The sequence below is a fragment of the Triturus cristatus genome, chromosome 3_2 (genome assembly GCF_964204655.1).
Source record: "Triturus cristatus chromosome 3_2, aTriCri1.1, whole genome shotgun sequence".
NCBI classification, from domain to species: domain Eukaryota; kingdom Metazoa; phylum Chordata; class Amphibia; order Caudata; family Salamandridae; genus Triturus; species Triturus cristatus.
Window position 1 is genome coordinate 520,556,636 of NC_140584.1, and position 1,034,853 is coordinate 521,591,488.

The 1,034,853-nt window shown below is 44.4% G+C and overlaps 1 protein-coding gene and 2 long non-coding RNA genes across 3 annotated transcripts; all 3 read left to right on the forward strand.

The window, feature by feature from the left end:
- The first annotated feature begins 75,655 nt into the window (after window positions 1-75,655).
- Window positions 75,656-956,679, forward strand: OVCH2 (ovochymase 2). Its single transcript, XM_085648218.1, has 23 exons — window positions 75,656-75,785; window positions 106,911-107,020; window positions 195,720-195,811; window positions 265,873-266,045; window positions 329,447-329,542; window positions 405,348-405,499; window positions 467,815-468,010; window positions 532,419-532,442; window positions 620,161-620,251; window positions 620,344-620,474; window positions 676,698-676,838; window positions 685,393-685,523; window positions 692,748-692,844; window positions 709,773-709,904; window positions 711,937-712,008; window positions 809,860-810,046; window positions 843,497-843,572; window positions 873,120-873,309; window positions 900,519-900,667; window positions 912,801-912,960; window positions 928,642-928,789; window positions 950,911-951,050; window positions 955,699-956,679. The coding sequence occupies exons 1-23, from the start codon at window positions 75,689-75,691 to the stop codon at window positions 955,830-955,832; spliced, it is 2,919 nt and encodes a 972-aa protein (XP_085504344.1). The 5' UTR covers window positions 75,656-75,688; the 3' UTR covers window positions 955,833-956,679.
- Window positions 956,680-999,845: 43,166 nt separating this feature from the next.
- On the forward strand, window positions 999,846-1,000,922 carry LOC146857647 (uncharacterized). Its single transcript, XR_014979596.1, has 4 exons — window positions 999,846-999,898; window positions 999,970-1,000,097; window positions 1,000,192-1,000,257; window positions 1,000,593-1,000,922. It is a non-coding gene; the product is annotated as an uncharacterized LOC146857647 (long non-coding RNA).
- Window positions 1,000,923-1,004,904: 3,982 nt separating this feature from the next.
- Window positions 1,004,905-1,005,763, forward strand: LOC146857648 (uncharacterized). Its single transcript, XR_014979937.1, has 4 exons — window positions 1,004,905-1,004,957; window positions 1,005,029-1,005,156; window positions 1,005,251-1,005,316; window positions 1,005,652-1,005,763. It is a non-coding gene; the product is annotated as an uncharacterized LOC146857648 (long non-coding RNA).
- The last annotated feature ends 29,090 nt before the right edge of the window (window positions 1,005,764-1,034,853 follow it).

Consider the following 1,034,853-nt stretch of genomic DNA (forward strand, 5'->3'; position numbering starts at 1 on the left):
AGTGAAGATTTCAGTGAAAGAGGGGATTGTTTATCCTAATATTCCTCAGTACAGATTGACACCAGAAATAATTGAGGGAATAACACCTATAATTGACAAGATGATTCAACAGGGTGTTTTGAGAGAAATACTGAGTAGCCCGTGTAATTCACCAATAATGGGGCTGAAGAAACCTAATGGGAAGTTCAGGATTGTACAGGATTTGAGAAAAGTTAACAAAATTGTGGTGGCATGTTGTCCTATTGTGCCAAATCCTTCAGTGATATTGTATCAGATTCCTCATGATGCTGAGTGGTACACAGTGATTGATTTGTGTCATGCTTTCTTTTCAATTCCATTGCATCATGATAGCCAGCCGATTTTTGCATTCCGGTTTGGCCAGCGTATTTTAGCATGGTGTCGTATCCCACAGGGGTATACAGAGAGTCCTTCGATATTCAATCAGTTATTGATGAAATCATTGGAAAGTTTGATCATGCCTGATAGCTCAGTACTAGTGCAGTATATCGATGACTTACTTGTGGCATCGAAGACACGTGAAGCTTGTGAAGTAGATACCATAGCTTTACTGAATCATCTGGCAGATGGAGGGTTAAAGGTATCTCCAGCCAAATTGCAATTTTGCAAGAAAGAGGTGCATTATCTTGGACATAATATTGAAAAGGGTCTGAGAAAGGTGACCGATGACAGAATCAAAATTATCAGAGGAATGAGAGCCCCAATGACCCAGAGAGAAGTGAGGATGTTTCTGGGGATGGTGGGTTATTGTCGTCAGTGGATAAGTAATTTCTCGCTGATAGCAAAGCCACTGATTAAGTTGACAAAAAGTGAAGTGAGAGACCCATTGGAATTGGATGGAGAACAAATGGCAGCATTTGAAGAGCTGAAGAGCAGAATGTGTGAAGCCCCTGCTTTGGGAATGCCAGACTATGAGAAAGAGTTTGAGTTGTACTGCAGTGAGAGAAATGGGTGTGCACTTTCAGTGTTAATTCAGAAGCATGGACAACTGAGAAGGCCGATTGCGTACTTCTCATCGACACTTGACCCCGTAGCTGTGGGTTTGCCAGGTTGTCTGAAAGCAGTAGCTGCTACATGCAGAAGCTTGGAACAGAGTGAGGGTATAATAATGGGATATCCTGTAAGGGTATTCGTACCTCATGATGTGGCTATTCTTTTGACAAGAAGCAGAACTCAGTACATGTCACATAGTCGATTGACTAAATATGAGAAAATCATTTTGGGAGCATCAAATGTGACTCTTGAGAGATGTGTGAATGTGAATCCAGCGACACTTCTACCGGATGCTGAAAATGTGAATGTGGGAGATGATGTTGATCATGATTGTTTGGATGTGCTTGATTACTGCACAAAACCAAGACCAGACATAAGAGATTTACCATTGCCTGAGAGTGATCATGTGTTGTTTGTGGATGGATCATGTCTGAGGACTGATGAAGGTGTGCTGAGTGCAGCATATGCAGTGTGCAAGGTTTCAGAAGTCATGGAAGCTTCGCCTTTGAAAGGAGTGATATCTGCTCAAGTGGCTGAATTGGTGGCATTGACAAAAGCTTGCAAGATTGGGAAGAATTTGAGAGTGACTGTGATGACTGATAGTCAGTACGGATTTGGAGTCGTTCATGACTTTGGCCAGCTTTGGCTACAGAGAGGTTTCTTGACGTCGAGTGGGACTCCAATAAAGAATGCTGAAGTGATTGGAAAATTACTTGAGGCGATACAGCTGCCTAAAGAACTAGCAGTTGTGAAGTGTGCTGCTCATGGACAAGGAGATGATTTTGTTACTCTTGGTAATAGATTTGCCAATGACATAGCGCAGTATTGTGCGAAAACAAATCAATCGATTAATAGGGCACGAGAAAAGGAAATGTATTTTTGTTCTGTGATGTTTACTAATGTCCTAGAAACGTGGGATGAAGTGAAACAGTTGCAGGATGAGGCAGGAGGTGAGGAAATGAGAGATTGGATCAAGGCAGGTTGTGCCCCAAGAGAGACAGATCATGTTTGGATCTATAGAGATGGTAGACCAGTCATGCCTAACTCAATGCTGTCGACAATGGCAAGAATGTATCATGGCCAGGGACATTTGGGAAGGGATGCGATGATAAGGTCTTTTAAACAGACCTGGTACAATGCAAAGTTCAGGTTGATTGCAGAGAGCATCTGTCAAAGATGTTTGATTTGCCAACAGTTCAATACTGGGAAAAAGACAGTGGTGAGTCTAGGAACAATAGGCAGAGAAGGAGGTCCTTTTACCAGAATGCAAATAGATTTCATTGAAATGCCCCAAGTGAACAAATTGAGGTATGTTCTAGTGGTAGTTTGTTTGTTCTCGAGATGGGTGGAGGCCTATCCGACTAGGAGAAATGATGGAATAACGGTTGCAAAGTTACTGTTGAGAGAGTTGATTCCTAGGTACGGGTTCCCAGTGACAATTGAGTCTGATAGAGGTGGACACTTCTATAATGAGCTCATGGGTTTAATTTGTGAAGCATTGAGCATACAGCAGAAGCTACATTGTGCATACAGGCCAGAGGCTTTTGGCGTCGTTGAGCAGATGAATGGCACAATAAAAAACCGAATTGGTAAGATGTGTTTAGCCACTGGAATGAAATGGCCTGATGTCTTGCCTCTAGTGCTGATGACCATTAGGTCTACTCCAGATAGAACCACAGGTTTGAGTCCGCACGAAATCTTAATGGGACGTGCGATGAGACATGCTTTTGTGCCTGTCAACAAGTTGATGACAATAACTGATGACATGATTTTGGATTACTGTAAAGGCCTGGCTGATGCAGTTCATTCTGTGTTTCACCAGGTTGGAGGAGACGCTACCACACTTGAGAAGAAGCAAGCCCATGATCTGAGTCCAGGGGACTGGGTGAGGATTAAGGTACACAGAAGAAGAAATTGCTTGGTTCCAAGGTGGGGAAGGCCAAGACAAGTCATTCTGACTACGACAACTGCAGTGAAGTGTGCCGGTGTGAAAAACTGGGTGCATGCTAGTCATACTCTGAGAGTTCCTAATCCAAAAGAAAGGACTGGTAAGGAGTATTTTGAAGAGTCAGATTCGAGTGATGATGCAGAGACTGAACCAGTGAGAAGAAAGAAGAATCCTGAAAGGGGTGAAGGAGAAAGAGAGTCAGGTGATTCTTTCTTTCCAAGAGAGGCCTCAGGGGAGACATTGAGAGTCTCAGAGGAGAGATCAGATAGATCGGATTCTGTAAGAGTGCCTGAAGTTCCAACAAGCAGTGGGGAAAACAGAAGAGAAAAGAGAAATTCCACAGAGACTACTCTTGAATCAGATGAAGAGGTTGAAATTCCACTTGAGATTACACCTGAAGAAGCAGGGTCAGAAGAAGATAGAGAGGGACAGATTGCGGAAGACCCCCAAGGAGGTGTAGGGAACATTCCTGATGAGCTAGGTGAAGGGACAAGTAGACAGCAAGAAGATTGCGTGTCGGAGACCCGAGGAGGGATAGAATTAGGGAAATCTCAATCAGTAGTGGTAAAGACTGTGGAGCGAAAGAAACCTGTTGAAGAACAAGAGGCAAATGAAACAGAATCAGATGAGAGTGAAAATGAGAAATCAGAGGCTCGAGTTCTGAGAAAGAGAACTTGGATTGGAGAAAGGAATAATAAAGAAGTGAGACCGAAGAGAGTTGTAAGAGGAGATCTTTGGCCTAACAACAAGATAAAGAGACTGAGGTACAGACTGACACGAGTAAATTCATCAAAAGCTGAACAGGTGAACGAGGTGTCGAGTCAGAATCAAGCAAAAGGTGAAAAACAGAAGGTCACAAAAGAACCAGAGGAAATCAAGAGAATCAGAAAACCTAACCAGAAGTATAGGTCACCGGAATGGACGTATGTGGCACTGTCTGAAGGTGAAGAGGCAGAAAGTCAAGGAAATCCAGAGGGGACCATACGTAAAGTGGTTGAGGAGAAGACTGTTGGAATCCTGAAAGTAATCTTGACTGACATTGGAGAAGAGTCAGATGCACAGGCTGTTGTTGATGATCTGATACAATTTGATGTTGCTGAAGAAGAAGTGAAAAGTGATGAAAATCCAAACTGAGTGAACTAAAGGAGTCACTTGGAAAAAGTGAAAAGAGAAAATCTGAAATTGGCTGTTTGGAATAATCTAGTGTTCTAAAATCTCAGTAGTGGAGTAGAAGAGGCTAAGTCAAAAGACACTGCCAAAGTAGTAAAATGGCTAACACAGAGAATAATCAAAGTAGATGTGCCTTCTTGAAAAGATGGTGTAGAATGTGCTGCTGCTGTACTGGATTATTAATGCTACTATGGGGTGTACTAGCTTTATTAGTTACTTTTAGAGTTACGATAGATCATTTTGGAATACATACTGAGAATGTGACTAATGTAGAGAAAAGTTCACAAAAAGTAGTTCCAACTAGAATTAGTAACATTTACATACATAAAGATAGGTCAATTAATGATTTTTCTAGTAATGTTTTTTCAAAATAGTTGTACGAATACGTAAAAACAATGGAAGTTAGGGATTGCTACGTATGTATGCAATTGCCTGCATCCGTTTCAGAGGGTGTTACTTATCACCATTTACCAGCTACGTATGGAATTTCATGTAGTGTGTTGAGTAGTGTTTTTTATTTTTTAGGGAAAATAGATAATGAGATGTCTAACAAAGATAGTATTTTTGGGCAATTGCCTATGAACCAAAGGCTGAATCCAGCTAAAGAAGCTAACATTTTTGGTGAGATTTTTATTGAAAAAGAAGAATTAACATTAGATTATATTTTTAAGAACAATTTAACTTGCAGTTTGAAAGAAGAGGAGAAAGCTTTCCTAAACATGGTAGAGGAAAGGAGAATGAGTATGCATGAAAAGGCAGGGAAAAATAAAGTGAGTGAAACAATTTGGGACATTGAGATGGGAAAGGAGTTGAAGAATGGAGTTAGTCCAACTTTAGCTTTAGATGCACCACAGAAGGGTAAACTATGCATTACCAGAAAGAAGTCTCAATATGATACATATTTTGTTGGGACTAGTGAGTGTCATGATACATACTTCATTGCAACAGGATGGGGTTTTAAAGGTGGAGAAGATCCAGTTTTCCCCAGGAGTGTATTATGTTTGTGGGAACAAGGCTTATTACAAGTTGCCTGATCATTGGTATGGCACGTGTTATGTGGGCCTGGTTTTTCCAAAGATTTTTCATATAGATAGGATAGAGGATGTAGAACACATTCATCTATTAACGCGTTTTAAGAGAGAAACTTGGTCAGAGATAGTGGGTGATATTTTTGGTGCTTTAATTCCAGCAGTGGGAATTTCTTTAAATGCATATGGAATTCGGAAACTGTCAGCAGTGGTGGATCGCTTATCGACAAGTACCGCTGGAGGGTTTCTTTTGGTAAATACGGAGATGATTGCCGTACGTGCCATGTCTATGCAAAATCGACTTGCCCTTGATATTCTATTGGCTAAGGAGGGTGGGGTCTGTGGAATGCTGAAAGTTCAACATTGTTGCACTTACATTCCTGATGAAAGTAGAGAACTAAAGGTCTATATTAAAAATATTACTGATTTGTATGAAGAATTAGTACCCCTGGAAGCTGAAAGTATCTGGACTAAAATAGCTAATAAAATAGTTGCTGTTAAGAGTTTTATTGCTAAGATAGGTAGTACCATTATAGGTAAAATATTGTTTCCTTTGACATGTGTAATTGTTGCTTTATTGTTACTAAGATTGGGGTGTTTGTGTTGTAAAAACAGGGGAGGGAAAAAGAGAATAATTAGAGAAAAGGCTGAAAAGAAACAAAATAGATCAAGGAGAGATCCACAAGAAATAGAATTAGAAGAGTTGAGGGAGAGTGTTTACTTGGAGACAAAGAGGGATGATGTGAGGGAGTCTGGTGTTTAATGTTGTGTCATAAAAGACATTTTCAATTTCTCCTAAAAATTGGGACTTAAATTTGTTTTTTTGGGTTGGTTTTGTGTTTTTTTGTGGTGATAAGATATCACCAAAGGGGGGATTGCTGGAGCAGAGTTTTCTGTTGAAAATTTATCGAGTTTTAAGCTCCAGTTTCGTTTATATGTTTTGACTAAAATTATTAATTTAAAGACATTAATTCATAGTTGTTTTGTTGAAGTCGGACTAACCAACATTACTAATGAGAGAAAACTACACGTGGGAATGCATATATGTTGCTTAATAATAATGTGCGGTTTTAATTAAATGAATGTTGCAAAGTGCTATTTGTTTAAAGCACGAAACGCTTTTGAAATAACGTGTACTAATGCTTTATTGTGTTGCAAGAGGCTAGATAATTACATACACATAAGGGTATTAGTGGGAATTAACACTGTTTTATCATTATGCTGTGGTAACGTTGTTTTGTGTCTCTTTTAATTAAGATGGTCTGTTTTGGCCTAAACAAGATGGCTGCCATTTACAGCCTGCGCTCGAGTGAATGAATTTTGATGGGAGGCCTTGCTGAATATGGTCGAGAGTCACCTGACCACAGCCTTTGCCTGGTTAGAAAATCTTCCGTGAGGACAGCAGCTCTGGGAACGATTCCAGCTGGCCTTGGACAAGGATAAAGCACAATGAACATTGTCCAGTCTGCGGTGACTTTGCTAAGATATCAAGGAAGAACATTTACGAAAGTAACATTTGCAAACTCGAGTTTCCTTCTTCCGTCTTTTTATTTTTGTGATTTTTCCTGAGCGGAGGTTTTTCTAAATGTAACCGAGAGACTTCCTTTCCTGCTCGCTCTGCTCAGTGGCTCAACGGATATCTAATTTTTGTTTGTAACTTTTGTTCGCAACATTCCCTATAAATATGTTAGACTAGAGAGGGTCCATGTTCGTTCGTTCGTTCGTTCATTCATTCTTTCCTGGTGATCATCGCGTTTGGATGTTACCCATGCTGAGGACGGCAACTCGAGAGGCTTTACCGAGAGACCTGTCCTGACCCTTTTAGCTAGAATAGGTAACTATGAGAATGACAATATTGCTAATGATTGACTTTTCATTTGAATTAATTTAGATAAACAAGCATTGTTCGAATTTCAGTGTCGGGTGTTTATTCTTTGTCAATTATTGAGTTTCAGATGTATTTCCTATGTTTAAAATCATGACTCAAGGCAATATCATTTAGGTTGCATTGACCTCATTGTAGATGCAGATTGGTTCTCTTATATTCGGTGTGGATAGAGTAATAGTGTGAATTTAGTGTGATGGGCCCTAGTGTATGAAGTGTGTTTGTGCGTGTGACTGTAGGTTTACTCTATCCGTGGAAGCAGGGAGATTTTATATGCGCCGATCTGCAGCACCGCAGCCTGAAGCAACGCGCGCAATACCCGGTTACGGGCCTGGACGGGAAGACATGATCGCTCCGCCCTACCCAGCCGCTCCCTCCCAGGCACAGAGGAGCGCCCTATACATAGAGAAAAAGGGTGCGAGCACCGGCGCTACGGGCTCCCGGCCTTTCTGACAGCCCCCTTCTCTCTCCCCCCCGCACCCCCTCCGGCCTGCTGCTTCCCGCGTACATCGCGTGGTCCCGCTGTGCCCCAATCGACAGTTGATGCCCCCTCCCGCTCTAACGCAGAATGATCTCCTCTTCCCTCCTCCCCCCTTACCCTTGACCCCGCCTGAGTTTACGACCCTAATCTTGATCCCCCCTATCGCAGCACATACACAGGGAACAGTTTGGTTATTGGTTAAGCTCCCTGATCGGATCCCTACCTACCCACGGAAAACAAATGATGGATGCGTTGTCCGGCACCCCCGAAGCGCTACCCTACCTAGCGTGCCCTGAATACTGCTGATGAGGCAGTGATGGTGCACACTCCGCACACGGGACGGATGCGCCCGGAACGCACGGAGCGATCTTACCCGGAGCGCGCTGAGTTGCGTACCGGGCGTACCCAGACACTTAGCGGCTTGAGTGGCACAATGCTGGAGGGACGGATGCGCGCCATGTAACACACACATAGACTTGAACTGCGAGGCTGCACACTGGGCTCGTCGGATATACGCGCTGCCATATATGTCACTGTGCGCTATACCGAAACCTCCTTGTCGCGCTCCAGCCTACACTATGAACACGACGCAAGTGCTAAGCTGCCCGGAGGCCTTGACACTGGGGGGTAACCACGGTGTCCTGTACGACTCCCGCTAAGGGCCTGGGTGGCAACCGAAATAGCCGCAATGTGGGCTGGAACACAGCGCCATCCTCTATTGCTGGTAATGCGCTTCAGAAACACCACAACAAAACACAGAAAAGCACCATAGGCCTACCTTTTCACAATGTACGCACCTAATTCCTATACAAATGTTCACATGCACAACGCCGCCGGACTTCCGGGCTGCCGGCTGAATGGCTGTGTTTTACCATCTGGAAACGTGTATTTATTGTCTAACTGATCCGACACCTTGGATGGTGAATGTACATTGTAAAATGATGCAACTGCGATTAATAAAGGTTTTAAAAAAAAAAAAAAAAAAATGAGGAGTTTGACTTCAATCTGATTCTATTTCAAAGGTTGCTGTTTTCCAAAAGGACTCTTTATGGGTTCTGGTAGATTAGAATTCGCTAGAGTAGAATAGGGATTTAATTTCCTTTATGGAATACGCTGTAATTTTCTTGATTCACTCCAACCATGATTTTCTTGATATTTCAGTAAATGGATTTATCTGATTTACTAATTTGAATAAAGAGACAAGAACATTCCACTAAACTCCTAGCGATAAATAAAGGTTTTCAAACTGATCCAAAACTCTCATCATTGACTGAAGTAAATACTAAATTGAGGATGTTTACTGATATTTTGTTTGATTGATGCTCCATTCTAAAACAATGGCAAAGATCCATTGCAGACAATAGGATTTCGGTGCAGAGTTGGAGACCTCTATTGTAAGTTACGGGTTGAACTGATTAAATTAAAATGTCTCCACGCAAGCAGGTGCGAAGGTGCTTCTGGAGTCGATTATCAAGCCAAGATATTTATACTGTGTTGCAGATCCGTTGATGTACCATGAAACAGGGATTTTTGTTTTTTAAGTTGATCTCCAGTTTATTTCACTGCTTAAAGATATAAAGGAGATCAAAGAGTCGCTGGAGCCCCACACTTGTCTTGCCCATTAGGAGCAAATCATCGGTGTATAGTACGTTCGATAACAAAAAGGCTCCAAGTTTAGGTGGATACCTGTTTACCATATCTAGCTCTCTAGACGGGTCTGAAATGTATAAATTGAAAAGCAAGGCAGCTAAAATGCACCCTTGCTTAAGACTTGTGGATCAGTGGATATTGCCCAAGAGAGCTTAATGCCATCTCTTATTTTCACTCATAACCTTGTATCAGTGTATAAAAAGCAGAATAGCTCTGAGTGATTTAGTTGGTATTCCATGGAGGGTTCATTTCTGCCACAGAAGGTCTCGAGATACACACTCAACCGTTGCCTTAAAATCAACATAGGAGGTAAACAGTGTTGTTCTTGTGCTAAAGGTGTTTTCTATACATATAGTGGCTGGATTGGAAAGGCTACCTGAGCCTTGATGAAACCCTGTTTGATTTTAGGGAATTAATTCCAAATTACTGCCTAGGCTTGATGTTCCTGAAGAATAAGGCTAGCATAATGCATGGCCTCTATGCCCAGCAGGGTGATCAGTTGGTTATTCCGGTCTCCACCTTTAAAGAAGGGATGTACTATTGATCCCCTGCCTGTGTCTGGAATATCTTGTGGTGAGCACATCGAATTGTACAGCTTGGTTAAATTCTCTGGCCAAAATGCAGGGCTGGCTTTAAATAGTGCTTATGACAGACCATTTGGCCCTGGTGCCTTTTCAGATCTCTTTTTCTTTATAATTTCCTTTAATTTATTTTCCCTTTGTCCATCGGTGCCTTGGAAAAGCCCGTTATGGACTGAGGCCACGGTCTTGACTTGCCTCTGTATGAGCCCTGGCGTGACAGTATTATTCAATGTACAATTCTTCTCTGATGGTTGTCTAATGGAAGAATGTTTTTAGATAATTTGCCCACATTTCTTCATTTATGTTTGCTGAAACTCTATCTCATTGATCATGAGCAGGGAAAAAAGTAGAATCTGCTCTCAAACCATATTTTAACAATGTGCTTCAAAATAATTATCAAAAATAAATAAACTATACAAGACTGGAACCACTTTGTGTATTTTATAAACTTTCCAAATTGATTTAGATGCTATCCAACTGGGATACATAGCGAGTGTCCACATCTACTTTTAGCACAGCTCTCGTTATCCTCATGTAAAGTGCTGGACTTAATTGCAGGGGATATACCCTGAGCTGTATTTTCTCTGGATACTAAATACAGATTTAGAGCTTTGTGTGAAAAAATATGGAATAACACACTGCAATGTACTTGTAGCTTATTTTGTGCAGCACCTGCAACAACCACCACTAGTTTTGCGTTGGTAATGGCAGGCCAGGTGGTTTCTGAGCATCACTGTTGCTGTAAAACTGCATCCCCAATAATGATATTATAAAACTCTAAAAAGCATGTGGAAAAGAAAAATCAATTAAATCATAATAGTGCACGGTCGTATGGTCTCTGCACACTCACACACGTCACCTTAGAGCACTCTTTGCGCCTCGTCTTAAAGATATGGTTGGGAAAGTCAGGACAAACAACAAAATGATAAGCATCTATATAAATAGGCAAGGTGAGACCAGAACCCCAAAACTATCAGCAATAGTACAGGAAATCAGGGTATAGACAGAGCTATCTCCCATCTCTGACAGTCATCTATCTTCAGGAGATAGAGAATGTGCTTGTGGGTCGTTTGAGCAGAATATTCCCCTCATCTCTATCCATGAGCCTATTTATGAGCCTATTTCCAAAGCTGCTTCAGATGATTTCAACCACATTTAGTCACCATGGTTAAATATGTTTGGTGTGAGGGGGCAATTCTCTTCTTCCCCATTCCTCCTTTGTAGTTCTATCCAAGGCAGCATTGTGGATGGGGGATACATTCTCTCTTCTGTGGCAATAGGATCCCTTTGTTTCCTCTCATCCACAAGATACTATTGTATATCAGGGATGATATTGCAAGGGTGTTATCAGTAGAACCATGTTGGCCTCACCCCACCTGCTATCCCCTGCTGTTATAATTATCACCTCAACCTTACCAGGTGTTTCTGGTATCACCATCACCTCTCCAAGGGCCACAGTTCCGGGAGTAATCTCATTGGAGGCTTCAATTGGGGGCCTGGAGTTTTGGGGGATGAGATTGGAAGCACAGTTTTGCTCTAAAGAAGTTTCAGACAGAATTCAGTTAAGAGCCTGGACTGCATCTTAAAAGTATATTTATAGCATTGGCGGAATTTTCAAATGTGATGATCTCCAAAAAATGTTCATGCTATCTTTTGTGAACATTCTAAAGGTTTACATTTCCTGACTAGCTGATTCATTCTAAGGTTAGCTGTGTCCACGCTAAAACAGTCAATGGGAATAAATTCAAGCTAGTAGGGGTGGGGATGTTCTCTCAATTTCTGAGTTAGCATCTTGATAACTTAAATAGTTTTCCTTACATTGCTCAGTTTTACGTTCCTCCTCCACATAGGGGTTTTTGTCTAGTGCTGTAAGTCTTGCAGAGTTCCTATTTGATCCTTTAACTTCAGTGACCTAAAATACAGGTGATATGGAAAAATGGTGGAGCGATATGTGCATACAATATAGATAAATATTAAATAAAGAAAAAATAAGTTTTGCTTACCTTATCCTGCAGCACGTCCTTGATCTTCTCCAGTCCCTGGCTCCAGACACCTCCAAGAGCAAGGTGCAACAGCTTTATCTAATTCAGATGTTGTTTTCATGCTGTTAAGCAGCATGAGTGAAGCATCTGGATTGACTGGAGCTGGCTGCCTCAGTGCTCCAAAAGGCGCTGGATGCCTGTGCCTGCTCTCCAACCCAGAACAGCTGGGTTGGAGAGGTTTGAAGTGGGCATGCTGGACTAGCCGTAGTAAGATTGCAGGCCAAACCGTCATGCGCACTTCAAACTGAAGGGACCACTCCTCATTGCTGCCAATCAGCAGTAATGACACACTGGCCCCACCCCCAAACTCTGAAGGGCAGAGAGTAAAAACAAATGGTAATAAAATCATTTATTTAAAAAAAAAAAAAAATCACACTTTCTGCAGCGGGGGGTGGGCGCTCCTCAGCTCATGTGGAGGAACTTCCACAGCTAAAATACCTTTCAGCAAAAGTATTTTTCCTGGTGAGTATTTTTCAGGTAGCAAGATTGGGGAACGAGCGCTCTTCTTTCGAGCACTCTTCTTTCTTCTTTGCCTTTTTTACTTATTTTTTAAGAGGAAGCTGTCCTTAAACAAAATCTTTCATTTTCCCCTAAGATTCCTTCAAGTTTTCATTATGACAAAGATCTAGTTCTGCTACTTATTTTCTGATCTCCACCTACAGTGGAGGAAGAATGTCTTAAAACCCTAGATGCGTGTAGGACACTTTCTATTAAGCTTGAGCACAAAGCATCCTTTAAGAAAGTGAACAGTCTATTTGCCACATTTGGTGCATCCAACAAAGATCTCCGAACTTTAATATCAACACTAAGTTGATGGTTATGCTACAACAGCAATGGCTTACTCTACAGCAGAGGAAAGTCAGCGAGACTCAATGCAAAGTAGAGTCACCAGAGTAGTGACCATTTCTTTGGCAACTGTTAACGATGCTTCAAAGTTGTATTTGTTTTGTAGCAACTTGGTCCTCTTCACACACATTTACGACACTCTACAGACCATAGATAAATGATGATTTTAGCTTCTGTGAAATCCTGAGGATTGTAAATTATCAACTAAATTAAATTTTCAATGGGTGTATAAATATTTGGTTCATGTGTCGGTTATTTCTTGGAGTGGCTGCTTTGAATATTGCTTTGATGCATCCTCATTCGGTAAGGACCGGTAAGAGGAAAATGGTCAAGGAGGTAATAGCTCAATTGCGGACAGTAATCTTCATTACTCCAAGTCCCAGTCTTCCTTATCACTGTCCCAAATTCCCACCCATACCACCTCGAGAATAATGGTGTACACAAAGATTACATATTTTTTTCTTTCTTCTCTTTAGTTAATATATTATGGGGTTCGGCTATACTTATACCTCCTTTTGAGAGCAGTAAGGGGAGGTGTTGTATAGTAAGGGATCGAGAGAAAAGTCTATTTTTTTTTAGTTCAACATTAGTACTTGGATGAACAAGGAATATCTGTGAAAAGACGAAAAACCTAAACTAGTAAGCACAGTGATGAGAAAGAGCAGCACTTAGTGTTATGATTATTATTGATAAGTAACTAGGCCTCTCTTTGAAATAAACAATCTGCTAGGAACATTTTCACATGTCAGTTATCTGTGATCTGGAGAGATGCTTTATTGACTTTCTAGTTTGTGATGCATCTCTAAAGCTAAAACCTATTGGGCCCTATTTAGACCCAATCAGTAACAACACGCGCTAAATCACCCCTGGCAAAATTACATTTCCACAGACTACTCGCACTTTTTTGTACCCAATGCACCAATCAGTATTAATATAGGGAACAATACCTGTAAACTGTTCTTGTATTTCTAATGTGGATGTTATTAGTCTATTATGCATGGTTTGTGCTCGTTACAGTTGGGAGGGAGCACACTCCTAGGTTTGTTGCTAGTAGTTTCAGTTGTCACAACTTAGTTGCTAGCGTTCATGTTATAACCTATTGTTGTTGTGGTGCATCTTCCTTATTAATGTTCTGTCCCTTGCTGCTCAGCCATGAGTGATGTCACTTGGAATGTTGAGTGTGTGGGACTGGAGGAGTTGGCAGTTGGAAGAGAGGGGCTGAGCAGCAGGGAGGCTGCTCCTGGTGGGGCTCTACAAGAGATCTACATGGGCTTTAAATGAGCTTATATATGGACTTTGTAACTTGATGAATAAACCTACGACTTGTTTTAAGTGACCTGTCTACGAGACATCCTTCATTATTACACTGGCGACGATTTGGAAGGACTTACGCGTGTGCTACTTCAATGGATTATGGTTTCTGGTGCTTAAAGGATTTACAAGGACAAAGGAACTTCAAGAGCTGGTATTTAAAGAACCTGTGTGTTTCTGAGGGAAAATTGTGGAACTTAAAGAGAAATTACGAGTGAAATTTACGAAGCTGACACTCAGGAGCCCCACCAGTGACCACTCCATCGGTCGCCCTAATATGTAAGTGTCAGTTTCTTTCTTCTGTACCGTGTGCAATGAAACAAGAGATTCTTACACAGACACCCCTAGTCATTTGTGACAATCTTGAGGAACGTATGCATGTGGAAAGAGCCTGTGGAACTTCTATGGAACATATTAAAGAAATTGGAAAAGGTAACGTAACGGAAACGCTCTTCAGAGGAAACAGTGATGTAACTGATACCCCGGTACCGCGCCGTGGAGGAAATCTGCACTACACATGTGCTCCTGTAATAAGCTATTGAAGGGGTATTTTACACAATCTGTGTGTACTGTTGCTCGATTTCTGTTTTAGACGAGGTGTAAAACTTCTATATGGGTCATCTTACCGGACTGGATTTGCTGTGCTCTGTTTCCGCGCTGTGACGAGGCCGTTAGAGGTGTCCGTTGGTGTGAGAGATGTTCCCATCAGGGGAGTGATGACGCAATGGAACCCTCTTCCTGACTCAGCGGACAAGACCAAGTACGTAATGTGATGCGTAAAGTGCGCGCTGCACTTTCCTCATCAACAAGATGACCTACGAGACGTCAGCTTACGCGTCAGCTCACGCGTACTTTTGGCATCCATTTTAGATTGGGAGATTCCAGAGGGTTCACTCACATTCTCGCTCCCTGTTCGTGGAAGCGCATGTTTCGTTTTTATGCCAAATATCGGGTCAGTAACATGACATTTCTTGTATGGAATAATTTTGGGACATTTTAATACAAAGTGCTGGAGAACAGTTTTTCACGTATTTTCACATCTTTATTCTTTATGCGGGGAAGTATACTGTGCACATTTGAGGAGCAGTTCTTAATACTGATTGGGGTGAACTTGCTGTGCGGCAGCGAATCGGAGGACGGCAGTTGCATGCAGCTTTTGGAAAAATTTTCTTTTCATGTCAAGATCTCGGGTGAGAATTCGCTCACCGGTGTTCGCTATATCTTTCCTTGCTTTTGTGTTCATTGTTTTTTTTCTTCTCTCTTATAGCAGTGTTAATACTTATAATGTTTAACATGCAATCTTATTATGGTGTTGTATCTGTATTTTATTCTTAGTCATGCCGTTGTTCTTGGTTGTGGATTGACATATGCTACCCTGTAGGCAATGTGTTCTGCAACGTAGTTGTGTGTGTGCGTTCTTGTGCATAGAAACTGCTGTGGATGTGACATTCAATATAAATGGATGTGTTCAGTTTCTAAAGGAGGTTAATTCCCCTATAGTGTTCCCCTATTACTGTGATTTGAGTTTTTGGAGTATCATAGGGAAAGTTTTTTTTTTCCCTATTACAGTGTTTGCTGAGTCAGTGTTCGCAGAGTCTTTGGGAGGTGTTTTTCCCCTATAGGGAGGTGTTTCCCCCTATTACAGTATTTGGAATTTTGGAGTATCATAGGGAACGTTTTTTCCCTATTACAGTGTTCGCAGAGTCTTTGGGAGGTGTTTTTCCCCTATAGGGAGGTGTTTCCCCCTATTACAGTATTTGGAATTTTGGAGTATCATAGGGAAAGTTTTTTTTTTCCCTATTACAGTGTTGGGAGGTGTTTTTCCCCTATAGGGAGGTGTTTTCCCCTATTACAGTATTTGGAATGTTGGAGTATCATAGGGAAAGTTTTTTTTTCACTATTACAGTGTTCGGAGAATCTTTGGGAGGTGTTTTTCCCCTATAGGGAGGTGTTTTTCCCCTATTACAGTATTTGGAATTTTGGAGTATCATAGGGAAAGTTTTTTTTTCCCTATTACAGTGTTCGGAGAACCTTTGGGAGGTGTTTTTCCCCTATAGGGAGGTGTTTTTTTCCCTATTACAGTATTTGGAATTTTGGAGTATTTGGAATTTTGGAGTATCATAGGGATAGTTTTTTTTCCCCTGTTACAGTCTAAGGTGTTGTGGTTTCTATGGGAGGTGTATTTCCCTATAGGGTGGTGTGTTTACCCTATTACTTTTAATTTGTTGGTGGTGTGTACCCATCTAATTGTTTCCCTAGGGAGGGGGATGGGGTTCATTATTTCTTTTGCTATAGTTATTTTCTTGCAAGTATTTTCTGATTTGATGTATATTTACTTGCATAATGTTTTTCTTATTGATTCCTGTTTATGAAAACGATGATATTTTGGTGATATCTAGTTTTGTTGCATTTATATCTTTATGCTTAGTTTTTGTAAGGAAGGGAGATGTGTTATAACCTATTGTTGTTGTGGTGCATCTTCCTTATTAATGTTCTGTCCCTTGCTGCTCAGCCATGAGTGATGTCACTTGGAATGTTGAGTGTGTGGGACTGGAGGAGTTGGCAGTTGGAAGAGAGGGGCTGAGCAGCAGGGAGGCTGCTCCTGGTGGGGCTCTACAAGAGATCTACATGGGCTTTAAATGAGCTTATATATGGACTTTGTAACTTGATGAATAAACCTACGACTTGTTTTAAGTGACCTGTCTACGAGACATCCTTCATTATTACAGTTCACCAACAGTGTTACCACAGAAATGTCTTGCATTTTTGCACACATGGGTTGTTTGTTTTTATTCTCGTAGTTAGCACCAGGGAAAGGCTTCTGATAACAGTGAGTACAAACTGTGAGCGCGTGTAACTGGTGCTAAAAGTGCTGAAAGGACACAAAAAAAATAATAATAAAATGAATAAGTGCAGGTGTCCAAAGTGTTTCTTAGGAGACCGCCCCAGCTGTTGCTAAATACTAAGGTTGATTAATACCAAGGCTGCATAGTTTTAATCTCACTTTTTTCTTCCCACAACTCTTGGCTTCTTGTCTCTTTATCTCACTCTAACATTCTTTCTCCTCCCCGATTTCTCCTTTTGTCATTGTTTCTTACCTTTCTGCCTTTCTCTTGCTCTCGACCAAAGTCGGATGATTACAATTATCTCACAGTTACAAGAAATGAGTGCCGTTGCAAGCCACCAGCACCGGATTGACGGCCTGGCACAAATGAGCACAAATGCCCCTGATGCCTGCCTTTGCATCTAGGGCAGGGTCTAAATAGTAAAACTTGATTTCCGTAGGAAATGCCTTTTAGTTTTTTTGTCTCCAGTTGATGAGCCCCATTGATGATATAATGATCACTCCAAGAAAGATCTTTGATGTCTGAATAGTGAATACCATGATTTTATGATCAGAAAACATGAACGTTAGCAGTTGAACTCCACCTGCCACCGTAGCACTATACGCCTCCCTCCCACTCGCACAATCTGCTTGGCGATAGTAGGAAACAAGTTCCTTTGAAGGGAGGACGTTGTTTGCTGAAGGTATTTCGATGGATGGTGTTTGCCCTTACGGTTATCCAAAAACTAACCATGGGAAGTTGGAACCAGGCGGTACTGGCCAGGGACCAAGTCATTATACAAAGAACTCAGTACAAAGTGTACTTTTTTCTCCTAAACATTGTTCGGGCGGCATACACTGAACCTTTTCTGAACTACATTACAAAGTTTCCATGAGCGTGTTTCCATACTAGATTATTTTACATTTGCCTGCTACCTGTTGTAACATTTATACCTCTATATTCTTTTTTTGGCTATTGTTTAATTCTCAGGTCATTTAATGACAAAACCCGTTTCCAGGAGATTTTCATGAATACGAAAAAGAAATTGTAACCCTTTACACTTTTCTCATCATTTTCTACAAGTGAAAAATGTGTAATTGTAATCAAAATGAAATTAAAATATGATCATTTCAGTTTAAAACCTAATCAATATTAGAACAATTTCATTATTCATTCAACATTTTCTGATTCTCAATGGAACACTTTTTAGTATTAGAAAATCGTATAATAAATAAATACGCACATAAAATAATATGCACTGATTCCGTATTCTCGTCACATTCGTGATTGAAGTAATCCAGCAGAATAATGACTGGGCATTAGTATATCTTACCAGAAAACTCGGGGACTTTTTTGTGTGAAAAAGTCCTGCTTGCACTATGCCAAAACACCGCTTGATAAAATATGATGTACTTTACTTTATACGCTCTGCTAGATCCAGCATAGGTCAAACGTGTACCATTAGTCATACTCCAAGACAGGGGCGTAGCTTTGTTTGTGTGTCTTGGAAACTATCTAACGTTTCCTGCTTTCTTTTTTGCATATTTGTTAACAAATTCGTTCCTTCCTTCTAAGCTCCAAACCATTTAAAAGTATCCACCCTGATACCTATATTTCTGCCTCTGTCTCTCTGCCATATATATTAATGGGTAAAAGATGTATGTTGTCCACTGCCCACCCATAGCTACCACCTACTATCTTGTCTCATCCAGCCATTCCATATGCAACATTTATCTAACAACTTCTTCCTAAGTTTCTTTTTCTATAATGCCATCTTTAACACTAGTTGTTTTTCTTCCTTCCATTAACCAGGTGACCCAACATGTCAAACCTAAACCTAGCCCAGACCTTGTTGTGTTAGACCCTACCTAACTGTCATTTCCTCCTTAACCAAGGAATAATATATTTGTTGTCCTGTAATGCATTAAGGAGTAGGGTGTGATGTCAGGGAATGGGGCGCAAGGTGAGACTCAGCAATAGATAAAGAGAAGAACCACTAAATTATTCAATCAAGGATTTATAAAGCGTGGCAAATCAAGGCACTAGATTTTTTTTTTTTTTTTTTTTTTTTTTTTTTTTTGTAAGACCTTTATTGATAGAAAAGAGGCAAATACAAGTCAACAAGGAGCCCGGGGAGCTCACACATACGGTACATTACAACTTACTGAAAACACAAAGGATACATTACAGAAGGACTGAGGTCTAGTTTTAAAAGTTTTCCTTGTAGGATAGACATAAGCAGGATATCGTAGCACAACAAGTCAATACTGGTGTTAAACAATCAGGATAGATAATCTTATAGCAGTAGAAAACACCAGAGTCGCCGCGTGGCACCCAGAAAGGAACGTCTGAACCCCAGGGAAGGAAAAAGGACAAAGAATAGAAGGCCCATAGAACTAAAAAGAAAAACAAAAAGGAAAGCAACCCCACCCCCCAAGTGCCCCCCACCCTGCACCCCTGCAGCTGGCTACGGCCTATCCCCCCCTAGCAGTGTGCCTGTCGCCCAAGAAAAGGAGTCCCGAAATATAGAGAGTAAGAAAAAGAGAGAATCCGAAAACTCTCATATAATTAAGAAAGGTGGGGAGGAGCCCACTATTCGTCCCCCAGCTCCGCCATCTCGCACCCATAATAGCAACAGTAGTCTGACACCCAGTAGTAATAACATGCCCAATATGACGAGAAAACTGGGGTCACAGCAGCAGCGCTCAGGGTAAGTAAGGCAGCAACACCCAACCGAAACATCCAAAATATCAACAAGGAATCGTCAAGCCATGATTGATAAGCGTAAGCCCCCGCAATAGTCTTCTAGCACCGCCGATACATGTCCCGGTCACTCAGAGAAAACTAGTTCCCCGGCTGCCCCACCCACAAGAACGGTACAAAACATTTATCAACGGAGGAGGGCCAACCCAAGAGAACAAAAGAAAAAAATTCAACAGAAGTGTATCCGGCCATCACCTCCCGGAACCCCATGCAAACCATACCCAAAGTCCAGCGTTCTCGTCAGTCCAGCACAGTCCCAGGAATGTAGTTACCGGTATCAGGGCAAGAAAAAGACAAACTCAACCCTGACCCCTACGTTCCAGCGCGCCAGCATAGTGCAGTTGCGGCGTAGCCCCGTAGAGTAGAAAAAGCATCCGATGTGAACACCCAGAGAGATGGCAACAGCCAGTAATCGCCATCCAAAGCAGGACAATGTTATCCCCAAGAGTGCAGTACGGGTAGGCGTACAGTGATAGTCCACCAAAATTGGGCAACTCACTCCCGGGCAACATGTTCAAAGTAAGCAGAGCGATCTTGTCAGCAATACCCGCTGGCGGCGGTAGTCCTGGCATCCGACTGCGAACCTCTAGGTTCCGTCCAAATATAGAATGCACTGTGTCCTCCATAGTTGCGACAGTCCGAGCGGCGGTGATGTTAAGTTCACTCACAATCAGTTCCTCTACGTCTCCCCGGAGAGGCTGCACACGACTGCCGAGTCCTGGGCTCGGCAATCCGCTCCGCGCACAGCCGCCCGTCCGGTCAGCCAAGGAGAGAACGGGCACAGCGTCGTCCAGCCGGCGCTCCAGGTCACGGGCGTTGGAACAAAAAGCAGCTCGCATAGCAGCCAAAGCTTCCAGGACATCGCCGATGCTCACGGGCATAGCGTGAGAGGGAGAGATGCCAGCTCCCTGTCCCCGGAATCCGCAAGCGTGTGGCGACCCTCGAGCCCAGTCTTTAGCATACATGTCCAGGCGTCGTTTAGTAGGCCAGCTCCCAGAAAGGCAGCGCCAAACCACAGGGACAGGGCAGCAACCTCCAGTCCCGCGCCACGCACAGGGACAGCACAGTGACGGTCCAACCAGGCGCCGTGTATAAGCGCCGATCACTCCATACAAATGGCCCCTTCCATTACACTTCGTAGCGAGAGATCAAAGAGAAACTTCCAACAGGGGGGATACATTTGTTGCATCGGTGGTGGTAAAGCAGCGTAGCGGCGAGACTCCAAAAGAAACTGTTGCGCCACTTCTGGGGATCTCGGTGGCCTGTCGCGTCTCGCCGGCGGTTTCAGATTCTCCTGTAATGGCCGCTGTTGTTGCCCTCCAGCCGGACGCCGCCGAGAACAAAGGACCGGACCCACTCCGTAGGCGTCTGCGGGAATTCAGGGCGTTTCTTCACCCCCGGTGCAGGAGGGACGACGGGGAGCCCACCATCGGATGCAGCGTCGCCTCCCCGACCCGTTACCGCACAACAGGCACGATTCAGCAATCAGGAGAGGAAGCGGTACGGGAGGGAAGCGGACGAGTCGGCGGAGCCGAGGGCTCAGGCGGCCATCTCTGTTTCCGGCTAGGCTCCTCCACTAGATTTGTTAACTACTTTGTGGAGATTTGTTTATTCGAACAGCCAGGTTTAAAGTCCATTCCTGAACTGCTGGAGCGATGTGACGGTTCTGAGGTGCAGGGGGAGGTTTTTCCAAGCTTTGACCGCTAGGTATCAAAAGGAGCGTCCTCTGCTGTTGCTTCGGCAAATCTGGGGGAGGTGTCTGCGAGGGAGAGTGAGGCGGATCATAGGTTTCTGGTCGGTTGGTGGAAAGTCATGCGTTTGTTGATGTATGCTGGTCCTTCATTGTGCAGGGCTTTGTATGCATGGATCAGCATCTTGAACTGGCATCTCTTGTGGATCAGGAGTTGGTGTAGGCCGCCTCTGAGGTGGGGTGTCATGTGGGTCCGTCAGCGGAGGTCAAGGATGAGTCTTGCCACTGAGTTGTGTATTGTCTGTAGTCTCCTCAGGATGCATGTGATTATTCCTATGTAGAGTGTGTTCCTGTAGTCCAGCCTGCTGGTAATGAGGGCCTGCGTGATGGTCCTTCTGGTGTTTACTGAGAGCCACCTGAAGATCTTGGCACTGTGGTTGAGAGGGGTCTAGGAGGCTGTTGTGTTCGAGGTGTTTGGTGAGTTGCTGGTTGATGGCCTTCTTGAGAACTTTCACTGCAAAGGGGAGCAAAGAGATGGGCCAGTAGTTCTTTAGTTCTGCTGGGTCGGCAGATAATTTCTTCAGCAGGGGCCTCACTTCAGCCTGTTTCCAGTCCTCTAAAGAGGGCCGAGGTGAAGATATGGTGGGAACAGGGGTCAATCATTTTGCTCCCACTGGTAAAGATGTGGTGGGGACAGGGGTCCATGGGTGCTCCTGAATGCACAGAATACGTGATGGATATTATGGCTTGATGGGATCCCAATGGGTGTGCAGGTGTTTGTGGTTTGTGTTCTTGGGTGTACGCATGCTGATGCTGTTGGCGGCAGGAGGTTGGGGTTCGAAGTTTTCATTGATGACTGAGATCTTGTTGTGGAAGAAGTCAGCCAGGGTGTCACACACTTCTTGGAAGAGGGTGGTGTTGTTCTCGGGGGCTGCAGGGTTGGAGGACTGCAGTTTGTGCTGGTTTCCACAAGTAAACATAACAGGAAAATATATTAAAAAACAAAAATGGACTAAAATAATATGAGCTCCTGAAAGACCATAATAATTAATGGTCCAGGGAAAAGTGGCATTAAATGATTAATAAATACACACACACACTGGTTCCACAAAATGGTGGTTAAACACATGTCATTCAAATAAGGAGACATGGAGAGCAAAGACACAATAGCTGCCCACGACACACACCCTGGCACTACAAAATAGCAGTTGTCCATATCACAAGCAAAGAAGCAGGCATGGAGAACAAAGACAAAATGGCCACCTATGACACACATATTGGGTCCACAAAATAGTAGTTGCCCACATGGCACACAAAAATAGAGGCATGAAGAACAAAGAAAACATGGCTGCACTACCCTCCGTTCCTAATGTCCTTTCTCTTCGAAGAAAAATCTTTCAGCATTCCAGGGAAGGGATTGCATAAGTATACACCCAAAGTATGACTAGGCCCATTTGAGGGCATTTACCCATCACCAGTAAAGCAGCAACAATAACGTAACAAAAAATCAACCAAGATAAAAATTATAATAACAGCACAGCAACACGGAAACAATCAGAAAAGATAAATATAAAGTTTAAAAGCACCTTAAACATTAACAACCCTTGGCAACATTCATCCCTGCAAACAATTTTTTAAAATTGCGGAAAAGTACATTAATCAACCATCTCACACATACACAAAGTTACACACAAACTAGTGGACATGCTCATGGAAAGTAAGGGATCTGAGAAAAAAGAAAAATATCTACCAATGTAGGCTTGGACTCTTAGAGTTGCCTGTTTCCTACGCACATGCAGGCAAAGAACAAGCTAAATTTGGCATGATAACAAGGCAACCCACAACCCCCTAAATTATACAAATATCTCTAGCACATAAATATTTAGTTTGTGAAATATACATTAAAATACATTCAAGGCAAAATATTGACTACTCTGGATAAAACTCCCAAAAACAGGAGGAAGTATGTATAAGCCCAGGGCTTCACAAACCCAAAATGTCCATAGCATTTGTATCTCTTAATACCACAAAGGTTTACCTACACCTCCTTAATCCAATCTCCAGGCCATCCATCAGCAAACATACAAAATAAAAAACAAAAGCAACATAAATAGCTGTGCCTGTCAGCATCAAGCATTTGTCAAACTACTGGACCGTAGTTACTTGATTTTCCCCAAAAAACACAAAGATTGGAAGGGTGACTGCTGCAGGGGAGATTGCAGACAAAGAAAGAGGGATGCTTTCTGTTAGACCCAGCAGTTTCGTGCTGGCTAGGAAGCATCAAAGCCAGTCAGATTCCACTGTACCAAATAGGATGGGTATGATACACTTGTCCGATAACCTGCGCTCACACTCCGGTAGCTTGGCACTGAGCAGCATGACCTAACTTCAGGGCCCAAGTGTACAGTATTGACACAACACCCCCCTCGCAACACACTGTGTTTGCTACAAAAAGACTCCACGCTGTATGTATAAAACAATTGTCTTTGTATCACACACACACACACACACACACACACACATTCACACACACACACTGAAATCAAAAAGATATACACATTGTATGTACACTCTATAGTTATACGCAATTATCAAACTTTTCTATTGAAATCAAAATGAAACACACATTATATATACACTTTCAGTTATATGCAATTATCGGACATCCCATTGCAGAAAGGTCAAACAATCACCAGTCTCGGACTATGCCTCGTGACCCAGCCCCTCAGTCCTTCAACTCCAGCAGTGAACAATACACGTTACTCCGGCTGGAGCCTTATTGACTAGTCAGCCAGATACACCTAACTTGGAAAGAAACAGTTACTTAGTATTGTCCATCCGGATTAGACATTCAGGCGCCCGATGGCACCTGCACAGTTCAGAATTGCTATCCCTCCCTTAGACAAAAGGTTATGACCCAGGAAGCTGGCACGCTTCCACATCTGGAGGAATGTTTTCCCCTCAAGCAGAGGTGTGACCTGCCGTAGACCCCCAGCTGTCAGCTGTAGATGCCCACACGGCACACAAAAACCCCTTGGGTCTCGTCACTGTGTTTTCCACAACAAAGCACACTGTGGCGTGGGTCCAGGGAGAGGGAGCCAATAAACTCGAGCTGAGGCCACGATGTCAGGCACTAGCGTCCTCTTGATCAGGAGGCCGAAGATAGTCTCAGCTCCCGGCTCAGGTTCCGTCAACACCCCTCTGACACCAAACAGTCTGGAACACAAGGATCACAGGTTCCTCAGACTCTGCAAGCGTCCCCCGTACTCCTCAAACTCCTCACTTCCTGGAACCTCAGATGGCTGCTGATCTCTGAGAACACACTCCTCTTGCACAGCAGGATGATGGTGTACATCAGGACGGTCCTTGTCCCAACCATGATCACTTCCACCTGTCTCCGCCACACCCAGTGCGGTCCTTACAGTCTTGTTGAGCCAGTGAGATCCTTTGTGTCCCTAGGTTCTCATGGACAGGAGGACAGTTCACCGGCCCTTGGAGAAAACTTTGAGACCCAGATCACGACAGTTAGCACTAGCTGCAAGCCAGCAATGTCCAGGCAAAATCTACCAAGTGATAGTCCCCTTCCTGGAGCATGACAACCTCCGAGCCATCACAAGTCTGCGGATAATCTAGTTGAAGTCCCTCCTGCCCTAATGATTCTTTGTGTCATTGTCCCAGTATTGAACCAGCTGGTATAGTTTCAAGTCCAAAAGTGACCATACTTTCGGAGGCTGAAGCCCCAGTAGATATACCCACCATGGCCTTTAAAATATACGATCCGTTTAAAAAACACCTTTGAAATGCACAGACCCGATCTATATTTTGTCCTGTCTGCCATTCTACCCAGGGACATTTGATCACAATCTTTGGTGGTGCCAAGATCCTGCCCCTTGGAATGCAGGAGCAAATTCCACCCCAACGTAACGGTCCCAGAAAGGCTCCTCAGAGTCAGAGGTCCGCAGTTTCATTAGAAACCCTAGTTTATGGCCCTCTATCAGGAATGCACAGATGTGGCTATCCCCCCTAAGCACCCAGTTGTGAATTAGGACATTGACTGCCAGGCACACAGAGTCACACACATCGAAACACCCACTTTCCCAAAGTGACATTTCCATCACTGTAATGTCGAAACCACTACCGGAGAGGATTCACCATTATGACCTCATCAATGCCAAACCCTATGCTGTTACTATCCTGCTCATAGGAAATATCATGTAGTGGAGGAACCATTGAATGTATCACTTCCTTCCGAATTTTGTATAACTGTCCCAATTTTAGGTACCATAATTACCATTTGTTGATATAAACGAATTTTGTTTCTCACACACCTTTTGTCTGTTTTCCTTTTTGATTATTCAACTGCTTTGAAATCAATAGAAAAGATTTGTATATATATATGACTAATGCATAGTATACAATTGTACGAAACTCATACTTTTAGATAAATCTCATCTATAGGTATATTTTTATCCTATAGTTAAGTTGCAAAACTTAGTTCTCTCTAAAGAAATCCCTTGAAGGCACTCTTTACCCATACACATTACTTACCCAAGCCCTCAAGGGTATATTGGGTTGTCCATTGCATAGATCATAGGAAATACCAGCCTTTCCCCACACCTCCTTATACTAATCTTATGCGAGAAGCAGGCCTCATCATACCGAACACACCATCCAGTATCATTCACGACACTTGCATACGCACCCCTGCCCAGCATCTCAACACCGCACCCTGTTATCAAAGAGAACTCTGACATAGCAAGAGACCTGCAGAACCTTGGCATTTTAAATGCCAAACCAAGTAACAATAACCTGTGCACACAGGCCTCACCAGTGCAAACCTGTGGCACTATCGATGAGCTACCTCCGTGGGCAGCTCAACTAGTGTGGCAGGCCCTGGTATAGATTTTACCCCTATCACAAGAGACTTACAGTTAACTTGAATCAGCCAATTATATATACACTGACCCACGGTATGTATATGAGGAGCACAGAGATTTGGCACAGCAGTGCCAAACACTCTTAAATCCTAAGCCAGCAAAACAAGGGCAAAAGATGAGGTCGGCAGCCAAAAAGGTTAGAGGAGACCACGCTAAAAAAGGCCAGGACTAATACTTTCCCTCCAAAATTCAAATCCAAAATTACCAAGGGTTGACCAAAGAACAGGGACGAGTCTTCTGGGCAGGAAGAGGAAGTTGATATTGTATGTATAGTAGCCTCACACTCTGTACACAAAATATGATGCATTTCACAATCAAAATTACCTCGAACAGTCTGCTTGGGTAGAATTCAACCCAAAAGTAAGGTAATTTTATCGGTGCCAGTGTTAAGGAGAAGCTGCTTGCATTTGGGTACATCTCATTCTTCCTGTGCTCCAAGAATCTTACATGACGTGGCATAATGGCATAACCTTGGGCATTACATTCACTTACACAATGCAAAGTGGCAGCGATGACACTGTTTGTGAGAGGGTTACAAGACACATACAACTCTGTACATCATCGCATATGGCACTATGTAGGAAATGTAGAGTCCCCTAATAGAAATGAGTGACGCCTCCTACACAGCAGTTGTTGGGCCACAATTAGGAGGGTATTACTGCTAATTACAAAAAGACTCACATTTTGATTGGGTGCTCAATGTAAATTAAATCCTGCCATCTTTCACCACTGGCAATAAAAAAATTATTCAACATTAGAGAGTGTAATTGGGTATAATCTACCTAAGATAAGACAACAAGGCATGTGCGAAAATATTGTTATGCCTGTGTAATCCTCTGCAGTTTCTAAATCTCAGGTTAAGAAATGTGAACATTTCTTGCCATGGTGCATAACGTTTCATTTCGCATAATTGCTGTCTGTAGAGACTGGGTCGAGGAGAAGATGTCTCTCCAAGAGGCATTTTCACGTTAAACAAGATGTTTTATCCTTGTGCTGTGTGCCATTTTTGGGAAAACGTACTCAAGATATCAGTGAAATGTACTATGAGATGTGAGGGGCTGCAAGGTCTCGATCTCACAGATCCACAAAGGTCCACTGCCCCTGGAGGTACACAACAGAGATGACCTCTTCTGACGTAATGGAGTGGGCTACCGGATGGAAATGACCAGGCATGTGAGAAACTTAACTGGTTCACATGTATTCCCTCTCTGTTAGGTGAAGATGAATAACTTTTTATGTCAAGCTTACTATAAAGCACATGAGCTGCCTGTTGCGAGGCATAATATGGCCACTAAGAACATGGTGGGGCTTGGAGCCTGTCCAAGCATTTCTGGCTCTTCTCCAATCTGCCTGGGGTTGCTGGCCTCCCTGGGAGGATTGATGGTTGGCTTGAAGTGTGACGTGTTGCCAGCAGAGGCTGCTGCTAATCCGACTTAGGGGGAAAGCGAAGCAAGCGCGGGGAAAAAGTGATTTAAAAAAATGTCAACACTTAACTTTCACTGCCGGCCTGCGTTCTTCTGCTCCCTGGCCAGCTCCCGTTCCTCTGGTCCCTCGTCGGCTGCGCCTCGCTGCTCCTGGCATTACAATCCCCAGGAGCACAGGCTCCCAGACTCCCTACGCACTCCCAGAACTTCTCTCATACAATTATGAGAGAAGTGCTGGGCGGAGTGTCCCAGTTTAATTCTTTGTGGGGACTGGGAGCCTGTGCCCTGACCACTGATGATATCTCCTAGGAACTGCCTGGAAATATCAATGTGCGTATGTCAGTTTGGCTGGCCGTGGACGGCCGGCCAAACCGACATGTGCACTTTTAATGCCAACTACCACTCCCCCCTGCTGATGCAGCGATATGACCATGCCCTGTCCCAGACTCACAGTTGCAGACTAGAAGTGAAAAATGAAATGACAAAAAAATAGTTTTATCGTCATTTTACTTTTCTTCTGTGTTCTGGCATCTCACCAGTGAGGCGACGCTCCAGCGCCATAGTAGAGGAGCCGCCCCTGTGTGTTTCTTGTGATGGACTTCCTGGGACGAGTCACTGTGATCATACTTCGTTTCCTTTCCCTCACCTGTAGTTGCTCGGTGTCTTAAAGAGTGTACGCTTTCCTTTTTTGTTTTTGCTTGACCACAACCCAGTCCCTTTTCTCCAGGGTTGTTTCCAGTGTCCGCCGCTTGGTGTCCGCATACGATTTCCTTTTTCTTTTCTTTCTTTGCCAGTGGTCTTAGCCTGGCCGCATCTACATTATGAGTTGCAGCCCATTGTGAGAGTTTGATTCTGACAGATCGTCCAAACCTGAGACTGGCTAGGCTCTTTCCTGAATTTTGGTGGAGGGTGGCTCAATATACTCATAGAACTTAGCACAGTGCTTTATCGATCATTACCCCTACTTTAGTGGCCATGTGCACAGTTATTTTTAGGGTGGCCATGAACCATTCAGCTTTTCCATTGGCCTGGGGCCAGAGTGGCGATATCTTGAGGTGTTCAATGACTAGCTGGGTTAGGAAGTTCTTCAACTCTCTTCTGGTGAACGGTGGACTGTTGTCTGATTGTGGAAGTTTGAGAAGTCCCCACATTGCAAAAATAACATGAAGTATTCAAAATATCTTCTCAGATCCAAATTTACAAAGTCATCTTGGCCAGAGGGAACCAAGAGAATTTATCCACTAATACCAGGAGGTATTTGCCAGTGGGGAGCGGGCTGAAGAAGTCAACAGCCAGGCACTCCTATGCATTCTCTGGGAGTTCCAACATTGTTAGTGGTAGCTGCATCGTTGCTGGGGACACACGTGCACATGTGACATGGCCTCAGTTCTGCCACTACCATGCCATCCAGCTTTGGAAGCCACAGTCTCTTTCTTGGAGCTCTTTTGGATGTGACTATTCCTCTGTATCCCCTGACCACAAGCTTACTGGCCAGCTTTCATAGGCTCTTGAGGATTCCGATTTGTGCCCAGTATGATTCCTTTTTTGTCATCGTTAGCTCTTCTTGAATGTAGTGGAATGCCTTGATTTCTTCTGACTCACCTTCCCAATGTTTGCTGTGTTTTCAATTTTGTGTCTTAATTAGATGTTTGACAAGTTCTAGGGGTCCGTCTTCCTTAGTTGAGGCAGCTACCTGGGGGATTGATAGAGCCGGGTGTATGGTTGTGCTGACTATTTATTTATTTAGAAAGTTTTATATAGCGCAAACATGACCACCGAGGGTAACAGAGCGCTTTACAGTTTATGCAGCAGGAGGGGTACAAGCAAACAAAACAGAATCAACAAAGCGATGAACATGAACAAGTTAAAGAGCGTGGGAGAAAATGTTGAACCTTGGGCAACCCCCGGTGCAGGATGGGACAGGGAAAACTTCCGTTCCTTTCCGTTTCTCGACGAAACGGAAAGGAAAGGACGTTTTGGAAGCCTGGCTTAGGATTTATGGGTTCAAGTGCAATACACTTCACTCTATGAATGATTTGGAAACTACACAGTGACTCAAAATTGGAAAATAAAAGACCTGATGAAGTTCCCTATGGGGAAATGAAACACGTTGGCTGGACATTTTATACCAGATGAACTCTTTAAAGTTAAAATAAAGAAGTTATTTTTCTACAACTACTTGCCTCTTGGACTCTCTGAACTATGCACCCCCATCTATTCATAAGCATTTTGCGTATAGTGCATTCATCCAAGGTTTCGAACAGACTCCATAATGCATTGTTTTTGGGGAGGTAGGGCTGCGCAGGGTCAGTGATATCCAAGCCTGGGGGACGGAAGGTAATCAGTGGACTGATCGACAGGTAATTACGGGAAGAGCGTAATTCAGTTTCAATCTTAATAGTAACCCTGGGCGTAGTTCGTGTAGTAGAGCTATGTGTAGCTACGCAACGTGCACTTTGCACTAAGCGAGATACGCGTAGCGCTACGCGAACTGCGTAGTGCGCTGTTCGCCATATTTGCACAGTACCAGATGCTTGTCCGCACTGTGCAATCATTGAAAACGGCATCTTGCACAGTGCGAGCTGTCGTTTTCTGCCGCTCGTGTAGATTTTTACTCGAGCGGCAGCTTTCTCAACACGGACTGGTAGTTTCTCATCGCGACCGGTCACGAGCATACGCGACCACTCGCAATGAGAAACCTTACCTCCCCGTGTGGAGAATCTCGCCGGGATGTTTATTTTCCACGCTCACGATCGTCAACTTGATGTTGCTGATCGCGTACGAGGAAAAAGTCTCGCCGGGATGTAATTTTGCTAGCTAGCGGTCGCCAACTTGACGTTGAGGCCTGTGATCGAGCAAAAAATGCCAACTACGCTACGCGTTTTTGCACTGTGCTATGTGCAATTCGCGTAGCGCGAAGTAGCACAAACTACGCAAACTACAGGAGCGTAGCGTAGTTGTCCGCCCAGGATTGCTTAATAGTCTAATCTGTGAAGAAATCAACAAATTCTTCACAGTTTGGCCGTGTCCCTTGACCAAGTGACGAGAGGTTAGGATGGCTGTTAGCTTGGGACTTGATGAGTTCGAACAGTTTTTTGGGACGGTTTTTTGCTTGGTCTAGTTGAGTTCTGAAAAAGGTAGCCTTCGATCATCTGATGCGTTTATTGTATATGCTTTTTAGGGATCTCAAGTGGTAGAGATGCTCAAGGGATGGATACGACCGCCACAACCTTTCTGCAAGTCTTACATTTTTCTTTTGGAATTAAGACTACCATTAAACCATGATTCAGAGAGTTTAGAGGAAATTCTTTTAAGCTGTAGTGGTGCAACCGAGTCAAGTACATTAAAGCATTGAGTGGTTATAGTGGGCCGTAAGGTCGTGGATATCCGACATGTTCAATGGGGGGCAGGATGTTATTGCACAGAGCATTCAGATCTTGCGCTTTGATGTTCCGTAGACATATTTTCAACTGTTTTGGGTTCTTAGGCTGGGCTCTACTTGCTCTTACCGATTCCAGGATAAGGAAGGTGATACAATAGTGGTCTTTCCAATCACATGGGAGGATCGAATCCAGGAGGATGGAGTTGGGCTTACCAATGACAAGATCTAAGGTCGCTCCTTTGATATGAGTAGGGCTGTCACAGATTTGGATCAGGTTGAGGTTAAGTAGGAAGGATTTAAGGCTTTTGACCACCACATCATTTACATCGTTCCAGTGGAGGTTGAAATCTCCCAGGAAGATCTGAGTACAATGGAAATCAGCATTGGTCGAGATAATGTCCATGATCTGTTCTGTGAAGGGAAGGTTGTCCCGAGGGGGGTGATAAAACGTGTGCAGTTTGCATGAGTGATTGTTGCAACCAGTCACTTCAATGCATAGGTATTCACAGGACGGCAGGAGGTCAGCATGAAGTACTTTCACTGTTAGAGGGCTACGATGTAAACATGCGATGCCTCCACCTTGACCACTAGCTCTGTCTAACATAATGATATCATAATTGGGAGGCATTAAAAAGTCCAGGATGTGAGCAGCTGAGTCATTTAGCCTGGTTTCCGACAACATTACAAAGTCGAGATCCTGGGCAAGGATGAGGTCGGCAATGTCAGCAGCGTGTTTGACAGCCAATCTAGTTAATAAGCACGCATTTGAGTCTTATGTTGGTGTCCGTTGGTGCAGGTAGAGTGGTGGTGACTCTCATGAGTTTGTTCTCATTTAAAGTTCTGGTGTTTGGCCTAGGTTCCCTGAAGGGATCAGTGGGGATGGATTCAATTTGTTGCAAGTTTGATATGGTGAAGCGATGTGCTAGATCATATGAAAGAAGGAGAGAACTAATATCCCTATCAGACAGGGAGGATCTACATCTGGAGGGGCGAGAAGGGTCTTTAGGGTGCGGAGCGGAGGCCCACCTATGGGGTGTGTGGGCGATGTGGGATGGTGACTGCCGAGTATGGGGGGAAGGAACCAGGTGCACCCGCTATTTGGGAGCGAGTGGAGATGGTGATTGTTCATAGTGGAGCAACTTAGTCTGGAGTTAGCTGACAGACCCTCAGTGATATGTAATAGGCTACGTACCTCTGCCTTAAGTTGTTGTAGGCAGAGTGCTATCTCGTTAAGTCGGCCATCCAATGAGGTGTGTGAATGGGATTGGGAGGCTAGGTCCAGGGGACCCTGCAGCGGTGGAGAGAAAGTGGGGGCGGGGGAAAGTAGGGCAGGTGGCGAATGAATGTGCCCCGAGGTAAGGGATTATGGGAAATGGAGGTGCATGCTCGGAGGGATGGGTAGTATGGGGGAGGAGGGGACAGATGGATGGAGACCCCTAGAGGCCTGTGGGAGCATGTCGGGATTGCAGGTTGGGCTGGGGAAGGGATCATGGGGAGAATCAGGACAGTGTTATGAACAGTGGAGCTAGCTAATGGTGAGGGGGAGCATGTGGATTCGCATGATGACTGTGCTGTTGCAGCTCATTCAAAATGGGCATTGAGGGGGAATTGTTATTATGAGTTAAGGTAGCCAGAAGGGGGCCCTTTGGAGCAGATGTGGGGTCAGGGGATGATGGTGGAGAGGTAGGAAATACATTTTGCGTAGATTGGGGGACCACTAGGAGGCCAGCCCCTCAGAGGGGGGCGAAATTGAAGTTAGCCACTGTATTCATGACGGTGGGGAAACATTTGTCAAAAACCATTAGATTGCGCTCTAAAGCTTGTATAAGGATGGTTCCGTTTCTGTAAAGGGAGATGGTGGATTCAGTTCTGTAAGCCGAGGAGGGCACAACCATCAGTTTAAGACCATGTGGAGTTTTCAAGGAAGTGGAGATCTTGAGCAGACAGTAAATGGCCTTCCGCCATTGAGCATGACATTTAATGTAAAAGATGAGATCATTTATGGTAACACCCTTCTGATGGAGAAGAAGGGGTGTGAGATAAGGGTTTCCGGATGAGTTTTAAGTAGTCTATGTTTGAAGTTTTTTGCAGCATTGTTAGATAGGATCTAGGGATATATGATTCAGAAAGCGTTATGGCCAGCCGGCTCCAGGTTAGGAGAGATGAGGTTCGAAGGTTTAGGCTCCATACCAGCACACGTCTTGTCTCCGAACAGAAGAGGCGTAGGTAAGCCAAGAGTCTGGGCAGAGGTCTGCTCCCACCGTAGGAGGCGTCGGAAGGCCAAGAGTCTGGGCAGAGGTTGAGGACGTGTCGAAGGAGTTCAGTGTGATAGCAGATGGAGAGTTTCAAGGGGTGAAGTTGGGGTGGGCACTTAAATCACACATGCTAGCAATGCACCCTTGGGTTCCTTTGGGTAGACCAAGACCATGAGAGCCAGATAATCAATGGCTAAAAGACAGGAGGCTGAGCCGCGATGACTTGAAGGCAGTTCCTGTGATGGATTTACATCTTTATATGGTAAGCAGTTCAGGCAGGCATTTCACGCACGACCTTAAAGGAAATAACCACCTCAGACTATGTGGTATTGGGGCAAGGTAAACAAGGCTCATGTGTGGGATATATGTAAAGTGACCACTCCAAGATGGCCGCCATATGGTGGGAGTGGAGCAAGCCCATTTCTCTTTCCATAGCCTGCAGAGCATAGGTAGCAGGGAAGAGGGCGCCCCTCTTCAGGATCCGAGGCAGGAGGACAAAATGGATGTCAGACAACAACATCAAAGATAAAAACAAAATGGGCGCCCATCAATGTACACATCTGTGCTCAGGGACATCACAACGAGCCAACCGAACCAAGGCAGCCCATCAGGAATCACCAGACAGACTGGCTTCGCGTGGCCACCACAACCAGATACAGGCGGAGCAGGAAGAGCTGGCGGCACGCTAGGCCGGAAGCCCCCCCTCCCAACTCTCTTCTCACTTACTCCTGGCAAAACGAAGCAGCAACAGGAAGGATAATCCGGGACCCCATGAGTTCCATCCCGGTAACGGGCATCATTCATCAGCCTTCATCAGCCATATGGGAAACACCGGGCCTCGACATGATCAGCTTCACAGTCAAAGACCAGAGCGACGTTCGGCACTCTCAGCCGGCAGTGGGCTCTTCCACATCACCTCAGGAGGCTCGGGCACTCAACTTCCTGGTGCAGTGGCAGGCACTCATGCCACAGGGGCGGTTCAGCCCCCTCGAGCCAGCCCCACTGGACCTGAGCTACTCTCTGCAATCTCCGCTGGCAGCAGGGCTCATCCGGCAGCACCTCATGGGCAAAGGCACTTGGCTCCACAATGCGGTGGCAAGACGCAACTGTGGTTGGTGGATCGGACCCTCGAGCCAACATCAGATCAGGGATCTCAGCGGTGAGGGTGGGGTGTTCTCCTTGCTGTGCCCAGAGATCACCGCCGCAATCATGGGTGCTTGGGTGTGGTGTCAGGCAAGAGAGAGACCAGGCGTGGTTCCCTCACCACCAGTCTCAGAAAAAGGAGAAAGAGATTGAAAGGAGACTGGTGGTCTGAGGCTGTGTCACTCTGGTAGCAGTGCAGCACGGCCGTGTACAAACACACCCTACGCATGATGTGTGGTGGACGTTCGACTTCAATATCGCCCAAGTCACGCATGTGCAGAGTGTGTCTGTGAGGCAGTGGTGAGGGCAAGCAGGCGCTACCTGAAGCAGCTGGTTTTCCAGGACTTCGGTCAAATTTTCGGCTCACCCGGATCTCTGACGTAGCTCAGAACATTCTTCTAGTTCTAGGATCCCGCCTCCTCCTCTGACTGGATGACATTGATACAGTGACCCTATGACAAGAGGCGGGATTTCAAGTACTGCTTCCTGCGCTGAGTTTGCATTTCCCTCCTTCCTTGAACCAGCTTCAACCCGGTCTGAGAGAAACCCCGTGATCAAGCTGAAAACAGTGAGTACTTAATGTGCCTTTGGTAACAGTGTACTCACAGCAGAGTGTACAGTGCACTCACCCTTCTTCAAGGTGTGGATTGCATAGGGTTTCTCTCACCCCACTGCACAATCACAATAAATTTAGTTAAAACAAAAGCAGCGCTGACAATGCACTCACCCCACATCAGGATTAACCGGTCACTTATTCCTTCCAACACAGCAAGGTCTACGCAGCAGACCTGACGATACAATTGTACAAAGCACTTCACTCATACGACAGAAATGCTGGTGCACACACACCATAGCATGGGTGTACAGTGCACTCACCCTGCTGCATACCCAACAGTGCAGTCCCTACTCGGCAATCCTGCAGTTGCGATCACCCTCCTCAGCAGGGTGTATTGTGCACTCACCCCAAGGAAGGGCGAACAGCATATAATTACCTAAACCTGCAGAGGGTATGCAGTGCGCTCGACCTTTAGCTTGAATTGACAGTTCCTCTCTCCATGCCTCGAGCCGCACTTCCTGAATCCTCCCCTGGGGTCATGTGTCGGGCCTGGGCGAGCTGCTAGCGCTCCAAGCTTCGCTCTTCCTGGAGTCGGAGTCTGTTACATCTGTCATCAGGGTGGGCTTTCACAGCTCAGTGTCTGTCCGACTTGAACTTTCGTTTGAAATGCATCGGGCTGGATGAACATCATCATAGAGCATAACAGGAAGCTCGGACGGGACCTCTGAATTATTTTCACTTGAGAAATAGGCGCGGAAACTGCCACTGCATGATGTTTTTCACTTTTGAGCATCCAAGATCGGTTAGTACATGTGAGCAGGTGAGGCGTGGAAGGAAATGAGAACTGTGAGTACCTGGGATGCATGAGTACCTGAGATGTTGTATAAAGTACATACCACATGTAACGATTGTGAAAATAAGTGTGAGACTGCAGCCAGGCACGTGTGCCGCATCCAGGGTGTGCCAGTGTTTGAACCCTCAGTGCTGTGCTGGTTCTAGTTCTGGCTTCTGTTATTGTGTGTGGCTTGCCAATAGTCCCGATATAGTGATACATTTAATTTGTATTGCAGGGTTGATCGGTGCACATTCTATAGACGTAAAACGTACATATAGACTGTCCCCCGATCACCTCTGCATTACAAATTTCAGCATGTCCTTCTTTCCAAAATTATTTCACTTTTACGTGCTGCACCCTACCACTTTCAAAAGTCACCAGCCGCTACTGAGAGAGGCTCACCCTGCGGCTGCTGCGACGGGACTCGCCCTCTGCTCCAGAATAGCCTAGGCTCCGATCCCCTCTCGAGTCAGAGGCGGTCCACGGGAAGCATCGTCATCGCAGAAGCTTTCAGGTTGGTTTCTAGATAAATTCTCTTCTTTGCAGGGGTGTCGAGCAGATAGTTGCGTTGCAGACGGGTTTCGCTATGCAGGGATGTCGCATAGAAGGGTGAATGGGGGGCATAAACAGGGATATTCACAAAAGCGTGATCACTAGCCCCGGAGCTTCTTTGGCGGGCTCCAGCACAGCGGCCATCTTATGAAGTGATGGTACTCCTCTGAGATGGAGGGGTTAGTCTTGTTGAGTGTAGGGTGTGTCTTGTGAAGTAGTCAGCTGGGTTTGTCACTTCCCAGCTTGTGGAGGTCTACTTAGGCATATTCCTGTAAGAGTAGACCTCATATTTCAATCCTTTGGGGCATTTTTGCTTTGATGTTGCTGAAAATTCTTAGTAAGGCCTGATGGTCTATTACGATGGTGAATCTCTTGCAGTATAAGAATATGTGGAAGTGTTCACAAGGTAAAGAACTGCCAGGTATGGTCCCCAGCACTACAGGGCTCGTGTCTACTGTCACCTCTGTGCTTAGTTTTGTGTCAAAGTATGTCATGACACCTGCCTTTTCTATTGCTATCTTGATTTTTTGAAAGCTTTGTGCGCACTTGGGTGTCTATTTGAAGTCTACATTCTGTTTTGTCAGGTGACAGAGAGGTACGCTCATGGTAGTGTAGTCTTCAATGTATCTGGAGCAGTAGCTCAATACTGGGCACAACAGTCCCTCCATTCGGGACAGCGTGAGTCTGTGGCTGATGCTCTGCTTGGTCACCAGCTGTAGTGTTTTTTAGCTGAGCCCTGAAACAAGACATGGACACATAGTAGGTGAAGTGGTATGATACTCTTTATTGTCTTGTGTTTCTCATTATAACTTCTCACCAAACTGTGTTTTCCCCATTCCCTCATTCTCTACATGCTTCCGCCTACCCTTCCCGGGGCACGCCACATTGGGCCACAACCATCCAGTCCTTTATGTTGGGTCTTAGTGTCTCACTGCACAGCAGTGCTGCTTCCACTGCTCACTTTTTAAACACCACTTTTTTTCTTTTGTGTGAAGCACTAAATTAAAGTGTATGTGCTTTTGGGCTGTCTTCCTCTTGTACGTCTCACGCCCCGCAATCCTTGTTGCTCTCTGCTTTCCCTGCATTGCTTCAATATTCCTTCCCCCATCCTCCCCCGTATTGTTTAAATTTTTGCTAGCTTTATTTTCTTTTTAGTAAACAATCCAACCCGGATCGGTAACTAAAAAGAAAAGAAAGTGCCTGTGTCATTTTGTAGCAATGGCTTGGCATGGCATGGTGAGCAAAAAAATGATGGATCTAGGCCCAGATCTCTGTACTGGGGTGAATGTATGACATTGTTCTGCATTCTGTCCAACAATTGTTGTTTTCGCATTTGTCACCCCGAGTGGGACGGATATGCCCAGATGTAGGTCCCGTGCTCTCCATGCCACTGGAGTCAAGCTATCCTGGCTGAAGAGGGATGAAACCCCGAAACCGGCCCTAGGATGCTTATTTCCAGTCCAGGGAAGACCTGGCCTGGCAGCTCGGGCAGGACTGTTCCCTTTGGGCAGAGGATCAAGACTGATTTGCATATGGCTGGGTTCAAACTGGAATGGCATGGTGAGCAAAACAAATGATGGATCTAGGCCCAGATCTCTGTACTGAGGTGAATGAATGACATTGTTCTGCATTCCGTCCATCAATTTTTGTTTTTGCATTTGTCGCCCCGAATGGGACGGGTATGCCCAGACTTGGGTACCGTGCTCTCCATGCCACTGGAGTCAAGCTATCCTGGCTGAAGAGGGGTGAAACCCCGAAACCGGTCCTAGATACTTGTTTCCAGTCCAGGGAGGACCTGACCTGGCAGTTCGGGCTGGACTGTTCCCATTGGGCACAGGATCAAGACTGATTTGCATATGTCTTGGTTCAAACTGGAATGGCATGGTGAGCAAAAAAAACGATGGATCTAGGCCTAGATCTCTGTACTGGGGTGAATGCATGACATTGTTCTGCATTCTGTCCATCAATTGTTGTTTTTGCATTTGTCACCCCGAGTGGGATGGGTATGCCCTGACGTGGGTCCCGTGCTCTCCATTCCACTGGAGTCAAGCTATCCTGGCTGAAGATGGGTGAAACCCCGAAACTGGTCCTAGGATGCTTGTTTCCAGTCCAGGGAGGCCCTGGCCTGGCAGTTTGGGCTGGACTGTTCCCATTGGGCACAGGGTCAAGACTGATTTACATACGGCTGGGTTCAAACTGGAATGGCATGCTGAGAAAAACAACGATGGCTCTAGACCCAGATCTCTGTACTGGGGTGAATGTATGACATTGTTTTGCATTCTGTCCATCAATTGTTGTTTTTGCATTTGTCACCCCGAGTGGGACGGGTATGCCCAGCAGTGGGTCCCGTGCTCTCCATGCCACTGGAGTCAAGCTATCCTGGCTGAAGAGGGGTGAAACCCCGAAACCAGTCCTAGGATGCTTGTTTCCAGTCCAGGGAGGACCTGGCCTGGCAGTTCGGGCTGGACCGTTCCCATTGGGCACAGGGTCAAGACTGATTTTCATATGTCTGCGTTCAAACTGGAATGGCATGGTGAGCAGAAAAACGATGGATCTAAGCCCAGATCTCTGTACTGGGGTGAATGTATGACATTGTTCTGCATTCTGTCCATCAATTGTTGTTTTTGCATGTGTCATTTTGTAGGCACGCACATGTGTGGTATACACTCCTACCAAATGACGAATGTGGGTGCATTAAAGGCTTTTGTATTATTTTAACGTTAGCAAAGCTGCAAAGCATCCATGTACAGTGTGGCTAAAAACAATTGACAACGCGAACAGATCTCAAAAGCAAGACCTATTGACTTTGCTAATGCTTGTTGTAGAACTCGTCTATGGAGGCATATGCCGCGGATAATTAAAATACAACTCATGCCGACAGGTGGTAATTCTTTCGTAATGAGGAGCGTTGAGTGCTATTCATCTCAAAGGCTTGGGAGATACTTTGGAGTACCGGAATTTAGACTCCATTCTTTATACAATATCATTGTGCACTTTTGCATTCAGTTTGACATTATATTTACTGTGTGCCTTTAATAATAATAACATGTGTGAACATGTAACAAATGAATGAATTGTAACAATGGAGAAATTGAAGCTTCATAAACATGTGAACTAATGTTTTTTTTGTTTTTTTATTTTCATTGAGAAGATCCATAACAATACAATTGAGAATCAGAGTTCATATAAATATGCAAAAAAGGGAGATGAATATACCTAAATACAGTACATTTAGAATTTTCCACAAAATTTCGCATTTCATTTAAAATAACAACAGATAATAAAGGCATAATATTATTACAGTAGCCTAGCTGACATCCCCATAAAGTCTTTTTTTTAAAGATATATTTCTAAAATTCCATAGATTACAAAAATGGTGGATATAAAACATAAGGTTTAAGTAAGATTACCAAAATGGTGGATATAAAACATAAGGTTTAGGTATATCATACTACAGAAACCTTGCTATAAATTGCGAGAGATTAAGTAACGTGCCTTAGTGTTGCTTCAATAAGTGCAAGGTGCAAAGTGCAAGAGATTGAGCAAAAGTGCCTTACTGTTGTTAAAGTGCTTCGATAAGTGTCTCAATTAATAAATCCAACTATTTCAGGACAGTGGGGCCACCCTAATATCTATGCCTTTGCATGCAGGATTTGTAGTAAGACTACCATTACTAGGCCGAAAGACTCTACAGTACAGTGAGATCGTGACCTATTCTAGACCATACCAGACCTCGCTATCCTTGTTGCTAATTGAGTCCAAGTATTGCCAGGAGTCGTTAACCTCCCCACGCGCCTAGCATACGCCTTCCACAAATTGTTTTGTTCTAGTCATTTTACTGAACCACTCTTGATACCCCCGAACCCTGAAGTTTTGCCACTTTTCGAGAATCAGTGAACGTGCCACCGCGAACGCTATGCCACAAACTTCTGACCCGATTTAGATACATTCTGGGATCGTCCAATCTGTAAAAAAACTAAAAGTACCAACTCTGGATCTAAATTAAGAGATACACCAATAGCTGAATTCAAACCTGCAACTAGCTTGGACCAGAATATGCTTAATCGGGGACAGGAATAAAAAATATGAAGCCAGCCCCCCTCACCCTGCTGCTTACAACTGAAGCAGTGGGTATCGAGACATTTTATTTAATGCCTCTGGTGTTTAATAGGCCATCCAGCATGAGATAAATGACATTCTTTTAAAATTTTCCGCTTTCAAGGTCTTATGGCCTAGAAGTGATATTGTCTGCCAATCTCTCACTAAAAAATTGCAATGATCTGTTAGGCGTATTTTGTCTAATATGTTATTAATGTCAAAGGTGTATCCCTAAATCGTGTAATAGCCGATACTAATTCCCTATTCCGTTCACCTTTGACCTGAACAGGGCTGGGTATAAGATGTGGCTCTCCTGACCAAGATCAATTGATAATCTTTAAAAAATTATATATTCTGATGATAAGATTAAAAAAAGCTGTGGACCTAGTTCACTATATCGAGCTGAACTTTCTAGCCAGGTCATGTATCTACCCTGCAGAAAGAAGTGGACAACCCCACTGAACCCGGCTCGCTCCCAAAGTGTAACAGTGGCGGATGGGATTGTGAAACCAAGATACCGTAACACCCTAAGCGTGAGAAAAAACCCAACCCGAAGAATTTATTTTGTGACAATGTAAACTCACATACCTGGCACCTAGCTCTGCTAGAACCTTGAATCTATTTTTATTTGGGAATTTAGGAAACACAAAGAAAACTGGTAAATGAATGCTAGGGTCCTGCATCATTCTATTTAAAAAATGAGTAATTCCATTAGTCCATTGCCATATAAAACTCTAGCACAGAAATCAAGGAGTGCCGCTTGGTAATATTCTTGGAAATGGGTTAGCACAAGCCCACCATGGAGAATATCGAGCTGAAGGGACGAATATTTTACTCTAGATGCTTTGCTATTCCATATGAAACGCCTAAAATGCACATCCAAATCTGTTAAAAACAATTCTTAACTTTAATAGAGATGTTTGAGAATAAGAGCAATAAAATTGGAAGGACAGACATCTGAATAAGGGATACTCCACCCACTAGGGTCAAAGGAAGCAAAGTCCCTTTTTGTGCACTAATGTTCATTTTAAACATGAATGTGTTTCTGTATTCATGTTTGCATTTATACTTTAAAGTCATATTTGTATATATTCTGAAAGTCATTTTGAAACCGTAATCGTGTATGCTTTTGCATTTTATCTTGAGTTACATGTGCACACGTATAACTGTATTTGAAGTGCACGTTTAAATGTTTAGGTGAAATTAACCTGACAAAAGGCCTTAATTTTTAAATGTATTTTGCCTGGTTAGCGTGTTCTTTCTTTTGCAGGTGTGTTCTCATGATTTCATTAGCTAGACAAAAGGAGGATTTTTGTATGTTTTAGTCTATTGATAGTAAGGCCTGAGAAGAGAAATCTTGGCAAGAAACGTGAAGACCTAATGAGCAGGTGAAGCCTCCTATTCATTGCGTATCAGGAACGGGGAATGCTCAAGGTTGCAGTAAATGTTCAAGTTCTGTGGGATGGGAAATTCAAGTGATGTTGCCAATGCATTCCATGAGAAGTGAAATGATTGGTTCCTGGTGGGGTGGGAGAGATATGATTGTTGTTTAAGTTTTATAGTTTAAATTAGTGCTCACTCCATTAGAAATCAGAGCAGATTCCCTTAGACTTGGTGACCTTCTGTTTCCTTTATTCTCGCAAGTTTGAAGCTTCATGCTAAACACTTATTCCAATTCTGAACGTCTTCTACTGGATTCTTTACTATGCTGACACTTACCCGACTTTCCACACTTCCTTGGGACCCCGCTCTATAATGTAACTTATTATAAACTTAGAACCTTGATTAGATGACTTTAGAACGTATTCATGTTTAGGAGCGAGAACTGGAGTTTCTATAAAGAACACCTATTTCTAATTCTCAGGTTCTATATTGCTGTGGCTGTGATTATTGTATATCTTATCCTATTGAGACTGAACCTATTGCTATATTTCAGCTTGCCAGCTGTAATCCTGTATCTTGTTAATATTCTCTTGTGATGCATATTTACTGGACTGATTATTAATTGATAATAAAACTACTTAACTTCAACTTCTGATTACTGGTCCTTATTGGTTGGCCAAATGGACTTCACAAAATTGAATTGTTTTATTACTGGTAACTCCCTTGGCCTCTCTGTCTATTTTAAAAGGGCCATCAGATGAGAGATTGTAATTCAGGCTCCTGCCCGCTCTCAACTTTAACATCATTTGTTGTTTCTTCGGCTCATCAAAGAGTTCTTGCAGTTTGTGAAGGAGACATTTTGGGGCAGATTTACAAGAAACTGACGCATGTGTACAGATGCGTCCGTTTCCCTGCGCCTCCCTGTAGAACCCTTGCGCCACCATGGATGCGTCATATTTACAAAACGGTGCACCATGGCGCAAGGATTGACAGATGCGTCAGAAATTCTGACGCATCTGTTGCTGCAAAAGTCACGCATTGCTGGAGTCGTGTCGCAAGCACGACGCAACTCCAGCAATGCATGGGAGGCCTATTCCCAATACACTGCGTCACTCCTTACGCCTGCCCCAAGCAGGCGTAAGGTTTTGACCCAGTGGCGTCCTAGAAGTGGTGCAGTGAAATCTTGTAGATTTCACTGCACCACTTCTACGAGGCTTTTTGCGTGGGAACGCCCACCCTGCATAGATTATACCTGACGCAGGTATAATGTGAGCCAGGGCATTACCTAGGTGTGTCACTTTGTAAATGGGCCGAAATGTGGCACATTGTTTACGCAGCCGCTGCATCACAAAAAGTGATTCAACAGCTGTGCAAAAGTGATGCAGGGTGCTTGTGTAAATCTGCCCCTTTGTTTGAAAATATTTTTCCGTCATGAAAACCACATTCCTATAGAAAATGTGCCATGGAGGAAAGCTGTGAATCTAGGACTTTCCAACAATTATGTTGCAGCTTTTGTAGAGGCGGATAGAACGCTGAACTGCGTAGCGGTGAAGGCTCGAACAATATTCACTGGGTCAGAGAATTCAGATTTGTGCAAGGGAATTTGTGTAAGAACACCAAAAAAGTGTCCCAGAAGAGTGTCCTTGAACACAGACAGAGCAGTTAAATCAAGGTAGTACTTCACGTCGAGTGTCTGATTCAGTATTTCCGTTAAGAGTCATCCATCCGGGGGAACACCTGTGTCCCCTTTAAAAAGAACCTCGTGACTATCCAGCAGACATTCCTTCCAGCAGGAAATGGAGGCGAGCCATCTTTAAAAACAGCGACCTTTACTTTTTATTGCCGTTCCTTTTATTGGGTCTGGCCAACCGGAAGAGCAGAGAAACAGTCACGTTTTTATATCTTTTGGGAATCTTTCCGTATTCTCTTCAGGCTAATAAAAGACTTACATTCCTCCTGCAAGTTGTTTTACGTCATAAACGATGAAGACGCCCATCGCCCCCAGGATAAGGTTTGCACATAAAATACACAGCTAACCACAGCATTAAATAGCTATTGGTTTATTGGCAAAATAACCTTAACTCGTGCTCCATTAGTATTGCATTCCTTAATAACAAAAGGGAGCATCGTGTTTTTTGGGCCTATTTTTGTAAAACAGAACTCTTGTTCGGCATTAAAACATCTGTCTAATTAATTTCACTATTTAGGCATTTGCTATTGACATTATGAAACAATGTATTTCAATTATTTAAATTGTAAAACGTTCCTTTCGGTAGTGAACATCTACACTTGAAAAATATACTGCGTTTTTGATTTTTGTGTCTAAAAAGTTATTTTCAACCAAAGAGTTCATACAAGATAAGACACGCGTGAAAAAGGACTGAGGGTAGTTGGGAGAACCCGGACGATGTGGTTGGAAATACATGAAAACAAAAGGAGAAAAAAAACGATATAACCTGCTATTTATATCCTCTTATTACCAGGGTACTGCTCGATGGTGCTCTAAGAAGCCTTCACAAGTTGGCGCAGCGCTCGATCACCAAATGTATTTCCAAACGCAAGCTTAATGTGATCCGTACTATCCATTTACAATGGAGGGTGGAGATATTTGTGCCACTTGTGAGTGATGGTAAATATAAAAGCATGAACTAAGTGTTAAAGAATGATGACCCAGCTCTGGGTACTCAATGTATGAGACGTTCTAAAATTGTACTAGAATATACGTAGCATATTAAACAATTGTTGTTATTCAGACGTGCTGCATTGGTGTGTTTTCAGTCCAGCAAACACTGCAAACAACCATAAAATGAACAGGCGCCCCACCCGTGCCTAGTGGAGTGGCGCCCTTAGTAGCGCCACGGGAATGAGCCTCCTCCGGGGCCAGAAAGGGGGGCTGATGAGGTGATGTCATCGGGATGCGCTGGAAGGATACTTAAGGCCACGCCTTGGGATCTTCAGCCTCTTTGTCCACTTGGACCTCCAGCAAGCTGCAGGGACGCGTCGTCGGCCACCCAACCACCCGACAGAAGAGAGAGGTTTATGGAGCGCTGACAGTGGTGGAGCGCTGACAGTTAACAACAAAGGGGGATGCACAACAATGGAGGTTCAGCGACTGGATGGCCCCAGGAAGGGGTAGGATCCGTGTGTGCAGAGGGTAGGCGGAAGGAGGGACTGACCTGCTGGTGGTGGACTCTACTGCCCTAACCCGCAACGTATGGACTGAGTTGAACCTTGGGGAGGCTGCCTGTGTGCAGGTATCCTGGTGGGCCGGTGCGCTACGCGGGGCCCTGGTTTTCAAGTAGTGCAACTGTTTACTGTAGCGCATTGGGGCCTGCTGGCACAATGTACGCAGCAGAGGGGGGGCTTGGTGGGCTGAGAGGGCCAAGTTCAAGTGTATGGCCAAGCCCAAGTTCAAGTGTAATGTGGTGCCTACTTTCTTTACTGCCTTTGACAGGTCAAGGCCACTAAAGTGTACGGTCAAGCTCAAGTTCAAGTGTAATGTTGTGCCTATTTTCCTTTCAGCCTTAGTCATGCTGATGCCTCTAAAGAGTGTTGCTGTAAATAATTGTATATATCCAAGTAGGATACTGTTACTCTTGTGTTGGTTTGTGGTGAATTACCTGGTTTGAGGTGAATAAAAAAGGCTACGCCATGAACAACACGCTCTGATTCTGAGAGTTCTTGGGCAGGCGGGGAGGTAAGGTGGTGGCAATTGGAGAGGAGGGAATGTCACATTGTGTGCACACTATGGCTAATCCCAGGTATCCCAGGGCGCACTGTCAAACACACTACCTATGGCTAGTTCAAATTAAAAAAAAAACATAATACTCATATTATTTTACCCATGATACTTTGGATTTTTATTTTAAATATTCTCCATTCCATATATAGCATGTAAATATATTTCCATAAACATAAGCATGTAAATATAAATGCATGAACAATTGTGTTCGTTTTTGTCCAAACTCAATTCTTCAACAATGGTGTATTATTAGCCATAATTGAACATCCCCAGTGCATTTCGGGTCACTGAGACCCTTCAGCAGAGAAAAGATATGAACAAACGATATAAAATACCAAATTATTCAAAACAATTTCGAAACTGTAGTACTTATGGAAAACTCACCAACCATGGGCCCTACACCGCAATGGGATTCCCACTACACTTATTGTACATCTTAAACAACGAACCCTCTAAAACCAGAAAGGTGATAACACATCCTGAATGCATCCTGAATGCATACAGCCTGCCATCACATCTTATGAAAGCAATGCAACCAGACTATGCACATGGTAAATTACCATATGACCGCAACCGGCACCACCATGTGTTAACGGCACCACCATTTGTTAACCTCCATTGAACAAGCAATTGTTGGACACTGAGTAAACAAGTAGTGGATTAAAACGAACAGGACACTTAACTAAGAACCAGCACCACAGTGAACTGTTTCATTTTTGCATAGTGTTGTAAACCTAAGCACGTGACGGTGATGTGTGCGTGAATGCAGAAGACGATAGGTAATAATGGTGAAAATCCTCAGCTGAGGATTAGTCAATGATAGTGCATGCTTGAACATGCATTTATGCTTACCGGGTGAGAGTACAAATCTAAACATGACCTAGGGTTGTTGAGTAATAATAACACTATGGGCAGGAAGTCAAGTTTCTGAGAACAAATCTGAACAAATACTCAAGAATTCGTGGTGATGGAGCAAATTTGAACAGGTGTTTATGGTTAATGAGTGATGATGCAAATTGGAGCATGCATTAATGGCCACTGATTGATGGTGCGCGTGCGGACAGGCACAACGCATTGCTGAATAATGATGCAATTCATAACATGCAATAAGTTTTATTGAGCAGTTGGGCATCTCTTATTATACCCTCAGCGTTCTGAGTGATGTTTTTCCTTAGTTCTTCTTCAGATCATTCAGTAGTCCTAAACGTTTGCTCAGAATTGCTTCATCAGTCAGTGACCCCCGGACTATGCTCAGATTTGTTGTAGGTGTTGGGGCACATTTATAAAAAATAATGCAGTCATTAAACAATACGTCTCTGCCTCTATTCTAAAAATGTTAAGATGTACCACGTTATTTGCCTTGTCTCCTTCATTAACGCCTGTACATGGAAAACTAAACAGCCATGCCGTCTTCTGCTCGAGCAGTGCGATAACTGTACATTTATTAGTCATGAACTAATAGGTCTTTAACTCTGAGGTTCATATAAATGACACGTGTCACTATATTTTGTAGCGAGCACAGTGAAAAAATAATGCACATTTGTAGCCATTAGGGCGTTGCTAAGAGGTTTCGAGATGCAGCGATGTTAATTCTGCACTGAGGGTCCTAATAAATCCGGGAGTGCTGAGTTAATGAGGAACACAGGTTGAACCCTAAGACAAATAAGGAGTCTGTAATTCCCTGTCAAATCAATGGTAATTTCGCATATTGCCCCAGACTTTCACCTGGGTGGAAGTAAACAGATTTGTGGAGTTCCAGTGGATCTCATAACTTCAATGGGACGGTAACAGCTGTTCCCTATGCTACTGGAATTTAGTAGCCACTCACAATGCTCCTATTGTAGGCTGCTAGACTCCTCGAGACCTTGTGACAATGGTGTGGCCGCTGTGGCTGATTGGGCTAGTGTAGTTTTACTTGCAAGAGAAAGAGGATTGGCAGCAGGAGTGGCATTGTTTGGTTGGCTTTCTCAAGCATAGTACACCATTTGACTCCTGACCAAGAGGCTTCAGGTGGTTTTTGAAGTGCCATAAATGGCCCAGGACTGGGTGATCTTTTTAAGAACATCAGCATGAAGGAGGTTAAACTGGGTTATTTCCTGTACAGAGGGGTGTCACTGCTGCTTCACAGCTGTCTGATCTATCTGTCTGGTAATCAGTACAGCTCTGTACCTGCTAATGAAGTGACATGGGGTTCAGAAACAGGCACATCAAACTACCCCAGTGGCAAAAGGATTTGTAAAACAGCTTAAGGTCATGGTGGTTGCCAGGATAGCAAGGAACCTGTTAGACCTGACTTTTACAGCGGGTTTATCCCCAGATTTTTTGCTTTGTGGCCTTCTGTTTCTGACCTGTTTTTGTTGGTTTTATGACTCTGGGCACTTTACCACTGCTGATCAGTGCTATAGTGCACGTGCTCTCCCTGTAAATTGTATGTATGGATTGGTGTTTCCATAATTGGCGGATTTGATTTACTAGTCAGTCCCTAGAATGGTGCACTGTGTGTGCCCAGGGCCTGTAAATCAAATTCTGCTAGTGGGCCTGCAGCACTGATTGTTCCTCTCACATAAGCAGCCTTTAAATGTAACTAAGGCCTGCCATTGCAGTGCCTGTGTGCAGTCTAATACTGCCATGTCGACTTGGCAAGTGCAACCACTTGCCGGGCCCTAATCTTCCCTTTTCTTACATGTTAGTCGCCACTAAGGTAGACCCAAGGTACCCCTGTGGGCAGGGTGAGGTATATGTGTTATGTTATGTTATGTTATTAAATCATTTGTTAAGCGCGCTAACACTGATTAGTTTCTTGGCGCTAACTTGACAGTAACACAATCAAAGGCGGAAGAAATGGATTAAAAAGCTTGTCTAAAGAGCCATATCTTCAGCGTTTTCCGGAAGAGTAAGAGATTTTGGCAGAACCGGATTTCCAGGGGAAAGGTGTTCCATAGGCAGGAGGCCAGTGTGGCAAATCTACGTCCACCAGAGCGTTTGAGTTTAAAGGGAGGGGTTTGAAGAAGGCCTAAGTGGAGTGAGCGAAGATTACGAGAGGGAACATATCTGGAGATTAGTTGATTAATAAATTTAGGGCTTTTACCATGTAGTGACTTAAAGATCATACAGCCTGCTTTGAAGAAACAGCGTTGCATGACCGGGAGCCAGTGCAGCTTAATAAGAAGAGGAGTAGCCGCCTGCCACCTAGGCTGCTTCAGGATCAGCCTAGCAGCATGGTTCTGCACCATCTGGAGACGCTTGAGTAAATAGTTTGGGAGACCCAAGTAGATGGCATTCGCGTAATCCAGATGGGACAGAACAGTGGCGATCACAACCTGGGTAATAGCTTCTGGCGTTAAAAATCGCCTGACCTTCCTAATTTTTTTTAGCTGATAAAAGCACTTGGAGACCACTTGTCCTACTTGTGCTTTTAGTGAAAGGTCGCTGTCCACAATGACTCCAAGCGTTTTGGCCGATGGTGAGGGTTGCGGAGCTTGACCCAGGTCTAAAGGCCAATAGTGAGGGCCCCAGTACTTGGCACTGTCCCCAGTCAGTACCAATTCGGTTTTACCTGGATTTAGTTTCAGTTGATTTTGATCCATCCAGGATTTAATAAACCTCATGGTTGACTGGAAATGACTTACGGATTCTTCAGAGTTGTCAATGGTAAAGAGTAATTGCAGGTCGTCTGCATAATTAAAGACTCTCACCTGTTTGTCCCTCAAGGTTTGTATGAGGGGGAATATGTATATGTTAAAAAGATGGGGTGACAGGGAAGAACCCTGTGGCACTCCACATGAGATGGACTGTTTAACACCAGTCAAGTCCCCCAGACGCACGGCTTGGGAGCGATCCTCCAGAAAAGACCTCACCCAGCAGGCCACCACGCCCTGTATGCCGGCCTGTCTGACACGCTCGACCAAAATGTTATGGTCGACCGTGTCAAAGGCGGCCGACAAGTCCAAAAGCACCAGGGCCTGGGGAGAGTGTCTGTCTGCGCAGTCTCGAAGTGTGTCCAAAACTGCAGTGACCACTGCCTCCGTAGAGTGTGCAGGCCGGAATCCAGCCTGATGAGGGTCAAAGCAGGAGGACTCCTCCCAAAAATTAGAAAGAGTTTTTGCCACGTGTACTTCCAGGATTTTTGCCAGGTAAGGCAATAGGGAGATGGGCCTGTAATTTGCCTTACAACCAGGATCCGCCCCGGGTTTTTTTAATAGTGGTATGACCGTGGCTTCTTTGAAAGCGGACGGGACTATGCCCGACAAGATGGAATCATTTAAAAGGGCAAGGACAGGGGTTGGATAGGTGGAGAAGCATTCTTTCAGGATACGCTGGGGACAGATATCCAGTGGGGAGCCCGATTTGACTCTCATCATTAGTTCCAAAAGCTGGTCATGGGTTATGGGTTGAAAATTACTAAGGGTGGCAGAGCCAGTCTTTATTGCCATGCCAGTTGTTATTAAAGTCTTAGATTGGGGAATGCTCGTTTTTATGTCTGTGATTTTGTCACTAAAATAACAATTCAGTGAGTCGCACAGACACTGGGTGGGAATTACTTTAGGACGAACGTTCTCCAGGTTGGTCAGTTCATTAAAGACAGAGAAGATGTCTTTAGATTTGTTTGAGGAATCAAGAATGCGGGAAGAGAAATACTCCACCTTAGCTGCAGAGATGGCATTCATATATTCCTTCCTCGCCCTAGTATATTTAATTTTTCCCTCAGTGTCATAATCACGGCGCCACAAGCGCTCAAGCTGACGTAAAGCCAGTTTCCTACTTTTCAGGTCTGCGGAAAACCCTCTATTAGCATCCGTGCGCCGTGCAAGTTTGATTCTTTTGTACGGGGCATGGAGATTGCTGGCCGCTTGTAGCCAGTCAGTTAAGGAGGAAACTGACAGGTTTATGTCATTGTCCAGGGAGGGGACATCATTAGCTAGTGATTGTAAAAAAGCAGTCTTATCCATAGCATTCCAATTCCTGGCTAATCTGCCAGCAATTGGCACAGTGGTCCTGGTGTGAGTGACACAGATTTTAAATTTAAGGATAAAATGATCTGACCATAGGCAAGGCAACGTTAGCGGAGAGGTCACGCAAGTGGTATTAGACCACACCTGATCCAGTATGTGTCCTTTATCGTGAGTGGGGGAAAGCACCAGTTGCTTAAAATTGAGGTTAGACAGGAGGTCGGTCAGTTCCGCCGATTGAGAGCCCTCTGATGGGTCTTTGTACCAGTAATTGAAATCACCGACTAGCAAGACCCTGGCGTGATCCAGAGCTAAATTAGCAACTTGCTCACTAAAGGCCAAGGGAAACCATGCCATTGAGATGGGTGGTCTGTACAAAAGAACACATGCTATAGTCATGTGAGGAGTGGCAATTTTTAATTGCCACTTTCAGTATGTGAAAGGTAGGACATGCCCTGGTGTGTGTGGAAATACTGCCAATTTCGTTTTTGAAATGAAATGAAATGAAAATTAATTTATAACGCGCAACTTAGCCCAATGGGCGTCAAGGCGCCTAACCAAATATAGGATCTTCAGTCACAGTTGCTTACTGGTAGGCCTTAGAGAAATACCAGGTTTTGAGTGCTTTCTTGAACATGGTCATAGAGGGTTGAACCTTGATATCAAAGGGGAGAGCATTCCACAGCCGTGGGGCCACAACAGAAAAAGCCCTACTTCCCCATCTAACTTTCTTAAAACGAGGAATTACTAACAACTGCATATTTGCAGAACGAAGAGCCCTGCTAGGAGCGTAGCAAGTCAAGAGAGAGCCCAGAGCATTAGGAGGATCTGCCCTTAAGGCTCCAAAAACCAGAGTCAGAAGTTTAAAAGAAATCCTGTATTGTATGGGGAGCCAGTGGAGGCTTTTCCTGGCTAAGGTGGCCGAAGATGCAGCAGGAGCAGATAGAACAAATCGCGCTGCCGCATTTTGTATCACCTGAAGGCGATGGATCAAGCCCCTATTAATTTCAGCATATAAGGAGTTGCAGTAATCTAGTCTTGATCCAACCAATGCCACCACAATCTGCATACGTGATTGAGGAGAGAGATAGTGAACAATTCTCCTCAGAATCTTAATGATCCCCCAGCAAGTAGAAACCGTTCTGTTAACCTGGAGGGTCATTGACAGTGAAGTGTCAAATATGACGCCCAGGTTCCTGGCGGACTGAGATGGAATAGGACAAGAACCCAGAGAAGGGGGCCACCACTCATCAGACCAACAATCCTGATTGTTCCCAAAAATCAGGACTTCGGTCTTATCACCGTTCAACTTCAGAGAGTTTAAAATCATCCATTCGGAGACTGCCTGCATGCAGCTCCTAAAGTTGAACGCTGAGATATTCTTCGAGTGGGTCAGGGACACCATAATTTGGGTGTCATCGGCGTATGACACAACCTCCATCCCCTGCGATTTCACAAGCCTTGCCAGAGGGGCTATATAGATATTAAACAGGGTCGGGCTAAGAGCCGAACCCTGTGGGACCCCGCATTGCAAGGCTTTAGCAGGGGAGTGAAACTCGCCGAGCTTAACCCTTTGTTCTCTTTGCTCTAAAAAGGAGGACAAAAGACTCAAGGCAGTACCCGTCACTCCTAACTCCCTCAGACGAGATGTTAACGTCGAGGGAGAAAGAGTATCAAATCCTGCAGTGAGGTCTAAGAGGACCAAAAGAGTGGTCTGACCCTGATCCACCTTTCCTCGAATATAGTCCGTCACCATAGTGAGTGCTGACTCAGTGCTGTGACACTTCCTAAAACCATGCTGGGAGTCATCCAGATATCCAGAAAGATCTAGAAAGGCCGACAAATGCAAATTAAGATGGAGTTCTAGCATTTTCGCCGGTGCTGGAAGCAAAGATATCGGACGAAAGTTCTTAAGCGTTTCCGGATCCAGGGTGGGCTTTTTAAGCAAGGGCTTCACAATTGCCTTTTTCCAGACCGCCGGAAAGACTCCCTGTGTTAACGCACTATTCATCACCTCCATCAAAGGGGGTGCTAAGGTATCCTTACATGCTTTCAGCACTTTCAAAGGACAGGGATCCAAAGGAGAGGCCGATTTTATTCTATTTAAGAGAAGATCCATCTCCTCAGAGGATAGTAGCGGAAAACAGGAGAGAGTCTTAGAAGGATCTCTCGTCCAGGCTTCAGAGCTTAAATGGGCCGAAGGAGGTTGGAGACCCAAAGTGCTCCTCTGAGCTTCCAGGGCAGTGAATATGTCCTCAATTTTATTATGAAAGAAGTCTGAGATGTTATTACAGAGCTGCTGAGATCCAACTACCGGATCAGGCATTTGTAGAGAACAAAGGGAGTCCACAATTTTAAAAAGCTCCCTAGATGAAGTAAGGGAGGCAGTGAGGTTGGTGAAAAACTCCTGCTTTTCACTTATTAGCCTAGCCTTATAATCTCGTAGCAAACGCTTATGAGCCTCGCCTTCAGAAGGATCCCATGTCTTTCGCCATCTTCTCTCCTGCCTCCTACAGGACTGCCTCAGGAGTCTTAGTGTGTCAGCGTACCAGGGGGCCGAGGGGCTGCGCCTTGCTATGTACCGGAGAGAAGCAGGTGCCAATGCTTCTACTGCTCTAGAAATAGAGTTAGCAAGTACTTGTGCAGCTTCCTCAGCTTCCCCACAAGAGGAAGACGGCCCAGCCCTTATGAAAGGGGATAAGGATTCATTAGTAATATTCTTGAAATTCCTTTTAAGTTGTTTGTTACAGGTATTCCGTAAAGCTACACATGCTAGAGGGGCTTTCAACTCCAGGGGTACTGCCAGATGATCAGACCAGGCCAGGCGAATAGGTAGGTCGACCGACAGTCTCAGATCACTGGTAAATACTCCATCAAGAATATGACCGGCCTGATGAGTAGGGCTACTGACCATTTGGGAGAAGCCACATGCGTTAAGCGAATCCAGCAAGGCGTGAGTATCATTACAGCCCTTATCCTCAAGATGAAAATTCAGGTCCCCGAGTATGGTAAAAGAGGGCCTGCCAAAGTAAGGTTCTAAGATCCTGAGCAACTCATTACTGAAATTGGATCTAGGTCCCGGAGGCCTATATATGAGGATGCCAGTAAAGGAGACCGACGCAGAACAAGAAATAGAAAAATATAAAGCTTTGAAGGAATCCAAGGACTCGGATAAGGCCTTTATATTACAGGTGAGTGAGTTTTTATAGAGAATGGCCAGCCCACCCCCTCTACATCTAGTTCTATCCAGTCTCTGGAAAGCATAACCATCAGGAATTGCCAACAACAGATCATGGCCCGAAGAATCCGAGGCCCATGTTTCGGTGACAAACACCCAAGAGGGCTCCCTAGCAGTCACGAAGTCATGGAAAGCAACGTTATTTTTAATTAGGGATCTTGCATTAATTAGGAACCCACTACCCAATGGTAGTGTATTTGGCGAGGTGCGAGGGATATGGTTAACCTCATAGTTGGGGCGGCAGAATTTCAGACATACCTTACACGAGTGACATGCTATGGCATGTCGAATACCATTATGCGAAAATCGGTGATGACAGGGCTCAGGCCGAGGTTTCAGAGCACGCATATCAAAATGTGAATACGCGAACTTTACCTGACCCGTTGAGTCCAGCCCGCCCTGCAGCACGTCCTCAGCGCGGACGGGCGCAGACGGGCTGAACTCAGGCGTAACTCCGGCGTCAGTCCGGCGACCCCGCTGCGCGATACCGCTGCGCGTAAGCATGACCCCCTTATGTAGACGTCTAGCGTCCTTATGACGACTAGAACGTCAAGCCTCCAAAATGGCGCCGCCAGGCGTCACAGTCCACCCCAATACACACTCAATATGGCCGCTCGATAATCTCCGTGTCTCCGTGAAGGGGTCCGCAAAACAGCGGTGAGTTTAAAATGTTTTTATGGTGCAAGTGAGGGGCAGGTCATTAAAATCAGGGGTACAATAAACCAATAATGAACAAAGATACAAAACCAGGCAGATTTAAAATGCCGCTCAAAGCAACTGCGAGCAATGCGCTAAGAAGATCGCGTTCAGTGCAGCGTGCGTTCAAAGCGCTCCCGAATAGCAAGGGCCATTACCTAAAATCATCCCCCTTATGTAGACGTCTAGCGTCCTTATGACGACTAGAACGTCAAGCCTCCAAAATGGCGCCGCCAGGCGTCACAGTCCACCCCAATACACACTCAATATGGCCGCTCGATAATCTCCGCGTCTCCGTGAAGGGGTCCGCAAAACAGCGGTGAGTTTAAAATGTTTTTATGGTGCAAGTGAGGGGCAGGTCATTAAAATCAGGGGTACAATAAACCAATAATGAACAAAGATACAAAACCAGCCAGATTTAAAATGCCGCTCAAAGCAACTGCGAGTAATGCGCTAAGAAGATCGCGTTCAGTGCAGCGTGCGTTCAAAGCGCTCCCGAATAGCAAGGGCCATTACCTAAAATCATCCCCCTTATGTAGACGTCTAGCGTCCTTATGACGACTAGAACGTCAAGCCTCCAAAATGGCGCCGCCAGGCGTCACAGTCCACCCCAATACACACTCAATATGGCCGCTCGATAATCTCCGCGTCTCCGTGAAGGGGTCCGCAAAACAGCGGTGAGTTTAAAATGTTTTTATGGTGCAAGTGAGGGGCAGGTCATTAAAATCAGGGGTACAATAAACCAATAATGAACAAAGATACAAAACCAGGCAGATTTTCACTATTGAAAGGCTATTTGTTTTCATAGGATAGAATGGGGAGTTTGCTTGTAACATCTTATAAGCCTAACAACCCCTGGGAACAAGGTAGGAAAGTAAAGTTTAGTATGCCTGTACTCAGAATTTTAAAAGGCATCTTTTTGTGAGGGTGATTTTTACATTCTGTGTTTGAAAATACCACTTTTAGAAAGTAGGTATTTTCTTGCTTAGTCATCCAGTGTGCCTCTACTAGGATGTGTATTGACTGTCTGGCTTTGGAGTGACAGGGGCTGGGGATGTGCTGTGGCTCCAGAGAGTCTGGATGAGTCAGCACTAGGCTGTATGTCTGGTCTGCATTTGAAGTGGTGGGAGGAGTAGCACCTGCACCTGAATAGGGCTGTGCCTTCCATCCACAATGATGGCTCCACCCCCCTGTGGCGCGTCTGGAGCCAGGGCTTACACTGACAATGGAGGTTGTTGTGCACTTGCAAAGTGCCCCCCAGAATTGGTTTGGACTGTGCTCAGAGTCCTGGGCCACGAGAGTATAAGTAGATCTACTGTATAAAAAGAGGGGCCCTCCAGTTGTCCGTGCCTTCTCCCCCCCACCTGCCCTCCCTCCCATTGTCCATGCCTTCTCCCCGCCCGCCCGCCCTACCTCCTGTTGTCTGTGATGCCTACCATTTGCAATGTAATAGGTCTCATGTAAATGGGAGATCTATTGCATTGCAAATGCTTGTTTCTCTTTTGTGGCTAAGCAGCTCAATACCTCCTATATCTTACCCAGTTTTTAAGCTCCCCTTTCTTTTATTTTTGATTTTCCCATTGTGGCATAATATACTATTATTACTCAAATCCCATGACTAGATAATAGCATCCACTAAAACATAACATGTTAAGACTAATCCTAATAAATACTGTGATCAATTTATCACACATTGTCTCAGAAGATAGTGTGTTTCTTTCTGGCTGCTGTTCAGTGACCTTCGTTTACACTTTGGTATTACAATTTGTCACAATTACATTTAATTCCCACTCAACATAGCTGCAGCATGCTGAAATGAATGTCAAAATGAATGAATGAAGAAAACCCTGTATGCAGAAGATTTCTACAACTCTCCCTGGGCACCTCATGTTTCTTTTCATTCATGAAGAGTTAAATCAGCGCTATCTCGAGGATTCCATGGAACTAGCCCCTTTGCTTCAGTGGGTGACCATATGGAAGAACCTCTTAGCAAAGTTTTCCACAGACAGCATCCTAGACTGTGCCAGTATGGATAATTGGAATCTTATCCCTTGGTTGAACTACATCTCTACATCTTTCCAGGCATTGGGGCTGACCCCCCTTTTTTGTCCCCAACAGAAATAATCAAAGGAGATAAATCACAGGTAAATACCTCTTTTTTTAAAAGTGTGATGAAAGTAGGATGCAAGTACAGATGAGAAAAATCTCTGTGATGACTTATCATCGGACCCTTGCTAGTGTGGAGTCAGTTTTTTATCTTACACTAGACCTAACGCAATGGGAAAGGTCTCTCCTCTTCCGCTTTAGGTCTGGTTCAGTTTGCCGTATTATGAGCACTGAATTGCCTATCAATGTAATGGGAGACACTAATCGGGTATGTTCCTGTAACGGGGTCTCTTCACAATCGCCCCTGCATTCTATATATATTTTTCTGTAATCACTTTGGTTACCCACGCAGAGTTTTTCTTAAACCCCTATTAAAATTGTTGAGATACCAGAGATGTTCAGAGGCCCTGCGTCATTTGTAACTATGAAACACCCCAATTATCTGCTGCAGGGTGAGTTCTTTTCTTCAGGTAGCAATTAGAGCGAGGAATACCATGGTTGAAAAACTTGTTTGTTTTATTCCATGATGATATTGTATTTTAGCTGTATTTATGCTTTTTAGATATTTTATTATATTTGATTGTGTGATATAGTTTTGTTATGCACTTTGCACTTTGCATTGATTACTCTTTGATTCTCATGCTGTTGTCGGCATCTGTTCACAGGTTTAGGCTATTCTTCTCCTTTTATTTTGCTTGTTTGTATTGTATTGGTACATCTCTTTCATGGCTAGGATTGGCCGATTACAGATTTCTTGAATTGAATTGAATGTCCTCACACTTGTGGATTGTACATGCCCATCACACAGATACATACACACTCTGTGCATGACACACTCAAGATAGCATCCCACTGTAGTACTTACGACCGTCACTCAACCAGTGCTTGAGAACTCATTGACCCTACGCTCACCAAAGTCACCCTTGCATGACCGGTAAGTAATCACCATGTGCATGGACAGATATGTTATTCAACTTCATCCTGATGTGACCTTTATAATTTATCTATCCTTGATAATATTGGTTGAAACACAGAAGAAGTAGACCAAAAATCTAGGTGGGTCGACCAGGTGTTTATTGACAAGGCTATCCTGCACTCCTCAGGCTAAATGTAATAGTATTTCAATATTTGCTGCAAGATACATAAACATCACACTGTGACCTTAACTAATTATTGCACGACTAATTTAACGTACTTGCATTACTGTATTCACTCTAATTTATTTAATTATTTAAAAAGTTTTATAAAGCGCGAACATGACCCGAGAAGTTATCAGAGCACTGTACAGAGGAGCAGAAGCGAAAAGAAGGAAAAGGCAAAAATACAACAGCAAAAAGTAACTTAACAAGCATGTTATGTTATGTTAGATTATATTTATATAGCGCACTGACACCAGAGGTTTCCTGGCACTTAACCACAGAAGAGTGATAACGGCAACAAAATGAGAAACAACAGTAAGCTGACTAACAAGGAAGAGGGAAAAGGGAAGTTTTTAGCAGTTTCCTAAAGCTGAGTAGGGAGGGACTCGACTTGATAGAGAGAGACAATGAATTCCAGAGGGAAGGGGCCAGAAGAGCAAAGCAACGGCCACCGAACTCCTTGGTTTTGACTCTGGGAACAGTCAGTAGGTGGAGATGAGCAGAGCGTAGGTTACGTGATGGTCGATGGGCCGTAACTAAAGATTGCAAGAAAGTAGGACTAGTGCAATGAAGGGCTTTATAGATAATACACGCCACCTTAAAAGCTGCCCTTTGTCCAATTGGCAGCCAATGAAGTTGCTGTAATCGTGATTTTGCCGACTGCCACCTAGGGATTTTGTGACTGAGACGTGCCGCCTGGTTCTGAACGACCTGAAGGCGGTGCAAAAGACACTGAGGGAGTCCATGATAAATAGAGCATAAATATATAACAGAAGCAGCAACCCACCATGTGGGAAAAGTAAAGTAACAGAAGAGCAGCCACACCTATGGCACATGTAGATTCACAAAACAATTTGCTACACTAAATGAGATATAAAAGAATATCAACAGGAGATAAAAGTTAGTTATAGTGGCTTAAGGACTATTGCTGTAGATGGTTATTCAGGAGTAACAATTTTACTTGTTTTTTTAATGAGGATGTAGAGGGGTTAGATCTGATCTCGCAAGAAAGAACGTTCCATATTCTTGGTGCAAGATCAGAGAAAGCACGATTGTAGGCTCTTTTCTTTTTCAATTTGGGAGGTTTCAACAGGAACGTGTTACAGCTTCTTAGGGTCCTATTCAAACCAGATAGTGCACGTTTTTTAGCCAGGTACATTGGGGTGTTGTGGTGAAAAGCTTTGTGCGTCAGGCAGGCTATCTTGAACCGAATCCTTGCTTTGATAGTCATCCAATTCAGTTGAATTAGGTCTGGAGTGATGTAATCATGTTTCATAGAACCAGTGATGAGTCTGGCTGTAGAGTTCAGAGTAGCTCTTAGAGGTGCCAATCTAGCCTTGGGTAGTCCTGCCAGGGTCACAATTCCATACTCCAAGCGTAAGATGACTGGGGATTGGACTGCAGACTGAATGTCCTCAGTGGGCAGTAATGGCTTGATTTACCTTAATGTGTTGAGATGATGATTGGCTCCCCTAGTTGTTGCACTGATGTGGTCTTACATATTCATATATTTGTCCAGTGTTATGCCTAGAGATTTAGCAGAGTCAACAACATGAAGAGTGCAGTTTTAGAGCTGTAAGTTGTTTGAGCCAGTCTTGAGTGGGAGCAGAAGTATTGTGGGGGGTAATCAAGAGGACTTCTGTCTTGAGGGTATTTAGCAGAAGATGATTGTGAGTTAACCATTGTTGAGTTTTCAGCAGCACACCGTTAAAAGTTTTGATGTCACCCGGAGAAGAAATTGAGTGTCATTGACATACATGTCCTATTGAATGTTAGAACGGTTCAGAATTTCGGAGAGTGGTTCCATGAAGAGGTTGAAAAGCATGGGGTAGAGTGTGGAACCTTGAGGCACTCCAATTGAGACCGGGGTACTGGTTGCAAGGGAGTGGTTAACTTTGATTCTTTGTGTTCTGTTTTGTAAGAATGAGGCAAACCAGTTTAAGATAGGGCCCGATAGCCCCATCCTTTTTTGGAGAAGAACAGTCAGGTTATCATGTTTGACCATGTCAAACGCCGAGGACAGATCAAGAAGGATAAATAGGCAGGGTACATTCTGGTCAAGAGGTTTCAAGGCATCATCAACAATGTGTGTTAGAGCGGTTTCAGTACTTTGACCCGCTCTGAAACATGACTGGTATTGGTCAAGGAGCTGAAACTTCTCTATGTGGTTACAGAGCTGTGCTTGAATGCATTTCTCAGGCAGTTTGGCCAAAGTCATGATATTAGTAATTAGACGGAAGTTGTTGGGATCCGCTAAGTCTGCATTTGGCTTTTTTGCGATAGGGGTGACATGTCCCATCTTGAGGCAGTCACGAATCCTACCCTGCAAGAGAGATTCATGGATAATCAGGGACCAGAGTGGGAGAATGGCAGATTTGAGCTCTTTGAAGAACTTGGCAGGTAGTGATTCAAGGGTTTTAATGAAGTAATAAGATCAAACAGCTCTTCAGCATCAGGTAGTAAAAAGGAGTTACATGATGCATTGTTTTTTGGAGTATAGTCTATGGAGTATGAAGTTGGGGCTCTCGCTGCAATTAGCCAAGATGATGGAGTGGGCAGGGTCTGATGCTGCAACATAGTTGATGCGAGTTGCAGTTCAAGTAAAATTTTCTAGACTTTTCAAGGAAGTGTGCTGATAAATCCTCCCATTGGGGCAAGAGATCTTGGGTACAGAGAGTTGGTTGGTTGGTTGGTTAGCTTGTTGTTTGATGATTTCAAATAGTTTTCTAGGTCTGTTTTTGGCATTGTCTAGCTGTGCCCTAAGGTGTTCAGTTTTCGCACTACAGATATGTTTGTTATGTGAGCTTCTAGACATACTCAATTGTTTGAGGTTTGTAATGGAAGGTGAGTTTCTCCATATTCTCTCCTCAAGCCTTAATTTGTGACATTTCTCCTTTAGGGAGAAATTGAACCAGGGATTGGATTGTTTGATCTGCAACCTTCTTAGTTGCTTCGGTCCAATTGTGTCGAAAATATTTGACATAGTGTGGGTGTAGTGATCAGTAAGATCATCTAGGTTAGGCATGTTAGGGGGTGGTGGAAGTAAATTATAACTAATAGAAGTTAGGACATTTACGTTTGTGTCCTTCAGATTATGAGACCACTGTTTAGACTTGTGAGTGAACCATATGAGCAACTTTCAGAGAATCGTGTAGCTGCAGATAACATATGCCCACCACTGATGCACTTCTGTCACCCCTTGAAAATGATCAACTGGGGAATCATTACTGGCTGTAACCTAGGACTGCTCTTTGAAGGTGCAGAGATATCAATTAAACCTTTTCCTGAACATTGTTCTGGAGGTCTCAAAATGGCCAACATCTGCTGCATCCTCCACTAACAGCCTCAGTTTGTTTCCATCCTTTCTTTCCTTCATGCTGTTGCTTTTAAATAGTGGATATGCGTGTTCACTCATTCTTTTGCTCTCCCTGAATTTGTACACCATAATGACTAACTTGTATGGTAGCACTTGTGATATATTGAGTACAATACAGCATTTTCTATGTTCTGCACTTTCACCAAAATTGTTACTCCCATTTTTGCTTTTGATTCAACATGCTTCAAAACATTTAGGGGCATATGTTGCCCAATTGAAATATGTGTCAATTGATTTATTCTTAGATCGAATATCATAGATTAAACTTTTTTGTGTCATACATCACCATGCAATGTAAAGCATTAATTACAATCTTAAAATAGCAGTGGCATAGTTTAGGGATTTCTCATGAAGACTGGTACTGTTTCATACATCCCTTACACCAGCCAGTTATCTTTTCAGACCGGGTAATTTAAAATTTGCCTCCATTTCTACATTTATTTTCCTCATGGGTCGAACCACCCTACGCCGCGAAAGCCAATGCAGGAACTTTGACTTACTCCCTTGTTCAGTACAATTTGAGGTGAGTATTTAACTAAAGTTCATCAGCCTTACCTTGTCAGGGCATCAGTCAATGTCACAACAGTTCAAACTATATTACAGGAAAAACGACTCTTATTGTGCAGTCTATCTTCTTACTGATTCGTCACAGCACTTAAAAGCACCAGGTATAGCCTAATGCAATCCGGTTCACAAAACAGGAAACAACAAAGCAAGCAATAATACCTAGTCTATAAAAGGGCCATTAAGCACCAGCTCCACCTCTTTTCTTGCTGCTTTCAAAGTTAAGATGAGGTGCTGTTGTGTGCTTTGATGAAATTAGCTTTTTTTGTGGTAATTGTTTATCGTTATGATGGAGCATGATTTGTGTGAAATCAAATCTTGCTTGATCAAATCTGCTCATAATTGTGTCATTTACAAAAACAATGACTAATAGTGTGAAATTCATTAACATGGATACTTTTAAAGAATAACGTGAACGTGAAAATGTGCAAGCAAAACATGATACGTTTAGTAATCAAAAGCTAAAATGATTTCGGTGCAGAAAGCAAATGAAAACATGGGTTTTAATGTCAACCCACATATATGAATGAGAGACATTGATAAATGTGCTTTTTAAATAATGCACAAGAAGAAAAATGAAATAGTAATAATGGAAAAGCTCACAGAAAAATGTTTTGTGACTGTTTATCTTTTTTCATAACAAGAAAACATTGATTAGTAATAGATTTGCTTATGAGTTTTATTAGAATAATGAATCTATTAAAACGATTTTCCTAATGTATTTCTCTGTTTCCATAACTAGTAATTTGTTTTATTTCTTCAGAAAAAGGATAAATTTCGATTTCTCTCAAAAGGCCTCAAACCATGCTTAAGTATTTTCTTTTCTAATGTAGGCCTCAGAAGAATGTACCTTGTCCTTAATTATTTCTAAAATGCTGATTTATTTGTTTTAGTTGTGCACAAATGTAAGCATATCACTAGGATTTCCTCTTCCTACGGTTGGAGTAATACTTTCTATGAATAATTGTGTCAACTATGTTGCAAGCTGATGTGGAAGCGAGCACGAGGACAAGAAATATTAGAAATGTATTTTTCCTGTTTCTGAAGAGCGATGATGACATTCATTTTAAACAAAGAACTTTAACAGAGAAGTACGGATGAACTGGCTATGATGATGACCACTTCATTTCCCTGACCAATGAAATTGAGTGATTTGTAAAATTCAAACTTTAGGGGGGTTGGATCTTTGAACATTTGCGGACAAATTATTACCATGAGAAAAGCACTTAGCAGTAGCTGTTTCTGAGAAGAGAGGCTTTGCTGCTGTTCTCTCTGTGCTACTCTGGCTGGCTACTATCCTTGCAATTGCTGAGCGAGACTATCCTGCTTACTTTGCACTTCAGCAGCTGGTGATGTTGCTTAAGCTATACCTTTTCAGACGAAGGGTTAGCTATTTCTGACTAATGCACGCTGTGCATAAGTTTTCATTGATCTATGTTCGTATGAAAAATCTAAATTGCAAATTGGTATTGCAATTTATGATTTCCTTTTGTCTCTCTCTCTCCTCTCACACTTGTTATTGATTTTATGATGTATTTGTCATGAACTGTATTTCCTTACTGTGATTTTACCTGTAACATTGACAAAATACAGAATTGATGATTCCTATGTACTTGTGTATTGACCATTCATATTTTGAAATATTTAGATAAAAATAACTTTGCTTATTGGTGATTTATTGATCTATAACATATTATAACCATAGTTGTTATGCTTTTTCTTCATTATCGGTCGTCATGAAGAAAATAGTTTCCGTCTTTTGTTATCGAGTCCCTATTAGCTCCACCAAAGATCTATCGGAGGACCTGATGTTTGTAAGTGGTTGTTGAGTTTCCATGGGCCCAAACTTTTGGTTATAGTAAAAACCCTATTCATGATATAGTAGGGTGAATGTGTATGATTATAAAATGTACTCAGCTTCCGCTGGACCAGTTGTATACTGTGTTTGTATGCGCTTTGTGCTGGACTCCTAACTGAGCTCACTCAGATAGTTTATTTCAGGTCAGGCAGACTTTTGTTTCTATTCAGAATTCATTTTATTTAGTCAGTACATTTCAGTTTTGAATTCGCAGGGGCAAGTAAATTCTTGTTCAATTTATTTTGTTTGTTATACTTGGCTTTAGAGGGAGAGAGAATTGCTCCTCTTGGAGCACATTAGGAATCGAGTTCATTTAGCACAATCTGTTTTGTTTTTCTTCTTTGCTGACAATAAATCTGTTGGAAGTAACAGTATATTTTGAACTGTAGAGCGTGTATGTTACTAAACACTGGCAGTATTGAAATATAAATTTGTCTTGGAATACATATTTGTGGGTAAAGTGGTAATTTATAAGATATGATTGTGCTACCTAACCTAGAGGCAAGAATCAATATTGGATCCAGTCAGGTTTGTTTGTAAAACCTTAGTTCAGCACTGGGTAGCTGTAGCACTGAGCAGTCAGGCATTGTCAAAGAAACAGTTGCACAGCATTAAGTCGCACCAAAACAGATGATTATTAGAAAATGCAAAACAATAAAATCTGGCACCGGTTTTTAAAAATAGGTCATATTTTTATCTGGAGGGTTCCAGAGATATGAATTTTTAAACAAACAATAAATCAGGACAGCAGTAGCAGGAAACTTTCCTAACTTTGATAAAGTTGTAAACAACGACTTCAGCATTCTTGGGTGATCAACTCCCGCAGGGAGCTCGTCACAGGGTCCAACAAGGTCCAGCTGAACAGTTAAGTCACAGTTAAGTCGCAGTCAAAGCAGTCTCCAGTCCTGTTTCAGATTCTATGGGTGAACCACCATAGACTTTAATGGGTTGGCCCTGATGTAAGGGATACAGAATGCTGAAAATGTTCAAGGATGCTGAGGATGCTGAGCCGGTGATGGGGATTTTCCTCAGGCTATCCCTCGGTCCCCGAACATGGTCAGGGGACTTTGGCCACAGGGGTCTATGTCACCTGAATTCCAGTTGACGTCTAGTCAAAAACTAGTTGCTACTGGTCTACTGGTCTCATGCTACAGCCAAACCAGTGGTTCCCTTTTTCTGCCAGTAACTTCCTTGGTGGGCGACCAAACTGCATCCTATGACTCTCTCCGGTCAAGTAAACTTGGGTACTAAGAATCATTACTTGGTCTCTTATCTGCACTTCAGAGGTCAGCTTCAGTCAGGGGCTCTGGACCACCAACTCACCAACCAAGCTTCTTCAGCTTTTGTGGCCCTGTAGCTGTAACAGGAGGTCACTATTCTTGGAGTCACTTCTTCTGTTTGGGTCTTGGGGAGGACTTTTCCTCGACTAGGGAATCACAGGCACAGTCTTTTCTTTGCTATCCCAAGGAGCAGCAGGAGCTGTCCAGTCTTTGGTGCTGTTTCTCTTTGCTGGTTAGAGGGAATGGTAGGGCAGCCCTTCTTCAGCCCGCTTTCCAGTCCAGATGTGATCTGAGGTCTGGGTACCAGCGTTGCCACTTTTATGCCTAGGTTGTGCCCTTGGGGGGATGCAGCTACTACTAGACAATGGACTACCAGGTCCCTTCCTGCCTAGTGATGACTTCCTGTAAAGTGTGGCATCTAGCTAGCCCAGAATGCATCATTCTGCCCACTCCCAACATGGCAGAACCATTCTCTTGGTGTGTGGAGCTTCCCATCCCATCCCAGAGGCGTGGTTACCTGGGGGCTGCAAAGGGGTTGGCAACAGCTTGCCCCTCTCTGTCCCCGATACCAGCCTGTCTGCAAAAACAAAAGAGCAGCTCCTCTTTTGTGTGTCCACCATTTGCCCTTCAATGGCAGCTCTTCCCTTTAATCTTGCCTTTTACTATTACACCTATTACTATGATGTACGGGGAAAAAAGCTGAAAACTAGGAGAAAGAGTTATTATGTCGGATTTTCCCTACTTCGCAGTGCGACAGTTGGGGGTGTGGATTTCAGCACCCCTGTGGTTGTATCTTTATATGAGCTGTGACACGGGACGGTTCACAAAACTGTTCGCATGCACCAGAGCACACATTTTAAAGAAAAATGATTACAGACTTAAAAGGGAAGGAGTGCATCCGCATAATTGGCACCTTTCTAAAAGTGGCATTTTTAGACTTCAGACTATAAATATGGTTTTAACATAAAAGAGGGTTTTAAATGACAATTCAGAAGAGTCCAAGAAGTATTTGTCTAACTGCTCCCAATCCAAAGTTAGCACTTATTAAATGTAATGAAGCAATCCAGAGTAAATCTATAGGAGAGATAGGTCTTACAACAGTGAGAACTGACTTTGGGGGTTTCTCACTGCCAGGACATGTTAAACTTAAACCCACAAGTCTTACTTATGACTACCATGCACCCTGACCTAGGAGCTTTTAGGGCCTACCTTTTGAGTGACTTATGCGTATTAAAAAGAAGGTTCAGGCCTCACAAAAGATTTATTTTAAAACTGCACTACAAAGCTGCAGTGGCAGGCCTGAGATGTTTTAAAGTGTTCATTTAGTGGGTGGCATAAAGAGTGCTGCATGTCTCCTAGCAGCATTTAATTAACGGTCGCTGGGTACAGGTAGTACTGTTTACCGGGAACTTACATGCAAATTAGATGTGCCAATTAGGTGTAGGCTAATTGTACCATATTTTAGGGAGAGAGCACAAGCACTTTAGCACTGTTTTTCAGGGTCCTAGAGCTAACAAAAACAAATTCAGAAAAACAGGAGGGGTGAAGGCAAAACGTTTGTGGGACTACCACCCTAGGGTTTCAGGTCTAACAGGGAGGATGGTCAGAGAAGGAGTCGTCACTACTTATCAACTGTTAAGAGCTTCTTGCTGGCTTCTTTGAGATCCAAACCTAAGTGAAAGAAAGAGAAACCTGTTCAATTCTTCTAGGTATGGACAGTCTTACTGCGGTCAGCTATATCAACAAACCACACCGTATGAGGTCAAGACCACTTGTGAAGATAGCCAAAATGATTTGGGAATATTGTCTACAACAGTCAAACTCTGCAAAATACCTTTGGGTCAGGTCAGTGCGATAGCAGACTGATATTCGTGGACTCTGTTTAATAGCGGCGAATGGAAGCTAGATATATTTTCAGACAATTGCAGGAGATCTGGGGACCTTTCAGTATAGATCTTTTTGCTTCCAGGCAGACTGCAAGATTATTCTAAGAATCAATAAGAGAGCGACGAAGAAAAAAGAGAAACAGTTCAATTTCCCTAGGTATAAGTATAATTAATCAACAAGAACTGGACCAGTTCTTGTTGATTAATTAGACTGCAAGATTAGCCAGTTTCTTCAGCTGGAGACTGCATTTGGAAGCTATAGCTATAAATGTGTTTTTTCAGGATTGATCAGGGGTGACTAATTATGCATTTCCTCCATTCAGAATGATCTCCAGATGTCTGGCTCAGGTTTACCGACAGTTGGTGAAAGTGGTAGTGATTACTGCACTTTAGACAAGTCAACCATGGTATCCAATCTCATTGGAGCTCTTGGCAGACTATCCATTTCTGCTCTCAGTTTTTCTGCAAATACTGAGGAGCCCATAGGGTCAGATCCACAGTCTAGCCATGCGAGCCAAACTGCATCTTTCGGGACACTCTCAGACTTGCCAGAACTTTCAGAAGCATCATGAGCCCAGGGTACGCTAAGGCATATAAGTCAGCATGGTGATACTGGTGCAGCTGGTATTTGGAAAAGGGTGCGGATCCCATTTCAGTGGAAGTGATTGGTATTCTAAACTTATTAGTCTCCTTGGCAGCTAATAAGAAGTAGTCCAGAACTGCTAATGGAAATAGGTCAGCCATTTTGGCAGGACGTATAAAGGCATACAGAAAACCTGTGGGTGAACAACCTTAAGTATGTAGCTTGATGAAAGGGGTTAGATACTTCAACTCACCTAAGCTCAGATATACTTCTATGTGGGATATGAAAAAAATATTATATTTCTTTGAGTCTTGGCAGATAATGAAGGTTTGTCACTTAACTTCTGTTTACTAAATTAGTAATGCCGTTATGCCTGATATCACTCAGAATAGTGTCAGATGTTAGAACTTTGGATACTCAGTGGATCCGTTTTTTCCCTTATTGTGTTCACTTTATTCTTGTGAGATGAACAAAATAAAAATACTCACTGACATACATACACTTTCCAAGTTTCTCTTCACATCCAAAAATGTGTGTTGTAATCTGTCTTAAGAGTTATATAGTGGTACCTATGGATCGAAACCTCTCAATTGCTAATAGGCTGGCACAGGCCTTTTACTCCTGTATCATCTACCACCCTGAGTAGGCGTATTTAACACATTACATTATTAGCTGGGATAGATACAGATCAGTTTGCCTCTAACTCAGCTAGAGGCGTGATAGCTTCTAAAGCCTTTTGGGAAGGTGTCAGACTATAGGATATCCTAAAAGCAGCCGATTGCTGTACGGTTTTTGGGGCACATGCATGAAGCACCTTTGCCTTCGCAAATCGGCCGATTAGCAGAAAATGCCCATTTGCAAATGCAAAAAATGCTTTTCAGATGCAGCAAACCCTATTTTGCAATTTGGTAACCTGTTACCGAATCGCAAAATGGGTTTTCGATTCGCTATTAGGAAGGGGCGAGTTTAGGGCGTCCCTTCCTAATACCAAATCGCATCGGTATGTAGGAATATTTTGTGACCGAAATGCTGTCGCAAAACATTTGCATTTTACCACCTACTTTAAATAGGTGGTAACCCATTTACAAATGGGAAGGGATCCCCAAGGGACTCCTTCCCCTTTGTGAATGTTTGTTACAGCGTTTTGTAAGAAATGAAAAGAAAGCTTTTCATTTTACTTTTTGTAAAGCATCTCGTTTTCCTTTAAGGAAAACGGGCTGCTTTACAACAACAAAAAAGATTGCTTTATTTGAAAGCAATCACAGACATGGTGGTCTGCTGATCTCAGCAGGCCACCATCCCTGTGATTTTTGCGATTCCTAATGGGTCGCAAATTGCGACCCATTAGGAATTGCTGAAAGTGTTCAAAACACTTTCATGCATGCCGTTTTGCGATTTTCTAATTGCGAATCGCAAGGATTCGCAATTTGGAAATCACAAGACGTGCACTTCATACATCTGGTGCTTAATGTTTAGGACTTTCTATCGTAAGCTGATACAACATTCAGCACCAACTGTAGTGGATATGATTTCAATTAGAGCCTTCCTTCCTAAAATAAAATTGCAGATTCTCCAAGGCAGTTTTGAAGGAGAATATGAGCACAGATGGCATGATGTCATCTGGTTATGTGTTGGATTTCTACAATTTTTGTTTCTTAGAATCCCACATGGATTATAACTTCTTCACCTCTAGAAAAGAGTTGGATCCCGTGGCCCTTTTATAGACTAGGGATTAATGATTATTTTGTGTCCTTTCCTGTATTGTGAACTGCAGTGCATTGTGGGATATGTAGTGCTTTTTAATGGTGTTGAATAAACAGTAGGAAAGGAGGCTGCATGATATACGCGCCCTAGTCCTTAATAAAATCAGGACTCTTCTTCATAACTGGCTAGCAGAATCTGCAATTTCACTACCACCACTGACAATGGGGCCCCTTGCGGAGCCTTTTGGCCTCATCACAAAAGCCTTTCTTTGCCACAGGTAAAACAAGTGCAAACTGTGCGCGTATTGTAAAGCTCCAACAAAAGATTTGCGTAGAAGGTACAGCAGATCGGAAGGTGAAGTATTTAATGGCTGTTCCATGTGATTGAGAGAAACTAATGGCATTGCAGGAGTCCGAACTTGTTCTGACTATTAAACATGTACCTGCTTAGATCTTTGTTTGCATCCAGATGGAAATAAGTTCATTATTAACACGTTTTGATGATAACTAGAGCACAGAGTGGCAAGAACCCTGTGTACAACGCAGAAGCGATGATTAACGCTTTCCATTCACGAAAAGGGACAGATAGAGTGATATAGGTATTTTAACTGAGATCAGGCAAGGGCAGTTTTTAAACAACAACTAAAAAGATAACATATTTGTTTTACACTCTGTGGGCCATATTATCAAGGAACAGCGATAACATTATCGCCGCTTTAGCGGCAGTTTCCTGCCGCTAAAGCGGCGATAATGTTATCGCTGTTCCTTGATAATATGGCCCTATGTACGATACCTAAAGGCAATTTTTGTTAACAGTCATGAAATTACCCATAAGGCCCATCACAACTTTTGTGCTTAAAGGACATCAGTCATTTCGAACCTCCGTTGTTAACTGCAAAATGTGGAATTACCATCCAGTATGAGCGGGATCATGATTGTTCCCTGAGAAATTGAAAGTTTTCCATTAATACTGCCCCAGATTTCTGTGATAACTGCTCAGTTTCGACCCGTTTCCTTCTTGAAGAGTTTGACTGTTTATCGCAGCCAAAATGTCTCCGGGTAATTGTTATGAGTGCAACGTTGTTGCATCTCCTACAATCCTGGATTCCATTACCAAATTGAAATTGAAATTGTATTGTTTTAGACCTCATCTGAGATCCACAATATAGTAAAATAACATATACAAATTACCAATCACTTTATATTACAATGTATCATAAAAACATTATAAGCAAACTTGATTATTGCTCTTAGCTAGTATATCTCTAAATTAGCGGAAATAACACTTTAAGAAAATTAAAAACTTTATAGCATACAAATTCATCAGGAGGGTTTCTTATGATCTCAATCAAATCCGTATTTCTAAGAATACTGGGGCATATTTACAACGAGGCGATAAAAAATTATCGCCGCTTTGGTGGCCGTTTTCGGCCGAAAAGCGGCGATAATTTTATACCTATATTAGCAAGGTCACGCTAACGCGTGAAACCTTGCTTTAGCGTGGGGATTTCTAACGCCCAGCTTTGCATCTCTAATGAGATGCAAAGTGGGCGTTCCTGACCTGACATGATAGGAGAAATGTCGCTAAGCGACATTTCTCCTATCATCAAGCCCCATGCTATGAAGCATAGCGTCAGGAAAAGTAGCGATAACACCTGTTATCGCTACTTTCCTAACACCTGCTTCAGGACTGACTTAGCCATGATATCCTATGGAAAGTGGATATCATGGCTAAGTTTGTGAGTCCCTATCAACAAGCTATCGTGAGATTATCGCTGGGTTTCCAGCGATAATCTCACGTTAGGCAGTTAGCGCTAGGATTTTTCTCGCTGATGAGATAAGCGTTGCTAATAGCACGCTATCTCAGCGATAAAAATCGGCGCTAGCCGGCGATAATTATCCGAGCGCTAAGTGCGCTCAGCGATAATTATCGCCGGTTGTTGTTGATATGCCCCACTATCTTTTGTACAGACAGGTTTAAAAAATTGTGAACGCGCCTCAACCAGACTACTATCTGGACAGACAAATAAAACATGTGCCAAGTCTTGGATTCCTCTCTTACATAAGTCACATTTGCCTGTTTTATTAAAGTTGCCACCCCAATTTTTTGTTACATCTTTTAACAGGAGTATCCTCAGCCTTAACATCAGAATGCACCGCCTAACCTTATGGTCCAGTTTGAAATTCAAATATTTTGGATTCCATTACCAGCTGAGCTGTATTTTGTTTGGAAGACTTGGAATGTGTTAATACTCAGAAGTGAAGTAGCAAGGAAATACACCCATTAACCCCTTCAGTGCCCATGACGAGCTGGACTCGTCATGGGCTGCGGTGGCGCTGTGCCCATGACGAGTCCAGCTCGTCATGAACTCCGCCCGCTAATAAAAAGCGCGGCACTGGGCGGGGAAAGGGGCGGGCATGCAAGGGGTTAATAAGAAAAAAACACAACATGTCTACACCGTGTCTAGTAATAAATAGTCAACAGACATTTGAACTAGTTCCCTCATGGACTATGGTCTCAATTCGCGAAGCCACTTGCACACTTAGTTTCAATGTAAATGTTCGAATGGCATGATATATGAGTGCATGTTCAGGTATAATGTGCTCGCAACGTAGTATGAAGGCAGTGTTGTTGGGCCACTCTTTAGTTCTTTTTTTTTTTTGGGTCTGTGCTCACATATGTAGCATGCTGGTGTGGTGTGCTCGGGAAGAGAGTTTAGATGTTCTTGGAGATCCAAAGATCCTATGGGGCACGCTCTGCTGCTGGTAACTGGACTGAATCATCCCCAGCCCCTGTGGCTAAGGTTCTGTGACCCAATAATTTATAAATTACACAATTATTTGGGTCTAACGAGCCATAGGATTCCTTAAATGAGAAAGTTAGGCAGCTTGGGAGACCGGCACTGGGCGACTGCTGTTATAGACACTTAATGATGTAATGCCTTATTCTTGGTTCGGGGACAGCGGTCATTCCTGTATCTTTTCCACCGGCTCTCGGCACAAGGCATATTCTGTCAATGTAGCTCATAAAACCTGGCAAGGGCCTGACCACTAATTTGGTGGAAAAGGCTTCCTTGGTATGAAACCTGTTTTACTTTTATTGAAACAGAAAAACTGATTTGGTGTATATCCTCAGCTGTCAAGCATTTAACAGGTTTTCTCTTTTAAAAATGCATTCGGAAGTTTTCGAAACATTTTCAGGAGTCCTAGAGCAAGCAGGGGTTACAGGGCTCAGTTTGTGCGAATCAAAGCAATTTACCACTGGTGTTCCTGCTCTTAACCCTGCTGTTAGACTCAAAATTGATTATCAACTTCACTTCTTTAGCACTTGACTCCCAGGATAGTGAATTGGAGAAGCTCAAGGCTTACTCAGAGAGGTTTTATGGGATTAGAAACTGGGCATTTAACTAGCATCAAACTGGAGTGATTAAATCACTGCCCAGCCAGTACTTTGGTTTATAGAAAGAAAGGTACCTTATTAGAACTCACACAAATAGGAATACTGAGCATATTTAACAGAGGACATTCCTTATGTGTACTAATGAGAGCAGTATTTAAGGTATTCCCAAGGACAGTGTATGGGAGTAAAGTGTTAGGCCCATGGAAAAACTCTCTGTGGACTTTTGAGGAGCACAATTCACTAACTTTCACTCACCAGTGGGGCGTGGAGGGTGCTAGTGAGAAGCACTGCTACCGCTTTTGCAGTGCTGCCAGCCACTTTGTCAGTGTTGCTGGCCACTTTAGCAACACTGCTGCTTTTGTTACAGGGGGCGATATTTCAGCAGTGCTGCAAAACTAGCCCCTAGTAACAAAACGGGCCCCCACTGCTCGAAAACCGTTACCCTACAGTTCTGGCCGACTGGGAAAATGCCCGGTGCCCGCTACGGCCAGTCTGGTCCTGCTTGACAGTAGCAAAATGCAACTGAAGGGCAGCCTGTAAATATATGCGCTGCAAAAGGAAGATGCAGAGAAGCAACAGAGGAAAAGTGAGAGTGGGGGGAGGAAGCAACGGCACAAGAGCGGCTTGCGTAGGAGCAATGGAGAAGCAGGAGGGTTAAAAAAAAATAATCGAAAAGCCAGATGGGGAGTGATGTGTGGAGGAATGGAATACCTGAAGAAGAATGGTGGGCAATATGGACCGTGCAAGGATTTGAGGAAGGAATGAGTCCACAGGGAAGAGAGAAGGAAAGCACATACACTCACATTAAGTGCTGAAAGAAATAGAAACAAGTAGTTCCTCGAATGCAAGCTCTGAAAGAACACACGTCATCCAGAACAGAACAGGACAGGATAACCAAAGAGTAGGGAGGCAAGCCATCGAATATGAAGCAGGGAAAACAGATAGACAAGAAAGCCATCTAGTCAATAGCAAGGGTCTGACTCAATGACAACTTTTGTATATATTTTAAGGTATTATAGATAATAGATCTTTTACACCAACCAGCTAAATCTGTCTGTGCACAAAATCTAAAAAGAGTTAGGGTAGGTGACAGACAAAGCTAAGACAACTATAGAATCTGTGCCCTAATTGCATGGGCAGAGAGTGCCTGGTTGCAGACAAGAGCATACAAGTGTTAAAAGTTATTTCAGAACACGGCATGAAAGTATTGTCAGGTTATGAGAAAGTTGCTAAGAAGAGTTTTAGGATTCTCTGGGAGCATTTTAGGAGTGGACTTGATGTAGGACCTATACAGATCAACATTATTGAATTGGGCATTCCAGGTTTTGCCTGAGACAGCACATGCGCTGTCACTAGTGAAACATTTGGTTTGTTAAAGATGACTTGGAACCCTGTCATTGCTTACAATTTGTTGGCTTCATTGGCACTTTTATTTGCAGACTCCAGATTGGCTAGTGCGTGCTGATTTTGCTCATTCCTCCCTTCCTTGGAGGATGGACCAAGTACCGATTGCTTCTTTTTGATTAGTGTCCTTCCGCTGCTAGAAATGGGATAAAGTTACATTTATTTTCTTTCTTCTTTCAGTCGTCCTTGTTATTGCTTGTTCCCCTGTTCCCCCTGACATCATTATGTGTACCCCCACCGCAATTTGACCACCCTATCAATCACCCTACATCACCACCCTACCACCACTACCCTACCAACAGCACACCACCCTACCACAACCACATAAGTACCTACCACCACAACAGCCTCCCCACCACCCTAACCACTAACACCATGCTAGCCCACCCTACCATACTGCCCACCAACCTAACTATCACCACCCTAACCGCCACTACCAACACCCTAACCACCACCACCACCAAAATCCCTAACCACAACCACCCTACCACCACTCTAACCAGCATCACACCTACCACCTACTTAACCATCAACCTAACCAAGATTCCCACCATCACCTCCTTTCTAACCACCACCACCATCCCTACAGCCTCTCTACCACCAGCCTACCCACCACCATAACCACCACCACCACCACCTTACTAGCCACCTCCACCACCATATCCTAATAACCACCACTCAAACCTGCTCCATGCTGCTCTCTCTCAGCCATGTTGTGTACGTCTCCTGCCACCCGCCAGGTTGCTTCTGACCCTGTCCTTCTTTATCAGTCCCCCCACCAGTGCCTTCGTTTTTGATTCCACTTCTGCTTTACTTGTAGCTTCCCTCCCCCACTTTTTTTTCAAATGCTTTGGCACTAACTTTTCTTTACCTATCTAACTTGAATCAGTAAATGAAAAGACAAACAAGCATCCATGTATTTTGTAGGCACGTGCATGCGCCCACAAAATGAAACAGCAGCTGCACCTTAGTACCTTTTTGTTGGTTTCCCCTTTAGCCATGCTGCAGCGCATCGCTAAAAACCAGTGCCAAAGCCAATAGTTCCCAATGGCGAGACCTCTTGGCTTTGTCAATGCTTGTAGTTCTGTAGGGCAAAAGCCAAATAAGTGTCACGACAAATAATTCATAGTAAAATCGAGAGGAAAATTGAATCATACTCATGGAGACAGAAATGAGAGGAAGTGCTAGAGACCTTCCTTCCACCACCTTCTGTGGTTTACCGAATTTTGGAGAGGGTGCAGAGGCCGCTTCAAAATGGTTCACGTTGGCTGCAAACTTAGTATCTAATTAAAGGTATTTCAATGGACATTTCAGCCACTTTGAGTGGCAACAAAGAAAGCAGGTGTATACCCCTCACTCGGCAACCTTTAAAGCTCTCAATAACCATTGACCTTTGGAAGCACATTTGACACTTTGGCAACCACAGGTGTCCAATGAGCAGACAAAAAAATTAGAACATCAGTTCTGACGACTGCCATCCTACTCAAAATTATTTTCCCGCATGAATTCGAGATACATTTTTTCCATTCTACTGTATTTGTTGACATGTGAACTTAAGGTTTGGAATACATCCCTGCTGTAATTGACCATGAACAATAGACTGCAGCTTGTCTTAGTGGAACCCATCAATCATGGGCGCATGCCACAGAGTACACTTGAAGCAGATTAGCTGCTGAGGCGTGCAGTTGGACCTGACTGTTCTGGTACGGTACACGCTCCATCAAAAAGGGCGCCTTTTTATAAATCTACAATGTGAAGGCGCTGACGAGCACACTGAAGAAAGTCTGCATGCTTGGCTGAATCGCAGGCTTCCATTGGTTCAAATTCTCCAGCGCTTATGGCACAGCTGGGTGAATGAGTAACAGATTTTAATTAGCCTTGGAGGGCCGCCCCACAGCGCCTCATTCCCCTTCTTTTCTCCCTTATAAAATTCTGCTCATCTGTTAAGCTGTCACTTGCAGGCTCAACATGCCGCCGCGGGAGTCGCTCGGGAAGACCCTCCTGGTCATACTCTTGTGGGCCTGCATCGAACAAGGGTGCGGGAAACCTATGGAAAGAAACCAAGGTAATGGAACGCATTACACATGTCTCATTTCTGTCTGTTTGGGAAGTGTTTTGATAAAATGTATCTACCTATCGATAAACTAGTGCTGTACTACTGGCAGTACAATGTGTGATGTTCCAGATATTCCATATTTGGCTTAAGGATAGCCGAAAGCACAGGGTTTACATAGGCAACGGTATAGCCAGAAGAAGGGGGCATGTCTTTCCTCCTTCCAGACTTTTCGACCCGAGTCTTTATTTTGACCTGCGCTCGAAGTTAGTCCCAGGAAGGCAAGCCACACTTATGGGAACAATTTCGTCATTTCAGAGTGTGGGTCAAATATGAAATCTGAAGTATTGCTTTGTTTTTAAGATTGTTGAGGCTAAAATCGCATCAGATTGATGCTACGATGATGTCCGATCGATACAAGGACTTCCAAAAAAGAGAAAAGTAAAAGAATCAGGAAATTGTCGTAGACAAATGATTAAATGCACCGCGTTCATGCGCAGTCTCTTATAGGGGGTTCTGTTCAGGTTGTTGTCGTGTCTTGTTGTGTTAGTGCCTTTTTCATTACCCACCAGACCTCTGCGTTAAATTGCCCTGCAAGCGCTGGCTCAAGTTATCACCCTAGCCTGGTTGGGTCAGCCTATCTGTCTGCTCTGCAATCTGCAACATGCGCATAAATGAATGGAGTGCAAGACAGGACTGGACTCGGCGAACAGACTCTCACAGGCGCTTCTCCTTGAGTAAAGTGCAGGGTGTAATCAGCCTATTTAGAGAAGGAGAGTGTGAGGGTTTTCATATATTACTGGGGCCGCGCCACGAGGGGCACCCCTGCCTCAGGAGTCAGGACAGACCACAGTGCCTGTTTTTATGCGCCTGCAATAAAGTCAAGTCATTTGACCCAATACTTCTCTGAGTTTGAGCTTGATTTTCAGATAGTACAGCTTTGAGCAATTCTCGCCTCTATCTGTTTCTAAACTGTGCTGCCTGAAGTAACGGGATTAAATGTGTGGACTTTACGCGCTGCTGCCCTATAATCAGGGGCGTAGGAGACACTAAAAGTCTGGGGGGGTGGGGGGGGGACAGGGACAACCCTGTGGACTTTCCAGTCACCCTATACAAATCACCCGTTGTATGAGACCGTACCCCTTATTACACAAATACAATCGCATCGTTTTGAAGTGACATATTGAAGAAGACAGGCATGTAGCCCCTGTATGCATGTATGGTTTATAGTTATTTACATAGTAATTAGACCAAATGTTAAAAAAAACATGTATATGAATCTTGCATCTTCATGCACCAAGCAAACAAAGGCTGCTGACTTCGGGAGGGGGCGTCATGTTTGCAAGTGCATTATTGTTTGAAAAGTACCTGCTGCTGCATTCCTGGTCTCCAGCAATTTTCAGTCAACAATAAAAATGTGAGGATAACTCCTGTGATTAATGTTCTTTATTGAGAGAGATTGGAGGTTTGTCTAGCGGAAGTTTTGACTCATGGTAAGGTAGCCACAGTGGGTTAATATGTTTGCTGCAAAGAACGTGTACCACGCAGATCACAACATGCTTATAATGTAAATAGGTTAGTGGGTTACTGCTTTTGTCTGAGAGGTCCCTTCGTTACTTGCAGTTTATAAGTTAAAATCCTAACATAGAACAGTGAGCTATTAACCATCATCAAAGAGCTGCATGAAAACTGCAAGGTATAGATTAGAGCGTTATTTTCCTACGGTTGGAAAATGGATTCATTTGGATAGAAATCAATTCTGATTATTAAAGAGAAACCCCCAACCAAGGTGTTATGTTATAAATTCTGAGTTTGTGCTTGTTAGAGCTGGCACCTTGGCGTGGGTCTCCCTTCCATTTTTCGCTGTTGCCGCCTATGTTTTTGCTGGTGTTAGTTGCTCAGGGCACTGTGTACATGTACTCTCTATCTCTTTGGGCACAGCAGCAATGGATTGATTTGTTTTGTTTGATAAATTATGCTAAGGGGAGAGGGGGCCTAATGGGGCTTTTTTGATGTGACTGTATTGTTTTTGTTCATGTTTTTTATCCGATGTTTTTTTATCCAATGTTACTATTTTTTCAGTCATGTTTATCCAATGTTACTATTTTTTCAGTCATGTTTATCTTACATCTACATATAGTCTCGGGCGCAGCACAATTAGGGTTATTTTCTATGTACATTCATAACAAAAATAAGAGGGGGAGCCTACCTGGATGTTTAGGATTTTCAGTGCTTCATTTATAACTGTTTTTTATAATCATGGCCATTTATACATTACAAACACATGGTTAAATGTTCTCATATCTATCAATCTATGGACAGGGAACACTGATGTACAGTAACCCAGCGTTTCTGGGTCGCATTTCCTCATTTATTTTTGTTTCACCGGAGTCTAACTTATATATTTTTTGCATTATCAGTTGATTTCTTCTCGTACAGTATTTGTTTTCTTAGGGTTTTGACCTAAATGACTAAAATGCCTAACCCTCTTTTGTACTGTAAATATTATCCTGTTCCAAGATATTTTGTATTAACACACTCCTTTGTGTACCTTTCTCTGGTTTCTTTGGCCTTGGAGATTTGGTTAAAATATTCAATCTTTTATTGCATCTTAAAATTATCAAGTATTTTTAAGAAAACCTTTTTTCTCAATTACACACTACAGTGTGTCACTCTTTTTGGTTCCAGTCCCTTCTTGGTTACTTTTTATATTCCCGTTCATCCCTCCCCAACCTACTACACTCTCAGTTTATACTTGTCACTCGTTCACCTAGATCACCCCTTCCACCACCCAACACATTTCTTACCCAAACTCACATCACTTTTACCTCTCTCCATACTCACTTCTGTGTCACCAATTTGTACGCATTACCAGACGTGTATATATTTGTTTGTTTGGTGCACACCATTTATTTGTTTTTATTATAATTTACAGCCCTGAAGAAGTTCATTCTATGAACGAAACGCGTTCGCTGGCAATCTATGTCTTGTGAAATAAACAAGACTTATCACCCACCAAGACTTATTGATTTATTGACCATCATTGTCATAATATTAAGCTGTGCACCACTCCACCAACCTGTTCCTTCAGTTTACTGCCAAGCAGTTGGCACTCCTCAACGGCGAGTGCTGGAGTTTGTGTTGTGCACGCTCACATCTAATTACTAAGCTATATTAAGGGAATTACATAGGGTAGTGCGGCCCATGTGTACGTCGTTGTCTGGATCTCTAAACTCACACTGTGCCACTGCTGTCCAGTGCCACAGTGCAAGTGCTCCCTATTGTAAATGAATGTGTAATTTGTGATTCCATGATTGGTTGGTTTGGTTTACCTGTCAGACCCTAGTACAGTGCACCAGGAGTGCCCAGGGCTTGTAATCCAAATGCTGCTGGTGGGCTTGCAGCACTGGTTGTGCCACCCACAGAAGCAGCCTGTAAACATGTGTCCAAGGTCTGCCATTGCCGAGCCTGCATGCAGTCTGGTACTGTCATGCTGACTGGCCAAGTGCACCCGCTTGCCAGTCCCTAAACCTTCCCTTTTCTTCATATCAGACACCCATTTGTTAGGCCCAAGGACAGGGTGCATTGTAAGAATAAGGTAGGACATGCCCTGGTGTGTGTGGCATGTTCTAAAAGTGAATTACAGCCATTTTCGTTTTTCACTATTGCAAGGCTACCTGTTCTCCATAGGCCAGAATGGACAGTTTGATTATTACATTTTATAATCCTAACTGGCTTAGGGAACATGGTAGAAATTCGAATTTAGTATGCCTGAACTCAGGATGATAAAATACATCTTTTAGTGAAGTTGGTTTTAACATTCTGTGTTTGAAAATGCCACTTTTAAAAAGTAGGCATTTTCTTGTCTAACCATTCAAACTTGCCTCTGCTAGGCTGTGTATTCCTTTGTCTGGAGTTTGAGTGACAGGGCTGGGGAATTCCAGGAGACAGGGTGAGGTGCCCCAGTGGTGAATAGAGAGATCTGTATCTAGATGGGTGGGAGGAGTTGCACCTGGGACCTGAATAGGGCTGTGCCTGCCTTCCACAATGCTGGATCCACCTCCTGGGGAGCGGCTGATGTCTCTGCCCTGCACAGTGAATGAAGAGAAGGAATCCTGTCAACAAAGTGCTCCAGGGCTGTACTTGCCTTCCACAATGCTGGCCCCACCTCCTGTGGGGCGTCTAATGTTTCTGCCCTACACTGTGAAAGGAAAGGAGAAGTCTGGTAAACAGAGTGCTCAGGAACTGTTTTGTACTGGGCAAAGGCCCCTCTGCCTTCAGAGGACAAAGGATTTCTGGGTATAAATATTGGGACCCAGATCTCAAGAATGTAGATCACTTTGGGAAAACAAGAAGAACCTCTGCTGAGGGAGGAACCAGAAGAAGCTGAGGGGGAAACTATCCCTGAACCTGGGGGATTGGCCTGCAGTGGTTGCTTTACTGCCAAAGAGAGGAGAAAGGAACTTTGTGTGTACTTTTGCTCAACTTGTGAAGGATCTCCAAGGGCTTGGAAAAGAGCTTGCTTCCTGCTGAAGTCTCAGGAACAACAGACTTCCCCCCCCCCCAGCGCCCCAAATTTCTTTGGAAGTGCCTGCTGCTGTGGTTGGGCCTTCTGAGGGACTGCGTGTGGCAAGGAGCTGGAAGCGCGACTCAAGAAGGAGAAGCGTACCACCGTTGGAGCTGTCGTCGCATCTCGTAAAGTGTGTTGTCGCTGCAGCATCGCATCGAGCGGAAGCGTCTCGCATCATCCAGGAAGTGTCTCGCAACGCCGAAGAAGCGTGTTGCCATCGCAGCCATCGTAGCTGATGCATTGCACCGCATCAAGAGAAGAGTCTTGCATCGAGGAAGAAGAGTGTCGCCATCACATCCATCGTAGTTGTCGCATTGCACCGCATCAAGAAAAGCGGCTCGCATCCAAGGAGGAGCGTGCCGCCGTCGGAGCTGCTGTCGTCGCATCGCGTAACGGGGTGTCGCCGCTGCAACATCGCATCGAGCGGAAGCGTCTCGCAAACTTCGGAGAAGAGTGCCGCTGCCAAGGCCGCTGTCGTCGCATCGCGTAAAGGGTGTCGCCGCTGCAGCTGAAGCATCGCAACATCGGAGAAGCGTACCGCATCTGGAAGATCTTCACATCGTTATTTCTTTGCACCAAAAACTTAATCGCATCAACATCGTTGCAACACTTTCGTTGCCCTGCGTGTTGCATCTAAAAGGTACATTGACTTAAAGTGTCGCATCTAAGAACTTAAGAGAACTAAGCAAAATTCTACCATCTAAAGTAACAGTATTGTGTATTTTTGTCGTTTAATGGTCTTGTGATAAATCTGTATAAAGAATACGTACTTTTGATATAAAACCTGTGTGGTGTCCATTTGTAGTGTTGTCACTTGATTACTGTATGTGTTCACAAATGCTTTACACACTGCCTCTTAGATAAGCCTGCCTGCTCGTGCCAAGCTACCAAGGGGGTGAGCAGGGGTTATTTTAGGAGTGTACCCCTTTACCCTGACTAGTGGAGGAGGTCCCTATTTGTCACAAGTGCATACCTGTGTCAACTAGAGACCCCCAAGTCTAACATTGGTGGTCAGCGTTGAGGATTCTGGACTTGCATTTGTGACTCATGTACAGTGATTGGTGAACACTACTTAGTGAGTGCAGCCCTTAACGCAACCAATACTTGTTGGTTGATTTCTTTTTGGAACTTTCTATTTTTGAGTACTGCCAAGCCTAACCATGGTGGAAAAAGCAGCATCCATCCAAAATGGACAGTTACATTACAAGGCAGCTAAAATTCTTCTGCAAGCAATTTAATGTTTCTACTACTGGATGCAAAAATAAGCCAGAGTTCTACAAGGCACTGAGGGCCTGGGTAGAAGCCAGGAAGGCCACTGATAATGATAATGCAGAGGAGCAGCTGGGTGGGCCAGTGGGTCCAAGAGGAAGGAGAACCCCTTCCCCTGCCGGTAGCAGTGTTTCTGGTAAAAGTCTATCTCCAGAGGAGTTGGCAGATAGAAAAGAGTGTAGGATGCACAAATTGGAGCTGACAAATCTCAAATTAAGTGGGCAGTTAGAATTTGAAATGCAAAGTAGAAAGTTAGCCCTAGAAGAAAAGAAGCTACAGTTTGAACATGAAAAGATTTTGAGGGAGTTGGAGTTGAAAGCCCAGAACTTAGGGAGTACTCCCTCTGGTGGCAGCACACCGTCAATGCCTGTGCAATCTAGAGTATATATCCCTAAAGATGTGATGAAGGAATTTTTAAAAAATGATGATATTGGGCAGTGGTTCAAGGCCTATGAGGTAGCCATGTCTTCCCACTGGGTTCCTGAGAAGGATTGGGGAGTGGGGTTGTGGGGACGGTTCCTTAGTGAGGGGCGGGACATACTGCTAGACTTGCCTTCTGTCTATAATTCCTATCCCCACATGAAAGATGCATTGATGTCTAGATATGGTTTGCCCACTGAGATGTACAGACAGAGGTTCAGGGGTTGCACAAAGATAGCAAACAGTACCTCTGTTGAATATGTCACTTTTTTCTGCAGAGCATTGGATGGTTGGGTGAAGGGTAGCAAAGTCAATGATTTTCAGGAACTGCTTGAGTTGATTGCATGGGAGCACTTGTCAAGTAACTGTTTTCCTGAGCTACGCCAGCACCTGATTGATAGTAGGCTGACTAATCCTAGGAAGCTTGCTGAGGAGACAGACCGCTGGGTCAGTACCAGGGTCCACAAGGGTCACGTGGGAGACTCATCCAAGAGTGGGCAGGGTCCCCAGCAGAAGAGTGGGGGGGACAAGGGTAAAAAGAGGGAGTTCCATAAGAGACCCCAAAGTAATCCCCAAGGGAACCAAGGGAAAGGTTCTCAGCCTCCCCCCAGAAACCATCAGGGACCCCGACAGGTCCACCTGTTCAAAGAGGGCCCCAGAGATTCTACAAATGTGGAGAACTGGGTCATTTTGCCAATGATACCAAGTGTCGCCTGTTTGGAAAACCAGCACCCACTGGTGCAGCCCCCCGGCAGATGGCTAGTGTAGCCCTGGGTGAGGAGATGGGTGCCCAAGGTGGGTGGGGTCCCACAGAGATGTCCCTTGTCTCATTAGGAGACTGTGAGGTGGCCCCCAGGACCCAGCTGCCTGATAACACTAAAAAATACAGGCAGTGGGTGACCACCAAAGGCCATAGAGTGGAGGCTCCGAGAGACACAGGGGCCAGTGTGACAGCTGTCAAGTGTCACCTGGTGTCCCTGGAGCATTCTACCCAGTTGTTGCCGCTGACAACACAGAGTCACTGCAAGGTGGCTCAGGTTCCCTTTGAGTGGGGGGGGGGGTTCTCTGGTACTCTTCAGGTACCTGTGAGGCCCGCCATGCCTGTTGACTGTTTGCTAGGGAATGACTTGGAGAGCTCACCTTGGGCGAAGGTGGAGCGGAATGCACATTTAGAAATGTTGGGTATGCCTGACTGGGCATGTGTGACCACCCGGTCAATGGCAGCAAGTAAAGGTGCTCAAGAGGACCTGGAGCCTGAGAGGGAGGCCCAGGTACCTGCCGTGAAGAGTAGAGGCAGGGGGCATGGGAAACCGGCCCCGAAGTTTCCACGGTCCAGGAGGGAGCAGACCCTGAGGGGGATGCCCTGGAGCCTACAGGGGAACAGGTAGCCGAACTGGGGGACCTGCCTGAGCTGACCCATTGGCAGCAAGAAGGAGGACCCTCCAGGGAGGAATTCTGCAAGGAGCAGAAAGAATGCCCTTCTCTTGTGGGTCTGGGGCAACAGGCTGCAGACCAGGCAGCAGGTGATCAGTCTGGATCACATTGGATCTACTGGGAGAATGATCTCCTGTATACAGAGCCTAAGGTTGCTGAGCCTGGGTCAGCTCATGTGCTGGTGGTACCCCAGCGCTTCAGAGCCTTCCTACTGGGACTGGCTCATGATGTTCTATTGGCAGGACATTTGGGGCAGGACAAGACCTTTGAAAGGCTTGTCACCCATTTTTATTGGCCCCAAATGTGCAGGGGTTCAGACACTCACCGCAGGACATGTCAGACTTGCCAGACAAGTGGTAAGAGTGGGAGGAAGCGCAAGGTTCCTCTCCAGCCCTTCCCTGTAGTCAGCACCCCCTTTGAACGGGTGGGTATTGACATTGTGGGGCCACTGGATCCCAAGACAGTCATGGGCAACAGGTTCATCCTGGTCTTGGTGGACCATGCCACCCGGTACCCGGAAGCCATACCTCTGAGGACAGTGAAGGCCCCCGTGGTGGGACGAGCACTGATGGGAATTTTCTCCAGAGTGGGATTCCCTTGCGAGGTAGTGTCTGACTGAGGAACCAACTTAATTTCCAATTATATGAAGTCCCTGTGGCAGGAGTGCGGTGTAACTTATAAGTTCACCACTCCTTATCACCCCAAGGAAACGGGTTGGTTGAGAGATTCAACCGAACCCTTAAAGGCATGATAATAGGTCTTGAGGAACCTATGAGGCGTAAGTGGGATCTCCTGTTACCATGCCTGCTCTTTGCTTACCGTGAGGTGCCACAGAAATCTCTAGGGTTCAGTCCCTTTGAACGTCTCTATGGACACCCCGTAAGAGGACCTCTAAGTCTGGTCAAAGAAGGCTGGGAGCAATCTCCCAGGAAACCTCCCCAGGATGTATATAGCTACATGCTGGCCTTTAGGAACCAGACTAGGCATTTCAGACAACTCGCTGAGGCAAATCTAGAGGCCAGCCAGGAGGAGATGAAGCGGTGGTACAACCAGAATGCCACTCTGGTTGAGCTTCAGCCTGGACAGAAGGTGTGGGTCATGGCCCCAGTGGAGCCCTGTGCGCTCCAGGATAAGTGGACCGGCCCCTTTGAGGTTGTGGAGCGCAGGAGTCCGGTTACCTACTTGGTGGACTTGCGGTCTCCCAGGAACCCCTTGAGGGTCCTGCATGTCAACCGCTTGAAGCCCCACTTGGAGAGGTCCCAAGTGGGCATGCTCTTGGCAACAGATGCTGGGATGGAGGAGGAGACCGAGCCTCTTCCTGACCTCCTATCAGTCAGAGAGCAAGATGGGTCAGTGGATGGTGTCAACCTCTCTTCCACACTGACCCCTGAGCAACAGGATGACTGCCACCAGTTGCTGGGACAGTTTTCTGATCTGTTCTCTCTGGTTCCTGGTGTCACTGATTGGTGCGTCCATGAGGTGGACACTGTGGACAGTACACCTCTGAGGCACAAGGCCTACAGAGTGACTGACAGGCTAAGGGCTTGCATCAAGGAGGAGGTCTCCAAGATGCTTGCGCTAGGGGAGATTGAGTCCTCTAGCAGTCCTTGGGCCAGCCCAGTGGTCTTGGTCCCAAAGGCTGCCGCGCCGGGTGCCACACCCGAACTCCGGCTCTGTGTGGACTACCGAGGGCTCAATGCAGTCACCAGGACTGATGCACACCCCATCCCCAGAGCTGATGACCTCATAGATCGGCTAGGGGCTGCACGTTACCTCAGCACGTTTGACTTAACGTCTGGGTACTGGCAGATCGCCTTGACCGATGGGGCAAGGGAGAGGTGAGCATTCTCCACACCAGATGGGCACTACCAGTTCCGGGTGATGCCCTTTGGGATGAAGAATGCCCCTGCCACCTTTCAGAGGTTGGTCAACCAGGTGTTGGCTGGACTGGATTCGTTCAGTGCCGCCTACCTGGATGACATCGCCGTGTTGAGCGCCAGTTGGGAAGAACATCTGCGCCACTTCTGGGAAGTGTTGATGGCGCTGCTGAGGGCAGGCCTCACGATCAAGGCGAGTAAGTGCCAGATCGGGCAGGGTTACGTGGTTTACTTGGGACACCAGGTAGGGAGCGGCCAGGTGGCGCCCCTGCAGCCCAAGATTGAAACCATCCTGGCTTGGGAGCCGCCCAAATCCCAGACAGAGGTGAGAGCCTTCTTAGGACTCACGGGTTACTACAGGAGGTTTGTCAAGGGGTATGGCAACATTGTTGCACCCTTGACAGCGCTGACTTCCAGGAAGCAGCCCAAGAAAGTGATTTGGACTGACACCTGTCAGGAAGCTTTTGAGGCCTTAAAAACTGCTATGTGTACAGCGCCCGTGCTCTTGGCACCCAACTCCTCCAAGGAGTTCATAGTGCAAACAGACGCTTCAGAGCATGGTGTGGGGGCTGTTCTATCACAGATGAATGAGGAGGGCTTAGATCAACCTGTAGCCTTCATCAGTAGGAGGTTACTTCCACGGGAACAGAGGTGGAGTTCTATTGAGTGTGAGGCTTTTGCTATGGTCTGGGCACTGAAGAAGCTGAGACCCAACCTGCTTGGGAATCACTTCCGGGTTCAGACAGACCACAGGCCCCTCATTTGTTTGAAGCAGATGAGGGGTGAGAATCCAAAGCTGTTAAGGTGGTCCATTTCCCTACAGGGGATGGATTTCACGGTGGAACATCGACCCGGTACAGAACACGCCAATGCTGATGGTTTGTCCAGATTTTTCCGCCTTAGTGATGAGAACTCCCACGAGGTAGGGTAGTTCTCCCCACATTTCAGCTGGAGGGGACACGAGTTAGACCTGACACCTTGGCGTGTGTTTCCCTTCCATTTTTCGCTGTTGCTTCCTATGTTTTCGCTGGTGTTAGTTGCTCAGGGCACTGTGCCACTGCTGTCCAGTGCCACAGTGCAAGTGCTCCCTATTGTAAATTAATGTGTAATTTGTGATTCCATGATTGGTTGGTTTGGTTTACCTGTCAGACCCTAGTACAGTGCACAAGGAGTGCCCAGGGCTTGTCATCCAAATGCTGCTGGTGGGCTTGCAGCACTGGCTGTGCCACTCACAGAAGCAGCCTGTCAACATGTGTCTAAGGTCTGCCATTGCAGAGCCTGCATGCAGTCTGGTACTGTCATGCTGACTGGCCAAGTGCACCCACTTGCCAGTCCCTAAACCTTCCCTTTTCTTCATATCAGACACCCCTATGGTAGGCCCATGGGCAGGGTGCATTGTAAGGATAAGGTAGGACATGCTCTGGTGTGTGTCGCATGTTCTAATAGTGAATTACAGCCATTTTTGTTTTTCACTATTGCAAGGCCACCTGTTCTCCGTAGGCCAGAATGGGCAGTTTGATTATTACATCTTATAATCCTAACTGACTCAGGGAACATGGTAGAAATTTAGTATGCCTGAACTCAGGATGATAAAATACATCTTTCAGTGAAGTTGGTTTTAACATTCTGTGTTTGAAAATGCCACTTTTAGAAAGTAGGCATTTTCTTGTCTAACCATTCAAACCTGCCTCTGCTAGGCTGTGTATTCCTTTGTCTGGAGTTTGAGTGACAGGGCTGGGGAATTCCAGGAGACAGGGTGAGGTGCCCCAGTAGTGAATAGAGAGATCTGCATCTAGATGGGTGGGAGGAGTTGCACCTGGGACCTGAATAGGGCTGTGCCTGCCGTCCACAATGCTGGCTCCACCTCCTGGGGAGCGGCTGATGTCTCTGCCCTGCACAGTGAATGAAGAGAAGGAATCCTGTCAACAAAGTGCTCCATGGCTGTACTTGCCTTCCACAATGCTGGCCCCACCTCCTGTGGGGCGTCTAATGTTTCTGCCCTACATTGTGAAAGGAAAGGAGAAGTCTGGTAAATAGAGTGCCCAGGAACTGGTTTGGACTGGGCAAAGGCCCCTCTGCCTTCAGAGGACAAAGGATTTCTGGGTATAAATATTGGGACCCTGATCCCAAGAATTTAGATCACTTTGGGAAAACAAGAAGAACCTCTGCTGAGGGAGGAACCAGAAGAAGCTGGGGAGAAATGTATCCCTTAACCTGGGGATTGGCCTGTAGTGGTTGCTTTACTGCCAAAGAGAGGAGAAAGGAACTTTGTGTGTACTTTTGCTCAACTTGTGAAGGATCTCCAAGGGTTTGGAAAAGAGCTTGCCTCCTGCTGAAGTCTCAGGAACAACAGAATTCACCCCCTAGCTCCCCAAAGTTCTTTGGAAGTGCCTGCTGCTGTTGTTGGGCCTTCTGAGGGACTGCGTGTCGCAAGGAGCTGGAAGCGCGAAGCAAGAAGGAGAAGCGTGCCGCCGTCGGAGCTGTTGTCGTCGCATCTCGTAAAGTGTGTAGTCGCTGCAGCATCGCATCGAGCGGAAGCGTCTCGCATCATCCAGGAAGTGTCTTGCAACGCCGAAGAAGCGTGTCACCATCGCAGCCATCGTAGTTGTCGCATTGCACCGCTTCAAGAAAAGTGGCTCGCATCCACGGAGAAGTGTGCCGCCGTCGGAGCTGCTGTCGTCGCATCACGTAAAGGGGTGTCGCCGCTGCAACATCGCATCGAGTGTAAACGTCTCGCAAACGTTGAAGAAGAGTGCCGCTGCCAAGGCCGCTGTCGTCGCAGCGCGTAAAGGGTGTCGCCGCTACAGCTGAAGCATCGAGTCGAGTCTTCTCGTAACATCGGAGAAGCGTACCGCATCTGGAAGATCTTCACGTCTTTATTTCTTTGCACCAAAAACTTAATCGCATCAACATCTTTGCAACACTTTCGTTGCCCTGCGTGTAGCATCTAAAAGGTACATTGACTTAAAGTGTCGCATCTAAGAACTTAAGAGAACTAAGCAAAGTTCTACCATCTAAAGTAACAGTATTGTGTATTTTTGTTGTTTAATGGTCTTGTGATAAATCTATATAAAGAATTCGTACTTTTGATATAAAACCTGTGTGGTGTCCATTTGTAGTGTTGTCACTTGATTACTGTATGTGTTCACAAATGCTTAACACACTGCCTCTGAGATAAGCCTGCCTGCTCGTGCCAAGCTACCAAGGGGGTGAGCAGGGGTTATTTTAGGAGTATACCCCTTTACCCTGACTAGAGGAGGAAGTCCCTATTTGTCACAAGTGCATACCTGTGCCAACTAGAGACCCCCAAGTCTAACAGTGCTTCTCCAGTGTTGCAAAGCCGTCATGTGCCCTGGGCAGCCCCCAACGTTTTGCTGACTGGTACTGGTGGTAACTGACTCTGACTGACCCTGTGTTCTGCCTAACCAGGGCCAGTGCTATTCTGAAAGAGACACTAAGAATACAGTGAAAACACCTACATACCCTTGGGTGCACTATGGGTTAAGGTACCCCATGATTGCCATGACCTCCCCTATAAGGCACTAGTACATAATAGGGCAGGGGGATTGAAACTACCTTTAAGTCCCTAGTATATAATATGGCATGACAGTTTAAAGGCCAGCAGCCTTTCTGCAGTTGCATGTGTGCACTGCTGAAGCCTGAGGTCAGTTTAAAAGCAGCCCTGTGTTGCAGAACTGCTTTTAAAATGCAAATTGTGTCTAAACTCGACTTTTGTGTTTGTGACCCTTATAAATGGATAAACTACAATGTTGGGGCATATTGGGCAGCTGGGAGCACTGTGAAGTGATGATCTGCAATATTCTGATATAATCAAAACCCCTAAAGTCTTTCATAGGTGTTCCAGTGGTGGGGGGTCCTGTAGGTATAAGCAGGGTCCTTATGTAGTCCCTAGTATTGGATACATTGGCCAGTTCATTTTTCCATTGCAGATCCCAAGCCCATAGGTTAACATTGCAAGAGGTTAATAATTAACAACTGGAGAAAGGAAAGCCATAAAACTAGGATTAAATGACTCAGTAGACTGGTAATGATAAACGCAACAAAATGGTATTATTGAATTTATTCTAAAATGTACAGACAAGAAGTTATAAGACTTTCTTGTCTGTAAGCCACAATTCAGCCCTCTAGTGCTCTGCCTTGATTGGTCAGAGATAAGTGGATTAGCCTGGCTGTTTGAAGAGGTGATAAATGACCCCTGGGGTTAGGAAGCCTTTCTGGGAGGAGAGGTTGCTGGGCATAGGAATGCCAGGGGGAGGGGTAGTAAATAATGCTCTTCAAGGGAAGGAGACAAGCTGGAGAAATCATTTTCATTTACACCTCTTCCCTGCCCCACAGCCAGATGGGGGGATTAAGGAGGAATTCATATATGTAACGGGAGTGGACCTATGCAGATGAAGCCATCCTGTAAGCTGGTTTAGTTAGTTAGTTCTGCTCCCTCTGCTAGAAAGTCAGCCATGATGAATTTTGGAGAAATTGTGCTCTCTGGGAGAAAAGAATGCCATACTTGAGAGTAGAAGGGTCCATGCCGAGGAGTTTGATTTGCACCAACCAGGCCTTGCACTCTGAATATTGCGCCTGTTGCACAATCTGAAAATACAGCCCTGTGGACCACCTTGCTTCAAAAGGACTAAAGAGTGGACTCCCTGCAAGCTTAAGATTAACAGAGCTCACCTGGACCACCACCACCAAGAATCCCCAGCATGGAGAACTAACAGTGAATTTGTAAGCGTTTTGTCCAAGTGGACTGTGGGAGCTGAAGTCCCTTTCAAGGACCATCTTGGTGATTCCAGGCCCTTGGAGTACATTTTGGACACTTTGAGACCCTTTGGGGAAGTTCAGGAAGAAGTTCCAGAGGTTTGGGGGAAGTTTGGGGCAACCTTGGAAACAAAGCTCCATAAGTGAACTGACTCGACCTGGCAAGCCAAGCAGGTGACCCTCAACCACGAGCTGGCCTGCCGTCCAGGTTCCTCCTACTGAAAAGCTCTAGAGGTCTGACTTCCAGAGTTTGTGGAAACCCAAGCCGGCGAACCCTCACCGAATCCGGCCTAGTGAAGAGCATCGAGGAACCCCGCAAGAAAAATCTCTGTAAAAGTTTCTAATCCTGAACGTAGAAAAGGTGACTGGGACCAACCGTGAGAGCCAAGCCGCCCACCTTCAACTGCGAGCCATCCTGGATCCCTGGCTCGTCCAGCTGGAAAGCTCCGGAGGTCGGACTTCCATAAGTTTTACTGGGAGCTCGTCGCAAGGCAAGCCGGTGAACCCTCACTGAATCAGGACCGGCTGAGAGCTTCGAGGGACCCCAGGAAGAAAAGCTTCAGAAAAGTTTCTAAGTCAGAAGGTAAAAACTTTGACCGAGACCTACCTCCAGGGCACAGAGCTTCACCGTGGTCAGCCTGAAACTTTGACTTTCAGTAGGTCTAGCGCGACCAGAAGTCCCAATAGGCCCTATAGGTTTCTATGTGCTATATTGTGCTAAATCTTTAAAAAGTCATATCTCCTACATTGGATTTTTTCCTTTCAAAGATAAAAATATTTTCTATTTTTAAATTGGTGTTGGATTTTTATTGTGTGTTGTGTCTTAATTATTTACTGAATTAGTATTTTTAAATGCTTTACATACCTGTCTTTGAAGTTAAGCCGGCCTGCTCACAGCCAAGCTACCAAGGGTTGGGCATGGGAATACTTTTCTAAGACCGCCACTGAGCAATATATTGAGGTAGTGTCCTTATTACTGGGGACAGATATACTTTTGCCCCTACTAATAACCCACTTTCCAACATTCAGACCAAACACTCTTAAACTATACTGTCTAAAAATATGAATGACGTGACTCCTACACCTTGTAGTCGTATGTAACATTTCCTATACACTGATTTACACACCTATGATTGATTGCCTCTGTGCAGTGTGTGTGATGTAAAGTGCAGACACCCTGCACTGGTATGAGTGGCGCTATATAACTAATTAAATGCATCTGAGAGACTGGTTATGGAGACTTGAGCCACACTATTAAAGGGTGGTAGTGAGGGAATCCGTGGCAGAGCTGGGTTGTTGAATACCAAGGCTGTCTATTTGATTTCAGCTCCTGGCTCCTTCATCCACCAACATAATCTCCATTCAAAAATCACTCTTGAAGCTTCTTTCTCATCTTTGCTTTCTCCCTTTTCACTGTTTTCCATATTTCCCTTCCTTCTTCTGCGCATACCCCTTGATGCCTTTCTGTCTCTTGTTCTGTTTTACAGTCTGGTGGTTTAAAAACATGTACTGGTCTCTAAACAGAATGCAGATGGGCCTCACTTGCAGCCACCAGCTTGAATTAAGCACCATTAGCTTACAGCTCACACAGGAAATGCCAGAGTGGCTATTCTAGCCCTTTTTGCATTTTATCTCCTGCCTAAAGAGCAGATACACCATTTTCTCTACTTTCTACAAGACACAAGGAACCCAGCCTTCTTCCTTCCCCATGGTGAAGCACAGAAACATCACATATGACCAAAAATAAGGGCCACATGGTCAACCTCGTCTCAGAGTCCCTGGCCCATTTCTACCCAGAACAGTCTCCCAAGTTAACTGTTCCGACTCAGCGCAACTGACCCTGGTGTTAATTTGAGCCCTTTTTAATATATCTCTTCCTATCCATGTTTCTTCTGCTGGGGTACTTACATTAAAATTTTCATCGGAGAGAAAGCTGCTTCAGACCATCACCAGCTACCAGTCTCTTGTCTGTAATAGTCAGAGGGTTCCACTACTAAAGAAGGCTTGCCAACTGCACTGTGTACAGCTTCTGGTGTTTCTCATTCATGCATCCCCCCCATGTACCCTCCCACGGTATGCAAGAATAAAGAGCCTCCACAGGCAGGACTTGTTGCTTGAACTCCATGCCATCATATTCACATTCAGCCATGGCCCGTGCTGGTAAGAGCGGTGGGGACGGGTTGGGGTGGAAATTTGAGAGATGGCCACAAGGGAAAATTAAATAAAGAATTCATTTTCCCTTATTGCAGTCTGTCGAAACCCCCCACCCCTCCCACTGCTCTTACCTGTATGGGCAGTAGCTATTGGCATTAGCTGTATTTGTAAAGTGTACACGTAGTTGAAAGGCAACGGAGTGCTTTACATGGTCAAAGGCAGAGATCCAACCAGAAAGCAGAAAGTGAATCTGGATGAGAGATCCTGGGTTCTGCAATAAGAGGTGGACTCTTTACTGAGTTGTGATGTAGTGGTCTTTAAAGATGTGCATCTTCAGCTCCTTCCTAACGTGGAGCATACTTGGGGTGGTCCTGATGGATACAGGGATATAATTACAGATCCTGAGTGTGTGGATGGGGTAGGCCTGTTTCCTCGTTGTTTTATTGGTTCATGCACGTCTGTGTCCCCCTGAATGAGGGTGTCTGAATATGTCCCTGACTGGCCCGTTGATAATTTTTCATTGTTTGTTAGATATGACCTGCATGACTGGGCCTAGTACTGCAGATGAGGCCTCACCAGTGATGTGTATAGAACTTACAACTGTCTGCTGAGTTTGCACCCCGATATCCAATCCAGAAGTATTCATGCTTGCCCCACGTTGTTGACAAGTGACTTCCATAGATTGCATTCTTTGAGAGCCATCATCCCTCTGTCACCCTGGACCTAGGTTCATGCCTAGAACTGTTACGCTCCTAGCTGCCAATTGGCCACATGTCAAATGTAGGCCCTTCAGGCCATTCTGGATTTTTGGCCCACTGTACTTCGCATGCCTGGATTTCAAAGTCCATACCTATAGTTGAAAATGTAAAGATACAAGTACCAGTATGCAAAGGGCTGCTGGCTAAAGAGCCACGACTGGCTGATGAACTCATCTGTGATTTTTGTCCACTTGGAGCTTTAAAATGTAAAGTTACTCTGCTGAAAATCTAATTTGTAGTCTTCAAAAGCATAGTTTTTCCTTGAAATCCCACTTAAGCGTCCCTAATTCAAGAAGACCCACAGCTGTCACAGACAAACACAAAGAGACAGCACAGAGGGCTTGTGGTGCTAAAGCACTTGGCACACATTTTATCACAAATATGCCCTAGCAGGCCTGCGTTATCTAAACGTGGATGAGGTGCTAACTGGAGCAGTGGGGTTGTGAGGGCTACTCACATTTCGATTGTTGGTGCAATACTGTGAGTAAATCTCTTGCATTATTTGTGAATCAAACACAAGCACAACAGGCCTTAGTTGGAAAATTACGTTTTAAATTGGGAACATTGTCAGGTCATTAATGGGACAGACAAGATAATGGGGCAACTTGGTTTACACTTGGCGTGCCTGTAAAAAGGGCCCTTATCTTTCTATCTGGGTTCAGAGTCGTACTGCCTGAATAAGTGTGGCCTACCTTTAATGTTACCTGTAGACTCCATAATATCATTAGAGGCACAGTGGTCAAGTCATTGGCTTTCCCTTTTCCTGACATTGCTCTCAGGTGTATTAGTCCACTTGGTTAAGGTGATGTAATGCAAGACAGTCTATCCCAGAATGCATTATTGTGTTTAAGGAAAGTCGGGGACTGTAAAATAGTGTTTTTCCTGATACGGTATTATCTGGTACCTTTACTAGGCTTCTTAGTGAAGTGGGAATGCACATGGGAAAGTGCCCTATGCAGTCTGTGTTTCCTAATTTCAAGCCCCAGCTCCCACATGAGCCAACTGTAATCTGCGGCTGCCTCGCTTAACCCCACAGTCAGGCTCCGATAATACTTCAGTTCGAAAGACCTCGACATTGAAAACACAATAGGCAGGAAGCAGTGGTTGAAGTGGGGAAAAAAAGTAGGAGAACTGTGGGCCGAGAGTTAAAGGGCAAGAATAATCTGCAATTTGCATCCGTGGGCGCAGTCAGAGGTGTGGCCACAAAGAGCATAGCTTCCCTATTTTCAGTATTTGTTTGGCATTTGACTGATATGTTTTCCACTTAATTATGGCTGTACCATATTTGCCACATAATACATCATCTGCTGCATAATCTAACGATTTCACCCAAAAAATTGTTTGTAGCTCAAACGGATCAAAAATTACTAAAACAAATGTGACTTATGTTGCTGCGAAGTGGAGGGCCCTTTGCAAAGGTCGACTGGTTACCTTTTTCACTGGTGCATTTGTAGGTTACACAGTTACTAATGAGGCAGAAGCTTTGCAGAGGCTGTTAGTATGTCTAAAAATGTCAAAATAATAAAGTATCATAAAATATACCGCATTATGCTTCATCCTTTTTTTGCTGCATAATTAAGGCAACACTGCGACATAATTTTGTCCTCCATTGCTGCACAACTCCAGTGGTCTGAAAGCAGGCAACTCATGTTGAAAGTGTTTTTGCATGAAGCAGAGACCATGAAGTTTGCGAACTTAGTTTGGTGTGCATGCAAATCCTACTTTGCCAATCCCTGGTAAGTTAAACTAATACTGCTGAAAAAGGCCAATGGAGGTATAAATGGGTGAGGTGGACTGGCCTCAATGTTTTTGTGACCTCAGTGACAGAGTCACTTTCTCTGTAGGGTGAGCTTCTTCGTATGCCTGCCCGGAAGACTGGCGGTGAACTTCAGTATGGATTGTGGTGGACAGGCATTAAGGTTCATGTTCACTTGCCACTGCTAGGGTCCACCTGCTGGTGCTAAGACACCAGGGCTTCTAAGGTCTTGTGTGGACTTCTAAGGTCTAGCATGGGAATGTCCTCCCTCAGGAGAGTGGTCTGGGAGACTGGTCATGAAGGCTGAACCTAGTTCTCCAGTTCCAAATTCGGCTGCTCTGGTCAGCGTGATGCATCCTCTCCCACACTGAACACCATACTGCCCCACGGAGAGAAACTAACGCTGCCTTCAGCTACAACTCAATTGTGCTGCGACTCAATTTAAATTATGCACCTGACAAGAGTAATATGCTGCCAGAAAAAAAAGTAATAACATCCTGGAAAAAGCAAACACTCAGAGGGAATGCAAGGATAAATAAAGCATGTGAAATGTAAGCAGGAACAACATGGTTACCTTAATGGTTTTAAACTCATTATTCAGAAATCAGTGAGTGATTTAGCCTGACAAGTTCAGGACATGACTACAGGACCTGGAAGGGACCCGTTTCAATGTCCATTGCTTATATCCCTACAAAATGTAAGCAGTTTGGGTGAAAAAAGACCACATCCCTGAACACAGAGCCGCGGCACACATCTTATAAGCTGAAGTAATTAAAACAGTTGAAACCGATCACATTAAAGGTTTTCCACTCCACACATAAACCAGGTATTGCAGTACCTCCAGAAATGGTGCACTTCCCCTCCCTGGGAAAACAATGTTGTTCAAAGAAAGAAGATAAAAAGAAAGTAGTGCTTCCCTGGCAAACTCTGTAAAGTGGCGCAAATGTGTGTGGGTGTAAATAACACCAATCTGAGCTGTCTTGACCACTCTGTATTGCTTTATTTAGTAACATTTTTTCTCTCTGTCCCAAGGTTGCACTTTGGAATAGAAAAAGGTCAGAAAATGAAGACATTTCCAGCCAAAGTGTTTCATTCTCATTTCACAGGGGAACAAATAAAGAAAAGGAGAGGCAAGAGCTGTCTCTTGAAATCAGCAGTGAGGAGGAGCGAGACAGAGACAGAAAAGGAGGAAGGGATGGATGGAGGAATAAAGAGAGAGGGAGGGGAGGAGGGCAGTTGCCAGAGCCGGCAGCAGGAGAAGTGGACACTGCCCTTGCCTTCTCTGGCCAGGAAGGAAAAGCGACAGAGTTGTTTTTCCTTCTCTGCCCGTCCCCAACGGCTAAGCATTATTGCAGCATAACAAAGGGCAGAGGGCAGAGGGCAGGTGGCCTATATGACTGGAAGCAGGTCAGGGGTCAAGTGCAGGGCCATTATAGGTAGCTCCTTCTCGCGCTAACGGCCCTGCGAATAACAGAAGGGAGAGGTCAAAATTAATTTGTCCCCTCGCCCCCACCACCTTGTCCCCCCAACTCCAAAATCTGGGGGATATATCCCCCACGTCCCCCACACTTCCTATGCCCATGCCCATAAACACAGACGCTCTGCGGTGCATCTGAGCTCTTCATTATTGGCCTTGCGTGATGTCTTGGTGCATGTATTGAGGCGCAGTGCTTTTTACGCTAGGGTCCCTGGTCTGTGATGTTTTTACCTTTTTGAATTGCAACCTAGTTTGCAGATTGAAAGTAGCAGATAGCGTCGTGGTTTGTAGTTTATTTGTTTGAAAGAATGAATGAAAATATTTTGTAGAGGACCACAGCTTCCCGAAGAGGCATTCCAGTGCTATAGTGAGGCCACAGCAATGGGAACCAGACCAAGGCCTGTTAAAAAGCCGAGGGGCCATATTTTCAATGAAATGGCACAGCGTGGAGCTGCAAGCAATTCTGCTGCACCGAGTTGCATCATTTAAAAAACTGAGGGATGTGTCGTATTAACAAGATTAGGGTACACCCCTGTGCTCTTCCCTGCACCAGCGCACAAACAGCAGCTCTGCACCAACGAAGGCAACCTTCCAACATGGTGTTGCAGGGATGATTGTGGTTTTGCAGGAAGGGCAGCATCAGTGCACAAAAACAATCATCAATGGTGTTTTGCTGCTTCTATGTGTCCTGCAGAATGCAGAAAGAGCAAAATACGCAGAGAAATGAAAGTATTTCTCCTCGTTGTGCCACTTTATTTTCTCCCTTGGAACCTCTACTTATTCATGCAAAGATCCAATATGGTGTTCCCCTAGTTACTTAACAATAAGCACCTGTCATAAACAAGTGAAAAGGGGTGTGTAGTGTGAAAGGAAATACAGAAATTAAGTTAGAAGCCTCCTAAACTAGTAAGAGCAATAAACAAAGACACAAGTTCTGTTAAAACATGCAGCTTTTAACCTCTAGCACTCATCACTAATTTCTATGCAATAACTTTTTGCTCTTTTTCAGAATTGTGATTTTTCATAATAATATCCCATGTGATGCCCATACAGGCCAGATTATACACAATTTATTGCACTGCAGAGCAGCGTTGCAATATCATTTGCAAAGACCCCTCTTTGACAAAATGATTTTTGCATCATGCTTTGGATCAGAACACACAATAGGCTGAGGCATAAAAAAGTACTCACATTCAGAAACAAGCAACACTTCTTGCTGTTTTTAGATCTGTGTTTTGACACTGCAGACGTTTCAGCCATTGCCTTGATAATTTATCGATCGTGTCTTATCTCAACTCAGTGGCGTGTTACTCCCTCACCTAATGTAATCGGCTCTTTGGGTGTAGACTTCCACATCTAATCAAGAACTTTCATTGAACTGGAGAAGGGAATATTTACCACCGTAGGCCTTACTTTCAGCTCCTCCATGCTCATTTCAATGTGTTCCCGCTCTGCTTCCTTCCACTTCTGTGTGTCACCTATTCAATCCTCCCCAGCATCGCTCGTACCCACTTTCCCAATGCAGACTGCTGTACCTTAGCCATTGCTAGAAATCTCTCAAGTCAATGCGAAAGTACTTTCTGTAGCAGGCTGCAGTATCCTAAACACTTACTAGATATCACATAGGCCATGGGTAATCACAGACATTTTCCCAGGGGCCATATAGCCTGGTCTGTGGTGTGACCAAGGTCCACATTGATGCCAGCAGGGTGGCGGTTGGATGTGAGGCGTGGGGGTGTGTAAGGTGGGTGTAAGGGAAGTCAAGCATATACAGCTGGTGGCTGGATTCTACAACGTAAAATCAGAAAACTTCAGGTCAATCCCGGCTTCTCCCACTTGGCCAAATTGTGTGATCATATGCAATTGTTTTATTTCACTTTCCCTCCCTTTTCTTCATTATCACATATAAGAGGATCTTGAAATACATGATCTCAGAATGTACGCTGTATGAAACCTTCTTCTGTGTTTGATTATATGAACTATAATGTTGTTCATGTATAGCAGCAACCAAGACCACCCAAAGGGTGCACATAACAATGGACTTCCCTCTTAGTTCACTATTGGCATTGTTTTCAGGGTGGTGGAAGCATGATTTCTAAATTCATGATTGGAAACTATCTCGTTAAAAAAAAATTCTCATTGTACTGATATAATCTGATATACTAAGGTGAAACGGTTATCTGTGTTAATTAAATACACTTTTGAATTTTGAAGATACTTTTACATACTTGTTGCAAGATGTCATTAAAACTGAAGGTGTTCCTAAAGTTAAGTGGTGCAGGTCACCTTCGTTACTTTCTTTCTTTAACTTCGGTTAACTTGTAAATAAACGCTTGCCTGTTTAACATCTTTTTAATGTTAGTGCTGAGTGGAGTAAACAGCAGCCCAGTGCTGCTGTTGACAAGGGGGCCATATGTGGCCCCCGGGCTGTACTTTGAGTAACACTGCCATAGGCATTACACACCCATTTTCTACAAAACTGCCACCTCAGGGCAGCCAGTAAATATATAAGCTGCAAAGGAAGAAGTAGGCTAGGCATGGTCGGTAGGCTAGGTATGTGATAGAAATGGGGTCTCTAGTTGGCAGTGGTTTGCGCCCTGTACAAGTAGGGACCCTCACTCTAGTCATGTTCAGGGAGTCACAAAGCTAAGATCCTCTTCTCACTCTCTTGGTAGCTTGGCACGAGCCATCAGGCTTATCTCAGAGGCAATACGTAAAGTATTTACACACACACGCACACACACACACACACGCATGCACGCACACACACACTCTCTCTCTCTCTCTCTCTCTCTCTCTCTCTCTCTCTCACTCTCTACAGGGCACTTTAGATAATGCCAAGCTTGGTGCAGACAAACGCACAGCTTTGGAAGCACAAATCACTCCTGTTGAAATATTGGAGGCAATCAATTCACTTGCATTAGGAAAAGCTACTGGACTTGATAATCTGCCCCTAGAGTTCTTTAAAGACTTTTTTAGTATACTAAGGTGCCGATTCCGATCCTGTAAAACCCGGGTAAAAATGGTCGTACGGAGCGTTTTCTCCGTACGACTCGTACCCGGGAATTCCACCGTACAGACCAGCAAGTACGATTCGTACAGAAATACCATTTCCGTACGAATCGTAAAAAACACTTTACGGCTAAAAAATACATACAATTCCGATCCTGGACAGCGCGTACGCGACGTCCGTACGGAGTCAGGCAGCGTTTTACGGACCAGCAAGTACGATTCGTACCCACAGCACTCCGCACGGCTATATTGTTACGGGAGCCAAAAAGTGCCGGAAAAACTAAGTACGCCGCGATGCACAAGGAAAAGGGGGCCCGCTACGTGACGTACACACCATCACCCACATCGTACGTGTCATTATGTACTGTGCATACCCCAACATTGCATATGTACGGACTGTACACCCCACCCCCGTATGTTCGCGCCGTACCCCCAGCCCCGTATGTATGCGCCGTACCCCCAGCCCCGTATGTACGCGCCGTACCCCCAGCCCAGCCCCGTATGTACGTGCCGTACCCCCAGCCCCGTATGTACGTGCCGTACCCCCACCCCAGCCCCGTATGTATGTGCCGTACCCCCAGCTCCATATGTACGTGCCGTACCCCCACCCCGGCCCCATATGTATGCGCCGTACCCCCAGCGCAACGCTGGGGTGGGGGTACGGTGCGTACATACGGGGCTGGGGGTATGGCACGTACATACGGGGCTGGGGTGGGGGTACGGCACGTACATACGGGGCTGGGGTGGGGGTACGGCGCGTACATACGGGGCTGGGGTGGGGGTACGGTGCGTACATACGGAGCTGGGGTGGGGGGCTGTACGACTCTTACCCCGGGCACAAGTGTACCCGGGGTAGGGGTCGTACACAGTTCGCTCCGTACAGGACATTTTCTATACGCTTGTGCATTCGGAACGCCGGTAAGGATCGGACTTGTGCGCTCGGACTTCAGTTTTACGACTCGTACGTAAAACTGTCCGGGGACGTCTCGTAGACTTTTCCTGAGGCGATTCGTATGTATTTTTCCCGTACGAATCGTACTTCACCGTTTGTATGGTACTTGTACAATTCGTACGTAAAAAAATACGGATACGAGTCGTACGGGGAAAAAAAATACAGGATCGGAATTGGCCCCTTAGTAGGGACTTCCGTTCTGTAATCTCAATGGCTCTGTCTGGGATTATCCCTCCATCGTGGAAAACAACGAATATAATTATATTTAGAAAGAAAAACAAACCCCTCCTTAGCCCTGTGTCCTATAGGCCCATTTCACTAATAAACGCAGACAAAGAAATTTACGCAAAGGTGCTGGCTAATAGGCTAGGAAGAGTTATTCCTTCCGTGGTATCACTGGGAGGGGAACGGTTGATCATGTTAAGAGGGTAATAGTCCTGTGTGATATTTCTCAGGCTACGAGGACACGTATGGGTTTGATATTACTCGATGCTGAAAAAGCATTTGATTGGGTATTGTGGGTCTTCTTATGGGTGGCTTTAGCTTGGAGAGGGCTTGGCCCAAGTTTTTTATTAAATCTATCCAGGCACTGTATCAGGTACCTAATGCACTACTGCAGATAATGGGGGCTGAATCTGATAATATATCGCTCACTAGAGCCACAAGGCAAGACTGTACCTGTTCACCGCTGCTGTTAGCCCTCTATATTGATCCCATTATAACATTGCTTGAGAGCAGCAAACTTATATGGCCTGTAGAGACAGAGTAGGCAGAGTATAAAGTATTGGCCTATGCAGATGACATGGCAGTGGTTATGGTGGAATCCGAAGCTCTATGCTTGAAATGGAAAGAGCCTCTATGTATTTTGGCAAACTCTCTGGCTGTAGATTAAATGAGGGGAAGACACAGGTGATCTGCCGTAAATGTGGATTTGGACGATCATCGAGTGGTGGAAGAGACGGTGTACTTAAGTATCAGGATAACTGCAGCTTTGGATCATCTAGTAGAAATCAATTTGGCCCAGTTACTGAATAATATCAGCCAGCAACATATGAGAATCAATCATTTGCACCTGTCATTTGTGGGGAGGTGCTAAAAATTACGATATTGCCAAAACTGTTATAGGTATTTAGGGCGGTTCCCATGGAGATTAATAGGTCCTGGCTGACTAAATTTGAAAGCTTTTGTTCCGGCTTTGTGTGGGAATTTAAGAAACCTAAAAGGGCAGCTAAATATATGGCTCTCCCTAAAAGCAGAGGGGAGTGGAGATACCCAACCTTACATTTTATTATTGGGCCTGCATGTTTCAGAATATGGGGATTCTTATTTTGGGCAGGACTGCTCGGCTGCACACGGCCGAGACACCTACAGTCTATGAGTTAATTCTAGGGATAGAGGCTAGGGGCTTCTTCTCGAAGAATCTTGAACCAAGCTAATACAAGAAGACCAGATTTAAAATATTAAGGGGAACATTTAGGGCATGGAGGTAGGTAGCACGGATAGCTTGAGAAACTAAACTTAATCGCTATACACCTCTATGGTGTCAGCCGGTGCTCCCAAGTATATTCCATGACAAAACAGGTGAGATATGGGCACAGAATGGTATCATTGTATTGGGCCATCTTTATGTGGTGGGGCAGTTACACTATTTTAGCGAGTTACAGAATACCTTTGGCTTAACCACGGGAGATTTAAAATTTATTTTACAGATACAACATTTTCTTTGGAAATTAGATAGGAGACAGATCTCAGTCTGTCTAGTCCCCCTGATAGAACATCATGTTATCACAATCAGTCACATGTATTTATTTTTGTATATAGCACATGCTCACCTCTATTCACTTCACTTCCCTTTCACTGTTCCACCACTTGAAGCACCTGCTGTTATTTGAATAAATATGACATTTGAATTGTAATGTCAAAGATTCACTTTTTGCATTATGCGAATTAAAATTGTTAAAATAAATGAATTAAACTCATAATTGAAATCCATGTAAGACAATATTGCCCGTGAAGGTCTAAGGCCATTCTTCCCTCTTAGTGACAACTCCTTTTTCATCAAAATCAACTTTCTAAAATGGAATTTACAGACAAGCAATTTAAAGGCCAACTTTACCAAAAGATATATTTTTAAATTGTTGAGTCCAGAGACCCCAAACTCCAAATCTCTATCGATTCCCAATTCGAAGATGCACTTGTAACATGTTACAAGCCATCTCCCATGCTAACCTATGTCAGTGATAGGCCTTGCTGTAGTGGAAACGAAATTAGCAGTATTTTACTACCAGGACATGTAAAACACAACAGAAGATGTCCTCATATATTGCACCCTGCTCATGGGGCTACCTTGGGCCTACCTTAAGGATGCCTTACACGTCATAAGTGGGAATGTTTGGATCAGGCAAGTGGGTGCACTTGCCAGTTTTACATGGTCGTTTAAAACTGCTCGCACAAACACTACAGTGGCAGGTCTGAGACATGTTTGCAGGGCTACTCATGTGGGTGGCACAATCAGTGCTGTAGGCCCAATAGTAGCATTTGATTTACAGGCCCTGGGCACATCTGGCTCACTTTACTAGGGACTTACTAGTAAATCAAATATGCCAACTATCAATTAACTAATCACTAACACAATAAGATAAGGAGCACTTGCACTTTAGCACTGGTCAGCAGTGATAAAGCTAGCAAAAACGAAATGCAGCACACATCAAAACAGTAGGTCAGAGGCAAAAAGACAGGGGAAACCACACCAAAAGGTGCCAGGTCTAATAGTATTGAATGCCAGCTAAGGTAGGTTAAGTATGGTAGGTGGGAAGGTATTGTAGGTAGGTATGGTAGGTTAGATATGCAAGGTACGTTTGGTAGGCATGGTTGTTAAGTAGCATGAAAGGGATTATGCACCAATAATATACATTAAAATCTATAACGGCAACATAATTATGGAGTGTTTTTTATTTATTGAATTTAAAATTAATAAAATGCCACATTTCTAGAAATATGTTAATCATACATTTCAATGGAGCATGTTTCTCAACCTTTATGTCCTGAATTCACTTGAACCCCAATTTGAGACTGATCGACCTCGCCATTATTGCAGGTTCCCCAAACTTTTTGCTCTTTGACTCCTATTTTTCTGACCCTGTTTTCTTTGGTTGTAGGGCCTTGGCACTGCTGACCACTGCTAACGTGCTAAAGTGCATATGCTCTCTATGTAAATTGTGATTATGATTGGTTATCCATGTTTGGCATATTTGATTTACTGGTCAGTCCCTAGTAATGAGCACTGTGAGTGCCCAGGGCCTGCAAATCAAATGATACTAGTGGGCTTGCAGAACTGGTTGTGCCACCCACATGAGTAGCCTTGTAAATGTGTCTAATACTGCCACTGCAGTGTCTGCATGCACAGTTTTTAAACTGCCATGTTGACCTGGCAAGTGCCCCCACTTGCCAGGCTCTAACCTTCCCATTTCTTTGCATGTAAGTCACCCCTCAGGTAGGCCCAAGGTACCCCCATGGGCAGGGTGCGGTTTATGTGAAAGGTAGGACATGTTCAGGTGTATTTTACACGTCCTGATAGTGAAATACTGTGTATTTCGTTTTTCACTATTGAAAGGCTGTCTGTCCCATAGGTTAACATTGGAGCTGCCTTGTAACATCTTACAAGTGGAACTTGCCAGTGGGACATGATAGAGAAATGGCGCTTAGGCTCTCTGTACTCAGAATTTAATAACACACCTTTTAGTAAAGGTGATTTTTTAATTATGTGTTTGAAAATATCACTTTTAGAAAGTGGGCATTTTTGTGCTCTACCATTCTGTGTGCCTCTGCCTGTTTGTGTATTCCCTGTCTGATTTTGGAGTGATAGGAGCTGGGGATGTGCATTCACTCTAGACAGTCACAAGGGGGTTGAGGTGTGTTCTGCCTTGCCTGGGTGACTCATTGCTAGGCTGAATAGACCTGGTCTGCATTTAGAGTGGTGGGAGGAGTTTTGCTAGCATCTGAATAGGCTGGGTCTCCTTCGCACAATGCTATCTCCACTCCCTGTGGTCAAGCTGGACCAGGGAGGTCCAAACTGGTTTGGACTGAGCTCAAAGACTCTGAAGCAAAGAGAAGAATGGATAAATGGGGTATACGTAGGAGACCTTAAACCCAAGTACTTTAGATTACTTCTGGAAACAAGAGGACCCAACCAAGAATAAGAGTTGTGTGAGGAGTGCTGCCATTTCTGTGTGAGGGGTGGGTTGGCCTGCAGTTACTGCTTCTATCTGTGGCAGAAGAAAAGGACTCCCTCTTTTTGCCCTGCTGTGGTATCCTGTTTGAGAAGATCTCCAATGGCTTGTGTGTGCTTGCCTCCTCTTGGAAGTCTCGGGGAAATCAAATATCTCAACAGAAGATCCCTGCTGGATCCCCAAGTAACCTGCCTGGAAGGAGAGCTGGGAGAGCCGTGTGGGGAGAGCTGCCCCTGATGTGTGTGTGTGGGGTGGGTCAGCCTGCATTTGCTGCTCCTGCCTAAAGCAGGAGAAAGGCTGAACTGTTCTTCACCTTTTTGAGCAGGTAAGCGAATGTTGAGTGCTTCATTTGTGGCACAAACATGTGGAGAATGCTCCCCCTTTCACGAATGAGCACTCTAGAGGAGCGAGTGTGAGCACGACTTAATTTTGCAAAGAGGATATACCGACGTGTGCAACTTCGGCAGGTGGCAATTGCCTTTTTGCAAGGAAGGCACGACGATCAACGCCGAGAGGACCAGGTGCTGAAGGGAGGCACCACAGGGTCCTGTGTTGCTCCTGCCGCCACCCCAGGGGAAATCCCTCACCAGCGCGGAGCCCCCAGCAACGCGTAGTTGCAGAGTCACGCCCATGACATCAGTGGCCTGCCCGCAAGAGAAAAGAGTGCCTCAACCTGTCCTTCCCGTTGAGGTGATCAAGCAGTTCCAGGGCCTCGCTTAGGCCGAGTGAGCCACCAGTGCCCAATGGATCATCTCAATGGTGAAGCTGGGGATGTGTTTAGTAGCAGCGCTGCAAGAACGCTGGCAGGTGCCTTCCAGCACATGCAGCGGGGGCTTGTTTTGCAGCTGCACTGCACGAACGCGGGCAGCTATCTGACACCACGTGAAAGGGGGCGGACCCAGCGAGGTCTCCCCACTGACAGTGTCTCTATGCACCCCACCCAGCTGTAACGTACCTCAATGACTGGCGGCAATACGGGGAGAGTTCACGAGTGGAAACTGGCCACATGTAAGGAAAACGTCCTGGAATTACCGTGCAACCTTGAATAAGAGCACAGAAACAGATTGAAACAGAAGCGCTTGTATTCCAAATATATCAGTCCTGACTTAAGGATATTCCAAAAAGCAATATGTATGGTGTATCCTCCTATCAATACCAATTCAATAGAGGTCACATAGAAATATCATATTCCAACAGACTCATGTATTCGTGTTGTAAATTCTTCTTTTATTTTTCTTTAAAGCCTTAGGTCAATCAGGCCAGCCAAAGAGTTTTGTCCGTAAGGACTTCATCAGGGTTTATTCATTTGATACCTTGAGCATCACCATCTATGAGAGAATGTCCCTCCAATCAATAAAGTCAATAGCATGACATCCTCACTGTGGGATATGTGTAAAGGAACGCCGAACAGTCTCCAACCCAACACGCAAAATCTTGTGATCACTTAGCAGTTGGTTCATGAACAGTTGAGCGCTTACTTTTGCTGTTTAAGAAATATAGCCACACAAACTAGTTCGACCATCAGACAGCCCACACTGCTCTGTTCTCTTTGTTGTTGATTCTAATAAGAGCACAGGTGCACCGATGCCCTATGTTCAGTGGTTTTAATTACCACATCACCCATAATAGAAGTGGTGGTGTGATGTATCTGTCTGACAAAGGTATTAGGGGTATGTAGTAATTTATGGGGATAAGATGATTCTTGTGTTTTCCTCTTCCTGTCCTAACTGCTGCATTTCATGCCCTGACATTGTGATAAATGTATTTTCGGATCTTTGTAAAGACAGGACAGTGAGTATCATTTTCAGTACCTGCATAATGTGTACAGTGATGGTGTAGGGTGTTTCTATGACCTATGCAACATAAAAGTATTTGCTGCAATATGCTAACTGTGATGATTATGACAATTGCCTAGTTAGCAAAGGAATTGTGATTTATGTGATTGTGGTCTATGTGTTTCTATATAATATAAGAGACATTTTATTAAACCTGGTGTGGAGTCTCTTTTGTGGTGTGTAATGTGTCACTTGTGTGTGTGTGTGTGTGTGTGTGTGTGTGTTGCGCAAACACTTTACATATTGCCTCTGGGATAAGCCTGACTGCTCTGCCAAGCTACCAAGGGGGTGAACAGGAGTTATCTTGGGTGTGTACCTCCCTTACCATGACTAGAGCGGTGGGTTCTGCCTGGCTTAGGTGCATACCCTAGGCGACCAGAATGCATATTTCTAACAGTGACAAATTGTTGACCTCCAGCAAAAGCTTGCTATAATTCATTAACACTTATATGGAGATAAACATCTGTTGTAGGACAGAGATGGAAAATCACATTTTTTTTAAAGATGTTCGGAAATGTGAGCATATGCTAGGTCAGACAATAATGAAGGACTGAACTATACTGTAGCATTAATGGACACATGTGTTTTAAAATCTATAATTCTTCTTTTGCCTCCTAGGAAGCAGGTGTGGAGCAGAGCCTTTGAATACCAACCCCTATGGCGTCTTTTCTTTTCTTTCGCGCATTGTTGGGGGCAGTGAGGCATCCACAGGATCACATGCATGGATGGTAAGCACAGCCAGGTAACCCCTCACAGAGAGGTGATGAGATGTGTGTCATTAATGTTCAGCGGTGCTGCGTAGATTGAATGGGTTAATCCGTGCCTTCTACTCAATGGTGCTTTGACACATCACAAAACGTGCAAGGTAAATACTTGAGCTAACACCTCTTCATTACTCTAATGGGTAATTTGTTGTGGTCGGAGAAGTACTCCATTTTATATTCATTCCCCCTTGAGGTTAGAGATGGGGATCAGGTGCATACATAGCACTCCTGGCCCCACCCAAAAGGAGCAGCAGGGCCTGAACGGGCAGTCCATGTTATCATTCATAGCCACTGACTTTACTGTACCACTCTGGCTACTGTAACGAGAAACACTCAAATAAAGAATTCATACACCATTATTCATAGCCACTGACTAATTTTTATTTTAGTTTGGGTTTGTGGTCCGTGGCATGATTGCGCAAATATTTACTAACTGTATATTTTATGTGCATTTTGTTGCTCTGAGTTTGCAATAGTTTTAACTATGCGATAATATTATCATCTGACTAGATAACACACATAGGTCATTATATGTACTCGCGTACAAAATACTGGCCAGAGGTCTGAAGGGTGGAGAGGATCTTCCACAGAAATGGAAGCAAAATGGAGGGGTTACGTCCTCCCAAATAAGTATCAACAATTCAAAAGAGTATCCCACCCAAAAGAAACAAATGTTAGGGGTAGGCACAGTTCTCTGATAAGGAGGTCAAATCAGATTTACTAATATGACTGGAAGCAATTCCACTTTGTATAATAACCCTCACACACTCTAATAGTATTATGCTTCATCATCAGGTTCATCTTGGCTCCTAAAGGACAGGGTGGGCTCAACTGTGTTTCAGGGAGCACTTTTGAGAAAAGGCCAGGGGAGTATAAAGATTAAAAATCCTCCAAATACTCCAGGTATCCCTTTAATATGGAGTAATGGCGGATGTTAAAAACAAGTAATAGGGTGTCCCAAGGATACAATGGTCCTATGACCCTACAATCATTGTAAACATGTTTCAGCCATTGAATGGCACTATGGGTCTACGGCTTTCAGCAGGGCAAACCACAGAGAAAAACCCCTCCCTGGATTTAATATCAACAAAGTCGTTGAACAGAAAGCTGTTACACCATGTACGCCTTATGGATATACTTATCCTCAGTATGGGCGTTCAATCATTGGTTCATCCAACCCCACTAGGGTGGACTACACACGTCTCACGAGTGCAGAGAGACGGGGCAGTCCTGTAGTCAAACAGTTATCAATGATCCTGGCCCCGCAGCGCCACCTACTTGGTTCTGCAACTCCTGGCACATGCAGAACTAAGTAGGTGCCGCTGCGGGGCCAGGATCCTTGATAACTGTTTGTTTTCTGGTAGCACCCTCCCTATCAGAATAGCTCTTTGTCTCCTATACTTTTCCTCAATACTGTGATTAATTGCTTGGAAGCAGTTTTCAGTACGCAAAATAATCAACCACTTAGCTAGGCATATACAATTATTAAAAATAGCGCGAAGATGTTGCAATTTTTCTTATCAAATGCAAAAACCTGTAATTGACCTGAAAGCAGTATGGTGTATATGACGAGGTGTATGTTAGGTCGAAATAAACCTGCCCCCAAGTGCAAAGAGTAGGCGTCCAGGGCATGGTCCTTTGAGCACTTGACCATTCGGGTAACGACACAGAACCCGTCCAAGACTGACTCAGGGAAGGAATATACAAGTAGCGTTCCACCTAAAAAGGAAAAGTATTTTAAGGCACGCACAACTAAATTCTATGCACATATATTCAAGTTTTTAGGTAGGCCAATCCATTGTAACCCTCCTAAAACGGCCTCGCTCAATAATCATGGTCCTAATCACAAACCCTACAGAGTCATCACAGGAGGCAACAAACCTTGTAATTCTACTCTGTTTCGGATATCTGAGGTACAATGTGAAACCATGTGCACACATCAACGATAGTGGTAAAAAGGCCTCTTGCAACAAGATGTGGCTTTTTGCAATACAGAAAGTTAGGCCTCACTGCTTTATCAAATCTTTTAACGTTGGTGTCAACAACTTGCAAATTTAAGAGAACAGGTTTTTCAGATGTTTCCTAGTTTTACCACCCAGTAGCACTCTTTTTTCTTCTATCATGAAGAACTTGGCCAGAATTACTTGGCAGATGTTATCATACTCCTAATTCTGCTTCTTTGGATATATGCCTGACCCAAAAGCGAGAGCGAGTTTAATGACCATTTAAAACCCTCTGAGGGATCATTTTACTTAAAACTGTACCTACAATCGAGCCTTATTTCACTCTGAGGCACAATGCCAAGCAAAGGTTTTTGCTGACATGTTTCAGGTTAAGCATTCTGCACTTTGTCTCAAGTTTTCCAAAAGATTGGGCCTCAACTGATCACATTCCTTTCTGACCTTGTGACCTTGGGCCTGATTTAGATTTTTTCGGACAGAGTAATCTTCATTGGCCTGGTGGAGGACTTTATATTCACCAGGTGAAGAATACTGCACCCGTAAAATTAATAAAAGACCGCTAAGCTGGCGGCCTTTGATAATGCATTAACAGGAACCGCCGTCACAGTGGTTCTTGTCAATGCATTTTTTCTGTTTAATACAGGGCTCTCTCAGCAGGATGGGGCTCTGTACCAAACAGGTTCCTTTTTTATATATTCAAAAAGAAAATCACAAAATGGGATTTTGTTTTTGAAAATAAAAAATAAAATGCTCCCCCCCCCCCGCCATGGAAGTGCTCCCAAATTTCGAGGGAACCATTTAGCATTGTTTACTGCCCCTTACCGCCTGAGTTATCTGGCGGTGCCGGACACACTGAAAACTGACCTGCCATTCCACCCATCTATATTAGATGGGCGGAATCACAGGTCAGCCTCCAACAGCCCTTACTCTGCAGAGCCATCGGAGGGGGTAAATCAAGGCGGAGATGGAGTTGTCTTCACCATTGTTAACCCTACGTTCCGCCCACATATAAATTTGGAAGGCGGATTGAATTCTTGGTAGTAAGGATACTCCGCCGCCATTGCGTCGGAGTATCTTTACCCCCAATAATTAAATCAGGCCCTTAATCTCTGCTCAGACTCCTACGCACTATATCTTGTTCTGTAAATTTTATACTCATATTTGCAGACATAAGTTTATTTAATTTCTTAAAGTCTTGAAATTTGTATAATCAAGACGAGTTTTGGTCTTCTTGCAAATGCTTTCTGATGTGATTACTTATTCAGGTATGACTAGCTTTCTCAAAGGTCCTAGTAACGTGAGGAATAGTGTGACATTTTAGCATATATTGTTCTTAATTATATGGATTTCATTCTTATTTCTGGCATTAGTCAAGACATTTTTATTTTACTTAAAAATATGTATGATGTACTTACATATAGGGGCTTTCAGCCACCTCTCTTTATCGACTGGTGTGCTGTTGTGTCATTCACATTTTGCTTCTGCCCACTACAGCATATCCCATGGGCTAGTGTGTCAGGCTACCTAAACTGTTAATTAACTTAACTTTGAGTGACTGCATTTTGCTCTCCCACAAGAAGCACATCCACACACAAGCTAGATCCCTTCAGGGCCAGTGTACTTGTTTTTGCTTTATATTTACTTTAGCGTTCCCTTTGTGTTTACAGCCTGATGTGATAAAAGGACGATTCTTATGGACAATTTATCCTTATCAGATCCCATCTCCTGCCAATGCTGTTGTAAATTCCTTTTGGAGTGGTTTGCTTTTCGACTGCTGCTGATTCACGGTTTACCAGATTGTGTCCATTTGTAACTGTTCTCTAAAAAGTTAACATCTTTTTACTTTTTTATTTCTCTCCTTATTTCATTCCTTCTTTCTTTCCTTTATTTTTCTTTCTTTCTCTTGCCTTCTTGCTTTCCTTCTCTCTCTTCTTTACTTCTTTTTTCTTTTTCTTTTCCTCTTTCCTTCCTTCTTTCTTTCTTTGTTGCATTCTTTCATTCTCGTGTTCTACTCTGTTTCTTTCTTTCTTTCTTTCTTTCTTTCTTTCTTTCTTTCTTTCTTTCTTTCTTTCTATGTTCCCTTCTTTCCTTCTTTCTCTCCTTCTTTCCTTCTTTCTTTCTTTCTTTCTTTCTTTCTTTCTTTCTTTCTTTCTTTCTTTCTTTCTTTCTTTCTTTCTTTCTTTCTATCTTTCTTCTTGCAGCCAATGCCAGACCAATTGATTTTTGTAAGTTGTTCCCTTCTGCATCAGGGAATACTGTGGTAATGTGTTTATTTGGAGACCAAAAATATGTTTTTCCCTGTAGTAAATGATTTGTTTTCAGATTGATGAGGGCCCAACATACCCCCCAATAATACGATTTAACAAAAACACTGGCAAAACAAGAATTGCCAGTAGGCTGGTGGCCAACACCAGACCTATTTGTTTTGCGAATGCTTGTTAAACCCATATAATGTCTGTTTTGTTATGTATCTTGATGAACAGTTTTGTAGTAATTTTAAGGACTTTTTTTTAAATTTGGTTTTAAAGAGAAAAAAGAAAGAGATGATGATGATGATGAAGCAATTGAGAATTAAAAAGAAAAGGCCACAACCTTTAACAGCGCATTTCACATTGACCATATGAACCTATTGACTTTCACGAAGACATTACCTCAAGGTCTCTACCCAAAGAAATCTACAGTAACTTTAGCATTACACATTATAAAAATCTCTACATTTGACAGCTTTCTGGAAACAATAATGTTTCCAATGGCCAAACCTGAAACATACTTAACATTAACATTATATTGTCTATAAAAACACCTCGCCTGGAAAAACCTGAATAACAACTAGACTCTATTTTCATTAAGGGCGTGCATGCTACTTTGTCTATGCTGTACATCATTGTTTGTTAATCTGAGGCATCTTTGGTTGCCTAATGATTCAGATGTGAGAACCAGAAAATGCTTTCCTATTTCTACCTTTTTGGTTTTTCAGAAGTGCACACCTAACCATTCAAGTCTCTCCAGCCTCAATATGCTTTTATGCTTTTTTATTATCCTTGGTGTCTTCATTTTTCAAGCAGGTTCCATGGCCCCTCCTTGAGGCTCTTGAGTCTTGACACGCAAGTCTCCAGGACCATGCTGTGAATTCTGGCGCTGAGTTGCTAGTTTTGACTCCCCCACCATGCCCCACATTTGTCTCCCAGTGCTGGACAGTGGGACCGGCTGTTGCTGTTCTGTAAATGAGCCTGCTTTGATTGTCCCAGTTGCCTAGCAACCTGGAACACACCCTTAACTTGGGGCACTGGTCAAATAACAAGCAAGAGCTGTGTTCTTTGCAAATAGGCACACTGACTTCTCTGGGGTTAGGAGGAATCTCTTCTGGTCTCTGGGGGATGTGTGGAGACAACAGTTCTTCTCCCACGCCTAAGGGGAAATTTAAGTAGAGTGGGAGGTAATGCAATGGGCCCATGGGGAACCTAACTTAATATGAGTACATTGTAGAGAAAAGTACATCTCTACTTAAGATATTTCTTTGGCAGCATTTGCCCGCAGTCCCATGTCACCTATGCAGCTATCACCAATACACATGCACACACAGCAAACACAAAATATTGACATGTGGGGTTAGTGGTCTTCTGTTGCTGACATTGGGCTCCACCTACATGTACTACCAACTCAGGTCTTTCCTGGAACACTATTTTCTTGAGGATTTCCTCAGCCATCCCACAACCTCTAGCACTACTGCTTCTTCCTTCTACAGCAGTAACTCTATGGCAGGCTCAGAGCCTGCCATAGAGCCCAGGTCTGAGCCTGCCATCCTGCCCAGGTCTTGTGATCCCCTGTAATTGAGTCTTCCTCAGTAGTACCTACAATTGCAGACACTCTCCTTCACGTCCTACACCAGACAGCAACAGTCCATAATGGTCACTCCTGAGGCGCTACAGCAGGACCAGTACAAAAAAAGTCCACAGAAGCCCCACTCTCCTCCCCAGTAAGCCATCTGTTCACTTGTCCTGGGGTATTAGGACAAAATATCGACTTTTAAATATAAAGTTACAGAAATACTGGGGAAAGAAATATCATGATACAAAAATATTGTGATGCAGAAATATAATTGTCAAGACTGTCTATTTTCCAGGTAAGTAATATTGTTGTCATGAATACTGTTGTTAATATCGTTTTAAATAATATAGTCGTAAAAAATATAGTTTTAAAATTGTGTTTGTGTTTTAGATAATATATACATCTTTTGTAGTAATATTGTTTGTAGAATTGTTAATACTATTTTTTTAAATAATTTTTACTTTTAAGTGATTTTTAATTTATGTGCTAATAGTAATTTATAGTGTTATACATTGTTTTTATATTTACTTTTTTAGTGGTTAATTAATAATGTTCCAATTAAGAGTTTTCTATTTGTTGTAAATTAATAGGGTTATTCAAATATGTTATGTGTTCAAAGTGAAGTACTTTGCCTACTGCTTCACAGACTGGAGTGGAAATAGTAAATTGTACCCGTCCACAATCCAAGTTAGCCACAGAGGCATTATGGGAATCGTAGTTAGCATAGTGCATGTAATTATAGGAAGTCCAAGCATTCTTTCAATTTATAGTTAGCATAGTGCATATTAATACTGGAAATCCATATTTTCCCTTGTGGCATTCACTGCAACCTCTGGACCCTAAGGGCCTCTGTGGCTATAAAAGACATGGCAAACTGAACTTTCCTTGAATCACCACTTGATAAAGACAGGATGTCGAAACGCGTTGTGGTGTTTGCCTTGAATATGTGTTTTAAATAAATGCATGCTAATTAACAAGAACCTCCGGGAGTGCAGCGTCACCATTTGTGTTTAAGGGGATTTGTGGCTTTTAATCCCGAACGCTTCACCAGCAGACAGAGCGCGCCACGCTTAAGCCACTTTGTGTTTGGAATATATATATATATATATATATATATATATATATATATATATATATATATATATATATATATATATATATATTCACTGAAATAAACGAAGGTCAAGGGACGCTATAGTCAGACTGACATTTCACTCGAACAAAACCAAAGAAATGCAGCAATTATAGTCACCTGAGCTAAGTATAAGCTAACTATAATTTATGCCTCTTCAATGCACTGCTTATGACCTCACATATTACATAACTCACAACATGGTCAGTGACATCACTAATGACATCCTAAATGACTACTGATGACACCACTGATATCTCAAATGACATCACTGATGACATCACTTATGATACCATCCACTTAAACACTCACACATCCACTTGCATCCTCATATAAGTTCTCATACACCCAATCCCACACAACCATTTACATATGAAATTAATAGACCCATACAAATACTTACACACCTACTAACTGATCCGTAGAAACACTCATACATCAACTCTCCCATACAGCCACTAACGCAACCACTAAGTCACATATGTAACCACTGATGCACCTACTCAATCACCAATACAGGCGATCAGACATCTAGTTATCCACACATACACACTCTCATACACATATACAGTCACTCACACACTAATTCACTTACTCATGCATGCTCTAATACACCCATTCACTCAGCCATACAGGCAATCACACAGCCGCTCATTCATCCATACAGTTACTCACACACTAACTAACTTACTCATAGATATACTGACACATGTACTCACTGACCTATACAGCCACTGACAGAAGCACATACTATCTCATACAATCTCTCTCACAGTCACTTACTCACCTATACAGTCACTTACATAGCCATTCACTCACCATAGAGCCACTCATACAGCCACTCAGTCACCCATATATCCTCTTACACACCGATTCACATACCCATACAGCCACTTCGATTCCCTCTCACTCACCCATACAGACACTTACATACGTATTCGCTCACCCATACAGTCACTCATTCACCATCTCATTCAACATTTAGAACGTACTGAACAGATTTACACCAAATCACAAAAAGCTCACTTTCTGGACCAACATCTAGCTTTCTGCCAAATTTAGTGTACTTCCCTTCAGCGGTTTGAGTTGTAGTCGTGTTAAAAAATAGAGAAAAATTCCCATAGTAAAATATTAAAATGTATTTTGCGACCCTCCCCCTTTGTTCTTGGCCACCGCTTGACAGATCACACTGAAACTTTCAACACATTAGCTGGACCAAAAAGGGGATGTTTTTTGAAAATATAATGAGTATTCGTCAAGCGGCACCAAAGTTATTAGCAAAACAAAAACACTTTTCCCATGGAGACCTTGGTCCTAATTCTAACTACCTACTATATATATATATATATATATATATATATATATCAGCAGATGCTCGCTCTACGCCTCCATGCCACACCGCTGGAACAAAGCGAGATAGGACCCAGATAGGTGCTTGATTAGTTTATTTTGCAAGCACACATTCCACCATGACGCGTTTCGGCAGCTCCTCTGCCTTGATCACATATATATATATTCCAAACGAAAATCACACAATGTGGTAGTGTGAAAACAAGCCACTCCAGCCAAACCTTTCAGTAAGTAAAGAATTTATTCCTCAGGCAGCACAGCAAACACAGCATAACGCGTTTCAATCCTAATGGATCTTAGTCATATGCATGAGTGAGGGTTTGTATCACCTGGATGATATATAGTCAGGTTATCAAAACAAACGAAGGACTACCAAATATATATACTGAAAAAACCATAGGTTTCAGGCACGTTATATTTAGAAATTAGCATTTAAAAAACCTTAGAAATTCACTAAAAAAACCTTAGGTTTCAGGGGCATTATAGTTAGTTGGACATTTCACTCGTACAAAACCAGTGAAATTCCCCTGTTAGTTAGTTCAGCTAACTATAACTCACGCGCCCGCAATGCACTGTTGATGATGTCACATAGTACATCACTCATGACATGGTCAGTGATATCATTCATGACATCACTGATGACATCTCAAATGACATCACTGATGGCATCACTGATGACATCATCCTTGTGATGAGTGGCAGACCTCCTCTCACCCTAATATAACCTTTGATACACACACTCAAAATTAGAAACTAACATTTTCAAAACCATGGACACACCAATACCAGTTACAACACACCTATTCAGTAATTCCAAGATCTACACACACATCCACTCATTCAGCAACAGTCCTATACAGTCACTCATACATGTACTTAGTCATCATATGTACACATAAACCTACACATCCTGTTACACACCCCCACTCATCCATAGAGTTACTCACACACATAGTCACACATGCAAATAAAGGGGCAGATTTACAAGCCTCTTGCGCCACGTTTGCGTCACTTTTTCCATGTTAAAAATGACGCTAAAATGGCGCAAGGGGCTTGTAAATATGCCCCAAAGTATCAAACATACATTTACTTGCATATACAGTTATACACACACCACCACACTAACTTCTACAGAAACTTACACATACTTACTCTCTTAAACAATCACTTATAGAAACACATATTTAGTTATACAGAAACTCTTCCAATCTCTCACTCTCACATATACTCACTTATATTCACCAAAACTCACATATACTAGTTTAAAACATATCTAGTTACTCATAAAGACACTACTGAGACAGTCATTCACTCACTAACACACCCATACACACAATCATCCACCCATACAGTCTTGCACACATGCTGTCTTCAACACATACAAACAGTGAGTCACTCATTCATGCATCTATGCGCTAAGTAATACCCTCCACCAAACCATACAGACACTCAGACACTCACACTGATACTCAAAAAAACAACTAATAACCCATATAGACACTCTTGTAGCTGCTCACCAACCCATGCAGCCACTTATACACAAAGTGAGAGACTGATACAGATATGTACATATTTAAACATTACTTGCTAACCCATGTATTCACTAAGATACACTTAGTCAGTTATACAATCAATTTTACAAAAGAAAGCATCCATTTAGACACTTATATACCCATTTATTTTTCCATCGACCTTGAGATATACATATATATAACATATTTATTTTTCAGAAAAACACACATTCACTGGATGATGTCATCAGTGATGTCATTTGAGATGTCATCAGTAATGTCATGAGTGATGTCACTGACCATGTCATGAGTGATGTAATATGTGACGTCATCAGCAGTGCATTGCGGGCGCGCAAGTTATAGTTAGCTGAACTAACTATAACGGGGGAATTTCACCGGTATTGTATGAGTGAAATGTCCAACTAACTATAATGCCCCTGAAACCTATGGTTTTTTCAGTGAATTTCCAAGGTTTTTTCACATGCTAATTTCTAACTATAACGTGCCTGAAACCTATAGTTTTTTCAGTGAATTTCAAAGGTTTTTTAAATGCTAGTTCTTAACTATGCCTGCAGAGTTAGGACTTGTGAAGAAAGAAGAAAAAACGCACAGAAAGAAGCAAAAGAATTGCAGAAAGAAGCAATGGAAGTCCTCAAAGACAAAGAAAAGTGCAAGAAGAAGCAAGACATGTGCATAAAGAACCAACAGAGGAGCAGAAAGAGGCCTTCTTACAAAATCATCCTGTTCCCACAACTTTTTCAGACGGTACTGGTGTTAACTGACTCTGACTAACCAGACCTAGAGCCAGTGGTATGCTAAAAGACAGTTAGAATACAGTGAAAACACTTACATACAGAATGGAACACTATGTGTTGGGGTACCCCTGTGATTAGCATGACCTCCTCTGTAAGCCCCTAGAATATAATAGGGCAGGGGGATTAAAACTACCTCTTAAAACGCGCCACTGGGTGCGTTTGCACACTGGTGAAGGGAGGGGGGCCTGAGATGACATGTGTGCAAACACGCCCTGTGGACGTTTTAAGTTGGGGGATAAAGTCCCCTTGAATCCTGAAGGTCCCTGGGGGCCAACTAACCCACCAGGTATGTCCAGTAAGTGCCACAGAGCTGCTTTGCAGAGAGGTGCAAAATGGGGCATGGTCTCGGACCACCTCTCTGCAACGCAGCGCAGTGGCACTGACTGGAAGCACCTGGTGGGCTAGTTGCCCCCAGGGGCTCTCACGATTGAAGGGGAATTATTTCCCCAATTTAAAACGCGCCACAGGGCGTGTTTGCACACGTCACCTCAGGCCCCGTCCCCTCCCTTCACCACTGTATAAACACGCTCTGTGGCCGTTTTAAGTTGGGAGATTAAGTCCCCTTGATTTCTGGGGGTCCCTAGGGTCCAACTAGCCCACTAGGTACCTCCAGTAAGCGCCACAGAGTTTCGTTGCAGAGAGGTGTACAAAGGGGCGTGGCCTCTGAACACATCTCTGTAATGCAGCTCCCTGACGCATACTGGAGGTACCTGGTGGGCTAGTTGGTCCCCAGGGACCCTCAGTATTGAAGGGGAATTAATTCCCCAACTTACAACTCACCAGTGAGTGCGTTTGCACAGTGGTGAAGGAAGGGGGCGGGGCCTGAGGTGACATGTGTGCAAACACGCCCTGTGGCACGTTTTAAGTTGGGGAATTAATTCCTCTTCAATCCTGAGGGTCCCTGGGGGCCAACTAGCCCACCAGGTACCTCCAGTATCCTCCAGGGAGCTGCGTTGCAGAGAGGTGTTCAGAGGCCACACCCCTTTTTACAGCACTCTGCAACGCAGCTCTGTGGTGCTTATTGGAGGTACCTGGTGGGCTAGTTGGCCCACAGGGGACCTCAGGATTGAAGAGGAATTAATTCCCCAAATTAAAATGCGACACAGGGCGTTTTTGCTCACATGTCACCTCAGGCCCCGCCCCCTCCCTTCACCACTGTGCAAACGCGCCCGTGGTGCGTTTTAAGTTGGGTGATTAAGTCCCCTTGAATCCTGAGGGTCCCTGGGGTGCAACTAGCCCACCAGGAACCTCCATTATGTGCCACAGAGCTGCGTTGCAGAGAGGTGTAAAAAGGGGCATGGCCTCTGAACACCTCTCTGCAACGCAGCTCCCTGGAGGATACTGGAGGTTACTGGTGGGCTAGTTGGCCCCCAGGGACCCCCAGTATTCAAGGGGAATGCAGAGTGCTGCAGGGAGGGGGCGGGCCCCCAGCGCGATGCCGGTCTTTTTAGTTTTTTAAATTTTTTTAAGAAAGGGGGCTGTGTTTTACTGGCCCTGGGGACCCCATCCCCCAGGGCCTGACCCCAATGTTATTTTTTTTTTTAATAAATTGGAAGTCTCCTGAGGCCATAATCGGCCCTGGGGACCCCATCCTCCTGGGCATGGCCATTTTTTAAAATTTATTTGGAGGGGGGCTGCCTTGCCCCCCTCCTCAGGCCATTTATGGCCCTGGGGACCCCATCCCCGGGGCTGGCCTTTGTTTTTTATTTAAATTTTTTTATGTTTTGAGGAGGGGGCCGCGTGCCCCCCCTCCCGGGCCACTAATAGCCCCGGGGACCCCATCCCTTGGGGCTCGCCCTCTCCATTGGGGACCGTGGGGGGTCCCCAATCCCCCCACGGTCCTGCCGGCTCCCCGCCTCCTGCGGGAGCCGGCATTGCTTTTCCACATGGGGAGCTGCTAAGATGCAGCTTCCCGTGTGGAAAAGTAATTGGCTTTGGTTTTTGGAAGAGAGAGTAGGTTTTCTGCTCTCTCTTCCAAAAACCAAAGCAGTTTGCTATGGTAGGGCGGGAGTAAAAAGAGAGAAAAAGAAAGAGAAATATCTTGCTTCAACATATAGATTACTCTCTATATTACCCCTTACCAATCATTACTGGTTAATTTAAATGCCACCTATTACAAAAATGTGTGTAGCTCCTCCCTTACATTCAAACCATTTGGGGCATTAGAATCCAAGTTTAAAATATAGCGGGATTCTAATTGCCTGAGCCTGCACTCTCGGTTACCACCACGAATTGTCTTGGGGACTGCATCAATTACAAAGTACATATAATGTTTAAGATTTTTTTCATGACTCTCATTGCAGTGCCTGACTACTGGGTATGTGATATCTGTATTGGTGATGGCTCTGAGATGCTGGAGGATCCGTTTTTGCACATGCAGTTTAGTGCTACCAACGTATCTCAGGCCACAGCTACATTCTGACACACATACTGCATATTCCATCTTACAATTATAGTAGCCATTGATCTTTTGTTGCCTGTCCTGGAACAGCATGCAATATTCGCTGATATTAATCCCAAATTTGCACGCTCTGCAGGAAATACATTTGTAAAACCCTTTCCTAGGGGACAACCAATGAGTATTCTCTATCACTTCAGGACTGCTCTTAACTAGCGCATCTCTCATTGAGGGCCCTTTCCTGAATGTGATGAGAGGAGAATTTTGTAATAGAGGTTCCAATACTGAATCCTCTTAGACTAAAGACCAATGCTTTCTGAGAATCGATCTCAGTTGTTTCTCCTGCTTGTTATGTGTCAAGATCAATCTTGTATTTGAATCATGCTTTTTATCAGTTTTCCCAAATAGGACAGATTCCCTACTTTTTAAGTTTGTCTTCCTTATTGCCTTATCAAGCGTCTGTTTGGTAAAGCCCGAGCTAAAAAACAATTTCTAGCTTCCCTCTGACAACTCTCTAGGTCCTCTTGGCGACTGCAATTTCTTCTCAGGTGAATCATCTCACCATATGGAATGCTGCTTTTAGGATGTTTAGGATGAAAGCTACTCGCATGCAGCATTGTATTCCCTGCTGTCTCCTTTTTAAATGTCCCCTTGGCTCTTGAGGGTCCTTGGATGCTAACTAGCCCTCCTGTTACCTCCAGTAAGACCCACACCACTGGATTGCTGAGAGGTCATCAGAAGCCATGCCCCCTTTCTCCACCATTCTGCAAACGTGCTTCCTGGTGCACTGCTGCTTTGAGGATGAAGTCCACTTTAGTCCGGAGGCCCTCAGGAGGCAAGGGGACCTCATCCCCCCACCAGCAGTGTGCTGAGAGGCACATTTGCAGAGTGGAGGAGAAAGGGACCTCCGTCCACCTCTCAGCAATCCCACTGTGTGGGCCTTACTGGAGGTAACAGGAGGTCTTGTTGGTGCCTAAGGTCTGTAAGGAGCCAAGGGGACTTCATCCACCAACCAGCAGGGCACCAGGAAGCACATTTGCAGAGTGGTGGAAAAAGGGGACGGGCCTCCAGCAAGTTGCCAGCTTTATAAAAATGTTAATGTTTCTAATTTCTAGGGACCCGTGACCCCATTCCACAGGGCTTGACAAAAAAATATATATAAAACAGAAAGGGAGGGGGCAGCTTTGCCCCTTCCCAGGCCGATCCTCATCTCCCAGGGCCCGTTTAAAATAAAAATTCTAAATTTTGGCCATTTCGTCCCTGGGCACCCCATCTCCCGGGAACAGCCCCGTTTTTTGTAATTTAAAAAAAAATTAAAAGGAAGGGGGGCCCTTTCCTGAGCCGATTTCAGCCCTGGGAATCCCATCTCCCTGGGCCAGGCTTTTAAAAAAAAAAACAATTCTAAAGGAGGGTGGGCTGTAGTGTGGGTGCCCACCCAGGGCACCCACATATAAAATGTTGGGGAACACGGGGGAGTATCAAGGCCCCACAGTCCCTGCCAGCTGCCCGACTTCTGTGGGAGCCTGCATGGCATTGCATTGAGATCCAGGGAGTTGATAACATGCAGCTCCCTGTATCCCAAAGCAATGGGTTTCCCTGCACGCTTCATAGCAAGCAGGGAAACAGACACTTGCTTTGCTTTCAGCAAGCAAGAGCATTTTCTGCTCTCACTTGCTGAAAGCAGAGCACTTGTTTGCTATGGCTTGGTGGGAGCGGTGCTCCGCCCAAGCCATAGCAAACTGCAGTGTCTCAGGAGTGGGCACCCTGGGAAATTGCTGGAGATGGCCCTGGTGACCGGTGGTCCCCAGGGCCATGTAGGGTTCCCGGATAAGGACTCCATGGCCCCCCTCCCATATTCTCTTTTGCCCTGGGGAGCTGGTGCTCCACAGGGCTGTGGGGGTGGGGTCAGCTCGGCCCCCCAACTGAAAAAAGTCATTGCCCCTGGGAGGTGGTGGCCCCTGTGTCTGCTGGGGGTCACACAGCCCGTCCAGCATTATCTGCAAAGTCCCAGGGAGATGGCTGTCCCCGGGGCTAAGAGGGGGCCCAAGAAATCCTCTCCATTGATTAAAGAAACAAGCCCCGGGGAGGTGGTGGTCCTTGGGGTGCAGGCCCCTGTGCAGTCAACCCCTGCATAAATGATACAAAAAAACTGGGAAGTTGGCGGTCTCAGGGCTTAATTTACCCCTGGGGGGGCCAAAGCACAGGACCCCTCGTGTCTTTTAAAAAAATGTTGCCACGGAACCACCCGCGAGTCTGCAGCAACATTTTAAAATAATGATTTTAGCCCCAGCGGGTCCCTGCTAGACCCCCACCATATCTGGGGGGCTCTGGGTATTCTTACCCTGCCCCCTTTTCTTTATTTTTTACTTTGTTTGTGGGACTCGTCTTTAAGCAGAGTCCCAAGATGGCAGCCAACACTACCTTGTTGAAGTGTTGGCAGCCAATCAAATTTGAGTAAGATTCGGGAGTCCACTGCAAGGACTCGCGTCCTCAGATATCTATATTTTTTTAATTAGATATCTCCAAAAATACTGAACAGATTTACACCAAATCACAAAAAGCACGCTTTCCGGACCAGCATCTCTGCCAAATTTGGTGTAATTCCTTTCAGCAGTTCAGGCTGTAGTCGTGTTCAAAAAATGAAAAATCTCCATAGACTTAACACGGGGAAAACAGGGGGACCCCCCCCTTTTTGGGTCGAGCCTAGCGCAGCGCGCATGCGGTGCTCTGGGGTAAGACCTCTTGGAATCACTTCAGACTTTCTGCAAACTCGTGCATGTGGTGTTCGATTTTCCACTCATACTATTGGCCTTTGCGTGTGGCTTTCAAAAATGAAAGCACGCAATAGGCCAAATGCGGGTGCATGTCCCACCTTTTCTGAAAATGTTTACTTCACCAGCCATTAGCTGCCGGGAGAGTGCAGCGGCACGCAGTGTGCCATCTGTTGTGGATCATGTTTCATTTCAAGACCATGCAGCTTTCCTTACAAGGCGCGTCCCCTCCACCCCGGCCAAGGAACAGACCCCACCGCCACAAGAGTGCGTGCTTCTTTTCCAGCACTCGCATTCATGACAATAAGATACTAACAAGGCGCGTCTCCTCCACCCCGGCCAAGGGACAGACCCCCCGCCACAAGAGTGCGTGCTTCGTTTTCCAGCACTGACATTTAATCTATGTCTGCACTCTCTTCCTGCACCGTTATCTTTGTATTAGTATGTTATTGTCAAGACATTTGCTGTACTCTGTAGTTGGCCTCTATAGTCGCATCTTTTTCGATACCATCTTAAAAATTGACCGCACCTTTTAACATTAGCGTTTTTTCATCACCGTGGTGCTTGCTTCCTTTTACACCTCTGCGCAGCTGTGGGGTGTGCTTCCTTTGACATTCTGCATAGTACACAGCTGTGGTGCGTGTTTCCTATCCCCACATTGCTTTTGGTGCTCGCTCGATCCAGGGGCATAATGCAGGCCCTTGCTGGGGGCTTAATTTGAGCCGGTGTCTGCCGATGCGCACATGCGCACTTAATTATTAGCACTTGCATTTTGTGCGTGCTTGCTGGCACCGGCTGCTAAATAATGCCTCAGCATCACTCCACACCACTTCAGTTTGGCATTAAAATGTGACATCTATTAATTCTCCACAAATAACTCTCCACTACTCCTATCTAATTAAAATACTATTTCACAACATCTACCCTCCCGTTGTTTATATCCCACACCTAACAATAAAAACTATTTAAAAAATGAATTACAACAAACAAGGAAAAATTGACAGCATTGCATAAGCAAATAAACTAGAACACATTTTTTGTATTAATTTTGGTTTTTAGTACAATACTTCAGTCGTATAAAATGTTTTTTCAGTTAGATATAAGGTGACAGAAATAGTTACAACACTTTGTTTATGATAACTTATACATTTTCAACATACTGCACAACATTCACAATGCTCTACAACACATATTAAAAACGTTAAGAAAGCCAATAGCTCTGTCTAAACACTTATAACGCCCCAAAGGCGAGACCTATTGGCTATGCCAATGCTTGTTTTCTCAGCCACCGCTTGACGGATCACCCCAGAACTTTCAACACAGCAGCTTAACCTAAATGGGGATGTTTTGTAAAAAGTTTGTGGCGATTCTTCAAGCGGCGCCAAAGTTATTGGTACAACAAAAAACATTTTTCCTATGGAAACTTTGGTCCTAACTATAACTACCTACTGGCGACCACCAGTAGGTGATATGTATATTATATGCTTTTTATAGCATTAAATTTGAAAAAACAAACTGAAAAGTTTAATATAATGTAAAATAGATATATTTTTAATTATAGTGACACAATATATATTTGTATATATAAACAAAGACACATATGCATATATAAGTATATATTTATTTATAGTTTTAAAAATGATTTACATTTATTAAATGTACGATCTATTAAGGTTATATATTAAAATATTACAGATTTACAATTTAAAATTGTACATATAGATATATGTACTAAAAACGATATTCTTGAATGTTTATAACGGTATTAGTGTGAAAAAATATGTTTTTGGTGATATATTGGTACATACTATTATAAATATAGGAAAAATATATTTTTGTAATTGATATTTTTACACAATATTTCTGTATTTCGATATTGTTGTGTTCAATATTGTGTCAGTGTCCTCGGATAGAGTCAGGGTGCTGATGTAATGTCACTAGCTGCGGATAAAGTATACACAGTCCAGAGTAAACATCTCAAGTGGGTGCACCCTAAAACTCCTGCAAAACTCCTACAAGGCTGAGCTGGCCCTTCCTCTTTCTCTTTGAGTCAACTTCTCAGCTTTCTGGGCCTGTGAAGGGGGTTAAGGAGGTAGTTGGAGATTTCCTTGATTAGTTAGCCACTTCCACCAATCTTTAACCACCTCTAAATTTCAGTCAAAAAGCTAGCCGACTGTCTGTCTTGCCCCTATTTTGGATTCTCTGTTGGATTAAAGATGGCAACCCACTACAAAACACATATTTCTTTGAACTAATATCTGCCCATCCAGGCCTGACTCTTCCCTTCAAGAATCTTCAGAGAAACCCACTGCTGGGAAACACAGAGAGAAGTCTGGATATTTCCATTGTCAACTCTTGGGACCTTCCTTTTCCTTAATTACCAGGCAGTTGTTGTTTTTGGCTGGACTTTCCTCTAGCAGGAGTTTTTTCATCCTCTAGGAATGAGGCTATTGTCCACTGAGGTCTTAGATCTGGCAGGTGATACAGGAAATAAATTACCTCATTCATCTAGGCAGCTCAAAGGATAGCCTTATTATATGTTAGTGGCTCAGAAAATCAGGTCTTTCATAAACTATGTTAAAGAATTCATTCAAGGTAAAAATAATCTGAGAGATGAATTTTGGATCATCAAAATAGGTACAAGTCTGTGACTCTGGGACATGGTACAAAGCTCAATCTAGAGTTACAGTATACATACATTTTATACATTAGGGAATAAAAAGAAACACATTCTACATCTTGATGCACTTTATGCAATAATATTGGCGCAGTAACTTTTAGTCTCCAAATATTATAGACTAATATTGATGGGTGCCATCTGACAAAGTGCTACCCGTGTGCAATGAATGCAATGTTGAGTCACACAATATTCTCATGTACAGCCTGACGTGTCATGTGCAAACTGTCAAGAGCCCCTTACTTCCGTTATTCTCAGCACCTGACTTTATTTTTAAAGTTTTGCACTGGAGATTGCAACTGCAATTGATTCACAAAGATCCTTACAGTGGATGTGACTCTTTCAGGGAGTCTCATGCCACAGAGGTCAGTTCCAAAACTAAAAACTAAAAAATATTTTCTCACTTAGAACCCTTTGTGCAATTACTTATACAGAAATGTTGTTGCATGTATGTAAATGGGAATTCCCCAATGTTTTTAAAAAGGACATTAAAAACCATTATAAATTCTAAAATTTAGACTCAAACATAGAAACCTATGACAGATATTTGAATTTCTTTTAATATTGGTCTTGCAGCGATTGTTGTAGATAGAATATTCTGCCAAACAAACCTATGTGTTCTATGGTAGTATTCAAGAAATAAAGTTATTATGGGGGGCTTAGCCAAATCGCAGGTCAAGATCACCATGTAGTTCAGAAGCTCTGGCCCAGAGTGGGAGATGTGGCAGCCCAGAACGTCTACATGAAACTTCCAAACCTCCAGATGGGGTTAAAGAAGTGATATAACACCTGAGGAACAACTTCCATGTCCTGAAATGCCATCTAAAATGGGCTCTGTCTTGTCTGAAGCAGCGTTGTTCTCCCTGCACTGACTTGCTCGTTGATTTTAGAACCACCAACATGAAGTGACTCGAATGCACACAACAATGGGATGAGTGTTCTTTACTTCTGAGAGTCATTAGAGTGTTTACTTTTATTATGGTCCTGCCTTTTTGATGGAAATATAGAATTTTCAGAGCTTTTGCAGCCTTTCATACTTGAGCTAGTGCTAGGCTACTTTGAGCTATTTGCCCTACTAAACGTCTTACAACAGCACATCATCATGAGTAGAGGAGTAATCTTTACTACTGAGAATCATAAGAATGCTTACCTTTACGCAGTTTCTGCCATTTTGATGGAAGACAGAGCCTCTCTTTCTTGAGCTTTTTGGCTATTTAACCAACAAACATCATACTACTACACAACTTAATATTATGAGTGATCTTTAGCTCTGAGAGTCATGTGAGTGCTTATCTACAGGAAATTTCTGACGTTTTGAAGGAGAAGAGAGAATGATTTGAGTTCTTACAAGCTTTCATACGAGGGCTACCTTTTGGCTACTCTAGGCTACTTATCTTTTTAAATGCTAATCAAGGCACCTGCCTCTTAAAATGCCTTACTATTTACTTCTGTGGTACATAGAACTGTTCTGCCATCAGTATTTACAGTTATTGCTCCATCTATGTCCTTATGACACTTTACAGGTAACTTTCCTAATATAGCTCAATTTGCTGCTCCCTGATTCCTTTGGGTTACTACTATCCCATTTCGGCTGTGATTTCCTACCAAATACAACCCAATACAACTTCATTATCACAAGTGCCTAAAACCTTGCACAGATTGAAGAAAATTCACTCAGTCCTGCAGCATTGCATTCCTCGATCAGATGCAAGTGCAGTCCCTCTCAATCAGCAGCGCATCATATATCACCTCATAACTTAGTACAACCTACCACATCAACCTGAGAATATATAACTTTCATTATATGGGTCCAATCACAGGCAGTCTATTCCAAACAGCAACATTGCAGAGAAAGACCAAAAAGAACAAAGAATGGGCATGAAAAGATCGAAGATAAGCCCTCCAATCCATGACTCTTCCATTAAACCTAAATCTGAATCAATATCTACCACGGAGGTGATCCTTAAGAAATTGGAAGTAGTGCGTGACCTGGCCACTTCTACTAAGAACATTACAGACAATAATCACACTGATATCACTATGATTAAAAATGAGGTTTAACAGATGAACAACAGAATTGCAGTGACAAAGGATCGGATCTGCAATCTGTAACACAAAGAATCATCAAATGTGAAATAGCGTGCTAATCTTATGACTAGCTGTCTCAAACAGTATAGAGAAATAACAGAATTGGAAAATCGGAATAGAAGGGGCAACCTATGGGTCTTTAGTCTACCTGAAGGCTCAGAGGGTCAGGACCTAAATGTCTGTATTACATTCTTGGAGACGTGGATTCCTCAAATGACTGGCTTATCCTTTCTGAAAGACAATAAATTAGAAAGAGCTCAGAGATTCCTATCATCTCATTCTGAATAAGAAATCTCCAAGACCAATTGTGTGTAAACATCTTAGGTTTCAGCAAACAAAACCTATTTTGAACTATAAGAGGGAAAATAACCATTTCATCTGGAAGGGCCAAAAGATATACATCTGTCAAGATTTCATGAAAACCATAGTGGACACTAAGAAAGCCTTCTTAGCCCTTAGGCTATGAATGACAGCCAGGAACCTGGAATTTTCATTTGTAGGTCCTTTGAAATATCGAGTTTCACTGAATGCTTCTACGAGTATCTTTACATCGGGCGCAGAACTGAAAAAGTGATGAACTTTATGACTCTGATATGGGTACCTCATTTTCCAACTCCAAATCTTCTCCAGACAAAAATAAGTAGGAGATTTGATACATACAGTTCTCAATATTGCTGCTACTTTTTGGGATTTGTTATCTGTTTACGAGGTTCTGCTGTGTTTGTTAATAACAGTATCTCTATCAGTTTTTCTATCAAAATTGTCATTTTTGTACTGCTGCATGGTTATTCACTTCTTGCTACATTCTTGATTATTTCATTAAGTGCCTTCAAAGCAGCTACCCATAACAAAGTTTTGAAATGCTTTAACAGGTCGGTTGTAATGGCTCAATTATTACAGCTACTGCCAATCTTTATCTACAATCATGGGTTCTCAGTATATAACTGATTGCTCTTGCATTGGGAGGAGTCTCTCGACTTGTTCCCCAAGTTGCTGTGGTTTTTTGTGTTTTGATACTATATTTTTTTCTTAAAGCCAATAAAAGTTACTGAAATAAAAGAAAAGAAATAAAGTTATTGAATTGCAGTACTACATATGTATGATACAACAAGGAGACGAAGGATTAAATGTGTATGCACAAAGACTGAAGTATTTAATCAATCGTTAAACTAGCCTTCACCAGTCTTTGCTCCACCTCAAATATAATTTGATCAGCAAAATATTTAAAGATTAAGGGGTCGATTCCGATGGCCGGTCGGACAGCTGTCCGTAGCCTTACTGTGTGACCGACACGTACCCGGAGCCGGTCCGTCCTGTCGAGTAAGTACGATGCGCATAACTGCCAAAAACACGACCGTAACGTAGGCTGTGAATCAAGACCCATTCTCCGTCCGAGCCGTAACTCCTAAAGAGGAACCGTGTCGTCGGGAAGCAGTATCCCTAGCAGTTTCCGGCATGACAAGTACGATGCGTACTTCCTAGCATCCGGAAAACAAGCATATCAGCTACGATTCATGCCACAAATTAATACACGGCTACGAGATGGACCAGCTTGCAGCGGGTACGAGAGGGAGCAACAAGCAGCGTGTATGACACGAACACATCATGAATCCCATCGTGCAGGTCATACCAGTACTCTACATCTATGACCAGATCAGGGACCGACGCCGACAGCGGAGATGGTAAGTCAGAAACCTACAACACAAACAAACGACACATACACGCAAAATGGCACACACACACAGGGGATCCACATCCTGGCCACTAACAACAGCCCACCATAGGGGTTGCATGGTCAGCACCACTAACACCCCAACCCATAAGGGGGCTGTTGCCCATCACAACTGCCACCCCCACCAATAGGGGACCTGTTGCCCATCACCCCTGCCACCCCCACTCACAGGGGACCTGTTGCCCATCACCCCTGCCACCCCCACTCACAGGGGACCTGTTGCTCATCACCCCTGCCACCCCCACTCACAGGGCTTATGTTGCCCACCACCCCTGCCACCCCCACTCACAGGACTTATGTTGCCCATCACCCCTGCAACCCCCACTCACAGGGGACCTGTTGCTCATCACTACTGCCCCTACACCCATAGGGACTATGTTGCCCATCACCCCTGCCACCCCCACTCACAAGGGACCTGTTGCCCATCACCACTGCCACCCCCACTCACAGGGCTTATGTTGCCCATCACCCCTGCCACCCCCACTCACAGGGGACCTGTTGCCCATCACCACTGCCACCCCCACTCACAGGGGACCTGTTGCCCATCACCCCTGCCACCCCCACTCACAGGGCTTATGTTGCCCATCACCCCTGCCACCCCCACTCACAGGGGACCTGTTGCCCATCACCCCTGTCACCCCCACTCACAGGGGACCTGTTGCCCATCACCCCTGCCACCCCCACTCACAGGGCTTATGTTGCCCATCACCCCTGCCACCCCCACTCACAGGGGACCTGTTGCCCATTACCCCTGCCACCCCCACTCACAAGGGACCTGTTGCCCATCACCCCTGCCACCCCGATTCACAGGGCTTATGTTGCCCATCACCCCTGCCACCCCCACTCACAGGGGACCTGTTGCCCATCACCCCTGCCACTCCCACTCACAGGGCTTATGTTGCCCATCACCCCTGCCATCCCCACCCATAGGGACCTGTTGCCCATCACCCCTGCCACCCCAACCCATAGTGCTTATGTTGCCCATCACCCCTGCCACCCCCACTCACAGGGGTCCTGTTGCCCATCACCCCTGCCACCCCCACTCACAGGGCTTCTGTTGGCCATCACCCCTGCCACCCCCACTCACATAGGACCTGTTGCCCATCACCCCTGCCACCCCCACTCACAGGGTTTATATTGCCCATCACCCCTGTCACCCCCACCCATAGGGACCTGTTGCCCATCACCCCTGCCACCCCCACCCATAGTGCTTATGTTGCCCATCACCCCTACCACCCCCACTCACAGGAGACCTGTTGCTCATCACCCCTGCCACCCCCACTCACAGGGCTTATGTTGCCCATCACCCCTGCCACCCCCACACACAGGGGACCTGTTGCTCATTACTACTGCCACCCACACCCATAGGGACTATGTTGCCCATCACCCCTGCCACCCCCACTCACAGGGGACCTGTTGCCCATCACCCCTGCCACCCCTACTCACAGGGCTTATGTTGCCCATCACCCCTGCCACCCCCACTCACAGGGGACCTGTTGCCCATCACCCCTGCCCCCCCTCTCACAGGGGACCTGTTGCCTGTCTCGCCTGCCACCCCCACTCACAGAGCTTATGTTGCCCATCACCCCTGCCACCCCCACTCACAGGGGACCTGTTGCCCATCACCCCTGCCACCCCCACTCACAGGGCTTATGTTGCCCATCACCCCTGCCACCCCCACTCATAGGGACCTGTTGCCCATCACCCCTGCCACCCCACCCATAGTGCTTATGTTGCCCATCACCCCTGCCACCCCCACTCACAGGGCTTATGTTGCCCATCACCCCTGCCACCCCCACTCACAGGGGACCTGTTGCCCATCACCCCTGCCACCCCCACTCACAGGGCTTATGTTGCCCATCACCCCTGCCACCCCCACCCATAGGGACCTGTTGCGCATCACCCCTGCCACGACCACCCATAGTGCTTATGTTGCCCATCACCCCTACCACCCCCACTCACAGGGGACCTGTTGCCCATCACCCCTGCCACCCCCACTCACGGGGCTTATGTTGCCCATCACCCCTGCCACCCCCACTCACAGGGGACCTGTTGCCCATCACCCCTGCCACCCCCACTCACAGGGCTTATGTTGCCCATCACCCCTGCCACCCCCACCCATAGGGACCTGTTGCCCATCACCCCTGCCACCTCCACCCATAGTGCTAATGTTGCCCATCACCCCTGCCACCCCCACTCACAGGGGACCTGTTGCCCATCACCCCTGCCACCCCCACTCACAGGGCTTATGTTGCCCATCACCCCTGCCACCCCCACTCACAGGGGACCTGTTGCCAATCACCACTGCCACCCCCACTCACAGGGCTTATGTTGCCCATCACCCCTGCCACCCCCACCCATAGGGACCTGTTGCCCATCACCCCTGCCACCCCCACCTATAGTGCTTATGTTGCCCATTACCCCTGCCACCCCCATTCACAGGGGACCTGTTGCCCATCACCCCTGCCACCCCCACTCACAGGGGACCTGTTGCTCATCACTACTGCCACCCCACCCATAGTGATTATGTTGCCCATCACCCCTGCCACCCCCACTCACAGGGCTTATGTTGCCCATCACCCCTGCCACCCCCACCCATAGGGACCTGTTGCGCATCACCCCAGCCACGACCACCCATAGTGCTTATGTTGCCCATCACCCCTACCACCCCCACTCACAGGGGACCTGTTGCCCATCACCCCTGCCACCCCCACTCACAGGGCTTATGTTGCCCATCACCCCTGCCACCCCCACTCACAGGGGACCTGTTGCCCATCACCCCTGCCACCCCCACTCACAGGGCTTATGTTGCCCATCACCCCTGCCACCCCCACCCATAGGGACCTGTTGCCCATCACCCCTGCCACCTCCACCCATACTGCTAATGTTGCCCATCACCCCTGCCACCCCCACTCACAGGGGACCTGTTGCCCATCACCCCTGCCACCCCCACTCACAGGGCTTATGTTGCCCATCACCCCTGCCACCCCCACTCACAGGGGACCTGTTGCCAATCACCACTGCCACCCCCACTCACAGGGCTTATGTTGCCCATCACCCCTGCCACCCCCACCCATAGGGACCTGTTGCCCATCACCCCTGCCACCCCCACCTATAGTGCTTATGTTACCCATTACCCCTGCCACCCCCATTCACAGGGGACCTGCTGCCCATCACCCCTGCCACCCCCACTCACAGGGCTTATGTGGCCCATCACCCCTGCCACCCCCACTCACAGGGGACCTGCTGCACATCACCCCTGCCACCCCTACTCACAGGGCTTATGTTGCCCATCACCCCTGTCACCCCCACCCATAGGGACCTGTTGCCCATCACCCTGCCACCCCCACTCATAGGGCTTATGTTGCCCATCACCCCTGCCACCCCCACTCACAGGGGACCTGTTGCTCATCACTACTGCCACCCACACCCATAGGGACTATGTTGCTCATCACCCCTGCCACCCCCACTCACAGGGCACCTGTTGCCCATCACCCCTGCCACCCCCGCTCACAGGGGACCTGTTGCCCATCACCCCTGCCACCCCCACTCACAGGGCTTATGTTGCCCATCACCCCTGCCACCCCCACTCACAGGGCTTATGTTGCCCATCACCCCTGCCACCCCACTCACAGGGACCTGTTGCCCATCACTCCTGACAGCTCCACTCATAGGGCTTATGTTGCCCATCACCCCTGCCACCCCCACTCACAGGGGACCTGTTGCTCATCACTACTGCCACCCACACCCATAGGGACTATGTTGCCCATCACCCCTGCCACCCCCACTCACAGGGGACCTGTTGCCCATCACCCATGCCACCCCCACTCACAGGGAACCTGTTGCCCATCACCCCTGCCACCCCCACTCACAGGGCTTATGTTGCCCATCACCCCTGCCACCCCCACTCACAGGGCTTATGTTGCCCATCACCCCTGCCACCCCCACTCACAGGGACCTGTTGCCCATCACTCCTGACAGCCCCACTCACAGGGGACCTGTTGCTCATCACTACTGCCACCCACACCCATAGGGACTATGTTGCCCATCACCCCTGTCACCCCCACCCATAGGGACCTGTTGCCCATCACCCCTGCCCCCCCTCTCACAGGGGACCTGTTGCCTGTCTCGCCTGCCACCCCCACTCACAGAGCTTATGTTGCCCATCACCCTTGCCACCCCCACTCACAGGGGACCTGTTGCCCATCACCCCTGCCACCCCCACTCACAGGGCTTATGTTGCCCATCACCCCTGCCACCCCCACTCATAGGGACCTGTTGCCCATCACCCCTGCCACCCCACACATAGTGCTTATGTTGCCCATCACCCCTGCCACCCCCACTCACAGGGCTTATGTTGCCCATCACCCCTGCCACCCCCACTCACAGGAGACCTGTTGCTCATCACCCCTGCCACCCCCACTCACAGGGCTTATGTTGCCCATCACCCCTGCCACCCCCACACACAGGGGACCTGTTGCTCATTACTACTGCCACCCACACCCATAGGGACTATGTTGCCCATCACCCCTGCCACCCCCACTCACAGGGGACCTGTTGCCCATCACCCCTGCCACCCCCACTCACAGGGCTTATGTTGCCCATCACCCCTGCCACCCCCACTCACAGGGGACCTGTTGCCCATCACCCCTGCCCCCCCTCTCACAGGGGACCTGTTGCCTGTCTCGCCTGCCACCCCCACTCACAGAGCTTATGTTGCCCATCACCCCTGCCACCCCCACTCACAGGGGACCTGTTGCCCATCACCCCTGCCACCCCCACTCACAGGGCTTATGTTGCCCATCACCCCTGCCACCCCCACTCATAGGGACCTGTTGCCCATCACCCCTGCCACCCCACCCATAGTGCTTATGTTGCCCATCACCCCTGCCACCCCCACTCACAGGGCTTATGTTGCCCATCACCCCTGCCACCCCCACTCACAGGGGACCTGTTGCCCATCACCCCTGCCACCCCCACTCACAGGGCTTATGTTGCCCATCACCCCTGCCACCCCCACCCATAGGGACCTGTTGCGCATCACCCCTGCCACGACCACCCATAGTGCTTATGTTGCCCATCACCCCTACCACCCCCACTCACAGGGGACCTGTTGCCCATCACCCCTGCCACCCCCACTCACGGGGCTTATGTTGCCCATCACCCCTGCCACCCCCACTCACAGGGGACCTGTTGCCCATCACCCCTGCCACCCCCACTCACAGGGCTTATGTTGCCCATCACCCCTGCCACCCCCACCCATAGGGACCTGTTGCCCATCACCCCTGCCACCTCCACCCATAGTGCTAATGTTGCCCATCACCCCTGCCACCCCCACTCACAGGGGACCTGTTGCCCATCACCCCTGCCACCCCCACTCACAGGGCTTATGTTGCCCATCACCCCTGCCACCCCCACTCACAGGGGACCTGTTGCCAATCACCACTGCCACCCCCACTCACAGGGCTTATGTTGCCCATCACCCCTGCCACCCCCACCCATAGGGACCTGTTGCCCATCACCCCTGCCACCCCCACCTATAGTGCTTATGTTGCCCATTACCCCTGCCACCCCCATTCACAGGGGACCTGTTGCCCATCACCCCTGCCACCCCCACTCACAGGGGACCTGTTGCTCATCACTACTGCCACCCCACCCATAGTGATTATGTTGCCCATCACCCCTGCCACCCCCACTCACAGGGCTTATGTTGCCCATCACCCCTGCCACCCCCACTCACAGGGGACCTGTTGCCCATCACCCCTGCCACCCCCACTCACAGGGCTTATGTTGCCCATCACCCCTGCCACCCCCACCCATAGGAACCTGTTGCGCATCACCCCTGCCACGACCACCCATAGTGCTTATGTTGCCCATCACCCCTACCACCCCCACTCACAGGGGACCTGTTGCCCATCACCCCTGCCACCCCCACTCACAGGGCTTATGTTGCCCATCACCCCTGCCACCCCCACTCACAGGGGACCTGTTGCCCATCACCCCTGCCACCCCCACTCACAGGGCTTATGTTGCCCATCACCCCTGCCACCCCCACCCATAGGGACCTGTTGCCCATCACCCCTGCCACCTCCACCCATACTGCTAATGTGGATGTATGACGTTACAACGCACACTTTTACAACGCATGCACTTACAACGCATTTTTTACAACGCATAATCCATTACAACGCATGACATTACAACGCATGACACTACAACGCATTTTTAAAAAATACCTTTACAACGCATTACCATTACAACGCATACTACCTTTACAACGCATACCATTACAACGCATAATATTAAATTACATTTAAGGTAAGTATTAAATAGTATAGGGGTAAAAATTACTATTCTAACTCCAGGGGGTGCAACAGTAGGGTAAGTGTTGGATAGTGTAGGGGTAAAAATTACTATTCTAACTCCAGGGGGTGCAACAGTAGGGTAAGTGTTGGATAGTGTAGGGGTAAAAATTACTATTCTAACTCCAGGGGGTGCAACAGTAGGGTAAGTGTTGGATAGTGTAGGGGTAAAAATTACTATTCTAACTCCAGGGGGTGCAACAGTAGGGTAAGTGTTGGATAGTGTAGGGGTAAAAATTACTATTCTAACTCCAGGGGGTGCAACAGTAGGGTAAGTGTTGGATAGTATAGGGGTAAAAATTACTATTCTAACTCCAGGGGGTGCAACAGTAGGGTAAGTGTTGGATAGTATAGGGGTAAAAATTACTATTCTAACTCCAGGGGGTGCATCAGTAGGGTAAGTGTTGGATAGTATAGGGGTAAAAATTACTATTCTAACTCCAGGGGGTGCATCAGTAGGGTATGTGTTGGATAGTATAGGGGTAAAAATTACTATTCTAACTCCAGGGGGTGCATCAGTAGGGTAAGTGTTGGATAGTATAGGGGTAAAAATTACTATTCTAACTCCAGGGGGTGCATCAGTAGGGTAAGTGTTGGATAGTATAGGGGTAAAAATTACTATTCTAACTCCAGGGGGTGCAACAGTAGGGTAAGTGTTGGATAGTATAGGGGTAAAAATTACTATTCTAACTCCAGGGGGTGCATCAGTAGGGTAAGTGTTGGATAGTATAAGGGTAAAAATTACTATTCTAACTCCAGGGGGTGCATCAGTAGGGTAAGTGTTGGATAGTATAGTGTAATATTATGCGTTGTAATGGTATGCGTTGTAATGGTAGTATGCGTTGTAATGGAATGCGTTGTAAAGGTAGTTTTTAAAAATGCGTTGTAGTGTCATGCGTTGTAATGTCATGCGTTGTAATGGATTATGCGTTGTAAAAAATGCGTTGTAATGGTAGTGCGTTGTAAAAGTTGCGTTGTAAAGGTTGTTCCCCTGCTAATGTTGCCCATCACCCCTGCCACCCCCACTCACAGGGGACCTGTTGCCCATCACCCCTGCCACCTCCACCCATAGTGCTAATGTTGCCCATCACCCCTGCCACCCCCACTCACAGGGGACCTGTTGCCCATCACCCCTGCCACCCCCACTCACAGGGCTTATGTTGCCCATCACCCCTGCCACCCCCACTCACAGGGGACCTGTTGCCAATCACCACTGCCACCCCCACTCACAGGGCTTATGTTGCCCATCACCCCTGCCACCCCCACCCATAGGGACCTGTTGCCCATCACCCCTGCCACCCCCACCTATAGTGCTTATGTTGCCCATTACCCCTGCCACCCCCATTCACAGGGGACCTGTTGCCCATCACCCCTGCCACCCCCACTCACAGGGGACCTGTTGCTCATCACTACTGCCACCCCACCCATAGTTATTATGTTGCCCATCACCCCTGCCACCCCCACTCACAGGGCTTATGTTGCCCATCACCCCTGCCACCCCCACTCACAGGGGACCTGTTGCCCATCACCCCTGCCACCCCCACTCACAGGGCTTATGTTGCCCATCACCCCTGCCACCCCCACCCATAGGGACCTGTTGCGCATCACCCCTGCCACGACCACCCATAGTGCTTATGTTGCCCATCACCCCTACCACCCCCACTCACAGGGGACCTGTTGCCCATCACCCCTGCCACCCCCACTCACAGGGCTTATGTTGCCCATCACCCCTGCCACCCCCACCCATAGGGACCTGTTGCCCATCACCCCTGCCACCTCCACCCATACTGCTAATGTTGCCCATCACCCCTGCCACCCCCACTCACAGGGGACCTGTTGCCCATCACCCCTGCCACCCCCACTCACAGGGCTTATGTTGCCCATCACCCCTGCCACCCCCACCCATAGGGACCTGTTGCCCATCACCCCTGCCACCCCCACCTATAGTGCTTATGTTACCCATTACCCCTGCCACCCCCATTCACAGGGGACCTGCTGCCCATCACCCCTGCCACCCCCACTCACATGGCTTATGTGGCCCATCACCCCTGCCACCCCCACTCACAGGGGACCTGCTGCACATCACCCCTGCCACCCCTACTCACAGGGCTTATGTTGCCCATCACCCCTGTCACCCCCACCCATAGGGACCTGTTGCCCATCACCCTGCCACCCCCACTCATAGGGCTTATGTTGCCCATCACCCCTGCCACCCCCACTCACAGGGGACCTGTTGCTCATCACTACTGCCACCCACACCCATAGGGACTATGTTGCTCATCACCCCTGCCACCCCCACTCACAGGGCACCTGTTGCCCATCACCCCTGCCAACCCGCTCACAGGGGACCTGTTGCCCATCACCCCTGCCACCCCCACTGTTAGAAAGGGTAGACGGACCGGGAGGGTCGGCCGAGGTCAGGGGGAGAGGTCTCCGGGGAGAGCCGTCTCCAGCGATCGTACAGACAAGTGACTCCCCCCCCACAGACAGACACCACACAAGGATAAGATTTAGTGTTCTTTATATGCACTTCTTAAGGTACGATGAAATAGTACAAGGAGGTCTGGACTCAGGGGTCCCCTCGATTTAGGTCTCTTAGGATAGGGAAGGGGAAGCGGGACAGTCTGTTTACCAGTCCGGTAGTTCGGATGAGATGATGGTTAGCCCACAATCCTCGAGCTTGGTGGTGTAGCTGGTACGGGCCGCGGCAGCGCCAGCAGGTCCCGGTAGAGATGGTCGATACACGGTCCGCGGCAGCGCCAGCAGGTCCCAGTGGAGATGGTCGAGGTACGGTCCGCGGCAGCGCCAGCAGGTCCCGGTGAAGATGGTCGTTACAACGGGCCGCGGCAGCGCCAGCAGGTCCCGACGAGGATGGATGTTGTAGAAGGCCGCGGCAGCGCCAGCAGGCAGGACGATGGTTCGCAAGATAGGGCTACGGCAGCGCCAGTAGTCCGTCAAGGCTGAGTTCTCTCGGTGTCTCTCGACTCCAGGATACAACTGCCTTCCTGCTCCGGAGTTGCCCCAGTTATAGGGCAGGCGCTCTTTGATGTCCGGACCCTCGCACTTGGAGGTCGGAGGGCCCGGGACGAAGGTGTCCAGACACCCAGCAGGGGGTGGAGCCAGCGCCTGGGGGAGCTGGAGGCGATCGGCACCTGGCGGGGGAAGAGCTCTTGACACTTCGTCCTCCCATTGACCTGCCAAGTGGTCCGCTCACCTCCCGGGTGGATGGTGGTGCCGGGATGTCGGGGCCGGTCAGGCCCGGGGTTAGGGTCGGGGCGAGGCCACGCGGCCTCGTGGTGCAGGGCCCAAGATGGCGGCTTGAACCGGCCGGGGGAGCCGGTGGGGCTGGGCCCCGTGATGAGTAGAGGTCCGAGGGCAGAAGATCCGTCGGGAGACGGGGTACAGGTGCTTTTCGTGGGTTATGCCTGGTGGGCCGGAGCTCGGGCCCTGTCGTGCGGGGAGGGAGCAAGCCCTTCGTGTGGCCTGTCCAACATGCGTCCCCCCCAGCTGAAGGCGGGGAGAGTCACCCATCTCCTTGGGGACTCTCTTCGTCGAGGCGGAAAAAGCGGGACAGGCCATCCGCGTTGGCGTGGTCTTGGCCTGGACGGTGCTCCACAGTGAAGTCCATTCCCTGCAGGGAAATGGACCAGCGCAAGAGTTTTGGGTTCTCCCCCCGCATCTGCATCAGCCACTGCAGGGGTCGATGGTCGGTTTGTACCCGGAAGTGGGTACCGAAGAGATAGGGCCGGAGCTTTTTGAGGGCCCACACCACTGCGAAGGCCTCCCTCTCGATGGTGCTCCAGCGCTGTTCTCGGGCCAGGAGACGTCGACTGATGAAGGCCACCGGCTGGTCATGACCTTCGGGGTTTAACTGAGAAAGGACGGCTCCGATGCCGTGGTCGGAGGCGTCGGTCTGTACCACGAATTCCCGACTGTAATCGGGGGCCCCGAGCACAGTAGCGGTGCACAGGGCGGCCTTCAGCTTCTCGAAGGCCGCTTGACAATCGGGGGTCCAGTTAATCCGCTTCGGTTGGTTCTTGGACGTGAGACCCGTGAGGGGCCCCACGATGCTGCCGTAGTCCTTCACGAACCGCCGGTAGTAGCCGGTGAGCCCCAAGAAGGCTCGGACCTCGGTCTGGGTGATGGGGGGCTGCCAGGACTGGATGGCAGCAATCTTAAGTTGTAGCGGGGCCACCAGCCCGCTTCCCACTTGGTGCCCAAGGTAGGTCACAGACCCTTGGCCAATTTGGCACTTGCCGGCCTTAATTGTGAGGCCGGCCCGCTGGAGGGCCTGTAGGACCTCTTGGAGGTGACGGAGGTGGTCGGGCCAGTGGCGGCTGTATACAGCGATATCGTCCAGGTAGGCAGCGCTGAACTCTTCGAGCCCCGCCAAGACCTGGTTCACGAGGCGTTGAAACGTGGCGGGGGCATTCTTCATGCCGAAGGGCATGACCTTGAATTGGTAGTGGCCATCGGGGGTAGAGAAGGCTGACCGTTCCTGAGCCCTGGGTGTGAGGCCGATCTGCCAGTAGCCCGCTGTTAGGTCGAAGATACTGAGGTAGCGGGCGGCCCCCAGCCGGTCGATCAGCTCGTCTGCTCGGGGGATCGGATGAGCGTCGGTCCGGGTGACAGCGTTCAAGCCCCGGTAGTTGACGCAGAATCTCAGTTCAGGTGCGGTGCCGGGGGCAGCGGCTTTGGGGACCAATACAACCGGACTGGCCCAGGGACTGTCCGAGGGCTCGATGACCCCGATTGTGAGCATCTTGGCCACTTCCTCCTGTATGCAGGCCCGTACCCGATCTGGTACGCGGTAGGCCCGGTGTCGGACAGGGGGACTGTCCCCGGTGTCCACGTCGTGCAAACACCAAGGGGTGACCCCGGGGGTGAGGGAGAACAGGGTAGCGAACTGTAGCAGGAGGTTCCGGCAGCCCTGGCGTTGCTCCGAAGTGAGGGCGTCAGAGAGCCGGACCCCGTCCACGGAGCCGTCATTCTCTTGAGTCTTCAGAAGATCCGGGAGGGGTTCGGAGTCTTCCTCTGCCCCACTGTCCGTAGCCATCAGGAGGCTGAGTTCTGAGCGCACAAAGTGTGGTTTGAGTCGGTTGGTGTGGAGGACCCGAAGGGGGTTCCGGGAGGTCCCCAGGTCGATGAGGTAAGTGACGGGGCTTTTGCGCTCGACCACTTTGAAGGGCCCCGTCCACTTATCTTGCAAGGCACATGGTTCGGTGGGGGACATCACCCATACTTGTTGTCCAGGCTCGAACTCAACGGAGGAGGCATTGTGATCATACCACCTCTTCATGTCCTCCTGGCTGGCCTCGAGGTTCGCCTTGGCCATCTCTCTGAAGCGCCGGGTCTGATTGCGTAGGGCCAGGAGGTATTTGAAGACGTCTGGAGGGGTCTTTAGGGGGGCCATCTCCCAACCTTCTTTTACTAGGCTGAGGGGCCCTCGCACAGGGTGCCCGTACAGGAGTTCGAAAGGGCTAAAACCGAGGGACTTCTGGGGAACTTCTCGGTAGGCGAAGAGGAGGCACGGGAGTAGTACATCCCACTGGCGACGGAGGGGCTCTTCCAATCCCCCAATCATCCCCTTGAGAGTGCGGTTAAAACGCTCCACTAGTCCGTTCCCTTGGGGGTGATAGGGGGTCGTGAATCTGTAGGTGACCCCGCATTGTTGCCAGAGGGACTTCATGTATTTGGATATAAAGTTCGTGCCTCGGTCGCTGACGACTTCTCGGGGGAAGCCTACCCGGGAGAAGATCCCCATTAGGGCCCGGCCAACCACCGGAGCTGTCACGGTCCGCAGGGGCACCGCCTCGGGGTAGCGGGTGGCATGGTCCACCAGTACTAAGATGAACCTGTGTCCTTGTGCCGTGCGGGGGTCCAGAGGCCCCACAATGTCTATCCCCACCCTCTCGAACGGGGTGGTGACCACAGGGAAGGGTTGCAGAGGGGCTTTCAGCTTCCGACCACTCTTCCCGCTGGCTTGGCATGTGGGGCAAGATCGGCAGTGGTTCAGGACGTTGTTCCTCATTTTCGGCCAGAAAAAGTGGGTCACTAGGCGGCTGTACGTTTTGTCCTGGCCCAGGTGTCCAGCCAGGGGGACATCGTGGGCCAGGTTGAGCAGAAAGTCTCTGAAGCGGAGAGGTACCACCAGTACTCGACCGGCCCCCAGCTCGGCGATTCTTTGCTCGCTGTATAGCAGGTCGTTATCCCAGTAGACCCAGTGAGTTCCGGTGGAGTCCCCTGCGTTCTGGGCGCTGGCTTGTTGGCGGAGTCCCTCGAGGGAGGGACAGGTCTTTTGTTCCTGGCGGAACTGTTCTTGGGTGGGCCCCCCTTCTTGATGCCACTGAGCCAGGTCAGGAAGGTTCTGGGGTTGCGCGTCTCCTTCGGTCGTCGGGTCTGGGAGGCTGGCCTCGTCGTTGTCTTCTACTGGGGCGACCGGGGGCGGAGGTGCTGGCCATTCCGGTTCTTCTGATCGGGGGACGGCACGGGCGGCCATGGACCGGGTGGTTACGCAGGCCCAGTCCGGGAGGCCCAGCATCCCCAGGTGCTCTCTTCTCTCAACGGTGGCCCACGGGGAACTCTCGAGGTCATTCCCCAGGAGGCAGTCCACGGGGGCATCGTCCCGGACCGTCACCTTCAACAGGCCGGAGACCCCTCCCCATTCGAACGGGACGCAGGCCATTTGACACATACTCTCAGAGTTGTCTGCCGAGCGGACGGGGCAGAGAATGTTCGGCAGGATCTGCTCGGGCTTCACCAGGTGACAGCGGACGGCCGTCACACTGGCGCCTGTGTCACGCAAGGCCTCGGCTCGCTGTCCATTAATGGTCACCACCTGACCGTATTTCCTGGTGTTAGCGGGTAGGGGAGCCCGTGGGACCATGTCTCTCCCCCCTAAGCACGCCAGGACCATGGCGGCCGGTTCCCACTCTTGCTGGGCCGGCTCATACTCTTCTGGTTCCCCCGATAATCGCTCTTCCCCCAGGGCGGCGGCAGCTACCTGGCGGGGCTTGGGTGTTTGGTTCTGCGGGCAGCTCGGGTCATTGGCGTAGTGGCCGACTCGCTGGCATCGGTGGCACGTGACGTTGGCTCGGAACCCAGGACGCCACGGGGGGTTGCCCCGGCCGGCCGGAGGCGGGGTGCTGGCCACGGGTGTTGCTGGCAAGGCGTCTCTTCCTCGCCCCTGGCCCCCTCCTCCTCCCCGAGGACGGTGCTGGCCTGGGTTGCTTCTGTTCTGTTCGTGTGGCCCCCTCCGGCCCACTCGGGTGCTTTCCCATCGGTCAGCTTCGGCGGCGAGCTGCCGGGGGTCAGTCAGCTTACTGTCGAGGAGGTGCTGCCTGAGCTCGACGAAACAGTTGTTCGACAGGTGCTCCCATACCATAAGGTTAAAGAGTTGTTCGTAGGTGGTGACATGGCTCCCCTTGATCCAACCTTCGAAGGCACGGCTAAAATAGTTCACGTATTCTACCCAAGTTGTACCTGGGATCCGGGTGCAATCTCTGAACCTCTGGCGGTACATCTCGGGTGTGAGGCCGTAGCGGGTGAGGAGGGCAGCCTTCATGTGGTCGTAGGACGACATTTGGTGATCTGGGAGCTGCAGTAGGGCATCGCGACCCTCGTTGACAAACCTCCCCCAAAGTCCGGCTCCCCAATCACTCCGGTCGATCCGGTGGGAGGTCATGGCGATCTCGTAGGCTTTAAACCACTGTTGTATGTCGTCTTCTCGGACATACTCGCGGACAACATCCTTGGGGATGTGGACTTTTTTCTCGATTGGCCCCGGGGTGTGTGGCCGCTCAGGCACCCCCAGTTCTTTATTCTGTTTCCGAAGTTCTATCTCCGCTAGTTGGCGCTCGTGCTCGAGCGTTATTTTTTTCTCCTCCAGCTCTCTCTGTCTCTGCTTCTCTTCTCGTTCTTCTCGGAGCCGCATATGCTCGAGGTTGAGTTTCTGTTCAGCTAACTTGAGTTCCCCATCCATCTTGAGTCGTGCCATTTCCAACTCGTGCAATCTGGTTCTTTCTCTTTCTCGGATCTCCTCCTGCGAGAGGCCCGTTCCCCGCTCCTCGGGAGCCGTGGCGTTCCCCTCTGGTGTGATGCTGCTTTGGTCGGAGGGTCCGGCGACCCCAGTTTCTGTCCACGACTCTAGGGCGTGCTTTAGATCATCCTTGGTACTCAGGCCGGTGGTAGCAATGCCAAGTTCTATGCAGAATTGTCTCAATTCGCGGTGGTTGTATTCTTCTAACTTATCCATTTGGAATTTCTCGGTGGAGCTGCTATCTTTGGCTGACATCGTGTTTTTGTCGTGGGGTGAGCTACTCTCTGTACGATTACGCGTTGATTCGGATCACGCCGCTGGCCACCAATGTTAGAAAGGGTAGACGGACCGGGAGGGTCGGCCGAGGTCAGGGGGAGAGGTCTCCGGGGAGAGCCGTCTCCAGCGATCGTACAGACAAGTGACTCCCCCCCCACAGACAGACACCACACAAGGATAAGATTTAGTGTTCTTTATATGCACTTCTTAAGGTACGATGAAATAGTACAAGGAGGTCTGGACTCAGGGGTCCCCTCGATTTAGGTCTCTTAGGATAGGGAAGGGGAAGCGGGACAGTCTGTTTACCAGTCCAGTAGTTCGGATGAGATGATGGTTAGCCCACAATCCTCGAGCTTGGTGGTGTAGCTGGTACGGGCCGCGGCAGCGCCAGCAGGTCCCGGTAGAGATGGTCGATACACGGTCCGCGGCAGCGCCAGCAGGTCCCAGTGGAGATGGTCGAGGTACGGTCCGCGGCAGCGCCAGCAGGTCCCGGTGAAGATGGTCGTTACAACGGGCCGCGGCAGCGCCAGCAGGTCCCGACGAGGATGGATGTTGTAGAAGGCCGCGGCAGCGCCAGCAGGCAGGACGATGGTTCGCAAGATAGGGCTACGGCAGCGCCAGTAGTCCGTCAAGGCTGAGTTCTCTCGGTGTCTCTCGACTCCAGGATACAACTGCCTTCCTGCTCCGGAGTTGCCCCAGTTATAGGGCAGGCGCTCTTTGATGTCCGGACCCTCGCACTTGGAGGTCGGAGGGCCCGGGATGAAGGTGTCCAGACACCCAGCAGGGGGTGGAGCCAGCGCCTGGGGGAGCTGGAGGCGATCGGCACCTGGCGGGGGAAGAGCTCTTGACACTTCGTCCTCCCATTGACCTGCCAAGTGGTCCGCTCACCTCCCGGGTGGATGGTGGTGCCGGGATGTCGGGGCCGGTCAGGCCCGGGGTTAGGGTCGGGGCGAGGCCACGCGGCCTCGTGGTGCAGGGCCCAAGATGGCGGCTTGAACCGGCCGGGGGAGCCGGTGGGGCTGGGCCCCGTGATGAGTAGAGGTCCGAGGGCAGAAGATCCGTCGGGAGACGGGGTACAGGTGCTTTTCGTGGGTTATGCCTGGTGGGCCGGAGCTCGGGCCCTGTCGTGCGGGGAGGGAGCAAGCCCTTCGTGTGGCCTGTCCAACACCCACTCACAGGGCTTCTGTTGCCCATCACCCCTGCCACCCCCACTCACAGGGCTTATGTTGCCCATCACCCCTGCCACCCCACTCACAGGGACCTGTTGCCCATCACTCCTGACAGCTCCACTCATAGGGCTTATGTTGCCCATCACCCCTGCCACCCCCACTCACAGGGGACCTGTTGCTCATCACTACTGCCACCCACACCCATAGGGACTATGTTGCCCATCACCCCTGCCACCCCCACTCACAGGGGACCTGTTGCCCATCACCCATGCCACCCCCACTCACAGGGGACCTGTTGCCCATCACCCCTGCCACCCCCACTCACAGGGCTTATGTTGCCCATCACCCCTGCCACCCCCACTCACAGGGCTTATGTTGCCCATCACCCCTGCCACCCCCACTCACAGGGACCTGTTGCCCATCACTCCTGACAGCCCCACTCACAGGGGACCTGTTGCTCATCACTACTGCCACCCACACCCATAGGGACTATGTTGCCCATCACCCCTGTCACCCCCACCCATAGGGACCTGTTGCCCATCACCCCTGCCCCCCCTCTCACAGGGGACCTGTTGCCTGTCTCGCCTGCCACCCCCACTCACAGAGCTTATGTTGCCCATCACCCTTGCCACCCCCACTCACAGGGGACCTGTTGCCCATCACCCCTGCCACCCCCACTCACAGGGCTTATGTTGCCCATCACCCCTGCCACCCCCACTCATAGGGACCTGTTGCCCATCACCCCTGCCACCCCACACATAGTGCTTATGTTGCCCATCACCCCTGCCACCCCCACTCACAGGGCTTATGTTGCCCATCACCCCTGCCACCCCCACTCACAGGGGACCTGTTGCCCATCACCCCTGCCAACCTGACTCACAGGGCTTATGTTGCCCATCACCCCTGCCACCCCCACCCATAGGGACCTGTTGCGCATCACCCCTGCCACGACCACCCATAGTGCTTATGTTGCCCATCACCCCTACCACCCCCACTCACAGGGGACCTGTTGCCCATCACCCCTGCCACCCCCACTCACGGGGCTTATGTTGCCCATCACCCCTGCCACCCCCACTCACAGGGGACCTGTTGCCCATCACCCCTGCCACCCCCACTCACAGGGGACCTGTTGCCCATTACCCCTGCCACCCCCACTCACAGGGCTTATGTTGCCCATCACCCTTGCCAACCCCACTCACAGGGGACCTGTTGCCAATCACCACTGCCACCCCCACTCACAGGGCTTATGTTGCCCATCACCCCTGCCACCCCCACCCATAGGGACCTGTTGCCCATCACCCCTGCCACCCCCACCTATAGTGCTTATGTTGCCCATTACCCCTGCCACCCCCATTCACAGGGGACCTGTTGCCCATCACCCCTGCCACCCCCACTCACAGGGGACCTGTTGCTCATCACTACTGCCACCCCACCCATAGTGATTATGTTGCCCATCACCCCTGCCACCCCCACTCACAGGGCTTATGTTGCCCATCACCCCTGCCACCCCCACTCACAGGGGACCTGTTGCCCATCACCCCTGCCACCCCCACTCACAGGGCTTATGTTGCCCATCACCCCTGCCACCCCCACCCATAGGGACCTGTTGCGCATCACCCCTGCCACGACCACCCATAGTGCTTATGTTGCCCATCACCCCTACCACCCCCACTCACAGGGGACCTGTTGCCCATCACCCCTGCCACCCCCACTCACAGGGCTTATGTTGCCCATCACCCCTGCCACCCCCACTCACAGGGGACCTGTTGCCCATCACCCCTGCCACCCCCACTCACAGGGCTTATGTTGCCCATCACCCCTGCCACCCCCACCCATAGGGATCTGTTGCCCATCACCCCTGCCACCTCCACCCATACTGCTAATGTTGCCCATCACCCCTGCCACCCCACTCACAGGGGACCTGTTGCCCATCACCCCTGCCACCCCCACTCACAGGGCTTATGTTGCCCATCACCCCTGCCACCCCCACTCACAGGGGACCTGTTGCCAATCACCACTGCCACCCCCACTCACAGGGCTTATGTTGCCCATCACCCCTGCCACCCCCACCCATAGGGACCTGTTGCCCATCACCCCTGCCACCCCCACCTATAGTGCTTATGTTACCCATTACCCCTGCCACCCCCATTCACAGGGGACCTGCTGCCCATCACCCCTGCCACCCCCACTCACAGGGCTTATGTGGCCCATCACCCCTGCCACCCCCACTCACAGGGGACCTGCTGCACATCACCCCTGCCACCCCCACTCACAGGGCTTATGTTGCCCATCACCCCTGTCACCCCCACCCATAGGGACCTGTTGCCCATCACCCTGCCACCCCCACTCATAGGGCTTATGTTGCCCATCAACCCTGCCCCCCCCACTCACAGGGGACCTGTTGCTCATCACTACTGCCACCCACACCCATAGGGACTATGTTGCTCATCACCCCTGCCACCCCCACTCACAGGGCACCTGTTGCCCATCACCCCTGCCACCCCCGCTCACAGGGGACCTGTTGCCCATCACCCCTGCCACCCCCACTCACAGGGCTTATGTTGCCCATCACCCCTGCCACCCCCACTCACAGGGCTTATGTTGCCCATCACCCCTGCCACCCCACTCACAGGGACCTGTTGCCCATCACTCCTGACAGCCCCACTCATAGGGCTTATGTTGCCCATCACCCCTGCCACCCCCACTCACAGGGGACCTGTTGCTCATCACTACTGCCACCCACACCCATAGGGACTATGTTGCCCATCACCCCTGCCACCCCCACTCACAGGGGACCTCTTGCCCATCACCCATGCCACCCCCACTCACAGGGGACCTGTTGCCCATCACCCCTGCCACCCCCACTCACAGGGCTTATGTTGCCCATCACCCCTGCCACCCCCACTCACAGGGCTTATGTTGCCCATCACCCCTGCCACCCCCACTCACAGGGACCTGTTGCCCATCACTCCTGACAGCCCCACTCACAGGGGACCTGTTGCTCATCACTACTGCCACCCACACCCATAGGGACTATGTTGCCCATCACCCCTGCCACCCCCACCCATAGGGACCTGTTGCCCATCACCCCTGCCACCCCCACTCATAGGGCTTATGTTGCCCATCACCCCTGCCACCCCCACTCACAGGGGACCTGTTGCTCATCACTACTGCCACCCACACCCATAGGGACTATGTTGCCCATCAACCTTGCCACCCCCACTCACAGGGGACCTGTTGCCCATCACCCCTGCCACCCCCACTCACAGGGGCCTGTTGCCCATCACCCCTGCCACCCCCACTCACAGGGCTTATGTTGCCCATCACCCCTGCCACCCCCACTCGCAGGGATTATGTTGCCCATCACCCCTGCCAGCCCCACTCACAGGGACCTGTTGCCCATCACTCCTGACAGCCCCACTCACAGGGGACCTGTTGCTCATCACTACTGCCACCCATACCCATAGGGACTATGTTGCTCATCACCCCTGACACCCCCACTCACAGGGGACCCGTTGTTCATCACCTCTGATACCCCCAGCCATAGGATGGGTGATGCACAACACATCCAGCATACGCAAACATCAGGTATGTCCGCAAAATACATCCCCCATGACATCATGACAACAGTGTGTAGTCTGTGACAAATGCCCACAACAGTGATTATGGCTACGAGCATACAATGTAAGTAACAGCACATGTGTGACCAACACATGAGTGTGACATACAGAAGGCAAGCATCACCATAGCACTGTGGCAATGTAAAAAGAGCACCCCCTCACTCTGTAGAGCAGAAGTTAAGTGGGGGCCCACAAAATGCAGCAGATGTCGAGCATTTTGGTGATGGGGACCAAACCCCCCTCAACACAGTGACCAAAAGGTAAGTGTCGTCATGGTCAAAGCTGCAAATAACAAACAGTATGTATGATCCCTGCTCCCAACACATCAAACACTTCTGGGGCAAACTAGTGGTTGTGTCCCATACACACAGAGATGTGGTGAGGCTAACAGTGCTGTGAAAACATAACATTCTCGGCCATGTGCAGACAAGTACCACACATGGGGGCTGACAATGCACACAGCGTACAATGACACAACAGCAGAAGTGACCATCACCGAGCATGCACACATCTCGAAAATAGACACACCAATCAAAACAACATGTGTAGACTGTAGGTGTCAGCTCACAAACTCCCATTCCATGCCAGCAATGGCACCCAACAACCAGGATGAATGTGTACAATGATGTGAAAATAACTCACAGGGACAGCATGCAAAATCACAGAAACAGCATCCACACCAAGGCCCACAACAGCAATACCAATGCACTGGTGCAGATGCACAAACAGGCAAACTCACACTGCACATCGGACACAACCTGTGTGTGTATGTGTCACAGTATCCCCAGGCAACTACACAACACATGAGGGGGGCTGAACCACAGTGACACAGATGTGGACACAGTGCCATACAAAAGTAAACCATCATTGGGACACCCTCAGTGGGCAATCAGGCGTTAGGAGATGAGAGGAAGCACAACAGACACATGTGACACAAGCTGGAATGAACACCAACTAACACAGCAAGAGACTGACACACAACACCACTACCCCCAGGGAACAGACAGTGGGGTGACACAAGCATGCATGACACTTCCACTGTGATGACAAAGGCAGATGTAGTACAAACTTTGAAACCCAGACATGTGTCCTGTGCCACAAACGTGCATCACACATACACAAACACAAATCCCTCAGCATGGCCCCTCATCCATGGACAAATGGGATCTAGGGGACCATCCATGCAAACATTCACATCAGTCCACCATCAACACCACACACCTGAACTGCAACAATGTGTATCTGTGAAGTCCACATGGACAGGTGACATTGCACATGCACCCATGACAAACACAGGAATGTTGCCCGGAGCTAAGGTGCACACACACATCACACAAGGACTGTTTATAACCCTGGGGAATGACAGACACACTGCACAGTATGCGGTACATGCCCATGACCTCAAAAGTCATGTAACCTTCAGAATCCCTGCCACAGTCCCAAGACTATGCAGATGCCAATGAGGAACACAAGGCACCCATGCTGACACCTTCCAGCATCGCTGCCGTGAACCCGACAAGTGGGAGCAGTCACACACACACATACAAATGTCTCAATCACTGAAAACTACCACCTAGGGACAACTACATGATATTGCGAACAAACAAGTGCCTTGAGGAACCCTGACTGTGTCCCATCTGTGTCTGACAACATCATCACCACTCAGAACTGACAAATCACAATGATGATACACCAATTAACAGTAGTGTATCATGCACCCACACATCTGGTAGCCCATTGGAAAAGTAGTGGGATGAACCCAGTACCACTCAGCAAGCATCAACAACAGGAACATATCAAGGGAACACTGTCTGTGTATGAACAGGGATGTGGACACACACACCTGCACATACAACACACACCATGGGCCCAGGCCATGTCACTGGGCAACACACTAACTTGAGGGGGTACAACTCCTGTGGGAGCCCAGCTGTGCCAAACATATTCACTGCAGAACACTTGGTCACTCAGCCATCAGTTACCACACAATGAAGGCTCTGGTCACAACAGCCTGGGTACGGGAGTCTCCCCTAAGTCAGCTGCACATACCCAAAACATATGTCTAGCAAGTTGCACAGAGGACCCAGTTGCTCCTATTACAATGATGCCCACACCTGTAGGGCCAGTAGTGATGAGCACGAAGTATGTGTAAGTGACAATTTGGACAATGGTAAGCACATCATATGTGCAGGGGTGCAAGCCACAGATGCGACCATGCCAATGAAATGCTCACAGAGAGATGTACACAAATAGTTGATCCAGACACACCCGGGTACCTGCAAAGGATGACATGGATACCCAGCAGAATAGGATACATATCTCATGGACCACAGGGAGTACCTCACATCAACACATCAGTATGCAACATTGTAAACCAAGCATTACAGGTGCAAGGGCATGTAAAACAACATGAACATGATGTACAGCTAAAGCAAGTTCACAGGGACAAAGAAAAAAGCTTTATTCAGCATATGAAAAGTGAAACGTCTGTTCCAACAAAAGGCCAATGGCCAGTCCATGTCCAAATGGCAAGGAGTGAACTAGAGTGACAAATTCAGTATATGAAATGCTAAACGTCTGTGCAACCAAAAGGCCAATGGCCAGTCCATGTCAAAATGCCAAGGAGTGAACTAGAGTGACAACTGTCACACCTTGCTTGCCTGCACTGCTAAGGACCAGGGTCATCCCCTCGGAGGGGCATACATCGGGGCAGGCCAGGCACCGCAGGGACAGGATCTGGGTGCAGCAGAAGGAGGCAGTGAAGAGGTGGGGGATGCAGGCGAGACACCTGCAACTGCAGTGGAGATGACTGAAGTGGTGGGTGCTGTCACAACTGTGGGGCACAAGTCAGATGGGGTGGGTGCCGGCACAACTCCAGTGGGCAGGTCAGATGGAGTGGATTGGCTCACCACTGCAGTGACCAAGTCAGACGGGGTGGTCGTGGACTCCAAAGCAGTGCCTACATCCATGGGAGCGGAATGGGGGACAGGTGAGGTCGGCAGGGCAGGGGGGGACACGGTCCCCACATCAGTGGCACCAACTGTCTGACCAGGTGTGGAGGAGCAAGTGCTAGGGAGGGATGGCCTTAGCATTTTGGGGGTGGTGTATCTGTGTGTGGTGGAACCCGGGGCAGGGAGTAGCAGGGGAACCTCTGGAGTGGTGGCCTGGGGGATGGAGGACGGAGACTTTGCCTTGGAGCTGCGTGGTGGCGGGGGGGTCTTGCTCTACTGGCGCCGGGTGGACTTGCAGGTGGGCGTCTCGGTCTGACTGCGCCTGGGGGAGGGTGTCCGGGTGTGAGGGGCACTCCCTTCTGTGTGTGGGGACTTCTCTTCCCCTTGTAATCAGGATCTGCTGGGTCAGTGGGGAAGAGGCCAAGGTCACAGAGGAAGAGATTCTGGGGAGATGGGGTTGCAGGTGAGGCAAGGGAAGGGGGCTGGGAGGGAGAGGACTCGGAGGACTGTGGAGTGGTTGTGGATGACTGTGTGTGTGTCAGCAAACCAGCCCCTGTGAGTGTGGAATCAGTCCCCTGCGCTTGCTTGTGTGAACGTCTAGCCCTTGGTTTGGGGGTTTCTGTGCTTGGGACAGGTAGGGTGCTAGGAATCGTGGGTGGTGCAGGGGTAGGAGGGGTGTGGGACTGTTGGAGGAGGGACACTGCTGCTGTCAGGGAGGAGGCCATGGACTGGTTGGTCCTCTGTAGGGCAGACATGCCCGAGGAAATGCCCTGCATGAATGACAACAGTTGTGTCAACAGACCTGTGTGTGCATGGAGGACCTTCAGCATCGACGTCTGCCCTACATGGATCTGTCTAAGTAGGTCCACAGACTCCTCACTCAGGGCAGCAGGGGACACAGGGGCAGGGGGTGCGGTGCCTGGCACAAAGGAGACATGCTCACGAACACGGGAGCCCACAGGGACCTCTGGGATGGGAGCCGATGGGAGGGGGGTGGTGGGGGTGGTGGTGATGGAGACAGCCTCACTAGCTGGTGTTTGGTGGCTGCAGACACCCGCCTCCACAGGGGAGTCATCCTCAGAGCTGCTGTGGCCTTCAGCTGGGGGGGGATGGTGCTGACGACTCCTCTGTAGGGCTCGACTCGCCCTCCGTGTCACTGGGTCCACCTGACTCCTCTCCTGTCCCTGTAAGGCTCTGTGGCTCCTCCTGGTCCGTGGATCTGTCCCCTCCTGTGGCCGTGGATGTATCTGGATAGGAATCTGAAGTAACAGAACAACATCAGTCACCTGCACCGACTGCACACACCACAGTGAGTACATCACATCACAGGGCAAGCCCTGGCATCATCAGCTGAACACAGCTCAAAGTGCCAACACTGTTTAGGATGAGACAAATGTCATTCTCAACATCAACCATGGCACACATATCCCTCCTTGACTTTCACACATATGTCCGTTGCATGTTGGATGCTAACACACCAATGTGCCAACATGCACCACCCACACATTAGTTGTACATGCAAGTGAACATGTAGGAGTATGTCACTAGACACACAGCACATCTCTTGCGACTGACTCAGTACAGGTTTCCGGATGAAGGGATGGGCAGAGACTCATTTCACATGATTGGGATGCATGCCAGCAACACACACTATGATGTACTCATGTCCTGATGGGCAAGGCCACAATGGGGTGCATGGTGCACACTTGAACACAACACAGGCACACTCATACCAAGTTCAATGCCATGGCACTGGGATGCCCTGAAAGTCAGTCAACACTGTCTCCTGTCACAGGGGCAGGGCATCCAGACAACAACAATATGCACTGACTCACAATCCTAGCTCAGGGGTAAATCTGACTCTGCAGATGACCAGCACACTTGCCCATCCCATGCAAACAACATATACTGGACCCAGATGACCCCACATCATGAAAACCATTTATATGAGTGTCAGCAAACACAAATCCATGTATATTAACACATCACAGTCTGCCATGCATATAACCCAGCTGCATGAGGGACACAGTTGCATACACCATTGTGCGCTGTCAGATGATCACACACCTATATGTCACACAGGTCTTGTCTCCCACAGTCACATTGCAGATGTCATGCTGACCCTCTTAATCATGGACACCCCAGTTGTACGTAGCAACAAGCCACAACCCAATGACACATAGGCACACACCTGAGGGCACATGTCACTAAGCACAACCTGCAATTTCATACACAGGAGTGGAATTACAGAGTGTTTCTGAATGCCCTTGAGGGGGCATGACTGGGCAGGACTAAGTGAAACAGTGTTTTGCCCCGGACAGTAGTCAGGTGGCTAAGCAATTGTGACATACTTGATATACATACTCCTGAGGCCCCAAAATTGGAGTCCCCTGCTGCATGGTTTTGTTTTGAATACCCCAGAAACATGTTGCGAGTCAGATCAGCAATTGGTACACATCTCAAGGGCACACACAGTTCACATGTCAGATCTCAGGCATTGTGTAAACAATTGAACCACCCATGAAACACACAACAGAGTCACGGGAACTGATGCTGACTGGTACCTGAAACATAGCTGACTGCAGGGACACACTGCCCTAGTGACACAAGCAACAGCCTGTAGGGGCCACACCTGTGGAACAGATGAGGAGGGTGCATCACACAGATGAGGGACCTGATTTTGGGGCTACAAGCCCTACGTAATGTGGAAGTGTGACCAGGACAAAAGACTGCTATTTGCATGTCAGACATAGTACACAGATCATGCATGGACTTACCCCCTTCATGCTGCTGTCTGGCCTTCAGCTGCCTATCCAGGTCCGGGAAGACCACCGCCAGGACACGGAGCATGTGGGGAGTCAGGGTCCGGTGTCTGCCCCTCCTGCATGGAGGTGACAGCTTCAGCTGGACTCTAGCTATCCTCCGGGTCCAGCCCCGAAGGTCCTGCCACCTCTTCTGGCAGTTGCGGATGCGGCGCTTGTAGACCCCCACAGAACGAACAGCCCGGTCGATGGTCAGCCAGATCTCCTGCTTCTGGTGGGCATCAACCTGTGAGGATGACAAAGTGAAAAGCACATTAACACACATGCCCCAGATTTGTGCAGCACACAATTGGATATACATGTCATAATCACAAAGGGAAAGAAATTACACAGGTAGTGCAGCCATGGGGAATGAAAACTCACATGCATGTCTGACATGTTAACAATGCCTGGATAATTTAAGCTTGCAATAATGTACTTTATCTGCAGGAAAACTGTTCATTACATGTACCTACACTCTTTGGTGGATGAAAGTAGTCAGTGAGAATGCTTGCCACTGGTGTACACACTGCTAGTGCTGCAGTCAGACAACATGCATAATTAGGAAGGCAGTGAACAGCACACTCACCTCCTCCCCTGGTGTCCCATAGAGCTTTCTGTACTCTGGAAGGAGCCCGTCCAGCAGGGCCTGGTTCTCCTCCTCAGTGAAGGCTGGGGCCCTCTCCAGTGTACGTGCCATAGCAGGAGCCAGAGGATGCATAGACAGCAGCAGTGGTAGCAGGGATGTGGTCCAGTAGCATGTAGTGCAGGTAAGTGAGCTCCCTGGGGGCCAGCCAGCCTTATATCTGTGCTGCAGAGGCAGACTATGTGCCATGTGTCCAAAGTGATAGGTCCAACCCGGTTGCATCCTATGAATCTGGCCAATCCATTCAAAAGTACGACTCGTACACGCCTACCGCATCGTTCAAATCTTCACCTTCATGGAACACTTGAAATTGCAACATTGTTGTAGGCATCCAACTGAATTTCCAGTGCACAACTCGTACAAGTTTTGAATCCGCATCCGTCTCCATGATAGTCCTGAGCCAAGGGTGCGCCCGGCTCGTTCAACTGACTGTACAATGCGTATTTTGAATATACACATGCACCCGTCTCCATACGATTCAATGGCCAAGGCGTACGCCTGTCTCGGACCATGCCTGTCCGACGTGTATGCATGATAGTCACCTGCGTCGGACCTCATTGGATTCAATGACAAGGCGTACGCACGGCTCGGTCATGACCCGTGAAATGCGTACGCATTGTCCCCTGCCTCGGACCTCATTGGATTCAATGACAAGGCGTACGCACGGCTCGGTCATGACCTGTGCAATGCGTACGCATTGTCCCCCGCCTCGGACCTCATTGCATTCAATGACAAGGTGTACGCACGGCTCGGTCATGACCCGTGCAATGCGTACGCATTGTCCCCCGCCTCGCACCTCATTGCATTCAATGACAAGGCGTACGCACGGCTCGGTCATGACCCGTGCAATGCGTACGCATTGTCCCCCGCCTCGGACCTCATTGGATTCAATGACAAGGCGTACGCATGGCTCGGTCATGACCCGTGCAATGCGTACGCATTGTCCCCTGCCTCGGACCTCATTGCATTCAATGACAAGGCGTACGCACGGCTCGGTCATGACCCGTGCAATGCGTACGCATTGTCCCCCGCCTCGGACCTCATTGCATTCAATGACAATGCGTACCCACGGCTCGGTCATGACCCGTGCAATGCGTACGCATTGTCCCCCGCCTCGGACCTCATTGGATTCAATGACAAGGCGTACGCACGTCTCGGTCATGACCCGTGCAATGCGTACGCATTGTCACCCGCGTCGGACCTCATTAGTGTGACTATTAGACGGATGCAACACACATATACTGGCCATGGACACCTGAACACACCTGCCACACTTTAGCATTGGCCACACAGTGTCCCATGGCATGTGAAGCTGCATTCCGTGGGTGCTTGAGAGGGCCACAGCTGTTTTTTTGTCTGGCACTTTGTGCATCCACTCCCAGGCTGTTATCTTGTACATGGGGGCAGAGTCCTTTGTGTGTTGTGCACATTAGCACTGTGATGTGCAATTGGACAGTAATGGGCATGAGTGAAGGCCACAGTGTCAGGTTGGATATGTTTAAGACATGTCACATGCACCCTGAGTCCTGGGGGTGATGGCATGTACGTCACAGTGAGACCTGTAGCCCCAATACTGATGTGCATCTACAGTCTGTGTGCATGTTGTGACTCAGATGTGTCTGATCACATGTTACCAATGGGTGACAATCTCCACATCCATGTGGTATATGCATCAACCTTGATGGGGTGTGTGTCTAAGAGACGTACATGTAGGGCCGGCATGAACAACAGTGGCCACTACCTGTGGGACTTACGCTTGCCTTGTGGTGTGTACGTGCTACGCCATGTCCATTGCTGTGTTGATGTGGCAATACAGGGACCCTGGGTTTCTGCATGGCAAAGATCTGTGATGCCTGGGAGACATGAGTCCTCATTTGTCACTGGGGTGGGTTTTTTTAACATTGCAGCAGCACATAGGTTGGGTGACACAGCCAGATGATTAGCCCATTGCACTACATGGCACTCATGTGGACATTTGGAATTGAGATGTGTGGTGGTGGTCTTGTAGGTGACATATGTGTCCATGCCCAACAGTACACACCTCAGTACATTGTGTAATGTCATGAACTAGCATGTGATAGTGATCGTGGTCATGGCCACATGGGTGGATGTACTGACAATCTTCCTTTGTGCATCTCTGTACTGCAGGGCACCAGCTGTCCATCGGCCGTTCCCAGACATTGCAACCATGCAGGAACGCGACAGCATCAGACGGTACCGCTTCACCAGGCCACTGATTCAGGAGTTGGCGGAGCAGTTGGCGCCACATCTGCTACCTAGCCGGACATACCCTAGAGCACTGACCCCAGAGGTGAAGGTGTTGGCAGCCCTGCACTTCTTTGCTACCGATACCTTCCAGTACACTGTGGCTACTGCTGGTGGTATGCCGCAAACGATGTTTAGTCAGGTGCTACGCGATGTCTTGGAGGGGATGTTGCAATTCCTCGACCTGTATATCAAGTTCCCGAGCCAAGATGAACTCCCTGAAATTAAGGATGCCTTTTATACACTGGGGAGGATGCCAAACGTCATTGGATCCATTGACGGGACACATGTTGCCGTGATACCACCACAGGCACATGAGCAGGCATACCGGAAGAGGAAGCACTACCATTCGATCAATGCTCTGGTGGTCTGTCTTGTTGATCACACATGTGTGTGCACGGTTCCCTGGTTCGGCGCACAATGCCTACATTATGAGGAGTAGTCACATTGCAACGCTGATGTCACAGATGCCGGCTCAGCGTGCCTGGCTTGTCGGTGTGTACTGACTGTTTCTCATTGTGTGTGTTTGTCAGTGTTGTATTCCGCACTGCTACAAAACTCAGCTACTTGTTAATTTTTGTGGGTGTAGGTGACTCTGGATACCCCAACATGCCGTGGTTGCTGACACCCCTCAGGAACCCTGTGACACCAGCCGAGCTGCGCTACAATGAGGCACATGGTCGGAGCAGGAGGTTGATTGAGCGGACATTCGGCCTCCTGAAAAGCTGCTTGCGCTGCCTGGACAAGACCGGAGGGGCCTTCCCATATAGGCCTGCTAAGGTGTGCAAAATAATACTGGTCTGCTGCATGCTACACAACATGGCGGTGCGGAAGGAGGTGCCTCTCATTCTGGATGACGACGACCAACGTCCGGCACCTGTGGAGGATCCCGGCCTGGGCCAAGATGCCAGTGATGATAAAGATGATGGTGACGTCCGCTCCCAGCTCATCAACAACTTCTTCACCTGAATGTGAGTTTACAGGGTTGTTATGTGAAGGTATGGAGGTAGCCTGGAATGTGTTGAGCCAGCTCTGTTGCTGTCTGAGTGTGTCTGTGTGCCACTTGACTGGATGTGTGCTGTGATGTGTCCATTCAGGTGGTGTGTACTCCACAATAGGGTAGTACTGCTAACTAGTGTTTGTGTAGGTGTTTTGCAACATGTTTTGTGCATGTGTATTGCATTTCTCTCCTGTTCTTCTATGCTTTTGACTGTATCTTGTCTGTCCTTCCCAGGGTCCTTTGCCTGTTGTGTGGTCAACACTGACCCCCAACACCCAGAAGCCAACACCAGTGTGGAAGTTGACAATTCCCATCAACTGATGTACCACACATCCCTGGACTTCCATTCTCCAACACATTATGAGCGTGTGTCCACTGTTACATAGAATTACCGTGCAACTATTGTGGAATAAACGTGTTGCTGATGTGTGATGAACCTGTGCTACGCTTTGTTATGTGCGTTGTCTGTCTTCCCACATCTGAGTGACATCTGCTTACCTCACCTGTGGACTTGTTACCACTGACTGTGCTTGGTGTTCTGTCTGTGCATGCCAATGTGTTTCAAGTCAACATCATTGTGTGTGATGAGTAACATGGCCATGGTGAGTATGTTTTGTGTTGCCATAGTGGTGTGTCTCCCTCACGTGTGTCACATCCCCATGACTCACCTTACTTTGGTCACATTGTTGCAGTATTTGGCATGCACTGTGTTGTGGAGCAGATCGACTTCGCCCTGAACATGACAAGTTGGAACCACAACAGAGGCAAGTATAGTGTACTGGTGAGTTTATTTACAAACATGTGTGAGTGAAGTGCACAGGATGGTGGGTGCTGTACAGTGGTTTGGGAATCCAAAGTTCACATTGGAGTTGGAAGTGCTGGTAGATGAAATGTCCAGAGTAGAGTCCACAGTCGTCTGCTACATTGGCCCAACATGAACCCTCCATATCATGTGGGCGAGTTGGGTGCGATTGGACAAGGTGTACGGGTTGCGCACAAAGAACATTGTCCAGAACAGGTTTGTAGGCCCTGGGGGATGTGCTGGGACATCTGCCTCTCACATGTCCTTCTTCGGACGACCCCTCTTCTTCCGGGGGGGGTGATCCTCATGTGCAGGCCTCTGCGGTGCAGGGGACTCTCCGCCAGAGTCCTCCTCCCTCCCTGTGGCGCTGGCAGATGGTGTTGCGACAGATGTTGTGGGCACACAGGGGGGTGGGGACAGGTTGGTGTTGATCTGGCGGAGGCATTGTAGTATGTCCCGATGCACCGCAGTAAGGGCATCCCACTTTGCCTCCATGCGGGCATGGTGGGCGAACTGCTCGTGTTGCATGTCCTTGAGGATCCCCACTACCTGGCCAAATCCTCCGGTGCTTTCCTGGTACACATCTAAGATACGTGCCAGTTGGGGGTCATCATGCAGTTCAGACCCCTCTGCAAGGTGTGCCCTGTGCCTCCCACCCCTCCCAGCACCCCTCTCCACACGGGCAGGACCAGCGGCGGTACGCACAGGTGACACTGGGACCCCTTGGGTGGTGTTGCTGGTGGTGTTGGCTGTAGCTTCCGGGGGGTCCTGTGTCCCTGTGCTGTGGGTGTTGATTGTCCTTGGTCTGTCCGTGTTGGCGGGGGTGCTCTGTCGGTGTCCAGATGCTGGAGGTGTGGGTACAAGGGGGGCAGATGTTGCTGCTGCTGCATGATGGCTCACACCGGAGGGGCCAGGTTGGTCGTCGTCATCAGAAGAGGACAGTGAGAGACTCAGACCAGAGAGCTCAGTGTCCACCAGAGTCTGGGACTAGGTATCCTCGTCATTTGGCGCTGGGTGCCCAGCACGACCTGTGTTTGGAAGAGACACACAATGTGATTTATGTTTCTACATGCATGTTGGTTCACAAACATTAGATTTTCTACTTTTCATACAGATGCCTGCCTGTACACTGCTTTTTCCCAGCTTGTCACAGACAGAGTTTGATCTTGTTGTTGGCCATTTGCCAGCATGGCCTTGTGCTCCCCACAACAGAGCCCAGTGTCAGACATCTTGTCGGTTCCTTCCCACTCCCTGTGAGGCGAGTATGGTTTAGGTTGATCTTTCTGTGCCATGTGGGTGGGTGTAGGTTGTCTGTGACTGCGAGTCCCATCATACTGTTGGCTACACCCCCCTTCCCAGCATACCCATGCTTCCTCCCTCTTGACTCTGCTTGCCCGTGAGGGGGTGTGACATCTATGGCAAGATGGCTGACTGTGAAATCCTGGTGTTTGTTTGGATACCAGTCCCAGCATGGCCTTGTGCTCCCCACAACAGAGCCCAGTGTCAGACATCTTGGCAGTCCCTTCCCACTCCCTGTGAGGTGAGTATGGTTCAGGTTGATCTTGCTGGGCCATGTGGGTTGGTGTAGGTTGTCTGTGACTGCGAGTCCCATCATACTCTTGGCTACACACCCCTTCCTAGCATACCCATGCTTCCTCCCTCTTGACTCTGCTTCCCCGTGAGGGGGTGTGACATCAATGGCAAGATGGCTGACTGTGAAATCCTGGTGTTTGTTTGGCTACAAGTCCCAAGTGAGCCCCTGTGCTTCACACAGCAGCACCCAGTACGGGGTATCTTTTGTTGATATTTCAATGAGTTGTGTGTCAATGCATTGTACCTGGTGAGTTGTGTGGAGTTTGTGTTGGGGGGGGGGGGGTGTCTCCCCATGCTGATTAGTATGGTCAGGGCTGTCAGTCCTCCTTCCCATCATGAAACGTGCTTCCATTGTAGGGCGTGCAAGTTGTCTTTCAGGATGTCAGTCAGTGGTGTCCTGCTTCTGATTTGCACTCAAGCCCTAGCAGGGCCTTGTGCTCCCCACAGCAGGAGCCAGTGTCAGCCATCTTGTCAGTCATTTTCCACTCCCTGTGATGTGGGCATGTTTCAGAGGAGTCTTGATGGGCCAATCAGGAGGGGGAGCATTATCTGTGACTACAGGCCCCATTATGCTTTTGGCTACACTCACTTCAACTGCATCCCCACTATTCCTTCCTGACAGTCAGCTGCACTGTGAGGTGGTGTGTTTGTGGTGGCAAACTGTCTGGCTGGGTGTATTTGGCTTAGTGCCTCTGGCTTGCTCGATTTGTTTGTAGGTTGGTGCATGTCATGACACAGTCCCCAGTCACTATGAGATGGCAGGTATTGTGTGTGTGTGTGACTGGCATACACATCTTGGGTTGATTATCTATTGGTTAGTGTAGCTTTGCTTGGGGTGCATGGTTTCACTGCCCCCTTGCCACACAATCTTGGTGTTAGAATCCGGGTTCTCTGGGTGGCACAGGTAGGTACTTGTGTCAAGCAGGGAACCGTTCCTCTAGTTCGGGTAGGGGGATACACTCTAATAATAACCCCTGCTCACCCTCTAGGTAGCTTGGCGCGAGTAGACAAGGCTTTATCTCAGGGCGTTTAGGTTAAGCATTTGTGAACACACACACAGTAACACAGTGACCCTCCACAAATGGACTCCACACAGGATATATATCAAAAATACTTTATATAGAATTATCAGGCTTAGTACAAGACCAAATAACGTTTAAACAGTCCACAATACTTATTTTCAAAGAGTTCTTGGTATTAGCGTACTTTTACAGTTCTGTGCGCGTCGTCCCTCTTCGTACGCGTCGTACGCGGTAGACCCAGGCTTTGGGACGGGTCATACATGCACTGCAGGCGCTTCGGGTGAAGCGTACACCCTACGGTGCGAACGGGCACAGTACCTTGATGCTTGGTGAGTTCGTCACGGACACTTCCTTGGCAGCAGGCGGACAGTACAGTGCGAAGTCCTCCGGGCGTTGCGTACTACGGTACGGGAGACCTTGGGCGTGCGCGGCTCAGGGGACGGGGCGAAAGTACGGTCCGTACTGCCAGATGTTCGGGTACGCGACGTACCGGGATTGCTGATCCTCACTTGGACTGCTGAGACAGACGAACAGTACGCTCCGGACGGGAGACATACGTGACCACCACATGTACTACGGCCTTTCCCAAAGCAGGGGAGAGGCGCGTACAGTTATAGTACGGTCCGTAGGGGGGTGCGAGCTGGTACGGTGATGTCCTTTAATTACGGTGCGAGCTACGGCTCGTAGGGGCAATAACTCGCGTTGCTTGGGCTGGTAGTACCTTCCTTCGCGGTGCGAGCTACGGCTCATAGAGGGACCAAAGACGCGTTGTTCGTGCCGGACAGCGGGATATCAGCTCACAGGGAATACGCCGCGATCAGCGAGGCGTACACAGCAGTTCAACACGAAGATGTGAGGAAAATGGTCCGTTCTCCAAGGCGATTCCACGGCGGTGAAGTCCACTGTTCTTGGGACTTCGTTCAGGGGGCAAGCTCACTCACAAGCCCTTGGAGATCTTCAGCACAAATCAGATAAAAGTCTCTTTAGTCTTTGTTCCTCTTCTTCAGCAGCAAGGCAACCACTGCAGGCCAATCCCCCAGGTCAGGGACAGTACTCCTCCATGCAGCTTTTCCAGTTCCTTCTCGTCGGACAGAGGTTTCTTCTTGGCAGGACAGGATCTAATTTCTTGGGAGCAGGGCTCCTACATTTATACAGCAATTATTTTGTTCTGCCAGGCCAGGGGGCCCTTGCCTAGTCCAGTCCGGTTTCTGAGCACTTTGTTTTTGAGATGAGGCTGCTTCTTTCAGGGTGCAGGGCAGAGCCATCAGACGCTCCACAGGGGGCGGAGCCAGCATTGTGGTGGCAGAGCACAGCCCTATTCAGAGTCCAGGTGTACTCCTCCCACCCATCTATCCGCCAATCTTCCTATTCACCACCAGGCTACCTAGCCCTGCCCATCTGGGTTTCCCCAGCCCTGTCACTCACACAAGCCAGACAGCAGATACACATCACGCAGAGGCGGGCTGAAATGGTTAGGCAAGCAAAGGCCAACTTTCTAAAAGTGGCATTTGCAAACGCAGAATATTAAAATAAACCTTACTAAAAGATGTACCTTATTATTCTGAGTTCAGGCATACTAAACTCGATTTTCTACCATGTTCCCTGGACATGTTAGGATCATAGGATGTAACAATCTTAACAGCCCATTCTGGCCTATGAGAACAGGTAGCCTTACAATAGTGAAAAACGAAAATGGCTGTAATTCACTATTAGGACATGCCACACACATCAGGGCTTGTCCTACCTTATGCTTACAATGCACCCTGCCCTTGGGCCTACCATAGGGGTGACTAATATGAAGTTAAGGGAAGGTTTAGGGGCTGGCAAGTGTGTGCACTTGCGCAGTCAGCATGACAGTACCAGACTGCACGCAGGTTCTGCAATGGCAGACCTTAGACATATTTTACCAGGCCGCTTCTGGGGGTGGCACAACCAGTGCTGCAAGCCCACCAGCGGCATTTGTATTTACACACCCTGGCACTCCTGGTGCACTTTACTGGGGTCTGATAGTAAACCAAATAAGCCAATCATGGAATCCAACCAACATATACATTTTACATAGGGAGCACTTGCACTGTGGCACTGTTTGGCAGTGGCACAGTGCTCTGAGCGGCCAACACCATAAAAACACATGAGGCACAGCGTCAAAAAGTGGAAGGGAGACTCACACCAAGGTGCCAGGTCTAACACGTGTCCCCTCCAGCTGAAGAGTGGGGAGAACTACCCTACCCCAGGGAGTTCCTCATCACTAAGGCGGAAAAATCTGGACAGACCGTCAGCGTTGGCGTGATCTGTACCAGGGCTATGTTCCACCATGAAATCCATACCCTGTAGGGAAATGGACCACCTCAACAGCTTTGGATTCTCACCCCTCATATGCATCAACCATCTGAGGGGCCTGTGGTCTGTCTGAACTCGGAAGTGAGACCCAAACAGGTAGGGTCTTAGCTTCTTCAGTGCCCAGACCACAGCAAATGCCTCACGCTCAATAGCACTCAATCTCTGTTCCCGTGGTAGTAGCCTCCTGCTAATAAAGGCTACAGGTTGATCTAGGCCCTCTTCATTAATCTGTGAAAGAACAGCCCCCACACCATGCTCTGAAGCGTCTGTCTGAACTATAAACTCTTCTGACAGGTGTCAGTCCAAATCACATTCCTGGGCTGCTTCCTGGAAGTCAGCGCTGTCAAGGGGGCAACAATGTTGCCATACCCCTTGACAAACCTCCTGTAGTACCCGGTGAGACCTAGGAAGGCTCTCACCTCTGTCTGGGTTTTGGGCGACTCCCAATTCAGGATGGTTTCTATCTTGGGTTGAAGGGGTGCCACCTGGCCACTCCCAACTTGGTGCCCCAAGTACACCACTGAACCCTGTCCGATCTGGCACTTACTCGCCTTGATCATGAGGCCTGCCCTCCGCAGCACCATCAACACTTCCCAGAGGTGGCGCAGGTGTTCCTCCCAAGTGGAGCTGAACACTGCGATGTCATCCAGGTAGGCTGCACTGAACAAATCCAGCCCAGCCAACACCTGGTTCACCAACCTCTGGAAGGTGGCAGGGGCATTCTTCATCCCAAAGGGCATAACCCGGAACTGGTAATGCCCATCAGGCGTGGAAAATGCTGACCTCTCTTTGGCCCCATCGGTTAAGGCGATCTGCCAATACCCAGATGTTAAATCAAACGTGCTGAGGTAGTTGGCAACCTCTAGCCGATCTATGAGCTCATCAGCTCTGGGGATGGGGTGTGCGTCAGTCCTGGTGACCGAATTGAGTCCTCTGTAGTCCACACAGAACCGGAGTTCGGGTGTGGCTCCCGGCGCTGCAGCCTTTGGGACCAAGACCACTGGGCTGGCCCAAGGACTGCTTGAGGACTCAATTACCCCAAGGGCAAACATCTTGGAGATCTCCTCCTTGATGCAGGCCCTTACCCTGTCAGTCACCCTGTAGGCCTTGTGCCGCACAGGTGTACTATCCCCAGTGTCCACATCATGGACACACCAATCAGTGACACCGGGAATCAGGGAAAACAGGTCAGAAAATTGTCCCAGTAACTGGCGACAATCGTTCTGTTGCTCAGGGGTCAGGGTGGAAGAGAGGATGACACCATCCACTGACCCATCTTGCTCCTTGGCTTACAGGAGGTCAGGAAGAGGCTTGATCTCCTCCTCTGTCCCAGCATCTGTCGCTAAGAGCATGCCCACTTGGGACCTCTCCAAGTGGGGCTTGAGGCGGTTGACATGAAGGACCTTTAAGGGGGTCTTTGGAGACCGCAAGTCCACCAAATAGGTAACAGGACTCTTGCGCTCCACCACCTCAAAGGGACCGGTCCACTTATCCTGGAGCGCACAAGGCTCCACGGGGGCCAAGACCCATACCTTCTGTCCAGGCTGAAGCTCTACCAGAGTGGCATTCTGGTCGTACCACCGCTTCATCTCCTCCTGGCTGGCTTCCAGGTTTGCCTCAGAAAGTTCCCTGAAACGCCTAGTCTGGTTTCTGAAGGCCAGCATGTAGCTATATACATTCTGGGGAGGTTTCCTGGGAGATTGCTCCCAGCCTTCCTTGACCAGACTTAGAGGTCCTCTCACTGGGTATCTGTACAGAAGCTCAAAGGGGCTGAACCCTAGAGACTTCTGTGGCACCTCTCTGTAAGCAAAGAGAAGGCATGGTAGGAGGACGTCCCACTTACGCCTCATGGGTTCCTCAAGACCCATTATCATGCCCTTTAGGGTTCGGTTGAATCTCTCAACCAACCCGTTTCCTTGGGGGTGGTAAGGTGTGGTGAATTTGTAGGTTACACCACACTCTTGCCAAAGGGATTTCATATATTTGGATATGAAATTGGTACCCCGGTCAGACACCACCTCTAGAGGGAATCCCACTCGGGAGAAAATTCCCATCAGCGCACCTCCCACCACGGGGGCCGTCACTGTTCTCAGAGGGATGGCTTCCGGGTACCGGGTGGCATGGTTCACCAGGACCAGGATGAACCTATTGCCCATGGCTGTCCTGGGGTCCAGTAGCCCTACAATGTCAATCCCCACTCGCTGGAATGGGGTACCGACTACAGGGAATGGCTGGAGTGGAGCCTTCTGCTTCCTTCCACTCTTCCCACTTGCCTGGCAAGTCTGGCAGGTCCTGCAGTGAGTGTCTGAACTCCTGCGCATTTGGGCCCAAATGAAGTGGGTGACAAGCCTTTCAAAGATCTTGTCCTGCCCCAAATGTCCTGCCAATGGCACATCATGAGCCAGCCCCAGTAGGAAGGCTCTGAAGCGCTGGGGTACCAGCAGCACACGGGCTGACCCAGGCTCAGCAACCTTAGGCTCAGAATACAGGAGGTCGTTCTCCCAGTAAATGAAATGTGTTCCAGACTGATCACCGTTGGCCTGGTCTGCAGCCTGCTGCCGCATACCCACGAGAGAAGGGCACTCTTTCTGCTCCCTGCAGAATTTCTCACTGGAGGGTCCTCCTTCTTGCTGCCAATGGGTCAGCTCAGGCAGGTCCCCCAGTTCAGCTATCTGTTCTCCTGTAGGTTCCAGGGCATCCCCCTCAAGGTCTGCTTCCTCCTGGACCGTGGGAACTTCGGGGGCCGGTTTCCTGCTGAGCCAGACAGCAGATACACATCACGCAGAGGCGGGCTGACATGGTTAGGCAAGCAAAGGCCAACTTTCTAAAAGTGGCATTTGCAAACGCAGAATATTAAAATAAACCTTACTAAAAGATGTACCTTATTATTCTGAGTTCAGGCATACTAAACTCGATTTTCTAGCATGTTCCCTGGACATGTTAGGATCATAGGATGTAACAATCTTAACCGCCCATTCTGGCCTATGAGAACAGGTAGCCTTACAATAGTGAAAAACGAAAATGGCTGTAATTCACTATTAGGACATGCCACACACATCAGGGCTTGTCCTACCTTATGCTTACAATGCACCCTGTCCTTGGGCCTACCATAGGGGTGACTAATATGAAGTTAAGGGAAGGTTTAGGGGCTGGCAAGTGTATGCACTTGCGCAGTCAGCATGACAGTACCAGACTGCACGCAGGTTCTGCAATGGCAGACCTTAGACATATTTTACCAGGCCGCTTCTGGGGGTGGCACAACCAGTGCTGCAAGCCCACCAACGGCATTTGTATTTACACGCCCTGGAACTCCTGGTGCACTTTACTGGGGTCTGATAGTAAACGAAATAAGCCAATCATTTGTGTACTCACCAGTCTCTGGGATGACTGTTAGGCCATGGACGCTCTCTAGTGGTAGGATGTCCCGCACCTTCTTCTCCCAGGTCCTGAAGTAGACTGGTTTGGCAGGAGGGCCACCGCCGGTGCGCTGACTCAAGGCGTGATCTTTCTCGATGAGTTTCTTGACCCTCCTGCGCACGTCATACCACCGGTTCTGGATATCGTCCTTTGTGCGCAACTTTGGTGCTTGTGCGTTCACCTTGTCCACAATCCTCACCCACATCTTGGTTTTCTGTGAGATGGGGGTCCTTTGGACCAATGTACCAAACAAATGTGGCTCTACTCTGATGATCTCGTCTACCAGCACTTCTAACTCACTATCTGTGAACTTTGGATTCTTCTTTTGAGGCATGGTGATGAGTGGTGGTGGTGGGGGATGTGTGTGTGAGGGTGCAAGTAATGTTGGGTTGGTGTTGGTTTTGCTGTGTGTATGTGTGTGCTTTTGTATGAGGTGCTGATGGTGTGTGAGTTGTGTGATGGGTGAGTTGTGAGTGTGTCTGTGGTTGCTGTGTACTGGTGTTTGCTGCTGGCTGTGTCTCGTGTTTGCAAGGGATGATGGTAGTGATTGTAGTCCTTTATATAGTTGGAGTTGTGGGTGTGTCTTTGTCCAATTAATTTTTTATGGGTATTTATTGGCTTAGTCATTGCTTGTTTGGTCCTTTTTTTGTGTTTTTTCCTTTGTTTTTTGTAGGCATGTAGGAGACGTTCATGTGACGGAAACGGACGCTGCTGTTGTCTCGTGCGGGCTTCTCCGCCTCGTTCACGCTGCCTGTCTTCTGTGTTTGGTAGGCATCATTCGCGGCGGTCTCTATTGCTTGTGTGCCGGGTTGTCTGTGCGTGTCAGTCGTGCGGCTTGGTATCCGTGCGAGTCGGTCTAGTTTTACACGCATTGCATCGTACTGCGCTAATCATACATCGCGGGTATGAGTCGGTCGGGTTGATTCCGGGTTTGTGTCGGTCGATGAAAATCGCGTCGGTTTTCGGGCCGGATCATTATTTTCCCTCCGGCTCGGTCGTACGGCTTGCATTCCGTACGTGTCGGTTGTAATTCACTCGCGTTGCATCGTACTGCACGGGTCGTACGCCGCTGGTCCGTGACGGTTGGTATTCGGTCCAGGTCCGTGTCGGTCGGATCGTTTTGCGGCCGTAATCGGCCCCATAGTGGACATTACACCTGTTTCCATACATCCATCATCCATACTTTTAGTCTGTGTGTCTCATTTCTTAGTTTGTCTGTTTTTGTGCTATCTACCTCTGTTTTGTGAAGGACTGTCTTTTTGCCTGTGTGCCTGTATGTATTTTTCCCTGCTTGCATCTCAATCTATCTGTGTTGGTATGTGGACATGGGTACCTGATTTGCCTTGGCATCTTCTCAAAATTGTTCTGCTCCTAACTCTCTAACAGGCGTGATGCTTCACACTATTTACCCTCCTTAGTTTATATCACCTCCCAATTCTTGGAGTCTATTCTTCCTTTTCTTCTTTCTCTTTGCATCCACATGCATAAGGTTAGCTACTGACTACTGCTCTTTTTAAGTTTGTGGGTACGGATCACACCATGACGTCTGTATATGGATGCCACTCGGCCAAGGTTATGGCCGTATATTTGTCTGGTAGCCCATGTGTCTTGATGGCTATATGTGTATGGGTCTGTATGTGCAAAGATATCTGTAGGAATGCTGCTCTGACACTGCTGATACATAGTTCTAAATATGCAGAGAGCATTCTGTATGGCTGTTGTGTGCATATGTGCATCTATGCATGCACTGTACAAAAGTCAAACCTATTGGTTTGTCAATGCATGCTCTTTTTTATTTTGGCCACCCGATATGGGATTCACTGTCTACATGTGGGTGTCTTGCTTGCTGTGCTTCAAGAGTCAGACTTTACATTATTGTTGATGCCCAACGAGGCAGAACACGTTTGCATTGCTTGCTGTTCTTTGAAGAGACCGTCTGGCTGAAAAGGTCAGGCTGCCCTGCTCCGGGTTCGTCAGACTGACTGTTATTTGGCGAGTCCAGTCTTGAATTGGTGGGGCGGCATTCAGTCATAAGTCCATCAACTGCGAGAATGAATCCCACAAACTTTAGAAGTGCATGTTCGTGCATTTCCATCAAATTTGTTTTCTTGTTTGCCTATGTGGTGGTCCAGATGTCGTCCTATTGTTGGCTTTTGATAGACATGAGTAACTCTCAATTTGGTAGAAATGACTTTAGGATACTTGTTATCCTCGCAAAGAGCCAATGGCATAGTATTTTAGGCTTCACTGTTCATAGTAGATCAATATGCTTTGCATGTGGCAACATCACAGCCAAGCCTCCAATAGTTGGAGGTGCTCTAGGTATCAATTCTTCATAATTTAGAAATGTATGGACAAGAATTTCATCACATTTTTTAACTCTCTCTCCTTAACAGCATTTTAACCAATACCTCAACATACACTAAGCTCATATCTTCCACTGCACAATTCATCCTAAGTGGCATTCCCACCATACACACTTCCTGTCTATTTCTTTATCTCCCTTCCCCTGACTCCTTAAATGAGGCATGACTTGGAACATTTCACAAGTTTTGCAGAACTAGACCAAATTCCAGTGAGTTCTGAGAATCATATGCATCAAAAATGACACAATCCTACAAGTACTTTCTCAAATACCATGGGTTATGTATTGCCTTGTAACATAAATTGATGATATAAAACCAGACACAAAATAACCTTTCCAAAGTGCAATACCCTATCATTTCTCACATTATCAAGTCCGTTCTATCTTAATATGCTTGTGTTGCCTTCCCATTCAAAATAACTGAACAAACATGAAGCCATGTAAGAGTGAACTCTCGGGAGGGAAGCATAAACCAGCTTTTCAAGCCCTTCAAGGTCAATAAAATGAGTACCGTTGAATAATAAAATTGCAGGTGTCCATCATTGGCATCCATAAGAAATGGCAAAATCCGTAAGAAAAGGCAAAACCCACAGTAGAGGGCTCTACATTCAAACATGATTTGTAACCCTTCCACATTTAAATTTGAAATTCATAAATACGTAGCCACTATTTTAAAAGAAATTGCTATGGTATTATCAAGTTGATTCCATTTATAAATAAAGTGCTTTTATTTCTGTAAGAACCTGGGTTATTGGTTGGTTGGTTATTGGTTGAGAGGGTGGAAATCCTACTCCAGCAACAACCACTATCCTTGCCAAGGTGAACTACAAAAGTCAGTAACTTAACCCTTGTTTAACCTTCTGGTAGCTTGTCACAAAAGCAGGCAGGCTTACCCTAGGGACAAAGTGTGAAGTATAGCGCAGCAAGGGTAGCCACCAATTACTATGCCACACACGGAGCTTATTGTTAAATGTCTTTATTTGTCTGCTTGTAACTGAGAACACAACTTTCTAAACCTGTCTTTATTGCATTCCAATAACACTTATGTCACAGTTCAAAAGAGTCTATCAGGAGCCAAAAGGGTTCCATCATTTCAAATTCACAAGACACTACATAAAGTATTTATGCATCATACAAAACACAACACAAAAAAATCCCAAACCAATTTAGAATAGTTTTAATAAATGATACCAGAATGAAAAGTTTAATCAGTGGAATCAGAGATATGCAATTTCAAAGTTTTAGGGAGATATAGTGCCTAAAAGCAAAAAGCACCACTCATGGTCATCTGGTCATCCTAGACTGGGAAAAGTCACAAGTTTAGGCAGACTCCAATATAGTGCAGCCCGGATATATGGGCCGGGTTAGTCTCCCTGAAAAGTTACTTCTCAAAGTCCGGTGCGAAGCCTTCAGTTTGTGGTAGAGGAGGCTGCGAGGAGCAGGAAGAGTCGTGGGCAGTTGTTGTGTAGCACAAAGTGTATAGTTCGTGTTGTCAGTTGTTGCTGTAGTGCAAACAGTTGGCTTCACTGGAGCTTCACGTTGGTAGTCGTCACGGGCAGCAAAGTCTTGGTGCTAATGGGCCCGTTTGTGGTCATGAAGAGCCCAAAACCTCAGGATTTTACCTTTCTTCCCAGAGGAGTGCACTCTGATGGCAGTCAAGGGTCCATAAACATTGGAGGCACCTCTTAGGGATCAGGGACACACTCTAGTAGATGCCTGCAGGGCTCAGGCAGGTCCAGTTGCAGGTCCAACTGCAATAGGTCAGCTGGGCAGTTGCAGGGAGGCCTCTGGGGCTTGTGGTGTCCCTGTAGCTCAGAATAGGAGGTCATCAGCCTACAGACTCTTTGAATCACTCAAGTTAGCCTAGGAGGAAGGAAGCAGGTCTAGTCTTCCTTCTCAGAGAGCAGGGTAGACGTCAATCAATAGGGCAGTCCTCTGGGTAACAGGGTTGGCCTCAAGCAGCAGGGTAGTCCTCTGGTAGCAGCCGGTCAGTCCTCTGGGGAACAAAGCAGGCCTCAAGCAGCAGGCTAGTCCTCTGTGGAACAAAACAAGCATTCTTCTGTAGTGGCATTTTCAGAATTGAGACATAAAATTCGACTTTACCATTAAAGAGTTTTTAAATTACAATTCATTTGAGTGTAAACACCATATTTCTATCTACTTCCAATGAAAAGTTAGCACTTATAAAATGGAGTAAGGTAACCCCATGTTAGTCAATGGGAGAAACAGGCTTTACACTAGTGAAAAATTACTTTAGGAGTTTTTCACTACCAGGAAACGTAAAACTGAAACCCATATGCCCTACTCTTTAAATACAAGGTTCCCTGCCCTATAAGCCTTTATAGCCTACCTTGGGGTTGACAAATGTATTCAAAAGGAAGGTTTAGGCCTGGCAAATTGTGTATTTTGTACTTAACATATGAAATCATGTACTCAATCATTTAAAACCTTAACTAGATTTATACAAATTATTTATATAATTTCTACAGTTTTTATGTGTTATTCTTTGACAGAGTCTGCCCGTCTCTGTAAATATAGTCTGCAGATTTACAAGAAACTGACGCATCTGTACAGATGCATCAGTTTTCCTGCACCTGCGTAAAAAACCCTTGCGCCACCATAGATGCGCCGTATTTACAAAAAGTCACGCATTGTTGGAGTCATGTTGCAAACATGATGCAACTCCAGCAAAGCATGTTGCGGCCTATTCCCTATACACTGCGTCACTCCTTACGCCTGCTTCCTGCTTTGTAAGTTTTTGATGCACTGGCATCCAAAAAGTCACGCTGTGAAATCTTGTAGATTTCACTGCATCACTTTTACAAGGCTTTCCTGCGTGGAAACGCCTACCCTGCATACATTATACCTGACGCAGGTATAATGTCACGCAGGGCTTTACAACGTGACACATCTACCTAGATTCGTCACGTTGTAAATTTGCCGCATTTGTCACGCCGCTGTTGCACAACGGCAGCGTAAAAGTGACGCAAGAGGCTTGTAAATCTGCTCCAGAAAGCTCAAACAAATAGGGCCCGTTGGCCAAAGTAGTACAAGCTATTCATTATAAACAGGATCTAAATAATAAGAAACAAAGTAATAATCAAAAGGTTTCTGGTAACAGATTTTATTTAGAAACCAACTTAGTTTATTTCATGTAATCAACTAAAAAAACAAATATTAGAACACATATTGATTTTCCCTTCTTTGTTCAGATCAGTCCCAATGCATTTCGGGTATCTTGCACCCTTCTTCAGGGGACACTGTACATATAACAAATACAATTTTTCACATATATTTAAGAAATAAGACTGTTTCATTCTCAATCTGTTACACAAGAGTAAAATATTTTAAGAGCCAACATCAACTTATAAAGACAAGCATTTGTAATGCAATAGGTCTCGCATTTGTGAGAGTAGAGCTAGTGGCATTATAAATGACCGGGGGCCATATGTATCAAGCCTTTTTCCAGTTTGCAAATGGGTCGATTGTCAGAATCGGCCCATTTGCGAATTGGAGAAAGCCTTTTGGGATGTATCATCCCAAAAGGCCATCGCAAAATAGAGAATTGCAAAATTTGCGATTCTCTATTTTGAGAATGCAATTAAGAAATTGCAAATTGCGATTCCTTAAATGCAATTCTGGAAGCACCAGAAATTTGCTATTTGGCCTTAAGGAATTGCAAATTACCACCAACTTCAAGTTGGTGGTAATTTGCGATTTTCTTTAAAAAAGCGCTTTTTAGATTTTTTTTAAAAAGTGCCATATGTCGCACATACATGCCCTTAGGGCATGTATGTGCACAAAATGTGCACACACGCATATTTCAGGGCAGCAACAGGGTGTCCTTTTGGCATCCTTGCAACCCTGAAATTGCATTCTCAATATGCAATTTTCTAATTGGAAATCACAAATTGAGAATGTCTTCCCATTCATTCCTATGGGCATCCTTGCCCATAGGAATGAATGGGAAGGTATTCCTTATCTGCGAATCTCAATTTGCGTTTTGCAAATAAGAAATATGTAGGATTCGCAACATTTTTAGCAAATCCTACATACATTGCATTTTGCAATTCTCTAATTGCGATTCGCTAAAAATCACAATTTTTGATACATATGGCCCAATGTCGTTTATCTATGTGTTTTGGTTTGGAGTGGAGTGTTAGTATGTGGTTCTGACTGAAATTATGTGGGTTGAATTGGAATTGTTAGTTGTGGAATTGTGTGGGGTGATATTGTGTGGTGTTTAGCAGTGGCGGCTCGCATAGGGCTTGCTGCGTGGCGGTGAGGCGGGGAGGGCTAGGGTCAGGGGGGTAGTAAACTCGGACATACGACGGAACGGAGGAAAGTGATAATTGCTATATGACATATGACGGAATGTCATATGTCCGAGCTTACAAATAATGTCAAAAAAGTATTTCACCTAAATATCTATTTTGGCATCAAAGATTAAAAAGATAAAGATAATTGTAACGTTAATCATCAATTGCCTCCTCAGTTCAGTCTCAATCCGGTTTCCTTAAAACTACTGATAAATCTCCAGATTCCTTTGTAAAATAAAAAAAACGAATTTCTCACTCCACAACTAAGGTTTATGAACAGACTGGATGGGGCAAACCTAGTAAGCAGTTTGCTTACTCCAAGTCTTCCTCATTAGATAAGGTACCTTGTTCTTTCGGCGAGAAAACTGAAACCTCCCAGTGTGGCCAGACGTTCAAAGATTGCTCCTTTGACGACATGGAATCCATCATAACTAATACCAAAGCTAAGATTGCGGACCCCAAAGGTAACTTTCTTGGTATGCTAAGTGCTTTACTGTAACAAGACGAAAAGTTAACAAACAAATTAACTAACTGTCACTCTTTGCTATAATGTCCTTATGGAATAGTGAAAAGATTACAAAAGGGAGGAACAATATATTCTGGGACAAATTACACAATTCTGCCGTCTAGTGGTTACTTGCAACTCCCTTCCAGCTCTGCAGGATTTAAAAAAGTAGTCTAGAAAATATGGACCTCTTCAAACTCTTAAAAATGAAAACCTGAACAACTTGTCTTGGGTGTATCTCCCAACCAAGCATAAGTAGAATACTGCAGAAAGCCACTTTTCAGGGCCACCTTGTCTATGAAGTTTATGAACACACATAAAAAATGCAATGAAGATCAAAATTCAATTGAGGTTCTAACCTCATGCCACGATCAATGGCCACAATATGGAGCATTTCCCTTTATGCCTCTCCTGATTTGGCACAAAATGGATTCCCAGCTATGTATAGCACTTTTAGAACCCTCAGGAGGCTATACAAGCTAAAACTGTTTCCCATTAATACATGCCTACATTGACAAGATAAAAACAAAGATTTTCTGGACCTGATATTCAAGTGCAAAATGCGACAATCTTTTGGACAAAGGTATCCAAAGCCGATGAAGAGGTCATGCAAGTTGATATCATTCTCAATTCCACGATAATCTGTTTAGGAGCATTCTCCATTCATAACTTGCCCGACTTGGAAGAAGTGGCTTCCTCCTCTTGAACTTACTTTTGACAATGGTTCTAAAGACTTTCCAAACCACCTGGAAGGAAGATCTCAGCTCACACTTGATGGGCTTTGCAGTGTTACACAAGCAACACTTATAAGATAGTCTTAACCCACTCTGACCCAAATAATTGAAAAAGACCCCCAAGGAGCTCAACAGAGGCGCAGCTTCAGAAAAGCAAACGAAAAGCAAACTGCATTGAGCTCCGTGTGTCAGACTGACACCATCATTTATACGCCCCAATTTATGATATGCCTTTGCCAAAACTATTAAGCTGTGTATGTTTGTCTGTCTGTTGGTCTTTTGAAAATATGCCATTTCTCCCATAAACAGCCTTATTTACTGGGTATTGTCACAGCTCACTTTACATGTACTACAAGTGTTTTTGTTTGTCCGTTTCTGTTTCTTAGTATTATTTTCCACACAACTCTACCAACCTGAACTGTGTTATATCTAGTCACCAGGATAGGTTCCCAATTTTGACATCACAAAGGTGAATTAGTTATGATCTATATTATGGAAGACTGTTTGTTATTACATTTCCTACAATCTTGCTTCATTTTATACACATGCGCATTCATGGTGCATGTTCCTAGAACATGACACAACTGCTTGATAATATCATCTTGTTTTAAGTTCATTTTCTTTAACCATGCTGCACAGCATCAGGGATGCTGTCCAGCATGGCTAAAGATCATTATAAAAAGCGAGTATGTCCCAAAGGCAAAACATATTGGTTTTGTCAATGCTTGCTAACACTAGGCTCTCAGTCTGCTTTGTGAGGAGTAAATTGAGAAAACACAAGAAACGACCTGTTCTGGCATAAAATAACACTTCTCTGAACAAATAAATGCGCACTTGCTAATCGTGTGTAGACTTACTGTCGGAAACAATGGGTGGTCACAAAGCATTCTTGGGAGCATTTGAACACAATCTTCACTGTTACACAACCATGTCACGAGCAGGGAAATCTAAAGGTTTTTGGAGTTCCAGGGCCAAATGTATTTTGGGGGTCCCTATATGGAATAGGTTTGAATTTATGATCCATTTTCATCTCTTTCATGCCCTCTTTGGCCAAGTTGCTGACAGTGCACAGGGAAATTCCAAATGTGTTAACATGTAATATTCAGAGATAATGAGGTGTGTTTTTAATGTTGTAACACAGCAGCAGCGCACTAATATTATTGCAAATAATCTCTGTGGCGCACTCCTATTTCTTATATATGAGGTCCTGTTTTTATCTAAAAAACATTTTTTTATTAATGTCACACGAAACATAAACACATTACTTTTCAAAATCACCCACCTTAAAAAATAAATGAAGTAAAACAGTATGCTAAATAATCTGTTTTTGAATTTTTCAAAGTAATCTGGGCAAGACTCTGCAGAAGGGAGCCTGCTCTATCAGGGGGGCCACTGAAAGCTGGGGCCCTGTTTCAGGATCCACTTCGCACATGCCTAAAAACGCCTCTGGTCACCAGGACCAGATTGGCAAGGCAGAGAGGACGAGAGAGAGATTATGTTTGGGGACTTTTTAAAACAAAAATCCAAATAATGTTTATGGAATGGGGAGGCATGGACTGGTGTACGTGTGCAGTATGCATAGCATGGAAAAAGAAGAGATGTCTTTTTAAAGAGCTTTGCCTTCTATTAAGGTTGTATTTGAATATTATGTATAAACACTTTGCATTAAGGCAGATTTAAGGTGTTTGTCACAACATATTTTGTCCTAAGAACTGCATTTTACTTAAAGCGTAACCGTTTGGAAAACATAAACATTTTTTGACGATTATGTGGGGGCTTATTTCACGATATGAAAGTGGAAATAGGCTGTCCCGACACAAGAGCAGACATGCACAGAGGCTATGCCCTCATCAATCAAACTTAAAAACCTCACCCTGTTAGCACAACGGGCTAAGCTTAAAGAACATGACCCTCTGTCATCAGCAGGGAACTGCTGTGAAGGGTCCATCCATTATTCTGCTGGGAAATCTGCATAGTTATGATACTATTACCTAGTCTTTGGCAAAAGCAGCTGATGGAATCAAAAAAACAAAACAACAGGCGCATTAGAGTTGCGGGGCAGGGCTTCACTCTTCTTCAACACGGAGAGCCTGCCGGAATGGTCGCAGCTAAAATGTTTTGAAACAGCAGGGTTCACATGATCAGCTGGCAGCTATACAGAGGCAGCTGAGGCCTGGGAGCAGCAGAGGCCTGCACTCGTGGCTGGCGAGCTGTGACTCAGCTCTTCTCCATGGCTCACTTTGAAGTCAAACAAACAACAGTAAACAGGCTCCAAGCATCAGACACTTGATCTCAGTATTTGGATGCTCAGCAATGGGAGGAGATAACATGATTTACAACCCTATGTACTGAAACACACTCCAAGCTAGTGTGAATGGATACGAGTACTAAGTCCCTGCTCTTGGGGCAGGCTAAATCCAGGAAGAGGCATACAAAATTCATGCCATGGACAAATTGGGAGAAAGAAAGTGAGAGTGGCAATGGAGCCAGCAAATGGAAAGCCTCCGAGCCAGATGTAAACCCACAGAGAGAATAAAGCTTGTGTCGAAGAGACAGCATAAGCACTGCCTAGCCGAGACCTAAAAAACGAGAATATGAGGTGGTGAACCACTTGTATAGCTAAAAAATATCCATGAATACCGACACTGCGTTATAAATGCAAAGTGAAAAAAGTAAATTGAGAAAGTAGAATAACAAAGTAAAAAGATAATCCCAAACAACGGTGCAAAGTGTATTTTCAAACACGATCCTCGATGGCTCATGAGAGCAGAAATTCGATGTGTGCGCGTAGATAAGAACAATTTCAAGAGTTGTGCAAAGAGTACGATGCACCATTGGTCGGGATTATCTTTTTACTTTTTTATTCTACTTTCTCACTATACTTTTTTCACTTTGCACGTATAATGCAGTGTCGGTATTCGTGGATATATTTTGACTATATACGTGGTTCACCACCTTATGTTCTCGTTTTTCTTGATAAGTTGATGTTGGTTTTTATAATATTTTACTCTTGTGGAAGAAATTGAGAATGAACCAGTTTTATGGCTTAAATATATGTGTAAAGTTGTATTTGTTATATGTACAGTTTCCCCTGGAGAAGGGTGCAAGATACCCGAAATGCATTGGGATTGATCTGAACAAAGACCAGAAAATCAACATTTGTTCTAACAAATGGTGTATTTTGCCAGGTCAAAATGGCAGTTTAAAACTGTACAACAGGCTGTAGAGGCAGGCTACTTTAATGGGTGGCAGGGAACTGCAAGATGGCCTCAAGTCTGTGAGAGTCATGGCAATGCCACTCGATCCCCAACCATCCGGTGAGATTGTGGGGCAGGTAGCAACACCTGTGAAATTGGGAAAGAGCGGAGAACCAGAGGTGCTGCCGGGGACACAGAGAGCCACTGCTGGGGCCCGGTGGGAAACAGTGGAGCACAGGGCCTCTGGGCTGGGCAAGATGGAGCCTGGTGCGTGCCGCTTTCACTAGCCACAGCACTGCAGGTGGCAGCGGCAACCACCGGGAGGTGACCTGAAGATTGTGAAGACTTTTGTGGTCACAGCCTCGAGATAGAGAGTGAGTGGGGACTCTGGAGCAGATGCATGGACTGCTGCTACAGCATGAATCGGGGACGGGCAACCAGAGTGGTTAAAATGACAGCCAGTGATGCCTTACTGTCAGCAGCAGCATCAACCATGGAGGAGCCTTGTCGCTGCCTATGGCCTCATGAGAGGTGGAGTGCCCAGGTGGCACCACCAGAACAGCCCAGCTACTAGATCTGCCTTTCAATCCTGACAGTGGTTTACTAACCTGACAGTGGCTGATCCTGTGGTCGGGTAGACTCCGGACACGACGTTGCCGTGAGGGGAACGGCTGTTCTGCCTCCTGCTGAGCCGTGAGGCACATCGAGGACTTCATCTCCCAGATGCCCCATCGCGCACAGCACCCGCGTCACAGTAAAGGCACCTGGAGCCCTCTTAAGCAGCGAGGGCATACCGCAGCGCGGGACGCACGTGGGTGTGCCCGGGCGCTGCCCGGGCGAAGCCCGGGCCAAGGGCGGGCCCGTCCGCGCCCGTCGGAGCCAGAAGGAGGCTGGGCTGGGCCACATCCCTTTCAACTGCAATATGGGCAAGAGGAAGCTGGCCGGAAATCAGGTACAGGGGGGTTCTAATGCTAAAGTTCCCCGTAAATCCACCTCTATTATTTCCTACTTGACTACAGCAGTGGGAGTGTTGAATAATGAAATTGAGGTTGCTGAAAGGGAACTGGGCATAACCGCTAGAGAGGGTGAGGACCTGTTACACGTTCAAATGCCATCTATACCACTGGACCCTGAGGTGATTGTAATTAATGGTCCAAAAACTGCCTCTGCTCCCCCGGAGACTGTTGGAACTGTTGGAACTGACATGGGGGATCGGGACCTATTCCTGGAAGTGCCTGTTATTGAAGCGGTAAATGTGTCCAAATCCCAGGTTTTTAAGTCACAGGGACCCCGGGCTTCAGCTAAAAAAAACGGTAAAAAAGAAAGGGGGCCTAAACCAAACATAGCAAAACCCATTTCCGGGCTGGATGATAATATACAATTGGCATTACGGAATCTGGTGGAAGAGATTTTCTCGTCGCGGTTTGAGGCCATACTGACTAATGTTGCTAAGGATGTCATTGACACTATGAATATGTGTGTGGCGGACCTATGGAGAAAATGTGACCGCCTGGATTCCATGATTGACTCATTTAAATCCGATGCTAATTGTCTTTTATTGAATAGTGGACGGTTAAATCCAGTGTTGAAAACATGTTCTAAGGCTGATCTTGTAGATATGCCCCTACAAAGGAATCATTCTTTATCTACGACTAATTTAAATCTAGAGGCGGTAACTAGTCATTTAGTTTCTAATGTACGGAAAACTGGTGATGGATTACCTTTGGCTGGTGATAAGAATTGCGTCAATCAAGCCGTGGGTAGTAAGAAGGAGGTATGTAACAAGAATGTAGAGCAGTTGGGGAAAACTTTCTCTCCCAACACATATACAATTAATCTACCACCAGAAGCCACTCCCCTGGTGGTAGTTTTAGTTGGGGTTCCTCCTCTATCAGCTGACGATGTCGAATCTACAGCCGCCCTATTGAGAAAGACCAAGCATTGGTGTGAGCGTCATTCTTCTGGCCCTGCGGGGATCTCTGCTAATATTATCATGGCAAAGCGAGTTGGCTGGGTGGGCTATGGCCCTAAACGTGTTACTGGGGATTGTACCATAGTTAATTTTAATGATCAAAATACACCCGGAAGAATGCTCTGGAACGTAACGGACCATCTCGGTGGGGATATTAGATCTGTGCCCTTGGGGTTCTTCTACCCACCCCCTAGGAGATTGTATGATTCTTCCTATCCTCCTCAAGTGGATAGTTTTGTATCCCATGATGGAGTCACTAGATCATCCAAAGATAGGGAGTGTAAGGTAGTAATATTACCAGCACAATACCCATCTCTATTGCCCACTCCCAGGGATAAAGGGCTGCTGTCCTCTAACAGTTTTTTTCCCCTTTCCCAGCTGGATCAGAATGATTGACCACCAGGGATAGGGATGTCCAGAGTAGATTTGATTCCTACGGTCCAAGACCCAGTTGAGAGTACGGAAGATTCCACCCGAAACTGTAAAATTATTACCTGGAACATTGCCGGCCTTAATTCTAAGAAAGATGATCCTCTATGGCTGAATACCATCAAGCAATATGATATAATCGCCCTACAGGAAACATGGGACAAGGGGGACGGTTTTTGGATAGATGGATATAGATCTTTCTCCCTACCGGCATGTCCATCTAAGGCTGGTAGAGCAAAGGGTGGACTGATGTTCCTTCTGTCCCTTAACCTTAAAGGTTCATTATCAAGATTAGAGGTCGATTCAACTAATCTATTGGTTCTAGAAGTAAGCCGCCCTAATAATTTTAAACTGTTATTGATTAACTTCTATAATTCAAGTGATAGCATAGATACTAATCAGCACTTGAAAAAACTGAATGATTTTTTAGTTGAATATAGGAGAGTTCAATCCACTAATTGTTTTTTATTGCTTTTAGGGGATTTTAACACACATCCTTGTGATCATTTTTGCCATATATCTGATAACTTGGTTTGCACCATTTCAGAGACCCCACATTTTGAGCATTCCCCTCGAGGTGCTGCCCTGGAGAGTTTTTTGTCTGAAATAGATCTTTTTGAACCCTCTTTTGCTAACTCTTCTGATCGCTATCATACATTTAAGATCAGTGAGACAATTATTGATTATATTTTTCTGTCTCATAATTTACTTGAAAAGGTCATTTTTTATAATGCCATATCTTCTCCTTTTAGCGATCATAACCCTGTTCTGTTGGAATTGGCTTGCAATTGTGGGTTCTTAGAATTAAGAAGGGGAACACTTGGCCCTAATAACTTGGTAACTCGGGATCAAGATAGGAGGCTTAAGTGGACTAAAGTGATACCCACTCTATTCTTTAATGATTTATGTACGAACACCAGGGATCTTATAACATTATGTAACGACCCCTTAAATTCGGAGGACGTTACATTGGAAGCTTTTGTGGGTATCTGTTCTCAGATTGCTATAGATCTGACTACTAAATCTAATGGATATGTGCAATTGAAAGAAAAATGGTTTGATAAAAATTGTTCGCAAGCACATAGTGCTCTAATTCTGGCATTGAAGACCTCTCCGCAAGATAGGCCTTTGATAGCGTGTCGTAGGAAACTATATAAACTTGCGATCCAAAAGCAAAAATCAGAAATTAAAGCAGATACTTGGGACGCTCTGCTATCTGTCAACGTCTTAAAAGATAGTGCCAAGTTTTGGTCAATTGTAAATACTCCTCTTTTTACAGGTTTGGACAACTGCTGCCAGGAAAATAATGTTACGGAAGCCCAATGGTTGAATCACTTTGAAGGGATCTATGGCTCTAATGATCCCTGTGATCTAAAGTCTAATAACTTTTCGCAGCAAGGTTTACCCCCTCTTATTTTTGCTATCGAGGATATAGAAAAGGCCATAAATGACACATCAAGCAATAAAGCACCAGGCCCAGATCATGTCCCAGCGGATATTTATAAGCATAATCCCAGTTTCTGGGCAAAGATTTTGGTCAATGTTTTTAATGCCGTGGCTTTGATTGGGCCTCCCCCCATCTTGGTGTCATTCAACAATTATTCCGGTCTTTAAAAAGGGCCAACGGAGTGAACCAAGGTGTTACAGACCCATTTCCCTGATTGATTCGTCTGTTAAAGTACTAGGCAAAGTTATTTTAGGCAAAATCACAGATTGGGCTGATGATAATAAAATTATAAGTAACTTACAATATGGATTCTGTAAAGGTCGAGGCACTATGGATCAATGTTTGAACCTTTTTATGCTAATAGGAAAATATACTATGGCTAAGGAGGGTACATTGAACTTAGCATTTATGGACTTGACCTGGTCAACAGGTCGAAGCTGTGGTCTATTTTATTAGAAATGGGATTGGACCCGCCTTTGGTCTATTTCCTAGTAGATCTCCATCGCGATCTTACTGCCTCGATTAGGTTGTCCCAGAATGGCAGATGTTCCAAACCTTTTAAATCGAGGAGAGGGGTTAGACAGGGGTGCATTATGGCACCCCTGCTTTTTACCCTTTACATTAATGCCTTGGACAAAACTCTGGCTAAAGCGAGTTTGGATATTCCGCGTGTAGGAGATACTTTAATTCCAGTTCTCCTATACGCGGATGACGCTGTCTTATTGGCTAGGACGGCGGTAGGCCTACAGCGTCTATTAGATGCTTTTGGTGAGTTCATGTTGTCCTTGGACTTAATTGTAAATATTGGCAAATCGCATGTCTTGTCAACAGGCCGTAGAGCTCCACAACCAAGAACTTTTTACTGTAATGGAGGTTTAGTGTCGTCTGTCCCCTCTTTTACTTATCTAGGGGTAGTTTTCGATGAAAGGAGTACTTGGGCCCCACAACAAAAATTAAAAAAGAACGCAATAATTAGATCAACTTCTGCTGTACTAGGTTTTGTTATAAGATTGGGGGCAAGACCAATGGAGGCCATCATAAAAATATACACCTCTAAGTGTCTGGCCATAGCAGGATATGGTTCCGCTATTTGGGGTTATAAACCCCAATTAGATCTACAGGTTGCGGAAAATAGTTTCTTGCGGAAACTGCTTTCATTACCACAATCTACCCCTAATTTTTCTCTGAACCAGGAACTAGGATTGGGATTTTTATCTGACACTCTGAGCTTGGCGCCGTTACTTTGCTGGCTCAGAGTGTGGCTTAATTCAGATTTAATTCTCAACCAAGAGATACTTGGGGATTGTGTTAAATTGGATAGAGTTAGTAATATCAAGTGGTTGGTTTATGTCAAATCTATGTTCGCCAAATTGGGACGTCAGGAGCTATATGATCACCCGGAAAATATTAGGAAGGATGACTTGAAATGGGTGAAAAGTAATTTTATAAAATTAATGATGATGGAAAGGGAAGGGAATGAAATACAAAAACCATCAGTAAGGGTTCATTCCCTAATACAAACTACCTTGTTAATAGAACCCTACTTGCTTATAGTCACCAAACCATTTCATCGCTGGCTCCTAACTAGATTACGATTCAATTTAATACATTTTACTTTGGGGGACTACCCGATTTGGTCTAAACCTGAGGATGCTGGATTATGCTCCTGTGATAACTACTCTATTCAAGATACTTTACATTTTGTAATATTTTGTAAACACTATTCTATGATTCGGAAGAAGTTCTTGGTTCCCTTACTTAGACAGAAGGGCTTTCTTCAGGCCAAACCTGCCCTACTCTATTTACAAATGTTAACCAATAATTGGGAAACTTTTTGTATAGCGTCTTTTCTAGTGGCTGCAGTCAGGGTGAGGGGTAGAACTATAGCCATTAGAACTTTGTCGTTTGACTAGATATGGTATGATTTTATGGATTGTTATTCTTCATGTGACCATGCCTGTTTATGCACTTTAGCTTTGTGAGCAATGAAATAATTTGTAGGATCGGTTTTATGATGAATTTAATAGTGTTATTTATTGTATTTTGTATGTGTATATGAATGTAAATGTTGTTTGTACTTTAATGATTTTAATTAATCGATTAAAGTGGATTGAATTGAATTGAATTGAATACTAGATCTGCCAGTGCTAGATAGGGACAGAGAGGGGGACAAGTGCACAGAAGGATTCCTGGACGCGAGTACTGCTAAGCGCTGGTGGATTGCGGTGTTGAAACATGGAAATGGAATGACTACACTGCATGGAGAGATGCCTTGAAGGTAGTGGTAATCCCCTTCTAGAGAGGGCTAGAGAATGAAGACATTGAACTGCATGAGCATGAGGATGCAACTCCCCTGGCTGTACTTTGTTGGGATTCTTAAATGTAGGGGTGAGGGGTCCCAACGTACACCTGAGTATCATTGGAAGCACCAATACATTTGGCAGCTTTAATGCCCTGTATCATTTTGAAGCACTGGGGACAACTTCAGGGGGCTCCCCTCCCCCTTCTTTAGGAGTAAGACACCACACACAGCCCACCTGAACCAGGTGGTAAAATTGCCCCAGGACTCTTCTCTAGACGTGCTGGTTAGCCATTCTCAGGTTGGGATGGACCGGTACCGCTCCACCAAGGATGCCCAGGGGACCCAGAGTCTGGAGGCAAGAAGCATCTCACCGCTGAGTGGGAGGTAACACGACAAGGCCAGGGAGGTCGAGACCCCTGACATGACTTGGATGAAAAGAACAACGGTCTAAGGGAGGCCCCTAAAGTCCTTGGGATGCCTAGGCTACTAAAGTTCTAAACACAGCGTTAATCAGGATGAATAATGCACAAGTAGTCCAAGCGGGACTGAATAAGCAATGTATGGTGGGACACAAGGTTTTGGAATGACATCGCATTTATTAACAGCATAAACGGAGTATCATTCAACTACTTAAGGAAATAGTTCTGGTGCTCACACAAAAAAGTGAAAGTGTCTGAAGTGAGAGATTCTAGTGACATTTAAAATTTACATCGCATTGACAACACTGTACAAAACTACAAATTAAATTAAATGCAGTGAAGGAGTTTTGGTTGTTAGATTAACAACTAAGAACAACTACCCCCCTCTTCCCTCCATCGTTCTGGCCCTTCATGAGTACAGTCAGGTTTAGTAATGGCTCCCCAGACGAGCTTGCATGATGCGCTGAACTTCTGCGGTGCGTGTAGGGACTAGTTATGCTGTTGCAGCCCAGGGTGCGGTGACTGGACATGCGTGTTACTGTGTAGCTGGGTGCCAGGAGGAGGGTCAGGGTCTATAGCTTTAAGGTCCTCCAGCCTAGCATCCCACTCCATCGACATCGGGTTTTTACGCAACCGGCGGGTCTACTCACTCCTTATAGCTGCACTTTCAGCTCCGCTCCATCGCACTACCTCACTATGCCAAGTGCATATCACAAGAGGTCTCTTTGACTTCCACCTCATAGTGATGGATTGCTTTGCTATTATAAGTGCGAGATCTAGGGATCAGAGTTGAACCTTTTGAGGGCCTGCACATTTGCGTAGCCCTAACAACAGGCGCTCTTCAATATTGTCCACGACATGCAAGTGTGTGGTTGCCGCCAGGGCGTGACATACCTCCTCCCAGAACCCTCTGAGATGTGGACATGCCCACAGCATGTGGATGAGATCCGCCTCCTCCATCTTACAGTGGGGGCAGCAATGTTGTGTGTTTGGGAACATCCGCTGTAGAATGTGTGGTGTTAGGTAAGACCTGTGGAGAACCATGCATTGTATAAATTAAATTTTGCATTACGGGCCACCCGTTTAAGATGTTGTAGTATAGCAGACCAGTCCTTATCAGACAGTTACCCCCCTAGATCACAATCAATCAGTTAATCAATCAGGAGTTCATTAGGCACGCTACTCACTCGTGAGGGTCTCATGGTGCTGGGGGGGGGGGGGGTTCACAGCTTTGTTAGCTGAAGAGCCAGGTCTTGCGGACCTTCCTGAAGGTGTTCAGGGAGGGGGCAAGTCTGATGTCTGTCAGGAGCTCGTTCCAGGTTTTGTCTGCAATGTGAGAGAAGGAACTTCCACCTGCTCTGGCTCTGCGGATGTATGGGGTTTCAGCCAGGGCGAGGTTGGAAGATCGGAGGCTCCTTTTGGGTATGTGGAAGTTGATTCTGTTGTTGAGGGTCTGGTGTTGTGCAGGCATTTGTAGGCGTGGGTGAAGATTTTGAAGGTGACTCTCTTCTCCATGGGGAGCCAGTGGAGCGTTCAAAGGTATTGGCTGATGTGTTTGTGCCGGGGGATGCCTAGGACGAGTTGGGTGGCGGTATTCTGTATCGTCTGGAGTTTCGGAGTAGGGACTTATTCATGCCAGCGTATAGTGCATTTCCATAGTCCAGTCTGCTGGTGATGAGTGCGTGGGTGACTGTCTTCCTTGTGTCCGGGGGGATCCATTTGAAGGTCTTGCGGAGGAGGCAGAGGGTGTTGAAGCAACTGGAGGTGATGGCATTGATATGTCAGTTCATGGTGAGGGAAGAGTTAAGTACGATGCCAAGGTTTTTGGCGTGGTCCGAGTGGGTCAGTGGGCTTCAGCCACCAGGTGTTGTCCCATGCTGAAGGGGTGGTGCGGAGTAAGAGGACTTCTGTCTTCTCGGCGTTGAGTTTAAGGCAGCTGTTGGTCATCCAGATGGCGACCTCCTGCATTCCTTTCCGGAAGTTGAGTCTGGCGGTGGCTGGGTCTTTGGTGAGGGAGAGGATGAGCTGGGTGTCAATAGCGTAGGAGATGATATTCAGGCCATGTTGTCAGACGATGGCGGCGAGGGGGGCCATGTAGATGTTGAAGAGGGTTGGGCTCAGTGATGATCCCTGTGGGACTCTACAGGTGATTTTTGTGGGATCGGAGAGGAAGGGCGGCAGTCTAATTCTTTGGCTTCTTCCGGTGAGGAATGATCGGATCCAGTCTAGGGTTGTTCCTTGTATGCTGGCGTCGTGTAGTCTGGTGACGAGTGTGCGGTTGGAGACAGTGTCGAAGGCTGCTGATAGGTTGAGTAGGATGAAGGCTGCGGAGTGGCCTTGGTCCAGTAGGGTGTGGATGTCATCTGTGGTGGCGAGTAGGGCGGTCTCGGTGCTGTGATTGCTTCAGAATCCGGATTGGGACAGGTCGAGGATGGCATTGTCTTCGATGAATCGTGTCAGTCAATGTTGTTTGTTTTCTCTGCAGCTTTGGCCGCGAGGGCGAGGAGCGAGATGGGCCGGTAGTTCTTGAGGTCGATGGGGTCAGCTGTTGGCTTCTTGAGCAGGGGCCTGACTTCTGTGCATTTTCAGTCATCTGGGAAGGTGCCTGTTTGCCAGGGTGGTGTTGATGGTGCGTTGTAGTTCGGGTGCGATGGCGGCTCCGTGGTTGATGTGTGGGGGCAGAGGTCAGTGGGGACCCCTCAGTGGATGCCTTTCATGGTTGAGGTGGTGTCTTCAGCTGTGATCAGCGTCCAAGTGGAGATGGTGGGCTGGACAGTGCGTCTGGGGGGCTGGGGGCTGTGGTGTCAGGTGGAAGGTTGATGAAGTTGTCGTTGAGGTTTTTGCTCTTGAGGTGGAAGTTTGTCCCAAGCTTGTCGCAGAGGTCTTGGGACGGGGTGATGTCTGTGACTTCACTGCAAGGGTTGGTGAACTCCTGGATGGCGGTGAACAGTTCCTTGGAGTTGGCAAGGATTTTGGTGTGGATGAAGGTCCCCTTGGTGGTTCTGATTTGGTTGTGGTAGTTCGTCATGGCATCCTTGTAGGTGGCGTGGTTTTCAGGTGTCTTGGTGTTTCTCTAGTTCTTCTCTAGGTGTCTGCAGGTGCGTCTGGCTTCTTGGAGGTCAGTGGTGAACCAGGCGACTTTCCTGGGGTGCTGTTTGTCGGTGCTGCGTAGCATGGCGAGCTTGTCTGCGCATTTGGTGATCCAGGTGTGGAGTTTTCTGGCTGCGATGTTGGCATAGGATGCTGAGGTGTGGGTGTTTTGGGTGAGGGCGAAGTTGAGTTGGTCATCGGTGACCTTGCTCCAGTTCCTTTGTGAAGGGTGTGTGGCTGGTTTGGGTGCCCTGGGTTTGTCAACGGTGAAATGCACGCAGTAGTGGTCGGTCCATGGGGGTTATGTTGTGTGGCTGAAGTGAACGTTGTTACCTGCTGCAAAGATGGGGTCTAGGTTGTATCCTGCCCTGCGGGTCGGTGTGGAGACGAGTTGTTTGAGTCCGATGTTGGCGAGGTTGTCACAAAGGGTGGCGGAGTTGGGGTCGCTGGCGTTGTCGAGGTGGAAGTTCAGGTCTCCGATGAGTATGTAGTTCATTGTGACAATGGCGTGGGGTGCGATGAGGTTGGTGATGGTGGAGGCGAAGGGAGCCCTGGGCTGGGGGGTCTGTAGACGATGGTTCCCCGGAGCGTGGATTTGACGCTGGTCTGAATCTGGAAGTGCAGGTGGTCGGCGGAGGGGAAGGTTTCACTGGAGGTGGTGAGCCGGAGGGTGTTCTTGTGGGCGATAGCGTGGCCCCTTCCCTGCTGGTTGGGGCGGTCCTTCCTCTTGATCTTATATCCATCTGGGAGTGTTGATGTTGGGGCGGAGGAGGCGTTGGTCCAGGTCTCCATGAAGAAGGCAATGTCGGGCGAGAGGGAGTTGAGTAGATTCCGATCTCCACGGCGTGTTTGTGTATGGAGCGCACATTGAGGATGAATCTTAGCGTTTTGCTGGTGTTGGTTTCTGCAGTATCAGAGGTCGGGCGGTGGTGAAGGTCTGGCGGCAGCGGAGGCAGGAGAACTGTCCGTGGATCGTGTTATGCATGGCCTGTTGGCAGTTGCTGTGTCTTCCGGGGTTGAGTGCGTGGAGGGCGGCTGTGTTGTATCGGTGGATGGGATGGGATGCAGGGTCCCTGGTGCTGGGCGTGGTCGAGTCGCGCCATTGGCACAGACGGGCTTGCCTTAGGCACGCCAAAGCCTTGCCAGCAGTGCGACCACACAGCGGCCGCCATTTAGTAGGGTAGAGGAGGGACGTGCAGCTGGGAGGCTGGAAAACGGGCATGGACAGAAGAAGGGGCCGCAGGGGTATCAGCGTCGGGAAGGAGGGGAAAAGCAGAGCGGGCAAGAAGTCAGGGAAACAAAGTAAAAAGAGCAAACAAAGAAAAACAAATCAAGCAGTACAATACAATTCAACCATAGAACAATAAAGTAACAGTACTGAGAATTTAGGAACAACTGACCCGAGGCAAGCAGTCCGGCAGAGGCAGGGAAAGGACACGCACAGAGGAACCAGCAGGCAGCGGCCTCGAACACCTCACAGGAGGGGCTGAAGGCTCAACGGCAGAGCTGAAGGAGTAGAGCTGCTGGGGACAGAGTAAACCTGAGACCGGGGGTCATAGGTCTTACTCGCGCTCCCCACAGCGGCCGCCATTTAGTAGGGTAGGGGAGGGACGAGCAGCTGGGAGGCGGGAAAACGGGCGTGGACAGGGGGGGGCCGCAAGAACAGCAGCGGCGGGAAGGAGGGGAAAAGCGGAGCAGGCAAGAAGTCAGGGAAACAGAAAGTCAAAAGAGCAAAAAAAGAAAAACAAATCAAGCAGTACAATACAATTCAACCATAAAAAAATACAGTAACAGTACCAGTTCACCTGACCATTTGGTTCTCAGTTCGGTGAGGGTCACTGCTGCGTGGGCTCAGATACTGACATAGAAACTTTTGATGAGGTGCCTTCCCTCGCCCATATAATATAGTGCACAAACTAATTCATGTGGCAGAGGCTCCTCGCGCTGAGGGGTCCAATGCTTCCTTGCAGTACCATGGCATGTGCCAAATTTAAATGGTTTGGCGCCCAAGTTACACGTGCAAAATTATCATGATCTAAGAGGATTTTATTGCTAAACAGTGCTACCACTTTATCAACTCCTACATCAGCCCAGGCCTGTAGTTGGCACTTCGTAAGCCTTCCACTAGGTGTTGGTATCCCCAGTAGTGGGATGTTATCAGCGTATGGTATAAGGCGGGACGTGTATTGTAGCACTTTTTTCCAGCACTGTAGTGCTATTCTTAGCAAGGGTGGTGCATTCGGGGGGATTTTACTCTTTGGTAATAGTAGTGTGTGTACTGTCCCCCAACTCATGTCCTATGTTGTGTGTCCTAATTCCTGCAGGTTCCTACACGCGGTCCAATAGGACAGCCAATGCAGCTGGCATGCATAACCGTTTCCTCCAGGCATGTTCATGCACTTTGCAACATTTGTTTTTGGCTACAAGAGTCTCATTGAACCAGGAAGCCAAGGGTTTCTTTTTAGCTGGGCCTTGACGAGTGTCAAGGGTCAAGGTAAGCCAAGTCTTTACCTTGGCTTCGGCAGCATCCACATTGGAGTCTAACTGGGGGCAATTAGACTGAATGTAGTTCCCATATTCCTGCGGATCCAATTTTTATTTCTGCCATTGTCTTTTCATGATATTGATGGTGACAGTGGTGCTTTCATTGCTATTGATGGTCATGGGTACCATGTAATCGTCTCTACAGGACATAGGCCATAGAGTGGAAACACAGAAAATGCATAAATTAGAGAAAATGCGGTCTCGTAGGTGGCTGACTGTGTGTGTAGCTCCTATGACTAATTGAGACAACTTCATTGCTGCTAAGTCATCCAGAAAATTGCAAACGTCGTTTTCATGAATTGAATCACTAATAATATTGAAATTAGAGTGTTTTATGACTTGTGGGGCAAAGTAGTCTGTGAGTGCTTCTCTGAAAGCTTTATACGGGCCCGGGGATCAATAAATTATCTGCCCTGTGAAAGTAAAATTGTTATTAAAAGAAATTGTGAACCAGGCACTTTCACTGTCTTGGATTGTGCATGGGGCCAAACAGCATCCTATAGCCATTTTATATACAATGGCAATGCCACCTTGGGATCTATTGTATCTTTCAAAATGATAGGCGGGGGAAGTGCAATACATTGGGTAGGTGGTCTTGGATGAAATAAAAATTATATATATATATATTTTTTAAACTTTATTTTTCCTTTTTCTTTCAAACAGTAAACATGACATTCAGTGCAAATCAACAGCGCACTCAGTGTGTTTCCCATCTAGCGTCCCTGCACCCTACAAGTAGTGCATAAGAAACATAATTGTGTACACAAAGTCTACAAGCTGGACTAACTTATGCATTGAATACATCCACACTAGGCAACCCCATCATATGACAGCAATGTACCCAATCTAAGAGTTAAACAACCTGTTCACCCTGGTCAGAGTCTGAGGTTCCATATGTATTAAATTCGTCCAGCAGCTGACTCGAAGTCGCTACTGCCTTGGGGGCCTTCTCATCAGTGCGGGAGATGTGTATATGGAGCTCTTCTGCAGTTCCCCACTCCAACACATCTCGTATCCAAAGGTCTATACTCAGCACTCAAGACCCCATCCAGCCTATGGCTACTCTGCACTTTGCCAGGAGCAAAAAGGCATCCTCCCTCTCTCCATCTTTCCATAGACATATCTTGAGCTATGGACCGAAAGGGTTCAAGGTCCCAGATCTGCAACTCCCTGTCAAAGGGGGCCATGCTTTTTCACCAACAGTTCCCACAACTGAGCTGTGTGCTGTATCAGGTAGGCGATCGGGTTACCTGTGTGGCCACTTCTCATCAGCAGACGCTGCAAGGTGTCCTCACTAATCCTACCCTATAACAGCCGTTTCTCCCAAGTTAACTGTGTCTGTTAGCCATTGAGCTTCATGCTGAAGGTGTACTGTGAAGTAATAACGTTGCATATCCAGCAACGCTATATCCCCCTCCATGTCCCTTTTCAGTTCCAGCAGGATGACACAACTACTCTTCCCGGCCCACACAAGAGAGATTAACAGATTATCCACGTTGTCAGTGAAAAATTGAGGTATTGAACTGGATGGGAGAAGAGGCAGCAGAACTACTGCTTGAGGGCTACATAGGGCTGTTTAGAAACTCGTGTTGGATCAGTGGGAGGAAGTGGCAGGGCCATAAGAATGCTAACCATGTGATAAATCAACATAAAAGGCTCTTAGCGGACACCCTCAGAGCCACGGGACCTCCACTCATACACATGTAGATGCACTGCCCACTACCCAACACTCTCACAGGGGAAACATTGTTTAGTTTGCATGCGATACATCGCATGCCATTACAGCGCGGTCGTTACATCAACTTTGTTGTTACATTACATACGGTTACATCGCAAGTTGTTACAACGACTTGCGGTAGGGGGCAGAAGGTGTTGGTTTTGCAATCCAACACCTTCCCTGCTGTTGCACAAACTGGAGTAGGAATAATAATTGATAATATTCCTAAATCCAGCGTGCCCCCCTACAGTAAGTCGTTGTAATGACTTGCGATGTAATCGCATGTGATGTAACAACGCGCTCGTTGTAATGACCGCATTGTAGTGGCATGAGATGTATCGCATGCAAACTAATGTCATATATTCCTCTCACAGGATAGATCGTTGCTGAACTACGTTGTTGACAAATGAAATGTTCAGCAACAATATATATTGCTGAGACACATGAGAATATAGTTTACTGTTACATAAAAATGCACAAACAAAATACTAGAAAACAATACTTTAGTGTGTGACACAATGAGTGCTGCATGCCCACAGATATGTGAGGAAAAGGTGTTTGTTTTTTACAAAGTTTGAGGTTTGCAAGGGATTCTGGGCAACAGAATATGGTGCGAGCACCACAAGTCCCCCCATAGTGGATTCCTCTGGATGTCTAGTTTTAAAAAAAGTACAGGTTTGCTAGGTTTCCCTTGGTGCCAGCTGTGCTTGGGCCCAAAATCCACAGCTAGACACATTGCAAAAAAAATGTCAGTTTTCACTGGAAAAAATGTGATGTGTCCACGTTGTGTTTTGGGCCGTTTCCTGTTGTGGGCACTAAGCCTACCCACACAAGTGAGGTACCATAATTATCGGGAGACCTGGGGAAATGCTGGGTGTGTGGAAGTTTGTGACTCCCCACTGATTCTAGAACTTTCCATCACAGTAATGTGAGGAAAAAGTGTTATATTTTACAAAGTTTGAGGTTTGCAAGGGATTCTGGGTAACAGAACCTGGTGAGAGCTATACAAGTCCCCCAGCATGGATTTCACTGGGTGTCTAGTTTTCAAAAATGTACAGATTTGATAGGTTTCTCTAGGTGCCAGCTTAGCTAGGGCCCAAAATCCACAGCTACGCACCTTGCAAAAAATGGTCTGTTTTTACTGGAAAAATGTGATGTGTCCATGTGTGCCTAACCACGCAAGTGAGGTGCCATTTTTATTGAGAGACTTAGGGGAACACAGAATAGTATAACAAGCGTTATTACCATTTGTCTTTCTATGCATTTCAGCCTTCCAAATGTATGACAGTTTGTAAAAAACAAGTTATTTTGAATAATGCCTAATTCACATGCTAATATGGGTACCCACAAATTCAGAGATGCACAAATAACCACTGTTTCTAAACTCTATATCTTATTCCCATTTCAGAAATACATAGGTTTCCTTGATACTCTATTTTCACTCTTTATAATTTACCAAATGAATTACTGTATACCCGGTACACAATGAAAAACCATTGCAAGGTGCAACTCAGTTATTGGCTCTGGGTACGTCGGGAACTTAGTGAACCTACAGTCTAATATAACCCCGCAATTAGAATGGTCCCGTGGATGTAACAATATGTTGCTTTTAAGAATCTACCATAGTTGGAAGAAGTTACAGGTGAAAATGTAGGCACAAATGCCTGTTGTTTTCAATTACATTTCAATATTCATTTATTTTAACTGTTACTTTATATAGGAACACCTTGAAGGATCTACACAAGAATCTACACAAATGACCACTGAATTCAGAATGTTGTCTACTTTTAAAAAATATATAGCTTTCTGGGATCCATTATTACTTTCACACCCATTACTACCACTAACTGGAAGGAGGTTGAAAGCACAACAAATAGGAAACATAGGCTATGTCCCAGTAAAATGCCAAAACTGTGTAGAAAATTGTGGTTTCCTGATAAACGTCTGTCTGTTCCTGAAAGCTGGGAAGATGGTTATTTTAATACAACAAACCGTTCATTGATACCATTTGCAGGGAAGAAACCAGATGCTTTCTTGCAGCACGTTTATCCCATTTTCCCCCCAAAAAACAAAAAACAAATTTAGCTTTATTTTGCCTAATTTCTCAGACCCCTCTAGGGGAATCCACAAACACCTAATACCTTTAGAATCCTCAGGATGTTTGAAGAAAAGGGCACAGATTTGGTGAGGATACCTTATGTGGACAGAATGTTATGGGGGCCCAAATAGTAAAAAAAGGGTGTGGCAAAGCAGGGGGAGGCCTGGCAGTGAAAGGGTTAACCACACGAATTGTCGATGACCACACAGATCCCTTATTGTACAGTCTTCACCTGGAATGTTTAAGGGATGCACCCTGCCCACAAACGTCATCTCGTAGACTCTTATCTGCTAAGGAGGACAGACATTACATTCCTTCAAGAAACCCTCTTAAAGGTGACCGAACTGGCACATTTACGTAGGATATGCTGGGGTCAGGGCTTCACCAACAGCTACTCTTCCTTCACCAGGGTGCACTCAAACGAATGCGAGCAGGAGTTCTGTTCCACTGTGAGTCCCACCACATTGACAGAGAGGGACGGTACGTGCTCCTTAATAGAACACTGGATGCTATGCCCCATGCCATGGCTTGGGAGGCATAAAAGATGTTTGAGATGGACCAGGCTGTTCAGACATCCTTAAATTCAGTCTCTCTAAAATATAATCGTTTTTTTCCGATAGGTTCCCGGCTTCTGGAATTCTATATTAGGTAATGGCTGGAATACCTGCCCGTAATCTTCATTACTCCGACTCCTGGTCTTCCTTGTCACAGTCCTAACATTATGAGGTTTTGCAACCTCACACAGAAAAGTTCCTCTAACCAAGCAAGTTAGTTTCTTGTAAATCTGCCCCTTAGTATTTTAATTACTTGTATATGAGTGTGTGTCATGCCAATGTATGTGAATGCTAGCACCCACAAGTTTGTTAGCATGCTACAAGTATTTTCCAGGCAAGACTGCATGTTTTTTAAACACTTTTAGGCTTATTACTTATTCGCTATTACATATTGTTTTTAACGCAGGCTTCCGTGAGAAAGCAAGGACGACATTTCTGTGGTGGAACGATTATCTCTGAAATATGGGTGCTCACGGCTGCTCATTGTGTTGTAGACAGGTACCAGAAGACATTATTCAAATGATGAGTTTAAAGAAATGCATGCTGTAAAATTAATTGTTTAAATATGTGATTTCTTGTTCAAGTAGCAAAGCCTAAGTAAAGCTCAATAATATAGCACCGCCACATGCATGATCCTATTGTGGCTAAGGTCAGCCATTCACACCCACTCTCTGTACTGGTAGACATCCTAGTAACAAACCCACAGTCTCATGAGAACCATTCCAGAAATCCCTTTCTGAATGGTTTTCAGTCTCCCCAGCATTCCTCCTTTTAGGATGGTGTTTAAAAGTTATATTCTGGATGCTAAACCTCAGGGGACAGTGCAATGGCCCTTCAACAATGTAAAAAGAAGCACGTTTTCTGAACACTTCCATTTCTTGAAAGCACTTGTAAATACTCCTTTATTCTGTAAACATTAGCCCCCAAAACTCCTATAGTATGTAGGTTCAAGAATGCTGTAGAGTTCGATATGTAGACCCACTTTCTTCAACTATAGGGTTGCCAAAGAAATTCCAGTGATCCTGCAAATCTAATCTAAGGCCACAGAACCACCATCAGCATTGACCTGAAACCAATTCCCACTGAAATTGTAAGTTCTCTACGAAACACACAACTGACTTGAAAATTCAGTTTGCTGCTGTGTTTGGACCATTGTATATGTTTTGTAACATAGAATTATAACCATATTAATATTATTCTGTCACATATTTATGCTTGTGATATTGTTAAGCCAGAACACCATCTTGTCCATGCCATGTTTGGCCTATAAGTCATCTGAACATACTTACTATCTCTCTCTATTTGTGCAGCACATTCCTCTCTACCATCATGAAATACTAAGTCAGAGAAAGTGCATGATTTGTGTGTTCAACCCCCATTTTGTGTTGATTAATGCTGATGGTTTTGGAGCTCTGTACACTGGTGTAATGAGGTACACTCCCCAGTGTATAGACCTTGACACTTTAAACATGGTAAAATTGGTAGTAAGGCCATAATATAAAGTTACATGTCACTGCTGCACCTACTGTGTCATTCACTAAGCTGACACGGAAAACATTACTTCAAGCCTTCATGTATATCCTCACTCCCATTTTTGAAGATGGAAGGTGCACCAGGAATGGAGTCAAAATCATGTAGGTGAGTCCATCAAATTCCTTTATTGTTCATAGTAGTAGAAATGGGCAACAGCCAACGCATTTCGTTCCTATGAAGGAACTTCATCAGGGCTGAAACAATATTACACGAGACAAAACATAAGTCATAACACACACTGATCAACAAAACATACATATAATAAAAATCTGTATATTCAGACAAATTTAGAAATACATACATTGAAAAAACGCACATTACTAGATTAAAAAGGCACACCATAACATCATAAGACAGCCCTCAAATAGATATAAATTACACACAAATATAATGCATATATACACACATACAGAATCCAAATGGAAAGACAGAGATGTATAACGCCGGTATGTAAACATTAGAACCACACTTAGTAAACATGTAGTGCTGTAAGCACCTATCCATAAAATATTCTTAATCCAATCTATACATATTATAATTGTGTATACAAAAACGCTTAGGAGAAGGGGAAAAAAACTGAAATAAGGAGAATAGTGCAAGGAAGGTTCAGAATACTAACCGCAAAGTTAAACATCGTGTCTCGTTTACTATGAAAAATAAAGGAATTTGATGGACTCACTTACATGATTTTGACTCCATTCCTGGTGCACCTTCCATCTTCAAAAAATTTTGTTTTTTCTGGATTCCTTGGATTAACTTGGTTAAATCCCGCTTCCACTCCGATCCTCGACATCCTAGTACCTCCCACTCATGATATAATTAGGTTAGACAGAGTTGGGAAATTGGGCAGGGGCTTAGCCTGTATTCATAGAAACACACTTTCGATCTCTCCCGTTGAGTCCTCTGCGCCCTCCTCCTGTGAATATCTCTGTCTCAACATCTCAAGTAAGAACCTACCGGTCTGCAAACTTCACACTTTCTACCACCCCCCAGGAGACAATCTCCCTTTCATTGAGCAATTATTTGAAATCATTTCTAGCAATGCTGACTCAGCTGTGTCCCAAATCGTCCTTGGTGACTTTAATCTGCAGTGGGCTAACTCCATAGACCCTGCAGTTTCAAGCCTTAATGCCTTTCTAAGTGATCAGGATCTGACCCAGCATTGTGACCAACCAACTCATAATAAAGGAAAAATTCTTGACCTCATTATTTCGAAAGGGCAGACCGTCACCTTGGATTCTATTACCCCATGTGGCTGGTCAGACCACCACTGCATCCTTTTTTTTATCAACAAGGAGGTACAGCTGTGGAAGGGCCAACCAACGAAATCAAAGATATGGAAAAGGGACCTCAGACTAGTAAACCCTGTTGAGCTAGCCGCCCACTGTACCTCTGCCCTCTCCTCTCAAGTGGACCTGACTGAGGTGCAGTTACTCACTGACTCCTACAATGTGACCATCTCCAACATCATGAATGTCATTGCTCCACTCAAACATAAAAATGCCTCAACAAAAATATCCAAACCGTGGTATAATGATAACCTAAACACGGAACGTCGCAACCTTAGGGCAGTTGAACGCTCCTGGAGATCGAATCCCTCATCGCACCAACTTAAACTCCTAAGAGACGCTAGGAGCCTTTACTACAAACAAATCAGGACAAACTATTGCAGACACCAATTAGATCAAGCGGCAAACCGTCCCAAGAAACTTTTCGAATTGGTCAAACAGCAATCAATTGTAGGTCCAAACCTATCGGTACCTGGAAGCAGTACACCCTCCTGTGACGATCTTGCTTCTTTCTTCATTGAGAAATCTAAACTCATATCCTCTGACCTCGCTGCTAAGAAGGCTGTACTCCTCTCCTCCAGGGCAGCCTCTCCACCTGACCTCTTTGAAAAGCTCAACTCTACCCCCCTGATCCCTAAGAACAAGGCAGCCTGGGACACCTTTACCCTACTCAGTGAACAAGACATCAAAAAGATTCTCCTGAATATCACCCTTCCAACCACTTCAGTGACCCGTTACCCCCATCCATTTTCAAGGAAATCAAGAATGCACTCATCCCTACCTGGACAAGGATTGTAAATGCATCTCTGTCACAAGGAACAATCCCTGATTGCCTAAAAGCAGCTCAAGTATCCCCTATACTAAAAAAATCTAACGCTGATAGGACAGACCTCAATAATTTCCGACCTATCTCCAACATACCCACCCTTGCGAAACTCCTTGAAAAATGCGTTCAGTTCCAACTCTGTGCTCACATAGAGAACTACCAGCACTTAGACCAACATCAATCCGGCTTTCGGACGGGGGACAGCACTGAATCGGCCCTCATTAATGTTATGGATGACATTCTAAAGATTCTCGATCAAAACGAATCCTGCCTCCTGATCCTCCTTGACCTTTCCTCTGCTTTTGACACGGTCAATCATGACAACCTCTTAGCCATTCTGCAAAACAGGATGGGTTTTGGTGATCAGGTGCTACAGTGGTTCTCGTCCTTCCTCCATCACAGATCGCAAAGGGTCAAGGCAAATCACTCTCTCTCCCAGCCCTCGCCTGTTCTCATGGGGGTCCCCCAAGGATCTGCTTTATCTCCTATCCTCTTCAACCTTTTCTTGGAACCATTAGCTAACGCACTTAACTCCACGGATATTCATTTCCACATGTATGCCGACGACACGCAACTCTACTTGAAAATCTCATCCCCGGAAAACCTCATATCACTCAACACCACCCTAACGTATACTCAAAACTGGTTAACTGAGAACCATCTCCTGCTCAACACCTCAAAAACAGAATTCTTGCTCGTTTCCCCTCAGAATTACACCTCCAATCTTGACCTCTGGTTGAGCCACCTCACTGCTTTTAATTAGACTCCGCTCATCGTAAACTCAGCCAAATCTCTAGGAGTCACCAAGGACAAGAACCTGAACATGAAAAATCATATCAGCAATACATGTAAAGGAGCAAACCACTTGATAAGGACACTCAGAAACATCAAACCTTTCCTTCCACTTAAGGATTTCAAGTAGGTGGTTCAAGCGCTTGTCCTACCGAGGCTAGATTACGGTAGTGCTACCCTCTGTGGCGTGCCCAAATACACCCTGGCTCTGCTAAGGGCTTCTCTGAATGCTGCGGCTAGACTGGTTACAGGCACCAAACGCAATGAGCGCATATCGCCAGTCCTAAAAACTCTAAATTGGCTCCCCAAAGAAGCACAAATCCAGCTAAAAATTGCCACTATGACGCACAAAGCTTTCCACTTCAAGACAAACGCCCAGGTACCTGGCACAAAAACTTGAACTATCTTGTGGTGTAAGAGCCTCTAGAAGCGCCACTACCTTACTCTTGAAACCACCTATCCTTAACAAAAAGAGAACCTGTCACAGAGCCTTCTCTGGCGCGGCTCCAAAGATATGGAACTCTCTTCCTCCAGAAATACGCAGAATCTCCAGAACAACGGTGTTCAAACCGGAAGTCAAAAGATTCCTGATGAATAAACTCCTTCAGTAATTGGACTAGCCCCTTGGCCCGCTGACATTGTTCCTACTACCATTGTTTCAACATTTACTACCACACATTTTTTTTTAACTTGTTGTTGTTACATTGTTAGCCTTCCAGTTCTAGTTTGATTGTAAAGCGCTCTGATATCCCTTGGGATCTTGTTAGCGCTATATAAAACTTTATAAATAAATAAATAAAATAAATAAATTCCAGTGGAGCTCAACTGTGGTGGGTTCCGGAAGTGGATGCATAGAACTCTTGGGGGCCTATTACGATGGCAGGCGGACACTGCAACGGAGCACGGGACCGACCGCCGAAGTTGCGGCGGTCCGCCAGGCAAATTAGGATGCACCAGCCACACTGGCGGTCGCATCCTTGACATTAACATTGCAGCGGGCGGTGCTATAAGCAGCACCTGACGCAATGTTCATGCCCATGTTGTGCATTGCCATGAACAACGTGACAGGCACCGCACGGTGCCTGCCACCTTGTGCATGGCAGTGCAGCCATGCACACACCCCACCCCCCGGGGGCCCGCAATGGGCCCCCGCAGTGATTTCCTGCATGCCTTACCATGGCAGAGTCTCCGCCATGGAAAGGCATGCATCCTAATATGGATGGCGGCGCCTGCAAGGAAAAGCGGCGGACGGTCTTTCCATCTGCTGCGATGACCCTCGCCATACTAATATAACGGGGGGTGAAGATGGGTCATTTGGCGGGCAGATCACCAGCACCGGGCTTGCGGTGACCACTGACGGCCCGGCGGTGGCGATCCACCCGTGATCGTAATGGGCCCCTTGATCTTTACAGACAGGGATTGATGTGCTGAACCTTAGGTCAGCCATTGTGAAGTGTTTTTTGTGTATCTATAGCCTCACTCCCGCAGTTTTTAAACCTGCAGGAAGACATTTCAAAATAACCTTTTGATAGGACGGAATCTCTACTTTTACATATAACATAACGTGTATTTGTAATGTGCACATTCACCCAAGGGTATCTTGGCGCTGAATAACAGATGTTTATTGTTACCCAATTCAATGGTACTGATTTTATTGACCTCAGATGCATAAAAGGCTGAGTGGACTCAACGGGATTTGAACCTATGACCATGAGGTCGAATACAGGGCCCTACAGTGGATGCATTAGTCCACTAAGGACACCAGACCCATGTATATTAGGTAGGCCATCCCTCAGTAGGCCTTGTAGCCCACAAGGTAGAGTGCATGGTATTTAAAAAGTTAAAAATGTAAGAATGTAATGTTTGCATGTTCCTACAGTGACTAGCCCCAAAGTCTAATGTTTACTGTTAAGGCTGTATCTGTTTTTATGAAGAAAGAGCAAAAGTATGTTTAATGTGTCAATCGCATTTCCTTTGGTTTGGAATAAGCTACAGAGTTGGTTCAATCACTGTTTCAATGTTTAGTAAAATCTCGCCTCAACATCTATGCGCAGCAAGTGAGCCTGAAGATCAACACTAAGAAATCAGAAGTCAGGCAATTCAACATTCCAACCCCTTCATCAATCAAGGTGGATGGAGAAGACCTAGCCATGACTGAAGAGTTCACCTACGTAGGCAGTACTATCAGACATATTAGAGGGGCAGGCAGTGACATCAAGAGCACACTGAACAAGGCAAGGAATGCCTACCGGAGGCTGAACAATGTGTAGAGGTCATCTCAGTACAGCACCAACACAAAGCCAAGATTTGATCAGAGCTCTGTTTTGTCCACACTCATGTATGGATCAGATTGGTGATGAATGATTAAAAGCAATGTTATTCTAAATTTATTAAGCGCACGGGCACCCAGAGGTTTCATGGCGCTGAAAGTGAGGAAGGAGTGAAAACAGTTAACCTATCCCGAAGCTTGCTTGAATAGCCAGGTCTTCAAGGCTCCCCGGAACTCCATAAGATTGGTACATTTCCTGAGTGACAGGGGGAAAGAATTCCACACCTTTGGGGCCAGAAAAGCAAATCGACACCCGCCTTGACGCTTCCGTTTGAAGGAGGGTAAAGTGAGAAGGGACTGATGAGCAGAGCGAAGATTGCGAGTAGGTTCATGTTTAATTATTAGGTTGTTAATGAACATGGGACTTTTCCCGTGAAGAGCCTTAAAGGTCAAACATCCTACTTTAAATATTACCCGTTGGGCTATGGGTAGCCAGTGAAGAGTGGCCAGCAGAGGTTTTGCCGAACTCCCACCACGGTTCTTGAAGATTAATCTGGCCGCTTGATTTTGCACAGTTTGTAAGCGTTTAGACAAGAACAGGGGGAGGCCTAAATAAATAGAGTTTGAAAAGTCTAATCGGGACAGGACCAAGGCGAGTACCACTTGAATGAGGGCAGAGTGAGTGAGTAGATGAGCAATTTTTCTAATTTTGCGCAATTGATGGAAGCTGGACGAGATCACCGCTCCTACCTGGCTATTCAGGGAGAGATCAGAGTTAATGGTGATCCCGAGGCTTTTCACCGAGGGAGAGGGGGAAGGAGGGGATCCCATTGTAGATGGCCAGAAATGAGGGCCCCAGCTGATCGAGCTTTTGCCCGGGAGTACCAGCTCGGTCTTCCCGGGATTAAGTTTTAAATGATTCAACTCCATCCACTGTTGGATGTGTAACATGGTTGCCTGGAATTCCACGGCGGAGTCAGTTGAGTCCAGTGAAAAAATTAGCTGCAGGTCGTCGGCGTAGTTATAGATCGTAACCCTCCTGTTTTTTAAGGAATGTAAAAGGGGTTTGAGATATAGGTTAAATAGGAGTGGGGACAGTGACGAACCTTGCGGGACTCCGCAGGTGGTAGATAATTTGCGCGCTGTAAAGTTCCCGAGTTTAACTGCCTGGGTCCGGTTGCTCAGGAATGACTTCACCCAACTGAGGGCCGATCCTCGCAGACCAGCTTGTTCGACACGGTGTAATAAGATGGTATGGTCCACCGTGTCGAACGCTGCAGACAGGTCCAGAAGCACCAAGGCCTGATGTATGCCCCTGTCGGTGTTGGATCTCATTGTGTTCAGAACTGCGAGGATCACTGCTTCAGTTGAGTGCGCTTGGCGAAAGCCGGCTTGGTTAGGCTCCAGATATTCAGACGTTTCGATGAAATTGGAGATGCAGCAAGCCACGTGGGCTTCCAGGATCTTAGCTCCAAAAGGGAGGAGGGATATGGGCCGGTAGTTAGAGAGATTAGTCGGTTCGGCACCTGGTTTTTTAATTAGCGGGACCAGCGTTGCGTTTTTAAACGAGATGGGGACTATTCCCTGAGCTAGGAACTCATTCAGGAGGCCTAGCGGGAGGGCTGAATAGACGTCCCTCAGAACGTACCTGGGGCAACAACCATTAGGTGAGCCGGACTTCACACGATTCATCAATTCCCCTAACCTAGATTGATCCATCGGGGGGAAAACCTCGAATTCAGATGGATTTCTGCAGATGTCCTCGGTTGCCACCATACTGGGCCTTTCCGAGATGCTTTCTTTTATAATGGCTATCTTATCCATGAAAAAATTATTACGCTGATTGCAAAGCTCTTGCGTGGGGGCTTGAGGGGGGGAGGTTCTTACATCATTGCAGAGATCGTTCACCACCCTGAAAATTTCTCTAGATTTATTGTGTGCATTCAAAATTTTGTCGGAGAAAAATGCTGCCTTGGTAGTTAAAATAGAGTTCTTATAATTCCTACGGGCAGTCATATATGACACTCTGTCCTCATCTGAGTACCCATATCTCCATTTCCTCTCAAATTGGCGCAATTCCAATTTTCGTTTTTTTAAATCTGCCGTGAACCACCTATGGGCATCCATACGACGAGCCAGAGAGAATTTGGAGAGCGGAGCATGCTCATTACAGGCTGCCAAGAGCCAATCATTGAGATTTTTTTCCATTAGATTAATATCATGTGTGGGTACTGGGATTGAGTTCGACAGGGAAAACAAAAAGTCGTGATTGTTTAGTGATCTCCATTTCCTTACTACTCCTCCAACAGGAATTGGGGCCTTCGAATGGCCGTGAAGAGTGCAGGAAAATTGGAGTAGATGGTGATCTGACCAAATGCAAGGGGTTGCCGTCGGGACAGACAGCGGAACATTATGAGACCAAATCTGGTCTAGAATGTGTCTTTTTTCATGAGTAGGGGTCAGGACTGATTGAGAGAAATTCAGATGGAGAAGGAGGTCAGAGAGTTCAATGGCCTGGGGCCCTGCCGCTAGGTCATTAAACCAGTAGTTTAAATCCCCGATCAGCATTACCTTGTCGTAGTTAACAACTAAGCCAGCCAGTTTCTCACTCAGGGAGACCGGAAAGGTGGGCATGACCTTGGGGGGTCAATAGATCAATGCCAGTACCATGGTTCCCTTGTCTGTGTCAGATTTGATTAGAAGGTTTTCGGTGTCCGGTAGGTGTCACCAAACTAGCAGCCTTCCACACCAGTAACCTGAAAAGGATCTTGTGCATTTTCCTACCACAAACCATCACCAAACAGAAACTACTCATTAGATGCAAGCAATAGAGCATGGACACCATCATTATGAGAAGACAATAGGGATGGATAGGATAGGGCACACCATCAGAAGACTCCATCATAAGAACAGCTCCCCACTGGACCCCAGAAGGCAAATGAAAGAAAGGTAGACCAAATAACACCTGGAGGTGGTCTGTGGAGCAGGTATAAAGACCCTGGTTCTGGGGTACCATACAGAAACCTCCCAAGACAGAGAGAAGAGTAGGTCATTCATTGCTGTCCTACATGCTAACAATCATAACGAGCAGTAAGTAGGCAAGTAAAACCTAATTCAATGCTAAAGTTGGATTTTCATTAAATGTACATGAAAAGTAACTTTAAAAAAAGGATACTTTCCCTGCCCGAAGCCCCTGCAGGACAGTTAGCATGGGACTGCCCACAGCTAGCCTGTCAGTTTTGCTTTGATGAAGTGTGAAATACTGCTCTTAGAGCAAAGACAATGGCTTGGGCCTGGCAGGATGGCTTGGGAGAGGAATGTGACTTAGCTTAACTCTAGCAGGACAGTTTAGGAGGCTCCAAGAACTTCACTAATTTAAAAGGGACCATGGTGAGACCTGTACTTTTACAGTTTAGGGATAAGGGAATCATCGAGACATTTAGTTATTTGGTTCTAAAACATACTTTAGCCTCCAGGCTTTAGTCTCAGTATGGGAGGGATCTGGCCCCAGAACCAGTTTGGAGTTGTCGAGGGACAGGGTACTTTTCATTTCCCTAAACACACCCCTCGGTGTACCAAAAGCTCCCCGCAGGATCAAAACTATTTTGCCAAGCTGGATTTTGCTGAGAACGGTGCACTAAGGGATCGTTTGTAATGAGACAAACAGAATCCACTCCAAGAGTGGGGAGGTTTGCCCTTTCGAAAATTTTGTGCGTAGGGCAGGCAGTGTTAAGGAGTCGCCCCACCCACTGGGTACTAAATTGAACAAAAGTAACATCTCACCTCATGCTCCTCAGAACAAAGTCTGGAGCTGGAGCAAAACAGAAGGGAACTGAACCTGCTATCTGTGTGGAGGCCTGAAGGGCTATACCAGCTCCCTATAAAACACAGGACTAAAAAGTGGTTGCCAACGTTGGTCACAAGGAAAATGGCCTGCTGTGTGGCTAAAGCAACAATAAAAGCTGGAAAAGGCTTATTTTTCTTGGAGTGATGAGTTACAAGTGGCATTGGACTGGGCATTACTGGTGTTCTGTGCTGGAGTGTGTACTGGCCCTGAGGTCCTAGGAGCCTTGGAAATGTTGGTACTTAAAGATCTTTTGACTTCCAAAACCTCTGGTGTTTCAGCTGGACCTCACAGCAATGGTGTCAGATTTCATAATTCATTGGATTCATCTTCAAGCTTACTGATCTGGATGATTTTAAGCTCCGAAAAAAGAGAGTAAGTCTGAAGGTACAACTCTTGAACATGCAAAGGTGCAAAACAATATGCTCCCAGGAGAGAACTTCAGCTGCCACAACATTTTATTTTCCCCACACAGAACTTTTCATGCCAAAACCAACAGCTTCAGCTGTACCTCCTCCAGCAGCTATCCAGTATTGAAGGGACTTCATTAGATACAGCTTTCAACTTTGTCCCACTCAAGAAAATTGACGTCCATCAAAAAAACTAAGTCAGAAAATAAAAACCTTGACCGGGATGACCCGCTTGATGTATGCAACCTCCACTGCATTGTGGCCTGCTTGAAATTATGTTTTGGTCCTGGTCAGCCGTGAACAAAAATTTCTGTTTGGCACTAATTTTCCTTGGCGCTTTTCACCTTTACACTTTAAAAATTCATGTCTTAGGTCTCCCTAATTGGATTTTGGTGCCATTTTTCTTTTTAAATGTTTCTTAATTTTTAAGAATTCGGTGTGGAATTTGTATTCAATTGTGCTTTAACTTTTTGACTGTTCATGGGTTGCTAAATATTTGATACAGTTTCCTAAGTTGAGCCTCTCTGCTGGGTGCCATGGCTTCCTGGGTTGAGCCTAGGTTTAATTTACTGAAACTGTATTTGACCTTGCGGGATTTTACAACCTTTTATTTGTGTAGGACTTACGTTATCTCCAACTGATAACTGGTGTGTAAGCAGCCATTGATTTTCCCATTGTATTGATAACGTTTTCCAGGCAAAAGTTAGAAGCCAGTTTTCATATGGAATAGAGCGATGGGCAATGGACAAGGCCACACATTGTGAGGGCCACTATCAGAGAAAGTTTCGGAAATCGCTCTTCAAATTGCCCTCAAGCTTTTGCACTGTGGCATTGGAATCAGATATTAGCTAGTCCTCCATTGAGTCCAGTTGTCAAATGGCCCTGTTAAGTATGAGCTAAAAAGACTGAGATCGCAAGGTTCAATTTTAGTTGATGAGGCTTGGAAAGAACAACATTTTTAAATGCATACGAAATCACCATATGCAATTGAATGGGATAAAGAAGCTAAGAGACTGGGTTTGTCTATGACTCCAGATATGAATTTGCTGTCATGGAAAATGATTAATGCCACTGTTAATAGCACTTTTCTAGTGATTTGTGTGAATTAATGAAAAACTAAAACTGAGAAACCACATTGAGGAAGCCAAATCATGGAAATCAAATTTTAAGGAAAGACAATTTTAAGCAAATACAAAAAAATCGAAAATAAAGGAAGCATTTTAAAGGGAAGATAATTTTAATGAAAGATCCAAAATTACATAAAATGTGGGTGGAGCTTACGACCACTGTGGGGTTTTTGAGTTCAGGGATGGGTAATGTTTTGGGTGAAGAGGGTTTTTTAGGGTTCAGGAATAATTGAAGTTGGACCATAGAAAAGGGTTTTTTAGGGTTCAGAGATGGGTGGAGTGTAAGGGTGTTGAAGGATTTTAGGGTTCATGGATGGGCAAAGTTTAGAGCTGGTGAGGGTTTTTAAGGTACCCAATTATGTGTATCGGCTGGGGTGGTGAAGCGTTTTTAGGGTTCAGGATGAGTTGGAGTTTAGGGTAGTGAGGGGTATTACGGATTCAGGGATGAGTGGAGTTTAGATGTAGGAAGGAGTTTTTAGGGTTTAGGAATGAGTAATTTAGGGTGATGAGGAGTTCTTATGGCTTATAGATGGCTGGTGTTTAAGGGCATTGAGGGTTTTTTAGGGTTCAGAGATGGGTGGAGTTTGGGTGTGCTGAGGTGTTTTAAGGGGTATCAGATGGGTGGGGTTTAAGTATTGAAAGGGTTTTTTAGTGTTCAGGAATGAGTAGAGTTGGGTAAGTGTGTGATTTTATGGTTCAGGGGTGGTGAATGTTTTGGGTAGAAAGGACTTTAAGCCTTCAGGGATAATTCTAGTTTACATTTGGTGAGAGGTTTTAGGGGGCAGGGGTTGATGGTCTTTAGGGATTGGAGGAGGCAGCAACAGATGGTGTTTACAGGTGGTGATGGATCAGCTAGTTAATAGCATCCAAAGTAATTGAGTGACAATATGAAATATATAAATATGAAATAATGTCCCCTGAAGTAAAGCACTGAAATAAATATCTCATGCAAAAATATTTCTGAAATTAAAACCTGCCATCAATGCATTTACACAAAAAAAATAAGCAGTCAAAAGCCAATTTCAACCAAAAAGACACCTATGAATTGGTTTCTACAAAAATGTACATGCCATTCAATCGGAAGAATTCCATAATTTTTTTTAGATTAAATGGTTTTTCAGTAATGGTATTCCATTAAATCGATTTTGTATAAAATCACATACAACCATTTTCTGGATTAAGGCTAAACCAAAAAATAGAAGCTTTAGGAAATCTATACCTTGAGGGCAATGCAGGCCAGTTCGATCAGCACAAAACGCCTAACAACACCTAGACCTGATGACAAACCCAAGAGAAAGAAGTTGCATTGGTGAGGGGCAGGTGTCTGCTACTAAAAGCCACCAAGAATGGAAGAAATGCCACGGATTCTAATAAATGGCTGTGTGGCGAGAGATAGGACAAGGAACACTTTATGCTGTCCGGTAAATTTTACAATATGGTCAGACCAAACTCAATAGGGAAGATCCTACACAAAGAGCAGCTTGAAAATTCTGCAGAGCAAATATTTTATCTGTTAAGCGACCTTTGAGGTCACACGACAGAAGCAACTGTTTTTTATTTGAGGAAAAGCTGGGAAATCCGCACAAAACTCCAGTATGCTTAGCAGCTTAGCAGACTATTGAAGTTACTTTTGCATATATTTTTTATGAGGATAATGTTATGGCATTCTTGGGGTGTTAAATATGCTAAGTTTGAATACTTTTAACACATCTGCATTTTAATGTATGTTACAAACTGTTTTATTGCACTTCACACATTTTTTAAACTTTTACATATGTTATAATGGTTGTGTTACAGGCAGCTATGTTTTTACATTGTGGGACAAGGGCCCTTTAATAAATCAATCAATCAATAAATCCAACTAATCACCTATGTTCTTACACTAAACCTGCTTGCCCCATTCCTATGATGGCTTGTTGTGCTGAAGTGCCAGGACTCTTCCTTAACTGACAGTGTGCTTTATAGGTTCCATCCATTCAATATGAGATGCTTATCTGGGCCCTGAATTACAATATCAAGGTTTTATTGTGTTAAAAGTATGAAATGTCAAAATAAATAGCCCACTCAATAGTCACAAACTGTAAGAAAGCTTAGTCAAATCTCAATGCTATTTTAAAGTACAACATAAAATGCCAAGATTAATTCACACATCATACATCTATAAAATGCATTGATATTTTGCGCTAGTAGGGTCAAAGGTGCTTGTATTTGTAGCTCCTCCACTAATAAAATCAGGCAGAAATTAACTACACCCTTTTCATTTTCTTACTAATGTCAATAAAGAAGTACAGCAATTGATCCTTTCACACAGGACACCCAGACAAATCACCAAATCCTTTTTCCACTGGAGCAGATAGTCACTTTCTGTAAAATCCTTTTTAAAATCACTTATTCCATGCCACTCAATTGTAACAAGTGAGATTTTAATTATTTATAATCATCTCAAATTATTCTTTTGGAACTGTGAAGGGGAAACGGGCATAAGAGAAATAAAGCATCTAAATGACTAAGATATCCTTCTCTAGGTCAAGTGGGTAGTGATGTTAGAATAAGAAGATGCTCATGTCTTTATTCCATTTGCTGGGTTTAGAGGCGAGCTGTATTACCCTCTTTTTGTTTTTTTTATGAAAGAATTGAATCCGAGGGTCCTGGTGAGAAAGTACTTTTGGGTCAATCCGTTCCACAACAGGATCTTATGTTATGTTAGCTGGATTTGTGGTGCACAACTTATCACCAAAATGGTCTCCTGGATCTGCTCAGCTTAACAGAGAGAGGAGGATATGTAATGCGAGATGCAGAGCAAAGACACCCATGGGTGGTTGAGCTTCAGGGGCTATAGTTAGTAGAAATTCAGCTTTCCAGACAAAGCACTTCCAACAAAATGGTATATAATACCCTATCCCCAAATGTAACAGAAGTCCTACTATATCTTACTAGTGTTAGGAATGGCAAAAAGACTAGTAGGAATAAAGGAGTTGGAGTTCGGAGAAAAACAAAACATGCAACAGATCCCAGCAAAAGCAGGGCTTCCAGCAGCGGTTGGTGATAATAAAAAATAGTGGTGTGTTTGTAAAGTACAAGGGAACCCAATTTGAATCGGTAGGGGACCTTGGGAGCTAACTTATTTTGAGAGACAGTGGTCCCTGAGTAAGCAAAGAGTAGAGAGGAAATCAATATAGCTCCAATCGGTACTGTATTTTAGTCACTATCCAGCCGGATAAGGCAATTTAATATGCGAATAAATGAAATAAGCAAAACATGTGAATTGATTACAGTGGGACACAAGCCTGTATCCATGAACTCACATAACAAGGGAAAACAAAAGAGGCTCAGGCAGCATGTGGTTGTTTGTATCGGGTAATCACAATAAAACAAACAACATTTGCAGAAATGTCATCTTTCCACATAATATAACAAACAAATCACTGTGTATAAGGTTGACAACTTGTCGACGGCGTTTCGATCCTTAACCAAGAGATATAGGGTCATCATCAGGACTTTCAAGATATAGTGCCTGAAAAAAATTGCCTGTAATTACTAAATCATGAGGAGGGAAAATACAGAATTTGGAAAAAGAAGAGGAAGAAAAATAAAGTAGGACAGTGAATAAGGGCTATAATCAGTAGTGTTGCATAATTAAAAAGGACAAGCTGGTTCTTATATTTCAGGAACATTTAAACCTATGGAAGGGCCAGTTAGATTTTACGCGGGGATTTGATGTCATTAATCCAGGTAGGTATATCTCGCCGCGAATAAATTAGGCTGTGCTATTAGCGAGTGAACAGAAATAAGCCACGGTAAGGTGGGTCGAAACAGAAGCTATCAAAAGTGAGTGTTGCATGGTTTATCGGCTAGAAAACCATACGTGATAAAGGTGGACTACTTGCCTCATGTAACTGGTAAGTGAAAGATGGGACAATCTGATGGAGAATGGTTCAGTACCTCGTGTCAGGCCGGAGGGTACAAAGCAGTGCTGAAAGGTAGGGAATGTAGCCAAGTGATACAATGATCACAGGAAGCAATCGTAGGACCTGATGGTGAAAAGAGGGTGTTTAGGGGAGAGCCGACAATAACGGAGGCGCAGCCGCACAGCTAGGCAAGCGGAAGTGCTTACCTATTCGAGTGTCTTAATTGCATGGAAGTAGATGAGCGTCAACTAGGCGATATAGGACTGCGTGCATCGATGGTAACCTGACCACGGGGAATCCTGTGGGGTTGTTGAAGTCCGTATTATGGATGAATAAGCGGTCCAAAACCAACAGCGGTTTGTAGTTCTAAAAACCAGGGCAACATACGGGCCATATTCTCAATGTAATGCGATAAATACCGCATTTCCCGCTTTGTGCGTTTCTGTTTAACGCCGCGTATCGCAGGAATTAATCGGCGTGATATTGCATTATTATCAACGCATATCTCCACGGCGATTAAATCCGGCGATTAAATCCGGCAATAGCGGCGTGAAACAGAATTACGCAAAGCGGGAAATGCAATATTTATTGCATTTCCTTGATGATATGCCCCGTTGCCTCAGCCGTACAATCCACCTGGCATTATAAGTATGGCTAAGTCAGTTACAAACCAGGCGTTACAAACCCACGATAACTGCGGTTAGCGTGGTTTATTTCATCGCATCGTGCGTTTGCACGAGGCTTGATAATATAGGGCTGCCGTGTCAGCGCGGATTTCCATTGAGAAATGGAAAGGAACGCCTACTTTGCATGTCATTAGCGATATTTATCGCTGACATGCAAAGTGGAGTTAAAAGGGCTGCTTACGCAAGGAAACACGCGTCAGCGTATCCTTGATAGTTGTGTGTTAAAAAAATTGGCGCTTTTCAGCCGAAAAGAGCTGCGAATGCGACGCTTTTCGGCTTGATAATATGCCCCTACATTCTCTAAGATTACAGGGTGTGGAGATAGAGGTACTGTGATGGTCTCGGCACACATAAATTGGGCTTACCGGTCATTAGTTAAATTGCGGCATAATGGAACCTGCTTCTCCAGGACGGGAAGTAGGGAAGCCGGACTGGGTCAAAACTAAGTAGTGTGTCACACGGTCATGTGACCGAGATTACGAGCTAACATGCGCCGAGACCATCACAGTACCGCTATCTCCACACCCTGCAATCTTAGAGAATGTCTTTTGCCGCTGTTTTTAGAACTACAAACCGCTGTTGGTTTTTATACGCTTATTCACTCATAATACGGACTTCAACAAACCCCACAGGATTCCCCGTGGTCAGGTTACCCTCGATGCACGCAGACCTTTATCGCCTAGTTGACGCTCATCTACTTCCATGCAATCAAGACACTCAAATAGGTAAGCAATCCCGCTTGCCTAGCTACGCGGCTGCGCCTCCATTATTGTCGGCTCCCCCTAAACACCCTCTTTTCACCTTCAGGTCTGACGATTGCTTCCTGCGATCATTGTATTACTTGGCTACATTGCCTACCTTTCAGCACTGCTTCGTACCCTCCGGCCTGACACAGGATATTGAACCATTCTCCATCAGATTGTCCTATCTTTCACTTACCAGTTGCATGAGGCAATTAGTCCACCTTTATCACGTCCGGTTTTCTAGTCGATAAACCATTCAACACTCACTTACTGTGGCTTATTTCTGTTCACTCGCTAATAGCACAGCCTAATTTATTTGCGACGAGATATACCTACCTGGATTAATGACATCAAATTCCCACGTAAAATCTAACTGGCCCCTCCGTAGGTTTAAACGTTCTGAAATATTAGAACCAGCTTGTCCTTTTTAATTATGCAACACTACTGATTATAGCCCTTATTCACTGTCTTACTTTATTTTTCTCCCTCTTCTTTTTCCAAATTCTGTATTTTCCCTCCTCTTGATTTAGTAATTACAGGCAATTGTTTTCAGGCACTATATGTTGAAAGTCCTGATGATGATCCTGCATCTCTTGGTTAAGGATCGAAACGCCGTCGACAAGTTGTCAACCTTATACACAGTGATTTGTATGTTATATTATGTATAAAGGGGACCTTTCTGCAAATGTTGTTTGTTTTATTGTGATTACCCGATACAGACAACCACATGCTGCCTAAGCCTGTTTTGTTTTCCCTTGTTATGGGAGTTCATGGATACAAGCTTGTGTCCCACTGTAATCAATTCACATGTTTTGCTTATTTCATTTATTTGCATATTAAATTACCCTTATCCGGCTGGATAATGGCTAAAATATAGTACCGGTTGGGGCTATATTGATTTCCTCTCTACTCTTTGCTTACTCAGGGACCACTGTCTCTCAAAATAAATGAAAAATAGTGGGGCACACTGACAAGCTCACAAACACACACACATCCAATCGCAATCATAAACACACCCACACAAACACACACAATCAATCCCACTGTGAGTCAGAAAGGCAAAAAAAAAAGTTTCAACATTGGAAAAGATTGGAAACAATGGTCACTTAGCATGCATGTGCACGGTGATGGATGTGAAAATTGCTGTCGTTGAAGGCAAAATTCAGAGGTCGGAGTGCTTATGGTGCAGGGAGAGAATACTGAGGAAGTGAATTCTGAAACTGGTGAAAGAGGATGGTATGTCCCAAGACGAATTTTGTCATTAATGACAAGGATGTGTCTTTGATGGTTGACACAGGTTATTTATATACCATCATCCCCAAAGAACTATTCCTCACCACGTGGCCTGAGCAACAATTACTGGCATCTGATGTCATACTAAAGGGGTATCAAGATGCTGACATCGGGGTCATAGGTTTTATGTCAGCTCAGTTCAAATGTGCGTGGAGACAGACTACAGGGAAAGTGTATGTGGCTGTGGAGGGTCCCTCTATCCTAGGTTGGTCTCATCAGTAGGACCTTAATATCATGGTTATTTCAAGGGCTGAAAATCAAGTGATGCTGGTTGCGAACCAGGGGTTGGAGGTTGTGTTATCTTGCCATAAGGAGGTGTTTGCAGATCACTTAGGTGTGGCAAATGATTCTGTACATGAGATCAAAATATAGAAAAATGCCATGTCTGTGAGGTATATAGCCAGGATGGTACCCAGGGCGGGAATGCCAAAAGTCAAGAAGATAGTTCAACAAATGTTGGAGGTTGGAGTGATAGAAGATTTGGAGGTGGCAGAGTGGTTGTCTCTGGTAGTTATTACCAAGAAATCTGATGGCTCTTTATGATTCTGTGTGTAGCCTGAATGAGTGTGTTGTGATGGACAATTTTCCATTGCCCAACATTAATGAGTTGATTTTGATGGTGTTGAGGGAGGAACTACTTCTCCAAGCTAGACTTGAGGAGTGCGTACCATCAAGACAAGCTTCATTCGGAATCCAAACATCTCACGTCTTTTATAACGGCTGAGGGATCTTTCCAATTTTGCAGGTTACCATTTGGGTTGTGTTCAGCTGCAAGTGTATTTCCGAGGTTAGTGACGAAGATTCTTTCAGGGATGGACAAGGTGGTAGTCTTCCAGGATTACATTTTGGTGTTTGCAGAGGATGTAGTGGAGCACAATAGGATTTTGGATGAAGTGTTGATGTGGACTGGATGTGCTGGATGGGCTTTGAGCAAGGAGAAATGTGTGTTTCTGGTACAGGAGGTAGAGTGCTATTTAATGACAAGAGATGGAGTGAAACCTAAAGCCAATTTTGTGAGTGCTATTGTGAATTATCAAGTTTTCCAAGACAGGGATGCTCTCAGATCTTTCATGGGCCTGTAGCTGAGCCCTTACAGGAGTTACTGAGAAAGGGGAAGAAGTTTGTGTGGGGTGACTTGCAGCAAACAACATTTTCTTTGGTCTGGAACGACATTGCACAGGCAAATGTATTAGTACCTTTTCAAACTGGAATGAAGACCACTCACTGTGGATGCGAGTGAAGTCGGGATTTGGGCTGCTCTGGCACAGGTACATGGTAAGAGGGAGCGCACCGTGGCTTTCGTGTCACGTTTTTGACAGAGACTGTAAGGAATTATTCTGTCATTGAGCGGGAGGCATTAGCTGCTGTATGGGTCACCGATTATTTTAGGGTGTTTTTGTGGGGCACAGCGTTTCTTTTGAGGATGGATCACAAACCCCTTCTCAAGGTGCTGGGTCCGGGAGGTAAGAGGAATTGTTCTGGAAGACTAGCCAGGTTAGAAGTCAAAGTACAGGAGTTTGAGTGTAGACTGGAGTACATGCCGGGCTGGAAGAATAAGTACAGGTTGACAGACAAAGCTGCAGCGGTCAAAGAGTTGGAGACTGAGGAGGTAGTAGCAGGAATTGAGGATGTCACAGAGGGGTCATCAGTCTCTATTTCTGAGAAGGAATGGATGGTTACTATGAAACAAGACTCGACGCTTGTTTCTGTTATGGAGATGGTCAGGAAAGGACGGAGGAGTGAGAGTGCTTTACCGGAGGGTGTGAGACCATTTCTCAAAGTCCTTGATAAGTTGACTATACATAATGAGAGGTTGTTACATGTAATGATCTCATGGATAATCAGGTCAGGGAATGGATTGTGAGATGTGAGGCTTATCGGGATTCTGAGAAACACTTGAGGGTTGGTTTGGGTTGGTTGCCTGTGTAACAGCACGTTGCTGAAGCTCATGGGTGTGGGAGAAACTGTGTCTTGATTTTATTGGGCCGTTTGGTGTGCTCCAAGAGCACAAGACGTTTGCTGCAATGTTGGTGGATGCCAAATCTAGATGGTTGGAAGTGATTTTTATGAGAAATATTTCTACAGCACACACCACTCAGGTACTGGGTGAGGTCTTTAGGAGGGAAGGGGTACCATCCATGCTACTCACAGACAATGAAACCCAACTGGTTTCTCTGGACATAAACGTTTTCGGGGAGATGTTAGGGACTAAGCATGTATGTTCCTCTTTATATAATCCTCAAGGCAATGGATTAGTGAAGAGACTCAATAAATTGGTGAAAGGGACAATGCAGTTGGCTGCGAGTGCTGGCTTGTAAATTCAGGGCACGGTTAAGGACATGCTGTGAGCTTATTGTACCATGGTCAATGCCGGCACTGGTTTACCTCTGTTTGAGATGATGCGGTGTAGGCAAGAAAGGACTAAACTTGTACCTTCATGGATGCTGGATGGCACATGTAAGCATGTAACTGGGGGCTGCTTTGAAGGTGTTCGGAAGAATGGTTAATTGATGCTGGTGATTGGGTTAAATTAAAACCTGGTGGTGTGGGTAAAGTTAGACCAAGTTCAGGGGTCCTTTTAAGGTTAAAGCAGTGGGAGGTAATTGGATCAAGTTGAAAAATGGGCGAGGTGGAATCACAGACGCCTGGCTTTGTATCAAAGACAGGCTGAGTGTGAGGAAGAGATGAATGGTGCTGCCAGAGTCAGGCTTGCCATGGAAGTGTTTGGGGGAGGAGTACTTGGGACAAGTTGTGAGTGAGTTGGAAAAGGGAGATGGGTCTGAGTCCGGGTGTTCCATACCGGCTGCTGGTTCACAGGGTTGGAAGGTGGCAAGAATGAGAAGGCCACTAAGATATTCAAAAGAGTGTTTGTGTGATTAATTTTCACTTGAGTGTGATTAACGTTTCCTTATATTATTTTTTTCCCCAAAAAAATCTTGATTTTTGTTTTACTGTTTTTTCCATTCACTGCTTTCCTCCTATAATTTTACTGCTTCCTTTTGTTTATGTAGCAGGGATTTCTAGGGTTGTCCAAGGTTTGGGGTTGGGATTGTTATCCTGTTTAATTTATAAGAAGGGGAGATGTGTTATAGTCTGCTTAGGTGGTTTTAGCTGGGATGGAGTTGCAGAATTCCTTAAGACGCCCATGGGTTCTGTGTGTCATCGGGAATTGGGGGTTCTGCAGTTGACGGTTGGTGGCTAGCTGCACCTGGCACGACTGTGGTGTGGGAAGTCTCTCTACAAAAATAATCTACTTACGAGTTAAGAAGAGTGTTTTTGTTATTACAGCCCCGAACCCCAGTATTTCATTTGCAGTCACCCCTAGTGTCCTGGATCCTGGAAAGGAAAGATCACACTCACAATAGCTATCACTCAAAAAAGAGAAAAGGATTTGAGAGATCATATTGACTGGTTGTCTCACACTTTATATGAGACAATGGATAGACTATGCCTTCAGTTGCGAATCTTAATTCTCACTTTCAAAGGTCAGGAGCGAGAAATGGCTCTGATTCTTTTGGGCAGTACAATCACAAGGGGGTTACCACGGTGAGCAGCTCCCTAGCACAGTGCCATAAGCCTGACTCTTCTAATAGGGTGAAAAAGTGATGAAATACCTAACCCTCCTCTCACCCAAGCTCGCAAGTTAGAGACCATTGTTAGACCTGGAAGCAGTACTTTTCAACAGAAGGCCTGTGAAAATACCCAGTATGTTAAGGTGGAGTCAGAGGGCATCTCAAATTTGAAAGGTATGCAATCTAATCCTAGAGTAGGCCATAAAAAATATGATATCTACATGGTCAATGTCCCCCATATACAGGTTGGCACAAATGGATCCCAGAACTCGTTAACAAATAATTCTATTCATTGGCTGAAAAGGTAAGAGGGTGTAGATCGATGATTAGGGAAGATATGATCAGGGCCACACTCTTCAGTTATGACTATCCAGCACCAGATTATTTTGCTGTGAAGCTGACTATTCATTAATCAACGGGCTAATTGTCTTAGAACACAGATTTAGGCCACCCATACACTCAAAAATTAGACTTAAGGTTAACTCCTCTCCCCTTTCAGCTTTTAATCCAAAACCAATCCACCAAGGTACACTTCAGAATCCTCCTAAATGTGTGCCATCAACTGAGGCCATAGCTGCAAATTTGTCAGATATTTACTGACTAATGTTAGGAGAGGGAGGAGTATAAACATCTTCAGAGTTGCCACCACCACCCACAAATAAACAGCTGGGGGTGGGTAAAGTCAGATCAATTTCCGTTAAAAGCAACATTTGGGGATCACAATTGAACCACCCACCAAATATGCAGCAGATTAAACATCACCTAAACTCTGTTGAGGAAGACACTTTAAAGCTACTTTCCTGAAATGAAGCAGGACTTAGGGCAAAGAGTGGGGTTCATTTATAGACCAATACCATAATGTCCTGCTTCAAGAAACATGGGCGATGGAGCCTGTTTTTAGATCTGGGTTTATATCATTTTACTCTAATGCTGTTCTTTCAAGGGCAGGGAGGGCTTCAGGAGGGTGGTTGATATGGTTGAGGATGGACTTATTCGCTACAATTAGAGAACTGCTGGGCATAACAGCTAAGATAGGACCGGGCAGGAGGGATAGACAAGTAGCTATCATAAAGATATCTATACGCTCAACTCTGCCAAATGTGCAGTCGAGAACCGTAGCACATCTTACTGATATGATAGAGCAGTTACCTTACGGTCAGCAAATCTTTATATCAAGAAACTGCATACATATATACCAGTTGGATGTAAGACGTTTGACCTCTTAGATAACACAAGAAACCACAGTAGATCATCTCATGTCCCTACAGGAGGGGAAAACAAGCAGTCAACGGGTTCAACTCAATTGATAGCAGCAATGGAGTCTCAGTGACTAATGGTTGTGAATGGACAACCTTTAAGAGAGGTCGGTGTGAGAGTAGAATTGATTATATTTTTGTAGACCACTCGCTTTGATACTCACTGATTGATTTGATGGTGATCCCCAGAGCAGATAGTGATCATGAAGCTTCAAGTGCAGACTTTTGGGTGAGTGAACAACAGAAGGAATGCCAAATGGGAAGGTGTAGCAGTTAATGGAAAAATACAGAGCCACATATATCATATAGTGGCAGAAAAGTTAGCTCCATTTGTGGGTGAAGACAAGCATACAATAAATCTTATTAACCCCATCCATGCGTCGGACATCCCGGAGCAGTCCAACTCTACAGTGCTCGTGTGTATCAGATGGCTCCCAGCCGTCAACGCACATGGCACAGGAAATCCCTCTGGTGCGGGCACCAGAGGGATTTCCTTCAGTCCAAAACAGCCTTGGGAGCTGAGGATTAGCTTCCCCAGCTCCTGAGACTGTTCTGGAGTTTCAGTGAAATGACGATCAGCACGCATTGCGTACTGATATAATTTCACTGAAACTGAAACTAAAATGAGCAGATTGGCTTGTTTCAGTTTCGCTGCCTATGTGCTTGTGGGGCTATCTAAGCCCCCAGAGCACGTAGGCAGACGGGAGAGGTATCATTGGACAGAGGAGTATCTCCCCTTTCCAATGACACCAAGTGAATCCCTGCTTGGAGTTCACCACAGGAGAGCGATCCCCAAGCATGGATCCACCTACTAGACACCAGGGAGGGGGAGTGGCACCTTGGGCAAGGGCATTTGCTCCCCCAAAATTTCAGGGCATATTCAGGGGGCAATAGCACCCAATCTGCCCCCCCCCGGGTCAGAAAGTGCACTGGGCACCAGGGATTATTTTTAGAGCAAATATAGGGGTTGGGACTTTCCAAAATGTGCATGCTAATGACCCTACCCCCCCAAACAACCTCCACAGTCTTTTTGCCCTCACCCAATGCATTTGAAACTTTCTTTCTGCCCCCCATGATGGGCAGATTGGGGAAATAGCCCTGATATGCCTCCCGGGGGGGGGGGCAGACAGCACACTGGGCACCAGAGATTTTCATTTATGTTCATTTAGGGGTGGGGCTGCCCAAAATGGGCATACCAATGCCTCCAACCCTAAAACATATTGCCCCAGTCTTTCCACCCCCCCCCTGGGAGGCAGATGGAGGCAATAGTCCCTGATCTGCCCACCCGGGAGGGGGTGGCAAAACTCCCACTAAGCACCACGGATTATGTTTTGTTTTTATACGTAGAGATGGGGGCACTGGCATGCACATTTTGGGCAGCCCTCACCTCTACAATTTGACAGTCTTTCTGCCCCATCGGAGGCAGATGGGGCAATAGCCCCTTATCTGACCACCCTGGGGGGGGGGGGGGGGTCAGAAAGCCCACTAGGCATCAGGGCTATTTTTTTTTTATACATAGGGGAGGGGACTACCCAAAAAGTGCATTGCAGTGCCCCATCCTCTTAAAACTAATTGGACAGTCTTTCTGCCCCCCACTTGGGGACAGATGGGGGCAATAGGCCCTGCTCTGCTCCCAAAAAGCCCACTACGTAGCCAGGGACTATTTGTTTTGTAGGTCAGGTGTTGGAGCTTCTTAGAATGCCAATGCCCCAACCCCTAAAAAATGTGCCAGTCTTTCTGCCACCCGGAAGGCATTTGGGGGCAATAGCTCTAGGGGGCAGAAGGCCCACAGGCACCAGGGATTATGTTTTTCGTTATACATAGGGGTTGGGGCTGCTCAATATGGACATGCCAGTATCCCATAACACAAATAGACAGTCTTTCTACTCCCCTTGGGGGCCATATGGGGGTTATTACCCACAATCTGCCCTACAGGAGGGCAGAAAGCCCACTAGACACCAGGGATGTGTTTATGTACATGTCAGAGAGTGGCCACATAGACAAGGGTTGCTCCCCTTTTTTTCTATGGACACATTTTGTCTGTTTCTGCCCCCCTTGGAGGCAGATATGCAATATGTTTAGGTTCATCGGAACCCCAAGGGGGGGCTGAAAACCACTAGATACCTGAGACAGTTTCTGTGTGTGTGTGAACTGGAGTTCTGCTGACGGTCTGCGTGTACTGGCATGTGACTGGCTGTGTGTGTACTGGCATTTTGCTGGCACTGTGTGTGGACTTGCACTTGGCTAGTGGTGTGTGTGTGTGTACTAGTGCTTGGTGGGTGGGTGTGTTGACTGGCACTTGACTGGCAGTGTGTATCGGCTGGTGTTTAGCTGACAGTTGTGCATGGATGGTGTTTGGCAGGCAGTGTGTGTGGATGGTGCTTAGCTGGCAGTGTGCGGGGATGGTGCTTGGCTGGCAGTGTGCGCAGTGGTGGCTCCTCCGCTATGACAGAGGACTGTCTCCCCCACCAAAAAAAGCAGGAAAGGAAAAATAAAACAATGATAAACACTTGTTTTATTTTTCCTTTCTTGCCCTTTCTTTGGGGAGGGCCAGGGGGGTGACTGAGGGGAGTGGGAGATGAACTCCCTTCAATGCGCATGGTGGTTTGGACAGCTGCCTCATGCCAGCCAAACTGTCATGCGCAGTGAAAGCTCTCTCCAACCCAGCAACGCAGTCTGTCCTGGAGAGCCAATCGAGGGTGCTCAGGTCAATCCTGGAGTTGCTCTCATGTGTGAGAGCAGCTTCAGGATTTGTCTGCAGAGCATTCTGGGAGCCTGTGCTATCTGGAGAAGAAGAGTAGAAAAGCACGGCGTGGCCGGCTGCAGGTAAGTTTTTAATTTTTTTACATTTATGTTTCCCACCTGTGAAACCTATGCCCGTCCCACCTCCCCCAGACAGCCCTATCCACCCTGCCACTCGTCCAGCACACCAGCCACGCCTGGGTGTGCATGGACTGGCGGTGTTGCTTGTGTGGATCATTCAGTGTCTTTTTTATTCCTGCAATCCTCAAATTTAGCTAAAAAGTCATATTTTCCAGAAATTTCTGTTTGGTAAAGTTGCAGGATCACCGCACCTGTACAAATTTCCTAACACCCATCGTTCCCATAGGCCTATCAATGGGTAGGAAAACATTGGGGGATCGACGTAAGCCACGCCTCCCTGGACTGCCCCCGGTGTCCAGTTTTCAGAACTGTGTGGATTTGGTAGGTTTCCCTAGATGGCCGTCAAGCCCGGGACCAAAAACGCAGGTGAACCCCCTTGCAAAACCAGGTTGTTTCATGATAGATAATTTTGATTTCTCCCTAATTCATTTTGGGCCATTTCCTGTTGCGGGTACTTGGCCCACCCACACAAGTGAGGTACCATTTTCATAAGGAGACCTAGGACAACACTGGGTGGTAGGAAATTTGCTTCAGCCTGGTTATCCCGCAAATTTCCCACACAGAAAGGTGAGGAAAATGTGATTTGTTTAGCTAAATTTGAGTTTGCAGGGGATTCTGGGTAGGAAAATGTTGGGAGATCCACGCAAGCTACAACTCCACAGGTGTCTCTCGCAAAACTAAGTCTTTTTGTGATCAATAATCTTGAAGTCTCCACAATATGTTTTCGGTTGTTTCCTGTCGCAGCCACTAGGCCTACCAGCACAAGTGAGGTACCATTTTTATCGGGAGACTTAGGGGAATGCTGGGTGGGTGGAAGTGTGTGGCTCCCCATAGATTCCATAGCTATCCATCACAAAAATGTGAGAAAAATGTGGTTTTTGACAAAGTGTAAGGTTTGCAAGGGTTTCTGGGTAACAGAACCTGGTGAGAGCCACATAAGCACCCCATCCTGAATTCCCCTGGGTGTCTAGTTTTAAAAAATTTACAGGATTGCTGTTTTCACTGGAAAAATATGATGTGCCCAAGTTGCGTTTTGGGCCATTTCCTGTTGTGAGCATTAGGCAAACCCACACAAGTGAGGTACCATTTTTATTGGGAGACTTGGAGGAATGCTTTGTGGGTGGATGTTTGTGGCTCCCCACAGGTTCAAGAACTTTCTATCACTGAAATGTGAGGAAAATGTGTTTGTTTTTACAAAGCTTGAGGTTTGCAAGGTGTTCTAGATAACAAAACCCGATGAGAGCCATAGTCACCCCATCCTGGATTCACTCTGGGTGTCTAGTTTCTAAAAATGTTCAGGTTTGCTAGGTTTCCCTAGGTGCCGGCTGAGCGAGGGTCCTAAATCCACAGCTAGGCACATTGCGAAAGTAGGGTCAGTTTTCACTATAGAAATGTGGTGGGTCCATGTTGCGTTTTGGGCCATTTCAAGTTGCAAGCACTATGCCTACACACACCAGTGAGGTGGCATTTTTATTGAGAGACTTGGGGAATGCTGGGTGGATGGACGTTTGTGGTTCTCTGCAGATTCCAGAACTTTCCATCACAGACATGTGAGGAAATTGTGTTTTTTTAAATACAAAGTGTAAGGTTTGCAAGGGATTCTAGGTAACAGAACCTGGTGAGAGCCACATAAGCACCCCATCCTGAATTCCCCTGGGTGTCTAGTTTCTAAAAATGTTCAGGTTTGCTAGGTTTCCCTAGTTGCCGACTGAGCGAGGGTCCTAAATCCATAGCTAGGCACATTGCGAAAATAGGGTCAGTTTTCACTGTAAAAATGTGATGGGTCCACGTTGCGTTTTGGGCCGTTTCATGTCGCAAGCACTATGCCTACACACACAAGTGAGGTGGCATTTTTATTGAGTGACTTGGGGAAATGCTGGGTGGGTGGAAGTATGTGTTTCTCTGCAGATTCCAGAACTTTCCATCACAGAAATGTGAGGAAATTGTGTTTTTTTTAATGCAAAGTTTGAGGTTTGCAAGGGATTCTGGGTAACAGAACCTAGTGAAAGTCACACAAGTCACCATATCCTGGATTCCCTTGGGTGTCTAGTTTTAAAAAATGTACAGGTTTGCTAGGTTTACCCAGGTACTGACTGAGCGAGGGTCCAAAATCCACAGCGAGGCACATTGCGAAAAAAGGGTCAGTTTTCACCGTAAAAATGTGATGGGTCCACGCTGTGTTTTGGGCAATTTCATGTTGCAGGGACTAGGCCTACCCACACAAGTGAGGGAGACACAGAATAGTAGGATAAGTGTTATTATCAATTACATTTCTATGCATTTCTGCTTTCCAAATGTAAGACAATGTGTAAAAAAGAAGTCATTTTGAAAAATGTCCTCTAAGTCACATGCTCGTACGAGCACCCGCAATTTCAGAGATGTGCAAATAACCACTGCTTCTAAACTCTATATTTTGTCCCCATTTTGGAAATACATAGGTTTCCTTGATACCTCTTTTTCACTTTTTAATTGGGATATACCTCATGCACATTGAAAAAACATTGCAAGGCACAGCTCAGTTATTGGCTCTGCGTATCTCGGGTTCTTGGTAAACCTACAAGTCCTATATATCATTACAACCAGAAGGGTCAAGCTGACGTATTGATATATTGTTTTAAAAAATTTGTCATAAATAAAAGAAGTTACAGGTGAAAATGTTGGCACAAATGGCAGGTTTTTTTAACTTAATTTCAATAATTTTGTAAATTCAACTTTTAGGGCCATATGTAGGTAATTTCTATTTACCGATTCCTAAATACAGAATTTTACCGATTCGGTATTTAAGAATCGGTAAATAGAATGTAGGTAAAAAATCGGTAAATTTTACCGATTCGGTAATATTCGTTATTACCGATTCGGTATTTACCGAATCGGTAATTAGGCATACCTTCCCATTCATTAGTATGGGCCTGGAGGCCCATAGGAATGAAGGGGAAGCCATTCACTATTACCGATTCGGTAAATACCGAATCGGTAATAGGGGGAGCATATTTAAGGGTGGCAGGGTGTCACATTGACACCCTGTTGCACCCCTGAATCGTGCATGTGTGCACATGTGGCGCACATACATGCCCTAAGGGAATGTATGTCTGCCACATGGCACTTTAAAAAAAGCACAAAATTGCTTTTGAAAAGGTATTCGGTATTTACCATCAACTTGTAGTTGGTGGTAAATAACGAATCCTTAAACCAAAAATGCACTCACTTGAGTGCTCCCTACATAGGATTTAAGGATTCGGTAATTTACCGAATCTTAAAATACCGAATCGGTAAATTACCGAATCCTTCAATCCAGCCTCCTACATCTCAAAGGGCTAAATACCGGTCGGTAACGGAAAATTTACCGATTTTCGTCCGTTACCGACCGGTATTAGCCCACCTACATATGGCCCTTAGTTTCTAAAGGAAGACCTTGAAGGAGCTACACAAATGACCACTTGATGAATGCTAAATTTTATTTAGTTTTCAGAAATGTATAGTTTTCAAGGATCCATTAGTGCTTTATACCCATTTCTACCACTAACTGGAAGACGGTTGAAAGCACAAAGAAATAGGAAAAATAGGCTATGTCCCAGTGAAATGCCAAAAGCAGTTTTCTGACAAAAGTCTGCCTGTACCTGAAAGTTGGGAAAATGGTGATTATAGCACCACAACCCCTTTGTTGATACCATTTGCAGGGGGAAAAAACAGATGTTTTCTTCTGCAGCACTTTTTCACAATGTTTCCCCCAAAAAATTTTGCTGTATTTTGGCTAATTTCTCTGTCCCTTTCAGGGAATCCACAAATCCTGGGTACCTCAGGATGTTGGAAGAAAAGGATGCAAATTTGATGTAGATATCTTATGTGGACAAAACGGTACAGGGGCCTAAGTGCAAACTGCTCCAAATAGTCAAAAAAGGCTTAGCACAGCTGGGAAAAAGGCCTAGCAGCGAAGGGGTTAAAACCCATTGTGACTTAATCCCATCACTAAAAAACCTCATAGATAGATAGAAGTAGCTACTGCGTAACCAATCTCCCGGGGTGGTACACTCAAGAATGTCAAAGAGCAAAAGCCAACCTTGTAGAAGCATTAAAAAAGGGGGAGCAAAGGGCAATTGGGATTGCCAGGACATGGTATAGGTCTATTATGACTCAAGCAAAGGCCCAATAGGCAAAGGATCACTGGAAGGAAATGGTTAGCTCATTACAGAACAGAAACAGCAAGGTGTTCAGGAAGGTGGTTGACGCAGGGTCCCGGTCTATTGACTCAGTGGTAGATCCTTAGGTATGTGTTGATCATTTTGGAGATCCATATGGAGAATGGCCCATTGATGTAGCACAGAGAACCCCAATAGTACCATCTGACTCCTAACATGTGATAGGTGTGTCTACTAGACACAATGAAACAACCCAGTGTGATATAATTTCCCTGGTGGTCCATCAGCCACAAGTAGGTTAGCTCTAGGGATGTATTGACCTTCGTGATAGCGGAAACAGCACAGGCCCTAATACTAATGAGCAAAGAGAAATCCCCTGCCCGGCTGGCATTCCTTGTGACCTCTATCTATCACACCCGGAAATATGGGCTTCATACCTAAATGCCTCAGGCAATGCCATTGTGGGAAGGGAGGAGACTCCTCCCTCCTGGAAGGATTCCATGATAGTCCCTATTTATAAAAAAGGGAGGAGGGATGCACTATTTAATTATAGACCAAGTAGTCTAATAGATGCCAGTCAAAAAACATTCTGTAGGCAGGTGCTGCAAGCTTAGATGAAAGACAATGGAATTCTTTCTGATTGTCAAGCTAGTTTTAGATAAAAGATCAGCACCATTGACCAGATGTTTCGGTTTGGACTGATCTGCTGGAAATAAGTTATCATCAAGCAGGACCATCTATATGTCACCTATATTGATTTAAGGGTGGCTTTTGATTTAGTCCAGCCGACGATACTCTTCTTATATCTAGAACACCAGCTGGGCTCCACATTTTGTTGGGTGTGAGCTTGGAAGACAACCTCACTTGGGCCCCCCAGCATGAGAAACAGAATATGATCCTACACCAAAGGGCTTCTGCCATAGGTAGGAAATATAGGACCTCTTAAAGAGGCGCTGAAAGCCCTGCTGTTGAAGTATATAGGGTTACAGCTGTGCAGAGGCAATGTATGGGGCTGAACTTTTGGGGTAATGTAGATGTAACTTCACTCGCACGGATTTGAGAATAAGTTCATCATATCTATTTTTAATCTTCCCCAAAGTACACCTCTCATACCCCTTTGTCTTGGTCTTTCATTAAAGCAAATTTATCACATCACTCAATTAAAGCCCTTGTTGTATTGGATCAGTCTGTGGTTCACCGAAGAATTGGCGGCCTACAGGGAGTCTCTGGAGGAACTAGGTATTATTGACCAAAATGTCCGCACCCCATGGCTAAGGAAAATTAAACAAGTTTCCGAAACTATCAAGATGGAGGAGGTGTGGAAATTCCCAGCTATATTAAAGAAAGACATTATAGTTAAGTTAAAACAAGCCTTTTGGGACTTTACATATGAACAAATTTGGCACGGCCATAAGTTGGGGGGGTATTTTAAATCACAAATGCAGTATTAAATTTGAACCATATATGGATAGAATAAGTTCTCCCCAAGCGAGGACTTTGTATATGAAATTTTGATTTTGTATTCTTCAGTGGGCTATTTTTACCAGCAACTGGGACTCGATGAGTTCTTCAAGTGCAAACTGCCTCTTCTGTTCAACTTGGCCTGAGACAGAAGACCATTTTTTTTTTGCCAAGTGTACACTTTGTCGCATAGGAGGTGGCTCATCCCTGTCTGCAAGCTTATGAATATTACACATTACAGGGAAGCAAGCAGAATATTAGATGTGACACTAGGGAATATGTGGTATTTGTCTTGGGCATGGAGATATAGATTAAATAAACTGTGCATATCTTAATTGGTCCATGAGTTCTATGCGATAGTAATCATTTATTCAGAAGTAGTGTAATTTTTATATTTAATTACATTTTTAATTGTTGCACAAAGGTTTGTATACTGATATATTTCTTAAGAATTGCAATACAGTTTTATTTTTGTATAAAATCTGAATATTGTTTATTTGCTATGTACACCATTGTAAACGATGAGAGATAAGGAAATTAGTCACAGTAGTTGACAAAATGGCAACCAGCACATCTGTAGCCTTGCTTGTGACGCAGAGATAGTTGCTATAAGGGCCATGGTTTTGCAGGACCGTCTTGCTTTAGACATACTACTTGCAAAGAAGGGAGGAATTTGACAGATGTTAAAAGTAACTCACTACAGTTCATACAATCCTGATGAAAGCAAAGAAATAGACAGCTAAGCAAATAACATTTCAGGTTTAGAACCAGAATTACATGAATTGGAAACACCAAGTTTGTATGAACATTTTGAGAAAGGATTAAGCACCATTGGAAATTGGTTTTCAACAGCAGGGAAAGTTATACTGAAAGCTATATTATTGGCATTTGTAATAGTGGGGCTTTATCTAATATTTCTTTATGCTCTATTACTGAGTTGTAAATATTTTTTACACAGAAGACAGAAAAATCTCCAGAAGAAAATCTACGAAAGGGATATGGAAATGCATGGTATTATGAATGATGATTACATGAAATTTCTAAAATTTAGATGGATAAAAAGAAAGTAACAGCACTCAACTGATGACAAAATGACATTCTGAAACAATGTGAAACCTCATTGAGTGATGATTTAAAAATCATCAGAAGGGAGGGACTGTTAAAGTCTTAATTTTTCATTAAACTTGCCTTGGTTAACAATGAAGAAAATGTGCCTGACATCAGAAAATGTGTTTAACATTATTGTATCTGTAGAAGAGAAAACATAAAAAATTATTCTTTAAGATGTGATAAATAAATAACGCAGCTTTAACTATGAGAGAGGATGCTTTAACGTGCCATAAAAAAAAAAGTTCTGCTTAAATAAGTAGTAGGCTCTCATACCTAATGTGCTACTACGACTAGGCCTGAAAAATGTTTTGTTGACTTCTGCTTGAAATTAGAATAAGATTCCTTTTAGCAATTGCTGACTAACCCCTTAACTGTAAAATCGTTCATCACTTTAATGTATTTATTTTCTCATACCATATGATGTAATACTTTTTGCTTTCTCACACCATATGATTTCCTTATTTCGCTAAGCAATGTATTATGCTACATATTATAATGAATTGAGTATAAGCAATGTTAAACTTACTGAACATATTGATTTGCGTTACCTCAACAAGACTTACGGATAGAAATGATTAATTGCCTTAGACTAGCCCTTTGTCAACACAATGGGGTACTGACAACAGCTAATGGAATAGGCCTGCAAGGGTTTTCATGAGAACCTTGCCCCATATATCTAGTGCAAGACATATTAGAAACATTTAGATAACTGCTTACCGGTGTGAATGTTTACTGTGTGAAATAGGAGGAGAGATGACAGACCATTGGAAAACCAGTTTCCATTGGACGAACCATGCTGAATGTTTCAAATGTATTTGTTGCTGCTTCTGTCCTGCAGTTAGGAGGAATGGACTTTGCTGTCTACATCCTTCTTTCTAAAGGTTATCTAAGGATTTGAGGTGAGCGTGCCTCCTGTTGGAAGTCTCAGGGCCATCAAAGACTTCCCCTGTAGCACCTAGGCTCCTCTGCGGAGGGCCCTACTCTGCCAAGTGGTACCAAATCCAGTTCCTAGGCTCTTGGAAGTGAGTTTATGTGCTAAAAATAAGAATATCAGCCCATCGACTTCAAGTGCCACTTCGGAACCAGTGCCACTGCCTCACCCGAAGCCGTAGTGCCCGCTCAACGCAACTACCGCAACTTACAATGCAAGCTCTGATGCTGCTGCAGCACCGCAGAAGAACTGCCACAGTGTGAATCTTGGGGGCAGTGTCACCAAAGTCTGTGATGTCTTACTCTGACTAAACTGCAGCACCTGTGGCCCCATGGTATGACATCGACGTCGCAAAGTTGACTCCTTGCGGCTTGACCCTCGACGCTTCATTGACACCGCACTGCCATCGGAACCTACGCCTCGCTGCAACGGCTGAATCCCCTTCCCTGCACCTTGCATCATTCCATGGCGTCAGCAGCTCAACAACTCTGCACTGCCTCCAGAATTGTGCGACGTGACGTCTCCGAGCGCTGATGCGCCAACAATCTGCATAGCAGTAAAAAACCAACACTGCAACTGTCTCAGCAACACCTCGCCTCTCTGGTCCCTTGCATTGTCTTTGATTCTCAATGTCTCTAAAGTACTGTACTGGGGTCTGCACAACTCCGTAGCTGGCCAGCACTCCATCGCGGTCATCCTGAACTTGTGAATGGGCTCTGTCAAGCACATCGAGATGGCCCTGACCACAGCTATTGTGTTTCTAAGTGCTATAACTGTATTTAATCTTAAAAAATTCATATCTTGGCTTGTGTATGTTTCTTGTTGGTCTTACTCAGATAAATATTGGCTATTTTTCTAAACTGGTGTGGAGTACTTTTGTGGTGTTTTCACTGTGTTACTGTGCGTGTGTGTGTGCAAAGACTTTACACATCGCCTCTTTATTTTAGCCTGACTCCTCTCTGCCAAGCTACCGGAGGGTGAGCACAGGTGAACTTTGGTGTGTACTACACTTGCCCTGACTGGAGTGTGGGTTTCTACTCGGACAGAGCGCATACCTCTGCCAACTAAAGACCCCCATTCTAACACCGATTATCTGAAAGGTGCTCTGTTGCCCATGTGGCTAGATCTGTGCTATATAAATTCTACTAAATAAATAATCATGTAAGGTGACAAAATGTAGCACTGCGTTTGCACCATCAACCCATCGGCCGAGCCTAAAATTGCTGCCAAAATACTAAAATAGAGCTAATTCGTTGCTCTGTCTCATGAGGCCCTTCACAATTTTATCAAAACATGGCACCCGTCCTCTCTTAAATTAGGATGTGTTATTATACCTCTTCCTTCCAACCCACTAAAGTCCCTTTTAACATCACAATTCATTCTTCATAAACAGCATATTCCACTCAAAAGAAATATTATTACAAGTGCTTAATTTAAAACACGGAATAAATAAATAAGTAATAAAAGAAGTAAGTAACCTTTTCTTTAGAGGCCTAAGGCCCACTTCTACCACAGGCACAGCCACTTCCACACTGGAGTGAATTATTATTTTATTGGAACCTTGATCTACTGCATCTGAAGAGGTACATGTGGCTCTCTTCAGGGCTTGTAATATCATTTCGGTTTCAATATTTGAAGTTTTGTATGAATGCTGAATAGCTAATGCTTCCACTCTGGCACTTGTGATTGCAGTTTATAATTTCGCAACAAGGTGGTGCCAGTAGAAACACAGATTACCATTCACCAGTCCGACAAAACTTTAAAATAAGAGCCAATGGGGCCCTCCTCACCAGCAAGTATCATCTCACATTAAATACTGATTGTCACGTAACCTTTGACCTGTGATTACATCACAGAATGTGTTATGACCAAAGTTAAATACATTTATAATAAGAACAAAAACAATAAAATATGCAACTATAGTTACATCGAAAAAAGATACAATATCCAATAAACTAAGTAGAGTGTTGCCAAACAACAGTGTGACATTGTAGCGGTGTGGTCGCCATTTTTAGATCAAGCCGCAGCAGCGCTTGCACTGTCTGGAGACCTGTTGTATACACTTTGCGGGCTTCCATGCCACCCATTGTTTTTTATTTATTACTTGGATTATCCTTCAAAAATGCTTGATGGCTGTGGGTGAATCCTTCCTCCTTGGCCCTCCATTTTTGTCTTTTGTTTCCTCCCACAGAGCAGGGACCAATCACTGTATCTTTATGCTTTGGTTGTTTATCTGTTCGTTTGTTGGACTATTTTTCTTTCTTTAGTTTCCTACTAGTGTTACTGTTTGCCTGAGTTCCGCTGCAGCACCCTATAAATGCTTCATATTTCAGCATGGTGGCCACTCGCCTTTCTTTTATTCTGCACGGTGATCACTTGTTCTTGTGAGGAAAGCATACAGCAGGTAGTTTTCACAAGCACAACCTACGTGGTTTGAATTCCATGAATGTTTGAGCTCAACAAACCACAAGGACATGAATGGCATTGCCTCTTTAACCGGTCCCTAGAAACTGCCCCTGGCTTCCATGTTTGTATCAGACAGTAGGGGAGCATTTAAAAACAATGCTTGACAACGCCTAAAATCCAGTTTATTAATCCAAATATTTTGCATGCATAACGATAAACAGGCACAAAAACGTTAACCAAAACACTGCAATGGCAGCTCTGGGCCCCTTAACTGGCTGTGGCTCTTTAATGGGTCCCTCAAAACTGCCCCTGGCTTTCATGTTTGTATCAGAAAGTATGATGAGAGGAAACTCCATATTATAACAAAGTTTCTTAAGTCCTTCTCCATTTTTTTTTTCCACCTTTTTTTTTCCCCCTCTTTACCTCCTCTTCCCCTCTTTTTGGAACCTAATTTCTCCCTAACCTAAAACAAAAGCAAATATAAAAAAAGGCGACCAGAGAGGCACGAAAGGCACTGCTTAAAAACAAGAAGGGAATGAGCCATGGTGTGTAATGACGGGGCAGTCTGTCATCACCCAGGTCCGCATTGAGGAGGTGAATAGCTCCTTCCTACTCTGCACACTGCAGTCCTGGCCCGTGCCTTCTTCGCCCCTTGCCTGCACGATCTTCTCGCAACTCTGCGCTCCTTGCTAAACTGCTACTCCACATCTCCACAGCCTGCACTCCATCTCATCCTACCCACACCCCTCTCCCTGTAGCACACTCAACTACTCACTCCCTCCTCTCCCACACCCCAGCCTCCGGGTCTGCTCTTCGTTTGTAGTTGAATTCATTGGACTAAGCAAGGTTGTGCTTGTTTTCACAAGTGCATATCAGTACCCCCTGGTGGAGCCCGGAGAAAGGCTGCCCACTATCAGGTGATACACCCAGCCCCACAAACAATAATCATGGTGCCCTTTGTCGATCCACCTGCCTGTCTACAAAATAGTGTCTTTTTCAGCTAAAGTACTCACACCAGACGTCAACACCACTCTAAAGTTTCCCAGGCTCTTTGAATTCTGGGACTTGTCCATAGAGTGGATGGCCTCATTAAAAGTAGGCACTACTTGGCCAGCTCCTTGTGATGTATTGCACTAGAAGAACGCAGAGTTCATGGGCAAACCCATGCTTAGTAGAAGGTTCTAATTTTAAGTGTCAGCACTGGAGAGGGGCAAAAAGCAGGCCCCGTAATTTCTAATCTGGTATGTATTGTATATTGACAAACACTAAATTCACCTACATGAAACCTTTCTCAGCTACCACTCCCCTTTCATCCATGAAAAACATACAGAGTAGCATGCGGTGGTCCCCCCAACCACAAGCAATTTATAGCCTTCTCTGGGGTTAAAAAGTGTTATATAAGTGGAAGTGCAACGTAGCACAATGCAAGATTATTGGCTATGCTAGGTCTGGCAAAATAATTATATAGGAGGCTCCCGGGCGTCCAGGAGTTAGTTGCCCTGAATATTCCATGCACTTCTGAGAAAATTAGACAACTATTTTAAAGCCTAATGGTTTTTAAAAGTGGAGTTGGCCAGTTCATTTCTCTGCGTACAGATGCACCAGTTTTAGCACTCTAATGTTTTTTTTTTTTTACTTTTCTTATTATGCACAGCAGCATACCAGAAAAATTGCACAGAAAACAAACAAACATCTGAGATATATACATAATAACAAAAACGTGTATACTGTCCATCATAAAGAATAAGCAAGAGAAAGAAAAAAAAAGAAAAAAAAAATCCCCAACTATAGAATTAACATCCACATTAATCATCGGAGTTGATTCTCCTAAATATAGGAGAGAAGGCATAACTTAAAACATTACAAATTCTCCTTCCAACTTAAAGTGAGTTCCCAGATTCGTTTCCCGAGTATTCTCCTCCTTTTGCCCTTCCTCGCATAGATCCCCTTCTCAAGATTATACACAGAGAGCAATCTAGCAAGCCATTGATGGAAAGTTGGAGGTGCTTTATCTAGCCATGCTGTTGCAATACAAATACGCAAAACCGACATGGCCACGAATAGGAAATATTGCGAAGGGTATTGATTATCTTCACCATTTACCCCTAGTAATATCAAAGACGATGTGAGAGAGATCTTAATTCCTAAGGTTCTATCAAGAAAAGATTCTATAGCTCTCCGCAGTAGCCGTAACTGCGGACAGGATGCGAAAATGTGAACTACTTCTGCATCTGAGCTATCACATCGCGGACATATAGTGCTTGTGGTTCCTCCCCACTGTGCTATCCTTGCCGGTGTATAATACAAGGAGTAACTTGTTTTATATTGCTGGGTCTGTAGCCCTGCAGAGCACATGATAGTCCGTCCTAACTCTAATGAGTCTCGAAAACAGTCTTGGTCTATCCCGAGCTTGTCTGCCCACTTGTTCCCATATTTTCCAAGATCATCCTCTTTCATTGCAGACAGCTCAGCATAGAACCTTCGTATAGTACAATCTATACCGCCCTCAATGACATCCAATATCTTATTTTTACCAAACCCAGGGGTCCACCCTGTTTATTTACTAAGAAACTCCGAATTTGTAGATACTTAAAAAAACATTTTTCTATCAATACCATAAACATCCTGTATATCGGAAAACTGGTAAATTCCATTAGAACCCATCAGATCGCCCAGTTTCCAGACTCCCCGTCGTCCCCTTTCTACCATTACTGAATCTGCAAATATTTCCACCGGGAGGGTTGGATTCCTAACTAACCAAGTATAGGCATTAAACCTACCAAGTCCACATTTTTTCCGGAACGACGCCCAGACTTTATAAGCAGCCATTAAGGTCTTGAACCTGGTTCTTTTAAAGTAACTAGGATCAGTATACTTTAGGAAGCAGTTAACTGCCTCCCCTCCAATCAATATAGAGTATATATCTATAGATCCTAGTTTGACCTGCGGATCAGACGCTTCCCCTCCTAACAGACCACCCATATACTGAAGGGCTGCCGCCCAGTAATACATCTTAAAATCAGGGACAGCCCAACCTCCCCTAGCCCTAGATAAAGACATAAAAAAAACGTAAAGCCCTCCTGGTTTTCCCATGTGCCCAAATAAATCTGTTGATCAAATGCTCCAATGCCGAAAACCATTTAGCCTCAAATACAAGTGGAATTGCCCTAAAAAGATAAGGAAACATGGGCAACAGAATCATTTTTATTACGTTACACCGCCCTACAAAGGAGAGATGGAGGTTATGCATTCTATCCAGATCCTTTTTGGCCTTCGATATTATAGGCTCGATGTTGCTATCCACCGTCTTATCCAAGTCCGCCGAAATATTGATCCCTAAGTATACAGCAGTCAACAACTCGTGTATCGTTGCACACTACCCCCTCATTCTTAAATATCAAGGTCTTAGGCCCATTTAGCGCATATCCTGACACCTGACCGGATGCCAGGGCATCAGATTCCACTACAGCTATAGCGCTTGCAGGTGATGGGGTCACTATAGCAACGTCATCTGCGTACGCTACCGTTTTAAAATCTTGACCTTGAGCCATTATAGTGGGAATCCTATCATTTACTTCCAGTTTATGAGTGAATGGATCGATATATACCGCGAATAATTGCGGCAAACATGGGCACCCTTGACGTGTGCCGTGCATAATTTGCAAGGGCGCCTTATATCCTCAATTGATTCTAATTCAGGTTATAGGACTTTTATAGAGAGCCAGGACTGCATTAATGAATCCCTCCCCAATACCACACCACTTCAAGGCCATCAAAAGGTAGTCCCAGGAGACCCGATCAAATGCCTTTTCAACGTCCAGCACCATGACCGTCATGGGATCTCCTGAGACTTCCATGCCATCAAAAAGGGTGATGACCTTGCGAATGTTCTGCGTAGTACCTCTCCCCAGGATAAAACCATGCCGAGTAGGACTGGCCAGTTTACCTATAACCTTACAAAGCCTAAGATCCATGGCCTTGGATTTTTTTTTTGCGTCAGAGTTCATCAGAGTTATTGGTCTATGAGACCCTGGTTCTGTAGGTGATTTACCTTTTTTTTTAAATGACCACTATATCAGCGCCTGCCCAAGAACTTGGAACCAAATTTCCTATTTGAGCCTGCAGTACTGTATCTATCAAGTCTGAACTGATTGCCTCGTGGAAAACGTTATAAAATTCGATGGGGATCTGATCAGGGCCCGCAGCTTTACCCAACGGGAGACTGTTCCTCACCGTAAATATCTCTTCTGGAGCCAGGAGTGTCTCCCTATCTCCTTCGGAAAGCAAAGGAGCAGTGATATCCCTAAAATATTCGATAGGTCTTTTGGACGATCCTCACAATATAACATAGCGTAGAATTGCCTAAAAACCTCTCGGATCCCGTCCGGGTCAATGACTGACCCCCCTTTCCATCCGAGATCCCCTTGACTTCTCCCAAGGCCACTTTCTGTCTTGTGCGCACCGCTAGAGTATGCCCAACACGCTCACTTAATTCATGACACTGCTCCTTTCTTGACAAAAAAGTAGCAGCCGCTTTGCTAGCTATGCTCTCCTCTGCTCCAGGCTTTGCCCATGTAACTTTGAGGAGCGCCTGATCCAGAGGTGCCCCTTAAATAATTGCTGAATTCAATTCCTCCTCTGCATCGGCGACTGCTTTGGACAACTTCTTAGATCTTAACTCATCCTGCTTTTGTCTATATAAGCTAAAGCTCAAAGTCTCCCCACGAATACCCACCTTAAAAGCATCCCAGGTTACCCCTGAAGAAGTGCTACATCTATTGATATCCCAATAGCCTACTATCCAGCCCTTCATGTGTTGAACATAACTTTCATCTTTAAGTAATCCTCTCTCAAAAGTCCATATCCGCTCACACCTGGCAGCCCTTGTAACTTCTAATGTTAACACTATCGGGTTGTGGTCAGAAATGATCTGAGGTAATTTCTCAATCTGACTTCTCGACAACAAGGAATTTGATATTAAAAAATAGTCAAGCATAACACAGACCTTATGTGGAGCGGAGTAGTAAGTGCTACCAGGATCATATGGCTTCAGACGTGCCCATACATCTGTTAAAGAATTATTCCGAGCCAGGCTAATAATTGCGCGACATGGTATTTTCTTACGACCCACATAATGATGTCCTGCTTCCGTGCCCAGCCCCCCTATCCCATTTACATTGAAATCTCCACGGGGGATAACAGGTACGGGCCATGAAGCTAACTCTAAGTCTAGAAATTCAAATATATCCGGATCATCCTCAGTAGATCCATATACTGAACCTAAAGTGACCGTTTCACCTTTTATCATACATTCCACCAAGATCCATCTGCCCCATTGATCTTCCATTTTTCTCTTAACCATTACATCATTTCTTCTAGAGAGTATAGCAACCCCTCTAGTCTTGGCCCCCTACTTTGTATGTGCAATCAAATAGAACCCCAGCTGCTCCAATAGGTACCCCCTTATCCCCTCCACATGCGTTTCTTGCAAGCATACGAAATCCAGTCGCATGGATCTTAAAGTGACTGAAACTCGTTGCCTTTTAAGGTAATCATTCAACCCACACACATTAAGCGAGGCAATCCGTATACTCATTAAAACACATCAAATACCTGTCCCAACCAGTCGTCCACTAAATTAGTACTCAAATTCCTCATCCTCCATTCTGAACTTCCTGTTACTTTATATCTGAACAGTTTACTACACCTCCTGTGTCCACCCATACATCTCAGATGCCGTGCTGTGCTGTACCAAATACGACCTTGAACCCCCCCCCTAAGCCCCCCACCCCTCAGATCCCTCCCCTCCAGACCCCCCTCCCCCCTTACAGGCAAATAGGTCAATAATGACCTATGTATGACAGCTTGAGCCCGCAGCGAATCGCACCCCCCCTTCCCCCTTTGTCCACCCTTTATGCCCCCTAGGTCTCAAATGCCAACTCGTGACTATCCCTGGTTCCCGGCAGGGCCCCACCCTTATCTCCCCTTCTGTTCCTTCAATTCTGCCAAATAAAGTTGGGCTTTAATCTCAGAAAAAAACATTCTAACTTGCCCTGGCGTGGCAAAAGTCTGGGCGGGCGAAAAATGAAGTACCATCGAATGACCGTCTGGCATCAGGCTTTGCCTTATCCATGGTTTCCTGCCTGAGAAGGTAGTTGCCAACGTACACGAGGATTGCACTAGGTCTTTCAGCCTGAGACGCCCCATGCACTTTCTTTTGGGTCAGGGGGAACCAGTGTGCTCTCTGCACCTCCTTCTCCCACTTCCAGGAAGGCATCTCGGGAAAAGCCCCTTTCAGCAAGGTAATGACAAAAGACCTAACGTCCTGGCCTTCAACCCCTTCAACCACCCCCAGTAACCTAATGTTATTCCGCCTCTGGCAGTTCTCAATATCCTGAAGCTTCCATTGGACATCCTCCATCAACTTCTCTTGTGCCTCTTTGAATGTCTGCCATTTACTAACATCATCCTCTAGTCTTCCCGTTCTTTCTTCCACATGAGTAACCCTCTCCGCCATATCCTCGAATAATTTATTCATCTTTCTGAGAGAGCCCTGTATTTTCTTTGTTGCCTGCTTTGCTCTCCGGCTCTCTGACCTTGCTTCTCCCTGCATTTGTTTCAAAGTAGTATAGAGGAGATCCATTGGGGGAGTCTGAGGTGGGGTGCTCGGGGTGTTCTGTACTGGTTGCGCGTTTGTTACATCATCTTCCTGATATAGGTGGGATGTAGCTGAGTAATCCCAAAGAAGTTTCCTGGCAGCATCCTTGTTTGAGGGACTAACTGTCGACTTGGATTTTGATGTGGGCCTGTACTTCTGGTGAGTATTCCTATGAACAGCAGGCGCCCTCTGCACCGATGAGCTCTCCACTGAGTCTGAGTCACTGGATAGACTACCCTCGCTGGAGAGAGATGAGTCTGTGTCATCATTAAGGGAGAAAAAACAACCCCAATCGGGTGAGCCAGTAATTGCCTTAGAATGGCTAGGTCCTTGTGTCTGCTTTGGGATTGCTACCCCTAGAGGTGCTGGAGGGTTTACTGAAGGTGCTACTACCTGGTTGCTCGGTTTTACACTAGCGGGATCATTCTCGCCCCCTGCCGCCTTCCCAACAATATCCAGCTCAGAGCCCCAAGCATTATCTTTCACAATGTTTATGTCCAAATCGCTAAGAACAGCGCTTCCTACCTCCAGACTCTGTGTGTCCTGCACTCGCGGTCTGCCTATTCCATCCATGAGCTCACCGCTCGACTCTCTTCGTCTATCAGAAGACTCGGGTTGAGGCTGCAACATTGTATCCTCGCACAGCGGAGTTTCAGGATTTCCAGCGTTCTCCATTGCAGAGGCTCCCACGGGGTGTGCTGACATCGCGGAGAAGGATTCAAGCAAGGTAGGCTGCCGCAGTGTGTTTTCTCTGGGTGGTTTATTCCCGCCATCCTGTCCAGTCTTGGTGGTTTTCCGAGTTGTGCCGGTATCCTTATTACCGCCAGTAAGAACTGTACTGCAAATGCCACTGCCAGTGTCCCCTGACTCATCCAGTTTTTTAGAGATCGCTCTGCGGGGCTGCCCTGCACCTCGCAGGGACGTAGCCGGTGCCGCCGTGTCCTTCTGCGTGTCCTTATTTTCGCTAAAATCCTTCTGATCCTTCTGCTCCTTCTATTGTTTAGGTACCCTCGGCGCCATACTACCAACGGCACTCCTCCGTCAAAGTAGCCTCAATACACGACCAATCATACGGTGCACGAATAATGCCAATGGAGCAACTTGACGGGGCCAATACTGAAAAAGATCGTACTCGTGTGCCCAGGCAGGCAATCGTTTTAGAAAAGGGGAACAAACAACATCCTTTACATCCCCACTAGAGCAAAGGAAGGGGGAGAGAAATCTGCGACTTCTTGCTACGGCCGGTCTGTGGCCATCTTGCGAGCACTCTAATGTTAATTGGTCAGAAAAAGTTTATAGCACCAGTATACTTTTATAATGTGAAACGGGCCCATAAATTCTAGATCGGTTCTAGAGCTCTGGTCTGATGTTTTTTTTTAGCAGCAAGAAAGCGTGAAGGGGAGAAAAATCCTTAACAATGTCAATCAGTTCAAAAGAAATTTCTCTGTACACATAGGGGCCGATTCACAGAACTTATCTGAGATAAGGTCCTAAACGTACTACTTTTGGTATTCACAGAAGGCATTTAGTAGTAGTAAAGATAGGGCTCCTAACTTTACTACTACTAAATGCCTTCTGTGAATACCAAAAGTACTAAGTTTAGGATTTTATCCCGGATTAGTTCTGTGAATCGGCCTCATAGTAACCACAGACCACTACATAGGGTTAGTTAATTTATTACAAAGACGAAAATAAATGGACATAGAGACACCTCAAAATGAGTGTGTAGAAACATAAGAATCAACATAGAGTCAAATCTGCGAATAAAGTTGCACATGCACAAGACAATTAACACAAGGAACAGGATGCTGAGGATCAAAAAGCATGAGTCCCAATTTCCCTGCATCAAGTGTTGATGAATATAAAGCATCAATCTATCCCTACACTTAAGCTAACATGACATTCCTACTTAAGCATCCTTCAGGGCAGGATAACAGAAAGGTGTCAGCATTGGGAGTCTTCCTAAGAAGTCTCTCCACCATTAGTGGGTCAGACAGCATAAGCTATTGAGACAGAGCTCGCTCTGGGATGCTCTCTCTCCAAAGAGAAGAAGTGAGCCCTTTTCCCTACATACAATGTTCCAATATAAAAGGTATCTTCCCAAGATTCCTTGCGGGTCACGCCATCCGCTCATAGGTACTTTTCCACATAACGGCGATGCTCCTGAAACGGTAACATGGTTCCAAGGCCTTCTTCGGTGTAAAAATATAACAGTTCTCCTTATCGGATTTAGCTTGTGATGAATCCTCTTCTCTCCTTGCCTGACTCCTAAAATAAAGACATTATTCTAACTAACAAGGGCGCTTCTTCCACGTGCACCAGGAAAGTGAGAAAGAACGAAATCCACAGCACACGTGATATCTAAACTGTTAATTCTAAAGTGAGAGCCTCCAGAGAAATGCCTATCAGGCCTACAATTTCAGCTAACATAAGAAAATGGCACATGAGCTTTATGAGTTTGTATAACAATTAAACACATTCAATTAACGATGTTACCTAAATCTAAATTAACATGTTCATAAGCACATTAGATACATGGATAATTGTCAGTGGCACAACACAGTTTTTTCATGTTAGTGTTTTCTACTAGTCACATTTGCTTTCGACATTGATTCTTCAAGTTTTCTACTTAACGGCCTAAATACATCACATTCTATGTTATTACGTTTCAAGACCCTAACACCTTAGATTAACATGACAAAGGATTATATGTGTTCTACATGTGTGATTATAATGCATCCTTACGAATGAAATGTGTTTTCTGCTACATCAGTCCCCCCTCTATGACCTGTGTCATCACAAACGCTTTTAGTTCCCTGTATAGTAGCCCGATCTAAACAGATGTCGTAGCTAGTCCCCTCTGTCTGAACTCCAACCACTTCAGATTCTCATAATGACTGTCCTGCAGCCTCTCCATCCTCCTCTCTCTCTCCCTAATGGAATCCTCCCTTCATCTTGACTTGTGACATTTGTATGCTTTTACCATACCAAGCAAGATGATAACGCAAACCCCAACAATAACTATCGGCCTCAAGATATATCCCAGAATTCCCTTTCCTAAGTTAGCAAACCAACTACCAACTCTTTCAAATCCTTTTCCAACCTTATCCCAAATTCCCTCTGTTGCAAGTTCATGTATCTCATGGTGTATCTCAGTGATATTACTTGTATATCCCCTCAGATCCTTACTATTGTCAGGTACATAAGTGTAACACTGTTGGAACTTCAGCATTCTACAGACTTTGCCCTCTTTTGCCAATAACACATCTAAAGCAAGATGGTTTTGCATCACCATCACCCTTAGCGCAACCCTCTCTCCATCTACAAGCAACAATGACTGAGCTGAATTAACTGACAACTTGTCTACACTGGTCAATAATCTCCTAATCTTGATGTCACTCAATCAATCAATCCATCCTGTCAGACTTGCAATATGGATTCCGGCCCGGTCTGGGGACCGTAGAGCAGGGTTTAAATCTCTCTCTGTTGGTGGGGAAATATACCAGGGCAAGGAATGGGCATCTGTTTTTAGCATTCGTGGATCTCACAGCCGCTTTTGACTGTGTGGTCCACGCTAAATTGTGGTCAATTTTAGAAGTCATGGGAGTTGATTTAAACATTATTTACTTTCTTAAACGTTTTTATTGTGACGCTAAGGCCTCTGTGAGTTATGGCACAAGGGGTGAATGCTCAGAAGCCTTCCCGATCAGGAGTGGAGTCAGACAGGGATGTGTCCTGGCTCCGTTCCTTTTTAATCTGTATATAAACGGGTTGGGGGAGGCGCTCCTGAACGACAATCAGGACTTCCGTACAGTAGCAGGCCGTCCGATTCCAGCACTTTTGTACGCGGATGACGCGGTGCTGATGTCCCGTACTCAAGTTGGCCATCGGCGAGTCTTAAACAGCCTCTCCCATTTTATGAATCAGCTAGGCCTAAGGGTGAACACAACTAAAACCTTTATTATGCGTTGTGGTAAAGGCATCAAGAAACAAAAGGATATGTTTATTGGAGGCCCAAAAATCGGGGTCACTACAAAATTTTCGTACCTTGGTATTCTATTTGCTTCTAATGATACATGGGTACAAGCAATCTACGCTAAAAAATTGGCACTTGTACGCACCACTTCTGCTCTAATTGCCTTGTCAAGAAAACTGGGTAAAAGACCACCGGTGGAACTTTTAAAGATCTACCAGGCTAAATGTGTCTCAGTGGCAATTTATGGGAGCGGAGTCTGGGGATTTGCTGAACCTTTACCAATTCAAAGAGTAGAAAACTCGTTTTTAAAATATATTTTATCTGTACCAAATAGCTGTGCCACAAGTGTTTGTCATGCTGAATTAGGCCTGTCATTTATTTCTGACCTAATCAAGATTGAACCTGTGCTCTTGTGGCACAGATTGTGGCTTAAAGAAGAGGCCAAATCGAATAGGGACTTCCTCTCAGACATTATGAAATTGGAGGGAGCAATGAGGATACCATGGCTTAAATATGTTTTTAACTTTTTAAACGACCTCGGCCATCCAGAATTTTTTACTAATCCTAGTACCCTTGGCACTATATCAAGGTAAGAACTAAAAAAAGAGGGTTTGTTTCTGTTAGAGTCTGCCAGAATGACCACAGAGATTCTAAAACCAACAGTCTTGCATAACCAGATGGTTTTAAGTCCTTTTAATATTCAACCTTATTTAATTATTGTTCAAAGCGCCTATGAAAGTTTTTTGCTGACCCGATTTAGGATGGGAACTTTTCACCGCCTTGTTACATTTCCCACAATGAATGAGTGGTCTCAAATCTTTCACCTTGCCCTTGTGGACTTTGGATTTAGCTGCATCTCTGACTCTGGAGGAGCTGTTGGGGCATTTTTCATTGCGCTATCTATTCCTGAAGCCTGCTATCCTCGCTGGGACTGCGAGGCCCAGGGTGCCCTGCAACGCACTGATACACCGCACCTGGTGCCTCTTCCCGGCCCCTCCCCTCATTACTTCTGCCTTTTTAACGCCTCGCGGCCCCCGCTTCACGGGAGCCGCTCGCAGGCGTGGACTTTGGATTTAGCTGCATCGCTGACTCTGGAGGAGCTGTTGGGGCATTTTTCATTGCGCTATCTATTCCTGAAGCCTGCCATCCTCGCTGGGACTGCGAGGCCCAGGGTGCCCTGCAACGCACTGATACACCGCACCTGGTGCCTCTTCCCGGCCCCTCCTCCCCCACTACAAGAACCACGCCTACAATCGCGTGAGCGGGACACGTGCGGGGCGCATACCGGGGCGAAGACCGGGCAAAGAGCGGGCCGTTTGAGGCCGTTTGAGCAAGGGCGAGCTAGGGCTAGGGCCCCTATCCCTTGTCTAAAGTCCCCACCTCATCTGGAGCCGTGTGTGACCATGACGACTAGAGAAACGAGGAGCAAAAGCGCTTTGGCGTCCGGGAGGACAATAGGTACTCTGGATACGTACTTTGCCAAAGCTGGGTCCCTTCTCATTGATGAGATCTCTATCCTTGAAAGGCGCATTTCGCAAGAAATTGATTGGGTTAGGAGATCTTCTCTGGGACCCCTTGCTCATGCCACTACTCCTGTAAAGTCGCCTAATCGTACATCAGTAGTCGCAGGGGGGATAAATGGCATGTCTGTTCTATCAGCCTCACCTGACCTTAATTGCTCTGTTACTCCCTCTACTGATTGTGATAACTCTGCCACTGTAGAGCTTAGCATATTACCCCTCCCAACATGTAAGGTTTCCTTACCCAAGACTAATGCTGAAGGAGGTGTTTCTAATACGAACATAAGTAATGATAGAGAGCCCATGCAGCTATTACAGGGAGAGAAGGAGGGAGCTATTTTGAAAAGGAAAAAAAGGGCCTATACGACAGGGGGTAGACAACTTAAGGCTTCCAAACCCAACTCTAGGGGTGAGGGAAACCAACTGGATCCAGTCAGTAAAGGGCTAAAGTCGTCTCGTAAAACAAGAGCTTTGTCCCATCAGACTTCGGGAAAAATTCTTCCTAGCCAACATATCCCTGTAGGGGTGGAGGATCTCACTCTCCCAGGCCTTCGCACCCTATTGAGGGAAATGCTTATTCCCCTAGAAGATCGTTTGGCTAATATGGAAATATGTTTATTGGATTTGCGAAAGGGACTTTTAGATTTAGTAGCAGGTCAAAGAGCAAGTGTGCATGGAGCTCAAGGGATTACTGCTGGGACTTCCCACACACTTCCTAATCCAGTTACATTGTCCCCTGCACTTCCAACAGCTACTCCCTTAGAAAACACCACTTCAGTCCCCCTGTCAAAACCTGCTCCTGTATTTCCTTGCAGGCAACAACCCCCGATAGTAACTGCTAGGAGGCCGAATTTAGGTGCCCCGGCTTCCACATCAGGCCAGGCGAAACCAGCAAATGATGCAATAAACGGTTCAGTCGGGCAAACTAGCCCCCACAATTGGCGAAAAATAGTAAATTTGCCCCCGGAGGCGGCAGTTTACACTGTCGTCTTGAAGGGGGTACCTGTGCTTCGCAGAAATGTGGTGGAACCCCATGACTCCCTACATAATAAGGTTACTAGCTGGCTTAACATTCACAGGCCCTTACCACCTAATCTCAAAGGAAAAATCCTTATGGTTAGAAGGGTTCCATGGGTTGGATACACCGATAAGAAAAGCGTGGGGCACTGCATAATTGTAAGTTTTAAGAACCCGAATGTTGTGTCTTACATCTGCAACTGGTTTGGGAATACAGGAGCTACATCTATTGAACTGGTCCATCTGTCATATTTCTACCCTAAAACATGTGATTCGATTATGAGTAGGGATGTCGATTGGACCCGGGTGGGATTTGCTGATGATGGGTTTAGATTTAGGCCCACTTGCAATACCTTTACCAACTATGGCAACTATACACATCCTAATAGATATAGTTGTCTTGACCAGGTAGATTGACTTTATAAGGGACAGGGGTTCATGAGAGGTGAGACAGATATCACCACTCGAGAATTTGATGCCCTACGATGGGAGAATTTAACATCCATTACCTCCCTTGGTCAAGTAATTAATCCACCCCAGAGTTTACTGGGTTATAAAAATAACAATTCAACATTGATAGTCCTGCCTGTTCCCAAGGTTGCCCCTATTGTTCCACCTATTATGGAAATACCATTGCATGTGCCCACGGCTCCAACATTGGACACTGTGCCGGAGAAAACTGGGGAATTAGGATCAGAACCTCCAGCCGAAATCTTAAAGGTTCTTTCTTGGAATGTGGCGGGCATTGCTAATAAATTAGACACAAGTGATTGGGACTCCCTAATAGGCACTAGTGATATCTGCCTTTTTCAAGAGACCTGGGCGAGGGAATCGCTGTGTAGAGTAGGATACGCAGTGTTTGAAATTAAAGCAACTTGGACTGGCAGAGGAAGGCCATCTGGTGGTCTGGCGATTTGGGTAGCCAGTCACATTGGGTGCAATGCGGAGAGTGTACCAACGCTCTCGCAGGACATACAGTGTGTCCTACTCAAGTGGCCTAATGTTTTAAATTTAGCAATTATCAACGTGTATTCCCGCCCTGTTAGTGTGGCCATGGAATCCCCCACACCAGATGATCTTTCATGTTTTTTGGGTCATCTTCCTAATGACTACAAGATAGTGTTAGGTGGTGATTTCAATTGCCACTTTGAACCCCTGGAAGGTCTAAGGGAAGGTGCCCTTACGGCTGAAGATGATTTCTGGGGTGTCCCGCCTTGTCAATCTCCCCATGTTAAATCTTGGTCCCCTCTGGCAGTACAAATCATGTCCTTAACATTAAACTTTTCTTTTAGGGCCTGTAATGGTCCTCCACCTCTGATATCCCTTCATCTTGCACTTTTAATAGGAAGAACCATGAATCTAGGTTGGATTATATCTTTGTAGATACCGGCCTTTGGTCTAAGATCCTGGACTTTAGAGTAATAATAAGAACGGACAGTGACCACAACGCACTTCTATTGGACATGGTGCATCCTATATGTGCTGGTCGATCACTTTCCACTGAGTCTAGTGATGATCGTGGGAACTTGGTTCTCAGCTCAAATAGACGTAGGGTTAAATGGGGGAAATTGGCAAGATCAGAAGAGACCATAAGTAAAATTTATCAGCTAGCACTCCCCAAGTTAAAAGAATTGGACATACTAATTACTCAGCCAAGATCCTCGGAATTCAATGAGAAGTTAGCCACAATTCATGAAGACCTAGTGGGAGCATTAGGTGAAGTTTTCTACCCAGTGGTACCCTTGCGGGAAAAAAAGACTCGAACCCCAACTTGGTACAATTCTTCTTGTAAAAAGATAAAGTCAGAACTAATAAATACAATAAAAACAGGTTCTGATAAGTGCAAGGTTACTGAGCTTAGGCGGAACTATAGGAAAGCTATGGCACTAGCGCGATCGGAATGGGATTGGAATAGATGGCAGGACCTTACATTAGCACTAGAAGCGAAGGACCCGAGAAAATTCTGGTCCTTGGTAAATACTGGTGCAGGAGAATTAAAAGCTGCGGTGGAGCCAAATATTGCAGCTTCTGTCTGGGAGGCCCACTTTGGCAAATTGTATCAAGAAACATTTGGATATGCCAATGTTGTAGCCTCCGCTGTTTAATCTATTCCTGCAGCTGGTTTTGAATTTACCCTTGATGAGGTGGTCAGTACAATCGAGGGTTTGGCGAGGGGGAAGGCCCCAGGTCTCGATAGATTGCCTGGTGATCTTTTTCGCCTTCATCCAGAGATATGGGGCCCTTATTTCCTCATCCTTTTCAATTCTATTGTGGGAGGAATGGAGATCCCCTGTACTTGGCTGGGGGCAGAGATATTGCCCATTTTTAAAAAGGGCTCTCCTCTTCTCCCGGCCAACTACAGGCCGATTAGTCTCATAGATGTTCCCCAAAAAATCTATTCTCGCCTCCTCCTGAACCACCTTTTAGATTGGATGGAGGAAAATAAAATCCTTAGCCCCCTTCAGGCTGGCTTCAGGAAAAATACGTCCACCATGGATCAGATCTTCCGTCTCGTTCTCCTTTATTGGAAAACCGTGAGTATCGAGAAGGGGAGGCTGTACATGGTGTTCGTGGACCTGAGGTCAGCCTTTGACCTGGTTCCCCGTAAGAAATTATGGGAGGTTCTAAAGGAGCTGGGCGTTCCGACCCATCTATTAAATGCCATAAATAGGCTCCATGAGAACAACTTTGCTCAGGTCAGGTGTGGGAGGGATGGAGCATTGTCATCAAAATTACCAGTCCTTAGAGGGGTAAGACAGGGTTGCGTTTTGGCGCCGACCCTGTTTTGCCTCTATGTCAATAATGTCATATTACATCTTGACACTATTGGGGACAATGATGCTCCATCCTTGGCAGACAGAAGGGTACCAGCCATTATGTTTGCGGACAATACCCTCCTGCTTTCAAAATCCCCAATGGGGATTCAACGGATTTTGGATGGATTTGGTCTTTTCTGTAGTCAATATGGTCTTGAGATCAACACAGAGAAGACCAAGTACATGATATTCAACCCATCATCCAAAACTAGACCCAATCCATCTCTGAGTTCAGTAAGATTGGAGAGGGTAAAAACTTTCCAGTACTTGGGGGTAACCCTCCATGAAAATTTATCATGGGAACCGCAAATTGCAAGAAGTCGGTTAAAGTTGTCCCAATTGTCGGGGGGAATTCTGAAGGTTGTAAACTCCTCCACTTATAAACTCATTAGTCCTGCAGTGGAGGTGTATAAAACCCAAGCTAAAGCGGCAGCATCTTATGGTGGAGAATTATGGGGGTATAAAGCGGGGGTAGGAATTGTTAATGTAGAAAATAATTTTCTTAGGCGTCTTCTAGCCCTTCCCCGCGGTACACCCCTTTTCCCCCTAAGATTAGATTTGGGTTTACCCTCCATAAGAGACGACCTGGAACTAATGCCATTAAGATTTTGGCACAGGCTTTTTCTCCACTGGTGAGCTTGTACACTACAGGCAAGAGCTCATGTATGTAATGAACATGAACCAGTGTGGCAAAATACCGTGGTTGGTCTCCATAGAGAAAGAACTCTATCGGCTGGGACTCCCTGAATTATGGGAGTCCCCTGAACAAGGCTGCCATAGAGTTTCACGAAAATGTCTTGTGGGGATATATAAGGAGAAAAGTCTTGCTTCCCTGGTCTCTGCATCCAACAAAGGTATTTTGACTGATCGATTTTTGGTTTTCAAGGACGCATATCAGTTTGAAGGGTTTATGGACATTATCTTTCCCATTATATCAAGGAAATTGTTCATTCAATGGAGGTTAGGGACTCTGCCCATCAAAACCTTTACCTATAAATGGACAAAGAGGGATGATAAAAATTTGTCCAGGATGTTGCTCCCATGATGAGGAAGAAATTCATCTTCTGTTTTTTTGCCCAGCCTATAATACACCAAGGAAATTCTGGTTAGTTCCACTCTGCAGAAATTTGGGTATAAGGAGCCATCTGCACTCGTATAGAATACTGAAAACGAGTACAGCTCCCCACATAGTCTTTGCAATTGCCAAATTTTTAACGGCTATGTGGCGGATAAGGTCCAAAGTGTTAAAAGAATGATTCTTGTTGTAATGAATTGCAATTGTCCCCTGTGATTAGTAATGCTATGTATATTGATTTTATGTATTTTAGTAATGATTTTTATATGTAGTGGATGTTTTATGTTGATATTGTACCATTGCATCTTTTATGGCCAAATCGGCCGAAATAAAGAAACTTGAACTGAACTGATAACATTTCATTACAGACCACGATTCATGTTATTCTTTTCTGTAAATATTATTCTGTATTACGGACCACATTTTTAAAACCTATTTTTAAACAGTTTGGATTACGTCAATGCCGACCTGCCTTATTGGCCTTGCAATTACTTGACAATGAGTACAGAATTTATAGTGTCACTATTTTCTTGAAAAGAACTCTCTTTTATAGGAAACAAATGTTCAATATTTGATTAATTCTTATCAAAAGCTCCTTAAGTTTAATACTATTTAATTCACAAAATGCTTTTAATGAACAAGTGTAAAGACTTTTTTTTCTTTTTATTGTGCTTTTATGATTGTATTTGCTCAAACATTCGAATAAAGCTTTCTTGATTGATGTCACTCAATACTACGCCCAAACTAGGTATCATCGCTCCAGTTATGTCTCCCACAATCTCACCAGCACTCAGTCCACATTTCTCCCTATGGTTCGAGTTTCCTCCTACACTCCCAAGATCTTCCACATGGTATATCTTTGGAAAAACAATAGCCACATAACAAGTGCCATACCAATTATTTGGAAGCCGTACATACGCGTTCCTTCCATATACAAAATACACACTTGGATCCAGGAGAAGAACGCTACCTACATGCGTCACTGCTAGTGCGTTTCCTCCGGTTATGTACCCAGAAGTGGCAGAGAAGGTTGGAGCTATGGGCGCGATGACGGCCTAGTCAGCTGGGAGCGGGGAAACGCCGAAGCTAATGTTGATGCAGGTGCCGAAGCTGTGCTCGCGGCAGCGTCCAGAGCTGCAGATGGTGCAGGAATGAGAGAGTGCTGCTGAAAACTCCCGCAGATGCAGAAGCGAGGTCCTACAATCGAGTACGGGATAATCCCAACGTCGATTCACCAAGGTGCTTGAAGCTGAAGTTAAGGCCGTTTAAGCTTGGGCATCCGGGCTGTACGGGGTCCTTGTCCTTCCCCCCAGAAAGTTTGCCAGCTTGCCGGCGGGGTCATGGTACCGTGCGAGAAGTCTGCTGCTCATAGAAAACAATAGCAGGTGGAGAGAAAAGGGATGCACTAACCTTAGAGTGGCATCGAGCACTTTCATAAATTGGACCCCCAGGATTCTACGATACTCGCCAGTGGGACTAAGTCAAAAGAGAAGGGTGAAAAAAGGGCCAAAAAGTAAAAGAAAGGGATTGCAGAAGCATGCACACATTGAAGTTCAAGTCTTTAAAAGCAAGCTCTGCAACTGGCAGTCAATCAACTCCGGTACAGAAGCTATACGATAAAAACAGTTTGGAGAAAATACTTTGTAAAAAGCGCTTTGCGTAACGCACAACAAAGGATGAATCTAAATGTGCAGCAGCTGTTGGAAATAGATAGACTACAGTCCTCTGACGTTCTGGAGACTCTGCCAGGCAGGAGGTGGCCATGAAGATAGTTCAGAAATTGTGAGGACACAGAGGCCGAGTCCCCCCATGACTCAATGAAGAGTGGAAGATCTGGATACTAACATCGAAGTTGGGGGCCTTCAAAAATCATCCATTGCGGAGCCTTTCTCCTCTCCTATGTGATGTAAACAGTACCCCTTGTTTTCAAAATCAGATTTGGCAACAATAGCTACAACTACTTTTGGCCAGTTGTTAGAATCAACGTTAACTCTTGGCTTCCACCTCGCAGCAAGATGAGACAACAGTGTCAACAGTTCGATCCCTACTGCTGCTCTCATTAGGGTCCATCGTCATGGCAGGTAATGAGGAAACTCTTCAGGAAATAGAAATGGGGAGTGAAAGGGAAGCAGTACAAATGATTAAGAATATGTTTGAACAGATCTTGCCAGAGATCAACGAGCTTCAGATAATACAATCACAGCAGATTGCCTCGCTGCACGCAAGGTTATCACAAATTGAAGACACAATGGGAAAAATACCAGAACATTTAACAGAAGCAGAGGAACTAGTATCCAGCCTGGAGGATACGGCAATGTCTTTCAAGCAGGAAATAACACAAATAAGGCAAAATACAGAGACTCTTTAGACTAAATTACAGGGCATGGAAAATTACAATACATGGACCAATCTACGGTTAGTAGGTGTACCAGAAGCCATTGAAGGACCTCAGGTTCGGGACTGGGTTGACTCCCTGCTGCGAAATGCAATACATGTATTAGCGGGGGATCTAACGATTACTAGACCCCACAGGGTACAATTTCGACGCCCAGCTAATTAGAAATACCCTCGCACTATTTTAGTGAACTTTGCCAAATTCCGAGTGAAAGAAAAAAGAAAAAATCCTTTCTAAGGCAATAAAAAAAAAAAAAAATCTGTCAACACAAGAAGTACCACAGTTTAAAACATTTTCAGATATGTCTGCTCTGGCAGTGAAGAGGCGGCAGGAATTTGTGCAAATGATCGACTCCTTTAAGTCTAAGGGGGCACAGGCAGCTATTGTTCAGCAGCCAAAGCTAAAGGTTCTCGTCAACAGCAAATGTAATTTATTGGATAATGTAGAAAAGGCCCTAGAACTACTAAAGCAGATATCGAGCTCTTCATAATAAGTCCAATGATGTATGATGAATAATGATCGATGGGGGGAGAATAAAATAAATAATAATAACAAATTTCAGAGATAATTGGATAGCTTTTTGTGCCATGACTTAATACAAGTAGGCGTATGTAAGCCACTTGGGTGGGGAGACCGGGGCCCCGGAGGTCTAGGTTCCTCGGTGTGGAGGAAACGCACAAGGAGGGGGGTGCCGAGTCATGGCACTCAGGTTCTTGAATGAGAAATATGAGGAGATGTGGGTGATTCTCCCACAGTGACAGAGTGGGGGTTGTAGGGGGCACAAGGGTAGGGAGGTATGATTTAGCAGTAGGACACGGGGTGTTTGCCGGGCAAAAACTTGGAACAGTTCTGCTAAATATTGGTACAAGAATATTTATGTTAAAGTTGAGAACCAACAAATCGCAAGAAAGGTTAGAAAGGCTGGTTTGGCTGAAATAAGTTTGGTTGGAAAAGAGAAGAGGAGAAAAAAAAAAGCTATACACTTTATGCAATATGCACAGACACTTTGATGGCTATTCCATGTATTGTATAACAGGTCTTAGTAGGTATTGTTTCAGAATTTTTAAGTATGTACTAGCACAGTGCACTTTGATAGATACTCTTTTCCATGATGACTCCCGACAAGGAAAAGTATAAGGATTCCGTACGTATTTTGTCCTTGAATGCTAACGGTCTTAATAATAAGATGAAAGCTCGGGCAATAGAAGAGTGGTCAAAAGGATGTGCCTCTGCGATTATACAGAATTATTGGAAGAAGGTGGTTCAGATTATGTCGGAAGTGTTAGAGCAGGCAGTCCCCCTGGATGTCAGATGGCATATATTGTGTGTGTCGGGGGAGCAGAATTGGCCCAATTATCAGAGAATCTGGTTACAGGTGGCTGCAATGGTCGCTAAGAGGAACATTGCGGGGGATTGGGGGGCAACTCAGCCACCTAAAGCCTCTCAGTGGAAAAAAAGACATGGATTGGTGGTGTGAGGCAGAAAAGGCAATCTATGAAAGCCGGGGATGCCCCAAGAAATGGTAGAAAATCTGGCAGCGGTGGGAAGGCTATATAGGGTTCGGGGGGGCATCGACTAGTTAGGTTGGGTGGGTGCCGGGACAGGGTGAATGGGATAGATGGACTCCGAAGAGACTGTTAGTATTACAATATCTTTGTATAATAGAATGTTGATGCCATTGAAAATGCATGTAATTTAATTTTTGATTATGGTCATGTTTATGAATGCTGACTACTGTTCAATAAAAAGACGTTTTTTTAAAAAAAGGATGTGCCTCTGATATAATACTGATCAAGGAAATGTACCATGTAGATGGGAAGAAACCTTTATCTAGTATGTCTAGACAGTGGGCTGGCAATATCTATATCTTGTCAGCATCGGCAGCACAGAGGGATAGCAATTTTCTTCAAAAAACTCCTCCCTTTTCAGGTTACCTATTCTCAGGTTGATAAAGATGGGAGGTTGGGCCTGGTGTGTGGTTTAATTAATAATAATAGACTAACCATAGCCACAATTCATGCACCAATCGAAGATAACCCCACTCCTCTGTTAGACCCATGCCACTCACTACTGCAAATTACTGGATTGGTAATATTGGGGAGTGACTTTAATCTAGTACAGGATCCGGTGCTAGATTCATCTTCTGGAGTACAGAAACAGAATAAGCCACATGTTAAAAATGCGCTAATGGGATACATGCAAAACTAGACCTGGTAGATGCATGGCGGACCACATTTTCAAATAAAAGAGAATATTCATGTTTTTCAGCCAAATAGAAGACAGCCACTAGATCGGATTTTTTTTTATTTCTCAATCTAAATATAGTTAATTATTCACACACTCAAAACAGCTTTTCGGATCATGCTTCACTAAAACTGGAGATTTCAGGAGTTGGGGTGGGCAAACAACCTTCAAAATTGACACTTGAAAGAGTTCATTTAAAGGATGAGGATTGGTGTAGGGAAACTCAAAACAAAATAGAAAGGTGCTTTCATCTAAATAGGAATACAGCTAAATTAGAAAACATGTGGGAGGCTTTCAAAGCCACCATTCGAGTATATATAGTCACCAAGGACATAGCGGCTAGACGCTGTTGAAACGCACAGAGAGCACATATGGAAGCTGAAATCAACTATGCACATGAACGGTATTTAAGGGAGAAAACTAAAGCGAATAAACTAAAATTTGTGTTAGCACAGAAGGCCATGCAAGACTACTATTATGCTAAAGTCTATGTGGCTAATTCTGCTTATCTCTAATGGGTATAAGAGGAGAGTGAGTTCTCAGGCAAATTTTTAGCCTGGCAAATAAAAGATAGAGCGGCACAAAATAGAATCACTGCCCTGGTAGATAAAACGAATAAAACCTGTATCATAAATGAAGAACAAATACAGAAGGAGTTTTTAGAACACTATGAAAATATTCTATTAATCAGGGGGTTGACATGTTTAAACTAAGGGGCTGCCTCAGGAGAATCCCTATACCTAAACTACAGGCGAGTCAAAGCCAGAGTATGGTTGCGGTGGTAACATTGAAAGAAATAGAAGATACAGTGCAATCTCTGGCCAATGGTAAAGCATGCGGGGAAGATAGGCTGCAGGCAGAATTTTTAAAGAAATGTAGCTCAATATTAAATCCGGTACTACTAGCGCTTGCAAACCATATCTTACTAGGGGGCGAGATACCAATACTTCTTCAAGATGGCAGTCGTGGTCAGTTTTATCAAAAAAGGCTAAGGATAAGGAGGATTTGAATTCCTATAGCCCAATTAGCCTTATAAATACAGATTATAAAATTATAGCTATGGTACTGGCCAATAGAATAAATAAATGCTAAGGGTCAATTATACATACAGACCAGAGTGGATTTATTGTAGTGCGACAACTTTCTTTTAATACCAATTTTTTAGCTGAAGCTCTAGACTTTGTTAGTCAAAACAGAATCCCAGAGTACATTATGTTATTAGACACTGAGAAGGCCTTCAATCTGGTCTGCTGGAAGAGCCTTTTTTATATTTTAAAAGAATCTGGTTTTCATGCCAAATTCAATTATGTAATCTCTAAATTCTATAAAGGGGCATTGGAGCAAATCATTATCAATGCAAATAAGATTGGTAGTTGTAAAGTTAACAGGAACAAGACAGGACTGTCCACTGTCGCCACTGCTTTTTGCTTGTTTTATAGAAACTCTGGCTATTGCTATACGTTACATTAGAGCACAACGTCTCCAATTTCTGGAATGTCGAATATTAAGCTATATGCTGATGATATTGTCTTAGTTTTAAAACCCAATTTAGAAGTTCAAAAACAAATATTTGACATTTTTTATGACTCTCAACAAATTGGAGGGTATAAAATAAATAAATCAAAGACAGAAATCCTGCTTTGCAATACCACTTCTGAAACACTGTTAACTGAGTTCCTCCCACTGGTTAATAATCGACCCAACAGGTACCTTGGCATACTTATTTCTGAAAATATTAATGATCTGTATGTTTTAAACCAGGCCCATTTAATAAATAAGATAAAAGGACTGTTTTCAAAATAGAACGAATTCCCCATTTAAATACTAGGTCAGGCGGCTCTTGTCAGTATGTCGATTTTACCACTATGCAATTTTCTATTTTAGCTATTTCTTACGCAATACAAATGAAATTTGTTAAAGAAATGCAAGTTTTATTTTCTACTTTTGTTTGGGCAAACAAGGTATCAAGACTAGATATAGATATTCTGTCCAGACCAAGCGATGAAGGAGGCATAGCCTTTCCTGATTTGAAAGAATATTATTTTGCGAATGTTGCACACACTACATATAGATTAACCTTTACATGGCAATAAGTATGATAAAAACATTTTTAGATCTATTTTATCAAGAATATGAAATTATTGATTTGATGCTTTTAACGAAAACCCCTAAAAAAGTTTGATATAAAACATTACAATGGAGTTTTAAGCGTAAAAAACACATGTATCAATATTATGCAATCCCTACCATCATTGGAGCTACATTCTTATCAGCTATTTATATAGGGACAGCTCCTTTGATAGATAAGACTACTATGCTCATATGGTCGAGCCAGGGCTCTGGTAAAATACAGGATTTCTAGGAAGTAGACTGGAAAAAATTGGAATGAAATAGAGCCTAATTTTAAACATTGGAAAAAAAGCATGCAATGGTCTTTTATCAGGATCAGACATTTTTTGTGGGAGTTGAATCCCATACGCATAAGGGAAACAAGGGAGCTTACTGACCACCTGCTAAATTCTAGAATTCGAAAAACAATCAGTAACTGGGATTCTTTCCTACGCAGTTAAAGAGCAGATACGAAAGTGGCACCATAATGGCAATCAAAGGAAGGTCTCTAAATATCAGCTTTGGCTTGGGATCAGATTAATAAATTTAACTTCACCCTATTGAAAGCGGCCAATTTATGATGAATGCAATATTATACTAAATGGCTTTTATATAGAACCCCAAACTTCCTCCATAAAATAAAACCCAGATTTCTGCTAACTGTTTTCGATGTAATATGGACATATATTGTAAGGAGCTGCTTGAGGTTAAGTAGATTCTGGGGAGAAGTTAATCAATACTGTGGTAACAAACTGAAAATACTGTTGTCTTTGGATATTCACATGATCTGACGTCCGATTTATGGCAAAAAAAGCGATTGTACATAATGGCTTTATTAGCACGATCACTAATACTTCAGAGGTGGCGGACAGATGAAATTCCGACTTTTCAGCATTGACATTGAAAATTGAACAAGATTAAGGAACCGGAAAAAATATGCTTTAAGATCCGGTTTGTACAGGAAGTTTCTGAAATTATGGGTGCCATTGGATTGATAGGCGCTCCTCCCCCCACTCCCCAAACAAGGGTGTTGAAATATGTATGTAACCAAATTCGAACGGTTTTATCTTTGCTCTATCCTCAGCACTTAAAGTATTTTAGACATACTTGGTTGATATCGTTTAATGATGCATAAGGTTTGGAAATTTTATACATGTTAGAATGATCTGAAACGTACAATATTTGATTATCTTTTCCTTTTCTGGATGCTTTTAGCTGTTAATGTCCTGGTCTAATGATTTATTATGTATTACCTTATTGATAAACTATTCCAAACAAAAAAATACAAAAATACACACTTGGCACCACTTGAACAGCCTCTTGCAAGAATTTCTTTGAAGAAAGCATCAATTGTGAAGATGTGATCACACATACTTTGTAGCTGTAAGAGGATCAAAACAAAGTCTATTTTCTCTGCCTCTTATTTTTGTACAACAAAAGTCTTTGAGAAGCTTCCTTTTGGGATTGATGGTAAGTTCTTTATCAGTCTTTGGCAGAGTATTTACAAGACTTGGAAGACTTCTCTGGCCCTCTTTCTTCTTCTAAAAGGAAAAGTCCCTATTTTTATTCTTCTTCCACTCGGGCCTAGGTTATCTTCTGTCAAGCACCTTTTTATTTACAGTTCAAAATTTCAATTTACATTCCTTATGAGATCAGAGCCAATCTCGTCTATAACTCGCTGTAACAGTTAGGCTCTGAATGCTGCAATCTCCTGAGGCAGTGGCTGATTTCCAAAGCTCAGAAATTCAATGTGCTCCAGAATCAGAGTCTGTAAGCCACTCAGCCTTGATGGATAAGGTAAAGTCAATGACAAAATTGCATTAACCTCTATTCCAGGAACTCTCAGCAGGATCTTGACAATCAGGATTGAAGTCCTGGACATCGTTCTCTCCAGTATTGGTAGCTAGATAAGTCCACTCAGGAGATGAGTATCTCTGACACGACACTCTTGCTCTCCTCGATTCCCCCTACTGTTCCCTAGGCTTGCTCTGACTCACTCTATTCAGATGACTCTCTTATTGGGGCAAGTTCTTTTTCAGATGCAGGTCTCAAGTTCCTCCTTTTCTGACTCCCATACCACAATTCATTAGCAGCTTCACTATCTTGTCTGCACATGACCAATTTCCACACCAGTTTCTTCAGCTGAGTCAGACTCTATACCACTCACAACGTTGCCATCTCCCTCAGAGTCTATACCTGGGTCTTGTGTAGCTTGACCCCTCTCAACTTGACCTGGTGGGTATCCAGCCTCTTCAGTAACCACCACAGCTTGGCTTGCCCTCTCCGGTGACCTTGCAATCATAGCTGGAATCACTTCCAGAAGAGGAGCTGTTTATTCAGCGGGACCTGTGACCGGTGTGTCCATTTCGGCAGTCCTCCACACTTCACAGCACTATTCATTACCAGGCCACCGAGGGCCATGCCAGTTCTTTTTTACATGCTTCCAGACTAGCACCCAATCTCCGGGGCTTAGGTGGTGGCAGAGGTCTTCCGATGTCTGTGCAGTTGCTGCTCCAACCTGGTGAGACACAGAACGAACCACATCAGCCAATCCTTTTCAGTAGTTAAGGATCATGTCATAAGATATGTTTATTAAAGCTGTGGACGGCACTGTAGGTAAGCGTATCACCCTTCCCATGTGGATCTCATGTAGAGAGAGCCCAGTCTTCCTATCAGGAATGCTGTGCAAACGCATCAGGACCATGGGCCACAGATCAGGCCCTTTCAAGAATTTCAAAGCACATGCTTTTGTCAGCTTTGTTTTTAACGTCCCATTGATCTGCTCCACAATGCCTGAGGCTTCTGATCCACACTCAAGGCGGTACACAAAAGCTTTATGATCTCGCTGGTGAAGTGTGTTCCTCTATACGACTCCGGAGTAGTTGGAAATCTGAAACAAGGCACAAGTTCTCTCAACAATAACTTTGTTACTATGAGACTATCACACCTTCCAGTTGGATATGTTTCCACCCACCAAGAAAAGATGCACAATACAACCAAACTTTATCTCATCCCATTACACACAAGCATCTTGATGAAGTCCAACTGAATCCTATTGAAAAAAACCCGACTTTCAACTGCGGATCAAGGCAACAACAGTTTCTTTCCAAGCATTCATCCATTGACTAGCAACACACCGATGACACACTGCCTCTGCAATCGCATGAAACTTTGGATTGAACCAAGTCTGCCTGAACAATCACACCATCGCATCTCCTCCTATGTGAGCTGATCCATGAATTTGCCTTGCCATTGGACTTAACAAGCAATCTGGTAACACTGTCCTACCGTCAGTTGAGATCCAGATATCGTTTTCTCCCTTCTCACAACCTGCTTATAACCAACCTGCTTGTTCCTGGGCTATTGCCTCCATTTCAAACACCTAACATCATCCCAGATGTCTGCAATAGCTAGCAGCATTCTGAGTTCAGTCTTCTCTGTGCTCTCGCCAACATAGTCCCCAATAAAAATGCATGTGTGCGTAGCACAAAAATGAGCAACTTCATCTGTGTATCTGTTCCTAAATGTATCAAAGTCATCCCCCTTCATGTGGGCTGCACTCTTGACGACAGTCAGTTCCTTTGGTAGTTGTAATGCTTCTAACAGTTGTCTCACATATTCCTCATTCCTTATTGGTGAGCCAAATGGTGAAATGAACGCTCTCTGCGACCACAGCTGTCCGAAGTCATGAACCACACTGAAACCATACTGTCTATTGGTATAGATGATGACTCGGATCTGTTCAGTGACAAGACATGCACGGGTCAAGGTGATGATCTCGGCCACTTGTGAGGTGTTTACTCCCTTCAGACAATCAGCTTCCACCACTACTGAGATGGTATAGACAGCAAACATTGCTCTCAAATTACCTTCATTGTCTCTTAAGCATAAGCAGTCAACAAATAGAACTTGGTCAGAATCTGGCAACAGTTCATCCACAATGTCAGGCCTTGGTTTGGTACAGTGCTCAGTAACATCCAGACAGTCATGGTCTTCACAATCTTCAGCATCTTGGCAGCCTTTTATTCGCCAAATGTTGTGTTTTGGATTTCATCATCAGGAGCTTACTGAGTGTGGTGCTTACACTGTAAATGGATAACCCATCACAATGTTTTCATATCATTCAGTACTGACACCTTTTGCAGCAACGGATTTGAGACAATCGGGCAAAGCTGAAGCTACAGGATCTAGTGTAGCTGAGAAATAGGCCACTGGTTTATGGGCTCTTCCATGTGTCTGGATAAGTACAGAAAGAGCACGACCCTCCTTCTCATGACAGAACAGTCAAAATGCTTTGTTGTAATCGGGCATCCCCAACGACAAAGGCACTCTTTCAGCTCAAATAAGGCAAGTAAGCAGTCATTGTCCCATGGTACTGGATCACTCATATCCCTGTGCGTCAGCATCTGCAAAGATTTTACCATCAAAGAGAAATTCGGGATCCATTGTCAGCAGTAGCCAACCATTCCCAAAAACATTCTGACCTCTTTCTGAGTCATAGCAGGATTCATGTTCATGATCGCTTCCACTCGCTCAGGTGACACCTTCCTCTTGCCTTTCTCAATTCGAGGGCCCGAATACTGAACTTCAGTGAGACAGTACTGAAGTTTGCTTGGAGACACCTTATGCCGTTGTCAGCCAGATGGTTCAGTAAGGCAATAATATCGTCCCTACATGCCTCCCGTGTTTCAGATGCAGTGAGAAGGTCATCGATATATTGGACTAACACTGAGTTTCGGGGCAGAATCAAGCTTTTGAGGTTCTTCTTGATTAAAGATTTATTGACTTTCAGTATACCCTTGAGGGTTAGAAATTGGCTTTCCTCATGCAGTGGAATGGAAAAAGATGCCTGACAAAGGTCAATCACTGTTAACCAGACAGCTTCACAAGGAATCTGGAATAGGATTACTAATGGATTCGGTACCACAGGACAACATGGAATCATGATATTATTCACTTTTCCAAGGTCCTGAAGTATGCAGTACTTTTTTACTTGGTTTCTACAATCCCATAATAGGTGAATTGCACGGGCTTCCTGTGATCTCCTTCAGTACGCCCTGGGCGATCATGGACTCAATCACAGGTGTGATCCCTGTCACCATTTTCGGAGTCAGGTTGTATTGAGGCATTCTCGGAAATTTTGCATTAGGCTTGATCTGTATGCAGACTGGCTCGACTCCTCAAATTAGTACGATTTCCTTCCCCGTGAAGTCCCATACCACTGGTGTGACGATGTCTCTCAAGTCCAATGGCATGTCTTACACTGTAAGTAAAGGAAATATGTCCACACAGTGAATCTGATTCACTAGTTTAAAGACAATTCCTTTTGATGTGCAATAGATCTTGCAATTCAATTTGCACAAGAGGTCATGTCCCAGCAAACAGACTAGACTTGAATCACTCACCAAAAACTGATGATGATCCTGAAAAGTTCTGATTTTCACCAGCAACTTCCGTCTAGGTATTTGTCATTCTCTTGTTGGCAACTCCTAAACTTTGATTGATTTTCCAGAGAGGGGTAGGTTTGGGACTACTGCAGATCTCACAGTAGAACGGGTATCACCAGTATCAATCAAGAACGTGATGTGATGTCCATCAACGTCTGCCTCGACATATAGCCTATTCTGGTCTACCTCTAAGACCGCTCCAAGAGTACAGACTTCCTCCTCCCTCAGACACCGTCATTGAGATGGGTCCTGATCCAGTCCATTTAGCGCTTCCATGAAGGGCATCTGGTAGTATGTTGTATTACTCTGCAAGATTCTCAGGGGTTGCGGCACCTATACTAGCTGATTCTGATTCCCTCCCTGACTAAGCGATCTTGGCCTTGTCTCTGTATTTACCACATCTGTCACTTGCATGAGTTCCCCCTCCTGCCTCTGGTTCACTGGATTTAAGCAACACTTTCGCTTCCAATGCCCGATCTTATTACAAAAATGACAAGCAGTTGTCTCTTTCAAGGTGGAAACATCTATCCCTGTCTTGGGATGTCTAGGGACACCTTTCCTCTCCCCTGTCCCGCCGGACTCGATGTGTCCTGAACACCCCCTTGGACCATGCCCTGATTGCGGACTCAGGTCCCTCCGGTTGTTTGCACCTGCTCCCCCTTCTGTGCGTTTTGCAGCATTAACTTCTCCTTTATTCTCCTATGCCTGGAATCCACCTCATCACTGCAATACTTGGTATACCGAGGAATTTCATCCACTAATTTATTTTGCCAGCAGAATCAAAAGTTGCTAAATCATGAGACTGATCTCCAGTCTCAACCCTGTCAGAATCTTTGAGACAAATTGACCCATGTCTTATGAATCGAGTGTATCTAACCCACTGTATTGCTTAAAGGCTTGCAAGAGCCTCTCATAGTATGCATGTACTAACTCTTTAAGTTCCTGGGTGGTTCGATCTATCTTAACCCAATTGATGTCTTGTGGGGCTATTTTGGACTGCAACCATGTGATCACCTGATTGTACTTTTTCATAATCAAAGGCGAAGGACTATGAGTTACCGGATCCCTCTCTGGCTCTGTATGAGACCACTCAATTGCGATTTTACATGCAGACCATAGGTCACTAGGAACCACAATTTCAAACAGCATATTCAAGTCGATTCACAAAACGTTCGATATTTTGATATAGCAATCAACTTGCTTACAGCTCTCAGCAGGTTTTTTCTCACAACCTAGGAAAGTCATTCATAAATGCAGCCAAGTCACCTCTGCTCCACGGGACATGCACGTACCCTCTGCTAGGCACCTCCGGTAGTGGATATGCCTCAACTCACAGTGTTCCACCTCCTGGAGGTGGTGTTTCTCCTGTCACTTTCCTAACACTCTGCTTCTTAGACCACCTTGCTATTCCTATAATCAACTCTCAGATGTGTGTTTTCAATCCCGTCACTCTCTTTGATGATGATGATGATGATGATGAATCACCGCGCTGTTTCATTTAAAAAACGCAGCACTGCACTATATTCACAAGAATACAGCGCACTCCCGTGTTTTCCCCGCGCCGGCACTCAAAAAGCTGGCTAGCGCCAATGCAGATACCCTTGCACCATGGTGCAAGAGTGCCTGCGTTGCAGGGATGTTTTATGATATTTTATGTGCAGGAATTTGGCCCTTTCTGTATATTAACTATCATTAAAGGTGATTTGCTCCTTCTCTGTGTACTGCAGAATGCAAAAAATGAGGATAAATAAAAGTATTTCTCCTCGATGAAGCACTCTTAATGCCTACTTTTCAATGCCGTTAGTTTTCGGTGCTGCCTCAGATTTACAGATCCCTGTCAATCTGGGGCAGCATCAAAAATAAATTGGTGTTGCAGTGGAACACACATAGCAACACCCATTGCACGCCCCTGTGATGCTGAAAACGGAGTGCAAGGGTACGATATTTACAATGCGTCGTTAAGCCACACAAAGTGGCTTAGCACTTCATTGTAAATATGGAGCAGGGCATTGTGCCACCAGAGCATCATAAAAAGTGACGCTCCAATGGTGCAATGCCCTTGTAAATATGTCCCAATATGCCGAACATTGAGGAGCATTTTTACAAAGAAATGACGCAGAACAGCGCTGCAAGCAAGTTAGCGGCGCCACACTGCGTCATTTCACAAATGCAGGGATGCTCCAGATTCTCGAGAATACAGCACATACTTGTGTATTCCCTTGCGCCTGCGCTAAAAAAGCTGCATAGCGCCAACACAGCTCCTTTGCGCCATGGTGCAAGGGTGCCTGTGTTGCAGAGATGATTGTTTATGTGCAGGAAGGGGCACCTTCCTGTACATAAACAACCTTTAAAGGCGATTTACTCCTTCTGTGTGTGGCGCAGAATGCAACACACATAGTACAAGCAAAAAAACTAGGAAAAATGATAGTATTTCTCTTCGTTGTGCCACTCTAATGCCTGCTTTTCAATGCCGTTAGTTTTCAGCGCTGCTTCAGATTTACAGATCCTTGTAAATCTGGGGCAGCGTAAAAAAGCAATGGGTGTTGCGGTGGAAAGTTCACAGCAAAACCCTTGCATCCTCCCTTGATGCAGAAAGGGTACGATATTTCCAATGCAGAGTTAAGACACGCAAAGTGTCTTAGTGCCGCATTGTAAATATGGAGCCGGGCGTTGCACCACCGGAGTGTCATAAAAAGTGACACTCCGATGGCGCAATGCCTTGCAAATATGCGCCATGATTTCCCAACACAGAGATAGCACATCTAAGGGCCATATGCATCAACACATTTTCCCATAGACTCAGAATGGGCAAAACCCTTTGATGCATCTGGCCCTAAATTGCTTACAGTGGCATACAAAAAGCTGCAATTCGGTGACAAATTATATGTCCGGATTTCTTATTACAAGAAAGAGCAGCAGCCTGCCTGTAAAAAAAAAATAGGTAAGGCACTGATGTGCTGAAATATAATATTAATTTATACCATGCCAACAAACGCAAAGCAGGCACACATTCACTCACATATTATTTGGGAATGACTTTGACATACTTGGAAGAGAGTTGGATATGCCATTCATATAAGTTTTGATTAATCAGAGCTCTATTATTTGCTGGTACAACAGTCATTTGAGGGAGTAGCTATTAATAGTCCGGAGAGCATCCTGCAATTCAGTAAGAGAGTGTTAAACTTGTTCTTTAACAACCACAGGTGAAGTATGAGGAAGAGTAGCGAGAATGGCAAATCCTCTGTGATGAGATATGACACTTCACTCCTAGTTGGGTTTATCATTAGTAAAACATACCCAGCAGAGATTTTATCTGACACGAATGAGACTGATAAAATTACATCAGCTTGTGGCATGCCCTAAGACGGCTGCCTGGTAACTTGGTCTGTCAAAATGTCCTTGTGACGGCTGGTCAAAATAATCTACTATCCACCCTATGTTATTTTGCAGCCTATACAGAGACATTAGGAGTAGTTTGATATGCTCACTTTTTCTCCCTCAGAAGCTCTTTTTTACCAGATGCATTTAAATTGTTATGCACATTGGAGAATGACCTAGTCTGTTACACTGGTTCAACATATATTACACATGTTATTGCAAGAAGAAAATTATTACCCAGAACTGGATTATCTGAAATATAAAGCACAGAGTCTACAGCACCTGAACTCTTGTTGATATTTTGGTACAACTGTTCTTAAGAAATGGATATTTATTTAATGGATTGTATTGGTATTCTAGCATTTTAGTTTATATATTTATGCATAGCGTAATATTGAGTATAAATTGGACTAAGACATTGACTGTATACATTGTATAAACTATCCTGTTTTTATATTACTTTTTTACAATGTATTCATGAGATTCTTCTATGCTATCCATTTAAAAATTGCTTTTTTGGATACATAATTATTCGAATACAATTTTTGATTGATTGATTGATAACCAGATGCAGAATAAGTCCTCCATTCTGAAGAGTGCAGGCACACAGATGCAGTATTGCTATTCCCAGAATTACTAATACTGGGAGGATTGGCAGCTCTGTAAGGCAGGAATTCTGCGTTCCAATAATCCCATTGTACAGCAAAGCACGAAGAAGAGAGAAATACTGGTTGTCGAACTAATTTCCCACAGTCCCTGTCTCTTTGGCGCCTGGAAGGTGTATTTAGGGCCAGACTTACTACCTTTTGCAACAGGTTTGCATCACTTTTCTGGCACAGCCCTGATGCAAAATGTATTTTGGGATTTAGTAAACCTCGCAAATCTTGATTCACTTGGCTTAGAGTGGTTTAGGAAAATAATGTAATGCAAGGAAGCACATGGCGGGAGGAGTTTCATGGGTGGAGCATGGGTATTCCTGTGCATCCACCCTTTGATTTTGATGCAAACCCATATTTACTAAAGTCTGTAAACTTGGGTTTGCACTAAAATGGTGTGCATACCTGAGGCTGGCGTAACACCTAGCCGATGCAAACCTAAGCGAAGTGGCTTTGCATGGACTAATAAATAATGTCTTGTGAGGAGTTGCATCACGCAGGGACAATGCAAGTCCTTAGTAAATCTGCCCCTTAGTGTTTAGTTTAGGAAATGGAGGCAGACATCCTGCCTTGGGAAAATTGCTAAATGGGCCATGACCCCAGAACGCTTCTTAGCTCTAATAGGCAAATACCGTAGCATCACTATGTAAAAACTGCGTCCTCGCTGAACATTAGCCTGTATATCAAAGTAAAACTGTCAGAAATATCGAACATACACAAGATCTGGTGGGAAATATATTAGCTCAATTTTGACTTTATTTGTCCCTATTATCTGTTTATTCCTATACAGTAATGTGAAGTACTTCTCGACGGTAGTTGTTGGATGCAACGATCTGAACAAAAGGGAGAAAGAAGAGCAGACAATTCGAATAAAAGCTATCATTACTCATCCAGATTTTGACAGACGGAAACCAATTAATTATGACATTGCACTGATCCTGCTGCAAAAGGAAATCAAATTTGGTAATATTCCGCTTTAATGAACATTATTGCTTTGAATTATTGCATTCAATATCACGGTGATTGATGTCAAAATATTCCAGGCGTTTGCGACTCAGTAATGTCAATTTCTATTTATTCTGCTTTTCAATCTTGCTCTAAGTGCACAATGATGAATCAATTTTCTTCACTATAATTATTCCGATAGGGCCTGATTCACAATAATTATTTGTCATGTACGTCAAAGCGGCATCTGTGAAAAGCAGCACCTGTGAACAGGAATTGCAAATCCTAATCCATCAAATCAGGATCTGTGGAATTTTCAATACACCCCCCATCCTAGCCTACTCCCCCTTACCAAGCGCTTCCAAACGCAGAAATCCATCCACACCGGCATATTTCCACAATCGTTGCAGCATAGGGACAGGAATCATTTGTCCCATGCATGTGCAATCGAGAATGGCATTGTAAATGCGATAAACACCTACAAATTTACATCTTTGTTCTTATTCACAAATATTGGTATGCTTTTAAGTCATGCGATATTTCTTACAGTGGTCACCTGGTTTTTGAAGAAACCTACACACAACCCAAGTTAGCAAATGTTAGGCTAATTTCAAGTAATGCCTTATACCCTTCTATACTAGTCCCTCCTTTACCCCTACCACTTTCAAGGAAATCAGAAGTCTTCATTGTGGTCAAGACATTGAACCAAGGATTTATGTTGTTCCTCTGTAATAGGAAGTTGATAGGGAGTTGCTGAGCAAATGAACATGTAATGGAATGACCAATAGGAGGAAGTGGAAGTTGCATCACTGTTCGAAAGTTGACTGTAAATCATTTAGGCGAGATTGCTTGTATAATGAGAAACAGAGAGACATTTTGTAGACTGAAAATTCAGCTCTAGAAAACTGGAAGCCACCTACACAGATCAGAGGCGGCTAAGATTGAAATATCCTATCCAGACACTAGGAATGCAAGAACAAATTAAAAGGTGTTATCTGACAAACAGGAAAACACTTGTTTCAGATAATTTGTTCAACATAAGGCAGATGAAATGGTCAACAGGATTCCTGTTGCATTCACTAGATCCAGCAGGTCAGAAGGAGCATCTCCACTCATCTCTTTGTTATATGTAATAAATAATTCTCAAGAGTGCTCAGGATCTCTGCAGTGACCCTTCCTTCCCAAACCTGCACACGCTGGTTCCACTCCCCCTCAAAAGAAACAGCGTCTGAAGGAGGCCACATTACAAATCTATGTGTGACCCATCACATTTCATTAGCAAAAAGAACAGATGATGGATGGAATGCTGAACAATCAAACATTCACCCCAGTCATAGATCTGGGTTTAATCCATCGCATTTTTGCTCACCACGCCACCCCAGTTTGGACCAGCCATATGCAATTCAGTCTTGACCCTGCTCCCCATGGGAACAGTTCAGCCCAAACTGCCAGGCCAGATCCTCTCTGGACCGGAAACAAGCATCCTGGACTGGTTTTGGGGTATCACCCCTCATCAGTCGGGCTAACTTGAATCCAGTGGCACAGTGAGCACAGGGCCCACGCCTGGGCTTACACTTCCCATTTGGGCAACAAAAGCAAAAAAAACATTGACAATAGTACCCCCTGACACTGAAAGGAACTAATTTGTGTACAGATGGGCTCCATGGGAAAGGGCAAGATGCTGTAACTCATAGTGAAGTCAGCCAATGACTGAAGAGGGCTGACACATTGCTCCTTGCTGCATGCTGGAGTGGGCGGAAGAAAAATGTGAATGACACAGGCCAGTGGATGAAGTCTGGCTAAAAACCCTCATAAATAACTGCTATGTCAAAAGACCTTGACTAAAAAAGCCAATAGTCTGGCATTGGCTGCCAGGCTCTTGCTTTTGAGGAAGAAGGCAAGAAAAAAGGAGCAACAGAAAGAAAGAGGGAGAGAAAAAAAGAAAGACAATGATTGAAAGGAAGAAAGAATGGGGAATACAAGAAAAAAAGAAAGCAAGAAGGGAGGAAAGAATGAAGGGAAGAAAGAAAGAAAGAAAGAAAGAAAGAAAGAAAGAAAGAAAGAAAGAAAGAAAGAAAGAAAGAAAGACAGGCTTGCAAAGATAGAGCACCCTCATGAGCTTATATTCAGAGTTTGTGTGAGTTTCTGTTTGCATTTCTGTTGCTCTTCAAAAGGTCTTTTCTGCACCAGGTTTTCAGACTAGCCCCAGAGTTGGTGCAGTTATGTTATTGCAGCATTGTGATTTTCATACAGGCTGTCTATTTCAGAAATACATTATGACATAAAGAATGCTGACCATTCCTAGAATGCACAGCACCAGAAGGAAACAGGTTGCATAACTTGATATAGAACAGTTTCAAATTTACAATCTGGTATGGTGAGAAAAAGCAGCAGTCAGCTAAACAAAGGCCACTCAAATATAAATTTACAACATCATTGGCAGGAGACAGGATCTGATAAATCTGGAGTGTTCCCTGTGCTCACGTCTGGTAGAAAAGGTCCTGCTTTCAGATCAGGCCCTACAAATAAAAGCAACACTGAAGTAATAATAAATTAAGAGCAACAACACTGGTACTGAAGAGAACTACCATGCGTGCGGATGTGCTCCTGTGAAGGGTTAAATCCTGTCACTCAAAGTGAAGTTAGTCAGTGGCTGAAGTAGAATGGCCCCATACTGTATGCTGTAGTGGGCGGAAGCAAAATGGGAATGACACAACAACAGACCAATGGATGAGGAGAAGTGGCTGAAACCCACTTTAAAAAAGTATATTATTTAATTTTAGTAAAGTGAAAAGTTCTTGGCTAATACCAGACCTAAAAAGAGAGGCTGTAGATAGTAAGTGTAGGTGGTAGAGTTGTAACGACCTGCTCTCAAAATCTCACACATATTAAGATCAGATGCAGATACAGCACAACTATTGAATTTTGAACATAAATTTGTATGCTCATAATTACACAAACCAGGATATAACTGTATTTATTCTATCAGGGTGATGGAGAGCGGAGTGGCCATAATCTGTATTTAGAGGTGTCTGACGGCCCTGAAGACAACTGTAGTCATTGACAGGAACTGCAGCCACGGCGGTTCCTGTCAATGAATTAAAAGTTTGACTGACAGCTACATCAGACATAACTGCTGCTTGTCAAACTTTTAACTTGTTTTTGTTTCTTCAAAACAAAATCCCAAAGCATCACTTTGTTTTAGAAAAAATAAAAACAAATGACCCTGACATTATGGCTATCTCTGGCATGAAAATGGCTCATCCTTGGTATGTTACAGGTATTATTGACATAATGGTGGTAAACATCCATAACATATTATTGGTATCTGTTGTAAATGAAGATACAGAGTCCATCAGTTCATGTAGGTTACTTCTTTAATGATAGCTTGGTTCCAGTACAGAAGATCAGGATGGTAGCAGAGGTAAGATAGTAGAAAGATAGCCCCACCAGGAGCAAGCTCCATTCAGCTCAGCCTGAGTACACCAACTGACAATCTCCCCTAGAGAGGCACCCAGGCATTCCATGATGTCATGCAACATTCCATCAGAGCACAGTGAAGAAAAGCTTACAAGTAATTTACCACACATCCTCTCTCCTTAGGGAACAAAAGAAGTAAAGTAAGATACCCAATAAACCTTTGGCAAAAAGGTGCAGCAATAAGGTGCACCTATCCTCAGGTGTAATGCATGAGGTATCACGAAAATGACTGGCATGAACAGAAATGTGTTAAAGATCACAAACAACATTGCTACACGCCCCATCCCCCTCCCTTAGGGAAAACAATGCATGGCACAGATGAAAAACACAATGCAACAAGAAGGGCGAACACCCACCCAACCTCCCCAAAAGCGGGTACACCCAGGGAAAACACCCTGTTAACTAGGTGGATGTAAATATAGACCCTTGGGAGAAAACAACATCCCCAATAAAAGATACAACAAGGATTAGAATCACTCTAGTTAGCCCAAAGAGAGCAACCACAACCGAAAAGACACTAGAGAGAAAACATGTTGGAAAGACACAAAAACAATTCCCCTGATTAGGCTAGAAGGCATGCTGACGCTTAAGATCCACTTAGGAATAACAAAAGAGATCTAAACAAAACTTCACATTCAAAGTCCTCCAAACATGAAACCCTTGGCCACGAGTTCCATGGAGGCGGACTTCGACTGGAACACAGTGTCAACTAGAAAAGAAGACCCATCGATAGCGCTTTAATCAAGCACGCCAAAAAACACAGGGTACTAACCCTTGAAAATAGAACAACCTCCCCTAAATAGAGTACACCATAGGGTACACACACCCAAGAAAACTACAAACTAAAATAGAGGCATTGCCTACCCCCACAACCTCCCCAAAGAAATGGGTACACTCTATGTACAAAGACAACAACTTAAAGGCATTGACTACCTACAAACGCAACCTGAACCACATCCCCTAACTAGTTTACACCTAGAAGGGTACACAGGGTACTAACCCTGGAACACCGAAAACTAGATTAGAGGCATAGATTACCCCCACGACCTGCCCACAGAGACAGGAACACTACAAATCAAACACTTCAGAACACACAATATCCCCTAGGTAGGGTACACCACAGGGCAGTCACCCTGAGAACAGACCAATCTTGGAAAATAGCTCATAGGCATTCACTACCCAGAAACAACGCCACCTCCCCTACAAAGTGTAGGGTACACCACAGGGTAAGCCCCCTGAGAACTGACAGTGACAAGCAAAAAGCATAACCACCCTTAACTAGTTTAAATCTAGAAGGTCCCCTAAATAGGATACACAGAAGAAAAACCACAAAACTGGTGAACTCACAGTCTGCTAGAGCCACTGTCATACACTGAGCACCCCAAACAAAATAAAAATAAAACAATGCATGATGAAAACATTATCACACAGCCCTTGTTGAGCACCGGTGAGCGGTTTCTCACCCGAGATCCCCACATGCCGACTAAATACAAAACAAGGCATGCTCTGTGTCCCGGTAGAAAAGCTGCACGTCCACGTATTGTGCGATCAGTTGTCCGCATAGCCACCACAGCTCTCTTCCCTTGACCCTTCTAGAATATGCAACTCCCCGCAGGCTTTAAGAGCACACTGAAGTCCAGCCCAAACTTCTCAGGAAATTGCCACAGGAATCAATCTCACCTTCAGTCTCTTGGTGCCCATCAAACAATGCCCCTACTTGTGCCACATCATTGGTCCGCTCGACAGCGTTGTTAACTGTCAAATTTCGAAGACGGAAGCGAGACGGTGATGAAGCTAGTAAAACGAACGTGGTTGGCAAAAGGTAACAAATGGCATGCAGTGCCAATTCCAAGATGGCGGCACGCTTTTTGACGCCACACCGGGTGGCTCACGGCACGCATGCACTGGAGAGCGTCCAAGAGCGGGTGAGGAGATGCGGGAATGTCGGAAGAACTCCAGGGGTCTGTGACGGAGGTAAGTGCGCGCATGCTGGTGCTCGCGGCGAAAATACGAAGATTCAAAATTTTTGCGCAGCAAGGCGAATGACCAAACGCCCAACGGACTTACCCCAGAAATGGCACCACCACAGCAAAGCCAACCGGGGAACACACGCAGCCCCACGAATGCCAGACACACCAAAACGCTCCTCCCAGCTTGCTGATGTCTCCACAGAGGCACTGCAGGTCTTGTTACAGATGCAAAAAATGTCACCAAAAGTCTCAGTCCCTTTTTAAAAAACACATCGCTGCTCTGACCATGAGACCTTGAGGGCGCATACAAGACACGACACTTGCAGGCAGGCTGGGGTTGAAATAAACAAGGAGACACCGTAGGCTTGTTACCAGAGAGACTCCTCAACTCTTACAGGTGACAACAGGTTCCACAGTGATGTGGATACAAACGCCCAGGCTGCAGGCTGTCCAGATGGTACAGGACACTGGTGGGGCTGGCCAGGGCGTTGCCTCTGACTTTCAATTGACATTTTGAAAGTCCTTGACGTCCATAGATCCTTGTCTTTTGGTTCCTTAGTTCCTAGAAGTCCTTAGTCCTTAGTGCACGCGTCAGTCCTTAAGATCGCCGCCAAAATTGTTGTAAATGAAGATACAGAGTCCATCAGTTCATGTAGGTTACTTCTTTAATGATAGCTTGGTTCCAGTACAGAAGATCAGGATGGTAGCAGGGGTAAGATAGTAGAAAGATAGCCCCACCAGGAGCAAGCTCCATTCAGCTCAGCCTGAGTACACCAACTGACAATCTCCCCTAGAGAGGCACCCAGGCATTCCATGATGTCATGCAACATTCCATCAGAGCACAGTGAAGAAAAGCTTACAAGTAATTTACCACAGTATCCTGGTATTTCTGACATATACATCTTCCTGAAGATTCCTCACCTTAATAATATCCTTAAGGTGCCCGACTGGATTGGGGATACTTTTTCCCACCAATAGCTTGAGCAATAGAGTTGAAGAATACCTCTATTTAGTCCAGAATCATGTTTTGAGCCGAAACACATACATTGGGCACGAGTATGTGTGTAAATCAATATATATATATTTTAATTGACTTAGATTGGCTTGGACATATAAATCTATAAAACAAGAGTCCACACAATCAAAATGTACTAATCTTGTAAATACATTGGATCAGCATTCAGGAGTCAGTCAAAAACTTAATGGTGTCAATGCAGAAAACAGTGCAAAAGGTGTGCATCCCAATGTGAAAGGCTGTGATATATATATTCTTTTACAAAAACATGCAAAAGGATGGGACAAAAATAGTTTGAAGATAAATTACAATAAATTACCTTAAAGATTTAGAATCAGTCTATTTTCAAAAAGCAGGAGGGAAGTTAATAATGTTGTTCCTTTTACAGTTTCTATTGACTGCCAAAGTGAAAGATGTGTACTATATTACAAGGGGTAATCAGTGTGAGTTGCACTGTAGATTCTGCCCAGAGGATGAGCTTCCTAGGTTTTGTCACTTACAAGTCTACCGACTTATGAAGCTGTTGTGTTATGACCCTGCTCTAAATTTTTAGAGCCTTATTAGAATGAAGACTGAAAAGGTGAGGTTTTGTGGTTCATCCTCTAAGAAACTAACATGAAAATGTTTTAGAAACGTTGTAATTGTGTGATTAAAGGTGCTGAAAACCCTTTGTACACCCATGCAACATGCTGTGTGCTGCTGAAGGTGGTCTGGAGACAACAGTTTGCTTGCTAAAACAATGGTTAAAAACATAAAAGTAAGTTATTTTACAGGTGGGATAAAAACAGATACACTGAAAGTAAGCTACATCGCGAAGAGTACAATTTGTAGCCTCATCCATATTTATTTCATACCTGAAATTAATGCTGAAATGGGCAAATCTGGTCGGGGTCTTCCATGTGGTGGTACAACCACGTAGAATCAAGTTAGGCTTTCCTCAGTAGTTTACGGAAAGTGTTCTTCTTCATGCCATGCCTCTTCCTGATCTCATCTGCAAATTGTTTGACTTCACCAGTTCCTTGCCATGCTGAAAATACTGAGGGTGTAACTTGATCTAAGGTTTCTTCACAGAAGTTTATCCAGTGTGGTAAACCTCATGCTTCTCCTAACAGAATGTTTCTCAGATTCTGGATGAGCATGCAGCTGTGGAAGATCTCATGGACATGTGATGTAAGGACATTAGTGAATGACCTACAAAGACGGTTAGGTTTCTGGTGGCCATTTTTGTGAGCTAAGTTTGTGTACATAATTTTACCTATTTGAAGACATTTTAAACATCTAATCAATATTGAGTGAACATACCCCCTTTAAATATGGCTCCCCAATCTGTAAGTGTACATGGACTATATGAGTTTTATTAAATAGAAAAGACAAACAAAACAAACAAACTTCTATCCATCTTTTTAGTCATCTTATGTTTTGAAGTTCTGGTGCTTCATTACGTCCATTGGTGGTAGTTTTGAAGCAATATATCAATTCCGCTTCAATAAATGTTTCTCTGTATTCCCACCACATTCATTGTGATGCATTGCAGCTAGTGAAGTCCATTTCAATTGATCTTCATTATGGTTATCATTGATGAAATTAAATACCCGGGGTGTGTGAGGATTTACAGCAGATATGTGATTTATATTGGCCAATGATTTTTGTTTATCTCCTGGTTTGTTTTCCCAATATAGAGTTTGTGAAATGGACAAATAATGCCATAAATAATGTTCTTGGTGTTGTAATTGGTGAAGACTTCATGTATGATCCTTACCCCATGAATTCAGAGCCTGTGATAGTTTGGTTGCAGCAGGAGCATGTTTCACACCTATGGTGTCTTATGGGGCATTTTTTGGTGCCGCATAGCTGGGATTTCCCTCAGTTGTACAATTCTAGTTGGCGGATGAGTCCAGACTATGTGATCCCTTATACTTCTGCTGCTCTGGAGGAGAACAGCAGTCCCTCAAATCTTCCTTCCAAAGTGTTTAGAGCATGCCATATTTTGTCCGATAATATTTTTGAAGTTGTTTATCTGTGGTATCTGCGTTAATACACATACCATCAGTCCAGTGAAGCTGACTTACTTGCTCTCAATAAAAGACTTATTTGGTATGAACCATGCCATCTTTTTGCTGTTTTAAGGAGTTTTTCATAGTGGCCTTAAGTTGATGTAACATGTTCTCATGTGCATGAAGTAGTCTTTTTTGACAGTTTCTTCTGAGTAATAAAAATCATCTATACAATATACTATCCCATTGACTCCTTGGACGAAAGCTGTTTTAGCAAATAGTCTGTTCCTGCTTGACAGTTTTGTATGTATAAACGTGATGAGAATGCTCTGATCAGCTTTTATCCAAAATGTTTGAGGTTCTAATTTATTGGGTATTCAATATCTGCAGACTGATTGTTTAGCCATTTGTTAAAGTCATATAGTGTTTTTTCAGTGTAAGTCCAAATGCAAAATATGTTTATTTACCTGTGGCACATTGGCACTTGTTGTTTAAATGGGTTGCCATTGAAGATCCATCATTCTTCAAACTGTGCCATATTTAAAATGGCTAGTTCAAAGTTAAAGGAACACTCCATTGCTACTCCTTTGATCTGTAAATAAAACTCTCTATGGAAAGTACAGAAATTTCCCTTGAGCAGTACTTAAGCTAAGTTTACAGTGAAACAGGGTAGGACTCAAAGTGGTCTGGGACATCGATATAGATACAATTCCATAATTTCAATGGCCTCCTTTAGGGATATGTGTGTAGAGCAAGTCTATGTCAAATGTCTCCAGAAAGTTTTCGTTAGGATACAGTGTTTCCACATTTCAATTTCAGAAATTGCTGCTTTTTTAAAGTGATGATTTGGGGGGGGGGGTGGCATATTGCTCACTGGTTTGAAAGTGAATTTGTTCCAGAATCATGTTTGGTATCTCTATCCTTGTTGTGAAAGTAAGATTTAAATCTCAGTTTACAGAAAACTTTCAGAGATTCAAGTTTCATAGTTACAAAGTTAGTTGATCTTAAGAGAACCAAAGATATGCTCCTGGACTGAACACTTATCATGTCTTTGGTGTGCTGATGTTTGTACACATTGATGATGGGACTTATCTCTTCTTTATTTTTCTGCATTTTGGTAATTTTCTGGCATCCTGTTCCTCTCTGTATTTTATTCTTCCTCTGTTGGAGCCCCTTTCCTTAAAAGGGAATGTTTTGTTTGCCCCTTTTGTTTTGTTTAGGCACAGAAGGGAAACTTTCTTCTGGTCTTTACTCACTGGAATCAAATCAGTATTGTAAGAAAATGGGACATTAGTTGGGGGATGGGGATAATTACCCACCTTGTTAGGGCGAACCACTACAGACACTTAATTAAGCTGACCTCAACCCCTTGGTAACTATGGCACAGAGCAGGCAGGCTTAACTTAAAGGGAATGTGTAAAGCATGTATGCATTACCAAAACAGTAATAAAGTCAAAATACAACGCAAGAAAAATCCCAAGCTAGTTTAGAAACATAGAATACATTTTAGGAAATAAAATGCCCCTAAAACGACAAACATCCAATAGGGAAAAGTGAAGTCATTTATTTTTAAATTTGAACATCCATCTTAGTGTCAAAAATCATTAAGTGCCAACAACAGTATCTGGTTGCACTTGACAAGTGAATAGGTGCAAGTTAAGGCCGGCTGTGATAGCGCACAGTTCAGATACAGAAACCAGGTTCAACCCTGTTGGATTTTTTTTAATTTTCTGACTTACGGCCTGATTTAGATCTTGGCAGACTGGTTACTTTGTCACAACGGTGACGGATATTCCTTTTGTCGAAATATAAATCCCATTATATAATGGCATTTATATATCGGCGGACGACATATCCGCCACAGTTGTGATGGATTAACCTGTCCACCATGATCTAAATCAGGCCCTTAGTCTTTGAAACGAAGTTAAACATCCTTAGAGGGACAAGGCAGCAGGCCTATTAGCTTTGAATCAATAAGGAGCTGGCGCAATTCTGTAAAAAAATTATTCAGTAAGTGCACTTTCAGCATCAAATATTAGAGCCCATCCTAATGATTTACTTTACTGTCCTTCACCCAACCATCCAGTGCCGTACTTGATGAATCCACAGACTCTACCCATATCTGCTGAGACTGATTCTGGTTATCCCTGTTCTTAAGGTGATAGTTCTCAGGGGTCAGACCAAACTTTGTGATAAGGGATTCTTTCATGGTCATATACCTCTCGGGCCATTTGAGTATCTGCAAGAAATTGAGGGTGGTGAGAACCCACCTCAAAAAATAATCGTAATCCTTGTCATGGTGAACAGCTAAAGTCACTGAATAAAGCTAACACTGAAAGAATCAGTTACTTAGTTTTGTCCATCTAGATGAGACCTCCAGGCGCCTAATGGCACCTGAATGAGTGCGGGATTGCTATCCCTCCCATAGACAAAAGGTTGTGATACAAGAAGCTGGCACACTTCCATGTCTAAAGAAATATTTTTCCTCCCTGAGGACTCCTGACAGTCAGCTGCAGATCCCCACAAGGCACACAAAACCCTCAGGCTGCAAGCAAGGGTCCCTCTGAGTCTGCATGCTCTCCCCGCACTCCTTGAACTTCTCACGTCCTGGCGCTGTTACTCTTTGTGTGCACACTTCAGTTGCACAGCGAGATGAGGGTGTACGTCAGGACCGTCCTAGTCCCAATCACGATCACTTCCATATCTCTCCGCCGCACCCAGTGTGGTTCTTAGAATCTTGTGGGGACAGTGAGATCCTTTGTGTCCTTGGAATCTTGTGGACAGAAGGTCAGCTCACCAGCCCTTGGAGAGACCCAGGCCACAACAGTTCTCACTTAGCTGCCACCCAGCAATGTCCAGGCAAAATCCACCAAGTGATATTCCCCTTCCTGGAGCACGACAGGCTCCAAGCCACCAAAAGTCTGCAGATAGTCCAGTTGAAGCTCCTCCTGCCCTAATGATTCCTTGTGTCAATGTCTCAGTATCGAACAAGCGTGGTATGGTTCAGAATCCAAAAGTGTCTCCACTTTCAGATGCCAAAGCCCCAGTACTTATACCCACTATGGCCTTTAAAGGTATGATCAGTTCAAAAGGCCACCTTTGAAATGCACAAGCCCTCTCAAAATGTTGTCCTGTCTGCCATCCTAGCCTGTGAGGTTTGATCACTATCTTAAGTAGGACCTTGGCATGCAGGTGTCAATTTTACCACCACGTAACTGTCCCAGAAAGGCCCCTCAGAGTCAGAGGTCTGCAGTTTCACGTGAACCCCTAGATTATGGCCCTCTATCAGGAATGCACAGATGCGGCTGTCCCCCTAGCACCCAGTTTTGAATTAGAAGACAGGCTGCCATGCACACAAAGCCGCGCACATTAAAAAATGCCCACTTTACCAAAGTGACATTTCCATCATCGTAATGTCAAACCCCCTCCCACTACCACAGAGGATTCGCCATAACGAACTCATCGATACCAAACACTATACTGTTACTAGTCTGCCTGTAGGAAATAACGCTCAACAGCCTTTCCCTACACTTCCTCATGAAAATCCAATGTGAGAAGCTGGCACCATCGTACTGAACACACTATCCAGTGTCATTCACGACTCTTGCGGGTAACGCATACACACACCTGCCCTAACTCTTCCCAACACCGCACTCTGTCACCAGAGGGAATTCCAATATAGCAGAAGACATGCAGAACCTTGGCACATAGCTTTCTAAATGCCAAACCGAGTAACAGTAACTCATGCACATAGGCTCCACCATGACAAACCTGTGGCACAATCGATGTACTACCTCCGTGGATGGCACAACCAGTGCGGCAGGCTCACAAAGGCACATTCGAGATACATGCCCCTGGTATAGGTCTTACTCCAATGCAAGGGACTTACAGCTAACTCAAATCGGCCAATCATATAAACACTGCTTCATAGTGTGCGTATGATGAGCACAGAGCTTTGACACTGCACGGCAGTGCCAAATGCGCTCAAGTCCTAAACTAGCAAAAACAAGGTCAAAACATGAGGTTGGCAGTCAAAAAGGTTAGGGGAGACCACGTCAACAGGGGTCAACACTTGGTACAAAGGACCTTGGAAGCAGTGTGCACATCATTTATGCAGAATTCAAATAGTAGTAAAAGGAAAACACAACTTAATAAAAATCCCAAACCAGTTTAAAAACATAGTGTCAATTTTATTAAATAAAATGACACCAACACATCAGCAATCCAATAAGTAGAACCGGAGATATATACATTTTTAAAGTTTGAATAAAAAATAGGGTCAAAAAGCATAAAGTACCAACCGTGGGTATCTGGTCATGCTTGACTGGGTTGAAGTCAAACATTAAGGCTGACCGTGACAGAGCATGGATGACATACATGGACCAGATTTTTCCCGGTGGAAAGTTTACCTTCTGACTTAAAAACTTTTAAGGAGAAAAAGAGGTCATTGATAAGTCGTCGGCGGGACATGCTGCAAGCTGGATCAAAGGCAGGGCTTGACTATAGAGGGCTTCTGAAGAGCAGGGCTCCAGTGCAGTTATCGCAAATGCAGGATAGCTCTGGACTATGTGCCTATGAAGGCCTCGGCGTCAATCTGCTACGGCTCGGATTCAGTACTGATGAAGCCCTATATGTTCAGACTTAGAAACTTTCCTGGAAGTCAGATCTCCTTCAACTGAGCAAACTGATCAGTTGAGGTTGACCTGTGATTTAACTTCGATGGCTGTGAGTTCGACAGTGGCAACGGTGTCCGTCGGTTCTCCAGAAGAAAGTTGGCATATTCGTGGAACTACACGTGTGTACACACACCTGTGCAAGATGATGCAGGTCCATGTTCGGAGCAACACAGCGTCGTTTGGCAACGTTACCAATTCGGACACACTGCTGTGGGGAGAGTACACACATGGCAATGAAGCACGACATGTGAACCTGTCTGACCCTTTCACCTGATCACTGTCAGCAGAGCAGACAATCGGCGTACTCCAGTGGCAGAGCACTATGCAGATCCCATGGGCACTGAGTCATGCCCCCTCACACGGGGCAATGGGCAGACGCCAAACAACACATGACTCGTCCACCACGGCAAGGTGGGCTGAGACCGTTGCCATCTGTGATGATTGTTGTCCATTTTTGCCTCACCATTTTCTGAACCTTGACATGTTCCCATGCTGCGTGTAAGTGTCTTAAGCATGTCCCTGCCTGTTGTGGCCGTTGCCTCGTCTGTACTGACATGCACATACCAATAAAGTATATGCAACTCCACTGGTGTCTAACTGTGATGAGTGTTGATTAGATTGTCCACTTGTGTGCCACAATGAGCATCGTCCCTACACAGGGAGGAACTGACTGACACATGTAAAATGGGGGGGGGGGCTCCCTTTTGAAAGCTCCACCTCTGTGAGCATGACATTGTTTTGGGATAGTTGCTGGCCGACCTGTGCACTTACTTCTGAAATGTGAGTATGGTGTCCAAACTCAGACCATGTGGAGCATTGTTATGAATTGTAACAGGACGTGTCCACACAGATGTGTGTGGGTAGGTATGCGACGTGAAGTTTGGTTGTCACGTGATGTAGGACACCACTTCTGGCCTGCTACCGATTTGGTCATTCCTACACACAGCCCTAATCAATACATGGACGTGTGCTGACGTTGGGGGGTTGTGAGATTGTTGTTAATGTACAATGGGGACACAGCTAGTACTCACCTTCACAGTCATCCAATTGGCCATGTGTCTCAGGGATACACATGCGCATAGATGTCAGTTACCAGAGTGTACCTTCATGTGCAATCATTGTCCCTACATCCAGCCATACTTCCATACATGAGTGAACCTAGTCATGACACATCTGTGTGATTTAGAATGTTTTATTCACATTCAGGTGATTGACGGAGCTGGAGCTGTACATGGCCATCCAAGCCCACATTACATGGAAGCCCAGTGGTGGGCCAACCAGAGTCCTTTGGGGATTGAAAAGCGATTTGGAAGAGGGGGAGTGCAGTCCGCAGCAGGATTGCTGTGTAATTGTCCAGCAGTGAAGATATGGCAGTCCATGTCGGGGTCCGGGTGAATGTCGCAGAGTGTTCCGGGGGTCAGTGGGAGGTATTGTCCCAGGGCATGATGCATAGGTCAGAACCAGGCAGGGACAGGACATATGACGGTGATGGATGCTACTGCCTCCTTCCTCACAGAGTAATTACCATCCCCATCTTACTCCCCTGATACGGGTTCTGTGTCCGGTGTGTCCGGTGTGTGTGGCGGGGTAATGGCTGCATCACTGTGTGCCACTGACGCATCAGACTGCGAAGGGGATGGGACTGCATCACTGTGTGCCACTGACACGTCAGGGGTCGGAGCTGTGTGTGTCGATATTCCCGCTGCAGTCATCTGTGACAGGTTCAGTGTCAGCAATGGCAAGATGATGAACTGCAGGGCATTGAAGTTCCCAGCTACTACTCGCTGGTGTCCAGCATGGCAGCCATACTTCCAGCCTGCATCTGCTCCATGGTCTCCATTGACCTCAGCATCTGTGCCAACTCACTGCTGACCTCGCTGGTGCCTGTCTGACCAGACAGTTCTTGTATCCGATTAATGGCCCCAGCGAGGTCAGCCAAGGTCTGTGGTGGAGCATGGTGCATACTGGGGGTGTCCGATAGGGACTGTACATGGTCCCTGATGGGACTCAGACACCCACGTATGGCATCGAGTTTGGCTGCCACGAGCTCGAAACCCACCCGCAGCTGATCAGCCAACTCCACCTGGCAACCCCACACATGCTGTTGGAATTCCATGTCTTGGTAGGGGGGTCCTGGGAGACAGCCGTGGTGGTGTGTGTTTCCTGCTGTGTGGTCTGTGCAGGTGGTGGGGTCACCTTGAGGCAGCTGGCCTGCCCTGCTCCTGGGGATGGGGTGTGGAGGCTGTCTATTATCCGTTGGAGGGTGTCCTGACATATGTGCAGGTTTTCCTCTTCATCATCAATGATGAGATGTGTGGTGTGCTCTGCAGGAGGTGTTATTTATCCCTGTGCAATGTAAAGGGGAGATGCAGGTTAACAGTTTCACATGTATGTTGGAGATTTGCAGAGGTTTACATTCAGACTGCATGCCAATGTACATTGTGACTGTTTTGGTGGGGCTGGCTATTTGATGGCAGTCAGTGTGTTTTTCGACTACATGACGGATGTGTGGTAGTACCCAAACATTATCATCACACAGTGTCAGGCAATGCCAGATTTGAGTGGACAGTTAATACGCACGAGCGGAACCTGTTGTGAGCTCTGTCCTGTGGTGTTGGTGTTGCACTTTGTACCACATTGCCGTCATTGCTGATGTTCTGTGATTGCTATGTGTGTGTGCTGCATTGTGGGGGAGTTGCCCATGCAGCACTGATTTTGTGTACCCTTCTCCCTTTGAGGCGTGGTGCCTTTGAATTGTGTGCTTTTCAGGGGCTGAATTGTTTTTGACTTGGATCATATGTGCTCTCAGACAGATTTTGTGGCCTGGTGCATTGCTCGTCTGCTGCGTGTATTGTACGGCATGGGTTGTGGGTGCACGTGGCTATGTCAGAGTGTGACCTGATCCGCACTGGGCCACCTCCATGTTGATTTGTGGGCCTTGCCATGTTTTTTGGCTGCTGCCATGCTATCGGCCATGCAGTGTTACTTGCATAGTCAGTGTGGCTCACAGAGCCGCTGCTTTGCTGGATTCAGCACATGTGCATGGGTAGGTTGTGATATTGGTGTTAGAGAGGGGGCCTCCTTTGTGCACATTGTGGACGGGGGCCTACTTAGTGTTTCTATGTGTGCTGCAGTGTGCCAAGGCTATCTGGGACATGTTCCACGATCATTGTGGGTGTGCAGTGTGCTACACATAATTGTGCATGTGTGCCATTGTGCCCATCTCCCCCCGTTCCCCCAGTCTCTGTTCGTTACTCACCCTGTTGGGTCAGGTCGTATTGAGTGGTGTCCAGGCCCCCAAATCCTGCCACCGTCTCTACACTGCTGACTGTGGCCACCATTTCCTCCAGCTCATCCAGCTCCTCCTGTGTCGCAGGACTACCACCTCCAGTCGCTGTTGCTGCCTTCCTGTTGGTGGGGAGTTTCTCCTTCGTTTGGCTGTGCACTTTATGCCAGCGCCTCCTGACCTCCTCCATTGACCTCCTCGACACTCCGACTGCATTGACGTTGGTGACGATGGACTGCCATATTTCTGTTTGGGTTGCCAGTGCCGCAGTGGAGGTAACAAACAGTTGTTGATAGTTTTCTATCACCTCTGTGACGATGATCCGGTCTCCCTGCGGAGAGAAGCCCGTCTTCCTCTTCCCCTTTCCCTTCCCGGAACACGGGGTTCCATGCTGGTCCTCCGTGGGGCTTGTGGAGTTCGGCCTGTCCTCTGCACTCGGTCCGAGTGCATCCATGGTGCTACGCAGATTGAATTGGTTTTGGTGTTTTTTTTTTCTTTCTTCTATAGTGCATTTTTCCACCAGACGTGTGGGGTTTGCAGGCCTGTGGCTGGTTTTCACTAATTTTTGTACCGCGACTGGCCTCATCGCATGATTTTTTGCGTTCCCGTTTTGCATTTTTGCGGTGTGGCGTTGATTTTGATGCTGACATTTGACGCATTATCTGGTGACTATCGCATGCTACCACCGTGTTGTGAATACTTGGTTGGCACGGCGTAATTTTCCCGCGATAGGCTGCGATGTTGAGAGTTGAGTTAAGCTACTCTTGAGGTAGTTATCACACGTTCTTGTGAATATACCCCTTAGTGTCTTACAGAAGCTATTAAGAAGAGGGGGAGCCCCAAGACCACCTGGAACCAAGGGAATGTCAAAAAGGTTCGAAGTGGAACAATGTACAGCAATTACATCTTTTTTTAATTAATCAGTGCTAAAATCGATCATATGCATTAATAACAGAAGAAAGATAAGGAAAAGACTTTACCCATGCATTCAGTATAAATATTGCATCTATTGGCAGTATGTTTCAAAACAAGTACTCTGTGCTCAGGAGATCACACAGTGAATAATACCAAAATAGTGTGGACTTGTGTGCAAACATTACATTTATGTGCTGTTTGCACCTCTGGACCTGAGAACTGCTCACACCACTATTACTCGCAATATTGTTCCTTCGTTTTCTGTCTTTGTATATTCATGTCCACATTATTTTAATATTATTTACTGTGTGATCACCTGAGCACAAAGCACTTGTTTTGAAACATACTACCAATACATGCTATATTGTATACTGAATGCAAGGATCCGGCCTTTTCCTTTTCTTGCTCCTGTTATTAATGCATATGATCGATTCTAGCATTCATTAGTTTAAAAATATGTAATTGTACTAAGTTCCTCTTGGAAGGAAACTCTGTTACGGTAGTGTATTCCAGAAAGCAGTATACAGCGGCTTGACAGACAAGACAATTCTGCTTTTAGCCACTAGGCTTATTCAGTATGATTGTATCTGAATACATGGATTTAACCCCTTGCACCATTATTCAGGATAAATACTTTTGTTTATACAGAACAGGGTAAACAGTGTGGCATAAATCATATATACAGAGGAGTGGGAAATAATAGGCTATGTAATACCATTGTTTATGAAAGGGGGTGCCGAGATGACACGCTTGAGGCACAACCTCTGAAGAGTCAGTCACACTCAACGCTATCATTAGAGAGTATATTACACGCTGCACAAATGCATTAATACTACATATAAATAAAATGGTAGGTGATGTGTTTGGTCTAATCACTTTCTGTGTGGTGTCCACTGTCCTCCACTATATTCAACCTCATACTCTGGTTTACCTGACAGGTTTGCTGCACACCCTGTCTCCACTTTGTGATAGGGTGCTGTGTGTCCTCACACAACTTTAGTGCTGTGGCACTTTACTAGCCATAAAAGTTCCCTGGACAGTTTTAGTACAATGCCATGCATCTCATGGTGTGATTGCATGTGATGTGAGTACATAAGGCTGTGTTCTGAAGACCACAATGCAGCAGGCTGCAGTGCAGGTCTGAGTGAATGTTTGAAAAAGGTTACTGGTGCAAGTATCACTACTTGTAAAGGGGCGTAGCAAAGGCCTCCGTAGCCCCCGAAGTGTGGGGGTGGCCCAGGCTTACCCATAGCGGATGAGGCCTCCTCAGTCCCTTCTGATGCGAGCTTGAGGGCCCCCTTTAGCATATCTTCCAGGGGTGCCCACTTATGTTTTGTTACACCACTGTTCTGGTGTGAGTACGAGTGCAAGTGTGGGTGCAACTGTGTGGAAGGTTACTATTGCAAGAACTAGTGCAGTTGTGATTAAAGGTCTAAATGCTGGTGTGAATACAAGTGCCAGGGTGGGTACAAATGCCAGTGGAGGTATGAATGCATGTGAAATTGAATTTACTGTTACTAGTTCCAGTGCATATGTGAATGAGGTGGGAGTGAGAGTATTGGTGCATGTTCCAGTACTTGTGCAAGTGTAGGGGTGAGGTTGCTGGTGCATGTGCCAGTGTAGGTGTGAGTGCAGTTGTGAGTGAAGTTACTGGTGCATGTGCCCATGGTGGGTGACAGCAGGTGTAAGCCAGAGTGATTTCACAGGTGCAAGTGCTAATACAGGTGATCCGGCATTAGCCTGTGTAAGTATGAGTGTTGTTGTCAGTGTGAGTGCAACTGCCACAGCAGGAATGATTTCAGCTGCATGTGAGTTAACTGGTGCAATGTATTACTGCAGATGCAAGTGAAGTTACTTGTGTAGGTATCAGTAAAAATGCAGGTGCAAATGCGAAATGCTGGTCCAAGTGACAGTATGGGTGCTGCTATAAGTGTAGGAAGTGGGTTTACTCGTGATACTGCAGGTGTGATTAACGTGAGCAAGGTTACTGGTGCAAGTTTCATTGCAGGTATGTGTATGTATATGCGCTGGTGCACTCCCCAGTGCAGGTGTGAGCACAGGTGTCAGTGAAGATGTGAGTGCAGGAACCAGTTTGAAGTCTGGATTTGCTACTGGTTTAAGTTTAATACTCTCAGATGCACCTCTCCATCCCTAGAGTATATTTTGCAAGTGGGCTACAAGATCCTGCCTGTTCGAGCCACAACATTGTATAAAGAATGGCTTCTGAAAGCCTCCCATGTTACACTTTTGGGAGCTTAGAAACCACACTGGCACTGACGGGAACTACCTTGCCTGTGGATGTGCTCCATGCTGCATGTTGTAGCGCATGGAAGCAGTTCGTGAATGACAACAGCTGACCAATGGATGAAGAGAGCTGGCTGAAAGCCGCTTTAATTATATTATACATATAATTTTAGTAAAGTCAAAAGGTCTTGGCTTACGCCAGATCTAAACAGACAAATGCAAATTCAGAGTACCTTCTGTCGCTTATTCGGGACACACAATTTCCGGGGAAGGTATAAGTCCTTAGCTTGAGTTAACGAAAAGCATTATTGAGGCACCCTCACCACAAAACAAAGATCAAGTGAGACCTTTTTTGCATGGTCCTAGGGCTGTTCTATTGCAAAGTTTCATTGCTTTTGCCTCACACTCTATCAAGGGTGCTTTGGACTTGAGGAGACATATTCAGTTATCGAGCGTGAAGCATTGACTGAGTCTTGGGCAAGTCAACATTTTTAGTTTTTTATGGGGCATATCATTTACTGTGAGGGCAGATCATCGCCCTCGGTGCAGATTTTTATATGCAAAGGTAGTGTGAATTTAACACTCAGGATTAAAAGGTGGACTGAGGGTTTGGTGGCTTTCAATTTCCATGTTGAATAGATCTCTGGAGTTTCTAACAAAGCTGCTGATTTTTTATTCAGGTTGTCTGTGGCTGATATGATATTCACAACTGGTAGAAATGAATTGGAGGAACCCTTTATGGTAGAATGGGTAAATGAAAATGCTGTGGATACTGCTGAAAAGGATAAACATGAGGAGGATGGAATTCTCAGAACTTTCTCAGAGTATCTGGCCAAAGGGTGGCCTGATGTTAAAGATTTGTTTAAGTTGTTAAGAGGTTTTTGGAATGTCCGTGATGAGTTACGTCTTGTGGAATGGAAGGTTCTCAGATGTTCCAAAATTGTACCACCTTTTAGGTTGGGAGATACAATTGTAAATGTGGCTCATGGGGGACAACAAGGCAGAAAATTAACTAAAGTACAGTGTGGTACTGATGGTCAGGTGTTGATCATCATGTTGAGGAGGTGATGAAGGATTGTTGGTTGTGTACAGAAAGTGATCAGAACAAGGTTACACAATCTTCGCCTCTGGGACCAGGAGAAGTTCCACTTGAACACTAGACTAAGTTTGGTTCAGATATTGCTGGTTCTTTCATTTTTTTACCTCAGAGTGAACACAATGTTTTATTAATGGTAGATTACATATCCAAGTGGGTGGTTACTCAATGTGTGAGTATAGTGAACACAAAGGTTGTGATAGATTTCTTGAAGAACGAATTTGCTATGTAGGGAATACCGCATTTTTTGGATACTGATAAAGGGGTTCAGGCCTCGTAAGATGTGTGATTTTTTATGTGGTCTGTTTATAGTTCATTTGAAAACTGTTCACAGCATGATAATGATTTAGCAGAACAAATGAATTAAGGTTGTAAAAAGAAGTGCCCTGAGGGCGATAAATTGGAAGGTACCTCTAACAGAAACTTGGTAGGCTCATAGTATCACTCTGAATTACATCACTTCAGAATCTCCATATTTCCACTCAAAGGCAGGTTGCCTGGTTCCAAACTTAATCCAGTCTGGTTAAAATCAGGTATGATGGTTGATAGCATGTAGTGTATTTTTTTCACTGCATGCAACAGTGAAATGTTTTATCAGTTGCCTATGTTTTTCTGCTCCTTGTTGTGCTTTTTTTTACTTTATTCTTTTGTCTTTTGTTTTGCATTTTAATTATTAGGCCAGGGTGGAATGTCAATTATGCCAAAGTAATCCTAAGAATATTGGTAATACTGCTTCACTCTTTGTTGTGAAATTACTGATAATAATGCAATTATGTCCTGCTCACGTAATCAAAAGTAATTGGGGGGGGGGGGGATTGAACCGCTAGTGGCTGCTCACACTCGCTATTCGTGTTCTGTTCCAATTAGCACTATTGCTTAGCACAAATTGCATCTTCGCGTCCCATTTTGATGTGAAGTGGCATTTTTCACACAAAAATAGTGCTAAATGCAGAATTACTCTTCTTGTTTAACTCCGCATAATCTTACAGAATCTTTGGGTACTTTCACATGATTACGCTACACAGAATTACACGAGTTATCCCCCCCTAGTAATTAATTATTTTGTTATTTGAGGAAAAGGTATGTTATGATCTCGGCTGCTTGTGATATTTACCAGGTACTGTGGAACCCTCCTACAGCACAACCTACTGAACCTTGTCTATGTCATTAGAATCTATATGATGGAAATTCTAAGTGAGACAGTTGCTGGTGAGAGGAGCTGTGTAATGGCTGGTAGTTCCTTTACTTCTCAACTACTGAAATAAAATCACCTTACCTCCAAGCTGGAATACCTCATGGTTATTTTGGATGAAATCTCAATATTAGGCTTCCTTGCATTAATTAAGGGGCATATTATCAAGAAACAGAGTTAAAATTATCGCCGCTTTAGCGGCAGAAAACTGCCGCTAAAGCGGCGATAATGGGCTTGATAATATGCCCTTGAGAATTCCCATAGAAGCCCATGTTTTGGTGACAACATGGGCTTCTATTGGAATTCTCAAATGCATATTATCAAGCCGATTATCGCCGTTTTAGCGGCAGTTTTCTGCCGCTAAAGCGGCAATAATTTTAACTCCATGCTTGATAATATGCCCCTAAGTTCTAGGGCACAGCCCAGATGGTCAGACTGCCAGAGGAACAAAAGACCTCCCCACACCCAAGTGCAGCCCTTGTCTCAGCTCGAGAAGCAAGTTCACTACTTATCAAAGGGGCTATTTGGCTCCTGGGTGAATGCAAATGAGCCTCTGGAGCCTTTAGGCAAGGGCAAGGCACCTCTTCCAAAATATTTATGACAAATACAACTTTACCAATAAACAGGGTTTGTAATAATATTTCAAACAGTCCAAAAATGATTTTTGTAGCTACTTCCTAGGAGGAGATAACAATAATAAATGTAATATTGTATCCTAATGCTTCCTTATGGAACAGCCAACCCTTATACAGTGTAAATAGCTTTTAGGGCCTTTTCATTGTAAGGACATGTTTAACATTACACTTATACATGCTCTACTTTTAAATACCATGCACCCTGCCTTATGGGCAGTAGGTCTACTTAAGTGTGATTTATTAATATTGTAAATTAAGGTTAATGCCTATCAAAAAAGGGTTATTTTGATAGGGTGATTTAGCATTTCATACTGCACAGCCAGGCTGCACATGGCATGCCTGTAGTCAGGTTTATACTACTACTGTAGTGGATGGCACAGTGGGCGCTGCAGTCCCCTTGTCACATTTAACACTTTTATACCATGTACTGAGGACTAACAGGTAAGTTAAATATGCCAATCAGGTGTGTGTCAACTTCAACATGTTGAAATGGGGAGCACACACATTTTACCGCTGGTTAGCAGTCAGCAAAAATAGTAAGAGCTGATACCCCACAAAAGATGGGTATTTCCAATAAGGATATCGCAAAAAAAGTGATGAATCTTTATCTAGAGTATACCATTCTTGGTATGTACATAATGCAGGTTGGTTTTCACTTGTGGTGTAAAAATCAGTTTTAGTTTACTAAATTCCTGGTTTTCGTTTGCCTCCTTGAAAACATAGATCTTTTTCAATTTTTTCTAAAGTTCTTTGCTATCTTGCATAGCATAATTGTTCTTAATTCCGTCATACAATTTTACTATTTCCCCCAACTCTTTCTTGCTCAATTGTAGTGCAGTTTTAATGGATAATACCACCCAGTCTCTATTGCATTTTGTTTCTATGTAGCTAAAGTCTGTATGTTATCCAAGTGTTCTTTGAATAAAATGGGAATATTTTTAACCCGCAGTCTCCATGGCATTGACTCTGCTCTTGGATATTCCAAGAGTATTTGTCCATATAAGTTAGTATTTATTTGCTAGTCCTAGTGAGTTATTCTGGTTCACATATTGCTATCATCTGTTAAGAACAGATGGACGGAGTTTCAAAAGGCTTCTAGATATGTTTGTCTGTGTAGCTTAGCGTCCCCTTGCCTGACATGGTAAGCCTCATATAATCTAGAATTTAAATAACCAATTGAAAAACAGATATCGCGAAAAGACCTGTTTTATCAAAAAAGCATCTCATGGGTGTGGTATCATCGCTCAATCTATATAGCCATCCAGCTGTCTTTGACACATAGTTGACTGTATTGTGGGGATTATTGACATAACTCTGACTTTCTCAGGCATCGTGGTGGTGGACATCCATTACATATGATAGGCATCCCTGTCACTTCAGAGATATGTAACTTTCTGCAGACTCCTCACCTTAACAATATCCACCAAACAGGGCTGGACCTGTAATATTTTTTCACATTAACAGAGAATCAATGTCGCCAGGTGGTGCCATTAAGCTTTAGCTGCAACTGCCCTTCCAAATGTGACAACATTGAAGTTTATAAGGTGCAGGTTGATGCGCTGGCATCATCTTTAATGAGGGCCTAAAGCACTCTTGGTGCTTTACTGAACACATTCCTTGGCGTTTCAGCAGTGATAGAGTCAAATATCTCCTCCTCTGATTTCAGCGGTTAAACCCCATCACAGATGTTGCAAGAATGTCTTTGCCAGATCCATTTGACAAGTGTATGTGGTTTCTGAGCTCTGACCATGAGCCTATGATTCCTGTTCAGTCATCCCCTATTTGATCACCCCTTGCAAAGGTGACTCAGATGTCACCCCTTGAAATGTGCACAGCACCACCCTCAAAGTCCTCTGAAATCTGAGTGGAGAGGATGTAGCCTTACGGCTAGAGTGGTCGACCTCGAAGATGGGGAACCAGGTTCGAGTCTCAGCAGGGAAGCTCAACCTCATGCAATTCTGGGCAAATCACTTTTAATCTCCCGGTGCCTAACAAAAATAAATGTGTCCATCTGTAACGAAACTGGTGCTTATGTAAAGCGCTCTGATACCTGATATCTTTGGCTTGAGTTTACGCTATATAAGCCATTAAAAAATCTTTTTTTTAAACCATAAGCCTTTGGAAGAACATCTTCCTAGAGCTTAGAGATTTTTCTGGATTGGAGAACTATTTGGGTCTGACCAGGGGCGTAGCTTAGTCAGTGAGATTCAGGGGGAGGGGGGTGAATCTCAAAATTCCGAACTAAAAATTCAAGTGACCCACAGCGTGACTGGATGAGATGGCCAATGTTAGGGATGCACTGTTCCCATTCAGTACTGATCATTATTAAGTATGCACCTGCGTCTAAGAGTTTGGAGGACAGGGTACTCCATATCAGTGGTGGCAGAGTACCTTGTCTGCCAAACTCAAGGTCTGTTCACCTGATTTTGAGTCAGGTGGACCACATGTTTTAGAATGGCAGAATAAAATTTACACTTTTGGTTTAAAACTTCTCCACCTGCCCAATGGAGTAGTGGCTATGAGAGGTAAGTCATCCGACCATCTGTCCTATTTATAGTGGATGGTCCGGTGGCTTTTGTTTAACTCTCCATCACCACCAGATATAAGCTGGCAGTGAGGGGCAGTAGAACAAAGAAAAATGACCCCCCCCACACCATGGGAGAAAACTCCTGGGATGTGGGGTGTCATTCGTATTGCCTGCTTTAAGAGTTTCTTTTTGAAGAAAAAAGAAAACCTTAGAAAAGTTTTATGGCCAGCCATCATGATTGACGGAACCATATCTCATATTTTTCTACATTGATAAGGAACTGTCTTGACTGTGATTCCTGCTAATGTATAGAATGTTAGCAGATATCTGTAGATTTTGCAGCCAGAGTAAAGGCGGGGTGGCTGACATAGAGTCCTCTGCCATCCTGTTTGCCTTTTCCTTTGTCTTCCAAACCCTAAATCTGGCCCTCTGTCTATAGTGGATAGTGAGCGAAAAATGATGGGTTGGAATCTTACCCGAGTGATTGCCAGTGGTTAGACTATTTGCAAGCATTTGTCCAATTACTTTTTGAGTGTTTGATTGCTAGTAGTATGTCTGGACACCTGAGACCAGTGCTATATATTTAAGTTCCTGATCAAAGCCCATGAACTCAGGATGAAGAGAAAAACAAATACAGGCATGGTAGATCCGACCCAGGACCTCTAGACACAACCACAGATGCATATATTTGGGAAGTAAAAGACACACAATTGATGGACAGAATGCAGAACAAATCAAAGCATTCACCCTCAGTCAAGAGATCTGGGTTAAATCCATCATTCTTTTGCTCGCCATGCCACCCCAGTTTAGACCTGCCCATATGCAAATCAGTTTTGACCCTGTGCCTCATGGGAACAGTCCAGCCCCAACTGCTAAGCCAGGTCCTCCCTGGACCGGAACCAAGCATCCTAGGACCGGTTTCGGGGTTTCACCCCTCTTCAGCCAGGATAGCTTGAATCCAGTGGCACAGTGAACCCGGGTCCCACGTTTGGGCATACATGGCGCACTTAGGGTGAGGAAGCAAAAGACACACAATTGATGGATGGAATACAGAACAAATCAAAACATTCACCCCCAGTCAAGAGATCTGGGTTAAATCCAACATTCTTTTGCTCGCCATGCCACCCCAGTTTAGACCTGGCCATATGCAAATCAGTCTTGACCCTGTGCCTCATGGGAACAGTCCAGCCCGAACTTCTAAGCCAGGTCCTCCCTGAACCGGAAACAAGCATCCTGGGACCGGTTTCGGGGTTTCACCCCTCTTCAGCCAGGATAGCTTGAATCCAACTGGAATCCAGTGGTACAGTGAGCCTCGGACCCACGTGCTCACTACACCACTGGATTCAAGCTAGCCTGGCTGATGAAGGGTGATGCCCTGAAACCGGTCCCAGGATGCTTGTTTCCTGTCCAGGGAGGACCAGGTTTGGCAGTTCGGGCTGGACTGTTCCCACAAGGAACAGGGTCAAGACTGATTTGCATATGGCTGGGTCCAAACTGGGGTGGTGTGGTGAGCAAAAGAATGATGGATTAAACTCAGATCCTTGTGAGTGGGGGTGAATGCTTGCATTGTCCAGCATTTCGTCCATTAATTGTTTCTTTTGCATATGTCGCCCTAAGTGGGAAGGGTATGCTCAGACGTGGGTCCCGTGCTCACTACACCACTGGATTCAAGCTAGCCTGGCTGATGAAGAGTGATGCCCTGAAACCGGTCCCAGGATGCTTGTTTCCTGTCCAGGGAGGACCTGGCTTGGCAGTTCGGGCTGGACTGTTCCCACAAGGAACAGGGTCAAGACTGATTTGCATATGGCTGAGTCCGAACTGGGGTGGTGTGGTGAGCAAAAGAATGATGGATTAAACCCAGATCCTTGTGACTGGGGGTGAATGGTTGCATTGTCCAGCATTTCGTCGATCAACTGTTTCTTTTGCATATATCGCCCTAAGTGGGAAGGGTATGGCCAGATGTGGGTCCCGTGCTCACTACACCACTGGATTCAAGCTAGCCTGGCTGATGAAGGGTGATGCCCTGAAACCAGTCCCAGGATGCTTGTTTCCTGTCCAGGGAGGACCTGGCTTGGCAGTTCGGGCTGGACTGTTCCCACAAGGAACAGGGTCAAGACTGATTTGCATATGGCTGGGTCCAATCTGGGGTGGAATGGTGAGCAAAAGAATGATGGATTAAACCCAGATCCTTGTGACTGGGGGTGAATGTTTGCATTGTCCAGTATTCCGTCCATCAATTGTTTCTTTGGCATATATTTGGGAAGTGTCACATCCCAAGCACCCCCTGAAGCAACTTCCTTGGATCTGACTCTGATGTTCTTGCAATGCCTGACAAGGATTAGGGCCATATAGAAGATGATGACTCAGAAGCTGATAACTTCCTTACAATACTGATGCTGGCTTGTATTTTGACTCAGAAAAAAGCAAGTGCTGTGTAAACATCTCTAGAAGGACCCATGAACAGGTTAAACCCTCTTGGTGAAATCAGGATGAAGAGAAAAACCAATACAGGCATGGTAGATCTCACCCAGGGCATCTAGACCCACCCACAGATGCATATGTTTGGAGACTGTCACATCCCAAGCACCCCCTGAAGCAACGCCCTTGGATCTGACTCTGATGTCCTTGCAATGCCTAACAAGGATTAGGGCTATACAGAAGATGATGACTCAGAAGCTGATAACCTCCTTACAATACTGATGCTGGCTTGGATCTTGATTCAGAAAAAGCAAGTGTTGTGTAAACATCTCTAGAAGGGGCTATCTGTTATCTCTCTGGCCATCCTATGTTCACTATAGTGGTTCAAGCAGCAGCAAAAGAATTTGAGTTGAATCTACCATCCATTAACTTTAAATCTAACATTTTAATAGAACTCTTGCAAACCTCCACTACAGTTGTTGAGCCATTTCTTCCATCCATTGAGCCACTTCTAGCCCTTGTTCTGGCTGCTTTTGAAAACCCCTTTTTAGGCCAAGTGGCCCACAAACAAAAAGCCAGAAAGCGCAGACCTGCCCCATTTGACCCAAAGTTCTTATTGTTCCATCCTTTGCCAGAGACTTTGGAGGACAAGGTTCATCCACAAAATTGAACCTGAATGTCTTTCCCTATATGAAGAGAGTCTCAAAGACTGTAATCTGTGAGCCATAAAATCTTTGCTACAGACAGCCCCATCCCCCACACAGCAAACTGTATGTTCTTCATAGACCAGTATCTTCATGCCTCATGAGAACTGGCAAAGCTGACTTTTGTCAGTCTTCCAAATGACATTAAAAAGTGCTTCTAAATCTTAGTCAATGATGGTTTAGACGTTCTCACCAGAGCAAAGAATAATCTTCGTTCCTTTCTGGTTACCTCGTCTGCCATGCCAATACACCATCTTTTGACTTCTTTTCTTGTATAAGCCTGTTCGAAAGTCAATGAAAATGTTATTTTTTTTAAACTCACCAGAGCAAACAAATCCTGGAAAAATAAGACACTACATCATGCACACACTGGGCTTGGCGCAGACTAGCTAAAATAAACATGGCATTCCCTATAGAGAACAATTCATTGTTACATGGACCGCCTCTTTCCTCACCGGAAGAAAAAGAAAAAGAAAAAGTCTGCCTTCCTCTCTTCATCTCCAAACCCAATCAAATCATCTGTGGAGTACCCCAAGGGTCCTCGCTCAGCCCCACCTTCTTCAACACTTTTTTGACACCAGAGGCCTGCATCGCCGAAACCCACGGACTCAACATCATATCCTACGCTGACAACACACAACTCATCTTCTCCTTCTCCGAAGACACCACCAAGACCAACTTCCACACCTGCATGGCAGACATCACCAACTGGATGAAGGACATTTGCCTGAAGCTAAACACAGAGGTATTGATTTTCCAAAATGAAAGCTCCCCATGGGACGCATCCTGGTGGCCCTCAGAACTCGGACCTACTCCTACCCCCACTGACCACGCTAGGAACCTAGGCTAGGAACCTAGGCATTGTTCTGGACAACAAGCTAACCATGATGACTAAGGTCAACTACATCTTCTCCTCCTGCTTCATCATCCTCCATATGCTTTGTAAGATATTCAAATGGCTGCCCCAAAGTTCAAGATGCACCATCACCAAGGCCCTCCTCTCCGGCTGACTGGAGTATGACAACGCTCTCTATGCAGGGATTGCAGCTCAGCTCCTCCGATGACTTCAGACCATACAGAACGCCGCAGTTGCCCTTTTATTTTAGACCTTCCCATATCTTTCAGAGTTCCGAAAGTCCCTGATGACCTGGTTATTCAACTCGACCCTGCCAGCACCTGGATACCCTCATGGGTGACAAGTAGGGCTCTACAAATCTGATTGAATGATTGATTAATTGAGTCATTCCACTAACCGAAGACCCCAAGGCAAGAAACCAGTTACATAATTGGCAAATATACCAACTTGGAGTTAACACAAAAAAGTTATCACACTACCAAATTACAACGATACAGCCCCTTACACATCACTCAATGAATTTCTATATTATAGACTAAAGAGTACTGCAGCAGCTATATACCAAAGTTTCTAAATGACCTGGAAGAACAGCAAATGTTATCATGACAACACAGCTCGGAGGGAATGGGAAACAGATCTAGATCTATGATATCCTCTCGTGGATGTCAAATGAACATTCTGCTATCTACAAATCAAACCAGTACCCTTCAATGGCAGGCAAGGAAAATAAATTTCAATTTTTGCTCAAATGTTATTACACCCCAATTAGGGTGTAACAATATAGAACTAAATATGTCTACAAAATACGAGATCACTTTGCCCAAATACACACAATTAACCTGGGAATGCTAGGAAGTTCAAGAATCTTTGGGCTAGATGGTACAAAACTCTATTAGATGTTTGATACAGAGATAATACTAACTCAACTAGAGGCCTTTCTGGGGTTCATTGAAAACTTTTCAAAGCTGCATAGAAAACTTCTAGCAATAGTCTTGTTGATGGCAAAGCGAAGCGTGACAATTAGATACGGTTAAAGACCTGGCCCAGAAAGTGTGGACTAGTGCAAGGCCCTTCATTTTAGTAATGATCAAGTAATTCTTCCAAGCACCTCAAAACCCACAGACGTCTAGGCTCTATTTATCTTGCTGACAGAGCGAGTTTAATAGAGGATACTAGCCACCCACGGATGTAAGTATGCAACGAACATGGGAATCGTGCCTAGAAAAATATTTGAGCAAGTTATGTTAAACCACTGTGCTTAACTATATCCTCCCCTCTGACATTCTGGAGCAATGGGCTATGGATTCTGGAAATATGTGCAAAAGCTTGTTGTCAATGAACAGAGTACATTGTCTATGTTACTGATGCAATGTAACGTTATATATTGTTGAAAACAACAAATCAATTTTGAAAAAGATGATGGCCTGGACACGGCTGTTATCCTGGGCCAACATGATTTAATGGGCTCCACATGCCCAAGCTACTCTTATCAACATGCCCTTTGAAAGTGAGCAACTACTCAGCAAGAAGGCTGACTCCTTTCTGGAACACTTCTAGAACAGCTGAGTTACCTCTTATTAGCTGGACATAGCATCTCTAGCAAGACAGTTCCATCGGCAGTCCAGATAATGTTAAGGCTATTCCAGGATTCAGACATCACAGCAATAGCAACCTTCACAGCTGATGCAAATACTCCAGCAGATGTATCTCAGTTCTAGTAGCAGGGATGGATGTAGGGGTATCATCACCAACAACAGTAGCAGATCCAATCCCTGTCACCTTCCGCTGACCCTAGTGTCTCAAAACCCCTCTAAATCCTTCCACCCCCAAGCCGCAACTTCTTGTGGGGGAGGATCTCCCATTATTTCCAGTGAATTTGAAACAATCATGGCCGATCACTGGATTATCCAGCTAATCTACAAGTGGTACACCTTACCCCTCCGATGCCTCCCTCTGAACTGCCTTCTTCAGCTTCAAATATGCTGTCAGGCACATGCCTCATTTTTTGAGTTGGACATTCTTAGTCTGCTTAATGAAAGAGTCATAGATGTAATTTTAACGTCTCTAGAAAAAGGAGACATGGGACTTTACCACTTGGTTCCCAAGAAGGAGGGAGGTCCATGATCATTCCTGAACATCTCTCAATTGTACCTTTTCATTTGACAGGACAAGTTCCAAATGTTGTCTTGAGCCAACTTGTGCTTGTCTTCAATGCAGGGGATTGGCTAGCATGCCTGGACCTCCAGTACACCTATTTTCATCCTCCAAATCTCCCGTCCTGCAGACATTCAGACAGCAGCATCACGTGTTTTCTATGGCCGACGAAATTAGCAAAATGTTGTCATTATGCCATTTCATGTAATTACATGCCACCAGTGGAAAAAAGATAGCCTGAGCGCACAGGAATAATGTGAACGACCATCAAGCAAGCAACTGCTCTTTGCAGCGTCTGTGTTTTTTGGACTATTTGTAGCACCAAATGCAACCTTGTGTCTAAAATGGATGTGAGGACACATATAGGGGCTTATGTATCAAGCCTTTTTCCCATTCACAAACGGGCCGATTCTCAGAATCGCAAAATTTGCAATTCCTTAAATGCATTTTTCAAACCACCAAAATCGCAAATTACCACCAACTTCAAGTTAGTGGCAATTTGTGATTTCCTAGAAAAATTCACTTTTTTTGCATTTTTCAAAGCCCCATACATACCCTTAGTGCACCACAGGTGTGATAGGACCGGATTCTTGCCTACATGGTTCTCTCCAAGAATCCTCTCAGGTCGCCAGGATCTTTTTATTTGCTAAATAGTGTAGAGGGGAGAAAACCTAATTCTTAATACATAATCACCAGAATCAAATCTCGTTTAAGAAGGACCACTGACTCTGAATCTAAAATTTGTAGGGTTTTATTAAAACCAAAAATAACTGCACATACAGACACCTTAGTACAAGGTGAAGAAGATAAATGGGCACTAAAACAAATGCAAGTCTACGTCAGAGTCTCATACAACTCAAAACAAAATGAATAAAAACTCTAGGAGCATAAGAAATGCAATGGTTAGTCCAATTTCTACATTAGGAATAATTAACCTAAAAAGGAAAAACAGTTAGTCTATCCCTACTCTATCTCTAAGGTGACGTCCCTACTTAGCATTTCCCTCCCAGGCAAGAGAGTACAAAGGTGTCAGAAGTGAAGACTTCCTTAGAAGTACATTCACTTAGTCATAGCTCGTTCTAAGATGCTCCTTCTAGCTTCCCATCTAAACCTCAACTGCTCAACCCTCGGGGCACTGTCCCTAATACAAAATCCCAAAAACGTAGAACACGCCCTTCGGCACACCTCTTCAGACAGGTCTTCTCCCAGTACTTTTCCAGCAAAACTTGTACTCCATCCAACGACGGTTAGCTTGACCTTTGGTCCCAGGCACCTTCTTCGCTGAAAATATCATCCGTAAATTCCAATGTACTCCCCTGTTGGCTTCTCGTACCATCCTAACTCCTAAAACAAAGACCTAGTCTCTCTAACGAGCTAAATGTCCTTGCACCTGCAACAGAAACATGGGAACGAAAAACTTTTCACTACTCTAAGATTTTCCATCCTCCTGAAACTCAAAACCTTTACCAAGGGAAATCATTTTCGGCCCACAACGTTAGCTAACATAAGAAATGAACAGGCCTTTCTCTTTAAACGTATATACGATCAGGCCTTTACACTGTTAAACACACTTCTAAATCACACGTTAAGCATTAATTCATTATTCTTTTATGCATGAATAAGCAAACTACACATGCAACTTTAACATGGCACACGTTTAACTAACACGTTGCATTACATATAATCAAACATTATGCATCTGCTAAAATTTTTTTGCAATGGTCTACGACATTATTCTTCAAGAAAAGCATGGTTCCATTTCTAATCACACCTATGTTAAACTATACTAATAATACAATTTCTATATCACACTTAAACTACTTCGATTAATGTGTGGGTGCGGACTAACAGTGATTATGGTGCACCCCTACAAATTTCAGAATAACGTGACGCTCTATCAGTTCCCCCCTTTGATTTCAAATGTCATCACACCATCACAAAATCAATTCCCTTGGAGAAAGAACCGACCTAAACAGTACTTGTCCCCATCCTCCCCCGTCAGAATCTTTCCATATTCTTAATATTCTGGTACTGGCTGTCCTGCAGTCTGGCCATTCGCATTTCACTCGCTCTGAGAGCTCTTTCAATTTGATTTCCTCTGTACCACTTATAAGCTCTGATGAAACCCCACAAACAGACCACACAAACCACAACAATAATAAGGGGTTTTAGCACAAACCCAAGGAACCCTTTTCCCAAATTCGCAAACCAATTTCCCACAAGACTAAATCCTTTACCAATCTTTTCCCACACACCCTCTTCAGTCAAATCCCCAATCTCTTGATGAATCGTGGTAATGTTGTCTATATATGTCTCCAGATCCTTGCTATTGTCTGGAATATACGTACAACATTCCTGATCCTTCAATAATTTACAGACTCCGCCCTCTTTTGGCAAAAATACATCTAAAGCAAGACGGTTCTGCAAAACCATCGTCCTTATCGATAAAATCTCTCCTTCCACCAATATCAAAGACCTTGCTGTATTCATCGAGAACTCATCAACCACAGTCGCCAACCTTCTGATCTTCACATCATTCAAGACCACACCCAAACTTGGTATTATCGCTCCAAAGACATCACCAATCACTGCTCCTGCACTCACAGCTCTCTTGGGTCTAGAATGATGTTCAGTCTCCAAAAGCTCCAAATCTTCTGCATGATAGATTTTCGGAAAAATAATGGCCACATAGCATGTACCATACCAATTCGCAGGCAACCTCACATAGGCATTTCTTCCACACACATAATACACAGTTGGAATCACTTGCACCAAGCCTTGCAAAAAGTTCTTAGCTGAATCTTCCATAGTGAAGACAATTATCACACGTACTTTGTCCTACCGAAACCTTTTCATAATAGGTCTCACACACAACTTCCCCTTTTGCACCTGGTCTAATGCTATGGGTCCATAACTCCCCTTAGATCTGTGTAATCTCTCCTCGTCAGTTCAATCTACTTGACTATCTCCTGTATTTCGTGTTTGTGTTAGTTCTCTATATCTATCTTCTACTTGGCCTATGAACTTCTTCTCTGTATCCGACAATTAACATGTCAAATTATGTCGGTGAGCATAAGCCGTATCCAGTTCCAAAGACGGTAAAAAATACTTCCGGAGTCTGTCTTCCGACTTGTAATAATCATACTTATTCAAATGCTTGTAAACTGGAACCTCAGGAAGTACTGCATCGTAAGTGGAAAAGAAATACTCAAACTGACCTCTTTCATAAAAGATACTAAGCAACAAACTACAAGAAATTCCATATGTTAGTGGAAGGTGATGGTATCCAATACCCTCATCTACTGAAGAAGGTAGCTGCATGCACACATAACAGTCTTTCGCATCCATCACATCAACATACTCATACAACAACTTAGCATAGGCATTAAGCTTGAAATAACTTCTAGACAGGTCTATGTGAAATCTACGACTCTTCGATTAGTAAAGCCCTTTTAGCTCCTATAGTGACCTCCTTTTGGCTAGAAGTGGTATGTGTAGGTGTTCCCTGTACCTCCGCTTCCTGCTCATGTGAAACGATATACGAGGCTATAACTATTACGGCTATAGAAACTATTACCAACCCTCTGAGTGTACCTATCACTAATTTAGACCTACGGTGAGTATTTCCAGCATCTACCATCGTTGCAAAGTTCTCAAAGTCCTTGGTTTCAGCAACAATTAAGAGTCTCTTTCTCCTCCAGATATCGCTTGTCAACCAGTTCGAACGATACTTTAAGAGCTGGAAATCCCCCTACAACTTTCAGTTCCCTATTTACACAGTCCACAAAAAGACTTCCCTAGCCCTCTTTCGTCGTCTTGACGGAAAGTCCCTAAATTTATTCTTCTTCCACTCGGGCCTAGGTTATCTTCTTTAGACTTTTAAGTACAAGAAAGTTCACCTTCAGTCCAAAATAAGATCAGCTCCCAAGATCTCTAAAACACGCTGCAAAAGTACAAGGCGAAGAACCACTAATTCCTGATGCGGTGGTACATAACCAAAGGTTGGAAAGACCAACCTCACCAGGATCAGCTCACGAATCTTGCTCAGAAGTGGTGGATTCGGAATAGTGAGAGTCATTATTCCTTCGATCTCCACCCCTGGAACCAGCAACAGCACATCCACTTTCAGGTTCGGAGAATCGCCGACCAGCTTCAAAGACCTCAGTCTCCCTGAGCTCAATACTCCTGGCATCAGTCACAGCGTATGCCCACTCTGGTGAGGCGTACCTTTGACACGACACTCTTCTCCTCCTGGACCATCTCAAACCACCTCGAGCTTGCTATTCGTCGCTCTGTTCAGATTCAGATGTTTCTGAAACTGAGGCAAAATCTTTCAGGTGCCAATCTCAAGTTCAGCCGTCTCTGACTCACAGGCCAAACCTCTTCTGCTCCTGCGGCACCTCTGTTCTCCCTTGGGGTACCCTGTGCACTGCTTCTTCTTTCAACTGAATTTGACTCTACTCCACCCACAGCAACACTTTCTCCATCTGAGTCAAATTCGGGGCTTTGATTTGCACAACCCCTTTCAGCTCGATCTAGTGCACAACCAACTGCATCAGCAACCCTCACAGCTTGGCTTGCCCTCTCAGATGGCCCTGCCACCTCAGCTGGATTTTCATTCACGAGAGGGGCTGTATCTTCCAAGGGTGCTGGAACTCTGCGTGTATTGAAGGCATGCACCCAGTTCGGCAGTCCCCCACACTTCACTGTCGTGTTCGTCAATCAATCAATCAATCGGTGCATTTAAAGAGCACGCTACTTACCCGTGAGGGTCTCAAGGCGCTGGCGGGGGGGGGGGGGTGCCGCTACTGTTTGAAGAGCCAGGTCTTGCGGAGTTTTCTGAAGGCGAGTAGGTCTTGGGTCTGCCGTAGGTGGGTAGGGAGGGTGTTCCATGTTTTGACGGCGAGGTAGGAGAAGGATCTGCGGCTGGAGGTTGTTTGTTGGATGCGGGGGACAACAGCGAGGGCGAGGCTGGCAGAGCGGAGCTGGCGGGTGGGTTCGTGTTCGTGACCAGTATTACCTGGTACGGGCCTTTCCAACGAACATCCAGGCAACTCTTCCTCATGTGCTTGCGGACAAGCACCCAGTCTCCCGGGCACAGGTCGTGGCACAGGCCACTTGCGGCTGGAACAGTATCTGCTTGCACCTGCTGGGACACAGAATGGACTACGTCAGCCAGTCCCTTACAGTAGTCAAGAATTAAATCATCTGTGATGTTAATCAAAGCAGTAGCAGGTATCGCTGGTAATCGCATTGCCCTCCCCATCAGGATCTCATGAGGTGACAACCCCGTTCTCCTATCAGGAACACTGCGAAGGCTCATGAGGACCAAAGGCAGTGAGTCAGGCCATTTCAGGGATGTCGAAGAACACACTTTGGCCATCCGTGCTTTCAAAGTCCCATTAACTTGTTCCACAATCCCAGAAGCCTCTGGTCGATAACTGCAATGCAATCTCTGATCCATATTCAAGGCAGCACAGAGCAATTTCATGATCTCACTGTGGAAGTGTGTCCCTCTGTCCGACTCCAAAGAGGTCGGAAATCTGAACCTAGGGATAAGCTCCCTCAACAACAACTTAGCTACAGAGAGTGTGTCGCACCTACGTGTTGGGTAAGCCTCCACCCATCTTGAAAAGACACATACCACAACTAAGATGTACCTCAACCCATTACACTTCAGCATCTCGATAAAGTTCAACTGCATCCTATTGAAAGACCCTCCTGACCTCCCAATGTGAATCGAGGTTACAGCTGTCTTCTTTTCTGCATTCATCTGCTGACATGTAACACACCTCTGACACACAGCTTCATCAACCGCACGAAACTTCGGATTGTACCATGTTTGTCTGAACACTCGCACCATTGTGTCTCTACCAAGATGTACTGCACCATGTATCAATCTTGCCATTGGGTTCAACAGATTTTCCGGTAGCACAGCTCGTCCATCACTCGAAACCCATACATCCATATCTCCCTTCTCACATCCTGCTCGTATCCAGCTATCTCGTTCTTGATCAGGAACCTCATCCTGCAGTCGTTTTAGTTCTTCCCAGGTATCGGCCATGGCTAACATCATGCTGAGCTTGGTTCTTTCTTGGCTTTCTCCAGTGTACCCTCCTGTAAATATACATCCTTGTTCTGCACAAAACCGGGCAACTTCATCCGCATAATTATTTCCCAGTGTCACAAAATCACTCCCTTTGCAATGGGCAGAACATTCGACAACCGTAATCTCCTTCTGACATTGCAATGCTTCCAGCAATTGTCTCACAGATTCCCCATTTCTAATGGGCGAACCAGAAGATGTCATGAACCCTCTCTGTGACCATAACTGTCCGAAATCATGAACCACACCAAACCCGTACTGACTGTCAGTGTAAATCGTTATCCGAATCTGATCAGCAGCCAAACAGGTACGGGTCAAAGCAATGATTTCAGCTACCTGTGCGGAGTGTACTCCCTCTAAACAAGCGGCTTCAATCACTCCTGTGATGGTACATACAGCAAATGCTGCTCTCAATCGACCAACATTGTCTCTTAGACATGAACCGTCCACAAAGAAAATTTCATCAGGATCCGGGAGCGGTTCATCAACAATGTCTGGTCTCGGTTTGGTGCATAGTTCAGTCACATCAAGACAATCATGATCCTCACAATCTTCACCATCTGCATTTGGAATAGGCATCAATGTTGCGGGATTCATAATAGAACACCTCGTCACATTTTCTGCAGCAAGTATAACTTGCTCATAACGTGTCAATTGATTATTTGTGAGGTGCTGTGTCTTGGTCCCCGTCATCAACAATTCAACAGAATGTGGCACATAAACTGTAAGTGGATGTCCCATTACAATGCTCTCGCATCTTTCAATACTGACACCTGTTGCAGCAATGGATTTGAGACATCCGGGCAACGCAGAAGCTACTGGATCTGAAGTAGCTGAAAAATAGGCAACTGGTCTACGGACACCTCCATGGTTCTGAGTCAAAACTGACAACGCACAACCTTCTCTCTTGCAACAGAACAATGTGAATGCCTTGTGGTAATCAGGCATCCCCAAAGCTGGAGCACTACACAGGGCTTCTCTCAGCCTCAAAAATTACATCAAACAGTCATTGTCCCATGGTACCGGATCACTCACATCCTTGTGTGTCAGCCGTTGCAAAGGCTTCGCTTCAAAGGAAAAGTTGGGAACCCATTGGCGACAGTAACTGACCATCCCCAAAACATTCTGACTTCTCTCTGAGTGGTGGGCACAGGCATGTTCATAATAGCCTCAATGCGATCTGGTGTCACCTTTCTCCTGCCCTTCTCAATTCTGTGACCCAAATACTGCACTTCACTCAGACAGTACTGTAATTTATTCGGGGACACCTTGTGTCCGTTCTCAGCCAAATGATTCAGTAAAGCAATGGTATCAATTCTGCAAGCGTCTTCTGTTTCTGAAGCAATGAGCAAATCGTCAATGTATTGCACCAGAACAGAGTTCTGCGGCAACACAAGACCTTCAAGATTCTTCTTCAGGACCTGATTAAAGATAGATGGACTCTCTGTATACCCCTGTGGGATACGACACCATGTTAACACATGGTCCTCCAGCCAGAAAGCAAAAAGAAATTGGCTTTCCTCATGGAGTGGGATCGAGAAGAATGCTTGGCACAGATCAATCACGCTAAACCACTCAGCTTCGCATGGAATTTGAAACAATATCACAGATGGATTCGGTACCACCGGACAACATGGAACAACTATCGTGTTGATCTTTCGTAGGTCTTGTACGATCCTGAATTTCCCACTTGGTTTCTGTAGTCCCATGATAGGTGAATTACATGGGCTACCCATGATCTCTTTCAGAATTCCCTGCTTGATCATAGATTCAATTACAAGCTTGATCCCTGCAATAGTCTCAGGTGACAAATTATACTGGGGTGTCCTAGGGAACTCTACATTCGGCTTGACCTGAATCTTCACTGGCTCTACGCCTTTGATCAATCCGATCTCTTCTCCACTGAAGTCCCACACATCAAGTGACACAGAATCCCTCAAGTCAAGTGGAAGTTCCTTCACTGTCAGCGCTGGGTACATTTCTATGCACACATGCTGATTTGCAACCTTAAAGGTTGCATCATCATCTCTTGTCTGTAGTTCAACTCCCTTTGGTGTGCAATAGATGGTGAAATTCAACTTGCACAACAGATCTCTCCCTAACAGACAAACTGGACTCGAGTCACACACCACGAACTGGTGTAGATCTCGGAATGTTTCTATTCTCAGAGGAATTGGCTTTGTCAATGGGCTAGTCAATTTCTTATTTGCCACGCCAACAACTTGGATCGATTGTCCCGAGAAGGGTAGGTTGGGGACTACTGCTGACCTTACCGTAGACCGGGTAGCACCAGTGTCAACCAAAAAGGTGGTAGGGTGACCCTCAACATCTTCTTCTACAAATGGTCCTCTCTGGTCTACCTCCAAGACTGCTCCAAGTGTGCAGTCTTCCTCCCCTCTCAGGCACCATCATGCCAATGGGTCTGGACCGAACTCCGAACTCCCTTTGAACAAAGGCATCTGTTGATAAGTTCTAACTCTCTGCTGAACATTTTGAACCCTAGGTGGCTGAGGAACTTGCACCTGCGGACTACTAGTCCCCCCTTTCACCATCCTAGGTCTAGTCACTGTGGGAACTACTTCAGGTACAGGTACCTGAGTTATGTCTACTTCTTGCTGCACCTGATTTAGGAGGTTCAAGGGACACTCGCGTTTCCTATGTCCAACCTGATGACAAAGATGACACACAGTGGTCTTTTTCAATGTCGCCACATCCATCCCTGTCTTGGGATCAACTGGCTTTGGTCTTCCCTGATTCTGGGCATTCTGATTTCCTCCTTGGTTATTTCCTTGCTTCCTTCCTAACGTCCCTCCACCAGAATGAGCTTGAACCGTTTGCATCTGGACAAGCATCAACTTATCCTTCAATTTCCTATATTTCGATTCTATCTCATCACTACAGTACCTGGCATACCGTAAGACCTCATCTACAGGTTTATTCTGCCAGCAAATCAGATGTTGCTGAATCATAAGACTAACCTCTGGTCTCAACCTCAACACAAACTTTGAAACAAACTGTCCCATGTCTTTAGTCTCTAAAGCATCCAATCCACTGTACTGCTTAAAGGCCTGCAAGAGTCTTTCATAATACTCATGCACTGTCTCTTTTGGTTCTTGAACAGTCCAATCTATCTTAACCCAATCACTATCCTGAGGTGTAATTTTCGATTTTAGCCATGTAATCACTTGCTCAAACTTCTTCATGACTATAGGTGCCTGACCATTCGAAACAAGGTCTCTTTCGGGCTCTGAAGTTGGCCATTCAACAGCAATTTTACATGCAGACCATAAATCACCTGGAACCACAATGTCAAACAATGTATTCAAGCCAGTCCTTTGAGATCTTGACAAACCGGTCAACCTGCTTATACCACTCGACGAGCTTCTCCCGCAAGCGGGGGAAATCATTTGTAAATGTAGCAAAATCACCCCTACTCCAAGGCACATGCACGTACCCTCCATTCTGTACCTCTCGTAAAGGGAAATTTCCTACATCCACCATCCCCCCACCTGGAGGTGGCGTCTCTCCTATTGTCCTCTTAGAACTCTTCTTCTTAGACCACCATTCTTCCCATTTGTAAAGCATGATCCATGCACGCATTGCTATAATCAAATCCTTGAAATGGGACCTCAATCCCATGACCCTCTTCTCTTCCAATTCTTGGTCACTATACTGCAACCTATGGCTTCCCTGCAATGACTTTGTTTTGGACAGATCCACATCATACCTTTTGGCCAATTCTGACAATTTCTCATGCGCAGTTCTTGCCTTTCGAGTCACATCTTTCGCTATCAAAAGTAACTCATCTTGTTCATACATGTATACCCTTTCAAGAGGCAAATTTCCACTTATTATCTCATCTACTTCTGCTTTCAACCTTACCACATCTAGCATTCTCCCTTTCAAGGCCCCCTTCAATATTTCTTGACAAGCTGCCCCATTCCGCTCATCGTATTCGCATTCCTGTTCTCGAGGTCTAATCCCTTCTGTCATGCTTCTAGAAACGGAACGATTTGCTAAATTGCCTTGTTCACTTTCTACAGTTCTCTCACTCTGATTCTTATTCCTCACTGGCGGTGCCCACATCCGCAAATCTGATCTTGACTCAACCAAAGACCTCGGTCTCACTGACCTCGCATCCACCTGTCCCCTAGAGGAGTCTGCAGTGGCTGGCAGTGGCGTACTCCATTCTATAGGTTTTGGAGTCTGCTCCATTCCATTCACTGATCCATTTCCCTCCACCACACTCCTCGCTCCTACAGCTACAGCTGACTGTACTAGACTCCCAACTCTCTCTTGATCTGGGTCGTAAACTGAGACAATAGGTCCAATGGTAACCGGTACCTTTAGAGCATCTGGTAACCTCACACCTCTCCCAACCTCTGTGTTTACTACGGGCTGATCTTTCGTGCCCTCAGTTCCCGTCGAGATCTTCCCTTCTACTCTCACCTCTGACTGAGTCTGTGATCCACTAGTTCCTTCTGCTTGAGCCGACTTCCCTTCATAAGAATCTGGATTGTATGGAGGTGGTCTCTCAGACAACAACCTCTCTACTAGACTGTTATCTGTATCACTGTCATCGTCATCCACACTCTTTGCCTTAGCGCTGTCTGTCTTTTCCAGTAGCGGCTATCGTTTCTACTCTCCACCTTTTCTCTTGTGCACCCCACCTCGCATCCTGGAATGCCTTGATTGACTTCTTCCCCCTTTCTTGACTCCGATCTCTTTTCCTGCCATGCGCTGCTCTAATCCATGCATGCAACGCCTCAAACTGAGTTGGTCTCGGTAAAGGTCGTAGCGAAGACATTACAGATTTCAACTGATGCAACACTTCCAACCTGAAGGAGCCATATCGTGGGAAAGCCAATTCTCCATCGCCCTGGGTCATTTTATGCCAATTTTCAAGCCAAATTATAGTATGCAATCCCACATTTCTTGCCATATAATGCACCGGAGTATCCTCGGGAGGGGCTCCTTCTCCCTCTCGAGTAACCACATGTTTGTCACCTCTACATAATTCTCGGAAAACCTTAAAACATTTCATGGTTAACAAATTTTCAATCGCACACAATGTTTTCGTTCACTTCCTGATGTCAATCCAATAATAGCAGCGCGACTCACACCAACCGACATATCGCAGCGCGACACCTTCTGACGTCACGCTTCCTCCACTCGCAGCAGTTCCCCTCCTTTACAATTATCGCATACTCACTCACACGTCCCTTTCATACGCTGAAATAAACGTTTGTCCCAAACAAGTTACTTCTCTGACTGTCCGTCCATAGTCTCTCGAAATTGTCGACCTCAACTGGCAACTGTCTGTCCACAAAACGACCGGACAATCACCTCAACTGATAGGTTTCAATCACTCAATGTTCCACATACAACAACCCACGACCAGCGTCGGTTACTCATGCACTCACACATTCGCACCCCCTATCTCGGTCCGGATAATCGATGACGTCTCACGATCCCCTTTCAATGGTCAACAAAATCTACCTTGGGTGTCTTCTACACCACAATCACTTAAGCTACTCGTCGAACCTAAGATTTTCCCGGGCTGCGCGCGCTCACAGCCTGATCTCACAATCACTCAACACTCACTCCAACTCTGCAAGACATCACACATTCAAATCAACCCCGCAATCTACAAAACATCTCACCCTATTCATACTCACTCCTCCACGAACTGCTGCAATCTGCCGCACCGCTACTCTCCATCAATCTCCATCAGCCGCCGTCGTCTGCCGTTCACCATCCGATGGGTCACCATCACTTGACTTCAATGGGTCTCTAAGATCTCTTATCCTGATCTAGATCTCCCCTCTCTATCAGAGATAACCATCCTACTCTGCTACCAACTGATAGGACCGGATTCTTGCCTACCTGGTTCTCTCCAAGAATCCTCTCAGGTCGCCAGGATCTTTTTATCTGCTAAATAGTGTAGAGGGGAGAAAACCTAATTCTTAATACATAATCACCAGATTCAAATCTCGTTTAAGAAGGACCAACTGACTCCGAATCTAAAATTTGTAGGGTTTTATTACAACCAAAAATAACTGCACATACAGACACCTTAGTACAAGGTGCAGAAGATAAATGGGCACTAAAACAAACGCAAGTCTACGTCAGAGTCTCATATGACTCAAAACAAAAAGAATAACAAGCTCTAGGAGCATAAGAAATGCAATGGTTAGTCCAATATCTACATTAGGAATCATTAAACTAAAAAGGAAAAACAGTTAGTCTATCCCTACTCTATCTCTAAGGTGACGTCCCTACTTAGCATTTCCCTCCAAGGCAAGAGAGTAAAAAGGTGTCAGAAGTGAAGACTTCCTTAGAAGTACATTCACTTAGTCAGAGCTCGTTCTAAGATGCTCCTTCTAGCTTCCCATCTAAACCTCAACTGCTCAACCCTCAGGGCACTGTCCCTAATACAAAATCCCAAAAACGTAGAACACGCCCTTCGGCACACCTCTTCAGACAGGTCTTCTCCCAGTACTTTTCCAGCAAAACTTGTACTCCATCCAACGACGGTTAGCTTGACCTTGGGTCCCAGGCACCTTCTTCGCTGAAAATATCATCCGTAAATTCCAATGTACTCCCCTGTTGGCTTCTCGTACCATCCTAACTCCTAAAACAAAGACCTAGGCCCATATGTAGGTACCTAAATACCGGTCGGTAACGGCCGAAAATCGGTAAATATCCCGTTACCGACCGGTATTTAGGCAATTGAGATGTAGGTGGCTGGATTTCAGGATTCGGTAATTTACCAAATCGGAATTTTAAGAAATCGGTAAAATACCGATTCGGTAAATTACCGAATCCTGAAATCCTATGTAGGGGGCACTCAAGTGAGTGCATTTTTGGTTTCTGGATTCGTTATTTACCACCAACTACAAGTTGATGGTAAATAACGAATACCTTTTAAAAAGCAATTTTGTGCTTTTTGAAAAGTGCCATGTGGCAGACATACATGCCCTTAGGGCATGTATGTGCGCCACATGTGCACACATGCACGACTCAGGGGTGCAACAGAGTGTCAATGTGACACCCTGCCACCCATGAATATGCTCCTCCTATTACCGATTCGGTATTTACCGAATCGGTAATAGTGAATGGCTTCCCATTCATTCCTATGGGCCTCCAGGCCCATAGGAATGAATTGGAAGGGATGCATTATTACTGATTCGGTAAATACCGAATCCGTAATACCGAATATTACCGATTCGGTAATAATTACCGAATGTTTACCTACATTCTATTTACCGAATCATAAATACCGAATCGGTAAAATTCGGTATTTATGAATCGGTAAATAGAAATTTTCTACATATGGCCCTAAGTCTCTCTAACGAGCTAAATGTCCTTGCACCTGCAACAGAAACATGGGAACGAAAAACTTTTCACTTCTCTAAGATTTTCCATCCTCCTGAAACTCAAAGCCTTTACCAAGGAAAATCATTTTCGGCCCACAACGTTAGCTAACATAAGAAATGAACAGGCCTTTCTCTTTAAACGTATATATGATCAGGCCTTTACACTGTTAAACACACTTCTAAATCACACGTGCAACTTTAACATGGCACACGTTTAACTAACACGTTGCATTACATATAATCAAACCTTATGCATCTACTAAAATACATTTGCAATGGTCTACGACATTATTCTTCATGAAAAGCATGGTTACATTTCTAATCACACCTATGTTAAACGATACTAATAAAACAATTTCTATGTCACACTTAAACTACTTTGATTAACATGTGGGTGCGGATTAACAGTGATTATGATGCACCCCTACAAATTTCAGAATAACGTGACGCTCTATCAGGTGCACACATGCATATTTCAGGGGTGCAACAGGGTGTCCTTTTGACACCCTTGCACCCTTGAAATTGCATTTGCAATTTGCGAGTACCTAATGGGTACTCACAAATTGCGAATGTCTTCCCATCCATTCCTATGGGCCTCTAGGCCCATAGAAATGGATGGGAAGGTATTCCTTAATTGCGAATCGCAATTTGCGATTCGCAATTAAGGAATACGTAAGAATCGCAATTAATATTGCGAAACCTACATACATTTAATTTTGCGAGTTCTTAATAGTGATTTGCTGAACTTTGCTATTAAGTGCTCGCAAAACGATTTTTTTATACATATGCTCCGTTGTGCTAAAATATAACCCAGATGCCAGATTTGCATTTGGTGTAATTACACGTAATGTCATGAGATTTTATGAAATTTCACATAATTAAATAAAAGAAAATTAAGCAATTTCCCACACCCCTAGTTTTTTCACATAATTACTGGCACTTTTGGTGACTTGATAGAGAGGCCAGGAGTTCATGTATTTCCATTCTTAGACTACTGACTGATAAAGGTCTCTGGCGCCTATCAAGAACACCTTCAGTGAACATTGCCCTTCCTCTATAACTTGAGCTTGATGATTAATGCCCAGAAGTTTCATCTTACTCTCATGCAAAGGCTGATTTCCATAGGAGTGGTACTGGACATGACCAGAGTGAAGGCCTTGCCTTCGACTCAGAGGGTTGTGGATTTTGGAAGAAGATTCTGGCCTTCTTGACTCAGAAGCGTATCCTGTTTCTCATGTCCTACACCTGCTCGGTGTAATGGCTCTGTGCATCTTTTTGGCGCCACACACCAAGTGACAGATTTGAGGCTGAGAAAGCAGTGGCACCAACACTTATGTGGCCTTTCACTCCAGATGCCGATTGTAGAAAATGGGGTTACTGGTTGAGGGGGTGAAACTCTACTCAAGCAGCAATCACTGTTCTAATCAGGTTAAAGTCACAAGCAACCCCAAATTAACCTGTGCTTAACCCTCTGATAGCTTGGTACAAATGCAATCAGGCTTAACTTAGAGACAATGTGTAAAGTATGTATAGCACTTTAAACAGTAATAAAGCAAAAACATAATGCAGGAAAAGCTCACCCCAAATTAGAAAATAGTGTAAAATCTAAGAAATTATTTGAGCCCTAAATGACAAAAATCCAATCAGTAGATCCGCAGATATGCAATTTTAAAGGTTTAAGTGCAAACAGTGCCTAGAAGCACAAAGCGCCAACTGTAGTTTTCTGGTTGGGCCGGACTGAAAGAAAGTAATATGTTCAGGCTGACCGTGATGGAGCACGGGCTGGATACAGGGGCCTATTTAGGCCCACTGAACAAAAAGTACCTTGAATCCTTGTTTGCTGAGCATAGCAAGATCCCACGTCGATGAAGCATCGCAATGAAGAGCTTCTGATGAACCTGTAGGGCTGCAAAGCAAAGTCCTGCATCGTCGTCAAGGATGCCATCGATGAGTAGCTTGCGATGCAAAGGTCTGTGAGGAGGATCCTTCGTGCAGCAGCTGTTCGGGGGCGAATGCGCGTCTCAGCATTGGGAATGTTTTGCTCAGGGGCAGTTACGAAGTGGAGCTGTGAGGTGATGCATCACTCCTTTCCACTTAGGGCGACAAAAGCAAAACAAAAAGATGATGTACAAAATGATGTACAAATCACGCATTCAACCTAAGTCACAGATCTGGACTTAAGCCATCATTTTGTTGCTCACCATGTCACCCCAGTTTGGACCCAGCCAAATGCAAATCAGTCTTGACCCTGCACTCCTTAGGAACAGTCCAGCCCAAACTGCCTGACCAGGTCCTCCCTGGACCAGAAACAAGCATCCTAGGACCAGTTTATGGGTATCACCCCACATCAGCCAGGCTAGCTTGAATCCAGTGGCACTGTGAGCATCGGACCCACATCTGAGCATACCCTTCCCATTTAGGGTGACAAATGCCTTGGTAAAAGTGACATTTCTTTAGATCTCAAACTCGTAATTCCTACCTGCTTCCAATTGAAAGTTATCTTTTAATAAATGTTGTAAGTTAACACAATGTTATCCAATGGGAGAGGCAGGCCTTGCTGTAGTGAAACTTGAATTTTAAGAGTTTTTCACTACCAGGACATGTAAAAGTTAAAAGTACATGTACAACTTTTTAAATATACTACACCCTGCCCTATTCACTGTTTAGGGCCTACCTAAGAGGTGACCTAAAAAGGAAAGTTTAGGCCTGGAAAAAGGTTAATTTTGGCAGGTGCAAATGACAGTTTAACTGCACACACAGACTGCAATGTCAGGTCGGAGGCATGTTTAAAAGGGCTACTTTAGTGGGTGGCACAATAAGTGCTGCAGGCCCACTAGTAGTATTTAATTTACAGGCCCTGCGTACATGTAGTACCATTTAACTAGGGACTGACAAGTAAATTAAATATTCATATTGGGTGTAAGCCAAGTTACCATGTTTAAAGGAGCAGGGCCGTAGCCAGAAACCTCTCATTCAGGGGGGTTGCCACTAGTAATGATAACAATATAATAGAATAAAACTGAAGGTTCACTAGCAGTGTTGGTCTGGGTTATGCAGTTGGGGTTTTCTACATGCACAGAGGTTTTTGAAAATATGTTGCTAAATGTGGTTGGGTTTTTAATGCACAGCACATTTTCTGTTGTATTTTTTAATTCTGCAATTTTTTTCCAGGAGACATTATATAGAATACTGTGTGGGCATTTGGTTATTTTAACACTTATTAACATTATTGTATTGTATTACCACAATTGTATGTTTTGATTTTTATATGATCTCCCCTGGGGATATTTTGATGAAATGAATGCAATTTGATTCCTTTTAAAGCACATTGATTCAAAAAAGGCAAAGGTAGTGCGGTGTGGTTTTGCTCTCGATTTTATGCTTGACTAACACATTGCATGTTTCTAAGAGATTTCCTTTTTTTTCCTCTGACTTAAACTGCAAACACATGCCAGACCGGTACATTGTGCATATATGTGAGGATTCCATACTAAGCACATGCTAGAGGCCTGCATGCAGAGCATATACTTGAGCCAGGATGATATATGCAAGTAACATTGGAAATATTAACAAAAAATGGCTCTTCACTAACTATGGACAGCCATTCCTTCGTATGTACATTTTGGAACGGTTACCACGTGCATTCAATGTCTGGAAGAAAAGCCACATTCTGTTGGAATCTGGATTTCACAAACTTTCCATATATGCATAAGTTGCTGCCATATGAATCTGCAGAACACTGAGTTACATTCTTTTGTAGACATGAACCTCAGGCATCTTTCCAGTGACTTCAAAACCACCTAGATCAAGTTGATCATGAAGAAACAAAACCTCAATCCAGCCAGAGCATTTGACAACCAACTAATTCACAACATACTGTCTAGGCAAACTCATCAACAGAGTGGCCTTGGACAATATTTTATTGAGAGAAAGCAATCTATTCTTATTTCATCAAACTGCTTTCTGGCCTTGCTGAAGAACTTTCTTTGTTTTGATTTTCATCGAGGATAGGCAGAAGACCACAGTCATGGTGATAAAGCAAAAGACACACAATTGATGGACAGAATGCAGAACAAATCACAACATTCACCTCCAGTCAAGAGATCTGGGTTAAATCCATCATTCATTTGCTCACCATGCCACCCCAGTTTACACCTGGCCATATGCAAATCAGTCTTGACCCTGTGCCTCATGGGAACAGTCCAGCCCGAACTGCAAGCCAGGTCCTTCCTGGACTGGAAACAAGCATCCTAGGACCGGTTTCAGGGTTTCAGCCCTCTTCAGCCAGGTTAGCTTGATTCCAGTGGCACAGTGAGCCCAGGACTCACGTCTGGGCATACCTGGCGCACTTAGGGCGAGAAAGCAAAAGACACACAATTGATGGACGGAATGCAGAACAAATCAAAACATTCACCCCCAGTCAAGAGATCTGGGTTAAATCCATCATTCTTTTGCTCACCATGCCACCCCGGTTTAGGGTATGCCCAGACGTGGGTCTCGCGCTCTCCATGCCACTGGAATCAAGCTATCCTGGCTGAAGAGGGGTGAAACCCTGAAACCGGTCCTAGGATCCTTGTTTCCAGTCCAGGGAAGACCTGGCTTGGCAGTTCGGGCTGGACTGTTCCCGTGAGGCACAGGGTCAAGACTGATTTGCATATGGCTGGGTTCAAACTGGAATGGCATGGTGAGCAAACAAACGATGGATTTAGACCCAGATCTCTGTACTGGGGTGAATGTATGACATTGTTCTACATTCTGTCAATCAACTGTTGTTTTTGCATTTGTCACCCCGAGTGGGACAGGTATGCCCAGACGCGGGTCCCGTGCTCTTCATGCCACTGGAATCAAGCTATCCTGGCTGAAGAGGGGTGAAACGAGAAACCGGTCCTAGGATGCTTGTTTCCAGTCCAGGGAAGACCTGGCTTGGCAGTTCCGGCTGGACTGTTCCCATCAGGCACAAGGTCAAGACAGATTTGCATATTGCTGGGTTCAAACTGGATGGAATGGTGAGCAAAAAAACGATGGATTTTGGGGCCGGGAGTGACCATGGAATCAGACCTAGCTGCAAAAGTGAAACAGGTTAACAAACGTGCCTGCCTCATTATGTTAATCCTGTGCCATATTTTCTTTCTTCTGAGTTTCCTCAGATGTCTAGGCTACTATTATCCTGATACTGTTGCACCTGAATTATGCAAACACTTTCATTTGCATCTTTATTTTACCAATGAAGAAGACTACACAGAATTCAGAATGCAGTTGACCATTACTACACCTATGCAACCACATCACTCTGGGCATGTAAGCACTCCACTTGTTATGCACAGCTGAGCACTCCTCGTTCTACCACAGGGAAATTTATGGCTCTGGACCATCCACAATCCAAGCGAAAATGTGGGCATAAAAGTAAAATATGGACTACTCAAAAATGACACCTTCACTATTTGTTGCAAGCTGTAAGAAAACGTTGGTGGTATCATCACCTAGGTTTCAGTAAGGCAGCAAAAATGTGGATCTTTCTTTAAAAGATGACCTTCTTAATGTAAACTGCACCAAACTAGTACCGGACTATGACTACCTCTTTTAAGGAAGAATAAATCAGTCACATGCTACTAATGCGTCACCCGGGAAAGAGACATTTTCACGAAGGCCTTTGAACCCATAGCCTTTACAACAAAACCAGCAGAACCCATGTACTCCTTCACTTCAATCCACGATAAAGTGCAGGTAAGGTTTGCCATGACATGAAAGAAGCACCCAGCCAGTCCTCATGCACAACATCAATACTCTTCCCACAATGGCCACACTGCAAATTTAACAGCCTACAGGATTGAGCACAATGAACGGAGTAGCAGTCCTGAGTTCAAATACCAGGAAGAACAACTCAGTATTTCATCCTTCTTAGGTACATAAACTGAATAATAATGTCTTAAATTTACAGGGCATAGAAGCAGAGTGTGGCATGAATTGCTATATAAAAACAAGCATTTGCAATGCAATAAGGCCTCGCACTTGCGAGAGAGTTTGAGCTATTGCCATTGTAAATGACAATGCCTTTTTATTTATGTGTTGTTTTTAAAAACAGATAAATAAAAGGCATCATTTAGAATGCCAATAGCTTAAATGCTCGCAAATGCTAAACCTATTGCATTGAAATGCATTCGACGTTAGGAGAGAGTGTGTCCTGCCTGCAAGAGCTATTTGAGGAAATAGTGGGAGGCTGTAATGAAAGCCAATTGAGCAACAACACTCGTAACAGGGGGTGTCCTCATGGGAAGATACAAAATGGGAAAAGGCGGTACTAAGGAGGGACTACTAAGCCAATTGACTAATGAAAAGCCACAGTTTACAATGGACAAGTGCCACAAACCAATTAATAATATGGGCAGAGACTGGGCGGAGCTTAGTGGGGATGCTTGTGTGAATTATTTCCCTGGCACAGTACTTGTTCCCTTTGATGGGGCTGGCAGAAGTCTGGCTTGCACCCCTCCCCCCACTCACCTGGTGCACCCATTATCTGTACTAGTAAAACATGTTTTTGAATATACATCCTCACCACTGGAGTGGACAACAAAAACTGGCGCCAATTGTGTATAGGAGGCGTTAAAACAAGACTCACTTTTATGTCAGAGAAGTAAGCCACATTTGGTTAGTGAGTGACACTCAAACTGCTCCCACATAATATCTTGCGTGGTGCCCTGAAGTGGACAATCCTAAAACTGGCATGGGATGCTGATGGTTCACCCCACAGTAGCAAGGCCTATAGGGAATTGGGGATTTTCAAGGGGGCCATGGGAGCCACTGGAAGGTGAGACAGGGTGGGAAAGGCTCAGTCAAATCCCAGAAAGCTTACAATTTGGCTGAGCCCGCCCCAGCCCTACCAGGTTGCCAGGACATTTTCCTGTAGACCTGCCTGTCCTCACTCGGCCGTCCCCTGCAAATGAAGAAATGTTTCTTGTTTGTTTTTCTTTCGCTCTTACGACTGCATTAAAATCCGACCACGTGACGCATTGAGTAACGCAAGAGTAACGGGAACGGGCATATGGTTACTGTACAATCCAGCACACCCAGCACTGCACAAAGCCATGTCTGTGAGGTGTTTACTCTGTGGAGTGGTACAGCGGGGTGCCTCTTCTAGCAAACTCTGTTACTATGTGATGTATTGCTGCTATTCCAAGGGCTTACCAGCACTCTAGAATCCCAAAACACAAGGCCCCGGGGAGCATGAAGTTCCCCAATTATTACTGTGACATACACCTGCATAATAAAAAGCGATTAAAGGTGAACGCACAGTTTGGCACGTTTGTGGAACAAAGCCACGCAGGTATGGGCTGGAAGTTTGTGAAACACATTCTTTTTCCCTGACTGACGCAGATGGAAACCACCTGTCTTCGCAGAAATTCCAATTCAACATTTTCAAGAGTTGATTTTTTTACAAGCCCTCCTTGGGGTTGCAGGTTCAAATCTTACTTGGTATACTTGACCTTTCATCCTATAACATGAATATCATTTACATCCTCATGCTAAGTCCCAGGGCAACTTTGGAATTGGGCGCAAACTGTGTGTGCGCCCGATTTCCAGTTACGGGCTGTACACAAATTGCAATGAGTACCTGCAAATGCAAATGCCTCTTCGTAACAGCTAGGGAGGTGCGTAAAGGGGAGCAATAATTGTCTAGTGTCAGGGCAAAGAATCGGCTCCGCACTAAGGGGCATATTATCAAGCCCAATGTCGCCGCTTTAGGGGCCGTTTCCGCCCGAAAAGCGGCAATAATTTAATTGCAATATTATCAAGGACACGCTAACAGGCTTTAGCGCGTGTTTCCTTGTGCTAGCACCCGTTTTACTAACGCCTTGCATCGCATCGCTAATGAGATGCAAAGTAGGCGTTCCTCACATAACTTCATGGGAATACATCGCTAAGGCAGCTTCGCAATATTTACAACGATGCCCCGGACCCACGTAGCGACAATTAAAATCGCGCTAAGCCCCCATTAACGCTGGAATCTAACGTCTGCAAAATTCCTGACTTAGCTATATTATACTATGGGAGGTGGATTGTCAGGCTAAGTGCACCATATCGTATCATCGAGGTTTTACCTATCGCTGGATTTCATGCGATATTCCCGCATTTCCCCGCTAAAGCTGGATTTATTATCGTCTTGGAGATAAGCCCCTAGGGACATGCTACTCCGGTCTGGATTCAAAACTCTACATTCCGCAGACGTCAAATGGGACACACTGGCTGTTGTCTACCCACGGCCCCCACTGCTGCCCCAATAAACCCATCCAAAGGACTGTGTCAATAAACAATAAAACCTCTTCGTTTAACTCTCTGAGTAGGCTGATGGCTCTCGGGTTTCTGCCTATGTGGGTTAACCAAAACAAGCATTTGCAATGGCAGGGGAGGCGGGAAGGGGGCGAGAAGGCATGGCCAAAGTAGTGTTAACAGTCTAAATAACACATCCTTTACTGTGTAACATTCTAAGCAAAGGGGCCAGTAGCCATGGGAGGGTACAAATGTGACATGGCCATCAGGGACTAACAAGCCTCATAATTAATCAGAAGGCAGCATTTTAAGAAAGACAATGACACAAGCTAATTAAAAACATGGGCGGAGAGTGGGCGGAGCTTCCACTGCATACTCCATTACTACATGCTCTGCAGAGCAAGCAGCGCATGCTCGCTGCCGCTATAGGCTCGACCTAACGAGCTTCTAATATTATTTTGTATTATTGAGAGATAGTGTAAGATGGCCACAATGTCGACATTTTACACTTTATTCACCCTTTCATGTTGATCAACATATTTGAGCACTGCGAAACAGCCCAGTGGATTTTGACAGAGCAAATGGGGTCTTCAAATTGGGACCAAAAAGCGATTTGATGTACCGCAAGCAGTGTAAATCCCATAGGGACGGTGGTGCTCTGCACTGAGTCCAGTCAACAAGACATAAGCAAATTACAGTATGTGAAGCATATTAGGCTCCACAAGGAAAACAGACCTAAATACAAAGTCAAAACCAAGAAGGTTTATTTAAATCAATAAGAATTTGAGAAGGCAAAAATCAGGTTAGCAACTATTAATGTACAGCATGAATATGAGTTCATTTATATGGCAAAGTCAAAGCTTGAACCTGGTAAGGTTCTTCTCTAAATAACAGGCCAAAATGCAAATGGCAAAAGGGATCTTCCAAATTACATGTTTGGCTTTATGCAGGGCCGGCTTTAGCACTGGTGGCGCCCAGTGCGACAATGCTTGTTGGCGCCCCCAGTGACCACCTCCACTATGGGTTCTTTCATAACTATCCTTTCACAGTGCCCCCCAAGCCTCCATAGCCACTCTCTCTCAGATGCATTTAATTCATTTTATAGTGCCACTCCTATCAGTGTCAGGTGTCAAAACACTTTACACCACATTGCCTATGCAGATGACACTCAGCTCTTGTTTTCTTGGAAGAAGGGTGACGACTCGGTTGGGGCAGCACAGCACTGTTTGTCTGACGTGTTCCACTGGTTGGTGAGTGCACAACTGAAGTGCAATGAAGAAAATCTGAAGTGCTTTTGTATGGCTCGTTCCCAGTGGACTTTATGGAAAGGTTATGGCCTCCGGGTTTTCCCCGACCTCCTATGGGTAAGGGCACCGCAAAAAACCTCAGTGTCTGGTTTGACGAAACCCTGATCTTTTCAACACAGGTGAAGAAACTGGTAGGAACCTGCTTTGGCACTTTGAACATTTTGAGGAAGTTTCTCCCTCTTTTGCCTGTCAGTGCCAAGGAAACTGTGGTCCGGGCTTTGATTTTATCTCGATTGGATTATGCCAACGCTCTTTTGGTTGGTAGTCCAGGTTACCTGGTAAAGTAGCTGCAAGTGGTCCAAAACTCAGCAGCCAGACTGCTTCTGGGTCTTTCTTCCACACATAGTGTTTGGAGCCATTTACATAGCTTGCACTGGCTCCCAGTTGAATCTCGGCTGAAATTTAAGATGTTATCTATTCTACATCGGGCCCTGTATGGTTTAGGCCCTACTTATCTTCAAAAGAGATTTGTTTTCTACAGGTCTAGTAGACAGCTTCGCTCCTCTGACCAGCTGCTGATGCAGATTCCTAGGTTTAAGCGTCAAAGGCTTGGCGGGAGTTCTTTTGTCCGTAAAGCCGGTCTGGCTTGAAATGTGCTACCATTGGCACTCCGGGACATTCAAGATCCATTGCTTTTTAGGAAAAAGCTTAAAACATTGCTTTATTAGTTTCTGATGTGTGTGTGCTGGGACACTTTGAGTAGCCGTGCGCTTTATAAATTAAACATAACATAACATTACACAGAGACAATCCATCATGAGTGTGTAAATCTAAGTATAGGAAATGTTACATAAGACAGAGGACAAGAAGGTATAGATGTCATAGGTCATCCATACTTGTAGGCAGGATAGTTTAATGCTTGGTCAGGAGAATCAGAAACTTAGAATTTAAAACCTAACACCATGGTTAGGGGGGTTCTCTTATTTAATAAGAATTGATTTCTACCCATATGAACCCATTTTGCAACATGAGGATAATGAAAAACTGGTTGAAATCATAACGATCCAGCCTATACCTTGCCGTTTTCAAGCAGCTCTTTGATTACAGTTACTTGCTCACTGTTCTACATTAGGATTTTAACTCATAAAAAGCTAGCAACATAATGGTCTCTCTGACAATATAGTAACCCACTGACCTATTTACATTCCATTATATGCACTTTGTGATATGCACAGTCTTTGCAACAGGTATATTACCCCTCTGCCCTACCTTAGAATGAGTAGAAACTTCCATTACATAAACCTCCGATCTCGCTCTCTCTCCAGGAGGCACATTAATCACTGGAGTCATTTTGACATTTTTATTGTTGGCTGAGAATTGCTGGAGGTCAGGAAAGCAGCAGCAGGTGCTTTTAAAACCATAAATATTGGCGCCCCCACACAAAGTCAGCACCCGGTGTGGTGGCACCGGTCGCACCGCCCTAGAGCCGGCCCTGGCTTTATGTGTAACCGTCCGGTATTTTTAAAGTTGTACGGTATTTTTAAAGTATGGATTCCACACCAGACAAGAAGTTTAAATATTCTGTTTTAATTTTTTGATATTGGAATAGCTCTTGGATGTTTCATTAAATCAACACTGAAACGATTTGCTGTGAAAGTAGCATAAGTTATTTTGTTTAATGCTAGGCAGTTCTAATATTTTATATGCACGAATTGAAAGCACTTTTTTTTTACAGACTTTAGTAGGTCTATTATGTTCAATGATAGCTAATGTATTAATTATGATACTTTTATTTGAACACATTGAATGTTCTTTCCTTCTAGGTCCAAGCAGATCAATTTGTCTAGCAATGCCCAATGTAGTGATCGTAAGCATTTACTATAATACATACACTGTGAGATTGCTACTTAGACATAATTTCTTTGGTCACTCCAGTTTCCTCTATTGTATTTAACTCTTTATTATGTTATATTAATTGCATACTTTCCTTTCATATTGTGCTTTCCTTCCTCTCTCCTAGGATTCTAATTGCAGAAACTGATAGAACTTTATAATTTGAGAAAATGTTTACTGACCGTTGATGTGTAATGTAATTATATGTATGGAGGTTAATTTGTATTGTGTAATTTCTATGAGACTGTTTCTCAGAGATTATATTTATTATATGGCCCTGCTAAGAGTATTTCAATCGTCTTATATTTATTTTAACCCACTCACACAATGTCATGTTAATATTAAAATAACATAATTCTAACTTTTCTGAGACCCACACAATATTTAAAAAGATTTTTAAATAAAACGATTTAAACATGATGTCATTGAAACTACTTTTTACAAACATTTGCTCTTTCTGGGATTCTCAGCACTCTAGATGGAGTCTGAAGCTGTTCTTCCAAAGAAGGGACTTTGGGGCTGATTTAGAGTTTGGCAGAGAAGATCCTCCATTGCAACGCCGACAGAGAACCCTCTCCACCAAACTGAAGCCTGTTTTACAGTCGGACTGCCCTTAACTATGTCAGTGATGGACACTACACTGTTTCCATCGCTAACAAACTTCTTTGATGGCCAAAGATAGTAAGGGCCATCAGGGTTTGGCCATTAGACTGCCCACCCAATTTAGAGTGGGTAGTCGAATAGCTAGAGTTTACTATCCCTTCCCGTTGCAAAAAATGTGCCGTTAAGGGACAGTAAAAATGTTTAAATGACCCCTGCACTATTGCAGAAAACTCCTATGGTGTGGGGGGGTCATTATTTCTTATGCTTTCAAAAACAAAATCCCACATTGGGTTTTTGTTCTTGAAGAAATTAAAGCTTGTTAAAGGTTTGATGGGCGGCAGTCATGTTTGACGAAGCCGTACATAGCTGTCAGTCAAACATTTTAACACATTGACAGGAACCGATGGGATGACGGCTGCTGTCAATAACTAGAGTTGTGTGCTGGACCTGCGGACAACTCTAAAGGATGGGTATGCCATCAGGGCAACAGAGTACCTTACTCTGTCATCCTGACAGAGTATATACTCTCCCCCGAACTCTAAATCTGGCTCTTTTCCCCTAATAGAATAGAGAGACTGGAGGACAGGAAGGGGTTATACTGTAGTAGTAAAGCATTATAGAGCACCATATCTTATAGAAAGCCGCAAACTTGCCAGTAACTGTAAGATTAATCATCAATATTATAAGATTATAGCAATAGGAAGATACCAACTAGTTATCGCCTTGATGACCAAAATTGGATGTGACTTATGGCACACTCAAGAGGAAGAACTGAAGCAGTGTTTACCATTCAAAAGCACCAGCAAACAAGGAGTCAATGATTGGAACAAATAAAAATCAGAACAAATATTATGATGGGCAACTTCATGTCATCAACAGGGCATGTATGACACCATCAGCGAATCCTGGCCTTTTAGCCAACAGCTCTTTGCAATCTCCTTCGTGGAAGACCATATTTAGAACTGGAAAAGTATACCTCCAAGTCTCAGAAAGGATGGGGTTGGGCAAAAAGCGTGGACTGCTGGAAGACATCACACAAAACATAGGGACCCTACAAGCTATGAACATATCAAACAAATGTGAGCAGAAGACCATAAAGGAATCGAGAGGAGGTTCAGCCACTGTGTTTCTGTGTCTTTGTCACATCATGTGCATTCATCCACCATGCCTTCCCAAAACAGACATACCCAGGTTTAAATAAATTTCCCTGGCAAACCCAATACTTCGAGAGAGCTAACTGGTCACAGAGACCAATCAATACTAAGCACACAGACTGGCCAATCCTCAACAATACAGCATTAATGATATTTAGGTATGTCTCTTTGCTTTAGAAGACCTTTCTTGGGTTTTGTTCCAAACTTGTTTTGTGAACTTTGTAATTGTACACTATTTTGTGTTTAGACAGCATCCAGTTTAAACACAATGGCCTTTATTATTAGCGGCCTGGTTAATTATGGAATGTGGGGTAACTACTGTTACCGCACATATCGCAAGTAAGGGGTTTGTAAGAAATAGAGGAAGGTCAAACCTGCAGATATGTATTAGGGGAAAAATGCCCAGGATTGCATGCCCAAGATTGTAAAATATGCATGTTATTACTCAAAACATGTAATCAGTAATATTCATCACACCTAATAAATTCTGACTCTGCAGAGCTGTATTTTATAAGGTGCATAAATATCACACCATTTACCAGGCAGCTGGGAATAAGGGCTAATATGTATGTAGAAATATAAATGGCATTTCAAAGGGTGCATCTGAAACTGAAGGTAGCCAGAGTTGTAGGGGAACATTATAGAGGCGGACGAGCTACTGAAGGCTTGAGCAAGACCTGGGCAAGATGCCAGGCTTTGGCTCAGCTTGACGTCCAATTTGAGCAATTTGGTACTTGAGAGCAAAGAAAGGAGAGCCTTCATGTGGTTTCTGCCACCCGCGCCCTAACGTCATGCGGCAAGTAGATGAATCATTAACCTTTGATGAAAAGCAGAACAGAGATAAATCTAGTGGCTGAATTGCACAATTATTAAAGTAAAAATCATTGGATCAATCTCGACTTTCCTACTTGACCAAAGTGTGTGATCCTAGGCAAATATTTTATTTTGCTCTTTTCTTCATTATCACCTATGGGAGCACTTTTAAATGCATGAGTTGAGGATAGGCTCTACACAAAAGCCTCACTTGTGTATAATTTATTAGATTATAATGTTGTGCTATGCATAATATGAATCTATGCCACATATGAGGTGCTCCTCACAACTGAGTAGGCCTCTTAGTACACTAATGGCATTGTTGTCAAGGGTGAGGGGCATGAATGTTTCTAAGTTCATGTTAAAAAATAATCACTTTGAATAAATGCTTCTAAATGCAGTAATATAAACTGATGAACTAAACTAAGCTGAAAGGCTTCTGCATGTTAAAGAAATACACTTTTTTGAACTTTGAAGAAACCTTATCATATTCTAACATGTTAGTGTAAACAGGATGAGGGTAGAGGCTATTGAGACCGCACAAGACAAATGAAAAGTGTTTTTTAATATCCCATAGTGCAACGAACCAAGGAGCACTCCCCTCTACGCTCCTCAACTAGGAACAAGTCCTATCACAACATTAAACACAAAAAGGGTTCAGCACTATTCAGAAGGTTATAACCATATATTATCAGTCATTCGAGAACCAGTGACTACATAAAAGGATGTCCAAATCATCGGTGTGGTTTTCTTTGAAAAAGTGTCTTTATTTAATATTTTCATAAGAATGGAAGATCATAGCCAACGCGTTTCGTCTCTAAAAAGAGACTTCTTCAGGGCTTCACAAAGTAATATAGATGGTATTCGCATTGATGTTTTTGAGCACCAGTGGCGCAAGGGGCTTGTAAGTAAGCCCCACAGGGCCTGCAAACTGAATCAGCTTTAATCATATAGTGGACAATTGTGGATTTTCAGAGCAAATTTGAATGGACATGCCCCGTGAAATGCAAAGGGGCGAGTTCTTTATGGCGACGTGCAGGTTTGAGTGGCCACGAGCTGCTGGAACTGCCTTGCAAACTAACATGAAAGTAATCCTTCCTCATAGATGGGGCTTATTTACAAGCCCCTTGACGGTGCGACACTTTTTATTGCATTAAAAAGTGACGAACCGGTAGCGCAAGGCGCTTGTAAATAAGCCCTAGAGTCTTTCTGCGCCTCCACCGGAAGCCCCTGGCGTCACACCTCCTGTTAGACAGCAGGGCACAACTGTGGTGAAGCTTCCTGCTGCCAATTCCCAAGCTGTATATACTCAGCTCCCATTGGACAGAACAGCAACACAAATTCAAGGTTCCCAATCAATGCAAGCGCTGCGCTGGCATATCTTATGCCCACATCTTATCCCTTGCCATGTAAGCAGTGTGTGCTACATGGGTCTGAGTCGAAGCAGGAAACCCACATCGCCCTGAAAATAGTAGAGGTAGGTAAGCAAATTCAAAAAATGCTAATTTGTGTATCTGGTTGTGAGCATCCAGTATCTAAAGAGGACCAATGGTGAGATCGGGTCAATGGAGTGAGAGGTGAAGAGTGCCCGCAACGTGTGTTGCGGACACGGCATATGGAGGCTTGGGTGGCGGAGGCCAATCAATGGTGGGATACCGGCACTGCGAATCTTATAGATTTCATTGTGCCACTTCTACGACCCTTTTTTGCAGGGGAACGCCCACCCTGCATACATAATACCTGACGCAGGTATAATGTAGTGCAGGGCTTTACAAAGTGGCACATCTGCTTAGATATGTCACTTTGTAAATATGGTGCAACGTGGTGCATTTTTAACGCCACCGTCACAGCGTCACAAAAAGTGACGCAACGGCAATGCAAAGGGCTCATAAATAAGCCCCCGACTGTATATTACATCATGACGTGAGGCAGGATGCAGCCAGTTAAGTCATGCTGACAACCTGCTGCATCCTGCCTCACATCGAATGAAGAGGCTTACAAGTTATTGCGCTAGACAGCTGCTCAGCGGCATTAATAACCGTTTATGCTACCAATATGGAGTATGGTCCATGCAATTATGGCGCACATTGATGTACTACAGAGTTAGAGCCTTATTTACATGATTTTGCCATGGGGTAGTTCAGCAGTCCTTCCTGCTGTGCTACCCTACAGCAAAAGACAAGGGTAGGAATGTGGTTATCTATCAGATACGGCGCATTCCTGACCTTTTCCTCTGGGCCGGCACGCATTGGGCAGCTGTGCACCAACGCAGGCACCTTTGAGCCATGGTGCAAGGGTGCAAGGGTCGCAGGGATGATTGTTTTTGTGCAGGAAGGGGAAACTTCCTGTACAAAAACAATCCCAATAGGCTTTTTCCTCTTTCTGTGTGTGCTGCAGAATGCGGCACACATAGAAAAAGGAAAAACAAGGACAAATAATGATATTTCTCCTCGTTGCGCCTGCAGAGGTATAAATATTTGGTGCTGTCTCAGAGTTACAATTCCTCATAAATCTGGGGCAGTGTCAAAAATCCATCGGTGTTGCTGGGAGCGCACACAGGAACACACATTGCATGCCCCTTTAACACAGAAAACTTTGTTAAAGGGAGCAATATTTACAAGGCCGCATTAAGCCACACAAAGTGGCTTAGTGCTGCCTGGTAAATATGGAGCAGATCCCTGCACCACCGAAGCATCGCAAAAAGTGACACTCCGGTGGCGCAGCCTCATTGTAAAGGAGGCCCTTAGTATTCAACCATTATCATGGCCTGTCACAGCTTTATACCCAGCCTTGTAGTGAAGCTAACCCCCTGTTATGGGCTCCCAATTCGAGGCATTGTTTTAGGCATCCCACCATTCAATGATCTCAGTGGCTTCACCCACATTGCTGATCTTCAACTAACTTCTAAGAGGATTATTTACAAGTCCCTTATGCAATGGTGCGTCACCTTTAATATGGGGAAAAAGTGATACACCAGCAGCGCAAGGGGCTTGTAAATAAGCCCCTCAATGTTTTGAAACTCTTCCAGCTAGCGAACAACACCATTTATTTACTGACCTTGTTCATATGTAACTTAATCTAGACCATGACTCTACCTTATCTTCTAAAGTAAAATGCGAACAGGTGCAGGTAATTCTAGTCCTCCCTTTTATGCCACCTCCCACAGTCGTTCGTCTGTCGTGATGATAAAGGCCTGCTACCACCGTTACCAAATCCAGCTGGTATTTGCCTCTAAATTCAGCTCTGTGGCCATGGTGTCCTTTGAGTTTCTCATCCCCCTTATTAGGTCTCGCCTGACCCAGCACATGCGCTGGTCTGGCGAGACTTATTGAGAGGGCTCCAAAAAGTTCTACCAGGCCAGCCTAGAACTACAGTGCATGTGCGCGGGTGCGCGCGCCGCGATTACTTTCACTTTCAAACTTTGATGTTTGATCGCGATCACTTTTGCGGCATAGCCAATAGGTCTCACTTTTGGGACCTTATAAGTATTTAGTTATGCAACTGTTGCATGACTAAACACTTATAAGGCCCCTGTTTCCTAAGGGTGTTGCTTTGAGAAAGCTGAAGCCAGCATGGAAGACTTCTGTCCCATGGCGGCCCCATCCATTCCTTCACAGCCCATTGCTGTACCACTGAAGACGAAATCCTGCTTTATAAACGTATATGGGGAAGGACAGTGTCTGCCTGGTTGTAAACAAGGATTGTCAAATAGTCCAGAATTTGGAGGGACTCAACGTGGCCCTGCACTACACTACAGCTGCATTGGGCTTTTGACAGCCTTCGTTTGTTTATCAGGCCCCTCATCTCAGCTTTACAACAAAGCCTAAGGGCCTGATTTGGATCTTGGAGGATGTATCACCCCATCACAGCGGTGACGGATATCCCGCCGCCGAAATATACATCCCATTATATCCTATGCGATGTATATTTCGGCGGACCGGATATCACTCACCGTTGAGATAAAGTAAACTGTTCGCCAAGATCTAGATTTGGCCCTAATTGGTAGCAAGACTTTAGTATGGGTGAGTTAATGCCTGTGTCTGCTGCAGAACTCCTTCTTCATTTTACCAACTACAAATATTTCCGACTTTGTACATGTTTATGTACCTAACACAGGAGCCGCTCATGTCGAGGAAAAGAGGTGCAGAGGGGCTCATGGAGGTGGGGGAGTGGTGGATCAAGGAGACAAATAGAAAGAAAAAAAAAGAACTTACCTGCCGCATTCTGCTCCTCTCTCTCCGCTGCAGGCAGACACAGGCTCCCAGCCTGCCCTGTGACCAATCCTGAAGCTGCTCTCATAAATGAGAGCAACTTCAGGATTGGCCTGTGGAGCCAATGATTTGTGCTCCAGGACAGACTGGGAGCCTGTGCCTGCTCTCTCCAACCCAGCAATGCAGCTGGGGTTTGAGAGAGCTCCACTGCACGTGTGTTTGGCTGGTCTGAGACGTCCGGCCAAACCAACATGTGCAGTGAATAGCAGTGCCCACCACTCCCCCTACAGGCTGTCATTACCCTGGCCCCACGGCACAAGAAAATAAAACAATAATAAAATGGGTTTAAACTCGTTTGGCGGGGTGAGGCGATGCTTCACTGCCACATCGGAGGAGCCGCCACTGGCCTAAAAACCTTCTCAGTTTAGCGTTTATTCGAGCAATCTCAGCTCTTAAGCCAGCTTTTTTTTTCTAGTAATCCAGTTCTAATCAGGACTAGAGAAATTTACATTTTAAAAAAGCACAATTTGTTATGTTAACAATTAAAAAAAAATAATGTGTAAAAAATGCATGTCTTACATTTTAGGTCCAAGTGTGCAGCCAGCGTGTCTACCAGCTCTGGATGAATTATTTGAACCCGGCCTTGTTTGCACTGTCTATGGATGGGGAAGGCTGTCAGAAAGTAAGCTTTCACATTAATGTCACATATTTTTTTCTTTACAGCATATATGTAAAAGAGCTTTTAATCTGACCCCTGCTAAAACGTTTGTTCGCACTTTACAAACATAATGTTCTTAATCTTTATGTTGCTCTTCTGCCCTGGCCTATGACGAATTGTGGCGTTATCTCTCACTTCATCAATACATAACCACATTGTTATGTATTTGGAACATTTCCATCGTAAAGCTTTTTGTATTAAGTTACTTGTTCAACAAATATGAACAACATATGTAGTAAAGTACTAAATTAAAGGTATACCATAAATGATTTTCTGGAGGAACATAAGCAAACAAGTATAATCACTGGCAAACCCATAAGTCTCTTCATCATAAAAGCCTGAGCTATGCACACGGATGCGAATGCATGGCTGGTAAGTTTGCAATGAGTATTCTATTTAAAGCAAACCCATTTTAAGATGGCCGCCATTGCACGTGGGTGTGCCATGGCGCATGGAGGCTATGTTTTTTTATGGTACTAACATGGACAGCCATATAAAAATATATAAATTAAAAGTAAAAATGTAAATCAAAGTGTGCATAAGAGTGAACATGTATATTAGTAAATACAACAGGTTTCGCCTATGTAATTAATAATGAGCTTTTTGTTATACGTTGTAGCCTGCTGAGTACAATATAAGTTACAGAAAGTCTGCCAAAGTGGTATTACTTGTATATGTACACTAAGGCAGTATATTGTGCTGTTACTAGTGGTATTATAAAGTGGGGAGATTAGGTAAATGGTGCAGGACAAAGATATAAAAAAATGTACCTGATAAGTAGGCTTGAAAGTGGCGCAGCTATGGGGAGAATAGGTAAAGAGTGGAGGAAAAACCATACAAGTACAGCGTAAACACTGTTTTTGCAAATCCTAAGAAACAAGATTGTGAAAACTAGATGAAAAGGTGTTGTTTGGTTTTTGTCCATTGTTAAGATAAACAAATAAAAATGAACTTAACATTTTTCAAATGAGCATTCGAGCAGTTGTGTAATATAAGTGAAAGAAACACACTCAAAGTGAGATTATTGTTTTATTGCAATGGGCAAGTTTTTTTTTTTATTACAGATTTCCCTTACAAAGTTTTAAAAATTATTTTGCACTGCATATTTTTTTTAGTATTGCGAAAAAACGTAAAGATGAACATAAACTCTGAAACAATAATGAGCATATAGTAAATATTTGCACTTGCGTTGTCATTGGCACTGTGTTCCCGATGGTGTACAATGTTTCTTTATTTAAACAGTACTCTGTGACATTTTCAATTATTGTGCTTTATACTTTGTATGCTGTAAAAAATACTGTGTTTTTTCCCCAATACATTTGTAATAATAAGTCCCGGTGCCACTGCACCTGCTACACCATTGAAATCCTTACGCTGGTGCCTGCCAGATAACTGCACTTTCTCAGTTTTAAGAATGTGCAGTTGGTGTTCTTTATATTATATTACAACGAAAATACAGGAGGCTGTTTAAATTACTTTGGACAACTCAAACCCTTTTTAGCAATTATTAAGCTAAAATACCAGGCTTAAAGCGAGCTAAATTAGACAAAGCGTTTGCCTGTTTGAAGAATGTGCAGTTGATGTTCTTTATATTATATAACAATGAAAATACAGGAGGCTGTTTAAATTACTTTAGAGAACTCATACCCTTTTTTGCAATTATTAAACTGAAAAACATGATAAAAGTATGCAAATGAATATGAATGCATTTTAAATCCACGGAAAGATGAACAGCATAATTCTCTCTATTAGTAAATAACTCCTACTGCAGTTTACAGAGTATCGCTCAATTACCACGTTGCTTATTCATAAGGCCAACGGAAAATACGGAAAACAATATAACGTGTTTGTTGCTAGTGCCTTTGTTTGTACCCTTACTCCCTGAGCAAAGATATATTAAGTTCTTTTACTTTCATTGCCCAGGTAGTGTCTGGCCTTTTATCTACACAGACAGTGAGAGATCCCCAGGTTTCTCACTTGTGGTTTGATCGTAAGTGCTTGCAAGCACTGAGGAGGTCAAAGTTAGCCTTGAAGCAGTTGCCCGGTGAGAAAGATAGTGTGACTCAGTACCGGCGTCTTTACAAGGAAGCAGTGAAAGCATGCGGGTGCCAGCGGCAAAAACAGGCTTTGGAGGATCTATCTAAAGTGAGGGAGTTGAGAATTTCAACATTATTCTGGAAGACCATTAACAATCCCTGCTTTGCGGATCCTGCTAGACCGACTGTGTGCCACCTTATTTCCCCAGATCAGTGGGTTTCTCATTTTGAAAAGGTCTGTACTGCAGGCTCTCTGGTGGATTCTCATTTTGAAAAGGTTTATGCTGCAGGCTCTCTGGGAGATTCACGGGTAGACATACCCTTCAGCCCAGATTTAATCCCTATTAGCTTCTCTCTGGATGAGGTACGTTCAAGTATAGAACTGCTAGCGCTAAATAAGGACCCCAGCCCAGATGGAATACCCCCAGATCTCTTCTGTGATAATATTGAGGTCTGGGCCCCCCTTTTAACTCAAGTAGTAAATGCGGCATCCATAAAGGGAATGTCGCCCTTCTGGTCCACCACTACAAGAATCCAGATTTACAAAAAAGAGGATAAGGATGATCTGCAATCATATCACCCAATCTCCCTTATCAATGTGGTTGTTAAAGTTCTTGAGCGGGTCCTTCTAGCCATACTTTCTCTGTGGGCCACAGACAATCAGATTTTATCAGACGTTCAGTTTGATTTCCGTGAAGGCATGTCAACCACCGATCAATGTCTCAATCTTTATCTTTTGTCAGCTAAATATCCACTGACACAACCGGGTGTTTTGTATCTAGCCTTCATGGAACTTATGTCCGCTTTTGATCGAGTTGACCAAGCTGTGGGACATTTTGATTCCCTTGGGAGTGGACCCCCGTATTGTCAATTTGCTTTTTATCACTACATGCCCAGATGACAGCAGCAGTGAGATATATACAGGAGGGGACACTTACAAAGTATTTTATGTGCACTAGGGGGGTGCGCCAAGGCTGTATTTTAGCTCCATTTCTATTTTCCATTTATATAAACAGCCTTAAGGCGGACTTATTGGCACTCCCAGAGTGGGGAGGAGAACCCTCCCAGTTTTTACTTTACGCCGATGATGCGATCCTTATGGCCCGCACGGCATGGGGCCTACAGATTTTAATAGATGGCTTTGTGTCTTTAATGGACAGACTGGATCTGTCTGTTAACTTTGCTAAGTCGTATGTGCTAGTTGCCGGCTGTTGGGGGCCCTGATTGAAAAGTTTCAAAGCAGGTCCTCATATCTTTACTAAGGGTCAGTTTTTTTCTTACTTAGGTGTGTTATTCGATGAACGATTGCAGTGGCGAGCCCTCTTAGATGGGAAATTTAGTGAGTTGAATAAAGCAGTGGGGGCTATTTCCAGCTTTGCGAGCAGACTTGGCTCATGGGCCCAAGAGATTATTCTAAAATTGTATAAATCTAAGGCAGTTGTGAAAGTTTTATATAGCAGTGAGGTCTGGGGGTACGTTCCTTTCTATAGGTTACAGGTGGCGGAAAAAAAGTTTTGCGCCGGCTCCTGTGAGTTCCCCAAGGCACACCAGCTTGGTCGGTGCATAAAGATTTAGGGGTTGAGTATTTGACAGTCTTGGTGGCTATTAAGCCCCTACTTTGCTGGGCAAAGATATGGACATGCGAAGCTAAGGGTTTAAACTGCCAAATCTTAGCAGATTGTCTGGCCCTTGAACACGGTAACCAAATCCCTTGGATACAGTATATAAAGGAATCCTTCAAGGCCATAGGGAGGCCAGACTTTTTTTTCACAAACAACACTTTAAGCCCAAGGGTTGTACCTGTAATAAAAGACCTATATTTTAAATTTGCTATTGCCCAGCGTGAAATTAGGGTGCTCGGTAAACTGACTGTGAGGGCCTATGCAATCTTAAAGCCCATATTGGGTATGGAGCCATATCTTTTTGCACTTTCCAGCGCCCATGACAGATTTTTAATTAGGCCTGGGTGGAAAACTACGCTACGCTCGCGGAGTGTGCGTAGTTTGCGCAACTACGCGTAGCGTAGCGGGCATTTTTTGCTCGTCGCGGTTCTCAACGAGCGAGCAAAATCAACATCCCGGCAAGACTTTTTCCCCGTTCGCGATCGGCAACATCAAGTTGCCGATCGCGAGCGTGGAAAATAAATCTCCCGGTGAGATTCTCAACGCAGGGAGGTCAGGTTTCTCATTGCGAGTGGTCGTGTATGCTCGCGACCACTCGCGATGAGAAACTACCAGTCCGCGTTGAGAAAGCTGCTGCTCGAGAACGACCACTTGCACTGTGCATGATGCCGTTCGTAATGATTGCACAGTGCGGACAAGCATCCGGCACTGTTCAATCATTGCGAACAGCATTTCCCTACCGCACTACGCAGTTCGCGTAGCTACGCGTAGCGTGCATAGTGCAAAGTGCACTTCGCGTAGCTACACGTAGAGCGACTACACGAATTATGCCCAGGGTTATTTTTAATCACACATTTTAGATTCAATCAATTGCACCACCTTTTAGCATCTCTGGCTGGATTTCTCCCTCCAACCCAAAGAGGTGTTTGTGGCAGCAATCTCAGATCTCCACAGGACACACTTCATTTTGTTTTATTATGTAATCTGTTTTTAGTGCCAAGAAAGTGATATCTCTGGCCTTTATTAAAGAGTATGAAGTTTAGGAAGGCTAAAGTGGCACTTTTGCACTTGCAGCTGTTACCAAACCCCTATAACCCTCACGCAGTAATAGGCTTTTTGCGGGCAGCCTATTGATCTAGGCTATCCAGGATTGGTTGATTTCCATTGTTTTGTCCTTATGAAGTTATTGCTGGTGCGATGGGGAGTATAGCCACAGATTTGGAGGTTTGGGTAGCTCATGTTGTTCTATTTTATTTACGTTGCCCTGTTTTATCCGTACGTAATGATTTTTATATTGTATGATTGTATAATTGTATCTTTTGTGGATGTGTTTTCATCCGAATGAAGAAAGAAATTATTATGCTAGAACAATACAATCTGCCCAGTAAAGGTCAGTCCAAAAAAAAGCCAGTCTTACCACCTACCTGCTTACTAAGCTAAATGCTCGGTGTTAAAAAAGTGGAGAACTCGCACCAAAGAAGAAAAAACTGTTTTTTTGTTTTAAAAGTATTCCAAAATATTAGATACCTTCCAAAAAAGTAATAGCAGCACAAATCACATAGAGTCACCAAACATGCTTGCTCACAAAGACAAGCTTTGACACAATTCAACAACAATGCCCAGGAGCTGGAATTTATGAATTCACTGCTCTTGAAACTATACAGCCTCCCTTCCCGGCCAGCAGAAGGAATAGGCTACACTCACAAAACTCGAGGAATACCTTTAAAGCAGGCACATGACCGTGTTTACAATCTAGGACTCTGCGGCAGTAGTCTGGTGCTGTAATGTTATACAGAAACTGTCCCAACTGATAAAGAGGGTTAAATATTCCTTCATAACACCACCATGTAAAGCATTTCAATCACTTTGTTTAGGCTTACGCTACATAATGCGTCAAATATATGACATAGAAAAAATGATTTTATTAGCGACAAACAAAGGACACAGAAGAAAATGCAATTTCATTAGCAGGAGAATGTGATAATGAATAGTGAGGCACACAGGTAGACGAGAAGTCAATCTCAATTTTATCAAAGTTGTGGGGTGACTTTGGGTGCAAATTAGGTATATCCCTCTGACCGGAAGGGACTGAAACAAAACTGATGTGTAGCACCAAGGTAGCAGCCGCGGCCCGTGGAGGGAGTTCCGTGGGGCGGAAAGGCGGGGTGGGGGGTACTAAAAACCGAAATATAGATAATTCGTAGCGCGCGCTGCATTGCATTTTGCGATGCAGCGCGCACTACGAATTTCGTTTTATTTATTTAATTGTTTACTTACCTCCAATTATCCATATTCCGGTTTTTAGTACCCCCCACCCTGCCCCTCCCCTGCCCCGCCTTTCCGCCCCACGGAACTCCCTCCACGGGCCGCGGCTGCAAGGTAGAGTACCTGGCGTCTCTCGGATGCATGTTTTTCTTCTTTTAAACCACACTCACTAACCACTTGATTTCACCATATTTCTTCACACGCTTTGACTTTCCCGTGTTTGCACATTGAATTTGGTCACTCTTGTTTCACAATACGTAGCCTCACCATATATCATTTTTGTAATGCTTTGTGTCTTGATATTGATTATAACATTTATTTCTAGGACTATTATCTCCTGATGAAGAGTCATTTAGACTCGAAATGCATTGGGATTACTATGTGACCTTCAAAAATTGATTCATTCATGTTCCCTACCCATGAAGGACGGAATCTACTTCATTGTTACTTTGAATAAATTCTTTCAATATAAACAAAGCATACGTTGGATTACATACTCTAAAGAATTCGTGAAATTCATTCATACAATTTTAAGGCTCCCCGCGGACCCAAAAGGAGTGCATCCGAGGGACGCCAGGTACTCTACCTTGGTGCTACACATTAGCAGGAGAATATCATAGAGAATGTGTACATTTGTTAAAAGTTCCACCCACAAGAGCAGAGTTAAGCAAGCACATTATAAATGCGTGCAGCCAGGGGAAGATAAGTATTGGTAAACAGTAAACGCTGTGCAGCCTGAATGGAAAAAAAGTTCCACAACATTTGAGCCCAGTGCCACTGCACATGCTGCACCATTCAAATCATGACCCTAGTTCCTGCAAGGTAATGTTTAGTAGTAAAATGCAGCAATATTAGGTGTTTAGTGGTGTGCCTAGAGCTTTTGGCCCCTGTGTCATTGCACCTGCTGTACCATTCCAATAATGACCCTATTGCCTGCAATGTAACTACACTTGTGACTGCCTGTTTAGTAGTAAAATATAGCGAATATTTGGTGTTTAGTGGTGTGAATGTAGCTTTTGGTCCCGGTGTCAGTGCACCTGCTGCACAATTGTAATCATGATCCTAGTGCCTGCTAGAGAACTGCACTTGGTACTGTGATTCTAGTAGTAACATTTATCAATAAACTGTGTATAGTGGGGTCCCTAAAGCTTTTGTCCCTGTGCCCCTGCACAAAAATGTCAATGGGAACGGCTAATTAGGCCACAGGAAAATGATAAGAGAGAAAGAATATGGAGAACAGGCTACAACCAGTAGAAACGGCGGAAAGAAAACTGGCAAGCATACGGACCAATAAAAAGTGAAGGTCCTTTTTAAGATATATTAAAAACAAAAGATTACATGTGCAGACGAAACCTAAAAAGAAAGCAAGCATCCCTGTAGAACTTTCCAGCCACTGTGCTCTTGTAAAAACTGAAAAGGGTAAAAAAAATAAAGCAAAATACATTAATTTAGAATGGGAGAAGAAGTGTGATGGGAAGTATCATGGCTGGTGAAAGGTAGCAAAATGAGAGCACACTGGGAACACAGGAACAATCAGGGAAGAGAGCAAGGAAACATATGCACTCCTATGAGTAAGGATACACTGCCACCCTAGGTCCTGTGGGGGGATTCAGAGGGGTCCCCCCACCCATCTCCGGGCCCCCCACAAAATCTGAGATTTTTGCTGTGGTCCTGGGGTACTCCTGCCCGACCCGGGCAAAAATGAAAAGAAATGGCAATCCAAAATGACCGGCTCAATTACTCTGTCACGAGGAGTGCATACCCAGGACCGAGTTGTTTTCCTGCCCTCACTAGCCCAGTCAGGGAAATATGTTTGCTCCTGCCTAGCACGAGCATTTTAAATCTCCTGCCAGGCTCGAGCAAACAGGCCTCCCCTCCCTGCAGCAGTGTGGGCAGGGAAGGAATGTTTGCAGTTGGAAGTAGATTTAAAAATGACTCCCATTGAGTAGGAGCAGTACCGGCTCCTGCAACATGCGGGGAGCCGGCCTGGGCTGTGGGAGCCCTGGGGCTACCCATGTAGCCCCCAATGTGCTGATTGGTACATGCCCCGGGTGCGCACCACTTTTGAGTTCAAAACATTATGTTGGCACTGACATATTCACCTAACTATACCATCACTTTAAACCTTTGTTTTTTTCAGATTTTATTGATTTAAAATCTGTGATCTGAAAACCCCCTGGGAGTGCAGCATTCTAATTTATTCATGGTTGTAAAAATGTTGGGGATGGTGGTAGTATCCCAAATGCTTGCACCAGCAGCCAGAGAGCACCACTTCTTTGACTGCTTTGGTTTGGAACTTTCATGTATATATAAATATATATATATATATATCCATGAATTTCGGTTGGCCTCTCTGGATTGTCCAAACAACGGAGACGGATCACAGCGTAAGTGCTTATTCTTTTATTCTGTGCAAAATCGGCATGACGCGTTTCAGCTCACCCGGGAGCCTTGATCACATGTCAAAGTCCTACGTTACACTCGATCTTTTTAAAGTGCCCTGTGCAAATACAAGTGAAATCACCTGTGCATTTTTACGCCATAGACATAAAGAAGTTACATTGGCAGTCTTCCTGTGTTTATACAGATATAGTTTCCTTTTTTATGCAACAATTCTACGGAGAGTTCACATTTCGATAAGTGGGTGATTAAATAAATATATCAGTTCAAAACAAATAAAATCGGAGATAAAACCAATCTACTAAAATAGATGTAAATTTGATCTATTTACAACCGAGTCCCTTATTTTTCATGTCTCTTAATTTTGTTGTATAAATCTCTTGTGCCTGGCGTATGAGTATGTGTGTTAATGATGTGCAAAAAGTGCTAATAAATTGAATCATCAGTGCCATAAGTTTACTAAGAATTGATTTCCAATAAGTGTGCAGAAAAAGTCACCAAAGTCATGGAGTTCTATGTTGTTTGTCTATTATTTCTATATTGTTACATCTCATAAGTTTGTTGCGCTGATGATATATATATATATATATGAGCACAGAGTAATCAAGCACTACAATATTGCTCACCTGTGAACAAGGCTATTTTTGCTGAAACGCGTAAGGACTGACATGCTGCCAACCCATTTGGAAATAAATGTCAGAAAGTCATTGAGTTGTGGCTTCATTATTTCCTGTTTGTTGTCGGCGCGAAGCCGTTTGCGGGATTCTCCATTCCCGTTTTGAAGCCGCCCTGCAGGGACGGGGGCTCCTGTCATTTGGAGAGTTTGTGCTGTGGATTTAAATTGAGGAGCATGTCCCGCTCGCCCTTGTGTGACCCTGAATGGATTTCCAAGGTATTTGTCCACGAGAAAAAGAGAAAGGGAGAGGAGGGGTATTTACTCTTCCTGCCAACTCTGACTGAATCTGGCATTTCGAAGGAAGCAAGGATTTGCAGTAAGGCAGCATGGAATGAGCAAAGCTGGTAAATATGCAATGAAGATGTGACTTTTATTTTTCTGCAACGTGCACTTTATTTCAAAGACATTGAGACTGTGTTAAAAAACGCTATTAAGCAGAATGAACATTTCATACAGCTCGGATGTTATTTTAACAATCCTGGTGCATGCTGGGTATAGTAGTTTCTTACCCGAGTCACATGACCACTTGGTATAAAGCACAGAGTAATCAAGCACTACAATATTGCTCACCTGTGAACAAGGCTATTTTTGCTGAAACGCGTAAGGACTGACATGCTGCCAACCCATTTGGAAATAAATGCCAGAAAGTCATTGAGTTGTGGCTTCATTATTTCCTGTTTGTTGTCGGCGCAAAGCCGTTTGCAGGATTCTCCATTCCCGTTTTGAAGCCGCCCTGCAGGGACGAGGGCTCCTGTCATTTGGAGAGTTTGTGCTGTGGATTTAAATTGAGGAGCATGTCCCGCTCGCCCTTGTGTGACCCTGAATGGATTTCCAAGGTATTTGTCCACGAGAAAAAGAGAAAGGGAGAGGAGGGGTATTTACTCTTCCTGCCAACTCTGACTGAATCTGGCATTTCGAAGGAAGCAAGGATTTGCAGTAAGGCAGCATGGAATGAGCAAAGCTGGTAAATATGCAATGAAGATGTGACTTTTATTTTTCTGCAACGTGCACTTTATTTCAAAGACATTGAGACTGTGTTAAAAAACGCTATTAAGCAGAATGAACATTTCATACAGCTCGGATGTTATTTTAACAATCCTGGTGCATGCTGGGTATAGTAGTTTCTTACCCGAGTCACATGACCACTTGGTATAAAGCACAGAGTAATCAAGCACTACAATATTGCTCACCTGTGAACAAGGCTATTTTTGCTGAAACGCGTAAGGACTGACATGCTGCCAACCCATTTGGAAATAAATGCCAGAAAGTCATTGAGTTGTGGCTTCATTATTTCCTGTTTGTTGTCGGTGCGAAGCCGTTTGCGGGATTCTCCATTCCCGTTTTGAAGCCGCCCTGCAGGGACGGAGGCTCCTGTCATTTGGAGAGTTTGTGCTGTGGATTTAAATTGAGGAGCATGTCCCGCTCGCCCTTGTGTGACCCTGAATGGATTTCCAAGGTATTTGTCCATGAGAAAAAGAGGAAGGGAGAGGAGGGGTATTTACTCTTCCTGCCAACTCTGACTGAATCTGGCATTTCGAAGGAAGCAAGGATTTGCAGTAAGGCAGCATGGAATGAGCAAAGCTGGTAAATATGCAATGAAGATGTGACTTTTATTTTTCTGCAACGTGCACTTTATTTCAAAGACATTGAGACAGTGTTAAAAAACGCTATTAAGCAGAATGAACATTTCATACAGCTCGGATGTTATTTTAACAATCCTGGTGCATGCTGGGTATAGTAGTTTCTTACCCGAGTCACATGACCACTTGGTATAAAGCACAGAGTAATCAAGCACTACAATATTGCTCACCTGTGAACAAGGCTATTTTTGCTGAAACGCGTAAGGACTGACATGCTGCCAACCCATTTGGAAATAAATGCCAGAAAGTCATTGAGTTGTGGCTTCATTATTTCCTGTTTGTTGTCGGCGCGAAGCCGTTTGCGGGATTCTCCATTCCCGTTTTGAAGCCGCCCTGCAGGGACGGGGACTCCTGTCATTTGGAGAGTTTGTGCTGTGGATTTAAATTAAGGAGCATGTCCCGCTCGCCCTTGTGTGACCCTGAATGGATTTCCAAGGTATTTGTCCACGAGGAAAAGAGAAAGGGCGAGGAGGGGTATTTACTCTTCCTGCCAACTCTGACTGAATCTGGCATTTCGAAGGAAGCAAGGATTTGCAGTAAGGCAACATGGAATGAGCAAAGCTGGTAAATATGCAATGAAGATGTGACTTTTATTTTTCTGCAACGTGCACTTTATTTCAAAGACATTGAGACTGTGTTAAAAAACGCTATTAAGCAGAATGAACATTTCATACAGCTCGGATGTTATTTTAACAATCCTGGTGCATGCTGGGTATAGTAGTTTCTTACCCGAGTCACATGACCACTTGGTATAAAGCACAGAGTAATCAAGCACTACAATATTGCTCACCTGTGAACAAGGCTATTTTTGCTGAAACGCGTAAGGACTGACATGCTGCCAACCCATTTGGAAATAAATGCCAGAAAGTCATTGAGTTGTGGCTTCATTATTTCCTGTTTGTTGTCAGCGCGAAGCCGTTTGCAGGATTCTCCATTCCCGTTTTGAAGCCGCCCTGCAGGGACGAGGGCTCCTGTCATTTGGAGAGTTTGTGCTGTGGATTTAAATTGAGGAGCATGTCCCGCTCGCCCTTGTGTGACCCTGAATGGATTTCCAAGGTATTTGTCCACGAGAAAAAGAGAAAGGGAGAGGAGGGGTATTTACTCTTCCTGCCAACTCTGACTGAATCTGGCATTTCGAAGGAAGCAAGGATTTGCAGTAAGGCAGCATGGAATGAGCAAAGCTGGTAAATATGCAATGAAGATGTGACTTTTATTTTTCTGCAACGTGCACTTTATTTCAAAGACATTGAGACTGTGTTAAAAAACGCTATTAAGCAGAATGAACATTTCATACAGCTCGGATGTTATTTTAACAATCCTGGTGCATGCTGGGTATAGTAGTTTCTTACCCGAGTCACATGACCACTTGGTATAAAGCACAGAGTAATCAAGCACTACAATATTGCTCACCTGTGAACAAGGCTATTTTTGCTGAAACGCGTAAGGACTGACATGCTGCCAACCCATTTGGAAATAAATGCCAGAAAGTCATTGAGTTGTGGCTTCATTATTTCCTGTTTGTTGTCGGTGCGAAGCCGTTTGCGGGATTCTCCATTCCCGTTTTGAAGCCGCCCTGCAGGGACGGGGGCTCCTGTCATTTGGAGAGTTTGTGCTGTGGATTTAAATTGAGGAGCATGTCCCGCTCGCCCTTGTGTGACCCTGAATGGATTTCCAAGGTATTTGTCCATGAGAAAAAGAGGAAGGGAGAGGAGGGGTATTTACTCTTCCTGCCAACTCTGACTGAATCTGGCATTTCGAAGGAAGCAAGGATTTGCAGTAAGTCAGCATGGAATGAGCAAAGCTGGTAAATATGCAATGAAGATGTGACTTTTATTTTTCTGCAACGTGCACTTTATTTCAAAGACATTGAGACAGTGTTAAAAAACGCTATTAAGCAGAATGAACATTTCATACAGCTCGGATGTTATTTTAACAATCCTGGTGCATGCTGGGTATAGTAGTTTCTTACCCGAGTCACATGACCACTTGGTATAAAGCACAGAGTAATCAAGCACTACAATATTGCTCACCTGTGAACAAGGCTATTTTTGCTGAAACGCGTAAGGACTGACATGCTGCCAACCCATTTGGAAATAAATGCCAGAAAGTCATTGAGTTGTGGCTTCATTATTTCCTGTTTGTTGTCGGCGCGAAGCCGTTTGCGGGATTCTCCATTCCCGTTTTGAAGCCGCCCTGCAGGGACGGGGACTCCTGTCATTTGGAGAGTTTGTGCTGTGGATTTAAATTAAGGAGCATGTCCCGCTCGCCCTTCTGTGACCCTGAATGGATTTCCAAGGTATTTGTCCACGAGGAAAAGAGAAAGGGCGAGGAGGGGTATTTACTCTTCCTGCCAACTCTGACTGAATCTGGCATTTCGAAGGAAGCAAGGATTTGCAGTAAGGCAGCATGGAATGAGCAAAGCTGGTAAATATGCAATGAAGATGTGACTTTTATTTTTCTGCAACGTGCACTTTATTTCAAAGACATTGAGACTGTGTTAAAAAACGCTATTAAGCAGAATGAACATTTCACACAGCTCGGATGTTATTTTAACAATCCTGGTGCATGCTGGGTATAGTAGTTTCTTACCAGAGTCACATGACCACTTGGTATAAAGCACAGAGTAATCAAGCACTACAATATTGCTCACCTGTGAACAAGGCTATTTTTGCTGAAACGCGTAAGGACTGACATGCTGCCAACCCATTTGGAAATAAATGCCAGAAAGTCATTGAGTTGTGGCTTCATTATTTCCTGTTTGTTGTCGGCGCGAAGCCGTTTGCGGGATTCTCCATTCCCGTTTTGAAGCCGCCCTGCAGGGATGGGGGCTCCTGTCATTTGGAGAGTATGTGCTGTGGATTTAAATTGAGGAGCATGTCCCGCTCGCCCTTGTGTGACCCTGAATGGATTTCCAAGGTATTTGTCCATGAGGAAAAGAGAAAGGGAGAGGAGGGGTATTTACTCTTCCTGCCAACTCTGACTGAATCTGGCATTTCGAAGGAAGCAAGGATTTGCAGTAAGGCAGCATGGAATGAGCAAAGCTGGTAAATATGCAATGAAGATGTGACTTTTATTTTTCTGCAACGTGAACTTTATTTCAAAGACATTGAGACTGTGTTAAAAAACGCTATTAAGCAGAATGAACATTTCACACAGCTCGGATGTTATTTTAACAATCCTGGTGCATGCTGGGTATAGTAGTTTCTTACCCGAGTCACATGACCACTTGGTATAAAGCACAGAGTAGTCAAGCACTACAATATTGCTCACCTGTGAACAAGGCTATTTTTGCTGAAACGCGTAAGGACTGACATGCTGCCAACCCATTTGGAAATAAATGCCAGAAAGTCATTGAGTTGTGGCTTCATTATTTCCTGTTTGTTGTCGGCGCGAAGCCGTTTGCGGGATTCTCCATTCCCGTTTTGAAGCCGCCCTGCAGGGACGGGGGCTCCTGTCATTTGGAGAGTTTGTGCTGTGGATTTAAATTGAGGAGCATGTCCCGCTCGCCCTTGTGTGACCCTGAATGGATTTCCAAGGTATTTGTCCACGAGGAAAAGAGAAAGGGAGAGGAGGGGTATTTACTCTTCCTGCCAACTCTGACTGAATCTGGCATTTCGAAGGAAGCAAGGATTTGCAGTAAGGCAGCATGGAATGATCAAAGCTGGTAAATATGCAACGAAGATGTGACTTTTATTTTTCTGCAACGTGCACTTTATTTCAAAGACATTGAGACTGTGTTAAAAAACGCTATTAAGCAGAATGAACATTTCACACAGCTCGGATGTTATTTTAACAATCCTGGTGCATGCTGGGTATAGTAGTTTCTTACCCGAGTCACATGACCACTTGGTATAAAGCACAGAGTAATCAAGCACTACAATATTGCTCACCTGTGAACAAGGCTATTTTTGCTGAAACGCGTAAGGACTGACATGCTGCCAACCCATTTGGAAATAAATGCCAGAAAGTCATAGAGTTGTGGCTTCATTATTTCCTGTTTGTTGTCGGCGCGAAGCCGTTTGCGGGATTCTCCATTCCCGTTTTGAAGCCGCCCTGCAGGGACGGGGGCTCCTGTCATTTGGAGAGTTTGTGCTGTGGATGTATATATATATATATCTCCACAAACCCGTCGTCCCAAATTTCAATGAACAACACACCATGGCCCAACTTCTTATACTCTACGTGTTTCGGAGTGTCCGCTCCTTGCTCGTGAGCAAGAAGCGGACACTTCAAAATGCGTAGAGTTGCATTGCTAAAATAAATAATCATGCTATAAGGAGTTGGGCCGTGGTGTGTTGTTCATTGAAATTTGGGACAACGCGTTTGTGGATTTTTAGGGGTTCGCCACCCTTTCCCGGCCCGCCATCGCAAAGTGGCTCGGGTCCTGTGCGAAAACGATTGTTGGCATTTATATATATATGTATATATATATATATATATATATATATATATATATATATCGCCAGTAGGTAGTTATAGTTACAACCTAGTTTCCATAGGAAAAGCATTTTTTGATTTGCTAATAACTTCGGCGTCGTTTGACAAATCTTCGCGAAATTCTCTACAAAAAAGTCTATCCAGGTCAGCTCCTATCCTGAAAGTTTGGGGGTGATTCGTCAAGTGGGGGCTGAGAAAAAAGGGGAGTCCCAAAATTCTTTTTCCCCATGTTAATTTCAATAGGAAATTTTGCGACGAGCAACAGCCCGAACTGCTGAACGGAATTACCCCAAATTTGGCAGAAACGTAGAGCTTGGTTCAGAAAGCGACCTTTATTTTAAATGGTGTAAATCCGTTCAGTCGTTTTTAAGAAATTCAAAGAATAAGAGTCAAAAAATCTATTTCCCATAGGAAACTTTGTGCAAGGCTAGAGCCGAAACTACTGAACGGAATTACCCCAAATTTGGAAAAAAGTAGTGCTTGGATCAGAAAGCAACTTTTTTTTAAATGGTGTAAATCCGTTCAGTAGTTGCTAAGAAATTAGAAAAATAAAAGTTTCGATATCTGGGCAGAGCCTAAGTCCTGTGCCCGAGCTTCACTGTGATTGGCTGTCAACATTCCAAACAAGGAAGTGTTGGCAGCCATCTTGTGACTCGGTAGAAGCGAGTCACCAGGAAACAGAGAAACAAAGGTATAAAACAAGAGAAGGGGGCAGGGTAGAAACACCCTGACCCCTTAGGCCTGCTCAGGGGGTCCCAGAAGGACCCTCAGGGCCAAAGAAAGCATTAAAAAAAAATATATTGGTGCAATTCGCGCTGGGGTCGCGGGTCCCCGCGTTTTATTTTAATGAGACCCCGGGGTGGGCTAGGTCCCGGGGGCATTTCTCAAAAAATAATAACGGGGGCTCGCTGGGGCTGCGGGGGCCCGCTGGGGTCCCCGCAGACCCGGGCCTTCACTCATGTTGGGAGGGGGGTTGCGCGGCCCCCCTCCTGGAGTCCTCCATGTGCTTATAACTTTGGTGTCGTTTGACGAATCTTTACTAAATTTTCCAAAAAGTTTTTCTTTTTTGATCAGCTCCTATCTTGAAAGTTTAGGGGTGTATTGAGGACGTACAAGGTTTATTGTTGATTGAAAGCAAGTTTATTGCAAGATATTTGCACCCACGACCGAAGCCATCCAGCTCCGAATACATATTACAGGGTGATTGGTCAAGGGGGGGGGCTGAGAAAAAAGGGGGCTCCGAAAAAGTGTTTTCTCAATGCATTTTCCATAGGAAACTTTAGACAAGCTCACAGGTGAAACTGCTGAACGGAATTACGCCAAATTTGGCAGGGAGACAGGTCTTGGTCCAGAAAGCGTGCTTTCGTTAAAATGGTGTAAATCCGTTCAGTAGTTTTTGAGATATTAAAGGATAAAAAAAATATATATATCTGGACAGTGCCTAACTCCCGAGCACGAGCTTGCCTCTGATTGGCTGTGAACACTTCAAACCAGGAACTGTTCTCTGATTGGCTGCTAACACTCACATCGAGTGAAAATATAAAAGAAAGGTCCTGGGGCAATTTAATATACCGGAGCTCTGTCTGTGCGAGATAACCCTTTCACGCTGCGTCTCCCTACATCAGCAGGTAAAGCACCCTTTTCCCCCCATCAACAGCATACCTCCAACAACATTCTTGGGCCCGCAAGTCTCCCTCTGCGAACCACTTGTCGGGTCACAGCTCTTCGGGTGCGAGTTATCGGGCCCGCAGTTGTATCTGTGAAGCCAAGACTGGAAATAAATCGCAGGTCTCTCTCTGCGAGATACGCTCTTCACTGTCCCTCTCCCCACATCACTGTTCTGCAGCTATCCCTTTGGAAGCCGATGGCCCGCACCTTTCCCTATACCAGTCGGCCCGCAGGTGTTCCTCTGCGAGCTGACCCGCAGCTCTCCCTCTGCGAACTGACAGGCCGCGGTTCTCCCTCTATGAGCCTGCCAGTCGGCTCGCAGCTCTTCATCCACGATCCAGCCCACCGGCTCGTAAGTCTCTGAGAACAGATGCAATGGAGGCAACGATCATGCAGGTCGGACACCCAACACTGCTCCGACATCCCCCAGCAGGAGCTCCTTGCCCGCCATCCCCCCTCACTCCGATCCCCACAAACAAATGTGACAGTCACGTTAGGGAATCTGGAATGTAAAAAATTGGGTAATGTTGTTTAATTATTAATAAGAAGATGCTTGTGAGGTTGGACAAATAAGAATCTTAGCCATGTATGGATTTACATATAAAATATTTTATTAATACAAAACAACAACAACTAAAACTATGTACAGCCATGTCGTGTCATCGCTGGACCATTTGTGAATCACAGCCTGCAAGACAAAAAGAAAGATAAGATGGTGCGTCATGCGTCCAGCAAAGGAGAAAAAGAAAGAGAGAAAGAGTGAGAGAGAGAAAGAGAGAAAGAGTGAGATACAAGGAATAGAGAAAGAGAGAAACAGTGTGAGAGAGCGGAAGTGAGAGAGAAAAAGAGTGAGAGAGAGGAAGAGGGAAAGAGTGAGAGAGAGAAAGAGTAAGATACAAGGAAAAGAGAGAGAGAGAGAGAGAAACAGTGTGAGAGAGAGAAAGAGAGAGAGAAAAAGAGTGAGAGAGGAAGAGAGAGAAAGAAAGAATGAGAGAGAGGAAGAGACAGAGAAAGAGAGAAAGTGTGAGAGGGAGCGTTGACACTGGAGAAAATCTTTGCAGCTCACCTTTCTGCCACCGGTGTGTCTCCAACCACATACCGGGACATAGTGCACCCTCAAGTTTAGTCATCTAAAAGATAGTATAGACTTAGTAATTGCAGAGTACATACAACTGCACACGCGTAATTCTCTGTTTCGCCGCTGCGCACTCAGGCTGCTGCACCCCATCCACTCCCACTGGTCTGAGGTGTCTGTGTGCTCTTATGCGCCCAGGCTGCTGCACACTATCCACTCCCGCTGCCCAGAGGTAACTGCCCCCTGCTGCGTAAAGAAGCCTCTCTGCTCACCTTCCGCCACCGGCGTGTGGGGAAGAGGGTCCACCACATGCCGAAGCAACCTTCTCAGGCATTGCGTACTTGCGGTAAAGCAGAGCGCACAATTCTAAGTGGGTGTTGATTGTCAGGATGGCCACGCATCATCGCAGGTTCCACACGAGTTCAGCTGTGGTGGCACTGAGTGGCGGGAGTTCCGTGTTGGCGGGGGGCCATAATTTGTGAATCACAGCCTGTTAGATAAAAAGCAAGATAAGATTGTGCGTCATGCGTCCATCAAAGGAGATAGAAAGAGAGATAGAGAGAGAAAGAAAGATTGAGAGGAAGACAGAGAGAAAAAGAAAGAAAGAGTGAGAGGAAGTCAGAGAGAAAGAGAGAAACAGTGAGAGTGAGAGGAAGAGAGAGAGAAAAAGAAAGAAAGAGTGAGAGGGAGACAAAGAGAAAGAGGGAGAGAGAGAGAGAGAGAGAGAAAGAGAGAAACAGTGTGAGAGGAAGAGAGAGAGAAAGAGTGTGAAGGAGAGAAAGGAAGAGATGAAGAGGGACAGTGAGTGCCCATACTGTGGACAAAACCCTCACAGCTCACCTTTACGCCACTGCTGTGTCTCCAACCACGTGCCGGGACCTAGTGGAGCCCTCAAGCTCCCACATCTGAAACATAGTACAGAATTAGTAGGCTATTTGGTTTTAGGTTTAAACCTATGATAACTGATAAAACCCCACCGAAAGGAAAATAGCCATCACTGGTGTAATTATATAAACACTGAAAAAACACCTTTGCAACCACAAACTAAGTGCCATTCAAAGAAAGGAAAAGATGAGTGAAAGAGTCATTTTTGTTTCGTCCTTAAGGGGACAGTACAATGTAACTTTGTTATGCAAGGTAATATCAAGAGAGACTGGGCTAACATTATTCTGCTTGAGGTTTGTTGTTTAGGGATGTCACTGAAATATTGTCTCTTCTTCCTTCTGCTTTTTTTAGGTTTGTGGTCTTTGGTCTAAAGATGCAGTGTTTAGATGCATTTGTAGGTCTTATTTAGCTATTTTATAAACTGTAGAGAATTGGGAAATATCAAAATCATATTTGAAATTTTGGCTACATTTGACTTCACTGATAGGTGAAATGGCTGGATTAATTAGAATCTTTCCTAATATGTAGCATCACATTTACCCACAGACAGAGAATGGGTGAAGTCCTTTGATACATCTGTCCCCCTATCTAGTGAGTCAGTATTGATTGTAAGTGAATTGCCAAACAGCCCAGTTTTCAAACATTCAATGCAAGATGTAGTGACAGGTATGTGTGAAACGAATGTTGTCACCAAGCATCTGAGATAGTGGTGAAAACATGACACCAGGCATTTGGTAAACATGGAACAGTGTCACTTGGAATGCTGCTGAAAAAAGTTCCTACCAAGTTCAATTAAGATTGGAGTGATATTGTTTGTATTTGCAGTAATTCAGCTACGTATATGAACAAGTTGTATGATGGCCTGTCAAAATCGATACCTGAGCTGAAGTGCTTCCCTGTAAGATATCCTTGTCACTTGCTAGAGTGTATGCTGAAAGCATCTTTACAATCTTCAGAGTTAATGAAGAATGCTATTGACTTAGTAGTCTATTCTGATGCAGTAAAAATTTACTTTGTCCTCATATATACCCTGTGCACACACTACCTATACACATGCACTATCTGTGCAGAAAGCAAGCAATAATACAAATTAAATTACAATTTCATAAACACCGGAAAAACACTGTTTCTGTTGTTTTTAATGGCGCAAAAATGTGTAACCACGGATAACCACTGTTTTTTTAAGGTATTGAAAAAACTGAAAAAACCCCACCAGAATTTACCAAAAATAGAAACTGAAAACAGGAAAGCCTAAGAATTAGTAATGGCAGAGTATATACGACTGCGCACGCCTAAATCGCTGTTCTGCATTTGTGCATCCAGGCTGCTGCACATCATCCACTCCTGCCGCCCAGAGGTGTCAGCCCGCCCCTGCACACCCAGGCCTCACTGCTCACATTTTCGCAGACAGGGCACCCTGCATATCATGCAGCCCCGCTCCGCAGGACACCAGGTCTCACATTTGGTGCTGCGTCTTGATTTTGCCATGGCAGTGGACATACCAGTGCACCCATCATCTTCGCAGGTTGCTAACCTGCTCAGCCCTTGCCACTAACTCAGTGACCAGCGAGGCGACGCCACGTGGCAGTAGGCCTGCGCTGTCTGATGGCTCAGGCCTACACTGCGGTCCAGCAGGGCACACAAACTCTGAGCTGTCCAGACCGCCAGGACAGGCCATCACCGCAGGCTGCACACCCGCTCAGCAGTTATGGTACCCGTACCTCAGTGGACCAAAAGTCACCGTCCGGTGCCGGTGTGCCTGTGCCAGCCACCGTGCATCTGGTGCGAGCAACTCTGAAATGGCGTCGAGCACGTGCGCCTGGTCTTTTTTTATTGGGAGGGTCACGTGTCCTGTGACGCATGTGCTGGATGGGTGTGGTGTGGGTGTATACTAGCTGTGAGGGAGTGGCTGTGGCGTACTGACAACTAGGGTGTGACCAGCAGATCACTGCAATGAAAATCTGGGCCATGTAGCGTTGTTGTCCTTCCCTGTAAGCGTAAGTAGAGTGGGCTGGCCTGGTGTATGCCAGTCCTGCGTGAGGCTGTGAAGAATGACTCCGGAGCTATGGGCACGGCTCCATCGTGGGCTGTATGAGGAATCAAATGATGCATCACTGTTGCCATATTGGGATGGATCACTCACATTTGGGCTATATTTTTCCCGGTTGTGCGGGAAAATTTTGGTTTGTGCTAGTTGCCAGATTATAAATATATATACAGCGCTCCAGCAAAGTAGTATTTTAAAGCCCTTTATTAGACAAATATTCACTTGGTAGCCTGCTGCAACATCAATTCCAATGCATTCACCGCCTGCTTGACGATGTCCCTGCCCCTACTTCCTTAAAGTAGCAATATTGGGCTACTCTGGGCTACTATTTGGTTGGCTTTGGGCTAGAGAATGCTTACAAAATCTGGCAACACTGGCCTATGCGGGTGTTCTTGTTGAAGTGCTGCCGTCACCCGGGTCGCAAGCATGAAGGTGTCACTCTGTGAGCCAAGTCCCACAACATGGCCAACATGGATGGTACGGGAAATCACTGACCCTACATTCATCCATAGTTCCACACAAGAAAGATGGTGGACAGGACACATCTGTGTGGATGTGAATGTTTATTGGACATTCAGTGGAGTATTGCAGCTGTAGCAATACAGGGCCATGCAAAGCCCAAATTTCAGTTTTTGGGACATGGAGGGCAGCCAATTAGAGACAAGTTCATTGTCAGAGTTAGGCTGCGCCAACATATGTACTTTTACAATCACTCCGCCAATCCCCACACACTTATAAATTCACTATACACTCTCCTTGCAGAACTCTAATCATCCAGTCTCTACGTACGTACATGTACAATGACCGAGACAAAGTTACATAACCAAAGTTTTGTCCCACTGTCAAAGGTAAGTTGGTTGCATACGCTGTCTAGAGCACAATGTAATGTGGTAGGGCCCAGCATGTTGCATACATAATGAACACACGGACACAGATAGTGGAACTGGGTACGGGCACGTGCGCTCGACTCCTCTTTATTACCAGGGTCACATGTCCAGTGACGTCTGTGCTGGATGCGTGTGGGGTGAGTGTAAGCCAGCCCTTCGGGAATGCTTGGTGCTGGCAACAAGTACAACAGTAATCATTGGATCAGACACAGAGATTCAATCATAAAGGGTAAATGATTTGTGCTGCACTAAGGTAGGGGCACCAGATGTGAAATAATACACAAAAGATTCTATCGTGAAGGGTCCATGACTTGTGGTTCACTGAGGTAGGGACACCAGATGTGAAATTATACACAAAATATTGCATCATAAAGGGTCCATGAGTTGTGCTGCATTGAGATAGGGGCATTAGAAGCATTTAGCGTGTGCGCAGCCAGTGATGATGCGTGGTCTGGGCGGGCCGCACTGGGAGCAATGTCTCTTGCCGACTGGACTGCGTCATCTGCAATTGCGACTCAATCTGAATTGTGAGCCCTGCAGTCCGCAATGGAGATGGAAGGCAGTAGTCAGCACAGACATCGAGGAATGCTTTTTGGCACTTACTCTTGACAATATCCGAGGATATAGAGTACAATTCTGTCTGCAATTAATAAATCATGTCTCAATGTAAATTGTGAGCTCTGCTGACTGCAGTGTAGGTAACAAAAGATGAAATATGTATGGAATACATTGTCGAAATGTGAAGGTTTCGGGGACGTGATAGTTAGTTGCCTACTGGACTCTGAAATTAATTAATCAAGACTGAATTCGAACTGTGAGCTCTGCTGGCCGCAGTGTAGACTGCCATTCAGTGTTCCTTTGAACTTGCAAGATAAATTTGGTCATTGTACAGAAGCTATAATTGATATCAAAAAAGTTCTTGAAACAAGGATACTAAAAGGATATTGTGTAGGTTTCAGGGACGTTGTAGTTAGTTGCCTACTGGACTCTGTAATTAATTAATCAAGACTCAATTTTAATTGTAAGCCGTGCTGACCGCAGTGTAGGCCAGAGGCAGTGGTCAGCAAGGGCCCACAGCCATGTGGCGTTGAGTTGAGCTGCACAGTTAGTGGTATCAGAAGCATTCAGCGTGTGCGGAGCCTGCGGTGATGCGTGGTCCGGGCAGGCCGCACTAGTAGCAATGTCTTTTGTCTAATGAATTCTGCCTCAGTAAGGCCACGTGGTAGTGACTTGTGGTGCAGTGAGTTAGTGGCACCTGAAGCACTCAGCATGTGTGCACCCTGCGATGTGTGGTCCAGGCGGGCCGCACTGGTAGCAATGTCTTTTGTCTAATGAATTCTGCCTCAGTAAGGCCACGTGGCAGTGACTTGTGGTGCACTGAGGTAGTGGCACCAGAAGCACTCAGCGTGTGCGCACCCTGCGATGATGCGTGGTCCTTGCGGGCCGCACTGGTAGCAATGTCTTGTGTCTAATGATTTCTGCCTTAATAAGGCCACGTGGCATTGACTTGTGGTGCACTGAGTTAGTGGTACCTCTGGCGTTCAGCGTGTATGCAGCATGCGATGATGCGTGGTCCGTACAGGCCATACTGGGAGCAATGTGTCTTGCCTGCAAGGAGTGTGTGTGGGTGGGTGGGAGGTTTTTGACTTTGTGCATAGATGTGTGAGTTCTTTATTCACTGGGTGTATGGGTTCAAGACTGCATGTGGAAACAGCTGTATGGGTGGGTGAGTGTGTGTATGGGTGTGTTGGTGAGTGAATGTCTCAGTGCTACATGTCCAAGTAACTACATATGTAAAACGAAGTTCATGAGAGAGTTGAAGTATATAAATGACTATACGTGACAGTCAGTGATTGTGAGAGTGCTGTATGGATGAGAGTGTGCTTGTATCAGTGATTGTATAAGTGAGTATGTATATGTTAGTATCACTATGAATAAGTGAGGTTGTGTATGTATAACTGTACAGCTGAGTAAATAGAAGTGTGATTGATTCTTTGCATGAATGACTAGATGTGTGAGTAACTCTGGATGAGTGGCAGTGTGTGAGTGTTTGTATAGGTGTATGAGTGCCTATAATAGTGTTGTATTGATGAGTAACTGCATGTATGAGTGACTGTATGGGTGAATGCGTGGATGTGTGTGTTTTGCATTAGTATGCCCCTCCAAACCACCCTACGTCCCAATTATTGAGTAATTAGTTCCCATGCTCCCACCACATCCTATATATTGTGTGCAGATATCTCGACCATCATGGTTGAGATCTCAACACAGAAAAGACAGGAGAGATAGAGGCAGTGGTCTCCGGCCTTAGGTTTACGGATTGCATTTGTGCAGTACCTTGCCTTACTGTAGTACTACTTAACAAACTAAAAGATTTAATTTGTGAATGGGGCCCAAAATGTTTGTTACTGCGTATTTGTTTGTCACTTGTCAGACAGAGCATGTTTTTTAGCCTGTTTTTCTATGTATGCGAGAGAGAAACTGTTACTGTTTAGGTGTGTGTGCATGCCTGAGAGTGGAGGGAGTGTATGGTTGTTTATGTGTATGAGTGCATCAGAGCATGTGAGGTAGAGTGCATGACTGTGTGAGAGAAAACGAAAGAAAGGGCAGTATTTGCATTTATTTATTTACTACATTGGGTGTTTTACAAAGCGTAGCCATCACTCTATGGGAGTCTCTTGGCTCTAAGATTGATTAAGAAGAGGAAGAGCCAGAGGAGTGGATTCAAGAGAGAAAAATCCAGTTTTTGAAGCATTCCTAAACTTTGGCAGTTGAGGCTGGGAATGGATCACCAGCAGGACCGAGTTCCATATATGAGCATCTTATCCCCTTAATGCTCTTCCATCCAATTTGATATAATTGCATTGTGGGACTACAAACATGGCCTTGTTGCAAAATCTTACATTCCTAGTGGGATCACATTTCTTGAATGTCTCCACTTAAAAGCTGTTTGTGCAAATTTTGTACCTCAAGATGCTTTAAAAATTATTAATTTTGTCTATCTTATTTTATTTTACCGCTATTAACACAAAGGAAAAGGTGACATTCACAAGCAACTACACAGTCCACCTGAGGTCAGGGCTCTAATCTATCTCTAGACAGTTGCCTGGGTCCTACTCCCTCCTTGCTACTAGTGATTTACTATAGGCAATATCCAGGGTAAGCCCCACATGTAGTCCGAGTCTCAAGAGTCCAAGCTATTTTAAAATCAACAGTGTTTCAGTGCCACAGCACAATTTAGCAAGCAAGTTCCCTCAGTCTCACCTGCACCTGCACCTGCAGGATCCAAGCGAACTGAATTCCTGAGCTTGCCCCTTCCTCTGGCGCTAGAGTGGCAGCAGCTGATTCAGGTGAGTTCACTGCATACTGCCCAAGTATGCTGCAGTCAGCAGTTGTGGAGTTCCTCACATGTTGTCACACCACCGCAGCGAATGCAGGTTTTTTGTGGCTCCCCTGTACAGGGTAGGTCTCTGGTCTGTCCCACAGTTGAGGGGACCGGGCTGCAAAGATCCTGGTGTGAACGTCCTGGTGCAGGTTTGTAGGGGTCTCCACGTGACCTCATTTCTCTGGCGGTGACTCCAACTAGGTACACGTCTTGCTGGTTCCAGTGATCCCGCATATCATATGGGATCACCGCAGCTTCACTGTACACTGGGCTCTGGCTCAATCGGCACAGTGAAGTCTTCGGTGGTGTCCCCTCCTGGCATACAGAGTTATGGCTTACCACTGCACAAGACTTTCAGCCCTCACAGAATGGCAACAATGGTGCCTCCTGGCATATGATGTCACCGGCTCCTCACTACGCACGGATTCTGCCCTGGTGGATGCAGAGATGCACACGGCTAACTTCATGGCAGCCCTCTTCTGGCACATGAGGTTGCTGATTTCGTCCTGTACATGGGTAATGTATCGATCGGTGCAGCAGCTGTCTCCTCACACCTCTCAATGGGAGTCCACTCGACAGGGCTTCCCACTGGACCTCACTCCTACCGTTGCTCTCTTCTTCCCCACAGGGCACATTGGTCTTGGCAAGCAAGAAGACAATGGGGCTCCAAGAAAAGTGGTCTTGGATTCCCTAGGTGATGTTTCTTCACCAAACTGGGATACTAGCAAATCTGTATAATATCTGTTATTGAGCGCCAAGATGCCCATGAGTGAACGTGCGCTTCACAGATACACGTTATATTATCTTGGCCGCCAGTCATGGTCACAGGTCGAAGTCTTGGAGAGCTTCCCCTCCTCACACAGCCTGTCTGGCGGGTTTTGGAGTCTCAAGCTGCCCTTATAGACAATTTTCAGACACCAAATGCGATTTAGAGTATGAGTCTTTGAAGTTTATTTTGGGGGTCTGCTGCCTTTTGAAGTGCTCACTCCTCTTCCCTCTTCTTCTTCTTGAAAGCAGTCTGTCACAGCAGGAGCGACTCAAAATCTGACAGCCCCACAACAAAGGACATGAAAATGACTAGACTTCACACCTGGATGTCACCCACAGCAAAATGTGTATGAAAAGGTTACTCCAGGGTCTCAGCCTTATTCATTATGATTTCATTATCAGCCCAATCTCCTTCCTGAGATTTGTCTAGGCCCCTTCCTTCTGAACAATCTCTGAACCAGAGAGCACGCTTTGAAGTGTACAGGGAAAAAACGTACCCCCTATCCAATGTATCCCAACCAGCTTTCAGGAATGCAGCAGTACACTAATCTGTCTGGGGGAATTCCTCCACCTCCTCTCCATGTTTTATCATGCGTGCCTCGGTCTCCCAAAATGGAACCCATAGTCTGCTATATATTGTACCTTTCACAGCCACACATACACTCAGTACATGCATTTAACATACACTCAGTACACAGCATCGTATCATTCATGTACTGTACCACTCACAGGCACACATACACCCAGCATGTGCATTTTACATGCATATTATGCACAATATTACATTATCCCTCTATTGTACCCTTCCCAGGCACACAAACACACAGTGAAGATACACCACTCATGTACTGGGAAGCACTCCACAGCAACCCGATTTGTGGCAAGGGGTGAGTTAAGCACATAATAGCAGAACATTCAATGAGTGAGCCTGTAGGCCTCACTCTAGTGACACAGGTTAAAAAGTGGCTGTTCACTCCAACTCATCACTACAAGGTGTGTTGCCAGCTACTCGCTGATGTTGCTTAATTCATGAAGGATACATTCATTGCTAATAGGGTATTTGCCCCCAACAACCAACACACGGGTTGTAGCGCACATCAATTGCCCTTGGTGACTCCATTCAGTAGGTTCAATTTCTAACAGTCAGAAATTACTATTAACACTAAAAGAATTACCCCATTAGTGGCTGATTACTCATCCAGGTTGCAAGCCCAACCAAGTGAGTACATTGTATCTATCACAATTTAGGTGTCAATGACACTCTTATACATCCTGGAGAGTTATCTGGTAACTCAAGCCCATTCCATTGTTTGTCTTCTGGGACAATTCACTAAATACCTTGATCTATCATACCTGTAGGTTCCTCCTTCCAGTCACGGCCTTGTGTGACTACCTTTTAATCAGGTTATATTCCTGCTAATACTCCAGCCCACTAAAAAAAAGAATTTCTTTCCTTCATTAACCATAATTTCATTGGTTCCTCATTGGTGCCTCACATAGGTGTGCGTTGTCTCATTGTCCTGAAGAGAACTCAGCATTTCAAAAGAGTTTGTAACGCCGTTGACATCAAAGCACACTAATTATCGCTGGCTTAAAAGAATTTGTCATTTTCATTGTTCGCATATGTGTGCCTCCTGTTTACTTCTATGTGGTTTTACACTTTGGAAAAATGTGCACATTTGTTGATTTGTCTGCTTATTGCACCTTGTATCTAACATTAGTACAATTTCTGTGTGGCCTACAAATTACTACTCTATACATGTAGGTACTATACTTTTCGGGTTTAATTAAAAGCCCTCATAAAGCTAGAGCATATTAGTTTACATTAACTGTATGCTTAGAATACACTTATTTGCCTTTCTACAAAGTTTGTATGGCATAAGGGCTGCTCCTGTCATATATAATGTATAGAAAAGGAGACCACAGCTCTCTACATATGTTAAATAACTGAATAATCCGCCTCTGATGGCCAGGAGGCCCTTGAAGGGTGGTGCTGGTGGCTTAAGTCTTCCATTCGAAAGAGAACAAGCTGCCCAAGAACAAGGGGGTTTCTGAACAGTGCTGTTTCCAGGAGTCTAACTTTCATAAAGTGCCTGTAGCGGCAGGCCATGGCATGATTACATGGTCCTGAGGGTTGCCAAGAAACTGAGGCATACAAGAAGGGCTTCACAGAGGACTTGTGGCTCTCATAGTGAGAAATTTAATGTAGCTGGACTTTTATTTATATTTCTGGTGAGAGCCTGTTTTTAATGGTAACATTAATTTTGTCAGGTCTAACCATATTTGTTATTTGTCTCTCGGCGAGGGAGTCATTGTTAATGTTTAAATTTGTTATGTCTACCTAAAAACATCATTTTAGACAGCGAATGTCTTTGTGCAAGTGTTTAAATGTCTGTGATCTAAAACTAGACGATATGTATTGTCAGGTTTCATGACAGGAAACAAAGGATTGTTCATTGGTGAGGTACATGTTTCAATGACCCCTTGATATTCAAGTTGATCTAAGATCTCCCTGACCTGTTTTTCATCTTCTTGCTTTATTGGATATTGTCTCTGTGCATTTGGTGAAACTTTTAACGGGATCTCGTGTTGGGTTGAATTCTCATCCCACCCGGCATGATTTTTGTACAATGCTGGAGCTAGGGCAACCGCCCCCTCCCGTGCATATGTGTGTTTAAGGTGAATGGGAACGAGGTCAGAGAAGGCTGGGAAAATTACAGTTTTTCCCCTAGGGCACTCCATAACGAATACTGGTGGCCAATCTCGTTCAGCTAATAGGATGTCATAACCAGATGACAGATTCTCCCAAAAGAGACCTTTAATTATCCTTGGCTTGCCCCCCGCTATCTGAAGTGTTATTTCATGTAACTTATGTGGGACGCTCACCCTTGTATCTGGTGTTTCCACCGTGATGTGATCATTAAGGTCTGCTGTCACCAGAAATTCCATCAGCTATTGTTACTTCTGCCACACTGTCTAGCATTGTTTGAGCCCATTCCTTGTTCAGAAGTTGTGTCCTCGGAATTCTGGGCATGTTTTTATTCTTTTTAAACTGAGGTTTTGATTTTGAATTTTCTTCTTTTTTGGAATCACAGTCCTGAGCGTGCTGCTTGTCTCTCGTCTTTGTACACTCATCTTTGTGTTCTGACCGTCCTTCGCTCTCGGAATTTTTCAATGAACCCACTAAGGAACGAGAGGAACGTGTATCATTATACTGATACCTGTCAGGTTTCCTAATATTATCCCTATTCCTGAGATTATACCTCTCTTCAGAGGGCTCCTGTAGAGGGGATCTGCCTCTGGATTGAGATCTGTTTCCTTTAAGAATTTTTCTTTTTTTTTTATTCTCCCACTTCTTTTTAGAAGAAGCGGGTGTCTGCTTAGAAGTGTCCTTTTCAGAACTGTCCATCAGTTGTGGATTTCCCACCTAAACTGTCTCTGCTTAATTCTGCATATGCAGTTTCAATTATTTTGGGTAGTTCGTGCTGTTGTTCTAATGGACTAAACTCCCTTAGGCATTGGCAGATTGCCACTGAAGCTTGTTCCCCTTTGATATTAGCTAGTATTATGGCTGATACCTGTTTGTAGTTACCTAGTAACTTCATCCCTAAGTTTAGGGGAGGCTCTGCTCCGTACTCGTTTTGTATTTGTCCTAATACATCTGGTACTTGTGGTGTTATCCCCATGGGCAAGCAGATTGTTAGTATTCTGTGTTTTTCAAAAGGAGTAGTATTAGGGAATACTGCCTCGAGCTGAGTTATTTTCTGAGCTACCCAGAATGACATTTGTTCACGTTTTGTGGGCATTTTGCCCATTACCGCGTGGAATGTTTGTGGTGTGATTTTAGTTGCTGTACCCTGAGATTGAGTTCCATTTGTTGCAACTGTTGCTGGTTGGACTGCAAAAGTCCTCATGACGAATTGTGTCAGGTTTCTGTAGATTTTAATGAAATCCTTGTGTTGTATGAGTAAGTCTGCCTGTGGCATTGTGTCAATGTCAGGATGTGGTGTGCAGGCCGCTAATATCGGCCATGTTGCCCCATCTCCTCCAAGCGGGCCTAATCTTGCTCTACTTATGTGGGGTAGGGTGCCTTTAAACCAATATAAGTGTTCTTGGTACGTGTCACAGCAATGAACCCCTGCATGAATCCATGTATATATATATATATATATATTCACTGAAAAAACCATAGGTTTCACACATGTTATAGTTAGCGGAAATTTTACTGATAAAAAACCAATGAAATTCCCCCGTTATAGTTACTGCAGGCAACTATAACTCACGCGACCGCAATCTTCTGCTGATGCTAATACTGTATTTAGACACTTATTTGCCCATGTCTTCTTCCATACATTTTTAGCTATACATATATTACAAATATTTTTTTTTCATAAAGACACATATGTCATCAGCAGAAGATTGCGGTCGTGTGAGTTATAGTTGCCTGCAGTAACTATAACGGGGGAATTTCATTGGTTTTTTATCAGTAAAATTTCCGCTAACTATAACATGTGTGAAACCTATGGTTTTTTCAGTGAATTTGCAAGGTTTTTTAAATGCTAATTCCTAACTATAACGTGTGTGAAACCTATGGTTTTTTCAGTGAATTTGTACGGTTTTTTAAATGCTAAGTTACTTTACGCCATTCGTGGCGTGCGCGCCCACTTAACGCAGTTCGTTCCGTGCGCGCACGGTGCGCTTCGCGCACCGGGCACCCACTTTACGCAGTTAGTGCCGTGCACGCACGGTGGGCACGCGGTGCGCTACGCGCACCGCGTGCCCACGTTACGCTAGATGGGCCATGTACGCACGATGCGCTTCGCGCACCGTGCGCACATGGAGGACATATGATGCACTTCGTTTTGAAAGGTAATATTTAAATTTTTCGTATATTTTATAAGCCATGCACAAATGGTGCCCTTCGGGCACCATTTGCACACGGGGTGGAGAGAGTGTGGATAATTTTTTTTGTAATTATTTTTTGGTTAAATATTTTAGTTTATCTCAGCTGTACTAAGCCATGCACAATTGGTGGACTTCGGGCACCAATTGCACACGGGGTGGAGAAAGTGTGGATAATTTTTTTTTTTATATAATTTTTTACCGTACGCGTACGGTAAGCGTAATCGGCGAAATTAACGAAAAAATAAAAATTCCGTTTTTGGCCTTGGGGGGTCTTTTGGAACTCCATCATCATGGCTATGTGTGTGGGATTTGTCTAGACAGCCACTTTAGATGTTTTTAGACTGTATATATTAAAAATCACTCTCAGTGCGAGAGAGAAAATGGCGGCCGCCGCTTCCTGGTTTCGGCCGATTCGAATGTTTACTAAGATCTAAGAGCCAATCAGAATTGCGCTCGCGCACGCCACCGTACGCGTACGGTAAGCGTACCGTAAGCGCACCGTAAGCTGGCTCAGATATATATATTGATTTAAAGGCTATTTTCTCAGAATCTACTGAACAGATTTACACCAAACCTACAAAAGGCACTTCCTTGACCTGAGGACTACCTCTCTGCCAAATTTCTAGTAATTCTGTTCAGCCGTTCGGGCTGTAGCCCTGTCTAAAGGTCCTATGGAAAAATGCATGGGAAAAACGCGTTTTGGGACCCCCCTTTTATCTCAGCCCCCGCTTGACGAATCCCCCCGAGACTTTCAGGGAAGGAGCAGAGCGTAGCGCCCCACCTATTTTGAAAAATTCGCGAGGATTCGTCGACCGGCGCCAAAGTTATTCAAAATAGAAGGTTGCGGATTTCCTATGGAAACGTGGTCCTAACTATAACTACCTACTGGCGACCGCCAGTAGGTAATATATATATATATATATATATATATATATATATATATATATATATATATATATATATTCACTGAAAAAACCATAGGTTTCAGGCACGTTATAGTTAGGAATTAGCATTTAAAAAACCTTAGAAATTCACTGAAAAAACCATAGGTTTCAGGGGCGCGTTATAGTTAGCTGGACTTTTCACTCGTACAAAACCATTGAAATTCCCCCGTTATAGTTAGTTCAGCTAACTATAACTCGCGCGCCCGCAATGCACTGCTGATGACGTCACATATTACATCACTCATGACATGGTCAGTGACATCACTCATGACATCACTGATGACATCCCAAATGACATCACTGATGACATCATCCTTGTGATAGAGTGGCAGACCTCCTCTCCCCCTAATATACCCTTTGATACACACATTCAAAAATAGAAACTAAAATTTTCAAAACAATGGACATAACAATATCAGTTACAACAACCTATTCAGTAATTCTAAGATCCACATACACATCCACTCATTCACCAACAGTCCTATACAGTCACTCATACATGTACTCACTCATCATATGTACTCAAACACCTATACATCCTGTTACACAACGCCACTCATCCATAGAGTTATTCACACACATAGTCACTCATGCTAATAAAGAATCAAACATCCATTTACTTGCATATGCAGTTATACACACACCACCACACTTACTTCTACAGAAACTTACACAAACTTAGTCTTTTAAACAATCACTTATAGAAACACATACTTATTCTTACAGGAACTCTTTCAATCTCTCACTCTCACATATACTCACTTATATACACCAATAGTCACATATACTAGTTTAAAACATATGTAGTTACTCATAAAGACACCAATGAGACAATCATTCACTCACTAACACACCCATGCACACACTCATCCACCCATACAGTCCTGCACACATGCTGTCTTCAACACATACAAACAGTGAGTCACTCATTCATGCACCTATGCACTATGTAATACCCCCACCGAACCATACAGACACTCAGACACTCATACTGATACTCAAAAAAACAACTAATAACCTATATAGACACTCATGTAGCTACTCACCAACCCATGCAGCCGATTATACACAAAGTGAGAGACTGATACAGATATTTACATATTTAAACATTACTCACTAAGCCATGTATTCACTAAGATACACTTAATCAGTCAGTTATAGTGAATTTCAAAGGTTTTTTAAATGCTAATTTCTAACTATGCCTACAGAGATAGGACATGTGAAGAAAGAAGAAAGAACGCACAGAAAGAAAAAAAAGAAATGCAGAAAGAAGCAACAGAAGTCCTCAAAGACGAAGAAAAGTGCAGGAAAAAGGATAATGTGCAGAAAGAACAAACAGAAGAGCAGAAAGAAGCCTTGTTGCAAAATCATCCTGTACCCTCAACTTTTTCAGACGGATACTGGTGGTAACTGAGTCTGACTAACCAGTCCTAGAGCCAGTGCTATGTTAAAAGACACTCAGAATACAGTGAAAACACCTACATACACTAGGGAACACTATATGTTGGGGTCCCCCTGTGATCAGCATGACCTCCTCTGTGAGCCCCTAGTATATAAGAGGGCAGGGGATTAAAACTACCTCTTAAAACGCGCCACAGGTCGTGTTTGCACACGTCACCTCAGGCCCTGTCCCCTCACTTCCCCACTGTGTAAACACTCCCTGTGGCTGTTTTAAGTTGGGAGATTAAGTCCCCTTGAATCCTGAGGGTCCCTAGGGTCCAATTAGACCACTAGGTACCTCCAGTAAGTGTCACAGAGCTGCGTTGCAGAGAGATGTAAAAAGGGGCACGGCCTAGACCACCTCTCTGCAACGCAGCGCAGTGGCGCTTACTGGAAGCACCTGGTGGGCTTGTTGGCCGCCAGGGTCCCTCAGGATTGAAGGGGAATTATTTCCCCAACTTAAAACGTGCCACAGGGCCTGTTTGCACACGTTAACTCAGGCCCCGTCCCCTCCCTTCACCACTGTGTAAACGCCCTGTGGCCGTTTTTAGTTGGGAGATTAAGTTCATTTGAATCCTGAGGGTCCCTAGGGGCAAAATAGCCCACTAGGTATGTCCAGTAAGCGCCATTGCAGAGAGGTGTAAAAAGAGGCACGGCCTGCACCACCTCTCTGCAACGCAGAGCAGTGGCGCTTACTGGAAGCACCTGGTGGGCTAGTTGGCCCCCAGGGTCCCTCAGGTTGAAAGGGAATTATTTCCCCAACTTAAAACGCGCCATAGGGCGTGATTGCACACGTCACCTCAGGCCCCGTCCCCTCCCTTCCCCACTTTGTAAACACGCCCTGTGGCCGTTTTTTAAGTTGGGATCCCCTTGAATCCTGAGGATCCCTAGGGGCAAAATAGCCCACTAGGTACGTCCAGTAAATGCCATTGCAGAGAGGTGTAAAAAGGGGCACGGCCTGCACCACCTCTCTGCAACGCAGAGCAGTGGCGCTTACTGGAAGCACCTGGTGGGCTAGTTGGCCCCCAGGGTCCCTCAGGATTAAAAGGGAATTATTTCCCCAACTTAAAACGCGCCACAGGGCGTGTTTGCACACGTCACCTCAGGCCCTGTCCCCTCCCTTCACCACTGTGTAAACGCACCCTGTGGCCATTCTAAGTTGAGATTTAGTCCCCTTGAATCCTAAGGGTCCCTAGGGTCAAACTAGCCCACTAGGTACCTTCAGGTTGCAAGCCCAACCAAGTGAGTACATTGTATCTATCACAATTTAGGTGTCAATGACACTCTTATACATCCTGGAGAGTTATCTGGTAACTCAAGCCCATTCCATTGTTTGTCTTCTGGGACAATTCACTAAATACCTTGATCTATCATACCTGTAGGTTCCTCCTTCCAGTCACGGCCTTGTGTGACTACCTTTTAATCAGGTTATATTCCTGCTAATACTCCAGCCCACTAAAAAAAAGAATTTCTTTCCTTCATTAACCATAATTTCATTGGTTCCTCATTGGTGCCTCACATAGGTGTGCGTTGTCTCATTGTCCTGAAGAGAACTCAGCATTTCAAAAGAGTTTGTAACGCCGTTGACATCAAAGCACACTAATTATCGCTGGCTTAAAAGAATTTGTCATTTTCATTGTTCGCATATGTGTGCCTCCTGTTTACTTCTATGTGGTTTTACACTTTGGAAAAATGTGCACATTTGTTGATTTGTCTGCTTATTGCACCTTGTATCTAACATTAGTACAATTTCTGTGTGGCCTACAAATTACTACTCTATACATGTAGGTACTATACTTTTCGGGTTTAATTAAAAGCCCTCATAAAGCTAGAGCATATTAGTTTACATTAACTGTATGCTTAGAATACACTTATTTGCCTTTCTACAAAGTTTGTATGGCATAAGGGCTGCTCCTGTCATATATAATGTATAGAAAAGGAGACCACAGCTCTCTACATATGTTAAATAACTGAATAATCCGCCTCTGATGGCCAGGAGGCCCTTGAAGGGTGGTGCTGGTGGCTTAAGTCTTCCATTCGAAAGAGAACAAGCTGCCCAAGAACAAGGGGGTTTCTGAACAGTGCTGTTTCCAGGAGTCTAACTTTCATAAAGTGCCTGTAGCGGCAGGCCATGGCATGATTACATGGTCCTGAGGGTTGCCAAGAAACTGAGGCATACAAGAAGGGCTTCACAGAGGACTTGTGGCTCTCATAGTGAGAAATTTAATGTAGCTGGACTTTTATTTATATTTCTGGTGAGAGCCTGTTTTTAATGGTAACATTAATTTTGTCAGGTCTAACCATATTTGTTATTTGTCTCTCGGCGAGGGAGTCATTGTTAATGTTTAAATTTGTTATGTCTACCTAAAAACATCATTTTAGACAGCGAATGTCTTTGTGCAAGTGTTTAAATGTCTGTGATCTAAAACTAGACGATATGTATTGTCAGGTTTCATGACAGGAAACAAAGGATTGTTCATTGGTGAGGTACATGTTTCAATGACCCCTTGATATTCAAGTTGATCTAAGATCTCCCTGACCTGTTTTTCATCTTCTTGCTTTATTGGATATTGTCTCTGTGCATTTGGTGAAACTTTTAACGGGATCTCGTGTTGGGTTGAATTCTCATCCCACCCGGCATGATTTTTGTACAATGCTGGAGCTAGGGCAACCGCCCCCTCCCGTGCATATGTGTGTTTAAGGTGAATGGGAACGAGGTCAGAGAAGGCTGGGAAAATTACAGTTTTTCCCCTAGGGCACTCCATAACGAATACTGGTGGCCAATCTCGTTCAGCTAATAGGATGTCATAACCAGATGACAGATTCTCCCAAAAGAGACCTTTAATTATCCTTGGCTTGCCCCCCGCTATCTGAAGTGTTATTTCATGTAACTTATGTGGGACGCTCACCCTTGTATCTGGTGTTTCCACCGTGATGTGATCATTAAGGTCTGCTGTCACCAGAAATTCCATCAGCTATTGTTACTTCTGCCACACTGTCTAGCATTGTTTGAGCCCATTCCTTGTTCAGAAGTTGTGTCCTCGGAATTCTGGGCATGTTTTTATTCCTTTTAAACTGAGGTTTTGATTTTGAATTTTCTTCTTTTTTGGAATCACAGTCCTGAGCGTGCTGCTTGTCTCTCGTCTTTGTACACTCATCTTTGTGTTCTGACCGTCCTTCGCTCTCGGAATTTTTCAATGAACCCACTAAGGAACGAGAGGAACGTGTATCATTATACTGATACCTGTCAGGTTTCCTAATATTATCCCTATTCCTGAGATTATACCTCTCTTCAGAGGGCTCCTGTAGAGGGGATCTGCCTCTGGATTGAGATCTGTTTCCTTTAAGAATTTTTCTTTTTTTTTTATTCTCCCACTTCTTTTTAGAAGAAGCGGGTGTCTGCTTAGAAGTGTCCTTTTCAGAACTGTCCATCAGTTGTGGATTTCCCACCTAAACTGTCTCTGCTTAATTCTGCATATGCAGTTTCAATTATTTTGGGTAGTTCGTGCTGTTGTTCTAATGGACTAAACTCCCTTAGGCATTGGCAGATTGCCACTGAAGCTTGTTCCCCTTTGATATTAGCTAGTATTATGGCTGATACCTGTTTGTAGTTACCTAGTAACTTCATCCCTAAGTTTAGGGGAGGCTCTGCTCCGTACTCGTTTTGTATTTGTCCTAATACATCTGGTACTTGTGGTGTTATCCCCATGGGCAAGCAGATTGTTAGTATTCTGTGTTTTTCAAAAGGAGTAGTATTAGGGAATACTGCCTCGAGCTGAGTTATTTTCTGAGCTACCCAGAATGACATTTGTTCACGTTTTGTGGGCATTTTGCCCATTACCGCGTGGAATGTTTGTGGTGTGATTTTAGTTGCTGTACCCTGAGATTGAGTTCCATTTGTTGCAACTGTTGCTGGTTGGACTGCAAAAGTCCTCATGACGAATTGTGTCAGGTTTCTGTAGATTTTAATGAAATCCTTGTGTTGTATGAGTAAGTCTGCCTGTGGCATTGTGTCAATGTCAGGATGTGGTGTGCAGGCCGCTAATATCGGCCATGTTGCCCCATCTCCTCCAAGCGGGCCTAATCTTGCTCTACTTATGTGGGGTAGGGTGCCTTTAAACCAATATAAGTGTTCTTGGTACGTGTCACAGCAATGAACCCCTGCATGAATCCATGTATATATATATATATATATATTCACTGAAAAAACCATAGGTTTCACACATGTTATAGTTAGCGGAAATTTTACTGATAAAAAACCAATGAAATTCCCCCGTTATAGTTACTGCAGGCAACTATAACTCACGCGACCGCAATCTTCTGCTGATGCTAATACTGTATTTAGACACTTATTTGCCCATGTCTTCTTCCATACATTTTTAGCTATACATATATTACAAATATTTTTTTTTCATAAAGACACATATGTCATCAGCAGAAGATTGCGGTCGCGTGAGTTATAGTTGCCTGCAGTAACTATAACGGGGGAATTTCATTGGTTTTTTATCAGTAAAATTTCCGCTAAATATAACATGTGTGAAACCTATGGTTTTTTCAGTGAATTTGCAAGGTTTTTTAAATGCTAATTCCTAACTATAACGTGTGTGAAACCTATGGTTTTTTCAGTGAATTTGTACGGTTTTTTAAATGCTAAGTTACTTTACGCCATTCGTGGCGTGCGCGCCCACTTAACGCAGTTCGTTCCGTGCGCGCACGGTGCGCTTCGCGCACCGGGCACCCACTTTACGCAGTTAGTGCCGTGCACGCACGGTGGGCACGCGGTGCGCTACGCGCACCGCGTGCCCACGTTACGCTAGATGGGCCATGTACGCACGATGCGCTTCGCGCACCGTGCGCACATGGAGGACATATGATGCACTTCGTTTTGAAAGGTAATATTTAAATTTTTCGTATATTTTATAAGCCATGCACAAATGGTGCCCTTCGGGCACCATTTGCACACGGGGTGGAGAGAGTGTGGATAATTTTTTTTGTAATTATTTTTTGGTTAAATATTTTAGTTTATCTCAGCTGTACTAAGCCATGCACAATTGGTGGACTTCGGGCACCAATTGCACACGGGGTGGAGAAAGTGTGGATAATTTTTTTTTTTATATAATTTTTTACCGTACGCGTACGGTAAGCGTAATCGGCGAAATTAACGAAAAAATAAAAATTCCGTTTTTGGCCTTGGGGGGTCTTTTGGAACTCCATCATCATGGCTATGTGTGTGGGATTTGTCTAGACAGCCACTTTAGATGTTTTTAGACTGTATATATTAAAAATCACTCTCAGTGCGAGAGAGAAAATGGCGGCCGCCGCTTCCTGGTTTCGGCCGATTCGAATGTTTACTAAGATCTAAGAGCCAATCAGAATTGCGCTCGCGCACGCTACCGTACGCGTACGGTAAGCGTACCGTAAGCGCACCGTAAGCTGGCTCAGATATATATATTGATTTAAAGGCTATTTTCTCAGAATCTACTGAACAGATTTACACCAAACCTACAAAAGGCACTTCCTTGACCTGAGGACTACCTCTCTGCCAAATTTCTAGTAATTCTGTTCAGCCGTTCGGGCTGTAGCCCTGTCTAAAGGTCCTATGGAAAAATGCATGGGAAAAACGCGTTTTGGGACCCCCCTTTTATCTCAGCCCCCGCTTGACGAATCCCCCCGAGACTTTCAGGGAAGGAGCAGAGCGTAGCGCCCCACCTATTTTGAAAAATTCGCGAGGATTCGTCGACCGGCGCCAAAGTTATTCAAAATAGAAGGTTGCGGATTTCCTATGGAAACGTGGTCCTAACTATAACTACCTACTGGCGACCGCCAGTAGGTAATATATATATATATATATATATATATATATATATATATATATATATATATATATATATATATATATATATATTCACTGAAAAAACCATAGGTTTCAGGCACGTTATAGTTAGGAATTAGCATTTAAAAAACCTTAGAAATTCACTGAAAAAACCATAGGTTTCAGGGGCGCGTTATAGTTAGCTGGACTTTTCACTCGTACAAAACCATTGAAATTCCCCCGTTATAGTTAGTTCAGCTAACTATAACTCGCGCGCCCGCAATGCACTGCTGATGACGTCACATATTACATCACTCATGACATGGTCAGTGACATCACTCATGACATCACTGATGACATCTCAAATGACATCACTGATGACATCACTGATGACATCATCCAGTGAATGTGTGTTTTTCGGAAAATTACATATGTTTTATATATGTATATCTCAAGGTCGATGGAAGAATAAATGGGTATATAAGTGTCTAAAAGGATGATTGGTTTTTGAAAAATTGATTGTATAACTGACTGATTAAGTGTATCTTAGTGAATACATGGCTTAGTGAGTAATGTTTAAATATGTAAATATCTGTATCAGTCTCTCACTTTGTGTATAATCGGCTGCATGGGTTGGTGAGTAGCTACATGAGTGTCTATATAGGTTATTAGTTGTTTTTTTGAGTATCAGTATGAGTGTCTGAGTGTCTGTATGGTTCGGTGGGGGTATTACATAGTGCATAGGTGCATGAATGAGTGACTCACTGTTTGTATGTGTTGAAGACAGCATGTGTGCAGGACTGTATGGGTGGATGAGTGTGTGCATGGGTGTGTTAGTGAGTGAATGATTGTCTCATTGGTGTCTTTATGAGTAACTACATATGTTTTAAACTAGTATATGTGACTATTGGTGTATATAAGTGAGTATATGTGAGAGTGAGAGATTGAAAGAGTTCCTGTAAGAATAAGTATGTGTTTCTATAAGTGATTGTTTAAAAGACTAAGTTTGTGTAAGTTTCTGTAGAAGTAAGTGTGGTGGTGTGTGTATAACTGCATATGCAAGTAAATGGATGTTTGATTCTTTATTAGCATGAGTGACTATGTGTGTGAATAACTCTATGGATGAGTGGCGTTGTGTAACAGGATGTATAGGTGTTTGAGTACATATGATGAGTGAGTACATGTATGAGTGACTGTATAGGACTGTTGGTGAATGAGTGGATGTGTATGTGGATCTTAGAATTACTGAATAGGTTGTTGTAACTGATATTGTTATGTCCATTGTTTTGAAAATTTTAGTTTCTATTTTTGAATGTGTGTATCAAAGGGTATATTAGGGGGAGAGGAGGTCTGCCACTCTATCACAAGGATGATGTCATCAGTGATGTCATTTGGGATGTCATCAGTGATGTCTTGAGTGATGTCACTGACCATGTCATGAGTGATGTAACATGTGACGTCATCAGCAGTGCATTGCGGGCGCGCGAGTTATAGTTAGCTGAACTAACTATAACGGGGGAATTTCAATGGTTTTGTACGAGTGAAAAGTCCAGCTAACTATAACGCCCCTGAAACCTATGGTTTTTTCAGTGAATTTCTAAGGTTTTTTAAATGCTAATTCCTAACTATAACGTGCCTGAAAGCTATGGTTTTTTCAGTGAATTTCAAAGGTTTTTTAAATGCTAATTTCTAACTATGCCTACAGAGATAGGACATGTGAAGAAAGAAGAAAGAACGCACAGAAAGAAAAAAAAGAAATGCAGAAAGAAGCAACAGAAGTCCTCAAAGACGAAGAAAAGTGCAGGAAGAAGGATAATGTGCAGAAAGAACAAACAGAAGAGCAGAAAGAAGCCTTGTTGCAAAATCATCCTGTACCCTCAACTTTTTCAGACGGATACTGGTGGTAACTGAGTCTGACTAACCAGTCCTAGAGCCAGTGCTATGTTAAAAGACACTCAGAATACAGTGAAAACACCTGCATACACTAGGGAACACTATATGTTGGGGTCCCCCTGTGATCAGCATGACCTCCTCTGTGAGCCCCTAGTATATAAGAGGGCAGGGGATTAAAACTACCTCTTAAAACGCGCCACAGGTCGTGTTTGCACACGTCACCTCAGGCCCTGTCCCCTCCCTTCCCCACTGTGTAAACACTCCCTGTGGCTGTTTTAAGTTGGGAGATTAAGTCCCCTTGAATCCTGAGGGTCCCTAGGGTCCAATTAGACCACTAGGTACCTCCAGTAAGTGTCACAGAGCTGCGTTGCAGAGAGATGTAAAAAGGGGCACGGCCTAGACCACCTCTCTGCAACGCAGCGCAGTGGCGCTTACTGGAAGCACCTGGTGGGCTTGTTGGCCGCCAGGGTCCCTCAGGATTGAAGGGGAATTATTTCCCCAACTTAAAACGCGCCACAGGGCCTGTTTGCACACGTTAACTCAGGCCCCGTCCCCTCCCTTCACCACTGTGTAAACGCCCTGTGGCCGTTTTTAGTTGGGAGATTAAGTTCATTTGAATCCTGAGGGTCCCTAGGGGCAAAATAGCCCACTAGGTATGTCCAGTAAGCGCCATTGCAGAGAGGTGTAAAAAGAGGCACGGCCTGCACCACCTCTCTGCAACGCAGAGCAGTGGCGCTTACTGGAAGCACCTGGTGGGCTAGTTGGCCCCCAGGGTCCCTCAGGTTGAAAGGGAATTATTTCCCCAACTTAAAACGCGCCATAGGGCGTGATTGCACACGTCACCTCAGGCCCCGTCCCCTCCCTTCCCCACTTTGGAAACACGCCCTGTGGCCGTTTTTTAAGTTGGGATCCCCTTGAATCCTGAGGATCCCTAGGGGCAAAATAGCCCACTAGGTACGTCCAGTAAATGCCATTGCAGAGAGGTGTAAAAAGGGGCACGGCCTGCACCACCTCTCTGCAACGCAGAGCAGTGGCGCTTACTGGAAGCACCTGGTGGGCTAGTTGGCCCCCAGGGTCCCTCAGGATTAAAAGGGAATTATTTCCCCAACTTAAAACGCGCCACAGGGCGTGTTTGCACACGTCACCTCAGGCCCTGTCCCCTCCCTTCACCACTGTGTAAACGCACCCTGTGGCCATTCTAAGTTGAGATTTAGTCCCCTTGAATCCTAAGGGTCCCTAGGGTCAAACTAGCCCACTAGGTACCTTCAGTAAGCGCCACAGAGCTGCGTTGCATAGAGGTGTAAAAAGGGGCGTGGCCTCAGAACACCTGTCTGCAACGCAGCTCCCTGGCGCATACTGGAGATACCTGTTGGGCTAGTTGGCCCTCAGGGACCCTCAGTATTGAAGGGGAATTAATTCCCCAACTTACAACTGGCTAGGGGGCGCGTTTGCAGAGTGCTGCAAGGAGGGGGCGTGGCCTCCGGCGCGATGCTGGTCTTTTATTTATTTTATTTTTTTTTTTAAGAAGGAGGGCTGTGTGGCCCCCCTTCTTTTTCTAATTTACTGGCCCTGGGGACCCCATCCCCCAGGGCCTGCACCCTAATTTGTTTTGTTGAAAAAAATTAATTTGGCCCTCCCAAGGCCTTAATCGGCCTTTTTTTTTTTTTTTTTAATTCTTTAGGAGGGGGCTGCGTTGCCCCCCTCCTCAGGCCACTTATGGCCCCAGGGACCCCATCCCCCGGGCCGGCCTTTGTTTTTTAATATTTTAAAAAAATATATATTTATAGAAAAACCTAGGACATGCTGGACAAACCGTATGTACCTATCACCATGACGATTTGCGTGATATTCATTAAAAGGCGACTATGCATAGAATGAATCCACATGGAATGTATTTACACCGCTAGTGAAGCTCTGATGTGTCTGATGCCCTAACGTGCCTAATCCCGGCGCCCCCGCCGCTGGGTACTCTCCAAGTAGACACCTTTGTCGTTTATTTATACAAACATGGGTAGCTATTGACGGGCACATTTAATATACACGCACACCAAGCCATTCAAAGGGGATTCGACAAAAATTCGACCAAACTATGCAAGAAACCCACCTCACGGTTAATAAAACACACATCCACCGCCGGATGTGTAATACTTTTTATTTTACTCTCTGGAAAGGAGACGAACCTCACTTGAGAGTCACAGCGTGCTCCTGGCTGAGCCCAGTGCTGTGTCACACCCACCAGTGCCCGCCGAGTGCCTCACACCTCTGTGTTGTATTCCACCAGCTAGTGCGTATGCCACGACACTCTCTAGCCCATGTGCACTGTAACACCACCCCGTGAATATGTCATGTCATACTTGCCTTCGCACAGGTTATATTACCCCATCTAACGTGCCTTCCTCGATGCCTATGGTATAACGCACAGCGCTATGCCATACATATTACAATCTGGAATCCGTATCTATGTCACAGTGCATATGCAACGTTACACTCCCCAGCACATATTTTATATTACAACTTTAGAGACTAGTTAGGTTACACAACACTGCCCTGTGCATATTACACTCCAAGGCGCATATCGCATAGCACGCGCTAGTGCCTGTGCTATCTCGCGCTCTCCAATGAATCTGTCATTGCGCACAATGTATTGCATATTATATTTCACGCCCCAGTTCATCTTATATCACACTTTTCGGTGCATAGTTTATACCATATACTATATCTAGTTTTCATTTTCAATCGTGCTCTCAGGACTATGTTCTATATAACACTGCGTCTACCTACCCTTTTCACGGGCATTACATTTTGCCATGGGGGCTGGAGGGTCTGGGGGTGTTTCTGCCAAGTGAGCCCGGAGCTACAGTCACAAACGTCCTCTTCTTCCTGAATAAAAGTGAGATTATGCTGCATACTTGTTCATATTTTAAGTAGTTCGCACAGACACACATTTTAAAAACAATAAAGTTCCTAATACCCACCTTCTCTGAACAGTTAGCTTGCTGCTCCATCCACCTCCTCCCTATCCTCTGTTGTCTGAATCCATGACTAGCCTCCTCCCTCCTGCCATGCATGGTCTGATGTGATGCCACTGCCCTCCATTTAGCATGATGTACCAGTCCACTCCTCCTGCCCTCCATTGCCCAATTCTATGGCCCATCATTGACCTCCTGCTTAGCCTCTGTGCTTAGCTTGCTGCCCCTATTCTCCTTCCCCCTGCCCTCCGATGTCTTTGTGCATGCCCCTGCTCCATCCTTTTTGCCCACCATGTTCCATGGACCTGCCACTCCTATCTACTCTGAGTGTTCTGTTGAGCTGCCACTTCCCTCCCACCTGCCTAGCATTGTCAGATGACTGTAACCTGTCCCTGCCACCTCCACCCTGTCTGTCCACATGCCATGCCCCTATCCCCTTCCTCCTGTCCTCCATGATCCATTTTACTGCCACACCCTTCTGCCCTCCCTGGTCTGTTGTGCTGCAATTACTCCTCCTGCCTGCCCCACGGTCTGTTGTGAGGCCCCTTCCCCTGAACTCTCTTGTCTGTGCCCAGGTCCTGACCCTCCCTTCTATCCTCCATGGTCCTTTGTGCATGCCCCTGCACCCTCCTTCTTGCCCATCATAGCCATTGTGCTGCCACTAACCCTCCTGCTTGCCATGCATTGTCTTCTGTGCCTCCATGGCCCCTCCCACCTTCCCTGTGTGGTCAGCTAGCTGCCCCTGACCCCCTCCCACCTTCCCTCCATGGTCTGTGTGTATGCCATCATAGTCTCATTGTTGCTCTCCATGGTGTGTTTTGTTTCTAGTGCCCATCCTGCCTGACCTCCATGGTCATCTTGCTGCTCCTGCCCTGCCCCCTTGCCCCCACCCATGTGCAGACCCCTATTCCCTCCCTCCTGGCTTGTCTGTTCCATTGTAATGCCCCTGATCCGTCCCTCCTGCCCTTTATGGTCTGTTATGCTGCAGCTTTCTCTCGTGTCTGTCCATTATGGTCAGCTAGCTACCATTGCCTCTTTCCCCTCTGTTCTCTGTTGTCCATGTGCATGGTCCTGTCCCCTCCCTATTGCTTTCTATGGATTGTTGTGCTGCACTCCTGTCCCGCATGCGCTGTGTGGTGTATTGTGCTGCTGCAAACCCTGATGCCTGCCCTGTTGGGTCAGTTTGGTGCACCTCTCCATGTCCCTCCTGTCCTCTGTTATCCGAGTCCATGTCCCTACCCCAATTCCTCCTGCCTACCATGATCCCATGTACCATACTTGCGAACATTTTGAACTTGGTAAGAGGGAGATTTTGAAAAAAAACCTGGGGTATTGATTTTCCCCTTTGAGTTACATTGAAAAAGAGGAGATTGTAGACAGGAGAGAGATCAAATAAAGCCCATTTGAGCTTAAAAACATTGGACGTTTCCTGGCTGAAACGGGTCTGTTGGCATGTATGGTTGTACTACCACTGCCCACAATGGTCTATTATATTGCCACAGCCTCTCTTGCCAGTCCTGTATTGTTGGTTTGTTGCCCCTGCCCCCCTTTCCACTGCCCTCCATAGTCTGTTGTGCTGCCACTGCCCTTCATGCCTGCCCAGTGTGGTCAAATTGTTGCATCTGCACTCTCCTACCTGCCTTCAATTTTCAGAGTCCGTGCCCCTGGCCTCTGCCTCTCAACAGTATCCCAATGAACAACTAGATTGCTAACATTCTATATTTATTACAAAAGTGTGGAACGCCTGACGTCATCTTGATGTAATCAAAACTGTAATACCTAGAGTATTTCCTTTAGAAATTACGTATATGAGAGGGTCTTATTTGCATCAAAATTATGGTTAGTGCTCTAAAAAACTAAAATGAGGACATATTTTCTGAGTTTTCAAATAGTGACAAAGAACTTTTAAATTATTTGTAATCTTTATGTTTTTTTATCCAGTTGACCACTTGATTACATGTTGCACCTAGGGGAGAGGATGTTTTGTTACTTCCAGAGCTGCAGACTTTGCAACTGGGGAACCAGGTTGGAGTTTCTGCTTCAGCTCAACATTCTGTGATTCTGGTCAAATCACTTAATCTTCCCATGTCTACAACCAAAATGAATTTGATCTTGTGTGATGTAACCAATGCTCATGTAAAGCACTCCAATACCTGACAAGTCTGCACTATATAAAACTGCAAATACACAAAAAATAGGTGTTTTGCACACTTCTGTCATTGGGCTACATGTGGGCTACATCTGGGTGATATTTGTGCTGCATTTGGGCACTTTTGTCTCTGGTGGCCAACTTGGGAGATTTATTTGTTACAAAGTTTCCTAATTTCCTCATTTACTGCAGTCTCCTCAGTAGAAAATGCTTTCAGTTTTTTACTTTGATTCCATCAAGAAGGTATTCAGATATGTCACACATTTGCCATACATTCTGACTGTTAGCACTCTAGTTGCTCATTAGATCACTGTAGTAAAGCTACTGCTCACCACGGAAGTCTGCTGCTGGTATTCAAAGTGCATGTTTCAGTCTGCATGTCAGAATTTTTTTATGAAATAGAAGAGGATTTGAGAAGTCAAAATGTGCCCTAATTTTTCTTTCTGCAGCACTAATCATAATTTCTATGGGAAAATGAACCCCCTCATTTTGTTCCTTTGCAAATTAAATGTTTTAAGTGTTACCACTTTATTCCAATCAAGATGGCTTCAGGTGTGCCATACTTTTGTCATAAGTAAGACTGTTGGCGCTCTAGTTGTTCGTTAGAACACTCTGGGACATTCTGTCATTGGGTTATACTTGGGCTACATCTGGGTGATATTTGGGCTACATTTGGGCTCTTTTGTCTCTGGTGGCCATTTTGGGAGACTTATTTGTTATGATGTTTCCTAATTTCCTCCTTTACTACAGTCTCCTCAGTAGGAAATACTTTCAGTTTTTTACTTTGATTCCATCTAGAAGGCATTCAGATGTGTCACACATTTGCCATAAATTCAGAATGTTAGCACTCTAGTTGCTTATTAGATCACTGTAGTAAAGCTACTGCTCACCAGGGAAGTCTGCTGCTGGAATTGAAAGTGCATGTTTCAGTCTGCATGTCATAATTTTTTAATGAAATAGAAGAGGATTTGAGAAGTCACTCAAAATGTGCCCTAATTTTTCTTTCTGCACCACTAATCATACTTTCTATGGCAAAATGAACCCCCTCATTTTGTTCCTTTTTAAATGAAATGTTTTAAGAGTTACCACTTTATTCCAACCAAGATGGCTTCAGGTGTGCCATACGTTTGTCATAAGTAGGACTGTTAGCGCTCTAGTTGTTCTTTAGAACACTCTGGGAAGCTGCAGTAGAACACAAAGGAATCAACTGACAGTCTCTGCCCTTGTTGGATGTACATGTTTTACTGAGAATGTCAGACTTCATTCTCACATGACTGAGAAAGATAATGTGAATTTACAGAAAATATGCTCTCAGTTTAGCTTATAGATCACCTTCCAAACCTCTGTGGGAAAAGCATGAGAAAATAGTTTTCTCTCAAACATGATTCATGATATCACAGCAGAAGGCTTTTTCACATGGTAAAATCCCCTTAGAACACACCACAATTCCTAAAATGAGTATGGTACCATCAACAAATGATTTATAATGTAACTAAAGTCTTAAAACATTCTATTAACTGCAATGCTTTTTAATGAGGTGCTATCATGTATATTGGTCCCAAGATGGCTGCCAACACTTCTTGAATGAAGTGCTGACAGCCAATCAGATCTCACGATGAGATGTGTGGTTAGGCTCCACCCAGATATATATGTGATTTTACTTTTGATTTTCTCAGGAACTACTGAACAGATTGACACCATATATGCACATGCCTGACCTGAGGACTACCTCTTTGCCAAATTTCAAGTAATTCTGTTCAGCCGTTCGGGCTGTACCTTCGACTAAAGGTCCTATGGGAAAATGCATGGGGAAAACGCGTTTTGGGACCCCCTTTTTTCTCAGCCCCCGCTTGACGAATCACCCCGAGACTTTCAGGGTAGGAGCTGAGCGGAGAGCCCCATTAGTTTTGAAAATTTCACGAAGATTAGTCAAACAGCGCCAAAGTTATTCAAAATAGAATTTTCAGATTTCCTATGGGAACTCGGTCCTAACTATAACTATCTACTGGCGACCGCCAGTAGATAATATATCGCGCACGGTGAAGAACCTGAAAAAAAAAATATTAATAAATACATAACTTAGCATTTAAAAAAACGTACAAATTCACTTAAAAAACCATAGGTTTCATACACGTTATAGTTAGGAATTAGCATTTAAAAAACCTTGCAAATTCACTTAAAAAACCATAGGTTTCACACATGTTATAGTTAGCTGGACATTTCCCTCGTAAAAAACCAATGAAATTCCCCCGTTATAGTTAGTGCAGGCAACTATAACTCACGCGACCGCAATCCTCTGCTGATGACGTCAGATATTACATCACTGATTAAATATGTGTCTTTCTGAAAAATAAATATTTGTAATATATGTATAGCTAAAGATTAATGGAAGAAGACATGGGTAAATAGGTGTCTAAATACAGTGATGTAATATCTGACGTCATCAGCAGAAGATTGCAGTCACGTGAGTTATAGTTGCCTGCACTAACTATAAAGGGGGAATTTCATTGGTTTTTTACGAGGGAAATGTCCAGCTAACTATAACATGTGTGAAACCTATGGCTTTTTAAGTGTATGTATATATATATTCACTGAAAAAACCATGGGTTTCACACACGTTATAGTTAGGAATTAGCATTTAAAAAACCTTAGAAATTCAATGAAAAAAACAAAGGTTTCACACATGTTATAGTTAGCTGGACATTTCACTCGTAAAAAACCAATGAAATTCCCCCGTTATAGTTAGTTCACCTAACTATAACTCGCGCGCCCGCAATGCACTACTGATGACGTCACATATTACATCACTCATGACATGGTCACTGACATCACTCATGACATCACTGATGACATCTCAAATGACATCACTGATGACATCACTGATGACATCATCCAGTGAATGTGTGTTTTTCTGAAAATTAAATATGTTTTATATATGTATATCTCAAGGTCGATGGAAGAATAAATGGGTATATAAGTGTCTAAATGGATGATTTGTTTTTGAAAAATTGATTGTGTAACTGACTGATTAAGTGTATCATAGTGAATACATGGCTTAGTGAGTAATGTTTAAATATGTAAATATCTGTATCAGTCTCTCACTTTGTGTATAAGTGGCTGCATGGGTTGGTGAGTAGCTACATGGGTGTCTATATAGGTTAATAGTTGTTTTTTTGAGTATCAGTCTGAGTGTCTGCATGATTCGGTGGGGGGTATTACGTGGTGCATAGGTGCATGAATGAGTGACTCACTGTTTGTATGTGTTGAAGACAGCATGTGTGCAGGACTGTATGGGTGGATGAGTGTGTGTATGGGTGTGTTAGTGAGTGAATGACTGTCTCAATAGTGTCTTTATGAGTAACTACATATGTTTTAAACTAGTATATGTGACTATTGGTGTATATAAGTGAGTATATGTGAGAGTGAGAGATTGAAAGAGTTCCTGTATGAATAAGTATGTGTTTCTATAAGTGATTGTTTAAAAGACTAAGTATGTGTAAGTTTCTGTAGAAGTAAGTGTGGTCGTGTGTGTATAACTGTATATGCAAGTAAATGTATGTTTGATTCTTTATTAGCATGAGTGACTATGTGTGTGAGTAACTCTATGGATGAGTGGCATTGTGTAACAGGATGTATAGGTGTATGAGTACATATGATGAGTGAGTGCATGTATGAGTGACTGTATAGGACTGTTGGTGAATGAGTGGAAGTGTATGTGGATCTTAGAATTACTGAAGAGGTTGTTGTAACTGGTATTGGTATGTCCATTGTTTTGAAAATTTTAGTCTCTATTATTGAATGTGTGTATCAAAGGTTATATTAGGGTGAGAGGAGGTCTGCCACTCTATCACAAGGATGATGTCATCAGTGATGTCATCAGTGATGTCATTTGAGATGTCATCAGTGATGTCATGAGTGATGTCAGTGACCATGTCATGAGTGATGTAATATGTGACGTCATCAGTAGTGCATTGCGGGCGCGCGAGTTATAGTTAGGTGAACTAACTATAACGGGGGAATTTCATTGGTTTTTTACGAGTGAAATGTCCAGCTAACTATAACATGTGTGAAACCTTTGGTTTTTTCATTGAATTTCTAAGGTTTTTTAAATGCTAATTCCTAACTATAACGTGTGTGAAACCCATGGTTTTTTCAGTGAATTTGCAAGGTCTTTTAAATGCTAATTCCTAACTATAACGTGAGTGAAACCCATGGTTTTTTCAGTGAATTTGCAAGGTTTTTTAAATGCTAATTTTTTTTTTTTCTTTTTTTTTTTACATATTTTTATTTTAATTTTCTATCCTTTTTTAAAAAAACTATGGTTAAAATTTAAAAATTCTACAATATGTTTTTATTTTACATTTTTTTAAAAATAAACAGGTAAAATTTATTAGCAATATTTATTTATTTATTTATTTATTTTTTTACCGTGCGCGTACCGTAAGCGCACGTCGCGACGTAATTACGCTAGTTTTCTACGCTGTTTGCGTTCATTTACGCAATTTGCGTAGTCATACGTCACGCGCGCATAGCGCGTAACGCGTACGCTGCACGCGCACGTTACGCGGAAGTGTCGGGGAGTGCCTGTTGTGCGCATGGGCGCGTGAGCGTGTCTTTTTTACGCGCATGCGTACTTTTGCCGTAAGCGCACCGGAAGCGTACCGTAAGCGTACGGTAGGTCATGTGATCATGAAACACAACTTTTGATTGGTTGAAACTACTTTCAGTTCTAGAACTCTCCTACACCACACCCATTCCCCTCATTTCTGTTTGTGATCCCTTAGGAGAAGGAGCTGGGTTGTCTTTGTGATACGATGGCAGAACAGCAGAGCTCTTCTGAGAGTGAGGCTAGCAGCACTACCTTGAGGCAGAGAGCGAGGAAACAAAAGACCTCTTATGTATGGGATTATTTTACTTTTCCTGAAGGCCAGCAAAAGGTAAATGCACCCTTAGTAACTTGTAAGCTGTGTAAGCGTGTACTTTCAAGAGGTAATCCTGACAGGAAGTATTCCTTTGGGAATCATACCGTGATGAGACACCTCAAGGATGTACACAGAAGGACACATGCTCGACTTACTGGAGGTAACCCTTCAGTAAGTCAACCAAGCACATCCACAGCAGCTCAGCCTGGACCATCATCTGCAGGGCCGAGTCCTTCTTCTGCAGGTCAGGTGAGCCCTTCATCTGTGGGGGGAGCATCTCCTTTTTCTGGCCCTCTGGAAATTAACCCTCGGTTTCTGAGGGTTGATATACGGTGCGCCACTTGTCATGATCTAATTTGTCATAGGGAGACCAGTGTTTCCCTAGTGAACAACAAAATAGATCAGCACACTTGTCGCAGAGACTAATATTCCCAATCTTTCTTTCCTCTGTCCCTGCATGAACACAACGGCTCTTTTAAGAGCCAACCTTATCTTTTATCTTTTTTTTATATATGTTTTTAAAAACTTTTTTTTTTTTTTTTGTTACCGTACGCGTACGGTGCGCGTAATTTTTTTTTTTTTTTTTTTTAAAACACAAAAAATCAATTATCACATTACAAGGTCCTTGAGAGACTACAATTAAAAACTGAAAATGTGATTGTAGAAAAGTAGAAAAAAAGGAACCATGATATTATTGACTTACCATACCCACTCAAAAAAATATTTATTCATTTGTTTTTTTTAAAAATTGCTTTAAAAATGGTTCTAGGTTTCGAAAATTTTCTATAACAATCTGAAAAAAAAGAAAAAAGTATTAATATTTTTTAAAACATTTTATAATACAGTACACATATTTACATATTTATCAAAAAATATTTTTGCCTTATTTTTGCTGTTTTCAGAATATATTGCATTTCACTATAAATTGTGAAAGCAATTGCATTCATCATTTAACAGCGGGCAAAAAAAAAATAACAATCTCTAAGATTGTATTAAAAAAGCCCAGAATCTCTTTTTACTTAAACTTAACATTATAGAAATGCATAATATTCTAAAAAAATATCATCTAATATCAATACTTATTTCTTTAAAATACCGTCTGATATTTTTGTTTGAGAAGTATAATCACAATATTATATCTGAAATAACTCCACAATACATCTGGTTCCATTTCCTTTAGGCCAAATAGTAATTTTAAAATTCTTTTTTGATTAAATTTCCAATGGTAATCCAATAAAATTCTAAAGTTTAATTTGTACAGATCTCACCGATTCTCTGTAACATTTTGGTTCCCGAAAGATTTATTAATAATTTATTAAGTCCACAATAGAATTGGTTACCTTTCCGCATGGCCAAATAGTAATTTAAAAAATCTTTTTTGAAAAAATTTCCAATGGCAATCCAATAACATTCCAAAATTTAAATTGTGCAGATGTTACCGATTTTCTCTAAATTTTTGGTTTTCGAAAGTTTCATTAAAAATTAAAAAAGTCCACATTACAATTGGTTATCTTTCCATTAGGCCAAATGATAATTTAAAAAATCATTTTTTTTGAAAATTCCAATGGTAATCCTATAAAATGGTAAAATTGTTTTGTCCAGATCTTGCCAAGTCTCTCTAAAATTTAGGTTTCAGGAAGATTAGATAGGAATTTGCTAAATCAAAAGGCAAACGTTGCTTAAAAACCAATTGGGAATCATTACACAGTGTCCAGCCTTTTTCACATTTAAGATAAACTGTGTAATGTCCAGAAGTAACAGTAGGTCCTTCATGGAAAATTATTGCAACTGTTACAAAAGTTTTTCCTGAAATTGATAATTGCTGTCCTGTAAACTTCTTTATTAAAGTATCCAATTTTGAACCATCAGCTCTACATCGTTGCATCATTAAAATTACATATTGTCCGTATTCCTTTAAAATTAACGTTGAAAACATTTCAGATTGACACTCACTGCATTGCATGCTATGATTAGCATCTTTAACTAATTTAGCAAAAGTGACTGTTTTACTCTCTGGCAATGTTAAATAAATAAACCTTTCATTATCAACATTAGAGCCACATATATTATAACAGTTTTCACAACTATGTTCCCATTTATAAGAGAGACCAAAAAAAATTTCAATGGGAACCCCTTCTTCTTCCAGTACCTGAAGAAAATAGATCAAGAATTCCTGTGCGTCTTGCTGTACATTTTGAGAAAACTGTGTTCGTCCTGAACATACATCTAAAAGTTTTCTAATTTCAGTAGCACTTTCTATTTGAGTTTTATCATTACTCAGCTTTTCAAAAAGGAGACTCAGCTCAGAACAGAATCTTTTTCCCTGATTTACTATTATCTGCTCTTGCACACTATCCAGATAAAATGCAACATTCAGCACTACATTAGCGTAGCAGTTGACACCAGAGCTATTTTCAAAATGACATCCTACAACCTGTTCTTCATTTTCCTTATTCTTTTTGCTTGCAATTACATCACTCCTCTTTTTTTTCCTCCTCTCTACATCTTCATTACAGATATTCTCATTTCTCCTTTTACGAGAAACTACACGTTTCTCCAACACAGGATACTGACCTAAATGAGGAGCATAGCTTCTTCTTAATCTATTATACTCCTTTACACAATTTGCATCAGCACTAACTTTTGAGTCATCAAAGTCTATAATGAATAAACCTGATAATGTTTTCACTCGTGACAAAGCAACATATGCCATACCTTCTTTGAACACAGTTGAACCAATGTTCACAAATGCACAATCTACAGTCAATCCTTGAGACTTGTGAATAGTTACAGCATATGCTAGAGAAAACGGAAACTGCTTCCTAAGTACATATAAGTCTTTCACAAGCATGAAACGAACTGTACAACGACAAATGTCTTTAACTTCTTCTATCTGATCAAATTTTATTTTTAAACATTCAATTCCATCTTTTTTCTGATAATTAATAAAACCCACAACTCTTCCCATAGCTCCATTAACTAAACCTTTTTCAACATCCAAATTTCTCCTTAAAAATACTCTACAGTTCATGCAAACATATAGATTTTTTTCTAATCCAGCTGTTTTGGAAATGTTCTTCTCTAGTGAATCCAATTTATTTTTCAGTGTGCCTGTTAATGTGATAGTAATTCTTCCATCCTCAATTTTGTCCACTGCTTCCAACTTCCTGATCTCTTCCTTTTCCAATTTCAAAAGCTCCTCATTGAATATTGAGCATTCACGTAGAGTTGGCATTAAGCAGATGACACTTTTGTTTTCTGTAATGTTCTTGTATATCTTCTCTGCAACTATTTCTTCCTTTGGAAATAAATTATGTAGCAGCCGACTCTGTAATGCTTTTTTGCCAACTTCAGTGAGTAGTCCAATTCTGATATCTTTCAGAATACTTCCATATTCTTCATTGCTTGCTTGCCTCATATTAGTAGTAAGTTCCTTGTACTCAAAGAAGGACCAAATATTTGTATTTCCGATGCTTCCCAATGACTTCTTCGTGTCTTCATGGGTGACAGTATTAAACACTGGTTGTCCTTTAACTGGAGTAAGTTGCAAAAGATCTCCAAAAACTATGACGTGTTTTCCACCAAATAACATGTCATAGTCTGTCTTCAGAATTTGCTGCATTCTTAAATGCACAAAGGCAAGCATTAAGTTTGAAACCATGCTCACCTCATCTATAATGAGAACTTGCATCTTCTTCAATACTCTTGAAACTTCCAAGGATGCTTCTCCAGTTAGCTTGTTGTATTGTATTTTGTTCTCATGCTCCACTGGTAACATTAGCAAACGATGTAAAGTGATTCCTTTTATGTTATATGCTGCTAACCCAGTTGGAGCAGTAACCACACAAGACAAAGTAGAATCCGTTTTTTGCTGTAGGTAGCTTCTGATGACTTTTATTAAGAAACTTTTTCCAGTTCCAGCTTGTCCGCTTACATACATCCTGATTGGATGAGATGATGTGCATGAGCACTCTTTTTTTTCATGTAGAAATCCGTGATCAATTTTGTTTCTGATCTCTTCATAAATTTGTTGCTGCTCTTCATTCAGTTGTCTTTCCAAATTTTGTAAGTCTATAAATTCTTCTTGAGCTTGATTCATAGCCGTTTCCACTTCATTCATGGCTATTGATGCTTCATTTTCAACGATTGGTTGTCCTAGGGGATCTTGACTGAGTGTTCCTGAACTTTGGCTGTCCTGAGAACTGTCTCTAGCTATTTCTGATGCAATTGTAGTTTCCTGTTCAATTTCTTCATTTAACATTTGCAGATAACTTGAGAATGTACTGCATTGTATGCTGTCTTTGCAAGCATTAAAAGAATCTTCATAGCTTTGAAATTCTCCCAGTAGTTCATCCTCTGTACGCCATGGTTTAAACAACTGTAAAAGAGCCAAGTAGTAAAATTCCTTCTTGTCAGTAGTGTCGCAACTCAGCTTCCTGTGATTTATCAAACTTCCTTTTGTTTGCTTCACCAAACATCCTTCCTCACCAATGACTTTATATTTTCCATTGTTGATGTCTTCTGTGGCTTTCCGTGAATAAATGTAGTTCTGCAGCACTTCATAGAGAGACATGTTCTCCAGATGATGACTTCTCTTGGGATAATATGTGTCCAACATATTTGATTTCAAAATATCTGTACTTTCTGGGTCATTCTCGGCCAAATATTCAATTTCTCCAACAGATTTCAGTACCCGATTTCTCATTGCTGCAAGGCCTAAACTTGCCCAAATTATTCTTCTTGATTTCGAGTAGAGACTTGCAGAAGATAACCTATCTGAACATTCGTAGGATCCAATTTCTCGATGCGATAACATCTTCAAACTGAAACTGTACAGCTTCTTACTGACAGTCTTCTCGTGAGAAATCTCTTCCCACATTTCCTTCAATTCTGTTTTTTCTGATTTCGTAATGTAAGACGTTACATATCGAGCAACAGCAATGGAATTGTCAGCTACATACTGTATATCCATGTTAGCGTTCCACATGGATAAAATGACTGGGTTGTAGTCATTTATATTTTTTGATTCTTCTTTTCTTTTAAGGTTGTAGGTATTCTTAGGTGATTTTCTTGTGATAGTATGTCTCACAGCTGACATAAAACTGTTTACTCTTCCATTTGAAAGAACAGGTCTAGGAAATCCAAATCGACATTTAGTGTAGTATTTATCTTTGCTCTTGTATTTCCGTCGACAGTATTTTCCACACCGAAGACTTTGGAAACGTAAAACTTGTTCCTTTAACTTTTTCTCTTCTGTGCTTTTTGGTATAGCACATGTTGCATATTCTTCAATGTAAGATAACACTGCTTCATCAGTATCTGTTCCAAACTTTGGGGCATCCTTGATCCACAACAGCATATGAATATGAGGAGCACCTCTTGCCTGGTACTCTTTTCGCCAAAAGAAATCCACTACTTCTCCTAGAGGTGGATTTTTTTTATTGCAGATGAAGGACATCATAGCCTCAAATCTATGATTGAAATATCTGCAAACATTAACCGGATCTAATGAGCACAGTTCTCCTGCTGTCTTGTATTCGATGTTTTTAATGTTTGAATTTGCCTCTCGTAGAAAATCCAGTAAATCATCCCAAGCGTACTCGGCACAGCTTAGGGTAACGAACCATGTTGGTGTTCCTAAATTCCGTAACATGCATTTTAATTCACCATGGCGTCTGTACCAATATTCATTTGTCCCACGCTGACAAGCCATCAGATTGATCAGTTGTGTTTCCAAATGATCATCTCGGTGCTGCACTTTCTCCATAAAATCCTTAGCAGACACATTTTGTAAATGTACTTCACTTTTTAAAATGTGATTTACTGCATAAGACAGTGCAGACAAATCGCTTTCAAATAAAAGATGGAACAAATAAGGAATACTTTGTCGAAATCTGGGATCTTCAGCATATAGTCTTGTAGTCCGATACTCAGAAGCTGGAATCTGTTCCGGACGTTCATCGTATCGTCCTCCTTTTCCTTTAGGAAACAGCTGGGGAAAACATCGAGCTTCCAAGCTCTCCTCCCATACACTCACGGGAGTTCCTTTTGCTTTCTTCATCTGAAAGAGATCAATATTGTCTCCCATAACTTCTTTTGAATGAAGAGGATGTATGCTAAAATGTTCATAAATTTCTTCTTCCTTTGACTTGTCCACTTTTTCAATTTGTCCAGTTGGTGTTTCTGTGTCTTCTTGTAAATCTTCTTCTTCTTCTTCTTCTATATAAATTGATTCATACCATTTGTTATTCCTTTTCAAATACAAATTTGCTCTTTGTACTTTCCGCACATCTACCAGCTCCTGCCAAATCTTCTTATTCTTTGTAGGTACACCATTAACCAGAATAATTAATGGTTCAGTTTCCAAAGTATCCGCATCAATAGTTTCCATATTTTTTTTCAAATCCAAGGGCAAATACACCACTCTACCTTTTAAACCTCTCAGTAAATCTGAAGGAGGTAATTTACCAGTTTTGGGCTCCATACGTACTATGGTCTGGAACGGATGAACACATTGAATGAGTATAGACTCATATGTATTTAATTCAGAAAGTTCAGCAGGAATAGCATCCAATTCTAAATTATTATGTACAGCTCTGGTCGGCATTCTATTTTCCTCTAACTTGTTGTAACAGTATTTACAAATACGCTGATCTTCACCCAATTCAAAACAATTTTCAAGAAATATATATGTGGCAAAATCCTTCCACTTATAATTATCTTCAGTTTCACTCTTTCTGTAGAGATCAACATTCCTAGTTTGTTTTCTATAATGAGTTCTGCGGCAACAAATACAAGTAAAATTTGGTCTTTCATTAGAGATTATTGCAAATTTTGTTATGTGATCATTAAATGTCTTACTTACAGAGGGTTCTACATTCTCTTCCACTTCTTCCTCATTTACTGTGTCCTTCTCTGCACTGTTTTGTTCAGGACCAAAGTAACAAAACTGAATTTCATCAACAACCTTCTCTACATCTGATACCGTTCCTCGGAACAGAGCCCTATTCAATTCATTTAACTTTATTGCTGGACTTTTAGCAAAATACAACCGTCTCACAAACTTTCTCATTTCAGTATGATGAACAGCCAGCATCCTAAAATGTATTACACACTTTTCTAGATAGACAAGCCAGAGAATGACCCTGCAAACCAGTATTCTCTCTCACTCTGCATGGATCCAGACTTTGAAGCACCTTAATCTTCTGTTTTATACTTTTTTTACTATATTCTCTTAGAAACTCACGAAATTTATCAATAGATTCCTGACGCACAGTGCAAATACTACTACAATTCCAAGTGTACACTGGGGCTTTAGGACGTCTCCCCATAGCCTCATCCGCCATCACTTGTACCTCATCTCTTGGAACCATTATCTCCTTCTCCATTATGCAACCATTTTTCACTTCGTAAGCACGACCTCTGGTGTCAACTGCATGCAGCAAACTATTACTTTGAAAATAGCTCTCTTCATTATAAAAAGGTTCACTACTTGAACTATGCATCCACTTTCCTAAAAACACTTTACAAAAGTTTGTTCTGTTCACTACTCTTTTCCTTTTGCTATGTGATTTCAGTACATTAACCATTTTGTCTAATGTACGCATCCTATTCAAAATGAAAATGAATAGTTTCCTTTTTAATTCTAATGCCTTTGCTGCAATGGCTTCAATTTCTTTTTTTCTCTTGTAATATTTTGCCTTTTGCTTATATTTCTTCACATCCTTTATCAAATTGGACATAACTCTTCTCTGAAACATTTTTCTACGTATCTCTTTAAACGCTGTTTTTCTGTTTATGTAAATCTTTTCAGTTGCAGAAGGTATATTTGCATTAACTAAATTCTCAATTTTTTCCTGTCCTTTTCTTTTCAAAACATTCTTTCCAGTACAGACATTTTGTAAATTTTTCCTTTTTTTGAATATGTTTTTTAGAAATTGTTTTGTCTGCTTACCAGAAGATTTTTTCTTTTTCCCAACATGAGCATCTTCTACTAACTTAGGTCCTCCAGTTGTCTTCAAATATAGGTTTTTTTTGTGGTCTTTTTTAACTCTGGATTTTGTAGGCATCTTAAATTTTGTTCACTGCTCTTCAGCAATACCTGAAAAAAACTAAAAAAAAAAATCCTTTATTTTATTTAAATATATTACTACATTTCTTTTCACAATAGTCACAAAACGTAATTTCTTTGCCAATTTGAAAACACACTTACTACTCTTTTTTTTGGCAAGTGATAATCACTTTTACAGACTGACACATTATAAATCCACTTTTCAGATTTTTTTAAAAGCACATGTCCAAACTGCTTTTTCAGACCACCACCATGTGTAACCTGGGTGACTGCCTACACTCCAGCAAGGGCAACCAGCCTTAGTGATGCTGAATGTATTTGCATTACTGACTGAAACCTCAAACCCCACTCACTTGTAAATACTGTGCATGATTCCACATGGTAAGCAATTGGGTGTGTGCTAAGAGTCTGCTTCTGCACCAAAAAATGGCTCCCCCTTTTTCCTACTAATGCAACTATGAAATCACCAGAGTAGTACACAATCAATCTCTGCCTGTAATTCCTATATGCACACAGAGTCATGTTTTCACATTAGTCACAAAACGAAATTTCTTTGCCAATTTGAAAGCACACTTACTGCTCTTTTTTTTGTCAAGTGACAATCACTTTTACAGACTGACACATTATGAATCCACTTTTCAGATTTTTTAAAAAGCACATGTCCAGACTGCTTTTTCAGACCACCACCATGTGTAACCTGGGTGACTGCCTACATACCAGCAAGGGCAACCAGCCTTAGTGATGCTGAATGTATTTGCATTACAGACTGAAACCTCAAACCCCACTCGCTTGTAAATACTGTGCATGATTCCACATGGAAAGCAGCTGGGTGTGTGCTAAGAGTCTGCTTCTGCACCAAAAAATGGCTCCCCCTTTTTCCTACTAATGCAACTATGAAATCACCAGAGTAGTACACAATCAATCTCTGCCTGTAATTCCTATATGCACACAGAGTCATATTTTCACATTAGTCACAAAACGAAATTTCTTTGCCAATTTGCAAGCACACTTACTGCTCTTTTTTTTGGCAAGTGACAATCACTTTTACAGACTGACACATTATGAATCCACTTTTCAGATTCTTAAAAAAGCACATGTCCAAACTGCTTTTTCAGACCACCACCATGTGTATCCTGGGTGACTGCCTACATACCAGCAAGGGCAACCAGCCTTAGTGATGCTGAATGTATTTGCATTACAGACTGAAACCTCAAACCCCAGTCGCTTGTAAATACTGTGCATGATTCCACATGGAAAGCAGCTGGGTGTGTGCTAAGAGTCTGCTTCTGCACCAAAAAATGGCTCCCCCTTTTTCCTACTAATGCAACTGTGAAATCACCAGAGCAAAACGCAATACATCTCTACCAGTAATTCCTATATGCACACAGAGTCATGTTTTCACATTAGTCACAAAACGAAATTTCTTTGCCAATTTGAAAGCACACTTACTGCTCTTTTTTTTGGCAAGTGACAATCACTTTTACAGACTGACACATTATGAATCCACTTTTCCGATTCTTAAAAAAGCACATGTCCAGACTGCTTTTTCAGACCAGCACCATTTGTAACCTGGGTGACTGCCTACATACCAGCAAGGGCAACCAGCCTTAGTGATGCTGAATGTATTTGCATTACAGACTGAAACCTCAAACCCCACTCGCTTGTAAATACTGTGCATGATTCCACATGGAAAGCAGCTGGGTGTGTGCTAAGAGTCTGCTTCTGCACCAAAAAATGGCTCCCCCTTTTTCCTACTAATGCAACTGTGAAATCACCAGAGCAAAACGCAATAAATCTCTACCAGTAATTCCTATATGCACACAGAGTCATGTTTTCACATTAGTCACAAAACGAAATTTCTTTGCCAATTTGAAAGCACACTTACTGCTCTTTTTTTTGGCAAGTGACAATCACTTTTACAGACTGACACATTATGAATCCACTTTTCAGATTCTTAAAAAAGCACATGTCCAGACTGCTTTTTCAGACCAGCACCATTTGTAACCTGGGTGACTGCCTACATACCAGCAAGGGCAACCAGCCTTAGTGATGCTGAATGTATTTGCATTACAGACTGAAACCTCAAACCCCACTCGCTTGTAAATACTGTGCATGATTCCACATGGAAAGCAGCTGGGTGTGTGCTAAGAGTCTGCTTCTGCACCAAAAAATGGCTCCCCCTTTTTCCTACTAATGCAACTGTGAAATCACCAGAGCAAAACGCAATAAATCTCTACCAGTAATTCCTATATGCACACAGAGTCATGTTTTCACATTAGTCACAAAACGAAATTTCTTTGCCAATTTGAAAGCACACTTACTGCTCTTTTTTTTGGCAAGTGATAATCACTTTTACAGACTGACACATTATGAATCCACTTTTCAGATTCTTAAAAAAGCACATGTCCAGACTGCTTTTTCAGACCAGCACCATTTGTAACCTGGGTGACTGCCTACATACAAGCAAGGGCAACCAGCCTTAGTGATGCTGAATGTATTTGCATTACTGACTAAAACCTCAAACCCCACTCACTTGTAAATACTGTGCATAATTCCACATGGTAAGCAGCTGGGTGTGTGCTAAGAGTCTGCTTCTGCACCAAAAAATGGCTCCCCCTTTTTCCTACTAATGCAACTGTGAAATCACCAGAGCAAAACGCAATAAATCTCTACCAGTAATTCCTATATGCACACAGAGTCATGTTTTCACATTGGTCACAAAACGAAATTTCTTTGCCAATTTGAAAGCACACTTAGTGCTCTTTTTTTTGACAAGTGACAATCACTTTTACAGATTGACACATTATGAATCCACTTTTCAGATTCTTAAAAAAGCACATGTCCAGACTGCTTTTTCAGACCACCACCATGTGTAACCTGGGTGACTGCCTACATACCAGCAAGGGCAACCAGCCTTAGTGATGCTGAATGTATTTGCATTACAGACTGAAACCTCAAACCCCACTCGCTTGTAAATACTGTGCATGATTCTACATGGAAAGCAGCTGGGTGTGTGCTAAGAGTCTGCTTCTGCACCAAAAAATGGCTCCCCCTTTTTCCTACTAATGCAACTGTGAAATCACCAGAGCAAAACGCAATAAATCTCTACCTGTAATTCCTATATGCACACAGAGTCATGTTTTCACATTAGTCACAAAACGAAATTTCTTTGCCAATTTGAAAGCACACTTACTGCTCTTTTTTTTGACAAGTGATAATCACTTTTACAGTCTGTCACATTTTGAATCCACTTTTCAGATTCTTAAAAAAGCACATGTCCAAACTGCTTTTTCAGACCACCACCATGTGTAACCTGGGTGACTGCCTACACACCAGCAAGGGCAACCAGCCTTAGTGATGCTGAATGTATTTGCATTACTGACTGAAACCTCAAACCCCACTCGCTTGTAAATACTGTGCATGATTCCACATGGAAAGCAGCTGGGTGTGTGCTAAGAGTCTGCTTCTGCACCAAAAAATGGCTCCCCCTTTTTCCTACTAATGCAAATGTAAAATTACCAGAATAGTACACAATAAATCTCTGCCTGTAATTCCTATTTGCACACAGAGTCATGTTTTCACATTAGTCACAAAACGAAATTTCTTTGCCAATTTGAAAGGACACTTACTGCTCTTTTTTTTGACAAGTGATAATCACTTTTACAGACTGACACATTATGAATCCACTTTTCAGATTCTTAAAAAAGCACATGTCCAGACTGCTTTTTCAGACCACCACCATGTGTAACCTGGGTGACTGCCTACATACCAGCAAGGGCAACCAGCCTTAGTGATGCTGAATGTATTTGCATTACAGACTGAAACCTCAAACCCCACTCGCTTGTAAATACTGTGCATGATTCTACATGGAAAGCAGCTGGGTGTGTGCTAAGAGTCTGCTTCTGCACCAAAAAATGGCTCCCCCTTTTTCCTACTAATGCAAATATAAAATTACCAGAGTAGTACACAATAAATCTCTGCCTATATTTCCCAACATGTGTAACCTGGGTGACTGCCTACATTCCAGCAAGGGCAACCAGCCTTAGTGATGCTGAATGTATTTGCATTACTGAGTCCAACCTCAAACCCTTAAACTATTCTTTTTTTATACCAATACACCTTAATTTATCGTGAAAACATAGTCCATATTATTTTACATGTTCCTCACATTTAAATTTCTCCCAAAACAGAAAATAATAAACACAACTTCAACAAAAAGAATTACATTTCTATTATTCATTTCTTAATTTACCATATACATCTCCTCTCAAACTCTAAACTCACCTTTAAAATTAGTTAGTTGTGAAAGAAATGTGGCACTCAAACAGCAGATTATCAGAGCCAGGATCTCTGTTCTCTACACCTCTCTCCTCTCAGCAGAACCAGATAATGGCAAAGTTTCCCTCTATTTTTCCACACATATACATGTAAGTTTCAAATCTCAGTGCTTCCCCCTTTTTTTCAAATGTAATCACACATTTCTATTGGTTGAAAACCAACCCTTTTCCAAAAGTACCCTTCCCCCAACTTGACTTCTGCCTAGTACCCTTCCCCCAACTTGACTTCTGCCTGCTACCATAGCAACAGCTCATGGAACACTGCTGTGTGGAGTTAGGTCAGAAGTTCGCCAAACAATGTTTCAATTCCACAGAGCAAGAGTGCTTGACTTTTCTAACCTAACAGCAAATCCATAGTACTGTTCTTTGGTAACACATTTTTCTGTACCAATACAAAACATGCTTCTATAAATTTACACATACAGCCTAGTTTTTAGTGTAGAATGGTATGAAACAGCCAATCAGTTCTTTTTTTTTTTATAAAAAAATATGTATGCCTCCATTTCCAAACTGTCTTTCATTTCTTTTTACCATTCTACTGAAATACACCTCCTGAGTGCATCCAGATCTCCTTTGAAGATGTTCACAGTGTGGATTGTAGGACACAGCTATGTCTTCTGGAGTGAAAAGTTTGCAGAGAAAACAGGTATGGTGAGAGACCTTGCTTTGCCAAATGTAGACATTAAATGGATTGGTCAGAGAGGGTTAAAGTGGCACCAATTGATGCCATTGGTGAAATCCTTCATGCAAATCCAACACCCTGACCTCATAATAGTGCACTGTGGTGGCAATGACCTAGGCATTTTGACTGTGGTCGGTCTGGAAATGCTTATGAAGGACACCTTTGCACAACTGTTTTCACTTTTCCCTAAAACTGCCTTTGTGTTTTCTAACATATGCCAAAGGCAAAAATGGAACTGGTCCAATCATTTCTGTCCGCAGATTGACAAAGCAAGAAAGCACGTCAACAAATCTGTTTCTGCTTTCCTCCGTGACTATGGTATGGGTTCCATTTACCACAACAACTTGCGTTACGACATGCAAGACATTTATAGAGGAGATGGTGTGCACTTCAATGATGAAGGGAACAGAGTCTTCCTCTTGAACCTTAGACTCTGCATCGGTACTTACTTGTAGGTACCACTAAAAAATAACTTCATAAACACAACGGCTCTTTTTAGAGCCCCCTAATATCTAAACTCTTAAATCTGCATTTCATTTCTTTTATTATTTTTTTTGTTACCGTACGCTTACCGTACGCGTACCCCGTGATTTTTTTTAAAATCAATAAATGTTTTCTTTGTACTTTTCTGTCCTTCTTTGACCCCCTCACAAATGTAAGGGGGTCTGTAACTCTCCTCCTTGCCCCCTTTTCTTGGTATCACTCTTTTTTTTCTGAGTGAAACACACGAAATGGCGGCCGCCGCTTCCTGGTTTCGGCCGATTCGAATGTTTACTAAGATCTAAGAGCCAATCAGAATCGCGCTCGCGCACGCCACCGTACGCGTACGGTAAGCGTACCGTAAGCGTACCGTAAGCTGGCTCAGATATATATATTGATTTAAAGGCTATTTTCTCAGAATCTACTGAACAGATTTACACCAAACCTACAAAAGGCACTTCCTTGACCTGAGGACTACCTCTCTGCCAAATTTCTAGTAATTCTGTTCAGCCGTTCGGGCTGTAGCCCTGTCTAAAGGTCCTATGGAAAAATGCATGGGAAAAACGCGTTTTGGGACCCCCCTTTTATCTCAGCCCCCGCTTGACGAATCCCCCCGAGACTTTCAGGGAAGGAGCGGAGCGTAGCGCCCCACTTATTTTGAAAAATTTGCGAGGATTCGTCGACCGGCGCCAAAGTTATTCCAAATAGAATGTTGCGGATTTCCTATGGAAACGTGGTCCTAACTATAACTACCTACTGGCGACCGCCAGTAGGTAATATATATATATATATATATATATATATATATATATATATACACATATATATATATATACACACACACATGCACACACGCACACACCTAAATATCCCTGCACTGTGTGGCAGGCACCCCATGGTGCAGGGATGTTTAAAAACATCCATTTTACACTTGTAGCTTGTGCTGAGGGCCTTTTCTGCCTGAAAAATTCTGTGGCTATTCTGTGGCCATTCTGCCAAGGACTTCTGTCCGACCGACATCATTTCTTTCAACCAACATCATAATAAGTCCCTTAGTGATGCTGTAAATGGCTGTTTTTATTATGATTTGCCTAACTAAGTAATATTTTGTGTTTAATTAAAAAAAATTATATGGTAAAGGAATGCGTGGTAAGGGCATGCGTGGTAATGGTATGAGTAGTAAAGGAATGTGTGCTATAGACTGCATGGATAGGGAATGTGTGGTTTTGTCGCAAAACCGTTCTATATAGCATAAATGTATTTTAATTCATAATTTAATAATTGTTTTTTCATAATAATTGATAAATGTAAATTAAAGTTACATGTATTTTTGAGAATTAATTTTTGAAAAGTTAAACTCTGTATGCATTGTTTTGATATGTTTTTAAATCTGTTTTAAATGTTTTTAATATTTTTTAGATGACAGTAATGTTAATTACATTTAAATATATATATACTTGACAGTAGAATGTTGATAATTTGTTCTACATAAATTTAGCAGTTGAAGTTATTGCACTTATTATATTTATGTAAAGCTAATATTTTGGCAACACTATTTTTGCACCACAGTATTTTTGTGGTTGCTATTTCTTTATACATCCCAGCAAGAAGAGCTCATTCTCAAAGAAATGACCCTCCAAGGCAGAGCTTTCCTTTGGCATCCTCAAGATAGTATCCTGTATTTGGGAGTGCACTGCCTGTGCATCACCCTGGAGTTCAAGAAAACAGTGGGATATCCAGGATCTGAGAGGATCACGAAGTAAACAGCATTGCAGATTGTCACCCGTCAAAGTGAACCAACCTATTTAGGGATGATAGAAACATGATGCCACATATGCTTGATGTGATAATATGCCTAAAAAAATATAAAATAACACTTTATTGTATTACACAATTAATATTTATATAACAGTGGTGTCACTGTCATCCATACTGCCAAAGTGGGCAAGCTGAGCAATCATCAATAATATTATCTCCCCAGTAGAGCTAGAGTTCATATATCGTCCAGCATTAAGACTGAGGGCCTGACTACAAGTTTGACGGTCTTACCGCTGCGGTGTCAGTCCCAAAAAGACTGCTGCTGCGGCAGTCTCCCGGCTTGGCAGTTCAGGCTGGACTGTTTCCATGAGGCACAGGGTCAAGAATGATTTGCATATAGCTGGGTCTGAACTGAGGTGGCAAAGTGAGCTGAAGAACGATGTTGGATTCAACCCAGATGTGTGACTGGGGGTGAGTGTCTGGAAGGTTTCAGTGCTCCGTCCATCATCTCCTTGTTTGCTTTGTTCACCTTAAGTTGGCAGGGTATGCCCAGATGTGGGTCACTTGCTCACTTTGCCACTGGATTCAAGCTAGCCTGGCTGATGAGGGGTGTTACCCCAAAACCGGTCGCAGGATGCTTGTTTCCGGTTCAGGGAAGACCTGGCTTGGCAGTTCAGGATGGACTGTTCCCATGAGGCACGTGGTCAAGACTGATTTGCATATAGTTGGGTCTGAACTGAGGTGGCAAAGTGAGCTAAAGAATGATGATGGATTCAACCAGATCTGTGACTGGGGGTGAGTGACTGAAAAGTTTCAGCAACCTGTCCATCATCTCCTTGTGTTTGCTTTGTTCGCCCTAAGTTGGCAAGGTATGCCAGGACGTGGACCTCTTGCTCACTCTACCACTGGATTCAAGCTAGCCTGGCTGATGAGGGTAGGTACCCTGCAACCGGTTCCAGGATGCTTGTTTCCGGTTCAGGGAAGACCTGGCTTGGCAGTTTGGGCTGGACTGTTGCCATGAGGCACAAGGTCAAGACTGATTTGCATATAGCTGGGTCTGAACTGGGGTGGCGAAGTGAGCTAAAGAACGATGATGGATTCAACCCAGATCTGTGACTGGGGGTGAGTGTCTGAAAAGTGTCAGTGCTCCGTTCATCATCTCCTTCTGTTTACTTTGTTCGCCCTAAGTTGGCAGGGCATGCCCAGACATGGGTCACTTGCTCACTTTGCCACTGGATTCAAGATAGTCTGGCTGATGAGGGGTGGCACCACGAAACCGGTCCCAGGATGATTGTTTCCAGTTTAGGAAAGACCTAGCTTGGCAGTTCGGACTGGACTGTTCCCATGAGGCACAGGGTCAAGTCTGATTTGCATATAGCTGGGTCTGAACTGAGGTGGAAAAGTGAGCTAAAGATCGATGATGGATTCAACCCAAATCTGTGACTGGGGTTGAGTGTCTGAAAAGTTTCAGTGACCCGTCCATCATCTCCTTGTGTTTCCTTGTTTGCCCTAAGTTGGCAGGGTATGCCCAGACGTGGGTCTCTTACTCACTTTGCCACTGGATTCAAGCTAGCCTGGCTGATGAGGGGTGGCACCCCGAAACAGGTCCCAGGATGATTGTTTCCAGTTTAGGAAAGACCTGGCTTGGCAGTTTAGGCTGGACTGTTCCCATGAGGCACAGAGTCAAGACTGATTTGCATATAGCTGGGTATGAACTGAGGTGGCGAAGTGAGCTAAAGAACGATGATAGATTCCACCCAGATCTGTGACTGAGGGTGAGTGTCTGAAAAGTTTCAGTGCTCCGTTCATCATCTTCTTGTGTTTGCTTTGTTTGCCCTAAGTTGGCAGGGTATGCCCAGACGTGGGTCCCTTGCTCACCTTGCCACTGGATTCAAGCTAGCCTGGCTGATGAGGGGTGTTACCCCGAAACCGGTCTCAGGATGCTTGTTTCCGGTTCTGGGAAGACCTGGCTTGGCAGTTCAGGCTGGACTTTTTCCATGAGGCACAGGGTCAAGACTGATTTGCACATAGCTGGGTCTGAAATGAGGTGGCAAAGTGAGCTAAAGAACGATGATGGGTTCAACCCAGATCTATGACTGGGGTGAGTGTCTGAAAAGTTTCAGTGCTCTGTCCATCATCTCCTTGTGTTTGCTTTGGTCTCCCGCCCACCATATTACGATGTTCCCACTTGCCCAGTGGCTGTGTTTCAGACAGCGGGGAATATTATTTCATATTTGTCAATGCAGGTGTGTATATTTTGACAGCAGTGTGCACATATGCATGACACATGTGAAAAAATACCTACTACTAGTACTTTCCCATTGGTGGAGTCCGGACCATATGCACCCGGTTCAGTCAACGGGTAAATAGTACAAAACTGAGTTACCTGGATTTCGGCACCAACAGGGTCGTTTTCTTCGGGGTCAAGATGCTGCTGTGAAGGGGGGACCTGGAGGAAGGTATCTACGTGGGATACTGAAGGGAAGAAAAGGAAATGGGCCATCTCCTGCCACAGTCAGCTCATTGGAAAGCCAACTCATAATTCATACGGTGGTGAACTTGTATGTATTGCCCTCTGACAGCTGGTTTTCCCCGACCGCTGTCATGGCGGTTGGCGAATGGCTGGTTGAATCATTGATGCTCCGGCGGTCTTTCATTCAGCAAACCACGAACATCATAATTATACGGCGGGCGGACCACCTAGTCGGCAGGTAGTGAATCTGATGCCGACGCAACGGCGGTCCAAAGACCGCCAAAGTCGTCATCAAGCCCTTAGTAGGCAATGCACATAATCACCAGATTCCCCCATCATGGTACTTGCGGATGCAAAATACATATGTTCTAATTCCAAGGCATTATCTGAAATGCTACTTTCATATTCTTAAAATTTCTCTCATTTCATGCTTCAAAATTCATCACGCCCTCAGCAATTGACCATGAATGTATCAGGATGACTGCTGAGGGCGGGCAGTACACTGTTTTCCAAAGTCCGTTTCTGAATAGGAAATATTCAAATTTCCCATTTAAAAACCACAGGCTTTACATCTAGGTCCTCAACCATTTTTTTCTGATGTTAGCAACAAAACTCAATTTAAGGTCATTTTGATTCAATAAAATTATCAACATCTATACATCCCCTTCTGCTCAACCTCAAACCAAAGACAAACATTCTGCGTAGATTCTTTCTTTTGTCCAAACCACCTCCTACTAACGCCAGCCTATCAAGATATTTGCGTACTTGGGAGCAATGCTGGTAGCCTCTCTCTCTTCATTCCGCATAATAAACCCTTGAATATAAATATGTTTTCATAAAAGCAGAATTCTACCATTAATCAAATCTTCGGTGTTACATTGTTGCTTGATATTACTTGTTTGGGTGCTGTAATGTTATTCCACAAAAAGTAGTGGAATAAAAACACATATTTCATATGAGCCCATGACATATTGTTCCTATTTTGCATACATTACATCCTAATCCCAGCCACTGCAGAGCTTCACCATTTCCAACTGTTTAATTAGCAACCTTTTCATAAAACTAAAGCAATACTGAAATTGCTGTGAGAGTCCATTGTTGGTTGAGTGTAACCACATACATATTGTTTAATCAGCATTCTATTTATTAAACCTGAATACTTTAATTATAATTAGGGCTCCCGGTTTTATGGTATTTATTTTTTTGCCATTTCCGTCTGTATTTATCCATATTTATTTTTTGGGCTTTTTTTCTGTATTTATCCATATTTATTTTTGCCGCAAGCAAAATGCGACGCTACAGCTAGTATTTTTCCACATTTTTTTACATTGACAAGGCACACCTGCGCCCGGTTGTTATTGGGCAACACAATACATTCAGCTGAAAACTTTGCCATTGTAGTACAAGCACATGTGCATTTCAAGAGACTTTGAGGGCATTGAGGCTCCTTCTGGTTTGTCAATGAAGTGCTCCAGGCTTCTATGGCTGGTAGAAGCCTGGAGCTCCAACATTCCAATATCTGTTCACAGCTGTTGCTGTGAACAAAAGGCCTCACGGATCCTGAGGGAATTCCAATCCACTTGGGCTCTTTGAGGCCTTTGTTTTACAAATTAGAACATTCTGCCCTCTAGGGGCAGAATGTTCTAATAGCCTTAGAGCTTTCGTTAGCGGGCTCTACCGGCCATTAACGGCCTGCTCCCTTGTTAATGGGAGCTGGCCTTTAATGGCCGGTAGAGGCTGCTTCGTGGGCTCTCAGGCTATAGTAGGGAACTAAGGAGCTGGCCAAGGCAAAAACAAATATCAAAAGGCATTTTACTTTGTATTGTTTCCATGGACTATACAGTTCACATCGCCACAGTGCTCCTGCAGTTTTCTTTAATGAGGCTCTGCAAAGGGATACCTCATAGGGGAAGACCAGAGGAAACATGATGACAGCGGTTTCTGAGACTGCCTTCCTAAGTCCCTCAGTCCAATCTGGTCTGTTGTTCATCTTGGGAGTTTGGGGAAATACCCAAGGTAACATAGGTACAGTGATTGGAGAAGAGAAGCCTCTTGATCCCCATGTTGGAGAAGAGGGGGTCCAGATGGTACCTTAGGACAGATAAGTCCAACTAAGAGGTTTATTTTACTAGTTATAGGCAGCTGGTGATTATTTCAAAACTGCACCAGCAGGAAAAGGCTGCTGAAGGAATTGGATTCCAATGAAGTTCATTTTAGAAATTAACAAGATGGGTGTTGTGTTACAGACACACATCCCAAGAATTTACTGTAATGTTTAAAATGCTCGAAAGAGGTAAGTCTGGTAGCCCAGTGTTTCCAGGTTACTTAAAGCATTCGACTGAACAGATAAAGGCATCGTTCACACTCAGTGTGACTTCATTCACCATGCTCTGCGTACGGGCTCTGAGAACAGAGGCATGAATTGGCTCAAAATTATACATTGTGAAAAGTAACACAAGAGTGGATGCCAACATTTCAGAGGAGCAAAGTGGGAGATATGTGTTCACCCGCAGGAGTTTGCTTTTCATTCCCTCTAATAGGGTTACACGCAAAGCCTTGACATTGACTATGGCGGGGCTACGGTTTTGCAAGTAATTTCACATGTCAGAAGAAATTGGGAGCCTGCGAGCCTTGGCTTTTATGTCAAAATGCGCCGCAGCCAACTCTTTATGCTAGAAAAGGCAACAGATAACACGCGAGGACGAAAGCGAAGGGGATCTGTCAGATCGGCTGCACTTCACTTCATGTGGAAAGACACTGCTGGCGAGCAGCATTGAAACAGGGGGCCATGAAGGCAGCAAATTGGATTCCCCGGCTCCGCTCATCTCCGCCCTGACGCGCTCTCGCAAAAAACACGTATATATGTACCTGTGCCGGTCGGATGGGGCGCCGGCAGACCCAGAGCCGTGAGCAGCGAGGATCTGGAGTGCCCCCACGGGCCCACACCCTCCCCTCTTGAGCCCTGCAGAAACAGTGTGCAGGCTGGAGACGTAGGCTTAGTGTGAATACACGAGGGTCACCGACCGCCGTTCCTCACCCCCTCCATTTCAGCGACAAGCTCTCTGCATGCTAGAAATGATAGCCCCATGTTTATAAGCCAGCAAGATGGATCTGTGAGTTACTGCTCACTGCTAACATCTGCTGTTATCTTAATATCACAAGTTTCAACCTCAGCACGCCGAACTGACTCTTCCAAATCTCAGAAGTTTGTAGATTGAGTAGCATTGCATTTGAAAACCAAACATCTACTATTTACAGTCCTTGGAAACAACACGAGTATGGTATGAAGTGAAATATAAAAAGCAACTTATTATTGTTATTACAATTGAAAAGGCAAAACTACAAGGCTCAGCTCGAAAAGCGGATAGAAGATGGCCCATCACTGCAAAAAAACCTCATCTGCTGCTAAATTCAGTTTTACTGTTCTACTAAAGTACTGATTTTACAAAGTGATTCCCATTTGGATTAAATGAATGTAAATTGTATTCCATTTGGACCTCCTGAATATCTGGCACTGAGCGAGCGCTCATAGCTCAAGGGTCACCCTTGATCCTAGCTACTGAAAGACTGGAAAGATGATTTTTGTCCGATTCCTTTCAGCACTGGGGACACCAGTTAATGGTACAATCGCCGTGAACAATAGCATATTAAACCTTTAGCTACAGGCCGTGGTCCCCGGTGGGAAGTCCACCTCAGTGAGCGAGAGGAAGGAGCAAGGCACTTGTTCACAGCAGGGCGACATAAAGGAGTAAGATTATAGGAGCAGGAGTAGCTACAAAGCTGGCAGTGCGTACCTCCCCCCCCCACGTTTATGGCAGCCCGGGCTGAAACAGCTTACACACAGCCGCCCCCGAGCACTTCACAGGTCTTTAAAAGACCATTCGCTTGTTAATGGGGCTTTGTTGGTTGTTCACCCCTTCTGGAGCCCCTGCATCGCCACTCCGACTATTGCTGGAAGAATTAGCACGTTACACAATACTGCCCTGTCAGCTGAAACCCAGAGGCATCGGGTTTTTGCTTGCAGGAATCGGGAGGCGGGAGACTAGCGCGGCAACATTTACTCGTATTTTACCGTTTATAAATATAAATACAGACAAAGGAAATATCGATTTCCGTCTGTATTTATATGTATAAATCCGTAAATACGGAAAACCGGGAGCCCTAATTATAATAAGGGCCCATGTGTACCTTTGTCTTGCTAGAGTACCATCAATAATTTCTTTTTTGCGTTTCAAAAGATGAGTTTATTGAGTATACAGAAGAAAAACATCAATATATCATAAATTATAACATCAGATAGTATAATGAGAAAGAATATCAGTGATAGCATCTGGGCTGAACTTAACATATATAATCATATTTATGGCTGCAAAACGAAAAACAAGGCTTAAGCGATATTAAACTTAGAACTGAGACAGGCATAGCAGGATAAAATGTACATCCAAAGGTGGAAGGTGCACTCATTGAAATTAAACACGAGATCAAGTAGTCCAGAAAACGTAATGTTTTTCTCTTTATTTCGATGGTTTTAACACGAACAGCACACAGCCAACGCGTTTCGTTCCAAGCGGGAACTTCGTCAGGGCTAATTAGAAGGCAAGCAAATTATCCAAAAAAGGTTTATATAATCCTTTAGGACACGTTTCGTCTCGGGAAAGGAAGGGCAATAGGAAGAAAATTGTATTCCTATACCTTACGTATTGTTGTATGTATATAAATATAAATACAAAACAGGACCCTCATATAGTCCCAATGGTGATGCACATAAAGAAAAACGAGATGAGCAGAGGATGATGAGTATTATCCTGAAACGCTGGTGTAGGTGGTGCTGGTCGGTCGTTCTGTTTTTTTTGTTTCTTAATAGCAGGATAAAATATCAAGAAATGAAAAGCACAGTATAACAGAGTTCATGGAGGCTTAACAACATCTTGCATGTGTGGGACAGGAGCAAAATATTTTTTAGCACTATTGTCTAAAAATTGTGTAATAGGACACGATAAGTGTAATCTTTTTTTTTTGCAAGAGACATAGGAAATACAAAGGTTGTGTCTAGTCTGTGATTGTGACAGACAGAATACCACCAAGCTAGGTATAAGAGTTTGGAAGTATCTTTCCAGTTTTTTGTTATCTGCTGGAAAGCCACTGCCAGCAGCAAGTCAATAATATGTAGCTGTGCTTTCTTTATATTCCAACCAGCAGTGAGGCTGCACAGAAAAATATTACTGTGTGTTAGAGGAATTTTGGCATGAAAAATTGACATCATTTGTGTAGAGACTTGATTCCAGAAATGTAAGACCTGCGGGCATGTGAATAATAAGTGTTTTAAATCAGCTTGTTCCAGAAGAATAAGAAATAATTTCTGATTTCTGTAGCGCATGTGTGTTTTTAACCCTTTCAGGGCTCATGACGGAATGGTTCTGTCATGAGCACCAGTGCTTGTGTGCTCATGACGGAACCATTTCGAATATGCACAAGCGCACTGAATCCCTCTGCTGTAAACAGCAGAGGGATTTCCTTTTTTTGTGGCCTCAGGAGTTGGGGAAGAGCTTTGTTATTACATTAGCATTGCACTCTGATGTCATTACATGAAATTGAACTGAAACTTAGTTTCAGTTTCACTGTTTTGGTGCTCGGGGGCTATCTCAGCCCCGAGCACTGAAACACATGGGAGAGGTATCATTGCAAAAGGGTGACCCCTTCCTAGTGGATCCCTGCTTGGGGATCGCCCCAGGAGGGCAATCCCTGAGCATGGATCCACCCAATAAGAACCAGGGAGAGGGGAGCGGCCCCTTGGGCTAGAGTCTTTTCTCCCCCCATTTCTAATGGGCATATTCAGACTTTATAACCCCCTAGGGGGCAGATGAGGTCAGTACCCCTAATCTGTCCAAGTGGGGGCAGGAAGCCAACTAAGCATCTACATTTTTGGTCCCCGACTCTGCAGCCATCTAGGGAAACCTACCGAAGCCAGACAGTTCTGAAAACTAGATACCCGGGTGAGTCCAGGGAGGTGTGGCTTGTGTGGATCCCCCAACAATTTCTTACCCAGAATCCCCTGCAAACCTCAAACTTAGCTAAAAAAAATCTAATTTTTCTCACATTTCTGTGTGGGAAAGTTGTGGGATCACCGGGCTGCCACAAATTTCCTACCACCCAGCGTTCCCCTAGGTCTCTTGATAAAAACCTTACCTCACTTGTGTGGGTGGGCCAAGTACCCACAGCAGGGAAGGACCCAAAACGTATTATGGAGGCACCTGCATTTTTGGTCCCGGGCTTGGCGTCCATCTAGGGAAACCTACCAAACCCAAACATTTTTGAAAGCTCGACACCATGGGGAGTCCAGGGAGGTTTGACTTGTGTGGATCCTCCAATGTTTTCCTACCCAGAATACCTTGTAAACCTCAAATTAAGCTGTAAAAATCAAATTTTTCTCACATTTTCGTGTGGGAAAGTCATGAGATTACCAGGCTGACACAAATTTCCTACCACCCAGCATTCCCCTAGGTCTCCTGATAAAAATGGTAACTCACTTGTGTGGGTTGGCCAAGCACCCACAGCAGAGAAGGGCCCAAAATGTATTGTGGAGACATCAAAATTATCTATCACACCTGGTTTTGCAAGGGAGGCACCTGTGTTTTTGGTCCAGGGCTCGGGCGCCATCTAGGGAAACCTACTAAACCGAGACATTACTGAAAACTAGACACATGGGGGAGTGTAAAGAGGTGTGGCTTGCATGGATTCCCCAATGTTTTCCTACTCAGAATCCCCTGCAAACCTCAAATGCAGCTAAACAAATCACATTTTCTTCACATTTCTGTCTGGAATTACCGCACAGGCACAAATGTCCTATCACTCAGAGTTCCCCTCAGCCTCCTGAGTAAAATGATACCTCACTTGTGTGTTTGCAACAAAGTGCAAGTGCATCAGTGCTGTTTTTCACTTGAACCAATCTGAATAAAGGTAATAAACCACTTTTTGTTGTTGCGAATGCCTTTGTACAGAAAAGCATGAAGTGATCTCAGAGAAAGGGTTAATAAATATGGTTAAAAATAATCCACTATACTATCACTTATTCCTTCATTTGTCATCATTTGTTCTACAAAATAAAATAAACAATTGGTTAAATTATTCCATTACTATTTTTAGATGGATTACTACCTTCTCGATTACAAGAAGTTGAATTACCAATCGTTACAGCTGAAGATTGTAGCCATGTGATGTCCACTCTAAGGGGTCCATTTCAATGTAAAACTATAATATGTGCTGGATTTCCTGCAGGAGGAAAGGATGCATGCCAGGTAAGGAGTCTCTAAAATATCCTCACATTTAAGTTGACTGCAGAAATGATCATAATTGACTCCATAATGTGTTTTTGCTGAAATTAAACAAAGGAAGGCAGTGGGGGAATTCCATGCAGGGCAGTGTACAGAATATCTCCAATTCGAATATCCCAATCAGTGCTAATGCCTCAAGATCACCATACAAAGACCACCCCACATTGTAAAAATGTAGACAAAAGTCCACATATAACAGTCAGCAACCTGAACAGAAAGCACAAAAGTAGAGGCACAAATAAAGTCCAAGTATCAATCCTTAGTATTTTCTTCTTGCTTTCTTCCAAGCTCTTAGAGTATACATCCATATTGTATTGTAAGCCGTAGACTTCATCAGGGCTAGAACAAGAGCAAAGCAACTAGGTTATATTTTTAGGAAACCAGTCTCTTGCGTAGATGGTATTATAAGTCCTTAACCCATAGCGTCTCTGTCAATGGTGGGCATACCAAAGAGGTTTCATCAGTCAGGCCAAAGAAGGCGCAACTTTCTAATTTAGTATGACTCATTATAAAAGAAAAGAATTAAAGTTAAAAAAAGATTCACCACTCCTGTGCATACATGTTCTTATAAGAATAGGCATTATGGAATTTTCATGTAAGTATATGTTCATCTAAAAGAAATAGCTAAAATCCAGTATCACCACAACGCATAGGGCTCATAACAAGTGCTTCATACACTTACCAAAAGAAAAACTCATCATAATCATCATACTCATAGAAATATCCTGAGAGAACAAAAGAACAAGTTCTTCAAACCATAAGCATATTGCGCACAAACTGGTCAAATCTGCATCTATCTAATAATAAAATCATAGGACGTCAAGTCCTGGCGTCAGAGGCACGCATTGACTGACAAGTATAAACGTAAGTATCAATGTGGCCATCAATTATTATGCTTCCAAAATCACTATACCAAAGCAACATTTAATACTAAAACAGCAGGCTAAACTATGCTAGAAATGGCAAGAAGCGAAAAGCCATTCATTCCAATTGTACTGTTGTTAAGTAACGAGAGCAGCACATGTCTACGAGCAAAAAAAACATTTGTGCACATCTGTGATATCTCAAGTTCAGTCACTAAGCATCAAAATGGCAAGTAGTACCTTAAAATCTAAGTACACTCCGGAGTATCAATCCAAGTATAGGGATCCGTCAGTAATTGAAACGTGAATTCAAAAGAAGATCACAATAGATCATATGTCCTGACGAAAGAGCAGAAAGACGGGATCTAGTATTAACACCACATTACTTCAGGTTGTCACTGTCGAACATTACATCTATACACGATCAATAAAAAACCATAATATGCTCAGTAATATCAGTTATGACAGCTATATTAACCTACACAAATCACATAATAAGTAACGTATAAACTAAATCCAGCCCTAAAAGTGTCCAATATAAGCTCATTGCCTTAATCCGGCATTACGATAAGGGAAAGTATTCCTCGTGTCCTCCGCGGCGTGTACCATCAGTGCCAACTTTAAGTGCCTATTTATGTTTTAGTCATGTAGAAACTAAGGATGGTCTAAAGTGAATCACACAGGTCTGGCACAGCCTCTTCCATAGTAGATGAACGTGCGCCATCTTAGATGTACAAAATTAAGCCACTAGATATCCACGCCCGTGACAAGAACACCAGTAATTACAGGAAGGTCGTAAAGTATTAACAACCAAGCGACCTACTACTTATTCATAGGAATCTTAATATTATCAAGTACATTAACATAAAAATATATATAAAAGTTAAAAGAATTAAATAATATTATTGAAAGGAAAACATCGACTACAGTGACAGGAAAGACGACTCTTAACCACACAACTCCTGTTTCCCTGACGGGTAGGCACAATTGTGAATATGACTATTACCATCTAGAGGATGCGATAAACAGAGCGGTTCTAAATATCATTATATCGTTCACATCCTTGAATCCGCACTTTTTCAGAAAAGAGATAGCCCATCACTCACATTAAAAATTAAAACACGTATAATAAGGGTAAATTATTGTTGGTGCAGAGGTGAAGAAAGAGACAAGGATCAAATAATCTTCCTAATTCATGGCCACTAGATAGGTCAAATACAACATTCGAACATAAAAAATCATTTTAAAACAACAGCATAGATACTCCAAGGAGGTAAACAGCCTCTCCTGTTTTGCAAAAGTTTGACAGACAGACACAGTGTAACAGGATTACAGGAATTATTTAAGACAAATCAAAGACCCCACAAGAAATGCCATATATGGACAGATGGACAACAGTATCAACAGCAAAATCAGATCCCTAAGAAATACTGCAGTTCATTATCGATATTGATTCCCAGTTCCACTGCATGTAGTCTAAGAATCCAGGGTGCTTCAGCCTGGCGTACTTTCAATTCCCGATTACCTCCCCTGGGGTCAATGGGTATAGTTTCCAGACCAAGAAATTTGAATGACATTTGTTTGCGTTGTTCCACACATTATAACGTCTGGTGCACAGTGGGATATCTCTCATCCAGATTTTTGAGCGCCCTGAAGTGTTAATAAATGCGTTCTTTGAAGCACCTAATAGTTGTCCCTACATACAGTTTAGAACATTTACATACAATAATGTAAACCACAAATTTAGTGAAGCAGTCTATGTTGATTAATGTAGTATTTTCTTGATCCATTGTATTGGAAGTCACTTATTCCAATCAAGGCAAATTTGCACATAATGCAATTGCCGCACTTATATGATCCCAAATTGCTGATAACTAAACAGGATGAAATTTCCCCTGTGTGGTTGTGGCGCTTACTAATTCCGGTATGAGGTCAACTTAAGTATACCTATCTGTTGGTGCTCAAGGGAAGAGGGATCATCCACCCCTCAACATTAGTGACCCAAACGTATCACATAATTAACTTCTACAGGCCCGAGCACACATCCAATATCATTCAAAGTTAGGCAAAGCAACAGTATATAATTGTTTGTCTTTTAATGTTCTCTCTTCCGTTGGTCCAGCCAACATGTGTTTCGTCGCCCGGGAGTAACCCACGACTTCCTCAGGGCTGGAAAACAAGTTACAAAACCAGAACATAATGTAATGTTTGCACAATACTTACTATTGCAAAATTAACATAGTGGAACCCACATTGTAAAAATTAGCAATAGTCACCTTAAAGTTGGACCAGATGGTCAGAGTATATCACTGCATTGTGTATAGACCATTTATAGCTGTTGAAGAGTGAGGAAGTTAAATTCCAGAATACTGTGAATGTATCTGACATGAGTGCACATAACTAATATCCTTATAGGTGCCAGTGCTGTGAGGTGATTCACTATAAGACCACATGCAGGTGCCCATAGTGTAACTTATTAAGTGTGTGTGTACTCAGTTTTAGAGAGTGTGGAAAGAATGGACGAAGCATACCTAATTGACTTTAACTGGTGCTTGTTCCCCCATAGCTTTAATAATCCGGGGCTTGAGGGTCTCATTCCTAGCTAGCGTATGCACTCTTCTTATTGCTTTGTTGATAAATTGTTTATCATACCCCCTAGCTAGAAACCTCCGTTCTATATCAATGGTATAGTTATGGAATTTGGAGTCTTTACTACAGTTCCTACGTGCCCTATAAAATTCTCCATATGGTATAGAGTTAATTTGTGTCTTAGGGTGAGCACTGGCTGCATGCAGTAGGGAATTACAGGCCGTGTCCTTCCTATACATCCTACAGTTAATACTGTCATTTTCAACATACAGCTCCACGTCAAGAATCACCATTTTTTCAGTACTGTATCTCATTGTAAATTTCATGTTGTACATGTTGTTGTTCAGATATTCAAAAAAGTCTTGCAGGTCAGTAACGCCAGTCCAAATTAAAAGACAGTTGTCTATATATCTGCCAAAATACATTATATAATCATGCCAGGTGGCCCCCGATGGGCCCCAGACATTAGCCGCCTCAAACCACCCCATAAAGAGGCAGGCAAAAGACAGGGCAAATCTAGAACCCATCACCGTCCCGCACGTTTGCTGGTACCAATTACCTCCTAACAAAAATACATTGTGCTCCAAAATCATTTGTGACATAGTTATTATCATTTCAGAATGCTCCAAAAGTTCCACAGGCCTTTTGTAGAGAAAGTGACGAAGTGCTGACAAACCTTGTTGATGTAAAATATTGGTGTATAGAGACACCACGTCTAGTGTAACCAATATAACAGACCTATCCCATGCTATATCCATAACGATATTCAAGATATGTTTGGTGTCTCTAATTGTAGAGGGCAAATTGTTCACATAAGGTTGCAAATATGTGTCTACAAATTCAGAAATTCTCTCGGTCGGGCCACCTGTTCCAGACACAATTGGCCTCCCTGGTGTAGCAGTGGCATTCTTGTGGATCTTGGGTAGTGAATACAGACAAAGGTATCTAGGCCTGTCTATTAGCAAATATCTGTATCCATCTTCATTAAGCAGACCATACGTGTTCCATTTCCTTAGTTGTTCATTAATCTGTTTTGTAACTCCCAAAACAGGGTTGCTAGACAACTTTTTTGTAACCCAATACATTATTCAGTTGACTCATATTTTCATTCTCATATGACTCTTTTTCCATAAGCACAATATTGCCACCTTTGTCCGCTTCCCTTCTGATAATCCTATCATTGGACATCAGTTATTTAAGTGTGGCACGTTCATTATGTGTCAAGTTATCAACATGTGGCATTCGATTACGGTGGTTCATTGTTACCTCATATTTGTCAAGTTCTTTAATAACAACCTTATGAAATGCGTCAATATTGTTGCCACTAGTCAGATGAAGTACCCATTTAGATTTAGGCTTAAGGCCACTATCTACGCTCAGGTCAGTAATACATTCAAGATCTTGCAAGAACTTATGCATCGTAATGGGATCTTGTTCATCTTCTGTAATTGAGAGTAGTAGGGTCGTATCTCGAATGTCTTGTATCGATAAATCACACGCAATAACATCAGATGCACGTTGTTTATTAACCGATGTACTAAAGGCAAAAATCTTTTTAAGTTTCAAGTTCCTGACAAGCTTATATAGGTCAATCTTAACATTGGTCATGTCACAATATGTGGTACGGCAAAAGTTCATTCCCTTGCTTAAAACAGAAATCATGTCATTAGAAAGTGTAGTATTCGACAGATTAATAACCTGGATCTCCCTTTCTACATTGTCTATTGCTTGGCCCTGCTCCATGAACGTGTGTTCACTCTCTCTCTTATTTCTGGATTTGCCTCTCCCCCTACTCCCTCTCTTGGTCTTCCTCGCATATCTTCTCTCTGCGTGTTGTTGTTTTCCTTGTTTCCAATGCGTATACGTTCGACATCTCATAAAAAACTATTGCCCATCGCTGCATTCGGTGCTCTCTCTACTACTCCCTCATCTCCTGTTCCAGATATGTTACTGGATGAAGCTGTACTGACTACACTAAGTAAAGAAGATCTACTCTTCTTTATCTTTGAAATCCAAATTCCAAACTATCAAAAGTTTATAATAGGTATTATTTAACAGGTAGAAATATTTTGATTCTTCAATGCTCCAATGAAAATAGCAAAGACAATTGTCAAATACTTCCTTGATTTCCACTATCTATATTTCCAAATCGCCTGTTTCTCTATCCACCATTATTTTGGACAAAATGAGCATTGCTAAATCAAATTGTCTGTATAGAATTACATGGTCAAATTAAATTTCACTAAACAGGAAACTTGAGAGCCTGTAGAACAATTGTTTGAATATTATGGGGATTTAATGTATTCTGTTTATAGAGCACATTTTTGTGAGTATGTGTTATTCACTGATTACCCATGGGCATTATTTTAGCAATTCTTATGTTTTTCATATTAAGTATGAACACCATCCTAAATGTTCCATAGTGGTTTGAACCCACGCGGATTTTACTTGATACACTCTGTTGAAAAAAGATGAATAAATTAATGATGTGAAGATTGATCACATTTTAATGTCTCTATTTGTTGATGGCTTTGGGACTTGGTTTAAAGAGAGATTTCTGTGTACTTGCCAAATTAAGACACACATTGTCACCTAATTTTTTAAAATGCTAGGCTTAATATAAAACTTTCCTTGATAGGTCAAACTACAGTTGCGAGGAAATTATAGAGGGACATGAGGAAAACATGCAATGTTTCTTCATATTTACACTCTCTCTCTCTCTCTCTCTCTCTCTATATATATATATATATATATATGTATATATATATATATATATATATTCACTGAAAAAACCAAAGGTTTCAGGGGCGTTATAGTTAGCTGGACATTTCCCTTGTACAAAACCCTAGAAATTCCCCCGTTATAGTTAGTTCAGCTAACTATAACTCGCGCCCCCGCAAATAACTGCTGATGATGTCACATATTACATCACTCATGACATGGTCAGTGACATCACTGATGACATCACTGATGACATCTGAAATGACATCACTGATGACGTCATCCAGTGAGTATGTGTTTCTGTAAATTTTAAATATGTTTAATATATATATAGGGAAAAACCTATGGAAAAATGAGTGGGTGTATGAGTGTGTGAATGGATGATTTAGTAGGTGCGTGACTGACTCTATAAGTGAGTCATTAAACGTATCTTACTGCAGACTAGTGACTAAACTGTGTGAATGTCTGTATCTGTCTGTCTGTTGGTGTATAAGCGGCTGCATGGTTTTGTGAATAGCTATATGAGTGTCTCTATGGGTTATTGATTGGTTGTCTGAGTATCTGTATGGGTGCCTGAGTGTTTGTGTGTGTGGGGTGTGTGTGACTCTGTGCATACATGTGTGAGTGGGTGATTCTATGGGTGCATGGTTTTAAGAGTGCATCTGTGAAGGACTGTATGGTTGGGTGAGTGTATGTATGGGTGTGTTAGTGATTGAATGTATATCTCAGTGGTACATGTGTGAGTAACTACATATGTGAAAGGCAGTATATATGTGTGTAAGAGTATATAAGTGGGTATATGTGAGAGTGTGTGATTGTGAGAGTGGCTGTATGGATGAGTGTGTGCTTGTATCAGTGATTGTATAAGAGCATAAGAATGTGGTACTATTTTTATGAGTAAGTGAACTTGTGTGTGTATAACTGCATAGGTGAGTAAATGGGAGTGTGATTAATTATTTGCATGACTGACTAGGTGTGAGAGTACCTCTATGGATGATTGGTGGTGTGTGAGTGTCTATGTAGGTGTATAAATGCATATGATAGTCCTGTACTGAGTGACTGTATGTATGAGTGACTGTACAAGTGAGTGAGTGGATGTGTGTGTAGATCTAAGAGTCAATGAGTGAGTATGTAATTATTGGTATTGGAGTATCTGTGATTTTGAGAATGGACGTCTGAGATTTGAATTGAGTATATCAAAGGGTGTGAGAAGATGCACCAATTTATCACATGGATGACGTCATCAGTGATGTCATTTCAGATGTCATCAGTGGTGTCACTGACAATGTCATGAGTGATGTAATATGTGACGGCATCAGTAGTGCATTGCAGGGGCACGAGTTATAGTTAGCTGAACTAACTATAACGGGGGAATTTCTAGGGTTTTGTACGAGGGAAATGTCCAGCTAACTATAACGCCCCTGAAACCTATGGTTTTTTCAGTGAATTTCTAAGGTTTTTTAAATGCCAATTCCTAACTATAACGCCCCTGAAACCTTTGGTTTTTTCAGTGAATTTCAAAGGTTTTTTAAATGCAAATTCCTAACTATAACGTGCATGAAACCTATGGTTTTTTTCAGTGAATTTCAAAGGTTTTTTAAATGCTAATTCCTATCTATAACTTATCTCTAAAGATATCATGTTTAATGATTTTCTTTGGATTTCTATATTTTTCAATTTCAGTGTGTCAATTTCATTAATTATGTTTTTTTTAAATTCTTTTTTAACACTATTTTTTTAACCTATTTTTTCATTTAAATCTTTTCAAAATTAAAAAATATTATTTGTTTTTATTGGGTTTTTCAAACATATTTTGTTATATTTTTAAAAATATTTTTTTAATTATATGTTCAAAACTTTATTTTATATTTTTTTTCTCCATGTTTTTTGGATCCGCGCACCCTATGCGCACCCTGCTTGAACCCTACGCGATAGCATCCGTGCATGGTATGCGTTGGGTACGTGTTTAGTGCGCGATCGCAATGCGACCGGTACGCGACTCCCAGCCTATACGCGACACGTTCGATGTACGTAACGCGCCGTTTACGCGGTTCCGCGATGCGTCATGTGCGTGCAACACGCGGTAGGTGCGCGGATCCCGCAAAATATTTAACATTTAAAAAACATATATATGTATTTCATGTGAATCTTAATTGAAGACAAACTCTAAACTAGTCTTAAAAGTAATATATTTTTACATTTCATCCTATATTTCTTTTTAATTCAATTTCGCGGATGCACGCTGGGTGCGTGCTGCGTAAGCGAAGGGTGCGCGGATCCCATGTGACCTGCAAAATAAGAGATTTGTTTGGTTCATTACACTTCCTGTTCTGACTATTGAAAGACCCTACCCATTTCAATCATTCTTCTTTCACCTTCTTTGGAGGAGCATCTCTTTGCAGAGAAGAAGATTTTTTGGACTAAGTTTACACTTAGCTCTAACTTTTTTCTCCCAAAAATGGCTTCAGGGCAGCAGGCATCACCTGCATCTCCTCATACATCTGAGGATGAATTTTTGAAGGAGCCAGCACGCACACCTTTTTTCTTCAGTGGTGTGGAAATTTTTTACTTTTCCCGAGGGGCAAACGATGACCAATGCCACCTTGGTCACGTGCAAGATTTGTAAAAGAGTGCTGTCTCAAGGGGATCCGACAAAGAAATACTCATGCGGGACAGCCAGCATGCTGAAACACCTACGGACCCTTCATCCTGTCAATCTTGCACGAGAAGAATGCCGACGGATGAGAGACACTCCTGCTCCTGCTCCTTCCACCTCATCGCAGCCGAGCACTTCAAGAGTGCATCCATCAGCCCAAAACTTGGACATCCGTCCTCAATTTCAATTTTTAAAAGTGCAATGCGACTTTGTGCTACGTGAGCAGTCGATCGATCTGATCTGCCGCCGGCAAGAAAGTCTCCATTGCTAGGTTTTTTATTTTTTTATTTTTTGTTCCCTGAAGTTCATTGTTTGGTTCCTCCTGTTTTTTTTGTTTTTTTTCCCAAAAAATCACAAAATTGTTGGAAAAACCAAAAGAAATATAAAAGAAGAAAGAAGAGGAAAAAAAGTTCTTCTAAGAACAAACTTTCCTGGTTTAAAAAAAGAGCTAAATTTCTTTGTTAGTGTGTGAAAGTTTAGATGAATGTATGTGTAGTACGTAATTGACTGAATGAATGCATTTGTAGCGTATGGTGAATGTATAAGTGCAGAACTATGAGGAAGTGCTGCAGCATCACACAGTAACCTCTTTAACTGCAGTGTGATGTAGTACTTCCGAAGCCCCTGTGCTTCGGAAGTACTTCAGCACACTGCAGTTAAAGACATATGTACATAAATATGTTGATAATCTATGCTTCTCTCTGCACGGCTGCTTAAACTGCAGCCATGTGGTGACACAGGCACCCTTGCACCATAGTGCAAGGATTTCTGTGTCATGTGCTGTTTGTTTTTCTGCAGGAAAACACACCTTCCTGCACAAAAACAATGAGAAAATGCATTTTTCTCCTTCAATGTATGCTGAACATTTTAGCATGCATTGAAGATATAAAAATGTGGAGAAATGAAAATAATTCTCCTTGTTGTGCTTTCCTACACCAATTTTAGAATGGTGCAGCATTCACACACATATCGAGATTTATGATTTCTGATAAATCTAGAGATGTGTCTTGTTCTATGAGTATTCAGTGCAATCATGCACAACAACACTTATAGAACTCCCTTTCAACGCAAAGTGGTGTGTATGATGAGGTTGTATTTACATGGAGTAGAAAAAGTACACAGAGTGCCTTTTCTTCTCTTTGTAAACATGAAAGAATGTCTTGCGCAATAACTATGTTACAAAAAGTGACATATTTCCGGTTTTAAAATTCCTTGCGAATGATAGAAGGTAAGCACAGAGTTTTGTCTGCAAATATGTTCAAACAAGAATCATTGAAATGATTGCGGTCCTTCAATAGGTACAATGGGAAATATTATGAACCCCTCAAATCTCTTTTTTTGCAGGTCACATGACATCTGATTATGGTCAGATTTCAAAACTACATAGGTATAAACAGAGTGTTTTTAGAAACGTGTTTCAACTTTGTAGCTTCTTGCAGACCTCCTCAGTCTGCATATTGAGACTTAGTTAAACTTACCTTCACAGTAATATTGAATTTCACTAGAAATAGTGATTTCAATCGTACTCATCACTTAACAGCGGGCAAAAAAAGAACAATCAGAAAGATTGGTAAAAAAAAACATCATGCTATTCTCAGTAAAATACCAGAAAATACAAATCACACATATATGAAATGCTTACGGCTTACAACATTTTATAAATTTAACTTATAAAAACTGTAAATATTGCCGCTTTAAAATATTCACCGAATCAATGACCACCAAAAAGTCCATAATTCAAAAATATACCTTTCCTTGAGGCCAAATGGTATTTTTTCACTCCTTCTTTATGTAAATTGTCCAATGGTAGTCCTATTAAATTATAATAATAAATTCCTCAGAGAATGAATTATCTTCCTAAAACTTTGACTCTAAAAATATTAGGTAGGAATTTTGTAATTCCCTAGGCAAACGTTGTTTAAAAACCAACTGAGAATCATTACAAAGTGTCCAGCCTTTGTCACATTTTAGATAGGCAGTGTAATGTCCAGATGTGGTGGAAGGACCATCATGGAAAATTATAGCAATTGCTACAAAAGTCCTTCCTGATATTGATAGTTGTGCTGCTACAAATTGCTTTATTAAAGTATCCAATTTTTTTCCTTCAGCTGTACAACGTAGCATCATTAAAATTATGTATTTTCCATATTTTGTTAAGAATAATGTGGATAACATTTCTGATTTACATTGGCTACACTCCATGTTTTGATTTGCACCTTTAACTAATTTATTGAAAGACACTGATTTACAGTCTGGTAATGTTAAATACAGAAATCTCTCAGTGTCTACATTGGTGCTACATGTATACATGCAATTTTCACAATGATGTTCCCATTTGTAAGAAAGGCCAAAAATATTTTCTATTTCTACACCTTCATTTTCAAAAATGGCAAGCATATACATTAAAAATTCCTGAGCATCTTGTTGGATATTTTGTGAAAATTGTGTAGAACCAGAACACACATCCAAAACACTACGAACATCTGAAACAGATTGTATTTTACTTGTATCTTTTTTGCCGATTCTGCATAATTTGTTCTCATAAACCTTCCAGATAAAAAACAACATTGACCACTATATTAGCATAGCAGTTGACACCTGAACTATTTTCAAACTGATAACCAACAATCTCTTCAACAGTGTCCAATTTCTTTTTACCTGCAATCAGAACATTATCTTGTTCTTTTCCCTTCTTGACATCTTCAGTACAGATATTCTCAAACCTTCTTTTTCGACCAACCACATGCTTTTCAAATACAGGATATTGACCTAAATTGGGAGCATACACCCTTCTTAACCTATTATACTCTTTTACACAGTTTGCATCTGCAGTAACCTTCGTCTCATCAAAATCAATCAAAAACAAACCAGATAATGTTCTGACTCGTGACAAAGTAACATATGCCATACCCTCTTTAAATACGATAGATCCAATGTTCACCAATTCACTGTCTACACTTAATCCTTGAGATTTATGAATAGTCACTGCGTATGCCAGAGAAAATGGAAATTGTTTCCTACGAACATATAAATCTTTAACAAGCAAAAAACGAACTGAACAATGACCAATTCCTTTAACTTCATCAATCTGATCAAATTTAATTTTTAAAAATTCAATTCCTTCTTTTTTCTGATAATTCACAAAATCCACCACTTTACCCATTGCACCATTAACTAAACCTTTCTCTACATCCAAATTGCGCCTTAAAATTATTCGACAGTTTACACACGCATATAGTGTCTTTTCTAAACCAGCAGTTTTAGATATTTTTTTTCTAAACAATCCAGTTTTGATCTCAACTTTCCCGTCAAAATATTAGTGATTCCTTCATGCTGTATTTTATCGATGGCTTCCATTTTTACAATTTCTTCATTTTCCAGTTTCAATAGTTCTTCGTTGAATATGGAACAATCGCGCAGTGTTGGCATTAAACAAATCACTGATTTATTTTTAGCAATTTCCACGTACACTTTTGCAGGAACTGCATTTTCATTTGGAAAGACATTGCAAAGTAATCGACTCTCCAAAGCTTGTTTGTCTTGTTTTGAAAGAATTCCAATTCTTATATCTTGAAGAATACTTCCATATTCAGCATCATTTGCCTGTCGCATATTTGTTGTCAATTCTTTGTATTCAAAATGAGTCCAAATGTTCACATTACCAACACTGCCAAGAGACTTTCTGGTATCTTCATTGGCTAGTGTTTTAAATACTGGTTGTCATTTTACCGGAGTCAGTTGCAGTAGATCTCCAAAAACTATGACGTGTTTTCCTCCAAATAACACGTCATACTTTGTTTTAAGAATTTGTTGCATTCTTAAATGCACAAAGGCAAGCATCAAGTTTGAGACCATGCTCACCTCATCAATAATGAGAAGTTTCATTTTCTTCAGGACTCTTGAAACTTCACAACAAGCTTCTCCAGATAGCTTGTGGTATTCCAATTTGTTCTCATGCTCTACTGGCAGCATTAGTAAACGATGCAAAGTAATTCCTTTAATGTTATGTGCTGCCAACCCAGTTGGAGCAGTGACAACACAAGACAAATGTGAATCAGTTGTTTTCTGCAGATAACTTGTAATTACTTTAATTAAGAAACTTTTTCCTGTTCCAGCTTGACCACTCACATACATTCAGATAGGTTGAAATGATGTACATGAGCACCCTCTCTGTTCATGAAGTAATCCATGGTCAATGTGCTCTTTCACTTGCTGATATATTTGTTTCCGTTCAACATTTAGTTGTTCTTCCAAGTTTCCTAACTGTATTGCATCTTCTTGAGCTTGATACATTGCTGTTTCCACCTCATTCATTGCAATCGCTGCTTCATTTTCAACAATTGGTTGTCCTAGTGGATCTTGAATCAGTGCAGCAGAACTTTGACTGTCTTGAGTACTGTCTCTAGCAATCTCAGCTGCAATTGTAGCTTCTTGATCAATTTCATCATTCAACATTTTGACATAATTTACGAAAGCACTGCATTGTATGCTATCTTTAGAAGCATTAAATGAATCTTCATAGCTGGGAAAATCTCCAAGTAATTTCAGTTCTGAACGCCATCGTTTGAACATTTGCAAAAGGGTTAAATAGTAAAATTCCCTTTTGTCAGCAGTGTTGCAACTCAGTTTCCTGTGATTAATTAAATTTCCTTTCCTTTGTTTCACCAGACATCCTTCGGAACCAATCACTGCATATTTTCCATCGTTGATGTTCTCTGTAGTATTCCGTTTAAAAGTGTAGTTTTGCAGCACTTCATAGAAACACATGTTCTCAAGATGATGACTTCTATTTGGGTAGTATGTGTCCAACATATTCGTTTTCAAAATTTCTGTACTTTCTGGTTCATTTTCTGCTAAATATTCAATTTCTTGAACAGATTTCAGTATTCCTGCAAGACCTAGACTCACCCAAATGATTCTTCTACTTTTGGAATATAGACTTGCAGATGATAACCGATCTGAACATTCATTTGCTCCAACTTCACAATGCGATAACATCTTCAAACTGAAACTGTATAATTTCTTACTTAGAGTCTTCTCGTGAGAAATCTCTTCCCACATTTCTTCCAATTCAGTCTTTTCTGATTTAGTAATGTAAGACGCTACATATCGAGCAACAGCAATGGAATTGTCTGCAACATACTGAATATCCATGTTAGCATTCCACATGGATAAAATAACTGGATTGTAGTCATTTATGTATTTCGATTCTTCGCTTCTTCTTAAGTTGTAGGTGTTTTTCAGAGACTTTCTTGCGATGGTATGTCGCATAGCTGACATAAAACTGTTCACTCTTCCTTTGGATAATACAGGACGTGGAGATCCAAAACGACATTTGGTATAGAACTTATCCTTTGACTTGTATTTTCGTCGACAGTATTTTCCACACCTGTGGCTTTGAAATCGTAAGACTTGTTGTTTTAAGTTTTTATCTTCTCCTCTGCTATTGGGAAGAGAACGTGTAGCATAATCTTCAATGAAAGACAAAACAGTTTCATCTGAATCTGTTCCAAATTAGGGGGCGTCCTTGATCCATAACAACATATGTATGTGAGGAGCACCTCTTGCTTGATACTTCTTTCTCCAAAAGAAGTCCACAACTTCTCCAAGAGGAGGATTCTTTTTTATTGCAGATGAAAGACATCATAGCTTCAAATCTATGATTGAAATATCTGCATACATTGACAGGATCCAAAGAGCACAATTCTCAAGGTGTCTTGTATTCAATATTTTTTATATTGGAATTTGCCTCTCGAAGAAGTTCAAGTAAATCATCCCAAGCATACTCAGCACAGCTTAGTGTAACAAACCATGTAGGAGTTCCCAAGTTCCGTAGAATACATTTCAGTTCTCCATGTCGACGGTACCAATAGTCATTAGTCCCACGCTGACATGCCATCAGAACAATCAACTGAGATTCTAAATGATCATCTCTCTCATGCACTTTATCCATAAAATTGTTTGCAGTTACATTTTGAAGATGCATTCCAGTTTTCAAAATGTGATTTACTGCATATGAAAGTCCAGACAAGTCACTTTCAAACAGAAGATGAAACATATAAGGGATACATTGTCGAAATCTTGGATCTTCTGCATATAATCTTGTTGTCCGATATTCAGATGCAGGAATCTGCACAGGACGTTCATCATATCGTCCACCTTTTCCTGTTGGAAACAACTGCGGGAAACAACGAGCTTCCAAGCTCTCTTCCCATACACTCATGAGACTTCCGGTTGCTTTTTTAATTTGAAACAACTCAATTGTATTCCCCATTCCCCATCACCTCTTTGGAATGAGGAGGATGTACACTGTAATGTTCATAGATATCTTTACATCTGGACATGTCCACTTTTTCTATTTGTCCACTTATTGTGTCAGTATCTAATGCTAAATCTATTTCTTCTTCTCCAACAAACACATTTCTATAGTACTCATTATTTTTTAACAGATACAATGACGCCTTTTGCACTTTTCTAACATCCACTAACTCTTGCCAAATGTTCTTATTCTTAGTAGGAACACCATTAACTAGAATGACTAGTGGCTCATTTTCTGCATGGCCTACACCAATAGTTTCAATATTTTTCCTTAAATCTAACGGTAAATGCACAACTCTTCCTTTCAATCCTCTTTTCAACTCTGATGGAGGTAATTTACCTGTTTTGGGCTCCATACGAACAATAGCCTGAAACTGGTGAACACATTGTATGAGAATAGACTCATACGTATTTAAATCTATCAGCTCTGGTGTAATAGCAACCAACTCTAGACTATTATGAACAGCTCTAGCAGGCATTTTATTCTCATCTAATTTGTTATAACAACATTTGCAAATACGCTGCTCAGATCCCAAATCAAAACAATCCTCTACCTACAAATAAGTTGAAAATTCCATCCACTTATCATTATCTTCTATTTCACTTTTTAAATACAGATTGATACCCCTAGTCTGATTTTTATAGTGACTTCGCCGACAACAAATACAAGAAACATTTGGTCTTTCACCTGAAATTACCTTAAACTTTGTGATTTCATCCTCAAATTTTTCTGTAATTACGGGTTGTACATTGTCTTCAACATTTTGTTCTACTAATGTGTCAGTTTCTTCACTCTCATGCTGAGGACAAACTCAATATCATCACAGACCTGCTTCACATCTGATACTGACCCACGCAAAAGAGCACTGTTCAACACACTTAACTTTAGTGCTGGACTTTTTGCATAATACAACCTTCTCACTAACTTCCGCATTTGAGTATGATGTACTGCCAGCATTCTGAAATGGTGAAAAAAACTTTGACCAACTTTCCTAGAAAGACAAGCCAGAGAATGACCTTGCAAACCAGTATGTTTTCTCACTCTGCAAGGGTCTAGTCCTTGCAACAGCTTAATCTTTTGTTTTACACTTTTTTTAGTATAGGCTCGTAAGAAACTACTTTATTTTTCAATAGATTCCTGTCGTGCACTGCAAATACTACTGCAATCCCAAGTGTACACAGGGTTTTTAGCACGTCTCCCTATCATTTCTTCTGCATTTCTTTCAACCATTTTCTCTTTCTCAATTGGACAACCGTCTCTAACCTCATAACCTCTACCACTGGTGTCAACTGCATACAATAATTTTTCGCTCTGTGAATAACTCTCTTCGTTAAAAAAAGGCTCTGAACTGGAACTGTGTTTCCATTCTCTCAAAAAAACATTACAAAATCTTTTTTTGTTAATAACTCTTTTCCTCCTACTTTTGGCCTTCATTACATGGATTGGTTTATCTAGTGATCGAATTCTGTTTAATACTAAAATAAACAGTTTCCTTTTTATTTCAAAACCCTTTTCCACAATGTTTTCAATATGCTTCTTCTTTTTATAAAAGAAAGCTCTCTTTTTATATTTCTTCACATCTTTCAGCAAATTATGCACTACTCTCTTGTAAAATATTTTTCTGCGTAATTCCTTATACTGATTTTGCCTTCTTTTACCATACTTTATCTCCTTTGACTGACCATTTGCTTTTTTGCTTTTCCTCTTATTTTGAACTTTTGTCTTAGTTGAAGCGTTCTCAGTAGTTCCAGCATTATGTACATTTTGTTTGGTCCTACAAACATTTTTAATAAATTGCTTTGTGATCTTACCAGAAGATGTTTTCCTTTTAGCCACATTATCTTGTACATTCAATACTTGTGGTTGATGTTTCTTCAAGTAATCTTCTTGTCTATGTTCTTTTCTTTTTCTTTTTTTTTCTGGCATGATTTCTCTATTTTAATGTTGAAAAACAGTATCTGTGAAAAAGAATCACAAATAAATGCATTTTAATAACTTTCAAATGTATACTATTCTATTACTGTAGAAACATATTTTATATAAAAACTGACTAAGAAACTATAGCCCTGACGCACAAGTGTGACAATGGTTAAAACACTACATGCATAGTGCATACTACTTTGAAGCAGTTCATGCCCTAAAGCCTACCTCACTAAAAGACTACATGCTAACTGACTGAATGATTACAGTACTGCAAGGAGAGTGCATGGGTGAATTTATAAGTGTTTGGGTTTTGGCGCAGTGAATGGATTAGTACATGGTACTGAATGGGTCACTAGAGAAGTGCAAGGGGAGTGACAGGGTGTTTGCTGGAGTGTATATATACTGACTGGGGAATTGAAGGTGTGAAAGACAACTATGTACGTGGTTAAAGGACTGCATGCATAGTGGATAGTCGTTTGAAGCAGTCCATGTGCTAAGGCCTGGCTCAGTGCATGAGTACTTGGACACTGACTGAATGATTAGAGTACTGCAAGGAGAGTGCCTGGGTGAATTTATAAGTGTTTAGAATTTGGCACAGTGAATGGATTAGTACATGGTGCTGAATGGGTCACTGGAGAAGTATAAGGAGAGTGACAGAGTGTTTGTTGGAACTGTATGAATACTGTCTGTAATATTGAAGGTGTGAAAGACAAGTATGTAGGTGGCTAGAGACCTACATGCATAGTAGATAGATGTTTAAAACAGTCCATAGAGTAACACTTGGATCACTGCAAAACTACCTGAGTACTGACTGAATCATTACAATACTACAAAAAGAGTGACTGTGTGAATCTTTTTAAGTTTTTTGGTTTTGGTGCAGTGAATAGATTAGTACCTAGTGCCATATGAGTCAGTGGATGTATGCAATTTAAGTGGCAGAGTGTTTATTGGAGTTTATAGATACTGACTGGGATATTGAAGGTCTGAAAGACAATTGTGTTGGTACTTAGAGGCCTCCATGCATAGTGGAAACATGTTTGAATCAATCTATGTGCAAAGGCCTGTCTCACTCCATTAGTACTTGGGTACTGACTGAATGATTATACTATTGAAAGAAGAGTGCCTGGGTGAATTTATAAGTGTTTCAGTTTTTTTGCACAGTGAATGCATTACTACATGGTGCTGAATGGGTCACTGGAACAGTGTAAGGGGAGTGACAGAATGTTTGCTGGAAGTACATGGATACTGACTGGGGAATTGAAGCTGTTAAAGACAAGTCTATAGTATGTTAGAAGACTGCATGCATACTGCACAGACATTTGAAGCAGTCTATGTGGTAATGCATGGTTCACAACATGAGTACTTGGAAACTAACTAAATCATTAGACTACTGCTAGGACAGTGCCTGGGTAAAACTTTTAAATTTTCAGTTCTGGCGCAGTGAAGAGAATAGTACATGGTACTGAATCAGTCACTGGATGAGTGAAAGATGACTGACAAGATGTTTATTGAAATATATAGATACTGACTAGTTAATTAAAGAAGTGAAAGACAAGTGTCTAGAAGCCTGTATGCATACTGTATAGGGTTTAAAGCAGTCCATGTTGAAAGACCTGGCTCACACCATGAGTACTTAGACACTGACTAAATGATTAAAGTACTGCAAAGAGAGTGCCTGTGAGAATTTATAAGTGTTTGGGTTTTTGCGCAGTGAATGGATTAGTACATGGTGCTGAATGGGTCACTAGAGGAGTACATGGGGAGTGACAGGGTGTTTGCTTGAAGTGTATGGATACTGACTGTGGAATTAAAGGTATGAAAGAGAACTATGTAGATGTTTAGAGAACTGCATGCATAGTAGATTAGCATTTGAATCACTGCATGTGCAAAGGCCTGCCTCACTCCATTACTACTTGAATATTAACTGAATGTTTACAGTATTGCAAGGACCTTTCCTTGGTGAATACATAAGGAATGACTACCTTTTAATTCTACCTAAACTTGAGAACATGACATTTTTTAAGCAGTTATGCATATTCAAAGACATTAAGTTCTCAAATGCTTCTCTCACAGTGGTTACACAAATGCACACAGACTCACAGTGTGATTCTAGACAACAACCACTATCCCTAGGAGTTTACCAAAACTCATTCAATACTGTGGAAGTGGTAAGGGAACTGCACACAATCTACATATTTCAGGACTGCACTTTTGTGTCAAAGTCTGACTCATTTAATCAAAGCATAAGCAAAAACTGCCTTCTAATGTTACTAAAACTTGACAACAAGACAGGTTTTAAAACAGTTATCTGTCAGCAAATACACGATGTTACCAAATGCTTCTCTCACAGTGGTTCCCAAATGCACACAGACTCACAGTGTGATTCTAGACAAGCAACACTATCCCTACCAGTTTACCAAAACTCGTTCACTACTGTGCAAGGGGTAAGGGGACTGCACACAATCTACATATTAAAGTACAGCACATTACTGTCAAAGCACGACTCATTTTATCAATGCATAAGCAAAGACTGGCTTCTAATGCTACTAAATCTTCACAACATGACAGGTTTTAAAACAGTAATCTGTCAGCAAATACACGATGTTACCAAATGGTTCTCTCACAATCCTTACCCAAATGCACACAGACTCACAGTGTGTTTCTAGACAAGCAACACTATCCCTAGCAGCTTACCAAAACTCATTCACTACTGTGCAAGGGGTAACGGGACTACACACAATCTGCATATTAAAGTACAGTACATTAGTGTCAAAGCATGACTCATTTTATCAATGCATAAGCAAAGACTGGCTTCTACTGCTACTAAAACTTGACAACATGACAGGTTTTAAAAGAGTTATCTGTCAGAAAATACATGATGTTACCAAATGCTTCTCTCACAGTGGTTCCCAAAAGCACATACACTCACAGTGTGATTCTAGACAAGCACCACTATCCCTTGGAGTTTGCCAAAACTCATTCACTACTGTGGAAGGGGTAAGGGGACTGCACACAAGCTGCATATTTCAGAACTGCACTTTAGTGTCAAAGCCTGACTCATTTAATCAAAGCATAAGCAAAAACTGCCTTCTAATACTACTAAAACCTGACAACAAGACAGGTTTTAAAACAGTTATCTGTCAGCAAAACACGATGTTACCAAATGCTTCTCTCACAGTGGTTCCCAAATGCACACAGACTCACAGTGTGATTCTAGACAAGCAACACTATCCCTAGCAGCTTACCAAAACTCGTTCACTACTGTGCAAGGGGTGAGGGGACTGCACACAATCTACATATTAAAGTACAGCACATTAGTGTCAAAGCATGACTCATTTTATCAATGCATAAGCAAAGACTGGCTTCTAATGCTACTAAAACTTGACAACATGACAGGTTTTAAAAGAGTAATCTGTCAGCAAATACACGATGTTACCAAATGGTTCTCTCACAATCCTTACCCAAATGCACACAGACTCACAGTGTGATTCTAGACAAGCAACACTATCCCTAGCAGCTTACCAAAACACATTCACTACTGTGGAAGGGGTAAGGGGACTGCACACAATCAACATATTAAAGTACAGCACATTAGTGTCAAAACATGACTCATTTTATCAATGCATAAGCAAAGACTGGTTTCTGATGCTACTAAAACTTCACAACATGACAGGTTTTAAAACAGTTATCTGTCAGCAAATACATAATGTTACCAAATGCTTCTCTCACTGTGACTCCCAAATGCACACAGACTCACTGTGTGATTCAGACAAACAACACTATCCCTTGCACTATACCAAAACACATTTATTCATCTAGAAGGAGTACTACATTTTAGTGCAGAAACATAACTAATTTCACAAATTCATAAACAATCACTGATTTCTAATTGTACCAAAATATAAAAACAGCATAGTTATCTCCCTGCAAACACATGAAAAACACAAATGCTTATCACAAAAGACCTCCTCTCAATAAAATAACTCACCTTTCAAGTAGTTTTGTAGATTAAGAAGTATATCAGTCACACACCAGATTTTCATATACAGAATCTCTGCACTGTGCACCTGTCAGCAAAACCAAAGAATGGCAAAGTTTCCCTCTCATTTCCCCCACATATACATGTAAACATCAAATCACATTCCTTCCCACATAAATTCAAAACCAAACACACATTTCCATTGGTTAAACATTTCAACCCTTTCCAAATGACATAAATTTGAACCCTTCCCCCAATCTGCCTTCTGCCTGTTACCATAGAAACAGGTCATGGAACACTGTACTGAGCACACAGGTCACAAGTTCAGCACACAATGTTGCTAATCAAGACAGCAAGTGTGCTTGACGTTTCAACATATCAGCTTATCATATATAATCTTCCTTACAATCAGATTTTGTTAACCAATAAGAATCATGCGTTTCAAAACAGAAATATGCACCCTACCTTTCAGTGTAGAAGGTTGTGTTTCTGAGGTTTCTGATCTCCAACATCGGGTGGCAGCCATGGAGGAGGTCAATATTCAAACCACAAAACAGGTTACATCACATGAGACACAGATGGTTTTGTTGCAGTTGAGGACCTTGAAAATCGGCAGCAACGCCATAATCTGAGGATTTTTGGGATCCCGGAAGGCAGGGAAGGCTCGGGCCCTCGCGCATTTATTGTTGATTTGTTTCAAAAGGCATTTCCTGACTTAGATGATTGAGACATGGATACACAAGTTCAGAGGGCGCATAGGCTGCCGTTGTCTCTTCCACAGGGTACTCAGTCCAAAAGAAATTTTGCTAGGCCTATTCTTATCTTTTTGGGCAACTTTCTGCTTCGCCAGGCAATTTGTTTCAAAGCTCGGCCAACGGCTCCTGTTAAAGTAGACACTTTGTCAATTTTTGTCCGGTCTGATCTGTCCAAGCCTAATATGGCTAAGCGCTGGCAGCTACGTCAATATATGGACTCTCTTAAGGCTGTCTGTTCTCAGGTTTTTTTACAGGAGCCTGCCCGTCTAAAAGTTATCAAAGATGGTCATACATATTTTTTCTTTAATGAGCAGGAAGTGAGAAAGGCACTGTTTAAGTGGCAATCTACGCCTAATGCTTGATATGTTATCTCACTATAGTATTTTGTGAATGGGGTTGTTAGTTACTGCCAATCATGACCAGATGAAGTTGCCCGAGGTGGTACTTCATAGGAACATGGGCTCTCTTAATGTTGCTTTTTGTATGTAATATTTTTTCCCTGTGTATTATTTTGTTATTTTGTTTTGACCGGTACGGATGGGGTGTTGGTTGGTGAGTACGGTAGGGATTCTTGGGGGGGGGGGCGTCCTCAAATGCTGTCACATTACGACAGCCAAGCAGGGGGGTGATTACTTTTCTAAGATATAGGGTGGGGGGACGGCAGTGGAAGGGGCGGGAGAAGTCGGGAAGGGTCATAGTGTAGGGTGGGGGTTTAAATGGCCACGTCATAACTAGATTAGCACAGAAAGGGTACAAACAGAATTTTGACTATAGGTTTAGGGAAACATTTTTTCTCTTTACAGATAGAGAACGATGTGTTATTATAAACATATTTAATGCCGTAGGTTAAATTTATGAGTTGGAATGTTTGAGGGCTGAACCAAGCCAATAAAAGACGATTGTTAGCGGAAGAGTTGAATGTGTTTAAGCCCGATATAATTGGTCTTGCTGAAACCCATTTGGCCTTTAAAGGTAGAAAATATCTGAAACAGCTTGGCTATGAGCTGATTGTGTGTACATCGCAGTCGGCTGCCATCCAGGGGGTTGCATTGTTGAAAATTAAGCACTCTGAGGCAAGGGTTCTACACACACAGGCTGACCCCAAGGGAAGATGGGCAATTGCTCAGCATTCTGTTTTTGGTCATAAGGTGACAGTATGCATGATTTATGGTCCTAATGTTATTTCCCTGATGTTATTTCCTACCTTAGCTCTGAATTGCTGGAATGGGCTGGAGATCTTATTGTAATGGGAGATTTTAATTGCATATTAGATAAAAAAAATGGATACCACAAACACGACTGCAAGAGGTAGAATGGCTCAGGTGAGGGCAGCTATACAAGATCTGCTTTATTTACATCAATTGGAGGACGCTTGGAGAATGTTATACCCCACTATGCCGGGTTTTACCTTTCTTTCTCATCCGCATAAACAATATTCCCGGATTGATATGATTTTTACTAACTATGCGCTGCTGGATAAATCCTCTATGGTGGTATGTCCAAAAATTACATCAGACCATAATCCCATTATGCTTACTGTACATCTCGGTCTTGATGTGGCAGTACAAACCAGGGAATTTTCGTTTCCTAAGCACCTTCTTAGTGACTCAGATTATGTAACCTATATGCAAGGGGTTCTTAAGGAATATATAGCAAATAATTTACATACTACATCCCTCGCTATAGTTTGGGATTGCTTAAAGGCATATGTGAGGGGGGTCACAATTCAGTATATTGTCAAACAGAATCGGTCTAACTTTAGTTTTAGCTTGAAAATGAACACAGGTTATATACTGATTTAGAGCAGCAACACACCCTAGCAATTGCCTTGAAGGATACGGATGAACGACGAATATATTTACAGATCATTGATATAAGGGCGAAGCTTAGTCGAAGGGTAAAAGATAAAGTTGCCAGTAACTTTTTAAAGTTTAGAACTCGGCAAAATGAGTATGGAGAGTGGGTGGGACGGGTTCTGGCCTATCAACTAGCCAACCAGAGGGCTAAGTCACATATTAAAAAAATGAATGGTGTGAATGGCGCAACTTTTACTAAACCCCAAGAAATTGCGCAGCAGTTTAGGATCTTCTATGCTGATTTGTATAATGAGGCAAGTAGTTTTAATCTACAATTGGCTATAGATTATCTGCAAGAAAGTGGGCTACCTGTTTTGGATCCCTCTCAAACTTTGGAGTTGGAAGGAAATGCTGATTTAGTGGAACTTAATTTAGCAGTTGGGGCATTACCCTCTGGTAAAGCAGTGGGTGAAGACACCATTCCACTTGAATTTTATAAAATATTTAGGGATGTACTGTCTCCAGTATTTCTTGAGCTGGTTAATGCGATACTGCAAGGAGGGGATTCACCCCCCTCGTGGAATAAAACAAACATCATTGTCTTTCCAAAAAAAGGTAAACCAGTGGAGAACATGAGTTCATATAGACCAATATCCCTAATCAACTCAGATGCTAAAATTTTATCAAAGCTTCTAGCGTCTTGGTTAGCCCCATTGATCCATTTGTTAGTATCAGAGGATCAGCATGGCTTTGTTCCGGGTAGGGACACAGCTGCGCATATAAACACTGCCATTGCTGCATTTGATATCGCCAATCACCTGGATCAGCGGATTAGTATGCTGATGTTGGGCGCCGAGAAGGCCTTCGATCGAGTGGCCTGGGGATCACTGTGGTATACGATGATGTATTTAGGTCTCAGTCGGTGGTTTGTCTCCGCGGTACAGAAACTTTATAATAAACCAACCGCTGTAATTAAGTATAGTGGAATTCGTTTCTTCTCCCTTTAGTATTTATCGGGGTACATGGCAGGGATGCCCGCTTTCTCCTTTACTATTTGCTCTATACATCGAGCCTTTTATTAGACACCTGCTCCACAATGTGTCTATTTCACCAGTGTCCTTCAATGGTATGTTTTTAAAAGTCACTGCTTATGCAGATGACATCGCGGTATTTACCACAGGGCCAATAGAAGCTATAGCTGCGATAACCCAAGAGGCACAACGCTTTGGGACCTTCTCTGGATACAAGCTTAATCTAAACAAGACACAGTCAATTCTCAATTTTATACCCATATCTGCCCCACCTTCGTTAGGTATTACTGCGTCTGCTACGTATTTAGGTGTGTGTCTTAGTTGTCGTATTGACTATCTTATTGACTTAAACTATGAACCATTGCTAAAGAAAGTATCTTCTGATCTGCGTAGGTGGCACAGGCTACCATTGACAATTATTGGGAGGTGCAATATAATTAAAATGAATATATTACCTAAATTTGTATACTTGTTTCGCGCTATCCCGCGGAGAGTCCCTGTGACCTGTTTTAAGTGGCTTGACGGTGTTATCTGAAGCTTTATTTGGGGCTATCGGAGGGCGAGGAGAGCTCTTCGATATATCAAGCTGTCTTTTGAGCAAGGTGGTTTTAAACTCCCGGATTTTAGAACTTATTTTTGGGCTGCCTTTGTCAGCCGTATCCAGAGTTTACTTAAGGAACCTGATGTGGGTAAAACTTGGTTTGCGTATCAGTTGGCCTATGGTTTAAATACGGGGTTTTTATTACATCATATGTCTGACCCGAATTATTACAAGAGAGTTCGATTCAAGATCATCCGACATATCTCGCGTATTTGGCAGGACATATGCAAAGCATTCGTATTGCCAGATTGGCACAAATTTATTTTTCTATGGGGCAATCCAAGGCTCCCTGGTATATTCTCGGATTCGGTGGGGAGACGGTGGAAACAGCATGGCATAACACTTTTGGGGTATCTTTATGACGAACACGGCTTTAAGTCATTTTTATCACTGAAAGAGGAATTTGGGGTAGCCAATAATTAATTTTTCAAATACTTACAAGTTAGGAACTTTTTTATTCAAGGGAAGGCCCTATAGCTCTTCCCTCTACAACGGATGTACTCCGGGTAATTTTTAAAACTTCAGGGAGAGGCCTTATAGGGAAAGTTTATCAATGCTTTCTAGCTGTATTGGAAGATGATGTTCTACAGGCTACAGCCAAATTGAATCGTATTTTTGAAATTTAGATAACTGATGATGAGGCTTTTCAAGCATTGGCTATAATTAATTCTTCTGTCACCTCAATTAGCTGCAACAATATCGTATCATGTTTATGTTGTATTATACCCCAAAGGTTATTTCTAAATGGGCTGTGTCTCATATTTCTTCTAAGTCATATTGTCCTAAGTGTAATGAATATGCCGCGGATCTGCGACATATGTTTGTTACATGTCCAAAGCTAACTATATATTGGCATGAGGTTGCTCGTGAGTTGAGTAAGCTAATAGGTCAGGATACTGTATTATCTGAGAAAGAAATTTTACTGGGGATAGTATTGGATACTGGCAATCTATCGAAATCCCTAGTGTCAATTATTATTGCTTGTGCTCGTTTGTGCATTGCTAGGGCATAGATTGAAAAACTTAGTCCTAAAATCACTGAGTTTTGGTTGTTATTGAGGGGAGTTTATGAAATGGAACTGGCACTAGCTAAAGCAAGGGGATTGCGATCTAGGGTTAAATTTGGGAGGGTTTGTTCCAGCCTTTAGTGGGACTAGTAGTATTTACTTTTGTATCTCTATTATTTACTATGGTATTTGTGTTAAGTGTTTATATTTGTTTGTAATTATTGTCTGTGATGATGATATGTATTTTTCCTTTCTGTGCTTTGAATGTTCTCCTTTCTTTTTTTTTGTATAAGTGGCCAATAAAATTATTTAAAAAAAATAAATGTAAAACAAAGGTATTCTGCAGCAATGAGGAAACCTGTAAAGACCATCTACAGGAGCTTGCTTCATTATTTAAATGGCGAAGCTATCCTCTGCATATCATAGAGCAACAAATTGACAAGTCTTTGCAGTTACCCAGAGAAGCACTTATTTGGAATACCAACGGCAGAAACAAAAGTGACAGAACTCCATTTGTAGTTGACTATCATCCATCAGCTCCTAACTACAGAAATATAATGCAAAAAACATTTCCCTTACCTTCCACTTGTGAAAAATTGCAAAAGGTTTTTCCAAAACCACTAGTCATTGCTTACCAAAGAGCTCCAAATTTACGATCTCTTATTGTGAGAGCTGAACTCAAGCAAGCTGTAACAAATGCATGGGTTCATTGCTGTCACTCTAAAAGGTGCACCACGTGTGAATATCTTTTACAAACATCATCTGTAACTAGTTCTGTTACGAGAAGGACCAATGTAATAAGGCAGCATCTTACATGTCACTCAACATGCATGAGATTCAGTGCCAACGGCAAAGCTGTAAAAAACAATATGTAAGCCAAACGGTTAATGACCTCCGTACACGATTCAGGAACCACAAATCTGCAATAATTAATAAGAAAATTGACCAGCCTGTAGCCAATCATTTCAACCTTGTGGATCATTCACTATCAGATTTGAAGATTTTCCCCGTGGAACATGTTCTTCAAGTTTATACGTTATATAAATATTTATGTCTTTATAAATGCTACATAGATTATATAGTATATATATATATAATATATATATACTATACTATATACTATATAAACTATATAATCTATATAAACATTTTTGTTTATTGAACAGTCTTTATCTAGCATTCTTTAGAGTTTTGTCATACTCATGGCAGTCTACAGTCATGTTATACTGTTATATCTTTCTGTCTTATATGTAACGAAACAGACCGGTGGTTTTGTTAATAGTCCATAAAATATAATGATATTGAACGTGAATAAACATGGTGTTCCTTATATTATTCTTGATTAGTTTTATGTATATTTTACTATATGGCTTTTTACAAACCCAATTTAGTTACTCATGTTATGTGACTGGTTCAAGTGTTATGTTTTTTGCATTGACTTATGATCATTGAGATATTGAAGAAAAGCATCTTGACAGTCACAGTTTATGAAACCCAATAACACATCTAAGACTCAATGCCTTGTCTATTTCTTATATATTTATATTGGTATATGTTGTAGCATTCTACATAGAAAGACAACAATGCTAAAAAAAAATATACTATGAAACCCTCGCCATCTATAACTTGGTGATTGTAGACTAAAAAATTATGGAGGGAGTGCCATTTTTTTGCTTCATTTGCATTATATTGCTGACATCTCAAATGACTAAAGTGATGGCATCACTGATGGCACTTCGAAAGACATCACTAGCAACATCATCAGTATTCTTAGCGTATGTATATGCAACAATAGATTTCGGTGTCAAAGTTTTTTGCATTTGTTTGTACTAGACTGAACTAAATATGAATGATGAAAAGCTATTATAGTAATTTTATTGCTTTTAAAGTGTTCTCTGTACAAGCATATTGCTGACCCAGTATAATTTTGAAGTAAATTGTTAAATATCGGAATAGTTGAGTCTGTAAGACCTATAAAGGATTAAGTGCTGCAACTATAATCGACTCCAGCCACAAAAGTACTTTAAGTGCACTATGTTTTGGGGAGTTTAAGGGGTTTACATAGCTCCAAATTTTTATGTGACTCTATAGGTCAGTTTCTACTATCACAGCAGTTTTAGATGGGCTTGGATTTAGGCTTCTTTTTACTTTTCATCAGTACATTGTTTATCCGGATGTACAATGGATGCTTGATTACTGTTTTTTTTCACTTATAATAATTATGAGAGGTTTGAAATATTGACAGTTCATAGCGTATTTTCAGTTTTTCCAGTGCTATTTGTTTTCTTATTTAACATTTATAAAATATTTGTACTGGCTGTTGTGGAATGTCAGTTGTTCAATTACATTGGAAGCATTGCATTGTACTCATTATACCAGGAGTACCATTACCTTTTGGTACTGTACATCAAGAGTACTTTACCTTGCAGGTAAGATGTGATATATATTTTTTTCAATTTATAATTATGATAGTATATATTTAGGTGAAAATATCAGTTAATACACACTGTTTTAAACAAACAAAACCAGTTATAGTTAACTTGTGCTCTAAGGTATCTATAACTCGCACCCCTGCCATGCACAGTGTTGTCATCAATTATGTCATTTCAGAGGTTCCAGTGATGTCATAGAACATATCAAGAGTGATATAAAATTGTAGGTAATAAGCAGAGCATTGCCAGGGCATGTGTTATAATTACTTCAGCAAAATTTGTTTTTGGCTGTGTTGTAGTACAGAATTGTGGTTTGCGTAGGAGTGTGAGTATGTAGGAGTGTGAGTATGTAGGAGTGTGTTACATGAGTAGATAGTGTTTGGTGAATGGGAGGTCGGTGATTGACGTTAGGTACACTCTTTCAACACTGTATCATGAAGTTGAAATCCTCGCCCTACAATCATCACTCCAAACTGTCTTTACCCACGCTCACTACATACAGACTCCTCTCACACCCAACCTCACCCTCTTTAACATGCACAACGCACCAGCCCTTCACATTCGAATACTACACCTGAATTCACCGCCAAAATACTAGATACTACCCCACATAAACAAAAACAAACACACATGCAGCATTTATCAGAACTAAATCTCACACATTCAAAAACACCCAACTGTCCTAACATATCTACACACTTACGCTCTGCTCTGAATACCAACAAAAATAATGCACATTTAAACCCATCTCTACCTCACATTTTCCATGCAACAAATACACCAACCACTCAATCCACAAACACACAACAACCTTCACTCACACATCTGGCATCCATTGCCGAATTCAGAGCCACGAAACATGATCTCAATAAATTAAAACCTATGCATCCTTTGTGACCAGAACATATGGTGTGACCAACCTAAAATACCACACCCCAGAACCATACTCACTGGCCTAGACAAGCACAACCTACAACAGCTCATTCCCAGCCCCACACACATCACAGCACACACCTTAGTTGTTATTTTCACCAAGATAAAAAAAACAAGATCCCCAATCCAATTGTAACACACCCCTCTAGGAGAAGTCCAACACAGCCTCTACATTTCGTCAAGAACCATCAACAACTGAATTTCTGTATCTTGTCAAAGCAGGAAAGCCAGCTGGCTGCTCCTCTGACCCTTGTTCATCTCAAATCTTCAAAAACATTATTTTAAAACGTTCAGCAGCTATCCCAGTAGGAACACTCAACAACAACTCCAAGAGTGTTCCCAGATGAGCTTAAAAGTCATACATATGCCTGATATTCTTAAAAACTAACCTGGACACTCAAACCCCAACAACTAAAAGATCTATACCAAATGGGCCATTCCTGGCAAACTTACAGAAATAGCTGCTTCCACCCATTTGTCACAATTCATTGAAGACAATTCCAAACTTTCTGACTTCCATTGAGGGAGAGGTGCTTAATCAGCCCTCAATCTCAATTTTGGGTGACATTAAAAACACATTAGACCAGTATGGGATTGGTCAATCAATCAATCAATCAATCAGGGAATTGTAAAGCATGCTACTCACCCGTGAGGGTCTCAAAGGCGCCGGGGGCAGCTCCGAGTCAGCCAAAGAGACAGGTCTTGAGGCTTTTCCTCTAAGTGTGCAGAGTGGGGGAGCGTCTGATGTTGATAGGGAGCTCATTCCAGGTCTTTGTAGCGATGTAGGAGAAGGCTCTTGCACCTGCTCTGCAGATGCACAGGGTTTGGGCGAGGGCGAGGTCAGAGAAGTGGAGGTCTCTCGGGAAGGAGACTCTTTCATTGAGGTATTTGGGTCCTGTGTTGTGGAGGGATTTGTAGGCATGGGTGAGTAGCATGAAGGTTACTCTCTTTTCGACAGGAAGCCAGTGGAGGTCTTGCAGGTGTTAGCTGATGTATTTGTGTAGTGGGATGCCGAGGACAAGTCTGGCCACGGTGTTCTGGGTGGTCTGGAGTTTACATAGCAGGGAGTTGTTGATTCCGGCGTAGAGGGCGTTTCTGTAGTCTAGTCTGCTTGTTATGAATGTATGGTTTATGGTTTTTCTGGATTCAGGGGGATCCATTTGAAGGTCTTGCGAAGGATGCGGAGGGTGTTGAAGCAGGTGGAGGTGACGGCTTGATCTGTTGGGTCATGGTGAGGGAGGAGTTGAGTATGATGCCGATGTTCTGGGAGTGGTCCATTGGGGTGAGAGGGGTGCCAAGGGCAGTGGGCCACCAGGTGTTGTCCCATGCTGAGGGGGTGTACCCAAGGATGAGAACTTCAGTCTTCTCCGAGTTGAGCTTCAGACAGCTGCTGCTCATCCAGGATGCAACGTCTTTCATTCCTTCCTGGACGAGCTGGGTGTCATCGGCGTAGTCCATGCTGTCTGACAATGGCAGCGAGGGGGGCCATGTAGATGTTAAAGTTCTGGCGGTGAGGAAGGAGCAGATCCAGTCGGGCGGTACCATGTATTCTGGCTTTGAGGAGTCTGGCAGTAAAAGTGTGGTGGGAGATGGTGTCGCAGGCAGCAGAGAGGTCTGGTAGGATGAGGGCTGCCGTGTGGCCTTGGTCGAGGAGTTTGCGAACGTCATCTGTGGAGGGCGGTCATGGTGCTGTGATTGCTACATAGTCCAAATTCTTCAATGAAGTTCGTCAGCTGGTCATTGATGATCTTCTCGGTGTCTTTCAGTGCAAAGGGGAGGAGAGAGATGGGTCAGTCGTTTTTGAGGTCCGTTGGGTCTGCTGAGGGGTTTTTGAGTAGGGGCATGACTTATGTCCATTTCCAGTCGTCGCGGAATGTGCCAGATTCAAAGGTGGCATTAATAGTGCATCGTAGCTCAGGTGCTATGGTGGCGGCGACTCTGTGGAAGATGTGTGGTGGGCAGGGGTCCGTGGGAGCGCCTGAGTGGATGCTTTTTATTGTCTTCGATAGTTACCGGAGACCAGGTGTAGATGGCCAGCTGGTTGTTGTTGCTGGAGGAAGGGGTGGTTTTAGTGTCAGGAGTCTGTTCTCTGAAGTTGCCGTAGAAGGACTTGATTTTCAGATGGAAGTAGGAGCCGAGCTTGTTGCAGAGGTCCTGGGAGGGTATGGCGTCCATGGCTTTGCTGGGGGATTTGGGGAATTCCTGGATGATGCTGAAGAGTTCCTTCGAGCTGCTGGAGTTAGCGAGGATTTTGTTCCAGATGAAGGTTCTCTTGGTGGATCTGATGAGTTGGTGGTATTCTGTCATAGCGTTCTTGTAGGTGGTCTGATCTTCTGTGGTTTTGCTGTTTCTCCAATACTTCTTGACCCTTCTACAGGTGCATCTGTATTCTTGCAGGTTGGTGGTGAACCATGTTGCCTTCATGGGGTGCTTTCTGTCGGGGTTGCGTAGGGGGGCGATCTTGTCCGTGCAGTTGGCGATCCATATGTGTAGTTCTGAGACTGCCGAGTTGGCATCGGTCGAGGTGGGAGGGGGATCGTGGTTGAGGGTGAAATTAAGGTGCTCCTCGGTGACCTTGCTCCAGTTTCTTCGCGAAGGGCATTTGTAGATTTGTGAGTGGTGGCTTTGTTAAAAGAGAAATGTACGCAGTGGGGGTCCGTCCAGGGGTGTTGCATTGTGTGGCTGAAGTGGATGTTGTTACCTCCAGTGAAGATAGGTTCAAGGGTGTGTCCTGCCTTGTGGGTGGGGGTGGTGATGAGCTGTCTCACTCCAATGTTGGTAAGGTTGTTGAGGAGGGCAGAGGATTGGGGTTGAAGTGGATGTCGAGGAGGAAGCTGAGGTCTCCAAGCAGTCTGTAGGCCATGGAGACGATGGCGTGGGGAGCGATGAGGTTGGTGATGGTTGTGGCAAACTTGGTCCATGGTCCTGGAGGTCTGTAGGTGAGGGTGCTGCATAGGGTTGTTCTTGGGCTGGTATGGATCTGGAAATGGAGGTGTTTCATGGGGGACAAGGAGTCCTTCGTGCTGAGATGGTGAGTCAGGGGGTGTTCTTGTGTGCAATGGTTAGTCCCTCTCCAGGGTGGTTGGGGCGGTCTTTCCTCTGGATCTTGTATCCATCAGGGATGTCGGGGCTGAAGTGGGGTTGGTCCAGGATTCAGCGAAGAAGGAGACTACGGCAAGAGGGTGTCGAGGATGTCCCAGGTTTCTATTGCGTTTCTGTGCAGGGAGCGCACATTGAGGAGGATGTATCTCAGGGATTCGGGTGTGCTGGCCTGCAGCAGGAGGGTGGTGGTCCTGAGGGTGCGGAGGTTGTTGAAGGTTTGTCGGCAGGAGAAATGGCCGTGGGTGGTGTTCGGCTTAGACAGCTGGCAATTGTTCCTTCTGGGGTTGAGTACATGGAGGGCAGCTGAGTCGTAGGGGTGGGTGGTTGGAAAACAAGGGTCCCTGGTGCTGGTTGCGGTCAGGTCATGGACGGGCACAGACGGGTGCAGATGGGCTTGCCTTTGGGAACAGGGGAGTGAAACGCTGCTGAGAGGCGGGAACCGGCAGGGAGGAGGGGTGTCGGGGGCAGCAGTGGCGGGAAAAGGGCAGCAAAAACAGGCAGAAAACAACAGAGGACACAACAAGGCACAGAGGCATTGAAAAAGATTGAAAACAGATAAACAGGCACAATAAACAGTAAAGATAGACAAAAGGCACAGTTAAAGTGAAAAAGACTACAAAACTGAAAAAAACAGGCACAATAAACAAACAGTAATACAGACAAAAGACAGAGATGCAAAGAAGGCCGTCGAGCGGACCAGCAGAAGAGCAAGGCTCTCCAACTGGACCACCAGAGATGAGGCGCAGGCAGGAGCCTGCATATGGAGGAGGGCCTCGAACACCTACCAGAGAGAGGTGCTGGGGCAGTGGTGCAGAGATAGAGTTGCGTGAGGTGAGAGCAGGGTTCACTGACCAGCAGGTCTGTCAGCCTGTTGCGTAGCGGCCACCATTAAATAGGGAACGAGGGAGGGAAACGCAGCTGGGAAGCGGGAGCCGACAATGGGGAGGGGCCGCGGGGGCAGCAGCAGCAGGAAAAGGGCAGCAAAAACAGGCAGTGAATAAAAGAGGACACAACAAGGCGCAGTGGTAGTGAAAAAGACTAAAAGCAGATGAACAGGCAGAATAAACAGTAAAGACAGACAAAAGGCACAGTAACGGTGAAAAAGACAAAAAAAACTGAAAAAACTAGCAAAACAAAGAAACAATAATACAAACAAAAGACTCAGAGACAAAGAAGGAAGCAGAGCGGACCAGCAGAAGAGCAAGGCTCTCCCACTGGACCACCAGGGATGAGGCGCAGGCAGGAGCCTGTGGGTGGAGGAGGGCCTCGAACACCTACCAGAGAGAGGTGCTGGGGGCACCGGCACAGAGACGGAGCTGCGTGAAGGGAGAGCAGGGTTCACTGTCACTGACCAGAAGGTTGTTGCCGATCTTCTCTTGGAACTTCCAATGGCCTTTGACCAGTTGATCAAGATATATACTAATCCAAAGACTTGAGGAAGCTAAATAGAGGGCACAGCTCTTTTCAAGGTCTACATGAAATCATTACAAGAAATACTCAATGGTTTTTACTTCACCTGCTAGAAATGCACAGACAACAAGCAGATACCTCTGAAATTTGAAAATCCCAAGGACATTGGAAAGACGAAATCTTCAGTTGCCTCTGCGCCTTTGTCAAATGGATGACATTCAGTTATCTCAAATTGAATGCATTCAAAACTGAATTTCTCAACTGTGGTGATTGGAAAACCTATGACCCTCTCTACACCTGGCCTGATGATCTAGGACAACCGCCAAAATGCATCTCAGAATTAGGAGTGAGAACAGATGAAGAGTGGTTTGCATGTGAAGTTGAATTTGTGATTTAAGTCAAAGAGAGAAACGCATGAATGAAATGTTAAGTGTTTGCAAATTTATATATAGATATTTCAAGGGAAATTATGTCCACATTGGGGATTCTATTCCAGTGGCATGGTGTCTGTCACCATTGATATATGTTATAGTTGTAAACATCCGTAGAGCAGAGGAAAAACTGGTAGGTATTTTATAGCTAAAATCATAATTTGTGATCTACCAATAGAATTTTTTTTTATTTGCAAAGCACCTTATATCAGACAAGCTTTAATGTTTTGTTTGGAAAAGAATTAAGGCCGCTGCTTAAAGCTCTGCTCAGAAACCTGCTGCAGGTGATATAAACTGTCTGCGCTCTGAATTCAAAGGCTTTGTATTCAGCACTTCTTTAATCCAATATCAGACTCTCCCTGTTCATTTATACCTACTTGTAAGAAATTGGGTTGTTGGTTGATGGGAGTGTGAGCTCTGGGCAAGCAGCAACCGTAATCCTTGTTTAGATGAGGCACAAGCCAACCCTAAATTAGCCTGTGCTCAAACCCCTGGTAGCTTGGCACAGAGCAGTCAGGCTTAACGTAGAGGCAATCTGTAAAGTATTTCAGCAACAGTAACAGAGTGAAAACACACCACAAGAGGATAAGTTTAAAGCTTTCTGAGAAAATAGCACCAAAAAGCACGAAACACCAACTGTACATATCTGGTCGCACAGGACCAGGACAAAATCACAAGTTCAGGCAGACTGTGATGGAGCATGGGTCAGCTACAGGGACCCAATTAGGCCCACTGAAATAAGTACCATAAATCATGGTTTGTGAAGCGTTGTGAGGATCCGTGTCAAAGATGCGTCCTACAGCTGATGCGATGCGTTGGTTTCAATGTGTGGGGTGGCTGGGATACATAGTCCTGCATCATCATCGAGGATCCAGTTGATGAGGGCTTGCAATGTGGAGCCTGGCTTTGAAGATGAATCTCGCAGTTAGGGCAATGCATTGGTTCTTAGGAGCCGAGATGCGGAACCCATCATCGTCGTCAAGGCTGCTGATGAGTAGGGATGCAGGGAGCCTGTGCCAAGGATGTAAAGTAAGGTGGATTTGTAGAACACTGCTTATCACCCGTGAGGATATCCAGGAGCTAAGTAGGTGATTTTAGGGTTGTGGGGATGCAGTCTTGATTGTCCCGCAAGAAGACAAGATGAATAGCCAGGTCTTTAGCTTCTTTAAGAGTGAGGAGGAGTCCCTGATGTGTTGGCGGAGGTTGTTCCAGAATTTGGCAGCTTGGACGGAGAATGATCAACCTCCGTTTTTGGTTCTGTAGATGCGAGTGAAATTGATTCTGAAAAACGTTGTCTGGTGGGTTAGTATGAGTGAAGCAGGTGAAGTACTGGGAGCGGTGCAGGGGCACACACCCTATGACTTCTGGGTTTCACCCTGTTCCGGACCTACAGAAACACAGAGTCTTCTGGGTGAAGTCAAAGAATCGTTTATTGGCTGCAGACCAATGACAGGTATCCTAGAAGTACAACAGCGTGTATGTTCTCAGGAGACTGCTGAAAATCATAGGAACGGACTTCTCCTTAAGTACAAAATATCATGCTCCAGGCACACATTCCTTGGTTTACGATATGGCCATTATAAGTATACATTACAAACGAAAAAGCAGAGTCATGATGACCATCCCACATTCCAGTTCGGCCAGCCCACAATGATTTACACAGTAAGGTTCAGATCCCATGTTTGATGTAAATAGACCCCCCAATAAACATGAGCATCTCCTGTTTTGGGAAACAAGTCATAAAGCAGGAACAAGCAGGTGTGGAAGAGATTAGCCGGGGGATTGTGTAGAATGAAAGGACTTTATGACGGGTCAAACCCTGATGCTAATCACAGATGGACGGAGGAAGGGGAGCTCGTGAGACCGGTTTGACCCAGGGCAGCAGAGCCAGCTGCCCAGGTCACAGAGAAGTCAGAGGGAAAGCCCATGTACTGTGAGGCCCGTATTTACTCCATTATAGCCTATGTGAGGGCAATGACAAGATGGCCACTGCTTCCAAAATGGAACCCGCGTAGTGAAGCTGAATAACGTGTACACAGTGCATTCATAGCTAGAACGATATGTAAAGCACTCGTACATGCCGCATTTACCATTTGCGGTTCGCTAATACCAAGATAGACAGGGGTAGGGCCCTGTCCCCTACGCGGTCCCGAATATTAAAGTACGACAGACCCTCCTTTTGCCCTTACATAGGCAATCACTATACTCATCTTAATCCGAGTCTAGGTCAATGTTCACGAAGTCATGGAGATGTTGCTGTAGCATCATTCTATTACTTAGCTCGTCCCTCGATACAGGTTTCCTTACACATAAGGTAGCACAGAGACCACATATCGCTGGAGCACACTGTATACACAGACAGAACAGGAAAAGAATGGCTAAGATCACTCCAACGACCATTAGAACTTTCCAACCCCAGGCAGATATCAATTCCCAGAACCACCCCACTAGTGACCAATCTCCCTTATCCACGTGTATGGCTTCAGATATTTTATGGAGTTTGGAGATGGCTTGATACACTGTTGGAGCATTATCTGGTATGAAAATGCAGCAACTGGATTGGATGACCTTGCATACCCCACCGCGGTCTGCAAGAATAACGTCTAGAACCATGCGGTTCTGCAGAGTCATAAGGCGATCCGCTTGGAGCTCAGCTGTCAGATTACTAAGGGCACCAGCCGTTACATTGACAGTGGATTCAACCACACGAGTCAGCTGTCTCAGGTTCCTACTATTGACCATAGGTCCCCAAAACGGCAGGAAACCCAAGAAGAAGTCTCCTGCTTCCTGACCGGCAGTGTCCTCCTTACTAATCACACCTCTCACAACTCTGGTCTTGTGATAGTCAGAGGCGGCAGTAAATGTCGGCGGTAGCAAGTTCGCAATATAACATGTGCCCGAGAAATCAGGGGGCAACCATGTATATGCTCGGTCATGACAGATGAAATATGTGCCCTTAGCAGCCAAAAACGCAGGGGAAAACTGTGACGGGAAAGTGTACGTTTCAGTACAGTCACTTCTTCCCAGTTGAGCTCTAGGATTCTGACCATTACCCTGTAAGCAGAACCGACCCATGTGGGGTACGACCCAGATTGGAGACGAGATTTTTCGCTGTCTTTCACCCAGACTAATACTATACCCCGTCGCGTTCCATCCTACATAAGGTCTCAACTCTTCTTTGGGAATAGATGAGTATGCATCGATATCCCTACTCATATCGGCAACTCCTTTCATCAAAGCCTTATTATTGGTGATGGGTCTGATGGAACGCGGTTGGCGAGGGGAGTATGTATCTAGAGCATAGAGAAACATGGTTTGGAATGCCCATGACGATCCATTGTAACTGTACGGCAGCACCAGGTAGGGAATACCCTTGTTAATGGTATGGGGCATTAACCCACACACCCAGCAATTGGTCGTATTCATTACTAGTTGGTGCTGGTGCAAGAGCTGGATAAACGAGCTATTTACGAACTCTGATCGTCTGGTCTGTTCGTGCTCAGGCAAAGGGTGAAAAGAGTGAGAGGAGGCAGTAGAAAGAGATATAGGCTGTTGAGTGGGTGCGATGGGCTTTTGAGCGGAGAAAAACACAAATCCTACAATAAACATTATTATGCTACACAGTGTAAAAAGGCACAAAAAGACAAAACATTTACTTTTTACAATTCTACACATCCTTGCGTAAAAGGTCATTTCCTCAATCGGTCTCTCCATCTTAAAAAACTCCATCCTCTACTCGGGCCGCTCGCGGTGGATGAGTTTCTTCTGCTAAAGAGTACGCCTGTCAGTCCAGGGAAACGCCCTAGACCAACCAGAACCGTCGACCTAGCGTCTTCGGCCTGTACCCCAAAGTCTTGGCACCGCGACCCTGCGGCAGAACCCGGATGGTGGTTCGAAAAACAAAAATCAAGAAAGTCCTTCAGATGGGAGAGCAAAAATGTCAAAAGGGAAATAATGAGGAAATCTTTATTTGTCCATGGGCCTAGGTCTCAAATTATAGTGGAGACGGCCAGGTGCTGTTTGGTCTTGAAACAAAAGTTCAGGCTCAGTGGTGTCCAGTCGACTTGATGGTGGCACAGCTTCCTGCAGAATATTGTCACTCTCTTGGTCTGAAACTGCGCCTTTTAAGCGTGCGTCACTGAATGGTACAAAGCGAGGTACAATGTCTGTCTCTGAGTCGGCGATACCCTCCTTGACCCACTGGTCATATGGCAGAGGCAAGGGGACTACTTTGCAGTGGGTACCATGAATCCAGTGCTTCTTCCCTTTCACTCGCACTGCTGATCTTGTCGAAAGAAGAACAAGATGAGGGCCGATCCAGCGAGGCTCGTCGTTGCTCTTGCGCTGGAAATTTCGGACCAGGACCCACGAGCCAGGGTTGATAGGGTGTCCAGGAGGTTCAGAGGCTTGGGGAAGAGTATCATGTACCTGTTGGTGCAAAACACGCAGTTTAACAGTCAAATCATACAGGTAATCGAGCAGTACTGGATGCTCTATTTCACTGAACTTCGTAGGTCTCGGTACACCCCATACGTTGGCGGGACGGCCAAAAACGACCTCGTAAGGACTAAGTCCCACTCGTGAGTGTATGGTCATTCTGGTGGACAGGAGTGCTAAAGGCAGAGCGTCAGGCCATTTAAGACCGGTGCTCGCCTGGATTTTGGCCAGCTTGAGCTTTAAGGCTCCATTGTAGCGTTCTACTAATCCAGCTGATGGGGGTGATTTGCAGCGTGGAACTTCTGCTTTATCCCTAGCCCTTCACATACATTCTTCATCACTTTACCCACAAACTCACTTCCATTATCACACCACACCATTCTTGGCATCCCAAACCTAGGGAAGAACTCTTTCACAAGGGCTTTGGCTGTGGATAGGGCAGTGTTATCTTTCAGAGGATAAGCCTCAGTCCATTTTGAGAAAGCACAAACAACCACCAGTACATATTTCAGGTTGTTGCATCTTTCCATGTGAATAAAGTCCAGCTGCAAAACTTCAAATGGACATGATGGGGGTGCAAAGTGACCAGCCGGAGTTGGGGTTCCCCTACCAGGGTTGTACTTCAAGCATACTATGCAATTCTTGACCACATTCTCTGCACACTTGGGAATCCCAGCATTCTGCCATACTGGGGCCAACAACTTGCATATACCTTTTGTACTGATGTGTGCCATTCCATGTGCCATAGTAACCACTGGAAGCACATATGCATCAGGCAACAACCATCGCCTATGTTCTGTCAGATCAATCCAACAACCATTCTCATCCAATTTACCCATACTTTCTCTCCACTTGCTTAACTCTTCCTCTGTGGCTTCAGCTTGAAGCGACTTCACACTCTCTATTGTGTTCTCACACATTCCCACATCATTAACCCATCTTGCGGGGCCTGCAACATACATTCTAGTCTTCACATTCTGTGCTGTTTCTCTCGCGGTCTCATCAGCAAACGCATTCCCACGTCCAACATCATCTGTGACTTTCCTGTGCGCACTGCATTTCATGATTGCAACTTGCAACGGTAGGGTCAGTGACTCAAGGAGATCATTCACCAACTTGCCATTCTGAATTTTAGCTCCATGCGACGTCAGGAACCCACGCTCCTTCCACAGTCGCCCAAAATTATGAGCCACGCCAAAGGCGTACTGGCTATCTGTGTATATGTTCACTCTCATTCCTTCAGACAACACACATGCTCTCGTGAGGGCGATTAATTCCGCTGCTTGGGCCGAATTATGTGGCACTCGTGCAGTTTCCACGACTGTGTGCAAAGTCGTGATAGCATATGCAGCAGTCGTGTCACCATTAGGGAGCTTGAAACAGGACCCATCTACCCATAAAGTGCCATCACACTCAGTCAGGGGAGTATCTTTGAGATCTACTCTCCCTTTCGTCTCTTCTTCTGTTCTGAACAGGCAGTCATGCTGCTCAATCTCATCTGAGTCTGCTGGAATTGGCAACAATGTAGCTGGATTCAGCGTATTGCATCTTTTTATGTGTATGTGATTAGCTAACAGTGTAAGCTCGTAGCCCGATAATCGTGCACTAGTCAAGTGTTGTGTCTTAGTTCTATTTAATAATGTGTCTACAGCGTGTGGAACCATGACAATCAATGTGTTGTCCATTACTAAACCAGCAGATTGTCGGATAGACATCGCTGCAGCAGCTGTCGCTCTCAGACAGCTTGGCAATGCCCTCGCTACAGGGTCCAAGGTAGATGAAAAATATGCGCATGGGCGCGGTCTGTCACCAAAAGGCTGTGTTAACACTGACAACGCACATCCATCTTTCTCGTGAACATACAATGTAAAAGGCTTACTGTAGTCGGGGGTACCCAGCACAGGTGCTGAACATAATGCATTACGCAATTCCACAAAACTTTTCTGGCACTCTTCAGACCATGGGATAGGATTCGGTGTGTCTTTGCATGTTAAGGCTAACAAAGGTTTCGCCAATAAAGAAAAACTAGGGATCCAATGCCTACAGTATGAAGTGATGCTCAAGAAAGCACGCACTTCTCTCTGTGTTTTCGGCACACTCAACTGTGCAATGGCTTGAATTCTTTCTGGGGTCAGTTTCCTTCCCTCCTTCGATAAGAGATGACCTAAGTAGGTCACTTCTTGTCGACAATATTGCAGCTTAGAGAGAGACACTTTGTGATGGAAAGCGGATAAATGGCGCAACAGTGACAATGTGGCTTCTTTACAGATCTTCTCAGTATCCGCGGCGATCAGTAAATCGTCAACGTACTGAATCAGGATAGCGCCACTAGGTAAAACAAGTGCATCAAGCTGCGCTTTCAAAGCCTGACTGTATATGGATGGACTTTCACAGTAGCCCTGGGGAGCGCGTTTGAAGCGGAAGCTTCGGCCTCCCAGACTAAACCCAAAAATATCTCTGCTCTCTTCTGCAATTGGGATACTAAAGAAAGCATTCTTTAAATCGATTACTGAAAACCATGCAGCAGAGGCTGGAATCATCGTTAACAAGGCAGTTATATCGGGGACAACCGGAAACTGTGGCACAACAATCTTATTAACCTCTCTAAGATCAATCACAAATCTGTAAACAGGTGGCTGTGAAGGGTCCGTTCGTTTTAAGACAGGTAAAACCGGACTATTGCAAACGTTGCCTCTTGTCTCTTCAATCACACCCTTATGAATCAAGTCGCTGACAATGTCTAACAATGCTTTCTGCCCTTCATTAGAGATCTTGTACTGGGGAATACGTGGCAGTCTAACATTAGCCTTTAAAGTCACCACATATGGCGGTATCTCCAAGAGGCCCACGTCATTGGGACCAATAGCCCAAAGGGCATCCGGAAGGGATGACAATTCAGGTGGCATTGTATTTTTAGACATGTACATTGGGGAAATCACTTTCTTACCTAATGTAAGTTGTACTCCTGAAGGAGAACAGTACAGTGTAGCGTGCAATCTTTTCAACAAATCTAATCCCAGTAAATTCTCACCACAACCTGTTGTCAGAATCAAGGGTGCTTTCAGCTCGCAAGGTCCAACAGAAAGTGACATAGGACTGGAAATCGGGTTCCTAACCGGGGCGCCAGAAAAACCTACTGAAACATTTATATCGCCAGACAAAGGTGCGCCAGGGAGTTTTGAATGCATGATTGACCTCTTTGCAGCACCAGTGTCTAGCAGAAAAGGCTCCGTTACATTTGCTGTCGTCACCTCAACATACGGTCCACTCTGATCCACTGGCACTGAAACAACTCCCTCTCTCTGTCTATGGCTGTCCTAGTAATCATTATTCTCTACATCACCGTCCTCTGCATAATAATCATTATTATAATACTGGGCCGTATTACTAGTCGCGTTAGCTTGCTGATCAAAGCTATTGATGGTACTTTGAGGCGGCAGAGGACGCGCGTTCTGGGGAGCATTTCCACGCCCTCTGCCTCTAAGAGCTTGCTGACCACCCCTACCTCTTGCGCCATACATATTACCGTTCCGCTGCATTAATTTAGGGCAACTATATTTAAAATGACCTTCCTCTTTGCAGTATGAACATTGGTTGGGACCTACAGGGACACGTGGTTGATAATACCCATTCATTTGCTGGTTGTTCTGAAACTGTTGGGGTTGGTGATAGACACCTTGGGGTTGCCTATAATTATTCTGACCTCCACGTGGCGGATAGGCCTGCTGTAAAAGGACCTTTGTCTTCAGTTCCTTCGTTTTCTTTTCTGTTCTATCTTTCTCGTCTTTATCTCTATTTTCATAATACTGTGCAGTAGCCAGTATTTGCGCTGAAGAAGAAACAGCCCAGGAACTCTCTGAATCTTTTAACTTTTTACACAGGTCAGGAAGTAGATTCTGCACAAACTTATCCACAAATAACCGTTGGCCACCCTCAGTACTCATATCCTGCCCACTGTGGTCAATAAACGTTTCTTCAAACCTAGTAAAGAAGTCTGACACTGTCTCATCTTTCTTCTGCTTGCATGCGGATAACTTGTCCCAATTTACGCGCATCGCAGGCATTATTGTCTTCATATACGTGATGATTCTACCAGGCAGTTCAGCTACTAAAGGTTCTGGTTTCGCACCACCAGTTTGTCTAGCATCAGCAGCAACAATGTTGGCCCATGTATCCCCTAGTTCTGCATTGTGATCTACATTACGAATTGATCCCCATAGAGGCTGTGGAACAACATTACCAAACAACATGTCTATATCGGCCAGATTCATAATGCATGACCCTGCCGTCTGTGACAACTCTTTATAATAACCTGCTGGGTTTTTACGGGGATCAGGCAAGGACTGCTTAAGCGCTAACACCTCAGAGCGCTTCCATGGAACATGCACCCAAACACGCTGGAAATGCGCTGCCACAGCGGGGTTACCACCGACAGCTGCAACCGCTTCCTTCCATACCGGGGGAACTTCTCTCATGGGGTATTGTCGCGCTTTTGCCTTTTTCCCCACAAGGACCTCTTGTTCAAACAATGACTGTTGGCAATCGTCATTCCTAAGTGACAATACAACCGCAACTGCTTTATCTACTTCGCGGTCCACAATTATACCAGTTCCAAAATCGAACCTCACTCTACACAACTCCTGCGGGTTCGGATTTTTACCACTATCCTCCAATTCTTCACAGAGAATTTCGCACATTTTCTCAAACACATATCTCTGTTTAGGGGCATCCCATTGATGGAAAGTGTTGACAACTGATTCCACATCATACAGTGAAGGGAAAACGATCCATCTACGCGCCATGTGATCTATTACCTTTTTCTCATCGGGGTTAGGCAATTGGCTGCGCAACTGCTTACGCTGTAAACCAGGAGTTGCACCAGATGACCCAAAGAGAGGAGACATTAATGTAGTAACCACGTTAGCTAAGCGCTGTCGCGCTGAAGGAGAAGTTGAGGCGAGAACAGGGGGAAAAACAGAGGGAAGAAAAGAGGATGTAGAGACAGGTACTGGAATGATGGAAGGAAGAGTGTTAGGGGAGGCAGTTACTGGATTAGGCAAAGTCGCAGGAAGTGCGGGGGCAGTTGGAAGCACAACTGGCGGCGCTTGAGAGGGCTGCGCTACAGGAATAGGAACTGGCTGCAAAGCAACTGGCGGTTGCGGCAAGGCTTGCAGTATATGCACTGGAGGTGGCATATTTACAAGCTGGGGAGGCGCCGTGGCAGTTTGAGCATACGGGGGTGGCGAACTCAACAAATGTGACATCAAGGGATCTTTCTCCTTTTCTTCTGACTCATTCTGCTTAGAATGTGGCAAAGCTGGGTAACATTTGTCAATCCCTAACTTACGCTGCCTGTGCAATTGCTCATTCATTTGCTCCTCTTCATTGTCTTTAAATTGTACAGCTGCTTGCATTACTGTCATACCTTTCTCTCTCTTATTCTTTTTCGCTACCTTAATTTCCTTCTGTTTGGCTTCCTTTCGCCATAAGCGGAAAGAGTCAAACATCGCCGGCCGGGCTTTCTTCTTAAACAATTTAATTTCCAGATTATCTAAAATATCGGTATCAAAACTACCATTTTGGGGCCATTTTAAAACACCATCTTTCCTGGTGTAGTGGATCCACACTTCGTTATATGCAATGGGGCCTACGCCATGTTTTACATAGAGCTCATAAGTTGGAGTTCCAACCGGAGGAACCGGACATGATTCCTCTAGCTGGAAATCTTTTCCACAACCCAAACAGAATAATCTACCAAATAGTCCAGAACCAGGCATCTTCGCTCACTAGTCTAGATCCAAACGTCAAAGGATTATCGATTACGATAGCCTCGTGAATACACGAGTCCTCTGGTTTTGGCGTTTGCAAACTCCAAAGTACCAATTTACCAAGTCAAACGATCCCGAAGGATACCAAAAACAAATAGGAGACGCTCCACTTATACTTAACTGAATATTGCTGATCGATGGCGTCACCAGAAGACTCTCTCGATTGTTTCGCTCTCTCAAAACTCGTCAAGGGTCCAAAACAGGTCGATTAATCAGGGCAGCAGTCCTTCGTAGCCGTCGGGACGCGGAGAACCTCGCAGAAAAGACTTTCGGACCACGTCGACATGCAGGGGTCGATGAAGTGGCGGCCTTCCTCCGGAATTTCCACACGAAGCTCCTCACGAACCTCTGGCTTGGACTGGTACCGCTGAAATCGCCCCACGTTGGGCGCCAAACTGAAGTACTGGGTATTTTAGACCCAGCGGTGCAGGGGCACACACCCTATGACTTCTGGGTTTCACCCTGTTCCGGACCTACAGAAACACAGAGTCTTCTGGGTGAAGTCAAAGAATCGTTTATTGGCTGCAGACCAATGACAGGTATCCTAGAAGTACAACAGCGTGTATGTTCTCAGGAGACTGCTGAAAATCATAGGAACGGACTTCTCCTTAAGTACAAAATATCATGCTCCAGGCACACATTCCTTGGTTTACGATATGGCCATTATAAGTATACATTACAAACGAAAAAGCAGAGTCATGATGACCATACCACATTCCAGTTCGGCCAGCCCACAATGATTTACACAGTAAGGTTCAGATCCCATGTTTGATGTAAATAGACCCCCCAATAAACATGAGCATCTCCTGTTTTGGGAAACAAGTCATAAAGCAGGAACAAGCAGGTGTGGAAGAGATTAGCCGGGGGATTGTGTAGAATGAAAGGACTTTATGACGGGTCAAACCCTGATGCTAATCACAGATGGACGGAGGAAGGGGAGCTCGTGAGACCGGTTTGACCCAGGGCAGCAGAGCCAGCTGCCCAGGTCACAGAGAAGTCAGAGGGAAAGCCCATGTACTGTGAGGCCCGTATTTACTCCATTATAGCCTATGTGAGGGCAATGACAAGATGGCCACTGCTTCCAAAATGGAACCCGCGTAGTGAAGCTGAATAACGTGTACACAGTGCATTCATAGCTAGAACGATATGTAAAGCACTCGTACATGCCGCATTTACCATTTGCGGTTCGCTAATACCAAGATAGACAGGGGTAGGGCCCTGTCCCCTACGCGGTCCCGAATATTAAAGTACGACACAGGTGATTGAGGTATACAGGTCCTGTAATGTATAGTGACTTAAATGCATATGTGAAAAGTTTGAACTGGCAGAGTTTCTGCATGTGGAGCCAGTGGAGCTCTCTGAGGTTTGGTGTGGTGTGGGTTTAGTTCAGGAGGTTAATCCATGTGAGTGGAATTATGTGGCTGGCTTTAACCTTGTCGCTGGAGGAAAAGGCAGGGTTCAGGGTGTGTCAGGGATGTGGGTAGGGCCTTGTATGAGCTGGGTGAGGCCGATGTTCTGTAGAATTTCAAGCAAGTCTGTGGAGTTTGAGTCCATGGAGTCGTCTAGATGAAAGTTTAAATTGCCTAAGAGTATGAAGTCTTTGGTGCCAATGGTGAGGGGTACGGTGAGGTCAGAGAGGAGGTTTTTGAAGTGCTTGTGAGTCCTGGGAGCTGGTGAGGGTGCCATTGATAGTGAATGTCCAAAGCTTTAGACAGTGTTGCCCCGTTCAGATCGATCACCTCCTTCAGGCAGAGAGCCTCAGCCCCCTGGTTCTCCTCTGAACTTCGCGCTGAGAAAAGTTGTTGTAAAAAAATGGAGCGCGCCTGGAGACAATCATATGACCTCTCTGCCAAACTGGCATACAGGAAAGCCCTAAAAATACTTTCACAAACTTAAGCGCAACACTGTGAAGGACTATTTCTGCTATCAGATCAGATCTGCTGGTAACTCAGCAAAAACTCTCTTTAAAATTGTCCAAGGCTTTGTAAAGCCTGATGCCACTGCCAGTACGGTTCTCCCCACTGCTTCCCTCTGCACTGGTCTGTCTGACTTTTTTCAAGACCAAATTCTAGCTATCTACAGCACCTTTACTTCCCCTCAGACTACCATTGAGCTCACTACCTCGCCTGACAATAATGACACGCTAACTAAATTCCACCCGCTTTCTCCTGCTGATTCATTGCAAACATTACTATCCTGTAAATCCAGGTCACCGGGAGATCCTTGCCCGGCATAGTTTTTTAAACTTTTGGCACCATGCATTAACGCTCCGTTAGATCAAATTTGGAACTCCTCTCTGGGCTTAGGAATCTTTCCTTGCAGTGTGGAAACACGGCTACCTCCTGCCGATCCTTATAAAACCGGATGCCAACCCGGCTGAATTAAAAAACTTCAGACCCATCTCCTGGCACCGGATAAGAGCAATCAGGGGACTGGGCCCTGTTTATCTGAGAAACAGACTACAACATTACCATCATGCCCGTACCCTGAGATCCAACCATCTATGTCTCCTTGTCTCTCCCCGCTTTTGCAAGGCAAGGACTGGCCGCAGAGCTTTCGCGGTCAGGACCGCTAAACTCTGGAACGCCCTGCCACTATCCATCCTCTTATCGGAGATGGAGCTTACTTTCTGTCGTGCCCTCAAAACCTGGCTTTTCAACTACATCTAGCTTCTTACCTTTTTCCTTCTATTCAGTCAACTGCCTCCGCACCGGGACACCTCCGCTGGGGGTAGCTGTGCACTATACAAACTTCAAAAATCAATAAATAGATAATAGTGGTTTTATTGTCTGACTTAAGCTTGCAGTGCATGTGGGTTCTGGGTCAGTGTAAGAGGTAAACTTGATGGTGTCTCTGTGAATGATGGCAAGTCCTTCTCCTGGGTTATGGGGTCAGTCCTGGTGCAGGATTTTGTATCCAGCAGGTATATCTGCGGCAATGACTGGTGCCAATGTGGGATTCAGCCAGGTGTTGGTGAAGAAAGGGAGATCCAGTGCTTTGGAATTGATTAGATCCCATATCTCAGTGAAGTGCTTGCAGAGTGAGGGTGTTTCAAGGGCCATGCATGTGAGTGAGTCTTGTTGTGTGGGGTGGTTGTGTGGTGCTGTGTGAGTGCAGGTCTTTAGTTCTGACTTGGTGAGGGGTGTGATATGCGTGTGAATGGTCGAAGTGGGTGTGTGGTGGCAGGTGAAGTGGAAATGCGAGCAGGCAAAAGGGGCCCACCCTGGATTGAGGTGTGGCTCAGCAGCAACATTGGTGGCGGCGTCCAGGGTTGAGTTTGTCAGTGGTGTAGCTGTGGGAGGTATTTGGACAGGGGTTCCTGGAGACGGGCGTGGGCCAGGAGAAGATGGGCACAGATGGGCTTGCCTTTGTTGTGCTGGTAGCACACCCACTGGGGCCTTGAAGAGTAGGAGGAGTGCGAGGGCAGGCTGAGCAAGAGTGGGACAGTCAGGCTGCAAGAGCAGGAAAGTCTCGTGGAGAGAACGGGAAAGTCCGGTGGGAGCGGCAAGGTGGAAAAATACTATTGGTGGAACAAATCGGGGGGGCTGACAGAAGAGTCCAAGATGTAAAACGGAGCAATAAGAGGAGCAAAAGATGCAAAAGAGGCAGTTAAGATGAACAAAGGATACAAAAAGAGGTAGTTAAACACAGACAGGGGCAAACATGAAAGAGCAGTTAGAAAGTCGGGGACAGAACAAGCAGCAAGCATCTAACAAAAACAAAAAAAGAAGGTCAAGGGAGGCCAAGGTTACACTGAAGCAGAAGAGATGCCTGGGAACCTACCGTAGTGCAGTGGAGGTCCTGAAGGGGCTGTGAAGGTGATGCAGGTCTTTGCGACAGGTCCTATCTAAGCACCAGCAGTGATGTGTCAGCTCCGCTTGGGGTTGCGCTGTGGAGCGGAGGAGATGCGTCAGTTATGCTGGGTCCACAGAAGCTGACAGAACACCTTAGGCCCATTTCCAAGGATCTAAGACTGGGATGGCACCACTTGGCAGGGTGGACTCACAGATGGCAGTAAAGGTGCTGAGTTCAGGTTTGTTGGAGACTTCTGTCCCTGGGCTCAAGTCAGGAGACCAGGCAACTAGCCATTGGGCTCACTCTGGGGTGTTGGGTTCAACTGATTGTCTTCTCACCCAGACGAGAGGGAACAAGTCAGCACAGCAGGGAAGCATCCTTCAAAGCAGTATCTCAATAGAGTGGCAGTCCCTTCAGCAGCACAGCAGTCCTTCTTCGTGGCAGAGTATCCGCAGGTCCAGAAGAGTACTGAAGAGGTAGTTTCTGAAGTCCAATATTTCTACCAGTTGCCATTCCTCTAGAATGTGGCAGAAGCTTTTAGAAATTATCTTTGAATTGCATAGGCTTCCTGCCTTCCCTACCCTGGCTCCAGACTAACTACAGGGGGTATGCAGCCCTTTGTGTGGAGGCAGTACACAGCCTATTCTAGTGTACGTTGGGCTGTTCCCCACTCCTCCCTTTCATCCTGCCATTGATGGCCCATCCAGAAACACCTAGGCTGTCTATTGTGTGTGGCTGTCCAGGAGGAATACACAAAGCCCAACTGTCAACTACCCCTATGCATGTGATCCAGAGACAAGCTACAGGCACTCAAAAGCTAAGGCAGGAAAGTGGCATGTTCTAACTTGTAATTTAAAACCCAATTTGACCATAAGTTTGGATTTTTCATTACAATTCCAAATACATTAAACATGAATGGGGTACGTGCTCTCATTTGGAAATTACAGTATATAAAATGTAACAAGTTAACTCCAATGTTATCCAATGGGAGAAACTGGCCTTGCAATACTGAAAAATGAATTCAAGAGTTTTTCACTACCAGGACATGTAAAACCTAATAGCGCATGCAATACTTTTCAAATACATGCCCTCCAGGCTGCCTAGGGCCTACCCTAAGGGTGACTGAGTTGTATTAAAAAGGAAGGTTTGGGCCTGGCAAAAGATTTTTTTTGTCAGGTCAAAATGGCAGTTTAAAACTGCACACATAGGCTGCAATGGCAGGCCTGAGACATGTTTAAGTGGGTGGCACAATCAAAGCTGCAGGCCCACAAGTAATATTTAATTTGCAGGCCCTGGGCATGCGTAGTTCCACTAGACTAGGGACTTACAAGTAAATTAAATATGCCAATTGGGTATAAGCTAATGTTACCGTCTTTTAAGGAGTGAGCACATGCACCTTTGCACTGGTTAGCAGTGGTAAAGTGCCCAGAGTCATAAGGCCAGCAAAAGCAAGATCAGCAAAACTAAGGTGAGAAAGGCAAAAGGTTTGAGGGAAGACCACCCTAAGGCTGACAGGTCTAACACCACTCTTTTCAGGTTTCTGATGTATTCCTCGCTTTTTTGATGGTTTTCCTCCTTTCCCCATTGTGTGTTTTTCCACTTTAGCTCTCTATATACGTCTGATACGGAAAAATAAGTGCTAGCCCCAAAAAATGAGTGCCCCACCAGCAAACATAGGCTCAAATTAAGCACTGCATAGATCACATTGATTGGTGCATGAGCACTATGTTGTCAGTTATAAAAGAACAATAGAAAAGTAGCAACTATAATTTTAACAAGTAATTTCTTTTTCAAGTCTAATCACACACACACTCACACACATACACACAAGTCCACATGCACATTCTCTCTCTCTCTTTCCCTCTCTCTCTGTCTCCTGCACAACAATTTGCCTTCCACAGAGTGACATGTAGTTATATCCGAAACATGGGAAGACCAAGAAACATTACTTTCTTTTCGGGTCTGCAAGATTAAATAAATATTGCTAGGGACCATCAGTATCTTCACAGCTTAGAACATCTACATAAGACATTTGTCAAGCTAAATCAGCATTAAAATTTCATCTGTATTATCCCAAAACATCTGTATCACTGGCCTCAGTTGTGGCAATGCCAATCTAAACAGAGTCATGTTGTGCTTGTAAATCTCGAATAGGTACCAGTCAATGAACACTCTTAATTATGCCCTGAAGTGCGTCCCAAAACCAGCAACCAAGTGCTAAGATCCTCTGCAATCATCAACCATCGTCATCAACAAACTTTATTACGATCACACAGATCCTAAAAAGTATACAGCACAGGTGGTTTTTTCTTTAAAAAACATACACCAGCAATACCATTAAAAAGGTGAAAGTTAAGAAAAAATCAATAGAACATTTATACAAATTCAAAATAGGAGGGCTCCAAGAACAATTGAAACATGCAATGTGCAAGAGCAGCCAAATATATAATAGAAGTTAAAGTGCTTAGTGCTCATGCTTACACAGCCAGTAGTAAGCAGTTTCATAAGATTCAAGTCAAGCAGCACTTTTTAAGATAAGGTATCTCCCATACAAATTTTCCTACGTCTTGTCCAAAGGTATGCCAGAATCTAGCAAGACCAAATACAGTGGATTGGCGAATGTCAATGCACAAGACTCTAAGGACATCTAAGTAATGCCCCCGTCCCGCTAGGAAATATAGCGGGACAATCAATTTTTTTCTCAGGGACTGGTAGCTCGGGCAAAAAAAGAGTAAATGGACTATGGATTCTGGACTTCCTTGACATGCAGGGCACAGATCAATCAAATCATTACAGCTGGATCATTTTGAGCAAAACAGTTTAGTGGGAAGGGATTTGTAACGAAACTGCAGAAAACGTTTCCGTGCCATCGGCAGAATAATTTCGTTGATGGTTGGTTCAAAAAGTGAAGAACATTTAAATTTGAGAAAGTCTTTGGTTAGAGTGATTCTGCGACTGTAAGATCTTCTATTAAAATAGATTCCCAAAGCTGTTCTTTCATTCTCACTCTTGGCATTTGCCTCATGCTTTCCGGGTTTGACCAAAAGGCATCCAAAACCAGTTATGCTAGAGCTTTCCGTAGGGTGGTGAACCAGTTAATTGTAGATGCCTTTGGGAAACTTAGGAGGTCTAACAAGGTCTCACGGTAAGACTCAAGCTCTTCTACAGACCACAACCTAAACCAAAACATTATCAATCTGTAAGTTACCTTGTGTTTCAGTTATCTGTGTGCCAGATCCATGCACAAAGGTTTGAGGGGGGTCCTAAGGGGGAGGTCAACCAAAGATCTTAAAAATTGATTTTCCACAACAGTTAGGGGCGATATATTTCCTATCCCCCACAACTCCACACCATACAGTATGCTCCCCAGTACCTTAGAGTTATAAATTTCAAGTGCAGGAGCTATCTGTCGTGACACAGTTTTTTTGTGTATCTTACTAATATGGTTGCATTGAAAAATTTGATGGAGCTTAGCCTTTTTCTTATGAGCATCCCAGTTTACTGATGGGGTTACACGAATTCCTAAGTAATCAAAAACATCTACTTGTTCAAGTTAGGTGCTGCCTGCCCTGATGGATCTGCTAGAGTGGTTTGTCCCTCTCTTGTTAAAAATCATATACTTAGTTTTTCCCTCATTTAAAAACAGCCCCCTGTCATTACAAAACTGAATACAATCATTTAAAAGTTGTTGGAGGCCCTGGGGAGATTTAGAAATTAAAAGAGTATCATCCGCAAATAGCAGGGCGGGAACTCTTCTGTTGTTTATTTTCGGGGCATCGCAACCATCCCTATCCAGAAAATCAATAACCTCATTAATAAAAAGAGTAAAAAGAGTGGGCGCCAACACACAACCCTGCCTCACTCCACGATTTATGGGGAAGGTGTCTGTAACTTCATTGTTGGGGCTCCACCTAACCTGGGCTGTATTGGAGGCGTGGAGTCTAATTAAAATGTCTAAAAGATTTGGAGGCAGGCCCAATTCTTTCAGTACTGTCGACAGCTTGGCCCGGGGCACTGAATCAAAAGCTGTGCGCAAGTTAACAAAGGCCACATATAGTTTTCCCCCTTTGACATCCACTTCCTTCCAATAGATACAAATAAAACGAAAAACCTGGTCTAAGGTGCTAACTTTAGAACGAAAGCCCGCTTGAAAATCACTTAAAATATGGAACTCTGTCATCCAATCTTGGAGCCTCCTCAAAACTTGATTACAAAATATCTTTTGGAGAGAGTCAATTAAACTTATCGGCCTGTAGCTCGATGGCGTAGTTTTGTCACCTTTCTTGTAGATGGGTACAATTTCCGCAACCTGCCACGATAACGGTACAGGTGCTCCGGACAGGATCAAATTTGATAGCATATTAATGTACGAGCCCCGTAGAATTTTATTCTCTTTATACAAGTCATTGGGGATTTTGTCTGGACCAGGGGCACGCGCTAGGGAACAAGATTAAATTGCCAAATCTGTTTCTGCCATAGAAAAGCTCAGGGGCTCAAAGTCCCCGCTCACCCCCCTGGTTTGAGAAACACCCATCTCACCACTAATGTAACTATATTTGCATAGAGAGACTCAAAATAATCCATCCATTCATCAGGCTGTATGTTAGATTCCAACAATGGTTTCTCTCCCTTAAGCCAGTAAGTTGCCTCTCTCCAAAAAGACCGTTGATCTTTATCATTTAATGCTATGTGTAGAGTTAGCCATAGCGAACTCTCCCACTCCGTTTTGGCCATGGTAATGGCCCGTCTATACTTGTCTCTGCAAATCACAATCTCAGGGTGCACCTTGCGCTTTAGTGCACTAATAAGCTCTCCCTTGGACCTTCTACAATCCTGATTGAACCAGGAACTTGATAATTTAGCTTTGTGCCAGTACAGTGGCTACCACTTCCCGGTGCTTTTACAGGCCGACTGAGCAATTCCCTAACCTCGTCAAAGAGATGCTCGTGGCATAAACATAAATTCTTTGCAGCATCTTTACTAGGGATTTTGGCTTGATACTCTGTTAGATCCAATGTTTTTTTCTAAGTCTAGCACTTCCACATGCTTTTCTACCCAGCCCCACTTTACCAATCACTGGTTATTTGTGATTGATAGCACTCCCAGGTCACAATGACCATTTGGGATGATTTGTGTTTTACCTAACACAGATAGAGAAAGTGCAAATGCATTATGATCGCTTCCAAATCTATTTTCCACTATCATATCATCAAGTACAGACTTTAAAGGAGCTTCTTGTGCCATTGTACATTGTTTAGAAACCTTGGGCCTCATGTAGGTAGCGAAATACCGGTCGGTAACGGCCGATTTTCGGTAAATATGCCGTTACCGACCGGTATTCAGACAAGTGAGATGTAGGAGTCCAAAAACCACTTTTCGGTAAATATGAGGCGGTAAATACCGATTCATAGTTACCGAATTCTAAAATACCGATTCATATTTACCGAATACATAATTAACGAATCGGTAAATATGAAGTGGTAAATATGAAGTGGTAAAAATCTAAAATGACATGTAGGAGCAGTCGGTAATTAAGAAATCCAGGAAAATCGGTAAATAAGAGTCGGTAATTAACACGGATGGAAAGCAGGTGGTAACCATCAACAATGCACATAAGCAATCCCAAAATGCAACAGCGTGGACAACATGGCCGCCATGTACGTCATTGCAAGGCGCCTACGTCTACAGGCAGCAGGACTGAGGGTGTGGCGACGGGAGGAACAAATCTACAGACAGCGCATCACACTATTCCAGCTGACTGATGCAGAGATACATGAGAGGTACAGGCTACACCCCGAAACCATCATGGACCTGATAAGGGACCTGCACCCACTCCTGGACCAGCCAACAAGAAGGGCGCACGCCATACCACCACATGTGCAGGTGCTCTGCAGCCTACATCTACTGGCATCCGGCAGTTATCAGGTGGTGACAGCTGCGGTGGGTGGTGTATCCCAGAGTTGCCTGTCCCGTTTCTTCAGGAAGTTCCTGGATGCCATGATGCAGAGAATGCACCACTACATAAGCTTCCCAAACACACAGGCTGCACTGCAGAAAACAAAAACAGACTTTTATCACATGGCACAGTTCCCCCATGTCATCGGCTGTATTGATGGTACACACATCCCAATCTGTCCACCAGCTGATACAGAGCACATCTACAGGAACAGGAAGTCCACCCACTCCATCAATGTGCAGGTGATCTGTGATGCAGGGAACATCATCACAGATATTGTTGCAAAGTTTCCTGGGAGCACCCACGACTCTTACATCTTCCAGAATAGTGGGATCTACACACGACTGAGTGCCGGCGAATTCGGAGAGGGATACCTGCTGGGTAAGTAACAGTGACGCCCCTTGAAACCTGCAAATCAGAGTGTATAGAGGCATGTAACTGATGGTTCCCTTTTACTCATCCAGGCGACAGTGCATATGCATGCCGGTCATTCATCCTCACTCCCTACCTACACCCAGCAACCCAGAGTGAGAGACGATACAACGTGGCCCACAAATCTACACGCAATGTGGTGGAGCGCACGTTTGGACTACTGAAGAGCAGGTTCCGCTGCCTCCACAAGAGCGGAGGCGCACGCCAGTACAAACCCATCACCTGCTGCAAGATAATTGCCACTTGTGCAATGCTGCTCAACCTTGCCACGAAAAAAGGTACAGATGTGGAACTAACATATTTTGAGGACAACGAGGATGAGTCAGGCCAGCCAGAGGGCAGCGCAGCTAGAGTGCCAACTGCAGTCGATGGGAGAGAGAGACGGGCAGAGATCACATGCAACTATTTCTGAGTAAGTGAGGGGACACAGCGAGTTGTGAGAAGTCATGACGTAGTTTAATGTGGCACCACGCCATGAACACATGAACAGGCCAATCTGGCAATATGCCATCTATACAATGAGTATGTCCAGGGTTACGTCACCCAATGGCAAGTGGATAAGCAGGGCCACATCAATGTTTGCGCATACGCGCTGCAGTGGTGGATTGCACGGCCTGTGCATCCTCACTAGAGCCAACCCCAAGCCGCCTGCTGCTCCTGCGTGCTTCGGGGACGGGGGGTGTGATGCTGCTGCTGGTGTCGATGCTCTCCGCAGCATCCCCTGCAGCAGTTGTCGACGCCTGACTACTCAATAGCACCCCTAGTGCACTTGTCACCTGCACCATCCCCCGAGACAGGTCGCTGCAGCACTGTGTTAGGCCCTCCTGCATCGTCACAGAGCGCCGGCAAAGTAGGGAAGTCGCAGTTGCCAGACGGTTGAGTGCCCTGCTGGTAGTGTCCCTCCGCTGGCGTTCCCGGCGCCGTGCTTCGATGTCAGCATCTAATTTGCTGCACAACTGCTGGATTGACTGGGACATGTCCCGAATGCCCGCAGCCATGCCGCCAATGTTTGTGTCCATGTTGACTAAGCTTGTCTTCATCACCCGCATGTGCCTCTGGACTGACATAACTGCCTTTGATTGCAGGCGCTGTTGCTTCAACATTTGGCCCTCGAGCCCCAAGAAGACACCATGGCCGTCAGTGGGTGCTGGTGGACTCTGGACACGCGACCTGCGGCGCCCTCTTGCTCCCGTCTGTGCTGCCTGTGAGGTGTGGGGCACAGTGGGATGGCTCCCTTCCTGGGGCCCGGTGCGGTCTTCTGGGCCCATGCTGTCGTCTGACGAGGTATCTAAGGCTCGTAGCCTGGCTGCTGGACGCCTCCTCATTCTCACACCTGCAAGCGGAGATGTGGCCGGTGAATCGAACATGAGTGGCGATGCTGGCTCTGGTGGTGGTGATGCTGGCTCTCGGTGAGGTGATGCTGGCTCTGTGTGCGGCGAGGCTGGCTGCGTAGGTGGTGCGGCTGCAAGTGGGCCTGCTCCCTGGTCTGAACTCGTGCTGGCTAGAGGTGATTTTTGTGGCCGGTGTGCCGTCTCCCCTGCAGCATGCCCTGTACTGCATGATGTCACATCTGTGGACAGAAAAACAACATTGGCTCAGTGTCCCCGAAGGGCTGCATTGCAAGCGTCACAATAAATCATTTCACATTCCAATCTGTCCTCTGTCTCCTTGTGCCTCGAGTGCGTGACATGCCTTGTTGCCCTGTGACATTTACGTCATGGTTAGTGTTGCCCTGACTACATCTCCCGGAATGCATTGCCTGTCTGCACTGACACGTGTGGACTGCAGTGTGATTCTCGTTTCACAATGGGGGATGTGGGATAGGGGTAGGGGAGGCTACATTGCTGTGCTTTCGTCTTACCTTGGTGTGTTGCGGCTCTGGCAGAGCTGTCGGCGTCCCCAAGACCCACGACGCTCTCTTGCTCGAGTGTGGCCGCCACCAGCTCCTCCAGTTCGGTGAGGGCAGGTGCCCTGTTGGTTCCACCTCCGGTCTGGCTGGCCTCCTTCTGGATGTCGCCCATCTTCCTCTTGGTCACAATCCTCAGGTCATACCAGCGCTTTTTGAGGACCTCAATGTCCCTGTGGGTCACTCCCACAGCATTGACCTGCGCCTGGATGGCCAGCCATATGTTGCGCTTTTCGGCCTCAGGCACTTGCAGGGATTGCCTCCCAAACAGCTTCTGGTGCTGCTTCACCACCTCCTCCACCAGCACCTGGAGTTCCTTGGGGCTGAATTTGAGCTTCCTCCTCCTTTCCCCTCCGTCTTTCTGTGTTCTCTGGCTGGACATGCTGTTCGTTTCCCGCTCGCACATGCAACTGCTCCCTGCCTCTCCTCTGCACTCCAGGCCTCTCCAGGGTCGGCTAATTATGTACACCTGCCTGGGTGTGGCCACTTCGGCTAATTGTGTACACCTGCCTGGGTGTGGGCAGTTCCTGGTTGGGTGGGCTGTCGTTGCACAGGATTAGCTGTTTCGTCAAGTCATGTGATGTTATTTACCGAATCCGTACGTACCGATTCGGTATTTTCCGAATCGGTAGATACCACCTCGGTATTTTCCGATTCGGTAGATACCACCTCGGTATTTTCCGAATCGGTAATTATCACCTCGGTATTTACCGAATCGGTGAATTCCGATTCGTATTTACCGAATGTTACCGAATCGGTAACTGTTACCGAATTTTTACCTACATATAACTTACCGATTCTAATTTACCGATTCGGTACGGCTCGGTATTTAAGAACCGGTAAAATTTATTTACCTACATGAGGCCCCTTATGAGAAGCTTGTAGCTGTAGCAAGCAGTTTTCAGAGTCCCAGTTTAACATTAGATTATGCAATAATATTGTTTTTCATCCTCATATCAGAAAGTGGCAATAAGTAACTGCTGTTCTGGAAAAGTAGCCTTCCACAGCATTTTATTTGACCCAAGCAGGCTTTAATCACTGAACAAATGTTACACAGGTTGGCATATTCCACAAAGGTTGCCTTAGTCTCTCATCACCTTTGGATTGAGTACCAAACATTACACCACCAAATGTTAAACCATTAGACTTTGCTGCGCCTGCCGCTATACACAAAGAGCTCCTCGAGCTCCTTTTACCTATTAGACTGTCTGCCAGCAATATAGTCAGATAACAGACTGTCAATGCAGCACTTTTAAGGATCTAAAATGCCTTTAAATAAATGTAATTGAAAAACGATTTGGCCTCCTGGTCATTGAGTTGAGCCACAATCAGTGTTTAGTGTGATCTAAGAAGTATGTATATGTTTGTTTAATGCTGGCAATTCCATTGTTTAAGGTCTAGATCGTTGCCCTTCCAAACTTAAGGTTTTGCAAAAAGCAAATGAACACCACAAGGTCTTTACAGATGAGCATCATGTGAGTACTAATATAGGTATATTTAGAGTGATATCTCGAACAACAGAGCTTTGAATGTGTTGCACATGGGAAAGCAATCTGACAGGCAGTCTTAGATACGGAGCACTGCAATGGTCCAACACTGAGAAAATTAAGACTTAGAAAACCATACCAAATAACTGGTAGTAAAGGCTAAGAAGGGACAGATCTTTCATAGAATTTGTAGGTGATAAAAGCAAGTATTCTCAGTTTCATAATTTTGGTAGGTAATGTTTCTCAGTCAGTCACAGAGGTGGGAGATAGATCATGGTCCCAGTGCTTCTTGCCAACAATCAGTTGGCCAGGAGAGCATCTCTTTGCCCAGAAGAAGTATTGCAGGTGTGGCTCTGTATATTTTTAAGAAGTTATGACAACAGTTAAGAGGTAATGCTTAAATGTAGAGCATGCACTGCCTGAAGAGTGAGCAATGTTAAAATGACTTTGTGCATCATCAAAATAGGTCGTAAATGAAAGACAAAGAGAGTGTACCAATCTAACTAATGGGTGAACATGCAAGTTGATCAACATGGGCCTTGCCCAAACCCGTGACCCAACCTAAGCATTAACGGTAAATTTTGCAGCTGCAGCCTGTTATCTGAGTGATATGTGGGGTATGAGATGACACTACTGTTGACTACTGTCAACATAATCCCCATGCTGTTTCAGATGTCCCTATGATTACAAGAATTTGTTATTCTCACTCATGGCATTAAGAGAGATGTGTTGGCACATCCATCTGTTCTAAAGGGTCTCTCTGATTTGCAGAGCTGGTCTGATCTAATGAACTTAAAATGCATCAATTATGTTGAACATCCCTTGTAAGTGGTCTCAAAGGAATGTGAAGTATGAAGGAGTAAGGTTGCGACAGTAATGAGGTTTATTCTTGTACGATACCCTATTTATTTATCTTGCTTTGTTAGTTGATGTTCGTATTTACAAAGTATGCTCTACTGAAAGATCAGCAGCTAGCAATGGTGTTGGAATTAACCCTCTCTGCAAGGTCACCCACAAACTTGTTAGCTTTCACCCCTTCTGTTTCCTGAACCGGTTTATGTTGACCTTTAGGGGTCTGGGAACTTTAATACTGCTAAATTGTTCGTGATCTCTCCATTAAGCATGGTAAAATTGATCTACACTCAATTGACACATTTAATTCACGTATACACCCCTAGTAAAGTGATACTACACATACCACTCATTGACCCACCCACTTCAGTAGCCTTTTTAAACGTGCCCCAGGCCTGCCGTTGCAACCTGTGAGTGCAGTTTTAAACTGCCATTTTGACACAGCAAAATAAAACTTTTGCCAGGCCTAAACCTTCCTTTTTAATACATACAAGTCACCGCTAGGTTAGGCCCTAAACAGCCCATATAGTGGTGTGTGTTGTATTTAACAAATTAAACATTTACAATAAAATTTTGCATGTCCTGGTATTGAAAAACTCTCAAATTCGTTTAGCACTTTTGCAAGGCTTACTTACCCCATAGGATAACATTCAGTTACCTTATTACATTTAATAAGTGATAACTTTTGTTTGGAAGCAAGTATTAATACCATGTTTTATGTCTGAGGAACTGTAATGTAAAACTCTCTGTCACATTTGAAGTCACAATTCTGAAAATGCTACTTTTCAAAAGTTGCTATTTTCTTGTCCTAGCCATTTGTTGCCTGCAGCCTGTATCCTGGATTATATGACAAGGTTTAGTTAGCAGTTAGCATTTGTGCATTCCTCCCAGACAGTATCAAAATAGAGGGTCTGGGTGATGGCAGATGGGCAATCCTGACTTGATGGGGGGGGCGGACCTGTTAGCTCTCACACTACAGGCAGTGGCTCAACTCACACACAAGCTACTTCACACTAGCCTATTGTGGTCCCAGTTAGAACGGGGGGTGGCAGGAAGACAGGAAATTCCAGACATCTCTGTTGGGGTAACACTCCAGAAATTTCTACCACTTCAAAAGGTGCACTAGGTATACAGATGGGACCCTCAGACCCCCTCTCCCGTACACTCCTGGACTGTGCATACTACAGAAGAGGACGCCCAGCTGTTCCACTTCTGCAGGCCTCCCCTGCTTACTGACATGGAAGACTGGCCCTGCCTCCTTCATCCTGGGCTGAAGTGACTCGAAGGGTCAGTTGACTTACCTCCTGTTCTGAGCTATAGGGATAAAACAAGCTCTAGAGGCCTCTCTGCAACTGCCCAGCAGACCTGCTTTACTTGGACCTACAACGGGACCTGCCTCAGCCCGCTGGCCTCTGCTGGAGTGAGTTCCTGATCCCCAAGAGTTGCCTCCCAGGTCCTAGACCCTTGGTGTGGCATCAGTTGAGCACCCCCTTGAAGAAAAGGAGAAACCATGATGTTTTAGGCCCTTTGTGACCATGAACGGGCAAATTTATGCCAAAATCTTGCTTTCCATGCCGATCGCCAATGTGAAACTCCAATGAACCCGACTATTCATGCTACAGCGACCAGCAGCAATGGCCGGCAATGCAAGATCTGCACTTCAAGCTACAGCATGAACATCTGCAATGCTCTCTCCTCCACCGCAAATGGAACTGTCTGTGCTAGACTTTAGAAGGTAACATCAGAACAAAACTGGCCCTGTATCCAGTCCCCACTCCATTGCTTTCAGCCTGAATTTGTAACTTTCACCCGGTCTCGCATGACCAGCTAGCCTTGAGTGGCAGTTTTGCATTTAGGTGCGATAATTACCTGAAACCTTTAATATTGCATATTTTCAGTTCCACTGATTGGATTTTTGATGTTTTTGTGTGAAATAATGCGTCACATTTTACTCTACTTTTCTAAATTGATGTGGGATTTTTCCTGTAGTGTGTTTTCACTATTGCTGCTTGTGTGGTGCATAAATACTTTACACATTGCCTCAAAGTTAAGCCTTAGTGTATTTGCGCCAAGCTATCAGAGGGTTCAGCACAGGTTCATTTAGTGACTTATTGTGGTTCATCCTGACAAAGATTGTGCCTGTTGCTTGAGTAGAGTTTCACCCCACATAATTCGCTCTCTTACTCTTCCCCTTGTCATTGATCAATACTTTCACCTCAGACTGACCCTCTTGCACAAGACATTCAGGACATAAATTGAAAATCTAAATTATTCTCCCCCTGCCCAGCACCCTGCACAATACAGCCGGCAAATAAGCCACTCTGCACAGAATATTTGAATTGTTAAGTCACTGAATTCCCGGAACTTCCGACTTTGCTTTACAATGGAAATCTGCACAGATACAATAAATGAATGACAACTGTGCGCTGAGCCAACCCCAATGTTGTATCTGTTACATGGTGCCATCAAATCCTATATTTTATGTAATGCAAATAAGACTAATGAAATAAAAAGTAAACATATCAATGGAAAACTTCTACCGTAAAAGCATAAGTGTTAAAGATACTGTTTATAAATGTATGGTCTGTGCTAGATTTTATAGTTCCAGGAACAGCATACATTGACCACTGATTATTGTCCACGAAGTAATGTTAAAGAGGGCATGTGCAATCTCAGATTTAGGCCCTCAGTATGAGTTGGCCAGACTAGAATGTTCTGGGGAATACGACTTCAGCCAATTGCAAGTGGTCTAATGATCCAGCGCGTGGGATTACTGGGTGCTGGTACACTGCACTGAGATTAATCAGGTGTGGACCCACACCCGGTAAACAGCAGCAAGTGAGTGATGTTCATACTGCATAACACAAATACATGTTTATCCTCCTTATATTATGGGAACTGATTTTATATACACTTTTGACATACAATACATTTAAAGGTAATCATTTTAGTGTAAAAATGACATTACAAGAACAGAATACTGTCTGGCTAATCCTCAAGCACATTATTTCTTATCAAAGCTTGCTTTTTCTCATGCAGGGGGATTCTGGTGGCCCTTTTATCTGCAGGCGTAGGCATGGCACCGCAGTTGTAGTTGGAGTGGTGTCTTGGGGGCTAGGATGTGCTCGCAGCTGGTATAATAATCTTTTCAAAATGCAAGACCACAGAGGATCACCTGGCATCTTCACAAACATATCATCACTTATTTCATGGATCTCTTGTCACATCAGTAAAGGTAAATACAACATAAGAATCACTAATTTTAATATTGTTACAAAATAAGTTGTTTTGCCTTATATGGTTGTTACTAAAAATCATCGCACAATGAATGACTAAATGTGATTTTGTACAGCACGTGATTACCCAAAAAGTGTCTCCTAAAGATAAACCACATGAAAAACTAAATAGTGTTCCTGAAAGGCTAGAACACCAAGAGCTTGTAGAACTGTAAATGGTCCTTCACAATCTAGACTGAGAGGAAGAGAGTTACAGGGCAGGGCTATATAGAAAGTAAAAGAAAATGACACTCATTTGGGGTTTCTTGATGATACTAGAGTAAGAGAGGAAGAGCAAATAGATCCAACAGAATGATAGCTCTTTAACTTATCCTGAAAGTACCAGGAACCTGTGTCAAAATGTTAGGCCACGCTGGACATATAACCCTCTTCCCTATCAGGAGCTAATGCAGTGCTGACAAATAGTATAGTTGTGAACACCTTGGATAGCTGGAATAAGGTGAGCAGGCACATTTGACCTATTTGCAATCTGTCTAGTAAGTACTTACATGCACCCAAACAGATATATTCAACTTATCAAATTATGGCAACACAAGCGCCTAAAAGTCTGATTTTTTACACCTGCATGATGTAAATAGAAAAGTTAATAAACTTGACTTTATTTACTCAATTTTAGAAACCGGGCTTCTGGTTGACTGGGTGTGAGCCCTGGTCAAGCAGCAACCACAGTCCTATTCTGGTTAAGGCACTAGGAATCCCCAAATTAACCTGCGCTCAGCCTCTGGTAGTCTGGCACAGAAAAGTCAGGCTTAACTTGAAGGCAATGTGTAAAGTATTTGTACAACCTTTCAAACAGTAAAAACAGTAAGAAAGCCACACAAAAAGATCCCACACCAGTGTAGCAAAATAGAGAACATTTTAATAAATAAAACAAGACCAAAATGACACAAATCCAATAAGTGAACTTAAGTTATGAATTTTTAAAGAATCAACTGTAAAATATCACTTGGGATATCTGGTCACGCTAGATCGGGACAAAATCAAAAGTTCAGGCTGACTGCGCTGGAGCACGGGCTGGATACAGGAGTCTAGTGAGGCCTGCTGAACAAAAGTACCTTAAGTCTGGTTGTATCGACGTCGAGGATGTGTAGTGCAGACAAGAAGAGGCGCCGGTGTCGATGCATGCAGCAGGGACGAGCATCGTCTCCGATGATCGGGGTGCTGCAATGCAGAGGTTCACAGCCATTGTCAAGGCGGCCGTCGACGGTTATTAGAGGATCCTGCATTGGGAGGAACGATGTGCGATGGTGGTTCCGAAGGCAAAGCGTCGGGTCCGGTCCACTCAGCAACAGCGAAACATCAGTGTCAATCCATGCAGCAGAGGTGATGCGCCGGTTTTGATTCACGCTACCGGGGTGATGCACCGGATCTGAGCTTTGCAACAGAAGGAAACACCTTAGGGCCACTTCCAAGGGTCCAGGACTGAGATGGCACCATTTGGCAGGGCAGGCTCACCGATGGCAGAGTCCAGGTGCCGAAGCAGGGTGGTTGGAAGTCTTTTATGTTCCTAGACTGAAGATCAAGAGACCTGCCAGCTAGCCGTTGGAGTCATTCTGGTTCAAGTGATGCAGGTCCAGTCCTTCTCACCCATGCAAGAGGGCAGCAGTCAGCAGGTCAGCACAGTAAAGCAGTAGTCCAGCAGAGTAGCAGTCCAGCAGATTGGCAGTCCTTTCAGTAGCACAGCAGTCCTTCTTCCTGGCAAACTATCCATGGGTTTAGAAGTGTACTGAAGTGGTGGTGTCTGAGGTCCAGGTCTCGTTATAATTTGGTATGCAGCCCTTTGAGTGTGGACAATACATGGCCTATTCAGGTGTAAGAGAGGTTGTGTCCAGCTCCTCCCTCCCATCCTGTCAAGATTGCCCATCAGACCACACCTAAGTTCCCATTGAGTGTGGCTGTCTAGGTGGAATGCACAAAGCCCATTTGTCACCCACCCCAGACATGTGATCAGAGACAAGCAGCAGGCTAAAGCAAAAAAAGGCTACTTTTTAAAAGTGGCATTTTCAGAATTGCAATTTAAAATCCGACTTCACTATAAGATATGATTTTAAATTGTGATTCCAGAGACACCAAACATGAAACACCAAACACCAAACATCTCTTTCCAAATGTAATGAGGCAACTACAATGTTATCCTGTTGGAGAGACAGGCCTTGTACTAGTGAGAAACTAATTTAAAGAGTTGTTCACTATCAGGACATGTAAAACTTAAAAATACTTGTCCTGCTTTTTAAATACATTGCACCCTGCCCTCTGGGCTGTTCAGGGCCTACCCTAGGGGTGGCTTTTATGTGTATTGAAAAGGAAGGTTTGGCCTGGCAAGAGGTTTAATTTGCCAGGTTGACATGGCAGCCTAAAACTGCATACTCCGGCTCTGCAATGGCAGACCTGAGGCATGTTGAAAGGGCTCCTTAAGTGGGAAGCACAATCAGTGCTGCAGACCCACTAGTAGCATTTAATTTACAGGCCCTGGGAAAAATGTAGTGCACTTTACTAGGGACTTATAAGTAAATAAATGTGTCATTTGGGGATAAGTCAATGTTACCATGTTTTAGGGAATGAGCATAGGCATTTTAGCACTGGTCAGCAGTGGTAAAAAGTGCAGAATCTGAAGGCCAGAAAAAACAAAGCTAACAAAGAACAGGAGGTCTGAAGGCAAAAGGTTAGGGGAAACCACACCAAGGATGCCAGGTCTAATGGCCAACAACAGAAAAACAGCTTTTGACACTAGAGAAAACCTAAATTCTAGACATCTTGGACTGGAGAGGGAGAGAACCAGATTCTTAGGTCACAATTTGGATGATCACCAGGCAGTGTCTTTCACAGCCGCCAACAACTCCATGTTGAGTTTTAAAATATCCATCCTCATCTTGTAGTCAACAACTATCAGGCAGTTTCGAGAAATTATTCCAAGACCACCCAGAATGTTCATGCAGGTGAATGACTATGTGTGTGTTGTCACCATAAGTCATCAATGACTTGCCTAAGGTTCTTCTCGTCTGGATCATTTGAGCCAGAAATAAGTGGAGAAACATGGAGCGCAAGGAAGAAACCTGTCCCTCTCCATGTTCCACTTCTTTACAAGCAGATTAAAAGGGGAAGGGATACTGTTTCAGCTCTGTATATAGGATAAAAGGCTATTTAGTTTAATGCACTGTCTATAATGCCTTCATTTACAGTAGGGACAGAAAGACCTTATGAGAGACAAAATTTAAGGCAGCAAAGAGAGAGTTGCTGTACCTGCTCTGTTACTCATGTAATTCATCTGGATTGTAAACTCACAGTAACTCCACTCAATGTAAGGCCTAAAGACAGACTGCACAACTTCTGGAACATTGTTGCTTTCAAGAAACAAAGATAGTTGTTTATTGATGTAGGAATCTCATTTAGAAGTGACAGAAGAGATATTGGCCAGAAGATTTTAACTTCTGGGTCACTGTTTTCATTTTTAGGCCTGGCATTATCCAAGAACCTTTGTTTTGTTGTTTGTACTTACTTATAGGAGACTTCAGTTAGCCATCCATTGGTCTGTTATTGTGTCACTCATATTTTCCTCCTCCCGCTAGAGCAAAAAGAATGAGGCAGTGAGTCAGCCGACTTTAGCCATTGGCTAATTTCACTGTAAGAAATGGGGTTGTTAGTTAAGGGGGGTCTGACTACCTACCTTAAGCACCAAACACAAGATTTGCCCGGGTGCACCACTAAAGTCACTAAATTAACCTGAGCTCATTCCCCTGGTAGCTATGCTATAGAGCGGCTTAACTTAGAGGAAACGTATATTTATGCAGCACCTAAACAGCAATAAAGTAAAAATACAACACAATAAAAATCCAAAACCATATTAAAAATATTTAAATATATGAATTGATAGCAAAATGACAGAGTTTCAAGTAGAGAAACCTGGATCTCCAGCACAGGAGCAATTCACCTTGTTTGGATCAGTTTGGCAGGTTTGTCCTTGCCCTCTGGAGGACCTTGGAGTCTGGGGTGGTAGGAGGAGTCCAGCCAGACACAGCCAGAGGTTACATGACCTCAAGAAACAGCACTGGAACTTGAGGACTCACTCCGGCAGAGGCCACCAACAGAGTCCAGGCCAGGTCCAGTTGATACTAGTCAGATGGGAATATTCGATAAAGACCTCCTTAGCTTGTTTTTCTCCTGTAGCTTGAACAGGAGGTCAGCCTTAGGACCCTTGCAGTCCATGTCTTTGTCCAGGATATAAGAGGGACCAGGTCCTGTCCTTCAGGGTTCCTCTCATGTCTCAGACATCAGGTCCTGTTGCTTGCTCCTGATCTGCCTCAGGCCAGTAGTGTTCTGAGGAGGGTATTGGGGATGCCTCATTTATGCCTGGGACCAGCCTGTAAGTGGGGTGACTCCTGGCTCCTCCCTAACCTTTGGGGTAAAACCACTCAGTGGGTACCCAAAACCTTTTTTGCAGCATTACCCGTGTGCCCTAAGGCAAACAATTCCACAGGGCCCCTCTCTGTCTAAACCTAAGATGGTAAAACCCTTCTCCCCTTGTGCAAAGCCTATATGTTGACCCCAGAAGTGTGGCCAGGTAAATGAGAAACCCTCTGATTACTTCAAACCAGTTCTGTGGGCAGCTATCTCCCAACTGGGATTGGTTCCTTCCTGATTAGAGGAACAAAAGTGTGGGCCTGTAAGGTGCCAACTGGCATTGGCCTGTGACAGAGGAACAGAAAACATCTTCCCATATCCAGGCCTTTTTCTCTGCTCTGGGAGCAGTTTTCAAACCTCATTTGAAGCTTCCAATTCACCACACTATGCTACTAGTAGTAGAGGTAAGGTGCACAGAGTGTTATAGCCAGCAACAACAGACAAGGTAGAAATGTGTTGGAACTGTCATGTGTTTCTTGCACGGGCCGTTGTAGTTTTCCCTATGTTTGCCTACCTGTACACATTGCAGGCCTCATTTTTCTTTGCTCGCGTTACGATATAAACATGTTTACCTTTGAACCACATTGTACTTTCACACGGAACCTAGATATGTTTTTGCGCTCTGTTTTTTTCCTGGGGTTTAGTCTGAGCACCACCTACAAGGTCAAAGAACAATGCCCCTTGTTATTATTTCTGGCCAGGCACTAGCACCTAGACATAACACAAGAATGCAGCTGTTGTTTATGTGCACACATGTCCTATCATATAGGTGAATACTTGAGTCAGAAACACACTAATGGAATGAGAGTTCTAAGGCGAGAGCACTGCGTTCGCTGAGATCTAGAGCGTCCATCTATGTATGCTAAGGTACGGGGTCTGCCAGTAATCCCAGACTTCTTTCATATAATCATTTAGCTTTAGTAGCTGGGTGGAGAGGTCACTCTGTCCTATAAAATGATTGAGCTTTTCATGGTATATGGATTATTAACCGTGCAAACAGTATTTTTATTATGCATTTGTTTTCGAATTGTGGCACGTATACTGCATTTCAGAGCACAATAGTTTGAATAAATATTCTAAACTTTCTTTGTGTCTCCTGGTTATCTCACTGTGGTCACGTACGAGGGAGAGGGCCGAGAGTGTTGTGTTCTGGGGGTGCAATTCACTTGTTTCTCTGGTAATGTTAAGAGGGCACGTGAGGCACTGTAGCTGGTTGGACCCAGACCCATGGACACTGAGGTGGTATGGTGAGTCAGTCCCTACATACTGATGTTCTATGGTTCCAAGCATAGTTCTGTTCCAGAGCAGAATCCCTGCAACAGGACACCCAGGAAAAGATGGCCATCTCATTCATTTACTGAGAGTGGATGCGTTCTCCCTTTCAAAAGGAGCAAATCCACACACAAAGTAGTTTCTTCTGTGCCAGGTACTGCAATGGCATTGTTTGCTTTTTGAGCCCAAAAAATATGTTTTCTTTTCAACAAAATTTTCTTACATTTATGAGGGCCTGGCAGCTTCTCCCAATATTAAAAATTTGCAAAATCCAGAACAACAAAACATCGACAGAGCCAAAAGGCACGATGTGAGAACTATATTATGAACTATATTATGAAATCTGAGTTTTCTGGTCAAAATTTGAATAAGCCTCATTAGCATTTTCAACGTCATGTTTACTTTATGTGCACAGTCAGCCCACAACACATGCTGTAAATTCTTGCATGCTCACTTAGCCAAGTGTAATAGCTTCATATATCAAGTTGCTGATGGTAATGTACTACAGCAGCGAAAATTATTTGGTTTTAAGTGAGTAAAGAAACCTAAGTAGTATAGTTTTTGTAGTGTCCTTCCCAGCATGGGTACCTGCTAATGACTATGCTACACACGGAGCTTAGTCTAACACATCTCTATTCTTCTTCGTGTAACCACAAACTCAACATTATAAACCTTCATTCACTTCACTATGTTTTAACATGTATGACACAGTTCTACAGAGTCCATCAGGAGCCAATATGGTTCCTTAATAGCTAACTCACACAACACCACACCTCCAATTATAATTCTTTTACAAATATATACAATCATAGCGCTTCAATGAGCCTTTGTGGTGCTCTGATCACACGTCCCAACCATGTCTTCAGAAACTGGGGACAGGCAGTCGAAATGTCTATGATCTGCATTGGCGATGCAGAAACAACAGCAGTCAGGGGGGTCTTCAAATGTCCTTTCAGACCCAGTCTGTCCACTGACATCAGTGCCTGACGAGCGATGAGCCACATGTAGGTTATGTGAGGAATCTTGCGTAATGAATTTCCCAGGACATTGGACAGTCATATTGTGTCCTTGACTGGCCACAACATGAAATGGCTCAGAATCAAAGGGAGTTTCATATTTCCAATTTTGAGGCTGACCGCAAACACTTGATCTCCTCTGGTGAATGTAACATCTTTTGCATCTCGACGCTTGTCTGCATAGACCTTCATTTTTCTTTTACAGCCCAAATCTCTTATGCGGGTTTTTTCCTAGGCACCTGATCTTCTGTTGGTCCATTGAGTTAACTTGGTCATCATGGCTCTCCTGGACATCAAAGTTGTAGGGCTTTCCCTTGTGTTCGAGTGAGGGGTCAAACGATAAGCTTGAGGAGTAGAGTTCAAGACCGTTTTAAGGTTCAGCTTTTCCAATACAGGACATTGAGCAGCTTTCTTGAGAATCCTCATTTAATATTCAACAAGGCCATTAGCCTGTGTCCAAAGAAGTGTGCTATTTTAATGCTTCACATTAAGATGACTAGGAAAGTCTCTGAATTCTCGACTATTAAAACAGATTTTAAGATCGCAGGAACACCTCAAGTTGAAAAGATGCAGTCTAATCTCTCAAAGACTCTTTCTTGAGTGATAGATGAGAGATCTTTTATCAATGGAAAATGGGAGTATTCACCTACAATCCCCATCAGGTGCGGTCCATTGACAAGAGGACCGAAGAAGACAATTGCAATTGTTTCCCATATATACTTCCCAACTCTGACATGTTGAAGGTGTGTTGAGTGGTTTTCCATGAAAGGCAGTTGCATAGACAGGCCTTCAATTCTCTTTCAACTCTCCCAAAGAGATGAGGAAATCAGACTCCGACTCAGCGAGCTAATTTTATGGCAAAGATTCCACAATGCCCTTCATTGGCCACATCAATTTCTGTTGCCGCAGACTCTCCGTAATAACAATCCTCGAACCTCTCAGGATAAAGCCTTCTTGTGTCACAGACAATTAATCTTTGACATTTTGAAACTTCTGGTAATTCACTGGTACTGGTAAAAGGTCGAGTGTGCTTATTCCAAAACTGATGTGCATTATTGTCTTTTAGTTTTAGATTGTCATTATCTTGACTCGTGGCAGTGACAATTTATTGTAATGAAATGGCAGCTGGGGTGCTTGATTTCACAATTAAATTTATGTCTTGGAAGGGGTACCATGACACTGCAGAGGTACTCTTGACAGGTAGTCAGCAGGGTTTTGGTCTTTCCCTGGATGGTGCACAATTGTTTTATTTCTTTATTTCTTTAGTGTTTTATAGAGCGCAAACGTGACCCGTTAGGGTATCAGAGCGCTTCACAGGGATATAGAGTTTTCAGTAGAATAAGAGCAAGCAATCATTGTGTAATTGTATTCTTGTAATCGTAGACTCCAGGGTTCATTGTGAAGAATCATCCTTGCCATTGGATTGCTAAAGATGGTCAAAAATTCTTGATGATCTGTCACAAGCGTGAAAAGCTTTTCATATGAGAATATATAGAAATGTTCTCAAGCCCACATCACTGCTAAACTTTCTTTCTCAGGTTGTGAATACGCACGTTCAGTTTGGGAGAAATTTCTGCTTGCATAAGCCACAATACATCTTCGAGCATTTGGGTGTCCGCTGTGCTGGGCAAGGATTGCGCCTAACCTGACGGGGCTGGCCTCAACAACAACCTCTGTGTGATGCTTTTGATAAATATATACCATTTCAGTAGCACTCTCAATTATGTATCTGATTCTCTTGAAATTTGGCTGACATCCATGTGACCTATGAAATGGAACAGTCTGTCTTGTCAATTGTTAGACCTAGCATCCTTGGCGTGGTTTCCTCCGACTTTTTGCCTCTACCTCCTGTATTTTTGACACTGTGCTGGATTTCGTTTTTGCTGGTTTAAATGCTTTGGGCACTTTGCCACTGCTGATTAGGGCCAAAGTGCAAGTGCTCCCTGTGTAAATTATTATTGGGATTGGTTATCCATGAATGGCTTATTTGTTTTACCAATAGGTCCCTAGTAAAGTGCACTGAGTGTGCCAGGGCTGGAAATTCAAATGCTACTACTGGGCTTGCAGCACTGATTGTGCCACCCACAGGAGTAGCACTGAAAAGAGGTCTCAGGCCTGCCACCGCAGTGTCTGTGCGCAGTTTGTTAACTGCCATGTCAACCTGGCCAGTGCACCCACTGGCCAGGCCTTACCCTTGCTTTTTCTTACACATTGGACACCCCTATGGTAGGCCCAAGGTACCCCCCTGGACAGGGTGCAGTGTATGTGAAAGGTATGACATGTACTAGTGTGGGTAACATGTCCTGATAGTTAAATACTGTCAATTTCGTTTTTCGCAATGAGAGAGAACCGTGACGCCGCCGCAGCAGCCGCTGTTGCATCATTGAGGAAGCGTGTAGCTGCTGCCGCTGTTTGCCATCGCATCACCGGAGAAGCGTGCTGCCGCCGCAGAGGGTGCTGTCGCATCACCGGAGATGTGTGTCACAGGGCCGTCGCATCGCTGAGAAAACGCGCCACCGCTGATCGCCGCTGCGACACTGGAGAAGTGTCTCGCCGTCACAGAGGGTGTCGTCGCATCACCGGAGAAGCGTGTCGCAGGGCCTGTTGCAGCTCAGAAAACCACAGAGTTTGCCGCACGCCCGTCGTGCGTGCACGCATCGCCTCCACGATGTCGCTTCTCAACAGAGACGCCATTTTGTCGCATCGCACCGGATCGTAGCAACGTATCGAGGTGCCATCATGTCGTATCGGAGGAGTGCAGGAAGAACCGACGCATCAACTTCTCTGCGCCCCTTTTGTTTGTTTTGCGTTACATATCCCAGGTACTTTGAGACTAAAGTGTCGCATTGATCGTCTACAAGTTTATTTTTGCAACACCCTTTTTAAAGACATTCTACTAAGTAACTGTATGTTTGATTTTTGTCCTTTTGGGCTTGTTTAGTTTAGATAAAGATATTTTATTTTTCTAAACTGGTGTGGTGTCCATTTGTGGTGTTTTGACTGTGTTACTGTGAGTGTTCGTACAAATACTTTACACATTGCCTTTGGGATAAGCCTGTCTGCTCGTGCCAAGCTACCAAGGGGGTGAGCATGGGTTATCTAAAGTGTGTATCCCCCTTACCCTGACTAGAAGCAAGGGTCCCTATTTGGTCAAAGGTGCCTACCTCTGCCAACTAGAGACCCCCAGTTCTAACATCAAGTCTCTCAATGGAGCACTCACAGTGGCAAAGTCTCAAATGTATCTAAAACAGTAGTTGGCTATGCCAAGGAATAAATGTAACATGGAAACATATTTTGGGGCTACTGGCAATTGACAATGCTTCCACTTTATCTGGATCAGTGATCATCACAAAAGATATATGCAAAAGAAACAATTGATAGACGGAATGCTGGACAATGCAAACATTCACCCCCAGTTACAAGGATCTGGGTTAAATCCATCATTCGTTTGCTCACCACAACACCCCTGTTTGGACCCAGCCATATGCAAATCAGTCTTGACCCTGTTCCTTGTGGGAACAGTTCAGACCAAACTGCCAAGCCAGGTCCTCCCTGGACTGGAAACAAGCATCCTGGGACCGGTTTCAGGGCATCACCCGTCATCAGCCAGGCTAGTTTGAATCCAGTAGTGTAGTGAGCACGGGAATTTTAGCTTTGTCTTTTGGAACTCATATTTCTCAGCATTCAAAGTTAAACCAGCCTCAGCTAGCAAATGACACACTTGTGTGAGAGCTTTATCGTACTCTTTCTGTGTAGCTCCAAAAACCAAAATGTCATCACTATAATTAAATGCGTTCATGACAGGCTGATATTATACGTCGATATCATATGTCGATATGTCGACTGACATCTTGAAACAACTCTGCAGCTGATGACACACCAAAACTTAGGGGCAGATTTACAAGCCCCTTGCACCGCCAGTGCATCACGTTGCGTGACGCACTGGTGGCACAGCCTGCTAAGTGATATTTACAAGAACAGGTAAAGTCACCCTGCGTGAATAAACCTGTGCTTTTAAATTTCGCGACTGTTCGCGCAACACTTTGCGTGTAAAGAGCGTGACATGGGTGTTGCTGTGGGTGTTCCCACGCAACACCCATGTCCACTGATGCATTTCCAGATTTACGAGAAATTGTAAATCTGGAAATGTGTCAGAATGCTACACCACCCTAAGGGTGGCGTAGCGATGTGCAACGAGGAGAAATGTTTTAATTTCTCCTCATTTGTTTCCTCTTTCAATGCGTGCTGCATTCCACAGCACACATTGGAAGAGGAAATCCCCTCAATTGATTGTTTGTGTGCAGGAAGTTGCCCCTTCCTGCACAAAAACAATCTCTCTATGATGCAGGCATCCTTGACGCATGGCAGCAGCTTGTGTGCCAGTGTAGGGGGAAGCACTGAGATGCGACATATTGTTTAAATATTTTGCATCCCTGTGCTTCGACACTAACGCAGCGTGGCGCAGCAAAATGTCTTGCAGCAATAGTTTCTTGTAGATCTGCCCCTTAGTCTTTTGTATTGGAAGAGATTGTAATGTACCTGCAGTTCTACTCGAGTTACAATTGATGATAACCTTTATTTAAATTGAGGCGAGAGAAGACCTTCGCACCATTGAATTATGTTATCATGTCGACAGTGTACGGACCAATATATCGTTCTCCTTCAATTGCCTTGTTCGCTTGACGCATTTCCATGCAGATGTATACTGTTCCTTTGCTATCCATTTTGCGTACTGCAACTATGTGAGAAACCCAATGCATCGGACCACTGGAACACTCAATGATATTATGTTTGAGAAAGGATTCAAGTTCTTCCACAACAACTTCCTGTATATGAAATGCAATTCGTTTGTGTCTTTGAGTAATAGTACGTACGTCCTCATTAATGTGCAATTGTACTTTCACAGTCTTCAGTTTTCCCAACCCATGAAACAACAAAACAAACTGACTTACTATTTCGTGATGAGTATTCATGTTATAGTTCACTGATATCAGTACCATATCAGCAGCCATGCTGTAACTGATGAAACAGGCACTAGATGCCGTACCTTGAAGTACGTTAATGGGTGGTTGTACTTTTGTTTTCTTGTGCTGCATTGTTGATTCAAATGAACCTTGACTTTTATTGGCATTGACGCAGCCCATGTATACAGTTTGGTTTTCTATTGCCTAAGTTTATCAACTCACCACCGTCGATAATAAAAGGTAGTGGGCAACCGTTTACTTTTAGTGTAATCTTCTGACAATGTTTGTATGGCTTTGGTGAATGCACTTTTATTGCCCTGGAGGTCGAAATAAAGTTTCTTGATTGACTGACTGACTTTTGTGCTTTTTCATGTTGACTTTTCTTTGACCTGCATTTCTCTTCACATATGTCCAGTCCAACAGCCACACGTTTTTCTGAGGTAAACATCACATGGCACAACCATCTTCTTCACTTTCACTTGACATCGATACTGAAGAACTGTTTGATGGTGATTTAGGTGCCGATCTACTTCATTTGGTGTTGACTTGCCTCAACTTGTGTGGTCGCTTGGCCTTGTGTGAGTGCGTCGAACATCTCTTCTGGAATGTTTGGGGGGCCATTTTGTCTTCAAGCCGTGACACACTTACTTTTACCTTCACTTTGCAAACCATTACAAAATGGTTCTCTTACCCACAGCCTTTGCAAACCTGCTCAATTGCGGAACATTTACCATTGTGTTTAAATGAAAATCCACACCTGAAACACACCATCTTTTTCAGTGGGGGCATCAGTCCCTCTTCCTTTTGCTTTGGATTAATTTTTATGTTTATGACTGACTCACTCTGGGCACCTCCGGCCTCAATTTTAGCAGTTTGTCGATTGGCCATGAGAACTGGCTCCAGACTAAAAGTTTATCTCAGCATTCGTATTCTGAATGAATGAATGAATCTGACAAGCATCAGTCAATAATTCTGAGACGTATAGCTTCCTCATCATCAAATTCATTAAACTTACAGTGTTTGATGAGCGTATCTAGTCGCCCAACAATTCATTGATGTTTTCACCAAATGTTTGTTGTTCTTGACTTTAAATGTACCTTTCACAATCTACATTCAACATTGAATTTAACTTGAGATTCATGGCTTCTTTAATTTGACGGCATGTCATTCGTCAATTCATGGCATTTTTTTATGACTTCTTTTACACTTTCACCTGCTACATTCTTAAGGTATTTCATAATCTTGTTATCTGTTTCTTCTAGCGCATCAATAAACCAATCAAATGTCTCTATCCATGCAGTCCACCTGCTGCCAATATTCATCTTTTTGGCTTTATCAAATGGTGGTGTTGATCTCAGGAAGTCGGCGGCGTTATAACCATTTGTGAGATTGGCTGACACTGAGGGCGGAGCCCTCTTCAGCACTGTCTGCTGTCCGCTTGTACCTGCTTCATTCATACTATCTATGAGGCCCTGTGCTGGCCTCTGGGGCATTTTGGACAGTCCGTGGAACCTTGACCTCTCTCTTGGTCTCCATGGGAGTCATTTAATTTTCTGAAGACCTATGGAGTTGTTCTGAGCCATCACCCAGCAGCTTTGGTGATGTGCCGCATCATGTCTGGACGGCTCTGTAAACACAACCCTGGTCACTTCCCCCAATGCTATGTTATGTTGGCACTTATTACTCAGTTCGGGTTAGCAGATGACCATTTCTTGTATTTCAGTTTCTGTGTGTATAGGCATTTCTTTGTACTGTCTGACACCTGGTTGATTTCTGCCTTGGAGCGCTTCTGACCGCATCATAATCTTGTAATTTGCTGTTGCTATTTGCTGCGCTTTCAAAACTCTTTTGTATCTGCCTTTACCATTATCACTGCGTATGATGTTTAGCTTTATACACTGCCAGGCACCAGTAGCAGCTCCTCCGCGAAGGCGGAGGAGCGTTGCCCCACTGCACAAAAAGGAAGAATAACATGACAATAACATATCATTATTATCATTTTATTTTTCCTATTGCATGCAGTCAGTGGCCTTGTTCAATGTAGGGGGCGGAGCTGGCCAGAGCAGGGGAAGAGGGGTTTGCACTCCCTAAGTGCGCATGACTGTTTGGCCGGCCCTCATGGCCAGCCAAACAGTTCATGCGCACTTTGCATGTTCCCCGCCTGGCTACATTACACAGCCTGGTGAGGAACATGCACATGCTCCCTGTTCCCATCTGTGTGCAGAACCATGGCGCTCAGACCAATCACAATGCTGCTCAGGGGAGCCTGTGTGCCGGGAGCTTCCTGCTGTCGGCCGGACTGGAGAAAGGAAGAAGGAAGAGGATGCAGGGAAGGCGCCAGCCAGTCGTTCCAAGGTAAGGTTTTTTTTCCATTCTTAATTACCCCACTGCCCCCCACCACCACCACCACCACCCCATCAGGTAGCAGCCGCTACTGTCTGGCACTCTTTATGTATCCTCCCAGATTTATTTTTCACACATTTCATTTTAACTGCATCCCGGACAAGCCTTGGCATTACAGTTCCTTACCATAAAGATTACAGGTGCAGTTAACCAAGTAAATCAACGAGGAGCCTAAATGCAACAATTTGTTTAATGCAACAACTACATTTTCAATGATCTTGATGGCCATTTTCAATCCTTCTTTTATTTTACTCTTAAGTATCACAACAGCCCGATTGGCTGCTGGATGATATGCTGCTTTTAATATCATTACACTTTAAAAAAAAATCCGTATCCTTTGAAGCAAAATGAACAATGTTGAACGAGGTGATGAAAATGAGAAACATCCTTTACCCAACATGCTTTACTCCGCATGCCATTACCCCGCATTTTTTTACTCCGCAATTTCTTTTACAATGCAGGGCTTTACACCGCAAACTGTTACAACGCATTCCCCAAAGTAAATCCTCCCTGGAGGTAGAATAGTAATTGCATTGGAATGGGGAATGCATTCAAACGGATTGCGTTGTAAAGCCCTGAGTTGTAAACGTTTTTGTGGAGTAAAAAATGCGATGTAAAGTGTCCTATTCGATGAAAATACTAAGCAGTCATCCCTGGCGAAAAACATTTTGCCTAAATGTAATTATCTAAATGTTGATTACATCTGAGGCTATTTAAACATTGGTTCATTAAGACTACTGTAGAATTGGAGACTGTGCCAAAGCAACTGACCATGATAATTTTACCTTCTCAATCATCTTCCTCATCCCTGTAGTGTGAAGTGGGAAACTCCCCTGAAAGTTTATGAGCACTTGCCGAGACGAACGGGCCACTGCCATAGAAAGAGAAAGTTTAAAAGTGTTGTTGATTGGAGGGAAAAGTAGAAGATACAGGAAAGTTGACAGAGTTGAGTAAAATAACATAAAATAAACAAAGGTTTGCTCAAATAAAAGGGAAGCACACCTTCTTACTAATTATAAAGTCAGTCTCATAGCCACCACAAACATTGCCAAATTCCCAACTTATTGCAAGGGTTAATTATGGTGAATTTAACACAATGACAACTTTTGGAATCCCCATGAACTCCCAAAATTGCATGTTACCATGCCCAGCAACAGGAAATTTCAAGGGGTTATTTACTATGGATTTGCAAAGGTGCTTGGTTGGCGCAAAGTGGCACAAAGCATTGTGTCAATCTATTTAAGATTACAAAAGCCCATGTGCACAGCACAAAATAAAAATCTAAGCTTCTGCCTCTTCTAAGCAAACCATGGAGCATAAGATGCTAAACTCCTCTTTGAACTCTGCTGTGTATGCCCAATTCCAGAAATGGTATCGTTCCTTTACATTGTTTGTCCAGGGTGCCTTGGAAAAGGAAGATGTTTTTTGTGATACAAAATTCTAGCACATGTAAAAGCATGTTAGTGTATTCCAGTAGACTAATTGGATGAGTTTTCCCAAAAAATTTACAGGCATTGTGTTAGACCTGTCACCCTTAGGGTGGTCATCACCAAACCTTTTGTCTGCTTACAGCTTCTATTTTCTGTATCTTCTTTTTTGGCCTAAAGGACTATGAGCTGTTTACCACTGCTAACCAGTTCTAAAGTGCATGTGCTTCTCCCCTAAATATGGTAACATTGGTGTACACACAATTGACATAGTTTATTTATAACTCCCTTGTAAAGTGGAATACCATACAGCCAGGGCCTGTAATCTATATGCTACTAATGGGCCTGGAACACTGGTTGTGCCACCCACATGCTACACACACTTCAAACCTGTTTCAGGCCTGCCACTGCAAGGCCTGTTTGTGCAGTTTACTGCCACTTCGACTTGCCATTTAAAATCAAGCCTTAAACTGCCCTTTTATTACACATACGCCACCCCTAAGGTAGGCCTTAGGTAGCTCTAAGGGCAGGCTGCTGTGTAACTAAAACGTAGGACATGTACTTTAAGTTTGACAAGTTCTGGTAGTGACAAACACCCAAATTCGTTTTTCACTACTGTGAGGCCTACTCCTTTCATAGGCTAGCACTAGAAATTCTTGAATACACCTTTAAGCTGTAATTCCTGATTAGAAAGGAGTAGCTGCTGCATCATGTTTTATATCTTTGGAATGGTAAAGTTGGATTTAACATTACTATTTTAGAAATGTCACTTTTAGAAAATGGGCGTCTCTTTGCTCTTACTGCTCTATGTGCCTTGCAGTCTGCCTCCAAATCACGTAAGGGGTGCGTGACAGCTACACTTTGTGCTTTCCCTCTAGACAGGCACAAAGACAGGAAGCATGAGTGTGCCAGAGAACTCATTTGCATTCTGATAGCTCTTCCTGTGCAGGAAGAGAGAGGGGAAGCTGAAACTTACACCTGAATAGACGGTGTCCTGTTTCCCACACAAAGGGCTAATTGCCCCCTACTGATAGTCTGGAGCCTGGGCTGGGATGAAAGGGGGACCTGTGCACTTCAAGGGCCTGCTCTGAAGTCATCCCAACTTCAAAGCCACAACTGTGTATAAGTACTGGGGCTCTGACCCTACCAAGACAGTACACTACTGGACTTGTGAAGAACTCTGCCAGGAGTAAAAACTGCATTGCTACAAGGATTGCTACTCTGCTGGACTGCTGCTCTGGAAGAACTACTTTTCTACTTTGCTGCCCTGCTGCCTGCTAACCTCTGCCCTGCTGAAGACATGGACTGGACCCATCTCACTTGAACTCAGAGTGACTCCAAGGGCTTGATGGCTTGCCACCTGTTCTGCAGTCTCAGAGCCATCAAAGACTTCCTTCAATCCTGCAACAGCACCTGGACTCTACCATCTGTGAGTCCTGCCCTTCCAAGTGGTGGCAATCCAGTCCTGGGCCCCTGAAATGTAATATCTGCTGTACAAAATCATCAAAAGCAACACAGTGACGACTTTACACCGATCAGAACCGACTCATTGCCCTTCGACACTGACATAGTATCCCATCAATGACATCCCTTAGTTGGACTACGCGACTTGATGATGATGAACAGCATAGCTTGATGACAACACAGTGCCTGCATCGTAAAGTGGTAAGTTGACGAAGCCTTCATCGCCTGTGCAAATCGGAACCAACGCACTGAGACTTCGACATTGATGCTTCCTCCATTCAAGGTACTTTTTCAGCGGGACCTGCGCGAGCCCTGTAGCCGGCCTGCCCTTCATCGTGGACAGCCTGGTCCTGCATGACCTCTAGAAACATAATAGCACTATTTGATTCTTTTAATCTTTAAAAATTCATAACTCCAGTTCTACTTATTGGATTTTTGTCGTTTTAGTCTTGTTATGCTTATAAAAATATAATCTATTTTTCTAAACCTGTGTAGAGTATTTTTGCGGTGTTTTCATTGTGTTACTGTGTGTGTGTTGCATAGATACTTTACTCATTATCTCTTTAGATAAGTCTGACTGCTCTGTGCCAAGCTACCAGGGGGTGAGCACAGGTTATCTTTTAGTGTATATATAGCTTACCCTGACTAGAGTGGTGGTTACTGCTTGAACAGGGTGTATACCTCTACCAACCAGAAATCCCAGTTCTAACAAATGTAAACCTTGCTCATGTAAAATGCTGGTATGTAGGCCAACACGCATCGATTTCTTGAAATGCAGCCCACACCATACGCTGCTCTATCAAGGATATCTTGTGGTCAGTGTGCCATATGGTAACATGTCGAGGTGCAGGAACTCTAACTGCATTCAATTTACCATCAGGGGATCAGCCCCTTCAGCACCCATACTTTATGGCACGGTGGAGGATCACGTTATACTTTTTATCATGCCACTCTTTTAATGGCAGCCAAAAATAAAATAGTACTCTTAGACCCCACCTACCTGAACAATCGCATCTCCTTCCACCAGCCATCCAGACTGCGCCAGTTCGCAGGACTACAACTTGCACGCATTCGGTGCAAACACAGAATCAGATCAGGAGGATGAGCGTTCTCTCACATGGCTTCTAAAGCGTTTAGCTGCCTCACACTCCACATCAGAGCCTCCTCTCTTGAATTTCAAAAGAAACCAAAGACCTGGCTTTTCAATTAACAACCTACCCAAGGTAGGGCTAGGCACACACATCTGCTCAGCATCAGGATACCCTCATGGGTGATAGTGCGCTTTACACATACACATAACATAGCATCTATGAGAACTGCTTCTCTGAACACAAGATAAATATCTTTGCAGCCTTACTGCATTATATTTCGTGCTCATATGAGGGTCTGTATTTGCTGTTTTACTTGAAGAACATAATCAACATGCTCTGCCGAGCTCCGTTGCACGTTCCCGTTTTCACCACTGGTGAAAGTTTTATTCTTACACACGTTTTTTTTGTGCTTAATTTTCTATTACCTACAGTGAAAAATATATATTTGTTTTGTGTTTTTGGCATCCCTTTAGCTGTACCCTCCTTCTGCCTTGGGTGAGTACCCCGCTGTGTGCACCAAACTTTCCTTTGGGACTTGTTTGCATCTCAACTTCTTTCTTCGGAAGGAGAGGTGGAAGCATTTTACCATCTTTCTTACAGACTAGCTGCTTTCAGTTTTCTACACACAACACGAGACATTTCCGGCATTCCTGCTTGCCCGATGAATTTACAGTAATTTTTGCTATTTGTTGAGTATACGCTCCAATCTAACATCAGCTTTTTAACCCTTTAAATCATAGATAAAATCAAAGTTTTAAGGCCTCCTCAGATAGATGAACTAGAAAACTATAAACCTATAACCTTTATAACTCTGTATCTGCATCTGTATATGCCAGCGCTGGTGCTAAACACTTCCCCTGGAAGCAGGTCGCTACATTTTTTCATCTGGGATGGTAACTATAGTCCTGAACTAACAGACAAATAGCAAACAAGTTAAGTAATCGTAGAAAGCTAAACATTTTCTGCCTCCTCCTACAGGGCATCAACCACACTGTGGAATGGATGTCCGAAACTGTTGGTATTGTGCATGCAGTGTTTCATAGTGCAAAGATGCTGATGTGAGATACAATAGGGGCAGTGCCTTCTCAGGCACTACCATAGGGATTACAATGCCCGTTTCCCTCTGTCTTTTCATGGTGGTCCAACTGCCATGAAATGGCAGACAGAAAGGGACTTTGGGGGCCCCTAGTAGGGCCCCTATCTCCCCTGGACCTCCGCTATGGGGCCTGAGAGGGACATGTGGTGCCCCCCAACACATCCATGCGCAGTGTGCCAGGCACCACATGGTGCCTGGCACAAGGGGCATGGATGTGTGCAATATGCCTTTTCCAATTGTCCTTTTTCAGGCTGTGGCACAAGCTGCAATTGGAAAAGGCATATTTCTGACCGCCATGCTGTCCTACCAACATCCGAATGAGCCCCATATTATTAATTAAAAACTAAGTATTAATTGATTAAAATTAACGTCCCACCCTTTACACCTATATTCCCACAACCCGCGCATCTAAAATGAAACTTAAAAAAAAAAATGTACACAATTAAAATAATTAATTTTAAATTAGCTACCTAATAGTATTTAACCACTAATTAATATTTAATTAAAATTAATTTACTCCCCACCCTTCAACCCTATAAACCCCACAACCCACACTTTAACAATTAACATAATTAAATCAATTAAGTAATTACTATTAATATCAACTAATTGTTAATTAAAAATAAATTACTTCCCATCCTTTACCCCTATAAACCCCACAAACTGCACCCCAAAAAATGTATTACACAATAAACACAATTAATTATCATAAAATTAATTAATATTACTTACCAACAAGTTATTAACTAATTAAAAATAAATTACTTCTCAACATTTACCCCTATAACTCCACAACCCACACCTATTTTGTTTTACAAAATTAACAAAATTAGCACAATTAATTATCAATTAATTAATATCAATTAACAACTCATTATTAATTCATTAAAAATAAATTACTTCCCACCCTTTACCCCTATAAACCCCACAACTCGCACATAAAATGTACACTAAGGTGCCGATTCCGATCCGGTAAAAAAAAATACCGTACGACTCGTATCTGTATTTTTTTACGTACGAGTCGTACAAGTACCGTACAAACGGCCAAGTACGATCCGTGCGCGAAAAATATCTACGAATAGCGTCGGGAAAAGTCTACGAGAGTGCGCCGGAAATTTTTTACGTCCGAATATCGTCGGGAAAAGTGTACGAGAGTGAGCCGGACATTTGTACGTGCAATTCGTAAAACACAAGTCCGAACGCGCAAGTACGATCCCGACCGTCCGTCCGAATACACAATCGCACGGAAAAAGGCCCGTACGGAGCTAATGCAGTAGCACACATGTACACGGGTAAACCTATGCCCGTGTACGAACCGTACAGCCCCCCACCCCCAATTCTGTCAGCTACGCACACCACCCTGTCCGCACTGTACCCCAGCCCCGCAACTGTACGCGCCGTCCCCCCTGTACGCGCATCACCCCCGCATGTACGCGCCGTACCTCCACATGTACGCACCGGACCCGAGCACCGCCTGTACGCACCTTACCCCCTGCCTCCCCCACCGCATGTACGCACCGTACCCCCTGCCCCTCACCGCATGTACGCACCGTACCCCAGCACCGCATGTACGCACCGTACCCCAGCACCGCATGTACGCACCGAACCCCATGCCCCCCACCGCATGTACGCACCGTACCCCCTGCCCCTCACCGCATGTACGCACCATACCCCAGCACCGCATGTACACACCGTACCCCAGCACCGCATGTACGGACCGTACACCAGCAACGCATGTACGCACCGAACCCCCGCCCTCCCACCGCATGTACGCACCGTACCACCTGCCCCCCACCGCATGTACGCACCGGACCCGAGCACTGCCTGTACGCACCTTACCCCCTGCCTCCCCCACCGCATGTACGCACCGTACCCCCTGCCCCCCCCACCGCATGTACGCACCGCACCCCCCCATGTACGCGCCGTCCCCCCTGTACGCGCAGTACCTCCGCATGCACGCACCGTACCCCAGGTCCACCCATGTACGCACCGTACCCCCACTGCATGTACGCGCCGCACTCCAACACTGTACCCCAGCACCCACACCCAGCATCGCGTATGTACGGATCGCACCTACGCGAAAAAGACTCATACAGAACCAGGACACTGTAAAACAGCACAAGGAGGGTCAATTCGACTCGCACAACACCACCAAACACATCCACACGACAAAATACATCTCAATGACTGACCTGGCACATCCAAACAGCCAAACAGAGGCCCCAAATCACAACCACCTCTTATAACACACCCAACAAAATTCAAACACAGCCAAACCCAAAAATGGACCAATAAAAAGGGCCCACACACACAACCCATGAGCCTTTGCAACAGACCCACTGCTGCCAGACCCCACACACAAACAACTCCACATCACTCATACCTTCACTACACCTTCACTCACACACCTTCACACAACCTCCACCACAAACATCCCCCTCTTCACATTCACACACACACACACTCACATACACACCCACACACCCACAACCATCCACACCCACACCCACACCCCAAACCATGCCCACAGACAAGAATCCAAAGTTCACTACGGCGGAGCTGGAGCTCCTTGTCAACTAAGTCATCAGAGTCGAGCCAGAGCTGTTTGGAACATTGGTCAGATAGACCAGCTCATCTGCAAAATCTGCCATGTGGCAGAGGATTGTCGACAAGGTGAATGCTGTTGCGCCCGTCCGAAGGACCAGGCATGAATGCCAAGCCAGGTGGTATGATCTGCGCCGGGCGGTCAAGAGGAAAATGAATGAAGAATTTGCCCAGACTAACATCACTGGAGGTGGGCCGCCCCGCAGACCCGTACACTACCATCCCTGGGAGGAGAAGGTGATGGCCCTGCTACTGCCGGTGGGAGTACACGGAGTGGAAGGAGTCGCAGAGCCTGGTGAGTACACAAACAACGTACGTAACATGGGGGCAATGGGGTCCACACAACATATACACCAAATGCACGCAACCTCCCCCAAGCACTCACCGCACACAACCACACTCACAAACCACGCTCATGCCACTAACGTCTCCATGCACCCTTCACAAATCAAGGCAAGGCCATGTCCAAGCTACAACAACCACAAACACAAGACTGGATGTACGGGAGGCTGGGAGGGTGGGCCCCACACAACACATTGTGGAAATGAGACGCAGACAACAATGCCCTCAGCCCATATGGCATATGTACATACCCATGCACAATGCACCGGGACTGGCAAACTACTGACAAGGTAGCTGACACTGGGCCCTGCTGTATGCAGCACAAGGCCCTTCTGGGACCACTGTACACTCAAACTCCAACTCCACAAGCACAGGTATCTAGAACAGGAACTCACACTCACTGTCATGCCAGCATGCACCATGAGGGGACAGACACATCACCTGGAAGACCCAATGACAACTCACACTACACACGACAGCACGCCCGGTCACACCCTCCCCCCCAACACAAGCACACACCCCCGGGGCAGGCAACGGATTTACACACTCCCACAATGGACATGTGACACAACTACACCAATACAGAGTCAAATAAGCATCAGAGCCACCAATCTACAGGTCAAACACTCAGGAGAACATCCCAATATGTCCCCCGCAACATACCCATACCCAAGTGGACATTGAGAGGAATGCTAGGGACAACCAACTACCTGGAGGAACTGTGTCAACTTGAATATGTATGAAACATAGATGTGGCAGGAAACACCATTGACATTGTCTCTCTCTCACACACAGGGCAACGTCGTCGATCTCCCCCCAACACTGGGGGGGAAGAATCACTGTCCCAGGCTCCGCGTGAAGACGATCCCATCGGCAGCGACGACTCTCACCACTCCGTGGATGACCCCGACCGACCTGGCCCCTCTGGTGCCCAAGCACCTGCAGCACCTGCGTCAGGTACATCTGTGCCAACCACCACCCCCATTCCTGCCACATCCCAGGACACAACCAGGAGCCCTGCTCGCACTGAACAACAGAGCCAGTCTGACCAGGAGGGACAAGGTTCTCCAGGCACCCAGGAGGAGGCAGGCAACCCTGCAAATGCCATCCCTCAGGGGCCCCGTAGACCCGATGTGCCCACAAGGCCAGGCCAGGCCAGGCTCAAGTGGGCAGGGGTGGTGGGAGTGGAGGCAGGCGGAGGCACGAACTTGACCAGCCAGCTCAGGACCCTGGTATGTCACACATACGCAAAATCCTGGACTCATACCGGCGTGACACCAGAGGCATCGACCAGGTCATGTCCAGACTTTCCGGGATGCAGGGGACCCTCGATGAGATTAAGAACCTGCAGGTCGAGCATCATGCCAGTCATCAACAACACCAAGGACGGATGGAGGCAAGACTGGCTGAGCTCCTGGCGGTGCACAGGGACGTGAGCCAATCACTCCGTCAGATCGCCCAAAGCCTGGCAAACCCTCCCTGTACCACCAGGCGTAGACCTGCACCAGACACAGGGAGGGACGAGGAGGAGGAGGATTCGTCTGACGGAGCGTCCCTAACATCGTCAAGGCCTGCATCTGAGGGTCCCCGGAGGAAGGTGGGTCGTCCACGTAAAAGACCGTGAGAGTCAGCGGACCATCCCCATCTCCCAGGTCACCTGGCCTGGCACCTGGCTCTCTGGCGCAACAGCAGCACCTCACCCAATGACATTCTCTGCCACATGGACTTGCTGGTCACAGTCTGACCAATGATTACCAACACTGTGGTCTGGACTCTGATGACTCCAACTGACAAGGATGCCATCTCCCCCTGTGAACTTTGGATTCTATTCCCCCGGTAGTGCACCTTAGCACATCTACCAAAAGACTCACCCCAACAAAAATAAAATCTTATTTTTCTGCACATGAGATGTTGCTGTCATTTGGCATTATTCAACGACATATGTGTGTGGAAATGTCTAACTATGAGTGTTGAACTAACTCCAGCCATCCATACCCTGAGATCAGAGTCTGGTACAGGACACACATGGGTCACAAGGTATTATACAATGTAGGCATGGAGCACAACATTCACCTGTGATGGCCGCTGGCTGCTGAGGGGGTGCTTGCTAAACTGTGCGGAGAGACCTATTTGGGAGATTATCATCAAGGCGTAGGGGTAATGGCTCATGTGGAGGTACCCGGGGAGGGAGTCCCAGGTATGTGTGGCCACGTGGGAGAACAATGTTCTGCATGCTGGAGTACGGTGGATGTGAAGAACGGTGCCCAGGGCAAGGTTGGATGCACGGAGATGGCCCAACGGGATCTAGGATGACAGACGTACAAGGTTGGTGTGGGGTCGGGTTTTTTTGACTGCCTCCTGAGTGTGGGTGGAGAGTGTGGAGGTCATCCTGCAGCAGACAGTGATCCATTGCAGCTATCTATGCTGGATGGTGAGGTGGCTGGGGCACAGGGTGTTGAAGCTGAGGTGTGCAGATGCCCCCTGGAAGTGGACCAGTTTCCTGGGAGTTTGGATGTACTTGCTCCGTAGAGGGCAGGGCAGTATTTGACACGGATGTTGCCATGGACCTGGGGGATGGTCTGTCTTTATTTGGAGTGGATCCATCTGTGGATCAAGTGCATAATGCAGAGGGCGTTGCAGCAAGAGGTACAGATGCTGTGGACTAGCATGGCATATGTGAGCCAGCCAAATATGATGCACACCATCTTGTGTGTGTGTGGCCACTGGGTGCTTGTGCAGGGCCCGCAGCAGCAGGCGCCATCTCCCTTCAATATGCCACATTTTGCACACAAAGACTAGGATGTCAGAAGGACAACTGCAACAGGCGCGGGTGTAAAATAAGGAGTGTCCAGTGTCACATGGCACACCCAGCGACAATGCATGCACAATCACCAAAGAGCCATTACACCGGATCAGGAAACTGAAGGCCGACCTGCGCACAGGAGACACAGCAGCTGTTGATGGCCCATTGTGTGGCCGACCTAGCAAAAAAACATACACGACCATGTACTACATACCCAATCGGGAGCCTAATCCATGAGCAACTGCATGCATGTCGCTAAACTACACATGGACTCCTATGCATTATCTACAACAAGTATGCCAGATATGCCGCATGCTAAGTGGCAAGAGACCTGCATTGACAGAGATGAGACACCTTGGAGTGTTACGAACACCTTTATTACTCAGCCTCACACTAATGGAAATGCAACCATTGGAACAGACTCACAGGTCATTTGACAGAACATGTGTGACCTACACTGGACACCCCCTTCACCACACAGATGTGGTAAATCCTACAGAGCTGGCACATAAGTGAAGGGGTTGAGCCTAACACCCCTTGCTGCACACGGAGAGTGTGCAATTCCCCATTGAGGCTGTCATGGGGATGTCCCACACCATAACCATTAGCATCCCGTATGTTCCTGAGGGACGTTATACACACATTGATGCCTTCATCAGAATCCACAATCCATGACAGATGACTGTCAGGAAGGGTGACTATCAATTCATAGGAGCCATGCAACGCATGGCCCATGGTGAGTCAACATGTATGCATGGTAACACAACATGCACAGGAGCAGTCCCCACAAATCACAAACACGTACCACCCACAAAACGCCTTGCTGCACTCCTTGCCCCAAATGAATGTTAACCATGTCTGTGCATGTCACTCTGATCCAGCACACGTTGCAATACTCATGAGGAATAGCAGGACGGCAATGATGACATGAGCAGACGACAGCCGCAGGAACCTGGGGAGGACAGACACACAACAAGTCAGCTAAGAGTTAGTAATCCGCAGACATGTACATGTACTCTACAGGAATGATGCCGTCACCATGCTATTAATGATTTTTGTCTTCCCGCAAAAATGTGTGGATTGACATCACTTGAATGACACATCAGAACACACCTCCAAGTCACTCAGCACACAGTCAGCTCGACACACACATTGCAACACATGCCACACAAGGCTCTAAGCGTGCACACTCAGACACAGGGACTCACCATCATGAGAAGAAGTTGCGGATAAGCTGTCTCCGGATGTCCTCATCCTCATCCTCCTCCTCATCCTCACTTGCCCCGTGCCCAAGCCCTTCATCCTCCACGGGTGGATGATCCCGCTCATCGGGATCCAGGATGAGTGGCACGGCCTTCTCCACTGCCATGTTGTGCAGCATGCAGCACACAAGGAAGATTTTGCAGACCTTCACCGGGGCATATGGGAGGGCGCCGCCGGTCTTGTGGAGGCACCGGAATCTGCTCTTCAGGAGGCCAAACGTCCTCTCAATAACGCGCCTCGTCTGCCCATGGGTGTCATTGTACCGGTGTTCTGTGGCAGTTCTGGGGTTGCGGAGAGGCGTCATCAGCCATGGCATGTTGGGATAGCCAGAGTCCCCTACATGGAAACATCATGGGCAGAAGTGGGTCAGCAGAAGCAGTAAGATATTGAGATACCGCAAAACACTGGACTAACAGAGTATACCCACCAACAAGACATGCACGTTCGTTGCACAGCTGCAGCATCATTTCAGGCACCCTGCTATGCCTCATGATGTAGGCATTGTGTGCTGATCCTGGAAAACCGGCACAGACATGGGATATCAGCATGTTAACAAGACATACCACAAGGGCATTGATGGAGTGATAATGCTTGCGGTTACGTAAGGCTACCTCCTGTGCCTGTGGTGATTCCAAAGCCACATGTGTCCCATCAATGGCCCCAATGACATGGGGCCTCCCTCCCAGGGCATAGAACTCACCTTTGACACCTGTCAACTGCTCTCGAGTTGGAAAATGTATAAATTCATCCAGGTGTAACAACATGGCCTCTAACACATCATGCAGGACACGGCTGAACATGGTCTGGGACATGCCACCGACATCAGCTATGGTCAATTGAAACGTACCCGTGGCAAAGAAATGTAGAGCTGCCATCACCTTCATCTTCGGTGTCAGTGCAGTAGGATACCTGTGTAGCGGTTGGAGGTGTGGTGCCAGCCTTGCGGTCAAGTTGTCAATCAACGGTTGCGAGAAGCGGTAGCGGCGTATACAGTCACGTTCCCTCATGGCAGCCAAGTCTGGCATTGGTCGGGGGAGAGGCGGTGCCCTGCAGAAATTTGGAAGGAATAACGAAGATTGAGTACATCACTACACAAATGTCAATGAACAGAGCACATGTCCAACAGCTAATACACATATGCTACATACAGAGTCTGTTGTGTGCAATGCATCCAGGCCACGTATGGCAGCCAGGTGATACTCCTACCAAGAGTCAGCTAAACACGTGGGTGCTCAAGGTCAACACGACATGCCATGAAACTAGCTGTGGGCCAGTGTAAGTGAAAAGCCAGACGCATTACAGGAGTGACAGACATCCACATATCAGCGTTTGAAGGATGTCATCTCATACAGACAGCTGGCGGGAGTCTAGACGCACAGGTCACATGTAATCTTGAAAAGGACAGACAACACACATTACGATGAAGGGGTACATGTCAAAAACTGATGACACAGACATTGAGAGAATGCAGATATTGCCTCATGTCAGGGAGTCATCTTCGAACCATCATGACACATGTAACGTGTGAGTCCACATGTGGCATGGTGTGCGTATATGTGTGTCATGCACATATGCACACAGACACATGTTGGATGCTGCAACAGCAGATGGATTTGACGGAACACCAACGGAAAGCTCATGGGAACACATGACATACACTTGACATAGTCACATCGTGGCACGATGGGAGTCACATGTGAGGTGTAATTATCCGTGTACCTGGCATCAGGGGACAGTTGCGGGTGTTGCTGACTGTGCCATACCACTGATGCAGTGCTTGACACGTGTGTCCTACATGCACACATGTGCAAAGTGTGAATGGGAAGTGTGCCACGTAGTGCCCCATCACACATGACATGTGTAAACAGCTCATCACATATCTATTGTGCCACAACATGAGGAGACATGTGCCACATCACTGCCTGACACACCTAGGCCCTGCACATGAAGGACTGCACTGATAATGACTTGATGTATAGCCTTGTGCGAGTCTGACGCCTCCATTCCTTTCGTGTGCGCCTCCTATCACCAGTGTAAGCTGTGAAAGGTAGTACACACGCTCTGAGGGCGTGTGTAGGGCCCATACTCACGCATGTATGGGCCGTACACGTGTGAGTACGTGCCTATCACTAGGACCTACGGTACCCCCACCTATAGTGATACGGGCCGTACTCACGCGTGTACGGGCCGTACACGCGTGAGTACGGCCCGTATCACTATAGTTGGGGGTACCGTAGGTCCTAGTGATAGGCACGTACTCACGCGTGTATGGCCCGTACACACGTGAGTACGGCCCGTATCACTGTAGTGATGGTGCCCTAAGGGTACGTGCGAAACGCGCCATACCTGTGTGGGGAGTTAAGAATTACAATGGGGACACATGAGGGACAAGTATTAGGGCCTAAATGCATGCAGGTTGTCATGGATACCGAGTTTCATGTTCAAAATTGAACATCATGTGGTCTGGAAAAATCAGTTGGCCACATTTAACAATGTTGCAAAGTGGTTGTTGACTTGACATCATGCTGCAAAGTCGAAAGATGCAAAGGCTGTCACTGGTGTCTGTTTAAAGAGATTGGAGGAAACGTAGGATGCAAATGAGTCTGACCAATCACTCTGTCCTCCTGTAAATGAAATAGGCCAGCACGGCAGATATAAGGCAGCCAGAACCCATGAGAGGGCACTTGCCTGCACAACATGTCAGTCGATACCACTGCTGCTGTATTGTCTCCCTCTGGCACCATGTCAAGGACTGTGGAGAGGGCCCAGCCTTTCACCCAGGAGGAGAACGAGGCCCTGCTGGATGTGATCCTCCCACAGTACCCCATGCTGTATGGTCGACCAGGGGAGCAGGTGAGTGCTGACTCCACTACCTTTGCCTGTGCACCTTTCTTGTGTCTGTCACTTCTGGCATTGTGGCTAGGTGTGACAGACATGCAATGTTGGTTGGAGTGGGTCCCAGGGAGGGGGGGTCTTATGTCTCTCATGCAGGGCTTGATGTAGTTCATGTGTGCACTCCTCACTTGCATTGTGCTTACTGTGACATTCACTGCATAGTGCATTGCACATTCCGCCAGCCTAATCCTCTTGGGCATTCTTGTTCTATTGTCCTGCGGTGATTCAGTGGTCACCCCGGTGTGACAGGTGACTGCACCCACAGATGTGTGTGAGAGTTGAGTGTAGCTGTGGTGAGAGTGGTGAGAGTGTCCAAATGATGTGTACGCCCCCTGGACATTGATGTGTGTGAATGTTCATTGTCATGTGGGTGAGTGTCCATGTGGAGTGTTGCACCACAGCTGCATGAAGGAGACAACTGCTCAATCCATATGATGTGTGAAGTAAGCCGTGCTGTGTGTCTGACTTGCTGAGGTCGCCCCACACCTGTGATCCCCCCGGGCAAGTGGCACATGTGCAGAGTGAGGTGTGCATCCGCAGTTGGCAATGGCAGGTGATTGATGTGTGCCTGTGTGTGTCTGTGTACTCTGCTGAGGTTTTGTCAGTGGCCTGGGGCATGTGACTGATTTTCGGTGCTGTCCATCAGCCTTCTTTTGCTTGGGATGCACAGTGTGTGCCATGATCAGGGATTGTCTCGCACCCCTCATGCCACCTGTGCACTTACTATGCCATGTTGTGCATTGGTGCGCCCACAGTGGAAAAAGTCCCTATGACTAAGGTGCTATTACTTGCCAGCATACTATGCCCTGTTCAACAGATCAAAGATGTTCAAATGTGTGTCTATGTGACATGGTGCAGGTGTAGTGATGTTGTCCCACTTTGTCATCCACACAGGTATCCACCTACCACAAGGGGAAGATCTGGAAGGATGCCGTCAAGGCCGTGCAATCGGTGGAGGGTCGCAGGCGGCGCCTGCCACAAGTGTGGAAGAGATGGCAGGACATCCGGTGCTGGACCCGAAGGATCGCCCGGGTCATGCTGAAGGACTCACCTCCTCGCAAGCATGGCGGGCGCCGGCACCTGACCCACCAGATGCGGCGTGTCCTGGCGGTGGTCTTCCCTGACCTGGATAGGCGGATACGGGAGTTACAGCAGCAGGAAGGGGGTAGGTACATGTGTGTTTGTTGTGTGTCGCCAGCTTTTTGATCTGCTCAGTCGCCTCGATACACTGCCAGGCTATATATGTGCAGTGCATACCCAGTTCCCCAAAGTCAACCTGTGCTGTTCTTCCTCGCTTCCCCTCCTTGACATGTGTTACCTGGTCTGTGTGCCATCACTATTGCACATGGTCATCTAGGCTGCCAGTTTATCAAGGTGCACACTGCTTTCTGCATCATGTGTGGGGGTGGTCTGCCTGTGCCCTGTCCTGTTTGGTCATTTTGGGGTGCTTAATAGTTGGCACTGATGCTGAGTCTCAACATAGGAGTGTGAGAGTTCAAATGAACAGACTTGCAGCATGCATTACCAATGTTGTGGCCTCAGACATGATGTGCATGAGAGGGACATATGCTTAGTGCCGGGACGGTTGCTCCTGCGACAGTCAGCTCATTCCAGGACCATGGAGCAGTGTGCACACTATAGTCCCCTGACACAGCCTGCCCCCCTACTCATGTGTGTCATCCAACACTGTGCACATTCACTGTGGGTACATCATGGCGCTGCTTCTGTGGCATTGTTCCCTGGCCTAGGTTGTATTTTTCACATGTGTCCACTGGACAGGGATACACCAGTTTGCTTGTGCATACTCACACTGGGCAGTGCCTGTGTGGCTATTCACAACAATCTGTTGATGTTTGTTTCAGACCAATATGTTTTGCCAGCCCTACAAGGTGATGTCGTGTTAATGAAGCTAGTTTTCAAGCACAGTTATTGTAACCCTGAATAAGAGGTGTCACTTCTTGATCGGTATCAGTCACATTGACTCAGGTATGGGTGGGTGTGTGCGGGAGGGGCGTACATGTTCAACCCTGATGTTTCATTGCCAGTTCTGACTTGTGTGTGATGAGTCGTAGTACAGACAGTCATCGTGCAGTGCCCCCGTGATGTTGGCCAGTGCTTAATGTTTGTGCGTCATTGCCAGTGTCAGTTTTTGACAATCATGTATCCTGGTTGTACATTTTTGCCACCTGTGTGTGGTTCAGATGCTACACAGTTGTGACTTTGTGTGCTGACATCTGTGGGTACATTCTGGCTTGCCATGAGGGGGAACCCACAGTACAGCTAGGCTTTTTTGCTACACAATTGCAGGCCCATTAGCGTATGCATTGTCCTGGGTGTGGACATGTGTGCCACTCCAGATGACAGTCAGTAGGTCATATGTGTAGCCAACTGTGTGATCAGGTGATGGATAGCCATGTGACAAATGACATGATTCAAGTTGTTACACAGAGTAAATGTCCATTGGCACTCACTACACCTGTCAACATGTCTCAATGTTTCATATGTGTAACCTTGTTGTTTTGTTGTGAAGGACAATGATGTGCCTGCATGCCAGATGTCTCCCAAGGAAGTGCACAAGACACCACCTTTACACTTTCCAGGGACACGCTGGCACATTTTACAGTAAGGCACAGTTTGAACAAAACTTGTTTGGAGTTCATACATATACATCTTCCCACAGTGTGCTAGCAATTGGGTTCGTCCTTGGTTGTTGCTGATACCAACTTACGAGTGTCAAGTCATCCAGACCACCCTGGCTCAGACAATGACTGTGTACATGTTGTTTGGTGTGCACCTCCTTGGGTGACTTCTGCTATACAGACACATGTGTGTTGTGTTCACAGAGTGCCACATTCACACATGCTAGACATGTCCATTATGTAAAGGGTTGTGAATCTCCAGGAGTCACAATGTATTGCTTTGGGGTGTCAAAAGTACTCACAGGTCTCTGAGTGTGGGGACACCTTCTGCATTGGCATGTGGTCTTTGGTCTTCGTTGCAACAATACTGTTTGTTTCACAGTGAACAAGAGGTGGCATGCCTTCATAGTCTCGCTGTGCTCAACTGATCCCAGACACTAGCTTCTCATGATCTTGTGATTTCAAGTTATTTGCTGTTGTGTCCTAATTTTATTTTAATCCAAGTGGCATGGTGGGTCAACCAACTGGGGAGTGCAGGGCTTACATATGTGGGGAGTATCCTAGATGTTACTCATGATGCCTTTCCTGATATGCAGTGTTGCCTATTTGGTTTGGACTCATGTGTCAGATGTATACATGTGACTGATTGTTTCCTGTCTCTTCACCTTGCCCACAGCATCATCTGAGGACACCGAGGGAGACACCGGCACAGATGTCAAGGAGGGATCGAGCAGTGGTGCCACCACTGCTGAGGAATCGGTGGAATCCAGTGGCACGGAGGGCGAGGGGAGTGAGGCGGAGGACCTGCCCAGTACCAACACAGACTACGAGGCAGACGGGTCCGAGGCTGAGCTCCCAGAGGGGGCGGAGGCTGCTCCCACAGCTGAAAGCAGCAGTACATCTCTCGCCGCCCCCTCCATTCCCATCACCGCCCTCCCACTTGCTCGGGTCCCTTCTGTCTGTGCTAGGCGCCCACATGTCTCCTTCGTGCCAGGCACCGCACCCCCTACCCCTGCCCCCCCTACTGCCCTCGCTGCCGAGTCTGTGGACATTCAGCGGCAGTTGCAAGTTGGGCAGACATCGATCCTGACTGTCCTCCATGGCCACACCAGACTGCTGACACAGATGGTGTCGTACATGGAGGGCATGTCATCAGCGATGTCTGACCAACGGAGGTTGCTGAGGTCCATGGACTCAACACTGACGGCAGTAGCAAATCACCTGCAGCGCTGCGCCCCCCCTACCCCTGCCCCATCCACAAGTTCCACAACCATGCCTGTCCCAGTCACACCAAGACATCCACACACACGCACCCCACCAGACAGTAGCAGCACACCACTACATAAGGGCAAGCGCACACCTCCTGACACGCACACTCAGGGGGAAGCAGGCACACCCACTGGGTCTGGGGCACACAGGCAGGCACGCAGCCACAGTCCTCGTCCACATGACTCACTCCCCAGTCCCTCCGATGTCACTCCCCTTGGCTCCCCTGCCCCAGATTCGGAGAAGGAGGCCTACTTTGCTGGGCTGGGCCTCAGCCCCACTAGTTCACCTGGGCGGAAACGGTCAAGGCACTCCACGGGTAGGGGAGTTAAGTCCCCCAGCCTGTCCACCACCTCCCCCAGTAGCGCTGCAACCCATCCCTCTGACCCCCACCCCCTCCTTGGGGCCTGTTGTTTCTCCGGGTGCAGGAGAGACGCTTGAAGAACTGGCAGAAGTGTGCAGCGCCGAGCTCGCCTCCACCTTTGGCGCTGCCCCACACCCTGTGGTGGAGTCGACCGTCCCTGCACGCACCACACCTACCCTTCCCCCTCCTGTCCCTGCGGTGCCTGGTCCCTCCCCACATGATGCCCCCCCCAGTCGACGACACAGTCTTGTGATGTGCAGGCAAGCTAATGGAGACGCATGGCCATGTGGCCCCCCCCCCAAGGACTGATGTAATGGACTGGCCATTGGCCTTTGTAAATAGTCTCGTTTACACATTATTATTTTGCTGCTGAAGAAAGCCTTTTCTTTTTCGTTTGGAAAGTCTTGCAATTCAGGTATTGATGTTGATGCTGATGCTACAGGAGTTGGGGTTGTGGGCATGTGTTATGTTTCAGGGACATGTTGTACTCTGCTGCTCATGGGGTGGAACCTGGTATCTGCGTGCCATCACAAGGTCTCTGCAAAGATTCTTTGTCGTGTCTGCTCTTTGTGTTTGGAGACATTGTCCCAAGGAGTGTTCTTTCCTCTGTGTCACCTGGCATCTCCCCTGCAGAGAGTTGCACAATTGTTGTGTTGCCCTGTGTCTACATATCCTTGGCTGGTGATGGATGCCTTCAACTCTGGCCATGCCTGCTCAGCAATGTGTCCGGCTGCATAGTCTGTGCCATCCTTGGTACTCACTGTACTCATGTATAGAGTGTTTTGCCATGCCTTCACGGAGACATTGTCCCTTTTCCGCACAATGCATGTGTGTAATCCCAGCCTAGTACACATATGGTACTTGTCCTGATGGGTATTTGAACACCTGACTCACAATTGTGGCCTTTGTATCTGTGGGAACTCCACCCGATTCCTTCTGTGACAGACAACATCTTGGTAGCTAGGCCAGCACCTGAACATTCCTATCAGTCCTGGGATGTGCGTGTCAGTGTGTGTTCTCTTTGGCTCTCTTAGTTTATTAGGCAGTGGCATGACTATACAGTCTTGTGGCATGATCTCAGTGTGTGTATTATGCTGCATCTGCCAGGGGTGGTTATGCATGTGTTATTTGTCCTCACACCCACATGTGGTGTGTCATGCAGTGGGGGAATGACATCCATCCTCCTGGGAGTGGGACACTGCTGTCAGTGATGTGTTGCTATGGCACTATCATCATTGTCCTAAGTTATGGATACGTACATTGACCCATGGAGCTGTGGTCATCTGATAATGATGTACACCCCCCCATATCTCTGTCTACTGCTGGGAGTCCTCTGCACCCACCCCCATGGCTCTGTCCACTGCTGGGAGTCCTCTGCACCCACCCCTCATATGTCTGGGCGCTGCTGGGAGTCATAGCCACCCACCCCTCATATGTCTAGGCACTGCTGGGAGTCATAGCCACCCACCCCTCATATGTCTGGGCACTGCTGGGAGTGATAGGCACCCACCCCTCATATGTCTGGGCACTGCTGGGATTGATATGCACCCACCCCTCATATGTCTGGGCACTGCTGGGAGTGATAGGCACCCACCCCTCATATGTCTGGGCACTGCTTGGAGTCATAGCCACTCACCCCTCATATGTCTGGGCACTGCTGGGAGTGATAGGCACCCACCCCTCATATGTCTGGGCACTGCTGGGAGTGATATGCACCCACCCCTCATATGTCTGGGCACTGCTGGGAGTGATAGGCACCCACCCCTCATATGTCTGGGCACTGCTGGGAGTGATAGGCACCCACCCCTCATATGTCTGGGCACTGCTGGGAGTGATATGCACCCACCCCTCATATGTCTGGGCACTGCTGGGAGTCATGGGCACCCACCCCTCATATGTCTGGGCACTGCTGGGAGTGATAGGCACCCACCCCTCATATGTCTGGGCACTGCTGGGAGTCATAGCCACCCACCCCTCATATGTCTGGGCACTGCTGGGAGTGATATGCACCCACCCCTCATATGTCTGGGCACTGCTGGGAGTGATATGCACCCACCCCTCATATGTCTGGGCACTGCTGGGAGTCATAGGCACCCACCCCTCATATGTCTGTGCACTGCTGGGAGTCATAGCCACCCACCCCTCATATGTCTGGGCACTGCTGGGAGTGATAGGCACCCACCCCTCATATGTCTGGCCACTGCTGGGAGTGATAGGCACCCATCCCTCATATGTCTGGGCACTGCTGTGAGTGATATGCACCCACCCCTCATATGTCTGGGCATTGCTGGGAGTGATAGGCACCCACCCACCCACTTGCGCCCTTGCTGTGGTACACTGCTGTCCTGGCCATACACCACCCCCAACTTACAGCTGATGTGCTGCACCAAGCCGTACGCCTGCATCCGTGGCGTGTGTACGCCTTGTGTCCATCATGTAATGGGGCTGTAGGAGTACGCATGTACGGACCGTACCCACGCTCTGGGGGCGTGGGTACGGTCCGTACACGCGTACCCCTACATCACCACTACTATGGTCGTACGGACCGTACCCACGCTCTGGGGGCGTGGGTACGGTCCGTACCACCATAGTAGTGGTGATGTAGGGGTACGCGTGTACGGACCGTACCCACGCTCTGGGGGCGTGTGTACGGTCCGTACACGCGTACCCCTACATCACCACTACTATGGTGGTACGGACCGTACCCACGCTCTGGGGGCGTGGGTACGGTCCGTACACGCGTACCCCTACATCACCACCACTATGGTGGTACGGACTGTACCCACGCTCTGGGGGCGTGGGTACGGTCCGTACATGCGTACCCCTACATCACCACTACTATGGTGGTACGGACCGTACCCACGCTCTGGGGGCGTGTGTACGGTCCGTACACGCGTACCCCTACATCACCACTACTATGGTGGTACGGACCGTACCCACGCTCTGGGGGCATGGGTATGGGCCGCACCACCATTGTAGTGGTGATGTAGGGGTACGCGTGTACGGACCATACCCACGCTCTGGGGGCGTGGGTACGTCCCGTAACACCATTATGGTGGTGATGGGTACGCGTCCACGTCCACTTCCGTTGTGGCGGGACGTGGGATTGGTGGACACGCCCCCCGAAGTGACTAGACCATGGAGGTAATTATTGTGCAGGTTGTATATGTATTTTGTGGGGTGTGGGTTATGTTTCCTGCCCCTTGCACCCCACCCCCCCCCTTTGCCCCTGGGGGTTGTTCTGACCTTCTGCGGCGTCTGCGTCGGTTTCTGTACATGAGGTGGTAGGCTATGAGGGCCGGGATGACGCGTAGGTTGGGGTCCATCGCTGTCCGTCGCGTACCGGTGCTCCTTGTTCGCGTCGTCCTCAATTTCCCGGCAGTTTTTGGCTCCCGTAAAAAATGCTATGTGTGGAATGACGTAGGCACGAATCGTACTTGCTGGTCCGTGAAACGCTGCCTGACTCCGTCCGGACGTCGCGTCTGCGCAGTCCAGACTCAGATTTGTATGTATTTTTTTGCCGGTCGGTGTTTTTTACGACTCGTACGGAAATGGTGTTTCTGTACGATTCGTACTTGCGGGTTTGTAAGGTGTTTTTCCCAGGTACGAGTCGGACGGAGAAAACGCTCCGTACGACCATTTGTACCCGGGTTTTACCGGATCGGAATCGGCACCAAAATGTTTTTTAAGCACAATTAACAATTAAATATCAATTAAATAAATAATATTAGATAAAGAATAATCAATAATTTATTATAATTAAATTACTTCCCACCCTATACCCCTATAAACCCACTACCCGCTTCGGAACTATAAAACACAACATTTAATTACATTTATTTTAATAACTGCTAGAAATGTAACACATATCTTAAAAATCATAATTAATAATTATACAAAAAACTTACATCAAGAACAAGTCCAGGGTACACTAATAGGTGCACAGAGGCAGCGAAACACAGGCTGTACGCAATGAATCAATGCAGGCCGAAAGACAAAATCCAATGCTCATTTAGGGGCATATTATCAAGCACGGCGTTAAAATTATCGCCGCTTTAACGGCAGAAAACTGCCGCTAAAGCAGCGATAATAAGCTTGATAATATGCCGCAGAGAATTCCAATAGAAGCCCATGTTGACACTAGAACATGGGCTTCTATGGGAATTCTCAAGGGCATATTATCAAGCCCATTATCGCCGCTTTAGCAGCAATTTTCTGCCGCTAAAGCGGCGATAATTTTAACGCCGTTTCTCGATAATATGCCCCTTAGTTCTTGAACCAGAGGTATGCCAAAGAAATGCACAATTCGTTCACGGCACAGAAGGATGTGAGGCAGTGCCAGCTCCAGGTGTTCCCGAACTGGGACATCTATTTCAGAGAAAATATAAAAATTATAAAATCAGTAGCCCTGCAACTAAGATCAGGACCAGCAGAAGACTTCCAAAGATGCTTCTGAGGACAGAGTGGATGAAGGATGGAATAATTCAAACACCGTCTGGAAGGTGCTGACCAGCCCACAGGCTATGCTCTTGAAAAACCCTACTATTCCAGTCGTATTAGACATAATACAAATACAATGGAACAATTCCCCAAAATGTCATGGAGAGTTAGTACAGAGAAGCGCCCGTATCTCTGAAGAGGAACATGCCACCTGAAGATCAAACTTCTCCTTGGCCAAAGTTAAGGCCACATCTCTCTGAAACAATAAGGCTTTCAGTTTGCTCAGGGCATCAATGCGCACGTTGGTATGATTAATTGAAAGCCACAGCGTGTCCTCCCTAACTACACAGGTAGGTGGAAACAGGACTTATGTGCAACATGTGACAATGGAAGATACGGTCACCACATAGGGAACACCTGGCTTCGTTCCACAGCAATCTTGTTTGTTCAACATCAGGTAACTCCCATTTGAGAGCAGTCTGAAAGTCGGATGTATCATGGATGCTGGAGACCCTCTTAAGTGGCAAGAAAAATTTGCCACAGATGCATTGCATGCCCCGTGCAACAAAATGCCCTTGCACACTAGGGACCCACTTAAAGTATTCTCACAGTCCAAACCGCTGAGAAATACCATTAGTGTCCTTATTCCTACACCGTAAAGTGAAAGGAAGTTCACATTGTTAATGTATGAACCCCACAACTAACGTTTCATACTTGCCCACTTGATGGTGTTGTAAACAGTACTGAAAGTGAAAAGTGGAGATCGGCACTGTAATGTACCCATGGATTATCCAGTCAACGGTAAAAGGTAATCTGTCTAGCTTCTGTGTGTATAACATTGTGTATTTGGCATCTTTCTGTGCCATAGTTATCTGCTGAAAGCTTAAACTGATATCCTTCCAGATATAGTGGTATTCCTTCAGGGAAAAGATTAACCTTTCTTAAAATAACCCTCACCCACCAATAGGTCCCTTGGTGGCATGCTTCACCATAGTGTTCTTCTCAACCCGCTGCGGGACGGGGCATGCTACTAAAAAATAGGAGTGAAAGAGTCAGTCAGATAGTGAACAAAGATTCTAAAAAATACCTGGCCACTAGGGACCTAAACTTTATTGAATTCTGTGGCTGGTATTGTTAAAAACATGGGTGTTGAAGGTGCACAATATAATGTATGTGTTACTCCTGGTCTACATGTTTCAAGCCTTCCCCTTCGGCTTTTATTCAGGACCAAGTACAATTGATCCCTAATACCACTCCTGAATGTTGACTATTGTATTCTTTAGTGCCTATTCATGGTATATCATTGTGCGTTATACGATACCCAATCGGAATGATGCTTCAATACTACCTATTTGGTAAGATGTCTCAATTCATTCTGTATTTGTTTTCTGTGATTTGTTGTGTTCTGTCTTGTCCGTATACTTTGTTTATACAAAGAGTGAAAGGCACCTCAACAATGTCAACCTGATAGAAAAATATATCACACATTTTTCCACTGGATAGTGAAGTGGTTTACAACACTTAACGTGCCAGTAATTTAACTCATTTTATGCATACTTTTATCTTTCTAGAAAGAATTTAGTCATCTTACCAAATAGGTAGTATTGAAGCATCATACCGATCCTGCAACCACTGTCGAAATTCGCTGATGCCTTTTTAAGACCACTAATTCAAAAAATTGACACTAACCTGCAAGATACCAAGGACATCCTTCAACTCTTACAGGACAAACCTTTCGATCCTAATACAGAATTACTGGTGGGTCTAGATGTGGAGAGCCTGTACACTAGCCTCCCACATGAGGAAACACTAAACATCATTGAGGAAGTCCTGTTTGAAATTGACTGGGAATACCAGACACCACGGAACATTGTGATGGAGTGCTGCAAATTCGCCCTAACCAGGAACTTCTTCCAGTATGAAGATTCACTCTACCTACGGAAGCACAGTACCAGCATGGGGAGCACCTTTGCCCCCAGCATAGCAGGGCTATACGTTCACCACCTAGAGAAACACAGGATCCTCCACAACATTAACCGCTTCTTCTCCCACATCAGCCTGTGGAAACGATACATTGATGATGTTCTGGTAATATGGAGGGGAGATGAGGAAACAGCACAGACATTTCTTACATGGCTGAATTATCAAAATGACTTTTTGAAATTTATAAACACCACCTCCAATCAAGAACTAGTATTCCTGGATCTCAATATCTTCTGTCAAAGCGGCACACTAAAAATGACTACACATATCAAACCAACGGCAAAAAATTGCATTTTGGTCTATGACTTATTGTCAGTGAAATTGCTCTCCCACCCTCGCAGATCCATCATCAAGTGAGGCCATCCTGAGCCCTTGCACTCTTGAGTGTTGGTGTTCAAGGCCATCCTCCACCCGCAGACAATACCTACACCTCATCCCTGGTGGTCCATTAAACCTCTTACTCTAGCTCAGTTTTTCTGCTTGCTTTTTCCTTTCACCTCTTTCCTTTCATCTTCGTTTTCATCCTTTCACTGTCACTCTCTTTCTATCACTTTCCATCCTCTTTTTCACTTTTACTCTGTTTTCACTCTACTCTTTATTCTGTGCACCTCTCTCCCGTTTTATTCCCGCAGGTGCTGCCCCAGCGGCATCTACCCCCAGCACGACCAGCCCAAGCCTGTTTCCCCTCCACGCTCCCGCCTCCTAGCTGTCCAGCCCTCCCCGACCCCTACTTAATGGTGGCCGCTGCGCTGGCGCGCCGCTGGTGAACTGAAGGCGCGCCATAGATAAGCCCGTCTGCGCCCATCCGCGACCCGAACGTGACCAGCACCAGGAACCCTGGACCTCCGAACTGCCAATGCTACAACCCAGCGGCACTCTATGCACTCATCCCAGGTCACAACAACAGCTGCAAGCAAGCCTTACCAGCCGACACCCACAGATCCTTCAGCTGTCACCGCTGCTGCCACTCCTGCAGCACCGCCAAGACCACGGATCCAGCACAACCCACCCGCAACAACGCGACCGCACCAAAAACCCTGCAATGCATCCTCCTCAACGTCTGATCCCTTCCACAAACACGCCTTCAAAATCTGGGACCTCCACGACAGCACCACCCTGGACGTCGCATTCTGAAACCTGGATCAACACCACCTCAGGACCTGACATCACCATTCCCCAAGGATACAAGATCTCCCAGAAGGACCACCCCACTTTCCCTGGGGGGATCGCCATCGTCCACAAATCCACCCTCCGACTGAGCACACTTTCCGACAAGCCCAAAGACCTGATGGAACACCTATACTTCAAGGTACAGGCCAGCCCTACCACCACGCTCTGGGGAACCCTCGTCTACCGACCCCCCAGACCCCGCAGACCATTCACCAACTCCATCATTGACAGCATCACCCCGCAGGGCATTGCGTCCACCAACTACACCTTGCTGGGAGACCTCAACTTCTACCTCAACAACCAACAAGACCCCAACACCACATCCCTCCTGGACAACCTCCACAACATAGGACTCTGCCAGATTGTGACTGAGCCCACACACTCAGCAGGACACACCCATGACCCCATCTTTACCACAGGAAACTCCATCACTTTCAGCCACACGATCGAACTCCCATGGACATACCATCACTGCATCCATTTCACCTTCAGAACACCCACCATCCACAGAACCCAGCACCTGCTCCCATGCAGAAATTGGACTAAAATCACTGACAACCAGCTCACTACCTCACTAGGCAACTCCACCCCAACCATCACGGACAACGACGACCCCAACACCGCAGCCCAAACCTTGCACAGATGGATCTCTGACTGTGCCAACACCATAGCCCCCGCAAGAAGAACAACACACATTCCAGGAAAGCCATCTGGTTCACCACCGAACTCCGAGAGTCCAGACGCACATGCCACCACCTGAAAAGGCCTGGAGGAACTCCAAATCTACAGAAGCCCACAACAACTTCAGAGCCGCCACCAACACCTACCACCAACTCATCAGAAATACAAGAAAGAAAGCGATCAAAGACAGAATCTCCACGCACGCACACAACAGCAAAGAACTCTTCAGCATCATCAAGGAGTTCGCCCAACCCATCAGCGAGTCTACAGACATCCCTCCCTCACAAGAACTCTGTGACAAACTCAGCACCTTCTTCCACCACAAAATTAAGAACATTTACGACAATTTCGACGAAGACAGCCAACTCACAGAACCCTCACCAACCACCCCGACACCTTGAAGCCAACAATTGACAGCTGGACAACCCTCACCACCGAAGACACACTGAAGTCGATTAAGTCAATCTACTCCGGGGCCCCCATGGACCCCTACCCCCATCACATCTTCAACAGAGCCACCAACACCATTGACCCCATGCTTTGCCACACCATCAACCGCTCCCTCGCAAACAGCTCCTTCCCCTATGACAGGAAGCACGCTGAGACCAACCCCCTCCTGAAGAAACCCTTGGCGGACCCCACCGACCTCAAAAACTACAGACCCATCTCCCTGCTCCCATTCCCAGTGAAAGTCATTGAGATAGCCATCAACAGCCAACTTGCCACCTTCATCGAAGAGCACAACATCCTTGACTATTCCCAATCCGGCTTCAGAAAGAACCACAGCATGGAAACCATGCTCCTCGCCGCAACAGAGGACATCTGCTCCCTCCTGGACAGAGAAGAGACAGTAGCCCTTATCCTTCTTGGCTTTCCACACAGTCTCTCACCACACCACAACATGCAGACTTCACAATGCAGGGATCCGGGACAGGGCCCTCGGCTGGATCTGCTCATTCCTCTCCGGCACAATGCAGCGGGTCAGACTTCCTCCCTTCCTCTTGGAGCCCACACCGACCACCTGCAGAGTACCCCAAGGATCCTCCCTCAGCCCCACGTTGTTCAACATCTACATGGCTCTGCTCGTCCCCATCGTCAGAACCCACGGACTCAACGTTGTTTCATACGCAGACTACACCCAACTCATCCTCTCCCTATCCAATGAACCCAGCGCAGCCAAACACAACTTTCAAGAAGGCATGGAAGCAGTCGCCAAATGGATGAAGAGCAGCTGGCTACAACTCAACACGGACAAAACCGAAGTACTCATTATGGGCTCACACCCCGATGCCAGGAACGACACCTAGTGGCCCCCTGCCCTCGGAAGCCCACCCACCCCCACGGACCACGCATGCAATCTCGGAATCATCCTGAACTCCGAACTCAAAATGGACCGCCAGATCAACTCCGTTGCATCCTCCTGCATCCACACCCTCCACCTCCTACACAAGACCTTCAAATGGATCCCCCTCTAACACAGAAAGACTGTCACACATGCCCTTGTCACCAGCGCACTTGACTACTGCAATGCACTCTACGCCGCAATCAACAAAAACCTCACCCGCAAACATCAAAACATCCAGAACACCGCCACCAGACTAATCCTCAACCCGCTATGACACTGCCACATCACCCAGCACCTTCACACACTCCACTGGCTCCCCATTGAGGCAAGAATCACCTTCAAGATTCTCACCCACGCACACAAAGCCCTCCACAACACCAGACCAGCATACCTGAATAGCCGATTCACATTCGCGCACCCCAAAGGACCCTTCGATCAGCCCAGCTCTCCCATGCTGTCGTCCCTCGCACCAGGAAGTCCAGATCGGGAGGTTGCTCCTTCTCCTTCCTCATGGCCAGAGCCTGGCAAACACCCTCCTGCTCCACCTCAGACTACATCACTCCCCAACTTCACGAGGGACCTCAAAACATGGCTCTTCGATAGACCTCCTCCTTGATGGACAGGACCCTGCGCCTCCCCCCCAGTGCCTTGAGACCCTTCCGGGTGAGTAGTCGCACTCAACAAACCCATGATTGATTGACATGATTGATTGATAGTTTCCACCCGAGACACCTGAGAAACAACCTACCATTTGGCCAGTTCCTACATCTGAGAAGGAACTGCTCGGACATCAACAACTTCAAAGAGCAAGCAGCGGACCTGCACCAGAAACTGGTAAAAAGGAACTACCCAACACAAGTCATAAAAAAGACAATGAAATGTGCTCGAAATAACAATAGAGAAGCTCTACTGGAGATAAGACCACCAAAACCAAAGGAAGACAGACCCATCTGTATCACTACTTACAACACAGCAAGTAATCAGGTGAACAAAATAAACAACAAACATTGGCACATGTTGAATGGTGTGGAGCTTCTTTTTCCCAAACCCATGTTCTCACACACAAAAGAGGCAAGAATCTGAAGGATCTATTGGTACACACAATGTCGGAGAAGAAGGGACACAACATACCTTTCTAAGCCCCCTATCTGGTCATTACCCATGTGGGACATTTAGTGTGTGCAATCTCACCACCAGAAGTAAAAAGTTACGGTTCAATCACAACACTGATAGGGAACAACGATGTTTTACCAATTGCAATACTAAAACCGTAATCTGCATGATCACCTGCCCATGCCAATTACATTAGATAGGCATGACGGAGAGGATGGTGAAGACCCGCATCTGTGAACACTGGTGTAACTTACATTGTGAGAGGGCAACGACCAAAATGTCTGCACATTACAGTGAGAAAAAACATACAGTGCAATACTTACAGTGGACTGTAATTGAACACATTCCAAATGAATCGCAACTTTTTGCAAAGGAATAGCGATGGGTTTTTCGATGGAAAACCCACACAAACGGGTTAATCAATGGAATCCTGTGGAGCCAATTTGCATAAACAGATTTTTTCCCCCTTGAAAAACTACATGCCTCAACATAAGCACGAACCATGTCACTCTCCACTTACAATTGTTTTCTAACATCAGCCACCAGTACCCCATAAAAGAGAATAGAAATGGTCTTTTTTTAAAGCACCTGTAATACCATATGTTTGCACAAGAACACTGATACTATCACAAATATCATGGAGTATCATTATCAGATGGAGGCTGTCGCTCCTCAACTACAATATTCCTCCCATCATGTACCAAATGAGGCCACGGTGCGGAGGCCATTTTGAAAGGTTAGCAGTCCATGCAAAACTAACATGAGGCAGTGAGCACGAGCAGACATGATATTTAAGAATGACGACTGAGTCACTGACGTTCACCCACGGAGCCATGGGCAGGCCAAGTATGCTGGACGAGATAGTAGCTTTGAGGCAGTAAGTACGGTATAGCCGCTTCCCTGATCACTGAGGACCACAACCCCTTTTATTTGTTAAACTTCAAAATTTGCAAATTTCATTTATCTCTTCAGAGTTTGACTAAAGGCGTCCCTCCCCTCCCGTGCAGAGCTCATGGGGCAAAGTTACAATAAAAATGAATATGTTTTTCAAGCTAAGTACTCTCACAAAATGGATTTAGTGTTTCACTAACTATGAAGCACAACGGGTAGATATACTGCATGTTTTTTTTGGAAAAGAGCGCCTGGACATGACGATATTATAAAGTGTGTGTTTTCTATTATTTGTTGTGTACTGTCTTGTCCGTATACTTCTTTTACACAGAGTGAAAGGCACCTTGACAATGTCACCCTGATGGAAATATATATCACACACTTTTCCACTGGATGGTCATGTGGTTTACAACACTTAACGTGCCGGTTATTTAACTCATATTATGCATACTTTTATCTTTCCAGAATGAATTCAGACATCTTACCAAATAGGTAGTATTGAAGCATCATACAGATTGGGTATCATATAACACACAATGATATACCATGAATATGCACTAAACAATAGAATATCCAATAATCCTTCAGGAGTGGTATTAGGGATCAATCATACTTGGTCCTGAAGAAAAGCCGAAGGGGAAGGCTTGAAATATGTAGACCAGTAGTAACACATACATTTGATTGTGCACCTCCAACACCCCCGCTTTTAACAATACCAGCCACAGGATTCAATAAAGTTTAGGTCCCTAGTGGACAGATATTTTTTAGAATTTTTGTTCACTATCTCACTGACCCTCCCACTCCTATTTTTTAGTTATATAGCCCAAACCTTCCAGAAAATGCTCCCATGTCTCCGTCATTTGCAGCACGCCCCGTCCCGCAAAAGTGTGGGAAGAGCCCGATGATGAAGCATGCCACTAAGGGACCTTTTGGTGGGTGAAGGTTATTTTAAGAAAAGTAAATCTTTTCCCTTAAGGAATCCTACTATATCTGGAAAGATATCAGTTTAAGCTTTCTAGGGGATTTGTTTTGCTTATCTATTTGATACAGGAGGCAAGGTCCACTACGTACCTCTCTCACTCTCTTCTTGATTAATGTGATAGTTATCTGTTATCCCGAAAGATGGCAAGGTAAAAACAGATTTGTGATGTTAGTGTTGCCATGGCACGTGGACAGAACGTAATGTTTGTAATGTCCAGCTCAACAGTAGAATAGACCTAGGCTGAGACTGCCCATGTTGTAATGCAGACAAGTTTTGCTGAAGCACACCTATTGTGGATGAGACAATGTTACCCAGGGAAAAGAGTGAGGGAGAGAAGGGACATTCTTACTGTGTACCACTGCTAATAAGGTTGGAAGGTGAAATTAGGGAGCCAGATTTAACTCTGGCCGACGGCTGAGTGTCTAGCAAACAGACCAATCTTAGGAATCTGTCGGAAAAACCATAGAGAGGCAACACTTCAAGAGGAAGGGCCACTCCAGAGAGTCAAAGGCCCTTTCCAAATCAAGGACCAGACACCGTGCTGAAGGACATACAAGTGGGGCATAGTGCATAATACAGAAGAATTGCCGCAGAATAAGTGAAGTTGAAAGGGACAGAACAAAACCATTCTGGTCCAAATGGACCAGCCTCGAGATCACCGGTCCCAGATGGTCCACCAGAAGTTTAGCAATGCTAACTTCCTGTATGAGCCTGTGGCCTCAGGATCCTTGCCTGGCTTTGGTAAGGATAGAAGGAGTGCCTCCCGAAGAGAGACTGGGAGGGAGGGGGTTTCTATAGTCTCCTCAAATAGTGTTTGCAAGTGGGGAAGCAGCTGCACCTAGGCCTTATAAAAGTCAGCAGGCAACCCGTCGGAGCCAGGGTTTCTGCCTGACTACAGTGCCCGTATCACCTCCCAAATTTCAAAGGGCTTGATGAAATCGTCTAACTCTACTCACTGCTCTTGTGATATGCTGGAGAGGGACACAGGAGTCAGAAAAGAGAGGATATCCTCCATGGTGGATATGGTCCTTGACTGATAGAGGGAGGTATAGTGGATGTCCGTTCTGCATGAATTTCCCGCTGCATATATAGCAGTGGGCCCACCGTGGAGCGCATCGCCACAATAGGAGAACTGGGTCGATCTTGTTGTATCAGCCATGCTAGAAGGGAACCAGTTCTATAAACCATTGCATGCATTTTGACAGTGTGGGAAGCATAGTTTTGACATCTCAACCGCTCCAGAAGCGCTGCACGCTTGTGCTGCACTTCAGCCAGTAGGGAACGCCGGCCACAGCAGCATCCTCCAAGCGTAAACGTTGCACTCAATGCAAACTAAGTCAGCGTCTAAGCGCTTACGTATGTTCCAGTGCAGACCTACGCAATGCCTTCGCAATATCACCTTAAATGAGACCCACTCAGTAGATCGTGCAGCTGTGGAATGGTTTGTGATCAAAGAATCCCTCGATGGCCGTGGCGACAGAGGAAATGAAAGGTAGATCTTTCAGTACCACCTGGGGTTTGGGGGGATACCCCTTTCCCAAGCCACCTGTAGATATTGAGGGTTATGATCGGAGTTGGTATGGCCTAGATAATCAATGTCAGTAACACAAGGGCCGAGTGCTTGTGTTCCGAGCTGCCAGTGTATCCTCACAGGTAAGGAGTTGGTGCAGAATAAAAAAAGTATACTCTAGAACTTGTCTTCCACTCCCTCCAGATGTCAGTGAGGCCCCAGTTTTGCAATACCCATACAGTCACTCATGCATGCAGTCACACACCCATACAGCCATTCACACACAGATGCAGACAGTCACACACCCACTCAGATTACACATGTTAGAGATAGAATCACTAATTAGTAGTACAACTAGTTTACAAATATAACTATTGTAGTAGGTTACTATATATGTGATAACACCCATAAAATCTTAAAAACACTTACACACCCTAGAACATATCTATTTACTGAAAAAACAAAGGTTAAAGGGACGTTATAGTTAGGAAGACATTTCACTCACACAAAACCACAGAAATTCAGCAGTTATAGTTAGCTAAGCTAACTATACCTCACACCCCTGCAATGCTCTGCTTATGACCTCACATATTCCATCACTCATGACACGGTCAGTCACATCACTGAGTACATCATCCAGTGACTGAGAGTGTTTTTTAAAAGTTTGTTTTGGTGAATATATACACCAAGGTGTATTGGTGAATCAGTGGCTGTATAAGTGCCTGAATGGATGATTCAGTGGGTGCGTGACTGACTGTCTAAGTGAATGATTAGGTGTCTCAGTGAATGTCTGGGTAAGTGACTAGGATGTGTTAATGTCTGTATCAGTCTGACAGTTGGTGTCTAAGTGGCTGTATGGGTTGGTGAGTGGGTACATGAGAGGCTGGTTGTTTGAGTACCTGTATGGGTGTATGAGTGTCTGCCTGTTTGGATGAGAAGGTGTGTGACTGCCAGCATGGATGAGTGAGTGGGTGAGTCAGTGGCTGTATAGGTTAGGGAGTGCGTCTGTGAGGGGCTGTGTGGATAACTGAGTGTGTGTATGGCTGTGTTGGCGAGTGAATGGATATGTCGGTTGTATATGAGTGAATAACTGCATATGTGAAAGGCAGTATAGATGAGTGTTGGAGTATATGAGTGACTGTGTGTGAGTGAGTGATTGTGAGAGTGGCTGTATGATTGAGTGTGTGCTTGTGTCAGTGACTATATAGGTGAGTGAGTACGTGCTGATTTCTGTATGAGTAAGTGAGTGAGTGTGTGTTTATATGTGTGAGTGAGTAAGTGGCTGTGTCATTGACTCTATACGTACGTGAGTAGATGTGTGAGTAGTTCAATGGGGTATTGATAGTGTGTGAATGGCTGTATGGGAGTATGAGTGGATATATCAGTTGCTTTATTAGTGAAAGAGTTGTATTATGAGTGGCTGTATGGGTGACAGAGTGGATTTGTGTGTAGACCTATGAATCCGTGAGTGGATTTGTAGGTACTGGTATGGGTGTGCCAATGGTTTTGAGAATGGGAGTGTGGAAGTTGGAGTAGGTGTATGAAAGGTTATATTGGGGTGTGAATGGATGCATCAGAGATTCTGTGAATGATATAATCAGTGATGTCATCAGTGATGTTACTGACCATGTCATGAGCGATGTAATATGTGAGGTCATTAGCAGCACATTGTGGGTTATGAGTTATAATTAGCTCAGCTAACTAGAACTGCTGAATCTCTCTGGTTTTGTACAAGCGAAATGTCAGCCTAACCATAAAGTCCCTGTAACCTTTGTTTTTTTCAGTGACTTTCTTAGGTTTCTAAAATTCTATTTCATAACTATAACGTCTCTGTATTTTTTCTTTTATTTAAATATTGAACATTTCAGATGCATGGTGCACCACTTTTTGGTGTATTTGTCATCTATATATTTAAAAAGTACATAAATCATCCTATTTCAAGATATTTTTGATTTTTACAATGATGTCGCCATTGAAAACATGCCAGAAGGAGCAAATTCCACAGAGAAAAAAAAGGAAAAGAATCATCAGTCTCCAGACCTCCAGTCCCTGCTCCTGAAAACAAAGTTTCAGCTGAAGTGCAAAGAAGATGCAGTGAAATTTCACCAGAACTAAAGTGTTTTGTTACCTTCTGCATGAACTATAACACCATCGTAACAGCCGGGGAGCAGTCTGTGGATGTAATTTTGCAGAATGTGAAAAATCATACTTCTTAATTTTTTTACATTATTTTTTTTCAGCAGTTCAAGCACTGTGAAAAAATTTAAACAAAGAAACATTTATTAGGATTAGGGGTGGGCGGAATATGCGTAGTCGCGCTACGCAAAGCTCCGTGAAATGGTAAAAAATCTCCGCGAACACACAGAAATTCCGCGAACACGCAGAATTGCTTGTTTGCAATGCTCTTTTCCTGTTCGCGATCGCTGTTTGCATGCTCGGGGGGAAATATCTTGCGCACACGCATTTTGAGAAACGCGAACAAGCAAAAAATTCCACAAAGCCGCAAAGAATTTTAGGCAGTTCCCTGTTCTCCGCGGAATGCGAATTTACCCAAATTCCGCGTGCGAAACGGAATTTACCGCCCAGGCCTGATTAGGATTTAATTTTGAACATTAGGCAACCAAAAAAAGATGCAATGGTGACATGAAGCAGAGACTTCTTAGATACAACTTAAGGCTGCTGGTATTATAATACCTTCATTTGGATTTTATCTGTAGTAACAGAATGTCGTCCAGTAATGTTTTATGAATTCCTTTCCACCAGTTAAAAAAGTCTTTCATTTCTAACAACTTGCTGTAGACAACACCCGGAATAGGCTGAATATTGTCTCAGAAGCTCATAATCCATATACCTTTCAACACAATACCACATTTTGTTATCCTAAATAGTGCTTAGAACTAAGTTTGTTAACTTTTTACGTAGTCTTGATTTGAATGACTTTTCTATGTCATTCCACTCTGTCCATCCTCTTTGACATCTATAATATATTGTGCAGTGTGTAGAGGTTATGTTAACTCCCTGATGAAATATGTTAGCTATAGTTGTGAAACTTCTTTTTGAAATGGAAACTTGTCCAGCTAAGAAGTTTGTAATTTCAGTTTCTAATTTAGTACCATCTACTCCACATCATTGTAGCATGACTATGACATATTTCCCTTACGTTTGTACTAACAACGTAGACCTACGTTTTAATCTGCAGTTTGGACAGGTCATATCTTGGTGGGTGTTTTTGGTTAAATTTTCAAAGGCTACAGCTTTACAATCAGGTAATGTCAAGTAGAGGAATCGTTCCAAATTAATTTCAGTCGTAGAGGTGAATTCACAATTTTGGTTCCATGTATTACCTAAGTCCAAATTATTCATTGATATTCACATCTTCTTCCTCTAATAGTCCTAGCATTACCATAACAAATTCTTGAACATCCTGCTGAACATTTTGAGAAAACACTAGTAATCCAGTACCATACTCTACCTTTTAGACCTTTCTGCAGCTCTGTTGGTGGTAACTTGCCTGTCTTTGGCTCCATACGGACTATAGCCTGAAATGGAAGTATACTTTGGATACGAATTCATTCATAAACATTTAAACCTTGAAGTGGTTCTGGAATGACAACCAGTACTTACTTGCTATGCACAGCTCTAGCACACAATTTATTATCAACTAATTTATTGTAACAGTACTTACATGCTGTGTGTACAAGACAAAGCATTCCTCTACAAATAAGTACACAGAAACTTTTCTCAGTTATCATTATTTTCTTTTTCACTTTCTAAATACAAGTCAACAGTCAGTGTTTGAATCTTGTAGTGAATGTGTTGACAACATATACAACCATACTCTGGTTTTTCAGAGCCAACTGAGTTACAATATTGTATCTCTTCTTCAAAGCTATCAACTATAATACCTGTGTCCTGTTCTGCAACTCCTCCTGTTATCAACTCTTCATTTTCCTTAGAATCCTGTTCTGGACAAAAGAAATGAAACTGGACATCATCACAAACCTTTTCTATCTTTGCCACACCACCATTTAAAGTGCTCTATTAATTTCTCCTAAACATAAAGCAGGAATTTTCACAAGGTACAACCTCCTAACTAAAGGTTGCATTGTTGAGAGGTGCACAGCTTATATCCTGAAATGAGGAAAGGTGCTTTCCCGTACTATCTTTGATAAACAAGGTACTGAGTGTCCCTCCAAATTTGCATGCTTTCTAACCTTGCAAGGATAAAATCCTTGTAAAATGTTCATTTTGTGCTTTAAACTTCGCCTTGGAAAGATGTGTAGAAATGTTCTTACTATATCAATGGATTTGCTGTCGAATACTACAAACACTACCACAATTCCATTTCTACACAGGGCCTGACTATGCCTTCCCTGTACCTCTTCTGCAATAACTTGTTCTACATTTCTAGATACCATCATCTCTTTTGCTTTAGGAGTGCCCTTTTTCATTTCATAACATTGTCCTTTTTCATCAATAGCGTCAACTAATGTGTTCTCCTGGCGATAGCTTTCTTCATTAAAGAAAGGTCCATAGTAGAAATATGTATCTAATCTCCACTAAAAAGTATACAAAATTTAGTTTTATTGACTAATCTTTTCTTCTGGTTTTGTCTCCTCATGTACAACACTATTTTGTCAAGAGTCTTTATTATATTAATAATCAGAATTAAAAGCTTCCTCTTCAAAGCAAAGGCCTTATCAACTACTCCCTCAACTTGTTCTTTCTGTTTCAGTGCCTCTCTCCTTCATCTATACTTCTTCATATTTCTCAGTAGATTTACTAGCTCTCTACTATGATACATCATGGCTCTGATTTCCTTAATCTGTTTTTGTCTCCTGGTGAAGGTGTGTCCATCTTTGTGACATTGTTTCCTCTTCTTGTAATATAGATATTGTCCACTCATATTCTTTCCCATAGTTTGGTTTTTATGTTCATTATTTTGCAATCTTTGCAGGTGTCCACATATATTTTTAAGAAATGACTTTGTCCTCTTACCAGTAGCTCTTTTTTCTCACACCACTTTTTCTGCATTTTTCCCCTTTTGTGTCTCAGTTCTGCAGAGATGCTGTAGTTGCTTCTGTTGCTTTTTCCCTCCGAATGTTTGTAGGCCTTCTGTCTGTAGTTATGTAGATATTGTTCTGTTAAAAAAAGTATATTTAAATTGTTACTCTATCCAATGAACCAACTACTTTACTACTGACTTCCACATAATACAAAAACAGTTTTTGTTATGCTGCATTTTAAAATCAACAGATGAACCTAGCTATATAACTACATGCACTTACTTTAATATACCAAAGCAAAACACAAAACGTTATTTATTAGTTACCTTTTAACATTATAGCTACCTCTCCTACAACACTGCTGCACCATATCTCAGTTCTCACTAATACATGGTGAAAGACCAGTTTATCTCTTCTGTAGTAAATTTGAAAATGCACATCAACCAAAGTGTAGAAGTACATGCAGTTTTTCAAAACTGTAAGTCCAAATGGCGACATGAGAGCTATTTGTGTACCTCTCTACCACGGTATCAGTGGTGTATTTAGTATCTCAGCACTTTTCTACTTAAATGTATCACATTTACATTTTGGGAAATAGTGCATATAAAAATCTGCACATTCATTTCTATCAGAGCATATAGATCACTAATTCTTCCTAGTACATAAAAAGAGAGTGTTACAGGTTGCATATATAATTCATCAGATTGGTCAAAAAGACTACATATTCCTCACTAACACTTTTAAATACATGTGTTTGTGGTTGAATACTCCCTGGATGATTGAATGAGTGCATAGGTAGTGCCTAGGTGATTCCCAGAGGATACAGGTAGTGTCTGGATAATTCCCTGAGTATGTAGGAACTCCATGGGTCGTTCCATATATGGATAGTTACTGCCTGCGTGATTGCTTTAGTATATCATTACTATCTGGGTGTTTGGATGAGTGCATGAGTAGTGCCTGAATGATTAGATAAGTGCATGACTGATGCCTCAATAATTCAATACATGCACAGATAGTGGTTGGATGATTAGATGAATGCAACTCCGATTGCAGGCGTGCATGCATAGTATATAGGTGATTTATAGAGTGCATGGATAGTGCATATGCGATTGTTAAAGTGCATACATAGCACCTGTCAGATTGGGTTAGTGTTTCAGTGATTGGATGAGTACATGGCTGCTGCCCATGTATTTTTGGTTGAGTGAGCAGGTAGTGCCTGTGTGTTTAGATAAGTACATGGATAGTGGCTGAATAATTGAATGAGTGAATCAGTACTGCCTTTGTTATTAGATGAGTGCATGACTAGTGTCTGAATGATTGCAAGAGTCCATTGTTAAAGCTTAAGTGATTGGATGAATGCAAGTGTACTACTGGGGTGATTGCATTAGTGAAACAGTATTGCCTCAGTAATTGAATGAGTGCATAAGAACTGCATGGGTGATAGGTTCACTGCAATTGTAGTACCTGCATAATTAGATGAGTGCATGGGTTGTGCCTCAGTATTTTGATGAGTGCATGGGTTGCAGGTGGGTGTTCGGATGAGTGGATGGGTTGTGCCTGAGTGTTTGACTAACTGCATAGATAGAACCTTGGTGATTGCATAAGTGAATAATAAGTGCCTGGGTGATGGGATGAATGCAAGGGTAGAGCCTGTATAGTTCAATGACTACATAATTAGTTCATGTGTGATTGCAAGACTGTGTATGTAGTGCCTGAGAATTTGAATAAGTGTGTAGACAGTGAATGAGTGATTGGATGAATGCCTGAGCAGTGGCTGAGTGATTGGATGAGTGCTTGAGTACTGCCTGGCTTACTGTAAAAGTACCTCCATTGCTGATAAGTCAGTTGTAACTATATTTATGATTCGTTGTTTACGTCCTGCTGTCAGTATGATACTACATGTTTTAGTGTGTCTAACCTTTTCTACTGATCTATGTGTGAGTAAAGTCTAGATATCACACTTGATATATAATTGGATACATGGTCTCTAGGAGCTTACATTGCTCTGTTATTCAGCATGGACATACATCAGTAACATTCTAAAACTGAAAACAACAATTCTCACTTTTTCAAAGCACAAACCTTTTCTTAATGGCATTCCTACATCATTTCTCAAATATTTCTTGTGTTTTTAAAACATATATTCAGCATTTCTCAAAGAAAAGCTACATACCAATTGAAGCTAGCACAAGAACTCTAAAGAGACATTCAACTATTAACCTCCTCAATTTTAAACAGAGCATGTTTAAAGAAATGCACCACCTCAACCATATACATTACATTTTCAACATAGATCACCAGGTAAACTTATATCTGATTTCATGATAGATATACACCTTCGGCCATCTTTCCAAAAATATATAGTTCTCTATATCTTTAAGTAAACTCAAGAGTCTCATCATATAACTATATTGACAAACACTTCCTAATACATACCTAACAAGTATTACTACTTTATAATTCATATACAGGCAAATCACATTTTCTTATCTTTTATTCATGACTACCCTACTCCTGCTTAATAAATTGACTAAAAGTACTACAATTCACAGAATGCAAATAACATTGATCTGTCTGTTCTGCACATGATACTTAGACATTTAAAATATTGCCATTTTTAAAGACATTACTCATGGTAACTTTCGGCAGTACTAACATCTTAAACACATACCCTCTGCCAGATACAGTTCATCTGATATATTTTTTTCATATCACTGTGATTCTCTTTTTTATCAAACTCCCATATACATCTTCATTTCTAATTTAAATTTTTTGAAATAATTAAAAAGTGATATGCATACCAGTGAACTAAGTTTGTAGATTATATTGTTGTTTTAGCTCTGTCTGGATAGTTTTGATACTGTTAAGATTTGTAAAAACTAAGCACAAGAATGGTACACCACTCTCATACAAAACAACTATAAAATGGCAACCTCTTCAACTTTCCACTCTATCATCAAGAGAAAGGCAGCAAATCAAAACATGTCTTTCAATTTAGACTACTCTATCTCCACTTATGAATAGTTAGCATCTGTTAATCCTTTCCCTCTCTTTCAAAACGAGATTCCTGTCTCCACATGTTCACACTGTTTTTGCGATCATTGCGGAGTGATGTCCAAACCGATATTTAGCTTCAGTTTTTTTTTAAATACTACACAGCAGTCTATAACATAGTCCTCAATTGGAAATTAAAGTTTATCATTACTTAAATTGTGTCATAACTCCTTAACTTTTCAAAATAATTCTGTCTCTTTAACACCTTTCACCCCCAATACACTCAGCTCAGTGTATCTAGCAACCCAGTGGAACCAGTAGGTCGCAAGTACACAGCACATTCTAGAAGGAACATGCTACTTCCAAAGGAGATACAGCACGTGTGATTTACTGATTCAAAAGCATATCCATGTCTGTGTTACAGCCAATAATAGGATTTATTGCTAATGAATTCAACACACTACCTAATTTTATTCACTTACATGCCGACACAATCCAACAAAATATATTTTCGGTGACACAATTTGCAATGTGGTAAACTGTAGATTAAAAATGTTAAATAAAGTTTAAAAAAAATATATCTATATATATATATTTTTCTTTTAAAGAAGAAAACACATCCATTTGAACTGCTTTTCATTTGGAAAACTACCTTAATGAGCTCCAGCCTTCTCCTGACTGCTATTGCTCATTCACTTCAAAATGCTTAGAAGGTGGATTGTTGGCCACAGCTATGTCTATTGGGCTAAAGAGGCTGCAAAAATAGAGGTATTTACAGGTCTGTGATTTGGCAAATGTGGAGATTATTTGGTTTCGCCAGAGAGGGTTAGATTTTCATCAGTTGCTGACTTTGGTTAAAATCAATTTGGATTGCCAAGCTCCTTAACTCATGACTGTGCACTATGGTGGCAATGACCTAGGCACAATAACTGGGGTAGGGCTCAAAATCCAAATGAAGAATACCTTTGCAGCACTGATTGCGCTTTTCCCTCACTCTGTCTTGCTGTACTCTAATGTATGCCAAAGGCAGAAATGGAAGTGGTCAAATCCATTCTGTCCACAGATTGACTACGCCAGGAAACATGTTAATAAAACTGTTTCTGCATTCCTCAGTGACCATAACATGGGCTGAATCTATAACAACAACCTGCATTTTGACATGCATGGAAATTATAGAAATGATGGAGTGCACTTTACAGACGAAGGCAACAGGGTGTTTCTAAGTAACCTGAAACTCTGCATCCAGTCTCATGTGTAGCTGTCATATACACACAATCAACACAAAGGCTCTTGTCAGAGCCACCCTAGTACCTGAAATATTGTTAATTTTCTTTAAAAAGATCCTTTTTTTTTAGTTGTTGGGAATCTTCACGACCATGTTGCAATGGTCATGAATATGTAGCAGAATCGCAAAACAAAAGCAGGTATTCAACAGCCACCAGCACATGCAAAAACAAACAAAAATCCATTCTTAACATTGCACTACATATATTACTATATACATGCTTCTATAAAAAACATGTTTAAACTCATGTTTTGGTACCATCTTTAAAACCTATTTTCTGTTTTTGCGGTTCTTTAGGGCGTTGTGACGATGTCATTCACTGTGGCGATTGCGCTTTTTGCATAAAGTGTAAAACACATATATGCACACATATTACAGCAATTTACACACTAGTGTTTTTTTACTGTATTGCCTAAAGTCATGTTTTTCTAGTGACTTTATATAAAAACCTTCTTCAAAACCTATTTTCTGTGTTCTCAGTAATGCCGGGAATCGTGACAACGTCGGTACCTGTGATGATCGTGCTATTTTTATAGACTGAAAAACACATAAATACACACAGATAGTTTTTTTTGCACTAGGGGTTTATTACTCTACACTTCAAACTCATTTTTTATAATGAGTTTCTATAAAAACCATCTCTTAAACTTATTTTGTGTGTTCACAGGGATGCCAGGAATAGCGACAATGTACCCGTGACAATCGCACCTTTTTTTTACAGACTGTAAAACACATATATGCACAGATATTATAGTATTTTTGGCACTAGGGCTTATTACTGTGTTGTCCTTAGTCAGGTCTTTCTAGTGAATTTCTATAAAAACCATCTCTAAGACTATTTTCCATTATCACAGGGAAGACATGGCTTGGCAGTTCGGGCTGGACTGTTCCCATGAGGCACAGGGTCAGACTGATTTGCATATGGCCATGTCTGAACTGGGGTGGCAGAGTGGGCTAAAGAACGGTGATGGATTAAACCCAGATCTGTTGACTGGGTGTGAGTGTTTGATTGGTTCTGATGCTCCGTCCATCACCACCCCCTTTTGTACCGCTTTGTTCGCCATAAGTTGGCAGGGTATGCTCAGACGTGAGTCCCTTGCTCACTTTGCCACTGGATTCAAGCAAGCCTGGCTGAAGACGGCTGAAATGCCAGAAACCGGTCCTAGGAAGCTTGTTTCCGGTCCAGGGAAGACATGGCTTGGCAGTTCGGGCTGGACTGTTCCCATGAGGCACAGGGTCAGACTGATTTGCATATGGCCATGTCTGAACTGGGGTGGCAGAGTGGGCTAAAGAACGGTGATGGATTAAACCCAGATCTGTTGACTGGGTGTGAGTGTTTGATTGGTTCTGATGCTCCGTCCATCACCACCCCCTTTTGTACCGCAAAGTTATAGGCAAGTCAAAAAATGCTTTTACTATGGAAACTAGGTCCTAACTATAACTACCTACTGGCAAACACCAGTAGGTAATTCACTGGAAAAACCAAAGGTTAGGGACATTACAGTTAGGCTCAGATTTCACATGCACAAAACCATTGAGAAATTCAGCAGTTATTGTTACCTCAGCGAACTTTAACTTACACCCCTGCCATGCACTGCTTATGACCTCACATATTACATCACTCATGACATCGTCAGTGACATCGCTCATGACATCTCAAATTACATCACTGATGACATCATCCAGTGATTGTGAGTCTATTCTAAAGGTTTATGACTGTTAAACATATATACTAAGCTAATTCAAAAGTTAAATTAGTATACTTTGTGTACAACTAATTAGTGATACTATTTCTAACATATATTATGTGAGTGGCTGTGTAACTGTGTGTGTGTGTGTGGGTGGGTGGGTGTGTGAATGCGTGTATGGGTGTATGAGTGGGTATTGAGTACCTGTGTGGGTGAGTTAGTGGCTATTTTGGTGGGTATGTGAGTGGCTGTATGGGTGAGTAAGTGGCTGCATTAGTGACTGCATGGGTGGGTGAGTGGATGCATGAGTCATTGTGTGAAGGACCGAGTGGCTGTGTCAGTGGCTGTATGAGTGAGTGACTGGGTGTATAAGTGGATAAATGCATGAGGGAGTGGCTGTTTGAGTGGGTGTTTGGTTGACTGAGTTAGTGTGTAAGCGGCTGTATTGAGAGTGAGTGTGTGTGAGCAGCTGTATGGGGAGTGAACAGGTATGTGAATGGTGTATGGTTGTGTGAGTGGGTATATATGTGGGTGTGAGTGGATGTCTGACTTTTATAGGTCAGTGAGTGTCTGTTTTGAAAGGCTTTATGGGTGAGTGAGTAGTGTGTGAGTGGGTATATGGGTTAATATGGAGGTGCGTGAGTGGGTGTATGTATTAGGGACTGGGTTTGTGAGTGCTTGTGTGGGTTAGTGAGTGGGTGTATGAGTGACTGTATGGGTGAAGGAGTAGGTGTGTGAGTAGCTCTATGAGTGAGTGAGTAAGTGTGTGGCTGTGTTAGTGGCTGTATGAGTGAGTGAATGGGTGCGTGAGTGGCTCGATGGATGACTGAGTGGGCGTGCAACTCGTATGGGTATGTGAGTGTATGTATAAGTGGTTGTGTGGGTGTGTGTGGATATGTGAGTGGTTCTGTAGATGATGTCATCAGTGATGTCCTTTGAGACATCATCAGTGACATCATGAGTGATGTCACTGACCATGTCATGAGTGATGTAATATGTAAGGTCATAAGCAGTACCTTGTGGGGGCATAAGTTATAGTTAGCTCAGGTAACTATAACTGCTGAATTTCTGTGGTTTTGTATGAGTCAAATCTGAGTTTAACTATAATTTCCCTGTAATCTTTGTTTTTTCAGTGAATTTGTAATGTTCTTTGAAAATTCTATCACCTCACTATAACAGCCCTGTAACCGTTGTTTTTTCAGTGAATTACTAGTTTAAAAAAAAAAATCTATTTCCTAACTATAACATCTTTGAAACCTTTGTTTTTATACATATATATCCAAGAATAATAATTTGGACCGGCAGGTGACCAAAGGAAACAGACACTCCTGTTTTGCGTGAAAAGAATGCAATTTATTTAGCAGACACAAATGCTACCGACACGTTTCAGCTTCATGAACCTGTCTCAAGGTATCGAGCCCCACCGCCAGCATAATATAAATACAAACTTCATCACAGGCATAGAAGACATGGTTCTCAATTCAAGACATCCATTTTCACCCAAAATGTATACAATGAATACCACAATTCTTTTACCCTGTCCACAATGTCATTCATGATTATATTATAGATAAAATTCGGAATATTTATATGATATAAACAAAAATAGATATATCATAAATGTCACAATTGGGAATTAGATAAGGAAGCATATGAAAATGAGAACATTCACATACAAATATAAAAAGATCAACAGAAAATAAGAATAGGAGAAAGTAGGGGATCCGACATAACAGAAAGCAGAACATTCTCAAATAAACGTGGGGCGTGGCACCACATGTTATGCCCAATTATGCTCAAGTGGACAAAACAACATAATGGTCCAAATATGAGGTTGGGAGGTGCGTCGAAGGATCACTGTGCATATTCCTATATGTGCATAGGGGAACATACAACATATTTGCCCTCTTGGCATCAGCATATAGATTTGTAAAAATATCAGTGATAAATTACTGTCCAAATGGGCTCTAGATATTTTCCTGTTCATATTGTGCAAATCCAGAGTATGAAAATTACACTGGTTACAGAAATAAAAAATAAAAACAGTCACAAGGGATTGTCAGGTACTGTCAATATAAGGATATTTCCTACTCTAAACATATAAAATCTTTCAAAGGAGAAGCTGTCCAGATGTGAAAATCACACATCAAACATATTTTTAGCATACAACTTAACAAAGACATGTTCCAGAATATCCTATTGTTATCACAACACTATAAGGGCTACATGAAGTTTTTAAAGACCCTCCAGGGTTGATTCCCCTATTCCGTAAACAATAACGCACAAAGAAACCCCTGAGTCTGATACAGAAAGGAATGAGCACTATCAAAGTAGTCCTTTTAAATGATGGTTTCCCTCACTCACCCGTAGGAGGCATGCTTCATCATAGGGAAACCTCCTCGCAAATGGATTTATGAAAAAAAAGGTCCAAGAATATCTTGAAACATCGTGGTCACAGAAAAACAAACATATCTTTATTAAAGCAATGTTTGGCTTACTGCCAGGGCTATGTCATTTACCTCCATGGAAGAAATCAGAAGAGGATACCAAATGTAGGTTATGTAAATCCGGACAAGAGAACATTATACATTTACTGTGTCTTCGTCTTGAATTAGAAAATGAAAGGAAAATTACACTTAAGAGACTATTTAATGATCGTGGAGTAAGGACATGTAGGCAAGCTTTGATAGTATTTCTAAGCTCTGATGATATATCCATGAATTCTGCATTTGTAAAATTTTTGTGTGCTGTTGGATTAGAAGAGTATGATTTAAATTCCTTATCTATTGTATTTTAAAATGTACTGTGTACTGTATTTTAGCTAGTATAAGTTATGGTATCAATCATATATGTTCTTTTAATCTTTTATATCTGATGATATTTTTAGTAATTTTTTGTAAGATTTTAATTAATCAAAAAAATAAATAAACTTTGAACTTCCTCGTAATATGAACCTAGTCACAAAGTGGGCTACAACCCCTTTACTGAGGAGGGGGAGCTCAGGGATGTTTTCATAGAGAGAGGTATACTAAATACAGTGGATGAGCTGGGAATGGCGAGGGGTGCAGAGCAAGAAAATAGTGATCTAAAACTAGCTCCAAGGTGTGCAAACAACTTTATTGGGGTGCCCCTGGGCCAGGATTAAAATTAAGCCTCAACAGGAGGGAATTCAACCTGTCACTGTGTGGAAAAATTGGCCAACATGTTTCAGCCTGATACCTTCGCTCGAGGTGTGGCAGCCTTCTTCAGGACACAATAAAAGCTTCTGAAACAATGTGAAAAAAATTAAAGTAGTGCTAAATACAAAACCACTTAATCTGGGATCCATAGGTGGATCTATCTGAAATAAACAAATATATCGGTATAACATATGTCAGCATGAAGTACATATACCTTAGTGTCCATCAACCTACATGTACCTCCAATTACTTGTCTCTGTTGTAGCCCAAGGGTTGTGTGGTCTTTAGGTCTAGAATGTATTTAGACTCTAACTGCCTAAATTGCCTGGTCCTATTTTGACCTCATAGATTCCTGCTGATTCTATTGATGGCAAAGTATATTAACTTCGATACATCTCATTGGGGAGCCACCGAAAAATATCTTGCCACAGGATAAGATAAAACTACATTTCTGATAGCACATTATAGTTAGGTTCAGATTTTACACACACAAAACTATAGAAATTCAACAGCTATAGTTACCTGAGCTAACTATAACTTCCGCACCCCTAATGCACTGCTTATGACCGTACATATTACATCACTCATGACATGGTCAGTGTGACATCATTGATGACAACATTGATGACATCTCAAATGGCAAAACTGAACGACATCATCATCCAGCAAAGTAAACTTCAATATACTTAATAAAATGCCATTGAAATGTTTTTAAACTAAGATGAAGACAAAGATGAGAGACATGCAGCACAGAGCTCACTGTAACCTTATCAACTACTACACTCATGTATCACGTAAGAGACGGTTCTGAGCAGATGGTCCTGTGTCTTCTAAACAACTACTGTAAACTTACCTGATATATACTTACATTTTTGTTGTAAAGGCATGCGTGGTAAATGCATTTAGGTGGTAATGACTGCTTGGGTAACATTGTTTCCCCTTTCAAAGTGATGGGAGCATTGTTCTTTTTTGTTTTCAAAAAGAAAACCCATAAGGACTGCGTGGTAAATGTTGTTTACCCTCTCATAGCGAGCGGAGCACTGTCTTTTTTTGTTTTAAAAAAGAAAACCCCACTTCAGTGTTTTCTTTTGGAAAATAAAAAAAAGAAGTTTGCTGCAGGGCTCTGTCATGTTGACGGAGCCCTGCACCAAACTTCAAAAAGGATTGACAGAAATTGGAAATGACCACCAGTTTGGCGGTCATTTTAAAGTTTGGCGAGTGGAGTCATCTCGGCTTGGAAACATTAAGTCCTGTGCCAGCCCAACAGGAATTACTCCATCCAACAAATTATAAATATTATAATTGTTAGTTTTGGGGGTAGCTACCTTTGACCAAATAGGGACCCTTGTGTCTAGTCAGGGCAAGTGGCTACATTCCTAAAATAACCCCTGCTCACCCCCTTAGTAGCTTTGCACGAGCAGGCAGGCTTATCTCAGAGGTAGTGTGTAAAGCATTTGTGAACGCAAACAGTAATACAGTGACAACACTACAGATGGACACCACACAGGTTGTATTATAAAAATAAGTCTTTTTATATAGACTTAACACAAGACCAAACAACAAAAATTCACAGTACTGTACCCAAAAATAGACTCTAAAATAGTAGAAAGTTCTCTCAAGTTGTAAATGCGACACTTTACTCTCAAAGTACCTTGGATGCGTAAAGCAATGCAAACAAAAGGGTCACAGGGAAGGTGATGCGTCGGTTCCTTACACTCAGGGGAGTGGATGTGTCGGTTCCTTACTGCTGTGGGGGAGTTGATGCTCGCTTCCTTACTGTATGGGGAGGTGATGCGTCTGTTTCTTACTGCTCTCCGGTACGATGCAATAAGATGGCGCCTCGGTACCCGGAAAACATCAGAGGCAACAGAAAAAAATGTAAGGGAGACCCATGCCAATGGTGCCAGGTCTAACAATAATTTATTACAATATATATATTATTTATCTTTTAAATTCCTGATTTTAAGCACCATTGTTGAGGGTCCTTACTCATGGTATGCAACTCCCAGACAATTCTCAGAGATCATCAGCAAGCAGATAATTTGACCTGAAAAATACAAGTAAAGGGGCTCATTTATGAGTCCTTGCGTCACTTTGCGCCGCCGGTGCGTCATTTTTTGTGACGCAGCAGCGGCGTAAAAACTGGACCTTGTTGCACCATATTTACAAAGTGACGCATCTAGGTAGATGCGTCACTTTGTAAACCCCTGCGCAACATTATACCTGCGTCAGGTATAATGTATGCAGGGTGGGCGTTCCCACGTAAGTAAGCATCGTAGAAGTAACGCAGTGATATCTACTAGATTTCACTGCGCCACTTGTAGGGTGCAAATGCGTCAATATCTTGCGCCTGCCTCACAGCAGACGCAAGACTGATGCAGGCCCTTTCACATGGGACTTGCCCCATGTGAAAGGACACATTACTGGAGTTGCATCACTTTCGTGACACACTCCAGCAATGCGTCACTTTTGCGCCTACAGATACGTCAGAAATACTGACGTATCTGTGACTCCTTGCAACATGATCCGTCATACTGTAAATATGACGCATCATTGGAGTCGCAGGGAGGGCGCAGTGAAAAGTGACGCATCACTGTTTTCACGCAGTGATGCGTCACTTTTCATAAATGAGGCCCAAAGTGTTTTGGGAGGGTTGATAGTTTTCTCACATTTTACACACTCAAAATCCATGTACAGTGTTTTAAAAGGACTTAAACAGGCAGTTTTTGATTAAAGCTCAAATATTTACAAAATCTTTGTTTTTTTTGTTTAGATGGAACATGTGAGGAATCTCAAAGTGAGTACCAATTTATTTATATATTTTAACTATCAACGCTGTATCTAAACTGTATCTTGCAGACATTTACTCTTATACAATGGAGGACTCGAAAAGACTCAATACGAGTAGATCATGGTTTAATTATGTGTAAGGAATAATTGTGGGCGCATATTTTGGAAGGGCATTTTTAACTTCAACTTCAGTTTCTGACAGGCGATGCATTAAATCACTAAGGTGCATTGACTGCAGCAATCACTCTTGTTTGAAATTACTGTTTTAATTGTTGCCACATATGAAATCCATACATGTAATTATGACATCATTGGCTAATTAGCTCAGGTGGAACATTTTATACCAGTGTAATCAAAATATAAATACGCCAGAGTGTTTTATCAAGGAACTGGAAATAAGACAGCTAGAACGACACATATTTTCATGGATATTAAAGCTGCTGTTTTCTTGTTTTGTAAGACTGCTATTCTTTGTGAAGTAATTACAGTTTACTGCCTACATCAAACATCTTCAACATAAATATGTTTTTTGAAATTGTGGTATTCCAAGATCATTTTTATAGATGCAGCTTTTTAAGGGGTGTAGCCAATATGCTTATGAAAAAATGGGGGGAAGTCAGGGAATTCACATGCAAATGTAATAAACATTCACTCAGTCTTAAGTTAGAAGTGATTCAAAAATATCTTTGTAATGGCATTACCCATACATTAAGCACATGTACGTAACACCTGTAAGATGAAGGGGGATGTTTAATTATCGGAGCGTGACCACATTAACAAAACACTGATGTTCTTTAAAGATCACGGGTAGCACTGGAAGAATCCTACATGGTACACTCTTATATTTTGAATTTTTTAAAAGAACTTACAAGAAGTTCTTACTCATTTGGACATAATGGGTGACAAAGACAGGAACACATTTTGCAAAAAGTGCCAGGCGTTCTAAACAATTCTGCAGTAGAACAAGTGGTGTTCTATTTAACAACTCATGAAGTTTAAAAATGTGATCACTTTGATGAAGCATTGTTTTCAAAATACAGTGTCATTAAGTCAGTGGGAATTGGGCTATGGTCACACCTAGGTGCCAGCCAACCCTGGACCACACCGCACAGCTACCAACAGCCCTTGAATAAATGAAATTCAAAGCTAAAATCTTGACATTTTCATGAAGCACTTTTGATCCATTGCTGTCAATAAACTAATCCAGGTACGTAGGACACAGTTTTTGTTTGGAGAAATGTGGGGACTTTAGACATTATCTTCAGGTTCCAGAATTGTCCCTCAAAAAAAAAAATGTAAACAAATGATTCGAATTCCCAAAAGTTTGATGTGTACAGGAGATCCTGGGTACGAAAACACACTGGGATTTATCTAATCTTTATGACCCTGGATTCCCCACGGTCTCTAGCTTTCAGAAATGCTAGGGGTTGGTAGGTTTCCCTGGGTCCTGCCGACCCTGGACTCAAATCTCCCAGCTAGCAACATCTCAAGAATTGGTGAAATTGAATAAAATGTGACCATGTTATATTTTTGGGCCTTTTCTGGGACAGAAGCCCATCTACACAAGTGAGGTAACATTTTTATCCATAAAAGTGTTGGAACACTTGTTGGTAGGACCTTTCTTATTCCCCACAGTCTCCGGGCCTTTCTTGCATAGAAATTTGAGGTCATTCTGTCCAAAGTTTGCTATTTGCATGACATTCTAGGTAGGAAAAAGTAGTAAACTAAATGCAAACCACTCTAGAGTGGAATCCTTTCAGAAATCTCGGACGTTGGTAAGGTTCCCTGAATGCCAGATGCTCTCCGGCCCAAACACTACAATCATCTGCCGTAGAAGTAGAGTGGAAATGTGGTGTTTTTTAGGCATAATTTTGTGATCCACTCAACGAAGAGCTGTCTAGAATACCTTGCATCGTCAGTTGTCAGAAATAACAGAGGATGGTAGGGTTTTCAAGCTGACTGTCACTGGGCAAAAATATAACAACTATCTCCCATTGTGAAATGTGTCCCTTTTAGAAGATGTTTGTTAGCATTTCCCCATCACATTTTTGGCCCTTTTTTTGAAAAAATTTGCAAATAGTGTGAAAAGATAAGTGAGAAAACCCAGCCCAAAAAATAAAAACATTTACAGCATAATTCCAAATACCCTAACTATAAATAATTATTTCTCAATTTTTAACATTATTTTTATTGTGAGGGGAAGATTACAAACCTTATATATTTTATGTCTGAATACATCAATAATCAACTGAAAGGTGGCCATTTATCCTTTAAGGGTCACGTCCTGCACACATTCAAGGGTGGTGCTGATTTTTACTAACTTTTGAATCACTAGCACATGAAACTATTTTTTGTTCAGGGTGAAATCTGCATTTTATGCAGAAGGAGATGGATTATGAGGCAAATGTGGCAGAAGCATAATAATGCAGCAAATGCTACAGCCACAGAATTGCATAATTCCAGTTGCCCTGTCTACAATGATAGAAGTACAATACATCTGAATTCTTTTGACCTCTGTTTCATAGATAAGATTCATGTTTCAGTTCTTTTGGAAATCAGAGCAATCCATCAGAGCAGAAAGACACAGGTACTCTGAAGGTGTATCTTGTGTAATAGAAAGTATTAGATGCTGTTGCATGATTAATAAGGCGATACAAATATTTTCTTACCTTTAGATAACAAACAGTTGAAGGCAGTGCTTAGCTGAATATAAAGTGAGAGAGGCAGTATAAAGCGTCCCTATTATGTCTTTATCCCACTATGATTTCCCTCAGTTTACTTCTAAACAACATTTTAGCTCAAGTACGGTTTGCCATGGATTCAGAGAAGTGCGGAAACACTCATCACTTCCAGTTTGATCCGGACTACAAAGTTAGTGCTTTCTGACACACCGCTGCTTGTTACACAACCACACTGCCATTCACCTAACAAACACAGTGCCTCCTGCCAAACAGACACGTTGAATTGTGTCATGCAATCATGATACCACAGACTCAATGCACTATACCTCTCGCCGCATAGTACGCCACTCACTGAACCAACACACTCATTCCTAGCACACAATACCATCCCCTAATGTCCACAAACTACAATCCTTGTAACCCATTAAAACTCTACTATTCTTCAAGCTGCCACGCCATCTGACAGCTGCCAAATACATCATCTTTTTTCCAACATCATCAGCACTGTATTTCACAAGCTAACTCACTACTAGAAGACTAGTTTAACAAATATTCATGTTGAACTGTCTTTCACTGGAACACCACTTGTACAGCAGATTATACTTACCTAACAATGTACCATCTATATTCTGAAAATTCTACAAAAAAAAGAAAAAACGACAAAATTAGAACTACTAGTTTTTGAAATGTGCCTTTCTTTTTCAAAATGTCTCCCAAATGTTCTTCTTTGTATGGCACAGTAAGACTGTGGGGTGCCACAGTTCTGGATTAGAATGACTGCAGGGACATGAGTATTTGGTCTCCCATGTCTTTCCCTTTCTGGCAACAAACTGACACCTTCAATAAAGTTGGTGTTTCTCCTCTGTTGGATAAGAAGATCAGCAAAGTGTCGTCCAACCAACCTTGAGGCACCTTCCAACTCGATGTTTACAACTCCAGGTTAAGTTTCTGATTAATTACTTCTGAAAGACAAGAACACACATCTTGTGTCTAGGAGCTGTTGGCAATGCACAAATTAAGTATTATAAGTTGCTATTTGTATATTGGGCACTGCAAGCTTCTTCTACAAAATACAAATCTTATTTGCAGACAAGCCAAACTTTAATGTGGCTTCTGCATGGTACTGCTTCTGAGCGTTTTGTTTTTTCAAATATTTTTATTAACAGCTTTTTTGTTGCATTACAATGTTCATCAGTGGTGCTCCTGACACAGAATTCCAGTACTAAAACATCAATCAAAAGTTGATCATCAGGACAGTACATCACATTCTATTAGCAACAGGCTGTAGTGAATACATCAATGACCCCTGCCTGGGTTACATCATTGTGCAGGGCATAGCGGGTCAGAAAAACAATACGAAATGAACTATAAACAATTAAACATTACGAGATCTCATTAGCTCCTAATCAAATATCCATGATATGTGGGCATTCCCATCGTTGCCTCACCATGCCAGGCGTATTCCTGATGTTATGCGAGGTTTCCATTTCTATGGAAAGGAGCCTGCCGGTGTGGGTATGGAAGGGCAATACCCTATCCATGTGGGTTCAAAGTCTGTGTCCAAACGTGACAACAACTGGGAAGATACATTGTGGGGAAGTCTTGTAAGCAGGGGCATGAAAGTATAATTTGCGTGTGAAGCAGTGGAAATCGTGCTAGTTCCAGCTGAGCAGTCAGTGTAACACCCATCAAGCCAGACCAAACCAGGGAAGGAAGCTGTTGTTGTTTAAGGGGGTCACTCATCCATTGTAGCTACCAGTGTAGGAAAATCCCAAATAACAATTGCCGTGGAATATGGAAGTATAGAATCTTTGGAGTGTACATATCTGTGCCAACAAGTACGCGCCAACATCATCTGTCTGAACTTGTGCTGTGTACTGGATGTTGAGTCCTTAATTAGTAAGCGCACCAGGATGATTTCAGGATGATGCTGAGTACTCAACCATGCCACCGGCCACTTCTGTTTTGCAGCGGCTCAAAGTGGGGCGCCCCCAAGCCACCCTCAGTAAATGGGCATTGGATTGTATTTAAGGCAACCCGACGATGCCCAAGTCCCACATCAGTTCAAGCAGCAACCCGTTTAACTCCTGAAAGAAGCTCATAGGGAGCAGAAGTGGGAGGACCACAAAGAAGTACGACAGTCAAGGGAGAACCAACATTTTAAATATAGCCACCTTACCCAGTGGAGATAGTGGGAACAAGCACCAGAAAGGCAGGAAGTGCCGTTTGGAACCCACTGCCCTGTTCAGATTCCCCTCCTTGAGGTTTTTCTCTGTGGAATATATTTGCATACCTAGATATCATAGCACCACTTTATGTGGGTCTCCTGAGAATCCTCCCATTCCTCAATCGGTCTGCGCACCAGAGGGAATACACAGGACTTATCCCAGTTAACGCGTAGCAGAGAAATCTCACCAAAGGTATCTAATAACTCCATTAGACCCAGAAGCGACACAGTCACAGCCCAGAGAAAGATTTAGGTGTCATCAACATAGAGCGATATAATGTGGTATATATCCCATTCCCGGATGCCCCATTCCTACACCCACCAACGAAGTTGACAGGCCAGGGGTTCCATGGCCAATGCAAACAGGAGGGGGGACAACAGACATCCCTGTCTCCTCCCCATGCAAATATCCATCCTGTCCTAGATGACCTGTCCTGTTTTCACTTGTGCTGTGGGATTGGCATACAGGGTGCGGATTCACCCCAAAAATACCGGTCCGAACCCTATCTCGTGAGGACCAGCAGAAGATAAACCCACCTCAAAGTATCAAACAACTTTTCCAGGTGCACCGTCACCTGTCCAAGTACTTCAAATGTTGTGCCGTGCATGAGGCGTAGCAGCTGTCCGATGTTAATTAAGGTGCTGCGTCTGTGTGGACCAGCAGGTGGTTAAGAGGGTCGAGGCGGTTTGCCACCACTCTACCTAGGATCTTGCAGCCCAGATTAGGTAGAGAAAGGAGGCGATAGGAGCGGACATCCAGCAGATCCCTTCCGAGTTTGGGTAAAACTACAATTAGTTCAGTTCAGTTCAGTTAGTCTTTATTTTGATTATAACAATCATAAAAGACATAACAGTTTAAAATAGATGATAAAATTCCAAGACTGACATATAACTAAAACCGGCCCACAATAAATTAAAACACATATTCTTTATAAAACATAATTTAAAAATTAATAAATGTATCATAATATACATAGACAACAAGGGAGCATGACTAGCAAATACTTTTCGCACTGTTGTTCAATACTGTAAACCCCTCTTTAAGCATAAAAAATACGATAAACACACATTAGAAGTACCAATACATATGTTCAGAGAGAGGTAGGACTACGGTACCAAACATTGGGACTAAAACATTAATTAAATCTGACAAGATTGATATATGCCCTCATCTTTTTAGCGCGGATGACCCACATCCAACTCAAAAACTTAGCAACTGCAATCACTAAGAAATCATGTGTGTTTGTCTTCAAAATCCTTAATGCCTCCACGCCTGATCTTGTTACCAGATTAGAACAAATTGATTTGAGCCCCTTTTTCCTAGGAATCTTGTAGGCTGGGCATACAAAAAAAATGTGAGCTAAGGTTTCAATTTGTGCTCGACATGTGATACATTTGTCATCAGACAAGGGATGCCAACTACTTGAGAAAGCTTTTATAGGGAGGGAACCCACCCTAAATTGATGGTTCAACTTCCTGTCACTAGGTTTAGTAATGACATCCCAATAAGCTTCAAGCACAGTATCGTATTTGAACTCCAGAAATCCCCTTGACAAAATGGATCTCGTTATGGTTGAGAAGCGCTTAATCTTAACCATGTTCCAGTATGCTGCCTTAAACTCTTTTTTTGGCGGAAATAGATAATTGTCGGGGTCCTCCCACAGACTGCTCATTCCCATGTCAAGTAATGTAGTTTTTACTTTATTTAACCAAGAAATCCTACATAGGCAATCTGCCCCCCGTACTTCATACAGAGCTTTAGGGTACAAGGATAGCTCGGGAGTAGTCCAGAGCCATCTCCAAAATGCAATGGGTCTAAAACGAGCTGTAGCCTCAATGGTGTTACAACCCAGATCTAAGTATAAGGGCGTGAGTGGTGTTGATTGCAGGAGGCCTGTTAGTGCTCTCAAAAATTTATTTTGAGCTACATTGAGAGATGACAAAGCCCCAAAGTTCAGCACCTTGCAATACTGAGGAACTAATTTTAGTATTATAAATCTTTAAGGCAGGGGCAATGCGCTTAGTCTGTGAAAGCCTATGTGAGTGCACCAGCTAGTTGAGCGTGTTTGAGAATCAGCATATCGATCTGGGGTTTCCAATTCAATCTCCTACCTAGGTGCTGATTCCGATCGGGTAAAAAAAATTCCCGTACGACTCGTATCCGTATTTTTTTACGTACGATTCGTACAAGTCCCGTCCCACCGGTGAAGTACGATTCGTACGTGAAAAATACATACGAATCGCTTCGGGAAAAGTCTACGAGACGTACCTGGACAGTTTTACATACAATTCGTAAAACTGAAGTCCAAGCGCACAAGTACGATCCGTACCGCCCTTCCGATTACACAAGCATATGTAAAACGTCCCGTACGGAGCGAACTCTGTACCACTCGTATCCCGGGTAAACTTGTGCCCGGGATACGAGTCGTACAGCCCCCACACCCCCGCGTATGTCCGCACGTACCCCCGTATGTCAGCACCGTACCCCCGTATGTCAGCACCGTAGCCCCCCATGTCCGCACCGTACCCCAGCCCCGTACTTGTACGCACCATACCCCAGCACCGTACCCCAGCACCGTACTTGTACGCACCGTACCCCAGCCCCGTAGTTGGACGCACTGTACCCCAGCGCCGTACCCAAGCCCCGTACTTGGAAGCACCATACCCCAGCACCGTACACCAGCCCTGTACTTGTACGCACCATACCCCAGCACCGTACCCCAGCCCCGTACTTGTACGCACTGTACCCCAGCACCGTACCCCAGCCCCGTTCTTGTACGCACCGTACCCCAGCCCCGTACTTGTACGCACCGTACCCCAGCACCGTACCCAGCCCCGTTCTTGTACGCACCGTACCCCAGCACCGTACCCCAGCCCCGTACTTGGACGCACCGTACCCAAGCCCCGTACTTGTACGCAACGTACCCCAGCACCGTACCCCAGCCCCGTACTTGGACGCACCGTACCCCAGCACCGTACCCCAGCCCCGTACATGGACGCACCGTACCCAAGCCACGTACTTGTACGCACCGTACCCCAGCCCCATACCCCAGCCCCATACTTGTACGCAACGTACCCCAGCACCGTACCCCAGCCCCGTAATTGGACGCACCGTACCCAAGCCCCGTACTTCTAAACAACATTTTAGCTCAAGTACGGTTTGCCATGGATTCAGAGAAGTGCGGAAACACTCATCACTTCCAGTTTGATCCGGACTACAAAGTTAGTGCTTTCTGACACACCGCTGCTTGTTACACAACCACACTGCCATTCACCTAACAAACACAGTGCCTCCTGCCAAACAGACACGTTGAATTGTGTCATGCAATCATGATACCACAGACTCAATGCACTATACCTCTCGCCGCATAGTACGCCACTCACTGAACCAACACACTCATTCCTAGCACACAATACCATCCCCTAATGTCCACAAACTACAATCCTTGTAACCCATTAAAACTCTACTATTCTTCAAGCTGCCACGCCATCTGACAGCTGCCAAATACATCATCTTTTTTCCAACATCATCAGCACTGTATTTCACAAGCTAACTCACTACTAGAAGACTAGTTTAACAAATATTCATGTTGAACTGTCTTTCACTGGAACACCACTTGTACAGCAGATTATACTTACCTAACAATGTACCATCTATATTCTGAAAATTCTACAAAAAAAAGAAAAAACGACAAAATTAGAACTACTAGTTTTTGAAATGTGCCTTTCTTTTTCAAAATGTCTCCCAAATGTTCTTCTTTGTATGGCACAGTAAGACTGTGGGGTGCCACAGTTCTGGATTAGAATGACTGCAGGGACATGAGTATTTGGTCTCCCATGTCTTTCCCTTTCTGGCAACAAACTGACACCTTCAATAAAGTTGGTGTTTCTCCTCTGTTGGATAAGAAGATCAGCAAAGTGTCGTCCAACCAACCTTGAGGCACCTTCCAACTCGATGTTTACAACTCCAGGTTAAGTTTCTGATTAATTACTTCTGAAAGACAAGAACACACATCTTGTGTCTAGGAGCTGTTGGCAATGCACAAATTAAGTATTATAAGTTGCTATTTGTATATTGGGCACTGCAAGCTTCTTCTACAAAATACAAATCTTATTTGCAGACAAGCCAAACTTTAATGTGGCTTCTGCATGGTACTGCTTCTGAGCGTTTTGTTTTTTCAAATATTTTTATTAACAGCTTTTTTGTTGCATTACAATGTTCATCAGTGGTGCTCCTGACACAGAATTCCAGTACTAAAACATCAATCAAAAGTTGATAATCAGGACAGTACATCACATTCTATTAGCAACAGGCTGTAGTGAATACATCAATGACCCCTGCCTGGGTTACATCATTGTGCAGGGCATAGCGGGTCAGAAAAACAATACGAAATGAACTATAAACAATTAAACATTACGAGATCTCATTAGCTCCTAATCAAATATCCATGATATGTGGGCATTCCCATCGTTGCCTCACCATGCCAGGCGTATTCCTGATGTTATGCGAGGTTTCCATTTCTATGGAAAGGAGCCTGCCGGTGTGGGTATGGAAGGGCAATACCCTATCCATGTGGGTTCAAAGTCTGTGTCCAAACGTGACAACAACTGGGAAGATACATTGTGGGGAAGTCTTGTAAGCAGGGGCATGAAAGTATAATTTGCGTGTGAAGCAGTGGAAATCGTGCTAGTTCCAGCTGAGCAGTCAGTGTAACACCCATCAAGCCAGACCAAACCAGGGAAGGAAGCTGTTGTTGTTTAAGGGGGTCACTCATCCATTGTAGCTACCAGTGTAGGAAAATCCCAAATAACAATTGCCGTGGAATATGGAAGTATAGAATCTTTGGAGTGTACATATCTGTGCCAACAAGTACGCGCCAACATCATCTGTCTGAACTTGTGCTGTGTACTGGATGTTGAGTCCTTAATTAGTAAGCGCACCAGGATGATTTCAGGATGATGCTGAGTACTCAACCATGCCACCGGCCACTTCTGTTTTGCAGCGGCTCAAAGTGGGGCGCCCCCAAGCCACCCTCAGTAAATGGGCATTGGATTGTATTTAAGGCAACCCGACGATGCCCAAGTCCCACATCAGTTCAAGCAGCAACCCGTTTAACTCCTGAAAGAAGCTCATAGGGAGCAGAAGTGGGAGGACCACAAAGAAGTACGACAGTCAAGGGAGAACCAACATTTTAAATATAGCCACCTTACCCAGTGGAGATAGTGGGAACAAGCACCAGAAAGGCAGGAAGTGCCGTTTGGAACCCACTGCCCTGTTCAGATTCCCCTCCTTGAGGTTTTTCTCTGTGGAATATATTTGCATACCTAGATATCATAGCACCACTTTATGTGGGTCTCCTGAGAATCCTCCCATTCCTCAATCGGTCTGCGCACCAGAGGGAATACACAGGACTTATCCCAGTTAACGCGTAGCAGAGAAATCTCACCAAAGGTATCTAATAACTCCATTAGACCCAGAAGCGACACAGTCACAGCCCAGAGAAAGATTTAGGTGTCATCAACATAGAGCGATATAATGTGGTATATATCCCATTCCCGGATGCCCCATTCCTACACCCACCAACGAAGTTGACAGGCCAGGGGTTCCATGGCCAATGCAAACAGGAGGGGGGACAACAGACATCCCTGTCTCCTCCCCATGCAAATATCCATCCTGTCCTAGATGACCTGTCCTGTTTTCACTTGTGCTGTGGGATTGGCATACAGGGTGCGGATTCACCCCAAAAATACCGGTCCGAACCCTATCTCGTGAGGACCAGCAGAAGATAAACCCACCTCAAAGTATCAAACAACTTTTCCAGGTGCACCGTCACCTGTCCAAGTACTTCAAATGTTGTGCCGTGCATGAGGCGTAGCAGCTGTCCGATGTTAATTAAGGTGCTGCGTCTGTGTGGACCAGCAGGTGGTTAAGAGGGTCGAGGCGGTTTGCCACCACTCTACCTAGGATCTTGCAGCCCAGATTAGGTAGAGAAAGGAGGCGATAGGAGCGGACATCCAGCAGATCCCTTCCGAGTTTGGGTAAAACTACAATTAGTTCAGTTCAGTTCAGTTAGTCTTTATTTTGATTATAACAATCATAAAAGACATAACAGTTTAAAATAGATGATAAAATTCCAAGACTGACATATAACTAAAACCGGCCCACAATAAATTAAAACACATATTCTTTATAAAACATAATTTAAAAATTAATAAATGTATCATAATATACATAGACAACAAGGGAGCATGACTAGCAAATACTTTTCGCACTGTTGTTCAATACTGTAAACCCCTCTTTAAGCATAAAAAATACGATAAACACACATTAGAAGTACCAATACATATGTTCAGAGAGAGGTAGGACTACGGTACCAAACATTGGGACTAAAACATTAATTAAATCTGACAAGATTGATATATGCCCTCATCTTTTTAGCGCGGATGACCCACATCCAACTCAAAAACTTAGCAACTGCAATCACTAAGAAATCATGTGTGTTTGTCTTCAAAATCCTTAATGCCTCCACGCCTGATCTTGTTACCAGATTAGAACAAATTGATTTGAGCCCCTTTTTCCTAGGAATCTTGTAGGCTGGGCATACAAAAAAAATGTGAGCTAAGGTTTCAATTTGTGCTCGACATGTGATACATTTGTCATCAGACAAGGGATGCCAACTACTTGAGAAAGCTTTTATAGGGAGGGAACCCACCCTAAATTGATGGTTCAACTTCCTGTCACTAGGTTTAGTAATGACATCCCAATAAGCTTCAAGCACAGTATCGTATTTGAACTCCAGAAATCCCCTTGACAAAATGGATCTCGTTATGGTTGAGAAGCGCTTAATCTTAACCATGTTCCAGTATGCTGCCTTAAACTCTTTTTTTGGCGGAAATAGATAATTGTCGGGGTCCTCCCACAGACTGCTCATTCCCATGTCAAGTAATGTAGTTTTTACTTTATTTAACCAAGAAATCCTACATAGGCAATCTGCCCCCCGTACTTCATACAGAGCTTTAGGGTACAAGGATAGCTCGGGAGTAGTCCAGAGCCATCTCCAAAATGCAATGGGTCTAAAACGAGCTGTAGCCTCAATGGTGTTACAACCCAGATCTAAGTATAAGGGCGTGAGTGGTGTTGATTGCAGGAGGCCTGTTAGTGCTCTCAAAAATTTATTTTGAGCTACATTGAGAGATGACAAAGCCCCAAAGTTCAGCACCTTGCAATACTGAGGAACTAATTTTAGTATTATAAATCTTTAAGGCAGGGGCAATGCGCTTAGTCTGTGAAAGCCTATGTGAGTGCACCAGCTAGTTGAGCGTGTTTGAGAATCAGCATATCGATCTGGGGTTTCCAATTCAATCTCCTACCTAGGTGCTGATTCCGATCGGGTAAAAAAAATTCCCGTACGACTCGTATCCGTATTTTTTTACGTACGATTCGTACAAGTCCCGTCCCACCGGTGAAGTACGATTCGTACGTGAAAAATACATACGAATCGCTTCGGGAAAAGTCTACGAGACGTACCTGGACAGTTTTACATACAATTCGTAAAACTGAAGTCCAAGCGCACAAGTACGATCCGTACCGCCCTTCCGATTACACAAGCATATGTAAAACGTCCCGTACGGAGCGAACTCTGTACCACTCGTATCCCGGGTAAACTTGTGCCCGGGATACGAGTCGTACAGCCCCCACACCCCCGCGTATGTCCGCACGTACCCCCGTATGTCAGCACCGTACCCCCGTATGTCAGCACCGTAGCCCCCCATGTCCGCACCGTACCCCAGCCCCGTACTTGTACGCACCATACCCCAGCACCGTACCCCAGCACCGTACTTGTACGCACCGTACCCCAGCCCCGTAGTTGGACGCACTGTACCCCAGCGCCGTACCCAAGCCCCGTACTTGGAAGCACCATACCCCAGCACCGTACACCAGCCCTGTACTTGTACGCACCATACCCCAGCACCGTACCCCAGCCCCGTACTTGTACGCACTGTACCCCAGCACCGTACCCCAGCCCCGTTCTTGTACGCACCGTACCCCAGCCCCGTACTTGTACGCACCGTACCCCAGCACCGTACCCAGCCCCGTTCTTGTACGCACCGTACCCCAGCACCGTACCCCAGCCCCGTACTTGGACGCACCGTACCCAAGCCCCGTACTTGTACGCAACGTACCCCAGCACCGTACCCCAGCCCCGTACTTGGACGCACCGTACCCCAGCACCGTACCCCAGCCCCGTACATGGACGCACCGTACCCAAGCCACGTACTTGTACGCACCGTACCCCAGCCCCATACCCCAGCCCCATACTTGTACGCAACGTACCCCAGCACCGTACCCCAGCCCCGTAATTGGACGCACCGTACCCAAGCCCCGTACTTGAACGCACCATACCCGAGCACCGTACCCCAGCCCCGTACTTGGACGCACCGTACCCCAGCACCGTACTTGGACGCACCATACCCCTGAACCGTCCCCCAGCATCGCGTATGTACGTACCTTACAACAACATTGCGTATGCGAGCACGGTACAACAACATCGCGTATGGACGCACATTACATACGCGAAAACGACTCGTACTGAACCAGGACACTGTAAAACAGCACAAGGAGGGTCAATTCGACTCGCACAACACCACAAAACACGTCTACAGTACAAAAAACATAAAAATTACTGACCTGGCACATCCAAACAGGTAAACAGAGGCCCAAACTCACAACCACCTCTTATAACACACCCACCAAAAATTCAAACTCAGGCCCACCCACAAATGGACCAATAAAAAGGGCACACATACACAAACCATGAGCCTTTGCAACAGACTCACTGCAGCTACAGAGCACACCCCAACAACTGCACCCATACACCTTAACATATACACCTTCACACACACTCCTTCACACATACCCCCTTTTCACGTTCCCACACACACCTTCACATTCACACCTACACACCCACAACCATACCCACCCTCACCCCACACCATGCCCACAGACAAGAATCCAAAGTTCACAAGGGAGGAGCTGGACATCCTTGTCAACGAAGTCATCCGATGCGAGCCACAGCTCTTTGGAACATAGGTCAGACAGACCAGCATAGCTGAAAAATCACGCCTGTGGCAGAGGATCGTCGATAGGGTGAATGCTGTTGCGCCCATCAGAAGGACCAGGAATGAATGCCAAGCCAGGTGGTACGATCTGCGGAGGGCAGTCAAGCGCAAAATGAACGAGGACTACGCCCACTGGATGTGGGCTGCCCCGCAGACTGGTACATTATCATCCCTGGGAAGAGAAGGTGATGGCCCTGCTTCCGCCGGTGGGAGTACACGGAGTCGAAGGAGTTGCAGAGCCTGGTGAGTACACTAACAACTTACGTAACATGGGGGTAATGGCATCCACACCCCAACTACACCAAATGCACACAACTACCCCCAAGCACTCACCGGACACCACCACACTCAAAAACAATGCTCATACCACTAACATGTGTATGCCCCATCCACAAAGCAAGGCCATGCCATGTCCCAGGCTACACGAAGCACAAACCCAAGACTGGATGTCCGGGATGCTGGGAGGGTGGGGCTCACAAAACACATTGTTCAACTCAGAATCAGACACCATTGCCCTCAGCCCATATGGCCCAGGTACATACCCATGCACCATGCACAATGCACTGGGACTGGCAAAGTACTGACAAGGTAGCTGACACTTGGCCCTGCTGTAGCCAGCACAAGGCCCTCCTGTGACCACTGTAAACTCAAACACCAACACCACAAGCTCAGATATCTAGGACAGGAACTCACACTCACTGTCATGCCAGCATGCACCACGAGGGGACAGATACATCACCTGGGAGACCCACAGCCAAATCACACTACACCCACCAGCAGGCCCTGTCACACACACCTTACACAAGCACACACCCAGGTAGGCAATGGATTTACCCACTCTCACAATGGACATGTGACAAAACAAGATCAATCCATAGCCAAAGAAGCATCCAAGCCAAAAATCTACATGTCAAACACTCAGGAGAACATATCAATCTGTCCGCCGCAACATACCCATCCACAAGTGAACAGTGAGGGGAATGCTAGGCACATACAACTACCTGGAGGAACTGTGCCAACTTGAATATGTATGAAACATGGATGTCGCATGAAACAGCATTAACATTGTCTCTCTCTCACACACAGGGCAACGTCATGGATTTCCCCCCAACAATGGGGGGAAGAATCACAGTCCCAGGCTCGGGAGGAACCTGATCCCACCGGCAGCGACGCCTCTCAACACCCCGCGGATTACCCCAACCCACCTGGACCCTCTGGTGTCCAAGGCCCTGCAGCACCTGCCTCAGGTACATCTGTGCCAACCACCACCCCCATTCCTGCCACATCCCAGGAGACACCCAGGAGCACTGCCCGCAGTGAACAACTGAGCCAGTCTGACCTGGAGGGACAAGGTTCGCTGGGCACCCAGGAGGAGGCAGACAACCCCGCAACTGCCATCCCTCAGGGGTCCCGTAGACCTGATGTGCCCACAACGGCAGGCCAGGCTCGTGTGGGCAGGGGTGGTGGGAGTGGAGGCAGGCGGAGGCGAGAACCTGACCAGCCAGCTGAAGGGACCGGTATGCCACACATACGCAACATCATGGAGGCATACCGGCGTGACACCAGGGCCATCAGCCAGGTAGTGGAGACCCTCACAGAGATTAAGAACCAGCAGGCCGAGCAACACGCCAGTCAACAACAACACCAAGGACGGATGGAGGCAAGACTGGCTGAGCTCCTGGCGGTGCAAACGGACATAAGCCGTTCACTCCGTCGGATCGCCGACAACATGGGCAACCCTCCCTGTGCCACCAGGCGAAGACCAACACCAGCCACAGGGAGGGAGGAGGAGGAGGATTCGTCCGACGGAGCGTCCCAAACACCGTCAAGGCCTGCATCTGAGGGTCCCGCGAGGAAGGTGGGTCGTCCACGGAAAAGACCGTGAGAGGCAGCTGACCATCCACATCTCCCAGGTCACCTGGCCTGGCACCTGGCCTTCATGCGCAACAGCAGCACCTCATCCACTGACATTCTCTGCCACATGGACTTGCTGGTCACAGTCTGACCAATGATGACAAACACTGTGTTCTGGACTCTGATGACTTCAAATGCCAAGGATCCCATCTCCCCCTGTGAACTTTGGATTCTAGCCACACTGTATAGCACCTATTTTCACCCACAATATACGCCCCCCACCGAGAATAAAACAAACTTTCTTTAATTAGATGTTGTAGTCATTTTGCATGAGTCCACAACATATACGTGTGGGGAAATGTCAAACTATGCCTAAGTGTTGAACGAACTCCAGCCATCCATACCCTTGGATCTGAGTCCGGTACAGGACACACATGGTGGGCTCAAGCTGCTGAGGGGGGGCTTGCAATACTTTGCGGACAGACCAATGTGGAAGAGCATCATTAAGGTGTTGAGGTCATGGCTCATGTGGAGGTGCCCGGGGAGGTAGTCCCAGGTATGTGTAGCCAGGTGGGAGAACTATGTCCTGCATGCTGGAGTGCGGTGGATGTGAAGAATGTTGGCCAGGGCAAGGTTGGATGCACGGAGTTGGCCCAACGGGATCTTGGATGACAGACGTCCAAGGTTGGTTTGGTGTCTGCGGTTGTGGACTGCCTCCTGAGTGTGGGTGAGGAGTGTGAAGGTCATCCTGCAGCAGACAGTGATCCATTGCAGCTATCTCAGGTGGACGGTGATGTGGCTGGGGCGAGGGATGTTGAAGCTGAGGTGTGCAGATGCACCCTGGATGTGGACAAGTTTTCCGGGAGTTTGGCTGTACTTGCTCTGTAGAGGGCGGGGCTGTAGTTGACACGGTTGGTGTCGTGGACCTGGGGGATGGTCTGTCTTGCCTTGGAGTGGATCTATCTGTGGGTCATGTGCATCATGCGGAGGGTGTTGCAGCATGAGGTACAGATGCTGGTGAGTTGCATGGCAATTGTGAGCGACGAGTCCATGATGCACACCATCTTGTGTGCATGGCCACTGGGTGCTGGTGCAGTGCCCTGGCGGGTGGGACATAAAGAGTTGACCCAGCTGTAAGAGGACAATCCTCAGATGATTACCTCAGTCATGTACAAGTCCAGCCTCAGGTGGATGGTGTTCAGCCATACATCAACGGACCTCAGGCCTTCTTGAAGGTTGGAACTGGCAATGGCTGTGTCTTTGGTGAGGGTGAGGAGCAGCTGGCTGTCAATGGCATACGAGATGATGATGAGGTTGTGTGCGCATGTGATGGTGGAGAGGGTGGTCATGGACACATTGAAGATTGACACGCTGGGAGATGAGCCCTGGGCCATGTGCCAGGCTACGCCACTGCACTACATGCTGAAGGCGTGAGTCCCACTCCCATGGCCTTGCTGGTGAGCCACTTGGTGATTTCATCCTGGTCCATCCCCTGGTTACCAGTGTTGGAGATGTGTGAGCTGACAGTGTGTGACCACATCGTGCATAATGCTGTGGAGAGGTCAAGGGGGATGGCCTCACCATTGTTGAGCAGGGCAAAGTTGTCGGTGTTGGATGGCAACGATGACGGTTGCAGTGGGGTGATTACTGTGGAAGACTTGTGCAGGTTGCCTGGAGATCTTTGCATGGAGGAAGGTTGCCAGTTGCTCGTTGACTGTCTTCCTGATGACATTTGCTGGCTAGGGAAGCACGTTGAGTTTCCTTGAGAGCCAGCGTTCCTGCCGTCCATTGTCTAAGAAGGGCCTGGGTCACTGCATGCCTCTATCTACCATGGAATGTGGCTAACTCCAAAGATACATACATGACGTGCTGGACGGGGACTACAAGGATGGGGAATGATGTGGTTGAGATGTTGTGTGGGAAGGGGCCTGATGGAGATCCCCAGGGGATGTTGCACATGAGACGGGTGTTGTATCTGCTGCTGATGGAAGTCCAAAATCTGAGGGTGGTTGGTCCCGCGTATAATAGTGCATTCTGCCTCTGTGTGCCAAGGCCTGCGTGTATGTCCATGAGCTTGCAGTGGTAGGAAGTTGCAAGGGATTGGCTCAGCCTTGCAAGGGTGGGGTGTCTTTTGAATGGAGAGCTAATGTCTCCAATTGTCCTTGCTGATGATATGGTGATGGCTGTGTGTGCCATTTTCCAGGGTTGTAAGGCCACTGATGGGTATTTGTGTTGCAAGCTGTGCACAAGAGTCCTGCTAGATGTGTATGAGTCCAGTAGGTCTGCCTTGACCCAGGTGGCTTAATTGTTGATGTGCGTCACAGGAAAGTCCGTCAACGTGGCTAGATTGTTGGATCAGTTGCTGATCCAGTGAGTGAGGTTGCAGGGTGTGGCGGTGGTGTTGGCTCCAGTGTCCCACACAGCATGTCTGTGTTGACTTACATCAAGCATCTTTGGGGGATTGGTAGGGGGGTGTGTGGCAGTGTGTTGCCCGTCGGAGACGTGGATGCTAATGTGGATGGACCAATGATGGATGCTGGTGTTGTTCTCATCCAGCCAGAAGTTCCTGGCCCTCAGCCACATGTATCCTGTGGATGTGAGGGCGTGCGTGACGATGGACGTGTTGATGGCTTTGCGGAATTGTGGATGTAGGCCTGGAGATCTGTAGATGAGTGTTACTCTGATGGTTTGCAGGGGGTTTGTGCCTAACCGGATTTGTGACCCTGAGTGCGTACTTGGGAATAGATATCAATTCATCCTCCGGGATTGTTAGTGCCGTCCCTGCGGGTGCTCTTGTATCCGTCTGAGATGGCAATGAAGAAGTTGTGTGGTGAGGATGCTTTCATCCAGGTCACTGCCATGATGGTGATGTGTGGGCCGGTTGTGTTGAGGAGGTATCACACGCATTCCAATCAGATTACAAAGATAGTAAATAGACACTGGCGACTTCTCAATAGTTGCGGTCTGAATATCACCAAACCTATGTTTGCACACAAAAGGGGTAAGAACTTGAGAGACATGCTTGTCCATACCAGACCCAGGAACACACCTCGACCTTCAGTGGAAGGTTTGCTACCACCAATACAAGGGCATCACCCATGCGGTAATTGCAGTACATGTCACCTTACGAGGAAAAGCAAACATATTAAATTCCGGAATGGTGAAAGGTGGGACCAGAGAAGCTTTACTAATTGTAATAGTAAGAATGTGGTCTACCTTATCACCTGCCCATGTGGTCTTGAATACGTGGGGATGACCACGAGACCAATCAAGATACGAGTAGGCGAACATCGAAGCAATGTCCGATGTGGGAGGAGCACTACCAAGATGTCTAGTCACTACATATCCATTGGACATGGCATAGACGATCTGAGGTGGACAGTGATCGAGCAACTGGGTGGCGAACACGGTCTCCTTGAAAAAGAACAACGTTGGGTCTTCCGTCTGGGGACCCACAATGATGGATTAAATGATGAAATACCATGGAACCAATTCCATCTTTGATGATGTTTATGTTGATAGCCTGAACAAGCAGCCTCCCTTCCCTTTCCCTACCCTAGAGGGTTTTGTCCCTTGTTGCATCTGCATGATCCCACTCCAGGTGTTACTGTACTTGTACCTGGTTTCCCACTAATAATGTCGGGTGCCACTATTTACGCCCGCATCTTTCCTTTATAGGCATCATTATATGTTTACCTGGCTCCCCATTAATGACAGGCAACCCTCTGGCACCTTATCAACTCCATTTACTGCGCCTGACATTGGGCATTACCTGGGACCCCATTGATTGTGTCTCGTGGGTTTGGCCATCTTTAATCATGGGCGCCCCCTATATTATCCCATAACTCTCCCAACATACTTGCCTCGGATGTATGACGTTACAACGCATACTATTACAACGCATACTTTTACAACGCATTTTTTACAACGCAAACACTATTACAACGCATTATTTTACAACGAATACTGTTACAACGCAAAACTTAGTAAAATACTTAAAAGTGCTTTTACAACGCATTATTTTACAACGCATACCATTACAACGCCAATTTTTTTTTTTTTTTTTTTTTAAAGTACCTTAAAATCTGGCACGGGATGCAGGGAAAATAGGGGTTTTAGGGTGGGGTAGTGTATTAAAATGTGGAGCAAAACTGAACGTAAATTAACTGAAATGCATTACAAAATGTATGCTCGAGTATTAAAATTAATACTCGAGTATTAAAATTAATACTCCTATTTCCCAAAAAAATCCGTTTTAACACATTTAAAACTTTTACACAAATAACTAATAATTAAACAACAGTTCATATACATGCAAATCATGATTATATCAGAACATTAGTAAACGGATCAAAACACAAAACACATACACATAGTCGCCATTTTATCCATCCCACTTCTAAAACTTGTCCTACAACACTTTCTATGAAAACAATAGCAAAAAACATGTTTCAAAATGGATGCCAAAACGGAGCAAATAAATGAAAACAACACATCTTTTAATGCTTTTTTAAATTATCATTTTCCACAGCAAATAAAAGTATACTAAAAAACTCAACGAACGCTGTTTTAAAAAAAATTAATAATGACACTGACTAAAACGTATAAATACCAGCAAGACACCATTTTACAATCAGTTGATTATCAACTACCAGAGAGACCAGACGCAAAAACCTGACCCTCTGACACCTAGACTGAGAGAACACTGCAATCCACTGGAGAAGCATTCTTTCAATCCTACTACAAGTAAGTCACTATTATCTTTTTAAACCATGTTTTCTCCTAAATCTAGTTTTATTTTCATCCAAACAGTGCATCAAAAATAATTTTTATATTTTATAAAATGTACTCTAACCATTTTTTTTCTCTGAAGTAACTTTAATTTATACGAACTTATAACATCTTATTTTTGTTCCTAAAACAGAAATTTGTTATTCAATCAAAATCAACATATCGTTTCTCAAATTTTTCTTCATCTCAACCTACTCAACTCACCTTTCTTAATTTGAAGGTAAATTAATTAATACTTCTTATAATTTTAAATATTGTTATTAAAAACATTAACTTTACCATTAGCAAAAGTGTTGGATGGTGTGGGGGTTAAAAATAATGTTTTAACTCATTGAAGGTGCATCATTAAGGAAAGTGTGGGATGGTGCAGGGGTATCAATTACTAATGTAACTCCAGTTAGGTGCAGCAGTAGGGAAAGTGTGGGATGGTGTAGGGGTAACAATTATTATTCTAACTCCAGGAAAGTGCAGCAGTAGGGTAAATGTTGGATGGTGTATGGGTAAAATTTACTAGTCTAACTCCAGGAAGGTGCAGCAGTAGGGAAAGTGTGGGATGGTGTTTGGGTAATAATTACTATTCTTACTCCAGGAAGGTGCAGCAGTAGGGAAAGTGTGGGATGGTGTAGGGTTATCCATTACTATTCTAAGTTCAGGAAGGTGCAGCATTATTGAAACTGTTGGATGTTTAGGGGTACACATTTTTTATCTTACTTAAGTTTGGTGCAGCACCAGGGAAAGTATGATATGTAATGTAGTTAGACTTAAATAAAATGTCAGCTTAACAAAGAAGTTTTCAAAATTTGCATTTTTCTTCAACGTTGTTAAAATGGTTCATTTCTTTTTTTTTTTTATTTCATTTTCACAGACTTTTGTTTGCAACTTTGTCGAAAAAATCTTAAAAACTAATAACCATAAACTCCAGCCAGCAGGCCAAAACCATAGCAGATTCCAAACCAAGAAAGAAACACCAAAAACAAAAGGTATTTTAAATGAACACTGTTATAAATCCAACAATATAATAGTCAAAGCTTTTATTTATTAATTATAAAAAAATTCCTCCATGCAGAAAATATGGGTTGTATTTTGAATAACAATTACTTTTCTGACTCAAGAAAGGTGCAGCAGTAGGGAAAGTGTTGGATGGTGTAGGGGTAACAATTACTATTCTAACCCCAGGAAGGTGCATCAGTAGGGAAAGTGTTGGATGGTGTAGGGGTAACAATTACTATTCTAACTCCAGGAAGGTGCAAAAGTAGGGAAAGTGTGGGATGGTGTATGGGTAAAATTTACTATTCTAACTCCAGGAAGGTGCAGCAGTAGGGAAAGTGTGGGATGGTGTAGGGGTAATAATTACTATTCTAACTCCAGGAAGGTGCAGCAGTAGGGAAAGTGTGGGATGGTGTAGGGGTATCCATTACTATTCTAACTCCAGGAAGGTGCAGCAGTAGGGAAAGTGTTGGATGGTGTAGGGGTAACAATTACTATTCTAACTCCAGGAAGGTGCAGCAGTAGGGTAAGTGTGGGATGGTGTATGGGTAAAATTTACTATTCTAACTCCAGGAAGGTGCAGCAGTAGGGAAAGTGTGGGATGGTGTAGGGGTAATAATTACTATTCTAACTCCAGGAAGGTGCAGCAGTAGGGAAAGTGTTGGATGGTGTAGGGGTAACAATTAGTATTCTAACTCCAGGAAGGTGCAGCATTATTGAAAGTGTAAGATGTTTATGGGTACAAATTATTTATCTAACTCAAGTTTGATGCAGCACCAGGGAAAGTATGATATGTAATGTAGTTAGACTAAAATTAAATGTCAGCTTTTCAAATTTTGCATTTGTCACCAACGTTGTCAAAGTTGTTCTTTTTTTTTTTTTTTTATTTCATTTTCACAGACAATTGTTTGCAACGTTGTCGAAAAAATCTGAAAAACAAATAACCAAAAACTCCAGCCAGCAGGCCAATACCATAGCAGAATCCAAACCAAGAAAGAAACACCAAAAACAAAAGGTATTTTAAATGAACACTGTTATAAATCCAACAAAATAATAGTCAAAGCTTTTATTTATTAATTATAAATAAATTCCACAATGCAGAATATATGTATTTGGAAAAGCAATTACTATTATGACTCAAGGATGGTGCAGCATTAGGGAAAGTGAGGAATGGTGTAGGAGTAATAATTACTAATCTAACTCCAAGAAGGTGCAGCAGTAGGGAAAGTGAGGAATGGTGTAGGAGTAATAATTAGTAATCTAACTCCAGGAAGGTGCAGCAGTAGGGAAAGTGTGGGATGGTGTAGGGGTAACAATTACTAATCTAACTCCAGGAAGGTGCAGCAGTAGGGAAAGTGAGGAATGGTGTAGGAGTAACAATTAGTATTCTAACTCCAGGAAGGTGCAGCAGTAGGGAAAGTGTGGGATGGTGTAGGGGTAACAATTACTATTCTAACTCCAGGAAGGTGCAGCAGTAGGGAAAATGTGGGATGGTGTAGGGGTAACAATTACTATTCTAACTCCAGGAAGGTGCAGCAGTAGGGAAAGTGTGGGATGGTGTAGGGGTAACAATTTACTATTCTAACTCCAGGAAGGTGCAGCAGTAGGGAAAGTGTGGGATGGTGTAGGGGTAAAATTTACTATTCTAACTCCAGGAAGGTGCAGCAGTAGGGAAAGTGTGGGATGGTGTAGGGGTAACAATTAGTATTCTAACTCCAGGAAGGTGCAGCAGTAGGGAAAGTGTGGGATGGTGTAGGGGTAACAATTTACTATTCTAACTCCAGGAAGGTGCAGCAGTAGGGAAAATGTGGGATGGTGTAGGGGTAACAATTACTATTCTAACTCCAGGAAGGTGCAGCAGTAGGGAAAGTGTGGGATGGTGTAGGGGTAAAATTTACTATTCTAACTCCAGGAAGGTGCAGCAGTTGAGAAAGTGTGGGATGGTGTAGGGGTAAAATTTACTATTCTAACTCCAGGAAGGTGCAGCAGTAGGGAAAGTGTGGGATGGTGTAGGGGTAAAATTTACTATTCTAACTCCAGGAAGGTGCAGCAGTAGGGAAAGTGTGGGATGGTGTATGGGTAAAATTTACTATTCTAACTCCAGGAAGGTGCAGCAGTAGGGTAAGTGTGGGATGGTGTAGGGGTAAAATTTACTATTCTTACTCCAGGAAGGTGCAGCAGTAGGGTAAGTGTGGGATGGTGTAGGGGTAAAATTTACTATTCTAACTCCAGGAAGGTGCAGCATTAGGGAAAGTGTGGGTGGTGTATGGGTAAAATTTACTATTCTAACTCCAGGAAGGTGCAGCAGTAGGGAAAGTGTGGGATGGTGTAGGGGTAAAATTTACTAATCTAACTCCAGGAAGGTGCAGCAGTAGGGAAAGTGTGGGATGGTGTAGGGGTAAAATTTACTATTCTAACTCCAGGAAGGTGCAGCATTAGGGAAAGTGTGGCATGGTGTAGGGGTAACAATTACTATTCTAACTCCATGAAGGTGCAGCAGTAGGGTAAGTGTGGGATGGTGTATGGGTAAAATTTACTATTCTAACTCCAGGAAGGTGCAGCAGTTGGGAAAGTGTGGCATGGTGTAGGGGTAACATTAGAGCTATTTTATTTACTTTTACATTCTAATTTTTTTTTCTTCTCTTCTCTTCACAGATAATGTCTACTCTTGAAGCAGCTAAATATATAAAATCGAGGAAAGGAAAACATTTATTGAACCATGTAGGATACATATATAGTAAAGAAAGAATAAGTTTTCCTAGAAATCATTGGAGGTGTGTGCAATACTACTCTACCCATTGCAGTGGCAGAGCGGTTACACTTGATAATTTAGTTGTAAAAACAACAGAACATAACCACTCTGCCTCTGCAATGGAGGTAGAAATAAGAGAAACTGTAAATGAAATGAAAGCTATTGCAAGCACCTCCAATGATACTACAGGATCTATTTTAAGAGAGGTTGCACAGCATGTCCCCAGTCATGTTGCTAGTAATATGCCTATAATTCCAAATTTGAGAAGAATTATTCAAAGACAAAAGCAGGCAAGTAACATACAATTATCTACACCACATACTTTTTCTGATATTAGAATTCCACATGATGGTGCCGATCACGATCCGGTAAAAAATTCCCCCGTGCGACTCGTATCGGGTCTTTTTACCGTACGAATCGTACAAGTGCCGTACGAACTGGCAATCACGATTCGCATGGTAAAAAGTCCATACGAACCGCACTGGGAATCATTCCCCACACGTCCTCGGGTCGGAAAATGTGTCCGACACGTCCTCGGACGATTTACCGTACAAACGTGAAAATCCAAGTCCGACCGAGGAATCACGATCCATCCCGTGCGTCCGAGGTTACAACCGTATGGAAAAAACACCGTCCGCACCGAACTCCTACAGCAACCATGGAGACATGTGCCCGCATACGCGCCCAACACTCCCCCCAGCCCCCGTACGTCCGACACGTACCCCCCGTATATGTATACCCCCACCCGTCTAGGTACACCCCATTACGTTCCAGTCGAACCCCCACCCCAGTACGTGTCATAGCCCCGTCTACCTACACCCCAGTACGTCCCAGTCGTACCCCCACCCCAGTACGTGTCGTACCACCGTCAATGTACACCCCCCACCCCTGTACGTGTCGTACCCCCCGTGTACCTACACCCCAGTACGTTCCAGTCGTACCCCCACCCCTGTACGTGTCGTACCACCGTCAATGTACACCCCCCCACCCCAGTACGTGTCGTACCACCGTCAATGTACACCCCCCACCCCTGGACGTGTCGTACCACCGTCCATGTACACCCCAGTACGTTCCAGTCGTACCCCCACCCCAGTACGTGTCGTACCACCGTCAATGTACACCCCCCCACCCCAGTACGTGTCGTACCACCGTCAATGTACACCCCCCACCCCAGTACGTGTCGTACCCCCCGTGTACCTACACCCCAGTACGTTCCAGTCGTACCCCCACCCCTGTACGTGTCGTACCACCGTCAATGTACACCCCCCCACCCCAGTACGTGTCGTACCACCGTCAATGTACACCCCCCACCCCTGGACGTGTCGTACCACCGTCCATGTACACCCCAGTACGTTCCAGTCGTACCCCCACCCCAGTACGTGTCGTACCACCGTCAATGTACACCCCCCCACCCCAGTACGTGTCGTACCACCGTCAATGTACACCCCCCACCCCTGGACGTGTCGTACCCCCCGTGTACCTACACCCCAGTACGTTCCAGTCGTACCCCCACCCCTGTACGTGTTGTACCACCGTCAATGTACACCCCCCACCCCAGTACGTGTCGTACCACCGTCAATGTACACCCCCCACCCCTGGACGTGTCGTACCACCGTCCATGTACACCCCAGTACGTTCCAGTCGTACCCCCACCCCAGTACGTGTCGTACCACCGTCAATGTACACCCCCCCACCCCAGTACGTGTCTTACCACCGTCAATGTACACCCCCCACCCCTGGACGTGTCGTACCCCCCTGTACCTACACCCCAGTACGTTCCAGTCGTACCCCCACCCCAGGACGTGTCGTACCACCGTCAATGTACACCCCCCCACCCCAGTACGTGTCGTACCACCGTCAATGTACACCCCCCCACCCCAGTACGTGTCGTACCCCCCGTGTACCTACACCCCAGTACGTTCCAGTCGTACCCCCACCCCAGGACGTGTCGTACCACCGTCAATGTACACCCCCCACCCCTGGACGTGTCGTACCACCGTCCATGTACACCCCAGTACGTTCCAGTCGTACCCCCACCCCAGTACGTGTCGTACCACCGTCAATGTACACCCCCCCACCCCAGTACGTGTCGTACCACCGTCAATGTACACCCCCCACCCCAGTACGTGTCGTACCCCCCGTGTACCTACACCCCAGTACGTTCCAGTCATACCCCCACCCCAGGACGTGTCGTACCACCGTCAATGTACACCCCCCCACCCCAGTACGTGTCGTACCACCGTCAATGTACACCCCCCACCCCTGTACGTGTCGTACCCCCCGTGTACCTACACCCCAGTACGTTCCAGTCGTACCCCCACCCCAGTACGTTCCAGTCGTACCCCCACCCCAGTACGTTCCTGGCGCACCCCCAACACAACCTCCTAAGTACGGAGCGCACCCCATGCCCCAACATCACAACCGCATGTACGAGTCTTACAAAGCCACACACAAGGACAAAATCGTACAACCAAATGGCCCATGTACACACCGTACACACGCTCAAAACGCACGTACACAACCAGGACAAAATAAAACAACACAAGAATACACCATTCGAAAGGCACACAGCCACTAAACATGGCCAACAACCACTAAAATAACACAATCACTGACCTGCAACTGCCAAAAACAAACAGAGGCCCAATACACCACCACTCCTTATAACACACCCACCCAAAATTCAAAAACTGCCACACCCACCCATGGACCAATAAAAAGGGCCCACACACACAAACCATGAGCCTTTGCAACAGACTCACTGCTGCCAGACACCACAGAACCAGACTACAAGCTACACCACACCTTACACTTGCACACCTTCACACGACCACCCTCACAAACTCCCTCTCATCACATTCACACACACACACAACCATCCACACCCCCCCCCCAACATCCACACCCCCCCCACACACCCACACCATCCCCACCCACACCCCTCACCATGCCCACTACCAAGAATCCAAAGTTCAGTCACCGAGAGTTGGAGGTCCTTGTTGATCAAATCCTCAGAGTCGAGCCACAGATCTTTGGAACATTGGTCAGAAGCACCAGCCAGGCAGCCAAAACAGCCATGTGGCAGACCATCGTCGATGCTGTGAATGCTGTTGCGGACACCAGGAGGACCAAGCAGGATTGCCAGAACAGGTGGTACGATCTGCGGAGGAGGGTCAGAGCCAAGAGGCAGGAGGAACACGACCAGGCCAACGCCACCGGAGGAGGGCCCTCCCGCAGAGCCGTACAGTACCATCCCTGGGAGGAGAGGGTGATGGCCATACTGCCGGTGGAGGCAGTTGAAGGAGTAGAAGGACTCCGAGACCCGGGTGAGTACACAAACAACGCACCTCACATGGGGGGAACTGCAACCACAACCAAAATTAATAACAGGCACGCAACCACCACAAGCCATCGCATTACTCAACCACACTCCATGAGCAGGCACATGCCACTGCTGCCACCATGCCCCATGCACCCAGCTGGACAATGTCAAGTCACAGGCCACAGAAGACAACAACACATGACACGGTAACCCGGATGGCGGGAGGCTGGGCACCAAGAATCACATAGTGCGACTCCAAAGCAGACAACAATGCCCTCTGCCCATATGGCCTAGGTCACAGCCAGACAAACACTGTGTCCCAACACAGGAATGACTTGCCAGCAAATGGCGGACGCCTTGCATCAACACATGGGGGTGAAGGCACTGTTTTGCACATGACAGCAGCTAATGAACAGCCAACAGTGTGAAAGAGTGGCAGCACACACCACCACAGCAGCAGCGCACAGACACACAGCAGACAAAATGGGTGCCTGGAGATCAGAAACAAACTCACATCAACAGGCCAAGGGCCACTCAAAGATCTGCTAACAGTGTGTGCCCAGGAAGCTGGGCCAAGGTGACAGAGGGTGACACACGGAGGGAGGGAGAGGGGGACACAGAGGGAGGGAGAGGGGGACAGAGAGGGAGGGAGAGGGGGACTGAGAGGGAGGGAGACGGTCAGAGGGAGGAGGCTGACACACGGAGGGAGGGAGAGGGGGACACAGAGGGTGGGAGAGGGGGACAGGGAGGGAGGGAGAGGGGGACTGAGAGGGAGGGAGACGGACAGAGGGAGGAGGCTGACACACGGAGGGAGGGAGAGGGGGACACAGAGGGTGGGAGAGGGGGACAGGGAGGGAGGGAGAGGGGGACTGAGAGGGAGGGAGACACAGGAAGATGGACACAGGGAGGAGGCTGACACACAGAGGGAGGGAGAGGGGGACAGAGAGGGAGGGAGACACAGGGAGAGCAAATCAGTCCTTTGGTGTGTGTGAATGTCTGCTCGTCAGCAGGTGGACTGCGTGCATGTAGACAAGGGTGGCCAGTGCCAGAACCCCCCCTCTTCATCATGGCAAAACGCAGGGCCATGTTACAACCTGTACACGAGCACAAGGACAGCCACCTGCATCATATAAGTGTGTGGATCCACTCCATGTGCACATGTACAGTGCTACAAGGAAGGCGCAAATGCATAGCTCGGCACACATGCACACTCCACTGCTGACTGCAGTCACACTTGACGCAGCAAGTAAGACTGTGCCACACATAGTGAAAGGGGCCAAATTTGTGCCCAAGGGACACACACATGCACAAGTGCACTGTGAGTGGAATGCAAGACAGATCCTAATTCCAAGAGGAAATGTGCCAACTTTGTAACGGATGAAACATGGATGTTGCATGGATCCAAATTAACATTGTCTCTCTCACACACAGGTCAACGTCGTGCTGCACCCCCCAACACTGGGGGGGACCCCTCACAGGACCCGGATCTGCAGGAGACCGATCCCACCGGCAGCGACCACTCTCACCACTCTGCGGACGACCCCGACCGACCTGGCCCCTCTGGTGTCCAACCACCTGCAGCACCTGCGTCAGGTACAACCGTGCCAACCACCACCCCCACTCCTGCCACATCCCAGGAGACACCCAGGATCCCTGCCCCAACACCACAATGCAGCCAGGCTCGCCAGGAGGGACACGGTGTCCCGGGCACCCAGGAGGAGGCAGGCGACAACGCCAATGCCACCCCTCAGGGGTCCCGGAGACCCCATGTGCCCACAAGTGCAGGCCAGACGCAAGTGGGCAGGGGTGGCGGGAGTGGAGGACGGCGGAGGCGCGAGCCTGACCAGTTGGCTGGGGATCCGGTATTTTCCCATGTCCGTAACATCCTGGACTCATACCGGCAGGACACCACGGGCATGGCCCAGGTTGTGTCCGTCCTCGAGGGGATCAAGGTCCAGCAGGCCCAGCAACATGCGGAGCTAATAGCCTGTCTACAGCTACACCAACGGAGGATGGAGGACAGACAGGCTCAGCAAGTGACGGCGTCCCAGGGGATTCACGCTGAACTCCGTCGGATGGCCGACACCATGGCCGACCCTCCCTGTGCCAGAAGGCGGAGAACATCACCACCCACAGGGAGGGATCATGAGGAGGAGGAGGAAACATCCGACGGAGCATCCCAGACGTCGTCACGGCCTGCTGCTGAGGTTCCCCGCAGGAAGCCGGGTCGTCCACGGAAAGGACCGTGAGGGTGGCTGCTACATCACCATCTCCCAGGACACCTGGCCTGGCACCTGGCCCACTGGAGCAACAGCATCACAGCATCAAGAGACATTCTCTGCCACATGGCCCTGCTGGTCACTGGCTGACCAATGTTGACAAAGACTGTGGCATGGACTCTGAGGATTTCCAATGGCAAGGACACCAACTCCCCTACTGAACTTTGGATTCCCTAATCCCGGAAAGGCCCTCACTTTGCCCCCCCCCCCCACAATAATAAATCACACTATTAAGAGTAGATGCCTGCTGGTAGCATTATTACCTAACATGTGTCTTGTACAGTCTAGACATGCCTGAGTCATCTGTTCACTTCAACCATCCACACCCTGGGGCCTGAGTCTGGCACAGGACACATGGGTCACAGTTTTCTAGGCAAGACAGACATGGAGCACCATACACACCCGTGATGGTCAGAACCAGCTGAGGGGGTGGCCGAACAACCGTGCTGACAGACACATTGAGTACAGCAACAGTCATGCGCAGAGGTCAGGGATCCTGGCCCGTGTCCTGGGGGGCACCCAGGTACGTGTAGACAGGTGGCAGAACCATGTCCTGCAAGCTTGAGTCCGGTGGATGCAGAGAATGGGGTCATGGACAACGTTGGATGCATGGGGATGGCACATGTCACAATACCCACACAGTCATGGACATCATGCACATTACACAGTCTCAGCACACACACACAGCTTGCATCTTGCCACTCGACACATTGACACATAGCCACAATCAGGGAATACCATGCCAGACATGCAGGATGCACCGTGGCAACACACCAGCATTGACTGAGAAGAGGCACCTTGGAGGCATAGGGACACCTTTAATAGTCATGTGTTTGGGATTGCAGAGGCAACTTGAAGTACACATGAACACATCATGTGGAGTAACATGTGGCTCCAACACTGGCACCCCCCTTCTGCAGCACAAATGCGTGATAGCCATGGAACTGGCACACAAGTGTCGGATAACAGCTAAATACCCACAGCTGCTCACGGAGAGACTGCCATACACCATACATCCGCTGATGTGGGAATCCCACGGCATGTCAAGACAATGTTAACCGTATGTGTCCGAGGGCAGTGTCACACACATTGATGCCTTCATCACAATTCACTATCCCATCACTGATGACTGACAACCAGGCAGCCCATCTATTCAGGTGTACCCAGCTGCATGTCGTGTCCCATGGGGATGCCACATGTCTGCAGAGGAACCAAACCCCGACCGGGGCAGTGTGCACACATCGTGAACAACTGCCACACCCAATACACCCCAGATGCATCCCTTACCCCATGGAGACTTCCAAACGTGTCCGTGCCTATAACGCTGAGTCAGCCCACGATGCCATGTCCATGAGGAATAGCAGTGCCACAACAATGCAACCAGAAGACGGCATGCGCAGGTACCTGGGGAAGAGAGACACACAAGAAGTCAGCCACAAAAAGCACAGCCACTTGCATGTGCATTGACTCGACACATGTATGGATGACAACATGCTAGGTCACAATTATGAGTGTGGAAATACTACCATCACTGCCACCATCACTCCAGTGACACACCCACACACACCTCTGACTCACGTGCCATACATGCAGGTGGAGACACGCATCACAACACATGCCACACGGGGACCAAGGCGTGCACACTCAGACACTGGTACTCACCACTAAGCAAAAAAGTCGCGTATGAGCCGAGTCCGGATGTCCTCTTGCGGCTCCACATCCTCCACATCACTAGCCCCATTGCCAAGCCCTTCGTCCTCCACGGGTGGATGGTCCTCGTCATGTTGATTCAGGATGAGTGGCACAGCTCTTTCAACTGCCATGTTGTGCAGCATGCAGCAGACCATGAAGATCTTGCAGACCTTCGCCGGGGCATATGGGAGTGCGCCGCCGGTCTTGTGGAGGCACCTGAATCGGCTCTTCAGCATGCCAAACGTCCTCTCTATCACTCGCCTTGTCCGGCCATGGGCGGTGTTGTAGCGGAGCTGGGCCGGCGTGATGGGGTTGCGGAGAGGTGTCAGCAGCCAAGGCATGTTGGGATAGCCAGCGTCCCCTAAATGGAAAGCACATGGATATCGTTAGAACTGGCGAAGCGGTAGTGCTGCTCGGCCAAACAGAATACAGGACAGACAGACTGTACCCACCAACAACACATGCCCGTTCGTTGCGCAGCTGCATCATCATATCAGGCATCCCGCTACGCCTCAAAATGTAGGCATCGTGTGCTGATCCTGGAAAACGAGCACAGACATGTGAAATCACCATGTTGGACAGACACACCACAAGGGCATTGATGGAGTGGTAGTGCTTCCGATTGCGGTACGCCACCTCCCGTGCGTGTGGTGGTACCAAACCTACATGTGTCCCATCTATGGACCCAATGACATGGGGCATCCCTCCCAGGGCATAGAAACCACGCTTGACCTCAGTCATCTGTTCAGGGGTTGGGAACTTGATGAAGTCATCCAGGTGAATCAACATGGCCTCCAAGAAATCATGCAGCACACCGCTGAACATGCTCTGGGACATGCCACCAACATGAGCTATGGTATATTGGAAGGTACCCGTGGCAAGGAAATGTAGGGCAGCCATTACCTTCAGCTGGGGTGTCAGTGCCGTAGGATACCTGTGCTGCGGTTGCAGGTGTGGTGCCAGTCTCGCCGTCAGCTCCAGAATCAACGGTTGGGTGAAGCGGTAGAGCCGGATCGTGTCATTCTCCTGCATGGTGGCCAAGTCTGGAATTCTTCGGGCAACAGGAGGCGCTCTGCAGTAATTTGGAAGTGACAAGGAAGAGTGAGTGCACTACGAGAACAACTCATGTCTACTGAGCACATGTAAATCTGGCAATACACACATGCCACATAGGGAGTCAGGCATGTGCTACATGCCCAGGACACGTATGGATGCAAGGTGACACTCCTTCCAAGACCCAGCTACACACGGTGATTGAGAACCTCCCCATGCCACGCCATGAAAATAGCTGTGTCCCAGTGCAAGTGCACTGCCCGACGCAAGACAGGAGTGACATACACCCACACATTAGCAGAAGTGTGATGCCGATTGCAGAGACTGGCAGCGGAACACTTGAGCCACAGGTCACATGACATTACACTAGTCCAGCCCACACACCTTGCCATGAAGGTGCACATGTCATGACTCCCCACACATTCCTTGTGAGTTTGCTGACATGGCCTTGTCACGCTACTCCGTGTCCCTTGCATACATGTGCACCTCACATCCGATAACACATGTGGCATGGTGTTGGGAACAGTGTGCAATGACAATCTACACACAGCCACATGTTGGTTGCTGCAACGGCTGCAGCTTTTGAGGGTGCTACAACATCAACCCGATGTAAATCCCGGACACATATATGGCATAGTCACATTGTGCACTGTGGGTAGTGATGAGTCATGTGTCATGACCCCTGTACCGGGCATAATGGGACACTTCCGTGTGTTGGTGTCCGTGCCATGCCAGTGACGCTCACCCCAAGTGCGCAGTCCCACATGCACACATGTCAAAGGAGTCAAGGGCATGCCTGGCACACATTGCACCCTCACACAGTACACATGTACACATCTCATCATACATCTGGTGCCTTCTCCACTCAGGAGGCATGTTCCACATCACAGCCTGTGACACCTGTGCCCCACACATGTGGTAATGCACAGACGATGCCTTGATGTCCATTCCTGGACAAGTATGTCCATCCATGGACAAGTATGTCCGCCCTATTCCTACATGTGTGTCGCCTATCACCACAGTGATGTGTAAAATCCGCCGTACTGCTGCTGAGAGGGCCTGTGCATGTTCCCAAATCACTGTGGGAGTGCTGCCGTATGTGTACCCATCGTGATGGCGAGCGTAGATGCGAGTGTACGGTCCGTACCACTACGAGTACGCATACGCGTGCAGACCCATAGTGATAGAGAGCGTAGATGCGAGTGTTCGGTCCGTACCACTACGGGTACGCATACGCGTGCAGACCCATAGTGATAGAGAGCGTAGATGCGAGTGTACGGCCCTATCACTATGGGTCTGCACGCGTATGCGTACCCGTAGTGGTACGGACCGTACACTCGCATCTACGCTCTCTATCACTATGGGTCTGCACGCGTATGCGTACCCGTAGTGGTACGGACCGTACACTCGCATCTACGCTCTCTATCACTATGGGTCTGCACGCGTATGCGTACCCGTAGTGGTACGGACCGTACACTCGCATCTACGCTCTCTATCACTATGGGTCTGCACGCGTATGCGTACCCGTAGTGGTACGGACCGTACACTCGCATCTACGCTCTCTATCACTATGGGTCTGCACGCGTATGCGTACCCGTAGTGGTACGGACCGTACACTCGCATCTACGCTCTCTATCACTATGGGTCTGCACGCGTATGCGTACCCGTAGTGGTACGGACCGTACACTCGCATCTACGCTCTCTATCACTATGGGTCTGCACGCGTATGCGTACCCGTAGTGGTACGGACCGTACACTCGCATCTACGCTCTCTATCACTATGGGTCTGCACGCGTATGCGTACCCGTAGTGGTACGGACCGTACACTCGCATCTACGCTCTCTATCACTATGGGTCTGCACGCGTATGCGTACCCGTAGTGGTACGGACCGTACACTCGCATCTACGCTCACTATCACTACGAGTACGCATACGCGTGCCGACCCATAGTGATAGTGAGCGTAGATGCGAGTGTACGGTCCGTACCACTACGGGTACGCATACGCGTGCAGACCAAAAGTGATGGAGAGCGTAGGCATGCATGTACGGGCCGTTGCCATGCATTTGGGGTGCCCTAGGGCCCCCACACGCACCGTACCTGTGTGTGATGCTCCAAATTACATAGGGGACAAGTATTAAGGCCTACATGCATGCTGGTTGTCATGGAGACCAAGTTCAAAATTCGAAATTGTTCTGGAAGGTGCACAGCAGAAGTCAGTTGGGATTTGTCTACTTTGTTGCAATGTGTTTGTGGGGCTGACATCATGCAGGAGAATGAAACCGATCGAGAACCCACAGACTGCTAGGTTTGAAGGGATTGGTGGAAACATAGGATGCAAATGTGAGTGACCAATCTCTCTGTACTCCTGTGCATGAGACTGGGCAGAAGGGCACATATAAGGCAGCCAGGTCCCATGAGGGAGCACTTGCCTGCACATCTTTGCATTCGTCGACCCAGCTGCTGCTACTGATTCCCTGGAACCATGTCAAGGGCTGTGGAGAGGACACAGCCATTCACCCTGGAGGAGAACATGGCTCTGCTGGATGTGATCCTCCCACAGTACTCCATGCTGTATGGGCGACCAGGTTATCAGGTGAGTGCATAGGCCACTGCCACAGACTGTCCCTATGTGGTGACTGTGACTTCTGCCATTGCGTCCAGGTGTAACACACATGCCATGTACTGTCGGGGGGGTCCCAGGGGGGGGGTGCCTGATGTCTCCCAGCAGTGCCCTGAGACAGGAGGGGTGGGTGCAGAGTCCTCCCAGCAGTGCCCTGAGACAGGAGGGGTGGGTGCGGAGTCCTCCCAGCAGTGCCCTGAGACAGGAGGGGTGGGTGCAGAGTCCTCCCAGCAGTGCCCTGACACAGGAGGGGTGGGTGCAGAGTCCTCCCAGCAGTGCCCTGAGACAGGAGGGGTGGGTGTGGAGTCCTCCCAGCAGTGCCCTGACACAGGAGGGGTGGGTGCGGAGTCCTCCCAGCAGTGCCCTGAGACAGGAGGGGTGGGTGTGGAGTCCTCCCAGCAGTGCCCTGACATAGGAGGGGTGGGTGCGGAGTCCTCCCAGCAGTGCCCTGAGACAGGAGGGGTGGGTGTGGAGTCCTCCCAGCAGTGCCCTGACACAGGAGGGGTGGGTGCAGAGTCCTCCCAGCAGTGCCCTGAGACAGGAGGGGTGGGTGTGGAGTCCTCCCAGCAGTGCCCTGAGACAGGAGGGGTGGGTGTGATGCACAGTGTGAGCCTTGATCATTGATTGTGACATTGCCATCATTCCACCTGTGTACCCACTGTGGCACGTAGTGCTTTTTCCCTCACCAGGGGATGATGTCCCTATGACAAAGGTGCAATGCGTTGGCTGCATGACATGCCTTGTTGTTACCAGCTAATTTGTACCCATATGTCTCTCTGTGACATGTGGCTGGTGTATTGATGTGGTGTCACTTGTTCCTCCTCACAGGTAGGCGCCACTGCCAAGGAGCAGATCTGGCTGACCGCCGTCAGTGCCGTGAGGGGTGTGGATGGTCGGAGGCGGCGCCTGGCCCAGGTGAGGAAACGCTGGCAGGATATCCGGTGCTGGACGCGGAGGATTGCACGGCTCCTGCTGGGGGACTCACCTGAGAGCCACAAGAACCGCGGCCGCCGCCGTCTGAGCCACCTCCACAGGCGTGTGCTGCCGGTGGTCTTTCCAGACCTTGAGAGGCGCTTACAGGCGATACAGCAGCCGGAAGGGGGTAGGTACATGTGTGTTTGTTGTGTGTCACCGGCATTTGTAAGGGCACAGTAGCATGAATCCACTGGCAGGGTTTAAAGGTGCTGTGCAGATCCTGTTTGCCCCAGTATAGCGCTGTGCCCCTGCCACCCTTCCCCTCCTTGCAATGTGTTCCCTGGTCTGTGTGTAGTCACTCCTTCACAGGGTAATGTAGGCTGGCACTTTGTCCACGGGAACAATGTCTGTAGCATCATGTGTGGGGGTGGTGTGTAACAGGTTGTGGGACCTTGCCTGTGCACTGTCAAGTTCACTGCATGTGGGTTCCATGTCAGTTGGCACTGATGCTGACTCCAGACATGGGAGTTGGTCTCTCATGTGTCATGCCTTACAGCGCGCATGTCCTATGTAGTGGCCTGTGACATGATGTGCATGAGTGTGCGATACACATAGTGCAGGGATGGTGACGTGTGTTGCAGTCATTACCATTCAGTAGCATGTAGTTGCGTGCCCACTACTGTCCCCTGGGGCACCTTTGCCTCAGTGGTGTATGTGTCATCATAAACGTGGCCACTGTCAGTGTCTACAGCGTAAGTTGTGCTCTGTGCCATTGTCCCCTGTCACCATGTATATAGACGTGCTAATTTGTACAGGTGTCCACTGTGCAGCCTGACCTGATTGTCCTTCTTCATACTCACAGTTGCCAGTGCCTGTGTGTCTTGTTATACTCATCTGAGGATGGGCACTGGTACCTCATTATTTGTACAGGCGCACCTTGGCTGTTTGGCGTCCAATCTTGCTTTTTGCCTGCCCCTGTGTGTATCACCCAGACCATGAGATGTTGGTGCCACCTGTGTCTCCACAATTTGCCTCGTGTAGGGTCTTGTTGGGGCGGGCAATGCCTATGTGTTAAATCCTGATTACCACTTGCTGGGTCTGGGCAGTGTGTGATGTGCCCGGACACACACGCAATGTGCAGTGACCGAGTCATGTTGTGCATGTTTTCAGCATTACCTATGCAGCATGTGTCTCAAGTTCATGGATATGGTCCCTGGTCATCGGTATTTTCGCCAACGCTGTGTGGTGCAGATGCAGTGCTGGATTGTCCCCAGGGCCTGGGTGCTATGTCAGACTCCTTTTCCTGTGTTTAGCTATTGTCTCATGCTCTCCATGGTATTTCAGTGGCATGGTGGATCAACCAACTGTGTGTTTCATGCCCTACATCGGTACCCTGTTCAGTAGATGTTAGGGATCTTCCTTTTCAGGCCATGCAATGTTACCTATGTAGATTGGACTCATGTGACAGATGTGTACAGGTGTCTGAATAATTTCTGTCTCTCCACCCTGCCCACAGCATCGTCGGGGGACACAGAGGGAGACATGGACACAGACCAGGCGGAGGTACCGAGCACCAGTGCCAGCCGTGACATCGGGTCTGGCACATCGAGTGGGACAGAGGCGGAGGAGAGTGTGGCCGAGGACCTGTCGACTGGCACATCAGACTACGAAGCTGACAGGTCCGGGGACGATGTCTCCGAGTGGGCGGAGGCTGCACCAGCAGCTGACAGCGGAACAACACCTCGCACCGCCCCCTCAGTTTCCACCAGCCGCCTCCCACTTGCTCGTGTCCCTTCCCAGCGTGCCCGGTCACAGCATGTCTCCTTCCTGCCAGGCACCGCACCCCCTGCCCCTGTCTCCACTGCTGCCGCCAATGCTGAGTCTGTGGACATCCAGCGGCAACTGCAGGTTGGTCAGGCTGCGATCCTTAATGTCCTCCATGCCCACGGCAAAACCCTCACCAACATCGAGGCTTTCTTGGAGGGCATTAATTCATCGCAGGCTGACCAACGCAACTTGCTGAGGTCCATCGACTCCACACTGACTGCAGCAGTGGGTCTCCTGCAGCGCGACCTCCCCCCACCTACCCCTGCCCCATCCACACTTCCCACTCCCATGCCTGTCACACGTACACCCAGACGTCGGCATGCACCCACATCAACGGACACGGGCACCACACCAGCAGGGAAGGTCCACCGCACTCCTCCTGACACGCACACACAGGGTGAGGTAGGCACACCCACTGGGTCGGGGGGCAAACGTGTGACACGCAGCCATAGTGGGAGTCCGCATTCCACCCAGTCCACTCCCTCCAAATCCCCTCCCCTCAGCTCTCCTGGCCACATCTCCCCCAAGGACTCCTTCATGGCCGCTCTGTCCCTGAGCCCCACAGTTACACCACCACGCAAGCGGTCAAGGAGGTCCCCGGTCAGGGTGGTTGAGTCTCCCCCCCTGTCTCCACCCTCCCCCGGTGGCGCTGCGACCCATCCCTCTGACCCCCCCCCTCCTTGGGGCCTGATGTCCCTTCGGGTGCAGGGGACTCCCTGGAGGACCTTGCAAAGGTGTGTAGTGCCATCCTGGCCTCCGCCTTTGGCACTGACCCACCCCCTGTGGTGGAGTCCTCCATCCCTGCACCCACAACGCCGCCCCTTTGCCCTGATGTCCCTGCGGTGCCTGTTGCTCCCCCCCCCCCTGATGCCCTCACCAGTGTGGAAGACGATGCCATTTGACTGTGCAGGCAAGGTAGGGGACACGCATCCCACTGTGTCCCCCATCCAGCTGAGAATCATTGACTGCCCTATGGGCTTTGTGAAGATTGAACTGCCTGCGATCCACGGACATTGTGCTCCTGCTGAATAAAGCTTAATTTTGTTTTCATTATCACACTACTGCTATGCTGGTATTGGTGTTGGTGGGGCTGCTACATGGTTTTGGGTGGTGTGTAAGGGTTTGGGTGTGTGGGATATGTAGTAGTGTACTGCTCATTGGTGGGACCCTGTGATCTGTGTGCCATCACAAGGTGTTGGCTAACTTTCTTTGTTCATGTAGGCAGTTACTGCATGGTGCACTTGTCCAAGGGTGTATTCCTTCCTCTGTGTACCCAGCTTTCTTCCCTGCAGGGTGTTCCCAATGTTTAGCGCAGAGCTGTGTCTACATGAGCTGTGTGTGTGACGGAGCCCTTCTACTTTGGCCATGCATGCAGGGCCATGTCTCCACCTGCGACAATCGTGGCATCCTTGGTGATCACTGTACTTGTGTGTGGAGTCTGTTGACATGAGTTCATGGGGACATGTTCCCTTGTAGCCAGTATGCATGTGGATAATTCTGGCCTCACACACATGTGTCACACCCCTCCAGTCTCAGGGCACTGCTGGGAGTGATAGGCCCCCACCCCTCCTGTCTCAGGGCACTGCTGGGAGGACTCTGCACCCACCCCTCCTGTGTCAGGGCACTGCTGGGAGTGATAGGCACCCACCCCTCCTGTGTCTGGGCACTGCTGGGAGGACTCTGCACCCACCCCTCCTGTCTCAGGGCACTGCTGGGAGGACTCTGCACCCACCCCTCCTGTGTCTGGGCACTGCTGGGAGTGATAGGCACCCACCCCTCCTGTGTCAGGGCACTGCTGGGAGGACTCTGCACCCACCCCTCCTGTGTCAGGGCACTGCTGGGAGGACTCCACACCCACCCCTCCTGTGTCTGGGCACTGCTGGGAGGACTCTGCACCCACCCCTCCTGTGTCTGGGCACTGCTGGGAGGACTCTGCACCCACCCCTCCTGTGTCTGGGCACTGCTGGGGGGACTCCACACCCACCCCTCCTGTCTCAGGGCACTGCTGGGAGTGATAGGCACCCACCCCTCCTGTGTCAGGGCACTGCTGGGAGGACTCTGCACCCACCCCTCCCGTGTCAGGGCACTGCTGGGAGGACTCCACACCCACCCCTCCTGTGTCTGGGCACTGCTGGGAGGACTCTGCACCCACCCCTCCTGTCTCAGGGCACTGCTGGGAGGACTCTGCACCCACCCCTCCTGTGTCTGGGCACTGCTGGGAGGACTCTGCACCCACCCCTCCTGTCTCAGGGCACTGCTGGGAGGACTCTGCACCCACCCCTCCTGTGTCTGGGCACTGCTGGGAGGACTCTGCACCCACCCCTCCTGTCTCAGGGCACTGCTGGGAGGACTCTGCACCCACCCCTCCTGTGTCTGGGCACTGCTGGGGGGACTCCACACCCACCCCTCCTGTCTCAGGGCACTGCTGGGAGTGATAGGCACCCACCCCTCCTGTGTCTGGGCACTGCTGGGAGGACTCTGCACCCACCCCTCCTGTCTCAGGGCACTGCTGGGTGGACTCTGCACACACACCTCCGATTTCTGGATATGTGCGCTTGGCACATACACGGTGGGGGTACGCACAATGCATTCGAGGTGAGGGTACGAGTCTACTGACACTGGTGTGGTGGGGGTACGCTCCGTACGTCTGCGGGTGTGGGTACGGGTCGTACTTACACTGTTGGGCAGGGGGGTACGCTCCTTGCATTCGCGGGTGGGGGTACGGGTCGTACTTACACTGTTGGGCTGGGGGTACGCTCCGTACGTCCGCGGGTGGGGGTACGGGTCGTTCTTACACTGTTGGCATGGAGGGTACGCTCCGTACGTCCGCGGGTGTGGGTACGGGTCGTACTTACACTGTTGGGCAGGGGGGTATGCTCCTTGCATTCGCGGGTGGGGGTACGGGTCGTACTTACACTGTTGGCATGGGGGGTACGCTCCGTACGTCCGCGGGTGGGGGTACGGGTCATACTTGCACTGTTGGGCAGGGGGGTCCGCTCCTTGCATTTGCGGGTGGGGGTACGGGTCGTACTTGCACTGTTGGCATGGGGGGTACGCTCCGTACGTCCGCGGGTGGGGGTACGGGTCGTTCTTACACTGTTGGCATGGGGGGTACGCTCCTTTCATACGCGGGTGGGGGTACGGGTCGTACTTGCACTGTTGGGCTGGGGGTTACACTCCTTGCATTTGCGGGTGGGGGTACGGGTCGTACTTACACTGTTGGCATGGGGGGTACGCTCCTTGCATTTGCGGGTGGGGGTACGGGTCGTACTTACACTGTTGGCATGGGGGGTACGCTCCTTGCATTCGCGGGTGGGGGTACGGGTCGTACTTACACTGTTGGGGTGGGGGGTACGCTCCTTGCATTCGTGGGTGGGGGTTCGAGTCGTACTTACACTGTTGGCATGGGGGGTACGCTCCATGCATACGCGGGTGGGGGTACGGGTCGTACTTACACTGTTGGCATGGGGGGTACGCTCCATGCATACGCGGGTGGGGGTACGGGTCGTACTTACACTGTTGGCATGGGGGGTACGCTGCATGCATACGCGGGTGGGGGTACGGGTCGTACTTACACTGTTGGGGTGGGGGGTACGCTCCTTGCATACGTGGTGGGGGTAGGGTCCATACATATCCGTCCCCACGCTATGTGATGTTTGTTCGGCCCGTACCCAGGCCTTTGCCACGTGGGTGCGATCCGTCCCGCCATTGTTGGGGTGACGTGTGTGGGCGTGGTCCGACTCGTACCCACGCTCTTCAGGCGTGGGTACGGGACGTACCTGTCTGGTTGTGTTGCCGGTTCGCGTGGTGACGGACTTCCGTTGTGGCGGTCGCTGGCTTATCAGGACACGCCCCCACCCCCTCGTGGTGACCAGGGCATGGGAGTCAGGTATGTCCAGGCCATGTGTGGTGTGTGACTCATGTGGTTGTTTTGTGGCCTGCCCTGGTCGTGCCACCCCCACCCCACCCCACTTTCCCCCCTCCCTTAGTTATTCTGACCTTCTGCGGCGTCTGCGTCGTAACCTGTAGAGGAGGTGTACTGCTATGAGGGCAGGGATGACTCGTAGGTTCGGGTCCATGTCTGTCCGTCGCGTACTGGTCCTCCTTGTTCGCGGCGTCGTCTGTCCGTCGCGTACTGGTGGTCCTTGTTCGCGTCGTCCTGATTTCCCGGCAGTTTTTGGCTGCCGCAAAATATTCACCGTGCGGGGTGACGTCGGTGCGAATCGTGATTCCTGGGTCGTGAATGGCTGGCTGCGTGCGTCCCGACGTCAGGTCGGCGCTTTCCCGGATCGCATTGGTAGGTGTTTTTTGTTCGGTTGGGCTTTTTTACGAATCGTACGGTAATGGTGTACCCGTGCGAATCGTAATTCCTTGTTTGTAAAATTTGACGACCGGGTACGCGTCGGGCGGAGATTATGCTCCGTCCGACGGTTCGTACCCGGTTTTTACCGGATCGTGATCGGCACCGATCTGTCTATTTCTTTTGCTGATGAACCTTTCCTTCTGCATGATAACGAAAACCCTCAGAAACGAATTCTTATTTTTAGTACCCCACGTAACCTTGCTAAGTTAGAAAATAGTGAAATTTGGATGATGGATGGGACGTTTAAAAGTACACCCCATCCTTTCACTCAAATTTACACTATACATGCAAAAATTAACAATAATGTAATCCCCTTAGTATATAGTTTGCTACCTGATAAGACTTCTGCAACATACTCTGAACTTTTATCAGTTATTAAAAGTAAAACTTCTCAAAGTCCTAGGAAAATAATAGTCGATTTTGAATTGAGCATGATCAATGTGATCACTAAAACGTACACGGATACCCAAATTCAGGGATGTTTTTTCCATTTTTTCCCAGGCATTTTGGCGTAAATTACAAAAAACATCCCTAGTTGCAGAATACTGTCGAGATAGCAAACTACAGTTTGAATTAAAAAAATTAACAGCACTTTGTTTTGTTCCTCCCGATAGTGTGGACGAGTACTACACTGCTATTACAGAATCTGTTTTTTATACAAGTAATGAAGAAAAATTGGCACCCATCCTAAATTATTTCGAGGACACATGGATTGGGTACCTAAGCAGATCGGGTCGCAGGAAGAAGCCACGATTCCATGTGGAGTGGTGGAACCGTTACACGAGCTGTTTAGAGGGAGAAGCAAAAACAAATAATGCCATTGAGGGATGGCATAACTCCTTCAACCATACAATTGGCAAATCTCATCCTAATTTCTACTCTTTCTTGGAAACTTTGAAGAAGGAGCAAAGTTTTCAAGAAATGAGACTTTCCCAAACACTTGCTGGTAGTCTAAACCCACGAGTAACTCTAAAAACAAAGGAAATGTCTGAGAGACTATTGGCTATATTACAACAATTTACGTTGTGTGTGGCTCTAGACTACCTGGAAAATCTTGCTAACATTCTTTCTTTTTAAAAATAGTTATCTACTTACTTTCCTGCTTTGCTAAAAATTTAAATAACCTTTAATTTCAATTGGCATACAAATCTTTCACAAACATTTTTTCAAAATTACGAGTCGAGTCTACTAATTTTTCCATTTTTTTTCCAATTTTAAATTTTTTCCAAACAACCAAACTTTCCAAAACGACTTTCCTATAATCCAAAATTTAAATTTGACTCATACACCATCCAAAAAATCCAAAATATCTCTACCTATTCAAATGTTCACATGTCAATCCATTTTACGAAATGCACATTGCTGCATAAACAACCATAAAAAAATCAATCTTTTTTTCACAAATTATGAATACGCAAATTTTTTTTTTTTAAATGAAGATATAAATCATTTATATTCGTACCGAAGTGTTTAAATGAACCTTTTTTCTTGAAACATTATTTAATGTCACAGTTAATTAATTTTTTTTTTGCTACAATTAACTTTCCTCGACCCGACATAGGCATACACTAATGACATGAACGTGGACATGCTTTTTTACAATTTAAACATCAATTAGTTATTCCACAACCTCTCCTTATTCTTTATTTACTATATATGTATCAATTTTTAACTTTATATCTATAAATAAATGTGAAAAAGTTTCCTACCTGGACGCAGATCAGCTTCCTGCTGCTTCCTCCTCCTATGCTCTCCAAAATGGCGCCTTACGTTTACGTTCACGTCATGACGTCATCGCGTGCATCAATGTTAAAAAAGGACTATTTTATTTACTATTTCATTAAAAATATGTTTATAAATAATAATAAATAATGTATATTTTTTATTAAATATGTACATTATGTTATAAAAAAGAATAAAACTAAAATGTTTTTCCTATGTTTTTTTTAATAAAGAATTATTTATAAAACCTTACTTGTTTACTGTTGTTTATTATTCATTTGTTAATTAAACATGTTTAATATGTGTTATAATTTCTAAAATTACTAAATGTGTTCCTTACCTCCACTCTATTTTCTTTTTCCTTTCATACTTGCGTTTTCTTCTCTTTTCACTCCTTCCTTTATTGTTCCGTGGGTTGTATCTTATTAAGCTGCCGAAATAAATGAAGGACAATTTATCACATAGACTTCAATACAAAAGCGTGGGAATTTTTTCAAAATAAGTTCTTTTTTCTTATTTCTTTTTTGTTTTGTTAAAATTAAATGCTAAATTATTTTTAAAAAACTCTAATAATCTTTTTAATATTATTTTATTTTTTTTAACATTTAAAAAAAAATACTTTTTATAATTATTTTAATATATTTATTTTTTAATATAAACTTTTATGTATTAATGTCTTGTATCATTAGAATTTTTTTTTTAATTATTTATTTATTCGACTTATATATCATTAAATTAATTTTGCTAATTTTACAGTATACTCCAGTTTTTTTTTTTTTTTATACTTAATAAAAATTTTATTAATTACTCTATTAATACTTAATTTTTTTTATTTATTTTAAATTCTCTATTATTTTACATTATCTTTTTTAATATTTTAATACTCCAAAAGTACTCATTGTTTTTTTAAATTATTAATATTATTAATTACATTTTTTTAAAAAAAGCTAAACATACTCAAGCATTAATTTTTTTTAATACTACTCATTTATTTTTCTTTATTTATTTGTTTATTAATACACAAAAAATACTCTTTCAAATTTTTAGAATACTCAAGTATTAATCTTTTATAATACTACTCATATATATTTACTATTTCTAATTTATGTATTTATTTATACTCAAAAATTACTCTTTCATATTTGATAAATACTCAAATATTAATTAATTATTATTTCAAACATCTTTTTTCTTTATTTTTAAAAAATTAAAAAAAATGCGTTGGAAAGGTATATGCGTTGTAATAGTACTTACCATATAAAAGCATGCGTTGTAAATGCATGCGTTGTAAAAGCTTTTGCGTTGTAAAAAATGCGTTGTAATAGCATTGCGTTGTAAAAGTTGCGTTGTAAAGGTTGTTCCCCACTTGCCTCCTTTCATTGCCTCGCCGGTGGTTGATACGTACTGTTAACATGGGATGTTTTTCTCTCCTTGAAGTATGGATCCCACCGTTTTAACTTCCGTTATCTTAAATACCCCTTGATGGGTTCTAGCCTGTATTTGTTAACTTGTCAGGTCACCCAGATTCCTGTGTATTTTTTCATTTTTATTTTTTTGTTATTTAATTTGAGTCCCATCACTTTCACCCCTGGACCCGGCCGGCACTTCCGGTTCCGGGTCACTACAGACAGTGCTAGCGGCGGAACAGGCTCTTGCGTTCAACACGAACCCGACCGGTTGGCTTCCGGTTCCGGGTCTTGAAACGCAGAGCCAGTAGACGAACGCGCTATGGTGCGTCCGCCAATTTCGCGCGCTTAACCTGATTGAAGGGACCATTTAAGAACCTCACGCCCATGCTCATTTTCATCTACGGAGCCGACCGGGGTGGTTGATTTGGCGGATAATTCTCCAGGGATTCGTAAGTACGGCACAGTCGGTACCTGTAGGGATTTCCTCCTTTGGATTACTTCAACGCCATTTTCATGACCGATGGGGTTTTTCTCGTTTCTTCTAATCTTTACTATTCAGATAGCCGAGTGGGCAATCCCACCACCCGGTTTCCGAGCTCATGAGGCAATTTTCTCTTTACAGCAAGTATGTTACTTTTTGACGTATTCCCCCTGACATGGATTACCATTATTTTTAGAACTTAGGAACTCAGTTCCTTTCTGAATAGAGTGTGTGCTTTTTGTTACGTGTTTTTGTTCGTCTCAAGTTGATGTCTATGTGTTACACAGTATTTTCACCACAGATCACGTGATAACGTTATGGATAGCGTTAGAGGTGATTATTGTATCACTTCTTTTTCAGATCACTATTCACACATGATGGATTGATCCTCGATCTACGTGACGTATGGTTTTTTCCTTTTTTTGTTTTCTAGGTTATGGATCATATAAGACCTATCTAGGCATTACTAACCATAGGAGGTTATTTTCTTCCTATATTGATCTATTCACACCTTTTTTTCTTGACACATCACAGTGAGTTTTAGGAAGGGATCCTTAAGGTCCTGAAGAAGAAGCTTGGGGAAGCTTCGAAACATGTCGGCACCATTAGGAGGCACAGCTCATTGAGGCATACTTCCTCCTCCCCCCACTATTTTTACTAATACCAGCTCAAACGGTATAATAAATCTCGTTAGACCAAAGAGCCAGGTATTTTTTAATTCACTTTTCCATTTCACCCCTGACCCTTCCTCTCACACCCCTGCATCACACATAGTCATCTCATTGATAACAGTGCTCCCGCGTAGACGTAGGTCGTAGCACGCCCCGTCCCGTAGAGGGGCGGGAAGACACCCATGATGAAGCATGACACCAAGGGCCCTTTTGGTGTGTGAGGGGTATTTAATCAACTGATTTGTATTCTCCACGGCTGTGGGATACATCTCATTCCCCTTTGGGAGTCTATTTACATATTCTACCTATGGGTGGATCCCTATGTTTACTAGCATCTGACCGGGAGGAAGTATCCACCTCCACCACTCGGACGAGTGGTACCTCTCTACTCCCTTTTTTGTTTTTGTTTGTGTTGAGGAGGTAACAGAGTCCAATCGCGTGCTGTTGGACGGAGCCGGTGTGGAGTAGGAGGGACATGACCTGGTTGGTGTGAAAGGGCCTGGAAGGCGGGGCAGCGCTGTGTAGGCAGTTGGAGTTGCACACTCAGCATGCGAAGGTGTCGTGTGTGCGCCTAGGGTATGCCTGAGAGCAGGCGGTAGATTTTTGCTTGGACATTGCTTGGAGGGTGGCTGCAACATGAGACTGTTGTGTGATGTGGGTCATGCAAGGACATGAGGGTCGTGCAATGTGCACGTTGCATGAGCTGACGGTCCTGCCATTGGCACCGCCTGGCCGCAACAGTGGCACAGACAAGCTGATGACAGCCTAATGAATGGGTGGAGGGAGGAAGGGAGGAGCATCTTGGAGGCGTGTGGGTTGCAGAATCCGGGAACTTGGTGGGCCCTTGCCGCAGGGGCCGCAGCAGCAGGCGGCATGTACTGGAAACTAGGCCAAAAGTAGCACACAAAGACAAGGATGTCAGAAAGGACAACTGCAACAGGTGCATGTTAAGGAAGGAGTGTCAGGTTACTCATGGCTCACCCAGAGAAAATGGATGAACAATCACCAAAGATGACTGACACAGGATCAGGAAACAGAAGGCCGAGCTGCGCACAGGAGACACACCCTCAGCAGGCGTTGACGGTCCGTTGGTGGGAGCAACCTGACCAAATACATACACAACCATGGACTTCAGGCACAATAGAGATCATTATCCATGAAGAACTGCATGCATGTTGCCGAACTACACATACACTCATATGCACAATCTTTGACAACTATGCCAGAGATGACGCATGTAAAGTGGCAAGAGTCCTGCATTGACAGAGATGAGGCACTTCAGAGGGTGAGGAACACCTTTATTACTCAAGCTCACACTGAGGGAAATGCATCAATATGAACAGACTCACAGGTCATTTGACTGAACATGTGGGACCTACGCTGGACACCCCCTTCACAACACGGATGTAGTAAATCCAAATGAAATGGCACACAAGTTAAGGGGATGAGCCAAACACCTCCTGCTGCACATGGAGAGGCTGCAATTTCCCATTGAGCCCGTCATGGGGATGTCCCACACTATGTCCATCCGTAGCATTCTGTATGTTTCAGAGGGAAGTTTTACACACATTGATGCCTTAATCAGAATCCTAAATCCATTACAGATGACTGTCACGAAGGGTGACTGTCAATTCATGTGAGTCATGCTACATGTTATGTGCCCCATGGTGAGTCAACATGTATGCATGGTAACACAACATGCACAGAGGCAGTCCCCACACACTCCAAACACGTACCACCCCCAAAATGCCTTGCTGCAATCCTTACCCAAAAGGAAATTTCCCCATGTCCGTGCATGGAACGCTGATTCAGCACACGTTGCAATACTCATGAGGAATAGCAGGAGGACAACGATGACACGAGCAGACAACATGCGAAAGAACCTGGGAATGACAGAAACACAAGAAGTCAGCGAAAATATTTTTTCTCCGCATACATGGACATTTACTAAACAGGAACAATGTTGTCCCCATGCTAATTTAAAAGAAACTGTCCCTGCTAAAATGTGTGGAATGACATCATCACTCAAGTCACACATCAGAACACAAATCTAAGTCACTTAGCATACAGTCAGCTGGACACACACATTGCATCACATGCCACCCAAGCCTCCAAGCGTGCACATTCAGACCCAGTGACTCACCATTATGAGAAGAAGTTGCGTATGAGCTGACTCCGGATATCCTCCTCCTCCTCCTCCTCCTCCTCCTCCTCCTCCTCCTCCTCATCACTTGCCTCGTGACCAAGCCCTTCATCCTCCACGGGTGGATGTTCCTGCTCATCCTGCTCCAGGATGAGTGGCACTGCCTTCTCCACTGCCATGTCGTGCAGCATGCAGCACACGATGAAGATTTTGCAGACCTTCGGCGGTGCATATGGGAGGGACCCGCCTGTCTTGTGAAGGCACCGGAATCGGCTCTTCAGGAGGCCAAACGTCCTCTCAATCACGCACCTGGTCTGCCCGTGTGCATTGTTGTACCGGTGATCTGCAGCTGACCTTGGGTTGCGGAGAGGCGTTATCAGCCATGGCATGTTGGGATAGCCATCATGTAAATAAGTGGGTCACGAGATGCCGTAAGAGCCAGAGATACCGCAACACACAGGACAAACAGAGTATACCCACCAACAAGACATGCTTGTTCGTTGTGCAGCTGCAGCATCATTTGTGGCACCCTGCTACGCCTCATGATGTAGGCATCGTGTGCTGACCCTGGAAAACGTGCACAGACATGGGAAATCAGCATGTTAGCAAGATACACCACAAGGGCATTTATAGGGTGGTAATGTTTACGGTTGCGATAGGCTACCTCCTGTGCCTGTGGTGGTACCAAAGCCACATGTGTCCCATCAATGGACACAATGACATGGGGCGTCCCTCCCAGGGCATAGAAATCACCCTTGACACCTGTCAACTCCTCAGGAGTCGGAAAATGGATGAATTCATCAAGGTGCTCCAACATGGCTGCCAAAACATCACGCAGGACATGGCTGAACATGGTCTGTGACATGCCACCAACATCAGCTATGGTGAATTGAAACGTACCTGTGGCAAAAAAATGTAGGGCTGCCATCACCTTCATCTTGGGGGTCAGCACAGTGGGATACCTGTGTCGCGGTTGGAGGTGTGGTGCCAACTTGGCGGTCAAGTCCTCAATCAACTGTTGAGTGAATCGGTAATGTCGGATGCAGGCACGTTCCCTCATGGCACCCAAGTCTGGCATTGTTCGGGGGAGAGGCGGTGCCCTGCAGAAATTTGTGATGAATGACGAGGATTGAGAGCATAACAACATCAATGTCAATGAACAGAGCACATGCTCAACTGCTACTACACATCTGCTAAATACAGAGTCTGGTATGTGCAATACATCCAGCACACGTATGCTAGCTTGCAGATACTCCTACGAAAAGCCAGATACACCCGTTGATTGGCAAGTCTACATGACATGCTCTGAAATGAGCTTGGGGCCAGTCTGAGTGAACAGCCAGAGACATCACAGGAGTGACATACATCCACATAGCTGCAATTGAAGGATGTCATCTCATACAGAAAGCTGACGGCAAGCTAGACGCACAGGTCACATGGAAACTCATATGTACAGATCACACACATTGCCATGAAGGGGTGCACGTGAAAACAGAAAACACAGACATTGAGACGACGCAGATATGTCCTGAGGTGAAAATATCATGTCCGATGCATACAGACCCTGCTTACGTGGGAATCCACATGTGGCATGGTGTGCGTAGATGTGTGCCATGCCCATCTCCACACAGACACATGTTGGATGCAGCAACAGCAGATGTAGTTGACGGAACACTAACAGCAAGCTCATGGGAACACATGACACACACATGACATAGTCACATCGGGGCATGGTGATTGTGAAATGTCAGTTGTTAGTGTCCATGTCCCTGGCATCAGGGGACAGTTGCGGGTGGTGGTGGTGACTGTGCCATACCAGTGATGCTGTGCTTGACACGTTTGTACTACAGGCACACATGTGCAAAGTGTGAAGGGGACGTGTGCCACATAGTGCCCCATCACACATGACATGTGTACACAGGTCATCACACATCAATTGTGCAACTACATGGAGAGACATGTGCAATATCACTGCCTGACACACCTAGGCCTTGCACATGAAAGTCTGCTATGACAATGACTTGATGTACAGCCTTGTGCGAGTCGGAGACCTCCATTCCTTTCGTGTGCGCCTCCTATCACCAGTGTAAGCGTGTGAAACGCACCATACACATGCTCTGAGAGCGTGTGTACGGTCCGTATCACTATAGTAGTGGTGCCGTAGGAGTACGCGTGGTATGGACCGTACATACGCGCTCAGAGTGTATGTACGGTCCGTATCACTATAGTAGTGGTGCCATAGGAGTACGCGTGGTACAGACCGTACACACGCGCGTACTCCTACGGCACCACTACCACAGTGATACGGACCGTACACACGCTCCCAGAGCGTGTGTATGGTCCGTATCCCTATTGTAGTGGTGGCGTAGGAGTACGCGTGGTACGGACCGTACATACGCTCTGAGAGCGTGCGTACGGTCCGTATCACTATAGTAGTGGTGCCGTAGGAGTACGCGTGGTACGGACCGTACATACGCAATGAGGACGTGTGTACGGGCCATACCAAGCGTACCCCTACGGCACCACTACAATGGTGGTACGGACCGTACACACGCTCTGAGGGCATGTGTACGCTCCGTACCACGCGTACCCCTACGGCACCACTACAATGGTGGTACGGACCGTACACACGCTCTGAGGGCGTGTGTACGGGCCATACCACGCGTACCCCTACGGCACCACTACAATGGTGATACAGACCATACACACGCTCTGAGAGCGTGTGTACGGTCCGTACCACGCGTACCCCTACGGCACCACTACAATGGTGGTACGGACCGTACACATGCTCTGAGGGCGTGTGTACGGTCCGTACCACGCGTACCCCTACGGCACCACTACAATGGTGGTACGGACCGTACACACGCTCTGAGAGTGTGTGTAAGGTTCGTACCATGCGTACCCCCACGGCACCACTGATATAGTGCTACGGACCGTACCCACACTATGTATGTGTGAGTACGGTGCGTATCACTATTGTAGGGTAGGCATACACGTCCACTTCCATTGTTGCGTGACGCAGGGATTGGTGGACACGCCCCCCGGAGTGACCGGACCCTTGAGGTAATGTATGTCCTCAATATTGTAGGTTTTAATTTGGGTAGGGGGTATGTTTCCTGCCCCTCAACCCCCCTTGGCCCCTGGGTGTTGTGCTCACCTTCTGCGGTGTGTTCGTCGTGTTCGGTGCACCAGGTCATAGGCTAAGAGGGCCGTGATGACACGTAGGATGGGGTCCATGGCTGTCCGTCACGTACCGGGGCTCCGTTTTCGCGTCGGACTCAGTTATCCGGCTTTTTTTGGCTGCCGTAAAAAAATAGCTGTGCGGAGTGACGTAGGGACGAATCGTACTTGCTGGTCCGTAAAACGCTGCGTGACTCTGTATGGACGTCGGGTGCGCACTGTCCAGGATCAGACTCGTAGGTAATTTTTAGCCGTACGGTGTTTTGTACGATTCGTGCGGAAATGGTATTTCTGTAAGAATCGTACTTGCTGGATTGTACGGTGGATTTCCCGGGTTCGAATCGTATGGAGAATACGGTCGGTACGACGAATCGTACCCTGGTTTTACAGGATCGGAATCGGCACCCTAATGTAATCCCCAGAGAAGTAAATACGTCTGTCTGCTCCAGGAGGACGTTGTTCATAAAGACTCTCCCTTTTATAGATTTGTGTTTGTGGAAAACCATAAACTTGGTTTTCTCCATGTCTACCACTAGCTCATTGTCACGGTAGAAAACCTCAAAACTAGGTGGGTGGACTGCAACCCTTTTTGAGTTTTTGAAAGAATCAAGGTATCATCCGCGAACATGAGCAGGGGTATCTTCATACCAGCTAATGTAGGGACATCTGTATGGTAAGTAAAAAAGTACTGAACCACCCTGTTAATAAATAAAGAAAACAGGGTAGGTGCCAACAAGCACCCTTGTCTTACCCCCTTAGTGACAGAGAACCTGTCCGTAACATTCCCCTGCATACCCCAGCGAACCTGTGCATAGTTAAACTCATGTAATTTAACTAAGATGGCCAATAGTTCCAGTGGCATCCCCATATCCACGAAAGCCATCCACATTTTGGTTCGAGGGACCAAGTCAAATGTGCATTTAAGGTCGACGAAAGCTGCATAAATTGAGCCCCATCTGATAATCACAACCCGCCAATAAATTAGCATAAGTCTAAAAACCTGATGTATACTGCTAGTGTATGGGCGGAACCCCACCTGTAAAGGAGTCAGCATATCCATTTCATCTATGCAGGTCTGGATTCTGCACAACACTAACCTAGCAACAATCTTTTGGATGGAATCTATAAGACTTATCGGCCTATATTTGCCTGGTAGGGAACGATCACCCTTTTTATATATCAGGAGGATTTCAGTGCCAAACCATGTGTCTGGGATGGGAGCGTCACTGGCTGTAGCATTGGCAAGTATCTGTATATAGGTTACCAAAACATCTTTGTTGCGCAAAAACAGGTTCGCCGAAATGCAATCAGGGCCTGGGGCCCTGCCTCTCGGGATCATTTTAAGGACAGATGCGACCTCTAATCTAGTGAAATGCAAAGCGGTAGTAGGAATAAGCATTTGAAAGAGGTCATCACTATGAGCAGAAGTGGTAAACTGCAATTAAGGATTCACGCATTAAGTAAGGGAGATGTTACCGTTCTCTGGCCTCAGCAAAAATGGCCAAAAGATGCTGTGAGGTCTGAGTAACAAAAGTGGTATAGTATTTGATCGGAAGACCGTCAGTACCCGGGGTCTGGGCCACTGCCATATGGATCTCCTCCAATTGTAGCGGCTCCTCCAATTCAGCCCTCTGTAAGGCGTTCAGATGTACTAGCTGAAGGGGTCCAAAGGAAATCGCAAGCACGGGACGGAGAAGGTGGGGAAGGGGTTCCTTATAGTTCCCAGTTGTAATCACCAAAAGCCCCATTTATATCTACCTGCGTGGTGTGCATCCTGCCAGTGCCCCTGCCTATCGTGCCTATGGGGGTGCGTTTTATGATCTTCCTGTACTAGCCAGGCAAGTAATCGCCAGAGCGTTTGCCCTCCGCATGTTGTGAAGCTCTACGGCATCTATAGTCATGCTTGCTAAGTGTACTCTCAGCCCCGTTACGCTTCTTCTGTAATAGATGAAGCTGCTCAGGAGTGGCTGCCCGATCAGCTACTCGCTTCTCGAGGGAGCAGAAATCATGCTCTATATTCGAGAGATCAGTCACCAGTCTCTTACATATCCCCCAGGAGGCTGCCAAGTAGTGGCCCCACACCACCACCATGTGGGCATTCCACTCAACCGCTCATGACGTGCCACTGCCTGCATTAAGGGGAAAATATTGATCAATACAATGGGTGAGATCAGCGCGGAAAGGGTGGTCAGATAAAGCCTCCGACTATAGAAGCCATGTGGGTATGATTGGGCGTTGTCCCCACTGCAGGGTCAGTCGTAGGGGACAGTGGTCGGACAGACTACCTGCAAAGTATTCTACCTTGATCTAGGGGGTGCAGGTGCTGCCATGCATCTAAAAGATGCATACCTGACATCCATTGACCAAGATGTTTTGCGGACCTTTGAGTATCAGCCATTCTGAGCGGGGGGTTGGAGCAATCAAGCCTCACATCTGGGACACAATTAAAATCCCCACCCCGGAGTCCATGAGTGGATGGGTCTCTGAGAAGCGCCAGTGTTATGGTATCTAAAAATTCATCCTGTTGAGTGTTGGGTCCATAGATTGCGGTTAGTGTGAGGGGTTCACCATCTACATGGCCTTCTGGAAACACCAATCTACCACTGTGTCCACCCTCTGAGTCTACATCGTGGAGTGTACCCCATGTGCCACCCAAATTAAGGATTCCAAAGTGCTATATACCTGCCCCCTCCATTTAGCACAAAGTCTATGTAATTCAATGGCATTAAGGTGTGTTTCTTGGAGCATGGCTATATGTATCTTTTTCTGTTTAAGAGAGGCATAAATGTGATACCGTTTAGAAGGTGTGGCCATACTACACCCATTCCAGGTAATTATATGGTATTGTGGGACACGGGTTTCTGGTAACTCTCTCAACATATCATGCATTGTAGGTAGCCTGGGTGCCTCATGAACCTGTTGCCCCCTCCTTGTGCCGCGTGTGAGTCAGGTAGACACTACATATTTCATGGCGCATGGTGTTGCAGCCTTCACTGAGGGGTACATTAGTAGAGCATCTCGGTTAACCATAATAACAATAAAAAACAGAAATCCCCCTGGGACAGTAGCCGTGTGAAAGCCTGTCCATGAGAAAATCCCGAAACTGTACATCAACATCAGTGTATTACGAAAAAAGAGGAGCACAAAAGAAAGGAAAACAATCAATGCTAGAGTACACTTTTGTACCGCTTTGTTCGCCATAAGTTGGCAGGGTATGCTCAGACGTGAGTCCCTTGCTCACTTTGCCACTGGATTCAAGCAAGCCTGGCTGAAGACGGCTGAAATGCCAGAAACCGGTCCTAGGAAGCTTGTTTCCGGTCCAGGGAAGGCATGGCTTGGCCGTTCGGGCTGGACTGTTCCCCTGAGGCACAGGGTCAGACTGATTTGCATATGGCCATGTCTGAACTGGGGTGGCAGATTGGGCAAAAGAACGGTGATGGATCAAACCCAGATCTGTTGACTGGGTGTGAGTGTTTGGATTGGTTCTGATGCTCCGTCCATCACCACCCCCTTTTGTACCGCTTTGTTCGCCATAAGTTGGCAGGGTATGCTCAGACGTGAGTCCCTTGCTCACTTTGCCACTGGATTCAAGCAAGCCTGGCTGTAGACGGCTGAAATGCCAGAAACCGGTCCTAGGAAACTTGTTTCCGGTCCAGGGAAGGCATGGCTTGGCAGTTCGGGCTGGACTGTTCCCCTGAGGCACAGGGTCAGACTGATTTGCATATGGCCATGTCTGAACTGGGGTGGCAGATTGGGCAAAAGAACGGTGATGGATCAAACCCAGATCTGTTGACTGGGTGTGAGTGTTTGGATTGGTTCTGATGCTCCGTCCATCACCACCCCCTTTTGTACCGCTTTGTTCGCCATAAGTTGGCAGGGTATGCTCAGACGTGAGTCCCTTGCTCACTTTGCCACTGGATTCAAGCAAGCCTGGCTGAAGACGGCTGAAATGCCAGAAACCGGTCCTAGGAAGCTTGTTTCCGGTCCAGGGAAGGCATGGCTTGGCAGTTCGGGCTGGACTGTTCCCCTGAGGCACAGGGTCAGACTGATTTGCATATGGCCATGTCTGAACTGGGGTGGCAGATTGGGCAAAAGAACGGTGATGGATCAAACCCAGATCTGTTGACTGGGTGTGAGTGTTTGGATTGGTTCTGATGCTCCGTCCATCACCACCCCCTTTTGTACCGCTAGAGTCCACTTGAAAGCATGGGGGTGGCATGGCACCAAAATCAGTCAGAGGCTGCCTGTGGACCTGATGAGGTGGCAAAATTGCTTAGGCAGATCTCAGTGCAGGCCCTGATTATAAGTGCCCCACATTCCCTTACATACCACCTCTTACCTGCCAGCTATCGGTCTATTGAGCGATGTATATCTACAGTGCAGCACCAGAGAAGTGGCAGTTTCAGGAGACACAGTCACAAGTCATCAGCCGATCTGGGAGTGACCTTCAGGTCCTGACTTTCCCCTATGCCGGTAGGGAGTGAACTGTCCGAGTCCGATCCCAACTCCGATGGGCATTTATCTCATAGAGGTGCAAATGGGTTCGTGCTGTGGAGGGAGGCTTCTGCCTCGGGGTGCGGGTGCTTGCATCTTTTCTTTTTGGGTAGTAATCATTTGTTTTCGTGTTGATCCGAGGAAGGGGAAGGTAGCATGTCCTTCGCGAGGAGCCATGTCCACTCATTCTCTGGCGACTGGAAAATGTGAGTCTTGTCACCCTCAATGACACGTAGCCTGGCAGGAAACAGGAGGGCATATTTCAGGTCCAGTTCTCAAAAGCACTGTTTAATGATGGAGCATGAACACCACCGGCACTGCACCTCCATGGTGAAGTCAGGATATGCCATGATGCGAGCGTTCTCGTGTGCTATAGGACCCTTGGTGCAGAAGCATTGTAGGAGCAGGTTGCGGTCACAGTAGCTGAGTCGTCGTGCTATGATGGGGCGTGAAGGAGACCCTGGTCAAGGGGGTCGTCCCGGCATGTGATGAACCCTTTCAACTGAAAAGAAGGCATGCATCTTGTAACCCAGGACTTTCTTCACCAGCCATTCTTCCAGGAACATCTCCAAGCTCGGGCCCTCCATGCACTCAGGAAATCCCATCAGGCGGATATTATTACACCTATATCTACCCTCTGCATCCTCTGCTCTATGATGCAGGGTGAGAACCTCAGCTTCCACCTTTGTCAGGCATTCCAGCACGTCTTGCAGGGGGGGCCACATCGTTGCCAGTGTGGATTCGGTCTCCTCCACCTGCTCTCCAAGTTTGCGATGACCAGCTGCCAGCAAATTGACCTCCACTGTGACAAAATCTATGCAGGTCTCCAGTGAGGCTTTGGTGTCCATGATGGCCTGAAGAACCTTATCAAATTGGTGAGTGTGAGCAAGGAGCATCTTTTCCAGATGCTGCAAGCTGCCATGGGTGTGGAGTCTTCATCCGGGCCTCCCGTGGCAGTGGTTTATTGGGCTTTGGTTTTATCCTCATTAAAGGGAACAAGGGTGGGTTCATGGATAGAGTATTAAAACAATCAGTAATGGCTCTCAGCTAGGTATATTGCTGAAATTAATGAATGGCAGGTCCATCAGATGCAGGACAATGTGCGATCTCATGGAGGGAAGAATCTAGCAACGGGTCCTCCCCCACGGAGCGAGACCCCATTGCTGTTCTACCAGGTAGCGCCAGCACTCCGAGTCACGTGGGGTAGCAATGCGTACCACACCATGGCAAGGATGTGCTGTGTGCCCCTGTGGTTAATATCCACTCATGATCCCCTTAAGTCCATGGGGGTAGCTCGGTAGCAATAATGAGGCACAACGTCATTCACTGGAGGAGCTCCCGAACAGCAGGTCGCACTCACCGACGAGCCCTGAAATGAGATACGCGACTTGGTGCACCACGGTGCAACAGAGAGAGTCTCAGATAAGAAATCAAATTGCAGGCTCACAATTACATGCTGAGCCAGTGTGTTGCAGCCCGCTATAGTTGATGCGAGGTGTCACCTCTCATACTGCGAAGTAAGGGGGGAAAAGGGAAGGGCTCCAGCCGCACCTTAGAACTAGCTGCAGTTCCCCCAGCAGTCTCCTCCCCCAACTCCTACACATCCTCTGTTGTGGCAGCCTGAATTTCAACACCTCTGGTTCAGTGAGGCAGCAATAAAACCAGGGAGTGCTAGTTAAGTGGATAGCTAAGCCAAAATGGGAAATAGCACTTGCCTGCAAGCAAATCAGGGTTCTCTGTCTCCCCCACTCACTCCATTTGCCACCTGTGTGCTCCTTATTTCATTTGTTTTGCACTTATGGATCTTGTGCAGTCCCCTCCTGTCGTAATAATGGGCCTAGAAAAGTCCATGATTCTGTTTGCAAAGCTGCGAGACGTTCAGGCAGGTAATCCAGGGCCGGCATGCCCATCAGAAATCCTCAGCCCGGTTCCTCGCTAGGGTAGCGTTTCCAGCTGGTGGAGTCAGGACAGACCCAAGGGCCGTGCGGGCAAGCCAGGCCGAAGCGATGTGGCAGTACAGGACACCGCAGGCCTCCAAGAAGAAGTTGGGCGGGGGCGGGCGGCAAAGGGATGCAGCTGGTCCACTCACCTCCACTCCGCATGTCCGGAGAAGGCGATCGGTGAGGTAGAAGGGGTCCGCAAGGCCACACTGCCCAATCCTCACTGCGGGTCCTCTCGTACACCACCTCGGTTTCCCCTGCAATCTTGGGTCTTGTGACTGGGCATCCGGCAGTTGCTGGGCAGCTCCAGCCTGCATCGCTCACTTCGTCTTCGGCAGTTGCAATTCCTGGCCAGGGTCAACCAGTGCTGCAGCCCGAAAGGCATCCGCAGCACAAGGCAGCTTTGGGGCTTCAGAGTCACTCATCGATGCATGTACACTAAGGGGTTTCTGCTAAAGAGCCGGCATGTCAGGGTAGCGGCCAGGCTGTGGCAGCAGGTCTGGTCCTATTCTCCACCGGAGTGTCATCGGTGGGGGGGCACTCACTCTCGCCAAAAAAAGCAGTCCACCTTGCCAGTCGATCACAGATTGCATGCATACGGTGGCGGGAGTCGTCATTAGCTGGGATATGGGAGATTAGAGTAGGATAGATATCAGGCCCAGTGCGAAGCTACTATTTACACATCCGCCATGGATGCATAAATAGTAGCTCCGCACTGGGCCTGTTCTGGGCACATTTTAAGAGTACATTACCCAACGGATGGTTTTATTTTGTAGGTAGAGTTGTTGATTTACACTATGTAGATCTATGGACTGAATAGGATAGGGAAACTTGCTTGTTATAGGTATATCATGTTTACATTGGGATACTATATGAGGTACAGTAATATAACTATGTTTTTCATTTTATTCTTTAATATTTAATTAGTGTGACTTGTATTGGTGTATGCACTGTTTACAGTTCTAGGACTTTTTACATTTATTTTGTACTTTTTAATAATATTTGTGCAATGTGATGTATGTGGGTGTATGTCATTGAAATATATATATATATATATATATATATATATATATATATATATATATATATATATATATATATATATATATATATATATACACACACCACACTCCTTCGCTGTCGGCAAGAAGTTGAGCACACACGGGGATCCCAGTTGAAACTGCGCTTTATTTGAACACTCGGCATGACGCGTTTCGTTCTTGCGAACTTCCTCAGATGCCGTAATAAAGTGAACTGTTTGCCGCCCTCAGTTTAAAACCACAGTGTCCCTCTGTAATTGGTTGGATGCACTGCGAGCACTGCTGCCGGGAAAATACGGCCCGGACCCAACTGTGTGAGTCCGTGCGGAGCAGACACCAGGCGTCAGTACTGGCCCAAGTGGACGGTGTCTGCTCCTTTCCCCCGGCTTGCCTTTGATCTTCTGGGGCACGATCTCACACACGCAGCAGTCCCTCTGACCCCTCACCTCACCGCTGACATCCAAGAACAGGACCAGCAGGCACCACCTAGGTAAGCTGCCACCTCCCGCGAAGTCGCAGTCCATCAGTTATGGCAAGATACACTGTTCCAGGTGAGCGGGGATCCAGCGTTTTCAAAAAGTTTTTGAACCCACACAACTTTTACCACCATATCCGCTGGATAACTTTAAAGGTGGGCGCTCACTGGGTGCTAGTGGCTACACCCCAAACATACACACCACACTCCTTCGCTGTCGGCAAGAAGTTGAGCACACGGGGGTCCCAGTTGAAACTGCGCTTTATTTGAACACTCGGCATGACGCGTTTCGTTCTTGCGAACTTCCTCAGATGCCGTAATAAAGTGAACTGTTTGCCGCCCTCAGTTTATATATATATATATATATATATATGTATATATTCACATTTAAGTATGCCTGGTGTAGTGATAATCAACGGGCTAGAGGCTAGTACACTGCCTAGAGATAGGCCTTATCAGAAATGATAAATTGGTGGGTGATGTGATCAGTACAAATAATTTTTTGCTTTGTATGAGCACATTAAACAGAGTGACTAATCAATCAAGGTCCTGATGAATGCCCTGTAACCCCTTTTGGGGCCCGCTAATGGGCGGAAACATGTTGACCACTAAGAGGGAAATATTTGTAAAAAGAAACAACCAGTCCCCTTTGGACCTACACAATAAAGAGATTTTTGCCCATCTGGAAGTAGTTTTAACCAACACCACATATTATAATTTCTTATGCACTCTGTCCCTCACGGACTCTATCTCCATCACTCATCAAAACACCTCTGCTCCTCTCACTTTGGGAGTTGTAGCCCACACCATGGACCTTGCAGTCCGGGTGTGAGGAGGGGACCCAATGATGAAGCATGTTTACCCTTGGATGAGTGAGGGTTCTCATCCTTAAAAAGGATTCCTTCCATGGAGACAATTTCATCACATCACACACCGGGTTGACCGCCACGGAACAACCAGAGGAAAGGGATATTATAATCCCTACAGCGGTGCCTGAGAGGCACCGCTGCAATTCAGGGAAACGTGGTGAGTCCGACGTGCGGTCGAATTGAATCATGCCACGCATGTGATTCAGCTGTGACTACAGAGCGCTGGGAATACAGAGGTCGCACTGGTACTTTAAAAGATATGACCAAGAGGCCTGAAGTATAGACACTGGCCTCCTCCTAGAAGATTGTAAGAAGCTGATGGACCGTGTTGAAAACATGGAGTCAACACAAGATGCACTGAGCCTCACAGTGGCGGTATCTGGCAAGCGGCTTCAGGCCATGCAGAAGGAGATAGATTATCTCCAAAAAATGATTGAAGAACAAGAAGGTAGATAGAGGCAGAATAATGTGAAAATGTTGGTCTCCCGTAACAAGCAGAGGGCCCAAATATGGAACTGTACCTAGAGGAATGGATTGTAAACACGATATTACAGAGAAAGCAATTGTCCTTCTTTTCTGTCGAGCATGCCCACAGAGTACCTGGGAGACCGCCCCCTCCTGGTGCCTCTCCACGACCTGTGTTTGCTCACTTATTCTATTATAGGGACAGAGATTTTATCTTACAAGCCACATAAGCTAGGGGCCCTTGGTCAGTCGAAAATAGTCAAGCACACATATACTCTAATTACACGTTAGCAGTCTAACGCCACAGGTCCTCGTTCTTAACAGTAAAACAGTGGCTCCACGACCATGGCATCAAATATGCCTTGCAATTCCCTGCCACACTCCAGATTGTTCACGAAGGTAACACTTCCTTTTGCTCATCACCAGAGGATGCCTTGTCTTGGCTAGAGTGCAGAGGCATCACATCCCTTTCTGGGATGAAAACGGACCTTTCATCTGCATGGAAAGTACAGATACACCGAAAATCATGCAGCTGGCCATGGTACGCCTAAGGAACAGGCGGCAAGAGAAAGGGCTCAGGTGGTGGCCGATGTGGAGTGATGTGTGGCAGCCTCATGCCCCAAAGATCAGACTCTGAAAGCCAACCTAATGAACTTCCGGACGTGACTGCCCCAGGGGTGGCTGAGTTTCTGTGTGGTGGCCCGCATGTCACACCTTAGACAGCTGAGAATTTGATATAAACAAATGTCTTGTATATGTGATTCCTACTGTATGGGTAAGCAGCAATATTGTTGGGCTTTAGCTGTGCACATCTCCCCACCCTCACGTATCAAATACCTCTGTTACATAACCCTGTTCATATTGCATTGCAGTGCTAATGGCTGGACGCCTGTTGGTGTAATGGCCTGGGAACGGGCGTTGGGAGTTTCCTAAATATTACCTTCTTTGTTTATCACATAGGTTTTCATTATGTTTTTGTGGACAATGTGACATATTGAGGGGCTTGTCATGGTGAAATGGGTATGAGTGAGGGCGACAGCTTTAGGGTGACATACGTGTTACAATGGCTACCAACGTTGTAATGGCCGGGTAGCAATTTCTGTTATTGACCTGGAATGTACATGGGTTGGTAGTCTACACAAAGCGATATCAGTACCTACGTTGGCACCGGATTTAAGTAGCCCTCCTTCAAGAGACACACCTGATGGCCCATAACCTGATAGCTATGCGCAAGCGTTGAAGGGGAACACTGGTAGGGACGACATACTCTAGATATCCTAGGGGAGTCCTAATCTGGGTAGCACCAGGAGTGCCTCGGGAAGTGTTGCATACCAGAGTTGACACAGACCGAAGGCATCTGATGTTAGAAGGGATCCTAGACAGTCTCCCCATATCCTTCATATTTCTGTATGCACCCAATGCCAACCAAGCCCCATTTTTACACTCTGGCATTATTACATGATACGCTGGCACCCAGTTACTGGGGGGGGGATTTTAATTGCTCTCCGGGTCTGAACCATGACCGTTTTTGCCCCCTAGTGCATGTGGCGCAATCTATTTCCCTTTACACAGCACAGAAATGGGCCACCATCCTCAGGTGCGGGACGCCTGGCATGGCCAGAACCCAGAGTCTGGGAAATATTCATATTTTTCTAGTCTCCATGACTTGCACACTTGGATAGACCTATTCTAATTTATTTATTTTTTTCCGGAATTTTATATAGCACAATTTTGACCCAAGGTATCGGGTATTAGAGTACTTTACACAAGCACCAGTTGTGTTACATGAGGACACATTAATTTTTGTTAGGCACAGGAGGTTAAGTGATTTACTAAGAATCACAGGATGTTGTGCGTCCTTGCCGAGACCCGAACCCAGCTCCGCAGATTTGAGGTCGACCGCCCTAGGTGTTAGGCCAACTCCTCTCCCATTGTAGTCATGATGCTCTTTCTAAAGTAAGACGAGCAAAATACCTTAGACGCACTCTTCTAGACCATTTTCCCTTGCAGCTACAGTTGAATTGGGGTAGAGGTTGTCTAAAATAGCCACGTGGCACCTTCCCATGGAGGCACTCCACAAAGCCACATTTTGCTCCACTATTTCAGACAATATCACTTGCTATTTTCAGGATAATGAGGGCTCAGCCTCGGGTACTGGTATTGAATGGAATGCTTTTAAAGCTGTACTTCTCGGCCATACTATCAAGGCACTATACGGAGCCAAGCTAATCCTCCGTAGGCAACTCAGTTCTCTGGAAACTGACATTGTGACAGACTGGCTCACAGATCTACTCAAGGGAGAATGGGCGCTCAAGATTACAGGGAACACTTTGCAAGAAAGCATGCAGAGGGCGATAAGGCAAGTAGACATTTAGCGTGGCTACTTTGATCGGATTCACCAAGGGCCCTGATCACTGCCATAAAAGACGAAACTGGCTTTATTCACAGTTCTCAAGACGGAATTAACACAGCTTTTTATACACATTACGCTGACCTATTTAGAGCCCCACAAGGTAAGGACCCAACACCGTTACAATCCATTCTATATAGAGTAGCTCTCCCATGTATACAGGCTTCTCAGAAGGCGGACCTAGAGGCTCTGATTACCGAACTTGAAACTTCTAAAGAGATCAAATGGCATGGGGTAGGAACCCTGGAGTGGACGGTTGGCTATTATAGTTTTATTCCACTTTTAAATCACACCTCGGCCCACATCTACTTAAGGTCTACACTGCGGCGTATACCGAAGGTATACTCCCTCCCCCCCACCATCAGAGAGGCAGTGCTTGTAGTACTGCCCAAGCCAGACAAAGACCCATTGGTTTTGCGGTCATACAGCCCACTTTCCTTTCTGAACTCTGACAATAAGATTCTTGGGAGAGTACTAGCTAACCAACTGATTCCCATAGTGCAACATGTAGTACATCAAGACCAAAATGGTATAATTCCTGGCAAGAATACTTTTTTGAACCTGCAATGACTTTTTATGTTGATGTACTGAGCACGCAGGATGGGAGTGCATCCTTGGGTTGCATCCCTCTCCATAGAGGCAGCATTTGATACCCTGGGTTGGGGACATTTAATGGAGGTACTTGGCAGATTTGGAATGGGCCCTAAATTCTTCAAATTTGTTTCTTTGTTGTCTAAATCACCCGTGGCTTTTTTTAGAACTGGCTCTGTATTCTCCTACCCATTTCGCAACGTCTGTGGCACCCGCCAAGGTTGCCCCATTCCCGCACTTATTTTCGCGCTCGCAATTGAGCCATTGGCTTGTGCACTCCAAAAGCATGCCACGACTTGAGGGATACAGGCAGATAGCCATTGGCATGTAATAGCTATGTATGCAGACAATGCTCTAGTGTATCTTTGTGAAGATGCCTCCGGTTTAAAGGTGAATTGAGATAAATCTCAACTACTCCCACTGACATCTCTTTTACCAGCTCAACAACAATCACTCCTGAACACCATACTGCCTTGGGCATGGGGCACTTTGAAATATTTATGGTTCCAGGTCTATCATTCTAAAAGGGATCTGCTGGACAGTAATATTGGTAAGGCCAACACTAATGCAAGATTTTCCCTCCCATTCTGGACCATATTGTGCTCTCCCCTATGGATCGCATTGCTGCCTCAAAAATGTTGCTTCTCCCCGGATTACAAACCCTTTTGATAGCACGCATATGGGGTAATAGCAGATAGCGTGTGACGATTAATTAAATATATGCTCATTTATCAGAGGGCGGCTTGAGCACCCAAAACTATGCATATTATTATGCGGCCACTCAATTGCAATGGTATACTCGGTGGTTAACTGGCCAAAATACTTCAGAACTGGGCCACTGGTTGGGCGGGATGCGCCTGCTTGAGGTGGTGAGATTGTTGCTAGGCTCAGAGGGAGTTGTCCCCAGAAGGGTTGGAAATATCCTTATGTGCGCAGTCCATGCATTCTGGAATACTTCCGTGCTCAAGAAACGCCCTCATCCTCCATGCGCCCTTGCACTCTCACTCTGGGCGATGATGGGCTGCACAGAGTTGGGTTCTAGTCTGGAGGCCACCGCTTGGATAAACTCAAGTCTCACATCATGGGGTGATCATTTTAATGACAAAATCCTCAGTACATTCGAGAATCTTGTGGATGACTATGGTATACCATCTGGTTCTTTTCTCCTCTAAGCCTCACTAAACCGATCACTTACGTATGGTTTGGCATAGAACAGATGACCAGATGCATCCATGCTCCTTCAGGTAGTGTTCACACATGTGGTTGGCGCCATGCTGTTACGCTGCTATACAATTCCCTACGAGTGGAAAGTAGTACACCCCTCACCACCCTTAGGGCCTACTGGGACGAGGCGTTATCTACTATACTAACAGACAAATAATGAACACAATGTTTGGGGGGGCATCTCCTTGAATGCCAGACTTAAATAAACTCAGTTTAATTATCTTCTCCATGCCTATCTTACTTCCCACAGACTGGCAAGTATGTATCAAGGGGCTTCGGACTCCTACCCACGCTGTCATGACACTGTGGCTGATTTTATCCACATGGTATGGACATGCCCGCTGTTGATCCCTTACTGGAATACGATAACTGCAATACTTTCCGAGGCCCTTAACACCTCTCTTCATGCAGATGGTCTTCATTATCTCTTAGGGATAACATCTCGAACAGAAACACGTAGGGCCACTAATAAATTCCTAGACCTGCCACTGGTCTTGGCTAAGCTTACAATAGCAATCATCTGAAAATCGGCAGTATCCACTTCTATCCGATTTTGGCTCTACAATCTACTTGGCAGTATGGCAGAATAAGAAGCACTACATAATATTGGGATAGGTCTACCAACCTCATCCCACCCCCCAGCCTGGCAAAGATATCTGAAAGTAGTGGAGTCTAGATATTCAGGTGTACTGCCCTGAGAATGCTTGGGAAACCGATCTGCTCCGGAGAACAGATAAACTGCTTTATTGGGCCCCTCACAACCCCACATCAGGTATAACCTCCTTACATATGATCTTAAATGATATCAACTGAAGGCCATAGGAAGCCGCCTCCTTACCTTCCCATTGGACACACTGTAATACCGGTTCCAGCAGCCACACAATATGTAGTCCACATTTTGAACTGTTCTTATAATGTTTAGTGATGCACTTTCAATTAAGCAACTGTTGTCAGTTATTTCTATGACCTGAACAACAACATATTGCAGAATGTATATGACCTATGTACACAACAAGTGTTGAAACGCCTTACATAGATTTATTGACATCTTTTTAGTAGTAATGCTTAAATATATGTATATACTCCTGATTGTTATCTACACTGTTGCTTGTAACTTCAATAAAGGAATAGTCCCCCAAAAAATTAAAGAGGTATGACCAAAATCTTTATACATGTCAGATATAATAAGTGCTCTCTTAATGATATGGTGTAACTATGTAGGGGCTGATTATGGAAATAGCTTGATGCAATCTCAGTCTATTACAATCCTGCATTCTCAATGTGCCTAAATAGATGATGTGTGCTTTAGGCACTGGAGAAAGGAAGGATGCAGAATGGTAATAGACATGTATGAAGAGGGACACAGAAAGTATTTTATAGACTGCTAAAATTCCTTCCTCCAACACAAAACTGGAAGAATGCAATATAATCGAATTAGGCATTGGTTCATGCAAACACTAATCAAAGTGTTGCCACCAAGCCTTTAAGAGAGAGTTTGTAAGGTTTCTCTTCACTTACAACACCAATTAGATGCTGATCACATGGGTATTTTGAGTCTTGACTGAGGGCTTCCTAACTAATAGATGGTCCTATCAGGCGCAATGCGAAACAGAAGTGGGCTGTTCAAGGTCTAGTAATTTACCTATTAAGAGGAAGTCTAAAAATCAACACAGTTGCAGCACCCGAATTACTGGCTCTCCTACAAGAACCTACCCCACTGAAGCCATCTGTATAAGGAGAAGGATAAGAAAAAAGGAAATAAATAAAAAAGGGCAGTGGCACCACAGACCTGCTGCTGCTTGTCGATCTGCAGATGACAGAGTACCATCATTGGCCTCCCCAATAAAGGAAGATTTTGAGCCACAATAATGCAAATGGTCCCACCCTGTCGCCTTCAGGAATTAACTAATTCAGAATCAATTACCCTATCACCTAGCTCATCCAAAAATGGAGCAAAAATATTTAAACACAACATTCTGAAAATCAACCCTGAAACTCTCATATCGGACTCCTATTTTTGTCCTCAAAAGAAGCCATTAAGACAGATCTGATCTTCCACATGAGACGCACAGCAAAATGGTGCGATGCCTTTTACTCCCTCAAGGCTGTCAATGCCATACAGAAAATCCCCTATGGTCTCAAACTCACAATAGCACCCTCCCCGTTACTTAAAGCGAAAGCTACCATTTCAATTTATAAAAATGGAAACATCCAAACAGTGGCTACTAGCTTTTGACTCACTTGTTAGTGACCTGAAAAGGCAAGTAACAGCTCCAGTGAAACCTCCCAGTTACCTGTCTCATACCCGACTCCTAACCATTACCTTACACCTACTAACACCGCCACCAGAACTACACACAATGGCTATCGTAGCCCTGCAACCCACATTGACTCACAGAGACTCCAGCTAGACCCTTCTACAAGCAGTCCTCTCAGCCTGAGGAGCGATTACTCTACAACAGGGATCAGTGCCCAAAAAACATCCTCAAATCAAAGAGGAGGCAACAGAAACCCCGTTATAGTCCACTCAATCTTACGTAAACCCTAACCATATCAATTTCACACTGAACGATGACACAAATTTGTCAGTGGCCCTCACCTAATCTACCCATAAACAAAAACAATGAAAATCTGCAACTTCTCAAGGTAGAAATATAATGGGTCAAGTGACAGAAGAAAGTGTACACGCCCACTACCAAGTCTACTCACTCCCCATCTAACAGAAATCTTTCTCTTCTGGCCAAGAAGAGCATACAATCACCTCTCAGAAGAAGAGGTAACCACTCAGCAAATATTCTATTAGGATGCACAGAAAACCCACCTTGTTGCTACATCCAATATCCCAATTGTCAAGACTTCTGAGTACAAAATTTAAAGTTACAACATTCTACAAGCCAATCACAGCAATCTGATCCCAATTGCAATAAACACATTGTTCACCACAGTAACTCAGAAAACAGTGATAAACCTGAAATGCATGTTGCACAATTGCAGGTCACTGCAAAACACGCAACCGACATATCAGATGTGATCCTTGCACATGATCTAGGCATTCTCTTTCTAACTGAAACTTGTGTCAACCGAATAGCTACTCCAATACTGGACCTTCTCATTCTTTCGGATTATGCCTACTTACGTCGAGATCACACATTGAAGCCAGGGAGAGGTCTCACTATAATTAATAGAAACTCACTAACCATAAAGTTACTCACACTAGAAGAGACAGCATCGTTTGAACTCCTTGGAGTGGAAATCAAGCTGAAAAAGAAACTGCCAGGGAAAACCCACCTTGACACTGCATCCAATACACTACATCCAATATCCCAATCGTCAAGACTTCTGAGTACAAAATCTAAGTTACAACCCTCTACAAGCCAATCACAGCAATCTGATCCCAATTGCAACAAACACAATGTCCACCACAGTAACTCAGAAAACAGTGATAAACCTGAAATGCAGGCTGCACAATTGCAGGTCAGCTGCAAAACATGCAACCGACATATCAGATGTGATCCATGTGCATGATCTAGGCATTCTCTTTCTAACTGGAACTTGGGTCAACCAAATGGCTACTCCAATACTGGACCTTCTCATTCTTCTGGATTATGCCATTTTACGTTGAGATCACACATTGAGCCAGGGGGAGGTCTCGCTATAATCTACAGAAACTTCCTAACCACAAAGTTACTCTCACTAGAAGAGACGACATCGTTTGAACTCCTTGGAGCAGAAATCAAGCTGAAAAAGAAACTGCTAGCGAAAATACTCCTTGTATATCATCCACCTGGAAATGAAACAATCGTCTTTGAGCAACTTATGAAAAAGATCACAATCAGTGGTACCCACTCTCTAAGACAATACTATTAGAAGATTTCAACCTGCATTGGAACAATGAATAAGACCCCACAGGGGCAGACCTCAGTAACCTGCTTCAGGACCTCAACATGATTCAAACATGCAAGGAACCAAGGAACAAAGGGGCTAGACTTGACCTCACCATCGCTAAACAGGGATCAGTAAACATGTCAGATATCACCCCAACAGACTGGTCAGATCACTACCAAATTCTTTTTCAAATATCCACAAGGGTCAAATAAGAAGGGATAAAACTTGGGAGAGAGATTGCAGCCGCATAAGCTGAACTGAATTGGAGGATATGTGCCAAACCTCCATGGCACTCCCAACTGACCTAACATCGGTTTAAGAGCTGGCATATCACTATAACAGCAATATGACCAACATAGCTCAGAAGATGGCTCCTCTATGACTAATAGGGCAAAAGAAAAAACCTCCAGTACCATGGTTCAATCAAAATAGAATTAAAGAAGACAACTAAGACATCTAGAATGTCCATGGGGGAAAGACCCAAACACTACGCTTCTTGAATAATTGAGGAGGCACAGAATCTCATACAAAAAGGCTATCTTAAAAGCCAAAACAACACTGATCAGACCTCAACTGGACAGAGCTAAGAACAGGACTAGAAAACCTTTTGACATAATAAAGCAACAATCAGCAAAACTAGCAGAACCCACAATTGAAAATGACTCGAAGGATATCTGCAAAGCCTTTTCAACTTTCTTTAAAGAAAAAATCACAACCATAAGCAACTCCATCCCCTGTCAAGCTAGTGCCCAACCTAGGGAACCCATCTGCCCCATGCTCACAGCCAGGTTACAGACCCTCACACCCCAATTGGCCAAAGAAAAAACTGAGCCTTCTGGAACAGTTTCAGATCTCCATCTGAGGGTAAATCCAGGATACCATCTAGTCAATGAAACCCACCACAAACTTCGATGAACCCATTCCCTCTTACCTACTGAAAGAGATCCATCACTCCCCTAGGGACACAAAGTTGTGAATACATCTCTCCAACAAGGATCCCTCCCAGAATGCTTGAAGAAGGACCAAGTATCTTCCCTACTAAAAGAAACGGGCACGGACAACTTCTGACCGGTATCCAATCTGCCTTTCCTGGTTATATTGGTTGAAAAATGAGCCCAAGATCAGCTATGTGAACACATTAAGACTTTTGACCTATTAGATAATCACCAATCAGGTGTCAGACCGGGCCAAAACACTGAGGTCGGTATTCTAAATAGCCTTGATGATAACCAAACATCACTTGACCAAAACAAATCCTGTCTCCTTATACTTCTGGATTTAACAACAGATTTTATTTGTCATTTGCACATAAGAGGCAGGGCTCTGTGACCCCAGACGCCACTACCGCACAGAATTACAGAGAGAGACATTGCAAAGGACAATTTTCGTTTTGTGTTTTTGAAAAAGAAGAAACAGAACACCAGAAACAAAACAAGCCATTACATTCTTTGATCTAAAATATAACCTCGGATTTCCGCCCCCCCACCCACCACCCCCCCCAAGTTGCGCTTCGCTCACTGAAAACCGCTCTCCCACCCGCGCCCGGTAACCACAGCAAAGGAGTAAGGACCCCGACCCATCCACCCTGGTAGAGACCCGGCACACCCAGGCTGCCCCCGCACCCCCATGGCGCCCGACACCCCAAAGAACAGCCCCCATCACTCTAGTCCTACCCCACTCCCACTGGGATATCGTCAGGCACAGCAGGGGGCTCCAGCCACAGACCCCGATAATCCACCCACCGCTTCCAAATCTTGAAATGCTTGCGTGGGCAGCCCCGAGCCACAATGATAGGTTGTTCCAGGCCCATACAAAAGTCCAGACCATTTTTCCATGCGGCCGCCGAAGGGGCCCGCTCGTCCTTCCACTGCCTGGCTATGTCTCGCTTCGCCAAGGTAAGACCAAGCAACAGGAGGTGCCGTTTATAGACATTACCCCCAATATCGTCCATGACGTGAAGCAAGGCCAGCTGCGGCGTACGCTGGAGCTGCCACCCCAGGACCTCAGACATACACGAAAACCCCCCCCTGCAGAATCGATCCAACGACGAGCAGTGCCAAACCGTATGCAGGAAGGAACCCTCCGCCCCACCACACCTGAGGCACACCGGCGAGGCGATCAAGCCCGCTCTATACAGGCGCACCTGAGTGAAATATACCCGGTGTAGATATTTGAACTGGACCAGACGGAGGAGCATCGCAATGGTCACGTCCCGCGGGGCGGCCAGGGCCTCCCTCCAATCCTCTTCCTCCAACGAGCCTACATCGTCTTCCCACGCCGTCCGTAACCTATCCAGGGAGCACGCACTATGGGTGACCAGAGACTGGTATATCCGGGAGATCTTTTTGGTTACAAGATCGCCCATGAAGACTTTCGCCTCCACCGGGCTAAATTCGGGAATGTCTGTCAGGCCCTCCAGGCTAGGAGCAAGTGCATGGCGAAGCTGGAGGAATCGAAAGAACTGCATCCGGGGCATATCAAATTCCTCCTGCAGGTCCTGAAACGATTTAAGGGATCCATTCCTTGTCACGTCGCCCAAGGTACAGATACCGATGTCGTCCCAGCCGCCGAACCCCTGTAGCGCCGCTAACTCCGGTAGCCGCCCATTATGACATAGCGGCGTTTCCCCCGTTAATGTGTTCCACCACCCTATTCTCTTTAAGGACTGCCGCCAGATCTGGAAGACTACTCTGGAAACCGGCGGCAGCGAGCCCCACAGCGCCGGCAAATAAAGGATCGTATGGAGAGAATGCCGCCCCATCAAGTGTCGCTCGAGAGTGTAAGCCGGGTCCCCTCGGTCGCCATACCACCACTCGTTGAGGACCAATAGGTGTGATGCCTGATAATACGAGAGCATGTCGGAGGTCGCCAGCCCACCACAATAGGTGGATAGAAAGCACTTACGCAACGCCACACGTACCGCCCCCTGTCCCCACAGAAACTGGCCGAGCACCGAATTCACCATACGGAACCAGCTGGGCGCGATCGTTTATGGGTGGTTCTGAAGTTGGTACAATAGCCGAGGAAGTGCCACCATCTTAAAAATCGCCGATCTACCGTAGATTGTCAGCGGCATGCGGGACCAAGTCGTAATATCCTCTCGAACGCGCGCCCAGAACGGCGCCACTTTCCGTGCCCACGACATCTCCGGGGCCTCTGATAGAAAGACACCCAAATACTTAAATCCACTGTCCGCTATTTGCAGCCCAGAGGCCCACTCTCCCACCCCCCCCGGTCACCCAGAACCCACAAGGTGGACTTATGGGGGGGTTCATGTACAGCCCGGACGTTTCCCCAAAGATCCGCATTATCTCCAGTAGACGGGGCCCGACCTGTCCAACGCCGTCAGGAAGAATAACACGTCATCGGCATATAGGGCTATTCTGTCCGATAATCCAGGGGCCCATTCAAATCCCTGCAGCTGCGCATCTATACGTACCCACGCCGCCAAAGGCTCCATGGCAACGGCAAATAAATAGGGCGACAGGGGGCACCCTTGTCTAGTGCCACGACCAATAGGGAAGCTGGGGGAGAGCGCCCCCGCCACACGGCCTGACGCCGTCAGGTCAGTGTATAGGAGCGCCACATAGGACAGGAAACGAGGGCCCGAATTGAGTCGACGAAGTAGGGCAAACAAATAGGTCCAACTTAAGGAATCAAACACCCTATCCATGTCTGCCAGCAACAGCGCCGCTGGCACCCCCGTCCCCCGAACCGCCGCCAATGCCACGTGCGCCCTCCGTATGTTATGCCGCGTAGCCCTGTGAGGCATGAATCCCGCCTGGTCCGGATGAACCACGGTCGAGATATAGGGCAGGAAGCGATTGGCCAGGACCTTATCCAGGACCTTGGCCTCTACGTTCAGAAGCGAGATGGGGCGATAAGACTCGTGACGCTCCGGAGGCCGACCAGGCTTTTGGAACACCACTACCTCTGCATGACGCCAGTCCCACGGGAGTCGACCAGTCTCCCTGGCCTCTTCCACCGCAGCTCGATAGTACGATGCCAGCTGTAGATTATAGTGACGAAGAAACTCGCTGGGGAACCCATTAGGACCCGGCGCTTTCCCGGAGTTAAGTTCCCCCAGCGCTTTACCCAATTCCTCCTCTGAAAGTGGGAGATCTAGCTGCTGACGCGCCTCATCCGATACCGCCCTGGGCGGGAGGTCCTCGAGGAACCTAACCACCGTAGCCTCGTCGAGGCATTCCTTAGGGGCATATAGGGCCGCGTAATAGGTAGCGAAGCTCTCCGCGATTGTCAATGGGTCCGTTATCGATACCCCCTCCGCCTCTAACAACCCCGGCAGGGCCTGCGGAGCATATGCGCCCTGGCAGAGCCGATGCAGCATCTTGCTTGACTTATCGCCCCACTGATATATTCAACTACGCGTAGCTAGCCACATCTGGCGGGTCTCATCCATCAATAGAGAGGCGTAAGACTGCCGCGCTAGCAGCAGCTGTCGCACCACCGGACCCGCCCCTGTCCCCCGACTCCGACGCTCAAGTCCCTCCACCTCCGCCTCCGCCCGAACCAGTGCCTCTCGGCGCTTTCGACGGGCCGCGGCACACCAGGCAATATTGACCCCCCGGAGGGTGGGTTTTAAGGCCTCCCAAAGAATGACCGCACTAGGAGCCGACCCCGCATTAGCTACAAGATAGTCCGCAATAGCCTCCCTCATGCAACGCTCATATTCCGGGTTTTGCAAGTTCCACACCGCCAATCGCCAACGAAACGGCTGCCGCCCACTGCCACCCCACGGAGACCGGAGAGTGATCCGACAACCCTCTAGGGAGGATCTCCGCAGAGGTCACCCTTGTCGCCATTACCCGGGGTACAAAGATATAATCGAGACGCGAAAAGGATTTATGGACCGCAGAGAGGTATGTATATTCCCTCTGATCGCCTTGCACATGTCGCCACGTGTCCACCCAATCAAGGCACCGTACCATGGAAGACAATTTGGTGGATTGAGCACCCCCCACACCACCACCGGCCCGATCCCTATCCTTCCCCAAATCCATGACATCATTCCAGTCACCCCCTACCACCGCAGCCACATCAGGCATCTCTTCCCACAGAGAGAGCAACCGTTCCCCCAAGGACCATTGAAGTGGGGGGGAGCGTAGACGCAGCCAAGTACAATAGGTTCGTCCCCAATCTTACCCTGAAGAAGTATGTATCGTCCCTGCGGATCTAACCACTGTTTCACATGTACATAAGGGACTCGACGATAAATTAAAACCGCCACCCCCCTAGAACCCTGCGTAAACCCAGCATGGAAGACCTGGTGGAAACCATAACGCTGCAGACACAGGGCCTTGGAACCCATCAAATGCGTCTCCTGCAGAAGGAGAATGTCCGCCCCCATCCTCTTGGCCTGGCGCAGCACTGTCCCCGTTTAATTTTGTCTAACACACCCCGAACATTCCAGCTCACGATGCGGAGACAGCCCACGGGCCCTCCAATCCCTACGTTCCCGCCCGCCATAGGACCCTCAGCTGAAATAGGCCACAAATACCTGGACCCAGTTGCGGGGGTAAATAACAACAAGAGCACAATGTGTGAGCGCAACTCATTCCCTCAACAAACCCCCTACCCCAACCCAAACCCCCAACCCCATACCTCAAGAACGCTGAAGTACCTGTCGCGGCGTGTGCGGTACCCGGCCCCCAACAGGGAGGCACGGACCGCGCACACCAGTGGATCCCCAGTAAACATCCCATGTCACCCAGACCCACCACCCTAAACAAATAGGGACTCGGCCCATAGTAATAGCTCCCTCATGACCCAGTATACGCAATAGTCACAGAGTCTAATGGAAGGGATAGTGCAGCAACCCACTCCTGACGCACATCAGGGGACTGAAGGAGGAGACCGAGCCCCCGAGCCAGGCCCCCCGGCGATGCGGAGTGCCTTCGGGAGCGCGAGCGACCATGTCCCCTCCGGCGTCGGCTGTTAGCGTCCTTAGATGACCCCTCGCTTAGGGACGAGTCCGAATGCAGCCCAGGCGGGGAGCGAACCCGCACCCTCACAGTTTCGTCCGTCCACTTGAATACCTCCTCCGGGGACTCAAAAAAGTGCGTGCTGGACTTAAACACCACTCGCACGCGGGCAGGAAAGAGCAGAGCATACGGAAGGTTCAGTTCTCTCAGCCTGGCCTTAGCAGCCATGAACGACTGGCGTTGTTGCTGAACCAGCCGGGTATAGTCTGGAAATACCATGATACGGTGATTGTTATATAGCAAAGGTTCCTTGGCGCGGGCCAGCTTCAGCACCGTGTCACGGTCGAGATAGTTCAAGAGTCTAGCAATCACTGGGCGTGGACGAGCACCCACCGGAGGCTTCTGTAGGAGCGCCCTATGGGCCCGCTCCACGACAAAGCAACGAGAGAGCGCCTCAGCGGGGATCCAACTCTCCAGCCACTGTGTAAGGAATCGCTCCATCCCCCCATCCTCACACCCCTCCGGAAAGCCCACAAAGCGCAGATTGTTCCTCCGGGCCCGTCCCTCCGCATCCTCGACCCGGAGCGCCAGGCCCTTCTGAATACTCTCCAAGCCCGCTACCTTCTGTTTGAGGACCCCGACATCGTCTTCCACCCCGGAGATGCGGGTTTCTGCCTCCGTTATACGAGAGACTGCATTGCGGAGGTCCTGTCGCAGTAGCATGACATCCGCGCCCACCGCACCGATTTTAGCATCAAGCATGTCCCGGGATTGGGTAATCGCCGCCATCAGCGCAGCATTGTCCGGCACCACTCCCTGGGAGGCCCCGACAGCCCCGCTCGTCGCCCCCGGGCCCGTGAACTTATCGATCGGCCCCTGTTTCGTGGAGCCAGCACCGCCCTTGTCCCTCGTCATGGTGCACCGCCGTGGACCTCCTGCGCCTATCGAAGTATGCGGCCGGGGGCGCCCGCACCAAAGATCTCCCGGAGCCGGCCCACCGGCGGCCCAGCCCACGCGGCACATTCGTGAAAACGCACCAGAACCGGACGGGGTCCCGGGTTCACAGGGGGGGCGCGACTCGACACAGCCGCCAATACCTGACCCCAAAGGCGCGATCCAAGCCAAAGCCCACGTCGTCACACTGGCCAGCCCAATAACTGCCACAAGGCTGTCGGGCGCACCGCCCTGCCGCTATGGGTCCGCCGCTCCTCCCGATCAGTGCAACACCTCGTGCCCGCCGCGAATCACCCACTATGGGTCGTCACCTGCCACCGCTAGGCTCCTCTGCGGCCCCATCCACCCCGGATGCCGAGGCACCGCCAGGCCCGACGGCCCCAGCTCCAGCCGTCCAGAGCCTGCGGGCCACTCACTCAGTGACACCCCAGCCCCCGTGGCCCGACCTAGCCGCCGAACCCCCAGACGCAGAGGTAGGCCCACAGTGGGGGGGTGGGGGGGAGAAACGCCATGTGGGGGGCTCCCGTACCTCCAGAGACTTCAGTTCCGCAGCCGCGAAGGGGCCCCCTCGCACCCGGATCCGCCGAGGCCAGACCAGCTCCCACCGGCCTATCTTGATCCCTGCGCCGCGTAGGCCGGGATGCCCCTCCTTCCACTCGCCTCCTCACCAGTAGCTGGAACCAAGCTCTCGGTCGCTCCAGGGGCCGATCTGCCCCCCGAGAACCGCCGCCGCCAGCAGGCCTCCCGCTGCCACGTCCACTGCTCCGAGGGCGCCAGGGCCGACGCGCGTCCTGCGTCCGCCCCTGGGATCACCAAACTCGAGGCCCCGGCTGCACTGCTATCCACCAGGCCGCTGCACCCGCGCCCGTCGGCGTCCGGTCCCCTGCCCTCCGGGCGCTGGCGTTGTTCACCCAGCGCCTCCTGCAAGGATCTGGTGCCACTACGCCCCCTCCAGGACTCGTCAGCGGTCCGAGGGAGCCAGGATAATCGGCGGATAAGTTGCGGGCCGGACGGAGCTCTCTAGCACACGTCCGCCATTGCAGCTCGCTTGGCCACGCCCCCATACTTCTGGATTTATCAGCGGCATTCGACATGGTCAGCCATAAATGCCTCAGAGAAACTCTTAAATTCAGAATGGGGCAATCAGGAGCAGTCCTTAACTGGTTCACCTCTTTCTTGCAGAACCCACAATAAAGAGTTAGAATCATCAGCACCCTATCTGAAATAGCTTACATTGAAATAGCTACAATTTCAACAGCACTCTTCAATCTATATATGGAACCACTCACTGAAATCCTGCAACAGTCGAAAGTCTTGTACCACTTATATGCTGATGATACGCAACTTTGCATCAAACTCTCCTCTCAAAAGGATATCTGGCCAGTTGATGAGACTCTGAGGAAAACATAGGACTGGCTGACACACAGCCATCTAAAAGAAAATCCACTGAAGCCCGAATTCATTCTCTTCTTCCCACCCCAAACTCGACTATGATCCTATAGCCTAAGTTTGCTAAACTGCACCCTAACCATCTGGGAAAATTACTAGGCATTACACTAGACTCTAATCTTAATATGCAAGCTCACATACAAGCTGCAACCAGAAGCGCTACCCTACACCTCCTAAATAAAAATAAACCCATTTATATCACTTGAAGACCTCAAAACAGCGGTCCAATCTCTAGTGCTCCCAAGACTTGACTATGACACACTCGTATCGTATGTATTCCCAAAGCCAGCTTAGCCCCAGTCAAAGCAACATTAAGTGCAGCAGTAAGACTCATAGCAGTTCTATGATCGCATTTCCCCATCATTCAGAGCTCTCATCTGGCTCCCAGTGGAAGCTAGGATTCAACTGAAGGTTGCATGCATAACCGACAAAGCTCTGCACAGTTCTGGTCCTAAATACATGGTGAAGGTGATCAAACTGTCAGGAGGTGGAAGGGATTCTCTAAGTGCTAAATCCCTCATACTAGAACCAGAGAGATTAAAAAATAGGAGAACACTACTACTAGAAAAACATGTGTCATATGAGAACTTTTATAACTGTAATTCACACTAGTTTATTTGGTATCTTATTGTTTTGTAATCAAGAAAAGGGTTGGTGATGCTTTCTGGCCTGACCAGGATTCATTGACACAGGACCAATAGTATATTTATAATAAATGTCTCTAGTCCCTGATTATGGAGCTGGTATTAAGCCATTGCCCATTCATCCCCTAGGTAGCCAACCAATGTTTGACAGATTTGAGCCAAGAAATAGTACCAGTCTGATCCAATGGCAGTATATCTTGCAAACGCAGCCTATGTGCTTCTAACTCCTCATTAAGCCAAATACTGCGCCAATATGACAAGGGTCTACATTTGATGATGACTTCTATACCCTTCATGCCCATGTCTATGTGTAATAGTGGTGTAGGAGAACTTTGAGAAAGTTTGACCAGTGCTCTTTAGAATCTATTCTCTGCGCTAGCCAGGCCTGAGAGGTTATTTAAACTCCACAGGTCAGCGCCGTAAAGATCTGCACCCAAGACACTAGCTTTGTAAACTTACAATGAAGTGAAACAGGTCTAGTGCTTGGTTAAAACGTTTAGGGTTATGTTATGTTATTTATTTCTGTAAAGGGCTCCTGTACCCGAGGGTGTCTTGGCACTGCCTTGTGTGAGGTAGCCAATTAGAATTAGGTTTGAATACTGATGAAAAATTGGCAGAACACAACAAAGATGGTTTATTCATTAAAAAGCCAAGTTTTAAGGGCTTTCTTAAAATGTAAAATATTGGTCAGTTCCTTCAGTTTGAGAGGGACTTCCACAGCTTAGCTGTGCCAACCACGAAACTTCAATGTGATTTCCTGAATCTGGGGAAATTTTTTGCAGCTATAGAGTGTAGTAGTCTAGTGGGGATGTACCATAAGAAGTTTTGATAAAGACAGTCTGGTCCAATGATGTGAAACGCCTTAAAGGCAATGCACAGTGCCTTAAAGGCATTACTTTTCCTTCTGGGTAGCCATTGTAGCTCTCTAGGTGCAAAGGTTGCTGATTGATATTTAGGTAGTCCAAACAAGAGACGAGCTGCAGCATTTTCTTGTGTCTGTAGTTTTGTCCGAAGGTTTTGTTGCATATTAATATACAGAGTGTTGCAGTAGTCCAGTTTAGACAGGACCAATGCTATAACAACACAGTTTTTGAAGATTCGTAGAAATGAAAGGCAGAATTTTCCGGATTATTTTTAGGATGTAAAAAACAGAAAATGCAGTTTGATTGGCCTGGCTGTTAAAAGTCAGCTTACTTTTTTACTGGCTTTGGCAGGGCACCTATATCCTCGGGCTACCAGCTGGGGAACCAAAAAGATGTATTATTTTCAAAAAAGATAATTTCTGTCTTTCTTGAGTTAAGTTTCAAACAATTTTTGGTCATCCAGTCCCCAATGCTTTTCATGCAGTTATGGAATTTGATGGCCGTTTGATCTGGGTTGCCTGAGAACGAGACCACAATTTGGGTGTCATCGGCATAGTAAATAACTGGGAACCCAAACGATTTTATGAGTTTGGTCAGTGGTGTAATGTATAGATTAAAAAGAGTGGGGCTAAGCGATGCACCTTGTGGGACACAACATGGAAGGGTAAAAAAATTAGATACATAATCATTCATTGCTACGCATTCAATCAATCAATCAATTAATTTGTAGAGTGCACTACTCACCCGTGAGGGTCTCAAGGCGCTGGGGAGGGGGGGAGGGTGCTGCTACTGCTCGAACAGCCAGGTCTTGAGAAGTCTCCGGAAGGTCAGCAGGTCCTGGGTCTGTTGTAGGCAAAGGGGGAGGGTGTTCCAAGTCTTGGTGGTGAGGTGGGAGAAGGATCTACTGCCGGCGGTCGCTCATCGGATGTGGGGGACGGTGGCGAGGGCAAGGTCAGCGGAGCGAAGCTGGCATTTCGGGGTGTAGAAGGTGAGTCGTTCGTTGAGGTACGCTGGTCCGGTGTTGTGGAGTGCTTTGTGAGTGTGGGTGGGGAGCTTGAAGGTGATCCTCTTGTTGACGGGTAGCAAGTGCAGGCCTTTCAGGTGGGTTGTGATGTGGCGGGGTATGTCAAGGATGAGGCGTGCAGAGGCATTGTGTATGTGTTGTAGTCATTTCTGGAGTTTGGCTGAGGTTCCCGCGTAGAGGGTGTTGCCGTTGTCCAGCCTGCTGCTGATGAGGGCCTGGGTGACCGTCCTTATCATTTCGGTGGGGATTCATCTGTAGATCTTGCGGAGCATGCGGAGGGTGTTGAAGCAGGAGGAGGAGACGGCGTTGACTTGCTGGGTCATAGACAGTCATCCCAAGCAGAGGGGGTGGATCCGATGATGAGGACCTCCGTCTTGTCCGAGTTCAGTTTCAGGTGGCTGTTCTTCATCCATTCGGTGATGGCCTTCCTACCTTCGTGGAGGTTGGTTTTGGCAGTGGTGGGGGCCTTGGTGAGGGAGAGGATGAGCTGGATGTCGTCGGCCTATGAGATGATGTTGAGGTCGTGCGATTGGACGATCTTGGCGAGCGGTGCCATGTAGATGTTGAAGAGTGTCGGGCTGAGGGACGATCCTTGGACTACGCCGCAGATGATCTTGGTGTCTTTAGATCGGAATGGAGGGAGGCGGACATTCTGGGTTCTGCCGGTGAGGAAGGAGGAGGTCCAGTCCAGGGCTTTGTCGCGTATCCCGGCGTTGTGGAGGCGAGTGCATAGGGTGTGGTGGCAGACGGTGTCGAAGGCGGCCGAAAGGTCCAGGAGGATGAGGGCCACGGTTTCTCCGTTGTCCAGCTGGGCTCTGATGTCGTCGGTGACGGCGATGAGGGCTGTTTCGGCGCTGTGGTTGCTACGGAATCCGGATTGGGACAGGTCCAGGATGTTGTTCTCTTCAAGGAAGGAGGTCAGTTGCCTGTTGACAATCTTCTCAATTACTTTCGCCAGGAACGGGAGTAGGGAGATGGGCCGGAAGTTCTTGAAGTCCTTGGGGTCCGCCTTGGGTTTCTTGAGTAGGGCGTTGATCTCGGCGTGCTTCCAGCTCTCCGGGAAGGTGGCGGTCTCGAAGGAGTTGTTGATGATCTTGCGGAGATGGGGTGCGATGGTGGAGCTTGCTTTGTTGAAGATGTGGTGCAGGCAGGGGTCTGATGGTGAGCCGGAGTGGATGGTGTTCATGATTTTGATGGTGTCTTCGTCGTTGACGTGGGTCCAGGAAAGCAGGGGGTCGGTGTGGATGGGGCACGGTGAGTCTGAGTGTCTGGTGTAGGTATCTGTCGGGTGGGCCTGGTTGTTGAAGCTGTCGTGGATGTATGCGATCTTGCGATGGAAGAAGGTGGCTAGGGAGTCGCAGAGGTCTTGCAATGGCAGGATGATGTTGGAATTGGCGCTGGGGTTGAAGAATTCCTTCACGATGTTGAAGAACTCTTTGCTGTTGTGTGCGTTGTTGTTGATGCGTTCTTTGAAGTTGGTCCTTTTGGTGGTTCGGATGAGTTGGTGGTGTCGGAGGATAGTGCTCTTGTAGGCTGCGTTCCTGTCCGGAGTCTGTGTGTGGTGCCACTTCTTCTCGAGCCTGCGGCAGGCCTGCTTGGAAGCCTGGAGGTCGGCGGTGAACCAGGTGGCCTTTCTGTGGGTGCGTCTGTTAGAGGGTTTCTCGATCGGGCGAGAGTGTTGGCGCAGTCGTCGATCCATTGCCTGAGGTTGCGGGCGGCCTTGTTGGTGTCGGTGGTGTCAGTAGGTGGGTTTAGGGTGAGGGTAGTGTTCAGCTGGGCTTCAGTGACTTTGCTCCAGCAGCGGCGGAGGGCCCGTTGAGTGTGGTGGTAGTCGGTGGGTTTCTCGAAGGTGAAGTGGATGCAGCGGTGGTCAGTTCATTGGAGTTCGGTGGTGTGGCTGAAGGTGACATGGTTGCTGGCGGAGAGGATGGGATCGAGCGTGTTTCCGGCAGAGTGGGTGGGAGTCGTGACGAGCTGTTTGAGTCCTAAGTTGTCGAGGTTGTCGAACAGGGTGGTGGAGTTGCTGTCGTTGGTGTTCGAGGTGGAAGTTCAGGTCACCGAGGAGGATGTAGTCCGTGGACGCAAGGGCGTGCATGCTGACGAAGTCGGCGATGGAGTCGCTGAATTGTGACCGGGGGCCGGGGGGTCTTGAGATGAGGATTTCTTTGAGGGTGGTGTTGGGGTCGATGTGGATCTGGAAATGCATTGCTCTTATTCTGCCAAGAAAGATGTTAAGAGGTAAAGGACTGTTCCTCTGATTCCCATTGAATAAAGGCAGCCAATCAAGATGTTATTATTATGCTGCCTAGAGGGCTAACGATATTAGGGCAGCATTTTATCCTCTGTTATGTTCTCAGATGCAACAATAAGTGCCGCCTCTGTCCTGTGTTGGCTTCTAAAGCAGAAGTGTGAGGCATCTAGAAGACAGTTTGCATCAATGAAGGCTGTCAGTTGTTGGTTGATGGTCTTGTCTATGAACTTTGCTGGAAGTGGAAGCTGGGATACAGGCTGATAATTACACTGGTCAGATGATAGGAGATTGTTTCTTTTTATTAAAGGTAAGATGGAAGCTCTTTTCCAGAGTTTTGGAAAGTATATATTTGTTAAATGATCTGAAATTATTTCAGGTGCTTGTTGGACATTTTTAGAGGGCAAGGATCCTCAGGGGACACAGATTTCATAGATTTAATCAGTCTGAGTACCTGATACGTAGTAAATGGGGAAAAGGCAGCTAAAGGTTCTGATTCAGTGGGAAAGGAGGTATCTTTTGATGGGCTAGGAATCACTATATGATTCGCTGTTAAGGCTGGGTAAACATCTTCGACTTTGGAATGAAAAAAGGAGGCCAGTGTATTACAAAAAAGACTGGCTGGAGATGGAGTTGCTATTTTCAGAGATGTTTGAGAGTGATTTCACTATTTTAAAAAGCTATTTTGCGTAGTCTCTGGCAGTTTCGATTTTTTGGGTAAGGAAGGATTTTTTTTTCAAAAATCATGATTTTATATTCCTTTAAGGATTTTTTGTATAGGTCTTTATCTTCAGTATTATAGTGCTGTCTCCAACGTTGTTCTAGTCTACGGCACAGTTGTTTTTGCGTTTTGAGCTTGTCTAAATACCAGGTTTCAGTGGGTGTCAATCTATGGGGTGTTCATGTTTTTTTAAGGGACTAATTGATTGGCCGCGTTGACTAGCCAGGAGTGAAATTTTGTGACTGTGTGGTCTAGATTTCTTTTCTGCGTCGGTCTGATTTAGAAAGAACAAATGTTAACTTATTTGACTCTAATTTGTGCGATGAATAAACTATTTTGGGCTTGTGAGATTCTGCTTGGAGAGGCGATTTTTCCATAGGAGTAATATTAAACATTACTGCAGAATGATGTATCCATGTGAGTGGTAAGACATTTTGAAATTTTAACAGGGGGTTGTCAGTGAAAATCCCGTCAAGGGCATTTCCCGCCACATGTTTGGGGTCCAGAACAATCTGATTAAGCCTAGGCTAGACATGGTTTCCAATGAGGTATTGGAGTCTTTGTCGAAAAGGTTCTCAAGTTGAAAATAAAAATCACCTAGAATAGTATAGTTTGTGGTGTTAAAGCTGGACTTTAGACTAAGACTGAGTTTTTGGGCAAAACAGGATCAGGAACTCTGTGGCCGGTAAATAGAAGGACACAGCAAGTATTATTAGGGTTTAGTCTGATTTTAAAAGACAGCGCTTCACAGTCTGTATTCTGGGGATAGGGGATAAAATAAGCACTGAGCTGGTTATTATATGCAATTGCAATACCTCCACCTCTTTTGGTTGGATGGTCTGATCTGTACATGGAGTGGCCTGCCAGTAAAGAAGCTGCAAGATCTGCCCAAGTTTCAGTTATGAAAGTTAGGTCTATTGTGTTGGAATCAATAAAGTCATTAAATTCCACCTCACTTTTTTATCAAGGATCTAGCATTTATTAATGTACATTACAAGGGCTTTATGTTTTTTACTTTCTTTATGCTCACTGATTCCCCTGTGGGAATATCTTTGATTTTAAAATTACAGTGCGTGAGATTACAAGAAGGACATTTAGTGTTGCCTAGATTAGCCTGCAGGTGCAGAGTTACACATGAGGGATTCTTACCAGATGCCTGAAGCGTGAGTAGTTTCTCCCTTGAGTATGTGAGCTCACAAGTGGAATCTGGGGTGAAACGAGCAGGGGGCATGGCGCTGGTCGCAGTCCAGCCAGGCTTACCTTTGACGTTCACCCACTGAGCCGATGTATTTGTAGTTTGGTAACAGAGTAGAGGGGGTGTCTGGGGAGTGGTGACACCGTGCAACCTAAAACAGTGCAAGGGGAAATTACAATCTAAACGGGGATCCAGCAACCCCACATGGACTACCGCAGGCTTCCCTGCAGGTAGCTACTGCTAGTAAAGTAATTAAAATTAAATTAAAAGGTTTAAAACTGGCAATAATAAAACAAGTAATATAAAAAGGGCTCAAAAGCCCTTGCAATATGGCAATATTAATTTGATCGGGAGCCAGGCACCTTCAAAATCACACTGTAGTGCGTACAAGGAAACAAAACATTCATCGATACACTACTGTCAGTCAAGGCAGCGCAGATCAGCGGAGCTGATACATTTGTAGTTTGGCATCAGAGGAGGGGGCGTGTCCGGGTCCGTGTTGACTCGGTGCTGTGAGCACACCATAAAACAGTGTAAAGTGAAATTAAAATCCAAACTGGGGTCCAGCAACCCCATGTGGAGTACCGCACGCTCGCCTGCTGGTAGCCACTACTGGTAAAATAATTTAAATTAAATTAAAAGTTTTAAAACTGGCAATCATAAAACAAGTAAAAAGACAAAGCACTGATTTGTAGGGTTAACTGACTCTTACTTATATGAGCTATCCATAATATATTAACTGATTAATTTCACCTCGAGATATTCAAAGTGTGTCACCCATCTATATTTGAATTGCCCAAAGTCAGCCTGCGCTTTGGCCGTTTGTGCAATTTATGAGAGCTAAATGACATATGCTTTGGGGCTGAATTATAATTTGGCAGATGACCCATCGCCCTCCAGGGCGGCGGAGTAAATTGCTCTATCTCTTTGATGGAGATAAAATTTGGCAACTAATGAAATGTCTGCGAGCCCAGCAGAGATTTCCGGCATTGACAGTGACTGCTGTCACGGTGGTTCCTGCTAACGCATTGTAAGTTTAACAGATGGCTCTGTCAAACATGACAGAGCCATATGTCAAAGTTAAATTTTTTTATTTTCAGAAAGAAAATGCCAAAGTGAGCTTTTCTTTTTGAAAATAATAAAATCAATGCCCCCTTTACCATGGAAATTTCCTCCCATGGTGACGGGGAATTGAGCATTTTCCGTGCCCTTTAGTGACATGTTTTTGCTAGCGGTAACAGGCACTGAAAAATAGCTATAGGTCTGCCCATATGAATTTGGTGGGCGGACATACAGCCAAATTGCCGATGGCCATTACTCTGGCAGGTCATTGGAGGAGTTTGAGCCCGGCGGAGATGGAGTAGTCTCCGCCAGCACGAAACTATGGTCCACCCGCATTGAAATCGGGCTGAAGGACCATAGTCTTTGCGGGAGGGAACTCCGTCGCCACTGCGATGAAGTTCCCTCTCTGCCAAGATATCAATAATGCCCTAAGGTTCCAGTGGGATCAACTCTAACCCTTGGTCCTCACATAAGGCCACAAATCTACCTAGCAAAGACTGTAACCCCATTAAAGTTTTTAACATAAGTAAAGTATCATCTGTGAATAGCAAGGCCGGAACTCAAGGTATTCTACAACTCAAATATTATACTGGGAAAAGAGGATGAGTGCTAACACGTATCACTGTATTAACACCCCTATCAATGAGGGTACAGTCAGTTAAGTTGCCCTCTTTGCACCATCTGACCTGTCCATATTTGTCTGCATGGAGGCATATGAGTATTAACGTGATACGGTTGGCTACCCTCATTCCTTCTAGTACTGTCCATAATCTAGTTCTAAGAATCATGTCAAAGGCTGAATGAGGGTCGACAAAGGGCACTTCTAAATCCAGCTTGTAGATGGGTGAGCATGTTGCTCTCGGCCATCCATTCCTTAACATTATCCAGCACCTACCTGGGGAACACTTTCTGCAGCACTTCAATTAAACCAATTGGGCCATAATTGGTAGGTCCCTCCTTACTTACCTTTTTGTGAATCGTAACAATTACCGGCTCGCCAACTGTCTGGAACATCCAAACCATATTCTATTGCATGTGACACCTAATTTAAGTTTGGAACCCAGGTCTTAGGTCAGAAAGGTACGGGTCTCCAAGGATTTTGTCAGGAATGGGGGCCTTGCCCCGTTCTATCAGGATTATTGCCAAAATAGTCTATTGTAAGGTATATAGTTGGCCATTGTGTTGACCTGGGTGCTTCATGTATAAGTGAGGCATAGTATTTCAACCTCTTTATATATTAAAGCCTCTGGGTACATTTTTTTTAACTTTTGACCTCATAAAGGTCCCTTGAGATCCCCACCCAAAATGGCCTTGGGGGTCATGATTGCCCATCCTGCCTCTGTAGTGGCCTTTGATTATTTTTTTTCAGGGATCAAGTCAACACAAGCCTAGAAAGGCTGCCGCAACATTGTCTTCATGTTGTGTCCAGTCAATCAGGTTCTGCCAATCCACTTCAAACGACCAATCAGAGAATATCTGGACTCTAGCTGTCCAGATATTTCTAACTTTTTACTAGGGTTATTCTGATCACACCCAACTCTTTAAATGTTAATTTCCCTAACATGGCTAACCGGATTTACACCAAAGGACATAAAGCATGCTTTCTTAGTAAAATACGAACTTTTGCCAAATTTGGCACAATTCCATTCAGCCATTTTTTCTGTATGGGAGAGCAAACTTTCCTATTCGAATTAACATGGAATATCACAATTTTGGCTAACCCCCTTTTTCTTGGCCTCAACTTGATGAATCAGAACAAAAATGTCCATGAAGGAGCCAAGGTGGAGGAACTTTCTTTTGGAATGTATTGTGCAGATTCTTCAAGCAACGCAAAAGATATTAAAGAAACAAAAAATGCCTTTGTGAAGAAACTCTGACTTAACCATAGGTACACAGTGTCCACCACCACTGTGTAATATGTGTTTGTAGAAATGGGACACATTTTCTCAGTTTCACTGATACATTGATTGAATGGATTCTTTAGCGCTGATTTTATGGTTAAACCCCAAAAGGAAGCCCTCGTCAGAGTCATTCACTACACATAAATACAGATGTGCAACGTTTCTTAATTAATGTTGAAATTTCTCGATATTATTAAAATGTCACTAATGTTTTGTGTGGTCTTTGTAATCTCATGCAGTGGGCTGCAGTGTGCAAGATGGCCCCTTGCTGAACAATGAAGGAGTATTAGATTTTCCTGGAACACCCAATGAACTTTATGAAAGCAATGAGTGAGTGTAAAGGAACATGCTTCCAGATTATGAGCTTTACAGTAACAATGTATACATAAAACAAATAAATTCAATGCAAACTATAATTTCAGATTGTGTATATGGACCATAGAAGTCTCTGATGGAATGCATATCTTATTGAACTTTACACGCTTTGACACAGAATTTGATGTGTCATGCAACTTGGATTTTGTAGCAGTGTATACTGCTGAACGTCTTCTTGGTAAGTGATAAAATGTATCTTGAAATCTACCAATTTGATTTAGATTTTCACATTTACCTACAATAAACACAAAAATATTTCTTCTTTTTATGCAACTTTGTTTTCTTAATACAGTGGTATTTTAAGCACTTCCTTAACAACATTATGAATGTAATTGTAACAGCACTCCTTTTAGAGACTACAGCATGTTGGAGTTGGTACATTCTGTATGAAGCATACTATACTTAAATTTGGGATTTTTCTTGTGTTGTTTTTTCAATTCATTACTGTTTCTATGCTGCAAATATACTTTACAGTTCGACCCTAAGTCAAGTCTGACTGGTTTGTGCCAAACAACCAGATGGTTATGCACAGGTTAAATTAGTAATTTTTATGACTCACTCTGACAAGGATTGTGGTTGTAGCTTGAGTGGGGCTCCCACCCCCTTCAACCAATAACCAGATTTTGTACAAATGGAGACAAAAACTGAGCTCTCCAAATGGGGGAAATAGCTATGCTAACAACAATGACATAATCAAAAATACAAATAACTAAATAACTTCATAGGAAAATCTTAAAAAAAAAAAATTCACATCACATTTATTTAATTAGAAATTAGTACAGAATTCATAATCATTAGCTAGGATACAGAGGCCACATCCACTACTTGGATACTCAGCGTTCCTGTAGTGCAGTGTTTCCTGGAGTCACATTGGAAAGAATGCACCATGCTGTGTTTGTCTATGCTTGTGCAATTGTGTGGAAACTGACTATCATTTTAAAATTGATGAGGGGGATGTAGAACTAGCAATAAACCTCACCTGGTCTAGGCTGGGAAGATGAGAGGCTCTTAATCTCTTTCTCCATTGTGGATATTGCAACCTTCTCACAGTTCTTGATGCCAATCCTACTGGATCTACTAGAATTATTCGTAACTGTCACTGACGGGCCTTGTGATTCTGAGACATGAATGATGCAGCTTCCTGCTTTGCATAGGCTTCTGGCATATACACAGGTGGAAAAGTCATTACCACTTACCAAATCTCTGATCTACTAGTATGGTAGTGCCATTTTCCTTTTCACAAAGCTGAACCCCTCAGCTGCAATGTCCCTATTCCCAACCAAACATATATTCGCCTCACTGCTCCCAGCAAAAATGTCAATCTCTATGCCATTCGGCAGTCTACTTATTCATTTAACTCATATAACCCCTAATCTGTGCCTATAAAGGTGCTGCCTCTTGCAAGTCCAGTATAATCATTAGAGAAAACATATGTTTGTAGTCCTTTCCTAAAAACCTTGAGATCCATCAACAGTCTCAATGATAGGGAGAGGTTCCTTCCCCTTTGCGGGTCAACTCAATGATAAGATTTGTTGCAAAGGGTTTTTTTTCTTCAAAGGAGCAAAAATAGGCCAGTTTTGAATGGGTTGTCCTCGTATGTTGAATTGACAATCGCAACTTCACCAAGGGGTACCCATGTTTTGGGGATAGTTTTGTGTAAGACTATGTGAAAGTGAGCAAACCCTATAAATATTATCTTTGACTTTAGAGGGAACTAGTCGAGGAAACAAAAGATAGGATAAGCATCATGAAATGTATAAAATATTCACAACCACGCTGGCAACACATTTTATTTATTCTGTAGCCTCTGCATTAGATGTGAGTAAAAAATGTAAGTATTAGTTGGGGGGTGGGGGGTGAGAACCCACCTCAAATAATCACATTCCTTGTCAGGATGAATCACTAAAGTCACTTAACTAATCTGTACTTAACTCTCTGGTAGCTCAACACAAAGCAGCTAGGCATAACTTAAAAGCAATTTGTAAAGTATTTATGTGTTACTCAAACAGTAATACAGTGAAAACACAACACAAGAAAAATCCCAAACCAATGTAGGAAACTAGAGAATATTTTAAGAAGTACAATGACAAAACAATGACAATAATCCAATAAATTGAACCGTAAATCTGACTTTTTAAATTTTGATTTAAAAATGGCAGCAAAAAGTACAAAGAATTGTCTTTTTGCACTAGACCAGGTGAAAGTCAAAAACTAAGGCCAACCGTGATGGATAGCTGGTAGGATAGAGGGACCGGTTCATCCCTGTGAAAAAGTTATCTTCTGACTTAGAAGGTTTTATGGATAAAAGCCCTCTACGCTCAGATTTAGAAACATTTCTGGAAGTCAGATCTCCTTCAGTGGGCTAACCAACAAGCTGAGGCCGACTGGTAGATAAATGTCAACAGCTGCTGGCACATCTGCAGAGAGTATCGTACCTGAATTCCATCACAGGGAAATCATGGACTGCCGCAGAACAGTCACACCTTGACCCACCGAATCTCAAACTCCAATAACTATGTTAAAACACAGAGACCCCCAGGGGAAAGGAAGGGATAGAGAAGACAGAAGCTAGTAATGGATCCAATGTTCAATAACTAAACAAGAAGAGAAACACTTGTTATTACTTCTGTATTACTTTAGTGGTCATAAACACCTAGATTGGAACCCACCTATTTCCTGGCTATCTGCCCCTCTGTAGACTGTGTATATGCAGTTATATATCTGGAAAACAGAACGTATCAGAAATCAATACACTTAGAAGTGATATTAATATAACCATTCAAAGCATTTATACCAGAATTCCTAAGTATGGTTGCCTGTGATTAGAATATAGTTTTATATGACCATGACATTTATTTTATACCCACAATAATTCCATAACTGTTACTTTACACTCTGCTATAGTTTTCTTCCTTCAAACAAAATAGGACCAACTGCTGACCTTTAAGTTACTTAAAATAATTCCTAGAACAGCTCTATTTTGGTCACTAGAAGGCAATGTTGATACTCCCTGAACACAAATAAAGAATCACCTTGTGTAGGAAAACACTGTCCAGTCTCTTTAAAACATGAAAAAGAAACTCAAAGAATATCCTTCATCAAGCTGCATAGTAATTAGTAACACTTCCTGAGTTCCAATCTCTTTAACTCACACAAGATAAATACATAGGATATCAGCTTCTGGTAATTGCAGAAATGCTTAAATAATTAGCAAAAAACCACAACCTGTTCTTCCAGATGGACAATCACAAATCCTTGAAACAGAATATCAGGAAAGGAAGAGATTACAGGATGCTCCTTCAGTATCTGGCACAGCAACAACAGTTTGGAAGCACAGTTCTCTGTTCCAACTCTGGTTACATATTCACCACAATGTAGCATGTGACTGCAGACTGAACCACTAGACCACAGATCCAAAGGTAAACACATGTCTACCAGGCATGTGTAAAAGTTCAATTATACTGAATCTTTTCTTGTTTCCTGAATGTATGCAGCTGTAATAGGAAGACTTGTATGCTGAGAAACATATCTTAAGGCAACAACCATAGGACCATCCCCCTCACAAGGCCCTGCCCGAGGCACAGGCTTAAATGGCTAACAATGATGAAATGTCGTAATCAGGTGAGAGGCATGGACTTGAGAAGCAGACTCCCCTAATCTCTTCTCCTGGACTATATCTGATCCAATCCAATAAATGCTGGTGTTGTCATTTGCACCGGGTAAGATGAGAATCTAGAACAGCCTTTATCTCATATTCAGGTTCCAATTCCACCATAACTGGGGGAGGTACTTTTTGAAATCCTGTGCCAGGAACAACAGGTCCTAAAAGGGAGACAAGAAATACAATGTGCGTATGTAATTAAGAAGGGAGTGCCATCCTCCCTACCACTGTATTGACATGTTTCTGTATCTTATACGGATCAATGACCCAAGGCAAAACCTTAGGTTTTCCATGCAGATTGAGCTATGTGGTACAAAGCCATACTATAGACCCAGAGGCATCATTTGGGTTTTCTATTCTCTTCGTATCAGCTTGCAATTTATCTTGGTATTTAGCTTTCTGCATATGTTACTTTATCTTTTTCCATTCTCCTTGGAGATGTTTGAGTCTCTGTGTAACTGTGGTATTTTCTATAGATGTAGACAACAGATTAGTTTGTATTCTGGCGTAATATCCCTGCATGCTAAAGATTTGTGTCTGTACCGTAGTGCTGTGAGGAGAGTTACTATAGCCGAATTCTTCAAGCCAGAGATGTTGTACTCAACTATTTTGACCAGTAGGATAGCAACAAAGATTCTTTTCTAGCTCTTGATTAACACGTTCGGTCTTCTTTCCTTGATAGCAAGAGATCCACAAAATGCTGCCTATAACTGGGATACAGATTGTGCTCCCCTGTCTAAGATCACAGAATAGGGTATCACATGAAGTCAAACTATAGGCTGCAAAAATAACTTACTTTTATCCTTGGCAATAGGTAGGCCTTTAACTGGACTGAAATGAGCCATCTTAGTTAACCCCTTCCCCGCTCATGACGGAACCACTCCGTCATGAGCCACGGTTGCGCTGTGCTCATGACGGAGTGGTTCCGTCATGCTACGGCCGTTGGCGGCCGCTCCGCCCACGCGGCACTAATTCCCCGCCTGTGCGGGCGATTAGCGCAGTGGGCGGAGACGTGACGGAACTACTCCGTCATGAGCACAGCTCAACCGTGGCTCGTGACGGAGCGGTTCCGTCATGAGCACCGCGCCACCGCGCTGCCCCCAAACCCCCCCCCACAGCGCCGCGGCGGAATTCCTGCCGCGGCGAAGGGGTTAAAGCATTAACTATTACAAAAATAGTGTCATAATCTTGGTTGACTGACATGTCTGTAACAAAATCCATGGTGACCACTGTTCACGACAATGAAGGAGTGTCATTTATTTGTATTAACCCAATAGACTTTGTCTTATCATTCTTTGATCATACAGAAATGGCACAGGTGTTGGCATACTTCATGACATCATAGCTCATGTTATTCCACCAAAGGAACATTTCAATCGATCAAGAATTTTCTAAAGTCCATAATGTCTTGCCAGACTAGAGTCATGAGTTTCTTGTAAAGCCTTGGTACATAAGGTAGTTGGTAAACACACTGCAGTTTTATAATAAGTCATTAATACACTTCCAATCTTCATCAGGTGACACCCAATCAAGCATGTCCTGTCTTGACATTGTACTTTTGATCTCTGCACAGACATCTTCTTGGCTAGTAACCGCTGTAATCTTCTCATGTCCAATGATAGGAACGGGGGGACTGTTCTCTCTTCTCCATATAGACGTTACAAGGCATCTGCCTTCTCATTCTTCTTACTAGGTCTTTATGATCAAATTAATTCATGTTCTGAATAAAATAGCGACCATTGTAATTGGCTAGCTGTTGTGGCTTCTGCAGATTTTAAGAAAGTTAGATTCTTTTTCATTTAATGCATAAATGTGACAACATGGCAATTAAGCCCCAGGAATCAGATCTACCCAACAATCATACTATATACATCAGAATATTCCCAGTATTGTGAAGGGATATGTAAAAGACGTGTGAGTGAGTAAAAGAGATCTTTGAAGATACAGTATGGGAATTGACTAATCTTTCAATTTGTTTCTGTCCTTTCTCTACCAAACATAGAGATTTACTGAAACTTGATGTAATTGTCACAACTTTGTTTTCCCTGTCTATGACTGAATTATGCTATTTTAACCTTAGTAGTCCTAAAAATATTTTATATAAAGGTGCATCGATTAAATCAAAACTAATGACTACCCATACACACCATTGTAAACTGGGCTGAGCAATGAGTGATAGGTCCAGAGGTTAGTCATTACTACTTCTCTGTTACTTTAGTGGTCATACACACCTAGAATGAAATCCATTCATTGTTTATACACTCTTTCTGGGCTGTCTGCCTCTCTGTAGAAATGTGTATATACAGTTATATATCAAGAAAGCAAAATGTATCACGAATCTTAAAATTAGAATGTGAGAGTGACATTAAAATATCCATTCAAAGCATGTGCAACAGAATTATTGAGAATGGTTACCTGATGATTATAATATAATTATCTATGTCCATGACATTCCTTTTATATTCACAATAATTACATAACTTTTACCTCACACTCTGCAATAATTTTCTTCCATCAAACAAAATAGGACCAAATATGATCTTTAAGTTCATTGAATTAATTCCTGGAACAGTTCTGCTTTTGGTCACTAGATGGAAATGTTAAGCCTCCATAAACACAAATAGAATCAACATGTGTCAGAAACGTTGTCTAAATTCAAGTTTCTTTAAATCATGAAAAAGAAACAGAAAAACATATGGGCTTCGGAAAGCTGCTTCAATCCTTATGTGATTAGTAACAATGCTTGAGATCCATCTCTTTCATGCACACAAAATAAATGCAAAGGATATCTTTGGATAACTGCAGCAATCCTCAAATAATTAGTGGAAAAACAAAACCTGACGGGCAGCCGAGAAACCTTGATACAGAATACCAGGAAAAGCAGAGATTACAGAGTCCTCCTTCGGCAACTGGCACAGCAACAACAGTTGGGAAGCACAGCTGTCTGTTCGGAATCTGTTTATATAGTCACAACAATGTAGCATGTGACTGCGGACTGAACCACTAGACCAAAGATCCAAAGGTACACACAACATGTCTGCCACACATGCATAGAAGTTCTATTATAATGAATCCTTTCTTGTTTCCTGGCAGTAATTAGAAGAACTGAATGCTGAGAAACATATGTTAAGGCAACAACCCTCTATGATTCTACCCATTCTTCTCCTGTTTCTGATTTTAAGTAAGAGTGTATTTCACATATAACCACACATATTACTTCCAAGTCCTGGCAGTTGCAGCTTTGATGACGATCCCAAATGGTTCTCCAGGAAGAAAAACGGCAAAACGTTTCTAAGTTCTACTTTTTTAGTTTGGGGATTGGAAGTGTACACTTTACCACCAACCAAGGGTTAGGACTTAGGGAGCACCACTTGGGGGTTAGAACTCACTCTAAATAGGGCCAGCAGCAGGGCAGTCCTGTAGCTCAAACAGAAGGTCAGCCAACTGACCCTTGAAGTCACTTCTGGGTCCTGGGTTCAAGGCAAGAAGGACCAGTCTTCCTTCAGGTTCTTCAGACAGTAAGGCAATTCTTCTGATTCTTCACAGGTCCAGGAGTGTTCTGACGAGAGGTCTGTGGGGTCCATCTATATAGCCAGTGCTAGGCTGTGGGTGGGGGCAACCCTTTGTCCACCCCTGTTAGACTTGTCAGCCTTAGGGTAGTCTTCCCCAAACTTTTTGCCTACTTCCCTCCAATTTCTGGCCAAAATCATTTTTGTTGGCTCTAGGACTCTGGGCACTTTTACCATTGCCTACCAGTGCTAAAGTGCTTGTGCTCACGCCCCTAAACAAGGTTTCATTGGCATTCACCTAATTGGCATATTTAATTTACTTATAAGTCCCTTGTAGAGTTGTATACCATGTACCCATGACCTGTAAATTAAATGCTACTAATGGTCCTGTAGTACCCACTTAAGTTGCTCTTCAAAAAATGCCCATGGCCTGCCATTGCAGCCTGCATGCCGTGTTGCACTGCCATGTTGACTTTGCATAAAAACCCTCTTGCTAAGCCTTAAACTCCCGTTTTATTACATATGAGTCAGCCTTAAGGTTGTCTCTGGGTTGCCCTTAGGGTAGGGTGCTGTGTAATTAAAAGGTTTTTTTAAGTTTTACATGTCCTGGCAGTGAAAAACGCCAACATTTGTTTTTCACTACTGAGAGGCCCACCCCTCTCATAGGATAACATTGGGGATTCCTTATCACATTTTATAAGCTGTAATTCCTAATTTGGAGAATTTAGATCCATCACAGATGGTACCTATCAAATTGTAATAATAAATCCTCTTTAACGGTAAAGTCAGAATTTTCATTACCATTTTCAAAATGACACTTTTAGAAAGTTGGCCTTTTCCTGCCCTTATCTCTTTGTGCCTGCAGCCTGTCTTAGGTCACATGACAGGGTTAGAATTCCTCCCAGACAGTCACACAAAAGAGGGATCTGGTCTGTCTGAAAGGGCCATCTGCTGGCAGGATGGGGGGCGGGCACAACTGACCACAGCCCTATTTACACCTGAATAGCTTGTTCTCTGCTTCACACAAATGGCCAAACTACTCTGTATTGTCACTGCAGCCAGCTTGGAGCCATGACAGGGGAGTCAGGAAATTCCATGAACTTCAAAGACCCTTTCCAGAATCTTGTGCTATCTTCTAGGAGTAGGGCCCAGGGTAAAAAAAATTGGGCCTTCAACCCACCTCTTCAGTACACTTCTGGGATTGTGGATACTCTGTCAAGAAGAAGTACTACTGTGCTGCTACAAGGACTGCCATTCTGTTGGACTGCTGGTCTGAAGGAACTGCTGCCCTGTTGTGCTGGCCTGCTGCCCTCATGCCTGGAGAAAAAGAATTGGACCTGCAACCCATCTTGAACCCAAGACCCCAAATTGACTCAAAGAGCTAGTCTGCTGAAATCCTGAGCTAAGCCTCGGGGACATAGAATGCTCCCAAACAGCTCCTGGACCCATCTTCAGTGAGTTCCTGACCCCCAAGTAGTTGCCCCTCAGGTCCTTCTCCCTTGGTATTGCTCAGCAGCTCTTAATTCAAGCTATTGGGCTCTTCGTGACAGTGAACAGACCCGTTCCCACTGGAACTCTGCCACTTGCACCGAAAATCAGTGCGAGCTGCCACTAGCCCATCTCCTCGCACAGCAGCATCGACAGCTTCAAAAAGACCACCAGCTCAAAGCTCCAGCCTGCCCATCTGCAACGCCTGACCTACTCTTCTGGCCACGCCGAATGCCGCCCATGATGCTCTCCTTGTGCCGCTCGACCCTCTCCCACTCGAAGAGGACTCATGGCACAAAACTTGAGAAGTTAAACCTTCAGTGGGACTAATCTGGGACTATATCCAACCTGCGCTCCATTGCTTTGACCAAGCCCAGCAGCACAACCAGATAGCCACGGTTGGTGCTTTATGCTTTTATACACTATATTGCAGTTTATTCTTAAAAAATGTATAACTCCCGAGGTAATTAATATCCTGTCAGTATATGTCCCGCACACGTTGGAAGACTCAACAGTGACCGATCTGGGGGCTCAAATATTGGAACTTCCTGTGGGTCGCTTGTTCCTGGGAGGGGACTTTAACATGGCAGGCTGTGACTGGCTGGACTGAATGCCACCTAGAGCTGCAAGCCCCAAACGTGGTTGGCATTTTTCTGGTCCGTAGATGTCTGGAGGTCTCTTAAACCCAATACACCAGAGTATACGTTCCATTCAGGCACGCAAGATAGTCGATCGCGAATCGATTTCTTAATGACTCTACCCACACTCCTCCCCCATTTTGCTGAGGTCAGATGCCTGTCGCGTGTTATCTCTGTCCACTCTCCCATATGGGCAACATACATGGTGGGTGGAGTGGGTAAGGGGGCCCGGTAGCAATAAATCCCTGGTTCACCAAGATACCTAAAATAAGAAAAGGACTGCTAGAATCAACTACCCTTTACTTTCAGGAAAATGCAGGCACGGTAACATCGTCACAGACATTGTGGGAAGCATATAAGACGGTTGTCAGCTGGCAAACTACTGGCCTGGCTCGATCAGTGCTAAAGGGCAGATAGCTGCCTCCCTTCGCTCACTTCTGGGTCTGGGGAGGAGGTTAGGAATCCGGTAGAGATTGCAAAAGCCGTTGCTGCTCATTATGCGGAGGTTTACTCAGCCAATGCAGTACATTGAGAACAAGAAACCCTATAGTTTCTGAGAAATGGTCTAATTTGAGCACCTACAGAAAACATATGAACTGGCCAAGACCAGGCGTGGTGCGTCCATTAGGGTGTGGGGTTAGGGTCTCTGAACTTAGTTTACTTAAGTTCAGAGACTCCGAGGGTGGGGAGAACTGACAATGCATGTCAGTCAGCATGATGTCGGACCGTGGGCGGTCCGGCGTCATGTTGACTGACATGCATTGTCAGACCAGGCAGCACTGCAGCACAAGTGCGCATGAGTGGGCATGATGAGATAGTTTTTAGCTCGTGCCCAGTCATGCGCACTTGTGTTTTCACGGATTTGCGCATGCCCATTAGGAGCCCCTCGGTCTCCTAATGGGCAGGCGGCGGGCGTGGAGTAGGCTGTGCCATCAGCCAATCCTTGAGCTGCAGCAGCGCCAGGATTGGCTGAGGGGTTGCCACTGCAGTGCTGACGTGACGTGCTGTTCCATCCAGTTTGAAGAGGGAAGAGGCTCCAACGCGGACCAGGAGCAGAGGCGGTCAGGTAAGTTTTCCTTTTATTTTTCATAGTATTCTCCCGTGCGACCCCCCCGCGCGTGACCACCCCCCCTTGCGACTGCTCACACGTTCGTTTGCTTATTCTCCCATGCGACCCCCCCACCCACCCCCGCGCGTGACCCCCCCCTCGCGACTGCTCACACGTTCGTTTGCTTGCTTTGCAATCATTTTACGCCCGCCACTTTCAAGTGTCACCAGCCGCCCCTGGCCAAGACCGAGTACTTTTGTTACTTGCAGATCCGTCATGTCATATAGGCAGCAGTGCCCAAGGGAGCTGAGCTTCCAGAGTTGTCGCCTATGGAATGTAGACTCCTTGAGGAACACCTAACAAGAAAAGCGATCTCGTTAACGTATAGAAAGCTGATCAACAACCTACCAGACTCGCTCACAGTCCTGAGAGATTGTTAGAGTTCCGATATTCCTGACCTGCAAGAGGAGGACTGGCCCGAGGCTTTAGCCTCTTTGAGGGAGGTTGCAATCAGGACCCGGTTTCGGCTAGTCCAGATCAAAATATTGCATAGGGTACACATTTTATGCACTACACTAGTAAAAATGGGACATAGAGCGGAGGCAAACTGTAACAGAGGATGTGGAGAGCTGGGGTTGTTCCACCATATAATATGGACGTGTCAAGTGATCAACACTACTGGCAGGCAGTAGGGGCTTGCATGTCGGGGGTGGTGGGAGAAGAGCTTACAATATCGCCTAAATGGTGCCTTTTGAATGTGTGGGAGGACACACACCTGGGGAGGGCGGACCAAAACTGGGCAACCCTAGGCTTTATGCTGGCAAAAAGAAATAAAGCCCACCATTGGGGGGCCTCCTCCCCGCCCTTGCTTCGTGACTGGAAGAGAAATATGGACTGGTGCATGGTGGCAGAGAAAGCGGTCTATGTGCAAAGTGGATGTCCAAAAAAGTGGAGGAAACTTTGGAACAAATGGAATGTATATAGGGGGAATCCATGTATGCCTCCTGCGGGTAACACAATTCTTTCCATAATTCAAGCAGAAACCATCTGATGGTAACAACAGCATCCCTAGGGATAAAGAGGACAGCGGCCCTGTGAGGCCCATTGACAATACACTGGGGGGAGGGGCAAGGGTGCTAATGCTTAACTGTTTTGCAATATTGATGATGTAAAGACATGATTCTGCTTTGTTACAATAAAAATATTTATTAAAAAAAAATGTATAACTCCGGTTCGACTGATTGGATTTTTGTTGTTTTGGTCTTGTGATTTTTATTAAATTTCCCTTTATTTTTCTAGCCTGGTATGGAATAATGTTTATGTGGGGTTTTTACTGTTTTACTGTTTCTGGTTTAGAGCCAGCATGACAAGAGAGACAAAAGGGGGGCAGGCCTGGGTGGGAGCTTCAACTACCAGTGACACGGTAGGCCTCCTTTGAAGCTGAGGAAGGGATTGGTCACATCCCCAGGCCTTTCTGCCAAGAAAGAGGTCCCCCCTACATCCAGAGCCCTCTGTCCACTGTCTGGTATCAATACACATTCCATTTCAGGGAGCAATCAGGGGTCAGGTGACAGCTTCACACTGGCAGGAAAGCTGTATGATTTTAGGCAGGAAGATGGAAACTTTCTGAAAGTGCCATTTCCAAAATAGTCATTTAAAATCTGATTTGACCATGAAGTTGGATTTTAAATTATTACTTAATTGAGTCCTTGGAATAATTTTCTAGCTATTCCCAAACATAGAAAACTTAATAAAGTAATAGTGTACATCGATGTTAACATATGGAACAGCCAGCCTTGGCACAATGAAAGCTATTTTTCACTGTCAGGACAATGTAAACATGAAATATACATGTCCGACTTTTTAATACCATGCACCCTGCCCTGTCAGCTTTTAAGGCCTACCTTAGGGATGACTTATAAGCATTAAAAAGGAAGGTTCAGTGAAATGGTAATTCAAAACTGCACACCCGGGCAACAGTGCTGGACTGGAGACATGCTATACAGTGCCAATATAGTGATGACTCAATAAGTGGTTTAATATACCGACCATGGGTACAGATAGTACCATACAATCAGGACTTATAAATAAATTAAATGTGCCAACCGCATGGATACCAATTGTAACAGGCTTAACAGGGAGAGCAAAAGTGCTTTGCCACTGGTTAACAGGGATAAAGTGCACAGAGTTCTCGAACCAACAAAAATAGGGTTCAATAAAAAGGCATAAAATCCTGTGTGTCCCTGCAAAATTGGCAACAATGTGAGGTGGCAAAAATGACTAGATTGTGGTAATAATTAATCCATCCCTCAATCAAGGTCTGTGCAAATGTTCCTCTTGCTCGCACCTAGAGAAATAGCTTGTTTATTCAGCAGGTGTATGCACTTACCAAAGTTATTGGATAGAACATTTTTCGACTCCAGTTGAAGTTGACCAAAAAACTCAAACCTTTGCGTTGTTTGTAAATGGAACTGGCACATTCTCAAAAGTACAGCTGTTAATGCAAAAAACCTTCATCTTTCTCTCCATTCTTAAAATATGCATCAGCTGCATTGTTGCAGGGATTCTGCTCATGCACAGAACTATGCGCAGGAAACCAGGACCTCAGTGAATTGTGGTATACCAAAAAACTCACCTCAGTACCCAGAACCCCTTTCCGACTAGCATCAGTGTCTCATTCGTTCTCCTTATCATCTCGAAGCTACCAATGATTAGACCACCCAGAACAAGCGACTTAGAGTACTCTCAGGAATGGTGGGAATCAGAAACACCTTTTCGTTATTATTCCCATATCAGTCCACAACAAGAGTAATCAGAGAAACAGTAATGTTTAAAATGTTTATTTTTAACTACGTGCTCTAAGGTGCAGTACTTTGGCTAATATAAGCAGGCAAATGATTAAGAACAAAACCATCAGTATTGTTACAGTATTGTTACAATACCATAGAAAATGAAGGGAGAAATCTTACAAATGATAGTGGAAAACAAGTCCTTTAATACTTTGTGAACCACCCTCCCTTTGCTAGTGAACTAGTTTTACAAACTAATAGAAGGTCTCTAGGCTTGAATGGGGAACCCCATACCTCAAAGATCAGCTTAGGTGAATCACATCACAGGATCAGCTCTGCTCTCTGTGTCTGGAAAAGTTTTCTCCAAGTGTCTGTATCATGCATGCAAATGCAATATTAAAGGCACCCGAGTTTCAGATATTTGCAGCTGTGTGCGTGTTGTGTCTAGAGCGTGGTCCGATCAACCTGAATTCAACAGCACACATTGTTATTTGACCTTGACGGCTTCTGTACACATTGTTCAGACTAAGGTCGCGGTGCACGTCTAGGGATGTGAACAACAGACCGTTCTCATGTGAAGAAAAAGCAAGCAAGCAGTTTTACTTGTAATAAGAAGTAAAACTGCTTACCTGTAGTGTCGTGTGCTAAAGCAGCAAAGTGGCAAGATGGTGTTTCGTTTCTAAAACGCTTATGCTAACATAGCAATGTGTGCACATAAAACCCTGTCTTCACTACAGCATTGTACCTATCATCTTCCTTCCTGACCCAGAAACTTCTTACAATTGCATAGATGAGCAGTTCTAACAATCTTAGTTGTGCATGGTTTAATAAAGAATCATGAGCCTACTTATACCATGTCTCCTCCACACCAAAAACAGGTTTCCCTCTAATCCCTCCTAATTAGTTCCTTTACATAAGAAGATGATTTTCTGCTCAGACCCCCATTATACTTTAGATGTCAGATATTGCCAAGAGAGTCAACACATCCACCATGGACTACGTACTCCACTAATAACCAGAAATCCAACATGTTGATAAGTGAAACTTATTTATACATCAACCAAGGAGCAAGGATCAAGTGGCAGTTCTTGGGGCAACAACCCCAACATAGTTAGTGAGCCTTTGGATGTCCAGACACAGTCCATGGAGGATACATGTCATGGGACAGGTTGAGGAGAGTAATGTTCCAGTGAGGAGGAAGATCCAATTGCCATTTTGAAAGACAGTCCACATAGACAGTCCAAATAGGGATGAGATCAACAGGTGGGCAAGTAAATGGAGGACAGTACCTGTTGAGAGGTACACTGGCATGGGCATTAGCACAGGGCATTGGAAAAACTGGCCATGTGGAACAGAGATATGCCACCAGGCAGTTTTTCTTTGGATTTATGTTGATGGAGATCCTTGTCAGTTGCTCACAAGAGTCAAAAGGCTGACAATCACGGCCTCATTTACAAGTTTATGGCATGGGCCAGCTTTGCAAGCATCCTGCCACGCAGCGCTACATCAAACAAAAAGGGCCATGTCTTCCCCAAATCTATGAGATACTGTGCATTCCTGCCCTCTTCCACAGGAGCACAAATGGCGGCCATGCAGCAATGCAGGCACTCATGCACCTTGGTGCTAGAGTGCATGAGTTGTTGGGATGGTTGCTTTTGTACAGGTATGGGCACCACCCTGACTAGAAAAAATATATGGAGGCTATTTCCTCTTTCTGTTTGTGCTGATGAATGCAGCATACATAGTAAGTGACTATTTTGTGATGCACTGATGTGATTGGTCCTTGTTGTTCCTCCCCCACACTTCCCCAGGGGAGGCGTCAGTTCTTGACTCATTTCCAGGTTTACCGCTTGTAATAAATTTGGAAATGTTTCACATGCCATGACTGTTACCTGGGCACACCCACCTTAAGCCCCATGGTAAGCCACCCATCGTAGTGTGAGGCAATCAGCAACTTGCGCTGCGTTGCCTCACTCCATGTCTGCACGGCCATGAAGAACCACAATGGGTGGCTTTATGTGGCCTTATAGATCTGTGTAAGGCTAGTGCCCGGCACCAACATCTTTATTAGTGAAGCTACAGCAGCACACTGGGCTTGTGAATATGCCTCCCAAGTATTTGGGCTTATTGACACCACTACTATGCACATTGCACCATAATCCTCAGGAAGCCAGCATTCCCTGTAATCAGTACTCAGCCCTTCACTCCTGTGGAAGTGATGTGGCCAACAATATGCATGACCATATCCAATGGACAGATGTGGCGGCCTGTATTTGTGGCCTGTGGGCCAACCGGAACCTCACATGGGAGTAGTGCTGGAATTGGTGACTTGTACCTAGCCGGCCCACACAACTGGGGCCATTCACCTCAGCCTCCTACCATCCCTTGCTCAAGGGCTTTGTGGTGGCAAACTATTTCTTCCTATACCTTGACCGATCCCTGTTTCACGTCCTCTGATTTTGACATATGTGGCATGGTGAAACACTTTGCCTCCAGACTCCCTCCTGCCACATGGTCCAACTTCAACCAGGATTACAGCACATGTAGGAAGTAGTACCCCAATGGGCTCCTCTCTGTCATTCCTATCCAATTACAATACAAGTGTGATACAGTCAGACCCAGTAGTGCATGTGTATTTGTGAGCCAACCTTGCTCTACACATGTGCCTTCTCACATCCATCCTATGGAATGTCTCCACATCCACACACACTGGCAGTTGTAAGTGCTCAGCCAGCACCTGCAATGAACTGCATTACCAGCGAACCCCCAGGGCCACACACTGGGCCTCACTGACGAGGTAGTGGCACAGGGTAGTGCTGCAAGGATTCTTGCTACGCTGCCCTGTGCTAATGGAAAAGGGCAGGCATGCACCCTATCTCTGAGATACAGCACATTCTTGGCCTTTTCCTCTGCGCTGGCGCACAAATTGGTGCCATTCCCCAATGCAGGCACCCTTGCGTCATGGTGCAAGAGTATCTGTGCTGTAGGGGTGATTGTTTTTGTTAAAAAAGGGGCACCTTCATGCACAAATACAATCATGAGAGGTGTTTTCCTCTTTCTATGTATGCAGCAGAATTCAGAACACGTAGAAATAAAGGCAAAACAAGGAGAAATATAGGTATTTCTCCTTGTTGCTTTCCCCTTACGCTTTCCCTGGGGAGGCATAGGAATCTGACGTATTCCCATATTAAGGAGACCTTGTAAATCTGGGAGTGTGTCAGATTCCATGGTTGTTGAGGTTGTTCTCCTAGCTACTGGTTTCTTCTCCTTGCTCCATGGCTGCCTTCAGTGTATTCTGGTTTAATTGTTTTGAATTTGCATTGTTTTTCATCACTTTTTTCACATTGTCATGCAGTAAAAAGTGGTGCTAAGATTGTTTGGCTCACTTTACGTTACACTATTCTGCCTTACGACACTTTTACGGCAGATGCGTCAGTGTTTGCAGCACAATAATGCCGGCATCAGCATAATTTTTTTGTGACGTAGCTCGCAGCTTGCGACATGGTGCGCAATACAGTAAAAATATGGCGCATCCATGGGGTAAAAAACTGACGTAGCATTTCGTAACTGATTTTGCGCATTGCTGCGCTGGAGCAGCGATGCATCATTTCTTGTAAATGAGGCCCTAAGTTATTTTTCCAGCTTCTGCTTTCTTCTGCAGTCCATCTGATCTAAGTTCACCAAGAAGTAGGTGGGCCAGCCAGCTTACTGCACCTCAGTCTTACTGACGAATCACACAAAACATCCTCTTACCAATGCTCCTAACACATTCATTGCCTAGCTCATTATTACACCGAGATAATTCCCAAAAACGAACTACCCTACATTGCTTGTAGGTACTTTCCAACTACTATGATACCCTATCTTAGCATATCTGCTGTAAAAAGATTTATTTGTATTGCTACATTATCAATTCTTCCCGAGCACAACACATTCTTATGTTAGAGACACACCATAACTCAAAAGTCCTTGCGAACTTTCCCCCATCATTGGCAAATAATAGGGCAAAACCATTAAAAGATCTTGCCATTTGGCTCTAATTACATTTTACAACAAAACGTCTTCTCAGACTGCGGTATAGAAATGGATAGTATCAAGTGCCATTTGATGCTTTCTGCAAGCTGAACAAAGATGGCTCATGTCCTTTCTGCTGTCTTTTAATTTCAATACAATTGACCACAGGGCACTAGCTGAAATACTGTACACCTCTATTGAATTTGGAGATAAGGACTTTAACTAATTTGTTTGCTTTCTGAGCTAATAAACCCATGCTTAGAACATCCTGGATGGTTATATGGTGTCTTTCATGATTTCTTATTAGTTCCCTCATACTTCAGTTTGTCTATGGAGCCACTGGGACTAGATGGAGAAGTCCAGCATTATCATTAATCGATAAGTGAATGGCAATCAATCATGTCTGGAGGACAAATCTAATTGGGGTATTTAGGGGCAGATTTACAAGCCCCTTGTGCTGCCAGTACAACACTTTTTGTGAGGCACTGGCCGCGCAATACACTGCCTCATGTTTACAAGGACAGGAAAAGCCACCCTGCAAGGCTTTTCCTGTCCCTGTAAATATGGCAAACAAAGCAAACACAAGGATATGTTGGACGGAGCGCTGAAACATTTCAGACACTCACCCCCAGTCACAGATCTTGGTTGAATCCATCATCATTCTTTAGCTCACTTCCCCACCTCAGTTCAGACCCAGCTTTATGCAAATCAGTTTGACCCTGTGCCTCATGGGAACAGTCCAGCCCAAACTGCTAAGCTAGTTCTTCCCTGACCTGGAAACAAGCATCCTGTGTCCGGTTTCTGGGTAACACCCTTCATTAGCCAGGCTAGCTTGAATCCATTGGCAAAGTGAGCAAGGGACCCAGGTCTGGGCATACCCTGCCAACTTAGGGCAAACTAAGCAAACACAAGGAGATGTTGGACGGAGCGCTGAAACTTTTTAGACACTCAACCCCAGTCACAGATCTGGGTTAAATCCATCATCATTCTTTAGCTCACTTCGCCATCTCAGTTCAGACCCAGCTTTGTTTGCCCGAAGTTGACAGGGTATGCATTCTGCAGCACACATTGAAAGAGGAAATCACCTCTAATGATTGTTTTTGTTCAGGAAGGGTTCCCTTCCTGCACATAAACAATCATTGAAAGAATACTAATGCAGCACACGTATAAGTTGAAAAACGGCATTTCAGATTGTTTTTGTGCAGAAAAGGAACCCTTCCTGAACAAAAACAATCTCTCTACGATGCAGGCATCCTTGTACCATGATCAAGGGTGCCTGCATTGGCGCATGGCAGCAGTTTGTGCGCCAGCGCTGAGGGAAGCACAGAGATGTGACTTATTGTTGAAAATATGTTGCATTGGTGTGCTTTTCAAACTAACGCAGCACGGCCCAGCACAATGACTTGCTGCCCCGTGCTGCGTTAGTTTATTGTAAATCTGCCCCACAGTTTCCTTAAACTGTGGCTAGAGAAAATATGATAATGACTGAACAAACAACAACTTCTGCTTATCCCTCAGAAAACAAAACCACCTAGTGCTTTTCAGGGAAAACCAAAACAAAATCATGCCATCTGAATGCTCGTATTATTCTCACAGTCCAATGTGTTGGGGTTCCTTCTGGATTCTTATGTCATAATTAAAGTCAGAATCACAAGACCATAAAATGTAGATTTGCCACCACTCAGCAGCATGTTAAAAGCTTCTTAGGATAGAGAATATAGAACTTTGAACAGCATTCCAACTCAATAACACCCCCCAGCAACCAGTCCTCTTCCTTCGTTTTTTGACTGCGAAATGAAGTTTAAAAAAATCAACTTTTAGAAAAAACAAACTTTAAGTCTCTTATTCAACCAAGTATATATAAAAAAAGACTTCTTGCTTTGTTAGTCTTGATGATGAGATGCTAGAAAAATCCAATAAGCTTCAATCAGTTTAAACTTGACCTGTACTGATAAGAAAACAAATAACATCAGGGTTGGGAATACACATGGGAGGGATAATATTAGCCTTTGTGTCTTTAATAAAATCCAGATTTTCAGCCAATTGAGGCTGTGGAAAATCTACATTTTATGTCAAGACCCAGAGGCCAATATTATGCAAGTTCAAAGCATATTAACCAAACATCTTGCTGCACTATCAATAGGTTTGAAGTAAAAACGTCTAAACAAAGAGTCTGAAGACCAATCAGCACAACGTAGAATGTTTTGCAGGCTTCCACCCATGACACATGCTTTATAAGCAGCTGCACCCAAACTGAATGCGCACCAAACATACTTATATCAATGCCTTTCTTCATCAATTCTTTCACCCACCTCGCCAAAGTAGGGGAAGAAACAGCCTTAAAGGGATATCTGAATGAAATAGGTAATTGTTCCACCCCAGGAGGTCTTAGTAACATTGTTATTCATTCATATTCTTTAACTCAACGTACCACACAAAATGTTTCCTTTTCATCCTGGTAAGGTTAAAAAATAGTAGAAGAATTAGTTTAGTTCTTTGTTTAATATAGAAACAGATACACTCAGGTGTAAAACACCTACTAGTGATCTCTAAATCACGAAACTCTGTGAAAAGAAAGAAGGCACAGCAACATCGTAAGTTTGAAAGACAAATCCTTTAAACTTAATCCCATATTATCATTCCAAGATTCAAGAAATAGAAGAACACGTGGAACGTCCCAAAGATAAGAATATCTAGTTCCTGGAGGTTTAGCCAATCTGATGCTCCTGAGCAATCTTCTCACCATAATATCTTGACCAACATAAAGGTCATTCACCAGAACATGACCCGCTGAAATAGCAGAACTATGCAAATTTACCAACCTATAATCTAAACCCTTTGTAAACAAATCAATACCTGAACTACATCTGCTGATAGGGGATCCAAGTCCCTTTCCACACACCAACCATTCCATTTATTCCATGCCGGTTTATAGCCCTCCTAGTTCCAGGTGCCCAGGATTGCTCAATGAGTTTTGAATCCTCTGATGAAAGTCCAGGCTTTCTCCAGACTCTCCTGAAAGTCTCTTGGAGCTGACCTGTTTCTGCAAGACCATGTATCTCTCCTAATGGACCCCGTATGATCCCCTGAAACATTGGAAGAAGTACTGGGAAATCCACACTCATCCACACTCATCTCTAACAGCATAAGGTACCATGCTTGAGAACTCCAAAATGGGGTGATCACCACTATCGCCTCTCTCCACTTGTAAATCATCACTGTTACTCTGCTGATCATTGCAAATGGAGGGAAAGCATAGCGGCGGAGCCCCCTCCAGTCCTGCAGAAAAGCATCTACCCCTGATGCCTCGGGATCCGGGTGCCAACTGAAGAACTTTTCCAGTCGGGCATTAATCCTGTTTGCAAAGAAGTCTACCTGGAAATGGCCCCAAAGGTGGTTCAATTTCGAGAAAACAGTCCTGTCTAAGGTCCAGTCACTGGAATCGTAAAAATTCCTTGAATACCAATCTGCCACTGAATTGCGCCTGCCTGGGATGCGTTCTGTCAGAACATAAATGTTTCTCTCCAAACAGTACTCCCAAAAAACTCTCGCTAAATCCACCAGACCCTTCGAGCGAGGGCCTCCCAATCTGTTCACAAACCTCACTGCAGAAACATTGTCCATCCTCAAAATCACACAGCATCTGGCAGTATGACGCCCAAAACACTTTATTGCAAAAGATCCTGCTAACAATTCTAAACAATTTATATGAAGCTTCTTTTCCTGATCGGTCCAATGCCCGCCAGTTCTCAGCAATCCGCACCTTGCAACCCAACTTTCCAAACTTGCATCCATTTCTATAATCAGATCCACATTATCTCCAAAAATTGCTTGCCCATTCCATGCTTCTATATTTTTCAACTGCCAAGTCAACTCTTGTTTTGCTTGTAGGGATATCCATACATTCTCTGAATACTTTAATCCATTTCTCAAATGAAAAGCTTTTAATCTCTGTAAGGCCCTGTAATGTAAAGGACCCAGAAAAACTGCTTGAATTGTAGATGATTGATGGCCAACAATGCGTGCTATCATTCTTAAAGAGACACCGTTTGTCCTGAGAGTATTCCTTAACTCCTTTCGAATCCTTTTAACTTCTCTTTGGGTAACTTCAATACACCCTCCACTGTGTCTACTACAAAACTTAAAAATTGCGTTTGCTGACTTGGTACTAACTGCGATTTTGTTCTGTTTTCCATGAAACCCAGTGACTCCAGTAAGTCTACAGCTAAATTTGTATATAAAAGAAGAGTCCACCTGTCCTGATTCATTAATAGTATGTCGTTCAAGTAAATTGTCAGACGTACACCCCTCTCTCTCAGATATGCTGCCACAGGCCTAAGAACCTTCATAAAACACCAGGATGCCGACGACAGGCCGAAATGTAAAAAAACACATTTCCACGTTTTACCTTTCCAAACAAACCTCAGAAATCTTTGATGATTCATACAAATCTGAATAGTAAGGTAAGCATCTTTTAAATGCAGTCGGGTCATCCAATCTCCATTCAGAAACACATCCCCTCAATTTTGAAGTGGTGATAAACTACCCAATCGTTCAGTTCTTACAAGTTTATTAGCGGGCGCATACCTTTGCCTTTCTTTTCTACCAGAACGATGTTGATCACAAAACCATTCACTTAATCTCTATCTCTTACAATTGCACCTTTCTTTATTAATTCTTGAACTTCTATATCTATCTGATTCATTTGTTCTTTTGGGAAAAAATTCAATTTCTCCGTAAAACCTTCTGAATTGGATGAGCAATAAACTCTATCCAAAACCCCTTTAATGTTTCTAAAACCCAAGGGTCTCTTGTGATCAGAAACTATGCATGATAAAACTGGGCAAGTCGGCCGCCCAATTTTAAGGGGATAACAGAAGGGTCTAGACTTAGCAGTTGATCCTCTGCTCCACCTGTCTCTGCGGTTGTATCTTCCCCTTGCTCTTTGCTTTTGGGGGTAAAATCCACCACCGCGGAAAGACTGTTGGCCCTAGAAACCTCTGTAACCGTGCGAAAAGGAGCCTCTAGTGATGCCATGGTCTCCGCCAGGGAACTGACTACGTGTTCTCCCGGGCGTTCCAAAAACACTATCATTGAACACTTTTTAAATCTCTCTTTGAGACTTATGAAGTGAGCTAAAGGCCCCCACATACCTTGACAGGTCCTTAATGAATGCTTCACCAAAAAGGAGACCATTATCCAAAGGCCCTTCGTCTTTAGATGCCAGATCAACTCGTTTCGGGTCTATTTTGATTAGAATACTCCTCCTCCTTTCAATAGAGGGCACAATATTAGTGTTACCCAACTGGCAAAAAACTCTCTGGACCAATTGACGCAATTCTTTAACGTCAATATTGTTCGTAAACACATAGGCCTCCTCAGCCATGTCGAAAATCTTAGACAATGGGCCGACAATATCCAACAACCTGTCTTGGCAGGATTTTAGACCTCTATCGATACCCTTTCTTGGGTCGCAACCCCCTTTTGCAATAAAGGTTATGATCTTGGAATCAAGCTCCAGAGTCACCAACACTTTATTCTCAATAGTGAGACGAGGGCACTCTGACCTCAGTCTCACTCTTTCGGTATCTCCCTTCTGATCCAATGTTGAATATTATCAGCCACATGATCTGAAGGAGACCATTCTGGTGACAGAGAGTGCTTAATCAATAATGGATCAAACATGTTTTGGCCCAGTGGGTCTAAAAGAGAGCAGCTCTCCTTAATCAACATGCCATCCTTCGGCAACTTCTTATTGTATGATGTATCATCTTCCGAATCAAAATCGGATGAGCAACTAAGTTCTACCTCCGCACTCCCAGAGTATTTGTCACAAATCACCTTTTGAGTTTGCACGCTCTTTGTCTCATCATCATGCAGGCGTTTTATCTGCCCAACTTTGATGCCCGAGGCATCTTCCACTTGCCTGTCAACACAGCAGACATGCTTTACCAAGGTAGATCTCTTCTTTTTACCCAGTGGAATACTGGAAGACACATGCTTCCTCTTGAAGGAAGCTTTCCTTTTTGAGCCATGAGCAGCCTCTGTTTCATGTGAAGACCAAAACCTTGACTCATCCTGCCTAGATGATTTTGATGCTAACAATCCAACTTTTTCTCCATCCTAATAGACACTTCAGAAGTGATTTTTTCAATAGCTTTGTTGAGCTTATCCTCCAAATATCCTTCACCCTGCTCTATTGAACAGTATATAAATAAATATATACGCTAATATAAACGCAAATATGCTTTAAAATTATACATGTGAAATACATAAATACACAATACACCCTTAAAACGACAGCCAAGCTAAATTGTGCTCAAACCAACAATCAAACATCCTGCAGAAATATATTTATAAAGGCATATTCCCTTAAAATAACCTAACATAAGTTGTCCAGTGCATCCAAATTGGTTCAAACCAAGACTAGAACAAACGATCACACTCACAGCCTCAAAATACAAAGTCTGTGTATCTCAGATCTCCAATCTCTCTGATTCTGACAAGAGTGAAAAACTCCTGTCAGAATCCAGTGTTCCAAACAGACAGCCGCTACGGAAACAATGCAGCGCCAAAAAGAAATTGGCAAAAGGCTTGTCAGCACTCTAGAATCCCGTGCACGCATATGCTTGCACGCGACACCAGTACACACAAGCCTCCAACTAAGAATCTCTGAACACTTCCTGCTGCGGAATGAAACTGACGCTTTTCACAATGCCCACTAAGAATTAATGAGGTAAGAAGTATGCATTTGCACTGCCGCATCCATGGCAAAGGCTTCAGAAGGCATAACCGGCGAAACAACGTCAGTTAGCCTCAGCGCAGAAAAGCGACTAGGCCCCAAACGCCAAAAAAACCCCACCATGAAGGATACAATACTAAACTCATGCTCCTCAGACTGAAAGACAAGCTAGTGAAGATTAAAAAAAAGGGCTTAGCGATAGAAGATAGCGTAACCACGTACGCCCGCGGGATAGCATCCTAAAATAACTCACATCCAAGCCGCATGAAGTTAGGCTTAAATATCTGTTCTCATTGCCCGAGTATATGCCCGTGAAACACCTATTGTTCAGTCTCGTGTTTGTAGGTGTTCAGTCTCTACCGCCTGTTTGTCACAGTGTCAATGTTCTTCAAGCCCTGAGAGTCACCTGGTTCTTCCTACATGTGTAATTACTGACAGAGGCTTTCTCGTCAGCTGGGGCAGAAAGTGTATTTTTCCTATTTCTGACATATAGAGATGTTCAACATATGAAGCCAATGTAAACTCTCCTTTTTTCTTTTGCCTGTTTTCACCCCAGGTCAACACCTCAACTTCTCTGGCAATTTCCCCCTTGTCTTTCCAAGGAAGCCATGCCTGGGCGTATTATGCGTTCTCTCTTGGAGTACCTCACCATATAGCCACGTATCATGGTACAGAAAAAAGGGTGGGTTAATCATAGGACAAAGTTCAGTGACATTCACTCACCAACATTAACTTGTTCCAGCCAACTCATTATCGGTGACCAAACACGTATATCTTTTAGAGGTCAGATCTGTGGCCTCCATTCTTGTGGCCTGATTTAGATCTGTGCGGATTGGTTACTCCGTCACAACGGTGATGGATACCCCTGACCGACAAATATAAATCCCATTGAATAAAGTGGGGTCTATATTTCGGCTGATGGGATACCCGTCACTGTTGCGATGGAGTGATCCGTCGGCCAAGATGTAAATCCGGCCCTTAGTATGTACTTTAGCGAGGTAAGTCATTCACTATAGTTTGGTGGGCAGTCTATAATACATTTCTGACAAATGTCTCTGTGTGCCAAAAGTATTAAGTAAAATAGTAACTTTGTTTATCCTTACTCAGTTTTATCGGGCCTTCTAAAATACTAAATATAATAAGGGAGAGGCTTACCCTAATGTTTATTCCGACAATATTCTTCAAAGCCTTACCCACATTTTTCCCAAGAGCTGCAGATCCCGGGGCATTCCACAAACATGTAGACAGCTTCAGCCTTCTCTATCCCACATTTCATGCATTTAGTTGCTTCCCCTTTTCTCATCTTCGATATCCTATAGGGTGCCCAGTATGCTCTGTGGAAGGAAACGAAACGGTTCCTCCTTAAACTAGCAGGTTTGATAGTACTGTATAAAGTTTTCATTGATACTTGACATAGCTCTTTTAACTTTGTCTTCGGCAATTGACCTCCTCACAACTCATCTGGTAGCGTAAACTCTCTATCCGTTATATCCACCAGTAGACATTGATCTTTGTCATAAATCTCACAATACAGCCCGATGCTGTTCTAACCACGTATTAGGATGAGATAAACAAAGTAAAGCATTCCTAGTTTGCTAAACATTTCTGCACAATTAACCAAGTCAAATAAAATTGCATTATTCATTTCAGAAATAAAACATATTAGTCGTAGTTAGGACCATTTTTTGATTAGACTTACGCTGTAGAGCCTATTACTGTTGTTGTTTAAACCCCTGTGAGAAGTTGGCCTGGCATATGCTGGTCACTAGTTATAGTGGCCCCCTTGCACCAGTCCAATTCGACTCTTATGGTAGATAGGTTTAAGACAACCTTTTAAAGAAAGCTATCCTAGTGGTAGCTGTGGAGAGCAGCCTTCAGGCTAAGTCTCAGAGGAATGTAAAGCAGCTTCTTTTACCTTATAATCTCTTGAATTACCAAATGAAAGGACACCACACAGGTATATATATCAAATATATATGTATTTATTACTAGACACACTCTACTAATCTCTTGATGAGATTAGAAGCCAGATACACATTCAAATGTCAACGTTTCACAATAAAGTAAGCACAAATATGGCTGGAGCCCTAGGGGCGTACCAGACCATATACAAAAAAAATGGTATAAGAGTGTCGACTTGCAAAATGACAAGGCCTAGGGCCTGGGAAATCACTGGGGCTTCACTACTGCAGTGTTAGCAGGTAAGTAACGGGCCCACGGGAGACGTGTGCAGTGGGTGAACACAGCGGCGGGTTCCCATATTGATTACAATGGAGCAAGTCGCGGTTTGATTTTTAAAGTTTTAGGGTACTTCGAGGAAGTCTACAAGCAAGCCACTTACAAGGTAAGTATTTCGAGGGCCAACACACACTCGGGCACCGGAGTGCACGAGTTACCTCACCCAGGGAATCCGGGTGCATAGGTGTCTTTTGGTGTCGGGTCGCGTCGCTGTTTTCTATGGAGACCAAAGAAGACTTGCTGCTTGCGTTGACTGAAGAAGTGTGCGGTGGAATCCAAGGGTGGATTCAAGATGCAGAGGACCTGAACGGACAGTGTTCAAAGTCACTTGCCAATGACCGGTGGCCAGGAAGATGGATGACCACAGCTGTCGGGTGATTTCAGGTCGTCGATGGTGTTTTGACTCTTCACTCACGAGGTCCAGGAAGGGTCGACGATGACCAGCAGCTGGATTCGGAGTGTCCCACAACATCTGCAGCTGATGGCGGCATCGGCAACCGGATTGGAGCCAACAAGCCTTGGCAACTGCAAGTCTTGTGTAGACTGAAGAAAGTCGACGGTGCAGACCAGCAAGGTCTGAGGGACTCACCCAGCAAGGGTAAGTGAGGGCAGGCCTGGAGCAACCAGGGAAGCCCTTTGAGTTAATAGGAAAGTCTTTGGGGGACCCACTAGCCAATGGGCAAGTGATCAAGAAGATGTCTCTTCAGGAAATGCTTCACAGGAGCCCACGGTCACTCGGGATGGGATAGGCCTTTGATTTTTCCTGCAAAACCTGCTGGAGGCTTGGGCCAAAAATGGTCCAAAGCACAATTTCGTAGAACGTCGTGAAGGGATTGCACTCGACAATAGTGCACGGTCCCTGGGTATTGCTGTTCCTCATCACTCGTGGGGTCCACTCGCCACAGCTTTGCTGGAGACTCACAATGGCCGTCAAGAAGTCAGAAAATCCACTTCTGGGGCAGCAGGGAATTCGAACTCCGGCGGGAGCGGGAAAGTTTGCAACCGTTGATTAAGGTTTTTGGTGCCTGCCAAGCAGGGGAGTCACTCCTTGACTCCAAGGGAGTTTCTTCTGTCTTCCAAAGGTGGTGGAACGTTAAAGGGCCAGGATTCTTCTTTGTAGAGCACCATCCAGGGTTATCTGATTTGCAATGGCAAAGCTTGCTATCTTATAGTGAAGATAGGGGAGGGACCGGCTATATGACCACTCCTCTAGGAGGGTCAGGGTAGGGGGTGGTTATACCCACTTCCCTTTGTCCAGTTTTGTGCCAGAGCAGGGACAGGTAGCCCCTGAACCGGTTTGAGCTAGCATATGCACAGTGGAGCCTACTGCTTCCCCAGTGCAGGACTTCAAAGCACTCTAGGAGTGCACCCACCCAGCTCCAATACACTAAATCCTGTCTGGAAGGTGGTGATACCTCCCTGTGACAGGATGCCTTTTGTTGGGCCTCCTCCACTGTGAGTTTCAGTCAGCTGCAGGAGGGCAGCCCAGTGTCTGTGCTGGTGGCATCCATTTTGTGATGCCAGGGCTCTTTCAGATTTCTGTCGTTTTAGTACAGTGGGTACATGTCGTCCCCTCTAGAAGGGTGGGATTATACTCCCACACCAGTTACTGGTGTGGGGGTATGATTCCAAGTTGTTTGACACCAAACACGACATGTTTTGATGTAGTCATTCCAAAGTTAGCATTTACCGTTGGGTTATAATGCACTTAAGAGTATATGGTTTAACCGCATCCCCAAACAGCCACAGAGAATAGACTCTGCCAGCTGTAGAGGGGTCCTGCTCATGCAGAGGCACCCCCTCACATAGTAAACCAAGCACCCTGCCCTCAGGATTGATAGGGCCTGCCACAGGGGTGGCTGATAGGTTTATATGTGTGTGTATGGTGAGATATAGGAACCTATACCTCAGTGAGGAGTCCTAACACTAGCTCACACAGGCTGCAGTAGCAGGCATGTGGTGTCAGATTGAGTCTGCTTCCCAGGGGTGGCATAATACATGCTTCAGCCCCTGGTAGGCCTGTGAAGTACCAATGCCCTAGGTACCTATGGTACCATATACTAGGGGCTCATAAGGTACCACACTATCCAATCACTAGTGCATCTAATATGCACACCACGTCTTTTAGAGAGAACAGAGAGACTGGGGCCCTGATTAGCAGGGACCCAGCCAGACTATAGCCAGAAACCAGTGTATACATCAGAAAAAAAGTGGGGGCAACATAAGTGCAGATCCTACTCTACTACAACCCCTATGCAAAGACGTTAACATTGAATCCAATAGCTTCCAAACACCCTCACAGATGTTCAAATGAACTGTAAAAAATACTGCAGCATTTGTATCTGATACCATAATCAAATTGTAGCTCCCATGGGCAATGTGAGATCCCTTTTCATATATTAGCAGTACTAGGAGTGCTTTGAAAGAGGCCACATTTGATATTCTCTATCACATTGGTTGACACACCACCAGGACAACATGAATACAACCGATTTGCCCTAGCATCTATTGAAATCAATATTAACAGGCAAATGTGATTTTTAACATATTACAATGATTAAATGCTGTCCTGTACACTGCAACCAGAAAATCATTCAATAGAAATAGATTTGGTAGCATCTACAATCTTTTTAGTATATTGTCTCCTAATTACTTACATCTCTACCCTTGTTATTCTGACCTATTCTTGTTTTTGACATAGCAACATATTTTAATTGAGAGTTCCTGTAGCATGGATCGTTTTGATCAATTTCTCATAATTCATAAGTCCCTTTAATTTTTGAAGTGTCCAGATATATTTGTTTTATTTCTCTGTGCTCTCAGATCTCAAAAAAAGAGTGCATGAAGAACAACTCTTTTTGAACACCACTCTCCAAAGTCTTACTTTTTGCTTCAAGCTTCTTTTTCCCTTATTCAAAGACCACCTAAATACCTCTAACAGTAGTAAATGTCTCCTTAAGGAAACAAAAAGTGTCTACGCCCACACGTTCCTTTTGGCTGATGCACATTTACAAGCAAGTCAGTTTCGAAGCGCCACATCTGTACTTCCTTTCCATAAACTTTGCTTTCCCCAAAGCGGTGTCCATAGTCCATCTCTTGACAAAAGGGACTCTAGCAGGATTGTGATGGTCTCCTAAAGTGAAGTAGCTGTGTCTGCACCAAACCACTCCAAATTGCTGGCTCCCATTTAAAACAAACCCTGTTTCCTTTGGAGTGGTGCTATGGTAGTCTGTGCTTTGCACACTAAGGTCCTGATAACGATGTCGGAAAGCCTCCGCCGGCAGTCGGATTCCCCTATACAGTGGCGGAATCCATCCACCCAACTCGCTCAGAAACAATTCAAAGCGACTGATTACGATGTTCGCGGTCGGAAGGGGAACCGTTCGGTCATTCTGAATCGGTTCCGAATGGCATTCGGAGAATCTGAGTTGGTAGGAGCCGATTCATACAGCTCAATGCTGTCCCAACGGACAGCATTTCTGACCGACCGATTACGATGTCGGATTCCTACAGCCTTTCTAACTTGGTCTGTCCGACTCTAGCAGGCCCCCTTTCCTCCTGAGTCCTCCGGTTTGGGGTCAAGGGGGTACCCAAGGGACCTCCCTATAAAACCCTGCAGTGTGGCAGGCACCATGGGATGTCTGCAACAGGGTGCAAGGTTTCCCGCAGACACCCATTTTCCCCATAGGAGCCTGTGTTGTCGGTCAGAACACAGGCTCCTATTGAAGTCAATGGGAGTCCTTCCGAACGGTGTTTGGAAGCATCACATAATCGGTCTAGAGGAACCACCAACCTTGAGTCGGTCAGAACCGAATCTAACAAGGATTTGAGCGGTTTAGTTTCCAACAACATCGTAATGAGGCCCTAAGTGCACAATGTGTGTCACCATCGGGCCGTCTAGTGAGATAGCAGAAGGTCTGGTGCAGGTCACACTATTCAAATACGGTCAACTCACATTTTTTAGATAAAAATGCTTTGTTTTGGCAGACAAATTGAATGGGCGGTCGGCGTCCCTTCCTTGATCTGGTGCGGTGGTTCTCCTCGGCTCCTGCTGTCGCCTTCCTCATCGGGCCTCGGTATCCCGCTTAAGAAACTCCAGCAAATATAAAGAAAAGGGAAATCCTCGAAAGTATCAAAGGCATCTAAAATGTGCACACGATTCTCTTTGCTGCACAGAGGGTGAGAGCCTGCAGCAGCAGGTCCAAAGGACTCCACCTACCAGGCTCCTTTGCTCCTGACGGCTCGTCACCAGCCAGCACCTGGAGGAGCATAAAAGCCCGGCAAGCTCCGGCAGCACAGGACGATTCTCTTTTCCGCACTGGGGGTTAGAGCCAGCAGCAGCGGGTCCATAGGACTCCACTTACCAGGCTCCTTTGCTCCTGACACCTCATCACCAGCCAGCGCCCGGAGGCGCATAAAAGCACCGGCAAGCTCCCTCAGTGCAGGACGCGAGCGGGCTACGCCCAGGCGTAGTCCAGCCCAAGGACAGGCCTGTCTGCACCTGTGAGAGCCTGGAGGAGACTGGGCTGGGCGACCCCTCTAAGCCTTGGCCTCTGAGACCGCCTGAGATCTGCCGTGCCCTCCACCAAAAGGTACTGTGCCCTTATTGCCTCTTTGGGCTTCCACCTATGTTTCCAGTGTCAGCTGGGGGTAATAAAATGGCCAAACAGAAGGGTTTCAGTGACCAACCTGGTAGAGGAACCACAGGGACATTGGATGCATTTTTATCTAGGGTGGAGTCTGTTCTCACTCATGAGATTCAGTTAGCAGAATAACAGCTCTAACTGGGATCCCTCATTTCCCAAAAGCGCTCCTCCCTAGGCAGCATTGTTGGGGCGGGCAAAACTATAGACATCTCTCAAACTTTGCCCATGGCTTCCCTGTCTCCCATATCTGCAGTTCCACCATCTTCTTTAGTGGAAATAACAACGGGCTCTAATATCATTACTAGGGTCAGGCTGCTAAATCCCATTCCGTTATCAACAGCGAGCCACTGGTTAAAAAAAGGAAAACTGGAGGACCTCAAAAACAAAAATCTCTGAAACTTGCTCGGTCAGGCAAAACCAGAGGGATTGGAGTCACTGGCCCTGATCAAACCCCAAAGGGTAGCACCATACTAACCACAACACAGCCTCCGGAGACACTTGATGATGTCACTTGGAAAAGACTGGAGACTATGGTTGCCACCCTCCTGGAACCTCTTTTACTTAAATTAACACAAATTAAGGAGAGACTGAAAACTGTTGCGGCTGCGGGGGTGGGATGGGGGCCCGTGACAATGACAGCCCCGGAGATGCAAGCAATGGAGAATAATTCAAATATCCCAAGAACTAATCTAGGTTTTTCGGATCTCTTGCCTTCACAAATCCCTGATATATCATGTAACGTTCTTCTCACCGCTCCTGGGTTAGCTAAGTCCTCACAGCTATCGCTCAGTAAAGGCTCTAATAGGCCAATGACTAACCTATGGGCATATTTAAGAGGTGACAGAGGGGATAGAAGGAACAACAATCCCATAAGTCAGTATGAACCCAACGAGGAGATTAATGAGGACCCGCCGGGTATCACACACCAGATGCTCCACCTCCCTCCAGCGTCTTTGCCCCTTGTATTAGTTTTGGGGAATGTTCTGACTCTGAGGGAGGGCCAGTATGAGTCCACGGGTCAGCTAATGGCCAAATCATTACACTGGCTGTCTCGCCATATTAAGGAAAGATGGGGGCCTTCACTGGTCAGCCAAATGATCATGGCAAGAAGGGTAGGTTGGGTGGGTCCATTTAGGAAAATGTTGGAGGGCGACTGTGTAGTGATTAATTTTAATAACCATTTTGCACTGAGCCACATTTTAGATCGACTACACAGACACCCCCGAGGGACACGCAGATCAAGGGTCTCTCCCTGGCCTATTTTTACAATCCTCCCCAATCTGGGCTACAAGATCCCAAAGTGAATTCATTGGTTGGTCTAGTGAGGCCCATAACTGAGGGGAATATGTTTGCAGTAGGGACAGGAGTCTGTACTACCAATAGGTATGACCCCCTCTCTGACTTAGATCATTGTGAATGACTATCCCCTCTTACACTTAAGGAGTCTGTCTCTGAGCATTTCCTACCCCCCACCCTTCCTGTTTCCCTCAAACAGAATGAATTTAAGGAAAGACAAAATAGCCTATTTAAAATAACATCTTGGTACATAGTAGGTATTAGAAAGAAATTGGATAATGTACATTGGCACAATCTTAGGCAGGCAAGCGATATTACCTGCTTTCAGGAAACGTGGGCCTTGGAACCTATTTTTATTAATGGCTGTGGCTCCTATCAGACAATTGCCTTGCCATCTGTTGCAGGGTGGCCTAATGGGGGTCTCCTAACTTTAATACCAAATACATTCTCACCAAAAATAAGGAGGTAAAATGACAGGAGCCCTTTCTTTCAACTCCTCGTTTTTGAGTTTCCCAAAACAGGCATTTGGATTTTGATAAATTTTTATAATAACAATTTTGCACATGGTCATAGACGAGGTTAACAACTCAATTGAGGAGGCTTTAAAAAGTAATAAGCGAGACGCAGTATCTTCTATAATTTGGATGGGAGATTTCAATATACATCCATGTAATCATAATCAAGACAAACCATGCGGTTTGGTTGATTTGATGGGTAATCCAGCCTCCCATTTTTCCCAAAGTATTTATGGCAACAGCCTCAACAGGACCTTGTTTTCCAGAAATTTGGCCATTGTTAATATTTGGAATAACTCAGAGCATTCTCCCATGAAATCTTTTTCTCACAAGGCTCATGAATCCACGATTGATTTTATATTAGTTTCTAGCGCCGTTGAGGGTAGTCTCAGTAATACAGATGCTCAATTCAATAGTTTTAGTGATCATGCTATTTTAACTGGTGTAATAACTTTGAATTTCAGAGAAAAGGCTTCACACTTGATTATCGATCGTCCCACACTGGCCAGAAAAAATGGCTATCAGTTAAAATGGGCTCAAATTGACAGGTTTAAATTCATTCCAGCATAATAAAACCAACCCAAACTAGTATTGGTAGGTGTTAGGACCTAGCTACAGCACCTACCATCCTGGTCTCATCCTTTACGGATCTTCTAGAGCGCATAAGCGGCTCTTACCTGCAAAGGAAATGGAAAGAGCTCTAAACAAAAGGGATGGTTTGACTCTCCTTGTGTTTAAGCCAGGAAAGCCCTTATTACAGCTCTTAAAACTCGGCCACGAGATCAGACACAGATTGCCTTACTCCGCACAGAGAAAAAAGGGAGAGGACATTGAGGGAGGTGATTTGGGAACGGCTTGCCAAGGCAACTACATCGGGCAACAGCAGAGAGTTTTGGGGTATAATCAACTCACCTTATTTTAAGACCCAAAGGGACCCTTACACTGGATACCAATGTTGGTGAGGAGTGGGTGGAGCATTTTGTTAACATCTTCGCGCCCACCCAAACTCCTGCAGTTTTCCAAGCCGTTCTTCCAGCTGGAAGGAGGGTATTTCTGTCATTCTCGCTTACTGAGGTTAGGAAGGCATTATCGAAATGTAGCCCTGGTAGAGCTCCTGGCCCGGATGGGGTCCCAATAGACTTCTTCCAGGACAATTACGACCTTTGGGATCCTTTATTGACCAATTTTTTTAAATAAAATAACAATAGTAGGCCCACCCCTCTCATGGAAAACAAGTCTAATTGTTCCTATCCATAAAAAGGGGGGCAAGAGTAGCCCAAAATATTACAGACCTATTTCCCTTTTAGACACCACAGCGAAACTCATGGGTCGTCTGCTTTTATCCAGATTAGAGGCTTGGGTAGCTGATAATGATATCTTAATGTAGTCCCTGTATGGGTTTCAACGGGGCAAAGGACCTCTAGATCAGTGCCTGAACCTCTCCTTGAATCTTGATAAACATACCAGGGCTAATGGTGGGAAAATCTATCTTCCCTTTATGGACCTTTCAGCAGCATTTGACTGTGTTTCCCACCCAAAGCTCTGGCATATTATGGAAGAGGTGGGGATTGATCCTCCAATAATTGATTTTATCAGGCAACCATATACAGATGCCTCAGCATCGGTCAGATATGGAAAAAATGGGGAATGTACTCGCCCTTTTAAGATCCTAAGGGGGTACGGCATGGCTGTGATCTCGCGCTGTTCCTATTTTCCATGTATACGAACGGCGTGGGGAAGGCCATATTGGGATCAACTCCCGATATCCCCGTGTCTGACTCCATCCAGCTTCCAATTCTGGCATATGCAGACAATGCAGTCCTTATTGCTAGAACAGAGATAGGGCTGCAATGTCTAGTTACCACCTATGCAGCCTTCATGGACTCCCTTACCATTAAGGTTAATCAGTCAAAATCTTTTGTAATTATAGCCGGGGGTGGTGTTCGAGGTAAAATATCCCATCTCTATACTGAAACAGGGAAAATTGAGGTGGTGGAGTCTTTTCCTTATCTTGGGGTACTTTTCGATAGGAACCAAACTTGGTTACGTCTAGTTGATGCAAGGGCCATGGGCATCGAGAGGAGCTTGACAGCACTAAAGGCCTTTATATCTAGGATGGGCATGAAACCTTTACCAGCTGTCAAACATATCTATCATGTGAAAACGAAGTTCGCAGCCACTAATGGAGCGGGCGTTTGGGGCTCGGCACATACTGAACCACTACAAATCACTGAATCCCTGGTTTCTCTCCCGCAGTCAACATCTAACTATGTACTCCATTTGGAGTTGAGTTTATCTCACGTCACGGACTCAATTAAACTCGCCCCTCGGCTTTTGTGGTTTTCCATCTGGCGCAGGAATACTGTTCCCTTAACTCAGAGTATAATAAAAGACTGCCTTAGATTTGAAAACTACAAGAGAATTAGATGGTTAAATTATGTTGAGCAAGAATTGACAGAGCTGGGATTGAAAGAACTGTTCATGGATCCAATGGCTTGCAGGCTGATGTCAAAGCAAAGATTGGTGGATACCTTTATGCTGAAGGCCCAATATATTCACAGGGAAACAATTACAGGAAGCAGTCAACTCTGGCCTACCAACCAACTTTCTCTGAGTATCCCTACTTAGAGCAGGTCTCAACACCGCAACATAAATTCATATTATTGCTGTTTCGGTTAAATTTGGTACCACTAATGTTAGGGTTTCCATCGAAAACATTTAACCATTCAGATTTGACCAATTGCCCCTGTGACACGCACTCTCCCCAAACAATTCTTCATTTATTGTTTTTTTGTGGATACTATCAGAAGGAAAGGAAAAAAATGCATTGTATCCATTTTAAAGAGCTACAAGTTTGAACAAAGCAGGGTTGCATTATTTTTCTTAAAACCATTACCTGACCATCTAGTGTGCTACTCGCTTTCTCTATTTCTTTGGGCCTGTTTAAAAAAGAAAGTCTCTGGGAACATAACTTTCTCTGCAAATTTTTAATCATATAATACATTTTATCTTATATTTGATCTGGTAGACTCTGTACGCACATTTTATATAACTTAAAAAAAATTATGGAATGAATTGATTATTGTATGACACCTATGAGAATGTTTTTTTTAAATGTACTGTTGCCATGTACTTTTATAATTTTATTTAATAATGATTAAATAAAGTTGATTTGGATTGGATTGGAATGGGCTCCACAAAACGTCCCTTTAAAAGCTGGACCTTCAGGAGAAAATATCTTGTGGTTAAATGTTCTTAGTTGATAGGGCTCTATACATTCAAAATAAGTAATTCAATAAACCATTATGACCAACTCCTCCTTTGCCATAACTTTAATGCATTCAGTGATTTCCCCCCTCAAAGAACTGGATTAAGGCATAATTGAGGTGGGTATGAACTCTTTTTCTATAGTCTGTGAATTTAGAGTTATTACTCAAAGGTTTGAATGGTTCACTGTTCAGAAGCCTTTGCAGACCAACCAAAACCACTGCACACTATTATCCCTGATACATTCTTTGATGCCTCCACTTCACTAAAATGGTAGACCTGAGATAAAAAAGGAACATATTGGATAATATGTTTAGTCTATATTCTATTCTTGATGCTAGTTCTATCTGGTAAACTTGACATTTAAGTAGATTTTCATAGACAAGCTGGATACAGGAGCAGATGCACAGAAAGGTAAGACGCTGTGACTGTGCACCATCCTTGAGAAGTCAAGTGCTTTTCTAGCTACACTTTAGTCAGTGTTTATTGAATGTAAGAAACTATAAGTGGTGAAGTAAATGCCTGCTAGATTTCACATTTTCAAAACAAGAAAGTTCCGTCTCTCAATGTTTTGATTGTAAAAGTTAAGATCCATAAAGAACAAGAAACTAATCTCAGTGAGCGAGAGAAGTTCACAGTCTACTCCTTGAGGAAAACAAATGTCACAGCCTTCACTTATTGAGTGAGCAGTAGCTAGTAATGACAAAACAGAAGGAGAAGAGAAGCAAAAAGTGGATCCTTGGCCCTGATGTATTATTGGGCAGGTATACAGTGGGTGAATATATTGCGTCAACCTTTTGCAATCTAATCAACATTTTACAATGCCTGATTAATATTAATACGACAAGTCCTATATTGTGACTCTCGACGACTGTCTGCAGATGCAGGGTTGAAGAGCTATAAGTTTCAGCCAACCTCAATCAATATATTCACATTTCAGCATGTCAACTTTTTTCTAAAACCAGACCTTGTCTCTTAGGGACAAGTGCTGCAATAAAAAAGAAATTGTGGCATGCGGGGAAGACATTAGGGTAGAACAGCTTCCATTTAGCGAATCAGTTACCACCCCATTTCAGGAATCGATAATTGATCAATGGTTTACAAATGCAATAGCAGTCACAAACCATTGATACATCCTATTGCAACTCACAAATAGGAGGGGATTATCCCTTTCATAGACCATGAGATGGGATTCGCAAGGGAAGATGTGGTTTGGCAGTTCGGACTGGACTGTTCCCATGAGGCACAGGGTCAAGACTGATTTGCATATAGCTGTGTCTGAACTGGGTTGGCAAAGTGAGCTAAAGAATGATGATGGATTCAACCCAGATCTGTGACTGGGGGTGAGTGTTTGAAAAGTTTCAGCACTCCGTCCATTATCTCCTTGTGTTTGCTATGGAATTCGCAATGACATGTGGCACTGTTTTTTTGATGATGTGACAATATACAAACCCAGTCTAATATTATGGCAAACATGAGCACACTAATTCATTAGAATGTGCTTATGAAGACTTACTGTCTAGAAAACTAAAGCTTAGAATGATGATATTAGCTCACAGAGTCCATGAGATTGCCATATTATATTATAAGCAGGTTGCTGTACAGGGTACAATGGCTCTATAGGTCTGTGAGTGGGCCAAATTCAGTCTTTCTGCCCCACCGGGGGACAGATGGGGAAGTAGCCCCCAATCTGCCCCCTCAGAGGGGGCAGGAAGCCCACTAGAAGCCAGGGATTTTTTTTTACTACAAAATAGGGGTGGGGGCTTCTCAATATGACATTTAGAGTCTTTCTGCCCCCCGGGGGGCAGATGGGGGCAGTAGCCCCAAATCTGCACCCCGGGGGGCAGAAAGACCACTAGAAACCAGGGATTTTGTTTTTTTATTGACGTTGGGGTGGGTACTGCCCACACAAGGCCATGGCAATCCCCCCATCCCCCCAGAGAAATGTCAGTCTTTCTGCCCCCCAGGGGGCAGATGGGGCAGTAGCCCCCAATCTGCCCCCCTGGGGGGCAGAAAGCCCACTATAAATCAGGGATTTGTTTTTTAATTGACATTGGGGTTGGGGCTGCCCAAAAAGGGAATGGCAATGCCCCCACCCCCCAAGAGAAATGTCAATCTTGGGGGGCAGATGGGGGCAGTAGACCCCAATCTGCCCCCTTGGGAGGGCAAAAAGCCCACTAGACACCAGGGATATTTTGGGACAAATCTGAATTAGGGTGGGGCTGCCCAAAATAGGCATGCCAATGCCCCCACCCCCCCCCCTGTAAAAATGACAGCCTTTCTGCCCCCCTGGGGGGCATATGGGGACATTAGACCCCAATCTGCCGCCCCCAGGGGAGGGGGGGGGGAAGGCCCACTAGACACTAGGGATGTTTTGGGGCAAATTTTAATTAGGGTGGGGGCATTGGCATGCCCGTTTTGAGCAGCCCCCACCCTAATTAAAATTTGCCCAAAAGAATCCCTGGCATCTAGTGGGCTTTCTGCCTCCCCTGGGGGCAAAATCCCACTGAGAGCCAGGGATTTTTTTGGGGCAAATTTGAATTAGGGTGGGGGCTGCCCAAAATGGGCATGTCCATGCCCCCATCCCCTCCCCTGTACAAATTACAGCCTTCCTGCCCCCCTGGGTGGCAGATGGGGCAGTAGCCCCCAATCTGCCCCCCGGGGGGTGAAAAAGCCCACTAGACACCAGGGAGTTTGTTGGGCAAATTTTAATTAGGGTTGGGGCATTGGCATGCCCGTTTTGGGCAGCCCCCACTCTAATTAAAATTTGCCCAAAAGAATCCCTGGCGTCTAGTGGGCCTTCTGCCCCCCCCCCCCACTAGATGCCAGGTATTTTTTTGGGCAAATTTGAATTAGGGTGAAGGCTGCCCAAAACGGGCATGCCAATGCCTCCAACTCCTCCCCCACACAAATTACAGCCTTCCTGCCCCCCTGGGAGCAGATGGGGCAGTAGCCCCCAATCTGCCCCCCCGGGGGGGCAAAAAGCCCACTAGACGCCAGGGATTTTTTGGGGAAAATTTTAATTAGGGTGGGGGCATTGGCATGCCCGTTTTGGGCAGCCCCCACCCTAATTAAAATTTGCCCAAAAGAATCCCTGGCATCTAGTGGGCTTACTGCTGCCCCCCCCCTGGTGGGAAGATGGGGGCATTATCCCCCAATATGCCCCCCCAGGGGGGGCAAAAAGCCCACTGGACGTCAGGGATTTTTTGGGGCAAATTTGAATTAGGGTGGGGGCTGCCCAAAACGGGCATGCCCATGCCCCTACCCCTCCCCTGCAAAAATGACAGCCTTTTTGCCCCCCTTGGCGGCAGATGGGGCAGTAACCCCCAATCTGCAGCCACGGGGGGGCAAAAAGCCCACTAGACGCCAACGATTACACTGGCTTTTTTATGCGTGCCCAGAATGACCATACCAATGCCCCTACCCCCCAAAAAATAGCCACAATGTTTCTGCCCCCTTGGGGGCATATTGGGGCAACCCCACCCCCAATCCCCTCCCCAGGGTGGCAGAAAGCCGACTAGGCACGGACTTGTTTTTAGCAATGTGCCTACCTGTATATTTTGGGCGCTAGCGCAGCCGGCACATAGGGAAACCTAGCAAACCTGTACATTTTTTAAAACTAGACTCCCAGGGGAACCCAGGATGGGTTGACTTGACTGGCTCTCACCAGGTTCTGATACCCAGAATCCCTTGCAAACCTAAACATTTGTCCAAAAAAACACATTTTCCTCACATTTCTGTGGTGGAAAGTTCTGGAATCTGCGTGGATCCACAAATTTCCACCCACCCCACGTTCCCCAAAGTCTTCTGAGAAAATGTTACCTCACTTGTGTGGGTAGGCCTAGTGCCTGCAGCAGGAAATGCACCAAAACGCAACATGGACACACCACATGTTCACAGTGAGAATTGACAATTTTTTTGCAAAGTGCCTAGCTGTAGATTTTCAACCCTAGCTCTGCTGGTATCTAGGGAAACCTAGCAAACCTATACATTTTTTAAAACTAGACACCCAGGGGAATCCATGATGGGGTGACTTGACTGGCTCTCACCAGGTTCTGTTACCCAGAATCCCGTGCAAACCTAAATATTTGTCTCAAAAGCAACACATTTTCCTCATATTTCTGTGGTGGAAAGATTTGTAATCTGTGTGGATCCACAAAATTCCACCCACCCCACGTTCCCCAAAGCCTTCCGAGACAAATGGTACCTCACTTGTGTGGGTAGGCCTAGCGTCCGCGACAGGCAGGGGCCCAAAACCTATTGAGGCGAAATCAAAATTACCTAGCACTAAACAACCTGGTTTTGCAAGGGAGTCCCATGAGTTTTTGGCCCCAGGCTCGGCGGCCATCTAGGGAAACCTACCAAACCCACACATTTCTGAAAACTAGACTCCCAGGGGAGTCCAGTGAGGTATGGCTTGCGTGGGTCCCCTAAGGTTTTCCTACCCAGAATCCCCTGCAAACCTCAAATTTAGCGGAAAAAATCTCTTTTATCTCAAATTTCTGTGTGGGAAAGTTCTGGAACCTACATGGATCCACAAATTTCCTCCCACCCAGCGTTTCCCCAGGTCTCCCGATAAAAATGATACCTCACTCGCATGGGTGGGTCAAGTACCCACAACAGGCAAGGGCCCAGAACCTATTGAGGAGGCATCAGAATTACCTATCACAAAACAACCTGGTTTTGCAAGGGGGATCCCATGAGTTTATGGGCCCGGGCTCGGCGGCCATCTAGGGAAACCTGCCAAACCCACACATTTCTGAAAACTAGACACCTGGGGAAGTCCAACGAGGTATGGCTTGCGTGGGTCCCCTAACATTTTCCTACCCAGAATCCCCTGCAAACCTCAAATTTAGCTGAAGAAAATCACTTTTTTCTAAAATATCTGTGTGGGAAAGTTCTGGAATCTATGTGGATCCACAAATGTCCTCCCACCCACCATTCCCCCAGGGCTCCCGATAAAAATTATACCTCACTTGAGTGGGTGGGTTAAGTACCTGAGACAGACAAGGGCCCAAAACCTATTGAGACGACATCAAAATTACCTATCACAAAACCACCTGCCTTTGCAAGGGGGGGTCACCTGGTTTTTGTCCCCGGGCTCGGCAGCCATCCTGGGAAACTACCAAACCCAAACATTTCTGGAAACTAGACACCCGGGGGAGTACAGCGAGGTATGGCTTGCGTTGGTCCCCCAACATTTTCCTACCCAGAATCCCCTGCAAACCTCAAATTTAGCTGAAAAAAATCACTTTCTCCATACATTTTTGCATGGGATCACCGTGCCAGCACAAATGTCCTACCACCCAGCGTTCCCCTTGTTCTCCCAAGGAAAATTATTCCTCACTTGTGTGGGTGGGCCAAAGGCCTGTGACTAGGAAGAGCCCAAAACATAGGGAATTAGAGTATAGCACAGAGAATTCTAAGCGCTACATTTGGAAAAAAATACTTTTTAGTCAGTTCTGCTTTGGACACCCACATAAGTGAGGTATCATTTTACCCGGGAGGACAAGGAGAACACTGAGTGGTAGGACATTTGTGCCAGCAAAGTGATTCCACGCAAAAATATGTGGAAAATATGTTTTTTTCCAGCTAAGTTTGAGGCTTTCAGGGGATTCTGGGTAGGGAAACGTTGGGGGATACACACAAATCATACCTCATTGGACTCTCCAGGATGTCTAGGTTTCAGAAACGTGTGATTTTGGTAGGTTTCCCTAGAAGGCTGCGAGCCCGGGGCCAAAAAACCAGGTGCACCCCCCAAAAACCAGGTACTTTTGTTATAGGTAATTTTGAAGTCTCCACAATACGATTTGGGCCATTTCGTGTTTTAGCTACTTTGCCTACCCACACAAGTGAGGTACCAGTTTTATCGGGAGACCTGGGGTAAGGCTGGGTGGGAGGACATTTGTGGATCCATGCAGATTCCAGAACTTTGGCACACAGAAGTTTGAGAAAAAAGTTTATTTTTTCAGCTTAATTTGAGGTTTGCAGGGGATTCTGGGTAGGAAAACGTTAGGGGACCATGCAAGCCATAACTCGCTGGCCTCCCCCGGGTGTCTAGTTTTCAGAAATGTGTGGGTTTGGTAGGTTTCCCTAGATGGCCGCCGAGCACGGGGCCAAAAACTCATGGGACCTCCCTTGCAAAACCAGGTTGTTTTGTGAAAGGTAATTTTGAAGTCGCCTCAATAGGTTTTGGGCCCTCGCCTGTCGCTGGTACTTCACCCACCCACGCAAGTGAGGTATCATTTTTATTGGGAGACCTGGGGGAACGCTGGGTGGGAGGAAATTTGTGGACCCACGCAGATTCCAGAACTTTCCCACAAAGAAATTTGAGAAAAGATTTATTTTTTCATCGAAATTTGAGGTTTGCAGGGGATTCTGGGTAGAAAAACGTTGGGGGACCCACAGAAGCCATACCTCTTTGGACTCCACTGTGTGTCTAGTTTTCAGAAATGTGTTGGTTTGGTAGCTTTCCCTAGATGGCCGCTGAGCCCGGGTCCAAAAACTCATGGAACCCCTCTTGCAAAACCAGGTTGTTTTGTGATAGGTAATTTTGATGTCACCTCAATCGGTTTTGGGCCATTTCCTGTCGCGGGCACTAGACCTACGCACACAAGTGAGGCACCATTTTTCTCGTAAGGCTTTGGGGAACACGGGGTGGGTAGAAATTTGTGGCTCCGCACAGATTCCAGAACTTTCCGCCACAGAAATGTGAGGAAAATGTGTTTTTTTTTACACATTTTTAGGTTTGCAAGGAATCTGGGTAACAGAACTGGGTGAAAGCCAGTCAAGTCACCCCATCCTAGATTCCTCTGGTTGTCTAGTTTTCAAAAATGTATAGGATTGCTAGGCTTCCCTAGGTGCCGGCAGAGCTAGGGTTCAAAATCTACAACGAGGCACTTTGCAAAAAAATGGTCAGTTTTCACTCTGAAAAATACGTTTGTCCACGTTGTGTTTTGAGCCATTTCCTCTCACGGGCACTAGGCCTACACACACAACTGAGCTACTATTTTTCTCGGAACACTTTGGGAAACGCAGGGTGGGTGGAAATTTGTGGATCCAGGCAGATTCCAGAACTTTCCACCACAGAAATGTGAGGAAAATGTGTTTTTTGGACACATTTTTAGGTTTGCAAGGCATTCTCGGTAACAGAACCTGGTGAGAGCCAGTCAAGTCACCCCATCCTGGATTTCCCTGGGTGTCTAGTTTTCAAAAATGTATAGGTTTGCTATGTTTCCCTAGGTGCCGGCAGAACTAGTGTTCAAAATCTACAGCTAGGCACTTTGCAAAAAAAGAGTCAGTTTTCACTCTGAAAATGTGGTGTGTCCACGTTGCATTTTGGGCCGTTTCCTGTTGCGGGCACTAGGCCTAACCACACAAGTGAGATAACATTTTTCTCGGAAGACTTTTGGGAATGCTGGGTGGGTGGAAATTGGTGGCTCCACGCAGATTCCAGAACTTTCCACCAGAGAAATCTGAGGAAAATTTGTTTTTTTGGGACAAATCTTTAGGTTTGCAAGGCATTCTGAGTAACAGAACCTGGTGAGAGACAGTCAAGTCACCCCATCCTGGATTTCCCTGGTTGTCTAGTTTTCAAAAATGTATAGGTTTGCCAAGGTGCCTGTAGACCTAGTGTTCAAAATCTACATCTAGGCACTTTGGAAAAAAGGGTCAGTTTTCACTCAGAAAATGTGGTGTGTCCACGTTGCGTTTTGGGCCGTTTCCTGTAGCGGACACTAGGCCTACCCACACAATTGAGGTACCAGTTTTCTTGGAAGACTTTGGGGAACGCGGGGTGGGTGGAAATTTGTGGATCCACGCAGATTCCAGAACTTTCCACCACAGAAATGTGAGGAATGTGTGGTTTTTTGTACACATTTTTAGTTTTGCAAGGGATTCTGGGTAACAGAACCTGGTGAGAGCCAGTCAAGTCAACCCATCCTGGATTCCCCTGGTTGTATAGTTTTCACAAATGTATAGGTTTGCTAGGTTTCCCTAGGTGCCGGCAGAGCTAGGGTTCAAAATCTACAGCTAGGCACTTTGCAAAAAAATTGTCACTCTCAAAAATAGGTGTGTCCACGTTACGTTTTGGGCCGTTTCCTGTCACGGACACTAGGCCTAACCACACAAGTGAGGTACCATTTTTCTCGGAAGACTTTGGGGAACGCGAGGTGGGTGGAAATTTGTGGCTCCACGCAGATTCCAGAACTTTCCACCAGAGAACTCTGAGGAAAATGCGTTTTTTAATACACATTTTTAGGTTTGCAAGGCATTCTGGGTAACAGAACCTGGTGAGAGCCAAGTCACCCCATCCTGGATTTCCCTGGGTGTCTAGTTTTCAAAAATGTATAGATTTACTTGGTTTCCCTAGGTGCCGGCAGAGCTAGGGTTAAAAATCTACAGCTAGGCACTTGGCAAAAAAAGGGTCAGTTTTCACTGTAAAAATAAAAGTGTGTCCACGTTGCGTTTTAAGCCGTTTCCTGTCTCGGGCACTAGGCCTACCCACACAAGTGAGGTTCCATTTATATCGGGAGACTTAGGGTAACACAGAATTGCAGAGCAACTGTTATTACCTTTTGACTTTCGATGCATTTCTGCCTTCCAAATGAAAGACAATGTGTAAAAAAGAAGTCATTTTGAAAAATAACCTATAATTCTTATGCTAGTATGGGTACTCACAATTTCGGAAATGTGCAAATATCTACTGTTTCTAAACTCTATATTTTGTTCCTATTTCATAAATACATAGGTGTCTTTCATACCAATTTTTCCATGTATATATTTTCCCAAATGAATTGCTCTATACCCGATACATGATAAAAAAACCATTGCAAGACGCTGCTCAGTTATTGGCTCAGGGTTCATAAGGACCTTGGTGAACCTACAAGTCCTATATATTCCCACAACCAGAAAGGTTTACCGGATGTAACGGTATATTGCTTTCAAACAGCTTTCATAATTTGAAGAAGTTACAGGTGAAAACGTTGGCACAAATGGCTGCTTTTTTCAACTAATTTTCATTTTTTCCTATATTTAACTGTTAGTTTCTATAAAGAAACCTTGAAGGATCTACACAAATGACCCCTTGCTGAATTCAAAATTGTGTCTACTGTTCACAAATGTATAGCTCTCCAGGATCCATTACTGTTTTCATTCCCATTTCTACCATTAACTGGAAGAAGGTTGAAAGCACAAAAATAGCAAAAATAGGCTATGTCCCAGAAAAATGCCAAAACTGTGTAAAAAATGTTGGTTTTCTGATAAAGGTCTGCTAGTCCCTGAAAGCTGGGAAGGTGGTGATTTCAGCATAACCCCTTTTTTGATACCATTTGCAGGGAAAAAACAGATGCTTTCATCTGTAGCCCTTTTTTCCCATTTTTCTCAAAAAAACACAATTTTGCTGTATTTTGGCTATTTTCTGAGTCCCCTCCAGGGTAATCCACAAACCCTGGGTACCTTTGGAATCCTCATGTTGTTGGAAGAAAAGAACGCAAATTTGTCGTGAATATCTTATATGGTCAAAAAGTTACAGGGGCCTAAGCGCGAACTACCCCAAATAGCCAAAAAAGGGCTTAGCACAGGGGGGGAGAAGGCCTAGCAGCGAAGGGGTTAACCCCTCCAAAGCCCAATGCCTTCCCTACTGTTGCACAGACTGCAGTTAGAATAGTACATTTTACCTCTCCGAAGTCCAATGCTTTCCCTACTGTTGCACAGACTGGAGTGTGCATAGTCAAATTAACCCCTCAAAAACCCCAAACTTTCCCTACTGTTGCACACAATGGAAAGTGCCGTACTGTTGCAGAGACTGGAATGGGAATAGTAAATTTAAGCCCTTCAAAGTGCTACGGCTTCCCTACTGTTGCACAGACTACAGTGGGAATAGTAAATGTAACCCCTCCGAAGTTGAACGCTTGCATTACTGTTGCACAGACTGGTGTTCGAATATTGCATTTTACCTCTCTGAAATCCAAGGCTTTACCTACTGTTGCATAGACTGGGAAGGTAACAGTACATTTGACCCCTTTGAATTCCAACGCTTTCTCTACTGTTGCACAGACCGGAGTGGGAATAGTACATTTAATCTTTCTGAAGTCCAAAGCTTTTCCTACTGTAGCACAGACTGGGGGGGAAATAGTACGTTTTACTCATTTGGATTTCAACCCTTTCACTAGAGTTGCACAACTGGAGTGAGAATAGTAAATGTAACCCCCTACGAAGTCCAACGTTTTTCCTACTGTTGCAGAGTGGAGTGGGAATAGTTCATTTTTCCCCTCACTATCCAATGCTTTTTCTACTGTTGCACAGACTGGAATAGGACTAGTGTATGTTTTATTTTCTGATTTAAATACTTATTTTTAAAATTGTTGAATTACATTTTTTTTATCTATAGATTTTATTTTAATGTGTGTAATATTTTTAAGCTTTGTTTTAATGTAATGTTTTTTAATAATTAGTTGGTGATTTAGTTTAATGCTTTGTACTTGTGTTTTCATATTTTTTATGTTCAGCTGAATATATAAATATATATATTTATATGGGTATGCTTTTTATAATAGTAAATTAAAAAAGAAAACGAAAAAAAGTAATATAAATTTAAAGATATACATATATCGCGTACAAATTCCCTTACGTCCAAGGCAATAATCCAGCACTCCAAGGGGGTTCTTTTCCCTCAAACATTATTCACTTGGTGATGGCATCTACGCGTTTCGGCTGCGGACTGCAGCTTTGTTTACCTTTTTCTTTTTTATTTCTTTTCACTTGAACTTTTTTCAATTGGTGATGGCATCTAAGTGTTTCGGCTGCTGACCGCAGCCTTGTTCATATATTCTTCTGCTCCATGGTTTGCCGATTGCTCCCGCACTCCCTAACGGGTGCACTGGTACACAAGGGCAGACTCGTGTCAATCTTTAAGCTCATTAAAGAAAGACCACCACTTGGGGGGGGGGTATATCCACATGGATCGCCTTCGTCAGTCGAGGCAGCCGCCGCCTCAGTGTCTCTTTTATTTCATAACAATCAACCATTTTCATTGGAGATCGGGCAGTTACTATGCTGCCATCTTTGAATGGTGATTCTTTAAAACAAACTATATAATTTCTCATTTGTTTACACAATTCTTGCAATAACATGAAAGTGAGCAATTAAATCATTCAAAATGAATGCATGATGCTCCAAATTTTGTAAACGAATTTCAATTCCACATGATTATGATTCATCATCAATATTCCATGCAGAATCCCGTCATATTGTAACGGTATACATTTGTCTCCTTTAATGCGTTGTCAAATCATACATTTCATAGTTATCTCCAAAAGGCGGAAAAAATAGCCAAAATTATATTAAACTCCGGCCTGGTAGAGCAAAAAACGGCGATTATTTCTGTACATATTATTTACTTCAACACGGTTCCGCCCTGGATGGGCTTTCTAAATCTGCCCAGTATAATTGATTATTACACTCATATAGACTAATCATGGCTAATTCATAAGCCTGGTCATTCATCCTTGTACTGCCCTCCTACTTCTCAATTATAGGTGCACCCTTAGTTCCTCCCCAATATTCAGTCCTAAAGGAATCTTTTCTCTCTGTCACCACCTCTTATGTCCCGCGGTACATGATCAAAACAAAAGTATTAGAGCAGATTCCTATTGCTCTGATGATGAGTTTGAAAATGTCTTGCGACAGGGTAACTAGGATCTTTTTTATTAATCGCTCTTTGGTGCTCTAGAATGCATATCTTTGCCGGGTGAATCGTACTCCCCACACATCTTAGGTGACAAGGGCAAATTAAACAATACACTACATAGGGTGTATTGTAATTCATAAACTTTGTTATGCGAGCTGGGTCCTGTAGACCTCGAATCACATAAGAAGTGACTTTGTTGCTGTTAGTGCATTCCTTGCATTTGCCACAGGGATAAAAGCCTGACATTTGCTGTAAACCTTTCTGCATTCTAGCTGGAGGTAAATAACTCCCTACTAACTGATCTTTTATAGAGCGTGTCTTTCTGAAAGTCAAAGAGGGATAGGACGGTGAATCTTGTCCTATCACTACATCTGATTTCAGTATGCGCCAGTTTGTCTGCATTATTTTTCTCACTTGACTGGCTGCATTTGAGAAGTTTGTGATCATTCAAAAATTATCTTTCACATTGATCTTTTTATTCTTAGACTCCTCTTTCAAAAGATCTGTTCTCTTATTGCCCTGTACTCTTTTCATTGCTTTCTTAAAAAAACTCCCTTCTGATACCCCTTACTTCAAATCTCCGTATACTCTCCTGTGCTTTTTTCTGAAAATCTTGCTCCCTTGAGCTGTTACTTTTTATCCTTAGTAGTTCTCCATATGTGATACTGTTTATTAGAGTACAGGGGTTGGCTGCTTTTAGTATGCAAAACAGAGTTTCCTGCTGTAGGTTTCCTGTATAATGCCGTAAGGACCTTATTGTCTCTCACAATTTCCCTCCGGTCCAAAAAGTTGACCTCGGAGGAGCTGATCTCACTGGTAAATCTTACATTTAAATTATTACAATTGAGGGGTGTAATGTACTCTTTTGCCTACTTGAACATGCCTCACCAGGTCACAAAATGATCTTCGATATAACTTCTCCAGCTTACTGTTTGCTCAACCCACTTGTCATAGGTATCCGACCATGCTGCCACTTCTCCCACCAGCCCACAAAAAAGTTCACATAGCTGGGGGTGAAGCAGGTTCCCATGGCCGTTCCCTTGATTTATTTATACACTTGGTCCTGAAAGATAAACATATTGTTATGAAGACAGAAATCCAAAAATTCAAGTAGCATTTCACTATGCTCTTTGTATTTCAATGGACGATTCTTCAAAAAGTATCTGATGGATTCAAATCCATCTTCGTGTGCTATGCTTGTATACAGATTAGCAACATAAAGTACTATCATGAGGAAATCCGGTTCCCACACAATCCCCTCAAAGTGTATTAAAAAATCTTTAGTGTCCCTAGTGTACGACCATAGCTCAGACACAAATGGAAATAAATGGTCCACATATCTGACATATTCTCCATCGGACTACCAATTGATGAAATGATCAGTCGTCCTGGTGGATTCAGTCTGTCATTCTGCACCTTTGGTAGGTGGTAAAATATAGGTATGCGTGGATGCGGAATAGATAAACCTTATATTCCTCTGTTGAGAGCATCCCCCTCGGATGCCATTTCAAAATCAAATTCTCATACATCATTATACTGTTCATATACTCTCTGATCATGAGAAGGACATAATTCTCTCAATTGTTAAGCTTCCTTACAATAGTTCTCTTTAGTTTGTAGCACCACATTTCTCCCCTTGTTGGAGGGCTTTACCCCAACCGATTGATCTGCTTCAGGATTTTTTAGTGCCTGTCTTTGTGCATACGTGACATTCAATGCGCATTTTACTTTATCACTTTCTTCACATAACTTTAGAAGATCTTGATTTACTCTGTCTGCAAAAATATCAATCGCATCCATTGGTGTTTGTGGGTAGAACCTTGAGGTCAGTCTAAATGGACTAGGTGAAGCTTCGTATTGCCGCTGTTGTGTCTGTGGGGGCCCGAGAGCACTACAAGGACCAGGACGCTGCGGGGTACCGGACACCTCGCCCCTCCCCCCTGTAACCGGGGGCTACATCTACTCCTCACGTCTCCCGCTCTGCGGGAGACGCTTTGTATTGGCGCTGTTATGTCTGTGGGGGCCCGAGAGCACTACAAGGACCAGGACGTTGCGGGGTACCGGACACCTCGCCCCTTCCCCCTGTAACTGGAAGATTTAAAAGCGATTAGCCCTTCCGGCCACATGGGACGCGGGCGGGTGCTTGGCTAAGCCCGGGCAAAGGGCAGGCCGGCAGGGGCTGGCAGGGGCCGGCAGAGGCTGGCCCCCCCCCCCCCTCTGTGAAGATCACTTCGAACTCCGAGGGCGATCAAGGACCCAGTTGTGGACTGGAGAAGAGGTAGCAATACTGAATATGATAGACTGGACCGGGAGATCACTGTTTTAGACTCAAGTAGGGTGCGGATCTGGACGGTTAGCTGGGGGTTTTTAAAAAAAAAATTTATTGGCCCTATAGTTGGTTTCGCTTTTCTCGTATCTTGAAGGGGAAGACCTCTTGTGCTTGCCTATCAATCATTATACCTGTAGAAATCGTATACAATGGCTAGTATGGTACAAACAAGGTCATCCAAGCTGAGCTTGAATATTTCACCTAATCCCCGTTCTGCGACCAAACCTGCTCAGCCCACCGCAATTGATAGAATGTTGCGAAAAGCCATGGGTGCGGTTGCTAATGAAATCGAGCGCACTGAGAGGCGTCTTTCATTAACCCCGTAAACCGACCTTACCCCCTTGTCCTAAGAGTCCGAGACTGACATGGTTTTAATCCCCCCAAATGCTCTAGCAGTTTCTCTATCTACTGACATTCCTTGCGCCCAGCTGGTGATTAATGACGATTTAGAGACACAGATAGCGGGGGGGAAGGGACAAATCGCTAGGAAAAAGAGGATTAGCACTAAGAAACCCAGGCAGAAGAGGGGAAAAACTACCCCTGCCCCGACTGAAATCAGCAATGTGGCTGCAGGGGAACTTAAGGGGCACGCGCCGCTACCACAAGCACCCCCGCACTGGGTATCCCAAATCATTAGTGACTTGCAGAATTATTTTGAGCAGCTTATCAACACTCAAATGAAACTAATTCTGAGTCGGCTAGACAAAGTGGTAACCTTGGTTAAATCAAAGGGGGTGGGGCGGGTAATACTTCACCTCCACTAACAACTGCTAAAGTCCCTGAGATTATCACTACGATCCCGTTAGTTGCACAACCAAGTAATCCCCCAGAAGGGCAATCCATCATTGCCAAGCGTCCTCTATTGTCCCCAAACCCCCATCATCCACACACTAGTCGTGTTCTCAATGGCTAAACTGTGAGCTCAGGTGATGTTACTCTTGCCCCACCAACACGTATCCCCCAAGTTATAGCCCATAAGCAGCCCTCACCAGAATTTCCACCCCAGTGTCAATCTGAAGGGCCACCCCCCAAGGCAATCATTAACCCTCTACCCTGTATAAACTTACCCCCAGAAGTGGCCCCATACGTAACTATACTCACGGGGGTCCCGGAGTTGAAGCCAGATCGTACAGAGGCCTACGATGAACTCAAGAACAAAACCATGTTGTGGCTTAACAAGAATAGGCCGCTAACAGGGAATGACCAGGGGGAAATTCTGTTTGTCCGAAGGGTGAGCTGGTTGGGGAACAGGTCAAAGGATGCTACCGGCGACTGTGTGGTGGTAAATTTTAGGAACCAGCGCGTAGTTGACCAAATATTAAGCTGGGAACCGGTTAGCCAATCAATTAATATCAGATCTTTGCCCCTGAGCTTTTTCTACTCAAGGGGAATTCCGTGTTTCAGTCCAGGTCCCGGATTCCGAAGCAGAAGTGATAGCCCTTTGGGTGGGAAGTGTTTCTGCCGTCCAATGCCATATGCTTCCCTTAGAAATCAGGGAGCACTTAGCCTGAGGAACAGATTTTACCCCCTTATGTCTTTAGAGGAGCAGGTCTGACTAAAGAGCAATAGAACCCTTCCCACGAATCGACTCTGTGAAAAGGGTTGTTCCCCTAATATCTCCCAGACGGTAACTTTATCTCACCACCCCGCATTGATTTTGTCCACCAGCTATGTTGTGGAGTCCCCGGATGGGACTCTTATGGATTGTGTTGCGGTCCCCCCTGTTTCAGGAAATCCCCCTGGATTACCTGTTAGGTCATCAGGAAGTGAGGAAGTAGTGGGGCTGGATCATATCTTCCTGCACCCTCAGCGACCAGAGCATTTATATAATCTGCTCAGGTCTAACGAGGACTCAAAAGGTGAAAGGATAGAGGGCAATAACCTAGCTACACTATATCCAAGAGAGACACAAACGCAGGAGGGGCTATAACTGGTATCATGGAATATAGCGGGACTATCAGCAAAATTTGATGACCAGGAATGGAGGAAGTATATCACCAGGTTTCAGGTAATCTGTTTGCAGGAAACCTGGGTGATAGACTGTAGCTCCTTTCATCTAGCGGGGTACAAGTGTTTTTCTGTGCCTGCACAGAAGTCAACCTCGGGAAGTGCTATGGGAGGACTTTTTATATTTGTACATCTGCAGCTGGAAGGAGTATGGACCAACCTAAATTGGCCCACAAATAATATTCAGGCCCTTGGGTTCCACCCAAATGGGCTAAATGTGATTTTGATTAATTTGTATAACGCAGTGGCAGTCAAGGGGAAGGGATCTACAATAAGTGAATTAGATAATCGATTAAGCGCAGAGACAGCCTCGAGGAAGGGAGAGTTGGCCCCGTTAGTGGTTTTAGCGGGTGATTTTAATTGCCACCTGTGCCCCAACCTGATTCCTGTTAATGAGGACTGGTCTTGTTGCACGTTGGAGGAAGGTCCACATTTTCAGTACTCTGGTGAGGGGATGGAATTGGATAGGGTCCTGAAAAGTCACGCCCTAGTACACACTATAGACCTTGTGGCTATAGGAAGTGGAGGGGAGGTCATTCCAACATTCAAGGGCAGAGGGTGTCGCTCTTTCATAGACTACATAGTGGTCTCCAGCCTATTTAAGGACTGGATAAGAGGGGCAGAGATCGAATGGAGTATATTCAGCGATCACAATCCCCTAGTGCTGGAGTTGGAAGATCTGTCCCCCAGAAGTGCTAGGAGGTGTAGGGGTAGCCAGTATTGAGAGGGTAACGGATCAGGGGAGACGACTTAGATGGACCAAAGTGGACGGGGACGCTTTTTACCAATCCCTAATGGAGACAGGGAATGGAGTGATTGGGGCGTGCCTTGACCTTTCGGTGGAGGGACCTGCCATTGTCAAAGCATTTGAGGAAGTGGCGCATCTAATAGATGGGCTACTAAAGACCACTAAGCAAGGGGAAGTAAACGCCACCCCCAGATGGTTCAACAAAGATTGTTCCCGGGCTCAGAAAGAGCTAAAATCTAGCTTGAAAATTGTACCCCGGGACAAGTCACGCATTGCACTGTGTAGGATCACATATAAAAAGGCGATTAAACATAGGAAATATTCCCTCCAATCACAAGCCTGGGAACATTTAAGGGCCGCAGCAGATAGAAGGGACATAACTGCGTTCTGGAAAATAATAAATAACCCATGTTTTCAGGACACTAATGCCCCAGAAATTGGTACTACCATTTTGCCAGAACAATGGTATGATCATTTTAAAAGTTCATATAACCACACCGCTGAGAATAATAAGGATAATGGGAAGGGACCCTGGTGGGTTACAATGATTGAATTTTCTCTGGAGGAAGTGGTAGCGGGTATCCAGGGCTTAACGCAAAACAAAGCGCCAGGACCAGATGGTACCCCACCAGACCTTTATTTAAGCAAGATGGAGCTGTGGGCCCCTATTCTCACAAGGGTGATAAATGCAGCGGTCGCAACCAGCCTCCCGCGTTCATGGTCATCGGCAACAATAGTCCCCATCTTTAAAAAAGGGAACAGGAATAACCCCCAGTGCTACCGCCCCATATCTTTGATCGATGTGACGGCCAAAGTGTTGGGACGAGTGGTCCTCAACCGCCTTACGGACTGGGCCGACGAACATCAAATTATCACAGATACTCAGTACAGGTTCAGGGCAGGGAGATCAACAACGGACCAGTGCCTGAACCTCTATCTATTGGTGGCAAAATATACTCTAGCTAGCAATGAGGCTATATATCTTGGGTTTATGGACCTCACTGCAGCTTTTGGCCACGTCAATAGAGAGAAGCTGTGGGCCTTGATGTCCAGATTAGGGGTAGATCAGTGCCTGGTTAACATCCTGAGAGCATTGCACTGAAACACCACTGCCAAAGTGCGTTTTAATTTGGAAGGGGGCACTACGGCACCTTTTGCTTGCAATAGTGGGGTCAGACAGGGATGTATTTTGGCCCCGTTTTTGTTTTCCCTATATATTAATAATTGAGACCAGGCACTAGGCAAATTAAAAGTAGATTCTCCTCGAGTAGGTTCCGGCCCTGTCCCTGTGTTGTTGTACGCAGATGATGCGGTTCTTTTAGCCCGCACCCCCAAGGGACTTCAGCGCCTGATAGACGAGTTTGTCAGTTTTATGGACACCTTAGACTTGTCGGCAAACCTGACTAAGTCCTATGTCATGTTGGCTGGAACCAAACCCTGTAAGAAGTTCTCATACAAAATAGGCACACACAAACTAGGGTAGGTACAGACCTTCCCCTACCTTGGCTTGTTATTCGATGGGCTTTTGAATTTAACATTTTTAATTGAAGAGCGGTGTTCCAAATTAGTGGCCTCTACGGGGGCGATCATGAATTATGGACGCAGGCTGGGTCGGTGGTTGCCAGAACAAGTTATGAACTTGTACAGCTCAATCTGTTGCTCAAAAGTGGTATATGGGTCTGAAGTTTGGGGTTTTGTTAGCACTCAGCAGTTACAGACAGAGGAGAATAAATATTTGAGAAAGGTGCTCAAAACCCCACAAAGTACTCTTGCCTACATTATCCATGAAGAAGTAGGAAGGGTATACATTGAGGACCTGATAAAGGTCAGACCTCTTATGGCCTGGCTAAAGATTTGGTCCAATACCGAGGCAGACCTGAGCAGACAAATTATTAGAGACTGTACAAAAAGGGACAAAGGAATGAGTATTCCCTGGCTAAAATACGTGAAGTCCACACTTGAGGGAATTGGTTGTAAGGATCTTTTTACCAATCCAATGGAAATTATCCCCCAAGATACATTGAGAGTCAAAAAAAAATTCCTGGACCTGGTAGCCTCACATAGAGCGGCTGCGGAAGAAAGTAAAACCTCAGTCTGTGCTCATAGAATGGTGAAAACAGAGGAAGGAATAGAACCTTATCTCGCTCTTATGTATAATGCCCAGGATAGATTTTTAATCACTCGTTTTAGGCTCAACCTTTTACACCACCTATTGGCTGATCCACCAGGTTTTATTTCAACCGTTGAGCAAAAGGGTTCCTGCGGCTGCGACAATAGGTCTCAGCAGGATACCCTTCATTTTGTATTATTATGCCCATTTTATGTTTTACCTAGGCGTTGCTTTTTAGTAGGAATTTTAAAACAGGCAAAGTTTAAACATGCCAAGGTTGCCTTATTATTCTTGCAAAGGGCTAATGATCCTCATACACTGTTTTGCATTATGAATTTGATTAAGGTTGCTTTAAGGTTAAGGAACTCAAGAGGGCGGTGTTGAATGAATCTTTTTGGCCTATTGTCTCCAACCATGTGTTATGAACCGCATTTTACTGATTTTAACTGTATATGTACTTTTATGGTATTTTTTAAGTACCGAATAAAGGACTATTGAATTGAAATTGAATTGAATTGACTAGGTGGTCCTATTAGTGTAATTCACAAGTGGACAATTCAGTCCATGTCATCCAATCGAATGTTCCTCTGTTGGGATTCCTCATTACCAAGTTCCTTCAGAATAGCTAACATGTCCAGATCATTTCCTGTCAGGATATCTAATCCTGTATGTTTCACTCCTTTTGACTCCATTTTATGTTCCACTCCCTTAATTTTGAAATATTTTAACAATGTTATTTTCCTTATGAATCTGTACATATCAATCCTCGTTTGTGCATATTCAAAGTTCTTGGTTGGGCAAAGCATTAATCCCAATGTAAGGGCTGATTTTTCCACCGATGTTATCTCCCTGGATGTCAAATTGATAATTGTTAAATTTTCTCCTTCAGCTGTTTCATTTATTGTCTGAACTTTGTATTCTATTTGCTGCGGGTGTTCCTGTTCGTATTCACGTTTCTGTCGTTTGCACCCGCCCCTCTTCGTTGTTCTGCGGCTCGTTGATGTACTGTTTAAAATCACTGCATCCAGATGGACTTAACATTACTGACAGTACCACCTGATTACTGCATATCTCAAAAGCTCTCAAGACTGCATGGATTCCACATTCCAAATGGAATCTTCACTGAAGATGCTTTTTCAAAATTCATCTGTGCAGCCACTGAGCAGACCATCTTGTACTACCTAAGGAAGGCGGAAGCTGAAACCCTGTAGTGGAAATATATTTTTGTTCTTTCGTGAATCCATCTGTTTGAGTCACTTTTCTTTCATCTTGGATATATATATATATACAAATATTAAAATATATTCTCATATAAGCACACATCTATATATACATGCATATATATATGTGTGCTTACATGAGAAAATATTTTTAAATATTTAAAACTATTTGTTTTACTAAAATATTATGGATTTACTATTTTATACGATATGTATAATGAAATTCTATGTTTGTATTATTTTTGATAATATTAGTGTCGACAATATTTTTGTCAACAATATTTTTGACTTGATATTTGTGTAGCATAATATTTGTTGTTCTGATATTTTATCAGACATCAAAATTAATGAGTTTGTCTTTGCTTTAATGGCGGACATTTACATTTCTCCTTTTTGTTAATCTAGTATTGTAAAACAAACGTATTTATTATAAAATTACATTTTCAGGGAAGTACTGTGGAGATGTTCGTCCATTACCCATTTTGGTTTCATCTAGCAAAGTGCAATTGAAATTTGTCTCTGATTTTAGAGAACGTAGAAGTGGATTTACGCTGCATTTCACAGCAGTCCCGCACAACACAGTTCCAGGTAAGGACAACTTAAACACTGCAGTCCTCTTGATTTCTAAAATATTTATTGTGTGTTCTCCATATATGTTAATTAATGTGTTTATAGTAAAAAATATGAGCTGCCCACCCATCTAGTGCATTGCAAATATATTATTATGATAGTTCATGTAATCAAGGAAATGTTCGAGAGAGACCCCGATAGCATTACCTCTTTTTAACCCGTTGTGTGCTTATGACGAGCCCAGCTCGTCATGAGGCAGAGTGGAGCTGTGCTCATGACGAGCTGGGCTCGTCATAACGGTCGCGCTCTGCCCTCGCGCGATTGATTCCCCGCCTGTGTGGGAGAATCAATTAGTGGGCGGAGTCGTGATGAGCTCAGCTCATCATGAGCACAGCTCCACTGTGCCTCATGACGAGCTGGGGTCATCACGAGCACAGCTCCGCCGCCGCCCCCCCGTGCTGCGGGGTAATTACCCCCACGGCAAAGGGGTTAATCATCCTGAACTATGACTGAAATCATGCATTTTATATCACAGTTAGTAGTTCATTCCCCTGCTGATTGAATAAACAGCTCTCAAGATTTCCAGATCCATGATCTAGGGAAATATCCTTGAGCCATCTTTGCCTCCAGACTTCCAATAATCTTTCTTTATTAAAGTCCAAGAATGGATGATGTATAACATAATCACACTATAACTTTGGTCTGACAAACAACTTCATAATTGCCAGCCTGGCATTTATGTGCTTTTCATTCAGTTGAGACTGCTCTAATGTCTCCCATTACATTACCGTGGTGCACTACATCCATGCTCATACTTCTTCACATTTTAACTGCCTTCATTACAGATAATCCGTCTCCTTTTGATGGCATTTCCACCTCCCTCAGTACTGCTGGTAAGGCTCTTATGCCTACATTCACGCTTCTCTTCCTCCTATGGGTAACTGTCAGGGGCTGCTCCTGGGCTTTCCAACCTTCCCACTGTATACACTTCGATTCTCTCTAACTTCCATGGTGATGACGCCTTAATCATCATGCCTGTACACTCGTTCACACTTCTGTACTCAAATCCCCAACCACTATCAACCAAGAGGTTGGTTCCAAAATCCTTCAAGCTCAAATATTCAAAAATGGAAATCATCTACTTTCCAGCCTCCTCCACCCCTTTACTTTGTGTCCACCAATCTCTTTTCCCTGTATGATCTGGCTCTCTCCTCACCATAATGCACCCATGCTTCTTCATTTCCTCCACAAGTGCTGCATGTAGATACCTGCTCAGTTGCAAATGAATCTTCCAAGAAGACTTCCATACAATTAAGTCCTTCATAAATACAAAGGTTGATCCATGAGTATTTCATCTTATAACTAAAAATTGTGATTAGGGAATTGATGTGTCGGACATAGCTACAAATTCTTGATAATTGCACGAAAAGTGAACAGCAATTGGAGTAAACATGGCAGATGCTGCTGAACAAATTACATAAAGGAGTGCACACAAATCAAGGGAGTGGTTGGCCCCAAATACAAAATGTTCTACTAGCATAGTCAACACTAAAATAATATTAAGAACGTGCTTTGTACTTTAGTGCTTCATACCACAGTTTCTACCATCTCTACTTACTGCCAATACCCAATTTCAATTTTGCTCAATATGTTGACCTCAAAAGATTAAGATTAAGAGGCTACCTGGGCATTGCCAGGATTTGACCACCCCTGACATGAATGATGCTAAATGATGACAGCAGTGAGAGCCTAACTCCATGAAGCTATGAGAAATATTTTTGAAAATAGGTATTTTCATTATATAGGAATTTCCTGATAATTTGAAAGTGTGTCTGTCCCATTAATCTTTTACTGGAACATCTAGTACATATAATACATGATTTGCATTAGGCCAACAGGCATAGGGAGGCAGTATTGAGTTATAAATCTCAGAGCTGGCTAATCACTTTTTGCAGCAGATGAGTTTTTAGAAAGTATAGGCCTGTGATTGACTAACTCGGCATTCCACTGTAGTGGGACAAGCAGATGGAATGAACAATAGTGGGATTGTGCATAGTTCGGTTTAGGAACAGGAAGGATTTGAAGGTTAGTTGAGAGGTTGAGAAGGTGAGTGGTAAGAAACGATGTTAGACCACGAAAAATGACTCCAACGGGCCACGTAGTGGTCAATCAAATTGCACTTAAATGGGTAGGGGTGAAGTATGAAGTATGAGGATAGGTGTATAACTTCACCATAGGGTGAGCAAGAAAGCAATTCCTTTTTGTTTAGTTACCCTCACGCACCTTAGTGGTGTCATGCTTCATCATCGGGTTACCCCGACGCCTATAAGTCGGGTGGGCTCAACCACCGTATTGGGAGCTTTTTGGAATAGTTGAAGACCAGGGGGATATTAAAGATAAAAAACCTCAGACAGATCCCCGGTTTCCCTTTATTCTTGGGACTGTCAGGGTTAGTAAAAAATCTTTAAAAATGGGTCAATGGGAGTATTATGGTCCTATGACCCTAGTGCCAAAACCTCAGACAGATCCCCGGTTTCCATTTATTCTTGGGTCTGTCGGGGTTAGTAAGAAATCTTAAAAAATGGGTCAATGGGAGTATTATCGACCTATGACCCTAGTGCCAAAACCTCAGACAGATCCCCGGTTTCCCTTTATTCTTGGGTCTGTCGGGGGTTAGTAAAAAATCTTTAAAAACGGGTCAATGGGAGTATTATGGTCCTATGACCCTAGTGCCAACATGTTTCAGTCCATATGTGGCCTTGAAGGTCCTGGATTTTCTTCAGGGCAATGGTAATCCACCCTGGGAGACAGAGAGTGGGGGGTTCCCTATCCTGTCAGTGAGTAAAGGGCAGAGTAGCTACTCCTTATGTGTGTGACAGATAATTCATCTGCTAATGAGTGGTTCTCCATCTGTGAAGAGAACAAAGAAAACCAACATACAACATTGTATGAGCATATTGTGGTATTTCCATGATGCTGTTTCCCATGTATGTGCTTTGGAAGGAGACCGAACAAACATATGCCCAGTGACTGCAAAGTAAAAGTGTTCAATCTCGTCCAAACATGTGCCACTCACATCTATATCTGTACATAATATTGTTACATGACAGATTATGTGGTGGCGATTTTGTTCGCATACTGACACTAACTGCATGTCAGAGTGTGCGTATTACAAAGTGTACAAACCGTATATCAATCTCTGACATCACATCTGCCGTATCCATAGTGAGGTATAAAATTACAAGGGTGCAACTGCCATTGTAAAAGTACTCTTTACGCTCATAAAAACATGTATACATATTTTCTCACCCAAACTTTTAGGAGAGTAACCATATCTCAGGGGACCGTTCAGCCTGTCGGGGTAGCTCTGTAGTCAAACCCTATAGTGTGCCCCATGAGGGAGAATAAGGTTGAGTAAGTTACCGGTGTAAGGGATTGCTCAAAGTGAAGCCTCCGTTATATGGAACTCTGTGAAGGGAGATGTTTGAGTGCCCCGTGCCCCTTCGTACTCAAAGGGTACTTACTCTGTCACGAGTCCTGCCTCGCCTGATAACCTGCTCGGTCCCGGTACCCGGCTTATGCAAGTTGATGTCGGGGACCGGCGTATTTGTACTTCCGTCTTGAGCGGGAAACTGCTACTGATTGACAGCTCCGCCCACCACATGACGTTGACGCATTGTAGTAACGTTATGCGCATAGAGTTCTGAATCATGAGAATTGTAGTTATGGGCGATCTGGCACCGAGAGTTTGAGGCAAATTGTGCCCAGGCATCGTTTTTTTAATGAGGATGCGTACCTAATCAGAGTATGTGATATACATACACATATCTAGAGTCCTAGTCCAACTGTACCGCATTAGCAATGCATGGGAGATGTATATGCTGCAGATCGTATCTATATGCATATATTTTTCTGGGATCTTATTAGTCGAATATCGAACTGCAGCGTATTTGGAATACCGAGATGATATGTCTGTGCTGCAGATCGTGTCTCTACTTGAGCGGTGTTGGAACAGGTTCATGGCTCTATGTGGGGTACTTATAATATACATTAAGATGGTGCAAAATAACAACCAACCTTTCTCACGGGATAGAGGGTCATTTGAAGAAAGAAAGCGGAGTACCTGAATAATTCATCTATTCAGTTGACTCCAAGGTATGCAGTCATTCAACCCCCTTCTCGTAGGTTTTCAACCAATATACCCACCGCTGTTCTCGTTCTAAGAGTCTGCGATGCAGGTTACCAGTGCCTTTAACTTTCTCTATAATAGACCATTTGATCTCTTTGTCTTTATGATGTTTTTCTTTGTAATGTGCTGTAAGTTTTGTCGCTGTCACTGCACGACATATCGTGCTTCTGTGTTCGCTAATGCGGACTTTGACCTTACGGCATTAGCGAACACAGAGATCAAATGGACTATTATAGAGAAAATTAAAGGTACTGGTAACCTGCATCGCAGACTCTTAGAATGAGAACAGCGGTATATCAGTTGAAAACCCACAAAAGGGGGCTGAATGACTGCATACCTTGGAGTCAACTGAATAGATGAATTATTCAGGTACTCCGCTTTCTTTCTACAAATGACCCTCTATCCCGTGAGAAAGGTTGGTTGTTATTTTGCACCATCTTAATGTATATTATGAGTATCCCACATACAGCCATGAACCTGTTCCAACACCGCTCAAGTAGAGACACGATCTGCAGCACACACATATCATCTCGGTATTCCAAATACGCTGCAGTTCGATATTCGACTAATAAGATCCCAGAAAAATATATGCATATAGATACGATCTGCAGCATACACATCTCCCATGCATTCCTAATGCGCTACAGTTGTACTAGGACTCTAGATATGTGTATGTATATCACATACTCTGATTAGGTATGCATCCTCATAAAAAAAACAATGCCTGGGCACAATTTTCCTTAAACTCTCGGTGCCAGATTGCCCATAACTACAATTCCCATGATTCAGAAGTCGACGCACGTAACGTTACTATGACGCGTCGACATCCTGTGGTGGGCGGCGCTGTCAATCAGTAGCAGTTTCCCTCTCAAGACGGAAGTACAAATACGCCGGTCCCTGACATCAACTTGCACAAGCCGGGGACCGGGACCGAGCAGGTTATCAGGCGGGGCAGGACTCTTGACAGAGTAAGTACCCTTTGAGTACGAAGGGGGCACGGGGCACTCAAACATCTCCATTCACGGAGTTCCATATAACGGAGGCTTCGCTTTGAGCAATCCCTTACACCGGTCACTTACCCAATCTTCTTCTCCCTCATGGGGCACACTGTAGGGTTTGACTACAGAGCTACCCCGACAGGCTGAACGGTCCCCTGAAACACGGTTACTCTCCAAAGTTTGGGTAAGAAAATATATATATATGTTTTATGAGTGTAAAGATTACTTTTACAATGGCAGTTGCACCCTTGTAATTTTATACCTCACTATGGATACGGCAGATGTGATGACAGAGATTGATATATGGTTTTCTACACTTTGTAATACGCACACTCTGGCATGTAGTTAGTGTCAGTATGCGAGCAAAATCACCACCACGTAATCTGTCATGTAACAATATTATGTACAGATATAGATGTGAGTGGCACATGTTTGGACGAGATTGAACACTTTTACTTTGCAGTCACTGGACATATGTTTGTTCGGTCTCCTTCCAATTACATACATGGGAAACAGCATCATGGAAATACCAGAATATGCTCATACAATGTTGTATGTTGTTTTTCTTTGTTCTCTTCACAGATGGAGAACCATGCATGACAGATGAATTATCTGTCACACACATAAGGAGCAGCTACTCTGCCCTTTACTCACTGACAGGATAGGGAACCCCCCACTATCTGTCCCCCAGGGTGGATGACCATTGCCCTGAAGAAAGTCCAGGACCTTCAAGGCCACATATGGACTGAAACATGTGGGCACTAGAGTCATAGGACCATGATACTCCCATTGACCCGTTTTTAAAGATTTTTTACTAACCCCGACAGACCCAAGAATAAAGGGAAACCGGGGATCTGTCTGAGGTTTTTTATCTTTAATGTCCCCCTGGTCTTCAACTATTCAAAAGAGCTCCCAACACTGTGGTTAAGCCCACCCCGACTTATAGGCGTCTGGGTGACCCGATGATGAAGCATGACACCACTAGGGTGTGTGAGGGTAACTAAAAAAAGGAATTGCTTCCTTGCTCACCCTATGGTGAAGTTATACACCTATCCTCATACTTCATACTTCGCCCCTACCCATTTAAGTGCAATTTGATTGACCACTACGTGGCCAGTTGGAGTAATTTTTCGTGGTCTAACAGTTTGATGTGGGAGGCTTTACTCCGACCCAGGATCCTCTCAACCCTCTAGGCACTGGAAAAACTTTTTTCCATAGCGTTTTTGTGTACACAAGAAACAATGTTAGCCAATGTGGGATAGCCCATTACAGACTGTAAAGATCAAGGTGAAGAGCTTTTATTGAGCTCAGCTGTTGTTCGTAAGCGAGCAAGTCTGTAATCTGTGGATTGGTGGTTTGATGTTAAGGGAGAGCTATAAACAAGGGAGAAGAAGGTATATTTAATGAAACCTATAAGTAGAAAAATAGAGTAGTTTACTATGCTCATAATAATTGTGTTTATAAAGGACTTAATTTTATGCTAGGCAGGTCCCTTTGCTACTGAGCAGGTATCTACATGCCGCACCTGTGGTAAAGAAGCATGGGTGCATTATAGTGGAAAATGAGCGAGCTCATAAGGGGAAAGGGTTTGAGGAGATAGGAAGATAGACTATTTTCATTTTTGATTATTGAGCTTGAAGGATTTTAGAACCAACTAGTATCTGGTAATGGTAAGACAGTTAGGGATCTGATTACAGAAGTGCAAAGGAGGGTAAAGGGATAATGATTTATGTGTCATTGGCTAAAGAACCCAGAAGCCACCCCTAACAGTTACCCATTGGAGGAGCAGAGGAATGAGTGTAGGCATAGGAACAGGACCACCCAAGGGTGGTACCAGCAGTACTGAGGGAGGTGGGAATGACAGGAAAAGGAGACGGATTATCTGCAATGAAGACAGCTAAAAAGTGAAGAAGTATGATCATGGATGTAGTGCACCAAGTTAATGTTAAGGGAAACACTAGAACAGTTGCAACAGAATGAAGAGCATTTCAATGCCAGACTAGTAATTATCAAGTTGTTTGTCAGACCAAAGTTAAAATGTAACTCTGTTAAACATTTGGCACTCCAGGACTTTAAAGAAGAAAGGTTGTTAGAAGACTAGACAGACGTCTGTAGGAAAAGAGGGGCCAGCTCTTGAGGTTGTTTTCAGAGTAGTACAACCAGTACAGACTTGACATCTTGTAGGTACATGGCAATGGTAAGAGATGGGTTAAATTCTTTTAGGAGCGAGGCAAGGATCTGAGATTTATGATGTAAGAGCAGAAGGAGCCACAGGGAGAAACTGAAAGATGTGATTAAAGAATTAACAAAGAAAAGTACATGGTTGAGGAGGTGAAGTTGCCATGCACATTTGTGTGGGGTAGCATGAAAGGCAGAAGAGCAGGAGCTATGACCAAGGTAGAGGGAGGAGTTAGAATTCTGTACATACTTGAATGGAAGTATTTGCCGAAGTCAACAGGAAAGATATGGATATGAGTGTTAACTTTGCTATGGGCTTAAATTGCAATATGGTTAGTTTGCCATCAGTGTTTAGGATGACAGTAAAGCGTGGTGATTAAGTCTGGTAATAGTTTGTTTTTTGGCTGCATAGCTAGTACTGATATGTTCAGGAGTCTTATGATTGTAGAAGGCTACATGGATTACATTTGGAAAAGAGGTGGCACAATATCTTTTTCGTATTAAAGTATAGACATGTGGACATACCCACCAAGTGTTTTCATACACATTTGTTTTGATGAGACTTTTAATGGGTCTGGATAAAAGGCAACCTATTTTCAAATCAAAAATTGGTTTATTTGTCAGTCTGCAAGATAGTTAAATAATGCATATAACCTTACTGGTAGCAAGGAGTTGAGCAAATCTAGGCTCAGGTTACAATACTGTAGTATTATATTTACTAACAATACTCTGCACGAGGCATCTCCCGAGTTACATGTCATCAAGACCAAGGTCAAAATATAATTAATAGTAAGCGCCATAATGAAGGATGACTTAGAAAACATCTTAATTTGCTGGAGAGCAAATGGAATTCCTGCTCAATAAAGTTCACGTTTTTACAGTGATTTAACCTGCTTTGTTACTTTTGGTAAAGTGGTGATATTAGGTTTGTATTCACATTAGCACACACTGTTATGATGACGATACCACTGTCAGAATATCTGTATTCTTCGAGGATTCATTGACTCTAAATTTGCAGTGATCTTTTTAACAAATGCTGGATCTCATTGATGGAGGCATTTATTGCTAATGTCTAAAAAGAAGCTTTATGTTAACATTAGGAATTCTATAGCTTGTATTGTTATAGAAAAGAAAACGTTTAGTCTGAAAAAAATGAAAATATTCAACAGTTTTAATTACGTGCAACTAGTAACTGTTTTTTTTCCAGATTCTGGATGTGGGACAACATCTGTACTTTTTGAAGAAGGGGAGGTCCAAAGTATGAACTATCCTGATCCATATAACAGTTTGGCAAGTTGTCACTGGGATATTCACGCACCAAAACATTACATTGTGAAGGTACTGTTCAATATAGTAGTTAAGGCTCTCTTCACATTGGTATACTATATTCATTGACAATTATTTTGTTTTTAAAGCCTCACTGAGATATGAATAAAAATGACAGAGACAATATGCACTAAACAACTCAGTTTAAAAGATGTATTTAAATTCAGAGTTCTAAGGAGCAGCCCAAAATATTGAAGCTTGAGTTAAGCCACAGAAAAAACACCTAATGCATTATCATCTCAGGATAGTTAAATTGTTGTAGACTTTGCTTTTATCACTAATGATATTAGCTGACCTCAATGATGTTATCAAAAATAAGATTGATGGCATCCAATGTAAGATATGTAATTCGTTAAGACCCAAGTACTACATTAAAAAATATATATTTTCAAGCCCAAATTAGCATTTGGGGTCTGATTTATATTTTAGCGGACGGGTTACTTCACCACAACGGTGACGAATATCCCGTCTGCTGAAATATAATCCCATAGGATATTATGGGATTTATATTTCGCCGGACGGGATATCCGTCACTGTTGTGATAGAGTAACCCATCTGCCAAAATCTAAATCAGGCCCTTAATGTTTCAACATTTCTGCAGGTGTACATGCAATAATGTATACATATGGAAAAAAAAAAATGTAAATCCGTGTTTGTAAAGCGCGAGCTACTCACCCTTATGGGTCTCAAGGCGCTGGGGGCCGTCGTGGAAATTAAGTGAGCTATTGCCCAGAGTCACATGGTGCTGAGCTGAGCTGCAGCCAGAGCCAGGAATCAAACCGTGAACCCTGTGCTCCGAAGTCAGCTGCCCTGGCCGCTGCACCACACCTCTCCACCTCTACATGTGTACTTTTCCAAAATAATATTATTAATATTGATTTTATATAGGTAAGGAAGCAAGGGTTCTCACTTAGGTGAAGTATGGGTTTGTTGAGCATCAACATCCTCCGTATAAACAATCTAGGCAGCAACTTTCTTTTAATTGCTCTTAAATAAAATGAGTCTATAAAATTCAATGTGAAGTAGGAACAATTAAAGCTATGACTCTTTCTGAGGATACCTTCTGACACCAATGCAAGTACACTGTTTTGTCACAATTTAATTAATCACTGGACTGTAAATGGCAAAGGGTAATCACAAATGAGAACAGTAAATCAGTACTTCAAAACGGCGCAAGACACATGGGGGACAAATAATATTGTATGGGGAAGCAAATAAATAGCACTAATGTATTGCCAGGATGAGTACATGAAATTACATTATTCTGTGAAAAAATGGCCCTTCATCTAGTTTCCACTTGAATGGCCAGGACCACAGGGATTTCAAAATCAACCCCAGCTTTGCTGAAGAGAAGGGATGTTTTAAAGAATGTACCTGACCTTGTCAATCAGCAGTGGAGAGTTGTTTCCCCTATCCATTCCTACTCCCTGCCCTTGTATGCCAACCTTGCCCTAGAGTTATTTACTTACAAAGCCAAAACTATTGTGCTCCAGTTGCCTCAATTTCATGGTACTTGGACATTTCTAAACGTTAATTGATATTTCTGTCCTAGTCTTTTGCCTGGTGAAAAAGCCTTGGCATGCCAATGATCTTAAAAAATGATGTCTTTCCTCAGTCCTTCCTTTCTAGGGAAAGACTATGGAAAGTTATGTGTCTTCTCAATAGATCAATGTTTATCTGTCAATTAATTTTTTTTTTTTTTAAATGTAAGCTTTAGATGGCAGTGTAACACTGAGGCCTTGCTATAGAATGTCTTGATGTGCCATGCATACGTGACATTAGAAAATCTTACCTACTGGCTTGTCATGATTTATCTTCTGTGTTTCACATGGTCAATCATCAAATATTGTATAGGCATTGATGGTTTAGTCCTAAACGGCTCATATCATATTTGAGAAATCAATCTCAGCTGTTCCTCAATTGTAAATCCTCTGCCACTCCTCTTAATCGACATCAATGAGTAGAGCAAGATTCCATTTTGACCCCAAAAGCGTTTAATCCTTACCTAAAGCTTTTTGGTGTTGTCCTTAAGAAATCAGTACTCTTGATTGTAATCTTGCTATCATTCACAGTACAAATTCTTTGAACTGCTTTCTGGACAAATGACTAAACCTGCTGACTCAAATTGATGCTACACCTTAAAGCACACAGCCCCTAATGAGACTACTGTGTGAGATCAGACAGTTGATAAAAATATCTCAACTTGTAGTAGTATCTTGTATCCGCACAACGTGATAATGACAAAGGTGCATCTCACGCCTCTCATGTCAGGTTTTCTGAAGCATTTCAGATTGTTACCAGAAACAAAACATTTGACCGCGTCACACATGTTACAAATGCACCAATTACTGACTATATAACTGTACAATACTCCTTTTTCAAAGATATTCTGCATTTGTCTCAAGCTAATATGATTTTCCAATCACAAACTTGATCTCCTGTCCCTCTTTCATGGTTCTCTTCTGGTCCTTCTATTCTCTCCTGTCTTTGTTATTGTTGCCTTCCCTTTTCCATTTTTACATAGTCAGTGGCAGCTTCTCAACTTTGAAAGTAGTACAGCTCTGTCAGTCCCATCATCTCTACAATATCATCATGAACCAGTACACACAATGAGGACACACTCATTCACACTGGCTCTCACACATCTTCACTCATATATAAATCCATGCACGCTCAGTCACTGACCTCCTTCTTCCCTCCTGACCCACGTCATCCTCTATCGTAGGCGGTTATAGAATGCGGTGTCAGGAGGGAGATTCTGGCCCGAGAGAGCAGCATGTGGTTCAAGGCTGCTCACTTACCAGGGGCCAGGGCCTAATTGCTTGCCCTTGCTGTTGCCTCACAGACACACACAGTGCATTCACTGAGTGATATTGAAGTTGTCCATCTATAATGCATCTAGTGTGTCTCTGCACTACTCTGCTGCTCTCCCCTGCCAGAATAGGAAGTCAAAGAGTTGCTGACCAGGCTATCAAGCTCCCCTTCCCCTCTTTCAAGTGTTGAGAGGCATCACCCCTCATGCCCATATGGACAGGCTCCCCCTGTACATCAACTTGTGTGTTATCTTTATCCTACTCTATATACCTCTTCTATTGTTTGAACTTGGCATCATACGCTCTACCCTTTGGTGCTTACACCAGGCTTTTAATAGGTTGTCTATATCTCCTTAATTACTTGTATGTGTCCCCTCCACTCACCTGCATAGTTCACTGATTGTAGTTTGTACATTTGCATTTTTCATTTTTTTGTTTTTTTAAAAATATTTTTATTAAGTTTTTCTATTATCCACAAAAACAATGAATCACAATAATTTGCACATAGCACTACCCCATGCCCGGGAGGCACATTGATCAGAAGGCATAAAAAACAATCATTTATCCCCCAAAATCTACATACATTCAGGATATCCTTCCAGACTTATTTTGAAACATTCACCTCATTTTGAAACATGCTCCTTCCAACTCCTAACAGGTTCCCATATACGCTTTCCTAGGATTCTACCCTTTTTCCCCTTCCTATCATATATCCCTTTTTACAAATTATATGCTGACAACAATCTAGCCAACCATTGGTGGAATGTTGGAGCTGCCTTATCCAACCATGCTGATGCGACACAGATTCTCAAGACTGACATAGCCATAAACAAGAAATAAGACGAGCTAGCCTGCTCGTTACCCCCACCTACCCCAAGGAGAATCCATGCTGGCGTAAGAGCAACATTTATTCCTAAATTTATATCTGAAAAAGATTCAATACCCCTAATCAACAGATTAAGCTGTGGGCATAACGCAAAAATATGCACAATGTCAGCCTCACTACTATCACACCGGGGGCACGTAATTCCTGTCGTTCTCCCCCATTGAGCAATCCTATCAGGTGTATGGTATAACGAATATATCGTCGTATAATATTGGGCCTGTAATGCTGCTGAGGAAAGTATGGTCCGCCCCAGTTCTAGAGAGTACTGAAAACAATCCTGGTCAACCTGAAGTTTATCTGCCAATTTCCTTCCATATTTTTCCAGATCATCACTTTTTAATACAGATAGCTCAGCATAAATTTTCTTTATAGAACATTCTGCCACGCCCTCAATCACATCCAATATCCTATTTTTACCGAACCCGGCAGTTCCACCCTTTTTATTCATCAAATAGCTCCGAACTTGCAAAAACTTAAAAAAGTTATTCCTAACAATACCATACTTCCCTTGAATTTCGGTAAACTGTAAAACACTTTGAGCTCCCATGAGGTCCCCCAGTTTCCGGACCATCCGCCGCCCCCAATCACCCATAACAGCATCAGCAAATATTTCTCCTGGAAGAGACTCATTCCCTTCAATCCGAGTATAGGCGTTGAATCTGCCCAACCCCAGTTTTTTACACAGTGATGCCCACATTTTAAATCCTGCTACAAGTGTCTTAAATCTAGTTATTTTATAGTACCCAGGATCTGTGTATTTCAGGAAACAATTTCCGGCATCTTCACCAATAAGTATTGCATATATATCAATTGAACCTATCTTAACCTGTGGATCTGAGGTGTCTCCTCCCATAAGCCCACTCATATACTGAATGGCTGCTGCCCAATAATATAACTTAAAATCGGGAACTGCCCATCCTCCCCTATCCCTAGAAAGAGATATGAATCGAAGGGCTCTCCTAGTTTTCCCTTGTGCCCATATGAATCTATTGATCAAACGTTCAATTGCCACGAACCATTTGCCTTCAAATATTAATGGAATTGTCCTAAACAAATAGAGAAATTTGGGCAAAATGATCATTTTAACCACATTAGAGCGCCCAACCAGAGAGAGATGAAGGTTGTGAATCCTATCAAGATCTTTCTTACATTTAACCATTATAGGTTCAATATTACGCTCCACGATCTTATCTAAATCTGCTGAAATACTGATACCGAGTTACCCAGCCGATTTCACTACCCGCACGTCGTTACAAATCACCTGGTTATTCTTAATAATCTGTGTCTTAGGGCCATTTAGTGCATATCCCGATATCCGACCAAATACCTCAGCCTCCATTTCTACTTCCACGATTGCCCTAGTAGGGGAAGGAGTCACTATCGCAATATCGTCCGCGTAAACTAAGGTTTTAAACAATTGGCCCTGAATCTTAATCGGAACAATTTGGGGGCATATGCATCAACAATGCCATTTGCGATTCCTTATTAGCGAAAAATAAGGAATCGCTAATAAGGAATAGCAAAAGGCTATTCATGTAGGAATCGCTATTCAAATAGTGATTCCTTAACTTTCCTTAATTGCTACTAGCAAATTGCGAGTAGCAATTAAGGAATGCCATCCCAATCATTCCTATGGGCCTCCAGGCCCATAGGAATGAATTGGAGATTGCATGAGCAAATAGCGAGTACCAGTAGGTTCTCGCAAATTGCTCATGCAATTTCAAGGGTGCAAGGGTGTCAAAATGACACCCTATTGCACCCCTGAAATTGATATGTGCACATATGTTGCACACACACATGCTCTAAGGGCATGTGTGTGCGCAACATGAAACTTTGAAAAATGCACAAAAGTGCATTTTTCAAACTTTTAGCAAATTACCATGCAGTTCATCTTCATGGTAATTTGCTCCCCCTATTAGCGAATTCGCTAATTTTTTAACTTTCATGCATTGCATTTAAGGAATCCCAAATTGAGATTCCTTAAATTAAGGAATCTCAATTTGGGATTCCTTAAATGCTATCACTATTTAAGAAATCGCTATTTAAGGATTCCTTAAATAGCGATTTTTGCTTTTGGGTTGATGCATTGGGATTGGGTATTTTTAACTCAATACCGGGAGCTATTAGCGAATCGGTATTTTACCGACTGGATTTTGGCTTGATGCATGAGGCTGTTGGTCATTTAATTCCATCTTGCGAATCAGCGGATCGATGTAAACCGCAAATAACAAGGGTGAACATGGACACCTTTGACGGGTACCTCGTTTGATCTGCACTGCCGATGTAGGCCCTCCATTAATTCTAAGCTGGGCTGTAGGTGATCGATAAAGTGCCTGTATCGCCCTAATAAATCCAACTCCAATACCACACCATAATAAAGCAGCCCAGAGGTGGTCCCAGGAGACCCGGTCAAATGCCTTTTCTGCATCCAAAAACATAACCGCCATAGGTTCTCCTGAGACTTCCGTGGCATCAAATAGAGTAATTACCTTGCGAACATGGTGTGTAGTTCCCCTTCCCGGAATAAACCCATGCTGTGTAGGGCTAACCAATTGCCCTATTATCTTACACAGCCTAAGAGCCATTACCTTAGAAAAATGTTTTGCTTCTGAGTTCATGAGGGTAATAGGTCTATATGAGCCCGGTTCCAAGGATGACTTACCCCTTTTCGGAATCACCACTATATCGGCCCCTGCCCAGGAGACTGGAACAGATTGTCCTGATTGTGCCTGTAAGATTGTATCAACCAGGTAAGGGCATATTACATTTTGAAATGTTTTATAGAATTCGATGGGAATTAAATCAGGCCCAGCAGCCTTACCAGAGGGGAGATTATTAAGAGGCGCGAGAATTTCCTCAGTTTCCAAAGGTGCATCTAGTGCCTCCCTATCTTCATCAGAAAGCTGAGGAGGAATGAGATCCCCCAGATACCGCTGGATATCTGAGGGAACACCTGGCTGATCTTCGCTATATAATTTAGCATTAAACTGCCTAAAAATCTCTCTAACCCCCTCCGAATCAGTAACTTTACCTCCTTTACCATCAGATATTTCTTTAATCTCTCCTAACACCGCTCTCTGCCATGTGCGAATTGCAAGAGTATGCCCCGCCCGCTCGCTCAGCTCATAGCATTGCTCCCTTTTGGTCAGGTAAATCGCGGCTGCCTTTGTAGCAAAACCTTCATTTATATCTGCTTTAATACATAAAATTTTAAGGTGTACCAGATTCGGGGAAATACCGGCCTGGATTGCAAGGGTCAGCTTCTGCTCTGCCTCCGCAACTGCTTTAACCATTTTATTAACTCTGGCCTCTTGTTGTTTTTGATTATAAAGACTATAACTTAATGTCTCTCCCCGAACCCCGGCCTTAAAGGCATCCCAGATCACCACCTTATTACGTTGTGAAGAAAAAGTATATCAAATGTAAATTAGGTATGGATTTCATCCCTAATCACGTCTTCTACATTGTGAAGTTGTAATTCAAAGTAAAAATACTTCTTGAAACACAAATAATAAAGTTGATCAGTATTTTCTTTAGCTCACATTCCAGGACTTTGATCTAGAAGAGTGTAAAAGCTGTGGCTGTGATGAAATAAAAGTGTTCAGTGGCCTTGTTGAAGAAGAGGAACTCATAGGTGAGTCTTCACCTCAATCAGTATTACATTGATAAACTTAATATTGAAAAAATATTATTCAATATCAGTTTGACTATAGTGCTTTCAAGAAAAGGCAGTTGCTAATTAATCCAATGTAACAAGAAATTTTAAATTCTTCTTCTGATTTTGATTTCAATTTTCAAATTATATTACTTATTTGATATAGCGCTGTAGTAGGTCATTGGAGCAGTGGAGTGCTTTAGCAAGAACATTTTTATGGTAGCAGGAGCAACTATAACATGGGGTGCTGTACTTGGGACAAGAAGGTGTGTAGGGTGCTGTTGAGATGAAATTACAGAGAACGGGGGTGTTGGGGTCATGGGACATATAATTGGAACAGTATTAGACAACAAACCGTACTGTTGTATTTTTGCATGTTTGCATTACAATTTGATAATCAGGGAAATACCATGATTTGCATACCTAGAGTTACATAAGAGACAGAATTTTCTAACTCACACGTGAGAAGGTTTTATCTATGTGTTGTAAATTTACTAAAAGTATGCATAAGTTATACTTTAAAAATGTTCTCTTTTTGGGGGAGCTGCAGAATTTCTCATTGCAGTGTAAGTGCAGTAATTACGGTAATGCAATGTGAATGTGATCATGCACTAATTCACGGGTGTTGTCAAACATTTGTAGATGCTTAACCACCTCCTCCATATTACTCACCAACGTCCATGCTCTCTAAGCTACACTTTATGCTTGAAAATAGAATTATTGCTCCTAGAGTAACAACTTTAAAACTACAGGCCAGATATATTAACTTTTCATTTAAAAAAAACTGTTGCAAATTGCGCACCAATTTTTCACAAAGAAGTCAGATTTTGCAAACTGACCCATGTACTAATAGGTCGGTTCGTAAAAGAAGAATTCAGATTGGGTTGCCATTTGGCCTACTTCATTGATATACACAACACAGGGAGGGGAGGGTCTGAGGAGAAAATGTTTTAAGACCAGCGAAGGTTGGCTCCCCAATCAATTAACAAAACACACAAAGAAGCTAAAAAACAGAGGAAGATATTGTCATAAACCCTTGGGGGAGTCCCTTTCTTTGGACAAAATCCCTCACCCACCATAGGTGGCATGCTTCATCAAAAAAGGTCTACATGTTTCAGCCTAATAGACCCCAAGAAGGTGTTGCGGCTTTCGTCAGGACCTAAAGCTGCTACTTCTATTTCCAGTACCTTTTATATAGTTATTAGTGTGAACAGGCAATGAGACGATAAAAGGTTATCATTGTAGACCTTTTTGTCATCAACTACTCGCAGGTATAAATTACCCCTGCTGGTGCTCTGTTTTTGACCAAGGCCCCCCAGGACGAGTGAACAAAGGCACATTTCGTACCTGGTAGCTAGTTTTAACAATTATCCTCCTCACAGTTTATATTATTTTACGCCCTCTACCTAACCAAATTCACTTCTTCTCATTGCAGGATTTAGTATATCCTAAAGTTAGGAACAAAACATCCCTGAGCTCCTCCCTCACAGTGAGGGTATTGTAGCATGTGGCGTGACTAGGTTTTCCAGTCATAAGCAGAATCCCAATGATGAAGCATGCCACCTATGGTGCTGAGGGATTTCGTCCTAATAAAGGGACTCCAGCAGGGGGCTCACGACAATATCTCTGGATGTGTTGACTCTTCCTCTGTTTTTTAGCTTAGACCCAAGGGCTCCTTTGTGTGTTTTGTTTACCTCATTGATATGCATGATTGGAAATCATCAAAAGGATGGTGGCCTGCTAGGGTCAGCAGAACACCATGTCTGTGATTACCTGTCAATAACGTAATTTTCTGCTTTAAGCAAAGTGGGCTGTGTTTAAAAAAAGCTAATTTTAACCGTGTTTAAAGGTTGCCGGTCGTCCTCTGGATCTTGGCCTACTCCCAAACAAATATTTTTCAAAATTCATAAGGGGAAGGGAGTCGTCTTCCCCTTTGCGTATGGGTCACCACCTCCTTTGAGGAGTCGGTACCTTTTCAAGGGTTTGCAACTAGAACAGCAGTAGCAAACTATTGGTGCAATACATACCAAATGTCAATTTGGAAGAGACTCTCTAAACATGCCCCTTCTAAACAGCAATTCAGTATCCATTTAACGATTTGGTGACCCTTTTCCAAATTGCGAAATGTGGCTAGTGCATTCTTAATAATCCTTTTGGCGGTTACCATCCCTGTGAATTTGGGAATCACAGGGTTGGCGACCACAAAATGTATTTGCGTCTTTTGCCCTATGTTATATATTTGTGTTATCTCAGTTGCAAATACATGTGAGCTCCTGTCTTTATCATCAAATCTGCTTAATATGTTATGCCTAATCTTTAATCATTGAACCACGGGAGGAGGGACAGTTCTCCCAAAGAAATCTTAGCCTCAGTATAAAGCTGATTACTGAGAAGTAATCAGGCTACCACCACTGCTTCAGTCCAAGGAGAAAATAGCAACGCTGACAGTAGTACCATAGAGAACACTAGTAGAAAGACTTACCTGGGAGAAATCCAGCTCCCACAAGCACAGTGGGTTGCTCAACCTGTGAGGACAATTTGTATATCCAAGGGGGGTAATAAAAAAAAATCTGAGAATACTTAAAATGCTACTGTGGTACTCATCAGAGATGGACGTTATCATAGGAACAATTCCCTTATTGTCTCTAAAAAAAATTAAGGAAGGCAAAGACCACTATTTGATGCTTGATATGTTTTAGAAAGGAATTATTATTTTAAAACAGCATCAATTGTACCAAAACGATGCTACAGACAATGAGAATCAAATAACATAAGAAGAATGAACATACAACTCCATAGCAAATCAACAGCATTCAGTAAAAACCAATAAGTTTAAGATCTAAGCCAAAAACATGCAAGGCAGGTCCAAGAATGGTATTTCCTCCTGGTGGAAGGTTAGAACACCAGGTATCAAAAATAATATTTTGAACTGAGAAAATCTGCCATCATGCAGTCCTAAGAAAGAGTGCTAAAAGCTATTATAAACAACGTACATTGCAAGTTTATTTAACATGCGTGTCAAAGAAATGAATGATTCGTTTTGCCCAGATTAGTGATTATTTTATTTTCTCAAGTGGTTGTTGGATGTATGCTCATTGTGCAGTGTTTTGATCATAAGTATAAAATGAGTAATCAATCAATGAAAACATTTACATATGGGGAACATTTCTAGTCTCTAAGATAAAAGCAAGTCAACAATACATGCCTGATAGCAAGCTACATAGTACTGCCTTAATCGTGTAGTAAATATGCACCAGTACCGTGCTATTACATGTAAAGCATCATGGACTGGGAATTTACCATGTGGGACTCATATTTCGGTCATAAAACCACACAGAATACTCAATTCCATGAGACTTTAACACATCTGTTTACCACCTGCTAAAGACAGTTGGTAAATGTATTCCAGGACAAATGGGTGGGATGGGAAGGGGGAAAACTAGTGGTGGTAGTAGGAGGGAAGAGAAAGATTTTTTATGGCATCTGGAGCATTGTTCCACCTGTCAAAATAAATGGGGAATGAGGCTTGGCTGCTGCTGCAGCCAAAGCCTCATAAAATGTGTCCAGCCAAAATTACCAGCTGGATACATCAGGTAGGGTCTGCCACACTCTGTAAAACTGTGTGTGGAAAACACACGCACTCTGACTCAGGCAAAGTAAAATTCCAGCAAACACAAGATGATGGACAGAGTGCTGAAACTTTTAAACCACTCACCCCTGCGAAGAGATCTGGGTTTAATCCATCGTTCTTTTGCAACGAAAAAGGTGTGCAGCAGTGGGTAGATGGTGTTGGATTTAACTCCAGCACCTTTCCTACTGTTGCACACACTGGAGTTGGAATACAAAATTAATCTATTCCAACTTCCAGCGCTCCCCGACTGAAAGTCGATGTTAAAAGTTGGTGTTTGCAACGGCATGCGATGTAATGGCATGCGTTGTTACGTCACATATTCATGAAAATCATATGATCTTCCATTGCACGTGCCTGGTGCATGTATAATATGTAAGAAGCTAGGGGCCATATGTAGGAAGCCAAATTTCGATCGCAAATGCTGAAATTCGCCGAATTTCGGCGTTTGCGATCGCAATTTGGGCAGTGTGCTATGTAGCACACAAAAACCCACACGCAAAATAAGGAATCGCAAAATTTGCGATTCCTTATTTTGCTAATGCATTTAAGGAATCCCAAATTGCGATTCCTTAAATGCAATGTAGGAAGCACCCAAGTTGTGCAATTTTGGCTTAAGGAATCGCATATTACCACCAACCTCAGGTTGGTGGTAATTTGCAATCTCCTTGAAAAATGCACTTTTTTGCATTTTTCAAAGTGCCATGTGGCGCACATACATGCCCTTAGCGCATGTATGTGCGCCACATGTGCACACATGTTTATTTCAGGGGTGCAAAAGGGTGTCCTATTGACACCCTTGCAACCTTGAAATTGCATTCTCAATTTGCGATTCTCTAATTGAGAAACGCAAATTGAGAATGTCTTCCTATTCATTCCTATGGGCCTTCTAGCCCATAGGAATGAATGGCAAGGTATTCCTTATTTGCGAATCTCAATTTGGGATTCGCAAATAAGGAATAGGTGGGAATCACAAAATATTTTGCTAATCCTACCTACATTCCGTTTTGCAATTCTCTAATTGCGATTCCCTAAAAATTGCAATTAGAGAATCGCAAAACACGTTTTACCTACATATGGCCCTAGATCACCAAGTTCTAATGGCACAAAAGATTAATAATTGCCTCATGCAAAGTCTGTTGACAATTGTCAAGAATAACCCTAGGGGTGGCAATAGGGAACTGAGGCTTCGGCAGTGCCAGGCCCGATGGATTTCAAAACTGCATGCGGTTGAACTCGGAATAAATGTGGACCATGAATTACATTACTTCCTGACTACATGATTTGGGTCCACCTTTTGACCTCGTTCAATATCATCCTGCTATGTTATTTTGCCACCTAACTTGATTTTTATTCTGTATCTATGACTGAAAATTATTCAGAATATTAATGTTTATGTTGCTGAGTCTGCTTTTCATGACTGCTTTATACTGAAATCTTTTTCAAATGAATGTGCTTTGTTACAATCTTGTTTCATACATTGTTAATAACAAGATGGAACATTTATGTTTTCGTATGAAATAATGCCTAATATTTATCTTTGTCTGATATTTCTAATTACCTCCTCTTTCTGAAGATGTATATGACATCAGGTTATAATGTTTCATGATTTGCTCTATTCTTGATTGTGGTGCTTTTCATACGTTTCTATACAATTTGTCATATATTATAGTGACTGACCTCACTGGGACGTTTGGTCTGATCACCAATTTTTCAAAAAACCTTCAAAAAACCTTAATACATATGCTTTCTATACCATATTGATTCTGCTTCTCCACTCCAGTCTCCTTCTGTGGGTCTTTCCTAATGCTAGCTGAATATATTTGAACATATCTAGCTATACCCATAATTCCACCTAAGGGATTGTATAGTTTTCTATACGCCTGACGTGGGAATTTGACTTTAAATAAAATACGGTCAAATTCTGGCTAACTACTTCATACATGGATCTTGTCCAGAAGTTCCGCTTGGTGACATTTGGTTTGGCACTATGTTACGGTCCGTTTGCATATAATCGTACCTATACTCGAAATGTGGTACAACATTAATGAGAGGTGTATGACGTTTTTACCTTGGCTTTCAAACAATACGATGCCAAGCACATCGAATTTATCTAATTTCTTTCTACTGTTAGTAAATATATATTGGAATTCTAGGTGTCGGTGACGATGCTTAGATCTTCAAAGATGGCAACGCTATAATTATGCTTCTTCGTCAGGCCACCAGTCAAGATGGCGACGTTATAATCAAATTTTTACGTTAGTCCTCTTTCTATTGAACTCCCATGAACGCTCACGCGTAGATGAATAACCGCATATATGGGATCAACATGGCGATCACTTGCTCTTACATACACCAGGACCCCAGATATTTTACGGAGTACTCTCCTCCACAGGTACGATTACGGGCGTTTTAAGACTAGCTCCGCTGTGCGGTTTTTGTTGTTCGGCGATTTTTCTGTAGTTTGGTTACTTTGAATTTATTGTGCATCCTAATTTTGATCAAATGCAGTGACTTACATCACATCCCGCAACTGGGGAACGACTACTAGATAGACTAAACTAGTCTCCTTGTGTATTTTCAGAATACCTATTGCCGCCTGAAACTATTTCTAATTGGACTACATTGTCGGAATTAGAATGGACGTAACTTTATAACTGTATTGATGTTTCGTTTTACACGAATAGATAATGATTACTGAGCCATGTTTATTAAGATGCAGGGTTAACTAGTAAGATATCTTGATTTCCCTATGTGGCCCAATAGGTAATTTGGGAATACTTTATTCCCTATTCACGATGTCTGTTATGGAACGCTATTCACCATCGGAACAGGATAGGGTTCACGACTTATAATTATGATGTTGGATTATTTTACCTGGATATTCAATCCTTATGTGTGAATATTGATTTAGATACGTTTTGACATATCGATATTTTCAGAAATTAACTTGGATGTTTTATATTGCATAGATGTGTAATATGCAGATTTTATTTGCTTTTTAGGCTTCTGATAATGTACTGTAACAATTTCAATTCTGACTGACTCTCCCATCGTACTCGTCATATCTTGATCGAACATTAAATATTTAGGGTGAGTGCTATATATGTTATATATACATATAATCTTAAGCACAAATTAACGGTGCCCTTCTGAGGACACTGCTCTTACTTTATTTACGAGTGATTTCCGTTGTCACTCTGTTATGGTAATGGCTTGGGTGGACTCTCACAATTAGATTTTGAGTTATTGCACTACATGACACATTCTGGGGGAATATATGAATTGATTCTATAAACCACTCTCTGGAACGGTGTTTTTCACCCTTCTTTCTCTGTAAATTTAGGCTGACCTTCTGATTCTCTTTTCACGTTTAATAACCTCTTTGTGGTGGGACTCTCTCTGACATACTATATAATGTCTCTTAATGAGCATTCACGGAGGTGTCTCTTAATCTTTTCCTCTAGCTTTTTCCGAATTTTCTGGGTCTTTCGCTTGTTTCATCACCGGAATGTAATATGATTTATGTGTTACTGTTTACAGTACTACATGTGTTTTGAAAAAAACTTTTATCATTATCTTTGTAGCCCTGAGGAAGTCGTGGGGGGTTATTTGCCCCAAGACGAAACACGTGTTGGCCGCATCTATTCTTGGTCTGACTTTGTGGAATATGTGATCAGGACAACTGAAAGAATAAAGAAAAGACAAATCCTCACACATATGGATTGGATCTGGTTCTTGTGATATTTGTTACCTTATATTGGACAGTTTATCTTTGTCATTGCTCGGGAACAAACCGTTTTTGGACAATGATATACCATCTGACCGGTGTCTGTATTTTTCTCCAAAATGTTTCTTTGTTGAAGCATGTCCTATCTTCTTCTCTTGACTTTCTTTCATTAACCCTGTGAGGATCTGGATTATTGATTACAAGTAGAGCAATGGCTGTGCTCCCTCCAATTGAGAATTCTGTGGCCACTGCAGGTTTCACATGTTTGTGGATAGTCGAGTTTGGATGCCAGCTGAAGTCTTCAGTTTTAATGCCAAAACTAAAGCTGGGACAAAATGAAAACTGTAGAAGTTGAAGTTATGTTGCCTCTGGGGTAAATCAATCTCTCACTCAAAGAGCTTTATTTGATTATTTAAAAACAGTCATAAACGCATTACAAACAGAAATGCACCAACATTCAAATAAAAAAAAAAATAGGATGAATAGATATTGTTAAAAATATACATGACTTTAGAAAGAACTTTCTTTAAAAATCATCCAACAATAAAACGGCCTGGGTGGGGGGGGGAGGGGGCTAGTAAAATGCACAAAAAGTGCAAAGCAGGCTTCTTTTGATGAAAGCTAAACAATTGGAGAACAGCTTTTTAAAACATTTTTAGCAGATGGTTCATAGTATTTACAAAGAAAATACAAAATGTTCAAGAGATTGCACAGAGGACTTGTCCCATGGACAAACCAAGACAGAACCATTATCATATTGGTCCAGGGGAAAGCAAAGTAAGATTCTTATGGCTCCCTTGTCCAGACGTGGCTAGGAGTGACCGTTCCCAGGGGCTCAAGACCCAGATCAAGTACTGCTCAAGATTAGTTGTTGTTTGGATAATGACATAATACCGTAGAAAAGGTTTCCTTAACTGCTATGGTTTATAAAGAGCTGTTTGGCCTAGGAGATATCAGCTTAAGCGAGGGAATGTGGAGAAGAAAACAGCTCCTCCCAGCCAACAGCTTTTGACATGGAGCTCATGTATTTCAGCCAGGTAATGGCAAGACCCTTTTCGCAATTTAAGCAGTCAACAAAGATCTCTCCGTTGATGGAGGTATTCGTATTTGCCCAGACAGAGACCCAAAGAACTAAGGCAGCCCGCTAGGTAATATCTTTATTCGGAGGTATAAAAAACATCCATAAAAGCATCAAACAGATCAAACATCGTTATACAGTACTCATCCTAAAATAGAGAGCATCAATTATTAGTTAAAATACACACAAGCATTATTAAATCTTAAAATGGTCGTTTGTCGGCGGAAATTATACTTAGATGCACATCCTACTTGAATGTAAAAGATGGCCCGCTATACAGGGACCCCTTCAATAGCAAACATTCCCAGAGACAATGTATAAAGTGCATACATATTAATATGCTGAGGGGAAAAAGTTTGAGCAGAGAATTAATCTTCGACATAATAATATTAGTTAATATTTCCAATTCATCATATGCTGGGAGGAATAAAAGTTCAAAAAAATAAAGTTACCCTTCATACCATAGACCTGTAATTTGGACATATGATTGGACCGACCCATATAAATGGTGAAGCAAAATATCATAGGGCCTGGTCCACCCGACCCTCCGGCTAATATAATCTACACATACACTAATCTTATCAGGTTAAAATACAAGGATACAAAATATTGCACAAATCCAGTCAAATTAAAAATATGTAAATGAATCTGAATCATGACCTAGTTTCCACCAGTCGCTTATTTCAAAGTTCCGAGATCCATAAAGGGGTTACAGTATGTGACCTAATATAATCATAAGGTTAATACCATGTTCTTTCTAATATAAAATGCCGACCATAAAAATTACGATGATTGCGAGTATAAGTATGCCGGGCGACATTGTGTAAAATAATGTGGTTTAATTGTCGGTAAAATATATCTTTTCCATGGATGCCTATAAAACTTGCAAAAAAGGACCACATGTATTGTATCCTGGGGCATTGTGTTGTCACAGGGACAGTTAATCAAGTTTGCAGACCAGTCATTCATTTTTGGGAAGCTTACTAGTTGATGAAATATGTCTAGTCTTGGGCAGGTCTGAGCAAACCTATACCTACCATTCAATACTGATTTGAGATAAGGTTGCATGTTAAAAGTATTTAAAATGTATTGATTTTTTGATTCACTTGGTTTGGGGGCTTCAAGTAGCCATCAAAGGTTATTTAGGTGCATCATCCCTTTCTCTTTCAGAGTCTTTCTGCTAATAGTGTTTATTGTTTCTGGTTTTACAAAATACTCAGCGTACCCCATGTCACAAAAGAAACGTTGAACATGGGCTAACCATGAGATCCTTCAATGCAAACTTAATTTCAGACAGTCCCCGATAATTGCTCGATTAAGCACTGTGTATTCCCAGGTCACAATTTTATGCAAAAGGTGAATTGGTTGTAGTTTTATTAAGTCTGTAATGTGTTGTACCCTCAGTTCAGCATGAACGTAAACTGATGTACTTTTAGAAATGGCGAGTAAGTATCTAAAAAATTAATTTACCACAGATTGAATGTCTGTGCAATTTCTGTGTCCCCACAATCCTGCCTCATATGTGGCTATACTAAGACATTTGGCTTTGTAGATTTTCATCATCACCTCAGGTGGGTTTGTGCCCAAACGTTTCGCAAAGCTCCTGAGGGCCATGCAGGATTTGCTACATTGTAGCTTCCTAGCTACCTTAGGAGCCACCTTGATCTAATCAGTCAAATAGGAACTGCCCAATGCCTTGTGGAGAAAAAAGTGCGCAGTCGAAGGTGGCAGGACGCGGTGACGCTAACAAAAACGATTCTCCTCAGGCTGCATAATTTCAACATCCCAGTCCCCAGATACCTACACAGTACATTCTGATCTGCAAACATTTGTGCTAAAAAAAACTCAAATTGGGGTAAGACTGGTTTGTTGCCTACTCTCTTAGTGAAGCCAAACAGTGCCCCCATAGAATGGTTAAAGCGTAGGCACTGGTTGGCTAGTCAGGTCAACCATGAGGATTTCAGATCAAACACAACCCCCAAATATGGAAAGTTAATGAACGGTTCAATATGCCTGCTTTTGATCCAAAACGGACGATCTTTCCCTGTTCTTGGGCCACAAACCATATACTTGGTTTCAGATAAAATAGTATCCAAATCTAAATCATCCATAAATGTTACAAAACTACTTATTAGGGACCTCGAGGTGTGGGACATTAGCAAAGCATCATCTGCATAGAGCAGAGCCAGGACAATGGTTGACATAATCATGTGCGTCTCCTTCTCTGAAATTTGTAGGTGTTCATTTAAACCATTTGTGAAGGGCAAAAATAAAATGGGGGCCAGGACGCATCCCTGGTGGACACCCGTTGCAGCTCAAAAAGGTCAGTGCATTCCCCTCCTCGTCCATATCGAACAGATGTGCATACACAGCAATGTAAGGCTCAGAGGGAAGCAACCAGGTCCTCATCAAGCCCTGAATCAGAAAAGATTTCCAAAGCTTACTATGGACAACTCTGTCGAACATACTGCTTAGCTCCATAAAGGAGAGGAACAGCAAGCCCCCTTTAGCCAGCATATAATTGCAGATGGCTAAATGGAGATTACGACATTGCTCTATTGTGTCAAGCCCTTCCCTAAGCCCATATTGTACAGGGGAAATTGCATGCTTGGTATTGGCCCACTCCTTAATCCTGCTTAAGGGTGATGCACCCGTTAATTTTGACCATCAAAGCCAAAAGCAAAACTGGTCTATAGCAATGTCTGTCATTTCTGCAAAGTTTGCTATAAACAAGGACAACCACAGCCATGTGCCATGTCTTCAGGGAGCCACTAAGAGCAGGATTGTTAACCACATTTGTGATAATAGGAGTCCAGAATTCCACATTTTCCTTGTATAGGTCCATTGGGACACTGTCAGGCACAGGTGCCTTCCTCGACAGACTGTCATTAATCGCCACCCATACCTCGGTAATTTCAAATTTAATTGACATTGGGAAAATAGATTTTCAGAATTACAATCCCTATGGCCCGTGTAAGTGTAAATGGCTTTAAAGAGATTAACCCAGTGATCATCATTTGTGCCCCAAGCCTTCAGACAGACCTTCAGAGATATTGGGGTGATTTATGATTTTCCAGAACCCTCCACAACCAACCTTTACCATGTTTCCTGCTTAGCTGCCCGCTTTCGGTCCCTGACAGCCATTTTATAAGTATCTCAACAGGCTGCTACTTTGGCCCTAGGAGCAGACATTAGAACTGCTCGCAGCTGCTTATTTGCAAGCCTACACTCCATGTCAAACCGTCCAGGTGCAGGGTATTTCAGGCTTGCACCTGACACAGAAGACTACTTTTAATCTGGGCATTCAGGAAATCAAAAGCCATGAGAATGGATTCGCCGGGGCTGGTTTACCGACTGCAGGTGTTCCATGATTATGTGGATAAAATTTTTATCAAAATCAACACCCCGCTAACTAAGCCGCAGCCATTGATCATGTGGAGAGATGGCTGTAGGGCCTATCACAGCTACATATTTATCTAGCCCAGAAAAACTAAAGAAATCTCAGTGGGATTGTGGTCACTACAGGCACTAAAGGCATTTGCTGAGATAACAATAGAATCATTTAGCTTACCAATGAGTGGGGAAACCCAAAAATAATCAATAACAGAACCTTGTCCCCACCCAGTAAAAGTAGGAATATCAAAATAAGAATCTCCACTCAATTCCATTCTGAGAGCGAGTAAAAACATATGCAGCTTTGCACCCCTGTGATCTAGATTTCTCAGAGAGCAAACCTCCTGGAACACCAGGAAGGGCTGAAGTACAGTGGGATTACAGCCCAGCTTGGTGTTAAAAGGCTCCCTATTAGAATATTAAAACAATTAAGAATATTAAAAAACCTTTTTCGAAGACAATGTACAGTAAAGAATAAATCCTCTAGGTTACATGAGGAGTCATTTGGCCCCACACCACAGGATCTGTATCCCTGCATGTTTTCTGGGGTCTGAATCTATCTTGAAACAACACGTTGTGTGAGTTAAGACCATCATACCCCTACTGGCCCTGCCTCTCAGAGCTCTACGGTTAGGCAGACAGAAGCTCTGTTATCCTTCTCACGTAGGGTGGTCCAGTTTTTTTGTAACAGGATAAGGTCAAAACCAGCAATGTAAGTAAGCCAATCTTCATCGGCCAACAGATACCGTAAGTGTACAGGCCCCCTATGTGGAGGGTTCAGTTCATCAATATACTGTTGTCATTAATCCTTATCATTTAGATCTGCCAGGGGTGTAAATTGGTTATTGTGGGGTAAACTGGAATCTACCCTGAGGCAGTACTTGCAAAATCATGCCATGTGTTGGGACAATACCAGCTTGGAAATGCCTGTAAAAAAAAACTACAAGTAACAAACTTATGTTTCCTTCTATAGGAAAAGGTTGTTGGTGTTGCTGAAAAAGAACACACCTTGCGAGTGACGGGTATCTAAAATGTATTACACAATCTCCACAGACAGCCTTAACGCAAGGCCCACTCCAGTCCACTCGACGAACCATCAAAATATTTTGATAGTCCTCAAAGTGGAATTTGAATGGTTGGCTGACCAGTGCCACACCTTATTCTTCAGTTGGTCATGAGAGGTTTCTCTAGTTTTGGGACATTCTTCAAAATGGCCACAAGGGGACACCTTTGAGGAGGTAAATTAATGTGTAAAGGAGAGTGCCTATGACAGGCATTGGAATAAGAGTTGATACAAAGAAGACTGCAGTCCCATTCATTAATGTTCTGGCCCATGGGGTTGGTGGTAAGGTGTCTCTTGGGACCCCACCTGCAACTATTTGGGTGATATTCTTGGCTGAAGCCGAAATGTCCCTGGGCACAGTGGCATCTTGCTTATGGGTGGCTGTCAGAGAGATGGCAGAAGGAATCACAAAACCAGAGGGCCTGGGACAAGAATGGTAAAAACTGGAGAAATTTACGACTTCAGCTTCAATCTTACCAAGCCTATCAACCAATGGTGCCAAACAGCTGTTAAGGGTATCTGCAAGTTGCGCATAAATAGGGGCCCAAGCTCACAAATCCCGGAAACTTGGGGGTCCATCATCCAAAACAATGGGAGAACCAGGATTGATGCTTTTGACGGCACCCTTCCTGCCAGGAATAACACGTTTTAACTTTCTCTTGAGTTTAGCTGCAGGACTTCGATTATGGGGCAACCTTTGCATCAATGAACTCAGAACTGTCCTAAAGGGATGTATATCTTCTCCAGCAAGAGAAACCATAGTTTCCCCCTGCTCATTATGATCCTGCTTAGGGGCAACCACCAGGGATGCATTTGGTGATCCAACAAGATGCACAGAAAGTCAGACGTCTCTCTGCCAAGCCGAGTTCCTTTTGGGGTTAACTCCCATTGCTTTCAATCAATCAATCAATCATGCGTTTGTTAAGCACTACTATTTGCCCGTGAGTACACATATTTATAAAAAACAAAGATGTATTTCTTTTGAAATGCCGGCATTGTGAAAGATAAGCAATTCAGAAATGGCAAGTCTCTACCCCCATTGATACTGATATAGTGCAAGGCGTGCTACGGAGTTGGCAGCCCTGCATGTTTATGGCAACATAAATTTTCCATATTGGTACATAATGGCTGTGAATAGAAAATAATGTATGGCGTTTAGTGTGTTGCGATTTCAGGAGGTACATAATGCCGTTTTTTAGGATGCTATGCCTCATGTAATGCCAGAGTGTCAAAGTTCAAACAACAACCAAATCAGTTATGTATCATGCATGGGAGGTCAGGCGCTGTTCTAACTGTAGTTATGAGTCACAGAGAGTGCGTGGTGACTGTGAATACAAATGACGAGCGCGCGGTAATTGTAAAGAAAGTCTGCGATTTTCATACCTTGGTAGCCCTAATTGCGGGCTTCCTCTGGGTGCCGGCGGGCAAGTTTACCTGCTGAGATTCAAAAGAGAGGCATTTCACAATAAAGAACAAAGAAACTCAATACATTACGGAAGAAAGCCCCCCAACCCACCAGGGCAATCAAGTGGGGCTGAAACATATCGACCACTCACATGGACAAAAGAGTGCGTTAGACCAGTAACTTGTCTGCTTACGCACCGCTCTGTTTTTACCTCCCCGCATACCGAACTGAATAAAGCTACAGTTCAGACATTGTGGTTATTTTAAACTCACCTCACTTGAGCACCTCTTTTTATCACTGATCACTCCTGCTATAACCAGCAGGTCTTCCTCCGGGTGGAGGAGAGCATATCACAAATAAATTCAATGACGATACTGTCACGTTTCTAACCAGGCGGAGAATCAAGATATATCGCCAGACGGCCTATGTACGTGAATAAGGGTTTTTTAAGAGACGGTATAAAAACCTGACCCTGGTTACATGGGTACAAGTGATCCATTCCCCATTGATAAGAGTTAATATCACCTTCATCTAATTAAGAGTTGTGCTGCAGGGTTTTACACCCTTTTTACTTTGCCTAAGTAATTCTGATGGGGACGAGTGTACAGGACATTGTGATATACTAGGAAAGATCTCAGTGGTGTAAAGAGTAATGCATTTTTTGAGTGGAGGCGTCGAAGGGGGGGTTATGCTTTTCAGCATAAGTAGATGGTGGAGAGCTGTCTTGAGGTAAGAATGCATTTTTGGGGTAAAGCAACGATTACTGTTGAACAAGACTCTCAAATCACATAAAAGGTGCCTGTGAGCTTCTATTGACTCTGACTTGATGAGAAAAATATGTGATTTATTTTCAGAACTAACCCAAAACACTGAAATACAGTACGATCTGTCCTATCCATAGCTTAACCTGCTTCATGCAGCAGGTGATATGACCTCATAAGGTTTCTTTAAATCTGGCAAACAAAATGGTGTCACCTGCATCCAATTTGTATCGAACATTTAGCTGTCAAGGATGAAGGAATGTGGACTCTTAAATAAACTGAATACGTTTAGTAAGAGGGCAGGGTTGTGTCCTGATCTTGCACTACCTTGTTTGCTTTGATGTATCGGTATTAGTTGACAACATTTTCAAATACAGATCATTTACACCTTTGGGGAATTGTTGAACATGCTCTCTATCTTAACAGAACAGTCTTGATGGCATTACATCTCTCAAACTCTCATTGTTGGTCCGTGGGCCACTGCCCTTTCTACAGTGAAACTTTTCATATCTTTTCACTCACAACTGCTTTAATGTATACAATAAAGGAATTTAAATGTGACTGTCCCCTTCAGGGGGGAATTGGTGCCCTAACCTCCTTGTTTCTATCATTTTGCATTATGCCTGTAATGAATAGTAGCATATTATTTACTATAGGTATAATTTTTTTTAAAAGCCAAAACGTGCTGCAACCTGAGACAGTAAATCTGGGTGATAACTGGTTCAGACGCATAAAGGTGCCTGCACCTGCCATCAGACATATTGTCTAGGGCTGGTGAAGTTGCCAACCCTGGCCTCAGGGGCCTGCCACATCTCGGGGGCTCTTTATTAGTGAGGCCCTGCAGTATCACTGGTACAGGTAGCACTAGATGCTTTAGGCTTCAGCTACCCATCAATCGGGCTGCTTCCTCAGGAGCCTTACTGACCCCACACCACCCAGAGTGAGGTGAAAAAGCAAGAAACTGAAAGCTGGAGCCTACACACATCACTGTGGATACTGCAGATTTCCGCTTCCTGCTTCAGTGCTGGAGGAAGGCATGTTCCTGCCTGAGGATCTACCCTGCACTAGCAAGTGAAGCAAGTGGACCAACAAAGACTGTTGAGTCAAGAAAAATTCAAATAAACTCTGACATTTTGTGTGCATGAATACATCTGTGTGTAAGAGAGAGAGCATGTGTACTTGTATGGTGATGGAAAGTAAATGAGATAGGCGCAGTGAGTGACAGTGAAAATGCGAGTGAAAATGACTAGTCAAAGTGAATGAGAACAAGTGAAACTAAATTATAACAAGATAGTGACTTCAATATTTAGTGAGTGCCTTTTTGGTTTTTGAGCCGTTTGTGAAAATTGTTCCTTAAAATACAGTATCTGAGTCTATTGTTTTAAAATGTTCCTGGAGGTAGATCCCCTACGACCCTTCTTATTAGAAGTGGAGTTTGCCCGCTTACTAGAAGAGATGTTCGGGATTACACTCACCACAGGGGGATTAGTGCAGATCTATATTACATTTAACATAACATATCACTTTCAAAAATCACTAGCTGGCAGTGGAAAATTAGACTAGATGAGTCGAATAAACATATTGAGTGGTGGCAGTCGTGAAAATGAGAGAGGTTTGCTTTGGTATTAGTGTAAACTACTCAATAATAAACGGTTATCACATCGTCTCTAAAACTAAAATCATATTAAATTTAGTATAAGATTTAAGCAACCAGCAAATACTCTTGACACCTTGGCATTTTACACAATACCATTTTTTGTTATATAACAGCTCATTTCTCAAAACGATTTGGTTTATATTCCTAAGACTTCATTGTTAATGTTTGTTTTGGGGAATTTTCATCTTTTAGTTACCTTGTGCGGGTCGGAGGTCCCGCCACCGGTGATAAGTACCAGCAACTTGATGCGCATTACTTTTACTACAGATAAGAGTGAAGTGTACAAAGGATTTCGAGCCACTTACGTTTTCATCAAAACAACAGGTACGTTGCAGAGCGCAACACTGACATGAAAGGCACAATTGTTCTTAAATATTGTGATCTTACATTCTGTTTACAGGGTATGACAAAAATGTATCAGTACACGTGATTAATAAATGGCAAAATTGGTAACAAAAGTATGCCTCTTTAATCAGATGCAGATCAAATCAATGCAGTGTCAAACTTTCTAATTTATTATATTCCTTTATAACAAAAAAAAATTGTGGAAATCATTTAACGTGTATAAGGTTGATACGTAGAAACACACTTATTTTCCCTTCTCGTCATGTTACGAACATGTAATTTCTTTTATGTTCTGTGTTCACAAAATACAAACCCAATGAATAAGCAGCTAATCATGAGCACATTTAGGGCCTGGTTTAGATTCTGGCAGATGCGATACTTCATCACAAACGTAAGATGTATCCTGTATATTACAAGTGTCATAAGAAATAATGCACTTCTAATATGGCCTTTAGAATATCCTATACGTTTTTTGATAGGAATCCCATTCCCCACACTCAAAATCAGGGGGCATATTTATCAAGCTTTTGCATCGCCCTTGGGCCATGCACGGGTACGCATGGGCCTGGGCCACACGGGCGGCACAAAACCTAAGTGAGATTTATCTAGCCAAGCTAGGTCACCTTGCATGGCCCTCCATAGCTCGATAAATTTAGAGTAGTGCAAGGCAGAGTAAATCGTTGCCTTTCGTTCCTCTGTGGCAGGGAGGCGTTACATGGGCAGAGCATGTGTGTTCCCACGCATCTACCTATTGATTTTGGCGCACTCCCAGATTCGGCATAAGTGGTAGAGCTGGGGATGCGTTGAAATGGTACGCCTTCAGGTGAGGCATAAGGAGGCAATATCTCTTTATTTCTCCTCGTTTTTTCTTCTTTCTACATATGCTGCATTCTGCAGCACACATAGCAAGAGGAAAATGCCTCTCAGGATCGTTTTTGTGCATTTTCTGTTTGTTCCCCTACGGTTGTCCCACTATAGCACTCTCTAGATTTGATGCCAGATCATCCCATTTGGTGCTCGACTACTTACTAACCTAATCACTTACTTTCCATTTGCCAATGTTTATGTCTGAAGGTTTCTATATGCAGACAAGTTGGTCCATTGCTGAGCTGTAGACTTAAACAGGCCTGGGTCCTATGCCATTGCCTATGACAAGCTGCTTCCAATTAACTGCAGTTTCAAGTGGTAGAAGTTCCTTCATGTGTGGCTCGAGCCCACAACTCAGTCTTTTCAACCAGAAATCGGGACTTCAAGGGATATTCGCTGCTCTGGGGCCTTCTGCCTGCAGATACACTTCTGACTCTGTGCTCCAGCACTAGCTGACCTCTGGAAGCAGGGCAGAGCAATACTCTTGAGTATTTGGTTTGCACCTGCAGGCCCGTATGGTGTAAAACGTGCATTGCTCTATGCTCCTGCAACTGCCAGGGACCTGCAATTCACTTCAACAGTCTTCCTCAGCCAGACGAAGCAGCTGTGTTACACACTACGACTACTTCTGCCAGTACTGCTTCCAATCACTCCTGTACATTGTATGCACGTCCTGCTCAATCACTCCTCTAAGGCCCCAACTACAGGTGGCCTGAACATTCCTATGAGGTCAGTAATACGAAAGGCCATACAGCGCCAGTAACGTGAGTTACCCGCACCCTCTAGCCTGGGGTACTTCATCAGGAGACTTCCCCTGTTTAAAGCATAGAGGTCTCTGGTCGATATACTGGGGAGAAGTTGCGTAGGAACAGCCGCATAAAATCCCATAACAATGAAATACTTGGTAAGCCTGCCACTCGGAGAATGCGATACCTCTGGAATCAGTAATCCCGGAGAATGAGAGGGACACAGGTGATATACTGAGCCGATCGAATTGACAACTCCCCAAATACGGTAAATGTATTTCACAACAGTGGAAAAGATGTGACGATCAAATAACCCTAAGCACAAATATGAATTTAGCAGCAAATTCACAGAAGCTGTTAAGCAATCCATATTTACTATAATATTTGTTTTTATATAGATTTTAGGTTGGCTGCACCTTTAAATATCCTAGAACCTATGCAAGAGAACCCACAAGAAAGAATGAATTTTGGTAAGTTTGTCCATCTTTTTGAAAATAATGAATAAAATGACACCACTGAAATATGCCTTCTTAGCTATTTTGGTTAGTGTGTTAAGTTCATGTCAAGAAGCTCTGTCTTTGCTTTCTTAAAAGAAAGGCTTGTAATGTGGAGCTGGCCAAGAAATATCATTGGGGTGTTATTGGTAATAATTTAATTCATAGATATAATTTGTGAAGATAACATTCAGAATAACATCTAATGCTCGCTGAGGTTATGTCTTGTACTCTTCCAGGGGACACTCATCGATAGTCATGAGAACTGAATAGTCCCGCCCACGTGCGGGGACCCCGGAGCAATAACAAATAATATGCATATTTCTACATATATTTATATAAATACCGATATTATCTACTGGCAGTCACCAGTCGGTAGTTATAGTTAGGACCTATTTTCCATAGGAAATCCGCAACATTCTATTTGGAATAACGTTGGCGTCGATTGATGAATCTTCCAAACTTTTGGCCAGCTCCGGTCCGCCCCTTTCCTGAAAATTTCAAGGTGATTCGTCAAGCGGGGGCCGAGAAAAAAGGGGGGTCCCAAAACACGTTTTCCCCATGCATTTTCCCATAGGACCTGTTGATGCAGCTACAGCCCGAAGTGCTGAACGGAATTACACCTAATTTGGCAAAGAGGTAGTCCTCAGTTCAGACTCGTGCCTTTTGCTTAAATGGTGTAAATCCTTTCAGTAGTTCCTGAGAAAATCAAAAGTAAAATCACATATCTATCTGGGTGGAGCCTAACCACACATCTCATCGTGAGATCTGATTGGCTGTCAGCACTTCATCAAAGAAGTGTTGGTAGCCATCTTGGGACCAATATACATGATAGCACCTCATTAAAAAGCATTGCAGTTAATAGAAGGTTTTAAGACTTTAGTTACATTATAAATCATTTGTTGATGGTACCATACTCTTTTTAGGAATTGTGGTGTGTTCTAAGGTGATTTTACCATGTGAAAAAGCCTTCTGCTGTGATATCATGAATCATGTTTGAGAGAAAACTATTTTCTCATGGTTTTCCCACAGAGGTTTGGAAGGTGATCTATAAGCTAAACTGAGAGCATATTTTCTGTAAATTCACATTATCTTTCTCAGTCATCTGAGAATGAAGTCTGACATTCTCAGTAAAACATGTACATCCAACAAGGACAGAGACTGTCAGCTGATTCCTTTGTGTTCTACTGCAGCTTCCCAGAGTGTTCTAAAGAACAACTAGAGCGCTAACAGTCCTACTTATGACAAACGTATGGCACACCTGAAGCCATCTTGGTTGGAATAAAGTGGTAACCCTTAAAACATTTAATTTAAAAAGGAACAAAATGAGAGGGTTAATTTTGCCATAGAAAGTATGATTAGTGCTGCAGAAAGAAAAATGAGGGCACATTTTGAGTGACTTCTCAAATCCTCTTCTATTTCATTAAAACATTCTGACATGTAGACTGAAACATGCACTTTCAATACCAGCAGCAGACTTCCCTGGCGAGCAGTAGCTTTACTACAGTGATCTAATAAGCAACTAGAGTGCTAACATTCTGAATTTATTGCAAATTTGTGACACATCTGAATGCCTTCTTGATGGAATCAAAGTAAAAAACTGAAAGCATTTCCTACTGAGGAGACTGTAGTAAATGAGGAAATTAGGAAACTTCATAACAAATAAATCTCCCAAGATGGCCACCAGAGACAAAAGAGCCCAAATGTAGCCCAAAATCACCCAGATGTAGCCCAAATATAGCCCAATGACAGAAGTGTGCAAAACACTTATTATTTTGTGTTTTTGCAGTGTTATATAGTGCAGACTTGTCAGGTATTGGAGTGCTTTACATGAGCATTGGTTACATCACACAAGAACAAATTCATTTTGGTTGTAGACATGGGGAGACTAAGTGATTTGACCAGAATCACAGAATGTCGAGCTGAAGCAGAAACTGCAACCTGGTTCCCCAGTTGCAAAGTCTGCAGTTCTGGAAGTAACACCACATCCTCTCCCCTAAGTGCAACATTTAATCAAGTGGTCAACTGGATAAAAAAACATAAAGATAACAAATAATTTAAAAGTGCTTTGTCGCTATTTGAAAACTCAGAAAATATGTCCTTATTTTAGTCTTTTAGAGCACTAACCATAATTTTGATGCCAATAAGACCCTCTCATATATGTAATTTCTAAAGGAAATGCTCTAGGTATTACAGTTTTGATTACATCAAGATGATGTCAGGCGTTCCACACTTTTGTAATAAATATAGAATGTTAGCAATCTAGTTGTTCATTAGGATACTGTTGAGAGGCAGAGGCCAGGGGCACAGACTCTGAAAATTGAAGGCAGGTAGGAGGGTGCAAAGGCAACAATTTAACCACACTGAGCAGGCAGGAAGGGCCGTGGAAGCACAACAGACTATGGAGGGCAGTGGAAAGGGGGGCAGGGGCAACAAACCAACAATACAGGACTTGCAAGAGAGGCTGTTGGAGGGAAGATCTATTACGGGTCAAGGAAGCTAGGGGCGGTCCCCAGATCCCCGGGAGCCACCACAGAACTGAGCAGGAGAGTGAGTCAGGGACAAAAGGGGCACCTTAATTTGAGCCGGGGTGCCTAGGAACGCTTGCTCCAAAAATGAAGAAAACAGACATATGAGACATGGAATTGGAGGCAGAATACAATGGCAGTTTAATGAGAAGATGCAACTTCAAAGAAACCGCAGAATAGAGACATAAAGTACAAAATACAGAATACAGATAATCATACAGCTGTCATAATATTCTCTGTATCTCAATTAATTTACTGACAGAGAGAGAGAGAAAACACATCTATAAATGCATCATGAGAAACAAGTTACACCAAGGAAAATGTTACCTAGGAACACTCACGTTTACTCTTAGAGCAAGCATTCCTGCAATTACAATACAAAATCTTTTAAATGCAAAAGTAAAGAGAACAATGGTTAAACATAACATGACATTTCATATAGGTAAAATAGAATAAGATACTTCAAGCAAAGCAGAGCAAGACATTTTAAGCAAAGGAAGACAAGAGCTCCCAGCTCTTGGGGAAAACCTGCACAGCCTGTTAACCTACATACAGACGGCGAGGTAGTCCGTCGATATCTGTGGGTGCTCCCTTTTTATATCATTTTGTGGGCTCCTTTGCACGCTACATCTACCTACGTATGCTACCCAAAAGCTTCGTCTGCAGATTTTACCAGACATTTCGTCATTTACCCACTTAATGCTGACAATGGACTGGGTGAAAAGGTCAGTCTCTCAGGCCAATCGCTTATCGTAAGTTCCATAGAGCAAGCAGAAAATAATGGGTATTGTACGGGAATTCAATATATTCATGTATAAAATCTCCTCAGTTCTCCTAACTTGACGCTCTGCGGTTGCCACTTCCTTAAAAGCGGGAAACCTGCCCAGGAAGCAAGTACCAGTCCAGGATGCAGCCTACTGTATGTCGACAGCTTCAGGGGGATGTTGAACTTTGATACCGAGCACGGAGCACTCGGGTAGGGTGGGGGCTACTAGTTTGGATCAGAAGGCCTCGCAGACCTGCCTTCAGACTGCTATACACTAAAATTGCAGAGCTATGGTCAATTTAACAAAGAGGCCTACATATTGAACAGAAGGGCCTACACAGGGGTTTTATGCTGGCTGAGTGGTAAGGATGTCTCAGGATAATTATATAGCAACACAGGACCCGCTGGTCAATTTAATACGGCCTACAAATGCAGCTGGCAGGGCAAGGACAAGGGTCTCATACTTCAGGTGTGGACAGAACGGGCCAGGGGCCCCCTGTGATACAAAATCTACCCTCCTTCAAGGCTGTGGCAATGTAATAGACCATTGTGGGCAGAAGGAAGAGGCAATGGTAGTACAACCATACATGCCAACAGACCCGATTCAGCCAGGAAACGTCCAATGTTTTTAAGCTCAAATGGGCTTTATTTGATCTGTCTCCTGTCTACAATATCCTCTTTTTCAATGTAACTCAAAGGGGAAAATCAATACCCCAGTTTTTTTTCAAAATCTCCCTCTTACCAAGTTCAAAATGTTCGCAAGTATGGTACATTGGATCATGGAAGGAAATGGGATAGGGACATGGACTTGGATAACAGAGGACAGGAGGGACATGGAGAGGTGCACCAAACTGACCCTGCAGGGCAGGCATCAGGGTTTGCAGCAGCACAATACACCACACAGGGCATGCAGGACAGGAGTGCAGCACAACAATCCATAGAAAGCAAGAGGGAGGGGACAGGACCATGCACATGGACAACAGAGAACAGAGGGGCAAGAGGCAATGGTAGCTAGCTGACCATAATGGACAGACAGGAGAGAAAGCTGCAGCATAACAGACCATAAAGGGCAGGAGGGACGGATCAGGGGCATTACAATGGAACAGACAAGCCAGGAGGGAGGGAGTAGGGCTGGGGGCAAGGGGGCAGGGCAGGAGCAGCAAGATAGCCATGGAGGTCAGGCAGGATGGGCACTAGAAGCAAGACACACCATGAAGAGCAACAGTGAGACTGTGATGGCATACACACAGACCATGGAGGGAAGGTGGGAGGGGGTCAGGGGCAGCTAACTGACCACACAGGGAAGGTGGGAGGGGCCATGGCAGCACAGAAGACCATGCATGGCAAGTGGGAGGGTTAGTGGCAGCACAATGGCTATGATGGGCAAGAAGGAGGGTGGAGGGGCATGCACAAAGGACGATGGAGGATAGAAGGGAGGGTCAGGACCTGTGCACAGACAAGAAAGTTCAGGGGAAGGGACCTCACAACAGACCACACGGGGCAGGCAGGAGGAGCAGTTGCAGCACAACAGACCAGGGAGGGCAGAAGGGTGTGGCAGTACAATGGACCATGTAGGACAGGAGGAAGAGGATAGGGGCATGGCATGTGGACAGGCAGGGTGGAGGTGGCAGGGACAGGTTACAGTCATCTGACAATGCTAGGCAGGAGGGAGGGGAGTGGCAGCTCAACAGAACACTCAGAGTAGATAGGAGTGGCAGGTCCATGGGACATGGTGGGCAAAAAGGGTGGAGCAGGGGCATGCACAAAGACATCGGAGGGCAGGGGGAAGGAGAATAGGGGCAGCAAGCTAAGCACATAGTTTAAGCAGGAGGTCAATGATGGGGCATAGAATTGGGCAATGGAGGGCAGGAGGAGTGGACTGGTACATCATACTAAATTGAGGGCAGTGGCAGCACATCAGACCATGCATGGCAGGAGGGAGGAGGCTAGTCCATGGATTCACACAACAGAGGATAGGGAGGAAGGGGATGGGGCAGCAAGCTAACTGTTCAGAGAAGGCGGGTATTAGGAACTTTATTGTTTTTAAAACATTGTGTCTGTGCGAACTACTTAAAATATGAACAAGTATGCAGCATAATCTCACTTTTATTCAGGAAGAAGAGGACGTTTGTGACTGTGACTCCGGGCTCACTTGGCAGAAACACCCCCTGACCCTCCACCCCCTATCGCAAAATGTAATGCCCGTGAAAAGGGTAGGTGAACACAGTGTTATATAGAACATAGTCCTGAGAGCACGATTGAAAATGAAAACTAGATATAGTGTATGGTATAAACTATGCACCAAAAAGTGTGATATAAGATGAACCGGGCGTGAAATATAATATGCAATACATTGTGCGCAATGACAGATTCATTGGAGAGCGCGAGATAGCACAGGCACTAGCGCATGCTATGCGATATGCGCCTTGGAGTGTAATATGCACAGGGCAGTGTTGTGTAACCTAACTAGTCTCTAAAGTTGTAATATAAAATATGTGCTGGGGAGTGTAACGTTGCATATGCACTGTGACAAAGATATGGATCCCAGATTGTAATATGTATGGCATAGCACTGTGCGTTATAACATAGGCATCGAGAAAGGCACGTTAGATGGGGCAATATAACCCGTGCGAAGACAAGTGTGGCATGACATATTCACGGGGTGGTGTTACAGTGCACATGGGCTAGAGAGTGTCATAGCATATGCACTAGCTAGTGGAATACAACACAGAGGTGTGTGGCACTCGGCAGGCAATGGTGGGTGTAACACAGCATTGGGCTCTGTCAGGAGCACGCTGTGACTCTCAAGTGATGTTCGTCCCCTTTCCAGAGAGTAAAATAAAAAGTATTACACATCCGGCAGTGGATGTGTGTTTTATTAACCGTGAGGGGGGTTTCTTGCATAGTTTTGGTCGAATTTTTGTCGAATCCCCTTTGAATGGCTTGGTGTGCATGTGTATTAAATGTGCCCGTCAATAGCTACCCATGTTTGTATAAATAAACGACAAGGGTGTCTACCAGGATTAGGCACGGTAGGGCATCAGACATGTCAGAGCTTCACTAGTGGTGTAAATACATTCCACGTGGATTCATTGCATGCATAGTCGCCTTTTAATGAATATCACGCAAATCGTCATGGTGATAGGTACGTACGGTTTGTCCAGCATGTCCTAGGTGTGTCTATGAATATATATTTTTTAAAAATAATAAAAAACAGTGGCCGGCCCTGGGGATTGGGGTCAAAAAAATATAATTAGGAGACTGGCCCTGGGGGATGGGGTCATCAGGGCCAATAAATTAGAATAAGAAGGGGAACCAAACAGCCCCCCTTCTTAAAAAACTAAAATAAATAAAAGACGGGCATCGTGCCGGAGGCCATGCCCCCTCCGTGCAGCACTCTGCAAACGCGCCCCCAACAAGCATCTCCAGTATGCGCCAGGGAGCTGCGCTGCAGCCAGGTGTTCTGAGGCCAAGCCCCTTTTTACACCTCTCTGCAACGCAGCTCTGTGGCGCTTACTGGAGGTACCTAGTGGTCTAGTTTGACCCTAGGGACCCTTAGGATTCAAGGGGACTTAATCTCTCAACTTAGAACAGCCACAGGGCGCGTTTACACAGTGGTGAAGGGAGGGGACGGGGCCTGAGGTGACGTGTGCAAACACGCACTATGGCACGTTTTAAATTGGGGATATAATTTCCCTTCAATACTGAGGGCCCCTGGGGGCTAACTAGCCCACCAAGTGCTTCCAGTAAGCGCCACTGAGCTGCATTGCAGAGAGGTGGTCTAGGCCGTGCCACTTTTTACACCTCTCTGCAACGCAGCTCTGTGGCACTTACTGGAGGTACCTAGTGGGCTAGTTGGACCCTAGGGACCCTCAGGATTCAAATGAACTTAATCTCCCAACTAAAAATGGACACAGGGCGTGTTTACACAGTGGTGAATGGAGGGGACGGGGCCTGAGTTAACGTGTGCAAAAACGCCCTGTGGCCTGTTTTAAGAGGTAGTTTTAATCCCCATGCCCTATTATATACTAGGGGCTTACAGAGGAGGTCATGCTAATCACAGGGGGACCCCAACGCATAATGTTCCCTAGTGTATGTAGGTGTTTTCACTGTATTCTAAGTGTCTTTTAACATAGCACTGGCTCTAGGACTGGTTAGTCAGACTCAGTTACCACCAGTATCCGTCTGAAAAAGTTGAGGGTACAGGATGATTTTGCAACAAGGCTTCTTTCTGCTCTTCTTTTTGTTCTTTCTGCACGTTATCCTTCTTCCTGCACTTATCTTCGTATTTGAGGACTTCTGTTGCTTCTTTCTTCACTTCTTTTGTTTCTTTCTGTGCATTTTTTCTTCTTTCTTCACATGTCCTATCTCTGTAGGCATAGTTAGAAATTAGCATTTAAAAAACCTTTGAAATTCACAGAAAAAACCATAGGTTTCAGGCACGTTATAGTTAGGAATTAGCATTTAAAAAACCTCAGAAATTCACTGAAAAAACCATAGGTTTCAGGGGTGTTATAGTTAGCTGGACTTTTTACTTGTACAAAACCATTGAAATTCCCCCGTTATAGTTAGTTCAGCTAACTATAACTCGCGCGCCCGCAATGCACTGCTGATGACGTCACATATTACATCACTCATGACATGGTCAGTGACATCACTCATGACATCACTGATGACATCTCAAATGACATCACTGATGACATCACTGATGACATCATCCTTGTGATAGAGTGGCAGACCTCCTCTCACCCTAATATAACCTTTGATACACACATTCAAAAATAGAGACTAACATTTTCAAAACAATGGACATACCAATACCAGTTACAACAACCTCTTCAGTAATTCTAAGATCCACATACACATCCACTCATTCACCAACAGTCCTATACAGTCACTCATACATGTACTCACTCATCATATGTACTCATACACCTATACATCCTGTTACACAATGCCTCTCATCCATAGAGTTACTCACACACATAGTCACTCATGCTAATAAAGAATCAAACATACATTTACTTGCATATACAGTTATACACACACCACCATACTTACTTCTACGGAAACTTACACATACTTAGTCTTTTAAACAATCACTTATAGAAACACATACTTATTCATACAGGAACTCTTTCAATCTCTCACTCTCACATATACTCACATATATACACCAATAGTCACATATACTAGTTTAAAACATATGTAGTTACTCATAAAGACACTATTGAGACAGTCATTCACTCACTAACACACCCATACACACACTCATCCACCCATACAGTCCTGCACACATGCTGTGTTCAACCCATACAAACAGTGAGTCACTCATTCATGCACCTATGCACTACGTAATACCCCCCACCGAACCATGCAGACACTCAGACTGATACTCAAAAAAACAACTAATAACCTATATAGACACCCATGTAGCTACTCACCAACCCATGCAGCCACTTATACACAAAGTGAGAGACTGATACAGATATTTACATATTTAAACATTACTCACTAAGCCATGTATTCACTATGATACACTTAATCAGTCAGTTACACAATCAATTTTTCAAAAACAAATCATCCATTTAGACACTTATATACCCATTTATTCTTCCATCGACCTTGAGATATACATATATAAAACATATTTAATTTTCAGAAAAACACACATTCACTGGATGATGTCATCAGTGATGTCATCAGTGATGTCATTTGAGATGTCATCAGTGATGTCATGAGTGATGTCACTGACCATGTCATGAGTGATGTAATATGTGACGTCATCAGCAGTGCATTGCGGGCGCGCGAGTTATAGTTAGCTGAACTAACTATAACGGGGGAATTTCAATGGTTTTGTACAAGTAAAAAGTCCAGCTAACTATAACACCCCTGAAACCTATGGTTTTTTCAGTGAATTATATAATATGCATATATATACACATATGCAGCCTGAAGACATATTACTAGGCTCAAACTGCCACAATTGCATTGTAAATCTTTTACATTTGAATTAATAAAGAAACATACATCATGATATTTTCAGGATACAGATAAAGAAAAACTGCTTTCAGTTTGTTTTGAAAGACTCAACCTTTATTTTTAAAGGTAAAAAGGCAAGATCATAGAGGCAGATTAGCCTAGTGAGGCTGCATATAGAAAAATTGGAAAAACTGCCTTTAAGACCTCCAGGAACCCCCAGGCTCCCATCAGGTGACAGTTAGGTCAGTTCTTTTTTCCGGCTCCTTCTGTGAGGATCCTGGGGCATTGAGCTCGCCAGTTAGTGGTTTTTTATCACTAATGTCTGGTCTAAAGTGGAATTTTTTAGTTTCACTCGACGTCTTTAGTACTTGGCTTACTAAATCCTGTTGTTTTTCAGATTTTTGTCTATTTTTTCCTGTCATAATGCCGCCTTATTTAAAATGTGCACGGCCTGTGGGAAAAATATGGCTAAATCAGACCCACACTCGGTCTGTATTGCTTGTCTACCTTCATCTCACAAGCCAGACCAGTGTTACTACTGCAGCAAGTTTTCAAAAAGAACCCTTAGGGAAAGGGAGAAGATTAAACTGCACTCTATGCAGGAGAGAGGAAAGGGTGCAGTAAGTGGCAGAGAAGAGCATCCCTCAAAGAAGCCCTCCTCTTAAGCAAGGCTGGAGCGCAAAGAGAAAGGTGAGAAAAGAAAACACCGGTCTCACACGCTGTCGAGGGACAGATCGACTTCCAAAATATCTTTGTGCTCCGACTCAGCTTTGAAGCCGAGGCATCCTTCGCCGTCGAAGTGAACAACTTCAGGTGAGAAGTCCCATCATAGGCCGAAGTCAACACCAACGCGTAGGCGGTCCAAGTCTGACTCGCCTACGACAGCAGGCGGCCTTGGCTCGACGTCGCCACATCAACGTCGAAGCCCGCTGTCGAGAGTGTCTGTGGAGACGTCGAACACCACAGACATTGAGAGGTCCACATGCATCGGCGTCAAGCTGAACACCGAGGGCCTCAACACCGGTAAGGCACAATCGCTCGCCTGTACCGTGTCAGCACAGGCATTCGCCGTTAAGGCGCATGATGTCGACACATCCATCACCGAGGAGGTCGACGGCGAGGAGATCGCCACCGAGGAGATCAACGTCGAGACCTCACACATCACGATCTAGGAGGTCAGGAAGATCGCGGTCCAGATCGACGGTGAGAAGATCGACGTCTAGGAGCCTAACGTCGAGAAGATCACATTCCAGTCCAAGAGACCTAGGGTGACGTCGAGAGACCGCTCGATGCAGAAGGACATCCAGGTCGTGACATCCAGGAGTGTCTCTTCCTCCCCGAGACTTCAGATAGTGCAAGTCACTCCTGAAACCTCACCAGTTCCGGCTCCAGCCCCTGCAACTAACATCTCCCCGAGATGGCTGGGGGACATAAGGGAGTGGAAGATTCGAAAGATAATAAGACTTGCACATACTCCTAGCAGATCTCCTATAATACAATCAGTGCATTCCTCTGAGAGACATGAGCGACGTGCCACTCCGCAAAGGTCTCCATCTTTGAGAAGGCGCACATCACGTTCTCCTAGGAGTCGGGCATCCAGATCTCTCCACCGCTCTCCTAAGAGACAAAGCCACAGATCTTCTTCGTGGTCCTCAGACTCCACACCATCAAAGGCAGACTACTCCCCTACTCTTTCTTCCTCTCCTCCGAGTAGAATAGTCAAGTCAAGTCAGAGTCATTTTGTAAAGCGCGAAACATATAATTCTAAAGAGTCTCGGAATATCGCCCATTGATGATATTGTAACCTTCCATGAGGTCTTGTGTAGAGGGGCTGTGAAGCTTCCTATTGAGATGCCTGTATCTACTCCTGCAACGTCAGTCATCTTCGATAAACTGCATCGCAGGTCTTCCTCTAGACCTTTGCTTCCCCTAGTGCCTGTCCTGCTAGAGCCTGCTCTACAGAATTTCCTGACTCCTGCATTGGTGGGGGCGGCCCGACGCGGATCACAAAGAAATACAAGGTTCATGAGCAGGACCCGCTTTTTCTGAGAGCTGACCCTCCTCCGGACTCGGTTATTGTGTCAGCGGCACGTAAGAACCAGACGGGGGCAGCTTCATCTGCAGTACCCCCAGATGAAGAGAGTAAGGCCATGGATTCCATCAGCAAGAGGATGTGCAACACCTCAGCATACCATATGGAGGTAACCAGCGCCTCTGCCTTACTGGGCTGGTACGACCATTCTCTGTGGGACTCTCTCTCATGCTTCACAGAGAAGCTGCCGAAGGAAGACCTGGAGGTACTTCATGAAGGGGGTCTGGTGGCCAATCAGGTCATCAGTGCAGCAGCTGATGCCTCTGACTTAGCTGCCCATGGATACTCACATGGGATTTGTGCCTGTCATTCTGCCTGGCTGAGATTGACGGGTTTGAAGCCAGAGGCTCAACATCGTATCCTCAATCTTCTTTTCAATGGGACTTCGCTCTTCGGCTCTCATGCTGATGACAAAATGTCCAGGATGAAGACCGAACTGGACACGGTGAAGGCGGTTGGGCTCGAGAAGAGGGAGGATTTCAGGTGACACTACCGCACCTACGATCGACACCAATACCAACAGAGGGTTCAAACCACTCAGTGGTCCTCCCAGCAACATCAGGGAAGATCACAGTCCAACCAGCGTCATCCTGGCAGGGGACGAGGATGCAAGAAGTAGCGCAGGACATCTTTCGCAGCTGGGGAACACCACACATAGATCTCTTCGCGGACGCAGAAAACGCAAATTGCTGCATCTTCGCCTCCAGATACCCACAACCAGGCTCCAAGGGGAATGCTCTGTTGATAGACTGGTCAGAGACATTACTCTATGCCTTTCCACCAGTTCCCCTCATTCCCCTGGCGATCAGGAAACTGTACGAATCTAAGACGAAGATGATATTGGTTGCGCCAGACTGGCCTCGCCAGTGGTGGTACCCGGACCTTCTTCATCTGTCCAAAGTACCACACAGGAGGTTACCATGTCATCCGGATCGGCTGACCAGGGCGGGTGGTAAGGTGTTCCATTGCAACCTGCCGTCCCTAAGATTAGCAGCATGGCTCCTGAGTTCATCCAATATGGACATTTAGGTCTCTCTCAAGACTGCATGCAGATCTTGAAGGAGGCTAGGAGACCTTCTACGAGAAAGTCTTACGCTTTTAATTAGAAGCGTTTTTACATGTGGGTACTGCTGAGGGTCACGACCCTATTCAAGGTCAGGAACAGGTACTGTTACCATACTTACTGTATTTGGCCAAAGCAGGTTTGCAATATTCCTCCATAAAGGTTCACCTGGCAGTGATAACAGCATATAGAAAGTCCCCCTTTTAGGCTTCTTTCTTTCAGATGCCAGTGGTTAAGAACTTCCTGGAGGGTCTAAAAAAGGTGTACCCACTTGTTAGGTCTCCATCTCCTTCCTGGGAGCTTAATGTGGTTCTCTCTAAGTTAATGGGTCCCCCATTGGAGTCTGTCCACAAAGCCTCCCTGCAACATCTTTCATGGAAGACTGCTTTTCTCGTGGCAATCACATGTGCTTGCAGGGTAAGCGAGATACAAGCCTTGTGCTCTTTGGAGCCTTATCTCATTTTTCATGTGAACAGAGTGGTGCTTAGAACTCACCCGAGGTTCCTTCCTAACGTGGTCTCGGAGTTTCACATCACCCAGTCAATCACTCTTCCTACTTTCTTTGCGAACTCTGTCACTCCTGCTGAGAGAGCTTTGCACTCTCTAGATCTAAAAAGAGTGTTAAAATTTTATCTAGATAAAACAAAGAGTGTACGAAAAGCGGACAGGTTATTTGTTAATTATGGTCCATTGAACACTGGTTTTCCTGCCTCTAAAAGGTACATTGCTAAATGGATAGTGTCATGTATCATGTTATCCTATCAGCTGGCACACAAACAGCTCCTGGGCAAGCCGAGAGCTCATTCTACAAGGGGAAAGCCGCTACGGTAGCGATGTTTAGAAATGTACCTATTCAGGAACTTTGTAAAGCAGACACATGGCGTTCGGTTCACACTTCCGCACGCCATTACTGCCTTGATTCTAACACTCAAGCAGATGCTCAATTTGGACAAGCATCCTTGAGAAATTTGTTTGGGTAATATATGTTTTGTAAACAGGTTATGATATGCTGGTATTCGTCCGTAGGGTATGGGGATGGGCTTGCTACTCTATTCAGTGCTTATGACTATTGATGAGTATCCCCTGGAAGAGAAGGATAAGTTACTTACCTGTAATCTTAGTTCTCTTCCAGGGGTATACTCATCAAAGTCATAAGCAACCCTTCCTCCTCCCTGGACGAATACCACGGCCATATATATGTATCTGTTACCCATGCTGTGTTTACACTGTTATACGCTGTCCAAAAGAACTGACCTAACTGTCACCTGTGGTGCATGATGGGAGCCTGGGTGTTCCTGGAGGTCTTAGAGGCACAGCGCCAGTTTTTTCCAATTGTTCTATATGCAGCCTCTCTAGGCTAATCTGCCTCTATGATCTTGCCTTTTTACCTTTAAAAATAAAGGTTGTGTCTTTCAAATCAAACTGAAAGCAGTCTTTCTTTATTCGTATCATGAAAATATCATGTTGTATGTTTCTTCATTATTTCTAATGTAAAAGATTTACAATGCAATTGTGGCAGTTTGAGCCTAGTAATATGTTTTCAGGCTGCATATGTATATATATATTCACTGAAAAAACCATGGGTTTCACACACGTTATAGTTAGGAATTAGCATTTAAAAAACCTTAGAAATTCAATGAAAAAAACAAAGGTTTCACACATGTTATAGTTAGCTGGACATTTCACTCGTAAAAAACCAATGAAATTCCCCCGTTATAGTTAGTTCAGCTAACTATAACTCGCGCGCCCGCAATGTACTACTGATGACGTCACATATTACATCACTCATGACATGGTCAGTGACATCACTCATGACATCACTGATGACATCTAAAATGACATCACTGATGACATCATCCAGTGAATGTGTGTTTTTCTGAAAATTAAATATGTTTTATATATGTATATCTCAAGGTCGATGGAAGAATCAATGGGTATATAAGTGTCTAAGTGGATGATTTGTTTTTGAAAAATTGATTGTATTACTGACTGATTAAGTGTATCTTATTGAATACATGGCTTACTGAGTAATGTTTAAATATGTAAATATCTGTATCAGTCTCTCACTTTGTGTATAAGTGGCTGCATGGGTTGGTGAGTAGCTACATGAGTGTCTATAGAGGTTATTAGTTGGTTTTTTGAGTATCACTATGAGTGTCTGAGTGTCTGTATGGTTCGGTGGGGGGTATTATGTAGTGCATAGGTGCATGAATGAGTGACTCACTCTTTGTATGTGTTGAAGACAGCATGTGTGCAGGACTGTATGGGTGGATGACTGTATGCATGGATGTGTTAGTGAGTGAATGACTGTCTCAATAGTGTCTTTATGAGTAACTACATATGTTTTAAACCAGTATATGTGACTATTGGTGTATATAAGTGAGTATATGTGAGAGTGAGAGATTGAAAGAGTTCCTGTATGAATAAGTATGTGTTTCTATAAGTGATTGTTAAAAAGACTAAGTATGTGTAAGTTTCTGTTAAAGTAAGTGTGCTGGTGTGTGTATAACTGTATATGCAAGTAAATTGATGTTTGTTTCTTTATTAGCATGAGTGACTATGTGTGTGAGTAACTCTATGGATGAGTGGAATTGTGTTACAGGATGTTTAGGTGTATGAGTACATATGATGTGTGAGTACATGTATGAGTGACTGTATAGGATTGTTGGTGGATGAGTGGATGTTTATGTGGATCTTAGAAATACTGAATAGGTTGTTGTTACTGTTATTGGTATGTCCATTGTTTTGATAATTTTAGTATCTATTTTTGAATGTTTGTATCAAAGGTTATATTAGGGTGAGAGGAGGTCTACCACTCTGTCACAAGGATGATGTCATGAGTGATGTCATGAGTGATGTCACTGACCATGTCATGAGTGATGTAATATGTGACGTCATCAGTAGTACATTGCGGGCGCGCGAGTTATAGTTAGCTGAACTAACTATAACGGGGGAATTTCATTGGTTTTTTACGAGTGAAATGTCCAGCTAACTATAACATGTGTGAAACCTTTGGTTTTTTCATTGAATTTCTAAGGTTTTTTAAATGCTAATTCCTAACTATAACGTCTGTGAAACCCATGGTTTTTTCAGTGAATTTGCAAGGTTTTTTAAATGCTAATTCCTAACTATAACGTGTGTTTAACCCATGGTTTTTTCAGTGAATTTGCAAGGTTTTTTAAATGCTAATTTTCTTTCTTTTTTTTTTTTTACATATTTTTATTTTAATTTTCTATCCTTTTTTAAAGACTATGGTTAAATTTTTAAAATTCTATAATATGTTTTTTTAATATATTTTATAAAATAAACATGTAAAATGTATTAGCAATACATTTTTTTTTTTTTTTTTTTTTTTTGGTACGCGTACCGTAAGCTTACGGTAAGCGTACGGTTTACGCAACGTCTGTAATTTTTCTACGCTGTTTGCGTATAGTTACGCAATTTGCGTAGCCGCGCGTACTCCGCGTGGGACGCGTACGCGTGTACGCTACACGCGCACGTTACGCGGAAGTGTCGGGTAGTGACTGTTATGCGCATGCGCGCAAGCGCGCGTCTTTTTTACGCGCATGCGTACTTTTGCCGTAAGCGCACCGTAAGCGTACCGTAAGCGTACGGTAGGTCATGTGATCATGAAACACAACTTTTGATTGGATGAAACTACTTTCAGTTCTAGAACTCTCCTACACCACACCCATTCCCCTCATTTCTGCTTGTGATCCCTTAGGAGAAGGAGCTGGGTTGTCTTTGTGATACGATGGCAGAACAGCAGAGCCCTTCTGAGAGTGAGGCTAGCACTAGCAGCACTACCTTGAGGCAGAGAGCGAGGAAACAAAAGACCTCTTATGTATGGGATTATTTTACTTTTCCTGAAGGCCAGCTAAAGGTAAATGCACCCTTAGTGACTTGCAAGCTGTGTCAGCGTGTACTTTCAAGAGGTAATCCTGACAGGAAGTATTCCTTTGGGAATCATACCATGATGAGGCACCTCAAGGATGTACACAAAAGGACACATGCTCGACTTTTTGGAGGTAACCCTTCATTAAGTCAACCAGCACATCCACAGCAGCTCAGCCTGGACCATCATCTGCAGGGCTGAGTCCTTCTTCTGCAGGTCAGGTGAGCCCTTCATCTGTGGGGGGAGCATCTCCTTTGCTGACCCTCAGGAAATTAACCCTCGATTTCTGAGGGTTGATATTCGATGCGCCTCTTGTCATGATCTAATTTGTCATAGGGAGACCAGTGTTTCCCTAGTGAACAACAAAATAGATCAGCACACTTGTCGCAGAGACTAATTTTCCCAATCTTTCTTTCCTCTGTCCCTGCATGAACACAACGGCTCTTTTAAGAGCCAACCTTATCTTTCATCTTTTTTTTATATATGTTTTTAAAAACGGTGCGCGTAATTTTTTTTTTTTTTTTTTTTAAAACACTAAAAATCAATTATCACATTACAAGGTCCTTGAGAGACTACAATTATTATTATTGACTTACCATACCCACTCAAAAAAATATTTATTCATTTGTTTTTAAAAAAAATTGCTTTAAAAATGGTTCTAGTTTTCGAAAATTTTCTATATCAATCTGAAAAAAAAGAAAAAAGTATTAATATTTTTAAAACATTTTATAATACAGTACACATATTTACATATTTATCAAAAAATATTTTTGTCTTATTTTTGCTGTTTTCAAGGGGACTTAATCTCTCAACTTAGAACAGCCACAGGGCGCGTTTACACAGTGGTGAAGGGAGGGGACGGGGCCTGAGGTGACGTGTGCAAACACGCACTATGGCACGTTTTAAATTGGGGATATAATTTCCCTTCAATACTGAGGGCCCCTGGGGGCTAACTAGCCCACCAAGTGCTTCCAGTAAGCGCCACTGAGCTGCATTGCAGAGAGGTGGTCTAGGCCGTGCCACTTTTTACACCTCTCTGCAACGCAGCTCTGTGGCACTTACTGGAGGTACCTAGTGGGCTAGTTGGTCCCTAGGGACCCTCAGGATTCAAATGAACTTAATCTCCCAACTAAAAATGGACACAGGGCGTGTTTACACAGTGGTGAATGGAGGGGACGGGGCCTGAGTTAACGTGTGCAAAAACGCCCTGTGGCCTGTTTTAAGAGGTAGTTTTAATCCCCATGCCCTATTATATACTAGGGGCTTACAGAGGAGGTCATGCTAATCACAGGGGGACCCCAACGCATAATGTTCCCTAGTGTATGTAGGTGTTTTCACTGTATTCTAAGTGTCTTTTAACATAGCACTGGCTCTAGGACTGGTTAGTCAGACTCAGTTACCACCAGTATCCGTCTGAAAAAGTTGAGGGTACAGGATGATTTTGCAACAAGGCTTCTTTCTGCTCTTCTTTTTGTTCTTTCTGCACGTTATCCTTCTTCCTGCACTTATCTTCGTATTTGAGGACTTCTGTTGCTTCTTTCTTCACTTCTTTTGTTTCTTTCTGTGCATTTTTTCTTCTTTCTTCACATGTCCTATCTCTGTAGGCATAGTTAGAAATTAGCATTTAAAAAACCTTTGAAATTCACAGAAAAAACCATAGGTTTCAGGCACGTTATAGTTAGGAATTAGCATTTAAAAAACCTCAGAAATTCACTGAAAAAACCATAGGTTTCAGGGGTGTTATAGTTAGCTGGACTTTTTACTTGTACAAAACCATTGAAATTCCCCCGTTATAGTTAGTTCAGCTAACTATAACTCGCGCGCCCGCAATGCACTGCTGATGACGTCACATATTACATCACTCATGACATGGTCAGTGACATCACTCATGACATCACTGATGACATCTCAAATGACATCACTGATGACATCACTGATGACATCATCCTTGTGATAGAGTGGCAGACCTCCTCTCACCCTAATATAACCTTTGATACACACATTCAAAAATAGAGACTAACATTTTCAAAACAATGGACATACCAATACCAGTTACAACAACCTCTTCAGTAATTCTAAGATCCACATACACATCCACTCATTCACCAACAGTCCTATACAGTCACTCATACATGTACTCACTCATCATATGTACTCATACACCTATACATCCTGTTACACAATGCCTCTCATCCATAGAGTTACTCACACACATAGTCACTCATGCTAATAAAGAATCAAACATACATTTACTTGCATATACAGTTATACACACACCACCATACTTACTTCTACGGAAACTTACACATACTTAGTCTTTTAAACAATCACTTATAGAAACACATACTTATTCATACAGGAACTCTTTCAATCTCTCACTCTCACATATACTCACATATATACACCAATAGTCACATATACTAGTTTAAAACATATGTAGTTACTCATAAAGACACTATTGAGACAGTCATTCACTCACTAACACACCCATACACACACTCATCCACCCATACAGTCCTGCACACATGCTGTGTTCAACCCATACAAACAGTGAGTCACTCATTCATGCACCTATGCACTACGTAATACCCCCCACCGAACCATGCAGACACTCAGACTGATACTCAAAAAAACAACTAATAACCTATATAGACACCCATGTAGCTACTCACCAACCCATGCAGCCACTTATACACAAAGTGAGAGACTGATACAGATATTTACATATTTAAACATTACTCACTAAGCCATGTATTCACTATGATACACTTAATCAGTCAGTTACACAATCAATTTTTCAAAAACAAATCATCCATTTAGACACTTATATACCCATTTATTCTTCCATCGACCTTGAGATATACATATATAAAACATATTTAATTTTCAGAAAAACACACATTCACTGGATGATGTCATCAGTGATGTCATCAGTGATGTCATTTGAGATGTCATCAGTGATGTCATGAGTGATGTCACTGACCATGTCATGAGTGATGTAATATGTGACGTCATCAGCAGTGCATTGCGGGCGCGCGAGTTATAGTTAGCTGAACTAACTATAACGGGGGAATTTCAATGGTTTTGTACAAGTAAAAAGTCCAGCTAACTATAACACCCCTGAAACCTATGGTTTTTTCAGTGAATTATATAATATGCATATATATACACATATGCAGCCTGAAGACATATTACTAGGCTCAAACTGCCACAATTGCATTGTAAATCTTTTACATTTGAATTAATAAAGAAACATACATCATGATATTTTCAGGATACAGATAAAGAAAAACTGCTTTCAGTTTGTTTTGAAAGACTCAACCTTTATTTTTAAAGGTAAAAAGGCAAGATCATAGAGGCAGATTAGCCTAGTGAGGCTGCATATAGAAAAATTGGAAAAACTGCCTTTAAGACCTCCAGGAACCCCCAGGCTCCCATCAGGTGACAGTTAGGTCAGTTCTTTTTTCCGGCTCCTTCTGTGAGGATCCTGGGGCATTGAGCTCGCCAGTTAGTGGTTTTTTATCACTAATGTCTGGTCTAAAGTGGAATTTTTTAGTTTCACTCGACGTCTTTAGTACTTGGCTTACTAAATCCTGTTGTTTTTCAGATTTTTGTCTATTTTTTCCTGTCATAATGCCGCCTTATTTAAAATGTGCACGGCCTGTGGGAAAAATATGGCTAAATCAGACCCACACTCGGTCTGTATTGCTTGTCTACCTTCATCTCACAAGCCAGACCAGTGTTACTACTGCAGCAAGTTTTCAAAAAGAACCCTTAGGGAAAGGGAGAAGATTAAACTGCACTCTATGCAGGAGAGAGGAAAGGGTGCAGTAAGTGGCAGAGAAGAGCATCCCTCAAAGAAGCCCTCCTCTTAAGCAAGGCTGGAGCGCAAAGAGAAAGGTGAGAAAAGAAAACACCGGTCTCACACGCTGTCGAGGGACAGATCGACTTCCAAAATACCTTTGTGCTCCGACTCAGCTTTGAAGCCGAGGCATCCTTCGCCGTCGAAGTGAACAACTTCAGGTGAGAAGTCCCATCATAGGCCGAAGTCAACACCAACGCGTAGGCGGTCCAAGTCTGACTCGCCTACGACAGCAGGCGGCCTTGGCTCGACGTCGCCACATCAACGTCGAAGCCCGCTGTCGAGAGTGTCTGTGGAGACGTCGAACACCACAGACATTGAGAGGTCCACATGCATCGGCGTCAAGCTGAACACCGAGGGCCTCAACACCGGTAAGGCACAATCGCTCGCCTGTACCGTGTCAGCACAGGCATTCGCCGTTAAGGCGCATGATGTCGACACATCCATCACCGAGGAGGTCGACGGCGAGGAGATCGCCACCGAGGAGATCAACGTCGAGACCTCACACATCACGATCTAGGAGGTCAGGAAGATCGCGGTCCAGATCGACGGTGAGAAGATCGACGTCTAGGAGCCTAACGTCGAGAAGATCACATTCCAGTCCAAGAGACCTAGGGTGACGTCGAGAGACCGCTCGATGCAGAAGGACATCCAGGTCGTGACATCCAGGAGTGTCTCTTCCTCCCCGAGACTTCAGATAGTGCAAGTCACTCCTGAAACCTCACCAGTTCCGGCTCCAGCCCCTGCAACTAACATCTCCCCGAGATGGCTGGGGGACATAAGGGAGTGGAAGATTCGAAAGATAATAAGACTTGCACATACTCCTAGCAGATCTCCTATAATACAATCAGTGCATTCCTCTGAGAGACATGAGCGACGTGCCACTCCGCAAAGGTCTCCATCTTTGAGAAGGCGCACATCACGTTCTCCTAGGAGTCGGGCATCCAGATCTCTCCACCGCTCTCCTAAGAGACAAAGCCACAGATCTTCTTCGTGGTCCTCAGACTCCACACCATCAAAGGCAGACTACTCCCCTACTCTTTCTTCCTCTCCTCCGAGTAGAATAGTCAAGTCAAGTCAGAGTCATTTTGTAAAGCGCGAAACATATAATTCTAAAGAGTCTCGGAATATCGCCCATTGATGATATTGTAACCTTCCATGAGGTCTTGTGTAGAGGGGCTGTGAAGCTTCCTATTGAGATGCCTGTATCTACTCCTGCAACGTCAGTCATCTTCGATAAACTGCATCGCAGGTCTTCCTCTAGACCTTTGCTTCCCCTAGTGCCTGTCCTGCTAGAGCCTGCTCTACAGAATTTCCTGACTCCTGCATTGGTGGGGGCGGCCCGACGCGGATCACAAAGAAATACAAGGTTCATGAGCAGGACCCGCTTTTTCTGAGAGCTGACCCTCCTCCGGACTCGGTTATTGTGTCAGCGGCACGTAAGAACCAGACGGGGGCAGCTTCATCTGCAGTACCCCCAGATGAAGAGAGTAAGGCCATGGATTCCATCAGCAAGAGGATGTGCAACACCTCAGCATACCATATGGAGGTAACCAGCGCCTCTGCCTTACTGGGCTGGTACGACCATTCTCTGTGGGACTCTCTCTCATGCTTCACAGAGAAGCTGCCGAAGGAAGACCTGGAGGTACTTCATGAAGGGGGTCTGGTGGCCAATCAGGTCATCAGTGCAGCAGCTGATGCCTCTGACTTAGCTGCCCATGGATACTCACATGGGATTTGTGCCTGTCATTCTGCCTGGCTGAGATTGACGGGTTTGAAGCCAGAGGCTCAACATCGTATCCTCAATCTTCTTTTCAATGGGACTTCGCTCTTCGGCTCTCATGCTGATGACAAAATGTCCAGGATGAAGACCGAACTGGACACGGTGAAGGCGGTTGGGCTCGAGAAGAGGGAGGATTTCAGGTGACACTACCGCACCTACGATCGACACCAATACCAACAGAGGGTTCAAACCACTCAGTGGTCCTCCCAGCAACATCAGGGAAGATCACAGTCCAACCAGCGTCATCCTGGCAGGGGACGAGGATGGAACTCCAGACAGTCTACACCTGCTGCCAAGCAACAACAGAAGCAGAGTGCTTGCTTCCCCTAACGCGGTTACCCACTCCGGTGGGGGGGGGAGTGTCCGTTTCTACCTGGAAGAGTGGAACAAATTCACACTAGACATGTGGGTGCTCAATATTGTGAAGAATAGGTACTCCATCAGGTTCAAGTCCCCTCCACCTTCTATTCCTCTTCAAAAAACTGTCATCCAACACATAAATCTTCTGAGAGAGGAGGTATCCACTCTACTCCTAAAGGAGGCCATCGAGGAGGTTCCATGGCACCAATGTCGACAGGGGATCAACTCCCGATGTTTTTTGGTACCAAAGAAAGGTCCAAACAAGGAGTTCAGGCCTATACTAGATCTCAGGCTCCTCAACAAATTCATTCTGAGAGAGAGGTTCAGAATGCTGGCATAACATCAAATAATCCACGCTTACATCAAGGGGACTGGATGTGTTCTATAGATCTTCAAGATGCCTATTTCCACATCCCAATCGCTCGAAAGCATCGGAAGTTTCTAAGATTTAACATTCATTCAGACCACTTCTAGTTCATGGTGCTGCCTTTCGGACTGAAGTCGGCTCCTCGCACTTTCTCAAAGTGCATGGCAGTAGTAGCTGCATTCTTGAGGAGGAAACAAATCTTTGTCTACCCTTACCTAGACGACTGGCTCTCAAAAGTGCGTCTCCAACTCTTCTGCAGTAACACCTCGCTTACTGCATTCAGCAACTGCATCAGCTGGGTATGCACGTCAATTTCCGAAAGTGCATCCTCAATCCAACACAGAGGATACATTACTTGGGCGCGACTCTGGACACGGTAAATGCAAGAGCGTATCCTTCGGAGGAGAGACTATCATCCATTCTCCGCAAGTGTCAGACCCGCTTGAAGAGTCCTCATCCCAAGGCTCAACAGGTTTCATCTCTGTTGTGGTCGATGGCCTCGTGCATTTTTCTGGTCCCAAACGCCAGACTTCACATGAGATCTCTGCAGCAAACTCTGAAGGATCAATGGTCTCAGATCTCCAATCGCTGGGAAGACACTGTAACCATACCTCTATCTGTCCGACTCTCCATCAGTTGGTGGATATGGCGGTCTCATCTCCTGATAGGAACTCCTTTTCACGAGAAGCTTCCTAAACAGACTCTGGTGACGGACGCGTCCCTTCAGGGATGGGGCGCTCACATGGGGTCCCTGCAGATACAAGGACTGTGGTCAGAAAGAGAACATCTATACCACATAAACATGCTGGAGCTCAGGGCAGTTCATATGGCTCTCAAGGCGTTCTTTCCTTCTATCAAATCAACATTTCTGCTTGTTCAGACGGACAATACAACAACGTTGTAATACCTGAACAAGCAGGGGGGCACCAGGTCCAGGCCCCTGTCTCTGGAAGCGCAAGCGATTTGGAAGTGGCTTCTAGCACGAGACATGAAGATCTCCGCAGTTCACCTACGAGGCGTCCTCAACGTCCAAGCGGATGGCCTAAGCAGGCATTTCGCAGATGCGCACGACTGGGTGCTAAAACAAGAAGTAGCGCAGGACATCTTTCGCAGCTGGGGAACACCACACATAGATCTCTTCGCGGACGCAGAAAACGCAAATTGCTGCATCTTCGCCTCCAGATACCCACAACCAGGCTCCAAGGGGAATGCTCTGTTGATAGACTGGTCAGAGACATTACTCTATGCCTTTCCACCAGTTCCCCTCATTCCCCTGGCGATCAGGAAACTGTACGAATCTAAGACGAAGATGATATTGGTTGCGCCAGACTGGCCTCGCCAGTGGTGGTACCCGGACCTTCTTCATCTGTCCAAAGTACCACACAGGAGGTTACCATGTCATCCGGATCGGCTGACCAGGGCGGGTGGTAAGGTGTTCCATTGCAACCTGCCGTCCCTAAGATTAGCAGCATGGCTCCTGAGTTCATCCAATATGGACATTTAGGTCTCTCTCAAGACTGCATGCAGATCTTGAAGGAGGCTAGGAGACCTTCTACGAGAAAGTCTTACGCTTTTAATTAGAAGCGTTTTTACATGTGGGTACTGCTGAGGGTCACGACCCTATTCAAGGTCAGGAACAGGTACTGTTACCATACTTACTGTATTTGGCCAAAGCAGGTTTGCAATATTCCTCCATAAAGGTTCACCTGGCAGTGATAACAGCATATAGAAAGTCCCCCTTTTAGGCTTCTTTCTTTCAGATGCCAGTGGTTAAGAACTTCCTGGAGGGTCTAAAAAAGGTGTACCCACTTGTTAGGTCTCCATCTCCTTCCTGGGAGCTTAATGTGGTTCTCTCTAAGTTAATGGGTCCCCCATTGGAGTCTGTCCACAAAGCCTCCCTGCAACATCTTTCATGGAAGACTGCTTTTCTCGTGGCAATCACATGTGCTTGCAGGGTAAGCGAGATACAAGCCTTGTGCTCTTTGGAGCCTTATCTCATTTTTCATGTGAACAGAGTGGTGCTTAGAACTCTCCCGAGGTTCCTTCCTAACGTGGTCTCGGAGTTTCACATCACCCAGTCAATCACTCTTCCTACTTTCTTTGCGAACTCTGTCACTCCTGCTGAGAGAGCTTTGCACTCTCTAGATCTAAAAAGAGTGTTAAAATTTTATCTAGATAAAACAAAGAGTGTACGAAAAGCGGACAGGTTATTTGTTAATTATGGTCCATTGAACACTGGTTTTCCTGCCTCTAAAAGGTACATTGCTAAATGGATAGTGTCATGTATCATGTTATCCTATCAGCTGGCACACAAACAGCTCCTGGGCAAGCCGAGAGCTCATTCTACAAGGGGAAAGCCGCTACGGTAGCGATGTTTAGAAATGTACCTATTCAGGAACTTTGTAAAGCAGACACATGGCGTTCGGTTCACACTTCCGCACGCCATTACTGCCTTGATTCTAACACTCAAGCAGATGCTCAATTTGGACAAGCATCCTTGAGAAATTTGTTTGGGTAATATATGTTTTGTAAACAGGTTATGATATGCTGGTATTCGTCCGTAGGGTATGGGGATGGGCTTGCTACTCTATTCAGTGCTTATGACTATTGATGAGTATCCCCTGGAAGAGAAGGATAAGTTACTTACCTGTAATCTTAGTTCTCTTCCAGGGGTATACTCATCAAAGTCATAAGCAACCCTTCCTCCTCCCTGGACGAATACCACGGCCATATATATGTATCTGTTACCCATGCTGTGTTTACACTGTTATACGCTGTCCAAAAGAACTGACCTAACTGTCACCTGTGGTGCATGATGGGAGCCTGGGTGTTCCTGGAGGTCTTAGAGGCACAGCGCCAGTTTTTTCCAATTGTTCTATATGCAGCCTCTCTAGGCTAATCTGCCTCTATGATCTTGCCTTTTTACCTTTAAAAATAAAGGTTGTGTCTTTCAAATCAAACTGAAAGCAGTCTTTCTTTATTCGTATCATGAAAATATCATGTTGTATGTTTCTTCATTATTTCTAATGTAAAAGATTTACAATGCAATTGTGGCAGTTTGAGCCTAGTAATATGTTTTCAGGCTGCATATGTATATATATATTCACTGAAAAAACCATGGGTTTCACACACGTTATAGTTAGGAATTAGCATTTAAAAAACCTTAGAAATTCAATGAAAAAAACAAAGGTTTCACACATGTTATAGTTAGCTGGACATTTCACTCGTAAAAAACCAATGAAATTCCCCCGTTATAGTTAGTTCAGCTAACTATAACTCGCGCGCCCGCAATGTACTACTGATGACGTCACATATTACATCACTCATGACATGGTCAGTGACATCACTCATGACATCACTGATGACATCTAAAATGACATCACTGATGACATCATCCAGTGAATGTGTGTTTTTCTGAAAATTAAATATGTTTTATATATGTATATCTCAAGGTCGATGGAAGAATCAATGGGTATATAAGTGTCTAAGTGGATGATTTGTTTTTGAAAAATTGATTGTATTACTGACTGATTAAGTGTATCTTATTGAATACATGGCTTACTGAGTAATGTTTAAATATGTAAATATCTGTATCAGTCTCTCACTTTGTGTATAAGTGGCTGCATGGGTTGGTGAGTAGCTACATGAGTGTCTATAGAGGTTATTAGTTGGTTTTTTGAGTATCACTATGAGTGTCTGAGTGTCTGTATGGTTCGGTGGGGGGTATTATGTAGTGCATAGGTGCATGAATGAGTGACTCACTCTTTGTATGTGTTGAAGACAGCATGTGTGCAGGACTGTATGGGTGGATGACTGTATGCATGGATGTGTTAGTGAGTGAATGACTGTCTCAATAGTGTCTTTATGAGTAACTACATATGTTTTAAACTAGTATATGTGACTATTGGTGTATATAAGTGAGTATATGTGAGAGTGAGAGATTGAAAGAGTTCCTGTATGAATAAGTATGTGTTTCTATAAGTGATTGTTAAAAAGACTAAGTATGTGTAAGTTTCTGTTAAAGTAAGTGTGCTGGTGTGTGTATAACTGTATATGCAAGTAAATTGATGTTTGTTTCTTTATTAGCATGAGTGACTATGTGTGTGAGTAACTCTATGGATGAGTGGAATTGTGTTACAGGATGTTTAGGTGTATGAGTACATATGATGTGTGAGTACATGTATGAGTGACTGTATAGGATTGTTGGTGGATGAGTGGATGTTTATGTGGATCTTAGAAATACTGAATAGGTTGTTGTTACTGTTATTGGTATGTCCATTGTTTTGATAATTTTAGTATCTATTTTTGAATGTTTGTATCAAAGGTTATATTAGGGTGAGAGGAGGTCTACCACTCTGTCACAAGGATGATGTCATGAGTGATGTCATGAGTGATGTCACTGACCATGTCATGAGTGATGTAATATGTGACGTCATCAGTAGTACATTGCGGGCGCGCGAGTTATAGTTAGCTGAACTAACTATAACGGGGGAATTTCATTGGTTTTTTACGAGTGAAATGTCCAGCTAACTATAACATGTGTGAAACCTTTGGTTTTTTCATTGAATTTCTAAGGTTTTTTAAATGCTAATTCCTAACTATAACGTGTGTGAAACCCATGGTTTTTTCAGTGAATTTGCAAGGTTTTTTAAATGCTAATTCCTAACTATAACGTGTGTTTAACCCATGGTTTTTTCAGTGAATTTGCAAGGTTTTTTAAATGCTAATTTTCTTTCTTTTTTTTTTTTTTTACATATTTTTATTTTAATTTTCTATCCTTTTTTAAAGACTATGGTTAAATTTTTAAAATTCTATAATATGTTTTTTTAATATATTTTATAAAATAAACATGTAAAATGTATTAGCAATACATTTTTTTTTTTTTTTTTTTTTTTTGGTACGCGTACCGTAAGCTTACGGTAAGCGTACGGTTTACGCAACGTCTGTAATTTTTCTACGCTGTTTGCGTATAGTTACGCAATTTGCGTAGCCGCGCGTACTCCGCGTGGGACGCGTACGCGTGTACGCTACACGCGCACGTTACGCGGAAGTGTCGGTTAGTGACTGTTATGCGCATGCGCGCAAGCGCGTGTCTTTTTTACGCGCATGCGTACTTTTGCCGTAAGCGCACCGTAAGCGTACCGTAAGCGTACGGTAGGTCATGTGATCATGAAACACAACTTTTGATTGGATGAAACTACTTTCAGTTCTAGAACTCTCCTACACCACACCCATTCCCCTCATTTCTGCTTGTGATCCCTTAGGAGAAGGAGCTGGGTTGTCTTTGTGATACGATGGCAGAACAGCAGAGCCCTTCTGAGAGTGAGGCTAGCACTAGCAGCACTACCTTGAGGCAGAGAGCGAGGAAACAAAAGACCTCTTATGTATGGGATTATTTTACTTTTCCTGAAGGCCAGCTAAAGGTAAATGCACCCTTAGTGACTTGCAAGCTGTGTCAGCGTGTACTTTCAAGAGGTAATCCTGACAGGAAGTATTCCTTTGGGAATCATACCATGATGAGGCACCTCAAGGATGTACACAAAAGGACACATGCTCGACTTTTTGGAGGTAACCCTTCATTAAGTCAACCAGCACATCCACAGCAGCTCAGCCTGGACCATCATCTGCAGGGCTGAGTCCTTCTTCTGCAGGTCAGGTGAGCCCTTCATCTGTGGGGGGAGCATCTCCTTTGCTGACCCTCAGGAAATTAACCCTCGATTTCTGAGGGTTGATATTCGATGCGCCTCTTGTCATGATCTAATTTGTCATAGGGAGACCAGTGTTTCCCTAGTGAACAACAAAATAGATCAGCACACTTGTCGCAGAGACTAATTTTCCCAATCTTTCTTTCCTCTGTCCCTGCATGAACACAACGGCTCTTTTAAGAGCCAACCTTATCTTTCATCTTTTTTTTATATATGTTTTTAAAAACGGTGCGCGTAATTTTTTTTTTTTTTTTTTTAAAACACTAAAAATCAATTATCACATTACAAGGTCCTTGAGAGACTACAATTATTATTATTGACTTACCATACCCACTCAAAAAAATATTTATTCATTTGTTTTTAAAAAAAATTGCTTTAAAAATGGTTCTAGTTTTCGAAAATTTTCTATATCAATCTGAAAAAAAAGAAAAAAGTATTAATATTTTTAAAACATTTTATAATACAGTACACATATTTACATATTTATCAAAAAATATTTTTGTCTTATTTTTGCTGTTTTCAGAATATATTGCATTTCACTATAAATTGTGAAAGCAATTGCATTCATCATTTTACAGCGGGCAAAAAAAAATAACAATCTCAAAGATTGTATTAAAAAAGCCCAGAATCTCTTTTTACTTAAACTTAACATTATAGAAATGCATAATATTCTAAAAAAATATCATCTAATACCAATACTTATTTCTTTAAAATACCGTCTGATATGTTTGTTTCAGAAGTATAATCACAATATTATATCTCAAATAACTCCACATTACATCTGGTTCCATTTCCTTTAGGCCAAATAGTAATTTTAAAATTCTTTTTTGATTAAATTTCCAATGGTAATCCAATAAAATTCTAAAGTTTTATTTGTACAGATCTCACCGATTCTCTGTAACATATTGGTTCCCGAAAGATTTATTAATAATATATTAAGTCCACAATAGAATTGGTTACCTTTCCACATGGCCAAATAGTAATTCAAAAAATCTTTTTTGAATAAATTTCCAATGGCACTCCAATAACATTCCAAAATTTAAATTGTGCAGATGTTACAGATTTTCTCTAAATTTTTGGTTTTCGAAAGTTTCATTAAAAATTAAAAAAGTCCACATTACAATTGGTTATCTTTCCATTAGGCCAAATGATAATTTAAAAAATCTTTATTTTTGAAAATTCCAATGGTAATCCAATCAAATGGTAAAATTGTTTTGTCCAGATCTTGCCAAGTCTCTCTAAAATTTAGGTTTCAGGAAGATTAGATAGGAATTTGCTAAATCAAAAGGCAAACGTTGCTTAAAAACCAATTGGGAATCATTACACAGTGTCCAGCCTTTTTCACATTTAAGATAAACTGTGTAATGTCCAGAAGTAACAGTAGGTCCTTCATGGAAAATTATTGCAACAGTTACAAAAGTTTTTCCTGAAATTGATAATTGCTGTCCTGTAAACTTCTTTATTAAAGTATCCAATTTTGAACCATCAGCTCTACATCGTTGCATCATTAAAATTACATACTGTCCGTATTCCTTTAAAATTAATGTTGAAAACATGTCAGATTGACACTCACCGCATTGCATGCTATGATTAGCATCTTTAACTAATTTAGCAAAAGTGACTGTTTTAGTCTCTGGCAATGTCAAAAAAATAAACCTTTCATTATCAACATTAGAGCCACATATATTATAACAGTTTTCACAACTATGTTCCCATTTATAAGAGAGACCAAATAAATTATCAATTGCAACTTCTTCTTCTTCCAGTACCTGAAGAAAAAACATCAAAAATTCGTGTGCATCTTGCTGTTCATTTTGAGAAAACTGTGTTCGTCCTGAACATACATCTAAAAGTTTTCTAATTTCAGTAGCACTTTCTATTTGAGTTTTATCATTACTCAGCTTTTGAAAAAGGAGACTCAGCTCTGAACAGAATCTTTTTCCCTGATTTACTATTATCTGCTCTTGCAAACTTTCCAGATAAAATGCAACATTCAGCACTACATTTGCAGAGCAGTTGACACCAGAGCTATTTTCAAAATGACATCCTACAACCTGTTCTTCTTTTTCCTTACTCTTTTTGCTTGCAATTACATCACTCCTCTTTTTTTCCTCCTCTGTACATCTTCATCACAGATATTCTCATTTCTCCTTTTACGAGAAACTACACGTTTCTCCAACACAGGATACTGACCTAAATGAGGAGCATAGCTTCTTCTTAATCTATTATACTCCTTTACACAATTTGTATCAGCACTAACTTTTGAGTCATCAAAGTCTATCATGAATAAACCTGATAATGTTTTCACTCGTGACAAAGCAACATATGCCATACCTTCTTTGAACACAGTTGAACCAATGTTCACAAATGCACAATCTACAGTCAATCCTTGAGACTTGTGAATAGTTACAGCATATGCTAGCGAAAACGGAAACTGCTTCCTACGTACATATAAGTCTTTCACAAGCATGAAACGAACTGAACAACGACAAATGTCTTTAACTTCTTCTATCTGATCAAATTTTATTTTTAAACATTCAATTCCATCTTTTTTCTGATAATTAATAAAACCCACAACTCTTCCCATAGCTCCATTAACTAAACCTTTTTCAACATCCAAATTTCTCCTTAAAAATACTCTACAGTTCATGCAAACATATAGATTTTTTTCTAATCCAGCTGTTTTGGAAATGTTCTTCTCTAGTGAATCCAATTTATTTTTCAGTGTGCCTGTTACTGTGACAGTAATTCTTCCATCCTCAATTTTGTCCACTGCTTCTAATTTCCTGATCTCTTCCTTTTCCAATTTCAAAAGCTCCTCATTGAATATTGAGCATTCACGTAGAGTTGGCATTAAGCAGATGATACTTTTCTTTTCTGCAATGTTCTTGTATATCTTCTCTGCAACTATTTCTTCCTTTGGAAATAAATTATGTAGCAGCCGACTCTGTAATGCTTTTTTGCCAACTTCTGTGAGTAGTCCAATTCTGATATCTTTCAGAATACTTCCATATTCTTCATCGCTTGCTTGCCTCATATTAGTAGTAAGTTCCTTGTACTCAAAGAAGGACCAAATATTTGTATTTCCGATGCTTCCCAATGACTTCTTTGTGTCTTCATGTGTCACAGTATTAAACACTGGTTGTCCTTTAACTGGAGTAAGTTGCAAAAGATCTCCAAAAACTATGACGTGTTTTCCACCAAATAACATGTCATAGTCTGTCTTCAGAATTTGCTGCATTCTTAAATGCACAAAGGCAAGCATTAAGTTTGAAACCATGCTCGCCTCATCAATAATGAGAACTTGCATCTTCTTCAAGACTCTTGAAACTTCCAAGGATGCTTCTCCAGTTAGCTTGTTGTATTGTATTTTGTTCTCATGCTCCACTGGTAACATTAGCAAACGATGTAAAGTGATTCCTTTTATGTTATATGCTGCTAACCCAGTTGGAGCAGTAACCACACAAGACAAAGTAGAATCCGTTTTTTGCTGTAGGTAGCTTCTGATGACTTTAATTAGGAAACTTTTTCCAGTTCCAGCTTGTCCGCTTACATACATCCTGATTGGATGAAATGATGTGCATGAGCACTCTTTTTTTTCATGTAGAAATCCGTGATCAATTTTGTTTCTGATCTCTTCATAAATTTGTTGCTGCTCTTCGTTCAGTTGTCTTTCCAAATTTTGTAAGTCTATAAATTCTTCTTGAGCTTGATTCATAGCCGTTTCCACTTCATTCATGGCTATTGATGCTTCATTTTCAACGATTGGTTGTCCTAGGGGATCTTGACTGAGTGTTTCTGAACTTTGGCTGTCCTGAGAACTGTCTCTAGCTATTTCTGCTGCAATTGTAGTTTCCTGTTCAATTTCTTCATTTAACATTTGCAGATAACTTGAGAATGTACTGCATTGTATGCTGTCTTTGCAAGCATTAAAAGAATCTTCATAGCTTTGAAATTCTCCCAGTAGTTCATCCTCTGTACGCCATGGTTTAAACAACTGTAAAAGAGCCAAGTAGTAAAATTCCTTCTTGTCAGTAGTGTCGCAACTCAGCTTCCTGTGATTTATCAAACTTCCTTTTGTTTGCTTCACCAAACATCCTTCCTCACCAATGACTTTATATTTTCCATTGTTGATGTCTTCTGCGGCTTTCCGTGAATAAATGTAGTTCTGCAGCACTTCATAGAGACACATGTTCTCCAGATGTTGACTTCTCTTGGGATAATATGTGTCCAACATGTTTGATTTCAAAATATCTGTACTTTCTGGGTCATTCTCGGCCAAATATTCAATTTCTCCAACAGATTTTAGTACCCGATTTCTCATTGCTGCAAGGCCTAAACTTGCCCAAATTATTCTTCTTGATTTCGAGTAGAAACTTGCAGAAGATAACCTATCTGAACATTCGTAGGATCCAATTTCTCGATGCGATAACATCTTCAAACTGAAACTGTACAGCTTCTTACTGACAGTCTTCTCGTGAGAAATCTCTTCCCACATTTCCTTCAATTCTGTTTTTTCTGATTTAGTAATGTAAGACGTTACATATCGAGCAACAGCAATGGAATTGTCAGCTACATACTGTATATCCATGTTAGCGTTCCACATGGATAAAATGACTGGGTTGTAGTCATTTATATTTTTTGATTCTTCTTTTCTTTTAAGGTTGTAGGTATTCTTAGGTGATTTTCTTGTGATAGTATGTCTCACAGCTGACATAAAACTGTTTACTCTTCCATTTGAAAGAACAGGTCTAGGAAATTTAAATCGACATTTAGTGTAGTATTTATCTTTGCTCTTGTATTTCCGTCGACAGTATTTTCCACACCGATGACTTTGGAAACGTAAAACTTGCTCCTTTAACTTTTTCTCTTCTGTGCTTTTTGGTATAGCACATGTTGCATATTCTTCAATGTAAGATAACACTGCTTCATCAGTATCTGTTCCAAACTTTGGGGCATCCTTGATCCACAACAGCATATGAATATGAGGAGCACCTCTTGCCTGGTACTCTTTTCTCCAAAAGAAATCTACTACTTCTCCAAGAGGTGGATTTTTTTTATTGCAGATGAAGGACATCATAGCCTCAAATCTATGATTGAAATATCTGCAAACATTAACCGGATCCAATGAGCACAGTTCTCCTGCTGTCTTGTATTCGATGTTTTTAATGTTTGAATTTGCCTCTCGTAGAAAATCCAGTAAATCATCCCAAGCGTACTCCGCACAGCTTAGGGTAACGAACCATGTTGGTGTTCCTAAATTCCGTAACATGCATTTTAATTCACCATGGCGTCGGTACCAATATTCATTTGTCCCACGCTGACAAGCCATCAGATTGATCAGTTGTGTTTCCAAATGATCATCTCGGTGCTGCACTTTCTCCATAAAATCCTTAGCAGACACATTTTGTAAATGTACTCCACTTTTTAAAATGTGATTTACTGCATAAGACAGTGCAGACAAGTCGCTTTCAAATAAAAGATGGAACAAATAAGGAATACTTTGTCGAAATCTGGGATCTTCAGCATATAGTCTTGTAGTCCGATACTCAGAAGTTGGAATCTGTTCCGGACGTTCATCGTATCGTCCTCCTTTTCCTTTAGGAAACAGCTGGGGAAAACATCGAGCTTCCAAGCTCTCCTCCCATACACTCACGGGACTTCCTTTTGCTTTCTTCATCTGAAAGAGATCAATATTGTCTCCCATAACTTCTTTTGAATGAAGAGGATGTATGCTAAAATGTTCATAAATTTCTTCTTCCTTTGACTTGTCCACTTTTTCAATTTGTCCAGTTGGTGTTTCTGTGTCTTCTTGTAAATCTTCTTCTTCTTCTTCTTCTATATAAATTGATTCATACCATTTGTTATTCCTTTTCAAATACAAATTTGCTCTTTGTACTTTCCGTACATCTACCAGCTCCTGCCAAATCTTCTTATTCTTTGTAGGTACACCATTAACCAGAATAATTAATGGTTCAGTTTCCAAAGTATCCGCATCAATAGTTTCCATATTTTTTTTCAAATCCAAGGGCAAATACACCACTCTACCTTTTAAACCTCTCAGTAAATCAGAAGGAGGTAATTTACCAGTTTTGGGCTCCATACGTACTATGGTCTGGAACGGATGAACACATTGAATGAGTATAGACTCATATGTATTTAATTCAGAAAGTTCAGCAGGAATAGCATCCAATTCTAAATTATTATGTACTGCTCTGGTCGGCATTCTATTTTCCTCTAACTTGTTGTAACAGTATTTACAAATACGCTGTACTTCACCCAATTCAAAACAATTTTCAAGACATATATGTGGCAAAATCCTTCCACTTATAATTATCTTCATTTTCACTCTTTCTGTAGAGATCAACATACCTGGTTTGTTTTCTATAATGAGTTCTGCGGCAACAAATACAAGTAATATTTGGTCTTTCATTAGAGATTATTGCAAATTTTGTTATGTGATCATTAAATGTCTTACTTACAGAGGGTTCTACATTCTCTTCCACTTCTTCCTCATTTACTGTGTCCTTCTCTGCACTGTTTTGTTCAGGACCAAAGTAACAAAACTGAATTTCATCAACAACCTTCTCTACATCTGATACCGTTCCACGGAACAGAGCCCTATTCAATTCATCTAACTTTATTGCTGGACTTTTAGCAAAATACAACCGTCTCACAAACTTTTTCATTTCAGTATGATGAACAGCCAACATCCTAAAATGATGGAAAACACTATTACACACTTTCCTAGATAGACAAGCCAGAGAATGACCCTGCAAACCAGTATTCTCTCTCACTCTGCATGGATCTAGACTTTGAAGCACCTTAATCTTCTGTTTTATACTTTTTTTACTAAATTCTCTTAGAAACTCACGAAATTTGTCAATAGATTCCTGACGCACAGTGCAAATACTACTACAATTCCAAGTGTACACTGGGGCTTTAGGACGTCTCCCCATAGCCTCATCTGCCATCACTTGTACCTCATCTCTTGGAACCATTATCTCCTTCTCCATTATGCAACCATTTTTTACTTCGTAAGCACGACCTCTGGTGTCAACTGCATGCAGCAAACTATTACTTTGAAAATAGCTCGCTTCATTAAAAAAAGGTTCACTACTTGAACTATGCATCCACTTTCCTAAAAACACTTTACAAAAGTTTGTTCTGTTCACTACTCTTTTCCTTTTGCTATGTGATTTCAGTACATTAACCATTTTGTCTAATGTACGCATCCTATTCAAAATTAAAATGAATAGTTTCCTTTTTAATTCTAATGCCTTTGCTGCAATGGCTTCAATTTCTTTTTTTCTTTTATAAAACTTACTCTTTTCCTTATATTTCTTCACATCCTTTATCAAATTGGACATAACTCTTCTCTGAAACATTTTTCTACGTATCTCTTTAAACGCTGTTTTTCTATTTATGTAAATCTTTTCAGTTGCAGAAGGTATATTTGCATTAACTAAATTCTCAATTTTTTCCTGTCCTTTTCTTTTCAAAACATTCTTTCCAGTACAGACATTTTGTACATTTTTCATTCTTTTGAATATATTTTTTAGAAATTGTTTTTTCTGCTTACCAGAAGATTTTTTCTTTTTCCCAACATGAGCATCTTCTACTAACTTTGGTCCTCCAGTTGTCTTCAAATATAGGTTTTTTTTGTGAGTTTTTTGAACTCTGGATTTTGTAGGCATCTTAAATTTTGTTCACTGCTCTTCAGCAATACCTGAAAAAAACAAAAAAAAAATTCCTTTATTTTATTTAAATATATTACTACATTTCTTTTCACAATAGTCACAAAACGAAATTTCTTTGCCAATTTGAATGCACACTTACTGCTCTTTTTTTTTGGCAAGTGATAATCACTTTTACAGACTGACACATTATGAATCCACTTTTCAGATTTTTTTAAATGCACATGTCCAGACTGCTTTTTCAGACCACCATCATGTGTATCCTGGGTGACTGCCTACACTCCAGCAAGGGCAACCAGCCTTACTGATGCTGAATGTCTTTGCATTACAGACTGAAACCTCAAACCCCACTCGCTTGTAAATACTGTGCATGATTATACATGGAAAGGAGCTGGGTGTGTGCTAAGAGTCTGCTTCTGCACCAAAAAATCGCTCCCCCTTTTTCCTACTAATGCAACTGTGAAATCACCAGAGCAAAACGCAATAAATCTCTGCCTGTAATTCCTATTTGCACACAGAGTCATGTTTTCACATTAGTCACAAAACGAAATTTCTTTGCCAATTTGAATGCACACTTACTGCTCTTTTTTTTTGGCAAGTGATAATCACTTTTACAGACTGACACATTATGAATCCACTTTTCAGATTTTTTTAAATGCACATGTCCAGACTGCTTTTTCAGACCACCACCATGTGTATCCTGGGTGACTGCCTACACTCCAGCAAGGGCAACCAGCCTTACTGATGCTGAATGTCTTTGCATTACAGACTGAAACCTCAAAACCCACTCGCTTGTAAATACTGTGCATGATTATACATGGAAAGGAGCTGGGTGTGTGCTAAGAGTCTGCTTCTGCACCAAAAAATCGCTCCCCCTTTTTCCTACTAATGCAACTGTGAAATCACCAGAGCAAAACGCAATAAATCTCTGCCTGTAATTCCTATTTGCACACAGAGTCATGTTTTCACATTAGTCACAAAACGAAATTTCTTTGCCAATTTGAATGCACACTTACTGCTCTTTTTTTTTGGCAAGTGATAATCACTTTTACAGACTGACACATTATGAATCCACTTGTCAGATTTTTTTAAAGCCCATGTCCAGACTGCTTTTTCAGACCACCACCATGTGTATCCTGGGTGACTGCCTACACTCCAGCAAGGGCAACCAGCCTTACTGATGCTGAATGTCTTTGCATTACAGACTGAAACCTCAAACCCCACTCGCTTGTAAATACTGTGCATGATTATACATGGAAGGTAGCTGGGTGTGTGCTAAGAGTCTGCTTCTGACCAAAAAATCGCTCCCCCTTTTTCCTACTAATGCAACTGTGAAATCACCAGAGCAAAACGCAATAAATCTCTGCCTGTAATTCCTATTTGCACACAGAGTCATGTTTTCACATTAGTCACAAAACGAAATTTCTTTGCCAATTTGAATGCACACTTACTGCTCTTTTTTTTTGGCAAGTGATAATCACTTTTACAGACTGACACATTATGAATCCACTTGTCAGATTTTTTTAAATACACATGTCCAAACTGCTTTTTCAGACCACCACCATGTGTATCCTGGGTGACTACCTACACTCCAGCAAGGGCAACCAGCCTTAGTGATGCTGAATGTCTTTGCATTACAGACTGAAACCTCAAAACCCACTCGCTTGTAAATACTGTGCATGATTATACATGGAAAGGAGCTGGGTGTGTGCTAAGAGTCTGCTTCTGCACCAAAAAATCGCTCCCCCTTTTTCCTACTAATGCAACTGTGAAATCACCAGAGCAAAACGCAATAAATCTCTGCCTGTAATTCCTATTTGCACACAGAGTCATGTTTTCACATTAGTCACAAAACGAAATTTCTTTGCCAATTTGAATGCACACTTACTGCTCTTTTTTTTTGGCAAGTGATAATCACTTTTACAGACTGACACATTATGAATCCACTAGTCAGATTTTTTTAAATGCCCATGTCCAGACTGCTTTTTCAGACCACCACCATGTGTATCCTGGGTGACTGCCTACACTCCAGCAAGGGCAACCAGCCTTAGTGATGCTGAATGTATTTGCATTACAGACTGAAACCTCAAACCCCACTCGCTTGTAAATACTGTGCATGATTATACATGGAAAGGAGCTGGGTGTGTGCTAAGAGTCTGCTTCTGCACCAAAAAATCGCTCCCCCTTTTTCCTACTAATGCAACTGTGAAATCACCAGAGCAAAACGCAATAAATCTCTGCCTGTAATTCCTATTTGCACACAGAGTCATGTTTTCACATTAGTCACAAAACGAAATTTCTTTGCCAATTTGAATGCACACTTACTGCTCTTTTTTTTTGGCAAGTGATAATCACTTTTACAGACTGACACATTATGAATCCACTTTTCAGATTTTTTTAAAAGCCCATGTCCAGACTGCTTTTTCAGACCACCACCATGTGTATCCTGGGTGACTGCCTACACTCCAGCAAGGGCAACCAGCCTTACTGATGCTGAATGTCTTTGCATTACAGACTGAAACCTCAAAACCCACTCGCTTGTAAATACTGTGCATGATTATACATGGAAAGGAGCTGGGTGTGTGCTAAGAGTCTGCTTCTGCACCAAAAAATCGCTCCCCCTTTTTCCTACTAATGCAACTGTGAAATCACCAGAGCAAAACGCAATAAATCTCTGCCTGTAATTCCTATTTGCACACAGAGTCATGTTTTCACATTAGTCACAAAACGAAATTTCTTTGCCAATTTGAATGCACACTTACTGCTCTTTTTTTTTGGCAAGTGATAATCACTTTTACAGACTGACACATTATGAATCCACTTTTCAGATTTTTAAAAAAGCCCATGTCCAGACTGCTTTTTCAGACCACCACCATGTGTATCCTGGGTGACTGCCTACACTCCAGCAAGGGCAACCAGCCTTAGTGATGCTGAATGTCTTTGCATTACAGACTGAAACCTCAAAACCCACTCGCTTGTAAATACTGTGCATGATTATACATGGAAAGGAGCTGGGTGTGTGCTAAGAGTCTGCTTCTGCACCAAAAAATCGCTCCCCCTTTTTCCTACTAATGCAACTGTGAAATCACCAGAGCAAAACGCAATAAATCTCTGCCTGTAATTCCTATTTGCACACAGAGTCATGTTTTCACATTAGTCACAAAACGAAATTTCTTTGCCAATTTGAATGCACACTTACTGCTCTTTTTTTTTGGCAAGTGATAATCACTTTTACAGACTGACACATTATGAATCCACTTTTCAGATTTTTTTAAATGCACATGTCCAAACTGCTTTTTCAGACCACCACCATGTGTATCCTGGGTGACTGCCTACACTCCAGCAAGGGCAACCAGCCTTAGTGATGCTGAATGTCTTTGCATTACAGACTGAAACCTCAAAACCCACTCGCTTGTAAATACTGTGGATGATTATACATGGAAAGGAGCTGGGTGTGTGCTAAGAGTCTGCTTCTGCACCAAAAAATCGCTCCCCCTTTTTCCTACTAATGCAACTGTGAAATCACCAGAGCAAAACGCAATAAATCTCTGCCTGTAATTCCTATTTGCACACAGAGTCATGTTTTCACATTAGTCACAAAACGAAATTTCTTTGCCAATTTGAATGCACACTTACTGCTCTTTTTTTTTGGCAAGTGATAATCACTTTTACAGACTGACACATTATGAATCCACTTTTCAGATTTTTTTAAATGCACATGTCCAATCTGCTTTTTCAGACCACCACCATGTGTATCCTGGGTGACTGCCTACACTCCAGCAAGGGCAACCAGCCTTAGTGATGCTGAATGTCTTTGCATTACAGACTGAAACCTCAAAACCCACTCGCTTGTAAATACTGTGCATGATTATACATGGAAAGGAGCTGGGTGTGTGCTAAGAGTCTGCTTCTGCACCAAAAAATCGCTCCCCCTTTTTCCTACCAATGCAACTGTGAAATCACCAGAGCAAAACGCAATAAATCTCTGCCTGTAATTCCTATTTGCACACAGAGTCATGTTTTCACATTAGTCACAAAACGAAATTTCTTTGCCAATTTGAATGCACACTTACTGCTCTTTTTTTGTGGCAAGTGATAATCACTTTTACAGACTGACACATTATGAATCCACTTTTCAGATTTTTTTAAAAGCCCATGTCCAGACTGCTTTTTCAGACCACCACCATGTGTATCCTGGGTGACTGCCTACACTCCAGCAAGGGCAACCAGCCTTACTGATGCTGAATGTCTTTGCATTACAGACTGAAACCTCAAAACCCACTCGCTTGTAAATACTGTGCATGATTATACATGGAAAGGAGCTGGGTGTGTGCTAAGAGTCTGCTTCTGCACCAAAAAATCGCTCCCCCTTTTTCCTACTAATGCAACTGTGAAATCACCAGAGCAAAACGCAATAAATCTCTGCCTGTAATTCCTATTTGCACACAGAGTCATGTTTTCACATTAGTCACAAAACGAAATTTCTTTGCCAATTTGAATGCACACTTACTGCTCTTTTTTTTTGGCAAGTGATAATCACTTTTACAGACTGACACATTATGAATCCACTTTTCAGATTTTTAAAAAAGCCCATGTCCAGACTGCTTTTTCAGACCACCACCATGTGTATCCTGGGTGACTGCCTACACTCCAGCAAGGGCAACCAGCCTTAGTGATGCTGAATGTCTTTGCATTACAGACTGAAACCTCAAAACCCACTCGCTTGTAAATACTGTGCATGATTATACATGGAAAGGAGCTGGGTGTGTGCTAAGAGTCTGCTTCTGCACCAAAAAATCGCTCCCCCTTTTTCCTACTAATGCAACTGTGAAATCACCAGAGCAAAACGCAATAAATCTCTGCCTGTAATTCCTATTTGCACACAGAGTCATGTTTTCACATTAGTCACAAAACGAAATTTCTTTGCCAATTTGAATGCACACTTACTGCTCTTTTTTTTTGGCAAGTGATAATCACTTTTACAGACTGACACATTATGAATCCACTTTTCAGATTTTTTTAAATGCACATGTCCAAACTGCTTTTTCAGACCACCACCATGTGTATCCTGGGTGACTGCCTACACTCCAGCAAGGGCAACCAGCCTTAGTGATGCTGAATGTCTTTGCATTACAGACTGAAACCTCAAAACCCACTCGCTTGTAAATACTGTGCATGATTATACATGGAAAGGAGCTGGGTGTGTGCTAAGAGTCTGCTTCTGCACCAAAAAATCGCTCCCCCTTTTTCCTACTAATGCAACTGTGAAATCACCAGAGCAAAACGCAATAAATCTCTGCCTGTAATTCCTATTTGCACACAGAGTCATGTTTTCACATTAGTCACAAAACGAAATTTCTTTGCCAATTTGAATGCACACTTACTGCTCTTTTTTTTTGGCAAGTGATAATCCCTTTTACAGACTGACACATTATGAATCCACTTTTCAGATTTTTTTAAATGCACATGTCCAATCTGCTTTTTCAGACCACCACCATGTGTATCCTGGGTGACTGCCTACACTCCAGCAAGGGCAACCAGCCTTAGTGATGCTGAATGTCTTTGCATTACAGACTGAAACCTCAAAACCCACTCGCTTGTAAATACTGTGCATGATTATACATGGAAAGGAGCTGGGTGTGTGCTAAGAGTCTGCTTCTGCACCAAAAAATCGCTCCCCCTTTTTCCTACTAATGCAACTGTGAAATCACCAGAGCAAAACGCAATAAATCTCTGCCTGTAATTCCTATTTGCACACAGAGTCATGTTTTCACATTAGTCACAAAACGAAATTTCTTTGCCAATTTGAATGCACACTTACTGCTCTCTTTTTTTGGCAAGTGATAATCACTTTTACAGACTGACACATTATGAATCCACTTTTCAGATTTTTTTAAAAGCCCATGTCCAGACTGCTTTTTCAGACCACCACCATGTGTATCCTGGGTGACTGCCTACACTCCAGCAAGGGCAACCAGCCTTACTGATGCTGAATGTCTTTGCATTACAGACTGAAACCTCAAAACCCACTCGCTTGTAAATACTGTGCATGATTATACATGGAAAGGAGCTGGGTGTGTGCTAAGAGTCTGCTTCTGCACCAAAAAATCGCTCCCCCTTTTTCCTACTAATGCAACTGTGAAATCACCAGAGCAAAACGCAATAAATCTCTGCCTGTAATTCCTATTTGCACACAGAGTCATGTTTTCACATTAGTCACAAAACGAAATTTCTTTGCCAATTTGAATGCACACTTACTGCTCTTTTTTTTTGGCAAGTGATAATCACTTTTACAGACTGACACATTATGAATCCACTTTTCAGATTTTTAAAAAAGCCCATGTCCAGACTGCTTTTTCAGACCACCACCATGTGTATCCTGGGTGACTGCCTACACTCCAGCAAGGGCAACCAGCCTTAGTGATGCTGAATGTCTTTGCATTACAGACTGAAACCTCAAAACCCACTCGCTTGTAAATACTGTGCATGATTATACATGGAAAGGAGCTGGGTGTGTGCTAAGAGTCTGCTTCTGCACCAAAAAATCGCTCCCCCTTTTTCCTACTACTGCAACTGTGAAATCACCAGAGCAAAACGCAATAAATCTCTGCCTGTAATTCCTATTTGCACACAGAGTCATGTTTTCACATTAGTCACAAAACGAAATTTCTTTGCCAATTTGAATGCACACTTACTGCTCTTTTTTTTTGGCAAGTGATAATCACTTTTACAGACTGACACATTATGAATCCACTTGTCAGATTTTTTTAAATGCACATGTCCAAACTGCTTTTTCAGACCACCACCATGTGTATCCTGGGTGACTGCCTACACTCCAGCAAGGGCAACCAGCCTTAGTGATGCTGAATGTCTTTGCATTACAGACTGAAACCTCAAAACCCACTCGCTTGTAAATACTGTGCATGATTATACATGGAAAGGAGCTGGGTGTGTGCTAAGAGTCTGCTTCTGCACCAAAAAATCGCTCCCCCTTTTTCCTACTAATGCAACTGTGAAATCACCAGAGCAAAACGCAATAAATCTCTGCCTGTAATTCCTATTTGCACACAGAGTCATGTTTTCACATTAGTCACAAAACGAAATTTCTTTGCCAATTTGAATGCACACTTACTGCTCTTTTTTTTTGGCAAGTGATAATCACTTTTACAGACTGACACATTATGAATCCACTTTTCAGATTTTTTTAAATGCACATGTCCAATCTGCTTTTTCAGACCACCACCATGTGTATCCTGGGTGACTGCCTACACTCCAGCAAGGGCAACCAGCCTTAGTGATGCTGAATGTCTTTGCATTACAGACTGAAACCTCAAAACCCACTCGCTTGTAAATACTGTGCATGATTATACATGGAAAGGAGCTGGGTGTGTGCTAAGAGTCTGCTTCTGCACCAAAAAATCGCTCCCCCTTTTTCCTACTAATGCAACTGTGAAATCACCAGAGCAAAACGCAATAAATCTCTGCCTGTAATTCCTATTTGCACACAGAGTCATGTTTTCACATTAGTCACAAAACGAAATTTCTTTGCCAATTTGAATGCACACTTACTGCTCTTTTTTTTTGGCAAGTGATAATCACTTTTACAGACTGACACATTATGAATCCACTTGTCAGATTTTTTTAAATGCACATGTCCAAACTGCTTTTTCAGACCACCACCATGTGTATCCTGGGTGACTGCCTACACTCCAGCAAGGGCAACCAGCCTTAGTGATGCTGAATGTCTTTGCATTACAGACTGAAACCTCAAAACCCACTCGCTTGTAAATACTGTGCATGATTATACATGGAAAGGAGCTGGGTGTGTGCTAAGAGTCTGCTTCTGCACCAAAAAATCGCTCCCCCTTTTTCCTACTAATGCAACTGTGAAATCACCAGAGCAAAACGCAATAAATCTCTGCCTGTAATTCCTATTTGCACACAGAGTCATGTTTTCACATTAGTCACAAAACGAAATTTCTTTGCCAATTTGAATGCACACTTACTGCTCTTTTTTTTTGGCAAGTGATAATCACTTTTACAGACTGACACATTATGAATCCACTTTTCAGATTTTTTTAAATGCACATGTCCAATCTGCTTTTTCAGACCACCACCATGTGTATCCTGGGTGACTGCCTACACTCCAGCAAGGGCAACCAGCCTTAGTGATGCTGAATGTCTTTGCATTACAGACTGAAACCTCAAAACCCACTCGCTTGTAAATACTGTGCATGATTATACATGGAAAGGAGCTGGGTGTGTGCTAAGAGTCTGCTTCTGCACCAAAAAATCGCTCCCCCTTTTTCCTACTAATGCAACTGTGAAATCACCAGAGCAAAACGCAATAAATCTCTGCCTGTAATTCCTATTTGCACACAGAGTCATGTTTTCACATTAGTCACAAAACGAAATTTCTTTGCCAATTTGAATGCACACTTACTGCTCTTTTTTTTTGGCAAGTGATAATCACTTTTACAGACTGACACATTATGAATCCACTTTTCAGATTTTTTTAAAAGCCCATGTCCAGACTGCTTTTTCAGACCACCACCATGTGTATCCTGGGTGACTGCCTACACTCCAGCAAGGGCAACCAGCCTTAGTGATGCTAAATGTCTTTGCATTACAGACTGAAACCTCAAAACCCACTCGCTTGTAAATACTGTGCATGATTATACATGGAAAGGAGCTGGGTGTGTGCTAAGAGTCTGCTTCTGCACCAAAAAATCGCTCCCCCTTTTTCCTACTAATGCAAATATAAAATTACCAGAGTTGTACACAATAAATCTCTGCCTATATTTCCCAACATGTGTAACCTGGGTGACTGCCTACATTCCACCAAGGGCAACCAGCCTTAGTGATGCTGAATGTATTTGCATTACTGAGTCCAACCTCAAACCCTTAAACTATTCATTTTTTATACCAATACACCTTAATTTATCGTGAAAACATAGTCCATATTATTTTACATGTTCCTCACATTTAAATTTCTCCCAAAACAGAAAATAATAAACGCAACTTCAACAAAAAGAATTACATTTCTATTTTTCATTTCTTAATTTACCATATACATCCCCTCTCAAACTCTAACCAAGTTGTGAAAGAAATGTGGCACTCAAACAGCAGATTATCAGAGCCAGGATCTCTGTTCTCTACACCTCTCTCCTCTCAGCAGAACCAGATAATGGCAAACTTTCCCTCTATTTTTCCACACATATACATGTAAGTTTCAAATCTCAGTGCTTCCCCCTTTTTTCAAATCTAATCACACATTTCTATTGGTTGAAAACCAACCCTTTTCCAAAAGTACCCTGCCCCCAACTTGACTTCTGCCTAGTACCCTTCCCCCAACTTGACTTCTGCCTGCTACCATAGCAACAGCTCATGGAACACTGCTGTGTGGAGTTAGGTCAGAAGTTCGCCACACAATGTTTCAATTCCACAGAGCAAGAGTGCTTGACTTTTCAAACCTAACAGCAAATCCATAGTACTGTTCTTTGGTAACACATTTTTCTGTACCAATACAAAACATGCTTCTATTAATTTACACATACAGCCTAGTTTTTATTCTAGAATGGTATGAAACAGCCAATCAATTATTTTTGTTTTGAAAAAAATATGTATGCCTCCATTTCCAAACTGTCTTTCTTTTCATATTGCCATTCTACTGAAAGACACCTCCTGAGTGCATCCAGTTCTCCTTTGAAGATGTTCACAGTGTGGATTGTAGGGCACAGCTATGTCTTCTGGAGTGAAAAGTTTGCAGAGAAAACAGGTATGGTGAGAGACCTTGCTTTGCCAAATGTAGACATTAAATGGATTGGTCAGAGAGGGTTAAAGTGGCACCAATTGATGCCATTGGTGAAATCCTTCATGCAAATCCAACACCCTGACCTCATAATAGTGCACTGTGGTGGCAATGACCTAGGCACTTTGACTGGGGTAGGTCTGGAAATGCTTATGAAGGACACCTTTGCACAACTGTTTTCACTTTTCCCTAAAACTGCCTTTGTGTTTTCTAACATATGCCAAAGGCAAAAATGGAACTGGTCCAATCATTTCTGTCCGCAGATTGACAAAGCAAGAAAGCACGTCAACAAATCTGTTTCTGCTTTCCTCCGTGACTATGGTATGGGTTCCATTTACCACAACAACTTGCGTTACGACATGCAAGACATTTATAGAGGAGATGGTGTGCACTTCAATGATGAAGGGAACAGAGTCTTCCTCTTGAACCTTAGACTCTGCATCGGTACTTACTTGTAGGTACCACAAAAAAATCACTTAATAAACAGCCCCCTAATATCTAAACACTTAAATCTGAATTTCATTTCTTTTTTGGTTTTTTTTTTTACCGTACGCTTACCGTAAGCTTACCGTACGCGTACCCCGTGATTTTTTTTAAAATCAATAAATGTTTCCTTTGTACTTTTCTGTCCTTCTTTGACCCCCTTACAAATGTTAGGGGGTCTGTAACTCTCTCCCTTGCCCCCTTTTCAAGATATCACTCTTTTTTACCGGAGTGAAATACACAAAACGGCGGCCGCCGCTTCCTGGTTTCGGCCGATTCGAATGTTTACTAAGATCTAACAGCCAATCAGAATCGCGCTCGCGCACGCCACCGTACGCGTACCGTAAGCTTACGGTAAGCGTACCGTAAGCTGGCTCAGATATATATATTGATTTAAAGGCTATTTTCTCAGAATCTACTGAACAGATTTACACCAAACCTACAAAAGGCACTTCCTTGACCTGAGGACTACCTCTCTGCCAAATTTCTAGTAATTCTGTTCAGCCGTTCGGGCTGTAGCCCTGTCTAAAGGTCCTATGGAAAAATGCATGGGAAAAACGCGTTTTGGGACCCCCCTTTTATCTCAGCCCCCGCTTGACGAATCCCCCCGAGACTTTCAGGGTAGGAGCGGAGCGTAGCGCCCCACCTATTTTGAGAAATTCGCGAGGATTCGTCGACCGGCGCCAAAGTTATTCCAAATAGAATGTTGCAGATTTCCTATGGAAACAGGGTCCTAACTATAACTACCTACTGGCGACCGCCAGTAGGTAATATGCATATTATCTAATATATATAGGTATTTATATGTGTATATATATATATATATATATTCAAAGTATCCCTTATTGTGAAATGATAAGGTTAAATAGAATTTGTAGCAACTCTCAAGATTTACACACTTCGCAGCAAGAGAGCAAAGACAGGTTTCTACAGCGGTGCTACTCCAAAAAATGCATTGAGATGGCAATCAAAAAAAGTATGAAATTTACCAGGGCAGAGCTACTAACAGTAAAGCCTCCGTCAGCTGCCACCTCAAACTACAAACACAGAGATACTAAACATCAACAAACAAACAGACACTTTCAGGATAATTCTGGGATACAGTAAACAGGAAAAATAGATATATCAAATCATTAAAAGAAATTGGCCTATCCTAATTAGTGATCCTGTGGTAGGCCATTTGCTGCCCAGAAAACCAACATTAACTTACAGCAGAGCACCTTCAATGAAGGATGAACTCGTGCAAAACAATCCAACTGACAAGCCACAGGGTAATTGGCTCTCAAGCAGAAAGGGCTTTACAAAATGCAAAACATGTAAGGCATGCCAAGTCGGTATCAGCAAAAATGAGTACATCAATCTTTTCAGCACAGAAGAAATAAGCATTGACAAAGCTTTAACCTGCAAGATGGATCATGTTGTATATGTTCTCGAGTGCCCCTGTGGTTTGAGATATGTGGGAAGTACCAAACTGCAGGGGCACAAGAGAATATTGGAACATATCTGGGCCATAAAAAACGCAGATCAGACATACCCAGTGGCCCGCCATTTCAGGGAGTAACATCAATCCGATCCCAAACATCTAATGTTTTATCTGATTGATGCAATACCCAACACCAAAAGGGGTGGTGACAGGGAAAAAGCTTTGCGTCGGCTGGAAACTAAATATATTTTGGAGTTAGACTCCACGCATCCTGGTGGGCTGAACATGACTGAAGATCTTCATACATGCCTCTAACATACAGGAGACAATAGTAAAAATGAATCAGTCACCAATGGGTATTTTACCATCAATGACATCTAAACAACTGTCATACTATCGAATACATAAGCAGCTAGCCTCAAGATCAACAAAATAAAAACCACTAGGGTTATTATTCACATTGACCATGTTTTTAACCTTTTTTTAACACTTTTACATACACGGTAGGGATAATTTGGCACTTGCACTCTTTATTAATATTGCACTTTCTAAAGAAAAGCCCTACACATTACAACAGCTCTGATATTAAACAACACAAAGTCCACATGGTTTTGACAATATTAACATCATACATTTTCAACCAGTAACATATTGCTCAATTTGCACATTTTTGATAATCGAATGTTTTTTAAAGAAAATTTTGCATAATGAGTATTTATAGGTTTGGCAATTTTTTTACCTAAACCGATTTTATGATGTTTTTAGAATCAGGTTCTTAATGGGCATTTATGCCAGGATAAAAAACATTAAGTAGATATATTTGCCAAATTTGCACAGTACAATCGGAAGGCATTCATACCGATATGTTAAATTTGCACTGTTCATTGCTCTTTTGCACAGAGCTGGTTGTTTACAAAAATTCAAAATGTTTACATATTGTAAAATGAATGCAATTAGACAATTGGTGGTCAGAGCAACTGGATATATTAACCTATCTAGATATTTGTATCTATGTCTGGGCGTTCAAATGTATTAGCACTGTCACTTTAAATGAAAAGGAAAAAAACGATTTAAAAATCATGTGGTCCAACACTAGCGCATCATGTGATCAAGGCCCTCCTGTTTAAAAGTCCTCACACGTTTCAACTACATCGGTAGTTTTGCTCACAGGTGAGCTGAATTAATGGATTTGCGGTGTGACTGCGTGCTTTATACGCCTTTAACGTCTTTAACGGACTACAATATTATCACGTAGTCCTGGCATACTACAATTCCCAACATGCACTTCAAAGGTGACGTCTCTTAGTCTAAATGCATCACTGGTATTCATATTCCCCTTTGTATTGTAATCACGGATATTTTCGCATTTTTTGAGTCCCTTCAAAGTATATTTGATTTGCTCTGTATTTCCGGCTGTTGCTTAATTCCCAATTCATGGCAGTACCTGTGTTTCTGAAATCCTTCATGAGGGATAAGTGTCCATTCACTCTCCCTTGCCTCACAGTGTTCTCCAAGAATACTGGGCTGGAGTTCTCCGTGCCTTGCTGCTTTGAACACTGCGGGCGGGTCCTGCTCCTTTTCACATATATATATATATATATACGCATTTCAGAGCATTCGTGCTCTTTCTTCAGAGGCAGTTCAAGTGCACAGATTATTAGGCTTCCCATAGTTCCCTGCATGCTTCAACAATTTATTGGCCTCCGGTGTGCCACTTCTAATGAGTTTGTTTACGTTGCATGCCGGTACTTGTGGTTTATTAATCCTACATAATTTTATCTCCAGTGATATATGAGTACTTTGAACACATTTCCCGGGCCGATAGCTGCCCTCCAGTGGGCCTCAGAGTCTAAAAGTCTGTTCCATAATTAAGAATCATCTGCGCCGTCTGTAAGCACCCGAATGGTTCAGGTAAGACGATCCCTTTTCTTTTGAACCATTCGGGTGCTAAAGGTGCTGGGGATAAAATTATGTAGGATTAATAAACCACAAGTTCCGGCATGCAACGTAAACGAACTCATTAGAAGTGGCACACCGGAGGCCAATAAATTGTTGAAGTATGCAGGGAACTATGGGAAGCCTTATAATCTGTGCACTTGAACTGCCTCTGAAGAAAGAGCACGAATGCTCTGAAACGCGTCAGGCGAACGGAAAGAAATTTTCAGAGTTGCAAATGCCTGTTCCTTTGAAATAAATGATTTTGCAAATCACGGCTGGAGGAGTGCGTCTCTAGGCGCAGGGCACCTTTTGGAGAAAAACAACAACAAAAAAAATATATATATATATATATATATATATATATATATATATATTACCTACTGGCGGTCGCCAGTAGGTAGTTATAGTTAGGACCCTGTTTCCATAGGAAAACCGCAACATTCTATTTTGAATAACTTTGGCACCGGTCGACGAATCCTCGCCAAATTTTCAAAATAGGTGGGGCGCTGCGCTCCTACCCTGAAAGTTTCGGGGGGATTCGTCAAGCGGGTGCTGAGATAAAAGGGGGGTCCCAAAACGCGTTTTTCCCATGCATTTTTCCATAGGACCTTTAGACACAGCCACAGCCCGAACGGCTGAACAGAGTTCCTTGAAATTTGGCAGAGAGGTAGTCTACAGGTCAAGGAAGTGCCTTTTGTAGGTTTGGTGTAAATCTGTTCAGTAGATTCTGAGAAAATAGCCTTTAAATCAATATATATATCTGAGCCAGCTTACGGTGCGCTTACGGTGCGCTTACCGTACGCGTACGGTGACGTGCGCGAGCGCGATTCTGATTGGCTGTTCGATCTAAGTAAACATTCGAATCGGTCGAAACCAGGAAGCGGCGGCCACCATTTTCTCTCTCGCACTCTGAGGGGGGCTGCAAAAACCAAGACAAAAAACATCTACAGGGGGAGTATATTCAGTTCTTAAACACCCAGCATCCATATATGTATCCCCAAACAAACCCCAAGGCCAAAAAAACTAATTTATATTTTTTCGAAAAATCGCCGATTACGCTTACCGTACGCGTACGGTAAAATATTTTACAAAAAAAAAAATTATCCACACTTTCCCCACCCCGTGTGCAAATCGTCCCCGTAGGGCACCATTTGTGCATGGCATATATCTTAAAATGTAAAGTACAAAAAAAAAAAATTATCCACACTTTCCCCACCCCGTGTGCAAATGGTGCCCGTAGGGCACCATTTTTTACGCATGGCATATATTTTTAAATGGAAAGTACAAATGAATAACGTTCACAACGAAGCGCATAATATGTCCCCCATGTGCGCACGGTGCGCGAAGCGCATCGTGCGTACATGGCCCATCCCGCGTAACGTGGGCACCGCGTGACCACCGTGCGTGCACGGCACTAACTGCGTAAAGTGGGCGCGCGGTGTGCGAAGCGCACCGCGTGCTCACTGTGCGCACACGGTGCACGAAGCGCACCATGCGCGCACGGAACGAACTGCGTTAACTGGGCGCGCACGCCACGAATGGCGTAAAGTAACTTAGCATTTAAAAAACCGTACAAATTCACTGAAAAAACCATAGGTTTCACACACGTTATAGTTAGGAATTAGCATTTAAAAAACCTTGCAAATTCACTGAAAAATCCATAGGTTTCACACAAGTTATAGTTAGCTGTACATTTCACTCGTAAAAAACCAATGAAATTCCCCTGTTATAGTTAGTGCAGGCAACTATAACTCACGCGACCACAATCCTCTGCTGATGACATATGTGTCTTTAGGAAAAAAAAATATTTGTAATATATGTATAGCTAAAATTTAATGGAAGAAGACATGGGCAAATAAGTGTCTAAATACAGTATTAGCATCAGCAGAGGATTGCGGTCGCGTGAGTTATAGTTGCCTGCACTAACTATAACGGGGGAATTTCATTGTTTTTTTACGAGTGAAATGTACAGCTAACTATAACTTGTGTGAAACCTATGGTTTTTTCAGTGAATATATTTTCTATTTCTAGATTTGGTGAAGCGCAACAGCTACCCCGGCAAAGGGGTGTCCCGGCGCTAAGAACAGATGCACAGATTGAGGGGAGAGGGGGAAAAGGGGAGACTAGGGAGCGGGGAAGAGATGAGTCTTAATTGCTTTGCGGAATGCTGGGAGAGAGTCGATGGAACGAATACTGAGGGGGAGATCGTTCCACAATTTGGGGCCAAGAACGCTGAAGGAACGGCCTCCAGTTCGGCAGAGCCGGGTCCTAGGGATAGTCAGGAGGAGTTGGTTGGAAGAACGCAAATCACGGCCAGGAACGTAAGGTTGGACAAGGTTACGAAGCAGCGGGGGATTTCTTAGTTTAACGATCTTAAAGATCGTAACTAAGGCCTTGAATTGAATTCGACGGTCCACGGGCAGCCAGTGGAGTTTGCGAATAGTAGCTCTGGCTGAACATCTGCGTGGAAGGCCGATCAGCATTCTGGCTGCCGCATTTTGGATACGTTGGAACCTAGCAGTTTCCGCTTTGTTAGCTCCCAAAAGGAGGACGTTAGCGTAGTCCAGGCGCGATAGAATGGTGGCCTGGACGATAAGCTGGCGGGCCTTAGAATCGAAGAGCCCGAGTATGGGCCTGAAGTTCCTTAGAAGGCCTATGCAGGTGGCTGCCACCTTTTTAGTGTGGGTCTGGTAGCCAAGGTTGGCATCCACCCAGACTCCCAGATTTTTGACGCATTTTTTGGGGAGTGGGGTGGCGCCTAGGGATGACGGCCACCAGTGCTCGTTCCATAGGCTGGTGTTACGGCCTAGGAGGAGCACCTCGGTTTTACCGGCGTTGAGTTGGAGGTAATTGTCCGTCATCCAACGGGCCACAGCAGTCATACCCTCTTTAAACTTGGATGCCACGGGGGACGGGCTTTCCGAAAGGGTGACAACCAACTGGGTGTCGTCGGCATATGAGACCAGCGTGAGCCCCCACTCTCTAGCCACGTCTGTAAGTGGCTGGACGTATAGATTAAAGAGGGAGGGGCTCAACGCTGATCCCTGGGGGACACCTTGAGCGATAGGGTGGGATTTAGAAAGAAATGGGGGAGCCGACACCTTAAAGGATCTATCCTTGAGAAAGGATTGAAACCATGCGAGGGCAAGACCAGTCACCCCGGTCATCTCCAGACGTTTTAGAAGGATGTCATGGGATACCGTGTCAAAGGCTGCGCTGAGATCAAGAAGGATCAGCGCAGCACTATGACCGGAATCCAAAATCGTCCGGAGATGTTCCGTAGTGGCCAGTAGGGCAGACTCCGTACTATGGCCTGCACGGAAGCCGTTCTGAGAGGGGTCTAGGATTCCGTGGTTTTCCACATGCTTCGAAAGGATGCTGTTAGCATGGGTTTCGGCTATTTTGGAAATCCAGGGGAGAAGGGATATCGGCCGGAAATTTTCTGGTTTGGAGGGGTCGAGGGTAGGTTTTTTAATTATCGGCGATACCCACGCTTGCTTCCAAGCTATGGGTACAGATCCTGTAGAAAAGGAAAGGTTGAGGATGTTCAGCATGGGGGGTAGGAAAAAGTCCATCGAGTCCAGGAAATGGGAGGGACTCATGGGGTCCGCTGGGGAGCCAGATTTTACTTTCTTACCTAGTCTGATCAGGTCTGCAGCGGTGATGGCAGAAATTTGAGACAGAGGTAAGAGATTGAGATCTGTGGTCTTAGGAGCTCCACAGAGAGGAGCGATCTGCGGGAAGGACGCATAGATTTTCTGGACTTTTTCAACAAAGTATGTTGCGAGCTGCTCACAATGCTCATGGGAAGAAATTTTAGGTAGGGGTGCCCTAGGGTTTTGAAGCTCTTTCACTAGTTTAAAAATGGTTTTAGATGGGTTCGTATTGGAGTTGATTTTGTTGGAATAAAAAGAAGCACGGGCAGATCTGATAGCTTTATGGTAGGTCTTAAGCCTAGATAGGTATAATGCCTTGTCCTGGTTATCGTAGTGTTTCCTCCATAGGCGCTCGGCTTTTTTACACTCCTTGCGCATTGCCCTAAGGGTGTCGTCGTACCACGGGTTGGAAGGAGTATTACGTCCTTTAGTCAACTTAGCCGGAATAAGAGTGTCAAGGCCGTTGCTGATCCAGTTGGTGAACGAGGTATAGGTCGCGTTTAATTCCTGGTTCGCATCGTATTGGAACTCTCCAAGGGTTTCCTGTAGGGCGAGGGGGGAGAGTTTGTGCCAGGGTCTTTTTAGACGCTGACTGGATTCAGTTCTGATCTGCCGTTGAGGTGCTGGAATGCTCAGTTTAACAAGATGGTGATCCGTCCATCCCAGGGGGGTGGGGATATCTGTAGCTGCCTCATGTATATTAGAAAAGATCGGATCTAGGGTATGTCCAGCTATGTGGGTAGAAGTGAGGACTAGGGAGTTAAGTTGCAGTGCCGAGAGGTCCGCTAGGAGGTTGGTGATGGTATGGTCGCCAGTTGCATCAAAGTGCAAGTTTAGGTCGCCTAGGATGGTGAAGTTGGCGGATTTAGTGATGAGCACTGTGGTCGTTTCGAGGAGGGCATTAATAAATCTAGTGGCCTGGCCTGGAGGGCGATAAATGTAAAGGCCAGATAGCGTAAATTGAGGGGTCACACTGATTTTAAATTGGGCGCATTCACAGTCTTGGAGGGGTTCTTTTATGAAAGAACAAGTGAGGTGTTTTTTATAGATAATTGCGATGCCGCCGCCGCGAGATTCACGGTTGATGGTGACCAGGTGGAACTCATCTGGGAGCGTTAAGTTGGGAATGGTGGTTATGCCATCTTGGAGCCATGTTTCGCATAGAAACAGTACGTCAGGGTTTTCCTCCTGGAGAAGCGTATTCACCTCAGGGTGGTGTTTAACGAGGGATCTGCAGTTGAGTTGAAGTATCGTCAATGTCGGGTTTATAGTATTTAAGGGGTCACTCCGCACCCTAGTGGGTATGTGAGTCGAGAAATGGCAACGGTTGCAGTGGAGATGCGTATGACCAATAATGCCAGAGGCGTTGGAGCATTTTTGGTCGGGGTTCAGGTGTAAGAGTTCCTTACCGTCATAGCGAATGCGTGGATAAGGCCTGGGCGAACCAAGGGGACTGGCGAGAGGCGATGGTCTGGCGATGACGGGCGCAGACGGGCTTGCCTTAGGCGCGCCTTCGGCGCGCAAACGGCGCTCCCGCTGCGCTCGTCCGCTGCGCTTCCTGCCCTGGCACATAATACAGGGGAAGGAGGGGGCGTGGCCTCAAGGGGGCGTGGCTAGCGAGCACGCCTGCGATGGCGGTCGCTGGACAAGAAGCAAACAATTACCGCGACAGCGCTTAATCGGCTGCGTGGCAGAAAGGTAGGATGACTTTTGTCAGGTGTTTGGCAAGTTATTTATTCAACACAACACAAGTAAAAACAAATTATCAAAGTATTAAAATTGGCGTGTACCGCCAGAGCCCGGCTTCCGCCTCAGGTCTGGGATCAGGTTCTGAGAGTCAGTTTCAGCGCGGCGCTTTAAGTAGGGCAGGGGGCGTGGCCTCAAGGGGGCGTGGCTAGCGAGCACGCCTGCGATGGCGGTCGCTGGACAAGAAGCAAACAATTACCGCGACAGCGCTTAATCGGCTGCGTGGCAAAAAGGTAGGATGACTTTTGTCAGGTGTTTGGCAAGTTATTTATTCAACACAACACAAGTAAAAACAAATTATCAAAGTATTAAAATTGGCGTGTACCGCCAGAGCCCGGCTTCCGCCTCAGGTCTGGGATCAGGTTCTGAGAGTCAGTTTCAGCGCGGCGCTTTAAGTAGGGCAGGGGGCGTGGCCTCAAGGGGGCGTGGCTAGCGAGCACGCCTGCGATGGGGGTCGCTGGACAAGAAGCAAACAATTACCGCGACAGCGCTTAATCGGCTGCGTGGCAAAAAGGTAGGATGACGTTTGGCAAGTTATTTATTCAACACAACACAAGTAAAAACAAATTATCAAAGTATTAAAATTGGCGTGTACCGCCAGAGCCCGGCTTCCGCCTCAGGTCTGGGATCAGGGATATATATATATATATATATATATATAATCTACTGGCGGTCGCCAGTAGATAGTTATAGTTAGGACCGTGTTTCCATAGGAAATCTGAAAATTCTATTTTGAATAACTTTGGCGCCGGTTGACGAATCCTCGCAAATTTTTCAAAATAGGTGGGGCGCTCCGCTCCGTTCCTACCCTGAAAGTCTCGGGGTGATTAGTCAAGCGGGGGCCGAGAAAAAAGGGGGGTCCCAAAACACGTTTTCCCCATGCATTTTTCCATAGGGACCTTTAGTCCAAGGTACAGCCCGAACGGCTGAACAGAATTATTTGAAATTTTGCAAAGAGAAAGTCCTCAGGTCAGGGATGTGCCTTTTGAATATCTGGAGTCAATCTGTTCAGTAGTTCCTGAGAAAATTTCAGTTAAAAGTACATATATATCTATAGGCGCGCACCGTGCGCGTACGGTAAGCATACCGTACGCGCACGCTGCCGTGCGCGAGTGTAATTCTGATTGGTGGTTACATGACAGTAAACATTCCAGTCGGTCGAAATCAGGAAGTGTCGGACGCCATTTTGTCTCTCGCAGTCTGAGGCAGTGAAAAACAAAGGTGGAGAATGTGAAAAGGGGGCAGGCTGGACAGTTCCTGACCCCCTAGCCTTTGTCAGGGGGTCACTGAAGGACCCCCAAGGATGAAAAAATATTTTTTTTGTTCGAAAAAGCGCGGGGTGCGCGCACGGCACGCACAATGCATCGTGGGCGCTCGGCGCGTGAAGCGCACCCAGCGCCCACAGCGCAGCAGGTGTGCGAAGCACACCTTGCGCGCACGGTGCGCGCACGGTGAAGAACCTGAAAAAAAAAATATTAATAAATGCATAACTTAGCATTTAAAAAAACGTACAAATTCACTTAAAAAACCATAGGTTTCACACACGTTATAGTTAGGAATTAGCATTTAAAAAACCTTGCAAATTCACTTAAAAAAACCATAGGTTTCACACATGTTATAGTTAGCTGGACATTTCCCTCATAAAAAACCAATGAAATTCCCCCGTTATAGTTAGTGCAGGCAACTATAACTCACGCGACCGCAATCCTCTGCTGATGACGTCAGATATTACATCACTGTATTTAGACACCTATTTACCCATGTCTTCTTCCATTAATCTTTAGCTATACATATATTACAAATATTTATTTTTCAGAAAGACACATATTTAATCAGTGATGTAATATCTGACGTCATCAGCAGAGGATTGCGGTCGCGTGAGTTATAGTTGCCTGCACTAACTATAACGGGGGAATTTCATTGGTTTTTTACGAGGGAAATGTCCAGCTAACTATAACATGTGTGAAACCTATGGTTTTTTAAGTGAATATATATATGTATATATTCCAACAATTTAGTCCTTGAAGGGGGGAGAGTTAAATAGCTGGTGCCCGTGGCGAGAATAGGACTGATCCTCGCTATAAATCTCTCAACAAGGAACAAAATCACGGAACACACCTCGATGATTTTCAGCTCTTTATTAGATCAGAGAGCTCTCCTCCTCCAAGCTGGAGGAGGAGATTTTTCTGACCTAATAAAGAGCTGAAAATCATCAAGGTATGTGCCATGATTTTGTTCCTTGTTGATAGATAGATAGATAGATAGATAGATAGATAGATAGATAGATAGATAGATAGATAGATAGATAGATAGATAGATAGATAGATAGATAGATAGATAGATAGATAGATAGATAGATAGATAGATAGATAGATAGATAGATAGATGCATATTATTTGCTATTGCTCCGGGGTCCCCGCACGTGGGCGGGACAGTTCAGTTCTTATGACTTTGATGAGTATACTCCTAGAAGAGAACTAGGCTTACAGGTAAGTAACTTATCCTTACAAATTGTATAGACAGCGATGTAGTGGCATTATTCTGACCTCGCAGCACTGGTGCTGGTTCTAGAAATTCAATGTGACTTGAAATTGTACATTTCATCTCAACCAATAAAGGTAAAAGTGTTCCAAAAATGATTACTAGTATTAGATTTGTATTTTAGTGTACCAAATGTAACTAGTGTCTATTTAAATACATCTGTTGAAGGGTCCGGCAATAAATGCTGTAAGATGTATGCAATTTTCAGTGTCCCATGTCTTCGTTTATCAGTGAATGCTCCAGAACAGCGCCCCTGTGGGTGAACTTTAGAATCAAAACATATCATGATCTCTGAATGCAGTAACTCAATAAGTCTAAGCAGTCCCGCTAAAGCTGATTGTGCACTCATAAATAATACATATATAAATAAAATATGTTTGTGTTGGTCACTGCCATGAAAACATAGAATTAAAGCACATGAAGCAGGTTACACTCTCACTCAGGGTCTCGTCAGAATTCATACTATTGACATTTTAAGCTCGTCTCAGAAGCAGGGTCCTTAACTAAGTAAGGTGTCTCAGGTGCACCTGTTAATTTTGTACAATCTATGTCAGTGGCACGCTTCAAGGCCCTGGATCAATTCACTTGCCTCCATTTAAAACTCGTATTGGTATTCGACACTCATCGATTGCAAGGGGAAACCCCAAAATAAACAAGCATTGGCAAAGCCAAAAGTTGTGGCTTTTTTACCAATTGCACTTTGTCATTTGTATATGTCCACATTAATCTTTCACTCACACTTACAAAACAGCATTAGTCGTGCAATTCTTTTACATATACGCACACATAAACACTTGAACATTGTGGATGTGGTAGAAGTGTAGATGATGGTCACAGTCGTGATGATGGTGATAGCAGTGGTCATACTAGAGGTAATGGTAGTGGTGATAGTGGTAGCACTGTCAGTGGTGGTAGTAGTGGGCAGTGGTGGTAGTTGGTGAGGGTCATGGTAGAGAGAGTAGTTGTGATAGTGGTTGCTTAGGTAGCAGTGATGGCAATTGAGGCATTAATGCAAATGGTGATAGAGGTAATGATGATAGTTGTAGTAAATGTAGTAGTTGTGATGGTGCTGGTAGGTATGGCGAGAATAGGACTAATGGTAGTAATGGTGGAGATGGTGGTGTTATTGGTGGGGATGTTGGTGGTGGTATACAACTGTACATATAATAGTGATGCTGGGTATTGTCGACATGACAGTGGTAGTATTGGTGAGTGAGGTGGTAGTGGTAATAGTGGTGGTGATGATGGTGGTGGTGGACGTGCTATAGTGCAAAATAGAGGATCACTTCTTGAGCACAAGAGCTGACAAGCAGTAGAAGGTACTGTGTGAGCAGACAGAAACAGCAAGATGTGCTGCAGGACTGCAAAGAAGACAATTAAAGACATATGCAGATACATGTAGGCATTGGAACAAAGTGTTGTGGGTACCAGTTCCTATTGAAATGGGTGGAATAAGGTGTTATGAGGAATGTTTGCAGGTTCTGATTCTAACAGTATCACAAAGGTGCAGCTGCAAGATCGGTCAGCTCTGGTTTAACTTCCAGCCAAATCTCAGGAACCTGCCCCAGAAGTTCCATCCATTATGGTGGAGAGTGTCAAAATAAGGGCAGCTTCATCTCAGCTTTTATAGCAGGTGTGTGCAGTGCACAACATAAATACCAATAACTGTATTAAGTAGGATCTTCTTTCACAGAGAAAAGCAATATAAAGTGTAGATGGAGCATTTGAGGTTATAAAGAGCATCCATAGTGTAAGAAATCAGGTTCCTGGTTAAGGGGGCGATGTTATGGAAAACGTGTAATATTTTCATTAGCATAAGCAACAGCCAGTTTGGCTGTGGTGTCCATTTCGTTTCCTTCATAATTCTTTCGTACTCTGCTGTTTGCCTTTTCACTCTGCTTTTGTCATCTATTTAAGTTGACCTCCTGACATGGCTAAGCAATGTACATGCTGTGGGTTTGTAGCTGCCAGTGCACCTGGTCTTGGATGTTATCTGTTAACTGTTTACTGCTGCCATAAGCATTCTTGCTCCCCCTCCCTATTTGCTGACCAATTAGCCAAATATCAGCCATTGTTTGCTGATAGCTATTTCTAAACTTGTTCTTTTCATTTCTGTCCATATGCTTACATTGAAGAAAAAGAGTATATAAGGACGATGGCCGGTGAGTTCAGTGTACTACCTCCTGCAGCACTTGAGAGTGTTGTGTGGACGTTGTCCCACTCATGAGTGATTAATAAACTTCTTATTTTATTTAAACTCCAGTTTCGATCTCTATTTTGTTGGTTTTTGGACCCGTGGACGAGAGGGTGACCCAGCACCCGTGTGCTCACTTTTGGGTACATTTCCACAGTTGGTGCCCGACACGTGGGGCCCCATCGGAGACGGGGCCGTCCCAAGGAGTGGTCTCGACGGAAGATCGAAATATTACTGAGGATGCGCACTGCATGAGAAGACCCTTGTCTTTGCAGGCCGACGTGACTTTTCCAGTTTCTCCGATTTGACCCTCCAGGTGGTGGCCGGTCACGACTTGGGCTTTCTGCTGCATTGACCATTAGGTCGACCAGAGATCGGCAGGTGGGAGTTGGAGACTTCTGTTTGGTAAGGTCGCTGAAGCGGCACTCTAGATTTGCTTGGTTTGGTTTTTGGGTTTAGTTGTAGTATTCATTCTTTGCAAAGACTGAAGGCAGGTAATGTGGAGATTTTTCTCCTTTTGGAATATTTGTTTAGAGTAGTAATATTTTACATATACTTGTGAAAACATGCCTGTTCTCAGCAAACTCCGTAAGTGGTGTTGCTGCTCTTGTGGTACGAAGAATATTTTAGAGCAAAGTCAGCAGGCTCCTCCGGAAGGGACCCCAAATAGAGAGATGTATATTAAATATGGTATTTGTCCCATAATGTACGGTTCATTGTGGAACAAATACACAAAGAAAGAGTCCGATTTACAATGGCCAGTGAATGGGTCATTTGATTCTTAAAAGGTTCAATATGTAGAGCAGTGTTTATTTAAAAGAAAGAGTAGACAGGATATGTTTGATTGTGTACGTATGTGGGATAAAGAAGAGCAAGAGAGAGGGAAGAGAGCAGAAGCTATAGCAGAGAAAGAGCAGCGGAAAACGATATATCAAAAAGCAGTGGGATTAAAAGACAAAGAAATGAAGGAGAAAATAGAAAAGGAAGATAGAGATCGTCGATTAGAGGTAAATGGCCAGTACCCTATTAGGCGCCCTATCTATCCCATACTTAATAAACCCCAGGATGATTGCATCCTACCAGAACGACCCCCACCACCGTATAAATTCCCCGCTCCAAGTGCCCCTGAGGATGAGGCTTCTGAAGAGGAGCATTCTTTTTCAGAGGATGAAGATAAAGATAAGCAAGGTGGGGGGCAGACTCGCTCTACTTTGACTAAGGCAGAAAAGGATACCTTAAAAACCACTGCTAGCGAGGAAGCTCTTCGGAGTACCACAGCGACGATCCTCATAAATATGGTTCAACCTTGGAAAGATATAGACCAGTTATATTTTGTAGATAATTCTGGTGGGATGTAATATATGGTTGGCGGCCTATTTCTGACGAAACAGGACCAGCTGATCTAAACGTTGATTATAAGCGGTTAGTAGATGGGCCTTACCTTTTTTAAGATATACCTGCACGATTAGACGAATAGTTAAATTACGAGATGGAACATTGCGTTTACGAAAGGAGCAAAAATTAGCTAGAAAAAAAAAAGTTGTAGAAACAGTTCAGTCTCAGACAAAGAAAGTAGATGCTTCGGTGGATGCGAACAAACGCAGTAGTAGTGAAGTTGTTCTGAAACCAATGCGTGAAGCTGCACCCCTGTATGTTCCTCCAAAGGGTGCGTGAACAAATGATGATAAAACTTCGGATGATGCAAAGGGATATTTTATATATAATTGGGTTTACACTCCTTGGAGATGATCAGATGTTATGGCTCTTAAAGCTGCCTTGCTCGACCCCCGGAAAAATCCCACCGCCTTCTATGAGGAGGTGGAAGGAGCCATCAGCTCCTGCACTATGACCTTGCCAGATATTGATATGTTCTTTGGGCTTATTTTGCCCCCTGATATGTAGAGAACAATACGTAATATAGATGATAATGTGGCATATGGTGATACCTGGGAACATTTAGAAGAAATGGATGCGGAAAGGGAGCCTGCGCAGAAACCTCAGGAGGAGATATTAGATCTTCCTAAAGCTATTGTGACGAAGTTGAAGACTCTCATACCCCTTAAGAAAATAGACTGGACTACGTTAGTGTCCTGTAAACAGAAAAGGGATGAGTTCATTCTGATTTGTTTTCAAGATTTGAGGAGACATTCCATGATTTTAGCAGCCAGTCATTGGCCGATGATACGGGTAAACATTTGTTTGTCGATAAATTTGTCGCTAAGATGTTACCGGAAATAGCTAGTCGCTTAAAGGCTAGTGAGAGTTCTTGGACCACGTCTTCCCCAGTTTCCCTTTCGACTATGGCCCAATATTATGAGTGACAGGAACAGGAAGTAAAAGGCAGGGAGGATAAGAAGGTTAAAGAATTAAAGACAAAAGTTATGTTGGCTCAAGTATATGGTCCACCATTTAGGGGAGGTGGAAGAGGCGGACGTGCAATGTATACATTTGGAGTGCCCCCTCTCCCTCGAGCAAATTTGTCCCCTGATCAGTGTGCTTATTGTAAAGAGACTGGGCATTGACGTTCTGAGTGCCCTCTTTTGCGAGGTCAGCAGTACCAGTGGGGAAGGGGAAGTAAGAGAGGACGCCCAGGGAATTCAGGAAACAGGGGAGGTACAGGAGCTCGTCCAGGTTTGAGGCAGTTGAACAAGGACCAAATTACTCTAATACTTTTGATAGACGAACTCAATACCAAATGTCTGATTATTCCGCTGAGGCACTTGCAGATTCCGATTATGCATAGGCATGCCTAGGAAGGGGTAAGGGACCGGTTGAGGTGCCAGTAGATCAAATGGGTCCTTATGTTGACGCAAATGTCTTGGGATCTACTGATCGGTTTCTGGTTGACACAGGGGCTACCTGTCTAAAAGATTGGTTCCTAGGGCTCCCCTGTCCGGCACTATGATAACATCAATAGGGTTCGATGGAACACCTATACCTAGCCCGCTTTCACCGCCACTTGAATTCGGACTTGACAAATTCACTGTAGCTTGTCCATTTTTGCTTTCCCCTAACACGCCAGACAACATTGTGGGTATCTATTTGCTTAAATCTTTTCGTGCTACAATACGTTCTCCGGAAGGTGCGCGTGTTATTTTAAATGACAATTATCTAATGGTTGAGAGATCCTGTCTTATCAATGAGGATGCCGCTCAGGCGTCCCTACCTTAAACTTTGTGGGCTAGATCAGATACTGATGTGGGTCAAATGGTAATTCCACCTGTGCACTTCCAAGTAAAGGAAGGTGTTTCATTGCTTCGTCTGCCACAATACAAAATAACCCGAGAGGGTGAAGAAGCACTAGCAGGTATTGTTCAGGATTTGTTTAAAGTGGGGGTAGTGGAAGAAGTCCATATAATATTTGCAATAGCCCCATCCTTCCTATTTTGAAAAAAGACACTGACACTAAAATCTATAGATTCATTATTGATTTGCGAGAGGTTAATAAAATTGTAGTGCCCCGATATCCAGTAGTTTCTGATATCATGACCCTTCTCACTATGGTCCCTCCCACTGCCACTACATTTTTGGTGATCGACTTAAAGAACGCATTTTTCTCACTACCCATTCACCCAGACAGCCGTTATCTTTTCGGATTTACATTGAAAAATAGATCATTCGGGTTCTGTAGAGCTCCACAGGGCTATACAGAGAGTCCTAGCATTTACAGTCAAGCATTACAAAGACAACTTAGTTCCTTTCCTGTACCAAAAAGGGTGGTCCTTATCCAATATGTCGATGACATTTTGTTCGCTGCAGATAACCCTGAGCAGTGTGAAGAAGGAACACTGTTGTTGTTATAATTTCTTCCATCACATAATCACAAAGTCTCTAGAAAGAAATTGCAATTTTGTAGACATCAGGTTACCTATTTAGTTCACCTCCTGTCTAAGGAGGGACATGCACTCACACCATGTCGCAGTGAGACCATTTTAGATACTCCTGTGCCTCGTACTCAGAAGGATGTCCGTGCACTGATTGGCTTTACTTCTTTTTGTAGGCAGTGGATCCCCAGTTTTTCGCACATTAAACCTTTGTTAGTGCTTTTGACTAAAGACACTCCGATGCCCCTCCCATGGACTACCGAATGTCAGAATGCCTTCCAACAGTTACGCCAAGCTCTTTGTTCTGCACCAGTATTAGGAACTCCAGACTCCACTAAGACTTTCACACTCTATGTACACAAGAGGGAAGTTTGTGCCCTCTCTGTTTTAACACTGATGTACGGTGATAAACAACGCCCATGCACATATTTTTCAGCTGTCCTTGATCCAGTCGCTCGCACGCTGCCCGGATGTTTCCGAGCATGGCGGCAACGGCTGTATCTATACGCCAGAGTGAAGGAATAATTTTGTCACACAAATTGCTTGTGTTAGTACCCCATTCAGTTGATGCTTTACTAAATCAAACGAAAACGCAACATTATGAATTGACACCTTTGGCCCCTCATATCACATTGAAAAGATGTTTGACACTAAACCCTGCCACATTGTTGCCATTTCCAGCTACTCAGCCAAAGTCATAAGAGTCACATGATTGTATATTCCTCACTGAAGTGCAAACAAAGGGTTGTGTTGACCTACAAGCTACACCTCTTTCTAGTGTTGATGGGGAGTTATGGGTTGATGGCTCATGTCTGAAATTACCCGCTGGCACTACATCTGCTGCCTATGCTATTACGACACTTCAGACAGTAGTTGAGACAGCTCGCATCCCACAGAAGTCGGCCCAAGCAGCCGAGCTGATTGTACTAACCAGAGCATGTGAGCTTAGTTCAGACTTACTTGTTAACATTTTCACCGACAGCCAGTACGCATTCGGGGTGGCACACAATTTTGGTCGCTTATGGAAAGAAAGGGGCTTCCTCCCCTCATATGGGACTGTTAGAAGGGCGACCTCCGGGGAGTCAGATGGTGTCGGACTGACCACCCCGAGAGGCACCGTTCCGTAAGGAAGTAGCCGAGCGCCGCTGAGAAGCCTCCTGGGCGAGGTCCTTCTCCTAGGATCGTACAGCCAAGTAATCCCCCCCACCACAAAGGGACACAACAAGGGTATCAAATCTCACAAGTCTTTATGGGTTGTAAAAGGCAGGTTTCTGTGGCAATATTTACAGGCGGATCGAGGGATCCCAAAGAGTCTCGGGGTCGTTCGGGGTAGCAGGACAGTCTCAGTACCAGCCTGGTACGGGAACACCCTGCGCTCAGCTCTCAATCCTCGAGCTGGGGGGTTCCGGGAGCCGGGGCGTCGTCCGCAGGGCTCGGAGGGTTGCCTTGTTGAGGTCGAGCCGCGAAGAGGTCAGCAGGGCTCCGATGGTTACTTCTGCAAGGTCGAGCCGCGACGAGGTCAGCAGGGCTCCGATGGTTACTTCTTCACGGTCGAGCCGCGACGAGGTCAGCAGGGCTTCGATGGTTACTTCTTCGAGGTCGAGCCGCGACGAGGTCAGCAGGGCTCGAGTTCCAAGTTCCAGGCAATGAGTCTCTCTCCGTAGGGTCATCCGCGATCCGATCAGCAGGGCTCTCGACTCCAGGATACAACTACTGTCCTGGTTGTGGGTTGCCCCAGATATATGGCTGGAGCCCTTTGATGTCCGGACCCCCGCGCCGGGGGGGCCGGGATGAGAGAGTCCAGACACCCAGCGGGGGGGGGTGGAGCCATTGCCCAGGGAGGCCAGAGGGCGATCGGACCCAGGCGTCGGGGGCCAGCGGGAGGCCCCATCGAAACTCCCCTCCTCCGGGATCTGTGGAGTGGCCACTCGACCTCCTTGGGTCGGGTCTTGGCGCCTCGATGTCGGGGCTTCGCGGGGACCGAGGCCTGGGCGGGCCGCGTCATGAAGGCTGATGCGGGTAGCGGGGTACAATCTCGGGGGGCTTCAAAGGGTTGGGGTTGCCCCGGTTGGTCTGGTAGGAGGGTTCGGGACCACGCCACGAGGCCGATCCAACAGGCATCCCCCCCAGCAGAAGGCAGGGAGAGTCACCGATCTTCTTGGGTGTTCTCCTCGCCGAGGCGGAAGAAGCGTGATAGGCCGTCGGCGTTGGCGTGGTCGTTGCCGGGCCGATGGTCTACAGTGAAGTCCACCCCCTGCAGAGAGATGGACCATCGCAACAACTTCGGGTTCTCATCTGCATTAACCACCGCAAGGGCCGGTGGTCGGTTTGGACCCGGAAGTGGGTGCCGAAGAGGTAGGGCCGGAGCTTCTTGAGGGCCCATACCACTGCGAAGGCCTCTCGTTCAATGGTGCTCCATCTTTGCTCCCGGGGCAGCAGGCGCCGGCTGATGAAGGCCACCGGCTGGTCAATCCCCTCAGAGTTCACTTGGGACAGGACAGCCCGACTCCATATTCCGAGGCATCAGTCTGTACCACGAACTCTTTGCTGTAGTCGGGAGCTTGTAGCACGGGGGCGGTACACATTGCTGTCTTGAGGGTCTCGAAGGCCGCCTGACAGAGGGGCGTCCAGTGCACCTTCTTTGGTTGTTTCTTTGAGGTGAGCTCCGTGAGGGGGCCCACAATGCTTCCGTAGTTCTTAATGAACCGTCGGTAATAGCCCGTGAGTCCCAGGAAGGCCCTCACAGAGGTTTGGGTGGCTGGGGGCTCCCAGGCCACGATGGCGTCGATCTTTGGCTGGAGGGGAGCCACATGGCCGCTCCCCACTTGATGTCCCAGTTAGGTTACGGATCCTTGGCCTATCTGACATTTGCTGGCTTTTATTGTGGGCCCGGCCCTTTGGAGGGCGGTCAGAACCTCCCAGAGGTGCCTCAGGTGTTCGGCCCAGTGGCTGCTGAACACCGCAATATCGTCCAGGTAGGCGGCGCTGAACGCTTCTAGGCCGGCCAGCACCTTGTTCACTAGTCTTTGGAAGGTCGCCGGGGCATTCTTCATGCTGAAGGGCATCACTCGGAAGTGGTAGTGGCCATCGGGGGTGGAGAAAGCAGAACGCTCTTGGGCGCCCGGGGTGAGCCTGATCTGCCAGTATCCGGCGGTGAGGTCAAAGGTGCTAAGGTAGCGGGCTGCTCCTAGGCGGTCGATCAGTTCATCTGCCCGAGGAATGGGATGGGCATCGGTTTTGGTGACGGCATTTAATCCCCGATAGTCCATGCAAAACCGGAGCTCCGGGGTGGTGCCCGGGGCGGCAGCTTTCGGCACCAGGTGCACAGGGCTGGCCCAGGGACTGTCGGAGGGCTCGATGACCCCCAGGGCCAACATCTTGGAGACCTCGGCGTGGATGCAGGCCCGCACCCGGTCGGGGACTCGGTAGGCTCGGTGTCGCACGGGGGGACTGTCCCCGGTGTCGACGTTGTGGACGCACCATCGGGTGACTCTGGGAGTGAGGGAGAAGAGGGCAGCGAAGTGATGCAGCAGTCCTTGACACTCTTGGCGCTGCTCTGCAGTCAGGGTGGCGGAGAGGATGACTCCCTCTACGGAGCCGTCCTTTTTGGAGGTTCTCAGGAGGTCGGGTAGGGGCTCGGAGTCGTCCTCGGCCCCATCGTCCATAGCCATCAGCAGGCTAAGTTCCGTTCGGGCAAAGTGGGGTTTGAGCCTGTTGGAGTGGAGCACCCGGAGGGGGTTCCTCGGGGACTCCATGTCGACCAGGTAGGTGACGGGGCTCTTTTTCTCTACCACCTTGAAGGGCCCGGTCCATTTGTCCTGGAGAGCACAAGGGTCAACGGGCGACATGACCCAGACCTGCTGGCCTGGCTCGAACTCGATGGAGGAGGCGTTCTGGTCATACCAGCATTTAATTTCCTCCTGGCTGGCCTCTAGGTTGGCTTCGGCCAGTTCCCTGAATTTCCGGGTTTGATTTCGCAGGGTCAGGAGGTAACAGTAGACGTCGGGCGGAGCATCCTGGACGGTAGTCTCCCAGCCTTCTTTAACCAGGCTGAGGGGGCCCCGGACAGGGTGTCCGTACAAGAGTTCGAAGGGGCTGAACCCCAGAGACTTCTGCGGGACCTCCCGATAGGCAAACAGGAGGCAGGGCAGCAGGATGTCCCATTTGCGTCTGAGGGGCTCCTCCAGGCCCTTGATCATTCCTTTCAATGTCCGGTTAAATCGTTCGACTAGTCCGTTCCCCTGGGGGTGGTACGGGGTGGTGAACTTGTAGGTGATCCCGCATTGTTGCCACAGAGACCGCATATACTTTGAAATGAAGTTCGTGCCTCGGTCGCTCACGACCTCCCGGGGGAAACCCACTCTGGAGAAGATTCCCATTAAGGCCCGGCCCACTACGGGGGCCGTCACTGTTCGGAGAGGGATGGCCTCAGGGTATCGGGTGGCATGATCGACCAGGACGAGGATGAAGCGATGTCCTTGGGAGGTTCGGGGGTCCAGGGGCCCCACGATGTCGATCCCCACCCGCTCGAACGGGGTGTTTACTATTGGAAAGGGCTGGAGCGGGGCTTTGACTTTTCTCCCACTCTTCCCGCTGGCTTGGCAGGTCGGGCAGGTGCGGCAATGGTTGTCCACGTCTTTCCGCATTCGGGGCCAGTAGAAGTGGGTCACCAGGCGGCTGTAGGTTTTGTCTTGCCCCAGGTGCCCGGCGAGGGGCACATCATGCGCCAGATTGAGGAGAAAGTCTCGGAATCGGAGGGGGACCACCAGCACTCGGCTGGCCCCCAGTTCTGCGGTCTTCTGCTCGCTGTAGAGGAGGTCATTGTCCCAATAGACCCAGTGGGTCCCCGTTTGTTCTCCGGTGGCCTGGGCGGCTGCTTGCTGTCGGGTCCCTTCGAGGGAGGGGCAGGTTTTCTGTTCTTGGCGGAACTGCTCCCTGGTGGGGCCACCTTCTTGGCGCCATTGGGCGAGTTCGGGTAGGTCGCCGAGCGCGGCAACCTCGTCCGGGGGGACTTCTGGCGGCCCGGACTGAGCGTCGGCTTCTTCTTCGACGTAGGGGGGTGGCAGTTCGGGCCACTCCGGCTCTTCGGGGGGAGCAGGTGTGCTTGGCTGGATGGCCCGGGCGGTCGTGGACCGGGTGGTTGCGCAAACCCACTCGGGCAGTCCCAGCATTCCCAGATGCTCTCGGCGCTAGACGTGGGCCCAGGGGGAACTTTCCAGGTCGTTCCCCAGGAGACAGTCTACGGGGACGTCATCGCGGACGGTCACCTTCAGCATGCCCGACACCCCCCCCCCCACTCGAAGGGAATCCGGGCCATCTGGCACAAGCTCTCGGTGTTGTCTGCCGACCGGACGGGGCACAGTACTTTAGGCATGATCTGTTCGGGGGTCACCAAGTGGCAGCGGACGGCTGTCACGCTGGCTCCGGTGACGCAGAGGGCTTCGGCCCGGCGTCCATTAATGGTGACCCACTGTTGATACTTCTGGGTGTTGCTCGGGATGGTAGCCCGGGGCACCATTTCCCGGCTGCCCAGGCATACCAAGGTCATGGCGGCGGGTTCCCATTCGGGTGGCTCTGCGTCGTCGTTCTCTTCCTCTTCTCCCCCTTCTCCCAGGGCCACGGCCACCAACTGGCAGGGGGGTGGCCCGGTGGTCCCGGCCCGTCGGTTCACGGGGCAGGTCGGGTCACTGGCAAAGTGCCCTGGCTGTTGGCAGTTGTAGCACGTTAACGTCGGTCGAGGCCCTGGTCGGGCTAGGGGGGCTCCTCTTCGGGCGAGGGACGGGGACGTGCGGTTCGGGGGCGGTCCCCGGGGAGGACTCCGGGGCGGCCCTGCTGGAAAGTCTCTGTTCCTGTTCGATCCCCCCTCCGCCGCGCTGGCGGGGGGCCCCGGGTTGTTCCGTTGGTACTCCCCCATCGAGTTCCGAGGGACCCGGGTGTTCACCCATCGATCGGCCTCGGCGGCGAGCTTCCGCGGCTCGGTCAGCTTGCTGTCGAGGAGGTGCTGTCTCAGCTCGATAAAGCAGTTGTTGGAGAGGTGCTCCCATACAATGAGGTCAAACAGCTGTTCGTATGAGGTGACTTTGCTGCCCTTGATTCACCCTTCCAGGGCTCTGCTGAAAAAGTCTACGTATTCCACCCAGGTGGTACCGGGGAGCTTCCTGCAGTCCCGGAAGCGCTGGCGGTACATCTCTGAGGTGAGACCATAGCGGGTGAGCAGGGCCTCCTTCATATGGTCATAAGAGGTCATCACTGCGTCTGGGAGCTGTAGCAGGGTGTCTCTGCCTTCGCTGAGGAACCGTCCCCATAGGCCGGCACCCCAATCTTTCCGGGGTACCCGATGGGCGGTCATGGCTACCTCGTAGGCCTTGAACCATTGTTGGATGTCGTCGTTCTTGTAGTACTCTTTGACGACATCCTTGGGGATATGTACTTTCGCCTCGGCCGTCGGAGGATTGTCCCTGTTTCCGGGGGCGCCGGTCTCTCTATTTTTGGACTTAATTTCAAGTTCTTTAAGGCCCCGCTCATGCTCGAGGGTTAGCCTCCTCTCTTCCAGTTCTCGGTGCCACTTTTTCTCCTCTATTTCTTCTTGCAACCGCAGTTGCTCTAGGGCCAATTTCTTTTCTGCTAGTAGGAGTTCACCGTCCAGGCGGAGTCGGGCGAGCTCTAACTCGTGGGTCCGGACCCTCTCTCGTTCTCGCATCTCTTCCGGGGAGAGGCCGGTCTCCATGCTAGTTCTTCTCCCATCTGCTGGGGCTGCGGCTGGTTGCTGGTGCACGCTTGGCACCGAGTTTTCTTCGGTTTGGGGGGAAGCCGCTTCGGGCTCTACCCAGGCCCTTAGGGCTTTATGCAGGTCTGCTTTTGTGTTTAATCCGGTGGTCGCGATGCCTTTGTCTTTACAAAACTGTTTTAGTTCCTTATGGGTATATTCCTCCAACCGTTCTTGTTGGAACTCCGCGGTTGGGGTTGTCTCTTGGTTGCTCATAGTTACTCTGTGTCTGGGTAGGTAGTGGGTGAATTACTCGCTGCACGATTTGCGTCGGGCTCGGATCGCACTGCTGGCCACCAATGTTAGAAGGGCGACCTCCGGGGAGTCAGATGGTGTCGGACTGACCACCCCGAGAGGCACCGTTCCGTAAGGAAGTAGCCGAGCGCCGCTGAGAAGCCTCCTGGGCGAGGTCCTTCTCCTAGGATCGTACAGCCAAGTAATCCCCCCCACCACAAAGGGACACAACAAGGGTATCAAATCTCACAAGTCTTTATCGGTTGTAAAAGGCAGGTTTCTGTGGCAATATTTACAGGCGGATCGCGGGATCCCAAAGAGTCTCGGGGTCGTTCAGGGACGGGGTAGCGGGACAGTCTCAGTACCAGCCTGGTACGGGAACGCCCTGCGCTCAGCTCTCAATCCTCAAGCTGGGGGGTTCCGGGAGCCGGGGCGTCGTCCGCAGGGCTCAGAGGGTTGCCTCGATGAGGTCGAGCCGCGACGAGGTCAGCAGGGCTCCGGTGGTTACTTCTTCGAGGTCGAGCCGCGACGAGGTCAACAGGGCTCCGATGGTTACTTCTTCGAGGTCGAGCCGCGACGAGGTCAGCAGGGCTCGAGTTCCAAGTTCCAGGCAATGAGTCTCTCTCCGTAGGGTCAGCCGCAATCCGATCAGCAGGGCTCTCGACTCCAGGATACAACTACTGTCCTGGTTGTGGGTTGCCCCAGATATATGGCTGGAGCCCTTTGATGTCCGGACCCTCGTGCCGGGGGGGCCATTGGGGCCGGGATGAGAGAGTCCAGACACCCAGCGGTGGGGTGGAGCCATCGGCCAGGGAGGCCGGAGGGCGATCAGACCCAGGCGTCGGGGGCCAGCGGGAGGCCCCATCGAAACTCCCCTCCTCCGGGATCTGTGGAGTGGCCACTCGAAGGCTAATGCGGGTAGCGGGGTACAATCTCGGGGGGCTTCGAAGGGTTGGGGTTGCCCTCGGTTGGTCTGGTAGGAGGGTTCGGGACCACGCCACGAGGCCGGGTCCAACAGGGACACAGATAGTGCATGGAGAATTAGTGCATAATCTTATTACTGCCCTAACCTATCCTAAGAAATTGGCAATTGTTAAGTGTAGTGCACACAAGAAAGTGACTGATAAAATAGGAGCAGGTTACGCCTTCTCGGATCACACAGCCCGTGGGACCGCAATGCAGCAAAGTACCACATCTATGTATGCGGTGAAGGCACAAGCTGAACGTTGGCATGATGCCAGGAAAGAGGTGCTGGACATGCAACAATCTACCTCCGCTGACGAACTAGACCAATGGTCTAAGGAGGGAACACTGGATGATGAGGGCTGCTGGAGGAATAAAGAGATGACCAAGTGGAAGCTACCCACAGCATACTTATACCCTTTGATTCATATGGCACATGGACTGGCACATGTTGGTGCATCCTCAATGGCAAAACAACTTATGCAAGTTTGGGATCATCCTGATATTGCCGGCACTGCTAAAAAAAAAGTCCGGTCTTGTCTAGTCTGTCTCCAGTATAATCCTGGAAAGGGAACGCGAACTCCAATATGAGGGTTTACGACACCAACTGCACCTTTTGAGGTCCTGAAAATGGATTACATTCAGTTTGAGCGCTGTAATAATCTAAAATATGTCCTAGTAGTGGTTTGTGCCTTCAGTAAATGGGTGGAGGCATGTGCTACGAAGGATAATACAGCTCTCATGACAGCAAAAGTTCTCCTAAAGGAGTTCTTTCCTCGATTTGGCGTTTTTCTGGTCCTATGGAGTGACAACGGACCTCATTTCATTGGGCAAGTTGTTGAATAGGTCATGAAAGGGTTGTGTATTAAGCAGAAATTTCATGCCGCTTTTCACCCACAGTCAGCAGGCCTGGTGGAGTGTTATAACTCCACCCTGAAATTGAAATTGGCTAAAATACAGGCTTCCACATCTTTGAAATGGCCTGATGTACTGCCCCAGTCTTGCTTTCTATTAGATCGATGCCACATAAACGATCTGGCCTTAAGACACATGAGATCGTCTTTGGCAGGCGCATGAATATTTGGGGGGTCCCTAAGCCTCGCTCTATACATGATGTTCCCCACATATTGATGAGCGACTATTTGTCCCAGTTAACTGACAGCTTGTCTTCTATTTATCAGCAGGTGCGGGAAGCTCTTACAGACAGGTCGCAAGGTGATGGACACAATCTGCGTCCTGGTGACTTCGTTCTGACAAAAATCTTCCAGTGGACGAACAGCTTGGAGCCTCGCTGGCGTGGCCCAGAGCAGGTCCTCCTTGCTACCAGAACTGCAGTGCGAGTGACCAACAGGAAGAACTGGGTCAATGCCTGTTCAGTTCACCTTGGTGGAACCTAATGCGCTGAAAGATCACCGCGACATTCTGGTTACCGAGAAAGGACGAGCTGCATCACCTGAAGGGCCTGAGGAAGTTTTCCTGTGCCACACGATCCCTGGAGCATCTAGATATCTGCTTTGATCCAGGAAAAAAGACACTCCATTGCAGAAAGAGATTGTTTGAGCCACTGACCTGGGTGGTTAAAGACTGACTACAAAGGGGGGGGTAGCCTTTTAGTGACTACTCGTCTCAACTTTAGTGAAGAAACCAACACCTGCCCAGAACCTTAGGTCATCATCTATTTTGTTGTTTGTTGAAAAGATGAACATGCCTGAGGAGAAGAAATCAAGAGCTGCAAAGATCTGTAGCGGCTGCACAATGTTTATTACTGGATTGACTTTGACTGCTGTCAACATTGCTGTGCTAATGTGGGTTGTGGAGGAAGTAACTCCGGCTCAAAACTTATTGACTGCTACTACTCCTGTCCCCACAGAACATTATTACTTAATCTTACCTATCATAAAGAGAAGCACCAAATGTCATATCTCAATAACACTTTCACAAAAATGTTGCATCATAGTCATAATGCTACAAACACTACCAACTGCTGGGTTTGTGGAATGATGCCAGCCCATCAGAAGAAGGGAGGAACGCCTTTCATTCCTCTGCCATTCTTGCATAATGGCTCCTGTAGAGCCTGGTTCGCGCTGTTGTGGGCCTCTGAAATTAGAAACATTACTCTAGCTTTTGTAGAAGGACTCAATGCACAACTTAATAATATTTGTTACCCCAATGCGGAAGGGGACCCACAAGCCAAAGGAACTGTATGGGAAATAGAGGAGTATCGCAAAGGAGATTCCTCCACAAGCTATGTTTTCCCCAACACTCGAACGGCCAAGGGTAACGGGCCTCCTGTTATAGCTGTTACTAGAGGCCGAGCAAATCTTTGTGTGAGCAGTTTTGGCAGTGTCCCTGTAGGAAAAATTGACTGTACTACAGTATTGAATATCACTGGAACGAACAATAGCAGTTTTCTATCCTCACAGAACACTAATTTCATTTGTGGAAGTATAGGTTACTATCATCTACCAATTTGGATGGTCTGGAATATGCGATGTGTCCTTCTTGCTTCCTCTCGTGTTTTCCTAGCACCTGCATCTTATCATAAAGATCAAAAATTGTTTATTGACATTTCCTTGAACCGATTCAAAAGAACTATAAATAATGATGAAATGGATCAAACTGACACTGTATTACAGCAATATGTTGACTTTAATTTGGGACTCTTTTTCTTTGTTGGTGCGGCCTTAAAGAGTAGGAAAATACAACACTTAACCCGAGTGGTAGAGGCAGTGACTAACCAAACAGAAATGGCTCTTGAAAATATTACAGAAGAACTCCAAATTACGAGAATTGTGACTTTTCAAAATAGAATCGTATTAGATGTGATCTTAGCTGATCGTGGTAGAGCATGTCGTATTATCGGGAGTAGCTGATGTGTGTTCATCCCTGACAATGCCCCTTCTGTTTATGATGCCATTTCCAAAATAGCCACTGAGATACATCAAGACTCAGGAACATGAACTTGGAATGGATGGTTCTGGAGCATATTTTCTGTATGGGGTCTGAAAATATTGTCAGCCTTATCCATAATTATTGTCTTCTCTTGTTGTTTATGTATTCAATGTGGGCCAATGCTCTGTTCCCTCTGTATTTCCACTTGTACTACTTGTGTACCATCTAAAACGAATGTCCAGAATGCAAATGCCCGTTTAGCAATAGAACGAGAAATCTGTGAAATGATATAAATTGACATTCATGATGGGCATCATACCCCTTTGAAGAAATAAGAAAATGTCTCAGCTTATGCTAAAAGGGTCGTCTGTGGAAAGCGTGTAATATTTTCCTTAGCATAAGCAACAGCCATTTTGTCTGTGGTGTCTATTTCGTTTCCTTCGTAATTCTTTCGTACTCTGCTGTTTGCCTTCTCACTCTTCTTGTGTCATCTATTTTAGTTGACCTCCTGACAAAGCTAAGCAATGTACGTGCTGGGGGTTTGTAGTAGGCCTGGGCGGTAAATTCCGTTCCGCTCGCGGAATTTGCGGAATTTGTGTAATTTCGCAATTTTGCTTGTTTTCGCTTCAAAATGCGTGTTCGCAAGATATTTCTCCCCAAGCATGCAAACAGCGTTCGCGAACAAGAAAAAAACATCGCGAATGGGCGGAGCAAGCAATTCCGCATGTTCGCGGAACTTTTGCGTGCTCGCGGCGATTTTTTACCGTTTCGCGGAGCTTTGCGTAGCACGACTACGCAAATTCCGCCCACCCCTAGTTTGTAGCTGCCAGTGCACCTGGTCTTAGATGTTATCTGTTGACTGTTTACTGCTGCCATAAGCATTCCTGCTCCCCCTCCCTATTTGCTGACCACTTAGTCATCTATCTGCCCTTGTTTGCTGATAGCTATTTCTAAACTTGTTCTTTCCATTTCTGTCTATATGCTTACATTGCAGAAAACCAGTATATCAGGACGATTGCCTGTGAGTTCAGTGTACTACCTCCTGCAGCATTTCAGAGTGTTGTGTGGACGTGGTCCCACTCATGAGTGATTAATAAACTTGTTATTTTATTTCAACTCCAGTGCTGATCTCTATTTTGTTGTTTTTTGGACCCATGGACGAGAGGGTGACCCTGCACCAGTGTGCTCACTTTTGGGTAAATTTCCACAATGTCACAAGCAAACCCTAAATTAACCTGTGCTCAACCATCGGGTAGCTTGGCACAGAGCAAGCATGCTTAACTTGGAGGCAATGTGTAAAGTATTTGTGCAACATTCCTAACAGTAACACAGGGAAGACACACTACAAAAGGAGCCAATAACAGGATTAAAGAAATAGATTGATTTTTTAATGAATAAAACAAGATCAAAATATCAAACACCCAATTGGTAGAACCAGAGCTACTGAATTTTTTTTTTTTTTAGAGAAAATAGCACCAAAAGGAATAAAGCAGTGCCTATGGATAGCTGGTTGCGCCGGACCAGGACAAAATCACAAGTTCAGGATGACCACAATGAAGTGCGTGCCAGCAACAGGGACCTATTTTGGCCCACTGAACAAAAATACCTTCAATCCCGGTTTGCGGAGCGTTCGTCGATCTGCTTTGAGTGTCGCACAGCTGAAATAATTCATCAGTTGACACATGACGCTAGGCTGTAGTGCCCACTAGAGGGGTGAATATTCTAACAAATAAAACTAAATCCTCACAGAGCTTGAGGGGATTAAAATCCCCTCGGGCTCCATGAGGTCTTGGTTCACAGCAACAGGATTGTTTTCAATGGAGCTCCCATAATTCCAATGTTCTAATATCATTTACACATTCCCCAGGTTGAAATGTCTTACAACTTTATAGGGACAAGTGTAATAGTGTACACATACATACCAATGGGAATTCATTTCTAATTGCACACTTGTCCAGTTCAAATATCAAGGAGCTCTAAGATGACTAGTGCAAAAATACTATATAAAAATGAGACTCAAATCCTAATTCAGGCACCCGATATTATTTGTAAATTAACATGTCACACTGAAGGTACGATCCAGTGGTCAGCCTCTCCACAGGCAATCTGTGGGCTATGCTCAGGAGGGCCATCACAGCCCCTGGCATACATTGAGCTATATCTAATAGCCCACGCCCACTTAACGAATGGCGATAGTGCAAATATAGTTCAGATGTATCAGATTATAAGCGAAATTGCCACCAGATGCCGCCTTACACCGAGATTACAACAGAGTGAAAGAATCCATCTTGATCTCGGGTTTTTAAATTTGTGGCCAAAGGATAGAAAATGACCCTTAGTTTCTAAGGTGTTGCAGCACAACAGACATTCTCCAAGCAATTTGACTTCTTTTTCCCATCGAGCTGTAAAGGCTTTAAGTGGCAGCGTCCCTACCCTAAAACTAATAAACAGAGACTTTGACTCCAAAGGGATGCTTCTATCAAGGTAAGGTTAAAAATGCTGACTGCATTTTTGGCTTAAAAAAGTATCAGTCACGCTATCTGATTTCACCTCGCTCCATACCTTCTGAATAACATAGTCCCAATATATTCCCTTAATCCAATTCACTGAATATTTTTACTGGTTTGGTGGGGTCTTACCACGCTCCCTCTATCTTCAATTGGATACACAAAGCCTTGAAGTCACTCTGTGTTCTGGGTTCACAAGATACAGGCCCCGTCCTTCTCACCGGGGCAAGATGGCAGCAGGTAGCAGGTCAGCATAGAAAAACAGAAAGTCCAGCAGAGTTCAGTCCAGCAGAGTGACAGTCTTTCAGCAGCACAGCAGTTCTTCTTCCTGGCAGAATATCCACAGGTCCAAAGGTCCAAAAGTTTACTGAAGGGGTTTTGAATGAGGTCCTGTATGTATACCCAGATGGGCCTTTGAAGTGCTGGAGAAGTTTCTAGTGGTTTCCTTTGAAGTCCCCCAGACATTCTGCCTTTTCTGTGCTGGCTACTAACTTCAGTGGGTATTCAGCCCTTTGTGTGGTGCCAGGATACGTCTATTCAAGTATAAGTGGGGCTGTGCACAGCTTCTCCTTCCATTCTGCCAGTGATGGCCCATCCAGTCAGACCTAAGCACCCAATTGTGTGTGGCTGTTTAGGAGGAATACACAAAGCCCAAGTCATGTGATCAGAGACAGGCTACAGGCATTAAATGGATGCGGCAGGAAAAGGCCAACTTTCTAAAAGTACCGCTTTCAGAATTGCAATTTGAAATCTGACATTACCAAAGTTAGGATTTTAAATTGTGATTCCAGAGACACCAAACATGAACTGGGTATCTTTTCCTATTTGGAAATTATGCTTATAAAATGCAATAAGGCAACTCCAATGTTATCCTATAGGAGAGATAGGCCTTGCAATAGAAAAAAATTAATTTACATGTTTTTCGCTACCAGGACATGTAAAACTACTGGTCCTACTTTTTAAATACATTGCACCCTGCCCTCTGGGCTGTTCAGGGCAACCCCAGAGGTGTATTAAAAAGGAAGTTTTGGGTCTGGCAAGAGGGTTATTTTGCCAGGTCGAAATGGCAGTTTAAAACTGCACACACAGGCTCTGTAATTGCAGACCTGAGATGTGTTTAAAGGGCTACTTAAGTGAGTGGCACAATCAGTGCTGCAGGCCCACCAGTAGCATATAATTTACATGCCTTGCGCACATGTAGTACCACTTTACTAGGGACTTAGAAGTGAATCAAATTTGTCAATTGGGTATGTCAATTATACTATGTATTAAGGAGAGACCGCAAGCACTTTAGAACTCGTTAGCAGGGATAAGTGCACAGAGTCCTAATGCCAACAAAAACTAATTCAGCATAAATAGGAGGGTGAAGGCAAAAAGTCTGGGGATGACCCCACAGAGAGAGCCAAGTCTAATACATAGTATCACCATTTCGATTTCATTTGTAATTTAATACCACTATCTGCAAAGATCATGTATACAAATAAATGGTCTTTGCTGTGCTTGAAATAAAACCTTGCAAATAACAACTGAGTGTTTGCAATAAGGGGATCTTTTAATATATATTGTTGTAGTTAATTGAACGGCTTCTTATTTACCAGGAATGAACATTAAGAATAGATCTAGAGACAATGGTGTACATAGAAAGATTGTAATGATGTTTACTGTTGAGCTTGTGCACATAGTTCAGCCTCTCATCACAATAAATAAAAGTTAGTTCACAAATCTGTTTTCTGAAAATGTATTGATGACTGATATCAGAAAAAGTGTCTTGGCTAGGCTCAAACGCCAAAGTTTCAAGTTAAAAGGCAACCATCCTAATCACTGCACAATTCTTCCTAAGTTTTCCATTTGGTACTGTAAAGACTTACATTACCTGCTGTGTATAACCATTTGGAATAATTCAAGAGACAGAAAGATCATCGTTAAAGCAAGGTGCATTGTGATGTTATTATCTTGCCTATATAGGCAATGTGAAGCCTATCATCATTGTAAAAAAGATTTGGTATAATTATTAATCTCTTTGAGAAAATGTTATCTGAAAATAAATATTGCAAGTGAAGGTAGACATGGAGTCGATAGTATCTCAAATTTAAAATCTAAAAAAATAGTCCCTATTGCTTACTAACATTACACACACTCTTCATGTCTCATGGGCATGCTGCTGCCAGAAAACGAGTCCGCTGTCTGCTGCACTGGAAGCAAAACAAAGATTAATATATATGAAGCAACATGCTCATATTATAAAAATTCAGGCATGGTGGGGCTTTGAAATCGAGCTCCTCGAGCACAAATGACATCAGTTTTATTCTATCATGAGAAGCTATTAAAATAAAGAGTAAATGAAGCATTTCAAGAGTGAAAAGGAATCCATACAGTATGTCAGAATTTGCTCTGGCGAATTGTATTTTACTACTGGTATCTGGAAAATTGTGCTGAAAAAAAAACCAGTGGTTGATATGAACTGAAACCGTCATTATTAAGAATTCACGATGCTAACAGCTCCTGCCACAGAATATAATGAGCAAACTGCTTTGTTAGTATTTAGTTGGGTAAAACACCTCCTGCAAATATACTTAGTCCATGCCATGAAACACCCTGACCATTACTATTTTACCTCTCTCAAATCCTGCTTCATGTACCATAGCAGCGGCAGGCCCTTCTCTACTACCGGGTCATTCTCCCCTAAATAGATAATCAAAATGTCAGGAAAAATGTTCCTCACCATCGCCTGGTTGAGCCTGGGTAACAACTCCTTCCCCTCATGCCCCGTTTCCCAAACCGTTCTATTGAAACTGAGCTTTTGTGAAAACCCAGATTCCTAACCCAGTGGCGTCACTAGGGTTGGTGTCACCCGGTGCAGGTAACTCATGGTGTCACCCCCTCACGACTTACTGCATGGACCTCCTCCGCTCCGAGTCCGCCAGTGGACACAGTTGGCAAATAACGGGACCATACAGAATCCTTAGAAACGTTTGTAAATGTAGGTCCTATATTTACAAAATGTGCCTGTTAACAACAGTTTGATAATGACTCATTACTCAGGTTGTACATTGGGCTACCTGCTAGTCAACAGTTTATTGGAATTTATAATATCATAGGTATGGTACTTTTTACTGGTGTGGTGTTCCCACTATCCAGCAACACGATATATCAGTGGTCGAAGTGGGGGGGAAAAAAGTAGGGGAACTGTGGGCGGAGAATCAGAGGGCGGGAATAACCCAAGGATTGGATCAGTGGGAAGAGCCAGAGGCGTGGCCAGAATGCGCAAACATCCCAATTTTTTGTATTTGTTTGGTTTCACTGCCCAGTTTTATCAACCAATGGATACACATGATTATTTAAGGTTATAATGAGTTATTGACAGTAAAATGTATTCACCAAGTGGGATATGCTTCTAATCACAGAATGTCCCCAAATACGATAAAATGTGAAAGCACAAGCCATTTGTCTCCGAGCCATGGAGTTTCTGTCATCAGCACTTCTCCATTTTCCACAACAGCAGTTCAAACATGAATGGCTAAAAATCCTAGTTTGCAAATGTTTTCTAAATAATAATGGCTCTACCATATTTGCCTCATAATGCAAGATCTGCAGCATGATCTGACCATTTTAGCAAATAAATTGTTTGTAGCTCAAACGTATCAAAAGTTAATAAAAAATGTGACTTGTGTTGCTGCGGAGTAGATGACAGTTAATAGCTCACTGTTCAATGTTAGGATTTTAACTTATAAACTGCAAGTAACAAAAGGAACTCTCTGACAAAAGCAGTAGCCCACTGGCCTATTTACAGTATGTGCACTTTGTGATCTGCATGGTACATGTTCTTTGCAGCAGGTACATTAACCCTCTGAGCTACCTTTCTATGAGTCAAATCTTCCATTAGACAAAATTCTGATCTCTCTCTACGAAGAACATTAATCACCAGAGTCACCATGGCATTTTTATTTTTACAGAAAATTGCTGGAGGCCAGGAAGGAGGCAGCAAGCGCTTTTAAAACCATAATATACTTGCAAAAAATGATGCCTCCACCTAAAGTCAGAACCTGGTGCGGTCACACCGGTTGTACCGGCCTAGAGCTGGCCTGGCCCTTCTCAAGGGTCCTGTGATCTCAGTGATAGGGTCACTGTTGTTCTAGGGTGTGCTGCTTCATAGGCCTGCCCTCAAGACTGGAGGTGAACTTCAGTATGAATAGTGGTGGACAAGCCTTGAAAGTTAACCTACACTTGTCATGCTAAGGTCCACCTGCTGGTGCTACGACACCGGGGCTTCTAATGTCTTGCGAAGCCTTCTTCTCTCCTCTGTTGCCTCCATACACTGGGCAATTTGTCATGGTTACTGTTCACAGATTTGTTTCAATTTTGTTCTATTTAACTCACTTTTTTGTTAATGATGTGTTGTTTCATGTTAGTGATTCAATTTTAGCGCATGCATCTCTGTTCCGGCCTCACCCAGCTGGCGCCGTGGTCCTTTCCGAAGGCCCCGACTTGTCCCCGCGTGTTGTTTTATTTTCATGAAGGCCACCTCATTTCCCTAGCATTAAACGCCACTAGATCTGATGGGTCCCACAAATCCCCACATTATTTATCGATTTTTGTGGAACACATTCGAGCATTACACAATTTCCCATCATGCAAAAATAGAGAAGGCTGTAGTTCAAGGTGCAGGCCTTAGAGCACAACTAAGGGCAGATCCATAATTGATGCAGGGAGGTTGCCCCGATGTGCATACAACTAGGTTTGCTGGTGAAAAGTTGTTGAACTTAAATCATTGATTCAAGATCCGACTTTGTTAATAATCCTGAAGCCAACTATAGGAGCAGAGGCGTAGCTAGAGCCTGTGGCGCCCGGGGCTATCCCTCAGGTTGCCGCCCCTGGGGGGGGGGTTGCTGGGGAAAAAGGACGGCAAGCACTTGAAAGAGGACCGAGAGACACGTAGTATCGCCACTAATAATTACCTCGATCATGCTAGTTACATGCACATACATGACACGGTCTAAGGCTACACAGTTGAATACACCAGTGACTGGCAGTACAAAAGAGAACACACAGACTGCATGATCTATCTGGGGACTCAGAAAAACCGCATGTGACATCCATCAGAGAGCTGCGTGAACAATTACCTGGTAATCCCCTCAGCACAATGCAAACATGCACATACATGACACTGTTCAGGGATCCATCATCTACAGCTGACATTAAATGACCATTCATCACGGCCCCCCCATTAAAGCAGTGCACTTTGTGATCTGCATGGTACATGTTCTTTGCAGCAGGCACATTGACACTCCGTGCTACCTTTCCAGGAGTCAACCCTTCCACTAGACAAAACTCGGATCTCTCTCTAGGAAGAACATTAATCACCGAAGTTATCATGACATTTTTATTGTTTCTGAAAATTGCTGGAGGCCAGGAAGGAGGCAGCAAGTTTTTTTTTTTAAACCATAATATACTTGCAAACACTACGCACCCACCCGAAATAGGTACCCTGTGCGGTCACACCGTTCGCACCGCCCTAACCTGCTATAGGTTCATGTGACCTCAGTGACAGAGTCACAGTGACTGGATCACTGTTGCTCTAGGGTGTGCTGCTTCGTAGGCCTGCCCGCAAGACTGGAGATTAACTTCAGTATGGATTGTGGTGGACAGGCCTTCAAGGTTAACTCATAATTGACACAACTAGGGTACACCTGCTTGTGCTAAGACATCAAGCCTTCTAAGGTCTAGTGGGGCCTTGTAAGGTCTAGCATGGGAATATGCTCCCTCGGTAGAGTGGTCTGGTGGACTGGTCATGAAGGCTGAACTCAGTTCCCCAGTTCCAAATTCGAAACCTCTGGCCATAGTGCCACATCCTCTCCCCCACTGAAGACCATACTGCCCCACTGAGAGCAACTCGCACTGCCTTCAGCTACAACCTAATTGTGCCCGCTATATATACTTGGATGTGGGTGGCTCAATTCAAATTATGCACTTGATAAGAGTAATATGCTACCTAAAATAAAAAAGTAAAAGCAACCACTCATAGGGAATGCAAGATTAAGTAAAGCATGTGAAATGTAAGCAGAAACAACATGGTTACCTTAACGATCTCTCACTCACTATTCAGAAATCAGCGAGTGGTTTTACCTGAAAAGTTAAGGACATGACTACAGGGCCCTGAAGGGAACCGTTTCAATGTCCATTGCTTATATCCTTACGAAACGTAAGCAGTATGGTTTAAAAAGACCACATCCATAAACAGAGCCATGGTACACATTTTGTTTTCCAATCCACCCATCAACCAGGTAATGCAGTACCTCCAGGAATGGTACATTTCCCCACCTGGGGACAACAATGCTGTTCAAAGAAAGACGAGAAAACAAAAGTAGCGCTTCACTGGCAAACTCTGTTAAGTGAGGCTGATGTGTTTGGATGTGAAGAAAACCAATCTGGCCACTTTGCAACCACTCTGTCTTGCTTCATTTAGTTATGTATTTATTTTCCATATTTCAAACCTTCTATTTCTCTCCATCCCGTTGCACTTTGGAATAGAAAAATGTCAGAAAAAGGGCATGTCCCGCAAGAGTGTTTTTCTTTTTTGGATCCATTTCACAGGGAAGCAACTAAATGAAAGAAGGTCTCTGTAATTACCAGGCATTTTGCGCCGAAATTGACCTGGAGAAAATGGAGGGGTGTCGGGTGTGATATTTGTTGTACCTTGTAAGTGGTAACTAAACTACACCGTGCAGAGAACTTTGCAGGAGGAATTAGAATTACAAGAAGTGTGAATAGGCAATAGGCCACAGGCCACTGACTCACCTGCTGAGTTGGTGGCAGACAGGGGGGGGACTACGTCGGTCGGTGGCTATCCTTAAACCAGGGTCCTGTCCTTGGAATTATAGCGGCGGTCAAACCTCAGACGAGACCTCCTCCTCGTCCCTCGTGATGCCAAGTCACGCACACTTGGGGCCCAATGCGCATGCGGGATTCCCCTATTCAAAACGACATCACTGCACCCCTCTAGTGATGACGTCACCACCAAGGCGTGCAGACGCGGCGGAGGAGGAGACAGTCCGCACTGCGCACAGGCACCTCCTCCTCCTGAAAAGTTAGGTTGCGTCGTTGCGCGGTTGCGTTGCTCTGGTGGTACAACACCAGCCCTTTGGTGTCACCCCGCGTGAGGGTGTCACCCGGTGCGGTCCGCACCCCCGCACTCCCATATTGACGCCGCTGTCCTAACCCATGCATTTTTCCCCGCCGCCCGTGATCGCCCGCGATCGCCCGCGCTGCCCACGTTATGAAGGAATGCCCACACCGACAAGCCAGCAGCCGAAGGACCAGGGACTGAACCTATAAGGGAAAAAGCACATTGTTTTCATAAAGCCTTGCACCCCTCTCCTCCATTGTTCCTAAGGTACCGCTGATAACAATCTGACAACCACGTGCCTAACCACAGTATTTTCTCCCTAGACCACTCTGCCTCCGTAGCTGCCCCGATCCTAAAGTGAGTGCCAAAGTCTGCAGCCACCAGACCTATGCTCGCCACAGCTTTCCTCAGAACTGCCAATAGCTGGAAGGAAGTCTCATGATCCCCTAGGTGATGAGAGAAAACTATCCCCTCGGGACTCCTGGTCTGTGCTCTGAGTTTTGTGCCTCATGCTACAGGGCATACCTGACCCTCCTGGGACTGTACCTCAACTGTAGCCCTCCTCGACCTTTGATCAGTCTTGGAATTAAGCAAACAGATTTCAAGCCCATCCTGTCTACAATGAACATCCTCCCATTTCAAACCTTTATCTCCCTACCCCTCAAGAGCTCCGATAACCCAAAATGCCCGAAAAGCTCCCACAACATTATGAGGAAAACAAATGCCTGCAAATATCATATCTCTGGCAGACTACGGCTGACTTTACAAAAAAAATACCAAAGAGAGAGGCTTCCTGTGAGAGAGAGGCTTCCTGTGTTGTTCCGTTCTACCCCGCTCTCTACCCTGCTCTCTGGCCCAACTCTCTAAGATCCTCTTACCTAACTCCCCTGCTGATGGAGAATAACCCCACAGTAGTTTCCACATGAAGGCTATGCCTGCCAACTTCCCTGAGATCGTGACTCTAGATAAACATTTCTCCATCAGTTGTAATATGAATTACACTACATCCTCTACTATCTCCCATTCGCTCAGGCACCAATGAGCTCCTGAGCTCACAAATTCACCCCAGGCCTGGTAATATGCCTTACACGTATTTGCCGCCAGGTACCACACTACAAGTTGACACATCCTCTGTCTCCCTCATCCAAAACTGTGTTGGCATTTGAGTCCTGTCCCTGTCCGCTGCCATGGTCAGTCCATGGACCTCTCCCACTGTGAATGAGACAAAGCACCACACCCAGTACACGCTTGGCTCTAAACAGAGCATCCCAACGCAAACATTCCAGCAGCACTGACTGCCGTTAAAAACCTGAGCTACAGCCACATTGTCTACGCTGAAGAGTGCCCTCTTATGCTGAAACCAAGCACCCCACAGTGTGACAGCTACTACTAATGGAAAAAGCTCAATGCTTTTTCCTCCATCTTTCCACTCTTTGTGCCACTCCGCTGCACACCTGAGTCCTTGCCAATACAAGCAGAAACTAATGCTACATGATGCGTACCTGCAGTGTCTGAATTGGAACGCCATTGAATGAATTCAGAAAGCTTCTCCACATAGACACATCAGCTTTAAACCCAGCCGACAACCTGACATGATAGTGAGAAGGGACAGCCCCGAGAAGACTAATCCTACAGGCACATGCATCAATATTGGCTGTTGCGAGTCCTTAATTGCGATTTTTAAGGAATCGCAATTAAGGAATCGCAAAAGCCTATGCATGTAGAAATCGCTGGAAAAATAGCGATTTCTAAACATTCCTTAATTGCGACTCCCAAATTGCGAGTCGCAATTAAGGAATACCTCCCCATTCATTCCTATGGGCCAAGAGGCCCATAGGAATCAATGGGAAGACATTCTCAATTTGCGATTCTCAATTAGAGAATCGCAAATTGAGAATGCATTTTCAAGGGTGTAAGGGTGTCAAGACGACACCCCGTTGCACCCCTGAAATCGATCTGTGCACAAATGTTGCGCACACACATGTCCAAAAGACATGTGTGTGTGTAACCTACGACTTTGAAAAATGCACTTTATTGCATTTTTCAAAGTTTTCGCTATTTACCATGTGGTATGATTCCACGGTAAATAGTGGGCCCAAATAGCGAAATCGCTATTTTTAAAGGCATCTTGCATTGCAGTTAAGGAATCGCAATTTGCGATTCCTTAAATGCAATTGCAATTTAAGAAATCACAAAAATTTGCGATTTCTTAAATTGCGAGTGGCAAGTTGTTTCACGCATCGCAAAAGCTATTTTTGCGATCGCAAACGGCCGATTTTTTCGATTCGCTCCGTTTGCGATTGCAAAAAGCTTTGATGCATGTGCCTGCTAGTCTCCTGCTACATTTCCTACCCATCCGCACCACCTGGCATGCAAAATGTAGGTGTCCCAAAAGTACTTGGACCGTGACCTTTTCTTTCACCAAGATTGTGTCAGATAGCACTTGCATTACCACCTTCTTGTCCTGCGGAAGGTGCACTATCATTGCCACTGAATCCAACTCAATGCCAAGAAATGAAATGGCGGTCACTGGACCCACTGTTTTCTCTGGAGCCCCCAGGTCCTCCATGAACTTCTGAAAATTAACCCGCGAACGCTGGCAGTCCACGGATCCGTAGTCCATGACCATGAAAAAGTCAACGAGATAGTGTGTCACCTTCTCGTGACCCATCCCTTGCACAAAAAGCCATTGCAGGAAAGTGTTGAACTGTGCAAACAAGGCACATGAAATCAAGCATCCCATGGGAAGAACCTTATCCATAACCAAGGCCCTTAAAGCTCAATGGCAAGTAATGGGAAATCATCCGGCTGTACCGGTACTCAACGAAATGCTGATTTTGTCACATTTTGCCATAATGGCTTCTTGGCCCTCTTGCTCAACCATGGCCATTGCCACTTCCACTGATGAGTAGGACACAGACAGCAAGTCTTCCCAAATAAAGTCATTTATTTGGGAAGTCATTAACTGAGTGGCACTCTGGCCACGACAAATGTTGTATAAGCCGAAACTGCCAATCTCTTTCTTGGGCACTACCCATATTGGGAAAACCATCAAGTTCTCCAGGGGCTGGCCATTCTCCCTTCATGCACTTTCTTGTAGGTCCCTGCGCTTTAGGTGCCTGCTTCCCCTGAAATATGTTGCCACTTTAAACTATGACCTTGCTGAGGTCCAGTAGCACCTCCTGTGTTCCCTAACAAGTGACGAGGGGATGTCTCCTTGAAACAAGGAGCATTAATGCTTACATCTACAGCATTCCTGTGTGCACAGACCCCTGTTGAAGGCATGTCCCCTGTGTTCCTCCTTGGTTCTTGCTGGAATTACTCACCCCTTCCCGGGTGGGATGGGCCTGAAAGGGGGGTTAAGAATAGGCAAACCACTGGCTGTATATATTGTCTTCCCAAATTTGGTCAGGCCCGTGGTCTATTGCCATAAATCTGTATACAACTCTCCTCATCTCGCCTCAGTGTCCCATGCCATGCACGCCCTAAATCCCTCATCATACTGAGCCGAGGCGTTACACCCAAATATGATTTGCACTTTGTGTATAACATCTTTATATTTGAATAGCGCTACACTACTCTTTGGATATTTCTCACAGTAAATGCTGGCATGTATAAGTGAATGCCACCAGCCGATTTTCAATGGCCATGGGTACCTGTGGCCGCTTGACCAGCTGGTACTTTTCTTTTTTTGAGCCTTCCTGTGTAGGAGTTCAAACATCTCCACGTACTCACCTTTCCAAATCCATTTTTTAGTGGACAACATCAAATGTGACCCTAGTGGCTTAGTGAACCACATGTATGGGTGCCTGCATATTTTAAGTTCTTTGGCCTTCCTTTTGTCCCTTGCGTATCTTCATCTACTACGCCTGTAGCCGCGTCCTTCCCTGTTACTGAACCTGGCATACTCTCCTTATCTGCATGGCCTCTCTTACTTTCATTCCCTGCGTTTGTGTCCTCTGTTCTGACCCCAGTATCCCTCACATACTTACCTTTACTCAGCCGTGCTGCCCTCTCGTACTCGCACCCCACATACAACCCCTTAGACACCATTACTGAGCCCAGCACCGCATTGGTACTCTTACCTGGCCGTAAGGTCGGCGCCCGCTCTGAAGCCTGCACCTTGCCAGTGTACTTGACTTCTTCGTCATTTGTGTGTCCGTAGACCTCCCTCAGATCCAGATTGACACCTGAAAAACAGCACTAGATGTGGGATTAGCGAAACCCCCCTGACACGTAGCTCTCTCCTTTTGTGGCACCTCGTTGCTTTGATCTTCAGTATCCATCATTTCTCCCTCTTCAAGACTATCGTCTCCATAGTCCAATACCTCCTCTTGCCATGTGTGCCCTTCAGGACCACTTGTTGTAGCAGACACACCTCGTCACTCCTGCTGCCACACCCCAGGGGCATCTTCACTCGTCCCTGAGGGGCCGCACCAAACCCACTCTGGCGTTCACCCACTGCAGGCCGTTGGGCCCCATGCTGATCCCACATCATCAAGGTTCCCCGGCTGCTCCTGCGTCTGCCATGGCGAAGCCTTCCTGGACCTTCTTATGCCATGTGTTGCTAGGTCCCACGATGCAGTCCGGTTGGCCGTTCTGGGCCACAACTTCTCTTCCCCTGGGTGCATGCGAACCACACCGTGCTCTCCAGGGTCCGCAACCTGCTGTGTGTCATGCCCCTGAAAGGAAGAAAATACGCCTGGTGTACAGCACCCTGAAAGAACTGCCAACGGATCCTGGTTCCCTCCCTACTAAACAACTGACCTGCCTCTCTGCCCACCCCTCTAACTTAGCACATCTTGCCTGGAGTAAACTTTGTTGGGTTAGCGTTAAGCAGACATCCCACTCAAATTAGTCTCCTCACCATCACTCCACTCAGGTATGGCAACCACTATCGCGGAAGCTCCGCTGCGTTGTGCCACTTACGTGGCGTCTGCTTCCGGCCGGGAGCTATGCCCACCTTCCCACAGGTCTTCTGGGTAGTCCTTGGATAGATTCTGTTGCCGACCAACTCCTGACTCCGCACCCTGATCCCCTGCAATATGGCATCCCCACTCTCCCAGCCCCCAAACAAATCTGCGCTTGCCCCACCCCACCCCCCCAGCAGCCTCATCTGTGACAGATCCCAGCCCAAACTTGTGATCCACCAATTGATGCCCCTCCATGTGCAACTCCAGGTCTACTGCCCCCGAGGCCTCTCCCAGCACCAGATCAATGCTTCACAGTTGTACAGACTGCTCCCTGGGGTTCTCCCTCCCCCACCCATGCTCTCTGACCCTTCTCCTTGAATAGGATGATCCCTGCAACGGCCCTACCAGCCCCTCGCACCACTGGCTTTGGGAGGCTTCCCCACCACCCCTTTTCATGCGTCATGATGCTTATTTGCCATGATCCCTCCCTCACGCCATCCCTCCGCCCTTGAGGCAGCACCCCGAGCCTGCATGCAGGCTCTCACACTCACCTGTGATGCTGACATGCTATGAGGGGCGGGTACACTATAACAGCATCAGTCAACCCACTGGAAGCGGGACTCATCGGGAGCGCCAATTGTGCGACCGTACCCCCCTCCACTAACAAATGCAAGCACCTGACATCTGAAAGGAGGTGCAGTGTTGAGATGAGTCGCAGGAAAGAAGACAAACAGCCTAGTGTAAAAATTAAGTTCTTTACTCGAAAGCACAACCTGGCATCCGACCACCTCGATGACCCAGCTGCAACTGGCAATCATGGAGTGCTGTGAACCTTACATTCTAAGAACACGGTAAGCATGAAGACTCCAACCCAGGTAAGAAGCAGGCAGAGGAGAAAGACAGAGAGAGATACAACTGTAAGTTACATCACAACAGATCCTCCCCCTTTGAACAGCAGAAGAAAATAAGCAAACAGAACTGAACGAAAGAGAAAAGCAAAGAGAAGAAAAACAGAGAGACCAAGAGAGAAGAGAGATAAAGATGGGAAGATTTTGATCAAAATCTCACATAATCTTGTAGATACTCTGGTGGTCTGCGAACTCTGGCAGACAACTCAAACTCAGGAGAAGACCCTACGGGACCCTCCTCTCTGCTTCCTCGGAAAAAAGGCAATAAACAAGGAGAACATGGATCATTACCATCAAGATTATCAGGGATGAACATTGCACCCGAACAACCTCCATTATCCATGGAACACCCAGGGGGTGATCCACCCTTCTGGTATAAAGCCACTCTACGCAGGTTCCAACGTTCACCTCTTTCAATTACAACAAAATACTTCCCAACACTGACAACGTGGCAAGGACTCTTGAACTTGGTGAGCCCACCTTTAATCCTACCAGATTTAAGTTTGACCCAATCGCCCACAGAAATTTTAGAAGAGATGACATTGAAAGTGTGTTCTCCCCCAGACGATACCCGATCTTTAAGCCGAGCAGGTACAAGATGAGAGCCTGGAAGATGCCCTCTCATAATCAAAAATTGGTACTTCAAGGTGACGTTGTGAGTAGTGGTACAATAAGCCCAGAGCATATCTTGAATAAGATGTCTGGGAGCCAGCCCATTCACCAGAGCAAGCTGGATGGTGCCTTTGATCAGTCTGTTGGCCCTTTCCACAATTCCATTACCCATCGGATTGCAGAGGGAAGTACATGAATGCTTAACACCACACTTCTCAAGGAAACAACACATCTCACCAGAAGTGAGTTGAGTACCATTGTCAGTTAGTAAAACATGTGGAATCCTCTCATGCAAAAACAACGTTTCTAACACACCAACAGCAGAGCTTGTGGTAACGTCTTTCAAAAATTCAAGATGCAACCACTTTGAGTGTACATTCACAATCACAGCTGCAAACCGCACGTCAAGAGAAAGCTCAGACAGAGGACCAATAAAATCAAGACATATAGTGTGCCACGGTTTGCCAGGATCAGTAATCTGGCCCATGAAACTCTGAGAGCCAACCTTCAATTTTTTTTACGCTTTCTTTGCACAGAGTACAATTAATAACCCAGTTCTTGATCTGATCATCCATGGCAGGCCACCAGAATGTTTAATTCTCCTGATTGTCATACCCTGCCCCAGGTACCCCTCATGCGCAAGTTTAAAAATGTGCAATCTAAGAGCAGCCGAGGGCACAAATTGGTCACCTCTCATAACAATATCTTCACCACACAAAGACAACTCATCCAAAAGTTTCCAATACGGCCTAACAGTTGCAGACACCATGCTCTCACGAGGGGAACCTTTTTTAATAAGAGCTATGACATCTTGCAAAATAGAGTCACTGCTCATGGCCTCCGCCCACTGTGTTTTTGAAAATGGCCCAGACTGCATTCGCAAACATCATACACAAAAGCGACAGCTTCCTCCTTTTCCAACTTACTGACAACATCCTTGTCAACTACGTCCCAATCAAGTGACATACGCGATAAACAATCTGCTTGTAAATTTTTCCAACCATAGATAAATTTAACATCATACAGATACTCTTGTAACGTTGCAGCAAACCGAGCAAGGCGCGCTGACCCTTTCCCGGCACCCCATGCAGACAAAATTTTCATCAGAGGTTTGTGATCAGTCCTCAACATAAATCTGGATCCCCACAAGTACACTCTGAAGTACTCCACTCCCCAGGCTGCAGCAATAGCTTCGCGCTCTACGACTGAGTAATTCCTTTCTGCCTGGGTGAGAGCTCTTGAGGCAAATGCAATCGTTCTTTCAGTACCTTTCTGGTATTGGGACAAGACTACACCAATTCCAGTAAGACTGGCATCAACAGTAAGATACGACTTGCAGGAAGCACTGAAAGGAGAAAGTATGCCAGAATTACATATTTGAGACTTGATATTTGAGAAAGAATTCCATTGCCCATTACCCCACTCAAATTTGCAACCTTTGCGAAGAAGTTTCCTTAAAGGCTCGGAAAGGTCAGCAAATTCACGAACAAATTTGGAATAATATTCGACAAGCCCCAGGAAGGACCTGAGCTGGTCCTTGTCCCTAGGAGCAGGAGCATTTTTGATAGACTCCAAAAGGTTTATTTTAGGAGAGATCCCACCACTAGAGATCGAGTACCCCAAGTAGTCAACTTGATCCGTGAGAAACGGATATTTTTCTTTGTTAGCTATAAGACCTTGCTGCTCCAGTTTCCACAAGACTTGTCTGAGGGTGGCATTATATTGCTCACTAGTGTTTCCTGACACCAGTATGTCGTCCGGAAAGTACACCACACCTTCCAACCCCTTAAGCATATTGGACATCAACCTTTGGAAGACACTCGCAGCCGAGGCTAGCCCGAAGGGGCATACGAGTGAACTGAAAAGTGCCTTCCGTTGTTATAAATGCTGTGAGGGGCTTGGAGTCTGGGTGTAATTTGATCTGGTGGTAAGCACTTCTTAAGTCAATCTTGGAGAAGTACTTACCACCACCCACAGACTGCAATAATTCATTAATGTTGGGAAGGGGAAAAGTGTCAGTGACTATATCACGATTCAATGACCTGAGATCAATGCAGAAACGGAGCCGACCATCTGACTTGAGCGTCAAAACTACTGGAGAAATCCAAGAGAAGGCCTCCACCGGCTCTATAACTCCAGATTTTAACAAATCATCCAACAGATCTTTAAGACCCTGTCTCACAGACATAGGGACTTTCCTGAACTTATGTTGTACGGGACACGCATTAGGTTTGAGGATGATTTTGTGCAGGTGCCCTTTGACACAACCCAGTCTATCTTCAAACACTCTGTGAGCATCTTAAAGTATATGCTGAACTTGAATATCATCTTGCACCACTATAATTTGATTGGGAGACCTCAGATTTATGATAATGTGAAGATCATATTGGTGCATCCACCCAAGGATTGGGGAACCCTCTTTGACAACATAAACCTTTCGATGAGTACTGCGTGTGTCAAAAATAATTTGCCCAGACATGTACCCCAGAATGTCAATGGACTGACCCTGATACCAAACTGGGTTGATATCTTTGTCAAACAAAGAAACTCCCACCCAGGTGGTTCGAAAGAGAGACTCAGGAACGATCATGAACATTGAACCAGAGTCTACCATTAACTTATCATCTTTACCACAGATGTTAAACACAGCAGTGGGTCTTTCTAACCTAGGAGACTCTTGTGTGACTCCAACCACTACTTCAGTGCACAATTCCCCCACTACCAAGACCTTATTTGTGGCTGGTTTGTAATCATTACATAGGTGTACCACATTTACCTTGGATTTAGACTTTTCAGATGAATCAGATTACCTACACATTCGGGCATAGTGCCCTTTCCGACCACACCGGCGGCAAATCTGATCTAGACCAAAGCATCTTTTAGAGTCGGCCAAATGGTATTGACTGCCACCATGTAAACATTCTCTGTTCTTGAGTTTGGATGTGGCACCAAAAACACTTGGGAGACGTAACAGTTTTTTTTAGAAACAGCATTAACTTTAACATCTTCATCTTTATTTTCCACTTCCCCAACTTCTTGTGAAGTTTTGTCCCTCTTACGCAACTCTCTAATACACTTCTGGGATTCTTCAATGACTTTGGCCATATCAACAGCATCTTTCAATGAGGGATCTTTGGCAGCCCATAGCCTTTCCTGTATTTTCCTGTCACAGCACTGTACAATTAACTGATCGCGAATCAGTTCTTCCGTCATAGTCCCAAAGCGACATTTAACTGACAGTTCTTGTAACCTAGCAACAAATTTGTCAATACTTTTTCGTTGAGGCTGAGTATAAACCTTGTATCTGATTAAGACCTAATTTACCTCTTTGGAAAATTGTGTTTCAAGTCTCTTAATGGCTTCTTTATATACATCGTCCATGGGTTGGCCATTGGGTCCCAATGCCACCGGTAAGTATTTAAAGACACGGTGACCCTCACTGCCCAATGCACTCAGTAACAAAGCTTTCTTCCTAGCAGGAGAATAAATATTGCCATCTAAAGCCGTAATGTAATTATCAAGCACTTCAATCCAATACTCCCAAATAATTGGTGAAGGACCTGGCTGAGACAAAAATATTGGAGGAAAGATAACATTGGATGCATCAGAAGACATTGCAATAAATCAGAGAACTGTGACTTGTGAAATAAAGGTTAGTAATAAGTAGTCACGAAATGCAATTCAGTAAAACTGTAAAAACTTCAAGTAAGGTGTGCAGATCACCATAAGTAATTGCAGTATAAGTGGAGTAGGAGATGTCAAACACGCAAGAATTAGTGAAGATCTCAATAAATGCGAGGCAAAACAAGAAACATCCCATCCTCGTTGCCAAAAATGTTGAGATGAGTCGCAGGAAAGAAGACAAACATCCTAGTGTAAATATGAAGTTCTTTACTTGAAAGCACAACCTGGCATCCGACCACCTCGACGACCCAGCTGCAACTGGCAATCGTGGAGTGCCGCCAACCTTACATTCTAAGAACACTGTAAGCATGAAAACTCCAACCCAGGTAAGAAGCAGGCAGAGGAGAAAGACAGAGATAGAGAGAGATACAAAGGTAAGTTACATCACAACATGCAGCACTTAGTGAACTCTGTTGTCCTCAATTATGACCTTGGAACCGGACGCTGTATCTAACAAGCGCACTAAACCTACAAAGGCAAAATCTGACTAAACACCAACTGATCACTAATAAAGGTCATAAAAAACTTCCAAGTATGCTAATCAAAGTACTGATAGGCTTCAAAATATGCCACCCAGGAAGAAAAATGACTGAAACACTAAGGGGATGCCCCAAAAAAATGGTGGGTGGCAACCCAAAATGGCAACATATATAACCCTTGGGTGCCATCCTTTACCAGATGTAGCCCAACAAGACCAGTATACTAGAGTGTGCCTGCTTTCCCCGAATGCCCCCGGGGGACAGACCTCCCACCCGTCTGATGTCCCCGAAAGCCCTATTGTGATTCAGTTACCGAATCGCAATTTGCATTTACTACCAAATACCGATTCAGTATTTGGAAGAGGCGTCCCTTCCAAATACCAAATCAAAATGGTATGTATTAATGTTTTGCGATCAATTTCTAGTCGCAAAATAATACTGTACCGCTGGTTAAAAATCTGTTTCACACAGGGTAACGGGTCCCTCAGGGACTCATCCCCTTTTAGAATGTTAACAAAATATTTTTGAGGATGAGGCAGTGGTTCCACAGACCACTGCCTACTCAAAAATATTAAACTACAAAGTTAATTTTTTTCTTTTTAAATGCCTCCTGTTTTCCTTTGATGAAAACGGGCTGCATTAAAAAAAAAAGATTGCTTTATTAAAATGCAATCACAGACATGGTGGTCTGCTGACCTCAGCTGGCCACCATTCCTGTGATGGCTGCAATTCCTAATGGGTAAAAAATTGGGACCAACCTCATTAATGTGTGTGAGGTAAGTGTATACTATGAATCGCTAATAAAACTCAAAAGAGTTTCATACATTAGGAACACTGATTTCCTAATTGCGATTCATATAAATGTTTGTACATCTGGCCCTCTGCCATTTAAAATGTTATATCAGTGGCACCAAAAAGACAACAGTGAAAAAAATGACACAGATTGTACTACCAGTGCTGGCAGTAAAGGGGACCAGTTTTAATGTGGATGTGCAGAATCAAAATGCTGTCACCCACAGTGAGGAGAGCTAGTAACGGAAACGGGCTGACCCACTCTCCCATACTGAATATTGAGGTAGGAGGAAACAACATGTGAATGGCAACTGAACAGACCAATAGGTGAAGACCAAAGGCCCAAAGCCCTTTATGTATACCTATATGTACGTATTTGTTAAGATTTCTTTTTAAACAAAGGGTTTTGGCCAACCCCCGACCAAAAAAAAAGGAGATACCAAGAGCTAAGAGGAGGCTGGGCATGACAAGGCAAATAATAAAGAACAAAACTATTCCTATGACTATCTACTATCAAGGATAAAAGCGTAAGAATGAAACCGACAAATAATGAATAAACATCACATGAATAATACCAATAAATATCATTAGTAAATTTCAAAACATGTTAATTGAAGGAAATAAAAGAAAAAGGCATGTTTAATGTCAGCACATATCATTCAAACTGAGTGTCAAATCATGCTCAATGTGTCTTGCCCAAGGCCGCTTATCATGAGTTACCTGACACAGAGGTTCTTAACTTGTGGTCAAGGGACCCTTTGTTCTAGAATGCCTACTCAGGGGGTCCACAACTGCTTAGAAAATTAAATAATAATAACAGATCAATTAGAGGAATACAAATAAAGAAGCAAAATTGATTTTGGAGCCTTTGAATTAACTTGGTATCTTGAGATTTATTTGTGGGAGCAGTGTACATGCCTCAAACAAAATAGAATAAGGATGATGGGTGACCACAATATAATTTAGAAAAAAATCCATCCCTCAATATAAGTTTAAAATGTAGATTTTTTTTATATTTGTCTGGATTAAATACAATATTTCATCATTTGTGTTTGTGTTTGATTAATGTTTATGTCTGTAATTAGTGTGTTGTTTTGCAGTTCAAAACATCAAAATTGCCTGGACCGGGATTCCCATCTCCAAGTAATGACCCATTGGTGGTCCCCGGATTCCAGTAATTCAGTGGGGATCCCTGGGTTCAAGTAATGACTGACTAAGTGGGGGTCCACAGAAGTCAAAAGTTTAGGAACCACTGACATAAGAAAGTGATTTAAGCCTTACCTCTTCCTATGAATCACATAATTAAAGAGAAGGAATACGAATGCAAACCAAATCCTCTCAAGTATTGCTCTCTTATTTTTCCTAACATGTTTAAGTGCCTCCAATTCATAGCAATTTTGCTCCCTGCATATAGACTCCTGACATGTGTCTACCTGAGCATCTTTCCATCTTAATGCTAGAGCTAATATATCTGCTACAATCAAAGCCGCAGGGATACCTGGCTCTGGCTAGGAGCAGCCTACAAGAAACCGCATAAAAAAGCATCAGGATACACTCACAATTTAGTTCACTACTCTTTCAAAAATATCTGTGTAAGGAAACCAAATCACCAGATGCTTTTAAAGGGGGTACATAAAACCCTTATTGCCAGCAGCATAAGAATAAAGCACTGAGATGTATTCCTTAGTGGCACTTTGTAGTTAGGTGACATCTGTTTAGGGTTTTGAATGAGCACTCCTTGAGGTACAACTGTTTCAAAAGCTTAATTTCTTAATCAAATTTGTCCTTCCAATATTTCGCGTCCACATTTGTATCTCACACATTTCATCAAATATATTTTAAATATGGGTTAGCCTCATCTGGCAGATAATCAATGCTTTCTGAAACCCAGTCCCTTATCTCCTGTGTCTTATGCAAAGATTTATTTCTCCAATTAAAGTGTTCAATCAAAAGGATGCCCTGGGGTCAATGTCGCTATGATCAGCATTGAACAGATATCCAGTTAAAGAGGTAGAAGCTATAGGTGAAAGTAATGTAAGAATTTATACTTAGTTGGAAAATGGTTGAGTGATATTTCATATGGTTTCCTCACTTTTCTTTGCATGTCTCACTGTCAATGCGGGAAAGGGATGGATTAGCTGGGGGATATGACTCTTAATTTGAAAGCCAAAGAAGCATTAAGGACAGTATGTTGATAGGACATGTACATTTGAACTCTTTCTTCTTTTCTCTTATCAGACAACATTTGCGGAGTTTCTTCATTCCCTCCCAGGTTTCCTTCGCATCAGTTAGTTAGAGAAGAGGAAGCAGAACCCTACTCTTGGCCTTGGCAAGTCAGTCTACAGTTAGCCGGCAGTCACATCTGCGGAGGAACCATTATAAAGAAGGACTGGATTGTCACAGCTGCCCACTGCTTTAACGACAGGTAGGATTTGATTGTAAGCATCAAGATGGACATGTGCTCTCCAAAATAATTTCATTTTTAGAGATGCAAAACTGGGACCCTTGTTACCTGTCCTGTACCTAGGGGGTCTTGTCACTTGTCACTTTTCCCCTTGGTTCCAAATGGCTTATGCTTTTTCTTTCACCACACAGTGCATTGCACAGCATGACAGAACTGCAGACTCATTAACTACTACTTCATCATGTGCTTGGGGTTCCCCAATGTTTGAAGGGTGAGGGCACCCTTTGGATGGGTTCAAAAATGTGGCAGCAAGGATTCTGGGCTCCCTGCTTGTCTCTAGAACACATGTACAATTTTGAGAGAGAAGCTTCTCATTCCACACCAAGCCTCTTGCGCCTTACCCACAAAGAGCAGATACCATGAGTATCTGCTCTTTGTGGGTAAGGCGCGGTGGGGAGGGGAGGCTGAAAAATGTAGACCACCTTCTGATTGGGCACAATTTCTATCTCCTCACAGGTGGGTGCAGTCTTCAATAGGTGAACATGAGCCCAGTTGAGTGATACTTATCTGTTTGTCTAGAGGCTTACAAGTGAGTTAAATCCCAATTTTCAATGTCTGTGTGTTGGAACACTTTTAACACATTTAATAGAACACCAGGGTCTACTTATGTATTACCAAAAAATGATTCATCCCCTCCTTTTTTTCCTTCTTCTCTTTTTCACCTTAGTTTCCAACTAATAGTGATACTACAGCCCATAATACTGGCTCGTTCGCCATTAGAGGACTCTTTGGCGAACATGAGATGGCCGATGATAAAGCCTGACACCTGGGAGGTGTGTGAGGCCATGTATCAGTGCTACGGTCTTTTTGCACAGGGAATTCTCTTAAGGTGTTGTCTATGTATGAAACAGTCTAATGTATTTTTAGAATTTTTCAATCTAAACTTTCCTTAAAGTATTTTTTATATTTTCAGTAATTATGGGGATATGCAGGAAATTGGGTTATTGGTTGAGGAGTGTGAAACCCTACTCAAGCAGCAACCACAACTTCTGCTAGGTTGAAATCACAAACAAACCCCAAATTAGCCTGTGTTTAACTCTCCGGTAGCTTGGCACAAGCAGTCAGGCTTAACTCAGAGGCACTTTGTAAAGTATTTATGCAGCACACAAAACAGTAATAAAGTGAAAACAGAAGACAAATCTCACACAAATTTAGGAAAATAGAGTAAACTTCTATGAAATATTTCAGGCCAAAACAACAAAAAATCCAATCAGTAGAACCAGAGATATTGAATTTTAAAGATTTAAGTGAAAATAGTGATTAGAAGTACAAAGCGCCAACTGTGGTTATCTGATCACGCCAGACCGGGACAAAGTCACAGGTTCAGGCTGACCACGATGGAGCATGGACTGGATACAGGGACCAAATTTACCCCATTGAACAAAATACCTTAAATGTGAGATCCCGCTTTGAGGATGTGTCACGCAGCATCCGTTTTGAGAAAGCTGCGGGGCTACGATGCTGAGTACTGTGTCATCATCAAGGATTCTGTCGATGAGGGGATTGCAGTACGGAGACCTGCATTGAAGATGCATCATACACTAGCGGTTCACAACAAGCTGCGGTGCTGCGATGCAGAGGCCTGCGTCATCGTCAAGGATGTTGTTGACGAGGGGCTTGTGATGCAAAGACCTGCATTGAGGAATGCGTCACATAGCGGTGGTTTCAAGGAGGCTTCAGAATGCAGTGCAATGCTTTGCACTGCGTATGTTCTGCCCACAGGACAACAGCAGGGCTGACAGAGCACCTTCAGGCCCACTTCCAAGAGTCCGGGACTGGGGTGGCACCCCTTGGAGGGGTTGGCGGCAAGTACTCACAGCAGACAGAGTCCAGGTGCTGGGTTAAAGGTGGTTGGAGCCTTTTCTGTTCCTGAGGCTCTGATCAGGAGGCCAGCCAGCTAGCCCTTGGAGTCACTTTGGTGGTCCTGGGTTCAAGATGCAGGTCCAGTGCTTCTCACTCAGGCAGCAGGGCAACAGATTACCAGTCCTACTTGCCAAGCAACTCAGCAGTCTTTCTGAGTCTTCCACAGCGCCAAAGTTATGCTGAACAGTTGGGTCTGATGGTTAATTAGTTGTACCTGGTGCCCATGTTGAAGTGGGAGAAGGTTCTGGGGGTTTTCACCCTCAGAGGTGCTTGGAATTTACTGCCTCCCTGCCCTGGCCCTAGATTGTCGGAGGTCACAAAAGACTAATGTTAAACCCTTTGTGAGAGTGCCCAGGCAGAGCCTTTGTGCTGTACCAGTGTGGTATGTGACAGCTCCTCCTACTCATCCATCAAGTCACAGACGGCCTATCTTGCCACCACCTATTCCCATTTTCTTTCACTGTCTGGGAGCAATAAAACAAAGGCCAGTTGCCAGCTATACCTAGTCGTGTGACCCAGGATGATTAGGACAAGTAACCTTAATATAATAGAGTAAGCCAGTGTTATCCTTTGGGAGAGGTAGGCCTTGCAATAGTGAAAAACAAACGTAAGTGTTTTTCACTTCCAGGACATATAAAATTTAAAACTACATTTCCAACTTTTTAAATACATTGCATACTCCCTGACTCATATGCCTTAAAAGGAAGGTTTAGGCCTGAAAAAAGGTTTAGTTTGCCAGGTCGAATTGGCAGTTTAAAACTGCACACACAGGCTGCATGGCAGGCTTGAGGCATGTTTAAAAAGGCCAATTAAGTGGGTGGCTCTATTAGTGCTGCAGGCCTACTAGTAGCATTTAATTTACATGCCAACGGTACATGTAATACCACTTTACTGGGGACTTGCAAGTTCATTAAATGTGCCAATTTGGTGTAACCATGTTTAAGGGAGAGAGCACAGTCACTTTAGCACTGGTTAACAGTAGTAAAGTGTGCAGAGTCCTAAAGCCAGAAAATCGAAGTTAGCAAAAACAAGAGGATGGAATGCAAATAGTTGGGGTGAACCACGCGAAGTCAGGTCCAGGAGGATAGCAATCACATAATTAATTATTTCCTAAAAGGAGCAACAACATTGTTGCAAAATAACATGCAAGGTAGGACCCAGCTGACCATATGGTCCAAGATTACCATTCTGCTCAGATTATTTATTCCAATTTCAGTTGATATTATAGGTTAGTTGGCTTTGAAAATCTATCCGAAATAACAGTAATGCATTTGTATTAATATTACTTTAACAATCTCCCTCTATCTCGTGTCGTGAGTGGCATAAAAGAAGGGACATGGTTTGTGCATTCATTTACCTTGCATCAAAGGGATGGTCAACATTCAGTTCATTCATCTGACTCCATAAGCCACCACAACAATTTCAATTGCATTTTATTTTAACCTGTGAAACCAAGAAAATCATGCATTTCTTTGTATTATGTTGTCACCGAATATGCCAGAAAAGCTCAAATATCGTTAATAAAGGGACCTCCCAAAGTGCCACGTGGAGGACTAGAGCAGTAGTTCTTAACCTGTGGTTCGCGCACCACCTGGGGCTCCGCAAACTCTACTCAGGAGCAGGCTGGGGTGGAGTTCATGGAGTTTTGCTACACGGAACTCTGTGAAGTGACAAAAAAATGTTGCCAATCAACATCGAGTTCTGCGAGAGGTAGAGTGCGTTACCTTGCGCCATTCGTGCTGATTTTTAGTGTCAAGTGATTGTCCCGCACTGTAAAATCATTGCCAACGGCATCAAATGCCGCGCAAGAGGGCACAGCTTCTTTCTGCCGCTCGTGTAGGATTTCTACTCAAGCGGCAGCTTCCTCAAAGCGAAGGGAAGGTTTCTCAACGCGAGCGGTAGCGACCATCTGCGTTGAGAAATCTAGCTGGGAAGCAGTCTAGCGATGGATTTTCCTAGATCACCAACTTACCGTTAGCAAGCGGAAGCATTATTTAGCATGTCAGAGAAGACGTGATCCATAAAATGCTGGAATACAGCAGGAGCATTACTTAACCCAAAGGGCATTACCTGCTATTCAAAGTGGTCTAAGAGAGTCCTAAATGCTGTCTTCCATTCACCTCCGTCCTTGATGTGCCACCGATGGCTGACCCCATAAAGATCTAATTTAGTAGAGATTTTACAGCCCTTGACTGTCAATGCTGGGTCTGAGTTTGTTCAGTTTCTCAGGGACGAAGAACATATAGGCCCCTGCAGGAGAAGATCGGGTGATTAGTCCATTCTGTGAGTTCTCATCCACAGATAGCTTGAGCGCTAATACAGCTTGATTTCCTTGATCAATATCGCAGAGGGCCTCCTCTGCTGAAAACTCAAAATATGGTCTTTCAAACATCCGTCTGTATACTGTCAAGAAGGTTAAATAGCTGAAAAGATGTGATATTCTTAAACTACTAGAGGGGCTGCTCAGCCAGGGCTGGACCAGACAGAGCACTAATGAGGTATCCGTCCTTGGCTCTATCCTGACTAAACTATGCTAGACAGAAGGCGAAGAAAACTGTCAGGGAGTCAATGAATTCCCTCAGCTTGTTTGGGTCTCCGGAAAATTGTGGAGTTGCTGTTGAAACTGTTGGAACTTCTGAAGCCCTATCGACTAGAGATTGTTGTAGAGTGAGATTTTCTGCACATAACTGTTGCAATTCTTGTGTCTGTTGTTGGACAGTCTAAAGCAAAGCTTGAGCTTGATCAGCTTGATCTATAAGTGCCAGGGCCTGGGCATGATCCATCTCCCCAGGTCCAAGACCGAATTCTGGGCGTCACAAATTGTCGTCCTCCGAAGATTGGTACCTAGCTGATGTTCTTCGGTGCAGGAAGGTCCACAGCTTGACGGGCCTGGTCTGCCAGAGATTTGGGGGATCCCTTCTAGTAGACACGATGAAACCGGTACAAGGCAGGGCAAAAGCAGCTAGTGCCTGCCCGAAAAAGCCCCAGTCATAGAAAAGAAACCAGTGGGAAACAGATCTCCAAGGATGGCAGAACAGAGCAGAAGTGGACCATAGGTTCCAGGAGCAGGGAAGGAATCCAGGGAACAGGCCAGCAACAATGAGCAGGCAGGAATAACAGGGTGAAGAATACCAAACAGAAACCAGGACTAACTGGAAACAAGTTGGAAGTGAAGAGGCTATGACAAGACTACTGGAGCATTGCGACGTAAGGACAAATAATTCTTAGTTCCTTTATGTTAGACCTGACAGCCTTAGGGTGGTCTTCCCCAAAATCTTTGACTGTTTTGCCTCACCTTTTTGCTGATTTCTTTTTGTCGGCCTTAGGAATCTGAGCACTTTACCACGGCCAACCAGTGCTAAAATGCAGGTGCCTCTCCCCTAAAACATAGTTTGATTGACTTATCCATAATTGGCATATTTAATGCATCTATAAGGCCCTAGTATATTGCACTACATGCTCCCATGGCCTCTAAATTAAATTATAGTAGTGTGCCTGCAGCACCACCCAATCAAGTAGCAAGTTAAACATACCTGAGGCCTGACACTGCAGAGCCTGCATGTGCAGTTTTACTGCCACATCAACTTGGCATTTAAAACACCTTGCCAAACCTTAAATTCCCCTTTTATTACATATAAGTCACCCCTAAGGTTGGCCCTAGGTAGCCCGTAGGGCAGGGTACCTTGTAATTAAAATGTAGGACATGCACGTTTAAGTATTACATATCCTAGTAGTAAAAAACTCCCAAATTAGTTTTTCACTGCTGTGAGACATACACCTCCCTCTCATAGGTTAACATTGGGAATTCCTTATTACACTCAAAACCTGTAATTCTTGATTGAGATGGAGTAACTGTTATGTTTCATATCATTGGAATGGTAACAATAAATACTCTTTACTAGTAAAATTAATTTATCACTACTCTTTTAAAAATGCCACTTTTAAGAAAGATTAAAAAAGGATACACAGATGATGGAAGGAATGCAGAGCAAATCAAACATTCACCCTCAGTCAAGAGATCTGGGTTAAATCCATCGTGCATTTCAGTCTTGGCCCTGTGCCTCATGGGAACAGTCCAGCCCGAACTGCCAAGCCGGGTCCTCCTTGGACTAGAAAGAACTTTGGTATGACAATTTGAGCTAGAATTTTATCTAATTAATTCCTGTTCACTAAGTGGGTTTGAATATAGGTCTGATTGTTCTGTTCTGAAAAGATCAAATGAATGTGTTCCATCTCCGTGCAACAAATCCCTGTCAGAGGACATCATAAAGTGTGAATAATGCGTTTTGATATTTTCTCCTGTGCCTGCCAGGCCATAAATCTTTCTGCATAGTTACTTTCCTAATATACCTTCTGCATATATGTAGAGTTAAATACATACCCCATTGGCTTTAAGTGGGCCGGGTTTCACCGGTGCTGAGCACCAGCAGTTTTTTAAAGGAGACCTCGAAATGGGTCTCTATCAGGCTCTTGTGTGCCCTGGCACAGGCGGTCCGTTTTTTAGGTCTCGCTGAGAAAGCGCAAGCTGTCTCTTTGAGACATTTTGTAAGTGGGTTTTCAAAAGTGCTACCCACATGATTTGGCAGGCCTAAAGCTTGAGTGCACAATGTCGTGCACGTGCACAGCTGCTGCTCACACTCCCTCCTCCCCCTCCCTTTTCGTCAGCTTTAATCAGGCTCCTCTGATGCTGGCATTCCCCCTCCCTTCTCGCCCAGCCCTTCTTGTCACCACGGCTTGTTTTTTTAACTCAGTCCCGTCTTGTGTCCCGTCCCGGCAGCCTACCTCGGCACTCTGGCCCCCTCCCGCACCCCCCCATTAATGTCACCAGATCTTTTACAAAGCCATTCGTTCACACACATTTGTGTCTCAAAGTTATATAGTAATACGTCTTCTGCTTGGCGGCTTTCTAGACTTCTGCATCCACCGCCCGGGTAAACACTCCTCACCTTCTGGTATGAAGGTAAAAGCCGTTAGCATGTTGTTATTTTTTTATTTGTCATAGCATCGAGGCTGTATTAAAATAAATAATAAACATTCCTATACAGCCCAAACGTGACAGATTGAAGAACGTGTTGTGTCTCCTGTTTGTGTTTTAATGAAGACAGCGCACAAAGCGGAGAGGTTTTGAATGCTAATGTCCTGCCTGACCTGTGAATTTAAAGATGTGCACGGCCCTCGGATGTTTGGGCCATTGTGTGGCCGGCACGGTAAACTGTAACCTCCCCCCTTCACCCCCCCCCCCACAGGATGGGGTTCACACCAGGCCGCCTTTCTTCCCACTCAATGAGGCCCACAATGAACGCAGCATCCTGAGAGGAGGAACGTGGCCGCCCTATAATTGTTATTGCCAAAGCACTCTAGCTGCTAAAAGATTCCTCCGGGCCAGCCTTTGAATGTTACGGCCACTGTGATCTTAACATCTGCTGCCCACTATAATGCCCAAGTAGGGGGGTTGTTGCACTTATTTCCCAGCACATTGGCTATTCAAACCGGCCATGACCACATTGAACTGGCTAACCCTATTAGGCACACAGCGCCTAGAAAGCCTGGATCAGACACTACGCACTACATAGTTATTTACATATGGGCACCCCCCCAATAACCTCGCACACAAACCTGGCATCTCAGGAGAAAACATACTTTTGAGAGGACAAACAGTTTCACTCCTTGATATCCCCAAGTACAAGAATGGACCCGTATTGAAATGTTAATTAGCTGTTTTAATAATTACAAACATTGTTCTCCCTGTTTAGTATGTTTTGCTTTGATCTGCTTCAATATATGATACACAAAGTTTTGACTGTTTTTTAAAAGTGCTTTAGCACATACCTGAGGTCTACACGGCGCTATATCAAAACAAAAAAAAGCATTTGCAATGCAATAGGTCTCGCATTTATACAAGTTTGAGCTATTGGCATTGTAAATGACAGTGCCTTTTATTTATGTTTTAAAAAAACCAAACTTAAATAAAAAGCATTGTCATTTACTATGCCAATAGCTCAAACTCGTATAAATGCGAGACCTATTGCATTGCAAATGCTTGTTTCCGGACTGCAGTGACAGCAGGCACATCGATGTGCGCGTGCTCACACTGCTCAGTTCTCACTAGTGGAGAAGTTATGGCATGACGTCATGCCAGGTGAGCATTCTAGGGGAAGGGAAATCCTTTAAAGAGAGTCATTTTCTCTCCGGATTTCCCTTCTCTTTTTGAAACTCAGGAACAGCAACATTGTCATGGTGTCACCAGGGCTTTAAGTGGAAGCTTTTTCAATGTTATTCACAAGACTTGTTGTAGGTTTGTTACTTGCTGTATTATATATCTGGATGCAATGACAGAAACAGTAAAATACAAGAGAGGCGGCACACAATGCTAGGCACAGATTGTTAGCTTATGTGTTTTTAAGCCGCGCCCTTAATTACATTGGCCATACCCCTTTGAGAGACTCCACAGTTTTTTCATCCTACTTAAAGCCCTGCATACCCCTTAGCATAGTAATACCTAAGGCAGATGTAGCTCTTGCACTGCCTTTTTTACTCCTTTCACTATGATATAACAAACTTCTCATAGTCGCTTCTAATCTGTTTTTATAACTCCAGCTTTGTGCTTTATCAACTTTATTTGCAGCTAAGGACCTAATTCACAAATGTAAATTTACACTTTCGTGTTCGTTTACGATTGTTTGATATTCACAACAGGAATTACAAGCAGTATCTTTACAAGTGCGGGCTCTCCACACATACAAACATACGTCTGTTTATGTGTGGAGACTTCGCACTTGTAAAGATAATTCTCGTAAATCCCTTTGTGAATAGCAAGCAATCTTAAACTAACACAAAAGTGTAAGTTCACCTTTGGGAATCAACATTCAGCATTTATTTGTGCTCATAGGAATGCTTTTAAAGCATCCAAGATTATATTCATTCAGTTCATACCCATATTTGTTATCATGAATTTCCGTATCTCCTCCCTGAGGCCTTCAACCTACTTATTATCCAAATATGCCTTATTGAAAACACATCTTTTTAGCTTAACACTTTTTTTGCCTCCATATAAACACAGTTCAATAGCCGACTGATCTGAAAATCAATTAAGCAGGGTTGTCAGATAATCAAATCCAGTTCTAGAAGATACTAATAAAAAAGGCAGTCTGTCTAGCTGTTTTAAATCTAACAGAAACACAGTTATACTCTCACTTTTCTGGAAAAGTGTTTCTCCATGGGTCTATTAACATCAAATCTTTCTGATAATTTCACTACATTTTATATGCTTATGTTGTCTCCTGCTATCCATTGTAGTATCACTCTCTGGGTCTTGTAGAAAATTTAAATCCCCCCAATTACAATTCTCCCCGGGACTGTCAATTGGAATGATTTAATAGAGGGTCCCGGATTCTCCTCCACAGGAGTGTTAAAACTCACCAGGGTTAAAACACAGAGAAACATTAGTGCAATTTACCCTGCACCAATGGCCTTCTGTATCAGTCTGCCAGGCATGCATTTCTGCATTAGGAGTTTTGGTTATGTAAATTGCAACCCCTCTATATGTTGCTCTTCTGGCAGAGAATCCTTTAAACCCTTCACACTTCTTAAACATCGTCAATTTAGCCAAATTTGCCAAAGTTATGTGGGTCTCTTGTGATAGTTGATAGATTATGTCCTGTGAGACAAGCCTCAATGGGATATAACATCTTCCTGTTATTTAAACCATTTAGATTTAATGACAACTGTCTCAAACTGTCCAAAAATGGTGAAAAATTCCTACCCTCAATCATACTCTAGACAACAACTAACCAATATCTTTCCTCCATACACAGGAAGGGGAAATCAATGGAGAGCCTCCACCTACCATGTAAATATATGTCAATCCACCCATCCAACCTGCTCTCATCCCCCTCAAAAAAGCCTTCAGGTGCTTCCCCCACTGATGTCTATGCTGTCCAAGTATATCAAGAAGGCATGATTGCTCTAGTGCCAATCACAAATATAGCATATACAAACCCACATGCAACTCCTGTTATTAAAACAAAAAGCCTTTTATTTTACCACAATCTTTCTTACCTCAATCGCCCTACTCCCAGCAGGTTTGAAATTATCTAAACTCCTAATCTTCTAATGTTGAATTTCACAAAACATACTGGGCAAATAATAATACAGTGCAAATGACAATCTAAAAATCCCTCTCCCTCACCTTAATGTCATCTTTCTTATTTTTGTGCAAACCCTCTATCCAACCAACTCCTAGTACTACCAGTGCTTCCAATGCTACTAGATCTGCGTCCTGAAGTATCAGCAATGATTTTCCCTTCCCAGCAACCCAATCAAAGTGCCCAACGCATATTTTAGATATAAAATTCATCTTTTAAAATATATAGCCTATGTGCTTACAAAAATCTATGCAAATAACAATACCAGTGGCTTGTCCAACTCCATGGTATGTTCTTACGTAACCTGTGCAAAGTACTCAGCCATCTTGTTACTCCAATCCTCCTTTTTAATTTACTCACCAACCTTCACTGTACCCCCGCACCCGAAATACACTGGCAGGGGTATCACAGCACCTCCTAATTCATGCATCCCCCTTGCAAGTGGCTTCTTGGCACCATGACTGGGTGCCTATCCTTCTGTTTTCCCTGCTATTCATGCATCTTTCTACCCTCTACTCCCTTTATTAACATTATTAACGTGATTTAACTATGTGTCTTTCAGCTTATAGTTTTCAAGATCATGGCAGAGTCCTTGACATAATTAAACATTGGGCACTTTCCGTATATAGCACCTTTAATCTAGAAAGTTGAGGTATCAAAGACTGTGCTCCTGCAGCTTGAAATTGTAAAATTATGTTCTTGTACTACTTTCTCCTTGGAGCAGTTTCTGCAGTCATATCTGAGAAAATATGAAAGGAGTAAATATTTTGTGTTGAGAAAAAGTTCTCCTCAATAGTTCTGGCAAGTCGTCTCTTTTACTCTATAATCTAAAAGATTCACCAACATAGTTCTAGAATACTTTGGGGTCCATTAGGAATGTAGGGCGGATCGCCACCGCCCGCATGGCGGTGGTGATCCGCCCTACAGCCTTCCCCACCCTCCACCCATTTCCCCCCACCATATTAGTATGGCGGAGGGTACCGCTGCGGACGGGAAGACCGTACGCCGCTTTTCCGCCCGGTCGACGAGTCAACCGGGCGGAAAACGGGTTTAATATGATGGCGGTGTCTGCTAGACACCGCCATTCATATCAGCATGCAGGCGGGAGGCAGCCTTTCTGTGGCGGCAACGGCATGTAGAGTTTGAAGTTGGGGGCCTGATGCGTGCTCCCAGGATGTTGGGGGGATGGAGGAGCACATGGGGGTACCTATGGTACCCCCCTGCATTTGCATGCACAAGGTGGCAGGCACCGGGCGGTGCCTGCCACGTTGTGCATGCAAATGCCCAACATGCATTTCTGACATCGCGGAGGGTGCTGCTGAAAGCACCCACCGCCGCAATGTCAGGAATGCGGGATGCGCCCGCCAGTATGCATGATTTTCCAAGTGCTCCTATTTGTATTCAAGTCATATTATTTCCTTTACTAGTTTGCCTTTTGATTCAGCAGCAGAATACAGCTTATCTTTACGGGAAGATGATGGTTACACCCTTAAGCTTTTTGCTGACTCCTCCGCTTCTCTCCCCTGTGGCATTGCGATGACATCAAAGGTGCCGACTGCACAGGTCCCGCACATGCTGATCTTGCATGCTTCTCCTGGAAGACTTTGAGTAATGCATTGAGAGGTGTATACTTGGTGAAGATTTTGAAGGCTGAGAGCCAAGGGCTGATTAAGTATCTGCAATGCCACTGAAGGCATAGGCTTCCAAAGTTATTACAGGCTATTTGTGAAGCAGACAAGCAAAGAATCCATGTCCATGGTATCCAGGTATTGGTGCGTTCGCAGTGTTGCGTTTACTTTTAGTGCAGTCCATCCTGTTGCAGCAGAGAAGTAAGAGCTCCCCCCTATAAGCAATTTATTAACTGACTGAGTTGGCATCTGCGGTGCCTCTGTGGCTGTAGCCGTTCACAGTGGTAGTTGCCTGAGGTACATACCTGGGAGGCTTCAATGATTTGATAACGGTATGCCTAATTATCAATTGATGGGTTAGGATAGCATCAATATTATCAATAACATCAGTAGAACTTTTTCTCTTCCATGTTCTGATTAAGATCTGAGCTGCACCATGTGAAAAGCTTGGACATTGAGGGGAGAACATGTGAAAGCATTGTCTTTGTGAGCCCTGATACGAGGGAACATTTTACAGGCTTTACCTGCTAAATTAACTAAGCCTTTAAAATCCTCAAGTAACACTATGTCTATGAAGAAGGGGAAGCTTTTACTAATGGACCTAGTCAGTACTCACAAGATCATTCTAGAAAATAGGGGCAAGTCTGCATTTTGGTTCTCGATCAAGCCATCAGATGGTAATATAACAACTCCGCTAACACCTACTTCAAGTGACACCTTTGGGTGCCCCCTAGAAGATTCTAATAAGCGCTGAGACAAACAGACCAGCAGCAGACTGCAGTATTAGCACACAACAACAGAAGACGTTTCTAGTGGCTTTGTGCTGTTTTAACTGGTAGAACCAAAGCAGCTCAATTAGAAGTGCTTCTTTTGAGAAGGCAGACTGATGAGTGATGTGTTTCTACTATTCCAATATAATAAAACTGCAAGAAAAGTAGGGAATAGTAGCAGTTACAGTAAAGACCTGCTGATAGACGAGCAAGCTTGTATCTCAATCTAAAAGCTCAGAACCTTTACCTCAAGACACCAAGGTCATAGTGAATTGGTGGTAAAGTGCTAATCAGCCGCCAGGATGCTTGGGCAAAAACGTAAGAACTTGATTACAGACTCTCAATTTCTGAATCACGTGTTTGCCATGTTAGAGGACGTTTTGAGAGAGGCAAAAAGTATAAAATCAACACAGAGGGCGATGTCATGGGAGATGAAAAAGAGCTTGGATAATGTGACTCACCTGTTCCCTGGTTGGGACAATGGAACTGCTGTTGGGTTGTCAGAGTGCAATGTTTTTTCTGTATATTTATCTAATTTTCTCTATGGAAATTGCATTGGTAAAAAAAGGGTTTTGGAAACCTCCACCCCCTTTTTCTCGGCCCCCTTTGACAGATCACCCTGAAGGAGCAGAGGTGGATAAAGGTTTTTTTTGTAGAAGGTTTTTTGAAGATTCACAAACGGTTTCAAAATTATTAGAAAAACAATAAGCCCTCTTCCTATGAAAACTCTAACTTATAAATACTATATTACTACTATATATTGCCCAGTAGTGGTCACCACAGGGTACATATAGTTAGGATCCTGTTTCCAGAGGAAAAGTATTTTTGTGTTGTTAATAACTTTGCAGCTGTTTGACTAATCTTCATGAGACCTTCCAAAATTGAGCTCTTTTTTGGCTAGTTTGTGCATGGAAAGTTTCAGGGTGAGTCATCAAACAGGGGTTGAGAAAAAGCGGGGTCCCAAATCATGATTCCCCTTTCTTTTTTCAATAGGAATTAGGCAGAAATATAGATCTTGGTCCACAAAGAGTGCTTTTTTAATTTGGTGCAAATCCATTTAGCACTTTTTAGAAATTAAGGCTCAATGACATTTATATTTCACGCTGCAGAGGATCTACAGGGTTGACAGATCACAACCTGAGATCTGACCGGTGACCACCAAATCAACAATAATGTGCAGCAGCCAATCTAGGAATCAGGACTTGGTCCTGAATCATAGGAAAAAGGTCAAAAAAATGTCCAAAGGGGGCAGGGTAGGGATACCAAGACCCGATTGGCTTGGTGGTGGGGTCACAGAGGCCTAGGGCTCAGACCTTTTTTTTTCTTACATTTTGCCACAAATTTCCCGACGATCAGTGAATCTGCAGTAAAACATTTTTTTTAAATCTGAGGGCTCCCATGCTATAAAAACGTGTGGTGGGCAGGTTGCCCAGGTGAGTCAAATGTTTCATATTAGGATGAGGGGGCGCTTAGCCACCCTCCAATAGCCTCTTAGAGGCCTTGGTGGACACCATCCACCGGGACCAACATTTTAATAAAGTGTAGGCGGGCCAGTGCCCCCCTCCCTGCATCTAAAAAGGCCCAAGAGCCCCATCCCCCAGGACCACATAAATAATAAAGGGGAGGGACATGTTGCCCCCTCACTGAGCCTCTAACAGGCCCCGGGAAGCCCATCTGCAAGCCTGAAAAGGCCCCAGGCACTCCACCCCACGGGGCTGCAACTTAGAAAATGGGGATGGGGCGTGCAACCCCTTCGCACTGGCTCAAAAATGGTGTCCCGGGGTATCCAATCTCCAGGACTCTGAAAGACGTGAGGCAAGATTAAAAAAAAAAGGGTGTGGAGGAGGCTCACCCAGGCATCACGCCTTTCTCCCACCCCAGAATAGGTGCATCATTCTTTCTGCAAGTGGAGGTACGCTGGGTGACATGAATGTTGATTCTGAAAGTTTACGTTACAGAAATGCAAGAACAATGTACAATCTTAGACAAAGTTTGAGGTTTGCTGGGCATTGTGGGTAAGAAAACCTTGTTAGATCTATGAGAGGCACACCACCCTTGACTGCCCTGGGTGTTGAATTTTCAGAAATGTTTGGATTTGGTATGTTTTCCTGGGTGGGTGTCGATCCCTGGCCAAAACAACGCTGCTACCCCCACACCCCCATTGCCAAATCAGATCAATTTGGGGACAGGAAATGTTGTTTCCACCTTATATTTTGGGGCCTTTTCTGTCACAGTCACTTGACCTACCCACACAAATGAGGTACCATTTTTAATGGGACACTTGAGGGTCTAGTAGGTGGTAGGAAATGTGTTGCTAGCTGCAGATTCCAGATTTTTCCATCAAAGAAATGTGGTGAAAAAGTGTTTTTTTAGTCAAAGTTTGAGGTTTGCAAGGCCCTCGTGGATAAGAAAACCTCCTGAGAGCCACGCGGGTCACCCAATCCTGGATTCCCCTGGCTTGTCTAGTTTTAAAAAAAAGTGCAAGTTTCCCTAGGTGCTGGCTGAGCTAGGGCCCAAAATCCACAGCTAGCCACATTGCAAAAAAAGGTCAGTTTTCTGTGGAATAATGTAATGTGTCCATATTGTGTTTTACAGCCTTTCCTGTTGCGGGCACTAGTCCTACCCACACAAGTGAGTTACCATTTTTATCAAGAGACTTGGGGGAGTGATAGGTGGCAGGGCATTTGTGACTCCCTGCAGGTTCCAGGAGTTTTCCTCACATAGATGTGAGGAAAATGTGTGTTTGTACTCAAACTTTGAGGTTTGCAATGGCTTCTAGGTAAAGAAGCCCCACAAATCACCCCAGTATAGATTTCTCTAGGTGTATAATTTTCGAAAATATACAGGTTTGCTAGAGTTTCTTAGATGCCAGCTGAGATAGGGCCAAAAATCCACAGCTACCCACATTGAAAAAAGGCCAGTTTTCAGTGTTAAAAATGTGATGTGTCGATGTTATGTTTTCTGTCACAGGCACTAGGCCTACCCACACAAGCGAAGTACCATTTTTATCAGGAGGCATGTGGGAATACAGAATAGCAGAACATATTATCAATTATATTTCTCTCCTTTTGAGCCTTCCAAATGTAAGGCATTGTGTCAGAAATAAGACATTTTGAAAAATGCCCTCTGAACCACATGCTATTATAGGTGCCCACAAATTCAGTGATGTACAAATAACCACTGCTCCTAAACTCCATAGCTGATGTCTATTTCAGAAATATGTAGATTTCCTTGATTACCATATTTTACTCTTTATATTTTACCATATGAATTGCTCTATACCCGGTGCATAATGAAAAGCTTTGCACAGTGCAGCTCAATTTTTGGCTCTGGGTACCTCGGGTTCTTGGAAAACCTACAAACCCTATATATCCCCGCAACCAAAAGGGTCTAGCAAACATAATGGTATATTGCTTTTGTAAATACCCATTGTGACACTAAGTTACAAATGAAACTGCTGCAACAAATGGCTGCTTTTTCCTACTCATTTTCAATATCTTTTTAGTTTCAAAGTTAGTTTCTTTTGGAATTCAGACATTTGACTCCTTTTCAGAAATCTATAGCTGTTCGGGATCACCCATGTGTTTCACCCTAGTTACCACCACAAACTGGAAGTAGGTTCAAAGTACACAAATGAGGACAATGGGCTACTTTGGAAAATGCCAAAACTGTGATACAAAATAGGATTTTCGATTCAGCTCTGCATGTTCTTGAAAGCCAGGAAGACGATGACTTTAGCACACCAAGGGCCATATGTAGGTGGGCTAATACCGGTCGGTAACGGCCGAAAATCAGTAAATTTTCCGTTACCGACCGGTATTTAGCCCTTTGAGATGTAGGAGGCTGGATGGAAGGATTCGCTAATTTACCGATTCGGTATTTTAAGAAATCAGTAAAATACCGAATCGGTAAATTACCGAAACCTTAAATCCTATGTAGGGAGCACTCAAGTGAGTGCATTTTTGGTTTAAGGATTCGTTATTTACCACCAACTACAAATTGATGGTAAATACCGAATACCTTTTCAAAAGCAATTTTGTGCTTTTTTAAAAGTGCCATGTGGCAGACATACATGCCCTTAGGGCATGTATGTGCGCCACATGTGCACACGTGCACGATTCAGGGGTGCAACAGGGTGTCAATGTGACACTCTGCCACCCTTGAATATGCTCCCCCTATTACCGATTCGGTATTTACCGAATAGGTAATAGTGAATGGCTTCCCATTCATTCCAATGGGCCTCCAGGCCCATAGGAATGAATGGGAAGGTATGCCTTATTACCGATTCAGTAAATACCGAATTGGTAATAACGAATATTACCGAATCGGTAAAATTTACTGATTTTTTACCTACATTCTATTTACCGATTCTTAAATACCGAATCGGTAAAATTCGGTATTTAGGAATCGGTAAATAGGAATTACCTACATATGGCCCCAAACCTTTTGTTGATACAATTTTTAGGGAAAAAAACATACACTATTTTCAGAAGCATTTGTTTCCTATTTGCCATCCCCAAAAACCCCAAAATGTAGCTTTTTCTTGCTTATATTCAGTCCCCTGTAGGGGACTCCACAAACCATGGTTACCTGTAGAATCTCCAGGATGTTGTAAAAAAGGATGCAAATTTGGCATGGATATTTTTTGTGGAAAAAAACGTTATGGAGGCCTACGCGCAAACTAACCCAAATGGCCAAAAAAGGGCTTTGCGTTCTATGCGGAAAGGCCTAGCAAAGAAAGTGTTACAAAAAATAACTGCCTAACTAAAATGGCAATAATTACAAATATGGCAGTAAATTTAACTGTACACAGGCTGACTTTTAAAATGTAATTTGGGGTTAAAGCACCTGCTGCCAAGATCTTTGTGCACTCAGCAATTTAAAGTAATACCATTAAGATAACTCTGGTGGTTACCACACTTAATTGAGAGGTCTAGTCACTAGTTTGACTTATAATAAAACAGCATAGAGGGTTAATGTGCCTTTTACAAAGCACAATGAGTAACATGTAGGTCACGGATAGACATTTTATGAAGACAGCTCTTTGGATTACCATTTATGTGGCAGAGGGCCTCGTGTTACCTGCAGGTCATATGTTACAATCCTCATATAGCACAATGAGTTATCAAGGGGTTGCATGTAAACTGGAAAAACCTTATTGCTTTTCTCTATCCTCTGCTATCTTAAAGTTGCTAAAACCGGTTCCTAGACAAGCTCAACCACTGTGTCCTGTAGATCCCACAAGTTTTAGATCCCAGCTCTCTGTTCACCAGAACATATTCATACTATGTAATCTGTATGGATATGATGTGAATCATAAACTTTGTCACACGTATTGCCTTATGTAACATTTCCAGTGTATTGACTTACATATGTGGATGATTCATTGCATTGGTATAATATCTGTGATGTAACATGCTGTGACATCCTACATTGGTATGAGTAGTGCTTTAAAATGACTTAAATTAAAAATATATTAGTAAGTGTTATGTAAGTGGTTGTTAGGCCTGGCATTTTTTGTTCTGAACTTCTGTTTTTGACTGTGTGCTGCATTTAGTTTTTGCTGGTTTTTAAGCTCAGGGCACTTTACCACTGCTGATTAGTGCTAAGGTGCAAGTGCTCCCTGTGCAAATTGTGATAGTGATTGGTTTTCCAATATTAGCATATTTGATTTACTGGTAAGACCCTAGTAAAGTGTGCTGTGTGTGCCAAGGGCGTGTAATTCAAATGCTACTAGTGGGCCTGCGGCACTTATTGTGCCGCCCACATGAGTAGCCCTGCAAACATGTCTCAGGCTTGCCACAGGAGTGTATGTGAGTGCAGTTTTAAACTGCCATGTCAACCTGGCAGGTATACCCACTTGTCAAGCCCAAACTTCCCTTTTATTACATGTAAGGCACTCTTAAGGTAGGCCCAAGGTAGCCCCAATGGCTGGTTGCAGTGTATTTAAAAGGTAGGACATGCACTGGTGTGTTTTACATGTTCTGATAGTGAAATAGTGCTAATTTCGTGTTTCACTAGTGCAAGAACTATCTCTCTCATAGGTTATCATTGGAGATGCCTTGTAACCTCTTACAAGTGTAACCTCCAATTGGGAAGAGAGAGAGATGTGAAGTTTGGAGTCCCTGAACTCACAACTTAAAAAAACATCTTTTAGTGAAATTGCATGTTTTAAAATGGTGGGCACTTCTAGTGTTTCCACTCTGTCCCTGCCTGTGGAATGCACGTCTTAGGGAGGGTGACAGTTGGGCTGTTTGTACATTCACCCTAGACAGTCACACAAAGGGAGCTGTGTGCCATGCATATTCTGATGGCCTATCACCTTGCTGATGGGTCTTCCTGAGCTAGACTGGTGGGAGGTGTTGTCACTGTCATCTGAATAGGGCTGTGCCTGTCCTCACACAAAGCTACCTCCACCTCCCTGTAGTGTGCCAGGTCAAGGAAAGGCAGGGTCTTGTGAAGTACAAATACTTTCCTTGATGTTTGCAAATTTCAAAGGCAGAAACTGGTATAAATCATGGAGCTGTGACACCATAACTTCAGAACACTTCTGGACTAAGAGGACATTCTGCCAAGAAGAAGAGCTGGGGAAGCTGTCAGGAGGGACGACCACTTTGCTGTATGCTTTGCTGTGTTAGCCTGCTGTTTCTGTCTTAGACAGTGAAAGGGCTCAGCTTTGCTCAACTTTGCTTTCTACATCATGCTTGCAAAGGTTCTCCAAGGGCTTGTGTGTGCTTGTCTCCTGTTAAGAAGTCTCAGGGCCATCAAAGACTTCCTCTGCAGCCCCTGAACTCCTCTGCTGGGAGTTCTGACCAGCCAAGTGGTACCAATTCCAGTTCTGGACCCTTGGAGGTGGTTTGTGTGCTAAAGAACCAAGAAAATCTACGCATCAACTCTCAGCACCTGTTTTTTCTGATGCAATATTGCTGTGCGGTTGAAAAACCAATCCATTGCCGTGGTGCAGCCGAAGAATCGATGCAGCTGAAGAAATCTACTCATCGCCATCTTCATGGCTAGGAAACCGACGCAGTGCCTGTTCTGCCACAATGACTCGGTACGTCTGGATTTTTGATGAATCGTCCCTGTGCGCCAAGATATTCATCGGCGTGGCCCAGCAGTAAAGAACCGAGGTTGTGCATCCAGAGATCGACGCATCACATCCCCTCACAGTACAGAATCGATGCATCACCTCCCCTGATAGTAAGGCACCGACGTATCACCTCCCCTGCAGTAAGGAATCAACGCATCACCTCCCCTGGCAGTAAAAAATCGCTGCATCACCACCCCAGAGAGTAAGGAATCGGAGAGGTGAGGTGCTTTTCCGGCACTTCACCTCCCCAGTGCCTGTTTTCGTCTTTGATTTTGACACATCCCAGGTACTTTGTGATAAAAGTGGCACATCCATAGTATCCTATGGACTGAACTGTTTTGAACCTTCTAAAAGTGGTATCTTTATTTGTTTATGTTGGATTTATTTAGTTTTGTTGGATTTTTCTTGTTTTGGTCTTGTTTTATTCAGATAAATATTGGTTATTTTTCTAAACTGGTGTGGTGTCCTTTTGTAGTGTTTTCACTGTTACTGTGTGTGTATGTACAAATGCTGTACACATTGCCTCTGAGATAAGCCTGACTGCTCGTGCCATGTTCCCAAGGGGGTGAGGAGAGTTTATCTTAGCTCTTAGCAGTGTAATCCCATTACCCTGGCTAGAATAAGGGTCCCTACTTGGACAGAATGTAAACCAGTGCCAACTAGAGACCCCTATTTCTAACAGTGGTTATTAGTGTAATTACTCATACAGACATGTACATTTGAGATTCTTATTGTGCATGTATATCTTTTACATACAGGGGTTGGAAAAGACAAACACCTGCCTGTAAACAAAATAGTGTATCTTTTAAGCACTTGTGAAATGGCTAGTTGAGCATCTTTGTTTCCTAAATGGCATTGACATCAAGGTAATAAGCTTCAGCTAGACCACAGCCAAGACAGGACTCAAATAATATGACTGTGGTTGGCCTTTTAAGTGAGGCATTTGAGTTGGATGCAGATGGAACTGAAAACAAAAGGCCTTCATCGCCCCATGTAGGTTGCTGCTCTGAACATATAGCTGAACATAAAGCACACAAAAGGAGCCATAATAGACTATGCCCTGGTGTTGGCAACGTTATACTGGGACACATTCAGCATATTTAACTGGGAGCAGCCCAGATCAGGTTCAATAATAGCTGTCCAAACCATAGATCCAAACGGATCCCTCTCATTTCCTGCGCTGCATACATGTATATGCTAGAAAAGTTCAAATTAGTTCCATTTACACAGAATAAGAAGTTTTATAAACTATTGTGGCCATTAGCATAAGTTAAACAACACATGTGTATATGTTTTATTCAGTGCAGGTCAAGGATTTTTAAATAATATCCTGATTGGTTTGATAATATTGTTTACGGAGTTTCCCAATGTAGTTGTATACAGTTCAATCAACGTCTTTGCCCCTCTTTCAGGGAATATCTGAAATTGAAAGCCATTTTTATCCGAGGCCATAGAGTAGTGTATTGATTGGCAAAAATGAATGTATCTGATTTTACATTCACTAGTTAAGTGATGAGACTCGTTAATCGTCTTAACCACTTACTTTCATCTTTCTCTCTTCAATCACAATGTTTTTCCTCCTGTGCTGATGGCCTCTTCTCTCCTTTACTTTCAGAAACTTTTCTCTTTACTTACACGCTTTCCTTTGAATTAGTTTTCTCCTGTACTCACCCTCATTTTCTCACTCACATTCACTCACTCTCTTCTGCATTTACACTCCCTCTTTCCTCATTTACGTTCTCATTCTACCCCCTTGCATCTTGAAGTCTTTAAAAAAGTTCCTCCCTCTTCTCGCTATCCCAACAAGGGAGACTGTCATCCGTGCACTGATAACTTCACACCTGGACTACTCTAATGCCTGCTGCTAGCATATATATTTGGCAGTTCTTGGCACCAGGCATAGTTTCAGGAAGCAATAGTGTTTATTATGGGCACACACATAAATGTTGATGAATCTCTCTGGTCTTGATCATACATACCCTGTTCTCCTCAGGTCTTGAGCTGATCATGCATCTAACTGACATTTTTACTCTGACTCCTGCAGTCCCACACTTTGGTGGGTCAGCACTGATTGCAGCTCAGGCTACTGCTGCCATACGTTTTTGATGGTGCACTGTTCACACACATGTTGTGACTGATAAAGGAGGGACTACAACATGATCAATCTCCTTGTGGCTTAATTATATTGAGATTGGATACAGACTGTCATGTAGTAGGTCCTATAAGCCGGCACAGTGTGTGTTTGAGTGTTAGTATGAGTTACTGTGGTAAGTTTGCCTAGCTGTCACTCTTAGGGTCTTGAGATGATCAGTGCTGCCTTCTTTAATAGGCACCTACTCTCTGAAATTGATACTGGGCTTGACTTCACCTCAGAGAGCTACTTTGAAGGTACTGGCGAGCTACCAATAGCTCCCGAGCTACTCATTGGAGACCCCTGCCTTATACACTGGTCTGCCCCACTACCTACTGAACAAGCTTCAGATAGAGCAGAATGCCGCGGCCAGAACGCTCGTTAACATTCCAAAGACCAGTGTTAGGCAACATCTGCATAATTTACACTGGATGCCGGTAAAAGAGAGGGTGACTTTCAAGTCCCTGATCTTGGCACATGCAGCTCTTTATGGACAGGGCCCCATCTACCTGAGAAAGCGTTTCAGGTTCTATGTCACTTCCAGGCAGCATCGCTCATCCTCATTGCTTTTGGCCCACGTTCCTAGGTTCTGCCTGAAAAGGGTGGGCGCAGCTCCCTTTCCTATAGATCCGCTGTGGCCTGGAACCAACTTCCATTGGAATTACGCAATATTCAGAATCCCAACCTCTTTAGGAAGCAACTTAAGACATTCCTTTTTATTTAATCTGATTTCTCATCTGCTTCTCCTGTGTTCCGCTCTCCACTGGTTTGCGCGGGGACACTGTGTTGAGTAACTGTGCACGTTACAAACCCCATAAACATAAAGATACTCACTTTCTTGCTTTTCTCAGGATCACCTTCTGTGCATGCACTCACTCTTACTTGCTCACCAACTTCTTCTTTCATTATTAACACCTAACCTATCTGTTGACAGCATTTAACTCTCTTCTCTAGCGCCATCATATTTGTCATTATTCGGCACTTACCCTGCTCCCTTTGTTCTGAAACTAAATTTCTCCTCCTGCATTCACACTTTGCTGATACGTTTTCTTCCTTATTTTACCCTCCTACCCTTCCTTTCCTTAATTGTATGTCACCACTAAGACTTTCAGACTCACTCCCTTCTTTTTACCCTTCACTTCTTCTGACCATCTGCCATCACAATCTTGGTTACAATTTCAAGTGACCCTTCCTCCTTCCCCACTCATCTCTGTTTCTACATCCACATTCAATCATTCCTTCTGCATCCACTATAACAAAAGCTCAACGCCCTCACAATATTTAGTTTTCCAACCTCCTACACCCTGACGCCTCCCTATTCTCTCAGCCCTACTCTCTTCTTGCAGCACTGGAAACGTATTCCTCTCATTATGCGAACAGTTAATGTCGTCCCTCAATCATCATATCCTTCCTGGTACATCCGGTAGTGACAGTGATAGAAGTGGGCAGTGCCAGTCCTGGAATTGAATGGCACTGGCGATTTTGGGCACTGGCACTTATATTTTGTTCCTCAAATTAAGCACTATGCCAAACTTTTTCACCAAACTGACCTGCCGCTGAGAGTGCCAATATATCAGATGCTGGTCTCCATTCATGATTTTCTAACCATGGGGACTAGTCATTTTTGGGGGGAAATGTCTTTATTCTGAGCTTCAAGGGTGCCCTGATTTTTTACTTTGGTCATTAGTCATTAGATATATATTTTGGGTGCTTGGTGTTCTGTTATTGCAAGCCATCGTCACATAGCCCTTTAACTCATCTTGCAATGCCAAGAAATGACTGTGCTAATGAATGCATAATACGGTCAGGGAATCTTAAGGATTCTGGGGGCCCTGGGCGAAACGTATTTTGGGGGCCTCTTTTCAGAAAAGCTTTGAATTATTGATCCAGTTTCAGCTATTTTATGTCCTATTTGGCCAGGTCACTGACAGAGTACAGGCACATTGGTCCAAATTCTCTCACACATCAGGGTAAAACTCTCTGCAGAACAGAGGCTGAGGGCTGCGGCCCTGGACCAGAGCCCACTTAGCCCATGCTTCAAAACGTCTCTGAATACAGTGAGATCTGGGTCTATGCTTGCTCAGCCTGGGTCATGGGTGAGAAACCTGCAAAGGAATTCATATGACGTCTGTAAGCAATATGGCCTTTGTTAACTACAAACAGTGCTGCTGCATAAAAAAGACGTTGTGGAAGTAAAGAAACTTCATGATGGTGCACAAGTGCAGTAGAGGCCCATGCATCTGTTTTATCTTATTTTGCACTGCCTGCAGCACATACTAGGAAACAGAGAGCAGCAGTTGCCTCTTCGTGTTTGTGAGCAAGACCGTCTACAACTCATACACTAACTTGTGGTTTTTCATAGGTGAAGTATGCACTGCAGGCTGCACAGTTTCAGCCAAACAGGCCTACAGCCCCCTCAGGGGATGCACATGGATGCTGTAGATGTTCATGATATGACGCCTGATCCAAAAGGGATGTGGATCTTATCGGCATGCTTTTCAGACATGCACAATATAACACTAATGCAGTAATGTTGAGTGCAGTGCTTTATGTGAGGACATTGATTCTGGTGGCATCAGTATGACCAGTGATCTAAATTGCCACAGTCCTGATAGCTGAGCTTTCCGAACGAAATGCTCTTCTGCCCCCCCCCTCCCCCCACTAGTCAATGGAGCATGAAATCATAGTGGCACTCCTTGACTTGGATTGAGAACCCGCTAAGTTCAACTGTGAGCCTGCTGTCCACTTTACAGAAACATGCACTAAAGAGCTGTAACCATATGAGGTGTGCAATGTTCTCAAGCTGTAAGCAGAAGTAGGTTATAGGGATCCAGAAATCTTGCAGATGGTCAGAAGGGTATATTAACTGACTTACTGTGTGGACCAAGTAGGTCATTGTAGTAGCATCCATCAGGGGGAAAGGGCTTGCTTAGGGACTGCACCTATAGTGTTTTGAAATCACATGGTGTGAAAGCATTAATAGTACAGTGAAATTCAGTGTTTTCCAGTTGCCATAGAAAAACAAAAAAAATCATTTTGTAGTTTTTTTATCAGTTATAATAGGTCTTACGTGAAACTACAAACCCTATATAAAACATAATAATAAAGGTCTTACCTGAAAACTACAAACTCCATATTAAATACATAATTATTTAGCTTCTCTTTATTTAATTGCATACCTACCATTGGCTACATTTGAAATAGTGTTAATATTTCTCTTGGACAGTAAGAGCAGCATAATTTAAGTGACATAGACTGATAAAAGTTTAATATATAATACTCAGTACATGCTAACTAAAATATGGGACATAGAGGACTCTAGCTATTAACTCTACCAGTTAGTTTTTTTTTCATTTACCTGCATTTGGCTTGCTCAGTTTCTGCCAATGTTGCTCTAGTTCTGGTGATGAATTAACATCCTTCCACTTGTAAGCAAAACCTATAGACCTACTGAAAAGAATAACAACACTCATTCTTGGCTTAACATAATTTTATTTTATTCACAGTACTTAACCACATCGCACTTATCTCATTGCCTAGCAACAATTTGATGTTGTATTATCTGTCTGCTTTTACTCAGTTCTTACACCCAATAGTAGGTCCTACCACTTTTGGTGTTTTCCTTGTTCCTGGATCCTACTTAGGTTAATTCTCACCCCTTTCCCTCAGAGCATGTTACCCTTCATTGTTTATATGTTGTTTGTCCTTCAAACCACCTGTTGCTGTTGTGGAGTCTTCTGCTCCTTGAGATCATCGCTGGTATCCTGGTCAACATTTGGTCTCATTATTGCCAGCATCAACTTGGATCAGGCTAAGCAACTCACGCTGACAGTGGATATCTCTTATCTTGTTCATCGACATTTTGGGTCTTCGCCTTGACCTTTACCTACATTCACTAACTGATATCCAGTCTTCACACCATCCTATTTACAATGACAGTCCATATCGGCTAGTCTTCACAATGCAAAAACCCCAGTAAGTGCTGTGCCTGTTCTTTCTCTTCCCATTTACCCCTCTTTCTCTTTTGAGGTATTTGAGTTTTTGATACCTTTAGAGAGACTCGGGAAGGGCAGGGATTCTCTGCAAATTTACATCCTGAGTCAAATCTTGATGGTTTGCCAGGCAATAAGATCCAACATAGATCCCGCTGAGAACCCACTTCAGGAAATGGTACAGATTGACCCCATGACTGCTAGCCAGCAGAGTCCGGTTTTGTTAAATACCATTAATCAGATGACACCTCCTCTTTAAATGTCTGCAGGGCAAACCCAGTAATGGACTATCCTTGTGGTTATTTTTTTAGAAATTCAGGGGGAAGTTATACCATGGTAGCATTTTCAGAAGCTACAGAAGTTGGGAATCCCTCCTTCCTGTTAGTCCCATCTAAAACGTATTGGGGAGTCCATTATATTTACGTGAGTGAAAAAGCAATGAAGTTGGGAGATGTAAGGAAGGCTCTTACTTCTGAGAAAAAAGAACATTTCAGACTTTGTTCTTATTCACACTTACATTTAAAAAACCTCATTACCGCTCCGGGAGGTCCTATTGTTCTCTACACTGTTTTTTTTTTCGTGGGCCGTACCTTTCAACTGCAACATACCATTCCTACTAAGACTACAGAGGAACCAGAAGCTATTCAATTAATTGGTTGATCTATGCCAGGGACAGCAGGGCATGAAGAAACGCAGTCTTTTTTAATGAGCATTCTTAGCGGATAAGTGGAAACTATTCACTTTGATGCCACTGTCTCTCCTGCTTCCCCCAGTGTCTTAGGGACTACTTGGTTGAAGCCGCATAATCCAGAGCGCAACTGGAAGACTCCCACCATTCCACTTTCTACTCCTTACTGTTTAGAATGGTGTTCTTCTCCATCTTAACCAACACAAAATCAAGCGTTCAAATGTTTTGCACTCTAAATATCTGTCTCACCGAAGACAGAAGGAAACAATGGAAAGGGGGATCCTGTTCCTGCAGCATATGCTCCCTTCATTTATGTCTTCAATAAAAGGGAGCTTTAAGTCACCCTTTCCAACAGGCTACGACTGTAAAAGAGGAAGAAGTTCTCAAGCAATAACAAAATGAATATGTGGATAAGCCAGTCATTAAATATTCCGTTTCCCCAGCAGGGGCCTCCAACTTTTTCATACCCAAGATGAAATTGTAGTATTCGCAGTGTATTAAGTATCCCAAAATTAATGCCGTGGGGAAGTCATCCTTTTTGCCCTGATCACCTTCATGAATTTGGTAACTGACTCTAGCTGTGCCATAGGCCCTGCTAACCAGGGCCAGTGCTTTGATTAAAAGGTATCTGTTAATTAGGTGCAATAACAATTAGTACTGACAAACTACAGACTACTGTACGTCTCTAGTATATAGTAGGAGATGTAGGTTTATAGGCCCAGCAGATTTAATGCACTTAAGTGTGCAATGCTGTGTTGCCTCCTGTCATTTTAAAAGTCAGACCTGCTTTGCAAGCTGTTTTTAAACTGATCTTGTATGCAAATTCGATGTTGCATTTAAAGGTGCTTCCAAAGTATGAAACTACCTTATTTTTACATATAAGTCACTTCTAAGGTCTATCCTATGTGTCGTTGGGATAGAGTGCCATGTAAAAATAAGCAGGGACATTTTACAAGATGTTTTATAGGCCCTTGTGAGGAAACAACTGCCAATTTTGTTTTCCCTATTGTAGCATTTTAGCTCCATGGGCTAACACTGGAATACTTTAATAAAATTGACTGGAGTAAGCTAAAATAATATTCCAGGGACTTAAAAGATTAGTAATGATAAATCAAACAACTTACAGCTGTTGGATTTATCATAACTAGCTCAGAAAAGGTATATAACTCTCTTTTCTGTGAGCCAAAACCCAGCCTTCCAGCAGCCTCTCCTGTTTTGCCAGTATTGCCAGTCTGAGCCAAACTGCTATGATGAGGTGATAAGTGACCTGCAAAGAGACAGAGGTTATCTAGTAGGGTAGATCTACAGGTGCATAGATCAGGCCAGGAAGGGGGCTGGGTAAACAAATGTATCTTCAAAGAGAGCAGGACAGTAAGGCTACAAGCCATGCCTATCCCATCTTCCTGTACCCCCCAGCCAGATGGGAGCCCAGATACTCCCCATCTTGAATTTCAAAGTACTGTGCTTTGTGGAACAAGAATTTGCCACACTTTGGAGTAAGCTGTCATACTTTTGGGAGGCACCTTGTACCCCATTAGTCATGGGTATCCCCCTCTTGTTGTCCCAGAACACTGGATAAATATGGGAGAGTTGTAGAGCAACTCAGATCTGCTACCTGAAACTACAAGAAGAAGAAAGACTGCCCTGCCGGAACCGTAGCCTGCACCAAGAGGACTACAGTCTGAATGACTGCACCTGCTGCACATTAATGAACTACAGCCCTAAGGACTTTGTCTTGCTTGAAAAAGAGAAGGAGTGGACTCCTTGAAAGCAGCAGGTTAAAAGAGCTTCATCTGCACATCTCCAACAAGAGGAACCCAGCTGACCGCCTTAAAATGGACTTTTAGGGATTTGGACAGGTGCATTAGGAAAACTGTAGTCTCAACTTCTGAGTTGCAACTCAGTGACTCTGGAACCTTGGATATGTGTTATGGACACTTTGAACCCTCAAGAGGAACTTCAGGAAGAAGTTCCAGAAGTTTGGAGCAACTTTCGGAAAAAACTCCATAAGGTGACCAACACGACGTCGAGAGTCAAGCCTACTATGTCACACTGCAACCCGGCCTGGATTTCAGGTTCATCCCACTGAAAGCTCCGGAGCTCAAGACTTCCAGAAGTTGACCGGGGGTTCCAGCTGAACCTAGCCAACGAAGCCACTGCAAATCCAGCCTGCTGGTGGGGGCGCTCAGCGTCGAAGTTTCCAAGTCAGAAAGTAACATTTTGACTGAGGCCTTCTGCTTAGTGTATCCAACCATGGCTCCATAGCTGTCGGCCTCAAACTTTGACTTTTGTCCCACTCAAGCATGACTAGATGTTCCAATTTAGCGCTGTTATTTTTTAAGCACTAGAAAGTGTTTATTCTTTAAAAAGTCATCTCTCCAGTTCCCTGACCTAGATTTTGTTGTTTTGGTGTTATTTTAAAAATAAAGATATTTTCTATTTTTATAAATTGGTTTTTGATTTGTATTGCTTGCTGTGTGTCTTACTTATTGAATGTATTGGTGTTTTTAAATGCTTTACACACCTGTCTCCTAAGTTAAGCATGCCTGCCTGTTGCCAGCTTCTAAGGGTTGAGCAAGGGAATCATTTATTGAGAGCTTGTCGGGACATTATATTGTGTTGGTGTCCTTATTGCTAGTGCAATGAATGCCATAACAATTACAAATCACTATCTCTCCCTTATATAGTTTTTGTTGAAACAGAAAAAGTCAACCATGGTTTTCTCCAATATAGTCCTCAGAATAGCATACAATCTGGTTTGGATCTAGTAGGAAATGAGTGGAAGACAGTGTTCAATGCACAACATAGACACTAAAAATATGTGGTCATGCTATTCAGCCAGAACAATGCCCCTCCATCTTCCACCACTTCGTAATCAACATTTTCAGAGATTTTTGCAGGAGACTGTATTGGCAGTATATTTTGATGACATCTTTCACATTTTTTAGTTTAAATATTAACATTGGGAACATGTCGGGGAACTGCTCACATGATTGGGAAGTCATTTCCTTTACTCAGAGAAATGTCAGTTGAAGGGTCAGAGATCTTTTTTTTAAGATTTCAAAGTTCAGAGAAAGGTATTGTAATTCATTCCCCCAAATTGCAAGGTGTGCTAGAGTGGCCTTGCCCTAGTAATATCAAGGCAATCCAGTTGTTTGTGGGTTTCAACAACTTTTACTAACATTGTATTTAACAACTTTACTTGTACAAATTTTTACTAACATTTTACCTAGGATTTTCCCACTATTATTTGACCTATTATCAATCTAGCTGTGAAATGAATCTTGTGTCAGTGGTAGAAGAAACACAAATCTGCCTTCTTTAGTTTAATTAAAGTCTTTATGAGTGCGCGGATCCTTCAACAGTCAAACATCAATCCTCCCTTTACAACATTGGCAGTAATATTCCAATGAAACCCAAAGAAGAAGCATTTTGTCCGGTGGTATATTCTTCCTGTACTCTGACAAGTACATTATGCAAATGTACCATCTATGACAGAGAATTCTTGGGAATCAAGGAATTCTTTACCCATTGGCGTCATAATTTAGAGAGGGCACATCACAAAATCTAAGTACAGACAGACCCTTAAAACCTGTTACATTTAACTTCTATGTAACGTACTCATGTTCATTATGCTTGATGGTCACTCTTCTTTTCTCGATTCCATTATGACATCACATATCAGTCAAAACAAGATCTTGGAAAGGTGGAGGCCTTATCATGGCAGACGTGGGAAGAAGAGTGTGCTCTACCTCCAAGCATATTGGCTATCTCCACAGTAACCAAGGATAACTAAGACAACTTTTTGAAACAGGCCACAACCGTTCAGGGATCCATCAATTGGGCTCAATAATTACCATAGGAATCTCAGAGGCAGCAAAGAGAAGTTTTGTTACACCACCGTGACACCTTGTACCTGACCTGTAAAAAATTACAGGAGCAGGTTCTAAGCTGGTGTTATGACTCTCCCACAGCTGGCCATGAAGGTCAGCGAACATCACAAGATTTAGGTGTTTTCCTGGTGTCCTGAGTTTTTTTACTTTGACTCAGTCTAGCGCAACCAGATAGCAGTGGCTGGTGCTTTTTGTTTCTAGGCACTATTTCCCAGTTTATTCTTTAAAAATGCATACCTCCTGTTCTACTAATTGAATATTTGTCATTTTGGTCTTGTTTTATTTATTAAATTAAGCTCTTTTTTTCTAACCTGAGGTGGGATCTTTTTGTGTGGTGTTTTCACTGTTTTACTGTTTGAAGTGTTGCACGAATAATTTACACATTACCTCTTTAAGCCTGACTGCTCTTAGTCAAGATACCAGGGGGTTGAGCACACGTTAATTTAGGGTTTGCTTGTATCTTACTAGGCTTGTGGTTGCTGCTTAACCAGGGCTCAAACCCCAGTCAATTTCAAACAGTTAGGAAATCCACCATAAATGCCAACATATTGAACATGACAAGAGGAAGATTTTGAAAAAAAGCACAGGTGAATTTCCCCTGCAACTTACATTGAAGACAAGCTTTTAGGCAGGAACAATTGGGAGTCCTCCACCTGAATCTGGTCTGTTGGCATGTATGAATCCACCCAAGAAAAATTTGTGAAGATAATTCAGTTTACAGACATTATGCTGACTTATACCAGCACATTCCTTCTTCCTCCTCCTGTTGTCCAGGGGACTTGGTGTGTTAGTCCACAAAGGTCATCCAGATAGCAAGGTCTCATCCAAAGTTTACGTGCATATTTGTAGGCTCAATCAAAATCCTAAGGTTAGTAGGGAAAGCAGCAGACAGGCTATTACATTCCACAACTTGCCAAAAGCACCCTGTGGTTCATACCTCCTACAGAGACAGTCATGCATGATAAGTCTTGTTTAGATCTATTGTACACAGTTACAATAGCACCATGTCGCACTTTGCATCAGTCCTCAAATTGCATTTGGGACAGGGAAATAACTGTGGAACACCGGGCAGTTGCACCTAAGAAAGACTCAACCGCTAACCACCACGGAGTGGTAACTTCCTGTGTCAGGTGTTCACGCCTGGGTCATGAGTGATAGAATCGGTACTTAACCATACGGCACACATTCATCCTTGCATGGCAACATTTAGTGGTTTTATTGTCTCTAACCTTTTGCTTAGTTCGGACATCCAACCTTGCGTCCAACCATATTGTTTTCTTCTTCCCTGGTTCTATCTAGGATTTGCTGTCACCCCTTAACTTTGGAGCTTGTTACATTTCCTTGTTTATATGTAATTTGTCCTACCACTCTGTTCCTGGATTCTTCTGCTGCTTGTTGCCCTGGGGATCAGCACCTTGTCAGTGTCTGGCCTAATTACCAACAGCATGGATCCCATGCATACTGTGTCACTGGAAACAAGCTATAGCAGGCTGATGAGCCATAACAAGGACATGCCCAGTCCTGGGTTGCTTTTGTTCTGTTCTATGAAGAGCCTAGCTTGGCACTTCAAGCTGGACTGTTCCCATTAAAGCAGGGTCAAGAATGATTTGCATTTATCTGGGTCCAACCAGAGGTGGCATGGTGTGCAAAATAACGATGAACTGGGATACGGCCCTGAGTAATTACCAGTGGCTGAGATTATTTCATGCTTCTCATCTGTTACTTTTTTATACTTTAGTATGTCACCCTAAGTGAAACGGGGTCCCGTGCACACTATGTCACTGGAACCAAGCTTTGCCTGGCTGAAGAACCCATAACTATGGCAAAGCTGGTCCTGGGTTTCTCTTGTTTGTTGTGGGAGGCCCTGGCCCGGCAGTTTGGGCTGGACTGTTCCCATGAGGACCAGGGTCAAGACTGATTTGTATACGGCTGGGTCCAAGCTGAGGTGGCATGATGAGCAAAAGAACAATGTGTTGGGATGCTACCCCTAGCAAGTGCCAGGGGTCAGACAAATTGCAAGCATTCCTCCCATCACCTTTGATGTGTTTCACTTCTAATTACCAACAGCACCAATGTGGATAAGGGTAAGCTACTTACTCTGACAGCAGGTAACTCATCCCTGCTCCAGCTCTTATTTTGAAAGTATTGTGAACTGATTTTTTGTATAATGCCTTACTTATTTAGAACTCCCTCCATCTACTCTTTGAGACCTCACTGTCTAATATAGCAATTCATGGTTAGGCTCTCTTTACTTCAAGGAATGCCATTCCATACATTCCTTGTATTGGATGTTCTTATTTAGATCTGTAGTATTGAAATAATTCCACCATCTAGGATCTTGCTCTGACCCTGAGGGTAGAACCATCTGGTGCATGGTCTGGTGTATCATATGTTCCCTGTTGATGTTATGACTACTAAAATCATGTATGTTTCTGAGGACTGTGCGGGACACTTTTCTAATTTTCCTCATTTGACTTTTGCTTGGTCCACACTCTTTCTTTAAGTGCATTGATATTTAGCATTTTTCTGTGTCTTTTCTTAGTTCATCTTTGTGTATATCACTTGTATTTATTGGTTTGTGTGTCATGTGCTGGAAAGTATACAAATGTAAAATACAGGGATTCCTTTGTGATGTTCATGATTAAATCTACATTTTGAACGTTATCACAAATCAAGTGTGCAAACTAACCATGTGCTTTCATAAATACAGAGCTGTCAGTTGGTCCCATGTCATGAAGGCAGTCTTCTTACACTTTTCAGCCAAGACCTCTTATCATGGTGGGACTTGTAGTTTTACCTTTACCGCTAGAGGTCTGGACTTATAAGTGTCAACATTCTTAATGTTGTTGGCAGAAAAAAAGCAAAAACTTGTGGAAAGTAATCCTTATGACTTGGGGCCAGTTCACACCTATGTAAATATCAAAATGTGTCTATTTAGTGGGGAACCTAAAGCTAAAGTCACGGTGTTGTGAAAGGGCCGCAGAACATGGCAAAAATCCTTTACACACTGGATATCAGTCTAGCGTCATCCTTACCTCTGGGTGAAGGTTGAATGATTTTTTTGCCAAATGCAGTGTATCATTTGACCATCCTCATGACTTGGATGATGAGCATTTTTATTAAATATTATTAAATATATGGGCTTGGATTTTTTAACACGTCAATTGAGTGAATATATAATAAGAGATATATCAATATATTTTTCCTTACAGGGAACAATTCGATTCATTGGTTGTAGTTGCTGGAGCTCATGCTATAAGTGAAAGCACTGAAAAGGAGCATCACCAGGTAAGCAGAGCAGTTTTGCATGCTTTTGGAAGGGAATCCAGAACTCTTGCCACTAAAGGTCCTCTAGGTTACAATGACTGACATCCCGCCCTATTTAGTGCAGGGCAAACGCCATTGGCTTCCCCTCCCAGGCAATGCCATGCAAAACCGAAGTAGCCCGATCAATAGCCCACATATGTGGAAAAGAACACTTCTTTTGTATCATTGCCAATGTTTTTTTGCTTTTCTGAAATAAACCCCTGCAATGGGGATGTGTTTTAGAAAACTGAATGCTAAACAAATGAAAAAAGAACATGGCACCCCCTTTACATTCGACAGCGATTAAATTGCATTTGACTTTCTGTCTGAAGGTGGGATCTCTGATTATATCAAGATGCAGGCCACCCACCAGCTTCTAGATGACCCCTTAAGTCTCAATACCTTGGTAAATGCTTATGGTAATTCTTGTTTTTGCACTTTAAAAATATAGTATTTAGTATTAAGCATGTGCATTTTTTAACCCTTTATATATCAAACAGAGAAAGCATTTGGTACATTGTGTTCTTCAGTTACTATGTGGTCAAATATTTGCAGTAAACACATTCATTCCTCTTGCTCGGCACTACATACTATATTAGCAAAGATGTGCTTGTTACATTTTCTTACTACATCAGTAGTAGTGAAGTTATCCCAGATGGCATGGGGTATAGAAGCCCTGGTGTGTTGGCATGGTGTAGGTTTTAACCATCTCATGTACTACACCAAGTCTTGTAAAGGTGAGACAGCACTCAACCTTCGCATTGCTATTTTTTTCATTAGCGCTAGTGCTGATAGCTCTGAAATGTATTGTAGTTACACTATCACTGGGGTACAGGATTTAGGGATATTGTCATATCGCATTGAAACAAGACCTTGTCACAGTAGAGATGCACTATTGGGTGCTTTCATGGAAGGATGATCAAGTCTGAAGGTTCTGCCAGATATATTATGCAAATATCATTTATAATTTCTCTGAACATAGCCAGGTATTTATGGGTAAGATAGAGGAGATGTAGGAAATTAAAATTAATTAGTTTATGTCTAGGATTGAATGGAGTTTTCCATACCTGAGCACAACAGTACTCCCAGCTATATTTTAGTTAGTTTCACATCCAGGTCCACCTACCACCATCTTCTGGCCAGATGGTTAACTAAGTGCCACAGCCTATTGGCTTCATCATAGATATAGGATAATGACTTTCTAGCATCTTCTCTTTAATTATCTTGGTGAGGACTTAGTATTCCTCTGGGGACTGCCTTAATGACTGCCATTGTAATCTGGTTGTGTGTTCAGACTGTTTCATAATAGCTATTTCTACCTGCAGGAAAGTGGGTTTCCATTTCAGTAACCCCCCCCCCCCGACACACACACTTTTTGCCAGATTTCTGATGCACTTTGACTGAGTGTGCACTGGGTACATGCCAATCAGGTTACCAGTGCCTGTGTTCTTTCCCACAAATGGTACCCACAATTGGCACACCCCTGGCCCACATATAAGTCCCTTGTAGAAGGTACCAGTGGTACCAAGGGCTGCAGCATGTATTGTGTCACCCTAAAGGACCCCACACCTAACACATACACACAGCCATTGCAGGCTATGTGTTGTGGTGTGGCTAAACTAAAAGAGTTGACAAGGCACCCCTTCCTGGGTGTCATACCTACACACCAATGCATGTGGCATATGTAACTCACATCTCTGGCAGACCTTACAACCCTAAGGCAGGGTGCACTATACCATAGGTGAGGGCATAACTGCATGAGCAATATGCCCTACAGTGTCTTAGTCTACTCCATTCTGGGATACTGTAAGTGCAGTGAAGCCATTTTTGAGTACATGGGCTGGGAGTTTGTCAACACGAACTTCACAGCTCCATGATGGCTTAACTGAAGACTGAGAAGTTTAGTATCACACTTTTCAGCATATTAAACCCACACTGATGCCAGTGAGGGATTTGTTATAAAATGCACTCAGAGGGTATCTTGGAGATGCCCCCTGAAAAATGACCAACCTCTAGTGTATTGGCCGACCGGTCCTTGCCAGCTAGCCACCACCAGACAGGTTTCTGACCTTATGGGGTGAGAGCCTTTGTGATCTAGGAGGTCAGGAACAAAGCTTGCTCTGGGTGGAGGTGCTTCTCACCTCCCCCTGTAGGAACAGCAACACTTTGCTGTGAGCCTCAAAGGCTCTTGCCATGTGTTATGCTGATTTGGGCCACTCAAACTGTTTCAGCCCCACTTTTTGGCAGTAGGACAGGTGGGAAATTAGTAAGCAGAGTCGGAATTTCAACCTTGAACTGGCACATCCCTAGGGGGGCCAGGAACTGAGGTGAACCCCTCTCTTGAGAATTCTCCATCTTGAATTGGAGATTTATGCCCAATAGGAACAACCACTTATAAATTTACCATGCACTCTCCTCGCACTTCTCCAATCATCGAGGCACTACCCATACACTCATGCAATAACTCAGGCACTACCCATGCACTGATGCAATCACTTATGCACTACCAATGCACTAATGCAATTACTCAGACATTACCCATGTACACATCCAATTATGCAGGCACTGCCCATACACTCATGCAAGCACCTGCGTAATACTAATGCACACATGCAATCACCCAGGTACTACTCATGTACTCATCCAATCACTCATGCAATAGTTACGCAATCTTCCAACCATCTACTCGGCACCTAAGCACTCATCTAATCACTTTTATATTAACCAAGCAATTATCTACTCATCCAGGCAGTATTAATGAACCCATGTAATCATGCAGATATTATCTGTACAGTTCATACACAACATAGAAATGTATCTTTTCTAACCAGAGTAGGTAGTTCTAACAAGAACAGTTTTTTTCTTCTTTTGTTATTTTATATTTCTTTGTGATTTTTTAACTTTTTTAAATTTGGGTGTTTTTTCAAAAATTAAACAAAATTAAACAGAATAAACTGTTAAAACTTTCACAACATTTTGCAATTAGTAACATTGCAAAAACAACAAGAAATTAACAAACGTGGTTTGAGATTGCAAATAAAATTGCATCTATGGATTGTTCTCCAATGCAGAGAACTTTGTTGCATTTTACACAACTCTGTTTAAGACTCGCAAATACAGGCGTGATGCTGGTTGTCATGGCAGTTGGAGAACCAGATGATGTGCTTGCACCTCCAGATTGGGCTTGTCCTGCAGCCTGCTTCGCCATTGCACGACGATGTTGCTCTCGTGCAAGCGCCCTCGGATGAATAGTCTGCAGATGTTTCAGCATGGATGAGGTGCCACACGAATACTTCTTTTCCGACCCACGTGACAGGACCCTTTGGCACAGAGTGCACGTAACTTTCCGTGCATTCACTTTCATTTGGCCTTGAGGGATGGAAAAGTAAGCCCAGACAACACTTTCATACCTTTCCTTCACTAGTTCTGGTTCATCATCTTCTTCCTCTGGATGAACCTGTGGTGGAATGTTGGAAGAAGCCATTTGTCCTTGCTGTTATTCAAAAACACCAAAAAAATTGAGAAAAAGAAGTCACAGCAGCAATCTCTCTGCTGAGGTTCTGCAAAGTAGAAATATGGGTGGGGTCTTGAAACTTCCAGAATGAAAAAGTTATGAACCAATGAAATTCTTCCTTTGAAAAACTCACCTGAATTCGTGCACCATGCACGCACCCCGCTTGCACCTATCGCGAATTCTAAAAAATATATTTACTAGTAGTTTATCTTTATTCTAGTTACAAAGATATTTTTATAAAAAAAGTAAATAATCTCTTGGTTTAATATACATGCAAAAGTTATATGTATTTTGATTTAGAAGCTAAAAAGTCACGCACCCAGCGTGAGGCCTGCAACAAAATGGCGGCTTGAATTCGCGCACCAATCAAGACAGGTACACGATGGGTGCATGACTCCAATTTTTTATTTAAAAAAATATATTTATCTTTTACAAACTACAAAATAATAAAAAACTTTCATAATAATTAAAAAAAATAAGATTTTTTTTAAATTATACTTAGAAAATAGCATTTAAAAAACCTTTGAAATTCACTGAAAACATATGCTTCAGGTACGTTATAGATAGAAATTAGCATTTAAAAAACCTTTGAATTTCATTGAGAAAACCATAGGTTTCAGGCATGTTATAGTTAAAAATTAGCATTTAAAAAACCTTAGAAATTCACTGAAAAAACCACAGGTTTCAGTTAGTCTGGACATTTCACTCGTACAAAACTAGAGAAATTCAACCATTATAGTTAGTTCAGCTAACTATAACTCGTGCCCCCGCAATACACTGCTGATGACATCACATATTACATCATTCATGACATGGTCAGTGACATCACTGATGACATCATCCACCTGAAAATCTGATGCACCTCCTCACATCCAAATATAACCTTTGAAACATCCACTCTAAAACACAGACTACCATTTTCAACACCACAGACACATCAATACCTGTTACTACATACGTACTCACTGATTACTAGGTCTACACACACATACACTCATTTACCCATACAGTCACTCATACATGCTGTCACTCATCAACACAACACTATCATATGTACTCATACACCTATACATACACTCACACACCGCCACTCATCCATAGACTTACTCACACACCTCCTCAGTCATGCAAAGAATCAATTACACTTCCATGTACTCACCTCTACAGTTATACACACAGCATCTCACTTATTCATACAGTTACTAATGGATACTTACTCTCTTAAACAATAACTGATACAAGTACACACTCATCCATTCAGCCACTCTAATAATCACTCACTCTCACATATAGTTATTTATATACACCATCACTCACATATACTGCCTTTTACATATGTAGTTACTCACAAATGAGACATCCATTCACTCACCAACACACCCATACAAAGATTCACCCACCCATACAGCTGTTTGTACATGCACTGTTAAACCCATATAACCAGTAAATCAACAACTCACACACCTCCCACCCACACACACACACACTAGGACACCCATAAAAATACTCAGGCAAACAATCAATAATCGATATAGACACTCATGTAGCTACTGACCAACCCATGCAGCTTCTTACACAAGAACAGACAGACTGATACAGACTTTCACACAGTTTAGTCACTAACCCATGCATTTAGTAAGACACATTAAATCACTAACATATACAGTCACTCACACACCTACTAAATCCCCCATCCGGACACTTATACACCCACTCATTCCTCAATACACCTTGGCATATATATAAAACATATTTAAACTTTACAGAAACACACAATCACTGGATGATGTCATCAGTGATGTAATTTGTGATGTCATCAGTGATGTCACTGACCATGTCATGAATGATGTAATATGTGATGTCATCAGCAGTGCATTGCGGGGGCGCGAGTTATAGTTAGCTGAACTAACTATAATGGCTGAATTTCTCTGGTTTTGTATGAGTGAAATGTCCATCTAACTATAACGTCCCTGAAACCTGTGGTTTTTTCAGTGAATATATATATATATATGTATATATATTACCTACTGACGGTCGCCAGTAGGTAGTTATAGTTAGGACCTATTTTCCATAGGATATCCGCAACATTCTATTCCCAATAAGTCTGGCACCGGTTGACGAATCCTCGCGAAATTTTCCAAACTTTTGGCCAGCTCCGCTCCGCTCCTACCCTGAAAGTTTTGTGGTGATTCGTCAAGCGGGGGCCGAGAAAAAAGGGGGCTCCCAAAACGCGTTTCCCCCATGCAATTTCCCATAGGATCTGTTGTCGCAGCTACAACCCGAACCGCTGAACGGAATGACACCAAATTTGGCAAAGAGGTAGTCCTCAGTTCAGACTCGTGCCTTTTGCATAAATGGTGTGAATCCGTTCAGTAGTTCCTGAGAAATTAGAGTTAAAAATACATAAATATCTATGGCCGGGGAGGATCCGTGGACCCTACCCGCACCGTAAGCGCACCCTCCCCGAACCGAGCGCGCACCCTCCCGATCGCGCGCTGAATGCTAATTGGCTGTCGAGTGTCTGTCTACATTCGAAACCAGGAACTGTTGGCGGCCATTTTCTGCCTCGGTAGAAGCTAGCCTGAAGAAGCAAGGGGAATAGGTGTGTAAAACATATAAAGTGGGCAGAGTGGAAATACTCTGACCCTCTAGAGGTGCTTAGGGGGTCCTAGAAGGACCCCCTGGGGTCCCATTTTTTTATTTTTTTTAAACGGCTGAATCCGTGCATCCTAACGCGTTGGGTGCACGGATTCACGGAATTTTTTTTTGAAAAAGGACAAGAAATCATTGGTTGTATGACTACTTTCTACACTGAAAGGTAGGGTGTATATTTCTGTTTTTTAAAGGTATGATTCTTATTGGTTGACAAAAACAGATTGTAAGGAACATTATATATGATAAGCTGATATGTTGAAAAGTCAAGCACACTTCCTGTCTTGTTTAGCAACATTGTGTGCTGAACTTGTGACCTGTGTGCTCAGTGCAGTGTTCCATGAGCTGTTTCTATGGTAACAGGTAGAAGGCAGATTGGGGGAAGGGTTGAAATGTATTTCAGTTGGAAAGGGTTGAAATGTTCAACCAATAGAAATGTGTGTTTGCTTTTGAGTTTATGTGTGAAGGATTGTGATTTGATGTTTACATGTATATGTGTGGAAAATGAAAGGGAAACGTTTCCATTCTTTGTTTTTGCTGAGAGGTGCACAGTGCAGAGATTCTGTAAAAGAAAATATGGTGAGTGACTGATATACTTTTTAATCTACAAAACAACTTGAAAGGTGAGTTATTAATTGTGAGGGGATGTATGTAGACTATTTTCATTGTAATCAGACTAATGTATTTCTCCTGCTAAAGTGTAGGGAGTACTTTTTTTCTCTACAATCGTATTGACTGTGTGTGTGCATGTAGAAACCATTCAGTGATAATCATTTGTGTTTTTCATGTGTTTGCAGACAGATAACTGTGCTGTTTTTATATTTTGGTAGAATTAGAAACCAGTCATTGTTTATGAATTTGTGAAATGAGTTATGTTATGTATCTATACTAAAATGTAGTACTTCTAGATGAAGAAATGTGTTTTGGTATAGTGCAAGGGATAGTGTTGTTTGTCTAGAATCACACAGTGAGTATGTGTGCATTTGGGAACCACTGTGAGAGAAGCATTTGGTAACATCGTGTATTTGCTGACAGATAACTGTTTTAAAACCTGTCATGTTATCAAGTTTTAGTAGCATTAAAAGCCAGTGTTTGCTTATGCATTGATAAAATAAGTCATGCTTTGAGACTAATGTGCTGTATGTAGATTGTGTGTAGTCTCCTTACCCCTTGCACAGTAGTGAATGAGTTTTGGTAAGCTGCTAGGGATAGTGTTGCTTGTCTAGAATCACACTGTGAGTCTGTGTGCATTTGGGAACCACTGTGAGAGAAGTATGTGGTAATATTGTGTATTTGCTGATAGATAACTGTTTTGAAACCTGTCTTGTTGTCAAGTTTTAGTAGCATTAGAAGGCAGTTTTTGCTTATGCTTTGATTAAATGAGTCAGGCTTTGACACAAAAGTGCAGTCCTGAAATATGTAGATTGTGTGCAGTTCCCGTACCACTTGCACTGTAGTGAATGAGTTTTGGTAAACTCTTAGGGATAGTGGTACTTGTCTAGAATCACACAGTGAGTTAGTGTGTATTTGGGAACCACTGTGAGAGAAGCATTTGGTAACATCGTGTATTTTCTGACAGATAACTTTTTTAAAACCTGTCATGTTGTCAAGTTTTAGTAGAATTATAAGCCAGTTTTTGATTATGCTAAATATTAAATGAGTCAGGCTTTGACAGAAAGGTGCAGTCCTGAAATATGTAGATTGTGTGCAGTTCCCTTATCAGTTCCACAGTAGTGAATGATTTTTGGTAAAGTGCTAGGTATAGTGGTTGTTGTCTAGAATCACACTGTGAGTCTGTGTTCAATTGGGAACCACTGTGAGAGAAACATTTTCTAACATCGTGTATTTTTTAGCAGATAACTGTTTTAAAACCTGTCATGTTGTCAAGTTTTAGTAGCATTAGAAACCAGTCTTTGCTTATGCGTTGATTAAATGAGTCATGCTTTGACACGAATGTGCTGTACTTAAATATGTAGATTGTGTGCAGTACCATTACCTCTTCTAGACTAGTGAATGAGTTTTGGTAAATTGCTAGGGATAGTGTTGCTTGTCTAAAATCACACTGTGAGTCTGTGTACATTTGGGTAAGGATTGTGAGAGAAGCATTTGGTAACATAGTGTATTTGATGACAAATAACTGTTTTAAAATCAGTCATGTTGTCAAGTTTTAGTAGGTTTAGAAGCTATTCTTTGCTTATGCATTGATAAAATGAGTCAGGGTTTGACACTAACGTGCAGTACCATGTACTTTTCTCTTCACTGTGCCAGAACTGAACATTTAAAAGTTTTACCCAGGCACTAAGCTAGCAGTAGTCTGATGATTTAGTCAGTTTCCAAGTACTTATGTTGTGAACCATACATTACCACATAGATTGTTTCAAATGTCTATGTAGTATGCATGCAGTCTTCTAACATACTATACACTTGTCTTTCACATTTTCAATTTGCTAGTCAGTATCCATACACTTCCAGGAAACACCCTGTAACTCCCTTTGCAGTCCTTTAGTGACCCATTCAGCATCATGTACTAATCCATTCACTGTGCCAAAACCCAAACACTTATAAATTCACCAAGATACTATATTTGGAGTACTCTAATCATTCAGTCAGTGCCTAAGTATTCATGCACTGAGCCAGGCCTTAGCACATGGACGGCTTCAAACCCCTATCCACTATGTATGTAGTCTTCTAACCACCTAGGCCCACATGCATCAAAGCAAAAACCGGTCGTAAACGGGCAGATTAGCAGAATCTGCCCCTTTGCGACCGGTATTTTTGCATTTGGGATGCATCATCCCAAATGCAAAAATCGCAATTTAAGGAATCTCTAACTAGCGATTCCTTAAATTGCGATTGCATTTAAGGAATCCCAAATTGAGATTCCTTAAATGCAATGCATTAAAGTTAAAAAATTTGCGATTTCGCTAATAGGGGGAGCAAATTACCATGAAGATAAACTTCATGGTAATTTGCAAAAACTTTGAAAAATGCACTTTTGTGCATTTTTCAAAGTTTCATGTTGCGCACACACATGCCCTAAGAGCATGTGTGTGTGCAACATATGTGCACAGATCAATTTCAGGGGTGCAATAGGGTGTCATTTTGACACCCTTGCACCCTTGAAATTGCATAAGCAATTTGCGAGTACATACTGGTACTCGCAATTTGCTCATGCAATCTCCAATTCATTCCTATGGGCCTGGAGGCCCATAGGAATGAATGGGACGGCATTCCTTAATTGCGACTCGCAATTTGCGAGTCGCAATTAAGGAATTTGTAGGAATCGCTATTTTTATAGCGATTCCTACATGCATAGGCTTTTGCAATTCCTTAATTGCGATTCCTTAAAAATCGCAATTAAGGAATCGCAAAAGTCTTTGTTGATGCATGTGCCAGCTAGACACTTGTCTTTCACACTTTCAATTCCCTAGTCAGTATCCATACAGTCCAGCAAACATCCTGTCACTCCCTTTGCACTCCTCTAGTGACCCATTCAGTACCAAGTACTAATCCATTCACTGTGCGAAAAGCCTACCACTTATAAATTCACCTAGGCATTCTCCTTGCTGTACTCTAATCATTCAGTCAGTACCCAAGTAGCCATGCAGTAAGCCAGGCCTTAGCACATGGACTGCTTTAAATGCCTATGCAGTATGGATGCAGTCCTCTAATCACCTACACAGTTGTCTTTCACACCTTCAATTCCCTAGTTAGTATTCATGCACTTCTAGCAAACACCCTGTCACTTACCCAGTGTGTCTCCTTAGAGTACTGTAATCATTTAGTCAGTTAGCATGTAGGCTTTTAGTGAGGTAGGCTTTAGGGCATGTGCTGAGAGAAGTATGTGGTAATATTGTGTATTTGCTGACAGATAACTGTTTTAAAACCTGTCTTGTTGTCAAGTTTTAGTAGCATTAGAAGGCAGTTTTTGCTTATGCTTTGATTAAATGAGTCAGGCTTTGACACAAAAGTGCAGTCCTGAAATATGTAGATTGTGTGCAATTCCCTTACCACTTGCACTGTAGTGAATGAGTTTTGGTAAACTCCTGGGGATAGTGGTGCTTGTCTAGAATCACACTGTGAGTTAGTGTGTATTTGGGAACCATTATGAGAGAAGCATTTGGTAACATTGTGTATTTTCTGACAGATAACTTTTTAAAAACCTGTCATGTTGTCAACTTTTAGTAGAGTTAGAAGCCAGTTTTTGATTATGCTTTTATTAAATGAGTCAGGCTTTGACAGAAAAGTGCAGTCCTGAAATATGTACATTGTGTGCAGTTCCCTTATCAGTTCCACAGTAGTGAATGATTTTTGGTAAAGTCCTAGGTATAGTGGTTGTTGTCTAGAATCACACTGTGAGTCTGTGTGCATTTGGGAACCACTGTGAGAGAAGCATTTGGTAACATCGTGTATTTTTTAGCAGATAACTCTTTTAAAACCTGTCATGATGTCAAGTTTTAGTAGCATTAGAAGCCAGTCTTTGCTTATGCATTGATTAATGATTGAGTCATGCTTTGACACTAATGTGCTGTACTTAAATATGTAGATTGTGCGCAGTACCATTACCTCTTCTAGACTAGTGATTGAGTTTTGGTAAACTGATAGGGATAGTGTTGCTTGTCTAAAATCACTTGTCTTTCACACTTTCAATTCCCTAGTCAGTATCCATACAGTCCAGCAAACATCCTGTCACTCCCTTTGCACTGCTCTAGTGTCCCATTCAGTACCAAGTACTAATCCATTCCCTGTGCGAAAAGCCTACCACTTATAAATTCACCTAGGCACTCTCCTTGCTGTACTCTAATCATTCAGCCAGTACCCAAGTAGTCATGCAGTGAGCCAGGCCTTAGCACATGGACTGCTTTAAATGCCTATGCAGTATGGATGCAGTCCTCTAATCACCTACACAGTTGTCTTTCACACCTTCAATTCCCTAGTTAGTATTCATACACTTCCAACAAACACCCTGTCACTCACCCAGTGTGTCTCCTTATAGTACTGTAATCATTTAGTCAGTTAGCATGTAGTCTTTTAGGGCCATATGTAGGTAAATATATTTTACCGATTCTTAAATACCGAACTTTACCGAATCGGTATATATGAATCGGTAAGTTATATGTAGGTAATCATTCGGTAATAATTACCGATTCGGTAACATTCGGTATACAAGAATCGGAATTTACCGAATCGGTAAATACCCAGGTGGTATTTACCGAATCGGTAAATTCCGAGGTGGTATTTACCGAATCGGTAAATACCGAGGTGGTATTTACCGAATCGGTAAATACCGATTCGGTATTTACCGAATCGGAAAAACGAAATCACATGACTGGATGAAACAGCCAATCCTGTGCAACCAAACCCCACCCAACCAGGAAGTGGCCACACCCAGGCAGGTGCACACAATCAACAGACTCTGGAGAGGCTGGGAGTGCAGAGGAGAAGCAGGGAGCCAGTGCCTGATTGTGCAGCTCAAAATCACAATGTCCAGCCAGGAGACACAGAGAGATGGAGGGGAAAGGAGGAGAAAGCAGAAATTTAGCCCCAAGGAACTCCAGGTACTAGTGGAGGAGGTGGTGAAGCAGCACCAGAAGCTGTTTGGGAGGCAGTCCCTGCAAGTGCCAGAGTCGTAGAAGCGGAATATATGGCTGGGAATCCAGGCGCAGGTCAATGGTGTTGGAGTGATCCCCAGGGACATTGAGGTACTTAAAAAGCGCTGGTACGACCTGAGGATCGTCACAAAGAGGAAGATGGGGGAACTGCAGAAGGAGGCCAGCCGGACAGGAGGTGGAAGTAACAGGGCACCTGCCCTTACCGAACTGGAGGAGCTGGTGGAGTCCACAATAGAGCACGAGAGTGTCGTGGGGCTTGGGGATGCCGACAGCTCTGCCAGAGCCGCCACCCAACAAGGTAAGACCAATGCACAGCAATGTAGCCCCCCTACCCCTATCCCACATCCCCCATTGTGAAATAAGTATCCCACTCCAGTCCATGTGTTAGTGCAGACTGGCAATGCATTATGGGAGATGTAGTCAGGGAAACCCCAACCATGAACTGAATAGCACAGAACAACAAGGCATGGGACACACATTAGCCAAAAGCAGGCAGAGGACAATGTGAGAGTGTTACAGAAATTTATTGTGATGCTTGCAATGCAGGCCTTCAGGTACACTGAGCTGATGTTGCATTTCTGTCCACAGATGTAACATCGCGCAGGACTGCACATGCAACAGGAGAGAGGGCACACCGGCAAGACAGTTCAGGGCTGGCCAGCACAAGTTCTGCCCAGATGTCATTGCCACAGCCAGCATCACCACTACCACAGCCAGCATCACCACTACCACAGCCAGCATCACCACTCATGCTTGAGTCACCGGCCACATCACCGCCTGCATTTGTGAGGTCGAGGAGGCGTGCTGCTGCCAGGTTTTGAGTGTTAGAGACCTCACCTGACGACAGCAGGGGCCCGGAGCCAAACACCATGCCCCAGGATGGGAGCCATGCCACTGTGCCCTCCACCTCAGAGGGAGCACACACGGGTGCCAGACGGCGCCGCAGGTCGCGGGTCCAGAGTCCACCAGCACACGTTGACAGCCATGGGGTGTTCTCGGGGCTCGAGGGCAACATGTTGAAAATACAGCGCCTACAAACAAAGGTAGTGATGTCAGTTCAGCGGCAAATGCGGGGACTGAAAACTACTTTTGACAACATGGACAGGGGCATCAGCGCCATGGCGGTGGGAATGAGTGACATGGCAGCGGGCATGCGGGACATGTCCCAGTCCATCAAGCTGTTGTGCAGCAAGTATGATGCAGACAGAGCTGCACGGCGCCGGGAACGGCAGAGGAGAGACAGTCATACCAGGGCACTCAACTGGCTGGCAACTGCCACTTCACTACTCTGCAGGCGCTCTGTGGCTATGCAGGAGGGCCTGACACACTGCAGCAGCGACGTTTCTAGGGGGATGGTGCAGGTCACCAGTGCACTGGAAGTGCTATTGACAAGCCAGGCGGCCACAACTGGTGCTGGGGATGCTGCGGAAAGCATCGAAACCAGCAGCAGGAGCAGCATAACCCCCCCGGTCCCAGATACACGCAGGAGCAGCAGGCGGCATGGGGCTGCCACTAGTGAGGAGGCACAATCCGTGGCATCCCACACTGTAGCGCGTGGCCGCAAACAGTAATGCTGCACGTCATAGCCTAAGACAATTGGGTGACGTAACCCTGGACTTGCTAGTAGTCATTACGCAATGTTGCCAGAATGGCATTTTCTTGGTGTTGTGGCGTAGTTCCGCATTATTACACTACGTCATGACATCCAACAACTGGCTGTGTCCCCTTACTTACTCAAAAATAGTTGCATGTGATCTCTGCCCGTCTCTCTCTCCCATCTGTTGCTGTTGGCACTCCAGCTGCGTTGGCCTCTGGCTGACCTGACTCATCCTCATTGTCCTCAAAATCTGTTAGTTCCACCTCTGTACCTCTCTTCGTGGCAAGGTTGTGCAGCATTGCACAAGTGGCAATGATCTTGCAACAGATGATGGGTGTGTACTGGCGTGCGCCTCCGCTTTTGTGGAGGCAGCGGAACCTGCTTTTCAATAGTCCAAACGTGCGCTCCACCACGTTGCGTGTAGATTTGTGTGCCACGTTATATCGTCTCTCACTCTGGGTTGATGGGTGTAGGTAGGGAGTGAGGATGAATGACCGCACGGCATATGCACTGTCGCCTAGGTGAGTAAAAGGGAACCATCAGTCACATGCCTCAATATACTATGATTTGCAAGTATCATGGGGCGTCACTGTTACTTACCTAGCAGGTATCCTTCTCCAAATTCTCCGGCAAGCAGTCGTGTGTAGATCCCACTGTTCTGGAAGATGTAGGAGTCGTGGGTGCTCCCAGGAAACTTCGCAACAATATCAGTGATGATGTTCCCTGCATCGCAGATTACCTGCACATTGATGGAGTGGGTGGACTTTCTGTTCCTGTAGATGTGCTCAGTGGCAGCTTGTGGGCAGATTGGGATGTGTGTGCCATCCATACAGCCAATTACATGGGGGAACTGTGCCATGTGATAAAAGTCAGTTTTAGTTTTCTGCAGTTCAGCCTGTGTGTTTGGGAAGCTGATGTAGTGGTGCATTCTCTGCATCATGGCATCCAGGAACTTCCTGAAGAAACGGGACAGGCAACTCTGGGATACACCGCCCACCGCAGCTATCACCCCCTGGTAACTGCCAGATGCGAGTAGATGTAGGCTGCAGAGCACCTGCACATGTGGTGGTATGGCATGCGCCCTTCTTGTTGGCTGGTCCAGGAGTGGGTGCAGGTCCCTTATCAGGTCCATGATGGTTTGTGGGTGTAGCCTGTACCTTTCATGTATCTCTGCGTCAGTCTGTTGAAAGAGTGTGATGCGCTGTCTGTAGATGCGTTCCTCCCGTCTCCAAATCCTCAGACCTGCTGCCTGTAGACGTAGGCGCCTTGCAGTGACATACAGAGCGGCAATGTTGTCCACGCTGTTGCATTTTGGGATTGCTTATATGCACTGTTGATGCGTACCACCTGCTTTCAATCTGTGTTAATTACCGACTCTTAATTACCGAATTTCATGGATTTCTTAATTACCGAATTTACCTACATATCTTTTTCTGTTTTACCACTTCATATTTACCACTTCATATTTACCACTTCATATTTACCACTTCATATTTACCGAATCGGAAAATATGTATTCGGTAAATATGAATTGGTATTTTAGAAATCGGTAAATATGAATCGGTATTTACCGCTTCATATTTACCGAAAACTGGTTTTTGGCCTCCTACATCTCACTTGACTAAATACCGGTTGGTAACGGGATATTTACCGAATTTCGGCCGTTACCGACCGGTATTTAGCTACCTATATATGGCCCTTAGTGAGGTAGGCTTTAGGGCATGAACTGCTTCAAAGTAGTATGCATTGTGCATGTAGTGTTTTAAACATCGTCACACTTGTGGTTCAGGGCTATAGTTTCTTAGTCAGTTATTATATAAAATGTGATTGTACAGTAATGGAATAGTATAAATTTGAAAGTTATTAATATACATTTATTAAGGATTCTTTTTTACAGATACAGAACAGGAGTGTTTCTCATCTGTTTGCACTCTTCTCGTGCAAGATTGTTTGGATGAAGGGTCCTTAGGTGTTTCATCATACTTGCTGTGCCGCACGAGTATTTGTTGTTAGGATCCCCTCGTAACAGAACTCTTTTGCAAATCTTGCGCGTGACGAAGGTGGCATTGGTCTTTGTTTGCCCCTCGAGAAAAGTAGAAAATTTCCACATCACTGAAGGAAAACGTTGTGGGCGTGGTGCATCCTCCAAAAATTCATCCTTAGATTCGGTGAATATTTTAAAGTGACAACATTTACAGTTTTTGTAAGTTAAACTTATAAAATTTTGTTAACTGTATGCATTTTATATATCTGTGATTTGCATCTTGTTTTTTTTTTGAGAATAGCATGTTGGTTTTTTTTTAACAATCTTTGAGATTGTTTTCTTTTGCCCGCGGTTAAGTGATGAGTACGATTGAAATCACTATTTTTAGTGAAATTTAATATATTCTGAGAACAGCAAAAAAGGCAAAAAAATTACTTTGTGGAAATTATGCTGTGTTGTAAAAAATTTATTATTACGTTATAATTTTTTTTTCCTTTTCTTTCACAGATCCAAATTTTAAAATAAGCTATTTTTACGAATTTAGATTGGAATGAAAATGTGAAAAAAATGTGTACCATTTTTTATTCCTATTACTGTGAAGGTAAGTTTAACTAAGTCTCAATATGCAGAATGAGGAGGTCTGCAAGAAGCTACAAAGTTGAAACATGTTTCTAAAAACACTCTGTTTATACCTTTGTAGTTTTGAAATCTGACCATAATCTGATATCATGTGACCTGCTAAAAAAGAGATTTGAGGGGTTCTTAATATTTCCTATTTTAGCTATTGAAGGACCGCAATTATTTCAATCATTCTTCTTTGAACATCTTTGGAGACAAAACTCTGTGCTTACCTTCTATCATTCGCAAGAAATTTTAAAAACTGAAATATGTCACCTTTTGTAACATAGTTATTGCGCAAGACACTCTTTCATATTTACAAAGAGAGGAAAAAGCACTCTGTGTACTTTTTATACTACATGTAAATACAACCTCATTATGCACACCACTTTGCGCTGAAAGGGTGTTCTATAAGTGTTGTTGTGCATGATTGCACTGAATACTCATAGAACAAGACACATGTCTAGATTTATCAGAAATCAGAAATCTCGATATGTGAGTGAATGCTGCACCATTCTAAAATTGGTGTAGGAAAGCACAAGAAAGAGAATTGTTTTAATTTCTCCATGTTTTTATATCTTCAATGCATGCTAAAATGTTCAGCATACATTGAAGGAGAAAAATGCGTTTTCTGATTGTTTTTGTGCAGGAAGGTGTGTCTTCCTGCACAAAAACAAACAGCACATGACACAGATATCCTTGCACTATGGTGCAAGGGTGCCTGTGTCACCACATGGCTGCAGTTTAAGCAGCAGTGCAGAGAGAAGCATAGATTTGCAACATATTTATGTACATATGTTGCATTTCTGTGCTTCGGAAGTACTACAGCACACTGCAGTTAAAGAGGTTACTGTGTGGTGCTGCAGCACTTCCTCATAGTTCTGCACTTATACATTCACCATACGCTACTAATGCATTCATTCAGTCAATTACGTACTACACATACATTCATCTAAACTTTCACACACTAACAAAGAAATTTAGCTCTTTTTTTAAACCAGGAAAGTTAGTTATTACAAGAACTTTTTTTTTTCTTCTTTCTTCTTTTATAATTTGTTTTGAGTTTTCTGAACAATTTTTAAAGTTTTTGGTTATTCTGCAAAAAAAACAAACAGGAGAAACCAAACAATGAACTTCAGGGAACAATAAAAAAAAACAACAAAAAAAAATAGCAAATGTGACTTTCTTGCCGGCGGCAGATCAGATCGATCAACTGCTCACCATAGCACAAAGTCGCATTGCACTTAGTGCAGAGCACTTTTAAAAATTGAAATTGAGGACGGATGTCCAAGGTTTGGGCTGATGGATGCACTCTTGATGTGCTCGGTTGCGATGAGGTGGATGGCGCAGGAGTGTCTCTCATCCGTCGGCACTCTTCTCATGCAAGATTGTTTGGATGAAGGGTCCTCATGTGCTTCACCATACTTGCCGTGCCGCAAGAGTATTTCTTGTTAGGATCCCCTCACGACAGGACTCTTTTGCAAATCTTGCACGTGACCAAGGTGGCATTGGTCTTATTCTGCCCCTCGGGAAAAGTAAAATATTTCCACACCACTGAAGAAAAACGTTCTTTGGGTGGTGCCTCCACCAAAAATTCATCCTCAGAAGTATGAGGTGATGCAGGTGATGCCTGCTGCCCTGAAGCCATTTTTGGTTGAAAAAAGTTAGAGCTAAGTGTAAACTTAGTCTAAAAAATCTTCTTCTCTCCAAAGAGATGGTGCTCTAAAGAAGGTCAAAGAAGAATGATTGAAATGGGTGGGGTCTTTCAATAGTTAGAAGAGGAAGTGTAATGAACCAATCAAATCTCTTTTTTTGCAGGTCACATGGGATCCGCGCACCCTGCGCTTACGCAGCACGCACCCAGCGCGCATCCGTGAATTTGAATTAAAAAAAATTATTGGATTAGATGTAAAAATATATTAGTTTTAAGACTAGTTTAGAGTTTGTCTTTAATTAATATCCACATGAAATACATATATATATGTTTTTTTAAATGTTAAATATTTTGCGGGATCCGCGTACCTACCGCGTCGTAGACGCAGATGACGCATCGCAGAAGCGCGTAAACGTTGCGTTACGTACATCGAACGTGTCGCATATAGGCTGGGAGTCGCTTTGCAATCACGCACTAAACACGTACCCAACACATACCATGAGCGGATGCTATCGCGTCGGGATCGAGAAAGGTGCGCGTAGGGTGCGCGGTACCAAAAACAGTGAAAGAAACATATAAAATACAGTTTTGAACATATAGTTAAAAAAATATGTTTGAAAAACCGATTAAGTTCAAATAATATTTTTTAATTTTTAAAAGAATTAATTGAAAAAATAAGTTTAAAAAATGGTGATAAAAAAGTATTTTAAAAAAAACGTAATTTTATGAAATTGACACACTGAATTTGAAAAATATATAAATCCAATGAAAATCATTAAACATGATATCTTCAGAGATAAGATATAGATAGGAATTAGCATTTAAAAAGCCTTTGAAATTCACTGAAAAAACCATAGGTTTCATGCACGTTATAGTTAGGAATTGGCATTTAAAAAACCTTTGAAATTCACTGAAAAAACCATAGGTTTCAGGGGCGTTATAGTTAGCTGGACATTTCCCTCATACAAAACCCTAGAAATTCCCCTGTTATAGTTAGTTCAGCTAACTATAACTCGTGCCCCCACAATGCACTGCTGATGACGTCACATATTACATCACTCATGACATGGTCAGTGACATCACTGATGACATCACTGATGACATCTCAAATGACATCACTCATGACATCACTTGTGACATCATCCATGTGATAAATTAGTGCATCTTCTCACACCCTAATATAACCTTTGATACACTGACTCAAAATTTCAGACGGCCATTTTGAAAATCATAGATACTCCAATACCAATAACTACATACCCACTCATTAACTCTTAGGTCTACATACACCTCCACTCACTCACCTGTACAGTCACTCATACTTACAGTCACTCCGTACAAGACTATCATATGCATTTATACACCTAGATAGACACTCACACACCGCCAATCATCCATTGAGGTACTGACACACCTAGTCAGTCATGCAAATAATTAATCACACTCCCATTTACTCACCTATGCAGTTATACACACTCAAACTCACTTACTCATAATAATAGTACCACATTCTTACGCTCTTATACAATCTTTGATACAAGCACACACTCATCCATACAGTCACACTCTCACAATCACACACTCTCACATATACCCACTTATATACTCTTACACGTATATATACTGTCTTTCACATATGTAGTTAGTCACACATGTACCACTGAGATATACATTCAATCCCTAACACACCCATACATACACTCACCCAACCATACAGTCCATCACAGATGCACTCTTAAAACCATGCACCCATAGAATCCCCCACTCACACATGTATGCATAGAGTCACACACACCCTACCCACACAAACACTCAGGCACCCATACAGATACTCAGACAACCAATCAATAACCCATATAGACACTCATATAGCTATTCACAAAACCATGCAGCCACTTATACACCTACGCACGGACACATACAGACATTCACAAAGTTTAGTCACTAGTCTGCAGTAAGATACATTTAATGACTTACTTATAGAATCAGTTACACACCTAGAAAATCATCCATTCACACACTTGTACACCCACTCATTCTTCAACAGACCTTTCCCTATATATATTAAACATATTAAAACTGTACAGAAACACATACCTACTGGATGATGTCATCAGTGATGTCAACAGTGATGTCATTTGAGATGTCATCAGTGATGTCATCAGTGATGTCACTGACCATGTCATGAGTGATGTAATATGTGACGTCATCAGCAGTGGATTGCGGGGGTGCGAGTTATAGTTAGCTGAACTAACTATAACAGGGGAATTTCTAGGGTTTTGTACGAGGGAAATGTCCAGCTAACTATAACGCCCCTGAAACCTTTGGTTTTTTCAGTGAATTTCTAAGGTTTTTTAAATGCCAATTCCTAACTATAACGCCCCTGAAACCTATGGTTTTTTCAGTGAATATATATATATATATATTCACTTAAAAAAACAAAGGTTTTAGGGATGTTATAGTTAGGAAACACTATTAAAAATACATAGAAATTAACTGAAAAAACAAAGGTTACAGGGAAGTTATAGTTTGGCTCAGTTTTCACTTGTACAAAAACTGTGACATTTAGCAGTTACAGTTACCTGAGCTAACTATAACTTACACCCCCATAGTGCACTGCTTATGACCTCACATATTACATCACTCATGACATGGTCATGTTAAATATATATATAGGGGAACTGGGTGTTAGAGCAAGAGATTTTTTTGCACATAATTTAATATGAATGTAACGGTATTTATTATTATTTTTATTTCTCTGTTCACTATGTAATTTTTTGTTCACCAAATTTTTTTGGGTGGGTTTCTGTTTATCAAGGTTCGTTTCAGGTGAGCCATAAGGTAGAGGAGGGCATTATGGGATCTGCAGTTTAGGTTAGGTTGTTAGATCATTTAGTACAGCTGCAGGAATCACGGGTCATGTGGTTTGGTTTTGAGAGGATTCACATCTGATTGGATACATACGGGGGAGGTTCTTATCTCATAAAATTCAACGGTTGACCGGCAGTATGGTTAATGGCATCAGGAAGAGAGAGGAGTGCGATGAAGCTAAGGCTGCAGATGGAGACTCGCATTAGGTAGGCAAGACGTGCTTAATCAACTAAGAGAGAGGAGTACAGTGGTCATAAGCGAGAATTATGAGTTGAATTGGGGTACTAACTAAGTTATTTGTTTTGAGGGCTACATAAATGGTTGTTCACATTTTATTTCAGTAAGAAACGAGGTAGTCAGGAGGGAGAGTGGGAGGGACAGGGATTTGTCTGGGTCTGGGAACATTTGGACTTTAAGGCATTTGAGATAGAAGGGGAGGGGGAACTAGGGTAGAGGGAATAACACTTGAACATTTCGTTATGTTTTGTTAGGTTTAAATATGGTTTGTTAGCAGTGAATGGTTAAGCTAGATGTGTCTTTTATGTTACAGAGACCCCTGACGAAGAGCCAGTTAGGCTCGAAATGCATTGGGCATAAGAAATGAGTCATCTTTACTGCAACGTTTGATTCTGAACTTTATTTTAACGTGTTACTGCGAAATGCCTTATGAGCACTCAGTGGACATTTGAAAAAATGAAATAAAGAAACAGGATTGAATTTCGCTGTCTCAGCAGTGGTTTATGAAGTTCGGAAGAAAAATAGAATATATCATATAATCATGAAGTTTAAGATGGTCTTAAAAATGGTGAAAATGGACAACTTCTAAAAGAATGTGTAACTATGAGGGAAGATTCCCACTCAGCTGTGCGACAGGAGGGTGCGCTAGTTTGTCCCCTATTTTTTCGCTTAAATATATATATATACCACAATGTATTGGAGAATCAGTGGGTGTATGAGTGCCTGTATGGGTGATTCAGTGGGTATGTGACTGTCTGTATAAGTCAGTGATTAGGTGTCTCAGTGAATGTAAGGGTGATTGACTGGTTGTGTGAATGTTTGTATCAGTCTGCCAGTTGGTGTCTAAGTTGTTGTATGGGTGTGTGAGTGGGTATGTGAGTGGTTGCATGGGTCCTTGATTGGTTATCTGAGTACCTGTATGAGTGTATGAGTGTCTGTGTGAGTGGGTGGGGGGTGTACAACTGCCTGTATGGATCAGTGAGTGGGTGAGTCTGTGGCTATATGGTTTAGTGAGTGTGTGTGAGGGGCTGTATGGATGAGAGTGTGTGTGTATGACCCACTCAGTTACTTAAGCACCCACTCACAGATCCACTCAGGCACTCATGCACCTACTCACAGACCCACTGAGAGCCTCACCCACCCACTCACTCAGACACTCACACATCTACTCACTCAGTCAAAGGCTTACGCACCCACTCAGACACTCATACACCCACTCACAGACCCATTCAGATACTTACACACCCACTCATGGATCTACGCAAGGACTCATGCACCCACTCAGAAATGCACACAGATATTCATATACCCACTCACCCACTCGGAGGAGCATGTACCAACTCACAAACCCACTTAAGCACCCACTCACAGATCTACTCAGGCACTCATGCACCCACTCACAGATCCACTGAGAGACTCACCCACCTACTCACAAATCCACTCAGGCACTCATGCACCCACTCAAAGACTCACACACCCACTCACAGACCCACTCAGTGACTCATAAACCCACTCACAGTTCCACTCAGGCACTCACACTCCCAGTCACAGACCTACTCAGACATTCTCGCACACACTCATAGAACCACTCAGACACTCATGCACCCACTCACAGACCCACTCAGACACTCTCATACCCAATCACATACCCACTCAGGTACTCATGCACCTACTCACAGACCCACTCAGGCACTCTCACAGCCACAGAGAGACCCATTCAGATACTCATACACCCACTCATGGACCTACTCAGACAAGTGTACCCACTCACTGACCCACTCAGACACTTATGTACCCACTTACAGAACAACTCATACTCTCTCACCCTCACTCACATATTTACTCAAGAAACTCACACCCACTCACAGACTTATTAAGAGACTCACACACCCACTCACAGACCCACTCATGCACCCACTCAGACTCATGCACCCACTCACACATTCACACAGGTGCTCATGCACCCACTCACACAACCACACAGGTGCTCACACACACACTTTGAAATGTTACAGGTTACTGTTATGAATATTTTTTTATAAAAACCTTAGAAATCCATTGAAAAAACAATGGTTACAGGATCATTATAGTTGGGAAATGGAATTTAAAACCTTAGAAATTCACAAAAAAACAAAGATTACAGGGCCATTATAGCTAGGAAACAGAATTTAAAAACTCATGTACCCATTCACAAATGCACACAGATACTCGTGCACCCACTCACCCACTCGGAGGATCATGCACCAACTCACAAACCCACTCAGACACTTAAGTACCCACTCACAGATCCACTCAAGGAAATTATGCACCCACTCACAGTTCCACTGAGAGACTCACCCACCCACTCTCAAATCCACTCAGGCACTCATGTACCCACTCACTGACCCATTCAGAGACTCGCACACCCACTCAAAGACCCACTAAGCGACTCATGTACCCACTCACAGTCCCACTCAGACACTCACACACCAAGTCACAGACCTACTCAGACACTCTCGCACATGCTCATAAACCTACTCGGAGATTCGTGCACCCACTTACCCATCGACACAGGTGCTCACACATCCACTTTGAAACGTTACATGTTACAGTTATTAATACTTTTTTTTATAAAAACCTTAGAAAGCCACTGAAACAACAATGGTTACAGGTACGTTATAGTTACAAAATAGAATTTAAAAACCTTACAAACTCACTGAAAAGCACCAAAGGTTACAGGGACATTATAGTTAGGAAATAGAATGTTAGTAACCATAGAAATTCACTTAAAAAAACAAAGGTTACAGGGACATTACAGTTAGGAAACAGAATTTAAAAAAACTTAAGAAATTCATTGAAAAAACCAAAGGTAACAGGGACGTTATAGTTAAGAAATAGAATTTAAAAAAAGTAGAAATTCACTGAAAAAAACAAAGGTTACAGTTACCAGAGCTAACTGTAACTTACACCCCGCAATGCACTACTTGTAATCTTACATATTACATCACTCATGACACAGTCAGTGACATCACTAATGACATCACTGATGTCATCTCAAATGACATCACTGATGATATCATCCAGTGAGTGTTAGTATTTTGTGAAAGTTTCTGAGACTTAAAAATATATACTAAGCTCATATAAAGTAAAATGACTATACTTTGTGTATTACTAATGAATGGTACTACTTCTAACATATGTTAGGTGAGTGGCAGTATGGCTGTATGTATCCATGTGTGACTGGGTGTGTGAGTGGGTTCACGAGTAGGTGTGTGAGTGGGTGTATGAGTGATTGTGGTAGGGGTGCATGTGGTTCTATAGGTTTGTAACTGGGTATGTAAGTGGTTGTAACTGTAACGTCCCTCTAACCTTAGATTTTTTTCAGTGAAATATAAATATATATATATATGCATTTCAGTTGCCAGTAACTTTAATATCGTTTGACGAATCTTCGCAAATTTTTTAAACCTAATTTGCCAGTTCAGCAGCTGTGTTAAAATTTTTGGGGTGATCCGTCCAGCGGGGGCCCAAAAAAAGGCAGTGTCCCAAAACGTTAATTTCCATTGGAAGCTTTAGACACAGCTACAGCCTGAACTACTGAACGGAATTACACCAAATTTGGCTGAAAGGTAGCTGTTGGCCCAGAAAGCACCCTTTTTGTTAAATGGTGTAAATCTGTTCAGTAGTTTCAGCGTTATTGAAAGAAATTTCCAGTTGTATATATATGGTATGAAGTGGATCTGCGACTCCCGATCTCGTGCTGGGAACACTTCAAACCAGGAAGTGTTGGCAGCCATCTTGTGACTCGGTTGATTCAAGCCACAGAAAAAAACATTACAAAAAACAAAGCACCCTGACCCCCTAGGCCTCTTAGGGGGCTCACACGGGGACGCCACAGGGGCAAAAAAGCATTTTATAAAAAATAAAAAATTGGTGGGAGTCGCACTGGGTCCACGCATCCCTCAATTTAAAAAAAAAGCGTGGACTCCCATGCTTCGTTTCGAATCAGCCCCAGGGTGGGCCAGGTCCCCGAGGTATATCTATATTATGTAGGAGGGGGCACATGGGGCCCCCATCCTAGAAGCCTTAAAGCACCAGGGAATTCCACCTCCCTCGGCATACTAACTAAAGTATGCAGGTGTTGCCCTAGGCAGTCCCCGTGCCCTGGGGACCGCCACTTCCCCAGGACAAATCTTATATGGATGCAGGAGGTGCCCCGGGGGCCAAATGAAATATTAATGCAGAGGTTTCTGGGCCCCTTGCAGCCCCGGGGACCGTCACCTCCCCAGGACAAATGGTTAAAATTACAGTGGGAGGCTGTGTGGCCCCCTGTGGCCCCAGGGATCACCCCCCCTGGAGCTGTTTGCTGTAATGAAGGGGGGGCCAAGCGGCTCCCCTCATGGAGTTGTGGATGGCCTTGGGGACTGCCACCCTCCAGGGCCGGCTCCAGCAATGTCCCAGGGTGCCCACCCCTGGGACACTGCAGTTTGCTATGGCTTGCCAGGAGCACCGCTCCCGCAAAGCCATAGCAAACTCTGCTCTGCTTCTAGTAGGTGAGAGCAGAAAATGCTCTCACTTACTAGAAGCGGAGCAGAATTGCTTTTGGAAAGAGTGAGCTGCATGTTATCACTCCCTCAGTCCAAAACCAATGCCGGCTCCCGCAGGACGCAGAGAGCTGGCAGGGACCGCGGGGGCCTTCAGGCTTCACCCGTGTTCTTAAACGTGAAAAAACTGAGTGCCCTGGGTGGGACCAGGGCATCCATTACTGTGACCATGCCCCAGGGGATGGGGTTTAGTGGACAAAATCAGCCCAGGAGGGGCCGCGTGGCCCTCCTCCAAGGTTTAAACCTTTTTAAAAAGAAAATAACATAAAGGGCAGGCCCCGTAAAGGGGTCCTCGGGCCCACAATTGGCCCAGGGAAGGGGGGCACATGCCCCCCTTCCTTTATTTTAAAAAAATAGAAGGAAATAAAAGAAAGGCCGGGCCCCGGGGGATGAAGGGTCCCCGGGGCCAAAAACAGCCTGAGGATGGGAGCCATGCAGCCCCCTCCTCATTCCTAAAATGCCTGGTCCTGGGGGATGGGGTCCCCAAGGCCAAAATCATCACAGGGAAGCGGGGCTATGCAGCCTCACTTCCCGTAGAAAAGAAAACATTAAAAACAAAGCCCGGCAACTTGCCGGAGACCCTGCACCTTTCCCCATCACTGTGCAAACACGCCTCCTGGGGTTCTGCTGGTTGGGGGATGATGTCCCCTTGGCTGCTGAGGGTCCTTAGGGGCCAACAAGGCCTCCTGTTACCTCCAGTAAGCCCCACACAGCGGGATTGCTGAGAGGTGATCAGAGGCCACGCCCCCTTTCTTAATCACTCTGCAAACGCACCTCTCGGTGCACTGCTGGTGAGGGGATGATGTTCCCTTGCCTCCTGAGGGCCTCAGGACTAAAGTGAATTTCTTCCCCCAAGCAGTAGTCTGCCAGGAGGTGCGTTTGCAGACTGGTGGAGAAAGGGGGCAGGGCCTCTGATGATCTGTCAGCAAAACCTCTCCGCAAACCCACTGTGTGTGACTTACTGGAGGTAACAGGGTTTAGGTGGCCCCCAAGGACCCTCAATAGCCAAGGGGACTTCATCCCCTACTAGTAGTGCGCAAGAAGGCACGCTTGCCGAGTGGAGGAGAAATGGGGCGTGGCCTCTGACAACCTCTCAGCAATCCTGCTGTGTGGGACTTACTGGTGGATTTCCTTGGGGGCCAACTACCCCTCCTGTTACCTCCAGTAAGTCCCACACAGCAGGATTGCTAAGAGAACTTCGGAGGCCAAGCTCCCTTTCTCCACCTCTCTGCAAGCGTGCCCCCTGGTGCACTACCGTAGGAGGTTTATTACTCCTACGGCATCTCTGATGTGTTTCAGCCTACAGCAGCCTTGGCTCAAGACTGATTTGCATATGGCTGGGTCCAAACTGGAATGGCATGGTGAGCAAATAAACAATGGATATAGGCCCAGATCTCTGTACTGGTGTGAATGTATGACATTGTTCTGCATTCTGTCCATCAGTTGTTCTTTTTGCATTGATCACAAGACAGGCATGATTCTACCTCACCCATAAATATACCAGTCATTTAGAAATAGAAAGCAGACAGGGTGCTTACATAGGTTGCTATGTTGAATGGTGTAGCATATCTCACATATACAAAATATACTCAAAACTCATCAAATTAAAATAAATAAAAAATAAGCAATTGTGTATATTCTAAAACACAGTAACACCGAAATATCATTGACTGTAGATGGTCTTGAGAGTAAACAAATCCACAGTTGCACAGTAACCTCTCATAAAATATCACAGGGCAGCGCATGAGTGAAGGCACTGAGGCAGCAGAAACACATTCTATTACTCAAAATCATCCAACCCCTGGAACACAGCATAATTTGGGGTATCTCCCCCCTAGCTAGTATTAAAACTACAATATCCATGTGAAATTGACCAAAATACAATATCCAGTGCCTTATGTAGGTGGGCTGGCATTTACCACTTCATAAATACCGAATCATACCGATTCGGTATTTATGAAGTGGTAAATGCTATGTAGGTAATTGGTCGGTAAATATTACCGATTCGGAAAAATTCGGTAATTACCGAATCGGTATTTACCGATTCGGTAATGAGGCATACCTTCCCATTGATGGGAAGGTATGCCTCATTACCGAATCGGTAAATACCGATTCGGTAATGGGGGAGCACATGCAAGGGTGGCAGGGTGTCACATTGACACCCTGTTGCACCCCTGATTCGGCCATGTGTGCACATGTGGCACACATACATGCCCTGAGGGCATGTGTGTCTGCCACATTGCACACATCTACGGGCAAAATATTGCATTTACACACATATTCGTCATTTACCACCAACTATTAGTTGGTGGTAAATAACGAATCCCCACACACACCACACAGTCCCCCTACATCTCATTTCTGTATTCGGAATTTACCGAATCGGTAAAATTACCGAATCGGTAATTTTACCGATTCGGTAAATTCCGAATACAGAAATTCTCCCCCTACATCTCAAAAGCCAAAATACCGGTCGGTAACGGTATAATTACCGAAAATCGGCCGTTACCGACCGGTATTTGGCTACCTACATGAGGCCCCAAGTCTCTAATTTATACACGAGTCAATCACAAGATACATGGAGTCACTAACCCCAGCAAAAGTCAAAACCTGAATATGCAATTCAAGAGGAACACATGCATGAAGACCAAGTGGGCATCTTATACGCAATAAAGCCAAACATCAAAGGTAGGATATCCAAGTTGAAACATGTAATAAACATTATAGATGGATTGCCATAAGGTGTCTAAGGCAAAAGCATTGGAAAACATAAAATATTTAAAAAAGAGTCCTCTTATATGTGACTGTAACATCAGCCCCCTATTGAAATATGGAAGGAAATGGTAGGGGGCTCCCGCTACAAAGGCATCATCACATCTCGTACAAGATCCCCTTCCTTTCCTCCTTTAATAGAAATCAAAGATACACACAAGTTAAAATATATATTGGGAAACCTATGAATGAAAGGTCAGATTTGAATTAGCACAGCCATGGAAATATTACATAATGAATAAAAATGAGTCTTCACCTAGGTGTAGTCTCAATTCCTCCTCAGTGTTTCACCCCAGTGAGCCCTTTGTTTCAAGCTCTATAAAATATAATGACTCTCCACCTGAGCTGCAGAATTCTGTTGCCCCCCTCTCCACCTCCAGAACACTTAGCACTATATATGCTGTCAAGAATAGAACTCTCGAACATATGAGACCTATTGACAATGGTGATCCTAATTATCCAATGGGCAGACATTTTATTGAAGTTCACTGCAGAGATAGATCTAGATTCTTATATTTTGCAATCTAACAAATACTCCATACTATCAGGGACCAGCAACAGATGCTGCAGCTCATAAGGAGAAAGTCAAGATATACTATATATCTTCAAACTGCGAGTCTACTGGGGTGGAACCCTGAGGAGGAATTGGGAGAACATCTGAGTGAAGAGTAATTTGTGTTCAGTCCTGCCCTGTCAGCACCCCGCTTCATGGTGCAGGCTATCTTTATTTCAGTCACTCAGATTATTTTACATTGCCATTGACACTATCAACTCAATTTCTTTATCTTCAATTTGCACTAATGGTAATCATTATTCTCTGGCTTCTCCTAGTGGAAGGAGCTCGTCGGGTACCTTGGGTCCCTGTGGCTTCAACATTGTGCCTCTACAGGACACCCTACGTTTCATAAAGTTCTGTAGATATTTTAGCTTACCTAGGAGAATGTACATCATGCCTTTATTGAAATCTTTGAATTTCAAGCAAGTTCGACCTGCCCTTATGTTTCTCCAGCTCCTATCCAGTGAACACATTATATTAACTGAGTCCTGTTTTTTAAGAGTCGCTATTTGATCGAGGCATTCTGGCCTGATTACATCTGTTGCTGCCATCAGTAGATTTTTATACCTGAGATACTGGGGTTGTTATTTTTATGAGGTTTTTATGTCTGTATATTTTATAATTGTATATTTAACTTATATCTATATTGTAGGTATGTTGTTTTTATGCTTGATTTATATGTATTGTGATATGTTCTTTTATGGTTATGAACATAACCGATTAAAGAGGTACTACTATTAGTCACCTGTAATAGGCCAACATCCCTCATTCAGTGGAGGAATGTAGATACTGTTTATGATGTAAACAATGCTATCTAGTTATTGAATAGACATGGAGTGCAATTATATTAATGTGGGTGTGTTTTCTTTTTTTCACTAGAAACGTTTAGTTAAGGAAATTTTTCTCTATCCCAAAAAGTACTCAAAAACCTATGATATTGCACTGCTGCTACTAGCTGAACCCTTACAACTGGATCATTATGTTCTGCCAATATGTTTGCCAAGTTCATGCAATGTTGTGCCTCCTTCTACAGTCTGTGTACACACTGGATGGAATGCCAATAATGAAGGTAGAGTATCTAACCTTAATGACTTGATGTGGTAATGAGATATGATGGGTTCACTTTTATGCTAATTCCGTGCGGGTGCGGAATGCCAAAAGTTCTCTGTTCTAGAGCACCCCTGGGACGATCAAGCTTTGGATCTACAACTGCAATTGTTTCATATCAAATTTCAGAAACTTTTCCGAAAATGTTCTTCAAATTGTTTTCTTCTGTAGTACAGATAAGCCTATGTGCTCCCTTTCTTCATGCCCTCACCCTTAATCTTCTTACACTTTACCTTCAGTATCAGGATGTTGGCAGCCCGATGAATACTTAAGTTATTGCTAGCACTGCTTCAATCTTGAATAAAACATTTTTTTTCAGAGAGTCACAGTATTTAATTTAATAAAAGGGCCTACAATACTGTTCCCAGTCCATTTAAAGAAAAACTCTTGTGCATTGTTAGTTTCGTTTTTAGGGAGGTTGTGTACATTTTTCATGCTGTAACATGTACTAGACCCAGATGATTTACAAAACAGCAAGAATTAATTTTGCAAAAGTATCAGGTCTATTGCCTACTTTCAAGGAAAAATAGCCTACTGATTGTCAGTGAGCTTGTAAACTAGAGCAATTGTAAGGTGACAGCCAACCTAAGACATACCCTTATCTTAGGCCGCAAGACCAGTTGGGATGATAACTCTGCCCACTTATCATCAAAGGTAAAGTCAGAAACGTGAGACTAGAAAGTAAGTTCCAAAAATAGGAATTCCTAGGTCATCAGTAATTGATAGAAGAAAAAAATAGAGCAACTAAAGATGGTAAACAAAAGCAGAGCTCAAGACAACATCTAGGATCGAAAAGGACCCAACAGGAAATAAGTGACTGGAATGCATGGAGGAGTTGAGTGCAATGAAGATGAAGTGTTGCAACGCACCCCGCAAAAATCCTGCTCACCTTTTATAGGCTACTACATCTCAGCTTCCTGTGTGATCCCGGAAATGCTTGCAGCTTCCATGTTACTTTGGAAAAATATGCGACAAACAGCATTGATTCCCTACAATTGGAAAAAGATGTAAACCTAAATTTTGACCACTACATGCTTGTCTGCAGTTAGCATTGTCAGCATATAGCTCCTGCACAAATGCACATGTTTCTTGTGGGAATATCTTGCCCGCAAATGCCACCTGCCCAGCCCTCTGGTGTGTAAAACAACACCATGATATCCAGCCCACCTCAACAGTGAGGATGCCATGGGAGCAGACGCAGGACAGGGAAACCATGCAGCAGATGAAACACGGCTGGAGCCCCAGAGGATGCAGAGAAAAATAGGTGAGGCAGAAGAGAAGAGAAAAAGAAGTGAGGCAAGGACACACTTACATCAAACATCTCACACTGTTCCTTGACCGGCAAACTGGACCAGTCACAACAATTTAATTGAACACTAAAAGCCAGCCAAAAATTCAAATTCTAATTCACCAAGAGGCATTGTCTTTGAACATATCAAACATCAAGGGGTCCAGCTGGGAGTTCAGATTAATTCACATCCTAGCATCGATGTTGATGTCCAACTACGAACATGACAACCAACTTTCTGGAAAAAGGTCACAATGAGAACCATCTTTCCTGGGTCGTTCTAGAAACGGTGCAAAATCACCAATGCATCAATAATATACTTGTCGGAAAAAACAGATATTAGAGTAAAAGACCCACAAACCTGGCCTGATTGATAGCATACCGTGGTCACTACTGCTTAGGAAATTATTTCTAGCACAGAACATAAATTAGGGATATAACTGATTACAAATCTGCATTCATCTAGCAACACCAGTTACTGGCTGCATAGGAAATACTTGGATCAGAGTTTTCTTTACATAATGCATTAGCATTATACTGGGTAACAATCCCTTTCTTGTTGCCAATATATAAAAGGCTGCGTATACACATACAAAATCTCCTCTAAGGTATATAGCTTTTGTTTGATCTATTGTATGAAAGTATATAAAATGAGCCTTCTACCAATGTATGCCAGGTTTTTTCAAAATATTCCTAAAATCAGTATTGAGAAAGAAGACCTCTTATGCTGTGGCGCCAGTGGTTGAGCCCTGCACGTAACATTAGGGCCTGACACTGCTCGCACCAACCTCTGAAATGGAAACGTGATTGAATACAGGAGCGTCACATATTCGGATGCATGCACATGATGCCATGGCACTAAACACCCCTATTTGGGAAGGGTTGTAGCTGACTTACAGCTACCCAGTCCCCTTTTAAGGAAAGCATTGCATCTACCCAGACACATCCTGGCACAGGAGCCAAAGTAGTAGGTAAATTGCCAATGCTTCTTCCTGATGCAGTAAGCTGTTTCTGTCAAAGGGCCTTTTGAATGCATGAGCTAAACTTTTAAGTTCAATGACAGGACTTTGGACATTGACTGTTCTTTTTACAGAGTATGACTACAAGGACACCAGGACCTTGCTGCCCATGGGTCCTTAAAATCTCCAGGGTTAGGGTAAACCGACCCTCCATGCTCATACACTTGCTTCCCTATCAATATCCAATAGGTTTGCTTATATATGTATAATATATCACCGGTGGAAACTCACAAGTGTGATGATGCATGTGGTTGCTGGGCTCACATGTGATGATAAGTATGTGATTTTACAATGCAAGTGAAAAGAACACCCCTTTCTACATTTTTATAAAGGAAGTCTAAAAAGGATTAAATGTCCTATTATTTTTATATCAGCCCAAAAGACTCTAGGGTACCATGTTCAGTTTGACCATACATATAGTTGTCATTTGTGTCTTTGTATGCATGTTTATATTTGTTTTATGCTACCTTCAACAATTTATTTATCATTCAAGAGAGTCAGATATAGATTAGGGCATAACTTGGTAAAGGTTCTGATTAATGCAGGTGACCCGATTCAGCAATATGGTAGAAACATGGACCATTTTCTAACAAAGGAATTTATAGATTATTGTTTGCCACAAGTTCCCCGCCTAGTTGGTTGAGGGTCTGTGTATCCTGAAAAGTCATGTAAGGAAAAGATACCCTTAAGTAGATTCTACGGAATGTCACATGTGCTGGTCTGTTTTACATATCTGTCATTCCATTGCAAGAAATGTGGAGGGAAGGCCCCTCATGCGAGAATCACCTCTGTGCAATGGAATTGAATCCAAAATGTTGGTTGAGTGAGATATATCTTTCTCAGGTTCAGAAGGTTGTTGAAAAAGTCTCATGTTCCAACACAGCGTTGCTGGGTAGACACCTAAAGCCAGTGGTGTAATTGTAGGGAACATAGAAGGCTGCCTATGTAATAGAATTGCAATGGTGACATGGGTCGGAATGTTGACTAGGTAATACGCAGCGCTGAGGGTGGAACGAGAGATCGCGATGAGAGCCGGTTATGGGTGGAAGTATCTGCTTTGTGGTGTACCGGAATTACAGCAATAAAGCTTTACCAAGAAGTACGAGTTAGCTTCTTCATTACAGATTTGGCTACGGGTATCAGCGTAGTCCTGGTATGAAGAATCTACACGCGACTGGTGTAGCTTGGCTGGTTCTCATTAGAACTGCTGTGAGGACCGTTAATTTTAACACCGCAGATGCCGTACTAAGGATTTGCTTTAGTCCTAATTTGCCACCAGCTCATTTGAAACACGGTGAGGTAAATCTTTAATTTGCCTACTTACTTTTGGTTGAACCATTATTCAACGGCTGCGACCAGCGCGAGGGGAACCTTAAGGTTCGTGCGGTGATAGCTCAAGACGAGCAGTACACACGTGCATGTGCGGAAGCAAGCTCTATTGGATATCGAAAGAAACATATTTGGAGGTACACGTACACAATGGCCAACCAGCTGTAGAGAATTACATCCAACGACGCACAGCAGCCATCTTTTGGGAAGACCGATAGTGTATTTACCAGCAGACGGAAGCATTCTCCTGCACCAGATATGTTGTTGCAAGGCAATTTAATTCTGAAGTGATTGGTAACTCTTTGGGAATGTCTTACTGGCATCTTTGTGTGTTTCCTTCAGTGACAAGCATGCTTGTGACATGAGGGCCACCTGTTATTATCTGCGTCAGGCACACTTGAGTAAAGCAGAATCTAATGACAATGATGGGCCCCGGGGGAAGTGAATGTCGCAGACTAGTCTTCCCCCGGGGTCTTTCCGCTGGGAGGGCCAGGCTGGGGGATAAGGGGTGTGGTTTGGGGGGTGGGTATAAGAATTCAGGGGATCAGCAACTTCCTCTTCCTGCATTCTGGTATCGTTGGGTGGGATAGTTTTGAAAGGCCAACCACCCACCCACCCTACAGTTATTAGGGTTCCGGGGTAGGGTTGGCAGAGCGTGCCAGTTTAGGACGGGCTGTGAGGTTGGCGGTACTTGGGAGGGGTGGGGGACCGACTAGTGGGCGCACCCATCCCTCGGGGGGGACAGTGAATGATGGGAGGGACTGGAGGCATGAGTGTAATGCCAGGTGATATCGGGGAGGATGCTAAAAAGAGATCTGAAGAAATGGATGAAGAACGGAGTGGGTCATGGAGTGGAATGAAATGTGAGTCTGGAGTGTATGGAGTTGGAGTTCATGTTGGGGGGTTGTGGTTAGTTATTGTTATTTGGTTGTTGTTTATGTTGTGCAGCCCGGTCCTAATAAATGGCCTTTTACGCTTAAAGACATCAGTGTGGCCTGTTTATTGCGCGAAGGCCTGTTTGGGAATTTTCATCGGTAGGCACCGTTTGATGAGAGTTACAGAAGCATTTCGTGTTTGTATTCCCATAGGTACTGTAGAAAAAAAAACACTGTGTGTAAATTCACCAGTTAGTGGGCTTGGGAACCTTTCTATTTATTATGGCTTCAAGGAACGTGTGGAATTTATCCCCTCCACAAGCATTTTAGCAGCAAAGGGGAGCCGGTTTTAAAATGGAATGAATGGAAGGAGTTTTTTTAATACTATAAATCACCCTTCGAATGATGAGGAGTTAACATCTGAAAAAAAGAAAGATTTTATTGCATTGTTTAAGGGACTGGTGGATTAAAGAGTTATAATCATATAAAGAAGAAAACCAGGCTAGAGGGACAGGATGATGTTTACAAAGATGCATTAGAGGATTTAGACTTGTACTTTAATCCTACAATTTGCTAATCAGTAGACCGGTACAAGTTTTTCCATAGAAAGCAAGAAAGTGATGAACCTGTGGAGGACTATGTAGCAGCATTAAAGAATTTAGTGTTAACCTGCAGATTTGCAAATTTACGTGATGAGTTAATACAAGATAGTCATGCATGATGTGAATGCTAACATCCAAGACGATTTATGGACCATGAGGAAGTCGACACTTCAAGAAGTTGTTAGTGTAGTGAAAAAAAGGGGAAGTGACAGGCTGGTGTGACAAAGCGGTTATTCCAGAGAAAGAGGAGAAGACTGGTGAGGATAAAAAAAAAAGCGTAGAAGATAAAATACATGCTAAAAACAAGTCACAATTGTTTCATAAATTTGGTACTAAGAAAGAAGTAAAGGGAGGAAAAGTTACAGACCAGGCTGAACAATCTGTATTTAAGGGTAGATGTTCTAGGTGTGAAAGCAAATGGCACCTGGCGAAGTACAAGAGATGCCCTGCAAGGAACCAAAGGCAGAGTGGTTGGGCACTTTGTAAAGGTGTGTGGGAAACATAAAGACAAAGGTGTGAATCCTCTTACGCAGGATTCCTCTACAGGGTTGGAGGAGTAAGACAACGTAGATGTGAACATGTTGGTATTGAGTGTTGGTGAGGAAGTGTCTGTGGGTGCCATACAACAGAGGAAAAAAGCAGAATGTGGCATCACTATAGGGGGTATGACTATAACCGTCACAGCAGATTCAGGCTCACCCTATACTATAGTAAATAGGACGGTGTGGCAGGAGAAATTTGTTCCAAATATGGGGGACATGTTAGAAACTACATATCCGTGTCCTAAAACATTCACAGGGAGGATTATAAAATGGAGGGAGTGAGAGTGTTGCCATTCAAATTTAAAAATAGAGAGGCGATATTTAGACTGTACGTTGCTGCTGCAGGTCCCTCGGTTTTGGGCTGGTGGAATTAAGGATAGTTGGGAATTGCACTTGACCTCAACAATCCATACCCAGTATTGGTAGTGCAACCTAGTGATGGGTTGGAGCAAGAGGTGTTGAGGGAATACCCTAAAGTTTTTTCTGGTGCAACCAGAGTTAAAAGGGTTCCAGCACAAAATCATGCCTAACGGTAATGCTAGGCCACAGGTGCATTAACCCCTTGCGTGCGCACGACGTCTCCCGGCCGTCGTGCATTACGGTGGGCGTGTGCGCACAACTGCCGGGAGACGTCGTGTTCCCGAACGCCGTTTATTTCTCCCGCACAGCGGGAGAAATAAACCCGCACGCAAGGGGTTAAGTAAGAAGTATACCCCTAGATTTATGGAAGGAAGTTGAGTGTGAACTGGAATAGATTGTGTGCTGAAGGAGTAACTGAGAGAGTGGAGGCATCTAAGTGGGTTTCTTCATTAGTTATTGCCTGAAAGGAGAATGGAAAACTCAGATTGTGTGTCGATATGAGAGATTTCAACAGGAACATAATCGTGAACCAGTTCTCTTAGCCAAAAATAAGGGAATGCTCTCATTCTCCAGGGGAAGCAGATGGTTCACAACAATAGACCTACTGCGGCTTACTACCAGGTTCCCTGACATAAGAAAAGCAAAAGATTTACAACATTCATTGCTCCATTTGGATGTTTTAGGTATGTAAGAGTTCTGTTTGGTCGAGCCTCAATGGCAGCAATGATCCAGCGTATTATGATCGAGTTGTTCAAGGATGTCAACAACATAATATTTTTTCAGGATGACATCTTGATAATGGGGAAAACAAAGGTTGACCATGACAAAGCAGTCAGGAAGGTAATGGATATTTTAAGGTCCTAGGGTTTAACTGCAGAGCTCAAAAAGTATAAATCCACCATACAAAATGTGACGTACCTAGGACATGAGGTGTCTGTGGAGGGTATTAAGCCAAAGAAGGATTTGCTGGAGGCTATAGAGAAGTCACCAGTGCCTAGCAGTAAGGACGAGGTTAGAGCATTCTTGGAGCTTGTTGAATTTTATTCAAAGTTCTCAAGTAAGACATACAACATTAGGCAACTCCTCAAAAACAGGAACAAGTTTGAGTAGTCAGCAGTGTGCCAGCAGGAATTTGAGTCAGTGAAATGAGAAACATGCATGGCCGTGTCATTACAAGGTTTTGATCCCACATTAAAGTCTACAGTTACCATAGATGCGAGTGGCAAAGGCATTGGTGCAGTTCTCACGCAGGTGAATGAGACGGGTGAAGAGTTGTTGGTAGCCTTTGGATTGCGTACGTTAACATCCACTGAAGAAAAGTATTCAGTGATCAAACGGGAGGCTTTAGCCTGTGTGTGAGGGTTGGAGCACTAAAGGCTATTTATCTGGGGAAATCATGTGGTTTTGAGGAGTGACCATAAGCTGCTTACTTAGTTCCTGAATACGAAAGGGTTGTATGCCGCATCTCCCCGTTTCGCAAGATTTTCTGTGAAGCTACTTTATTTTAATGATAGTGTACAGTAAATGCCTGGTGTGCGGTTACAGGGTAGCAGATTTCTTAAGCAGATTGCCACTTCCGGTAATTGATACACCAGGAGAAGACATTGAGCAGTATAGTGGAGCCAAGGTAGGGAAAGGGGTGGAAGTGCAATGGCCTGTTAGGAGTAATTTTCCCAATGATTTAAAGATGTACTGGGAAGTAATGGAAGAGTTCTCTATGGAAGATAACAAAATACTAAGGAACAGAAGAGTCATAACACCAGAGTCTGCAACCCAGCATAATGGATTTGTGCCATGAAGGGCACCTGGGAATAGCCAAGATGAAAAACCATATAAAGTAATGGTACTGGTTGCCAGTAAGGAGCTTGGCTATTGAAAGCAAGATCAGATTTTGCGTATCGTGTGAGAATGCGGAAAAAAGTCATCACCGTTAGACCACCTTTGTGACCTGTCAGCATTCCAGAGATGCCTTGAGAGAAAATTGGTGTAGATATAACATGCCCGAGTTTGGATGGTTCTATGAAAAAGTATCTGATTGTTGCAGTTGATCACTTGAAATGGCCAGAGGTAGAAGTTGTAGAGTACACCGATGCTTGTACTGAAATTAAATTCCTAGAGAACATTTTCCAGAAGGATGGGCTACCCAAATCAGTCACTACTGACAATGGGGTTCAGTTCATTGCTGAGGCGTTTGAGAATTTCCTTAAGTGCAACGGTATTAAACAATGTACCACCTCAATCTACCATCCTACCGGGAATGGTGCAGTTGAAAGATTTAATAGAGTGATCAAATAAGCAATACAGTTATCTAAAAACAATGGAATGGAGTGGGAAATTTAATTGTTCCGTGTGGTATGGACGTTCAAGATAGCACCATGTTCCACTATGGGACATAGTCCCTTTGAATTAATGATAGGAAGGACCGCATTGTCGAAGGATAATATCTGTTGGATGCCAAAAACCAAAAGAGTGGTGTGGGATTATGAAGTTGTAAAAGCACGGATTGATAGAACTAAACAAATGTACAAGGAGTATTATGACACCAAACATGGGTGTAAACCTTCAAATTTGCGAGTAGGAGACATGATAAAGGTAAAAAGATCTGGAGTTTTGAGAAGTGGGCAGAGCAGATTTTTAAGACCTTATAAGGCTGAAAAAATATTTTGTAACAGTGCATTATTAAGCAATGGGAAGGTATCCATATGTAACAAGGTAATGGTGCAGATAGGCAAGGAAAGGAAGATATTCACTAGCCTTGGGGCAGAGTGGGGCCACTGCACCACATGGATTGCAGGGGCCTATGTTACATCTCTGGTCAGTCCAGAACAACCTCTTTCCCTCTCAGATGAGAAGTGCTCTATGAAAGATACTTTCTCTGAGGGGGCCCCAACCCACTCTTGAAATAGGCCTTGCAGACTGGGCCTCAAAGAGACACAAATTAACTATTTTTTTTCTCTTCAGTCCTCAGTCTGCCTGTGTCAGCTCAGAGCATTCTGCTCACTGCAGCTCCTTTATAGACACAAATACATTTACAGCAACGACAATCGGAGGGGGTCCCCTTCATTCACTGAAGTCTGAGGGGCCTGCACTGCAGGGGCTGCAGTGGTGTCAGTTATGCCCCTGTCTAAAGTCTTATTCTACTCTCTGTCTGAGTCAGGTCTCAATCTCCATTACCTCTTCTCTAACAAAGGTATGAACTCAGATGTTTAACGGAATAGAGTGCACCTCTGTCTTTGGGAAGGTAAAGGAGTCACCAAAGTCAACAAAACTGATCAAAGGAATGTCCACAATCAGGGATTAACTTGAGCTTTGGTTATCGATAGTCTCTACCACACCTATGTATGGCCATCAGCTATCACGATGCAGCATTTTTCATTCCCTGTAAGGTGCATAGCTGTGTGCCAACTCATATTCAAGTCAAGTCAAGTTTGCTTTATTTCAATAGCGAGTATCATAAAAGCATCAGACAAGTCGTTTTTAAAAAAGAAAATACACTATATACAGATAAATATTTACATTAAAAAACACATATGAGTTATATTTGATCAATCAGAACATGATAAAATAACATTTCAATATAAGAAATGTCATTGTGATACAACCAAAGTAAAAGAAGAATTTTCAAAAGCAAAACCCAGTGTACCTTACATACCTTATATGAGTGGCGACGCGTAGGTGTTTCAATGGGCACTACTTAATCATTCTTCATGTGCTCTGCTTTATTCTCCATTGGACTTGCAATATGGGGTTAGGTCGCCTTTCTTAAAACATTATGTCTGACTATCCAGGCGCAACTCATGAATTTGGCCACTCCGAGAGCAAAAAGTATTCTTGCATCAGATTTTAAAATGCGTAAGGCAATACGGTGATCAAGAGTGCCTAGTTGCTTTCAGATCGGTGTTAACCATCTAGACCTTACCCTTTCGTACGCCGGGCAGGTAAACATAAGGTGGGCAATACTCTCCTTTGGTGCCCTACAACAAGGACAGTCTTCTGTTGTTTGTTTTGGGGGGTGCCATTTTGCAGTCAGTTCGCGAACCGGGAGCGACCCAAATCTAAAATGACTGTAAAGTGCCCTGTCTTTTGTTATCTGGATTATATCCAAATATGGTTCCAGGCTTTTACTGTGTTTGTACTGGAAGAAGTCTTCCGTTAGCCTTCCAACATTTGGATTACTAAAATCCCGGTTATCAATCCAGTCCCAATAGTTACGTTTCAGCTCAACATTACTCGGTGGAATTTGGTTGACCTAAGAATCCTTGAGTCTGATAGTTGTCATTAATTTCTTGACATTGAATAGCCACTTGACCCTATGGTTAACATCAAGGTTCATTACTTCAGTGAGTGCTTTGGCATAGTTCTTAAGTTTGGCAGTCTGCCTAATGCGTGCCCAAAAGAGCAGCGGGTGTAGCTTTGCAATATCACTGAATGAGCGTCTACCCATGTTGTACATCAAGGGAATTAGTGGGACGTTCTGGGGTAACATGACCAGGTCCCTCAAGAACTTGTGTTCTGACTTACAGATCTCGTCAACCTTATCGAATCCCCATAGTTCGGCACCATAAAGTGCCGAGCTAACTGCCTTAGCATCATAAACTGTGAGGGCCGGGGCAACAGGCCTGCTTTGTGAGGAGCAATGTTCTTTGCTTAGTGCCCTGACCGCACGTTTGTGGTTCAAAAGCATTTTATCGAGGTGGAACCTCCATAGCATGTTTTCTGAGAGGCAGATGCCTAGATAATCAAAAGTGCTGACCCTTTCGAGACATGTCCCATCAAGAGTGAGATTATTTCTAAAAGATTTGTGGGGATTGAATGTCATTAAACTTGGTCATAGAAGTGTTTATGACCAGCCCCCTGGAGTTACAGAAAGACTGGAATCTACTCAATAGTTTCTGTAGCTCAGCTGGGGTCTTGGAGATCAGCAACGTGTCATCAGCAAACAGGAGAGTAGGTACCTTATCGCTGGGGCATCAGCTGGGTCTTCTTGTAGAAAGCTAACCACCCCGTTCACGTATAAAGAGAACGGGGTAGGTGCCATAACACAACCCTGACACACTCCCCTGTTTACCGGAATCCTTGCTGTCAGTTGGCCTTGAGACCCCCATCTCACCTGTGCATATTTGCCCTCATGGAGGCGTATCAGTAAATTGAGGATTAATGGAGGGATGCCCAGATCTCCCAATATTTGCCACAGCCTATTTCTGGGGACCAGGTCAAAGGTAGTCTTCAAATCTATGAAAGCTAGATAAAGACTGCCTCTGCAGATCACAACGATTTTCCAGTAGATCATGAGAAGCCTAAACACCTGATCCACCGTTCCGGTGCTGACCCTGAATCCTGTCTGATATTGGGAGAGGATGTCTTCGCCCTCAGCCCAGGATTGGATCCTCTGCAGCAGGACCCTACCAACTACTTTCTGGATTGCGTCAATCAAGTTAATTGGTCTGTAGTTGGCAGTGTCCTCTCTAACTCCCTTCTTATAAATCGGGACTACCTCCGCCCCCTTCCATGATTCCGGTACTGGGCAGCCATTAGAGATAAAATTGATTAGAAGTGAGATGTAGCGTGATCAGTTTTGCCAATCTGCAATAACAGGTCTCTGGGGAGAACGTCAGGTCCTGGGGCTTTAGCCGGGACTATCTTGCTTTTGGCAGTTTCTACTTCTGCCAGAGAAAAAGGTTCGCTGTTGCTGCCATCAAATGGAATCGTGTGACAAGCGCTTCGCCCTTCCAGGCAAATGTCATCAGGCCCCGCATAAAGTTTCCCAAAATGATCGTGTCACTGTGCACAGAATTGTTCACAGTGGGGACCTCTCTCAACCAAAAATTTGGCAAATGAAATTTCTGGTAGTTTTTAGCTTTAAGAAGAAAAAACGAATTTCAAAGATGTTCATTTTTCTCCTGCCCTGTGCGGTGATTGGTTCAGCATGTAAAGATCTTTGTGAATGCAGCTATGCTGCTCTGGACATCAGCAAACCCACAAACCTTTGCAAGTTCATCCTAATATTCTGAGGGCCTCGTCTTAAGAGCTTTATTCTGTCTGCTTTAGATATAATTTTGTTAACAAATTATTGAATGGTTGTCTAGACGTTTCTGCAGTGGAATTATAGTATACAGATGGACTGGCTGTGTGTGGCATGTGTGAACTAGAGCCACTTGGTGGACAGAGCCATTGGTGAGTGTCTGACAACAGGATGGGTACACATCAAGGCTTACCCAAGACAAAAGAATGTTGGAGTGTGTGGGTAAAGAGAGAAATTATATGGCTACAGAAGCCCACACATTTGGGAGACGTACCCTTCTAACCAAAAGTTACAGGGTCAAATACCAATTGAAACCAGAAAGGATCCCTTTTGTAACAACTTGGGATAAAAAAAATTAATGCTTGTGATATTTGGCTATAGTTAACCTTGTGGTTGCATAAATCAGTGCTATTCCTTTTCACAACAAACAAATGTGCTTAACCCCTTCGTTGCTCATGACGGAATGGCTCCGTCATAAGCACAGGTGCTCCTGTGCCCATGACGGAACCATTCCCTCATGAGGACAGGGGCAGGAAATCTCTCTGCTACAAACAGCAGAGGGATTTCCATTTTTTTTTTGGGCCTCGGGAGGTGGGGAGCTTCCCCAACCTCCAAAGGCCCTTCACATGTTTTCAGTCAAAAGACAATCGCGCGCATGTCGCGCTGTCGTTATTAGACTGAAAACGAAACTGAAACTTAGTTTCAGTTTGAGTGTTTCAGTGCTTGTGGGGCTATCTCAGTCCCCTGAGCACTGAAACACTTGGGAGAGGTATCGTTGAAAAGGAGAGGATCTCCTCTTTCCAATGGTACCCTTCCCTAGTGGATCCCTGCTTGATGATTGCCCCAGGAGGGCGATCCTCAAGCAGGGATCCGCCCACTAGCCACCAGGGAGATGGAAGCTGCCCCTTGGGCAAGGCCTTTGCTCCCCCCCATTTAATTTACCCAGACAGACTTTCTGCCCCCCCTGGGGGCAGAAAGCACCCTAGACGCCAGGGATTTTTTTTATTCGCCAGGGGTGGGGGCTGCCCAGAATGGGCATGCCAAAGCCCCCACCAACCCCCCCAAAGTTAGAATAAGACTTTCTGCCCCCCCAGGAGGCATATGGGGGCAATAGCCCCTGATCTGCCCCCCGGGGGGCATAAAGCCCACTAGGCCCCAGGGATTTTTTTATATATATATGTAGGGGTGGGGGCTGCCCAGAATGGGCATGCAAATAACCCCAATCAAAATAAAAATATTCTACAGCCTTTCTGCCCCCCTGGGAGGTAGATGGGGCAGGACCCCCAATCTGCCCCCGGGAGGGCACGAAGCACCCTAGATGCCGGGATTTTTATTTTATGCGCCAGGGGTGGGGGCTGCCCAGAATGGGCATGCCAAAGCCCCCACCCTAGCCCCCAAAGTACGAATAAGACTTTCTGCCCCCCCAGGATGCAGATGGGGCAATAGCCCCTGATCTGCCCCCCGGGGGCAGAAAGCCCACTAGGCCCTAGGGATTTTTTTATATATATACGTAGGGGTAGGGGCTGCCCGGAATGGACATGCAAATACCCACACCCAAAATAAAATAATCTACAGTCTTTCTGCCCCTCCTGGAAGGCATGTGGAGCAATAGCCCCTTATCTGGCCCCCAAGGGGGCAAAAAGCCCACTAGGCCCCAGGGATTTTTATTTTTCCAGAGCTCGGTGCGGGGGCTACCTAGAATGGGCATGCCAATGCCCCGACCCCCACAAAGAATGCCACAATATTTCTCCCCCCCCCAAGAGGCAGATAGTGGCAGTAGCCTATGATCTGCCCCCCCCCCAGGGTTGGCAGAGAGCCCACGAGGCAGCAGCGATTATGCAGGCTTTTTTTATATGTAGGGGTGGGGGCTGCCCAGAATGGGCCTCCCAATGTCCCCACCCACCCAAACAAATTAGCCAGTATTTCTGCCCCTCTTGGGGCATATCGGGGCAATAGCCCCCAATTTCCCCCCTCCCCAGGGCGGCAGAAAGCCCACTATGCACAGACTTTTTTGCGGCATGTGCCTACTTCTGGATTTTGGGCCCTAGCGCAGCTAGCACCCAAGGAAACATACCAAACCCACAAATTTGTGAAAACTAGACACCCTGGTGGGATTCCTGGGAGGCATGGCTTGCGTGGATCCCCCAACGTTTTCTTACCCAGAATCTCCTGCAAAACTCAAATTTAGCTGAAAAAATCACTTTTTCCACACATTTTTGTGTGGGAAAGTTGTGGCATCAGCGGGCTGACACAAATTTCCTACCACCCGGCATTCCCCCAGGTCTCCCGATAAAAATGGTGCCTCACTCATGTGGGAGGCCCAAGTACCCACGACAGACAAGGGCCCAAAACGTATTGAGGCAACATCAAAATTGCCTATCACAAAACGACCTGATTTTGCAAGGTGGGTCACCTGGGTTTATGGCCCCGTGCTCTGCGGTCAGCTAGGGAAACATACCAACCTCACACATTTCTGCAAACTAGACACCTTGGGGATTCCAGGGAGGTATGGCTTGCGTGGGTCCCCCAATGTTTTCTTACCCAGAAGCCCCTGCAAACCTCAAATTTAGCTGAAAGAATCACATTTCCCACACATTTTTGTGTGGGAAAGTTGTGGCATCAGCAGGCTGACACAAATTTCCTACCACCCGGCTTTCCCCCAGGTCTCCTGATAAAAATGGTGCCTCACTCATGTGGGAGGCCCAAGTACCCACGACAGACAAGGGCCCAAAACGTATTGAGGCAACATCAAAATTGCCTTCACAAAACGACCTGGTTTTGCAAGGTGGGTCACCTGGGTTTTTGGCCCAGTGTTCTGCGGCCAGCTAGGGAAACATACCAACCTCACACATTTCTGCAAACTAGACACCTTGGGGATTCCAGGGAGGTATGGCTTGCGTGGGTCCCCAATGTTTTCTTACCCAGAAGCCCCTTCAAACCTCAAATTTAGCTGAAAGAATCACATTTCCCACACATTTTTGTGTGGGAAAGTTGTGGCATCTCCGGGCGGACACAAATTTCCTGCCACCCAGCATTCGTCCAGGTCTCCCGATAAAAATGGTGCTTCACTCGTGTGGGAGGCCTAAGTACCCGCTACAGGCAAGAGTCCAAAACGTATTGAGGCAACATCAAAATTGCCTATCACAAAACGACCTGGTTTTGCAAGAGGTGTCACCTGGGTTTTTGGCCTCGTGCTTGACGGCCAACTAGGGAAACCTATCAAACTCACACATTTCTGAAAACTAGACTCCCGGGGGATTCCAGGACGGTATGGCTTGTGTGGATCTCAACTTTTCTTACCCAAAATCTCCTGCAAACCTCAAATTTAGCTGAAAAAAATCACTTTTTCCACACATTTTTGTGTGGGAAAGTTGTGGCATCACCGGACTGACACAAATATCCAACCACCTAGCGTTTCCCCAGGTCTCCTGATAAAAATGGTGCCTCACTCGTGTAGAAGGGCCCAAGTACCCGTGACAGGCAAGAGCCAAAAATGTATTGAGGTGACATCAAAATTGCCTATCACAAAACGACCTAGTTTTGCAAGGGGGGTCACCTGGGTGTTTGGCCCCGTGCTTGGCGGCCAGCTAGGGAAACCTACCAAACCCACAGATTTCTGAAAACTAGACACCCGGGGGATTCCAGGGAGGTATGGCTTGCGTGGATCCCCCAACGTTTTCTTACCCAGAATCTCCTGCAAACCTCAAAATTTAGGTGAAAAAATCACTTTTTCCACACATTTTTGTGTGGGAAAGTTGTGGCATCAGCGGGCTGACACAAATTTCCTACCACCCAGCGTTCCCCCAGGTCTCCCGATAAAAATGGTGCCTCACTCGTGGTGAGATGTGGTCAAAAAGTTACAGGGGCCTAAGCGCGAACTACCCCAAATAGCCAAAAAAAAGGCTTAGCACGGGGGGAGGGGAGGCCTAGCAGCGAAGGGGTTAATAGGATTGAAATGTATCTGTGATGATATTCTGTACATAATGTGAATATTGGTTTTAAGAAAAAAAAAGATTATTGCCATAAAATATTGTATACAGTATATTTTAACTTTGAATATGTAAAGGTTTACCAATTTTGAATACACTAGACATTTTTACATGAAACATTGTTCAGTGCCAAGATAGTGTAGTGTAGTGTATGCAAGTGAAGGGGAGATTTTCTCTTTACTTACATAAGATATACAATGGTGGATGGTTTTGACAGAGTGAGTGAGTGATACAAAAGGGATTCTTTCTTGTTTCGAATGGCTACAGAAGCACAATAGTGATATAGCGGATTGAAAGAGAGCGAAGGAGTTGTTGAGAGAAGTTAAGGATGAAGTACCTGTGAGATGGGAAAGAAAAAGTACTTCAGGGGAGGAGATGAGAAAGTACAACTGATGGAGATAAGGGTCATCAGAAGGTTATAGAGATCAGTGAAGGCTGCTGACAAATCAGGATACAGCTGAGAGGAACAGGGAAGAAAGATTACTTGAAGAGGAATGGATGAGGAGAGAGAGTACCAGACTGAGAGCGTCTATTCAAGATAAATATTTAACTGAGAGGGAGGGATCAGAATGAGTTACAGGGGAATACAGTATTTTTTAAGAGGGTAGAGTAGAAAACGTTGCCAAAAGATTTTAAAAAAACTCCTGAATACATGCACACCAAACCTGGCTTGAAAGTATAACTTGACTCAAACTGTGCTTTTTTTTCCATTCGTTGTAAATCTGTTCAGTGGTTTTTGAGATATTTGCATTTTAAAAAGGTTGCGGCTGGGTTATTAAAGGGTTAACACTTTTGTATATATCTACCATTTATACCTGGGAGTCAATCCTGTTAATAAGTGTTTTGCACTGTAAAGAAAAAGAAAATCCACCCCCAAAGGTGACTGACCCCAGGGCAACAGTGACGAATATTGAGGCAAGTGGAAAATAAAAGGCACTCCAGAGAAAACAGTCATGTTTTCAGAACATGACTTGCTAGTTGAAGTCAGTTTGAAAGCCAGTTTGAAAGCTCACTAACAGCTATTTTAAGTGCTGCATTCAACCATTTTGCCTCTGACTCTTGAGTGAGAGGCGACTCACAAGTTTCATGTTGTGTAAAGAAATTACAGCAGAAGAGAAGCTAAACACTAAAACAAGTGTCTGGCATTGATTGGAAGCCTGTGGACAGGGCACAGAGCCTGACCACAGTCCACATCTTGTGTCCAACGTCCCCTGGACAACACCCCCGCTGCAGGTTAGGCGCAGGGTCCTGCCTGTAGTGAGATACTGCGGCCAACTCTCTGTGGTTGTGCAACCTCTGCTGTGCAGATCCTTCAGTTGGGCAATCAAGGCAGGTTGAGTGAAGTGCCCGATGGCAGACAACATCATAAACTATGAGGATGAATGCCAAGTGGTTTGTAAATGTCAGCAAAACCCTGACTTGGCAATATAGTACCATATTACACATTATCAGTTATGTACTTTTTAGTTTACATATTTGTTTTGGGGTTGTTATTTTGAAAAGGCTGTTTTCTTCAAATTGAAGTTCACAATGGCCACTGGTTGGAATGTTAACATTTAGATTTAACTTTCATGAATACATTTTTAGTAAAACAATACACAGTGGTAACAGCCAGAGGATTTATGTGATTCTGTGACTGCAACTTTTACCACATAACATCGATTTACCTCATTTATTACATAAGATGCTGCAAAATGTGCAGATTTCACCAAAACTTTTCTTTCTAGCAAAATGGATGAAAATAATATTGCTATCGAATGTGCTGCATAGTTTACATTTTTGTTGCATAACTAAGCTAATATTGCCACATAATTTGAGTGCCCATGCCGCTTAATCCTTGCAGCCTAGCCAATGATAAGTCTCTGTGAAGAGTTTTGGTGGCTGCCATGGTGATGATGAAATCCATAATTCACTGGGATCTGTAGTAAATGTCCCAACATTATTCTAACATTTATATATGCCCCATCACGCATATTACATTGGTTTACATAATTAAGTCAGATATCGTTAAATACCCCCGTTATCATTTTATAATGCAAAATGTCCTGATTTAAAGAAAAGTCTACTGCAGGTTGTGAGGAGAGGCCCCTTTTTGAATGGTTACACACATTTTGTGTTGGTTTTTATTGCTGTTTTTTAGAATCTGTACATACGGGCACTGCCGTCCCATGCCCACTGTGTGTGCTCTGACTGCTAAAACACGTAAAGATTTTCCAGCTCCTGATTTTCACATTTAACTCTCCCGGAGGCCCATAATATATGGTGTCGAAACTTCACCCATGGCATGGAAAGCTAACTGTCACCTGTAGACTGCACCACTTATTGTGCCATCCATTGGTGTGAAAATGAAAACATGACTTCATATTACCAATGTAACCTTATTGCTGCAGATTAAATCTGGAGTCCGGCCTGTCAATAGAATCTCTTTTGACAGGGAAAATCCTTTTCTTTAAATATTAATAAGGCACCCCTGAGTAGGCCTTGTAATCCACAAGTAGGGTGCTTAGCATTAAAAAGCGTTACGCGTAGATATTTTATGTTGGTATGCCACAGAACCAGTTTGGCGTAGCTGAGGAAGAGGTACTTCTTGTTTCCCTAAACACACCTTTGGCTGACCCACAGGCTCCCTTCTGAGGCAGAAGCCCTGTGCCTTCTTAGATTTCCCTTTAAATGGTGCAATGTGGGATAGTTTGCAGTAAGGCAAACAATATATTCTGTTAAAGTGGGTAGAGTTGCCAAAGGGAATTCTTCCTCATTATTTACGGAGTGTCCAGTAGTCACCCCTGACCAACTGGCTAGTAAATCCTACAAGAGTGGCCCCCACCCACAGCTCAGCAGAACACTCTCTGAACCGGAAGGAAGAACAGAAGAGGACTGCTTGAGACCTATGTGGAGAGCTGAATGGCTGGACCTGCTCCCATTTGTACCCTAAGAGGTGGACCCCAATAGTCAGTTGGTTGCCCTCCTGTGTGGATACAGGGACACAACAAGATGCAAGAATCCTTTTTCTTGACGAACCCTTCTAACCAATAGCAACTGGAATTGGACTGGACCCTGCTGGTGGCCTCTGCTGGAGTGAATCCTGGCCCTTATGTGCTGTCCTGAGGTCCTGGGAGCTTTAGATGTGGCCAAGAAGAGCTGTACAAAAACTCAGAAAAGTTGAGGCTTTGAACATTTTAGACTTCCGGAGGACAGGAACCAAACCACCCAAATCAATTTGCACTTCAAAAAAAGGAGAAGGTATACAGCTTAGTATACTGCCTAAACCACTATCTGGCCGGCAATGCAACAGTATGAAAATGCAAATAATTGGTCAATACAGGAAGGGATAAGGGGATACACAGCAAGCCGCCTACAACCCTTCCGGGCCGGCCGCGTTGATGGAGATTTTAAAGTATGTAGGCAGTAACATCCGTGCAAGCAGTTAAGAAGTACATTAACGGTCAACAAGAACATAACCATGGAATAGGTCCACTAAGGCACTGTGCTCTAAGAGGGTTTGACTAAGGTGACAAGGCTTTTTAACCAATAATTTCAGGAGCGCCGTCCCGTTGTCTCCCCTACTCTACCGTATGCAGTATGTGCAGGGTCAAGCAAAAAATTCTACAGATGGAGCGGGAAGTATAGTAAAGCGCAGTGAGTTGCCTTGGCAAGGTCATGCCACGCACTAACCGTGGACTGAACGGTAGTGTGGACAAGGTGTCGCAGGATCTCGGGACCACTCAGATATGCCGTGCTTGGTATGGGGGTCATATAACCATCCTCTATTGCCAGATGGGGCATAAAAGGGGGGGGGGGGAGGGGGGGGGAGTTCATCCAGTACGCGGCATAATGTGCCTGTGCACAACTAAAGTACAATTCAACATCCGGTACCGAGAACCCACCTGCATCGAAAGGGCGGGTGAGAACATCCCATTTTAATCTGGCTTGCTTGCCCCCACAGACAAGTCTTATTAGTTGGGTCCTGATCCACCGAGAAAAAGTGACGGCTGGGGGCATATGGGATATTTACAAATAAATACAAAAGTTTGGGCAAGATAACCATTTTGATTAACGCTGCTCTACCAGCCATTGACAAGGGCAGCGCGATCCAGCCAGTAACTTTGTCAGTAATAGAATCTAGCGCCCGCCCATAGTTGTCCCTCATGAGTTTGTCACGATTGCGAGAGAGTATGATCCCCAAATAGGTGAGGGTGGTGTCACACCACTTGAGGGGAAAATCGGGTGGGAATTTGGCAGTGGAGGCAGTTAGGGGAAACATTTGGGACTTGCCCCAATTAATGTTGACTCCGGATATCTCCCCGAAGAGAGTAAAGAGCCGCTATATGGGATTCAAGCTTATTTCGGGCTGACTCAGGTATAACGGGATATCATCCGCATATAATGAAATAAGGATCTGCCTTTCTGGGTATATGAGCACATATTCACAATGATGTTGTCGTATTTTTGCGTCAAGGGGTTCGATGGCAAGAGCGAATTAAAGAGGGGAGAGTGGGAAAGGGGAGGGAAAACCCATGCGCACCAGAACAAACGAGAGGTAGTCCCACTCCAGGGAGTCAAATGCCTTAGTGGCATCAAGGAAAACGGCCGCCGCGCCCGCTTCTGGATCTATGTCATGGAGAAGCGCGAATAGGATACGCAGGTTGTGGGCCGTGCTCCTTGTCGGGATAAACCCGGATTGATCCGGGAGGACCAACACCGGCATAAGAGGACTGATCCGATTGGCGACAAGTTTGGCGAGGATTTTAGCATCGACATTGATAAGAGAGAGGGGCCTGTACGAATCTAATTGCATGGGTGATTTACCTGGCTTAGGTAATGATATTATAAGTGCCTCGCGCATCGATCAGGGCAGGATACTGGTTACCCTGACCTCTTCGAATACGTGCCACAATATCGGGATAATGAGGTGTCGATATAATATATAAAACTCGGCCGGTAGGCCGTCAGGGCCCGGAGCCTTGCCAGATTGTAATTGCATAATAGCGGAGATTATCTCCTCATCCACATGGTGGGCCAAGAGGAACTCTCTCTGGCCATCACCCAGCCAAGCTATAGCTGTATCCTCAAAAAATGAAGCGAAGTCTACCGGAGCCTGATGATGCGTAGAATACAGTGTTTTGTAAAACCGTTTAAACGCCTCTAGTATAGCTGAGGGACTCCTATGCATTAACCCGTCTACATCGACAATTTCTGCGACAGTTTTGGCAAACCATGAAGGTCGGATAGAGGAGGCCAAAGCCCGCCAAGGTCGCTCGCCCTCTCTGTAACAACGAGCTTTATGATATTTACCCCTAAATTTGCATTCCCGCTCAGCAGTATCTTGATAGTCTGTAATCAGTGTACGCAAAAGTGCTCGTAATGACGGCGAAGGTGCGATTTGAATGGCCAGCTTGGTACTCTTTATATCTGATTCTATCCTGCGAAGCGTGTTACGAATATCTTTTAAAACCCCTCCACTTTTCGCTATGCAGATTCCACGAATGGTCAATTTAAAAGCCTCCCAAAGGCTAGAATATTGGGGGACAGAGCCAGTATTACGGGCAAAAAACTCTGATATCTCTTGTTCGAGTTCAGCTTTAAATACAGGGTCCAGGAGCGACTGCGGGTTGAAGCACTAGGAAAGATATGGAGATTCCTCTTGCACCGGGGTGAGTGTTAGCTGTACAGGAGAGTGGTCAGAGTATGTGCGGGGGAGGTAAGACGTATGCGATACCCAAAGTGCCAGTCCCCGGTCGACAAGCCAATAATCAATGCGCGACCAGGAAGCATGGGCCGAAGAGTAGCAGGAGCCCTGGCGAGTCAGTGGGTAATGTGTCCTCCAGGGATCTGTGAGGGCATGTTCCTTGACTATGTGTTTAAGGGCTGACTGCGCAGCTGTATAATGATGTGATTGTGGGTGGGACCTATCCAGATGTGGATTGATTGTTACATTAAAATCTCCCCTCATATTAGATGTGTTGTGCCTATATCTTGTACCTTTCCCTACAATATCCGAAAAAACTCCGGGTCATCCGTATTTGGACCATAACAAGATATCAGTGTGATGGTTTGCCAGACTAATCTTCCCCACAGAATGGTGTATCGCCCTGGGGACAGGTAGATACTTTCCCCAACATTTTATGAAAAGTCTAGTATAAGGGTTCACCTGGTGAGCGGCAGCCAGAGGGCGACCAGGTGCTCCTCGCAAGGGCGAGTGTGTTCGGGTATAAGATCATTAGTCCATCTCGGCTTATCAGTAGGTGTGTCCCGCCGGATTGTCCATAGCTAATTCATAAGAAGCATTGCATTATTGGAGGCAGCGCAAGTGTACTAGGTTGGTTCCAACCTAAAATAATTGCATTTTAACTATGGATTGGTACTGTTCCTAGCGCATCACACTTCGCCCGTAGGCAGACTTACATCCAGGCCGTGGGTAACAGGTAAATTCTACCTATCTCTGAGTGTGAATCAACCGCACCTGGTCAACATGATAATACAGAATTCACTAGGCTTGTCCGGCAAAGCAGTGCGCTAAATTCTCATGCAAAAGTAAGGCCTTTGTTAGAATACGGAGTCATGATGATGCGGTCACCAATCCCCAGGAGCACGAGGGCTCCAGCTGTTCAGTTAGCACAATAGATAACCTGGATGGGGGCATCACCGACTACGTGAGATGATGTTACTCGATGTCTGATGTGCCTCTGTTTTCCTCCTCCTGCCGCTCCGGGGACGGACAGTTCCCAGTTGGTCGCTGCAGCGTCTTTATGAAGTCCTGGGCGTGCTGTGGGTTGGTAAAGAAGTGTTGTCGGCATTGGGAGGTTACCTTCAGGCAGGCTGGGAATAACATAGCATATGGTATATTAAGCTGCTGAAGCTTCTTTTTAACTGGAATAAATGTACGTCTCTGTTCTTGCACAGCCATAGTAAAGTCTGGGTAGAGGGAAATCTCCATCCCCTCATGCTGTAGGTGGCCACTCTCTCTGGACAATCGTAGCACAATATCCCTATTGCAATAGTTCAACAATTTGGCAATAATTGGGCACGGTGGAGCACCAGGAGGAGGGCGGGTCGCCAGCGACCAATGTGCGCGTTCCACCACGAAGACCATGGAAAACTCCCCTCTGCCAAAGAGTGTGATCAGCAGCCGTTCAACGTATTCCTTCATCTTCCCAGTGGCTGTCGTCTCCAACATGCCTAGAATACGGAGGTTGTTCCTTCGTGAGCACGATTCCATCTCCTCATTTTTAGCGGCTATCACTCTCATCACTTTGTCCATCTCTGAGGCGCGGCTAGGGCAGCAGTGCAGGTATCCTCCAGGTCCGATATTGGTCTCTCTGCTTCGGTAAAACGGTCATCGTGCTTATCCACCCTCTGTGTAAGGCCATCCAATCTGGCCGTCATGAAATCCATTTTAGACTCTATAGATGTCATACTTGACTGCATGACCAGCAGCAGCTCTTTCAGATCCCCCTTCGACGGGACCGGAGCCTCAGCAGGGTCTCCATCCGGTTCCGATTGCGCTCGGGTATTTTTCCGGGTGTCAAATGTAAGCTTCAACTGCTTACCGTCTGGTTTCCCCATTGCGGCCCGGCGAGGTGTCATGCAACTCCGCGGGGCACCAGGGACTCAGAGTATCCCCCGAGGGATAGCAGGACCAGAACTCCAGTTGGATAGGGAAGTGGGCTGGCGCAAATTCTGCAGGACCGTAAGCGCTTCGCTATTGTTCACCTGACCATACAGCTAAGTAAGATTATGGGCCCCTCTGGCGCTGAACTGCACAACCTCCACAGCGTGAGCCCAGCCAACAGCGCCCCAGGAATGGTCATCCCCCAGATGCACAGAACCCTTCAGGGTGCTGCCGGGCAGATAGTGCTAGGCCCCCAGGCCAGTCCAGGCATCCCACACACTCTAAGACGCAGGAAACAGCAGGGCCCCATGGGGCGTATATGTCCTCTCAAGTGAGCCTACCTTACAGTATGACACTGGGCTCGGTGGTCCAAGCGGTGGCAGCGCAGTCACAAACCCCAGCCTGGCATCGGTCCCATCCACAGCAGCATGCTCATTCCTCCGAGACCCAGGGGTGAATCAGGCACAGCTTTACCAGCCCCCGGTGGCGTAGCAGGGGGCAAGAGCAGCGAGACCACCCCCGAGCGATCCGGCAGCCCCCGCAGCCCCCATACTCAGCAGGACCCCAACAGGCGTAATCAATCGGCGAGGCCCGGGCGTCCACTCGTCTAGGCCGCGCCCTACCCGTGCCGTCCCACCACACCAGTCCGCGTCACGGAGAAGCCCCGGGCAGCCAAGTCTGTTTCTTCCCTCAAGAGCGCTGGTAGAAACCCAGTGCGCCAGCGACTGCCCCGCAGCTCCGAGGCTTTCAGACAGGGGCACTTACCCCAAGCTCAGTAGCAGGACGGTGTTTCCGCTCCACCGCCGCCAGATGTCTCCGAGCCCGCCGCTGGGCTCGCACAGCCTCCGGCACTCTCCCCAGCCACAACGCTCGGAATCTCAGTAGGCCGGGGTGGCAGCAGGACCGATCAGCAATAGCCGCCACAGCAAGGAAAATCTCCACTCAGCCCCCACACTTCTGTCTTCACAGCGGAGGCAGTGCAGCAGGCGGCAAGTTCAGGCAGGACCCGTCCGCGCTTTCAAGAAGCGTTCACCGCCGCCACCACTGGAAACGCAGCCCCGCAGGCTCAGCAGTCAAAGGTCGGTAATCCCAGGCGCAAATTTCTTTTCTGTGGGTGGCAACAGCCGCACAACAGTGTTAGCGGGATGAGAACTGCATTTAGGACGATTTTTGGGCCGGGATGCAAGGATATAGAAAGGATGGTCCCCCGAACAGCAAGAGCCTCACACAAGTGCGGCCATCTTGCTTGGTGCCCTCTAGCTCCCCCCCCCCAATTTGCACAAGGTGCATCCTCGCTGGGCAAGAAAATCAGGTTGATCGCTCTCAGTGCTCTTTGCTGTCTGAAAATGCAGTTTAGTAGACCATTGTGGCAAGCTTGTCTGTTTTTAGGGCAAGCTTACTTGATACAGCTTTCTATCTTACCCAACTGGAGTAATCTGAATTCCAAAAAGGAAACTAAGGGTCATATTTTCAAGCCCCTTATGCTGCTGTTTCCTCACTTTTTGTGACGCAACAATGGCACGAAACACCAAACCATATTCATAAGGGCACGCAAAGCCACTTTGCGCTGCTTTGAAGGGCCTCATAGATATGGAGTAAGGCAAGGCAGCGCAAATTGCTGTGTTGCATTACTCTGCACTAGGGAGGCATTCCATGGGAATTGTGGTGGGTGTTCCCACGCAACACCAATGGATTTTGATGTATCGCCAATTTTACAAGACCGTTTAAACCTGGGGATGCACCAAAACAGCACGCCTCCCCAGGGGAGGTGCAACAAGGAGAAATATGTTTATTTCTACTTTTTATTTTCTATGTGTGCTGTGTTCTGGAGCACACATAGAAAGAGGAAAAAGCCTCCCAGGATTGTTTTTGTGCTGAAAGGTGCCCCTTCCTGCAAGAAAACCATCCTGCATGCAACACAGGCACCCTTGCACCTTGCCGAAACAGCACCACCGCAGGGGGAAGGGACAGGAATGTGCTGTATACCACAGATCCATAATATTCTTGCCCTTTCACTTTGATGCAAGGCAGAGCAGCAGGGTGACTTGGTGCACTGCCTTGCACCAAATCCCTATAAATATGCCCCTAAGTCTAAAGGTAGAAATGGGTGAAGTCTTCAAAAGTATCCAGCTGATGAGAGGAACTCACTGGGCCCAAAATATTACTTTTCCCACTTGGAGCTTGCCTGCCAAAACCAGCTGCTTCAGAGGAACATATCTCAATGCCTATCTGATTTCAACGGGATTTCACCAGATACAGCTTGTAGCCTTGCCTGGCTGGAAGATTTTGACTTCAATTTCAGAGATTAAGGGTCTGATTTAGAAGTTGGCAGACGGGTTACTTCGGCACAACAGTGACGTATATCCCGTCCGCCGAAATATAAATCCCATTATATCCTATTGGATTTATATTTCAGTGGACAGGATATCCGTCATCGTTGTGATGGACTAACCTTTCTGCCAAGATCTAAACCAGTCCCTAAGTCAGAAGGTAAAATCTTTGATTCAGACAAAGCTGCTTTGCTTATCTGACTAGCGTTCCATTGCAGTCGTCCTGAATTCCCGAAATGCTTCCAGTCACACACAAACAGTACTTTCTATGGGTGCTTTATTTATTTATGCTTTTTCTCTTGAATGTTCAAAACATTTTCTATTTGTTTTAATGTATTTTTTATAACTCGGAGTGGGATTATTAATGTATTGTTTTTTTTGTTTTAAAAGCTTTGGTATTGCTAAATACTTCACACATTTTCTCTAAGTTAAGCCTGTCCGCTTTGTGCCATAGAAAACAGGGGTTGAGCTCAGGTTTAAATTACTGAATCTTTTATTGAATCTAACAAATTGATGACTTTATTACGTGTGGTGGACCACTATCCAGCTCAATTAATAATTCACTTTCTTTTACAGGTCTTTTAAAATATACACATATATGAATATGTATAACAATGTGCAAAATAATGAGTGTTGGGTTATATTTACAAAGGAAACAAAGGTATATTAAATGAATTGCAACATTAAAAAAATTACACATCTTGCACTTAACAAAAATATGCATTCACTGGAAAATGTCAAGAGATTAATTTGAGCCTGTGGATTTTAGTTTTCGGCACTGGCACTTCCTTGTAAACACCAGCACTTATGACAGTCTGCCACATGGTGACGCTCTCTGTCTAATGTAGTGAACAGTTGTTTTTTAGTTAAATATGTATTAGAAATAACTAATACCTGCTGCCCAAGCCATTCTTATAGGTTTAGGTGGACTGGCATAGTCTGCATTGTCACACTTGTAGGAGTTTAATGGTGAGTACTTATCTTTGTATTGTCATTGCAGCGCTGCCAGGTGCTATGGGTGGTGCAAGTTGCAGAGGAATCCTGATGAGTGCCCTGGGCACTTACGTTTTTTTACAAATTAAGCACTGCTATATGCCGTCTCCTGCTCATACTCAAGGCCTAGCCTAAAGTGTCATATAGTAAAGTGTGTTCCTATTTCAACATAGAATTTACTATAACCTTGATCTTCAATGATTTCTTTTGAAGAATCGGAAATATCGGCAAAACTTCACCAGTCTGCAATTCCTATAATGGATCAAGAAGCTTGCCTTGCCATCTGCAAAGATCCTGAGAGTATCACTGACAGAACTATCTGTGGTGGATTTGCAGAGGACAAAGGAAGAGAAACACACACTGTAAGTGAAAAAACTGAACCTATGCCATTTTCCCTTTAAAATTCATTTCCAAACGTAAGTGGACACTTGCTTATTAACTGCGATATAGCTATGAACACCACCAAAAGAGAGAATGTCTTGTTGTCTTCAATAATGTACAGGCAAAAGTAAATGCTGGAGGGTTCTGGGGCAGGTAAGACGTTTCAGCGACCACATAATACTAAATTTCATGCATGAATAGGAATGGAAAGGGGGGGGTTCATTGAAAAAGTACTAAGGTTAATCTTTTGACACAGCAAATCAACTAAAGATTGGCATATGAATTTGAGATCTTAAATTAGAGAAAAACGAGATAATGGGTGGAACATTTATAGGGAAGGGTTTTTGGAGCGGGAGCTGACATTGAAGAAACAGGGTAAGAGCTGAACATTTTCAAGACATTATAAATTGTCTTGAGACAGCAGATGCTGTGGGCAGAGGCATCTGACGTAAAAGCTAAAGTGGTTTGGCATATGTTTTCTCCTTGTAAAATTTCTGCTCCTTTATGTGGTAACTGAATTGAGAAGGATGAGTCAGTGGTTCCCCTGTCGCAAGCCAACTATGGGAATCCACAGGATAGTATGTGCTCCAGTCACTACATAAATCACTCTACAATTTCTCTCTCTGGTTTTTAAGTTATGTGGCATTCAAATTGCCAGCTGCACAACTTTACCACATGGTCATGGTTCCCTGACCCTTCAGCTGATATCATTACTCTTCCCCTACTGCGATCCATCGGGTTGCCAGCTAGCGATACTCACAAACCACATACTCACCTGGATCCATAAACACACTTTCACGTAAGCTGGTAAAGTGCCACTGGGGTCAATTTGTGTGATACGCTTTCAAGTTTAATTTACCTTAACATTTCCTTCAATATCCTCTAAAAAGTTCTTTCCTCTGTTTAATGGACCTTTCAGTTAAGCTAGTATAAGGTGAAGTGACGTAATTGAATATTGAAATAACCACAGACTCGGGAAGAATTTAAATGTTTATCTAGTTAATTTCATGTGAGCCAAAGCAAAAATGCAATTCGTACACCGTTTTCTCCAAGGAAAGGAAATCAATCTATCAAATATGTCAGTAAATCATCTAAACAATATTATTGCAAATGACAGTTCATGGAGAGGAGAAAATAGAGAGAGCAGTATAATGAGATACTACACAGAATTATAGTTACCTAGGATGGTGTGGAAACCAACCCCTTGGCCAAGGAGCTGGAAGGGTCCCCTGGGACAGCTCAGGTGACAAAGGTTTCAGGACAGGTATCAGGGACAGGATAGATGACATCTTCTAGATCCGACGCCTGTGTCATACCCCTCTTTTACACTGTCTTCCGCCTCGATTTTTCCACAATCTTCTTCTAATTCTTTACCTTATTTCCCTCCTCGATTCTTCCGCGATCTTCTTCTAATTAATTAGATCTTGGCTCTAAGTTCTGCAATCCGATTCTTCTTCAGTATTTGATCAGCTCTCGGACAGCATCCCGGTCTCTCGGCAACACCAGCAGCAGCAGCCGCATCAGCATCACCATCAGCATCTCCTTTACTAACTAACTAAACTACCTCAAATATGCCTTTCTAATGGCATGAACTACCCCTAAATGTTTCAAATTTATGAAACTCCTAATTCTGATTGGGCAGGAAATGGGGGATGATCATCACACCATGCTAAGTTTTAACAATTTTCTAGTTAGTTACTCAGTGGTCCCGCCCCTTTATTTATTTTCCCAAGCTTTATTTCCACCCGCATTTCACATCTTTATCAATAAAAAGAATACTTTCAATAGTTGTCTTGTTCATCTTGCAGGATGTCCATCACTTTCCCAGGACATGTTGCGAATGCGGCCTTGGACGGGATCCAAGCACATACTCATGGCTTCTGGCTAATAGTCACTGCGCCTGCGTGAGCAGTCACGTACAATATAGACTTTGGCATCACTATGAGGCCCAAATACGAACTAATAGAGAGGTCAAAAAGAAACATGTTAATATCAAAATAAAATGATTTCACTGTATACCACATATCTCTACTCTAATCCCATTTACTTAAAATAAATCTCCCTGCATTAGCATTTAGTAAATAGCATGTTTTAGCTTTAGCAAGACAGATGCTTAGCATGTGAGCCCTCAAGCGGCCATATTAGAAGCTAGTGTGCAGATGCAGAAAATTTCCTCCAAGCTTTAGTTTGTCATCCTACGTAGATGTAGACGCATGCACAGTACAGATTCCCGCGTTAGCAGCCATTTTAAGTTTCTCTCGGGTTACTTGTTATTGAGACACATATGCAAGCTTCCTCTAAGCTAATTATGTGGAAGGTGGTGCATATAAGTCTTTACCAACATGATTAATACAGTGTTACGAGTTATTTGAGAGGATTGCTTCCGAGCAAGTCTCTTTTATACGAGTCCTTGCTCCATCAACTGTGAGTGCCACTGTGGAAGAATCATGCTCCAAACGAGATTTTGATATGTAGGTTTAGAGGAGTAAAGGACCAGAGACCATATTGCAGTCTCTTCCAAATTAGACACATGCCATTGGCATAATTCCACCTCAACAGTGTGAAGTCCATAGTAACATTTACCGTTAGGCCAGCTGGATGTCCTGAATGTATTTGGCGGAAATGCATCTACATTTTTGCATTTACAAATTCAAGATGTGTAAATGAAGTATTGCAAGCTTTTTAAATAGCTTCTGAAAAAAATGTTTTGTGGTTCTTAGAAATATGGCTCGGATGGAGACTGAACTTGAAAAGGAAAGCATGTAAAACATTATTCTTGGCATGTATTTCCTCACAAAAAACAATTCGAAAGGTGATGGCTCCTTCACAAGCAAGAAAACTGCCTGGTTAGTTTGAGTTGTTCAGGATGAACAATTCACTTTATAATATGATCCTTATAATACAATTTAGTCAAAAAAATCTCACAAATCAGATCCCATTGTGTCTAATTCATGTGAGCAGCACATATAATTTATGCTCAAATAAATCAGGGAACACATCACCTTCTTATCAATCTCGGCGACCCTACTGACGTATATATAGGTCACAAATATGTACTTAGTAAACGTCTTTGAGGTGTGTGTATTGACTTGAATAGGGGCTCCAAGCCCAGCTTGGGATTCTGGAATCCAAAGCAGGAGGAGGAAGGGATGGAGGAGGTGGGCCTCTCCCTTGTCAACAGCTTATAAAGCACCTGAATCACTTCCACTATGTGGGCCGCAAAAGAGGGATAGGGGAGTTCAAGCCCCAGAGTTCTGAGCAAGGGGGTGTCATGTTCCTCTGCGCCACCCCTGGACCCCAAGAACTGCATACAGATGCAGGTAAATGGACGTGTTCTTTATCTGTATTTGCTCTGTAGCAGTGCATACTGCCACCTCTGCTCCTCTCCCCACTCCTATTGTGCTGTCCTACTCCAACTTCCCTTACCGAAAGTGGTGTCCGGTTGCTACTCCTCCCTTTGTCCTGTGCAGGATCCTAGTGCCCCTCTGCACAGCACTCCAGCAGGGGAAGGTAGCTGGGTCTCTCCCTTGTCAATGAGTTATAAAGTGGCTGTTTCATTCCTGCTGTGCGAGACGCAAAGGACTCGGATAACAGACTCCAAACCCCAGAATCCCAAGCAGGAGGAAAGAGGGGTGGCTTGTCGCTGCAAGCAGAACAACTCACATAGCATGCTGACCACTTTCTCCCAGTAACAAACATTATTTAATTGATTTTCACTTTCCACCTAGAGCTTGGTGAAGAGGAAAGCTGTAGACCAGTTACATGGAATAGTCAAGCCTAATAAGGTACCTAAACATGCTTCTGAGATTTGTACCCTAAAAGATAGCGACCTTCTTATAGAAAAGGTTGATCTTGTGTCAGGAAAAGAATGAGAAGAGCCCCAAAACATTTGATAAAGACCCCGAATTCTACAAGAGAAATGGCAGTGTAAAATCTAAGTGCCCTATCGTAACCACCACCACCCAGTTCAAGTGACAAGCGCACTGCCAGTGATATTGTCACCCATTTCCCATTAACCCCTGATATTCATGTGGAACCCAACATTGTTTGACAAAATAGATTCCTGCCACTGGTGAGACAAGCTAATAATTCCCCAAAAGCAATGGCAGCCCAGTCAATGCAACATAGTAGGAAAACAGAAACTGATTGTTTGAGTACTGAAAAGGAAAAGAGCATCACTGGGATTATAGAATTACTAAAAGCAGGTGAAACCAATGGTTTTGACACTCACTTTAAAACTTCATGAGTTCCTATAAATGGGTACTTGCCTGACTAATACCTGGTAGTTGGGCGAAGTATATCACAAGCCACTGACTGTAACAGCCTATTGTTATTTTACCAAGTCCCTCAGTGTTTGGATAGGTGCAAACAGCCTTGGGAGGATGCGAGAAGGGGAGTTTATTACACCAAGGGATGAAAAGCTATGAATAGTCATTCCATTCCCTTAGGTCTACACAAGGCAATCCAGCCAAGTTATCCCAGTGACAGTAAAATCAGTGCTACTGAAGTATCTAACATAAATGAATAGGTGTAAAACTAAAACTGACACTATTGAAGGGCATCCACTTGAACACACGAGATCGCACCAAGAGTAGGCCTGTATTACCACCTAAGGAGTTTCCTTATTGGAGAAAGGGAGGCTGGTGTACATTAATAAGCTGCCAAAGTTTAAACCTAATATGAGAAAAGATCAAGATTTTCTCTAGAAAAGGTGACCCACAGGATTAGACACACACAACACTGCTGCTCAGTAATTCACACAGATATTATCAATGCACAGCATTTCTCTTCCCCGTTTGAACTTCATGATTTTATTAAACTGTAAATAGCAGATATGACCCTTATAGAAGGCCTTGTAGCCAAGGATTTGTGTACCTCCCCTAATAATAACTCTAAAATACAGTTCAAGCTTAATCCACCATTCCAATTGCATAAATTAGCACAAAATGCTGGCCATCAAACTCTAAACTAAACACTGAACCTCCCACTAATATCCATATCCCAGGTATGTATTTATCGAAGATCTATTGACTGCCAACTAGATACATTCAGGAGTTCTGTCCCATTGTGCATTCTGCATTAAATTAAATCAAAACCAACTTAGTAAACTTAATACATACGTAGGAGACAGGTTTATTACTTCCTGGAGTGCTTCCTGTAGTTCACCTGTTACAAATTTGCTTCCTCTGGGCAATGTCCCTGGAACGGGTGGAAACCCAAGGTCCTTACTTAGCTTATTTTCTTGGGACGTAGTAGACGTTAGTGCCAAGTTGTTTGATTCAGTTTGGGTGGAATTCATTGATATATGTGATATATGTAGCTCTTCCAAGAAACATGGGCAACAGTGCCTGTTTTTAGAACAAGATACTCAACTTTTAATATAGAAGCAACACCATTGAGTGCAGGTTGCCCACCTGGACAACTTTTGATTTGGGTTAAAACCTCCATCGGCTGTAAAAATATGGATATAGCTAAATATAGATTCATTCTGGATATAGATTCATGTGATATCCTAGGATTGGAAATATATTTCTTAATGGGATTCTCGGTAAAGATACATAGGGTTTACAACCGCTCCACTCCTAGAAACAATCATTTACTTTACAAATTATTGAGGAGCATATAGATTGTAATCTTAATATTTTTCCTCTCTTAATTGGCATTTATTTTACTGTGATGTATGAAACGTAGAAATGCATAAGTACCTTTACTGAAGTGGAAGATGAGGTCTGGGAAATTCCAGCATTGGAGCCAAAACCAATAATGAGCTGCTCAGTCCCAGCTCTGCAGGGAACTTCCTTGATCCTCAACTATGGCCTTCGCTCCTGCAATGGGCGAACATGCTCATATAGAAGGGGGAAATGTACATTTAAAAAGGACAGAGCAAAATCGATGTATTATTTTGCACCAAAATGGTGGCCATATCTTCATGATATGGGGATTGTTCCCTGTCATAGTAGAAATCATGATGCCATAGCTGTAACTCTGCAAGGCATTATTACACACAATTTGGGCTTGTTGAATTACACACACATTCCTTTGCCACTGAGAACAAATATTTACAGGTCTGGTAACTGGCCAACTCTAAAAGCTAACCCTAAATCCAAGGCCAGTTTCTATAGGTTATTTGTTTCTGCATTCAGTTCATAAGTGCATACCACAGCTGCTGAGATACCAATTCATAAAGTTCAATACCTTGTTAAACATCTTAAAGAATTTCTTCTACGAGGACTTTTGTCTCAGTAGCCCAAAAACTAGAAACTCTACATGATATATCAGAGAATGGAGGATGGCCAAAATGTATCTTTTGTCTGCGAATAATAGACACAACCATGCAGCTATCTCAGAGGCCCAGAAACTAAGTGGGAGGATGACAATTGGCAAGATCTTTTGCAAGTAACAACGTCAGATGAAAATACAATGTTGCCAAATTATAGCACATAGGAACCTACACACAAACACTAGTGGGTTGCATTTCATCATCATCAACATTTTTCTGCTCTTTACTCCCTTCCCCTTCATGCGGGAGCCTGTAAGTTGGCTCCAGACCTGATTGAACGTACAGGTAACCCAAACACAAGCAACTCTGATCTGGTTATGTTCTCTTTATCCGATACCTTTAAAACAATTTACACTTTAAAAGGGGGGGACTCCCCGAGGCCTGATAAGATTCCTGGTGATGTTTTTGCAACTGACCGACCTTTTATACACTGTACGTTAATCTATTATTAAATGTTATCTTGTCTGGCGCTAATATCCCTGATACCTGGTGGGGGACCAAAATCATTCCTATTTACAAAATGGTCAATAGGGACAAACTGGTAAAATATCAACCACTATGGCAAACAGATAATCTGCAAAAACAATTCTGCAGAAAGGTCTTAGACAAACTACAAAATCGGATACAGAAGAAGTAGATCTCGTCTTCCATTCAAGCAGGATAACAACTTTAGGCCAATTCTTCAATTTTGCTCTTATCCACTGGAGGTTTGTGCCCCTTAAGAAACATCTGAATGTGGCTTTTGATGAATCTAGGGCCAATTTTGATCTGGTCACCATAAATTACTTGTGAGAGATTCTAAGAATCCTTGGTGTTTTAGATAATTTTGTGTCAATTTTGCTAAGGCTACATACAGATGGAAAGTACAATGAGAAGCTAAAGGGGAGATGAATTATCGTATACATATTCAGAGGAGAACCCTAACGCTGGACGTCAGCTCCCCAGTTCCCACATTGTTTTCTTTATATATTGATGATGTAATTGTCTACTTGTTGGACTGTGATAACAATGACTCTAAATTCAATGGTAAGAAGATCCCCAAAATGTTGTTTGCAGACTAAATCTTACTACTATCCAAATCTGACATGGGCCTTCAAAGCTTACTCAATTGGTTCTTAGAATTCTGCCAACAGCAGAATTAGATATTAATACCTCAAAATAAAATGTATGCATGGTTTCTAAGCCCCATAGAGGTTATAGGGTAAGTTAACATTGTGGAATGATGTAATTGAACGAGCCAACAACTTTGATTATTTGAGGATAACATTTGCCAACTCATTTATCTGGGACCCCCAAACTTGGAAGAGTAGTTTAATCATACAGCATGCTATATGAATGCATAAAGCATCATGATTTAGGTCTGTTACTCCAGCCCTGCAAGTATATATAGAAAAAGGGCTGGGTGCTGCTCTATATGGGGCTGGAATACGGGGCCTCCATAATTTACATGACCTCAAAATAGTGTGAAACAAATTTGTAAGGTCATTAGTTAATGTATCTGCTTGCGGTCCATTATTATCCCTTTTTCTAACATGAACCTCAAAAGAAATGAACATTTAGTCATTTAAAACCCTGTTTTGTATAACCTGAGGATCTGGTATATTGTCGAATTGGAGTCCTATAGGGATGGCCTCCACGAGCTGTTGCTCCTGGACAGAGTTTATGCTCGCCTGTGGCTCAAACATGTAATAGCATGGATTTATGCTTTGGGCCTCCAAAAGGTGTTGGATGATCCTATTTGTAGCACAAGGACATCTGGAGTTGTGTTGCAATGTATGTACTGGTCAAATATCATGGAAGGCTGGCAAGTAGGTCCCAAAAGTGGTGGATTGGTAAATAAATACCTTAGAATGGGGACACTATATGTTAACATATTTTCCTACAAACGAACTCGGGACAAAGAGGAAGTCGATCTATGCTCAGCTTGTGATGCTGCTGTCAAATCCGAGAAACATCTTTTCTTTATTTGCCCAGCTTACCCCCACCCTCAAGTCAACTGGATAAACCAGTTATGTACAAACTTGGGCATAAGACATTATCAAATAGCTCTAAGGATTTTTTAAACTGTTAGAATGGCTTGTATTGTTTTTGTTGGGAGCAAATATTTGCAAAGTGTATGGCATCAAAGAAAGACTATAAAGGATTTGTGCCATAATTAATTAATTTATGCAAGTTTCTGATGTATACTTAGTTCTTTTTGTACTTGTATTGGTAGTATGTTTGGTGGTTTTATTGCTTTCTTGACTTGTATATTTTTATGGGGTTTATCCCCAAAGTAAACATTGAACTACATGTTTGGGTGATCTCATTGCACGAAAGGAAATGGTATAAAACAGGGGTGCATGAAATATGGAAAATATGTCATGGCTACCTGTGAAATATAGATTTCATTATCTTAATTACATGCCCAAAACCCTCTGCAGAATATTACCATTGCCAGTCCTACTAGGATTATGCAGTATGGAAGATGAAATTCTGTAATAAATGTATCTGAATTTTGTGGCAACATTTTCAGGCATTTAACATAATTAACAGCAACCATGTATACAGATTTCTGAATTGGGTGACATTGTCAAGATAATATTTATTCAGCTACTCCAATGCATTTCATATAGGAAAAAGCTATCAACTGAGCTTTTGAGCCCAGGTGCTCAAAAAGAATTTAGGATAATCTCTAATCTTTCCAACACTGCAGTCTGTGAGGTGTAGCACTAAGATTAGAAATGGTCTCAGAGAGTTCCATGAGAGCTCAACAGCTGACACAATCACAAACGGAATTCTATCTACAGGTTATGCATGAGTATGTGAAACAAAGCACAGATACTGCATATCATCTCTGATTTATAATCTTCCAACAGAAACCCGGGGATAGAGATATGTGTGTTTGTGTTTGAAATTTATAAAGGGTAAACCTATCAACCCAGCCACTGCACTTTCTACCAAAAAGGAGGAGATGATTGTTGGCCATAACAAGAGAAGGGGGACACATGGGGAAGGAAATTCTAGAGGAGTGGGAAGTGAAGACATTCAAGAAACCATGGAGGAAAAGAGGGTACCTTTAAATGCATGTCTCCCATGTGTGTTGATAACAAAACTCAAGGAATCGTTTAATGATAGACGGCTGGGCACCATTAGTGAGCATAGAGTTTCTGTGTAGAATCATGGCACTGACCAAAACCTTTTTGAACATCATTACAGTCACTGGTGTCCTAAACTCAATCAGATTGGTTGCTGAGAGATGGATGAAGCTTTGCTATGCACTTGGGGTAAAGCAGAATTGATCAAGATGAACATCTTCTCTAACCTTCTTTATACTTTTAGTAACATCATTAATCATATCTAAATAAAAAACAATGTAAATAAAGACATGCTAAAGGAGAATGTAGTTAGGAAGGATTGAAAACTCTAATTTCTAAAGGTTGTGTTTTGGTTTTCTAACGTATAAAATAAATCTTCATGTAAGCAAAGCCTGCTCTCGCTCATAAAGGAAACTCCAAGTGGATATATATTGAGAAAGTACATACATTTGAATATCATCTGAAATTTCAATTGAAGACAGCAAGGTGATGTTCAGTGAAGCGCCAATTAAAAAGAGGATTGTGGCATACCCTTACTGAGTATTAGGAGGAACTAAACAACTTGGGCCTGTTTCAAAAAGTAAACTTACACCTTAGTGTAAGTTTACTACTTTTAGGTATGCACAAATTATGTGCCGAGGTTTATGACTTTACACTCCCTATGCTTATATGTGTGGAATTCTCTGCACCTGGAGACTCCCTAATCGGGGCAGAGAACTCCATACACATAAGTATAGAGAATGCGGGTCATAAAGGTCCATATGTAGTTTGTGAATACCTAAAAGTAGTAAACCTACACAAAAGTGTTAATTTACCTTTGTGAATCAGGCCCTTGCAGTACAAATCGAGAACCACAGCAATTAAGAACCACATTATCCTGAACAACGTAATATACAAAAAACTCTAACATCTGCAATAAAGATGCAGGCATCCATCTAGGGAATTATTCAGTTATATGCACTTTTGAAAGCACATGTAGAGGTTCATCAATATGTTGTAAGAAAGGCCAGGGCTGCACAAATAGTGTACAGACAATTTGTTCATGTGAAACTTGGAGAGATGGATATTATTCAACCTTCTTTACAGGGAAATGCATCGGATATGAATACAATTTAGAATTTCAGACTTGATTAGATGTAATCAATTAGAGACTAAAATTAGAGTGGAACAGTCGTAGAAGCTCGTGTCTAAAATGCCTGAAACAAACATGAACATGTCTGGTAGATGGGTACAACAAAATGCATGTTTAAATCAATTGGATCACTACACAGAATTAGAAGAAAAATAACTATTTGATGTTGTTCATTAAACTTCCAAAGTAACAGTGGAAAGTTTTGTTGATTGTAGATAAGAAATACTTTTGAGGCTAACAAGAGAAACATTTTAAGACAATGTAAGAAGGTGAGGAAATTACAGGCTGAGGAATGGCTTGTAGAAATGACTACATTGGCACGTGTGAAGATGCTGGCATTTAGATCCACAGACTTGAATTTTACATTAAAGAAAACCTTGGGAGCATACAGTCAAATCATTAGTTGCGCACCATGACCATAAATAGGATACTTTTTGTACACTTTACATAGGTTCTAATGATTGATGAGTAATTGATTTATGAAAATATGCATTGTTTATTTGAATTAAATTTTTAGTTAGATGAGAGACTGAAAACAATACAATGCAAATATTACAAAAGCAAATTCTACATGCTAGGCCATCCTGATTTAATGCTTATTCTGTGACTCGAAGCAGGGCCGGATTGGCCGTAGCGGGCACCGGGCATTTCCCTGGTGGGCAGCCAGGGTTGGGACCGGTTTTGGGCCCCTGGGGGCTGATTTTGTTACAGGGCTGTTTTTTGCAGCATAGCTGCAATACCGGCTGCTGTAACGAAATCGGCCGAAACCGGCCATGGCAAACAGCTCAGCCGCTCCCCCAATCTCCTGGGGGGCCAGCCGTGCACTTTGCCAGGGCCGGTTTTGGTTCCCAGTCCAGCCCTGAGTCGAAGAATAGGAAAACGTTTAAAGTGAAAAAGAAATATGTCACTTTCAAAATAGCATGAAGGATAGCTATGAAATACCTTAGTAGACAGACATATAATATAACGCTTCATTTAACCTAGGAGGTTAAAAATGTATATTAAACCAGTGAAACAACTACCAGAAAGTAACTCATTGCTTTAGCATAGCTTCTATTGCAGCAAAATGACTATTTAAATATTTTGCTGAACAGAAATCACCAGTATGGTCAATTGCTGGGTGTATCTATCCATGAAATTAATTTTTGCACATTTTTAATGCAATTCTAACAACTCCACCTGTGACTCACTATCCTCACTATTTAATGCATGTTCCGTACCAAGATCCCCTTAATTGTATTTTTATTTTGAGAGCAGGGGGTTTATAAGGCACTACTCACCACCATGAAAAGTGGTGAGCTTTGCCTTTTTTTCAATCATGTGATGCATTTCGGATTCCTCAGCAGAGGTGTTCCCACTCTCTTTTGTCAGGTATTGAGGGCTTCATGAAGTGTGCAGAAACGAATGCCCACTCTTTAAACATCCACAAATCATTTGCTCCGAAAGTAAGGGGCACTCAGTGGGGTGACTACACGAGTTCTGAGTACAGATCCACAAGCCAGTCCTTTGTATATTTTGCTGTGTGAATGTAATTTTTTCTTGTTTTGTTGAAAACCACATTGTGATGAGTAAATCTTGAAAACAAATGTATTTCAAGTACCTTTATTTGACTCCTCTTTTTGCAGGTTGATTTAGGGGGTCCGTTAGTATGTCTTCAAGAAGATTCCACCGAATATATTCTTCGAGGAATCGCTAGCAGGGATATTTGTGGAAATGAATATCCAGGAGTTTATACCAATGTTACCAGTTTCATTGACTGGATCAACCATTATATCAACACCATCAGTATGTATACAACAAAAATGTATTATTAAGGTTGACTTTGATAGAGATAGTGTGTACAGCTTTGTATACAAGCACAAAAGTAGAAGTTTATTGAAAGGAGGCTTTGCTATTATTTGTAATACTTTTCAGAAACTTGTCGGATTTGCAGACATTAAGAGGACACATATAGGACTGGTGTATCATATATAAAAACTTGATATGCAGCGTTTTGTATAAATAATGTGTATTTTACATCAAAATGAGACCATTTTTTTCTGAGAGGCATCTATACAAAGGTCACAAGAGGCAAAAAAAGAACAAATATTGGCAAAACCAATAGGTTTCGCCTATGTGAAATCTATTATCTTTGTAAATTCTTTTGTTTGCATGTTACAGATGAAAATAATAAAGATGTGAAGTAATGGAAAGAGCTGCTGACTTGGGGAATTGGGATTGAGTCTCCACTTCGGCTCAACATCCTGTCCAAATCATGTAATTTCGCCAGTGCTATAAAAAAGTGTCTTTTTGCAATATAACTGGTGCTCTTATAAAGTGCTGAAATACTTAGAACTTTTAATTGTTTTTCATAAAAGCTGCCCATACTGTGAAAAAAGGTGATCCATACTCTTTAGGATGTGCCAGTGTCTTATGCTTAACTCAATCTACCACCAAAGGGTTACTGCCCCTAGACAGGCACAGACCAAAAGCCAACGTGTGCCTCTGGTAATTACATTCATTTGAAGGCAATTCTTTTTCAGCTCTTCTGCTCTGTTACAAACAGGGACCAACGACTTGCAAATCGATCTAAGCCCTGCCCTAATTCCAAGGCTAGAAGCCCTTCAATGAGGATCACAAGTTGGATCACTGACAATGTCCAATAACCGTCAAATATGTCCAGGGTTATATGTGCTCCCAATAAAAGGAGACACGTGTTATGGAGCTGGATCAAAGCGTCAATTTGAAGGAAGTACCAAGATTGACTTTCTTATGGATGGTCCTTTCGGTATTGAGAAGCTAATAAAGAAAGCAATGCACCTAAAGTAATTACAATTAGCCCAGACTAATATATAAAAAGAAAATGCCTTTTGATCAGTTTTTTAGTTTTTTAAGTATTCCTACAGTCAGGTTTCTCTGACTTCTTGTACAACTGGTCTACATATTGCCTCAGAGAGAGAGAAGTTGATACAATATTTTTTTTCTTAAAATAGTTGAATGTCCTAGTTGTGTGCTTGGTATTAGCAAGTACAATGACTAACTTAATTAGTATAAAGACATTTGATGCAATGGTAATTTGCTGCTAACCATAGCTGCACATTGGAATGGCATTGTAGCTGATAAGTAATGCTATTTGAGGTGCATGCAGTGAAAACTAAACATCGTCCTGAACGTTTAACACAAGAAAACATTAAATGCAGATAAAGATATGCAAAAGAAGTCTTACAGTCAACATTGTGTACGGGTTCTACGCTGGGCCAATATTCTACTGCTTCCGGTAGTGCGTCATGTGGATGGTGGAATACGCATACGTATTCAACAGCAATAGCAAAAGATTGTTAAATTCTGGTGGGACGCAGGAGCTTCAAGGCTATGTTGTGCGCATTTTGACAGCAGGCGAATGTGATCACCATCTTAGAACGGTGTTGCACCTATTTGTTCATAAAGAAACCAGCATGGCTAATGGCGGCCGCTCCAACCGGCTCTAAACACAGTTTAGTATTCAAATTCAAATTAAGTTAAATAAAACATTTTGAACTTGCAGATGCTTGCCTGGTGTACCATCATCTACACAATCATTTAAAATATTGCGTAAAGATTTTCGAAAGCAAAAACCGAAATTCACCTAGAGATGAGAGATTACAATTTGGAAGAACCTATGAACATTTCAGAAGGGTTGCTCCAAATAGGCCAATTTTCGAATAAAGAACTAGAACGCTAACTTTACGAATGGAGAATTGGTATGATATTGGGCTGCAAATGTTACAGGTCTTCTGTGCTATATGTCACATTACAGCAGTTGCAACTAGTTTATGTGTGACTTTTCAGTATCGTACTGAAGATTTTTTTACACACAAAAAGGCAAAACCTTCAAAAGAAAGTTCCACAAATGTGGATGAAAGCAGTATTTGGGTCATGGGATACTGATAAGAGAAGCACACGAGGAACAACAGGCTATAGCCAATAGAAACAGAGGAAATGTAAGTGGCAAGCACATGAACCAAAAGCAAGGGCGGAATGTAAGCCCCTTTTAAGAATTAAATTAACATAAGATTTCACAAGCCGCTGTGCAGGTGAAACCTAAAAATGACAGTGAGAAACAGTGCAGTAGGGACTATATAGAAAGTGCTGCAAATAAATAACTCAATTAGGATCCCTAGAGTAGCCTAAAACATCTATGGTAATGGTTACATATTGGAGATTGACTTCCTGAATGTTACATTTTCTTTTCTATGGGGCAAAAAAACTGAACTGTATATGCATGCTGTGCTCAACAGGCTCAAAGGTCAACCTTTTCAGCTTGTTTGTCTACAGCATACAGTGTAGGAGATGAAGTCATTTGTTCCAAAGTGTGCATGCAAATAATGTTTTAGGGCAATATCACAAGGCAACAAGTGTGTTCTCCTCATCATGAACCTTAATCTCTTCTGTTTTGTCACATGACACATGCTTACAAGCTTGCTGCTTACATGGAGGCAGTGGGAGATGTCCCCTGCAGCGCTATTAGTCAAGCCTTCCAGGACACGTAGTATGTAACAGGTGCACTGTCCCTGTTTGTATTGTAAAGATGTGCCCTCTATTCAGGAGAGTACATTCTATTAGTGATCATGCACTGCTGCCCAGGGCAGCCGCATACTCAGTGCTGCCTTGGGACAACACATTCATGAAAGATGGAGCAGCACCCACCTGCACTTCAAACGGGGGTCAGAGATACCCCTACAGGTGTGTGCAGTGTGTCACCACACTCAGCTACAGATGGATTTCTGGGGGTTCATGGGACCTCCATTCACATTCTAGATTGCCGCCCTCAGTCAGCCCACTGGCAGTGCACCACTTCTTTGCATTTCCTTAAGGCCTCTTTGCCCTTGTCCATATTATGGCACGAACACAGAGAGAAAGTGTATCTCTTTTTGCATTGGGCTATGCCCCATGCAAATGAGGGAATTCCCTCTGAAGATGGTGCTGGTCAACCAACAGTGCTCTAGGGGTGCAGAAAACAGGTGCACATGGTCGTTGTGACACCGGGGCACTGTATGTAATACTGTCCCAGGTTGCAAAATCCCTTTCAGCTTCTCTCTTTAGTTCATTTTTCAGTGGACCAATGATAGGACACACATCTGCACTCTACCACAGAAGTAATGCATAAAGACAGATACATGTATCAACAATTCTGCTTTTGTTGCCTTTGTACTTGAGAGGGATAAAGTGTTTCCAAAATACATACAGCTCAGAGAATAGAAAATAAAAAAACTGCTATAAACATATGTACTAATGTTTAAAACTATTTCATAACTCTTATACTTAAACTTACAAATTTGCTCACTCAGCTGGCCTAGACACAAACAGGGCATCCCCACCAATGGATTTAAAAAGCTCTTGTGATTTTGGTGTTTTCAATGCATAAATCTAATTCAGGTTTAAAACTGTCTCTCTATTGAGGTTCATTTTTACATCTGGTTTGACAGTGCAGCGGTCAGACCTTTTGCTTACTAAGACCCTCATTACGAGTGGGGTCTTAATTCCAAAGGGGCCGCTGTTTTCATCTGCTGAGAGCAGAAATCTCAATGTGAAATATCAGGAGAAACTATACATCAATCAGCGCAGAAACACTCATTCCTATATGTTATTCACCAAAAACGTAGAATCTTAGAGCAGGCTTTGGGTCTTCCCCCTTCAACCACTGGCTTTTTTGACTATCTGCTTTCGACCAAAAGCTTGATGCTTCGCCTATCACATCAAGGCTTTGTCTAGAGCAGGATGTCTCTCTCACCTGATGCTGCTAGCTGTTAGGGTGTATATTTCCACCTCCAATGCCGTGCTTGCATTGAACTGCATAAGGTACTACTTTATGAATAAAGCCTGCTCTGTCTGCCGGCTCCCTCACTCCCCTCATTCTTTGGTGTGTACCTTGTCTTCATTCTGTCCCTTTTCTCCCCTGTATGCTCATCATTTCCCACCCACCCCCTCTCATTCCTGCCGGCCACCCCTTACTCTTTTACTTGTGTCTTAATTTTCCCCCCACGCATCCATTTTGACTTCTTCTCATCAGTGGTCATGGGCTGGGTATTATTTTAGTTTCCTAGTAAGGAAAAGCTGTCTTCCCATTCAATACTGAAGTCTCCCTTGACATTAGATCTTTATTTGAGATAGAAACAAAATACAACTGCATTGCCGTGGGGGGTAGGGGGGGGGGCTTCGAAATAGACTCTCATTTCTTAGGGTTCATTCATTTTTTCATCTGACACAAATTTGCTTATGCTGCAAGTATTAGACCATTAATACCAGACCTACTGGCTTTTCCAATACTTCCATGCTTGGCTGCTGCTGTGTTTGACGTCTGCCTGAAGCCAATTCCTTTAGAAGGTTGGAAACCAGCCCCTCAATTATGTGTTCAGTCATCCTCTATCTCCTGCACCACCACACTACCCAGTGAAACATGCTGGTACCTCTTTCCAAAGTATTACATCGGTGCTTAATGTGAGCTGGTGGCTGACAGTGGGGCCTGCAAGTGGTTGCCGGATGGGTAAATGGGCACTCATTTTTGAGGACTGGCAATTATTTTTTCTTATCATACATTTACTGAGAGCAAGAGAAGGACAAACACACAAAGGGGTAAAAAGGAGGAAGAGAAAGATGGGAAAAGCGTCACAAAGGGAGAAAGAAGGAAACTCCAAAAGACAGCTAAAGGGGCAGAAAGTTTCTAGTAGTGGATGATTAAAGGGGCCTGGGTGGGTTCAAGACTCCTCAGCTTTGGTATTTGGCATCCCAATATTTAATAGCAGTGGCCAAAGGCTTCTGAGCAGAGTTTTGGGCACCTGCACTCCTTCATTTACAATTTAGGCGCTGTACTTCATTCTCTTAACAGAACCATATACTGTTTCACTTGCATGCACTTCTGCTTCTCATTTCCATTATCTGATCCGTGACATATTACAAGAGGCTTTGCATTGCTAATGACCCACTTTATAAATGGCAGTCCCTCACACTGAGTCCCTACAGAGTGGATAAAGTATATAATAAATGTATTTAATTGTGGTCAATAAAACAACAGTTTTGTGTGTGAAACAGTATATGCTGTAAGATGAAACCCATCATGCACAACCATTTAGACTGATTGCTTTTATAACAACATTTAAAATATTAAACCTAAAGATATATGGTTTACCCTTTGCTCGGTGCACCTGCGATCCCCATTTCAGTATGCTTCTAAAATTGTGCCCAGACTCAATTCTAACAATTTTTCCTTCTTGGCTATAATGTATCGGTTGCTCCATGTTGGCATTTTAATCAGTGGGTCCCAAAACTGGTGCAAGAAAAAAGGATTTTCTTTATTACATTTTATTTTTAAAAGAATGAAGCATCTCCTCTTGGTTGCTTCAGAGCAGTAGAATAGCTGACAACATACAGTGTGTTTGTAGAACAAGGCGAAGTGGGCTAGAGTGCTATCAGACAGGCATTGCCTGTGGCCAATGTTTTTCAATTGCCACCCTTGGCAGTAAGGTGCTCCATTAAAAGGAAAGTCCAAAAAGTTCAATCTTCGAGAATTTGCTGCAACAGATTGTTAGGTTCTGTTCTCAGGGCAAAGTTTATGGCATTCCAGATTTTTGAACCCTCTATTTCCAAGAGCCTGCCTGCATGTTTTGACATCCCTGGAATCCACTGACAGATCATGTGAGGGGACTCTGACTTCACGTTCCTGACATGAGCTTAATAAGGGGTCCGTTTTTGCACATTAAGCCTCATGGATAGTGCAGACAACCATCTGCTAAGAGCCAGTGGAAGGTTGGCTTTCATTTGTGAACGTATTGGCACAGCCTGGCTACTTGGTTCTGAATGCTTGGCAGACTGGATATTAATTTCTTTGATAGACCTGTACAGAGTCAAGATTGCTGTATTTCACAGTTCAAATTGAGGGATTTTGCATCTGGATGGTCTCTTACCCACCAACTTCCCAGAATAAAGCACAATTTTCATCTGCATTTGACATCCCTCATCTATGCATTTGTTGGGAGGCAGTCATTGGCTCCCTCCACTTTGGTACTGCAAAATAATTATAAAAATAGGATTATTTAAGAGTGTAGCTGGAGACGGTTGGGGTATCGGTTTCAGGGCTTGTTTTACTAGTGACTTGGCAAAATACACAGTTTGGCTCATTTTAAGTTCAAAAAGAAGTTTATTGAGCGAATTCAAAGTAACAATACAAAGGACAATAGAACAACAAATAATCACATAGGTCAAACTAAAACCAAAAATCATAGTAATTGGATGCATGAGTCAGTTTAGCATAGCGTGAAAGAGAAAATGACGGGTATGCAAATTGATCGGTGCAAATAAAAGAAGTTACAATTCATGTAACAATCTTAATACAAAATGCAAAATAACCAGTTAATATAATATCAACATGAGGAAAGTCGAGGAGGTTTTGAGACTTCTTCTTGAACTGGAGTCAGGGAGAAGGAGCGTCTAGCACTAGCATCAATGAACAATGTGATAGGTAACATAAAGTCGAGCGTTTCGTTGCCATGTGAATAGGGTATAACAAAAGTTGTATTTAACCTATGGTAATAGACAGCGTACCACCATGCTTCCTAGGATAATTTGGTAGAATCTTTCCAATTTTTGGTTATTTGTTGAAAGGCAACTGCTAACAATAAGTCTATTATCTTTGTGTTAGAATCACAATCTGCCCAGATAAGGGATAAGCTTCCCAAAAGCACATGAGAAGAAGAGAAAGGGCATCTGGAATCAAAAATTGAATTATTTTGAGACCATACATTTTTCCAAAAATTATGAACCGGCGGGCATGTAAAAAGTAAGTGGTATAGATCTGCATGCAGAGAGGAACATGTCCAACGGGCATCTGGGAGCTCAGCATGTCTTGCATTTAAAGTAACCGGGGATAGCAGAAGTCTATTGTATATAAAGAAAAGTGTCTGTGTGGTGTTCGCTTCTCTAGAGGATTTCCTAATTTTAGTCCATATTTTGTTCCATACCGTGGCGTGGGCCAACAAACCTCTAAATCTTTTTCCCAAGAGAGCTCCACCTTAGTTTTTTCTCATGTATTACATGAAGTATGTTAATAATTATAAATGACAGAGGCTTTGGAGTTGATGCGTAGAAGAATATGTAATTTGTTAACCGGAGAGGAGGCAGGATCAGTGGGAGGGTTTGGGAGTATGTATTGAGCATGAGCATTTAAAATGGCTTGTTTCAGAAGGAGATATTTAGGTTGGAAAGATGTAGGTAGGGCAAAAACTCTACTAGCTTCCGAGAAAGACATATTCTCATCTTGTATATACAGTTGATGTATCCAGATTAAACCTCTTTGCCTCCAGGATTTCCAATAAAAAGGCCTGCCACATATCAATATCATGTTATTGCGCCATATTGTGGATTCGGAGAAAAAAGTCCAATCCATAGGATCTAGCGGAGAATTAGGCTTCAAAATTTTTGATGTGTATTTAAGTACAGGAGTAGATAAAGATTGTGGTTTGCGAGAGAAAGACAATTATTCTTGAAATGAGAAAAGGAGAGATAAAGATTGTAGAAAGTTCAGTTCAAAGAGGACAATCCAAGAGAGACTCGGAGAACCATCTTGATGCTTGACGAAGAAAAAAGAGATTTTTGGTATGTAGGGAAATCTGGGAAAATAACACCACCTTCTGATTTTGGACGAGTCAATTTTGATAAAGACATACGTGATTTTTTATTACTCCATAGAAAAGAGGACAATATAGATTTAATTTTCTTTAAAAATTTCAAGGAAATAGATACTGGGACATTGGAAATTGTATATAGAATTATAGGGGACAACATCATCTTTATGGTATCTAAACAGCCCCACCAAGATAGGTGTAAAGGGTGACATCTGGTGGTCAAAGAGGATATTCTCTGTATACTATTTTCCATACACCGTGAAATTGTACCTGAAATAGAAGGGGTAAACTGTAAGCCTAAATACTTAATATGTTGAGGGCTGCATGTGAAATTTGAGATAGCTAAATCGATTTTCAAAGTATATTTTGTTAAAGGTAAGATTTCCCATTTATCTTTATTTAATTTATATCCAGAGACAGCTGCAAAGGAATCAATTTCTTGTAGGAATGCGGGGACAGAGATCTGAGGTTGTGAAATAAATAATAATACATCATCAGTGTAAGCTGCTAATTTGATTTGAGTATCTTTATAGTCAAATCCATGGATATCTTCATTTTGACAGATTCTTGATAAAAAAAAGATTCTAAGGCTTAGTTGAAAAGGAAGGGGGACAATGAACAACCTTGTCGGACACCTCTACCTAAATTAAAGTAAGAAGATGTACCACCATTTCGACACACTGCCGCTCGTGGATTAGAGTATAAAATTGATATTAAAGAAATTATTTTAGGACCAAAGCCAAAGCACTTGTGTGTGAAAAAGGTCAGGCCATTCCACTCTATCAAACGCTTTTTCTGCCTCAAAGGCTATTGCTGCCAAGGAATGTGAGACATGGGAGGATTTGGACAGGATATTAAAAAAACGAGTACTGTCTGTAATAAGTCGACCCTTAACAAAACCAGATAATTTCCTTCCTAATAAATCAGGCAGGTAGGATTTTAGGCGTATGGCCAAAGCCTTTGAAAACTTTTGTAGTTGATATTAACTAGGGAAATGGGACGATAGTTTTTAAGTCTTTACCTTCCTTAGGAATAAGACAAATTAGGGCATCCAAAAAGGAGCCAAGGGATTCACCTGAGTGCAGAAAAGAGTCTAAAAGATTATGCATTTTGGGGAATAGCTAATGTGCGTAGAGTGTAAAAAACTTAACAGTGAAACCAAATGGTCCTTGAGCTTTACCTTTTTTTTGAGTGTCTGTAAAGCAGTAAGGAGTTCCTTTTGTGATACGTCGGATTCCAAGAGTGTGAAATCTGGTTGAATATCAGAAAGATGTTGAATATCAGATAAAAATTGAGAAATATGATATTCTGAGGGAGGAATTTCTATAATGTTTTTATAAAATTGGGGAAATTCATTTAAAATATCATTATCTTTAAATTTCATTGTTTGATGCTCATCCATAATGGACTCTATGTTAAGTTTGTTATGTTTAACTTTAAAATAATTCGCTAGTACTTTCCCGGCTTTATTCTGACCTCCATAAAATTTCGCACTAGATTTTAATAAATATGTTGAAGCATTATTTGTCAATTCCTTATTAAACTGCAATTTTAAACTGCCCTGAGCCCACTTCTTTTCAATGTTTACTTGACCCCTCTGGCAGAACTGATCTCTAAAAGTGGGATCAAAATAATATCTTATGCGGATGATACCCAGTTATTGTTCACCTTTCGGGATGTGTCTGCCTCCACTTTTGAGCCACTTAAAGAGTGCCTTAAGAATACAGCGGCCTGGATGGACCGTAACGTCTTAAAACTCAATGCGGATAAGACTGAGATCTTATTTTTTAACCAACCGTCCCCCCTTTCTTCGAATCTGTGGTGGCCTGCTGAATTAGGCACTGCACCCCTACCTAAGGACTGGATTAAAAATCTAGGCGTTAGATGGGACAAACATTTTCCAAACGGTTTCGGCCAACTGCTTTGTTAAAATTAAAACCATCAGAAAATTCATTCATTATCTGCCCAATGCAACACGTAAAACCGTGGTCCTACGCCTGATTCAGTCAGATCTTGAGTTTCGCAAGTCCCTTAAAACCAGGCTATTCAGCCGAATCGATTAATCTTGCATTTCATTTGGCCTGATCTGTCTGCTCCAGCGCCGGGACACCCCATTGGGGGTAGCTGTGCGCTTAATAAAATTATTTATTATTATTATTATTATTATTATTAATTTGACATTTATAAGTTCTGATAAACAATCTTTTGACTTGAAAGAGTAATAAGAATGCTCCAATCTCTTTATCTTGGCTAGGAGGGTTTTGGTGAGCTCTTTGGACTTTTTACATTTTTTAGAAACATAACCAATAATAAAATCTCAAGCTTGTGCATTGAAAGCATCCCACACCACATGAAAAGGTAAAGTATCAGATTGAGTAAAAAAAAAATATTCATTGGAAAACGAAACAAAAGAGGAAGTAAGTGTTGAATCTAAAAGTAGATCATTATTAAAACGCCATTTCCGAGGTGTGTTAGGTTTCTGTAGAACATCGAGCTGAATGGGAGTGGGAGCATGATCGGATATTAGAATAGATTCAATGTCCGCCGCCACCAATGACTGAGAAATATTATGTAATATAAAAAAATTATCTATTCGTGATTGGGTAGGATGTGCCGTAGAATAATAAGTGTACTCCCTTAAAGTAGGGTTACAGAGTCTCCAAGCATCTATAAGCCTGTATTGTTTAATAGTTTGTATGAAAAGTTTATGCGCTTTATGAGGGACAAAGGAGACTGCTGAAATGCGATCTAAAAAAGGATCAAAAACTTGATTGCAATCACCTGTAAGAATAAATGTATCATCAATACAGTGTGTAATTTGTTGAGCCAAGGATGTCCAAAAAGAGGAGTCCCCAGAGGTGGGCGCGTATATATTAAGTAAAGAGACCGGAAAATTCCCCATCAGCAATTTAGTAAACAACCATTTTCATCAGAACACTGTGAGAGCAATTTACCAGGAAGCGATTTACAGCAAAGAGTTAAAACTCCATTACATTTACCATTCCCTGGTGAATAAAAGATGTCCCCTATCCAACCTCTCCTTAAGTTTATTGATTCCTCTGCCGTTCAATGGGATTCCTGTAAACAGGCTATATCTGCCCCCAGTTTAGCTAAATGTGTTAACACCCTCTGCCTTTTAATAGGCAGATGCAAACCTCTGAAATTCCAAGAGACAGGTTTTAAGGACATAAGACGGACATGAAAATAAATAAAGGACACCAGTCAAGGCAGATCATCAGACAACAGTAAGCATAAGCATACCAAAGAACAAACCAACTATATTCCAAGTGAATCAAACAGACCAGGAAAATAAAGAAAGAAAAACAAAGATGTAAGTGTAAATGCGACATTCGAGAAGAACCTGAGAAAGATGAAGAGAAAGGGGTAGAAAAGACAAGGGAAAAAAAGTAGAAATACAGGAAAAAAGACATACCTAAAGATATCAAACAGAAATGAGGGGGGGTGAAACCACATGGAACAAGTGGCACGCCCAAATTCGATGGAACGGAAGACGAGGGAAGGGCCACACCACATGTGATGAAACAACGGCAGGATACAACAAGTCTGTAAAGGGAAAAAATTTAAAAAATTGTTATAAGGAAGCTAAACGGAAAAATGCTAAAAGCAAAGTAGAAACATGTTAAAATGCATCACAGCACAACATTAAACTGAACAATAATGGGGTACAATTCCAATATAACAACAAAGAGAAAAAAGGGAAAATTATCCCAGAAAATTAATGACATTAAATGGTTTGAGATGACGAGGCTCCTGAGAATTCCATGACCTCTGTTTTGCAGAAGTTTATAAAGTTCCGCAGTTTGATTGGATCATCATAAGTTGTTGTTTTGTTCTTGTAAGTGACTTTGAGGAGACAAGGATGGAAAAGTCCGTAGCGGGCTCCTAAAGAACGTAGATCAGGTCTCATGTTAAGAAACTCTACGTCTAGTTGCTGTGACTTTGGCGTAATCTTGTGAGAAGAATAAGATTGAAACAGACCATACGACATGTTGGGTTGACTTGACAGCTGCAAGAACCTTTAATTAGTCTGTGTATTCAAGGAAATACAGTATGACTCCTCTCGGTCTTCGAGAGTTCGATAAGCCAGATAGTTGATGACCAAGCCTATGAGCACTTTGGATATTAAGCGCAGTATCCTCTGGCATGTGTAGTAGCTTGGGAAGAAAGGATTTGAAGAAGAGGGGAGGATCTGAGCCCTCTGTTCCTTCTGGTAGGCCGTAAATACATAGGTTATTCCTTCTATTTCGGTTTTCAAGGTCTTCAACCAGTTTTTGAAGTGTGGAAACCTGGGATTTGAGTGCATTGACTTTAGTGTCAGTGAGCCCAAAAGAAGACGCGCTATGTTCAACTGCCGTGAGTCTTTCATCCATCTGGGACCAATTATCAGTGAGGAACTGCAGCTTGGTGTTTGTTTCCTCCATAAAAGGTCAGAGGGCGCGTATTTCCTCCAACAACAACTCCAATGAAACAGGGGAAGAAGGTTTTAGTGGAGAGGGCGAATCCTTTTTCCATCATTTTGTAGTAGTCTTCCCTGCTGCTAGAGGAGTAGAGTTTGACGATACAGGCCCCTTGGGTAAAGACAGTAGAGAGTCCTCCATCTTGGAGAATTCTGTGAAGATTCTGGAATTCTTGATAAAAGATTGTGTGGAGCGCAAAGCAGGAGGACCACGTTTTTTTATTCTTCCCATGTAAGACAGTAAGGAGGAAAATCCATAGGTTATGGGCGACGTTACAGAGCCAACAAAAATCGTCGACATAGTATGTTCATTGGAAAATACAGAGAGCCAACATGCTAGTAATGTTCCGTAAAATTAAAAAATAACCAAGTCGAAGGGCATGTAAATAGTAGTTCTCCACGAAGTAGATTTTTCCATATGAAACAGTATGAAAATGGATAATGTCCAGAAGCCCTGCTATGAAGGATGGTCACATTAGAACTTCCGTGTGAAAGGGATCTTCAGAGCTTCCCACTGGCAGTATAAAAGCATGTTATGCACTAAACTGGAAAAACTTACTGCTTCAAGCGAACCTTGCTAGTGAGCTCTGGATGTGGAGACAAATGAAGGCCAGACATTAATAATTCAGACTGAGCTAAAATGGCGGCCATTAACTTTACTTCCCTCAGCAAAAGAATAACTTGAGGGGAAACATAAACGCAAGCAAGCAGACAAGTAAGCAGCTATTTGTGAAAAACTGTTCCAAAAACGAATTGTTGGAAGGGCGCATACCACCGCGATAAAGGACTTGATGAAGCAGCAGCATTCTTAAGGAATCTCCACACACAAAATGGCGGCCGTATTTCATGACACACCGAAACCGGAGGTACCTTCGTGTAAATTAGGCTTCCGGAACCAAGAAAGTAATCGCTCTAGACATCGTCTGGGTTAGGATATCCTCTGCAACCAGAAGCGCAGAGTTAGCTGTGTTCAGAGAGCAGATTAGTGCGGACCCACAGCGTTGCTCCAAGGAGTCTCACTCGGGCGCTGCCATGCTCGTCGGTTGTCAAGCCACGCTCCCAGTTTGGCGTATTTTAATAAGAGGAATTATACGCTAAAAACATTTCCGAAGGTCTTGAAGCTATCTGGTTCTTTTTAGTGATGTTAATATGAATGTTTCTTTCCGATTAGTGTGTCATTGCCCATTCTTGCTACATATTCCATGTGGATAAACTGCTGCCTCAAAGATTAGTTTGGAGGTGATGCTTCTGAAATGGACACCTTTTTCTAATGTTATTTCTGCAAAGGTTGTGTTACATTATTTATTTCACTCCAGTCTTTTGTAAAACAGCACTTACGCACCTATGAAAAAAAACAGACAAAATGTTTTTATTTGTGACTAGTTGAAAATGTAAAAAAGGTAAAGTAGTCCAAAGTACACCAAGTTTCGCTAATTAGCAACTGATTAACTGAGGTCAATAATTTGGTTAAACTTTTTTATGTCGTTAAAAAAGGCTCTTACAGATCCAATACAACAAGCAGGCAAGTGTTCTAAAGTTTAGAAACTCATGCAGTGAACCCCGGCAACCAGACAGGGGGACATGTTTCATAAAGATTGCCCACTGTAAGTCAGTGCGCGGTTCAGGGCAATCTAGGCATGCAAAGAGTGCAGCTGGGCATATTTTACAAAAAAGCAACCTAAGTTACAGCAATGAGATTTAATGAGGGTCAAACCCAATATACCCTTGAGGGCTTGGGCAGATAAATGCGGAAGGGTAAATGTGCCAACAAGGGATTTTGTTTAGAATGAATATATTATTTAGAAATTTCAGTGAACTAAATCAATAAACATGTTAAGATGAAATAACACCACTGTGAAATCAATCCACTGATCTGAACAACAATAATATATAATAACAACAACGCACACAGGGGTTCTTTTTGTGATTTAAGCACAATGATTTTTATATTTTCATCAAAAGTAAAAGGAGTACAGAAGAGACATAAATTGGAGCAATATATCATGAAAAGAGGCTGTTTCGACTCAGGCGGACCCCCATTGGTATTCTGGAGACTAACGTCAGAAATCTGTGAAATTACGGCAGGATTGACTCCCATATAAATACGAATTGGCAGTTGCAGGTGCTAAGCACTTCCTGTATAAATACCTTCACGGTTTTAATCAAAGTCACGTGAGAACACTATTGAGACTTCAAAGAGTCTTTTTTACGCAATTATTGTCCTGAAGATGGTCTGACGGATTGACACCACCCAAGACCGAAACGTCGACTTTACCATCTACTTCCAGTTTATTTGTTATGTACAGTAGACCATATGCTCAACAAAGAGTTCTGTCTCTGTTCAAACCAATTAGGAATAGATGTGTTTGTTTGATGAAATGAGGACTTAATCTCGTCCCCTCTTTTCATGATATATTGCTCCAATTTATGTCTCTTCTGTACTCCTTTTACTTTTGATGAAAATATAAAAATCATTGTGCTTAAATCACAAAAAGAACCCCCGTGTGCGTTGTTGTTATTATATATTATTGTTGTTCAGATCAGTGGATTGATTTCACAGTGGTGTTATTTCATCTTAACATGTTTATTGATTTAGTTCACTGAAATTTCTAAATAATATATTCATTCTAAACAAAATCCCTTGTTGGCACATTTACCCTTCCCCCTAAGTTACAGCAAAGCATAGGCCTGGTAATTGGTTATAAATATAAATAACTTAAGGTGGTCATTTAATCATCGGTGCTCCTGCTGTTCCCCTCTTTAACCAGAGTAAGGGGAAGCACTGGAGGCATAACCTCAGCTGTCATAAACCTTTGACCTGACTATCCATCCACCTTAGGGCCGTCAGGTCACTTTGACGGTAGCCCCACCCTACCTGCTGCAGGGCGGGTCACTCTTATTTCCTACATGGGACCTCCATGCAAGGCATTGCTGTTCTCCTCATCTAGCTGCAATCCTATATCTTAGAACTTACTTGTCCAGTCTATTCTATGACAATTTAAATTTGCTATAGTGTCTTGAGATGAGATGTGGATTGCTAAGTCAATGGAATGCAGCAACAAGGTTCTGGACCTTTTATGAGTGTTCTGCAGTACCAGTAAGTGCATGAAAAGCAATGCTAATGGGGGTGTTCCTGTGAATAAATAAAAAATACCTTCCCCTGCCTTTGCCCATGCCTTCTTTACTGAAAACGACTGATTTTGGTTGCTTAATCTTCATGTAAACCATATTACCATCAGCATGTAAAATAAGTAATTAACTTACTAGTCAGTAGCCTCTCTATTGTAGACTTTGATTTTTTTAAACTGGAGGATAAGCAATGCTATACTTTTTTCTTACTGTACTTCTTTCTAGGAAATGGAGTAATTTCTCAGGCAGCGGACAGCATTTCAGATGGAACAAACACAGTTCATTTTCATTCGGACTGTGAGGATGTCATGACAGTACAAGCAGGAGAAGTTAAGTTTGTCACCAATCCCAGTAATTCGCCCAATGGCTTAAGGTAATCAGCAGTACACTTATCTGATTGGTTTGCACATTGATCCTTAAAAACGTTTATCGCCAAGTGTAGTGTAAAAAATTCCAGGTGTCCATTAATGCTATTGACCCTCAAGACGTTAAAGAGGAGGAATGAAATAGAGTTATGAGAAAACTAGACTATGAGCAGGCAATGGTTGATGGGGACCATGCAGTGTGCAGCCTGCATAAGTCTACAGCAGAGCTGTAGAGTCTGAAGCCGGCCCTGAACCAGGTGATTGTTGTGACTTCAGTTTGGTTATAAGGTCTCTTGCTATGAAGAACAGCACTTCTAAAGTGTATATTAATTATTCAGCAATCTGTTTAAAAATGTTGATAATTATTCATAACTGCATTAGAAATCCATACTTTGTGTATTTCGGTATATCATTCAATAACTTTGTTCGATTCGAAAAAAAATCATAAAAGTATACATATTTAACATACAAACTCACAAATGGTATTTCTTATCAAAAAGGTACGAATACATAAGTGGCAAAGACCGTATATCAAAAACACATTATCTATAGACACTATATTCTTTATAAAAAGTTATTTAAAATTCAATACGATAACACTAATAAAAATTGCATTAAAAACAGCAAACAATTTATAAAACTCTATTACTCCAGATTTCCCAATGGACTTACGGTCAATCTATATCTCCGCGGACATTTAATAACTTCCTTTAGACACAAACAAAGATATAAAGCGCAATGTGCATTTTTTTACTACATCATCAAGTTTGTAGATTGTAGAAAGCAAAGTATACTTCAAAACTATAAAAACTTATATATTGGTGGGTTAGCCTCTCACACCAACCCACTTGATTTTGTAGGGTAGCTACCACGACTCAGGTTATTTTAGCTGAATATGTTCATATAGGTTATCAATTCTATAAGTAACTTATAGCAGGGGACATACTATCAATAACGATTTCTGATTGAGAGTGCCAATCTAATAAAACTGATCATAGAGCTACATATAGCAGCAGTTTGTAATGTTCTTAAATGTTCAAAACCTTCCTTAAAATTGCAAGGTCTAATTTCCCTTAAGATAGGTTTAATAAAACAATCTCTTGGAGCTTTGTAAAGTGTGCAAAAAAGTGCAAAGTGCAGAGTGCTTTGTTCAGCTTCATTGTCACATGGGCAAGGGGGTAGCCTCTCACACCAACCCCCTTGCTTCGGAAAAGCAACCAAAAAATGCAATATTTTTAACCGAAATCTGGTCAAATAAAAACGCCACTGCGTATGTGTAGTGAAAGACAAGTAAAATTGATACTTTAATGTAACTGCCTGGTATAATGGTTGTTCATCATATTTAGATGAGACCAGCATACTACGATATGCATTCTTGATCGCCATCTTTGAGCCTGGGTTAATAGAGTCAGGATTATCATATAAATTACCAAGGCCAATTTTATAAAAGGCTTCCTTTACATAACTTAACCATGGGATCCGCATGGCATGTTCAAATTTCTTTTGAAAGGTGCAAATCATCTGAGGACCATACTTTTCCCCATAGGAGCAATGGGGACATATGGATACTATCGCTCACAAAGTCAAGACCCATCTCAGAATGACAAAATATATTAGGAGAACTATTTGAAACTGATAAAAGACGTTTTAAAAACTTGTTCTCCCTAACTTGTAATTGGATGCTTTTATGGTATCCCCACACCCCTGCTCCATAGGTAGCAACCGGCAAGAATTTAGATCTATACAATGTCTTTAATTCAGCAATAGGTTTTTGGCCTAATTTTCTTGTAAAACGAAAAAGGGCCTCTATAGATCTTGTTGTCCCAACTCAAAGTTTTGTGAAAAAGATTTCCCAAATAGTTGAAATTTGTTACTTTGGCAATAGTCACATTTTCTATAACAAATTTACAAGTTTTGGTCCTATTTGGGCCACAGACCATAATAAACGATTTTGTAAAATTAACCTTTAGATCTAGCCCCAACATAAATTCATTAAAAGCATTCAGGCATGTTTGCATACTATTTGCAGTTAACGTCATCAATACAGCGTCGTCTGCGAAGGACAATAAAGGTATTTGTTTGCCATTTATTTTAGGAAAGTCCGCACCTTTTTCCAATAGGAATTTTTCTAAACCATTTGTGTAAACTAAAAACAAGAAAGGGGCCAAAATGCAGCCCTGACGAACGCCTTCAGTTGATGGAATCGGCCCTGCCTTTTCGCCCCCAGGGCCATATCGAATGGACAGAGAGGTAGCAGCATGTAATCTCCGCAACAGCGTGACAAAAGGTTCCTCGAACCCCATAGACTCCATCAATAACCACAATTTCTTCCTACACACAGTGTCGAAAGCACTGGATAAGTCCATGAAGGCCAGGTGTATAGAAACACCCCTAGCCTTCATGTACTTACCCATGATCAGGGCCAGATTGAGACACTGCCTCCGTTGTCCCCCTACCCTTTCTAAACCCATCCTGTGAGTCCACAATAAGGCCAGAGGTATTTGTCCATGTCTCTAAACGGGCCAATATCACTCTCCTCATAAGTTTACAAGAGGCATCAATCAAGGAAATTGGCCTGTAACAGCAAGGGTTACTTTTATCACCTTTTTTGAAAATTGGCACAACTACTGCCTTTTTCCAAAATAAGGGGATACGTCCCACGATGATCGCCTTGAAAACGTTAAGCAACAATGGTGCCCAAACTTCAAGATTGTTCTTAAACAGATCCAAGGGTACAGCATCAGGACCTGGTGCCTTAAGTGGAATACCTTTTCTCAGTGCCTCCTCCACCTCTCCCAAAGAAAGTGAGAGACTAAGTTGTTGTGCAGACTCAGTGTTAAAATCAATTTCATCCTCACCTTCACCTAACAATGTGACACCCTTTGGGTTAAAAATCCTGGAATAATGGATCTCCCAGGCTTCCCCAGTTATATGGGCAATCATGATTCTATTTTCATTACTGAGGAAGGGACGATTTATTACCTCCCAAAATCATCTACTATCCCTTAAATCAGAGGCTTTCTCGAGGTCATCCCATGCTTGCTTTTTCAGTTCCAATTTCCTTTTATCAATGGTTTCTTTATAATTTTTTCTTGCCTTTCTAACCAGTTCCTTATCCCGAGGGACTCCATGTAACGCCTTCCTCAATAGTGTTTGAGCCGCGGAGCATTCAGCATCAAACCATTTATGCTCCCGAGTATCCCCCTTCCCTGCAGGTTTGAGTAGGTATGTGGCCACACGCCCAGAGAGAGCTTCAAAATTCTGAACTATTAATTCAGGATCACAAGTGCTCGTTAAACAAATATCTACTTGTGATCGATTAATTCTGAAGATTGTTTCCTCCAATTTTGTAGGATTTACCCTATCCCACTTTAACCTAAGGCCATGATTATGATCATATTTCATCGTATGTTCAAAGGACTGTTCCCTGTCAACAATGGTGCTCAATATTAAAACAAGTGGATTGTGGTCACTGGCTGGATTTATTTCTATTTTAAAATCATCAATAAGATAAGCATACCAGCTCGAAATTAACACAAAATCCCTTATACTCATTTGGCCCCCAGTCCCTTGAAAAGTTGGTATTGGCACCGTTGGGGTACTGGTCGACATTTCTAACATGCAGAGGTCATTTACCGCAATGATGTCATTCAAGGCATCACCCTGTGTAGTGTGCTTAAAATGTGAAAGTAGTTGCTCATTTATATCAAGTAGCCCGCAGGCCCTGGTTGCACTCTGGCAGCATGTAGTACAATTAAAGTCACCCAGCCAGATAATACAGAGGGGTGAAAAACTTTCGGTCACTTTCGCTATTTCAGCCTGTAAACCATCTATAATAGATATATTGTGGATGTCAAAAATATTATAGTACCAGTTAATTAAATGTAATGGGACCGGGAGGAGGTTTTTGATCAAAATCAGTTGATACCATGGAGAGGCCACTATTTTATCTATTTTCAATGACTTATATTTTACCGAAATGGAAGTCATTAGGCCACCTTTTGCTCTCCCAGCCAATGAAGGTTCAGCATGGACGATAGATGAACAATATCCATTCAAATTTTGATCAGTTCTGCTCCAAGTCTCTTGGAGACAGATTATATCAAATGATTTAATATATTTCATCCATACCTCGTCCCGTAATCTTCGTGAAATGCCTGCCACATTCCACGAGATTAGACGAAATGTACATCTATCCCTTTGTTTGCTTATTATATCTGGATGTTTACTCAGGCTAACACCATCCCCCATTTGGCCAACCTGTATGGAGTTCTGGTCATCCTCCCCATCTATAGCCAGGGCCCACGTTATTCCCTCATCAAGAGGCAGCTGGAGCTCACCACCTTCCCCCAAGGGATCTATGGCTAATATATGCTCATTGTTGTTCCCATGACATAATAACGGTACAGTCATATCCTTGGCATCAATTTTCTTAGCAGGCCCTATTTGTAGTCAATCGACCTCAGCCAAGGTACTTAAGGGGCCAAAGCGGTTTGCATGAAACCATGGTGGACACTGTGGTTGCTGGTTTACTTTATTTTGGGAATCTATTCTTATTGGATTAGATTGCCATGCAGGTGGGCGATAAAAGAACCCCAACGGTAAAATCATAACCTCTGATTTCCCCATGAGTTGGTTAGACATCCTATCGATTATCGTTCTCACCAGCCCTGGGGACTTAAAAGTTAAAACTATACAATCCCCCTCCAGGGATTTCTCACTTGATCCAACCCATCTGACCCTACGAGTCATTTTAAGTTCTAGAAACAGGGGTTTACTCATGTCTTAGCATTTATAAGGTACAGTGATTTGTTCCTCAAGGACGGCCAGTCCTCCCCTTCCCCTGATGTTAATGGGCATACCTTTGCTAAAACAACAATGTAGGGTGTAGTTTCAGGTGGCAAATTTAGAGTTGAATCTGGACTATTGGCTACCAAAACGCGTGGCGAACATTCCCTAGCAGGGATCTTTACCGGTCTTTCTTCATTTTGAGTGTTTCCTGCACCTGGTAGTTTATTCTTACTCATAGAATTTATACTTGGATTACCTTCCTGGGTCGAGCTGTTCACTTCAGTGAGGTGATCTATATGATCCCTAGGAATCCCTGACTGTGTCATTCTTGTCCCCATACAGTCCAATATGGCAATTTCCCGTCTTCTATTTTTACCCATTTGGTTATTCAACTCAGGCCTCAATTCAAATTGCGATACACCAGGGTTTGAATGTTGATTCTCTATACATAGCAACCGATTATCAATATCAGCCAATCTAGACAAAATGGGTTGTAAATGAGCATTCATCACTACCTCCATCCTATTCCAAAATCCTTCCTCCATGCTCTGGTGTACAATCGGGGCCATCTAATTAGGTGTTCTATTTATTGATGTGGAGTCACAACTCTCAATCACTAATTCTAGTGCTAACTCAGTGGTCTCTTGCATGGCCTTCTTTACCGGGGGTTTAGGAATATGCTGTTTACGAGGTGTCTTTACTACCTGACCCTTTCGTTTTTTAACCAATGGGTTGGGCTGCTTCCGCTTATTTGTTTAGTTTTTTGTGCCCATTACAGTTGGTTTGAATCTCTTGGATTCTGGGAGAGTCTGGGAGCATCAGGGGAGACCCATTAGATTGGAATCCTTCTTCCAAGTGACCCCCATCTAGGTTTGTATTGATAGTACTGGTAGCAGCATTGCGACTCTGATGCAATTGTGAGTCTAGTGACAACCTACGTTTGGTTAATTTAATTTCATTTACAATTACAGATGTAGCTTTTATTAAAAAGGCATCCAGGGTACCTACTACCCCTTTTCCTTTAACTTCCTTTGTTTTTGTCATTATTGACATAGCTACGGCTAAAAACATAAATTTGAATAAATTACAGCCAAAAAAGGCCTCCTACGTGTAAAACAGCATACATCAATCCCACTCAATTTAACAGCAATCGTCACCCCGCACAATATGTACACGATGTAATGTCCAGCCACTGCCCTTATAGAAGTGCCAAAAGTCTTACTTCATCCGATTTGTCAAATGTTAGTTGCGTGGGCCCGGCCTTGCCTCTTCTGGCCCCTAACGGCCACAGACGGCCTGCCCTTTGCCCGGGCTTAGCAATGCGGGGGCTCTCCCAAGTTCTTAAGCGCCTCCGGGCGCGGGATGGGCGTATGCAGCTGCGGCTTTCCTGCTGCAAAAAACTCTCGGGCAATGTAGACTCCCCTCTGTGCGGCCGCCCTATAGTGACAGAGGCCGCGGCGGTGGGGGTGGGGGTAGACTTGCACCGGGAGCAGGAGCAAGGGGAAGAGGGCCCGAGACGTCAAAAGCAAAGGTACGTTTTGCCCCCAAAGCGTTGAAGCAATAGTTCCACAAGGGGTTTCAAGTTATTTCAAATAGAGTCCAGAAAGGACTCAATTTCCCAGAATGCAACAGTCTGTAGCACCATCAATGCAGAGCAGTTCAAAGACAGAGTCTAAGCAAAGCGCTTGTTTTTTCAGTAAGTATTGCCTCTTTACCTCTCTTCTTCACCTCGCTCACCTCTTCAGCCGGCCGCTCGAGTCATGCACCTTTTCCCAAAACTCTTCACAGGACTTCAAGCTCTTCTGGGGCTCTGTCCGTCCGATTGCACGCCGTACTCTATACTCCGCAGTCTGTCCTAATGTCAACACTCGGCTCCAACCAGTCAAGGAACCAGTAGGTTCAGGCGAAGCAGGCAGACATTTTAATCGCGTTGGCTCCCTTTCTAACACCTGGCATCAAAAAGCAGCTCAAGAAACACACTGCGGGAGAGCAGTTCAGGGGGAGCCACGAAAAACTTCCCAGCTGATTTTGTATCGGCGGTCAACCCCCGCCTCCGCCATCCAATCTCGGTGTCCGCTTGTTCAGCCTGCCGCGAGCTCTTCCGAGAGAGGGATTTCCGATTCCAAGTCTAGCGTTTAGCTCGCGGGGCCCGACATGAGCTTCTCCTCTGACTTCTCCAGTATCTTTCCTCAGGGGTTTACGGGGCGGTCGAAAACAGAGGGTTCTCGCAGCGCCTGTCACCATCAGGTCCAAGGTTACGTGATGTACTTTCTGGTGATCAGTATATCCTTTTACAATGTTTGACAAGACACAACTGCAAAATATTAAAAAACCACCTTTGCTTAACTCTGATTTTCTCCCAGTCTACCACGGCCAGATAGCCAAGAGTCGCGCTTTGGGCTTTTTGGCAGTGTTTTGGATGAAAACTTTAAAATTGCATTGCTACGGTCCTACTCATTGGATTTTTGTCACTTTAGTGTTGATTTATTTATTACATTTTACTCTGTTTTTCTAAATTGTGTGGGATTTGTCTTGTGTTGTGTTTCCACTTCATTACTGTTTGAAGTGCTGCACAAATACTTTACACATTGTCTCTAAGTTAAGCCTGACTGATCTGTTCCAAACTACCAAAGGGTTAGGCAAGGGTTAATTTGGGGTTTGATTGTGCCTCACTCTGACAAGGATTGTGGTTTCTTCTTGAGTAGGGCTCCCTCCTCAACCATTAACCAAATGTCTCCCAGTAACTTCGTTACTTCTTTCGTGTTTAGGCTTACATCATGTCACTCTTGTTTGATTACAAACAAATCAAAAATATTTGGGGGGATGTGGGGGGATTCCTTTTTTTACTCATGATCTTGCTTTATATATTTTACTTACTCGTGTTTCTCTTTGTGTCTTGCTGCTATTTTTTCTGTTTTAATTTTCCAGCAATTAATATGATTTTCAAACTTACGATCTTTAGCTGGTTTGTGCTTCTCAGCTACTTTTGAACAGATGTTATGGCCTTGTATTTGTTGCTGCTTTTGGACGTAGCAAGTCATGGTTTCCTATATACCTTTGGCCGCCGCCATTTTTCACCGATATTCATATGGTTTTTTGGGTGCTTTCTTTATGCTTCTTGACATTGCCCCTTAGATAATTCTCACTGTGCTATTTGTAATACTAACCATTATGTTTCTATTTCACTTGCTTGCTTTTTATTTGTTCAAATGCTTATACTTCGAATACACCATTGGAGTCGGCTGACTAAATGGGCCGCTTGTGCATGTCATTCTCCAAGGATAGCAGTGAATGTTAACAGTCCATTTTCATACTCATTATTTTAATGATTACTAGGACTATCAAACGTATGCCTAGTAGGATCTATCCCTGTGTAATTGTCAGTATATTCATATAAGACAACTTCTACATGTATCGCATTACTGAAGCCTGTAGTCAGCCTGAAATTCTGGCACAAAGCAGGCTTTTCTCAATCACCTTTGCACATTCCATTACAGACTCAGCAGATGCTCCTTCTTTGTTTGATGTACACCATAAACCAAGCATTGACATACCAATAGAGCTGGCCATGCCTTTGTCTTTTATATGGCAATTTTGGATGCATTATAAATGTAATAAATGAATGAGACTGTAGGTATGTTTTAAGGTTTCATGTGTAATGGTGCTTGCACTAGTGTTAGGTTTGGTATAAAATGGTGCTTGTACCATTTTGGCAGACATAATGTATTCAATACATACTCTTTACATATAGAACGAGGCTTCTGGTCAGCCTTCTTCCACTATTGGCTTAAGAAATTGTTAAATCTCCCACAGTAGCAGTAGCATTTTATTCTAACTCCTTTCTATTGGCTTAGATGTGTCCTTTTGCTTTTTTGGAGAATACATGAGGAACTATTTTACATTTTAAAAAGCTGACTCTGTCACCACACATTTAATTCTTTATCGCATTCATGGATTGTAAATACAAAGGGGCAGATTTATGTTAGACTTGCGCCACTTGTACGCCGCCGTTGCATCACATTTGTGACGCAGCGGCGGCGTAAACCCTGCGCCACGTTGCGCCCCATTTACATCGTGACGCATCTATGGAGATGCATCATGGTGTAAAGCCCTGCGCCACATTAAACCTGCGTCAGGTTTAATGTATGCAGGGTGGGCGTTCCATCGGAAAAAGCCTCGGAAAAGTGACGCAGTGAGATCTACAAGATTTCACTCAGTCACTTTTCCGACGCTGCTGCGTCAAAACCTTGCACCTGCTATAAGCAGGCGTAAGGCATGACGCAGCATGTTAGGTATGGGCAGCCCCTAAACATTGCTGGAGTTGCGTCGTGCTTGCGACACGACTCCAGCAATGCGCCGCCCTTACGCCATCAGATGCGTCACGCATCTGTTTATCCTTGCGCCACGATGCGCTGCATTGTAAATGCGGCGCATCTGTGGTGGCGCAAGGGTAAACTTGCGTGACACATCTTTCCTGGCGCATCCCTGCTGATTTGCAGGGATGCGCCAGGAAACACAAATCTGCCCCAAAGCTTTTTCTTTGTATTGAACTGCAGAAGGATTTTTTTATTTGCTTTTGTCATCGTTAGACGAGGAGAAATGAGTCCCCGCACAACTGTGGTAAATTTTAAATTACCTGTACTTAATTTATGCGGTAAAATTCAATAAGGATAACTCAGAATAAATAAGAGGCAGAATCCGTGATATTTGAGGTTTTAAAAGGGGATTTATTCCTTACAAAGGAATTGGTTCGAACCAGGCAATCGGATTCCGTCACCACGAAGGTTCGGGAAGGGATTGAGCATACTTTATTGACAGGTTATCATATATATAGTCAATGCATTACAGTAAAGGCAGATGCAGGAGGCGTAACAGCTGAGAAGAGAGATAAGAATACACATACGTAATGAAAAAGGCGTTACAATAGGCGTGCATAAGGGCATGTACTAGAAACGTCATTCTGAGGATGACACAGGTGGGTGGATCCATAAGAGAATCCTGCAAGGTCAGCAGAAATACATGGCAGAGATGCGCGCACAGTAGCATGACGTGTGATTGACGTATATCTGGAGGGTGAAGGGGACTTGACATTTAGCCCTACATGAGGAGACAGAAGTCTGGGATGTCAGAACAACCTAATCCCAAATCGTATCTAATATCTTGTGTTTAAGGAACTGTATTATCTGGAAGGAAAGGTCTCTCAGGCAGAGGCTATCCTATACTGACTGCTAGTGCGTGTATAAGCGTCTACGTGTCTACATGAGATGCGAGGGGGCACGGGCCTACCATGGTAACGGGAGCTATGAATTACTTGCACGGAGACAGTAAGGCCGGGCCCTTTGCTCTGCAGCTGGAAGGATGTTTACCTAAACTACTAGACAGGAATGCATTTCTCGAGGAGCGGAGCAGATAACTTGAAGGCTAAATACAGTCTTGGCAGGCAACAGGCCGAGCCGGGCACCGTTAGCCGCGCTGGGAGTAAGACAAAGGTCATGGATACAGATGCAGGTCCAGGCTGGAGCATTCAGAGGCAGAAGGCAGGAAAAGGCTCGATGGCAGAATTCAGGGCCTAACTTGCCAGAGCTGAAAACGTGAAAGGTGCACCATATAAAGACGGTGGCAAGGCATACTTAGGAACGGAATATTCGACCCATTCATGGCGGATCTGAAAGAGGACATGTTAACGTTGGACACAAATGTATTTGCGTCTTCATAGCTGGAAGTGGAGGGAACATACATGTACTTGTAGCACGTACATGGAGCCGTTGGGGTCTGAGATAGGGGACACAATTGATCATAAAAATTCATATTTCCTCATTCCCTCCTTGTCCCCTACGGACCCTTCATGATATATCGATCCTCAGGAATCCATCAATCTGTTCATGTGACATCATTTGCTCTTCTTTCTTCTTACGGGATTTTGAATGAGAACTTGAACGTGGAATACATGATGTGGCACACAGGCCGCAAATCGCTGGCCCACATTGTAGACACAGGCAGCAACTGAATACTATGAGAAGGGCAATACCTAGGAAGGATAGGACTTTCCATCCCCAGGCTGACAACACACTCCAGAACCAACCGGACCAAGTCCAGGTGCCTGGATTCTGGTGTATCTGACTTGCAATCTTATGAAGACGAGTTATGGCTTTATATACTGATGGCGCGTTTTCTGGAATGAAAACACAGCAACTCGATCCGATGACTCTACAAGCTCCGCCCCTATCGGCCAGGATGACGTCAAGGACAAGACGATTTTGGAGAACAACAATCCGCATCGCAGACTGCTCCTCTGTTAAGTTGCCTAGGGCAGAGGTAGTTTCATTCACTACTGCTTCAAGGGTTCTGGTTAATTTACGTATCAGTTTACTATTAGAGACAACACCTATGTAGGGAAAGAGACCTTTATTGAAGTCTGTGTATTGTTCCCATGCCGTTTCAGTGTAGTCGACAATCGGGAGATCTCTCTGGGGTCTATTGTGTACTAGATGGGTATTTCTATGATAATCAGGAGGGGCTAGAAAAACAGGTGGCAGAAGGAATGCAATGTAACAGGTACCATCCCAATCTAGAGGTAAACGTATATATGCGGTATGACCACAAATGAAGTAGGAATGACGGGAAGCTCTAAATGTAGACTTGCCTTGATCACTGAATTCGATCACAGTAGTACATTTACTATGACCCAGGTGTACTGAACCATTCTTTCTTACACATAATTCACCTTTGACTGGTAATACTGACATAGCAGGCAAGACTGGTGCAGCTTCGGATTCAACATTCAGAATCATGAGGTTAAGTGTAAAGTTACCTAATCCATATACTTCATTTTCTAGATCAGTTCCTGTCCCTTTGGGAAGTCCCTCTTTGTTAGGGTAGCAGGCTTTAAGCAAAACTAAGTTCAGGTTTCCCCATACCCAGTTGCTCTGGTAAACTACGGTATTTGAATCCAAAGAATTAATCAAACTAAACCATGCACCACAGGAACCATTGTGTGTGAATGGATACGGAAAGAGGGGCAGAACTCCCTTGTATTTCTGGTAGGGAGGGAGTCGGCCACATATCCAACAATTTGTAGCGTTGTTGGTCTGATGGGAATGATGTAACATACTAATGAATGTGTTGTTGCGCAGCGCAAGTCTGTAGGGCAACTCATGTGGAGGTAATTCGCTAAAAGAGTGTTCGGCAGTAACATTGAAAGCAGAATGTGCACGCTTGAAAATAGGGTAGTATATGTGCAACAGTATACTTGCAGCAATAATCAGAAGATTTAGAAAAAACATAATCAATAATGTCACTATACAGTGACTACGAAGTGATTTACAATATGCACGTTTCTTGAGCTGTTTCTGTCTATCTCTCTCTCGATTTCGGTCTAGAGGATACATGTCAGAGACTAATTTAACCGATTCACCTAGGAGAGGACTTAAACAATTAAATTGTCTGACTTGCTAGACCTTAGTTTCAGTTTATATTCCTGGGAAGCAGTTTTCTCGACCAGGGGGAGTTTTGAGTCAGTCTGTGGAGGAGGGCAGGGCTGAGAGTTCAAATCAGAAGGCAGTCCGTGAAATTTCTTGATATGGCTCGAATGTAGCCAACCCTTGCGACCCTCAATCTTCACTGCTGTCCTCGTGGTCAGAAGTACTAGTTTCGGCGTTTGCCAGCGAGGCTCCAGCGGGCTCCTCCTGTCGAAATTTCTTATAAACACGTAGTCTCCGGGGACCACTTCATGGGGCTTCACCTCGGTGTTGTCGGGAAAGGCTGCAGCTACCTGTGAACGGCAAGATTGTAGTGCAGACATCAAGGAAGCAAGGTAATCTGTCAGCATATTACAATCAACATCAGTGATTTTACGAGGTATAGGCGTCCCCCACATATTTGGTGGCCTACCGAAGACCACCTCGTACGGGGATAGCCCTGTTCGAGAATGTGCTATCATTCTCATGTAAAAGAGCGCAACTGGTAAAGCTACTATCCAGTCGACGCCTTTCTCTCTGCAGATTTTAGAAAGTCGTATTTTCAGAGTCTGATTATGACGCTCCACGAGACCTGCTGCCTCGGGATGCCGGACACAGTGGAATTTCCATTGATAGCCTAACAGGAGTGTAATGTGTTTCATTAGCTCGGATGAGAACGGCTGACCATTATCTGAGTACACGATACGGGGCAAACCATACCGTGGGAAGAATTCACGAACCAGCTGCTTGGCAGTGGTCGGAGCAGTGTAATCTGGGACTGGATATGCTTCTGTCCAACGAGAAAGTGCGCATACAACTACGAGGACATATTTGAATCCTCGACAACGTTCCATCTGGATATAATCCATCTGGAGGACTTCAAAAGGGTGATCGGGAGGTTGAAATCCACCTTGCTCTACAGGAATGCTTTTACCTGGGTTGAACTGACAACAAATCATGCAAGTACGCACTTTCTGTTTGGCTGCTGCTCGTAAGTGTTTATTGAACCAAATGTTTTGAATACTGTCTAGCATAGCTTTCTCTCCTAGATGCGCTGGACTATGTATTGTGTTAATGATGACTTGAACCATGGAGTCGGGGAGAAACCATGTAGATTTTCCCTTCGTCATCCATCCCTGATCTGTTTGGATCCCTCCTAGTTCAGTCCATTTCTTGATTTCCTCTGGTGTAGCATGTGTCTGTATGTCAATTACATCAAGGGCGGGATCCCTAACTGTCATGCAGTGTGTCGATGTCGGAACTATTGTCTTTGTCAAGTCAGTTGCATGAGTCCGATTCTGCGCTGTTTGCTTAGCTGTTCGGTCTGCTAGGTCGTTACCCTGGGAAATGATATCGGTGACTTTTGTATGGGCCTTGCACTTCATGATAGATATCGCAGTAGGCAGATGTATTGCATCTAACAGAGCTTGAATGAGGGGACCGTGTTGAATGTTGGCACCGTGAGAAGTTAAATAACCTCTCTCTCGCCAGAGGACTCCGAAGTCGTGTACAACTCCGAATGCATAACGTGAATCTGTGTATATGTTGACTCTCTTATTTTTGGCTTGAATACAGGCTTGTGTCAGAGCGATGAGCTCTGCCGCTTGAGCTGACAAGGTGTCAATACAATTCGTTTCAATAACTTCGGTGTCTGTCGTGACTGCGTAAGCGGCCACTAACTCTCCTGTACTTGTTCTCATGCATGAACCATCCACATGAAGTGTCAGGTCTGGATCTGGTAATGGAATGTCTGTCAAGTCTTGTCTGGGTTTCGTCGTAATAGTAATGACTTCAATACAATCATGTGCCAATGGGTCTGTTCCACTTAATGGCAAAAGTGTGGCAGGATTTAATGTACTACAGCGTCTGATTTCTATGTGTGGCTGAAACAATGTCAATTCATAACCTGTCAGTCGTGCTATAGTCAAGTGCTGGGTCTGAGTTCGGTTTAAAAGAACTTCCACGGAATGTGGAACTTGCACTGTCAATTGATGTCCTAATACTATGGAATCGCTTTGTCTGATCGCTAAAGCTGTTGCTGCGACTGATTTCAGGCACGTAGGCAGAGCCTGGGCTACTGGATCTAATGTGCTAGAAAAGTAAGCACACGGTTTGTGTGAACCTGCTTGTTCCTGAGTGAGTACTGACAAGGCAGTACCTTCGCGTTCTGTAACAAAGAGTGTAAAAGGCTTACTGTAACATGGTGTCGCTAAAACAGGTGCTTGACATAAGGCTTTCTTTAAGTCTTCAAAAGCTTGTGTATGTTCCTGAGTCCAAGGGAGGACAGTCGAAGTCGCTGCCTCCTGGGTTGTCAACTGAATGAGTGGCTTTACTAGAAATGCATATTGGGGAATCCATTGTCTACAGTACGAAGTGAGACCTACGAAGGCCCGCACCTCCTTTTGTGTCTTGGGTGGTGACATGTTTACAATTAACTGGATGCGGTCAGGTGTGAGCTGTCTCCCCCCTTTGGACAGCAAGTGCCCAAGGTACACAACTTGCTGAACACAGAATTGCAGCTTCGAAGGGGACACCTTGTGCCCCTTGTCGGCCAGAAAATGTAAAACCGTCAGTGATGCTTTTTCACATTCGGGCTCGCTTCGGGCGGTGATCAGCAGATCATCGACATACTGAAGCAGGGTAGTGTTAACAGGCATGTGGATACTGTCAAGTTGTCTTTTCAGTGCTTGGCTATAGATGCTGGGGCTTTCTGTGAATCCTTGAGGTGCGCGTGCAAATTTGAAGCTTCGTCCATTTAAACAGAATCCGAACAAATATTGGCTTTCCGGATCGATTGGGACGCTAAAGAAGGCGTTCTTGAGGTCAATTACAGTAAAGAACGTTGCTTCTGAATCAATAGCTGTCAATAATGAAGAGATATCTGGAACCACGGGGTACTGTGGTACAATGCATTTATTCAATTCGCGCAGATCAATAATTAATCGATAAACTGGGGGTGCTTTTGGATCAGTACGTTTAAGAATTGGAATGATAGGAGAATTACATACATTGGAGTCGGTTTCCACAACCACTCCTTGTGCAATGAGCTCGTCAATGATTTGCAGCAAAGCCACTACAGCATCTGGAGGTAACTTGTATTGTCGAATTCGTGGTAATACAACTCCTGCTTTGAGTGTGACTCGATATGGTGTAATGTGCATACAACCTACATCAGTGGGGCCTTGTGCCCATAAATGTGCAGGGACATTCTGTAACCGGTGATCCATGTCTCTAAATACGTAGTGACCTTTAAAGTCACGCAAAAATAGTCGTACCCCTTCCGGGGAACAACATATTACAGCTCCTAGAGCTTTCAGTGTCTTTATACCTAACAAGTTTTCTGGGCATGATTTTGTAAGCAATAAATCTGTAGTCCGTGTCAATGGACCAACTGCAAGAGGAAGAGGTTGCGATACTTCGTTAACAATAGGCTTTCCTGAAAATCCAAGGGAAACATTCTGTGAGCCTGAGAGGGGTGCCCCTGGAACCTCGTCGTGACTTATAGTTGTTCTGCTTGCCCCTGTATCAATTAGAAACTTTCTGTCTTTCCCTAATACTTGACTATGTACATAAGGACCCTCTTGATCTACAGGAACCTCAATAAGAGGCAAGCCAACCTCCCTCTCTAGGCTGTTTCATGTGTATCGCTGATAATCGGGATAGTCATTTTGTGCATACTGGTACATCTGTTGCGTCGTGTTTTGTGTTGCGACACTAGGCTGTGGCTGTGGTACTGCTACGGTCTGTTGTGAAGCTTGCATAGGCTGTACATTCTGAGGTACTTGTGGTTGGATCTGATCCTGTCTAGGTGGACGCGGTCTCTCCTTGGTTTTACCCGTAGAGATATTATGTTTCAGAACTGCACAATCGTTTATATAATGACCTGGTTGTTTACAATAGTTGCATGTCCCTTTAACAGGAACCGCTGAATTACTGGACTGTGTCGCTCCCTTTTTATGACCGTCAGCTGGAACTGACTGGGCGACGAGCATTTTCATTTTCGTGTCTTTCATACGTCTTTGTTCGTGTTCATGTTCTTCTCTAATTCTATTCTGGTGGTACTGTAACATTTGTAACATTTGTGAAGGGGTATTAGCTTGCCAAGAGCTCTCGACTTTCAATACTCTGTTCTTAACCTGGGGCAGGGAATTCTCGACTAATTTTGTTACAAAAAGATGTGGATATGAATCGCTACTTGCTTTCAGACCGCTATTAATACCAAAACATTTTTCAAATCGGGAATAAAAATCACTAGTGTCTTCATCGGGTTTCTGTTTGCAGGCTGAGATTGCACCCCAGTCTTCCTTTTTCGTAGTTAATAAGCGTGGCAATACTTGTACTAACAATCCTGGTAACGCTTTAGTTTTGTCCCCAAGCCCTAGGCCTGGAGTTCGGGTATTTTCTTCGTTTTCTAATGCTGTTCAATCTATCTTTTGCTCTCCCACCTCCCATTCTTTTTCTTTGAGTTTCTCGTAAATACCGGCAGGCAATAACACTTTTAATATTTTCATAATGTCAGGATAGGTATAATCACCCATGAGTAACATGTCTTTTATTTCACGCTGAAAACCTGCTGGATCTCTGTCATGGCTGGGCACTAATTTTTTCATTTCCAATAATTCTATTTTAGTTATGGGCGTGTACACAAACACGCGTCTAAAAGTATTATCATCATTTCTAACTGGGTGCACTTCGCGTAAGGGATTCTGTCTGTCTATGTAATACATTCTTCTTTCCATGGAGGGAGCTGGATCAAGCTGTGGACACAGAAAGGCACTGTATCTGTGCCGATGTTCTAGAATCACTTTAATTAAATCGGTACCTAGACCTCTCCATTTCTTCATGAGTAGTTCTATCAGTATATCAGGTAGGGGACCAGGATCGGAGTGTTGGCCTTTATACAATATAAGGAGGTGTTGTATCATGTACATACCAGCTAAACGCTGTTCGTCTGGTGAAAGATTCAAAAATGTGTGTGCTAGCGCGTCATCACTATATTTATCAGAACTGTCAGCCCATTGTACTGCTGACCTGGCTAATTCTTGTTCATCCATAGAATCGAGTACATGGTACCCCATTCGTTCTTGAAGTATTTTATCAGTAGCCTGAAATAAGTGTTCAGGGGTCTTTGGATTTGACATGGCTGCTTGAAAAATTCTCTTACTTTCTGGACGTATCGGACGCATTGAATTATTAAAAGATCTTCCCTTACCTACATAAGCTATCATTTCTCTAGCTGGTAATTGTAATTGTCCTGTTGTCGTTTCTGGTTGTTCCTCCTCCTCCGAGGATTCTGTCTTATCTGCATCTATTTCTCTTTCAGGCTGTTCTCTTTCACGTATTTGTTCTACTGTTTTTCGGATCCTTCGATACATATTTTTTATACTATTCTGTTTATCATGTTTTCCGTCTGCTATATTCTGACCCCATTTGTTAAGTGCTTTCATTTCTTCCGGGTCTACACTAGGCCTATCTCTGTTTCTTATCAGGCAGTTTATGAAGAAGCGTAACAATAGTTTTTGCGTGTCCACTTTCTGGTATGCCATGGCCTCGCCAATACTTTCAGGACCTTGCCCTGTTTGGACAAAGTGATATATTTTGTCTAGATGATCAACCATTCCTGGTAGTATCATTAAATAGTTCGCAACTCGTCGTAGACGTACTGATGATAGCATCATTCTGTCGTCTTTACCGGGTACTGGATCATATCTACAGTCTGTAAGAGGCTCTTTAAGTATGTCGTAATTCGCTGTTTGGGGTGTACGTTGGTGTGCTAAATCCCTATAAGTCAATCGATGTGCTGGTGGTGGCGTCTGAAAACCTCCTGTCGCACCTCGTGAGGTGCCAGGTCCAAAAGGATTTGTTGGGTGTAAGGTAGGGAGAATAGGTGCAGGAAGGAGTGGAGGAACAGGCGGAAGGTTTGGAACGGACGGAGGAGTAGTATGCTGCTGCAGAAGTAGGGGCAGATTATCTCGGGGTCGAGCGCCGTTAGCAGGTGGTGTGCGTGGCGGCGGAACATTAACATATTCGGGGGCTGCATCGTCTAAATAGGAAGAAAGGAAAATGTCCTTTGCGGTCTTGTGGTGCAATTTGGTTGGAAGCAATGGAGATGGCAGATCTTTTGGTACTTCCAGGGTGGCCTTAGGTAAACCCTCGGCCAGAAGAGGATACATACCATTCATAAGAGTGTTTCGTTGTCTGTCTATTTGTTCTGCTTTTACTCGGATACCTTCCTCAACTAATACGTTTTCTCGGGCTTTGTCTGAATCCTCCCTACTTTTCTCTTCTTTTCTGAGCGCTTTCTCTGTGCGTCTATGCGATTCTTTACGCCATAATTCAATGGCATCTTTCTGTGACTGTCTGGCTTTCTTTTTCCATAATGCTTCTTCTACTCGCATGATGCAATCTGCATCCCATGTCCCAGCAGCGGGCCATCTCTGATTCTCTGCTAAATCCTTGGTGTAGTCCACCCATAAAGTGAGATATAATACGGCATCTAGGCCATGTTTATGGTACATAAAGTACCCTGGAGTGTCCCTAGGTGGAATGGGAACGGCTTCCTCGAGTATCCCTTTTCTAGTTTTTATCTGTCTTAATTTTGAGAATAACGGCATCTTAAACCTTGTTACTTGATTCTTACTCGGACTTGAACACCATTAATACAATAAACACAGTAATGAAGATCGAACAATCACTCATACCACGACATTTAAAACATATTAAAACATTTTAAAACGAACAATGATAATTAGAATAAAACTAGCTAACTGCATAATACTGGATATACTGCTAAACAGTACAGATACACTGCTAAAACAGTGCAGACCGGGTCTGTGTACCCAAACTCGTCTTGACCGGCACAAACTAATGCGCACGTCTAGATGCGTCCCCAGCAATGGTACTCACCGGGAAGCACGGAACGGAAGGCCTCGGAAACTCTGAACTGGACTTGACCGGACTGGACTCGACTCGACTCGTGACGTAGGTACTTCGGAACTTCGGAACCTGGTGGGCCTCTGTATACCTCGGATCTTGCTCTCTCAGCTAGGCTCTGGTCGGGATCCTCCGCACTCCTCACCGCCTCGTCTGGGTGTTGATCGCAGCCTCAGTCACCTCCGTTGGCCTGAGGGAGGTACAGGAAATCCTGCGGGTACGCGTAGTTGTCCGTCCGGCTGTGGCAGGAGACCGGGTCTGCAACGCACCTCCGGCGCGTGGGGTGGGGGAGGAGTCCCTGTTCGGGCGCCAATTATGTGGTAAATTTTAAATTACCTGTACTTAATTTATGCGGTAAAATTCAATAAGGATAACTCAGAATAAATAAGAGGCAGAATCCGTGATATTTGAGGTTTTAAAAGGGGATTTATTCCTTACAAAGGAATTGGTTCGAACCAGGCAATCGGATTCCGTCACCACGAAGGTTCGGGAAGGGATTGAGCATACTTTATTGACAGGTTATCATATATATAGTCAATGCATTACAGTAAAGGCAGATGCAGGAGGCGTAACAGCTGAGAAGAGAGATAAGAATACACATACGTAATGAAAAAGGCGTTACAATAGGCGTGCATAAGGGCATGTACTAGAAACGTCATTCTGAGGATGACACAGGTGGGTGGATCCATAAGAGAATCCTGCAAGGTCAGCAGAAATACATGGCAGAGATGCGCGCACAGTAGCATGACGTGTGATTGACGTATAACTGGAGGGTGAAGGGGACTTGACATTTAGCCCTACATGAGGAGACAGAAGTCTGGGATGTCAGAACAACCTAATCCCAAATCGTATCTAATATCTTGTGTTTAAGGAACTGTATTATCTGGAAGGAAAGGTCTCTCAGGCAGAGGCTATCCTATACTGACTGCTAGTGCGTGTATAAGCGTCTACGTGTCTACATGAGATGCGAGGGGGCACGGGCCTACCATGGTAACGGGAGCTATGAATTACTTGCACGGAGACAGTAAGGCCGGGCCCTTTGCTCTGCAGCTGGAAGGATGTTTACCTAAACTACTAGACAGGAATGCATTTCTCGAGGAGCGGAGCAGATAACTTGAAGGCTAAATACAGTCTTGGCAGGCAACAGGCCGAGCCGGGCACCGTTAGCCGCGCTGGGAGTAAGACAAAGGTCATGGATACAGATGCAGGTCCAGGCTGGAGCATTCAGAGGCAGAAGGCAGGAAAAGGCTCGATGGCAGAATTCAGGGCCTAACTTGCCAGAGCTGAAAACGTGAAAGGTGCACCATATAAAGACGGTGGCAAGGCATACTTAGGAACGGAATATTCGACCCATTCATGGCGGATCTGAAAGAGGACATGTTAACGTTGGACACAAATGTATTTGCGTCTTCATAGCTGGAAGTGGAGGGAACATACATGTACTTGTAGCACGTACATGGAGCCGTTGGGGTCTGAGATAGGGGACACAATTGATCATAAAAATTCATATTTCCTCACAACCCAAAGTTGTGAAAGGCTGGTCCTCTTTTTACCAAGCTAGGACGAGGAGAGATGCAGTTTTATTATACATCTGTCAGCTGTACAGTTGCCGGAAATCTGCACTTGCACTATAAGATGTCCTCACCTAAGAATAGAATGAAGATGGAAGCAGTTATGCTATACTGCCAATAAAGCTCCTCACAGAATGGTGTAATGTTGATAGAGATTGAAAGATGGGGTTGTGCTATACTGTCAATTGAGGTCCTCAGATGCAATGGCATGATAGCCCGTCCTTGGTGACTTAAACTTTGGAAGAGCGAGTTATGCGAAAGGCACACATCATTGACGTCTAGCAGAAATACGTACAACACGGCTTCACACCCAGGTCGAAGTTTTAAATTCTGCAAGATCACATTTGCTGTGAGCTGACTTCCACCATTAAACTTTTCCTTTCATTTTAGGAACTGGGATGTGCACATTAATGGGAAATGGCAACAGCACAGCTGTTCCAGAATGATTCTAACATCTTTGAATATTGTCACAAAATGAATACATGTAACTGCAACAACAGTGTATTAGAGAGAATTGCAAGGGTTGCAAAGCTGCTGTAGTTCTTCAAGTTATTACTTAGGGCCCTCTCAGGTCACATACAATTGCTTAAAATGTCATTCTCAAAGCTGAGGGTGTCTGGCTTCAACCTATTAATTTGCATATACACTCTTGCTGCTCTAATGCCTTGTGCTCATTTTTCTAAAGGCTAAATAAATACACCAACCTGGCAAATAGTGGTGAGTTTGACTCTGCAATCTACAATAAATGTCTTGAGTGAAATAGAAATAGCTGCTGACACTCTACTATATATAAGGCCTGGCAGTCACTGGGCAGTACAAGTATCTAAAAAGTCAAAAACCTGCGTAAATATTTTGTAGGTGTATCTATACATGTTGCACTATACTACCAACAGAAGACTAGTACAATGTACATGGACAATTTGCTGCATTCTGCTACCAACACAGGTTCTCTCAGAGGAGTTCAACGGAAAAGGAAAGCTGCAGTAGTGCTAGACTACCAATATAGAGCAAAAGGCACTCACTCAAAGTGAAAGTATCCAATGGCTGGAGTCTGCTGGTCTGTTGATCTATAATTTGTGCTGCAGTAGGAGGGAGCATTATTTGAGTGACATTTTAAGAGACCAATGATGGAAGAATTTTAACTAAGAGTCTCTATATGTATGTATTTTTGGATTCATTTTGTGGGGGAAATGCTGGGGCAGATTTATGAGCCCCTTGCGCCACTTTTGCGTCACTTTTAACATGGGAAAAGTGACGCAAAAGTGGCGCAAGGGGCTCATAAATCTGCCCCTGTCTTTAAGTCAAACCTAAAAAAAGGAATGTGATACAGGCATGTGAATTAAATTTCGATTGCTAATATAAAATGTTGCTTTACAGATGTCAATTGAATATTATTGCTGCATATGACACATTTATTAATCTGAAAGTGATACGATGCCTCACACCCTCCAGTTCAGACACATGTTGTGTATTTAAGACTGTCAATCAGGAACTCCCCAGCGAAATACAAAATAAAGGTAAGTTAACCGAGATAATGGCATCAACTCCTCACAATGAAACCTCTCAATAATTTGTTACTCTGAGAATATCCCCACTTCACTGTTGTCAATACATCATTGCAAATCTTTATCATTGCCAATACATCGATATTGAAACTGTAGAGATCGCCACTAGAGAAATTGCTGCAGCATTTTTTATTGTAAGAAATATTAGAGGTTAATGTCCTGGGTAGGCAGCATCATATTAGACATGTGCAGGAAGTGAGAAGAGCTGAAGGCCCGAGTGGAGGCCATTGGCACAGCAGCAAGTGCATTCTTCACCCAGCGGCTCCTTCTATGCTCGTTCGTCTGTCCCAGTCACTCATTGTCCATTGCTAGCCAACTGCCGAAGGCCTTTCCCTCATCCTTTTGCACTCTCAGCCAGAGCATCAACCCGCCAGTTACCACCGAACTGTACTCACCAATAGCCGAAAACTGGTGGGAGCCTTAAGTCCTCAATCTACTCTGCACCGTAAACACAGCAGAGAGGAAAGTGGCTTTTAGAGAGAGTGAAGGATGAGGAGGCTGGAACTTGAAAACCTAGAGGAATCTGGCAGACCTGTCACTATACTAAAAATAGCCCCCAAGTCTTGATTACAACACCCAGGGAGACTAAAGCATAACTGTAGAACAGTGGCCAACAGTGGCATAGCAATGGAGAGGGGGCCCTCCCCTTCTTTATCTTTGGCTGTGCTGGGTGGCAAACACAGGATTGGTTCGCAGGCACACCCGCCCCCCTCCCCTGTCTTAAGGCTGGGACCACCAAGAGTGGCAAAACGCCTAGCTACGCCACTGATGGTCAATCCTGCCCTCCGGGAGGTCATGGAAGAGAACAATTTTCACCTATGGCAATGAATTTGAGTGTCCCACCTGAGCACATAATTATTTGGCTCAAATACCAAATTCAACGCTGTCAGCCATGGGCAGGTCCTTGAGTTAACCATGACATTCGGAGATGGCAGTACTGAAAATAAATTAGTATCTATTATTTCACATTTTTAGGGAGATCCTTACCCTGTTGGATCATCTTTATTGTCCTCGAAGATGCTCATGTCAGAAACATGAACCTGCTCAGAATTTCCATACCACATGGGACAATCCCATCTATCGCCTGTTGAAAATCACAATGAGGTGGTGAGTGACACCATTGATGCACTTATCAGCTTACTGAGAAGTCAAACAACAGTCTTTGAACTGCTATAAATCATAAAGGCACAGAGCCACATTATCTGGAGTCTTCAACAAGAGATGTCTGTCAAGAATTTTAGACAAAGCAAGTGAGAAGGTTCATACACTGTCAACCAATCCGATGTTTATCCAGGTAAACTCTGAAAATAAATTCAAATTATTAGAGCTTGTCAGCACTGCAACTAACCTGGAACTCCTTGTGTTTCCTCACAGCTACATATCTTAAAAACTCACATGTGAACATGTTACTCAGAGCTAGAAACAAATAAAGCCAGTCCATATACAAACAACAGTCAGTCTAGATGGTGATACACAGCTCTTCGGAAAACAGGGCACCCAGTTCCAATCCTGCGGCACACAGTATTGAGATGCACACTCAGATGGAAAAGAAGATTATACCACGAGCTAAAGACTGCAATGCCCCAGATCAGTTACACTAGTGCACGTCCTAGCTCAAGATGTGAGATACCTGGTGTCTGGCTTCCGCGCCGGGACTCTTCCGAGTATCCATGCGCGTTATAAATGGAGCTTAACATAACATAACATTGTCCAAAAAGTCACAAAAATATAGTCAAGGAGCGATTTGTAAACAAGAGTCTGTTGTGGCTCAGCAACAAAGTGGGACACAGCTGCATGTAGGTTCACAACCTGAAATTAGAAGGGAGCTTTAGTATCCTCGATTGGGGCCAAAATAATAACTGTACTATCTTAGGCTGCAGCCAAAGCAAACTGTTTACATATATAAAGAAGAACCGAAGATGGCACAATACTTAAGGTCCCCCTCTGACTTGCTTATAGCAGCCCAGACCAAGAATTGCATGATAAACAACTATATTTTTATGAATCATTTTAGGACCTAGATTTTGTTTTAGCTTTGACTTCCCCTTTCCTCCACGCTGAGTTTGGCCAATCGTAGATGACTCAGTGACTTGTATGGTAAATAAATGAATTAATCATGCCTATTTTAATATTTGTTCAACCAATTTGTTCTTATGATCAACTGAGGTGTGTTCTCCTGCTATGCCCCTTAACCAGTTCCATTTACTCCCCATTCAAAAACTTGCTGTCTGACAGCATTTGTGGACCATGAATAGTTCTGCCAAGGCAGAAGTAGGCATGGTGGGCACTAAAAAGTCAAATTTACTATTATAATTCTAACTCCAGTCCTAGAATATTTGAAAAAAATACAGATTTCACCAAAATACTCCAGGAGGATTATTTATTATTCTAACTCTAGTCCTAGGATAATTTGGGAAAAATTAAATATTCCCTAAGTATTTTAAGAGAGGGGTTAAAAAGTGGGAAAACGTGGTACTTCTGAATTGACTAAAGTGCTGCCTTGGGGGCACAGTTCAAGGCAAAACTAGGAGTACCCTTCCAAGCTGACCTTTAAAATCCTATTCTCAGTCTTTGCCACAGACCTACCCTTGATGTTTTCTATGTGGAGCTACCCCTTCCCTACATCCCTATAAGTTTGGTTGAGTTGCGTTCCCCTTCCTATCATGAAAGTCAGTTCACTCAGGTCCTTTGTAGAATCAAATCTCTGACCATTTCCAGGGTGGGAAATGCTCTTATAGGTTTTTGGTGTCCACTAACTCCCAAGGCTAATCACTTCTTGAGTATCCCACTCCCGCCCCCCTTGCAGGGGGCTTACTTATGCCTAATTATACATAGTTGTGGCATACAATTACAGAGGACTAAATGGGTTTACAACTACCAGATAGGAGTTTGGTAATACTCGTGTGTTGCCATTATCCTCATTACACATAATCAGCAGTGGTATCACCACTGGCACAGTGCTCAGTCAGCCAAATCAAACTTTTTACAAAAAAGGGCCTAGGTCAGAGTATATAGTATGAGGTCCTGGCTGCAGCATTCTGCCCCCCCGCCCCCCCCATGTACACATTCTGGAGCTCTCTTCCCACCTATCTTCTGACATTTTATTTGTTCTCCTTATTATTTGAAGGATGAAAAACCTGGCTTTTTCATAGTGAGATGACTATATAATGACTTTGCTGTATGTTCTTACTTTGAGGACTTCTGTCCCATTCTGATCAGTGCTAGGGAACCCTATTCCAGTGTAGCAACTGAACTACTATCATCATCATCACCATGTACCTCTTACCAGAGATAAGTCCTGTTGACTCCACTCTACTTATGTAGATCAGAATTGGTCTTGTCCCGCCCTGTTTTGGAATGTTGTTAAAACTAGATTTTATCTTGAAACATCTCCTAAGGGCCTTGCTACTGCTTCAAGTCACCAGCCTGCAGGGTCACTTTGTTCAAACTGTTAACTGTGTAAATACTAGATACCACTGAGGCGAGGTATGGGAGAAATAGAATCAAGCTAAATGAAGACAATATCAAGCTCCATACCCCCAACACTGATCATCTCCCCACTTTCTTCAATGCACTTGTGTCCCCTACATCACTTCTACACAAGCCTTTGGTTCTACTACCAGGTAGATTTCAGCATAAATACTTTTCTCTAAATCTGCCAAAGCAGAAAATGCCTCTGCTACATGTCTCTCCATCTTCCTACAACCATAGCTGGTGCATGTCTGTCCTCCCAGCTACTACATTATTCCATTTGATTCCTGTGGCCTGCATTATTCAAAATCTAAAGTAAGTGACTCCATGATCCCAGTGTACCCACTCACATCACAAATAAGAGTGCAGATCACCATCATCAGCTGTCCTACAATAACCAAGCCATCATGTCCTCACATGCTAGCATGATAAACAGCATTACAAATTTCTTGGACTCGTGATTCAACTTAGCTTGGTCACTAGACAATAACGGCGCAGAGAGAAAAGCAACAAAACATATCTGCCCATATCTTATTACTCTCAAATATGCTTCCCCAGCAGCCAACCAACAGCTTTAGAAAAAGGTCTTTACTGAAAGCACTAGGAACTAATTGCCCCAAGTCGAGTCGACCAAAAAGGTATGTCACTGTGCTGCCTGGGAGCACCCTAAATATTGGTAGGCTAAAAGACAGCACCATAAACCCTTGCTGAGACCTTCTTCCATGTAACCTATGAGCAGTCATATCAGCTGTGGCAATTTAGTTTGGAATATCTGCTACAGAAATCAGAAAAAAAGAATATAAGTAAACCTTTATTTTTACTTCGCAGACCACCGGTGTTTCCCAAATAATGTTTTTGTTCTGATCTAGACATATATATAGTTTGGCAAAGCTAAAAACAATACAAATTATGGGTTCAGGATAATGGCTATCTGAGATGATTTTGGGGAGCTTGAAAAATGAATTGAAAATGTAAGCTATGTACCATAGGATAGAGACATTGCCCATCTTTTCATACAAAAATACAAAATATATTACATTTATTACTCAATATAGATGGCCTAAGAAATGTTATCTGGGATTTATGTTTATGGCTAAACACTCCAATTGTATTATTTTCTTTTTCACAGATAATCAGAATGAGAGTACATTGCCTTGCACCATCTGGTCCAGTGGTTCAACAGCTACTGTGAACATTTCTCAAGTCTCCAGCAGCCCAATATTTGAGCTTTGGATCGTTTTCAGTGTCCATACATCAGACTGAAATATTGAATTAGCAGTGTATGTTGTGTTGAATACATAATCAGCAGCTACTAAATGGACAATAAGAAATATTACAATGTCGATAGTATATATAACTGTGCACTCTTTTACACACTCTGGTATCCAGCTACACTTCCTGAAGGTGCATGCCTTCGTGCATTCTGCTTGGAATGATAGATTCATTGTTTTCACACCGATTTCAATGAACGCAAGAAGGCCACAGCTTACAGCAGGATTGCAATGTGTTGGGAACTTACATTAAAAAAAAAAAAATCCTAGTTGGAAAAATTACAAACAAGATATATCAGCGTTTAAAGGTTGAAATGGCAGTAGAAGCCTATCTCCCCAAGCTGAAGCCTTTGGAATTTAATGAGTGCTCTCGAACAACTTCTGGCAAAGACCCAAATAAATATTACAGTCAACTGCTAGAATGCAAACATTTTTATTTTGGAAAATATGTATATTTTCAAGCAAATGGTTTCTCTTTTACCAAAGTAAGTAATGTGTAAAGTTTTCCTGCAGTTCTCCAGGTTGTGTCCCCTGCCATTGCCATATGCAGCACTGAAGCACTTTCAGGGGCAAGAATTTGCTCTGCGATCATAACAAATTGTCCTTTGCACAAACAGATATATAGTTTTAAGGAAAATATATTAGTTTCTTTACAATAACTGAAATTAATTTTGATTTGTAAAGCAAAGAAAAGGTAGTACTGGATACAATTTAATTTAAAATATATTACACACACTTCCGTGGCAATTTTTAATGAATAAGCTCAATTTCATAAATGCACTGGCTCCTGGCTAAAAATGAATGTATCTGACCAAGCAATAAAGAATATTTGCAATCATATATGGAAATGATATTAATGATATTAATTTGCTTTCTTTCACTTTATTTGTGCTGGTTTTCTCTGTTGGTTGCTCACTATTTATAAGATGTATTATAAATATTTGCAAATCCTTACATCCTAAACAATTGTAAGGATAAAAAATGAATCAGTAGCTGGCACTGGCATGAATACAATTAGTGAAAGAGCCACAACCAGTGGCGGCTCCTCCACTAAGGCGGAGGAGTGTCGCCCCACTGCTTTTAATCAGTGTAAATAAAGGTAGCATCAAATGACAATAACAAAGTTATTATCATTTTGTGTTTCTGGGCTGCTTTTTGGGTGGGTGGGTCTGCTCTGCTTTCAGAGCAGGGCAGGGGAGGAATGGTTTACCCTCTCCAAGTGCGCAATGACTGTTTGGCCTGCACTCTGGGACTCGCCAAACAGTCATGTGCACTTCGCATGTTCTCCATTCAGGCGGCATTACAGCCTGCAAGGAGAACATGCCTAGGCCCCCAGTCCCCGTCTGAGCACCTTAACATGGCCCTCAGACCAATCACAGCGCTGAAATGCAGCGTTGTGATTGGTCAGGAAAGTCTGAGTGCTTACTAATCACAACTCTGCATTGTCACTACGTCTGCCAAATCCTAACGCCATGCGAGCGCCGTGTTTACAATACGGTGCAACGTGGCGCTAGGAACAGCTAGCAGATAAACAGCGTCAAGTCTTAACAAAAATATGTGGTAACATGAAAAAAGTTGCGGTCGGCCAGTTAGCGGCAAGAAAAATCACGCTAGGCTGCGAGTGTCATACATCTGCATCAAGCATGAAAAAACCCACAAAATTGCCGCCAAGGAGAAAAAAAACCTGGAGCAGCCAGGAACCAGTACAGCACAGAAACAACAACCCCCCGCCAACAGCCAGGATGACCAGCCAGAGTCCAAGGGGAAGTGGAAGAGCAAATGCAGGTTCAGTCAGGATGAGAATGAGATCCTTCCTGATTGAGGAGGTGACAGAGCATCAACACCAGCTCTTTGTCAGCTGCAAAGTGTCACTGGGGACCAAAACGCCTATATGGCAGCCCATAGTGAAGAAGGTGAGCTGTATTGCTGAAGTCAAGAGGACAGTGACAGACTGTTAGAAGCGCTGGCATGATACCAAGAGCAAAACTAAGCCGAAACTGGCATCCTATTAACAGGGAGCATTGCAGACCAGAGGTGGTAGTAGAGCGCCACAAGAGGAGCTTGATCCCTTGGAGGAATGGGTGCCTGCTGTCATCTGTGAGGTGTCAGTGGTTGGAGTAGCAGGCTGACTATGACCAACTACATCAGCAACAGGGTAAGTACCAAAAAGGGATATTGTGGTGAAATACATAATGTCGCCCTGTCCAGGTACCTATGTCTCAGCGCTCTGCCACACTGTGTGCAGGTCAAACTGTAGCCACCTGGGTACTCTAGGCGTAGAAATAACATCAATTGAAGACTTGTGTGTTTTGTTCAAAGGTTTGCAGAGGTCAGTGTTACAAGAGACAAAGCTGGGCTATACTAACACACATAGATACGGTGCTTTCCTGTAGTAATTGCATGCGCTGGGTAACATATAGCAGATGTACACCAATGCAGGAATCCCTGCACCATAGTTCAATTAGGCATCTGTGCAAGTCATCCACAGCTGATGCATCCTACACACAGCGCAAACCTGCACTTCCCTATTCACAGAGTTTGGGCCATCAAAATAATTTCCTGTGCTTTGCAGCACACTAACACACGTCTGTGAATAATGCCCCTCTGCCACACCTGGGCCAATGCACATCAAGCAAGTCTGGTTATACATCGCATACAAATAGTATCTTACAGGATCAACTACACACCTGAGGCATAGGGGATCTGTGGGACATGGCTAGTACCTAAACATGGGAATATGAATATTGTCACTTCCAAACTCGCCTAGAGCAAACTGGATGGCATACAGCTGTCATTCCATGCATGCTCAGACTACACATCGGTCAGTTGCCATGGCAGGGTCCACCTGAACACCACTAATCAACACAGAAATGACTAGGGGCCATATATAGGTAGCTAAATACCGGTCGGTAACGGCCAAAATTCGGTAAATATCCCGTTACCGACCGGTATTTAGCCAATTGAGATGTAGGAGTCCAAAAAGAAGGATTCAGTAATTATGAATCGGTAAATACCGACTCATGTTTACCGAATTCTAAATTACCGATTCATATTTACCGAATTCATATTTACCGATTCTGTAAATATGAAATGGTAAAACGAGAAAAGAGATGTAGGTAAATTCGGTATTAACAAATTCCATGAAATTCGGTATTTAAGAGTCGGTAATTAACACAGAGTGAAAGCAGGTGGTAATCAGCCACAGTGCATATAAGCAATCCCAAAATGCAACAGCATGAACACCATGGCGGCTCTGTATGTGATTGCTAGGCGCCTACGTCTACAGGCAACAGATCTGAGGATGTAGAGACGGGAGGAGCGCATTTACAGACAGCGCATCACACTCTTTCAACAGACTGAGGCTGAGATGCATGAAAGGTACAGGCTACACCCCCAAACCATCATGGACCTGATAAGGGACCTGCGCCCACTCCTGGACCAGCCAACAACAAGGGCGCATGCCATACCACCACATGTGCAGGTGCTCTGTAGCCTACATCTACTGGCATCTGGCAGTTACCAGGGGGTGATAGCTCCGGTAGGCGGGGTATCCCAGAGTTGCCTGTCCCGTTTCTTCAGGAAGTTCCTGGATGCCATGATGCAGAGAATGCAACACTACATTAGCTTCCCAAACACACAGGCTGAACTGCTGAAAACAAGGACAGACTTTTACCAGATGGCACAGTTACCACATGTCATAGGCTGTATTGATGGCACACACATTCCAATCTGCCCACCAGCAGCCACTGAGCACATCTACAGGAACAGAAAGTCCACCCACTCCATAAATATGCAGGAAATCTGCGATGCAGGCAACATAATCACTGATATCGTAGCTAAGTTTCCTGGGAGCACCCACGACTCCTACATCTTCCAGAACAGTGGTATCTACACACGCCTGGTTGCCGGAGAATTTGGAGAAGGATACCTGCTAGGTAAATCACTGTGACACCCCCTAATACTTACCGCATGTCAATGTGTATTGAGGTATGTGACTAATGGTACTCTCTTACTCACCTAGGCGATAGTGCATATGCCGTGCGGTCATTCATCCTCACTCCCTACCTACACCCATCAACCCTGAGTGAGAGACGATATAACGTGGCACACAAATCAACACGCAACGTGGTGGAGCGCACGTTTGGACTATTGAAAAGCAGGTTCCGCTGCCTCCACAAAAGCGGAGGCGCACGCCAGTACACACCCATCATCTGCTGCAAGATCATTGCCACTTGTGCAATGCTGCACAACCTTGCTACAAAGACAGGTACAGAGGTGGAAATAACAGATTTTGAGGACAATGATGATGAGTTTGCACAGCCAGAGCCCAACGCAGCAGGAGTGGCAGCAGCAACAGATGGGAGAGTGAGACGGGCAGAGATCACATGCAACTATTTCTAAGTAAGTAATGGGACACAGCCAGTAGTTGGATGCTATGACGTAGTTTTAATTATCCAGCACTACGCCACAACACAACGGCAAAACTGGCCTAACAAATTGCTGACATCCATAGTTGGAAGTCAAGGGTTCCTTCACCCAACTGCGTCCTTTAATAGTGTGCTGCCTCAGCGTCTGCGCCCACCCACTACAGTGCGGGATGCCAGTGATTGTGTGTCCTCACTGGCTGTGGGACCAGTGCCAGCCCCATGCCGTCTGATGCTCCTCCGTGTGCATGTGACAGGGGGGTAATGCTGCTCCTACTGGTGGTGTCCTCGCTGTCCCCAGCATCCACAGCACCAGTGGTGGCAGAGTGGCTTGTAAGCAGCACCTCAAGTGCACTGGTCACCCTCACCATCCCCCTTGACACATCATTGCTGCAGTGCGCAAGCCCCTCCTGCATTGCCACGGAGCGCCTGCAGAGCAGTGAAGTGGCAGTTGCTAGGCGGTTCACTGCCCTTGTGTGGTGATCAATTTTCTGCCTCTCCCTCCGCCGTGTTGCTCTGTCCTCATCGAGTTTTGTGCAGAGCAGCATGACGGAGTGGGACATGTCCCGCATGCCCGCAGCCATCTCCCCTCATGCCCTCAGCCATTGAGCTTATGCCCCTGTCAATGTTGCCCATTGTGTCATTTAGGCCCTACATCTGGCGCTGTACTGACTGGATTGCCTTGCCTTGTAAGCGCTGCACCTTGACCATGGTGGCCTCCAGCCCTAAGAACACACCATGGCTCTCACCCTGTGGAGGTGGACTGCGCACCCGAGCCCTGCGGCAGCATCTGGCCCCTGTGTGTGCACCCTCAGAGGCGGAGGGCAAACCGGCATTGCTCACATCCAGTGGCACAGTGGATGTGTCCTCCCCCCTCGAGTCTTCTGATGAGGACTCTGACACCTGCAGTCTGGCAACTGCACGACTCCTAGACCTCACCAATGCAGGTGGTGTTGATGCGGGTGATGCCAGCAGGAGTGGTGAAGGAGGATGTGGTGGCGAGGCTGGCTGTGGTGGCGTGGCTGGCTGTGGTGGTGATGCTGGCTGTGGTGCTGTTGTCTGCCCAGCACTCGTGGTGGCCTTCTCTGTCCTGTCCTTCCGGGGTGCCCTCTCTCCCTTCTCCTTAGCAGTCCTGTGCGAAGTATCGCCTGTGGACAGAAATTCAACATCAGCTCAGTGTACCTGCAGCCCTGCATTGCTTACATCACAATAAATTTCTGCATCACTATCTCATTGTTCTCTGCCTGCTTCTCGCTTATGTGTGACACATGCCTTGTTGTTCTGTGCGAATCTTGTCATGATAGGGGATTCACAGACTACATCTCCCATAATGCATTGCTGGTATGCACAAACCCCTGTACTGGAGTGGGATTCACATTGCACAATTGGGGATTTGGGATAGGGGAAGGGGGGGGCACAATGCTGTGCATGCGTCTTACCTTGTGTGGTAGCAGCTCTGGCAGAGCTGTCTGCATCCCCAATCCCAACAACACTTTCGGGCTCAATTGTGGTCTCCACGAGCTCCTCCAGTTCAGTCAGGACAGGTGCCCTGTTCCTGCCTCGTTCAGTCCGGCTGGCCTCTTTCTTCAAATCCACCATCTTCCTCTTTGTGATGATACGGATATCGTACCACCGCTTCTTCAGCACATCAATGTCCCGGGGGGTCACTCCGATGGCATTTACCTGTGCCTGTATTCCAAGCCAGATCCGTCTTTTCTCAGATTCAGCCACTTGCAGGGACTGCTTGCCAAACAGCTTATTGTGCTGCTTCACCACCTCCTCCACAAGTACCTGCAGTTCCTTTGGGCTGAATTTTAGTTTCCTCTTCCTTTCCCCTCCATCTCTCTCTGTGTCCTGGCTGGCCATTGTGTCATGTTTCCTGTGCAAGTTCAGCTACTGGCTCTGGTGCTCTCCTCTGCACTCCCAGCCTCTCCAGAGTCTGCTGATTGTGTGCACCTGCCTGGGTGTGGTCACTTCCTAGTTGGGTGGGGTGTGGTTTTGGCTGATTCCTCAATTGCTGTTCATTTGAATTGCCAATTCGGTAAATTCCGATTCGGTATTTACCGATTCAGAAAATACCTAATCGGTATTTACCGAATCGGTAAATACCGAATTGGAAACACCGGTCGGTATTGTAGATTCGGTAATCATTTACCGAATTTTACAGAATCGGTAAGTGTTACCGAAAAATTAGGTACATAGCAAATACCGATTTCTAAATACCGATTCGGTATTTAGGAATCAGTATTTCCAGGTTACCTACATATGGCCCTAGGTGTGGGGATGAATGCAACCTACGTACACCAGTGGAACATGCGCCATAGGTAAAGTGAATAAGGTTAGGGTGTAGATGCATACATAATGGTTGTGCCAACATGCATCCTTTCACAAATGCATGGAAGGGCCATATACACTAAAGTATGTGTCATACCTGTGCACACCCTTGCGCTGCCGCAAAATGTTCAGCTGTGCACCAACACAGTCATGCTTGCACCCTGGATCAAGGGTGCCTGTGTTGGTGCTTGCCTGTCTTCATCATTGCCAGTGCAGGGGGAAACACAATGGGAGCGCACACACACTCCTTCTTAGTATGTTGCTGTCCTGTGTATGTGCAATTATGCTGGATTGCATAGCTAAAGTGCTTGCTGTGTCATGTTTTGTCAAAATATTGTAAAAAGCCCCCTCTGTAGGTACATCTCACCATCCCCAAAAACTCTACCATCTGGGGTGCTGCATGACACATGTCACCCTGTAACAGCTAGCAATGGCAGCTTCTTGGAGGTAGCCACACATGATGTAAGTGGTGTAGGTACTGGATAATCTACGTATGATCATGGTCCAATCACAGGGTGGCAGTAAGTCACTGCCAGGACCTTTTTTGAAACAGCCGGGGGAGGTGGGGTAATGAACACATAAAGTGTGTGGATCAAATCAATGAGATGTCTGACACCCTGCAGAAGACCAACTCAGCAGATGATGAAATGGCATGAATGTCAGTGATTCCATTTTGACTACTAGGATAGCCTTCATCCACTCAGAGTTGGCACGCAGTGGCACTGATAATAATGCAGAACTCCTGACATGTTTTATTAACAGAGCAAACACAAGGAAATGATGGATGGAGCGCTGAAACTTTTCAGACACTCACCCTCCAGTCACAGATCTGGGTTGAATCCATCATCCTTCTTTAGCTCACTTCGCCATCTCCGTTCAGACTCAGCTATATGCAAATCAGTCTTGACCCTGGACCTCATGGGAACACTCCAGCCCGAACTGGCAAGCCTGGTCTTCCCTGAATCGGAAACTAGCATCCTAGGACTGGTTTCTGGGTAACACCCTTCATCAGCCAGGCTACCTTGAATCCAGTGGAAAAGTGAACACAGGACCCATGTCTGGGCATACCCTGCCAACTTAGGGCGAACAAAGCAAACACAAGGAGATGATGGACGGAGCACTGAAACTTTTTAGACACTCACCCCCAACCACACATCTGGGTTGAATCCATCATCATTCTTTAGCTCACTTCACCACCTCAGTTCAGACGCAGCTATATGCAAACCAGTCTTGACCCTGTGCCTCATGGGAACAATCCCGCCCGAACTGCCAAGCCAGGTCTTCCCTGAACCCGAAACAAGCATCCTGGAACCAGTTTCTTGGTAACACCCTTCATCAGTCAGGCTAGCTTGAATCCAGTGGGAAAGTGAGGAAGGAACCCACGTCTGGGCATACCCTGCCAACTTATGACGAACAAAGCAAACACAAGGAGATGATGGATGGAGCGCTGAAACATTTCAGACACCCCCAGTCACAGATCTGGATTGAATCCATCATCATGTTTTAGCTCCCTTCTCCACCTCAGTTCAGACCCAGCTATATGCAAATCAGTCTTGACCCTGTGCCTCTTGGGAACAATCCAAGCCAAACTGCCAAGCCAGATCTTCCCTGAACCGGAAACAAGCATCCTGGGAACGGTGTCTGGGTAACACCCTTCATCAGCCAGGCTAGCATGAATCCAGTGGCAAAGTGAGCAAGGGACCCACGTCTGGGCATACCCTGCCAACTTAGGGCAAACAAAGCAAACACAAGGAGATGATGGACGGAGCGCTGAAACTTTTCAGACACTCACCCGAGTCAAAGATCTGGGTTGAATCCATCATCAATGTACAGCAGCACAGATACAGAGACTAAATGTAAATGTAAATGTTGTATACTTGTAAAGCGCACAGCTGCCCCAGCAACGGGGCGTCCCGGCGCTGTATACCGCTGGGGAACCCATCCTGGCATTCCCTGTGAGATGGTCCCTACTGGGCATCTCCAAGGTGAAGACAAGCATCCCCGGCGCTGATGGGGCCGTAAGTGGAGATTAAGCAAGCTGTTGCCCAGAGTTGCTGAGTGGGATCCATGATTAGAGTAGGCACCGAGGCGAGAATTATCGAGTCCGCTGACCTTGGCCCAAGACCCTGCCGCGTCGGGAATCGAACCCTGGTCCCGGGCCGACCTCTGCTTCCGGGTCTGCCGCCTCTAACCAGTGAGCCACACCACTCCACCACTAACTGGGAAATAAGAACCCGAAGGGAGGGACGAACAACAAAGGCGCAAAAAGGGCAGGCCAAATGATGTACGAAACGGGAGCAAAATGTCAAATGTAACTTACAACGCGTTCGCAGGCATAGGTGTAATGCAACTTTCTTTTTGAGCTGACTTCGACGCACAACCAAGGTCCCACCCTAAGATTTCTGCTCTGCATGCACAATAGGCCTATTTTCAGTGATGTTTTTACCCTTTTATTATCAGCAGTGTTGAGTAGAATGCGCAGAGAAAGTAACAGAGCTTGTGGTTTTTAGGAAGCCATGTTGAACCATGTAAATTCATGTTTCAAGTTTTGCCCTGCGACCATCAGCTGCCTTACGCAGCTCGCCCAGCACTGAGGTAACAACCAGTTCTGTACACATTCTAAGGAAGCAATCCTGTTTGCAATGTGTCTAAAACTGGATAAAGCTCCAACGAGTTTCAGGCTGCTTAGTTACTACTCTCAGTTATTTCGGGAGCCGGTAATAAGGTTATAGGATGAAAGGTCGAAAAACATATAATATGCAAGGGAGGGTTTTTTTTGGGGGTAGTAGTACGGGAAAGACTATTGTCATTTTTAGGGCTCGCCTAGGCAGTGCGCATGCGCTGTCTCTCCGAGACATCAAGTAATCTGTTTCAGGGGTGAAACTCCGCCTATTGCTGGGTAATTTCTCCTGCCGGTTGCATTTGGTTAACTGTGACATTGCTGTTCTTAGCAGGCTTAAGGTTGGCTGTGGATGCGATAAGTCACTTCCATTTTTTCCGGAAGCAGCACCGCTTAACTACAGTTTTCGTCCACTTTCATCTTTTAATTGTGTCCGAGGGGATCTTTCTTTTAGGATTTTTGCAGCCCAGCATGCTCACTTGCATACATAATTAGCATGGAGCTCGTCAAGAGCGCCGCGCTGTTAATTATACATAATCAGCATGGCGCTCGTCATGATGCAATTTTATACACACTCCGTTGTATTTTTATATTAATTTAATTATATTTGTTTTCGTATGCATCCGCCGTTTAATATAATTAATGGGATATACTTCACAAACGCGCAGTTCGCGCATCTTTTGAAGTGTCTGCTCCTTTAAATCCTGGCTTGCGTGCAGCAGCTGCTGTACTTTCACCCCGCCCTCTTCCCCCCCTTTCTCTGCTGTATTTGCCCAGGCCCCGGAAGCCGCAGCTCCCCGTCCTTCCTGCGGCCATTGAACATGTGGGACTCCTGTGACCCACAGCACTCTTTACAGTAAGTATCGCTGAGTAGAGTAACAACTTGTTGTTACTGGGAGCCAGTATTATCGGCAATATCGGCCCCCAGTAGCAAAAGAGCCGGAGCAGTGTTTTCTAACAGCTACCGACTCCCCAGTCCGCCGTAATTGCCAGGGCTGTCTTGCCGTTCCCAGTCCAGCCCTGTTTGTAAGTTTGACAGTTGAAACAATATATAATAAACAATTAAACTGTATTATTATTAGGGGCCCATTGCTGGAGGCAGAAGTGTTAATTCTGTAACCTTGGTGGCAGTGACACGGGGGGTTACTCTGGGATTTAATTTGATTCCGAGTTCAACCATGAAAAGCCCCTGATAAATGAGAAATTGCGATGGTGACACTATTCCGGATCAGATTTCCCTGCTAATTTAGAATTCTTCCTCGCACTTTACCCAGGAGGTTCCAGTACTTCCGGCAGCTGAAATTTCCGTTTTGAAGCATGATGGCTCCGTTTCGTTTTAACTCCAAATGTGGCTGGTAACACATTTGCTGTCTGGATAAGGAATTACCAGGCTCTCGTGCATGCATCTGTCTGTTAATTTCTGCACTTCCATATTCATCATTTACATATTGGTTGAGTCAACCAGGTCTTGGTTCGACTTAAAGCTCGCCATCAGATACACATCCACATCTGTACCTCTAACACCTATTTAGGACTTGGTCAAGAGCATAGTACACCTTTGAAAAGACAAGGCTTTTTTCTCTTTGTCTGTTGGTGATATATTGAAATATATAACACCGATCTTCTCAGCCAGTGAAATTAAGCATTTCTAAAACAAATTTCCTTCTTGCAGCTCGCTGGGAGAAGGTATAAAAGTGTCACTTAGGAGTCTACGCTTATGGATCGTCGGGGAGCACTGCTTATAATGTGAAACAGAGAGCCCGTGTCGCATCCGCGAGGCGCACCTCCCCCCTTGCTTGATATTTCATTATAAATCTATAAAGTGTCTGCCGGAGTCCAGGCCGCTGGCTGAGTGAAGCCGTGACTGACATTGATGAAACAGTTCACGGCAACAACCATTGATTTTTTTACCCAGCTTTGAATAGTCAACGTGTCTCTGATACTGCCAAAATTGTGTTTGTGCTTGAAAATGATTTTCATTATGGGCGCTCACGAGGAGCGGATTGCTTTACTTTATTTATTAGAGCGGTGCCTATTGCCTAAAAGTGAAAGTGCTCTAACAGAACAACGACTAGAGTGGCTGTGTATCAACTGCACTCTCTTCAAATAAATCTGCAAGGATTAAACACCATATCATACGCTTACAACACTAGCGCGTGCACAGAACACATGCATGAGCCATAGACGGCCTGGAAAAGCATAACCCCCATAAAGGCCTAGCATTGCCCCCTTTATGCTCTGAAAAAGCTGTCTGTTGTCAAGTTAGTCAGTCACCTGCAATGAATAGATGAAGGAATGAATGAATGAATGAGCCCGCCCGTGCTGCTGAATACCTTCTTCATTAAATACAGTGTATTTCTGGATTTAAGTCAACTTCATGCCTCCTTCCTCCAGCACTTTACACTTCCTGTCTCTTTGTCTCTATCTTGCAGGTTCTTTTTCATCTCTGCTTTCACCATTTGTCAAAATTGGCCTGTCTTTCTCTTCCTCCCTTTTTAACTTTTTTTGATCTTTCTATCTTTCTCTCTCTGTTGGTCTGGTCAAAGTTTAATGAAGAAAAATAAGGCCAGTCCCCAAAGAAGCATTTGCAATGCAATAGGTCTCGTAGTTACGCATGTTTGAGCTATTGGCATTGTAAATGGCTATGCCTTTTATTTTTGTTTTGGTTTTTAAAACATAAATAAAATACATTGTCATTTACAATGACAATAACTTAAACTTGCGTAAATGCGAGACCTATTGCATTGCAAATGCTTGTTAAATCTGCTGGTACTTTTCTGATGCAAAGAAAGCTTTCAATGATTTTAGCAACAGGAGTAAACAGCTGCCCTGGCAGTTATTCAAACTAACTGTTCTGACAAAGACTAACAAAAGACTGAGGAGATTTTCAAACGTTTGGCGCTGGTTTAGTGTCACAAAAGAGACGCAAACTAGTACAAATCTTTTTTGTTGCTATTTTCTTTCCAGCGCAAAACTTGTTTTTTGTGCTGGAAAGCAGACTCTAAGGAGCGCAAAGCAGCACTGCTTTGCGTTACTTTGGACGAGGGGCGTTACGTAGGTGGTACATGGGCATTCCCATGTAACCACCCATGCCATTTGACGCAAAACAATATTTACAACGATTTGTAAACATGATTTTGCACCAAAAGTTAACGCCCCTTCAAAAGAGGCGCTAACAGGAGAAATGAAAGCATTTCTCTCTGCTTTTCCGACTTTCCATGTGTGCTGCACTGTGCAGCACATATGCAAAATAGGAACAACTTTGCATAGTATCTAGCATAGTATTTTGTACAGGAAGGGTATCCTTCCTGTACAAAACGTATCCTACACTCATGCACACACCCTAGCGCTGCGGCCCTAGGGTGTGTGCATGGCGCATGGAAGCTGAAGTCAGCGCTGGAGCAAGGGAAAGGGAGGAGAGAGCCATATCTCTGAAGATATGGAGCTCTTCTGCACCCTCCCTGTCACACAACGCAGTACAGCCTCGCAGGGGGTGCGCTGCGTGACTTTTTGGAAAATCTCCCACTAACTGTTTGAAATGAGTGTCTCTCACTCATTTTTTGTTTGAATATCTTTTATTAATACATTTTCTTTGCAATTTTCTAATACAACATATCTATTGTCTAGCATCAATAAGCATCACTTTCCAGATAACATCCCTTTACCTCTGACTCTGTAGAAAGCAGTCAGCGTTCGTATCTTTTCCATAAACTTGGAGTCATCTGTAACCATATCGCTTAGATGCTCATCCAGCCATCAAGTATCTAGGGCATTAACTGCCCGCACATTCTAGCATCTCCAACCGAGCACAAGGATGGAAGCTTTTAGTGTGCCCATTGCAGACTACAGTATAGAGTGCAACAGAGTTCAGGACATCCAAACAATATAATAAACAGGAAATAATCTGCTCTTATGTGAGAAGGCTATGCATTGCAAATCCCAACTGTTAAGGTACACCGCAAAACAGTTCTACTATAGCTAGAGCCATATATGCCCTGAAATGTCGCCTCTGTTCGCATAATATTGTCGTTCTTGTTTCCTATAATGTTCAACACGAAAAAAAGAAAAATTCTTTCACAATACCTAACAATAAAACTCAACAAACAAAAGATGTCAATGTGTTATAGGGATATGTTCGTAGTGCCTGGTGTGTCTGCCACCTACAAGTAGCCATGTCTTGAGTGATACGCCATTAGGGGGTATGAGCTGCCACTACTATTGTTGTTACAGATGTGTAGCCGTCAGGGTTGCGTCTACTTACTTTTAATATACTTAGGGAATGCAAGGTTTCGGTCTGCGCCAACCAGTCTGGGCAAGATAGCATGTAGGTGTGGCACCTCCTCTATTATCTGATGATGTATCAAGTGTTAGTTCCCACCTGTTGTGCGGGCGTCGGCTGTTGTGGGGTACTGGAGCACACTAGCTTTTTGAGCATGTCATCCCAAGTCTGTGCAATGGGATGCTTTCTCAGCCCCGCTGTCTCCTCTCTGTGTAGGGTGGTGCTCTCCGCCTGCGCCCACACCTCTAAAGACTTCCTCCAGTGCGAGATCTCTGGTGGTTCCTTATGTTTCCATCGTTTGGTTATGAGTCGTTTCGCCGTTATGAGTCCCAAGTCCCGGAATCGGAAGCTCGCTCTATGTGGTTTATTTCTTTTATAGAACCCCAGTGTTAGAAATGGGATTTCTGGTTGGCTAGGGCTTGCGCCAAAGCCAGGCAGAAACCACCACTCTAGTCAAGGCTGGGGAGTTACACGCCAAAGATAACCCCTGCTCACCCCCTTGGTAGCTTGGCACGAGCAGTCAGGCTTATCCCGGAGGCGATGTGTAAAGTGTTTGCGCGCGCACCCAGCGACAACACCCGAGGCCCACCACAAAAAAAACTCCACACAAGGTATTATATAAAAATAGCCTTTGTATTATACCAAAACACATTAGATAAAAACACACACTTTACAATGTGCCAACAGGCACGGGCAGAATTTACCAGGGATTATATGTACAGGGGACAGGGCCACATGGACCACTGTCAGGAATTAGCACTTTTAGAAATTAGCACTTAGAACATAGGATATAAAATTACTGTAGCATAAAATTACACATGTAGCACACAACCAGTAACTACTGGTAACAGGTAAGTACCACCTACGCAACCCTAACCACCTTAGGATAATGTCACACAGGGAACCAGGACCTCACTAGCACCACCTGTACTTGGAGAAAACAACCACCTAAGTATCACAATGCCTGTAGGGGTATAAGCACATTACACATGACGCATAAAACACATTCAGAGGTGCAGGTTTAGGAACAATAGCGCAACACTCACATAAGCCACCACCTGTGGCTGTCCCTAGGCCAACTGGCCTTGTGGGGGCTAGGACGCCCTGTCCAGCAGAGTCAGGGGCCTAAACGGAGCAGCTGCCCACGAAGTGCTGGGCAGCTGTAAAACAATGAGGGGGCCACGCTGGAGCCTCGCTGGGCTCAAAACACAAGAAATGCCCCTAGAGCCTCCGTGGCTCAAGAACAATGTGCCCTCAACGTTGGAATCCCGCTCGGGGGACTCAGGCAGATATCAGGCACTGGCGTGGGAGCCTCGTGGGCTCTGGAACAACTGTGGGGAGGAGGCAACGTTGGAGCGGCCCGCTGCCTTCCGGGGCCGCTCGTAACAGCAAAGGAATGCCCCCGTATGTTTGGAGCCTCACTCGGGCTCTTAAACCAATATGCCCCTGCGTTGGAGTGCCACTCGCGCTCTAAAACAAATAATGCTGGCGTACGTTGGAGCCTCGTGGGCTCTGAAACAAATATGCGCCCGTCGTTGGAGCCGACTAGGCTCTAGAACAATAATGGCCCTGTTGTTGGAGCGTGCAGTGCACCCTGAGACCAACACTACTGTCCGCTAACGTGGAGCGACCCCCCCTTCAGGCGGGGGCCGCTCGAGAAGGATACCGGACTGGGACCGGCACCCACTGCACACACCCAGAGTCCCCCAGCCCTTCCCTACTCACCGGGCTGTTCTCCGGGGACTCCGCTCCTCTCCTGGCCGGTCCGCCTAAGCCCGCAGCTTCTTCTTCTCAGGGCCCCGGGGCGCAGGGTAGGCTCCTGCCTGCTCCGGGGCGTACAATTCAGCGCGAGTCCTCGGTGGGAGGCGGGGTAGGCTCCCGCCCTCCTACTTCCGGTCCTGGTTGTCCCGGAGGCCCGCCCTCGGCCTGCCTGACTTCCTGACCGTCCCGGCCTGGGCTGCAGCGGTGATTTTTCCCGTCACAAGAGGGGTGGGCTCCCTCGTAATAAGCAATATACGGTGGGGTGGGCACCCGCCGTAGGAAAATAATTAAATAAGCGGGGTAGGCACCCGCAAGCGCACCACAATGCGGGGTGGGCTCCCGCTATAAAAATATTTAAGCGGGGCAAATGCCGGGTGGGCACCGGCCTCCAGAAATAAAGCGCTCCTAGCGCTACGGCCAAACGTGAAAGCGCTCTAGAAGCGCTGGGGGTACCAAACAAAGCGCTCCTAGCGCTATATGTAAAATAGAAGCGCTCCCAGGCGCTTTGGGGAAATAAAAGAAGAAGAGGAAGTCCAGCAAAGTTCTCCCCTGCATACAGCAAGGCAGGGGGGCAAGGCTGGGCCCAGAGCCAGCTCACTGGGCCTCCAGGCAAGGAGGTAGTCCAAGTGGCGGTCCTCTGGCCCAGCAACAGCAGCAGCCCCCTCAGGCAGGATCCTGGCAGAGAACAACTCTGTGGGGACGCAGCCCCATTTTTATACACCTTTTCCCTTTGTTCTGGGTTCAGGGTGAGGGGGAAAACCAGTGGCAGCTGGTTGGGGAGCACCCTTGATGTGCTCAGCACCTCACTCTATTCACTGGCAGGGCTAGGGTCATCAGTCGCACCACAGGGGGTGGAGCCAGCATTGTGTGGGGAAAGCCCTACCCTATTCAGGTCCAAGGTGCACTCCTCCCCAGCCATCCGCATGCTAATCTCACACTCACCACTGGGGCAGACCCACCCAGACTCCTGGAGCCAGGCTCACCAGCCAGCTCCAGCCAATCACACGCCAGACACCTTTTACACTAATATGCCAACTCCTACAAGTGGCACTTCCGCACATGACATAATCACGCATTATACATCATTGCGAAGCCTTCGATCACACGAGTCCGCACATACCAAACTCGAGCCTGCACACCCCACACATCAGGAACTACCAGGGACACATACATTCCCCATGCATTCCTATGGGATGGCAGGCCTATCTCACCACATGCACTCAGAGTGCGCACGCACTTTACTCTGGGACACAGGGAAAGTGCGCAGAAACCACAAATCACTACCACCAGGTCACCAGTAAAAGCAAAAAGTTCAGGGGTGAACCTGCCAGAAGGGCCAAGTCCAACACCCAGGATACAAACCTCCCAATTGTCATGTACTTCTATGTTTGTGCATGCAGTGAGTATTGCCAATATCGCACGCCAGTAAGTGTGAAGCTTGGGGCAAGACCACAACATGTGTAGCAGGTTAGCACCCTGGAGACGGCAGCGCGGGCACTCAGAAGTATTAATATTAATGTATCTATTAATTTTGTCTGGCGAAAGATATGCCCTATGCAGTATGTATGTCTGTATTAACTTGAATCTTGAGTTACGTGGGACATGGGTGGCGCTGGCCAAAACTCCTTTGCACTCTTTGTCCGTCCAGGGGCGACCTCTGTCTTCAGTCCAATTGGCCCGAAGCCTATGTAGCGGCTTCCCTGTATGACTGAGACACCAGCCAGTGTATTATATGCGACCCCTACCCCATCACATGCAAATACTGCAGTAATTGATGTGCCTGCGGTTCATGTGTAATGTCACCCCACGCTAGAGTAAGCGTCCGTGTGATAGTTGCATATGTGAGGAATTGGCCCCTTGGCAATCTAGTATCTGCTGTTAGCGCCTCAAATGTCATCAATGTGCCTTCCACATACAAATCTCCAAGTGTCTCCAGCCCCTCCTCCAGCCAAGGCATTAATGTTGTGTCAGCTATGTAATCTCTGCCCCTAGGTGTCCCTAGAAGAGGTAATGTTGGTGCATATGGGAGTGTGCCTTTCGTTAGATGAAGGCTCCTCTTGTAGCATCTATGTGCCAGTTCTATGTGTATTTGCGCTGGTCGGGGAACCTTTGCCAGTGGGTGAAACAGCCCGCAGATCTGAGTCTGCGTCCAGGTTGCTGTTTCCGTCGCCGTTAGATTTTTCCCACTTAGCCACTTCGCGACCCATTGTAGTTACGCGGCTATGTAGTAGAGTTCCAGGTTGGGTACTGCCAGCCCTCCCCTCTCCGAGGGTGCGTACAGTTTCTGTAGCGCAAGTCGGGGGCGCCCTGTGTTCCAGATCAAGCCTCGGATTAATCCCTTCAGTTCTCTAAATAGCCGAACCGGGACATATACGGGGAGATTCGCAAAATGGTACAGGAGTCTAGGCAACACTATCATTTTTGTCAAGGTGACACAGCTCATCACATTTAGCGGTAGCGTCCTTCAGAATAGCATCTGTGCTTTGATAGAGGAAATGGCTCTAACCAGATTACCTTCCAGCACATCTCCTGGGGATCGGTATATATAGTTCCAACACTAAGGTGCAGGCAAATACCCATGTGTTTAAAGAAAAGAAAGGGAAAGGTTCTAGGTTGAACAGACCCACCAAATGAGGGAAAGAACGTGTCTTGCCTCTTGTTGCCCTCACACACCCCGAAAGGTGTCATGCTTCATCATCGGGCATGTGCTCCTCGTTGGGCCGGCGCTGCAATCCCCAACGGGTCCCCCGAAGGGTCACTTTGACGGAGATCTTTTGAGACATGCCGGATGGTGCATGCGGGTGTGTGGGTCCAAAGTGAGGGTAGCAAAGTGCGTGCATCATGATTTAAGACTGACCAAGGGTAGCCTAAAAAAGATATTGTGTATAGCAGCACCCTTGTCAGAATAAAAGCTCATCAATAGAGTATAATCTCAAGAGGCACATTTTGCCTAGTGTTAGACCTGGCACCGTTGGCGTGGGTCACCCTTCCATTTTTGTTTGTGCCTCAATGTATTTTTGTGCTGGTGTTAGCTGCTCAGGGCACTGTGCCACTGCCATCCAGTGCCACAGTGCAAGTGCTCCCTATGGTAAAATGTATTATGTGAATTGACTTCCATGTTTGGCTCATTTGGTTTACTATCAGTCCCTAGTAGAGTGCACTAGGGGTGCCAAGGGCTTGTATATCCAAATGCTGCTAGTGGGCTTGCATCACTGGTTGTTCCACCCACAGAAGCAGCGGGGTAAAATGTGTCTAAGGTCTACCATTGCAGAACCTGCATGCAGTCTGGTACTGTCATGCTGACTGGGCAAGTGTCCCCACTTGCCGGTCCCTAAACCTTCCCTTACCTTCATATTAGTCACCCCTATGGTAGGCCCTAGGGCAGGGTGCATTGTAAGGATAAGGTAGGACATGCCCTGAGGTGTGTGGCATGTCCTAATAGTGAATTACAGCCATTTTAGTTTTTCACTATTGTAAGGCTACCTGCTCTCCATAGGCCAGAATGGACTGCTAGATTATAACACTCTATAATCCTAGCAGGCTCAGGAAGCATGGTAGAAATTTGTGTTTAGTATGCCTGAATTCAGAATAATAAAATACATCTTTTAGTAAAGTTTATTTTAATATCCTGTGTTTGCAAATGCTACTTTTAGAAAGTTAGCATTTGCTTGCTTAACCATTTCAGCCCGCCTCTGGAGGGGAGGGCTATCTTCTTTGTGTGTAGCTTGAGTGACAGGGCTGGGAAGTTCCAGGAGACAGGCTGGGTTGCCAGGTGGTGAATAGAAAGATTACACCAGGATGGGTGGGAGGAGTGCACCTTGACTCTGAATAGGACAGTGCTCTGCCTCCACAATGCTGGCTCCACCCCCTGGGGAGCGTCTGATGTCTCTGCCCTGCCTGCTGAAAGAAGAAGCCAGAGTCCCAACAACAAAGTGCTCCTCACTGAAAATAACTGGACTGGGATTATGCAAAGGCCCCCCTGGCCTGTAAAGACAAAAGAAACTTGGTATAAATGTAGGAGCCCTGCTCCTAAGAAATCAGATCCTGATTGAACCACGAAGGAACTCTGCCTGACTAGAAGGACCTGGAAGAAGCTGAAGGAGGAGTAACTTTCCCTGACCTGGGGGATTGGCCTGCAGTTGGTGCCTTGCTGAGAAAGGAGAGGAAAAGACTGAAAGAGACTTTGTACTTTGTTTTTCAACTATCTCCAAGGGCTTGGAAGAAGAGCTTGCCCCCTGAACTGAGTCCCAGGACCATTGGACTCATCTGCCTTCAAAAACTGAGTTGCTTGGACAATTCTTGCTTGTTTCCCGCTGGATTTGGCCCCAGTATGCCTCGTACTGCATCCGCCGCGAAGCCGTGTCTTTGCCGCCCGGCACCGTGTGTCTACACTGAACCAAAAGCGTTAGTACGCACCGTATCCCTCCCGGCTGCATTGCACCTAACCTTCCCCGCCGATTCGAGACGTACATCCCTGGCTGCCGAACCCTGTACGCCGGACTCAAGCTTCGCTGTCCCGCAGGTACGGTCCGTACGCTGCCAACGTACTGCACCGTGCCGTACTCAGAGCCGAGAAGCCGCAGTACGCTGATCCTCCCCGTACGCTGTACGGCGCCGAGAAGTGTCGCCGCTGATCCGTACCGAAGGTACGGCCCGAACGCCGACGCCACGGACTCTGCAAGCTGATCCGGCTCATCCGCCCATACCCCTGAAGGTCCCGTACCAACGCCGCGTACCGACGCCGCGACCGGACCAGACCGAGTACGCTGCCGAACTACGACCCGGACCCACCAACTTGTCCCGCACTGTCCGTCGCGGACCCCACGAACTAAAGGTACTTTGTTCTGTTCGCACCGCAGCGTGCGCGTCACGGACCCCGGAGTCCGCACCGATTGTTTGACTCGTACTTTCCTTGTTTTTAATACGGACGAGTCGCATACCCAGGTACAAACTGAACAAAGCCTGAAAGGAAGCAGAATTGAGTAAAAGAAGCCTATTTTTGCATTTTAAGCCTTTTTGCAAGAACATTGAACTTTGAAATAATACTGTGGTCATTTCTAAACGTTATTCTGGTCTTGTGCTAAGCCTTATATAAAGAAACCTATTTTTTGATATAACCTTGACTGGTGTCCATTTGTGGTGTGTCATTGCATTACTGTATGTGTTCACAAATGCTTCACCTATGACGCCCTGAGAATAGTCTTGACTGCTTGCGCCACACTACCTAAAGGGTGATCCCCTTACTCTGACTTGGAATTGAGAGTCCCTGCTTGCCGCAAGTGCATACTTGTGCCAACTAGAGACCCCCATTTCTAACATTGGTGGTCAGCGGTGAGGATTTGAATTTGCATTTGTGATTCATGTACAGTGATTGAGTGAACGCCACGTAGTGAGTTCAGACCAATAACGCAGCCACGCAGTATTGATTTTTTTTTTTGCTGAAGAATCTCTACTTTAAGAAACCATGCCTAGCTCAGTCAGTGGAGGCGGAGCGTCCTCTATATTCTCTGGAGTTGATGACATAGATTGGGAACAGGAGGCACTGAGGAAGTGAACAAATGAAGTCTTGAAAGGATATCTCTCCAAGTACAGAATTAAACAAAGTGGATTAACAAGCAAGGATCAGTACATAAAGGCGCTGAGGGCCTGGTACGAATCAAAGTTCCCAGAGAATGCACGGGAGGTGATACCCCCAGAAGGTGTTTCTGAGCCTAGCAAAGGCCTGTCGCCAGAGGAGATGGCCGACAGGAGTGCTGCACGAGCACATGAAGTGGAGATGGCAAAACTTCAAATGAAAAGACAAAGGCTGGCCATGGAGCATGAGGTAAAAATGAGGGAGTTGGATCTCAAGGCCAAACGTTTAGACCGCTCTCCCTCTGGTGGCAGCAATTCAACAGAGTCAAGGGTGCATATTCCTAAAGATGTAGTAAAAGAGTATTATAAACAGGATGATATTGGGCAGTGGTTCAGGGCCTATGAAGTAGCCATGTCCTCCCACCGGGTCCCTGAGAAAGATTGGGGAGCGGGGTTGTGGGGAAGGTTCCTGAGTGAGGGGCAGGACACATTGCTAGATCTCCCCTCTGATGTCCACACATCCTATCCACACATGAAGGAAGCTCTGATGACAAGGTATGGGTTAACTCCTGAGTTGTACAGGCAGAGATTTAGGGATTGCACCAAGAAACCTGGTACGACTTATGTAGAATATGTGACTTTTTTTTCCAGAGCGCTAGATGGTTGGGTGAAGGGTAGCAAAGTGAATGATTACCAAGGGCTGTTTGATTTAATTGCATGGGAGCACTTGTCTGATAATTGTTTTCCTGAGCTACGCCAGCACCTGATCGATAGCAAGCTGACTAACCCTAGGAAGCTTGCTGAGGAGGCGGACCGCTGGATCAGCACCAGGGTCCACAAGGGTCCCATGGGAGGCCCCGCCAAGGGTGTTCAGGGTCCCCAGCAGAAGCGTGGGGGGGACAAGGGTAAACAGAGGGAGTTCTACAGAGGGTCCCAAAGTAATTCCCAAGGGAACCAAGGGAAAGGTTCTCAGCCACCCCCACCCCCGAAGCAGACCGGGGCCCCGACAGGTAACCCTGTTCAAAGAGGGCCCCCCAGATGTTACAAGTGTAATAACCTGGGGCACTATTCCATGGATCCCAAGTGCCCCATGTATGGTAAACCAGCACCCTCTGGTGCTCCACCCCCCAAGCAGGTGAATAGTGTAGCCTTTGGGAGGGAGGTAGATGTCCAAGGGGCGGGGGATCCCGTACAGATGACCCTAGTCTCATTAGGAGACAGTGAGATGGTCGCTGAGGCCCAACTGCCCCCCAATACTCAAAAGTATGGGCAGTGGGTGACCATAAATGGCCGAAGGGTGGGGGCTCTTAGAGATACAGGAGCCAGTGTGACTGCTGTCCAGCAACACCTGGTGTCTCAAGAGCAGGTTGTCCCACACGCATTCTGCCGTGTTGTCAACGCCGACAACACAGAGAGTCAGTGTCCAATGGCTCAGGTTCCCTTTGAGTGGGGGGGGGGTCTCTGGTACTCTGCAAGTGGCTGTGAGAGAGGCCATGCCTGTTGATTGTCTCCTAGGTAACGATTTGGAGAGCTCCCCTTGGGAAAAGGTGGAGAAGACAACTCACCTGAGGATGGTGGGTTTACCTGATTGGGCGTGCGTGACCACCCGGTCAATGGCAGCCAGTAGGGGTGTTGAAGGGACCCTGGAGCCTGAGGGAGAGGCCCAGGAACCGGCCTTAGGGAGAGGGCACAGGAGGCACGGGAATCCGGCTCCTGAAGTTCCCACGGCCCAGGAGGAAGCAGACCTTGAGGGGGATGCCCTGGAGCCTACCGGGGAACAGATAGCCAAACTGGGGGACCTGCCTGAGCTGACCCATTGGCAGCAAGAAGGAGGCCCCACCAGGGAGGAATTCTGCAGGGAGCAGAAGGAGTGCCCCTCTCTAGTGGGTATGCGGCAGCAGGCTGCAGCCCAGGCCAATGGTGATCAGTCCGGTACTCACTTGATCTACTGGGAGAACGACCTCCTGTACTCAGAGCCTAAGGTTGCTGAACCTGGGTCAGCCCGGGCGCTGGTGGTACCCCAGAAGTTCAGAGCCTTCCTACTGGGGCTGGCTCACGACGTTCCATTAGCAGGGCATTTGGGGCAGGACAAGACCTTTGAAAGGCTTGTCACCCACTTTTATTGGCCTCAAATGCGCAGGAGTTCTGACACTCACTGCAGGACATGCCAGACTTGCCAGGCAAGTGGTAAGAGTGGAAGGAAGCTGAGAGCTCCACTCCAACCTTTCCCTGTGGTCAGTACCCCATTCCAGCGAGTGGGGATTGACATTGTGGGGCCACTGGACCCCAAGACAGCCATGGGCAACAGGTTCATCCTGGTCTTGGTGGACCATGCCACCCGGTACCCTGAAGCCATCCCTCTGAGGACAGTGACGACCCCTGTGGTGGGACGAGCACTGATGGGAATTTTCTCACGAGTAGGATTCCCTCTAGAGGTGGTGTCTGACAGGGGGACCAATTTCATATCGAAATATATGAAATCCCTTTGGCAAGAGTGTGGTGTGACATACAAGTTCACCACCCCTTACCACCCCCAAGGAAACGGGTTGGTTGAGCGCTTCAACCGAACCCTAAAAGGCTTGAGGAACCCATGAGGCGTAAGTGGGACGTCCTCTTACCATGCCTTCTCTTTGCGTACTGTGAGGTGCCACAAAAGTCTCTGGGGTTCAGTCCCTTTGAGCTTTTGTATGGCCACCCAGTACTCTTAGTCTGGTCAAGGAAGGCTGGGAGCAATCTCCCAGGAAACCTCCCCAGAATGTATACAGTTACATGCTGGCTTTCCGGAACCAGACTAGGCGTTTCAGGCAACTTGCTGAGGCAAACCTGGAAGCCAGCCAGAAGGAGATGAAGCGGTGGTACGACCAGAATGCCACTCTGGTTGAGCTTCAACCTGGCCAAAAGGTATGGGTCCTGGCCCCTGTGGAGCCTTGTGCACTCCAGGACAAGTGGACAGGACCCTTTGAGATTGTGGAGCGCAAGAGGTCTGTCACCTACTTGGTGGACTTGCAGTCTCCAAGGAACCCCTTGAGGGTCCTCCATGTCAATCGATTGAAGCCCCACTTGGAGAGGTCCGAAGTGGGCATGCTCTTGCCACAGATGATGGGACGGAGGAGGAGTCTGAGCCTCTTCCTGACCTCCTGGTAGCCACAGAGCGAGACGGGTCAGTGGATGGAGTTAACCTCTCACCCACCCTGACCCCTGAGCAACAGGATGACTGCCGCCACCTGCTGGGGCAGTTTCCTGACCTGTTCTCCCTGGTTCCTGGTATCACAGATTGGTGCGTCCATGATGTGGATACAGGAGACAGCTTACCTGTGAAGCACAAGGCTTACAGGGTAACTGACAGGCTCAGAGCTTGCATCAAAGAGGAAGTCTCAAAGATGCTTGCTCTTGGGGTGGTTGATTCCTCCAGAAGTCCTTGGGCCAGCCCAGTGGTCTTGGTCCCAAAGGCTGCCTCGCCGGGTGCCACACCCGAACTCCGGTTCTGTGTGGACTACAGAGGACTCAATTCGGTCACGAAGACTGACGCGCACCCCATCCCCAGAGCTGATGAGCTCATCAATCGGTTAGGGGCTGCACGGTACCTCAGCACGTTTGATCTAACGTCTGGGTACTGGCAGATCGCCTTGACTGATGGGGCCAAAGAGAGGTCCGCATTCTCCACACCAGATGGGCATTTCTAGTTCCGGGTTATGTCATTTGGGATGAAGAATGCCCCTGCTACCTTCCAGAGGTTGGTCAACGAGGTGTTGGCTGGGCTGTCCGAGTTCAGCGCAGCATACCTGGATGACATCGCAGTGTTCAGTGGCACATGGGAAGAACACCTGCGATATCTCTGGGAAGTGTTGATAGCACTGCGCAAGGCAGGCCTCACTATCAAGGCAAGCAAGTGTCAGATCGGGCAGGGTTCCGTGGTGTACTTGGGACACCAAGTAGGGAGCGGCCAGGTGGCGCCCCTACAACCCAAGATTGAAACCATCCTGGCTTGGGAGCCCCCAAGGACCCAGACGGAGGTGAGGGCCTTTTTAGGACTCACCTGGTACTACAGGAGGTTTGTCAAGGGGTATGGCAGCATCGTTGCCCCCTTGACAGAGCTGACTTCGAAAAAGCAGCCCAGAAAAGTGATATGGACTGACACCTGTCAGAAGGCCTTTGACACCCTGAAAAATGCCATGTGCACGGCGCCCGTGCTCTTGGATCCTGACTTCTCCAAAGAGTTCCTGGTGCAGACAGATACATCAGAGCATGGTGTAGGGGCTGTTCTCTCACAGATCACTGAGGAGGGCTTTGACCAACCCGTAGCCTTTATTAGTAGAAGGTTACTTCCCCGGGAACAAAAGTGGAGTGCGATTGATCGAGAAGCATTTGCGGTGGTCTGGGCATTGAAGAAGCTAAGACCCTACTTGTTTGGGTCTTACTTCCGGGTTCAAACAGACCACCGGCCCCTCAGATGGTTGATGCAGATGAGGGGTGAGAATCCTAAGTTGTTGAGGTGGTCCATTTCCCTACAGGGGATGGATTTCACGGTGGAACATCGCCCTGGTACAGACCACGCCAACGCTGATGGTCTTTCCAGATTTTTCCGCCTTAGTGATGAGAACTCCCTGGGGTAGGGTAGTTCTCCCCACATTTCAGCTGGAGGGGACACGTGTTAGACCTAGCACCGTTGGCGTGGGTCACCCTTCCATTTTTGTTTGTGCCTCAATCTATTTTTGTGCTGGTGTTAGCTGCTCAGGGCACTGTGCCACTGCCATCCAGTGTCACAGTGCAAGTGCTCCCTATGGTAAAATGTATTATGTGAATTGACTTCCATGTTTGGCTCATTTGGTTTACTATCAGTCCCTAGTAGAGTGCACCAGGGGTGCCAAGGGCTTGTATATCCAAATGCTGCTAGTGGGCTTGCAGCACTGGTTGTTCCACCCACAGAAGCAGCGGGGTAAAATGTGTCTAAGGTCTGCCATTGCAGAACCTGCATGCAGTCTGGTACTGTCATGCTGACTGGGCAAGTGTCCCCACTTGCCAGTCCCTAAACCTTCCCTTAACTTCATATTAGTCACCCCTATGGTAGGCCCTAGGGCAGGGTGCATTGTAAGGATAAGGTAGGACATGCCCTGAGGTGTGTGGAATGTCCTAATAGTGAATTACAGCCATTTTCGTTTTTCACAATTGTAAGGCTACCTGCTCTCCATAGGCCAGAATGGGCTGCTAGATTATAACACTCTATAATCCTAGCAGGCTCAGGAAGCATGGTAGAAATTCGTGTTTAGTATGCCTGAACTCAGAATAATAAAATGCATCTTTTAGTAAAGTTTATTTTAATATCCTGTGTTTGAAAATGCTACTTTTAGAAAGTTAGCATTTGCTTGCTTAACCATTTCAGCCCGCCTCTGGAGGGGAGGGCTATCTTCTTTGTGTGTAGCTTGAGTGACAGGGCTGGGAAGTTCCAGGAGACAGGCTGGGGCTGCCAGGTGGTGAATAGAAAGATTACACCAGGATGGGTGGGAGGAGTGCACCTTGACTCTGAATAGGACAGTGCTCTGCCTCCACAATGCTGGCTCCACCCCCCGGGGAGTGTCTGATGTCTCTGCCCTACCTGCTGAAAGAAGAAGCCAGAGTCCCAACAACAAAGTGCTCCTCACTGAAAAGAACTGGACTGGGATTATGCAAAGGCCCCCCTGGCCTGTAAAGACAAAAGAAACTTGGTATAAATGTAGGAGCCCTGCTCCTAAGAAATCAGATCCTGATTGAACCACGAAGGAACTCTGCCTGACTAGAAGGACCTGGAAGAAGCTGAAGGAGGAGTAACTTTCCCTGACCTGGGGGATTGGCCTGCAGTTGGTGCCTTGCTGAGAAAGGAGAGGAAAAGACTGAAAGAGACTTTGTACTTTGTTTTTAAACTATCTCCAAGGGCTTGGAAGAAGAGCTTGCCCCCTGAACTGAGTCCCAGGACCATTGGACTCATCTGCCTTAAAAAACTGAGTTGCCTGGACAATTCTTGCTTGTTTCCCGCTGGATTTGGCCCCAGTACGCCTCGTACTACATCTGCCGCGAAGCCGTGTCTTTGCCGCCCGGCACCGTGTGTCTACGCTGAACCAAAAGCGTTAGTACGCACCGTATCCCTCCCGGCTGCATTGCACCTAACCTTCCCCGCCGATTCGAGACGTACATCCCTGGCTGCCAAACCCTGTACGCCGGACTCAAACTTCGCTGTCCCGCAGGTACGGTCCGTACGTTGCCAACGTACTGCACCGTGCTGTACTCAGAGCCGAGAAGCCGCAGTACGCTGATCCTCCCCGTACGCTGTACGGCGCCGAGAAGTGTCGCCGCTGATCTGCACCGAAGGTACGGCCCGAACGCCGACGCCACGGTCTCTGCAAGCTGATCCGGATCATCCGCTCGTACCCCTGAAGGTCCCGTACCAACGCCACGTACCGACGCCGCGACCGGACCAGACCGAGTACGCTGCCGAACTACGACCCGGACCCATCAACTTGTCTCGCACTGTCCGTCGCGGACCCCACGAAATAAAGGTACTTTGTTCTGTTCGCACCGCAGCGTGCGCATCACGGACCCCGGAGTCCGCACCGATTGTTTGACTCGTACTTTCCTTGTTTTTAATGCGGACGAGTCGCACACCCAGGTACGAACTGTACAAAGCCTGAAAGGAAGCAGAATTGAGTAAAAGAAGCCTATTTTTGCATTTTAAGCCTTTTTGCAAGAACATTGAACTTTGAAATTATACTGTGGTCATTTCTAAACGTTATGCTGGTCTTGTGCTAAGCCTTATATAAAGAAACCTATTTTTGATATAACCTTGACTGGTGTCCATTTGTGGTGTGTCATTGCATTACTGTATGTGTTCACAAATGCTTAACCTATGACGCCCTGAGAATAGTCTTGACTGCTTGCGCCACACTACCTAAAGGGTGCTCCCCTCATTCTGACTTGGAATTGAGAGTCCCTGCTTGCCGCAAGTGCATACTTGTGCGAACTAGAGACCCCCATTTCTAACACCTAGGTATCATGAAAACGGTCAACATGTTTCACGCCTCTGTTGCCGCTAACGGTCGTTGGCGCTTCTTCAGGACCAGGATTAAAAAGTCGGGTGAAGTGCACGTGAAAGAATATTAAAAAATAATAAATACCCATAGTACATGTCAGGGGGGGCCATCAAGCTGCTCCTGATCAAAACCTCCCAAATAGACGAAACTCGCTCCAATGACTGTGAGCGGTGAAGGACCGCACCATGCCGGGCTGAATTGTAACAGGTGCCAAAGCCTTTGCACCTACCGCGTCCCTCCGCCAGCCAGATATGCAGCCAGAGCGAGTTTCGTCTATTTGGGAGGTTTTGATCAGGAGCAGCTTGATGGCCCCCCCTGACACGTACTATGGGTATTTATTATTTTTTAATATTCTTTCACGTGCACTTCACCCAACTTTTTAATCCTGGTCCTGAAGAAGCGCCAACGACCGTTAGCGGCAACAGAGGCGTGAAACATGTTGACCGTTTTCATGATACCTCGGCAAAATGTGCCTCTTGGGATTATACTCTATTGATGAGCTTTTATTCTGACAAGGGTGCTGCTATACACAATGTCTTTCTTAGGCTACCCTTGGTCAGTCTTAAATCATGATGCACGCACTTTGCTACCCTCATTTTGGACCCACACCCCACACACCCGCATGCACCTTCCGGCATGTCTCAAAAGATCTCCGTCAAAGTGATCCTTCGGGGGACCCGTTGGGGATTGCAGCGCCGGCCCAATGAGGAGCACATGCCCGATGATGAAGCATGACACCTTTCGGGGTGTGTGAGGGCAACAAGAGGCAAGACACGTTCTTTCCCTCATTTGGTGGGTCTGTTCAACCTAGAACCTTTCCCTTTCTTTTCTTTAAACACATGGGTGTTTGCCTGCACCCTAGTGTTGGAACAGTGTCCTTTTTTGTTTTGTTTTGTGTAATTTTGGGGAGCATGGACACTGGACAATTAACTGGCTCTCAGGCCCCCCTTCTTCTTCTTTGATAGGATCGGTATAAATATACACCTAGGTATCTGAACGTGGTTGTATACCAGTTTAGCGCAGTCCCATTAATTACTATATCTGCCTCTGCCACATCCTCACGGAAAGAATAGGCACCCAATTTGGCCCAGTTTACCCTGAGACCCGATAGTGCCTCAAATCTACAGTGAAATCGCCGGTGGTACAGCGTGCAAGTCTCTAATGTATAATAACAGATCGTCGGCGTATGGTGATACCGCGAGTAATCCGTAGTTTGAAGGGATGCCCAAATCCTCGCCACCCTCTCGAAGGAGGGCAGCCAATGGCTCCATAGCTAGGGAAAAGAGCAGCGGGGACAAGGGGCACCCCTGCCTAGTGACTCGTCTCACCCTAATCTCCTCCGACAGTAGCTTGCCCGTGCGAACTCTCACCGTTGGGCATTGGTACAACAACTGCACCAACTGCAGATATTCATCACCTAGGTCGAATTTGCACAGGACCGCCACTAGATAAGGCCATTCCAACGAGTCAAATGCCTTTTGCAGATCTAATATCAGGCATCCAGATCAAGGCCAGGTCCTCGTTGCATATCTCTGGACTCTAAACAACCTACAAATATTATATGAAGTGCTTCTATTGGGAACAAATCTGTTCTGATCTTCGTCTACCAGAGACGGCACAAACGGGGCTATACGTTTGGCAAGAGCGGAGGCTAGGATCTTGTAGTCTGTGTTTAACAGATCTAACGGGCGATAAGAGCCCAGGTTTTCCGGGTTTCTGCCAGGTTTCAGTAGTGAGACCAGCGTGGCCTCATTTTGTGTGGGTGTGAGAGTCGCACATTCCAGTGCCGCCTCATATACCCGCAGCAGTTCTGGTATTAGCACGTCTGAGTAGGCCTTGTAAAACTCGGCCGCCAACCCGTCAGGGCCTGGTGTTTTGCCATTGGAGAGTGCATAAATGCTATCTCTTATTTCATCCGACAGCAGAGGGGCGCCCAGATCCTCCCTCTGCTGATCTGTTAGCTGCGGCAGGGATGTAGTTGATAAGAATTCCCGTATATCGGCGTCCGTGGCCACCAAGTAGGACCTGTATACTGCGGTGTAGTGTTCCACAAAGGTGGGATGTATGTCTTTCTGGACGTGTACTTCAACCCCTTGTATTGTTTGTTGTGCCATCACAGGTGCCGTCGTCTCGTCCTGTCGTATCAGCCGCATCAGCAATTTACCCGGTTTGTCACCCATATGATGTGTGCACGCGGAATGTGCCGCATAGTTTAAGTTATGGAGTCGATCGAGCAATCCCGAGTGTTCTATCCTAAGGTCTTCTAGAGGTACAGCGTTTCCTTCTAGCGCTGTATCCTCCTCTCGGATCAATGCATTTTCTAGGCGTGTCAAATCCACCTCCAGTTGCCTCCGCATGCCCGTCTGTGCTCCAAGGCAGTCCTCCCTGACGACAACTTTGAATGCGTCCCACTCTATCTGAGGGGTCGTGGCCGTGCCGGCATTATCCTCAAAGTATTGCGCGACATTGGCCGCTAACGGGTTCCGGAAAGGTGCATCTAATAATAAGTCTGGTTGTAATCGCCAGTGCGGAACTGGCGGGTGTGGCCGTTCCCAGAGTAGCTCTATTATATGTGGGTTATGGTCGGAGTGCGTCCTGCCCATATAGTAAGTCGCCAATATGTGGGGGAGCAATGTGGCTGTGAGCATGTAGCGATCCAAGCGTACATGTAAGTCATGATCCCCAAAATAATAGGAATATATTCTGTCTCGGGGGTGCTGATGCCTCCAAGCGTCTGTCAGACGCCACTGTGTTGCCCAATTGTGCAGTGCCTTCATGGCAAGGTGTGTGCTTGTACCCGGGAGGGGTGGAAATGAGCGATCAAGTGAGATGTCAAGTACACTGTTGTAATCATCCCCTAGTAACATTGGGGTGTCGTGCCATTGTGCCAGGAGATGTGATAACTTATCAAAGAATGCAGCCTGCTCTGTGTTTGGGGCATATAGCGATGCAATTACTATATCTCGGCCATCCAGCATACCCTTAATTATCACATATCTCCCCTCCGGGTCTTTCAGCGACTGAGTAACCTGAAGAGGAACCCCTGATCTCACCCATATTAACGCACCTCGTGCATAAGCTCAATATCCCGTGGCAAAGAGCTGTCCTCGCCATCGGCGATGCAATCATTGCGTCTCCGCTTTAGTCATGTGTGTCTCCTGCAATAAAGCTATTTGTGTATGATGTCTTTTAAGGTATGAGTAAATCTGGTACCTGCATGATGGCATGTGCATACCCCTCACATTCCACGTACCTATCTTAACTGAAGACATAAACCCTGCGACATTTCCAACTAGCATGCGTCAGTAGCAGCCCTACTGACCCCCGCAGTAAGCATACCATTATTTGGCTCACTCTATCCGGCGTACTGTATTTTCCTTGCAGCTGGAGACATTGCATGGCTCCACACAGAACCTCCGACATCACATAAAGAATACAATTACATAAAAATGCAAACATAACTAATACCAAAAGGGCGAAAATGCAACCAGCAATCACCCAAACATCAGATTGGAGATAACAGTCAAATTAATCCAGGGGGGTGCACGTCGTGCTGCTCTACTTAATTTCCCACAGTATTTGCATCTTTTCCCCCAGAGGCTCCCCGGCAGCAGGCAGACCAGCCATGTGATCGAGGAAGACCGCCCACAATCTCACAGAGGCACTCCTCCAGTGGGGGTGTCAGTCTGTATGCCCTCTACCCCTGCTATGTATGATCAAAACCCAGTGGACCCTCGCGCAACTCTGCACTAGCGATCTCTGTAAGTGGACCAATCAAGACCCCAGTACTTCCTCTTACAACGTTTAACATTTCTGCTCCTAGCATACCCCCATCCATCTACCCAGATACCTCAAGTCACTTGTCATCTGCAGGCTGAGTTCTATAATATTCAGATAAGGAGGTCTGCCGTCTGTGGGGTGACATCCGGCTGTTCAACTGAGTCTTGCGATTCCGGTATTCCATATATCTGTTCATCGTCGCTAGATAGATCCCTCTGACTGGAGCCAGACACACTGCCCGCTGCCATCGAGCCGCCGATTTCTGCCGCCGCCTGCAGTTTTGCCGCTGTATCGCCATCTAGAGACCCCCCTCCTGCAAATGCATCCAACCAGTCCCCCGCCTCCTCAGGTGTGTCAAAAAAGTGTGTTTTTTCATTGGTGACCACTCGCAGGCAGGCCGGGAATAACAGAGAGTATTTCAAGTCCTTTCGCTGGAGGCGTTTTTTCACTGCCATAAATGAAAGTCTCTGCCGCTGTACTTGTATGGGGTAATCCGGAAAGAACATTATTTTATGATTGTCAATGTGGACCTCCTGGAGTTTCCGGGTTTCCTGCAATATGGAGTCACGATCTCGATAGTTTAGAACTCGAAGGAGCAGGGGGCGTGGATTCGATCCCGCAGGGGGGAGCCTCGCCGGAACCCTATGGGCGCGTTCTATGACAAAGTGCGGCTGAAGGGATCCCTCTGGTAACAGTTCCCGGAGCCAGGCCTCCACACGCAAAGCCGGCTCTCTCCCTTCCCAGCGTTCCGGAAACCCACCACTCGTATATTGTTGCATCGCGCCCGACCCTCGGAGTCCTCGGCTCTGCTCTCCAGGAATTCCACCCACTGCAGCAAGTCCTGTATATGCTTATCGGATTGCACCACCTGCGGTTTGACGTCAGTAGTGAATGTAGATTCCAGGGCTGCAGTACGATCCGTCAATTTCCGGTGGTCTGCATGTAAGTGGGTGAGGTCTATGGCCACCTTGTCAATTTTAGATTCCAAGGAGGTTCGGGTCTGAGCCATGGTTTCTTCTAACCGTTCCACCGCCGCGAGCACTGCATCCAGTTTGTTCGCCGTTTGATCCATGTGCCCCTGCTTCGCCATCTTGGGATTAGTTGACGGCGGTAGAGTCTGCGCGCCCCCTGCTCTGGTCCGTGCCCGGGTGCCTCCCGACATCAGACGCAGCGGCAACGCACCCTGGTAATTCTACACCTGATGTGGTCTCACCGTGCTGTCTCTCGAACTCAATTGGTATTTCAATCCGTAGTATGTGTGGAGCGAGTTGTGCCTCTCCGCTGGCCAATTAATCCCGTCGATCTCTCACCAGGGGCCGCACAGCCGGACAAATCAATGGTTCTCAGGCAACCACCTGCAGTCCCCAGAGCTCAAACAGGACACATCCTCTCGTTAGGCTATAAACACAGTTGGTCACCACACTCCGGCTTCATTGCCGTCCACGATGGCCGTCTCGCAGCCCCCAAGCATTGCAATTGTCTCCAATAGCGTGCAGACGGTAGCCCCAGGAAATCAGGAGGAATGCCAGAGGCCAGTCCGGGTGATGCATCCCCAGCTTCGCCGCTCCAAAGGTCAGGGGACAAAGGGGCCCAGTAGTAGCATCATAGATGTCCCAGTGTCACCTCTGCATTGATCTACAAGCAATCTCACGGCAGGGGGACACGTATTCACCTCAACGCGGTGATTTATACCGATATATCCGCCACACTCAGCTCCCCGCTTTCAGCATGTCCAGCAGCAGACAGTCTTGGACCCTGGCAGTGGAAACAGGCAGGGCACTGAACCAGGGTCTACGAGAGGGCACCGGACGGCCTTCGGCAGGACAGCAGGCACCCCCAAAGTCAACCGCTATTCTTCTATCGCGGCTGCGCCATCTTCAGTGGCCCCAAGGTCAGCGCGCCACTATGTCATCCCCCCCCTCGGGTCTCACCATGCTCAGCAGGTTCCAGGCAAGCCAATGTACACCACGCTGTCTCCGGTCTGCTCATCGAGCTCATACCCCCTCCCGGCAGCTGCGGGGGGGTCTTCGTGGGCAACGACAGGAGCCCCTCTCCCCAGCCTCCCATGGCTGGTGTGACAATGAGGTTGCCTCCCATAAATAAAGGCGTTGTGGTGCGCGCAGGAGAGTCAGTCTCCACCTCCGCACGCAACGAAAGACCGATCCTGCCAGGAGCGCCCAGCGACCCCCGCGGGGCCCTCGATCATGCAAAAGAAGCTATGCCTCAAGAAGGCAGCAGCGCCTCAGCGCTCCAAGCGAGGCGGCGGCAGCACCAGTCCGGGTGATTCACTTACAATTTCACCCGTCTATACCGGGCTCTCCGCCCGTGTGCAAATATCCGACGTGAAGCAGGCGGAAGTCCCAAGCAATCCCCGCGTTTGTCGTGCTGGCTCCCCAAATCCGTCGACTGAGTCTTCACCAATGGAGGGGGCCGCAGCAGTCACCCCCAAGCCCAGCTCCTCTCGAGCTGCACCACGATTCACGGCCTTGTGGGCGGGGACCAACCACGGGCTCCTGCGATCTGCCTCGCCCACTCAGCGACCTCCAGCCGGGCAGCCCACACACAAGACAACCCCGGTGCAGCGGTCTGGGTCCGGGCGGGGCAGTAATCTCAGCGGAGGTGCAGGGTGCTTTTACATAGGCGTCGGTTCATTCTGGAGCCCACCGGAGTTCTGTAACCGGAGTTCTGTGCCCGGAGCTTTACTCCAACACGTCTGCAGCCATTGCCGCCGTAGCCACGCCCCATGAGTGTCTCTCACTCATATGAAACAATAGATAACAAGCATTGACATAGCCAGTAGGTCTCGCATTTGGAACCTTTTAGCTAGAGCTATTGGCTATGCCAATGTGTTAAAGTTATGTTGTAGAAAGGTGTGGCTGCTGTCTAGCATATTGAAAAATTTTAATAAATAAAAACAATAAAAATGTGTTGGTTCCTCTATTCCACTTCGTCAATGGAGACCCTGACATATGTTACAGTACACTGGTGTACATCAGTGTAAAAATTGGTGGTGCAACAGCAAAATGAAATATTGTCTGTTGAAGCACTCCATTACACTGGATTGTGGCTGTTTTTGCCCTACTCATCCAAATCTGCAGCCAGTGCACATATTTTTCGTCGCCCTCGTTGTTTGTTTATTTAATTTATGCATTTTGTTGTGAGAGTTTATTTATGTTTTAAACAGATTGTGTTGGCAAATTGTTTTACTATTTTTTTAACGTGTGCTTGGAGTCTCACGTTTAACTAATTTATAGTGTACTTTATTTAAAAAAAACTAAATCTGGATCACAGGCATCAATGCAGGCGCACCACTTTAAGAGAGGTCGAGAGATCACCACATGGCTACGAGGCCATAAACTGGCCTTTTATGGCCAAGCAATGGGAAAGGAGGCAAGGAGCAGGACATGGTGGGTCACGCGGGGGTTAGGGGGTTCAAAAGCATTGGTTCATTGAAAACAGCAACTATGGAAGAGGTGGGTTCCTTACAGTTGTAAATGACGTTCTCTTCGGGAACCATACAGGAGGCTCAGCTTCGGCAGGTGCCACAGTGTCTTCATGATTATGCATTAGTACTTTCTTTTTTTTTTTTACTTTTTTTATTTGGAGTTCCACATGTACATATATACATAACCAAAGAAAACATACAGTACAATTGACTTTTCCAGAGACAACCAATGGAGAAGAAAAAAACTATTCAGAAAAATGATCTAATATTGGTTGCCAAATAGCCATACCAAATTTCTTTTTACGCGTTTTTTTCAACAAATACATACTAATTTCTAAATTATAAAAATTAAATAGTTTGGCTCGCCATAGATCAAAACTCGGGGCCTCGGGTTGTAACCAGGCAGTGGCGATAGAAAGTCGCGTTACAGCCGCAATAATGAACAAAAAATAATGAAATTTACAAAAAGGCTGTCCAATAAATGAAACCCCATCAATCCTTAATAAAATCATACTTGAAGAGACAGTGATTGGTTTACCTAAAATGTGAAACAAAAAACTTTCAATTTGGTTACAAAAAAGAACGTAAGGAGGGGCAAGAAAAAAAAATTTGAACTATATCAGCGTTGCCAGCTTGGCAGCGAAAACATTCCCCAGATTTTGAAGCTTGTGAAGTATTGCCCCATTTCTGGGCTTTTAATGAAGCGGAATAAAAAATCTTATGAGCTATGCCGATGGAATCTTCAATATGAATAGAGGGAGATGAAAGCCAAGTCCTCCACTTCGCATTTGTTTTATCGAGATCGTCTGATCTAGAATCCAATAATATATGATAGATAGAACCTATTCGTAATTACGATCTCACAGCATCTATAATACGAATAGAAACAAGATGAGAAGTATGTTTCTGCAGAAAATCCCGAATCTGAAGAAATTTAAAAAATTGAGTGTTGGCTAGATCGAATTTCTTTTTAAGTTCATCAAAAGAAAGATAAACGCCTTCCGTAGAAGCAAAAGCCCCTAACCGAGTAATCCCTTTGATATGCCATTGGCGCGCTATTGAGTCAAAAAAAATTGGAGGTAACAAATGAGGTGCAGCAAGAGGAGTATAGACTGTATATTTGGGAATATGAAACATCTTTATGAGACTTTTCCAAACAGAAAAGGCAGAAGCAATAATTTTAAAACTAGTGCGTTTGTAATAACTGCCATCAACTTCAATTTGCAGACAGTTCTTAGCACAGCAACCTAGAGCCATCTGGTAGATAGTAGGGGCTTCTGAGGGATTACCTGCTTCTTCCCCTGTAAGAAGGATGCGCATCTTCAAAAGTAGGCATGACATTTGATATAACCCAAAATCAGGGATAGCCCATCCACCACGAGCAAATGGTAACGTCATCAAACGGGAGGCTCTTCGAATCTTACCAGGGGCCCACAGGTATTTTTCGCATAGTGACTGAAGCTGCCGGATCTGAGGCTTTTTGACTAGTAATGGAACAGCGCGAAAGAAGTAAAGTACTCTTGGTAAAATAACCATTTTTAGCAGGTTGGATCTGCCCACAAGAGTAAGATGAAGACTCTGCCAAGAATCCAGGGTGGACTTAGTTTTATCCAAAATATCATTCCAGTTAGCTGAGATCATATCATTTAAATTAGATCTAATCTTAATGCCGAGGTACACCACTTCCTCCACTACCCTAGGATCGATTGCTGTAGCCGGATTTGTACAAAGGCATTGAGTTTTGGCAGAATTTAACTTATAGCCTGAATATCTACCAAAGGAGTTAGCAAGATGTTCAATGACCGGCAAGGCAATATCAAGGTTAGAGGTGACCACAGTGATATCATCCGCATAAGCAAAAACAATATAGGGCAGGTTCTGAACAATAAAAGGGGGAATCTGCGTGTTTAATTCCAGCATCTTCACAAAGGGATTAATATAAAATGCAAAAAGAAGAGGAGAACAGGGACAACCCTGACGGGTCCCCCTGCAGATCTGAACCACCTCCGATTTAATTCCCATTGTGCATATCTTCGCAGTAGGAGCCTGATAGAAAACCTGAAGAGCGCGGATAAAACCGCCCCCAAACCCCATACGCGCCATCATCTCCCAAAGAAAACTCCATGCAACCTGGTCAAAAGCCTTCTCAGCGTCGAGCAGGACGAGACCCAGAGATCAGGACTCCACCTGCGCGACGTCGAGAAGAGCGACAACCCGGCTAACATGGTCAACTGTACCCCGACCAGGAACAAACCCATGCTGCTGTAATGAAACCAATCCAGCAACAAACTGGGCCATTCGATTAGCAAGGAGTTTGGCATACAACTTACCATCGCAGTTAACCAAGGAGATGGAACGGTAGGATCCCGGCTGATCAGGAGGCTTCCCCTTTTTAGGAAATATAACAATATGCGCATCATCCCAAGATTGAGGAGGGGATCCCTGCCTGGCCGCCTCAAAAGTCTTCAGCATATCCTCTCGAAGTTCGTGAAAAAATACCTTATAGACCTCCATAGGGAGGATATCTGGCCCAGCAGCCTTTCCCGAAGACATTTTAAATAATGCCTGATCAATTTCCTCAAAGGTGAACGGCATATCCATTTTCTCTACATCAGTCGGGTCTAGTTGTTCCCAAGTCAGTGCAGGAAGCCCCAGATCCATAGGAAGATCACCGGTGTTCGGTTGGCTAAATAACTCAGAGTAAAAAAGGTGAAACACCTTCATAATAGTCCGAGGATCATGAACTAGTGAACCTTGAGCATCATAAATGGCATTAATCTTTGAAACCCGACTTTTGGCACGTATTCTTTGAGCCAAAAATCTCCCTGAAGATTCGCCGAATTCATAAAGCTGTCTCCGGAAAAGGTGATGTTTAAGTGCTATCTCCTGGGCCCATATAAGATTAATATTGGCCTTGCACTGGGCAAGCTTAGCTAAGATTTCTTTGGTATCTGCTGCTGCCCGAAGCTGGGTGGCGAGGTCCAATTCAGCATTCCGAAGAAGAGAAAAAAGCTCTGACATTTTTTGTTTAAGTGACTTTTGAACAAATAATCCATAACTAAGGACTTCACCATGAAAACAGGCCTTAAAAGCAGCCCATAGACCCGCCGGGGAGGCAGATCCGCGATTACACAAAAAAAAGTTCTGAATCCATTTTTTCATATGATCTACAAAAAGAGGATCATATAGCAATTTTCTGTCAAAGGAGAAGGCCTTAACACCTCTAGAGATAGCAACATTATAAAGGGAAATAACTAAGGGAGCATGGTCAGACATTAAAAAAATGTGAATTTGAATACTATGAGCCCAGGCCACAGATACAAAAAAATAATCTAAGCGAAATAATTTACTATGAGGTGAAGAAAAAAAAGTATACCCAGGGTCATGCGGATGAATTATATTCCAGACATCTGCCAGCCCATGATCATTCATTAAATTATGCAGAGCTCGAAAAACTTTGGGTTTACGACCTATATAGACATACGAAGGGGAGCAAGCCCAGTCACTAGATAAATGAATATTCAGATCTCCATAGAAGGTTAGTGGAGTGGGCCAGAGAGCAAGTTCCCCATTTAGATAGTTAAAGATGTCCGGTTCATCTGCATTGGAGCCATATACCGTGCAAAGGGTGAATCTTGTCTCCCCCACTAAACATTCAAGGATTGCCCACCGGCCATGGTTATCTACTAAAGAACGCCCCGGAAGGACTAAAGAGGGTCGAGCTAAAATAGCCACCCCTCGCGTCGTATCAGATTGTTTAGAGATAGCAAGTGTAGTATATCCCAGATCAGCTAATTTCTGGCTATAAGTCCAGGAGATATGCGTCTCCTGCAAATAAATGATATCAGGATTAATAATTTTTAATTCAGCCTGAATCTTCTTGCGCTTATCATAATTGTTGAGGCCACAAACATCATATGTGACTATTCTTATCCCCTTATTAGCCATGGACCGACATGTAATGAGTTATCAATAAGTTTAAATCTTTTCATGAAAAAAAACTGATAAACAAAGACAGAAAAAGAGTAAAAATCTGAAAATGTACTGGGGAACAAATTTTTAATTATAGACCCCCCCGGACCTTCCCACCCCCACCCCACACGGCCTCCCTTCGAACCCCCACCCCCCACACCCTCCCTTCCCTGAGGCAATGGGACCTAAGCCCCTGTGATGGGAAGCTGGTGACGCTCCCTGCGGTGCCCCCCCCGGACCATCAACATACCAAACAAAAGAAGACAACCTACGGAGAGGACCTATTTGTATGCCCAGCTTATGCCTTTCCTGCTTCAGGAGCCAGACTTAAGTGAATGTAAGTAATCCTTGGCCTGAACTTCGGAAGAAAAAAACTTATTCTGGCCCTGATACACAATTTTCCACTTTGCAGGATTAAGAAGAAATGCTTGACCCCCCTTGGCTTGAAAGAGAGGTATTAGTTGGCGGAGCTGCCACCTCCGGACAACTGTCTTTTGACAAAAGTCAGGCCTTACAAAGAAGTTAACCCCTTTGGCGGATCTCTTCTGGTTAGGTCTAGCTAGATCATAAACGGCTTCTCGTGCAAGAAAATTATTTATTGAAATCAAAATGGCACGGGAGTAGGGAGTCTCTAGTCCAGGACGAGCTTGCGGGTTACTATGGAAGGGAAAACGGTGGGCTCTCTGAATCTCGACCTCCCAGTCCCAGTGGGAGAGTTCAGGGAAAGCATCTACAAACAGCTGAATGACAAATTGTCTCGTATCGACCCCTTCTGCCCCCTCCGGAATACCTAAAACCCGTAGATTATTTCGTCTCAACCGGTTTTCCAATTCGGCTAGTTTCCATGAGACGTCTTCTTTTTGGGTCCTTAGCTGGTTGACCACTCCTCTCTGTGTTGCTACTTCGTCCTCTAGAATAGATATGCGCGATTCTGTCTCCCCTACTCTGGTGCCGATCTCAGAACATGTCTTGCTTATGCGTCTAATTGCGTTTTGCAGCTTACGGCAGGCCCCCTGCGTTCTGGCATTCTCAAGTCTTGACTCAGCCCTGTGTGAAAGCATTGTGTCATAGATCATTTCAAGGGTAATCGGCTTATTAGGATCGGAAGAGCTAGCAGCGGCTGAGATCCCCTCGCTCCCATCGTTGCCAATTGCTGGTGATTGAGTGGTTGAGAACGAGTAGTCCCAGGCCAGATTCTCCACCAGAGGGTGAGAGGTGGTGTTAGCTGGTGCGGAACTTGCAGACAAAACCTGTGTGCCTGAAGGCTTGACTTTCCGAACTGTGCCATCGAGTAGAGCCATATTTCTATAACCACCCATCAAACAATCATCGATCTCACCCTGGCTAACAGATCCAGCATCATACTCAGCCCAGTCTCCGCCAGTGACATCATCGTCCTCGGAGATTGATGACCCGTCGGAGAGAGAAAAAAATGTGTCCAGCACATCGTTATCATGAATGGGCTCAGTTCCTCCTATGGCCTTGACCTTGACCACTGGACCTCCCCCGCTAGCCCCCGACGGGGGCTCGGCCTCAAGAATAGCATCTGAAGCCTCAATAGCCCTTCCAGCAGGGGGAGGAGGGATAATAGGAATAATGGGGACTGCAAGTCCCATAATGCATCCTGCAGGTTGGCTATCCACCTTAAGCTCAGAAGCTGTGATGTCCAAGGAGGTTTGTGCTCCCCCACACTCTTGGCCCAGAGAGTAATTCAATTGAGTGCCGAACAGAAGGGGGTTAGAAGACAACTCCGGGGGAAGCTCAGTGCTGACATTTTTAGATACGCTTTGTTTCAAAGAGCGTTTGGTAAACAGGGGGGCAGTAGTCTTAACAAAATTTGCTGAAGCAGCCGGGGTCTTACCAGCAGATGTCTTCATAAAGTTTATTTGACCGTTTGCCAAGGGAGATTTCTGCGTCTTCGAGAGCCCGCCGGAATTTCCCGAAGTATCCGTACCAGTTGTGGGCTGAGCACTGCGGGGCTTATTACTCCTGGCAGAAGTCTTGCTGATTGATTTAGGCGGCATCTCTCCACAAGCCCCCTGAAGACCGCCGAGCGCCACAGAAACAGAAGCGGCAAAAAAGCTGCGGGCAGAGAGACGAAGAGCACCAACAACTCCTAGACGCCAATTGCCTCTGTGCAGAGTCAGCAGGGATGCAGCTGCAAGCCAGATCATCGTCGAAGAACCATGAACATCATCACCTCCTAAACCTAAGTAATCGGTAAAACCTGCATTCCGCGCCGAGGGTCAAACCGCTCAGTCCTTTCAGTAACGGCGTCAGTGGGGGAGCACCAGCGGCAGGGAGAGTTTAGTCCAGCTCACTCGGCTGAAGCATCGGCCGCCATCTTGCCCACAACCATGCATTAGTACTTTCTTTGCACCAGAGTTTTCTGTTATATGGAGGGAGATATGAGATGGCTGTGTGGAAATGTTCGATCTTGTGGTTTAATTACTTAAACTGACTCTCTCTGACATTGTTTCGAACACTAGTTTTGGCACTTAGCCACTAGTGATTCTCATTAATTCACTTTACTTCAATTTTTACCAAAGTTCACCGAAAACGTACAGTTGAGGAAAGGTGCCTGGTATTAAGGCTCTGAAGTGGCCTAGGCAGCGTTTAGAGCTTTATAAAACTCCTAACGGACTACGAGAAAAACTGGACAGTGTGCCCTCCAGATTAGAAGTCCACAACTCCTTTGTCTAGACATCCTGTTTTCCTCATCTGATTTTAACAAATTTACCCCTCTCCCTGTGTACATACAAGCATATAGGTGCACTGTACCTTGTGTTTTGGACGTACATTTCTCAACAAGATGTACTGCACGACTCTCTCCACTGCTCCTTGAGTCTGTGTTTATACTGCTTCAATGCCCTAAAATAAATCAACGTTTGCCGCTTGCAGAAAGAATGTGTGGGAGAACGGAGAGTGAAATGCACCAAGGGACGGCTGGAATGTGTGTCTAATGTCAGGACATGGTCTTTCTTCAGAACAGTTCCAGAGTCTAGGGCAGGAGTTATCTTCGAATCCTTAAAGTAATGGTGCCACCAACATTTTTAGACAACAAACAGCAAAATATTTGAATTTCCAATGAATATTTTACAAACATTGCTGTTTATTGTAAACAGGACGGTTTCCTGATTTCTTTCTTTAAACGTTATTCCGGGAACATGGTACAATCCTGCCTCGGGGTTACCACGTTGCACGTTTGTGGTCCAACTCGTCTTTCATTTCCCCAAGGGCCGTACTTGGAGTACTAAGATTGAGTTTTTGTTTATGTGCTACGAATCGGGAAAACTGCGGTAGCTAGCACTATTTGAGAGCAGGTAAAAAAATATATATTTGCGGACTATGCATTCAACTGAGACAACGATGAACTATTGTCAGCACTGCACCAGAAAAACGTTTTTCGACAGCAAAGCAATTTGACGCATGCAGGGCTGTAGTACCGTATTTAAGCACAAGCGCGGTCCCCAAAGTGAAAGCGGACCGCGCTACAAATAACACACAAGCAAGAGTGGGAGGGGTGTAAACATGGAGCACAGGCTGCAAACGAAAACAATTAGCTCAAGAGGAGTGGTGGCGGCAGGCACAGGAGCGCCGCTGCTCGCTCCCGATAGCAAAACTCTGTGGGAGTCAACATTACAAAAAGAGGTGAGACATGCATCCGCCTTTAGCTATTTCGTGCTTTCAGTCTTGGAAGACACATGCAAAAGCCAATCCTATGCGTGGGGGGAGTCAGACCCACACTGAGTAGTTTAGAGTAGTTACAAGAAGCCTCGCAGAGCAGCGCATGCGTGCTGTGCTAGGCTCGACCTAAAAACGTGTATAACAAGCATTGGCATAGCCAATAGGTCTCGCTTTTGGGACCTTATAAGTATTTAGTTATGCAGCACAATATCCTTGGTGCAACAACATCGACTGTTGCATGGCTAAACACTTATAAGGTCCCAAAGGCCGAGACCGATTGGCTATGCTAATGCTTGTTTTCGTAATTCCTAACTAGGTGTAGAGATTGGTGAACACTATACTTCTGATGTCCTTCTTTTAATTCATAACCAAGGCCTTCTACTAATGGAAATCGAGGACAAGAAGCAGACACAGAAGCTGAGCTCCAAAATAATTAATTGTGCAGCAGTTCAGTAGGCTAATGCACATGCTACACAGCCTGCACAATACCAGACACTAAAATAATGAAGTAACATAGAATACACCGAAACAAGTTGGAGCCTCTAAGATCATCATGATCTTGCCCAATCTACCTGGTTTGGAGACAAGATGACTTAGTCCTGAGAGTTTCTTGTCCTTAAAACAGATGTTCCAGAGCTCTTGTTAGAAAGGAGAAGTCAAGACTCTAAGGCGATTGAGAGCATCCAGGTTGGAACATTTCTAAAAGATTTTGGAATTCAGGATTGGTTAGAAGATCCCTGGCGTTGGCAGAACCTATCATGAGCATCTTAGTGCTGAAACAAGATCTCTTGGACGCAGAAAAGAACATTGCTCTTTGACTAGCCTCCCTTTTGTTGGCAAATACAATAGATTTTGCAATCAGTTTAATTCAGCAGGAATGTCTTTTCTTTTCTGTGTGCATCAGGAACAGTCTAACAATATAGCTTCTGAGACTGTATTGCAGACGCTGTCTCTCAGAGCTGAGGGCTTAGTTGTATGCACTTGTAGATCAGTGGTTTGACGCAAAACGTGACAACGCAAGCGTGCATTTAACTTCTTGGCACAGCACGCCCCCGACGCTTCCTTTTCCGGATGTTCACAGCAGCCGTCACCTTTTTCCTTCCGCACCTCAAGCACGAACGGTAAGCATTTCACACAGCGTCTTGCTGGTTGTCTATACATTTCCTTTACTGGTCCTTCTTTCTGGTTGCAGAGCTTTCGGAGCTTTGAACTACATGATGGTTTCAACCACTCTCACTTGAATACCCTTGAATATCCTCGATTTCTCGTGCAGCAGCACTTCTCTACCTCATTGGTTCACTCATAGTGAGAGCATTTTCAGTAAGTCCCGTTTTTTAATGTTTATCTTTCGTTCTGCCGCCATTTTCCTTCACTCCGATTCACAGTTCCCTTTTTCTTTTCATCATTCATACAGTTTGAGCACTGCCCCTCCAGCTATTCCTGTGAATTCCGTCCCCGAGACAGTCGTCCTATTTATCTAGTAAGAACTCTTCAGGTCTCGAGCACAGTACAAGTTGAATCACTGACATGGCACTCTGCCTCACTTCATGCATTTTATATCACGTGTATTTCACTTGAATTACTGGGTGCACGTTCGTGACTTTCATTTTCTTTTCACTCCTTCGGTTTGGTCTTTGAGCACAAACAGCATGGTTTTCGGCTCACTCACAGTATTGCTCAAGCTTGAAATAGATCAGCCTTTTTCTGCTTTGGCCACAGACATGTTGCATCTTGTATCGCTATTTGTCATTTATTCTTTTTATATTATGATCCTCCTTGAGATACAGGTTTGAATCTGATTCTTTTTTTCAACAGTTGCCCCTGAAGAAGGGATGAAACACATCCCGAAATGCATTGGGCTACCTTGCAAGAACTGACGACTAAGTTCACTGCCTTAGCGCAGTCGTTTTGATTGTATCAATGTGTTTTTCTTTTTGAGTCATTCTTCAATTCATGTCTTGTATAACTTTATGCTCTTTGTGAGATTGACTTATAAACACAGTTTTTTCATGATACGCTTCCATGATTTAATGGATTACTAGATTTTTGCATCATCCAAGTTGATTACTGCTCCGTTAAGTTTTTGAATTCATAACAGCAAATATGTTGTAATTGTGTTCTATATACATCCAGCAGTGCACTCAGTATACTGGTGTCTGGACACCAGCAGTCTTACGTTTAGTTACGAGGTGGGCTACCTCGCGTCTGAGTTGCACGCTTCAACAGTTTATTTGTAACAAACATAATAACCAATTTTTTCAATTTGGTGTGCGCTACCTTATAGAGAATTTGACATTACTTTAATAGCCCTACCCTAGCTAGCAGCACCCCTTCCACAGTTTTTCAAACATGTCTTTTGAAAGCATTTCTAACCTAACTGACAACAGAGCTGACACCCTCACATACTCATCATCACAGGTCAACGATATTTATTCATTAATACAAGATGCACCGTCTTTTAATGCCCAAAGCGGTTCAGTATCGCAACAAATCCGTCAACTCGAATTTGTGACTCGTAGGGCATTAAGCCAAAGACTTCACGCATCCACACTTATTCAATATCACAAAGTACAACGCATCCCCCGTGGTTTGCGCTTACCGATTAAACCTTTATTATACAAGTTCCAATTCAATAAAGCTTTCATGGAAAAGTGGCAAGCTGTTTTGAACAAATGTTCATTAGATCTCATTTTATTGCTCATTGAAGAACTCGCCCGAACAATCCGAGAACTGGACGAAGAGATTGTTTCTTTAAAATCTGACCTTTCGACCCGCTGTGAGCCTGATTACTGGAAACTGACCCTTGATGATATTAACAACAAACTTGAAATTTATGGAAAAGAAGTACAAGAGCGCAAATTACGGAAGTTTCGCAGAGACACCATAGATTACAAGCTCAATGAAGTGTACACTTGGGCTGAGGTTTACTCTCGTAGAAGACCATTTCAGAAACCTAATACCTCGTCTCAAGAATCCGTTGTCTCAGATCGCGATCTTGAAGCTACACGTACACCAGTATCACTTTCTGATGAAACACCAACAACGAGCACTACACTCACGGACAAGGACACAAGCATTCAACCTTCTTCTTCTTCTTCTTCTTCTTTTTTATCCAGCGGCCCATCATCCAGCCGACCACCAGATTCAAAAAAATCAGGAGGAGCAAAAGAAAAGGAAAAGGAATTGGAAGCTCGGAATCTGAGGAGCAAAGGCAAACACTTACCATAAACATTTCATCAGTTCCTTTATCTCCATCTCAAGAAAAAGTCCTCAATAAAGGATTGTCTTTCGTTCCTGTTCATCACACCAACTTCTTAGAGGTAGAGATATCTCTGTTTAAATTCATGAGGAATCTAAGACTAAAGCACTTTTTTTCCAACGTGGTACCTTCCCAAGATTCTACTGACACCCAAATTGAAGATCCAGATCCAGAGTTACAACGATTTAAACCTAAATCTATGTTCATGCCACCAGTGTCTCATAAAACATTGGATTCTTTTGGGACGCTTATTCGGAATGATCTTTCCAAAGTTAATTTTCGTCAACCTTTTCCTACCAATTTGAAAAAACACGAAATAGCTATTATCAACAACTTAGCTAAGGACAACAGACTCACACTACAACCAGCAGACAAAGGCGGAGCCTTGGTCATTATGGACCGTACATTCTATGAACAAAAAGTCTATCTTCACCTACAAGATACTACCACCTATATCAAACTTGATCAAGACCCGACAATTTCATTCCAAAATACCCTTGCTCACATTCTTGACCATGCTGAAGAAATGGATTGGATCAACCAGAAAATTCGCAGTTTTTTAACAGTATCTCATCCCAGACGACCCAGACTTTACATGCTGCCGAAGATACACAAAAATCTGCAAGATCCTCCATTCAGACCCATTGTGTCCGCTTGTGACTCCATCTTCATGCCGGCAGGCCAACTTGTTGATCACTTTCTTCAAAAGTTTGTGCAAACATGGAGAAGTTTCATTAAGGACACCACTCATTTTCTAACCCTACTTGAACAGGTACACAGTAATTTTTTGGAATCATGGTTACTTTGCTCGATTGATGTGACAGCTTTATACACATCTATTCCATTGTCTGAAGGTTTAGAAGCTTGTGAATGGGCACTTCTCCAGTTACCAGAAACTACAATAAACAAAGTTTTCATCTTGGAGATCCTTACTTTTTGTCTCCAACACAGTTATTTACAATGGAAGAAGGATTTTTACTTGCAGATAAGCGGCACGTCCATGGGTTTTTCCAGTGCTCCTGCATACGCGAACACATTTATGGCAAAGTTCGAGTATGATTACATCTTCACAGACAGCACTTGGAGTGACAACCTTGCATTTTACGCAAGATTCATTGACGACATTTTTCTAATTTGGAAAAATTCTGAAGCTTCTTTGGTTCAACATATTGGTGAACTCAACAAAAAGAATCCTCGCATTCAGTTCACGCATACCATCAGCAATGAACAATTGTCTTTTCTGGATGTATTGATCACAAAACAATCCAACACAGTAATCACATCAATTTATTCCAAACCTACTGATAGAAACAATCTTCTTCAGTATTCCAGTTGTCATCCTCCATCTCTCATTCGCAATCTACCGTACTCTCAACTCATTCGAACCAAGAGAATTGTTTCCGAGAGTCAACATCTTGAACCAGTTCTTCAAAAACAAGTCACCAAATTCAGAGACCGCGGGTATCCTGAATCAGTTCTCGAGTCCGCGATTTCCAGAACCCATACTAAGACACGTACAGAACTGCTTACTCCTTCAGTTAAGAATCTCCAAAATAAGCATGTCTTTGTATCCACATTCTCTACCAGCTCACAACGCATTAGACAGATTATCAAAAACAGATGGGACATTCTCAAACACGAACCAGACTTCAATGGATTATTTTCTTCTGATCCCATCTTTGCATACACTCGTAGCAAAAATATCAAAGATATACTGTCAGCTACATCTACGATTGAATCCATCGAGCACAAAGGCATGCAGAAATGCCAGAACTGTGTGAATTGCCATAATGCTATCACTGGTAATGTCATCCACCACCCACGGTCAGGCAAAATTATCCAACTTAGATATACCGGTACATGAGATACTACTAATGTCATCTACACTATTAAATGTCCTTGCGGACTAATGTATGTGGGGAAAACTTCCCGGAAAGTGAAAGTGAGGATCTCAGAACACAAAAGTTCCATCCGAACTAGAAGTCTCAAATCCCCTCTCACATCACATTGGTTAGAATACCACCACACCATCGCACAGTTAAGATTCACCATCCTTGAGATGATGCCTCGGAACACACAGATCAATACAGAGAGGCTTTTATCTCAGAGAGAAGTCTGGTGGACCAAGTTTTTACAGACCCTGTTACCATTTGGGCTCAATGACAAACTTGAAATGCAATGTTTTTTATAAAAATACATTTGTTTTTTAATATGTTGCCCCGATTTCAGACTGCTTGTTCTTTCCAGCTTATGCTACTTTTCCTTCTAAAATGCATATCATTGTAAAGTTATGTTCTCTACTTAACACAACAAGTATTTTTTCTTCCATTCTCCTGTTTTCCTCCCCCCTAGAATGTACGTTTACTTCAGCTTGAGCAATACTACTCTTCACTACTTTGTTCCGTATTCTTATCCTTATCAGTTTCTGCTCGTTCTCTTTTTCCATCGACCAGCACACTTCATCTCTTTTCCGCTAGATTTACAACTTACTCTGCAGGTTTCAGAGGTTTGAGTCACTTATTTACGCGCATTCGCTTGTTAGACCGACTTGTGAGTTACACACTCCATTAGACCTTTTGTTTCACACAAATACATGACCTGCACAGATCACTCCAATCATTCTTATTTTTTCTTTTTCTATTCCTTACATCACGTTCATGACGGTTCACCTGTTTTAACATTCTTCAGTTTTGTTTGATTCTACACTTTTAAACATAGTTTACAGTACAATCCCGTGGTACCAGTTTGTGTATTTACTTTCAAGGTACATTCAGTCCTATTTTCATGATTACCATTCACATTAATCACGTGACAACGCAAGCGTGCATTTAACTTCTTGGCACAGCACACCCCCGACGCTTCCTTTTCCGGATGTTCACAGCAGCCGTCACCTTTTTCCTTCCGCACCTCAAGCACGAACGGTAAGCATTTCACACAGCGTCTTGCTGGTTGTCTATACATTTCCTTTACTGGTCCTTCTTTCTGGTTGCAGAGCTTTCGGAGCTTTGAACTACATGATGGTTTCAACCACTCTCACTTGAATACCCTTGAATATCCTCGATTTCTCGTGCAGCAGCACTTCTCTACCTCATTGGTTCACTCATAGTGAGAGCATTTTCAGTAAGTCCCGTTTTTTAATGTTTATCTTTCGTTCTGCCGCCATTTTCCTTCACTCCGATTCACAGTTCCCTTTTTCTTTTCATCATTCATACAGTTTGAGCACTGCCCCTCCAGCTATTCCTGTGAATTCCGTCCCCGAGACAGTCGTCCTATTTATCTAGTAAGAACTCTTCAGGTCTCGAGCACAGTACTAGTGGAATCACTGACACGGCACTCTGCCTCACTTCATGTATTTTATGTCACGTGTATTTCACTTGAATTACTGGGTGCACGTTTGTGACTTTCATTTTCTTTTCACTCCTTCGGATTGGTCTTTGAGCACAAACAGCATGGTTTTCGGCTCACTCACAGTATTGCTCAAGCTTGAAATAGATCAGCCTTTTTCTGCTTTGGCCACAGACATGTTGCATCTTGTATCGCTATTTGTCATTTATTCTTTTTATATTATGATCCTCCTTGAGATACAGGTTTGAATCTGATTCTTTTTTTCAACAGTTGCCCCTGAAGAAGGGATGAAACACATCCCGAAATGCATTGGGCTACCTTGCAAGAACTGACGACTAAGTTCACTGCCTTAGCGCAGTCGTTTTGATTGTATCAATGTGTTTTTCTTTTTGAGTCATTCTTCAATTCATGTCTTGTATAACTTTATGCTCTTTGTGAGATTGACTTATAAACACAGTTTTTTCATGATACGCTTCCATGATTTAATGGAATACTAGATTGTTGCATCATCCAAGTTGATTACTGCTCCGTTAAATTTTTGAATTCATAACAGCAAATATGTTGTAATTGGGTTCTATATACATCCAGCAGTGCACTCAGTATACTGGTGTCTGAACACCAGCAGTCTTACGTTTAGTTACGAGGTGGGCTACCTCGCGTCTGAGTTGCACGCTTCAACAGTTTATTTGTAACAAACATAATAACCAATTTTTGAAATTTGGTGTGCGCTATCTTATAGAGAATTTGACATTACTTTAATAGCCCTACCCTAGCTAGCAGCACCCCTTCCACAGTTTTTCAAACATGTCTTTTGAAAGCATTTCTAACCTAACTGACAACAGAGCTGACACCCTCACATACTCATCATCACAGGTCAACGATATTTATTCATTAATACAAGATGCACCGTCTTTTAATGCCCAAAGCGGTTCAGTATCGCAACAAATCCGTCAACTCGAATTTGTGACTCGTAGGGCATTAAGCCAAAGACTTCACGCATCCACACTTATTCAATATCACAAAGTACAACGCATCCCCCGTGGTTTGCGCTTACCGATTAAACCTTTATTATACAAGTTCCAATTCAATAAAGCTTTCATGGAAAAGTGCCAAGCTGTTTTGAACAAATGTTCATTAGATCTCATTTTATTGCTCATTGAAGAACTCGCCCGAACAATCCGAGAACTGGACGAAGAGATTGTTTCTTTAAAATCTGACCTTTCGACCCGCTGTGAGCCTGATTACTGGAAACTGACCCTTGATGATATTAACAACAAACTTGAAATTTATGGAAAAGAAGTACAAGAGCGCAAATTACGGAAGTTTCGCAGAGACACCATAGATTACAAGCTCAATGAAGTGTACACTTGGGCTGAGGTATACTCTCGTAGAAGACCATTTCAGAAACCTAATACCTCGTCTCAAGAATCCGTTGTCTCAGATCGCCACACCCCACCCTCCCAGCAGAATGGGAGGAGAGTGTCCTGAGTCTCCAAGATATTCATTGGCCTCTGGCTGCATAGAGGTCCCTGGAGGGTTAGGGGAACCAATGCTCTGCAGGGGCTGCAGGGGTCTGAGTTACGCCCCTGGGGTACATATGAGGTTGACATACTGAGAGCGTATAAACCTTTGCGTTGGCTTAAATTATTAAAGGAGAAATGGGTGGGTGTTATTAGGGATTAAAAATGTATCATGTCTACCAAAGAGATCTGCTATGCTAAAGTAATCGGCCAGGATCCCTGTGTCCAAATCCAACGTGTTCTGCTATCCCGATGAGTTGAACATGGTATGTTTCCAGTCATGACACTGTTGAATATCTAATGCGGCATTCGTGCTTCACAAAATAAAAATGTGGCATGTTTGTGTTTCAATTGTGAATTCCCTAGTTCAAAATAAATACACTGTTCCATTCCTAGATTACACAGTTGAGACATGTTCAACAGTCTCCATTCCCACTTGAGAAATTGTGCATAGGGCGTATGTCCGGCGAATATTTTACATTTTTTAGGTTCAAGTGAAAGCAGTGAACGCAAATTGTAATGTGGGCCGGGGCGGGGGTGGGGGGGGGGGGGCACGGTCACTGAATAAATGCTCCTGCTGGGATGAAGCACACCCCTTCCAAAACATGCCTGGCATTAGTGCTGCACCCATCCACCCTCGTTGGCACGTTAGTGGTAAGTGTGAGTGAAGTGCATAAGCCATGAAAGCTACGAGCGTGCAGGTCTCTCGAAGCCTTCGTGTTCGACGCCTCGCGCCCGTCCGGGCGGAGGGGCGGAGGCAGGGAGCAAGGGAGAGGAAAGACAGATGGTGCCGTCCTTACGCCGCAGCCGCCTGGTCGTTGTCGTCTTCAGCGCCGCAACGTCCTCACGCTCCGCAGGGACCGCAGGATGGACGCGGTGCGTGAGGGGCAGGGGGAGGCAGAGCGTGGGCTCGGTGGAAGCTTTGGGAGGAGCCCCGGGAGCAAGGAGGTGCGCAGCGCTTACCTCGGTGGACGCCGGTCTCTGCCCGAGCACCGTCGTGTCGCGCGCCCTGTTGCTGACGCACAAGATAAAAGCCGAGGAGCGAGAGGCGCGTGCATGAGATGCGGTGGTGTGTTTTTTCCTTGGCCGCGCGCGTTCCCCGCGTTAAACTTTTCATAGGCCGTGAAATGGGTATCCAATGGTTCTTGTACGCATGCGCTGTCTCTGCACCACTCAACTGATAAATAATGGTAATATTGTTTGAGTTTGGAGCGAACAGAGAGGGCGATTAATGCTAACATCCGTGAACAGGGTGCAACTGGTTTCGCGTTTATGGAGCTCGCACATTTTTTATCCGCTTTGGGTTCTTTATAACGGTGTAGACAATCTATGATCTGGGTTTTTAGCGAGTGCTAGTAAGTACTTCTCAGTTGTAATACATGAAGATTAGGTGGAAGTTGCTACTGGTCGCAAAAAGGTGTTTACGTGTGGCAACTTTCCACTTATGCAGCGTTATTCATTTATTTGTTGCTTTATATCGCGTGCTAGGTCCATAAAGGATGCAGAAAGCTCTACATTTGCAGCAACAACGAACAGGTGGATTTTTCTTTTTTCTCGACGTACAAATCCTATTGTTTGGGAACAAGGACATTTTTTTCATATTCAGGGGTGTGGAATTTAATACAATATCTACTTGTCCATGGGGCAGGTTGCTTCGTAAATCTACTTGTCTTGTAACTAAATCCACTTGTCCCTTTGGTGCCATGTAGCGCGGCAACAAATTATGGCAGCAATCTCATTGTATAAGAGCTCTGATATGGCCTCTCTGATTATGCCAGGGCTCATACCATATTGGTGTTTGAATACTTGCAATCCCTTTATGTTGCCGCGTTTCCGCAGATCTACATACTGGGGCTAAAGGTAGTGGTAAGCAATAGTTCCAGGGTTAGAATGCCCTTTTGAGTCTGTGCAAACCTACTAACTTGCATGTTTTAAGGGTTTTCAACAACTCTTCTCTAATCTTTTCCCATACTGAGAAGTGTTGGAAATTTACTCCTGACAATGGCAGACGTAAGTAAACCTTCTTACAGAGTTGGGGGAAAAAAGTGGTTGGAGGGAAAGTGAACTTGCAAGCACTCAGATTTTCGCATGAGCAAATCTATGCATATTTGCTCATGCTAAAATGCACTTCACAAATATTTTCTAGGAGTACTATTTCTTGTCCTAATTCTGTAAATTCTTGGGAATTCATGAAAGCCATATAGCTGCACTTAATGCAAGGACATATACCGTGGGTGCACTTTTGAGACATTCTGTAATAATTGAATCCCTCATTTGGTCTAGCGTTGACCATGACCTTTTCTGTTTTATTAAAATTCTGTCTCTCTCTCTCTCTCTCTCTCTCTCTCTCTCTCTGTCTCTCTCTCTCTCTCTCTCTCTCTCTCTGTATCGGCGGACTTCACTGTGAGTGACAGCATTCTGCTCTTTCACAAGGAGCATATCTGCACAGAAAGTAGTTGTGCCATTAACTACTGTGGCAGGGTGGGCTTTTTGACACCAAAAACAATGTTTGCTTTTGCCAATGTTTGTTACAATGGTGAGGGCCCGACCGCTCCCACACCAATAAGGTTTTACAAAAACCATGCCAAAACAAGTCGCACATTGACAAAACTAACAAACATTTGCAATGCAATAGGTCTCGCATTTATACGAGTTTGAGCTATTGGCATTGTAAATGACAGTGCCTTTTATTTATGTTTTTAAAAAACCAAACTTAAATAAAAAGCATTGTCATTTACAATGCCAATAGCTGAAACTCGTATAAATGTGAGACCTATTGCATTGCAAATGCTTGTTTAACAGGGCATGTAAAGATCAGCAAAAACAAAGGGCTTTTGTTTTTACAGGTTTACTAGGATACACAGTAAGGTGTCACTGCCACCTTTTAACACACAAAGGAGAGCGGAGGAACCAGACAGAGAGCGCTGTAGAGGTGCGCCCGTCTCATGGCGGGCTCCCGCCAGCAGGGCGGCCTGAGCGGCCGACCCTTTCGGCCTTGAGCAAACATTTCCTAAATTCAGAAAGCGACCGACCGGTGCCAACTTGTTTCCTGCGGTTGTGCAAGAGCTGCAACTAGCGCCTTCTCTTTCAGGGCCTTGCTTCTGGCCGCCAGGCATACCTGGAGTGATGGGCCCTGAAAGAAGCTGGACGTTAAACGTCCGAGGCACAGTTGTAACTGGTACCTATAAACTAAGGGGGGGAGGGGAGGGGCGGGTGCAACCTACTTCGAAACTTTCCTGACGTCAGTAGAATGGAAACCGAGCCAGAAGGTGTCAGGGGATGATGTAGTGACATGCCCAGGATCGCATGGCTTGGTAAATTAGCCGAGTAAATGCAAGCCATTCTTTCAGAGTAACTACTACTGTAAAAGTATTTTTCCACGCACAGAACACATACCTCAGCTACATTTAGGCTGAACTTCAGTTTAGAAAGTTTCGTTAGCCGAGTTTACTGGCATTCCCGAAACAACTTCCGTAAAGAGGAAACAAATAAATAGTATAGCTTCAACGTGAGTGAGCAAACGTTAATACAGGTCGCAAAAATCAAGTGTGCAGTAAAAACTTCTCTAAAGCGTAATATCGAAAACGGCTCCCTCCTGTATCACCAACGGAGTGAGAAAAACAGATCCCATGGCCTAGTGAAAATCTCAGGAAAGAGAAAAACAAAGCAAATCACCAGATACAGCCACAGCGAGTGTGTAAAGTAAAATGACATGGTGTGGAAAATACCTGTGAAAAGCATACCAAGTTAACAAGCATTGAAAGCGTGCGTCATCGCGATTGCTCTGAAAGCGAAAGTGATCACGATGACACACGAGTTTTCAAAGGGCTGCTGACGGCTAGCGGTTCGCACGTGCATGGTCGCGTGAACGCAAGCGCTAGGCCAGCCAGCAGCACTTTGAAAACTCACATAAAACAAGCATTTGCAATGCAATAGGTCTCGCATTTATACGAGTTTGAGCTATTGGCATTGTAAATGACAATTCTTTTTATTTAAGTTTGGTTTTTTAAAAACATAAATAAAAGGCACTGTCATTTACAATGCCAATAGCTCAAACTCGTATAAATGCGAGACCTATTGCATTGCAAATGCTTGTTGTGAATAGTAGACGTGCTCCATGCAGCCACTTTGCCTCTCGGCGTTTTGTGCGCTCGGAAAAAAAATCGATTTTTAATTACCGCCATTAAAAAATCAAATTTGCAATTCTTTGGGTGGCCTGATGGATTGGCTGACTGACAGCTGAAATTGACACTCCGGAAGCCTCTTGTGTCGGGCATTTACGGCAAGTTGTAATTGCAGTTAGTTTGTTTTTTCGCTGCCTTGGATTGCACGGGAACCGAGCGATTACTTCAAGAGGCCCTGGGTTAATTGCAGCGAAAAAAATAACCAATCCACATCCAAATTGCTTCATTGAAAAGACACAGCTTTTGTTGCAAAAAGGGGGTTTCAATGCCCACTAGAAAAGTTCTTATTTATTGTTTGGAGTTGGTTTATATAGGCGCCCATAAGCCTGTGGTTTTGAAGCAGAACTTGGAGAAATTCGGAGCCACCTATTTTTTTAGGCCGCTTCTTTCTGTCGTTTCCCGAAGGGTGATGTCCCAAGACACGGATCTCGTGCAAGGAGCCGCCCTGTGCCTGGAAGGAAAGCGCTCCCGCATCATGGTAAGGAGGCATGCTTTCAGGGTCCAAGGCAGCCGGGGTGAGTCAACGCGCCTGCTGCGGAGCTCTGCCAGCTGCCGGTCGAAGGTTCGAATCGTTGCTGGCTCACTCACACCGCTTCTCAGCCTTCAGAAGGTGACGAACTAAGCAAGTGCTAGCTCAGCGAGTTAAGCACGTACTGCTGGCATACTCGCAAGCTACAGATACAGGGCTGACAGACCCACTCTGTTATCTTCCAAGGGTCACTAATCATTTATTATTTGCAAAAAAAGGCGACTGTCCTAGCCTCGCGAGCTATTCACGTATAATAATTGGCGGTGTATGGCCGTCTCCAAGTTTTCTGCCACCCCAAAGTAATGCCCCTTCCGCAAACTATCTAGCCATATGCACTGCACCACCGTATTAATATGCCACGCTTAAGGGGCAGTTTTAGATGGAGCTTTGGGTAAGCGGCCATGGTTACACATAACTCAGGGGCTTCCAAATACTGACATGTTAAAAAGCTGCTCCTCCGTCGCGCGCTAGTTAGTTATATTACAACTGTACAGCAGTTTCCCAGCCGGATTCACCCTGGGAGTGTGTAATGTTGGCGATTCCTCCAGAGGTGCTGTGATTGTCTCGGGGGCAGGCGGGTGTAATATGGGCACTTGTCTCTGTAAACGTGCGTTTGTACAATCTGGAGAGCGCTTTTGGTCAAGACAGTCCCGAGTACTTCTACCCTGCTCTGGTGGCGCACGGACAGGAGGGCATGGCTCCTACCCTGGTATGGTGGCGCACGGATAGGGGCAGTGCGTCCTAACTTGGCCTGGTGGCGCACGCGCATAAGGATTGGCAATGATAAACAAGCGGCCGCGAAAGTGAAAGTTATCGCGATCAAACATCAAAGCGGCCATGCGGCCGCGAAAGTGAAAGCAAATGTTGTGCAGGCTGCCAAATGGTGCGCGCGCGCGGCGCACATGCACTGTATTTGGAGGCCTGAAAGCACTCGTTTGCGCTTCCAGATCCCCATTTACAAAAGCTCTCACGAGAGCAGCGCTAAAGCGCTGGCTCAGGCGAGACCTAAAAAATAGTGCCTACTGACTTATGATGTAGACCGTGTAACGCCACAAGTAAAAGATCCAGTCCTCATGGGAGGTAACAAATGGCGACAGGGTGGTAACAAGGATGGACTAACGCGCCTCATAAAATCAGAAACCCGCATTTACCAAGGACCATGACACCAGCCAATCAAAAATATAGGCGGAGAGAAGGCGAGGCTTCCACAGCATACTCGACTACTGCATGCCTCGCAGAGCGAGCAGTGCATTTGCTCTGCCGCTGGCCTCGACCGGAAAAAGACTACATCCAAGCATGAATGTTCATACAAACATTCTGAAATATTAAAGAGACAAGGTATAACAGTACACCTCCAACATACGTGTTATTAGCAAACTTTTACTTGTCCCATTTCCTCCCTAGAAATGCTTGGAGATTTACATCTTTCAAGGCACTACTAACAGCAGTTTGAATTCCAAACAAGAATAAACTACACACAAAGGTATAAGTAACTTTATGGATGAAGATCTGATTTTGTTATTGTTTTTAATAGCTCCACAATTGTTGTTTTTGACTGATTAGAGTGTGTGACATTGGGATGTTCTTGGGAGTCAATACAATTGTTTTAAAAGGAAGATGGAAATAACCTACTGCTTATGACTTTGATGGTCAGTCGTTTGTGCATATACTAGAACTGGATTTGAAACTTGTTCATTCTCTGACGTCAGAGTAGTGAAAAGCTGCTACTGTTACAGAATCCAATCCTCTCCCTTCATGGCCCTCAAGTGACCAATGGGAAGCAGTGCAGTGATTGTTGGCAGATTGTCCCACCCCCTTGTGTTTCTCTTTGGTCACTGCAGAGCGGGGGGAAGGCGGTGGGACGCAAGTGTCCCTCTTGTACTGCCAACCACCACCTCCTCTCCACACAAACAGGTGACAGGGGATTGTAGGTCGTGCTGTCATAGAGCCACTGCCAGTACAGGGCTGGGCCTCCCTTCTTCGGTTCTGTGGTTAATCTGATGGTGTGGGGATGGGGAGGTCAGACAGAAGGTTAATTTAGGGTTTTGAACAGGGGGTACTGTGCACGGATGGCAAGACTCCGGTGTTCTGTTATGTGGAGAAAAGTAGAATACTGATGCGGGGAGGGGGGCAGGATGCCATTTTAGTATATTTGGACAGAGAAGGAGCAAAATCAATAGATAGTAAACTATCTAGTAATTGTGTTCCTTCTCTATTACCTGGTACATTGAATTCTAGCATAAGGCACAAGAATGTGCGGCGAGGGAGGTGAGGTTATGTTGTGCATGGCTTCCTCCATGACTCCTGTGTCTCTGTGATGTTGGTCTGAGCAGCGGGAAGAGGCAGTAGAGGGACCAAACCAACATGGAATAACGCATGGGTACACTTCTACAATATGGAGTCTTCAACTTTGTGGCTCCAAGTGACGTCATAGATCGCGCTGTCTTCACTTTCTATGTCAATAGGGTCTCACTTGGAATCTGTTGTTAGTTGCCCAGCTGCCCATTCTGTATGTACACCACATACAGCACGGGCATGCTTATAGTCAATCATTCAGTATTTGTAGTGCACGCTAATCGCCCTGGGGGGATCAAGGCCCTGCTTGCAGTGGAGTGTTAAAGTGAGGTGTGAGGAAATCCCGCCCTGTGGATGCCGTGTTTGCCTATCAATACCTAGACCCAGTCGCTGTAGGTCTAAAGTGTGTGCTTTTTGCCAAGGCGCGTGACTTGTTCTCAAAGTTTTGAGTGTAAAACACTGTGGATGGCGGGTGACACCGTGCTGCCCTGTTTCCAGCTTCGCACATAGCTGGAGAAAGGAAGCTTTCGAACAACGAAGGACGGCGACGAAGATTACGGAGGAGAAGAAACAACCCTGACTGACAAAGAAACAAAACGATCTATAAAGAAGCCACTAAACGCCCAAAAGAACCACACATCATAACCTGGTCACTAGAGGTCGAACGGGAAGGTAAAAGAAAGCGCAAGCACTCTTTATCTGACAGCACAAAAAGATGTCCCAGGGAATTATAACCAAGCCCTGATGAAGACCTTAGGAAGGCAATAAAAAGGTCCTTAACAGGAAAGGTCGAAACGCGTCGGCTAACAGAAAATGAGAACAGATTGGGGATAAAATTATACAATAACGCCCCTTGAAGAGCCAAAGGTAAATATCTAGTCAACGCTCTCCATCAATATTTTGGGAAAAATATATTTTTTCTCTAATCACATCTTAGGACCAAATCAATCACACAACGTGGAGGCAATAATGACTTTATATGCCACTCTATCTTACAAAGAGGATATCTGAGTACTGTTTTGATTCATGTATCAATTTTTCACATTTATGTATGTCGCTACACTGTTATGTTGGAAAAGTGAAAACCTGTTTATTGTCACACTGAGAAACTTATATTTGTGATATATGTGTTTTGTTGTCACACTGTATTGTTGAAAAAGTGGAAATTTGAAGATTTATGATTGTCACATCGAGAAAGTGTTCACTAAGTTATCTAAATATATGAAATTATATTCAACTCGCAGTCAATAGAGATCTGCTGAGATTTAAGTTATACTGTGATCTATGGTGCCAGAGGTATTTGCTAATATAAAAGTATCGCACATAGCTGCAGCCTGAACCTGACTGGCCCAAACAACCAAAGGCATTTCCTCCCGGTCCGTTTCCGAGCAGACGCCGCAGCCCAACTGCTTCCCATTAGAGGCACACACTGGAGCAGTGTGGGCTGCGGCATCGTGGCGCGCGCCACGGACCGTGTGGAGGCCGTGAAGGAAGGACGTCTGGGGCGCCTCTCGCGACTGTCAGGGCGTCAGTGGAGGTGAGGGCGGCCCGCTGGGTGCGCAGAACCGGCTGAATGGACTCGAGATGAGGGGGGGAAACGTGCGTTCCGGGGACCGCTGGTATGGACGGTGCAAGGGGTAACCGAGAAGCAGGACGTGGTAGGGAAGCGGCGAACCAGGGGTGGGTGATGTGAATAGCAGAAAAAATGAACATGAAGCAGATGGAACAGTTGCCGTAGGCTGTGAGGTTTTTTTTGCAAGGGGGGTGGGGGAATGACAACGGCGTAGTTTGAAGCAAATTCTAAAGTAGATTCTGCAACAAACAAAACAAGCATTGGCCGCGCGGCCCTGAAATTAACGCCGCGCGGCCATGAAAGAGACTGAGCCACACGGGTAACATGGAGGGGGGGGGGCGGTCAGTGCTAAAGCAACACAGGGAAGGCTGGCATATGGTGAGCACTATCGGGCCGCTTTGATGTTCTCAGTGGCCGCGTGGTTCACTGAGAACATCAAAGCGGCCGCGATCAGCTGGCTGACAAATGGTGCGCGCGCCCGGTGCACATGCACTGTAGTTGGGGGCCTGAAAAGCACTTGTTTCCACTTCCAAATCCCCGTTTCCTATAGCTCTCGCCAGTGCAGCGCTAAAGCGCTGGCTCAGGCGAGACCTAAAAATGTCTCTCCGAGCCTGGGCATGCGCAGGGCTCAGCGAGACCTAAAAATGGCTTGGTGTTTCTCACCAGAGTTCCACCCAAATCAAGGTCTTGGTATAGTTTCATACACAATATTAACAATGATCTTTTGAACCTTATTGGAAAAGTACTGCGAGAAAGACTATAATAATTCAGGAGAAAGAAGCATATTCCTATTCAAAACCAATTTGGAACAAGTCACAAGAGGTGTAAAGAACCGTTGAAATCAGCGAGAAATAGTAATTATTTTTTGATTTTCTCAAGAGATACATCTTTCTTACATTCCTAGACTTTTCTCCAGCTAATTTCAGTTTTCTGTAATATATGTTAATCTCTTGAGTAAATAACTTATATTTGAGGGATTTCTGTTTATGTAGCCTCTCTTCCAGAAGGGCCAGCTTGTGTAATGGTGCAGAAACTGAGCTGTTCAAGATTTCAAGTTTCACAGGCACAACTAAGGAGTTACAGCAAACCTCAGGAGTTGCAAGGTGCTATTAAAGAATATTCTACATAATCGGATAGCTCTTTTATCTGTTACCTGATCCTATTCCATGGCTTTCCTCTCTATTCTTGTGCTTGTCCCATCCCTGGAGCATTTCTTCTTTATACTGCTTCTATTTGATAAATTGTATCTTTCCACTTCTGACTTGAGGGGGCTCTTTTCTTTTTAATTCAGCACTTTATGTGAATGCAAGTTGTCTTTCCTTACTGTCTGTACACCACCAGCTTCTTCTCCCTACCATCACTTTTCCTCTGCTTTAGCTTTCTGCTTGCAACATTGCTCATACGTTGCTCACCGTTCCGCTTCCTGTTTTTTCTTCTTAGTTCGTTTTTCCTCTGGGGTTGCACGGATAGCAATGCTTTAGTTCTGAGGCGCTGTGAGGCTGCGATGCGGAGGCCGGCGTGATTGTCGAGGCTGCCATAGATGAGAGCTGCGAGAACCTGCGCTGTGGATGCTCCGTGCCATCGATGCGTTGGTTCCAAGGACTGCGGTGGGCGATGCAGGTCTTAGTGACCGCTCACCACAGCTGTGGCGAAGAGTTGCTTGGATTTGGGAATGCGCAGTTGCTCCAGCGCGGAGTGCAAAATCCCTCCCTCCGTCACGGACCAAAGACATCACATACACACACTATCCATACATTCGCTGGTGGGACCCATAACACCAACATTCACTCACCATTAGTCCGTGTGGGAGGCGATTATTCTTCCCAGCGCTGGAAATGAGTAGGAAATATCACTACTACCCTAATGAGCGGCAAATCTACACCACCTTCTGGAGCCCATTAGGCCATAAACTTCACCTTTGGTATTCCTTCTCATAAATCGGGACGGATCAGTTAGTTGCAGGTTTAAGTGAATTTCTAATTCTCTAATTAATCTTTTTATTAACACATTTCAATGAATAAACAACCCAACTCATTTCCGTAGATATTCAAATTCAATTTTATATTAATATTTCAAATTAAATCATTCATTTGATCAAGTTGCCATTCATATTTACCTATTCTGGCTAAATGTTGTCCTCTATGTCAAATGTGGCAGTCTCGCAAATCTATGCCCATCAATTTAGTAGGTTCAGTTCATCAGGTGTTTGGGCATTAATTCAGTCCGTCAAAGATTCAGGCTAACAGCTGTCCTGCAGTGTCACCGTCTTCTCCGTCAGCGTAACGTCAGGAAATCGAGAAAGGCCAGAAAGGAACCCGCTACCACCTCTCTGTTCTACCATAATTTATAGTAAAAATCATTGATAATTTGTATCGAAAAAAGGTCTTCAAATGTTCTGATTGGTCCATGGAAATCGTCTGACAGGATTCTCATCAAAATAAAGTCTCTGATGTCATTGTACTTGAATTATCCGGTTTTTAGTAGCACATTATTGTTCATTCAGAAAAGCTGGCTTGCGTCCCAGAGCAACCTTGAAGGGTACATGTTCATCTGGGGTCAGGACGAGGCCACGGTGTATCTGTTGTCAGCGCAGGCGCACTTCACCCAAGCCTTGTTCAGTGTCGGCAGTCGGGTTAGGCACCAAAGGCAGCCATCTTTCGATAGGCCAAAATGGTCAACTTAAGCAAAGAAACACAAAAACATAATTAATACATAAAAATGACTAATTAAATGTTATTCCCTCACTAATACCCATATGTGTGTGTATTTATCTAGCCAAAAGCAACACTCAATGCGGTTTATACTCACTAAATAAAGCACGAATCACAAATACATCACAAAAGCAACATATATCATGCAATATTCTAATTGTCTATCGTATGTGTACGAAATTTAGTTCACGTATTAATTTAGCAATGCAAATGCAAATCCCGCGTGTAATTCATACATTAGGAAGGTTGATAAATATTTTCAACATCACTCCAATCCATTAGTTCGATTATAATTAATTAATTAATCTAATTAATAAAACAACATGCAAAATGGGGTGGGTATACAAAATTTTGCATAACCCGCTCCAGCAATCCCCCCTTTGGTGATTTTATCACCACAACACCCAAAATTTTTGTTCTGTCTTACAGAATCTTTAAAATGTTTTCTTGCTCTTAATCATAATTCAGTTTCACCCATTTCTTCTCTTGTTGCAGTTTTATACATACTCTCCTTCCATTCTTCTAATGTTATCTCTTCCAAATCTCTATCTTGATCCTTGTCTTTTCTTTTTAATTTTTCTCTTTTTATTCTTTTCTTATTTTTCTTGTTTCTACAGCACAAACAACCTAATCTTATCACTAAAATTATGCAGATTACACATGTTAATGGAAACAATATTTTACCTATAAGAGTACTACCAATTTTTACTAAGAAATTCTTAATAGCAGCTATTTTATTTCCAATTCTTTCCCAAACACCTTCACCCTCCAGTGGTGCAAGTTCATCATGCAATTCAGTAATATTCTTAATATAAGTTTTCAGATCTTTGCTTTTGTCAGGAATGTAAGTACAACAATGTTGAACTTTCAGCATTCCACAGACTCCACCCTCTTTTGTCAATAATAGATCAAGGGCAAGTCGCTTTTGCATTACCATAGCACGCATGGCAACCATTTCAGTGTTAACCAATAAAAATCCTCCAGCGGTGCTTGTTGACAAGCGATCCACTCCTGTTGATAATTTTCTAATTTTGTTTGCATTCAGAGTTATTCTCACTGCTGGTATCAATGCCTGAAAAATATCGCCCACAATTTCTGCCCAAGATTCTCTCTTGGTCCTAGCTAAATGATTACTTCAGCTATGTACACCATCTTCTCCTCTATCCATTTGAACATTTTTCGGAAAGACCAGGCCTACGTAACATGTGCCATACCAATGGTCTGGCAAACGATAATATGCCCTGTTCCCACAAATAAAATATAATACAGGAAAGACTGGATCTCTACCACCTTTGAATCCCCATCCTCCCATGATTCGATATGTATCATGGCACTCACTATTACCTAGAAAATAATTATCATACACAGTTTGATTCCTTCGAATGCAAAATTTCCCTTTCTGAGGCCAATCTAAAGCTATAGTTGGACTAGCTTCTCCTTTCAAATGTTTTTCTTTCTCTATATCCCCACTTTTCCTTCTGCTGCCTCTCTTTGCATTTTCAATCTTCTTTCCTCAACCATGTCTAGGAATGTCTTTTCCTCCTTCTTCAAACTGCATGTCAGATTGTTTCTAAAAATATACTCTAATGTTAGTTCCTTAGTTTCTAAGAAGAATTCACCTAATACCTTGGCAGGTTTTACTTTGTTTAATTTATTATAAGAAGGCACTTGCGCAAAAATGTTATCTACATCTGAAAAATAATATTCTAATTTCCCTGTCTCATAAAATAAACTAGCTATTACACTACATGTTATTCCATACGTTGCCGGAAGGTGATGATATGTCACTCCCTCAGAAACAGATGCAGGTAACTGCATACATACGCAGCAGTCCCGTACATCCATTGTCTTTACATATTCATACAATAATTTTGAAAACACATTATTAGAAAAATCTGTTATTGACCTGTCTTTATGCAAATAATTATTATCTATTCTAGTTGGAACTACCTTTGGAATTTTCCCTATATTAGTTTTGTTCTCACTATGTCCTTCTAATGTATCTATAGTGGCCTTAAAAGAAATAACAAGAGCAAGGGTGCTCCATAAAAGCATTAATAATCCTGTACAACAACAACACATTTTACACCATCTTCTCATGAATGTACATCTACCTTTACTACTTTCTGTGTTAGCCATCTTTGTTAAAATGGACCGTGTCTTTTGACTTAGCCTCTTTTACTTCACAACTAGTTTTCCTAACCTAAGGTTCTAACACCTATTTGGTTCTACCAGTCTCTATCTTTTGATTCAATATTTTGTTTTCTTCATCAATAGTTTTCTTAATTTATTCAGTTTGGCATCTCATCATTCTTCACTCTCCTCTCGTCATCCGAATACGGATTTTCCTGAACTTCCGTTTCTTCTTCTCCAATGTCGGACAAGAGAACTCTCAGGATTTCCGATTCTATTTCATCCTCAACCACTTTCAGTACAGCCTCCTCTGGATTTCCTTGACTATCTGCCTCTTCTCCCTTTTCAGGCAGAGCCACATACGTCCATTCTGGTGACTTATACTTCTGGTTAGGGTTCCTTGTTCTTCTACTCTCTTTGTCTCCAGTTAATTCATTCACCTGTTCAGCTCTCGGTGAATTTACTTGTGTCAATCGATATCTCAATTTCCTTATTTTATTGGGCCAAACATCATCTCTTGCAACTCTTTTTACTTTACTTCTTTTGTCATTCTTTTCATTCCTCCAAGCTCTCTTTCTTAGAACTCGACCTTCAGGTATTTCATTTTCACTCTCTTCAGACTCTGTCTCAACTTGCCTTGTCTTTTCAGCGACTTCTTCTTCCACCACTTGTTTTGTTTTCCCTACTTCTGTCCCTCCTCGGATCTCCAACACGCAATTTTCCTGCTGGCTACTTGTCCCTTCACCTAACTGTATGTTGCAGTTCCTTACACCTCCTCGGGGGTCTTCTGCAGAAATCTGTCCCTCTCTCTCTGTACCTGTCCCTTGTTCACTTAAATTTGTTATTTCAGGTGGAATTTCTCTCAGTCTCTCATCTGGTACTTCCTTTTCACGAATTTCTCTTATTGTGTCTTCAGTACTCTTTCCTCTTTTCTTTCTGTGTTCTTTTTTAGAACCCTGCGCTTCTTGCTCGTTTCCAGAATCGCTGGATTCCGAAATCTGCAATCTTCTTCCCAGAGAGCTACTTCTGGGGACCAAAGCTGAACTTTGTTCTGTTCCCCCCCTTTCAGAGTTTCCTCGTATCTTTGACCCTTCGTCATCTGACTCAGTACTTGATTCTGATTCATCAAAGTATTTTTTTCCTGTGCTGTCCACCGGATTCGGAATTCTCAATGTATGACTTGCATGGATCCAGTTCTTCAGTCCAGCACACTTCACGGCTGTGGTCGTGGTCAGAATGCCTTGTCGTGGTTTTCCCTACCTTGGAACCAAACAATTTCTTCTTCTGTGGACCTTTATCCTTACCCATTCACCTGGGCTCCGATCATGGGCTGGCTTCTTTTCAAGTGTGGTGGCATCTGCTCCAACCTGATGAAACACAGAATGAACTGCGTCAGCCAGGCCTTTACAGTATTCCAACACCATGTCATCAGTTATTGTCATCAACTTGTTGACTGGTATAAACACATGTCTCATAGCACGTCCCATGATTATTTCATGAGGACTCAATCCTGTAGTTCTGTCTGGAATTGACCTTATTGTCATGAGTACTAGAGGCAAGACATCAGGCCATTTCATACCTGTGGCCAAACACATTTTTCCTATTCTATTTTTGATAGTACCATTCATCTGTACAACCACACCAGAAGCCTCTGGTCGGTAGGCACAATGTAGTTTTTGTTGTACATTCAATGCTTCACAAATTAATCCTACAATCTCATTATGGAAATGTCCTCCTCGGTCTGACTCAATTGTCACTGGGAACCCGAACCTGGGGATGAACTCTCTCAGCAGTAGCTTGGCTACTGTCACCCCATCATTTCTTCTTGTTGGAAATGCTTCCACCCACCTAGAGAATAGGCAGACCACAACCAAAACATACCTCAGTCTGTTACAGGGAGGCATCTCAATGAAATCTACTTGCATTCTGGTGAAAGGCCCTCCTTCTCGACCTATTGTTCCCAGACTCACTACTGTCTTCCTTCCAGGATTGTACTACTGACATATTAAGCATTTTTGACAAAGACTTTCTGCTACAAGTCTGAATCTTGCATTGTACCAGGTCTGCTTAAATGACCTGATCATGGCATCTCTCCCAATATGTCCCTGGCCATGATACATCCGTGCCATGGTAGACATCATGCTATCAGGCATAACTGGTCTTCCATCTCGATAGACCCACACATGATCCTTTTCTCTTGGGGCACATCCTGCTTTTACCCACTGTCTCATTTCTTCATCTCCTGCCTCATCCTGCAATTGTCTTACCTCTTCCCAAGTTCCCACAATGTTAGTGAACATCAATGAGCAAGAAGACATTTCTCTTTCCTTAGCCCGATTGGCCGAATTCTGATATCGTGCACAATACTGTGCCATGTCGTTATCATACCTGTTCCCGGTGGCAATATAATGGCCACCTTGACTATGAGCAGCACATTTTACAACAGCCAATTGTCTAGGCAGCTGTATCGCCCCAAGCAACTTTCCAACCACTTCTGCATTCTTAATAGGAGTTCCACTCGAGGTCAGGAAACCTCTTTGTAGCCATAGTTGGCCAAAGTCGTGGACGACTCCAAAGCCATACTGGCTGTCAGTTATCACAGTCACTCTCACACTCTTTCCAATCTTGCATGCTCTAGTCAAAGCCACAAGTTCTGCTACTTGGGATGATTTCACTCCTTTCAGATATGATGCTTCTATTACTGCTGCGACTGTGCATACTGCATACGCTGCACTCAGCACTCCTTCATCTGTTCTCAAACATGACCCATCAACGAACATCACAAAATCACTTTCTGGCAAAGGTACATCTTTTATGTCTGGACGTGGTTTTGTACAAAAATCAAGTACATCCAGACAATCATGATCAACTTCATCTCTTACTTCCACAATCTCAGCATCAGGCAACAAAGTTGCAGGATTCACATTCACACATCTTGCAAGACTCACATTAGTGGCACCCAATATGACCTTTTCATACTTAGTCAGCCGACTATGTGTCATATACTGAGTACGACTCCTTGATAACAGAATTGCTACATCATGGGGTACAAACACTTTCAATGGATATCCCATCACAATTCCTTCACTCTGCTCCAAACTCCGACATGTTGCAGCCACCGCTTTCAAACATCCAGGTAAACCTACAGCTACTGGATCTAGCATTGATGAAAAATATGCAATTGGTCTTCTCATTTTTCCATGCTTCTGGGTCAACACAGAAAGTGCACATCCATTTCTCTCACTGCAATACAACTCGAATTCTTTCTCATAGTCAGGCATACCTAAGGCAGGTGCTTCACACAAACCATCTCTCAATTGTCTAAATGCTGCCCATTCTTCTTTGTTTAATTCAAGGGGATCTTTCACATCACTTCTCGTTAATCGCACCAAAGGCTTTGCGATCAAGTAGAAGTTACCAATCCACTGACGACAGTACCCAACCATTCCCAAAAACATTCTCACTTCTCTTTGAGTCATGGGAGCTCTCATTCCTTTTATTATTCTGATTCTGTCTATGGTTGTTTTCCTTAGTCCTTTCTCAATGTTATGTCCCAAATATTGCACTTCCTTCTTGCAAAACTGTAGTTTCGTTGGTGACACTTTAAGTCCTCCATCTGCCAAATGATTCAGCAAGGCTATTGTATCTACCTCACAAGCTTCACGTGTTTTTGACGCCACCAAAAGGTCGTCAATATATTGGACCAATACAGAGCTTTCTGGCATTTCTAGACTCTCCAAAGACTTCTTCAATAGCTGATTGAATATTGAGGGGCTTTCTGTATACCCCTGTGGGATTCGGCACCATGCCAAAATGCGCTCACCAAAACGAAATGCAAAAAGTTGCTGACTGTCTTGATGCAATGGGATGGAAAACAAAGCATGACACAGATCAATCACTGTATACCATTCTGCATCATGGGGAATCTGATATAAAATCACTGATGGATTTGGTACAATAGGACAACATGATATCACGATTTTGTTCACTTTTCTCAGATCTTGCACTATCCTGAATTTCCCATTAGGCTTTTTCAGTCCCATTATAGGTGAATTACATGGACTACTCATTATTTCTCTCAAAATTCCTTGCCTGATCATTTTCTCTATTACTGGAGTTACACCTTCAATTATTTCAGGTGTCAATTTGTATTGCGGAACATTTGGATATGTTACTCCTTCCTTTACTGTTATTTTAATTGGATCTACATTTCCCATTAGCCCTACATCTTCTCCAGTGAAATCCCAAACTTCTGCTTTTACAGATTGTCTCAATTCTTTAGGTAATTCATCAGGGTTGAATACAGCATATGTTTCAGTAACTTCATTTTCTCTGTTAACTATGGTCATCTTGCACAATACGTCATCATCTGGTGTTTCAAAAGCTATTCCATCTGGAGTACAAAATATAGTGCAATTCATTTTGCACAACAGGTCCCTACCTAATAAATTTACGGGACTGGTGTCACACACCACAAAGCGGTGCATTTTTTAAAATTTCCCTATGCTAACTCTCACGGGGTCAGTAAGATATGTTTTAATCTGTCTGTTGGACACACCAACTACTTGGATCGTTTCATCCGAGAGAGGAAGATTCTTAACATCAGCTGATCTAACAGTTGATCGAGTAGCACCAGTATCCACTAGGAAAGTAATATTTTCATCATTAACCCTCCCATCTACAAAAGGTCCTGTCTGGTCTTCTTCTAGAATTGTGCCAAGCACGCACTCTTCTTCCTCCCTTCGGCACCGTCAATAGCTCTCTTCTGCATCACTCTCATCGCGTTGCAGCCAATACTGCGAGACAGAGCTAGCGCGTGGCAGCTTATTTACCTGTTCTTCATTGTGGAATCCCGATTCACTACTATACTTCTGTGTGTTTCTGCTCTGTGGAAAAGGCGGTTTTGACACCTGATTTTGTGGGGGAACAACTTGCTGCTGTTGCTGCAGTTGACCACTCACCTCATGCTGCACCTGTGGGTTCAATGATGGATTTTCATTGTTAGTACTCGGGGGAAACTTACACTCGGATTTCCAATGCCCTATCCTGCCGCAATTATGACACGGAAATTTCTTTTTAGCTTCGTCAATATTCCCTTTATACTTCCCAGTATTAAATTTAGGCTTTGACCCTGCTTGTTCCACCAATTGTGCTTCTTGTCTTTCCGCTACCTTTACCTGTGCCCACATTGCCTTCTCTTTTAGCTTCCGCTGTTTTGCTTCAATTTCATCACTGAAGTATTTAGCATGTCTCAATACTTCATCTATTTTCTTGTTTTGCCAATCTACCGTATGCTGTTTAATCATCTCACCAATTTCTGGACGTAAACCATATACAAATCTGTATACAAAATGACTCAAATCCTTTTCACTCAGATTCTCATCTCCGCTAAACTGATTAAAAGCTTGTATTAGCCTCTCGTAATATGCATGTACTGACTCTTTACTTTCCTGGTGTGTTCGATCAATTTTTACCCAGTCTGTCTCTTTAGGGGGCACTTTATTTTTCAGAAATACCATAACCTGCTCATATTTCTTCATTACCTCGGGGTCTGGAGCTCCTGTTTTAGGATCCCTAGGATATTCCTTGGTTGGCCAATTTATCATTAATTTGCACTCTGACCATAGATCTGCTGGTACGATTATGTCAAACAGACTATTCAAATCAATCCATAATACTTTAGACAATTTCACAAATCTGTCTACCTGCCTGTACCACTCGACGGGCTTTTCACGTAGTCGAGGGAAATCATTCGTAAAAGACAAAATATCCTGTCTCGTCCATGGGACATGTACATATCCTCCTCCTGGAATCTCTCTCATAGGGCATTCTGTCACTACCTTCTCCTTTTCTCTTACAGGAAAGGCTGAAAATGTCTTATCTGAGGCATCATCGCGTTTTCTATACCACCTGCTTCTCCATTTATCCACGTCTCCCCATTTTCTTAGCAAAATGATTATGTCCTTAATTTGACCTATTCGTCCTGTGGTGTTCATATTCTCAATGTCCTTTTCAGTGAATTCTACTCGATATGGTTTCTGTAAGGCTTTTACCTTTTCAATATCAATACCCATTTCATTTGCTACTTCTTCTAACCTTTCATGCAAGTTTTTCGCTCTCCAGGTCACAGTTTTGCACAAAAATAATAGTTCTTCATCCTGATAGGTTTTCAATTTTCCTGTTGGGATAGTCCCTACGATTAATTCTTCCAATACCATTCGTAACTTGGCCACACAATTGATTGGGATTCCTTGTCTTTCCTCTGCAAACTTCTTAACCATTCACTTAACTCGTCTGTTGATGGTCCTACTGGTTTTTCTATACTTTCGTGTCCAAAATCTTTGCGGGTTTCTGACACTGTCTCTATCATTGTCATACGTCTCTCTGCACAATTCTGATCTATAAATGGATTATTTGTAAAATTTGGTTCCATTACACTCATAGTCTTTCTCCATGGATTCTCATTCTGACTCACTCTTGGTTGTTCTACTGGTTTATTACTTCTATAAGGGACTGTCAAACAATGCTCACTGTCCTTCTGTTTGTCAAAAATAGGCATTACTGGACCTATCATTACTGGAAAAGTTACCGCTTCTAGATTCTTAGTCAATTCTCTTATTTTCTCAGTTAATTCCAGGGTTGTTTTCGCTAATTCTGCAGAATTTTCTCCATCTGTTCTTTCTTCCAACCTCTTTTCTACCTCCCTAGTAGCACTATTTTTATTCAAACTTAGGGATTCTGGTTCCGATTTTATAATTCGCATCTTTTCTCTCATTGGGGCACTTGGAGTTAATATTTCTGGTTCTGGTCGATACGGTAGTGGATTTTTATAGAACATATCATCAAGAACATCATCCTCAGACTCATTCGCTCCATACCCTCTTGACTCCACATTATGCCTCTTTTCTAAGCACTTTCGACCTTAAGTCTCCCTGTTTTCCTTCAATCCAAGAGCGGCGTACACTAACGCACCAATCCGGGGCGTTTCACTGTTCTGACCGACCGTCCAATCCCAGCGCGGTCGTTCTGACGTCAGCAGCCGCTGCGGCAGCTCCTGCTCCTGCTTCTGTCTACCCCTCCTTTACAAATCTGCTCAATAAGTTTTTGTTTCAATTTCTACACTTCGGTTAGTGACAACATAGAAACATCTCCATTGTCCGCTTCGCTAACCAAAGAACAGCAAAAAGACTTTTCTCACGAGAATTCCGTCTTTCCCGAGAGCAGCGCTTACCTCTGCCCGACTACGGAATCATTACTTACGTTGATAAAGTAGAACATCCCTCTACTTCACCCTTCTAACAAGCATTAGCTAATTGTTTCTCTAGCATTTAAGACACATAGTTGGAGACCCAATGCTCCTGAGAAATAAACCTAGAGCTTCGCAATCAACCCAAATGCCTTTACATTCACACTCGTTCACACAAGAAAAATGTAGTACATTCACACAGAATCCTGTCTTTTCCGAGAACAGCGAACAGTCTGTCCTACTACAGAATTATGTCATACGTTAACAAAGCAGCGCTTACCTCTCCTTTGTCCTTCTAACAAGCTCAGAGAGTACCTAATACCTTTCCAGTGATAAGCGTTATCGGAATGCCAGTTGGATCCCTGGTACCTAAGACCAGAATTTCACAGGTAACCTTAGCTATCATACACACTTCTCTCACACTGTAAATGTCTCTAATGGCAACACACGACGATGCTACCGAATCGAACCCAGACAATGCGCCGTGCAACTTCAATTGTCACATGTTTCCCCTGTGTACCTACAGGGCAACAACAATTCCGTCTTTCCCGAGAGCAGCGCTTACCTCTGCTCTACTACGGAACCGTTACAAACTTCCGACTTCCTACATCCCAGAAGCCGTGCAAACAACGTATAACTCAACACGACTCAACATAGAGTGTTAGTACATAAACCAATATCAATAACCAATAATCAATAAGCTATTTACAAGCAATAATCACTAAACCAAAACAATAACAACCATCATCTTGCTACCAGAAAAACTGCTCCAGCGCGGAGTGCAAAATCCCTCCCTCCGTCACGGACCAAAGTTCTCACATACACACACTATCCATACATTCCATTCGTCCGTGTGGGAGGCGATTATTCTTCCCAGCGCTGGAAATGAGTAGGAAATATCACTACTACCCTAATGAGCGGCAAATCTACACCACCTTCTGGAGCCCATTAGGCCATAAACTTCACCTTTGGTATTCCTTCTCATAAATCGAGACGGATCAGTTAGTTGCAGGTTTAAGTGAATTTCTAATTCTCTAATTAATCTTTTTATTAACACATGTCAATGAATAAACAACCCAACTCATTTCCGTAGATATTCAAATTCAATTTTATATTAATGTTTCAAATTAAATCATTCATTTGATCAAGTTGCCATTCATATTTACCTATTCTGGCTAAATATCGTCCTCTATGTCAAATCTGGCAGTCTCGCAAATCTATGCCCATCAATTTAGTAGGTTCAGTTCATCAGGAGTTTGGGCATTAATTCAGTCCGTCAAAGATTCAGGCTAACAGCTGTCCTGCAGTGTCACCATCCTCTCCGTCAGCGTAACGTCAGGAAATTGAGAAAGGCCAGAAAGGAACCCGCTACCACCTCTCTGTTCTACCATAATTTATAGTAAAAATCATTGATAATTTGTATCGAAAAAAGGTCTTCAAATGTTCTGATTGGTCCATGGAAATCGTCTGACAGGATTCTCATCAAAATAAAGTCTCTGATGTCATTGTACTTGAATTATCCGGTTTTTAGTAGCACATTATTGTTCATTCAGAAAAGCTGGCTTGCGTCCCAGAGCAACCTTGAAGGGTACATGTTCATCTGGGGTCAGGACGAGGCCACGGTGTATCTGTTGTCAGCGCAGGCGCACTTCACCCAAGCCTTGTTCAGTGTCGGCAGTCGGGTTAGGCACCAAAGGCAGCCATCTTTCGATAGGCCAAAATGGTCAACTTAAGCAAAGAAACACAAAAACATAATTAATACATAAAAATGACTAATTAAATGTTATTCCCTCACTAATACCCATATGTGTGTGTATTTATCTAGCCAAAAGCAACACTCAATGCGGTTTATACTTAGTAAATAAAGCACGAATCACAAATACATCACAAGAGCAACATATATCATGCAATATTCTAATTGTCTATCATTAGTATGCGTCCGAAATTTAGTTCACGTATTAATTTAACCATGCAGATGCAAATCCCACGTGTAATTCATATATTAGTAAGGTTGATAAATATTTTCAACATCACTCCAATCCATTAGTTCGATTATAATTAATTAATTGATCTAATTAATAAAACAACATGCAAAATGGGATGGGTATACAAAATTTTGCATAACCCGCTCCAGCACAGTCAAACAAGGAGATGCTTGGGTTCAACTGCCAAGCACCTTAGTCCCACTTCCTAGGGTTTAAGACTGGAACGGCACAACTAGGCAGATAGACTCCCAGATGACAGAGTCCAGGTGCACTTGCAAGGTAGTTAAATCCTAGTTGCAGAGCGTTGAGAGGTCCCACATTGAGGATGCGTCACACAGGGGTGATACCTAGGAGCTGCGAAGCTGCAATGTGAGGTCCTGCATCATTGTTGAGGATGCATTCGATGAGGGGCTTGCTATGTTAAGTCCTGTGTTGAGATGTGTTGTGCAGCAGCGGCAATGCAATGCTCTGATGCATAGTTTCTGGTCAGCAATGCAGAGTGCTGTGGCTCCGATACATCAGTTCTGCTGGGACCATAGTTGGGCTGGCAGAGCACCTTTCAGGCTCACTTCCAAGGGTCCAGGACTTGTGTGAACCCACTTGGGATTGCAGGACTTCCCGCTGGCATAGTCTTGGTGCTGGGTTCAAGGAGTTTGGCGTCTTCTGTCCCTGAAGCTCTGGTCAGGACGCTAACCTAATAGACCTTGGAGTCACTCTGTTGGTCCTTGGTCTAAGAAGCAAGCCCAGTCCTTCACTAAAGCAACAGGGCAACACAGCAGCAGAACGGCAGTCCTTCTTGTAGAGCAGCACAGCAGTCCTTCTTCTGAGTTTCCCCACAGGTCCAGTTATGTCCTGAAGAGCTGGGTTTAAGTGCCCAATATTTATACCTGGTGCCCACTTTGTAGTAGGAGAAGGTGCTGGAGGTTTCCACACCCAACTTAATCATTGAAGGGGGCTTTTACTTACAATTACTTAGACACCAAACTCCACCTGTCTATCTGCTCCCAATTGAAAGATACCTCTTATTAAATGAAATAAAGAGACAAAATACTATCCTATGGGAGAGGTAGGCCTTGCAGTCCTGAAAAAAGAATTGTAAGATTTTTTCACAACTAGGACATGTAAAGCTCAAAGGTTTTTAAATACAGTGCGCCTTGCCCTATGGGCCATGGGGTGACTTATATGTATTGAAAAGTAAGGTTTAGACTTGGAAAAAGGTTATTTTACCAGGTAAAAATGTCAGTTTAAACTGCACAGACTGAGACATGTTTATAAGGGCTACTTAAGTGGGTAGCACAATACGTGCTGCAGGCCCAGCATTTAATTTACTGGCCTGGGTACATGTTATCCACTTTACGAGGGACCTAATTAAACAGGGCAATTGTGTGGAAGCCAATTTTACCATGTTTAAAGGAGATAGCACAAGCACTTTACACTGGTTAGAAAGTCCTGAAGCCAGCAAAAATAAAGTGAGCAAAAACAGGAGGCTGAAGGCAAAAAGTTGAAGGAAAACCACGCCAAGGATTTTAGGTCCAACAATCAACATCAGTTTGAGATATCAAGAATGACCTAGCAACCAAGACTTGACATCTTGGAATAAATTCATAGAATTATTACAAACTGGTAGTTTGCATATTTTAACCAAAAATCCCATACTATCCAAAGACTAATGTCTGAAAAAAAGCATAACTTCTTGCATCATTTCCTTTGCCCTCCTGTGTAAATATTTCAATGAACGCCCAGTTAATAGAGCGCGAGAAGGTCCACACCAGGAATACCACTAGATACTCTTTTAATAACAAAGCAAGTATTAGGTCTGAAAACGAAACAGTAGTGCTATAGTTAAGCCACTTAATTTAACTAGTGTTTCAGCTCAGACACCACTCCCTTACAGTCAAGAAATATCCTTAATTCCATGTTTCACAAACAGTTATATTTATGGAGAGGTGACTAACATATAAATCTGCTCGGTGAGTGTATGTATGTAAGGAGCCTAGCATGTTAACTTTGCTGAGCCTCCCACGTTTCTATACCTCTCAAACGATATTGTCTTTCAAATCCTACTCTAGTCTTTGTTCTCATAGTTTTATAGTAGATCCCAAATAATTCTAAATGCACGCCAAATGCGAGGTTGCTTTCATGGTCCTATGGGAAGTGTCTTAGTTCAGGCCCCAAAAATATACTTTTGGTTTTAGACACTTATGAAAGTCCACATTGCCCTCCCCAACCTCCCCCGGGCCCTTACCAGTAATTGACTGTACTGGGACATGTCCTGTCTTCTCCAATGTTCTTAGTAACCTCTTAGTAACTATCAGTTTTACTTAGCCATTCATGTGAATTTGTATTAAAAAAGGAGGAGTCCCTGACTCTGTCTTGTCTTTGATGCTAACCTTCTTCTGTTTCGCTATCATTATTTAAGACTTCACACCCCCAGAGATATATGGGGACCTCTCTGCACCTAGCTGTCGGGTCTCCACTAGATACCATGCTAATCTAGTGTTACCTACATTTATTTCATGATCAGATACATTGTATTATTTGTTGCAAGGTAGAGGCCTGCCTGTGGGAATTGTTGATGCAAGCAGCAGCCTGGATTTATGGGAATGCCATTTAAAGGCACAACCTCTTTTTTGGAGGGTTTGTGTTAATTTTTGTTTATAACTTATTGTCATTGTAGGGTATTTTCTTTCCTGGCTGTTGTTTGCTGATTAAAATGGTTGCCTACATTGTTAGCAATGAGGAAGAAAAGTTTTTAAAGAAAACCCTTTGTGAATTTTCAGACACATTAGTTTCGAATTTTCTTCACAAAGCAGTCACTTCATCATTAGAGGTGTGGCCACTGAGATAAAAAAAATTCTGTGCAACATGCTAGTACAAGCACTTCAATTCCTGTGGATGGCAGGTTAAATTCCCAGCATAAGGGAATTATGTTGCCATGGTGGCAAAAGAGTGATGAAAAATAATTTGTCTACTCAAGGGTATAAGAGAGGTGTATTTGATGGTGGTTCAATTATGCAGGGAGACAATGACTTGTTGTCAATATGGCGAAAACCTATTGCGAGTAAAGTGGAAGGCCCAAGTAAGAGGCCTTGAGGGGGTTTTGATGAATATTCTGAAAATGAAAATCATTACAATGATGTTGATGATGGCAACGATGTGCTGAAAAAGAAGAAAACTGAGGGTTAGCCTCATATTATTATTTTGGACGAGGGGGATACTCCTGTGTTTGAGACTGGACTCATTTGGCATCTATATTCAAAGGACTTCACTGATGTTTATTGATGAATACATTAGGTCCAAAAAAAAAAGTTCAGTGGACAGGCGTGTTGGATTTAAATTGAGGCGGCGTGCCCAATGGCAAACTTATCAGCGAAAGTGTCCATAACTCTGGGATTGGATGATAAAATTGTAACATTGTTAAGCAAAAGTGGGAAGGACCCTCACAAAGATGTGGATAAGGCATGGTCCTCATGCCAAGATGAATTACTGGATACCCTGCATCATGTTTCCCATACTTTGTATGCTTCTGAGGAGGAGATGTCAGGAAATCAATTAGACCCAAAAGCAATTTCTGGTTTGGCCCAAAGAGCGATCTGCTTTCTTTGGAATACAAATGTGAGGCTTTTGTTTAAGAGACGCAAGGGTCTGTTGTTGTATATTGATCTTAAACTTGGCAAGCAAGCAGGCTTAGATATATGGCCAATTCTAAAGAGTCTCTGTTTGAGGATTCATTTATTAAAGAAATTTAGCGGTACGTTCAGACCTGAGCTTCTTTGGAAAAGCCTTTTTCTAGTGTTTTTTTTTTTTTTTTAAAAACCTTTATTTTCAAAAGTCAGGACACAGCTATTCAGCCGACAACCCGGAGGTTCGGCAGCATCGATATATAGAAACAGAGATGCGTCCCCAGTACCGTGAAAGGAGAAGTGCAAAGGTTCAATTTTAAGTAAACACAAAAACACACAACAAACCCCAGCAAGGCAAGAACACTGAAAGCCCATGGTGAAGCCCCCCAAGGGGAGGCCGGACCCCACTCATCTACCAGTTACAGTACAGTGTAAAGAGGAAGAAGGGGGACAGCAGAGGCCAAAAAAGTCCATAAACCATACTGAGCTGGAAAGAAGGTTAGGAGGAAAGCTGTTCCTCGGGAGGATCCAGAACCGGGGCAAGACATATTCCCCCCCTGTATTGATTCCACCGCCCCCAGATGGCGTGCCACTTCCGGGGCGGCCTCTAGCGCAATAGACCGTCTTCTCCCTTAACATACTCCAGTCCATATTTTCTTTCCACGCGGTCAATGTGGGGGGCCCCGCGGAGCCCCACAATCGCGCGATATCTCTCTTAGCGACCATGTTACCCAGAGTCACCCATTGGGTCTGTGCCTCATCGTGGTCAGTGGGCCCCCAGACATTCAGGAGGCAACACCGCGCTTCCGGCTGCATAGGAATGCCCGTCACCTCCCCCATCACTGCATGAACTCTCCTCCAGAATTCCGTAATGACACCACATTCCCAAATGATATGCAGGAAAGTACCCACCATACCACATCCCCTCCTGCATAGGCCGTCCTCCGAGAATCCCATGTGAACCAGCCTTGGCCCCGTCACATACACTCGATGCAGTATTTTAAGCTGCACCAGCCTCAGACGCGATGGGATCGCGACCTCCTTAGGAGAGGAAACAGCCGACTGCCAATCCTCATCATCCAACTCGAGGCCATCCCTAGTCCACTGGTCCCTCAGCCCCAGAAGCATGTCCGCCCGGACGTTGATCAGTTTCTTATAGATGAGCGAGATCGTGCTCTCGGGCATATGGCCATCAAGGACCCGGTCCTCCAAAGGAGAGGACTCAGGCACCTTCTCACCCTCTACGAGGACTGATCGGAGGGCGTGACGCACCTGAATATATCGGAAATACTCGGAGGGCCCCAGCTCATACTCCGTCTGCAACTCTTCAAAGGACTTCACCTTCCCCTTATTCAGCACATCTCCCACCCTGGAGATGCCGATCAGGTCCCATTTATCAAACCCTTTTGTGTGCCAAAGCCTTCCCAGTCTCTCCGATTCAAACAGCGGGGTAGCGAGGGTGAGCCTATCCTTCCAGCCCAGCGAGTCAGTTGCCATCTTCCACACACGCACTGCCACACCAGTGGGCCCCGTGAGGGACGAGTCTAGGGACCGCGAGTACAACGCCCTGTAGTAGTTACCACCACGCAGCAACCACCTTTCCATGGCATACCCAGGGCTGAGGGCAGGGCCATAAAACCCATGATTAATCGCGCTCAGCTGGGTGGCCCAAT

Excerpts from the sequence above, each read along its gene's own strand:
- OVCH2 (XM_085648218.1), top strand. The coding sequence starts at position 75,689 with ATGCCGCCGCGGGAGTCGCTCGGGAAGACCCTCCTGGTCATACTCTTG. Across the intron at positions 107,021-195,719 it reads CAGGATCACATGCATGGATG|GCTTCCGTGAGAAAGCAAGG; the intron begins GTAAGCACAGCC and ends TTTTTAACGCAG. Across the intron at positions 912,961-928,641 it reads CCATTATATCAACACCATCA|GAAATGGAGTAATTTCTCAG; the intron begins GTATGTATACAA and ends ACTTCTTTCTAG.